Genomic DNA, 906,079 nt, shown 5'->3' with positions numbered 1-906,079 from the left:
GTTCATCAGTGTTTTACCTCAGCACTCTACTTGTACCCAGTTATTGACCAACATTCAAATAAGAAGATAAGAGAGGAAATTGATTTCCATGTCAATGTTTGACTGTAAAATCTGTTTGGAAAACATTTTGTAATGAGCTTTTTGTCATGTGGTTTGCTTGTTTCCAACTTGAGACTATGTGGGGCACATTTGTTTATTAATTGTTAAGAAGTGATATTATTACTACTATTATTATTATTATTAATTATTATTGTTACTATTTTTTTTTTTTGTCCTATGTGCTATAATCTACAAAATGGTCACCAGGGTCACTTACGAAGCACTGCAAAGAGATGTTTTTCCGTGCATGGAGCATGCAGGGGGAAAGATGGCAGTACAAAATGGACTGTATTGTGTTGTTTAAAAATATGAATAAATAAAAAAGGAGTGGATATGGTGGACTTGTGACCAAGAAAACAAACTGGATATTTAAAAGCTCCTTACTACTCTGACTTTGAAACCAAAGCTGATTTATCTGCACAGGTTGCTTAACATGAAAAAAAAAAAAACTGACAAAAACTGTACTTAATCTAGAGCAATATCTGTATGGTCAGTAAAGCTGCACTTTGTGTATTTCTTAACAGCTTCAGATCTGTCACTTTTAATTTGTACCATAAAAAATAAAGAATTGTTTGACATGAAAAATAAGCTCCTTTCATGTGTTTGTCTTAAATCTCATGCATTATTCACGTTATCCAAGCTCGTGTAATTTCAAATCAGTTCAATGCAAAAATAGTTCAATGCTTGAAAAAAGGAAGAGAGAAAATCCATTTGCACTGTGGAGCATAACTTTATCTGCAAAACTAAACACTGTTTCTGTACCCAGAGGGGGTGCATGCATTGGCCATGTCTTATTTTCTCTTCAGGTACTGCAGAGTAGAGGCTGTCCCTCGGGAGTACTCTGGAACCCCCAGGTGAGCGTGTGTTATCCCCCAGGCCAAAGGGAGCAAAGTACAGATGGACACGAATGCCGGTGTACCGCCCATGCTTCCATCCACACTCCCATATCAAAGCCCTGGTAAGTGATGGGAGTGTCTTAGAGAGGCTGGGTCAGCCGTTTAGTGATTTCTCTTGCATTTTTGCAGAGCACATAGGGTTTATTATTCAATTCTAACTGTAAGTATGATATTAGGTCACAGAAATGCCTGGTTTTCAGGCCAATTCTCTTGAGTCATATTGAGTTCTGTCAAAATACAGGATTCATAAATATCATCATATTTGAGAAATAAATTAGTTGTATTATAAAGGGGTTTTTTGAAAAAAACAGCCTTCAAATAAAACCTCTGACAATCTTAGAATATTACGTTTGAGTCTTGGGAACAAAATTTTTACAAAGACTTTTTTCTTTGATTTTGTTTAATATTGTTTTACTTTTCCAATATCATGTGTTAAATAATCAAAACCAAAAGAAAATATTTATTTGCATATAAAAACAGAGAGAATTTGGAATATTTATTTATTGTGATTTTTTTCTAGATCAGAATTTCTCTTTTACGTACAATTTTTCTCTATTTTATGAGGTACATAAGAAAGAGAAAAAAAAGATAGCTTTTCTGTAGACATGATGATAGAAGCTTCATAAACAAGGCAAAGATTGTATCAGGTCCTCTAGGCGTCATGTCTCCATACCATGGTCTAACAGCCACTTCAAGCACGTCATTCATCTACTTATATAATGCAAGAGTGTGGAGAACGACCTTTTGTGCTTTCATATCAACTACTAAAAGCTGAACACATATTTTTTCATTCCATTGTGATAAAGCAGCAAGCAAACATTGATTAGAGCCTTTTTACTCCAAGTCTATTTAAAAATGTAAAACTTCTTTTCGCCATAATATAGGTATTTTAGCTGCCTCATGGACACATGATTCTACCTAGCCATTACAGTCCAAATAATCTGGATCTATCAAGTTGCAAGAAATGGTGACTTTGCAAATTTAATCAATTAAGTTCCTATTGATCACCGAAATCTCAAAATAGATCCGAACTTAAAGCTACTGAATACTGACTGTAAGACTTCACACTTCTTACAGACTGCTTAAAAATAAAATGTATAGAAATTGAATATGACAGGACTTCAGAGCTCCTTAAGTGCATCATAAAGGACAAGGAGTTTTAAAAGCACGTTGCTTTCCATGCTTCTCTTTTGTACTCCCAGAAAAAAAAAAAAAAAAAAAAAAAAAACCAAAAAAAAAACAAAACCTAAAGAAAGAAAAAAACCAACAAAACCCTAAAATACAAAAACCCCAACATATTTGCAATACACTTGATAAACAAGGAGCTATGTCTGTGCCCTGTCTTTCCTTAAGACAGGTGTGATGGGAGGAAAGCTGGCAGTAAGGTCAGAGAACTACACAGAAGTTGTAGAACACAAGATTTTATACAGTCTCTTCTCCTATGTAGCTGTTTTAGCACTGATCACAACCTAAATCTACACCTGTTAAAAAGCCTTTTAGTATTAACAGGGCTTTGGTAAGCAAAGATTCTCTTCTACTGGCTTAAATTTCAATCAAACAAGCACTCGGGAAGCAAAACAGACTTATCAAGAAGGAAGGTTCCAAGAGAGTTTGGTTTTTAAGCTGAGAATCCAGATCAATGTAAATCAGTCACATACAAAATTGTGAAGTTCTTGAAAACTTTGAGAACTAAAGACTTGAAAGATTTTTTTTTCCTTTTCTCTCCATCTGCTCTACAGACCTGGATGTTTGTTTTTTCTCTCACTCACAGTCCTTTACTATTGCATTTTGCTACACTATGGACAGACAACAGTGGTCAGGACTGAGAAAAGTCACCAGGTAGCCCACCAGTCATTACTGTGGTCTTCAATCCAGACCCCAATAGCCCTGGTTTCTCTAAAACACCAGCAACAGCCTTGTATAATCTACCACAGCAGCTGCAGGGGGGTAATGTAGCAGCTCAAGTAGTAACAAGTCTTTCATTTTATTGGACACTGAACTTCTCGTATAATCAGTGGCCTCACGTCAAAACATTTCTTAGACCAAGAGCTCTGTGTGTGTGATCACAAGCACACTCAGTAGGAGTGGGTCTTGGATCAGGCCAGCGACTCATACACAAATCAAGGGTCAGCAAAAAATGGCTTTGGTGGTAATAAAACTGTGGTAGGGACTACATGAGTGGGTCAGTCCTAAAAGACCCAAAGATTCTACTTTTGTGGTGTGTCCTAAAATCAGCCTCTACCATCACAGCATCAATCAGCTTGTCAGGGATGGAGTCACACCCTTCTTTTCAGACATCACATAATGTTGGTGTTCTGCTAATGAGATCCTGGTTTCAATGAAGAAAAATCCATGCTCCATCCAATTTATCCATCAATAACACCAACAGGAAGATATCCAAACCTGTATGTTCTCTGTCATTGATGGCCCCAGAAAAGTTCCTCCAATGATTCCAGAATACTGAAGGTCTTAGAAGAGAGTAAGATGGTGGCACTGCACAAATCTGAATTGTGTGACAATTTGCAATCAATCCTGGCAGAACCAGAATTGTCCCAGAAGCATGGATTTCCTGGAGGCAGCGTGTAACCTCTGCCTCACTTGGTTTTAAAATTCACTGAAGAACTTGTACTTACATTCAGTCACTTTGGTTAGGTTTTAGTCATAGAATCATAGAATGGTTTGAGTTGGAAGAGACCTTAAAGTTCATCTAATTCCAACTCCTTGACATGGGAAGGACACCTTTCACTACACCAGATTGCTCAGACCCTCCTCCAATCTGGGTCTTGTACACTTCCAGGGATGTGGCATCCACAGCTTCTCTGGGCTCTTTGTTCCAATACTTTACTATCCTCACAGGAAATAGTTTCTTTCTAATATCTAATTTAACCCTACTCTCTTTCAACTTAAATCCATTCTCCCTTGTCACCACATGCTCTTGTAAAAAGTACCTCTCATTTCTTTTAGGCTCCCTTCAAGGAGCAAGTAAATCACCCCAAAGCCTTCTCTTCTCCAGGCTGAACAACCCTAGTCCTCTCAGCCTTTTCTCATAGGAGAGGTGTTCCATCCCTCTGATCAGCTTGGCCTATTGGCCTCCTCTGGACTTTCTCCAACAGGTTGATGTCCATTCTGTCCTAGGGACCCCAGAGCTGGATGCAGCACTCCAAGTGCGGCCTCACCAGAGCAGAGCAGAGGGGCAGAACCACCTGCCTTGACCTCCTGGCCACACTGCTTTTTATGGTTGGCTCTCTGGGCTGTCAGTGCACATGGCTGGGTCATGTCCAGCCTCTTATGCAGCAGCACCCCCAGGTGATTCTCAGCAGGGCTGCTCTTGGTCTGTTCATCCCCCAGCCTATGTTGATACCAGGGGTTGCCCCAACCCAGATACAGCTCTTTGCACTTGGTCTTTTCCTCATGAGATTCCCATGGGACCACTTGAGCTTGCCCAGGTCCCTCTGGATGGCATCCCATCCTTCAGGTATGGCAGCTGCATCACTCAGCTTGGTGTAATCTGCAAATTTGCTGAGGGTACTCTTGATCCCTTTGTCCATGTCCTTAATGAAGGTATCAAATAACAAAGGTCCTACTGAAGGACACCATTTATCACTGATGTCCATTGGTATCTGAGCCACTGACCACTACCCTCTGGATGCGCCTATCCAAATAATTTCCTATCTGTGTAACGGTCCACTCAGCAAACCCATCTCTCTCCAATTTATGGTGAAGGATGTTGAGACAGTGTCAAAGTCTTTACAGAAGTCCAAACACATGACATCTGTAACCCTTCCCTTGTTTACTGATCCATCAGTCACTCCATTGGAGAAGGCCACTAGGCTGGTCAGGCAGGACTCGCCCTTGAAGCTGTGCTAGATGTCCTGAATCACCTTCCTGTCCTCCACGTGCCTTAACACAGCTTCCAGGATGATCTGCTCCATGATCTTCCCAGGCACAGAGGTGAGGCTGTCAGGTTGGTAATTCACAGGGTCATACTTTCTACCCTTTTCAAAGATGGGTAAAATATTTCCCCTTTTCCAGTCACCTGGGATTTCCCTGGCTGCCATGACTTTTCAAATATCATGGAGAATGGCTTGGGAGCCATTCCAATTCCAAGTAATAATATTAATTTTTAACACCCTGTGTCCTCATAAACTCTTGCTACCTTTCCCTAAACATATTATTTTGTCTTTTAACTATTAACTGAAAGAAAAGAACACAAAACTCTGAAGATCCTTTAATTTCTCTTTGCAAAGAAGGCACTATGGTGTTTTTTACCATTTTGCTTCTGTCCTTTTGACATTTTCAGCCCAATTATATGTTCTTAAACAGAGGAGCATGAAACTTTCTCCAAAATTACCCTTTAATTCATTTAGGTTAAAAGCAGCTGAAGTGGCTATCTCTTCAAAAGCAGCAGCTATTTTCAGTTGCTGGTTGTGCAATCTAAAGAGACTGATCTTGCAAGTTCATAATGTGCATAACTTTATTCGCCCAGCTAGTGTTAGTGATGCTTTGTTGCTACCTTCATGGATACATTTAGTGACATGTGTAAGTCTTCACAGGATTGGACCTACCCTCAGCATTTGTGAATCAATACTCTTATTTATCACTTTTTCTCACTCATTCTTCAGTAAATCTTGATGTGCCCTTTATTATTTTTGAAACACAACTCAGAAGGGACTGTATCTCAACAGGAAATGTATGAGCATGTCTCTTCTAAAATTAATACACCTCTTTCTAGCTCAGCAGTTGACTGCCAAAAACACTGCTGCAGATAATCTGGAGAGTAACATGAGGGAAATATTGAGGGGAACATTGAGAGTAATAAATGAAAGAGCAGGAGCCATTACTTATTTTTTAAATACTCTCTATTGTTTAATTTCATTTAAGATCCTTCCTTCTGAAGGTACCCTAACAAATTTCTATGCTGACCACTAATAAGGAGAACTTACAGCAACACCATTTTTTGTCTGTGGTATAACTAATCCCAAGCATGTGCACCAGCAACCTGACTCTAAGAATTATCAGCTCATCTGGGGATCAAAACTCACCAGGTGGCCTATATATCCAGAGTGAGGAACACAGAGAGCAGGGATCCAAAATCCACATTGGCATAAGCACTTTACAGGTCATGATACATTCATAGAAATTATTCAATAGGCAATATATAATAAAGACCACATCTGAAAAAGAAAGAAATGAAGTTAATTTGTTTAAAACAAAAATAAAATAAAACAAAACAAAAAAAGGAAAAAAAACCCCACACACAAAAAAAACCCTAAAAAAAAACCAAAAAAACCAAAACAAAACCAAAACAAAACAAACAAACAAAAAAAAAAAAAAAAAAAAAAAAAAAAAAAAAAAGAGGAAAAGGCAGAACTGACAGACCATGTCTCTTCCTAAGATGTGTTGGAACAGCCATATACCGCAGTAAAATCCTGTCAATCTCTTGGTATCAGCTGAGCATACACTCACTGTATATCAAGGTTCTGAGAAGTCTGTATTATTTACAACATACTTTCCTCTGCTGTGGCTAAAGGTGTGATATCAAAAGCAGTGGCCCCAGATATCAGCTGAAGATGAGAATTTGACATATTACTTCTATGTCTGGAAATGGGTTGAATTTCACACTAAAATTGAAACCTGACAGTCCTGAGCAAGTTAGATTTTATAAAAATATAAATATTGAGCTTAAGACTATTTTACTTAATGTAAAGTAATATGAATAATATTCTTAAGGCTAATTTTAAATACTCTTTAATATGTAATCATTCCTGGTTTTTACAGGGTGGGAAGGTAATGTTAATTTTCAAAGAATCACATAGTATAGTTATTATTATAGTTATTACTATAGTTACTATTGTTTATGTGCAGATTTGGTTTTTCCTGTTTTAATTATATTACTTAATATAATTAATTTAATACTTAATTATTTAATATTTAAAAATGAATGTGCTTATATGCAAAGCCAGCATCTCTTGTTTAGTTCAATCATGTATCAGCAAGCCAGATGTATTAAAATGTTTACATAACCATGTTAGCTTGGTATCATAAAGAAACAACTCATTGCACGCTTCTTTCTTTATCTGCTTAGATTTCATACAGTTTTAACCTCAATGTTTTAAAAGATTGGCCAGTTTCAAACAAATCTGACATAGGGGAGATAGACAAGTACAGGTTTAATGAAAATAGCCTAGAGAAAAAAAGAGGTAGATTGGACTCCCAGGTGAGAAAAAGGCTGCAGCAAGTACTTGTAAGTAAGCTCCCCTTCAGATTATCTTCAGCAGTGTTTTTGGCAGTCAACTGCCAAGCCAGAAATAGATATATTAATTTTAGGAGAAACAGCACATACCTGTGCTGTTGAAATACTGTCCCTTCAGTTGTCCCTACAGTTTGTATTTCAAAAATAATAAAGGGCACATCAAGATTTACTGAAGAATGAGTGAGAAAAAGTGATAAATAAGAGTATTAGATTCACAAATGCTGAGGGTAGGTCCAATCCTGTGAAGACTTATACATGTCACTAAATGTATCCATGAAGGTAGCAACAAAGCATCACTAACACTAGCTGGGCGAATAAAGTTATGCACATTATGAACTTGAGTAAGTAAACCTTACTGAACACCTGAGAGAATCAACTTGGAAAAGTATAAAAATAGTCCTTCTAAAAACCGCAGCTGTAGGAAGAAATATCAGTGAGCTCACAAGTCACCAGGAGATGCATATCCTGGGAAACCAGATTTCATTTGTCTTAGTGCTTGAAGTTCTTCATAATTTTAATGTGATTCACCAGACCAGCCGCTGATGTCTTGGAATAGGCATGCCAGAAAGGACCAGTGTTGGTCTCACATCCTTCCTTTCACAAAGCTGTCTCTTAAATTTTTCAGAGAAGTTAACTTTTCAGGGGTGCATTGAAATGATAATAAATGGGTTCAAGGCTTTTCCCAGAACAACACGTATATAGGCCTCGACTTCCTGTAAAACTGTTCCTTACTTTGGAGAGGTAGTGTCTTTAAAGGAAAGCAGTCTGTCATTTCAATTTCCAATACAGCAGACATATTATTATAATTTAGGACGAAGAAAATCTCTAGCCAAAAGAAGCACTCAATTCCTTTTTTACTGGGAAGGGGATTAAAAGGAAGGGGGAGAGGAAAATAGCATCCCTGTAGATACCGGTTATGAGGTATTGTATTGGAAACTCTATTCTTGTGGTTCAGCTATTACACTATAAAATAGGCTACTTTTGAACACAGGTGAGAAATAAGCACAAGTTTTCTCTCATTAATAAAATCTGTAGCAGGTTTAAGGCTATTTGTGCTTGCTACTATCATCAAGCAGCCTATTTAAAGTAGGGGGAGATGCACAAATGCACAAGAGTATAGGTTTACCTTAAATAGCTTTGTTGCTTCCCTGATGGAGTTTTGATTCCACAAGTGTAAAGGATTTGCACGTTTTTTCCAAAGCTTTCCTCTTTTTTCAAATGCTCATCTGCTTTCAAAGAAATTCTGAGGCTCACTGCAGCACTTGTTCCATAAAATGGGTTAGAGAAGCCCAGAAAAGTCTACACCCAGTCAAGTTTGTTAGAATGAGGGTTTCTCATGTTTGGCAATGAGGCTTATTTCTCTCAGAAAACACCCCTCCAAGGAGAAGACATGTCCTGCTACAAAGCACTGTGCAAGCCAGACGTTCTGCAAGGCTAAACCACACCAAGCTTAGAGCCATCTCTCTTCTCTGGGGTTGCATCTTTAGGGGCTGTCTGGTGAAAAATCCTGTAGCTGGGTAATGCAGTAGACCCTGCAATGCACATGCCTAAAGCACGTTCCCGGCTCCTGAGGCCTGAGGACTTTCATGACCACCCTTATCCTTCAGGACCCTTCAGTATGCCACCATGGAACATATGAATAAGGAAGCAAAATTATTGCTCAGCCACAGACACTGAGGAGCTGGAAAGTGCAGCATAGGTGACCATCCAGTCTGGATGGAAAAACTGATGAAATAAAGAGTTTAGCAAGTAATACAACTAATTGGGCAAAAATATAATCCTGAAGACCGTTTCTTACATAAAACAATTTTTAAGTATCGTCCAGAAAATCAACATGTATTTATTTTCCCCTTTCTTTGGTCAGTCCTAGTAACTTTCCCCTTGGGGCTTTCCAGTGTTTCAACCATTGCTTTTCTTTGCCTCTGATGTTTAAAGCACAATCAGAACAGAGTTAAAGATTATAAACATAATCAGGTGCAATTTACAGTCTTCCCCAAAATCCTCATATCCAGATCCACTAGGCAGCACATTTCAGAAGATGACCATCCGTAACTTTCTCTTGGCATAGGAAAATGTGCTCTACAAACAGCAGGATTGTCTGCTGTGCCTCTTTGTCATCCCTACCCCCAAGGGCTGAAAAAGGTCTCTTCATATCTTCCAGCAGATAATCTCTTCTTATAATTCATGATCTCATTTTAGTTGGGACAACCTCAAGAAACACGTAGTTTTCAAACTTTTTAAGCCAACTCACTTCTCTATGACCACAACTGGCTGAAAGGCAATCACACAAGCTGCTCCAATGGCAAAGGTGCAAGAAGAATGGAACAAAAAGGCTGAGCACAGAAATATCATGTATGAGCACAGGTGTATCCAAACCCCCACCCCATCCACATCCACAAAAAAAAAGCCTCAAAGTTTCATCAGGTCCTTTAGAGAGGGACCTTATGATTGTGCTTTGAATTTTCTGCTTCCTCATATCATCTCAGTAATATTTAATTTTTTTCTTCCTTTAACAACTTGAAGAATATACCATATCTGTTCAGAAGAAAAACTATTTTGTTTTGAGGACCGACTTGCTGGAAATATCTGTATTTTTGTTAATGAACCTCAGAGAATTTCCCTTAGGTAAGGAATTCTGTGAGGAAAAAAAGGAACTGAAATGCACTCTTTTTTTTCATATAAGTACTGAAGTAGTTTAGGCTTTTTTAATATTTTTATATGTCTATTTATATGCCTTCTTTGTCTCTCGGTCTCTTCAATTCCAATTTAAGCTGCCATTGCAATGAAGAAGAAAAATCAAAATTGATAATTCTTAATTCATAAGGTAAGGGGGTCCTAGATATAAGCATGGCTGAGTCAAGAGCCAACTGCTGACCACCTAGTACACTCCCTGCTCCCATGATGGGAAGAAGTTTATTGCATGTGAGAAGTATCAGACTGGCAGAAAAATCTAGACCCATGTTTCTCATTGATGCAGTATAGCACATATAACAAGAGAGAAAAAAAATAATCAAGCTCTATGCCCCTACCTAGACCTTGTACTTCCTCTTGAGACTCCTGACAGAGTCAGGACAGAGTGCAAGCTACTACTGATGTAACAACAATTTTCCTGTGATAGATAGCACTCTGCTTTGAGCCTGATGCAAAATCAACAATTCACCTCACATAGGACACCAAATGGTGTCCCTCATGTGAAAACATCTTGTAAACTAATAATAAGAGGAAAAGATATTTAATAATTGATAATGAAATGGAGAAAAATCTGTGACCTTGACAGGAAGCATTCTATGTCTTATTAGCAATTGCCAGAGCCAGTCATCCATCCCCCTTAAATCCATTTCCTAATGTATTGCATCTCTTGAATTTCTACTGCTCTGGCATGAAACCATGAACATCACATTTCTGCAGTTCATTCTCTTGCAGTCTAAATCCAGCAGATTTTGCTCCTCTGACCAACAATATCCTCTTTTTTTTTTTCCTACATATATATATATATACTTCTCTAACTTTTCACAGAACTATAGCTGTAGAAATATTTGTGGGGTTGAATGATTTTATTGATCTTGGTAGCCTCAGATTGCACAGTGCCTTAGCACAACTGGAGTTTATGGACTACTGGCATGAGGTATATATTTTAGAGTTCTCCATAGAAGCTAGAGAAAAAATGAGAGCCATATTATTACTTCTACAGGTTTTATGGTAGAAAAAAGTGCATTGTAGGCAATGATTACACAGTACATTGTGCAAAAATCATCGCCAGGCACCAAAAAATTACCTCCTATACAGTGTTGCTGGCAGCACAACAAACATTCTACACCAGGCTTTTTATAAGCAGTATTAATCTTTCCTGCTGGAGTTCCCCACTGTTAATGCACTCTCATAGTAAGGTTGTATGTTTAAGTCATTCAGCAGTCCTCACATTTTTAATAAACTATTTTTCAAGTTTATTCTGACCAAACCAAATGGAAGTATATTTCCTTTCTGCATCATCTAGAGCCCTTTGGAAGAGATGCAAGATTAACCACATTTACCATGTATGTTCATGTGAATGCATAGTCACACAAAGCTAATGTTTATGTGATACATGTATTTCTGCATTTATATATGCACACACAAACGTGCCATAGATATGGAGACAGATGCATAAAACTCTTCATCTGTAGCTATTGTAGATGCATTTGAAACCATTGCTGAATGAATGCTTGACCCATTTAATCTTTGTCTGAAGAAATGCCTTCCTATGCTATTTTTGGTTTCAGTTTTAAAGCACTCACTCCAAAATTAGAACTGGGGAGATTTCAGGCTTCATCAAAAGGCTGGCATTTACTTGTTTCCAGAAGAAGAGCAACCTGTACCCCAAAATAAACCTTCCTAACTATTTTCTTAATGTGCCTGGGTATTTTAAGGGCTCAGCAGCAGCAGTAATACCAGCAGCAGCAGTAATACCAGCAGCAGCAGCAAGAGGAAAAGTCAAGTATTTTTGATGATTTCATTCCTTATATCACACAGCTAATTATTTTGGAGGAGGTTTTTTCCTTTTCGTCTTTTCATTCCACACAAATATGGATTGATTTTTTTTCTGCCATTGCCTGCAGCAAAGTGAAATGCACACATAAAATAACCATTAAAAAAGTGTCTAACAACTTTTTTCAAAGTGTTTTCTTACACATCCTCCTGGAAGATAAATCACAGAGATTTGTTGTCAGGGGCATGTGGAATGTTGAAAGAGGAGAGGGGATAGGATATTTGTACACCTGCCTAGATTCAGAAGGGGTTTAAATTAATAAAATTTCTCATGTTCTGTGAAAAAAGACTGTAAGTAATTTCAATGATAGGAAACAATTAATGGGACTTGAATGAAAACTAGAAAAAAATATTTCTTTGTATATGTGTTGGAACTCATTTGTGAATTTTGTTTAGTGACCTTTCTGTGTTTGCTTTCTAAAGACATTTGGGGATTTTCGCTGCAGTGCTATCTTTATTGTCCAAGTCTAAAACTCAATCACTCACACTAAGTCTTCAGTGGCAGATTCACTATCTTCGCTAGCTATTTTGAGAGATTTTACATAAAGCACAAATAAGATAATTAGTGGAAGCATCTTTCTGGAACGTAAAAGAAGCCAGATGCATATTCAGACTTTGAATGGAAGATATAGTGGGTGAGTCCAGTTCAGTAGTGAACTGCAAGTTATGACATGAAATGCATAAAATTCAGATATAAATTATCCTGTCAAGACAGTCTGTAACTTCTGGAAATGACTCAAACAAATCTGCACAGTTTCTGAATCATACAGACTGATGGCTATTCTCCACTACCCAGTACAATCTTAAACAATAGAGCTATTTACATGAAAATCCATAAATTACTTAGCTCTAGGAACATCGACATTTTTCATCCAAACAGCTGGTTGGAAGGTTGTACAGAGGCATTAGAACTCTTTTTGTTTGCATTTTGGCAGGGCACTCCTGAAAAAAAAAGCCCATGTAGCTGCTCTGCCTCTGCTTCCCAGAAGGGCAGATTGCCCTGTTATCTTTCTCCAAAAACTTTTACAACAGCTTCCTTGCCACCTGTCTGACCAGGCCAGTACCGGGCACACCCCTGCAGCACTCACACACCCATCTCCACCCGGAGCACCAGTGACTGCAGCCCGCTCAGATCACCTTGAGGCATTTACAGTTTCCCCCCTCTTCCCAAGGGCAGAAGTGTCTTGGGGGGACTTTATGATGCTCATATCCCATTCATCTGTTTAGCCCAGAAATAAGTTTTGCACCTTTGAGATTGGTTCTGACAGTGAAGGGGGAGAGAAGTGCAGAGTTTGTTTTCAGAAGCTGCACTCACACCTCCACACTCCTGCTCCTGGACTCTGCTGTCTGCAGATGGACAGACAGCAGGACAGAGCTCTCCTTTGCTTCTAGTTAGTTTTTAGCTGGCTGAGGCAGAGAAGTTCTCTGGACTGTGGTTTTTTCTTTTCTCGGACCTGTTTAAACCTGCTCTGGACTGAACTCCCAGAGCAGCACCAGCAGCTCGCACCTGTGGTCCACCAGGCTGTGCCTGGCAGCATTTCCAACACCAGAGGGACTCATAAGAGACTGAGTGAGCTGAACTACAGCCCACAAAGGGGACTTTTCTGAGTTTTGTCATCTGTTTTGGAGCAGCAAGAGGTTTATTGGTTAATATTGTTCATTTTTGTGCTGGTGATTGCTTTGCCTGCTAAATAAATAGGTTTTTTTCCACTTTTCTCCAAGGAAATATTTTCCCAAATATTAGGAAAGGGCCACTTGGAAGTTTTCTCCTAAATTTGCCCAAAACCAGAAGTCACTATAATCTTGGACCAGATGGCTACTCTTGGCACCACGAATAACATTCAGATGAACACAAAGTGAGCTGAAACAGGTCTTCAGGGGCTGAACGTTTGACAAACCAAAGCATGCATCTACTGATTGTCTTTGTCAGCTCTCAGTAGACAATGTTTTAACATTTACAGGTAACTGAACTCTGCCATTTCCAATACATTTACAGTAAGAATCTCTCTCATCATTAATTCTACAGACTTCTGTAGATGTTAAAATGCTGCTGACATTTAAAGCATGACAACTCTAATACATGCAACCAACATAGATATCTACATAGTGGAAAATTAGGTTCCACACTGCTGACAATTACTCTGATATCTTGCAATTAGCAGTTGCCTTGGTAAGTAACATGTATCTGTGCACACACAGAAAACTGAAGAACCAGTTTTAAAGTCACTTTGCTGCAATTTCTGAGCAACATAGAGTTTTGAAAACTAGTAGCTGTCTTGGGAGGTGCAGGTGGAGCAACGATGGACCATCCTGGAGAAAACCTAAAGACTTGGCAAGATGGCAGATGGGGTTCGGGCATCACTGGACTTTCTTTCTTCAAGGGAGAAATTCTGACAACGTTTCCAGGGTTTATCAGTTTGATTTGGGGGTTATTTTCTCAAAGATGTGGACTTGTGCAAACCAGTATAGTTAATGCCCCAACAGCACCAACAGACCTTACTGTCCCTGCCCCTGCCTGCAAGCCCATTTCACCCCAGGCAGGGCCATCAGTCCCTGTCTCAGGAGTGCTGACATCCAGCTCCCCACACTCCTGCCCCAGCACTGAGCTGGCCAATGTCTTGGCATGGCCTCATATCTCTATGTCCTGGCATGGCCTCATATGTCTTACCATTACAAACCTGCCAGAGAACCTGGTATGAATCCAGCTTCCCAGCCTCCTTAAGCCTGCCCTGCTCACACCTCCCAGGGATAATGGCACCAGTTCCTGGCCAGCAAATTCCTCTTCCAGTCTCTTAAGAACCTGCTGTGGCTGCCTCCTGACAGGTACTATGCAATGTCAGCTTTGCTTTAGGAGCTTTGGTTTTTTCCTCTCTCTTGGAGAGAAGCAGTCTGCCAACATTTCACCTGGAACTTGGAGACCGAAACCGTCTGAATGCTCTGAGGTGCTCATTTTACAGTCAGAGCAAGAAACCTTTGCTTTCACTGGCTTGTCATGGCTGTATACTCAGATATACCTGTATTGTTATACTCAGGATCAGGACTAGCAAGAAGGCCTTAATAATTCATCACACGCTGACATAAGGGTAACTTTGGAATGCATATTCCCAGTCTACTGCAAATATGAAATCAAGATCATTAGCACAGCCCTCCATTGTGGAGGTCATGGGCAGACCCCCAGAAGAAAAAATTGCAGCAGCTTAAGATCTTGATTGCCCAAGAGCTGATTCACACCACCTTTTTTCTTGCTTTCTCTTTTGTGTTGCACCCACCACACCATCACCAAAGGGAAGAAAAATATATTTCAGCAGTCACACAGCCCATGACTCTGGGTTTAAGTGGATGGTAAGGCAATACAAGCTGAACACCTCTGAAAGCTTACACCTTCTAAAAAGGGATCACTTCTACTCCCACCTATACCGCCTCCAGTACCTTTCCCTGGCTGTTCACTCCTTCACTCTGTTACCAGCTCTGATGCTCATCTAACTGCACTCCAAACTCACCCAGCTAATTGATCCAGGAGGAAATACAATGGATTGAGGGTACCTCAGACAGTTTTCCACTGAATTAGTAAATTGAATTTGGCTAACTATGCTACCAGGGAAGTATCACAGCCAAAACAAAGCACAGGGAAATGAGATTACTCTCTTTTTGTAGCTGCAAACTTCTGGATAAGCTGCTATTCATTCTCTAATTACACATTAAGGTGCCAGACCTACCACTGATATCACTAAGGTGTAAGTTCATATTATATACTTCTAAGGGCCTCCAAAATAGGAAATGGAAAATAGCGACTTGGTGCAATTAACCATAAAAATATCCCAACTAACTTCACAGGACTCTGACCTTTCAATCATGCTAGGATGAAGCTAGTGCATTTTATTCCACCTCTGCTACAAACTCAATGCCAGTCCCAAGTCAGCAGTGCTGATGACATACAAGGATTTGTGCCTGCACTCCTGAGCCCACAGCTGTGGTGTATTAAGTCATGAGAAACAACAGTTCTTACTCTGCAGAAAGGAATTCTCAAGACAAGGGAATGACAATGAACTGGGTAAATAAAAGAATGAAATGTGAGGTAGAAGGACACTAGCAGGAGAAGTCAGAAAGGAGAGTAAACATTTGGAGCTATTTGGCAGCCTATTTTTTAAATTCTTTCTTTTGCCTACACTGTGAGGACTTAAGTTACAGGTTAGTAATGTTAATTAGCAATCAGAGTTACTAGTAAGTTATCTTGAATTGCTAGAGTATGTATGAGGATAAATTGTAAGGTAATTGTGGACTTATGCTACACCACACCTTTACTAAACTGGTCATGACCACTTCATCTTTCCACAATATTTCTTTACGTGTATCATGTCATTAATTATTCCATTGCAACTATTTATTTCAGATATGCTACCATGCCACAATTCTTCAGCAGTAATGGAACACCACAGTGCAATTCAGACTGCCTTTCAGCTGCAAGGTGACCAAACTCAATAAATGCATGTTATTCTAAATAAATGACTCATTTTTTGAGTGTGTGACACAAAGCAGGAAAAGAAAATTGAAAAGATGCATACAAAACAGTGTACTCTATTTTTCTGATCTTTTCTTTTCCCTAACTGCCTACTGTATGGAATATGCCACATGGTATATCTAATGCTCTTTCTATCCTTATCTAGAGGTGATTGATAATAAATTAATAATATGGTTTATCAAGTAGAGCACCTTAAATTAAGCTCTGAAGTCTTATGCAGGTGTCTTACTGTGGCTGCTGTGTGAAAGTGGAAAATAGTTGGTCCTTCACTACTAATTTCAAGGGGAATTGTTGGGGACTCAACCTGCTTTTAAATTAAAGTAAGGGTCCTAAATGTGATTTTTTTTTTTAGCAACACCTTGCTCTCCTTATCATAAAGATTGGTGCTAGTTGAATGTTCTAGGTGCTGTGTGCAATACCCTGAATAAACACATGGCTCCTTGAAGTAAGGAATATTAGACAACTGACTCTGAGATACCTGAATTTTTTCCAAAGTGTCTGTACTCTGCACAGATATGTTTCCACACTTAAATTTGAAAACAAGGAAGAACTCTTCACGTAATAGCTAATCATACCCACACTTCAAAGTGCAACAGCAGGAAGCTAAGAAACTTACAGAGATAGTCATTCTGATGAATAAGAAATTTATTTTACCTGTTAAGCTCTGTTAATTTTAAAGGGTTAGAGAAGACCTTGCCTTCTATTGATGGCGTAGAGGTCAAGGAATTATTAGCAGTAGTCGTATTTCGAGAATTGGGAGACTTCAGTTTTGATATTTTCTCTGCCTGTACCTGCAGCATCCCTTCTCTGTCAGTGACATAGACCCTCATACTGTTGCTTCCAAGTTTATGTGGAGACTTTGTCCACATGAAAGCATCCATACACCATTAAGGCCATAGTACAGGCCTACTGTGGAAATTACATCAGAGGTTTGTGTATAACCTGGTGCTCTGTGAAGGCTTCGAGCACTGTTGGTACCCTTGTCAATCAAAGCAAGACAATAACTAGAATATGTTTGTACCGCATGGCTAGAGTCCTGACACAGGTCTCTAAGCAAATGATAATACAAATAAATAATAGTGGACAGGAGGCTTCTGAAAAGGAAGACTGACCCTTTAAGGGACAAGAAATCTGAAGAAAACAGGAGGTCAAGTCCTGGACAGGTATTTAAAATTTTATTAGTATTTTTATGGTTGGAGATATGATTGATTTTTTATTTTATTTGTCCTCTTTCCATTGGCTTTTTATCAAAATGAAATCTAATCACAGTCAGTTACCAGAGCTCGGCTGACAGATGGTAACTTGTTAAGGCATGGTTATGTGATTGTGTTCATCATTTGCCCCAGTCTGTACCAGAGCCAGTAGCCCTCATCTGGTCTCAAAAGCTTTATTAATGTAACTCAATTTGTCTCAGAAATCACTGGGGACACTTCTTTACCCCCACAGTGAGACATCATCTTCTTTCAGGTTAAGTTAATAACTGACCAACTAAATAGCACTCCTTAAGCCAATTAAGTTTTGTCTTGAAGGATGAAAGATAAATTAGTTTAGAAATAGTTTTGTTACACTGACACTAAGCAAATCACTACACTTTTCTCTGTATAAAAAGTTTAAGTACACTTGAAGAACTGCCAAGGTATAGTGGTTCAAAATTGTATTGTCCTTCAATCAAGATACAGCAACAGGCTGAGTGCATGCTCCTGTAAAGTAAAATACAACAGTTTAAATCTCCCTTTGCTAATTAACCTACAGAGTAAACTGTTTCATTAAAATGTAAACCACTATATGTTACCTTGAAGTCAGATTGACCTAAGACTCTGGTCAGTTGGCACTTCTCAGCTGATAGGGACAATTTGTTAAACCCCTCAGTCTTTCAAAGTGGCTTCACATGCTAAGTGCATTAACCATTTCCATATTTTAACCACTTGAGTGTTGAAAGGCATTTCAATTTGAAAACTTCTCATGGTTCTAATAAGCTTGATTCTTTTTCAGTCTGTCTAAAAGCACTAGAATTCACCCTTTGGAAGAGATGCACAAATGGATGTGTCTTTGCTGTCTTTAGAGCTGCAAAAGTTTGATATTTTCAATTAAAACAAGTGCTATTTACTTCTATACTTACGGATAATAGAGCACTTTTGACTTTTACCAAGTGTGTGTTATTAAAGCACTTCGCTAATGTACAAAGGCACTTTCATAAAACAAGGAAGAAAAGAAACAGTCCTCTTTCAAAATGTCTCTGGAAAATTAGATGAAAGTAGGAAAAAACTTGCAAGAAGAGAGTTCTTTAACAATAAGAGAGCTATCTTCAACTGTTCCCGTGTATGATTTCAGTCATCATCTTTATGCCTAGAAGCACTTTTATAAACATTTGTAACAATTTAAACATATTCTATCACTCAAAACTTTTCACACAAGGGTTCTTCACCCTAACCTTTTTGATGAGGCCAGAAAACACACATCTTGTGGTTTCCAAGGTATTCCTGAAACAGTACAATGGAGAAATAATATGCTATTGTTAGTGTTCAGGAACAACTATTACTGATTTATTACTTAATATCATTATGGAAATTGTATATGGACCTCTTATTTCTGTGTACCTCAGTTTATTTATTTTTCACAAACATCTCCTGTACTATCCTCTGGAATTACAGTTTTCAGGAATTTAGGTCCTGATTCAGCCAGGCACAGTCTCTTCTAAAGATATTTTCATCTTCTACACATTTTCTTCTCTTTTGAATTTAGAACTGACAATGACAGAGATCCATCAATCAGAAATTTGCACAGTCATATCTGCAACAGACTACTATCTGGAATGAAATGTCTAAAAATGAAATTACTATATTATGGTTTTTGTAACCAAACTGAAGGAAGAACTAGTGTGGTTTTTTCCAAAGCTTCTCCCATTATGCCAAGAAAGGTTTTTATATTTCTTTTATTCAAAGTAAAGTTGAAAGGTTATTTTATGGAGGGAAAAAAATATTTCCAACAAAACACGTCTCAAATTGTGATTGTCTCTGAAATGGCAAAGAAAAAAAATGTATTATTTTTCAGATCATATAGCAATGTTTTCAGTAATGAAGCATTTCTAATGGAGAAATCATCAGCAGAGATGTTGTTATTTTTCTGTAAAGATCTTTTCTGTGCAAGATGCTTAAAAACTCTTCCATTTCAGTTTCAGAATAAGGCAAAAGAATTGGAATCTTACCCACTGTCTCTTAAATATATGCATTGCTTCTCATCTCTGAGAAAGAAGTTTTAACCTGTGAATGATGATACACTGCATTATTTCACTTCTGCATTGTACCTTCAAAAACAAAATGGCCCATTATCGTTTTCTGTTAAAAACCAGCATCTTATGGCTTCTTCACTGCTTGTCCCATCAATTCTCCTGTCTCTAAATGATTTCTCACTTTTCACTGGTTTGTGTATTATTGTTTCATAATGATAATTTTTCTTTTTTTTTCCTGTTGGTGTAAATAGTCAAAGAAATAGAACAAGCAGCTAAAACAGTGTGTAGTACAGAGCATGTAGACAAGCAGTAACAAAGAAGTTTTTCTTGCAGGACAGCTAAACAGCAAAGCTTAGCCATTGGCAGATGGATTTCTGAGGCCAGAGTCAAAAAACACCTTTTTGGTAAAGGATGTATTTTTATGCTTCTATGTGTGCGAGCTTCTTCTTTTTTTTTCTTTTTTTTCTTTTTTTTCTTTTTTTTTTTTTTTTTTTACAGTAAAATGTCAACTCATAAGAGCATCAGGTGCAACTAGAGATGCAATTATGGTTTGTGTGTTATTAGCATCCAAGAGTGCTGGGGGTGAAGAAAAAGTGCAAGAGCAGCAGGGGACTGTTGCCATAAACAGGATTCACAGAGTCATACGTTTTTCAGAGACATCTCCACTTATATTACTTCTAAAGTTAGCATTATTTCTCCATTCAAAATAATCAGAAATAAAACATCAGACAGTAAACACTCCCCCAGTGACTAACTGTATTGTTGGGGTCTTTTCTTTCCCCCACTCCTCACTCCCCCCACCCTCCACTACTTTGCAAAAAGAAAAGACACTAAAAGTTCCTTCTGTGAGTTGCCAAGGTGCTCCCAGCCCATTGTGCAGAATCATTGTCAGGTTAAATTAGGGAGTACAGACTCCATGAGTGTAAAAAAATCAATACTTGATGGAAGATTGCTCCCCGGAAAATCTGTTTTGATTCCAGGATTAATTCGCAACCAAAGGCTTCTGCAAAATGACATGCCATTAGTCAGAAAATGAACACATTCTACCCTTGAAATTGGATGGAAATATGTCAGGTGATTGACCTATTCATTCTCTTCGCTCTCTGGGCAGAGAGAGTAGGTGTGGTAGCTGTGAATTAGGCCCCCAAACCAGGTCCATTTTCAAGCACTAAAAAATAAAAAAAGAGAAAAAATAGTCCAATGTGAATTGCAAGTATTCTCTAGGCCATTGTTGTAAAGCTATTGCAAATGCATTCCGTCAAGGTAAATGCATTTGTCTGGAAGGCCTGACTCTCTTGTGTTTTCTAAATCTCAGAATAAACCATACTAAAAATCTTAAAATAAAGCAGGGATTTTTTTCTTCTGAAAAAAAGGCTTGCAATATTAATGACAGTGTAAATTGTTTGCCATATAGAAAGTAACATTCCAACCCCCTTCCTTTGCTTAGCACTTTCTTTCACAAAAACTTTCATGAGGCAAACCCAGCACCTGAGCCACACTACCTGATCTGTGTTCAGGCCTCTTGAACAGTCCCAATGGCAATCACAGCCTTCAGCCAGGAGCCATGGAAGTGGCCCTTGCACTGGCTTCCTGGTGCTGTGCAGCCAGTGTGCTTCCTTGTCTCGCAAGGTGCCAAGATCTAGGACAAAAGGGCATTTTAATTTTTGTATTTATACATTCTGAGCCTGAACTGTGTCTGCTTATACTGTTGAAACATACTGAATATGAGGAACAGAAAGGTATTGAGAGGAGATATTTGTATTTATGTATCTTGTGTGGAATTGCCAAGATGAATCTAATCTCTTGATAGACAGTGAGTTTCCAGTGGAGAAAGAAGTTACGGGTAGCACTGTTAGACCTTGTACTTGGAGTGTGGGGAGGCACTGTATCACTCTTGGTGACCACACTGGAGTGCACTGAGATTGGAGAAGTTGCTCCCAAACATAGTAATGATTGCAAAATTGCCATGGAGATGCAGCTGTTTCAGAAAGAAGTCACCACCAGAGTTTTATTTTTGTAACCACTCCAAAAAACATTACCAGCATGTACAACATACTAGGATTCAAGCAATCTGGAGTTTTCTTGAAAATTTAGAGAACCATTTATCAGGACAAAATGCATGCTTAAGTAGAATGGAAGCAACAAACAAGATAACCAAAAGGTATATTATCACTGACTGAATACTCATTAGCAGCCTAATCCATCAAACTTCTAACTGCTGGCCTCATTCTCAGGGAACTCATTCTCTAAAATATGAACACTCTTTGTCTGTAATCCCCCACCAAAAATGGCTCTAAAGTAATTTTTGAGAATTTCTGAAATTCTGCACCTACTATCTTCCATTTTAATTGTGAATCAGTATCTCTTGACTTTCTCATAAAGATCTCACATTAAAGGTTGAATTTACAAAAAGTTGTAATCTTTCTGTCTGGTTCCAGTGTTTCTTTCATTCCAACCTTGAATATAACATGTTGTCTAAACAGTAAGTCATTAATGGTCCATATGTGATTACCTGGAGTTAGTGAGTAATATTTCTTCTACATGAGGCCAATCTAAGCTTTTCAACATGGCCATTAATATCTACAAGGGAAAAAACTCCTTACCAAACAGTACCACAGGAGTGGCTTGGGATTATGACACCTGGAATGCCCAACTAATCTTTATTTCTCTAATAATTTCACTAAGTGTCTTCAAAGAAAACCATTTAAAATTCCCAAACTGAGTTTAAAATCAGCAGGGGACGTCTCTCCCCAGATTACCATGATCCTCACTTTTCTATTGTGAATGGGCACCCAACTAATACTCTAACCTTCTGGTCAAGTATAGAGGATCCTGTCAGACATGTTACACAGAATTAATTATTATTTCTGTTTGGTGGGAACCCTGGAGATCTAAAACCATCAACACAACAAAAGGGAATGATGACTTATGTTAATATTACAGAGTAAGACCAATTGTTTCCCCCAGAATGTGTCCAAATCACACAAGAAGATCCAATCTTAATCCAAAATGTCAATGCAGACACCATTTCATTTGAAGAAATAATAGAATCTGATTCTTCAGCCTTTTTCTTATTTAAAAGCAAAGTGTCATGTTTCCTTTTCTCAGAGAGATAGCAACCTCACAGAAACAGATTCATACCATGCTAAGACAGGAACAGTTCTCCAAAGTTCCTTTCGTCTGCCCATTAGTTTCAGAAGGGATCTTACAAGATTACCTTAAACCAGATGCCAAAGTGCTAATACCATTAAAATTAACCCCATTCTTCAAGCCTGTATCCATACACCTGCAGAAGAAATATCAAAATGACCATTTCTTAGATAAGACATTGAGAGGTTTTCGTAATTAAAGACAGTGTCCTGTTCTCAGCGTCAAAACTGATTTCCGTGGAAACAGGAGCAATCCATGAAGTGCTTTGAGGCCAGTAGATGGAGGTTAAAAGTGCCTTGGAGGAAATTTGGTCACAGGTTTAACCTGCAGCAAACAGATTAGATTGCATGTTATGGGAAAAAATCTTTCAAGGCAAGGCACATGGACATCTGTGAATAAGAGCTTACCTAAGCAATCAGGAATTATTTCAATGTGTTTAATTTTGTTTCCAAACAAGAACTGAATTTTTATAATTCTGTCACAGTTTTGATGCTCTCTCTTGCTTGTTGGGGGAGTGGGGGTGTCATCTAGAAATTTGTCATTGCAGAAGATACATGGTTGCAGGCATAGAAGGTGTGCAAGATGATTATGAGTTTCGGCACAATCTGCCAGACATTACAAAGGTAGCATAACTTTTGGGATGCTGTTACATTGTGGATGCACATTTCCAAACATCTGCTTATACTCTAGACTCTTAATTACTATTATCTTCTTTTCTCTAAAGCTATTTTTTGCTTTCTCACTCATTTCCAGCTCTCAGTTCTCTCATCTGTATTGCCTGAATGTTTTACTGATTTTGTATTTTGGACACTTTGGCCATCTAGTCTCAACTCTAAGGGCATCTGATATAGGCTGATAATCAACTAATCTTCATTAACTATTATGTGAATAAAAAGTTGCAGGAATGAGGGGCTTTGCCCAAACATTTTCAATTATTTTGAACTATTCTTCAGTGAACATAATTTGAACCCAATGAGGTAAGGTTTTTTTTGTTTTGTTGTTTTGTTTTTGTTTTGTTTGGGGTTTTTTTTTGTTGTTGTTGTTGTTGTTTTCTCGTTTTTTGGGGGGTTTTTTGTTTGTTTTTTTTAATGAGAAGGGGACCATGACTAGGTTGTACATGAAATAAAAAGGGAATAAAAGGCAGTTATATACATATGCAGTTCTCTGTCTGCCTGTATTCATAGTCTGTGTTAATGTGTCAGTAGAGCAGCTCCTCCTATTTTCAACTGTTGTTAGCCAAGTTTCAGAATTAATGGATCTAGAACTTGAGATAAATTGACAAATTATTCTAAGGCTGTTGGTGGAGCTTGTCCTTCAAACAAAGAATACAATTGCTCCTGAGAGCATGGAAAAATGCATTCAAATTATGAGTCTAAACTGGCCTTGATTTATAATTTAATTAATACAGCAAATTCTGTAAATAAAGCCCTGTAGGTCTCCTAGACCTACAACATTTAAGTACATACTCTAGAGAACTCTGAACTACCTCATTTTCCCATGCACCCTAAATATTGATAATGGCTTGTGGTCCATCTTTTGATCATTACTACACATGGCCACAGCTATATACTCATAAGTGTGGTCATCAACCCAAATTTTGTGATGTACTGTCATGCTTTAGAAATGGTAGTCCCCAATTTAATGCTCATACTGAGACTTTTCAAACCATGTTCTCACTCACTTTCCCTCTGCTCTTTGCTGAGGGCTGGAGAGGAGACTTGGAGGCACAAAAGGTGAAAAACAATGGACTGAGACTTATCTCAGATTACTGGAAGCAGCACCACCCCACCACTCCCTCTAACAAACTACCCCATCCAGAAGGAACCCATTCTCCCTGGAAGACTCCCTTCCTCCGACCCTGGCAATAGTGTGGGAGAATAGACAAAGAATAACCTTTGTGTCCTAGCCAGGCCCATCCTGGCTACTACAAAAAATTAACCCTGTCTTGGCCAGAACCAAGATATGCACAAATTCAAAGGAACACTCCTGTTCTTCCATTGTGAACACTTTTGCTTCTCATTCTCATCTGGATCTGGCATCTTTTCCATAACACACGAATAACCTTCCCTTAGGACAATCCCTGTCCATACGAGAGATGTGTTAACCACCTGCATTCTGTCCAAAATACAAACTCATTCCCAGCAGGCACTGAGTAGCCCTTCCATCTTCCTCTGCACATGCACCTACCTTGTGCCTGATCATGAAGTCTTGACTTCTCTGGACAAGTACAGGTGAATATGTAACACAATGATCTTTCAATCACAGGAAATTTATGGAGAAAGAAATTAAACTTTTCTAATGAATATGTCTAAAAAGGGAGGCAAAGTTGGATTGAACCTGTCTACGTATCACCTTATTAAAATACTGTTAAAGATGCAGACATTTCTTCCAAAAGACTGCAAATAGACCTTGATGCCAATGATCAGCAGAAGAGCAAAAATCCTGTAAAGCCAGAAAATTGACTGTATGTTGCAATCAAGTTTCTTTGTGAAGTTCTAAATGCTTTCTTAGAAAATCCCTATATATTAGTGACTTTAAAAGAAAATCTAGAAGAAGCTGAACTCTTGGTATGGCTTACAATCACAGTTTGCACATATAGTTCATAACAGATAATGACATTTTTCTTCTCTTCAATTTCACATAAAAAGATGAAAAGGAAAGCTGCAAGAATTTGTCTATAGCATGATGACTGTGGTCAATATGTTACTATTTGCTCTGTCAATGCCATCAAAACATTGTTTAATAATTTAGAAGCAACCATGTAATTTTCTTCCCCAGTAGTAGCAAATTAGGCACTTACTAAATAATTGGCAAAAATACTTAATTCTAGGGATGCTTTGATATTGACATACTATTAGCTGACAAATTTTAAAACTTTTCCTTGCATTAGTAATTACCTTTTTAAAATTATTTTCATATTAATTCTTACCAGTGTAGGAAACAGCACAGCTTGATAGTTCAACCTTCTCATTTTTAATAACTGACAACACTCTCTGACAAAAATAGAGAGGGAATCATGCGGGAATTAATAAAATGGAGGTAGAATTCACACAGGTAGAGATATGCACTTTCAGGCTTCATATCATAATGTATTGAGTTTACAATATCTTCTATGAAGATATTGTAAAAATTTTAATTTGAAGGAGAAATTATAACAGTTTAAAATAACTACAAGTACAGTTTTCCAAGCAGCTTGAAAAAAACAGTTTTAAATAATGCAGCAAATGATACTTTTTTAAATCTTTATAGGAAAAGTATGTCCATTGTTTCATTGAGCTACCTTCTTTAGACAAAGAAGCTGAAATAGTGGTATCAATATGCATTAAGAACACCTGTAACATGGGAATGTAAGTTCCACATTCTCAAAAAACCAAAGTAGGAATTCCATTATGAAGCAATATTTGATAATTAAGTGAGAGTCATTCATGTGTGATTCTTCTTTCAGGAAGGAAAAATACAACATTTAGAATTCAGCTGGGTCCCATTGACAATACTGAGGGATTACCACTGCATTTCATTTTGGGTGACTGTTCATTCTGAGCAAACAGCAAGGGAAATTGTATACCATTGTCTAATTACACCAATGGTAGGCATTTCAGTGAAAAGACTTGTGTAAATGAGTTAGGCAGATTTGCTCAGAAGTAGAAGGCTCATCAGTTACGTTGGACAAATGTTTGATATTTTGCCCTTACTTATTTTTGCAAAAACCTCTAAGAAAAGAACTGGAGTAGAGACTATGGGCACTTTAACTGAAGTCTCTGTAACTGAGTTGATGATTCCAGTAAGTCTGTATTTCTTCTTCCAGGGAAAGAGATGTTGCTGAAGTATTTATTATATGGGCTTCAAGGACTGCCAAGAAGAGCAGCTCCAGTGCTGGCATAATCTTCAATGAAACACTCTCATGTGGTGCACAGGACAGGCAGGCTCCTAAACTGGGGAAAACTCAGGAAAAGGTGAGAGAGCCACCAGGAGCCCTCAGCTTGTATGACAGCAACAGAAATTACCTGAGTGGGGCCAGGAGCAATGCAGCCAAGCCTCCACACAGCTCAGCCAGGGAGCCCTGCTATCCCCCAGCAGAAAGCCATGGTCTCTCTGAGCTCAGTATCCACCACAACTGACCCAGCTTCCCAGACAGACCTCAGGGAGAACATGCTGCCACCCAGGTGTCAGCTGCTGTGACAGCAGTACTGGCCAGCAGCAGTGAGCACCTCTGTGGGACAGGTAGAGGGACTCCACTTAGTGCAAGAGCTCTGAGAGGAGGTCAGTGAATTGAAGATTATCTGGGAATGATAGAGACAGACCACTGGAATCACATCCTACCTTCCCTGAGACAGGCTTGACAGAGAATTCCGTGTCCTCTTTCCACCTGGCTGAACACAGTGACATTGGTAGAGGGGCAATGGCAAGAAGCTCCTGCCCAGAACAGAAGGCACCTTCCTGACTGCCCCACCATCCCAGGTGCCCTGGCACAACAGGCAAGAGGCTCTGCAAGTGCCACCAATAACAAGGAGGATGATTCATCTGGGATGGAGGTGTCAGTGGGGTTAAACTGGACTATGTCCTGCATCGAGCTTGCTTCAGAAGAGAAAGACAGCTGGGTGATAATCATAGTAGATGCCCTTCTGAAGGGATGAGGATGCCCAACATGCAGAGCAGAATTTTTAGGGGAGTCTGGTGCCTCCCCAAAGATCCAGGGTAAAAGATGCAAAGAGAAAGTTCCCCACCTTGGTACAGCACTCAGGTTATTATTCATTATTGACTTTTCAGGCAGATAGCAATGAAGTTGCAACAAGAAACCCAAGGGAAATCAAGAGAGGTTTCAGGGCCTTGGGATATCTGGTTAAGGAATCAGGACTACAAGTAACATTCTCAGTTTCAGGGTATGATGAGGAAAGGAATAAGATTATCCAGCAGAGCAATACCTGGCTCTGAGCCTGGTGTCACAGACAGAATTCTGGGGTTTTGGATCATGGGTCAGTCTACACAACACCAGGGCCTGCTGATGACAGATGGATCTCAATGAGGAAAAAGAATTTTTGTGGAGGAGTTAGCAGAACTCATTGAAAGAGGTTTTAACTGGATCTGAAGGGAAAAGGGATAAATTCAGGCTCACTAGTGATAAGCCTGTGAGCAGCACACCAAAGTTTGAGGGATGGTATGCTAGTGAGATCCTTCAGTCTGCTGTATCAGTGGAGGTAGGGTGTGGTGATTCATGTAATAGCAAAGTCACAAGGATCACTAATGTATTAGAAATCACAAAAATGCATCTGAATTGTCACGCAGGAATTAGAGTTTCTACCACATAAAAGGCAGTGAGCTCAATAGCCCAACTGGACTGTATCTACAACAATGCATGGAGCACGGGCAAAATCCAGGAGCTGGAAGTACAGCAGGAAAACTTTGTGCAGGGGTGCAGTTGATTCACCTTCCCTGGAGGTATTTATGGCTTAGTGGTGCACTTGGCAGTGATGGGTTAATGACTGGACTCCATGATCTTAAAGGTTTTGCCTAACCTAAATGATTTTATGATTCTATAATTCAGCTATTCATTTGGAAATTATACATTTTCATTCTCATCACTCCATATATTTTGTTTCAATTTGTTTAGTACAGGTACACTTTATTTTTTTTCTGGTCAGTGAACCTGTTTTACTAGAAACTGGTCAGTACATGAGAAATTAATGTCATAGCTAAAGCCTTCCAGTCTCTGGCTTCAAGATCAAACACTGAAAAATATTTGAGGCAACTTTCTTCATAAAATTTAGCACTCAAGTGCCTTTGAGCATCTTGACTGGATACACTAATTATTTTTCATAATGACTATTTCTAAGCAATCTCTGAGAATAACTGGTTATCTACTCTGCAGAGACATTGTGAGAAATGACTGATCACTTTTTAAAATTTTATTAAACTTTAACAAAAACTACAACAAAAGGACTAAATAAGGAAAATTACAGTGCTGGGAGCCCCCATGACTACCAGCCACGTGCTCCTGTTCAAAACGGATCGTCTGCCTTTTATACTTCTACCCCTTCCTAAAGTCTTGTCAGTCAACTCCTTCCTTGCCGTCCAGTGGTAGAGATCATTTTCTTACATCTTGAGTGGAGGTCAGGTGTTACTATAGTAACAAGACAACCCTCCCCAAACGCCCCAACTACCAAGGCCATCCTGTGATAACAATGCAAGGGGGAAGGCATATTACAGTAACATAACTATACATAGATATAATGTTCACCCCTTAATTGCGAGAGCCAACCATCTCATTACTCATCTATGACAACACTAATAGGAAATTCAAAGAATTAGTACTTGCTCAGAGTGGGAAAGAACACAGCAAGAACTCAGTTCCTTCCTGCTCTCAATTTCACCAGATTTTTTTTCCAATGTAATGCAATTGTTTTTAATAGTGTTGTGGTTGATCCCCAGACAGCAGACAAGCCCCACACTGCCACTCACTCCCTTCCCACCATTAGGATAAGGGAGAGAATTGGAAGGGTCAAAGCTGGAAAACTCATGGGTTGAGATAAAGACAGTTTAATAGGGAAAGCAAAAGCCATGCACACAAACAAACCAAAACAAAGAATTAATTCACTGCAGGCAGGTGTTCAGTCACCTCCAGGAGAGCAGGACCTCATCATATGCAACAGCTACTTTGGAAGACAAGAGCAATCACTCCAAACATTCCTCCTTCTTCCTTCTTGTGCACAGTTTATATATGAAAATTATGTCATAAGGTCTGGAATATCCCTTTGGTCATTTGTGGTTACCTGTCCCAGCTGTGTCTCCTCCCAGCCTCCCATGCACCCCCAACTTCCTCACCAGTATGGCAGTAAAAGAAGCAGAAAAGACTTTGGCTTTGTGTAAGCCCTGGCCAGCAATAACCAAAACATCTCTGTATTACCAACTTTGTGTTCAGCACAAATCCAAAACACAGTGCCACACTAGCTACTGTGAAGAAAATTAACTCTACCCCAGCCAAAACCAATACACATAGTAATGAAATTACTTTTCTACTCACACCACAGAGCTGAGAGTCCTGCCTACATGCTGTGTGAAACCCAGGTAACCTGTGAAGCTCTACTGTTGAAAGCTCAGATATTGGTTTTTCTTCTGTTCTGTAGCGGTTCTGACCACTGTCATAGAAGTGAAGATGTGATAGATGTTACTATGTTTTTTCAAAAGAAAGAAATTCCCTAGGCTTAAAGACAATAATATCTAGGTGGTACAAATTACCAGCCTTGCCATTCACACCTTACTGAGGTAATGAAGTGGAACCAGAGGAAGTTGCCATCTGCTACAGTTTGGCTCTATACAGTTTTCTGCAAGACAAAGTTAACTGGTCCACATCACATCTGTTTTTCCTGTGATCTGTGATGCCTGTAATTGCCCACTGCAAAAATATGAAAAGCATTATTTTAAGACTACAATTGGGAATTTGCAGCAGATTACTGGAGTCAGTGAAAGCTGGCAGGGCATCTCTGAGACAACAGTTTCTTATATTCCAATCTGGCTGGCATCTTGGAAGAATTGTGTCCATGTTTCAACAAGACACTGTGGTCAGCCTCATAGGCAGGAGAATTAAAATTTGTAGTGATTCTACAGCTTAATATATCCCTTAGGTTTGTATTTTTCCAGTAGCCTAATTTAGGTGCTGATGTTTGTCACACCAGAGTTCAGTTTTAGTAGTGTGGTAATAGCAACCAACTCATTATCATAAAACACTCTCAGGAAGAAGTCAGAACTATTACTAAGATTTAGAAATCTAAGCAGAGTCAGAAAAATTTCAATTCATCGGTTTTTAATGACTTTTTTTAAAGAAAAGGCTTTACCTTATTAATAAGGCATATTTTCATGTTACATTTCAAAACCCCTCCCTACTGTAAAAATTTCTGTGGCTATAATAGGGACTTCATTTTGATACAGGATTGGTTTTGGAGGGAATGTTTGATTTTTGTTTGTTTTACCAATATGGATGCTGGGGTGGGGGTGGGGTGGTGGAATACAGAGAATGAGAGGTTTAAAGTAGTGAATTTGCAGGGATTTATGAGGTCCTCTTGAAGGAGAGGTATTATCTTTCACACTTACAGATTTTTTTTCCAAAGATAGGAAATTATCTTTCTCTTCACAGACAAAATATATTTCCAGGAATCTTGACAATGGCCTGATTTGAACAAGTAAAGATGAAACTATGAGAAAAATCACATTGACAACACAAATTTTCCCATCTACATGTATTAGACATCCACTTCTAGCAAAATAAAAAAAAAATGGACAAAAGCTGAGAATGAATGATTTCAGTATGGCTGTGTTACTAAAGAAAACATCATATAATAAATAAAATATTTGGTCTTGTTCACTGCAAAAAGTAAATGGTATATTATACAGGTGTCTGTGACTAATCCACCTCTCTTAGATAAATATATAGGCAAAGTTTGTCTTATCCACTGTAACAACGGAGAAGCAAGTATGTTTGAAAATGGAAATAACTATAGCATTCCCTTGTAGGAATGTAAAATGGGGAGCATATAAATTTGTCTTTCATGTACATGCATGAAAACTGCTAAGGGAAGTTAAACTGAGAGGATCAAATCATAGTGAATTTTTATGTCTGCTTTGGACTGGTTTTCACAGGATAGGTCCAGTTGAGGTGGAAATTTCATCTGTCTTGTACCCGATGGAAATCAGAAATGTCAGATCATTGTCAGTGTGAGAAGCAGAGTATCTGTGAGGATGCCTTGCTTTGAACACTGGAAGAATAGCACAGAACTATCTTCTGTCAAATAAAATGTTTAGGTGCTTTGGTTTAGGGCAAATTTGGGAGAAAATTTTTAAAGGGTTTTTTAGAAAGTAAATTTTACTTTTTTTAATTAGTTTGTGAAATTTTTTTTTTGAGAAAAGTGGAAAAATTGTTTATTAAATAGGTACAAGATTTATTAGTATTAAAAATGAATAATATTAAATAACAAATCTTTTGGCTGTTTTGAAGAGATGATAAACTTAGAAAACTTCTTTCATGGTTTGTTGTTTGGCTTATTTAATTTTTTATTAGGTTTTTGGGGTTGGAAATGTTGTGGCCCAGGCCTAGCCTGGTGGGCCATAGGTGTAGTTGGTGGTTTTTTGGGTTTTTAATTTGAAGTACATTTAAATAGTTCTAAGAAAAAAAAATAGAGTTTAGGGAATTTTTTGTTTTAGCTAGTTAAAAATTGATTAAAAGTAAAGGAGAGCTCTGTTTTGTTGTTTGTTTGTAGATACCATTGTTTAGAAGTAGGAATGTGGAGGAGTGAGTGTAGTGTTTGAAAGCAAATGGAGCACATTTTTCTTTTCTTTTTACTTTTAGAACTAGTTTTAAAAGTGTAAAATTTATTTTTGCATTAAATAGATTAATGGGGATGTAATTTAGTATTATAAAGTTATTTTGGCATATTTCATTTATTATTTTTATACTGTTATCTTATTATTAAAATTAATATATATTAATTTTATAAATATATATTATATATAGTTATATATATATAATGGCAGTAATATTTAGTACATAGTAAATTTATATATAGTTTTATTTAATAATTAGATTTTTTGAGGTATATATTGTGTTGGGGGTTTTTTTTGTATTATTTATTATATGTAATTTGGTTTTTGAGTAAAGATAATTTTATGGATGGGTTTGATTGTATTTGAGTTAGAATTTATTTAAATTGTTTTTTAATAAATTTTTATATGCATTATTGGGATTTTGTTTTTATCTATTGTATGTAGGGATTTAGATTGGGTAGGGTTTGTTTGGTTGGTGGAGCTTTGGGTGTTAACTAACTAGGTGGCTTTTGTAGATGTTGTTTTTAATTTTTGAAAGATTTTTTATTTAATGTTTTTAAGGTGGTTTTTCATAGTTTATTGGATTTTTTAACTTTGTTTGAAGTTGGTGTATGATAGGGGAAATAGTACACTTATTTAATGTTATGTTTTTTAGCTTAGGTGTTGACAAGGCTGTTTTTGAAATTAGTCTTATTGTTTGATTTAATTTTTAGGGGCATTATGCTTCTAAAGGATTTGGGGTTTTAGGCTTAAGATGGTGTTATGGGCCATAGCATGAGGTATAGGGTAGGTTTTTAGTTATTTAGTCATGGTTTTTATCACTGTGAGTATGCAGTGTTTGCTTTGGTGGGTTTGAGCCAGTGTGATGTAATTAATTTGTTAGGCTTTTTTATATTTATATTTGGACTATTCTTTATTATATTATATTATGGGGGTTTTAATTGCTTGGATTGCTTGATGGTAGCATACATTTTATATATATCACAATTATACTACATACATTTTATTTATGCATAATTTGAGAAATATTGTTTATGGTTAAATTTACTTTTTGGTTTTGTGCTTATTTATAGGTGGTACTTTGATGATTTGAGGTATTATGGGCCTATTGAGCTAGGAATAAATTTTTTGTGGTGTAATTTAAATTTATGATTGATATTTTATTTTTTAGCTTGATTTATTTGTTGATTGTTTTGGTGGCTTTTATTGGTTTTATTTTTGGGGATATGGGTATTTATATGATGGAATTTTATAGATAGTATTTTTATTTTGGTAGTGATTTTTTTACTTTTTAGCAGCTTAAATTGAGGGGGGGGGTTAGTGCTAATTAGCCTTTGGGATTTTTTAGATATTTTTATAAAATATTGGCTACTATTAATGAATTCATATAAAGGTATAGTTTTGGTGTGGGTTTTTTTTAAATAATGTTTAGGGTTAGTTGAGTGGTTTGGAGTTTAGTAAGCTGATTTGATTATTTTTTTTTAGTAGTTCTTCTGATTTGTTATGTATTTTCTCCCTCTCATAGTAGGAGCAACAGCCATTGGTTGAGGCTCACTGGCTGGCTTAGCTACAGCCTGAGTAGCTGGGGTGCTGGCTGCAGCCTGAGGGACTGGGGTAGCTGCTGATTTGTCTCCCTGCTGATTCACCTCCCCTGCCTCTGTCTGCTGCCCTACAGTATCTAGTAGCGTGCGATGAGAATAGGCCAGGGCCCAGCTCATTGCAATGATCCTTTTCTCCTTAGAGTCATCATGACACTTTTCTTTCAAGTATTTCCCCACCTCAGCCAGGTTCTGAATTTGTCACGTGGAAAATCCCGCTCTATAGGGTCAGAAAATTCCTTCAGGGTTTGGCCCATATCCTCCCATTCTCCACACCACTCAGAATTCTCCACACCTGGGTCTACCCCTGGGTCAGGGGTCTTATCAGCTCTTCTAGACACTTCAGCCCTAATTCTAGATAAGTTGCAGATATAGAGGAAGCCTTCCAAATTAAATACCAGGAAGGTGGTATCCTTGGCATTCAGGGGAAACTGAACATTCTCAAAAAGTGACTTAGATTCAAAGGAGAAAAGGAAAGGAAAGGCTGAATAGCCTCATTCCCTGCTCTGAGTGCCATTATTAACAAACTCCCTAAACATGGTATTGAAATTGGGACACAGACTGGGATGAAGAAACTTAAACCATATATGGAACAAACTCCAGTACTTTTATAAACTTTCTATAAATCATTATCATCAAGCCCAGCACAATAGCTGTTCTAATACGTACCCCTCTGCTGTAAAAACTACACGTTAGGAACAATACTGGAGTTATTTCTGGATAAGAAAACAAGCCTAGGGACCAGAAAGGTATTAAAACCTCAAAAGAGCCTAGGGACCAGAAACATGAAGGCCTCCACCCATTACAAATTCAAGCAACATGGCTACTGACTGCTTTATCCCAAAACAGAGTCAGTACAACCAAAATGCAATCAGGTACAGGTTTTTTCCACTTTCTCACACACTGGGTACCAAAAATTGTATTTGTCCTAGTTTAGGGCAAATTTGGGAGAAAACTTTGAAAGGGGTTTCTTCTAGAAAGCAAATTCAAGTGGCCCCTCCCAAAACTGATTTGGAAAAAGATTTTTTTGGAGAAAAGTGGAAAAATTTATTTAATAAGTAAAGCATTTATTAGTAAAAAAAAAAAGGAATCATATTAAACAATAAAACTCTGTCTGCTTCAAAGAAATTATAACCTCAGAGAACTTCTTTCATTTGTAGTTTGGCTTATTTAGTCTCCTTTCAGCCCTTCTTGCACTGGAAATGCCTCAGCCCAGACCCAGCCCAGTAGGTCACAGGTGTGAGTTGTTGGTGCTTTTTTGGGTTTTCAGTCTACAATAGGTTTAAATAGTTCTAAGAAAAAAAAAACTGTTGTCTAGGGAACTTCTTTGCCTCAGCTAGCTAAAACTAACTAAAAACAAAGGAGAGCTCTGTCCCACTATCTGACCATCTGCAGGCAGCAGAGTCCAGGAGCAGGATGCGGGGCAGCAAGTGGCGCGTCTGAAAACAAACTGCACGCTTCTTCTCTCCCCCTTCACTCTCATAACCAGTCTTGAAGGTGCAAATTTTATTTTTGGGCTAACTAGATGAATAGGGATGCAATTTAGTATTATAAAGTTACCCTAGGACATTAGGAAGCTAGTAAAACACTTTTAAAAGACTTTCAATTAAAGTGCCAGTGAAAAAAGTTTTCTAAAAAAGTATGGGTTTTTTGACTTTTTAGAACAATACCATAATTTTGGAAGGAGGTAATCAAGTTCAACCACCCTGTACATCCCCAAAATAAGACAGCTTCTAACTTAAAGAAGCAAAATATACACTGTTTTGTGGCATTTCTAGAAGTACATACACGTTGAGGAACCATTTTTGTCTCTAATTTATTGTTGCACAGTCTGGTTCTCTTTTTGCCTCCATCCTCCTGACTTTAGTAGTATCAAAAAAAAAAAAGGCAGAAAAGGAAAATCTAAGGCCCTTCTCATTATGGTAACTGTAAAATTATACTTTTATTATTATAACATATAATTTTTAATTTTTTTTTTTTCTGACTTTCTCTATCCCAAGGTTTTGTAGATAACTAAGCTAGTGGTGGTTTCAGCTGTTACAGTGCATGGGCTGTAGGTCAAATTATATTGACCATAATGTCAATCCTTGTTTCCCTTGCCACATTCTCTCACCCCAAAAAAATGGAAATAAGATAGAAAAAATTAAGTCTCCAACATTTTAGAAATATAGCATGTAGCTTGTTAATTGCAGGGAAGTTATTTCAGAACAGAAGGCTAGAAGGTCTCAGAAGATCTTGATAATAAATCCAGAAAACGATAAAACCAGTGGCAAAATCTTCAGGGACACTTGTAACAGATAAGAGAGATGTAGCAGACAGTGAGAGAGACCTTACAACTATGACGGAAATAGCTAGAGGAAAATTAGTACAGACCAGAAGAAAACCCCAGTACTCCCTACCAAAAGCAGCCAAAATATTTTAGAGGAAAAAGTAGACAAAAATTCTGGGCTTTGGCCACAAGGAAGACCTGAGTGACCATTAACAACAACTAGCTCCTATTGAGCGCTGTACTCATAATTAAAAAGACAGTAGTGACATGAAAAATGGGAAAAAATATCAAGGATTTAAGTGACTGATTAAAGAGGAAGCGTTGTCTGAACAAGGCTTGCAAAAACATTGTATACTTCTAGGAAAGGAAAAACATTCATTTGTGAGATAGTTTCTGTACCAGAGCTGCCGAGCCAGCTGTCTTATTTTCCAGCACTAGCATCTATGGCTCAAAGAAAGTAGAGCTTGCAGGACAGGATTGAATAGAAACCCCAAATTAAAGCAGGTGTTAAATGACAAGGGGACAAAAAACTTCTGAGGATTATTTAAAACTTATGTAGAATATACATTGTATCATATATTTTACAAATAGGCTTGCATGAATACCACAGAAGGATTTGTTCAACCACAAAAAAGAGAAACAGCACACCTAATTTCCAAGCAGATACTGCTAGCATCAGAAGCTGTACAGAGTACATCATCTCATTACAATATAAATCTTTGCCCTCCCACCCACTGATGCTCCTTGTTCCAGTAATCATTTGTACTGAAATTCCAGGGAGAACAACTAATAGACTCACAGCAGTACACCTGCATTATAACAGGAGGGGACTGTGATTACTGGAGGAGAATTTATACAACTCAGGATTATGTGATACCCTAGCTGTTCTAGTTCACAGAAAGACCCCAGTGGACTTAGGTAATTTTTTTCAAATTTTACCCACCACCCACAGCATTCTTCAGTTCTCTGTGTAGAATAATGCACTGTTGGCTCATGAAAAAAAGGAAAATGACTGATACTCCCCCAATTAGAGGGTGTCACTGTCACTTTTGCCATCCACTGATATCCAGTATAACAAGAATATCAATATGACTTCAATTGAACTATCGCACTGTGTATCTGGGCAGATTAAGCAGTAATAAGAAACACACTGGATGACATTAGGTAGGGTTTGTCCTGTGTTATGGAATATTGGAAGAGGGCAGCTGTTCAATCAATACTTGTTCTTTGCAGAACCTGTTGACTGGGAAAGTTGCAAGGAGCATTTTTAAAGATATAAAATGTAGGGGAGCAAGTCTGTGCTCACTACTCTTAATGTCATGGTATCCATAGTTAAAGTTGGACTGCTAGTGCTGCATATAAATGGATGTTTCCACTTCTTCTCATGAATGTAAACATAGGCTATCTCAGTAGGCTACAACTAAAAATTCCCCCTTTCACCTCTCCCAAAAAAAAAAAAAAAAAGAAAAGACCTCATTGGAATAGAAGATGAGCAGATGAGCAGACTAATGTACCTGGCATGAACACAGATTTCAATAGGAATGTTCTCAGTACACTTCCCACAAGATCTGGTATCTGGTGAAATTTTCATGAAAAATCAAAAATTAAAACTATGTTGCAGATATTCTTTTAACTGAAACATTATCACCTGCTAATATGAGACAAAATTGACACATGGCTGATTCCATACTTCAGCTTTGTTCTTGAGCTCTGGAGCGCATATAAATGGAAAGATCATGACCTAATGCTGATCAATACATACATAAATTGATTCATGTCTAATGTAAGTCTAGTGCAGTCTAAAAATCAAATTTGGAGGGCAAAAATGGTTTTTTAGGGGCAGAATGCAGAAGTTTAAATTTGTCATAGATAGAGCAAAGTAATTTGAAAAATGCACCTAGATTATAATGCGAGCAAAACAATGAGACAGAATTCAGAACAGACAATACAAGCATACCTTTATTTTCCTTTTAAATTTGATATTGAAATTAATGTACAGCATAATATGCAAATCCTTGCCATGTCTAACTAGATATACAAATTTGCCATGCAAATTTTCATAGCAAGGTCTTATCCTGAGTAAGGCAAAGCTGGATTTCTGACTGTTCACTTGGTAGCCATGAAAGACCTCGACATATTCCAGTTCCTTCTGAGACAGTTTTCTATATTTAAAAAAAAAAAAAAACCACAACACCTGACAAAGGCAAAAAAAGCGCCCACTGATTCTACTTATCAAGTCTCATAATTTCTCCATACATGTAAGACTTTTCAACTCAATGGCTTCATAATTTCTACAATGTCAAGGGTATATCAGAACACTGTCTGTACCCTGGCATTTTCTTTTTGCACAGTAGCCTATCAAGAGCTACTGAAAGATAACAAACCATTTCTGTGTTGAGCTGGGAACAAAGCATATAGAGGTGCCATGGCTTTCCACATTCTTGAATCTTTCTGTAGGGCTGTCAGATGAAAGAAGATTTGAAATCACGCCCCTTTAAAGACTTTTCTAAAGTTATTATTATTATTATTATTATTATTATTATTATTATTATTATTGCTGAATTCTTAGAGATTTCCTGCTATTCCCAAAATTTAACATTGTTGTTCCTTAGGCAATACTGTTCTCAGCAGAGATTTGGGCCCAAAGAAGATCAGAAGCAAAAATAATACCAAGGTTTTCTTCAGGTCAGTCTTCTCCTAGATGATAAAAGGAATTTATTATGTGGTAAATAAGCAGGAAAGCCACCATTCAAGAAGAGACTATTTGGCAGCTTAGGACTGAACTGGATATTTATGTTTATAAAGAGGTTGATAAAAACCATTCTGGAACTGTTCTCTAGCCATTTTCCTCCCCTTGCTCCTCTGTTTATGAAGTTACGTGATGGCATTACACAGATTAAATGTGCTTTAGTTTGCCATTGACATGATGACAACTGAGAGCTCTTCTCTGATTAGCAAGATGGATTGGGAATGCATTCATATGGCTGCTCTGTGCTGAAAGTCACAATCTCATCATGCAGGATCTATTTATGAGCTGCTGCTGACTTCCTCTTTCCAACCCTTATTTAGGGCTCTGTGTATCTTGCAGATTAGATGCAATTCTCTCTCCATAATTCAGAATTTCAAGGAATCTTTGCACCTTCTTATTTATCTCTCAGAGAGATGTTAGTGATACCTTCAGCTTTATTGTGATCTACATGTACATTTCTTCCACCATACAGGATTTAAGTTTTCTTTAGTTTAGTTCTGATTCTCTCTGTGCTTCCAGCTATGTTCAGCTAGTGTTTTTCCCAGATCAAAACGTCATTCCATTAAACCTTCATGCCTTCCATCCCATCAAAATATTGATGAATTTTCCCAGAAAACACCCTGGGAGCTGAACACATGCCAGTTCCACTTGCTATTTTTGCTGGACTGAAACTTTGAGCTCCACATAACTTTCTGCCTCAGGTGACTCTTAGTGATTTGGATTTTCTTATGTCTTCAAGTTCAGAGCACTGACCATCCTCCATAGTATTATTGTGGACTGGTTGAACTTCTTTGCCTGGTGAGCAGCTCAAAATGTTTCATGAGGATTTAATTCTGATTTTTTTTTTTTTCTGTAGTAGCTCCCAGAATTTTTTATTCTGCTCACAGACTCACCTCCTGCTGGGAACATATCTAGTCCTTAAAAATTGCTCTTAGGTCTCAGTTCTGGTTTCATCTCTCTGGATTCATCTTCAGCTTGTATTTTTCATTGTTTGCAGCTATGTGGTACTATACTTTTCAAATTTCCTTATAACAGTTGTAGGATTTCTTTCTTTTTGTCTGAATTACATTGAAATTATTAGGCACATAGAGCACTTCAAAGACAACTATTCTAGAAATAGGGCAACTTTCTAAATCATTTTTTCTGTTCCTGGCATCCTAATACAGATGCTTGCAAGCACAGCGTGACATGCTATTTTAAACTTCCTGTGAGTTTTCCAAATCTCCAGAGAGTTTTGGCTCCAATGAAGCTTTTAGTTACTTTATTCTTTCACTCCAGCTCTTTTCTTGTTCCATTTTACAAAGACCAGGAGGTGATCAGCAACCATTCAGAGCCCACCATTCCCACTAGAGTTCTGCTTTATTTGATTGTTCTTGCCAGCTGCTTTGTGCACAGTCAGAGGGAGCAAAGAAGCAAGTACTCTTAGCATATGCCATGAAGGAGCACACAACTGCTGGCGTGAAGGAAGAGGTGACAAAAAGTTACTGTGAAAAAAAGTTACTGAAAAGTTACTGAAAAGAATCAGGCAAGGAATGGCAGCTCTCAGTGGCTGAGAGAGACTGAGCCAGGTGCTCAGCCCTGGCTCTGATACATGCACTCAATCACTAAAGCATGCAGATCTTGGTGTCTCTTTGTTCAAGTACATCAGATAATTTCTTATTTGAAAGATAAGATTTGCAATTCATGCTCCCATCAATCCCAAAAGAGCCAGATATTTAGCTGCTACCAGCAGGGTCCTGTGGGTTCTAATAGCCCTGATCAGCTGCTCTCCACACCCTTGGACCATTGGTCTAGGCGCCTTAGCTCAGTTCATGTCATCACACCCACTTCTAGCGTAGGTTAAGTCACAGGTGTGCCTGTCTGTACTCTTGAGTCTGGCCTTGTTTCCTGGATGAAGCTAGGATGTGTGTTGTAGGTGGCTGCCATCCAGCCCCATGTTCTGGATGGACTTGGGACCATCCAGAACAGCGGATGCAGTGCAGCCTTTTTTACAACCCTTCTCCAGTCAGACCCTGGACATGACCGATTTCCTCACAATGCCAGAGGCTGTTGATAGACCCTGTTTCAAACCACCAGCTTTGCTCCTTTCATTTGAGCCCTATGGGATGGTACACTGCCAGTAAGATGCTGTCCTGCTCTGGGATCAGCCATTGCTCCTGTCTTGGCTCCTGTCATGGTGTAGCCCTGTTCACGTTGTTCCCCAACAGGTACAATCTCTTCTCTCCCTGCAGAGAAGAGCAACCTTACAACATGAAGGCTCCTGATGAAACAAATTGTACAGGTAAGTAAATTCAAGGAGTTTTATCTCTTATTACATGACTTTACTTATCTTGGATCTATGCAGGTGTCATACAATGCAACTTCTTATCTGTGCTTTTTCAATAAAAGGATCTAAACTTGCCACATTAAGTGACCCATAGCCAGACCAGCTGGTCTGTACTTTTCCACCATTATATTGGAGGGGAATATGTCCTAAACATGTTCAGTTCAAACACTTCCCAGATGACAAGCATTGAGCTGAGATATAACAAAATCAAACTAGCAGAGGGCTTAGTCAAAGGAATCAGGAAGGCAGGAAAAGTTCTGTGACAACTTTTGCAAATCCAGTACTGGATTCTGAAGTCCCTAGAGAAGACTGTCAAACCTCACTCCACAAGCATGGAAAGGGATGAAAGCAAGCTGCTGTCCGTAATGTAACAGCATCTGCAGAAACCATGCTAACAGTTGAGAACAGCTGAGAGAAAAGATACATAATATATAACAGTTTCTTCTAAATGTAGTGGGGAATGATCTTGCAGTATACAGACTTCACCTATAACAGTGTCCTGTGTAAGACTCCTGCTGGGATGGATGTTTGCCCAGCAGGGAGAAGTCACAAGCAGTTAAAAAGCTGTGTGAGAAAGGAAGAAAATTGCACTTCTCATTTCAAATATCACATCTGAACATTTAGTTACAGAGCTACCAGAAATAACAGTACACATAGTAGCAGTGGAATTCTGCATTTAAACACATAATTTTCTGCTAATAGGAGTCTACAAGGAAGTTTCCTATGGCATGTAATTAAAAGCAGTCAACAAGGTAGATCCCTCTTCCAGTTAAGAAATTTTACATGAGGTTTACTTCAAAGCCATGTGAAAATCTTCAATGAATGCCAAAGGAATTCATAAATCTTTTCCAGTTTGTTTCTAATGTAGGAATGTAAGACTGATTACCTAGAGGTAATCAGGTAGTTAATACTCACTGAAAGAAATTTTTAATTCTGACTTTGTAAAATGGACATTGAATTTTCTGTGAGTGATTTTGTTTAAGAGCAAAATTATAAACAGTTCGGTCTTAGGGCAAAAGCAGTGAAAATGTTGCTGTACCTCTGTTTTGATTTACTTTTTCAATACAGATAAAAACAGACTAAAACCTCCCCAATCACCACTAAAGCAATCTATGTATTACTTTTGTTGGAGTCTATAGATGTTAAATAATTGTAATCTCTTAAGACTGTTAATAGATCAGTCTGTGTTTTACAGTTCTCCTCCTATAGGCAAATAAATTATTTTTTAAAAAAGATTTAAAAAAAAAAGATTAAGCAGTGTAACTGCTGCAGTAACTGAATGCATTTCTGAATTATTCAAGTTAAACTCAAGGTTTCATGTCTTTCCTTGTCACTGCCTATGTCAATGATCTATTGAGTGCTACTAGCATAAGAGGGAAAATATTGACTTTTAATAGACTTATTTGTTTCGAGTTACTATGAAACAACATTGGCCAATTGGGTGGTTTTGTCCCCTCCACTGATTTTCTTTATAAAGGCTCTCATCCTAATATTTTGGATATAAATACCCCAATTTTACTACATAAAGCTATTTTTATGCATGTCTACATGGCATTACATTTTTAGCAGTTACTAAAATCTGCATTTTTTGCTACTGAGTTTCTACACTGTAGTCCACAGAAATAATCTCTGTCTCTTAAATTGTAACACATTATTCTACGCCATGTAAAGGCTGAGGGCTAGTTTAATTCCATGGGAACTCAGTGAGGAGCTCAACATAGGGTCCTCTAAAGTGCAAATTAAAACCTGATTTTTAATGTGCTCACCCAAATTAAAAATCAAAGTATTACATTGTTTTGTGAAACTGAGTAAAGAGCAAAGCTATACTTTGTATTACACTAGAAATCAGGTGCCTGAAGAGACAGCAAATAAGCACTGTGCTAATAGTGGTGAAACAGCAATACTTTTTATGATTGATATGACTGATTTGTTATTCTCCTATGTACCATGGATACAGACAGAAGAACATAAGAGTTAGTGCAAGAGACATGGAGATGAAAATTCTCCTTTTTCCACCAGAAACTTCTAATTCTTGTCCACTTCTTTAAGTTTCAATTTCCTAAGTTGAGTTCAGTGATTTTTTTCTTGTTTGTTTTGTTTCTTCTTTTTTTTTGCAGGTAAAAATTCACCTTGAGACTGAGATTACTATTTGCCTCAGAATATTTCCCAGATGAAGTTTTAACACAAGACCAAAATTAGGGAACAGTGAGGCCTTCTTTGAATTGGTCTGACCCTGTTAACATATTTTTCTGTGGTATTAAATAGACACATAAATTACTGGTATAAAACAGCTTAGCATTTCTTCTGGTTTCTGAATCCAACCATTTCAGTCTCTATAATCTGAAATTATAGACCTTTCTTACACAAATAAGAGAAAAAGCTCAGTGTGTTTTCTTCACCCTTCAGCAGCAATTGCAGACAACCGGCATCAGGACAGAGCATAATCCAAGTCCTATAGCATCACCTGCTGTTCGTAATATAGATATCACAAAAAAAAATTCTGTTTAGTTTAGTAGGGGGGGAAAGTCCATACTTAAGGCCTGTATGAACAGGAGTCTGCATTATTGTGAGGCTGGAGTGCAGAAAGTTTGACACTTTTGATAGTCTAGGGTTTTGTAGGCCAAACTTCCAGCCTTGGGTAAGGCTGACGCACTGTGTAAATAAAATCCCAGCTCATCCCTGAGCTGTAGTATCTGGTCTGCTCTCTGCCTTCTCCACCATGTTATTGTGAGGGATGATCACTCTGGGATCTTTCTGTCCGCGAAGAAGTATTCAGTGGTAGAAGCAGAAGAAGTCTTGAGGTGGATTCTACTTGCTGTGGCTGACTGTCCTTATGATCTAGATAAAAATCTTTGTTTCTTTTTGTGTTAATTCTCTCCTCTGTTAAATGTAAAGTAGGCAGTGCTTGGACTTGGAAGATCTACAGTTCCTAGCTCCATCATTTACCAGCTGCTTAATTTTGGGCACTGTCTATTTTCCCAGTAAGACATGACCAACAGTTTCTACTTTGCTAAGAATAATTCAGCTGTGCATTGGCCCTGTGCTCTCTGGAAGATATGACATGTCAAAAAGACAGATGCTTAGGTAGCCAGGTGCTGAAGAAATTTACCTTCCTTCAACAGAAGAATCTATACAGTTGGATACATTCAGCTTTGTCACTGCAGAGAGCCCTCCCTACACCCAGGATACATGAAAGGCCTTAGACTACATTATGTTCAGTGGCAGTTGAGGACGAAAAACCCATGAAATGGGTGGGAAAGATCTAACGTAATGAACACTGTTGTATTGCACCACAGAGATTCTGTAAAAAATGTTAAATGCAATGGTTCTTACAATGTAATGAATTAATGTGTATACTTGAGTAAATTTTCTCTTTTTAAGAGACATGTAGGATAAATTTAGACAAATAAGACATGCTATGTTTCTGCTTTCAAAGACATTCTTTGCACTCTGTTACATGAATTGTATTTCACTAGGTTTCATTTCTTCAAGGCATATTGACAATGAGATCTTCCTATTAGTATCACCTGTTCAGTGTTTTTAAAATGAAAATAAGAATATTTGCATTTATTGTTGCTGTTATACCACTAACTAGTGGTTAAACTACAAAATTAAATATTCTTGCTGTATCCTGCAAGTTAGGATCAAAAGACCTTAATGTTTTTCGTCTGTAGGTGCTACCTGATGTCAGTGCTCCATAATCAACATCCATGAACAGTTGTACAGAATCAAAGTTTCATAACTTTGTCGTCCATTTCCATATGATGTCACCAGTCCTACAGTAAGAGATGCTGGAAGGATCTTTGTGTGTGAAAGAATCTGTGAAGTCACTGTCTCTAATACGGCATACTTTCATTGTATGATGGTGCTGGAGGTCAGGTAAATGGTGGCAGAACAACATACAGTATTACTGATTTGAGGAGGTGGGCCCAAGATAACTAAGCTACCAAATATTAGGCCTCTGTGGGTCATTAAAATATTAAAGTAAAAAAAAAAAAAAAGTTTAATCAATGATAGATTCAAGCATCTTAGTTATCTTGGTGATCTTTATTATACTATTATACTTTATTATACTATCACTATGGTGATCTTTATTTTACTATTTCTGAAGTAGTATTCTGCTTTAATGAACACTGAAGGTATCAAACAAAACTATTTTTTAGCCATGGCTAGTTTAGTCAAAGGGGATCCACTTGAAAAGCTTCTTCATCGTGCTTTTTCTTAAGGCCAGCTTATGAAATCCTACAGCTGGGCTGTTTGGGGTTTTTTTTGTTGACCTCTTAAATTTTCATCTTAATACTGCATTTTCTACTATACAAATGCAGTTATGTAAATCTTTTCTTGGGTCTCTAAGTCCTTCATGGTACACTTGAATTGTCAAAGAGCTTAGGACTCTGTCATTGTCCCACTTCCTTGTTTCTTGATTATCCTTAGTGCACTTGTATTACTTTGTTAAAATACAGGGCAGTTACTATGAGTATAATGAAGGAGTGTGGAAAAAGAAAAAAAATATTTTAATAATCTTGCAGCACATATATTCGGGCTCATGACCAACACTATATATTTTATGTGCTCTGCTGGGAAAACTACCCTTGAGAAGTGCTGATTCAGGCCCCTCTCTCCTGCATGGCAGGCTGGGGATAGTCCCCTGAGGGCAGGGCCCTGGGCAATGTAAAGCCACAGAGCTGCAGGTCCCTCCAGGCTACACGGATGAGTCCCATTTAGATCCTCTGGGGGATACAATTCCTGCCATTTGATGACCTGGAACCAGAGGTAAGCCATTGCCTTAATATCAGTCCAAGTCCATTTTAGCGGGATTTAACCAGAACCATGAAAACACAATTAATTTCTTTCAGCTTCACAGGCTCCCTGGCATTGTGTCCATGTACCTATTACTATTTTCTAAGTCATTAAAACAATTTTTTTTTCCTATATGAGAGCAGAAGACTTTTATTCTCTCCTTCCACCTGTGAACATAAAAGAACACAAAATAGTCATGATTCTCATCCTCTACTGAAAATCACGATCTACAGACAATCACTGTTCAGTCATTCCCCACTCTTAATACAGCACTTGTCTTTATACAATCCAGCACCTGATCCCCAGCAGTACAGGATGCAATTTCATATTCCATACAGATTTCTTCCACTCTGCAAGTACATGTGCAGCACACACATGTGGCTCACTGGCATTTTCACATCAAGAATCTTCTCTTTCTTCAGCAGTAATGGGTTCAAGCAAGCTCCTACATCCAAATAACACAAGGTTCTCCTTTTGTTCTCATGAATTTCAAGTAGTGTGTGTTGCTTTGAACTTGAATAAAGAAACAGGGAAAACAGAGCTACACACCAGCATACTTAAAACAGACCTGTCCTTTTGCACCTAAAACAAAAAAACTTTATTAGAACCTGTCAGATATAGACAGACAGATTCAGGAGATTTCAGCTTCATAGGTCATTAGGAGGGAGCAGCAGTAATAAAAAAAGACAGATGACTTGTGGTACTCCTGATAGTCGCTGCTATATCAACAGAGGTGCAAGTGTTTGTACCACATCTGGGCAGCTGATACCATTGTTCTGAAGGTATTGCCTGAGTGATGAGTGACACTACCCTAGACAATGCACTGTGGGGCATATGTGGGGACAAATGTTGTTCCCCATAAAGTCTCTCTCTCACACAGGGCTGTCTCATCCTTTGTGGTCCAGCAGGGACCTTTTTGCTGCTATAACCCTACATGTGAAAAAACTTGTTACAGCAAACATTATGCAGTCTCTTACTGATAAGACCAGTCTCTTTCATGCTCAGTTAGAGCATTTTTGTTATGCCAAGAGTTCTGAGAGACACACTGTAATCAAAGAGTCTTGAAGGAAACTTCTCCTTTAATAATGATCTTGCTTCCTTTTTTCTGCTCTCCTACAATGAAAGAAGTGACATTTTTCCATAATAAGAAGGACTGGAGGCACTGAATACCACAGTATGCTGCTGCTGTTTCAGTGCAAGCTTTGTCTCATTGACAGTTGCTGTCACAAGCATCAATAATTTAAAGCCACAGACACTGTGAAGTTGTAAATAATTTAAAAATGTAATTCATGTCCATTCTTATTGGTGCAGATCACTCAGGATCCAAACATTTTTATACCTGTGTTTATACTAAGGAGAAGACACAATAGGAAGCCTGCAGCAGTTCCCTCAAAACAGCTCCTATTATTTTTATTTAGTTAACATTTTAATATTATGTACTTGAGAGAAGAAGCTCTAAGATATTGTAGCATATTGAAACAGCAGTTTCTGAAGTTCATTCAGTCAAAGGTTCCCCAGAAGAATGGGAATATTACTAACTCATAGAAAACCCCTAAATAAATAATAACTTTATGCACACATGCCAAAAACCCCACAATAAAAGCAAGCAAGGAAAAAAAAAACAAAAAAAACCAGAAAACCAAAACAAACAAACAAACAAAAAAAAATAAACAAACCAAAAGAAAACCCCAAATCTAGAGTTCTCACTGCTTGCCAAACTGTTATACAAAAATATACCAAGTCAAAGGATGATTGAGATGTGCTGCACCTAATAATTCTTCCTCAAAGGAACGTTAAAATAAGCAAAACCTAAAAAAACTACCCAAAAAAACCCCAACCCACCACTAATAACTAAAACAAAAATAATTCTAAAGTTACTGGGGTCTTGAAAGAGCTACACAAATTTGGTTTTCTTTCTTCACAGAATTAAGAAATATTGGTTGCAAAGACACTTTGTAAATTTTTTGCTTAAGGAAAACTTCCTGACAAGGACTCTTTTAAACAAATTCAGATTCCTTTCCTGATATGAGGCATTCATAAATTAGATTCTAATTACTTATCAGGGTTAAAAGCAATGGAGCTAGGCAAGTCTCCCAAGTGACATGTGCCTCAGAACCACAGGCATTACAGTATTATTGAGATTATTGAGGGGTTACATCTTAGTTGTAAAAGGAAACATCAAGAATAAGCGCAGTTACACTCATGAGAATATTCCTGTCACCAATGCAATTTGCATGCATTAATATTTTTGCCCATACATGTAAAGTTGCTGAGTAAGGCTGCTGGACTCGTTACTCAGTTACATTTTTTTTCAAATGAAAATGATGGAAGTATTCTAACGTGAGCCTCATATGGGATTTGTGCTTGTTTATTGTTTTGGTTTTTGTTTTCCTTGTCTTTCATTAAAGAAAGAAAAAGTTCTGAATTTGTCTCAACATTGATGCTATTGCTTTAACTAACTATCCTGGGGAATGGGAAACTTTGTGTCTGGTAGAAAATCTTTGGTGCATCTCTTTAGTAGCAACAGTTAAGTTACTGTGTCTGCGAAAACAAATGTGACTCATGTGCTGACTAGCTATGAAAAAGGTAACTAAAACAGTTACAACAACAGTTGTACAACCAGTTACAAGGGCACAAGAAATACCTAGATTGAGAAAGAAATAAAAAATCTTCAAGGTTTATAAAGAAGAAAATAAAATATTCAAGCTTTTTTTTCTACAAACTTTTTCCAAGCTCTTTTCATTCCACTTGTTCTCCCAGCACCTTATGAAGAAAGTTTTCTCTTTTCACCAGTAACATCTCCATCCTAAAGAGGAGTTTCCCTAAACCCAGCTTAGGAAGGTCTAGTTTGATGATGGGGACATTTTTTGTCCTGATATAACTGATTGGTTTTCTTACATTTTTTGAGCAATTGGTCCTTGGTTGCACTTACTGCAATTTAATCCGTTGCCTGACCTACTCTAACCAGGCTGTTGTCATTCTGGCAGAAGTCAGTTATACTTACAAGTGCACAAACATACAGTAAGATTCCCATCATCCAACTTTATATTTTTATTGATTCAGACTTCCCTGAAGTAAATGTTTCTAGCTATTTCATTGCTTGTGCCTGGACTTTTTTGTTCAGTTTATGTGAACAAATGCAGGTTTATCTCTGACTTAATAGTCTTGAGCACCTTTAGAGTCATGGAGGAGAAATAGACACAATTTTGAAACATATATCTGTGTCAAAAATCATGCCTTTAAATTGTCTTATTTATACCCAATATCTATAAGGGGAGCAAAATATGACTTCTTCAGATGTGTAAATATCTGTACAGAAGAAGCATAAAGTTGCATGTTGTAAGCCATATCATATCGCTCTCACTCTGAAAAATATGGAAATCTTCCATGGGGCAGAATAAGAAACATGCCTTAGATATAGCCTTCAAACATAGGTAGAGCCCAATATGATTCCCAATGCCACTTACACTTCGAGTTTAGCCAGTGAAACTTTGCATAACAAAGTCAAACACATTTCTACAGCAGATAGACAGGCAGGACCTCTTCATTCAATCAATATTAGTTTGAGCAATAAGAAAAATAAAACTCTCTCCAAATCTCAGACTTCTATATATCATTATGATTTTCCAGCTTTGTGGGTACATCCAGAGCAGACCCCAGATTTCCAAAACTTAAACTAATATTCTTTTCATTGGAAATGATGGGTAGTAGCCTTATTTCTCATGCCTTTACAATTAAAGAGATGACTTTGAGCACCTTTTTCTGCAACACCAATTCAAGAACATGACAGTGACAAATACACAGTAAGTTTTACAGCACTTTCTTACTGGACTGCCCCCCAACAGACTGAAATAAAAGACCACCAGGCAAACCACAACCCCCCACAAACCCCAGCTCCAGTCTCCTCTTAATAGCACATAGTGTCTGGCAGACATATCTAGTGTCAGGGATGGAGGTGTCCTAGAAAACAGACAACTCTCATAAACTCCCAATACATGGCGCTGTTTGTGTTACAGCTGATTAATGGGTAACAGTCAGGTAAAGTGCTGAGTGAACTGTGTCACTGTGCAATATGATCAGCAATAAAATTGTTATAGAGCATGAGTTGCAAGCTTCAGTTAGTCTACTCTCAGGAGGTTTTTAAATATTTCAATCAGGGTGGAAATGTCCAGCTATTGGAACTGGATTTGAAAATCTTCTGATGGCATCCATTATTCCTTCCAAATGCAGCCTTTAGCTCTTTATAGGTATGGAAATGCTAAATCTTTTATTCCAGATAGCTGGTGTAATTAATAACATTGAGATAAATACAGTCATCATTCCTGCACAAGACTGTATGATTATCTCAAAATACACAAATAAATTAATACAATAATATGTTGATATACAGATCCACATGTCACAGAAATGTCTAGGTTTCTCATTGTATGTTTGATGGGCTTTTCTTGATCTGAATTACAAAGGTCTGGTTTTATGCTGCAATAATTGGAAATCCTTAAATTAGATATTTCTATAAATGAAAATGCTTACAGTAATCAGCACGAAAATCTTAGACAGTGTTATCTAGTAAAGAGGGCTTCATAGTTCTTAACAATGATTCAATTTTTAATTCATCACATGCCTAAATCTTCTTTAAAATATAATCCCTCTTGTACTGCACATTTATGCACAGGACATAGAGCTTTCTTTTTCTAGCCCCATTTTTTAAACAGTTATTAAAGGGAAAGCTTTAACATAACATTACCAAAATGGTTCCTAAGCATTAATTTTTTATGTGTTTTACAAATATCCAAGGCTCCAACATCTCTGTCCTTGATGAACTAGAAATCCCACAGAACCTTCTACTGGAGGAATGTCCATTTTCCAAATTGTAGGAGCTGAGCATTGGCCAACCAGAATTTCCAAAGTTGTTTGCATAGCAATTGTAGATTAAATAACATTTATGTAAGCAGCCTCTTAATGTGTTACCAGATCCCACTATACCCTACTGTCGATGTGACACTGACTTAGCGCTACTTCACCTGACTTTGGGTGTCATGATAGAAGTTCACTGGTAGCTTTCCCTGCAGATGGAGAGATCTTGACTTTTTGGGTAGACAAATGTTTTCCTGCTGATGCTTGAATACTGCATCAATTAGACAGTGTGACAAGGTTTTCAATTTAGGTCTCCAGTGAAGGACTTGAACCTAGATTGGTTAAATCTGATTTTTGCTGTCTTTAACGGCTTAGTAGGCAACAGAGTTTGAAAATTGGTTGTACTATGAGAATTTGATACAACTTAGGTTCCTTAGATGTTTTACAGAATCATAGAATAGCTTGGGGAGGGTAGGAGGAAGTGACCTTAAAGACCACCAAGTTTCTACCTACCCCTCCATGAGCAGGGAGATAATTCACTAAATCAGGTTGCTCAGGGGCCCTTCCAACCTGGCCTCAAACACTTCCATGGATGGCACATCCATAGCTTCTCTGGGCAACCTGTGCCAGTGCATCACTACCCTCAGAGAAAAAAATTTCTTCCTAAGAACTAATTTAAACCTGTCCTCTTTTAGCTTAAAACAATTGCCCCTTGTCCTGTCACTATTTACCTTTAAAAAAGTTTCCTCCCTCCTTCAATAAACACCTCTTAATGTAACTGAAAGGTGTCAGAGAGGCCTCCATGGAGCCTTCTCCAGGATGAACAACTCCAACTCTATCAGGCTGCCCTTGCAGAAGAGGTTATCCTCTCCTCTGGGTATCTTTGTGACCTCCTCTGGACTTGCTCTAACAGATGTAATATCTCTCTTGTGCTGAGGACCCCAGACCTGGATGTGGCACATAGGTGTGGTCCCATGAGAGCAGAGAAGATGGGGACAATTACCTCCCTCAATTTACTGGCCACATCTCTTTTCAGAAACGCCCAGGATACCATCTGCCTTCTGGGCTGCAAGTGAACTCTCTTGGCTTGTGTCCAGCTTTTCATCCACCAGAACCCCCAAGTCCTTCTCAGCACAGTTGCTCTCACCAAGTTCTTCTCCCAGCCTGGACTCATGTCTGGGATTGCCCTGAGGCAGGTGCAGCACTTTGCACCTGGACTTGTTGAACTAAATGAAATTCCTATGGGCCCACTTCTCAAGTTTGTCCATATCCCATAGATGGTATCCCATCCTTCTATTGTGACAACTGCACTTCTCAGCTTCATGGAACTTAAACTTGTTGAGGGTGCTCTCGATCTCACAATTTCATTGATATAAATACTAAAGAGCACCATCCCAAGACAAGAGCCCAACTCTCTGGTTACATCCATTCAGCCAATTCCTTGTCCACTGAACAGTCCATCCATCAAATCCATGTCTCTCCAGTTAGAAGACAATGATGTCTTGTGCCACCATGTCAAATGCCTTACAGAAATCTTGATAGATGACATCTGTTGGTCTTCTGTTGTTGACAGTTGCCATCACTCCATCATAGGATTGGTCCTGACAACCATACTGGTCAGGCAACTTTCCCTAGCATTCACTGGTGCTTCATCCTGTACCTTTATTACACCTACAGTCCAATACTTTATTGCCTAGAATAGAAACATGCTGCTCTTTAATATTTTCAGTCACTTCTCTGGATCTTATCTGACTTAGATATTAAGAAGCAAGGGCGAAAGAAAAATGGACAAAGAACAGGATCAAGACAGGCAAGTTCAAAGCTGGAGGCATCAGGTTAAGAATTCTGAGAAAAATGTTTTTTTCCCTGAGAAACATAAGAAACTTCATAGGTAGAGAATGTGCAGTGAAATCCATTATATTTTATGCTTGTTTAAGTACTAGAGTAATTTCTCCACTTCCAAAGCTTCAATAAATAACAGTACTTACCTAACAAGAACATTGCTTTTCAGAAATTTATTTCAAGTAAGTAGACTAATATTTATCTATTTCATCCATATTCTGACTATGACACCTACAGGCCAGAGGAGAGCTGTGCAAGAGAGGGAAAGTTATTTTTAGGAAAAAAAAATTTACCCACTCCAACACAAGAAAACATATTTATGATGAAGTATATAGCACTCCTGTTATTGAGCTAATAACAGTGCTGAATTTACATGCTTTTATTTCCTTTAATTTGAAGTGGAGCAAAAAACTGCTTTCCTAAATCTCTCCAAGGATATCTTTAGTAGCATTTCTATAGATTAGTGAGAAAGAACTTTACAAAAGCGTTGTGTAATTCCTGAAAAGTCTACATTGTTCTACATAAGAAAGCACACAATGTTAAATTTAGTGTTTTTCACTAATGGCTATTGAAAAGTTGCTGCCTAAAAAGAACTGTGACAGTTTTTATCTTCAAACTGAAAGACATCAGGAAAAAAGGAGACTTTGCAACAGGGTCAAGGGTGCTGTAATTTATATTTGCCACTGAGTCACACGAAAACAATTAATTTAAGTTGCCTTGGGCTGGTGAAGCATGGTGTTCAACCTAGCTGTGATTACAGCTTTGGTAGTGACTCTAAAAAATGAAAATTTTTTCAGAAGAACTTGACCATATGGGGACAGAGGCAAGGTGTCAATACAGAATAAAGAAATAGAAAAGGCACGGTCAAATTTTCATCTGCTGAGGGACAGAAAGTTCACCAGTCTTTTTTTTCCTGTGATTTTCTTAATTATGTCACATTACTGGGGAAACCACTTGGATAATACATTACATATCAAAATATCAACCTGAGTTGACACCAGTCACTAATATATGGTCCTTTATAATGTGCAGTACAGACACAACAGCCTTCATCAGGCATCTGAGCTGCTGCCCAACACTTTTGCTCTTTTTATTGTGCATGGAAATTATCCGGTGACTGTTTTCAGGGTTTCCAAATCTTCCAGCCTTTTTTTGTCCTCCTCTTCTTCCCTTCATAGGACAATTTCTGATTCTTCTTAGGTACCCCTCAATACTTCCCAATGGTAAAAACCATATCCTGGGAGAGAAAATAGGACGTTTATTTCAATCTACTGCGTGAAAGAAGTGGAGACTACAGTCAAAACTCTATTTATTATAGTGAGAAACCTCTAATCATGACAGCTGTTAATACTGCCATTACCAAAAGACAGATTGAACAATTGTTTATCTCTAACCACCAACTTCCTCTACCATCTTCTCCAGTTACTCTGGATTTAATTTGGTTTACCAGAAAACAGTTTTCCTCTTCTAGTCTGCACGAAGTAATTGGTACCACAGCATCCTTTTATTCACTGTCAAACTTTAACAAATTACTATATATATAGATATAACTAATTCCTGTTTGCATTGTGTATTTTGAGACAATGATCTATGGTCTCAAACTCAATTTACTTTAGCTTTCCTTCAGCGTCTTTTCCTGAGACTTACTGATTCACAGTTGAAGAAAAATAACTCAGCTAGATTTAAGAGAGAAACAAAGGACTTTTTGAGCTAGTATTTTTGTCTTCCAGGTTTACTAAAGCTATTATTTGCTTTTATTCTCACTACATATATTTATGTAGCTGTGTTAATTATATTTTGGGTTGAATTTGCATGAAGAGCATATCTCTAATTATCAGCTGAATTTTGCAAGACTAACAGACCCAGGAGTTTTTCGTGTCAGTTTCTATGTCTGTACATGGAAGGATTATAATTTCTAGCAAGGTGTCCTTTTGCTGGAAATTTGTCAAAAGCTCTTTCAGTATCCTCCGCGGGAAAAATCTTTTTTGAGGACATATGACCCAGCTTCTGTTCATAAAGCTTCAGCCACTAAAGATTAAAAAAACTACTCCATTATCTGAAATTATGAAAGGTTTCTCATGATTCCAAAATTTTTGTGTGTCTTTACTATTCCAGGAAGTGATTGGGAAAGGAAGGGGGAGGGGGTAGGGTGGAAAGATCAATATTGCCAAGGGAAACAATACTATAATGTCAGTGTCCCCTCCTGTAAATGTAGGGATTAAATTTGTTTCTCATACAAGAAGCCACCTTGCTTCAACCAGTTCTCACCTCAACAGAGAGGGCTGGGCCTTGGCTCAGTGGATCTAATACAAATCCGCCTACTCTTCTGAGGTAGAGAGACTGAAAGAATTAGGCAGATATTGCTTCTTATGCAGCTCCTGTATTATGCTTATAATCCAAAGTTAGGCACTTGGGGCTTCTCTGTGTAAATGTCTCAGGTAATGACATTTTAAAGACTTGTGAAGAAGAAAAGAAATCTTACTACTAAAAAAAATTCTTAGAAAAGGATCTACTTTAGCTTCTTTCCTGACTTTAAATCCCCAAAATCAACACTAGGAACACACTAAGATACACATTTTGCTTGAAAATCCTATCCCTAGAGTCAAAATACAGATCAGTTCAGGTTTTTCTCTTACACTATTATTTACAACCATAAAGTGCTTTCTTTATACTTAGCAATCAATTGTCTGTGATGTTTAATATTGCTCAGTTTCTTCTTTCACATCTTCATCATACAGACACTCAAATCTGAGATAGAAAAAGAAATTCCTAAGAAATACTATGACAAATGAAGACCATCTGGTAGGCATAAACATAAACGAGATGCAAACTAAAAATCTCATTAAACATTGAATCAATCCAGTACACATGCAAAGTCTCAAAGCAACAGAATTACTTTGCAGTGAGCCATGTGTACCAGTGGGGTACTATGCAGAGTGTGATTAATTTTCACAGTCTAATGAATTTCCCCATTAAAAAAAAAAAAGGCCCAAATTTATTTTGCAGTATCAGTCTTAAATTTCATTCATTTATTTATTCTAAAGTACATTTTTTGTAATTTTTATTAATGACACTATACTGGGAAATAGGTTTCATAAGCCTAAACATATTCTCATTATTTTAGTTTCAGAATCTGAAAAGTTCCTTGCTTTCTGTTACAGAGTGGGAAAATGCATACAGCAAGAAGACAGTAACTTATTTAAGGTAAGGCCACTACTTCTGATCCAGAAAATTGGCCAATTGCCCAACATCAGCTACCCATAAAAATTGGACAGAAGGTTCTTTTTGTTGCAGACATAAAATGCTACTGAACAACCCCAACCTTAACATTGAGGACTACCCCAAATCCAGCATTTGGCTGGGGCACATGGGTTGAAATCCTGAATACTGAGTCAATTGTTCAATCGATGTCAGCAAAGTTGCATCCAAGACCCATGTCTCAGTACTACACCTTGCAGCTTGAAAACAGGGCAGGAGAGGTAGCAAAGGGAAGACTGGACTTTTTGCAACTCTGCTAACAGCTAGGTGAAGGGAGAACCTCATACATACTCTTCTCTCAGAAATAAGGTTTAGCAACAGGCAGATAATCTATCAAATAAAGGGTTTATTCTCATTTTAAATAATCTTTCTAGTTTCCATTCCATGTCAAATTATGGACCATCCACTGACCTTCCATTTTCTCTTAATCAGCACAAAGAAAAATTTTTAAATCAGGAACTTACACCAAAGAAAGCCCATAAAACTCCCCTTACAGGTCTATACAGAAAAAAAATAAAAATAAAATTAAAAAAAAAAAACCAAACAAAAAACCACCACCAACAAAAAAAAAAAAAACAAACCCAAAAACAAAAACAAACAAACAAAAAAAAAACAAACAAACAAAAAAAAAACAAACAAACAAAAAAAAAAAAACCACCCCAGGGGAATAGATTTAAAGTCAGGCCAAATTACAGAAAATTTTAAATTATTTATTGATATTTAATGAATGACACACACTATTACATAATTTAGTAGCAGAGTGTTCTTTTGCATGGCTTTAGATTCTGTAGATATTTTCACACAGCACCTGTACTTGTCTCTCCCCCACACCAACCCAATACTTGGGAAACGTCCACTGAATGGAGTGGAAACAGAACGTCTATGATCTCCCTCATTTTTTTGATTGGGTTCAACTACTTTGAATCTACTAAGTTCTAGCCCTATGGCAACATGGGATCCAAGCCCACAGTGGTTATTGAGACAATCTTTCCTCTCAGCTAGCAGTAATGTGGGGATCAGGCCTTTTCTCTCAGCTACAGAAGTCCCAATGAATGTTTCATCTCACAAATGGTTCTGCTCTCACCAGAAGTTCCCATGCTCTAGAGCATCTGTCAAAGCCACACCATATATATGCCATATGCTGTGAAAACCCCCTAGCTTTTACCATATGTTTGATGCATTTTAGAAATGTGGTAAGCTGTAAGTGTGGAATAAATTACTGATTTCTTAGTCTTTATGCTAGGGTTCATAATTGTCTTATTTGACAATACCATCTCTACCTCAGCTGAGATCTAAGGCTATGTGGTCCCCACAATTACTGTCTTATAAATATCAAGGATAGTTAAAGAAGAGGATGTGTCCTGTGAACAGGAGAAAGATAGAAAAATGCCACGTTTTGGGGTCCGTTTTCCCACACAGCCTGCACTATGCTAAAAAGAGCATTCAGTAGTGTATTCAGTATTAAAAAATACCACCTGTACCACAGGAAAATGTTACCACATCCTTCTCCTAACATTTTTCCCCATAAAATTGCCTTTATCTGTCCATGTTCTGTGCCTTCTCATATAATTCATTGTATTCTCCACACTTAATGTTTGCTTTTATTTCCCGGAATGAACTAAGATTTTTCCCAGTCTGCCCTCTTTCTCTCTTTATTTTATGCCACACCAGTTCTTCTGTACTAATTTCAAACACTCTTTGGTCCCTATTCTCATGGAAGGACCAATGGGTACCAGAGGCCCTTCATCACTTTCATTGTTTCCCAGTCTCTGAACTCATTGCACCATTCTTGCAAATGATGCATTACAGGAGTTCTCATCCTTTAGCACTAAAATTAATTATTCATGTGCTTTATAAAAAGAGCATTTTTATTGCTGCTGATTAAATAATATGCCAAAAATACATAGTCTGCAATATATCATCAATCATTCCAGGAATTATTAAGAAATATTTGTATTAGGATGTGTCTGGAACTGGTTCTTTGGAGTCAGAGAGATAGATAAATATCCTCTTAACATAGAATCTTGGACTGGGAGATGTGGGAGGTGGTGTTGGTTGTTTGCTGTAGGTATTATGGGAAATGCGTAAGAGCTAAAAAAAAAAAGAAAATATGCTTTTCTTGTAATTACAGAGTGATTTCTTCTTTCCCCTTCCTTTCAGAGATGGAAGGTGCTGCAGTTCAGTAATGAATTTGTTGTACACTGAATCCAGACTGAATCTCCAGGAGAGGGAGACAATGAATAGGCCAGTAGAAAGGATTGAATGCTGATGTCAATTAGACTGAAACTATGAAATAAATGAGGGGCTTCAGTAGTTATTCTTCATAGCCACTTCAGTTTAGTATGCAAGGGAATGTTTCTGTTTTATTGCAGTAGTAAATTTCAGAGCCCAGAGAAAGAGAGAATATTGGCGTTTCAATCAGGGCAGCTTCACACACATGCAGCCCACTCAACTCAGTATTGAAAGCTTTATGAAGGCGAGCCTGTAGGATATCCAAGAGAATACTTACAAGATTCTAAAGGATGGATTTTTACAAAATCCTTATAACACTGCCTGGTGCCCTTGTTGAAGTGAATTTGAAATACACTTGTGAGCTCCTCAGAGTCTGCAGACAATACTCGTATCAGTGTGTACAAGCCTACCTACATTTAATACAACAGACAAATGCTTGTTTCAAATACATTGATAAGGTGTCTATATTTGAGATTTTTTTAAAAATCAATGGTGTTTGTAAGGGCTACTAATAATTTTCATTACCCCACCTGATTGATTGATTGATTGATTGATCAGGAAGTGAGCTTTTTCTCTGTTGTTTTAGCTTCTGAAAGGAGGCTGGTAGCATTGCACAGGAATGTGGCAGTTGCAACCACAAACAAGACAAGGTTTTATGGTCTCAAGTAATCACAGACTACACCATCTCTGTCTTAATATATTCTGAGGACCTTCTTGAGAAGCGAATATTGCATGAGGAGATAATGTAACCCTCAGCACTATATACTCTTTCTTGCTAGAAAAAAAACCAAAACTATTCCAGCTGTACTAAAATGCTTCTCAGAGGACCTGAAGATTTTCCTGGGTCAAATTATTAAATAACAATCTCTTTAATAACCTGTAAATTACTTTGCCAAACATTGTGATAAAGAGTGCTCCTCAATGGAATCTGATAATACACACACACACACAAAAAGTTTTAATTAGTTACTTTATTCAGAAAAATTTTCAATATGTGAAATTTTTATGGAGTCCTGGAGAACTGACATTTAATTTAAGTTTATACCATGTTTTTTCTTGTTATTACAAGAATGGACCTTGATATTAATATTCCACAGACAGGTAATACTTATAAACCTAACAATATACAATGTGATCGGTTTGCAACTGCTACATAATTAAAATTATAGAACAGTTCCCATTTTTAGATGTATTTTTCAGATGAGTTGATGTATCTGAACAAAGCTTTTTGAGAAATTGATGCCTGTGAGTTAGAAAAAGAAATTACTGGAATCTGGGTGAAGGAAGAAATAAAATTAAGCAATCCATTTCTGTAGAGAGCTTTTTGTCATCTCTGAGCACAAATTGCCACAAATCAGTTTCCCTTATATTTCATCTCCTGTAACTTGGAGTTCCTGACATGTTACCATGGAATTTGATTCCTTGCCTTCATATGGTGCTGAATTCATTCTGGTTTTGCTTATGCAATTGCTGCATTACTTGTAAAATTGTTTAGTTGCAATTAGTCAGCTGACGCAATGAGTCAGTAGTAAAATACAATCCATAGTTTTGCAGATGTTAACCTCATTTATTTCACAAAAAGCAAGTATAGTTCATAACTCTTTTTTCTAGTTCTTTGAAGAACTTTGAAGCTCTTTGCTGCTATTTAAAATATAAGCCAAGCCTGCATGGCGTGCCTCACTGAGCCACTCATTGCTGTGTTTGGATGAGCAAAAAGAGGCAGCTTCAGGCTTTGAATGTATCATATGTTTACTCTAAAGTTGGGCCCGAGCTTGCAACATGAGCACTGACATTTCAGTTTCCTTAAAGAGCTAGGAAGTCTCCCTCTGCAGAAGACTTGATCAGAAAGTTCATCTTCTCTGTGATTCTGCACACTGAGAACTGTGTTACCCTGACTGTAAACCCACAGAAATCAGTAACTACCTCACTAACCTCAATGTTTTTCTAGCCTCAACTAGTTCTTCTCAGTGTAAGTAAGTCAGGGTGACAACTACTGACTACAACAATTCAATGAAAAAAAAGTACCTAATGTTACTTGTTTACATGGCAGTTGATTGTTGGTTCACATTAGCTGCACTTTTTTGTTCCTGAGCAAGATACTGTGGCAAAGTTTGGGCAGGTAACTGCATGTAAATTAACATAGTTAAGTCCTGTGAAATAAATTTGGAGTAGATGTGAGAAACCTTGCTCAGTCTCTTCCAGATTAGTGAGTAACGCTCATGACATGTCCCTGGAACATTTCATCTTGTTTAAATGGCAAAGTCCCTGTACATTTGGCTGCATGGCACCTGCACTTGTTCTTCAAGATACCACCTTCCACTGACACCAATGGTAATTGTAAAAGAGGAGCATGCCTGTACTCGCAGGTCTGAGAAAATAACCCATGGAAGTGATAAAATCCCATTCAAGGGAAGGCAGGAGAATAAACCCCTATTTAGCTACCATCTGAATGCTATCATCTTCAGGTAGTTGAGCATAACTCAGAGCCAGAAGCATACTTGGTCTTCCAGCACTGGTTAAGAGGATAGGACTAAGAATGGGAGAAGAAAAGGAGCTAAGAGAAGGGAAAGTCACTGCCCAACTGCCCTGCCAGGGATGGTGCAGTAATGTCAAACACATCATTTGGGTGTGGCAGCAGTTTTAAGGTAAAAACAGACAAAAGGGGCATAAACATTTTTCCATGCCCAGCATGATACTGTCCTGGACAATTGGTTCTGTATCAGCTAGCAGGGCCATCCTCTGGGACCTTAGGTAGCCATTTACAGGTGACAATGGCTTTGCAAGAGACTGTAGCTCCCTGTAGAAGGGAGTCCCAAGAGGCCCAGCTATGCCAGCTCACTTTCTTCCTCAGCTGAGATATGAGTTGCCCAGCAGCCTTTGTTCAAGCACAGTCAGTCAACCAATTATATGCTGCAGATATGGCATACACGCTGTACTGGAGTTGTTCACAATCCACATGTATCTCAAAAGCCACCACTTAACCACCCTTGTCATAACCTCAACCTTTTTGAAACTGTGCATTGCCACAGAAACAATTGTTTTCTCCTGGTTTCAGGTGCCAAGAAAATCAGTGCACTCCACAAGTTTTATGACTTTTAGCAGTTCTATTCACTTCAGACAATTGGATCAGCATTGTACAGCTGCTATTCCTGCAGTTTGTCAGTATTTGCCTGAGTTTATACAATGGATAACACAGAGAGAGTAATTTGTCTCTTTGCTGAAAGAAAAGAGCTGGCATTTCTCTCCTGTGGAAGAAATGAAATGTGACAAAAATTCTGCGTAATTTGAATAGAGATGCAATTCGCTAGGGAAATCCATAAGCAGAATACAGCATTCTCCTTGGACCAATTTCATTTACAGTAAACATTTGCATATTATGATCAAGTATTACACAAACAAAAAAGGCAGCTCTGGATAAAAAAAATCTTACTTAAGGATATCTGAGTCAGAAAGCTTTGGAGTCCTGATTTATTATGATATAAACTCAGTGAGACTCATCTCTAATATTACAATTTCTAGACACATGATTCAGTTACACAACTAACATGTAGAACTTCTTTCATTTTTTTGCCTTTATTGACCTAACCTTTTTCTGTTCATGTGGAATTTCATACTGTAAAAAGCTCATTCTCAACAGATTGAAAACAATTAGGAATATTTCTTCCTTTTTTCTCCGTTGTATATTCTAAAAATAATATTGTAGTCCCATACTACACTCTGTTCTGTCAACCTTAATTTTGAGCTGGGATGTGTATATAGCTCATTTTTATCTCAGCCATACTGTCTTTTTTGTAGTGTTAGAGTTGTTATCAAAACTCCAGAATTAAAATATGAGTTACTTCTAGGGACAACAAATTTTTCTTATTTGAGGAGCAAACTAAGGAAAATGACAGAAGAGAATTGTTTTGGTGCTAATAAAGTATACCTTTTGCTCTGCTTAATATGCAGCAGTGCAGAGTACAGTTTTCCAGACTGCAAGCCCTGAGGACATTCAAAGAAAGCCTGGAGAAAGCAGGGGGGGAAAAATACTCCTTTGCTTAGCCACTTCCACTTATAATTTAGTTTAAGCCCAACTGTCGGCAGTTCATGAAATAGACAGGAAAGGTTTCTTTGTGAGGATCTGAAATGGTAATGATTCTGCAAATAAGAAAACTGTCCTGATGTAATATTTAACTATCAAAATTCTGTTGCTTTGGTTATACTGGTAAAGGAAGAGGCAGAAAAAGTATCCTCTCCCTTGAAAACACTTGTGTAAGAAGTAATGGCAAAAAAGCTATTAAGACTCCTGTGGTGCTTGGAAGTGAATGTTAGACATTTACCTTTGATACATACTTTTCCATATTCTTCCATTTTCTTCTCAAATTAAATGTGACATTTTGACCCAAAGAGTTGTTGCTGCAATATTATTGTATGCTATTAAAGAAGAAAGAAGTGATTTCACAAAAGCAGAGAAGTAATTCATATGTATTAGTTACCTTTATCAGAAGACGGTGACAGGGCTTCACTAGTAAATTTTATTAATACCCTGTATGAGAGCTATTACAGGAAAATATAGAAGTGTATGTTTATTACCATGCTCTGGTAATATTCATTGATCCTAGAAGTTTATTTTAACCCTCTTGTTCAATTTAAGGGCATTATAGTCCCCTATGCTGTGAGCTGAAATATTTAAAACCTCATTAAGCCTATGACCTTACACTTAACCTGTTTGCTCACTGTTTCCTTCTCTGTGGTAGCAAAGTATTTATGTGCTGGAGGTCAATGTATTATTATTGAAATTCAGCCAGCAGTGCACAATCCCACCACCCTGTGCATGAAGAAAAGATGCACAGATCTAAGATCAGGACAGAGACGTCGACTACATGTGAGATTTCTTGATGCTGTTGTGGGCAGTCCTACCAACGCCCTGTTATCATGACATTTATTGAAAACAACCTAAAATTTGTCTAGGCAGTAGAGCCAGATACCTGGAAAAGACTACAGACCTGACCATACAATATGTACACATTTTGGGGTAGACTTATGGTTTAAGGCGCTTCAGAAACATTGTGCAATGTTTGGTGACAATGCATACACCATCTTTATTAAATATTGACAGTTTCTATTCTCCTCACATTTTGATAGTTTGCTCTTTTTCATTATGTTTTTGTCTTGTTTACTATAGAAGACAAGTAAGCATTTAAATGTTTAAATTATTTAAATGTGGCTGAAATTTATCCAAATACCATTTAAGAGCTGTGATTTCCTAAAAGAATTATATTACTCCCAAAGTTGGAGTCAATGAAACATGGCCCTGTCAGTCCATAAAGACTGCATGCCTGGAGAACAATTTATGGTGTAAATAGTCCTCTGCCCTGGGTCTTTCACAAAGCTTTACTCAATTCTGCCAGAGACAATAGCACACAGCAACAGAAATTGCTGTAGTGAGAACGAAAGGAACCTGCCCCACAGAGTGGCCCATATACAATTCCTGGCCAAGGTAATCAACCACCCTTCAAAAAAGCTTGGATTCTTGAGGTGTCTGCATTATGACAAAATCTGTTGGATGCTCCCATCCAGTTCTGTTGAGACACAAAGTTGTATAACAATGAACTGAATAGGGGCAATATTTTATCTGAAGCATCATGTTCAGTAAAAATGGTGCAAAGGAACATCCTATGACAATATTTCACTTTTGGAGATCACTCATGGCTGATTGCTTAATGGCAAACCTTACTGCTAAGATGAAGCTGGCAGAATTCCTGTGTAATGGTCTTCTGAAATCTCTTGTTAGTATTAAGCTGTGACTGCATACTGACCCCTCTAGAAGCTCTCCCCAGTACACCAGGAAAGCAAGAAGTAACTGCTGAGATATGCATGGTCATGTTCCAGAAGTACCTTTGGTACATCAGATGCCCTAAACCCAACATTAGCCCAGTTTTAAACTTAGATATGGCACTGCCAAACTTTAAAATGGGTCACAAGTCAACTACTTCGCTTTTCACAATTTCAGGCAACTTTATTGTGCAAAAATATCAGAACTGGCTTTTAGCCAGTGAAATACTGCTCTCCTGTTTTGATCTTCTGGTATGTATCTTGACAGTGTCACCATAATACACAGACACTGTCCTGTTTAGAACACACATAAGTGTGGAAAACATCCACACCCCAAAGCAGTACACCTCACCCTCAATCCCTGAACTCCTGTCCAGGTCATCAACACAGAATCAAACTGTTTTCAAATTGCAACTGCACTTCATATCCCAACAATGTTGCTCTATGTATACAATGATTCACTTAATTATCCACCCACAAGTAATAAAAGAAAGGGGTGGAAATAAAAGATTTCTTAATTTTTTTCTCACAATTATAAAGACTCATTCTTAAACATCTGTGTGGGATGATCAACTTTGCTAAATTTAAGACATTTAAACTGATAGTGTGAATCTGGGGAACTCACAGCTTCCCTGAGCCATGACCTGTGTATCTTGTCTAGAAGAGCAAGAGGCTGACGAGACAGAGCAGATGATAAGCAAAGGGTTAACCCAAGATTAATAGTGCTGTTGCCAGATGAAGAATTGTTTCCACCTGGTGAATTTTTGCTAAGTGTCATTATGACCAGTTAAAGTTTTTGTTGCCAGAAGGGATTTTCGTGACTGTGCATTTGTGCATGCAGGCAATAGTCAGTACTGTTATCAGTTTTTTTCAAATGACAAAGCTATTGTCTTCCAGACAGGAGTTGAAAGTGACATAAGTGGGCCAGGAAATTGGCAATCATTGTCATGTGTAGTAACTGCTGAGGAACAGATATGCAGTTGTGGCCATCCAGAGGCACCAGTGTCATTTTGACACCTGACACACGAATTTCTAGACAGATTTGGTTACTTAGCTACTCATACCTCAGCATTCAACCATCCAAGGCATCCAAGATGGGCCAGAAGCAGGACAGGCTGTCTGCAGAGCAGAAAGGAGGAGGGAGAGGGAGTGCAGCGGCTGCACAGTTTGCAGCACACGCTCGTTCGTCTCCGGGTACCTGCAGAGCACAGGCAGGCCCTGCTGCTGTCCGTGCAGTGTCCCAAGCCCTGCTGTAAGGAATGTCACCAGCCACCCCTGGGACAGGAGACGGGACAGTGGCTGGGGGGAGTGTGCTCCCACGGGGAGCACACGGGGGAATCAGCTCTCGGGTGGTCGGGCTGCCAGGGACCCGCAGGGCGCTCAGCACAGGCGGCCTTTACTGAACAGCCCCTGGCAATGCGGAGAAGCAGGCAGCTTGAATTCACGCTTAATGTATTGTGTGTTCATGAAGACTAATCAGCTTTAAACTTCTGCTCATAAGCCAAATGCAGCATGCACCAACATCGCTGTACTTATGCTTCATTTATGTCAACAGGATATTCCTGTTTTCTCTAGTCAAAGTCAGCAGTGAAACTCTTGACTCCTGCTGGCATCTTTCGTATTAAAAAGGATTTCTCATTGTAATACCTGGGTCTCGTAGAGGATAGCTTAACGGCATGCTTCACATAAAGTGCTTGACGATTCTGAAGTCATTAAGGCAGATTTTTTTTTTTTTTAAACTTGACTCTTTATAACCGAAAAGACGATGAAACCTCCCTGCCCGAGGAACGCATTGACCCAAGGGTCGTCCTGCGGTCACTGTGGGAGGCCGAGGCAGCCACATGCCGCTCCCTCCAGAGAAGGCGGGAGGTGAGGATGGGATGAGGGCATCCCGACCGCGGCAGCAGCTCCCGCCCCGTTGGCGCCGGGCGGCCCCAGGGCAGGACCATTGCGGGAGGCTGCGCCCTCACTCAAGATGGCGCCTCCAGTGTCTCCGACGGGCTCTGACGTCATGGCTGTCGCTGCCCAATTACTTCCGCCGGCAGTGGCGTCCGCCTTCCCTCAGTGAAGATGGCGGAGCGCGGCACGCAGCGCCGGCGGCTGCGGTGAGGGTCAGTGTGCGGGGCCGGGCTGGCGACGGCGGCTGCGGTGAGGGTCAGTGTGCGGGGTCGGGCTGGCGACGGCGGTCGTGCGAGCAGCGCGGAAAGGCGAGGCGGGAGGAGGCAGCATCTGTGGCCGGCCGGGGAGAAGGAAGGCTCCCCACGGCATGGCCGCTTCTAGGGAGCTGGGCAGGTGCGCGGCCCTGGGAGATGCCCCGCTTACCCTCCTCAGGCTGCAGAACCCCAGCCGGTTCTGTCCCAGGGTCCTGGGTTCTCTGGGAGCCGTCGGTGTATTCTAACAATTTACAGCGAGGCAAATGAATTAGCTGTGAGATGCTTCTCAAAGTTTTCGTCATAGGAAAAGATTAAATAACCCGAAAATTTCTCCTTTCCACTGCAGCAGCACTTGCTAATTCTTTATTCAAAATCGAAAGCACTGTTTTTGTTTTATAAGATAGTTAAATATTTGGCATAATCAGAAACCTGTCAATCAGAGGTGAAAGTACTTCCCAGTTATTAACTCTGCAAGTATTAACCTGTGTGTAGTAATTGGGTATACAATATTGACTGTTGGAAGCAAGTCATAAAGTTGTTTCTGCCAGCTGTCCTTGTACTGTAGTATTCATAAATGCTGCATTGGTGTCCATGTGTGTGTCAGTGCCGTAAGATGGGAAGGAACTATCCTAAGTTGCCCTAATAGATCTCAGAAGTTACCTTACAAACGATGATCTGACTGCCTTTTCTTGACAGATGCACCCCAATGGCACACAGAGCCAAGTTCCCATGTAGAGCTTGAATAATCAGCGCCATTCCTGGCTTCTCTTCGGAGCTCAGTTTTTTGCCAATACTTCTAACCTGACACTTCACCAGAGGCACTTCTGAGAGTTTCTCAGTGTTTTTTACCACATAAACAGGGGTCACAGGGCACTGCTATTATGTCCTGGGTACAAGTAGCAGTCAGCCAATCCAGTGAGGATATATTTGATGAAGATGCAGATGAGATGTATCTACTACAGAAGGAATGGAACAGCACTATGAAGAAGAGATTGAAGGTATTTCTATAAAAATGGTTTAATACATTTTTAGCCATTTTAGATTTACTGACATTTAACTTGCTGCACATGTGAATTATTTAAAGGGGAAAGTAAAAGTAGCTGCTTAAAAGTTATTGTGGCCTACTTTCTTCTGAATATCAGGGAAATATGGCAGAAATTGATGTAAACACTACTTAGTAGTCGCCAGAGCAAAGTACTGTTTTACCAGAAGACATTGACTCCTTCTGCACAACCACATGCATTTATGAAAGGCAGTGCTGAATTGTGATGTAAGCTACTTGCTTTTTACTTGTAGGTATAGCCCTAGTAAATGTAGGGCAACAGAGCTCGGCAGTGCTAATAAAGACATGTGAGATGTTTGGGGTTTTGAGTAGAGTTACTCATCAGTCAGAATGTAAAATGTGTGACTCCATGTGCAACCACAATTGGCCATTGTGGTCTGTGGTTGAATCTGAGCTCTTTGGTTGATTTATTCTCCAAGTGAAATATCCATTTTATGAAAGCTGCTTTCCTTTTTTTTTTTTTTTAATTTTTACGAATTTTCATTTTATGAAAGCCTTTGCCTCTCTGCGGTTCTGCAGGGAACAAAACAAGTTCATAAACAGATGAGTTCAACAGATACTGTGTCATTCAGAGTGGGGCCAGTAGGGCTCCTCTGCTCACAGCTGAGCAGCGTTTGGCTGAAGAACATGCATGGAAACGGTTGTGTCGGCAGTTGGTGAGCAATGGTATTACAGCAGTCCCAGCGTAGTTTCCTTCATCTGAGTTCCATGAAAAGACTGGTTTTCTTAAGGAACTATTTAGTGTTCTTACCGAAATCCCTCTAGTATTTTTGAGTAGATACTGCAAAATCATGAAGTGTTATTGAAGTTAGAGTTGTGTGTTGGGCAAAATAAATTTTTGCGTTCCAGACTACTTTTCTAGCAAGGCCACCGTGAGCAAACAGGAGTTTTCATTTTTGTAGCTTGTAATTTTCATATGAAAAAAAGTTAAGATTTGTTCTGTTAATCTTGTAATGTGGTTATAATATAAAGAAAGTAATTTGCATTACAATAATTAGCTGTTTACTTAAAGAAAGCAGTCCCAATGTTAAGTGTATTTATGTGTGACTCAGTCAATCGCTCTTTTTCTGGTATAACTCTTGAATGGAGTGAGGTCCAGCAAATAAAGGAGCAATGCTCAGCAGTTAATTTTGTGAAAATAAATTAATTCCATGTAGATGGATTACAGCTAGAAGAGATAAAGGGGAAGATTGGCAGCCGGCATATCTTTTTAGATAGAAAAAAGAAGTCTGTGTGGTACTTCTAAGTCCATTTCTCACAAAGGAGTTGGTAGTCATTAAAAGCAAACATGCTATTTTTTTTTTTAATCTTTCTAAAAGAAGTTTCCCTATTTTCTCAGTTTCTGGGAATCCTTTTGGGAAAAGTAAAAAACTACATCTTACAGATCAGTAAATCATAGTATACTGCAACAAGCATGTTTTGCTTTGGCAGTGAGTGTAGCTGTGAAGGATGTTCAGATATAGAAGCTGTAACTAAGAGATGTGATACTTAAAATTTTTTACTGTTATGTATTTGTCAGAGGTCCACTTTGTCATGTTGTGACACTGAGCAGCCTGTTTCACTGCTTTTGTTACAGGAAGGCTATAGGGATGGAATTGAGGCCGGGAAAGAACTTGCACTCCAGACAGGCTTTAATCAAGGTTACAGACACGGTGCCAAGCTGATGATTACATGTGGCCAGTTCAAAGGAACCCTGAAGTAGGTTACAAACTCCTTACGGTCAAGTGTATGTGGAGGGTGTGTAACAGGGGAACACACATATGAGTTGTTGTTTGTTTTAATTAAAAAACCAAACCAACCAACTAAAAAAAAACCAAAAAACCCAAACAAAACAAAAAAAACACCACCACCAACCAACAACAACAAAACAAATATTTTGAAACTGTCCAAAGTGAGCAACCTGAGAATTCCCCCATCTTGAGAATAAGGAATGCCTGCCTGGGTGTAGAAGTATAATTTCTAAAAAGTCTCTTTCAGTTCTCTTCCACAATTGTCTGAATCTACATATTTAAGCTTAATATTTAGTTCTACTGCCTGAATTTTCCATAAATCATGAATTATACATAAATGTATTTATGATACATAGATACCTTGTCACATTGCTGTCTATCTACCTCCACCAAGTGGAGATCTATGTAGATGAATATAATCACTTTTGTTGTTCACTTTTCAGTGCTCTCTTATCCTGGTGTCATTTTAATGGACATAATTCTGCTCTAAGTACAATAAATAATCTTCTTGATGTGGTTGGAAAGCATGAAGATGATGTGCTTAAGTATCTGAATTCTACTGAAGAAGAGCCACATCTTGGACACATTTTAGCCTCAGTTCAGGACATGGACCTTAATCACACAGCTGGGACAGAGTACAGGGAAGTTGAAGACGGAAAACACGACGACTGTGGCAGCTCTGGTGAAAACATTTGTAGGAATAATGGTGTGGTTGGTTCCTTGCAGTCTGAGTGCAGCAAGGCAAATCTCTGCACAGATCCTGAAAAGTCAACCCTTGCTTGGGTTAAAATGCAGACTGTTTGGTTAGTAGAGCAACTGGGCTTATCACTGGATGTACTCCATCATGTCCAGCAACTGGAAAATTAGTTTTCCTGTCTCATGGTACTTCAAACTATGACAGCTGATTTTGATTCTTAGTTTGTGGGCCATGTAGAGGCTGATGCATCACTTTTGCTTTAGGGAAAATCTAATTTTGATGTTTTACAGTAGAAGTAATTTTTGTAAATCTTTGCCATGATTTTGGCTCTGGGCAAAACCCTTCACTTTCAACCTTAAAGGTAACATTCACAGAAAGGGGCAGGGACTTTAAAGCTTTACAAAGAGTTACTAAACATGTTTCTGTTTTGTGTCGGGAGGTCCCATTTCACCCTCATTTTTTTCTTGGCAGCAGCTTGGAAATGAAATGGGTCCATTAAATAGCTCCTTTTAAATTGGTCCCCTGCAATATCAAAAGAGTAAATGCTATGGAAATGGTCAGTGTTTTTGCAGAATAGGCTGCTGTTGATGATATGCTGTGTGCAGAATAGAACATGATATGCTGTGATTCCTAGTGCTGTGACTCTCTAGTCACTTTTTGTCAAATTCTACGTGTTATCTTTTCTACCCACGATGCAATGCACTTTCACAGTTAAAAACTATATTCCCCTCCTTATACAGTTTCCCCTTCTTATATAGTTATATTTGTCACTTTTGCTGAAAACTCACTATTTTCCTCAAATGCAGAATTGCTGACAATTCCTTGTTTTACTTTTAGACATCTACTCTTATCATGTCAGACCACACTTAATATGCTTCCAGTCCAATGAACATCCTTTCGTTATTTTTGTATTTATTTTGTCAGTCCATCTAGCCTGATCTCTTTCCCACATTCCAATAATGTTTTTCTCAAACTCTTCAAGGAAGCCAAGCTTATTCACTACCTCTTAGAAGCACATTGGCCACACATGCCTGTTTCTGATTATTCTGTAACTATTCTGTATTTGACTTGCTTTCCCATTGCTTTCCTTCACTGTAGCTGTAAATTGCTCTGTTTGGGAAGTTTTTTCTTCGTGAATGCCTCTGTTTTACACTAATTAAACTGATTTATAGTAAGTTCCCAGCTTACTTGTTGGAAGTTTCCTGTAACTCATTCTTATTGGAGACAAAGGAATATTCCAGACCTAGGCAAAGTAAGATTTTGAACAGTAAACTATAATTTAAAAAAAATCACAAAACCATTTCTAAAGGCAAGAAAAAATCTAAGGCAAAAATTCCTTGTTTTTCAGAGCCTGAGTTTTGTACAACATTTTTACTAAAGACTCTGTTACACTGTCAGAGTTGACATTACTTTTCTTCAAAAGCTTGTCTTGTGTTATACACTTGTGTTATACACATATCATGTATGTTAAACACAGATTTCTTCCATATTCTGGTAGAATATGATGCAGACAGTGTTGGAATATATATATATAATTTTCCTAACTAATTTTTAATGAGTTGTTTTAACTAATTGTAAGCAGTGCCCACTTCTAGGCAATACCACTTAATTTTCTTTGCAGACCTATTTTGATCATTAAATCACTGAAACCTTGAGTTTGTTAAAACTATGACTAACAATCTTCAGTGAACAAAGCCAAAGGAATTTGAAGATTGGACATCTGGGATCCTAAATTTATGGCCATTCAAGGACATCAGAGTAACCAGAAGATATGGAGGAGATTAAGGCTTGGAAAATTGGAGAAAAATATAAAAGAAGGAATAAAGGATGTGGACCAGATTAGCATGAAGAGAAAGAAATCAGTAACTAAGAGGGGGTTCCACGTTATCACCCAGAGTTTCCAGTTTGGCTGTAGAGAGATTTTCTTCTGTACTTTCTGTATTATTTGGCTTATCTGTCACTACCCAGTCTTGCTGACCAGCACCAGAAAGGCTTTCTTTGAGACTGTTAGAATCTGTAGTTTGCTCCGAATTGTGGTCCAGGTTGTTGTTCTGTGTCCATGTCTTGTGTTTCACTGTCAGCTTTCACCTTGGCAGCATTCCTGAAAACAGCTCTCATGACAACTGGGACTGACATGCAACTGAAGAAGGAAATAACACATTAGTCACTATTATAGACATCATACTTTCTTTAAACTGTAGCTGACACCTGAATGAAAACCAGCATTACCTCCTTTCTGTTTTTATCTGCCTCCTTTCTGTTTTTGTCTCATACAACCTGGTGTTACTTTGTAGCCATTATATAAACTACATGTGCTGTACCAGAAATACATGTTAACACACTGAAATTTAGTGCTGAGTCTTTGAAGTTAGGTGTGCACAGAAACTTTGACTGAAAGAGGAGGAGGTCTTTCAGTCTGGTCAATCTGGTCAACAAAAACAAAAGTCATAAGGGTGCTTCTAGTGAAAACCAAAACTAAGAATATTGAAATATATTAATTCTTCTTGAGTTTTATAATTGTAACCATGTTTTGTGTAACACAGGTACAGAAGGTATCTTTTCTAAAACACTGTTTATACTGGAGGAGATTTTTTCCCACTCATAACCTGGATCCAAAAATATTACTTTGTTTAAAATCAGGTTCAAAATCCAACCTGCATTGGTTTTGTTGTCATCAAACAGATGATAGTTGTGTACTAGCTTATGCCAAATCACTTAGTGCTCTTAGACTATGTTCTGAATCAGTTTGTCTAGCTATGTTCATGTGTCACAACAACTCGCTGTCTTGGAATTTGTTCAGAAAACAAGCCAGTCAGTGTTGTAGACATGCCATATACAACTCACTTTCTGAAGAGAAGCACTGGTACTATTAGATAGGTATGTAAAAAGACCTTTCCATGCTATTTGAAGTTACACTAGACATGAGCCTGTCATCAGCTAGAGTCTTCAGAAAAGCATCTTTTTATAAGGTAAAACTCTTCACTCAATAGTCTTTCTTTGCTTCCACATGCTTTCTACTAGAAACACTTCATCACTGTTAATGTTTAAAATTTTTGAAAGAGATACTTAAGACACTGAAGTAACTTATTCCCATTACTGTATTACAGCATTTTATTAGAGTGACGTTTTTCCAGTTGCTGAGTTCATGGCATTATGAGTGCACATGATATTTCCATTTAATGGACATCTGTTATGAAATAAAAATACTTACCGTTTCACAGCTCTTGCTATGAAGTCATCAGTAGAATTTAGAGTCGGATCTTGAGGATTTAAATGAAGGTGACATTGGACTTCTCTAGAGGTTATAACATCAATTACCACTAGGAAGGAAAAGAACAGAAAAATCTTTATTTTGAAATACTTAGAAACATTGAAAACCATCCTTTCATTCTGATGCTTGAAGAGATGTAAGACTGAAGTCAGTGGAAAGAGGTTTGCAGCAATATATTTGCATGGCTTGTTTTTTGTTAATATACTTAAATCAGAAATAGTGGAAGTTACAATTTATTAATTAAATGCAGGCCAAGACAAAACAGGACTTTAATATTTGCATTTACTTTCTATATTATTCTGAGTACAGAACACCTTCTAGTAAGCAGTTTATACACAAGTGCATACACTTCATATTTTCTCCTGGGCTGCACACTGTTGAGTGGCCCTTAGACTGTTTGTAACCCAAAAACATAGTGCAGGAGCCTAGACAGAAACAAGTCCCCTGTCAGCTCAGTAGAGAGGACATAGCAATTATTCCACACGTACCACAGGCTAAATTCTCTTTCACAGGATGAAGGAAAAAGACAGAAAAGCTGGTGTTCTTGTGTGGTACCACTTCAAAGTAAACCAGTTCTGAATCATCTAGAAATAAAAATACTGTTTAGTGATATCCACCATTGAAGCTGGGTTCTTTTTGGCTGAATGATATGCCAGAATTTTAAAAATACTGATACAGTAGTCTAATTTTTCATTACTTTGATGACTTAGTTTATGTAAATAGAATGAGCATAGAATTTTTTTTAAAAAATCAATACAGTGTTAAGAATATTTTATCTTTTACAGTACTCCACAAGTAATGACAGTTTTGGCAAGGGACTAGTAAAATCTGTCAACACCCAATTTAGAAACTAGTTTCTCTCTAATGCTGTGCCATCACTTCCAGCCACACAATTTACCTTCATTTATAGGCTTCTCAGAGACACAGCTACTGATAAGAGTGTTATATGCCACTTGATGTCGAAGAATCTCTATTATGCCAGGCACACACTTTGGATGGCTAAATGGGATTTTATTGACCAAGGCTCCTGCTAAACCTGATTTTGCTGAGCCCTTGTTTATGAAGTAACAGTGCTTTGGGTGATCTGGAAGAGACTAAGCAACAAATAATGGTGATGTTTCAAGGACTGGAAACAGGAAAGTAAAGCTTGATGTTATCAGGCAATTGTACAATCTACAACAAAAATATTTTTGGAAGATACATTTCTAGCACGTCCATGGTACCTATGCATTTCTAGTAGAATCCTTAGCAGAAGCTAAATGAGATCCACTCTCCCTCCCAAATACATCCAAATTAGGCAAATATACCCAGAGCCAAGTGGTCAGGAGTTCAAGTGTCATCAGTTCTTCCAAATATTTTTCAGAGCCCTATAGGCTATAAAAATGTTAGTGGCCAAAATAATAATATCATAGTAATGCTGCTTGACAGTTGCACAAACAGGATAGCAGTTTTGCTGGAAATCTCTTCTGGACATCAGATGTTGTTCCAACCTCCATCACTACTACTTTTTGTTTGGAAAGATATGTTTGGCTGGAATATCTCACGATTCATTTGAAGATGAGGAGGAAATAGTAAGAAAAATTTACCACCTGTCCTTGTTAACAGTGATTCTATGACAAAATTAGACATGGAGTATGGTGTTATCTACTTTAGGATGCCAACTGGAATGTCCCCTCAAGAACAGGGCAGGACACTTAATGAGGAGGGCCTACATTAACAAAGGCTGAAGAGCTTTTCCTTCTGTGTTCATGGATCAAACATATTTCCCCTACACTCATTTCAAGGTTAGAATACAATTTAGTAATTCTAGAAATAAAATCTTTAAACTCAGAAGTAAAACCTCCCACCAAGTACAAATATTTTAGGGAATTGTTGAAAAGTTACAGAGCCTTTCATGTGCATCCAATAGAACTGAAAGATTATTTCCATCTTCCAGAAGATAAGAGCTTTGCCAAACATTATTTTAGCATGGTGTAAATTTACTACTACCTTCTGTACCACCACCTCGAGGTCCAAGAACTAAGCAGGCAATGAGCTCTACGAACACTGCTAGTAGAACAGAAAAAAAGTACCCTCTTGTTTTGCTGCCATTAATTGCAAAATTAATGTTTCCTAGCAAAAAAATTAGATCTTTGAAGCTTGTATTGTAGTTGCCCTATACATAAATCTGGCAGAAAGCATCTTAGCCACAACTTTCTGTTCTAAAACTTAACATCTAATGCAACTGTATTTCAATAATGCAGTTATTAAAAGGAAAGCCTTCTTCAGTTAAACAACCTTGTCTCTAGATAGCAGTTGGCATCACTGTTGTAACACTTTATATTTTTCTTCCTGCCAGTCCCTTTAAAAGGAATCAATTATCCCACTCTTATCTAATTAAGAAGCCCCTTTTGTTAAAACAGTGTGACATGCAGCATGATAAAGATCTTCAAAAGTCTAGGTAAGTACCTTCTTGGGACTTGCTCTTCACACCAGTAAATAAGTTTCCTTCTTTTTAAGGCATTAATGATAAACTTCTGAGCAATTTTTAGCAGAGTAAATATTTGGGTTACAGACAAATTAGCATGACTTTAGCAGCCAAGCACACAGTGTTTTATTAATGAGCATGAGATGCTCACCTACATGAAAGGCTCTAATACTGCTTTGTAAATTGAACTATTTCCTAAAGAGCCCTTTTGTTGGGATTCTGGGAAACCTACATTACTTGCTTATGGGGAAATGGTAATTCAGTATATCTATCTCCTGCGCAACAGCACAGTGTGTATCAGATGCACACTATACTTACCACAAAGAAACAAGATTTATTTGTAGACAAGTCTTCACTGCATTTTTCTTTAAGAGTAGACTGAACAATTAGCTCATACAGTGGAGCTAGTTTCAAGCCAGAAATCTGAATTCCTGAAACCAGGTCATTATTTTTATTAGCAATTAGGTTAAGACAGTAGGTTATGAAAGCTATTATTAAAAACAAACCCAATGTTTTGAAAAGACAAAAATATTGATTTTATTTCTTATTCCCCATTTTTGCTATTGGGAATTTGAGGTAGAGTGTTTAACTTTGCCTGTACTTGTCGTAGCTTTAGAATTTTTGTGTTTTGCATTGGTTGTTACACTTGGACTGGTAGAACAGAATATGTTCTGCCCAAGAAGCAACTTCTTGCAACTTTAACATGGGCAAGGAAAAAGCAAATAAGCATTGCATAGTCACAGAAGTACTTAGTCTTAAAAAACAATTATAACAAGCCTGTGAGCTTCTGTATCTCTTCAATACTGGATGAAGACACTGGAATAGGCTGATGAAACTTCAGAACAAAATGAGCTGGCAAATCCATGCTTAGTTCATCAGTCAGTTGCAAAAAAGCAGGGTTGCTAGGAAAAAAATTGTCAGAACGAAAGTTTTTTACAGAAATTGCCATAACAAGGATTCCTAATGCGAGGCCACTATTAGCAGTTTATTGTGTTCCATACATTTTCTTGTATGGAACTTGAGAAGTGTTTTGCTTTTTAAATGCAACGTTAATAGTTTAAAACATGGTTAATGTGAAAACCGACAGAAAGGAAAAGTGAGACACAGAAACTGGGTGGTGTTTTTTACAAATAATTTTAAAGTATTTTAGTTCAGAAAGTTACTTCAGACTTCCCCTCCAGACAACACTGAGGTAGGGAGAGATGAGGTGTCAGTCCCATAGTGGGATGACAAACTATTTTGTGTATTTTAGGTGTAATATCTCTCAGTAAATGCTTTCTTTACTGTGAATCTATATCTTGTTGAATACTAGGAAGTTCATTAATATTGCTCCAGTGTCTCTTTCTGGCTTCAAATCTATGAATAAATTCATAGTTCAATGCAACTGACACAGTTAAATATGAACATAATACCTTCAAAATCCATTTGGGAAAACCATAAAAGCCACAGATTATAGACAGTGTAGCTATGGAGCATAAAGCCATAAATGAAACAGAACTTTCTGTTTCAGCAGAGACTAAATGTAACTTATGTGGAAGTCAGTGCCAGGGACTTGTAAATCCATTTCTGTATTGACAAGTGTCCAGAGTCTCACCTGTCCTCTCCAGCATGAGGATCTATAATTAATGGAGAAAGAGGCAGTTTGTGGAGTGAATCTGTGCCTTCAACAGTTACAACTATTTTAGTTCCACATACCTGGGAACCTGAGGGAGAAAGAGAATGGCATTATTTTCCTTAATTTAGTGTATATTAATCCTATGCATACAAAATATACAATAGTAAGGACTTGGAAAGTCAGGTCCAACTGAGCCACAGTGGTGTGGGCAGTGAAGAGAAGCCTACACTGACCACAGCCAAAAAGCCAAAGTTGCCCAAAGATGATAGCAGCAATAGCTGAATCAACAACCAAAACATGGAATGTAGTTTTCTGAGGGACATTAAAACTGTGCTAAAATGCATCACATAAACTGTTCTACTAAACTAGAATTTTAACCTTTAGTTCTGAGCTTTCATTAGTTAACTTTACTAAATGAAACAGGTAGTATTGAAAATCTCTTGTTAGCTATTTCTGCTGAAAGAGCAGAATAGCTGAAATAGCTTTACCATGATTTAGTTCTGCTTCCAAAACTTGATAGGGAGAAATGTAAAATTCAATGTTCATTGGGGTTCCTGAGGAATAAAAAAATAATGGTTACTATGCAAGTCAGTAGAGGAAATATGTTGGGTGCCTTGACATAAAGATGAAAAAACCAACACTGTAGATGGGCAGAAGGGATTCCTTGTAAGAGTACTTACAATATCTGTTTAATATATGTTCTGTATATATGTATGTTATCTGAGAATACAGGCACAGTAAGTCACTACAGCAGGTTTTATTTATAGTAGAGGATCTTTCCTATACAGAAAGATCAACTCAGTAGTGTGTTTTGATTACAATTCTTTGAATTCAGAAATGGGAAAAGAAAAAAAAAAGGGGGAGAAAAAGGCGGGGGGGGAAGGGAGAAAAAAAAAGGAAAAAAATCACCTCCAGTTCTTGGCAGCAGGTGTCCTACTTTTCCATTAAGTACTTCAGTAACTCTGTTTAGATCCTGTGTTCTGTTTCAAAACACATCTTAATTAGTGTTTCCTGCATTGCACTGTTAGCTAGGCTAATGTAATTTCTAATTTGTATTCTTAATCGAAAGAAGACAATGTTTTCCTGGAAGTAGATTGTATGTCCAGCTTCCAAAAGACCACAACTCCACACATGCATTACTTCTGGGACTTGGGCTTCCACTTTCCCTGTATCTGAGCTCTTTCATGTTGCACTATGGTGTGCTATTTACCAGAAATTAAGGGGGGCAACTGGTTGAAAAAAGAACAAACAAATAGCCTGGATAAACTAACTTGGACAGAACCACTCTCTGATTTCAAGAGTGTTTATATAGCTGAATACATACAGCCATACATTTACATAGCTGTGCACTAACTCTCCAGTGCATTGACTTACAGCATAGACAGGACAAATAATCTGTTTAACTTATAAATAATATTAACTGAGATATCATTGAACAGCAAGGATACAGCACTTTAGTTCATAGTGTTATTATGCTTCATAAGGGAAAACCGTAAAAATAATCCAAGAGGGTGTTTCAAGTTACAGGAGGCCATACCTGCCAAGGTATGTGTGTATGTAACTTAATAGGCAAGGTATCAGAGAATATACTTCAAAAATCCAGAAGGAAAGCACTGCCCTCAATTCTTATTTATTGAAAATAATGAAAATCCTTATACAATTACCAGAAGGTTTAGGAAACTGTTCCCCATCTGTCTGTAATTCTACTCTATGAAAGGACAAATGGCAAAAGGGAGGAGAAAAGCTGCCACCCACTCCTCCTGATCTAAAACCTGAGGACAAAATGAGATACCCAAACAGCAGAATCCCAAGAGGTCTATTTTACTTCTGCCACAGAGAGATGTAAACATAACTGCTGACTTTCAGACACGCTGTTTACTCCCAGTGGGTGGTCATGTGCACACACCCCCAAGCTTTGTAACCAACCAGTTTCCCAGGAAGTCCCTTAGATAAAGCACAGGAGTTCAGTAGATCGACTGGTTTGCTTGTCTGGGGTTGACAAAGGCTTCAAGTTTCCCAGTGGGAGAAAACTCATTAGCCTTCCACATCCTGCTCTATAATTAGGTCAGTTAACTTTGTTTTTAGTGAAATGAAGGGGTGTGGGTAGAGGTAAAGGGACAAAGGCATAGACTGTAAGTTACCTGTCAAGAAGAGACATTGAATAAAGGTCTTTTTCAAGGGCCTGCAAAGCAAGATATCCCTTAGCTTTCATTTCGCTGGGAGAGAAAAAAGACAATTTATTATTTTTGTAAGTAAACAAAAGTTAGACTATGGATTTCAAAAATTTTTGAGTAAAAAATAACTACAACCTGTTTCCTGGAATTTGATACATATTTGACAGGTCTTCTAGAATCTTGCCAAAGGCATCATAGTTCTTCATTCTAACAAAAATAAATAATGACTATCACACTACTAAATGAGATAGAAAATAACTCTTTTATACATAACTTGATAGAAAAGGCACCATTTCAGAGTGACAGTGGCCCCCTCCTTATCAGATCAAGTAGCAGTACTGATTTTAATTTTCTTAGAAGATACCAGAAAATGTAAACCTTTGGTTTTGTTGCAAGAAGCACTGTAATTGCAGCTGAAATTGGCACTGAAGTAGGCACTACTGAAAGCAATAATTGTACATGAAACGCAAATATGACAGCTCATCAACTGCAAAACACTTTTCCTGATGTTCCAATAAAGCTAGTCATGTAGTACTACTTCCCTAAGACCTTGCATGCATATATTGATCTTTTCATTAAAATATCAAAATTGTATTAATGCCGCACTTCATAGCACCATGTGAGAGAGACAGACCTTAAATATAACTAATAGATACATCAACCAAAAAAAAAAAAAGAAAAAAAAAAAGGGACAAATGGCTTGGTTTGTAAATGAATGGTTCAGACTGCTCAAACCCCAGAATTTCTGTGGAACTTGACTTGGTGTGGCAGTGCGGAGCAGTGTTCAGACTAACCCACCTGTGCTTAAGTGCATTACTCCTGTGCTTAAGTAGATTTTACGTGAGTTTTATAAGCCTTACTAGACTCTGGTGCAGCAGTCACAAAGACAGCTCAAGACTTCCTTTCCTATGCAGATGTGGCTGTAGTGTGGATCAGCAGAGACAAAATAAGCCTGCCTGAACTTTTACACAGGGACAAACTCTTTCAAACCTGGAACCTAAACAAGTCACTCAGCTCTCCTCTGTTTTTTTTCCAGCTAGACTAATGGGGAAGCAGGGAAAAAGGAGGGAAGCAGGCATGCATGGTACAGGAACAGACACAGCACTAGACTGTGCATTAGCTGGCTGGTTCATCTTAATTTTATAGTTACTTTGAGACTTACAGGAAACATTACACATATAACAAACTGCCTTACAACTAAATAAAATACTACACCAAGAGGTGTAGAAGGGATAACTGTGCTTTGTGACAAATCTTAACAAAACCAGGAAGGCAGAAAAGTAGTACCCACAGTACCAATGGTAACTATATGCCAGTGCTCAGAACCAAACTGCTGGCAGTAACATCACTGGAAATCAAAAATCTAGGAAAATGCAAGTTCAAGTTTTAAGTCATAGCTGTTTACATCCATAAAGCTAATATAACTTCATTTCTGAGGGAAAAGAGGACTGAAAAAACTGATTATGAATAATATAAAAGAGAGATTAAACACTAAAGGTCAATGATTATTTATTCTCTTTTTACCTTCTCTATCTACTATTCGGCCACAGTATTTAAGAATCCAATTTCCTAAATATACTACTACTACTACTACTACTACTACTACTACTACTACTACTACTACTATTATTATTATTATTATTGTTATTGTTGTTATTATCCATATTCATTGAAGAACTTGTAAATAGACTTAAAGTGGTGGCCTGACCTGGAGCAGCAACTATTCAGACAGAACAAAATGTGGTAATAAATAAATAAATAAATAAATAAATAAATAAATATATATATATATATATATATATATATATAGTGCCTTACTGCTACATGAGAAAATTAGGGTCACATCTCCCCCTGTGCATTTGCAAAGAATCTCAGGCCATGTGATACCTCCTTGCTTTCATTGCTGTGAGAGAAGTCTGAAGGGTAAGCAGTTAAAGTATTTGCATAAGGACAATACGAGGGCTATTTAGTATTTGATGGAAGGAGGAGAGGAAAAGTAATACCTAGTTTGTATGTGTAAATCTGCCAGTTCTGAATTGTCATGATCATGATCTGAATTGTCCATTACCAAAACTATGGGTCCAAGTAGTTCTATAATTCTTGCAATCGAGACAAAGGCCAATATTCCAAGGCTGTGTTTGACTGGCAGCTAGAGCCAACATATTGGGGATTACTCTTTACCCTTGCTCCATTGAAGCAGATGTATTCGAAGGAATGACTTGAGAAATAAATAATGCCTGGAGTACCTTTACAAAATTATATTTGCTTCAGTTTTAGCTTTGCATTTACAAATTCAAAGCAGATATTGCAATGACAACCAACTTCCAATATGGAGGATTGGAACCAACTTCCCACAAGAAATGGAATCCAAAATGGTGTCACTTCTATTGTTTTCTGAATTCATATTATTGTTCCCTGATCCTCTTTCCCTTTTCTTTTTTTCCCCCTCTTCAGTTTCTACACTGGAATGAATGGTTCTAGATGAGGAATTCCTTTCCATTCAACATGAAACCCTATATGTGATTCTTTACCTTAGAAGCTGGACCAAATCATCACAAACCTACAGGAATAAGAGACAGGAGTTTCATCTTTCTTGCCATTTGCGATAAATCTTCTATAAGCACTTCATTAGTAATGATAAGCTTGATCCCCATTACTTTTAAGTAGCTGTACAGTTAGCATAAAAAAAAACTTCCCCAACACTCAAAACCAAGATAACAGTGCAATAGCTAAAAAAATACTACTATAATAATTGGAAGAACAAAGGCTCTGTGAAAGAGGATAAAATTAACAGAAATAGTTTGCTCATACTCTTTCAGGAAGAAAATTGCACCTTGGCCAGTTTTTCTTTTATTGATTGTGCTAAAATGCTCTGAATATGCATTTTCATTCTAGTGATATTGTCCATCACTCACTGATCAACAGACCTGTTAAATGAACAATTTGAAATTCCAGGGCTGACTTCAACTAAAAATTATGGACAAAATTAACTCCAGTGTAATAACAGTAATAATGTAATAATCTGGATACTTAGTGACAAAATCCAGAGTTTATGTTCCCCACCCCCCCACAACATCTTGTTGTTATATCTTTGACCTGAAGGGTTGTCTGTAATTCTGTAACAACTGCAGAACATGATATGTGAACTTCAGGGTGATATTCTGTGAATAATTTAATAGAAATTTTGACAGAAAAACATCCCTACTAGTAGAAATACAAATACTCCTAAAGAAGGCAGAATAAAAAACAGAATAGCTCCAAGACATCCACTGAGTATATATATTGCACTAAACCTTGGAAGGAAAATATTTTAGAGCCCCTGTTATTTACTGTATACTGGCAACATTGAAGCATGAAAATAAAAATATTTATGTGTGATACCAAAAATTCTTGGAAGGTGAGTCTGTCAGCTGACTTTTACTGTAATATTTAGCACTAGAGTATTTAGTATCTATAATTGAGTTGTACGTTTAGGTGAGAGATTCAGATGCCTAAAGAGGTAGCCAGTGTCATGAATAGGATTGCATGTATGACAAGACCAAAAGGAAGTCAAAACCTTTCTGACATGACAGCTGGAAGCCAGGTGGGAGAGTACAGCGTCATGAGAGACAGAGAAAATTAATTTTACCACAGGAGCTTCTTCAAAGTGAGCCAACTTTACATCCATCACATCTCCATCCTTCTCCAGCTGAATTTCTACATAAAACATCATTGATGTTATGTAGCAGGTGGTCCCACTTGGGCTAACATGAACAGTAAGTCTGAGAAAAAGAAAAAAAAAAATTGTATACATAAAAATTCTGTCACTTAAAAAAGGAAATTAGTGTAGTTCACTTGGTCATGGGAAGAGACACCAGAGATGCTTCAAATATAACTTTTCCTTGGCTCAGCTTCTGAAAACTATCCAACTAGGCATGTATTTGTGCTCTGCTCTTTACATTATCATGTTAGTCAGCTCAAACCTATTAACCTCCATCTGTAGCTTTAGGATATAGGCATTTATACCCTCTCTTTTCCAGAAACCTTCTCCACAAAGGGCCAATCAAAATAGGCAAATACAATGCATTAGAACACTGAGCTAAAAAATAACATTGTTGACAAGCCATCCAGATGGTATTCCTCTCTGGACTTGAGCCCATACTTGCTCATTTGCATTTATTCCTAAACAAACTTACCCTTTTTGTCTGGATAAAAGTTCCAACGCGTTCATCACAGAAAACATGGATTTAGCTGCAAAAACCAGACAAAAACTGCAATGATCAAGAAGTAGAACCAGTATTTTCTTGCTTTAGAGGATATGATTTAGGTAATAAGAAAATAGTACCTCTTGAATGACTTATTATTAATGACAACTATTATGATTAATAAGTGCTGTGCTGCGTAGAAAATATTCTCAGGCTTTAAGAATAGTTATAGCCTGAAGGCTTAGCCCAAAGACAAGTCACAAGTCTCTTGTTTCTTATCCACCTCTGTATTTGCTCATTTGACCTCTTTGTGAAGAACATCAGTAGAGAAGGATTGGTAGACTCCACACAATATTTAAAAAAATGTAGTTTGAGTTATCCAACAGCTCATTACCATTTAATGTCCTCTCTATCTTCTCCATGCATGAAAGCAATAGACCATCTGGAGCATTACTGACAGGCTTTCGAAGTGGGTTATCCTAGCACATTTGTGAAAACAAGAGACAAAGAAAGATTCCTTAAATTACTAGCTAAGAGACACAGCATACAGATGCTCCATACAGCAAACCTCTGGTTATTTGTTTTTGTCAAACACAGAGGTTACCTATGATTGGAGCTATCTCTGAAATGGCAGCACTGGATGGATTTGTCAAGATATTATTGTGCAGTAATTACATACCAGATGTCTTTGGAGCAAGGAGTGGCTTTCCATTCCCCTATCTTTTGAGCTGATCACTAGATGTGTCAGCTAATTTCATTGTGAAGCTAGGGATAAACTAAGAAAATACTTGTGTTTTTATTTTAGAAAAAATCTGCCTGAGTGAATAGATTGGTAAGTGCCACAGGAGTACTTGGTTAGATTAGAATACAAGTTTCAGCTTGTAAAGCTATTCACTTCAGTAGCAAGCAAACTCTCCCAGGTTCTCTTCAAGATCTTGCCTGAAAACTTCTCATACTCCACACTTCAATTAACAAAGAACACTCACTGCTGAAGAGTTTTCACTTTGTTCAAATTCAGGACATTTTTTTCAGAATAAGGCTTGAGTTAAGCATTAATAAAAATAAGTATGGAAACAAATAGGATGTTTATACTGAGTTCACACCAGTTGTGCTAATCTACTCTTTACGATGATCATTCTTAAATTAGCTACTGGAAGGGCAGGAAGCATGGAATGGTATATCACAGCAGCAGAAAGTCTAGATAGCAGATTTCAGACCAGTTTCTAAAATTCTGTATTTTAGAAACCCCAGTCCTGTAGGCAATAAATTGTCTTTACATACTATAAATATGGTAATGATAATGAATGTAGCCTCAACTGATAGACAATCAGTACTAACTCCTGAATAGTTAAAACAATGTTAAAACAAGATAAAACAATGCAAAAAACAACCCCTATAGTGTTAAAATTAGGCAGGAAACTTCATAACCCATTGTCCTAAGAAAAATGGGGAGCCAGGCTATACTAGGCACCAGGTTTTTCTGGGGATTATCTTTTGGTTGGTTTTCAATTGCATGGAGTTTTTTGGTTGGTTGGTTTTGCTTGTATTTGAAAGTCAGGTAATTTTTTAACTACCTCGGAAACATATCCTTATACCACATATCCTTCTCTCACCTAACCTGTGATTCTTACCATGCAAAAATAAACAAGTTTCAGAGTTTCAGTCCATGGCCTGTGTTGGTATTTTAAACGCAACTGTTCCATTAAAGCATTTGTAGAAATAGCTGTCACAACACCTGAAAAACATGTCAAAATGTTCTAAATATAATGGCAACCAGAAATGCTGGAGGAGGACAAATGTAAAACCTTGCTAAGTTCATAGATGTTATGCTTCAAAGAAGGAACAAAAAAATGTTTTACTTGAATTTTGCACATACAAACATCGAATTTTTGTAAGACTTGACAGAAAAAGAGCACAGGGAGATTTGTATGGGCAAGTGTTCTCAATATTAAATACAGATGTGCAGCCAAATCTTCAGTTTGTTAAACAATTAGACTTTCTTTACTTATGCACAATTTCTTATGTGTATTCTTTATAAATACCAAGGCTTTGCCACAGACATGAGATATCCAGATACACCCACCTAGAGCTCATTAAAGCTCACTTTAATTAGACATAAAAAGTTAGAGATAATTATTTAATTAGAGATAAAAAATTAGAGATAACTTTTTATTATGAGGGTGTTAAGACATTGGAACAAATGGCTCAAAGAAGTTGTGCATGCCCCCTCCCTGCAAACATTCAAGGTCAGGTTGGACAGGGCTCTGAACAACCGGATCTAGTTGATGTCCCTGCTTATTGCAGGAAGGTTGGAGTAGATGGTCTTTAAGGGTCCCTTCCAACACAAATTATCCTGTGCTTTTGCAGAGGATAATCTCAATAAAGGGGTTCAATTTTTTTGTTTGTTTGTTTTTGGGGATGGCAAGGAATGAGAATAGGGCTGGGAGAAGGAAAATATTCAGTCCATCATCTGTCTCCCTATAAATACTCTTTCTGGCCTTACACAGAATCCAGATGTACAAAGAAAGTTTGCTGAGGTGTGATACTTCCATAACCATTACCTCCATCAGGAGAAAAGCAGGAGTGAATTTCCTTATACATCAATCTGAGACAGGTAGGAAGAATCCAAAGTTATTAATAAGAAGAAATTGAGTCCTGCAACATGCCACCCACTTTGCTCTGCCCCAAAACCAGAAATATTACAAAGGGCTTCTTTGACTTAGTGGGCACAACAGCTGCGGAGATCTGGCACCTTTGAGCCAGAAGCACTACATAGGGAAGGGGAGATGGACTAGGAGAAGGATGTCCTTTTGCATACAGCAAGGAGGGATAGTGAGAAGGGACTGGCAGGTTCTTCCTCCTGCAGGGAGGATGACAGAACAGCAAGCACAGTTCCCTATAAATCAGGCCTCTTCAGCCAGCTGGAGGACGAGAAAGTAGTGGACCCCAACCAGCTCTTGCAAGCACACTTGCTAGGAACATGCCCCCACTCGCCCATGCCTTCATCCTGATAGAAGGGCTGCAACCCACCCTGTATCTCCATTCACACTGCAAGAAACCAAGGTTCCTATTTGTAGCAGCTGCAACACAGCACCCATAGGTGCTGTGCAAGGCAAAAGTCTTGCTCCTTTAAAAAACTGGTCCCCAGGGGTTTGTGTTTGAATTTGGGGCTTGATAAGCACAGCAATATTACCTCTGCTACTATTTACAAGAGGTACCCTGTTAGCCATGTTCTTCCACATCTAAAGCATAATGTCTATGCCCATCTTTTCAGAAGGTGTAGTATTCTCAGAGATTGAATTTAACTGGGGGACAAAGGCAGGGGGGGTATGATAGTAACAATCACTCAGCAAAACAGGAAAGCACTCCAAAAGGGGGTTGATCGTCTTGCTTTTTAGTGGAGGAAGTTTAAAAACTAGTACAGCTAATGTTTGCATTGTATTTGCACAAAAATTTGTGTATTTTGTGGCCATCTCAGGTTGCAGTCTGCTTGTACATAGGAATCAGTGCACAATGGTGGTGTGAGGTTCAAGGGTTAATCCTGGACCTTTGTACAGGCACTAGCTCAAAATATAGTTACTTGGGAATGTCAAGGTCTACAGCAAGAAGAGTATGTCTCCTACATAACCCCTGGGTGGCTCTGTTTCAGGATACCTTAGAGCAAACCTGCTTCTAGCTATTATCTGTCATGCTGCAGTGCTTGAAATAGTCTCATACCACATAAAATAGAGTATTTTTGAATTGTATGTAGGAACTTGAGTAGAAACTAAATAGTTCATTGGCCTCACTAAGATTACAGAAAAAAACTAAGCATGGGCCTAGGAATCCCAGGAGAAGTATATGTCAAAAAGTAGTATTTTTCTCCAGACAGGTGTCAAGCATACTAATTAGAGAAAGTCAGTGCAGCTGAGTGAGTTAAATATATTTGCACCTCAGCTTTTAAAAAGGAGGCGAAATGTAATGAAGTAAATTGATGATGTAATTCCACACTCATGGTAAATCACTCTTCTGTAAAATTATTAGTTTGGTGTATGGTATTAAATACTAATTTACTTTTTAACGTGACATTAGCAGTGAACACAGGTATAATCATAGCTATAATCACAGGTATAATCATAAGCTTTACCTGTTAATTGGTGCATGAATTTAATAACATGTTTTCAGCATTTCTAGGGAGTCATTTTAGCTTAGGTTTGTTTGAACAATCTATTGGAATGTTTTCTGCTGAGCAAGAACATGTACTATGGCCCATATAAAGTAGGTTGCCTCAGTCCAGATCACAGGAACGGGTATGTGCAAATATGACATACCACAGCTTGGTATGGCTTAATATTTTTGTGGTATTTTTCATATTTTTCATAAATGTTTATCCAGAGCTCTTTGGAGTCTCTGTGATCTTGATACTAACTCCAGTGTTTGATCACATCCTGAATAAGCAGAAAAGTAAATTTTTTGCTGACTATCTTGAAGAGAACACTTCCAAAATAACAGAAGGACAGAAGGAAACATGCCACAGCTTACCTGATCCGCATAATAGCTGTTCTGCAAATAAACAGAGGACTTCAAGTTTAATTAGTACAGTATGGCTGATAAGCCTAAAATACACTTTAACTTTTAAACAAAAACCCGTTTTCCACTGTGCTCAAATGTATGTATTTAGGTAAATGAATTTGTATCATTTTTCTAGGATAGAAATAGTGCCAGATTTTCATAACAAGACAAATATTCTAAGACAGTTATTAGTCTTCACATAAAATTGCAGGACTGGAAAAAATCACATATGAGAAACAGAACCTTCAGCATTGTCAGAAAATTCCTCACAACAAGCTGCTTATTCAGAACTGTCATATTGAATTACTGCACTCGAGAGAAGAGTTAAGAGTGATGAATAATTAAAAATTGTCTAATTATAGCTTCTCAGGCATATTAAATACACAAATGTCTAACTGGGTCAGTTTGTGGAATTAAAAAAAAACAACTGGACACGCATTATCATGAGTCTAGAAAATCGGAATTACCGCATGAATCCTATGTGCCCACCTGCTCTGGATTACTCTCTCTTTGACTGTTCAACTGCTGCTGAAAGAATCTTTCATGTGCACAGTTACTTAATAAGTTGTCCCCAGACTGAATCCTCTTTTGCTCTTAAATAATTGCAAGTTATCTTATTCCCTTTTAAAGGGTAAAATGGGTATGCTTCTTCAGGCACCTTTTGAGAAATTAGTTATTATTACTACTTGGTTGATTTTTGTCATGGTTGTCTGCATCTTGCTAATTCCTGATTCTAATATGCTTCACAATGCATGGCCTGGGCACATTGTGATTCATATGAAAATGGCATTTTGTAATTTCATAGTTATAACATTTCTGATGATTTTTTCATTTAATTGAATGGTAATTTTTCTGAGAAAGAATCAAAATATTGCTCATTCATATTCTTGCATGAATTCAATTATTTTTTTCAGCAAAGATACTCTAGATTTATTATATAACATAAGAAAACTTGGCTTACTCTCTATACATTTTAGTGACATCATTTCAGAAAATATTCCAGATATTCCAAAATCAGTGCAATACTGGTGGGTTTTTTTGTTTCTGGTTTCTTTTGGCACACTGGAGGTTGATTTTTTTCTATTATTCCTATGTCCAGTCTTGATTGTTTTTCATTTAAAGCATAAAATAAAAATAAATCCCCAGCAATATATCTTTACTGGCCTGCATCCAGCACTTTATTGGAATTGCATCTTTCCAGAAGCCCTCAGCTGAACTGCTGACCAGAGAAAACAGCAGCTACATGACAGCCCACAGTAAGTATAAATACAGAGCTGAAGCCTTGGGCACTCGGTGAAAAACAGTGGTTCCAGTTAGAACTGCATGATGTGTAAGAGATGTTGCTGTAATTATGAGGTCAGAGTTAAAACTGTGTTCTTTCACAAAGTGCCATCGGATTTTAGAGTGATCAGCAGTGACAGCTATAAAATGGACATGTAACGGGAACATGAATCAGTGTTTACAAAAAATGAGCATTGAAACAATTCCTTTATCTATCTTAGGTGCTCTTCCATCTAGGGCAGGATGGAAGTGCTGCTTAACTTTTATGACCTATTGTTTAGTCTGGTACAGTCTATAGTTTATGGCTTTACAACCCATAAAAACTACAGTATGCTTTGTCATCTTTCATTCAGTCTCCAAATCCTCTCCACAGTTACATTTTGTGAATATTTAGCTCCTGAGAGGAACATCAGAATGTTGGTGGCTGCATTTTATTTCACTACAGCCATATAGACGGAGCCAATTTTACTTCACGACTTACTGAATAGCACTTCTGGCACTTAGTCTGAGACACTTAACATTGGCAGGATTTGACTGTTTCCTGCTTTTTCACTGAAGGTGATTAAAATTCTTCAAAGCCAAAGGCTGTATAGACAAACATCAGAAAAATAGGTTCATAGCAAATTACCATAGATGTAGAAACACATTGACACAGACAGGGCATATCTTTTTCTCACAGTCAAGATATGGCTAACATTTGATTTCTGCTTGACATTAGTATTATAATCTCCAAGTAGTTATTGTCTAAATATTTTCTCAAAGGCCCAAGATCCATGTGACTACAATTCAAATAACCTCATGAAAGAACATGTGAGGGCTGCCTTCACGTGTGTGCATTTGCCCTTTACAGGGTTTCATAGGACACCATGATTGCTATTCATAACTGTACATTTGTTGCTTTTTCTACATCTCTTATATTCCTAAGAGTTTTGTGATAATTTTTATAACTAAAATCAGGTGTTGCACCATCATTCATGTTCTTTACTGACATCAGTCAACGTGAAATCAATGGAACCAATCATTTGAGAGCTGCCACAGCTCCCCCTGAAGAGAAAGTGAATGTAGCTGGCACAATCTGCACAAAATGGCAAAATTAGTAATACCCATACTGTGCTGAAGGTCTACATTGAAAATATTACTGGTAGAAGATGGGGATGGAGGAGAAGAGAAGAAGAAGCAGGAGCTAAGAATTAGCTGAACGGCTGAAAATAATGATGAGCACTGAGGAGATCACTGAGGTAGAAAAGAGGTGTAATACAGAGAGACAAACATTCTGCTTAAAGGAACTTTCCACCAGTATGCCTCAAAGCTAACCACACAGAAGCCAGCTTATTGTTTTTCCAGACTGGGATGCAGAAAGATGGGGAGAGGAAGTGACTCCTGAAACAGTGGCCACAGAACTAGAAACCAGACTGCAAATTACCTGACTCTATTCTAGCATATCCTGTAGCACATAGAAGAAGGAAACTAGCAGTGAAAGAAAGAGGTGGAGAAAGGGACTAGAAAATCACAAGAAAAAGACATTAAAAGCAACATGATATAAGTATGAAACCATATAAAGTATGAAGACCAGAATTAATAGAAAAAGAAGGAGATGAAAAGCAGAAAATACAAAAAAAGGAAAATATTAAATAATTATATGGACAACACTAAAATCTGAAAATTATACAAAATTTTGTGCTTTTTTAATAACAGAAAAGTGAGATGAATTTAGGTCTACTTTAAGCAATTTTAAACCAATATTAGTTTGGAGAAGATTATTCAGCTTAAGGGTTCTGATTGAATATATATAAGGATATGGATTATATAACATGCAGACTTAAAAAAGAAACAGCGCTCAGTGGCAAATACTGATTTCAATAAAATAGCATGTGGGAAGGACTCATTTTTCAGGAAAGGCAATACCATAAAGGAGCTAAATCCCAACAAATTCCAATTGAAGATGTTACAGTGCTGCCATGAAGACAGGAACTCCATATAAAGTACACATTTTACATCATTCTATGTTGGTTAAACAATTTGACACTGCTTTTCATATCTTATGTTTTAAAACTGAAGCTAATTAAACTACGAAGGCTTCTTATAAATACATGCAATACACATTCAATGATACATTTTAATGCTTTTATATTTTTAGACACTTGGTAATTCCTTAATGATGGTCTTAAAAATGTTTTGTCCATTCTTATGTATTATGAACCAACTTTGCCGTAACCCTCAACTCTCAGATTTCCAGATTCCTAGTCACCTGCTAGAATGATATAATTTGACCTAGCTCTGTTGATGATGAATGACTGCAAACTCATCATTACTCATTAATTCCTTGTTATTCATGTCACTTAACCTCACTTTCTCTATAGGAATGATGCATTTGGGGATGAACCTTTTGAAATTGTTAAGAAAGATCTAAATGTTAAGAACTATGACTATCTCAGATGGAGTACTGACAATATTGTCATTTGGACAGATAATAGAGCTAAGGAAATACAAGAATCTTATTACCCAAAATCTAATTACAGTCATCCCACTATGGTTTTTTTAGGTTGTATATATTTGTTTGCAAGTGTAGGGATACACATGTGACAGGTTTTGAGCCATAGATGATGTGAAGCTTCTGGGAAGCTGATAGATTATATATGTCCTTGCACTGAGTAAGGAACAAATGTCCACAACCTCTTTATGTGTGTTGATTTGTAGCATTCAGAATCTGTACTGCATTGCATATTTATTTATCTGCGCATATCACAAAAACATTCCCCAGGCTGTATGTGCTGAAAAAAACATAAAGAAAGACTGTGCCTTTCTGAAAATTTTGTATAATTTTCAGAAAGACTATGCCTACAGAGCTTAACCTGTAATTGTAAAAGGCAGATAAAAGCTGGGATGGAAAATGGAGGGACTGGCCAAGATCAGAGCAAATTAGCGACACTGCGAGGGTATGCTGTAGTTTAACCCCAGCTGGCAAGTATCTTGCACCCTCCTCACTCACTCCCCTGCAGTAAGGTGGGGGGAGGGCGGGGAGAACCAGAAGGTGAGAAGGCTCTAGGGTTGTGATAAAGGCAGTTTAATAGGGAAAGCAAAAGCCACGCGCTTTGAGTGAAGGAAAACAAGGAATTAATTCACCACTTCCCATGGGCAGGCAGGTGTTCAGCCACCTCCAGAACAGCAGACCTCCACCATGTGTTACTTGGGAAGAGAAATGCCATCACTCCAAGTGTCCCCACTCTTCCTTCTTCTTCTCCCACTTTTTATTGCTGAGCATGACTCAATAAGGTATGGGTCATCTAGCACGTCTTTGGACAGTTGTGGTCAGCTGTCCTAGCTGTATCCCCTCCCAGCTTCTTGTGTACTCCCGGTCTCCTCCCTGGCGAGACAGTGTGAGAAAAGGCCTTGAGGCTGTATACGCACTGCTCAGCAGTGACTAAAACATCCCAATGTTATCAACAGTGTTTCCAGCATAAATCCCAAGCATAGCCCCACACTATCTATTGCAAAGAAAAATAACTCTAGCCCAGCCAAAACCAACACAGAGTAGAATTAAGATTATATGAATTCCAATCCAGTAGTCTGTCATTTAGGACCTGGAGTTGTACTGCCTAACAGCAGGCACCAAAATAAACTTTGTCATATCAGATTTTCCTGCTAGTTTTCAGAGAGAAACGGGTACAGTCAGAGGGAGATCTGACCACCCCCCAAGCAGCTGATGCACCACTGCCTCAAAGCAGCCATCTCTCTTGGTTGTGTAAAGTGGGAGCTACATCACAAATTTGCCCTTGGGCATGCCAGTTATATACCTCAAGAGTATTATGTCCTTAAAATCTGACTATTCCTTACACAAAAGCACAGAAAAGCACACAAAGTCACAAACTTGAGAAATATGTTAATAATTAGTCAAGTAATTGTTTAGCATATTCTTCACTCGTTACTTGTGTTTTCTCACAGCTAGTACAAACTGAAGGTGCATAAAAGCTTCTAGCTCTTTCCTTTTAATGGGGGGTGATTCTGCTCAGAATACATGTGGATTTGGGCTGGGTGATTTCTTTTCAACTGGCCTGCTACTTAGAAACTCCATTAATTCACAAACACATTTTATGCATCTTTACACACTGGTAATAAAGTGTTGTTTAATAAATTTTAATGAAGTTGTGCCACTAGTCTAAAAGCAAAGAATTAACCATAATACCAGGAAATCCTACGTCCATGTACTGATTTCAGTTCAGCAATACTTCACAACACAAAGGCCCACACACCCACAGACCCAGCAGATGCCAGGGTAATCAATTCTGGGCTGAAACAGGAGAGTGCTCTTGAGAACTAGTAAGTGTTTTTGTTCATTTACTCTTCTGTCCCTTTGAAAAATTAAGTCTCTCTCACCCTGGAAGATTTATTAAGCACTTGAAGGAAGAATGGATATTTTATGTATGATAAGATGTTTTTCCAAAGAATGTGGTTCATTTATTCATGTCAATAGAAATCTAAGATAAAATTACAGTGTTAAATTATGCATACTTTAAATATAAATTAAGTGATACTAAATATGTGCTAAAGTAAAGAGAGCAAGTCTTTTTTGCTCTGTGGTAATGGAAGTTGCACATCAGTGTTTTTCCCAAAGTTTCAGACATGTTTTATCTGACATGTCCACTGTATCTTTAGCTTTTTTAAATAAATATTTGTCAGTTGCTTTCTTAGTTGTATTAAAGTACATAATGCAAGTACTACTAGCACACAATTTATTACACCTCTACCGAATTATTCTTCATAATTTTTCCCGTCAAGAGTTTTATGTGCAGAGCTGTAATAGCACATATGCTAATACCTAACAAAGGACATTCATTACCTACACCCTTTATAGCCACATTGCAAATGTCTACTACACTACCTGTATGGTTTTAGGTAGAGAGAGCAATTCAAACCTCTTGCTGCCTTGGGCTGTGAACCCTAGGTTCTTGTACAGACAATGGAGTGAAGTAGTTGCAATACCTACTCTCCTCTGATCAGTTGTTCTCTTACACGGTGGAGCCAGTCATGCCGTAAAATATTCCAGGTGCACCAGAGATTCTCTCACAATGGTCATTTATTAGCAATTGAATAGGAATTATTAATTCTTAATTAATTCTTAATTAATTCTATTAATTATTTTCATGGAAATACTTCTTTTAGTTTTGTGTTAAAGAGTTCATTTTTTCCACTTGGTTTAGGTAAGGTGCCAGGGGACAGAGCCAAGCAAAAAATGAAAGGTATACTATAAACTGGGGTTTTTTTCACTGTAAAGTGAAGAGCAGGTTCAAGACCACCTGAGGAAACTGAATAGCCACAAGTCTGTGGGGCCTGATGAGATGCATCCCAGGGTCCTGAGTGAAGCGATTGATGTTGTTGCCAAGCCATATTTGGAAAACCCTGGCAGTCAGGTGAAGTACTCGGTGACTGGAAAAAGAGAAACATCATTCCTATTTTTAAAAAGGGGAGAAAGGACAACCCAGGGAAGGACATACCAGAGACCTTCCCCTTCCTGGGAAGACTGCGGAGCAGATACTCATGGAACAATGTTAAGCACATACAATACAAGATGATCCAAGACAGCTGATATCGCTTCACTGAGGGCAAATCATGCCTGACCAATCTGGTGGCCTTCCATGAGCAACAGCAACAGTTGAAAAACAAACTCTGACAGATGTAAATTACCTAGACTTCTGTAAGCTGGTCCCACATGACATCCGTATCTCCAAACTGAAGACATGGATTTGATGGATGGAATATTCAGTGCATAAGGAATTGGCTGGATGGATACAGAGTTGTGGAAAGTGCTCTTAAGTCCAGGTGAATGCTGGTGATGAGTTGTGTCCCTTAGGGGTGCATCTTGGTACAGGGATCTTTAATATCTTTATCAATGACACTGTCAGTGGGATTGAGTGCACCCCAACAAGTCTGCAGATCCATGAAGCTGAGTGGTGCAGTTGGCACAACAGAAAGACAAGATCATATCCAGGTGGAGAAACTTGAGAAGCGAGTCCACAGGAACCTCAAGTACAACAAATCCAGGTGGAAAGTGCTGCACCTGGGTCAGGGCAATGCCAGACGTCAGTCCAGACTGGGAGAAGAACTTGTAGAAAGCAACCAAGCTGAGAAGGACTGAGAGAGGTCACTTCCAGCCCAGAAGGCAAATGGTATCCTGGGCTGTATTAAAAGAGGGGTGGCCATCAAATCAAGGTAGGTGATTGTCCCCCTTTTACTCTGCCTTCATGGGACACAAAGTGGAGCGCTGTGTCCAGGTATGAAGTCCTTAGCATAAGAAAGATGTGGACCTGTTAGAGAGAGTCCAGAAGAGGCCACAAAAATGGTCAGAGGACTGAAGCATCTCTCCTACAAAGGCTGAGAGAACTCAGGTTGTCCAGGCTGGAGAACAGAAGGTTCTGGCAAGAGCTCATTGAGGCCTTTCCAGTATCTAAAGGGTAAAAAAAGCAATGTCTTGTATGAGCATATTAGTGATAGGGAGAAATGGTTATAAACTAAAAAATTAGATTTAGATTAGATCTTAGGAAGAAATTCTTTATTTTGAGGGTGGTGAGGCACTGGAACAGGTTGCCTAGAGATACTGTGGATGCCCCATCCCTGGAAGTGTTAAAGGCCAGCCTAGATGGGGCTCTGAGCAATGTGGTCTAGTGGGTGTCATCTTGCCCTTGACAGGGGGTTGGAATTAGATGATCTTTAGGGTCTCTTCCAACCCAAACCAATCTATGCAAAGGAGCATTTCCAGAGAGTGAAACAGCTGCTACCAACATCTGGGTAAGTACACTGTATGTCTTACAGGGCAAAGGTTATTTTGGACTAGCTCTAGTATTTAAGGAATAAGGAAATACCGAATGGCTGCAGACACCAGTATTAATGAGACTTTAACTAAGACTTACCCACTCTTTTGCAACAGAAGCATTCTGTAATAAGTATTAAAAAGTAATACAGCACAGAGATACTCAAAGGGCTGCAGAAGTTGAGCCAGGATTTCTTGAGGACCCCTGAATCAATATTTGTACAGGATCACACAAAGACTCTTCCAACCTTTTCGTGGTCTCATGAAAAGTCTAATCACAGATATCATTAAAATTTTTCCCTTTCATGAAATATCAAAAATGTTCTATTTTGGACATTTGGTTGACTCAATGTTACTAGATTTCCTTTCCTCTCCTCCTTTTTTCCCCTGCCCTTTCCATTTAACAGAATCCAGTATTTCTGTAAATGGATGTATTTTGATATTTTAATCAGAATTAATTGCATCTGGATTGCTATCAGTTGCTCAGACTCTCAGGAATTTGCAAAAATTAGCTCATACTGACATGTGAGACCAACAAAATGAAATTTTAGAAGAATATGGACTAAACACTGGCTAAATTATATCAAAATGTGAAGATGTCAAAAAATTCAGAAAACAGACCACAGAGAACTATAAAAATTTTAAAGTGCACCTGCTTTGCAAGTGCAATGGCTCCATGAGGTGAACACCAAGGTCAAAATTTTCAACTGAGGTGATAAAATCTGGAATTTCCAGACTTGGAAACTACCTTCAGCCAAACAATTATGTGAAAGAGGGGATGCTTCAAAACGGTTATAGTGTAAAAAACAAAGACACACACTGAGCAGTCAGTTTTGATATAGCATATTATGCTTAGGTTTCATTACATCACTTACATCATGAGTTTAAATGATGTTGTGTTTGCACAAAGCTCCTCTTGATGTCCACAATTTAGCAGTAAAAGATACAGTTATTAAGGCACTCTTGTAATTATTATTTGAACGATTGTAATTAACATGGAAATTCTCCTCTCTCCTTGTTCTGTTTGGCATCTATAAAATCCTCCATGCATGGAGTGGTCCATTAATATAAAAAAGAAAAAAAAAATAAAACAAACCAAAAACAAAATCAAAACTCTTAAGAGGTTCACTGCTTCATGTTCCCTTCTGCCAGTGATCGTTTTCCTTAAACTCAGTATATTAAATGCTTTCTCAAGCTTACACTTGTGCCCTGTGGAGAAAGCTCCACTAAAAATAATTGTGTTTATAAACCTAACGACAGATGTCGGGAATTTATCTCCTTACCATGGCGGGACACGCCTCCTCTACTCTCCAGATGGGGGATTAGCTGGGAAGAAGGAGGGACAGACATCGAGCTACAATGTTTTGTCCCTATCTCCCTAAAGAGTTTCGGCTGAAACAAAGGAGGAGATGCAGGAAAGGAAAGCAGCTGCCGTTTGAGGCTCGGAGTTACAGTGCAGCGGGACAAGCGGGACACGACTCCACACCGGAACGGCCCGCCCGTTACCCGCCCCCGCCGCGCCCCGCCTGGCCCGGCCCCGCGCGCGCCTCAGACGGAAGCAGCCGCCCCCTTCCGGGAACCGGGCCCGGCCGGGCCGTGCCGCTCCGCTCGGCTCCGCTCCGCTCCACCTTGGCCGGCACTGCGCCTGCGCGCCTCGGCGCCCGACACCGCGCTCTGCCCGCGGGGCGGGGGCGGCGGGGCCGCGCCCGGTGACGACGCTGCGGCCCCTGCGGCGGCGCTCCCCGCCCCGCCCCGGCCGGGCCCGCCCTCCGCCGCGGGCCGTGCGCGCGGGGGCGGCGCCAGGGCCTCCCCTCGCGCGCTCCTCCCCTCCCCGCGCGCTCCTCGGGCGGGCAGCGGTGCGCGCGCCGCCGGCACCACCGCCGCAGGTGAGATGGGGGCGCGCGGCCGGGCCGGGCCGGGCCAGAGCAGACCAGACCAGACCAGGGTGAAGCCGCCGCCACCGCGGCCGCCGGGGCTGGGGCCGGGGGGAGCGCAAGGACCCGGCCCCGCCCGCGTCGGTGGAGCTCTCCGGTGTGGGGGGAAGCTGCCGTGCGGGCGGGGGCTTCCGGCGGCTCCGCGCCCGCCGCCCTGCGCCGCCCGGGAATTAGTGTCGGGGTGCGGCTGCCGCCTCACCGTCTCCGGCCGGCGGTGTGCGCCTGCCGGCCCCACCCCGGGGTGTGGGGACGGGCGGGCGGCGCCCCGAACCTCCTGCAGGGGCCTGGTGGCCGCTCCCTGAAGGTTACGGGCGTCGACCTTGGCGACCTCCGGCCGCAGCCCGCCCGGGCGCGGGAGCAGCGGGGAGGGGGTGGCGGGGCCGCGGCGGGGTCCGGCGCCTGTTGCGGCGGGGAGCGGGTGCGGCTTCCCGGGGCGGCGGCGGGCGCCGCCCGTACCTGCGGAGGGCGGTGCGCGGCCGCGGCGGCACCCCGAACAAAGGGGCCGCGCCCCGGGGCTGGCGGGGAAGGGGGTCGGGGCCCTCGCTCGGCAGGAACGGGCTGCGGCGGCGGCGATTCCTGCCCCGGCCGGGTGCCGGAGACCCTGTGCGTGTATGTGGGCGCTGCGGTTTCTAGGGTGAGTAAGAACTGGGCTTCTGTAACATTTAATAGCTGCCCGCTTTCACGTGCTGGGCTTTTTTGTAGTTACTGATAACTAGATCTTGTGTTTGCTTGTAACACGGGGACGAAGTATGCTATTAAGTTCCCCAAATGAAAGAGCCTTTTCATGCTCACCCATTTGGTTAGGTATGCGATTTGGGGTTTGCTTTGGGTTTCTTTTAAATGGAAGTTAATAGCTTCAGCTCCTTCTCCTTAATTGAGTCTTTAAAATGAAAATGTTAAGTGGGCCATAGATATCCCAAGAGCCACCTGAAGAGCGATCTGTGTGTTTATTTTGTAGCATCCCCAAACGGTCCTGCCAGAAAGATTGCTAAAATGTTTTTATTTCAGACTCAAAATGACCCTGATGTTTTGTGTCACGCTTGCATTTCCGGCTCTTATTGGAAAGAGACTTGCATTCTGCACTGCAAAACATTACACTTCCACAAGTGTAAGCAATATGTGCCTCTGCTGGCATTTCAGTTCACATACAATTTTATGTTCAGATCTCTCCATAACCTATCAGTTGTTCTTTGTCTTTTCCACTGAAAGTTAAATGGAAAAGAGAGGAGCTCCTGAGAGAGGGGCTGCACTGGGAGAAGATCCTGCTCTTCTGTTAGTTTTCAGGGTAATTAGTAGTGATTATAACTGCATTTTTAATTAAAAATCCACTTCTTTTTGGCTGACTTATTAATCTAATAGCATGTACCTCAACATTTAAGTCCTGGGAAACTGTGAGCATTCTTAATAGAGTGAAGAACAACTGTTTGACATGTCAATCTCTGATGTAGATTTAAATCCTTCAGTCTGTTCTTGCACGACAGTTTGTCAAACATTTTTTGTGGAAGCCTCCAAATGATGGAAATCTGAGAAATTGATAGTGCTAGTCATGTTTACCCTTCATTATTTTCTGTAGAAATAGGAGAATATGACATAGTGTTGCACAAAAATATCAAAAAAAGCCTTCAGTCCACAGCATGAGAGGTCAACTATGAGGTTAAATAAGCTGTGTTGCTGGATAGTGAGTGTACTACTCCACTGTAGCAAATTCCTTGATCTAAGTCTTTGCTTTTTAGTGCTCTTTTGAATTTGAGTAAGGGAAAGATTACAGACATCCTAAGGTGAAGTATGTTGAGTTGTGTGTTCTTTGACATTGTTCTAATAACGTTGTCAGGATTTTTTTGGACCTTGAGGAATCTTTAGCCATGAAAGTGAAAACAGGAATGTGTCCTAGCTGTGCATTTTTTGTAATCTCTGTCACCTGTGATCACGTACTCTTTACATAAATAACCCATAGAAATAGTAGGCTATTGAAGGGAAGGGATGGGTATGGGGAAGTGGGGCAGGGAGAGATGTGGCTGTGAGGATAAGGCAGTGCTGGATAGAGGTGACCAAGGAGGAGCACAAGACTGTTAAATAAGTAGTTGGAGACCTTGCAGTGGTCCATGTGTCTTCTGTATTCAGACTGACTTCTAGTTCCCATAAGAACAGTTGTGTTCTTAACCTCAGTTACTAAGTCATGCACTGATATCCCTGTATCTATTTTTTCTGAGGGATTATCCTGAAACAAAGGTGTTCCATCTAGGAAGTGGTTTTGCTCCTGTTAAATTTCAAGTGTATCTGACTTGGATGAGGATAATTGCTGAGGCAAAAGATGCTGCTATCTTAGAAACTGATATATGGCCGTCTCCGATATCAAAGGATACTGTAGATACAGTGTCTTATGTGAAAAGTTGTTTAGGCACTGCATTTCAGCCAACTGACAACAGCATTGTTTTTGCTGCAGTTTTACAACTGAAGAAGAAATAAATATATGAGAAAAATCTTTTAACTGTGTGATTAGATTTGGTTGCTTTGCCATCCTAGTGTGTACTGTAGGATATAGTGGTCCTGGAAATCAGTGGCTGATAATATGTCTTCTAGACAGGGAACTCCCCACCCCCTTGAAAATGCTTACAGCGAGCTTCCATTAAACTTCTAATGGCTCCAAGCTATGGAAATTACTTTGCATCTAAATTGAAATCTGTTTTATGTGAACAAGGTAGTTTGGTAGGCTAGTGACAGCATTCTTGTGAACGTATTGTAGCCTGCCTGCTTCAAACACACAATTACAGGACAACTGTGTTAAGCCTCCTTTGTGCCTTTATGTGAGGAACCAAGTAAATAGAACCGTTGGTATAATGTACGTCCACTAAATGTTCTGAAAAATATTTACCATTTTATAACTTGCTAAGTAGGGAAGAAACTGTTACATTTTATTAGTCTGTTGCAGTACTTAAAATCAGCTCTCAGGATAGTTATAAAAAGTTATTTTTAAGGCTTACTGTCTGAAGAATCTGAAATTGGTTATAGTCATTGTGGATATAAATAACCTAGAGTGGCTTTATAGCAAATGTACCTTGCAGACCAGGGGATTATTGAATCCTGTTTTGCTACTCGTCCTGTTTTCTTAACTCTTCTGATCAGAGTCAGCACCTAAAGCCCAAGGATTTATCAGTGGTTACAGTTGCTTGTTGAATCTCTTTGGTAGTTGTGCAAACCATAACCATCGGGTTAGGCTTATAGGCTGGAGCCATAGGGACTATTTACAGCAGAAAAAAAAATTCTGTAGTTCCCATAGAAAAAACAGTATGAGATTGAAAGGTAGGAACAAGCTGGAAAGAAATGTAGTATAGATTAAGTAATGCTGATTTAGAATGAACCAGTGAGAGAATTCATTGCCTTTGCCCTGAGCAGGGGCTTAGTATTTACTAGTCATATTTTGGGATTTGGTCTGTCTCTATCAAAATTCCCAGCACCTTTGGGACAACAGATTTGCAATACTGAAGTGTCCAGGCTTTGCACAGAGGGGTAATAATGGAAAAAGGTGTGTTGAAGATGTTAGATGACATGAGCAGTTACTACAGAAAATTCAAAGTTATGCTGGAATCAGTTTGTAACGGAGAGGAGCCAAGAATGTAAAGAAGGTAGAAAAACAAGAGATGTAGAGTTGGTTGTATGGTAACTCTACAATTGTTACTTTAGTGGAATTGATGATGCTTATTTTGTGATGTTGGCTCCTTAGTTGAAGTAATTATAATGTACATTGAATTCCTACCAGTAAAGTTCATGCTTTGTATGTATGTATAATGCATTGTATTTTTCTCTGTAATAGTATGTTTACATCATTTGATGCAAGAGTGTGGAAATGTCTGGTGCAGTGGCCCGCAGGGTTTCATTAAAAATTGGCATGTAAATATACTGTACCAGCAAACAAGTATTTCTGCAAATTATGGAAAATGCCATTTATGAAGGTGCTCTGTACCTGTGCTTAGTAGGTAGGCAGTAGGGATAAGCCATGCATTCAGACCTTGGTTTCTGTTTCATTTTATGGTCTGAAATACTAATTTAATAGCTCTCTGTACTCTGTAAAACTTGATCTTTAACTCTGATCTTTGTTTCTGAGAGTCTGAGAATGCTCTATGTATAGCACCCACATACAGGCAGGCAGAAATGTTTTTGTCAACATGAAATAGATTGCGGTAAACATGGAAGTCTTGCAAAAATGGAACATCTGTGAAGAAAGTAAAAAGCCAGCTATGTGTGGTACAGTCCTTCTCTTTGCTAGTACTCCCATTCAAGCCCGTCAGATAGTGTAGAGTAAAGGAGGTCTGTCATTTCAAGATGTAGCAGTGTACTCCTGTTGGTATAGCTGAGTCTCCTGACAAGGCTTCTAACACAGAAGTACTTAATACCAGCAATACTTTGTCCTGTGGGATTTATCTCAGACCTCAAAATAGAAGAAATTATACAGACAGGAAAACTGTTAATGTGACAGACGTCTGTGGGCATGCTATGTCAGTCACAAAACCCACACTTGATGGGTGAGGTCATGCAATGTGAAATGTTTGAGTAGATGGACCCAAAGGCCCTACTGAAAGCAAGGCTGGTAGGAACTCCTCATTAACCATCTGTCACTGTTACCTTTGGAGATCAAAGTAAGCAAAATCAGTGAATCCAATCACTGAATCCAAGTGACTGTTGTGTGAAAGAGCTATTTTGGGATGACACCTCTAAATCATAAAATTCTTGCACACTTAAACACCTGAATTAATTTTACCTATGTAGTGTAACATGCACATAAGCTTCATTCCAATCCTCAGAACACTTGTATTTTAAGAAATAACACTGCACACTCATAAGAACTGAATTTTGCAAGGTCAAAATTTATATTGTCCAAATTAAGAGTTCATTGCAATGCTTCAGTGACTGGTCCAGTGGAGTCATGACTGGTAGCTTAGTGCACTTTATCACAACTTGAATTCTCTGATTTTTAATAAGTTTACATTTTTGAAGTTGTTACTGATTTGAAAATGAATGTGAAATTTATTTACATTGAGGTAGTTTATATATTGAAGTCAATGATGCAGCACAGGCCTGTATGAGTGTGATTTATTAAAGCATCTTTCTTTATTGGTCCAGTTGCATATTGTTTGTCTGCTGCTGATTAGACCTGTTGGCTTTGAGGTTCCAGGCTTCATATTCACTAGAAATAAAGTATATAATAAATCAGGGAAACTTAACCTAGAAAGAAAGCACTGTACTCTGGACTCCTTCTGGACTACAGTCCAGTGTTGTCACTCAGAATTTAAGGAGCAGATGCATTAGACTAAATATCAGAAACTGCTTTCAGTTCAGCAAGTTTACCATCTAAAATGTTATCAAATGGTTAGTATTGTAAGGAAGAAAATGTAGCTACAGGTAACATTCGTAATTAATTCCAGGTATTCTGGAGCATCTCAGAGTACTGTATAGGAAGAGACTCACTAATTTGAGGTGTGTGAGATGAATGGGAATACTTGATTGTTTTTCCCTATTTAATGAAGAGTGTGATAAGAAAAATAATTAAAAGTTAGGATACTGATGAAGAACAAGAAGGCTGCTCATCTGACTTATTAATTTGGTTTGCATCAGTACTCATTTTGTTTTAGTGTATACTGTAACATGTAGGACTTCTAGAAAAAAAATAATGATAATAACTTGGATCTTTAGGCATGATTTCAACTTTTTACCCCTGTAAATACTCACTTTTGACCTACATATAGTCCACATCTTAAATGTCTGTGCTTTGTTAAGAAATCCTATTGCAGCCATTGCCAACTAGTTTTTCTCATGTTGAGAGCATGGGAGGTCATGATCTCTAGATTGATGTGGGAGAGGCCAGTAGCTGATCCACAAAATATTTTAGGAAGGCCTAAGTGTGTGCACCCATGCAACTGTCTTCCTGTGGCCCTGTGGATCACGAATTTTGGCCATGTTACTAGTTTACTGATAGGCTTAGAGTTACAATTACATTTAAAGATTGTGTAGTGCAGCCACTCGCAAAAATGCTGGAATTTCTCAGCTCTTCTTTGCCCCAGAACCAGAGTGAGATATGAAATGTTTCAGTTTGGAATAATTCTGAAACCTTAGGAGATCCTGATTTTTGAGAAATTTCTTCACTGTCCTACCTCTTTAATGTGTTTCATTTGATCCTATTTAGAAAGTTGTTTCTTTTTAGGTAACTTTGTTTAGTACTTGTTGAACTTCAGTAGAAGAGCATCTTTTTCTAAAAATTAAGTTAAAGTTAAGCTGTATCTGTTGTATTTGCTGTCTTGCAAAGTTTGAATTTACTCTTGCAGTCAAAGTTGAGAGAGGAATGAAGTAAACAAAAATAATCTCTGCAAGATATATGAGTTAGAACTGAGACCATGTTTATAACAAGCAGAATTTGTGATTTTCTTCAGATTGGAGTATTTTGAAGAGCATTGTAAAAGCAGCCTTAAGATCTAATGATCCTAAGAGTAGTTTGGAAAATTTGAAGAAAAAAGTTGTTTGAGGAGTGAAGTTTATATTGTAATCTTTCTAATAAGTTTTACTACAATTCTGGGAGAGAAGAGTATTTTTACAAATATGGGGAAAAATATGTTTCTCTCAGGGAAAACTGAAACAGAAACAATCTTGTAGCCAATTAGTAGGATTTCTTTTAAGACAGTATGAAAAATGAAATACAATATGATAAAATACTGAAACCTAACCCAGTCAGAATGGTATAGTTCAGGGGTCAGGGGTTTGAAGGAAATATTTTCAGGAATGTAATTCCAGTTTTACTACAAACTAAGACTACTATCACCTATGAACAACAGGAATGGGTTTTAATAATGCTAAGTTTTCCAGACTTTATGTAGGAGTCTGACTGCATGTGCATTAACGTAAAAGAAATAAACCCCTCAAGGAGAAAAACAGTAAAATTAGCTTGACTCTGTGGTGAACTGATGCTAATACAAGTACTTCACCTTAATTGAAAGCTTGCAAGTGACCAACTGAAAAGAAAATGTTTTCACAAGTCAGAGGTAGTGAAGGTTTCTTAGGCCAGAGAAAACCATGCAACATTGAAAAGGTATTAGATCACGTACTTCTCACGAGAATTTAAACGGTATTTACAGAAAGGAAAGCAGCTCACACTTGGTACTATTTAATGTTGCAATGTGAATTAAATTCGTTAATTAGTTAAATGTTGATAAAGATACTGGATTTCACTGTAGACAGACTTCTATAGTAGTTTTTCTGTGGAGAGACTAGCCTTTAAAATAAACTGAGTTTGACTGCTGCTGGAATCCCTTTAGCTTTTGCATTCCATGTTAGGTCGTAGGAAGAAAGACACACTTGAGACCCATTCACCTTAATGGTGCCTTTTCCTAGAGTCTTTGCCTCTGGAGTATGATTTAAAAACTAAATTTTAAGTTGTTTATCAGAAGTTTTTGATCGCTGCTTCACTTGGTTCCCCAGATAGTCAGAAATGAATGTTATGCTTGTTCCTGTGTTCTGAAATTGATCTATGATTTTAACATATGTGCTTTGTAAAGAACTTTTTTTAGATAGCCTGTTCTGTTAAAACTTTGAACTTACACACTTATATTCTTGTAAAGTCATTTAACAGTTCTGAGTTACTTTGTGCATTGTAAGAGCTGTAAGAATTGAAACAGGAGCAAAAAGCAGTTTTAAAGTTTCTGAACATTCTGTTGGAAAATTGCTTCTGTGGTACTGCAAGAAAAATGTGATCAGTATTTTTAAGCAGAAATGATAAAAACCACCTTGCACTGGCACTTGATGTGAAAATTGTTAAATTGATGTGAATATTAATAATTTCATATTAGTTTAATGAACTGAATGCCCTCTGTTTCTAGCCATTGCAAATTTAATGCCCATAATATGTGAAATAGCCATGAAAGTCTATCGTGTATCATGATTGGCAAGCGTATATTGGACTAAAAGACAATTTGTTGCCCAGTGGGGTCTTTTGGGTCTAATAGATTAACTGTATCAATTTGTCAAATCATATATCTAACAATTTTAGGATAAATGGCATGTAAAAATGGGGAGAGATCCACCTAACAGTGTTTGAGCTTTATGCATGCTGTATTACTCTGCAATATCAGGTCTATAACCACTTGTGTTCTTGAATCACCTATTCACAAGGTTTTTGTGTATTTGCACACCAGTCTCATTCAGTGAGTTGTGCATATGAAATCATTTTACTCTGAATAAAACAGAAAAATCATGATTTTAGGAGGAGAAATTTGCACTGCATAGGATATAAACAGGAGACATTACCAGAACAAAATATGGCTGCTAAAGTAATGCTCTTGCAATAATACTACAAAAAAAAAAAAACCCAAAGCTTGTTCATTTCTAATTAGGTTGTAAAACAGATGGCAAAGTCATAAAATGAATGAAGTAACTTATTTTGCTGAGTCAGATTTCACTAAAGAAATTTGCTGCACCTGCATGGTTCCTTGGAGGAATAAAAGGAAAAATTTGAAGTGCAAAATCCAACATGCTCGTATTTCATTAGGTTCCATTTGGCTGGTGTATTGATGGAGTCTGCTTGTGGGGAGAGAGAATGCTTGCCTGTATTTGTGACGAGAAGATGGAGAGCTTAGTAGTAGTAGTACCTCCTTCTTGGTGTCTCTCCTTAATGCCCTGCATTCAGTCTTGTGCTCTTGCACCATTTGTGCTGTGCCTTTGATGTAAATGTGCTTGCACCTGCTGGAGCAGTGGTTTCCTGCATCCTTCATTGTTAAAAGCTGTTTTATTAGCCTGAGATGTGAAGGATAACATTGTGGTATTCCTACTCAGTTTTTGCTGAAACTTCATTCACCTAGGCACTGGTGAATGAAGGCAGGCACTGTGGAAGAAGGCAGTGCCTGCCTTGAAAATGCTTTATTTGAAAGCTTAGACTTTTTCTTTATCAAGAATTTCATAGGAGTGTTACTCAAACAAGGCTCCTGTGTTCATTCTGCCTGTACTAATACTTGAAAGAATTTAATGGTGTTCATGTGAGTTTTCACCATAGTACTATTATGACTGGCTAACAGGGAAAAGTAGTTGTTTGAGCAGGATAAATTCCCTGAGCTATCAGCATCAGAACTTGTCTTGGTGTGACAAAAGAAGCCTGCAAAACAACAAGGCTGCTGTCTGCATGCCTTCTATAGATTCCGTAAGATTGTTGGGTGCAGCCTGCCATGAGCCTAATGACTGTTTTGCTTTGCAGATACCATTTGTTTCCAGATTTCTCTGTCAAAAGTTAACTTTCCGCCCTGTAGAGCAGTGAAACTGTCTGGGTGCAGTTTTTGGTTTAGTCAGTATGGATCTTGATTGTCGTTCTTTCTGGCTGTAAAAACGACCATGCAAATATTTGCTGTTGCTAGAAAATGCACTTCTGACATTCTGAACTTCTAAAGGAAGACTAGGGTTTTTAACCGTTAAAAAGATACTTGGGTTAGAGGAAAACATATATTTTTTCAAGTATGTCTTGGGAAGCCACCTTTGGACATTTCTTAAAGAGTTAACTTCATCAAGTCAAGTCAACATGCTTACATTTAAATCTTCCTAAAATTTCTGTAGTGTATATTGAAATGTAAATGTACAGGGGCAAAAAGGACGTACTAATGTGATTGAGATTGAGGTTCCTTTTGAAATATAATTGACCAAAAAACCCTGAATTTTTGTTACTGAAGATGCTGTGGATAAGTTTTGAATGCAGTGTTCTTGAGCTGCTTTTAAAAGTGCACTGCTGAAGCTCATGCCGCAAGCTCTGGCATAGTGCCTTCAAGAGAACTCCATTCTTGTTGCTTTCTAGAACAGCTGGAAGCAGCAGCTCTGTGCAAGTGTCAGTGAAGCCTACCTTGTCATTAATCAAAAGTTAGTTTCTAGGTGTGCTTTCTTGTACTTGAAACCCAGGATAAAAATGGCTGTATCTTGTATATCTTAGGTGACACTAACTTAAATGTGTTCTTGAAATGTTTCACTGAGTTCTTATTGGAATAGCACTAGGTAAGAACCTGAGCTGTTGATTCTGCATTACTAAAATTCATCCTTGTAGGCTATATGTTGACTCTTACATTTTGGGGGTCATGGAGGTTGGGAAGAGTGTCTTTGTTCTATATCAAATGCATCTGACATGAATGTAACTTGACTTTTGATTATGGATAACTGATGTGGGAGGCTCTTCCACAGATGTCCCCCTCATCTGTTTCAGCCTTTCATGGTAAAAAATTAGCTGTAGTGCCATAGTACCTGTTTGTCTGCCTTCCCTCTGAATCCATGCAAGTCTGTGGATAGCTTTTGACAGGCTAGTGGCATGTAGTTGTAATTGTTCATTATTCTATCACGTCTGCTGTCACTGTTCTCTCCTCATGGTGTATAATCTTAAATCAGTACAAAATTAATGCCTTCTGTTAATATGCTAGATTACAGATCTTCATGTTTACAAATAGAATATGAAGGAAGACATGACCCTTACCCTTAGTGTTAAAGCACTTCAGTACTGTCAGCCTCAGAAAGCTGAGTACCTTTAATAATTACCATAGACAGAGAGGGCACCAGCCACGTACTGAATTTGTAGAAGCATGGACAGTATTCTAGAGTCTTATGTAAATGTGTGTATTATCAAAACTATTTCACAGTGTAACTTTAGTCTGTTGAACTATGAAAGCAAGCTTTAACCATGTGTTAACCTTGGTGGTGGGCTTGAGTTTGCTGCTCTTCCCACTCATCTTTGGATCAGTCCAGACATGTGGATATGACAGTCTGGTCAGAGAGAGAGAAAGCTGGATAAGCTTTCCCATGAGTTGGTCTGGGAAGCTTTAGGGACCTGGAGAGAAAGAATGATAATCAAATGATAAAAATTTGCACGTGGTGTTTTTAACAAGTTGTTTTTCTTATAAAGAGAATGTTTTCTTAATTAGCCAATCATATGAAATGTGTTGATTAAATGACCAATCAGGTCCACCTGTAGTGGACCAGTGTATAAAAGAAGAGGTCTGAATAAATGTGGAGCTTCTAGCCTCTTAACTTTCTGATCCAAGTCTGTGTCATCTATTCCTGACTCAGTGGTGACACAGATAAACCATTGTAAGTATCTAGAATTCTTCCCAGCGTTTTGTAATAGCCATCACATAACTTGAAAAAAAGTGAGAAATTTTCCACCGGTGCTGGGTTATGGTTGAGGTACCCTAGAACACTTGCGTTGTTTTGCCACAGTATTTATAGGCTGGAAGTGCTGTAGTTTTGCTCTCCCTGTGCTCAGCTATGTGTTGTTCTGGGCTGTCTTTGGTACCAGAAGACTTGTTTAGGTAATGTATCTGTTCAAAAAACAGTATAGGTTAGTTTTTGTCTAGAGCAATTTCTTAAGTGCTTTGCCACCTAATAGTTGCACCAGTGCTATTGGGAGAAAGGATATGGGAATATCAGACAGAATGTTGCAACTTCCGTTTATATCAGCGTTGCAGATAGACACACTTGGGCTCAAGGGCCGTATGTTTTGTCAGCTGTTTATGTGGACAGTGAGGTAGCTGCTTTGTTTTCTTTTCAGTACACTACAGGCAGGGTTTGAGATCTTAAGACCTTCATTTTGTGTTCTAGACTGTTTCTGTTCAGTTTATCAGGATTTTCATGTGCTGCTCCATGTGGGTTTCAAGAAATTTCCTTATGGAAGTACTTCCATAAGTCATCTTGCAGGAAGCCAAAGAGGCCTTTTAGTAAGAAAATGCTGAAATGATGACTTAAAGCACATGAAATATACATCTGTTCTCACTTCAGAAAGTGCTGTCTAGTTTATGGTGGCCATGCCCAGGAGTTGGCACTAAGGCCCTGTGGAGCCTCTGGGAGACTGCTGGAAGTCTGTAAACTTGTTTCTCTTGCTTTAGTGACTTCTTGTTGGAGAAATTGCAATTCTTCTGATGATGTCTTAAGAGTATAAAGCTGTGGGCTTGTGGGAACTAGTATACTTCATAACAACACAATGTAATTTATGGGATGGATGGGCCTCTGTTACTGGGTGAAGAGTTCACTGGTTGGCTTTTCCAGTTTAAGTACCTGGATATGGTTATGAATTGAAGTATTTGTCTCAAGGAGCTGGGAAATTTGGGCCTTTTGCCTGAGGAAATTTGCTTCTGCTGAGAGATAGAACTAAAGTCAGTCTTCTACCCTTCACTTTCATTAGTATATATGTAGTCAGTCACCATAGTAAATTTGTTCTGTGGGTGTGGGAGGCATAAGCACCTTCTAAGGTGTGCCCTAGAAAGCTTTGGAAAGAAGGATTCTTACGAAACCTTGAATGTAATTTAATTGCTTGTTAAACTCATGGGAAGCTTCAAATCCTAATTCCTAGTTCAACATGTTTATGTCAAAGGATTATTTTCAGGACATAGGGAAATACTTGCTGTGAAAGCTTGTAACTTGTTATGAGGCTGAGTTTCAGGAGGCTTGTTTCAATATCTAACGAGATTACTCATTACTAAGGTTTGAACATTTGGAGTCATTCTTCTCTTTCTCTAGTCTACTACTTAAAGTTTGTAGTGATTTTTTAACATTTGAAATACTTGTTTTATCTGAATAAAATACTGATGTTATTTTGTGCAGAGTTTAATGGATGTTGTGCATTTAAACTGTAATAAAACACCAGTCAAACTTGATGACGCAACAATAATGATGATCTAACTTTTAAAACTTCCTTATTCTCTAGTTCTTATAGCAGCTGGTATCATGTTCCATCTGTGTCCTCATGTATCCTATCAATCTCTGGGTCATGGGGTGTTTCTGCTGATCTGGTTTGAATGTTGTAATTGGAACCAGATGATGGGAGGGTTAGATTCTGCTTGCCTGGAGTTGCTTCCCTCCTTTTCCAGGAATGCTTTTGTTACAGAAATATCTGAATCATTTGTGAGGTGTCTTCCAGATAGTTGGCAGTTTGTATGCTAGTGCTATTTTCAAACAATGCATTCTCAAGTATACTTTCGCACTTGTTAACCAAACTGAAACTATGGGACTCAATAAACAATGAAGTAACTGGTTGGACTTGTGATATTTTCACAACAGATAAGATTATATTGCTTCATGGTCCTTGGATGTGAAATATGTTGCCACTTTTCAAAATTCTTGTTCCTGTGCTTTTTCTTAGAAAATTGAATTTGTAATTTGTAGGTCACATGAGGCAACAGAGTTTTGATGCACTTCAGGAAATTACAAAACTTTGGAGAATTTTTTAACTCACTTTAGAAAATACTGTCAAATAATTACCATAGATTTTCACTTCAGTGTGAAGTAAGTTGTGGATTGTGTTTCTAGAGGTGATATATACTAAGTGTAAAGTGCAGAGTAGTGCAGGCATTAATATCTTCAAGTAAAAAAAAGTTATTTCTTTAGGGCAATATGAATTTCCACTGTAAAATTTTCTTTAATTGTTCAGTAAATAATTGATAATTTTTGCCGCTCTGGAAGTATTTTGGTCAAAGCCTATTAACTAGTTCTTAGTATTGTGCAGGCAGCTCACATACTGCAGTTAAATTATTCCTGTTCCTTAAGAAGTATCAAGTTCTAGTTCTGTTAAACAGAGTAAAGGCGGGTGCGATAATGTATCAGGTAGCAGTTGTAATTGATGCTTATTATATCAAGCGGTCTTCAGGGAAGAAAATTACTCATCTTAAAAATGAGTGGGTAATGAGGTTAATATGACAGGCTTTCAAATCTTTATGTAATCTTTGGTTAAAGGAAAGGAAATGAACAAGGATTCAGTTTTGATGTATTAGTTTTGTGTAGGCTATAAAATTGACAATAAAAATTGTTGTGCAATTGATGAAAGGCACCACTATCTCTACTTATTAACTCAAACTATGCTAATTGTACCAACTATCTGTAAATACAAAGCTATGTTTAACTAGACCCCTTCAAACAAATGTCTGCAGCAAATCAAAGTCCGCCTGTTAAGGACAACTGCATATTCACAAGGCCTGCATTCAGCTTATGTATAGTAGTGAAGAAGATGCCAGCTGAAACTTTGCCTGTAATGATGTGACTTCGGTGTAATGCTTTTCTTTTCCTGGTCTGTTCTCATTTATGTTGATTTACGAGACTCCAAGGAATTAAAATGAATTTAGTAGTTTCTTGACTTCTTTTGGTCACCTTGTCTAAGACAATGAGACTGATCATATGCTCTGTTCTTTGTTAGTTTTTGGCCTCTCAGCCATTTTTAGGTGCATTTTGACAGAGATGTAGGTGTCTTGGATATGATTGTTTCTGTGAATTTCTTCAATATTGGTGCTGGCTAAATATGGGGAATTCTGTACCCTGTGACCCAGGGTGTTTCCTGTGAAGGAAAGGAAGTAATCTAAATTGGGTGTCTGTTGCCCTTTTTGGATGGTACACAGCTGTTCTGTTGGCCACTTTTTTGCTCTCCCTTAGTGTATGAGCCTTGGGATTATTGTACTGCAGAGGGATGTAGAGGACAAATTGAATGGTTATGTAAGGAAACATGCTTTGCTTGGTTCGAAGCAAATTATTCTGTAAGAAAAAGCCAACTGAGGAATAGGACAGCTTAAGAAGAGTCATCTCAGTTAAGATGAGTGAGGGATAAAACCCATAAGGATAAGCATATTTTTATCTCCATTTATTTGGTAGAAATAGTAAATAGGAGGACAAAATAAAGACTAATAGAGATCAAGGATTCCTGCTTTTTGGTTTTTTTATTTTCCTTCCTAACTTGTATTTGCAAGATTTCTCCCTGAAAATATTGACCCTGGATATCAAAACTACTTTTTGAGCTGGCACCTGATTATCCCTCTTACTCTTCTGGATCTGGAGGTAACCATTCTGTGTTTCAAGACTTTATGCAGAAGTTAACATGATACTGTGTCTAAGTTGTGTTACACTATCCAGCTCACTCCTCTAGTGGGTGGAACTGCATGTTGTGTTAAATCCATGGGGGACTAAAGGTAACATGGTATTTTTTGTGCATAGGACCTTTGCAGGCTGTAATGTAGAAAAACTTTCCAGAAGTATTGATACAGGTGGAAGCCAACCACTCAAGACAAACAACAGCTTTACAACTCCAGATGGAAGTTCCTTGATGATCTTAGTAACGTAAAAATAACTTTTAAAGTTATTTAGCTACCCACTCTTCTTTCCTTTGATCAGATTTCGAGATTGTTGGACAAGACAGCGTCTTGTCCAATATCACTGATGCTAACATGAATTATAATTCCTACCCCTGCAGTTCTTAGTTCATCTAATTGCTCGCCAGCCTGGCTAAAAAAAAAAAAATAAAAAAATCCTAGCTCCAACTGGAAGCCTGCCATTAAATGGAGCACAGAATCATGGGTGTGTTTATCTGCAAGCAGGCAATAAAACAGCTGTAGGAGCTTTGAGAACTGCTTACTTTGTCTGAGCAGTCAGAGATTAATTTGTTTGTGTCTTTATCTGCTCAAATATGTTGGAAAAGGGCAGCTTCCTAGGAGTTCATCTGCAGTAGAGGTGAGGACTGATCCATAGCGTGGTGGATAGACAATGGCCCTTCTGAATGAAGACACTGCAGTACATTGCTGAGCCAGTTAAGCTTTTGCTTCCCTTCCAACTTGCTGAACCACATGAAGAACTGTTTAAGAATAAACTTTTGTATATGTTACTATCTGAATTGATGTGATGGGATTTCCAGTGGGTGTGATAAAAAGGTGACTTGTATAAATGGATAATATAGTTATTGACAACCCCCTGCTTGGCTCTTTGTGAACATCTTTATTCTGTAGGTGATGTAGGATTTGACTGTAGGATAATCCTGTGTTTATCTTCTGACCTGCAAATAATTTTGCACTGTGAAGATTAAAGTAATAATAAGCCCCATGGTATGCTTAATGAGGAAGTGTGCTTTTTTGAGCTTCATACAATAGGGTTCTTGCCATAGTCTGTGTCTGTTTTATCGTAATTATAAAGTAGGACAGTTCGGTAACTAGATATGACCCAAATTAATACTTCTTATGAAAATAAGTCAGGCTACATAAATTACAGGCAGAAAGACTGCATGAAACTTCATCTCAGGTGCTTTACTGTTAAAATTGGAATCTAGGTTCTTCTTTGTTTTTCAAAACACACTGAAACAGGTACAATTGTGCCAATAGCTTAGAACTTACCACTTTCAAGGCCTTTCTTCTCTCTGGCACAATATTTGCTATGAAGCAGTCTCGTTGGATTAAGTGTTGTTTGCACAATATTGTATTTGCATTGTTTGTAACTTATTTCTCTCTTTCCACATTGTCTACTACTCAGCAGACTTGAGTTTTTGTCATCATTGTATCTTTATTGGCTTGTGAAGAACTTGGGAATAAGTTGACATCCCTGAGCCACCCTCCTACTCTAAAATGTGGCATAGTGTTTATGACAAGCTTATCTTGAAGATTTGAAGTCTGCGGTAGTGTGAAGTTTTGCTATTTTCAGTATCTTAATGGAATGTTGTTTACTGAGTTATTTGTCAGGTTCAAAGTGGAAATGGAAATGTTTTGGGTTTTTTATGGGTCAGCTGCTGCAGAGACCGCAAAAAGCAGCAACTTGTTTGTCACACTGGGACACTACTTATTCAATTGTAAGTTGAAGTACTATATGAATTTTCATATTGCTCAATCTACTTAAAGACTGGAGATTAATTACAACAAATATTACGGTGAAATATTGCTACTGTGCATTTAAATTTTTTTCAGACTGTAGTATTGTTAGCCCAAACTCACCTGAGTGAAGTCCTGCTGGGTTCATTTGGACTTGTTGCAGTATTGGAGTACTTACAGAAGAGTAGTCTGTTTTCTTGCTCAGTAAGCTTAGAGTAGGTCACATCCAGGTGGATATTGTAATCTAACATTTGCAAACTGAGCTGTTTTCAGTTGATAGTGGGATTCAGATGAACCTTCTTTCTTACTTGTCTGACATACATACTGAGAAGCATGATTTTCAGGATGTGTTTTTCCTTTTAAGAGAAAAGTGCGCAAGGACAAAACAGTGTAGTAGGTTGAAAGTATGCACTTGACTTGGAACTATTTTCATGTTCTTGGACTCCCTCTTGAGTAAAAAGAAAGAAATGGTTCTTTTTAAGCCAAAACAGAAATGTTTGCTGTTTTCCATCTCCTTTTTAAAAGAACTTGTAGCATCTCTGTACTGAGTATAGCACCTTACTTATGCTTATTTTGCTTAGATAATCTTTCCAGGGAAAATAATTTGACTTACTTTTCAGTTGCACTTTCAGAATTCTTTGACAGTAGAATGGGTGGCTGTCATCTCAAGAGTTTTTCACATAGTTTGCGGGTTTAGCTTGGTAGGCAGATAAGTCCCACTGCTTGCTTGCTTGCCCTGCCACTGGTGGGAGGGGGGAGATAATTGAAAGGGTAAAAGTAAGAAAGCCTGTGGGTTGAGATAATGATAACTTAATAAATACTTTTTTAAAAAAGGAAAACAAACCCAAGAAAAGTTATTAAAAGAAAATTTGCTCACTGCTAGGTGACCAATGCCCAGCATTTCCTGAGCAATGGCTGGCAAACTTCAAACCTCTCTGCCAAATTTTATTGCTAGGCTATGGCATGGTGTATGGCATGTATCCCTTTGGTCAGGTGGTCCAGCCATAGCTCTCCTAGCTGTTTGCTCATCCCCAGCCTGCTTGCTGGCATGGCAGTGTGAGAACCTTGATGGCATGTATTTATTTTGCTTCCATGAAGGATTGGCTTAATCTCCAATGAAGCTTTAGTCATCATGCGTTTATACTACCTGTATCACTGCTAACAAAGCCTTAGTGCATGACCTCAACTAGGGTTTTTGGTACAAGTTTTAAGAAAGCTGTCGTATTTCACATTCTGATTGTTTAAGCTGCACAAAAGAGTAATTCATTATGCAGTAGGATATAATTTTAGTGTGACTTCGTCAAATAATCATGATGGCTAAAGGTAACAAGGTAATCATGATAAGTTACTATGCTGTGTTATTATCTGGTAGTTATATAACTGAACCATGTGCATGTGCTCTTTTTGAGTTTTTAATTTAAAAAATTAAAGTTACATTTGGTTTTCAACTGCTACCATAAATCTTTCTTATATTTATATATAATGTAGATGTCATTGTCTCTTTTGGAGTTCAGATCTTGTTTTGACCTGAAGTCTCTGGAGGAGAGCACATTCTGTCACTGTACAGGGACTTCCCTGTGTTTTAAGAACTGTGCAAACATCCACAAATACAGTTTTATTACTATTGGGATAGGTAGAGAATGAAACAAAAGTGTGGGAACGTAGAGATCCACTAAAACTATAGAATGCGTGATTTTTTTAAAAGTTAATGGAATTGCTACTTTTTTGTGCTTGTGCAGGCATACATTTAAACTATGTGAATTAGCTATCATAGATCCCTTTGGTGTTGGTGAGATGCAGAGATTTGTGTTTAAACAAGCAGTCACAGGACTGAGACAACTACTCCAAATAATTATATTTGTGGGCAAGTTGAATCTTTCCACTCTGTCTAAACTGGATTGTTATTTTGGTTTCTGACTTACTGAAACTGGGTATTTTTAGATCTTAAGTTTGCTCGCTTTTCCTGTATAAGTACTCTAGCTAATCTTTGCTGCTGTGTCTTAGTGCTTGCCATTTAAACTGGAAATCCCTTCAAAAGTCTGTTTCCTTCCCCTCCAGCTGTCATATCATGTTTTCTTATATGGTGTTGACTCACTGTGGCTTCCTTTTTCAGTTCTTGTGTAGTAAGCTATCAAGAATTCTTGACACCTACTGTGCCACTAAAAGAAAATACTACATATTAACATGCTGCTTCTAAATGGTGAAGGATTTCTTTCCTTTAATTAAAAAAAGAGATGAGCTCAAAACAACTTGTAGAGTGGTTTCCAGTGAAAGAGCAGGTAGATTTCACTAAAACCGACCTGAAATTAAGTCATTAAATATGAAAGAATTTGAAAAAAAATCCATTTAATCAGTTCATGTGGGAGAAGGGGAAGAAAACTAATGAAATATTTTTCTTCTAGATTTTTCCATTTGATACCTGTGAATTTTCTGCAATCCAAAGATGGCAGCAAATAAACCTAAAGGACAGAATTCATTGGCTTTGCATAAAGTCATCATGGTGGGAAGTGGTGGTGTAGGAAAATCTGCTTTAACACTACAGTTTATGTATGATGAGGTAAGAGTCTGTCATAGAAATTATCTCAGGAGTTGCCTGCTACATAGTGTTGCTCGAGTTACATTTGTAGAATTATTTTCTGAAAGGATCTAAATGTATGTGATGTCGTATGAAATTCAGCAGTTAAGTGTAACAAAAACATGTTTTGAGATTACTGATTTGCTGTCTAAAGCTACCTGGGAAGGTAAAATTTGGCCTTTTTCAGACTTTTCAGCAATTAGATACTCTGTCATATTACTGGAATATTTTTGCATTGATCACTAGACTTGGAACTTGGTTATTATATTTCAATGCTTCTTCACTTAGTTGAGTTGCGTGACACCTGAAACAGCCAATTTCTTCCATGTTTTTTATGCTGGTGATGAGGACAGGAAAGAAAATCAGTATCTCTTTTCCCTTTTCACAGTGAAAATCATGCATTTTTATTGAAAGTCAGAAGTTTAGCATTCAGTGTACTTTAAAAGTAGATACTAAATATATCTGAAGTCAAGACTACCTGATTTCATAATGGAACACAGACAGATGTTGTGCTTTAACCAGAAGAAGTTTGGGTAGTGCACACACTGATGTTTTGAAATTACCTCTACATTTCCTTATAATGGCTGAGGAAAGCAAAAACCTAAAAACTGTTTGGGCTGATGAAGAGTCTGCTTTAACTACGAGTTGTTTGAGTACTTCACAGGGCCTAAATGCACAATGCTTAGTTATTAGTTACAGTACCCATTTAATGTTTGCTATATCCTTATGTGCAAACTGAAGCAATTGTATTGTACAGGCATGATTTTACATCATGAAGGGTTTTTTTTTTCTAGTTTGTTGAAGACTATGAGCCCACCAAAGCAGATAGCTACAGGAAAAAGGTGGTTCTGGATGGGGAAGAAGTCCAAATTGATATATTGGATACAGCAGGGCAGGAGGACTATGCTGCAATTAGAGACAACTACTTCCGAAGTGGAGAAGGTTTTCTTTGCGTCTTCTCTATTACAGAGCTGGAATCCTTTGCAGCAACTGCAGACTTCAGGTAAGTTACAAGGCAAGATAATCATTCTAATTACACTGAGATGATTGAAAATTACTTTTTTGTGTGTGTGTTTCGTAATTTCCTTTTGGTGGTCCAGACTGGATGGCAGCTCTTACTGTTGTGACATAATGTTTTGAACAGATGCCTAGCCAGGCCTTTGCTACCTGTAAAACTTCAGTTGTCTTAGCTGCTGTGTTTTGGAATACCAAAAAGGCTATTGCCACAGAGCAGATCCACAGCAACATTCAGAAGACAGCTGCCTGACCATGGTCTCAACCACAGACTGCATTATATTAAAACTCTTATGATAGTAGTAGAATATTATACAGGTAGGAGTATATTGCAGGTGTTTAATTTCAATTAAGAGAGAAAATATTTAAATAACTCATTACTGTATTTTAAAAAAAGAACAAAAGATATCAGAAAACAGTTTTACCAGTTCAAAGTGTAGTGAAATAGGAAAAGCCAGACTATTTGAAAGAAAATTAAGAAAACAAATATAAAAAGGAGTTACCTGCATCCCATTGAAATTAATCTTTTTGGAGATGCTGTCACAGTTGAACTTATTTAGCATTAAGTAGCAGCATGTGTTTAATATCTCTAAGGGAGGAGGAAGAAGTATGGAGAGGGGGAAAAGTATATTTTTCATCTTCAGGTGTTCTAAATTTATTTGTAGTTCTATATATCTGTATTTATATATTTTGAGAGAGGGAAGATCAGGCGTTTTTTGTTTGCATACTTATGCTGGGTACTGTCAATCATGGAGGACAGTTTAGTGTAGTTCAGCTCCCCTAGAGTGCAAAATGACCTATTGAACTGTGTTTAAAATCATGCCAATGCTTCAAAGTATATGATCTTTGGCCTTAGAATAAGTCCTACTTTCCAGTAAAGGTGAGAGTTAACAGTAGTTAGAAACAGTAGCAGTTTTCTTGTTGGTACTGGGAAAATGAAAGAAAAAATACCTTTAAGTAAAGATATTAAGATTTTCCCCAATCCAAATATGAAAGTGAACCATAGAAGACTAAATGCTAAAATGTAACTCAGAAAAATATTCTTTTCTACGTTGTGTAAAAGTATTCTGTATCTTTTGAAGATATGGTTAAAATACCTTTGGCACTGTTGGGTAGTCTGAGGGCATACTAAGAGTAGTATGAATAGTTTGAAAGCAAACCAGTAAGAGAAACCTAGTCAGAACTACAATTTAATGGGAAAATTAAAATAAAGGCAGAAAATACTCGCTTAAACTGACAGTCAGGATACAACCTGATACCCTGTTCTCAGGGTGGTGGTAGCAGTCTGATTAAATGGTGGCTGCAGTCCTTTTGGAGTGACGGATGGGGTTCTGTTTAAGCGGGTCTGCTCTTCCTCTGAAGGTCCAGTAGTGGTTATGTAGCTCTTGTCTGGGAATTTAGTAGGTAGGGCTGCCTGTGGTATTACAAACCTCAGATTATATCCAGGTAGGAATGCTTGATTCCTTCCCCTGGGCAGAGCATCTCCCAATGCAATGATGTAATTTTGAGTCATGCAGTGAGACTTGATGGGCCATTAGCAGAAGATAGTCCCTGGAGAGAGTTATTATGGATGAGTCATGGAAGAAGTAAGGAACACTACCCCATCTGTTTTTAACAGCTTACAAAGATGGTGGTAGAATAGATACTTCTGGTTGCAACTTACATTGTAACCAATGACAACTACTTAAGAGCCAAATATTAAGGAAAGTGACAAGAAGAACTTGGATGTTTATTTTCATTTTGCTCTACTGGAATGGCAGACCTCCACAGGAGAGCTTTTTACTGCAATTCAGTGGGGTTCCTGGCATACTTTAAAATGCTATTGTTCCAAGTAACTTTTTTCAATAGAATACAGACCTGCAATGACAATACTTTTAAATATTGATAATATAAATACTTTGAAAGGTTGTTTGTTAAAATTTTGGCTTGCTTTGAGTAGAATTGTTCTGGCTCTCATATTGTGGATTTTTTTAAAGTTCTCTATTTCAAGCTGGCATGTCATTAATGAGATATTTCTTGTCTAGCCTTCAGAAGGCTCCTCAAAGGAGAATATGAATATCATCATCTTAATTGCTGTTAGGTTAACTTTTTGCATTTTTGTAAAAATGTAAAAGTTTGTTTGGCATCTGTGGTGGTTTGACCTGGCATCTATCCCAGGTACCCACCAAAGCCCCTCTATCTCTTCCATGCTCAGCTGGACAGGGAAGAGAAAATACAATGAAAGGCTGATGAGTTTAGGACAAGAGGACTTAACTGATTACCAGCACAGGCGAAACAGACACTGCTTGCGGAAAGGAACTGAATTTATTGCGAATCAAAGTCAGAGCAGAATAATGAGAAGCAAAACTGGCCTTAAAAATGCCTTCCACTCCACCCCTCCCTCCTTCCTGGGCTCTACCTTCTCCTTCCCAGTGGTGCAGAGAGACAGGAAATGGGGGTTCCGATCAGTTTATCACACATTGTTCCTGCTGTTTCATCTTCCTCAGGGAGAGGAGTCCTTCCCCTGCGCAAGTGGGGAGTCTTTCCCATGGGAGACATCAACTTCTCCAGTGTGAGTCCTTCCCACAAGCTGCAGCTCACTAACTACTCTAGCATGGCTCCCTTTCCATGGGCTACAGTCCTTCAGGAACAGACTGCTCCAGCATAGGTCCCCCACAATTCCTGCCAATAAACCTACTTTAGCATGGATCCCTCTCTCCAGGGGCCCACAGATCCTTGCCTGGAGCATACCCCAGCATGGGTGTCCTCCATGGACTGCAGAGGAATCCCAGCTCTGGTGCCTGGAGCACTTCCTCCCCCTTCTTCACTGAGCTTAGTATCCATATATTTGTTCCTCTCACATATTCTCACTCCTTTCCTCTCTGAGTGCAATTGTACCTGTGCAGTATTACTTTTAAATAAGTTATTACAGAGGTGTTGCTACCTACCACTGGCTTGGCCTTGGCCAGCAGTGAGTCTGTCCCAGAGTGAGCTGGCATTGGCTCTGCCAGTAATGGACATTGGGGAAGCTTCTGAAAGCTTCTCACAGAAGCCACGTCTATAGACGCACCACTAACAAAACCTTGTCATGCTAACCCAGTATAGTGTTGCCTGGATAACTAGTGTTGAAAGCTACTAGTTTGTACCAGAAGTCTTATTTACACAGGGGCTGCCATGATGTACTGACTTTTTTCTGGCCACCTTCCTGATCCCCTGACTATTCAAACTACTTTTGGATAGTTGCAGACTCTGTTAAAACATTTGCACTGGTATTTGTGTGGAAGAGGAGAAATGTTGCTTTTTAATTGTACCTCATACGTAAATGTGGTGTCACTGTCTGCCTCAAATGCACAGTTTATTTAAAAGTTATGGACTGTGTGCAGTTTCTCTGTGAGTAGGCTTCCCTCACAAGACTGATGCTATTCAGAGCTTTTGTAATGTGAGCATCCTGCCGTATACCAAATCAAGGCCCTTTAGAATATCGATTACTTAAGTGTTTTCAGCTTCTTTCCCTTCAGCTTTAAATTTGGTCTCATCTCAGCCATCAAAAGAAATTTCTTTGTGATTTTCGTCAGTATTTCAGGAATTGCTCCATGATAAAGGGCTACATTTCACAACTAACTTTATATTCCTTTTTTCATAGACAAAATATAGAATATTCTTCTTCTGAGACAACTCTTCTTCCTGATAGTATTAATGCACCTTCAATTAGAAGAAAACATTCATTATTTTTTTAAGTGTTGAAGACTTTAATTGTGTACCAAACTATTTGTAGTATTGAGTTTTATGTATAGTTTTAAACCTTTCATCCTAGCAGTTAAAACAGTAGAAGATTCTGTCCTTAAAAATCTGATGCATATACAGCTTGTGTCTGTATACAGGTATGTATTTAAATTAAGATCTCTGGAGAAACTGAATATAATTGACTTGAGAAAAAATCTGTTCCTTTCAGGAATCTTTCTTGATATGCTATGGACCATTTTATCAGCTTTAAAGTGTCACATTTTGTTAGGAAAGAATCAGCTGTTAATCTGAAACTTGGATAGCTTAAAAATGACCATCAAAACCAGTAATGTAAAGACAATGGTGGATGCTTTCAAATAACACTGTTAAAGAAAATTAATTATTAATATAAATTCTCACCTGAACTAGTCCTGTTCAATTTTTTTTCATTTCTTACTGACTCAACTGCTTCCTTCCTCAAGGACTAGCTGTCTGTGTCTGTCTTCATTTTGTATAATATCATAATGAGGTTTAAGACATTCCTGTTATATAAACTACATAATAGGAATAAATGGCTTTTCACTGTAAGATGTGAAAGTATTTAGTCTGAGTTCTTTATGTGTTTGAAGAATGGTACTCTATGCAAAGCTTAATTTTCTTTTCCTTTTTTTTTTCCTTCCTTTCTCCAGAGAGCAAATCTTAAGAGTAAAAGAAGATGAGAATGTTCCTTTTTTGCTAGTTGGTAATAAATCAGATTTGGAAGATAAAAGGCAAGTTTCTGTAGAGGAAGCAAAAAACAGAGCTGATCAGTGGAATGTTAATTATGTGGAAACTTCTGCAAAAACACGAGCTAATGTTGACAAGGTAATAACTGGCCTCTTAAACAATCTGCTCGTCAGTTTTTATTTTATTCCTCTTTTTCATGGGTCATACTCCTTATATTTTTAATTTTAGCAATAATTTTGTGGAATTTTAATCAAATACTTTTCTTCCTTAGCTTGCTAGGAGTGCATGACTAGGTGACTCCTTGTAGAACAGTGAAAATGTTAGGCGTAACACATTTATCCCATTCTAAACTTAAAGGAATCATTATTATCCAAGACGTGACACAAGACCTTATAAAATTTTCTTGGGTCTGCTCTTTTGGCCTAGACTTCATACTGCATTTTCTGTAACTAGAGGAGAGTCTGCTTCTAAACAGTGAAGAATACTTTCTGATCCTCATTATAAAAGCAAATAAGAGAGGGATTTAAGCCTTCCCTACCCTCATTTAACCATCTGCCTCTTTGCATGTTGTTTTGGTGAAGAATGGATGAACCCAAAAAGCTATGAAAAGCCCAAAAGTGCCTCATGAGTTTTCAGAGATAAAATCTGGTTCAGAACCTCATAAGTTAAAGAGAATATTTGTCTCCAAGAAAAGAAAATGCTGCTTAGTTGTAAGTGCTTCAGCAAGAATGTGAGGTCCTTGCAATTCAGAATAACTGTCAGCCTTGTAGACTGAAAAGAAAATAAGTAGGTTTAGTACAATGTGCCGGCCTTTCAGAGTTGTTGACAAAGTTGATCCCCATTGAATCACAGGTTTGTGTTGGAAGGAACCTTAAAGATCATCTAATTCCAGCTGCCCTGCCATGGGCAGGGATACCAGCCATTTGATCGGGTTACTCAGAGCCCCATCCAAGCAAGTCTTGAACGCTTCCAGAGTTAGGGCATCCATGACTTCTCTGGGCAACCCTTTCCAGTGCCTCACTGCCCTCACGGTAAAGAATTGTTTTTAAAATAGTCACTTACATCTCTTCCCTTTTTAGTTCAAAATTGTTCCCACAAGGGTCTTACCACAAGCTGCCCACATAAAAAGATGTTTTCTGTCTTTTTTTATACACCTTCTTTAAGAACTGAAAGGCTGCAGTAAGGTCTCCCTGGAGCATTCTCTTCTTCAGTATGAACAACACCAGCTTTCTTAGCTTGTCTTCATAGTGGAGCTGCTCCAACCCACTGAGCATCTTTGTGGCATCCTCTGGACCCACTCCAACCGGTCCATGTTTTTTCTTGTGCTGAGGACCCCAGACCTGGGCACAGCACTGCAGGTGGGGTTTCATGAGAGCAGAGTAGAAGGGGACAATCACCTACCTTGGCCTGTTGGCCAGTCCTCTTTTGCTGCAGCCCAGGATACCACTGGCCTGCTGGGCTGTGAGTGCACATTGACAGGTCATGTCCAGCTTTTCATCCATGAAAGCCTGCAAGTCCTTGTCTATAGGTCTGCTCTCAGTAAGTTATCTCCCAGTCTGTACTGATGTCTGGGTTTGCCCTGATCCAGATGCTGCATCTTGCATTTGGTGAAAAATTCTGTAATGTAAATCCATATGTGTGAGCTGTTAATTGCAGCATGAGAGCTGTAATGCAGATTCTCTTTTACGATAACTGTTGGTTGTGTCCTGTCAGTTGTCTTACTGAAGAAAATGATTGTTCAGTGATATAGTGATTTACCCTACAGAACAGCAGAACTCATCCTCATTGTTGAATAAAGCCCTGATTTTTTTGTTGCTATAAAAACTAACACATCTTTTAGTTTTGGTATATAACTGCAGTTAACAGCCATCTATTACAGTTGTAAAAATTCAGCTCTTCAAATCCACTTCATTATTGTTTAGCCACTGGGGAACAAAGTACATATAATGTACTTTTTTCAATAGCTCTTGGATCAATAGCCTTTACATATACCTGGAGCTGATGGCATAATGATCCAGATTAGCATGTGTCATACAGATTTACGGTTTGACAGGCCATAAATGGGACCTTGTTGGCACAAGTGAATACTTTGTATTCTTAGTTGCATGAAACATATGAAGTTTTGGAGTTTGCTACACAAACTTGGGTTACTATTGTAATATGGTCTCTCTGAATTCCAGAATAGTGATTCTGCTCACTTGAAAAAACACAGCCAGACTCCACTAATTTTGGCAAAGCTGACCCACTAAACATTTTCTCAGGTTATGTATCCCAGACAGCTAAATACTGTTGTACAGTTATCAGTACTTAAGCAAGCTGACAGTTGAATCTTGTCATTAGCACAGGTTTAAATACAAGCAACGTAGTGCTTGTATTTAAAACAAGCAACATTTAAAAATCAAAAGGCCATCTCATTTCTTGATGGAACTGTTTAGTTCCATTGATTTTCTTTGGATTTGATGTGATGAAGGTTGATACTTTTCCTGCAGTCAGAATGAGATTAGTGTAATAAAAACCTACTGAGCTCTGTAGAGGAGCTTTTCAGCCCCTGCAGTGTCCATGCTTCACAGAAATTGATCAAATCCCTTGACACAGACGTATTGCTTAGTTCAAATTTCAAAGTATCACAGAATATTCTGAATTGGAAGGGACTCACAAAGACCATGGAGTCTGACTCTTAGGTGAATGATCCATATAGGGATCAAACCCTTGACCTTGGTGTTATTAACATCATGCTCTGACCAACTGAGTTCATCTCTGGGCTGAAAAAGGAGGCCTAGAGCACCTGGTATTCCCAGGTAGTCTGCTAAGTACTAACCAGGCCTGATCCTGTATAGCTTCCAAGATCAGATGAGATTCGGCATTCTCAGGGTGATTGGGTATCTAAAGAGTCTCTCCTGAGAGAAGTTTTAGAAATGCTCAGCTGATTTCCTACAGGAAAATTATAAAGATGTATACATATTGTTTGCTGTAACCTTCTGTAAGTTAAGATCTGCTGTTGAAATTAGTAAAGTAGCTTTACACAGTCCAATCATAAAGCCTTAACTGTCTGTCAGTAGGATCTCTCTTACCTGAGTCAGTGGTGTACCTCCAACTTTGTCCTAAACCATTGGATGAAAGTGAACTTCATGTGACTTTAAGACTGTAATGTGGTAGCTGCAGCTAAGATTACCTGATGTAAGAAATTGTTTATGTAGTTGTATAATTAAAGACTTTCCTTTAAAAGAAATGCTGAGTTTGGTTTTATTTCTCTAGTCACTTTGTGCTTAGACTTCCATCATAAAACATACCATACATGCATTTCGGTCTATGCTACTGCTCCATTAATAAGTTTCTAAAATTGGATGTTTTTCAACCTTTGCAGCTCATGACTTAAAATACTCAAAAGGTAAACTGATTTCCTTAAATTACCTCAGTAGTATGTACATACGTCTGCAAATCTTGGCTGGTGATGGGATCCTTCTTCCAATTCTTGTTGAAAATTGCCTGAAGGATTCATAAGCAAATATCAGAAGACAAGGCAATATTATGGTGCTGTGAAACAAGCAGAATTGCATCATATCAACTTGACCTTCAAAACCAGTGACAGATTTGTTGAATTAATATTTGTTTGCTCAAACTGATTGCATGTAATTGATTTTATTCGAAACAACTGAAGTGGATGTCAGTGATAGCTTAAATTAACTCATGTCTGTGATTTATTTTTGCATTTATCTTGTATCTTTTTCAGGTGTTTTTTGATTTAATGAGAGAAATTAGAGCCAGAAAAATGGAAGACAGCAAAGAAAAGAATGGGAAGAAGAAAAGAAAAAGCCTAGCTAAGAGGATCAGAGAAAGATGTTGCATTTTATAATCAAAAGCTTGGATTCCTTTCCTACCCTGACCATACTAATAAAAACCATAATTTATAAGCATGCCATTGAAGGCTGAAGTGACTGAAATTACCCTAACATGTTGGAAAATGTAATGTACCACTAAAAGCATGATTTGGAGCGGCACTGAAAGTCAAATTCACTGAAAACAAATTATGTGGCTTCAAGAGAAGCAAAGTTCAGTCCATTTCATAATTGCCTACCTTCTCACATTTCTTCTGAATGTAGTGTTTCATAGGTAGTCTTTTCTTTAATAGTGAACAAGAGGGGCAAAGTATTACTTTGTGAGTTCTTATAAAGCATACTTTTTTATCACTGGTATTTGTCAATTCATCTTGTCTTTTGTTGCCTTGAAAATTACAATTGTGAACATGATAACTAACAAAGCAGTATGCAGCTGTTTTGCCATGGAGTTATGCAAATTCAAAAAGAATAATGTGTATATGAACAGCTATGTTGAGGAAAACTATATGTGGTTCTGCATTACCTGATTAACTTAGAAGAGCGATGTAATCTTTTACATTGAAACATTTGAATATGCCTTAATTTTAATACCCAAACATAGCAGGTTGCTTAATCAAGGGTGTATTTTCAACTCTGTTGTATGGAGACCGTCCCTGTGCATCAGTGCAAGACTGCCCTCTCTGTGGAGTGCAGTTACTTGGATGATTTCACTCACTAGCTGTCTGCTAGCAGTGTCTGTTCTTTAAATGTGTGCCATACTCTGGTAATGTGAATAATACAGAGCCTATTCTGTCATCTTTAACTTGGTAGACAGTATGGTATCTTAAAACTAAAAGGTCAGAATACACATAAGACTGAAGTCATAAGCCTGGAATTGTTGTTTAAAATTTAACATGCTGGTACCTGGAAAATTCCCTTTTGCACATAGATTTTTGTCTAGATGTTCCTTGGGTTTTAACTCCCTGGAATTGGGTGGAGTGGGGCTGATCTAGTAGCGCTTATGTGTTTTGAGTTGTTGTCTGGGAAATTCTGGTTAATTTCTTTTATGTTCCTAATACTTAGCTATTGGAACATGGTGTGTTATGCTGAAGCTCTTTGCAGGTTTTGTACTGTTTAGTCAATGTTGATTTTCAAATGGGGAACAGTGTAGCTACTTTTTCTAGTTAATGTTGATATCAAACAATCAAATGTGCTTTGCAATACAGAAACCTTTAATGTGCACATCCAAAATCCCCAAACAAAACATACTGCCTCAGTTGCTTCAGAACAAGAAGAATACTGGCACATGGTCAGTGTGCTACATCTTAACTAAAAATATACCAGAATGTTTGAGGGTTTTGGACTCCTCTGGGGTGAGACAGGCTAGATCAATTCCACAAACTGTTATACTTTTTATACATGTATAAGCCTATAACTGACAATTTAAAATGTGCTCAAGAAAACTAGGTAACAAATATTTAACTTTCATGCTAACAGATGTTTTAGGGACTCAAGTCTTGGGAGTTACATTTGTCATGTTCAATATTTATCAGTAGGAATTTTGTATGTGCATTTAGTAGACTGCCAAGTGCAGAATAAAAGTTACTCATGTAACTGGCAAATATAAGCCAGTCTTCATCTTACTGTGTACTCGTTTGGGTCTATTTAGCCAGGGAGTCTAACCACTAACATTGTGACTTTGCTTTGGAACCTGTATACTGGGAACTGAGGTGTTATGAAGCCACTGGACACACAAAACTTGTCTTGGCTGATGCCTTATCCTGTCCTTTTATTTGCTATTTGAGCCATTGAAAGATGAATAAACTTCCATTTTTCTAAAATACTTGTGCAGTGTTAATTGATAACTGTATTACTCATAAACATTGCTATAGCCAATGCCAACTGTCAAGCAGTGAAACCTAAGTGCTCTAGAAGACTGGTTTATGTACATAAAGAAAATTGTACATTAAACCAAACTAGTCTGGTAAAAAGCCACTTTTTAAAAGTTACGTATGTGCTGCCTTCTATCCGTAGGTAATTTGCTTAGATGCTACAAGACTATCTGAAAATGGGCAACAAAGGTGAGCTTGTTCCAAAATTACTTTTCTATAAGAATGGAATGTGAGATTTAAAAAACAAACAACAACAACTAAAAACCCGGAACAAACAAAACCCTAAATTAAAAAAGTGGACAACCTACATAACTTTTAATAAAATAAAAATGCATTCTAAGTAATTTTCTTTTGGCACGCTCAAGGAGAAACGAAGTGTGCTTCCTCAACTTGCTGGAAATACAGCTTGCATCATGTATTCCAGGATTTGTGTATATCATGAGAGAGTCATCCAAAGTGAGTGTTACATTTGCATCATAGTGTTTTGTTTAGCCTGCTTGAGTGTCTGAAATTCCTAGGTCTAGCTGCTCTGCATGCTTCTGTGCCTGAGGGCACTTTTTATCCCCTATTCCTTGAAGAAGCTGAAGACACTTTCTTTTCTGGCAAGATCAAAGCTTTCCAGGGTAGTTCCCTCCAAGTTAGCCTAATGCTGGCAGTACTGTTGCCCACTTTTGTGAAATGCAATGTATGGTAAATCTGCAGAACAGAGAGAGATGCCTTAATTTGTAAAAAGCTGTAAAGTTGAGTCTTCTGTTATGTATGAAACCAATGTTGAATTTTTATCCTAACTATTTTATTCTGTAGCTTTTCATAGCTTTAGAAACTCAATCGATTGACTTTCAAAAATGTTGGCTAAGAAATCTGTGGTGTATTTGGTAATTTCTGTAGCCTCCCACTGAATATACAGTAGCTTAACAACTGTGGTATCTAGGAGTTTTCTTTGACTATTTCACAATAGTGTGAGGGTGTGCAGCAAGTCCCCATTCAAAGAGACCTTGTTAACATCACAGTAGTGTGCAGAATGACCCTTCTGGCCATTCCAGTAGCAACCGTAATGCAATAAAATACACTTCATATCTGAGACTTATGCTCACTATAGTCATAGGTAGGAACCAAATATTTTATCTATTTATATGTGAAGTGGGCTTGCTGAAAATCATGGGCTCCATTTTGGGGCACCAAGGTTTTCAGTGCCTCTATGAAACTACAGAGTCGGAATATTCTGAGTTGGAAAAGGACTCATAAGGATCGACTCCAACTCCCAGCCCTGCACAGGACATCCCAAGTCACATCATGTGTGTTGTCCAAACATATCTTGAACTCTGCTGGGCTTGGTGCTGTGACCACTTCCCTGGGGAGCCTGTTCCAGTGCCCAATCACTCTCTCCATGAAGATGTTTTCTAATATCCAAGCTACACCTCCCCAACACAACTTCATGCCGTTTCTTTGGGTCCAGTTGGTGCTCATGAGAGAAGACACAGTACCTCCCCTCTGCTTTCCCTCGTGAGGATGGTGAAGAGTGCAATGAGGTCTTCCTCCAGAGGGGAGGTGTCCTCTACTTGATTATAGTTCAATGCAAAATGTGGAGCAGCAGAGCAGTGGCTGGTATCACAAGTGCGTACAATACATTTGGTTGTGTCAGAACTAGATGAGAAGATGAGACTGAGCCTATGACAACTGAGAATTGAAGAGGAAAAACTAATAGCACACCTTAATTTCTAAACTTTCTTGTTGTTAGACATGTTGGCTCTTACATCCATGTGGATGCACAGTCAGTCGTGCATATTTCTTTCCAAATTCACTCCTACCAATTTTTGACTGTAATTATTTTAAATAAATAGGTATGTTTTAAATAACTGAATTATGAAAGAAACTTCTTGCATATTTTTGTGGTAACTTCAGCTTGTTACTAAAACTGAGTGGTAGGAAATGTGCCAGTGTTGCTATTACTGAAACACATGTTAATTTTTGATCTCAAGACATGGAGCAGACTGGGATATTTTGGTTGAAGCTTCATTGTTAAAAAAATGCTGAAATGCATACCACTTGAGATCTGCCGAGGATTGGACATATGCCAAGGCGCTTCCCATTTTCAAGAGACCCTGAGTAGATCTAACCATCTGTTTAACTGGTACAATCCATTTTGGATATAATTTGGTTTGTGTGTGCTCTATGGTATTTTCTTTGTTTCAGCTTGTCCTGGGCAACCCAAAAAATGCCCATGTTGTGTTCCATTTTTCCTTACCATCAATCCATGCAATTTGTGTTAATGTCCTTTTAAGACCTGGGGGCCAGAAATGGACCCAGAATGTTTTAACATGGAGGGGTATGTTCTGTCGGGGAGTGGGAGGTTCGAGGAATTCCTTTAAGAGACTGGGAACAGGTACAGAGAGTTCTCTCTCTTTTCTTGCTCAGATGTCAGGGATGTTGCCTGGCATAGGTTTCCAAGAAACTGCATTTTTTTCAATCCAAAACTATTTCAGAAGGATTTTCACAATACACTGCCAGCTGTAGTGCTGAGCTGGAGCCATTGGGGCCAGGGCTGTGGGTTTCAGTGCCCAGTGAGCTGGTTTTCTTTCTCCACAAAGCAGCAGCACTCGAAACTGCAGTGACCAAACCAACTGGGTCTGGCCAGCCAAAAAGAAGCAGAGGAGGTGACACTGCAGGTGTCAGCTGCCCCAGGCAGTGCCAGTCCCAGGGAAGTGACACTTCAGGGGGAAGGCTGAGCCAAGTCGGGCTTCTCTGCCATCTTGTCTTTGTCCCCTGGGCCATGTGATCTTCTTTGGAGGCCACCATATTGGGGTGGGGCTTCTCCACTCTCCTGTTTTCTTTGTTCCTGGGGAGTCCACACGATTCAGTACCTTTGTACCTTGTGATTATTACTGTTACCTAAGTTGTGGCGGTTTTGCTTTTAGTAAGCTGTTATTTTTTTTACTTACACCTTCTCCCATTCATCTCTCCTTACTGGTGAAAGATGAGCAGTTAGAACTAAAGGGGTAGCTCATTTCTCAGGCTCCACCCCATAGTTTATCTTAAACTAATACATGCTGTGCTGAATGTTGATTTAAAAATATGTATCAATTCACTTAATTAACTTGGTAGCAATTACATTTTTTTCTAGTTAATTTCTATGTGATTTGGCCATATTTTTTGCAGAAGAGCAAGGAGAGAAGGGGGGAATCCGATTTCTGCACGACCTGAGAGCAAGTGGCCATCATCCATGGGCAGCTGTGGCAGCACAGGGTGGGCAAAGGGAGAAATCAGGAAGTGTACAGAACTCAGATGAAAGCCCAGTGGGTCTTTGCAATGCTTTGGGAGGTAAGACGAGGATCAGGAACTAAAACTGTGCACACCAGGGATAGGCAGGCACAAAGCACTGGCATTCTCCTGGTGCCAAAAGCAAGGTGGAAAAACAGCCTGTGAGGCCCATGAGGCTGACAGTGCCAAACTGCAGACTGGATACATGCTTTCTTTTTGTTTCCTCTTCCTGGCAGCATCCATACTGATTTTCAGGGCTTTTCTTGTTATCTGAGTTACAGGTGAGATAGCAGCTGCAGCAGTGTTGGACCTACATTTGCTCTACCCCTCTGCTGTCCTTTTCACAGACCTCACTCTCATTCCTCTCAGAAAGGGAGTAGGCAGTAAATGGTTACAGTGTGTGAGCCACTGACCTGGTTAATATTGCTTCCTGTGCTTGTGCTGTGAGCATAGAGTAAAAAGAGGTTGAAGGCAGGTAGGAAGAAGCTTCGTCCACAGACCCACTGCAGCCATGACCACAGCTATGATAGCACCCTTGCACTCTTTTTCCATGGAAAGTCTGAAGGAGGATCTGGGACCTTGAGGTAGTGTAGTGTTATCCTTCTCTCTGTGCTTCTTATGGGTTGTGCATTTTCCACCCTTTTGTTCTTTATTGATGCTGTGACAGCTTACTGTTTGTCAGTATCCTAGGCACAAAGGAGAGGATCAGGTGAGATTGAGTTTGTGGTTCATGGATGTCCTGGCTAAGAGTGGAGGCATGATGATAATCAGCAGTTTAAATGCTATATTTTAGACTCTGGACAAGGTACTGAAAGTAATGAGTTGAGGTTTACCTTCAGCTGAGCTCAGCATGCTTGGTATGCCTCTGTTAGAGTTCTTTTTCCTTTTTGCTTCTTCTATGAAGGAAAACTTATTAGATAGGGTTGGGGTTTTATCAGTACAAAAAAGCAGACCTGTTAGCTAAAATGTTGCCAGACTAATGTGTTAAATATTAGTCATCTCTAAAGCATGTGTCTAAAACAGTAATCCTTCTGTTTTATTTGATAAATATCAAAATGCCTACTGAAATAGATGGGGGAAGTGTCAAAAGAAGGGTTATAAATACTGTGTCTACAGATAGCACTTTGCTATGGGTGGTTGTAAATCCTGTGAGTGTCAGAGCTGGCTTGAGGACGTAGGTGCTAGCTAGATACTGTGTAGTTGAGGAGCACATCCTGCATCAGACTGAGGGCTTGATCTTTTAGCCTTGATAATGTCGGAGGTGTGGGGGTTTGTTGTCCTGTCGAAACCCAGCAAAACTCGATAAATCCAGCAAAATTTTAAAACAGTTTTTGCAAGTTTGTGCAGATAGTTGCATTATCTGGAGATGAACCATGGCTCTCACCCCTCCTCTGAAGGTACATGCCTTCTTCCCACAAAGTGACAGAGTAAATGCCTAGGAGATGGTTATGGGTATTTAGTGCCTTCTGCTAGTCCTGAGCTGGGAAGAATTGTCATCAGGGGAAATTTCTCTTTGTATACTTGTCTCCAATTTCTGACATGGTGGCCTTCCAAAAGTTTCACAAAGAGGACCAGTACTGAGAAAATAAAACATGGAGAAAAGACCTTTTTTTTTTTCATTAGATATCAGATGTGGGAGCCCAGGAGCCACAGAGGTTCAGCCAGGGACCTATAAAGGTAAAGACAAACAGCACAGATAAACCCACAAAGGCAGGAGTAGCCATGACTTGGTTCCCCTTTCTCTGGGAAACACAGTCTACAAGGATTTGTTTATGGCCCAGAAGAGACAGCTAGTGATGGCATGGGTGATGGGCTCCCTCTGGTGTGTCATCCCCATGGGGAACAATGCCCTTAGAGACCCAAGCATATGCATAGAAGACTGCCCCAGTGCCAAGTGGCAGAACTTGCTGGGGGGGCCCTGGGGAGCTGCCACAGAGTTCTTTCTAAGCCCTGCACAGCACCATCCCTGGCCATCCCTTGCTATTGAGCTGGACTGATTTAGAACAGTGTTGAGAGTTGGGAAAGATGGGCAGGGTAAACTGGTACGGCCACTTTTGGGGCCCACTTAGGAAGTCTGGAAAGCTTCTTTCCCCAAGATGTGGGCCACAAAGGCCACTTTGTGGAGCATGAGCAGCAGTACCTGGCCAAAATGGCAAAGAAGCCCTGACAACAGGCCATTGCTTAGTGCTGCAGAAGGTGGTGAAAAGACACCTGAGGACACTTGATAATCCACCATGGGAAAAAAAAAAAAAGGCAAAAACAAACCAAAAAAAAAAAAAAAAACCCAAAACCCCCAGCCATTCTATCCCAAGCTGCAGGGCATGACAGGCCATCTTCATGGGATATGAGCAGCAGGCAGCAACCCAGACAAAAGAGACTGAAGAAGCCCTAAGCAGTGCTCATGTTCAGTGCAGCAGAGGAAGGTAAAATAACCTCAGGTACCATCATCAACCTGTCCCAGGAGAAAATTCCTTCCTGACCTCAGTGCTGGCAACCAGCTATTCCCTGAGCACTTGAGTGAGTCCTTTCATCTCCTTGTCACATAGGGTGGTAAACCACTCAGGAGATGTCCAAGACATATTCTGACTCAACATCTCAGGGGCTTGTGAGAGTAGCCACATGCCCCCAGCCTAATGGCTCTTGGAGACAACATTCCTTTCTGTATCTGGCAGGACACCAGTGGGTGCTCCGAAACAATGGAATCCCTTGCGACATCTCTGCACCCTATATCTTACAGCTGCTGCCCCATCTCTGCAGTGCATGAGAACAGAAAGCTCTGCAGTGGTCTTTCTGAAGGGATCCTCTTGGTCTTGCCAGTGCTCTCCAGCAGATAAAGGCTTGAGAGCCTTGGGCACCTCCTCATGCTCTAGATCTTTGCACTGCCAGCAGCCCCATTCAGCCACCTATCCCCTTCCCTTCCCTTCCCTTCCCTTCCCTTCCCTTCCCTTCCCTTCCCTTCCCTTCCCTTCCCTTCCCTTCCCTTCCCTTCCCTTCCCTTCCCTTCCCTTCCCTTCCCTTCCCTTCCCTTCCCTTCCCTTCCCTTCCCTTCCCTTCCCTTCCCTTCCCTTCCCTTCCCTTCCCTTCCCTTCCCTTCCCTTCCCTTCCCTTCCCTTCCCTTCCCCCCCAAATCCTATTACTCCAAGTTTTGTTTCTAGCTCTTGTGTCCCTGCTCATTTTCTGTGCCTCCCTGACAGCCTTCCGAGGAGTGAGGGTGCCTGGCTGACGCCGAGAAAGCAGAGTAGAAAGTGACGGTGGACAGGGAGGAGAACTGGGTGCAGGCTGAGGCCGTGGTTCTTCTGATAAGCCTGCTGTCCCTGCTGCCCGCTCCGCCCGCAGCTGCAGCGGGATTTGTTGCAGGAGAAGATGGTGCGGATATGGCCTTGCGGCTCCAGAAGCCCATGGCTGTGCCCAAAAGTAGGCAGTTGCCATGCACATGGGATGTGAGGGGAGAGGGAAAAGACACCAGGAGAAGGGGGACAAAGCAAGCCACAGAGACTGTGTCAAACAAACAACTATTTATTTCCTTTTTCTACTATCACGGGTTCTTGGCTTGTGCCGCCGGCGGCGGGACGGCCTCTTCGGGGGCTGGGGAGAGTCCTGAGGGCCAGAGGCCCTCCTCTTGGCTGGGCGCCGGAGCCCCTCGGGCAAGCAGTCCCTGTCCCGGCCCGGAGCGGAAGTGCTGCGGCTGTAGCCCTGGGCAGAGGGGCCTGCTACTGCTGCTGCCCGGCTGCCGGGCTCCTCCGGGGGCTGCTCCTGCTCTGCAGGGACAGGCGCGGATGGAGAGCGCCCGGGCACGCCGCGGAGGGTGGCTTCCAACGTTCCAACGTCCACTTCCACGCTGGAGACTACAGGGCTGGAGGATGAGGCCAGGGTGGGAGGGCAAATCCCCTGGGGGGATGCAGAGGGGCCAGGGATAGCTGTGGGACCCTCTTCCTCCTCCTCCTCCTCCTCTTCCTCCTCCTCAGCATGGGAGTTCAGGAGATTCATCTGCCGTAGGATCTCATCACTGCACCTGTCAGCTGCAACATCGATGAGCCGGCGCACAAATGCCACCGTCTGCTCCTGCAGCAGGGGTTGCAGCTCCCGGACCAAGGCCTCCTCACTCAGCCCATAGCGGCACAAATTGGCTACGATGGCACTCTGTGCCAGAGCCACTTCCCACCAGCGGGTCCTGAGCAGCTCCAATAGCTCCTGGTTCAGCCAGGGCAGCAAGGGCTCGAGGACTTCTGAGCAGTCCTGGAAAAAATCTGCCCAGACCTGAGGTGGGAAGCCAGCTACATAAGCCCTGGGCATCAACTCTGCAGCCCCCTGCTCATCCTGGTGGTGAGCAGCTGATGAGTCCGAGGGGCTTGGAAGAACTATCTCCAGAAAGTCTTCTTCTGACCGAACAGAGTAAATGATGCTGTTGATAGCCTGCCTGCACAGGGGGCACGATGGTTTGCTCTTGGCCCACCGCACAATGCAGCCCAGGCAGAACAGGTGGACACAGGGTGTTACAGAAGCGATTTCACCTGGAATGTCACAGCAGATGGGGCAGTTCCACTCTGTCTCCATGGCCATGTTTGCATGTTGCAGCAGAGCTGGGGACAGCAGCTGCTCTCTCTTGTTGGTGTGACACTCTGAAAAATAGTCACTTGGTGTCCCAGGGAGATGGGCAGGTAGAAGAAATGCCCAGGCCCCTCAAGAAGAACACACTCACAGCTCCCCAACCACCACCATCACCCAGGGCCACCCTGTGGCCTGTTTCCTGCACCACTCACCTCTGCTCCTGCAAGCACCACCCACAGTACTCAGCTTCCTGAACCAGGTAGGGCTGAGGAAACAGACCAAGTCTTGTGAATGAGAACTGAGAGTTGCTGAAAGCAGCACCCAGTGACCTCACGGGCTTCCAGTCCTCCCAGGCATGCTTGCCAGGAGTCCAGGCACGAGTGAGTCTGAGCCAGGCTCCACTCATGCCCAAACATAAGCAGTGAGGGATGTGACATCACAGTGCATTGCTCACTCAGGTTGCTATCCATGGAGTCTGTGGACTGCTGATGCCACAGTCCGCTGTTCTGTACTGGCAACCTTGACTGCCTTCCAAATCTGCCATAGAAGACCTTTCTCCCCTGCAAGTGCATGGCATCAGGAGAAAAAATGGGGTGTGTGGGCCATGCTGTGCCATTATTTGTTCATGCCTCTGACTTTTACTATCATTTTGAGTCATTATTCCAAGTGCTTCTCCTTTAGAAGCACATTACCTGCTAGTTTTATGTTTTTTGTGACGCGAGGGTGCTGTGTACATCAGGCACATGGGCTGGCCTATTTAAATCTGGTAAGATGACAGCCCATATTCTCTATTCTCAATGCTGCTTGCCTGCACCACTCGGAGAGGTAAGGACATCCTGACATTTCATGCCAGTGTCTGTGCAAACTTCTTGCCAAGTTGTCTTGTAATTTAGATTCTTTTTCTTCTCTACAGCCCCATTGGATTGGGGTTGACGGGCACAATGGTGTGGTCATTAGCTCGGTGACCATTAAAACCCTCAGTTGCTCTCATCCTGTTCAAAAATAAAGTTGAAAATGGATAGACAACTGAAAAATAAGCATCAAGCACAATTTTGGGCAAACCAGTCAAAAATGTGGAGAAAATCTATACTTCACTGAGTTTCAATCTCTCTCCCTTGTGGTAGGGCTTGCCACAGATTGGGCTACCCAAGCAAGGGCAGGTCTGCCTGTTCTTGCTTTGCTTCCCAAGCTGCTTTGCGTGCAGCTTTCAGGGAACTGTAAATCACTCCAGCCAGGCTTGCAGTTGGGCATTTTCCTTCTCCTTAGGATGTTTTATTAAAACTACTGGGAAGTTATCAAGTAAGTTACAGCATGAAACCAGCCTGGTAGAGAAGAGGATTTTTAGAGGGGTTTTCCTGCCTCATCTTCTCAGGAATATCTTCTAGTGAAAAAGTCCTAGGCACATCACAGGATCATCCCTACCACCTTGAACCCTAAAAATACATAACCTCAATCATTGCCAGCTGAGCAGGAGTTTAATTCATGTTTGGTGTGAAGTAAAACTTCTAAAAGCCAAGTTCCTGCTGCTTTGATGAATGAGCCCAGTATCCAGGGTTCTCTGTTGGAGGAAGGCAGATGCGTGTGTCGGTCTGAGCTTTTTCTTGTCTCTTTCCCTGCACTGACCCCCTTCAGTGGTGAGGGCAGCACCAAGTTCTCACCTGGCCCCTCCCTGTGCCCAGCCTGTTGTCATTTCTAAGGGCAGGATCTTCTAAAGATCCCTCAAAGAGTTTTGGTTTATTATGAGAGGGAAAGAGTAAAAGACCAACCAATGATCTATCTCTTTGGATAAGACTTACCTGACCATCCTTGGAGACTCTATCTGTTGTGCCACTGGCACTTGCCCTGGCTGACCCTGTGTTGTCCTGTCCAGCTGTCTCTGGCTAACAAGCAGGATGGGATGTGGTTCTCCAAGGAGATTTGTGTTTCCACGGGGTCCATTAATTCCAGAGTTCATTTTCAGAATGGCAAATCAGTAGCACCTGGGTCAAGAAGGAATCTTCCCCCAAGGCAGATTGGCACTGGTTCCCAGGGAGTTTTGACTTCCTCTGCAGCACTGAGCATGATAATTGTTCACCGCTGCTTCAGTCCCTTTTGGCTCAGTTGTTGCCTGCTACTCATGCTCCATGAAGATGGCCTGTCATGCCCTGCAGCTGTGGGCAAGAAGCTTTCCAGACTCCCAGGGTGGGCCCCAAGGGTGGCCTGGGAGTTGCTTCTTGTCCTCCTGTAGCACTGGGTACAGCCCCCTGTCAGGGCTCCTCTGGGTCCCTACAACTCCATTCTTGCCTGCTGCCCTCACACCTCCAAGGCACCACTTGTGCCCTGGCTCTCTCTGGCTTTCTTGCCCATTGCAAGCTTGGAGTGGGACTGAGCTCTGCTCTTCCCTTGGCTCCATTTCCTGTGGGATTCTTGCATCCATCCAGAGCTGCCACTTCTCAGTTCTCCTGCCTGCAAGCACAGGACAAACACAAGAGTTCTTTTCATGCATTTTTGTCCTGGGAGCACAGCAATGAAGCAAATCTTGGAAGGCAAAAAGTGTGTTTGTCATTGATATGCGTTACACTTTGGAATATGTCCAAGATAGTATACACCTTGTGTTGTTGCTTCTGATTCTCATTCTTCATGTTCTGAACCTTCAGGAAACAGGACCTGCTGGGCCCGTATGCCTGCTGCTACATTCTGTAACTCTGTCACTTGCCTTTGCCATACTAGACAGGATTTTTCAAGCTAAACTAAAGAACACAGTCTGGCTACATGTGCACATTGTGGTAATGGTTGTGAGCATCAGCTCTGAAACTGATTCAGACAAACAAAAATTAAATAATATCCTATTTCCAGTTGTAACCTGTGTGTCATGTGTTCTTGAATGTGTTTTTGAATCAGAACCTCCTTGCAACTTCACACGAATAACAGTCTCACCATTATTTGACTCATGGTGAATGCAGCCAATAGAATAGAATAGAGCAGTTATGCCATGTTAAACCCAGAGCTCTGCATGACAAGGTCTGACCAGGTCTGAGGGTTCCACCCCAGAGAGCAGCTCTGCAGTGCAGGTCCCGGGCCCACCCAGGAGACAGAGGCAGAGATGGGCACACCCACAGCAGGGCTCAGACAGGGACTGAAGGTCCCAGGCAGAGGTGGGACACGTCCCCTGGGCCCTTGGCAGGAGGTGGTGGGGCTGGGGGTCCCAGGGCAGGCCAGTCCCAGCACTGAGGCCTGTGAGCACCACCAGGACCTGTCAGGACTAGTGCTCAGTGCTCATGTGCTCTTCTTCAAACACTGGTGGTTGGCCACTTTGGAGACAGAGTACTGGGCCAGATGGACCTTCCCTCTCAGGGAATGCTGCTGCTCTCAGGCTCTTGTGTTTTAGCATGTTCTTCCATAGAAGACAGACCAGACATTTCTAAAAATGAGTACAAGGAGAAAAAAAAGAATATTCATGGGGAATTGAATAGGTGTTGCTCACCTCCAAGTGGTTTGCAACCATTTAGATGAGAAGCACATCCTACACCAGACTGAAGGCTTGACCTTTGAGCCTCACTAGTGTCAGTGATGTGGTGGTTTGCCATCCTGTAAAAACCTATTTCAGTTGAACACTGATGAGTTTAAAAAAAACACTTGCCTTTTGCAAATTTGTGCAGATGGTCCCTTTATCTTGAAAAGATTCACAGTCCTGACCCCTCTCAGAAGATACACACCTCCTTCCCACAAGGTGACAAGCCAGTGCCTAGGCTGGGAGGTGGTTACAGGTATTCAGTGCCTTCTGCTAGTGCAGGGCTGGGAAGAATTGTCTTCAGAGATCTCCCCAGTGTGTAGGTAGGGAAAGATGAGACACAGAAAAGAAGGAGGAAGAGAAAATGAAGGGAAGGGAAGGGAAGGGAAGGGAAGGGAAGGGAAGGGAAGGGAAGGGAAGGGAAGGGAAGGGAAGGGAAGGGAAGGGAAGGGAAGGGAAGGGAAGGGAAGGGAAGGGAAGGGAAGGGAAGGGAAGGGAAGGGAAGGGAAGGGAAGGGAAGGGAAGGGAAGGGAAGGGAAGGGAAGGGAAGGGGTGTTGTTTTGTTGTTTGTTTTTTAATGGCTCCTGCTCATGTGAAAAATTATGTTGTTTCATGCACTTATTGGAAAAACAGAGATAAAGCAGTGAGGCAGTCTGTTGTACATCATACAGGCTCTGAATGTTTGACACTTCTGAAAAGTTAACCCCCATAATTTCTGAGGCAGAATTCTCTACTTTAGGTCTCGGGTTAGGTATCATCTTCCCAGGCACTAAGTTGAGAAAAATGTTAGCTTTTACCCCAAAGTTTGAGTGGGCAACGGCATGGATGATCTTAGTTTACTTTTAGAGTTAACAACTGCCCCAAGAGCACCAGCTATGAGAGCAGTTGGAGGATGACATATTTCTTGCAGTAGAAGCAGTGTGAATTCAGTTTCTTGTTTCATCCTCTTTGGTATGCTGACCTCTAGGGAAACTTTTTTGCAAAATGGTTTGCTATTGTGGGAGCTGTTGTGGCTTCAATCAAGTCACAGACCTTTTTCTAGGAACCAGGCATTTGGTGTCAAATCCAAAGTAGGCCCTCACATGAAGCTGCTCCCTAAGATGGTTCAAGCATGCTTGTGTGAGTAAAGGTCTTGGTACACTTAAGCAGGGTTCAGTCAGCAGAGGAAATGCATACTGAGTTAAGAAACAAGATGATTGTTCTGAATATTTGTGAACTTGGTAGTTAAAGATCTGGAATGTCCTCTGTGCTCTGAGTTTTTTCAGGCTGCATACACCTTTCCATCCATGGCTAAAACTGCTTCAGCAATGGATCAAATTGCAAAACAATTCATCCACTTAAATTCTAGCCTGATGGCTTTGGGAAGCATAAATAGATTTCTTTCACAAATGTACTGGGGTGACTGGCAACTGTCTCTCATCAACAGGCAATTAACCTATTTCAAAAGAGACTGGGCTTAAAAGCCAAAAAGCTTTGATCGACTGTTTGTTTGTAACTGCCTGCACTAACTCTGTCTCTTAGGGTAAATAGTCCTTCCATCTAGGTGGTTATCTCCTTTCATAGAATCACAGAGTGGCCTGGCTTGGAAGGAAACTTAAAGACCATGTAGTTCCAGCCTGCCCACCATGAGCAGGGACACCTTTCCCAGCCTCTAACTAAATTCATAGAACACTGCGATTTCCTGCCTTTCCTATGCTAGACAAGTCACACTCTGCCAGTCTCCTCTGAAACTGAAATTTCGGTTCACTGATGATCTTTATAGCTTTTTCTGCTCCTTTTGTGAATTCATTTGTCTATGAATAAGATTGATCACAACAGACAGAGACTCAGTGGTCTAATGGTGACTTAAAGACGGCATTAATATTTCTCAGCTCTTCAAGTATATGGATTGTATTTGACATTTCACTGGTAAGTTCACTTGTGTCCCGACCAGCCAATGCACAGGTCTTTATCCTTCTCTGTTTTTTTTCCAACAGCTGAGTTCCCAGATCATTGCAACATTCTTCTTGTTGAGAAGAACAAACATGGATATAGTCAATCTAGTCAGTTTTTCCACAGGGCCTTGGGAAACATGAATTATTACACTCTAGTCAATAAACAATCTTAGGACAAAATACAAATACAGTTGCAGCAAAGAAGTAGCAGAGGTAGTAACAAAAACTACAGCAGACTGCACAAGACAGTGTATGTAGACACCAGACTATTTTTCTAAAATGGTTAGAAGACATATGAAAGCATACAGTACATCAGAGAGTAAAAATGTCTTCTAAGACTTCCATATTTATTTAAAAAACCAACTAAACAACAGGAAAAAACCCCCAAACAAAACAAAACAAAAGCCAACCAAGCTAGAAATTTGAATTCCTCTGTGGCTTGGGAGAAATTTTTAGGATAAAAAACAGATTGATGGTGGAAGATTAAAAACAAAACTTCAAAGAACTCTAGGTACATGTTACTGCTTGGGAGAAAGAGAAAACCAGACACCTTCCCCCCTCAAAAAAAAAAAAAAAAAAAAAAGAACCCAACCAACCAAAACCATCCTTAAGAAAAAACGCCTACCAAGTCAACAAACAAGCCCTGAGGTATTCTGCTGAAAAAGATCTTTAAACTGCTGAAGACTTTATCTATCTCCTTTTATCTTCATGGATTGACAGTTTGTTCTGCATCAGAAAAATATTGCTAAGGGCTTATTATACATGGTGGTACAGACAGGACACAGAAACATTTTTAATAAAGAAGAAAGTACAACAAAAGCCTTAACAAAAAAAGAAGTGGCACCATTGTCTGTGACATGTAGCACAGCCTCCTCCTTACCCGTGACCAGCTCAGCATCTATTTGTACCAATTTTGTTACACTAAAGATGGTGAACAGGTGGGAACAGAACAGAAGAGTCAGAACAGACTTAATGTGTTAATGTGCAGATACAACAAAATAATTGAATGAAAAACAGAATATGAATTGAGGGGGTTTTTTTTGGTTGTTGTTTTATTTTATTTTTTTTTTTTAAATGCAATTGAATAACCTAAGTGTTAGTTCAAGTTTCGTCCATGGGATGCTTGGTAGGGAAGTGCTTTTCCAAAGGCTCAGTTTCTAGAGCTGGCATGAAAATACTTTTGGAGATGATAGTATTTTGGCTGCAACTGTCCAGGTGTGTTTTTCTCTAGTGTTTACCACTGTTTTCACGTGCTGACCATATAGTAATACCTTGCAAGATATGAGATCCCTGCAACCAACGTTCCTATGGCACAACGTTTCAGTTTGTTGTGGAACAACCATCTTTAGAGAGTACTGGTTCTCACACCATTGCAGGTGCCACTGCCAAAATCTAATGTGGAACTGCTCTCCCTAGTATTTGCTGTTCCACACTAAGCCTTGTGGAAATAAGCTGTAATGCATCTTGAATTTTCTGGCTCTTTGTGAATCCAACAACTGGCACTACGCCATCAATGTCTTCAATGCTTCTGGAGGATTTTATTCTCTGGAAGGAATCTGTTCCAGGTCTGCTTTGTCATGTCAGGAATCTATAGACAGGTTTCCACTGTCAAATCCTATGCTGCCATCACCTGTCAGCTGACAGCTGACATGATTGCTGTTGGCACATCCCCCTACAACCTGGTGTAGCTCATTTCCAGGAAGAGCAAACTTGCTGTCATTAGCAGCTTAGCTTCTAGTTAAGCTTCTCTGACAAGTCATGAGGTTTGCTCCAGATGCAGAAACACCAGCACTCTACTGCTAATGACACAGCTCTTTCAAATAACATATCCCTCATCCAGAAATGCCCGGTAATAAATTACAAATTGCATCCTGTGTTGCTTTGTCCAGATCTGCCCTGCGTAATTATCGACAGTTTCTACAGCTGCTCTGTGATGTAGGGTTGTTGGCTTTCTGGGTTTTGTTTTTGTTTTTTTTTTTTTTTTTTTTCCCAATGTGCTAGAGGCCTGACAGCACACTGGCTTTGCTGAGTGCGCTGCAACAGTCGTGGAGAACCTCTTCATAGTTGCTGAATATTCACATACAAGGTAAGCAGAAAAAGATGTCAGCAAAGCTGAGAGCAGTCTCCAGACCACTATGGAAAGATAAGCTATTCCCCAACAGCAGGGAGATGCACAGTATTTCCACAAGGCAGAGCATGCTGATAAAAACCTGCAATTTCACAAAGTATGAATGCAGTCACTGCCTACCTTAGAGTAATCTTTCTAGGACAGGGCCCATCTCTCCTGAAACGGCAGGTGGGTCAGCACATCAGGCTTTTTCCTTCACCATCCTATGGCACATCGTTAGAAAACAGAAAACAAGCAACTTGGTTGTTCTCCAAGTAATTCACACCTTAAGAGGAAGCCTGAAGGAAAGTGCAGGTGCCTCTGTCTGTGTGTGTGTGTACAACTAGAGAAATATGTAATGAATGCTTTGATGACGTTTGGAAGAAATGTGAGCTGGAACAGAGAGGTGAAAGATGAATTACTGAACACACTTGTGAAAAGATTTGCTGGACAGCAGATGACACACGGCACCTGGACAGACAGAATATTTTTATTTGGGTTTAGAAAATGAGAACAAAGAGTGATTTTAAGGAGCTGAAATACAACATTGAAAAACAGGTGGGTTCCTTTGTTTTGGTCTTTGTGTGTTTTACAAACAAATGTAACCAGTGTGTATATAAGCTAGCTAACAACAATCAGACAGTAAGGTGGCCAGAAAACTATTACATCCCTAAGGAAAGACAATAGATTCTGCTTTTAAATCGGAAGGTTTGGAGGGAAACTTAAAATAGCCAAAGTTTCCTAAATTGTAATTAGTTTCACTAGTGTAAGACAGTTTTAAAAAAGTACTTTCCATGAAGCAGAGAAGGGGCTTCACTCTTTCAAAAGAGTAATACAAGCGTTTTATCCGAAGAGGTTTTCTCTCACGCCCTCCAGTCGTTAACCAAGGTCCATATACAATAACAGCAGGGAAAACCATCTGGGAACCGGCGATTTTCCTACCGCACCTCCCAGAGCCTGCTGCAGCTCACAGAACGGGTGAGGTGGGCAGGTACTACAGCGGGTCACCTGGTCCAACCTCCCTGCACAAGTGGGGTCATCCCAGAGCACATGACACAGGAATGCGTCCAGACGGCTCGGGGCCACCTCCAGTGAGGGACACTCCACACCCTCTCTGGGCAGCTTATTTTGGTGCTCGGTCCCCACACAGTAAAAATCTTCTTCCTCATATTCAGGTGGAACTTCCTGTGCATCGGTTTCTGCCCGTTGTCTCCACAGAGCACAGGCAGAGAGACGAGGAGGGCGCACCTCCAGGTCGGGGCCCGCTCTCGCTGCCCAAACCTCGCCGGGCGCCATCTTTGGTCCCCTGGCAGGCAACCGTCCCCGCCTGCGGGACCCGAGCCGCAGTTACCGCGAGAGGAGCAGTTACCGCGAGAGGCGCCGGGGACGGGGGGAAGGGCCGGGTGAAGTCTCGCGAGAGCGGGCGGCTCTCGGGCATGCGGGCGAAGGCGGCGGCGCCGCGCCCGATTGGCGGGGCGCGTTCCCCCTCCCCCGCCCGCTTGGGGGCCGCGCATGCGCTGCGCTCCGCCGGGCCGTGTCCGTGTCCCCCCCCGGTGCGTGTGTCACCCGCGCGAGGCGGCGCAGGGGCCGCGAGAGCGCTCCCGGGCACCGGCGGCGCGGGAGCGGCCCCGATACGTGCGGACCCGCCGGGCAGGAGAACCGGGAGCCGAGCCGCGGAGGGCCCCGGATACTTCGCCCGGAGGCGCCCCGGCCCGGCCTGACCCAGCCGCCCTGCCGGGAGCGGCTGAGGGAAGAAGTAGAAGAGGCCCGCGCCCCGTGCCCGTGTCCCTGCGCGGCGGCGCCGCGGCCCAGAATGAAGTGAGGAGGAGCCGCCGCCGCCAGGAGACACTTCCGTTTTGCGGGAGAGGCCGCGCCGGCCTGTGGGACGCTGCCGGTGCCGCTCCGCCGCATCGGGCAGCGCGCCCAGCCCCGGCCTCAGCCCGACCCCGTATGTATTGGTGCGGCCCCATGTGAGGCGGGCGGTGCGGGAGCGAGCGAGGCCCCGGCGCGACCCGCGGGTGTCCGTCCCGGTACGTGTGCGCGGCGCCGCCGGCTCCCCATGGCGCCCTGAGCGCGACGGTGGCGGCGGGTTCCCTGGGCCGCGCCCTCGGCCGTGAGCGAGCTCGATGCCGAGCACCTCGGACGCGGCGGCCGGCGGGAGCGGGGGCAGCCGGGGCTGGGGCAGCGGCGGTGGCGGCAGCACGGCGGTGGAGGCGGCGGCCGACAAGAAGCGGCTGCACCACCGGAGACGGAAGCGCTTCGCGGCCCAGCCGCAGCCGCCGCCGCCGCCGGCCCCGCACCCGCTGCTGTTCCCGTTGTTGCAGCCGCCGCTTCTGCAGCCCCCGCTGCTGCAGCCGCCGCTGCCGCCACAGTCCCTGCTCTTCCTGGCGGCCACCGGCGCCTCCTCCTGTTGTGGGGATGGCGGGGAGCGGAAGCGGCCGCGAGGCAAGCGGCGCTCGGGCTCCCGGCACAAGCGGCGTCGGGGCCGCGGCGGCGGCGGCGGGGGCACCCAGGAAGCGGAGAAGCGGCGCGGTAGCGGCGGGTTGAGCACGTTGGTGGAGGAATACGACGACGTGAGCTCTCAGTCCGAGGGACTGTTGGGCAGCGGCGCGGCCGGCGGGGGCAGCGGTGGGGGTAGCCCGGGCTCTTCTTCGGGCGGTGGGACCCAGCGGCAGCGGGGCGAGGCGGAGCGAAGCGGCCGGTCCCGCCGGGAGCGCCGCGGCAGCAGTGGGCGCTCCAAGGAGCGGCACCGAGAGCATCGCCGACGGGGAGAAGAAAAGGCGCAGCAGGAGGGGACGGCGGCACCGGGCCGCGGGGCATCCGAGCCCTCTTCGTCCTCCAAATCCCGCAGCCGCCACAACCACACTGGGAGTCAAGACCGGGAGGGACTCAAGAGCAGCAGCAGCGGCGGTGGCAGCGACGGCCGCAGGAAGGGCTCCCTCCCCTCGCCCAGCAGCAGTAGAAAGGACCGGGAGAGCAAATCGCACCGGAGCCGGACTAAAGCGGCTAAAGAGCCACCGTCAGCGTACAAGGACCCTCCGAAAGCTTACCGGGACGACAAGCTCGAGCCCAAGGCGTACCGGCGGCAGCGCTCGTCGCCCAGCCCCGGCCGGGATGACAGTCCTCCTCTGCACCGCTCCTCGCAGAGCCAACGCAGCCGCAAGTCGCTCAGCCCGGTGGGCGCCCGCTCACCACTCAGCCCCTACAGCCGACGCCGATCCCCCAGCTACAGCCGGCACAGCTCCTACGAGCGCGGCGGGGATGTGTCGCCCAGCCCCTACAGCAGCTGGCGTCGGTCTCGAAGCCCCTACAGCCCCGTTATCCGGTAAGTCCGGGCCCGAGGGCAAAGGCAGAATGGGATCGGGGGCCCACTCCATGGAGGAGGGGAGTAATGACTGGGTCAGGAATGCAGGAGAGGCCAGAGAGGTTTGCATCCAGCAGCAATCCCTTCTTCTTGCCCTTTTGCTGCCAGAAAGCTGGGGTGAGGGGCAGGGGAGAGGGAGAAGTACAAAGATATTCCTGTCCTGTCTCTTTGGGAGAACGGGAGATGGGGATGCCTGTAACACTTCCGTGGCTAGTTTCTCTCCGTGGGAGATCACCTGTCTGGAAAAAGGCTTTTAAATGTTAAAGGGTATGAGAACGTTTTCAAATGAGAGTGACTGAAGTAAGATGCTCCTTTGAGGACAGGTTTCCTAAAGGACCAATTTTGATTTTTAAATCTTTGCTGGCAAAGTATAGACGTCCTGGTACATTTTTATGTATTCTGTTCTTGGATGAAATAGGATGCATATCGAATATATCTGGGTTTGATTTAATTTCTGCTAATCTAAAGGGAAAATCAGCTGACAGGCAATTTGTGTTTGCAAGTGTTTTCTTGTTCTTTTTAGAGGTCTATAGAAGGACTTGGGCTTTCTGTTTTGCTAGGAAGTTGAGTCAGTGTCATGTTTTGATAAATTGTCTTGTACTTTACATAAGCTATGAAAAACATAAACTCTTTGCCTGGTAAGGTTATGCACGTGTATATAATTAATGCATGCTTGCAGATAATTTTTTTTCAGTATTAGTGGGAACTCAGGTTGTAAAGGTCAGCATTGCATGAGTTTTTGAATTTTATGTGGAGAGAAGTGTGGGATGTATCTTTCTAAGCAGATGCAAACTGTGTTGTGGAATTAAGGCTCTTCACAATATTTTAACCTGCAGAAAAGTACACTGGAAATTTAGACATATTTCCTTAGTATGTGTTTATAACTGAAGATTTTTATTTCCTATATTGGAATCTTACTCGTTGCACATAGTTGCCTCGTTGTTTGTAGACCTGCTTAAATTCATGTCTGGACTTTGGTTTTAAAGGTATCCAGCAATGTGTTGTTCTGCTGGCAAGAGTTTTGTTTACAAGGCATTACCTGGTGGGCTGTCGGAGAACTGTTCTCTGGTGTTTTTAATAAGCACTTTGTGTTGATTACCATTTGGGGTGTGCTGTAGTATATCCAGGGAAAGTGATAAAACTGTTCTGTGTTTCACTGGGCTCTTGGTAGAGTCTGCTGTCCTGGGTGTGCATCAGATGCTGTTTAAAGAGCAAAGTAACAGAGCTGTGTCCTACTTTGTTCAGAGAGATAGAGCCAAAGTGCCGTGGGATAAGAATAACGATTGTCTGAAGGTGTGGTTGCATGGAATAATTTTGTAAGCAGTAGGGTGCTTAATGAAGAAAACACTGTAATTGCTCTGAAAACATCATGCTGTTCTTCTGTGAGAGTGTTACAAGTGGTTAAAATACACTTTCAAAATTATTTGAATAATAGCATAACAGGAATATTATGTGCATAGGTTGATTTAAACGCCCTAGGAATTAGATTATTTTCTGTAGTTGCTTATATCCTGGAATAAGAATGATGCACAGAATTATGCATTTGAGGTTTGCATTTAGGAGTAGCCAGATTAACAGCCCAGTTAAGTTCAGGGTTCTATATATACTGACTAATTGGGCTATAGTAGAGTTTTGTAGTAGTGTTCTTTTTCTATTGGTAGTGGCCTGTGATTGGAAGCACAAAAGTTTAAATCTCCTGGTTTTGGTATTCACTCTGCAGTGAGTAAGGCTTTCTTGAGCCTGCAGATCTGTTTCTAGAAGTTGGCTTTGTGACTTCCTGCCTTTCTTCCTCCCTCCAGTTGAATTGTAATTTGTGTTCAGTTTTTAACTGCTTACAGACAAATGCAGACTGTCAGGTGTTCGGGAGAGGAATTGGAATGGCTGACTGAAAAGGAGGGATTTCTATATGTAGAAAGAGAGGTCTGTCCTAATGGGTCATTTACTGCAAAAATGTCACTTTCATAGAAAGTGACAAAACAAAAGAAACCTAAAGTGTGAAGATAAATTGTTGATAATGTTTGTGGAGAAATGAAAGCCAGTGGTTTCTTCCACACAGCTATTGATCATAATGTATATTGCAACGGCAGCAGGGAAATGGAAAGGTAGGGGTTTATACTTTTTTTTTTTTAAACCATTGAAAACTATGTAATAATCACTTTTGCTTGACTCTGTAGTGCTACAACCAAAATGCTGAACATTTTGCTGTCCTGTTTGATAATGATACAGTGGCCTTAGACTTGATAGAATATTACAGTTTTATGAAGGCAACACCTTCTTACAGCACCTGTGTTCTTCGTCTGGATGATTTAAAGGCTTAATTCTGGGTTAGTATCCAGCTGTAATGATGACCAGACATCAGAGACTGTTTATGTGACTGGGTATTTCAGCCTGCAAATCTTTTTGCTCATTTCGTTTTATGTCTCATATATGTGTCTTCTCAAATGTTAAGTGAATTACTCAGTTCTTTTGGTATGTAGAAAATTATTGCGAAGCATTTCTAGCATGCTTAGAAAGCCTGTGTGTTTAGTGGTGATTTTTTTAATCTAGGTGTCTGAGCTGCTTAGGGAGAAACTTCTAGTAAACAGCTGAAGAGAAACAAGTGAAGTCAGCTTTGCTAGTTTGAAGCAGCAGCAGTGCGTTGTTGCTGTGAGGTTTGAATTGCAGTACTGACTTAGCTGGTTTTAGGTGATGTTGTTTGGCTGTGGGTTCTAAGGAGAAGCAAAGACACTGGATATGTGTTCCATAGTTGGTGATTACTCTTTAAATTATAGACTAACTGCTTTTTCCATTGTAATAGCAGTGAAAGTTTGTGTTTTGGATAAACTGATTGAGCTGTATTCACTTGTTGGACAAAACTTCTTTACTTGTTGCTGGTGGATTTGTATTACTCTTATTTTCTTGTGGATAGGGTAACACAGCAGTTCTAACGTAGCACATGCATATTTTCAAAATGGAAATTCTTCCAAAAGTATGAGGTATTTGTTTCTCTGCTGGTAGAATGATAAGATTAAATAAAAAATTCTCAGCCAAACCCCATGGTTTACAAAAGAAGCAGAACACAGTCTCTTGCTTCCTACAATTTCATGCTAAACTAGTTTCCAGAGAACTTTTTGTAACTTGAGTCTGGTCATATGTTATGTGATCACACATTTAAATCAGATAGCAGTATAGATGAGTAATTGCATTTTCCCAAATTTGGATACACCTACCCATCTGCTTAGATAAAAGTAAGTGGGTGGGGCACTACTAGCGTAGTACTACTATGTGCATTGATGTTGCTTATAGGAAAGATACAAGATTTATTTTTACTTTGGCACTAGAGTAGTCTCAGTCTGTATTGGTAGCTAGTCTGTAGTAGTGAGGCTCTGTAGAATATGGGTCATTTATGTGCAAAATCACAAAAACTGTAGGGAAAACAGTAAAATACATACTCAGCTAGTAAATGGAGAAGCTGTGGTGCCATACACTGATATGAAAATGATTTTAATTCCTGTAATTCTTCTGTTTTTGAATTTAAAGGATTAAGAGAGAGTTTGATTTCCCTCCCCACGTTGATTAGTAAAAATTGATTTTTTTGAAATATAATTTAAAGCTCTCTAATTTTGATTAGTAAAACTGTGTTTAAAATGGACCGCTCTAGGTTTTCGCTGTTTCAAGTAGCTATTTTTTCCAGTGCAAATTGCTGGCCTTTGCCTTTTGCTCGTGTGCCTTTCCTTTTTCCGTGTTCCTGCTGCTTCTTTCCTTGTTTGAGAAAAAGAATTTCATTTTAAAAAATTAACTTCAGATGTGTTTGAACACAGATTTTGAGTTGACTTGCCCTTTTGCTGGTTGATTTCTTTGTAGACTTAGTTCTCATATGAAAATAGAGGGTTTAAAGCAGGTTCAAGAAACAAATAAAAGCCTAGCTCAGAGTTTTCCAGTATGTATTAGAGACCCTTTTAAAGACTTGCATTTAGTTTGAATCAATAAGGCAGGTTATGTAGTCATTGTACACAAAGCAGCTGAGTAGGAGGTTGGTTGCAGAGCTACACAGAAGTGAACTATATGTTTGCCTGCTAGACCAACATGGAAAAGCTATATTATGAGCTAAAATGTTTTGTCAGGATGGTTTATGTTATCGGATTGTAAATGTCTTAGTCTGTTGTGAAGCCAGTTGATTAAATTAGGTCTCTCTTCTCAAATACACTTACTGTGCAGGGAAGGATGGCAGTGTTTAGTCAGTAGTCCAGCATTACCTGTGGATTAAAGAAAGAGCTGGGCAACAGTCATTGTTTTAACCTCCTTTGGACTGCTAGGTTTCTTGGTTTTGCCTTCATGCTCTCATAAATCCCTTTGTGTTATGCATTGTTAAAAGTTACTGACAAAGTTGGTTCCCTTGTTCAGCTCACAGGCCCTTATATATTTCAACTACAAAATTGTTTGCACTTAGGTAATGTAACTGGCCACCAGCATGATGGATTAAGCTTGTTCTTAAAGCAGTTAAGAAAAGAGGTTTTCAAGTTTAGAAACATGAAAAGACATTGTCCTTCTGATTTGTCCATAAAATGTAACTTTTTTTGTATTAAGCGGGTACTGAAAGGTGACGGAAAGAAACACCTAGAAAAGTAGCATGTCAAGAAACCTTGTAAGGTGAATGAATGTATTCCTGGAAATCTGACGTAGATTTTCTTTCCTCTCTGGTTTCAGATATCAAGACAGTAAAAGATAGCACTCTAAGCTACTATTTGGAATTCTTTAATTTTCTGCTTGAGAATGTAAGGGGTATTATTTCAGTAGACTTTTGTCTTTGTTAAATAATCAGTAAATTTATTAGTGATCCAATGAAGCGCAATAAAATGTTGCCTGTCAGGGAGGAGAAAGATTGTAACAGTTTTGAAACCTGCAATTCAAAAGGTTTTCCTCTCTGAAGTAGTTTTTTCTAAAGTGACTAAGTACATTGTATGAAGTGGAGAAGCAATGACTGTTTGTTTTATGAAATGCTGGGTACTAGGCAAAACCAAAAAATTAAAAAGAAAGAACTGTGATACCTAAACCAGTCTTTTTTTTTCCCCTCTCCATCTTTGAGGGCACTATTTTTCTTGGCCTGAAAAGTGGAGTTTTGGTTTCAGGGTAGCTTCCTTAGTAGTGCTTTCTTACTCTATCAATTTCTTTAAATTTGTCTCTTCTCCCATATGGTTTTTAGATAAAATCTTAAATTTTTTGCTTGTTTCTTGGTTTTATTTTATAGCTATAGCTAAAATGTAATTTCTTCCATGTCCCTTTGCAACTATTCAATTCTAGTTGTGCATACTTAGTCTTCAGGCACATCCATTTTCTGTTTTCTTTTTGTCATCACCCTCCATATATAAAAGCACACTGACACCTGTATATGGCTCAGAAAGGATTTTACAAGTGTCATGAAGTGTGGCAGTTGTCCTCTCTGTAGAGATCTGCACTTGTGTGAAGTAAATTCAAGATGCGAAAGAACACTATTGATGGCTTAAGTGGCAAAGGTACTTTAAAATGGGGCAGAACTTCTGTGTGCAAACAGGGAGAAGCATCGAAGGAAAGTTACCTTGTTAATAACTTAGGCTTCTTATTAACCTCTCCCCTCGTGTGTTAACAGCTCATGCTGGTGCTTCAGTTTAAGAGAGTGAAATGTGGCCTTTGGTTTAGTAAGCTTCCTGATCTCTCCTTACTTCAGGAAGAGAAATTTGAATTGCGTTGTTCAATGTATTTGCTTTTTGCAGTGCAGGTCTGTACAGTTGCAGCCATCATTCTTTTGTTCCTTTTTACTGTGTTAACAACAGGCTGCTGACTACATCTGAAACAGTTGGTGTCAAATGTCAGAAAAGGCATTTTACATATATGTGTTTGCATGCACACGTATTTAATAAAGACCTGCTGGAAGATTTAGACTGTGTACTTCAGATGTCTCTCCTGGTGTTTTTTCAGGGTCTCATTAGGTAGTCAGTGTCCTATTAACTGGAAGACACTGGCTGTTGTGTGAGTGCATTTCTATGCTTCTGTGACTTCATCTTTTATGTCAAATGTTAGGTCTGAACAGAGTGAGCTGGCTGGTTTTGTTATGTATTAGGCAATATTTTTCCACTCTGACTGCTGTATAAGCTTTTGAGGGAAAGCTTGTAAACGTGTCCATGTTATAGGTGAAAACTTGTACATAGGTTGTTTAGTCTTTTGGGACTTCTGAACTACACAGATGGAAGGAAGTGATAGTTGAGTGTTTGGAAAGACTATTAAGCTTATGAAAACAGCAGGTGTTATCATTGTAACTTGAATAAACTTGAATAACTAGCACTTCAGCAAATATGCTTTTTACTTAAAATTCAGGATTTGGCAGTTTGGTTGAAAATGATTTTGCATTAATGGTTAATGCTTTTACTGAATTCTCTAGGGTCTACCTCAGTGGTTCAGGTACACCAAGGTATTCTTGCTAAGGTTTTCGGGATGCTAAAGGTGCTGTATATAGGTAACGTAGTAGTTTTTTCTGACATAAATAATGAAAAGTTTTTGGAAAATTTAAACCAGTACAGAGGTTATAATCAGTCAGCATATTTCATAACTAGACTGCTATCATTTTGATCCACTATTAAGGGCTGTAATAGGTACTGGGACTGAAACTTAACTATTTGTGTGCATGCACATCTGCTGTCTCCCACATGAATGCAGTTCTGACATGGAAAAGTTGTGCAGTTGTCATGTGGAGTGTGGAACCCATGATGGATGATGGTTGGGTTTGGTCTTTTACAGCTGAGCTTGCATAAATTCATGTTCATGTCCCAAACTATCTTGACCAATATTGGTAAAGTACAGACATCAATCCACTGTCAATTCTTATTTGGTTTTGAAGTACAGAAGTCTAGGTTATTTTTGCCCTAGGTTTTCAAAACTGCCTCTTCCTCACTGAGTTATAGTAGCTGAATCAGATGATAAAATTAGTTGTCACTGATTTTTTTTAACAGATCTTTTTCATTTTATTCTTAGTAGTGAGCCAAATGGACCTGTTTTATTTTGTGCCAAAGTAGAACAGAACCAGTCTTAGAATCAGGCACAGGGTCTCACCAACTGTGTTGTTTTAAGCTGCTACTTCTCTTTTCCAGTGCATGTGAAATTATGTCTGTATGTGTTAGGTATGTGATTACTCTGTTAGGTATCAATCAAAACAAACAAGAAACCCCGTATCATATTTATGAAAGAAATAGGGCTTATTTTGAGACTTTTAGGGCATATTTTAAATTTAGTACAGGTTGCAGTGATGTACTTGGGATGGAGGTTATGTTCTACAGGTAATTGGAGACAGTCAGTCTGAAATAGCTGATTTATAAACAAGATGTGCAAGGAAATTTTTTCCAAGACAGGTCAGTGACATCCTTGCAAATGGTGCACCATTTATAGAAGTCAGTTTAGGACTAACGGGGTCTATTAGCTTGTGCTTGATGCAGGCGAAATGCAATGATACTGATTCCAGAGCAGGTGCAGATCTGTAGCAGTAACACCTCTGTTTGAGATCTACAGTAATTCCTCTCCAAAAGTGAGACATCAGTGTGAAGAGAGCTCTGGTCTAGCATTTGAAGTGTGCATTTTCTAGATTTTCCTTTTTTCTTCCTGGTACATTGTTTTAACTCTGTATAATGGAACTTAGTACCTTTTATGTTTTACTCCTGTTTGGCCAAACCTCTGAAAATATTCTGTGGGATTTAGTACTTAGATCTTCAAAATAATGAGAAACATTACTTCAGCAACAGGATTCATAATGAAGTAGAGAGTTTTCAATGGAATTTGTGTGCCCAATATGAAGATTTTATTTGGTGTTTATTTGACATGAATATTAATATCTCTTTACTGAGTAAACCAAACATTTGGTTGAAAATTGTTAGAAGAGAATTGTGAGGTTTTTTTCAGTTAAGGTGTAAAAACTTTCAGGATTATTATAATTGCTATCTGTTATTGTTACCCTGCTGTGCTAGAAAATCCTATAAAACCTGCTTCCTGGCATATAATTGGACTGTGCTAGTTTCTAAGAGTTACCTTCATCTGGGATTAGATTTTTTTTCCTTCATGAGTTTCTAGCCATTTGGATCAATTTCACCTGTAGAATTTTGAAGCTTGTGCTGTACTATATAGTGTGCATACACATTGTTTCAGCCACTTTTTGATTTATCTGAGTGACTTTTTATTGGGTAAGAGTTTTTGCATTATAAGAACTCATACTGGGAGTGTAACAAAAAGGAGAGAATGTAAATTTAGAAATTAGTCAATATTGCACACAAAAGAAACATTATGGTACTAGATTTGTTCAGTTGAAGCATTGTGATGTGTTGATAATTAAGACTGAATCAATTTAATTGTCAGTAAAATTAAATTTGGTGTGGGATGGGTAGTCCTGATCAGAGGGATTGTAGTTGGCATTGTTTTTGTTTATTTATTGGGTTACTTTTTTTTGTTGGTTTCGTCTGGGTTTTTTGTTTCCTTTTGTTTTAGCAACCATCATACATTGGTGTGCTATCTTTTGGACTCTGAAATTCTTGTATCTTCAGAAAGTCTTATTTTTGCTATTGCTTGATATTTTTTTCTTTGTTCAGCTGATGAATACTGGGTGTTTTTAATCCTGAGTATGTGTTTTCCTCCAAACAATACGCAAAATAGATTTCCATTATACTTTAATTAAGAAAATACTTGTAAATCTGATCAATATCCTTATTATTCTTGGTATGGTAAAATAACTTAAATGTAGGGGTTTTAATCTATTTTATAACATTGCTATGTGGTTGCTTTGTTTTTTTTTTTTTTTTTCTTCTTTCTATTAGTGTCTGCATTCAGATGCAGTTATAGCTTAGGCCCATTTGTGGATTATGTTTGATTGTCAATAGCTGTAACAAATGTAGGGTATTTGGGATTTTTGGGAGTGGGGGAGGTTGTTTATTTTGGTTCTTTTTGAAGTTGTACAATTAGATTTCAAAAAAGGAAAATTGTCTTTCAGTTGACTACATTGCAGCCTTTAGTACTCCATTTTTTTTCTTTAGTGTTCCATTTTTTTCTCAGTTGACTTATATTAATATATATTTATGGAAGTGAAAATTCAGACGTTCCTACAATTAAAAAGAGTGTTGTTTAGATTTCTCTTGTCTTGTGTAATTTTAATTTCATTTTGTTGAATTCTGACTGTGTAGTCAATTGAATTTTTCTCAAGTACTGTGTATGCTAAAGGTGTTTATACAAGTTGCGTACGTTAAGATTTTCTTTAAGGAGAAAAATATCTCTTAAGCAGTGAGGAGAGCAGAACATTTCTTGCCTTGTATAAGTGTTGTGTTTTGCAGTTCTTTGAGAGGAGAAACTACCTATAAGAGTTTTAATGTTTTCTGACAGGAATGTGTACAATCTTGATTAACTGTAGAATTTTATTTTTTTAATGCATGGTCTTTCCTATTTCATAGACTTCCATTTATTCTATGAGCATGGTGATAATAGTTGATTTAAAAAATGTAATTTGTCAAAAAAGTAGATGTGCTGGGAAAGCAGCTAGACTTAATTTTACCTGGGTAAATCTTTACTTTTTTGAAACAGGAGATCAGCAAAATCTCGAAGCAGAAGTCCATATTCATCAAGGCACTCCAGGTCTCGTAGCAGACACAGATTGTCTAGATCCAGAAGTCGTCATTCAAGTATTTCTCCTAGTACATTGACTCTGAAGAGTAGCCTGGCTGCTGAGCTGAACAAAAACAAAAAAGCAAGAGCTGCTGAGGCAGCCAAAGCTAGTGCAAAAGCTTCCAATACTTCAACACCTACTAAGGGAAACACTGATACTTCTGTAAGCGCACCTCAAGTGAACAATGTTAAGGACCTGAAGAAAATCAAAACTGAGCATACACCTTCTCCTACCAGCAGTGCAAATCTGAAAAATGACAAGGCAAAAGCAAAGGTCTCGCTTCCTGAAACAAAAGCAGAAAATAATTTAATTGCAGACAAAGTTACCAAACAGAAGCCTGCAGCAGTAAAAGAGAATAAATTGACTGTTGTGAAGCAGCAACCGGTCCCTGTAAAAGAGAAAAGCAAACCAAGTACACCCAATGTAGTAGCCAAGGAGAAGGACAGAATTGTTGCACTACCGACCTCCACACTACCACCCTTGCCTTTGCCTCCCACGCTGCCTGAAGATAAAGAAACTGATAGGTGAGTTGTGACAGAGATTTGCTTTTGGGATTGTTTGTTCCTTTTTATAATGGTTGTTGTTATTTCCTTTAGAAAATAAATACAAAACTATATGCCAGGTGAGGCTAATGCATTATTTAATTTGTTCTTGCTCTTCAGCTGTTTGACTGGTGACTTAGTGAACTGGAGGAATTTGATCTTAAAAATAATTTTAGTTCTTAAAAAAAGAAGAGTTTGGTCTAAGAAGAATCTTTCTATAAAAAGTATACTAAAGAAATGTTTTAAAAATTGCTGGTAATAATAGCTTTGGGGTGAATGAAAGGATGTATTCAAGGATTCAAGATTTCAAGTTTTGTGTGAACATAAATATACTTCTGGGGAAAAGTTGAATTCAGTTGCAGTATGAGAAAATTATTTAGCTGGAGTTTGAAGAAAAGATTCTCTTCCCTTTGAAAGACACTTGTTTTATAGCTGGGCATTATTTTAGTGTCATTTATTTTGAGTATGTATAATGGAAGTGAGGTTTATGTTTGTCATTTATGTTAATTTTGAAGTGTAAAAATTGGTCTGTAGTGAAGAATTTAATTTCTGTGTCCAAGTGTCATATGAATTTAGACTACGTTAATTCTGTTCGTAGTCCTACCAGAGAATCTCTGCTGTGATTTGTGGTTTTGTTTTTGGGTTTTTTGGGGTTTTTTGTTTGTTTGTTTGGGGGTTTTTTGTTTTGCTGAAGGTGCTATATGCCTCTCACATGTATGCAAGAAATCACTTCACGAGTAAGCCAGAACTTTTTAGCTAGAGGTGAAAATGTTTCTCTTGTGTTTGCTAGTAATTGAAGTTTGTATTAAACACTAAGGGTGCATAGAAGCCTTGGGAAGTGAATGCAACCTAACTTAGTATTAGACAGTTATATATTATTTTTTAGTTGTAAAAAAGAAATAGTTTCTTGCCCTTCAGCATCTAGCAAATGTAATGATGATGTAGCGAATGTATGATTGCATTTACATTTGTGACAAAGCCGTCCTCTCCAGGTAAATGAGAATCCTGATACTGTGAGCATGATTTACTGTTTTAACTGAAAACTATGTAGTTTAAATATGACTGGCATTGCAGTATTAATTGCAACTACATGAAATGAGATTTCATATTGAAGCTGGATGATTGCTTCTGATATTATTATTACTGTTATATTTTAATGGATCATTTGTTTTAAATTAGCTAAACTAAGGAGTTAAGCTACAATTAAGCAGTGGTTCTTTTAGCACTGGGCTCATTCTCCTTTCAAAACCAAAAGCCTACTGCTTGCAAACAGCTGCATTAGAAAGATTAATGACAAGTAATGGAATGTCTTTTATGCTTTGCGTAGTTTTGCCTATAGGGTGTTATAAACTTTGCATCAGAAATTATAAGTTATGATAAAGCTTAAATCATCAAAGGAAGAAGATAAATGTTTTTAATGGTAGAGGGGGGGAAAAGTATTTAAATTGGGCTCTGAGTTGCTGTGGGGAAATTGTGTCAGAAAAGCAAGTTTGAGCTCAATGCTATGCAGAACTGTCTGGTTCCTTCAGTAAGAATCTCATAAACCCACAAATAAGTGACATAAGGGACCACTAGTGTAAATTACTACTGTACCCTTTACACATTAGCCTTTCAGGTTAGCTGAAAGGGAAAATTGCCCTGGTCATCAATGATGTGTGATTTAACAAACCTGAAAAAAAGCTGCTCTTGGCTGCCTCTATTTTCATGTGCTGCTTTTAAAATCTGTGTCAGAACCTTTCATATGTTAGGCTTTCACTCATATTGAAAAATTTGGGGAAAAATTATGAGAGAAATACTAATATATAAACTTAAAAATAAGAGGTTTTATTGTCATGACGGTTATATGCACTGCACTAAGATGGTTTATTCTTTATAGCGTGTTAGCAATTATATTTGTGACGAGGGCAGTCTATGCTTCCTTGTGATGCTTCTTTAAAATGGGGCAGTGGCAGTTTAGGAAGTGGTAAAAGACATTAAAGTGTTCAGTTTTCACAGAGAAGCATAGACACATGCAAAACACTGGAATGCTGTATTGAAATATATAAGGGTACAAGAAAAGTAAGAAAAAATGTATGCATTCTGTATTATGTGAGTTGGCAATATGTTTCCATTGAGAGAAGTTCCTGCTTTATCTATGAAGCAAAGCAGGTAAGAAGTTGTAGAAAAATTCACAGAGAAAGATGAATAGTGCCATTTGGCAAATGCAGCTAACTTGGAAAATGTCCCCTCAAAGCATGACTTAAGTTTGATTGATATGCTGATGGAAGTTAAAAGAGTGAATGCTGTGTGAGTGTCCTGTAGGAGAGAAACAATTATGTAATTATATAAAAATTTAGAGATGGTCATGGCTTTAAAATTACTGGATATGCAGTAGCTGAACAAATCTAGCTAAACTAAAAGAAGTTCTTGTAAAATTGAGCCATGTACTTAAGAAAAAAAATCCTGCAGCAGTTATGATTCCCCATTGGAATGGTAAGAGCATTTCTAAGGTCATTGTATAATTGTTAAAAGATGCTGTACATGTGTTTGGGGATTTTTCTCAAGACAGAGATGAACAGTATCTGTTATGTATGGTTGGTTAAAAATCAGTCAGGTATCAGTAACCCATGTCAGAAAATCATTGCCACTTTTTCGTCTTGATTTTTTTTCCCTCTTGATACGCATGCTGATCACTAGAAATGTGTTGAATCTGGGAGTGTTTCAGCAGATGTATGCAATTAGAATTTGTAAATGATGTGATGTCGACAACCTTGTAATGCCCAGCAGTGTTAATGTAAGCAAGAAGCTCATTAGCTGTGATGACCAATTTTAGAGAGAACTGGGTTAGTCAGATCTTCTCTCTTACATGAGAAGTCAGAGTACTGATTTTACCACTATACTTTTGATGTCTGGCAGCACCTGAGCTATTTTTAGTAGTCTAGGCCATAAGCTTGGGAAGAAACTTATGTGGCAGAAGAAATCTGGCCTGGTAAGGTTTCTTGTGTCATCTTACCTCAGGTTTCGCCAGAAAGGTCTGCTTTCACAGTTCTGTAGAATTGTGGTTGTTAACTGTGCATCTTACAAAGAGCTATTTGTGAGTCATTTATCCAAGTCCTGCAAATTTTAAAAGCAGAGATTTCCAGTGTTGGTGCATTGACAGTCTAGAATATATTTAAAAAAATAATTCTAATAAGTTTTGCTTTTATGTAAATGTTCTACTATGTTCAACTTATTAGCAAAATTATGGTTTTTTTAATAGTTTGAGAGAAAATCTTTCAGTGAAGTCAGTTAAAGAAACAGAGAAGAAACTTCGCCATCTGCTTGCAGACTTGCCACTTCCACCTGAGTTGCCTGGAGGAGCTGAGGTACCCAAAAGCCCTGAAGAAAAGAAACCAGCAGTTCAGTTACATAGCAAGAGAAGACCAAAGTATGTTTATTAAACTTTTTAAAAGCTTATCAAGCAAGTAGTAATAATAATAGTTTCTTTAAAATATGTTCTTGTCAAAAGAGTTCTGCTTTCTGACCTTTTTAGTATTAATGTGGCTTGACTCAAACTACATGGTTTATTGCCACTTAATGATAATAAGACTAATAATATTAGTTAACTAATAATGTCTCAAATAGTGTTGAGGGTGTCTTCAAAGTTAAGACAATGTCTAGATATACTAGTTGTATTCTTAAAAGTATTTGTTGCTTTCTAGAATATGTGGACCACGACATGGTGAAACGAAAGAAAAAGAAATAGACTGGGGAAAGCGCTGTGTGGATAAATTTGATATTATTGGTATTATTGGTGAAGGCACTTACGGGCAAGTTTACAAAGCCAGAGATAAAGATACAGGTAAGTTAAAAAAAGGTAAATTTAATCCTACAATTTTAAATGAACAGGATGGTTTTGGATTTTGTTTTATATTGAGTAAAATTTGTGGTGTTCTACCCTCTTATGTTTGGAAGTTTTTAGTTGTTGGTGTGCTCAGTTTTAAGTTTAGCATTTGTCTAAATCAGAAATTATTGTTTGCTGCATTGGAAAGCCATTTCTCTGTAAAGCTGTGGCTGAATGAAGCTGAGTAGTCCTAAATTCTAATTCTTATTTTTTGAGTTTTGATGGTCTGTATAAAGTTGAACTAGTGAAGAAGAGAGGCTAAATATCCTGGGGAAACTAAGTGTCACAGTAGGCAGGTTGGCAAACTGTAATGAAGTTTGTAAAGTGATGTAACTATGAAAGAAGCTATGCATAAAACTTGCTCATGGTTGTTTGTACTCCAGTAGTCACTAGTTCATAGTAGGAAAATTATCTTCTGTGCAACACAGCTGTGAAGAGTTGCATATGGGGTATTCTTGCAATATAACTGACTTTACAATAGTGATACAATTTTTTAATTTCATGTTAAAATACTGCTGAAATTAGCGAGCAGTCATCAGTAGGATACATAATATTGTCACTGCTTCTAAATAGATTATCCAAATTCCTTATATATACTGTATGCCATGTGATTGTTTTGTGATTAGTTAGTAGTCCTTTCCATGATTGCTTCCCCTTCTGGCTTATTTGTGCATGCTTTGAATGCTGGATCGTTTTCTACTTCAGAAGTAACTGAATCTCGTAGGAGCACATACCAGCCACAGTTCCTTCTTTCTGATCACCAGAAGAACAAGCAGTGTGATTATAATTCCTTTATTCCTTGTCTCAGTCTGAAAACTTTAGTTCTAGTTGAACTCTCACAGATTTTTGCCTCTACCTTGAGAACCTTTGCAAATCATTGTTAGGATCTCCTGAGATACTCTTTGCATATTTGCCCACTCTGTCATAACCATATTGCCTTTTTGGCAAACTTCAGATTATTTGTGCCTCACAGTCATCTCTTAACCTCCCCTTCCATAGAAGTTGTTGCTTTCTGCATTGAAGGCATCTGTACAGATACACAAGCAAATCTGTTAGCTTTGAATTCAAATCCCGTGTGGAGGGTGGCATTATGACCTTTAAGATACCTTAGACGAAGCTGTGTAATGGGCTTTCAGAGCAAGTGGATGTGGTGTCATGCTGGAATGTGATCTACTGTGAGTGTATCGGGTAAGTTAGTGTAGGTTAAGTACTTTTTAGAACTAACAAAGATACCTGGGCTGTCAGTAAAGTTCCCAGACACAGCAATAAACTTTCAAGAGCAAAACTATTGAACTAGCGTGTATGTCTGTACTCATCCTCTATCATGAGCAGATCATGCTCCTGCCATTTTGTAGAGTCTAGTTTAATACAGCCCACCCTGCAGTAAAATAGTAAGGGAAAATCTCCTCACTATAAGAATGTCAGTGCCACTTGTGCTTGTAGAAAGTATACTGATGAATTTGAGGACTCTTCAGTCATCATCCTCATATCTTGAGCTGCACAGTATTTCTGGCTAGATACCTGCATTCTGACCAGTGGTAGTGTAGTATTAAGAAGTCCAGAGCAGTCACAGGCCTCTGTCTTTAAAGCTGCTGCTGATAATCAGTCTTTACTGGTAGACATGGTGTGGAATATTGGCATATGTGAGTGAGTTGTGCAGGAGGAAGGAGGATAGCCCTTATAGTGTATGTAGCTGAAAATTCTCATTTGTAGTTTTGCTCCTGTCTGTGATGCTGATTTCTGTTCAGCATAGTGCTTGGTGCAAGCATCAGGGTTTTGAAAAATAAACATACAAATCAATACTAAATTCCATGGTTTGGTTGCTAATCTTAATGGCTTTTATTTAAATTTTTTCTTAGGGGAAATGGTAGCACTGAAGAAAGTACGACTGGATAATGAAAAGGAAGGGTTTCCAATTACAGCTATTCGAGAAATTAAGATTCTTCGACAGCTTAATCATCAAAGCATTATCAACATGAAGGAAATAGTGACGGATAAAGAAGATGCTTTAGACTTCAAGAAGGACAAAGGTATGTATGCTAACAGGGATTGCTCTTTCTGGACCTGCTATGCTGGATTTGAAGTTACGCTTCATTAAAAAATATGATTGCAAATTGTGCTGCCTGATGAGGGATTTTAATTTTGATTTAAATATTATAAGAAGTTGTTTATTTAACTTGGCTATGCATTTTGCTTATATAAACATTTTATGCCAATATTTTGTGGGATAAAAAATGTTTTGCTTGATTTTGGTTTTGCTGTAGAGGAACAGATGTTTGACTCCTTGACACCCATGGATTAGGGAGGCCAGCAATAATACGAAGCTCTTAATTGTGAGCTTTTCTTAACCTTTTATCTTTTTAGTGCTTTCTCACACCATTTAAACTATAGCAGGCTGAGTGTTGAAGAGATGTTTTTCATTTTGGCCTTGGTTTTATATTAATTGTTCTTTAGTTACTTTTTTGATGATTAGGCACAGGTGTTTTGTGGGCTAGAAGACGAGTAAATTAGTAGTATGAAAGGCAAGACTTGTACAGTGGTAGTGTTTTTCCCCAAAGAGAAGGCATGCAGACTTCTACACTTGGTTCCTTCAGTTTTAAGTCTGTCTTGTTTGAATTGTTTCAACCTCCTTAGTCTAGAGATTCAAGCAAACAGAGTGAAAATCATGCAGTTTTGTTGCTTGGTACTTCTGATATTGGAGTGGTATTTTGCCCCTGGAGGCATTTCATTTTAGGTCTAAGTGGTACAAACCTATCATTTTGGAGGTATTTTAGTGTCCTGTGGGCAATTTGTTACATAGTGTGGAATGTGGTACCTGTCCTTCCCTGCTCTCTCTCCATGAGTCTCTATACTGCACTGAGTCTCACTACTGCCCAGCAGCAGTGCAGATAGAAAATGCTGTGTGTACTGCATGGCCAGCTGAAACGATCATTCAGAAGGTGGATATGAAGCAGGAATTCATTTGGGTTTTTTTCCTAGCACCTTCGGAGAGTATAATACCTTGAAGCATATACAGCACTGACATGCTTAAAAGTGGGGAAGTATCTAGCAAGAGTTTCTCGAGAGTTGTGCAGGTTCAGTGGTCAGAGCCCACTCAAAATCTTGTCAGTCTGCAAGTTTAGTCTTGGTATGTGAGTCTTGCACTAAGTTTTAATTAGGTGTAACCTACTTGGCTAATGAGACCACACTGAGTCTTGACTTAATACATAATGAGTCATTAATGAATTTTCTTTCTGTTTAGTGTCGTGTTTAGAATTGAATAGTAAATTTCAGATGGGGTTTTCTGTCCAAGTCTGTGTTTGTGCTTTTGATATTACTTAACAATATATTAAAACAAGTACATTTTCTGAAATTTACGAGGGCAGGAATTTCTCTGGAGAAGAATTCTGTTCTGTTTTGCTAGAATAGAATTGATTTTTGATAGTTGAGTACATTCTGATAGTTTCTTGAAAACATTAGCAGGATAATGAGATGCTGTTTACAAGTTCTCTGTGGAAAAATGGAAGTTGTGGTTTTTTTTCAGGCATTGTATTCCTTATTTCTCTAATGAGTAGTTCATTGTGAGATAGGGATTTATAGCTGAGTTGTGGCCAAATTGTCGTCTGTGCAGAGAATGAATGCAAGCGGGAGGAAGTTTGGTCATTTTCAGAGTAAAGTGTTGCAAATACAAAAGTAGGCTGCTTAACAAGAAACCATTAGAAAAGTGGTAGATAGATAAAGATATCTTACAATGGGCAGCGGTTACAGTAAAAGTAGGGTGTTTTGCCTATATGATGAGCGTGCTTATGCTTAATATATGTTATGTGTTTACCATAGCTTTGAAATATGACTTGGAAAACCCTGCTGATATTCCCCTTAGAAGAGTAGGGAATAAGAACATGTTTTTCTAGTTATTATGAATGAAGTTAATTTTGTTTCTAAGGCTGTGTATCATATCCTGACATAGTATTCATCTGCTTTTTCACTTAAGGCAGTGTGGGGTTTTTTTGGTTGGATCTCAGTGGTTTAATATACAGTACATTCCGTTTTCTGATAATAATGTAAGTGTTTTACAGTACTTGATTTAAGGATACTTTTTAAGATAGTAATATTGGACGGCAAGCCAGCAATAGCTTGGCTTGTACAATTTTGTCCTGATATTTTTAGCTACATCACATGTTTTTAAATGACACACTCAAAAGTCTGGAAGAGAGAATTACTCGTTAGCCATGTTAAAGCCTGTCTCAATATTTTCAACAAAGAAAACTTTATCAACAACTTTATCAAGTTTTATCTTGGCCAGCTTGGACTATAAATTTCAAGACATGAACAGCTTTGATAGATAGTTTTGAGTTTATTCTTTCTCTACTAACTGTTAGCAAAAGAAGTGTAACACATTGGAGCCCTACGTTACAAATTTTCTAAGTGCATTTCTGTCCATCACTGGAAGTCATCACTTTAGGCAGCATAATAGTTTCTATAGATTGGGTATATACAAAGCAGAGTGGGTGATACATGGGTCTGTCTACTGAGGATCAGAAGCTGTTCACTTTGCAGTCTTCATTATGCATGAGATGTGCTTGATGATAAAGTTGAAGAACGGCATTACTGATTGCTAATTAGTAATGTAACATCTTGATTCTCAGGCACAATCCTAATAGATAAAACATATATGTTGGGTGTGGCCACAAGCAGTATTCATTTTATATGTTTCTTGTGTAGGCTTTTCTCACCTATCATTCAGAAGGAGATAGGTGAACTTGTGAACACCCAAATTAATGATGGGAGCTTGTGACTCTGAGGTTGTATTCAGTCTTTTGTGTGTTGAGTCACCTTATCAGTTATAAAAGGAATTATTGAGAAAATGCTTTCTCAATTTGAGCTGTTGGCAGTTTTGGTATTTTTTCTATGTGCATGTGTAATTTATATGACTTTGGTGTATAATTTTTACTTCGGGCACTTGAGATGCTTCTTCAGTTTTCAGTTGCCTCTAACAGCTGGGAGATGTTTGCAAGTGCTCAACAGTCTAGCTATGGGATTGACATGATCTCTTTTTACTAAACAAATGGAAAATGCCTGACATCCCTTCCTCCTTTTGACTGGGATAGGTGTTTTTGCTAACCTGAGGGAGGGTGTAAAACTTGGCATGGAGACCAGTAATAAAATATCTGGTTAACATTGCAGCTTAAGGGATTTTTTTCTGGGTTTGTTTTTTTTTTTGTTTTTTTTTTTTTTTTTGGTCGGGTTTTTTTTTTTGGTTGTTGTTGTTTTTTTGTGTGTGTGAATTGCCTGTTTATGTATGTGTGTTTCTATAATTAATTTTAAGATGTAAGTTTATTGATTTGCAGTACAAATCAGCAAACTTTTTAGGCATGAAATTGGTATTTATATTGACAGTATTGTAGTACAGGAGTACACTGACTCTGCAGTACGTTGTAATATGACTGACAGGTTACTTTCTCACAGCCGTCAAGAAGTACTTCTTGACTTCCGAAATCTTGTGGTTTGGAAGGAGTCTGTGACAGCGGTCATGTAGTCAATGTTACGGGGTAGCTGGTTTGTCTGTGTTTCCTAGGAAGTTGAGTAAAAGCAGAGGTGTGAATTTCAGAAACCTCCAGTGCTCTACAGCTTGCCTTGCTGCTCCCAAAATAGCTGATAGAAATTTACCCTGAATACTTTTCATGCTAGAGCTAAGTTATCAGGAATAGTGTGACTACTTGAGTGGTGCTTCCTATTTGTGTGCTGTACTGGGCTTTGGTCTGGAATAAGTGCAGACCTAATTGTGTGGCTTTTCAACTTGTTACATGTCAAAATGAGAAAAATCTCTAATTATTAATCACAGATTATTGTCTGCTTTAAGTTTTTTGTTTTAGTTTAGTTGTTTGGTTTTTCTTTCCTTATTTTCCTCTATTATATGCTAAAACAAGGAGAGAATTTATTCCCAGGGCTTCTGTACGTTCTTGGCTTGTATCCCTGTTTCAGAACATATGTGGAGTTACTGCAAGAGGAAAATGCAGTTGAACTTGAAAGGGGAGAATAACACTGTCATTAAATAGAAACTTAATATTGGGTGAAAATGTAAAAAAGTAGTATAGAAGCAATGTTTTCTTAAGTCTTAAGGGATTAATTCAGCAGCTATGGCTATATTTGTTGTTCTGGCAATCAGAAAATAGATTAATAAAACCTAAGTCGAACAGAAAGACGATTACTGTTGAAGGACCTTTAAGAAATTTAAGTGTAAGGACCTTTAAGGAATTTAATTGTAAGGAAATTTAGGAATTGGTGGGCAATTTCTTCTTTAGTTTTCAGGTTGTAGTTGATAAAACCCTGCATAAAACTCTTGGAATGGTATATCATGAGTACTGGAAGAGAAATGCTAAGGAAATAAAACAGTAAATGTAATGTAATTATATTTAATCAGTCAATAGTGAGAATAATCTATGTATTGCATAGAAGAAGCTGGAGGAGGCTTAGTAGCAGAATTAAAATCTGATGGACTTTCATTTTGAAAACTGAGTACAGAACAAATATTGAAAACGTTTTTCACAACTCAGCATTGTATGTACTATGCACTGAACTAGGCAGGGATGCTAGAGTTTCTTTAAAGCATTTCTGTATTTCAAGATACTATTGTAATGCATTTATGCTAGAATTTAATTGAAATTTGTGTGTAATAAGGCCTTTCTGGTCTCCTGGGTCATCAGATCTCTATCTAATTAGATATTTTGAGAAACACTGAACACCTTTCCTCTGAATTACATTTGGAAAATACTCGTTTAAAAGCCATCATCTATGGAGGCTTTCGGATCATTCTCCCCTGCACCACCATCCTCCCCTCCCAGTCTGAACACTTGTATCTTTGAGAACAAATGGTGTCCTCTTTTATTGGATCTGTGTGATTTGAAGACACTCCAAAGAAATCCAGAGCCTGTGTCACAAAAACGCAAAGCATGTTTTGTTAGTATTTTTTGGCCTCTCAGAAAATCCACTGTTTATTGCAGATTGTTAGTGCCATGTTTTGTTGAGTCAGCTTTCTTGTGTGCAAACCTTTACTGCATTATACCTGAGCTTATTAGGTGTTAAGAAACTGCTTCTGTTAGAGCTCCATGAACTGAAACATATGACTGAGAGGAGATGTTAATCCTTTAATTAGTCTAAATTGATATCTCACTTGCTGAACCCATCCATCTTAACTGATAAAATAGTCAGAAAAGTGCATTTTTCCAAGGGCAGTCAGAAGGAGTAAGGTGAGGATTATTTCCATCCATGTGAATCTTCTTTATTTGCTCTGTACCTCCTTAATAGATTCAGCTGCACTCTCTTATCCCATATTCAGAAATAGGCAGTGTTCCTACTGTTCAGCTGTTCCAGCTGCTGCTCTGTCAACATGTAGTGACATTAGGATTTCTGATTATCTCAGTAGATGAACTTCATGGTGTTAGTGAAAGAAATGGGCCACCTAGGATACAACCCTTCTGTTAGTGCTTTGTTGCCGCATGTAGAAATGGACTAGGCTTTCTCCCGCCCCACAGGTGGGAAGTGCAGGTCTTTAACACAACAGCTGTACGATGAGGAGTTTTAAAGTCAAGTAAGTAATTCTGAGTTCATTTGAATTGCACGCATTTTACTGTGAGACTGCTTTAGGTGTTTTTATGGCACTGCTTCCCAAAATGAGACCTGGGCAAAGCTGGCAACAAGCAAAACATAATTTTGAAATGTAACCTCCAAGTTATAAAATGTTTTGCCCTCATAAAAGAAGTAACTATTATTTTTTTCTGCTATGTTTTCCTTTTTTGAGAAATGGATATTTGTGTGGCATTTGTTTTGATAGAACTAAAGTATGCTGTGAACTTGAACTCAGACTAAGCTCTAGTAAGCACACTTCTGCCTGTGCATAGTTCATTTGTGATGTCTTCCCTGACTGTTTCCTTCTTCCTGAATGACTAGCTGCATTCCCTTTTATGGAGCATCAAATGCCCCAGTGTGATGAAAAGCGATGAAAATTTGAAATTATCAGGTGGAATAACATAAGGATCTTGTTGGCAAAAACTACAGATCTCTGTCAGAAAAGGGCACCATGTTTGTCTAGGAATAAATTAACAGAGTTCCACTTCAGTTTGCTTGATAGCTTGAGTAATACTGAAAATTAGGCTTGAATGGTAAGATTGCCAGGGTTAATAGACTAATTTTCATATTTTCTCATACTAAATGAAGATTTTACCAGTTCTTATTTTTAAAACAAATTTTAATAATGTGTAGTTAGGAAATAGGCAATAATGCACAAGTGTAATGAATCTGTACATTTGCTCTTGATCTCATAAGGAAGTAATATGTAGTATTTATCCTGTTCTAGTGTATGTTTTCTAATAAGAGTTGCAGAGAATGTAAATAATCAGGTGTCACCTCCCAGGTACTACTCAACTTTGTTTATGAATCTTCTCTGTTGTTGTTAGCTGTCCTCTTGCATGAACGTACCAATTCTGATTGCTGGTTATAGTGCATAAATAGAAGTGAAAAAATCCTGGGAGTTAGTGACAGAGCAGGAAATAGCTCAAGGCATGGATCCTGCTTTGCATGTAAATAAGAGGTCTCTGTTCAGCTGTTCTCACTAAACAGTACTACAGTCAATCTTTCTCCTTTGTCATATACACACATGCAGCCAGCTGCCATGACAGAGTTAATTTTCTGTTGTACTCCAGAGCAAGAAGGTACCAAGATTCACTGGTGTTGATTCAGTTTTGTTGAGCCGACATCCTCTGAAGGACATATCTAGGTTTTTCTTACATTGCAGCACTAATATCAGGTGTTTTGTTTTGAGGCATTTAAAAATATGTTATGGCTTATACTTCAGTCATTGTTGAAGTAGATCTAACAGTAGATTGCCAGCTATCTAATTTGAAAATATCAAGATTAGGAGCGTCTGTGCTTTTCCATGTTAAACTGGTGAACTGGATTGCTGAACTCAGTTATGCAAATAGTAATACAACAGATTTTTTTATAGACTTTAATACTTCCCTCTCTCCTTGTGAAGTGATGAGTGGTATTGTGTTGTATCTGCTTGATTCACCTCTGTTTCTCCCCCACTGTACACAACAGCAGGGGTATTCTATAATGAGTATTTTACTTTCTCTGTATAATACGCAGCAGGACAAAAATACCTAAGTCGAAAACAACGAGGTATGCAATGGCCTGTGTTTTAGTTGATGTATGCTAATCATTGTTACAAGTTTAACACTTAGCGTATGAGTAATCTTCTTCCTGAATAGCAGATAGACCTCGCATTCTTTTTTCTGTTTTCAGCTACTAAACAAGAAAAGGAGTTAATTAGAATGTGGCTGTGTATGTGTACAGCTTCTATCAAGCTGACTTCTCATTATTGCTCCAAGACTTTCACTAGTTTCTGAGTTTAAACTTTTTTAGGAACAAGAACATGTAATGACTTCTTGTTTGGTAGAAACTATTTGTAGTGGAAGATTTAAGGAAGTTTTGGAAATGCAAGGTAAACAGACCCGCCTGAATGTGGTTTCTGCATTGTTTCCTTCACTGTGCAGGGGCTGCACTGTTCTGTGTGTCCCAGGGTGAAGAAGAAAAAGAATGAAGTACTAGAAAGTAGATTGCACTGGGAATGGTTGTGTTGGAGATTGGTTATTGTTACTTCTGAGTCACTCAACACTTTTCCTCTTGAAGAGTGCTTATACTTATCAAAGAGCCTTGGCTTTAATGGCTTTATTGGTAGCATTATACAGGCCAATATGAGATAAGACCAGATTCTCTTGTGCTGAATGTATGCGTGTGGCAACTTAAAACATGAAGTCTGTCTTTGCAGAGCTGCTGTTACTAGTAGGTTAGTTCTGCTTTCTCATTTTATCCTGTCTTATAGGCATTTTTAGTCTGAGAAGGGCCAGCTTATTTCTGACCCAGTTGCACGGCTGTCATTAAAAAAATTAATCACTAAGTCATGACAGATGAGCAGTAATGCACAATACTGCTTGTACATATTTTGTTTTTAGATTTCCTCTCCAAATTTAACATAGGTAATATTAACACAGTTAATTTTTCTTGAAATAAAATGGAGGGAGATTGAGAGCTATAGAGAGAGTGTATGTTCATCTAGACAAAAGCACCATGTAGTAACATTATTTTTCCTTTCACATGCATTTGACTAGTATAACTGTTTATATTGAACAGCAATTTATTAAAACTTTTTACTGTACTATATTTCATTGGACATGAGATACAGCTATAAATACTGCAGACAATCTAAGTAGCTGTATGAAAAATCTTCTGATTTTAAAAAGTAGGCAACAGCAATGCTTTGGACTGCTGTTAAATCAGTTTTTCTCTCTGTTTCTCCTACCCTTTCCCTTTCTTTTTGTAGGTGCATTTTACCTGGTATTTGAATATATGGACCATGACTTGATGGGACTGCTGGAATCTGGTTTGGTTCATTTTAATGAAAATCATATTAAATCTTTCATGAGACAGCTGATGGAGGGCTTGGCCTATTGCCACAAGAAGAACTTTTTGCACAGAGATATCAAATGTTCAAATATTCTACTAAATAATAGGTATGGATATTACTTAAAGGTACATAACAAAATTTGTATGCTTACAACATCTTAAAATTGTTATTTCAGTCCTCGCATTTCATTAGCAAAACTTATTTTCTAAATTGCCTCGTTTCTTTAAAATCAGTTGCAAAATACTAATCCAGCAATGTTCCTGCTTAACACTGGATCCTGCAGCTGTGTTTTAATCTATGTTAGATTCAATTTTAATCCTGCTAAGTCAGAGTATGGGGGAAAATTATCTCAGTTTAAATGTATTAGAGCAGAATTGTAGGATGTAAGTGTTTGAAGTGTATTCTTTCTGCCATCTCATTTCAAGATGGCAGTGTGGCTAGGCTGGTTCTTCATGACCGTTCTGAGGTCCTCATCATCATCAGTCAGGATAATGCTTTAAGAGTATTTGATTATGCCTTAACTTGCAGTTATTGCCATCATCAAAGGGGGAGAATAATTTGTTTCTTACTACTTTAACACATGGTAATTAAAAATCATATTAGTAAGTGTGGTGTTTTCAGTGTGCAACAGCAGCAACAAATAAAAAGCCAGTGTGAGGACAGTGGATGACTTCGTTACCAACTGTTCTGCATTGTAACCTGGAGTACTAAATCCAGGGAGCAACATAGCAGCAAGGCTTATAACAGCAAAAAAGGGTATAGTTAAGAAAAAAGAGTAGGTAGTCAGCTTCTGGGATTTGTTGTCACAGGAAGTTTTCTGGGTAGTGTCAGGAGTTTCAAAAAAAGATGAGATACAGTCAAAGATAGGATCATTGACACATGCTGATGGGAATGGACAGGGACCTGTTTTAGCGTCCTTAACACAATGATTGTGGGTAGTGGTTAAGTATGAGGAAGATGAACACCAAAGGGAATGAGTTTACGTGTTCTTCCTAAAAATCTACTGCTGCTGTTGGAGATTAAATACTAGGCAAAGTGGATCAAGGGTCTATTTTGATAGGCCTAGTTTTCTCCTAGCTTTCTCCAAATTAAATTTGCTATTTCTTCCTCCTTTTTTCCTTAGAGTGAACTAACACTTGATTGCTTTCAACTCGGTATCCTACTGCAGCCTTGTCAGATTATAATACAGATTCCCAAACAGATGTACACGTTCCTCCCCATTACTCACTGTGCCCACACACCTAATCCTATTATCTGCTGATCTCCAGGGTTAGTGTTTCTGTGTGCACCTTTGGGAACTCAGAGGCTGGATGTAACCTGAAAGTGGAGAAGAGTGCCTTATGGTAGAGGAGGAGCTTGTTATTTTACTGTGCTCTCCAGTCCAAGTTGCAGAGTTGGGTTTCCCCGCCCAGAACAGTGTCTGATCATCCTTAGGTTTTTCCACCAGCACCAGAAAACTTCGAATGATTTTTTTAAGCCAGTGTTTCAAAAATCCTATTACTAGTTACAGCCTGAAGCCAAACATGTGGATTATGCATCTTTTACATAGGCAACTTCAATGAATTTTTGAGTAAATACAAATAATCTTCTACGAACACATTCTCAGGAATAAACATGTAAATTTGAGGGGAACATTTCTTTGTTTATGGGTGTTTTCCAAGAAATCAGAGTAAAGGTCTGAGGAGAAAAGTTGATGGAAACGATAACCTGTATATGGTATCATCAGAAAATTGTCATGAACATGCTGTTACCATAAAATCGTCTTACTAGCAGCAAATCTTGCCATAATTTGATAAAATAGACTGTATTTGAAAGTAATGGGCGTTAATAATAAAGTCTACAGTTAGTAAAGTTTACAGTTTTTAAAGTACAGAAAAGGAAAACCACATATAAGAGTCCAACATTCATTTCATTTATTAGAGAAGCTTGCAGATAGCTTTCTCTTTGAATCATCCAGACTTTATAAGTAGTGGGAGTTTCTGGTCACAGAGCAGTGCCTTTTAGCTGTGGGAAATGCCAGGCAAGAGCTCTCTTCTACTCTTCCCCTCATATATGGAAAAACTCAGGAATGGGTTAGGGGTTATGTCATTCAGCACGTTGGCTGCTGACAAAAATAGAAGCCCTTATCTGGTCAGTCACCCTGATGTAAAGGCTGTATTTAAAATGTACAAGCACAGAACAGGACTTTGATGACTTCCTAGAAGGAAGTATGACTGCTAATAATTGTTTGCTGTACAAGGGCTCATGCTAGCAGTAAGGCCTGAGAAAATAGCAGTTTCTTCCCTCAGTTTTTTCCTGCAGAGTTACTGACTGGAATATTTCATGGTATAGACATAAATTTTTACTAACATCTAATAACGTAAATGCCATTTGATAAGCGTACCAAATTTGTGTTACTTGTCTGTGCTATTCAGAGAGTTAGCATACTGTTTACTGAAGAGATAGCAGAGCATTACCTCTTCATTAATGTGGTTTGGGGAAGGTCAGTTGCAGCTGTTTCAGTCTTTACCTGATTTTGGGGGAAGAGAGCTTAACACGATTAACCACTAAATAATTCTTTGCTTTTTCCACCAGAGGGCAGATAAAGCTCGCAGATTTTGGGCTTGCTCGGCTGTACAACTCAGAAGAGAGGTAAGATACCATTGCACTGTGAAAAGGCATTCAGAAGTTTAATCTTTTTATGTAACTGTTATGAGGTAGAGAAGACTGTTTTGTTCAGAGGAAATTTTACTGTACTGTAATACAAGTAATTGCTTAGGATAGTGAAAGAAATACATGTTGTCTTACACAGCATAAAACCACAAAAGTCTCTTTGTGCAAGTGTATTGCATTTCCAGGTGTTCTGGATAAATAATGGTAGAGACTGGCTATATATTGATTGGAAATTAACTTACAGTCCTGAGTTTCTGGTCCTGTAAACCTGAGGTATATTTCATCTGTTGGTATACCAAAGATGTTATTTAGGGAAAGCAATTTTTTTTTCTGACACAAGGTATCCTACAATTCGTATTCAATAAGCATTACTTTTGTGTATGATTTAACTTTACATTTCAAGAGGTTCATTGTACTCTTTAGGCAGTCAGTGCTGTTGAATCTGCTGGAAACAGAGATACAAGTTTAAATAAAAGTTATTCTGAAACTCCTTGTGACTTGTGCTTCTGTTGTTCTTGGCTTCTTTATGCTCATACTCCAGGAAACAGGTGCACAGTTTTTTATGATTAAGAAATTTAGTATTTACTTTGCGATGTAGTATTTGTCATGTGGAACTGACTTTTCAAAATCCAGGCTGAATATTCACTACAGCAATATGTCCATGAGGTAATTGGATACAGAGATGGTTGGATACCTGACCTTGCTTTGATTTCTGCATGTCTAATTTGAGAAATAATAAACCCATAAAGCTAACATTATGGATATTGTTTTCTACACAGCTCTTAGGTTGTTGATAAACGTGTTAGCATTAGTTTCAGTGAGCTATTGTCTCAGAACTCTTATTTCAAGAAAATATGCTTAAGTACAGTTATGAAATCCATTGAGTGTAATAGCAAAGTGAAATAATCTTAAGCATCTGCTAGCTGATTATTTTTTGGTTTGGATGTACTTAATAATAAAAGGATGTTATCCTACCTTCTTGTTTTAACATGCACCACACTGGCCTAATGGGTTTTTTCCCTCTGGTTTGCCATGTTTTGCTCGGGTCTTTTTAATGTTTAGATTTAAATTAATTTAAATTTTCTTTGTAAAACTCACTGTTCATTAAGGATTAAAGATTCAGTGTCCTTATAATGCCAATAACCCATTTTATTGTGCATGAAACAGCAACATTATTATGCCATTATATGAAACCAAGATTATGATTTAATTAAGCTAGCTAATAGAATTGCCAGTTGAACATGGAACTGTAATTAGAATCTCAGTAGATTTTTGGCAATTCTTTTGTCATTCATTTTCCTTCTTACCTGCAGTAACAGATATAATTAATGTACATCAACAAGTGTATAATAGCTGCTGTTTTTAATTAATATGCATTGTGTTTGGTTTACTGTTGTTTAGAATTTAAAACTGTTTGAAAAGGTACAGAACTTAGTAGGGGCATAATGGGGAGGAAATAAAAATTTAAGTAAATTCTCATTTGGTTGTTGCTCCTTTAAATGTTATTCTGATAGACTTAACGTGTTTGGAGTAGGAGGTATGACAGACTGCATGACAAGGCAAGTGTTCAAATAAAAACCACCACATACTAATTCATATGAGCAATGTATCTGTAGAGATAGTCCAGTCCACACCATGTAAACATTTCATAGGGAATGCTTGCTTCAGAGATAAATATGATAAATGATGGAATTGTTACCAAAAACAAGGATTCCTTTTAAAAAGGAATTGGAGTTATGTACCTTAGTGAAAGAAAAACTCAGATGATTTTACAGAAGTGATACCTGTACTACTGAGAATGCTATAAGAGTTCATTAGGCTTCATTCTATGGTTGTTCATACTTATTGTTACTCTTTCTGTTTGGAGTTACCTTGTGTTGGTAACTGAAAAAAAATTTCACCTAGTGAAAAACCGAAAAAAGCGGAAAGAATTCTGGAATCACTTTTAAAGCACCCTGGTTGAAAGAAAACCAAAATCGAGCATCTATATTCTGCTTTCCATTTTGAACTGTTGATGCTGTAGTTCAGCTTGTGCACAAAACAAAATCTGTGTCTGTGTTAGCAGAAATCTTTGATTTAGTGGGAGAATTGGAAGGATTATTCACAGTGACCAAAATTTCTGGTTAGCGCTGTGGAGAATTAAAGATGTTGTGAAATATAGGAAGATACTAGAAGCATTCCAGGCTTTGGAATCAAAATTTGTGAATGATGCAGTTCCAGAAAAGACTTTTATCTCTTTTGCTCTTCCTTAATGCGGGAAAAGTGACTTTTTCCTTCTTTTTAAAGTGCTTGTAGAGGTCCTGTATTTAGTATGGTAATAGCCAATAGGTGCATGGAAGCTACTGGTTTTATCTAAGTGAGTCCTGCTCTTGAGATGACTAGCAATGTAATAAATAGATAGTATTGCTTTCTGAATAATAATGGAGATACACTAGTCACATAGCATCAAGGAGGCTGTGTGGTTATTATTTATATCTTCAATCTGACTGTTTGTAGTCTTCATCAGGTAATTCTGTTTGCTTTTGTGCAGTTACAGCTTTGCAGGACTAAAATTAAAAGAGGGTGGAAGATTGTACTGTTCTTGAACAGCATCACAGAAGTAAAGACCTTAAGGTATCATTTTTTTAGACGTGTGATCGTACTAAAATGATAGTTCTCCTTTTTTCCTCCTTCCAACAGCCGACCATATACCAACAAAGTTATTACATTATGGTATCGGCCTCCTGAACTTCTCCTTGGGGAAGAAAGATACACACCAGCTATCGATGTCTGGAGCTGTGGGTAAGAGTTTGGGTAGAAGCCTAGCAGGGGTAAAAAGAAGCCAGAAATAAATTCTAAAGTTTCTGTCATTCTGTACTAAAAGCCATAATGATGGAATTTTGCAAAACTGTTTTACAGCTGTATCCTGGGTGAACTTTTTACAAAAAAGCCAATATTTCAAGCAAATCAAGAACTTGCTCAACTGGAACTCATAAGGTAACTAGCAAGCACTGCTGCATAGGTGCTTCATAAACTGACAGGTTTCTTAGTGTTAAAATCTGAGATAATGCACTGCAAATACTTGCAAGTGGTTAGTTACTGCCCTGGGCGAGATGTTAGAGGTTTTGAGGGGCATTTTACACAAGTGACTTTGGCACAGACATGTAGGGTTTTTTGTGACTGTTCTGTGTTCCTAGCAATGTACCCTTGGTGAGCAAGATGGGTTCTTGTAGAGTAGCTGGAGTTGCCTGTTACTGAAATGGTAAAGAGAGAGTAATGAAAATGCCTGTGATTTTTAAGATGGTGTTGCAGCTTGCTTGCAGCAAATCAAAATGAGAACATGGGCAATAATGACAAGTGGGATTTGGGAGGAAAAGGTATTTGGCATGCTGCTAGCCATGAGCTCTTGTTTCAAGCCTACTACACACCTTAGCTTTATTACTTTTGTGGAAATATTTCTGTTCCTTTACAACCTGCCAGGCATTTGGTGGAGATAAAAATTCTGTTTCTTTCCTTGTTCTCAATAAATCATAGAATGATAAGTATTTAATTTAGTGGAAAGAGAACATCCCTTTTATTTCCCTTTATTCAGCAAGCAAAATCTTCTCCTGACTCTGATATCATAATTGGCGTTGTAAATGAGGAGAGGTTCTCTTCCTAGAAACAAGGGGAAAAGGGGGTGAGTCCTACAGAAAGAGAACAGTGAGAAAGTGAACAGTAAATGGTCAAATTAACTTAATAAAATATTACTAAAAATATTACTAATCTGTTTTCAAAACAGATTGAACAGTAGCATGCTTCTGTGTAATGTGTTATTAGCTGGCCTGGATAAATGAAGGTTTTAGGTGGTGCAGAGCAGATCAGTGGTCATTTTTGGCATAAGAAGAATTAAACTCCTGAGTTTGGGAATTTTTGGTTTTGAGCACTAGATGGCATTGAAGCACATGAGAATGAGTAATTTGAAGGGTTTTTTTGTGTTTTATCTCTGGTACAAAACTAAAACTTTGTGATGTCCTTCTGCTGGAAGCTTCTGTTTGTTGCTCATTTCTTGTCTTCACTGATGCTGCATTTTTTGCTGTTTGAACATAATATATCAGTTTTATGAACTTTTCTGCAGTGATCATGTTGCAGTCAAAAATTCTACATTTATCTTTTCAAAATATATCAAAGGTAGAGCTGAAGTACATTCTGATAGTAAGAGATTAATTATTTTTATTCTCCCTCCTAAAAATTGCATACCCCAACCAGTGTAAAGTCAGATTGGTTTGCATAGCACCAGGGGCATAAATCATTACGTCCCTTACACTACCCATTTAAATCTTATGAAAAGGAGGGCTGAACTAGGGAAATATACTTGCAAAATGTCTTTTTATGACTGTCTGGATGGGAATTTGAAACCTTGTATATATGGAAATACCATATTAGTTTTTCTGCTGAGAAGTGTGGTATTGATCGACTTGTAGTTAGATATTGGAAAAAAGGATGGCGATGGAATGTGGGGCATAAGAGTATTGGCAGCTCCATTTCTGAAGGTAGATGAGGCTTGAGGCATAAAACTCATAACTGAAGTAAAAAATACAGAGGTTTTCTCTGTATGGTAGTTTCTGCCTTTAGGACTTACTGAATTGTTTGGTATTTCTCCCTTATGTCATCAGCAATAAATAAGTTCTCAGTGAAAACTGCTTTTTCACCTATTTGGTATATATTTCTTCAGTGGCATTGGGAGCTAAAGACATAAAAGTTACTCTAAATGTGGGCTATCCAATTTTTCTAGTCAGATACCTGGAGAACTCTTCAGATGTAGTTGGTTACATTTTTGAAAACATTGGTGTAGAGGATATTTGGTCTGGACTGAGGCAGAAACAGTAAGTTTAGTCTGTGTGGGGTGATCACCCTTTGTAGACAATTCACCATTATTTAATGGTGTTGGGCATTTGACAGTGGAGAAATTTTAGCTAACAATAACCTGAACATGAAAATTGAAAATTATTTTTGTTTTCACTGTACTTGCAAGAGTAAAAATGACAGCTGTGCTCACTTTTGGTTTTGGATCTCATCCCCTTTTTCCCTTCTTTTTGGTACAGCCGGATTTGCGGAAGTCCTTGTCCTGCAGTGTGGCCTGATGTTATAAAATTAGCTTATTTCAACACAATGAAACCAAAGAAGCAGTATCGTCGAAAACTGAGAGAAGAGTTTGCTTTGTAAGGATGAAGAATTAGTTTAGTCAACTGTAATAACATTAAATTCTCCCAGAGACTTTATGAACTCCAGTATTTTCCAGAGAACAAGCATAGATCAAGTGTAAAGAAAAATGGCTTTAGGTTTTTGTCCTTCCCCTGACACCCACAGAGATTGTATTAACCCTTATTTAATAGGAGCATCAAGAAGAGGAAAGAAGGACCTAAAATTTCAGCCACCTGTCAACTTTCACCTAAGGAAATATTTGTTTGGTACACCTGCTTGTTGCCCTGTCCAAAAAACAGCTCAGAGTACTTAATTGTTTTTTATTGGTAAAATTGGCTACAGCTAAATATGTAGTCTGGTTAACATTAGCCTTTTGCGTCATAAACTCATTCAACACAGAGGAGTTACCTGAACCGTGTGTTCTAAAGTACTACCATTGGACTAGTTTTGTGCATATATCACAAGTGAAAGGTATGGAAAACAGCTGTTAGATTATTTTAAGGGAGTTGTTCCCCTCCTTCAGGTGAAGTGGGTTTCAAGAGAAATCCATCATCCTGTTCATACTAATGAGACTAATGTCTTTGAAGCAATAGACTTATTGTCTGTGAATCAGTTGAAAGTCTGGTGGTAAATTTCAACATGTAATAATACAGTCTGAGTTTTAAAATGTGGGTGTGGTTTTTTGTAAGTACAAGCAATGAAACAACACAAGGCAAAGAAAGCTTGGGTTATATAATAGCACAGGTAGTAAAAGGTGAAATTTCTTTCTGCCTCCTACTATCCAGCTCAGGTTGTGGGTGTGTTTTGTTAGTGTATAAGTTACCTGAGGACTTACTGATCATCTTGGAAGGGGTGTGTTCATTAAAATTTTTCACAGATGTGTGTGACACAAAATAAAGATGTAATGCTTTCCTCTGTTTTGCACTTTTGTAGCATTCCGCCAGCTGCATTGGATTTATTCGATTATATGCTTGCCCTGGATCCCAGCAAGCGCTGCACAGCTGAACAAGCTCTTCAGTGTGAGTTTCTGCGAGATGTGGAACCATCTAAAATGCCTCCTCCAGAGTAAGTAATTTCCACTGGTAATGCTACTGACCTCTAGGAAGTGTGAACATGCACCGATTTCAGTAAGTTCTTTGTGGTTCAGTAAAGGAGATGGTGGCAGAAATGCTGACGTGTATAGTTGTTGAAAGGTGATTCTGTAGTAAAATGCTTGTGTAGCTAAGTGACTCATGTAATAGATAACAGAATTGATTTGTCATTCCTAGAACTAGTTATTGAGTTACTACCTTTAAAGAAAATACTCTTTTATGAACATTTCTAATATTTAAAAAGCATAATTTTCTTGTTATCTCAGTTTATCAGTGCCTAATTTTTCCAGGGATTTTGAGATCCTCCATGAATCTGAATTACTGTCTTTGATGATAGAATGACAGTGCGTATAGTGTTCTCCACGGGTACCTGAGAGTTAAAGTGAAATACAATCGTTTATTGAGCCAGATGAGAGCCTTGGTTTCACAAGCAGGAAAAGTGAAATTGTGCAGGGTTGTTCCTGTCAGTTTCTCTAGAGGAAGTGTATTGCGATGTCCTGTAGGATTTTTGCAGCGACTATGCAGTCATCTTGATCAGTACAAATCATATTGGAGCATGTCCTAAGGAAAACAATGAAAAGGTACTAGAGAATCTGCAGGTCTCATTCTTTCCTCGGTATAGCTGCCAGAACATAGAATCTATGATATTGTTTGAGTAAACTGAACCTTCAAGGCAGCCTGTACTGACTTCTTTTTATCTAAGGATTTTTTAATCTAAGGATTTTATTAAAATTATTTCTAGACTTACCTGTTATATACACAAGGTTGTTATACAGAATCACAGAATGGGTGAGGTGGGCAGGGACCACTGTGAGTCATCTGGTCCAGCCTCTGCTCAAGCAGGGTCATCCCAGAGCACTTGGCACAGGATTGCATCCAGATGGTTTTTGATGTTTTGCTCTCTGGGCAAACGTTACTAATGTTCTGAAACATCAGCCGAAGAGATTTCATTGCCTGAATATGACTGTATCGCTGTGTGAAAATCAGAAATCAACAATCTCAAGCTGTTTGCTGAAGTTTCAAAACCACTTGAACAGCATGTTGCTTTTGTGCGTTTTAAAGTAAGTGAATGGGAAGATCATCTTTTCCCCAGGGATGTGGTAATGCATCCATTCTAGAAGCTGATATATGGAAATTCAAAACAAACTAGTCACTGGTGTCCTTCTAAAAATTAAGAGGAGCCACACTCACTTCTGGCACACCACAGGAAAGTATCAACTGCTCTCTTGAGAGACTGAAGTTCTGTTTTGGGAAGGAGAAGCTGTTAGTCCAAAGAAAGTGACATGCTGATTGGAAGGATGAGAAGTATCCATAGGATACTTCTCAAAATGAGTTTTTGCTTCCACTTGTTTTTTAGAAAATACTTGGCAGGTGGAGGGAGAGAATAAAGGAGACAATTGTCATAATTGCCTTTCCAGTGTCTCTTGTAATTTGTCAGCTAATTTTTCCATGTTTCTGGGTGACAGGACTGCTAAGACAGTTAATACACAATAGGAAGACATAAACCATTATTTTTACTGCCCATCTCAGTATTCTTTGTGTTCCTGAGAAATCAGAATTGAGATGCCTGCAGGGAGCTGTAATGGAAGGACAGAATTGGTGGCAGATAAGTTTCTTAGGAGAATTTTGCCTCTGCATTCATATGTCTTATATGGAATATCCCCTTGTTCTTCCTGGTATCCCAGCTTTGGTAGTGTCAAGTGATATTAATTCATGCAACTTATTTCTGCAGTTTTTTCCTTTTTTATCCCCCTACTTTCTTGATTGCCTGAGCTACACACTATAAATACAAGATAGCCGTGTCTGTTACTGTGGACAAATATGTGACCTAATGACTCAGCAGTGCTTTTTAAGCAGACAGAAGGACCCTGAAAAAAATGCTTTCACATTGATAATTTAGTAGTATGCAAGTTGTATACTTCATAGCAACTGTGCAGCATTGGTTTTGAAGTTTTGAATTGCACAAATAATTAGGAAAATAATTCTCAAGATACTTTTTCCCCTTTTCTGCCAGCAGGATATGTGCTTCTGAAAGAGGCACTCAGAGTTTTCAGTCAGAAAAAGCAGGTCTGAGATTTTGCTGGCTTTTGAATGCTCCCTGATGTATTTCTGGGTTCCAGTAGGTTCACCTTTCAGAATTTACATTATGTATAATTTAAGTGTTTTTGCCAGTATGATTAAAAAAAATAAAAATAGTAATAAAACTGATTATCTCCAATTATTCTTTGCAGCCTTCCTTTGTGGCAGGATTGCCATGAGCTGTGGAGTAAGAAACGCAGAAGACAGAAGCAGATGGGCATGACTGATGACTCTACAGCAGCTAAAGTCCCTAGGAAGGATCTGTCTTTAGGCATGGATGAGAGCAGAACCAACACCCCACAAGGCATGCAAACTTCTTCCCAACTCAAAACTCAGGGCAGCTCTAGTGTAGCACTTGGTCAGTAATATTTTCAGTTCTTATAATTACCTACTACTTGGATTGCACCTCTAGAAATTTTAGATGTTATTTGCAGAGTATTGGCATCTCCTGGATTCTTGAGGGAGGAACAGTATTGTAAGTTTAATCTTTGTTACAAAAGATTTGCCTTTGCTTTTGGAAATGTAAGTGTTCCTTTCCAATTTTACCTAACTTTTCAGCCTGGTCAGAGCAACTAACTTGCTTGCTCTGTATTTTGAGGGGATTTTAGCTCTTTGGTAATTCCTCAAGCCAGTAGCTCTTCAAAGTTTTTCATAATCTCCATAGATTGGATGAGCTTTATTGGTATTGATAAACTGATCAGAAGGCAGAGTGTAGAGCAATTGTAATTTCAAATGGAACAGATTCCATCTGCATGTTACGTTAGTCTTCAGCTTTCCAGGTTATTGGGGCTAAATCAAGTTGTAAAAAAAAAAAAACCCCCACCACGAGCAACAAAAAAAACCACCAACACCAAAACCATCCCCCCCAGAAGCTGGTATAACATGAAGTATCTACCTCTGTGAATTGCACTGCCAGTAATTCTGAAACTTTAACAAAGATAAGTTTTACAAATACAACAAAGTAATGATTCCAGTACAGAGAGCGTTTGAGATACTCAGCACTTAAGTGAGAGTTCTTACAAAATATGTAGAAATACAAAGAGTAACAACACCAAATGGATACCTGTAAGTTAAATGTTAGACCATTTTTGATTGTGCAAAGTGAGCATAAATCCTATGGCACTGATAGAGGAGATCAGCTAAATAACACAGTTTATGCATTCATAGCAGCTGACAATTCTATATATTAACCATCTTGAATCAACCCTTAATCTAACAGTAGAGCAGAGTTCCAAATATTCTGTGCAAAGATACATTGAAAGTAGCTATTTTGATGATATTTTATTGCAATTTATTGACTCTTGCTCCATTCATCTGGTTTCTCATTGTAAACCAGCTGCAAGATTCTGCTAATCCATATGTTTAGGCTAAAGTTTTGGCAGCATTTTCAAGAACGACTTTCTGTAACTTTTTCTCCCATCAATGAAACTATATTAGAAGTTTAAAGAGTCCAAAGGATAGTTATCTTCTTTGTGCTTTTATAACATAACAGCCTGATGAGAGACTACTACTAGTCATTAACACTGACTATGCAAAAAACCTGAAGCAAATAGACAAGGAATCATTCTGACCTATATTGCTGTTTACCCATATGTAAAATACACAGAAAAATATGTCTAGATAGAAAAGAAGACAGTTTAATTTTCAGTGGTGCATAGAGGCATTTCCTGTATTAAACAAAACACTTCTGGAAGCCGTAATGAACCTTAGATAATATTATTAATAAGTCACATTATATAACTCCATGACCAAATACATGCTTTGGCCAAAACTCTTGCTTTTGTTTCTTAGCACCCCAAAAGGAGAGGTTAAAAATACATTGTATGAATTGCTGATGTTCTGATTCATAAGTGGGACCCCTAGTTATTGCATTTCGAAATTTAACAGGAGCTGTTCAGAGCTCAATAATTTTGTGAAATCTTTATGACAGATTTCCCAGAATACAGTTTCCTGTTAGAATGAACTTAAAGCTAACCAAAGAATATGGAACAGGTAGATTAGTTTCCCTGTTTGGCATTTTTCTGATGAATTTTCACTGAGAGTCTGAGAGAAGTTTTTAATGTTGAGTATATCATCCTCAGATGTGACAAAATCTGTTAATCACAACATCTTAGTGAGAGTCAGCATAAGGCATAAGAAATTGTGATTTTTTTTTTTTTTTTGTATTGCCGAATAGAAGATGGGTTATATTCATATAGAATACAAAGCAATTTTGAAGTACCTGGATTCCGCTTAAGTCACTTCCAAGTGCTTGTATTCTGATGCCCATCCACAAGTAGAGTTGTGGGTTGTGGGTTTTGCAGCACTTTCCAGCTGTGCTGTTCTTAAATCTTGCAAGGCAAATACTTAATACCTTTGTGTGTTGTGCATAGTTTCTAATCTGCCATTAATTAATATATTGCTAAGATAGCCTAATGGCAATGATAGAAGAGGACTGAATGTGTTTGTGCTGACCTAGGTGGAGAAAAATTCAGAGCTCAGCCAGCCTGCTTACACACTAATTTTCTAATTTTTAACTTCTTTCTTATCAAAATAAGTTGCTCATAGGCCATGTTGCAATCCATGCTGCTTCACTTCTTTCAAAATAAATCACCACAATGGTGTTTGAAGCTGAAAAAAAACTTTGATATTCAAACTTCCTTATTCATATTCCCCTGCATCATCGTAATCTGCACTTATTTGTGGCAAACTCCATTTAATTGAATTAACTGTATATTATCACATGTTTCTTGCTACTGAGTGATTCACTTCTTTTCCCTCAAAATCAACACTGCCTTTTGCATTTATACTGTGAGCTCCTATGCCATCTAGAGCTAGGTCACTTGGACAGGTGTTAAAACCCAGATGCTGAATTAGAATGGGCTGGAATATGACTGGAAATGGATTTTGCAGATGGCTACTTTTTAACAAAGGGTTGTGATATGTCAAAGACAAGAAATTTTATGGGGATTGGAAATCTTACAGCTGCCTAAAGCAGGTGGCCTTAAGCCCCAAATTAGTTATATTGTGGAATATTGAGCTCTAGCTTGGTCTTTTTCCATCTAAGTGCATGCATGCACCTCCTGGAAGTCACTTTGGTTATGTTGGATCTTACTGTTCCATTTCCTATAGATACTCCCCAAAGACAGTTAATATGTAGAAGCATTCCATTTCTGTGTTGTCCAAACCCATGCTTTGCCAGTTGTGTCAGCCATGCTAGATTAGTCTTGAGTTTCTGAAATATGCCAGTTCTAAATAATACTTAAAAACACCTTTTTTGTCTTTAGCAAAAACAAGCACTGGACAGCAGTTAAACCAGAATGAAGTGGCAATCCTGCTAAACCTGCTACAGTCTAAAACAAGTGTTAGTTTGGCACAGTTTGCCCAAGTATTGAATATTAAGGTAAACCCAGAGACTCAACAGCAACTAAATAAAATAAATCTTCCTGCTGGAATTTTGTCAGCAGGTGAAAAACAGTCAGAACAGCAGCAGCAGCAACCACCGCCGCCTCCGCCACCACCTCCAGAGCAGGAGCCTCTAAAACAGCCGATGGTCACACAGCCCCCTGTGCCACCTGCTCAGCTGGGTCAGCCTAAAGTGGAGACTGATGCTGCCCAGGCAGCTGTGCAGAGTGCATTTGCTGTTCTGTTTTCTCAGTTAATAAAGGCTCAGCAAACAAAACAAAAAGATTTTGTGTTGGAGGAGAAGGAAAATGGATCAGGAAATGAAATGTCGTTACAACTCAGGCAGCCTCCAGAGCCTGCCACTCCAGTGTCTGTCAGCCGGGACGACGTGGAATCTCCGGCACCTGGCTACCCACATGTGATCAAGTCGTTATATATGTCTGCAGGTACTGAAGACCTTTATTGCTAACCAGCAAATACCTGGAGCACTGGAGATGTAATAGTGTGGGAGTAGAGAATTATCATGTTTGCCATATGAATCTGTGTGAGTATAGGATATTAAATTGATTTGGTCACATTTTATGTCTGGATCAGAGAATTTGTCTCTTAGTCTGACAGGTCTAACAGACAGAGCAGTCAATAGCTAACCTAAGAGGTGCGCAGGTATTAGTGATGAAACATTGATCATTATTGTGGGGGTTGATGTTTTCTTAGTGGTGAGTGTGGTGGTGAAGACAGTCTTTTCTAGCAGATGCATAGATGTAATTTGCCAGTTTTGACTGTTTAGGTAAAGTTTATTTTGGTGAGACAGTATTTTATTTTGGGTTCTAATGCTGACTAGAGCAGTTCCTTAGTGTCAAATTCAGTGGTTATCCTTAACTGTGACACACACATGGCTAAAGGTTTCCATTGAGGTACAGTAGTGGCTTCTGTAGTCTTCTCACAGTTTAGAACTCTGTTCATATTTTTGACTTGCAAATTCAGGTTATTATATATTGTGTTGTTTGCAGCTGTTGAAAGAAATATTCTCAAGTGCTTTGGGGCTGTTCTTGGAAGGTCTGGGGGGCTTTTTGAGAGGTGTGCTTTTTTGTTTGTGTTTATTTTAAACCTTAAGTTTTGCTGGTCTTTGATAGGGTGGCCCTGTGTCCTGTGAGACTTCTGTCCTTATCTGTGAATCTTTTTTGATCCTTCTTTGAATTGTTAGTGTTTGTGTTGCTTACCTTTTGTCCTGGTTGTTTGCTTTTGCTGTGGGTTTTTTTAAGGAGCTTGTAAAGTTTTTCTTTAACTGACTGCTTGGTAATTTTACTTTAAGGAGTAACCTGCATCATGCTCCTGAGGCAAATGAGCCGTTGTCAAATTTTGTCCAAAATACTCAATATAATTACTGAGAAATTTAACTAATAAATTAATTAGAATTGAAGTTAACAAACCTCTGTGTTTTTACAGGAAGGAGTCCTTTTCTTTCTGGTCCTGTTATTTGTATACTTTTATTTTAGATCTTTTTTTTCATCTTCTTAGGTCAAGAGGATTTGGTTAGGCAGTCTGAGATGAGGCTTCTGAACCGAACACCTGAGCAGGAGCGCCCTCGGATCTTGCCTCCAGACCAGCGTCCTCCCGAGCCACCAGAGCCTCCACCACTCACTGATGAAGACCTTGATTATCGGACAGAGAATCAGCATTTGCCTATAAGTAACTCTTCGGGAGCAGACCCTCACGCAGGAGTGAAAGCAGCTCTTCTGCAGCTGCTGGCTCAGCATCAAGCTCAGGCGACAACGGAGGAGCCAGTACAAACCAGTGTGGATTATCAGGCTAGAGACTCCTATGTAACAGGCCCAGACTACAAGGATAACTTCGGCTCATCGTCCTTCTCTTCTGCCTGTTACAGCACTAGCGATGGAATAGGAAGCGGATCATCAGGAGTATTAGAAAGGAGGAGTTTCCTTGGAAACTCAGATATTCAGTCTTTGGATAACTACAGTACTGCTTCATCTCACTCTGGTGCTGCCCCTCCTCCATCAGCCTTTCCAGAATCCTTTCCCAGCTCAGTAACTGGTTATGGAGACATTTACCTCAATGCTGGCCCCATGCTGTTCAGTGGAGATAAAGACCATAGGTTTGAATATAGCCACGGCCCAATCCCAGTTTTGGGGAGCAGCAGTGATGCTTCCACAGGGCCAGAGAGTGCACACTCTTTGCCCACAAAGATGCACAACTATAGCTATGGAAGTAATTTACAGGAAAATCCCACTGGCATCAGCCACATGCATGGACAGACTTGGACTTCTCCTGCCCAAGGACCTGGCTATTCCCAAGGATACAGGGGACACATTAGCACCTCTGCAGTGAGAGGGCGAGGCAGAGGATTACCATATTGAGTATCTGTTTTTCCTCAGGCACATCATTTTTATCTGGAAAAACTTCTCTTTCTCCCCTAGCTGCAATTTAAAGCAGCAATTCAACAGACTTGAATAATGTTAATTCAACAGCTTTATTTTTATGTGGAAAAGGATCTTGCATACAGTAGAAAAAAATCTAAAAATGCTTACAACTCATGCTGTCTAAAAACTAGATGACTTGATTGTACATGTTCACAAACTAGTTCTGACTTTTATTTTGTATTTTGGCAGTTTTAAGTGGATGCTAAATTTAGGGACATCAGCTTTTTATGGCACTCTTTCAGATCTTCTGAACTATGCACATTTGTGCTTTTTTTGTAAGTTTGGACCAACTTTTATGTAAAAAGAATGAAATTTTACAACAATCAAAGCAGGGCACTGATTTATTTGGTATTTTTCTTTTTACAGAACTACTTTTAGTCAAAGGTCACTGTCAGTCTTTGCACTGCTTTCAGTGTTATTGTGGAAGGTGTACTTCGTGCTCATTTCGGATAATAAAACACAACCTTTCTCTTGATGCAAAATTTTATAAATATTTGGTCAACTTTTTTTTCAAGAGAAAAACAAAAGGGTGTTCTGGTAAAATGTTCTCTCCATCTCCCACGCTTGTTTATATAAAAACTGTTTTACTTGAATGGTAAGTGCCTTAACATGTAAGCTTAAGGTGTGCAAAAATTTGGAAGTACTTCATAGGTCGCTGTGAACATAATGCCTAAACCTAGGTAATTAAAAAGAGAATTCAGATAATAATAAGAAACTCAAGCAGGTCATAATCTTGTGGTGTTTACTTCACATGGGCCAGTTACTTAGAGACCTGATTTTACCTAGATGAAATTGTAATTTCCAAATTGAACTTCATGAGAAAAGTTGAAAGTGAGGAGAAGAATGAAGAGTGTAGTTTTTCCTCAGCTCCCTATTGGAGTTGTATTAAGTGTTTTAGTTCCTCTGCCAAATGAACTATACTTTATATGTCCTTACCAAGTGATGAAATAGTTTTTTTTCTTTTAAATGTCAACAGCAGTAATTTCTTTGTGTGAAAAGCTGACACTGTTTGTCTTTTTACCCCAAGTACTGCATTGTAGGAAGTAACCAAAGGAAAAATGACCAGTATTTAAAGCAATGACAAAATGTCTGACACTAGTTGTAATTCGCTGTAAACTTGTGATTGTGCCAATTAATTGATTTTATATCTGCTATCCACAGAATATTTTAATATTGGAATTGAGTGTCTCGGAACAACTAGGATTATTATAGTTAAAACTCTTACCAAGAGCCACTCCTCATACTAATTACAATTTCCAGCATGTTTTTTTTTTTTGTTGTTGTTTCCTCTGACAACAAGTAGTCTCTCCTGCAGAGAGGAGGTATGGTTATGTTTTGGCTGTACGTAAAAGAATGTCTTGAAGCCCATATTGGAAACAATTTTCCAACTGATTATCCAGTTGACAAATCGGTACCTTATGTAACTGAGTGTTTAAAAACTACTTTTTGAAAAGTAAAATTTTTACTTACACTATTACAAATGTCTTGTCAATGACTTTTTGGATTTTCAGAATAGAAGCCAAAGCTGTTGGTTTTTAGTTTTAATTTAAAATCCTGACTCATGTATGGCTAATTCCCACACTGTAGAGCATGGGGAAATTCTCTTCGCTAACTCTGTCTAGTGTTTGAGGATCTGGCAGATGAGGAATGGAGAGAATCCTGCTGCTTACCCTGTCCCCAAGTCTGGCAGTTGCCTTCACTAGACACAGAAAATGCTGCCATCTGAAAATAAAAGTGGTCAGGTCAAAAACAAATACCTACAACCTGAATAGCCTGTGCTTAAGAAAGGCAAAAGCTTCATGGGAATGACAGTGCACAGAACCATTTTTTTTCCTTGAGTAAAGACATCCCCATAGCATTTTTCTGCTAGTAAAATTTTAAAGACAGAAACTATTGGTCTTATTTCGATACAGACAGTGAGCTAAGGCTTTTTGTTTACTAATCTTTAAAAACACCAGACCCACAAATATACACACAGATTTCTTGTTTTGGGTATTTTTTTTTCCTAGAATCAAGCTTTCAAAGCTTATATGCACTTAGTTTCACTAAAGATGTGCAGTCTGAGGTTACCCACCTGCACTTGAGGTGTAACTGCTGGCAGTTGTTGGCTAAAAACACAGGTAAGTTCAAATGGAAAATAGATCTCAGAGAACTAAATTAATTGACTCCCAATACAAAAATACAAGGAGGAAGCTGTGTCTCCTACCTTCCCTTTTGGACATAAATTTTCAAGTCATTTAGTTAGCTTCATTCAATGTAGAGAAGTCAGTTCCCTCTGCATCTATAGATGAGTGTGCAGTTTGTTTATGGGCTGGCAGCACTTTCAGACATTGTTCTGCCAGAATGGACCTCAGTCTTTGGCCATGGGAAAAAAAAAAAAAACCCCAACAGCCCCAGCACAAGTGAAGAGAGAGGAGGTACAAAAAGCTTCCAGATGAATCAGAAACAAAACTCTGGCATACTGTAGCAGATGAATACTGTACAATGATGTTTCTCCAGCTTAAGGATTATTGCCTGTGACTTTGAACACTATATTTGCCTGGTACAACAGTGTTGGGATAATTTAGAGAAAGTTAATGTATTTCTATATGTGATAACTCTGAAGAGATTGTCTTTTCTGCAATCCAGGGAATCTTCTTGGCTCTTCTGCTGACACCCTTCCTCCTGGGCTGGTGCAGGTGTGGAGCTCTGCCCTTGAGGCTGTGGCTGGAGGATTGGTGCCTGCAGTCACTCTCACCTGGCCTGGAGCTGTGTCTGAGCAGGATAGCAGCTAGGGAACTGCCTGGATCTAAGGACAGTAGGTCCACATTAATTTGTACCGGACCTGTGTATTACCTGTCAACTTTTCTTTTGAATTAAATCACATGATGAGGTGCTTATGGCAGCATTTTACCCTTATGCGTGAACTCCACTCAGCAGAGCCTGTACTAGTCTGGCATTTTACATCATGTGGCTCTTGCATTTTTGATGCAGTAGTAGACATTCTGAAAGCAGCGTTCTTTTTCTGTGGAGACGTGGCTTTTATTACTTTCTCCCTCATTCCTTTGGGTTTATGTTTTCTGTGCTGCAATTCCCAAGTGAGCTATAGAGACCTGGATACCACATTGAGAAGTAAGTGTTATGTGTTTGCATTTCTAAATAAATGTAGTGAAATACTGTAATAATGGACTATCAAATAGCAAGTACTTCATTATTTATATTAAGTCGTCTTTAGTCATACCAAGAGGAGGAAAGTGAACATGACTGAACTGCTTATGACCATGACTTAAAACACTTAAGACTATTATAATGCTTAAATTCAGCCAAAGGAAAATGAAACCGCTTTTGTGGATCTCTACTTGTCATTATCCTGAACAGAATGAGCAATACTAGGGGAAGAGGTATAAAAATACATGTGTCCTTAAATGCTATTTTAATTTTTTGGTAAAATAATTTTAAAATGGCAAATTTCTATATTTCCTCATGTTTTCATAAAATGTGGTTTCTCTTAAATTTTCTCCATCTCACAGTAGTGTCAGGTGCTTTCTAGAAGCAGAGACAGTAAGTGCCACGTTTAAGTTCTTAGGGTTTTGAGCACTTTTCTCCTTTTGCTTTCAGTTTTGGTGAAGTTTACAGTTGGATGAGTTCAGTTTTTACCACACAATTATCTTCTAAAGTACTGAAGTAACACAGGATACCTCTTGTCTGCAGGCAAATTAGGTCTTGGACCGTAAATTCTGTTTCCGAGAGAGAAAAATGTCAGACATACTACTTGCATTCTTCTTTTCATTAATAAAACATGCAAGTGTTTTACATACAACATTTCTCCAGTCTGTTCTGTTATAGTGTTTTTTACATGAGGAAATTTTGGCTATTACCCTTCTTGAGAGTTTCGGGATGTTCTGTGTTTGCAGAGTGTGTCATGAAATTAAGGAATCACCAGAAAATTTATTTGAATTCTATATTTAAAAATAAAATTACCTTGGGTTGACTTAAAATCAAATTAACTTGCTTATCAGGGTGAAGAAACTTTATTGCAGGAGTTATTTCGAGACAACTTAATTTAAAATAAATTGTTATGCTTCAGCTTGCTTACTCTTTGTTATTTTAAGCCATTTGTATATAAAATGTATTGTGCGGCCTGTAAATAAAATACATGAAAATTGAAGTATTTCCTTGTTTTCCCTCTCTGATTGTCAAATGGCATTCAAAAGAATATTGGGTTAAACTGAGAATGTTTTCAGTGTATTGAAATTCTCCAAGTTATTAGTAAAACCCATTTACTGCTCCTGTTTCAAAGGAGCTCCGCAGGGACTGGCACTGTGAGCCTTTGCTGGCAGTGTGGATGATGTGGGAGCAAAGGTGCAGCAGAGCATCCCTTCAAGCACTGATGGTGCCCCAAGAGTAGGCAGAGTGCTGGGGTGTGGGTATGGGACAGGAGCTTTGGCAGTGCTCAGAAGCTGCTGCTTCAGCACCTGTCAGCTGCTCAGGATGGTGGGCGATAGACAACATGACATTTTTTCTTTGCAGTGTCTAAGCAGAGGTGCAGTTAATATTCTCCACTGCTGTCTCTTTTGAAAGAATGCTGTGCATGTTAGAAGCAATGGGAAATCAAACCCAAAGAGCCTGGTATTTTCAGTGTCTAGTGAGACACTGTAAACTGAGCCTGGCTTAAGCAACTGCGCTTTGAATACCTGAGGCTTTTGTTGCTTTTTTCCTACTGTATTAGTTATCTAATGAAGACTTTTGAATCGTTTGGCAAGTGTTATACTTCCATCCAAAAATATGGCACTTGCTGTTATCTTCAGTTCTCTTAAACTTGAGGTTGGGCAGAGTGCTGCTTCATCACTTACTGATAAAGTCAATAGATAAGCAGTGAAAATGCAGTTGGAAGTTACAGAGGCCAGCAGCACTTATGCAGGTGTCGTTTGACATTAGGCTGACAAGATGTGTAGCTGCAGCCCAAAACACCTCACTCTGGAAACCATATTTTGGTGATAGCTACAGTTAAAGCCTGACCTTCAGTTCTGGCGACAAGCTCAGGCTGTATTTCACAGGGTGTTGACTTGCATGTAGCAGATCTGGCAGTTGTGTGTAACCTATTATAGTTGTCTACTCAGTTTTTCTCATGAAAGCTGCTATTGCAACTCAAGAAAGTTGTGACAAAGTTGGCTCTGGTTTATGTTGGAGCATGAACCTGAAATGGTTTGAGAATGGTGCGACATCTCTGTCTTTGAGCTCTTACTGCCAGATGGGTAGCCAGCTGTGCAATAAGGGACCAGTAATAATTCCAGTGGGATCTGCATGTCAGTCGATATCCTCAGCTGCAAGTAAAATAGCATCAAATGAAAGAGGAGATGCACAAGTAACTGCAGAACAGCCTGTATCAACATAGATTAAGGAATGGGTCTATGAAATTGGTGGCAAGAGAGGAAACCAGTCCTCTTGCCAACACCATGAATTATTGCCTGCTAGCTTTAAAGAACGATGCAGTTTTGCAGGAATTTCTTTTAAATTACCTGAACCATGATTAGGTTGCTTCTGTTTTTAAGGAATGCCTATAAAACCTGACAGGCCATCTGGATGAACAGGATTAGAGCTACTAAGCTCCCCCACCACGTGGAAGAAAATGAAAGAGCACTTTGCAGTTGCAGTGAACACGGGCAGAGAACTTCATTTGACAAATAGGTTAACTGTTGCTTTTCCCAGTCAGCTGCATTCATTTTGATGGAGCTTGAGGGTTTTGCTTTTAAAGTTGTTTACTTGTTATGGCTGCTTATTTTTGGCTTTTTTAATTGCCTATGGAGAGAAGGCATAGTCAAAAGAACTTTGAACCTTATGGTAATGTTTTCTTTTACTTAATAATAGCAGCCCTCACCGATAGGTAATACTTGGATCACTTCACACAGCCCGGCTTCAATTTTTCTTCAGCAGTTCCTCTGGAGGCACTGTGGGTATACTATTGATATGGCAAATTCTCATAACATGGTGAATATACCTTTAATAGGACTTTTTGCAAAGGGAGTTTGTGAAGATTTTTTTTTAATTATTAGGAAATACATTGTAGAGGAGACATAGCTGGTTACAAAGGGGAATACTCGAGGGTAAGTGTTACAGAAACCAGCCTTGTACTCACAAGCAGAACTAACAGCTGTGTGCTGCCCTTAAGGTAACTTGGGGGAATGAGTGGCTAGTATTTGACTTCTGCAGATGTCTCTCTGCTGCACTCCCTCCTGCATGCTAGGCTGTGGAATTAGTTTCTAGAGGACATAGCTGGAAGCAAGTGTTTAATGCACAGCAATGTTTAAAATAGGTGCCTTTTTTGTTTCCTCCTTTAAGTTCTTTTCAGAGCTGTTTTACAAATGTGTAAAGCATGTCAGCAGGTTCCACACTGGGGAACAGCACACTCTCTACAGCCTTTCGAGGATCTTGGTTTTGCCCATGTGGCTGTGGCCAGGAAGCACTGATGTCTGCTTGCCCTGCCTTTGGGAGCCTCTCTGAGCATCAATGCCCTAAGAGCTGCCAGTGTCACTTTCTCTCCTTGCTCTGTCTCCAGGTCACCCTGAGACAGGAATGGGCTGCACAGAGAACTAAACAGAAGCCTGACTTTAGGAGGTGATTTTCCCTGAACAAGGAGTAAGGAAGAGCTCATTACTTACTTATTTTCATTCTCCTTCATCCTTACCAATTGCAAAAAGGATCTACAGGAATGGTTTCAAAGTAAGACCTGGTTTGGTGGTGGGTTTTTTTTGTTTGTTTGTTTTTGAAATTTTCTGGTTTTCTTTACTGGTATTGCCCTTCAGAGAGTGTTTGGATGTCAGAAACTACCTGCAAATCAATGTAGGATTGAAAAATTAGGACTTCTGCTTTGCAGCTAACCCAGTACCAAAAAATACATGGAAGTCACAGAAGAGGAGCAGGCCATTCCCAGCCTTCCTACACTAGAGCTAAACTTAAAACACATCCCTGCACTGGAAAACAAAGGATGATGTGCACAGCAGACAAAAACAGCAGCCAAAGTTATCCATATGAAGTCCTGTAACCTTTCCTGCCCCACAAATACTCTTGAAAACTCATGTCATCCCTGTGCTGGAATCCTTGCCCGCAGGACAAAGAAGGCAGTGGACCTTCTGACTGCACAGGCACTTTCTGGCTTTCTTTGCAGAACAAAGATTAATTGTGAGCATTTTTAAATCCCATTTTTTCTAAAAATTGTTTGTGATGGGGAGGGGGTAGGGAATGGACTGAGAACTATGAAATGAACAGGAATCTATTAATGCTGTATATGAGGAGTAGTAAATAATAGTTTAAAACCTACCTGCAGATGGTTTGGCAATTCCACATCATCAAATGTATTGCTCTAAACCTGGCAGATTTTAGAAGCTATATACATTTTTCTCCCCAGACTGCTTCTTGTTATGGATTACAGGTCCTGCTGTGAGACTTCCAAGCAAGCACATATGGTTACACAAGACAGTGAAACAAGACATGCAAGTAGTATTAATAATTTTTATTTGCAAACCATACTTGCCATGACAATGCTGCCTTTTGGGGATAATGATAAAACAGCCAACAAATTCAAGAGAACTTTGCAGACCTGTTTTGTCAGAAATTTAACCCTGTTTCAGCTTTTAGCATCAGGTGAATTGGAGATGACCTTCTCTTTCAACTTCTCTCCTGGGAAGCTCCAGTTCACTTTGGGTTTGGATATTTCTTGCTAGTCTCAACTGTTAGAATGCAAATTGTTTCTTCATATTCAGGGAAACATTCTGCATGCTTTATTTAAGTGCCTGTCATTTGTTGCTACCCTGCAACCTCTTCCATTGTTTTTTTTTTCTTTTTCCCTTCCCTCTCTTTTTCATTCCTCAGTCCTGTATTAAGATTTCAGCATTATGGAGCTTTTGTATTGTAAAAACTATTACACAATGCCCTTCCTTATGCGAAGCGGTAAATCAAAGCACTGAATAAGTATTTCCATCAAATAGTATTGGATTGTTTGAGATGCAGTCCCAATATGAGGCTTCTTCCTGTCTTGACTAAAGTATGTTTCTGTCTAAATATTTAATCCATATGACATATTTGTGGTGGCAAGAGCAGAAGGGGAGTAAGGAGCATCCAACAGAAGGGAATATGGCCACTGTGGTCCATAATATAATAAGGAAGCAGGTAGTTTAAATTTAGGTGAAATCATCAATTTTCTACAAAGAATCTGGAAGAAAAATGCTATGAGAATGAGAGGGATCAGTTATATTGAGGAAATAAAAATGTTTAAAACCTCCTTCTGACAACATAAGAGGCTGCAGCTAAAAGGAAGAAGTCAGGATTCAAATGCAGAATAGAAAGAAGATCAAATACAGATTCTTCACTGATACTCAATATGAGGGAATCTATGTTTAGTGTTTTAAGTGTGATGGATATTTAAAACAGCTCCTGCTATAGGAAAGGGTGATAACTGACCAAGTTTCTACACAATGCAGAGATAACAGCTTAACAAGACAATACCAACATGAAAAAAGCAAAAGCACTTGCTTTGCTGTGCAGAGTGTTTAACAGGACACAGGCTCCACCCTTTCCAAAAAACTACCATTTGCTTGTGTCATGCCTTGGCAAGTCATGTAACTCAGCTGAAGGATTTCGCAGGGCAGGACAGAGAACACATCCACAGCAGCATTATTATATTCATCAGCACATAACCAGACCCAACAAATGGGATTAGATTTCTTATTGGTGGGATGCTCCAAAGTGCACAGGGGAAGCTGGCAGCTCCTACTGTACTTCAGAGCAGTTCTAAAACTGTGCCTAAATGGGAAGGCAAAAACTGCCCCAAGTTGTCATTAAGCACTCTGTAGGTAGTCATAAAAAGCAAGAACTCAGGTTTGTAACATTTATACACCCTGTGTTTTGCAAAACATCATTACATCATGTGAAGTATTACATATTGCTGGAATAGAAATTCAGCATCTGCAGCTTGACCACTACCAGAAATGCCATTAACATTTTTAGACTTGATTTTCTGTAGCTTTTAAAAAATAAAATGCATGAAAAGACTTAAAATTATGGTGACAGTTCTGTGCTTTAGCAAGTGATGATGTCACTTAAAGCTCCTGTCCAAAAAGAGTCCCCAGCCAAAAAGCCTTTCACAACCTGAAGCTTCAACTCTGGAAATCAATTTGTGGATTATTTTTCTGTTCCGAGGCATAGAAAGTTTATTACAATACGTTTTATAATACTGTCACAATTGCTTTCTGACACATTAATCTGAAAAGCTGAACCTCAGGAGACTGAGAGAGCAGGTGCTGCATCACATTAAGTATCAATCAGTTATGAAGATACTGGTCATTAAAAAAAAAAAAGGTCTTGTTAAATCAATGCCTAGTGAGCTAAAGACTGGCTTGCTCCATGATAATTGCTTGACAATCTTCCCCTGGAAGGGGCTATGCTTCTGATTACAGCATAAATAATTTCCATATGCAGTGAAATTCAATAGAGTAAATATTCCTTTTCTAAGGAGATTGTGACCTCCATTGCTATGGTATTGTGAATAAAAACTTAAAAACTATTATCTTAGGTTGCAATTGTTCCTGATGTCATTGCAGATTTTAGTTCAGACTAAGCATGAAAACCAGAATCCCTGTTAACTTCAGCAGGGATTTCTATTTAATTCTCCAATGTCAGAATTTCCCTTTTAAATAATGTTGGGGGTTTTTAACAAAACCACCTTCCATTTAAAAAATTATGTATAATTTGGTATACATATTTTGGCCATGGAAGACTCTCTCCTGGAAAGCTGTGAAGCACACGAGCATGCAGGTTATCAAAGAAATAATGGAAATTCTCATCTATTCAAAGTCCTTGAATGCTTATTCTTTTCTTAAGAGAATGTTTCTGAGTACATATTTATTCTCTACAGTAGATTTGAAAGGTGCTTGAGAAAATTAAGGAGTTCTTTCCAGAGCTCTATCAGAATTTGGAACATTTAATGAACAGTTATAGCAGAGAGTGAGAGAGATTCTCACAGAATTAAACAGCTACCACATATCATTGCCATGTGTTGGAAAGCATGGCTGATTTTCTATGGGCATCCCTCCTCCTAGGAACACAATGCATTTGAAACTTGATCTGAAAATGTTATTGATTACGGAATGCAATAGAGAGGGCAGAAAACACCAGGTTCTCTTCTGCCACGAAACAATAATAAGGCTTAAGCAAGACATCTCCTCTTGCTATTCATTCCTTTTCCCATATGCAAAATGTTGGACTAATAACGTTATCCCCTCTGAAGACTGATTTGATGCTTAATGAAATACAAATAATATGTTGGTTTAACTTTATATTAAAAGCAATGTTTACATCTGTAAGGTGAATTTCTGTTTAGGAGGATGTAGGGATTAAAGCTCTTTCTACAACTGTGAATCACTGTTCTCCTATTTACTCAGGTCTTCCACACTTGGCTGTCTGGAGTAACAGAGCAGCAAAGTAATTAAAAGATGAGCCCTGATTTCTAAATCACATATAAAGAGGTTGTTTGTATCTCCAAAGAGAAGCACAAGAGATGGAGAGACTTTCACTAAAATACCAGACTTTGCCTAGAAAACTTTTTTTTTTAAGACAGCAACTTTGGTTTAATGGTTTTCTTACTAATAAACTTACTGTACTTCACAATTTCCTTTACACACCTTAGGTATATATAGAAGTTTTGTCCACTTTCTATATGAAAAATAAATTTGGTTTGATACTATTTTCAGACAGAATGAATTGTACTATTAACTTCAAAGTTTAACAAAACTCATAGCCAGAAGGTTAATGAAATATGTATGAGCCCCTTCAGTTCATCTGCCTTTTTACTGGATAAAGGCATGGAGGGCTGGTGGCTGAAAGTGGCCTGGTCTGGAACTCCCTCGGGGATTCTTTCTATTCTTATGAATTCAAAATAAGGATGAAGTGACAGCGAGCAGATGTCTGTGTTTACATGACCCCAGAACAGACCTCTCCGGAGAGGAGAAGGAAATTCCAAGAAAAAGCTGTGAATTGTTTTAACTCTTTCTGCCTGGGATACCACAAAGGCAAATCTTTAAATATTAAGTGTCCTTGATGTGGTTTAAACAAAACTGGTGGTTTTATGTGGGAGTTGCCAGGTGAGGTTCAGACATTACATTGTGCAGGATTTCACAGGATTTAATTCTTTCTACCACCAACTGATGGACAGTGAGATTTGGGATATGACCAAAATATATGTAGCATTTCTTAGTAAAAAGTGTATTTTACTTACAGCTTTAGTTTATCGATACTGAAAAGGTCTGTATCCCATACCTCTTCACAATGAGAATCATCCAAGTTATTAATTTCATGCACTCTTTGGGACTCAATATGTATAGATACTACTTGGAACTTTAAAATCAATTTTTCTTTACCATTTTGAAAGATACTTAAAACTTGCAACCAGTAAAAAGAATTAATAATAAACAAAATTCAACAGGAACTCAGGACAAAAATAATGAAGCAGGAGTGAAAACTGCAGGCAGAAAAAGTAGCAGACATGTTACAGATTGAAGTACCTTTGTAAAATGCTTTGCAACTGGTGTTGCTGCAAAAACATTATTATAAAAAAGATCATCACAGCAGCTCCCATTCTAAGACTCACTGTTGGAAAAGCTCACTGGAATTAACTTTCTCGTTCCAGCCATCAGCAAACTTAGTTTGAAACACATTTCAAAATACTCAATCTTAATCTGTATGATTTGAAAACACTTATATTTGCTTTGTCACAACTAGGGGAACAGTGATAGTTCAGAATTGAAAAATCTCCTTCTGATACCCATAGCTCTGAATCATAAATTAAATGTTTATTTTATAATAAATCAATACATTTAGAATAAAAGAAAATTTGTGGATGGCTTAAGTCACAAAAGAATGGAAGTCTATTAAGAGAGTTCAACTGAATCTGGTTCAACTGAATTGTCCACCACAGAAAGAATATTGGGATTTACTTGTGGAAAGTGACTCCAGAGAAAATGCAGGCCACAATGTTGTGGAGCCTGTGAAGAAACAAAGTGAGGGAATGAATGCAGGTCTTACCTTTCTTCAGCCTTCTTCTACCCTTTTGTGTCCCTTATGGGGACACTTTTAACATGTTCTGGACTCTTGCCCATGTTCTGTACTGATGCTTTGTGATATTACAAATGACTGAGAACGATTCGTGCAAATGGTGGGTTTTGAAGATGCAGACCCTTTCACCGCATTGTCTCCACGCCTGGAGGTGCTGGAGGGGCAAGCTGGCTGAATTGATGATCCTTGCCAGGCCTGAGACTGGATTATTTATTTTGGGATGCTTACATAGAAATAGACTAGTTGCTGTTAAAGCCATATGCTTTGACTGGATGTGTTTCTGCTGTTTTTCTCTGATATATTATACAGTTAGAATGACACCAGAACCTTGCTTTTCCTTCTGCTCATTGAAAGGTTTCAAGACTGAAAGCAGTTGCTCTGTAGCAGATCTTCAGGCTGTTCAAAAGGGTCTAAGTAGAATTTAGCACTAAAGTGCTGGACTGAAGTTGAACTATCTTTTCAAACTGGCAGTAAATGATTAAATATATTAAATAGGAAAGGTCCCTAGGCAGACAACCTTTTTATTTCTGCTGCCCACCAAACTCACTTCTCTCAAAAATGCGTATCTGCTTTCTTGTCATTCATGGATTTAAAAACAGTAATATATCCTGTGGTTGCTGGAGCAAGAATACCTGATTTTATGCTTTCATGGGGTAGTTTTCCTCCATCCAACTTGGTGTACTGTCAATGAGGCTACCCTTAGTGGAAATGTAAGTATTTAAGAGGTGGTTGTGTTGGGAAGCTACCAGAAAGAACTAGGATCAATGCAACACTTTTCCATACCTTCTTCTTACACACTTTTTCTGTTGTCTTTTTAGTGTGACTACCTGTTTATTATTGCTAAATTTGCAATGTTTAGCACAGATGTGAACACCATTTGTCTGCATGTTCAGTAGTGGCTTTTTTTAAATCTGAAGCGTGGTCACTATGGCAAGGTCATGCCTGTGTTGTACAGTTCTCACTGCACATGTGACAACAAAGTCCACCACTCAACCAATGCAGGCTCATTCAGATGAGTCAGCAGGGATCTGTGTGACTTTATTTGTTGCCATAATTCTGTCATCTCCAGCAATGTAAACAGGACCTGTAGGGGCTGAATGTGCTGGGTGGTTGAATGACACCAATTCCATCAAACCCTTCAGCAGAGCCCTGAAGGGTGGAGTGAGCCTATGCCAATGGAAAGGGTAGAGAAGATATGCTTATTTCCATGGAAAACCAAGGCAGAGGAGCCTTAACTTATGGCTGCTGTATGGACAATATTGAAAAAAAAACAAAACAACAATGGGGTGGGGGGAAAGGAAGAGACAATAGAAAACTCTCTGGAGAGGAAAAATTAGGGTAAACCTGCCTAAGTTATTTCTCTGGATAGAGTTGGGTGGGGTTATGTGTGTTAAAGAAAAACACTTTTGGTAGGTCCCTTTAAACTGTTTGTTTGAAATATGACGTTCACAAAGCCTTGTGGATATGTTTAATAATGTACTAGAATCTACTTTGCAAGCTGTAAGACCATAGAAATTTGGTTGGTGTGTACTGGGATGATCTAATAGCAGAAACTAAACTGGGCTGTTACCAGTAGTACATTCACAAAGTACACAGAATAACTATTTCTTCCTCATGTCACAGCAGTGAGGATGACAGGCTACAGGACAGCCAACGTATAAAACATGCAGCAATTGTTGTAAGAGGAAATGAAATACTGTCAGAAAATGCAACGAGATGCAACAGGTACCTTGAAAACATGGATTCAAAGGTTCTTCGCACAAGCTTTCCACGTGCTTGGTATTTTATTTTAGACACTATTCTAAGGACAGGAATGCTGCTGGTAGTGCAAGCTGTCTTCAGTTCCAACAGAGACGAAATTTGGCTGCTCATTCATTTGTAAACAGTTACCACTGTTTCTTAACTTGTTGCCCATAGTGTGCAAACAGCTTTCCAACATGTGGAAATTAACAACCCAGTAATTTTCCTTACTGTAATTTAATTGCCATAGGAATCAGGAGGCTATCAAAAATTTACAGACAAGGGAAACAGCCTTAGGAAAGTGCAATGCCAAGTAATTAATAATTTCTCAGTGCCTTCTTATAGTTATTTACTCAAGTTGTACTCTTGGACCATTTGCACATGTTAATTCTCCCTTTTATCTTTGTTAGCATCCCTGAGATTTTCAAATCCTGTTTTTTCTTAGCTTAAAAAAAAAAGGCAAAGAAACTAAACTTTGAAGACAAGTGATGAAGACAGTCTCTTCTGCAAACTCAGTTGTAGGAATAGCAACATTAACATCCAACATCTGTTAAGGGAATATAGCTCAAAACCTTCTTTTACATTAACCTAAAAATCTTCATAAAGCCACAGGAGGTGGTGGTTTGATTTAAGAATACTGCAATTGCTACTTACAATCCAATTATTGATGATACTACTCCCAAGCTGGCAATCAGTGCTTTTTAAAGCTCATGTCAGCCCTGTTATTTGTACTTTATGCTGTGCAATCATCCACAGAAGCTGTCAATTGATTCCTCTTCCCTTGTTTTAACAGCAGCTCTGTGATGCTTGAAAAGATAATCATTTGCCATCAGTGTGAAAGAAGTTTTGTTCTTCCCTTTACTGGTACACTAACAATTCCATCAACATCATGTTCAGCAGCTTGAATTCATAGGAATTTCCTCATGCATACGACAAGGATTTGAACCAATTGACTCTACCAATTGACTCTAACTACCTTGAATACACAGCAATTAAGACTGTGGCAAAATACATATGGATACCAGGTTTAAGTTCAGTTTAATAAAGCATCAAAGAGCATGGTTACTGCTACAGAGAAGTAGGGTAGCACATACAGACTTTTGGTGCAGATTATAATAGCATGACTGTCAGCAGCATTAAAAATTTCATTCTGGAACTGTACTGGTATGACCCCTTTTAGCTGCAGGAGATACATTCTTGTATACAAATGTTTACATGACTAGTTCAGAACAATAATATGCAACAGCCATAGATGAGTAAAAAACAGCAGTGGCATTCACCTGTGATTTTACTGCAGAAGATGCTGATGGAATTTAAAATCCAGGATGTGCACTAACCAACCCCCCTGATGTGGTCTGAACTCCATATAAAGCTGGTGAAGCAAAATGGATTACTATTTGTCTCAAAACAGCTCCTGGAATGGCCAAAGTCTAGGGGTAACCTCTAGGACAGGAAGGATGGCCACACACCAAGCATCTGCCCAGCTGTCCCTAGCCCAGGAGGCCAAGGTTTCTTAGTATCATCAAGGAAACAATGGGGATAAGAAAAAGCCTTTTTTGCCAGATCTAAAATAGTTTAAAGGGAAGGCCTAGATTTGAGATCTAACATTCAAGAGTTATTAATTTTGTAAAAGAAAATTCAGAAGTCCAGCTTGAAAAATTATTGTTAAATTCTAAGTCAGCAAAATCACATTTAAGTGAAAATGGCAGAGAATTAAACTGAAACAGTTTGTGCCTTTTGAGACATACAAGAAGTTACTCCAGGCAAAAAAAAAAAAGATTGTGAATTAATGACTGAATGCTGAAACTGCATTACTGTTGAGCATAAACACAACTTGATTTCTTTCATTTCTTGTGCTGTAAAAAGTTGTTTGAACCATCTCAAATGACAAAAAAGTTTATCTAGTTCCCTATGTCAATTGGTATGCAAGTTTCTGAACGCTTGAGATATGAAAATCATTACATGATTCTTCACCCATCAGTGTAGGCAATTCTCCCTTTCCTCTGCCAGTTCCAAGATAGAAGGAAGGCAAGCACCAAGATTTGGAGAAAAGAGAACAGTCTTTACTCTTGAGAATTTTGGAAAATATTCTAAGAATGAGTTTAATTCACTGCAAGACAGTAAAGTATAAAATCCCATATTTGAATTCAGAGCAGTTGCTAGGCAGAGGAATGAACTGCAGTGCTGGTAAAAAGCACTGATGGATAAATGGATGACAGAATTTTCAAACTGTAACATCAGATACTTACATATCCCAGTTGCATGAGCAAATCCTATGACTTCAATGAAATTACTCAGAAGCACAGCTTGAAAACCAAACACACTATAAAAAAATCTTTTCTTTAGAAGGAAGGTGAACAGCTACTTGTAGAATTTCCATATAATTCATTTTTCAAATGCTCCCCACTTTGATTTCTACTGAAATAATTTATATAAAGAGCACATAAAGATGTCCTTAACAAGACAAGCAACCTGACTTCAAAAGCAGTTATCCAATCTGCTAACCAGACACATTTTACCTGGTAAGTGTTCCCAGCTTTGACATTAGGAAAGTGCCACATCTCAATGCATTAATTCAAATTCTAAAGAGGAGGAGTTTAACATTTTAATTTAAATTTTAATATGCTAAATTATTTAGCAGTATCAATGTGTGTACTGAGTGCCACAGAAGAATGAATATTCCATATTATAAAGCTGGAATGAAAACCCAAACCTGAAGTTTGAACTATTATAGTGCACATCCTGAGGTTACTACCCACCCAGTGTATTGCTGCATTACGCATGTTCTCAGCTGATTTATTTTCTTGTTACTGTTAATGTAGTAGTGATGCAGTTCAATTTTAAACACAGGAGCAAAGAGCAACAAGTGAATTAAATTTTTACTGGAAGAGTTAGTAATGAATTACACTTTACAAAAACTGAAGAGAAAGTCAAATGGACTTGACAGACAAACACAAAGAGAACAAAACAGAATGGTAAAGTGTATGAACCCAAACTTCTGAAAAAGAAGCTAACTTACCTTCAAATCTATGAAGCCTGTTGAAGAAAGAGCAATCCCCATATATTCAGAGCAATCCCTTCATTAAAAAGACATAAGCACTATTTTGTTTCACAGCCTCATGAAAAAATGATGTATTTTGTGCTTTACATTTTATCTTCACGTGCTATTTCCAGAGTCATACCGGTATTAAGAAGTGGCTTCATTAACAAATGAGCTCTCCATCAGATGTTTGCCAAATGGTAAAAAGAAGAAAGAACTGGTGAGGAGGTATGTTCTTAAGCTTCATAGATATCATGGCAAAAATGGCAAAGCTTAAATTGACTTTAAGAACATTATATTTATAGTTCTGAACACGTGTTCATGCATTTTACAGCTCTTCAACAATGACATATTTAAATTTTACTGTAATTACAGAATTTCTCCCAGAAGCCAGAAAAGTGAATAATTTTCAAGTTTTTGGTGCTGATTCTTGACCAAATGACTGTAGCCTTTAGCAGTATGATGTACTTAAAATTGTTGAGTCATGTCCTGAAGTGCACTGAAGCAGCAATTTAATAGACGGCATTGTGGAAGGTCTGCATGGATTAAATAGTGTTTCATAGTTATTTCCTAAGTTCTCTTTCTGGAACATTTACTTTCACTGATGTCTGACACCTGGTTCAAGGAGTTATTACCAGAGGAGTCTGGCTTTGATGCCTGGCTCAACTGCAATGCCTAAGTGGAAAAATCCATCTTTGCAATGTGCAAGGGCAGCTCATACTTCTTACTGTGTAAGAAGTCCCACCTCTAACAGTCTCTTTTCTTTCAGAAATCCCTTTCCTTTCTCCCTTCCAAACCCAGACTCTTATCACATCTAACTGAGAACACATAATGAATTCACTCTCTTAAATAAAATCATACTTGTTTCTCCAAGATCACCAAATATTGCAAAAAATAAACTGCATTTTAATTACATGGGAAACGGCAATGAAACAGGACACTTGAATAAGCACACTACAACTTTTTTTTTTCTGTGAGCTTAAAATCACCTGACAATGTTTAAAAAACAAAAAAAGAAAGAAAACTTTACACTTCAATTTTCACAGTGATGTTTAACTTATGTATAAATTCTACAACTTGTCAAGTTGTCTCAGTTTAGCTGGTACCTATTACAAATTACAATACTGATAGCTGCCATTTAAGGCACCATTTTTGGATTCTGGGATGAAGATTTAACCATTCGTGATATCCAGCAGGCATTATGTTCTCAGTTCTTGAGGCAGCCTTTTTGGATATAATACTAAAATAATAGGGTGAACCGGGGGAAGACACAAGTGACATACTTTAGACTGTGGTCCTAAGAGTACAAGAGACTCAGCACATTTGAACACATTAACCTCCCCTTACAGTCTGAAGTTGTTCCTGAAGGCAGTACTAACCTAACACATCTTATGCTGAAACAGATAAAGAGTACAGTGGACTATTCTACCTCAGCAAAAGACAAGTTACTAAGAACAGTTTAATGGGATTTCCTGTGCTTTTCTACCTAACCGTGCCTCAGGACTACAAAAATATGTTTTGAGTACGTAAGAAGCTTAAAAGAACACATGCATTTTGAAAACTAAGCTAATGGTTTTATTTAACAAAGTTTTTCCACTCTGCCTTGGCTTAAAAGCCAAGATCAACAAACAAATAGTTCAATAACAAATTTATCTAAATTTATCTAACTACTGCAGACTTAACATGGCAAGTTAAAACAAGCCTGCAGCTGGAACTATGTCTTTTTTATTCTAGATTATGATATTTACTCCTGGATTTAAGCATGGATCTTCCATGTAAAGACAAGCTCTAAAAAAACCCAAAGCATTGCTTTCCTCTTCAGTATAAAAATATAGCATGTACACACACAAAACAATTCTCCTGGTAATGAAATATAAAATAATTGAAAAATATAAAATGCATTAAAAAAAGATGCTATGCATGTACTAACATCAACTGTGTAACAAAAACTGTCACTCATTCTGTACTATTCTAGCAGGTGGATCCAGAAAGAGTATTTGCATTTACTTAAGCTTTATGTTTTATGCATTCTCTTGACTTAAACTGTCAATGAACAGACTTGTTCCTATAATCCAGAAATTTCTAATATTGATCCATATATATATATTTTTTTTTTAAACACAAAAGCAAATAACTCCAGAATTAAGTTTGTGACTCAAGTTTGTTCAACAAATTAAACTTTCCAAAACCAATACATTTGTTTCCTGAGATGGCTATAAGTCATGTTTCAACTTCACATTACACTGCAATTAACAAAAATTATTATGCACAAAACCAGATGTTAACTACAGCATACAAGCACACTTACAGAAGTCACCTAATTTCAGTGTTGTGAATTACTGTGTTAATGTGTTCACCTTAACAAAACTCCTAAAATATTCTTTATACGTTACAAAACAAAGATTTACAAAACTTTATTTTATTTCCAAGTTATTTCAATCTAAAAATGTTGAAACATGAAAAATACCACTTCCTAAGAGACTTTACAACAGAAGGCTAACAATCTGGCATGGGAGAGGTAAGTATATGAAACCTGTTTTAACAGTCGCAAATCAGTCGCTGGTGATAAAAGAACACTTTGTTCTTCAGAGCTGGTAGGCACTTCCACATAGCCAAAAATGTAAGTTTTCCCACCACTCCTTTTGCCTCCCATACGTAAAAATATCCAATGCAATAAAAAAAAGGTAGGATAAAAGGGTGGACGTGATGAAATAAAAGTATTATCTAAGGTCTTGATTATTGTTCATCTTGTGTAAGTGTAAAGATTCTGTCCCAAAGTTTTCCTGACAAGATGGAATTATTTGGTCTTTAAAAGTGTTAGCTGAAATACCTCCCTTTTTTAGTAGTACATGTTGTTTGCTCACTGCTGTATTGCTGGTTTATGTCTGTAACAGACACTGGCTCTAGGCCAGCCCATGGGTCCTCAAGCATTGAAGGTCTGTAATAGTTTTCCACATCATTAGACACTCTTTTCTCTCTGCCATGCGCTGTACCAAATGGAGTAGATGTCCTGGGTGATCCCTTTGGAAGAAAACCATCAGGTAAAGAAACATTTAATAGTCTAATTCAAACTAAGAAAAAAAATGTAAAGAAAAAAAATTTAAATGTTTCCTTCTACTGTAGTAGAGCTCTGAAGCTGATTATTAATTGTAATTACTCACCTCACTTGCATCTTCCTCAGGAAATATTAACTTTAATGTATTTTACTTATAAGTGATGATTTACCAGGATAAGAAAAAAGCACCACCCACAGTCTCCTCCCAAACACTTGTTTACATCACTCTGGCATATAGCTGTAGAAAAGCAGCTCATGCTATTTTTCATACTCTGTCAACAACATATCTAAAAAAACCTAAACAACAAAACAGGGAGTTAGAGGCTGAGGAAGAGTTGACAATATTAAAAAGAGCAGAAGTCAAATATTAAGAACTCACAGACTGAACACAGCATTCTATAATGCAAATAGCTACAAAGAATTCATTGGGGAAAAAAAATCCTCTTTTAACTAAACCAGTGTTCTGTGAAATTTGAGAACCAATGACTACTTTATATACAGTCTCAGTAGTAATCAGTGATTTAGTGGGTATTGGCTTTTTCATATTTGATTTTTTTTATGATCAAGGATCACAACAATTGCTTCTGTAAAGCTGCTACAAGTCTGCAGCTTAAAGAGTGCTGTGACACAAAGAAGCTACTATAATAATTTTCACCTGTTAGCATCATCCATTGTTCTCCTCAGATTCACTCCTCTAAAAGGTTAAGTTCTATCTAAATCTGTTTTTATTTAAATTGTTTTAACCGAAGTTAAGCAACCCATACTACAGATACACAGTAGTCTCCAAGCATGCCCACTGCATTCTGTATGGTAGGAGCAACAGGATGCCTTGAGGCTGGTTATCAGATTTTGTAAAACGGTAAAAGTACTCGATTAATGGCTGCTTTCCCACACAACCAAGCCACCCCATAATTTTTGGATCAGCAGTGATGGTATTTGAATTTGACTTGTAAGCCCTAACAACATCTATCTAAATAGATCACGTGAAACAATTTTTGAGAAATTGTGCCATGAAGTGAAAGACCCAATGTTTAGCCAAAAGAATAGATTTCACTCCAACAGCTTGAACCTATTTCTGCTAACGTGCTGTGGCAGGAACATGTTGATGTGTTTCCAGCAAGAACTCTTCAAGAGTTCCTGAAGTTTGATGATAATGGATACATGATCAAATGTGGGAACATCCATGTCTTATTTCTAGAGTACTTGTGTTGTAGGCTGACAAGGAAGTGAGTTTTCTCAGGAAGTTATAACCAAACCAATCAGTGGTCAGATTTGAATATTGACACCTGGTGTAACCACTGAAGACATGGATACACCTCTGAGAACACAGGGCGTTAAAGGCAGAGAGCTCCCAGAGGAACTTTCTCTCTTTTGTTCCGGTCAGCAGTGAAGAGTCCAGACCTCCCCTGCCAGCCACAGAAGTGGTAGGTGGGGGAGCGGGAAGGACCCAGCCTGGGAGTCCTGGGCCCCTGAAAGCAGCAGAGCCCAAGATTTTAACCCTTTCTTAGACAAAGAAAACCTTGTGAAACACTAATCCTCCTTGATCTGAAAGAGAAGAGAGACAGCCTGGGACCTGAGATGTCAGAAGAAGATTAGAAAGAATCCTAGGTGGGAAGAGATGATGGAGTGGCCTTTGGCTGGACTTTTCTTGTATAGCCATAGACTGAACCAATTTTCCTGTAACACAGAGACTGCATTTAGGGGCCTGCAGTGGTTTGAGCCAAGAGAGTGAACCTGCTGCAGTGATGCCATGTGCAGGAGTGAAGCGAACAGAGAAAGATGAGGAGGGTGTGGTGGTGCTCTCCATCTCCAGGGAAGAAGAAGATCTCTGCTCTCACGACCCTCGGCCCCAGGGGAGGTGAAAATGAGGGCAACTGTTGTCCCAAAATGAGAAATTGTTGTTTCTTGGTACTTAGCAAAGCATCCTTAAAAGGAACCCTGTAAGCAGTTTTGGTCCATGGACGGTGGTGAGAGCACTGTACATTGAAGGAGGAGGTCACAATGGCAGATTTTCTCCAGGTGGTGCCATGTGTGACATGGAAGCATAAGATGTTTCAACTGTGTTTCCTGTGATAGACTGTGGTACAAGAGAGACTCCTCTCTCCCTTGAACTGAGAATTGATTACCTGAGAAGTGGAAACTTGTCTGAGAATCCAAGGTTTTGTCTCCCCTTTTGTGCTTTGGTGGAAACTGGACGGGGGAAGAGGAATGTTTGGAAAGTTTTCATTCTGAATTTTGTGTCTTCCTTTTATTACAGTGTAGGTTCATAAGTTTTTTTTTTTCTTTATTTCTAAGCTTGAGCGTGGTCTGCTCTGTTTCTGCTCACATTTCACAGCAGCCATTTGAAAAAAATATATTTTCATGGGTGCACTGGCACTGCACCAGTGTCAACCCACAACAACTTGTTTCTAATGATTCTTTGCAGTTAGCTTATGTAGCTAAGAGGATGACCTCAACACAGAAGAATTTCTGAAAGGTGGTGAATTACTACACTGTATCAAATTTCACAAGGGTCAGAGAATCACCTCAGAATACATCTAAAAACTCTCTAAGGGGCATGGAGTTTTCTAGAATAAGCTGATATGCTCTAGCAACAGTGACATTTATGTTAAGTACTCATATTTAGTAGTGAAACAGCTAAACCCAATGCATTGTCCTAAATAAACACAAAACCCCACCATCCCTAAACTACCACATCCTAATGAAGACCTTTTAACTTTGACATTATAAAACAGATTGAATGTGAAGTTAATTTATTGCTGTGTTTAATCTGCAGAAGGCAAAAGAAATGTGAGCTGATATAATGATCTGCAGTATTCAGGGAAGAAGCAAAATCATTCAGTGGTAAGGCTCATTTGTATGGATTTATTTAACAATCTTTAATTTCACTTCAGTATGATGCAGGTCATCAGTAACACTGACATTACACTAACATTCTAGCATTTTTGAAATATAGGAAATTTATTATTCTGTAATGCAACACTGACAGCCTTCAGTACATGTTAAATTTAAGCATGGAGATTATTTAAGTTTAGAATACTAGTCATCATATGCTTTTTCCCCTCTGAATTTTTTTTAGGGAAGAAAACCAAAATGTCATTATTTACATTACAGACCTGTGGAAACAGAAATCAGCTCCACCTGTACAAGTGAAACCATTCAGTGCAAGAGGCACTATCTGGTACCAAAGACAGCTTAAAAAAACTTTCCATTAGTTGTCACTAATGCCAACAGCATTTTCTCAATGAACTTTCCTTAAAAAAACAGTCAATCTAGTCTCAGTACTTTTTCTCTAGATAAGAAATCTCTCTTTGGAGTAGAAAACAACAGTTGTTAGTGCCATTCATTAAGAAGTTACTGAGTGGAGTAATATTGCCTTGAAATTGAGGACAATCACTCCCTTTATCAGCTTGCTTCACCTGATGTGTTTACAGCTACTGGCATTTGCACAAACCACAAAAACCACAACTGTATTTCAAAAGGGTGGTGTTTCTTTTACTTTTTGTAACAGTTTTTGATCCATACCATCCCGTAGCTGCTGCTAGCAGCTAGTTCAGTGGTTCCTGCTGAGTGTAGGGAATAAAACATTACCACTAAGTGAATTCTAAGTGGAGATGAGAAATGCAACAAAGACAAGTCACAGAATGGTTTGGTTTGGAAGGGACCTTAAAGATCATCTAGTTCCAACCTTCCTCCCGATGGCACAGACACCCCCCACTAGTCCGGGCAGCTGAAAGCCCCATCCAGCCTGGCCTTGAACAATGCCTGGGATGGTGCATCCACAACTTCTCTCAGCAACTTGTTCCAGTCCCTCACCACCTGCACAGTAAAGAGCTTCTCCCTCGTATCCAATGTAAACTTACTCTCTTACAGTTTAAAGGCATTCTCCCTTGTCCTGTCACTACAGACCCTTGTTTCCAGAAACATGTTTTCATAAAATATAAAGCAGAAGCACCTCTGTGGAAAAAAACAGAAAGTGCTGTAAACTACTGGCCACATAAAGGTAGAGTAAGCCATTTCAGAAAAAAACAAGCTCAATATGTTTTTCTTCAAGTTTTCTCTTTGTTTCAAATAATGAAAGTCTTCAAGCACAAAATGAGTACAAAATACTAATGACATTAATAGAACCCTAAAGTAAACATAAACTGTGTTTTGGATTTTCCAATGCAATTTTGAAGGGCCACTTAAGACTTTCATCTCAAAAATGCATCATAAATGTCAAAGGCACTGGAGTTCACTTAATAGGCTCTGCAGAGGAGAGGGGACAATGCATATGCCTCACAAGAAACCTGATGCTTAGAAAATGCAGAAAAGCTTTCTACTTGAATCTATTTATGGCCCCACAGGCACAGATCCTTGTCCACACCAAAGCAGATGAGGACTCATGGTTTATGAGATTAACTCCCTCTGTGATTGCCTCTACTTCCCTCCCAGGCAGAATAGCTCATGTGTACACACAAGGTGCAGACTCACACCTTTCTTCATACCTGGGCAAAGCTACAGACATTCAATATCCTTTGAGTGTCTGAAGGAGTTGCCACTGGGCCAGTGCTCCTAAACTACACACAAGGTCTAAAGAAGGAAAGGGGAGAAGGGAAGATGTTGTGACAGTCTGGGACTGGATTCAAACTTGTAACTTCTTTATGTCACATTTCTCACCTCAGAATGCAGCCTGACTTTATGTCAGGTTTCTTACATCAAGAATGGAGCCTATGGGAGGGGTCTGGTCCTCAGGTGCTGACATGAAACAGTTCTGACTAAAACTGAAGACAAAAGGATTTCTGCATATTCTTCTGCTCCATTAATTCTAAGGCAGGCTTTGAAAAAAACCCACTTAATTAAACAGCTAAAGAGTGATCTTTTGAAGGGAAATTCGACATCAATGACATAAATTGTCCCTCTGTAATCTGCAGCAGAAATGCTGCATGCTTGGCTTTTTCAAAAGGCATTGAGGATATGCAATCTGTTGGCTTCCACACCAGAAGAGTCTCTGCTGTTGTGCTGAAGACAATGTATAAATTTTGTAATGATCCCCTTCCACCAACTGTGAGATTTTTGAGTTAAATGCATCATAAGAAAGTAACAAAATACTCATCCTCAATGGACACCTGACAATGCAGTGCAGGCACATTAAGATTTTACTTATCTCTATTAAGATGAAACTTCAATATCGTATTTAATCCTTCAAGTCCCAATAAGAGCACAAAAAAAAAATTTATCATTGTACTGCACGTGCCATTTGTTACACTTTTAAGGCTTCTCTAATATTGCATAAAGCCAGTTATATACATAAAGCTGTTATCCTGAGAACTGTCATCCCCGTGTGCATTGCCAGTCACACGCTACAGCTAACACAGCTGAAAAAAAGCTTAACTCATAGCTGGCTTTTAGGAAGTTTTCAGTGCAAAGCAAAGACTCTAAAGTGAGAGTCTATTGCCACAACAGATGCTCTCATTTCTGTTTAAAGGAGCCTCAGCTTAATTCTCTTTAATAGAGCATTCCTTTTCTCTGTCCATGTCCCTGACAACTCTGTGTGGATAGGGTGTGGATAGGGCAGCTCCCACGACGGATGACAACACGGGCAAAGTAAACCACACTTCACCACTGCGTTAAAGAAAACTGATCAGAGAGAGGCAGGAAGGTGATTGCTGTCGTTTTGGCCGGTGCTTAATTCTCTACCTTCAGGAAAAAAAAAACCTGCACTTTTGTGTCTTCACAACCCGCCAGCTTACGGCCCTCTTCCCCTTCCTCATCTCACAGCTGCCTGTGCTCTGTTTGTCCTCTCCACGGCGGGAGAATGGGCGGGGGAAAAGTCGATGTTGCCCAGTGAGGTTCAAGCCTTGCTCGTCCCTGAAAATCCTGCTGGCGGGTGGATGCTGCGCTGACACGAGGCCCCGGGGTGCCTTCCCCCAGCGGGCTACGGGCCTCGCTTAGAAGCAGCAGCAGCAGCTCCCTCCCTCCCTCCCTCCCTCTTTCCTTCCCCGCCGTGTCCCTCTCCGCCTTGCCCCGTACCTGGAAGTGCCTCTGGAAGCCGCCGGGCGAGCGCTTGTGCTGCGGCGGCGGGTGCAGAGGCGCTCCGGCCGGGGACGCGCCGCCGTACGGAGCCGGGTACCGGGGACTGACACTCTGCGGCCTGCGCGGGGTCTGAGCCCCCGGCGAGGGGCTCCCGAAGCGCCCGTGGAACCCGGGGCCTCGGGGCGAGAGGCCGCTGCCGTACGGCCCGGGCCGATGGCCGTAGGGCGGCGTCTGGTGGGGGCTCCCGTAGCGCCGCGGAGAGGGCGGCAGGGGTCCTCCGCCGGAGGGAGGGCTCCGGAATCCGCCGCCAGCGTAGGGAGGTGTCGGTGCGCGGAATCCCGGCCGGTACATGGCCGGGACAGGCCGGGAATGGCGGCGGCCGCGACGGCGGGAGCGGAACCTGTGCAATGGCGACGGCGCCGCGTCCGCTCTTTTCTCTTCCCCCGCCTCTTCCCCGCCAGGCGGGCGGAAGGTTCCGGCCTCTAAACGTTCCGCGGCGGGGAGGGCGAGGCGCCGTCCATCCCGTCCCGCCTGGAAGCGGGAGGCGGGAGAGAGGGCCCGGCAGCCTCACACAGCGACCCGGCGCGCCGAGTCCGAGGGATTCTGCACGCTTTCAGCTGTAGAGGAGTAATCCGGAGTTGGAGTCTCAGAAGATGCCTGGTAACTCGGACGATGGGGCTCACGGCGTCCGTGGGCTCAGCGTGGCTGTAGTGCCCGCGGTTCTACAGCTGCTAAAAAACAACGAAGTGAACTGCTGAAAAGCAAAGCGAGTGTTTACCTCACATTTCTTGTCACTTCACGTATGCTCATTGTGCGCCTTTGCTCTGGAGTCTGAGCCTGCAAATGCTACTTTAATGAAAGGATTTTCCTCAAAATCAGTTTAACTGTCAGCAATTGAGTGAGTGGTAGCTCAGGCAAAGACTTACTCATACAAACTCGTGGCAAAATGCTATTTTGTAGGAGAACTTAATATTTAGCACAAAGTCAATTTAACAATGTTATTTATTACCATTCCTGCTCTGTTCTCGTTTTGTGTATTAACGCAAACCCTCAACAGCTCTATAAAAAGTGGTAAAGATTTTTTTATTGTTATTTATTTCTGTTAGTACAACAAAGCACTACTTTGTTTTAGGACATAGGAAAATTAAGAAGGGCTTTCAGAACAGCAGTTAACAAAAGTTAACTATTAAAATAAGCACAAAATTTCTGTGCTTTATATACCAGTCTTGTTTTTCTTTAGCTTTAAACAGGTTTTGGTTTGTTTTTTTACAATAACAAACACTAATTTTATATTCACAGGGAACTCACCTCCCCACTATGTTATACAATGTCTCTGTGAAAAATGAGGCAATATCTTTTAAATTCTAAAATGGAAAGAGACTAAACCTGCTCATTTACATTTTTTGATAATCCTGTGGTCTGGAAGACTATCTGTTTTATTGTGCACAGAAGGCATGCCATGTCTACAGAAGACAGCTTATCAATGTAAGTTACCAAATTATCTGTCTCATTCCAAAAAGGCACAGTTTAATTTAAATCCTTTTCACACCACATGAATTAGAAATACATACCATTGTGCACATGTTGAGTTACACTGGGGTAGTTCTGCTGATTCATTTCTTCTTGTTGACAAATCTTTAAGAATCCATGTAGTACGTTTGATTACACACAGCATGTCCAGTCAACAAACCTGCCACGTAGATTTTCTCTATGTTCTTCCCCAGTATTTAGGCAGACTGACATGTGACATGTCTTAAGCCTGTGCTGTTAGTCATGCTCATTTTCAAGCAGTCAGAAGTTTCGGCTGCTTTTGAGATATAGGAGCTGTTTTATCCTCACATATTTCTGACAAACAAATGCCGAACTTCTGGGCAGGCTTTTTTATCCTGTTAGGCAAGAAGACACCATGGTGTTCCTGTAACAAGCCTTCTGCTCTGTCCTAGCAGAGACTAAAAGTAGTCTGAGGGTACTTCGTTCAGGGAAGAGTTGCTCAAAGGTCAGTTCAAGCTAACCCTTCCATCAGTACACCCAGCTGAGGATACAGCTTACAGTGTAAGTGATATTGCACCTTCAGTGACGGCGAGATGAGGGGAAGGATCGCCCTCGTGCCGCTGAGCGCTCCAGTGCGGCTGCCTGCCTTGGTAAGCGCGGAAAACCCTTCGGGGTGGTGGGAGGGTTTCTACTTTTATTCCACCTTGGCAAAGTACGTCACAATCTGTACGCCGAGCTGGAAATGCAGATTCCCAGCCATCAAACAGCGGAATTCCCGCCGCGAACATCTGCAGGACGCCCCCCTGCCTTATGAAATCCAGGCGGGAGTGCTTCCTAGCACAGGAGAGGCGTGCCGTGCCACCCGAGAGCGGCGCTGGGCCCGGCACCGCCCGCGCCTGCGCGCCCCGTCCCGGGAGCTCCAAGGCTGTCCCGGGAGCTCCAAGGCTGTCCCGGGAGCGGGAGGGAAAGGGGGCGGTGTCGGGGGCGGCGCCTGGGCCGAGCGCTCGGTGCTGTCTCGAGTGGCGGGGATGCTGCGCGCCGGGCTGGGAAGAAGCAGCCGCTGTTGTGAAGGGCTCTGGAGGAGCCCCTGCCCCGCAGCTGCCGGCGGCAGTGCCGGAGCCCTGAGCGCTGCCTCCGCCTGCTCTTCCCCGGGCAGCGGCGTCGGGGCGCGGAGCGGAGGCGCTCCCCCGGCAGGTACCGAGCCGTGCCGCACCTTCCTCCCCCTCCTCTTCCTCCTCCGCTTCCCCTCTCGCCGCGTCGGGCTCCTCTGTCCGTGTGATCCCGCCGGGCTCCGAGTCGGTGCTGCTGGGGCGCGGGTCGGAGCCGCTTCTCTGAGGGGGCGGGCGCGGAGGAGCTGCGGGAGGTCCCTGTGAGGGGGTCCCTGCGAGGGGCCGGCCAAAGGGGTCAGCCCCTGGGCAGCCATGGGCTCGGACTTGGCCTGCAGGAGCGCCGCTTGGGACACGGAGCGTGTCGGCTCTCCTGGCAGCCCTGGCTAATGGCACGCCGTGTTCCAGGCCCGATCTTTTCGTAAAGTTACCAAAGTCTAACGGCCTACAGTTGTGTTTTTAAAATAAAAAAAGAAATAAACCCAAGCTGCAACAAATTAATAGTTTTCTGGTTTCAAGTTTCTCTGTTATTAAATAACAGAAAAATAGTAACAATAGCGTTGGTGGCACTAGAATTGGAGGAAGTTTGCAGTTCTGCCTCCTACTGTGAGCGTACCAAGTATGTTCCAGGCTGGAATGTACCCACTGATTGTGAATTAATCCACGGTAGTGATGGACTTGATTTTAATTTACTGCATGCATAAAGTGAAAATATGTTGATTGTGCAGCAGTCATGTCTTCTGGAATTGAAAATAATTGGAATAGGATCTCTTAATGTGCATTGTTGCAAAAATTAATTGTCTCTTCTAGGTGCCCTCTTCTGCCACAAGTGTAAAGGAAATATTTTTGGAATATGACACAAGAATTGATTTCTGTTCTATGGAATGGTCTCTCTGTTGGTTGCTTATTCGTATTGTTAGGCTAAGCCAACCTTGGAACAAGCTATTGAGCTTAGCCAAAGAGTGCAAATCACATTGAGAGTGAGCGGGTCTATTTATTGTTAATCAAAGTTATTTATGAAAGATACATATGACAGTCTAATTCACAATAAATTCAAGCATCATGGGAATCAAGAGTTTACACAGAGGATATAGTTAGAGCTGGGAGAATGATTTTTCATTCAGTCATCAAGTTACTGGTATAAATAAAAGAAAAATACAAGAGAAAATGTGAGTTTGCATTTTAGAAAATTAAGACCGTTGAGTCAGAATTCTAACAAAGTCTGACTTTGGGTATGTGCCTGCTTAGGAAGCTAGTCATGAAAGTAAAAACCCAGGAGATGTTTCTAGTTAATGCTGATCAATTCTGATCTCTTCTGTTTGTTTATTATGTGTTTTTGTTTCTTTTTGTTCCTACAATAAATAATACTCCCTTATTCAGGATTCATGTACCAGAACTGCTGATGTCAAAAGGCTTTCTACTGCAGTTATTTCAGCAAATTAGTGTCACACTGCATATATAATCTAGCTCACACATATTTGGTGAACATTTGTGTTCTATTCTGAAGAGACTAACAGGTCTGTTCCTCAATTTTCAAAAGAAAACTTTTGATCTCTCTTTCTTTCATTTCTTCATCATCATGGATATCTGTTATTTACTGTCATTTAAAAAAATCACAATGGTCTGTTTGTCTTCAAGCAACAGTTGTGCTCTTGTATTCTGTTCCAGCTATGGAAGAGTCATAACCCCTGAATGGAGTGTTAGATGATGTCATAATGTGAGTGATATGATAATTAGTAAGGGTTCATCACATTTAGTTATGCTTAAATACATATTTACAGCCTAATCTTAACATTTTACTGGCTTTTTTTGAGAAATATCTTTATGGATTCCTAAAACTCGACTGCAGGTAGAGAACCTGGCAGTTGGCTCTGAAAAGTTGCTGTTGTTCTGGTAGTGTATCTGTGAGTAGCCCTAAGTATTGTCTCAGGATGAGAATAGGTGAGCTATCGAAGTACAGCTCTAAAAGGTGTGGAAATAATAGAGGAAGGTGGACCTTTTAAAACTGAAATTACATATTTTTAATTTTTGGGGAGCTTCAGGAAAGGTTTTTACATATTTTTGGAAAAAGAGTAGGGTTTTTGTGGAGAAAATTTTGCATCCAGCTTGATAAAACTGAAGTTATACTGGAGGGTCTGTGGTGTTTACCTGGCACAACTGTTTTCTCACCATGGAGGTGTGGAGCACTGAAGAGGAGTAGCAACCTGAGATTTTCCTAAAGTCTTTGAAAGTACAAAACACATGGCCGTTCCCAGATGTACACGTTTTCAACATGCTGCTCAGTCTGCATATTGTATTAAAGCACAAAACCTGTTAAATGGAAATCTCTCTTGATTAAGAGGTAATAATGGAGGAAAATTTCTTAAAGATGAACAATGGGATACAAGTGTCCTGGTTAAAGGCAGTACAGTTAATGAAAATATTTTAGCAGAAATCTTGAATTTCTACAGCTGCTTCTCTATAGCTTTCTTTTATCTCTCTCTTGATATAAATCTTCTTCCCATATGTGGGAAGGAGAGTTATGAGGGTGACTGAATGTTGGTTCAGGTCTAATGAGGGGAATGTGGAGCAGGTGATACAGGCATACACTGCTGCATGATATAGGAGATGCACCACACTGCCCTGCAGGCTTTGAATGAATGTGGTTTGTTTGATCCCCCCGCCCCCAACATGTTATATTTTACATTTTTCTTTTACAAGGACAAGCTCCAAAAAGAGACGCTTGCCACAAGCTGGTATGTGTCACTTTAGTGGTGTAGCTGGCCAGGTGCTTTGGTTTGTGTGTGATATGAGACTACCTTCCAAACAGTAACTCAGAATAACTGTCCTCACAGGGTCATGAAGTGTTTGTGTCCCTAGCCTTCAATTAAAGACTGAGGGAGAAGAAGATAACCTAATGCCACCAAAGAAATAGTTGGCCAACCTGTGGTCTAGACTGTGAGATTACTTGCTCTGTCTGTGATGTTTATTGCCATTACCTTTGTTCCTTAGACCTGGTCAGGTTGGAAAGGGTGAGGGAAAGGAAGAAAGCATTGTGATTTCTTAATACTTATCTTGCATGAGCTGCCATTGAAAGTGTTTCCTTGTCTCATGTATTCTGCCCTAAGTTTTATAAAGGGGATATTCTTTTTGTGTGTGTGATGAAAGTGGTTAGGTCTAAACAGGTCAAAACACTTGGTGAATTCTACTATGCTTCCCATTGTTCTAGTGTCCTTTTAGCTCATGTCATTCTGATGTTGCTTGTTTTTGTTGTATCTCTCTTCAGATTAGCCTTTAAAAGCTATTTGAGTGGAAGGCACACATAAACTATCACTATAAAGTAGCTTTATTGGAGACTTGCTAGGGAATTAGAATAGGTTCTGAAATGTCATACTTAAGGTTTTCCAACTTTGAAACGCATTACTAATGTAGTATGCACCTAATAACCAGCTTGTTCAGAAAGCTTTAATATCATTTATTAGGGAAGGGAGATGCGGGAGAATGATGAGTGTTCTAAAAACAATGTGTTTGGTTTCTTTTAGATTGAAATCACTGTTTTTGTTTCTTGTCAGGTGCTAGTAATGTAAAGCCGTTGGATGGTGTCAAAATTCTTGATTTAACAAGGTTTGTGTTTTGTCTATCATTTGTAAGTGTGTCTAAATGCAAATATTCTGATTGGAAAAACTAAGAAAACAATGTTTTTTCCATATTGAAGGGTTCTTGCAGGACCATTTGCCACAATGAATTTGGGAGATCTAGGGGCTGAAGTTATCAAAGTGGAAAGACCAGGTAAGATTTTTATTTGTTTATTTTAGGTATAATAAAAACAGTCTATTAAGTGTGTGTGTATATATCCAATATAAGGACACTGGGTAATTAGCTTCTAATTAAATTTTGCATATTTTTTAGCTTAACACAATGGTTTTCTTCTTCCACTCAGCACATGTGCTTCTTATCCAAAGAGTTTCTAAGGATTGGGTAATGGTAAAAAAATGCTTCATTCTTATGGTATAGGTACACTTTTTAGTTTGGAAGACCATATAGGAGAAGTAAGGAATTGCATGGCATTTGGGTCTTTTTTAGAAATAGTCCCCTCACTTTGCTCTAAGTGTTATGCATCATTACGTGTTTGAGGTGTGTAATTATACCATAGCAGCTGCACATTGTATAATGTATTTTTTCCTTTAAATTTCCATACTTTATGTATCTCTCTTTTGGTATTACTTGTCTTGAAAGTAGTTGGTGAAAATAGTTGCGATAATAAACAATATTACACTCCCTATATTTTATAACGTAAGAGTTTTAAGGGCAGCTTCAGAATTCTAAATTTCAAATATTTTAGAAGGTGAGTAATCCTCCATTTCTGTGAGAGGATGTCTGGGGCTCTATAGGGAAAGTATTACTGAAATGTTTTGCTTTGAATCACTTAAAGTACACAGAGAAGAGATTGTCCCTGCCCTCCTAACCATCCTGCTTGAACCAAAATAGTCTTTTGGGATAATAAACAATAGAAATGTTGATAAGCAACTTATGTTTGCATCTGTAGATCTTAGATGACTGTAGATTTTTGTGTTACTGTAGTGTATAGCATTATTGGGACAGTGGCTATGTAATATGCTGCCTAAGGTTCTTCAGCTTATTTTTATATCTGTGTTTCTGTATCAGTCTTCCCTGCTGCCTCACTAAGGAAAGTTTTCAGTTAAGTGAAGTTAACAAGTAGATGAAGTCTAGATATTGAAATAGATGCAAGAATACACATGCTTGCTAACACTCAGGACAGTGATTCTATCTGAAGTTGAATTTAGCTTTAATTCCATTTAAAATAGGTTTCTAGTCTTCATGATGTTTAAGGTTAAAAATATAGAAATTAAGCATAAATGATACAGTAATATCAGTGTTTGCAGCACATTAAAGGCAGGATTTCTGGAAGAGCTGGAGGTGGGGCCCTGCACGAGCTATAACAAGCACTTCTTTTAGTTAGTGTTGTGCAGTATGGGACTTAATCAGTTGTTGTCTTTATGTCATATTTGGAGTGTTTCAGGAATAGATTATTGACCAGATGAACTGTGTGACTTGGTGCAGGCAAGAGACTCTACTAAATTCTTAAAGACTGACTAAAAACATTGCATTGTAGCTCTATATTAAGTTAAACAAGCTACCAAAAGAACTGCAATTTCCCTTTCCCCAGACTCCACAAGAAAACAACCAAAATACCAACCCACAAGTGAAAAACAACCAAAAAACCTGCATATACACTAGTGGTGTGTGGTTGTATTAGTATTTTCAAGACTAAATGGAATCCCAACACTAGCAAAAACTTTGTTCACTTTGCTTAATTGCATTAACTTTTAGGTGTTTTTTGATATAAATATCCTAAAATAAATATGTTAAACTAATATTTGTTCTACCTGCTAGATGAAGCTTACGTGACTTTAATGTGATATTGGAGAAAAGCTTTTTATTCTTATTTGTTGGGTGTGTGATATTTGGCAACTATGAATATTTGATGGTATTTCTTCCAGGAGCTGGTGACGACACAAGAGCCTGGGGCCCACCTTTTGCTGGGACAGAAAGTGTTTATTTTCTCAGTGTCAATAGAAATAAAAAGGTAAATGAGGTGTGGAACAGAACATGAGCCTATGTTTTCTGTAATTATAACTGAATATATAATACTTCTTAGTTTGATTCTTAATATATATAATGGAGCAATACTTACATTGACCTAATGTTTTAATGAATAAATTTCAGGAGAAAATCCATACGTTTTTAGAACAACAAAGGTTGTAAATCTCTGGTACTGTGCTGTGGGTAGCTGAGGCAAAATGAAAAAGCAAGAATGCTCCTAATGGTCTTCAGTTGCTGGTGCTAATTAACTGAAAATAAAACCTGCTGAAAGCAAGGGGTATTTTATTTGAGTGATCATTTTTTTCAGGTGCATCAGCTCAGTTGCCCTGTGTCAGCTGGCAGGAAGAGTGCTGCCATTATACCATGTGGCTAAATCTAGATTTTGAAACTTTAGGGTGGCAAAATGTAGCTTTTGAAACTTAACATGAAGTTTCATGACATACCTGAATTGTTTAATGGCTTGTTACCATTGAAACAAATGTTTCTGGTGTCCGCCTGTGTACTTGCAGTAGCGGGTCCTGTGTAGCTATATAGTGACCAGGCTGCCCATCTGTCAGTCTGGTTTTGGTGCTTGCCTGATTCATAAATGAGATATAGTTCAGCTTGTTTTGCTGAGAAAATTTTTTTTTTGCAGGAGGAGATGGGCTATGTGTTAAAATTTAGTTATCCAAATTAGCCATCGTGTGCAATTTGACTGTTGGTTTTGTTTAGAATAGGCTAATAATACCTTTCACATATTTTTTCCACATAAATTACTGTTGTATTTATTTTTAATCCCCAGAGTATAGCTATCAACATGAAAGATTCAAAAGGAGTAAAGCTAATCAAAGAGGTAGGTTTTAACAGTGTGCAAGGTGTCCTTATTTTGTATTGTTGTGATCCTAAGTGATTCACAAGTTACACTAAGTAATAAGGATTAAACTCTGCATTTCAAGTGTTAATTTGATAATTAAAAAATCTATGTATGCAGTAAAATTTGTAAATTTCACTATATACTTCTGTACTCTGTGCTTTTGGACTCAATGTTCAGTGTAACTTGTAATGACTTTGGATTTACATGATGACACGAAAATGTCATCAAAATCTTCAAATGAAATATTGTGAGGAAATGGTCTAATAGCCTATTCCTTTCCTGTTGCTGCTGCTGTACTACTACTAATCTTCCTGTAATACTGCAGTAGAACAATTCAAGGTGGACTGATCAGATGAAGTCAGTGAGCAGTTAGGAGGAGATGCTGTGCTCCAGTAAATGCAGTTTTTTTAATGTTATGGTGTTCAGTTGCTGTACATCTTCCTGAAAAACATTGTCCTGTAGGTGAAACTTAGTATTTGTTTCTTTTTCAGTATTTGACTTCCAACATCTTTTAAGGTGATCCATTTTTCTATCTAAAAATAGTAAAAGCATCAAATCTCACATTTCATCAAACTTGAGTTTTGTTATCCCTTTATTTATTATTTGTTGACAAATGCAAGATCTGCTACTTGCTAGTGCTGTGTTTTAAGCCCTGCAGTAGTAGCAGCTGACTTCTGTTACTTCTTGTTTCAGTATCAGTTCAAATCCCTTTTTCACAGTGACACTGTGTGTCATGCAGTAGGTGGAATTTGTCTGCTAGTACTTTTTGTTGGGAATATTGCATAAGATGGAAATAGATTAAGTTTTCTGATGCTTTTGGTTTGTTAGGTATGCAAAGCTACTTCATACAGAAATACTCTGGAGATTATATGTAGATATAATTCCACAGTGCCTTCTTTTTTTGCAGAATAGAGGCATTTATTGTTAATTTGTTGTGGAGCTGTATGTTTAACTTCTAAAAAATTTGGAAGCAGAAATTTTCATTTGGAAATTTTTTGCACGGTATAACACATTTTTTTTGATACCTACTAATTAAGTGCTATAAAAATTTTTCCTCTCATGGAAGAAGATTAATTTATTATTTGACCTTTAAAAATGGTGAATGAGAAACTACTCAATGTCCACTGATTCCACATGTGTGGGCTAAAGGTGTTTGAAGAGTTAAAGTCAGCTGAGCCTATGAGCCAAGATGAGGTGGAGGAAAAAGTGGCATCATCTGCTAAATATTTACCACACTAGCTGTAAAAATGAGGAGACTGCCTGTGACAAAGTAATTTCTTATGTTTTCTATCCTTTTTAAAAGTGGCTTTAATAACCACTATAGCTTTCTGTTCCTTAAATCAATGCCATCCTTATCTGAGATACAGCAACCTTGAAAACTGATGAAGCTCTGTTTGTCATGCTACTTGTGGAGTTGTTCATCCTTCTGCTTGATTTTTGAATGATATATTTTGAAAGCATTGGGTGCAGAGGTCTTGACATTCCATTATTCATCTCAAATGAAACTTCTGTTTGGAGTTTTGTCAAAAAGTATGTGTAAAGGGAAGATATTTATAACAGGCTTTTGTTTTCAGTTGTCTTCTGCTATCATCAGGACAGACGTGTATGGAATTGAGCATTGTTCAGCATTGTATTGTACTATGACAAGGAGTGTCCATGTCTTTAAAGTAGCTGATGAAAAGTATAAATTGAAGTTTGTGACACTGCCTACTCCTACATAAATATGAGTTGTGTCACCAGTGTAAAAGCTACAAAGAAATGTAACAATGCTATAATTTTTTACCTTTATTAAGCAAGGTATCATGGTTAGAATAGGTTTTATTTCCCAACTATATTGTGTATAGCTGGAAGAAGGCAATTCTCAATTTGCAATCATGTTAGAAAAACAGGAGTAGAGAGTCTTCAGGTATATGACAAAAACACAGACTTGACAATTACTCAGTAGTATCAAGTGAGCTGAAGAAATCTATTAATCAGGAGTCCTGGCTGATTTTCATCCTTTGGCACAACACTACAAAATATTTTTTCAAGGATCTATTCTTTCATACATGATGACTTGAATTCCACAAAATTATTCCTGTGACTTATTTATTTCTTTCTGTGTCACTTATAGACCTTTCTTCCCTTCTAGTGTTTTTGGCTGGCTGTTAATTTGCATTCCAGATGTTTGTCTGTCTTTATGAATAAAAATTAATTTTTTCTCTTCAGTGATTGTACGTGCCAGTCCCATGCTCTGATATCTTTTTGTAGTATCTCTTTAGAACATTATTGATTGGTTATTGCCAGAAATTCATTTTAAGAACCTTGAGTATACTTCTCTCCTGTGAATTATTTACCCTTAACTAGTGAACTTTTAAATTTTTTTATTCATGAATAACTTGGGACTTAATTGGCTGGGAGCCGATGGCACTTCTTCTCTCCCACTATTTTTAGCTGAAAGGTTAATACGTCCCATGCATTGCTGTCTTACTTGCTAAAGCAAGCTACTCAAATATTTATAAAGATGTATTTTTGTATATGTGTGTGTTGTGCAGATTCTTCTCTGTAGATTTCTTGTAAAAACCTAAGCAAACAAAACACAAAAACATCCCCAAACAAGCAACAAACCAAAATACACCAACCAAAACTTCCAAAAGGCATGCATGGTTTCCTTTATAAAGTTAGTAGCATCATTCTTTGTTATTCAACTTAATGATTACTTTGGCATGAACTGTGCTGTTCATTATTTCCTGAGGCATAGACATTGAGCCTATCAGTGTCCTCTCTGGAACAGATAGTACTCCAAGTCAGGTCTGTGTTGTATTGCTGTGTTAGTAGATGTTAAAATACAAGTGATGTTTAGAAGAACTTTAGGGCATGAAGTATGAAATTTTAGTTGACAGTGGACTTAAGACCCCATTGAAACTGAAAATCTCTGCATTTTAAGAACATAGTTTGTTTTGATGCCTTGAGAGGCTGCCTAGCACAGAGTAGGCGTTTATTAAAAGGCCTTCGAAGGATACAACTTGGGCAGTACAAGAGCCCGGCTGTGGCTATACCCAAGGTGGACAACAGGTCACACATTTTTATACTTTTATAAGTTTTGGTCCATTTACATAATGGGGTTAATTGTCCAATTACAGCTTCAGGTTATGAAGTCCGATCCTCCCAGATTGCTCTCCTCAATTCTCTGTTTCTAGTTTTTGGGCCTGAAGCTGCAACGGTGTCTTTGGTTCTTGGGCTGGAAAATGATTGTTTCATCTAACTAAACTGCGAAGAGAACTTGCTAACACTTTATATGAAGTTCAGAGTTATATGCTAATGCTGTACAGAACCTGGAAAATATAAAAGCTAAAATTTAAGGCATCAATTTGGATCAGACTATGTACCCAGTTTTCCACAATGGCAGAATTGTTGGTTCAGTGACCATCAGAGCTACATGTAGACTGCCACCTTTGTACATGAAAAATTATTTCCAATGAAAACTTTAGATGCAGAAGTGGCACAGCTCTTGTAATGTGTCTTGAAAACTCCTTTCTCTGAGAGCATATACCCTGCTAAACTGGGCCCAAGTCATTACATCTTCACTTAGCATTTTTGTCATTCCACATATGTTGCCCAGTCCAGAAGTATAGTGTTTTTCATGTTGCAGTACTGTGTGTCATGCTTTCTTCCTCAGTGGCTTGTTGGAGATGGTAGTTCTTCAATATAACATGGACAACTTTCAACTGTTTTAGTCCAACTGTAATTTTCACAGATTATAAAATCACAGTGAAAGCAATACAGAAGTTGTAACCAATTTCATCTCTTGAATCAATTAGGCTAAAGTTGTAGCATTACCAGTTTGAAAAGTATTTATGTATAAACTGTGATGGATTGAAATAGAAAATAAAACCTCCTTAACTTTATCTTTCATGAAGGCATGGTGATTTCTCTTATGATGACACTAGTTTATAGGAGCTTGTTTAAGACACTGTATATTTAATTACACTTTGACATGACAGTTTCAGAGACTGTGACTCCTTGATTGGCTGCAAATAGCATTAAGCAATTAATATATCAATTATGCTTAAAAATGGGTGCGCAAAAATGTGTACCTGTTAGGGAGCATTTCTTAAATTCCTGTGCATTCACACATACCCTACACAATTTACCAGGCAGAAAGCCTACATCAAGGCATACATCTGTCTTTTAACATGTAGTTCTCATGATTCAGGAGTCAACTTGTGTTAGTCTTAGTGAAATTTGCAAATGTGTATCTGCTCCTAATTTTTATAAGAAAGGATGTAATTTAAAGCAAATCAAGGTTATATGTTAATCTCAACATCAATAGATTTTTGGACTAGGTCATTCATTTGAAAGTAATGAAAAAAGTCATATTGCAGAACTTGACAGCACTATTGTATTTAACGTGACTTTAAAATCTTAATTTTAATTCTTTAAATTTTAAGTGTTGTTGGGCTTCCTATTCTACTTCTACATATAGGAAGTTGGATATATGGCATTGTTATGTAATTCTAATCAATGGCTTAAAAATGAAAAATAATTTAAGAATTATTTCTATTATGGAGAAAACATGAATAGTGGAGATATATCACTTCACTTTTCTTAAGAAAAATGGGGTAGAAAGAATTTTTGTGAAGATTGTTCTGTGAACAGTTGTCAAGCCTTAGGAAACTGATGTGTTACTGATAATACCACAATTTTGTCTAATCACTTTAGGATTTTGACAGTCTTCTTTCTAGATATGCAGCATCTCTAATATGTGGTCTGCAGAAATGCACAATCTTACAGACAAAAAAGTATCTCTGTAGGCTTTTCTTTTATGAAGAAGACTAGAGCCATTTTGATTAGCAAGATTTTAAAATTAAGTTACATAGGAATTTATTCAACTTCTGGGAGCTAATTAACAGCTTTTACTCATCCTTTTCTTTTCTAAAGCTTGCAGCAGCATCTGATGTTTTTGTGGAAAACTTTGTCCCTGGGAAGCTGGCTGAAATGGGTCTAGGTTATGAAGACATTAAAAAGATTGCTCCTCACATAGTGTACTGTTCAATAACAGGTATTTTATTTTCAATTCTTTATGTTCATTATTTCCTTTATTTCAGTCAAAGTGTTATAAAAGTCACGTGATTGTATAGAAGTATGTTACTTTTATGTCAGTTAAGATAAATTGAGAGTTAAAATGAGTTCAATTCAAAAACATGTATAGAAAACTTGAGAAAGCAGCCATGTCAACATCTGTCCAGTGTCATTGCCATACCAACCTGACATGTTCCTGTTGATTTCAAAGGAGCCAGGATGGGCTGACCTCCTTGGATTCTGTTTTAAACTGGCTGAAAACTGAGATTTTTTTTTTAACTTTCCTAGCAGTTTTACTGAATCAATTTACAAATTGTGGAATCAATTTACAAATTGTGTGTTTTAAATCTGATAATCTCAGTGTTTTTTACTGCCCTGAAGTATCTTTCTCTTCAGAATTGTGCAGTTACCTGTTTGTGGAAGTTTTGCATGACTTTTTTACAGTCTATTGCTTGGTAACTGAAACAGTAGAAGAGTTGTATGTACTTTATAAAAGCAGGGAAGAATGAAAAGGAAGTAGACACACTTATGCTAATATTAATATAAAAATAATTTTAAGTCTGAAAAACTGCTTAAAAAACTCCAACAAAAACCACCTCCCAAAATCTTAATCAAGCACTAAAATGAAAAGTCTAATATTAAAATTAAATGCAATTAAATAACAGCAGAAGATACAGATATTTTTAGACTGTTTTAAAATCTTAGTTACAAATCTGCTTTTCTCTTCAATTTCTGCAGAATAAATGGCTTTGTCATTTTGGTTACTGGGTATGGATGTTATTTAATATAAATCAAATAGCTTTTTGGTTTTTTGTGGTGTATTTATCATATTTGTGTGGCAAATGTCTGAAAATGTCAAGAGCAGAAAGACAATTATATTCAGGACTTGCTGAGAATCTTTGTTTAAATGCCTATTTAGGTTGGTCAATGGCTAGTTACTACAATGCTTGTCACATTTGCTTGTGCATATAATCTCACAACTAGAATTTGTCAAGTGGATTTGCATTTTTGTTTGCTTTTTTTGTTTAGTTGCTGTACCCATAATGATGAAAAATAATTAAAATTACATCCAGACAATCTGTGTGAGGTACAATACTCTCTCATTTTGTGTCAGATGCTCTAGTCTCTTAATCACCTTTGTGACTCCGTGTTTGCCTTATTAAGTCAATGTTTGCCTTGTACTGGGTAGCCCAGAGTTGGGCACAGGACTACACACGTGGCCTCAACAGTGCTGAGAAGAGGGGAAGGATCTTCCTCCTGGCCTGCTTGACACTTCCCAGTGCACAGCAATACACTGTTGTCCTCTGCTACAGGGATGCCTACAAAAGTATGTTTTAAGTGTTCCCTCAACTGTGGGTAACTCTTCCTTGCTGCAGACTTTTTCTCTAGGCACAGGAACCTCCTGAGAGCTATCTTTTTTTGGTAAATACTGAGGCAAAAAAGCATTAAATGCATCCACCTTCGTGGCCTTTGTTTATTTTGCCATAGGTCCTTGTCCTCCTTAGACTTCCTTCTGCCTCTGATTTGCTTGCAGAATCCTTTCATGTTGTCTTTTGCTAAATTCAACTCCAGGTCAGCCTTTGCTTTTCTAATCCTACACTTATATTATCAAACAGCACCTCTATACTTCTAGGTCACTTGCTTCTGCTTTCACTGCTTGGAAGACAAGTTGAACAAAAATCACATAATCTTGCTGTTTAGAGTTTTGTGTAATGCATGACTTACAGTTATGTTCTATAGTGGAAAACAATAAGCCTTATTCATAGACTATGGCAACTTGAAGTTGAAAGTGTTTGGGAAGTAAGAGCTAAGTGATGTTTGTTAGGCATTCATAAAGCAACTTGAAATCTTAAATTGTGGTTGTTTAAGTCTTGAATACTCAACAGGTACTAAGCAATATCTATTTAAGGATGATGTATCTTTTAGGAATAAAGATATAAGCTCCAGTGGCCTTAAAAAAAAACCAGCTCATAAATCCATTGAGTTAAGGCAGGAAATAGCAAAGCCTCAATCTAAGCATATTAAAAGAAGCAACCAGACTGGGATGTGCAGGAAGGCACAATCAGGCAGAAAACTGATCTAAGAAGAATTCCTGATTGATTTCAAAAACCTCAGTGATGTGATTCTAGATATTACAATTCTTATCTATTTTGTGCTGTGGTTGACTTTGCTGCATTCAGATATGCTTGGGGTTTTTGGGGTGTTTGTTTTTTGTTTTGGTTGTTTGGTTGTTTTTTTTTTGTGAGGAGAGATGGGACTAGGTATGAGGCTCTGGGACTCGAGTGTCAAGCAAGGGATAGTGAAGGTCAATCTGGGGTAAGTCAGTCAGACACATTACAGCTACAGCTGAAAAAAAGAAGGACGGGTTATTGTTGTATGTGATTCCCTTCTGAGGGGAACTGAGGGCCCGTATACTGACTGGTCTTGTCCCACAGAGAAATCTGCTGCCTCCTTCGGGTCTAAGTAAGAGATATTACTAGAAGATTCCTTGGACTAATTCAGCCCTCTGATTATTATCTAATTCTGGATTTCCAGATCAGCAGTGACAGTTCGTAGGGCAATCAAAAAGGACTTCAGGGCATTGGGATGACTGGTTGAAGGGATAAGGGCAGAGGTGGTGTTTCCCTCAATGCTTTCAGTAGCAGGGAGAGTGCTGAAAGAAACAGGAAAACTCTGATCAACACATGGCTTGAAGGATGGTGCCATTGGTGCAATTTTGGCTTTTTCCCCTTGTGGGATAGTTTATACAGCACTAGGCTGGCTGCAGGCCAATCAAGTTTGCCTGTCTAAAAGAGTGAAAAGGATTCTAGGCCTGTGAGCTGGCAGGGGCAATTGAGGGGGCTTTAAACTTGCTTTGAAGGGGGAAGCAGGTAAGCCCAGACTCACTAGATATAAACCTGGGGTGGCATGCCTGTGTCAGGGGTTAAATTGATAGCCCAGCTAAAGGGCATCTACATCAGTATGGGTAACAAACAGGAGGAGCTGAAGGCCATTGTGCAGCAGGAAAGCTGTCATGTAGTTGCCATCAGGGAAATGAAATGGGATGAGGCATTTAAATGGCATGCTGCAATTCATGGCTACAAGCACTTCAAAGGGATAAGCAAGGAAGGAGAGGTGATGGAGTGACTCTGTACATTAGGGAGTGTTTCAACTGTGTAGAGCTCAAGGATAATGATGACAAGATTGAGTGTCTGTGGGTAAGAATCAGGGGGAAGGTCAACAACGCAGAAATCCTGTTAGGAGTCTATTCTAGACAACCCAACCGGGATGAAGGGATGGATGAACTATTCTGTAAGCCTCTGGCTGATGTTTCACAATGGCTAGCCCTTGTTCTTGTGGGAGACTAACTTGTGGGATGTCTGCTGGAAACTCACCACAGTTGAGTGGAGGCAGTGTAGAAGGCTTTTTGATTGTGTGGAAGACAACTTTCTGACACAACTAGTAACTGAGCTTAGCAAGGCGGGGTACCCTGCTAGATCTGCTTTTTACAAACAGAAGGGCTGGTGGGAAATGTGGTGGTCAGATGACATCTTTGGCACAGTGACCATGACATAATGGAGTATTAAATTCTTGGTGAAGTAAGGAAGGTATCAACAAAACTTCCACCTTGGATTTCAGGAGGCTGGACTTTGGCCTGTTCAGGACACTGGTTCAGGAAGTTCCTTGGGAAACAGCCCTTAAAAACAAAATGGTCCAGAAAGGCTGGGCATACATTAAGAGGCAAATTGTAAAGGCACAGAGAAGTCTGCTCCTGCATGCCAAAAGATAAGCTGTCAGGGAACAAGACTTACCTGACTGAAGAAGGAGCTTTTGCTGGAACTTAGGGGAAAAACAAAAGAGTTTATCACCTTAGGAAGAAGTGGCAGGCAACTCAGAAAAACTACAAGGGTGTTGTTAGGTCACATAGAAAGAAGATTAGAAAGACAAAAGCTCTTCTAGAACTCAATCTGGCCACCTCTGTGAAAGATAGTAGAAAGTGCTTTTATAAATACATTTAAAACAGAAGAATGGCTAAGGAAAATTTCCAACCTCTATTGGATGTAAAGAGGAATATTGCAACCAAGGATAATAAGGCTGAGCAGTTAATGCTTCTTTTGCCTCAGTCTTCAACAGAAAGATGGGTTATCAACTAGCTTCCTGAGCTGGCAGATGGGGATGGGGAGGAGAACAGGCTGCCTATAATCCAGGAGTAATTAGTTTGTGACCTGCTGTGCCAGTTAGACACTCACAAGTCCATGTAGTGAGATGAGATTCACCCAAGGGTAGTGAGGGAGCTGGCAGAAGAACTCACTAAGCTGCTCTCCATCATTTATCATCAGTCCTGGCTAACTGGGGAGGCATTCACCAGCACAAAAAATGAACACTATTAAACAATATTGCCAATCTTGCCGTTCCAAAGGAGATGTCAAACTCAGAAAAGTCCCCTTTGTGGGCTGTAGCTCGGCTCACTCAGTCTCTGATCAGTCCCTCTGGTGGTGGAAATGCCGCTGCCCAGGCACAGCCTGGTGGGCTGCGGGTGTGAGCTGCCGGTGCTCCTCTGGGTGTTCAGTCCAGAGCAGGTTTAAATAGGTCCAAGAAAAAGAAAAGCCACAGTCCAGGGAACTTCTCTCTGCCTCAGCCAGCTAAAAACGAACTAAAACAAAGGAGAGCTCTGTCCTGCTGTCTGTCTGTGCTGCAGAGAGCACAGTCCAGGAGCAGGATGAGGGGAGCGAGTGCAGTTTCTGATAACAAACTCTGCGCTTCTTCTCTCGCCGCTTCACTCTCAGAACAAGCCTTAAAGGTGCAAAACATTATCCTGCATAAACAGAACAGACAGCTGGGGATACAAACATCATAAAAGTCACCCCAGGACATACTATTTTTGTGAATCCTGTTATATAGGAATTACTGTTTTGTACTGCTTGATGTGAGCCAGATCAGGCTGGGCTGTCTTCAGAATGTATTGCATTGTCATGTGTCTGTGAATGGTTCATATGTGCCATCTGTAATACAACAACACTCGTATGTATTTCATTATTTCTCTTTCTGGTACATAAATTATCATAGAGATGTTATCAGCTTACTTTTCATTTATTATTTACTTTGCCCTCCTTGCTCTAAGCTACAGTATCACCATGAAATCGAATTAATCTGAGATCTGGTAGAGTATGTTCCTTCTATTCTCCTTTTCTCATCAATTCTGATGGCCAACAAATAACAACACTAAAAAAAGCAGAGCCATGGCAAAAAGATCTCCCACTCTTTCAAGTCTTCATTTAAAAGAACAGAAGTTCTTGGTGTTTTAAGAAAGCAACTGTAATTTGTGGTTTTTTTAATGCAGAAAAACAAACCTGCTTCCTTTTTTGGTTTTGTCTTTAAAAACAGCTGAAACATTCTGTGAGAAATTTTGAAAGCATTCAAACTTCTCATTCCTATACAACTTAAAACTTCAAGACTGAACTCTGTTACATAAAATACTTTTTGTTAATGCAACATATATGGAGGTGACTGCTTCTGATGAATAGTCACATATTGTAGCAGAAAAATAAAAAAATAAAATCTAGGAGACACATTTCTTAGAAATCAGAAAATATGCTACTTTATAACTTAAACAGTATTGAGCCATTTTTCTTTAATACAGTAATAATTTTTGTGTAGAGTTGCCTTTCTAAATTTTGGACAATTGCAAATAGTAAAATGAAATATATTGTATTTTTTTTTCAGCAAGTCCAGGGTCATATGTAGGTGAAGAGTTTAGAAATAGGTATGCCAGACTCTTTTATGGCAGTTTGGAAATTGTGGTTTGCAAACTTAGTTTCTTATTCAAACAACTCTGATTGAATCTATACAGCTTTGAAGTGATTGTTGAAGGATTTTGAGGATATCCGGGACATTTTCTCAATGTTCCTGCTGCTTTGAGTGCACTTGAACTCCAAACTGGCTGTTCTTATTCACAAGCTGGCTTTGCTTGGCTAGAACTAGTTTGAATGTAATATATTTTGATAGTTCTGTGGTTGAGATTGGTTTAAGTTCTGGAAAATTGGATGGTTAAAGAAAATTTTGTACAGGTCACAAGGGAGTGACCATTTCTATTATGGTCTGTGTGATGCTGTTGCTGGGAAAGTCATAGTTTAATCCTGAACGGGAGAGGGCACTGTTTAAAAGGACAACATGGTTTCCAAATCAAAACCTTTTATTTTTTTTTTCTTAAAGCCTCTGAAGGTAATATGTTTTCAAAGAATTTTACAGTTTGTTTCTGAAGGATGAAATGTACTCCTCTCAGGTTTTCTACCATAGCCCTTTGGTCTGCTAATCTACATGAATTATGATTATTCTTCTTTTTGTGCAGGTTTGTTTTCCTCCTAATTGTCTAGTAAGTAATACTTTGTATCATATCCAAGGTTGCTTTGTATGTTGCTGGTGGTATTAAAAAATCTTATTTTAATATTTTTTGTAATTTTGTTTCGTAGGATATAAATGTGGTGCTTTAGTTTTCTGCCTTTTAAGGAAATTTTACTCCTTAAAGACTTGTTAGTGTATTTATGCATGAAAAAAAAGTATACAGAATTACAGAAACAGAGAATAGGTACGGTTGAAAGTGTGTCATATGGTCCAACCTCCTGACTCAAGCAGGGTCATCCTAGAGCACACAGCATAGGATTGTGTCCAGTTGGCTATTGAATATCTCCAGTGAGGGAGACATAACAAGCTCTCCAGGAAATTTGTTTCAGTGCTTGGTCACTTGGTGCATATTCCAGTGCATCAGTCTCTGCCCATTGCCTCTTGTCCTGTTCCTTGGCATCACTGACAAGAACCTGCCTCCATCATCTTGGTGCCCCCCCATTAGATATCGATACACACTAATGAGGTCTGCTCTCACTTATCTCTTTGCAAGGCTCAACAGGCCCAGCTCTCTCAGCCCGTTCTTTTGAGGGATATGTTCCAGTCCCTTATTCCTCTCTCCAGTGAACCCACTCCAGGAGCTCCATGTCACTCTTGTGCTGAGGAGCCCAGAACTGGACACAGCACTCCAGGTGTGGCCTCACCTGGGCGCAGTAGAGGGGCAGGATCACCTCCACCAACCTGCTGGCAATGCTCTTCCTAATGCACCTGAGGAGACCATTGGCTGCCTTGGCTCCTGGACAGCTTGTTGTCCACCAGAGCCCACAGGTCCTCTGCAGAGCTGCTTTCCAGTGGTTTGGCCCCCAGCCTGCACTGGTGCAGGGGGTCATTCTTCCCCAGGTGCAGGACTCTGCCATTGTCTGTGTTGAATTTCAGGCACTGCTTCCTGCCCATCCCTCAGTCTTCCAGTTCTTCTCTTCTGTCTCTCTCAAGGCCCTTTTGAAGACCATTTTGAAGCCCTCCATGGTGTCTGCCACTCCTCCCAGCTTTGTGTCACCAGTGAACTTGCTGAGGAGGCATCTGCCCCTTCACCCAAGTCACTGATGAACAAGTTAAACAATCCTGGGCTCAGTACTGAACCTTGGGGACACCACTTGTGACAGGCCTCCAGCGATGACCCTGTGCCACTGATCATGACTCTTTGGGAATCTGTCATTAAATATAGCTATAACTGTAGAGAAAATATACTTCGTTTCAACCGAAAGTAACTATTAAGATAAGTTTTTGGCACTGATATTTTTATTAACTTTGTGCTACCCTAACAGTTTATATTTCTTGGGGATTTGCAATCTCTACCCCACAAAACTTAGTTTTAACTCTGAATTGACATACACTTTGACTACACTAAACTGCTTGTTTGTTGGCAAACAGTATGTTGCTAAAGAGACAAAAATTAGGTGGAAAGAGTAACAAAAGTTTTATAGACTTGTTGTGGGTGACCTGAATTTTCTATGAGTATGAATCTGAAATTATTGTATATGTAGTTTTATTTAATGTACATAAAGTTGTAAAGATACATAAATGTACAGATTTCAAAAAAGTAACTACATCCTCTGTGTCTCTTGAGTGATTCTGGTTAACCTATGGAAAATAAAATAGTTCTTCCCTCCACCCATTTACATAACGTTTAGCATCAACTTAAGATGCATTTGGTACTTCCCAGTATCTTGTTTTGTACAGATAATTTGTAGTGTCTTTCCCTGAGAAGACATAATGTTATAGTTTTGATGCATATCCTACTTTTTCTCTAGTATTTGCACAACAGGAAAGAAAAGACAACCGCAATGTATTTTGCTAGGCGAAGGCTAACCAAAGCATCCTTCAGATCCTCTAATTTGTGAACTAACTGTGGTGAGATGTGGAATTGCCTGGATTAGGTACATTTTTTAGACTCCCTCTTACCAAATGTTTCCAGCCCATAAAATTACACATAACTTTGAGTGGGTGTGTCTTCATGCCCACTCATTCCCCTGATTATTGATGTTTTTGTGGCTTCTATAATGTTTAAGTCTGGTTATAGTTACCTGGTACAAACGGATAGATTACCTGCCAAAAAAAATGGTAGCTTCAGGTTAAAAAAAATCATTGAGCAAAATAGTTTCTTGATGGTGTAAATTATTTGTTGATAGCGTGCTAGTCAAAAAACAGGTGTTCAAAAGCTGATTAGGCGATGGTTGTAGTTGTATGTAAATAATAGGAGCTATATAAATGGTCTCGAGCATTAATCTGTTCAACAGTTTTTAAAATTTGTGTCCCAAAGTTGCTAAAAATGATTTTTTTTGTAATTACCAGAAAAAACAAAACAAAACAACAAACCAAAAAACACAACCAAAAATACCTAGGCACAACAATTTGTGGGAAAGTAAAGAAAAAAAAAATCAAAAGGAAGGTAAAAAAGCCTCACCTGCCTTGCAAAACATCTGATTGAGTCAAATAGCCAATTCAAGCAGGATGATGTACAGAATGAATTGGAAATTAGAAGAATTAACTGATAATTACACTTATCACTGACTTTTAACTATATTAAAAGCAGCAAAAATTTGGTGAATGTGTTAGTTAAGGAATTTGGAAAATGAAAATATGAATATTGAGTATTGTGGTACCAGTATTCAGTAAAATGTGTTCACGGACCTTGTATTGCTTTCTATTAATGGAAAATAATGCATTGTCTGATGTGTAAAAGAGGCATTGGCAGAACAAATTTGGTATCATGCTTCCAGTAGTTCTTAATGTGTTTTAAGAATAAGGAGGGAGGTCTGGAAAATTGTGAACATTATACAGCTCTTAAGAAAACACAAAAATCACAAGTTTGCAAGCCTTGAGGTATGAACTTCAGTGCTCACAATGATTGAATAAAGCATTTGGAGGGGAAAAAGATGAAGCTTCTAACTGAACTTGATTTAATAAAAATAGAATCTTCCAGCACTGGAAAAGAAAATTGAACTTCTCTAATTTGCCAGTTTTTACATTATGCAGTTGGAAGATGGATGGATTAAAGAGTTAATCTACCTTTTTTTTTTTTTTTTTTTTGATAGCTTGAAGTTGTCTGCTTGGGCAGTTAAGAGAAGTTTATCAGGGTCTAGAGATAAAATAGTCTGAGACCATTTTTTAACGAGTTAATTGGCAGATACACTTTTTTTAAGACAATTTATTTGGTTGTCTATATAAGGATAATAAATGTGTGCTCTAGATTTTGACTGTAGTAAAGCTTTTGACACTTTTGAGTTATTCTTTCATAGAAAAGCTAGGAAAATGTGATGTACAAGAAGTAAAAGTACTTGGTTCAAGAGGATCAGAAGCTCTCTCATAGCTTACTGTAGATTCTACATGACAATGTAAGAAAATGCTTCAGAAGTAATGTTGCTGCATTTTTTTTTTCTTAATATAGGTGATGGATTGCAATGTGGGGGAGTCCAAAATTCTGATGCCATCATGTGTTACTAGGGGATTGTGGGGTTTAGATTTGAGAGGCAGGAAGAACCTGGAAGTGATTTACAGGTGGAAGACATCACTTCCCTTACAGCCTTATGCTGTCCTTTGGAATATTTCCCGGGGGTCTGGCTAACTCTCAGAAGAGTATGGAGGGCTGGTCTCTGCACACTTCTTGTTGCTAAAGCCTGTAATTGGAACCCTTCCTGACAGTTTCTGTGTCAACACAATGCAGTCATGTGATGAAGTTCTAATGTAAAAGGTTCATTTTTAGTGGCCTGAGAGCTCTATGCAGCTCTGAAAGTCCACAAAGCTGAAGGGAGTCAATTTACACAGTAGGATTAAAATTAAAGATTACCTTGACCAAATTATTTATGTAAATAAAAGAGGAAAGGTAGAATTAAAGACTGGAACAAATGCAATGTACTGTGCTTAATCAAAAATAAAAAAAAAAAAAATGTAATATAGTATGGGGAATACTGGATTAGAAGAGGGTTCTTAGAAGACTTGCTTGTAAGGATGGGGAATGATCAAAGTTGAGCTTGAGTCAGTGATGATATCATTAGATGAAGGACTAGTGTCATACTGGATTATATAAAGATGAATATGGCCTAAAGGAGTATTTCTATACCCTGCTCCACACTGGTAAGGTTGGAAGGTGGAGTCTACTTCTGGGTACCACATTTCAAAAACTATATGAAAAACAGAAGAGAGTTGAAAGAAGAGCAATCTATAATTAAGAAATATTGAGTATGAAAGGTAGCTTGGAACATAAGTATTTTTTCTTAAAAGAAATGCTGCTGTGATCAGAGGGAAGTACCGTGGTTGGCCATCTGACCATCTCTTCCTGAAGTGTTCTGTACATTTGCGCACAACAGTTCTGAAATGAAGATTCTCATAATATGTGAAAGCATCAAAAACCTTTACTTATTGCATAGAGTTAGCCAAACTGCTACTTGGAATTCAAAGAATGACTGTGTTAAGAAAAGAAAATCTTAAGAAAAAATTTTGGGAGATAGTAATCAAAATAAGGGTCTAGACCTGACAGCTGGAGAAGTGGATTATCTCTGTTTTCAGAGATTTAAGTAATTGGGACTACATGTGCAGTATACCAAATAAAAAATTATATGGATATTGAATATTTTGGTGCTTTTCTGCAGTGCACAATATGCTGCTTTGTAATTCCCAGTGTAAACTGCACATTTGTGCAGTTTGGTATCTGGTTCCTTGTGCAGTAAAGAACCAGCTTTATGGCATACAGCGGGAGCTCTAAGAATTTTTTATACATCTCATGTGTAATTGATCCCTGAGGTGGCCATCAATGTATGATCAAATGGACTGAGGCTTTTTGGACTGTATTAATTCTAAATATGAATTTCTGAAAGAATTGGGAACAGTTTTAACTTATACAGCACAAGTGTTAAATATTGTAAAGCCATAACCTAATAAAGAAATTAATTGTTGACTGAAGGTTTGTGTGATGTAAATCAAAGCCAACGAGCCAGTTCCCCATATGGGTTTAGGCAGTAGGATGTTTTTTTAAGCTGTTACTCCTTTCTTCCCACCTTTACTGTATGAATAAAGCCACTAAAGAAACTGATGAGACAATTTTAATCTCTATTTGTGTTATAAGTGTTCACAAGCAGAATTTCTACAATTTAATATTTAAAAAAAACTTAATGTGGAAGAGGTAGTGTTATCTCATAAGTTCAAGATGTCTGATTTCTTTCTTGACACCTAAACAGATTTGTGCCTTAGCCTGAAAAACTAATCCTATACCATTTGAGTATTTGTGTCAATTTTTCCTTTTGGCTGAGCCATCAAACTAGAAAACTTCTGTGTGAAGTGGCAAAGTGATTACTTATGTGTGGAAATTCATTGGCAGAATGCATAGATCCAAATACTACTTCAATGATGTCAAAAAAGTACTTTTTCACTAGAGCTTAATTAAAAAAAAAAAAAAAAGTCAGTCCTGTGAACAAAGAATCAGTTCTTGTTTCTAAGAAAGGAATCAATTGCCACAGCAGTGCACTGGTGTATCAATGGTGGTTTCAGGTGGTGCATAGTTCTGCTAGGTAAATTCCCTGAGAGAACTACTTTGATCTGTTTATGTAGATTTTTTCCTTTACAAAAGGGAGCTTTTGTGGCCCATCAGAGTACATTTACATCACCTGATAGTGTTGTGTAAAAACAAAAACAAGGCCTCTCTCTAAACCAGCATGGTAAATTGGACCTCAGATATTATAGCTGCGTTGCTTTTGTGGCCAAACTGATCGAGCCATTTATCATGGTGTAGCAATATGTAGTATTGATTTACTCTCAGTACTTTTTTAGGATCAAAAGATAATTTGTGCATCTGCAAAACTTTAGGAAGGAAATTTTGGAAATAGATGTCCATTGATTTAAAGTGAGGCAGCACTATAGCTGATGCTTCTGAAAATAGCCCTTAAGTATCATATTTTAAGGACTTGCTTCATTTTGGCAGTACATATTTAGATAGTTTTGTGCCTCTCCTTTATTCTGTCTTGTAAAAGGTAACCTGTGCAATCCCAAATCTCCTTGTGCTTGGCACGAGACCCATTCCAAAACAGTGAGATGCCTTATGATTGGCACTTTAGGGCCAGTGTTTCCTCTGAAGGTAAAGTACTCAGTATATGGAGTATAAGCTGAAATCCTGAACACATGAAATTTAATTTTTGTAAATATAATATATATATAAAATAAAACAAATATTGTTATAGCCTTCCACAGATGACTGCTTTATTCAGAATTAAATGAGGAGGACCAATAGGAGCTTTTAATTTCTATTCTTAGTTCATGGTGCCAATTATTAGTCTGCAGAAACACAGTTACACAAACAGGGTATAACTTCTGATGGTGTATTAAGAATTTGATCCTAATTTCTGCTGCTTCTTCTTTTTGAAGATCTCCTAAATATTTCCAGCTGTTTTGTATCAAAGGTGATCCATCTGCAAGGAGGTGTTTACCTCATGCTTTTCTAGACAAAAACAAAAAGCATTAAATAGGTCTATTAGACCCAGGATTATTTTTTCTCTTTACTGAAATTAGAAACATATTTGGTGGGTTTTTATTAATAAAAAGTTGGTCTATTTTGTGTTGATATCTACTTTTACTGAAGAAAATTCTAATGATTGTGATGAAGACTGGGAAGCAATTACTTCACTGCTAATCACACGTGCAAACAGATGACAAATAATGGGACTACTTTGAATTATTTCTGCTTTTATTGTTCACATATTTTTCATATTTCTTTTTAAGAACCATGTGTTTTAAAAGCCTGATTCATAGGATTTTAATTTTTTTGGACTGTGTGTTAAAAGTATTGTAATGTTTTTCAAAATACTTAGTTTTCTTTTTAGTTTCGTTTTTTGCTTATGTTATGATTAGGTAAGTTTGAAGTGTCTGCCTACCTAAAGTGCCTGCAAGTTGCAAAGGGTTTCTGTGTGTTTTACTCCTAAGCAGTTGGTTTAGGAAATTTTTATTAACTTAATCTACTTAATCAGGAAGACTATCAGCTGTAAACTGTTGGAACCTGGATAGTACTCAAGAGTAGTATTAGGCTTAGCCTCTTCATCTTGTCATCTATCTTTCTCTGTTTCTGGAGACAGAATATGCAGCTAGCTGGTCTTTTTGGCTCCATTTGTTTTCAGATTTCTATGGTGCTCTATGCTTAAACCCCTTTAAATATATTTTTACAGCCCTTTTGGACAACATGAGTTGCCAAGATATTGCAGAGTAAAATGTGAACCAGCGAGATTTGACTGTAGTGTGTTGCAGAGCAATTAAGCTTGGTAGCTCTTGATTGGGGGAGAAACAAACTGGACTTGAATTTGGAGTGTTTATGCTTTACTAATGGTGATGGCAACAATGTTTTTTAACCTGTACCATACACCAAAATGTGTATTCAATTCTAGAGTGACTGAAATATAAGTACTACAAAGCTGCATTTTTTTTGGTGTTTTACCATAAAACCAAGATGTCTCCTTCTATAGGATTAATGTAGTTATGCTGTGTCAAGATGCAGAACCAAAGGTTAGTTTTCCTACTTAAAGCACATTCTTGTTTAATGGGTGGGTTTATATACTGCTTGCAAAATTAACATAGGCCAAAAAAGTCTGTTCAAAAGAGGATTTTATAAAACTCAGCTGGTTGACAAACTTCTTGGAACTGAGCGAGAGGCTGTTTTCTATGTGACAGACTTCTGTCAGCACAGCTGTGCTGGACTGGATTGTGAAGAGGTGCTAACATTGACCGGTTTCGTTATTTTGGCAGAAGCTATTAGCAAATACGTTATTATATTGACAAAACTTTTCTTTTGCTGGTAAAATTGTTCTTCTTGGAGATGGTAAATGGTTTTCCATTCTAGTGTGAAATACAATTTGGTCTGGAAAGCTGCATTTGCCCTATATTTTCACAGTTTTGCCAGTACTTCAAAAATAATAAAGGGCTCTGGCATTGACACAGACCAAACTTTTGGAATGTATCAGTAACACAAACAAGTATGAAAAGGGTAGAGACAGAGAGGTGGCAAATTGAAAAAGGGTTACTGAGAAATATATGGGAGCTGAGAGAATCCCTTTTCTGTTGGTTGGATCGATATCCTTGCAAGATTCAGATCTGCTGTGCACCTTTAGGAAAGTGGGTGTTTTAGCTGACTGACACTAAGTCTTCGACTTTTTGCTGCTTCTGTTATCAACACACCACCAGCAGCTACAGTGCATTAACTTTTTTTCCCTCCCCTGTAAATGATTGAGCTACCCTTTTGTATTGGCATTTAGCATCCTAGCAGGAGAGCTTAGCTGTTTTTTCCACTATTATTTTTTCAGTCACACATAGCCTGAATGTCCAAAATACTGTGAGTTTAGGAACAAGAAACAGTTGAAAATGAGTGCTTTTCTAAAACATTGTGTTCCCATTCCTTGTTCAGTATGAAGCATATAAAAAGTTTAATGAACCAGTCATAATTCTTCCTTGCTTTAATATTAAGTATTGACTTTCAGCAGTGCATGAAAGTAATGTTTTTCTTATGCCTTCTCACTCTATTGCTTGTTATTCCGTCTAAGTAGCCTAAAATCGAAAACTTCAGAATTTTGGACTCTGTCCTAATGAAGAATACAATATCAGACAGAGAGCCTGTGAGTTGTAAGATTTAACACTGGGTTAATTTACAGTGAATGAAAACAGATTAAACACTGAAAATCCTGGATATGAACAGCACAGTGCAACTGTGAAGACACTTACTGATGGTTTAATGTTTATTTTTCAGTAGCTATTATGCTTGGACTGGTGCCTAGCTAAGTTAACAGAAACAAAGCTGGAAGATTTTAGGCATTTGCAGAAGCCATGCAGTAGGCTTTTGTAAAGCAGTATTTATTGTGTTTGAGTTGTAATAATCTAAAGAGAAGACTTTGATCATGAAAAGATCATGAAATATTTTGTTTGTTATTACTAAAAATTTCTCTGCTTGTTTCCAAATGAGTTATTTTTAGGGAATCTCCTCTCTAATAGCATTCTTATCTGCTTTATCTTGTTTTGTTTTTTCCTTGCCTGATGGACTTAGTTCATGAAGATTGCAGGAGTTTTTCTTTATTTGGTTTGTTTAATTGTTTAAATGGTGAGGTTTTGTGATTTAACCAAAGAAGCAAGTATAACTAATCAAAATGCTGAAAAGATCCAGTGTCTTTGTTGTGCCCTTTCACGGTATTGTCTGTGGGTGTTGTTTGATTTGTAGGAAGACTGTAAGTAGCTGCTGTTGACCTGAAAATGTTTTCCAAGTAAGCATATGGTTTTCATTACTTGTGTTTTTAGAATACTGTTATAAAACACTGTCAGTAGCTAGCAAACAGAAAAAAACCCCAGTCTTGGGTGTAGAAGATACAAACTATTGAAAAAATAGCCTGTTTTTTGTCGTTTTTAGAAACCTAGATAGTGTCAGAACCTGGAATTTTTCCATGTACCTGTTCATTAACAGCATTTTGTATCTCGGTGTTTATGCCAACAACTAAACCCATTGATCTGCGACTTGCCTTGTAGGGAAAACTTAGACATAGCAAGTAGCAAATGTTACTGTGAAGTAAGGATGTAATGAGAATAGGTTTGTGGATAGTAGTCTTCTTGTAAGTACAAGCTCTTGTAAAGAGGAAAGAATAATTTGTTATACATAGGACAAGAAGTAACTGTTCAAATTTCTGCAAAAAAGGATTCCTATTAAACATTTAGAAAAGCTTTCTAACAGAGAGAATTACTTTCTTTTCCAGGAGAGTCCTTGTGGGTATTGCAAACTCAGGATAAGGATACCTAGTGCCGTTGTGATTGTGTCTAAATTGTGAACTGACCACTATTTAAAGAGGAAAATAGGAGGCCAAAATTTTGTAACCTCTTTTAAGAGATTACATCTTCCAAAATTATTTTATGGAACTGCAACTACAAGTTGTTTATTCATATAAAACCATATTCTTCATACAGTAAGAAGGAGTGCTATATATCAGGTGCTTGCTCAGAACATAAAATGCATGATTGTTTGTCAGTTTCTTGTATTTCTGTAAAATTAAAATAATGATCTTACAACATATGGGAGTGAATTTATTAATGAATTGAACTTATTTTAAGATTAAAACTTAAAAGAGTAAATATTTTATTTCCAGACCATGTATTTTATCATATCTCCTCTGTTTACACATTTTGTATGTGTGTAGACTAAAGAGAACTAAAATCAGGCTCAAAAAATATCACTGAAGTTTTTGAAAGGGTTTATATGACAGCCTGGGTCTCTAAGACTATATTGTGTTCCATATGACTTAATCCTCTTTGGGAATTAAACTTTATAGATTTGTTTTGAAAATTTTTGAGGAAATTTTTGGGAAGTTTGAAAAACAATTACACACTGATTTTGAGTTAATTTGATATGCTTTTCCAACTTCTGCCCCTGAGGCACTATGTATTTGATCTTAAAAGGAGAGGTCAGGGTCATAGTATGTATTCTCAGCCACGGACATGCTACCCCCAGGGAAAGCGTTTGGTCAGTGTCAGCTCCTTCACTGGACACTGCTGCACAGATTTGTCTGTCAACATAACTATGTACAGTCAGAACTAATGGATGTCTGTTCAGGTAATATCCACTTTAGAATGTGCATCACCTGTTTCAGATGAGAAATAATTATGTAATTACCTTACATTTCTGTCATGGGATCATAGATAATCATGTCCTTATCTGAAGACTTCTCTGAGGCTGTCTTAACACTACACTGCTTGGCTATAGCTTCATAAATATTAATAGAAAATACACTCTGCAGGTGCTTCTTAATTTTACATGATTTTTTTTCACTGTAAGAAGTAATAAGATTATTAATATCTGTTGAGCTGAAGTGTGGTGTCTTTCTGTTAACTCCTGACTGATTTCCAGATTAGCCAGATATTTCTCGCAAATATTTGCTTCCTTACCTTAGTCATAATAGTGTGGCAGAGTTGAGCAGGTAGAGCAGTCCTAGCAAAGCAGGTGCGGACACACAGAGGTTAGGACAGACAGCTTGCCTCAGTATTTAACTAATTTCTGTGTAAATTTTGAAGCCCGGATGTTCTGTGGAAATGTCATTGCTACACTGCTGGGCATAATTCACTTCACTATTTTAATATTAGCTTTCAGTATATAAATATTTGTAGTCCTAATATCAGCTGTATCTGTACCAAGTACGGAACAAGGAATGATTTGTTACTTTTAAGTGTGCTCAGCTGGGAATATTTGTGTAAACCCAGAATAGCAGTGGGGAATTTGGGTGTCTATCAGCCTCCTTTAAGGTGGGGAGTAAAGTCTGAGTATCTAATCTCAGTGTCATCTAAATGCTTTTAATTGAAATTTTGTTTTCAGAAATGGTCATCATGACACATTTAATTTCTTAGATCATGTAGAGAGTGACCCCACTTAGGGAAGCTGCTTCTTCCTCAAAATTCAGAGAGTGACAACTTAAATTTTCCCTGACTTAGCAAAAGAAAGTGATAGCATCTCTTTAGTAATTGCGGTTTGATCTATGGAGGGAAGGACTGCTTTCTTGTAACTTACGTTTGGCATGTTATAACGCTAGAAAATATGGCCTAGAATTTTGCAGGCTGATTAAAAGCCTTTGAAAACCAAACTTGTTTTGTTTGAAATGGTCTGTGGCTGTGTCCCAGAAGTGTGGCTGGTGCCTGAATAGGAGTTATGTGAGGCTAGGTACCCAGATCACATTAAAATTGAATGGAGTTGAACAACTGGCAGAGGTTGTTGTTTGTCCTCTTCTAGTCTTTCAGTAGCTAAATCTTAGCATAGAGTTTTGTGTCTGATTTAACAATTTTGTTTTATCTATGCCTTCCAACTTATAACACCTGATTTCATTCAAAAGACAGGGTTAGAATATCTAAATCAACATGTGTAAAAGCAATAAATATTGTATGCATTTGCAATCATCAATTGGGAAATGAAATGTTTTTATCAGATTGGTCAGATTTTATGCTTGCTGACTAAAGGCTTATGTTTTTTATCCTTTCATCTCTCTTGACAGTTTGCTCTGACTTCACCTTTCTTGTATCTTTTCTGATCTCCTGTAAGCCTGCCTATTCAGGAAGTTGTACTTCCTTTCCATCTGACCAACACATGGCAAGCATTTTCCAAAAGTCGTTACTCATTTTGCTAACGCATTTGGCAGCTCTGACACTGCAAAGTTTCTTATAATGCGTCTGTTAAACTTTGGCTTTTGTCATCGCAGAGAATTGCTTGTGTTCTTCTGCTTGTTTCATTAATCTTTATTAAGTAAAGATGTAAACTGTCTTTAATTGAATATTTTCTTTTGGCAATAGAAGAAGCCAAAAGGTGTTTCTCATTAATTTGTTATTCAGCAGGGATAGTCATCTCTCTGGATGGAATTTGTGACAATGTTTAGTTCCCATTTGTAGAAATGCCTATGTTGAATGTATTTTTGCTCAGAATATTTTGCTCTATGTTTTGCTCAGAATATCTTATACAGCCTGACTTTGTAATGCATTTGTCATCTGGGAATTGAACTACAGGGAATTGGTCTGTGTTGACAACATGTCTCTGTGTTGATTTTTCCTATCCTTTTAGTACAATGTGTTTTATATTTGGCCTTATAAAGTTTTATCATGCTATCAAATAATGAAGAAGTGCAGAAATTATGGCTTTTGGTTTTCTTGTGCATGTGGTACAAATATTTTGAACACAGGTCATAATGAGAAATGCTGACCTTTCTTTTTATGACACAGAAAATCATACTCAGGCTGTCCTGTAGATTTAGTTATGATGCCGTCATTAGCTTGAAAGCACATTGTATTGAAGAAGTGAGAATAGCAATTTCATGTGTTGAATGAGTTTTCATTCCTCTTTTCCACTTTCTGTGCATTTAGTAATTTTGTGAGATTTACTTCTTTCTTAGTTGTTTTTTTGAAGGTACAAATTGTTTGTGACCCACTATCCTGAGCTGTTAAATTTCATTAAATACAAATCAAATACACAACAAGCTGAGAAATGTAGAAACATTTTTTAAAATCTTCATAAAAATCCCAAATAAATCTAAACTAACCTAAGTAAAAATACATAGGTTAGTTCTTTTGGAGTGATTGTCCCTAAAGTTATGATATTGCAACACAGTAGTGCCTGTTTATCCCAGATGCTTTCAGACAGCTCCTAGCCAAAATAATTTTTTTTATGCATGTTAGGAATTCTGTCATAGTTTCATCAGTAACTCCTAGGCAAGGAAATATGGTGTTCAACTGTGTGTTCTGTACACATCTTGGATTAGCATAGAATCTACAGACATATGAAACTTATTCTGGAACAAAGTTGTTTAATTGGTCTGCCTGGTTTCTAAAAATTTATGAAGAATATTTTCCATAAATGTATTTAAAAATCCCACTGTCATCTCGCAAAAATGAAGTAAAGCTATGTTGTAGTTGACATGGTATTAGAAAGCTAAATCTGTAAGAACACATTAGTCTGTTTTTCTAACAGAGTTCTTTCTGGAAACAGGTTTAGGTTGGGGTTGTTTTTGCTAGCATTTTTAAATTTAGTGTGACATTTTTGAACATTTGGCAATTTGGATAGTAACAATTTTGTGCAGTCCAGCAACTTTTACTGTTATTACTTTTTTCGTAATCTTCAGCCTGACCTTTCTCACTTCATAATATTTATTTCTGTTTCTCAGAACAGAATCATTTAGAGCGGATTGTAAAGCAAATTATGTCTCTCTTATGTGATAAATATATTGACTATTTAAAAGTGGATAAACTAACAGTAGTTTGTTATGACATGTTATTTTTTCCGCCAAACTTTTGTCCCATATAATGCCTGAAAGTATTATAATTTTTCCTGTGCTATGTTCCAAACCTTGAGTGCCATCACATGGCTCCTGCACACTAAGCCCAGAACTATAGGCTTTGTTGTGTTAGAAGTAACTTGCATGTTTCAGAATAATTGGCCCGCTTTCATCATGGACAAATGTCACAATGTCACACCAACTCCAGAATAGCAGCTAAGCTCTATTTAAGATTTATTTCCTGTTGAAGAATTTTTGTTTGTTTGTTTGTTTGTTTGGTTTGGTTTTTGGCTTTGTTTTTTTTTTTTTTTTTTTTTTTTTTTAAATGTATGTGTCTGATTTAACTAGAAAAATCTGGGAAAAAGAAATACATTTAGTCTTTCCATTTGCCAGGAATTGTGGCATATTAATGCCAAGGCAATTTAATCAGATAATAGCAGCAATCTGACTCTTAGATTTAATTGCAATGTGTATATATTGCCAATAGTCACAGGAAATTTATATGCTTCAATTTATTTTACCAAATAAATATTCAGTCAGCTGCAATTAGTGTCCTGCATAAAATTACTTCTGCCAAGCCCCTCATAGTGATGAGTATCTTAGTGCTGTTATTATTTACTGTTTATCTTGACATTATTATTTTTCAGTTTCCAGTTGTTTCAAGTCTCTTTCTTCCTTCTTGTTTGAGCTAAGGATACAGGATTGCTGGTGGAAAGCTGTGGTGTTTGCTTTGTAAATGCCCCCGATAAAGGCCCATATTTCCCTTAAGCTGACATAAAGTAGCTGCTGCCAGTTCTTTCATAGTTCTCATACCCAGTTAATTTTTCTTGCTCAGAAAAAGCTTCAAAGAGTAAAGGTTCTACACTTTCTTATGTAGAAGATGGACTTGGCTGCAGGATCAGATCAGGAGGATTTAGGTGTGACTATGGGGAATAAGCAAATTGTCCTTTGGTGGTTGTGATCAGTGGCACAGGGTAATCGCTGGAGGCCTGCCACAAGTGGTGTTCCCAGGGTTCAGTACTGGGCCCAGGATTGTTTAACTTGTTCATCAGTGACTTGGGTGAAGGGGCAGATGCCTCCTCAGCAAGTTCACTGGTGACACAAAGCTGGGATGAGTGGCAGACACCATGGAGAGCTTCAAAATGGTCTTCAAAAGGGCCTTGAGAGAGACAGAAGAGAAGAACTGGAAGACTGAGGGATGGGCAGGAAGCAGTGCCTGAAATTCAACACAGACAATGGCAGAGTCCTGCACCTGGGGAAGAATGACCCCCTGCACCAGTGCAGGCTGGGGGCCAAACCACTGGAAAGCAGCTCTGCAGAGAAGGACCTGTGGGCTCTGGTGGACAACAAGCTGTCCAGGAGCCAAGGCAGCCAATGGTCTCCTCAGGTGCATTAGGAAGAGCATTGCCAGCAGGTTGGTGGAGGTGATCCTGCCCCTCTACTGCGCCCAGGTGAGGCCACACCTGGAGTGCTGTGTCCAGTTCTGGGCTCCTCAGCACGAGAGCAACATGGAGCTCCTGGAGTGGGTCCATTGGAAGGTGGTAAAGGTGATTAAGGGACTGGAGAATCTGTCTTACAGGGACAGTTTTCTGGATCTGGGCCTGTTCAGCCTCAAGAAGAGATGACTGATAAGGGACTTCATCAATGTCCCTAAGCACCTCAAGGGAGGGTGCCAAGAGGATGGAGCCAGGCTCTTGATGGTGCCAAGGAATAAGACACAAGGCAATGGTAGGAAGTTGATACACAAGAAGTTCCCCTTGAATATGAGGAACAAGTTCTTTAATGTGCTGGTGACCAAACACTGGAAAAAACTTTGCTCTCAACACAACTCAACCAGAAACGGTGTTGAGTCTCCTTCACTCAAAAACCGTCTGGGCACAGTCCTGTGCCATGTACTCTAGGATGACCCTGCTTGATCAGGGAGGTTGGACCAGATGACCCATTTTGGTCCCTTCAAACGCCACCCATTCTGTGATTCTGTGTGATTCTCTGTTTCTGGCAATTTCAAAAGCTTGATATGCAGATTAAATAATCCTTTGACAATGACAATTTTTAGGAAGGACTTGGAGATCTAACTGGGGGTTATTGTCTTGTACTTGGTTTGATTGTGAAACTGTACATTTTGCCATACAGAACACCGGCTCATACTGCAATGATTTTGAATTCTAGACACACGAGGATGTGACAGGTATCAGAAGAAATCATATCTCCCTACTGCTAGGTGTAGAATGGAGATTTGGGGAGTTAAATAGGGGTTTAGTGTGATGCAACTTTCTTTTGATATTTGCAGATTCTGTTTTACAAAAATCTAAAACTTTACATGAGATTTAGAATCTAGCCAGCTTCCTGTCAAGCTGAAATTATTTAGAAAACAGTTTTATTAAATTAGAATTTAAATTCTTTTGTCTCTCTAAAATCTATCCCCAAAATAAAAATACCTACACTGGACTTAGGGATCTAAAATAAATTCTTTACTAGTAGAGACTATTTAAATATTGACTATAGTTTACAGTGATAAGCTCCACTAAAGGGGAGCAGGAGTTTGATCAGCTGCCTTATCTTGCCTTCTGAGACCATCACTGTTAAATCTATTCTCTCTGTATTAATCTTGGATTATGTCTTTACCCTAAAGTATTTTTACTGCATCTAAACTTTAAACCACTAACTACATTTTATTTAACAGAAGCCTATATTTAGGTTTGAGGGTGTAATTGCAAATGTATGCTTTTGACACTGAATTAAGTATGAGAGAACAGAGGGTATTTGGACAAACATAAACTTTAGGTGGCATTTTTATTTTTAGTGAGTTATTTTATTTATTTATATATATATATGTACACATGTATATGTACAAATGTATGCATGTCTATATATTACAGTTACTGTAAAATCTGTGTACCAGGCTGAATATTTTTTGAATGTAATTTTGGACTCTTCTTCAAGCTTTTTGTGTTTGTGTTCCTAGTTATTTCTAAAACATCTGCACTGGGTTGCTCCATTGACCATGAAAATAATGTTCAGCCTTTGTTTTTTGTCTGGATAAAGAGTTCTTTCATTTTTAGCTATAGCTGTTTCTCACTTAACTCTACTTTTTCCTCCAGGAATCTTGTATATCCATAGTTCCTGGGGAGAAACATTTCCAATGACAACAGATTTTGTCCCCACACTAGCTTTGTCCATTCAGATCAAAAGCAGAATTATATATGTTTTTCTTTTTAATCTATTGTGATGTATGAAGATTAAATAAACACTCCATACAAGTTCTAATCTTAACCAGAAAGTCATTAAATAATACCTTTTGTTTTGAAACCTGGATGTTACAAAGTGTGAAAAGGCGTTAAAAAATTTTATTTGTGAAACTTCTCTAGAAAAATGCAGGTCTTGTTGCCTGTCACCTTTCCTGAATTCAGTGTTTGAGGGATGGATGTTTGTCCTTACCAGAAGAGCATTGCAAAGTGTTGTATAGTTGTTCTGTCTACATACTAAATGTTTAATTTTCAGATGTTTGCTGTTTATGAAAACATTTGTGTGAGTAGATGTGTTGAGATGTCTTTTCTTTGTTAGTAATTGAGGCCAGTACGTAGTTTCTCACTTACTTCAATATGCTTTTCACTATTCAATTAAAGTTGTTTTGAGTACTTTTTTTTTATTGAGCAAGATTTTGTTTTTGAAGTGGCCCCACACACTTAACTGGTTTTAATTCTACAGTTCATTCCAATGAGATAATGGTATATGCCTAGTTAGAGCTCTTTGGAACATTTTTAGGTGGATCCAGTGTATTTTATTTGCTAGTCCTCTTATATTTGAATACACTGTTCTTTGCTGTAAACTTAAGAGTGTAAATATGAAAGGAAATACCATGAGTTCTCTTTGGTATCTCAAAGTTGGCTGTAGTCAGATTTAAAATAAAACTAGGTAAACTGGTAGGTTTTTTTTTTCTCTCGTGACACCAATTTGACAATAAGAAAAGTGTTGACTTTTTTCTTACAAAATGTATGTTTTGAAGCTACATTGATAAAGTCAGTGAATTGGCTGTAGTATTCTGATATTCCCTGTGACACTGAGTGTAGAAGTTGAGCTCCTCCACAGAAGGAAGAGCTTTGCACAATGTGGATCTCATGTCTCCAGAAAAAGATCAGGCAATTGAGATAGTTTGTAGTATAATCAGGAAATCTTTGTAGTAAGTGGATATTGTTTTGCTTGGTATGATTTATCAATTGGAGTAACAAAGTGCTTTAACTGCAGTTTTCAGTCATCATAATCCTCTCATAATATACATTAGGAGTAATTTATGAATTATGCATATAACAGCATCAGTCCAGGTGGATAAGCTGAGGTAGATTACCTCAATGAAAAATTATTTTAATTGTGTGCTTTAATTCACAAAGCCAATGTTTAGACTGTCATGCCTACTGAAAAGACTGTATAAAGAGAAGATTTTTCCAGGCAAATTATGAAGAAGAATCTAGGAGATTCAGGAATTTTTACACTGCAGTATATGTTGATATAATGTAATTCTAATACTGTCTTCTCAGGTAAGAATGAAACAGAAATGTTGTTTTAAAACTAAATTTAAATTAGGAATCTTATCTGTGAAAAATATCTTGTAACTGCTCCAAGGGATTTTCTCTTAGATATATCAGAAAAGAAAGCACTTAAATAATAATAAAAAAATAAAAGCTCCGAGTGTACTTCCTCTTTGAGGAGGAATCTTAAATCTTATTACTGAGGGCTCTGCCGTTAGAACTAATTAGGAACTAATAGAAACCATCAATCAAATACGTTGCTCCTTCCCTATTGACTTTCACCCTCTGTGATGGTGGTTAGTGGTTCCAGTGACCTCCTCAATTGGAAGTTTTTGTGTTCGTTGTTGGAAGAACATGGTGACTATAGCAAAGAGAGGTAAGACAGCATCCTTCTGTCTACAGCTGTTTATTTTAAGTTAATTATACAGCTGAACAAAACTGTATTTAGGTAGTTCAGTAAAACTTCTCAGTATTTTGGACTTCATTGGTGCTAACTCTTGGCAAACAGATTGTACGTACTTGCTAAGGCCTTGCCATCTTTTGTAAACAATGTTTGTTTTAAAAGTAGCTCTGTTTAGATATGGAATAAAATAACAGAAATGAGGGGGGAATAATTAATGTGTCAAAACCATAGTGTCATGATTTTAGTATTGTTTGGGGTATTCAAGGTATCCTTATGGCAGAGTGGAGATAACACAGGCAAGATGGGCCCAGTTGGACAGCAATTTTAGGCCTGTAGAGATACTGTAGAGTCTCTGAAAAAAACATCTGAGTCCAACCTCAGCTGACACAGTGAATTAAAAAGGAAATTTCATCCAAAAGGAATGAAACATAGCAGGGATACAAGTCTGTCTAGAATTAAGATCAAACACATCCTCAACCCACAGAGGATAAATCCAACTTTACTCTTAGAAATGTGCAGGAATAAATAGAATACAATAGCATTCGTTGGTTGTACAGTCTGGACATCTTGTTAACAAAAGCTGAGGAGTAATAATGTCTTATGTTCTACTTGTCCTTGGTTGAATTACTAGTTGTTCTGTTTTTCTCTTAGGTTATGGTCAGACTGGTCCAATGGTTCAGCGAGGTGGATATGACTCCATTGCTGCTGCTGTTTCTGGTCTCATGCATATCACAGGGCATGAGGTATAGTGCAAAACTTACAAATTTCATAGAATCTTTGTGCTGTGTACCAAAATTGGCTGCTGCATGGAACAAGTCAGCCTAATGGTAACATATCTGTTATGCAAACCCTCTTGAGTCCAGCAAGAGGTCTCATCTCTGGTAGTCTAAGAAAATAATAGTATTTGTATACTTCAGCTATGTCACTTAAGACTTGTAAAGAAAAATGTTCAAGAAACAGAAAATTAAAGAAAAAGGAAGAATCCTAAATTTCCAGTGAATAAATTGGCAATGTATGCTAAGCTGTTAATGGCTCCTTGAGCTGTAGTAGACTCATTGTTGACAGCTGGATGATAGAACCGTATCTTTGAGTGTGAAGTTTCATTGATGCTTGGCTATTGATACCCCTTTGTAAAAGCGGGAATTGTGAAGCTACCTAGAGATATCTGACAAAATCTGGGTGGTTTTCAATCATTCTGCCTTCAAATGGGCAGAAAGATGCCATGCATTTCTGGAAAAGTTTTATGTGCTGCCTATTCCCACTGACACCCAAGATCTTTCTTAGCTGTGGCATTGCAGGAAGCATAACAGTAGTTTAGTATCTGAATTCTAGAGGTACACAGAACATGTGTCTTCACCTTGGAAAAATGCTGGTCAAATAAGCATTTAATTAAGCTGTCTTGAATCACCTGGAGATGCGGGGAATGTGGTCCCAAAATGTCCCTTTTCTAGTGAAGTAGTGTTACAAGTCTGTTCCATGCATTATAAATGCTAGATACTGTTCTGTAGAGGTGCTCCTGGTACTCTGGAAGCAGTAGTGCAGATCTTGTGAGTATGATACTTGCATGTTCTAGATAAGCAAGGAATTCATAAAGTTCCTGTACTAAGTGTCAGCTGCTCATGTTTGAGTACTTTGTTGAAAGCTAACCACATGATCTGGACACAGCTCTATTGTAGGGTTGATATTCTGCCAATAGACTTGTTTTCTACTTAGAACAATGCCAAACATCAGAAGTTTGTACTTCTGGCATCTCTTGTTACCAGAGCTGTCCTTTTTATTAGGGAAAAAAGCCAAAATCAAGCATTTTTTGACTGAGTAAGCTGAAACATCTTGTGCCTAGTTTCCTGAAGCTGTCTGTTCCTGCTGTATTATTGGTATGTACTCATAGGATATCCCATCTCAGAACATGAGAAGACATGAAATTGAGTGTAGTCCTTACAGACACTTCCCATCAAATATATAATGTACACATGCACTAAGCAATGACTGATCACAGTAACTGTAGTGTAAGTAAATTTAGCATTGTGTCTGTAGAATGGAGGTTAATACTTCCAATACAATGCCAGAAACTTCATGCACACCTCAAAATATACCAATCAAAAGTGAAAGGATATACAAACTGTTAGAAAGGGGCAGATGTTAGTACAACATGAATAAAGAAAGATGGGTAGAAATATTGAAAAACACAGGACTTTTGTACAGCTTTTCAATGATATGTGAATGCCAGAATAAATGACTGTTATACTGAATAATTGCATGCAAGTTGTATTATGAAAATAATAGTCCTCAGTGGCTGTTATGAAGATGGATTTTATGAAAATATTTTGTTAAGGTCTACACCAGAACATCAGATGTTCACATCACCTCACCAAGACTTGAGGTAATGTAATCATAGGAATCATTTAGTCACTGTCAGTAACAGCTTTGTCTATTCACTGGGGGCTTCTAAGAATTCATTCAAACTTAGTCACTCTTTGACATGATTAAAATAAGCATGCAAAAATTTACTAATTTTTGTTTATTTGCAGTTGTTTATGTAGAATTTCCTCAGTTTCTCAAACCCATTTTTTGATGTATAGATGGACAGTATTGTTTCAAAGACTTAAGTAGTCAATGACTCCAAAAAAACAAATGTGCTTTTTGTTGTTGTAGTGAAAACTTATCTAAGGGGCTGTAAAGTCGTATTGTATGCTTGTTAGAAAGTTACTTTAAAATAGTGAAGAATTATTAATAGTAAAATCTTCCATTTTTTAAACATTTAAACATTTATGTTCATGTGACAGAATTGTGTTTAAACTAAGTCTGAACAAAAGTAGAAACCTTGTTTCAGTCAAGATGTAGAAAAGTGGCCAAAGAAAAAAAGAAAAAACATAATTTCATGCTGTTTTTTTTTTTAAATAAAGTTTAAATTATTTGTTGGCTAGGTAACGTGGAATTGATGTGCTAAAATTAATAAGTTCATTTGAATGGGTAGTCTGATTTTTTTTTTTTAGAACAAAATGGAAAATGCCACTCTAATAAACAGGAAATGAAAAAAAGGAAAAGTTATAACAGATAATGTTGGTTTTGTATTTAATTGCAGTAGCTATAGATAATCAGTATAACATCATCAGTGCAAGAATGCTCTTTGGAAACATCCCTTTGCTAAACAAACCATTGAAAGTTCTTGCAGGATGGTCTTAGAGGCATCAGCTGATGCAGCAGACAAATTGAATGAATCTGAGCAAGCAGCAAAAAAGCATCTACATACGTGACTGAGGTGTTGAATGTTGAGGTATACATATTTACATTGATGTATACATATTTACAGTTCCTTAGAAAGCATTATAATAATAGAGTACTAAAATTTTGTCCTGTATGTGACTATACAAAAATGTATAATTCAATAGCAGTATATATTCTTGCCTATTAAAAAAAAAAAGCTTGTTTTTTTTGTTTCTCTTTTTTTTTTCCTAGCAGCACTTAATGGTAATAACTTTGAAATGCTTCTGAGTGATATTCTGAACCTTGAAATTAAGCTATAACTTCTACAATATTGCAAAAATATTGGCCCAAACAACTTCATTTGTGCTAGTGTTGTTTTTGCTGATAGTACAAACCCAAGCACAGTGGAATAGTGTCCTTAAATCATGGTTTTGTGGACAGAAACCTGCAAGCTCTTACACATGTACTTGATTACTTGTGTATTAGAAGTGTATCACACCTGTGAAATTTGAAATTCTAATTGAAATTTCTATGACTCATCAAATCAATTCTTTAGTTTAGTACCAAACAAAGGGTTACAAAAGAATACACATCGTATATGTAGCTGAGAGCTGTTGAAAAATACAGCTGTTGCTGGTTCATATTAGCTTCAGCAATTATTTCACATCTGTAAAACTACTGGACTTAGAATGCTTTTCTTAAGCATGTAATTTCAAAACAATTTTAATTTTAAATAGATGATTTTTGTATTACTGATGTAAGTTTGGTTAGGAAAATTATGTCAAAGGGCAAAAAAAACCACCTCAGGAAAGGAGGCTTCTAAAACATGTTGTGGCTATATCTGGGTGAGAACATGTCGACAAATTGTAAGGAATTTAGCAAACAGCAAAAATTAGGAATAAAAATGTAAGCTATAAGATTGAGCAATAGCAAAGCACAGTGATTTAAAAACAAAAGGTCTTCTTAACTGGTATACAGCTTTATCTTTTCAAATGAACAATGGGTAACTCCTGATGCTGCACCAAATTTAGAGTCCAAGCCAGCCCTTGAGGCTGGATGGCAGCTTTGTTGGCTTAAGACACATTCTCCCTGGCTAGTGCTACATTTGCTCTTCCTACCAGAACAATAAAGTCATTTTTGTCTGGCAGGGGTGGTGGTGTTTGTCACTTTTGAAATAACTTGCTTAAATAAAAGATACTGTGTAGATCCTTACTTTGCCCAGGTAAATGGTATAATGTTAGCTACAGAAAAATAGTGCTGTGCTGGCAGAAGCTCTGTCTAAAGGAAGGTTATTTCTCTGTGTGTTTAGCTTTAACCTTCATGTAAAGCAGCTTCACATCCCTTGTTCTGCAGGACAGTGATAAAGCCTGAATTAATCCATTCCACAGTACTTACACCTGTGTATCCTTCCACAGAAAGACTGGCTTATGGCACAGGAGCTGATTGAAGCTGATTAAATAGTGAGACATGGCAGCTCATTATGAGTCTTGGTAGAAAGACCAAGGATGGCTAGAAGTTGTGTGGACTGGTTCAGAATTATAGGTTGTTGAGTATTAGGATAAAACAAAGCCAACATGTTAAAAATAACACAGCAGTATAGTACTAGTACTTTGTAGGATTGTTTTCTAAGGGGAAATTGTGAAAGTATTTTTAGAAACAAAAGGTGAACTTTTTACTGATGCAAAGGTAGAAGTATTTGCTCTTAAACTTTAGACAGTTTAGTAATTGACAATGAAGGTTCTGAAAGTTCGTATATAACAAGCTATTAAAATAATCCTGATTTCTTAATCTTCAAAATGTGTTGTTCTCCTTAAGGATGATATTATCCTTAAAGGATGAAATTAATGACACTCTGAAAACAGTGTGTCATTCAAACTAAGAATGTTGCAGCACATCTGTTTGTAAAATCTAAAGTCTTTTTGGTTTCTTCTCAACCCAGTGAATGTAGTGAAATGGCTATAATAAAGAAAGAGCAATTTAACAAACTGATTACTTGCAGCAGAGAATAGGAGGGGTTTTTTTTTGTTTTTGTTTTGGTTGGGTGTTTTGGTATGTGTGTGTGGTTTTTTTTTTCATTTGTTTTGTTTTTTCTTTTATTTCTCTGAGGTAGCTCTGAGGAGAAAAAACCTTCTCATAGACTAATTAGTTTTCTTGGTAGGCCTGTGCATATAAAAGTGAAGCACGAACTTTCCTGTTTTTCCCCAGAGTTGGGTACAATGAGGGTGGTAAATAGCTGGAACCTTTGAGCTTTCTTTTGGGAAGCTGAAGTAGCTTAGTGTAGCATCTGGTGAAGGAAGAAATAAGAGATTCTTCGAAAAAGTACTACTTCCTAAAGCAGTATTCACCTTAATATTGTGTAGTTTATATATAATCCTATGGATATCTAAGCTGTAGATAGTCACAGACTAGTCCTTACTGCAGTTTGGATGAGAGTAACTAATATTTTTAAAATTTGCTATATTTTATACAGATTTTGTAATTTTTAGTCAATTTCATGATATGAAAAAAATAGCAGCCTTTTCCATCTTATCTAGAAAATATTGTCCTACTGTCTTCTATTTCAGAATTGCTCTATTAATGCAACTGATAATAAAATAAAAATTTAAAAGAAAAATATAACATATATGACTTGGTATCAGGCTTGTGTAAATCTTGCTGGAGTGCAGAAGAAAAATGATGGTGAAGATTTTCTTACATGAATTCAAGACACTCTTTTTAAAATAATTATCAGGAAACAATTCCTATATTCTTATTTAGAAGATTATTATTACAGTAATTACACATAGCAGTTTAGACATGGCTAATTAAAATAATTCTGTAAATTCAATTTTATTTACTTTATGCTACATTAGTTTAAATACATTTATGAAAACTTGACAAACAGTTATTATTTATCAATTGTAATGATTTTAAGTTGTCTTGTGGTAGGCTTACTTGTGTGCCAGAATTCTGGAAGAGTCTCATTAGCTTTGCACTGCCATTTTTCTTCACAGTTTGAAAACTTAAAAAAAAAAAAAAAACCCAAACAAACAAAAAGTAAGACTTCAAAATAAGGAACTGCTGTGATAATCTGATCATCTGACCTCAAACTTTTCAGAGTAGGAAATGGAGAATATTTCAGAAGAAGCACGACAATAAAAGCCTAGCTGGGCTGAAATTAGAAGTTCATTTTGCTATTGATTTCAGAGGGGACATATATCATGCCAGTGTTTACAGGAGTTCTGAAACACATCATGTAACATGAAGATTCTTCCCTTGATGCTAGAAAAGGGATGACATACAGAAAAAGGATATTTGAATGAACAACTTTTCAGTGACTTCAGTCAGTGTCATGAATTTGCATATATTTGCATGTGTAATATTTACACGTGTAGACAAAAATTTGTGTTTGTTTTCTTACTAGAAGCCTGGAATGTGTGTAGTGGAAAATACAAAACTGAGCTTTGACTTGGGAAGGGACTAAAGAGGAGAGAAAAAAGGGAGTGAGAAGAATGAAGCAATATGGTTCTGCCTTTTAAACAGATAGGCACCTGTGTCAGTGTACTGTAGAAATTGTTTAGGCCTTTAGCTTCTAGGATAATAAAATTCAGTCTTCGCTAGCTTCTTTTGTCTCTAACATTATCTCTTTTCTTTTTGCATTGGTGAGTTGAAGCATTATGTTATTAGGGACAAAAAGTTGCATAATAACTCCTTCATGATTTCAGTATGTGGCATCACAAAGTGGCAGTTTTGTGTACGTGCTGCAAGAATACCTGGTTTTCAGTGGTAGATGTTTTTATACATCTGGTCATTCAAAGATACTAATTTCTTGCACTACCTGCGACTGAGTGCAACCATCCAACCAGTTCTTTATCTACCAAGTGCCTGGTTTAGAGACAAGCGTGTCGTGTGGGACGGTGTCAAATGCTTTGCACAGAACCAAGTAGGTGACATCAGTCACTCTTCCCAGACCTACTGCTGCTGTAACCCCATCATAGAAGGCCACTAAATTTTTCGGGCACAATTTGCTGATAGTGAAGCCGTGCTGGCTGTCACAAATCACCTGGTTCTTTTCCATGTTCCTTGGAATAGTGTCCAGGAGAATCTTCTCCATAAGCCTGATGGATAGCAAGAGAAGACTGGTGGGCCCATAGTCTCCTGGGTCTTCTTTTTTACCCTTTTAAAATATGGGGGTTATGTCTCCCTTTTACCAGTCAGTGGGAACTCCGTAGGACTACCATGACTTCTCAAATATGATGGGTAGTGTCTTAGCCATTCCCACTGCCAAATCCCTTGGGTCCTGCAGATGTATGTCATCAAGTCTAATGGGCTTATGCACCTTCAGGTTCCCTAGATGGTCTTGAACCTGATCTTTTCCTACAGCACATGGTTCTATGTGGTTGTCTCTCCAACACATAATGGGGTGGTTGAAGCCCCCCAAGAGGACCAGGGCTTGTGAATGTGAGGCCACTGCTACCTGTCTGTCAAGGGCCCCTTCTGTCCCCGTAGTTGGGTGTGTGTAGCATGATTATAATGTTACCTGCTATTGCCCTCCCTGTGCTCTCAGTCAGCTCTTCATCCATCCCCAGTGAAATTCCATATGCTTCAGCTGGTTATTTACATAGACAAAAACACTGTGTTCTTTGTTCTCCTTGTGTTCTTTGCCTGTCTTTCTTAAAAGAGCCTATATCCCTCCATTCCAACACTCCAGTCACAGGAGTCATCCCACCATGTCCCTGTCATGTCAATAAGATCCCAGCCCTGCACAATCATATTGTCACTACTTGTTTTTGCTGCTTTTAATTTTTTCTTTGTTTATTGTTTTGTTTGTTTGCCTTGTTTCATTTTGGGGTGTTTCTGGTTTTTTTTTTTTTCTTTAGGATGGTGAGCCAGTTAGACCAGGAGTAGCAATGACAGACCTTGCTACTGGGTTATATACGTATGGAGCAGTTATGGCTGGTTTACTTCAGAGGTATAAGACAGGAAAAGGACTACACATTGACTGCAATCTCCTGTCAACTCAGGTAGGAGTTGTAAAAAAATTGCTTTTTGTTTTATAGATGTTTGAACCTAAGAATAACATTTGCATATAAAGTGCATCAGATAGTATAACTAATGACAACAATAATAATGGCATTGGTGATCATTTTCTTAACCTGCCACTCTGGTAGTGACCATTTTATATGACACGGTTATTGTTACTACTGCACTAAGTTTGTTTTTCACTTTTTGCAAAGGACTGCCATGTTCTGTGAAAACACAGGTTAATCAAGTTTTATAATATCACTGAGCCTTGTAGTAGTTGTCGTGAGTAATTGGAGACAGAGAAGCCTAAGTGGTGAAACCAATGTTGAGAGGAAGGCTTTGGCCTTTGTCCGTTTACTGGGACATGAAACTTCTAGAGCAACTGAATAACTTGCGCAAAATCACCCAGAGTATTAAAGTGTCACCCAAGTTTCAAAGTAATGTAATCTGGAGGTCTGCCTTTTGGCTCTGGGAGTTAAAGGAATGAAGGTTGAAGATGCAGCATTTTTCCTAGGCATTAAAGGCAAAGCTGTTTTGTTCATGAAAGATACAGCATGTACTACATATAATGAGAAATTTAACTTTGAATATTTGAACACCACTGGGGAAATGATTTATCATTTCTAAAAAGTAAGTGGCATTGATATGAGCTGCATATGACCAGATGATATGATGTTTTGCTGATGATATGTAGGTACTTGCTGGTAGCAACTGGGCATATGGTACAGAGAAATTTTTGTTTTCAATTTAAAATGTATGTCAAAATTGTGTACAGTCCTAATTACAGCAACTACAGTGCTCCATTGTTTTCATCTTTATTCAATTGTATTTTTCTTCACATTACACCTGTCAGTACAGCTGAGAAATGACAGTGCCCATTGTGCTAAAAGTTGGCCCAGGTGCAAGCAAGAGGTTGGACACCTATATCATTGTATGGTAACAATGATTGAGACTAATAATTGAGTTTGCTCTGTTTTAGTGCCTACTGCTTTTGTCTGAATAACTGTTGAAATCAGAAAGGAGGGGAAATCCTTGCTTGAATCAATAAAGAACTTCTCCTTTATTTCAGAACAAATGTTTGTAAGAACTGAACTTAATTATACTTAAATATATTCACAAATGTGAATATATTTGTGAATGTGAATGTGAATTTTTCCAATTTTCCATATTGGAAAAATGCTTAGGAAAGAAACAGTTCAGAAAATTTTTAGAATGTGTATTAAATTCTTATGAAATATTTGGTATATATGTGGAAGTAGGGGGGTTTCATATTTAAGGTATCGTAGTGTTATATATTATGGAAGCTGCTCCTTGATATTTTTAATTTCCAATTTTATAAAAATACTTCTGATAATTTTTATTGATTTTAGGAGTCATTCTGGGAGGAGTGTATGCACGTAATTCCTTGTTCCACTGGTTTTTGGTCTTTTTTTTTAAACTGAAGTCTTATTGATTATTATTCAGTATTTTATCAAATGCTGAAACCAAGAAGAGTTGAAGTTAGGTTTTTCTGTAGCTCGCTTATTTTGTTATCTTATTTGTCTTTATAATCTTTTTCCTTGCTTAGGGTAGATTTGTCTATGCACAGAAGTGTTCTTATATTGCAAAATTTCCATCTGAACTTCCACATCATCATCCTTTAGGCCACTCGCTAGCATACACAAGGGAAAGATTGAAGACCTGGGTAGATGTTGGTGAACAAAGCATGCCACATGGTGTTTGTCTTCTACATGATTAGTTGAAGCAATGCTAAATATTCAAGAAAAGCTTATTTGTTTTTTTAGGTTTTTTTAAACAGTAACCCCTTCCCTGCTCATTATTCAATTATAGTTATCTAAAAGTTATTAAGAAGTAATTCCATAAATTCACACTCTCATTGAAGAAGAAATGTTTTTATTTACTTCAGTGTTGGGTAAATGAAATTCAAATAATTGTATATTGGAACAGAATATGGATAAAAGACGTTATTCAGAAAACAGGGTCATCTGTTATTCAGATGACCCTGTTGCTTCAGTCCAAATTAATTTTGGGGTGTTGGCCCAAGACTGTAATGAGAACATCTATTAAATTGGAAGAAGTATTTATGGATGAGGTTCTAAAGTAAAAAAAAAAACCCACAAAAAACATGTGATTAATCCCATTACAAAGATGTGTTAAAATAAATGAAGAGAAACATAAGTGGCAGCTGAGTCTCTCTCAGAACATCTAGTTTCTTGGTTTGTTTCCTTTGTTTGTATAAGACTGGTGCTTACTTATAAGTCTTTAGGGGGAGTGTCTCTACTAAGAAAGTGTAGTACAAATCTGAAAATGTAAACAGATAAAATACTCTCACAATACTTCTGATGGTAATGAGTTCTTTTAAATTAAGTTAGACAACTACTGTGATGTGATCAGGGTCTTTAAAGATCCATGTTTCTAAAAAGATTTTGGTTTTATCTCCCAGCTAGGTATTGAAAGCTAGCTTTTCCTCATGTGATGAATGTTAAAAAGGACTTTTTGAAGTTTGTCATGCATGCAGCCAAAAAAATAAGGAACCTAAAGTTTTATACATTCAGTTTATTAGGTTCTTGTTGACATTGATTAATGGTAGGATCTAGTGGTCAGAGACATCTTGATCCCTTTTCCTTCAGCAAGAGTTTTGCTGAAGCGTGGTAATTTTTAACGAAGAAAAAAGGAATCTACTACGTGTACTGAACCATCCTATTTATAGTGTTTTGACAGCAGGGTCTTGTATGAAACTTCTTGGTTTTGCCAGCATTTCATGCACTGAGCTAATATAGCAGTGTGGTTGGATCTTTTGTTCATCCCTTCATCTGATCTGAAAATTGTGAACCTATACATATTCATTGTTCAGTGTTGATGACTCTGACGATGTCAGAAAGGAATAAAAACCCCAGGGGTTAAGTCATTCAGGTAATTAGAAAATCTTGAAAATGGTTTGGTTTGTTTTATACAGAAAACTTCACATCTAAATGTCCATCTGTGTCTGTGCTATCACTTTTCTGCATGCCTTGCAGAAACACAAGAAGTTTGTTCAGGTTTTTTTGGTTCTTTTTTTTTTTTTTTTTTTTGTGGAGGGGAGGGCTGGAAAATGCTTTTGATACTAATTACCTACACAGACATGCAAATAACAATGAGCATTGAACTGAATTCAGCTGCCAATAAAACTGATCTGAAACTTTTTAAAGAACTATCCCACTGACTGGCAAGTTAGTTTCATATTTGTTATCTGTGTAGATCCAAATTATAAGTGAGACCCTGTACTCTCAAAAAATATTATTTTTAGAATATCTTAAAATACATATCTTTCTTTCAAATTCCATGTTTTAAACACTTATTACTACCAAACAAGATTTCTTTCCCCACAACAAAATAGGATTCTAGCGTTTTTTTTGAACAAGTGATATGGTAACTCTTAGGATGTGGTTTTGTAGTGAGCAGAAACTTTCTATATCTCTCATCTATAAACTTTTAACCTGCGTCATACAATTCCTTTGAAATTTTTGACTTTTAGATGAATCACAGTTGTAAGTATCAGATCTTTCAGCATCTAAATAGTGTCCTTTAGATGATACTGGTAAATAAGAAGGAAGTGGGGTTTGGATTTGGTTCCAATTATGCAATTGTGCCTTTTCTTCTGTTGTGGCTTAAAAAAATCTCTTGGACGTTTTAATATCCTTCCTGTATTTAATTACGACCAGGCTCCAACAAATACTGTAATAAGTTGGTTTCATTTGGATTAAAAATCTGCAAGAAATATTTTACATATAACATTTCTGCAGTTTTGAATATATTTTCCCAGATTCCACAGAGAGAAAAATATGGTTAATATTGTTTGTATATTATGATTGTTCACCAAACACTTCTCTGCTTCTAATTGCTATGTTTTAGTTTGTATTTGCCATAGCAAATACCTTCTTAAAATGTTGAAGTGACTCTAGAAAAACCTAGAAAATTGGTATAAATTATTTTCTTTATTTCATTTTTGTTCTTAATTAAACTGCTAGTTTACTGAGGGAATGATGAGGGTTAGAAGCTATTAGTTTTTGTTTCTGCCTCACATTTTCCCATGATGATTCTGTTTAGGCCGTATCTATTTAAGGTACTTTCAGTGCTATCTATTCAGGGCTTTCATGGCATGTCTTTTAGCAATTATTGAGTGTAGGTGAAACTGGTAACAGTTGCATACTGTCTGTGGGACATACAAGGCATCATAGAATCCCTGAGAAGTAAATTGTGTGGAAATATCAGTCTTGGAACTTAAATACTGCTCAGGTGTCTTGACTGTATCTTGTTGCTTCTCTGCTTGCTGAGAGTCATGAGTTGAATGAATACCAAAATACCAAAAGAAAAATCATCTTTTTTAGAGGTTATTGCTTCTGGTGATTTTGGAGGCCAGCTATGAGGACTGTTACACAGTTGTCTTGTTTTTGGATATGGTTTGAATAAGTCCGTTTTTTACAAGCTTATAAAGCATCATCTTTGCAAAACATAGTATTCTTACTCTCCATCATAATAAAAAATTGAGCATGTGCTGTATGGAGATGTCTTTTTTTTTCACTGTATAGCTCTCATATGGAAAAATAACAAAATCTGAATTAATGTGAACATTTCTTTAAATGTATACTGCACTTTAAACACTTCTTGGCTTGTATTTTTGACAATTTCCATTGAGGACAGCTGTATAACTAAGAACAGAATTTATCCCTCTGGGTTTTGAGCAGCCAGAATTTGATTGAATAGACCAGAATACCATACACACATGACAGTAACTCAATTTAATATTGGCCTCTGTGGAATTTGTGTTTTGATTTCTAATGATTAGTTATGCAGTCATTGGTAGAACATTCTCCAACTGGATCTTGGTTTTATTTAGAGGCTTTCTTTACTCTGTAAACAGAATACATATTCCAATTGCTAGGGAATTTCTTCTTTAAATGCTGCCTAACTGTAAATTCTCTTTCTTTTTGTCTTGCTACCATTGTTCCTGTGCCAAAGAAGCCAAGCCCGACTGAGTTGCAGTTTCATTTTCCTATGTTGATCTGCCTTTGTCATTAATCAGAGAAAGACTAGAAAGGAGATAGAAAAATATGCCCCTTTTTTACTTAAAAAAATGGATGCCTGGGATGGGTAGGGGAGAGAGTTTGAAGACAAAGGAAGACATTTCTTTTAATGAGTTTTTACTTTAGATGACCTTTAAATAAGGGTGTAATCTTGGAAATGGAATCAAGATGTTTATTACCAGCAGATCAGATTTCAGAATCATGCTGAATATTAGGAGAAGGATAACCTGGGTGAATGAAAACAAAGGAGAATGATTTAAACAACTAGTACCAGAATAAACACATTTAGTGTACCCCAAAATCTCACCTGCCTCTCTAAACTCATAGAAGTTTCAGAAGTTATTCTATAAGTTCGTCAAACTAGGATAGAGGCTTTCAACACATTGTGCTCCATTTTAAAATGTAAATAACAAGTAAAAGGGTTGTAACTTGATGGAAGAGGTTTTAGCTTTATGTCATGGAAAATTTTAAGTTAAGACAGCTGATTTTTATGTGCTGCTGAACCTCTGGAAATCTAATAAACCTTAACAAGTGTGGCATTTTTGGGTATGTTGATAAACTCTAGCTAAGGTTTCAACACTGCTTAGTTTGATTACTTCAGGAAACTCTCATTAAAATTTCTCTGTAGATTATGATTTACTTTTCTAAAAAAGGGTAAAGGATGATGCTGAAACACATTTGAAATAATTACTTCCTTTGGTCTGATGAGGTCCTGCTGTCAGAATTTCTCTTTGTATTCAGCACAGTATTGTTTCTCTATTCAGCATTGGTTTTGGCTAATCAGTTAGATTGCACACTCTTTAGAGAAGTGTCATGTGGTTAGGCCAAAAGTCACAACTTATTACTTACTATGTTATAGTGAAAGCTATAAAAAGTGTGTTCAGACTCTAGTATGGGACTTCTAAAACCCTTCTAAAACAGGTATCCATTCAACTGTCCAAAAGTCATAGAATCAACAAGGTTGAAAGAGACCCTTAAGATCATTGTTGTTAAGATCAAGTTGTCAACCCAGAACTACCATTATAATCCCTAAACCACTCAATCACATCATCCAGATTCAGCCACCTCTTAGACATCTCAAGGGATGGTGACTCCACTCTGGGCAACCTATTCCAGTGCCCGACTATGCTAACAGTGAATTTTTTTTTTTTTCCTGGTATCTGAATCTCCCTTGTCTCATCTTAAGGCCACATCCTCTGGTCCTCTCTCTGCAGACACAGGAGAAGAGACCAGTCCCCACCTCACTACAACCCCCGTACAGGTGGCTGTAGAGAGCAATAAGGTCCCTCCTGAGCCACTCTCTTGAGAATAAAGAACTCCGGCTCCCACAGCCATTCCCCATAAGAAATGTTTTCCAAACCTTTCACAAGCCTTGTTACCCTTCTTTGGCCATGCTCCAGCACCTCAGTGTCCTTTCTAAAGTGAGAGGCCCAGAACTGAACACAGTACTCGAATTGTGACCTCACCAGTGCTGAGCACAGGAGGGTGATCTCTGCCCTGGTCCTGCTGGCCACACTGTTCTTCATACAGGCCAGGATACCACTGATCTCCTTGACCACCTGGGCACACTGCTGGCTCACTGAGCACCTCCAGGCTCCTTTCTGCTGAACAGCTCTTGAGCCACTCCTCCCCAAGCTTGTAGGGCTGCATGGTCTTGCTGGGACCTGAATGCAGGACTCAGCACTTCCCTTTTGTCCTCATCTTGTTGTCCTCAGCCCACTGATCAAGCTTGTCCAGGTTTCCCTGCAAAGCCTTCCAGCCTTCCCTACTCTTGAGCAGATAAACACTCCCACCCAGCTTAGTGTTTTCTGTAAATTTACTGAGGGTGCCCTGAATCCCCAGGTCCAGATCATCAAAAAAGATGTTAAACAGGGACCAGCCCCAAAACTGAGCCCTGGGGAATGCCACTAGTGACCCATCACTAGGTGGATTTAGTTCCATTCACCTCAACTCTCCAGGCCTGGCCATCCAGCCCGGTTTTTATTAACTGAGGTGTTCACCTGTCTAGAAGGATGCTGTGTGAGACTGTCAAATGCTTTATTGAAGTCTAGATAGAGTACATCCACTGCCTTTTCCTTATCTACTCAGTAGGTCACTTGGTCATAGAATAAGAGCAGGTTTGTCAGGCAGAACCTGCCTTTCATAAATGCATGCTGGCTGGGTCTGATCCCCTGATTGTCCTGCATGTGCCATATAATGGCACTCAGGATGATCTCTTCCTTAACCTTGGTGGGAAGGGAGGCTGACAGAGCTGTAGTTCCCTGAATCATCCTTCAGCTGCATCCTTTACATTTACTAATTTCCAGTCAGCTGGAACTTCTTCACTTAACAAGGATTGATTGTAGAGGATTGAGAGTGGTTTAACAAGTTCTTTTCCTTCCCTCACTACACTGGGGTGGATTGATGTGACCATAAATGTGAGTGCTTAGTCAGAGTTCAGTTATTTGTAAAAATTCCTTGCCTTGCTTTGAATGAATTTGGTAGTTCTAGATTTCTCTAATAAATATATTTGAAGTTATTTTTGTAGATTGAATTAAGAATAAATTCCTTTGTCAGAGTATAATTTACAATGTTGCCACTACTTAAAAAGCTCTATGTAGAAGTGCCATATTTTGACTCCAGACTCATTGGTAATACTGAAGTCAAATAGAACTTTGGACCACATTTCTCTGACTTGAATGCTGCGTAACAGCTTAGTAAATGAACTACATCTACAATGTAAACAGCATTAAAATACTCAAAAGAGCGTTATGAGCATTGCTTAATGCTGCAGAGGCACAGAAATGATAATCTTGTAAAATGTCCTATTTCAAACATTTCATTTAATTGCATGGATTTGTTTCTTGTGACATCCCTGTAGTGCATTAGCACCATTAGCACCATTAAGTACTTAATGGACAGTGAATGGAGATTTTCAGTGTTAGAACTAAATCCATTGTACTGTAATGAATGGGAGATTTCACTGTGATAATAGGCAGACAACATTTGCACATTTCTCACACAACCAAATAGACATGACTTGTTTCTTTATGTGCCTCCCTTGTATCAAATGAAAAGTCTAAAAATCTACCTGTTTGCACTGCTGCAGCTGTTGAAATTACTATTATATTTTATTTTTGTATTTGTTCACTACAGATAAGATGAAAATGACAATGTCAGTAGACAAACACACCTAAGATTGTTTTTTTCCGTGCAAGTATTAATGCGGATAAATGTGGAGAACAAAAAGATGAGTGGTGTAAATTGTTAGATGTATGCATATTTTCATTGTAAATGGCACTGTTCCTATCATAAGATCAAAAGTGAAAAGTGCCTTAATACAGCATATTTTGGATGTTGACAGATTTCCATGGATAAGCATCCTTATTACTGATTAAATAAAAAAAATAGTATCCTTCACATTGATCTTCATATGCACTTCACAAAGTGTATATAAGATCCAGTATGGAGCCTCTGGATACTACACAGTTGCAAACAAGAATAAAAATTGCTATAGTTATTCTGATGCCTGTCTTCACAGGTAATTAAATTTTATATGAGCAAAATCTGTTTGTCTTTATCATATTTTTATGCTTTCTTGTTTCCATTCTCAGTCGTCAAATATAGCTATTATTTTTAGAATAGAAAAGGATCATTTAGGTTGGAAAAGAACTTTAAGATCCTCAAGTAATTCAGTATTGCCAAGTTCACCACTAAAGCGTGTCCCTAAGTGCCACATCTTTTAAATACCTCCAGATACAGCAACTCCCCCACTTCCCTGGGCAGCTTGTTCCTATGGCTGACAATCTTTTCTCTAAAAATTTTTTTCCTATTATCTAATCTAAAACTTCTTGGTTTAGAGGCCTTTTCCTCTTGTCCTATCACTTGTTGCCTGGGAGAAGAGACTGGCTCCCCCATCTCACTACAGCCCCCTTTCCAGAAGTTGTAGAGAGCAATAAGGGTCATCTCTGAGCCTCCTTTTCTCCAGTCTGAGCAATTCAAGCTCCCACACCTGCTTCTTAAAAGACTTGTGCTTCAGATCCTTCACCAGCTTCACTGCCCTTCTCTGGACATGCTTCAGCACCTGAATAGCTTTCTGGTAGTGAGGGGCACAAAACTGAACACAGGATTTGAGGCTGCACCAGTTCTGATTATAGAGCACTGCCCTGGTCCTGATGGCCACACCGTTCCTGATACAGGCCAGGATGCCATCGTCCTTCTTGGCTACCTGGGCACACACTGGCTCAGGCTCAACTGCTGTCAACCAGCACCCCCAGGGCCTTTTCTGCTGGCCAGCTTTCCAGCAGCTTGTAGCACTGCCTGGGGTTGTTGTGATCTTGCTGTGCAGGATCCAGGACTTCTTGTTGACATCATACCAGTGACTTTGGCCCATTGATCTAACCTGTCCAGGTCCTTCTGCAGAGCCTTCTTACTCTCCAGAAGATCAACACGGCTGCCCAGATTGTTGTTGTCTGCAAACTGACTGAGGGTGCATTCGGTCCCCTTGTCCAGTGTGTTATTAAAGATGTTAGATGGAATTGGACCAAATACTGAGCCCTTCAGAGCTGGTGACCAGCTGGATGTAGCACCATTCACCATCACTCTCTAGGCCCAGCCATCCAGCAAGTTTTTTTATCCAGTGAAGATTGCACCCATCCAAACCATGAGCAGAAGAAGACTGTGAGAAAATATCAAAGGCTTTACTAAAGTCCAAATAGAGTCTGTGGCTGACAACAGTCACAGGTTTTCCCTCATCCACTTAGTGAGTTACCTTGCCATAGCAGATCAGGTTGGTCAAGTAGGACCTGCCTTTCTTAAACCTATACTGGCTGGCCTGGTCCCCTGGTTATTGGGCACATGCAGTATGATGATCCTGTGCTGAACCTTTGTTCCTTCCTGTAGAATATGCAGCCTCCCTCGATTCCTTTGTCCTACAGGACTTCTTCCCAAGGGACTCTCAACAAATCTCCTAAACAGGCCAGAGTTTTTCTCTGTAGTTCCAAGGTAACTGTCCTCTCCTTCCTTCTGCAAGAATTAAAAAATATATCATTTCATGGTTGCTATGCTCAAGACAGCCTTTTACTCCCACCCAGAATTTCCTCTCTGTTCACAAACAACAGGTCCAGAGGGCTCTTTTCCTATCTGGCTCTCACAAGTGCATCAGGAAGTTATCTTCCACACGCTCAAGACTCCTAGATTATTGCCTCTTTGTTGTGTTGTATTTTCAAGACATCTAGTATGTTGAAGTCCCTCATGAGAACAAGAGTAGCAGTTGTGAGACTTGTACTAGTTGCTCATAGAGTATTCTGTCTTCCTCTTCTCCTGGTTGGGCAGTCTGTAAGACTGCCACCAGGATGTCTGCCCTGTTAGCCTTCTTGATTCTTACCCATGAATACTCAAGCCTGAACTCACTATCATTTAGCTCTAGAAAATCAAGAGACAAAATGTGTTGTAGTGTTAGAGAAACCTGAATACAATGTAACAGAATAAACTTTTTTGTCAGTTGAATTTTGCCTGGACTTGGTAAAACTGGGTGAAATACAGAACACAATGCATTTAATATTTCAATGCATATATAGTCTTTCTTCAGAGAGAATAAAGTCTTAAGAAAATTGTAGAAATTTACAGCTAAAGTTGTCTGATATGTCTGTTATCAACATCTGATTTCATTTGTTAGAACACTGCCAAAATTTTAACTGTTTTGGCTGATTTTTCCATGTCATGGAAAAGAAAAGGGATTTGTTTTTGAAGTTACTTTAAAAATGATTCATCTGTTTCCAGGATCATGTTATAGGAAAATCCACTGATAGGCTTTTTTGGTTTTTTCTTTTTTTCTTTGTGAGAAACCCACTGCCTTCAGTTTTTGGATTTTGCACTGAGTATACAGACTAACTTTGGAGTTCTTGGATTTTTTAGGCTTAATATTCTCCTTGATAGTTTGTTTTGTTTTGTTTTGTTGGGCTTTTTTTTTTTTTTTTTTTTTTTTTTTTTTTTTTTTGTTTGGTTGTTTTGTTTTTTTTTTAAGTAACAGGTTCTTTAGTGATATTCCTTTGTAATTATGAAGCTGAAGTAGTATCTTTCTTTAAGCTTTCAGAAAAAAAAAAAAGTAGTATTTTATCATAATCAAGAAAATGAAATTTATTCTTCCTTTTAGAATGTGTCTTTCTTCAACTGGAGCTCATTTAAAATAAATAATATTTTTTTTTCTTTTTCTCTCTAATGCCAGTGCTGTATAATAGCTTCTATAGTCAGGATTTTTATTTTTGATCCTCCACCTAAAATTCATCTGAGTGTGTAGAAGTTTATTTTGTTTGTTGTTTGGTTGCCTGTTTAATTGGAGACTGAGGAAAGATAGGAGTCCATTTAACATGTACTTACTCTTGAAACATACTTTTGTAATTACAAGTCCTACATCTGTTAGTTGCATCAATCTTTGCTATTGTTAATGCTAATTGAATCTTAATCAGGAGCTGATCTCCATGCTATGGGAAGAATCCATTCTGGTCTTTTATGAGCTCTAAATAGCTCATTAAAAATAATTTTTAGATCAGTTCTTTTGTTGTTTCATTTCACTGAACGTACCAGTTCTCTGCAATGCAAATGCATTGTGTTTTTGAAGATGTTTCTGTTTCTCTATCTATGTAATCTAAACTTATTTTTGATAAAGTAAAAGATGTTATCAGACATAATTTTCAGGCAAAAAAAGTATTTATACAACTGTATACCTTAAAGTCTGTTTGCTCTTTTTATCTATCTTAACCTTTGAGAATTTGTATTCTAGATAAGGTATTCAAATACATTTCCTCTTATTTTCTTGTTGAGTGGTTTGGGGTTTTTATTGTTTCTTGTTTAATTAACATCTACTAGGACATCTTTTGTGTGACTGTCATTGGCTGTGTGCTATTGGTCAGGTGGCCAACTTGAATCAGCAAATCCCCCATGCTGCATGTGACTGCTAGCATGGATTTGTATACCTGCCTAAGTGTCTGGTTGGAAGGTACCAAGAACAGGACACTATAGGAGATCTGTTTTAAAATTCTAATTATTTGTCATTAAAGATCTGATTTTATCTTAACAAGACTATAGCTGTGGCCAGAATTATGCCATTTATGGATACTTCAGTGCCAGGAGTTTTCTTTTGTGAAGGGTGAATTAATGATAATTTCCTGGAGTTTTTCATTAAGAGAAATCAGTGTCACTGAGTAGAAAACACTTTTTACTGGAGCACAGTGTTCATTACATGACCACAGATGTTTTTCAAAAATTCTCCTTAATAGTATTAAGCCTTGGCTTACATTATAGTAGTTTTGCTTTTTTAATTTAACTTTTGCAGGCCAGACCTCCTGTTTTGATGCAGGAACACCATGGTTGAAGCAGTAAAATTTTGCTTCTTTGTGGGCAGTGGCTTTGCTGTATACTTGCAGGTGGGAATGTCTGCCCTGCCTATAGGTGTATGCCACTCTTGAACTGATTTTTAGCTTCTGCAAATCTCTCAACTTCAGGTTAGATGGGTGGCTCTTACAAGCTTGAATGTAAGGTGATGTTTGTTGATAGCACCTGGGAATGCTGTGGTTTCCTGCTGGACCCCTGCACGATGGACTGCCTTGAATTGTGGCAGCTCTCTTGCCTCTGCACAAGGCTGTGGTTTCTGCTGCCCAGTTAATTCTTGCAAGAGTTTGAAACAAAATTCCCTGTGTAAAAACTGATAGAACACCACTGTTTATTGTGGTATAGTGCCACATCCTGAAACAGTTGGGTCGATGCTTAGGAATTGCGTAATTAGCTGATAGAGTGGGGGTTGCCTGGTAGAGATAGAGGTTTTGGGTTTTGATGTGGGGTTTTTGTGTTTTTGTATAATGCAAAAATGACTCAAGGAGCAAGAGTTGAGAGTCATTTGATGCACATATACATGGAAGCAGCTTCTTAAGGGCAATAGGGAATAACTGCAAAGCAAAATTAGTCAAACTTAAATGTTACCAGTGTCAAAATACTTATTAGGGAAAACTTAAACCAGTAAAATAAGTCATTAGGTAAATACTAGCATAGGATCAGTGATTTTAAGAGACCTTTTATAGTGTGCACCAAATGCGGATTGTGGTCCTATGTTCACATTTTTCTCGTGTAAATATTTTTTTAATATGTCACCAGAAGTATGGAAAATGTGTAAATGGAAGGTTATTGGCCTCTGCGCAACAGAAGGCCGTGGAATTTTCTGGAATGATTTTTTTTTTACAAAGCTGTAAATTGATATTTGTGTTGCTACTTCTGTAATATAGCATAAAATAAGTTACCTATGCCACTGTAAAAATGCCTGAGTCTCAAAGCTAATAAGTCTACATGCTTACTTTAAGAAAAAGCAAACAAAGAATGAGACAGAAATAAATTAACTTGGCTTAGAGTCAAAGCATTGTTAAGGTATGTGGCAAGACAGCAGACACAAAATTGGAGGGAGAAGAAAGTAAAGAATATAATTAAAATGATATTTTCTCTTTCCAGTTACCTGTCTTCTTTTGTTATTCATATACACTTGTTGAAATTGCATGTAAATGATTGATTGACTCAGCGAACTCATTGTAATAAATTGTTTGATGTGCTATCTTGGAAAAAAATCTTTTGAAATTCTGTCTCTTTTCTTTGTCTGCTGACCTTGTGGCTTTTAATATCTTGTTTCCCATCTGTCTGATTTCATCATAATCTGAGCATAACTTTTCAGACCTTAATGCAGCTCTCTTTTTGTTCTGATTTAAGTAATTCTGTTGCACAAATATGGGATTTGGCCATCAACAGTAACATTAGAAAGGAATGTTGAAATACGTGTTCCCTTTACTGATGTGAAATAAAGAAACACTTATCTGTAGATATTTGATAATGCATATTTACAGTGTATAGATCTGTCTCTACAAGCAAAGGAATACAGAGATGCCTGTATCATTTAATTATATCTGCTTTAATGTTGTAAGTTCAAAGGTTACTTTTGAGGATTATTTCTTAATTAAAGGAGAAAAGAAATGGGTCTATAAGGTTTCAGGAAAGCAGTTTTAAGTATAGATTTTAAAAATACTTAGCTGAATATGTCATGCAGATGTACCCAAACTCCAGTTTGAGAGATTGATTGTATTATAGGTGTTTCTTCTGCAAGAAGTGTCTCTATCAGTGAGGTCCTGAGTCTTGAATTACAGGGGAGTTTGGAGAAATAGACTTACATTGTTACAAACATTTTTTTTCTAAAGGATATTATGTCTATAAAAATGTTCATTTGGGATATTTTTTAATGCTTGTACTTCAGCAGTTTGTTTAACAGCTGTAAGATATAGGTAGATACTTCTTCATGTTCTTTATTCATTACATAAATTGTAGATGCTGAAAAGTTTTTTTGGACTGTGCCTTTTTAGTGGGACTAAATCTTTAGAAAGACCAAAGACAATGAAGTCAGTCAGGAAGATAGGAAAGGGAAAGGCATGGTAGGGGAAAGTTTCATGGGACAGTAGAAATGGAATCGTGTTTAAGTTTGCTGAACGTGTCAGAAAGTTATGAATGTGGCAAAAGGCCACAGAGTTCACTCAACGGTGTATTTTCACCTAAAACACAAAACATTGATATATTTATTTTGGTCTATATAAGCTTATTTGGTGGTGATGATACTACAGCTACTGCTAATTAATTTTGTCTGTCTAATTTGACTCTGACTCAAATCAGAGAAGGAAGTCAGAGTAATCCAAAAGCCTTTTTAATCATGATTTATTGATAAAACAAAAATAAGCAAACCAGTTTTATAGGCTACATAGGCATATGCATTCAAGCAAGTGATCAGTACTGCAATGGAATTATTCTTCATACTAAGTACCAAGGTGAACTGAGACCTTGATATGGTCCGAGCAACTGTTAGTTCCAACATCACAACCTTTACTATGCTCTGACTTCCCTGGCATTTTTGGTCTCTTGCTACTGAAATAAGTGTGAAGCAGATGCTTTAGTGGTCAAATGTCAATATCTAGTGAGCATTATGTTTTAATCCCTTTTTTTATTAATGTACTGTGAACAAATGCTTTAAAGAAATCTAATGTGTGTTTTTTTCCATTACTGAAAATAGTACATTCATCTCATCAAAGAAGCTGAAGCAATTTGCAACACTGTGTTAAGAAAGTATATTTTTAGGGATAAAAGTCTTTTTGTGAAGAATTCTGTTTATGAAACTCCAATCCCTAATTCTATAGTATAGAATGTAGAAACAAATGGATAGCATGAAATCTTGGCTCAATTACATTTAATATAAATATTTTGGGATTCTGTTTCACTAGGTTTTAATTCTCTATGTCCTTCCTGGAGTTAAGTTTGATATAACATTTCCTGTAAGGAAAACATGGAAAGTTAAATGCATATTCTTGGTATTTAGAAGTAAAAGCTGGTTGTAACGGATTCATCTCACCTGTCAGTGAAACTTCTGTGTAATGTGTCAGCTGTGTAGTGTTGCATGCAAATACAGAAGAATATTTAATGAATAATTAGATAATTTCGTCATCACTGCAGAGCCATTTGCTGTGGTAGAGAAAGTATCACTGTGGAGTATGACCCCAAAGTGAAAAATGGCAGGAACGATGGGTCAAGGCTATGTGTTACTAATAAATGACACACTCTTGCAACTCATTAACTCTCTCTATAGTCATGGTGTTTCATTCTATATTGCTGAGAAAAGTTGCAGACTGGGGAAAAAATTCTTTCTAGATACTTCCAGTTCCATTTCCTTAACTACTGAGATTTTCCTGAGGACCAAAGAACAGACATGGTTCAACATTTTAGCCAAATGAAGTAACACTGGGCTACAAACAGCTGGACCTGAAATCCAGCTACAAAATGTTTTCCAAAAGTACTCAGGAATAAAGAATTGTATTTCTAGTTATTATATACAAATATAATTTTTGTCTGTAGTTAGACACTTATTTGCTATGTATTTTCTTAGTTTTTCTGCTGTACTAAATTGCTGCATGCATGAATTACAGTTAAATATTTTCTTTAAACGTGACAGTGACACATTCACATTTTCTTTTCAGAATATATGGAGAAAGAGCAAGGAAATGAAATGGCTTTTGATTCCTGGGAATTCTGATATAATTCACATATTGGAATATGAATGGTGGACTCTGAATTAATTATGTGTTTTGTTGTAGACTAGACTGATTAGTAGGCACAAAATATTATAAACAGTTTGATCATCCAAGCAAATTTCTTTCATCTAATGGGAGAAATATGGAGAAAATAACACTTTTGGAAAAAATTGTTCACATGGTTACTGTTGAGGCAAGAACTTGCACTAACTGGTGCAGTTAGTTAACAGAATAAAACAAATGCACTGTGTCTGATGAATGAGTGATAACCTTCCATGGTAACTGTAATGCTTTATTGTGTTACTTGGCTTCAGATATCATCAAACACTATATTCCCTCCAAGAATAAAGAATAAAGAATCTGCCATAGATTATAAAAGAACCACTGATTTTCATGCGTTACTGCATCACAAATTTTAATTTCTTTTTCCTAAGATATAATCATACTTACAATATATATATTTATATTCTCACATTCTTGTTCCTAAGTTAGTGTGCTATATTTTCTTCAAAGTTTATACTTTTCCAACTGTGTCTGACTAATAATTTCCTAAATCTCTCCTTATCTTCTAATGACAGATGATTTATCAAGGCCCATGACTTAATTAATATTACAGAACATGTGGAGAGCTGAAGAATTCAGAAATATTTTCAATAGCTTGGACATGTAAAATGAGAAGCATAGGAGAAAATGAAAAGATAATCTTGTAACTGAGGAAAAAGTATTTGTGATTTAAGCATGGGATTGAGGTTCAGGAAATGGTGAGTTCTATCCCACAAATCTGTCATGCTTCCCACTACAGACAAGACACTGCTGCAGCTGACTATTCTGCAAAATATTTAACACTCTCTTATCTCTCAGGGTTGTTTAATGCTACATATGTCCAGCATTACTGGTGTTATGGGGAACATATTAATTTTTGAGTTTATGGAGTTGTTTTTAAACAAGCACTGTAGCCTGAGGTTTTCTTGTAGTAAAAAAGTTTGCAAAATATGTAATGTCTAAAGGATACTTTTGTGACATAAATATGTTAACTTATGTATCTAAAGCACAGAGAAAGAAATGAGGTTGTCAATGAAGTTTCAGCTTTCCTGAATACTATACTTTTTTTCTGTTTTCAGGTTGCATGTCTCACTCATGTAGCAGCTAATTACCTTAATTGCAAAATTGAAGCAAAACGCTGGGGTACTGCTCATGGGAGTATTGTTCCATATCAGGTAAGCAGAAAGCATTAGGGTCTTTTCCCTTGGAATTCATTATTTTGTGTATTTTGAAATCGAGAATCGACTTTTCCCATGACCTGTAGTCTGTAATGTGTCTGTGTAGAGGCATGACAAGGTTCTGTTGTTCATTGTTGTTTCTGCATTTTGCATATTTCTTCATCAGCAGTAGATTAGTAACAGAACACTGAAATAGATCAAAGGTGTTTGCTGAAACTGGATGACTTTAAAGCTAGCATGGTGACTTGATTGGTTTTCAGCTAACAGAGAAACCTTTTTTTTTAAGGGTTACCTGACTTCCATTCCATACCAGTTATAAACTGAGATCTTTCAATTTTTTCCCTCTGAATGTTGGTGTTTTTATCTTCTGAGCCTACAAGAGCAATCTAAATGACAATCTGGCAGTGCTACATATTTGTAATTTCCTATTGAATTTGCTACAAATCACTGCCTCAGTGAGACAACAGGTTGATAAAAGGAATTAAACAGAACTCAGATTTCCTGAGCAGAATTCATACTCTGCTACATCTAATGAAGGGCTGACATTCCTTAAAATAACATGACCTTCATCATATAAACAAACACAGGAAAAAAAAAAATCTCACTGCAAGTTTTACCTTACTTTTGACCAGTACGGTAATCTCTTCTAGTAAACTAAAAATTTTGTTCTTTTCTAGCTCTTCATTTTGTGTTCTTAGATGGAGGTCATGTCTTACAGAAAATTGAGCATATATTTAATTAAGAAAAATCTATTCTTTATTTAATTTTTTTTGCATTTCTTATCAAGTGGTCATGTTTGTATCTAGCTAGGCAAAGCCTGTATTTCTTAATTTATGTCCAGAGTCCTTTAAATCTTGAGAGGGGCAGTTTTCAGCATTTGCTTGGGAGAACTACACCTAAACACTGCTGAGTATCTTTATCCTCTCCTTTCTTTGTAGAGGAGGTGAGGGAAATTTAGTGTGTAGTCTTCCAGTGGTGAAGATCATGGTGATCATAATTGAAAGATTAGCTCCTTGTGGCCATAAAATCTGATGCAAAAGTTTTCTACTATTATGCAGAACTCTTTCACTAGCTAGTAACAGCCAGACCTCCTCAGGTCTAAAACCAAAATGAGCTGGTTTTGGAAGGACTAAGTCTACTTCATCTAGGAGACTTTTTCCAATACTTGTACTACTGCACAATCAACTATCTTGTTATGCATTAGGTACAACAAATGGCAAATTGTCTCAGACCAATGGGGAGGTGGTGTGGCTCTTTCTGCAAGAATTAGTTTAGTCCTGCAGTATTCTTGTCTCCAGTGCTGCTGGTGTAGCAGTATGGATGTGTTTTCTAGAGCCAGCTCTTATGACCCAGTGTAACCAAGTATTTACACTCTCCTGTGTTTCTGTGATGTGACCTTTTGGTGCAAGCCTTTTGAACTTTAGAATGTTGAAAGTACAAAACAGATCTGAAGTATCTGAAGTTTGTATAAGCAAAGCCAAAAACCTGACTAAACAAAGTATTTTATCTTCATCATGTGGCATTTGGGTGAATAACTGAAACTTGTGTTCTTTTATGTCCTTTTGGCCTTTGTTTTTCCCCAGTCAAAATGAAAAACATACATTGAGTATGCTTTGTTTCTTTTTTTGTAGCCAGCTCTTTAGGTCTTGGAGATTGTTTTAGCTGTTTTTTGATGTAATCTTATTAGTCATTGTGAAAGTAAAAATTTAAAAAAAAATATCCTAATAAAAAATTATGGTTCCTATGTTTCTGTGTGCTATTTCTGTAGTAGGTATTAGAAATATTACCTCAATATTATAAAGAAATTTAATCTAATTTTCTTGTTCATAAACCAATAATTAGGGTGGATTTTTTATGGATGGAGTTGTGTGTGTATGTGCCTATGGCCTAACATTGCATCAGCTACCATCATTGCAATTATGATTGTAACCATAAGAATATTTTGGGTTTCAGAGGTTTTTTTTTCCCTTTACTAACCTAAGCTATACTTAGATTGCAAAGTTCTTAACAAACTTGACTTAACCCTCATGTTGCTATTGTACTAGTTTTACAGTTTCTCATACAGCTCATTTGTAATATTGCAATTTGTAATATAGAATTGATCTCTGATACCTGACTTTCAGTCCTAATTCTACTTACTGAATATGCTTACTAAGCTAATGACTTACACTAATTTTTAAATTTTTTTTTCAAGATATTTTATGCAAGTGAACTACAATTTGTTCAAATAATGAAAAACACATTTCAGAAAATTGAATTTCTATATATTTCAGAACAATTAGGTAGTGGTGAACTGTTGGTTGTTTTTTTCACATGTCCTTTATTTTGCTTTCTCTTGCTGTATTTTGAATATTTTTACACGTAATAAATTATGAAGTGATATAGAGCATGCAGTCCTGTAAAAAGTGTCAGGTTATTTTAAATCATGGAGGATTGGGGAAGCAAACATGAGATCATCTTATAGATATTAAAAAGGCAAAATCAAAATAACTTACATAATTTTTCAGTGTGAGAGATGTCTGATCAGAGTTACACTAAAGCACTGACCAAAATAATAAAAAACCCAGTTAAAAGCATCCTAAAAATGTACATAAAAAGTGCTTTTTTTGCTAGAATTGTTACAATAAGCGTTCTGTGGTAGCCTTTATTTTATTGAGCTTCACCCAAATAAATTTGTTCAAAATATCTTTGCAAGTGGATCTATTTTTTTTCTATTTATGAAGTCAAATTTACCTTTGACTGTATCTCTGTTTTTTCACTGAATTTTGCTATTGCTTCTTGACTGAAACACTTAGCAGCATAATTTGTCCCTGAATGTGTTCTCTAGAATGACCTTCATTACTTTTCTTTGTATTTAAATATGTAAAAATTAAGCATTATTGGGAAGATGGGTTTTCTCCCTCCCTGAAACTATTACCGTCTTTGGAAATCTGTTTCTGGTCTGGTCTGAGATGTTAAGTTTGGTGTGCAAGGGCTTTCATATTGTTAAGGTTTTTCTCATTCGTTGACAATGTGCTGACTTTGTGACATGATCATTTGAAATGTCTGAGTTTTCAGTTCTCTGTGTTCATTACCAGAAGCCAAATAAAATGATGTGAATGTCTTTTGAGTATGTAATGTCTCCCAGGGTTCCTGTAAAACTAACTGTAAAGGTTTACCATAGATTTTCAATGGAGGTGAAATTTGCAATGTGCCACAAAGATGAAGTACTCTAGATTCTTATCAGCCAAAATCAGAAATAGTTTTTTGAGTCCTGAAACCTTAATGAGAAATTACCTACTTTGAGGATATCTGCTGTTTATCAGAGCAATGTAGCTTCAGTAAGTCACTCCAGTGATAATTAATGTAATCAGATCCCAATTTGCTTGGTTTCAAGTGTTAAAACACAAACGTTAAGTTCTGGGCTGTATCTTAAATATAATTAGTACAATTTTTAAAAAAAACAATTTCTATAATGAGACACCTTGTTTAGCAACAGCTGCTCCATGATTATCCAGAGGAAATCAAAGCTTAAAAGCATCCGGTTTACATAATTGTGCTGAAAAGTAAAGTTCTTAGTGTCTTTCACTTGGGGTGATAAGGTCTTCCCTCATTCTAGTGGTTTCAGTAATGTAGCTCTCTTGCCTGTACCATGCATGAGATCTAGACATTCACGTTTTCATCTTTCAATTGGCCCACTTAGAATTTCATCTTTCAATTGGCCCACTTAGACAAGCTGCCACATGAAACAACTTGCAAACTGGAATGTTTGCAAGTTGTTTCATGTGGCAGCTTGTCACCCTGCCATCAGACACCCTGGGCAACTGGGCAGAGGCAAACTTTCAGCAAATGTATAGAGCTGTTTCAGGCCATAATGATGGAAGTGTGTTTGGAAAACTGAGAAACCAAGTTCTTGCAGATATCTAATGAATATGATTTTATTTTTCTTCCAGATTTTAAGACTCACAGGGTTTTCTCAAGTGCAGTTAATTTTATTTTCAGAATGTGCAAAGGGCAGGGCACTGCCATTCTAAATGGAAGTTAAAAAGATGAGACAGTAAAGAAATTATTTTAACCAATTACCTTTTCTGTTGACTGACCTATGCATTTTAATAACTCATCAGACCAAACACTAATGGTTTGTTTTTAAAATCTGACTTAGATTCTTTAAGCATCAGCTTCTGCTTGTGCTAGGCATAAAATTTCCTTCATATAAAGAAATTATCTCGGTGTCAAAGTCAGTTAAATATGTTATGAAAATCAAAGTATAAGCTTACAAGGAAGTGAAAGGTATGAGGTATTAGGAAGATGAGCACAGTCTTAGATAAAATATCTCTGCATTATTTTTATCATCTGCATCTTATACTTTTTCGTCATAGAGTTTCATACTGTCATACAAAGAAAATCTCACACATGTCACTTGTGTCTCATGACAGGAACAGAGAAATTTGATTATTGACCCAATTCATCTGGCAGAGATGTTTTTCACACAAAGGCACAGTGTGTATAAATTTTTCTAACTCAGGTCTAGAGAATCTCTCAGAACTTCAGTCTCCTTTATTTTTTCTTTCAGTGAAGAGGACAGCAGAATAATGTCAATCATTTAGAAATTTCAAACTGATTATTCCATGCAAGAATGGTGATATGTACTCATTTTCTTGTCTGTCTTTATGTGGTTTTGTTGGATACTTCTGCAGTTAATGACTCTTGGAATCAAAAGCAACAAAGAATAGAACTTTGATTATTTGCAAAGTTTTGTTTTGTACATGAGACTCTCCTTAAATTCAAAATGAAAGAAAATCTTTCTGCTTTATATTAGCCCAGTCTAGGAGAAGATGGAACTTATGCACAGGAAATATAGTAAAATACAGATTTTTTTTGTGGAGGGGGAAGTTTTATGTTCAGGAAATGCAAGATGACCCTTCTTACTCTGCGAACATTATCTACCTAATACTCATCTGGACTACTTAGACTACCTTGGGGCTCCATTTTCCTGTATTTTTCTTCCAAGCATATATACCACTAAACATGAAAATCAAATGTATTCACAGATCAACTGACTAGAAACTTTGTGTTCTCAAGCAGCAAAGCCTGTTCTATCACACTATATGGATAATATTTCCAAAGAACAGTTGGCCATCCTCATGATCAATGTCTTTACTCATATGAGGAATACCCCATACTTTAGTGGCCTTGATCTACTTACCTATAGGTTGTTTTTTAACTATCTCCTTCCTTTATATTTATCTATCTTTATTTATCTTTATCTTTATTTATCTTTATCTTTATCTTTATCTTTATCTTTATCTTTATCTTTATCTTATCTTTATCTTATTTTTATCTTTATCTTATCTTTATCTTTATCTTACAAGGCACAAGAAAGAGTGAAACCAGAAAAGCTTATGTCATAATGGGTTCTGTAAAACAAGAAAACAAGCATACAATTTGCAGGACTTTTCCCCTTTCTATCTTTTTTTTTGGAACAATTTTATATTTATAGATTTCCTTACTAGATTTTTTCCCAGATGTTTTCTGCTATGGTATGATGAGACCATACCTACTAGGGTATGGTCTGTGCCCTTTGCACAGATGATTTCATCTTATTGTGAATATAGAGGACTAGAGGTGGCACTCTGCTTGGTAAGAAGTGCTGGAGTGTGGATTTTTTTCCTTGCCATTTTAGTAATTGAAAAAAATATAGTAATCATCTGTGGCAATCTCTATAGAAAGCTCATAAATGATGAGTAATTAATTCTAGTTATTCAAACCTGGCAACATTATACTGATAATTTTGTAGGGATTGTCCTTCAGTGTCTTGTCAAGCCTTTCCCCTGGCAGAGCAGCTATCTGGAAACCAGTCCAGTAGATTTGCCTTGGGCAGTTTTAGATATGTTCTCAGTGTATGATATGAGATGTAGTTAGAAATTCATTCATATATATCCTCTCTTGTCAGAGACAGCACTTTAAAGAAGCTGACCTTGTGTGCACACAGACAGCTTCTACTTGTACAAAGGGAATTTTCAGATTGAAATAAAATGCATTTTAATTGAAAACAAGACAGAGTTTTCTTTTTCTGAAGAAAATCCTCCTGCACATTTTCATTTTAAGCAATGCCTGCAAGGTATTTGTTAATGTCACTTATACTTTGAATTTTCAAAACAGGCATGGATAATCACAATTATTGTTAAGGAAAGATAGTTGACAACTGGGAGAGTCTCATTTTTTATCTCCTTCTGGGAAATGTCACAGGCTATTCTTGTACATGTACTCGAATATGTGTTTGTACTGACATATTTATTTACACTCATTTAAATGCAATGTACATTAAGATTATTCACCTGTCACTTGTCTGTGGATATATGAGAAAAACTCTAATTAAACTAGGATAGAAATACAAGTATACTCATGTTCAATGTCATTTGATGGACGTTTGTCTTTTATGTATACTGTTAATTGTTTCCTCCACATTTGCCCATTGCTGAGGCGAGGGATCTAGTTGGTATTATTTACAGCAAACATGTTACAAGACTACTGAATATTACAGATTTATGTATTCATGTCAAATTTAGTTATTTGGAAGAGCAGTTTAACAGAGCTCTGATCAGTAGAGGGCTCTTCACATTGTAGCTGGTTGGAAAGTGATGAAAGCAGGATCTGTGTGATTGTACAGGAGATATTGACTGCAGCTGGATCACTGTTTTCTTCTAATCTTTTTATTGAATCCAAGGCAGAAGAATGAGCTTTGCTTTTCGTTTTCTTAACATATGTTTCATAGTCATTGTATTATTATACATTGCAGCCACTCATGAGCTGAAAGATACTTAAACAGTCTGAAAGAGAAGTCAGAATTCTGTGTATCAGTATTGCTCAATGACTTCTGACATAATTGTCCTGCGTATATATATACACATGTACATAAATAGGTGCTTGTTTTTACCATGTAAATCTTGTGTCAATTTTGGTTGGGAAAAGTTGATTGTTATGGAGAGGTATGTCCACTAGATGGCATTCATGTAATCTAGTTTTTGTTGCAGCATTTATTTCTGAAGAGACATGAAGGATGGTGGATACAAATTGCCACATTATTAGCTGTTTTTCTATATGCAGTGCTTTTGAATTTATATATGTGTGGCATGTTACAAAATAATATTACGATTCTCTCTGTGATGGGTTTGATGCACCACAGTCTAGAACTCCCATCTTTGCCTATTTTGCTTACAATAGCATTCATTATTGCATGAGTAGGTGTGTTATATAAGAGCACCCAGGTGAGCTGCATGTAGTTGGTAACTCTCTGCAAGGAGAGACATGAGTATAGATGTCAGGGCATTATGCCCCACAGGAAAACAAAAACATCATATGATTAATATAATTCCACCCCAAATGTGATCTTTTCTAAGCTCTATATAACTAAAAAAGCAGTTCTTTAGAAAAGTGCGTATCTAGTTAGGAAAGGGAACTCAAATTTTTGAAATTTACACAAGTGGATTTATATACTTACATATCTTTGCCACGTAACGATGCTTAAGTATCTGAATTAAATAGACTTAAATTAGAATCACTTTCATCTACCTTAAATAAAATACCCTGTATGTGGACAGGTCAGAAATGTGTTTGAGTATTCAGTTGGGTGGGCTGATAGGATCTGTACTGACTGATATTAGCAAAGAATTTTTTCACCCTCTGCCTCTCTCCACCACATCTTTGTAGTACAGCACATGCTAGTAACTGCTAGACAGCTTCTGGGAAGCCATATCCATACTCTCATTGAAGAGCAACTGCTGTAACATTGGCCTGTGCTCTTTCCCACTTTCAGCTTGGAGAAGCTACAGTGAAACTGGAAGCTGAAGATCACAGCTTCCTCCAACCTCCCTTTCCTCTTCCATATGGAATAAAGAATTTTTCTGCCCTGTGTAGCCAGCCAGAGGGCAAGATGGGGAAGTGATAATCCTCTTGGAATGAGCACTTGCATGAAAAATGATAAATGCTACTTTGCATGGGGATTAACACTTGCTTATGAACTTGCTTTTAATAGAGTGATGCTTCTCTTTCAGTGACGTGAAGGTTCATTGTACTCATAGACCTGATTAAGAACCTTTACCACTGTTCAGCCAAAAGGGAACCATCTGCCACCAGAAACATAAAGCTGTTCAAAGCTGTTTCACTCTTTTGCATATTGTCCTCAAGAATGTAAACCACCTACTTTCACATAGCATTTACTTCCCTAAAGAAAGGCTTGTTCCCCACATCCCATCAAAACATTCTTCTTTCTCCCAGCATGAGAATTGCATTTCTGCTCACATTTAATGCATGTGTTTGAAGTCTGTACTTTATCTCCATGAAACTCTGAAACTGGACTCTCCAGAGGTAGTTTAATGAACGGAGTTGCTATATAAACTACATCTATTTTCGTTTCTTTGATGGAAGACTTTGCATTATGTGGTGAGGATGTTCACAGAGTGGGTCAATCTGTCAGTGGAGTTTGTGAAGCTTGTTTGGTATCTCTAGATATATTTGATATTAGAGCACTGCTTCGTAAAGTTTTGGTGTACAACCTGATTGCTACTTTGCAAGATGACCCCTTCTTTTCACAGTGACATGAAAGTGACATGACATTTCATCAAAACTGGTCATTAAGTTAATTTCCAAGCACTGATGCCTGCAAATAAATTTTGTATGGGCTATATAGTCTTCTTGAAAATTATTGCCTTACTGCTACAATAAGGTTAGCTCCACTGGAATCACAACTGTGGTACTCCAGTACACTGTCGCTCCTGAGAATTTAATGGGAAGGGTAGTGAGAGGGCTTCTGTTCTATTTTCAGAAATGACATATGAACTTATGAAGTATCAGTCCTGTTGTCTTTCCAGAGTATTGAAGATTGAAATGCTAAATCTGGTTATGAACATAAGTTTTACTATGCAATGTTTTTAAATGTTGTTTCTTATGCTCGTTGTTACATTCAACATACATATAAAGTTGCATGATGCTAACACAGGTATTTTTAATTATTACTTATTAATTATTTAATTCTTTCACTAATAAAATTTGATGGCAAAAAACCTTTAAAATTGTAATCTAAAGCTTTTTCTATTGTTAAACCACTATTATTACAAAATTTTTTTATTTCCTTACTTTTTAATAAGTAGTAATTTTGTTGTATTGAGAGGGATTAGGGTGAAGGTGAATGAAAAAAAATTTTTAAAGTAGTTCTCTGTTTTGACAAAATCATACTTCCTGACCATCACCTAAAATATGCAGTACTCGCTGTCTGGAATTTACTCTTCTAATACAAATTAAGCTAGAGAAATTGATCTTACATCTGTATCCCCAAGAGAACCTCAGCTAGTTTTATCCAGTCCACACCTTCACCTTCATTCACTTATATCTAGGGTAGTTTTGACAGATGTTTTTTCCAATTTCTATTCACCAGAAGTTTTGCAGTACGTGCTACAGTCTTGTTTATGTAGTTTTTCAGGCCCACTGAGAGGAGTAAAAGAAATAACTCTATTTTCAATAAGGAAGACAGAATTTGAATTTAGAGATAGGTTTTTAGTTATATAGTTAGTGATGTGTTATGGCAGTTAATCACAATGTTGCATCTAGCAAGTCTTTACATACGTAAATATATGTACATCTACAGTGTTCTTATCCCTGGATTATGTGAAGTCAGTTCATTCATGTTTCCCCCAAGGCTATGTTTTTTAAACCTCTTGTATCTTTTTGATTTTCTTTCTGATATGATTTCCACTTTGATCACCTCTTCAAGTGGTGTGTCCAGATCCACCAAGTGTCTTAGGTGGATTCTACATGTTTTTGAGTAACACAAAGAACTTTCACATGTGTTTAAGGCACCCAAGAATAACTTGCTTTAGGTTTTTAACAGCAACATGTTGCAATGTCTCCTTTATCTAACATGTTCTTTTGCCAGGGCAGGAGAACAGCATATAGTTCAATGCCTAAACTTTGCTGATTGCTTACCAGCTGCAGCTTGTTTTTGATTTACCATTAAAAGGTTCTTGAGCTTCCTTTGTCTGTATTCCATGTTCTTTGTTTTGTTTCACTGTGGATCATTTTGCACAATAGTTGTTAGTTATCAGGTACACTGATGACTCCAAATTCAGTGAAGCCTGCAGAAGTGAGGTTACTCTGCTGGAGTGACCTCTAAGTCTGAGGTAACAGAAACCAAACAAATTGTTTGACTGTGATCTTGGTTTGTGCTACAGCAAGTTGAAGGTACTTGAATTTTGAATGGGGATGTCCCTGGGTGGTTTGGTGAACTTTTAAATTTTTGGCATGGTAGTTTTACATCATTAGTCACCTGTCTCTTCCTGGGTGTTTCTAGGTAGATGAAGATAGAGATTTCAAAAAGTTGTACACAGTATGGAAGACCCAATTTGTGTTTCATATTTTGTATTTTATGTTTTTTATATATTTTTTTAGAAAGCTACCAGCGCAAAGAGCAGAAGTTAAAATATTTTAGTGGAAAGACTGTTCTTGTCTAGAAAAAAATAAAAGACAAAAGGTTATCCTTTAATTTGCTGTCAGTTAATATTAGTTGGTCTTCATGTGGAATGGCCATAATAATAAACAAATAAGAAGTTGATGTGACTTCCTTCAAGTAGAAAAACATCAGCTGAATCTATGTAACGGGTAAATCCTCACATAAAGACAAGGAATATAGAATACTACAAATTCCGATGTATGATCATGTCTGTTCTCATCAGAGACATGTTTTAACCTTGTCAAATTTATTTTTGGCTTATGTGGTTATGGTAGTGTCTAGAGAGTTTTGACCATGAATAACAGTTGTAACAATGCAACAAAGGCTTTTGTAGTATATACAACTTATTAACTTAGCTCATTGGGGCAGAGACTGCATTTAATTTGGCTTGAGGCTTAGAACAGTGGAACCTGAGTCTTATTTTAGTGCTTCCACAGAACCAAGAATAATTTTTTTCTCTTTTGTATACAAGCGTAAAGTATTTTATTTGAGGGTGTTATATAGGTCTGAATGTCTTGACGTAATTTTATGATTTCACTTTTTTTCTCTGATGTTACCCATTTTTACATGCTCAGTTGACATTCCCCATTTTGTCAAAATTGGGATACAAATAGGAAGTATAAATGGCCATCACATGACTGTTGAAATTAGGAAATAATCTGAGATTAGATTAATACCTGCAGTGTTTACTGATGTATTTAATCCATGAATAATAAGGAAGGCCATGGACAGCAATAATATGTATATTTGTATTAAGAGTCTGATCAGGTAGCTCACGTAAGAGAATGTTATTAGTGAAACCTCTTAGCACTCCTGCATAATTATGCTGTTTTTTCAGTGTTACCTTTTCAAGACCCTTGGAGATTCTTAAGTAATATATTTCCTGCCATTTAACAGTTTTGAGTAATAATGATGATGAGAAAACAGTTAAATAATTTCTTTTTTCAAGTACCAGGTGCTGAAAGCAACTGAGAATGTCAGTGGTTTTTATAGTGGTTTCCTGTACATCTTGTGCAAGCTTCCTCAAGCTTGAGTCGTATAAGCCTTTGTCAGATTAAAAAAGATAAAACACGTGATTTCTAGTCAAGACATTGGACTGAAACTAAGGCATTTAGTTCTGTTTGCTTGCAAAATACCTGTGTTATTTCTGTTTTGGGTGTTGCAACTTCGTTTAATGTGACACTGATTTTTGGGAGAGTGCTCCTAATCCATTTATAATGCAAGGTAGACCAGTTTCTTGAAATCACCTGTTCCAGATTACAGCAAGTAACAGAGTGGTAGTTATTTGCAGAATTTGTGCTGCTTTTTTTAAAAATCACATTTCTGTCTATGTTTTGAGATTTGATGACTGTGTTTGGGATTTGAGTAGGGCACTTTTGCATGTCCCTGCTTCATCTTTTAAAGACCTGACCTGTTCATTTTGCTTTTCTCCTGTTTGGTCTCCATTTAAATAGTAGGCTGTTCGTAAGATGTTGAAAAGAGATGATTTGTGTCTTGCAGGCTGTGACTGCATGGCACTGAATGGTGCAATGTACAGGAGCAAGTTTCAATGCTGCAAGCAGGGAACAATCATAAACAGTCTTCCCCACGTAAGATCATTTTTAACAGTATTGCTTTACAAAGATATTTGCCTGACTTGTTCTGGGACTCCACAACCCCTCAGGCAGTTAATTCTAGTGCTTCACTATTTATTATCTCAGAGGCACACAAGGCAATATGCTAGGAATATTCAGATCAGACATTAAGAAAAGATTTCTAATAGAGAGGACACATTCTTTCCTTTTCTTAGTAGTTTCCTATGATCTTATAGGCTGGTATGTCTCAGACTTCTCTAGGCAAAACATTCCCAGCTTTCTCAGTGTTTCCCCTTGGATCACATGTCCTGGAATTTACTGTTAATCTCTGTACTTTCCTTTTGGAACATAGCAGTTTTGTGGCATCCAGAACCAAATGCAGTACCTTAGTCCAGTTCCAGGTTCATCATCTTGAAGTACAACAGAAAGAATATTTTATGAATCTTATGGGTTCGCTGATGATCTAAAATTCCACTTTAATGTTACCTTGCAGTTGCAAAGGAGCCTTTGTTCACCTCATACTCAATTTGTGAAACATGTAGATTCTGGATCCTTTTCTCTTGCATACAAATTATTCATGTAAATTAATTACATGCCTAATTGTAGAACCTCCCAGCTGATTTTCATTCTTGAATTTTACCTTCTGCTTTCAGATTTCATCTCGCCCTTGGCTACAAACATTTTCAGTTCTATCTAGTCAGCCCAGTACTTGCAGTTCCTTCTAGTTTTGTGGATCTTCAAGGTTGATGTACATCCTTTCCTCTCTCCATATCTGTGTTTTTAATGAGAATATTGAAATGATCCATGAACAGTTGATAGTATTTTTTCACACTGACAAAGAGTTCATAACCCATTTGGGTGATATCCAACCAGCTGATAATTTGTTTTCTTGTGTTTTCTTGTTTTACTTAAATTGTACTGCCTTTCTCTGTAGGCTGATGTGCAGAGACAGACACCTTAGTTGATATATTTGAACTTTGGAAGACCTATTGGCTGTGTCCCTTCCTCTGGTTGTTTGGTGGCGAATGCACGTGAGAGGGAAGTGCTGACATATAATTTGCCTGATTTTATTTTTTTTTTTTAATTCAATCACTCTGTTTGCACATTTCTAATCTCTAGTGTCTCTCTTCTGTCCCCATTATGATAGTGTGTAGTTTCCTCAGACTACTGCAAGGATTCTAGAAAAAATATCTTAGCAAGTGCTTTAGCAGAGCACTTGAAAAGTGTTTTCAGAGGTATGCTCTCAACACAGCATTTTCATAATCTAGCTCAAATTTCAGTGTATGTAGCCATGTTGGTGTGCTACTGTACCCTTGCTAACAAATTCACAGAGTATGTTTGTGTACTGCAGAAGAGAGTCATAGGTATTCTTTTAATGCAAAACCAGGCAACTAAAATAGTAACACATTGCAGACTGTAAATAGTAGGCAGATGGGTTGCTCCTGGAGATTGTCAATGTTCATAGGAATCAAGAGGGTCATGAGTGAGTTTCAGATTGCAGTGATTATTGTGCTGAGCATCTTAGACATCCCAGCTTAGTCACCAAAATGGATTACTGTGCCCAGCATCATAGACACACAGACTTAGTCACCCAAATCCAATTGAATCCTTTAAAAGTGCAGGTTTAGTACTGTTTCAAGGGCATGTAAGACCTGTTGATTAATTTCTGTGTTATGGTTTAAGAATTTTACCTGGAAACAGAAGCTAAAACAATCTCCTCTTGATGAATGTGCCAATTCCCCCTATATTATGAGTTCCAAAAATTGCTTTAGTGGAAAAAGAAGGAAAACAGCTGACTCCTTCATATAATTACTGAAGCTGACTTGGCCGCATGCTAGACTTTGTCTACCCTCCATTTTAATAAAAGCTTGGTCAGTTATTTGGTTTTTGCATCTTTGATTTCAGTTCCTTGAGGGAATCAAGACCCTGTTCTTGATTTAGCAAGACTTTACAGTCTGTATGTAAATGGTATTTTTTTGGTAATGTATATCAGACTCTCCAGACTCATCAGTAATGTAGCAACTCATCAGGACTTGGAAGGAAAGGCAGCTTCTCCCTGAAGCTCCAAAAATACTGAAAGCGAAAAATGTTTATTGTTTTTGTTTTAGAGCATCTCATGGCTTTTGAGCCAGCTTTATGATTTTTGGGAGATCTGAATGATTCTCACTATGTGGCTTGGCATAATGTAATCATTCACTGTACCATCTGCTGTAATTCCATCAAGACATGCTCCCCTTGACATCCTTTCCCCAAAGCCATTTCTGATAACATTGCTTCCAAGGTCTGCACCCATGTCTTCTAGGGAATAAGCAGACCATTCATGTCTGAAAGGCTGCTGAGGCAAACCTAGTATCCACTAAATTTAAAATGCTGTTCAAATCCATTGTAGTTGTTCTGATGTCGCACTCCAAGAATGTCTTAAAACATGTAAGTAAAAGGGTTGTAATGAGCATTAGAAAAGCTGCAGACTGAATGTCTTTGGAACCGTTGTGGAAGTGGCTGCAGTGGAACTGGCAACACTTGGTGGCTGAGTGATGGTGTGATGGCAGTTTCAGCTCAGGCAGGGAAGACGCTGTGTTTGCCACATGTGAATTAATACAGTGCTGCTTTTTTACTGTTGAGGGATTAGCATAGCATTTAAAAAAAATATTTGAAGTATATCAGAATAGGGGAATAGCTGAACCCATATTGCAGACAGCTGCTTTTTTGAGCTGATCAGCTAAACTATAGCTCATAAGCTATAGCTGGGAAGCATCAAATAAGAAATTAAAACGCTGCCAATGCATATGATAGGACTTTTAAAATACCAAGTAAGAGCTATGCCCTTCAAGCAAGTAACCAGGAAAAGGATGAGAGACAAGAATATCTCCCTGCCATTTGGACTAAGCTTTTCTGCTTAACATTAATTTGTATCATAACCATTATTTTCAATACATTTCTGAGTCCGTACTTCATGAATAGCAGCCAGTGATAGAAAATAAAATTGTGAAAATGTATTAGAGAAAAAGGGATGCTGGAAGTGATAGAGTTCTAAAAATTCAGAATTTACTTTTTATCATTCTAGTTATCTGTTTTCTTCTAACATGACTACTAAAAACTATGAATAAACTCAGACAAGCTAGACATTTTTTCTTTAATTTTGTAACATCAATGAGCCCAATATTTGATATTCCCTTACAGAACATACCTTGCTGCAAATGCAATTAAGTATTAAAAACTAGTGGAATGATTGTAAAAACTTCTTTTTACTATGTAGAAAATTTGCTTTATAAGAACACAAATTCTTGGTTGTTGTTCATGCAGCTACATATAACTGGGATTTAATCAATTGATATCATACTGCATTGAGCTGTATCACATTAAATCACATGTTAGTAGTAAGGGAAACATTCTGAGGCCAGTATTGTCCTTTCAGATTAATCTGTCAAAAAAATTAAGAATCCCAAGTTCACCAACTTCCTAGAATAAGGAGTATATGGACTGCAACATCATGCTCAGTTCTCTTAGAAATCAACTGTGTGGAGAAGCAGCCACAAAAATTTGCCAAGCTAGGGTGTAACTCAAGCACATTGAGGCTACAGTGACTAGAAAAGGAAATTGGAATTTTGTGTGGCTATAATCTATTGTTTGACATCCAGTGCCTGCTCCTGTGTAATTTACTTGCCTCTTTTGGTCACCTGACTGGAGACATTAAGTGGGCCACAGGGTAAGCCAGGAAATTCAGCTCTTGGCTTTCCAAGTCTGCAGCTCAGTTGTTTTCCCTTTCCCCTTCCCCCTCTCTCTTTTTCACAGCTGGTCAGCACATGCACAATAATTACTTAGGGCAGGTAAGGCAGATTTGGAAAGATACATATGGAGCACATGCAAATCTGCACCAAGTTTTTGGAATGCAGCAAGAGTGTGAAGTTAATGTTAAGCAAGATTTCTTTTATGTTTAAAGTTTCTAAAACTTATAAAAAAGAGAGACAGCAAATTCACTTTAATAATCTTTCCTTTGCTCTACTACTACTACTAACTGAGAGGGTCTGTGATTTTGCCAAAATATTACACATTGCTCAAGAAGATTACAAAGAAATCCCAGACATGCACTGGAGAGTTATTAAATTTAACATTTCTAAAAGATATTTTCAACAGCTAAATACTTGTTAGAGAATTGTTTTCCTCAACTTTCAAAAGTTGCCACAACTCAGTCACAGATAAGAACTTCCAGCTTTTTAATTGATGTATAAATTGAGTTTAAAACCAAATCCACTACATTTCCTGTGGTAAAGGAAACACATACTCTTCAGTTTGGTTTGTCTCTAATTTGAAAATCATGTTCTCAGGAAATCCTGCATAATTTTTTTAACGTAAACAGGAAAAGTATTTATTTGCTTGGGGCTCTGTTTGTGTGGGGGTGAGCAGAAATAGTGTAGATTCTGGAACTCATGTCTTAAGGAATACATCTCAGAATAAAGAAAAATAAATTCCAAATAAGGTGATTTTCTCTCTGATTATGGGCTAGTAGGAAGGGCTTTAAAATGCTTTATTCTCCTTCATATGTTCTTACTGTTTCTCTGAACTTCAGTAATGAGGGCAATTAAAAATGAAAAGATGACAAATTTGTAGGGAAGGTGTCTTTTTATTCCTTTTCAAGTGTTCTTGCCTTGTCTGAAAAGTTGTTTTTCGTCATCTGGAAATGAATGATTTGTAAAAAGCAATTGTAAAATTGCTGCAGGATTTCAGCCCTCACATCCTTCTCTGCTCTCACCCCCTCAAGGCCCTAAATTTACTTTTGCCATTTGTAACAGTTCAGTTGAGGGCTGAACTTCCCCTCCTGCTTCTTGTGAGCTTCTCTGATTTAATTTATTGTTTGAACAAGATATATTGGATTTTATTTTCTCTACATTGGTATGAACTGTACACTTCACACAATTGATTTTGTTTTCAGTTAGAAAATAGTGTTACACACTTTGAGTATAAATTGTGCAGTAAGTAGGCTGCTTTTTTGTGTGGGTAGAAACAATCTGTAGAATTATTGCAGGAGCTGAACCGGTTTAGTTATAAAACTTTTAAACGAAAAGAACAGAGTTTTTTAAGGAACTATTTGTGGATTTTTTTTTTTAACCAGGATGTGATTCAAGCTATTATTTAATGAGAGGACTCAACAACCTCACCAAATGCAGAGAAAAATTAAGTATGGGAGCAGGTGCACACTTGCTTTATTTGGATTTGTTTGTGGCATTTTCTTAAAAGTTTAAATTTCAGTATATCACTCTAACAACCTGTGGTCATGAACAGTCATAGCTTCAGGGGAAAATTGGAAGCAGTGATAGTCTTAGCAGAAATGTTAGCACTAAAGTTGCTCAGAGAACATAGTTTAAAGTGGAAAATCAGGTCAGTTTCCTCTTGTTTTCTCAAGGGTAAACAGTGAGTTAATGTAGTAACAACAATATGATAGGTATTTCTTTATAGGTTTTTTAATTCAGTGAAACAAAGAGATTTTTCCAGTAATCATTCTATGAGGTATTTGAAGTATGTTAACCCAAAATGGTAATTATTAAGTGACCATATGTTGCCATGAGAAATACTTTGTGTGTTACGTTGCTGCACATAGCAGGACTTGCTGTGGAAGGGTGTTTTTAGGAGCACTGAACACAGTTTGAAAGGTCCACTTGGTGAAGTCATTCTTGTGTTAGATTAATAAAAACATATTTGCCTCTACTAGGTAATCTTGGAGGGGTAAGCAGGTTAAGCTAGTACAGATCAGTTTTCCACCACACCTTTTCTTTTTTCCCACTGTATTCATTCTATAAGTACATATATCTGAAAACTTTGATTGCATGTTCCCATTTCTCCCATATGATCCAGGAACAGGGCTTGAATTCTGAATGTGAATTTTTGTGACCAGTTTGTAGGAAGTAGTAGTCATTTCTTTATATGTATATGGGCAGTGCCAGTACCTTTTTTTCTCTTTGAATCAAATTTTTAAATGCTCCATAGTGTGATTTTTGTAGCTATTTTTTTTATTTTTGAAGTTGATAAGTCTTGTGGTGGATAATCTTGGTGGGAGCAGGATGTGTGGTTTATACACAACTGTAAATTTTATTCGGAACCTTTGGATATAATTCCAAAAATAGAACCAGTATGTATGTACTTCTCCATGCATTTTACTTGTTTTTAAACCTATTGGGCAAATGTGGACTGTACCCATGTTGTCTTTATATAAGGAAATGTTAGGACTTCCAGGGAGAAAATTAAAAAGCATATGTCCAAGTAATTAATTATGAAGAGTTGAAAAGCCTTTAAAATTCATTTAATCAAAAATGTCAGATGAGGCAAGAAATTTGTAGGCTACTGCTGCCATATGTGTTTGTAGTTTACAGGTGTGAGTCTAGTGTAGGTGTTTTTAAAGGATGTAGTGCCAGAGAATAAGGAATAGGAATCGCTCAAATTCTTCTCAGTTTAACCTTTTTTATTTCTAATTTGTGGGAATTTTTGATAACTTATCTATGGTGTTCTTCATCACCAACAGTATTGCTCTGCCAGTAAAATGTGCTGCCATTGGCAAATTTTTGAATACTGACTTTTTAGGTGGGATAACAAACTATGTTTGCTTCTCACCTTTTGGTCACTGATAATTATGTCTTTCTTGTGCAAATTAGTTAAGCTGCAGCCACAGAATAACAGTGGTTTTCTGACTTAGCCTTAGATCAGGCAGGAAGGCTGTGAATTGTGGTGTTATAAGTTGTTTAGAGTTGCTGTGTTTTTAACAGTATGTTTATAAGTCTTAATAGTCTTAATAGATCTAAAGAACATAGTTTACAAGGACTTAATTCTGTTTATGCATAAAGATATATATTTTTAATATTCCTTCCCCTTCACTTTTATTTGTAATCCTATCTTTTAGGAATCATTGAAAAATAACAACTTTTAGCAGGTATTGCCAGGTATGTGGGGTTTTTTTTCGAAACAAGGGGAAGATGATAGTTTGTGAGGAGTAAAAGTTTAATACACCTCTCAAAATTTGACGTAAATCTTTCCTTAGACTTCATGGGGTGCTGCAGTAAGATCAGGACCCTAATTCTTTCAAGAACTGAAGATCTTTCTATCTCGGAAAACTTCTGAAGTGAAACTCCTCTTTGTACTCATTCCATTATTCGTCATGCTCCTCAGTTTATGACTCTGGCCAATGAATTCAACATCAACTACTTGAAATAGCAAGTCTCCTATGTCTTTTCCAAGATTTATATTTCATACTTAAGATTTTTTTTTTCTAGAAATTAATGGAAGAGAAACCAAACCCTCATATTTATTTTACATTTCAAATGCAATTTTCTTTGTTCTATCTACTTCAGTGACCACTTCACCTAGAACCATGGGTGGAAAATCAGACATAAAAAATAATTAAATTAAATTAATTTCTTCAGTGATAAAAGCATTATAGTATCACATTTTCATTGGCAAAACTCTGGGGTTTTATTTGCAGAAAATTGGCAGAAACAACTGCAGGCAATTATGGGCTTCAATTCATCAAGGTACCTAAGCATATGTCTAACTTTAATTGAGTGAATAGTCATTAGACTTCAGGGGATTATTCATGTTCACAAAATTAGACATATGCTTAACTAACTTGGTGAATCAAGGCAATAATGACTTAATAGAATAGTGAAGACAGAACAAGCAACTGAAACCTGCACTGTAGATGTTCTTTGCTCTGGTTGTTCAGTAATAGTTCTTAGTGGGTGTATTTTCTGTTCCTTAATAAAATATCCAGGCTTAGTAACTGTATCGTTTTGTGTTCATCTGCTATGGACAGTAACTTATATCCAAGGAGCAGTCTCTTACAAAAAAGTGAATTGAACCTGTAAAGGTGGTTATGACTGCTCTCATGTATGTTAAATATATTTAATAAATAGCTGTTTTATTTTAAAGGACAGCAGCCCAGGGGCAAGAGCACTGTGCATTTCCTGCCAACTGTTGTTTGTTAAATTTGCTAATTTGATTTACAGTCATGGTACATACCATGACCAGTTTCCATCAAGAGACATAACGATTCTTCATCTGAAAATTTTCTTTGCTATGTGTTTTTGTAAGCGATTTTGTGTTTTAAGGATGCATTGTGTTAGATAATTCTGCCTGAGACTCTCCTTCAAGAGTTTTGTAAGAAGGCTAAACAGATTTGTTTCAGAGGGGCAACATGGTGATATTCTGAAAAGTAAGTGTTGACCAGAAAGAAACATGGAGACATGCAGTGGAGAGCAACTATGAATTGTGGTTTACAATTTTTATTACAAATAAAAATGAATGGGAAGGAATATTAAAAATATATATCTTTATGCATAAACAGATTATTTGTGGTTAAAAAGAGGAACATCATTTTCGGCAACGGTTTGCAGTACGAACATTTATGTAAATCGAAAACCTAGGCTTTCATCTTGATGTGCAAAGAAGGATGTAATTTTGTTCAGTCAACTTTGCTGATACCAAAATAAAAGAACTGATAAAGAAAAAATCTAAGTTTAACTGACATAATTACTGATGCTGCACTGTTCAAGCAGAAGCACCTTTTGTCCTGCAAAGAGAGCTATGTAATCCTATATGTCATCAAAACACAGGTGTTTTCATAGCTTTGATCAAGTCAGCCCTTTTTAATTCAAATTTAACTTATTCTCTTGTTTATTTGTTCAGTACATTCTTACTTTTTCCTCAATAAAATTTCAACCAAGTATCTGGTATTACTGCAGTTTATCAGTATAACAAAAAAGAATAACTAAGCCACTTCAACTTATATTTATTTTGTTACATAAAAAATGCAGGCTAGTTCTAGGAAACCTATTCCTTGTTACAGGATTCTAGCATCTGGACTTACAAGTCAGTCCCTTTTTCTCCTCTCATCAGACCTAAATACCTTCTCAAGCATTTGACTAAGTGCATGATTCCTTTTATCCTTATGTATAAGTTTTAACTAAGAAAAACATATTGCTGTGATTTGCCAGGTTTCTATGGCATTCTGCAAAAATCTGAGTATTTATAAAAGCCAGGAAGACAGAGGAATTATGATTAATGATTTTGAGAACTTGCAGTAGTATTAATTAAAGCTACATAAAACAGGCTTACAAAACAATGAAGATTGGCTATGGGAAATGGAATTTTTGTTATTCTAAAAAATGTAAGTAGAAAGGAAGTGTAAGGAAGTGTATCCAGTGGAAGGATCCAGGAAATGGAAGGAAGTATATCCACTATATCCAGTTTGTCAGATGACCTTCGATGAGCTCATCAAACTGAAAAATTTTGCACTTTCATTTCTGTTTATTGGATAATTGGAATATATAACAAGGATAATGAAGGTAATGTGATCCAGGTGTACAGGAAGAAGCAAATGAATAGAAAAAGGATAAGATTTACATATCTGATTTAGATAAAGTATATATGATACCTTTTATTTCCTTGGTTCCTTTCACTTATAACATCTTGCTGTCATTCCAAAAAAACAACTGGACAGAGTGCTATGGAAGTACATAATGAACATAAAATTAAGCAGCTGCAGATTTTCTTGTGAGAAATAAAATGAAACACAAGACATAATTTTATTGGTTAGAGCAGGCTTAAAATATTTATACTCTACTAGATATTGCCAAAATATTTTCTCCAAAGCCTCTGCATAATTAGGACAAATAAACAAAAACGCTTGATTGGGAATTATTTTCTTATCCCATTGACATACTGGGACATGAATAAGAAGTGGTTAGTGAACTGTTGACCTGTAGCCTATTGGAACCTTGAAGCAGGTATGTGATTCTAAAATACATTTAAAACTGCTGCTTGCATGTATGAATGAGATTTGAAAATTTCTTTTTCCCCTGCTGTACCTTATCCAATATCTTGTTCCATTTCAGATGAAGTGTTGCTTTCTGTCTGATTTTGAAGTTCTTTTGCTTATTAGGGTGATGGTTGTGTAATATATCCTCTTATACTATGAATTTAAGATATTGAGGGATACCCTGCAAGGCTGATACTGCCTGGTTAAAAGAAAGAACTGGGAAATGAGGCTCAGAAGTTTTGCTTTGAAGGATACTTGTAAAACCATATTGTTGACTATTTATAGTCATGTCTAAATCAGAAGTTCATGTAGAAAAAAAATTTGCTGGAAAGTTCCTTTACTTTGTAGGCTCTTTGAGGAGCAAGGCTAAGTCAGACTCATTTCTCCTCAAGTAGTATACGTAACAGTTGCTGGAGATCTGTTCTTTTTTATATTAATAAATCTAGACCTGAGCTGGGGCAAGCCTAGTTGGAAGGAAATACTGAAATACAAGCAAAATTATAGAAAGTGTAAGTGATAAACAAGTCTTATTCACTGGAGGAAGACTTAAAGCTCTTCCAGAAGACATGAGCAAATAAATAACTTTCTCTGTTTTTAAATGTATTTTGTAACAGTTATTTTTTGGATAAACAGAGAATGAAGGGGAAAAAAACACCAGCAAAAAGAAAGAAAGAATAGGCAAAACTGAATTACAAGAGTGCCATTTTTAATAGTATTATCAGAAAAACTAACCCTCTGACACAGAAAAACAATTCCTTAAATACATGAAGGGTCTCTTGAATCATTTATGGTTTTGCTATGTCTTTCATTATTTAACTTTCAGTTGTTCTTGCAAGTAGTAATTTAAATGGTTCTGAATTATATAATGTGTTTCCCAGCGGGAAGAAAGCTGGGCCTATGAAGGTGCCACAAATGCTCAAGTTTTTTCTTTAAATGCTAGGAATCAAAAACTAGTATATTAGACAGACCCCACTGGAAACAAGTGCTTCCTCAATTTTATTAACTATATATGTAAAAGTAAAAAGGGAAGTTGAGTTGTACTGATAGATTCCGAACTCTGAGATATTTCTGAAGGAAAAGATTTTTTTCTGTATGATACGTAGTACATACTAATTTTTTTAACTGTCAAAAGAAGGAGGCTTATTGGTTAATGCTTTAAAGCATGATAGCATCTGCCATTTGGACCATTCCACACAGTAACCTGCTTAGTCAGAACTGTGTGTCAGGTACAGAATAATGACTTTCCTAACTTCAGGAACGATTCTTGTATTATATATGAGTTATAAGAAAATTCTCTGTCTAGGTAGGTGGAGCGGGACTGCAAGTTGTAAAGGGTTCATTCCATCCCTTAACAAAAAGTAGATCATGTGTGGCTTTAATTTTTTCTTAAGGCTTCACAACTGCTTTTTCATTTTATCTCAGAGTAGCATAATGGTATTGGACACTATGAACTTCTATAGTGGACTTGTTGATTGACCACATACAATATGGCAGAGGGATGTGTGGATGTGATGTCAGGACAGAAACAACTACTGTCTGTTTAAATTGGAGTAGAAAATGGAGGAGACTGCTGAGGTAAGAGAAGTACATAGCCAGAGAAAATCAGAAATATTGTTGGAATAATGCATCTATACACACTGAAGCATGTTGGGCATCTTTATAGAAAAGTAGTAGCTATATATTATGTATTTTCAACAATATTAATTTCTTAGTCAACAAATATACATAGACTGAATTTGTCAGTGGCTTCTATAGAATGGTTTCAGTTCACAGATAGACCTTGATGGGTAAATTAACCTAAAACTTCACATTCAATTTTGTTCTAGTCATTCACAAGTCAAATAGAATAGGGAAATTCAAAGCTATTTTTGAGAAACAAGAATATTTTTTTAAAAAGTAAAACCATAGAGCTTTTTTGTCAGATTTTCAACATGAAAAGACTAATTTAAACCAAATTAAACTGAAAGAAGGCTTGTGGACTAAAACTTCTCAATGTGGGGTTTCAGCCTGGAGTGTATTTTTTCATAGCTGGATTACAGTCTTCAGAAAAATGAGTTTTGAAGCAAGGTTATTGCTTCAAGGCAGTGATAGTACAGTTTTTATATGACATGGTATCTGTTTGTGTGCATGGCTAATAAATTGTAAGTATTTCATGGAACTGGTGTTTATCAAAAGTTATTTCAAAACCAACAAATTCCTAAATTTTAGATTAATGATTTATGTGTTTTTTTTAAATTTGAAATCAATTTTCATGTCTAATTTCTTTGTCTAATAGACCATTTAAATACTTAAGTCAGTCTGACTTTGTTCAAAGTAGTGCAGATTTTCTGGAAGTCCTTTACCCATGTTCTGCATGCCTCGTTGGTGTTGTCAGCCCAGGAAGTGTGCATACCTCAGTTGTGGCAGTATTCGTGTTCTTATGCTTGCACTTGTGATGTGTTGCCCTAATAATGGGAACTTTTAACATGTGGATAAGATTATCCATGTGTATGTTTGATTGGTTTTCCAAAAGTTGAATGTGAAAGTGACAGAGATGTGCTATTTCTTCCACTGGAGAAGTTTGTGCACCTGTATGAGCACTTTTAACAGTGCTACTCAGAGAGAGTGTGTTTGCCAGAACTACAGATTTTGGCCATGTGACCCTGAAAATGAGTAACTGGAAAAAATGGTTTAGTTTATGAACAGAAAAAAAATCTAGCCTCTTTTCCTAAGTCAGTCACTATGTTAAGAACATAAGGACTGTGTTTTCTGCACTCAGTGTGTAGAAACTTTACAAAAACTGGGGGTGTAAAGATATAAAGGAAGATGTTTTTGCAATAACTTGGTGGTTGAAAAGCTACAATCAACAATGATTTAAACAAACATGCTTATGTATTTAAACTTACCGACATACTTGATTCACATAAATTCTTACTGAAGACAAGAAGACAGTATTTTCAGTTGGAAGAGACCTACTTTGATTTAAGTATTGCACAGAACAGAAATAGATCTAAGAATTTATTTAAGTTCTTTTTTGCTCTAGATGACAGGGTGGGATTCACACTCATCTTGTTAAGACAGATAAAATGCATGAGAATTCAATAAAGATCTAAAGAATGGTTTTTGAAGGATTCTTAAAGGAAAGCAAAGCAATCACTGTTTTTCCCAAACACAATGTGAATACTCAAAATATAAGCCAGTTAGATGGTCTCCAACTAAATCACAAGTTTGGAAAGCTCTAGAAACTGTTCACATGGATTCACCTGAAAATATTCCAACATCAATAAACAGACATGAAAGAAAAATCTATCTGAAGTTAAATAGTACTTATCAACAAAGAAATAACCCTTGTTTCTACGGCCAAAAACATTTTCCTTTCCATAGCATCATTGTACTCATTATTTTTGGATTTTAAGACAGGTTGCTCTAAGTTTTGGTATTGCTGTATCACTGGTGAGTGTTTCTGTAATGGCAGTTGACTAAGTTAGTATTTGTGCTGAAAGCTAGCTCAGGGTCTCCATATTTAATCTCCAGTTTGTTCCATAACTGCAGTATCTTTCATTTCTCCTGCTTATAGTTCCTTAGATACAGGAAAAAGGGCAAAATAGATTTAGACCTCAATAAGTGGAGGTTCATATTTTGCTGTGGTAACCAAATACACCTGCTTTTTCCCAAGAAACACTTGTCACAAGCTGTTCTGATTTTGCTTCTGTAACATTTTTCTTAGCTGATGTATAGTCATCTCTTGTAGAAAGTTGATCTGCTCATATGATACATTGTTGAGATTCTTATCTCAAATAGAATATAATTTATGCTGGAGTTTTTGGAGTGGTTAGAATTACAAAGTGGCGTTTGGGAAGTTCTCTGGAAGGATGACTCAGCTTCATTTACAAATGGTCCACATATTTTTCTTTTACTGTGTCATTTGCTTAGATATATTAAAAGTGTCCTATCTTATTTAGATGTTGTATCTATGGTTTAACAGTTTGGCATGGACCCAAAATGACAACCTGAGTAATGAGTCTTGAAAAGGTACTGTGAATTTTGCTTAAATATGGCATTTCCAAGCTTAAAAAAAAAAATAGGACAAATAAGACTATTTTAGACTACGCTTTCAATTAGTTTTTTATACAGATGGCATTAATTTCTTCACAATGTCCCTGAATTTGAAAGCAAATAAATTTCTGTAGTTCATTTCTTGCTGGAGAGACATAAATGGTCACTAGTACCCTGTGTTTATCTTTATTACCTAATACTGCATTGGAATCTGCTGTTGAATATCTCATACTCAATCAGGTCTACATCTACATAGGCAGCAGAACAAGAATAACCTGTGCATTTGAACACTAGAAGAAAAAAAAGTATATTTGGCATACTACAATATTTTGGCAGGATACTTCAGTCAAGAGAGCTTCCTTTAAGTCAACAACTATAACTCATTTTTTTTAGCCTCCTTTGGTAACATCTGTGTTTGAAAACTGGAATCCTTCTTATGAAGCCGTTTTTGCAGAGTTCTTTGGAAGAGTGACTTGGCATCATTCATGTCCTGGTCAGCATCTTTTTCCCTGCTATGACATTTGCCTGAGTGTGTGAAAAATTTCCCACTTGAATTGGTTGCATAACATGAGTCCTAACTTAGTGCTGACTTGAACTTTCTATATATATGCCCTTTTGAGCTTGTTTTTCTTCCTTGAAAGTAAAAGCCTGGGCCAGGTATACCAGTCTTACAGTCTTTTGCAGCAGCTCTTACTCTAGAGATGATGTGTTGGTGCCAGTATAATTAAGTGTGGGTCACTCTTCTCTAGGCAATGTGAAAGCATTTCCTTTGACACATGAGCATCTTCCTCACTCTACACCCTTAAAATTACTCGCTACCATCCTGTCAGGGAAGAGCTGCCTGCTTTTAAGATCTTTCTAGTATTTCATATCTTCCATTGAATGTTCTTATGATGCAAAAAGGACACAATGAATAAGTTCAAAGACCATATTCATATATGTGTATTTTCCATCTTTTAAGGAATATGTCTCTGCAAATGATGATTAGCCCAGAAAATCTTTTGCATTGTTTTTTGGCATGGGGTGTCAGTTTGGATTGAGGATTTTCCTGGGGAGTTGATGGATAAGTAGAAATTAAGTGGGACTTACGGTTTAGCTATTTTGCATAGCTGCTGTTGAACATAAATGAACTATTTATTGGGACCACTGAACAGCCCACAGATGCTGTTCAATCTTACTCTCACGAAATAAGGTATATAGCTGTACTGACCCACCCAGTCCATATGGGACATGTAAATTTGAGTAGGACTTGGTTATTTTTGCTTATTTTGTCACATTAATTATGAAATTGTTTTTTAGTTATCATTTTGACATGTGATTTGTATTTGTTATCCTTTAAAAACAAAGAATTTTCTCATGATGGTTTTTATTATTTAGAGTAAGCAAATATAGTGAATTTGGCCTTGAAGTAAATATTGCGTTCTTTTGACGCTAAGAGTTTTTGGCTGCTTTTATTATATAAGACATTCAATCAAAATGTATTTCTACAGTTTTTAAATTTATGAGCTCTAAGGTCACTTTCAGGTGAATAAGAAAATTATTACAATGAGAAAATTTCACTCTTTTCATTTGTTTTGTAATCTCAGAAACACCCATAAGATGTATGAAAAGACATGATTTTTGATTATTTTTTAAATCTGGTGTTCACTGTGGTAAAGTTACAACTGTGAAATCCAGACAAATAGTGACAGACAATGCAAGTGCTGAAGGGTGACACTGAAAGCAGATTGTGGTTCCTGTAAATCTCTTTTTTCCATTCCCCCCACCCTTTTTAGTATAACCTGTCAGATTTATTTATACTAAGAAATGACAGATATTTTTATCTCCTTAATAAAAAAGTGTGTTATTACTACATCATTGAAATAAAATTCTTTGTGCAGAATGGTACATTATATTCTACACCAAGACAACATAGAATGTGCAAGGGACACACTGCAAAGACTGTTCAGGTTTTGATGCTCTCAATTGCTTGATTTTTTCAGGGCATAGTGTTGTAAATGTCAAGAGCCTTTGAAACATCTGAAGCAGATGTTCTACTGCCAAAGTGTAGCATTTGAACTCAAAATGAAACAGTTCCCTTAAACCTTGACATTAAGTCTTAACAGTTTCACTTCCCAATTGGATGTGGTATGAAGAAGATAAATAATAGAACTGTAGCAGGATAAAATATTTATTCTCCCATGAGATGGAGAAGAAAAACATGTTTAGCATTTACTTTGCAATTTTATTTGTTCTGGCTCATTTCCCTCTTATACTCACATGTATACATTTCCAGGCACATGTTAAAAGCAGTAACTAGGGCTTGGCTCAGGCCCTGTGTCCTTCCTTTCCCCTTCCCTTTCAGTCTGAGTTTCTCTCACAACTTCCCTTAAACTGCCTCTTTGTCCCCATGTTCCTTCTGGGAAGCATTCATCAAAATGTTTTCACTTGTCCAAAATCTGTTATGCTTAATCAAATGGATCAATTTCTGTGGAAGGCAGTGTCAGCTTTTTCAAATAGGAGCGCCATATTTAAACACCCCAGTAAAAACAGCTTTCATACCTGCTGCTCCTACTGTCATTGGGAACGGTGTGGGTGAGAAGAGGTCTTTGCAATGAGAATATTTTAATTAGGTGTCCACGGTCATTTTGGAAATGTCTGTCTCCATTTGTTGTCTTATGAACATGATGAAGGCTTCTGTCTGTCATGTTAGTTATTTTGCTGATCCACATATCTCATCCTATCTACATTGGTGCTGTGTGCTTGGCTGCTTGACTGACAGCATCATGTGATAAATACTCAGAAGCACATAACAAACTTTTTAGATCCTGTCACTCATCCTCCTATTGTGAAATCTATGGCATTTAGTTTTGTGCCCTTCTCCACACACTACACTCCTGCTATATTCTGTGCCTTCTGAACAGAGATACTTTTCTCCCATGCCTCCCTCAAAGTGAGTCTATCCAAAAATCCTCTCTGCTTGAGAAATGTTGGAGGAAGATCTGATCTGGAACTGGGCTGAAATGCTTTTTCTTTAAGCTAACAGAAGTCATCCCTCCTGTGGCCACTTCTCTTTTTCTATGAATCCATCCAATGAGGAAGCATACATGCTTTCAAGAGTAGAAGGGAAATTTAGTGGATAGTGGGGTTTTTTTGTTTTTTGTTTTTTTTTTTTTTTCAGTATGTAGAAAAAGTGGCATGGACAATGAGGACATTATTATTCCTGTAGGGATGAAAAAATAACCTCTAAGAAAAAAGTTGAATTTTGGTCAATCAGCACATTCTTACACACACACATGTATTACATGTATATCTAATTTTAAATCTACACTGATAGATACATTTATAAATTACCTGTTCTCACTATATTTTCCCAGTCATTCCAATTAGACAGCAGAAAATACTCCTTGTTTGTCTTGAGGAAGAGGTTGATAAAAGGTATAAATTAAAGCATCCAATTTAATGTGTTAAGTAATGGTTAAAAGGGATCACTCTGTAAGCTTTATACAGATATGTGTGCTTGAAAGCAATGTGTACTCTTCTAAAGAAAATTCAGTATGAACATCATTAGAGTGGTACAGCATGTCTAGTATTTGTTGATTATGGGTGTGATGTTTTTGTTCTATAATAAGGTCTGTGTAGCAAAGTTGGCAAGAAATCTAGACCATGCACTTGAGTAGATCTTGGAGCCAGAATGTACAAGTGCACTTTCAGTGGTAACCTTATAAAGCAATGCTTTTAAGTGATGAGCAGTACTTAACATGGCCTCTATTAACAACTTGTACTGTGATTCTGTATTGCTTGTTGAATGTCTATGCTGTTGTGTCTTTTAATAATCTGTCTGCTTTGTTTTTCTTCCTTAGTGTAACCTTGTTTAGGAAGAAGATGATTTCTGTAGAAGCTGCAAAGTAACAAATGTTTTCTTAAGATCATCCTTGGTTTAGCCCCTTATAGAATAAAAAGCTTTATCTGTCACCATTCTGAAGGCTTGGTTTGCTAAGCCTTTGTGATGTTTTACAATCTGTCTAGGAAGGTCTTCCAAGGGGGTAAGAGAAAAAGATTATTCAACGTACTCTGTCATAGGGGTGGAGTAGTGCTGTGGAATTCTGATCAAACTGCTCAGTTCCTGTATTTTCAGTGACCTTGGAAACAAAATAATAACAAGAATTATAGATATTTTTTTTCCCCTGAGGGTGTAGAATGTAAAGAAATTTGATTTGTCTTGTGGAAGGGCAGCCTTGCTCTTAGGACCATCACAGTTTAAAGTTAAGTGAGGAGATGCATATGCACACACAAAGCAGAATAATTTTTATGTAGTTTTTTAATATATATGTATAGGTATTCATGCATGTGTATATGTGTTTATACACATACACATGTAGTTCCCAGCATAGCTATAACCATCCTATCAGTAACTGCTTCTCAATTAACCTAATTCAGACAGGTGATATCTAAATCCTACAAACATACAAGGTTATATATATATATATATATACATCAAAAGGTTCTAGAGAGTAAATAGATCTCATTCTATGGAAATGAGGAAGCTGAGACAGAAGTTAAGTAAACTGTCAGCCACCAGGTAGCAAATGTCTGATTACAAGTAGCCAAAAAGTCACCAGTTTACTTTGTTTTTCTCTGTTAAGTAGCACTGCATCTCATTCATGTGGTAAGGTCAATATTTAAAGAATAAGTTTATTCTTTATGCTTATTATGAGGATTGCTTAGCCTAAGAGTATGTTCCAGTAGGAGGATATTCAAATACAATCATATTTTCACAACGAAAAACTGCACAAAACTGTTCAAGATTGTTTTTAAAGTAAAGTTTTATCCTTTACTGTTTCCATGACAATGCTTCAGTCATACACTTTTGAATGGAGAATTTATAGGGAGCAAATGGGAAATAAGAATGTGACTCTAGCCCTTTGGAAAAAAAGGGGACAATAAAGATCAGGACTTACTTGAGGTGTGAGCCAAACCCCTGCACCAACATAGCTGTGATTTCATTGCGCATCTTGGCTCAGTTTGCAATGGTGGGAAAGCTATTAGTGTAGCAGAGCTGAATGCTGCAGGCCTTCTGTGCCTCAGCTCTGCAGTGAGAAAAAGCTGCATGATGTAGTGCTGTGGGTTGTATGGGACAGAGCCCTATAGCTTTAAACTGCAAGTTCGGGAGCATGATGGAGCAGAGAGAAGAGAACTGCAACCCTATTTTTCACAAGCTGAAACTACTGAAGTAATATTTCTCTTTGATTCTACTTTTTCCATTACTTAGCATATTTTTCCATATGAATAAAATGGAAATGGAAATTTGTTTCAAAGGGAAAACATTTAACTCTGAAAAAGTAAAAATCACAAGTGTTTTAAATTACTGCAACTATTGATTTCAGTTTTGCCTAAAATATATCTTATTCTTTGAGACTGTGTGTTGTAGTGAGTGTTGCTGTTGAAATAAAATTTTTTGCACTGCAAAAAATTCAGTCCTAGAAGTATTGTGATGGATCTGGCTTTGAATATCCAGATGGCACCTAAGCATAGGTATCTACTGTACCCCTAAGCATAGGTGCAGAAATAGAGAATAAACTAGGATTAGCAGGAAAAAACCCTACCCAACATGATCGACACAGCCCCTGATAATGATGTTTAGAAAAGAAACAAAACAAAGGTCAGCTGCTTTTCAGCCATTGCAGCATTTTTCTCTCAGGTTGATAGCTCATGTGTTTGAATGTATTTTTTTCTTTCCAGTTTAATTGCTAGTTTACAAGTGCAATCAGCTTATCTTGTAGAGCTTAGTGTATTTCAAATAGAATAAGTAAAAAACTGTAGTAGTATGAATCCAGTTTCTGAACACTTATGGTAAACAGTTTTGAAAAAGAAGGAAGGTAGACTTTGAAAGCATAAGTATGTTTTTTTTAAAAAAAACAGCTGACAATCTCTAGAACTTTTCTAGAAGTTATTGATTCACTGGGGCTCATCTTCACTGGGATGCGCCCATATTGGGGTGACAGGAAGTTGAGTTTCTAAACAGGTTTAAGTCCTAGACTTCCCTGAACAGGAATGTCTGATTTTCTGAACTATGTATGTTTCTAATGTAGAGGACTGCTATTCTTCTGAGGTGAGGATACCACAGCCAGAACACATTTCAGTCAGTTAGGAGTGACTGTCAAGCTGCAACCTAAGCAATTACTGTTCTCAAAGCAGTTATCTTTTCTCTCTGTGTAGCTTGTTCAATTTTTTCCTTATATGCTTTATTATTTCCAGTAGACTTCCTGTTTCTCATAGCCTGCCCCTTTTCTTTCATGCATTTTTCTATTTTCTTTTTTCCCATTTGGACTCCATCATGTCTTGAAATATATTTAAGATTTTCTCTTTGCTGTCATTTTCCATAATTTTATTAGATTTCATATGAAAGTGCAAGGCCTTCAGCTGCTGACCTGGTGGGAAGTGCAAAGATGTAGAAGATCCAAACATCACCAAAGTCTTTCTGTCTCAAACTAAAGAGTCCCATGCAAGTTTTGTACTCTCACAAATAAAGTAAGACTTATCAATTAAAAAAAAAAAAGCGTATAGACTTCCAGGCTGTGCAACCTGGTACTATTTATTAATGATAGGGTGTTGCAAAAGGAAATAAAATCTGAACCTGAATTCTGAATTAAGCTGACAGGGTTGTATGACCCAGGTGTTTTAGGAACAGCTGAATTTGTTAACAGTCAAGCCTGCAATGTTGTCTAGTAGCATCTGTGTAGTTACAGCAGACAACAGAATGAATTTCAAAAGCATAGAAATGTTGGAAGCCTGGGTATGAAAATGTTAGATTTAAACTAGAATATTTATTGAAGACTATAGAGACTATACTGTTTAAACAGGAAGGAAAGAGAGCCCAAGATAAACATTTATCAGGCTCTTCAGAGAGCAATATTTTGTGGGAGAACATTATATCACTGCACTGTAAAATCCCAAGGACTGCAGCGGGGTTGTCCAGGTCCTTGGATCTGGTTCCACATAATACCATAGCATAATTCTGTACACTGAAAATGCTGCTAAGTCCTTTCTCTACAATGCTAGTAGAAAACAGTAAAGGTCACAGTTTTGGTAGTGGTTAGGAGTGACTATTCCACTAGATTTTCAATTGCTTTTGTAAGCGAGTATGCTTTTCCTGAAATACATCTTGTTACATATTTGTATTCTCAATAGCCAGGTAAACCTACAAATACAACTCATAAACAAATAATTTCATCTGAAATAGGAATGCCATTGTCACAGTCCTGGCTGAATTGATTTAGAAAGGTAATCGAGTCTGACTTTTTAATCTCAGAGCCAGCTTTATGTTCTACCAGGAGGGAAGTATACAGTAGTGAAAGCATTCATGATAACTCTTTCCAGCCCCTTGGGAAGAGTATGCATATAGGTTTTCCAGTCCATGCTGAAGTTACAGTCATAAATAGTGTTTCATGATACAGAAATGATACAGAAAGGAGTTCATAAAATGATGTTGATACTTTTGTGATTGATGAAATGTGTGTATCAAAGCTAGTTCATTACTAAATGTGACAGATAAACTTTTGTTAAGATAGTGAGCATATCAATGTAATGATTTGGTCCACTAGCCTAATTATATTTCAAAAGGCATTTGAGTCTTCACAAAGTTTTGACAGCTGTGCAAAAATTCACTACCATGGATGTATTTATCATCCAAATTTGATGATAATCTATGAATCTGAAGATAACTTGGGACATGAGATGTCTTGGCTTCTGTGGCAATTATAGGTCTTGCTCATGAGTCATATTATGTGCTGGCTGTGTGAGTTATTGGGCATCTGACCCTTAGTGAATGAGCCAACTTGTTTTTCAGAGCAAATACTAAGAAAAGAATGTTTAAAGGGTGTTTAAAACTCCAATTTGTATGTCTAGGTTTTTTGTTTATTTAAGAACTGTAATATTTTAGTCTGACAGGTTTCAGACTAAAATTTGATTCAATTTACTACTGGATTTTCTCCAGTGATACAAGAACTAATCTAAAAGAAGGCCTGCCTTTCCCTTGAAATACAGTCATGAGACTATTTTGTAACAATGTTACTGGGAACCATGGAAGCAGTATGTCTGTGAAGCCAATGGAATTATACAGAGGAAAGACTCATGCACACAGGTAAATTTTGCTACTCACTTTTGCTTGTCTGTGACTTTCTATATTCAGAATCACAGAATCAATTGGGTCGGAAAAGACCTCTGAGATCGAGTCCAAGCTTTGGCCAAACACCACCTTTGCAACTAAGGCATCGCACCAAGTGCCACATTCAATTTTTCTTAAACATCTCCAGGGATGGTGACTCCACCACCTCCCTGAGAAGCCCATTTCAGTGCCCAGTCACTCCTTCTGTGAAGAAATTCCTTGTCATGTCCCCTGGCACAGGCTGAGACTATGTCCTCTTGTCGTGTTCATTGCAGACCGCAGCTGCACAGAACTGTTTAATTCTGTGTCAAGCAACTGATACTTTTTCCATATCCTCCATACCCTCCTTGTCCTCCATATCCTTAATATCCTCCATATCCTTTTCCTAAGAGAAAAAAAACATTCAGAACACTTCCCATCAAGGTTGGTGCACATGTAAAATTTAGTGGCCTCAAAGCTGGCTGATACTTCCATCATGAATAAAGAGGATCAGAAAATCCAGCTCTGAGTCACATCTCAAATTTTTAAAATTTTTGACTGTAGATCAAATTGATAAGCCTTTTGAATTCTGAAGGACAGTTCTTATATGAGAACAAAGTGGAACAGAAAACAATCAAATGTAGCAGACTGAAGCTCTTAATTTACTAAGATTTAAACTATCCCAATATAAAACACTCATACACTAATGTGTAGTAAATTCAGGGTAATTTGAATAATGAAATTAATCTAATCCGGGAACTCAAATGTTGACTCAAATGTTTCTTGTAATTAATACAAGCAAGACACTGGTAATTAAAAAAAATAAATGCTTACCCGCTAATCCTCCTTCATATGATGAAAATGCAGTAACATTTTCCTTTGACTGTTGTTCTGTGTATCTTTTGTGGTGTGTTCCTCCAGTTGACAAACAGGGCATTTGGGTTGACAGATTTTTAGTAAATTTGACACAAAATCATATCACATGGACATGTGGAAAAAGATGATCTTTACAATTGCTCCACAAGCTAAACTTGGCTGTACTTTAAAGTGCCAGCAACAGAGTCCTATTGGTTAGATATGTGGGAAAATCGCAGTGTAGCTGACACAACCACACTGGCAGAAGCTGCACTGGAAACAGGAAAGTGGGGTTGCTTTCCTGGCATGTAGCTATCTCAGGAACTCAAATAAACTATACCAGCAAAATAACTTTTCTTGCACTTTAGACTCTTACTCCACCAGAAAAATTGCTTGCATAGATCTATCATAGTTCCACTGCCTGGAATGTCTTGGACTTGTTTCTTAAGCTGTTGATAGAAATGAAGTGCTAGGATGTAGATAGCTTCTTTGATTTCTGAGGAAAGACAAAACAAGGAAAAACAAAGGAAAACAAGAAAATTATCAGATCTGTTTTCAGTGGTATTTCTGGTTTATAATGTGGCAATGCCAGAGGCTCCTTCTGTATATGGATAACAGTACCTATCCCAAAGGAACAGAGATTCAAAGTTTAAACAAGAACAAGATAATCTTTTCAAGAAAGAAACATGAAGACTAATGAGAACTTTAATTAATTAATACCATTCTAGGTATATGGCTAATTTCTTTAAATAACTATGAAAATCTCCTTTTAACGAAGATGTATATCCTTGTACAAAATCTAAAAGCATTAGCAGAAATAGATTTAAAAATAATTTTGAAATGAGTTTTCCTCTAGGTTTTTCTTGTCATCTTAACCACCATGGGTTTGTAGATCCATTTATCTTAATAAAAATAAATAATTCTGGATTTTCTGCCAATTTGGATTGCCACATAATCCGTTGGTTTTCTTCTTTAAAAACAAAAAGCTGTACTAAGTTTATCCTGAAGCAGGTGAGAGAAGCTGCATTAGAATTCTTTTGCATAGCTATTCATCAGACATTTATTTAAACATCTTTTGTTTAATGTAGCTTGAAAGGGTGATTAAAATTTTGTTTGTTTGCTTGTTTTTTCAGGAAGGTTCCTAAATAATGAAATTACATGTAATCAGTAATCATAGTTTACTGATATCCTCCATCCTGGAAATATAGTATCGCCAGAGCTGGTCAACTAGTCTGTCTTATCTTTCTGAAGACCTTAAGTTACACTTCTGTAGAGAGAAAGCATCCTATATTTTAACACTAGATTTAGCTTCCTACATAATTAGTTACTTAAAGAAATAGAAAGATTGCATTTCACATTGCACAATAATGCTATTATGCATTAAGAAAAGCAAATCTGTGTTACTGTGTTTTTCTGTGCAATGGAAAGAAAAGATATAGTAGGACTTACTTATGTGAATTATTTTATACCTTAGCCTATTCCTCCAGCATTATTATATATTTAACAACAGCATATATGATCTGTGCAGCAATAATCTATTCTTTCTTTAATGTTTCCTCTGTTGGATGTTTAGCCTTTTTTTTAACATTTATTATCAAGAATAATATATTCAGAGCAATAAATAAAAATTAGTGGGAGGTGGAAAAAATCTAAAAAGCAAAAAATCTTCAGGCCCTTATTCCTTTTTTTTTTTGGTTCAAATTATTTAAAGTTTAGACTTCTTTAGCCATAATTTTATTTTTTAATATTTAAAAAAACTTTATATCTGGTTATTCCAATAGCAGCATTATGCAAGATTATGGCATCTGTTTGGTCCCTACACATGGTCAGACAACATGAAAGGAGCCAAGCAAAAGCCAAGCATGGCAAAAACAAGAAATGAGGTAGTCCTCCATAATGACAATGAATTTGATTTTGAGAGTCACACTGAAAATGGAACATGGATTTATGGATTGTGTTAGATCTGAATGCCAATCCAGTGTTACTCTTACACACACAGAGCACAGTGGAGCCTTCTCCTCCTGAAAGGGCGGAACAGAAAGCACACACTTCAACTCACCTCCTTTTTGTGAAGACTGACACTATGGGCACCTCTAGCATATGGCAGGCTTTGTATTCGTTGGGTAACAATCCTTTTGTATTTCTCTGTGCATGCCATAGAAACAAGTTTAAGTAGTGGACACCTCTGTCTTCTGTTTAGAAATGTTGTAAGAGTGAAAACAACAGTCCAGAGACTTAGCTGTCTGCAAAAAAAGGAATGACAATCTAATCAAAGAGACTGGTTGTGCTATTCTTAGTTATATTATAGAATGTATAGTCTTAAATGAAATTTTGAAGGTTAAGGTACTATTCTGTTTATACTGTGGTTTCAGAACTGATTGAAAGCTATTTTAATCTGTTTTTTTGCAGTGGGTGCTTTTTTAGCTGTTAGTAAAGTTTTAGCTGGAAAATAAAATAGAGGGAGAGCATGCTTTGAACAGCACCAGCATCATAGTTTTGAATCTATAAGATGGCATTGTCAAAATTGAGGAAGATTAAATCCCTATGTGATGCACTAATATTTAGTGTAGAATGAGGATCAGATACAATAGGAAGGTGAAACATAAGGTAAATATTTATGATTTGGAACAGTATGTTAACATTTATGACATAATGTTATGTTTTTAGAAGCTTTGTACTTTGACTGTCTAAGATGAAAGGAGGTGTACTTGAGGAAGGGAGTAGTGTTGGTTTTCCTGCCCAATCAACAAGAGAAGTCCCCATTCTATGTTGTTTTATAAAGGCAAGTGGTTTTGTTCAAGTTCCTCTGGAAATGTGAAGTTCTAAACAATTTTTTTTTTGTAGCCTTTACTACTAGTAAAAGATGAGTTTAACTTTCTTTGTCATCTTCATAATTTTCTTTTTTATGCACCTATATTTTGTATGGCCAGTGTTGTAATAGCACAGCCAGTGTTGTAATAATAAAAAAAAAAAATAGATTAAGGAGACAATTAGCTTGTGCAAATTTGTTTTATTTAATGAAATTATGTTTTGTTATTGTTTGCTGACCATAGTAAAGTCAAACCAGTTTGCAATGACTGAAGAAAATCTAGTGCAGAATTCCAGTCATATAGTCTTTATAATATAAGAAGAACAAAGGGACTTGGTCATGCTGCTGAAGGTTCTTTCCAGATATCTTTTTCTTTTTCCATTTGAAAATAATTTAGAATAAATTTGGTGAATCACAATATTAAAGCCTTTAATCATAAGCATGCCGTCTGATGCAGACATGGGTGAATGACAATTAAAAAAAATCACTTCTTTGTTAAGAATCCATTATTAATCCATGGTAAAAAAAAAATAAAAAAATTTGTTCAACCTTGAATGATATCATAGCATCTGTGGTAAACAGCTAGATTTGGATGTTGTGTTATTTTTTGGCATCACTCAGAGTTGTATCACTCTATGTAAATGCTTGAAAGAAAAGAGGAAAAAAATTACAAAAGGCAAGATTAAAACACAGACAATTTTCTCTGGCTTAAGATCATAAAAGGGAGGAAATTCATAGTTAAGGATCCAGACCTCAAGTATCTGAGCACAATGCAATGCCAGCCTTAATTTTACATAACAGTACTCTGTTATAAGTAGACACTGGTGGTTTGATCCTGAATGATGAGCTATATTGCTCTTAGCAGCTGAAACCAGAACAATAATTTTATTTTAATGCTTGGCTTTGTTCAGTGAATAGACTTTTTGAATCAGTTGTAATTGTGTTCTTTATGTTTTCTTGCCAATTGAAATAAAACAAACCCTAATAAATAGTTTGACTTTTTTTTTCAAAAGTTATCCTTAGAACTCTGCTACATAACATTTTGCTAAAATAAAAATGGGAAATTGTGAAGAAAAGCCAGTGTCACACTTGGATTTCAGGAATGTTGAACTTTTGTGGCAAATTCTAATGTCTATAACCCTGCAGAAGCTCGATTAGAAAAAAAAAGAACCCAAACACTTAACTGATGAAGGAAGTAGTTAATAGTACTGTTAGCACAGAATAATGAAAGTAGTGCAGAGTTTTAAAAGTATCTGCAATTAATTGAACTTCTACTTTAGTTCTACTTTGCTTAAAAAGTTCTACTCCACCTAGTTCTCAGAAATTGTAATGAGGGTAGCAGAAACTGCTTTAAAGGATGTCAAACTGTGGATGCAGAATGGAGAAGAGAATAGGCAATAACATAACATCTTATCTTGACATTTTAGCCTAAGGACATTGCTTCAAGGATTCCAAAAGGAAAGATTAGCAATTTCCTGTCAAGACAGGGAAAGGCCTTCAGCACTTCAAAAGCCAGATGTGACCTGCCAAACAGTTAAAGAATAAAAGCTAGTGTCTGACAAGGTGAAGCTGACTTGAGAGAGGAATGCTTGTGGTTTTCTCAGAGTTATTTTAATTCTGTCACTGTACCAAGAAGCCACAACAGTATTTAAGTGACTTGCACCCTTTCTGACTTGTATCAGGTTTGGAAGGATTCACTGGAGTAGAGCTGGGAGTTGAAGAGACAAAGCCTAAAATACTGTAGCTTTCTTGCTAGAGCTGGAGCTCTAGTCAGTTTTGAATGGTAGTTTACATCTTCTCTTGAGTAGAAATTACTAAAGGTATGGGAAATTCACATTGAACTAGCTTCTTGGGTGTTTCACTGAAATGGAAAGGGCCCTGACCCAGAGTCTGTAAAATTACAGCCCATGAGATGAGAGGGCTGAAGTGTTCTGCGATAAATCTTTTGCTCATCAGATATCCCCATAACTGTGGATATCACTAAAAAATGTACACATGAAAAAGAAAAGTATGGAGACAGAGGGACAAAGAAAACTGCTCTGTGAATATGAATGATACTGCTACACTGAGCAATATGGATAATAGCTGTGTAGAATGATAGTACCATGCTAGACCCACAATGCAGTTCAGCCATCAAAATGTTGCCTCAGAGAATTGCTGAATGTTGGATTTTCATGTCTTGGATCTCCTCCCTTCTAGTTCTGTAATCTCTTTAATGATACATTAAATGGGCATGACATGCAGTGAAAAACCATTTCAAGAGTAGCTCATAGCCTTTAGAAGTCAGCAGCATGTTTTTCCAGGTGTCTTGTGTAAATATGGAGGCAGTTGATTCCCCATATGATGAGTTGCTGCAGAATCCTTATGCATCTTCTTTTGGATCTGGCACAGCTTCTTCTCCAGCCTGGAGGACATGCTCTTAGACCTCTGTAAAGAGCTTTGTGTGCCTGTGCATAAGAAGGACATAACGATGAAGGGGATACTTGCAATACCTGCTTTTGCTTTCCTTCTCCTGACACGCCTGTGCTTTTCATGTGATCCTTGTTTTGACACACCTATATTTGCTTTAACTTACCTATACTTGCTGTGAAGCTATACTGCTGCTTTACTGTTACTTGTTTTTGGCCAGTTATTTGCTGATGCCCATAGTGTGTAATTATATATTTCAGTGACTTCTTCAAGGCCGGAGGGCTGAAAAATGTTGATTTCTCTGAAATTACATCTGTTTTTAAAAGAGGAAGTGTGAGAGTTCTGTTGAAGCCACAATTTTGGCCAGCCTTCACCTAGAAAGGATAATACTTGCCAGTTAGTCAAATTGAGGTTATCCAGATAAAAGGCCCCTGAATGGCGGTGTGGGGGAAGAATGTGTGATGGAGAAATAATCGGGAGATCCCATCTTTTCTATTATTTTTAAATTTACTAGCAGCTTATTGTATTTCTGCCTCACATGTGGAGTCACTAAGTTTAGTTGTTTAATGGACTAGGAATTCTCAGCCACCCTGCCTCCAAATGTGAGAATACCTGTCAGCAGAAATTTTTTTGGTGTTCTTGGCAGTATATAATTACATGCTGTTGGTATGACTCAGCCAGCTGAGGCAAAATGGCATGGTCAACCAATTAAATTGACAATTAAGTACCTATGTGTCTGCTCACTTTAGAACTACCCTAGCTTTCTGACATATCTGAGGGGGAGCAGGGATGGATTTCGTGCCCGTAATCTGGCTACAGGCTGTTTATGACTCTGACCATACTAAGAAATAAGCAGTGCTAGAGCTTGTATTTTATTTTCATCTAAATGCCAGCTGGGCCAGGAAAACAAACTGATCTCCTAAATATTATCATAACTTTTTTTATCCGAGTTTGTGTTTAGAGCCACATTCATCTCTGAAATTATGGCACTTTTTCTTGTGCTTCTGTTGGGTTCTTGACAACCCTATGCCACTCTAGACAACAAAGGCACTTGTAGTCAACTTCTCCCCCAAAAGGTCAGTATCCAGATCTAACTCTTAAATTAGCTGTCTGTCTTAGAATAAGTACATAATTTTTGAATCAGATGTTTGCTCATTTCTGTGTACCTAACAAAGTTTAGGAACTCCTGTGTCTGTCATTATTCAAACCGATGCTGGTCTGTATTCACAAAATACTTCCTTGCCAAACCTCTGTCTTGGACATCTGGCTGTGGACAATTGTGTGGAAAGCACAATCTGCAGAGCAGTTAGTAGAATGACTGATAATTTGTTAGGGTTTGTAGAATTCCCATCACAGAATTCCCATGTCCTTCCTTCCCTTTCTTATGTGAAGAGGTGTTTTGATTGGAATGTTGTCCAGAAAAATGTTCCAGTCCTCTCACTTTAACTGTTCAGTACTTCTTTTGTAGTCTGGATGGGAGCAAATATGATCCCAAGTACATGATAATAATGCTTTTGCTTTCCTTCTCCTGACACACCTGTGCTTTCTATGTGATCATTTTTTAACACACATTTGTGACGTGACTTCTTTGTGATGTGTAAGTTTACATTCTGCTAAGTGACATGAGAAGAGAAAAGGGAAAACCTAACAATGCCCTCTGAAGCTGTCTCTGAAGCTGCAAACCACTTCTTATAGGTGGCATTTTAACAGTGTAATTGTAATAATGATTTGTGGAAATCTTCATTCCCTTCCCATTGCTGTCTAAGTTCATGATTCTTGATGCCAACAGTAGCTAGCAGCAGGAGGTTTTTGGAGACATCCAAGTAGGAGACGAGCACTGCTATTCAGAGGGATGTGTGCTCCTGTGCATAGTTATTATTGAAATAACCCTAGGTCCCAGCCTGAATGCTATTAGCAGTGTATTCATTCTGGATTCCATTTTACAAGTACTTGTAGCAACTCAGGAAGTTCAGGAAGATTCTTAGAGTTCACATTCAGTTCACATTCTGCAATCTGGTGAAAATCAGGACAAATGTGAGGTTAGTTATAGAATTGTAGAATGGCTTGGGTTGGAACCTGAAGGATCTTTACTTTCCAACCTCCCTGCCATGGGCAGGAACACTTTCCACTGGAAGTGGAAGTTATCCTTATTCTGAGTTGGCCTTGATACTTCTGCGGGGTTTCTTATAAAGGAACAGAAATTGTCTAGCCTAAACATTGAAATGCCCAGACTCTCAGGCTAGGCAATCATATGCCACCACAGACTTCATGTTATTTATTCTGTTTCCTCAGGTTTTAAGTCCAAAAAGATTTTTAGTTGGTTTTAATCTTTTTTGAGGGAAGGCTGCCCTCCTGTTTTATACATTTGAAACCCAAATTTTTCTTTGTGTCTGAAAGGAATACAAATATTACTCAATAGGATCTTCATTTTCATCTGGAAGCTGAAGTCCAGCACACAACTATATGCCTCACTAGTTTTAGTTGATTTTGCATTCTTTATGGCAGCTTAAGGTTGCTTTGTTTGCTTACTTGATGTATTTTAACTTGTGCAGATTTTGAAAAGAAAAAGACAGATCAAATAGCTGGAGAAATACATTCTTTGTGTCCAAAATCTTATGCTTCAGTACATAACTTGATGTGAAAATTGGTATGCCTCCCTGCATAATTTTCTCTAGCAGCCATCCTTCCCACTTTTAAGCACAGCTTTGTCAATGTCTAATAAGATGCCCAGGCTTTGTAACTGTGAAAAGAAATGTATATTGGAAGAAAATTAAATATACCAGAATCCCACTACTACTGAAACTGTCTCTGTACTAATTAGTCTAACCATTTAACTGTATGTTGTTACTTTATGTATTATTTTTTGATACTGTCAAAAGGAGGGTCTAAAACATCCATATGCTTTCATCAGCCCACTGTGGGGAGGAAGAGTGAGTGCCCTTACTAATCCATGCACCTCTTCTCCTTATTTGCTCCTTCTTTCTCCTCCCCAGGTGAGGCAATCAGATCAGTTTCATATAATCTAAGGACAAGAACCTTTTTCCTGTGAAAGGTCATTTCATAGCCAACTCCAGGCAACAGTGGGCAGGCAGCACTTCAGGCTGTCATCAGGGGTGCAAGAGCAGGCCAAGCTTCTGCCAGCAGCCCATTTTAGTCCTTCCCAGTACAATGACAGGTCTGTGTGTCGGGCTTGCTGCTGCCCATTTGATGCCAAGCCCAGTGTCACCAGAAGGCCATCTGGATCATTAGGAGACCGGCCCTTTGACTTCGCCGATGCAACAAAGGGAGGAGAAAGCAGGATGCAGGTCAGGTGCCAGGCTGCTTCTTCAGACTTGCTGGCACCATCCCTTTGCTGTCACCAGACTGGGGCCCTCTGCAGCTGGGAACATTTCTGTGGCAAGACTCATTCACTCTTTAAGTGATGTTCTCTCTTACAGGAGATCTTTGCTGTTTGCACGTAGACTGTAACGTGACTGTGCTGTGGTGTTCGGATTGCAGTAGCTGGATAGTGTTAAGCTTATTTGGCTACATGTGACTAACTAATTAAACTAATTTAACTTTATGCTATGTATATTTGCTTTGGGTTACTTTCTCTAAACTATCTTTTATGAAAATGTGTGAAACAATGGTGTTTTTTCGTAGAGACCCAGCAGAAGCAGTATGTGTTCATGCTCACTTGTCAGTTGATTGAGGTGCAGTGATGCTGTTACAGTGTTCTGTCCTGCTATAAGGAAGGCTCTTCAAAAACCTAAATGGAATAAGAATCTGTGAGTTTCCTGACAGCCAGTCAACAAAGAGCAAGGAATCAAATTAGGACTAATGCTGGTGAAAATCAGTAGAAATGCCAATGAGGACATAATAAGTAACAGGGGTGCAAAATTGGCTGTATAAAATGTAACACTTTCATAACTTAAAATAAACAGTTTATGGCAATTATCTGTGGCAAAAAAAAAAAAAACCAAAACCAAACATGCAGTAATTTAGCTCTTTTCCTGATGTAACAGTGTTTGGCAAAGGTCCTTAACCTTTGAATTTACCACTTTGGTTTACAATTGGGCTTTTCTTTAGGAAAGTGAAAAGGGTTTAGATTGACAGTAAAAGTAAATTTGCTGGTCGTGCCAAGAAATTGAAACTCTATGGTACTGGGTGGTCTTCAGAGTCAGAATCCTGCCCTAAGTAAGCTCAGACTCCTATGGATTTCTCATTATTAAATCAGGATTGTTCTTTGGGTGTTCATACTGTCATGTGTGAGAAACATGCTGCCCCTTACCCATCCAGAACAACAACAAAAAAATAGTATGGCAGCATAAGGCAAGATGAAACTTCAAAATAAATGTAACAATTCATAAGAATGAATAGCTTTTTAAAGAAAAACATGAGTAATCATGAGTGAAAACTTAAAAGTTTTTTCCTTTCAAATCTGAAGGGGAAAAATATGGGATCAATTTTAAAAATTGGAAATTTTGACTTCTCCTTTTGTTTCCTCCTATTGTCTTTTCACACAGTTTTACTGGCATACCTATGTCCATCAGATTTTGGGGCGACAGGGGTTGCAAGGAGATTTTGTATAAAGGTGGATGTAGATTTTAGGGTGTGATAATAGAAGCACATTTATACTGTGTTGACTCTCCAGAACGTGTTCTTTTGTAAAGGATAATTATGTTTGTTATGCAAAAGTCCTTTTCAAGCTGTAGACATGAAGATCTGTGATAAAAACTAATATAGAAGCTTCCACTAGACAGATTTCCGCAGCTCTTTGTTGGTAGATAATTTGACAATTTAGGTCATAGAATGATAATTGGTTAAATATTGGCCAGGAGAAAACTAAGTTGAAAAAAGGCATACTATTTTGGTTTCTAATTGTAGTGATTTTCAAAATTTAAAAATTTAAATAATGCTAAATTTTAGGAAGATAAAATTTTAATTCCAGTAATGTGATATTCAATTTCAATATTTTTCAAACTAAAGGACATGGTTACAAAAATACTGGAGAAAACAAAGGTCTAAATTTTGTTGGTTTAAGGAAACCTAATAGAACTTTATAGGAAAATGAAGAAGAAGTGGGGTTCTGACCTTTTTTAGACATTAAGCATTCCATTAATCAAATGTTATTTTTCTATTTTTTTTAAATAGATCTCACCAGCACTATTCTTATGGCATGGCAATGAATTTTTTGCATACATGCATAACTTTAAATAATGTGTATCCTAGATGTCTGGCCAGTTCAATATTTAAATCCTTGATTAGAAATAAATTAGTGTTTTAAACTAAAACAGATTGCATGCAATAAACCTTAATGAATCTGACTTGAAACCACAAATCAAGGATACTGAAGAGTTAAGGTTGAAATATTTGAAATCCATCCTTAATTCACTGTACTTTGTTTACTGAGGAGCAGATAGGATCACATAATATTTGACAGATATATTTATTGAGAAAGATAAGTAAAAATAGGGCAAAAGTACGTTAGTAGAATGGATTGGGGTTTTGCTCTCTGCAGCAAAATGGCAGTTGACAAACAGGACTGATGTTGCCATGATATTTTAGTGAAAAAGCCTCTGCTAGGATTTTTCCTGTCCTGAGGAGCTGAGAGCCTCAGGAAAGAAAAAATCCTAGCAGAGGCTTTTTCACAAAAATATCATGGCAACAGACTGCTGTTTATTTTAAGTTATGAAAGTGCCAAATTGTGAAACCTGGTCAATTTTGCACTCCTGTAATTGTGTCACCATTGGTATTTTTTCTGATTTTCACCAGCATCATTGCTAATTTCATTCCTCGTTCTTCTCTGTTGACTGGTTGTTGAAAAACAAATTATTTCACTCAGTTTTTTGAAGAGCCTTCTTTATAGCAGGACACTAAATTATTGAGACTTTTAAATCCATAGCACTGCCTGCCCAATCTCAGTTCTAGTTTACCTGCACTGGGTCACCTGTAGCTTGAAATCCCAGACTGCTTGCAGGACTCAGTATGGTCCCTGACTCAGTATGAGTCAAATAGGTCGTCAGTATTATAAAGCTCACCTTTGGAAACTGTACCGCTGCAACACTTAATTTCAAAGAGTAGAGAGGGAAAAGGGAGAGAAATAGTGACACAAATCCTGCTCTCATGAGTTCTACAAAAAACAGAAATAAGACCTTATTTATAATTACATTCAAAATAGCATTTTTCAAGCCTCATATTTGAGTACTCAGATCTTCCAGACAGCTACAGCTTATGATTATTGGAAGATGTAAGAAATATTTGTCATTTCTGCATCACTAATGCCTGGAGGCCTGTATCAGGATCAAACTGTTGTCATGTATGTTGTTTTTCAAAAGACATGCTTTCATTGCATTCTTTTGCTTTGAAAGTGAAACAAAAATACATGCTTACAAGCCCAAAATTGGAAGAAATTGTGTGAACTATTGTGTGAGAAAGAAAAAAAGAATAAGGAAACATAGCTTGGATTAGGGTTTTTGAGACATAATTGTTGAAAAAAATATTGTTTAAAAACTGGCTCTGCAGTGCCCTTTAAAATCAGTAAGCATCTATTTTAATTCCCATATAAGTAGTAACTGGCTGCTGTCTGTATATATACTTAAATGTTGCTTGCTGTATAAGACCGTGTTTGCTTAATTTCAACCTAACTGAATTTTTATGGCTTTGCTATAAACCGCTTGAAAATAGTGGCTTAAATGGAAATGCTGACACAACATTAATTACACTGGCTCCAGTGCGATACAGTGATTAAAGTTTATTTATTTTGTGTGTGCGTCTGTGTGTGTGTAATTTCATTGTTGAAAACCTAATGGAAAACTAATGTGGCAATGGAGAATGTGATTCTGTGCCTGATATTTTTCAACAGCAAGAAACAGTATAAATGCCGATTTACAGTACCAGATAATTTATTTTTAATTGAGGTATAGTTTAGGTATTTAAAATTTTAGAAGTTTGGGAAAGTGACAAGTTTCCCACTTTAAAGCTGTTCACTTTAAAGTGGGAAACTGTTCACTGTTCTTCCAGGAGTTTTTAAATGTCTTTTTGGGTGGTGAGACTAAATGTATATTGCATTAGAAAATTAAGTAAATGGTTTCATTTCCTTGGTAGCATATGTTCTTTGAGATATTCTGGATAAAATTCTGAATGTATGAGGGTATGAAATCCAACCTTGGTATTCTGTTACTATTGAATATGAAGTAACAACTGCAAAAGTCTATTTGACAAATAGTTTGCTTAACTGGTACTTTTAGATTACAGACGTATGTGTTGCATCTAGTCATTTGGGAAATGAACAGTGCAAATATCATAAGGCCAGATGAAGAGTAAGTGAGGGAGAGAGAGATCCTGTCTCCAACCTGTTTCTGAGGAATGTGAGCTGGGATTGGAGAAACCTTGGATTCAGTCTGTTTCCAGCAGTTTATAATTCTTATATTAGGCAAGAACTGGATAAAAACATGACACGGTCTGGAGAGCAGTTCTAAGCTCTTCTGTTTCCTGAAGGAGTGTTGAGAGTAATACACTATATTACCAAATACAGGTATGTTTGATGCTGTGATTTTGTCTAAACTTTGCTGCCCCTTTCAGGAAGGTGCAATCAGAGCACTTTTAGTGGTTAATCAGCTTTTCTTGTGGATCAGTTAGACAACATCATTTTTTCTGGATTCACACATTTATGGAACTTGAAGGCTGATCAGGAAAATTGTCTAATGAGTTGTAGGTTCTGTAGAAGTGAATCGTATGCCTGGCTGGTGGTCTGTGGTGTGCCTTCCTTGACATCAGTGCTGGTGTTCTGCCTTATCTCAGAGACCAAAGTAGTCATTCCCACTCTTGCCATAAACACCTTTCCTAGGAGCTCATGGTGTCCAGTCAAACTTTTATTTTTTGGCAAGAGAATATTTGCAGATATTGTTAATGCTAATCTGTCTGGTAGACTGACAGCTGCAACATTGCAAGGTAGCATATCCTGTAAGATGGTAGGAAAGTGAGACATAAGTAGTGTAGGTTGAAAAGATCAGAGAGGAGAAGTTAAATCTTTGTGTGGAATGACCTTCATCAGTTTGCTTGGTGAGAACATCCAGCATTCATTAATCCAGTCCATGAAATTTACATTTTTTATTTTTACTGTTTGCTTTCACTGGAAGAGAGTGCAATGTAGGCAAATAGTTTCAAAGTGTGTGGTCTTTATGGTTTATATGTATTGCTCAGAACTACCACTGACCAAACTTCTTGGTCTTGTTCCCATTTGTTACAGTAATTAAATATTAAGTTGTTATGAAAGGATTCTGCCGTTCCCTTGAAAGAAAAAAGAATGTGACTCCTACATGGTTCTGTGGCACAGCTGATGTTTTATTCAAACTAATGTGTAAAGATAGAGAAATTATGTGCAAAGTTTATTCCATATGGAAGGAATGTAATGATTCTGGATCTGAAGCAAAACTGAGAATCTCCTACACTGTAGTTCATTAAGTTGGTTTGGAGAGTGAAAAATCAACATATACCCTAGATACATTTGGTTGGAAGGACAAGGAAGCCTGTAGAGATCAGTCAAATCCTGAATACATCAACTTCTTAATTGTAGCCTTTAATCTGCATTAAGACTAGATAGTGCTTGACCTTAAATTACCTTTACATTGACTTGAACATTGCACTGGAAAACTTCAAATCTGAGGGCAAATTATGTAATAAAACTTTGTGGTTCCAAGCCTGCAAGAGACCAGCTCTTCTGTTTGACCACACCCATGAATACCAGGGAAGTACTTCAAGCTTGTAAACAAAGACCTGTGTATGGTCACCTAGCGTCTCAATGATTCTGTAAATGAGAAAATGGAAGGGAAAGGAAGGAGTGATGCTTGAAAAGCAATCTCTTTTAAAAATGTTAATGATATGTTTCAAAGCTTTGTTTGAAAATACCAGCTTGGCTTTTCCTGGTGTTATGTTTAAGACTTCACAGGAAAGTGTCTTTGTTCTGCATTGATCCCAGCTGGTCCCAAAGTTTAATTCAGCCTCCACATGAAGCTGCTTGCTCCTATGTCAGCCTTGGGAGGGAGCTCAGAGGAGTGTTCTGCTGTAATACCATCTGAGAGAGCTGCCTGTTGTGCTGACAACAATTGACTTACAGGAATACTGTATCTAGCCTTTATACAAGGATACCATAATTCCAAAATCTTAAGCAAGCTGTTTGATGATGCCAATTGAAGCAATCAGCCTCTTGCTCTGTAAGACCCAGAGCAGCTGGAATGCATGCAAAAATTCAAGTCCCTTTAAGTCCCATTCCAGAAGTCGCCAATACATATTGACTATCCCATAATTTTCAACTGTTCCCCTCATGATTCATAGTTGCTTGCTTTTAGGGATGCTACTATTCAAATTTATGATTCAAAAGGCAGCACTGTCTTGAAAGATACTTCAAATCCAAGGGTATCTAACATCAGGTATTCTCAATGAAAAGGGATTTAAGTATCTCCACAGATCTTAATTGTTATTCACACTGGAATATGAGATAAGAAAACTCAGAAATATGAGTAATACATAATTTTTACCATATCTGATTTAGTACAAATGTTCTGCCAAGGGGAAGTCTGCAAACATTCATATATTTCAATGATTGACAGCCATTATCGGTAAACAGGACAATATGGTAAATGGTAATGAATATAATCACTTTTTCAGATAATTAACATCTCCTTTTAACCTCTCCTAAATATGGAATAATTCTACAATTTGTAAAAACCCAATGCTTTGTTCTGTTGGTCTCTTCAAGTATTGTTTGGCCTCCAAAATCTGTGGAATGTGGAAAATAGAGAAAAGTGGTTGATACATGATCTACCAAGATATATCATGCTGCCATTCAGAGGGACTGTGACAGGCTAGAGAGTCAGGCCATAAAGAGCCTAATGGAATTCAACAAAGGGAAATATAGTCCTGCACATGATAGGAAATAATCCCATGCATCAGTACAGACTGAGACTGACCTGCTGGAATTCAGCTTTGCACAAAAGACATGGAGATCTTGGTGAACAAAAAATGGAACATTTTTGCCAGCAATGTGTCCCTTTGACAAAGACATCAACCTCATTTGTATTAGTAGGAAAATTGTCAACATTTCAAAAGAGGTGATCCTTCCCTCTGCTCAGCACCACTGAGGATGAATAACCACTCAATCCTGTTATGGGTTCACAACAGGGTCTAATTCTGGGGTTTTTGGGACAAGGACATGCTTATACTGAATCAGGTCCAGTGAAGGGCCAAGAAAATAATTAAGGGCTTGAAGCATCTTTCATATGAGGAGAGATCTGGGACTGTGTAGCCTAAAGGATCAGAGAGGAGGCTCAAGGAGATCTTCTGAATGTGTATAAATACCAGATTAAGGGGACCATTGCCATACATATCTGCAAATTGTTCTAGTTCTAGTTATTTTGATTACCATGTTTTGAACCCAAAAACTGACTTGGACTTCCGATAATTTTGTTGGAATTACCGTATTTTTTGACTGGCCCCTTATATTTTAAAGTTTGTTTGTTTGTTTGTTTGTTTGTTTGTTTTGGTGTGGAATCAACATGCAGATTGAAACACATGCAAAGATGTTTGTGTATGATTGATGATTGGCATAGAACACATAGACTTAAAATTTTTAAAGCAGGAAATAAATACAAAGATTAATGCCTTCAAAGCTGGCAAATTTTGAAAGGCTATTGACTTAGAGCAGTGGAAAGAAAGGCCTTTTTGGCCTCATTAGCTCAGCAAGTCTTTGCTTACTCTGGTAATAACTTAGGTTAAGTTTGGCCTGCATCTTTCTTGTGTAGTCTATGTAACATATTTGGATTTGGAGAATACTTGTAAACCACATAAAGCATTCCTGAAGGTGGATAGAGTTTATATGCCACATGTTAGGGAAATTAAAGTATTTTAATACACAAAGTATCTCAGGCATATACTGTGTTCTAGGATCAAAGCTGGAAAAGTGCTGAGTCTTAATAAGGTCCTGGAATATCCATTTGACAGTGTGAGGTCGTGATGCATATACACTTGAGATCTGCCTTTGAACATGCATTTATTGATGTCATGCACTAAATATCATTCAATGGGAATTTACCAGTTATTTTCTTGGAAACCCTCAAGTTTTTGCATCACTCTGAAAAAGCTACACCTTTGAATGCTCACAATCTTTCTCAGCCTTTTCCATGAATAAGATTTCAAATAATTTTTTGCTTAGTATTTTTTTCTTGTAGCACAAGAAATAGCACAAATGATGTGCTATTGCTCAAGATATCCTACCTCATGGGAGTAGCAGGTTAACTCATGGTTGTACTCTGAAGAATCTTATCAGAAGGCCCCATTCTTCAGAAGAAAAGGGAAGGGGGAAAGGACTTTTGCCTTGTGTGTGTAGTGCCTTTTATTGCACTAATGTGAAATAATTCGATGTGATGGACAGCAGTTTATCAAAACAAAGTCTCATTAAAATCTGTCTGCACTTTGCCCTTACTCTCCTTTGTATAATAAGATTGTGAAGCTTTCTGTGACCAGATGGTAACCTGTGGTAACCTGTAGTGTGTGTACTTTCATGGGTGATGAATAAAACGATTGTCACCCTTAAATGTTGGCATCAATATTGTGCTAGTAACATTTGGAAGTTTCTGCTTTATCAGCAGCAATGACTGGCAAATAATCAGCTGTTTTGTAATGGGAAGCTTAAAATAGCAGCTGAAGACATTTGAGTTAAGCTTCATGGAAAAAGACACTGCTGCATTTATTATGATACCATTTTTGTTGTGTAAGGATGACATGATTGTTATTTTAGCTTTTTAGACATACAGTGCAATTAAGAATAATCAGTTTTCCCACACATTCCACAAAGCAACTGAAGCATGCTAATAACCAGGCCCTTAAATTTAGAGCGACTTCCGCTGCTGCATGGGCAGCCAGTGGGTGCAGATGCATGCTTCACAGTGGTATGCAGCCTTTGTGTGATTGCAGCCTTCTTACAGAGATGTGTGTCTCAACAGGAGTTGCTGATAAATAATAAACTCTCCAAGATTTGCCCACACTACCAATATAAATACAATTTGGAGTGCCGAGGAGGGGGATCTCTACATATGACATATACTTTGTAAGGTGTATCAGGCATCCAGACTGGAACCTTAAAAGAATGTACAAAAGAATTCTGATTTGTGTTTACAGGAAGTAGTAGATAGTTGCACCAATAAAAATTATTCTGTGATATATATGCACACTGATGCATACAGTGTTTGACCCATAATTTGTGTGACTTGCATGAGGCTGGTTTTAGAACTCTCCACATCAGTAAAGAAAAATCATGATTTAGGTAGGGGTTTAGAAAACAGATTTTGCCTGTAACTAAAGGTAGTAAGTTTATTTGGACAGTTTTAATTGATAATTTTTCCTCCTAAAGGCCGTTTACTGGGAGGGAGAGTCTTACATATTCTTTTACCAGGGTCTGCCATTTTTTTTATAGACTGAGGTCTCTATGAAGAGATTTAGCTGAGAAATGTTTGTGTTCACATACAAATCTCTTTTTGTATTCTTTTCTCCAATCTTTTTTCTTTGCTTACTACTCTTCTCAGTGTGAGTATGTAATACCTTTACATTATGTATTTTACTAAACTTTTACTGTATTGGGGCAAAGTCAGTGGTACTTTCTTGCATACTTCAGAATAATTGTTGCTGAATTTTATCTTTGCTTGCTATCTTAGACTGAACTACTTAATAAAATGTGTGAAAAATAAAGTGTTAAACCTTATGACTGGACAATAGTATTTACAATGAAATGAATCATAGAAAGAGCAAACAGGTGATATTTTAACTATGATGCACAGTTACCTGCATTTGAGAGGATATGATTGTCCACATGCAATTTTGAAACTTTGACTGTACCAGATGGTAAAAGAGTCTTTGTGAACATATTTGTATCTATATGAAAGATTGCAAGTTGAGATAGCATATTGCTCTCTATGAAGAAGAATAAGCCACAGTGGTATGGGAAGAATTTTAAAGTGTTTCCATTCCAGGACTTATATTTGTGTATTATTTTACCAAAATTTATTGTGAAAATTCACACCTGTAAATGAGGACATGATAGCTCATTAAAAAAAGAGGAAGAAAAAAAAAAAAGAAAGATTTCTAGGAATGGAAGATGAGTTTTGCTCTCTGCACAGGATTGCAAGTTCTTGCCACCATTAGTGCACAAGCCTATGCTGGCTTCTTACATTGAAGTTAAATTAATGGTGAAAGAATTTTTCCTAAATGTTTCCAAAAATTGGACTGGTAATATGTATGACTGAAACTGCAGTTATACACCTTTTTTATAAGAGAGAGGTGTGGAGAAAATAGGAATTGCATTATCAGTTTTAGAAGATGCCCTACCACAATGGAAAAAAATGAGGATGTTGCCAATTACAGATTTTCTTTTTTCCAGTGAAAATCTAAGTGAGATGGCTTAGACTGAAATGAAAGTTGTTATGTCCTACCCAGTTCGATATTGTGTTCACCATGAAATGTGCCACTAAGGCCACTGTAATGAAGTCAAAAGTAAAATTTACATCTTTAAAGTTGGACAAGAAGTCCCATTTCCTCCATGAGATCTATCTTGAGACTACTAAGAAGATAGCCTTATCTCCAGTTGAAGAGCTGTAAAGATGCAGTCTATCCCTTTCATTCCCATGGAAGTTCCTAATTGTTAGTTACTATTTGGCAATTTTTTTTTTTGGTGTGTTTGGTCAGGATCTGTAACATTTCAGTGCAGTTGTCTTCTGAGTCAGGCTAAGAGTGAAGCTGAATAAATAACTCCTGGCAAGTAAACATTATCATGGTAATCCTCAGTCCTGTGAATGTGGGACACATTTAGTTTAAGGGTGGCTCATGACACATTTTTAGCAAATAAAATATTAACCAAGATAACTTCTCAGCTCTAGGAAAAAAATTCAAAATGGGCCTCATCCATCTTTGTGAATGCATGACTTTGAGCCACTTTCATAGAACAAGAGATTGAGTCTGAATGGAAGTATTTAAGGAAGGAATAATTTGAACATTATTTACAAAGTTTCACTTCAAAGGTGTGCTAATATTTTATAGTTAGTTACAGCTTATCACCTGTCCTTGTTCTTCCAGGCATTCAAGACCAAGGATGGCTACATCGTAGTGGGAGCTGGAAATGATCATCAGTTTGTCACTGTGTGCAAGGTGTGTTAGGCAAGAGTACAGAAATATGTAATAGATTCCATTTTCACTAGGAAAATTAAGACGCTGATTCTTCTTTATGATTTTTTTTTCTGTATGGAAATAAGTGGTGAGTATAAATTCTAACCTGCAGCTGTTCTGCCTCTGAATTCAGAACACACCTGTTCTAAAACTTGTAGGTACTGCGCTCCTTTTGAAGTCTGTGCACATCTGATTGAATCTACTTCTACTTAAATCATTATCCAAGCACATTGTCCTTTAGAGCACTAGCACATGCTCACTGAGAAACTTGTGGACTTCTCAGAAAAGAAATGTTACAGGACTCTGGGCTGATTTTGGAGTGGTGCAAACGTATGATGTTGAAAAACAATCTTAAAAAAAAATTGTTCTAAATGAAATGCATCAACATTCCAAATAAAAGACCCCAGTAACATGTAAGATGGGACAAGAGAATTTTTGCATATAGCATTAGACAACATTAAAAAAAATTACAGCTCTAGCTATATTGGCCATTGTGTTTTTTCTCTAGGAACTTGGATATTTAACATAAATTAATGACACTCAGGAAACTGAGCATTATTTTCCTCCAATTGTTCGTGTCAGATATTTCACATTTCTGTGGAAATTCACCACTTATAACAAATATGTAGTAAGAGGACTGTGCTATTTTGATACTCTTTTAGTACAGTTTGGGGTAGGTATCCCCACTTCACTATGTGGAGGGGCTCTGCTTTCACTTTGAATTGGCTCTTAACCTCTTCAAAATTTGCTCAGTGGGTTTTCTTCGTAAAGGTATCTGACAACTACAGTCATCATTATCTTAATATGAATGAAGACTAATAGCTGAATAAGTGTCTACCTGGCACAACTCAGTTTTATTAAAGACTCATTATCTCTAAAGGAAATTTTTCCAGAGTGTCCCAGGACATAGCTGTGAATGTTTTGGTACTTTATCATCTAAAGTGAAGAATTATGTAGCAAATGCTTATTGTCCTGCCATCCTTGAGTAAGACAGAGCTAAAGATCCATTTCAGTAGGTTCTGACATCTTGATGTGAGCAAGCAGGCACTAAATCTATAGATCATGTACTATACCTGATTTTAGGGTGCAGCTGAGAGAATTACGGTGTGCCTTGTTGCTACATATTCTCTCTGTAATCATTAAAGAATGAATGGAACCCCAGAAGATGAAGCAAGATTTTAATGGTTTGTGTTACTCCAGAATGTATAGGATAAATATTAAGTGAGATTAATATTAGCCCTGGTCTGCAGGCTGTTGAGTTTTTTTTGTAATCTTGATAAATGTGTTCTCTTGTTCCTGCAATTGAAAATAAGAGATACAGAGCATGGAAAAATGATGATTGCTTACATTTCAAAGGGATTAAAAAATCAGAAAAAATAGTTCAAGTTTTGAGTAATTGTTAGATTTTTCTATATACCAGTTATCGTATCTGTTTCTACAAAGAATGCTTTTTACCCTTATCAGGATATTATAGGTATGGATTTGGGCTGTTACATTGCCAGAAAAAAAATAATGAAGAAATCAGTGGAATGCTGGAATGAATATTCATTATTAGAGATATGCTCTGTGCTAAGTCAAAGGTGGTTTGGATCTTAAAACACTGTGAAGAGGGAAAGCCAAAAAGGGAAAAGAACTTTCATACATGAAGGCCTGCAGCATCCTAGTGAATACAGAGACAACTATTTAAAACACTGGAATTGCTATTTGAGAATCTTTCTCAGCTGAATTGGTGCTGAAAATAGAGACTGTATGGAAGCTGTTGCCCTGAAGGCACATACTATAGAGATGTAACAGCTGGCTCAAGCTGTAAACAATTGCAAACATTCTGCTTCGACTATATCTTTTCAGGCAAGCAGAAACAAAAATCTGGAATAATTCACTGTGATATTTTCAAAATCAATGAAAACTAATGCAGCTTGTTTGAGGACATGGATAATTGAAGAAAAACTTCGTAACACTGCTGGTTAAAATGCATTTCATTGTGGTCAAGTGTTACAGCAGCACATCCTGATCTGTGGCTGATTTGGTCTGATTAGGAATAGTGAGCGAGACTCTTAAGAAAACTGAAGTTTTGTGTACAGCAAGGGAGATTTCAAACAGATTTGCCAGTGTTGCAGGACAAAAAACACATGGAGTGTGAGCCATGAGTGTGTATGTAGAGCTTGAACAAGGCCTCAAATAGAGAACACCATTTCATTCTAAGTGTTCACAGTGAAATAAAGAAAATAACATTGGCAACATGATGCAGAAAGATGAATGGTACATTAATGAATAACTTCTCAAGTGTGCATTTGTTAGTCACAAAAAAAAAATTGAGAAGAACATATATAGACATGCAGCTTTACACCAGATGGACATTAAGTTAAAGCTGAAATCAGTAACATTAATTAAAACAGCGGAGTGAGCAACTCCATATGATCATTTTTCATATAACTCATCAAATGGAACCACAGCTTTCTGATTAATTTCTTGGGTTTTTTTTAAAGCTCACATAAGTATTCACTATCATTTAATTTGAACAACCTTACAGGTTTTTTTTCTAAAGCAGTGATTTGTAACTCCAAACCAGCAGTACTAAAAAAAGGAAATAATTTAAAGGGGTACCAACAGTATTGATAAACTTCCAGACAGAAAAATTTAGCTATTTCCGAATGCTAATTTATGATATGTTGTGATTTCCATAAACTATATTATATAAATAATATCGTTTATATAAATGCAGAAGGAAAAGATTATATAAATGCAGAAGGAAAAGAAAATATCCTGTGAATTAAATATTGATGGAAGATGCTAGATTGATGTTTTATGTTACCTTGCAGATAAAAATTTGCAGAAAAGTTTTGTAAGATCACCATTGTTCTAGCATAACTTACAGATACCTAGCTTCCATGCTTAGTTTTGTTACTCTAGGTGAAAATAATCTCAAAGATGACTATCTGTTTTTAATATCTCTAAATATCTGTTGAAAGAATATCTGTTTTGCTAATGGTTTTATGTCATCAACAGCTATTTACTTGTAAAGGAAGCTGTATCCTTATTCACTCCAGCAAAGTCAGGAGTCATTAAATGATTGTGGCCTTGGTCTAAAGCAGTGTCAGAGGAATTAGTAGAATGTTATATTTGAAGCAAATATCAGAGAGATTGACACCAACTTGACACCCTGTGGTAGTACACAAGCATATTGATTCAGGGAGCGACTGAACATGTTAATAAAACATAATCTATTGATGATTGCTAAATATGTAGAAAACACCTTCCACTCAGAAATGTCCTAATCAAAAGAGGACTGGAGTTTGGATGAATATTAAGGAAGTGTTGTATGTACTGTCCCTATTCTTAAACTCTTCCTAAGCATCAGACAACAGGCAGAGATAGAATGATGGGCTATAGGAACTTCAGATTTGAGCCACTGTAATTTTAAAGCCATCTTATAAATCGGCCTATAAAAATGTAGCATGTTTAGAATGATTATAAGACTCATCATAAGAAAAAGTGAGCTTTAGTGTGTAATAGTGAGTAAAAGTACATGAAGAATATGTGACAGTCTCTTTTTTTATAGGATTCTATGCTGCCTTTCTCTGTAGCTGATGTAATTGGTGTAGTTTTAGAAATCACATTTAATTTTGTTTATTTATGTTCTATAGAAAGTCATTGTGACACAAATAGGTAAATTATACTGATTTTCCACACAGCTGATTTTTCTAATGAATGCCTGTACAAAATTCTAAGACTTATTTTGCATATTTAATTCCCTTTATAGTATAATACACATGGTCTTCACATGTTGTTTAAAGTTCTAATGTGGCAGGTGGAAGTTACACATCAAAGATGTATTTCTCCATTCTCAGAGGCTTTACCACCACTGTTCTTTATTAATTCTTTTGGAAAAAAATAATAAAGAAGACCAATGGTGTTTCAATAGAAAAATCCTTCCCTTCCCTTCCCTTCCCTTCCCTTCCCTTCCCTTCCCTTCCCTTCCCTTCCCTTCCCTTCCCTTCCCTTCCCTTCCCTTCCCTTCCCTCCCCTCCCCTCCCCTCCCCTCCCCTCCCCTCCCCTCCCCTCCCCTCCCCTCCCCTCCCCTCCCCTCCCCTCCCCTCCCCTCCCCTCCCCTCCCCTCCCCTCCCCTCCCCTCCCCTCCCCTCCCCTCCCCTCCCCTCCCCTCTCCTCTCCCTCCCCTCCCCTCTCCTCTCCTCTCCTCTCCTCTCCTCTCCTCTCCTCTCCTCTCCTCTCCTCTCCTCTCCTCTCCTCTCCTCTCCTCTCCTCTCCTCTCCTCTCCTCTCCTCTCCTCTCCTCTCCTCTCCTCTCCTCTCCTCTCCTCTCCTCTCCTCTCCTCTCCTCTCCTCTCCTCTCCTCTCCTCTCCTCTCCTCTCCTTCTTTTTCCTTCTCTTTTTGTTTCTTTTTCTTTCTCTTTTTTCCTTTTCATTTTTGCTTTTTTGACAGACATTACTGAAGTGGAAAGAAATAATCTTAGACATATCTTTTCTTTGTCTAGCTTATGAAATAGAGACATATTTCTTGTTCTGTGACATGCAGGATAATTCCACAGATCTATCCATCCCCATGTTAATAACTTACTTTTTTAGTGTTCTATGGTAAGAATTTCTCCCGGCTAATCCCAAAAGCTGTTAGCTAAAATGTGAATCTTCAGTCTGATTTCTGTCTTTTTCCTTTACTTGTTATGTTACATCAACCAGGAGGCTTTTTACAAAAAGAAATAATAATTAATTTTTTTTAATTAAATGATTGATAAATAGTGATTACTAGAAATCAGTGATTTTTAAAAAATAAGTAATTATTTTGTTCCATATCTATATCTATATCATGTATATCTATATCTATATTGATCTATCTATATCTGTATCTCCTGCCAAGCACATTTCTTACTTACCTTTATTTTTACTTAGATCCTGAACTTGCCTGAAGTTAGTAAAGATTCCAGATACAAAACTAATACACTCAGAGTCCAGAACAGAAAAGAACTTATTGACATATTATCAACCAGGTAAGTTAATTAAAAGGGAAGAATCTACATTTAATCTGTTAATGCAAATAGTAATGCATAATAAACCCTCATCATGTGAAAATTTTGTTTTACTCTTTTGAGATACTCTAGTTTTTATAATAGGTATTGCAAAAGCTTACTGATGTTAAATAGTCTGCCTTTTGCACACAGACTATAGTGTGAGCTAAAGAAGCCAGACCACAGATTAAAGTTTTCAAAACCATTTTAACTTCTCTTTAATTTGAATTTTAGTGAAACCAGTGTTTTCTGCTTTCCTGGATGAATGTAGCACCTGGAAAAAATGCTTGGAGCATCATTTGCTTTTGCTGTGGGATTTTAAATTTTCAGTGAGTGTTTCTGTATCTAGGGGAGTTCAACTTGCTTTTCTCCCTTACTACTGATTCTGTATTTTAGTACTCTGTGCCACAAGTTCTCCCTAGGCCACTCCTTTTGAAATCAAAATGATATGTGTTTAGTTTTCATTTGGGAACCATCCTCTTAAATACTTAATTATTTTTTTTAAAGAGAGAACTCAAAAATCCTTTTATTTGAGAGAGTAAAATAGCTTAGTTATCTTTCTCATTCTGTTTGAGAAGGCCTTATATCTGTGGAGTGCTCTTCTGTTTAATGGAGAGGATGATATAAATTTAGGTAATGAAAGAAAAATCTAATCTGTGCAAACCTTCCCAAAGGTGTATTTGGCAGCACCTCATACTTCTGGGGATGAGCACAGAAGGTGGTTAACTATTCAGAAAAAGTCATACTATCATGTTGACACTTGGCCAGTGCTAGTCTTTGTCAACAAATGCATAACAGTTATCATTGAGGCAATTTTAATAGGGAGGTTTAGAAGCATGAAGTCAGATGTCTCCCCTTTTCATTCCATCCAAGAAAAAGAGTTTAAGTAGCACATCCACAGCCCCCCCACTGTCAATCCCACATTTTTTGGATATTGAGAACCAGAGTCATGAGTCGTTAAAGAGTGTAGAGAGTTATTTTATCTCTTTCAGTTGCACTTGTACTTTGTCTCTGTCTTACCTGTCTATTTTCAGATGTCCTGCCCCTGGTGAAAAAACAAAGTACCAGGTGACTGCATTTTTGAATAATTGTGACCTTGATTACCTTTTGGAACTCTTCTTTTATCTTCCTATAACAAATGGATTGTGATAGCACAAACAAGGCCACTCTTGCTATAAGTTTTGAGCCCCAAAAGGCCATAATTTATCTTTTGACCTAGTTTTGAGCTCTTACATTATTGATGCATAGTTTTAGTTTCAAAGTTGGTTCATGTTGACTTATTACTTGGACTTCATCTAGTATGGAATTTGTCTGATGTACTCTGGTATCTTGTGAGAAGGCTATTTTGCCGTCCATAGATCAGTTACTTCATAGCTCATTGTCTCTGGTTGATTCTGGATGTTGTCTTTTTTTTTTTCCATGGGCAACATCTGAACAAGAAGATCAAGGAACAGTTGTTCTTTAAATTGCCAGAATTACAATTTGGTTTTATATCTGTAGCTGATAGTTAATCAAAGTACATTATTGCTCTTCTAATTACTGCTTTATGTCTTTTTTTCTTCAGAGTTTGTGTTCTGTTTTATTATTATAATTGAGGCTGAATTTCTGCATATTATATGCAAGCATGTAAATGTATACACACTTTTGGAGTAAACATTTCTAAAGTATTCTGCTATGTCATATTATTGTGAGTTCATCTGGCAATCAGTTATAAAACACAGATATAACAAACACCTTCAGTATTCTAATGGAAGTTGAATGTGTTTCCACACACATTCCATGGTAACTTTAATTCACTAATGCACAGTGTTTTTTAAAATTGTACGTGGTTTATTTTTGAAGTCACTTAGAGAATTAAAAGAATCGTTTCTCAGTGCTGAAAAATGTCAACCCTTGAGAAATGAAGGGAAATGACAAAATAGTAATGACAGAATTTCATTGAAAAGTACCTTAATTTACTCACTGATTGCTTGATAGTATTACAGCTTCCAGCACATGGAAAATATAACCCTAAGGTGCATTACTTGGACAAAAACACCTGCAGACTCTTCTATTCATTCAAAACACCTGCAGACTCTTCTATTCATTCACTGTATGTGCACTGCTGTCCATTTTAAAATGAATTTGTGGAGACATAAGCTGGAGCAGCTTAGAAGACATATTCTTAGACATTGATTTTCTCAGTCTAGCAAATGAAGTACAGTTGTGTGAAGTACAGTAGTTTTGTTAAGATGAGCCACTTCTTTTTTCCCCAAACTCTCCCACTGCCATTTTCAGTTTACACACCCTTTCTGTTCCACTAAGTCATTGGTATTTAAGCAGCATGTATGGCAGATGCTTGGTACTCTGCAGTTGCTTATATTAAGCACTGCTGTTGCACAGTAGATATAAGCATATATTTTTTTCAAGCTTTTGATGTTTGTTCTAATCCTAATAAACCAAAGCTCCACCAGAGCCTAGAGCAGGTTTCCATTGATCTATATACTCTGTTTCCTTGCCCTTATCCTTTTTGATCTGTTTATGGAGCTGTGTGTCACCTTTTCAATTTTTTCTAAATTTTCAAAATACACTACCTGCAATTAATTTCTAACTTCTGAGCATTCAGTAAGCGCAAAAAGAAGGATTATTTACTTAAGAAAAAGTATGAAAAAGAAACCCTTAAGAAAAAGGGTTTGCCAGGCTTTGTATAGGAATAGAAGGAGTTGTTTGGACCTACTCACAGGGTCAATAACTCCCTGAAGTCTTGAGCATTTAATTTGCTTCATGTGTGGAGCTGAAAGTTTAGAAAGCATCTGAACTCTGAATACCAAGGAGACACTTGGTGGCTTTTATTTGCTAAAAACTGGGCAACTGAGACTCTTTGGTCACAGCTTTATTTCTAGATGTGTGCACAAAGGAAACATTGGGACAATTGGTCAATGTTTAAGAATGCTGGGTTTTTTTAAGAAAAAAGGCTCTATATTGGGAGTTCTTGACTCATGTGACCTCTAATTTAGATCAATAATTCTACTCACTGCCTGTGGTAACCATGCCAGATTTCAAGGCAATCAGGTAACCATGGGGATTATGCAGCACTGCAAAGAAATTGACTTTTAAACTGAAGACTTTTCAGAAGGGTGTGAAATGATATATTCATCAAAGTCAGATATACTGAACTGAGTGAGAATACAAGATGGGGATGAATATGACTTCAGACATATATGCAACTTGAAACAACAGCTCTGAAGGGTGTGAATTGCTCCATTAATTTCAGAAAGAATTTCCTCATGCTCCTTCTTCTCTGACAGAAACAAAGAGTGAAGCATGCCTGTCCTTAACTCTTCAATCCAGCTTGCTCTCTGAACATCTCAATTCCATCTGTAAGGCACAAATGAAAGGTGGAGAGGGAGAGTACATAAGGAAGGATAAGTTCACATATCCGCAGAGAATGTCAGATGTCGATAAAGGTGATGGGAAGGTAATGCTGCTTCTGAGAGAGCCTGCTCTCGTACTGAAGCAATAGGAGGGATTACAGAAAACAGTTCCATCTCGAGACATGGAGTGTTTTTAGTTCCATACTCTATGGGGAAATGAGTAAAATGCTGCTTCATACAATATTCACAGGGAAGAACGATATAGGCCTAGGGGGCATTTTGAACTTGTTTAGCTACTGGTAGTCCTCTTCCTTCTATGCTGTTTTTTTTCCTGTTCCCATCGTCTTCCTACACTGCCTGTAGGCCCTCTTCCCTCTCTTCATCTTATTTCCTCTTTCTCCTCCCACTGCTGGCATTTACACATCTACTCTTCAGCTGAAAAAAAAAAAAAGTTTTGGTGCCTTCTGTACTTCTGTATCTGCCTCTTTATTTAGGTTACATTTCCCCAAATGTCAAGAAAGCAGAACTCTGACAAAAGCAAATTACTTCTGCCTTCCTTTTTTGTGTATGTGCCAAGAGTCAATTTAAAATGACCCTACCTGGGTGGAGGTCAGGTTCAATGGCTACCACTGCGGCCCCTGAGACTCCCAGCTCATGTGAGAACTGACAGACTACAGAGCACTCTGGTTTTTAAGTTTCCAGTGAAAACCTCTGGCTTGTGAATTAGACAAACAAGAGAACTAAGTTTTAATTGTTGCTCTCTTCCCCCTTTACCTCCCTTTCACTTTTGCTTCCACAAGAACACAATAGTACTAGACACAATGCACATTATTTGTATGTGTATATATAGGCATGCATATGTCAAGACACATATATAGACTACACATGAAATTTGACATCTGTGCAAAAGCTAGTGTAATACCAGTTTTAAAAGAAACTGCTTTGAGAAAGGGTGCTTAATTTGCTGACCTTCCTCTTCAAATTATTGCACAATTCAAACATTAATCCCACCATGCACCTCAGTAATGCAGACACATTTTAAGAGCAGCTAAATGTGTGCTCCAAGGCACTTTAGGAAATTAACCTGTAAGTGGAACAGAGTGTGTGGGGGCATATAGGTGTAGGTGGAAGGTGAGTAGCAGATGTGCCCTCAGCTTGTAAATTGAAGCAGCTTCACATAATGAAGAACACATAAATTCAGTATGATTAGTGCTTCTGCAGCTCTAACTGAATTTTTGTAGACTCAGAAGCGTTAGGACTGGAAATGATTCAGAGTGGAACTTCTATTCCTAGCACTTATATTTTAAACCCCTTCTTCTTGACTGTACACTACAGCTGCATGCTGTGTATGTAAGTGTGAAGGGAAAAGGAATGAGCAGGAAGGAAACACAGAGGAACTTGATCCTCAGTTAATAAAGCTGTTGCTAAATGGTTTCCACCTAGTAACAGAAGAGGAAGGCACCTAAAGGGGAAAGAGTATTGTAAGATGTTTAATTTGCCTGATGAGAAGCATTGTTAAATTCACACTTGTTGAGACACACCCAGTCTTTGTAAATCTCCTTCCCTATCCCCAACATTTCCTTTTCTAAGCCAAGAGCCTTGCTGACTGAAGTCACTTGATAACATTTCAGGCATGAGCATCTAGTTGTTTACAGCTTCAGCAAGACAGGTGTTTGAAGTTTGAAAGACAGTTGACTTCAGTGTGGCACAGCTGGTAAGGCTTACTTTCCCCAGTTACCTACCTTACCACCAGTACATAGAAGGTTGAGCTGTGTAGACATTGGCTACCAAATTGCCATATTTTGCTTTAAAATGCTTTGTTGTAAATTGCTATTTTATGCTAGCTTCTGTGTGCACAAATGAGAGAGATCTAAAATGTTCCAAGCATCTGCTTTTTGGACTGGGTAAGCTAATGTGCATTTTCTGTGGTTTTTTCTTACCTTTTAATAACCTTCTAAGATTTTCATATCTGTATGAAGTTCAAGATCCTTTCTGAAAAGGAACTTGCCATCTCTTTTCTAATGATTTACATTTTGAAATTGAGGCTACTGAAATCAGTGATTTTTAAATGAACTTTTTGACCTGATCTTTGTTAGCTCTTTAATCCCTTTTAACCCTTGGGTTAAAAGAAAAACCAACAATAAAATCAATTAAACTTTTCATCCTTCACAATGTGTGTTTATTGATGTGTGTTTACTTAGCTGATTTTCAGTTAATTTGCACTTCTTTTGTCACAATTATAAAAGTTACGGTCCTTTTTTTGTACTTGAGTAAAACAGAGGAAGGTTGGAGAAAAGTGCTATATTTCTAATAAGTATAGCTTAAAATTATATGGCTACAAAAAGAACAAGCTCTTTTACATGCTGGAATAACTACTCAGTAGCCATAAGAAATACATTTTGCAAGATAGACATGTTCCCTCTGTGTGGTATGTCATTCCTTTAAAATCATACATAGTTTTAAAGCAGCATGCAATTCTTGATAGAGGAATGAGAAAGTCCATTAACCTCTGGCACAAATTTAGTGCATAAAGGTGAAGATTTATTAATAATTCTATAAAACTGGTAACAATATATAGTATGCAGAAATATAGAAGAATTTTCATGGTGAATTTGTTGTACCTGCAAATCTCTGGATGGTATTTTTTATGTAGCTACTACTTATAATCTACTGTATATGGCATCTTTTAATTATTTGAAATATCTCTTAGCAAAACCTGTACAATCATGTTGATCACAACTATTTTAATATTTTGTCCATTGTGGTTCTCCCAGTGATTCACCAGTAACAGAAGAGTAGACAGTAACAGAGATATTTACACACTATTGAGTAAATACTGCAGTATTCACTTTGAAAACACTAATTCTGTATTCACTGTACACTAAAGGAACCGTTCTTTGAATTTTCCAAGAAAATATTTTCTAGGGCTTTTTTTTTCTATACTGTCTTCCATAGATGCTACTGTAAGAAACTGTACCAGCTCTCTTACTCATTTAACTACAATGAAGAGGTGTTTGGTAGTGAAGAGAAAAAATATCATAGGTATTTGGGAGTGAAGATACTGTTGATAGAACAAATGAAACAAAAGCTATTATGCAGATTTGGGTTGTTCTAGAAAACACAGGAATGCTCTTGTGGACTTTAGCAAGAACGGAGGAGCTTTTTATGATTAACCACATGTGGAAAGCTCTTACTAATCCTAGAGGTTGCTGTTCCATCTGTATTTGGTAGCTGTCCAAATTGCTTCTCTACATTAATTGCCATAAGTTTCCTATAGAAAAGAGCAGTATTTTGCTTCAGTAGTTCTTCTAAACTTTGTGCGGAATTGGATGTTTTTATCCATTAGAGAAACATGGTTGCCCTTCCACATAGGATGTAGCAAAGATGGAAGATTTCTTAGGAAACATAGAAAATGGAATACACTCAAAGTGGATTCATTCAAACTTTTTAAAGTCTTTAATTGAAAGATAACATATTGCTAAAAAAACCCCACATTTTATTTTAATAATTATCAGGATGAGAAACTTAGAAACTCACCTAAGTGCTATTAAAATATATGAACATATTAAAGCCATTTCGTGTAACTCGCACAAGGCAAGCAGACGTTCTTTTTCTGTTTTACATGTAAAGATGCATTACTTACTGTTTTTTTTTAAATTAGAATTTGTTAGAAAGCAAAAGGGAATGTAGATCCTGCTTTTCAAGAAGCAAAACTACACTTGTAGTTTATGTGAGAAAACGATGTGTAAAACTTTATTTTGTATTTAATTTTTTGCCTTTTAGATGTTTTTCTTATATTGTGCTGTAATTTTTTTGATGAATTTGCTGAGTGTATAGTTTAAATTTAGATGTTTTCATTTAATGATGCCTGCTGTATTTACTAATTGAAGAAAAAATATATTTAGTTGGATTTCTACCAATTTCAATTATTTCAGCTTATGCCACACTTTCTATTCTTAAAATATTGTAAAGCATGAAATGTATTTAATGTTAAATGTTCTGGAATTTGATGCCTCATTTTGATACTGGAACTTTAGTATCTTCGTGAGTGCAGAGGAGGCTTAGTACTGCTTAAAATGCAAATAAGACATCATGGAGACTTTGACCTCTTCAGGAAGTAAGCCTCAGTTCAGACTTTGCAACAAACGTCCTAGCAATAGATTTCTTCTTCATTGGGGTACATATCCTTCCTTTCTCAGAGGTGCTTTCAGAAAGAGCCTGAATTTGACCTTCATACCACAAAGTAGTACAGTAAAAAGCAAATCCTTTTGAACTTCTAAAATACTGGTAGTAATTGCAGAAGGCTAAGCTACAGGTTTAAAACATCTCTATAAATAAATCACAGGTAATTTAGAGGGCATTTCTGTGATTATATATATATGTGTGGCAGATGGAACATTTTATAGGAAAAGTGACACCTCTGAAAAAAATGAAGTTGTAATGTGAGCAGTGTTGAGCTCTCCTGCAGCCACTAAGTATCTCTGAGGTAAAGATCCTCTTGCAAGTGTCATGTTTCAGAGTTCAGATGCTCTACAGTCTTGGATTCCTTTTTTTCCTCACCTTGTATGCGTTTTCATCACAGTGATTTTATTTATGTATGTGTAAGTTAACAATTTCTTTTTCTTAACTGAAAAATATACAAAGTAGGATTATTAAAAACAATGAAAAAGCATAGAAAGACATTTTAAAATATGTTAAGAGAAAAAGGATTGGCTAAACCCTCTAAATTCCTGCTGGCTGGGCTTTCATTTTTGGGAGAGAACATTAGTCGTCTTCTTCTTGGAAGTTTTTGCTGAGGGTTTTCTCTTGTTATTTGGGAGTGCTGAGCATGTTGTTAATGGGTACTTAGCAATCTAGACATCAGCCCTTCGCTTTAAGTAATGGTTATGGTATTTATTTGTGCAAGTATTATCACAAATTGTATTTAGTTAGGGGAATAATACATACAGGTTGGTAAAAAAAATAAATTCAAGTTTGTACAGCTGACATCAGAGGTAAAAATTAACATTTTTAAATCCATGGCTTATATTTTCTCACATTTTAAAAAGTATTTCTCCCTTAATGGTGTATAGCAGATGTTTCATTATATAAAACATAGTTGAATGAGCAAAATAGTTCCATGCTGTTGCTCTCAAAATCTGAATACTAGACCTTTATTGGCAGTGGTGGTATTCTGTTTTGGTTTTAAACAGTATGCTTAACAATATGTTTTCAACAGCCTCTCTTTAAAACAAATAAAGGAAGCTATTCTACATCAGAGTTAGAGTTTCAATTTCAAGAAGAAATGCTCTGAGTGTCCCTTGAGGGTAATAGATAATAGACAATCTCTTGTTTTCTACAAAATTGTAGGTTTGGTTTTTTTTCCTGTTACATAGGAAGGAAAAACCTAAGTGCAACCTTAAATTGTAGAAATTCACATACAATCACAGAAATTTTGCTTAACATGTACAACTCCACTATATATTAAGTCACTCACAGTGGTGTAACTGAAGAAAAATATGTCTTGAAAATTATTCAGGTTTACCAAAATATCAGAAAGTAGCCTGCTGGTTATGCAGATATAGATTACAGACACTCCTGTTGAGAAGACTTCATTTTCAGGCTATCCTTTAAATGCAAAAGTTTTGGTTTGTTAGACTCAGGAGTATATTTATAAACTCTTTCTTAAAAAGAACTGCAGGAACATAACAGGACTTATTAATTACTAACAGATCAATTGAATGGGATACATACATTGAGAATTACAATAATTTCCTAGTGATGGTCTTCAGCACCATGATTATGAAGTTGAGTCCAAGATTCCTCTTCAGTTGTCCTGTCCTGTTAAAAATAGAATTTGAAGTGTCAAAAAGTAGTAGATGAAAAAAGCTTTACATTTATAACAAAGGATTTATTGGGCTATGAAATATGAAGCATCTCCATTGCTAGCAGGGAACAGCATAATTTTATATAAACAGCATCTGTAACTGAAGGGAAACTGTTTTTCCTGCAAATCTTGTTTACATTGTGCAGTAGTTTGAGCCCCAAACCTAGAAGGCTACAAATAACAAGAATATATAGATAATGGGAACTGTTGTTGAATGAAGAGTAATGAAGGGAAATACAGATTGTATTTTAGACTAAAATCATGGTTAATACCTGCAATCACTGAGGAAGGAAAGTTATCTGCCTCTCTAGAGTTACCTTTTTCCGTTACCAGTTTCCCATAATGTACCTGGTTCTAAGTATGGCTACAAGAGAGTACTAAACTAGATAGACCCTAGATAAACTAGATAGGTCTAACAGCAGAACTGTCTTTATGGCTGACTACATCTTTACCATGAAATTACTTTAATATTCAGTGAAGTACATTGCAGTATTCTTAGATCTCTTTTATTTAGAAGCTATGCTGCATTACGCTTTGTTTCTTCATGAGTCATGCTTCCTTTTATAATACATTTTGAAATTTTAAGGCCTTTTATTTTGATTTCTTTTTATTACTCCTTCCATTTCTTCTAGAATTGCTTGTTGATTTCAGGAATAAATCTGCTAGCTCTGAGAAAGGGCCATCCATATTTTGTGCTGGGAATAAAGCTGAATGTTACTGACATTGTTCCAAATTACTCTTAAGGAAGAGCAAACTGAGAGCTATAGAATACCAGTAATTGAGTGTCCCTTTTAAAGGTTTCTATTAATTCAGTTTCCCTTAGTCTTTAAATCACATCTAATTTCTTTTCAGTGTTGCCTCTATCATGAGGTCAACCTTTGCTTTCTAATAAACTGGTAGACCTCTATCTTGAAACTTGAAATGCTATCTCCAAGTAAGTTCACCTTTGATTCAGGATCCCAAATGACTGCAGAAAATACCATCTCTCAGTGACTGGTATTTCAACGGTGTGCTTTCTTCAAACTTCACTTCAAACTTTCTATGCAACTTCACTAGGCAGATGAGGAAAGAAAATCTATCTAGCAAAACCGGGGAAATAGAGTGATGTTACTAGTTATGAAATAGAATGTTTAGAAAGCAATAAAACAAGCTTTTTGCACATGATACAAAGACCTGGAGCAATGTGTTCACCAGCATATAGGTACCGTGTGTATATGCTGAACTGGGTGTTCTTAGGATAGGTTGTACAACCATACAACAAATAAATATGTGATCAGTCTTGTTATCGGACCTAAAAATGTGGGTTTTAATCCTGATATATGTTTTTGATTGTGCTTTACATCAGCTTTTAATGAGCAGTATTGTATGGTACTTGCACTACATCTTTTTGTTGTTAAATATGTACATAATGGGAAACAAATGTGAAGCACATTAGTATAATTAAGGAAGGGAGGAAACCCACTGATCCTTATTTGAAACTGATGATAAATTTGGCTTTACATCATTCCTGCATTGCTTCAGATGATCAGATAGAAACAGGAGTTCTTTCAGAGATATTCTTTCCCCTATGTCTTCGGGTTTTGCATTTTTGAAGAACACAGGTAGTACATTTTTATTATTTTATTTACTGACTGGGAAGAAGTCGATGGAGAGGAATATGGAAGCAGAAAGAGAAGGAAGACATTCTATACATTCCTTAGAATCTGAAAGTGCAGTGTTTAAACCGCATTCATTCTTATTTGCTCTTAGGTTTTCAGAAAAAGCAACGACCGAGTGGTTGCAGCTCTTTGAAGGGAGTGGGGTTCCATATGGCCCAATCAACAACATGCAGCAAGTGTTCTCAGATCCTCAGGTTGGTCCTCACCAAGTCTCTTCTGCTCATTATTACACACATCTTACACATGTCACTCGCACCTGAGTTTGTCTACTTTAACATTGGAATTGAGAGGTTCATGATGGATTGAGTTTCAGCTAGTAGTAGATCATATTAAGAAATAAATACAGATGTTTAAATGAATTTTGTGGTTGGAAACTCAGATGTTGTCAAAACAAATTAAATCATAGGTATTCCATGTCTCACATCAAGAGTCTATGTTTCAAAACTGGGTGGTAAAACAGAGAAAGAAACCATAATATTGTATATAGTTGCATTTTATCACATAAATATGCAGAAAAGCACTTTTTTGGGCTCTGAAAGAACTGATTTTTTGTATGGAGTATGGATTACCAAAATCAATTCCGTTTGAAAAAAATGGGCAACGTTCTGACTGGAAAAAGAAAAATGAAGTACAAAATCCATATAAAGAAGGAAACCTTTTCTTGGCCTGGTGGTTTCAGTATCTAAAACCAGTTCATCTCTGTATCTATTTGAAATATTGCACTGGATTACACCTACGCTTAATTATAATCAATACTGTTATACTTTAGGATCTGGAGAGTTATATTATCTTTATATTTCCTGATGCCTTCCCTGCTTTTTGACTCTCTGGCTTAGGAAGTGTTAAAGGGCCCAAGATAAACTGAATTATGCTGTCTTGAGTACTGCAACTGAATATTTTATGGGTGTTCTAGTGTGTGATGGATCTTCTCTAAGATGATTTTTACTAAAGAGAATCACAAGAAAAAATGATTGATCAATGTCTGTTTTGATATTTTCTTCTGATTTTGTACATGCCCATGTCTGCTGTCAGAAGTGTTTGTTGCAATTGTGATTGCAGTGTTCAGAAAATAAGAGCAGCAAAGCAATACCTGTCACAAAAATATATATTTATAATAAATGTTTGTTATAAATATTATTATATTTTAGAAGCATAAAATAATATTTGTTATGTGACTGCAGGGAAAGAATATTTTTTTATTAAATAAATATGCTCTTTCTCCTTAAAATTATGTAGTATCATGCCAAATTTTTCACTTCATAACTTTCACAGGGATTAAGATTGGGCTTTGAAGAACATACAGCAAGAGTATTTTACTCAGACTTGGCTCTACTTGGTACAACATTTGAAAAATATTCCGTGCTTTTTTTGATGCTGTGAATTTTAAGAAGCTGAGTCTACTCTGAAAGAGACTGTTTTTAAAACATTATATGTCATGGGCTATTACCTCCCAAATTGGAAAGAGGTTATCTTGGCTACCTTGCTCTTGTTAGAATTCACCTAAATAACATTTGCATCTATATAATATTATACATATATATATATGTTGTTTATAGTATGTGTCAGGTTATTACTTGACATAGTTAGTCTATCAATAAAGGTACCATGGTGCTTTGAAGTTAGATATGGCATGTTTTTTGAAATATTTTTCTGTAAGGGGCATGCTAATCTCTTCCTCATGAAATTGTTTTAAAGCCTTCTTTTCTACACCCTTTGAAATACATGGCACCAGACAATGCTACTAGAAATTTAATGCAAATATTTGTGCATAGCTGCATGTTATACCTTAACGCATCTTTCAGAAATGAAATTTTCTCACAGATTAGTTTTAATTCAAAGGAAGCAGGGGGAAAAAAAAGACAGACTGTCTGACTGGGGAAGAAATTGATCACCTGAGAGACTGTAATCTGGGTATCCTCTGCACTAAGAAATCCTAGGAGAAAACCAGCACCCACCAACAAGAACATACTCTAATCACAGCAAGATTTTTCATAGAATCATAAAATATTTTGAGTTGGAAAGGACCTTTGCAAGGTCATGTACTCCACAGCCCTGCAATCTGCGGGGCTATCTTCAACAAGATTAGATAGCTCAGAAGCCCCATCCCACCTGATCCTGGATATTTTCAGTGATGGGGCATTTACCATCTATTTGGGCAAGCTGTTTCAGTATTTTCTGACCATCGTAAAAAACTTTATTATAACTAATCTAAATTAACCTTTTTTTCAGTTTAAGAGTCATTAACCCTTGTCCTATCATAACAGGTCCTGCTAAAAATTCTTATAGTCCCCTTTTAAGTACTGAAAGGCCACAACAGGGAATCTCCAGAGCCTTCTCTTTTCCAGGATGAACATTCCTAGTTCTCTCAGCCTTTCCTTATTGTGGAGGTGCTCCATCCAGCCCTCCGATCACCTCCACTGCATTCCTCTGGACTCCTCCAACTTGCTCCTTCCTATACTGTGGACCCCAGAGCTGGAAACAATACTCTAGGCGGGATCTTATGAAAGCAGACTAGAAGGGGAGGATCTCTCTCTTGATGAGCTGGTCACACTTCCTTTGATGCACCCTGGGGCACGTTTGACTTTCTGGAATGCAAGCAAACATTTCTGGCTCATGTCCAACCTCTCATCCACCAGGTCCCTGTATTTGTTCTCAGCAGGGCTGCTCTCAATCTTCCTATGCCCCAGCCCATATTGATCCTGAGGGTTACCTTGACCCTGGTGTAGAACTTTGGGCTTGGGTTTTTTGAACTTGTGATGTTCCCATGGGCACAATTCTCAAGCATGTGAGAGTCCCTCTGGATGGCATCCCATCCTTCAGGTGTGGTAACTGCACCACTCAGCTTGGTGTCATCTGCAAACTTGCTGAGAGTGCACTCGATCACTTTGTTATTGATGAAGATGTTAAATACCACTGGTCCCCCGCCTGAGGGACACCACTTGTCACCAATATCATGTCTCACTGTGACATTGATGTATACCCTCTGGATGTGACTATTCAACCAATTCTTTATCCACCTATTCATCAATCCACCCATTTTCTTATGTATAAACCCGAACCCAGATTTTCATCAAGTATGAAAACTTTGTAATAATTCTTAGTGCTGACATTCTATAATGTGGTTTTTTTCAGACTCAGTTTAGATCAGAAACTACTGTTCAAAGAAGATGTCAGTAAATTTGCATATGATAACCATGCACACTGATACTGTATGACATGTTAAACTCTTCAATTTTATGTAACACCATTTGATCATAGCACAGTTAACTGCTTCTCATCACCCTTTGCTCTCAACCATTGCGAAGAGTCCAGAAAACCATCAAAACCAGTGATAGCTCAATTTCGCTCAACTCTTATCTAATTCTAATAGATAACACACAGCCTTAGCTAACATCTTCCTTTTTGTGTGTTACCATCAAGATTGCATATAAACATTTTATTTACTTCATTTATTGCCATTATTTTCCTCCTTCATCTTTGGATTTTTATATCCATAATGCAAACGCCTTGCATTGTAAGTGTAGTCTTGCACTGTTAGTGAACAAGATGCACTGCATGAATGTCAGCTCAGCTGTCAGCAGTGCTGTAAAGGATGCTCTAGGCTGGACCAGATGAAGACAGAAATCTGGGTAGGCAGCTGGAGCAATGCAAGGGATGGCTTGAAGCACATGTGAGGAAGCAGGGGGAAAGACAGCTACAGGAGATGATCGAAATAGTCTAATGGAACTCAATTGGCTACAGGCTGGTTGTGCTTTCAAATTTTATTTTAACTAAAAGGACCAAAGAGCTCTGAAGGCTGGGAGTTCTTTATATAACTCCTTCTATAAACTGAGATAAAACAACATATTTTTTGATCCCAAGACACTTCACTAATATCATTAACAGCTTCGGTTGCACTCCAAGTGAGCTGCCAAAACCCAGGAAATTTCTTACTCAGTTGGAGTGCCAGGTGATACTGTTTTTCCATGAATGGAGTTAAATGTCCACTTTTCCCACTGATTATAATCTTTTCTTCATTTGTGAAGTTAAAATGAATACCACAGGCATTTGTACTGGTAAGTCAATCAGTCTGTGGAGAGATGTATGCGTGTACTTGTACATATTTGGAGAAAATGGCTGAGAGAAAAAGGAGATTGACTAGTTAAGGGAACAAATTTCTTAAAAATGTGAGGGAGAAAGCAATGTGTGTGAAAGTTCTTACAAATGCCTAATAGAACAGTATAGACTATGAAAATTTATATAGTGAACTTAAAAACTATTTTAAAAATACGTGCTCTTTTAACCAGGCCAAGATAGTACAAACATTAAAAGAATTCTTAAAACATTTAAAAATCTTATGAGTGACCTCAGTATGGTCCCATTTTACATACCCCGGGGAATATGTGTATGAAATACAATGTGGTTTGAAGCTTTCCAAACAAAACAAACTTAAAAGAGAATACCATTTTTAATAGAAACTATTCAAATTCTCCCAAAAGATAAAACAAAACAAAACCAGGTACACACTGTACTGCAGCTAAGTATGCAAGAACAAAGATCTTTGCTGGTTAAGTGAGGTGACTGAAAGTGTTTTTTTTCTTCTTTAGAACATTGCCTTCACCTTTTTTGCACTGTAATTTCTTTCAACATTCTTTTATGGAGTGTTCTTTTCTTACTTTCATTAAATGGCTGGCATAATACAGGAAGCGCCAAAACAACTCAGTAAAAAAATGGGCAGTTTATTAAACTGTAATCTGGTATTTTACTTATTAAATCCATACATGTTGATGAGTTTTACTATATGAATGTTGCCAGCTGAAAATAAAATGGAAACCATGCAGTGGCACTTCCCCCATGCCCCCCCAACAGTTCCAGTCATACCACACAAGTTGAGTACATCAGGTGTAAGACATCATCCTGATGCATCACTTCTGAGAAATATGGGGAGGGAAATATCGGAGCTGAAATATCACAGCTGTTCCTGATTCCAGCTCCTGCCAAACACCTGCAGACTCTAAAAGGATACCATAACAAAACTCCACCCTGTGGCAAGAGGCCATCCCTTAACAACCCTTCCCTGACTTTGCATCACTATAAAAATTAATTTAACATTTTTTACTGAAACCTTAGTCTTCCTGTCCCAGAAGGCTATTACAGTTACTTTGGCCATTTCTCTGAATATGCCTCAGAAAAAAAAGTCACAGTAAATGGAGTATTGAAACATCTGATAGCTGGCAATTATTTGATGTTTTAAGTTTATTATTTGTGAAAACTTACGAAGGTGGTACTTTTTTTTTTTTTTCATTAACCTTCAGATTGCCTCTTATTTTGGAAGTAATTTTGTATGCATCCTGGCAAAAGAATTTCCTAGCATCTGGTATAATCTTCTACATTGAGTATTGTGAACATATAGAAGAGCAAAAGTTAGAAAATGTGTAGGGTATTTTTGCTTTGGTGGTAGTTTTTTGTCTTCTTTTTTTTTTAATTGTGTGGGTTTTGGTGCTGGTTTGGGTTTGATTTTGGTTGAGGGTTATTTTGTTTGCTTTTTTTTTTAATATGACCATATTTTAATTGTTATTCTTTGTTGAAAGACATGTTTGTGGCATATTGAGGGCTGTCCCAACACAAATGAAATTATATTCATATTCAAATCCTATAGGGAGGTTTTTACATGTAGAGGTTTCTGCAACTGAAAAGCAACTGATTGAAGGCCTAAGGCAATATAATATTTCTGGAAGTAATTCCTAACAGACAAGAGAGAGGAATTAAATTTTGCATGTGTCTATTAAATAAGTACTAAAACTGGTTGGGAACCTTAGAATGGATTGTTTTTACATTTGAAAATGCCAATTCATTAAAAGTGAAACAACTCCATGAACACATCTAAAATTAAACTGTATTTTGAATCAGAAATTCAGCTGTATTCATGCCTCTCTTGCTAAGTTGAAAATGTACACTGCCTGGCTTTGGTGTTTCAAGACAAATTTTTACTTCAATTTTTAATTTCTGTGCAATGAAAAACACCACACCATCAGCCATACCCAAGCCTTTAATTTTGTCAAGTGTAGCTCTCCTATACTGAATTACAAATGTTTTCAGGCTTTTGGCCTGTAGGAATTTTATAAAAGCGGATTCTGTTCTAAAGGGGAATGGATTAAGAAACTGAATATATTTTGAAGAAGTAAAATGGAAAGTCCAATTCCAGTACAGTTTGTAGTATGCGATTTTCACATATACACAATTATGCATTATATATGTAGTTTGAGAGAACTCTATATACAAATGTTGTAGGAAAGTCTCAAAATGAAACAGCGCTTGTATTTGGTATGAAGAACATTGTAATAGGAAGTGTCTTTTAAATTTTGGCTGTAGTGAAATCTGGTCCATGACTGTGCCATGTTTGTGCATGGCTTGCCTCTGTTACAATGACTTGTGGAGAGCTTATAGTGGAGAAATCTTGAAAAAGAACCTGTATGCTTATGTTAATGACAGGGTTTTGTCTGTACACACATTTAATATACAACTACTGTCTAGACAGTACTTAGTACTTATAGACAGTGCTATAAGAAAAATAATAGTAAAGAAGTTGCTCAACAATTCCTATTATTAGGTTTTGTTTTTGCTTGCCTTTAGCTTTAGAGAATTTCCAATGCTGGTTGTCTGCTTAAGTCGCAAGTACATTGGGAACATTTCTGGCAAAATGACCCACTCATGTGGAATAAAAAGTTTCCAAAAATAAGGTTTTTTTACCATACCAACATATTCTGACAACTAGTTTTGCCTGGGAGCTCTTCTGCTCCATTTTAAAGAATTAGTTCTTTCTCCAAGAGACTTGAGCAGAAAGTTGATGACAGTGTCATAGACATGTGCTTTTCTTTCCATGGTTTTAAGGTTACTGGAAAGAAGCCGGCTGTTAGTGAAGAGGACTGGAGTCCCACACAGTGCATGCTTTCACCTGTTGCCACATGGTCCCCAAGCCCTTTATGAATTTTGTGAGCCCGAAGGTGCCAGTTTGGCTTGAGACCTAGATCAGAAATTGTCTAACTACATTAGATAAAATGTTTAGGGTTTTTCCATACTTGAATTTTGATTTCTAGAAATGCTACAATAAATAAGACCAATGCCACCATGAGAACTCACTAACAACTTTACTGTAGAACCTCTAATTCATATGCATCGTGATATTTTTAAAACAGTTAATGTCTTTCTACTGTACCATCTTCCTGAAGCATGCAAGACAGACTTAACTGGTCAATAGGAGGGCATTGAGTCTGCCTTCTGAACCATGTTGTTGTCTCTCAAATTCTTAATTCATTTGATTCAGAGTATAAAAAGAAGTGAAAAAGGTAAGAAGTAGCAGAAATATAGCTTCCTTTTTATAGGAGTTCAATGCCAGACAGGAATCTCTTCCTGCATCTGCCACACAGTTCCCACATAGTTTTGCATAAGTCACTTAAATAAAAATATTAAAAGGTCATTTCATGTGTATGCCTTATGTTTTGAGTACCTGCCTTGTGATGCCACATGTAAAGCACACAGCAGTGCTGAGTCCTCATGGATGTAAATAAAACTGTTGAAAGTAATATTGGAGCACCTGAAAAATATGATGTTGTTAAAATAGCTTAAAAGACGAACATAGTGGGTTTATTCTTAATTTTCTCTATTTTGGCTTCTTAGCCATGAAGTTGGAACTTGGAGAAGCAGTGTTGTAAAGATGCAGTAGATATGCTTCTCTGAAGTATAACTTCTCATGTGAAAGCACCTGAGAAGTTGGGAAATTAAATTTTTTATCATGTGATTTAACTGATGTATATTGAAATAAGGCCTTATGAGAAGTGGCATCACTTTTGTACATCTTTACTGAATGGTGGAGGAGCCTGACAAAAAAAAGTAGAGCCTGCACTTAGATTGCACTGCATTTTCTTTGTGCAAGCCAGTGGTGCTTAGGAGCAACAATTTTTCAGTGCCCTTTCAAGTGTGTATATATATGAATGGTATGTCTTTAGCTAATCCTATTTTCACTGAGAAGTGCATGATCCAAGTATTTGTGGCTTATGAAGAATATTAAGTTCTCAAAAAAGAGATCCATTCTCATAAAGTACTCAATTATGTTAAAGAATTACATTGCAGTCATGGCCGTGCAAGGACATGAAAAGCCACCTAGCCTCTCTGGGCATATGTGTCAAAAAGCCTGTTTTTGAAACCTCTCAGTCTTTGTTAGGCCTCAGTGTTAGGAATTTATAATACATGTCCCTTGTGTCTCAGACTCTTGAATTAGTTTCTGTACTTGCAGGAGTTACACATTGGTTCCCTAATCTTTCAGCTCATCAAAGCAGCATCATTGGTTTCAAAGAATTTGTATCTGGCGTCTTACACTACCAGAGTAGTCTCAGGATAAGGCCATCAAACTGATCTACTGAGCTATATGTGTACGTTCTGAGAAGTTCCCTACAGAGTGTGAGCCCAGCCCTCATTTCTGTTTGTATAAACTGTGTAACTGTGGGGTCAAAAGAGAGTTTTTAATTAACCCAGTTGTTGCATTTATGTAAAGTCTGATCAGTGTTAAGACTCTTACATGTATGGAAAAGAAAGGAATATGAGCATATGTCTGTCTCATCAAGTCTCTTAGCCTCAAATAAGTTTATATGCTGAAGTAATTGATTTTTTGCAAGTTGATTTTACTTTTCTTTTTCTTAAATTGGAGCATATCAAAAAGTAATAGTGAGGTTAAATAGGCATTCTTTGCTTTCCCCACAATATGGGAACAGTGAGACTATCTATGACTATTGGTTGCCTGACTCAAATCAACTAAGTATATAACATCAAGTAAGAAAACAACATTGTTTGTTTTGAAATATTTTTCTAAGGTATCTGTGAATTCATTAACTAAGCAAATTTTAAGTAGACTCAATAATAAACACTGTGATTTCAGATTAGATTTTAGACATGCTTCAGTATAACTTCCTTGAACAAAGGGTTGCCTTTCATGTTTCTTACTTTTTTTTTCCCCCAAATAAATGCCACCATGTTCTCTTGGAGTTTAATTTAACATAGCCTGCAGGGTTGTTTTTTTTTTCTTTCAGAGGCTATAAGGGCTAGATTTTATCCTTGATCTTTATGACTTATATTGATTACAAACTAATCAATTTATAAGTAGCAGGGTGAAGCTTTGTAGCATGAGCTCAGTTTTGTAGGCATGAAAATACTAAAGATATTCTGAAGAATACATATTTCAGAATCTCTCTGATGTTTGCATCTAGAGATGATGGTTCATATTCCAGCAAGGAAGAAAATAAAATGGAAAATCCAATGACAACGACAGAAATTGTGCTGAAACTGCAAAAACTATGCAAATCAGGCTTTACTTATAATTTGGTTTTCAGGTGCTTTACCTGAGTACTCAACTTGATTTAAAAATCTTGGCTTAAGCCATGACCCTGACCTGTCATCCTGAAATTACAAGATTTCTACACTTGTTAGCCTAAGATCATCTTGGAGTCCCAATCACTGCTTGAAAAAAGGGTGATATTTTCAAATGAGATGCTGACATGTTTATTTTACACTGTAGTTATGCAATAACATTTAAAGAAAATGTACTGGTTTAGTTTTATGCCTCTTAGTAACAAGGAGAAATATCTGAGCCATCAGAAGACAAGTGTGTAGGCTGAGTAGGAGTGGGTATTTGAAGATACAGATTTCCAACCACCACAAAAAGCCATTAGTCAGGTAAGCTTTCCCTGTCATTGCCATTTTCTCTCTCATCTCTGAGTGGTTTCATGTAGGTTTCTATTATTATTCAAGTAGACAGTTTATGAGGAAGTAGGAAGTGTTTCCTCACTGTGCATGGCCAGTCAGGCCAGAAGCATAACCATTGTTCTAAAGAATTCATTCTAATTTTAAAACTGCCTATAGCATTCAGATGTCCACACTTAGAGCAGCCAGCTATGTGCTGAAATTTTCTTCAAACAATTTCAGTTGGGTAGTTAGCAGTATAGCATTGAATTAGAACAATTTAAATCAAAAATTGTGTGATTTTGTAGAATATATTTTAAGCGTGAAACTTCTGTTGAATTACATATATGTCCTGATTAATATTGTTCTGCAATGTTCTTAAAAACCTTTTTTAAGTCCTGAAAACAGTCAGGATTTATTGCTAATTAAAAAATGCTAATCAACAAAAAACCAAATTTGGATCAGATTTACAGATAGAGCTTTTGGAGGATCCAGCTGAATTTTAATTGTTTAGGATCACACCTGAAACTCCTCATAGCTCACAGAATAAGAAAATTAAAATGCAATTACATGAAAGGTCACTGCAATATGAAGCTAGTGTAGTAAAGGTGATTAATAGTTGTATTAAATATGAGATCCTGATTCACATGTGAGAGAAAGAAATCAGGAATTTGAAGCCAAGTTTACAAATGGTAAGAGAAAAACAAAAGAATAAATTGAGATGCCAAGTATATGGTATTTACACTATGGATCCCAGTTTAATTTCTAAGAAAGAACCAGTAAGCTAAAAAAATCCTCTTTAAAACCAAAGAAACACTGCTAAATTGCTCTCTCATGTTTTTCTACCAGTGTTGCAAATAATATATTCTTCTGTGATGGGCTGTATGGATTGGTCATCTGAGAGTTTTGAGAGTCAGGCTAAGAACCTGCAAGGGCCATTTTGAGGAATTGCTATGTGTTTCACTGAGCTGGGTTTTGGAGAGGAGCCTCTCCTAAATGTAGTCTGATGGTCTCTTGGCATAGAACAGGCAACTGTAATGCATTTTCTTGCAGTCCTCAAATCACACCCAAAGCGGACATGAGCAGAAACGCCATTTTGTATCTGCACATCTTGTTCTTCCGGATACTGTATTTGCACGGGTTCACAAATGAGAAAGAGAAATTAGGATTTCTCTACTCCTTCCTGTGATGCTCAAGACACCTGTTTCTTGAAAACAGTTGCTCTCTGTGCCAGTATCAAGATACAGGCATTGAGTTTGAGAAACCCTTTAAAGCAGTTATGTAATAATGGATTTTGTAAAATTCTCCCTCTTTTTCTTGATTCCCCTGAAAAACTGTGAAGTGAGAAGAATATTTACTGACAACTGGAGTGTGCAAACTATCTCTCTCTTTCCCCCAACAATTCCTAGGTCGTTATGGTCCCTTGCATTTAAAAGACTTAGGGATCCCCTAATCTTTCCATGACTTTACTGAACTGGTTGTGGTTAAGTGATTTCTTTCATGCTGGAAACTGCAGTAGCAAATTGAACTGCCCATTGTAGATTCTTCTGTATACCCTGATACCAAGACATGTTAACAAAATAGAAATGCTTTCCTACTACTTTCGTGGCCTTGCTTTTCATCTTTAGGTATTTTTCCAACTATTGACTCTGTTTTTAACATTTCCCTTGTGACTTTAATATTAAATCTGAGACTTGTTTTTAACTGTCTGTATAATATATATTTTCTGGATGTAGCATATGCCCAACTTATCTTATTGCATGGTATATTCTAGAGGGAATTTAAGTTCTGTAGATACAGTATTCTGTATTGCTTACTCTCCACCATAAACTTATATTTGAGAAGAATTATACTTTGCATGACAAGCCCTATTTATTGTAAGAATCTGTTGGATTTTTCAGTGTTACACATTCTTATTTTTAGGGCATAAGAATATGCACTTAATAGGAGTTCATACTTGAGCATTTCTAAGTCATGTATTTTGAAACATAATATATATCCTTGATATAGACTGATATTTCTTTAATTGCCTTTTTTTTATTAAGGCCTAACTTCAGTAAATACAGTGTAAAACTAGTGTCAGTTATAAATATGTGTTACCAAAAGAAGATGGCATTTAGTGTCTCTGCAGTGAAATTTCAAAATAGTTGGAAATTTCAGTAACATCTTTATCCTCTGAATATGCTCTTTCAGAATCGAAAAAATGAAAATTACTCTCAGCCAAACAGCCATTGTAGTTGAAATTAAAGCACAGCAAGATTAGGGCAATTGCTGATCAAGTAGTTATCTAACTTTATTCTTTATTGGAAGCAGGTTTATAAAAGTAAAAGCAAATTATGGGTCCTTGTAGAAGACGTTTGCTCTTCTACAAGATTTCACTCCATGCATATTTCCTATTTTAGGGCAAAATGCAAATGCATTCATTCTCACAGTGTATATTTTACTTCACTTTTTAGATGAGTGATGGAAAAATAAGCATGAAATAAAAGCACATGGAGATAGTTTATATCTTCACAAGTCATCTAGGAGAGGGTGCAGAAGGAAGTGTCACTGTGATTTCACAATACAATGCATTTTTTCCAAACTTCTTGGCAGTTTTAAGTGAATTTTTGTTTTGAACACACCAAATTAGGTAGATACAAACCTTCTGCTGCTTCAAAAGGAAACACAGATTAACTCACACCGTAGTTGTGTTCTCTTGGAAATTCTTGCATTTGCATCAGTTTGGCCTTTGTCAAATCGAAGGAGCAAAAGCCAGTGCTGCAATCTTAATTGATGTAGCTGTCTGACCACCTAAATAACCCCAGAACTCAGTGGGGTGAGGGATGAAACTGAAAAAGGGTTTACTTAAGTATGAATATGGTTTGTTTTTGGCTATGTCATGAATTGAAAATTAATATGCAAGCCATGTGGATGTTGAAAAGACAACAAATTACATTAGATAGCCAGTGAGTTTGGCTTGTTAATTCACTGTTTCCTTTCTTTCTGATGAAACTTCCAGTAGGTAGGCCAGCCTTTGAGTTGTTGGAAAGAAACCTCAATGTGAGTATTTAACATTAGATCACAAATTCATTTAGAGAGGCTGCTACTTTTCTAGAGGGGGTGTGGAGAATTTAGTGTTAATTATTCAGTCTTGACTTCTCAGCAGATCACAACAGAAGTAAAAGAATTCTTAAATAGATTTTAGGTTTTCGTAATAATGGTATTTTTCCAGGTTTGTGTCAGGAATGTTTTTTACTGCTTTTTATACACATTTTCCAATTAAATGGGCAGATATAGATGTTATAACAAAGTATAAAATCTATACATAGCAATTAAAGGCTTGAAATGTATATATATATATATATATAGTGTAATTAGGAATTATTTTACCAATTATAGAATAAGAGAACTTAGTCTTGCTGCTGAGGAATCTTGCCTGCTGCTCTGTGTGGTGTACTTAATAAGACATCACATTTGCCTGAAGTTTTGAGTCAAAAATTGCATTTAAAATAGATTGCAGCTTGATTTAACTGGATTAGAAATTATGAAAGGGGATAATGTGACATATGTTCTTAGAAAACCTCCATCTTCTTACATAAGCTTATCAAGTAAGTTACGATCTCCTCAAAGGTATTGTGCTCCCAATTCCTGTTTCATGTTTAATTTTAGGATGTGCTCAAAGTCTCCAGAGAGGTTACACAAAGTAATAAAAGCGTGTAGGGAGATTGCAGTAGCTGATAATATCCATCATGTTTTCTCTGTTTAGTGCCTGTATGTTTGAGTTAAACAGCAAAGTTCTCCCTTCTCGGTCCCCTGCATTGGAGTCATTGCAGCTGTTCTCAGGAGAGTAAAAGACCAAGCATATTTGCTGACCTAACAATATTTTCTGTTACCAAAGCAAAGGATTTTTCCAAATATGTGTAGCGTCATGCTGATATGCACTTTTCCTAGCAGAGAAGTATTTGACAGATAAACATTTCTTTCCTGCTTTCTTGAAATACTGGTATGATGGACTGACTTTGCTCCTGTAAGAAAAACATAACTTAAAAGCAGGTTGTTGAGTTCCCCCCCTCCCCTTTTTTTTTTTTTTTTTTTTTTCATATTCTCTGTATTAGGATTTTGCTTCTTTACAGCAATTATGCAAAATAGAATGGGACTAACTTTTTTAGTGAATCAATCACCAGAATATGATTCTGGGAGAGAATAAAATTCTTCATAATTTATATGAAATTCATGAAATAATTTTAAATATTGTCAAAAGTTTAAATGTGAATAAAGTAGCAAGGAGAAAATCAAGCATTTTTTACATATACTGTATCCTGGATCAAAAGTGAGATCTGAAGAATGGATGCTCAGTAACATAAATGTTATGATATTTTATTATAATTTTGGTACTATTAAGATGGGGTTTTTTTTCCCCTTAAAGAGAAATTATGTCAGTACTGAGGTTAAATTAATCCAAGCCATCTATTTTTCTGATCCAGTGAGCTGCCTACCAAACAACTGAAAACTGCAAGATCCCTACAGCTACTTTTGACAAGTGTAGCAGAAAGAGGGTCTGTCAAAGGAGCATGGAAGTAGTTCACAGCACAGACATATAACTGGTTGTCTTTAGTTCAATTAGAACATCTCATGGATCTCATACAAACTAGATATTCTTCTTCATGCTGAGGAGATCTGAGGTTGGGTATCAATTACTTGCCTGGCTTTGGTATTTAGAAACTTTAAAAGTAACTTCATGCCAAATGTAAAGTTCATATTTTTAATAAAGTCTAGCTCACTTATTGCCCTAAATATATTTATGAGCTTTCTGACTTTCCATATTCTTTGGAAGGTTTATAATAAATTCTAGATTTTTGGTAAAATGTTGATTTTAAAACACAAATGTTTAAGGAAAAATTGACTTTTGGCTGGAAAATCTAACTTCATAGTCCCGTTTTTGTATTGTGGAAGTAACACATGCTTTTGGAACACCTGAATATTTTTTTTAACAGCTGACTTAGCCTCAGTTAAATGTCTCACACATTTGAAAACACTTCTCTATTTTTTTAAAATTGGTGCTATTGTATACTGCCATAGATCAAGATAAGCATAATGATGAGTAACAGCAGAAGGCAGAATAGGAACACCTTTATCTCATCTATATTCATTTTGAGGCAGAAGGTTCTTCATAGATTGGGTGAAGCTGGTTGTCTCCACTAAGTTGATGATTTAAAACTCCAGCTTTAAAGTGTGGCTAAGTTCACAGCTTTGCATATGATGGCAACAGATGAGTGGTGATTTGTGCATTTTATTGCTTTTAAACACCTGAGAATCAGTCGTTTCTGCAAGGAGTGTTCTATGAGCAGTTTAGCATAGCAGGGCTTTGGAATATATTTTCTTGTTGCTAAATAAAATAAATGCCAAGAAAGAGATAGCTACAACAGAAGCAAGTTATATATTCTCTTTTCAGAACAAGATGGAGTCTTCATCTGCTTGCACTTACTTTGGCCTTTTCCTAAACTCAAACAGTTCCAGGGAGTTCAACCTGAAAGGTGATGAGCATTTTTGACCCTAATCCGTCAACCAGCATGCTTCTCATGCAATGTTGCATTCAAAACAGTGTGATTATTCATGCTTTTTTTGGACACTTTACTAGTCCACACTTTAAAATGTTTGATAATTTCCATTTCATTATTGAATTTCATATATTCTTCCCACATAAAAGATCTTTTAGTTTTTTTGTTTCTGTTGTGACTGCCTGCCTCAAATGGTTTGCCTGTGTTCTGCAAAAGAATGAATGAAAAAGTAGATGGTGTTGCTGGGTTGCCTTTTTTTTGAAATTGTTTGCTGTGGTGTTCATCCTTATATGCCTAGTCTCTTTGCCTCTGCTAGAAGTGCTGTCTGTTCCTCTTGCTGCTATTTGCAATGCAAATTCATTGGGCCTTTTTAAAGATATGTGTGTGTCTGTAAGTATATATAGTGTCTATTTTTTGCAGAAAACTGTTATTTTAGTATCTAGATGTACTCATTTAATTTTATAATGTGGTAGCTGATACACTACACTGCCTTTTTTTTTCTAGTGTATTTTATTGAGAATTTAAAAATTCTTTGGGTCAAGGGGTGTGCTTCCAGCTTTCATTTACATGCCACATTTCTCTGTAGCACTGAATACCTAGGAACAATACCAGCAATGTTAATTAAAGAATATGCATTAATGCAAAAATGCGTAAATGCCATTATAATATAGTGAAAATTATGGCCACTGTACTATGCTCAGTAGCACAAAATTATTTGTCCAATTTAATGAATTTACATATTTTTATTAATTGGAAACTTCTTTTATTGCATGCAGTGTTGCATGGATCATACAATGTAGTTTGTGAGTTCAGCCTTTGTAAACCCAATGATATGTAAAATCCTGTCTGTTTCCCTGGGGTCGCTACTGGGGCCAATATTGTTTAAACTCCTCATTAATGACTTGGACATGGGACTGAGTGAACTTCAGCATGTTTGCAAGTGACACCAAACTGCGGAGAGATGTTAGAGTGTAGCTGCTATTCTGAGGGACTTTCACAGGCTGGACAAGTGGTCTAGCAGGAACCTCATGACGTCCAAGAAAAGCAAATATGGGGTCCTGCACCTGACACAGAAAAGCGTCAAGCAGCATTACAGCTTAAGAACTGACTGGATAGAATGCAGATTTATGCATAAAGACCCAACGTCTTTATGTCTTCATAAACAGCAAGCTGAACAAGAGTCAGCAGTACGGCCTTGTGGAAATGTTAATTCTTTGTTGCACTAAATCATAGCACCAGAAGTGCATGTTGACATAATAAAAGGCAATGGGTGTAAGTTGCAGCAAAGAAAATTCTGATTACATATAAGGAAGAAAAATTTTGCAGTGGTTTTAATTAGGTTTTAGATCAGATATGCTGTGAAATTCTCATACTTAAAGACAGTCAATACAAGCCTGAACAAGAACCTGAACAGCCTCTGCTTTACAGGGAGATTGGACCAAAAGACTACCAGAGGTCTGTGGTGATCTACTAATGATGTATTTTAAGTATGATTGTATTCATTGTTTCAAATACACAAGTAGTGGCCTCTGAGTAGGCATGAAAGCTCAGTTGTATGACTATGGAAGTGTTTCTTAATAGAGGATTTTGAGTGCAAGCAATAGGTAAAATGGAGAAGGTCATCAAATGGAGAAGGACTGTCAATATTTCAGTAGTTTATAGGCATGTTCAAGCTGAAACTTGAACATGCCTCTAAACTATGCTTTTATTTTTTTCTTTTTACTGGTATCACTTCTACCTTTTTCTGCAATGGATGATTTTTACACTAAGAAATTGGATCAGTTTGCCAGCACCTGCAGAATATGGAGAAAGATTTCCCTGTACAAGAAATATATTTCTGAATAACTCTTGTTTTCTAAGTCTGAAGGAAAAAAAAAAAAGAAAAAAGGGAGGGAAGAAATGATTTTTAGGGTCCACTGTATTAGGAAAAAAAGTTTAAAAAAAGTACATAAACCAGACGGTTTTATTTAAAGCATCCAGAGCTGATAAGGGAAAAAAAATGGAGATACAACACACAGGCTGCAAATGCAGTTCTCATGATTTAAATCTGGAAGGCTGTACGGTACATCTGTTTAACATCTTGCAATTTCAAGAACTGTGCCTTGAAAATCTTCTGTCACAGTGACACATGAAATAAAAGGTTATGTTATGACTTTCAGATGCAAACCTGTAAAAGCTTTATCTAACAGCATACCATCTTTTATTAACCCATTGCTGCTGCTCACCCATAATTCTTTCACCAGTGATGTTGTGAGAGATTCTACTGTATAATAAATGTCAACTGCAACAATAATTTTGCAATTGCATTAAATTACTTGTTTGTTGTATGTAAATGGAAGATTTACATCTCTGTATATCTCATTTGTTTTCTCTATTGCTCTTATTATTCAGCTACATAATTTTTTTGATTAAAGAATTGGAACCGATTATTCTATTACTGTCATAAACTTTGAGGACAATTAGAGTGACTCAGAATAATTTCAACAGTCTCAAGATTTGTGATGCCATAAGGGATTAAATACTATCATGGCTTAAAGATAGTATTCTTTATTCAGAGCTCTGATTTTAAGGCTATGAAGTTAAAATAAGTAAGAGTAGAATAGCTGCCTGCTCATTAATTTTTGGTACTTCTGCACTGAGTCAAAGATAAATGAGGGGCTTTATCCCATGGAAATGCTTCGTACCTTTCCAGATCAGATTGTACAAACTTTCATCTAAACATAATGATTGAAGTCTGGTGCTTCCAAATGTAGAGTCTGGAGGTTGATCATAATGTTTGTCAGTTCTGTATTTTTTCAGAGTGACCTTGGTTAAATTATTCAGCTAGGTAGTGCTGTGTTTTCCATCCTTACAAAATATGGAGAGTAAAATTTACCTTGCTGAAACATGCTTTATTCACGATCTGCCAAACACTTTAGAGGTCTTTGGCTGAAATCTCAATGAGTGCTGCTATTTAATATGTTGAAGTGTGATTTGTTGGTTTTCTTTACAAGGCACAGATGGTCCCCAAGAAACAATGGAGGTTTCTTTACCTCAAAGAGCTGATGCCATGCACACAGCAGAAATATCACAACAGTGAGCTCTGCTGTATGACCTACACTGAGTGGGTGTGTGAAAGAGTGAGAGATAGCATTTCCTTCATAGACATACACACCCTCTGACCCAGACTAGGGAAGAATCTGCTTTGCAGAAGGTTTGCTTCAAGGGATTTTCCACATGTATTTTATTATGTTAAAGCTGATAGTGGTGACAAGTTGCACATTAAGTAACTGTTTCTTCAAAAATGTCCTGTTTATATTCTCTTTAGGAAAAGTGATGTAATACTGAGTTTCTCAGACAAACAAAGTAATTTGGTTATAGAGTATGTTACTATTGCATATGAACCTTGCTCTCATCTGCCCCATACCTATTCATTTTAGGCCTCTGGCTTTATACGATGATTACTTGCATGTTTAGGGACAAATGTATTCATATTCACTAAGTTAGTAGCCAGTGGTTTTCACCAGGGAAATAAGTGTAGTATGCTGTTAGTAATTTGGTTTCAAAAATATCAGCAAGGACTTCAACATAAGAGTCAGTCAAACATGTGGTCCTAATCATTCCCTTAAGAAGGAGACATGGTCTATTTTCCATTAGCAATGCTGCTTACAGCAAATGCATAAATATAGAAGGAAATTTACATGCGTACTATAACTTTAGTGTGTGTGTATGCATTCAAACATGCATGTGCATGTGTATGCTTAGGCATACTCCCAGTGAGTGTAAAATGATGACTGTTGTAACAGAGCCAGCCCTGGAGAACAAGTTGGTTGGTAGATGAATTGGAAAATGCAGCTGTTTACAAATTAATTTCCCCTCCTTTCCCCAGGCAGTAAAGTTCAAAATATACGTTTGCATCATGTAACTGGCATGAAAGAGCTACAGTAAAGTTCTTGTAGCAGTGTTGGTCTTCTACTACAGCCCTTACTGAGGTACGTAATGACAGAATTGCAGCCCTCACCCCTTGCAACATGCTGTTCCAGTGCACAGAGACTAGCTTTAGCTGGACTGGTCATATAGAGTATGGCGTTGAGAAATGGAAGTAGAGAGAATTGCTCTACTTGGTAGGAGCTTTTTTATCCTATTGAATCATGAGGGTACCACGAGTCTTTCTGTTAATGCCTTACCCACTCCCTTCTTAGAAGAATTGCCGTAAGACTGGCAGAAATTAAGTCCTGTTTCTTCTTTGCCTTCTTGAAACCTTCCCACTGCTCTGCCTTGAGCCTTCCAATGACAAAGCAGCAAAGCAGAGCCCTATTCTGCATTTCTCATTGTTAGGTTCCTGTGGGAATTAGTGCTGGGGCCTGGTTTTATTTCCACTTTCTCTGGTTTTAGTTAGCTTTGTCATTCTTGACCCTCTGTCATGTACAAGGGATGAAACCAGGGGAGAAAGCAGTGCTTGGTTCTGCTTTGAGCATATTTTGAGTAGACCAGGTGTGAAGCAGAATGCAAAGTAAAACTCTTTTAGTGAAGAATTCTGCCTCAGTTTTTTCTCCTGAATTTGTTTCTGAGGTAGCCCGTTCAAAGATAACTGTTTGTTAATATTCTTCTCATGCTGCCATGAGCAGCATCTAACCTAAAGATGTGCATATAGATTGGGATGACAAAATGCCTATAAAAGGAGACAGAAATCCATCAACTTCTTCTAGGCTTGATAATGCCTGTGTTGTCACATCAGTCTTGGTCATTTCTTTGGTTTTTAATTTGTATATGCAACTACATATGATCTTGATAACTGATAACTGGGAACTGTCTTAATATTATATTTCAAAGATAAGAATTCACTCTGATGAATGTTAAAGTTTAATTCACAGAATTTTGGAAGTTTTGAATAAAGAAAGTTTCCTTTCTTTCACAAGCACTGAAGCTGCTTCATATTTGACTAAATGTAAATCCATGAAATGGTTTGCTTATAGTTTAATTTATTATTATCATACATTGTTTTTTTCATGTGGTGGTTGGAATAAAGAGACAGAGGGCAAACTTGTACTTTTCAATTTTTCTTTTCTTTTTTTTTTCCCTAAGAAATGCAAGCTAACTGAACTTAAATTATGGTTTATGAGAAGAGATCAATTTTTCAAATACCAGTGTGGATTTTTGTCATTTTCCCCTCTCTTGTGAGCTTTTCATTGGGGATTTAATGGCATGCTGAATCTGGCATACTTGGAGTGGCTAGGTCTAAGGCTGCAATATTAAAAAAAAAAAAATAGGGTCCACTGCTTATGTTGTGACTCCCCATCTAAACCAGAGTTTTTGGAACAGATTTCAATTCATGTAATGGACCTTGTTTAGCTGCGGCCTTTTGCCTTTCCTTCACACATACTGTATTTTGCCTAAAGAGTAACGCAAGCATCGTTTCACTTTCAGCTTGTTACTTGTGAATCTTCGTTGCTGCAGTGTACTGCCTTTTAGATATGAAAGGTGTAGCTCTGATAATAGACTCTTACATTGGTAGCATATATAATGCAGTCCCACAGCTGTCAACTCAGTGTTTACCTACTCCTTAACACTTGGGTTTCAGCTTTGAGAAACCAATTTCAGTGTACATCAGCTCTGTCTTAAATCAAATAAATTGTAGAGGCACCATATATCCGGGTCAGGTATTATTTTTCCCTGAGATAGTTTAAAGATAAGGTATGTTAAGCTGCACTGGGAGCTTCACTGTGGACGTGCACTCCCATTGTCACATTTTGGAGGCTGAAGTCATCGGTACCTTAAACATTCTCTTATTTATTTTAGTAAATTTATGTAAAGTCCTGCATCTGTCACTTTTGAGACTAGTTGCAGATTATCAAGATAAATCTCTCCCACTTCCTCTGCTGTATTCCTTTGCTGTACTGTCATCACTTACCCCCAGTCTTATGTGTTATTCACGGTCCTGTTTTCAGATGAGGGAGGCCATTAGTTCACAAAAGTAAATGTGTTCATATAAGTTTCACTCAAGTCAACATTTTCCATTTAAGAAAACTGCTTGGGCAAGTCCATAACTTCAACAGGACTTTCAGCATGTACTTAAAATACTTAAATATTTAACTGGAGAGGCATGGACTAAGTCTTTCCTGAATCAGAGCCATAATTTCTGAAGTGTCAGTTACACAACCTATTGCAGAATATGCTTTGACAGATGGATCTAGGTAATGTGAAAGCCATAGAAAGACATCTTTGTGGGGAAGTTGTTATTTCTTCTTATTTCATTTTTTCCCCCGTGTTCATCCTGGGAATAGCAATTACTACTACTTACTTTTTATATATATTGTGTGTACATATATATGTGTGTTTATATATGTCTACTTATCTGTGTATATATATAAAAGTAAATTTCTCTACTTGCCTTTTGTTATTAGGACTTGATAGGTGCTATAGCAGAATTTTTTCCCTTTGCTTCCGAGTACAACAATGTACAATGTGTTAATGAAGCCATGAATATATTTTTCAAAAAATAAATTACCATTGTGTCATCTTTCCAGAAAGACTTACATGTTCTCCTGCACAGCTGAATGTTGTTGCTAGTGTCTCATTTGAGTATCTGTCCAAGGTTATACTATCTGTCTGTGGACAAAACTGGAGAAAAGGATCAATAAAAAGGTATACAGGAGGAAATGTGAACTGTTATCAGTCCTAGGTGCTTGGTAGAAATAAGTCTTCATATATATTTGCACCTGAAGTGTAGAAGATTCAGGGGGTAGGTACTCTGTGGAAGAGCAACAAGTGTTCATCTAAATATCCACTGAGTTAAGGTAGTTCAAAGGCCTCTAAAAGAGACTGAGCACTTTCAGAGATGAGCTTCAGAGGGAAAGGTGATGGTTTTATTAGATGAACTAGTAAAATTAGTTTGAGGAAAATACATTGGCAGTCCTTGCTAAAGTCAGTAGGAGCTGACAACATTTTATTTCTCAAAATTAGACCACAGTGTTGCAGATTAAAAGACAGACACATTCAGAGAAAAGATGCTTTGGGGCAAATGCTTCATGTGGGCAACATGTTGTTGCCCTTAAGATCCTTGCTACTGTAAGAAGAAATTTAAAAAGAGGGAAATGGTTATAGTAAGGTATTCTACTCTTGTAATAGGACATGTTTTATCCACATTTCCATAAGATGCAGTTCGCTCACTATTTTTCTGTTTCTGACATGCAGACAGTAAGCAATATTTCGATTTACTTTGCTTGGTTGGTATTCAGATTACAGTTATTAAAGAGTATCAAAAGACAAGGGAATTTGTGATGTTGATAAGTACCATCGGATAACACTGACCACATGGGAAGTGCAGCTGTCCCAGGTGGTGGTGAGAGCAGAACAGGTGTTTGTACTCAGCACCTCACTTTCCCCTCTGAGGAATTTGATTGTTTTCTTGTATCTAAAATGGTATGTACGAAAGTCACAAAAAGAAGGAAAAATCACCTTGTAATGCAATTGTGTCAGTCTTAAATTTAAGAATACCTTTTTCTTGGTCATGGTTGTGAACTCAGAAAACAAATTTTTAAAGCTTACAAGATAAAGTTGTATTGAGAAGTCATACAGTATTGCTAAGTAACCAAAAATATGGGTATTTACTGTAGACAATTTCAAGGATGAAGTTGGAAGTACATAGTGTACTAATTTTTCTAGTGATCAAATGTTTGTTCACAGTTTCCCACTTGACTGTTTTTACACCTATGTTTGATATAAGTGTATACTTTAAAAGGAACTAACCAACTCTATAATTTATGCATTTCTTATGAGTGCATCTCAAAGCTTTTTTGCTGAAGAGATAAGTAAGTGTCAATATCTCTATGTACAGGAAATGGAAGCAGTGGGGCACTGAACTGGCTTTACATCAGTTATATGGTAGTCAGGATAACAAATTATATCTCTTGTGTTATAGTAAATATTGCTTAATTGTTTCTGTTGTTTAAAGATACTGGTAAGGTAATGGATATTTCAAAATCTTCTTTGCTGGTGGTTTTGTTTGGATTTTTTTCTACAATGTGACCAGTATTTAAAGCAGCAAGGTTAAACTGCTGTGAACTAGAATTGTGCCAAGTATCACTGATTTATTGTTAACGTAGTAAAACATGGTGATTTCAGTTTGGGGTTTACCATGTATTTTTAAGTTTTCTTACATTTGGAGCTTGAAGAAAAACAAGAGAGTATAAAAAAATTGGCAGAAAGAGTGATTGGGGAATAAAAATACCCAAGCCTCACTCAACTTTTAGTATACCTTTCTGTTGGATAAAGAAAATGCAAGCAGTATGCAAGTGAATCAAAACTGTTCAGCAGAGAATTGTGCTCCTGGTTCATGCCATTAAGAAAATGAAGAGAGAGTGTGTTGTGACAACTCTGTCAAGCAGTGATTGATTTTCAACTATTTTTTTACATTTTGTTATAATCTTTTACTGTATTTGAATTCAGACTTTCATATCTGCTTTCCTATGAAAACCACTTTCTCAAAGAGTGGAGCTAACTCTCTAACTCTGGACTGAAATGAGAAACCTCTGCTTGGCTTTTTGGTAATACATCACACAGTGTGGAGATGATGCTCCTGTCCAGCTGGAAGTATTCAGTTCATTGTTCATCCATGGCTATCAGGATGTGTCATGGGGGTTGCCCTGTTTGTTCTATTTTTGCTTCGCTCCTTTTGCCTGCATGGTTTAATAATTTTAAATGCATAAATGATAGCCAGGACTTCATCCTAATACATATGTCTGTGCAATGTTTTTATCAGTAACACTCTTTTAGGGGGAGGAGAGGAGAACATATCTCATTTTGAATCATAGTCCAGTTTCCACTGGGTTTGCATCCCGCTCCCTTTTCTTCTCCTGGCTATCTTATTTTTTTCATTTCTTGAGGAGTTTATTTTCCAGCTTAACCATGCAGACAGATCTTTACTGCATGCTGTGTAGGGGACTGTGGTATCTGATGGATTAAGCATAAACCTATCCAGGAATATTATGGGTTCCAATTCAGTTTTGAGAATGATGTACTGTTTGACAGTAGGAAATTCATTTAACAGTGCATCCCAAAAGGTAAAAATGTGTGTTACTTAACATAAGAAAGAACATATTGAAGTTATTTTATGATGTGATGCTAACTGAAGATGTGTCAGTTTAGAAATTTTTGTGTTGTGATGGGAGGATATGTGAAATAAATGCTAAGCCTGATTCTAGGGTTGGCTCATATCATTAACCAGGTACCACTGGTAGGATATTCTTAGTCTTCTCTCTGTCTTTTCTGTGTATTACCTAACATTATGAACAACAGGAATGGAATAATATTATTCTTTGTGATGAACAACTTCTGTGAAATACTGTTTTCTCTTTGGAAAATAGATACAGTGCTTCATCTCTGTGTTGTGTTTTTACAATTTATACTTACATATTTATTAATATGTGTATATAATACCTCAGTATTATATAAATTTTGTGTCAAAGAAGAAGATATCAATTTCTTGAAGTGAAGGCCTCTCAATTTTTTTTTTTTGTTTTTTTTTTTTTAATAGCTGTCTTTGTCTCATTCTCCTTATATTTTTTTTTTCATTTTTATGAAATAAACACATTTTTAGGCAGTATGAAAATGACTACTTTTAATTTTATGCAAAAGATAGATCAGAGAGCACGTAACGGTCTTAGATAATATGATTCCCAAATTTATTTCCTCTGCAAAGTACTGATAGGAAAAAAGAAAATTCACAACCCAAGTAAATGAGCAATTTCCTCTACAGTGGATATCTATGATAAATCCTGGCTTTTGGAAGGTACTCTCTGAGATTTTGGTATTTTCAGTTTGAACAATGTCCTGCATGTATTCATTAGCTGGATAAGAGAAAAGAAAGGAAGCAGTGCACAGTTGCATACTGAGTAAGAAAATAGAAGGAAAGAAAGCTGTACAAATTAAAAATGTGTGGCTTATGCCCATTTTTTTGTGAGAGTTTAAATGTATTATTGATCAATAGCACAGATTTAGAACTTAGTTGCCCAATGTTGTATAGAATAATTATGTTAGTAAAAGTGCAAATTATTAAATGTTTCTGGCAATTTGTAGATGTAGCACATAAAAAAAAAAACTTCAGTAGTAATCTTTTTGACCTTTTTCTTTACTAATTGCTTTAAACCTTTAGATGGAGATTTGATTTATTTTTCTTGGTTTTGGAAGAAGAGCTTAACATACTGCCCTGGTGTACTTAATTACTAGCAAATTAGCTTTTGTTATGCTTTGTAATATTACATAGCAATCGGCAGAAAAAGGAGGGAAATAGTTGGTAAACATGAATAATGTGTTTTTAGAATTTATAGAATTTATAATTTATTAGATTATATGAACATTGTTTAGATGCTGGTGGAAGTTTCTGTAATCTGCCAATAGCAGTAAGTACAGTTTAATTACTAATGCCAAAAAAGGAGGCTGAACAAGGAAGGGAGGGAATCTTTCTACTTGTAACCACTTACAATTTTCTAAAAGCTATCCATATGGGTCCACTTGGTCTGGACTTATAGGCAAGTTGGTCTCTAGCCAGATACTCCATCTCCTTGAGCTTGCACCTCTCTATAGAGCTCTAATGTTCCCCTGAAGAGTACTTTTTTTTTTTTAAACTCTCTAATTTAGATTTGGCAGTTGAAGCATTATGGCGATTCAATGTTTTGGGAATGAGCAATAAATAAAGCTTTAAAACTTCCATTGTTTTGTCTCTCAGTTGCTGTGCTATGCAGTTGCATAAGCATCTGTAGGCTAATGTAGTGGAAATAAGATTGAATTGCATCTGCTAAGGTCACATTTTGGTTAAGATTTCTTTCCTTTTTTTCCCCTCTCAAAATCTCCAACTATCCTCATTTGTATCATAAATGGAAAAATATAAAGGAGGCGTGTTTTGTTTTATTGAGCCAGTGTTCAACAAGGAATTGGTTGAATGAAGAAGGTAGTTTGGCTAATTTGAACAAGATACTTGAAATGAAACATGAATTCCTCACCCTGTTCCCTCCTCCAAATGAATACCATGTAATCCTCCTCTCTACCTGCACCATGGTAACCTGTTGCTAGGACTCTGTTCAATGTTTGTTATGCATGTCAGATGGTTCTTTCAAGCTGTGCAACCCCAATAAACCTCATAGATCTGTGCATTTTTGTCAAACCAGTCTAACAAGGCAAAAAGCTACTATCTTGTGGAAAACATGAGTTTGTAGTGTGCTCTTCACCCTCCTGTGGTGCTTTGAAGGCAGTAAAGGAGAGTAGGTGTTTGGTTTTTTTTTGACTGTATGTAGTTGGGTCACAGACTCATGCCCAATAGCCTTGTCCTGGTAGTGGGATTGTAACAATGACAGGAGTTTGCAAAGTATAGAGCCAGGGCTGAGAGAAATCACATGTCGATCACTGTCCAGGATGTTAACTTGGAATGTCTACATGAAAAACTGGAAGTTTTGTGGTTTGTGTTGTCTTCCACTCTCTTGTGCAGTGTAGGTTTTTATGTAAATATCCAAAACCTGAAAAATGCTGAAATGACATAAAATCTGCAAAGCAGTACACACAAAACAGTGTTCAACTAAAATAAGATCACAAAACTGGGCACATGCAAAATAACTGATACTCTGCCAAGTCAGTGCTAAACTGCTTATCTGTAGATTCACCTGAAGAAACTCGGAAATACCCCTTAAATGTAAAAATTCATTTAATGTGATTCAGACTCAAGATCTGGAATAATCAGCTTCCATCTTTATTATTCTCTGCAATACTCTAGTATTATATATATATATAATTATTATATATATATATATATATAATTATTATATATTATATATATAATTATTATATATATAATATAATACTCTAGTATTATATTATATATATAATAAACCCCAAAAGGGGTTAAGTATTGTTATTTTTTTGTTATTAAAAGTTTGGATTATGTTAGAAAAATGTTTGGATTCTACAAAGTTTTTAAAATCATACTGGAAATTTCATAATGTACTTTCTTGTAAAGCATCTGACCTTTTCTTCTTCTGATTGTGCTTTAACAACTGTTCTTATAGTATTCTGGGAATGATCTTATTTGTTTTATTTAGAAGCAGGAAATGCATCTTATTTGAAGGGGTAATGACTACATATTTTGAAATTTCAGAAACAGTTCAAATTAAGGTTTGACTGCGAAATTGTCTTTTTTTTTTTTTGTTTTGGGACTCTAGTTCATTGGAAACACAGTTTGTAGTTGGAGCAAATTATGGCAGCAGGGTCAAACTGTCCTGCAATATAGGGAGGATAGGTCAAATATATGCTACTGCATTCCCTCATGCATTGTGCAGGCAAATGCAGCCTTCATCCTTCCCATTCTTTCTATGTCTCAACTAGATACTACCTAAGGGCAGTGTGTTCTCGATGCTTTGCTGTGTTTCTTCTTCAGCCAGCATTGCCTGTGCTTTCGTAGTTTGATTGTGGCATCTCTTCTGCTTTTAGCCACTGTGGACCGCAGAGTGTTCTGAGCCTCTTGAGGCTAATTATGTGTACAGTTACAAATCCTGCTAGAGACTAAATCTGCTTTGAGTTAAAAACTTTGGATTTTTTTTTTCTGACAAAAAAATCCATTGGCAAAAGAAGTGACAGTAAAACTTCATAAGTGTTTCATTCTAGCATGCAATGTGGATGCTTTTATTCTCAAAGGCAGCCATTTTGTGGTTTTCCTTTCAAAGGGACTAAATGGAACAATATAAAGATGTGCTCTTTGAAGTAAGCTGAGGGAGCTACTGGTCAGTAACAGCTTTTGGGTATTTTGCCTCTTCCTGATCTTATCCCTCAAGCCCTAAATCTTTGATAGCATACCATGCTCCATCTTTGTTAAGGAGAAATTTTAATTTATTTCGCTGTCATGGTATAGGTTTGACCTCAGAAGGTTTTACCATCTATGGGCTTGACACTTGTTTCATTAGCACTACCACCTGGTAGTGACCAAATGGGTTGGGTGAAGGCTTCAGCTATGTCAGTGAAGGACATCTGGTCACCTACATGTCACAAAAGTATGTTTTGTCTTAATTGCTGAAACAGTATCGGTGAGTATATAGCAGGAAAACAACAGGATTGGTAAGTGTGAAACCTCTAATATGCTCTCAGGTTGAATTGATATTTCCTTTATTTCAAGAATAAAGGAAAATGGTATTCCCTGTAATTTTATCGCCTTTGTGCTTGATTATATATTTAAGGGAAGAATATGTCATTCTCCTAATAGCTTCCACTGATTTTATATTCTTGTCTGTATGTGAAAGGACCTGTGATAAATCAAGAGACCAATTAATTTTCACTTTGTGGTTTTAAAATTGCCTAGAAAAGATGGATTGATGGATACAGGCGATCACTGTTGAACAGATGAGAAAAAAAAGCCACAGTTAAAAGTGATCCAAGGACTCAGAAAAGCTCCAACTTTACTGTCTAAACTCTGTGCACGTAAATAACAAGCTTTTGTTAAAGCCACAAGGCTGCTAGGTAAAACCTGAATATCCTGATAGATTGGTTGTATAGTTGTCAGAACAGTTGGCTATAGACTTGGAACTGAAACATTTTAGTAGTCCATTATCCATTTTATCTTTTATGAATTCAGAGAAAAAGAAAGTAAGAGACAAAAAATATGCTATGAATATTTCTTTAAATATAACAGGTTTTTTTCACACTTTGGAAATGGCTTTGAAGAATGCTTGTGTCAGGCCTTACTTTATGGGTTCCTGGACTCTATACTACCCTCACAGGGTTTTATTTTTTATTACTGTATGCAAAATCTTCTACCTTCTTTTTTTCTTAACTGAGAACCTTCCTGTTCAACATTAAGCAAAGTGATGAACATCCTTCACAAGTTTTTTGTCCTTTATCTTTTGTTAAGGAAGAGATTGGTGCCTTAGAATAATGTACAATTTCATATTTTTGATTTTGGATATGTTTATTTTACTTTAGCTGAATCTTGGGACAGTAAGGTCAAAGAATTTTGTTTCACATGTATTAGAAAGTGGTGAAAAGTGTTGAGTTCTGCAGGGTGACTAGATTCCATCAACACCCTTGAAAACTTCAGGTTGTAATTCTAATTCTTCAAGTCTTTTGTCCCTTTTAGTTCAAGGTCAAACAGTACTGAATACTGCTTCAGTGCAAGAAATTTGTAGATCCTGGGACAACCTAGAGCAATGGAAACCAATGGCTTTGTGTTACAGATCCAAGATGAGAAAAAGTGGCATAAATATAATTCAAAATCCCATTTAGGTGCTGCTTTATGCTGATAGATGTGAGCACAAGTTGTGGAGCTGACTCAATACCCAGTTGTTTGGAGGTGCCGATGCAGTTTTTTCAGTAAGCTTTACATAACAAGGGCCATGGGATTCCTCCAACAAGTCCCCAAAGAGGACAAAGTTAGTTCTCCTGTAGTCTGGTCATCAGTACTGATTACCCTGCTTCCTCCTTGCAGGATGCTGGACATCATGACTTCACAGTCACTGCGGCCAAAGCTGCCTCCTCACTTCACATCTCCAACCAGGCCCTCCTTTTCTGCACATCATTCCCTATTGGCTCTTCTACCACATGTATCAGAAGGGTATTGGCAGTGCTTTCCAGGAATCTTCTGGAGTGTTTGTACTTTGCTTCATGGCTTCTCCAGCAGATCTCAGGGTGGTTGAAGTCTCCCATAAGAACCAGGGCTTGTGTCTGTGGGTCTGCTTTCCATAAAATGCCTCATCCACTTCCTCTTCCTGATCAGGCAGCTTGTAACAGATATCAGCTGTGGCACCCTCATTAGTCTGCACTTTCATGCTAATCCAGAAATTCCTGAGTACTTCATCATCCCCCTAAGGTGAAGCTCCATGCATTCCAGGAGTTCCTTTATGCAAAGGGCAGCTCCACCACCATGTCTTTCTGTCCTGTCTTTCCTAAAAGCATGTAGCCTTGCATTACAGTCATGCAAGCTGTCCCACCATGTCTCTGTAAACATGATGAGGTGAAGCCCTGTCTGCACACAGACCACCAAATCTTCCTGTTTGTTCCCCATACTATGTGTACTGGTATATAGGAACTTCTGAGAGGTGTTCAAGCATGTTCATTTCCCAGGAAGGGTGCATAACTATTGTATAAGACATCTCTCTGCAAAATGGAAGTGGATCATGGAGCTATTTGTTTCCCCTGAATTACCACTGCCCTACTGGCTATTGGCAGAATCTTTTTAGTTCAGTGCTAGTACAGGATTCTGAATGGATCATTTTCAGTGATAGATCTGTACAGAAAATGTGGATGATCAGACCTTTCCACCCACCATATTCCCGTGATACAAAGGTGATACTTTCTTCAACATAAAACAGGAGGGCAAAGCTAAGCAATAGCAATTTTTTTTCCTAAAAGATGTATATTTTTCAAGTGTCTATGGATATGGAGCTGCATTTAACATAAGTAACACCAAGGCAATCACTGACTTTGTAACTGGCTTTGAGGTACAGGATCTGAAACCAATAGATTTCAGGCTGTCATTTAGAAAAGCTGAAGTTGGATTTAATTCACATAGAGCCTGCTTTTAATTTTGTTTCAGTTTTGACTGAAATAATTTTTGTCAGTGAAAACTGTATTTTTGATAATTTTTAAATGTTTCTAATGGAGAGCATAATTGATATGAGAAACATCAGCCAGAAGTATGTAAGCTTACCCACACTCTTTCCTAGTAAATTTTCCAATCACTTGGAAATTAAAAACTTTCCCCCAAAATCTGAGAATCTAAAAAGTCATATATATCATATATATCAGAGATTATAGGTTCTAATGCTCCAATTACTCAGGTGTGATAAGCAAAGCATTCCTTCAGAAGGCATGATAAATCTGTATATCATCCTGCTGTACAAGTCAAAGTAAGTGAAAGGAGATGGGATGTTATTGTGTCTCACCTCAAGTCAATGTTAAAGATCCAGTTGATCTATTTATGCTTTTTTTTGTGCCTTAAACTATGTTTCTATATCTATTGCTCTCTGAAGAGTGAAGAATTTATGAAATAAATTTAGGGATAACATAAAATCTAGTCAATATTTTATTCAACACTAATTGCTAAGGGATGGAGTGCTAACAGTGGTCTCAAATAGCTTTATTTAGGCACAGCAATACCAAGTGAAGCTTTGCTGACAGGTGTGATACTGCTATGTATGATATTAAAAACTAGAAAATGCCTTTTAACAGATAAGGGACTGGCCTTTCACGGTCATCTTAAACAACTGGATTTCAGAGGACTTGTTTCAGAGTCATATTGTGTACTGTACATATTTTATAGATGTTGTAAAATATGTTTATATTGTGGTCCAGAAATTGTTTTTCTGAAATTCCTTATATCACTTGTTCCAGTTCATCTCATAAAATGTTAATCATCTCTATATTATGCAAGCCCTTTTCAGCCTTGAATTAATTCTATTTTTGACAAATTACAATAGGTAACCAGAGTTTGCATGATAGGTGGTGGGTTAGGAGCTGAGAATGAAATAGCATTTGAAACAGAGAGATTAAAGGGGAGGAGTCAGGAGAATCGGGGAAGAGGTATTGCTTGCAAACTCTGTTGGCTATTTTGTAAATATTTTGTCAGTGTAATAAAAATGGCTTCTCTGGATTTAAGAGTTTTAAACCAACATGTACTTCTAAAGGAGAGGTAGACACTGTGAAATTTTATCCTAAATTACTTCCAGCTCAAGAGGTGACCTGTAAAGCTAAAAGTTTGTCTTACTTCTTTAAAATGATATGCTGTTGCCAGTTAACCAGATTTATACTGTTGGAAACTACAGCTGTTCTGTTCTATTACTTCAGGAACTGAAATTTGTTTATTGTAATCATAGTTTCAGTTAAACTGAGATTGGTTTCTGATAATATTAATGCATAAAGGCAAATAATTTCCTTATTTTTTAAATAATGAAATATTTCCTTCCTATCCCATGTGACCTGGAGGCAGAAGCAAAAGAATTTTAAAATCTTTTATTTAAGTAGCAGAGAGACAGAACTTTGTTTACCTGCTTCTTTTTAAAAGTTAATTTTGCAGTCATTATAGCTATATCCACAAACTGTTCATGTTTGCCTTTTCAGAATGTGATTACTGCTCATAAAAGCAGTTTTAATTGAATACTTATGTCATGAATGGCTTGTAGCATGCTTAAAACTACATGCCTCTATTTATATGACTATAGTTTATTTTTTAGAGCTCCCTGTATAACAATAGTGGGAAATTACTAAAGGATTTTTGCTATTCAGCTGGGTGATTTTAAAAGATATTGCTCTTATACTGGACTATTGGCATTGCTGCTTAGGAATAAAAAAGCTAAGAAAATTATCCCTTCCCCCTTTCAAACAAAGCCGCATCTAAAAAGGTCACAAAAGGAAACACACAATTCAAATAATCTCCTTGCTGTATCTAAGATTAACTTGGACACAGATGGTTCAATTTATAGTTTGATCTGGCATAATATATACATTTAACAAAATCCTGTTTTGTATTGCTTCTATAAACACTAATGTCTGCTGCCTTTTCTGCCATCAACTTGAATCAGAAACCTCTGAGCCACTGCTTAGAAAGTAGGAGTCTGACATTCAGAGACCTAAGTTAACTCTTTTAGCCTTTGGCTGAAACTTTTCTTAGCCTTATCCCTGACTTTCAAAAGGCAAATTCATTTGTGGTTTTCTCAGTTTAATCTGCTGTGGATAATTATTAGGCTTTGTTCTTGCTGCATTTAAAGATGAAATGATTCAATGCTGTTTATTACAGCTCATTTCTGGGCCACACTGTAGTAATTAAATTTCTGAGATACTATCTGAGAAGTCACTGACATTTTTCATATACCAAAACTAAAATGTTTACCCCTCCCTGCTGTTTGCCAGGCGTTAGCCCACCTGTCTGTAAAGGGAAATGGCTTTGGCATGATCAGGATCTTTACAGAATCTCATGAACAAGCAGTATTTGTCCTTTCTTCGTGAAAAGTTTTGCCATTATATGCAAATAGCATTATCTAAAAAAATGAATTGCTTCCTTGGAATCACAGATTTCATTTAGAGATCAGCTGATTTTTATATTCCACAGGTGCAGTTTTCTCACCTCTGATTGTGTATTTCCCAGAAAATTCTGATCATAAGAAATTATATTAGCTTTACTTTGGAAAATAATAAATGTATACTTTGCTATTTTCAGCCAATTATCCTAAAGAAGCCAGGCACAATAACCAGAATACCTGACAGATGTTCAGTGAATTCTGAGAATATGGAGGATCATATCCAATGTATTGAATTTATCTTCACAGTTTAGCTGGCACTGGTAACAAGGAGGTAAATAGTGCTGTACAAGGAAGTTTTTATATGTTTATATGCCTATTTGTGAACTGACTTCTGTTATTTCCAGAGCTGGAGGATTGGCTTTTGCAAGCTTCTTCGTCTTTGTAGGTCCGTTCAGCTTGGTAGTTATTACGTGGGTAGTAAGTACAGAATTGTTCTTATATTCCCTTAGCTAGGATATGACCATGGCATTTATTTAAGTCTCTATTATATTAATTTAAACAACAGTCTTTTCTATGAAAGGAAATGAAGGAAACAACAAATAAGTAACTAATGAAAGAATTATTATGGACTTGAAGATTAAAAGCTTGAATCTGGAAGTGACAGATTCATGGAGTGATATAATACGATGCTTGCTTAGATATACTTTGGGTGGGGATTGTCAGGGAGGGGAGTAAAAGAAGGAAAAATATTTCCCGTGTTTGGCAAAATGTAGACATACTACTTTTAGTTTTACTCCATTACATTTCTATGAAGCTTGCATGAAAGGCGAAACTAAGGTAAAAAGTCCCAAAACGTACTCCTGTATTGATAAGGCATGAGTTGAGTGAGACTAACCCATCTGGTTGGAGCATGGTGCTTATCACACCAAGGTTGTGTGATGTGGGTCCCATCCCAGTATTGGCCAGTCACTTAACAGTTGGACTTTTTGGTCCCTTCAACTCAGAATATTCTGTCATTCCGTGAGTTCACTGTCTGGCATCCTTTAAAACTTCATTTATATGATGAGCCTTCTGAATTTCCCAGCCTCACACAGGCAGGGGTAGTACAGAGAGCAGCTCAAGCCCACTCAATTTTGAAGAGAGGTAGTTGTTGGTAGTCTGCCATGTTGCTTGGAGGGCTTGGAATTAGCCCATCTGTTCACCTTCCTCATCTGTTTGCTCTGCCAAAGATGCAGCTGTGGACATGCACAAGTGGTGTGGTTGGTCCAAGCCCTGCATGTGAAGGGCTCAATTAACAGATATGCGGACAGCCATCAGCATGCCTGGCAAGCTGACCATGAGGAGGAAGGACTTTGGAAGCTGAGGCTGGAGAAGATGGTCTAAGAAGTTCCAGTAGAGAATTTATTTTTTATCAATAAACTTTGCTGATTTTTCTATGTAGCCTTTGAAAAATGAGGGTGGCCTTATATCTGAACTTGCCTTATATTTGAAGTCACATTACATTTGGGTTGGTATGGTAGTTCTGGCTATATCCATGATATTGGCTAGAGTCTATAAGGCAGAGAATGAGGCAGAGAAGAAAGCATTCAAAATTTGTTCTGGCAGAAATTGGTTAATTTACTCTGTTTAGCATTGCATGAGACCTTAGCTTGGCTAACTTACTATCTTTATATGTAGCTTCCCAAGAGTAAATCTGGATGAAACCTCTTAGTATTGATTAACTCATTTTTCCTACTGAAAGCACAGAAATTGTTCAATTGCATATATTGAACTGAAGAAATATATGTTTGCATTTTCCCATGACACTCTCTTTTCCAGAAAGAAGAAAATCTACAGATAGAATTACACATTTTAGGTCCTATATTGAGGGAAATTGAACTATTTTCTTTGTTAGGCTCTGTCACTCCCAAAACTGGAACACAGATTCAAACAGAAAAAGCTGGGAGTAATATATTAATGATAATGTTTTATGAACACCGATACAAGAAGAACAAGTCAAGGCCTGTTGGAGGTTAGGATTTTTCCTTTTTTTTCTCTTTTCTTTCTCTCAGGGAATTTTTTCCCATTTACTACCTAAGAGATAGAAATGACCAATACTGAGGAGACAAAGGATGTGGCTTAGGGAAGGGTGCATTTGGCTACCCTTCTAGGTGGGGGGGTGGGTTTCTCTTGGGAACACAAGATAGTACAAGATTTTGGCTGTGAGGTCGGGGGGATGGGCTCAGTTCCTTGCTCAATCTTGCTCTCGGGACCAGAAGGGAACATTCCAGTTGCTGCTACCACAAGGAGAATTCCCTGCCATGGTGAAGTCCAGCCCTTTACTGCTTCTCCTACAGTGAGTGAGCTTTTGCTCATAAGATCAGCCATTTAACTGGGACCTTTTTTTTGTTTCAACACCTGATCTCACTGGAAAGTGAGATCATCATCTCATCATCTACTCAGGTGCTGCAGGGGAAAACCCAGGACCCCTCCTATTCTGAGGGAGAGTCTCCTGGATGTTTGGAGAGCCCAGCTGCGGCTGCCCAACCCTTCTCTTTGCTGCTGCTGCTTGGGATTTTTGGCTACATTTTAACCCAACACCCTATGCCTGCCTGGATACCCTGTGGCTCCTGCTACGGCTGTGGAGTTTCTGCACATTTTGTTTGCTACCTGGGGGTCTGCTCGCCTCTGCCATTCCAGCTTGCTGCTCTGAGGCTCCCGCTACAGCCCATTTTGCCATCTGGAGGGGCACTGGGACCAGCAGCCTCCCATGATGAGTTTGTAAAGGAAGCCCCTTTCTATCTCTTCCCCCAGCAGCGCTGCCATTAACCAGTGCAGAGGCAGCAGGGCTCCTGCCGCAGCGCCCCCTGCAGCCTCGGGGGAATCATCGCACCGGCCCTGCCCGGCCAGGAGCCAACAGCGCCCCCGCCGGCTGTGACTGGAACTGCGCCAAAGGGGAAAGTGCCACAGCCCAGAGAAGCCTCTTAACGGCTTTCGGTTCTTTCGTTTGGTACTGCTGCCGTTGTGGTCGTTCGTCTTGTTATATATAGACTAGTAAATAACTGGTATTCCTTTTCCAATATTATATACACTTTTCCAGTACTATAGATATAGATATATATTCTGATACACAGGGTCTGAAAGCCCCATAATTTCCAAGTTGTAGTAATTTGTAGGGAAGGGGTTAGTATTCCCCATTCTAAGGGATGTTTCCCCCTTCCTTGGCAGACACCTGTCTTTCAAATCAGGACAAGGCCCTCTTCAGTGTCTCAAACAGTTTACTTGGTGCAAATAGCCTTCATGTTCTTCCAACTGCAGCAGCTGTTGTTAGATTAGTTATTAGATAACTAATATCTCTTTGAGTGTTAGATGATTGAAATTCATGTATTGAGGTTCATAGCAGTATTTTATGACTGTAAAAATTATTTCATGGGGGAAGAATATGATTCTGAGAAGTCAAATGGGCTGAAAGTGTGTATGGAAAACCTCAAACATATGGGAGGTTATAGGCTTAGAGATTCAACAGTTTTCTTCTCATTAATATATTGTATAGTTTAATTTTGACACACAGTAGACTTAAGTAGATTCAAGATCTAGTCTTCTTTCCAAATCTAGGAATGAATCAATGAAGGCAGCAGAATAATTTAAAGGAAAGTTAATGGTACAAGGGGAAAGTAACAGTAATTCTCTGTCTCAACATACAGTTCTAGAGGTAGTTTACAAAAATCATTCAGTCAACTCAGTTAATTTTTAATGATGTCTGTTAAAAATAAAGATGCACTCTGTGAGTAAAAAAACCCTAGAAAAATTGTTTTTTAAGTAGTCTGTGGGCTTTTAGAGGTAGAGTATAATTAGGAGGTTATCAAAAAGTAATTCATTAGTGATTTGATTTAAAAGACATAACTAGGGTATAATTCCTCTGGCCTGTCTTGTTACCACAGCTATGTTAAGAAACCAAAAAGCTGTCCCTTATGTCATGGATTTTTGTGGTATAAAGGAAAATATTGGATGGTAAAATTTTCAATTTCCGTTGATGGCTGTCAAGTGTTTTTCTGTTATTTTTCTAATGGACTTCTACACCCCCCCACCCTCTCACACCTGCTACCCATTGCACTATGAAATTGTAAAGCTAAAACTTTGAATATGATTTTTACAAGCAGAAGATGAAGAAGAAAGTAGTGCTGCTGGTCAGCATTGTAAAGCTTTTAGCATTGCCTTTTACAGTGTGTAGAAGTTCAAGTAGCTGTGTAGTGTTGTGTGTTTTGTACATGGGCATCAATTATCAATCCATTGCTATTTTGCTATAAAATTGACCAAAGTCTTCACCTAAATTATGCATTATTGACCCAGTTTTTTTTTTAATTTTTTTTTTTTTATTTAATGTTCTATGTATTACAAAGAACTTTCAGTAAAACTGAATGCAGTGATATAAGCATAGAATTCATTATACAAATGAACAAACTGTTCTGGCAATACTCACTCTTGGTTGCAAATGTAAAGGTAATGAATGGCTGCTATAGTCTATTTCCCATCTGGTTTTAACAGTCTGTTTCTTTTTTATTTTCTAAAATGGGCCTCTATTTAGCAAGTTTTTACTTTGGTAATTAATGAAGCACTATCATTTTCTAGTATACATCTGTGGAGCTTTTTGGATTGTTATTGTGCCGCCACGCTTAGGACAGCATCTTGAGTCAAAGCCAAAGATAGCTTTGAATAATTTGGTATTGAGGTACTAATGAGCTCTGCAGACATTTCAGATACAGTTTTTCCATTTTCAACCAGGTGTGGCTTAATCCACTCTATTTTTCCCATAAGCAATGCAATGTCCAATATATAACTTTTTCCTCATACTCCAAAAAATGTTTCCAAAAGGCTAAAATCATGCTTTTTGCAATACAGAAGAGACTTTGCTGACTTCTCTTTTCCTAAAGTTAGATTACTGTCCATTTCCACCCTGAAATTCGATGGCCTGAGAATAGTTTTTCCTCAAAATCTTAAATAATGAACTGTACTAGTTGGTAATTCTGATTTATGTGTATGTTTACTACCCTTAAAAACTGTTCATGAATCAAAGTAACAAAGCTATTTCTGGAAGGTTAATACTCGAGGATAATTTTTCTAAATTCTAGCTACAACTGAGAAAAAATTGCATTCAGATACCAGGGAAAGAAATTACGGATTGAATACCATAGGGAAAGCATTGAAGTAATTGTAAATGAATTTATCAGGGATGAATTCCTCTTGATTGATGTGCTAAATGGAAGCATGTAGCACATAAAAAGCTCTTGAATAAATCTTGGTGGTATTTGCTTCTGCTTCTTAAGAGAATGTACGTGTTATGCTGTTGATTTTCTTGCAGCCATATATATTTAAACTGTAAACTTTGTCTGCAAACATCTCTGCGCACATATTACAAGAGTTCTGTTCTTTGCCCCAGCACCAGGAAAAAGGGTGCGTGCCTCAATATTTTTTACTCATTCTAAGAAACATTATTTTGTCAGCCCTGATTGCCAGAAAGTGTTTGCTCTGCTATTTAAAGCAGTTAGCAAGTTTTTTTCAAAATTGGTATATGGTTAGTATCTTATATTACTTCAGCATGCACTTTGTAGCCTGCTCATTTTCTTCAGAAAACATTCAAGCTACAGGTTTTCTTGCCTAAGATTGTCACCCAAACTCATTCTATGGTTTTATTTCCCATGTGGCAATTCTATGACATTCATCATGGTAATCAGTCCATGGGTGATGAAATTTGGGATTCAGTTTTTCTCTTGGGGAAGTCCATAGGTTTTGCTTCAGATCAAAATTGTGATCCTCCACATGTCCTCTTGGTATAAACAGATAATCCCACAAAGCACCTGCATCTACTAAAAATACCTCATTGAAGCAATCAAGGCAACAAATCCTTTGATAATGCAGTAAATATCCATGGCTGTCCCATGGATACTTCCTTGCAGATGTTTCCTTTAGTACAGTCATTTGAAGGATTAAATATAGTGGAGAAGTTTTTTATTTCTTTACTACTAGCCAAGGTGTGTGTCCAAAATGACAAATGCTTCATTAAAAGGACTGCATGTACAGGTATCTTAAAGGTACTTGAGAATCTGTTAAGGACCTCCATATACCAAGAAATAATTTCTTTTAATCAACTGAATCAGCTATCTGTCTTGAATGAAAGGAATTCCCATCCAATGAGAAAAACATCACATAATAATTATTTTGTGCTACTGCCATCATTCATGGGGTTTTTCCCATAGATAAAAGGTACACATATTGGAATTCAAGGTGACATGTTTTTCTGTCTTTCTGGTTCCTATTATCACTGATAATAGGATAACAGAATAACATACTGTTTCTTTGGGTTTGGTTCTGTTTGGTTAACAGAAGCACAAGAAATTAACCATAAAATCTAAAAAAGGAAGTTTAAATGTATTTTTTATAGGAGCGGATCTGTAATAAAAACAATAAAACCCAGTGTTTAAGCTTTATAGAAATAATTTAATGACCAGCTGCAGCAATAAACACCTTTCCGTTTTGATTGGGTCTTAACTCCTCCATCCAGTGATTAATTGCTCCATGAAAGACAAACACATTACATTATACCTTAAGTGTAACATCCTGTTTTAAAGATTCCACTAGTGCAGTTTAAATGTTTTTGATCCTGTTCAGACTTTAAAGGGCTATTTTGAGGATCCTCCATTTATTATTACTTGTTGCACATAATCATGACCAAGGCAATAACTGGCCAGTATTTTGTTTCTCATATACAACTTTGGCCTTGTGTTTGTATTCCTCTTAGACAGAGAGTAATATTGTGGTGCCACAACTTTTTTTTTGAAACAGCATGGAAACTAGAGGATGGAGAATGCATTTTATTTAAGTTGTGGGGAAAATTAGAACTTCTTAATAGTTATGTCACTGGTTCCTATGCAGTATGGAGCATGCACTCTTATTAAGGTCATACTCATTGCAGATAAGAAAACAACCACTAACACAGCAATTTTAAAATATTTTGGATATAAGCTAGATTTAACTGATGATGTAAGAGGAAAATAATGACAATCAAATCTTTAATTTATCTGCTCCCTTTTTTGCACAATTAGGCTTCCTTTCCTGAGAAAGCATGAAAAAATGGACTGTGTGACTAGCAGCAAGAAATTTGGAGTGCATTTGCTACAGCAGAGGTTGTATCTGTATCAGAAACAAGAACTTCATTTGGGTTTTTTTGAATGGCATTTTATTTCACTTTGTGTTGTCACCTCCATTTAAGAGCAATGTCTTCAATTCCTTTACAGAATAACAGGAGGGTTGATGTTGAAAGGGACTTTTTGAGGTCCTCTAGTCCAATCCCAGTGCTAAAGGAGGGTCATCTGTAGTCAGTTTCCCTGCATAATAGCACGGTGGACTTGAATATATCCATCAGAGGTGGCAGAGTCTGCATCATGTTTCAATGCCCAGTCACTGTCACAGTAAAAATGTGTTTCCTGATGTTCAGACAGCACATCCTCTTTGTACCTGTTGCCTCTTTTCTGTCACTGAGCACTGCTGAAAAGAACCCACCATTGTTTTCTTTACACCCTTCCTTCAGGATTTGTATCCCTTGATAACATTCACCCTGATATGACTTCTCTCCAGACTAAACAATTGCAGCATTTTCAACTTTTTCTCATCTGAGTGGTCCTTTAATCGTCAAAGCAGTCCTTTGGTGGGCCTTGTCTTAAAAGCTCCATATCAAATTTTATTTCATTTTATTTTATACTAAAACATTTGTTCTGGGATGTCTCTTCCACGAAAAATTAGCACAATCTAGCAATTATTCCTTTAATGGTTTCTCTGGTGAGTCCATCCAGAGAAACGATAGATTCTTGAGTAGGAATAGGGTAGAGGCAAGTCTAGGGATCATTTCCTCCTTTTCATTTTCTAATATGTTATCATAAAATGGCCTGGGTTAGAAAGGGCCTTAAAGATCATCTAATTACAGCCCCCGACTGTGCACAGGGATACTTTGCACTAGACCACCTTGATCTGAGCTCCATCCAGCCTGGTCTTGAACACCTCTAGGGAGGGGCCTTCCACAACTTCTCTGGGAAACCTGTTCAAGTGCCTTACCACCCTCATACTAAAGATTTTTTTCCCTAATATTTAATATAAACCTACTCTCAGTTTTAAGCCATCCTTCCTTGTTCTGTCACCACATACTCTTGTAAAAAGTCCTTCTCCATCTTTTTTATAGGTACTGGAAGGCAGCATTTACATCATCCAGAAATTGCCTTATCTTCTCCAGGCTGAAAAAACCCAATTCTCTCAGCCTTTCTTCATAGAAGAGGTGCTCCAACCCTCTAATCATCTTGGTGATCCTCCTCTGGACTTGCTCCAACAGGTCCATGTCCGTCCTGTGCTGGGGTCCCCAAAGCTGGACTTGGCACTGCAGGTGGGGTCTCACAGAGAGGAGCAGAGGGGCAGAATTCTCTCCTCACCCTTCTGGCCACGCTGCTTTGGAGGCAGCCCAGGACACTTTTGTCTCTCTGGGCTGTCAGTGCACATGGCTGGGTCATGTTCAGCCTCTGATCCACCAGCACTCCCAGGTCCTTCTCCCTAAGGCTGCTCTCAATGTGTGCATCCCCCAGCCTGTGTTGATTTTGGGGGTTACCCCAACACAGGTGCAGCACCTTGCCCTTGGTCTTGTTAAACTACATGAGATACATGTGGACCCACTTGAGCTTGTCCAGATTCCTCTGGATGGCAACCTATCCTTCAGGTATGGCAGGTCTGCTAGCACTCAGCTTGGGGTCATTGGCAAATTTGCTGAGGGTGCACTCGATCCCTTTGTGTGTCATTAAAGAAGATATCAAATAACACTGGTCCAGTATAGACCCCCAATGGAAACCATTTGTCATTGATGTCCATTGGGACTCTGGGCCATTGACCACTAACCTCCAGATGTGACTGTTTCAAGTAAGGGACATGTCAATCATTAATGCATGCTCCTTTGCTAAGCCAGTAATCTGCTTGCTTGCTGGGTTTTCTGACATACACCCCAGAACTCAGGGTGAATGAGACTTGAAATATATGTTTATGAACTGAGAGAAAAGAGGTGCTAATATCAAGATCCATAGCAGCTGGCTGAGAGTATCCTGCTGGAAGCAAAAGGTACCAATCTTATGGAGTAAGATCTCTATAGAAATCTGGAGCTTAAGGGTAGTGTTTAGTAACCATCCAGTTTAAAGACAGATATAGTCACTTTGGCCACTGGGAGAAATAGGTTAGGTTGAGATAAATCTTTCTACTCATTTAATGATCTAAAAGGGAAGATTTCACTAATCTAATTTAAATTGCAACTAGGTGAAATTAACCATGTTAAGGCTTGTGTAGTCTGTAGTAAAGGTAATGTAAAATAAAAATCAGATTCTTTATGCCTTGAGGTACAAGATTTTTAGAGCCAAAATCAAACATTAGGTTGAATAATATTTATCGTTGGGCCTTAGAAATTGTTGTAAATTTATAGTTCTTAGCACCTGTTGACATAGATATTGCAATTTGTCTGCTTTATCCAAAAGAGCCAGTTAGGCCATACAAACATGAACTGAGGTGTTTAGTTAGACTGTACATTTAGGTACTCAAATAGGAAAACTTCAATCAAACATTTAAATGATGTTAAAGAGAATGGGATAAACTATTTCTTGTCATTCTCTTGTACTTTGTACTCTTGTACAAATCTGTCTGCATTTGAGTTGAGTACAATAGTGAGATACTCAGCCTTAGTACTTCTCAAGGGAATAGCTGTCAGATATTTGGCTACTTCTTAAAAGCATAAACTTGTTGTTACAGCTTGTTGTTAATAGATTGGTTCCCATCACATGTGCAACATTATTAGGGATTTCTAAAAAGGGGAGCAACCTGAAACTTTCAGTCTTAACAGTGGAAAAGTGTAGTATAAATATTCATACAAGAAGACAGAAAACAACCAAAAATACAATAAAAGTGATAAAAATTCAATGGAAAGATATTTGAAGTCAAACAAAAATTATTTAAAGTCAGGTTGTCAGATAAAATTTGCTGAAACTTTTCATATTTTGGTAGAGGTTTATAGATAAAATTTTCATACATGATTTGGTGGATGAAATATGAAAATATGGTATCTTTTTGTGATGTTAAAGACAGATTTTATCTAAAACTTGTGTCTTCCATTACTTATGTAATAGTTTGTAGGTATTTTTATTTCTATTTCTCTAATTTCAATAGCGATCAAAGCAGTAAAACCAATCTAAAACTCTGTATGATCTTATCATATTATGAACTTTATAATCTGAATCCATGTAGTTAGAGATCTGCAAGACACGCATGGGAGAGCATGTATAGCAAGTGGGACTCCATGTGTTTCATTCTCTAATCACCTCATTTAGATCTTGGTGTTCTAGGTCTGAAAGCATGTCTGTGCAGACAGCATAATGTTAAGAAACCAATTCACTGAGTTTTGACATACATTTGTATTAGAAGCACAAATTATCCTGCAGGATACATTATCCTCTGGCAAAGTAGGGTTAAAATAAGTTTTTCATGCTAAGTTTTCATCATGTGTTAGATCATAGACCTTAAGGATTATATCTTGTCAGACTTTTCCTTGAAAGTGTTCTGTTTCAGTCTGTTTTTTTGATATCTTTCCCATTTCAACTGAGTTATAATGTAAAAAATCAACTAGTTTCAAATTAACAAAAAATAAAAAATGAGGCCTGTGTTCAAATTTCAACCATTACAGAGAAGACTTTAGATTTAAGATATGTTCATGTTTACATGCACCACAAGTATTTTGATCCTTGTTCTTTTCTTGAGTGCTAGTCATTTTTCTGCCTTACATATTTTGCACAGGGTAGTAAGGGCAATATATTGTTGATAAAGTGTTTTTTAAGTTCAAGTATTTCAGTAGTTCTCATTACTATAAACATGCCTGAACTTGTATCCATTGAGTACTCCTGTGCAAAGTCGTAGTGGAATCATCCATTTAATAGTATACAGTGAAAGCAGTGCAAAAACAGTTGTAGCTTTTGAACTGGTATGGAAAAACTGCTAAAAATAAATGCTCATCACATCAAAAATTCTTTTAAGTAGTGCACAGACAATTCACAACAATCAATTTAGAGACCTTTCAGGATAATTTCTATTTGTCCATTTTAATATCAGCTGCCACAGTGTGTAGTGTGACAGGGCTGCATATGAGTCAGCTTGTTGCCTGAACCCAAAGTAACTGGTCCAGTCCCCTGAGGCTTTCCTCAGGAAGCTAGGAGGAAAAAAAAAAAGACCACATAATCTTGCAGTTCCCGACTTCCGGGTAAGTGGAGGCAGAAAAACAATCCAACAAATGCCTGAAGATTTCTGACTTTGTCCAGGACTGTGGGTGTCCTTTTCCCTCCCCTGTTTATTTACGTTCAGTAAAACTCAAATGTAGCTTAGGAAGTGGGCCAGTTACTGCTGTATTGAAGAATATTATGAGTCCATCTGATGGTTTGGAGGCAGACAGCCCCCTCTCCTCCTTCATTCCCTTCGTAATGCACCTGGCTAGTTGTGCAATGCTACCCAATGAACAGCTGCTAACAATGAGGAAATTGTGCTCATAAGAAGTAGCACAGGATCTGATGGTTATTATCTGGGGAAAAATTGAAGCATTAGGGAGTTGTTTCTTGCCAGGATTTTTTTTTCCCCAATTGAAAATGTTGACTCTGTGTTGAATTAAACACTTTTTATCTTCTCTGTTTATGACTTTGTGGAACTGGTTTCTTTAGAGGTACTCCATTTCCCCATAATTTCCTCTTCCCCTTCTCCTTTTCCATCTCCTGCTTCCTCCTTCATAATCCATCTGGGAGGATTAACGATTTTACAACTGAAAAATATCTATGCATTGGCATAACTATTTATACTATGATGGGAAACTTTTCCTAGCAGTAATGTTCGTCTGCATTAATATGTGTACAGGAGTATATGGATGAGAATTAGCATTTGGACTACATTTTACAGAGAGTGTGTGTATGTATCAAGTACCTCATATAGCCTCTCAAGATGTTCCCATTTACTGAATGTCCATCCTACAAATATCTTGTAGTACTTTTTAAAAACCCCTAAAAAAACAAGAAAAAAAAAAATCACAAGAAAACCCAACACAAAACCAAAATGGAGAGGCAAGACTTAGGCATTATTGAAGTTTAGGAAATAACATAAACAATTTCATTTGTGAAGTCAGTTCCTTGGGCCTGAGAAAACTAGCAGAAACTTCTAAACTCTGATGTTGTTCTAATTTGAGAAAGTCTGCCATTCTTCACAAAGTGAATTAGGCATATATCTCTGGAAGAGCAGTCAAAATAATTAATATAAATAATGAACATAATTAATAATTTTCTTTGATATCTATGAAATTTGTACATTGAGTCATGTCTTCAGTCTGGTAGAGTCCTTTAAACAAATTCAATTCAGAGTGGCCAGTCAGGAGTTTTGGAATTACTAGCAGTATTTTTACCACTCCATGTGAAAGTTGCTGTTTTTTTTTCTTTAACAGTTTCAATTGATTTAGATGCTATCAAGGGACATATAGCAATCACTATGAATTTATAAACTCATTATTTTAGTACCTAATTCTCTGTAGACCTCCCTGTTTCATGTGAAATTTACCCAACTGGAATACACTGTCACAGTTTTATTTTTCACATTGAAATAATTCTTACCAACTGACTACACTTCTATACTGGCATAAGAAAGTTAAAACTCCTTCTAGATTTATAGTATGTCTGTTATAATACAAACAAACATATCTGCTGTTCTATATGGAAATATGCAAAAAGAGATCATCTTATAAAATCTGTTATAGCTGAAAGAGTTTTGAGGAATATACAGAAAACAAGTGATCAGTAGCAGGCACAATTCATCATCTATTTAGCAATAGTCATGGTAAAAAAAATCTACTAGAATAATTTAAATGCAACTCATTTTCTCAGTTGTTCATCTTGAAATAGTCTACAGACCCCATCCAACAGAAAGCTGCAAAAAATTACAGTGGAATTACATCTCTTCTCTCCTCTTTCTGCAATGAGGAAGAAAGTACTTGTGATGTTCTGAAGCTAGTGGCTGAGGCATCATTGAATGAGCAGTCAGCCTTTTCCTGATGATCTTGATGTTGTGCTTACAGGCTGAATTTGAGTGAATTTGCTTGTTCTTTTCACTTGTGAACCTGAATGTAGCCAGTCCTGAAATAACTGTGAACACTTTACTTGGAAATTTGCACTGAATCTGACATTTTTAGTCATAGTTATGGCTGTTAGTTCACAATATCTAAAAGTATTCCTTAAAAAAAGCAGACTTCCTTGGAATACCTCCAGATGCCTTCAGAATTGGAATTTCTGATCAGATCAGCAGAATCCATGAATATCTTGCTGTGACCAAGGAAACAAGAAACCTGAAATCAAGCATCCCAAGCCTTTCTCTGTTGACGTGATTTAAGCCAGTCACAGGGAAAGCATTTGAAGCCTTGAGGAAGTTCTGGCTTACCACATAGCTTATGAAAAGTAATGAGACCATCTGGCCTTCATAATAACTGAAATTATCTATGCCAGCTTCAGAGAAGACAACATTCCATCATTCCTACGCATGCCTAGCTAATTTTGGAGAAGTGTACGTTCCATGCCAATGCCCAGATAAATTGTACCTGTGCTTTTTCTTATCTCATGTTCTGTCTCTTTTTTTTTGGCAAGATTGCAGAGTACTTGATGGGAACTCACTCTCTGTGATATCTTGATTGTCTTAGAACATGTATACCATGAGGTGAAAGAAATTGTGTAAACTCCAAGTGAAATAACAAACATCAACTTCTTATTGTTAATGTCACTTCTGTGTTTGACAGTGTATGTAAAGCCTATGCAAGGTAAAAATACAATGTACATTCACTCTTCTAGGAAGCATAACATAGCATTTCAAAGGCTATACCCTTTACTTCACCTGAATATTTTTAATCTTCTGTATTATCCAGGACTTCCGAGAGCAGTTGAACTCCACAGAAGTGATGCTGTACAATTCAGCTTTCAGTGGGACTTAAATGCAATGTATTTTCCTTAAAATATTATTTATTAATACGAATATGTTTGAAATTTAATTATTTCAAGATATGGAATTCCAGACTAGATTATTCCATTAGTTTTGATGGTGAATGCTTTGTCTAACTCCACTGAGATAGATAGAAATACTTTGGAATCCTTCAGCCGGAATCCAATTTGCAAATACCACTAGCTGCTGAGGTAAATGCAGCTGTTATTTTTATCTGCATTCTGAGATAGATAGATAGATAGATAGATAGATAGATAGATAGATAGATAGATAGATAGTTGTTTTTTTTTTTTTCCAACAATGTTTATTTGCTTACCAAAAGCTAGAAGAGGCATTTTTTTTTCTGTCACAGCAGAGCAAAACACATTTTAATAATTTTTTATTTTTTTTAAGAAAAGGAAAGAAGGTTACTATGAAAGACTTTAGCAGAACAGATTTTTGGTTTTGCAAAAAAACTACTGCTTAAAAACTTTTAGGCACTTGTCAAGGTGTGACATGGTCAGCATCCATGCTGAAGTATTAACCTCAAGATTGTAATTCTGTGATAAAAGTATGTCAATTTCCAAAGTTTCCTGCAGGAAGAATGCAAATAATTTAGCAACTAGTCTTATCAAATAGCAACTAGTCTTCACTTTGCATAAGTAACGATTTTTATGTTGATGTGGTGTTTTTCAAACATGAATCATTTTGTTTTGAGCATTCCTATTTACAAATTTTTATACTTCATTGCTGTTAAGATTCTGTACCAGCCTTTCTGATCTTAATTTCCTCAAGGGCTCTTGTTACGTTTGTATTAGGGTTGGGCATATTTTATTATGTCTTATAGAGGTACCTTTACATATGCAAACTCACAAGCCATTGTTGCTCATGCAGTTAGACCCACTGAAGTAAAGAAGAACATTTATCTGAATAGAGGCATGCAAAAGAACTCCCAAACATCCCAAGGTAAGAAATTTAATCTTGTTAGCACAAATCTGGTTTGGGTCTGTATGAGAGAACCTGCATGCATCTGTCAAATCCCAGGGGTTTTTACATCATTTCTCTGAATTAAGTTAATATGATCCACACTTTCCCCCTCCCCCATTTCTTTTGAATCATGGGAAAGTTTAAGATTTTACTTATGATACATTTAAAAGATCAATCTTCAGCAAGTCTTCTGAATGAAGTTTATCGTACAGTATACTTCAGAACATAAATAATAACAATAAACAAATAAATGAAAACAAAATAATACAAATATATTCAGGCATCAGGAATATCAACAAACCCTTTACAGTATTATTGTTGGAACAACCTGATGACTTTCTTTCTTCAAGAAATTGATGATTTTCAAAAAGTGAGAAGAGCAAGTCAGGCAGGCTGGGAACCTGATAGAACACACCATCCCTTATTTTCTTTGTTTCCTGACTGTTATATCTCATTAAGAATTATTTTTAATACCAAGAAGTTTCAGAGTTTTAGCTGTGCAGTCTGTTGACTTCAGAATTACTCTAACAGTGTATGCTTGGTTGTCATTTGTGCATGTATTCAATCCCAGACTACAAGGTTACATAATTAATTTTGCAAGGAAGCAGTTGAGATACCTCCCAACATGTACTGGTGGCACCTCACACACAGACAGCTGTCTAGGGGACCTCCATGTCCTGTCTCTTTCCACTCCTGCCTTTGCCCATCAGATGTGGCTGAGGCCTGGAAACAGACTGAATTCTCCCTGTGATGGGCAAAGCAGAGGAGAGGTGCTAGATTGGACCTCCACAGGCCCTTTTGTGCTGTCCCCAGTATCTGCCTACTCCCTTTAGAGCTCCTCTGGTCTCAGGATCATGATTTCAAAGGCTGCTTTGGGTAGTTGAGTAATGTGGATTGAATTCTACCCCCGCTTTCCCTTTGTAGTGTGATCATCGAGCTAAAAGCAATGAATAACTTAAATTCTTCTTAGAGTCACTCTTTAAATCATATTTCTCACTTCTCCCCAATACATTCCTTCAAGAAAGAGAGCATAGGGAATTACACCTGAGAGGGAAAATTTAGATTTTCTTCTTTCATTACTTCCTACTCAGAAGTAAAAGCACAAACAGTGACATTCTATTAAATAGCTTAGAATGCTCTTGACACTTTTATTTCAAGCAAGACTGCAGAAGTAAGGCATCATGCAAATCATTCAACACTATGAATTTGTAACAAAATTCAGAATGACATCTTACTCTTTAAAGGCTTCCTTTTTATAATTTTTTAGGATTCAGTATTGTGATATTTAAAAGACATTTAAATACAGAGAGAAGTGTTTGTTTTGGCATGAGAGGACAATAAAAATGGTAATATATTGGCAAATAGATGAATACTGAATTACACAAAGACAACAATTTGCCATTCAAAGTCATTCTGAATTTTAAAAATTAATCACAGAATTGGTAAAGTCAGAAGGGACCGCAGTTGGTCATCAGGTTCAACCTCCCTACTTAATTAAGGTCATCCCCAGAGGACATGGCACAGAAATGTGTCCAGACCATTCTTGAATATCTCTAGTGTGGGAGACTCTACAACCTCCCTGGGCAATCTGTTCTAATGCTCAGTCACCTGCAAAGTAAGGAAAATTTTCCTCATGTTCAGGTGGAATTTCCTATGCCTCAGTCTCTGCCTATTCCCTCTTGTCCTGTTGCTTGGTACCATCTAGAAGAGCCTGGCTTCATCCTCTTGACATCCTCCCTTCAACCTCATTAATATACATTAATGAGGTTCCCTTTTCGTTGTCTCTTCTGAAGGCTGAACAGGCCCAGCTCTCTCAGCCTGTCCTAATAAGACAGATGATCCAATCCCTTATTCATCTTCATTGCTCTCCATTGGACCTACTCCAGGAGCTCTATGTCTTTCTTGTGCTGAGGAGCCCAGAACTGGACACAGCACTCCAGGTGTGACTCACCTGGGCTCAGTAGAGGGGATCACCTCCACCAACCTGCTGGCAATGCTCTTCTGAATGCACCCGAGGGGACCATTGGCTGCCTTGGCTCCTGGACAGCTTGTTGTCCACCAGAGCCCACAGGTCCTTCTCTGCAGAGCTGCTTTCCAGTGGTTTGGCCCCCAGCCTGCACTGGTGCAGGGGATCATTCTTCCCCAGGTGCAGGACCCTCCAATTGCCTTTGCTGAATTCCAGGGAGAGAAGACAGTTAACCAGTAGGTGTTCTATTACTGAGTATTCAAATTGTAACAATCTGTCTCTTCACATTGTAATATAGGTCTGAATTGCAAATTATTCAGTCTTTAAAATAAAATTTGGTCTGCTTCAGGCTCTCAATTATCAGCTTATTCGTGATCATATACTGTTTTAATGTGTGGTCATCCCAAAGCTGTATACACTGAATAGTTTTAGAACTCTGTGTGCTCATCTTTCCATGTATGTATATATTTCATTTAATGAATAATATTCTGTGATACTGGAAGTGCCTGGAATTGTAGAACTATGGCAGCTTGAGGCTCAGCCCTTTATACTGTCTCTGAGAGGCCACACACTGAAAGCCCACAGTTGTATAAGTATGACAATATAAAAAGCATCAAACATTAATTTCCTGTTTTTTTAGGGGTCAAGTATATGAATGTAGCTGCAGCCCTTTTTCCTGAGGTCAGTTATTGGATAGTCTTTGGTGACTCCAAGAAATGGCTGATGTTTTAAAAGATGAGTTTTAAATACCACTACTTGCTGCTATGAAAAACTTACTAATACGCTCATCACTACATTATTCCTTGGGGAACTATGCATGCAGAGGTTATTTGAGCAGTGTCAAACCTTAATGGATAATCCTTGTATTAATTTTGAAGGAAAGGTGTTCTCAGGCACAATTCTAAGGCATGAAGCATGTCAAAACAATCTTCATTTATTTGATGAGTATCCAGAATCAGTGATTAGAAGTGTGATTTCATTACTCTCTTACACATTGCATGTTCTTGCAGTCCTTGACTGGGTAAAAATATCACTTAAGTAGCAAGATGTACAAACTTCAGGATATCATCAAAGCCTGGAGACAACCAAACATGTTCAAACAGGAAGAGTTTTACCATAGGCAAAATTCAAATGTTACATCAGCTATAATATTCTTGAGGCCAATAAATACCAGTTAAAAGTGAATTGGTATCTGACACTTTGGGAAGTTGTCCTCTTTCTCAGTTACGTTCTGGTGTGGTGTGACCATTTAGGGCTGTTGTCATATATTTATACTTGGCATTTGAAGACATAGCTTTTATATCTGTATGAGTTTTTACTAGATGTTCTTTTTCATACAACTTTGAGATTCATACCTCATCTTAAATTGGCCAGATATATTAGGTGATTTTTTTCAAACTGAGTTGCAAAACATCTGTATGTTGGGTTTTTGCATTCTTACCCAGGGCACAGATTATTCCTGTCACCACGTCTTTTGACAGAAAAGGAATATGAAGTCAGCTACTTGCTCATGTTGTGAGAAAAGAACACTTGTATCATCTCCCTTATTGCTGAAAGGAATAAATCCTCTCTTGTTCCATGAAATTGGACTGCTTTTGTGACTTTAAAATGTACAAAATAAAGTGCCTCTGGAGTTTTTCACAGTAAACCAGTGATTTTGGTGTGATTTGAAAGGATGCAGCAATCTGTTCAACTTTCACATGCCTTTGTCCCCTAAGTCAGAAATTTCTCTCCAAACATTGCAGTAGCTTTGCCAGATGAGATCTTCATTGACCAACACTGCTAAAAGGGCAACACTTGGGAATGAGTTTCCTTTGTGTAAAAAGTCAGAAGCTCAGTTCCATTTAGTTATATCAGAAAGGCCTTTTCTCTTTGACCATCTCTTTTTGTTTCGTTACTGAATGTATTTTTTTTCCAGCAATATTGCTTACCTGTGGTTTCTCTGCTGAGTTTCTTTTCCACTTGATTTCAGGCTCCTAGTGTGCAGATTGATGATCCATGATGAAATGTCTTTGTGGTTGTGAATCATCTAATGGCCTAGTTTTCTTTCACAAAAACAAAAAGCAAACACCAAAAAGCAAACAAAAAAAACCCCAAAAACAAACAAACAAAAAAACCCCAAAAAACCCAAAACAAAACAAAAAAAACCCCAAAAGATAACTAGCTGTATTGCAAGCTGGAGTTCCATTGTATGTTTTCCAGAAACATTTTGATTGCTAAGAATGCAGCCAGGCAGTGCAATAGGTGCAAGATGAAAACTTTAAGAGTGAGTGGAGTTCTGTAAAGTGACCCATGAGACCAATACCAACTATTACCTGCTCTGCTTCTCTCTGTGTATTAGTGCATGTGACAGTGTTCTGGCTGGTCTGATTCAATGACATTTCCCTGATTTTGATCCCTTCTCCCAAGACTGATGGGTCCTGCTCCTTGCCTTCTCTCTTCTCCATACATTGCCTGAACATTAATTGCTTTTCTTATGTACACCACAAGTGTACATGAACTATTAGCTTTTTCTTGTTTAAAGCAGTGGGGGCCATTCTCTGAAATGACATCTCAGTGTGCTCCTTCTCTGCTCTTTTCATTCTGCTTGAAATGTTTTGTGTGTCTTGCATGAAGTCAAACAATTCTTTTGATACTTGACCCCACAGATTACTGACAGCCCAGTTCTTCTTTATTTCTGATGCAGTGCAACATTATCCTGCTAAAAAAAAAATCTATTTAAAATAACATGATCCAGGAATTTAGCACGAATCCTGCAATTCATGGCCATGCTAAGCAGTATTCTGTTTCACAAGTGGTCCCTTTGAAGTCGGTTTAGTTACACATGCTTACATCATGTCTGAACTTGGTCCACTGTGTTTACAACATGCGTATTTGATATTGCACAGTGGGTGTACATAACTTAAAAAATAATAAAACTTTTATTGCTTTGAGTAGTGTGCACATTAAAGAACAGATTTTTCATTTGCATCAAGGCTCTTTGTGCTCCTTTGGCTATGCAAAAGGCCTTAAAACTGGCATAAATTCCATTAAAGACCAGTTGAAAAATCCCTTTTCACAGCCAATGCTGTGTAAAATGGTGCTGCATGTAAACCAAAATGGAGCCCTTCCCAAAGGAGATTTTTAAATTTCAAGGCAATATTTTAACTTTTTTGTTCTATCTTCCTGTAATAAATATACAATAGAATTAATCACTGCAACTTTTTTTTTCTCTTAATTTTAATATACCATGTTGTAGTAAACATTCTGTGATTAGGAGTTGACCTTTTTATCCTTTCGAGTTTCAATCAAATGTTATCACTTTTTCTATTTACCTGCAAGCAATGTTCATATAAACAATAAAAAGACTGCTTATTTCTTAAATTACCTCAAAGAAGCAAAACCAAAAAGGATTAAACCAAGAACATAATGCTTATGGGAATTTGTTTCTTCAAAATTGTATTTCTGATTCCCAGCTTGGGAAAGGAAGGAAATGCATAAAACCATATTTTTGAGGAACTTTGAGGTAGATTTTTATGCCTACACCTTCTCAAATCTATGCTTTGTTTTTAAGCTCCGGTTCTAGTCCATAAACATAAAATAAGCATTTAAGCAGCTGAAAAAATAATATACTGAAGCTTCAGGAATCTGGAAGGTCTGTGTTGATGGTCCAAATCTCAACAAGGTGGAGGGCCTTGGGTCACAGCAACCTCTTCTAGAACTCCAGACTGGAAAAAGAGCAGCTGGAAAAGCTGCCCAGTAGAAAAGGACCTGCTGGTGCTGGTTGTCAGCAGCTGAACACGAGTCAGCTGTGCCCAAGGCTAACAGAATCCTGACCTATATCAAGAATAGTATGGCCAACAGGACCAGGAAAGTAACTGTCCCCCTGTACTCAGCACTGGTTGGGGTGCACTTCAAATCCTGTGTTCAGTTTTGGGCCCCTTATTGGAAGACAGACGTGGAGGTGCCAGAGAAAGCCCAGAGAATGGCAATGGAGCTGGGGAAAGGTCTGAAGCACAAGTGTGATGAGGAGGGGCTGAGGGAGCCTGGAGGAAAGGAGACTGAAAGAGTACCTTATCACTCTACAACTGCCTGAAAGGAGGTTGTAGTGCGGTGGGGATCAACTTCTCCCAGGTAACAAGTGCCAGGATGAGAGGAAATGGTCTTAAATTGAACCAGGGAGGGTTTGGATTGGATATTAGAAATAATTTCTTCACTAGATGGGTGTCCAGGCATTGGAACCAGCTTCTCAGATAAGTGGTGGCAACACTGTCCCTGGGAGTGTTCAAAAAACATATGGCTGTGGTACTTGGGGATATGGTTTAGTGGTGAACCTGATGGTTTTGGGATCATCATTGGATTCGGTGGTCTTAGAGGTCTTTCCAGCCTTAAAAATTCTATGATTCACCTTGTACAGAAAAAATAACTAACAACTAGAAGTACTGTAAGTGTATTAGTTGTTAACTGGTAAAGAATATTGCCTCTTGAAGATGACATTTTATTTCAAGCAGTAGACAAGAGCTTGTGATATCTGGATCCATTTCTCAACTGTAGCACACTCATTGTTTGACTTGGTAATTCACTTAGTCTCTGCTCATCTCTCTATCTGTATGTCAGTCTGCCTGTCCACGTGTCTGTTAATCCTTCTGCCTTGTAGAGCTGGTGTAAGGTAATGACACTTATGCTTTGTGTACAGGATTCTACCTAATACATGTAGGGATTTGCTAGAGTGGAAAAAATGCTTTATGTTATTGTCAGTCTTCCCTGACTTTTCATGTTATTCTCCCCACCAGAGAAAAACAAAATGGCTGTTAAAAATCTTAAGGGAGAACCCCTGGGTGTGAAACCAGTGTATGTCTGTACAACCATGTTAGAAGATCTTTTAATAAGAAGATTTCCTGCCTTGACATAGAATATTTGGTTTCTGCTGTATAGAATGTTTATCTATACACATCTAGTTTACAGCTTTTCTATATGGTTCCTGAATACATCCATCTCATCTTCCTTATTCTTTTTAAACTGGGGGAAAATAGGCAGTGTATTGGAATTTTTTCTTTTTGTGCTGTAGGCTACACTTAAACACTGAGGTCTCAGTAATTTACGTTTTTAATGGAGAGGGGTTTTTCCTTTTGGGTCATTTTCACAGAGAAAGCTAGGTTGTCCAAACATATTCTGAAATACATTGGGGGATTATGGTTTCAACACATGCATGCCTAGGGCCAAAGTATGAGTAACACAAAATTTTTTTTTTCCATTCCATGAACAAACCACTGTTTTGTGGTGTAATACAAAACATATCTAAGCAGTTTAGATCACTATCAGGCATTACAGCGTTAGGTTTTCTATTTATGTGACTACCCAAAGCTCATTAGAAACTCATTTTGTAGCTCTAGGGAAGTAAGAATAAAAAGCACTGAAAAATAGTACATTGTATTCTGTTCTAATTATACTCTATTTACTGTACTTACTAATATATATCAAGTGTATAATTTTATAGTTACTGAGCCCAACTTCCAAAACTTGTGAAGTCCAGGACTGTTCATAAAACTGTTGTGCATGCAGCTTAACTGTGCAACTTTGATTGGAGAAACTAGCTTTTTGTGCATGCAGGCAGACTGTTAATTGCTGGTGCCTTCATGTAATATGAATGAATGTCCTTGAAGTGCAGTGTTCTCCAGTTCCTCCTCTTCACCTGCTCTTAGGCCCACAACAAAGTTGGTGGTTGCCAGGCCCAAAGAGATTATCAGAAGGAAACAGATCTGAAATACCAGAAAACACTTGCAAATATAAGAGCTCAGATTCTGAGTGTGGATTTTCTCTATTCAGCTCTACATTCTGACTGCTGGTGTGAGCCTTTATAAAAATCACACCAGTGCTCTCCTTAGTCATGCAGGCAGAGTCTCCATCAGACTAAGCTTGTGCAAATGGGAAGAATCTGATGTGTTGACATAAGATATTAATGTATGAGAACATGATAGACTGTAGAGCAAGGAAGCGGGGCAGGACATCTCCTTTTAAAGGGACAGTATTTTTAATTGATTCTTACTGTATAGTCAATTTTTTCTTTTAAACTACAGCTCTGTGCCTCCTCTGGCATTAGTCTCATCTTTTAGTGAAAGGATAAATGCAGAATGCAGCATAGACAAGTACTAAAGATTCCCCAGTTAAGAGCAGAGAGATGGAAAATAAATCCATTAGCCAAGAGAAAAAATACAAGGTTTTCGGCAACCTAGTTAAAACCCAATTATTATCTTCATGCTGTTGCCCCTCACCCTGAATGACTTTTTGTAATAATCCAACCAAAAATGAGGTTCAATTTTATTTTTTTTTTTGTAATGTATAATGAACCATTTCCCCAATACTAAAAAGCTTATCTGTATGTGCATTAGTGGATTAGAAGCACACTTCGCAGGTGGTGTAATACACAGGTCTGAAGTACACTCAAGGCATACACTGAATCCTCATGAGGCTGCTCAGTCATGGTGTATATTATAAGAGGATATTTAACAGTGTTCTAGGTTATATCACACAGTTTAAAGTAAGACCTGTTTTTGAAGAAAAGCTGTGTATGAAAATGTTCCCTAAAATTCAGATAGAAGAATCCTTTCTTCATGCTCTCACTGTAACATATTACAGCAATAAAAGGAAAGGACTATGATGCAGACTGAAAAAAAATATGCCTGATACACAAAATAAATGCCGGTTTCTTAATCTGTCTTCTAGTGTATTTTGGTGCCCATATATCCACATATAGTGAGAAGATGTCATTAAATTAAACCACAGATATTTGTCCCCAGATTAAGGTCACTTTCACTTCTAGGCTCGCTTCTTATTTATTTTAATTAATGAGTGAAAGCTCTGTTTTTCTTCATCTTTAGCCTTTTTTCAGGCTTGCTGTTATGCACCTTGTTATAAATTCCTTGGCTTCCAATCAGGGTTTTATGAGCATGGAGGATTGTATTTAAAAATAAAGATTCTGAACACCCATATGTTTTGAGGTACAACTCCTTTCCTCAGAGGGTATGTAAAACATAAAACAAAAAAGTCTATTTTATTATGGAAATCTGAAAACAATCAATGAGCCTCTTGTTCAAAGTAACATCAGGTTTGCTTTAATTTTCAACAAATTCAATTTTCTTTAAAGTGCCGTTTATATGCCCACATTGAATTATAATAGTTAGTAGTAATTTATTGGGGATATTATTCCAGGAATTTTTCTATCTTCTGCCTTTGACCCTAGGGATGCAATAGCAGGGTATCAAGAATGTATGGTGTAGTATGACACAATATGTAGTGCAGGAGAAAGAGCATTACAGAAGAAAGTTTGTTTAGAAAAGACACACTGATTGTGTTATTTCAAGTTAAACAAACAAAATCATTTCCATAGTGTTTATAAACCATAAGGCTACTATTTACCATTGATTTTTCCCTTTTTTTCCCCCATTAAACTGTCTTCACAGCCAATGTGTTTTCTTGCATGATTCTAGAAGAGAGTCATTGTAGCACAAAAATTAAGCAATGTTTGTCCCAATTCAAAGCTAGTGGTAACAAATAGAAAGTGTCTGCTGTGGGTTTTGGATGAAGGCAAGAATATTGTTTTTCTGCTAGTTTCTCTGTATAAACTAAAGATTGTGTGACAGAATTTGGGATTTTTTTCACGTTATTTGAATCTTGAACCCTTTTAATCTTTTCAGTAGAGCCTTGCCATTATTTTCTTGTAAACTTTTGGTTTAAATATTGCAAGATACTGTTCAGGTTTTCACAGAAACAGAGTCCACCAATAGAAATTTCTAAGGCTATTAGTCTAGTGTGAAAAGCTTTTAGTGGGGCTTTACTTTCTCTATTTTATGTTCCTTTTTTTTTTTTTTTTTTTTTTTTTTTTGTAGTTGCCTCTTGTTGTATGAGCTATGATTTAGAACTGTGGGGAAACTGATATTTACAAACCCTTAACCCTTTTGCATGCTTTATGTCTGGCATCAGGACTTTTCCCCATGTCTTTTCAGTAAGCCTCAAGAGACCATTGGAATGAAGAAATAATGCATCTTCCTTCCCCAGCCTTCTTCACGTGACTGGAATTGAGGCTGCTCAGTTCTGTGAAGCTGAAATCTCTTCCTTTGAGTTAATCTTGATCCTTCCATAAGTGAGACTGACCAGGCAGAGCTATTTTTGCTCTTGTTTAAGGGATTTCTTTCCTCCTGATGATAGATTGCATTGATATTTGATGAACATGTTACTAAACACAAGACTGTTATTTGAGATCTGAGAAATATTTTAAAAACACTAATGGTAAGATTTATACTAAAATGTCCCTTAGCCTCATTCAGGGAATAATATATAGTGTTGATGGCCCTTATTCCCTCCCTACAAAGCAATGTTGTAGAAAAGGCCACAAGCCCTGGGAGATCAGATTCTGTTTTCTGTGGCCCCACAAAAATTTGATTATTCAATATCTCTTTTGTCTCTCCTCAACTAGAAGACCCTTTGCCTAACCTTTATATTTGTGCATGTAAGACTTGCCATTTTTGATTGCCGGAAACAGTAGTGCCAACGCAGCTGATTTAGCAGTGTCATTTCTGCTAGGCCACCCAAAAGACCAGTGAGTTGGCTGTCCGCCTGTAGTCAGGTGTGCTCTGGTTGTAGATGTGCTCTTCTTTTACTGCTGCCATCTTTCCAGTAACACATCATCACTCCTGCACTGTTTTGATGATATAGCATGTTTACAGATTGCTGGAGCAGCAGCACTCTTTGACAATGTGCTATTGCAATAACATCGTGAGAGACAGCTATTTTTGGTGTGTTTTACTCCAAGGGTGCTTTCTTCTCAGGCAGTAGAGCTGATCTCAGAATTGCCTTTGGAAAATGTTGAGACAAATAAAACTGAATCTTTCAGATTGACCCATAAATGATGGAAGTGTGAAGGTGAAACATCTGAGTCACAGAGGGCCTTGTGGCAACTCTGTCTCTAATGGGATTTTTCATGTAGTGCTCTCATATCCTCCAGAATCCCTGAGCAACAGTAATTTGCATTGTTTCTTGTTTTACAGTATAACTAAAAAAATCACTGTTTAGTGAGAAGCATTCTTGTTTTGTTTTAATCATTAGGTGGCTTTTAAGTTGTGGGCAGAAACAGGCATGAAAACAAAGGGCGTCTGATCTTCGAAAACTGGGAGCATGGTAGGAAAGAATAGCACTTTGGCACAGCACATCGGTGGTACAGGATAACATTTTATGTAACAGGATACAGACCGCAGGGCAGGCAATTGGCACCGCAGGAGAGCACTTTATGTAACAGGAGAGATAATCAGCATGTGGCTGGCATCATGGCTTAGTAACACATACAATGAGATGGGGAACAATTACATTCTTTCTCTCTTTCTCTCTCTCTCTCTCTCTCTCTCTCTCTCTCCCCCAGAGGTTACTGAGGGGAAATCCCTTCTGCCCTCTCTGAATAAGTATGTGATATTAGATATATTTACTGGGGGAAGACAGGGATCCAACTCAATTGTGCTAAGCTTTTTATTTGTCTTAATTTAGTTTTTAAAAACATGCCCTTTGCTCACTTGCTACTGTTGGGGGGACAGACTAAACAGTTGAAAGCTTTTCTAAGAAAAAGAGTAACTTTTTAATCACTGAAGTGAGCAGTAATTTTTGGCAAAACTAATATACTACCAAGAGGCAATTTTAATAAAACAGTCCAGTGCTTCAGAAGCTCCTGAAGTAGTAGCAATTTTAAGGAAATATGAGGATATATTTCTTTCACTGCTTCTCTTTTTAAACCTTTAAAAGAAAACCACAGTGCCCCTTTGGTGCCTCTTAAGTGGATGCAACTGTTGATTTAGAAGAAAGACAAACTGGTCTTTATGGTTAATCATTTCAGTCCAACACCCTCTTTTAAATAGCTAAGTACTTTAAGATTTTGTTTAAGGTTGCTCACTCAAATCCAGAGGGACTGTAAAACGTTGGCTGTGGAAAACCAATCTCCCCACACCAAAGTTTCTTTGGTAGGACTCCAGGAAGGCTTTGGGGCATCCTGATTTCTGTTCACTCTTTGGCTTATAGTATTTCCTCCTTGTCTACTGAATAGGTGAACTACTTTCACTTGCTTATGAACAAATGGCCTGATGTATGTTTTGCAATAGTTTGTACACTGGTGTAAATTCATGTATGCCAGTGTCAGGGAAAGCAGAGTGAGTTACACTGCAATATCCATAATTTCTTATAAAACTAATTATCTGTTGCATTGGATATCATGTTCTGAAGGAGTCTCACAATTCAGTGTGCCAGAACCCTTCAGATTAAGTTCCACCCTGTGTAGTATTGAGGATTGAAAGGGTAGGGTAGAAACAGGGAATAATTTGTAATTATCTCTAGTAGTTCCATAGCTGTCACATGCTTGCCTTTTGGAGCACATGATTGTATACCTCATTTCCAAAATCTGAAACATGTGCCTATGCAATTTCACACAGGCAGAAACAGAACATGTGCATTTCTAAATTTACCAGCTGATTATAAAATTGAGTGATTCCTGTAATTACAACATTAATAATATTGCTTAAAATATGTAAATATATAGTGCAATATGTCAGTAATTCACAGAATTCCAGGATCACAGAATGGCTGAGGGTCCACAGGAGGTCATGTAGTCCAACCTTCCTGCTCAAACAAATATCTAATGATGCTAGGGAAAGAAATGTGTGAATGCCTGTTTGCAGCACTGTTCCTACAATTCACTGTAAAAGTGTATGCAAAATAGTATTACAGTCAAAATTTAAATAGATAAAAGTAACTCATGTAAGTTTATATTACATGCATGTAACACAGTACTAATACACTGATGCAGCTGAAATCAGTCTTCAGATGGACTCAAATGTGGTCATCTGTAACAAGCACATGTGCTTAGAGATTGGTATCCACAGCTTATTTTGGGTAGAATGCAAAATCTCTTTAAATCAATGTGAAATTAGTATTAACATGAATAAAATGTAGATGTAATCTACGACTGAAATCCTTTCTCTTACCCTCCATTGCAATCCATTTTTTGAGTCTCTGTGCCTAAAAATGTCCTCCAAAGTATGTATACACGCATATAATTTAGCACACAAAATTGACATGTTCATTTAGAAGTTCTTTGTCAAAAAGTAGCCCCCACATGAGGATGCTCATTACCTTTTAAAGGCTACATTAATGAAAAAACCCCAACCTTATTCTTAATGATATGTATCCAGCTGACAGTTTGAAAAAGCTTGACAGTATAACCTTTCCCTATTCATGATAAGGTCTGACTTAGCCTCCTCAAAAATTGACCTACAGATCATATCATTGTCCTAATAGGTGAACTATCACGGTTTTAAATCCCATTATGTTTCTTGAAATATTCACCAGAGACAGAAAGAGTAGGGAAAATGAAGAAGTTTATTACACTTCAGTTACTTATTGCAAGTCTGTTCCTCTACTGAGAAAGGAAATTCCAGCTCTTGCTTTAGGCTTCTGTCAGAGGTCTTGCTAGGAAATGGTCAGGTGGATGGGCCTAGCTGGGAGGGTTACAGAGTATAGAACCATTGTAGCACAATGTGTTTGCACCAAGGATTTGTTCTGTTTTTTTGCCAGCTAGACAAGATTTGTTTCTTCTTTAGTTCAGAACATTCTAAATAATTAGATTTTCAATATAAAACAGCAGTAACAAGAATAGACAGTTCATTCACAGTTTTCAATAATATAGCTCTTCTATTACATAAACCTTGCTTCCATCTTGCTTTTCCTTTCCTTGTTTTAGTTTTCTACCCAGACTTGATATATCCGCTAATGCATAGAAAGTTATCACTATTGAAGTGCAGTAAGGGTGATCTTTCATGTCTTTTTTTAAATTTTTTTTTTTAAGGAAAACAAAAACCTTGAGGTTTCAGGCAAAGTTGGGTTCCCTTTTACATGGTGAAAAATAAAAATGCCATGCCATTAGATGTATAGCTCCAAGGACCCTGGTGCTAGTTCAGAAATGAAAATATTCCAAGATGAATAGGATCTGGGCCTAATTTCTCCTTTTGATTTCTGGGGTTGGGAAGAAATAAATGGGCTCCATATTTCTGAGAACAAGTTGTTGTGAGCAGCATTTATACAGCTGTGTGGAGGGGGAAGCCTTTTGCTCACTTTCCTGCAGTGATCTAGTGATAGCTTAGAAATGTGTCTGCAAGAGAGTGTCTTGGTTCATAAAGCCGGAAAAAGCAAATGTCTTTTCATGTGTGAGGCAGTGAGAATTATGCCCTTCAAATTAGGGAACTGACATATCATGCAATATTTGTGTCTGGTGTCAAGTAATTAGCCCATCTCAAACACTAATATTAGATTTGCTGTTTGTCCTTCAAGATGATTCCATAATTCCTGGAATGCTTACAGAAATTTTCCAGTAAGGGACTGAAGAGCACTACATAACCTGCATATAGTTACCAGACACTGAACAGTAAAGGAGTTTCCTCTCAATTTTTTGTTCAGGGTTTATTTGATTCATTTACCATGCTAACAGGGGGAGTGAAGGTGATGAAAAAAAAAAAAATAGATAGAGAAAGAGCAACCAAATCTGAAATTAAAAGTTTAGAAAAAAATTGTCTGAGAATTCATTTACAAGCTAAGTATGCACCATGAAATTGTGCTGCTTCTCCATGCAGAAGTTTTCCTTATGCAGTTGCCTTTTGAGACCCTCCTTGAAACAGCTCAGATCCTGAGCACCACATCACTAAATACTTGCCAAGGACCTTGCAGGTCATTGAAGTGAGCGGGTCTTTGACTTGGAGAAGTTAGTTGTATCCATCACCTGTATAGGGTGAAATTTTGTATGTGCCTTGCAAATGTAAATGCAGCTGTCTGAGAAACAGAGAGTAGAAGCATATATGTTGCAGTGAGTGAAGGCTGGATATTTGAAGGTTTATTCTCAATATGTTATGTTTTCACTTGTAGCCCAAGGTTTTCTGCCTGACTCTATCACCATCTTTCAGAAAACACAGAGAACAAGTGTCTTTCTGAAAGATCTTATCATTTTTTAATATGATAATATATAAAATATTCCTGAATTCCAGTGTGTTGCTTTGAGTATTGTATGAACAGCTCTTTTAAATTCCTCTTTTGTGTATTGTTACATAATTGCCCTATTGATTATCTATTTAGTTTTTATAAAAGTTATATTGATACTGTCATGTAGGATGTGGTAAGAATAATTTGAGATTTTTTTTTATTATTATCTCTATGTCTCTTAAGGTAGTGCTAAAAATATGATTTATGTCAGACAAACCTAGATAAAATGAAAGTTAATATTCTATTTAATGAATGATCAGTGGGAAATAGTTTAGACATAAAGTAAAAGTGATTGGTATATAGAGAATGGAACCAAGGCATTGTTATGCTTTGAGAGTTTTTATGTGAGGAATTTGGGAGGGCAAGGGTACAAGTTAAAATGTGTTCCCTGTAGGCTTACAATAAAATCTTTTCTGGTGTTTGTCACTGCAGAAATAGTGGCAGAGTCTTGGAACCCTGGGTAAGGCTTGCTTGCTTCTAGCTTTGGGAAATTAGGCCATTTTTTGAAAACCACATAAATTTGGAAGTATTGAGCTGGTGACCGTTGCTGGTAATCTCCCATTAGCCATCTGCATAATAAACACATTTGTTTCGCTGTTTAAGAGATGAAAAATTGTTATTTGGCTAGTGCTTTTGGCTGACAGAGATTCTTCCCTGTCATATCTGAAGCTTATGGGCAAGAGGAAGTATTAAGCTCTCCTTGCTGATATTTCGGGATGAACAGAAGTTTTCAGATTTTAGGGGTATCGGGCTACTACTGTAATGAGAACCAGCTTGAAACAAAGGGAACTAAGAACAAAATCATATGTTTCATTTTGCCCATCTAACAATATTTGGGTTTTTTATTTTTTTAAAATTTTTATTTTTGAACAATTCAAGTCCTGTGGATATATGAGGCAAGGACAGATTGTTGCAGCTGTTGAGCTTATTTTTTTATTCTCCTTACTATATTTCCAACAAAAAGAAGAAGGAAATTTAAACTTTGTGTACAGTCAAAAAATTATTCAAATGTCAGACGGGATCAGAGAATAGGAGAGTCTTTGTTCTTCACCTTCTTTTGAACTACAAGCTGTCAACCATTCCTAAAGTTAGCACAGCAGATATGTAAGAACTTAATGTATGTGGTAAGGTCTATGTAGTTCATACAGTGAAGGTAGACAAGATGCAAATGTTGATATAATATCTAGCCTGTGTTTCTTCTGAGGTGCATCCCTGCCACACTAGAGCAGCAAGGGCTTTGCTTTTAGTTTCCAGATAATCAGAGAAACAGAAGAATTCTACAAGCTTCAGTCAGGCTAGCTGTTAGAGTGCATGGTGCACTATTAACCCTTTAAATGGTGTGGCTAGGAATACTCTGAGTTCTGTGGAATTTTTCAAGAAAGATGGAGTAAAAGAGTGAAGTGCAGGAGACGTAAATATCAAAGATGTGCCATTTTTTTGTAGTGTATACCTCTACCTCTCCTTCAAACAATATAAGAGCTATTATCTGGAATGACTATGTAGCAGCCCTCCCAGCAGCTTCTAATCTTTCCAAGTGGTCGTAATTACAAGGCTTATGCAAGATAAATGTTGACTTGTTCTGCTTAAAGAAGCAATTCTAACTTTTTTTTTTTCTTTTTTTTTCCCACCAATTTTGTATCCATTTTGCACTTTTACTAAGTTAAAACCAATGCTAGTCAGAATTAAGTCAAGGTCTTTGCCATGATATATTTGCTGTATGTGCCTGGGCTGTTCCATTATACTACTGGGACGGAATATGTGTGACTGGTTCTGTCAACGCTGAAAAATATGTTCAGCTTGCTTGAGCTTTTCTGTGCAAGTCAGGTGAGAAGAAACTGTTGCTTTTTTATCTTATGAGTTCTGCTCTTAATGCTACATAACTTCTGGAGCAATGATAATGGTACTTAGGAGACAATTAGCATATAAGAATTTGGTTTCATTTAATCAGTGGTATGGCAAAAAGGAATTTCTGAACTGGAAAAGTACATCTGAACCAAGAAGGTTCTTTAAGTTTATTATAGCTCCTTCTGTCTGATTTTTATCTATTGTATCCTTCCATACCCTTTTGTATTTCTCTTCGTAAAAATACCCAAGTGTTTTTAGGTTCATTTATGTAATTTACTTTGATGAATAAACTTGTCAGCTTTCTCCATGTACTCAGTACTTGTGGAGTGATATATTGTATTGGAGTACTAACTAAATTCCCTTTTTATTCCTGTAGTGTTTTACTTACTTGCATTCCAACCTGTCCCAGACAACTTATTTCATTTTACCTTATCAGGCTTTTAAGGAATTTTAAATAAGACTGGTACTGTGTTACCTTGAGCCATGTCCTGGTTATTTACTTTTGGCTTACATGTGTCAATTCCCTCAATTTGGAATTTTGCTTTATTTTCACTTCTAAAGAAAAAATTCTGTTGATTCCTAGTAGAAGTGCAACGAATTCACCCCTTTTCCTGTTGCTGCCAAAGGTCAGAATCATCTTCTACATTCATATCATATGCTTGTGGCCATTGCTTTTCTTTCCTTTTCTCCCCTGTGAATACATACTGACTCATTGAGCTTGTGTACCTTCCTTTAATATAATCTGCTACATTTCACACACACTTGCTAATAAATAATTATTATTCATTTTGGTGTTTCCAAATATAGGTCTTGTTCCTTTTCCTAAGATGTCACCCAGGTGTAGCTTCTCCTCTTGCTTCTAACAGGTTATCTACACTTGGCTCACTCAGTTCCATCTTGTGATTTTTCTCACTTTTTTGTTCTTCTCTTCCTTTGATTTGTGTGGTGCTGCCTCCTGAGGACAACCACATGGTGGATGCCTGGTTCCATTGTCCCACTGCTAGTGGGATCCTCAGTAACACATTTCCACTAACATGTCTGAATGTGATGTGTGACGAGAGAAACATTTACCAGAACCTTTTCTGAAGATACTGCTTACTATTTTCCCCACTCCCATACTCAGGTATCATGCTTCAGATAGCACAACAAGCTATGAATATTTGAAAAGCAGTAGATGCAACTTCTGAGTTGATGGAGATGAACACAATCATAAAAGAATAGCATTCCAGAAAAGCCCAACAATAATATATGTAATAGACTCATTTTCTGCTTGTTTCTAATTACGGTATTGTATTTTGAAAGTTGATGTTAGACTCTAGCTTACCTCACTTTCAATCTAGCCATAGCTGACTGAAATATTGTGAGTGAAAATGGAACTTTTAGAAAATGGACTGAATAGGACAGTGGAAGCACATTTCCGTTTTCACATTAAGGTAATAATGTTAAGAATTTTCACATGGTGATCATGAGGAGCATATACATGTATGTATACATTAATATGTAATCCTACTTTCCTTTGCTTGTACCTTTGTGTCTTGGTTTGAAAGACAGGTGTCTGCCAAGGAAGACAGGAACCTCCCTTGGAATGGAAAATATGACCCCTTTCCCTCTGAATTATTATAACTTTGAAGTTAAGGGGCTTTCAGGAAAAGATATGGAAAAAGTAATAGTTCTTTACTAGTATGTGTAAGTATAACAAGGTAAAGAAACAACAACATTGGTAGCAACTACCAACAAGAACAGAAAACCCAGTGAAGTCTCTTCCCGCTCTGTGAGCGCTTTCCCCTCTGGTGTAGTTACAGTCGCAGCTGGCAGGGGCGCTGGTGGCTCCCGGCGGGCAGGGAAGTTGCAATGATCCCCCCACGGCTGCAGGGGGCGCTGTGGCGCAGCTTCAGTCACGGCTCCCTCGCGTGGAGATGGTGGATGGGCTGGGTGGCGAGACTGGGCTGCACCAGGAACCTTGGACCAGTGGCTGGAACGGCAGGGTGGGCTCACTCGGGGCAGCAAGAGCTAGCAGAAACTTGGCAGCTATGGAGGAGCTGCGCAGTGTCACAGCAGGCAGGGGGTTCTTGGCTACAGCGTAGCAAAGAAACCTCGGAGCAGTGGCAGAGAAAGGGCAGGGGCTGGGCAGTGGCAGCCTGGCCCCCAAACATGGCCAGGAGAGGCTCCCTTAGAGGGGTAAGGAGCTCGGTGTCCCAGGGTTTTCCTTTAGGCACCCAAGCAGATGGTGAAGAGTTCTATTTTAGTGAGGTAGGATGTTAATAAGGTTAATAAGGTGCAGCGGCTGCTCCCACAAGCAGAGCTTCACTCATGGTAGGAGAAGGCAATAGGAGATGGAGCATCCCAGAGGCAGCACATTTTGCCCACAGTGACAGCAGCCTGTTTGCCCCCAAAGCCAACAGTGAGAGAGAGCTAGGAGCTAAGCCCAGCCCAAATCTCCAGTATCTTTGCCCCTCTGAGGGAAACCCCTTGAGCTAAGAGAGTAGCCAGCAGCACCCTTACCCTGAACCACCACAAAAGCAACTTCTTTTGTTTCACTGAAGTATTGGTCTTTACTCTCAGCAACAGGCGGGAGAAAACTCCCAGAGGGGAAAGAAAACAAAAGGAGCCTATCTAACCTCCAACACTTTGTCAAGCCTATCGCATATTCAGCTCTAACTCATCAGTTTGAATTACCAATATGTATACAAACATAATTTCCTATTGTTATTAGTCTCTTTTTATTTTGTACCCCTCATCTGCTGAATATATTTGCAATTTAAAAAAAAAAAATCCCTGCTGCTAACACTCTGCATTCCATTCCTACATCTGTGTATTTTGCGTTTGTGGTTAGGTTGATTTTTTTTTCCCCCAATTAATTTGATGCTGCAATGTTAGCGTTCTTTTTAAGCATCTTTTAAACAAAGTAAGAACTAGCGTGGATTTTTTCATTGAATTCCTATCTCTGGACTACACAGCAGAGTGCACTGGTGACAGTAAAAGCAGTTATTTCTTCTTCCTGTCAAGAACTCTGACCATCAGAGCAAGGGCAGTAAGAGTTCTCCATTCCTGACACATTTTATGTTTTTCCTTTACACTGCTGCTCAATTAAGTCTGACTTAAGTCAAGGCTTGGATGCAAGTTATACTAAAATACCACTAGAAACTAATACTAAAACTATGAAGCAGTTTACTTTGTCTCAGATTTGTATTAATTCATATTAATTCTGCATACACTAAGAGTCATTGGTGGACCTAAGAAGATGTTCATTTTTGTAGGCACACAGTTTGTGGTAATTGGGAGTGGGGCTGCAGCCGAGCTTCATTCCTAAGGGGCTACAGCTGTGCAGGACAGGTGACCAGTATTGAAGGTATGAGACGTGGATTGCTGAGGTGCACTGATCAATCACCAAAGAGAACAGAGGGCACACAGCTGTAAGGCATGTATCATGAGGGGTACCAAAGGCTGGGTTAAAACAAGTAGGGCAGAACTTGAAGCATTCTGAAGTGGCATGGTGTTGCTCTGTATGAGCAGACACTGAAGTCTTCTGAAATGGTATGGTGATACTCTGTGTATCATGGCTGTCTCAACTGTGACATGTGCTGTGATATATGGTGTGACAAATTTTATTTTTTTAAGAGATTTAGATAAATTTCTAAATGTGAAGGTTTAGAAATCCATAAATATTTCTGAAAATTTGTTGTTATTAAGGAATTTATAATGCTTTTCATAAAAACACAGGGTGATTTATTTGAACTTTTCTTTGCCACCGTAATTGGGTATTTGTTGGATATGGGCTTACTAGTGAAAGGCCAGTCACGTGCACAATATTCCCTTTTATCTGCCCTTAGGCTTTGACACAGCTTATATTCTCTTTTCACTTGTACATAGCCAAGTATAACGGTACTGTAGGTATGATAGGGTCACTGGAAAATTGCACAAGTACATCTGCTGCAAGCTGTATTATGAGGTTCAGCTGCACATCTTCAGTTTCTGATACTGCTGTTATATAAAGGTGTAGTTATGAAATTGTGCAAGTTTATTTCCTCTTTGTATATCTTTTCTTACCATCTGTTAGTGGATGAAGCAACTATGCTCTCTTCCTGTTCTCTTTAAATGATATAGTGAAAACATCAGAATTTTTATTTGAACTTTCACAGGTTCTCTGTGGACATCCAAACATCTGTTATAGAAAGCTGGTAAGATAGGAAATTTTTTAGCTTTCCAAATGGTTTTCAGAAGAGGTAAAAAGTAAAAGTTTCTCAGGAAAATACTCAAAAATAACGTACTTATTTTCCCTTTTGATATTGAATTATGATCTTCAATATTCTACTGTTTATCTATCATTTATAGGAATATTCAAATTAAATCCCACATCTGTTCATTTTTGACTTTGGAAAATCACCCAAGAAGAGAAAGTTGTGAATATTAACTTCTCCTTTATGAAGTACTTAGAATAATCTAATTTTCTTTTAGGAGACTGTTAAATTGATTTTGATACTAGAACTGAGAATCAAAAGTTCTTTCTCTCCCCTTTTCTATCTTTTGCAGGTCTCTAAGCTCTTAGTTTACTTAGCCTTCTAAACATTTGAGAAAAAGCTCTGTTCCTTGTTTTAAAGTGAAGTCACTGAGGAAGTTCAGTCCAGATTCACAGTGTTGTTTAGGCATGTGATTGGCTTTGAAGAAAATAGAAACTGTTTTCCCAGATTGTTAGTTTGGTTGGAAGTGACCTGTCCAGAGCAGCCAGTGACAGCTCACAGTCGTATATTCACATCTATCAGCTTCCAGGTTTCGAACAATCTATGCTAGAACTTAGTTTTCACCTGAATTTAGTGCAGTCTTGGCATTCACTGAGGCTCTCTCTCAGTGAGGTCAGGAGCAGCCCAAGTGCTGAATTCACCAGAGCAGTCCGAAGGAAAGACAAGCAATGGAGTTAAGTGTATTATTATGCCTTGTAACTGAATGTTCTAAGATAAAAACAAGTGGAAATAAATAATGGAAGAATGGTCATTTTAATAGAAATACATTATGTAGAACACCAAAAATAATATGCTTTTAGCAAAAAAAGTCACTATAGTTTATGATCTGCTACATCTATGTGTTAATTTTCAAACTCTCAATCCATTTACTTAGGCATTGAATTCTGTCAGTACTGCTTTTGTAGATGCCGTTAGAAGGAATTTTCTTTCATTAGGCTTTTGAATTATGATTTCTGTTAAAAGATATGTTTTAATGTGTATGCTGTTCTAGTTTTTATAGGACAGTAACATACAGGAATAGGGAATGAAGGTGCCCAAGTATGCCAGATAAAAATGTCCTTGCATGAATGGTTAGTATGCTGCTGTGTGTTATTTAGCATTTTTGAAACCAATTCCAGACATTTTTATTGGACTGGAAAGATAAAACAAAGGTCTTTATTGCTCAGTGCTGTTTCCAGTGACATGAGTTCCAATAATTCTAATCTGACTGTTCCTTATCCTGCAGAATCTGAAAAGTCCATAATTTTCCTAAACTTTCACAACATTGCATATCCCATTATAGTAGTTTTTACAGAATTAAACTAAATTGATATAACTCTTTGGGGTTTTTTGTTTGTTTCCTCTAGGTCAGTCTGAGGCCATCATTTAGCTGCACTAATTCTGTAAAGAAGTACTAAATAAAGGCTTATATGTTCTGTGGTATAGATGGAGAAGGCACCTCACTAACTTTCTGGTTTTACATAAAAGTATTTATATGTAGCCATGCAAGATGGATCTTGTTATTCAGGTTGGCTTTATCACAAATGGAAAACATACTTCTGTATGTAATTTTTAGATTCTGATGAGGTTTATGTTGTGCTGGCTGCCTTTTCCAAAGAGGAAAAACATGGCATAATGTCTGTGTTGATATATTTATAATGCTTAAAAATGATTTGTGTTTACACAGTTAGTGCCCAGGTAGTCTGTGTTAACTTCCTGTCATATGAAAGAAGAAACAAACCATTTTAAAATAATCTCTTTTTGGCACCTGAAAGAATGCAGAATGACTAGAGCCCTTTTCCTTTCAGCTTGAAATAGCTTTCTGAGTTGGTAAACATTATGGTTATCTTGAATCCTTAGGTGGACCAAATCTGCATGCTGGATGTTTCATCTATAGATGTTATTTAGGTTCTTGTTTCCAGGATATTGTATGGGAATCAATACAACATTTAACAATTCTGAAATATCCAAAGCCTCTTGGTGGCTGGAATTGGTAGAGAAATTAATAACTTTTTTATGATTTGCACTTTTTTCTTACAATTCCTGTAATACTTTCAGGAAACACTTCTTTCAGGTTTCAATAAAATTCTGACAGAATTGGAAAATAGGTCGTACATAGCTATTCTTTTGTGAGGCCACTTTATCTTTTGCCTTCACAGACATTTAGTGCTTTCTATTCAGTTTTCTACCTTCCATCCTTCTTCCATTTCTCATATAATCTTCCACATCAACATTTGCCTTTTTGAGTAGTAATAGCCTTACTAAGTGTTTATCTACGCTGCTGCTGTTACACAATAATAAAAAGCTAAACTTGCTTAAATATCAGGAGAAAGAGCAGCATGTCTTCAATAACATGGTAACCAGTATAGTCAATTTCTACGTTATACAATGTCAGCACATTGGTAAGGCCATTAAAATTTGTGGGAATCTTTCACCTGCTTTTAGTAGTCTTAAATCAAATAATATTTTCTGTTTACCCTAAGCCTAACCCTTTCCTATGTTTTTTTCTATAATCTTCAGGTTGTTTTAGAAGCAGAGCAACACGAAAACTGAAACCAAATTTTGAGCAAAGGCCCTCTAAAACACTGTATAGTTGTCCATTGGAAGTAGCAGATTATTATCTCCATGTAATACTGATGATAACCAATCCATTTAACAATACTCAGAAATAATGAGCATTTTTGCAGCCGAGCAAGGAAATAAGCTATGCCAAAATGCAGAGGTGAAAGAAAACGTTTATATGTGGTCTCTATTTATATGTGGTCTGTGTAAACTGTAGTACATTTTGAAAGAGAATAGCAATGGCAACATTGCAACAATTTTGGAGACTACGTACAGTTTCCATCTGTTCAGTGAACTTGCACCATTGCTGAGGGAAGATCTGTAATAAGTTCAAGAAAATTACAGTATCTAGTTCTTGGTGACCAAAATTGCAATTAGCAGATTTTTCATGTGCACTCATTGTGTGATTTGTTTCATGGTACACAACCTGCGTATTTTGGTTTTAAAATCTATTTGTCTTAAGACAAAGAGTTCATGACTGGAGGCTCTTGTTCATAGTTCTATCCAGTAAGAAATTACTGCTTTCAGTCTGCAAAGCAGGAGCTTAGTACTGAAGACCCTAGAGAAACTGTACAGAGTGGCATCAGAATTTTCACCCTTTAAGTTCCCAAGTTAGAGGTGTATTTGTTTAGATCGTTTTTTCCAGTTGAAAAGATTTGATGTGACTGACATTTTGCCATTTTCATAGAAACAAAATGTAGGTTTCAGGCTTGTGCAGAGGCTTTTGATGCACTGTTTTAGTAAAGAAAATCGCCAAACTTTAAGGAGATATAGATCTTCCTGATAAATAATAGCCAGAATATACCTTGGAAGTATGCATGGAGCATGGCCAGAGCTGTGCTGGTATTCATTAATTTCTCAAACTTTTCCATTCTGAAGAGCAGCAATTCTCCCTGACATGAGAGTTCTGAGATTCCTCTTAGTTACCCTTAGACCTCTAATCACTTCCAGCCATTGCTATCACAAAGAAATGCAAAGTCACTTGTATTGCCTTCCCCCCTTGGTAGTTATGTTTACTGCATTTTATTTCTGCATGTCTGTGACCTGTGCCTGGTTTGCTTTATGAGGTGCTATGAGATGCCATTTTGAATTTTCAGGTGTGAAACACCCATATTCTACAGCTAAGAGTATTTCCTTTATATATGCTTTTCACTGTTTTTATCAAATGTGTTTTTAAACTTGAGCTCCAGATACTTAAGATGTCTTTCAGCATCACATAAAAATGTTTGCTTAAATACAGGTGTAGAGGTACTTGCACTCAAGTTTCGGAAAGTACCAATTGTTGTCATGTAGCATGAGAAGTACGATGTAGAGACCTTGCAGTGTCTCCCAGCACAGGCTGTTTAAGGCAATACATACAAAAAACCTGCTCAGGTCTGAGGGTTAATGCAAAATGATGACTTATGAGGTGCAGCGCAGCACTGGATTTTTTGGGTTTGGGCCAATTCCTGAAAAAAGTCCCAAGGGCAGCTCTGCAACACATTTACCTTCAATACAGCAAATAGTCCTATTAGGATGTACATATCAGGTCTGTAATAGTCATATCTGGACTCTGCATCCAGTCTAACGTGAAATGCAGGGCAAGAGGAAATTAGTCCAGGGCAGGTCGATATGCAGAAGAGCTAGAGCTTGTAGGCTGAGATAAACCTGTCCTGATGCAGTGTAGAAGCACAGGGGAGCAGTTGTAGTGGATTTCCTTGTGCTCTGGTTCTGAGGAAACACTGCAGAAACATTTGGATTATGTATACGTGGAGCCAGATTTGGGTTGGCAGGTTATTAGTTTTGAGCTGGAACACAAATGATTGTACTCCTCCAGGAGCCATCTCTTTATGAAATTAAGTAAGATTTCTCTGATAACAGACACTTTCAAATTCTGTGTTTCTTGCATCCAGGGTTGGGTAAGGTACCCATCCCAATGTGAAAGGTGAGCAACGAGAAATGTTGGTAGAGCATGTGCATTCATGGGCAATAGCATTCAATAAATGCATGGACTAGTGAACATGTATTTTTTTTTTTTAAATCCAGAATGCTATCTCCACTCAACTGCTACTGTTGTAATAATAGAACTTAACAACATACTACTGATTTATATGTATTTTAGGATTTTTTTCCTAGCACCTTCCTTCATTTCACATATGTTATGACGTCATAGGAAAGAAGACTCAGTTTAAATAAATATACACAATGGGATAGAATTAATGTTGCTGTGGGAATGTCAATTCTGAATTTCCTGCTTTTGTTGTGATCGAACTGTGGAATGAAATCTTTCATTAGTCTTAGGTTTTAAACATTCTTTAACAAAATTGAAATAATTTGTTAAGCTTTACTGTTTAGACACAGGTGCCAAAAGTAAAATTTTACATGTGCACAGTAGTATAGGGTTTTCTTCCTAACTAACTCTATTCATAATAACATCATACTGAGCTCTTACTGAACCTGGACCCAAGAAATAGATTGTTACTTTTGCTGGAGAAAATAGATGGTCAACTGTAACAGAATTTCTGAATGCTTATGGACTATAAATATTTACTATTTAAAACTACTGAGTAAAAAAATTATGAGTTGTTGTGGGAAACAGTTGTTGTTGTAGGTGTGGTGGGTTGGGTTTTTTTGTTTGTTTTTGTTTTATATTTTTGGGGGGTTTTTTGTTGGTTTTTTTTTTTTTTTGTTTGTTTGTTTTGTGGGGTACTGGTATAGATTTTCTTGCCTGAACTAAAAATATGTGAAAATTGTCCAGCAAAGACCATATAAATTTCTTTGGATGTTGTGTTTTTTCTGTTTCTATAGTGCCTTGCTGTACAACAGGGTTCTGATGTGACTGATAAAATAGGTAATATAACTATTTATGGGCAACACAAACAACATTCCTTCTCAGTACTAATATAGTTTAATATAGCTTCTATTAAATTCTGTGGATCTTAGCTATAATGAAATGTGTACATTGATGGAAGATAGGACGAGATATGTGTGCCGCATTCCATCAGAATGTAGAGGGAGCAACAGTTTTCATGTAGTAAATAGAGTTAAAAAAGACAAAGCCAAAACCTTCCCAAAGCAAAGCAAAAGGTATATTTATTTAATGCAGACTGCATTATTTGTCTGGTGTTCTGTTCTGATATACCTCTTCTCAGATATACCAGGAAATATACCTGGGTGATATCTCCAGGTATTCAGCATAGATTTTGTGCAATTTGGGATTCTCCAAATATCAAGGATAATATCTGACCTTAGGAAAGTAGTCAGTAGTGACTGACTTTGGTAGGACTAAGTGTTTTACCCAAAATAGTTGTTTTGAAATTTACGTAGTGTGATTTTTATATCAGTTGATATTATAGATGAGTATGCAGGTTTTGGCCCACAATAAATGAAATAAGAATAGGTACCAGTGAGTATTTTTTCAAGTTTCTCAATTGCTTTTAAACTTTCCTTTCCCATATAGGGAAATTTGACCCTGACTTCTGGAAGCAGGATATCTTACCTAGCATAACCCCTTTATTGAAAAAGGATAGTCAGTCTTCACATCAGAAAGATAAGCTTGTGGTTCAAGTCAGTTTTGCAGTGGTTCTTCTGGAGAGTGGTTGGTCTGCTCTCATTTGGTTGTACTTATGGCTGAAAGGGACCCAAGTCACAGCATAGAGGGAAGCTCTCAGAGTGTGCAGTTACTAAAACTTTCCTTGAAACTGCTTCTACACTCACATCTTTCCATTATGTACAAAATGTATAGTGATCCCGTGGAGAGTTGCTGGAGATCACATAACAGCTGAATTCTAAAATTTCTGGCCAACAATGGAATACATTTGATTTTTTTCTCAGGGCAATTAACAGAATTAATTTTGCCTTTAAGTTTGGGAGATGGTGTGTTCTTCTTACATTGAGATAAGAGCTGAGCTGGTGTTGTTTAAATAAATTTACATTGGGAAGAATTTCTGGTTCTAAATCAGGAATGAATGCTAGCCCTGGCTTTGTAAGTATCTATTGAAATCGTTGAGTGTTTAATACTTTAGCTTTTATTCAATCATTGATTTATTTCCATCTCATACTCTTTTGTGTGTGCAGATGTGTGCCCTCTAGATCTTTCCCTTTGCAGGAGATTCTGCATAGTGAATTATTCAGGGATAAATTTCAATTTCTCTGGATTCATGCTACTTGCATTTTGCCTTATATGGGGCCACAGTGGCAGCTGGCAAAACTGTGTGCTCAGAAACATATTTTCAAAGATATGCTTTCTTTGTTCAGTGGAAAGGGGTCAAAAGAATTCTATGTTGCACTGTTTATGCTCATGACCTCTGCCTAGAGATGAGGTGAGAAGCAGAGCCTTAGGTTAAGCAGCATCGGTTGTTTCAGTTCATCTTCAAACAGCAAGACAAAATTTCAGGGGAAAGAAATGTTTTCTTTATCTGAATGTCTCTTTATTGTAACATTTCTGAAAGCATTTGCAGGTTGATTACTCAAGGTGAATGTACCATGTTATGTACAAAACATTTGTGCAATGGTTAAAACAGCCCAACATCTAAGGCAGAACCTTCACCAGCTGAAGAGGATCACAGCAGGATGGTGGGAAATATTTTTTTCACTCAAGCAGTGAGAAAGGAGTCCTACTTTTTCCCACCTCTCCATATATAAACTCTAGTTATGCTCTGTCATAGTCACCTCATCCATGTGAGATCAATTAAGAGCAGTTCAGTAGTCCATAACTGTGTATGGACTTTTAAGAATAAAGGACTGAATATTTTCTAGGTAAACTTCCCCTAAAGGAGCATAACCTTTATAGTAACAGTCTGGATATAACTAACAGAAGCAAAGCTGTGCTACTGAAGTTGCATACCAAATAATAAAAAGAACATATTTTTCATACGCAAAATGATGGTCACACTTTCAGCTGTGGAAACCAACACAGACAGAGGTTTGGGATGCATTGTTTATGCATACTTTGTCGAAGATTTTTCCTTTGTATTTATATTTTTTATTTGCTATTTAATCATTTGCCTTGTATTTGGAAAGGCAGCTTATATACACATATTTGTATGATGGTCCGCTATGATGCAAAGTTCTAGCAGTTGGACTGCTTTGAAGAGCATTTTGGGAGCAGGAATCTACTTTGAGGACTCAATTAAGACATCCTTCACTAGCCATGTCTTTTGCATACAAGGCATTATGTCATGATCAAGCTGTCTTACCATCTCTCAATCTGTCTACCTGTCTACATCAAATGTCTGCAAATGTACATGTAGACCTAGCTAGCAAAACACATTGTTTTCTTGGACAAAACCTTCAGGTTTTGATTGGCTGCTGTATCGGTAGACTGGAATAATTACAGCTGTCCTTAGAGGCCTTCTATAAAACTGCAGGTGTTCAGCTTTAGCAAATAGTTCTTATTATATGGATAGACTTTTGGCAGCTAGTAATGATGTTTCCTGAAATTGAAAAAATATTTTCTACCTTACATGCTGGTTTTACATTACTGGAATATTGGAGAAGGAACCAAATACCTCTCATCAAGAAGTACTAAGACTGGTTTTGTTAGCTGTGTATATTTTCTGATTTGTGTATGTTAGACTGGAGTTCAAGTTTTTTCCTTAACTGTTGTGGTCAGATTTGAAATCTCTTGCAGCAAAAGTAAAATTTTGAGGAATTAAAGAAGTGTCTGCCAGCAGATGTTTATCCTTCTTTATACAGAACTAGCAACTGGCTTGCTGTCAGTGTGTCACCAAACCCTGAGGTGAGGGGGTGTTGTAAAGCATTCAAAAATATTGAACATTATAATAGAATACTTCTAGGAGCTTTCTTTTCCTTTTTTTTTTTTTTTTGTGTCACTGAGTAAGGCATATACAAAGTTTTTGTGGCTATATATTTAATGCATTCCATACCACCATCATATAGTGCTGGAAGAAAATGATGGATCATTTTGTTACAATCACTCTTTTGGACAGTGATATTGATGACATGCAATATGACATTTCTGGGGAACTGTAGTTTAATTGTAGGGAGTTAACTTATTAGAATTGTATTTGTGTTGTATTTACTTATCCAAATGCTTGACTGGATAACTTGGTGCTCACCTTTTCTTTAATAAGCCTACTTGACCTTTACAATGCTAAATCAGTACTTGAAGCCTGGTGGCTCAAGATTCTCCTCTCCTAATTTTTATATATTTTCAAAATAATCGTTTGTTGAAGTAGGGTTTTTGAGTGTTTTAAATATGCAATACTGAGTCTCAGTGTACAAAATTGAGTCTCTTCTAGGCACTGTAGGCATGTCTCAAGTCTATCAAATCATAATGCCTCCTCAGGGAAAGCATTGATCCTTTAAAAAGGAGTGTTGGGAATTTTTTTTTTTTGTTGGTTTGTTTGTTTGTTGTCTTTTTTTGGTCATTTTTTGTGGTGGAAAAAATACTGAATACTACTGAATACTACTGAATACAAAGTAAATGGGAATTTCTGACTTGAATAAATAGGGGCTGTGCAAGCCAACGCAAAGTGCCCAGGAGAACATGCAAGTTCTGGAAGGGAATACAAGCATGGAAGGGGCTTTTAATTAATTTTAATTAATTTTGTTTATTTTTATGGCTTTGCTCAATCTTTGAAAATAGTTTTGTTCGTTAAATGTAGTCCAGGAAAAAATGCTATGCTTTGCCTGCTGTATGTTTGAAACTTTTACACAAGAAAGAAGATAACAAGTGCAGCTAGTAAGTGTAAATCTCAAAATCTAATATCATTTTATCTGATATCAAGCCACAGTTGTACAAACTAGTTACTGCTGGTGGCATAAGTGCATGGCCATATTTACATAAAGGTTTCTCTTTGTCTCCTTACCTGTATCCCCTCTAGTGTTTCTCCACACCCATTTGCTCAAAGTTTTCCCAGTTTTTTTCATCGTATGAAAGTATCATTTTCAAAGGGTTTTGCTTCTTGTGTCCATGTCAGCATTGCAGATCAGAATGTGACAGGGAATACCTGGTTTCATAGTTATTTTAAACCTGAGCCAGTAGCAGAGCAGAATGTTAGGGAGACCACCCTTTCATCTCACACCATCCGCAACTTAAAAGTGAAAAGTTTGTTGACGTAATCCTATTTTCAATCTATAGAGGTCACCTGTAAGTGCCTAGTACTCTTTGAAGTTAGAGGTTTCTTTCTTTTTTTTTTTTTTAAGGCATGTTTAATGATATTTTGTTTTGCCAAGATACTGTGTTGAAAATTTTGAAGAGTTCACCTACTTTTAAACTATTATTAACCTTTCAGTCAACTGTTAACAATCCTTTCCAAACTGATATTTTCATTATTTCAATATGCTTCAAAGTTTTTTGGTTTTGTAAGAACTGAAAACTTTGAGCTAATCAATGATGCAAAATGTGGTAACTGACTTCTAGGTGAAAGCACACTAAACCAAATGCACATTCCCATGGTAATCAGTGGCAAAGATAATATTAGTTTCACTTGGACAAGGGTTGCATCATGCCAATACATCATAGAGGAAAATGTAAAACTTAGTTTATAATGTAGTACTTAAACAGTTATGAAACTCCCATTCATGATCTTGTTTTATCTCTTTAAGCACACTATTGATACATATATGCCAAACTGGTTTTCCCCTGTAAAAGAGTTGAATTTTATTTCACAGATTAGCTCCACCTACTTTTGCTAGGATGGTCTTTTTTTCTTCATGAACCTGACTTCATATCATTAGATGCAGCATGGCAAAGGCTTGCTGTAGCCCAGATGGGCTTTTGTGTATGCCTGAGGATTTGACACATTGTTGCAGGAATTTCTTATCTATAACTCTGTCTGTTTTGATAGCAGAATAAACCACTCCACCTGTAAATTGTTCAGCAGAAAACTTTCACAGTGCTAGAGCTGCACATGAATGTTAAACACTTTTCAGAACTGGGGTCCCTGCTTGCCTAGTGCAGCAGTGGTTCTTTGCTTGTAACTGCTCCGTTTCCTGACCCAAGCAGTCATGTGGGGAGTTCAAGTTAGGTTAACAAGAGCAGGCTGACATAGAAAAGGCTTAATTTCACTAGATTCTACACTGAATCCTGTCTTTTTATTGTTAATGCCCTTTTGTTAATTTTTGTTTCTTTGTTTCATCTGCCAGAGAGTTCAGCTGGCAGCAGGGAGAGTTTCCTGAGCTGAATTGGCCTGGTAAATGTTTTTTAAAGGCTTACTGCTTCAGGAGGAGCCCACTTTCCAGGGCTCTGCCACTTTCCTTCTTTTGATTTTTGTGTTCAGTCCCTTCCTTACCATTCCCCACATATGGTATGCACAGTTGCAATGACTTGCATATGTCCAGAAGTGTGACTTTCTTAGAGCTGATTCTCCTGTTCCTTTGTGCCTGAGCCAAAAAAGGACAGTGTTTTACACAAGGCTGCCAGCGCCCTTCTCCCAAGAGAACATGTGTGGTCCTTCACATTCATCTCAATTCCCACTAACCCCAAAGATCAAGAATGTTTAGACTTCTTCCTGTCTCTGGTGGCCACCATTATCAAAATGACTTTGTCTGCCCAGAAAGTTAAAACTTGCTGCTAGTACACTTCCAGTTCTATCAATGATAAACTATGGAAAACATCAGTGTCATATATTGTGTTTAACATGAGAAGCTGTTTGACACAGTGTATCCTTGAAATGTTTATAGTGAGTAAGCAAAACTTTGAATTAATTTAATAAAACCTTCCTTTAACCTCAGAAATGGAGCCTGTACAATGAAGTCTTATCTCTCTCAATGATATTCACTCATATTTGAAGGGCCAAGCACTACATAATAAATGTAGGCAAGGATGTGCTCTCCATTTTGTTGTATCTTTTCATTGAATTCCCATGACATTGAGGTCAGTTGGTATTCCTGCCCTCTTGGGAGGAATACTCACTCCCAATGGCTTCTGTCTCTGAGGACAGTACAAGGGACAGGAAGAAGAAAGTAGATTTTCCTTAGGAGGTGGTTTGATACCTGCTTAATTTCACTCCTTGTTGGCTATTCATGTTGTTTGTTTGAGAAAGAATTCTTACTTGATAGATCTTAACAATTGTGTTGTCAGCTATCCTTAAGCTTGTTTAAAACCCAAAGCAGTATAGGAGACAATGGGATGTGATTTTTGTGAGAAGGAGAGCTGCTCAGCAGCTCTGGAGGAAACTAGTAGTTATAAGGGGAGCCCAAATGGTTTTAAGAGAATGTGGCAAACCAGAATTTTCCCAGTCCTAATTTCACCTTACTGATACATGCCATAATCCCTCACTGAACTTTTGCTAAAAGGGTAGGTGGGCCACTGGATGGCCAAAATATCTAAGACAAACATGCTTAGATGCAGCTGAACTGATAGTGATGGTAGTTGCTCCAGTGCTCATTTCAGCCTGCATTCCAACCACAGGAAAAATGGCTTTAAATTAAATACTACTACATACGTTATTTTGCTATTTAGCAGTTCTATAATAATAGCTTAAAAGAACATGTCAAAGAACATTAAAAGACCTTAAAAGAGGTCCCTAATGTTCTCTAATAGGGAACATATATGGACCTCTTCCTGTCACTTCATCCCAATCCACTAGGAGAGGCAGCAAAGGAATACTTTAGCATGCTTTTTTATGGGGGGGTGTTGCATGAAGTGAGGTTGATTCACTTGCCTCGAAGACATTCCAGGCCAAAAAATGGCATGAGAATATGCTGGAAAAGTGTCTCCACATATTTGTCCTCTGTAAAACCAGACGTTCTTCTGTTGGCTACTGAACTGCATGGACTTTTGATTTGACTTGGTGTAGCTATTCCTAGTTCTTAACACACACTACATGAGAAAAAAGAAAATGGATCATTGGATAAGACCAGTCTTGTCTTAGGTGAAAATTTTCTCCTCAGTTTAAACAAATGAGCTTATGCCTTCCTCATTTCACTTTTTTAGCGAGATCGGAGATTTTTTTAGTGGAATCTTCTATGTAACACATGTGTGATTTCATTTGTTCCTTACAGGCCTCCTCTCAGGTCATAATTCTTGATTTCTCCTAATTAGTTGCTGTGGAAATGATTATGTCATAAACACAAACAATGGGAATATAAGGAGCAGATGAATTCTTAAGAAGCAAAGATTTGTTTTCCTGTAAATGACAAAAAAAACCCAACCGAAACCAACAATCCAAAGGAGAGGCATTGTAATATTTCTGTATTGTCTTTCATCTCAGAATTTTATGGTATTTCTCAAGTGTTAATATATTAGAGGTTTTTGAAAAGCTGCTGCAGAAATGGTGTTGAAATCTTCCATCTTGGTTGTCCTTGGTAACTCGCGTTCAAATCATTGTTGCTTGAAACTGAAATTAAGCTTTACTTGCAAACTGAACCTTTCCACTGAGAGCTGTCCATGTTCTTCCCAATGTACACATCACCACTAGTTATAGAGATCCTGTTGACCAAGTTATTTACACCTGTGCAATCTGATTTACTTCAAGGCTCTTTTTGTCCCTCTGCCTTCAGATTTTTTGTCTTTGAGATTTGTAGGCAGTTTTAACACTTTCAATAATGTTTCCTCACATTATGTGAAAGAACAGTAAATGTATCAATGGAATGCAAGATGGAATGGAATCTACACCTGTATCAATTTCAGCTATGCTCTGCATTGGGTGAAAATAAATAAAGTTTTTTTGTGTTTATTTTTCCTCTGAAGTAAGCACATGTGGCTATGTATCCTCTCGGAAGGAAATCCATTGCTCTAGACAAGCTAACTGTATAGCAATATTCCTGTTAAGTGCTCAAAATGGTGCTTGTATAGCGTATGGGCCATGTGAATTCACTAAAGGAGAAACTCATTGAGTCAGAAGATACCTTTTTGCATAGTCACTTTTCAGAGCTGTGCTATATTTTTGGCATCCACAACACCTCTGTCGTGTGAGTATTTATAACTGGTGCCTTTTACAGATGGAAAATCCAAGGCACAGAGAGATTATATGACTTGTCTAAAAGAGCACAGTTGGTTAGTGGCAGAGTGAACACAGACCTCAGGGTTTCCGACTCTGTCTCCTAGACTCCACAAAACATTTCTAGAGCAATATTGAAGTGATGTAATGTGTAAACAGAATTGTTTCCAAACAAAAATATCTGTCAGGTTACATTAAATATCTGCAACAGCTCTTTAAACATGCGAGAACAGATTGTTTTTAAATATACGTAGTCTTTTCTTTAGTGACAAGAGGGAAGACGTACTTAAGTGTTAAAATATTTAGATCTCACATTGATAAAAAAAATTGTAGATATTATCCTGTTCTCAGCTGTGGAATAGGAAACCTGTATGGTTCTTAGGCTTCCAGTTAAAACTTCTTTTGAAACTGAAGCTGTAAGTGCAAGTTAGTAAGTAGGACATTCTTGTCAGTTTCTGGCATCTGTTATTGGAACTATACACCAGTACATGTCCAACATTGCCTTACGATATGCCAATGGCAACTTTATAGAACTCAAACGTGCACAAAAAAGATATGTGAAGAGGGGCAAAATGCTTTTGCATAGTTTTTATATTATTCACATAACTGGAATGTGTACAGCATAGTACAGCATGTAACAAGAGCAAATGCTGAACCACATCAAGCTGTTCCCTTGTCGTGCATGTCATTTAAATATCAAATCTATAAGGGCATTTGCTGTGTACTTCACACACAGAAAGACCACAACTAAGTGACTTAAAAGTATCCCATGAGTTTTTAAAAATGTGGACAAACAACTCTCTTCTTTTTGATAATTACAAATACATTGTTCCACTCTGTTGGTTCTGCAACATCTGGTGTTTTATAAAGCATTTTAAAATGTCATCTTCCTTTCCCATTTGCCCACACCCTTCCCACTGCACCTTAACCCCAGCAGATTAAGAAACTTTAATTTACAAGGAAATCAGTGGAAAATCTTGCAAAACAGAGTTAAGGAATTATGTCTCTATAGATTTGAGCTATTCCTTAAATTAACAAGGAAGCTGAGTCAGCAATCTTACTGTATGGAAGATTTCCGTGAGGAAGAGGAACAAGATTCTGGGCTGATTCAGTGGAAAGGTGTTATTAAATGACCTGCAGAGGAGATTACTTAGAACATTTTGCTTGATAGTGTTAACTTGGTAGTCTTGGCATTAAGTCTTCATAAAAAGATCACAAGGCAGTTTCTCAAGAATGAAAGATTGTAATCCCCCTTGCCAGTCCTGGTATGTGTCCAATGTTTGACTTGTAAATTGAGTGTAGTTGCTTCACAGTAAGCAAGTTACTGAACTTTGTAGTTTGTGCTTCAGGATGAGCTTACAGGTTAAAGAAACAAAGTGAATGAATGATAAGGCTGTTACTGTGCACCATTAGGGTGTCTTAACAATTTTCATATACATTCTTGTCAGTCCATTGTAGCATAGAGTGAATAGAATACTTTGAGATGTAGGTTGTGAGTAAAGATACTTTAAATCTAATACTATAGAAATAACTGCAGAAAAATCCCTAAGCAAGGTGTCTCTATAAATATAATGAGTTTTGGGAGGGCGTCTTGCCTAATTTTAGCTATCAGTTAGGCATTTGGTCTCAGCAGTTTGTATAGCCCCCATTTTCAGTGAAGACAAAAGGAGTGGGGACATCTCTAGATGGCAGTTCATCCTGCATGTCTAGGTGAGATTGGGTGCTCACTTTGCATCTAACAAAATTTGGATGGGTTGGATCTCACATTTATTACTCAGCACAGAGGAAGATGCTCCCCAGTCCCATGCATTTAAAGTAAGACTTATTTCCTTAGCTCTTGAAAATGGAGCAGATTTCTTCTGTATACAAATCATGAGGGTTGAAGAAGAGTGCAGTGAACAGTCTACTCAGTGAAGTTGCCTTTTTCATAAATGCACTGTAAATGTGTGTCAAATCCTAAAATAAAATACATCTAGCTAGAGCCAAAATGTTAAATGTTCTAAAAATTAGTTTCTTTTTACCTAGCTGGTGAAAATTGGCAAATTTTTTTGTAGTGACAAAATGTCTTGTGGAAATATGTTTTTAAAAGGAGATTGACACACCTGATTTCTGATCATAATCTTGGTGACTAGGACATTCATTTTTGTTGTCCTCATGGTTACACTGGCACTGCACTTCTCCAGCTACTGTAGATTAAAATTACTAAGTAATACAAGTGCTCTAGACAAAAATTTCTTAAGAGGCTTAAGAAGGCTCTTAAGAGGCTTACCGAACTTAAAAGTTTGGTATTTGAGAAATCCTTTTCCAATTTCTTTGTTGCCTCAGCTAGAATGTTATGAGTATCCATGGAGATGCACAGGAACCTTATATCATTAAACTTTTTCACATCTGTTGTGCCAGAGCTTGTGATTATCACATCAGTAGTGATGCCTCTACCTGCTTTTCTCTCACTAAAGTAAGTAACAAGCAATGAAAGTACAATACAGTAGCACTGTTTCAGCGTGGATTAGAAACCAGAACATCAGTTTTAAGCTCACAAATAGGCTTATACCTGTGTGTTTTCATCTGCTCTCCTTTCTGTAACAGTTAATTCCTTAAGATTTTCAATTTTGTGCTGCATTCAGACTTTCATTTTCCTAGGAACATATACTCCTTATAAAGAACACTTCTTGTTTAAATTAATGAAACATAAATGATAGAGATTAATTTTACTCCCTGTAAATAAATTAAAGGGGTAAGTTTCAGACTGGAAGATGAATTTTTGCAAGTAAAGGCATAGTAAAACTTCTAGTGAGTATATTTAGACTGAAAGTTAGAGAGTGATGTAGAACATTTCCATAGGGGTAGTGGACACAAGCATTCTGCCTATGACCAAGACTGGTAGCTTCAAGAATGGCTTTATGGGGAAGGTTATAGTTTTGTAGTCCAAAGGCCTAGATACAGACATTAATATGGAAAAGAACATAGTGAGTTTTTGTTCTGAGGAGTCTTCTAAATTCTTGGATAAAATCATACTTTTTTTAGAGTTTGTGAATATAAACTTTGCTAGCTGCAAAGTTTCTGCTCTTCTGCAAACTAGCTAGCTGACAGTTTCTGCTCCTTAACCTTTATTCCTGTTTGCTGTGTTCTCTTCTTCACTGTGATGAGTCAGTCAGATGATTGTGATGCCAGCAGTATACCATCAGTATGGTGAACTCAAATGCTGTTACTATGCAAATACTATTGCTGGAGCCCTAGAAATTTAAGAAATAAAGGGAAATGGTACATGCCTTTTGACCATTAGCCACGTGACCTTTTGTTCTCACATGGTTTAGTCCCTCTTCTATACATGACTTCCACTTGGGACTCTTTTGGCTTTTTTCCATTTTATTTCAGTTAGCATTTATTTCACACATCATTATGAGAAGCACTGCTTATGAAGATACACAGCTCTTGTCATAATAGAAGTATTTTGTGTGCACCTGCAATTTGACATTTGTGTTCAGGGAATATTGTGGAGTGAATAAAAAAAACTGAGATAATTTAGGGGGTTTGGCCCCACCTGCTATGGAATTGTTGTATTTTTTGGAGGAAGGGCATTGTGGTATTTTTTTGTTTGCTTGTGGGTTTTTTAAGTTTATTTTTTGGTGATTTTTTTCCCAAGAGCAAACTGAAGGTGTGTTTATGGCATTAAGAAAAAGGTGCAATGTAAGTTCCAATGCTATAAGCAGAGAAGAAAGGAAAATCTGTAAGACAGATGGCTACTAACGTGGTGTAAATACCGTTTTTAAATGCAAGGGGGAAAAGGTGTTCCATATATAGTCTTCAAGCTGGAAGCTTCATGTTGTAGTAGTACCATGGCAATATGCAAGTATTGATCCCTTCCTGTTTACTATTTATAACAGCAACATAAAAAACCCCTGTTCTCAAGAAGCTTTATATTGTTATTGCTTTTGATGCTCTTCCTTCAGATGCGCCTATTCAGGTGCACTGAATTCCTTAAGACCACTCTAGCCACCTCTGCTGCATGTGTGCATGTGAAAGGACCAGTAACCTGTTTGTGGCTGACCCCTCAGAATTCCCCCAGTGCACGAAGCTGTTTGCCACTGAGCCCAGTTGTCCCACCAACCCTTCATCACATACTGGTGGCAAGAAAGGGGATGGTGTCAGGGTGTGCTGCAGCTGTGTTCTGCTAAGTCTCAACCATGTGCTCACAGAATTAGGGAGGTATGAATGGCTTTCTGATGGTGTTCCCCCGCCTGCCTTCTCTGAGTAAAACTGCACAGGAGAGTGTCTGGTCTGAGAGCACTCACAAAAACAACATTGAAACTCTTCTTGCTGCTCATTGCAGTCAAATGGCTTTAGAGTGAGAATGAGCTAATACTTCAGCAACTGCAGTGAAATTAAGAGTTCAGTCTCATTTATCCACATTAAGTGGAAGGACAAACAATTTGAGTTATGTTAACAATGCCTCCGTAATAGAAAATGTTGATACTTATGCTGATGGAAATTTTCTCTAATTGATCTTCTGCATCAAGGAATTGTTATTGGAAACTGATATTTCACACTTTCATACCATAGTAATGAAAGTTATGTCATGCCTGGAAGTAAAGGCTTCCCAAATACTTGTTAATGTTAATTGAACTTGTCAAGTAAGTTTTTTCATTCTGTGCTCTGACTGGAAAATGATCTGTGGTAAGCTTTGCTTTAATTCAAGGAAAATTTAAAAAGTAGTTTAAATTTATTTTTTTATTAGTTTTACCATTTCATTCAGAGATTCTGTTTTTTAGGGGGAAGGGAAGGAGATTGTTTTTGAGGGGAGACTTGCTTGGCACGTAGTCATGGTCTGTTTTTGTTGAAAACTGAGTTGCAGTAAAGTAGCTTATAGTACAAGGTAAACTATGTTTCCATGGAATATATAGTGTGATGAAAGCTCCTTTCTTAAGTACTCACTCTCTATGCATTCTTTCCAGACACTGTTGCTATTTTGTTCTTTGTCAGGTAATTACAAACTTTCTTCTCTGAAAGTAAGAAAAGGGGGGAAAAAAAAGAAAAAAGAAAGAAAAAGCCTTACACCTACAGAAAAGCTTTTAAAATGTAGGTCCTGCTCAATCTGGTTTAATCTTTGTTTATATAAATTCATCTGGTTTTCAAGAGCTTGTTTTTGCAGTTTGAAGCACCCTTCTGTATTTCTCTGAAACTTTTTGATGCTCTTGTACTATGAGAAAAAACAATGCTGGTAGTGAGCTTGGGTATATAAGTTAAAAACTTTTTGAAATGCATGATTTTTTTGCCAACTGTGGTTCCTGGTTTTAACTGAAAAGCTATTACCACCCTCATTGAACAGTGGCCTAAAGAAACCTAACAAGTTTGCAAATGATGTTTGTGAATTCATTCCTGAGTTTGAATATAATGCTTTATCTCCAAATGTGCAGTTAGAGAACAATGTAATTTTTCATGTACCATTCTCATTGCACAGAAGAGTAATGAAATAAAGAGAAAAAGGAAGGAAGATTTAGAGAGAGGATATGACTCAGGGATTCACGATCCTACCAGATCGATAGAGCAGCTCCAGAAAAAGAATGACATCCATCTGCTGCAAATGGACAGATGGAGAAGAGGCCTAGCATGAAGAAAAAGAGTGAGTAGAGGAATAAATGTGGAGGACAGAGTTGGTTCTTTATGCATTTCAAAAAGAGGAGAGAAGCAGTTGGATTTGGGAATGAATAAGTTCCTAGTGAAAACAAATGAGGATTGCTTTCTAGAGTGAGAGGATAGTTTGCTGGGCCTGATTTTTTTTCAATTTTTTTTTTTTTCAGTGAAAACAAAGATGCAATCCTTTTTTTTTTTTGGTGATACAAAATGGTTTCTTGCAATCAGATATGTTTAATGCTGTCACTCCAAATAATTTGTTTTTGAGTTTTAAAATATTTTAAAAATTCCTTCATTCTCTTTAAAGGTGAAATTCAAAATGGGAATGTAATTTGAAAGCATCTACTCTGGAATTTGTCTAAGTGATATGTGTTAAGGTTTGTGGGGTTTTTTTCCCAGTTGAATATTGCTGATTTCAACCTGAAATAATTTTCAGGTGGGCTGCAAACTTATACATTATTCATTGAAAGCACTACCCAGCTGTATAAATCATGAAATATCTTGGGTGTTTTTTCAGAAGAAAAAGCTATGTGAATTGATAATTGCTTTCAAATCCTTTAGATACTGTCTAATACAAGTGGTCTTGAATCCAACCTGCAGTTCTCAGCCCCTAATTGCATGCCAAATATCTGTGTCATTCGAGAGTTCAGACTGTTCATAGTCAAGAAAAGAGTGCCAGCTTATACTGTTTCAAAGATTATGATTTTTTTTTGCTGTTTCCTTCTTCCAGAATCAATTTTATTTTTCATAAGTGCTGGGTCATATACCCTTTATTTGTCATAAGCACTGTTTTAAGTGAGGGTCTGTGTAAAATGAGGCTCTTAAAAATGGAAGCATTCCTAGTTATTTATGAAAAATGCCTAAATTTCTTTGGCTTGATCACCATGAGAAAATATAAATAATCTTTTTCTATCTGTTTGTTTTGCTTAAAATCATGAAAGAACATGAGTCTTCTAAACAAACAAACAAAAGCTTATTTTAGTGATAAATGATACTGAGTGCTAGTAGCATCCTTCTCTTTTCTGATAGTTGTCCCTTGGCACATTCATCACTGTGTGCTGCATAGAGGCCTGTCTGATAATCTTTAGCTAGTTTTAAATCACAGATTTCTCCATATGCAGGCCACATGTTACAGAAAGTGCTGCAAGGTTCATGTGCGCACACACTCTCAAAGGCTTTAAAGCATCCACAGGTATCCTTAAAGGGCACATGCTGAGACAATAAGTTAATAGGGTGTAGTACAGGAAGGAGTGTCAGAGCAAAAGCAAGTTGTCAGATATTCATAAAGGTTCTACCAAGTTAGGAGAGAATTCTGATTTCTCTATGGTACATCTCTTCACCAAGACCGTGTTGTCATTAACAAGCAAATTGGAGCCACTTGGGAAATAGTGTCTATCTCTAAGACCATTGCCTGGAGGAATTATGGGAGGATATTTGTGGTAGTTGTTGGAGTAGGACAAGTTGTTGGTGACATAGCATTGTACTTGCATTAAAATTTTATGGCTAACTTGGCCTTAATTCCTGTCATCTGAGAAAGAAGAATCTGGTATGAGTGAATGCCAGTGCTACTGAACACAGCGAGTTCTTTCCTGGATTCCCCACTGAACATCTTTGCTGTGCCACATCACATCTGCAGATTGCCATGGTATAAAACAGAGTAAAATTGGGTGTCAGTTGTGCCACTTGTGTGCACACATGCCATGGTATGCTCACATGCACTGTATACACTCTTACCAAATTTCAGGATTTGCTTCCAGTTGAAATAAGGATGAATATAGAACCTGTTCTCCTTCTTCTGTGCTAGTGAAATAATTGATCTAAAATGAAGGCTTTTACCTGTACATAAAATTTGTATATCTTTTGAAACAGTCTTCAGGTAAAAATAACAAATTCTTGTAGAAAATAAGAAACTTTGGTTCACATACTCGCTTACTAGTTAGCAGCATTGAAAAATGAAATTGAATTTACCTCAAGTATGCAAACAAACCTGTATCTTTTCAGTGACTAGAACAAGAACTGGTTTTTGGGTAAGTTTCTTCTAAACAGCCTTATTTCTGACTTCAAACAATTTTTGTCTGGAAAACCTGACTGGGCAGAAGGGCTATGTTGGCATTTTGCAATTCTGTTGTCTGGCACTGCTCAGGTAGTGAGGAAAATACAAATTCTCACTATGTTTACAGCTGATTTTCCACAAACTGAAATAAAGGAGAATACTTGTCATTTTATGTGATAATTCATCAGCTGTTTGGTATATTTTCTCTTCTGTTGTCTCTGTAACACTCATTCAATGTGGAGATAACTGGGGAATGTGCATCTGCTGTCCGTTGTCAAAGAATGAAAGATATGTGGAAGATTCAGCAACATCCTCTTGTTCAAAGGCAATGCAAAAATAAATTTTTGATATAGGGTGATGTCACATCCTTGGAAAAGTTGTTACTTTGTTATGATTGATCTAAAGATTTAAACCACCTGCTAGTAGCTCAGGTTTGTTGGTTGTTGTTGTTTTGGGTTTTTTTAAATAATTTTTTTATTATTATTGATCAGAAATAGATCTGAATTTAAACAGGGTATGAGAATATATACTCAAAATGAAAGAAAGAAGTCCACTGTTGCTGAAATAAATACAGCCATTATAAAATTATATGTTCTAAAATTTCTAGCATCTTAAAATTGACGGAGAAGACTTCTTCCTTTCAGCTTTTGTTGGTCCTCTTCTGTGTGCTGGGAATGGGTTTGGTTCATGTTACAGCAGGCTATAGTGGCTCTGATCCAAGACTCCACTGGTCATCAGCAGAATTAAATGTGATGGGAAAGAGAAATGTATTGCAAGATCAAGTTTTAGAGGTTTTTTTGTAACTGACAAAGTATCTCTTCTTACAGCATCTCTATGACTTTATGATAGCTCTTAAGCACAGTCAGGACTCTCTGCATGCACAGAATGAATGCATGGCCTCACTATGGATATATGAAGTATACTTGAGTATTTTGTTGCTTAGATGTGTAAAAATGTATCTGCTAAGGGGTAACTGGGAGCAAATAGATCTATTTCAGGAAGAGATTTGGAAAGAAAAGATTTATCAACATAAGTTTAACAGTCAAGAAAAAGTGATGGGTTATATACTCACTGATGCCTTATTTGCATTGGGCACTGTGGATGGCACAAAGAAATTATATTTTAAACTGATTTCATATTATCTTTCAATGAAGAAAGGCAATATGTTGGTGAATGTTCATGAGATATTAATATACTTAATCCTCATAATATAATACACTTTATTTAAAGGAGTAATGTCATGATCTTTTATAAAATACATAAACCAGCTTGTTTAGGAAAAGAAAATCTTGGATGGCTAATAGATCATAACTGGCAGGCAGAGAAATGATAGATCACCATAGGAAGTTCTTTCTGATGGAAGTGGGCACACTAAACAGCATTGGCATTGACTGTGTTTGTCATGAGCCATATTGGGAATACCAGTTTTCCATGCCGTTGGCTACTGCTGACTGCTAACAAATATTTTGGTCACATTCCAATGTTTTTTTCATAGTTAATGGTCTCACAGTAGCAATAATTTCAAATCTTCTGTGTATTAAACGGCAAAAAACCCACATAAATATATCTTTCAATTCCAAAAATGTGGAAAAAACCAGAATTGTTGCCTCCACAGAAGCTATTGGCATTTTTGGTAGTTAGAAAAATAGCCAGTGTGAGCAGACCAATTTTTATTTAAAATGCAGATTTATAGTATCAGATGGTATCTCATTTTGAGCAATCTTGTCATCACATCAGGGAACAGCATATTCTGCCTGAAATAATATGTAGATTGAAAATCATGCATTACCTCAAAAAAGACCACACCCTTTTTTCTATAACTGACCTATGCAAATGTAATTTTTAAGTAATTATGTTAGCAAGTACTTTCTGGAATGTCAAAGTTGTAAAATCCTAGGAATCCTGGAGAGAAGGGTTTTGGTAAGAGGCCAGATGTTCTGAGCACTTTGTATGTGTTTGTGTGTTTATGCATGTATCTGTATATATATGAGAGGGAAAAGGATCTCATCTGAATTAGACTGTTGCATCAGAATACAAAATACTGCCAATGCAATGCAACAATAAAGCAGGCCATAAGAGCTTAGCCTAACAGGAAAAACAAAAGTTTTCTTTGAATCTGGGGATGGTTTTCATCTATTTTTTTCAAAGAACTATGTGACAGCTCTGTTCAGTTCCTCACCCATGGAAAAGTCTTTTCATTCAGCCAGAAATAAAGAGGAAAAGCCTTTAAATAGCCTGTCCTTAAAGCAGCCCAATACAGATATGGACTAAGTTTGGATTTTGACATCAGCTTTCTCGTTTCTCCTTGTGACAGATAAGTCAAATAAGTAATGTTTATTAACTTGGCATAGAGTTCATAAATACAATTAGGAATCTTCATTTGGTCCCAGTGATTCTTAAATTTTAACTTCTTTTAAATAGTCCTCAATATAAGATTGTCATATAAGCAGAATATTTCCTGTCTTTACTTGTCAAGAGAAAGATGATTTTTAATATGGAAGCAAAGGAGGTCCTTAAAATAGATGTGCCCAGTCCTTTGGTGGCCTTTTTCAACCATGTGAATTTCTCATGTCACAAAATGAAATATGATCTATTTTTTTCATGTGATAGATATATTGACTTATTTAACTGAATTAAACCCTAACCTTATGGAACCTGTGTAGTAACAGATATTTAAAAGATGTTTAGCATAGATAAGCAAGGAAAAGTCCCCCAAGCCCCAAGGTCAAAATTTTAGAGCCATGTTATTGAACAGTCTATGTATTTCTGCAATGATAGATGAGACAAAAATTTTTTGAAAAATGCTGCCATGAACAAATCAGTATGAATAGTAATTTTACAGTGTGATTTTTATATAGGATTTGTTTTATTCATATTTGGCAACCAGAAGACAAAAAAAAAAAGGGGAAAAAAAAAAGGGAAAAAAAAAAAAAGCTGTATTTATTCAATGGTGCTGAGACCAAAATTCAAGTTTTCCTTAAGACTCATTCTAAATGAGTCTTAAGGAAAAGACTAATGGGTCTTAAGGAAAAGACTAAAACTACTTCAATATATATTCAATCATTCTGGGCTTTATTTTTTGTTGTTTTTATTCTCTTTAGCATACTGATTGATTGAAAATCCAGCTACAGCTAGCATAGGCTTAATTGTTGGAACTGAAGCCTTAGATGTGCGCTGAATGGCAAGTGGTGAACCCAGAAAACTTAATGCTGTCTAAAGGAAGAGAAGGGCCAGGGTAGTTGGATGAATACTTAATTCCTTATATCTGTTTTATGTCTCTAGTCAGCCTGGAAGCACAAATTTCCTAGTGAAAGAGTTACATGGTCTTTCCAAGAACTCTGCTCTCTTGCAAAAGAAAAGATTGGCTTCTATGAAAAGTGTCGGCAATGAAGGAAAAGTAGGAAATAAGAAAAAGATATTGTACAGTAATCTCAGCAGAAGAACTATTTTTAAAAATAACATTCTTACTGGCACAGCCTCCTGGCCTATAATAAAGATTGAATCCTCAAATGACAGAACACTTCATTCCCTTATGTTAGAAAAAGGACACTGTCTAGCAAAGACTTTCAGTTGCCCGAAACGGTAATTACTAGCACTCTGGAATGAGTCCAAAAATTGTTTATTTCCCTTCGATAAATTCTGTGACAACAGTTTAGTATCCTTCACTAAAACCTCACATGACATGCCTGTGGAAGTGTAAGAAAAAAACAAATCTAACCCTTGCCCAGAGAAACAGGCCTTTACAATTTTTGGATTCAATCTGCAGATTCTGTCAGTTTTCTACCATCTGTCATTTATTGTATCCATAGCTTTCCATATTTAAAAAATAGTCACTATAATTTACCACTTAACAGTAATAGTTGCTTATGTCAGCAATCAAAATTTTTCCAACAAGAGAAGGAAATTTATATTTTGCTTTATGTTTTCAATAATTAATACATGCGGTCACCATATTAAATGGCAGTTCCAGTGTTTAATATTTTATTTAAATGTTTAATTAATAACTTTGTACTTCTGCTCATTTGGGATAGCTATGGAAAAAAAAAAGAAACATTTTATTTGATCTGTTTGTGTTAAGGGATAGAAATCCAAAAGCACCATAGCTTGGCATGGAAACCCATCTGGTTAATTCAGTGGAATAATTCCCTTTTGACCATAATTCTAATTATTATATTAAAACATATTCTGTTTCTTTTTCCAGTCTGGCTTCTTGTACATACACAAAGATACAATTGAGAAATTGAAAGATTCTACTTAGGAAGAATTTGACCTCTTTCTACCAGTTTCTTTAGTCCTGGAGTATATTATGCATTTTTCACACAGAAATATAAAAGTTTATTTGTTAATGTTCCTTCCCTAATTCTTCATTTTCTGTCTTCCTTGATCACATTTTTTCATCTTTTCCTTATATTACCAGAGTATTTTTATTAATGCAGCACACTTTTTATATATGTTGTAAATAATTTTAGTGGAGTAGGCTATGAACATTCATTCTTGTTCTAGAGAGACCTGTGTTGCTGAGACAAAAAGATGTCTTGCGTACAGGGGTTATTGTTCAAATGTAAGCTTTATTTTTTTAATAATTTATTGAGTAGTGGAGAGCTACTGTGTCAGAATTGTACTATATACAGAAACACATGGTGATCCTTAGCAGAAGATATGAATCCAACTAGGTGAAGTTATAAACAGTGCAGCTTTGTGGATCTCAAACTACGTATTTTCTTATTTTCCTGTTATGGTTTCCCCAGCAGTCCTATTATGGATGCAGATGAACATGGAAATTGCATAGATTATGCAAATGTAAATTATTGTCAGAGTAATAATTTAATATCTTTTAGAGGAGTTTAAACCATAAACAGGCACAATCTTTTATGTCTGTGCTTCTTTATAGGTCGTGTTTTAACTGGAACACTAAAGCTGGTGCCTTTGATTCTCAGTTTTGTCAGTCAATCAAAACCTTTTTACCTTAATATTTCAGGGATTAAAAATTATGTTTTAAATAAGACAGAAAGAGAGTTTGGATCTGGACCTTTTGACATTACGACTTCATTATCAACATAAAAAATAAGCTTTACAGCAGCCTCCTTTTGCAACACAAAGAGAAACATAGATTTTCTTTTTTTAATAATAAAGCTCAAATTTCAGTCAGACTGCAATCACAAAATAGTTTTGGCAAAAATGCACAAAAGATTTTGCATTCCTTATAGTAAAGAATAAAATACTTGAATGAAACCTCAAAATTTGCCATGAAATGGAGCTGTCATCTTCACTGTTGTTACTTCTCATCCTTCTAATCAGTTTTGCACTTTAACTTCAGGATAATATGGTAAAGCTCTGTCATCAATAGGTCCATTCCATCGTCTTGACTTATATGCCATACTACAACATCAACAATATTTTGACTATTCTTGGTTTTATTTTTGGTAGTGGTAGCCTTGCTTCCCCTTCAAAAATATGTGTATTAAAGTGCTGATGCCTTTAACTCTTGAATTTTGGTTGTATCCAGTATAAATAAACTGAGTATTGAATGAAAACCTTCCATTTTTATGTAAGTACAACCATGTTATTTTTTTGAAGCGCATCTTACAAGACAGATATGATCTCAGAAAAGCTGGTAGCTGTCTGCTTTTCCATAATTAACAGATGTGAGACCAGAGCCGGGGCATAGGCAGAATGATGTCTTAAGGTATTCAGGTTGTAAGAAATAAAACATTTTCACTTTGCCCAGATATTCATGCATAATATCCTCCTTACTTAAATGAAGGGTTAATGAAGATTGGGTTTCAGTGGGAAGAAGGAAGCATTTCCATGTAGCACTAACAAGATTTTCTTTTGACACAAATATGTTTAATCACCCAAGACACAAGTACAATCATTCAAATTAATGGTGTTCACCCAAATGTAACATCACACTGAAAGGCTTGAGTTACACATTCTTTCAGAAAGGATAAAACTATTTTTTGCAAATTTACAATTAAAAATTGTTAATGTCTGTGTTTATGTGCCAACAAGTGCCTCTTGTCTGATCAAGATTGTCGCCTTCTGTGTCCTTCAGGAAAAGAGAACCACCAAACACCACAAAGGTGATATTTGAGCAAACAAGGCTCTGAGCTGAGTCCATTAATCTTTTATTAATCACCCTGACATTTTAAAGGATGATTTTCTTAAGAAGGGGGAATAAAATTCTCCCAATAGCTTATTTTGAGGACTGGAAACAGGATGGGCAGTCAGAGGCCATTGATTGAATTTTCTGTTACCAAGAAACCAAATAAACAAATGTGTTTCATCCTGGGAATGTCTACCTGCAAAAGAGTTCTCAAGCAAACAGTCATTCACTAGGCCTTTTGGCTTCTTTGAATTGGAATCAAGCTCACAAGATAATTCCAAATTTTGGACAGCTATCTGAATCATATTTCCTTATCACTTTTGGTACGTGCACTTTTCCTCATCACTAAGGAGTTTTTTTAATATGTCTGGAGAGACTGGTTAACTGTTTGCTCCTGCATTTCATATCAGCTTTAAGTTTATTGACCAAAACTGCTTATTGCTTGAATCTGCTGTGGTAACCAGCCATTATTCCTGCTTGACAATATTTTCTGTTTGTATTTGCATTCACTTACTTTCATACATGCACAGAATACGTTCAGGTACACTTTCAGAAATGATCATGATCAAGTGTCCCTGTAGGAGGAAAGGCAGTACTGTCTTAATTGTCATCAAATTTGTTTCATGGGTACATTTATTTGTTGGTTTTTGTGTTTGGCACAGGTACAGGACTGTGCCCTTACTGATCAGTAATCACATACCACTTACCACTCTGCTGATAACAAGTTGTATGTGGCCTAAGACAGAATTTATACATTGACACTGATGGATATAATCATTACAGACATTTCTCTACATGTTTTCTATGACTCTTAACAGCTCTAAGGCAATCTTTTTTAGAGGCAACTGCAGGACTTTTAAATTTATTACTATTACTATTATTATTATTATTATTATTATTATTATTATTTTTATTTTTATTTTTATTAATTTGCTTGAACTCTTGAGCATTTACTTTTACTTCTAGCAACTATTGAAGAGATCCATAAATTGCTGATTTGAACAATATGACAATTTAAAACTCTTTCTTTCCTTCCTTTGCAACTCCAGAGAACTCCAAACAAATAATATTACATGTAAGATTACCTTTCCACCAGCCCACAGGACTCATGCAGCTCTGCTATATTCATGATGTCTGCATCATTATATATATATATATATAATCTGTAAGATAAGTTTTCCAGTAATTCTCAAATTCCCAAGTTCATCCAGGCCTGACAGCATTGCAGTTCTTCCTGTCAGGTTTTGTTCTCAGGAGATGTTTCCAGATGTTACAAAATTCCAATATAAATGTTTTATGTGTAGAAATCACTTTTATTAAAAAAAAAACCAAAACAAAACCAAACAAAACAAACGAAACCAAAACAACAAAAATAACCCAAAAAACCCACTTAAATATTTTCTCTAGCAGAGCAAAGAAGTTTACATCTTGCCTGAATCTACCTGATGTTTTTTGGAGTGTTTTCACAATAGATACATGTATATAATGTTAAAGCAATTTCAACCAGAAAAAGTCCTAGTGTCAATGTTTATGATATTTGTTCATTTTTCTTTCCAGTGTATTATGAAAATAAAACACATTGCAATTAAAACCAAAGTGATTTGCTTAACATTTCAGATTCAAACAGTATAAGGTCTGCATAGACTCTGTAATGTAAGGGGGTTTTATCTCAAATAATTTTGAATATTTCCAAGTATCATATATCATATTAACAACTCTGAACATTTTGCATCATTTTAGCTTTCATGCACAACTGTTCCAAATTGATGAGCTGAAGTTCATATTGTGTATGCATATTGCATATCTGTTACCTATATTCCTTAGTTTCATAATTTGTATTTGAAAAGGACAAACTATTCCTCACTCTGATTGTTGCATCTTCATGGTCATCCAATCGCAAAGAAATTTAGTTTAGAAATGGGCTTATACATTTCCTGTAAATAACTGGTGAAAGAATTTTACAAATCTGGACATAATTAAGAGTTTTAAAAATCCGTAGGTTTATTCAAAAGTCAGCTGAAAAATACATGGTATAATCTTCCTTGGAAATAGCTGTGTGATTGTTTTCTGAACTAAGCATAAAATGCAGAGTAAAGAAATGCATGTAAATTAGTGGATCAAAACTGAAATGAATTTTTAAAAGACAGTATTAAAAACTATTCTGCTATATTATTGATAAATATCCTCTCACTACCTGTGTTCTCTTTTAGTGCTTTTTTTCTTCCCCTTCATGGATACCTTGCACTACTATGTATATCTATGGTATCTAAACATCATCATTATTGTATGGTTATGGATATTGTTATTAGAAAAAAAAATGTATAGCTGTAGGTTTTTATGTATATATACATATATATGCATAAAAATATTCTTGTGAAGAAAGGGCCTAAAATGTCTTGAGTATAAAACTGCAATCTGAACATGAATTGGAATGAAGTGGAATCTACTGTAGCAGCTGTGATTCTAGGGAATATGCCACATTCTACATCAGTTGCTGCTGGTTTAGTGAAGAGTTAAAGGGCCTTGATAGTGTTAGTTATTATGGAACATCTTGTACCTTGTCTAGGCTTACAGAAGGTTTATGGTGATTCTGGTCAAAACAGAGATGAGTTTAAAAATGTGTACTGTTCCAGTACTCACTGACTAACCATTGATATGCATAGAAAGGGTGAAGTGGCTACAGGCTCCTGAATCTTTTTTCTCTGTCTTTCTTCCAGTATAGTTGTCTGTTGCTCATGATGGTCTGTTGTGGCAGTAATTATATGATGATGTGGGGGGTTACTGATAAAGTTCTTTACTGTCTACATGTTGCAAGGATTTGATTTAGCACTGTTTCAGCTTGTTGTTCTATGTAGATATTGAAAACAAGTTGAGGGGAAATGAATCGTTATGAAACCTCACAAACAGTGTTGTTATTAAGAGTGTTTTTCAGGTTATGCAAAGGACTGCCATCAAAGTCTTTGTTTGTGCTAGATGCTGGGTAAACAAAGAGGTGTCGATGATCAGTAGCCAAGGAGCTCACAGTCCAAAGAAAGCAGGGGTAGGGTGGGGTAGAGGTATGAGACAAAAGCTGTGTGAACAATGTGATATTTGGGATAAATGTAATTTCCACAGATCTTGGCTTCTGTGACTGCCCACACAGTTTGAAGAGTCCATTGGTGGAGGTAGTTTCCTGTCACTACTTACTGGGTGTACCTCTTCAGGAAGGTCTCTTTAATTTTAGAGCTCCACTCTCATTGAAGAGGTCCAAGATGATGGGAACGGATATCAGTCCTTTGCCCACTGATGGGTGGAGAATATTCATCAGTCTCCTAGGTGGTGTCAGTTGTGTCTCCTGGCTTGACTCCAGACTATGCTGTGTCTAAAAGGTTAATTTCTACCAGATGAGAATGTCCTTGGCCTTTGACTAGCTTCTCCATGGACTTGCTCGTGGGAAATTTGATACTGGGCGGTAGTTGGCTTGGATCAACTTATCCAGGGTGGGTTTCCTTTCTGTGAATAAACAGAGCATGTGTATATCCAGGAATAGAGTTTGGGATCTTCTGCCAGTGCTGAATTAACTTGGGGTGATCAAAGGTGATTTTTTTCACTACAGAGGTTCAGTACTCGACATAAGCAATATTTGCATTTTCCAGCCTATCAGTAACTAATTCATATCTTTGGCTCCAGTATTTCGGCTAACTTCTCTAGTTGACTGTATGAATTTATATTGTTCATTTTACACTGTTCCTTGTGTTAATGTTCTTACTGTTCATTTGCATGGGTTAAAGTACTGTGCAACCTATTTCTGCACCCTGCTTTGATCCTATAGTATCTGTGTATGATGAATTTAAGTTCATGAATGCTGGTACTTCCACTGGAGTTGTAGCTCTTTCAGTGTCAGTGAAATCTCTTTTCTCTTTGCTCATTCTCTTGTTATAGCAGAATCTTTAGTTTTGTTTAACAAGTAAATGTGACAGTATTTGCAGCTAAAGAGCAGGTTCTGATTGTTTTTTGTAGCTGTAGGTGATGAGAACACCTGATGTCTGCTTCAGCCTGTATTCCTGTCAACTGTACTTGCAGAATTGATTTAGTGTTTCGGATGCTATTAAGTTTATTTTTATGCTTGATTTGTATACATACTAATACCAGGAATTATGAAATTTTGGCTCTAAAAATGAGTTTGCACTTAACAGTGATGAACAGTGAGTCAATCTAAGTTTTCAGCACTAGCTTTCTCTAAACAATGGAACAGTTGAAACTGAAGTTTTCATTGTAAACACAGGAAGCTGTACTGAAGGGACCAGTACTGTACTAGTATAGTAATCTTAAGATGACTATGCTGTCACATCTTATATGTGTCAAAGCAAATTAGCTGCTGAAAGTTGTGGCCTTTTATAGCTTCTTATAGCTTCTTGTACTAGTGGTGCTTTATGTCTGGTAATCCCCATTGTGAAAGCTGGTAATTATCTAGTATAAACTTAACACTTCACTCATCCTGCTGTGCTATACCAATCATATATAGGTAGGTTTGTTAGTATGAAGAGTTGGTAACTCAAAGCAGAGAATTTATGTCTAGTCTTATCTGTATTTTATGGCCACAGATGTTTTGGTTGATAGCACTATTAGTTATGATGACAAAATAATGATATTTCTGTGCTACTATTATTGTGCTATTGAATAACCTATTTAAGGTCAAATACTATTATTGTGCTATTGAATAACCTATTTAAGGTCAAGAGAAACCATTTTCTTTTTTTCCAGCATTTAGGAAGATTATCATATAACTGTGAAAAAGACTCATCAAATATTAAAATTGTACTTTAAATGCTATTTTCATATTTAAAAACTGAAAGGACCAAGATTCAATTAATGTTTTTTCATAACCCTGAGTCGGGAATCCTGAATAGATTTTCCAAGAGGTTAGCTCTGAGGTCAGTACCTGAGTTATATTCCCACATTTGCTTTCTATTTGCTTTCAGTGGACATTTGCTCGAATAAGAATTAAAACGTGTGAACAGAGCTTAGTGGATATTGCCCACCACAACGCAATAGAAAATGTCTTATTGCTTTCTGAGATTTGAATCTTCTAAAGGCTTGTTCTAGCCCATGCTGGTAGGAGTCTTTTTGGTTTCCTTTTTCATATACATGCTTTAAGGAATGGATTATTGTTGGAGTGTAAATTTCTGATTTACAAAATAGCAATTCTCATGTCCATCCTTCAAAAAGGATTAGAGTATGGAGATTCATATTTTTGCTTGCTTCAACTTTAATGTTCACAATTATAACACTACCTGTTTGATGTACACTTTACATTATATTAACCTTCAGAGTGTGGTAGTTCCATTGTATAAAAGATGTTCCTAATGTCCCCCAGACATTTTTCAAACATTACCACTGTGATGACAAACAAAACAAAACCTTTAAGCATTTTTTTGGTGCAGACAGAGCTGTTCTGCTTATTACTTTTATTTCAGCCTCTAGGCAAATGTTGGCTTTAAAATCTGTCACAGTCTGATTGATCATTTTCCAGGAAAACAGGATTCAAGTAATTTTTAAAGTAGATTCATAATGGATTAACCAGAGTTGCCACATAAAGAAGAAAGGTTTTATTCCTTTTTAATGTCAGAGGAGCTGATACGCTCTGTTTAGCAGCAAAAGCTTCTGAATAGCTCAAGCATTCCCTAACCACACAATGATGAAAACTAGATGTAAAACAGGAAACACAATTTCAGTCCACCATGTAGTAATATTTTGTTCTAAACTGCTGGATTAATACAAGTGAAATATATTTCAAAAACTAGGTCTCATTATCAGAAGTACAAGCCTATAGAAATGCAGCACGTAGTATTAAATAAAAATGAAGGTGAAAACCTGACTTCATTGAAGTCAGTGAAGATTTCACTGTTGAATTTCACTGGTCCAGAATTTTGTGGTTTTAAAAGTGTATTTTTTTGAGGTTACAGTTTAACAGGAGCAGGATTGATTCAGTAGTTGGCAAGAAGATACCCTGAGTTGCTGTTGAGATTTTTTGTTTAACATCTAGAAAAATAGACCTTGTCTGTCCTAAAAGTAGTGTTGAAGACCATCATTTTAGATGATGTTATTTGTTTAATGTTTTTCCCTTTAAAAATGGCTGAACTTGGTTACTTCAGAACCGTATGCTGTGCGTCACATTTATGTTTTTGTTTTCCTCTATAATTTCATCCTGCTAAAGTTATATCATAAATGTAAAGGAATTAACATTCTCAATAAATAAAAATAATGCTTTGGAAAAAGAAAGAAATGAAAGTATGATAGTGTATCTTACTCTTATTAAAAATATTAAGAAAATGCTAAGGAACTGCTTTCTGGAATATACTCCCCTCTATGGCACCTCATTTTGGATATCTCATCTCTCTAAGTAATATTTGAAAATATTCTCCAATAATTTTTAATAAAACACTGAACTAAATCAGTTTGCAAAGAATCACTGTAACATAGCATTTAACTATTGAAAATAGTATTTTCTAGTAATGTCTACCGGTATTCCCGTTGTACATCAGAGGGAAAGAGAGTTATTATTTTCTTTTAAGCCCTGTGTATTTAGCCATTCTTCAAAATAAAGAATTTAGAGTCGAAGATGAAGTGAGTACTTGGTGAAAGGGCCCTATTTGCATACAACATTTTGTAGCAGCCAAATAAATAAGACAAACTTTTTCAGTGAGACTTGCTTCCAGAAGGAATAAAGCCCATTTCAAGGACAACATTCTTCTTAGGAATCTAGCATCTCTGTTGTGACAGCTTACAGTTTCTTGGTATGGCCTGTTTTCCTGAACTTCATTGACATCATTGGTAATTAATTGGAGACCAGTACTTTTGCCAGATATGAAGTAGATACTTTCTGCTCCTTCACTTTGGCCTTAGACAACAACAACATTTTAGCTTAAAATTAGCAATTCCTCTTACTATTCTATGTAAGTCTGCAATGTAAGAGTAACTTATTCTGCAAGTAATTCTATAGGATGTGTGGAGATACATGCTGTCATCAGCTGAGGTTTCTGTCACTGAGATTCTATCACTGCGTCCGTGATAACCTATGACTTCCAGAAAAAAATATTATTGATGTAGACAGATTTTGACGATATTGCCATATTTTTTGCCAGGTTACTGTGCTCTGCAGTATAGGTGTTGTATTTAGCCTTTAAAGAAAATACAGTATAAATAAATGATGTAGAGTCAGATAATGACAAGTTTATTGAAGCTGTATATGCTTTTGCAATATTACAATGCAGTAATTTTGATATTTTACAATGCTACATTGCTCTTTGTGTATCACTTACACTAATGTAAACGGTTGTAATTCCCTTTCTTTAGAACAAATATGATAACAGAGCAGATGACACCATATTTGTTCTTACTATTGCTGGATAGCCATCATTACAATCTTTAAAGTCATGATGTGGTTCAAAGTCAAAGAAAAAGGGAGCTATGATAATAGTTATATCTGACAGTCTGAACACTTTTGTGCCTGGCACAAGTTGGGAGTCCTATGCCTTTACAGCTCAACTTCATTTTCTGTTTCATTAATGAAATTATTTCAGTTGTGGATTTGTAATTTCAACTGTTTGCTTAGGGAGTTGACAATATAAAATGGGAATCTTCTATATGTTTAAGATTTGTCATAAGAATGAAAACCTTGTGGTGTTCTGGAGATTACCAGTTGTGCACAAATTAAAATACGTTTCTCAACCTTTTCCGGTACTAAAATGATTTTTTTGTGTGTGCTCTAAGGATTGTTTCTGAAAACCTGTTTTATAGGGACCCATAGTATCATCTGTTCAAAAGGTAAAATCAAAAAGCTTATTCACAGTATTTTCCATGATCTTTTTCCCAGCCTTTGGTTTACAAAGAGAATTTCCTTAAAAAAATACTTTTCTGTCTTGCAGTTCAATTTCCTGTAGTACTGGTTATCACAAGCAAAGTATTCTCTGTAAGTTTGTGGATTGTGATATGCAGCCTCAGCTGGGAGGGGTAGAGGAAAAGGAGGGAGGTTGAAGGTTCCTTCCGTTCTTAAAAGTAATTGTCCTGATGTGATGGAAATTGCAGTCACCTGCTTAGTAGTGGAAACTCTTGAGCTATAAGGAAATCCACAGCAGCATCACTTCATTATAGCTCCTAGCAACCTCATGCTGGACAGCAGCTTTGATGGGACTGATAAAGGCAGGGTTATTGAAACAACAGACATGCTTGGGGGGACCATAGTTATAAACTTTAAAGAGCTTCTTAGTAAAGCTACTGCATAAAAACTGTATGTTCTTGCAAATTGTACTTGGAGCAGAATTTTGGGACTTAGGAATATGTAGCTGCACATTTTTTTCGGGGATGTTAAATGAGTTATTCTAGTGTAGTGTGAGTAGATATTAGATCAGATTTCAACCCTGTGTTTTATTAAACTTTTATTTCCAATTTACCAAGAAAATTTGTTTTGATCACTACTGTTCTTGTGGTTACCATGGCTGAATATTTAAAGCAACTGGTCTTCATTACTCAGCACATTTCAAACTGAGCCTTTAACTTTTCTCCATCTTAATTGCTCATTTTTAAAATTACTTGCCTTATAGTGCTGCAGTTCTACTGTTATTTTTATATGTTTTATATGGGTGTCCTACATTTTTCCCTAAAATTGTGTACAATATGGCACAAATGCAGTCTTTTGGTTTTTAGATGTAAGGAGGAATTCTTCTTACCATGTAAACTTTCAAAATACCAGGCAAGCAAAGATGATGGGTATTTCTTTTTACTGATATCAGTCCATCTCTCTCCTTTGTTCTCCTAATTGTGTCTTAGAAACATCTGGTAACTTTCTGCCTGTCAAATTTCTATTTCTGTTTTATTAGCTGAACACCTGCATGCCAGCTGAGTATGTACAGACATTCCTGAATATCAGGAGTGTTATTGCCTGCCTGACTTGCAACAAACTTGCAGTATGATAGCACAGTAAGATTATCATTACTCCCATGTCATTAATTTACACATTTAAAAAAAGAATCTCATAAATCCTAGTGTTCAAGGAACTAGCTTATTAAATCACTAGTTTAATAAATTCCTGATACCTTAGTGCACTATAAGTAACATATAGCATTTACACTGATAAATACAGTCTGTTCGTGCTTATCTTCTTTATTCTCTTAATTTCAGTTTGTGAAAAGCCCTTCTGGCTGCTTTTCTGGATGATTAATTAGCCCAGGATAAGCTTAAGTCAAAAGCTGTATTTTGGAAATTTTAAGTGAGCTGAAAAATCCATATAGAACTAGAAAAGTTAGTTTAAAACCGTGCCAGGCCAGTGACTTAAGATTTAGCTACAACATGAACTAAAATCTACAAAGAGGATAAGTCAAATAACACTTTTATCAAGTTACATGCCATTTAAAAAATAATAGCTGTAACACTAGAAAGAACTTTGTACTAAAATATTCATGAACCAATTAAATAGAGCTAGTAATTAAAAAAATACTAAAAAAAGGCTTTTGTGCTTCTGAGATTTTGTGTCCTAGCTATATCAGTTGAGCTAATAAAAGATATTGCCTCTCTTTCCAATTCCTGCAGCATGTAATAATTACCATTCCATGTTCTACATTGTTACTCTAAGAGCACCTAATAATCAAAGGCAGTGTTTCTGCCTTTTAATCTCACTAGAATAATATAAATCTCTTTTCTTCCAGTCTCCTGATTTGTCAAATGGGATTGATAGCATTGCCAATTAAGCTTTACATGGCTGACTGTTTCACGTGTGTGCTCACAGAAATTTTTTATCATGCCAGAGTCCTGCTATTAGACATCTATTACCCGAGCTATTGCTTCCTCTCTCTGTTAGCTCTGCCTTACACACCCTCCTTCTGCAGCACTTGTCTCGAGATGCCTTTCTTCAAGACTCACAACCCATTGCCACAGTCCTCTGACTATTTTCCTTTCTAATCCCCTGTTGGTGGTTAATCCTAACTAGATTATTTATGTATGCCAGTTCTGGCAGTCCCCTCTTGCCTGTGTTTGCTAATTCTGGTCTGAAATCTGAGTTCTGATTGTTGGTGGGGGGTTTTCTTTTCCTTGATATCATCTGAAGTCACCCAGCTAGGAGCTCTCTAGTGCCTTATTTGTCTTTTATGTTTCATAATTTGCCTCTTGTATGTTTTCTTTGTCTTACTTTCTCCTGCTCTGTCGTGTTGGGTTGCATGAATAGGGATGTTACACAGCACAGCAAAACTCATTGGGAGCTACCAGCCTAAATGAGATGGGACATGGTCAAGTCATGGATGACAAAGAAGGGGTTTTAAAGGAGAATGTAGACTGCAGAGAAAGGGAAGAGCTGCTGAATATCAATCATTACCCTGCAAATGAAACTATAGGAGATTCAAATTAAACTGGAAAACTTCAGCATGAACAGCTCTGTAAAAAATGGGTGGGCCTAAGTAAGAGAATGGCCTTGATGGCTGACCAGATTTTTACTGCTTCTCATTCTTCTGATTCCAAGAGACAGTGATGAAGAGGAAGGTGATAAGCCATAAGCACTGCTTTGTGCAGGGAAATAATGGTAGAAAAGACAGCACACTCAGCTGCTCAGAGCAATCAGAAACTCATACTGGAAAAATCTTAAACAGCAGAGGGTTAAGTCTGAGACCCTAATTCTTAGAAAACATGTTAGAATTCATATGAAAAAGCTTTAAGGACTTCATTTTAATTGACCTTGGATACACACCAGGTCATGGCCTTTTAGGGAATTAGAACCAGAGTGTTCATCAGGGAACAATACAAGTTTAGAAGGTCAAGAACTGATTCCTAACCATAAGTGCACATGTTCTCATGTGTGTTTAATATGAACCGGCAACTACTCTGCAACATGTTGGTCTGGAAGAAATTGGAGCAGAAGTCTTAATATGTATTTTTTGTATTAAATATGATATTTTGAATATGTTGTTTAGTACCTCCGAAAATCACAAGAAAAAGTATAAAGTGCCAGATATAGCTATAACCACATGCTTTTTGTAATAATGAGATCAACAAAGAGCTGAGGCAAAGACCTTCCTGATGTGTTGTTGAAAATTTAATTATGAAGACATCGGTTCTAACTAACTTGTTTTACCAAAACAGGAAGGGGGAGTGGGTGCAAAGAGTTTCCCACGTTAAATTTAGGAACATTCAAAAAAACCCAAATGCTAAAATTACCCAATTTACTCCAGGCTTTGTGAGGAAGAATGGGCAAGTAATTGTCAATTATGGAGTGGGATTGGAATGCAGGTTGTAGAGGGATAATTAATTGAAAGATATTTCATTTTGATTAGCATGGCTTGAAAAATTGCCATCGGAAGTGGTTTCAGGCCTGCAGGACGGTCTCCTGATAATGGGCAAGGGACTGTCATGCAGAACTTTAATGGGATTCTGAGGGGATTAGAATCTATTACGTTACCGAAAATAAAATAAAAGCTTGAGGAAAAAGAAAATATAGTCTTATGATCAAGAGTTAGGTCTCTACTGAGAAACCTGGGATTGTTCCCAGCTTGTGCCATGTAGTTCCTCTGTGGCCTCTGGCATGGAGTTGAGGGCTGCATTGCACTATGTTACAGGGACATTGTTGAAGGGCATAAAGCAGCTCACCTGCCAGGATGATTATACTAGTGTTCACTTCATCACTGGTCCAGGATGGCCATCAGGAGAAAGGGGTAGACAAAAGCACTTTTGGGTTTGTTGTTGGTCCTTCTCTTTCAATTTCAGCAGGTGGAGTTGAGTTGGGAAGGAGTTAGGCTCATCTTTGTTGAGTTTTTCCATCCTTCATGCTGACCCCCACCTCATTTAAATCTCAGCACCTCCTGCCAGGAGGAGCTGAGATTAAGCTTGTGCTATAGCTCTCTTTCAGGGTTTCTGTAAAGCAGCACACATGGCAGTGCATTCTTCTGTTTCATATCACTTCCTTTCACTGTCTCTTCATAAACCATAGAATATTTGGAAAAGGTGATACTTAACATCATCTGAGGCTTGTTTATCTAGTACAAAGAGTATTGAGATCTTTGTGAAAGAAAGATAAAGCATGCCTATTAGTTTGCTTAAAAGAAACAATTACTAATTTAGCTGATAGACCTATTTTCATCTTGTTTTCATTTTGGTAAATAAATGAATTTGGGAACTGAGGCTTTGAGGCGAAGATATACTCTTTCCCCCATGCTCTCTTAGATGAGACTTCAGGATGACTTAGAGCAAAGCCCCAAAATGGAAAATGTGGTTGCTGTGAAGAGGCATCGTTAGCGCAGTATGTGGAAGCAGGCTGCCTACCTTCCTGCACGAACCATTTTACCACAAACAGATTCCTGTTCTGACACACAGCTTTCAACAAAATCAGCCAACAACTGTTAGCCAGACATGAATGTCTTTGGCATTCAACAAATTACTTGCACATCAGACAGTGCTGATTACAACCGGAAAACAGTATAAATATCACATTTTATATTACACTTGTAAAATTGATTCTTTCCCCTTTGAGTTAGTATGCCAAAAAATTTGTTCATTGTGTATGGACTTCAAGGGGATAATTCTGGCTGCAAAATTACAAATAAACAGATTAAAACATGTGTCAGTATCATGTTCTTTGGCTGATGCCATCTTCACTTAACACCTGTTTGCATTGGGCAGCTCTTGTGTTCAAATAGAATTTTAACTTCTGCTGCATTATGACATATGTGTTGATTAAATACAAATCAAATTATACATTTGTCTATATTTTACATTTATGTAGCCTTTCCTTGCCTTTCTAAAGACAGTAATAGATTTCTCAATCAAATGACATTAAGTCCTGAAACTTTATAAAATATTTCATTTGAATAGTGCTTACAAGGAAAATCCTTTGAAAAGTTCAAATGAATACTTGATTTTTGCAGGGCAGATAAATCCTCATTCTTCTTGTGTTCTCTTCCCTCATTACTAGTACTTTTGCTGGATTGAGGCTGCTGGAAGTTCTTGAAGGTCAAGAAAGCAGAAAGAAAAGGATGGGCAGCCACCTACATGAGTAAAGTAGATGTCAGAAATTACTATTATTGATCTTTTTTTTCTGAGCCCAGAAGAGAAGTAAAGGAAAATCTTTAAAACTAAGAAAATTCAATATAAATGTCATAAATTTATGTATTTTGTCCTTCCTGTTTTTCATAGCAATTGTAAAGCTATCAGGAAAATTCACACTTTCTCAAGGGGCTGAGAGTTATGGAAAATAGCATAAGAATAGTCAGGTGACAGATAATTGCAGCTGGCAAGATCAACATCCTGCCATAGATTTTTTTTTTCAAGCCTGTAGTTGAAAACATGAGAAATGGGATAGGTACAACATCTTCTACCACTTCAAAAGTCAAGCCATCCTTTAAAGCTCTTCTCTGTCTTTGAAAGGAAAATCTTCTGAATTCCTTAAGTAAGACACATCTTAAACCATATGAACCGCTTTCTGTGCTGACAGAATTTAGTTAAAGCTCATTATGTAAAAAGGTGTTATACGGAAACTTTATAGAGTGAATGCTCTTTATAAACTGGAAGCTAAGGTTCAGCCAGTTTCCATTTAATCCTCCAATATTGCCTGCAGCAGTCAAGTAAATTTCGTAAGTCTCCCTCTACCCCAAATAAAAACCATGTGTTTGCTTCATTTTTTACTCCTTTCCTAGTCTCTTCATTCAAATCAGTGCTTTAGAAAACCTTGCAAGTATTGATGAAACCGAGATAACAAAGTCAATTTTGGTTCTTATTAATTGGGCCACATTAGCACAAGTACTGTCCTTCTTAAAGAAGTTTAATTGCAGTCAAATTGCCATGCGTATGGCAGTGGAAAATGTTAAAAAGCATGTATATACATTGTCTATTCGGGAGTTTCCAAAATTAGGACTTTCATTCTCCACAGTGAAATTAACTTGAGGAGCGAAGCAAAAAGGCAAAGCACTGTGATTTGATAAATACTTATTTTATTGAAATTGATCTTGGGCAAGACTTGATTTTGGGCTTTTTCTTATAAATATTTGAATGTCAACACATTTAGAAATAATGTATTGCTTATTAGTCAAGTAATTTCAGATTATTTTCCCCCTGATTTATTATTTAGACACTTCTCCTCTAAGATTAAAACATTTCCTGAACAACCACAGACTTTCTTCATGACCTTATCATGTTGGCACATAAAACTATCAGCAGGCAGAAGCATAATCAGAAGTCATGGGGATGTCTGCCCTTCTTCTAGATCCTTGTTCTGTCCCTCAAAGAGTATCAGCTTAGTTAGACTCATAGAATATCTTGAGCTGGAAGGGACCCACAAGGATCATTGAACTCCAAGTCCTGGCTCTGCACATAACATCCCAAAAGTCCCACCATGTGCCTGAGAGCATTGTCCAAACACTTCTTGGACTTTGTCAAGTTTGGTGCTTCCTGCGGAGCCTCTTCCACTGCTCAGCCACCCTCTGGGTGAAAAACCTTTTCCTAATATCCGACCTAAGCCTCCCCTGACACAATTTCTTGCCATTCCTTTGGGTTCTGTCATGGGTCACCATAGAGAAGTGCCTGCCTTTCAGCCTTCCCTCATGAGAAAGCTGTAGATTGCTATGAGGTTTTCTCTCAGCCTTCTCATCTCCAAGTTGAACACTACAAATTACCTCAGCCACTCTTTCAATGGTTCCCCCACTACACTAGTCTCCATCTTCATATCCTCCTTATAGCTCTCTAATAGCTTTTTATATCATATTATGGCACCCAAAACTGCACACAGGACTCGAGGCAAGGCCTTCCCAGTGCAGAGCAGAGTGGGACAATCCCCTCCCTTGCCCAGCTGGTGATGCTGTGCCTGAAGCAGCCCAGGACATGCTTGGCTCTCCTGGCTGCCAGGGCACTGCTGACTGATATCTAATTTGCCATCAACCAGGACCCTCAGGTCCCTTTCCTTGGTGCCTCTCATTCCTCTCTTTTCTCTCCAGCCTCTCATTTCCCAGTCTGTCCACACATTCAGGGTTGCCCCATCCCAGGTGCAGAATCTAGCACTTGTGTTTGTTCATATGCTTACTGATTTCCCAGCCCTCTAATTTGCCCAGGTCTCTCTGCATGGCCTCTGTGCCGTTGAGGGACTCAACAGCTCCTCCCAATTTAATACCATTAGCCAACTTAGTATCCCTTCCAGTCCTCTGTCCAGGTCATTTATGAAGATTTTGAAGAGTACAGGGAAAAGGTCTGTACAAGAACATTGGTGACAGGTCTCCCTCCAGTGTGATGTCACCCCATTCACTGTAACCCTTTGTGGCTGACCCATGAGCCACTTGCTCACCCACTGCGTGTCATGGTCAGCCACTGGCAGTGGGCCTCATCCTTTCGGTCCTGCAGAGTGACACAGATATTTTATTGACTTTTCAGATTGCTGAGGGAACAAATACTGAGAATGATGGCTCTACTAGTCCGTTTTCAAGGCTGAAATGCAACTTTAAAGTACATTTTACTTTAAACTATGTATCTGAAATTCTGCATGCAAGGATACACAATTACCTGTATAAGAAGTCTCAAGAAATTTTTAAAAGTATCCCAGAAACAATTTTATGTCTGCTAGAATCCATCAATCAACCAGTGTATTTAAAACTGATGGAGTTGATCTCTTCTGCTCAGATTGCTGACATGTTGATCAGAAAACAACACTTATGTTTCTTTCATTATAACAAGAGTTACAACATTATAACTTTCATTATAACAAAAGACACCAAAAAGCGCTTTAAGCTGTGAGGACTATGCACCTAACACTGTGTCTGTTGTCATATCTCTAGTGACAGGAAGAGGATTCTTCCATCATCATCAAGTAAAACTAAAAAGAATTCTTACTTTGAGATACCAGTGCATAGAAGCAGAAGATAGGATTCTGAAGCATTTAGGGTTTTTTAAGTGCTATTCAAAGATTAAGAAAAATGTTTAAAAAAGATCGTATTCTGAAGCTTTTATTCAGTGTCACAATAAAGGAAAGTTAAAGCTAATAGGGACAATTTTTTTATTAGAACTAGCTTTTTTAAATTTTTAGGTGTGAATTATGTTATTGCTTTTTTGAGTTGAAGCTTAAGTAGTTTTTTTTAATTACATTTCTTTCTTGACAGCATTATTGATAGTAATTTTAATTGCAGATTTCTAGACTCCTGTCTTTGCATGATAGATACTTTTGTTTATCTTTGTAAGGATTTTGGGAAGCATTTTGGAGACATATTTACAAAGTTAAAGGGAAAGCCAACTGCTCTCTATTGTCATTTGATCACAACCATCAAATTTTAACATATGGTTCTCCTGTTGTTCTTAAATTAATTTGCAAATCTTGGCATTAAAGATCAAAAGAAACATGCACTTCTAAAGACATCTCAGTACTGCACAGTAGCACAAGGTTGATAAACTATTGTGTGTTGTGTTTTACTATATATTAATCTGGTTTCAAAATATAGCAATAGCATTTTTCTGGACTATAATCCATCAAAAACAATGCTGTTTTGTAAATTTGAAAATAAAATGGAACCATTTATACTAGTATAAAACGAAGACTTTTTTTTTTTTTTTTGCTGTTAGGTTCCTCTTAGTAATTAACTGTGAGAACAAGAACTGGACTAAGAAGTAGTTCTGGAGGGGTTTTTGTGTTCACTCTATTTGCATCTCTATTTCCATCTCAAATAATTCTGTGGTTACACTTATTTTCTAAGATAAAATAGACTAAAATATTTTATTTATAAACTTTTTTTAAAAAATAAAACAGGTTTTAGGGCACTAAATATTTTAAAGCCTGCTATTTTATTTCAAATTTGAAATATCAGTTGTTTCTGAACCTAAAACCAGTTTCAAACTCTGACAGCTTTTGCAAACAGAAAAGTTTCAGGAGAAAGATTCAGGCAGCTAGCTTCCATGACAATATCACATTGGTTTGATATCACTAGCATAGCAGTACAAAGAAAACATTCTACATGCCTGAAGGATGCCTTTATCCTGTCACTTAGAACTTACACTTAACTAGATGAGTGATAATGGACAAAATGCATTTGATACTCCAATTTTGTAAAAGACAACTATAAATGTCCATCCTGTTAATTTGTCATTAACAGGCTAAAGTGCAAAACCTGACTGAACAGTCTCCCAACATGTTTTGGGTTTTGCCATCACTCTTCTTTGCACCAGTTGAAGCAGAATATGTTTTCTTGCTAACTAATCCACAAACAACCACAGGTAGTGTTACACAGTTCCTTGTAAAGATCACCAGTAACATATATCTTCTTGTAAAATTATTCCCACTTACAGTAGGAATTAAGCATTTTAAGTCTATAAATCAAATCTCCATTTACTATGGTGTTGTTCACATTGTGGAGCTAACTCAGAGAAAGCAGGCTGGATTCTAACCCAAATGAATTTTTTTCCTTAAAAGACTGCAATCAAAATTAAACACCTACAATTTAGTAATCAAACGAAAGGTAAATATAAGATAAATATCTTGAAGCTACATTGTCAGTTACATACATGGAACATTTCTAAATAATTTTTTGTGTTGTTGCAATGTTCCTTAAATTAGAAAATGGTCCTAGCTTAGCATGATTCAGCTTCATGAAGTTCACCAAGACTACATCACCTTAAACAGCTGAGCAATAATAATACCAACAAAAAAGCAAGCATCAGATTTATAACAGCTCTGTTTTCTTCGGTGTCTTCTTGAGTGATGTGTTTATGCAAGACAAATAAGTAAGCTATATCTCCATGAGGCCTACTTGAAAACTCCAGATTTTTTTCTGGAGATGGAGTATCTCTTTTCGCTTCAAGTATGTGTTGATGGATTAAGGGAGAATGCAGGCAGGTCCCAACTGTCAACTGCCTGTAAGTAGAGCTTGAGTGAAGACTGAGCATTTGTCAGTGCTGAAAGGGAAAACTGGGTGGTGCACACATCTGAACTGCTCTTTAACACATAAGACACTTACCACTTATTCAGGGCACATTTTCTGAATGCATTACTGCTTTTTCCTTCAACCCACAGAGTATTGACTCTAAGCCCGTAAATATTCTATTATATATAAAAAAGGAAACAACTGATAAGGAACATCTGTGTCAATGGATACATGGAAGCAGTACCAGTGAATCCCCAAAACACTGAGAATTTTATTATATAGTGAAAATTCATTTTGGCGGCCTGTCTCACCTCTGCTGCTGTAAATCAAAAGGCAGATCACTAATGTCTAGTGAACTGAAACCAGCCCAACACAGTATCCTTTCTGTATCTTTCAGTGTCCCATGTGCCTTTTATTCTTCTGAAAAATGGTGGAAATATTATTTTCCACATTTTGCAGATGAGGAATTGATGAACACAGTCCTGGATACATCTCAGTACTAAACCAAGCATTTATGTGAGATTTTTGAGGTAGTTACATTCTAATTGTAAGATCACTCCATCATTAGCAGAGTAATGTCATAATTATAGTAATTATAATTGTAGTCAATTATCAGAGCCGTAATCACCCTCTGGATGTGCCTTTCTCTGTTGCTTGTATGAGGGAAATGTGTTTACCATCTAGCAATCCTCAGTCAAGTGTTTAATGGTAAGTGAAGTGAATATGAGTCATATGGTTCATTTCCAAAGTTGTCCTGTATATGCATGGCAGAGAAGAAATCCCACAATATAAAGTTCATTTTATATAAGTTCATTTTTTTAATGAGAAATCCTTTGGCTGTCTTTGTTAGTTCACCAGGTTACATATTCCATTGCAGTCCATATCAGTAGTAACTGTCAATTAATTTTATGTGGCAACTGTGTTTTGGTAATTTCTGGGTTTCTGTAATTGGAGGATGGGCTGAGTCAGGTCAACAATGACATCATTCAAAAAGCAGCTTTTTGTTGAATACTGGCAGCTGTATTCAGGAGACTAAGGAATGCATGAAAAAAAGCCCAGAACTTTTAGTTTTTCCAAAAGAATATTCTTCATGTATACAATCGAGGTAAAGGATCATGTTTGAAATAATTTTTTTCTTCTGTTTATCTAAACTAAATGGTGGTATTGAATGAATGAGAAAATGTTTTCAGGTATACAGATTATTTTTTCAATAGAAAAAAGAAAAGTCTGTCTAAGGGAATCCAGTTTATATATTTTTATGAAGAAATTATGTTACAAGTTTTATGGGAATGAACCTACTGTAGGTCTCTGACATGATTGGGTCCTCAAGGGAAATGATATGATATTGGGCTTTTACATGATCTCAGAACCTAGATTCTAGAGGTGGATCACAGCACTTAAAAATACTTCTGTGTTGTGATAAGACAAGGTTGTTTTATGTAGTGCATTTTCTGTGGTTTTACTTAGTTTTAGCCTTAAAATATCTGTCCATCTAAAAAGGACAGGTAGATCTTAGCAGCAAATGAAAACAATTTTTCCTATTTAAATGTTGTAGTTTTACATATCAGTGCTTCTCCCTAGCTTGTTCCTTATCTCCAATTACTGTTACTACTGTTTAAATATTTTAATAATATTTTAAAATGTTTAAATATTTCTTATGTGACTCTAATACATCAAAAGAAGGGCACTGTTGCTTCTAGGGATGTTCTCTGAGGAGCTGCTGAGGGTACTGGGTTTGTCTGGTTTGGAGAGGAGGAAGTTGAGGGATGACCTCACTGCTCCTTACAGTTTCCTGAGGAAGGGGAGAGGGAGGTGCTGAGCTCTTCTCAGTCTCTCAGTGCCAGGACATGGGGAATGGCTCAAAGTTCTTCCCTGTAGGGAAGATTTGGGCTTGATATGAAGAAACATTTCATGGCCCAGAGGGTGGCCCAAACCTGGAATAGGCTTCCAGGAGAGGTGGTTGATGCTTTAACCATGCTTTAACTTGGGTCAACCCTGAAAAGCTCAGGCAGTGGGACATGATGATCACCGTAGGTCTCTTCCAGCTATTCTATTCTATTCTATTCTATTCTATTCTATTCTATTCTATTCTATTCTATTCTATTCTATTCTATTCTATTCTATTCTATTCTATTCTATTCTTACTGGTTGTATGGCTCTTATTTACCACAGAAGTAGTCACCTCCTTTGATCTTCCCTTTATTGTAAGTCAATTTTTGAGACTTCTGATCCACATTCTTTGTTTGCTACTTTGTTTTCTGGTTGGCATAAAACACAGATACTGCAAAATTGGAATGAGCTGCAGCAGAAAACCTCAGGAGCAGCAAGCTGGAATGGCAGAGGCGGGGACATCCGGTTTGACAAAGTGTGGCAGAAAATTCTGTGCCCTGCCAGAAGCTGCAGGGTGCCTGGTTTGTTGGGTTTCAGTGTAGCAAGAAGCCCTGAAGCAGCAGCAGAGAACAGCAGGGCTGAGCAGGGATTAGCTCCTCTGGGTAGCTCAGCAGGGATGGCTGGTCCTGGGCTTGGGCTGTGCAGAGGGGGCAATTGCTGGTGGGCAATGGGGTGCTCACAGGTCCCAGCACAGCAGCACTGGCACTGGTCTCCCAAGCAGCAGAGAAACTAGCCAGTAAGCACCTGTCACAGTGCTGAAGGAAAAAAACCCCAAAAAACGGGCAAAAATCCACATGGCAGCAAGTATCTCTCATCAGAGAGATCCCACCGTGTGGCTGTGGAGAGGACTCACCTCACTGGAAGGAAGCAACCGCCCTTTGTCCCCGCTCCAGTTTTCACAGCTGGCTCTTGCCCGTCACAAAACTCCCGGAGCCAGGGTTGGGAGTGGGCAGTGACCATCCCAGACACAAAACAAAACCGAAAATGAGTATGGGATAAAAACTCATTCCTAAGACACTCTGGCGAACTATATGGTGTCTGTCTTTGTGAAAATTTGTGTAAGATTTTAATTGGAAAAATCTGTCCTTTATATTTTCCTTTTTCCATTCCCATCTTGGTGTCTCAACTTCTCTAGCAACATTTATAGCAAAGTTCATTGGAAGCATCATATTAAAAAAACTAGTGTTGTATTTTTGCTCACAGTTGCATATCTGGTTTTCACATAGCAATTGGTTCTTACTTTAAATTCTTACAGAGCATCAAATGCACATCCATGATGAAATAACTGTTAAATGTAGTATTTTCAAAACCATGCTTTGTTTTATTTTTTAATGATGATTGTTTCTGAAAGAAATCACCTCTTTTGTTTTAAACATTCATAGCCCTGAAATACCTTCCTGGCTTTAGTTTCTTTTTGCTTTACTGCATCTTGGAGAGAAATTTTATGGTTGGGTAATAAAATTAATAACTAAGTGCTAATGATGGAAAAGTGGATGGCAGTAGTCAAGTACTAAACTGCTGGAAGGGAGTTGAAGATGTTGATACAAAGTCAGAATTTACTCTTCGCCTTCTCCATATACATCTTGCACCTAGCATTCTTGAATCCCAGTTCTGTGGTGTAGGCATGGTTAGGCGTTCTCTATCTTAAGTGGGTTTGTTACAAAGGCTAATGTTAACGAGGCAGAGTATAAATCAGGAAAAATTGCCATGTGCCAGAGTTTCTGTTGATGAAAGTTCCTTTGACTGCCCAGGACATCTAGCAACACTCAACAGCATACATACAGTTTACCAGGGTTGTCTGCACATGTTGCTATACAGAATTCCTTTGACTTAATTTAAAATGCTGTGTTTTAAACCACAGTCACAGTTCCTTTTCTAAAGGGCTATGAAAGTCAGTGCAAGATTATGAAGGAATAAACCACTTATGAGAGGTGTGGTAAATCTCTGCCTGCAGTAGACAGGGTGTGCAGGGAGATGGTCTCATCTGGATGTCCTTTACAATACTAAGCAGGTGCCACTGTTAAGTGGCATTCCTCTGAGGATGAGCAAGTTTTGCAGTCCTGGGAAAGGTTAAGTACTCTGAGCAGACAGACCAGCACTAATGAAACAATGATGTATAAATAAACCATAACACTTACATGGCAGGTGAAAGATGGATGGAGTACTTAAAAGAAGGCTCTTGGGAACTCACTGTGGTGTGCAAGGTCAGAAAATATATACTGATTATGTACATTGTATTTGGCCAAACAAGTGGGACTCCCAAGGACCATCAGAAATCAAGTGATATTTTAGCATAATGTTGCAATGCTGTTGTTTAATGGTTCCTATGCTCACTATTAGCCTGATATTAAATTTGTGAATTTTTGAGGTTTTTTTATTTTGAAATAACAATTGTCTTACATGGTGGACAAATACCTCAGTCATTTTTCAATCAGAGTTGATTTTTCATTTCAGAGTTGCATCTGGATGTGACTTATTTCAATACCACATGGCAAAAAGTGGCTTCTGAAAAATGTCAGTTATCCAAAACCCTATCAGAATTTTCTCTTCATAATCTCCAGCTCCATAGTCAGGTCTGTATATGATCCCTGATGAATGTAACAAACGTCTACAGAGTTGTTATGGAAACAATGGCAGTGGGAAGTTTGTTGGTATTTTTACCCCACCAGTCTCCGACTTATGGCAAACAGTGCTTGAAGAGGTGGGAATCCTAGCTTATTATCAGTGTAATAAGTTAGGAAATACACTTGCATTTTATTAACAAGTCAATTTCCACAAAAGAAAATCTGGAAACTTATTTTGCTGCTGTTTGATATAAGACGTAAATAACAAAGAAATAAAATAAAATAAAATAAAACCTTTCATGTGACATTCTGGACACCAAAATTATATCATCTATGATATAATTTATATATAGTCTGGGATACTCTTCTTAATTTTTACATTCACTTGCATCTTTAAAAATTAATTGTAATTAGGTTTTTCCATGCTTTTTTCTTAAAAGAAACTATAAACATAACATTTAAAGGCTGAATATAGTATTTGTAATAATCCAAAGTGGTAAAAATATTATCAAAAGCCCATAATTTTTAATACCATTGCTAGCAGAAAATTACTGGCAATTCTGATTGACACAAAGAAAAAAACAGTCAGTATTTCAGACTGTTGCAATAATAAAATCAATCTATTTCTGTAGCACCAGGTGATCAGAAATTTATCAGTGTTAGGAAAGCTATGCTGCAGCTGGAGACAGACCCTTTGATCGCAGAGCTAGTGCTTTGAATATAGCCACACCCCATCTTCCTACCAGCATGAGCCAGGTCTTATATTCAAATAGCAGTACAGCCAACCATCTCTGCTAAAATATTTCTGTGACTTTACAGAGTAAATGAATTCAAACCCACCAAAAGTATGGTTTTACAATCACATCAGTTCTCAGGGAAAAAGAACATCTGAAAAATACATGTATATTTTACAAATAAGGACATATTGTTTCCTCTGCCACGTCTCTAGACTGATGGTGCAAGAAGTTGTCAGGGAACTATTCTTGATGATTTTTAAGCACCTAGACAGCCCCTTGAAGTCAGGGTTAGGTCTGCAGCCTTGAAAATCACAGAATTTATGTGACTAAATACAGGCTTGTATCCATGCCTCTGTATTTTGGCCCAAGTTATAAACCTTTATTCTCTTAATCTCCTTGCTATTTGTTACAAATATTAAACGTATCACATGCTAATAAACCCCTTGGGAATACTTCCTTCTCCACAAGAGTTAAAAACCTGATTCTTTACTGTAATACAGTCTGCTATTAGAATAAAAGTACCTTATTTTATTCTCATTACTTTTCAATATATCTGATGAAAACATAGAAGATTTATATAGACTTATTCAGCAGCTGTCTCATATTTACTTAGATGGTGAGGTATAAATTAAATTTAGTAATTTTTCTGAAAAATAAGTATGTGTTGATGATTAGACAGTGGCAAAGGTGTTTCTGCTCTGTCAGAAAAGGTTTCCATTGTTTAACACTTTTTGTATTGTTTAATATATCTTTTGTGCATTATACTGTGGCTAATTTAGCACTAAGGACTTTTAAAATTTTAATTTTATAGGAAGAGGTGCTAGGGGAAGCAAAACATTAATATGAAACTATTCTCAATACCATGTTCATACCTTACTTTGATTATTAATTTGAAATATGGTTTAGGAAACTGAATTACTAAAAATGGTAACTGTCTGTTCATATTGGCCACAGAAACAGTTTGCTGAGTAGACTCTCAGGGCGGAAGAAGGTGAGTCTGTGAAGTACAGACTTTCATAGGGTGCCTGAGAAGAGCTCACTGTGGGGGGTATATTCTGTTCCAGTATTATGAACCATTAAAATAATCCTGGAAACTTATCCTATTTCACCATTATGCTCCCTTCTGAACTGAGGTATAATTTTAGTCTAATGTGCAGGTTTCATAATTTCAGATTTTTGATATTTCTGTTAATGGATGACAGATAGGATCTCCACTGGGATACTTACACAGAGCTTTGCAGAGGAGAACCTCAGTGGAAGGACTTGTGTAGAACAGTAGTAAGAATAGATTGCTGCTGCAGAAAATTAATGAGTGTGGTCTCATGCAGGAGTTGAGAAAAAGCTGATATTTGATGGCTCACACCACTTAAAAACATCTGTTAGTGATGTCAGTCATACAAAAAGTGTACAGGACAAGAATTAAATGTGCAGGAAAATGGAAAGGAGAAATTCTGGAAAGGTAATACAGTGTCAAATTTTAGAGTTAAATAAAAATGAGCTGGCCAACTCTCTACTTCCCCAAATGTACACAAAACCTATACATATCTCTATACCAACATGAGCTGAGTAAGAATAAAAAATGTCACTTGAAATTCTTGGCAAAGAGAAGGATCTTGACATCGTAGCCATTACTGAAGAACATTGGAATGACAAAAATCAATAGGAAAGTGTAATATCTGCTACAAACTGAACAGGATGGACAGATTAGGTCATAGAGTTGGGGAGCTATATTAGGGCTATACTGTTGAGCCTTCTACTCAGGAAACGGATATTGAGTCCAAAATGTTGGAGGAGAAAAAAGAATCCTCTAAGCTAATGAAGTAGTAATGATGGGTGAATGCAACTTTCTTCAGCTGGTCAAAGGTCACATTGGGATAGAGTGTAAAGGAAGCAATTTCTTACCACTCTCAGTGATTGCCTTTTGAAACGTTTAGTTCTAGAATATGCAATGGAAGTTCTTGACATAAGTGACACAGCAGAAAGAAACTCTTAACTCCTGTATCAGAATGCACCATTTTTGATTAAAGGCATGGCTACTGTAAAACCTAAATTCAATATTAAAGAGCCAATAGCTAGTTTGTAGAACCACTGTTAGGCTAGAGGATGTAAAAACTCATTAGACAAAAGATAAAAAAGTAAGGAAATTAAATTCTGATAACCAAGAGGGACTCTAGGCTAGGTGTTCTGTAGTAGAACAAGAGATGCAGCAGAAAAGCATGTAGTATTTGAGTAATGTGACATGGATCAGCATAAAGATGTATGCATCAGGCCTCAAAATGCCATCCTGAGGGATGTAAATAAAAAGTAATTTTGCCTATAGCTTATAGTAGCAAATAGCTATAAAGCTGTGACATAAGAACTTTGCCAAAGCCATCACCTCACATGCACAAAAAACCCAACAAGTCTGATGAAGGAGACAGTCTGTAACACACTAGCCTAGAAGAAAGCAACAGTAGAGAATAGGGACATTCCAATGAACTGTGATTTTCCTGTGTGTATTCATATAGTACCACAGACATGGTGCTAGGGACCTTAGAGACTATAACATACTCACAGTGTTCACTGTGTCAGAATAAGGCAATGGGAGAAAAGAGGTAAATTAATAGGCAATCAGAAACAACAAAGCCAGATTTTATTAATTCAAAAATTTGTTAAGAAAGCAACTTTTCTTTAAATTATGTTCTGTCTCATGAAATGGTAAAAAACTTCAAATATGAGGGATAAGTAAAGTGGAGATGTGATTCATTAATGCAAAACTTAGATATATAAAGTAAAGAGCTAATACCTTCTCTAAGTGCGCCTTGCATATTAGAAACTGTGTTTGGAAAGAAGAACAGTGAAGTTATTAGTGATGAAGGACAAACTTTGCAACAGAACTTGAATATATTGGAATTTCTGCTTTGGAAAATAAGTGGAAGGGAAACACACTGACATGCAAACCATTCTGCTCTGCAACAACATTCTAGGAATACAAGATCAAGCAGGGCCAGGCATCAGATGGGGATATATCCTTTCCAAATTTCAAATGACTTGACATATATTTATTTGGAAAGGGGTACTTTCAGTATGTGGGATGCAATTCCAGTATGGCATTTTCTTCACAACATGTGCTGTTACTTTTTCAGGGGGTGATTATGGCCATTGGTCTATGTTCAGCATGTACAGGGAAAACTATTATTACTTTTTTGTGGTTTGGAGGCATGAGTGGTAATTTCATTTACCAACAGCCAGCTATCTTGTGGCTACAGAAATATGGAGAAGTTGGTTACATAATTTCCTTTCAGGCCCTTAGAATCCTTTTCACTAAACTCTAGATGAATCTGTGAAGGAGTAGTAGTACCTGTACAAATGCATATTTTGAGTGCATAGCTCCACATTAAAGAGAACTCTTAAAATTTGAATCGGGGAAGGAGGGAGGTGGAGCTACAAGGTTTGATATGTTTCTGATTCTAGTATCTCCTTTAATGGGGATTTACAAGCTTACCTTAGGTAGAATTGAAATAGGTAGACTTGAAACTTTGCTGGCAGTTTTAAGAGAAACCGTGTTGTCATGGGTGGTTAGTTACATGCATCATCAGAGTTGAAGTGATGTCTATATTTGGAATAAAATAAAATGGTGTCACAGAATCAATCAGTTAGGTTGAAAAAGATGTCTGAGATCATAAGTCTGAAGACCATAACGTCAACTATATCAGAGTCAGTCTTTCCTTAAACACCTCCAGGGGCAGTGGCTCCACCGCCTCCCTGGGCAGTCCATGTCAATATCTGATCATCCTTTCTTTGAAGAAATGCTAAAGAAGAAATCCTAATGTCCAGCCTAAATCTCCCCTGGAGCAGCTTGAGACTGCCCTCTTCTCCTGTCACTGGCTGCCTGGGAGAAGAGGCCAACCCTTACCTGACTGCAGCCTCTTTTCAGGTAGTTATAGGTCTTATCCCTAGGACTGACAACCCCAGCTCCCTCAGCTGCTCCTCACAGGGCTTATGCTCCAGATCCTTTATCAGCCTTGTTGCCCTTTTCATTCCAGTACCTCAATGTCCTTCCTAAACTGAGGGGCCCAGAACTGGATGCAGAACTCAAGGTGCAGCCTCACCATGCTGAGTACAGGGGAAGAATAATTTCCCTAGTGCTGCTGGTCACACTGTTCCTGGTACATATTAAACAGTTTTCGTTGAAAGACTGAAGACTGTGCTTCTGACTTCTTTACAGTGATCTCACTGTAAAATGCCACCCAAACATTATTTTATTCAGAAATTCCCATGTGGTAATAGACCATATAGTATTTCTACCCTGCAAAATAACCCATATGGAAAAAAAAAAAAGATCTATTGATTGCCATCATTTTTTTACATGATTCTCTTGCTTCATCAATTCCTTATTATGAATTCAGGTGAATACAGACACAGTAGAGGGCTCTACCACATCAGAAATATTTCAGCTATGCAAGACAATGGAGAAGAAAGTTGTGTCTCTTACATTTTCCTCTGGTTTTCCTTGTCCTTGATGGACGAGGATGTGAACGTTGCATTCTCCCAAGACTAGAATGCAGTAATCCTCCATGTTTTTTAAGAATACACATGAGAAGTTGGTGACATTTTTTTTTTCAATTTGTTTTTGAGAGTCCTAATAGTGCGATGCATGGAATGGGAAAATACACAGTTATTTTAAACAGTGTTGCTTGTGTAGGGAAAAACATCAATAGTTCTTGACCAGTCATTTATTGATGATTACTTTCTTCAAAAGAAAAGTTGGAACTGGGTGTATCACTATATGCCTAATCACTGTAGAAAATAAGATTAATAGAAATTTCACTGTTTTTGAGTAAAAAATATATCTGAATGGGAAATTCAACACTGTACTAATAATGAAAATAATAAGGAAGGTTGACTGCATCTTAAGTAATTCTTTTAAAAGGAGTAGTGGTGATCCTCAAAGACAATTCAGGGTTTTTGTAGTTCATTCTATGAAGAAAAGGGATCTGGAATTTAAGTATAACAAAAAGAGTATTTTAAAAGAAATTAGGTCTGTCTTAAGAGAATAATTTAGAGACTCAGAACAGAGAAAAGCATTATTTTTGTGGAGTCTTGAGTAGCTGCTAGATGATTTGTATGCTTTTCTTTAAACAACTGGATCCACTTTTATGTACATGCTTTAACTTGCCATCTAAAGAACTGCTTATTCACCTCAGCGTGCTGTGGATTTCATGTTCAAATGAGTGTGTTTTCTTGCATTCAGGTCCCAGATAATCAATTAAATACATAAAGCAGGCTCATGTATATAAGTTATGGAGAAAGGAGGCAAAACTTTCAGTACTGTTTGATTAAGGGCATTACTGGAAAGATTCTAAATATAAGTTTTAAAAAGCAATTATATTTTCTAATCCTGTCATTTGGAAAAATAATTCTGGATGTCTCACTTAAATGTCCACCAAAACTGCCTTTAACCTTCTGAAAAAGAAATAGAACTAATGATTTGGTATACCTCCAAGCAATTAGACCAGTTAAGAGACATTGTTCCACCAACATCTATTATTGGAAATATCTGGATTTTTAAATGTCAACTAAAAAAGTTCATCTCACAAGCTAAGAGAAAGCTGACCTGACCTTTTGACACCACCTGTTCAGGAATGGGAATTTTTTAAGCATGCTATTCTACACAGATAAAGGGTTCACAAAATTTGACCTGGAAAGAATGGTTAAAGGAATTAGTTTTGTTTAGTCTAGAAAAGAACAGACTGAGGAAGGATATGATTACAATCTTCCAGTACATAAAAGAATGTTATAAAGATGATAGTGATTTGTTTTCTGTGTTCATTTTGGGAAAAGACAAGAATAAAGATGTTTAATAGACAGACACTTAGATTATGTATCAGGAGAAAAATTTCTAGTAATAAAAATGCAGAACAAGGTGCAGATCACATAAGAAAATTCTTATGTAGAATTCTTATGTAGAATTGTGAAGGAGACAGTCTGTAAGACACTGGCCTAGAAGAAAGCAGCAGTTCAGAATAGGGAAATTCCAATGAACTGTGATTTTCCTGTGTATTCATATAGTATTGTCTTAACTTGAAATTTTAAAGATTTATTAGACCAAGAGTTGTCATTAATAGTCAAGGTTGCTGTGTTGTTCATGGTATAAGGTGAATAGGTAGATGATAACTTAAAAGGCTTTTCCCATGTTTAATTTCCTATAGATGATACATTTGGCAAGACATTCTAGACTTGTTACATTGGATATGAAAGTATTTGCCTAGTGGGTGCCTATTTTTTTTAATAATTCTGATTATATAATTAAGGTAACGGTATTACAAGGATGGAAGAATAATAAGTAAAGAAATTATAAATATTGTTTAGTGGCTTTTGGTGCAGAACTATAGAAACAAGAGCAGTGAGTTTGCTATTATATTTTTCTCTGTTACTTGACAATTTTGGTATCACACATTGTTTTCTGGCTAAAGTTAATAAAAAAGATCTGAAAATTGAGATGAATAATCATCCCATATAGATATACAGAGCCTGAAGCATGGCACACCCACTCAAAAGAACAGAAAAAACATCAAAATTATTTAGTCTTTCCAAAATGTTTGTAAAAGCTGTTAAGACAGCATTTCACAGTATGATCCATCACAAGCTCAAAACTAACAGTGCAAAAACAAACAAGATAACATAGTTTATGTATAGGCCTTTAGTACGTATTGAAGCTTAATATGAAAGGGTGTGAAGGTTTTAATAGTCATTCTGTGTTGGTACCAGCTGTCTGTTGGTGGTTGAAAGTGTAACATGCTTGCAGCTCAGTTTCTTATCTTTGATGATGACTCTAAGAGCTTAAAGATATATTAGACATGTCCAGTCTTAGCGAAGCATTTATTTAGCTGCATGAATAAAAAGAATGTCAAACATCAAAGCTTTTTTCCTTCACATTAAGTAGACTGCTTGTGTTGTAGCTCCTTGTATTTTCAGAGAGTCTGTGAAAGAACATGATAATGTTTATCTCTTTTTTTCCTCTTGAGTTTAGGAACTGATTGTATTTTATATTACATACATGTTTTGTTTTGTTTTGTTTTCCTAGGTACTGCACAATGGACTTGTGATGGAAATGAATCATCCAACAGCTGGGAAGATAGCTGTTCCAGGTTAGATGTTTAATCCTTTTTGCTGAATTAAATGCTGCATGACATCCTGAGTAGTTCTGGAACTCAGCTGAGGACATGACGCATCTTCACATTTCACTTGAATAAAAGTTTAACCAGGCTGACATTTGTCGGATAGTCATTCCATTGATGGAATAGTCATCCAGTAGCAGAAAAATGGCTTAAAACGTATGTCAGAATAGCTTCTGGTTTTCATCAGTCAGTTGTCATAACATGAATATCAATTTGATAATATTTGTGAACTCACACTGCTAGAAATGTTACTGCTAAATAATCTACATGAATACATGAATCTGTTTTTGATTTAATTTGATTTTGCAAGTTACCTAGGCTTCTTTTAGGGACATTTCAGTTTAAAAGGAAAAAAAAAACCAAAAAAACAAAAACAAAAAAAAAACAAGACAAAAGAGGAAGAAAATTTCTAGTGAAAACTTAATGAAGCTGCCATAATGAAGTCTTAAATAGCTATTTTGTGCTTCCAAAAATACAGAAGTATATACAAAAGTTATAAACTAGTCTCTCCTCTTTACAGCTCTAAATGGACCAGGAACTGGTGTAGCTTTGCTTCCATTAGACTTAGTTATGTAATGGAGTTAGATTCAACCACACCCATTATGAACATCTTGCAGTTGGCTTGGTTTTGATAATTGATCCTTATCTGATAATCTGTTAGCTATTGTGTCAAATTTTCTGCTTCTCTCTGCTTTTCCTTCTCTCAGGCCACATTGAGAATTGTCTCCTCCTTCGTTGAAAGCACTATGTCATGTCTAGTTTTCAGAACTTCTCCTTACATTGTGATTTTCTGTGCCAGTTCCACCCTCTGACAGTGCATCCAGTTGTCAATTTCAGTTGACTTGAGAATATGTAGCATTAAGAAGAATTTGACCCATAAAATTTATCTTAATTTTCACATCCTGGAATCACACTGGGATGCAGAAAGAATTATTTGAAAGAAAGCAAACCTGTATTGGATCATATTTTCTTAATGAATAGAGGGGGTGTTTGTGTGTGTCGATGTGTATGCTCCATATTTACTCTTTACCACGGTTTGCATTCCACATTTGGTCTCACTAGATTTGAATGTTTGGTTGATTGCATTGAAAGATGCTTCTCTAATTTAGATACACATATCTGGAAATAGCAATCCTTTTTTAAAGAATTCTCTTACAGAAAAGTAATCCTAGTTTATTTACCCAAAATGAAAAGACAAATAAAAGGTTTTTGAGTTAATTCTTTTTTAAGAAGTAGAAATAAAAGCCTTACAGATGGTAGAGGAAGTGTGCAAGGTTTTCATGTTGCATACAATTTATAATCGATCTTAGAGAAAGCAAATACTCCTTAAGGGGATAGCTTAAACTGCAAGAAGAGGAAAGAGATGAAAGGAATGTTCTAATGTCTGTCAGCGGCGATAGAATGTATTGGCAAGAGAGTGAGTTTTTACATAGGTAAGCCATAGTACTTCCCAAATCCTTAGTAATTTTTTTATTTTATTAAACTAGTGACACTACACTAAACTAAAATAAATCATCTTAGTCTCTAATGGTTTGCCTTTTAGATGGACTTCTATGAAGAGTTTTTTGTATTGAAACAGATGGCTGAAATGATTATTGGATATTTGAGCAGGAAAAGTAGAATTCCTTCCTTTCCTGGCATGGGAGAATAAGGAGGGGATACACAGGGGAGGAAAGGGGGAAGAACACTTATTCAGTGTGAGCAGAATGGACCTATTGATATCACTGTAAAGACAGTGCATTACACTGTCCAAAAATGAAAGTGAATTTGGCTTCTGTTGGTGATAGGTAATATAAGTGCCCTGGATTTGTTCTACTTAATGATATATTTGAAGAGTACAGGGAAGAGTGTGCAAAGAAAACCTACAGTAGATAATTTCTTCTCAATGACAGTTAAGAAATGGAAGGTTTTGGTTTGGTTTTTTTTAATGTGGTTAAATTTTAATATCTTGTATTTGGTAGAGAACAAGTTTACTAAGCTCTCAGTTTCTGTCTTATTAAGGAAAATCAGGTTATTAACGTGAATGTTGAAACTGAATAGGCTGAAAATGTTTTTCTTTTAAGGGACTGGGGAGATTCTAATCCCAAAATAAAAATAGGTTGCTGTTATTTCTTAACCGTATAAGCCAGATTTTAATGTGTCCTGTAGTAATTGAATTGGACATCACACTTGAGGCTCTTGACAGAGGTCTGACTTTTGCTGCCAAATAAAGTTGTGAGTGCAGTGAAAGGCACTAATTAAGTGGGCCATGCTGGCAGATTTCAGCTCCAAGTATCACAGGTGGCCTCTGTGTCTAGCATATTGATTTGCAATAGTCCTTCTCCAGGCATGTCTCCAGTTTGAGAGTCAATTCAAATCTGTGTATGAATCCTCCTTTGGAGATCTTGCAGCTTGAAATTGATTTTACCATTGACATTAGTGTTGGCTACATTTTTAATGTTGGACTTGGTAATTAATACTCCTCCTTTGCTTAAATATCTTTTGATATAGTTATTGAATTTGCTTTTTTCCTCACTTTTTCCCCTTGCCATTTTTTGTGATTCCCAGCCTAAAGTATACTGTGTGCTGATAAGTTGTCATGGTTTGACCCTGGCACAATGCCAGTGCCCCCATGAAAGGTATATTTCCAAAATGGTTAATGTGAGATTGGACCTGGAAACAGAACAAAGCAGGCTCCAACTTGGAAATGGAGGGGAAAAAAAAAAAAACAAAAACCAACACTTTATTAATCTACAACATAGAGACAAAATGGAAAAAAAATTAAAAAAAACCAAAAGACACACAACAATCCACAATGGAACACCTCCAAAACACTCCTCCTCCTACCACCCCTCTAACACTCAATCCCCTCTAACACTCAATTCTCAGTCCACTACCACCCTTCACACAACCTGCCCCCAGTTCATCAGGAGAGAGGAGTCTCCCTCTTGCACCATGGGCTTCCCAGGAAACACAGTTGGAACCTCCTGTGCTTCCATGTCACACGTGGCAGCCGCCCAGAGAGAATCTGCCGTGGTGACCATCTTCCTTCCATGTCCAGTATTCTCACCACTGGCCATGGATCCAAACTGCTTCTTAGGTCCTTTTAAGAATGCCTCGCCCAGTTCCAAGAAGTGGCAGCCTCTCACCATTTGGGACACCTGTCCCCCCCATATTTCACCCCCTGCAGCCGAGGGGCCTCATGAACAGAGATCCTTCTCTGCTGAAGACAGAGAGCTCCACCACACCCTCCTCATCAGTTCCCTCTACTTCTTCTCACAATAGCTTTGTCACTCCTGGCTCCTGGCCAACCACCTCCCCTAAGGTGCAGTCTCTACAATACAGGAAGAAATTGGTTTCATCCTGTGGCCATGTAAGAGAAAAGTTCAGCCCAAAAGGCCACTCCAATCATCTCCTCTATCTAGGGCGCTTCTCATCTGCTGGCATTTCTTCACCCACTCAAGCCTTGGTCTCATTTGCCCATCCTCCGTCTCCTCTCAATTCTTAGCTGGGGAGGATCAATGTTTTTTTACAGCTTCCATTGTTTCAGCACCAATGGGATTAAAACCTCAGCCGCGGTCTGCCCGCGGCTGGGCACCTTGCCCCCCCTTCTTCTCCTGGCCATGGTGCCAGCACAAGATAGCAAATTTCAAGCCAGCACAGTCTCTATCACTCTCTCCCGGGGGCAGGGGGCTGCCCAAACATCCCAGGTCTCCTCCACCCCTGCACCTTTCAGGGCTCCGGCCTCCCTCCCCTCAGGCCGCATGGCCTCCCCCACCCAGACGCAGCTGGGCAGGGGAGAGGTCAGACTCCACTCACCACTGGATCAGAAAAGGAAGTTCTCTGGGAATCCTCTGCTTTTAACTCCTGTGTGTTCTCAGAGGCGTATCTAGGTCCCCAGTGGCCACACCAGGTGCCAATTTCAATTCTGGCCACTGATTGGTTTGACCACAACTTTCCCAGAAACTCACTTCCTGGTCAAACCATGACATAAGTGCATTATAGGGTGGTGGGAAAAGTTGTACTACAAAGAACATTTTTCTAGTAATTTTTCTTTTCAGAATGTATCTTTATAGTAGGAAAGAAAGAGACCTTGCATCTTGTTTCAAGTATTCATGAAAAATGTCTATCTACAAATAGATCACATTGCTGTTACTAGTATCAAGGTATCTCTGATTAAAGAACAAATGTGAAAAAGAGAGTTCATTGTATCTAAGAGTGACTCTATAAAAGATTGTGAGAACATTCTGAAGAAAAATGTGGTTCTGTGGTAGTTAGTGGTTTCATTAGGATAACGTTTCACCTATATAATTCCGTACATTCATGCTATACACTTGTCGTATAGAATGTTATATACACTATATATACTTGTTATGTAGAATGTGCAACACTGTGAGAGAGCCCTGCTTGATTCATTCTTACCAGAACTGGTTCATCTGATTATAGGGCTGAACTGATGAATCTTTTCTATTTCTGTATCTGAAGGCAACTTAATCATCTTTAGTTCAGGGCAGTGCTCCAAAGATGATCAGGAGCTGGAGCACCTCAGCTGGAAAGGTAGAGCCAGGGGAAAAGGCAGCCTCAGGGGCACCTTCAGTCAGAAGCCCTTCAGTACCTACAGGAAGATTATCCATGTGAGGAGCTGGGTTCTTCATAGCAGCACATGGTGGAAGGATGATGGAAAAGAGAGATTCAGCCTGTGTATAATGAAAATCTTTTTTATCATGACAACAGTCAGGCAGTGGAGCAGGTTGCCCAGAGAGGTCTGCATGCTCTGTTCTCATTTTCAAGGAACATCTAGGTAAAGCCAGGGCCAACCTGATCTGACCAAGGACACAACTCTGACCTGATCCAAGTAAGAGTGGAGTCCTCCTGAAGTCCTTTCCAACTCGGATTATGTCATTTTTCTGTGACTAACATTAATATCTCTTCCTCAGCTCTATTATGCTTAGCCCTTTCCACAGAGAACTGAAGGAGAAATTACACACTTTATTCAAATGAGAAATGTAGAGCACACAAAGAACTCTCAGGGACAAAAAAATAATGTTTTATACAGTGCCAGATTGCAGATGATACTGGGTGGCACAGAGACACTACAGGTAAGTGAAGGGACAAAATTTCGAGAAATTTTCACATCTGGGTTAGTCTTGAACTACTTTGCCAATGAGTACTGGATTTTACAAAGAGTGGAAGTATGTGGATTTCTGGAAGCCACTGAGTATTCTGAATATGGAACACAAGGGGTGCTCCCAACCCATACTGATTACATAGAAAAAAACGAATGGATGCAATACAGTTTTTCTCAAACCTTTTCATTTACAGTCCCCTTATACGATTTAATAATAATACTCACTGCTTCTTCATTATCTAGTCTCTAATGTTGACTTTTAAAGGCTGCTGGTTGTTTTTTTAAAGTCAAAACAGTGTTGGTAATGTTATTATCTTAATGAGAAAACCACTATGTTTTCAGCTGTCCCTAACAAACTAACCTTTTTAGAATTTATTAACTAGTAGGAACCTTTGTGAACTAAATTTCATTTCTGACCCCTTCTAAGCCTTAGCAAACTGGGGATTTGGATATAACCTAGTCTTCTGAATCATCTCTGATCAAACAGGAAGCAATATAACTGTTGAAGTGTCTAAATCACCTCTTCCAGACAAAACAAATATTCTTAGTTTTGATAATATTTATGTTGTATGTTCTTCTCATCCCCATTTCCTGAGCTGATAAACACAGTGCCTCTCCTTTGGCCCATGATGTGCATCAAGGATTACTTTATTGCTCAGAAAGGCTAATTTCATACCTATCCTCATAATTTCCTCCTGTGCTCTTGAGATAAAGTTTTTGGGGGACTATTCCAAGCTCAGTTAGGAAAAACAGTACAAGATTCCTCCTCAACTTAGATTTCTTGGACTGAATTCAGGCATCTTATGTTAATTAATCAACCCACTCAGGAGAAATGTCCCTTTTTCTGGTCTTCTCCTGTCACTGTGCATTACAAATATGCTACTGAAACAGGAAAGAATTTTTTAGAGGTAGGCTTTTCCTGTTTTGTGTGATTCATTAAATGGTGTCATGGTTCCATGGAGACTAATTGCTATTAATCTCTTAGAAGAATGGTTTTAAAGAATAAGACAAAGAGGCAAGAAATCTAATAGGACTTCCCTATTGTGCCACAGATTTCTTCCTTAACCTTGGACAAATCACTCTATGTCTTACCAAACTAATTGTTTGCAGTTTTTTGGATCTTGGTTAATAATTGAAAACTACTTTGACTCCTCAGGGAAGGAATTTCTTGGGAAAACTCAGTTTGTTATTTTAAATATTTATTTCTATTTGTTATGTATGTATTTATACCTATTTTCTTCATGTATGTGGAAGACTAGTTATAGTTAAGGATACAGTGGTGTGTCTATGTATTTGATCGGAGCATTTCAATACAGGGAGAAAATATGGTTGCTAGTGATACATGCTGGGTTTTTTTGACCATTTACTGTAAGTGTAGTAGAGGAAGCTTCAGTAGGTCTATAAAGCAGAGAAAAGTGACTTCCACATGGAGGAAGTTTGCAGGAAATTAAGGAAGTCTGTACTCCAATCCATTATTTCCTGCAGCTAGGAGATCCTTCAATATAACAACAACAACATAAAAAATCTCAACTATTTTTTTCAACATCCTTTACTTGAAATTCTGATCCTGTCTGCTTCTCATCAGGTGTTTTTTTCATATGTGTGTGCCTGTCTGTGTGTGTGCATGCATGTGCATAACCAATATTGATTGAAAAATTTTAATTTCACTTCACTGTTTATGGTACATTGGAGACAAACAGCTTCACCAGCATTACCATGACCATTACAGGAACTTACACAAATAATGTATGACAACTCACCTAGCTATCCTCAAAATACTTTAAAAAAATTAATAAATATATAAACAGTATATCCATATTGATTGCAAAAGCAGAAAAGAAATGGTGGGAATGACAAAGAATACATTATTGGCTTCAGGATTATGTAGAAAGGCTAGTGCATCTTTTTAATGAATGATGCTTTAATTTGTAATCTTTTAAGAATAATTTTACAGTAAAACATTAGTAACAAACCTTTTAATATTTTTGCTCCTCTGTCATATGTTTCCATAGTATTTCTCTACCACATATTTTAAAAGTTCTTATACCTTTAGGAATGGTCTTAGTGCCACAGTTAATACTTTTAAAGTTCTTTTTAGGAAGAAAAAGCAACTATTTCTTACATAGTTCTAGGACTTCTGTTGTTGGAGAGAATTAAGAAATAGTGGGACATCTGTCCATCCACAGTTCCCATCTGTCTCAGAGTAACTGGGTAGCAGTACTGACTGGGACCAGTACTGACCAGCAATGTCAGTCACTGACTCAAGCAATGGCTCTCCAGAACTGCTGTTCAAGGCCTCTGAGCCAGACTCTTCTCTCATCAGACCCTAGGTTTTCTTTGTCAGTCTTTAGGATCTGTCAATCAAAGTTGTTTTTCTTTTATCGTGTATTTTTTTCCAGGATCTGGCACTGCTATATAGGGAGGAAAAATGAAATTTTTTCAAGGGACAATGGGGGATATTTTTCTGCTTTGTACATAGTAAGTCAAGTAAAGCTGTGGTTGAGGTAATAAATGTTGATGTGATGTGTAATTATACTTCTAGTTACCAGACAATATTTTCTTTACATTTTCCTCCATGTGTTCTAAGCTATACTAGGATTTTCTTTAAACTGGACATAATTCTGATGGAGTGTTAACTAAAGAGTAACTCATTGCTGTCACATGGTGGGGGGAGGGAGGGGGTGAAAGGTGAAGTATTGACTGAATAGCCAAAAAAGTTAATGAATTTTCCACCAATGTCATTGTCCTAAAATTCAACTTTGTCTAAAATGATGTGTTTGTTTGGTGTTTTCTTTTTTTTTTTTTTTTTTTTTTTTTCTGTTTGAACATGTTTCCCACTTCTTTCTTCATAAATAACAATAACTTAGAAAGTAGTTTCCTAACCCTCACTCTGTAACAAGCACAGCCAGGTGCTCACACAGTTCAGGGTGTGTGATTATAAAGATATGTCTGCATGCCTTGGGAGTTGTAAAACAGCCAAATTACTTCAACACCCATAAATTTTTCATATATCTTTATGATCTTTAATAATTATTGGATAAGAAAAGGAATCTACCATCAGTTAAAAAAGGGTTGGTTTCATTAAATGTAAGAATATGTTTTAAACATCTAGAAAATTTTACTTAATCCCTAGGATGCTGAATAGACTAATCTTCATTTGTGTTTCCTTCATATCATCTTAACCCAAGCCCTGCCTTGCCATCAACTTGGTTGGACTTAACCTGTTTTCTGTGAACCTAGACTGAACAATTTTGTGGTTAGCACTGGCTGTTAGGTCATGTGCTTTGCCTTTTTATCACATTGACCATAGAATGTCATCAATTTAACTCTTTCATGTATGTTTGACTACAGTTTGTTGTTTTCAGAAATCCTCAAGAGATGGAAAATTTGGCAAATATCTGCATCTGTCTTTAAATGCCTGATTATTTTAATTGTTAAAAACCCTATATCTTCAGTTTAATACAGAAACTACTTTTTTTGTGAGTCTTTCATGAGGTTTAAATACTTTTTTTACCATGAACGTACTTAGATGACCAAAATTTTATCTAGATAACTTTTTGACAAACTATGTAGGGTAAATTACCCAGATCTTTTCAGGTCCTTTGTGTAAGTATAGTGCAGTTACAGTTGTGTAACTGTCTTTTTTATTGCAGTCTGTGTACTGTATATATACAGGAAAAACTGCAGTTGTATAGAGCGCATTGCAAACTTCCTGACTGACTCTGGGCAAGTCTCTCCCTTCTTCATGCAAAAGATTGAGATAATAGATCTCACAATTAACCATTATTTTTTCCTAATTATAATAGTCATATATTGTGACATTTGATGCTATTTTTCCTTGTAGTTTATGAAAAGAATCATTGGGTAGAAATATGGGCAAAATAAGGCTTATCCAGTTAGCTTAGTTGTTCAGTTGATTAAGAGCCAACCATCAGCAGATAGACTGTACCTGTTATACATTACTTAATTTATCTATAATTCCTGAAGTAGGGAATATTTAAGTCCTTTTAGTCAATGTGAATTTGAAATTATTTTTGTTCGTCTTCCTTATACTTACTACTCTTGCTAGTATAGTCCAGCCCAGAAATTAATGCCACATTACATCAAAATCAAAAATTAAAATGGTGATTTTGACTTGAGTCTTGAATATTCTATATGATGCCTTAATAATTTGGGCTATCAAAAATAAAGCATTGCTGCTACCTCTTTTGCCCTCTGCCATTTTGCTAACTATTCTGGAACTCTTTTGTGATTCTGAGAGAGAAAGAAATTCCCAATAATTTTTCCAAATGTTTATGACTAGATGTCCCTTTTATTTTTTTACTGGACTTATATCTGTCTGCTATTGGTCACCAAATTTTATTCAAATGTTGACTTTTTTTTTTCTAAGATAAACTTTTTTTTAGGCAAAAAAAATAGTTTGTCCATCCTAACATAGTGTGCAAAAGATTTAAACCAAGATAGAATAGATGTGAACTAGCTTAATCCAGGGTCTGTTGAAACACTAGGCATTGAGTCAAGACCTGATTAGAAAAAATCTCCCTGACACAGAGACTGTTAAGGTACAGAACAGAATTCACTAAGACAACACAGAATCCCTGTTTTGGCTCTCTGAAACTAGACTGAACAGAGAAAATAAAAGCACATTACCAGTATATAAAGCAAATAAATGATCTATCAAATGGAATTGATAAATTAATGAATTTTAAAATTTAATATGATAATATAAAATTGCTTTGAATTAAAGTTAATTAATTTAGATATTGTACATTTGGCAGGATAATTAAAAACCAAAATATTTGTGTGTAAGTGGAGTGTTCCTCATTGGTTTTCAACTAGATGCAGAGATGAAATGAAGCAGAAGTTTGCAGATTAGAACAAGATTTTTAATATTCTTTGCCGGCTGTTTTTAGAAACTTCACAAGGAACAGAAAATGAGGTCCATTTGTGAAAACAGGCAGTGTAATTTATAAACATGTGGGGCAAACAAAGTTTTAAGACTGATGATGCACTAATACCCAATTCCCATCATCCAATTTATACAACACATAACTTCATGCACACATCTGCTATTTCAAGCCCAGACACAGACATGCAAGCTTGTATAGACTCATAGCAATTTAATAGTATTCTAAAGAAATCACAAGATTAGTGCTTAAAAAATTAAGCTACATTGCTCTGATTATGAGATAGATCCCTATATGAGTGAATCTATGATGAAAACTCTCCTATAATTTGAGACATATTAGTTTTCATATTTGCTCATACCTAGGGGGACAGAAAATTTTTATAAAGTGCCACAGATCATTGTCTTGGTAGTATTTACCTTTGGAACCTTCTTAAAAGGCTAGAATAAGGATTTGAGTTGTAGCTCCTGAAAGGAACGTTTTACTTTCTGACTTCCTCACTACTCACAAACCAGTGTTCACACTGTATAATTTAGTATACAAACAATTTAGTTGTTTTATCTCAAAACTGAACATAGCATTTAATAGCTTACTTTTCTGCTCCCCATTTTTGCTTGGATTTCCTGAGAAAAAACATCAGAAATGCTGACCTGTTCTTTTGCTCATTGTAGATTCAGGAACCATGCTCTAGCTTTTACTGCCTCTAAAAGTGCTGGGAGAATACATGGGTAAATTGTAGTTTTGACATGGCTGCATAGCAATGTTAGATTGCAACAGACCACTTCAACATACCCTTCAAGCACTTTTGTAAGAATGACAATGTAGAGAAACCTACTGGAGGAAAACAATAAACTGGGGGAGTAGCTCAGAATATAAAAGAAAACCCTTGGTGTCTTCCAGTTAAGCCATTTACATTCTAAGAGTTACTATTCTGACAGATTTTAAGCTTTTCAAAATGTTACCTAGTGTGGTGATACCTTGCAATCATCCTTCCGGTTGACTTCCAGAAAGAAAGCAGTACTTTGCTTACTACTTTAATATGACTTTCATATTCTCACTGCTAGAAAGCTTACTTTTCAAAGCAGCCTCACCCACAACAATACAGTATCCGTGAGGTAATGTTACCATTTTACATTTTTACTTGTACTTTTTTTTTTTTTAATGTAGGAAGTTTTCACTCAGGTGCTGTATATTGAGGCACAGCAAATACTTCTCATTTTCACATTTTCATGTATTTTCATAGATTGGTATTCATTGCCCCAAGTGTACACAGATATGAATCAAAATGTTTCATTGATTGAATTTAGAAACTATAAGTCTAAAGTCTTATCTTACTCTTTGAATATAATCTTGCAGTGGGTACTAGTTAAAATTAAATATAATAATATATTTCAATAACATAATTATCTATTACACTTATATATCACATATGAACATATTATAAACTCTTCTACACTTGACAGCCCAAGGAGGTTGTTTGGTGTTAAACTGTAGAGAGAGAAGAATTAGGTCATTACAGTGCATATAATTTATAAGTAGAGGTGATTCAGAAAATTAAAAAAAACTTAATATTTTTTGTTTAGTGTATAAACATTTTTGTAAACAAAATCTTGTATAAAGAAAATTACTGTAATTGAAAACAAAGTCAATCCTTGTATCATACTGAATTTTTACCTGCCCACCTTGAACAGTATTTATGGGTAATTTTACTTACCTTCGATATCCAAGAAAAAATAACTTGAAACCGGGCAAAAATAATTATTTCTTTTTAAACCAGTTTTCAAATATTGGGTACATTCAGGGAACTTACATGCTCTGATTATTTGTTGTGAGTACATTGTTGATGTTAAATGCCTTAGTAAATTGTGGATAATTTTTAAACTCAGGATGAATGACTTAAACAAATGCAGTCTTATTCGCAGTAAGACATGTCCTTAGTAAAAGTGCTCTGCTCTTTTTGAAGACTATTTGGAGCTTTATCATATAAATTTTGTAAATTAACTCCAAGTAATCAACTGAAATGTACTGTAAAATAGGGAACCTAATATATGCAAAACAAAATGAAAGATTCCAATCCATGGTACACTTTGTAATATAGTGACTGATAATTATGCAGAAATATTAAAAGGATCCATTTGTAGAGACTCTTTAAAAAGCCAAGATATAAGATTAAAAGCTCAGTCATAATTTAGGAAATTTCTGTCTTCTGGTGCTTAATGTCTTTAGCAGAAGAGTTTTTAGTAGTTCAAGATTTAGTTTTATATTTGAATAATGTAACTGTTACCATTTCCTATCTTGTAAAAAGAAAGAAGTCCTGTTCCTAGTAACCAGGACATGTGAACCCCACTTTGGAGAGGAAGGACTGTGTTTTGGTTTGCTCATCATACTGGGATAATAGCTGATTTCTACTTTCTTGCAGCTTTTAGCTAGTTAACTAAGCATACCTACCCAAAGACAACGATTCAGGCAGGAATGTGATTGTATTTAATTCCAGAGTTATTTCTGGGTGCAGATGTCATTGGTGTACAACTCAGCCTTTGAAAGACGACTTTTCATTATAGATTGGTTTCTTCCACAGGTCTCATATTTCCAGTCTTTTCTAAATACTGAAACTGTGAAATAATGAGACATGCTGGTCGAGAAAACAATTTTACCCTGAATTTTAACATACAATGAATATAAAATTCATTCACAAGTGCTCTTCTTCCACTGGTAACATTCAGCTTACAATAAAACCCCAGGTGATCAAATGGATTCACATCTATGTAAAGAGAGCTATATAATAGGAAAAAACACAGATTACTAAAGTATGCACCAGATTACACTCTCATATAACCACTCACCATACAGGATATGACATAAATAATATTTTCTAATGCTATTGCATCTATTGGCAAAAAAAAAGGAGAAAATTTAGCCAATTAGTTTTTCTTTCCTTTGTACTTCTGTTTCAAAGGCTTAAAGGATGGATTTAAACCATACATATTTTGCATTGTGGTTATGTTATCTATATGATGCTGAAATTTATTTTGTTTGTGTAAAAAAATAGATAAGTTTAAATTTATGGTTTTTTTCCAATATTTTTCTAATATTGTGTATTAAAGTTTACTGCCCCCACATCCACACTAATGTCTTCGGCATATTTTTTCTTTCAGTGATTTAATTTGTCCCAGGCATCTATAGCGTGAACACATACACTCGGTATATTGTATACTAAAGGAGGTCCTGTACAACAGGATATTCTCAGTGAGCCATTTACACTGTTGTCCTAGGGTGAGAAGGAAGTGAGTTTTTTTTGGAGGTTGTGATCAAACCAATCAGTGCTTGGATTTGAATATTGGCACCTGGTTTGGCCACTGAAGGTATGGCCCGCCTCTGAGAACACAGGGGGTTAAAAGAGCAGAGAAGTTCCAGGAGAATTCTCTCTTGGTTCCGGTCCATGGAGGAGGTCAGAGCTCCTCTCCCCCAGCCAGGGGGAGAGGAAGCCATGGGGCCGGGTGAGGTAGGCCGGAGCCTTGGGCAGAGGAGGGGAGTGAAGGCTTTGCAAGATGGAAGGGTGGAAGAGCCCTGAGAAGCATCTGGGCCCCCCCACCCCCGGAGGTGGGGGGAGAGAGAGAGAGAGAGCGACAATATCATGGACTGGCAGCACGGCCAGCCAGAAGGAGAGGTGGGGAATGCAGCACCGAGAACTGGCCTCCGTGGGAGTTCTGGGCAGACAGAGGCAAAGATTTTAACCTCTTTCTTGAATAATGAAAACCTTACAAATACTGATTCTCCTGAATCTGAATGAGGAGAGAGAGAGGAAACAGGAGGAAATGGGCAAGTGTGATGAAAGTTGGTGCAAGTGAGAGATAGCGGAAGAGGTGGGAAGAATCCTAGGTGGGAGGAGATGATGGAGTAGCCTTGGGCTGGACTCTTGTATGGCCATGGACAGACCCATGTTTTTTCTGTGACACAGACTGCATTTAGGGGGAGGCAATGCCTTGGAGCCAAGAGAGTGCAGTGAAGCAGTGGAGTGAACAGAAACGGCAGAGGAGAGTGTGGAACGCCCTCTGTCTTCAGTGAAGAGGAAGATCTCTGTTCACGAGGCCCCTCAGCCCCAGGGAGTAAATTTGTGTCCTGAAGCTGAGAGTCTGTTGCTTTTTTGGAACTGGGCAAAGCATCCTTAAAAGGGGAACTCTAAAAGCAGTCCTGGTCCATGTGCAGTGGTGAGAGCACTGAACATGGAAGGAAGAAGTCACGAGGGCCAATGTTCTCCAAGCAGTGTCATGAGTGACATGGAAATAAAACACAAGAGGTTTCAATTGTGTTTCTGGGGGAAGCCTATGGTGCAAGGGGGGACTCCTCTCTCCCTGATGGACTTGAGAGTTGATTATTTGAGGGGTGGTGATGGACTGAAAGTTGATTATCTGAGAGATGGTGACTGGGTGAAAATCTAAGGTGTTATTTCATGCTGTGGAGGAAATGGGAGGAGGAGGAGGAATGTATTTGGAGGGTTTTCAGTCTGAGTTCTATGTCTGTTCCTTTTTAGATGTTGTAGTTAATAAAGTTTTTTTTTTCCTTTATTCCTAAGTTGGAGCCTGCTTTGCTCTATTTTTGATCACATCTCACAGCAGCCACTAGAGAAAGTATATTTTCATGGGGGCACTGACATTGTGCCAGCGCCAAACCATGACAACTGTCCTTTTGGATTAGAAGGAATTAAGTAATTTTACATGAAGGTGTGTTATCCCTTGAGTGTTCCTCCTTTACTATGTAAACTTAACACTAATGTGTGTGCATTTGGTGAAGGACAGGCTGAATGGCAGGGTTCAAAGGGTTACAATGAGTAGGGCAACATCTCTCGGGTGACCAGCTACCTCAGAACTCAATTCTAGGGTCAGTTTTGTTCAATCTTTTTGCCAGTGATCTGAAGGCTGCAGCTGATGCACGCTGAGTAAGCTTGGTGGTTCTACCTAACTGGATGTTCTGCTGACTCTACTGTGAGACAAAAGGCCTTGCAGAGGGATCTGGAGATTGGCAAATCACCAATGACATAAAAAAACCCCAAGACTGATCAGATTCTGTACTTGGGATAGAATTGATATGAGTCTGAATTGGGAGAGGAGTGGCTGGAGAGCAGCCCTGCAGAAAGAGCTTTGGGAGTGCAGGTTGGCAGGAAGCTCAATAGGATCAGCAGTGTGTGTGCCCTGGCAGCCAAGGGGGAAAACCTGATCCTGGGGTGCATCAAACACAGCATCACCAGCCAGCCAAGAGAGGTGATTATCCCGCTGAATTCACCTCGAGTACTGTGTGCAGTTCTGGGCCCCACCATTTAAAAAGGATATGAAGGTCCTTGAACACATCCTGAGAAGGGCACGAAAGCAGGGGAAGGGGGTGGCAGGAATGTGCTCTGGGGAGCGCTGAGGGCACTGGGCTTGTCTGGTTTGGAGAGGAGGAGGCTGAGGGGTGACCTGCTCCCTACAATTCCAGAGGAGGGGACAGGGAGGTGCTGAGCTGTTCTCGGCCTTGCAGTGACAGGACACATGGCAATGGCTGAAATCTGCAGCCGTCAGGGGAAGTTCAGACGTGGCGTGAGGGAACTTTTCTTTACCTAGAAGGTGGTCAAACCCTGAAAAATGCTTCCTGGAGAAATGGTCAGTGCTCCATGCCTGTCAGTATTGAAGACGTATTTGGGCACTGCTCTTAAAAGCTTGTTTTACCTTTTATCAGCTCTGATGTGTCAGGCAGTGGTACTAGATGATCACTGTAGGTCCTTTCAACCTGAACTATATTCAATTCTATTTTTATTCCATTCCATTCTTTTCTTCTTCCTGAAGCAGGATGTACTCATCAAATGAATGGTTCCCAACCCCTGTGAGCCTGTCTTGCGGCCTGCCCTGGGAATCTAGAAAGGTTCATTCAGCAGATGAGGGGGGCATGGGAGCCACCTTTGTGGAACATGACCAGCAGTACATGGGCAAAATGGCCCAAATGAGCTCTGACAACAGGCCGTGCTCAGTGCTGCAGAGGAAGATAAAATAAATCCCAGGCACAATTTCTAGTCCACCATGGGTCAAAAAAAGCCATTCTCCATGAAGTTGCACGGCATGCAAGGCCGTCTTCATGGGGCATGAGCAGCAGGCAGCAACTGAGACAAAAGGGACTGAAGGAGCCCTGATCAGTGTCAATCTGCCCTAGATTCCTGACTCCAGTGCTCAGGATTGGCTATTTCCTGAGCATGTAAGCAAAACCTATCACCTCCCTGCCCCACAGACTGTTCACAACTTTGGGAAATGCCCAAATCCTAATCTGCCCTACCTACCTGGAGCCATCATCTCAGGGCCTTCCAAGACTGGCCAAATGCTCCATCTGATCTACCTTGGGGGCAAAAATCCTTTCCATGTCTGACAGGGCACATGTGGGTGCTTCAGACCACTGGGGACACCTGGCAACATCTCTGCATTCCATTTCATATGACTGCTGTCCCTGGTTCCCCAGGGGATGAGGATTGCAAGCTCTGCAGTGATCCTCAAGAAGGTGTTCCCTTGGTCTTGCCACTGCCATCGAGCTGAAAAGGGCTGACAACCTCGGGCACCTCCACGGGTTGGTGGGTCATCTCATCCCCTGAGGAGCTTGTCATCTGATGAAGATGACTGTCACAAACTGGAAATATAGCCCACTGCTGCTATTGCCATCACATCCCCTTGTCCCACTAAAACTAGCTATTCCTATGCACAGCTCCTATGTTAAACACAACCACTGGCCATGCTTATAAATGATGTAAAACACCCTTCACCATAAGGTAAAACTTCACCTTACACCACAAGGTAAAACTTCCAGAGTTAGTTTCTCCCTTTAATGTTTCTAAGACTTATTTGCCTACCTTGTATTGCAAGAAGATGTTCAGGTCTTAGCTGTAACTCTGTCAAATTTTTTTTGCCTTTAGTATTTAAGATTCGAAGTAATGAAAGATTAAGGAAGATATTGCTCTTGTCATTGTATACCTTGGTGCCAATATTAGTATGCAATTTCAGACTTTGTAAATAAGGGCATTTATATAATATATAAATATTTTTTGTTGTGGCCAGAGATGAAAGGCAGGAATTTGATTCCTTGGGGATGCAGGGATATAAAGAGCATGCATGATTTCCCACCAATTCACATTTGAATTCATTCATGAATTGAATTCACAATGAACATTTGCCACTACACTGTTTATGATGAGGTTGCCTTCTTGGAAAGAAGTCCCTAATGATTTTGTGCTCTTTACCATATTTTTTCTTTACTTCAATAGCTCCTTTTTTCCTTCACCTTAATAATTTATCCCTTTCTTGAAAATTATGGTAAGCCTCCAAGCATTTTTTTTCTCTTTCCAATTGTCGTTTTCTTTTGTAAGCCATAAGTCAGGGGGCTTAATTTTTGCCTGCATTCACTCCAGAGGGAAGTTATCTTGAACAATGAGAAATGCCCATAGTGGTACAGGTGAGCTCTTATCAGGGCTTTGCACAATGCCTGCCTTTTGTATGGAAATATCTTGCCTGAAACACAAGAATATATTTGCTTGAGATACAAGCTAGTATCTCATTCATAGCTTACAGTCATCCTGTGATCTGTTCATGCCTCTGGGAATATTTTCCTACTCTGATAGTTCTAAAGTGGAGCAGAAACTCATGGCGCTCCACCTGACATGGTGGTACCTATTTCTGGTCTGCAGTTCCTCATGCAAGGAGTGTTTATTGATGTAGGGGATGTCTCTTCTGTCAGAGCTTCAGCTGGTGGGGAGGATGCTGTAGACCTATACCATGAGACAGAGCTTCTTCTGCCGCATGAATGGCATGAAATCCATAATTTGATGTGGACAATGAAACCTACATTTCTTCATGGTTTTCTGAAATCTAAATTTAAAAGATTTGACTATGAACCTCCTTGTTTCCTGCATTTGGTGGCAGTAAAGCATGAAGGATGGACCCTGAGAAATGCTTTAATGAGGCTTCTACCCATCACTACCTTGCTGGAGTCAGCTCCTCACAGTTGCAACCAGCAGCACAATCCAGCCCTCCATTAGACAGCTAAAGTGGCGATGCAGTTAGACTAGATGATATCTATATGTTCCTTCCAAGTCAACTATTACGTTTTCTTCTATTCTGTTTTAAAAACCTCTTCATTTACATCTTTCTTAGGCCTTCTGTCCACCTGTGCGTCTACTCACCTCCCTCAAATCTTACCTTCTAGTGAGAATGAAAAGGCCTAACCTTTTTATTTCATCAACTTAATTCTATCCTTCCCTTCCAGCCTAGCAGTAGTATTGCAGATATATTCCACAGGCCATGACAACAAGACAGCCTTTATGAAGTTTCTGTTGTATATTGGTTCTTTGTTTTATACTGTGAATGTCTCCCTGAACTGTGGAAGGATCTCTTCCAGGCTTTTTCATAGAGACTAATAAATAAAATGCATTATTCTCACAGTCATAGTGTGTCCAAGACCATCATAGGTTAAGAAACTGGGCTGGTTTGGCAGATGTTTCTTTTTATTCTGCCAATTAAGTCAACAATAGGTATTCATAATTCTGGGGAGTCTTGGAGGTCATAGAAATTACAGGGCAGGCAGAATAGCTGAAAAAAAAGCGATCTTTTGGGGATTCCCTCCCACCCTTTTATTCTGCTTGTCCTAGGGGCAGTCTTCAGTCAGTGACATTGTGCATTGGCTTCACCCCTAGGTTCTGGCTGAAGTGTTCAAGGTTTGCCATTACCCTGAATGGTAATGTTTTATTGTTCCAGGGGAAATATTCTTCTACAGTTTGTCTTACACTCAGTTTTCAGTGCTTTGTATAAGAATTGAAACATTTTTCTCACTAGGCACTAGTTTAAAATAAATTGTTGGAATACTTCTTAAGAGAGAATGGAGAGCTGCCATGGAGTAAAGATAGCAGTTATTGGGAGGCAGCATGTGGTGTAGAGAAGTCATCTGTTACTTTACAGTAGAGAGAAACTCATTAGATTCTTATTTTCTGATCTCAAAAGTTCATCTTTGCTGAGCAAGATGTGGCGCCGCCACAGAGAAGCACAGACTTTAAGAGGAAAAATGGATATGGAGAAGTCACCAAAGAGCTAGTTTGTGTGCTTGTGTCTGGGATGTTAATGGCAATTGAATGATCTCTCCAAGTAATATAATAGAGTACACTGGACTTCTCAGACGTGGGGCACTCCTGCCTGCCTTATGCAGGAAAGAACAATGTGATAGAATAGTCAGTCAGATGATGGTAACAACAAGAATAAAGCATTACTGGAAGACAAAACAGGAGCTTTATAGAGAGAAAAGGAGCAGCCATGAGGCAATGAACAGCCATGAGACTTTAAGTCCATTAATAAAGCCGAATTCCCATATAAAAAATCCTTACTCAAGCATAACAGTACTGATATATAGTGAATAAAGCATTGGCTGGGAGTGTAACAATGAGAAAAATATAATAAAACATTTCTACTATCACTTCTGGTGAAAAAGAGATGTGAATGAGACATAGTTGGTACAAATAATACCTAAAACATTGTAGCAGCTAATAAAAGTATTTGATATACTGTGACCCTAGAAGGAATGTAACTGTGTATTTATCTGTACCCAAGAAACATAAGGGTCAATCAGTATATGCTTGCCTCACAGTCACATAGTCTGGCATCCACATGTACTTCTGGACATATAAAAGATCACTTAATGAGAGACAGAAACATATATGGGGCAAATGATTCCAGCATATAGGGGATGATGCTGAAAGAAACAGATAAATTTCTTCAAATGGCAAAGGCAGCTGAACTGTCTAGAAAGAGGATCAAAACAGTGTCATCAGAGCAGAACAGGGACAAACTAAAGGAAATTCAGAAACAGAACAGAGACAGACTGTACAAGAATGCAAGTGTTGGGTTGCAGGGTATGTACTGAGTGAAACAATACACAAGACAGTATAAACCCTGTCTAGTTCCCAGCAAAAACATAGAAAAAGCAGAGAGCATAGCAAGACTTTCTGTCCAGTGTGTTGTAGCTTGAGAAACAGAGAAAGTGTTAATAGGTATGGAAGACATAGAGATTACATTTGAAAGAAAGATGTCTTCTGGTTGTCTTGCCTAAGTCCAGATAGATCAGTTGCACAGAAGGATGCAAAGAACTATATCAGCCAGTTTATTTTCAGAACTGTTCTTTCAGGTCTTGATCTGTTGACTCCAGTTGGATGGTGAAGCCATCAGCAGCCTAATCCTACCAAGCTGGATGACTGATTCTAATCTGGAGAATTAGAATTCATGATGCATGTATTTGAAGCCAAACAGCAAATGCAGCCTGTGGAGAATAAGTTTGACAATCAAGAGATGTTATATACACAAAGTATTAATTTCCTGAGCATGGTAGATGAGAGAGTGTTCTCTGTGTGTGTTCTTCTTTTCAGAAAATGTATGGTCATACTTCAGGGAATCAGACACACAAAAATGAAGTCAGAAAGAAGCCTCAATACAGTGAGATTGCTAAAATTCAGTTTTTGATAATGGCAGAGTAATAACAAATAGTTGATAACTCTACAAGGATTGACATTATTATGTCTGTTGAAACTTTTAGAGAATGACTCAGATGCCTAATTGTTGCTGAGGAAAATTTGGAGTAAACTGAGGATTTTCATTTAGCCAAACACCAAAGCATATAATTGTATGTATGTATGTCAGCACTAATACACACTAGTTTCTATAAGCTATCATCCATTTAACACCTCTGTCAGGCTAAGACTTTTAATACTCTGTGATTTGAGCCATATGACAACACTGACTACACCTTTTGGAAGATAATGGTCTGGTGTAAATGCTTTTGACCTGCGCCCAACTTCTAAGGTGTTGCAATGTAAATTGAAGCTGGGAAGGATTCCCAAACATGTGGCTTGAAGCTGATTATAGAGTTCTTAAAAATTAATGATCTGACAAAAGAGACAGTGTCACTATGTAATAAGCAAAATATGAAGTTGAATGTAGACATGTAGAACTTGAGTAAAACTATATTTTCTCTGTTAGTTGACATCTGGAGAGATGTCATAAAGACTCTGGAAAAGTCAGCACAATTAGGAAACCACTCAAAATGAAAGCAGTCCAATGTCTATTAGACATAGTGATTTTTTTTTCTGGAATTACCTAAGGTGTTTAAAACAATGAGGAGCTACTGCTCCTAAGACTCTATAGGGTAAGTGAAGCAAAATTATTTTGTTCTGAAGGAACTTAGGCACAGTGCTAATGCACACAAAGCAGCCCAGAACAATTACTAAAGACAGGAAGCAAAAAGGAAACACAGAGCCATGCTTTCTGAAATGCAATTCCCTCACTTCACGTTTCAGCACTAGCCCAAAATCTGCTTGAAGGAATATGGACAACCCTGTGAGTTTGTACTTGGGTTTGTTTATTTGTAAAACTTTAGCAGTAAAATATGAAAATAAGGCACTTCCCAAGACAATCCCTGCATATAATAGGTGCACTCAAGAAGACATGTCTTCCAGAATACTAGATATGATTTTATAAGACAAAATCTGCATCTCCAGTGATGGTCTTCACACTGCCCCCTGAAGACCAGGCAGTAGTAAATCAGCTTGCGTACCAACCGTAGCAGTCTGAAGGGGCACTTACGACAGGAAGTTACTCTGGTTTAGTCTGTGAGGAATGTACTGTACATGCAAAATATATTTTTTTGAAGGAGACCTAATAGCAATCCTAGAGAACTTAGAGGGTGCTATAGTGTGCCTGAAATACACTTCAGACCTACTAATATAAATCTGAGTGAAATGTCAACCAAGACAGTATGCCCAATAAGAGCAAAGAAATAGCAATCTGAGATGCTCAGACTTCTGACTGACCACAGGACATTGCACAGCTTCATGAAATATCAGCCCTGGTAAAAATACAAAGAAGGAAACAAAATAAAATAAAAGAATAAAGCAAATAGACAAGCTTTCTACTGCAGCTGCTGTAGGACTTGTTGAAGGATATACAAACAAAGATGGTACTGGATCGTCTGAAACTTGGAATGCCTGGCAATACACTTCAAAATTAACTCAAAATGGGTCACATTAGCCTGGATGCTCAAAGGGCAACAGGAGAGGCAATAAAGAGCTTGTAAGAACTGGTGAATAGTTCTCACTTTGCATTGTTCAGCTTTCACATTCCTGCATCTCGTTCCCTTCACTCTACCATCTCCCTTCCTAATTTTTATCTTGGCACAGATGAAAATAAATAAAAATTAATTCTACTGTGCAAAAAGGAAACAATGAACAATGCAAGGAACTAGTAAAATCAGTAAAAAAGTTAATCATTTGATACCATTGTGTAGATGAATAGGTCTGGCTCAGCCATCAACAATCCACTTGCAGCAATAATAGAAACTGAAGGTTGATGATACTTAAGAATAGAAACTAAAGGCTACTGGTAGTAGAGGGAAATCTGAAGATAGTACCCATACAAAATCAAAATCCAAATCAAAGTAATAAGTGATAAAAAGGGAAGTATAAAAAAAGAAATTACTGTAATCTCGATGCCAACAGAAACTCAAAATCTCATTTCTTTCAAAAATTGTTATAGTTTGCTTGAAGAAAAAGTAAAATGAAATTACATATGGCCATGGAAATGGAAATATTAAGTTATACTCTTGATTCATTGAGTTTCAGCAGAACTATTCTGTAGGCCATTTTGAAGGTGTTCTGTGGTCAGAACTGGTGACTGTACAGCTGTAGCTGCAGGAGAATGCAGCACTGGTGTGGTGTACTCATTCCCACCATTCCATTACAGGGTACCTTTATATAGAGTCTTACAGAACACTAAAAAAAAAATAAATCTTTGAAAGCACTTCAGATTTGTTTCTGCTTACCCCCTGTACATCAGGATAAAATGCAAAAAAAGAGAAAATATTTCTCCCTTTTGATGTCAAATCCTGTGCTTGAGAGAGGAAATGCAGCCTTCCAGGAAGGTGTCTGACCTGGCAGGTTTGCTCTGTTGTTCCTCCGTGCTCTGAGAAAGTGTGTGGTATGTGCTTTACACAGATTAAACAAAGTTTTGTGTTCTGAACCTCACTCTGGAAAAGAAGCATTTCATTAGACAGCTGCCTGGAATCAACTTAATATGGAAAAGTGAGAAAGCCTGAGAGTTTTTAGTCTCTGACTACATAATTTCTTGCTTTTTCACAGTTACACTTATTCAGAGAGAAACCTTAATGAAATTTCAGGCTACATTTTAACATGCATATGTTTCTTAGAATGAAAACTTTACCATGGCTAAAATCCTTCTCCCAGAGAAAAGAAACTGTCCTTGCAAACCTTGCTAGAGAGTGGTTTTGTCATAGTTATCTCAGGACAGAAACTCCTTGTTGAACAAAAGCCTCAAAGTGTCATGACTGTTAGCCTACTCTGGACTTAATAATAGCTATGGATACCTTTGGATGTGTCATGGAGAACTTTTCCTCTAGATCTGTCTGCCGCTGTGTGTGGGTTCAGACCCTGTAGTGAGTCTGCACAGCACTCTCCTGCACTCAGGGTGTTTTCTTCAGCTCTCCAGACCCTTTGTTTCCTTGTCAAATGGCAGATAGTGCAACATCTCTCTAACAGCACCACAGCTGTGCACTGACAAGCAGATTGGAGCTCACATCAGACCTCTTGGGAGGCTGTTGGTGTGTATTCTTTTCCTACGAAACTTCACCAGACTTGTGGGGCCTTTTATTTTCCTCTATATTTTATATAGACTGCCTGTGTATTCATAATTTGTTAGACATTGTATTTAGACATGAATGTTCAACTACATATATAACGTATTGTTAGATGTGAAGAACTTGGCAGATGATACACAAAGTATGTGCAGATTAAATTATATTAAAAATATTCTGAAAACTGGAATAAAAATTATTTGAACTAGTCAAGCATTCTGCAAGGGAGTGTGGGAAAACTATCATTTGGGACTTGGAAGAGTAGACTGGACAAATCAGTAACAATCAAACTTTTTTAAAAGAGGAATAACAATTGGAAGTAATTTGCAGTGGTGGGATAGCAGAGCATAAGTGATTTCTTGGAGCTTTAAAAAAAAAAAAAACCAACTTATTATCTTAAATTATTTCTTTGAAAGGTTTTCTCCCTGCTTTAATGTAATGAATTCCATAGCAATGATGATTAAGTATTTAGGGACTTTTACCAGGGATTCTTTAGAAGAGATGATGAATGATTATTGGCTTCAATTGCTAATTGGCACAATAATCCTTGCCAAGGATTATAGTTTCTAGTTTTGAAACTATATTCTAAAAAGAAAATTGATTTGTTAGATAACACACTGATGTTGAGATTAATTGAAGCATGATGGAGACTCATGCCTCTCATTTTTTTCTTAAAAAATGGTATAATTCTTGTCTTCATGTTTTTGTTCTTGTAATTTGTGATTAAAAAGATGTACAAATTTAACATATAACCTATAGCAGTACCTTTAGGTTGGAGCTTCAGTATGCCAAAAAAGAAGCTGTCGAAATAGTCTTATAGATGGTTTGAACATGTTAATTTTTCTTAAAAAGGAGAAAAAGCACAAACAGACCAGGTTTGCCCAGCTACCTTTTCTATAGAATCACTAATTTTCTCCCTGAAGAGGTCAGGCAGATTTATGGAATAAACCGGGGCCTCAGGCCATGTAACATGGTTGTGAGCTAGTCAACCACTCATTTGTGCCAAGTAAATTTTGGAAATGATTCTCCTTTGCTGACAGTACCCTCATTACTGATTGTGTAGAGTAATTTATCAGGCATTTCTTAAAATAAACTGTTCATTTATGCTAATAGGACTTGGCAGGGAGGAAAAATTGGCAGGACTTGAAGTTCCTAGTGTTTTTCTTTTTTAAAACAAAAACTGTAAAGTCCTTAGTATTTTGAGCCACCGTTATCACAGCCGTGTATATAGTTTATTAAAGTGACAACTAATTGCATAATAAATTTTCAGAATGGGAGAAAATTATTCCTATGTTAAGTTTACAAAAGCAAATAGTTTTGTAGTATTGTAAAAGCACAGTCATTAGTTTCATACTTGTACATTCCTTATTGGCTAAGCTTCTGTTATTAATGAATCACTTAGCATCTTTTCCATGACTCATCTATTCTCATTGCAGTACCTCATCTTGAAATATCTCTTTGTTTCTTACTCCTCATGTATTTTCTGTTTGGTAGCTCCCTCCAAGGGGATGTTTTCTTTCTGCTTCATAGTGGGGCTTTGATCCTGCAAACAGCCATGCACTTCAGTAACTCCTGAAGTGAGTAGTCCCATTTGAACCTATGAGACTGGTCAATAGGTGCAGTTATTAACTTCTACATGTTTGTAGGACCCAACTGTAGCCACTGTACAAAGTTTAGCTGCTGACCTTTGCAGCTGAACTAACTTATATTTAGTTCAATACATTTCACATTCAGTTGTCTTAAAAAAAAAAATCAGTTCCTGAAAAAGCCATCCTTCCTAGCCCACAAGAGAACATCCAAAGCTCAAAATAAGAAGAAAATGTGCAGTGAAGCACACAAATAAGGTCTGCAGCACTGATAAAATGACAGCTGTAGAAAAGTGTGACTCACCAAAAAACAATGCTTTAATCCAATGCCTGCTGAAGTGTAAGGGGAAGTCTTCTGTTAACTTCACTGGTGGTTAGATCTGGTCCTCATTTAACAAGACAAAACTAGATGCATTTCCAATTGTACATAAATTATGTGATAAGGGGTTTTTTGTGTGTTCAGTTTCTCAGCAAATGGCAAGATCCGTTGCATTGCCAAGTAAAACTAAACAGTGATGTTGTTTTTGTTGTTGCTTTTTAATGAAAATAAATATGGCAGTAAGTGCAATTAGTACAGAATATACTGTGCTTCTTATAACGAGAAAATTAAGCATGACACATTGACCCCAAATTTTCATCATGTCTCAGCCTTTAGCTGCAAATGCCAGAAACTTAGACAGTCTTTTCAAAGACAAACAACTTAAAACAGCCAACAGCACCTTAAACTGAAGGCTTAACCCCAGATGTTTTTTAATAATCAGACGTTCTGGGAAGCTGTGATGATGGCACTTCGATTATGGCTTTAAATTTTTGCTGTCTTATGCTATTGTACTTCGTAGTTTCCAGAACTGAAGGGACCCATATCTAGTAAAATGAAGAACAAACCATTTTGTAAGTCTTCAGCTTTTTAGGCTTGAAACTCAAATTTAAAAAGTGAAGCGCACTCCATGTACACTTACTGAACCTGGCCTTTTCTGCTACATGTCTATTACTCACCATCATAATTAGAATGCCCCTGCAATGGATCTAAATGTTTCTGCTAATGTTTTCCACTTCTGTCTGCATTCTTTTCATATTGTTTCCTGCCATTAATGCAATAAAAATGTCAGCCACAAATACCAGATTCCTAATGGAAAAGCAAAACAAACTAAAACCACAGACAGCACCACAGCTGAGAAATATTATTTTTCCTCATATTCCAAATTTTTATGAGACAAACAATTATTTGAGGTTGCATCTACTATATGCATTTTTAACTAAGTTGCATACATTTTTCATACTTGGAAATCAGTATTACTGACACTCACTGTAACTGTTACAGAGTTTCATGCATACATTTGGGTTGTCTGATCAGAGAAAGATGCTATCTTGTTTAAATGAGAGGACCATAATTGGTATTCTTGGCTTCTCCTGCTCTTGGAAAAACACCATGATTTTTAGTTCAAGATATAATGGGGCAAACATTACTTCTTTAATGTCCTCCAGCGCAGAGATGATTAATGAATTTATACTTTTATTTTGCTATGAGTTCCTAAAAGATAGAAGGCTCAGAAGAGAGGATCCAAATATCTATTGTTAATGCAAGATGGATGGTTCTTGTAATGTGTCAGCTTATTTGTACAATGCAATAAGTAGCCTCTCTGATTTTTTTTTCTCATTACTTAAATCCTTCAAAGTTCCTGGCTGTTCTTAAATACAATTAGATTAAACATTTCTGTTTAATTTATTGACATGAAATTGGTGAGGAAGTTAACTTCCTGAATTCTGAATAGGACATTTCTAAACCTGAATAGGACAATTTCTAAATCTGAATTCTGTATAGGAGAAATTAGCTGTGGTAGTGAAGTTCCTAATCTATTTATTATAACGTACATGTTTGGAGAACAGATTCCCATATGTGCTGTTCTCCCAGCATGCATTAAAAAAATAAAAAAGTGGTCTCTTCCCTGTGAAGTCATCTTAAGTGTAATACAGCAGCAAAAATTGATAAAGATCATAAAAAAGCATTGAAATAGTACAAATCAGCATAGAGCAAATGGTTGCAGCTCTTATTATGAACATTTTAGTTACTTACCTAAGATTAGTTTTCTGAGAAACTCCTCAGTTGCTTCTGGTAGTGAAGGTAGAAGGTACAGAAGATATTACCTCATGGATGATTTGACAATATTCTTCTCCCATAAAACTGTCTCTTAAGGAACAGTGTGAGGTCCAAAAAAGCAGGTTCTGTCTGCTAGGAGTTAAACATAGACCTTGGATTATGCAGAAAAGCTGAGCATTTTCTGTCTATTTATTTCACCTTTCATTTTAATACAGGTGTTTTGATATCTCTTGCCATATTTTTGAGACTCTACTGCTGCCCAATTCAGTTGTGTAAACTCAGTCTGTAAACTCTTTGGATTAAGGGTAGTTTTTTTCCAGTTGTCTGTGCACTTCTTGGTTCAGCTGAACCTCTGTCTAGTTAAAAAACAATAGCAAAAACTCAAAATAAGTATGTGCCGTGAAGATGCTTTCAAATGTTCCATGTTTTAATGTGAAAGTGATGGAAAATGGCAGGAGGTTCAGAACACAATGGATCCACTATGCTTCCCTTATTTAATTTTTCTTCTTCCTGACCCCCTTGGTGGTGGTTCCAGAAGCATTGCAGCATAGGAATTGACCACTTCTGGAGAATAGCCCTGTTTGTTCATTAGAAGGGCTCCACTGCCTGTGGGGAAGCTTTGCTGAGACATGCTATGTGTGCAATGGCCAGATTTAGTTCAATGGAAGTCTCAGGTCAAAACACAGGGTTTGAAAACCAATTACAATTGTACAAACAGGTAGCTGAAATGTCTCTTTGCCTTGTACTCTATGAGAAAGGGTGAGAAGAGCAAGGCCAACATGAGGAATAGTCTTTTACCTAGTCCTAGCTGCCAGCTCCTCTCCATGTCTGGGTACTGTCATTATTGCAGCCACTGAGACTGCAAGGGTATCTGGTGCACACAGGAGGACAGCAGTGAGACTGGAGAGGAAAATGTCAGAGTTGCAGATTTACCTTCTTCTCACCAATCTCTGTTAAAAAAACCCCAACAAACAAACCAAACCAGAACAAAACAAAAGCACCCCCAAAACTGCGAAGATGTTTTCTCAAGGGTCTGCTTAACAAGATTTTGCACAGTGGTGTATAATTTGACACCACATGATTAAAAAAAAAAAAAAAAAGTGCCACTGAATGCTGTTTTAGAAGACTCTACATAGACATTCCAAATGCAGCAATACTTCAGTAGTTCCATCTGGTTTTAGTTTCAGCACATCAGCAATACCACTGAAACTTATTAACACTCATGAAGTTCTGTGTTCAAGATCTTTCATTTGAAAATATAAATGCAATGCCGAGCAAAGTAGAACTTGAAAAGGTTATCCTTTATCTTCTCAAACTAATGGCAAAAAAAATTACAAATCTAATTTAGTTTGCATGAATGTATCATATTTTTTGACCTCGCTAGGCTGTTCTCATTTTTCTCCAGCTGTAAATAGTATGACTTAAATTGCTCAGTGAAGCAGCTCTATTATTTATCAGTCAAAAAACCTTACAAATGATTGACAGGTTTTTATGAAAGAGGTGGCTGAGAATTGTTCTTCCAATTGAAAGTGTAGTGTTGTGGCATATTGCAGGGGCAATGTATATCCATAGGCAGAGAGAAAATCTGAAAAAATTAGCATTTTTAAAAGCTTATGCGTTTCTGTTTTCTCAGGTTTGAAAGTATGTGGTATATTTAAAATGTGAGTTTTTAAGAAGTGATTTTTGCATGCCATGGTTGAGATGCTTCTAAAACGTGTATTGATTTTTAGGCACTGCTTACTGGCCTGATTGGAACCAAGTCTGTTAGAACAGACCTCAGCTGTGCAATGAAGGATGACTCAGGGACATCCAGGAAGTCAGCAGAATCATAGTTTACTGCTAACAAGATGCTTCACCCACTCTGATTTCCCCCATGCAAAAGGGAAAGGACTTCAGGCCTCCTAAGTCTTTTGAGATTCAAGATAACAGCTTTGCGAGACACCTTGGAAAATCTGAAGCCATATTTCATATTTTCCAGCAGCATTTGGTTGAAAACATCAGTTTGAAATGTAGCCAGTTAATCTCATACATCGCAGGTTGTTGTGGTTTAGGAATGGTAATCTCCAATTTAGTACTCCCACTAAAACCATGGTCTCTCCCTCCAACCTGAGGCACAAAAGGTAAAGATCACAGGTTGAGATTTAGAGCAATTTACTGGAAACAACACTGAGGTAAGAAAACAAACATTAAGAGCAGCAATGCTAGTGACAGAGGGTATAAGAAAAGAAAATATTCACATGGAAAATACCCTCAAGAATAGAAAATACCAGACAACTCCCTCTGCTGCTTTCTCTCAACTGGAAGGAACCCCTTCTCCCTGGAACAGTCCCTTTCCCCTGCCCTGGCAATGGCCTGAGGTGGTACAGGATAACCTCCAGGTCCTAGCCCTTCTCCCTCTAGGGTGCTGCAAAAATCAACCCTGGCCAGAACTGGGAGACAGGTAGAACTGAATCTTATTGAAGGTGATATAACACCATATTTTGAATCTTTTATGTGATACATAAGTTCAGTACAGACCAATACAGAAGACAACATTGATGAAGACTACTTATGATCCTCCTGCTATTTCTTTGTCAGATTTTACCCCGTTTCCCTATGTCAGATACTGAGTTTATCACTATCACTCCCTCATGAAATGAAGTTGTTCAAATACCAGATTTACCTCTGCATGTTCTTTAATCTTACTTGCTCAAGTGAGTCATGAACACCATGCTTGACTAGGGGTCTAATACCAAGACAATCTGCCAGGAGATAAATACTGAAATTGTTCATAATGGATGTTGTGCATTCTAGAATCCTGCTGGACAGAGCAGGCTGATTTCAGTGCTGAATTCAGACCAGGTTGCCTGGGGCTTTTTCTGGAGCCTTGAAAACCTTGAGGATGGAAATTCCACAGCCTCATCTGAAAACTTTTGTGAAACATGCTTCCTGCAGGGAGTCCATGCTGGAGCAGTAGGAAATAAAACCCTTCTTCTCCTTTAGTTACAAAACTGCCAAGTGTTATCTGACAAAATAGTATTGAAAAAAAAATAAGAGATCTAGCATTATTTAAATATTGACAGTATCACCTTAAAATGATAATGTTCTAAATGTTTTATATGAGTGCCGTGGAACAGTAACACATGCACATACTCTTCCAGCTGGACTGTAAAATTAATGAACCACACACTTCTGAAACCATTGGTATCATTGTAAGGACAATGGTTTTACAAGAAATTTGTAGCATGGTATTTTGTGGTTCTATTATTTAAAGAATAAGAAGACATGGAATTTGTTTGTGGTATTTTTTAAAACAGTAAAAGCTTTTATTTTAACATTATCTTTCTATTTTTTGGCAAATAAGATCATACATACATATGCTTTTAATATATTCCTAAAAGACAAATATTTTTTCTGTCTACAGCTTTATCTTCAAGGTAAATTCATTGCTAAAAGCACTTCTTGGACAACTGCAGAAGCTGAGAATGTATCTTGAAGTTCATTTCCTTTACTTTATGTGTGAAGATTAAGCCCATGCAGCAGACACAATCCATTCAAATTAGCTTTTTTCTTTTTGCTGTCTTTTGTCAATTCAGCTGTTGGCCTCTACCACACCGTTCCTTAGCTCAGTTATTTCATTCCTGTTCCTGACTGCATTATTCACCAAGTCAACCACAGTTGGCTGAGAACATTGTGAGAAATTCATGTGATCGTAAGAACTTCCTCAGCTGTAGTTGATGACTCTGCTTCTTATCTCCCATCTTCTTGCTCCAGCATTTTTTCTGAATCTCAATGGTAAGCTTCTAAGTCACATTTTCATCACTTTTAACATCAAACTCTCCTCTCCACCTCCTGCTCTCTCTAGTATTTTGGGTTCTAAACAATTAACTCTTTTTTTTTTGTTTGCCTTCCGTAACTGTGCACTCTCTCCACATTTTGTGATTCCTTCCTGAATTTTATCTTCTCCATTATAATTTTTCCAATCTATAGCTCTTCCAAGATTACTTTTACAAATGTTTCATGCATACTCAATAACTGGAGTTCTCAGTCTATAGCAGAGAGAAGGTCTGCATCTCATGTTGCCATGTCTCTTACAATTGCCAAAATTTTGTCTCCCTTGTCAGAAAAAAAAACCAAACAAACAAAAAAAAAAAAAACCAAAAAAAAAAACCCAAAAAAAAAAAAACCAAAAAAACAAAAAAAAACCAACCAACTCCAAACAACCCCAAGCTTCCTTTTCTGATTATTTATGTTATCAGTTAAAATCAAGACTCCTTCAATATGTCTTCAGAGCAACTACCTGAGGCTTCTCTTTTTGGCCCTCCTCTTTTTTTCAGGGAAAAGCATGACAAAATCCCTAATGGTTAAATTCTGGGTTGCACTCTGTTCTTCCCAGAAGTATCAGCGTCTGCCCCTCCAGAAATGTGTCATTGCTTGAGTTAAGCTATTGGAGAGACCCTTGATGATTGCAGGATTTTTTGTCCCTGTGTCTACAAATGACTCTTAGGTTTATGTTTTGAGAGCAAATATAAATGAAGAGGGTCCTCTTAGAAATTATGAATTCAATTGAATGTCCCCCATTTAAGGGCTGCATCCTGCCCTTATGATGCACTATTGCATTTTTTTTCCTCTGAGTGACCCAGCTGGAGTTGTGCCTTTTCCTCACTAGTCTGCCAAGGAACCTTTGTGCTGAATCACTGACTATTTCTACTGTAATTGGCTTGGACTTCTAGGGTGAGGGGTGCACTGAATACATCTCCTTTTTTGCCCACTAATTGTTTTCTATGCCTCATGGGGCATTTTCTTCAGATTTTCAGTGCTCCTGTAATATTTAATTTGGAGCTGTATGTGTAGCAAAATTAAAATTGTTTCAATTTTATTAATTTCTTAAGTGTTGCTTGTCAGTTTAAGGAAATTTAGAGCAGTCTTTCTTCTTGATGAAGAGTAAGATTTAGACTATCTTAAGACTTCCTGAAGGTAACCAACTGTCAAAAAACATACTCAAATGTTTTTTGTTATAGTTATTCCAGACAAGATTTGTGTTTATCCCTTTATTTGTCCTTTCAGAATAAACAAGAAATAATGGACTAGTTGTGCTTACAATAGCCTATTCCCCACTTCCCAGGCAAATCAAGGGTGTCTCTCAGCAGCAGAAGAATAGTTAAAGTTGTGGCTAAAGCCATTATGTGGGGTAGCAAGATGGATGATACAAACCAGTGTGCTTTTTCCTGAAGAGCTGTATTTCAGACTGCTCTTTCTGTAGCAAAAAATCAGGTTTTTAGCAGATGGATCAATGCTATAGTATACTTGGAATTCCATTGTATTGGCATTTTTTCCACAAGATTTCTTGACACCACATCACTGAAGGCCCGTGCATGTGCACTAGTATGCTTGCCAACTCAAATTCCAGAAGGCAAAGGATGGGGTCAGAGGTGCAGGCCTAGCTGCAGAAGACAGGCATATAAGCATGGTTGTTCTATAAGTAGGATAACAACTTCTGTTACAGATGGAGTGGTGGGCATCACCCAAATTTTGAGGAGGACTAGGAAAAAAAATATTAGGGTCCTATGTGACCTCACTGGCTCATCAACACTGAAAAATTAATCTGTGTGTGACTTGCAACAACAAAGAAAAGGAAAAGTTTTACAGAGATAAAAGCATAAAAAGTGGTGCTGAAATGCCTGCTGTGAGAGGGTTAGAAAGACTCCCTTGGTTGTAGGTCCCATCAGGTTGGCCTCAGTTCTCTCAGTTCTGTCTCTCAGTTCTTCTCATTTCTCTTTAAAGTGTAGGACACTTCCTTTTCAGCCAAGTTTTACCTGCTTCCTTAGGAGTGTATCTTTTGAAAGTCTACCCAAGAACATCCAATTGTTTCAAAGTGAATTTCCTTGAGAAGAACTCACAGAGGGGAAAAAAATCCAAAACAAACAATAAGTGCTGTCTGATAAAGGAAATCCTTCACGATTCATAAAATACTTGGGTTATTTGGGAAAAGAGGAAATTGCGAAGGATTAGGTTTACAGCACATGAGCATGTCTCATGTGCTACTCTGTAAAGCTTGTCAAGGAAAAAAAAAAAAGAAAGTGAATCTCAGTAGGCTTGCAGAGTTTTGCATCCTGTAGTTTATTACATTTGTCAGTAAAAGCACCAAGGATTAGGGAAATAGATTTATTAATTTTATTAAATCCTGGTACAAAGAATTGGTGGCCCTCTGATAGAAAATGAAGTGGAACTGTTTTGTGAAAGACTAACATTGTGTACTTTAGAGAAAAGTTAATATTGCAGCAAACCTGTTGCAAATAAATTGCTCTAGCTAATCTCTTGGAAGTTACTCGCCTTAAAAAGTCGATGGGATTATGTTTTATGTCTCCTTGTGTAAAGGAAAATCCTTGGTTTCAGTGGGTGTTCAAATTCCTTAGGGCAGTACACAGAATTATAACAGCTAAACATAACCAGTTTGGAAAAGTTTATTGTTCTGTTTTAGCCTTTGTTATTAATGCCTTAAAGGCACACTGCTAAAATAGAGGTTCATTTTCTTTGCTTTCAGTGTCTCATCCTTTGTACAAGGAGTCCTTTGGAAGACTTTATAATATTTGATCCTTTTCAGAATCTGTCATCTGTATGTTGAGAGGAAACTGAGACAAGGACAGTAAGTTGTGCTGTAAGAGGTGTTAATTGAAACATGGTGATTCGATCATTTTCACGTATGACAGAAATATGGCCATTGAGATCTGAATTGCTATAAACCCTTTCTCAAAGTTATTAAATCATATCCATCTGAAAGCAGTTGTAAGCTACTTGCATAAAATCACTTCAAGGACTCTGTTCTGATCTAGTAGGCAGGTAGTAGGCATGTTCCTGACTAGGTGCCTGCATCAAAAAGATAGCAGTTTCACTTGTCTCTAAATAATTTGTCACTTTCAGTTGGTACTGGTAAAAAAGTTCCGTTTTTTCTTAGAACTGGTTTTCCATAGGATATGGCTAATTCCTGGGCATAAATGCTCCAAGTGACCTTGCCTTTGTCTTTGAAATAAGCAAGGAAATATCCATTCTGGTACTGCAGTATGCTCTTAGTAATCATAGCAGTCTATTTCATTTTTGTCAGAAGTAGTAATTAACTCATATACAATTTAAAAAAAGTTTGGCTTTTCATTTGTACCAATGTTAACTTTTTTTTGCATAAACTTAAATGGAAAATGTTTGCCTTAGATACTTTAATGGCTGTGTTATCATTTCATCAAAGCAATGGATAAAATCATAAACCTCATATTGGGAACCACTTAAGAACTGTTATCCCCATTTCACAGGTACAAAGAGAAATTTCCCTAAAGTCACAATAAATTAATTTCTTGTCCTTGAATACCTACTCATCATTGAGCCATTCTTTCCTTCTTGCAGAGGAGGAATGACATGTTCTAGGCTCTGGTCTATCACTGCCTCTTCTCCTGCTCTTTATGTCTGATCTCTAAGAGTCTGCAATGCAGGGACATTCACAGATCACAGATGCGGCTGGCTAAACATCCCTACTCTCTGTAGTCCACACTCTCATTGTCCCTTGCTCTCACCTGTTCTAGTTTGTTTTGGAAAGAAAACAGGATGTACCAGTGCAAATGAGACAATGGCATGCTTAGCCAGACTGTGGACAGTATGGAGATTAGGGCTGAGTGGGACAGGCACCACGAAGAGAAGGTGTTTACTAAGTGTAAAGTTCTCAAGCCTGTTGCAGCCAGGCAGATTGGTGTGGATCATAAAAAAGAAATTATTGTTGTTGTAAGGAAAGTTGATTGGTTATATTGGTTATAATGGTCTAGCTGCTCTAAAAACTTCCTCTCTCCATGCTATTGTTACTGATATCTTCACAATTACCTAAGAGTTGAGTCAGCAAATAGCATCATCACTCCTTGCAGCTGAGGAGGCTGGGATATTTAAGCACGTGCTGCTGAAATGGTTTGCTGGATCACAACCTCACAGAGTAACTACTTCATGTAAAGCTGTATAGCAAGTGAGTGCAAGTGCTAGAATTTCATGTCACTATCCAATGGTTACTCCCCATCAGATTTGTACTGGGAATGTCAAAGAATTTGTTCAATAAGGATCAGACTTTTTTGACAAGGTAGCAACCTGAAATCATGCACCACCTGTTGTTAATAATATCCTCTGTGCAGACAGTAAGCACCTAAGAATCTCAGTGTCTTAGAAGTGGAAGTGACTGCATGTTTGCTGTGTGTGCACATATATATATATATATATATATATATATATAAAAATCAATTATCTATCTTGTAATCCTCTCATTGTAAGTGCAAGTGTGAATGCATCTATATAATACCAGTACATCTGTGTATATAAGTAGGACGCTTATCTGCATGTAACCAGCTGAATTTGGAATTTATTTTGAATATGGAATTTATTTCTTCTTCAAACTTTTGATGCCACTAATTAATGTAAATTACTCATAGTTATACTGGAGTGTAAGATCAAGAACTTTTCCTGAATTCATCATATGATAAATAGTGGGGTTTTTACATGTATTCATTCTTATGCAGAAGGTATTACAACTCTGTAGAGTTTTTCATCCTTTTTTCCCTCTTTTTTAACAGTTCTGAAGAACTTATTCCTATATCACTGGCAATATTTGATTTGCACTTAAGGGAAATGTCACACCTTGTAAATCAGTCTGTTAATAAACCTCAGACTTTCCGTTGTTCTACCACAATTTAAAATTTTCAAGTTGTGGAAAGATGTTGATTTCAATGTATTCCCATTCCTATACTACAGTGCTATAGTGCAGTCAAGGAATCTTTCTACATGGTCCATGGTTCCATGTTACTATTATTACCATTGATTTTGATGTATCTGGATGAGGATTCAGATGTGGATCAACATAAGCACTTCTCCTAAATCTTGATAGCATTTTCCCACATTCATGGCTGCTTTCTATTTTCCCCCTTCTTTTTTCTTTCTTTCTTAAGAACTTTCCCTTAACTGCAGTTTCTACCTGAAATGTTATTTTCAACTTGGTACTAGTTTGTAATAAAAATAGCATATTATTTGTATTTTTCATTAACATTTTTATCCAGAATACAAATAAAGAATTTTAAATCACCAGTGATTTACTTTTCTGACATTATCAGTTTGTGGCCTCTCAGAAAGGGACCTTATTTCTATGCTCAGAAAATCTGAAAGCCCAGATTGACCAAAATGTTTACAATCCTTTAAATTGATTTTACACTATGCTTAAATGAGTAAATATTTCTTGAATCTGGTTCTAAATCTCTTATTTCAAAGCATCACTATTTATGGTCTTTAAATGTGGTAGATAGTGAGAATCAAAGCTTAATTTAAAATCTATGATCTGAACCCCATTAAAACTGTTCTCAATGTAAAATATAAGTTAGTATGAGTGGGATAAAGGAAATCATCACTGCTTTCATAAAAAATAATGACAAAAAAATTTATGTCTTTCTCAATCTAAGAACATCCAATGTGAGCAACTTCTGTGAAACTTCTGGGTTTGCTTGTAAGGATTATTTGCATGCTGTTGTTTGCCATAGATTTCATCAGCAGTTTCCATATGTCATGGGAAGTATGCCATATAAATCAGATGTTTTCTCCACGTGTGTAGAACACACACATCTATGTCTCTAAACCAAGCAGAACACAATTACTTTAATAGAATTTGGACTGATACTGTATAATATTTTCAAAAGGATTCATAATCTGTATAAAAACGGACAGCTAGACCATAAAAATACTAATTGGGACAAACTTTTCAATATTGATAAGTGATATGGTTTCTTGATTTTCATTACCCAGCAGACGCTATATTAAGGACTGAACTTCAGAGAGTGCACTTTCTTTCACTTAAGGTTCCCACAAGCAGCTCAATTCTAATAGTATAAGCATCCTGAGCTGCTACGCAGTCATTTGTGAAAACTGTGGTCTTATTACTCTCTAGACATGTTATGAGTCAAAGTTGGTTGAGAATAAAGATGGAGAAGAACAATTTGCTCTCCTGAATTACCCTGTTGCAGTGCCACACTCATGAAGCTGAATATATAGACTTTTTACACAGAAGAGTCTACTCGGGTTGGTTGACCTAGGAGAATGAATAAAGATGCACTGGTCACGTCCTTCCTTTGAAGGAAGCAACATTTGGATTTCCCTGACAGGAAAGGCTGTTTCTCATATCTGATGCAGAGGTCTGTGGTACCCTTAGATTGCTGTTGCATGTACATAAATGATATAGTTTCCCTGAAAGTTCTAAATAATGTAAAATGAAACAAGTCCACTGTATTTGATTTCTTGATCTGATTCTGGTTTTGTTTGGTTTTTGGCCAGCCTCTAAAGAAGACTGGATGACCCAGACAGAAATTACAAAAAATTCTCTCTCTGTGTTAAATTGGCATGACATCTTTCATCATGAATTGAGGTTCTGTTAGCACTTTTAGGAGTCATCAATTCTTTGCTGAATTTTCCCACACCTGCTTAAAACATGTTGGTGCAGTGCATGCTGCAAAGTGGGGTTACTTGGCTTATCATTAAGGATAAACACCAGCTGCAGAAATCTAACAAATCCAAAAGAAGAATTCAACAAATATGGTCAATTTAGTCAGAAACACTTGCTAATCTTTCTGTCTCAAGCATTGTTTTCACTGCACAATACGCAACTGGTCAGCTTTATGGAGGAAATAGGTGAGGGAGTACACTGATTAATGAAGAAACTGAAAAAATGTAATAGTGAGGAATATTAAAATTTAGAATATTCTACATTTAAGGTCAGAAAAAGGTTTTGGAGAAGGAGTGGGAAAAGGAGCAAGTGAGAAAAAGATTTAGGCTTCAGTGGAAAATGCTGTGGGGAGCTGTGGGCTTTGGGAACCAAAAGGAGCATTAAAAGTTGATGAGTAATTGAGGTATATGGCATAGATTATCTCATGGTGTATTAACTTCCTTGTGTTGATTAACCTCAGGGTGTTTAAGTCGGTGTTGGTTAATAGGAGACTAGGGAGAGAGATTTGGGAAGAATGGGGCAGTATGCATAAGAAGAGGGTGGGATACTGGAGCTAGATGATGAATTGCTAGAGGCTGTAAAACTGTTATGGAGAAATATTGGATGTTCCTCCTGTATTCTCACATGCCTTCAAGAGCATCTACTTTTAACCATTTTCAGAGACTGGTCTTGTGTACTGAGCCGCTATGAATGTATTTCTGCTTTTATGTTAGCTTTTATGGTCTCCATGAAAGGGAGGAGGTTTGTCCACATGTGGTATGGCTGGCAAATGAGGCCAAAGAGTAGTGCCAGGCAGAAAAATATGGAAATGGCTTACCTGGAAAGGCAGACTTCTCTGTAGTAACAGGTGATTGGTTAGGCCACTTTAGTATAAGGGCTGAGAGGAGTTAGAAGGTTCTGGAATTAGAAGCTAAGGATGGATTTCATTACCTTCTCCTCTAGAATCCTTAATCCTATTCTCTAGAAGAGTTCTGTTTTCAGAACACAGAACACAAATCTGTTTTTGTGATTTTCTGAACATAAAGAACATTTCTTGCCACAACCCACTGCACACCTCCTCTTAGTGCATTCACCCCTTCACCCAGCTAACTTTGCTCTTTGGTTTACTAATGCTTTCTGGCACAGGGCTTTTCTTCAGTATTGCAAAATAGAGAACCCTTGATTGAGTAGTACTGCTTGTGTTGGCACTTCAGCCACAACCATAAAAATTAGATTGAAACAACAGGTAACTTCATCAAACAATCTAGCTTTTCTTGAAAATATGTTTGCCTCCAGCATTGTCAGTACATTTTAACAGTATGGGAATTTTAGTATTTTGTTAGCAAGATGTCTTTTGACTGGAGAGCCCTAAGAACATGAGATGTACACAGAATAATTTCTGAAATATTTCCTCCACTTTTGTGTTTGGCAGTCTGGTATCTGCCTGCTCTACATACCCATGGGAAGGAAAGATGTTGCAAGCCAGCTGTTTCTAGAAGCTTGCCAATAGGGTCTGTGTCATATCAGCAGTGTCAGTCATTCACCTTTGAGAATAGGATATAATGTGTACATCCACAGAAATGAGAAATATTACAGGAAAATATTATAAGCAAAGATACGCTTTAGATTTAAAAAGCTTTAAATTCCTGTGTCTTTGTAAAGTTAAAATGATCCTAAGAAGCTTAGCAGAAATCACAGTTAATTTTGCAGCTCTAAGTTTGTGTGCTACTTATTTGAAGGAGGTGCAGAATTCTTTACATTCAGCACAATTGTCTCTGCCTTCAAAGAGTAACTAAGCCTGGCTAAGCAGTACTGGAGCCACTAAAATCTCAATAATACTTTTTGATAGCTAGTTATTATTTAATTTTAATTACATTATATTGCACAGACATAGTTCAATAGAGTACCTAAGTATCCCAGTCAAGATCAAGGCTGTGATGTTCAAGAGTTTGCAGACAGAGGCCAACATGTGTTTTCTACCACGTTATGGGAAACTGTTTCCACCCAAGAGTTAGCTAAGAGTTTAATCCTGCAATTAGTATGCTCTCTGCCCAGAAACTATCACTTGCAGCACAGCAAGACAGATGTATTTTGGATTAGAAAGAAATCTTTCTTACCACAGAGTAATACACAATTTATCAGCTATAACTTGGGACAGTGGTTCATACTCCTCTGAAGCATCTCTGGGAGACAGAATAGCAGAAAATTGGTATTTGTATTTCATTCCAATACAAAATGGAGCCCATTCTCTCAGTCACTGTATAAACAAATAGGAAGCAGTGACTGGAGTTCCTAAAATTTCATAATCTAAATAGACAAGTCTGACACAACTGTCCAGGAAAGACAAAGATACAGCAATGGAACATGATTTGCCTGTGATCACTGAGTTGATTGGTTAAAATCCAATAGTTTGAATTCCTAGCTCAGCAGTCTGTACTATGCTTGACCTTACTATTAGATGATGATTTGTTTCTTCTGATGAGCTTCATATATTTTCATCATTTTTGTTTGTATTTGGTGTTGTTTCTTTATCAAAACTGCTCTACAGAGAATAAGGCCTGGGAGGAGCAGGAAGCTAGCTGCACAACTTATGTGGAAAAGAACAAAGCTATAATGTAACAATGTAAGCTCTATAATGAAGGTAAATTTAAATCTTTGTATCTCATAGCAAGCAGTTACTCTTACTGGAATGTAAAACATATATAGTATGTATGTTAAAAAAGTGTACCATCAAGGATTACTTTAAACAAAAATAGCATCTGGCTTTGAAATTAATGAATATAATCTGTAACAGGTACATGTATAAAGAATGATGTAATTCCTGGCATTCTTCTGTTGATATAGTATCTGAAAGTTGGGAAGAAAACATTAGAATCCAAGAAAGTGACACAAATTATTTGATTTTATGATTTTTTTTTCCTGCAAGTAGATTAACAAGCATTACAAACATGCCCTACACCTGTAAGATCTAGTTATATGGCAGGTAACTAGGGAATTACTCTGGTTTAAAATGAAATCTGCACATTGAATCAGTCTGAGAACAGCTGGCTTAGAAATCAGCCTGAGAATCAGAATAATCTGTGAGAGGTATTTGTGTTAGTATTAAACATTTTTGCATGCTCAGTGCAGAAGATAGCCTCAGAGCTTTGTGGATCAGGGAGTGGCTGGTATGGCTTTCTGAAATTGGGCTTCCTTGTTAAGAATGGAAAGTTCAGTTAAAATTTAGTTATGAGAAACCTATGGGAGCCCTTGTGATTTACTGCTGAGCAATAAATTCATATTTTAAAAGGCAGAGTTTTCAGTCAAATTCATGTCAAAATTATTAGCAAATAAGGGTCTGGTCATTTCTGCAACATGTGATTTCTTTTTGGGCAAGAGCTATATACTGATATGTAAGTGTATCTGACAAGCAATAGAAAGGCAAATAAAAAAAAAAATAAACTGTTCTTTAATAGTCATATATAAATACAGTTGGAGGACTAATTAAAACATAAACTTTGGAAAGGTCTTTCTGGAACAAAGAATCAGTTCCATACTATTGTAATTTTAATTTGATGATTAGACTGATGATTAGACTTTGTTAAATTGTACTGTGTTCAGAAGCAACCTACCAGCACCATGGCAGAGCAGGCATTCACTTACTTCAGCATCTCTAGTTCATTGTCAGTATGTGAATCCCATTTTTTTTAACTCAGCTACTTTTAATCCATGCTTTTAGAGATGCTATTGCAACCTGAGTATGGATGCTTTTCCCTTGAATTTTCCTTAAGACCAGGCCTGAAAATAATTTACATTACCTCAAAAAAAAAAAAAAAGAAGGAAATTATAAGAGAAAATTGACTAAAGGAAAATCAACCAAAAAGCTAAAATTAAATGGAAACAAAATCTGTTAGTGTGGAACAAATGTGCCCACACACAGACTTACTCAAAATAATTGTATGAACTTAACCCAACTGTTATTTTGGTTCAGGTTGATTTTTTTTTTCTTGGTTTGCTGTTTTTTTGGGGTTTGAGGTTTTTTTTTTTTTTGGTTTGTGGGTCTTGTGTGTGCATGTGTGTGTGTGCACAGAGAAGCCATAGGACCTCTGGCAATTCAAATGTAATTTTTCCTGTGGTGCAAATATTTACAACCAGTCTAAGACCCTTTCAAATTGTCAGTGCAGTGTAAAAAAGGTAGAGCATTGCTGAAAATGAAGTCAGAGATAGCAAGACCAGAGGCAGCAAGGCCTTTCATATTTTATATGGATTTTTAGGAGACAGCACTTGCCAATTGTATGAGGTAAAATAAGATGAGCGGTTGAATGGTTTGTAGTGAAAAAGCAGATTGGTTAAAGCAGAAGAAATATATTAAATGAAAATCCACAAAAACAAATGGCAAAGGATAAAAGGTGAGGGGCTGTGTAGGAGGGAGGTTCAACTGATGATCCTAGACGTTTGGGGATGGAAAAATTCCATTAAAACTAAGCACCTGCTGCTTGAGATTTGGGCTTCAAAATTACAAACCAAGTCAGTAAAAGCATTTTGTTTTGCAGTTTAAAGGGCAACTGAAGGAAACAGTCAAGTATTAAGAGAAGGAAAAAGAGGATGGGGAAATATTTTGTGAAACTGATCTGTGTACATTTAAGGTAGGATATTGGTTAGGCATGGCTGGTTTCAATTTGCTTATAATTTTTATTCACCAGCTTTTCAGTTGTCTTCTTGAGCAAAAAGGGTCTTTAGCTCAATTTAGTTTAGTAAGGAGGTAGACAACCATTCCATTCTTTGGATGGCTTCCTAACCTTCTGCCTCATTCCTCTTCATGGGTGTGTCTGACTTAAATTTCTGGTTGTTAATCCTACTCTAGTCTTTGCGGGGTAGAAGAGATGATTTCTGACTCTTTTGCCCACTTTGGGGTAGAACACAAAACTGAAATCCTTCTGATGGAGTAAAGGCTGGCAAATGTTAGAAACCACAAGAACTTTGATATAGAACCAGCCTATACTTAAGCGACATTCACACGCTCACACTGGCACACCCGCAGAACCAAAAACCATACTGAAGGCTGCTTGGTTTGACATGGTTGTTTCTCCTGCCCATACTGCTTTGATATTTGCAAGAAGATGAGTTGAATATCACATGACAGGATTGGCAGCAAACAGTGGAAAACAAGAAAAACTGTTCCCAGCCCTCCACACTGAGACAGAATTGATGAAGTTGTCACTTACAAATTACAAATCAATGGAAAAACCCGGTCTAATCTTCAGTGTGCTCTCTCTCTCTAACCCCATTTACAGACTGCCATTTAAGCACACTGATTCCCTCTAAAAAACTTAAGATTAACCTGATGACTTCTTTTAAATATGAAATTGGGGAAAAAAAATAAAAGAAATAACTTCTAGACATAGAAGTTGTATATCTAGAATGTTGCTTTCCTCTGCTCAAGGCAGGATACTCTCTCCTCTTGTCTACTTTGAATACCAGATGTCTCTGCACAGTCAAACTGAGGCATCCTGAAAGGGAAAGATTTTCAAATGTCCTCAGCTTTTACTGGAAAATGGGCCCCTTTAAAGATGTTTGAAGTATGAAACTCAAAGGTTGCACAGAGCTTTTCAAAACTCAGCCAGCATTTTTAGGCCTATGCCTCAAAGAGTCTGGGCACCTTACCCAAAAAGAGCTAAAAATGTAATTTGCAGTTCTTCAAGTAATCCAAAACAAAGTATCAAATCCCTTCCCATTTTCTTTTGCCAGAGAAAGTCCCCGTGCACTAGAACTGGCCTCATTCTGCTACACAGGGGACAGCAGAAGTAAATGGAGGGTGGAGTGGGAGAGCTTTTGGAAGAATGATCAGGCTGTGCACAGTGCTCAGCCCTACTTAATCATAGGTGCCTTGCTTGAAAATTGATTTCCAAATATTTCCATGGTGCTCAAACATAGAGTTACCTGGCTCTCATCCGTGCTGAAGAATTTCAACCAATAGAATTTCCTTGGCTGTGCTGCAACTGATGGCTTTTCCCATTGTTTTAATACTCACTCTGAAGATACTTATTTTTGTGGGTCACCAACGAGGGAAGAAAGTATCAACTGACTGCTGAATTTTCCAAATGTGGAGGTTTATATGCCTGTGTATTGTGGCCACAGAGGAACAATATGAAGACATAGAATAAAGGAGTGTAGCAATATTCATACAGCACATGACAGACACATGATTTGACATCTAACTAAATGTCTAATCTTTACCTTTTAAAAATAATCTGAGAGTTAAGCCTTTGGCTAAAACAAGTGATTGTTGAGTAAAAAAAAATCAATGTAAAAGTCTTAAAAAGTGCCTGGAAGCAGTTCTGCTACAAGTGGACTGAGGAAGGGTTTCATTCCTCAGTTTTTTTCTCTTGATGGACTAAGATGGATGTTGTAAGACATTAATCATCTTATATAAATGAATATAGGATTATTACTATATTACTGTACTAATATACCAGTGGGTTGTGGAGAGGTTAGGCAACTTAATCAAACCAATTTGATAGACTGCTCCTGCCACAAACCATTTGCCATCCAGTTCACTTTCTATTCTGGCTGCCAGCCATTGTTGTCAAAGGGGGTGTTACAGTGGGGTCTAATACTGCCAGACAGGAATGCCAGAATAGGACTGTGCAACAAACACCTCTGGTTTTGAAAAGAGACTTAAAGAAGCATGATGGAAGCCATAAAAAATAATCACTTTAACATAAATTCCCATTACAAGGTGTACTGAGAAGAGCTGGTCTGCTCTTTGGAGGAATAAGAAAGGGACATAGAAAATTATTTATCTTCTGCAAAATAATCTGTGCTGTGTTCTGATGTCCAGGCTTACAGAAGGGTACAGAAATAACTAGAGAAATACTTAAAGGACAGGCCACAGAAAAATGTTCTCTAGGAGCTGGAATATCAGGCTTGTGAATCTTGTCAGGGTGTTTGGGAACAAGAAATGCATTTTCAAAAGTTTCTTAGGGGAACTTTTTGTGTATTCTTTTGAATTTGTGTTAATGGAAAGCCCGAATGTTTTTAATTTTTAGTTATTTTCACCAGTTGTTTGGAGAAAGCTTAAAGCCTCCTACCCTGAAAAAGTGCCCCTTGAGCGAGCAAGACAAATTATACCCAGACTTTGGATTAGGCTGTGCATGTCCTTCAGTGTGCAGTGTCTTGCATCCCTGAATTATCAGCTTCATGTATCTGGGCTTCAGCTTGTTGCCTAAAGAGTAAGGAAAAGCTCATCTACAAGGAAGAGCTCATCTGCTCCCACTCTGATGATGCACAGCTGGCCAAGAGGATTACTTTTTGGGTCTCTGAAGAGCCAAAGAATCTAACTTATAGCTGGATACAGGACACAGGGAAGGACAAATTGGTGCACTGAGGAGATGCAGACTGGGTTGGCTGGCGTGTCTTATTCCAACATGCAGGCTCACACTAACCACAAGGCATGGGACTCGGAAATAGTTTTCACCAGGCTCAGTAGGAGAGCCTCCAGGAGCTGCTTGCCTTCTTGTTCAGCTGGGGTCATGATTCACCTTCCACATCATGCGAGTGTGTCGCAACTAGGCAATGCTCTGTCCTTACAAGAGGCGCATTTCAGGTAGCATTTTGTTTTCTCTTGTTCCATGCATGTAAGCATTCATCTCTCTAATTACTCTCCATATGATGCAGTCATTAGGGACTTTTGGCTTACAGTAAAAATGCAACTGAAACTACATGCGGTTTGACTTTCTAAGTATCACAGGAGATTCAGATAGGCCATTCTGACCCCTGTTGCATGGAAACAGTTTTGCTTATGGACATTTAAGAAATTCATATGTTTTTTGCTCAAAAATAACCACTATGATCATATTATGATCTGACCTCCTGTGTAGTAGAAGTTCAGCTTCACTCTGTAATTTCTGCATTAGGTACACAACCTGTGGTTAGCCAGCATCCTGTGGTGGGATTATGTGTTGTGTTTTGTATTGATTAGGTTATGACTTGAGACAAATTATGTTTTTAGCTTGGATTTTCAGTAGTTATGGCTTATGCCTGCAGGATTTTCCTTTTAGAATTCTGCAGGGATGCTCCCAGCAAGTTGTCTTTGCCATGTAGTGCTTCAGCTTCTTCCTGCAAGAACAATAAAAAACCCCTAGAACACACCTTCCACAGTACTGTAGAAAAGATACTTAAAAGAAGTTCTGGAACTAAATATCATTTTACTTCAAACTTATATCTTTGATAAACTCTATGTGTAATCCTTATTACGGCCTGAACTATCCTCATGTCCTTTAAGCCTTCTACAATATGTGCTAGATGTATCTGACAGAGCTGTGTCTGTACTTACTGGTAAGCCATTTGCAGCCAAACAGAATATATAATAATTGCATTATCTGGGTTTTTTTCCTGAGTGTCATCAGGGCAGTATTTTGGGCACACATCCTTCAGCAGTTGCCATTTTTCACAACACTGTGAAGAACTTTATTTACCTTGGGATTTCTATACTTTTGTCAAGATTGACAGATTCCAAAGTTACTGTGTGTGGCAGGGACAAGGCAGACAAACAGATGATTAGAAAGCACAGACACATAAACTTGTTTCCTTAGGAAATGGAGCTACAGATTATTGCCTAGGGAATTTATGGTTCTTTAAAATTGCTACCTCTGTGTATTCTTACTGGTCATCTTCCTTCCTGTCTTTCTTTAAATCCTCTCTTGAGGTCTTTGGGGTTTCAGGAAGGAGTGGGACCATGTGAGTCTATGCAAAAAGTTGGGACAAATTTTCAGCATTGTGAGATGATACATGTGGGAAGAAGTAGACACCACCATACTGGAACTTTTTAAAAAGCTTTTGGGTTCCAAGAGTCCTATCACAAAATTGTGTTACAATTACAGGGGATTACTCTCAAATATGCAACCAGAGCAACTGATAAATTATTTCCTTTGCTCCAGCAGTCATGCAATATTAATTAGGTACAGTTAGTACTGTGTCTCTTAGAAAATGTAAAGAGTTACATAAATGTTGAGTGGGATTTACACTGATTATATCCAAGATGTTGGTTGATATGAAATACATAAAATGTTTTTTAATGCATTTCTTTACATGCAGCTTCAGGTAAGAAAGTACTTTTATAAATGTACTTGGCAAAGGATTTTCAGAATTGTATAGGGGGTTTTGAATGCCTAAGTGTTGGTTTAAAAGTGGTCTCATTTTTAAACATCCATCATGGCTATCATAGATAATATGTATTTACCCTCTGCCATTCAAGTAATTCTTCTCACAAGGCTTTAGTTTTAAAATTCTTGACTTGCGTGCAGTTGGACTCTCCTCATACCTCTTCCACAGAAGTCACAATTGTCCAGATGAGAAAAGGTGGCTTGTAGATATTTCTAGTATTGATGCTATTTACTGCTCTACCAATTTTACTGTTTAATATTTATTGATGATTTATATGTGTGTTTCTATGGCACCTAGAGCAAGGTTTGCATTTTTTATTACCATTTGCAAGTTTGTACATCCTCTCCAGTCTCAGCTACTGATTCCTGCTAATCCTGCCAAAGTTTTTCCCCCTCTTAGCTGTGTTGGATGCCAAGTGTGTGACTGTGCTCTAAGTGGGGGAGGAAGTGGAAGCAGCAGTAAGGAAGGAGGAGCAAGGCTTTGAATATTATTTCCTTAATTACTTTTTTCCAATCTATTATGAGTTGTTCTTAAAAGGTAGATCACCTGCTGTAATGTAATGCAAAAAGAAATATTTTTCCCAGCAATTAAATAGATTCCCAAAAAGTCTTGCAAGCTCCTAGACTTCCAGATCTATGGTAAGAAAAAGAAAGATATGAGAATTTTCCAGTTGAGATGGAGCAGGTCATTAATTTTGGAGATTGCTTTGAAGCCTATGAGCACTACTCATACTAGCAAATGCTGTATAATGAGCTTTTTTGTCTTATGTACTTTTGTGCTTTGATTTTCATCAGGGGGAAGAAACCTGGTATAAAGTGGTGCAGCCAAGCTGTGCAGTGCTGTGTGCCTGGGCACACCATCTTCTCAGCTGGGAATAATAGATTGACAGAAGTCATGGCTGGGACCAATGGGAAGAAACCATACACTCAAAATGCAGTTGCCCTGGTCTACTCCTCATATCATATCCCTGTACACATAATTTCCAACAGCCATATATTCTTCATGAAACCCCTCTCATGGACTTATTTTGCATTGCTTTCCTTTTCATTGCCTTAAAAATCACTGCTTCTTTCCTGCTGATCTCCTTCAGGACAGTTTCATAACCAGTTGATTGCATGCTCCAAACACTTGACCTGTAGCATATAAGGGATCTGCGTGCAAATGTGTTGGCTCTGGGCCATCATTCTTAACTGTTGATGATATTTCATTGGAATTGCAAAACTGCTGTGTAGCAACACCATGTTATTGAAAGAGGCATACATGTTTGTTTTGTGTGGTGGGTTGACTCTGGCTGCACACCAGCTGCCCACCAAAGCTGCTCTAGCACTCACCTCCTCTGCTGGTCAGGGGAGGGGGTTGAGATAAGGACACAGAAAAATCAGTGTCATGAGCAAAACAAACTCAACTTGGGGAACAATTAATCTATTTCCCATCAAATCACAGTGGAATAATGAGAAATAAAACTATATCTTAAGATCGCCTTCTCCCTACCCTTCCCTTCTTCCTGGCCTCAACTATACTCATGATTCTCTACCTTCTCTCCCACAGTGGTGTAGGGGGGTGGAAAATGGGGACTTGTGGACAGTTCATCACAGATTTCTGCTGCTCCTTCCTCCTTAGTGGGAGGACTCACACTCTTCCCTGCTCCAGTGTGGGGGTTCTTCTCATGGGTTATAGTCCTCTTTGAACTTCTCCAACATGAGTCCTTCCCAGAGGCTGTAGTTCTTCATGAGCTGCTCCAAGGTGGGTCCCTTCCACGGTTTGAAGCCCTTCAAATGGTCTGCTACAGTGTGGAAATCCAAAGGGTCACATGTCCTGCTAGCAAACCTGCTCCATCATGGGTTCCTCTTTCCACCAGTCCACAGCACCCACCAGGAGCCTGCTCCAGTGTGGGTTTCCAGTGGGGTCACAGCCTCCTTCAGGCTGCTCTGGCTTGGGGTCCTCCAGAGGCTGCAGACTGATCTCTGATGCATAATGGATCCCTCTGGGCTGAAGGGGTACAGCTGTCTCAACATGGTCTTCACTACAGACTGCAAAGGAATCTCTGCTCCAATACCTGGAGCACTTCCTCCCCCTCCTTCCTCAGTGACCTTGGCATCTCCAGAGCTATTTCTCTCACACATTATCACTTCTATCTTTTGGTTACTGTTTTGCAGGTTTTTTCCTATTCTTAAATATATAGTCCCAGAGCTCCTATCACCACTGCCCCTGAGTGGCTTGGCCTTGTTCAGCAGTAAGTCTGTCTTAAAGCTGGCTGGCATTGGCTTCATTGGATACAGGGAAAATTTCTGGCAGCTGCCAGAAGCTGTTCCTGTAGCCAAAACCTTGCAATGCAAACCAAATACTGTTTGTTTTCATATGATTCCTACATCTGTATAAATTACACTGTATGCTAGGGTGGAACAAACTAACAGGTGGTGCTGTGTTTCTCATTGCTCTTTTTTTGCAAGGGTAGATGTTATGTTACAAGCAGAATGTATACACATCCATTAGCTCAAATTTTCCCTTTTTTCCCCTTGTCCCACTTGAATAATAACAAATAATCATGACTTTTTTCCTGAGGTTGGCTGTCCCCAGGCCTGATTTTGTCTACATAGCTTGAGAGTTAGATTGCTTCAATATGCTCTAACCTGTGCCGTAGAAAATGTGTTTTCCGGCAGCTGCTGTACAATGCTGGAGGAATGCTATTTGTCAGGATAAAGCAAAGATTATTACCTTTATCCAGTTTTATATAGTATGCTTTGTACATTTAATAGAATTCAAATTCACCTTTAATTTCTGCTGTGTGTAAAATGAAAATTACTTTGCTTCTGCTGCCCCAACTCAGCAATGCCCAGAGATGTTCCAGAGACTGCTGTATATTTCAGCTGTTTAGGGTGAGTGTTCAAAGGCATCTCACTCTTGCAGGATCCTTCTGGACCTGTTTCAGTGGTTTTATTTCATTCCTCTCTTTTGCTTTTATGTGTTTGGTATGACTTTAACTAATAGCTCAGTGTGATGCTTAGCAGTGCTGTAGTAGATAGGCCCCAAAGAAAAAGAATTTATTATAATGAAGCTGAGTTCAAATATTCAAGATGTCTTGGTACAACTGTCATTGTGGTTGCAATTGATAAAAATTTTGATTTACTGTCACACTATTTGTTCTTGTAGGTTATGTGGTGTGCACAGCACGTATTTTAGCAACGTATCAAAATCAAAATGATGATAATAATAACAAAATATCAGCTTAGAATTTAAATGTGGTGAAAGAGCTCTTTGCTTTACTGTCAGTGATGATCACAGCAAAAAGAGAAACAGACTCCTTTAAATTTAAGAGGACAAAGGTTAATTACAGCTACCACTCATTCATTCATTGCTTTTTTCAGGTGACAATAAATGCCCCCTTAACTTCATGCCTGAATGGAGTATGTCTTGCTGACAGCAAGGATGCACAGATGACCACTACCTTACACCCTCTCACCAGTCACCCTGCTTCTACCCCAGCAAAGGCCTGTTTTCATCTGCAAGGCTCCTCTAACACACCCACATGCAAATGCTTTTGACCTTAATTAAAGCAGTTCACCTCTCTCTGCCTCTAGGGATGGTTTCCTCATAAGGCAGTTGTGTTTAATTAGCATTTGCATAGCATTCTGCTGGTTGCTTTCCTGGAGCGTTGTTCAGTAGGAGCGTGGGATTGCTGAAGCCTGACTGGCAAGCTTTGCGCCCTCCTAATTGACACAGAAGCCAAGTAGAAGTTACACAAGGAAAGAACAGAGAATCGTTAATGATGGATCATTAGCAAGTAGCTCCTTTGAATGAATGTAGATAACTTTATAACTCTATCAAAGTGAAAAGTAGCGTGATGAATTATGCATCAAACAATAAAAGCTCAAGGAAGACACTGGTTTTATAATTGCTGTGCAATTTTCCAGCATGCTCTAGTTTGTAAGATTAATTTTCTTTGGGAAGCATGAAGCATTCTGTCTGTTGCACACCATGTCAATTTTGGTTTTCTCTCTTTAGAGATTTTTTTCTGTGTCTTTCAATATCACTGCAAAAACTCCCAGGGTTTGAGATCTATAATGTTTTATGTTAGCAAAAATTTGCACAAGCAAATGAAAAGTCTATAGTTGCTAAACCATTGAGGGTTTGCTGATTTCTTGGTGCAACGAGCTCCCAGATACACACACCTTAAATAAGATTGCTTTGTATCTTTTCTTTTTAGTAGAAATTGCATAATAGTTCTATGGCCATGTTGAATTTCTAGACTAATAAATCCCTGAAGGGCATTTTTACTTTGAAATTATCGTCACAAGCATTTCAGCTGGCACAGAGATCGTTCCTGTGGCTTGCACTACTGCCAGTTCTGCTCTCCTAGGGCTCCTACTCGCTCCTAAGAAGACAAATTAATACAAATATTGCCCAGTGATGTCACCTTTCCCTTTAAAATGTACTCGTCTCTCACTGATGTTTCCCTCTGGAAATTGAACTCAGTGTGTTTGAAGTGAGTAGAATCAGGGGAACATGTTAATAGAAAACTTATCCCTGATGTGAACTGCTTCTTAGCTTCCATATTATAGTGGGTGAAAGGGTCTGTGAGAGATCTAATCCATCGGAAAGCCCCAGGGATCAGCTGTGGGATCAACCATTGTAGAATAAATCTCCTTTCTAAAGACTGGATTGATACAAACTCCACAGCTTCATCCCATGGCTTGTTTCAGCATTTTGCTACCCCTACCACTATAAAGGTTTATTTTTTTGTTTCCTGCTATTTCCTTTGTTGCAATTTAAGTCAAGTATTTCTCATCATGGACATGAAAAAGGATTTCTTTCCCCCTTCCAGGAAGTTTGCATGGATTTTGGGGGGCATGGTTAGGGTTTATTTTAGCCATGGTTACTTTTATTTTAGGTAGTGGTGGGGGTTTTATACATTTTTTTGAAAACAGTTTTGAAGTTGTTTTTCTCTAGCCTTTCTTTTTAGGTCCATGATCCCATTTGATCCCAATCTATCATGTTTCCTGTGAAAATTTCTGTTGCTGTCTTGTGGAAGCTCTCAGGTATTCCAGATGGCTGTGCAGTGGGGGCCCCACACCAGACACTGCTCCAGCTGTGACTTGCCAGCTCTAACTAGAGCAAAAATGTGTCCTGCAGGCATCTCTCTTGTTTGTACACCCCTGTATGATGCTTGCCTTTTTCGCAACAGCATGATGTTGTTGACTCATCTTCACTTTGTGATCTAGAATAACCCCTAAATATTCCTACTTTCCTGTTTGTCCCCTGCCCTGTATTTATGTAATGAAACATAATTCCTTCCCCTTGACAGTACTGAATTTCACCCCCTTTTATCAGAGCATTTCTCCAGTGTTGCCAGGTCATTGTAAAATGCACTTCACAGGAAGTTTTAGCTTTTGAAGTCCTCAGAAAGCTGAGCACGTAAGATCTGAGTTCCATCAGCCATCCAGGTAAAAATAAACTGATAAGTGCTTCATACTGAACAGATTCCTCTGGAGCTCACTTAAAATGTTCTGTTTTAGAAGATCCCAAGAAGCAATTCTCTGAATGTGATTTCCCTCTCAGTATTGCACGTGGTTTTGGATTTATCTAGACCTTGTTTCTTTAGTCAGTTTATGGAAAATAACAGAGAATTTTCTTCCTGAAAGTCAAATCTTGATTTGGTGTCCTACGGGTTGAAGACTGTGCTGGTCTTTTCTGGGGTAGAGGCAATTTTCTTTACAGTGTCTGGTATGGGACTGTGTTTCAGATTTGTCCTGAATACAGGGTTGATAATATAGAGATTTTTTAAAATTGTTGAGCAGGGCTTTCACAAAGACTTTCTGGCTTCTCATATTGCCACACTGGTAAGACTGGGGGCACATGGGTGATTGAGAGGAGACATGACCAGGACAGGTGACCCCAGCTGACCAGAGGAACATGCCAGATTGTATGACATCAAGCTCTGTATATAAAGTGGGGTAAAGAAGGATGAAGGGGGGAACTTTTGGAGTTTTGGCATTTGTCTTCCCAAGTCACTGTTACATGGCCCTGCTCCCCTGGAGCTGGCTGAACACCTGCCTGCCTACAGGAAGTAGAGAATTCTTGTTGTTTATGTGCAAGGCTTTTGCTTTCCTTATTAAACTCTCTTTATCTCACCCTGTGAGTTTTCTACCTTTACCAGTTCTGATTGTCCCTCTGATCCCACTGGTGGGGGACTGAGCAGATGGCTGTGTGGGGCTTGGCTGATGGCTGGAGTTAAGCCATGACAGATGGTCATCTCACCTGGCTTGATGTCTAGGTGGTAAAGTTCCCCATCTAGGGCACTTGTCTACCCTTTCCTCTGTGGAGAAACACAGGTGATCACAACTCATCTGGCCAGGTTGACTCATTTACCGGTATCTTAGAAGACACTGTAAGTGTGTACTTTCATCTTCAGTATCTCCAAAGGGTGTTTAAGGAACTAAACTTCTATATCTAGATTATTGATATATAAATTTAGATGGGATGTATCTCTCCTCCAGCCCTTTTCCTGGTAGAAAGACAAGAGATCACACACACAATTTGTTCTTAAGAGATACATGCTGGCTGTTACTCCTCTGCTGAGTATTTTCATTGCGATTATTTTATCCAGTATTGAATGGAACTTGAAGTTAAATTATTTGGTCTGCAATTTCTCAATTGTAACTCCTTTCCTTTTTAAACTCAGAAATGGTATATAGAATCCTGGAATCATCTGGGTTGGAAAAGACTTGTAAGATCAAGTCCAACCATTAGTCCTTCCAGGAGCATACTTGTCAGAAATGTACCAAATCAGCTTGAAAAATACTGTTTTTCTAGGCACCTTTTGTCTTATTTTGTCTTTCCTGGAGGTAGATACTTTACTGTATTAAATATTTGATTACAGTTCATGAAGACTGGCAAAAAATAATAAAATGGCATTTTTTGGCATCCTGACTGACCTTTGCCAGCATCTCTCCTCAAAAAAGTAGTAGCTTCATATAGTAAATTTACCAGTTCATGCTGTGGTTCACTTCTTGCTGGTCAATAGTCTATTCAGAATTAAAACAAATACTGTTCTGGTTTTTAAAATGTTCTTTGTATTTCTTTGCATTTCTAAGCAAAGCTGTAGTTTCATTGATAAAGTTATAATTAAATGTAACCTTTTATGTAAATTCTTTTAATGATGTAATAAAAGCCATTACTATTAATAGAGGAATCCTTTTGCCAATAGCATAAAAATGTTTTCAGTTTTGTATTCAAGAAGAGTTTTCAATTGGTAGTTAAGGAAATTATTGTCCTCTCTTTCTCCATGAGGCAGGTAATATTTCATTGCATGTGCTGAGTGAATACCTCACTTCTGATCCCAGCATGAATTTGTGGCTCATTCTCTTTTCTGAGTCTGGTAGTAAGGACCTAGCTACTTGTCTGCAGGGAGCTACACTGAAATCAGTTGACTACAGAACACCACTAAAAGATGAGATCTGACTACCTGCAATAGAACAAGACTTCTTATCATTGCCAGCTTCCAGAATTTCACTTTTGAAATTATTCCTGCCAGAGCAAATAAATAATTGTTAATTTTCTTATGGCTACTGTTACTTGTATTTCTAATAAAACATGTAAACCAAACTGGGGAATACCATGTCTATGCATGCTGTCAGTTCTGTCACTGCAGGATAATGGAGCACACTGCAGAGGTATTTGAGCTGCTGCCAGCTGGAGATGGTGCTACCCATTGTCCCTGCACTGCTCTGACAACAGTAAAAGTGTGTTAACATGACATTTAATTGTGTCCTTATGCTTGTGCTGCCTCACGTTGTAGAAATGTGGGGATTTCTGCATCACATCCTGAGTGGGCTGGGCATTGCTGTTCAGGCAGCAGAGAGTGGAAGACTGGTGACATAATATGACTCAAAGAACTATGATATACATATACCCTGATATGCATATACATATACATATACATGTACATATCTCTAAAAAATGGGAAGATTTTCATAACATTTCATGAATATCCAGCAATTCTGCATTTGAGTGATCTATTTAAAACTGGTTTATTGGTATATTATTGCAAACTGGATTTTTTCTTTAGTCTGTAATTTCAGGCTATAACATTTCTATGGTAAGGACTGCGATTAGAACTGGTGTGAAAATGAGGTACTTTCCTTTAAACTAACAATTCAATATAAATATGTGTAGTAACTCTGGAAAATAATTTCCCTCCTATTTGTATTTTTTTTCCAGGACCAGGTGTCAGATACAGTGAATTTGTTGTGTCACATCCAAAACCACCTCCACTTGTGGGACAACACACAGTGGAGATACTGAAGAGCATGCTGGGGTATGAGGATGATGCTATAGAAGAACTGCTTTGCAGTGGTGCTGTGGCTCAGCATGAGGTCAGATAAGGAACATTAGCTACATTCCTTCACACTGAGTTCACATTACTTTGTCCTCTCTTTGCTCCCTTCAGTTTCCCTAATGGGACTCGAAAGAGAAGACATAATTTAATTCCTAATTTTCTTCCACGTGTGTTTGTATGATTTTAACACTGATGTATCAAATAAATAATCTCATGCTGTCTGAGTGAAAGATTTTCTTGGGGGGGTTGGGAATAAATGTAATTATACAGTCCTGTGTGACTACTCATTCTCTCTACTTCACATGGAAAATAGAGTCCTTATCATAATTACAGTAATTGCCTAAACATTTGTCCCCAGAAAGACATGATGTTAGTGAAAAGAAGCAGAAGCTTTAAAATCTTTATACTAGACTCTCCAGTCACAGAAAGCTGCTTTCTTAAGCTGTGTCTTAATAGAAAGTAATTTATTTACAAATTGGTAGTTGATCTGATTGATTTTGAACAGAATTATCCATCCTGAAAACTTTGTTCATATCTATTTTAGATCAAGAGTAGAGTAACCATTGCACATTTTACCTCTATTCCATGGAATTCCAAATTACTAATATGTCATTATATTACATTCCATAGTCGTGACAATCTCAACATGTCAGCAGAAAGAAGCTGAAATTGGCACAGTTCTTCAGTTATCAAAAATACCTGTTCCAAGACCAGTTAAGAGACAAACTGTGGCTGAATAGTCTTCTGTAATTTTATTCAGAAAGGTTCAGGGTACTCTTCATTAAATACTGATTCACAGAAAACCACATACTGAATGTTGAGTACCAAAACTTGCCTGATGGTTCTGTGGGTAGGTACTGATCCCCATCTCTGACTCTAGTTACCATCCAAACCACCTTCATGATGGAGAAAGCACAGGTTGAAATTTGTACCAAATTTTTGACTCAGTCCAACCTTCATGGTGAAAACCTGGTGAGAGTTGACAGATCTTCTTCAAATTGCATAATACCATGTCCTTCAGTAGGGTCGCTCTTGAGAGTAAGGCACCGTGAAGTGGAAGAAGCTGGAAGAATTTGATCCATGAGAAATAGTGAAGAAAAGATTAAAGAAGAGCCCTTTCTTCTCTATAAACCAGTTTGGCAGATCTTCACTTACAGAAGACATCCCAGGCTCCTGTGTGACAGTATATAATTTACAGCTAAAGTAAACTCAGTGTATGGGAAGGGCTTAACCTTTGTTGTGTGCACACTGGGAGCAAGGCAAAGCCTTTCTATTCCTAGAACTGAATAAAACTAAAATTGACCCTCAACATGCAATATCCTTGTTTCTCTCAAAGTATCAGAAACAGGCTGGCATTATAAGTAGCTTGTCACTTGGTTTCCACTCTAACATAGAAGATTGTCTGTATTACATTTGAACTTCACAACTCTGCATTACCTTCTGGGGGAAGAAAAGAGGTTATTACATAATCAGTTGCAGTGGAACCCCACTGTGGTTGCTTATTTTCGAAGCCCAGTGTTTTGGTTCATTTGTTTGCTTGTTTTCTCTGGGTTTTGTGTTCTTCTAATTTTTTTTCTGCACTGCATTCCTGGCACCAAACACCATTCTCTATCCATGTGTTAAAGACATCATGAAATCCTGGAAGAGTGACTTCTAAAATAAATATAGAAATAAGTCTGAACTGAGAATTGGGACACTGTAGGGGAAGGACTGAAACTGAATTGGAAGAGATTTTGATATACTCCACCTTCCTTTTAATCTAAGGGGAACATCCCCTTTTTAATGAGAAAAGCAGAAATTTGAATTCTGCTTCTTATAAAATGGATAATTTGATATTGAACTAAACTTTGTTTACTAATGAAAAACACTGTCAGATAACATTCAGAAATAAATTTTCTGGGTTTACTTTCCAAAGGGTTATTTTCATCACATTTCTAAGAATCACATGCGCGAGGTATAGTAAAATGTTGCTTAATTTTGTTAAAGGATTTTTAAAATATCAAGATTTTTTTCCTGTTCTTTTCCAAGCAATGCAAATAGCTAATCACCATATCCTTAGCTAATTGGCAGGGCTGCTTTGACTTTTAACGCGGTAATGCTGGTTTAAATAAGCTGAATATTGGGCTTTAAACTCCATAAAGTATTTTGCGCAGAGTTCACATGCAAACAGTGTTTCCCTTTCTTTTTCTGTTTCGTCATTAGTGTTTTTCCTTTCCAGTTTGCTGTATTGACAGTCAAATGCCTAAAGGGACAACTGGAGACCTTACTTTGTCTCACCTCCAGCAGTTACTGCAACAGGACAAATCCTGATGCCATTTCTCAGTTTTTAAGTCAAACACACAGAGACTCTTTAATTCAGAAATAAATGGAAGCCTTTAATTAGGAAGCTAGGAAGCCTTTAAATAGGAGTATCTAGAAGCTAGAAATTCCTTTAGCTTCCAACATCTGATCATGAAGTTGTACCCTTTCAAAAGTTTTACTCTTTTGGTTTTGGATGATTTGGAAGACATTTAAATAATTACTATGATAATATTTAAGCTGTTATAATACACTTTCCTTTAAAAAATGAACAAATAAATGCAGAAAAATATATTCAAACAACATTTACTGCACTCTTCCCAAGAATCGTCATGAATAGGTGTCTCTAGAGGTCAGTTGCATTTTGACAATATTGCAATTTCAAAATGGTTTTCTCTTGTACCTCAAAACTTGGAACCAGCTATCACATGGGATTCTAGAACTCATAAACTGAGATCCCTCCACTTTCAAGGAAGAAATGTAGCTTGTGATGACTATACACAGCTGCCTCTGGCAATGAATATTTGTTTTTCTCTGCTTAAACTGGAAAGGAATCTTCTGGTGCTGTCATGATGTGAGAGCGTGTGTGGTACTTGCTTTAATTTGACTTGATTTATACATCACTGTGTTAAAAAATAAAGTGAAGAAAAAGCCCCCAAAAACAAAAGAGTGATACAGAACACACCTGTTGTCTAGTTCTAAACTGAATCCACTCACAGGTGTTTTTCAGGAAGCTTTAGCTAGCATTGGAAAAGGAGCTTTCCATTTTGACATGCGTTCTTGATGCCGTGGTCTATGGCCACTTTGGCTCCATTCTTTGCACTTGGGGATCCCATTGTTCTTGTATTATCTTCACTATTAAAATTGTTTCCTCAGCCCTCCTCACATAACTGTCTTACTTTCTTTTCCGTGCAAGCTAATAAAGCTCTACAGCAAGTATAAATCACTCACAAAACTGCAGAACCGGTCAGGAAGAGTCAAGAGGATTTTGCATAGCCCGAGGATCTCACCGAGGGATACTTTAGTGCATCAAAAGAAAATTCCAATCAAATAAAAGTCAGTAATGGATTATTCTTGCTCCTGCATGGATCTTGTTCCTGGTAACTCTTCCCCAGAACCTTCCCATGCACTTGGGAAGTCCTCGCATGCTTGTCTGCAATGGGTGCCCTGGAACATACAAAGGAAGGTCTTTTTTGGTTAGTGGCCCCGAGGAACAATCTGCTGACGATCAGAAGCTCACCAGCCTCAGCAGTGATCCAGCTGATGTACAAAGGCCAGTGAAGCCATAGTAATATGAAGAGCAGTCTGTAAAAGAGTATCACTTAATTGTGATGAAGGGAAATGCTCTTTTTCTTCTCAGGTCTATAAAATCAAAATAAAAATGTTATTTTGTAATTTTTATATATTTTAATATATTAAATCCAAAACAGAGAAAGGGAAAATATCCTTATCCTTGACCTGCATACAAAATATGAAAATCCTTTTTTTTTTTAAAGTTCATTGAAATAGATTGATGCCTGGTGATATTAATCAGAGTTTTGGTCTTGCTTCTTCAGAAATTAAAGCTTGTCCCAAACATGTCTAGTGACAACATGTTGAGCATAGCAGTCAGAAATATTTCTTCCAGGGAGTGTGCATGTGTACTCAAAAACAGGGGAGAACATTTTTGTTAAATTGCTGTATAGCTCTGCCACTCACAGAGCACTGTAAATCCTCAGCCCTGGTGAACCTGGAGATAAAAGGCAGCTAGGCATCTCTGTAATTGAAATGGTCTTGATTTCTTTTACTGTCTAGATGACAAGACACAGTTAATCCTTTGACCTTCCTAACATTATAGCACTGTTCTAAAACATATTTATTCCCCCAAAACATACTAAAATGAATTTAATTTCCAAAAGACAGAGGAAAGTTAAAGTACTTTCAGAGTTCAGGAATGCTGGCACAGCTGCTCACAATTTATATCAGTGACATTAAACAGTGCCAGATACAGTACTTTTCTTAACTGTTTGTACATTGAGTTTAATGTGGCCTGATGAAATGCTAAAGATTATTAGCTGGTGAAAAAAACCCAATGAGCCTGAAAGCAGTTGCTGTAGGATCAAGCAACCTCTCTACACAGAGGCCACCATGATACTGGCCAATGTGATTAAAATACAGTGGTAGACAGTGATACAGTAACCTTTTAAAAGCTGACAATCAATCAATTCAATTACTGTAGGTTTCTGTTATGACTGGAATTTGGAACAGACATGAGAAAAATGCCTGGCATCACATATGTCATGGGACTATGAAACTTTTGAAAGATTATTTTTTTGGCTCCGACTGTACTGAAAAATGAAGGGGGACCCATGCAAGGGTTAAGGTGGAGACAAGCTGTTAATTTTCAGGTTATTTTCTATTCCCTAGAGCTACAGCTAAAAATGAATTAGTAAGTACCAATTAGTTCTTAGTTATCAATAAATTCTTTAAAATTGTAGTGTGAAGACTATACTAAACTGCCTGCCTTAAAAAAAAAAAAAAATTCAATATGGTTTAATTTATAGTGAGCAGTGTCACTGCTTATTTACAAGGTACTCAGGGAGGCAGACTGAGGAGGAGCTGCAACTGCTTCACTGCAATTGCTTCTGTGCATCAGCTATTTCAATATTTGCCTAACAACTACCCCAAGTAGCCAAAAGACCTTTTAACTATAAAAAGAAATTTGAAGATGTGTAACATGGTAGAGGAATGCATATGTAACTCCCATTTCTTAAAGATCCATATTAGGAGAAAGTAAAGTTTCACATTAAAAAGTTGTATATAAAAATGCAGAGCAGTGTGTACATTTCCCACTGAGACTGTCTTCTCCTGGTGGATTGATCCTTGACTAAAGCAATCATGGGAGAAAACTGACAGTTCTCTGCAAAATTTTTTTTTGGTCTTTTCATTAAAGTCTTCTCTCTCCTAAAGCCAACAGTAAGGACTTTTAGCAGAAAGACAGAAGTACTGATTCAAGAAAGCCACTGCAGGGTTTTCTGAAAGTCACAGTTTAAGTGTCTTATGCTGTCGTGGTTTGACCCGGAAGTGAGTTTCCAGAAAAGTTGTGGTCAAACCAATCAGTGGCCAGATTTGAAATTATCACCTGTGGTGGCCACTGAAGATCTGAATACGCCTCTGAGAACACACAGGGGTTAAAAGCAGAAGATTCCCAAAAAACTTCCTCCTTTGGATCCGGCAGTGAGTGGAGTCTGACCTCTCCCCTGCCCAGCTGCGTCTGGGTGGGGGAGGGGCAGGCCATGCGGCCTGTGAGGAGGGAGGCCGGAGCCCTGCAAGGTGCAGGGGTGGAAGAGACCTGGGATGTTTAAGCAGCACCCCCGGAGAGAGTGATAGAGACTGTGCTGGCAGCAAAGCCAGCCAGAAGTGGGGGATGCGGCGAGAGAAGGTGCCCGGCAGCTGTGGGAGTCCTGGGCAGACAGAGGTGAAGATTTTAATCCCTCGGTAGAATAATGGAAACCTTACAAATTCTGATCCTCCTGAATCAGAATGAGGAGAGAGAGATGAAGCATGACTAAATAGGCACGTGTGAAGAAAGCGATTACAAGTGAGAGATGTTAAAAGCAGTAAGAAGAATCCTAAGTAAGAAGAGATGATGGAGTAGCCTTGGGCTAGACTCTTTCTTGTATAGCCATGAACAGACCCATGTTTTCCTGTGACCCAAAGACTGTATTTAAGGGGAGGCAATACCTTAGAGTCAAAAGTGAAGCAGTAGCATGAACAGAGACAGCTGAGGAAGATGTGGGATGCCCTCTGTCTCTGTGGAGAGGAAGATCTCAGTTCATGAAGCCCCTCGACCCCAGGGGGTGAAATTTAAGGGGGACTGGTGTCCCGAAGTTGAGAAGTGAAACAGTAGTGAAAACAGAGACAACTGAAAAAAGTGTGGGATGCCCTCTGTAGAGAGGAAAATCTCTGTTCATTAAGAACTCTTGACTAATGCCAGCCTTGAACACTTGAAAAACTCCAGATTCAGACCCTAAAATAATAAAGAACAGTTAAAAAATTTTGAAGAGAATATTATGATAGAACAATATATCTAGATGCAATTTAAAAAGAAGCTATAGCAAGATTTTTGATAAAGGGCTGGCAACATCTCTGGTACGTATTTGTCCATGGAACAAAATGCGGGTCATTGCTGGCTTCTTTGCAGGCCTGGAATTTGTCCAGCTTGGTTCTTTTAGCTTTAGGGAGCTGATACTTTTACAAGTTATTTCTGGGAAAACATTGGAAGTAAATGATAATGATGATTTTGAAATATCTGGTTGTTGATATGAGCAGCTGGATGATGGGATCAAGCTGATGCTATTAGCTAAATTGGAAAAGGTTTTATTTCATGTTATGTAGCATGTATTTGAATAGGTTGGATGTGAACACTTACAGTGCTATGAAAATAAGCATTGTGTGACTGAAAACAGTCTTAAACTTCATTCCCCATCTCTTTCTATAAGTAAAATCAAAGACAGCTTTTCAAATTCTTCACAGAAAACGGAGAGAAAAACAAAACTCTTAAGGGGGGATGAAGATTAGTAGTAGCAGATACAGGAGTTCTTGGGTTTTCATAGCTGTTTTGACTCCCGTAGCTTTAAAGAATTTAGTCTCATGTGAAGAGGACTGATCCAGTGGTTCTTGGGCAAACCGAGGGCTATCAGAAAATCTGCATGCCACAGATTTCCTGTTTGATGCTGGGCAAGTCCCATTCCCTTCCTCTAGGTTATCTATATGTAGTTTGGTACTTTCCATTCAGAAGGACAAAATAAAGATTGCAAGCTGACCTGATAGCAGAGGCCATCTCTGTTTGGACAGATGGAATCCATTGTCTGTCTTGCAGAGGCATTGTGTTGATTTAAAAATGCATGTGTTGCAGCATAGCAGAGAAGTTAAATTCTTTTGCAAAGTGAGGACATTCTATTTTTCCTGTAAAACCAATATGAATAACCGCAGTTTCCCAATCTCCCATTTCTGAAACAGAGAGAAGCATCCCCAAAGGGCTTGTGAAAGACCTCCACAGATCATTTGGGTATAAACAGATAGTATCTTTGTACCTAGTGGTTGCTTACGTATAAAAATGGGATCACAAGCTTTTAGACTTTGGCTTTTCTGGTAGCAACTGCAAAGAGTTCAGGAAGTTAATATAATTTTCTGACTGGGATGGTGAATTTAGGGTTAAGGAGATTAGTCACAATGTATATTCCCAGGAAGAACTCCTGACAGCTGTAGTAGAAGCTAAAAGAAGAAGGTTTTACATCTAAGGCAGAGAAAAAATAGAAGAAAGAAGGAAAAAAAAAAGGAAAAAAAAAAGAGGTAAAAGAGGGGAAAAAAGGAAAGAAAAAAGAAGAACAAGAAAAAAAGAAAAAAAACAGAAAAGAGGAGAGAGAAGAAAGGGGAAAGAGATGATAAAACATAAAAACATATGAGAAATTATAGGAGAAGAAATAAAAGTGGGGAAGGGATAGAGTGGGAAGGAAGGGAATGACCTTGGTATACTGAGAAAAATCTGTCATATACATGTTGCTGCAGTTATCCTTGTGGTAGATTGAATAGTGATATATAGCTTTAAAGATGTGGTGAATGATCCCAGTCGTGAAAAGGCAGAGAGCACTAGCAGTGACCTGGGCTAGCCTTCTGGAGATATTTTTGTAGGGTTGCAGGAAGGCCTTAGGCACTGCATTGTTTGGTCACTGGAGTGTGCCTGGTGGTTACCAAGCAGAGGGGTGAAATTACATGGGGGAGGAGAGACATCTGGACAGACCAAAAAGCACAGCTACCTTCACAACAGGGCAGGGAGGAACCCAGGGATGTCTAACTGTAAATGAAGCTCTTTGAATCTTGGAAAATGTGTTCAAATTACCTAGGCAATTATTCCAAATCAGTTCCCTGATCTGGTGGTATGTGATGACTGCTTTCCCAGTTAGAGAATTTCTCTAGAAAGGTGGACAAGCAACTTTGCCCTTCAAAAAGCAGGAGGTAACACTGTGTTGTTTTCCATATTCCTCACTCTGCAAAATTTCAAATGAAGGGCCTGATCCTATGCCAAGTGGAGCACATGGAATTACTTCCTTGCCTTTGATACATTCTGGCTCAGCATTTAATTAATAGTCCTGATTTTATAAAGTTTTTGGTTTTGAACTTTTCACTCCACCTTTCCCAGATAGAAAGATGGAACCCACACTTACTTCATTAATTTCAGATGGTTTGTTTCTGCTTTCAAGGTGTGCGTGTGGAGCCCTCTGAACTTCCTGGACACAAATGAACATTAAATCTGCCTACACTTAAAAGTAGGTCTCAATAATGCCAAACTTTTTGAAACTGAATTTCAATGTGATTTTATTTGTAATGCTCATATGCATTCCAGGAAATACTGACATATTTGAACTCCAGAAGAACAGATAGCAATGAGAAATGGATTGAAATTTTGCACGTTCAAATACAGAAGAAATTTAAAACTGTTGAAGACGTGCTAAACCTGTAATTTGAGCCTTGCTGATTAGTTACTGAAATCAGCCATTCAGAGCAAAAAAGTCCATTTGGTTTCAGCAAATATCCAGTTTTGCAATCTGCACTCAAAGTGAAAAGTGAAGAGTAATTAAATGACCTACACTGTCACATCAAACCATGCAGTTTAAATGTTCAGCTTCCATGCAAGTCAGGGTGGAAATGCAACAGCTTCCAAAGAAAGAAAAATCAGGAGCTCAGAGTGTTATTCAAATTTAATATCAGTAACTTATCTTTAATCCCACCATGCTCAAATCTTAATTTTCCCATTTTCCCTGAAGAGAACGAAAGTATGTGAAAATGTATTTGGGCTCAAAATATACTTATTTTAGACATCACCATCTGAAAAATGTCCTTGCTTTTAAATCTCCAGACTATGCTGTCAATGCAAAGGGGATTTGCTTGGGAAGACCAGCTGTCTGTGAGTATCTGTGTGTTGCAGTTTGACTCCTTTGAGAGCAACCTCAAAACACGGCAGCAAGGCAGAGGTAAGGAGTATCTGTGGTGTCCTCCCCTCTCCTGCAAGAAAGGCGGTGGTGGGCACGGCAGGGAGGGGGAGCACAGCAGGATGTGTCAGGAGCCATCTGGGGTCACAGACCTTACCCCTGAGGAGAAGTACCTCTGCAGGGAGGATTCAGTGCAGGCCTGGGGTGGAGGCACAACAATTTTGAGGACTCAAAGGAGGGAGGCCTTGTAGGGTATTTGGAAGTTGAAATTTGGGTTTGTCCCTTTCTTGGAAAGGAAATTACTCCAATGCAGCCAAGGTGCTTTTTAAAGCCAGGCATGGATGAAGGAAGGCTTCTAGGCTGTGGAGCAGGGAAGGCCCTGCTTGCTGTTAGCTGTATGATTTCGGTCACTCTGTCATGACAAATCTGTGAGTGCCTGCCTATGGGAAAGAAAGCCAGCAAAACCATCAGAACATTAACAGCACTGCAGGTATGTAAGTATACAGTGACCAGGGTGCAATGACAAGTCTCACCTGACACGTGCTCAGAAATTTATGGCAGGTAATCTGAGGCCATAAAGGGCATCCCCTGAGCTCTTTGCTGACTGCCTTCACCCAGGATTTCTCTTTATTACACTTCCTCCTCTTGTTCTCTGGTTTATGCAGTTGCTTTGCAATGTCTCTGGGCAAGGACTGCTCTTGATCAGGTGTTCCTGTGTGTTTGATCAGAATAATGAGGTACTGATTTTACTTGGCTGTTACAGTGATATGAAAAACTAGTTTTTTTGCATAGTTATACATTTTTAAGGAACGTAGCTGTCTTTCTTGTTATGCTTTTGGGATTTGTCACCAAGAAAGTATCTGATTTCTTCTATCACTATGGGTTTGGGCTACACTCAAAAGGCCTGGACTTTTTTTCTTTTTTGCTTTTGTTCCTATTTCAGATCATCAGCTCTTAAAAATGCCTTACACTTATCCTTTAGATTTCAGTCTTTTCCCCCACCCTATGAATGTTTTCTGTTGTCAAAAGAAGAAATGTGATAATTTGGTAGGTTCACAGAAAGCATATTTTGTGATTATTGTTTTTGTGATCTGTCCAATGTAAACTGCTTTAGAAAAGGTCTGTTCCAGCCACTCTAATTCACTTTTGCAGAATACTGGATTTGAAGTTGACTAAAGAGAAAGCCTTTTCTTTTAATGGGTATTCTGAGAGGAATGCAGCTTAACTGTTTGGTTTCTTTCCTGACTTTTAGCTCTGCCTCGTGGTGCTCAGAGGGAGTCCTATGTGGTTAACTTAAAACCTTCCTTAGACAACTTTTTATTGCTGAAAAGGAACACATATGCCTCTTCCAGTGCTTCAAGTGCTGTGGTAGAGCAATTTGAAGGTGCCCTATGTAAATCTAATTCCTCATCCCTAGTGAGATCTCAAATAGTGACAAAGAATTGTGCGTCCTCCCAATGCTGCAGTCGGGCAGCAACTGCCTATGCAGTTGAGAGGGAGATTGCCACAGAGTGTCTGTATGCAGTGGTGTTGCAACTGGAAGCACTGGTGGTACCTGGGAGCACAGTCCCAAGAGGAGAGCTGAACCACGCCGCTCAGCTTTCTGTGGTTGGAAAGACACCAGTGCACACCAGCTGGGAACACAGCTCAGCTTCATGTTCAGGCTCACTTCAGAGCACTTACACTCAGTGTTTACAAGGTTGCTGATGCTTGCAAAGGCAAGGCTATGTTCCCACAGCTGACTTTTTCTCACTGATCCTGGAGAATTGCTGAACAATCTCTGGGGTGTATGCCAACTTGATAGGAAAGAATTGCCCTGACTCTCTCTTTTTGTTTGTTCTGTTGCTGTGGCCCCCTGGCAGCAATCATTCCAGGAATTAACTTTTCTAAAATAACAGGACATTTATTTTCTCTAATCCTCTAACTTCTTTAACTCTTGCCAAATCAGAGCAGAGGTGGTGGGGAACTTAACTAAGTCTAGTTCTTCATAATGATCACTCCCGTGGCTGGACTTGTGCTTTCTATTTTCTACCCCTGGAAACTGCAGAAATCATGCTCACTTCGGCCTTCCACTCTGTGGGAGGAACCAGGCCCACAGAGGGCCCATTTGTGGTACTGATGGGAGTGTGCAGCAGGATACTTCTGTGCAGACAATTGATGACTAGAGGGCTATAACTTATAGTTTGGTATAGGCACACAGTTTGTGGTAATTGGGAGTGCAGCTACGGCCAAGCCTCATCCCTTATGGGCTACAGCTGTGCAGGACAGGTGAACAGCACTGAAAGCAATGAGCCATGGAGTGCCCAGGTGCACTGACCAATGACCAAAGAGCACAGAGGGCACACAGGTGCAATGCATGAACAATGAGGGGTATGAAAGGTTGGGCTGAAGGAAAAGATGTCCAGGTGCTTGCAGCCTTCTGAAGTGAGGTTGTTCTGTATGGACAGGTGCTTGAAACCTTCGGAAGTGGTATGGTGTTACTCTGTATGGGTTGAAGCCTTCTGAAGTTGTATGATGATACTCTGTGTGTTGTGGCCATCTCATCTGTGACAGTTTGGTACATATCATGGCAGCACTCACCTCTAGACAGCAATGTTCTGTCTTTCAATACTGCTTCTCATGTGTTGAAGGGTGTAAACTTAACCTCCCAGTGAAACGCAGCCACAGCCATGTTGTTTAAGAGCACATTTAGTTCCAAATGCAGTGGAGCTGTGGAGTGTGGTCTCAACAGCCATTCTTTCCACTCTGTGTCATTGCTAGAAAAGTATCCATCTCTGTCAGAGGGATGCTGCTAGTGTAACAGTGATGCTAAAGTGAAGTAGTGCTATTTCTCTTACTGTAGTACGTACATTTCTGCTTTGAAAACAGATTCCTGGAAGATAACTAAACAGAAGCTGCTATAACCTGTAGTGAACTCAAATCATGACACTTCACTCTTCTGACTTTGGTGTAGATGGCAAAAGTTTTCCTCAAAAGGAGCACTGGTTTTGCTTGGTTGCATGGCAGCTAACAGCAGCATAACAAAGCAATCAAATTTTCTAAACCTTTCTGATTCAGTTCAGTGTCTTGTTACTCTCATTCTGATGCATCTGTTAACCTTCAGAAAGCTACGTGGGTGTTTAGAAGAATAAGGTGCTTTACATTAAACACATTCTTTATCTGCCTCAGATAAAAAATGGATTTTGGCAAGAGTTACAGAGGCAGGAAAAAAAATTGCATACTTAAATAGGGGTTTGGTGTTTCCTGACCTTTCTTCATAAAAAGGCAGAAGAAATAGTTGGGTTTTTTGTGGTTTCTTTTTTTTTTTTTGCCTTTTTTTTTTAAATACTACTTAATGTATGTGGTGTAGTTACCTTTTTTTAAAAAAAAAACAACATTTTTTTAAAGGAAATCAGCCAATGCTTGATGAAGCGAAATTTGTCTTTGGGGATTCTGGTGACATGAAAAATTCCTTAAACTTAATTTCTTGTGGAAAAATATAGAATTATTTTTTAAATAAATTTCTAAACATGATATTGCTTTTTTTCCTCGTTTTTACTTAGAAATTGGATGTAGTTTTGGATTATGTGACTTGATTAATTTTTTTCTTCTTTTTTTCCCTTGTCACATACTGTTATTAAAACATTTTGGTGCATGCAATATATCTAGTTCTTCAACATGAATAGCGGAATCTTGCTGAATTGAAAATTCTGGAGCTCAAGTTGACATTTAAGCTCTGTTCATTGATTTTATAATACAATATGAGTAATTAACCCTCAATTTTTACTTACACATGTGTATTCCATATGTCCATTAATTTTAACTCATTCTTTTTCATGGTATGTGATACATCAGGTTTTTCTTTTATATAGTGCAGGCTTTAGTCTTTCCATCAGCAAAAAGCTTTGGTCAAAGTTCTGCTCCTCTTTTGAAGGTAATTGAGCCTCACAGGTCTGTTTGGGACTCAAATATATTTTATGCTAATCTGCATTTAACTGCATTTAATGTGTCTCTTTGTTTCATTGAAGCACTCTCAGTACCAACTCAGTTTGTGATGGCTTCTGCCTTTAGTGTTCTTGTTGGGATATTATTGAGACCAAAGGTCACTTTTTTGGTGCAAGTGACATATGTGCTATGATGCTCTGGGCTACAGAATGTAAGAGAAAGGTATGGGATGTGTCTAGACAGTAGGTACCTCACCTAAAAAGGCTAGATAAATCAAAACTTTTTGTTTGAATACAGAGATGAGGCATTTTTGCCAATAAAAAGCTATTAAGTTAAAACTTGGAGTGCTTAAAGGATAAGTTATGTTCTTGCTGTGAATGTATAAAATCCTTCTGAATGAGTGAATCAACACATGAATGCTATTTCTCTTCTCGTTTAATTAAGTAACACTTAAACATCATTGGTACTTGACATTTAGGTCCCAGTTTGTAGCAGTATCTGCTGTTAGGTTTGGGAATCTCAGAAATTATGAGTAGCTTATGACCTAATTTTTATATAGATCTATAAAAAACCCACAGCTATATGTTCTTAGATATTTGTTTCCATATCTGTAAATATCAGTCTTACCCTAACTGGCCACCAGAAGTATCAGTTGCTTTTAGGAAAATATGGCTCTGGGCCCTTGGCCCCGTTGCTCCCTGTCCATGCACGCTGGTGAGCCACCCTGTAAGCAGGCCCCGTGGTTGCTTGCTCTGTCTCCATTTATGCCAGGTATGTAAGCACAAGCCTCATGTTAAGCATGTTAGAGATCTTGTTGATTACAACGGGAGTGCTCCCACAGCTTATAGCTGTGCAAATGTTTACATACCTGGCCTGCTCTGGTCCTATATAAAGATCTGTCTCCTTTTCCCTGCAAAGCCTTTTCTGTCTGCTGCTTTGAAATTTCCCATGCTTTGCACTTTCCCCTAGCTGGAGGCAGGCTGCCCAATCCTTACTAGGAGAAGCCCTTGTGTCAGAGGTTTGAAGACTGCAGATTGCTGGGAATTTAAAGGCTGGTTGAAACAACAATCCACGCCTCAGTAAACAAATACATGCTGGTAATGAGCTTCATGTTACAGGAGAGGCTTTTGCCTGTGTCAAGTATGTCAGGATTCCCCAAACTTCTGTTTTGGATTTGTCCCTTATTTCCCTGCTGTCCCAGAGAACAGGCTTGCATATGGATCCGTTCCAGCTCCTGAATATTCTGTGATTATTTAATCACAGTAGTTACATCAAAAAGAAGAAATAGACTTTGTGTGAATCACTATGCTTCACAGAGAAGGTTGGATGTTAGGGCCATATGTATAAACACCTCTGCTTGCAGCAGACATTCATACATGTGACATATATATGTGAATATGGATATGTATGTATAGTGTATATATACAAAATTAAGGTACACATGATATCATCCTTTCAAAATAGGTTTTCTTTCCAGAAGCTGTAATAACAGGAAGACCAGTGAAAGGAATAACTTGCTGTTTGTCCAGGGTGTGAATGCTTTTACATTGGTGAAAAACAAGCCTGGCCTTCAGCCAGTCATTCCTTCACTTGTTCTTTTTGCTTGAAGATTACATTGTTGCTCTAAAGAAGGAAAAATAGCCTCTGAAAACAGTATTTTCTGGGTTCAAAAGATTTATACTCTGTTTTCTTGATGCTTTGCTCTAACACTTATGTCAGTCCTGCTCTTAAACTGAGTGTGGTAATGATCCTTTGATACATTTTGAAGTGACTTTTACTAGCTGAGAATTAAAAAAAAAAAAACCCCAAACCTATGTAAGAGCTGTACTGGCTTAAAAAAAGTACCTTGCTGCCCTTGTGCTGTAACAGAGCATGCATTCAATGTTTACTTTCTATCAAGCAAGTTTGGTGTGCAATAGACTTTTATGAACACAAACCTGATTTTAATGGCTCTGATACTGCCTGTGACGAAGGCCCTGATTCTGCCAAGCAGCTGGACAGGTGTGTTCACTTTGGCTCTTTAGTACTTGTCAGAGCACTGAAATGCCAAGAGCTTGCACTCAGTGATTTTATGTCCCAGAATTAATGGCATGTGGAAGTGGCAGGCATATCCTTATTTCCAGAGTTCCCCTTGAAATACATGTTGCAACTATATCTGTTCTGGAAACATCAGTGATAGTGGACGCGAGCAAGGGTGTGATGGAAAGAAGATCCTGAGGAAGATGCCAGCTGAGACCACACATTCACGATGGGTAATGAGGCCTTCCAGAGTGCCATGATTACTGTTAAAGATGTTTACAGCTTTACTTTGTGTTTAATTAGTGTTCATGGGGTGCTTGATGTACTCTCCAAACCCACAGCATGCTACTGAGAATAGTGGATGCAGTAGCACAGGTTTTTCTTAAAGGATTTGTATCACTGCAGCTATGTCAGCCACCCTGGTCAATAGTTTTCCCTTCTACTGTACACAGTAACCAGTCTGTGCTGGGAATTGAACTGTGTCTCAATCTATTTGTAAAATTACACTGGGTTCATCGTTAAAGGAATATCCATAGACATTCCTCTATAGCAAGTCTTATGCTTGCAGAAAACTGGCACCCTGGGTTTTGTGTTGCCAGGCTATGGAGGAGCTATCGTTTGAAGTGTTACAAATGCTTCCAGCATACAAGTGCAACTCAGCTTCACTGGGACCAAATGTTTTGGAATAAGTCTGGGTCTACATGTGGATAGGGCTGACAGACAAAAGCAAGTGAACATTACATCAGTGAACATGTAGTGGCAACTTCAATCTCTTTCAGGGAGTGACACAAATCCTGTTGGTAGACAGCAACAGCAGCATCTGACAGGTCAGAGCTAAAAAATAAAATACTGCAGCTGTACAACAGGTTTCCTATATGACCTTGAGCAAGCTTAAGTCACTCCCTGATTTGGGTCTGTATTACTAGAAGCAAGAAAAATATCTCCTGTATCTCCTGTGTTTATATGGTGAGTGATTCGGGATGGAACGCTCTTACTATACCGCTGTGCAGCACATAACACAGGGGAGTTTTAAGCAACTAATATAAATAAGAGAAGTTCTTCTTCCAGCTCAAGGGATAACAAAACCTTTAGAAATCTAGCTTGTTTAAATGAAGATAAACAGATTTGATTTGGTATGATAACTATTGGTGTGGCAACTATCTGTCACTACTGCTGCAAAGCAGAGTCCTTTATCTGTGTGGAAAAACATAAAAATAAAGGATTATTAAGAATGTTGTTCAAGCCTTAGTCTGCTTTTCTCGTATATTTCTTTTAAACCAGCAGCCATGCCTATTGATACACTAGTCAACCTTCTTGCCCCTTGCAAGACAAAGAACACTAGGAAATTGAGCCCACTTACAGTAAGTAAGGGATCTTGGGATTGGACATCCCAAGATTCCCTGGTGCCTCCCTTCCCTTCCTGCTTTTGGCTTATTCTATTGAGAAAAGGAACACCAATATTGTTTTATGAACTGTTATCAGACATGCACTATTTTAAAGGCATGGTCAATTTTTACTGAGCCTGCATTTATCATCTGAGATCATTTAGGCTTTTTATCATAATGACTTTTAAAACAAAAATACGTCCTCATAACAAAACACAAGCTTTCAATACAAAACCTGATTATGGTAGAATGGTTTGGGTTGGAAGGGACCTTTAAAGGTCATCTAGTCCAATCCTCTCACAATGAGCAGAAACATCCTTAACTTGACAAGGTTGCTCTGTCCAACCTGATGTTTGGAGTTTCCAGGGATGACATAATTACCACCTCTCTGGGCAACCTGTCCCAGTCTTTCATCATTCTCATTATAAAAATTTTCTTCAGTGTATCTAGTCTGAATCTACCCTAGTTTATTCTAAAAAAATTGTCCCATGTCCCTCTAAAATGGTAGTCCCTTGTCCCTTTGAAACATGTCCTAATAAAAGGTCAGTCCTCAACTCTCTTAAAAGCCTTTAAGTATTGGAAGGCTGCAATAAAGTCTCCCTGGTGCCTTGTCTTGCGCTAGGCTGAACAACCACTACTCTCTCAGCCTTTCCTTGCAAGAGAGGTGCTCCAGCCCTCTGATCATCCTCACTGGGAAAAGGTGGATGAGGTCCACTGTCTTTCCTACACTGAGGACCTCAGAGATGGGTGCAACGCTCCAGGTGGGATCTCATCAGAGCAGAGTAGAATGGCAGAATCACCTCCCTCATGCTGTTGGCCAAGCAGCTTTTGCTGTAGCCCAGGACATGAATGGATTTCTGGGCTGCAGGTCCATATTGCCAGGTCATGTACAGTTTTTCTTCCCCCAGCAGCCCCAAGTCCTTCTCCTCAGAACTGCTCTCCATTTTTATCCCGCAGCCTACATTGGTGCCAGGGGTTGCCCTGACCCAAGCTGAGGACTTTGCACTGGGCCCTGTTGAACATTGAGGTTGACATGATCCCACTTCTTGAGCTTTTCTCAGGTTCCCTAAATGGTATCCTGTCTCTCAGCTGTGTCTACTGCACCATTCAGCTTGGTGTCATCAAGTTTTACCTATTAGTAAGCCATAATTATAAGTAGCCATAATACAATGTGCCTAGTACCTAGGACCTGGATTCAGATTCTGCTTTTCTCAGTGGAGATGCCCATAAGCATAAGAGTGGTAGATGAGGCACTTGAAATAATTTCTGACCCTCTAGGAAGTTTGGCTCTTGTTAGTGCTGCTTAACAATTATAACCATGGTACTGCAAAAAGTCCACACTTCATGGCAGTAATCTGTGCCAAAACTATTCTTGTTGAGTTGCAGTTATGCTTTGGTAGTGGAGGAAGAAGTTGGGCAAGCTGTTTGGTGAGTCACAATAAAATAGAGTGGAGCAAGTCCCAGAGATCAGATTAGCTCAGAAGCTGAACCATCTTTGATAAGCGCATTAAAATACTTCTGTATCACTTTTCTCTCTTAACAAAAATTCCATAAAATTTGTCTGAATATCAGTAGCACCTGCTTTGAGTGATTTAGAATCAGGACTTTTGGGCTTTTTGGTGTTTATTGTTGTTGTTTGGTATGGGTTTTTTGTTGTTTCATTTGTCTGTTTTTGTGAAGAGGATGGTGTGTCCCCCAAGATGAGAGAGGAAAGTTGAAGGACATCATAAATCTCACACAGGCTTTTTACTTTCACTGTCTAATCCAGGAAGGGTAAAGCACATTCTCAGACACTTGACAATAAAAGACCCTAAAATGAATGGATCATCTTTTATTTTATTGACTCTAAGAAGATAAAAAAAGCAAATACCTGTTGCTCCCAGATGGAAATTTACACTTCAATTCATGATAGTAGGCATGTTGCAGGTTTTTGTTTTTTTTTTTTTAAATGAGGTTTTGTTTTCAGGAGTAAAGACTCTGCAAGAGATTCTCAGACTTTATTTATGTGTTTAAGAAGGATGAATTAAAAAAAAAAGATGCCAATGTATAAACTTTGAATTCTTGCATCTTACAACTTTAATCTTTTGTCAGGATTTTGTGGAAATTTCTTGTGTTGGAATGTTGAGTATCCCAACGTTTATGAATATTTTTTTCAGAGATTCCTTGCAAGGGAACTGAACATCCAGATTTGAAGGTGTCTTTGAAATATCCATTCCTTAGTATTTCTGGAGTGTTTCAAGTTTCAGTATGGATGACTGCCAAGTATTTATGTTGTGTTAGAGAGCATCTCCAAAGAAATATCAGCTGCTGCTGGGACAATATACAGAGAAATTCATGTGACTCAACTAACTTTTCCCCAAATTTACTGAAACCAATAAAACAAGCAAGTGAAAAAACAAAAACTCAAGCCCCAAAACAACACCCATACCAACCTTCCAAAAAAGCTACAGAGCAATGTAAATAAAAAGGAGAATCTGTAAATTTGACATGTTCTTTCTGGGAGAAGTTGTAGTGAAGATAATTTCTGGCTCAAGAATATGAGTTCTGATTTCATCCAAATCTGTGATGTTAACCTTCTTATTTTACCAAAAGATAAGAGTGTAAATGCAACTATTTTTATTTTTTTAGTAACAGAATAACAATTGTAAATACTAGTAAGGAAGTTGAGTTATTGAAAGGACCCAAACAAGATTTTTAAAATAAAGGTATCTTTTTCTATCACTTCAAACTATTGGTCATTAAACTTAATTATAAAGTTTCTGTTCACTACATATTAAAAAAATACATGTAGATGAACAGTTGTATGTAATCACTAAAAGCATATAATGTATCAAACAGTAATATTTTAGTATATGTATTGTATTTATGAGACAGGGAAACTGGTTGCTTCCCTCAGCATCTAACCTGTGTGCAGGAGTTCTGCATGCTGTAAGTATTGTTATGAGAGCTACCAGAATGTTCTTCATTAATAATTTGTTATTGCTCTTCTGCTGGTCACTGCTCTCTTCAGTGCTGTGTTCATGTGTATTCGTGGGACTTGAGCCACCTTTTAGTGCTGTGGATGTTCAAAGTTCCTGATTAGCTGCACTTAGCATCCTACTTGATTGCATGGGTGAATCTGAGACCTGAATTTCAAGATAAACTATATCTGACATATGTTGTTGGTGATTTGGTGATGCAGCAGCAAATTCTGTATTTCTTGTGTGATAACATCAAATGTACTTTTCTTTTAAGAATAGAAAATGAGAAAGTCAAATATTTGCACTACTCAGTGACGTGTGAGTAAAATATTATAGGAATGTTTTAACTGAAAGTTAGATTTACACTTCAAGGAAGTTCAAGCATGTGAAGGTAACAAGAAAACCAAGGCCTAAATGATGGTTTTAGTTCTATCTTAACCTGATACCTTAACCTCATTAATTTTTGTGCCTTTATAATAGCTATAAATATCTGTTCTGCAGAATACTGAGAGTTCTTCTGGTATTGAAAATCTGGCATGTAAGCAAGTGAGTGAGAATCTATGGGTTTGAGTTATTAAAATGTGCAAATGCTTTCTAAATCTTAAGGACAAAAAGATGTGTTACACTTTGAGGAAGTGACCTGTATATGTGAGTGAAGATGGTGGGATGCTAATACAGGAAATTCAGGGGGAAGGACAAGGAAGGATTTTTAACTTATAAACCCAGTTTAGCTCCAGCTGGTAGTAAAGTATAATTTTTTAGGTAATGTGAGGATCACACCCTTCCTGAAAGGGAAAGGAAAGTGCTTCAGTACTTCTTTAGCCCTTTTTCTTAAATCTGTGCCTAGCAAAAAGTAAGGATAATGATGACTGGGCATGTGCATCTATGAAAAACTCAGAGTACAAATATGACAGAAGCTGCAACTTCTCTCAGGGCAGGTGTCAAGGCGCAATATATGTGAATTGAAACAGAAGAGAAAATGGTAAATCACAGTTAGACCTCATCAAGTAATGCTGATAACTGATAACTTACAGTGCTTTACTACTGCTTGTTTTGGTGTCATCAGATCTACTCTTAGCTGTTTAACTTATCTATTCTATTAGCACCATAGGCTGATGTCATCTTGTTGCCTAATGCATCCCGTGGTAAGCCCCTTAAGATGCATTCTTCATTGCTGTCACAGGGAAAATAACATTAAGAAGAAACATCTTGAGGATGCTATTAATACATTTGCATTCTTAAAACATGCTCTGTAAAGGTAAAGCTGAGGATTCTTAAAGAAAAACTTATTCAGGCTAAATGCTCATCAGAACTGTAGTATGTGGGCAGCTACTCTTTGCCACCAAGAGATTGCCTCTTTGGGCGCTGGCTTGAGGACTACTTCTGGAAGGGGGGAAAATAAAATTAAGAGCAAGACAAAATGCTTCAGGGCCTTGAGGAGCAGTGGGGTGCTGAGAGAAGAGTGATGCACCCACCAATAACACTTGGGTTTATCCTGCTGCTGCAGCACATGCCATGCATGTGCTGCAACATTACCTGCTGCTTCACTCCTACTGCATGGCTGTCACAGCTGGTGAGAGCAACACAAAGGGCATGCTGCCTGCTGCTCTGGGATTTCTCTGCCATTTGATTGGTTGTTATTTTGGCACAGAGTGGCTGAGAGTGGAAGAGAATGGCTGTATCTTAGCTGTGGTTTGAAGGGAAGCATGCTGGAAAGCTGGGCAGCACTGTAGTGAAGCCTTGCAACTGTTGATGGGACAGCAAAAGGTTCACCAGTCTCCAGCACATCGGTGGTGCTCTGCTGTGCAAGAAGAGACAGTGGCCAAACTATTCCTGTCTAAATCTGTGGACGTATTCATCAAGACTATTATCTGGTGACAACTTCATATTTCTCTGGTTTCAGAATAAAAGCAGATGCCTAGAGAGAGAACCTCTTCCAGTTAAGGCTGTGGGAGGAGAAAAGATCAACCTTGGTGGAACATCTTACTTTCTTATTTCTTAATGGTCAGCATTCACCTTTAAAAATGAGATGTTGCACACATGCCAGTGAAAATTCCCTCTTCAACCTATTAGGAAATTGAGGTGCTGAGAATTGGAAATGCTTACCTAACTGTGGAAATGCCCTAAACTTAATGCTTACCTAACTGTGCTGCTACTGTGTGTGGCTGAGTTTTGGGCTAAAACCTCATGGCTAACTCTGTCCATCCTATTTGAGCTAGTGACATGATGATGATGATGATGATGAGGATGATGTGACAGAGATGAAATGGCAGAGAAGTCAAATATGTCAGGCAAGGCACTGGTACCATTGTGCAGGACACTGGAATGTATGTTTTGGAATACTGCATACTTACTTTAAAATAACTGTGTTAAAGTTGAAATAAAACTAGAACATATGGAAAGTCTAGTGTGGGTATTAAAAGATTGAAAATCCTATCTTATGGGAAGGAACTAGAAGAGATTGGCTTGTTTAGTTTAGCAAAATAGAGTTGAGAGACTATTTGACAGCACTCTATAAATACATCCAGGGCTAAATGCCAGAGAGGGGAAAAAGCTTTTTAAACCCAAGAGCAATATTTGCATAAGAACAAGTGGGCATAAACTTGGCCCCGCGTAGAATTAAAATGGAAATCAGATGATTTCTACCCCTCAGTACAGTGAGGTCATAAAGTTACCTCCCAGTAGGAGCAACAAGGGCATGCAGTATACTTTTTGTAGACAAAGAGAAGGACTATGTTCTACAGTGCCCACAGTCACCCAAACTTCATGGCTGCATAGTTTCATTCTAGTCTGTGTTCCTAAGTACTTGCACTGGTGCAGTGGTGACAGACATGTCCTGCTGCTCATGGTCATCCTGTGACATGAGAAGAACATTCTCTTGCTGAAAATGAAGCACTGGTGATAAATTGTAACTATATTAAGTGTCCTTTAATGGCCTGGGGAAGTTTCCTGTACTTCTTGCACCTGTGCTTGTATCTCTGTTGATGCCAAAATGCCTGCTGATATCTTAGGATCTTTTATATCAGTAAAATTCCTCCTGTGAGGAAGGGATGCAGGATTAGGCTTTTAATTGTGTAATCCCAGGAAGGAAAAGTAGCTTCCATGACTGAAAATCGCAGAAGTATCTCAAAAGTAACAGCACAGAGAAAAATAGTTTCTTTTAATAACTAAATTACTTTTTTTAAAAAAGTCATATGACCTTTGAAGCTGATGTTCATGAGTAAACATTTCTTTCTATGCTGTAGTTTAGACCAACACAATTGTACACACTTAATGAATAAAGAAACCAGAGTGCAGAGGATTTTGGGATTTAGGTGTTGGCGTGATGGTTCTAAGATGCCAGGCTTTTGGTTTCCAGTTGGAGGGTCTGTCTCTTGCACTGTTCATCCTCTTGAATGACAGCACCCATAAAACTTAACAGTCTTTTTGTTTTTACCCACTCTTTTCTGTCACTAATTTCATTTGGAATCTTTGGCTTTTGAGCTGAAATTTTCCAGGCTTGTTCCTTTATTTGTCTGTGATATTTTAGGCACTTCTCTCTTCCCTATAATTCAAAAAAGTAAATGCCTGTAAACTTGGTGGTGGACCTTTCTACTGCAGAAAGAGCTGAGGAGAAAAAGCTGAAGCAGGCACAGAAATAGCCTCCTGGGAAGCAGATTGACACGTATTACTTTGGTAGCTTTGATTTGAGTCAGATGTAACTTGCTGAAATTTGTACACTCTGCACAAAAGTACTTTCTGTACTGAGAGTTAATCTGGCAAAATGCACAGCTAAAGACAACCTTAAAAAAGATTGCAGTGGTACACAGTCAGCGATGTGTCAATTATAGTAATTTTCCTGTGTTTTGATTGCTTTTCCTTGCACATCATATATTCCTTCTATGTAGGGTAAGGAATGTGTCATGTCTTCATGTTGTTCCTTGTCTGCTACTGTGTTGTGCCATTGAGGGACCTTGGTAAGGAAAAGATACAACATTTCTGTTAGAGAACATTATCCTGACAGAGTAAAAAAACCATTTCTGGTACTGACCTTCATCATTAACCTTGCTTTTCATGCATTTCCCCCACAGCATGGTGTTAAGGAAAAGGGAAGCTGGAGCCAAACGTTGTGCTCTTGAATGCTCCTTAGGAGTCGGTGTTGAAGGCTTTCTATGTATATAAGGTTTTCCCAAAAACCTTAGTTTTGGAAGGTTTTAAAACTTTACATATTGGGCTGAATGCCAGTTGTATTCTAATTGAAGAATGAGAATTGGGTTAGCCTCTTTCAACATTTTAAATAAAAAGTGTTACTTGAGAAATGCAGAATTCCTTCAACATTTTTGGAAAATATTTTCTTATGCTTTGTTTAAAACAAGACTGTTAAAAATAGAAACAACAAACAAAAATCTGGCAGACACATCTTAAATAACCAAAATAGTTCAAAAAGAAAAATAAATCCAAGTAAAATGGAATTACATTTGGGAGGAGAGGTATCAAACTAGTTTCAGTGTTGGTATCAACATTTTTTGTTAAGTAAGTCTGTTATTAGTCCAGCACTCTTGCTTGATGATTCACTTTCTATCATTTAAACAATCCATTTTCCTTCTTAGGACTTTAAATGATGTAAAATTATGTATATCCACGCATTTACATTACAGCTGTCACTGTGCTTTCTTGTCAGAGTCACATTGTCATTTAGCATATTTGGAGGAGGAAAGGGAGCTTGTTTGTTTATGATTTCAGCAGAAAAGTATTTTGGCTTATGCATTCTTTCTTTCCAGGAAAGAAAAAAAAGCCGCAGAACCTTTAAATTATTTCTGATGTTTAAAGAATCAAAAAGCTGTATCTTGGGAGAGTACAAACATATGTAATTACCATTTTCCGTAGGGCCTATGTCTGATTTACAGCACCTAAATACTTACAGTAATCCAACTTCCAAGTGGCTTTTTTTTTCTATATAAGAAGAGAAAATGAAATTAGATAAATTGCAGATTAGCAGATGGCAAATACTTAGCAGCCTATGTGAAATAATTTTTTTGGTATTAGTCCAGTTCCAGGCGGATGGATGTCCTCATCCCCAAACCTGCCATAACAAATTGCTAAGAAAGTTGAATACTGACTCATTTACCACCTACTTTGGAGAGTTGTTCCCAAAGTCAGAGATAAGATAAATTTTGGAGGGGTAGTCTGGGAATGTCCACAGACATCTTCATTACCTGTGTTTTCCCTTTCTGTAAATAAGCAGAAGCCTGCAGTCTCTATGGCTGTCAGTGTAGCACCCCTCACAAACCTTAAAATTCATCTTAAATAAAAATAAAAAGCTACTATGTAGGCACAACAAAATTTACTATAAACGGGTCTTAAGTACATAATTACATGATAGACCCAAATGGCTCCAAAAGAGTTGCTCCAGGCTATTGTGTAAGCAATACTCCTTTGAGAAATATATAAATACATGTAATTCAGTATATAATACACATGTTAAAAAACTACCTAATTACATATTTTCCCAGGAGAATGAAAAGGCTCCAAAAGAGCTACTCCAGCCTCTCCAGTACACAATGTGTGTTTTATAACCTTTCATGAATCTCTTCCATTCTTTTTCCGTTAGGAGGGGAAAAAAAGGTAAGGAAATTAAATACAAAACACCTACTGTACATTTAATTTAGAGGACAAAATGCAATGTTGAAATAACATTAAGGGTGTGACGCAAACCAAGGAAAGCCAGGAAATTGAGTGTAAAGGCTGTTACTCCATACTTAACTCACGTCACTTATATAATGTTTCAGGCCACTGTTCTGTAATGGCAGACTTTAAATTTCATCACTTAGACCAGGGTTGTGGTCTATCTACACTTAGAGGTAATTACGTGGTTTTTACTGCTGGAATACCTGCATACTTCTAATGTATTTATTTATGTGCAGGCATGTACATGTATGTTTTTAGGACCTTTTTTTTTTATTTTCAGCCATCTTTTTCTTTCCTTGTGCTGAAATTACTGTGGAATTTCCATTTTCCTTAGAATATGTTCATGTGTACCAATATGATGAAGGGAAAGAAAGAAATGAGTTTTGCCTTTGACTGGTGCTGGTGAGATCTGTGGTTATTCTGGGGATCTGTTCTGAAGTCTCGATACAGCTTTGGAGGAAATCCTGCCCCCCAGGTTTACAAGCCCCTTTTGCTGCCTGGCAGTTTTGTTAGTGCATGGGAGTGGATGTCCTGGAGAGAGAGACCACATCTTAAGTGCAATGCTGGGATCCCTATGGGGGTGGTGAGAGCCTGCTGTGCAGGCTCTGAGCTGCCTGCTGCCTCTGCAAAGAGGCAGGCTGGAGAAGGTAGTGATAGTCTGATGTGTTCATAGCAACCTCTGTTACTAAGTAGACTATTATAGACACTGTTTTCCTTTAAAGCAAAAATATCATTTGTTCCTTCTCTTTTGCACCATTCCCTGAAAACAAACAAAATAGTACATACACATTTTATCATTAGAAGGATATGCTACATGCAAGTAAATTTCATAGTATTATATATGAATTTCACCACAAAGCCCAATGGAATATGCTGCCATTTGCTTCATCTGTTCTGGATTTGTTAATACTGTTTATAGAAATCATACTTTGGGATATCTATGTTTATTCCAAGTGTTGGCCCAGGCAGAACAACAGGATTACAGAAGACAGATCAGTTTTCCATTCTTATTAAAATGTTCAGAGATTTTATTTTTATTTTATTTTATTAAATAGATATGTTCTCTTCATGGGAGTGAATCCAAGGCCTTTCTAAAAAACCTTTGTTTTATTTATTTATTTTTCCCCACAAGGAGTAAGACAGTAGTCTCCTACTTGAAGGGCTTTCACCTGGGTTGCAGGAGACCAGTGAGTGTGTTTGATCAGCAAAGTTCCCATAGGAATAAGCCAGAGAGTTTTGCCTGAGTATAGACAGGTGCTGAGACTAAGTGCCTGGCGTGTGAAGGCTGTCAGTGTGTCTGTGGCCCAAAGAAGGCAAACATGCTTAGGCCAGGTCCCTGGTGTCCTTATGAAGGGCTGTATGGGGAGTCTGTAAAGTCAGCTTCTGATCAAAACCAGGAAGATTTCTGCTTAATCCAAAGCTGCCACTTGTCTGTGTATTCTTGTTGAATTAGCAAATCAGTGCAGTTTCTTCAAAACCTGTTTTATCCAAATGTTCCAAATTTGCTCTAAACTTTCCTCAGAGTTTTTGGCAAGTGTCATTCATAAAAATTAGTTACAGAAAACTTTATCTTTCAGGTTCATGGGGCTTTTTTAGGAGAAGCTTAAAAAAGTTTCTTACATATGTTTTATTCTAGCAGGTCTGATGGTGGGATTGCCTTTGTGTTCATGAATCCTGTTCCTTTGGATGGCAAGAAAAGGTGATTTTTTTAAAAAAAGACAATTTTAGCTCTCAGGCCTCACAAAATTTGATGGGTTGAGAGGAAGATGCTGTATTATGCAAAACAGAAGGTGAGGTAAATGACCATAAAAAAAGCACCTACAGAGTGTAGTCTTTCCACTGGTGTGGCAATCTGCATCTGAAACTGGATTTCACAGTGTTTTCCAGCTGAGTGGTGCTGTTGGTTATTAGCAGCCTTTGGAGTTGGAAGTGCTTCTCATATTATCAACAGACCCAGGGAATTAACTATTTGGTGATTGCTTGGCAGCTGCACAGATGACAGAGGGAAATGACAGATAATGTCTCTTTCCTCCGCTTTCCCTGATGGATATCCAGTGTTTGCGCATTGGGTGTTTTTGTTTGGTTTGGCAGCAGGCTTTAGGGTTAGAAGAGCACTGGCTTGCTGTTAGCACTGGGACTGCTAGTCTTGTTTACAGGCACCTGAAAATGTTTGCGTCCCAAGCAGGAAGCTGGAGCACAGTGAGGGAGTCTGCTTAATGCAGTGTGGAACACCAGCAGCCTGCGTTAGCAGGGAAATTGCATGCTGGAGTGCAAGAGAGAGAGAGGAGAGAGCACTGTAGGAAAAAGCAGTAAGCTGGCACAAGCAGCAGGTACTTTGGCCTCAGGCACCTGGGCAAATTACTGGGTACTGGCAGTATCCCTGGTATCCTGCAGTATCCCCCTGCCTGTGGTCTCTTACCCTGCAATCCCCTTAAACGTTAGGTACAAAGCAGCCCCTTGAGCTGCCCTTCTCCTCTTCTACTCCTGATGGCAGGGTGAAAGCGTCTAGCATGTCCTTTCCAGTTCAGGTCTTGCTCTGAGTGTGAGGTTTCCTGGTTTGGCAGAGAAACGGAGCTGGCCTCAGGTTCTAAGTACACATACTTTTAAATCTGGATCTAAGCATTGGAATAGTGTGGATCCTTATTCCTATCCTTATTCATATTTCACTTGCACCAGCAAGGGAATGATAAATTCTGTAACCACCTATAACACACACACTGGATAATTTTTTAGCTCTAGGCTTTGCCTGGCTCTAATTTAAATAAAAAATGTATGCTCAAGTGAAGACTGCACGCTATGCTGGCATCAGGCAATTTATAATTATAGAGGCAGATGGTAATAGGACTAGAGTGGTTTTAAACTAAAGGCTGAGAGATTTAGATTAGATGCTAGGAAAAAGTAGTTTTCTCAGAGGGTGGTGAGGCACTGCAACAGGTTACCCTGAGAAGCTGTGGCTGCCTCACCCCTGGAAATGTTCAAGGCCAGTCTGGATGGGGCTCTGAGACATCTGGCTAGTGGAAAGTGTCCCTGCCCATGGTGAGACATGTTGGAAGTGTATGATTTTTAAGGCCACTTCCAACACAAACCATTCTATGATTTTATGATACTTACTGAATTTTACCTTTATTTCTATAACAATAACTGAGGATGCAGTAAACAAAATTATGAATTGGATTCTGGTTCCAGTTCTGCTTATAGAGCCCCAAAATATCTCTGTTCAATTTGGCCAGCCTCATTATTCAGTTGATAGAGTGGCTAAATTAAGCTTTCATCTGGCTTTCCTGATTTTTTTTAAGTCAATAAAAAAAAAAGACCATAGTAAGGAAAAAACAATTGAAATTCTGACCCAAATTCTAACTAGGTGAATAGAAACTAAATTTAAGAAAATGAGATATCTACAGGTTGCTGTTGAGTGAATTAGTATCTAAATTTATAGCACACTGGTAAATCATCGGTTATTGTTTGTCTACTGTTTCAGAGCAGAAAATTTGAAGTACATTCCTATTTAGTAAAAAGTGAAGACGGCCTTACAGGACTTTTTAGAACAGAAAAATTTAATAAATGAATATGCAGAAATAGTGTCTACCTTGCCCTATTTGAACTTATTCTGCCTTTTAGGGTTAGACCAGAACCCTCTGATCCCACGAGTCATAAGAGAGACCATAGAACTGTATAGCCAATCAGGAATGTATGTGTTGAGTACCAGAGCGCTCTCTATTACCCTCAGAATAAAGCTCCACTTCAAAAGATCATGTTCTGCTTGTAGGGCTGGTAAGCAAATCTGGTGGGACTGTCTCCTGAAATAAATGCTTGAGTTTCATTGAACTTGAGATGAAGAAGATTCAATTAACAGAGCACTGGTCTTGGACAGGGGTGACAGACGTTGAGGCTTCCAGATGATCATCTGAGCACTGGTCTTTGCATTTCTCCCTCCAACTACCTCACTGTGAAATACATGGAAAATGAATGTATCTGAGATGTTAGGCCTGTGAGAGGAGATGTGAGTACTGCAGATAAGCTGGAGCGCTGTGGGCTGAAAAATGCGTGTGTGTATGTTCTTGGAGACAGGATCTGTCCTAAGCAAAGAGAACAAGACCAAGAACATGCAGAAGAGGAGCGTCTTGTTAAGATTGGAGTCATGACAAGCACACTGCCAGTTGCCTGCAGCTGACATCATACTAGGGAAGTAAATAGATGGCTTGCTTCAGATCTTACTACAGACTGGTAGCTTCTGCTGCCCTTCTTGTCAAATGACTTGCTTTCCTTGAGAAAAAGAAAAATCTCATTCACCCCCATTGACAGTGACTTGAGTCGCTTAGGGAGAACAACATGGAAAGTCACTTATGCCAGTTCACTTGTATGTAAATAGTCATGGCTGCAAAATTGATATCAGGAGTTATTTGGGACCATCAGGTTTTTTTGATGTCTCTGTGTGTTACAGGCACAAAGGAATATGTTCGTTTTCTAAAAATAGGGTGCTGTATGCATTTTTAGGTTTTAATTTTATTTTGCATTTTGCCCTTAAACTGCCTTCCCAGTTCTTCAACATCCCACATCTTGGCCCATTTTCAAATCACTGTTTAGTTAACAGGACTAGGAGTCGAGAATTCACTATACAAACTCATCCATTTTAAAGATGCTGGCGAGTAGCTCTAAAAGGTCAGAATACTTAGATTTTTCCTGTCTGACAGTGGTCTAGCTGGGCTGAGCCACCTCTAAAACACCCTGTCCTGTGCAAACATTTCACTTCTGACAGCCCCTCCAAATGTCTTCTTCCCAATTGTATCTCTTTTCCTGGATTATCACCACCCTCTAACTTTGGCTCCAGGAGTTGGAGATTAAAGGAAAAGAGAAGGATTACATCCACCTAAACTGTGTTTGCCCTGTTCCTTCTCATCTGCCATGCCTGGGTCCCTGAAAAAGACTTATCTCCAGGCTCTCCTGGTGTGACCCAGCCACATCCTCACTTGGAATAGGGTAGCAGTTCTGCATTTGTGTAGTGGGGCAGCAGCACTTTATTTCAGTTAAAGATTGAGTTCTCTCCAGCACAGCAGAATTCATTCAAGTCCTTGAATTCAACTGATTTTAGCCTTGCTGAATAAATTTTTCTTTCTAAAGTGAGACCACTAATCCATGCTGTAGTAAGAAAATTTCTGGAAAAATTCTACCCTGCACATACTTCTGAGTGAATGTGATGTTGTATACAAGACCATACCAAAACTCAGAAGTACACCATGAATGTTTACTGTGACTTAATTCCCCATTAATTCTAGTTTTCTATTTCAATTACGATTTTTTCATGCCTTGAAAAACACTCTTCCTCCTGGCTCCATTCCAAGGTAGGAGTGAGATAAGTCCCTATACCACCATTTAATTTATAACTTTGTCAGTCATTTAGTGAGTAATTATTTTATTATTATAGGAATGCAATCCACAAACAGATTTCCCCCTCTGTCCCCCACCCCCCAGATCAGTTTGTTTGGTCTCAAAGAAAGCCTAGATGCCACATTGCCCAACAGACAATTACAGACCATGTTTCCATCCAGGGCTTCTGTAGCTGCACTCTCTGCCTGATAGGTTTTTTGTTTGGGGTTTCACCCCCCTGCATCTTGCTTCATCTTCCTTTCCTCTCTTATTGTTCAAGTAGTTTCTTTGAGTATTTTTTTATATTCTGGTGCCTGTGGCCTGAGCATGTAGAGGCACCTTGGAAATAAGCGTCTCAAACCTACTCCTGATCTGTGTTTTTGCTGTAACAATTGTTTATGCAGTAGTCAAAAGAGACAAACAGTGTGAGCACAATCAGCAAGATCACATTGGAAATTGCTACCTCCTCCTCTCTTCTTCCAGTCAAAAACAGCAGTATTTGTAACCAGAGAAAGCCTTATGCAACACACAAGCATCTCAAGTATGGTAAATGACTTCCAATTGTTCCATGTGTCTAAGTAATTCCTGGTCCCCCACTTTTGGTATATTTTGTAATTTTTATTGAAACAATCGCTTATTCCTATTCTATTAGTGTCTGGATATTTTGTGTGGACAGTGTCTAGCACACTACAGATAGTTTCTCTATCTTGAAAACTTTGAAGCCTCATTTAAAAATAAGAACACATGATGAAATTAGGAATGGGATATATGAAAAGTTCCAAAGGGAAATAAATGTATTTTTTGTGTATGTATCCAATCAGCAAAAACGAGTGTGTTGCTGCACTGCAACAAGTTTCTGATGTTCAGTGTCTCCTGACTAATTAAGATCTTTCAAAAGGAAGCTCCTCTTCCATTTGGAGCTGTGTTGAGAAGATATAAATCATGCCGTTGAAGTGACTTTTTGTAAGAAGTTGGATGAACCTTTCCAGTCTGTCTGGAAGACCTCAGTGCACATCTGGATGGACAACCCACTTTACAAGCTAAGTACTGGAGCCAGGTTTTCCAAGAATTGATAGGTAATTTTGGAGTTCTTATTTAGGTCCTAAATTGGAGGCACTTGGATTTTGAGAGAAACATATTATTTAAGCATGCATTTTTGGGATAGGTGTTCTCACCTCCCTTTTTAGAATTTAAAGAACCCAAGCCAAACAAGAAGCAATTACTTCCTACTATTAATTTCTAAAATTTTAGAATAGAATTCTTCTATTCTTAATGAAATTAGATGTATATCAGTGCAGTGTCTCCTTATTTTCCACCATGTCCCCTGAAATTGCTCTTCCCCCACTGCCCTTTTGTCTAGAAAAGACTTCTAGAAAAACTAATAAGGGTAGACTTTTAAAGTTTCTAACATAAGATAGTTTCTAGGAGATTTATTTATTTACTTATTCAGGTCAATTGATTGCTAGGGCTTCTCTTCTGCAAAACCTGAACTGGTTTTAAATAAATCCTGATGGTTTACACCACAGATGTGATGGCAGTATCAGTGGGGTATGTTTCAGGATCATGTGCTAAGATCTGTATTTTTCTGCTGTGATTAACCCTGTTGTTCCATATGCAGTGCAGTCGAGTTGTCAATTTGCTGACATGTCTGTCATATCAAGTAGCATGTATGTTACTTAGGATATGGGAAGGAAAATGGTCATGGGTCACTGTGGAACAGCAGGAAAAATATAAGCATGAGCACCATGTTATGTGGAGCTGGTACATGGAATAGAGGGAACAAAGACTGGGATGTGGGACCTAAGGTTGTATTAGAAGCATAAGAAGACTTTCAGCCAATACTTACAAGAAGAACAAAATAGATTACATGCAGATGTATAAAAGAAAGCTATCTGACAGTTGAGAAATCTCGCTTTGCAAACCATTGACTGTCATTCAAGAAAGAACTGCTTATGACCTTATTCTGTCAAAAAATTCTTTTGCATGAGAGAGTCTGTAGAGTAGAGAAAGTAAAATCTTCAGGACCAGAATTATTCTTTATGGCCCAAATAGGTGATAGTTGTAGACTCATCAGGCTGCTCTTTTGATAAGACACTGAAAAACCAGAGAATTATCTGCAGTAATACCAGCACAAAGAGTGAAAAACATCACCAAGCCTGCAGACCATGAAATGACAAAATGCCAAAAGAAACAGAGATTTTATTTCCTCAGCTGCTATCATGAGATCACAATCCTGTTGAGCAGTAAAGCAAGGTGTTTTCTAAAATGAGCTATGAATTAAGTGATCAGATGCATTTTTTTCCCCTGTCTTTTTATTTTCCTAATTTTTTTTAAAGTGACTCATTGACCCTTGGTGTCAAATCCCCATTTTGGGGTTTCTAGTGAGAGGCACATCCACTGGGTCTGATTTTTTTTCAGAATGTGTTAAGCACTTCCACTCCTTCCACCAAAGCCATGCTTCGGGCTGTGTAGAAGCTTAAAAAATTCTACAGGGATTTCTTCTGGAGCAAATATGCAAACAGCAGTCTGAGGGCTCCAGCTCTTAAAAGTATGGAGAACCTTAAACGGATGGGCTGGGATAACTGGGACAGAAAGAGAGACATCTGTTGAGTTGTTGAAAAGACATATGCTCCCAGCACTTCCTTTGTCATGCAGTTTGGAAATCTTTTCTCTCTGAGTTTATTGCTAATATTTAATTTAAAACCAAATTTGGATTGTTGACAAAATTATAACTCGTAAATGGACACTTCTTCCCTCTTTCTTCCCAGTCTTGTCTGGGCAGTGCTTACTCTCCCATTTCCTCCTACTGCTGCTCCCAGATCATGTACCCTGGGCTGTGCTGGAAAAAGGGGGACCTCACCCTGGCTTTGGCCTTATGTGAGAGGACAAGGCTGGCAGGAGAGTGGGAAGTGGTGGTTTGCAAGTTGGTAACATCTTGCTCTTCCTGTTCTCCTTCAGGACTGTAATCACGTTTATATTGGATGGAAAACGTGACTTTATTTGTGTATGTGTGTTTGTGTATGAACACTTAATGACATTTCAAGGCATCCGACAAAAGCTTAATTCCTTGGATTGGTTTAGTCAAATAATAAAATGAGTTGACATAAGTATAATTGAAAGCAGATGTGGAAATATGGCCTTTTAGCCATCATTCTGCCCCACCTCCCTCCAGCCTTTTTTCTTTTAACTCTGTTCATGCCAGAAATATTTTCATTTTTGTTTCCTACTTCCTCTCTACAGAACAAGGCCTGGGGAGGACGAGTTTTGAAGCAAGGAACTAAAGAGTATTCATTTTGCATTTTAATGTCTCCTTGTAAAATTTCCACCTTTTCTGAATTCATTTTCCATTATGAAGGAAAGTTCCTCTCCGCTCATCCTGAATTATCTGCTCTGTTATGTAATCATTCCTGTCCACAATGGCTGTTTACTGCTATTGCTTGAATCTGAAATTGCAGGTTATGTGTTCAGCTCAGCTAAGAAAGCAGCCTGCATTATGTTTTTACCTTTCCCCCCAGCTGGACTAAATGTTGGATGTCAGAAATTATAAAGATGCAGAAATGCAATTGGAAAAAATTGTACAAGAGCAAAAGGTGGAAGGGTTCCTTTGCCATGTTTTACACTACAAAATTCATAGTCTTTATGGCTGCTTCTTAGCCTAAAAGGAATAGGATAAAAGCATCACTGGTGATCATTGAATTATTGAATAGTTTGGGTTGGAAGTGAACTTGAAAACCATCTAGTTCCAGTCCCCTACATTGCAGGGATACCATCCACTAGACTAGGTTGTTCAAAGCCCCATCCAACCTGGCAAGAAACACTTCCAGGAATGAAGCATCCATAACTTCTCTGGACAAACTGTTCCAGTGCCTCAGAGTAAAGGATTTCTTCCTAATATCTAATCTAAATTTATCCTTCTTTAAATTAAAGCTATTCTCCTTTTCCTATAACTACATGCCCTTTTGGAAAAGGACCGTGTCCAGCCTTCTTGTAAGCCCTCTTTGGGTACTGGAAGGCTACTATAAGGTTTCCCCGAGCCTCCTCAACAACCACCCCAACTCTCTCAGACTGTCATAAGCAAAAGTATTATAAGTATTATTATAAGAGCAAAAGTATTATCAGCTGCTTAAATGTCAGCAGTGGCTTTGTCACTGGAACAGCTCTTCCCAATGTGTCAAACTACTCTGACTGGAAAAATTGAAAAAAATTAAAAATTAAATTGGAGTACCAACAATGGCAGTTGAAAGTTAACATTGATTTTCTTGAATCTTCAGCCATGCCAGCATCATGGCATCATTGTTCACACTGTTTTGGGAAGAAATGAGACTTATAAAAACTATTATTATCTTTGATTTTGACCATTGGGGGAAAAGACATATATGACCAAGAGGACTGAAGGTCTCTAAGTTGTTTATGACTTGAGTCTTAAAGACTGTTGTCTCTAAGTTACAGGCAAATGGGTGGCCACTTAATGGAAAAGCTAAGAGAGGTGCATTGCATTACTTGAAGTATTAACATAGAGGTTGCCAGCACACCAAATATTGCCATCTGAACTTGTCCCATCCTAGAATCCAAAGTCAACCCAATATTCACCAGAACTGAGGGTCAATGCTTTCAGCTGCCCATGAGATTAAGATTTGATGATTCCTTCCTTCAAAGAGGAGGTGACTGGCCTATGCGTGAAGAGGATCCAAATCCGCTTTTTGAATTCAGAGCATTAGTTTTACTTCTTTGTCTGGGGCAGGGTGGGCATGGTTTCCAAGGGCACTGAGACAACAGGGCTCCAACTGCAGGCACCAGTAGTTATTGTTTTTTGGAAAATCTTCATTAATAAGCTGTGTTAGTAATACAATGCCAAGTTTAAAAGCAGATAATATCTGAGGTGAGATCCTCATTTGAATTATGGGAGGTGAAATACACAGGCTGAAGTGCTCAAAAATTAATCTGAACACAGGAAAGTATCTGAATGTATTCACAGTTTAAAAAAAAGAGATGGAGAAGGATGGCTGGTGAATCCAGCCAAAAGAGGAACAGCCAGGAATATGTCAGGAGGATAATCTGACAAAAAGAATTCAGCAGGGGTGTTAGTCCTACAGAAAAGTGATGAGGAGGAGAGTGTAAGTTAAACAGCCTGCTCCTTTAGTGTACACTTACATGTGACAGGCACACCTACCACTCCCAAAAAACATCCTTCTATTTCAAGCAGGACTTCAGCATGGAAAGAAAATCTAGTATTAGACCAAACACATTGGAAACATTCTTCTAGCCCATCTTTTGCTGCTCTGTGAATCTTAGGGCTCCTCCAGGCTGCTGGCCAACCCAAAATAGGAGTGCTGAGGAGACATCAGAGTTTCTCTGTGTTGGGCATCTTTTGTGTCAGGTGTCTTGAGTTTACCCAGGTTAGCATGCACCTCCTTGCTATGCACTGCAGAGCTGGAATGATCAGTTTGTGCCATGGAAATAGTGCAGGCTCCAGACAGCTGAAATCAAGTGTCCTTGGTAAGTGTAACACTGTGCTCAGTTTAGAATACTCATTTCAAGAAAGATCTTCTAATGAGTGCTTGTAATACCTTAGAAGTGGTTAATGCTTTATTAAATGATCACTTATTTTTAAAAATTATTAATAATAATTTGTGAAATAGTAGACATAAAAATTTCTGAGCTACTGACTTTATTGCTGCTTATTCTGGCAAATTTCATACTATACTTTTCAATATCAGTAGTGTTAAAGAGACAGGTCTTACATTCCTTCAGGATACTGCAACAGGATGCAAGTACTTACAAAGTTAAGAATTATGCTTACCTGTGTAACCACAAAGCATCTTGGGATTGGCCTAGAGAGACAAAAGTTTAAAGCCCACATCTCCAATCTATCTTCCAAACCATCAGTTCAGTAAAACCACTGGTTCAGTAAAACCATCCACTTGTGAAACTCTGATTGCATGATTCAGCTTGCAGCATTATTTCTTTGCGATGCACAAACTTATCAGATTTGTGTGGCTAAAACAGAAATTTGCACAGTATTTATGGCAAGTTCATCTGTATGTTTTCTTTTTTGCCATATCAAAATGTCAAGAATGTCCATCAGCTTTTCACATGTACACACTGTTCTAAGTTTTGAAAACATAATCAGCGGAGGCATGTAGTCATCAGCTCCATCAGGTTGTTTCATCTTCTGTGGGCTTCTGAGTAGTGTCGACCTTAGGTAAGTTTTCTTCAGAACATTTGTTAAACATGTAAAAGTCAAGTATGTGACTCTGTTTCCTACACGGGGCTAATTTGGTATCCTAGACTAAATGCGTAATCACAAACTGAACGTCGTCTCCTGCTAGGGGGTAAAACAATGTTGGCCACAAGTATTCTTGATTCTTTCCTGAAGGTGGTAAGCTTATGGCTGAGAAGAAATTTATCCCACTGTTGAAAGAATCCTACAAAGTCAAAACTCTCTGGATCAGGACTCAAGGCGAAGTGTGATTTAGCTTGAGTGACAGTGGGGAAGAAAAAAGCCATGAAATGAACCACTAAGTAGGTCTTCTTATGATGCTTACTCTTTTTTTTTGCCCTTGCAAATAAGATAGAAGTATAATTGTGTTCCAAAACTATGAATACTGGCCCCCCTTGCTTCCAACATTTGACTATCAGGTCCTCTAAGCTGTAAGTTTTGACCTTTTGAAGGAAGATTTCAGAACTCCTTACAATATGTGTTTGTGTTATTTCCATTTGTACCTCCAGGTCTGGAGACTTTCACACCAGAGTTACTCTCCTCTCTTAATACTCCCCCACACTTCCCTTTTCCAGGCCTTTCCATCTTCGTTACACTAAAACTCATGCTTCCATAGAGAGGTACATACTGTAGGTGCTCATTCTAGTACTTGTCTCCCACCGTCTCTTCCTGTGAAGGCCTTAATTTGTGTCTCTTCCCTTCCACATCCTTCCTCCCATTATTTGGGAAAGTATTTGCTACGGGACTGCATAATAAGAGCTATTGGAAAGATGGAATGGAATGAGATGAGGGAGTGATACTGTTATTTCAGAAAGCATTAATGAATGTTGTCAGCCAAACCTTTGACCTGAGAGGGAGTGGTGGAAGCACAAAGCAGATGACGAAGGTTCTTTGTGTTCCCCATTACTGCGCTTGGTTTTCCTTGGCTGGAAGCATCTGGAATAGTCTTTAACGTTTTTAATTGAGTAAATGCAGCATTCCCAATCTGTCGTGTGACAGACAAACAGACAAACCTACAAAAAAATGCCATAAATTTGAATGTGTGGGTTCACAAGATTATTCACAATTAGAAAAATAAGCTTACATAAATGGTCAAGATTTTTTGGGAGTGACTAATTGTTTTAGATGTCTTATGCTTTGGATGATCCATTAAAACTACCTTAAAAGGGCTTTTGCTTTGGCAAACAAGTTTCCATAATCTGAAAACTGAGGGTCCTTACAGATATGATGGACAGCAAGAAAACCCAGAGATTATCAAAATCAGTTTTCATCTAAAAGTGCTGACAACCAAGTTATGCATAAGGACATTGTTTTCTGTTTTATATCAGTCTGTGAATCTTCTTCACATGTTTGTATACAGCCTTGCAAATAAATGTTAACAGTATGTTTTATAAGTGATGTTGTATGTGAAAGCACTTTACTAGAAGCAGACACAGTTGTAATGGTCTGAAAGGTTGAGAAAGGAGGCTTATAAAGAGCTCATCTGTTAGGTCTTGAATACAGAACTGTTTACTCCCCACACACAAAGTATTTTAAGAGGGAATGGGGCATTGCTAGTGTCTGAAGCATGGGAAAAACTGGGTGGTGCAGGCCCTAGTAGGCCTTTTTTAGGGTCACTGTATAACAGAGGTTGCCTGGGGTAGGCAGGATTTCTGTGGACACAGCCACAAACTGGTCACTTGCAGCACCCTGGGAAGAGGCTGAAGAAAAGCAGCCAAAAGGTCACACAATCCATCTAGCTAAACAGTCCTGGTGGGTGGCAGTCTGAAATAATTCCTGAGCTATTAATTAGGAAGATGCTCTTCCAGGTTCCGGCCGAAGTCATAAGACATGCCGAGGCAAGGAGCCAAAAGATCAAAAGGACACTAAATATTTTTTTTTTAAACCATTCTGTGGAGAGAGAGAGAGGAGAGAGCTGTCCGGGTCTGGTTCACACAGGACATGCTGATGGGGCTGGGCTTTGGTCTAGGATATGAGGAAGCAGAGTCTGCCTGGCTCTGCTCTCCTTGGTTTTCACCTAAATATGACTGCGGATTTTTTTTTAAATCTTTTTTCTTTATCTTTTGACTTAACTTCTCTTACAAAAGTTTTTTACTTTTTTTAGAGTATTTTTTGCTCTCAGTGTTAGGGTAGACCTGTATCTTGATTTGAAAAGGCTGAGTGGTTAACTGTGTCAGCCATTTGTTACAAGCCCTTGAGAAGGAGTTTTGCAAGTGTTGATTCCAAGTGAATTTCTAGTTAGACATATATAAGCCCACCACATTTTTATTTGAGACTCACTTTTAATACCACATGAAATATTCAGTTAATCCAAGAAAAACAAAGCGGTGATGTCCAACTCCAAAGAACAGGGAAGAATCTACATTGTTTGTTTGGGAACAAGGACCTGGTCAAATCCATGTTTCATAAAACAAATAGTTAATGAATTACACAACCCAGAAAGCCTTGTTTACCACAGACTTCTCTCTAAAGGACTTCTCCTCTTGCTCTTCTCATTTCTATGAGTCTACTCTTTGTATGCTCTAATGTATGGTAAAGGTAACCTTTCCCACATGGACTCCACAAGCCAGTTTGCACTCATCTCAGACACACCATTCTGTCATACCTGGCTGAAAATGAACAAGGAAGTTGAAATTCATTGGTAGGAAACCAATATGAAAAAAATTACTGTTTGACAGTCTTGAATCCTTATTACCAAGGGAAGTTTGCTAAATAGGTTAAGTATGGGACACTGAAAGCAGCATGGAATTGGTTTTTGCAGCAGCAGCAGCCTGGTAGGAAGGACACTAAAGCATCTAAACTTGCTCTATGTACCATGGATTTGTTTCTTTTTTTCCCCCACTTTAAAAAGAAAGGTAGGTCTTGAATGTGGAAGTAGAAGTTGTTCACTTTTTGTAGGGAAAAAGAAAGCCAACATTCTGCAACCCAAACAGGAAACATGACCATAGGTCCCAATTGTACAAAATCTTTCTTCTTCTGCCATTCCTCTTGTGGTTGCACAAGGGAAACCTCCTTTTAGTGGAATGTTTTAGTAGGGTCCAAACCAAGTCCAGTGGGGACTCTGTTGCAATTTTAAACTTGGAGCAGCTGCCATCCCTCCCTAATGACATCAGTGACATTTTGATATAACAGAGCAAGTTCTCACAACTTTGGTGGAACTCACAGAGTCACATAATGTGAAACTAATATTTTCTTTAACTGTCATAATTTTTTTTTAAATGTCATCACATTTTTTCGAATAGCATTGCAGAAAGGAGAGGTCAGGACAATAGATTGCAGTACGCCTCACCTGAAATTTTGGTGCCTACTTCTGATTGTATATTCATTTATACAAATATTGAAGAAAATAACCCTTTATAGTAAAATATTATTGAAAAGTTCATTAAAAACCTTTTGTTTCCCCATGCACTTTAAGAGGGAAACACAAAAAAAAGACACATCTGCCAATTGTTTAATGACACTTCTGCTAGTGAAAATGCACTTTTTTAAGATCCAGAAGAAACTAATCTGTTTACACTTCTCAAAATTACCTGAAGGTCTTAGAAGTGCATGACTTATTGTAAATATGATTCAGACAAATGAAATTTCTCTAAGCAAGAAGTCTAAGTTTGGCTCCAGCAAATTTCTTGTATCTATGATGCTTAGAGCTGACAATATTTACTTTATAAATTAATCATATTTTCCTATTGTTTCAATTCTTATAAAAATGAAATTTGTTAAAATCAAAGGCAGGTGTACACCCTTTATTGAGCTGAGGGAGAGCTTGTTATTAATTTTCCATTCTCCATGCAAAGACTGCCTTATAAGATGTCTCAGTGTGAGAAATTTATAGCTATCCTCTGCAAAATGATAAAATTTGGCACAATAGAGGGACTTTGTAGTTCCTGAGATAGCAAAGAGGAGCAGCCCTTCCTTTTCCACTACTCAAACTCCTGATAGTTGTGCATTTATTACATATTAACAAAAACATCCCCTCCCACAGCAATAACAAATTGCAGAGTTTCTACCAAAGCTTAAAGGACAGCACTCCAAAAGTGACAAGGAAAAGAAAACATGTTTGGAGTAATTTTGTTTCACAGGTGTGTACTTGAGCACATGATGCCTGTAGTTTCTAGGCATACGTACAGTAGCTTTTTATAAAGATTAAACTTGATCCTCATTGACAGCTATAAGACTGAAAAAGATATTGGAGTCGTATATAAATCTATACAGCAATGGAAAAAAAAGAAATCTTCTCACAGCAGCAGTGAGGAGGAAATACATATTTTAAACTAAAACTTTAATCTTTAGGGTAAGCTCTTCATGGTGCTGTCACATGAGGCATTGAGAGAAATAAGTGCCATCCTGAAATCACTTGGTGAGAGACACCATGTGACCTTCATGGAAACTGCAAGTCTAGATCACAGAATGGACGAAATTTTGTCAAATACAGGTTGGCAGCACAAATCCCACACAAAGCCCACCCTTGTGGCTTAAGGTGCGATTACCATTTAGAGTTTCGATGCAATCCAGAAAGTGCACATGACTTCTGAATATTTGTGTTCCTATGTGCTGGGGCAGACTGTGAGCTTTCAATCTTTAATTTTTCTTGAGTTGCAATGTGTCCAAAGCACAGCTCTGCAGACTGTCAGTGTTGTGCAGGGATTCTCTAGTGATTGTTTCTTTGCCAACTGAAGACCTTCATAAAGGTCTTGGACTGGACAATGGGTTACAAGGTCAGATCTCTGTCAATGACATTGATAACATAAGGCTTGTCCTGCCATGGATTCCTTGCCTGCTTATGGTTTAAAAGGGAAAAATACTCCATGGGGGGCTGCTAAAACCTGCTGTTTCATTGTTCTGTGGGCTGCCTTTCTATGCCTGGCACTGACATGGTGATATTCTTGGTGCTTGGGAAGAATAAGCCATATTACTGTGTGCTTTTTAGCAGAGTGACCCATGCAGGTGTATCTGAGAGCAGATTTTGGTATTCTGTATACCAGCTTTCTTGACAAAGCAGCCCTAGCTCCTTAGAGTCTGGGCTCTCAGTGCAAGCTAGGCTGCCTTCTCCCACTGAAGGAGAAGGCTATCCATTTGCATGATAAAGGCCAAGTGACAGGAATACCTCTCCCATTTATTTATAGCTTTTTTGCACTATAATCTCTCAGATATATGAAGGAGACCTTTTATCTCACTGAATCTCTCTGAAAATTAAAAAAAAAAATTTCCTTGGCACCACTTCTGTCTTTTCCTCTGAACTTTAATTTCTCATATGCCTTTATACTCAACATCTGTTTGCTGGATCTGATTGTGAGCACACACTGGATGCCTCATTATGGATAGATTGTAATCTCTCTGTGCATAAATTAATCATTTTACCAGTCTGGCTTTGCTGTCAACTTGTTATGTTGGTGGCCTTTGAGATTTTATTACATACTCTGTTGATGAAAGAGAAACAGATTTGCATTAGAAATTATAAACTCCAGAGCCAAGGGGAGGGACAAAGTATGTTTAAAGAGGCTATTTCAAAGTCTTCCAGGAGAGAGGACAAGATGAGCAGGTGACCAGAACCTCTTCTGTCCCAGAGTCTGGTGGCAGTGAGCAGAGAGTATTTTGAAGAGAAGATAAGAAGAGTGAAGTGTTTCCCTACATCCCTCTTGCTTCTGGCAAATTTTAGGAACAAGCTGAAAAATGTTCCCAAACCATTGTATTTAATAGCTAATGACTTTTAGTTAAGGAAATGTGATCCTCCCTTTGGTCAGTAATATGTGCTGAATAGTGTCTTCAGATCCCTGCCAGCCAAGTCTTCCATGAACCTTTGAAGATCTGTGGAAATTTGTTTGGCTTATTTTTCAGTTTCTCGTTTTTCAGATCCACAGAGCTACTCCAGCTGAGGTCATCTAAGGATGTGACCTTAGGGTTCATGGCTGTGTTAGTGTGCTCTCTGCCATGGCTGTGGTAGCATTTTGCCACTCTCCTCGCTGTGAATAGTTGAGTAACATAAAGGGTCTGTCTGTCTGACCAGCAAAATAAAAAGAAGCAGGAAGGGAAGCCTGTTTCTTCTTTCTGCATGGCCTTTGGGACTGAAAAGCCTTTTCATTAGTTGTTAGGTGTGTATATATATATAGTCTGTATATTTGAGGAATAATTTTCCAAAATTTTACAGTCTCATAAACACGCTGAGTTTCATCTTTTAAAAGCATGGCCCTGGTACATGATAGGAAAAAAAGAGCTTTTGTTCTGAAAGAGTTTTCTCAGTCATAAACCATGCATTTAGCTACTGAACTTGCCCACATTTTGTTACTGTTTTCCCTCCAAGTATACAATACAGTGTCAGATTAGACATTCTACAGTGTATTACAAGTCTTCCTTTTAGTTTCACATAAACAAAACTGATAAATATTGTCAATCAGAGTTACTATTTTTTAACTGCATATGGTGAAGTTGTGGTCATGAGCAGTGTAAGTCCAGGCAGCTTTTGTAGCTCCCTTTGCTGACACTAAAGCACTTGTAATTATCTTATTAATTTCTTTTAACTATAGAAGGAACGCGCTGCAATACTTTACTCCTGATGACAGACTATACAAGTCCATATGCCTGAGTTTTGGCTCAGAATTGTCCAGATAGATGTTTGTAGTTTTTTTCATGTGCTATTGATGATTCAAGGGTTAGATAAATTTACTGTAGTGGGAGGTATTGGCAGAGGTAATACTTGTATAAACATGATCCTTTTAGTTATTAAAAAAACCCCTACCACTAAATCACTTTGCTCCCAGTTTCACACACCCAAAAGTTCTTTCTTGTCCCCTGGGATGAGATTTAGTAAGTCCTTTGTGGTCATGATTTGCTTTCAGAGGATAATTTAAAGTGTAGATAATTACTGTACTTTGTTAAGAAATGGATTAGCAAACCAAATTAAACAGTATATTTTCATCCTGCTTCTTGATGTCAAGGAGTGTAATGGAGATATACAAGGATGTTTGCTTTGGTTTCATGTCTGTTGAGGTAGTCAATAGATCACTTGTAAGTAGCTGGTAAGTAGTGTATGTCCATGTGCATCCTTGCAAAGTTGGTAAACCTATATGTAATAGTTGTCTTTTATTGACACTAAGGCTGCTGATTCATTTCCCGATGTAGTTCCCTGCCTAGGGGGTTTTATGCAGTACAACACAAAAACCTTAATTGTAGTATTTTTTTTGTTGTATGTTTTCAGTCTAGTTGCCCACTGATTTGGAAACATCCTTCTGTGAATTGTGCTCAACTGTCTTACTATAGCATAAATTTTTCATGGCAGACACAGAATTACTGCTTAATGCAGAATTTGTTAGTGGCCCCCAAATTCAGATCCAATTTGAACATACAATGAAAGACAATCATGCCTTTTGCTATCTAGGAATGACCTTGTAGGTCACTTGCTGGATTTTTTGATTCAGTGGATGCTTGACTTGTAGTTTCTTTTATGTCCTACCATGAAAACCTTTGTAAACCCACATGATAACAATTTTTCATAATAGAGAAATGTTCAGTTGGCCATTTACATAAGTTTTTAGTTTGTGTTGGTTTGACAAAAATCAAAGATACTAACTAGAGCTCCCAAATACAGAGCTAGAAGCAAAATTTTAAGAACTATTTAAAATGCATACACCTAAATGCTACTTTGTATAGTTATAGGTGTCTGTGGAAGAACATTAAGTTGGTGTTTGTGTAGATACTTGCATATTTACCTATGCAGATATGTATGTGTGTGTATACATGGATGTACAACATCTGATATATGACATGAAAGCACATACAAATTATGAGAAAATACAATGCTTTTATTGAACTCAAGCTATATTTTTACAATTTCCTGCTGGAAAGGCAATGCCATTAGTGGTGTCCTGGGAACATGCTTGCCACTTTCTTCAATGCATCTTTATCAATCTTCACCTGGTTCAATAGATCTGGAGGCCTAGCTATCTCAGGACATATCAGAAGATTGCAGTGTTGAAATAATGGTTCTTTGGGGTGATGGCCAAAGCAGCAATCCCAAAGAATCAGCAAGACTTACTGGGTACTTCTCAGCATGGGGTGTTCTGTTCCCTTAGGCTCAATGATTATATTTGGGGAAAGTTTGAGTTGAAAGGCATTATTTTATTGGATTGACTTCAAGAAGTATTATTACACAGATTTCTCTGTATGACTTTGGAGTGTGGTTTTTCCAGCTATGTAAAGTGGTGTTATCTACAGCCCAGAAAAGTTTTGTTTGACAGTTCTGGTAATCCCTTATGAACATCACCAGATTACAATTTTGGTTTCGCTCTTTAAGTTTTTATCCTCACATCTGGCCACACAGTCGTATATGCTCTATATGTATACATCGTCAAACTATTCAGTTATAGTGCTGTGACTTATGAAGGAAAACTTCAGGAAGAAACTGTAAGCAAAGTTTATTTGGAGAAGCAGTGGATGGCACTGTTGGATTATAATTATAAGGCAATAAAACATGCAAATAATAAATTGCAATTCTTTTGAAAATTCATGAGCTACACGTAATATAATTCCTCAAATAGTATGAATTGAAGTTAAACCTCAATAGAACATGAAATTCAGGTGAGCGTTCTTGCTCTGTAGTGTACTATACATATCGTTTGGGTCAGTTGAAGGGACACCAATCCAATTTGGGTTCCAACATATTGTGGTGTTTTCCCTCCTCCCAGAACTGCTGCTTATAGAGAATATTTTTTCATCAAGGGCTCCAGCTCCTGAGGGGGAAGGAGGACTCTGGTGGCAGCAACAACCTGAGTTAAAATGCTGGAGCAGAGCTATTGCTTCAGCCTGTTTGGATGGGCTCACATTTGCCGTCAGGAGTTGAGAGGTCCTGGAAGACACCAGCAGCCTGCAAATATTTCCTGTAGAAACAGGGGCATCTGTTCCCATGTGGTGCAAAAACCTATGTATACCTTGAATCACACTGATCTTGACCTATGCTAAGAAAAGCATAAATTTTGAAATAATTTGGTGCTGATTATGTGTACTGAGTTGAATTTTACCCTGCCTTAATATTCCTTTCTTGGGATACTTGCTGTTCTCTGCTTTACTTGTCATGGGTTGTGAAGGAACATTGGTAACATGGTAGGCCTGGTTTTTCCCTTGTGTTGCGAACATTTATTTCCTTTTCTACCACACTGCTTCCAAGGATAGATTTGTGGAGTTGTGGATTATGAAGAACAAACATTTTCAAGTGTTTGTTCCACTGCAGTGATCAAAATATCTCCCATTACTAATTACCACAACTAGATTGAAAAGAAAGCAACAGGAAAAATAGGTGAGGCTGAGGAAAAATCCAAAATTTTTTCTTTGCCAACAGGCAGATTCTATGTTTTGGTTCTTTTCTAAGTCCTTCTCAGGTGCAGGTTCCTCCTTCACCTCTTATGCTCAGGCATGTTTCCATGTAGTGTCACTGTTTCTATGTATTGTCAATCTCTGGAAGCAGTTACCTGTTCATGTCCACTTTATACCATGTGCTTTTCTGGAAGAGAAAATGCCTCTCCAGTATCTTTATGATTGCCAGCCTGTGAAAAAGGGTGATACAGGCTGGGGGTCAGGGAGACACCTTAGAGGTAGTTTTTCTCTTTTTTGCTGAGTGCCAGGCCACACAGGTGTGTGGTGGAAGCTGTTTAACCTGCAGCATACAGTGTTCAAACCTTACGTGTTTTTATGCCAGTCAGGCTGCCCTACTCGTGTTTTAAAAGGAGAAAGCTAGTTCCTAGTGCCAGCCAAGAAAGGGAAAGAAATAAAGGACGTTTAAAATAAAATATAATACAGTAGCTAGGAGGATTATACCTGCTGAACCAGCCCTGAAAGGAAGCAGGTGCTTTCAGCCAACTGCTCAAAAAAAAGAAGAAATCTAGAGGTCCTGAAGACATGGAGAGTGGCAGGGAGCAGGCAGTGAGAGGTGAGGAGAGGAGAGAAGGGGCTGAGCTGATGGGGTGGAGGGCTGTGGGATCACAGACTGTAGCTTCCCCTTACTTACTGCCCTTACCACGGGTGGGGTGCATGCCCCTGGCATTGCCAAGATGGGAGCCCATTCTGTATGCCTTATGGAGGAGGGAGGGAGAGAAGAGAACAGAACCAGATGGGAGGGAGGGAGGGAGTAAGAGTTTTTTTTAGAAATACAAAATCCTGGAGATTTGATGGTTTTCTTTTTTTTGGGGGGGGGGGGGCGGGGTTGGGAGGGGTGGGTTTGGGGGTTATTTTTTTGTTGGGTTTTTTTGTGTGTTTTAAAATAAAAATAGTAGGAAGTGTGATGAAGGAAGCTGTTTGTAGGCGGAGTGGAGTGCAGAAGGAAGAGAAAAGGAAAGAAAAGGGAGAGGGGAGATATGAGGAGAGGTGGGAGAGGTGAAGGGGAGATCAGGGCAGTGCTCTCTCCTTTAACTCAGCGTACCATTTGAAATGGCTATATATAGTTAAGAAATACTAACATATGGCACTCATATAGCATATGGCACTCAAAATAGTTAAGAAATACACTTGTCTTGCAGCCAAATGCTGCTTTCATTTGCATGGGTGTAAGTGAGGATAGGATTTATTTGATACAAAAATGTTTCTCAGATTCCTTTGACTGTTAAATAAAATAATGGGATGGAGCTTCCCTTCTATTTTATCTTGAACCCTCTTTCATCTGTGTGCAGGAACTGAATCCCAGGGTAGAGAAAGAAACATGTGCCAATAAGGTTCCCCCCACCTTCTTAATCTCTCTCTGGTTTTGAGTTCATGAAGGTTCTTGCTGAGGGTTTACAGAAATGACTGGAGAGACACAGTCATTTCAACAGCCATTTAGTAGGCTCACAATATTCACTAATTTGAGACAGTTTTATAGTTTTTATTTTTATTTTCTTGGTTGAACTTTGTCAAAATGCTATTTTTTTATTTGGAGATTAAAGAATATGCTCAAAGCCATACTGCCAAAAGACATCTTGCTCCTTTCCTTGGAAAATGTATGAATCTGTGAATTTAATGAGTGGAAAATCCTGATTTCTGTTTCTCATTCTGTCCCTGACTGGCCTTAGTAATCATTTGCATCTGCAGAGCAGTTCTTAAATTTCCTGTTGCTTAGTTGTAGTTAGAATTGGAGGTGCCATTTGAAATGGGAGATGAACTATGAGGGATGTTGCATACATCTGTGGAAAAGAGTAGTCCCTGTTCTTTAAGAGTTTATAATATAAATAGACAACAGACAATGGAGAGTGAATGGAAGGATTATCATCCCAAGTGAAAAGTTATTTTTTTTCTGTATGGATGAACCACTTCAACACTTTGCTACTTAAAGGAGTCCTTCCACTGGAATCTGCATACTTACAAAACTCACACAACATTTTGCACCAACAAATGAGAAAATAATATTTATCCTGTCTAAGGAAGGTGGTTTGTTTTCCTGCTGTTGTTTTTATTGAATGGCATGACCCTGAGATTCCTCAGCCACTGCTATCCTGTTCAACAGCATGGTCAAAATAAGAATTACAGCTCCACACATTAGGTCTCCTGATCCTGAGTCCTGAGCTGTGTGGTTTTAGACCATAGGGGCATCTTCAGTCTACCTTTTAGTCTATCTAAAAGATTAATTTTTCTTTGTTCACTTAGACATGGCAATGGGTATTTTTTCCTGATTCTCAGTCCTGACTCCTGCTGTTCTACAGTCATTTGTTGAAGCTTTCAAAACATGCTCATTACTTAAGGGGTTAGTTGAGGTTATCCTTTAAAATGTACTCATTACTTCCATCCCTCAATAAAAAGAACACTTTAAGTAGGCTTTAAAATGAAGAAGAAATGTGAATGTGAGACATCATCCTCAGTTGTGCCAATTTCATGCTTGACAAAGATGATGAATTTGTGTACTAATAATTGCACAGGGACATTGGTGAGGTATGATAGATTAGGAATAAGTTGCAGTAGGAAACATACTTTGCTCAGCCTGATTTTTTTTTGTGACTCCCCAGACTCATGTCTTGAGTGATACCTTTGCTATGTCGACAGGAAGTAAAGAATACATCATCATCATCATCACCATCATCATCATCATTAATAATAATAATAATTATTATTATTATTATAATAACCCTCCTCATTCAACTACCCAGTGGAGTTCTTAAAGTGCTATTTGAAGTGCTATGTAATTTGGTTTAGAAGCTCAGCTTTAGGCAGTGTTTTGGACTATTGTGTAAAACCTAGGTCTGGTCTTTTTAAAATATATGGACACATGAAATAGAGTACCAACACTGATGGAGGTGTCAGGAAACTAATGTCTCCTTTCTAATACATCTTCCTGTACCAAAGTATGCCATGAGAAGAAGTTGGGGGGTCTGTGCTTTTATTTCACAGTCAGTCTTGGTTGTAAACAACTGAAATTATTTCCCTCTTGTACTAGGTTTAAACACATTATAAACAAGGGACAATATGTATTACATATCCTATCAGTTTGGTTGAGATGAATGAAGAAATGCAATGGTAAATCCATAACTAAAAGCATATTTAGTTTGGTACTGGACTCATATAAAGCATGAGGACAATAACCTTAGTGCAAGCCATCCCTTCAGATTTATAAATCAAACACAAGCACACCCTGTATTATCTCCCCCAGATCTGCCATATCTTTTGAGAGCTCTGAATTTTATTGAAGTCTGCTATTATTTTAGAGTATGTGAACTTCTTGCCTCTATGGGACAGCAGAGTATCATACAACCCAATTAGATTTATATCACATCACTCCCTATCATTCTATTCCTGAACTTTTAGTGCTTCCTCCGCCTGCACATCCTTCATTACCTTTGTAGTTTTCATGGAGATTTCCAGAGTGTGAGCCTACACACCACGAGCTGACCTGAAAAGCCATGCCATACAAAGTGCTTAGTGATGTGCGTGTTAGTCATCGGCCTAACTAAAAGTTACACTTACGCCAATTGCTTGCAGATACCTCAAGATGCTCTTTTGCTTACTGTAATTTCTCATTTAGAGCTCTTAGTCATTTCTTAGTCAGACCACCCCCAAGGGAAAAACTCTCCCTCAGATTTCTCATATTTTTATATTTTTCTTCTTTTTTTTATGTGTGTTTTTTGGTTTTTGTTGGTCTTTAAATGCAACCTCCAGAGTAAGCAGATTTCGTGAATGCGCCTTGCAGCTTTGCATTAGTCAGAATACTCTAATAAGACATGTCATGTTCCTTGCTCTTTCTAGCCTTGGAGCAAGTGGGGAGGACTAAAGCATCTATTTTCAGTGTCAGCTTCTTGATAAAGAAAATGAACATTATGGAATCCTTCTGCTAAGGAATTAGAAATTAATCTCTATTGTTTATGGAAATCCTTAGACAAAAGAGATGAAAATCAATCTTTGATTAACAGCTGATTGCTTCTTTTCTATTGAAAACCTTCTTTTAAAGCAGCTATTTCAATAATATTAACATCACTTCACTTCAAGACATGTAGCTCATCAAGCTTTCAATATCTTTTCCCCCCAGTATACAGACTCGTTTTGCTGCAGGTTACCCTTCCCTTGTTCTCAGCTTTGTGACAGCTTGCCTGTCTGTGTGACACAGCCAGGCACTAAGAGATCTGTCAGCAGGTCATTATTGCCTTCTCCATCACCAGTGCCTGTCTCCCCTTACAGTCTTCTTTCTCTGAGTCTGTTGTACCAATTACATTATAGAAACTGGAAATAAACATGTGCCTACTCTAGAGCCTTCAACCTACAGCACAGGGAGACTTTTCCTTTCAAGAAGAGGAAAGAATCTGAATAGCCTCTCCCATGAATAGCCCACAGTCTTTATGTAACTTTTCTAAAATTAAATTCATCCATGTTATGTCTATTCCTTTCCAATGTTTTCCTGATCGCACGATACGATTCTTCCAGTGAAGACAACTGGTTTATATTCCCTTGTGAGTAAAGTGGAAACTTGTTAATGAAAATGTCATCACAGCAAATGCTTTTAATTCTCTCAGAACCACAGGCAGCAGTATGTATAACATTCACTTGCCAGTTGCCTGTATGCCTGTCCATTGCAGTTACTGCTAGCTCTGGGGCAACTGTGTGGTTCTCTCTCTACAGATGCTAGCAGAGGTTTTGGCTTTTCAAGGAAGTGTATTAATTTCATTGGCTAAGTTTTGACCTGAAATAAACTGTTTTCAAAATGGTATCCAGCCAAAGCCCTGGCTGCTTCTGGTACCTGAGAGTAACTCCTTGCATTTCCACAGGTGATATATAAAATAGAACGTCTTAATAAGCAGTGCTCGCTGTCTACATATTCTATTGAAATTATGAAAGAGCTTAGATATGTTCCTACCCTTAAGCATTTGAGTCTACATAGCATACTTACAAATATTTGTATGGCTCACCTGTGGGCTTGAAACACTGCTTGAAACACTTGAAGCACCCAGTCAAGACAAAGCCACTCTTAACTCAGTCACAGTGCCACAGGAGATAGGTTAATGCATAAAAGGTAGACATCAAGGTTGTCACAAGAGCGGCATACATGCATAGCTCCTTAGCATGTATAGATGCCATATCTACCTGGTTTTGTGTGTGTGCTTGCTTATTTGTCTATGTACCCATGTAGATCTTCTTCAGACAGAAGTCTGCTGGCCAGAAGACAGTGCTTTAACTGGCCTGGGAACAGAAAGAGAGTACAAAGGTTAAAGAGTGTTGTTTACCAAAAAACCCAGAAGGCCTCATATAAAAAAAACCCCAAAAAACAAACAAAAAACCCAAACAAACAAACAAAAAACACAACAAAAAAAAAACCCCAAAAAACCCCAAGCAAAACAAAACAGAACAACAAAAAAAAAAACCCCAACCAAACAAAAAAAAACCCCAAACCAACCAAACAGAAAACCCAAAAAACAAAAACAAACAAACAAACAAACAAACAAAAAAACCACTAACCCAAAGCCAAGTAGAGCTCTAAGCAGTAAATGGAAATACTATACCAGTATTTTTGTGCTCAGTAGGTTGTTGAAGGTGCAGCTGCCAGATTTTCACCTCATCATTTTGGTATTCTGCTGTTCAAATTTTTCCCCAAGGCACGTACCTTGTATTTACCACCAGATGAACCCTTATCCTCCTGGTATGATAGGCTGGCTGTTTTCTGGCAAACACAGTTTGAGTTGCCTTTTCGATAATTCACACCTCATTTTATACCCTCATATAGATTGGTACCTTTTCAGTCCAGCTACTATTTTTAGTAGAAAATGTTTTCCCTTATGGAGCCAAGGAGATGTGAAGCAACAGTATTTGCTAAAAAAAATCCATCTGTCCTTTTTTCCCCTCCTGAATTTTAGCAACTTTTTCCATGTGCCTTAATATAATCTTCCTACACACATATTCCTCCCTGTCACCATTCTCCTGATAACTCATATAATCAGTGTCTTAGAAGACCTGTTGAGGTGCAGAGCAGCACTGGTTCTGTGAAGGTGAACAAACAAGGAAAACCACCTTCAGTGGGTTGACCAAAGCTGTGTACTTTGTATTGCATGGGAAAGAGCCTCACAGCACTAACTACACAGGATGACAATTAAACCATCTTCTTTTAGTTTTCAGGTGGTTGTTAACAGCTGCAGCAGCAGTCCAGTTTAGCACTGTATCATTCACCAAGGGCATGGACCTGAAAGGATTGTTCCGAAGTAAATATGATGCCATATTCTTAAATTAAGGATAGAGAAGTGCATTAACTACTGAAGCACTACTGAAACTCTTTTAAGTGCTTTTCATTACTATGCTGAAGGTATTTAGTGGCTAGAAAGGAGTTGGGGTGTTTTTTGGTTGGCTTTTTTTTTTTTTGACACTGCTTTTATTTTATCAACTCTGTTGTTTTGGAGGGACAACACCAGGTTATATGTAGGTACAAATGTTAGTAGGATTGTGGACACTAAAACCTATACTTGCATATTTTCATGCCCTTTTGACTGGATTAAGACCTGAGACAAATGTGTGTACTAATGGTATATGGCAGACACAAAAAAAAAGCCCTATATGCAGTATGTGCTACTGATGAGTTTAATTACTATGTACATGACCAAGAGCAATCTGAGCACAATGCTAACAGGAAAATTGGGTTAAATAGGTAGGAAAAACATACAGGAGAAATTGCTCTATATAGTTTAAAAGTCACCAACACCCCACATTTGGGCCAAGCTGCTTGTTTTCAAATCTAGAGAAAATTAATTCTTAGTATAACATATTTAATGAGCAAATTTTGACTACTTCTTCTCTGGACTATCTGAGCACCTTCCAGACAATAACAGATCAATCTCAACCATCTTTGAGAAATTTTTAAAAGCAACTTTTTTTTTTTCTGAATATCATCAGGGATGTCTAAATCCTCAGAGCTGTCAGGGTGTAACTGTGCTTCTGAGTGCTAGGAGCTAAAACCATCAAGGGACCTCTAATTTTTAGGCACCTTGATACTATTGACTCTGCCTAGAGTTAGGAGTCAAGGCTGTATGCAGTGCTAGTGGGAACAATCATAAAAGTAGGATTCACAACAGATACCTTCAATGATACAGCAGTAAATTAAAAGGGAACAAATTTATGTGTTTTGTGACTGGAAGTGGGCTGATATTCATGTATGAGGGGAGTTGGTAAGCTCAGTTTGCATGCATTTATTCCTAGGTAAAAGTTCAGATGGAAGCTAAATGACTGGGGATAACAAGAATTCTTCCTCTTTCAGCTTTAATTAGGGGCTTTAATTCTGGTTTGTAATAAAATAGTACCTCCTTCCCTTTGGTTTTGAAGACATCTTAAGATCTTTTGGTGTTGGATACTAGCAAAGATTACAGCCTCCTATGAATGGATGGAGTCTCCATTCCTCTATCAAGGTGGAAAGTTAACTTGGGTCTTCCCTAGGCTCATTAGTTTCTTACTAGTTTCTGGTGCACAAAAGACAGTACTAGCAGCAAGAGTATTTTAAGAAATAAGGGAGTAGTCCAAGCAGAACTCAAGCTTGTGAACAAAGAGCCTACGTCATGTGAAATTGGAAAAATTTAAAAAACTGATCCAATTCTTTAGCATTTCCTACTGATTAGCATATTGGTTGCTTTTGCCGGTCATGGCTAGACCTCTTCCCAGCACTGACCTCCCCAAAGTGAACAAAGAACTTTTAAATTAAAAAAAGAAAATCAACAAACCTAAACCAAAAAATCAGCCCCAAATTTGACTGAAACAAAGCCCCCTTTTTTTTAGTTAAAAAGAGAATAAAATAGTGATATCAGAATGGAAATTTGTAAAAGTTTATGCAAGTCTCCTGTGAACATTGTCTCACAAAGTTGGTTGTTGCCTCAGCCAACATGGCGATTTTCCTAGTAGCAGCAAGTGTTAGGTGGTCGCAAGAAGGTGCTTCTTCACATGCTGTCTATCTCTTTCATCCTAGAAACCTATGTTATTTGAGAGCTTCTTACTTGTTAATGCATCTTTCAGGCTCTGTACCTGTCCAGAAAGGTCTTTACACTCTCCTTCATAAAGGCAAATGTAACAAATAGCTGTCACAGCTAATTTTTATGTTTTTTTTTCTTACCATGTGGGTTATGGTAAATTCCACCCTGACACAAGTCTCTCCATCCATAAAGCAAGAAGTTCAGGCAACTAACTGAGAGCTGCAGTTTGGATTAGATTGTGGTGCCTAAAATTAGGCTTCAGCTGTGCTCAGTGCAGGGTTGTGCACTTAGAGTTGGGGGGCTAACCTAGAGTAAATGGAGAACACGATGTTTTTGTTTCTCATAAGACTAAGAGGAGATTTTCCACAGACAGCCTGCCCTCCATTTTGAATTCATCTTAGATACAAGCATTATTTTTACTGGAGAAGGTTACTAAAAACATGTGTGCTTTGAAACCAACTACATAAAAGAAATACAAGCATCAAAATGTAAGAAAAGTTGCAGAACTTTCACTAAGGTTCTTTTCTGTCAGAGATAAATAAGTTAAAGGGTGGTAGGAGAGAGCAGGCTAACAGGAACTTAATTTTTCTCAAGTGTAGGAATATTGAAAATTTGTATACCATAAATCTGATAGCATTTGTGCATTTGAAAGACAGCAAACTCAGTTTAGAATAACTACTTGAAAGCAAATCTTTAGGTTCTTCTGAAAAGTTAAACTATGACTAGGATATTTGACAGAACATATTTGGGCTAGCTGAAAAATGCTAGGCCTTTCCCATGAGAAGAAAATTCCCCATATTTTCTGTCTCATTCAACAGTGTCTAGTACCTTTTCTTTCCCTTTTTCTGTGAGAAGAGTTAAAGCAAGGATGTGTGTGTGGAAGCAGGACAAGAGGAAGGGCTCCTGCTTCAAAGGGAAAGGAAGTGTCTTTGCGATGTGAAGTACAAGAGAGGGTAAAATCCCACTAATAGTAACCATATTCCTGGTACTGAGGTCAACATTACATTTTTACACTGCTGTCTCTGTGACTACTGCCCTCTGCAAGGGTCAGTGCAAAGGCAGGCACATGTTGGGTTAGAGCTTTGCTGGTCCATTCAGACAACATGCTGCTAAGGGTCCTGGGTTTCCTGTGCTACGTTCTTCAGCCACCCAGCCATGGCAGGGTGTTAAAGAGGAAGTTAGACTGCGGGTGTGCCCTAGCTAGCAGCCTAGGGAAGGATTTTAATGAGAAAGTGTCCCATTCCTCCTTCCTCTCATTTTTCCCTTTTTAGAAGAAAATTACAAGTACCTTCATAAGGCGACAGCTGGGAAAAGCAGTTCCTTCATTTATCAGAGTCTTTGCTACTTCTCCAGTGTTTTTTGTTATCATGCACTCAAGCTGTACCCTTGCAGGATTCCCGGCAACACATGAGTGCTTCTGCAGTCATGCCACTCCAAGGGTAAGGCCATCAGCCACCATCAGCCAAACCCTATCTCTCCTTCAGATTACAACACTGCTTTTAAACTCACAATCACATTCCTTCTTCCTCCCTTTCTCCCTGTGGAAACATTCCATAGGTTGGAAAGTGGCCATGAATTGCCCCCCTCCAGGATCTTGTATCTCCTGTTTTAAACTAGCATCGTCTAGGAGCTCTGGCATTTCCAGACATTCCCTTGTGGCAGTAAATGGTACTTTATACTGTAGCTCAGGAAGCTTTCTTTTTTTCCTGTGTAGCTGTGAGTGTTATTGATAAGATTCAGTTCTCTAATGTTGCAGGACCATCTGTTACTGGAAGAGGAGAATACTTTGCATTTTTGGAGATCATTTGTTCTATAAGAAAAGGCAACTACTGAAATGCATTGATGGCTCAATCCTGGAAAAATGACTTTAATGATAAACTCTATTACAATATTTAGTATTAAATGGCATTAAATGTCATTATAGTGAGAATCACAATGACAAGGTCCAGAAGTGAGTAGGCAGGGGGCACTTTTTTTTTGTTTGGTGAGTTCTCCTGTAGCAAAAGGTCATTTGAGAACATGTATTTAATGGATTAAAGAAGCCTCCTAGGCATTAGCTATGGGACTCATAACATTTTTGAGGTGGGTGCCAAAGTGTTGCCAGTTACATACTGCTGTGATTTTTTCTTTATTTTTCCATCCACAGGGAGGGATATGAAGGTCAGTGCTGAACTAGATCTGTGAGGTCCTCTTAGAAAGCTTGCACTAGCTGTTCTTGAGTGGAACTGGCTTTGGATTCAACTAAGAACAAGTCCTGATGCTGCAAAGAACTGACAAATGAAGAGGGGGAAAACTGGTACAGAGTTGGTAAATATTTAACTCCAAAGGCAGCTCTTATTTTCCTACAGGTGCTTGTGCAGTGTTTAGGCAATTTAGTTTAGTGTCAATTCCAGCCACTGATGGAAAAAGCCCACTGTACAGAACACAGAAAGGTGCTGAATTGAGGGAGGAACTGGCAAGTTAAGCAAGAATGGCAAGCTAAGATGATTTGTCCAAGTGAATTTGTTTTCAAATCAAAAGAGGAACTGATGCTCCCAGTCTCTTAAAGGGTTGTATTTGTTAAACCAGCAATTTCCAAATGCAGCCACCAGGGACTTTGTGTGCAACCACCGTGTAAAAGCTCACTTTTTATAACTCTGTTGTGTGTCTGGCAACCGTGACCACTGTGAATTTGCTGTGGCTACATGTGTGACCACAACACAAATTAATTTGAGAGCTCTTGAGTCAAAGGCTGTTTTCCTACCACTCTCCTTTGGAACTGTTGTAGGCTATCATGTGCTGGTGTGATTGAAGGTATTTTAAAATACTACCACTAAACAGCAATTTTTGAAAGCTCAAAATTATAACGGACCATATTGTAGCCCAATGTATTGTCACATTAAGGATTATACTTGTAAATTACCTGCAGTAACAGGTTGTTAAAGCCAATATTGTAGGGACTCACTTTTGGCTGCAGTTCCTAAAGCTTTCTGTTTAAATAGCTGGCAGGAGGGGTTTTCTGTGAGTAAATGGAGCATTTATACATGCTTTTGGGTTACAGGCTTGAATTTCCATGGCTAGTTTTCCAAAGGAAAATACCAACAGCTGAGCTGTAAGCACTGGAAATATGACATCTATAATAGGCATATTGATGCAGTCTTAGCTGTGGTAAGCAGCAAGGAGGGAGCTGTATTAGCACAGTCTACAGGAATAGGAGCCAATGAGAATTAAACTTTCCTGTTTAAAAATCTTCTAATACGTAAATTCGTGAAGATTCTATTTTCCAACTTCTCTTTAATGTTATTAACAGAAGATCTTTGTGGTAGTGCTGGAAGATAAAACACAGAGGCATATTCAATATGAAAGGTTCTTTTATTGCTGTGATCTGTCTTTGAAAAGTTAAGCTTTGGGGTAGGCTGGGTAGTCTGCTTAGGGTGAGGCTTATGGTACCTGCCAGTTCTGTGAAGGTCCTACAGACGAAGAGTATTCAAACCTCTGTTACCAAGAGCATTGCTGTATATTCTAGTGGCTTTCTCCATTTTTGGGTTTTAACATTTTTCAGAACACTGTAACTACTATACAACATCAAGCCACATTAGCACCATGTCATCTTTGATAGGAGCAATGCCCTTTTACAAGAAGATGTAAGAAACTGCACAGATAATGCCACAAGTAACCAATAAAATAAAGTAGTGGATTTTCTTTATCCAAACTGGAGCGGGCCAAGAAGATAATACTCCCACATGAGTGACTAAGAAGAGGATTTAGTTGAGTGTGCACACACAGAGCTATTAATATTGAATTTCTTTTTTCTTAAATCAAAGTTGAACTTTGTTTTCTCTTATTGATTTAAAATCTTTTAGTGGTGTTTTCCTAATAAAGAGGCTTCCATAACAGCCTTCCACATATCCAGGGTGTAACTGCCCATGTGTAAATGGTGGTGAGATAATTCAAGGCTGAGGTGTTTACTACCAAGGGAAAGAAGAATAAGCTATAACACATCTATAAAGTGCTGATAGTGTTCATGGGGGTAGCTATTAAGGAGAAGCTGACTGGGGATAATTTGGTTTTGTGTCCATAATCCCTATGAGGATAATGCTAGCAAAAGCATTATCTGTCTAGACTAGTCTAGTGCTAGTATCCTCAGGATTTGACAATGAACATATGCTATACTATCTTTCCCTACATGAACCCTGAGAATTAGCATGACTGTCTTAGACTTGGTGTTGTTTGGATCTGGAATTAGAACATTCCAGAACATGTTCTGGAAGTAGAACATTTAAGCAGCCTCGCCTGCTTATTTGTCCACCTGTATACCATGAAGATACACATTAATATAGGCACTAACTGTGTGATCACATGCCACTTGTTTCCTCCTACATCTCTGCCTTGTTTAGTGGAAGTGATTAGCTTGCCAAATTATGACTCTGGAAACAAGATAGAAGGAAGTGTGCAGCAGTTAAGGGTGTGTAAGAGGCATTAGTTTAGTATTCTTGTAAAATGCCAATGTAGAATTCCCAGTTATGGTGTAAGCAATGGATAGAAAGGAAATAGTGGTGCTGAGCCTGCAAGTTACCATCTGCAGCTTTATAACAAGATAAAATGTGATTTATTTGCTCTGGTAGCACTTTTCTACATGCTAAGTGTAGTAGCACACTGGTAGCATGGTTTGCATTGGTGAAGAGATAAATATGGAATTTATCACTTCTGCCTCTTACCCTGCTTCATCCACTAGGCTTACAAAAGGCCTTCTCCATGCATAAACAAGGTGGGTCAACTCTACTAGAATGCCACTGTTGACATGCCTCTGTTTGACATGCCTGCCAGCAGGTCTTAGGGACAAGTGAAAGGTTTGGCCTTCATAAATTTTGATCACAAACATGTTTACTTTTTTTTTTGGGTGGGGGGGAGCTTTTTTGTTTGTACAGGATATTTGGCAAATTGCAAAGCTCTCTTACATAAGTTGGAATGAAAGACAATTGTTGAGCTAGTAAGGAGAAAGATAATATTTGGTACAGGAGAGGAAAAAAGAAACTATATTTGAAGTACTGGCAAAGCTTTGAGTAGAAGCATCTGCTTCTACTATATTGACTTTAGTCAGTGATATCAGATTTTTTTCCTCACTGCTTCCATGAGAACTGAACTTATACACAGAAGTTAGGAGAAAAATGATAGGGGAATCTGTAGACATCGTCCCTGGGTATAACTAGTGTTAATAATCTATAAAGTCAATAAGCATCAGATTTAATCCTGTATCTGCTAAGAAAACAATGAGGGAAATATGATATGGAAAAGGGGCAGCTAATGTTCCATTTTGAAACGAACTAGCAGCAGTAGAAATTCCCCTTCATTTCCAAGTGTTTCCAAGAGTTTTGAAATCAGGATAATAATTTTTTGAGGGAAAAAAAACCCATATGCCTTGTGCAATATGCTCTCTGTATCACTGATCAAAAATTCTGTATTATGGAATCTACTTAATATATGCTTTACACAATATAGCTCCTGTAAAACACAATGGTATGAATTTGAGAATGTTTTGAGAGTAATCCAGAATATATAATTTAAAATAAAGACTGTAAATTTTGGAATATATTTAATTGTATGCAGTTGACTACAGTAATAATACTGGAGCTGACAGAACAATTCCTGATGAACAATTTATTCTTTTGTTTTACTACTACTCCTGCTGCAGAGCAGCCCTGACTAAAAGCAAACAAAGCACCTTGTTGGCATGAATGCAGTGTTTTCCATGCTCAGAGAACTGGAAAAATAATAATTAAATTTTATTAAATTATTATTATATATGTGGTACAGTAGTATTGACTGAGACTGGAGGTTTTATTGTACCTGGCAATATACTTAGATATACTAAGTCTCTGAAGAATTTATGAATGGACTACACAGATAAAGGCAGTTGATAAGATGTCTCAATCAGTGCTGGCTTGGTGAAGAGCTGCTCTCATCTATTTTACAGAGTGAGTTGAACTAGAGTGAAAAATAAAGTGCCTTGCCAAAGGTGTCACAGAGTATCTAGGGGTATGGTTATGCTTTGCCACTAACCATGGACTGAATGAGAGATATTCTACTGCAAAGGCTGCATTTTAAATCTCAAAGGAAATGCTGTTCAGATAATGTGTCTGTTATCAGGAAGATGACCTAGCCTGAGAGCAGTCTAATATTTTACAAATTAAATATTCCTCTCTAGATGTGCATGATTTACAGGGGCTGTTTCCAGGCTGATACACATCCCAAAAGTAAGAATGAGAAGGGGATGACCTCGGACAGACAGAAAACAGGTATGTATTGTCAAGAAGACCTTGATGGCAGGAACAATGTATGAAAGATACCAGAAGGATCTTGGAGAGCAATTTTAGGCAAGTGGGCAGGCAACACAAACAAGGGAGAAGAGGGATATAAGAAGAAGTGGAGATTATAATGGAAGCGTGAGAAAATTCCTCAGAGTATAGAAAAGCCAAAAGCAGGATTTGAAGAAAAGAATGTGATTAGACGGGTGGGAAAGGAGGGTGATTTTTTTTAGCAGTATAATTGGTACTATTGAATGAGAAGGAAGGAAGACAATAGTAGTTAATCAATTCTTGGCAGACTATATTGCAAGGAATGTCAGTAATTCAGAAGAAAAATGTTTAGAGGAATGAAAAATTTTTGGACCTAAACAAACATCAAGGGAAGAACCCAAAATTTACAGATGCTCCCATATCTGCAAATCACAGAGATTTCCTTTAAAAATTGCTGTACAGAAACAGAAGTTGTAGAAGATAACCAGAATAAAAATTTTGAGCAGTTAGTGAGTGATCAGCAAGATCTTCGTGTTCTCAGGTCTGCTGCCATTTGTCCAGAGATCAAAATGGGAATTTCAAATGAATAGTTTACCTGTCTTTCCTATTGAAGAGTATAATTTATATTTGCTTAATAGCTTCTGAATACCTTAGCATGATTTATAGTCAAAGTACTGAGCCTTTGCTAGAAGGAGGTTGTGTTGCTCTTGTGCTTTAGACAGCAGCATGTGCAGCATGAGCCACAGACCATGTTATGTGGGTGTATCTGTTTAGCAGTTGCTAACCCAGGTGTGTATCTGGCTCTCCATAGACAGTCAACTCTCTGTTTTTTAAGGAGGAAGAAGGGGAAACGTATGACTTAAAACATGTAGGCAAAAATATCTGGCAAATTGTACTGAGAATATCCATGCTATGTATATCCCCTGAACTGCTGCACCTGCATTTGGCTGGTGGAGGCTGGTGGCGTCCAAGGAACCTTACGCCAACACACACACACAGAGCCACAAAACCATGGTGTGGTGCAGCTTGTAAAGGGATCTCTCAGCAGTCATCACCTGACAAGGGCTGCAGCTTGAGATTAGCAGGGTCACCGTGGTGGGGTGGGCTTGAGTAGTACAACAGCCTTGTAACACATTTGTACAGTTAAAAGAGCACCTCAGTGACAATGCACATAAATTTTAATCAGCTCACTTCATCTGGGCAATGGACAGAGATAATATGCTGGAAGGAGAGGGAGAGAGCGTCAGGGGGGGCAAGGGAGCGAGAACTCTGCTGGAATACATATTAAATTTCAAGTCTTAAGAGGGAAGCGTGAAAACTAAGAAAACATATTACAAGAAGTCACAAAGGGTATGCCCTGGCAGTAAATCATCCCTTAATCACAAATGCACACAGGAAGGTATTCTTTAATTATGTTCTTTAGCAGGCTGGCACCCTCACTAAATTATCTTAGGGTGGGGGAGGTGGGAGGGGTAGGCCCTGGCTGGGCCAGCAGAGCCTGGCTGTGCACAGCACAGCTGCGTTTTCTCAAGGTTCTTGAGAACCGGAAAAAGTCCTTTTGAGCCCTGGGCTGATACGTTGTACCATCTTTTGTGCAGCTGTAATTTTGACAGGGGGAGCCAATTTGAACTTCTGTAATCCTCAGCCCCAGACACCTCCAACGCTTGAGACTGTGTGTGTGTTTTTTTTTCCAAAGGTTTTTCAGCTGTGCTCTTGAGAAAGTCATTCCATCCAAAGAATAAGGGGGGTGGGGCGTGGAGAAAAAAACATCTGTCTGACTTTGTCCAGGAGATTGTTTCTATAGCTGTAACATTTTGAAAAGTGGAGGAAAGAAAAGTTATTTTTCCAAGCCTGACTACCCATATTTTTCATTTTTTATATCCTCCTCTGTGATGGACATCATTTCCTGCCCCTCCTTTCTTTCAACCACTGTTGAAAAAAAATAAAAAGAAGGGGAAAAATAAACCCAAGAAACTGATTGAAACTTGCCTTGGAATTGCACAATGATCTTAAATTTTCCCAAGACTTATATTTTGGGAAGGAGCTGTTTTATGAATGGATATAAGGCTGACACATGAAACGCGTGGGATCTGTCTGAGTGCCTTGTCTGGGTCAGCTGTGACATCTGGCTCTTATGAATCTGGCGTATTGTGACTCACTAATACACAAATAGTAATCCTTGATAGTATCCACTTGTGATGCTTTGCGGGTGTTGTCACAAATAATATTGAATGCCAGAGGACGGCCTTAATTCTGTCCGGCCCTGCAGTCCCAGGCTGAGACGGCTGTGTGGGTGAAATGCTGGGTGGGGTATCAGCAGGCTTACCCTATTCCCTCAGCAGCCTGGTGGTTCCCTGTGGTGCTGCTGGGCTTGTAGGTGATCTCACCTCACCAGTCATAGAATCACAGACTCATAAAACTTAGTGAGTCAGAAGGAAATCTGGATCAGGATCATTGAATCCAACTCCTTGCCCTGCACAGGATACCCCAAAAATTACACTGTGTGTCTGAGACATTCATTCTGTAATAAGCATGTAAACCTTAATGCCTAAAGGAGATTCAGTCTGTGTATTTCCCTTTGTATATGCTGCAGAGCATACACAAAGGGAATACATACAAAGAGCCTTCACTGATGCATGGCTGGTGGGTGCTGATGTTGATGGAGAGTGTGATTTGTGGTGCAGATCCTCTCTGATGTTCATTGTTGCCGAGGCTGTAAGGAGAGAAAACCAACATCCATCAGCTGTAATGAGGTTTGGTGTCAAAGGGAATTTTGTACCTGCTTTCACCCCTTGATCTGTGTGTGGCATTGCTGCAAAATGGTCATAGTCATGATAGGGGAAAGTGTGTAGATTGACATAGCCCTCCTGATGCCTGTGAAATTACCTAGACCAGCTGAAAGAATCTCTTGTGGTACGATAAGGCACTCAATGCTGGGACATGGTTCAGGATAAAACATATCCAGAAATGCAGGAGTGAGTTGAACGAGAGGCAAGGTCGCTCCATTTAACAGCAGCTTTTTTTTTTTTTTTTCTAATGTGTTCCTGAAACTAAGGGACTCATGAATTCAGGGTAGTTCAAAAGGTGAGGCAAAAGTATGTATAAAATCTGGCTTGTGTTTCCTGCACCTCGTCTAGCTGGAGAGACTCTTTAGGATAGGCTAGGTGCGAGCTCTGGTCTTTTAGCTTTGGCTGTGGAAATCCTGATAACTGGTTTTCTGAAGCGCTGCATAACAAATAGATTCATTTTTAAAACTTGCTATCTTGAAGGAGGACTGCAAATGGACCAGCTAGATACAGATCGGTGACCATGGTGAGGGCAAGTAGTGATGTGCCAAGAGACCATGATAGCTCCTTTGGATTACAAAATCTCAGAGGCTAGGCACAACAAAATAATTTAATCCCTAGTGGCAGAAAAATAGGGATGGGCATTACCTTTACTTTTACATAGGGATGAATTTCAAGAGGTTAGGATTAAGGATCAGTGGTGTCAGATCCTCCCTTCCCACATCTATTGCAGTAGTAATGTATGCATTATGAAGTCAGACAACCTATTTTTTTAGGGTATTTTAGTGTCACTGCTTGTGCTTGGTAATATGTTACCCTGAACATTGACCTGAACTTGTGGAAGATGAGGAATTCTGGCCCACTATGGAGAGTGCAGCACCATACTTTAATGGCCTCAAGTGTAATCCCACATCTGACTGGGCTCCTCAGAGGCTGCATTTTCATTCTCTCCTTGGTGGTGACCTGAACCTGAATAAAAACCCAAGGTCTGTGGGGAGCTCTGAGCTCCACATAGCTGCCTGGAGCCCCCGTATCCTCTCCTTCCCTCAGTCCTCAAGTATACTAGGAGGTAAAGGAGTCAGCTGTGTTGCTACAGAGAATATTTTTTTTTCTGTCATTTTTGTTGCAGCAAGTGAGGATTATTTGTGGATTATAGCTATCTGGGGAAAACTCTGCTCTAAGTCATTTTTATATGAGGAGGGATAGGCAGTTGGATTTTTTTCTGCCTGTGGCTAGAGTTCACACATTATCTCTGTAAAGTTTTAGAGTGGAGAGAAGGGAGTGATTTATTAGTAGTTTTGTATTATAGCACTACCTAAGATGCCTGGTGATAGGTGAAGGCTCCTGCAGCCCTGCATGTTAATTGTGCTAAGCATCCTTCAGACACACAACAACATGCAGCACTGGAAAACTGATCGTTCAAATGCAAGACAAGTCATATGCTTCAATAGGATGAGTGATAAATCTTGAAACTGGAGAAGAAATTAGTTTCAGGAGCTTTTTTGTTGTTGTTTTGTTTCCTTGAAATTTCCCCACACATGAACAAAATCAATCTAAAAGAGCCAAGAAACCTGCAATGGATGAAATGTTTTACACATATGTGATGGAAAACTCTACTCGGTTAAGTCAAAAAGCAGCTTCTGAAAAACTTAATGTGGCTAGAAAGTCACAGGTGCCTGACCCTTCTGGCCCTGTTACCTCACTGCTGCATATGCTTGGCCTTCTTTCACCACTTTTTCAAACTTGCCAAATGGGGAGATCGTATTCTGCTAACCTGAATCTTCCAGAACACTTTGCAGGACCTCATGCCAGAGAAGATTCCCCACATCTCACCCTTTTATCCTCACACAGGAGCCTTAGCAAACTAAATATCTCTCATTTCAACTTCCTCCCAGCCCCACTTTTTTGGCTCATGGATCATATCTCTTTTCAGCAGCTGTTTTTCAGCTGACATTTAAACTGAGTTCATATCCTTAAGGTTGATTTCTAACATTTCCTCGGGAAGGAAAAAAAAATGGAGCATGCACACGCACATATACGGAGACATATCTTACATGTGAATTCTTAGTTGAACTCAAATAATTCAGAGTATTTGGTAATACCTGCTTCTGGAGGCTGTTGGCATCTCAAGATCATCTTTATGGTGGATAACCAACCATTCACCAGAGAAATACCTAGCTTGAGGGATCAGTAATGGGCTGTACATAAGGCTTTTACACCTCTAAGATGCTGGTTCAAATCCAGCTCAGGTCTGTTGTGATTGTAAAAGTTTATTACCATGTGATATTTGTTTGATGGTCCTCAACCAGCAAACAGGTGTCCGACTCATAAAAGGGAGCAGAGAAAAAGTGCTGTGGTTACTGCACTGGGCTGAAGCACCAGATTTCTTGGTCTCCTTCCCAGGTCTGCCACAGATTGTATAGTCATAGGCAAGTCCTCTGTAAATGGTGATAATATCCTCATGGGAACATTGTGAGGATATGTTCATTAATATCACAGGGATGCTCAAATGCATTGGGAATGAGGAGCTTGATAGAAATAGAAAAACAGCTATTGTGTATTGGCAACACCAGTGAGAGGCTGGGAGATGGATGGGTGTAATAAATGGTCTGCAAATGAGCTCTATCCTCATAAATGACCTGTACACTCTCAACACCTGGACATAACATCTCTAAATGGGAGATGAATTACTACCCTTGTGTGACTTTTCTCATGGATATACAGATGAAACTGATGGTAGAGGTTATGTGCATTTTTTAAAGGGAGGTGATGCTTGGTACAAATACTCTGAGTCTCCTGGCCAGCCATAAGCAGAATATATCAGCCTTCAACCCTGTCATTTTTATGTACCTCTGCAAATGACAGTCTAGGCTGCTGCTTGGTCTTCTGTATGGAGTAAGTTTTGGTGTTGTGTTTGACTGACCCAGGGTGCTGCCTGGAAAAGATCTTTCTCCATGATTTTTAGTCTAAACCTTTGCTTTCAACCCAGCTCTGCATAAGGAGAAGTAGAATGGGACCCACCTACACAGGATCCACCTGAGTCACATTTCTTCTGCTTCCCCCAGGCTGGAGTGAGGGGACAGGGTTTGCAATTTTCAGGGCACCACAATTTTCTGCTCTTTTTCAAGCTGTTAGGGCAGGAGGTAGTAGAAGCCAGTATTACTTCTCCTTTCCCAACTGATTCTTACCTCCTGTGTGTCCAGGCCCCCTTTTAGAGTACAAACACACTTGTGGTAAGAAGGAGTAAGAGGGAGTAGGCTTCTGCTGCCAGGAAGGCTCCTGCCTCCAGGAATTTTTCAGTGGAAGAGATATGTTCCACAGAGTTAGTGGGGATGGCCTTGAGGGATGCAGAAGGCATTTTTTGAAGCGTGAAGTATTTTTAAATCTCAAACTTAATCTGTTTTGTGATAGCCCACCCCTGCTATCTTCTAAGTACCTGGGAACCAGTTTGTTTCTGCTGGTTGTCCTGTTGAGATTAATGGAGTGATCTGTGTGAGTAAAAAGTAGGTATGTTTACAGAATTTGGCTCTGAGCTCATTCTGCTGCCTCTTACAGTGGTTCAGTGGTTTTGAAGCTTTTTCTTATCTTGTTTTATCTTAAGTATTTTGCTAAAGGTACATTAAATGATTGGGAGGAATTTTTTTTTTTTTTTTTGTGGCGACAGAAACAGAAGAGCAAATGTTGCGGTTTGACATTTGGGAGAAAAGGAGCTAATTATTGTTACCCGAATTAGCTTTGGTGAGGAGTAAACTTAAAATGTGGAGCCACAAGGAGAAGCATTTCATTTACGTTAGGGAGCAGTTACCAAAGTTGTTCCATTGATTCACTGGGGTGGCTCCAGCGCATCTGCACAAGCAAGCCCAGTGCAACCTGATCCTTCCAACTGAAAATCCTCCTGCTATGCCTGCGTTTCAGACAGGCATGCTGAACTACTTCTGTGCTCTTCCCAGCTTCTCACAGTACTTGCTTCACAGTATTTGCAAAGCCTCTAACTGGCACAACTACACCTCTGTGGATAACGTATTTTCCAGTGAACTGGAGGTCTGACTGCGAACATAGTCCTTCTCTTTATTCAATGTTTGGTTGCTCTAGGTTGGAGAGTGTATTTTACGTCAGAAACTTGGGACATAGGTTCACATTTATTAATTAATAACAACGTAAAAAGGAAACTGCTGACATACTCCTAAAAGGAACAACTAGTTTAAACCAGAGAGTGATTCAGAGAGTCTCTCTTGATCTTTTGGCAAAATGCTGAGTGCTCCATGCTCTTGAGAATATGAGCTCACTATTATTTGAGTATTGTGCCAGCTTAACAATTCTTAGTGTCACTTGCATGAATAAGTAAAATTACTATATGTCATCTTGGATTTCCTTAAGCTGTAAAAATTAATCATGGCATTAAGTGTTTTCAGGACTTGAACTTTTAATATTATTTCCAGTGATCATAGCACTGGAGGGGGAGGCAGGGGCAGACTGAGACGGAGAACTGAAAAATCATATGTTGAAAATTTTATTATTTGACGGGAAAGTATCAGGTAAAACTGTTGCTGGGAAAGACCTGGTGGAAAAATGTGTTGAGATGTGGGTAAGTGCTGCCAACCTCCTGTTCCAAATTCTGCTTCTGTGCTGTCTAGCCTTTGTTTGGTCCTAGAGAAGTCTGTGCAATTACACCAGACTTGTGTTGCATTTCTGGAACAGAGATATATGCCTTCACTGTTCTTAACCAAATGTTTCCTTTACCAAATAACCATCATTTTTGTCCCTTTCTGAACTTTTGCATTTTATGAGATTTGGACTGAGCCATGACAGTCAGGAGCTAAGTATATATTTCCTGCAAAGTTTGAGGTGCTTTGGAAGTAGGATTTTCATTCAGTCTGTTCTCTAAAAATGAATTTAATGTAAGTAAGAGATTGAGAATTCTCCTATCCTTCCCCAGAAATGTTATTAAATGTTGATAAAGAATGGGAATGATGGAACAGGAGAAGAAAAAAAAAAGAAAAGCATATTTATTCTTGCTCTTTACGGTCTCTGCACAGAATTATACTTTAGGGGGTTCACTCACAGGGTGTTCTTGTTTCTGATCTGTGTTCTTTCTTGTTATGGAATAGTTATGTTTATTACTCAATTTCTTTTTATATAATGAAGTTCCTGGGCAGTACCCAGTAGCCATGAGAGTTACTGCTTTGTAACTTGTTCTTAGTTGTGATTAAGAAGGCTCATCCAGTGTCCCAACAATGACCTCAGCACAGTGTCAACAAGGAGAGGACTAATATCACTGAAGCACCATGACATTATTTATTTTGATCTATAAAGTTAATGACTTGCCTGGTTGTTTTCCCATCCAAAATACTGAGCATGTTCTAAGCTAAATATATAGGAAATAAATGAGAGACAGAAAGCCATCCAGAAGCCATTGCCAGACACAACAAAAGTCACACTGGCTCTCCAGTTGGCTGCAGTAATGAGGGAAATATATCTATTTAGAAAGCTATTTCCATTTTTTAAAAAAATCCAGTTGTAGGGGTATAGAAGGCATTCAGTAGTTCTGTCTTATCTTGCACACTGGCTAATCATAAAGTCTTGAAAACTGTTTATTCATAAACTGATTCTGCTCCTAACCTCCCCCTCCATGGCAAATATGCTACTAGAAATCATTGGCAACTGTAAAGGTCATATACTATGTCATGGCACTGACTTAAAATTTTGTTGAGTTATCTGCAAGGTTGTAGAAATAATAAATGTCGTAAGTTCTTCCAGTTTTATAACTGTTAATTTTTGAACTCATGGGATAATATAAAGCCTCTGAAAAGAGGACAATATCTCACTTGTAAAGGAAAAACAGCTTGAAAACCTAAATCTTAAAAAAAAAAAAAGGTAAAATATGAAAACTGTCAACTCTCTGTTGTTGATGATTTGTTAGTTTTTGTGCATGTACAGAGCTCAATAAGCTTTATTGTTTCACACATATAACTGTACTATACACACATAACTGTACTATTTTCAGGGATAGTAAAAATCCTAAAGTAGTATAGTATTTTTGAATAGATTTTTTTTTTTATATAAAATGAGGTGCTGTTGTTTATAAACAGGGGCTAAAACAAAGGGAAGGCATGAGGAGGAACAGTGCTTTCTGCGGCTCAGCTGTCTGCATGCCTGGCCCAGGACCACAGTTCAAGAATGGATGGAAGAGATCCATATTATGTTCTTCTGTGGCTGGAAGTATAGAAAAAGATGTTAGCAAGGGTCCATACATCTGTGGTACTGTGATGATCAACTTGGAAGTCAATTGGAAAGATGTCAAGCGAGATGAAACCAATGTCTCAAGTCAATAGGCCTGACTTGATGCATGAAAGACCTTGAAGTGTATCTTTACCACGCACCATTGTATTTCCCATGTCAAGAACCTTTTCCTTTTAACCAGAGTACAACAGCTAGCATAGGTAAACACTGACAAAAGTAAGAAATTCCTGTGAAAAAATGTAATAGCAGCAGGCATATGTTTATATTAGAAAGGTAAAATGATTTTGATACATGAGCTTGACATTAACAGTCCTTTCATTCTCAGTTTTGATGGGTTAAACATAAAATCAACAAGTCAAACATTATAATGATTAATATTAATCTGTGCAAACTGAGAACATTAATTCATTAAAGTTTCAGTTGACTGGTTAACATTTAATTCTATGAGACAGGAAAATATGGAATGAAAAATTCAAGTAGGATGCAATACTTGTTGTGTACAGTGAGTGTGTGAGAATTACGATATTGGAGCTAGTTATTACTACCTTTTTTTTTCTTTCTTTCTGAAGTCATTCAGTGACCTAGTACTGACCACAAGAATGCTTTTTCAATTTGCCAAATATCTGGGAGAAAATCTCTGACTTGAACGGGGTTATTGTGTTTGACAGAGAAATTTCTGAAGATGGTTTTAAGTTCTGTTACATAGGTTGGGAAATCAGACTGTCTGATCAAATTGCTGCTTCTGATCTGAAAATACACAGCCTTTCAAGAAAGGGCCAAATGAATTTCTTCTCAGAGAAGAAGAGAAAAAAATCTGATTAATGGAATATTGCTGGCTGAATATATTTAGAGATACCTCCCATATTTTTGTAAAAGCAGCTTTTACACAAACCAGAATCTCAGTAGACTTTTAGTGCAAATAATTTAAGTTGTTGAAATGGTCTAATTTGGAAAACCCTCTATTTCTACAGGTCAAAAAGTCTTTTATGACTGAGTTACTTTCAGGGCTTAGAAGCTGTAAGTTTTTTTTGTTTTACAAAGTTCATTGAGGAGAAGTACTAGGGATCTCACAGCATGGATAAGATAGTGGGATGGTGACACATATCTGATGCTCCTACCCTTCTCTTAGAGTACCCTGTATATCTATCTAATCCTATATATCTCTGGCCTTTGCTTTTACTTTATTAATTTCATCTGGAAGCTATTTCAGACCAGGTTTGCCTTCCTGTGCATAATCTGAATGGGCTGTAATCTCAGCTGTGCCTTGTAGGCACTAATACTTCAGCAGTTCTGAGGTTTTTGAGGGCAGACAAAGGGCTATTAGATGGTCTAATCTGACAATATATTCACACTGGCCATAGTGTGAATGCCTTCAGGAAACAAAGTCTTGGATGAAGAGCAGCTGGCTCAAGTTGAATGCAGGCAAGACCAAAGCAATTCTAGTCAGAAAGGGGGAATGCTTTGAAGAATGGGCCAAGGCACTGTCTCCACCTTCCATTCATTGAAGACATATGGACTCTATTTATCAAAGTTGTGCAAAGCCTGTGGGTTCTGCCTCTGTCTTCTATGGCCAGGTAGCATTGCTTTCTAAAGGTTTCACAGCTAGCTGGGAAACATCCCTTCCTTTCTCCAAGACAATGATAACCTGAGGGCGGGAGTACCCAGCCATGGGTTATTGGAACTTATTTGACCTGGATGTGTTTTGTCTGACAAATGATGCTTACACTGAGGATCAGTTAATGAGACCACCTAGTGGTGTAGATGTTGCTGCCTCTTTCTGTAGTGCATGTTAACCTAGACATTGAAGTCCTCTCCTGATGCTTGGTGATCTTCTGATGTCACTTTAAGTACTGAGAGTGGTTAGTGAATCAACACCAGCTAATCAAATCCAAATTTTGATCTGTAAACCACCATGACAATTGTACTCATCCTAACTGAGGCAGAACACATTGCCCAGAAGAAAGTATGTGAGAACCAGATGCAAGGCTTTCTGAACTGGAGAATGTGGAATTGTCTTGCAGAGAAGATCAGACAGTCTGACTGATCATCAGGAAAGAGGCTTTTCCCCCATCTGTTATATTTCATAGTTCAAACAGCTCTTAGTTCTTTAACTTTGATTTTTTTTTCCCGCTCTAAGTTTTTTTGCAATTTTGCATAAAATTCTAAAACAAAAAATAGATTGAATTGAAAATCATGAACAATAATATTGGAAGCTTCTACTACTTTAAAACTTTCAATTCTCAAATAATAATGAGAATATTAACAACAAGCAATTATCAAATTGTGTTTGATATTAAAAACTTTTGTGTATTTATATTTTTTATGTAGCAAGGGGGAAAATGTAACTTCTGAAATAGAATGATAACTTTAAATGCCTTTGTAAGGCATGCTGAATACAACGAAGAAAGTATAAGGCTTGTGATTATCTTCCCCTAAATGATGGAACCATAAATAATTTAGGTTGGAAAAGACCTCTGAGATCATCAAGTCCAACTGCAAATCTGACACTGCCAAGTCCACCATTAAGCCATGTCGTTAAGTACCACGTCTGCATGTCTTTTAAATCCCGCCAAGGATGGTGACTCAATTCCTTCTCTGGGCAGCCTGTTCCACAGCTTGATAACCCTTTCAATGAAGAAATTTTTCTAAATATTGACTGTAAACTTTCCCTGGTGCAGCCTGAAGCCTTTTTCTCTTGTCCTAACACTTGTTCCATAGAAGAATGACTTCTACTCCTCCCTTCAGGTAGTTGTAGAAAGTGAAAAGAACTCCCCTGGCTTGTCTTTTGTCCAGGCTAAACAATCTCAGTTCCCTCAGACACTTGGAGTGTGAGGCCTAAAACTGAGCACAGTATCTGAGGTGTGGCTCACCAGTGCCACATACAGAGGTTCAATCTCTTCTCTGATCCCGCTGGCCACATTATTTCCAATACAGGCCAGGATGCCATTGGCCTTCTTGACCATCTGGGCACACACTGGCTCATGTTCAGCTGTTGTGTTGCATGAAATAGTTTATTTAGTTGTTGTTTTCACTAGGAGTTTGCACTGAGCAGTCTTTATATTGCACTAAATAGTTGATGTTATATGGTATGGTCTTTCCCTCACCCACCCCAGTACCCCTGGGTGCTCTCTTCCCAGGCTACCCCTCCCCTTGCCCCTCCTCACTGGTATCCATTGGCTGTGGACCTCTTCCACTGCTCCCCATTCCCCTGAGTTAAAAGTCCCCTGCCACCAGGGAACACCCTCTTTCTCCCATGTGTTTGTCTACCTGGTGTGTCTCTTGGAATAAAGAGAGACCGTCCCACGTGGAGAAGAGCGCTTCTCAATCTTTTGCTTTTGTCTATGCAAGATCATGTGGGCTAGGGTCAATAGCTAGCCGGAGTGGACCCCAAAAGCCCATCCAAATCACGATCTTACATTCAGCTACTTTCAACCAACATCCCCAGGTCATTTTCCACTGGGAAGTTTTCCAACCACTCTGCCCCCATCCTGTAACTTTACATGGGCTTGTTGTGGCCCAGGTGCAGAATCAGGCCTTTCACCTTGTTGAACCTTATACACTTGGCTTCAACCTGTTGATCCAGGTCTGTTAAATCCCTCTGTGAAGCCTTCCTACCTCCCAGCAGACCAACACTCTTACGCAGATTGGTGTTATCTTGCAAACTGACTGAGGGTTACCCTTTATGACTGATAAAGATATCAAACAACACTGGTCCAAATACTGAGCCCTGGGGGACACCACAGTGACCAGCCACCAATTGGATGTGACTTCATTCACCATCACTCTCTGGTGAATAGAGTGGTGGGTGGTCAGTGGTGAAAGGGGACCATACAGTCAGTGTTTTACAGTGAAGAGTACAATCCAAGCCATGAACACTCAATTTTTCCAAGAAAATGCTGTGGGAAAGTATGTCAAAGGCTTAACTAAAATCCATCACCCACAGCCTTTCCCTCATATACTAAGTGGGATCCCCTTGCCATAGGGGTCCAAGACGACAAAACAGGACCTGCCCTTCATAAACCTGTACTAGCTGGGCTTGATCTCCTTGTTGTCCTGCAAGTGCTGTGATGGCAATCAAGACAACCTATTCCATAACCTTCCCTGGCACTCAGGTCAGGCTGACAGGCCTGTCATTCTCTGAATGCTCTTTCTGGCCCTTTTTGTAGATGGGCAATACATCTGCTAACTTCAGTCAGCTGGGACTTCCCCAGTTAGTCAGAACTGCTGTTAAAGGGTGGAACATATCTCAGTGAGAACTTCTGCCAATTTGCTTAGTACCCTTGGGTGGATCCCAACCAGACCCATAGACTTGTGTGTGTCTAAGTGGAACAGCAAATCACTGACTCTTTCATCCTGGGTTACGTGGGCTTCACTCTGCTCCACATCTCTTTCTTCCCAGTCAGAGGTCTGGGAACACCTGGTCTCGCTGAGGCAAAGAAGGCATTAAGTACCTCAGCCTTTTTCTCATCCTTTGTCACTATGTACCCTTCTACATCCAGTAAAGGATGAAGATTGTCCCTAGCACTCCTTGTGTTGCTGATATAATTGTAGAAACATTTTTGTTGCTTTTCATGGCAGAAACCAGATTAAGTTCTAGTTGGTCCCTGGCCCTTGTAATTTTCTCTCTACCTAAAGTCAAAACATCCTTGTAGTCCTCCTGGGTTGCCTGCCCCTTCTTCCAAAGGTCATAAACTAGATAAAAGCAAATCTGTTTTACTTCAATTTTAGTAATATGCAATTAATTTAAATTAATTACATTATATTATATTATATTAAAAGAGAGAATCTGATACTTCATAATCACAATTGTCCAGAGTGGATTAGATTTATGAAATTTTTTCACAGTGATATTTTTTCCTACAGACTGTAATTGTCCCTCACCTATTCTGCTTGTTGCTAAGATGGTTCTTTAAGGTTCTGCTATGAGAAATGTGGAGTAAATTGAATACAGGAAGAAAGACTTTAGAATTATTCTGGTATCTCCAGCATGTCAGGTAAAATGCTGAAAGTGTTAATATTAAAATATGCATCTTGATTTCCAGAATTTATTGGACACCTGGCAACTGTGAAGTATTTTAGATTTTACAAATGCATTGGTTGTCCTCCAGCTAAATTGCTCCAAACCAAGTTAAAGACAGAGACAAGTCCTCCTCTTTTGCTATATCCTGCATAAATACCAAGTCATAATGGCCTTGCTTGTATACTTCCAAAAATTCCTTTAATTGGTGAGACAATATGTGCAAATGTTGGACTTGAGCGCATGGCCAGATTAGACATGAAAAAAAACTATTTACTTCAACAACATCCCACATGGGCAAAAGATATAAAGACATACAGAAACTGGGAGTATTTTGAACCCCGAGTCAAGCAAACTCCTAAGTTACTTCCTCACAGAGAAAGAATAAGTACTTTTTTTTCTCTCTCCTTACTAATCACTATTATTATTCTCAGTTTTATGAAGAATATCTGGATCAATTTTTCAGCTATAACAGCATTGAAAAAGCATAACAGCACTATATAAAAGTCAGCCTTTCTCCGCTGCAACACTGGTTACTTGCAGTAAGGGGCAATTTCCCCAAAGATGCTGAGAGTATGGCAAAGAAGAATCGTATTTCTTTCTACCTGACAAAACTTCAGTTGTGAGAAGCATCTTTCTCTGAAAATTGCAAAGAAATATATACATAAAAGAACAAAATTAAGACTAACACTGGAGCTCCAGTGATATGTTTGGGGTTTCTTTTTCAGTTGTGTTTGAGGACACACTAAACCTGCTGTCTCCTAGGTGCAGAGTCAGCAGGGGGTGCCCTGCTTCTTCAGGAGATGAGTGAGGACTTCCTGCCCTAGAGAGAGACGGAAGTGTTTGATGCATATGGTGAGGCACCACCCTCACTGACTTGTGCTTGTGGGAGAGAATTAATCACCATAGGCCACATCCTTTTCTCCTTACTGATGTTTTGTTCAGTCCTCCTCTATCTAAGCAAGGACCAAGGAATAAAGTGAGTCAGGGCTGGTTAGTCTTTTCCTTGTATCTGAGTAACACCAAGTATAATCACTCCATTGTGGGGGAGGTGGTGTTTTGGAGGAGATATTAGTGAAATGAAGTTATGGATAGGACCATATTCCTAGTTTTGCTTCTGTCATCAAGGACAGCACCCCAAAAACAGAGAAGGAGATTTGTGTTACACAAGGAGGACAATCATTGTGACGGCATACTCATAACACAGAGCTCCATGTGAAAGATGTATACAGCAGCACTGGAGATATATTCCACTTCAACAGAGGAAAACTTTTCTACCCATTGTTACCTAGGGCACAGAGACAGAAATAAGGAACAGGTTCCTGCTCCTTATTCAGGCTATCCAGTCTTCATCAACATTGCACCATAGCACAGAAAATAGCCATTCAATAACCAGAAAATAACACAAAACATAGCAATATGCTATTAGGAAATTATTTATCTTGATTTGCAGATAACTGGAGAAGGGAGCTAGGGCTTTATTCTGCTTTTCTGTGGTGTCTTACAATCCATGGGAAAGTCTTTAATTTAGGAATCAATTTTCAAAGAGCAGCTCTAGGTACCACAAAATTCTTGTTAAAGGATGTTCCTGAGAGACGTTTAGTGATGGTCTATCCATTGCTTCCTTCCCCTGGCTCACTGCCTTCTCTGGAGATCACTAGAGCGATGTGGTATAGAACTGGTTCAGCATATGTCAGCTGTAACCTGCAGGCATTGAGGTGTTGGAGCAAAATGGGTACATACAAGGTTTTTCAGGTTGATTTGCATTTCTGGAGTGGTGAAGAGGCATTAAAAGCAAGAAAAGGCTATAGCTCACTTACCCAGCCTCACAGCTGGATTCAGTGTGGTACTCTTGCTTTCAGATTTAGGCATCTGGGGGTGCACCTGCAAGCTGCAGGTTCTGGCAGGTAATTAGTGAGGTAATTGGGCAGGAAGATTGTATGCGTGAGCAAGTAACAAAGAAAGGAACTGACCATTGCCGTGTAGATTTCAAAAGCCTCCAGAGTATGGAGTTTGGCTCATGATGACTTAGATATTATACCAAGGGATTAAGAAGTTTTTATTCTTCCTGAAATAGTTACAAATACAAGCGGACATTTGACAAAATAAGCTGTCACTAGCTGTCTTAGAGAAACACTTGCAGACAACGTTTTCCATAATGGAAAATCCATATATGGAACATAAAGGTGTTTATTCATCAATTTTTTGTTGTTATTATTATGGATTGCTACATTGTGACTCTTAAATAGTCCTTGATCTATTCCAAAGTCTAAAAGGGGGAAGGGAAAACCTATAAAATATATTGGCACTTTAAACAATAAGGAAAAAAAAGTTCCTATGGTGCAGCTAAGGTCAGGAAGTAATTGATCATCACAGGAGTCTGGAACCATGCCCTACAAGTCTGGTTAGAGAGAAGGAGAGGATGTTACCTCTGGACTGGAGTAATTGATACCTGAGCCATATAGCAGGATTTTTGTTCTAGTCCAAGAAAGAGTACTAGGAAAGCAGCATCTTCACAGGAGAGGAACTGGGTAAATTCCTATGCCAAACAGAGTAGCAAAAATTCATACTGAAAATGGAGGGACAATTTTTCTGGATTATGAATTGCTGTTCCCTGCAATAATATAATTTGACATGACCTTCCATCAGTACATGAAACAGCATAAGAGAAGGAGGAGGAAAGACCTCAGGAAACTTAAATTTCCATTTTGAAGAAATGGAGCAGCCTATGACCTGGCAGGGTGCCCCAGTATGACGCAGAACTTTGTGGAAATCAAGTTGCAACAGTGAATGACTTGAAACAGAGTGCTGAGCTGTCAGATAAGTCACAGTTGGTGAATGTTAACTTCTATTTGTTATGTTTGGAAGACAAATACCATACCCACGTACCAGACAGGGCAGGGTTAGACTGCGGGGGTGAAGAAGGGAGGAAGGCAGACCAGAGGAAGGAAGATATCCTCTGTAAATAAATAGAAAATTCAGTCTTCCCCATTTACTTAGGCTGCATTGCTCATGACCCTGTTGTACCGGCAGCCAGCAAGGCAAGTCAGTGAAGGACCATTTCAGTCCTCCCAGAATTAGGACAGAGGGTGCAAGTTGTGTTAAATGAGACTTACATTTTAATATATTCATTGATAAAACTTACAATTGCTGTCAACCCTATTAATGAAAAATCCATGAAAAACATTTGGTCTTATCCTGTTATTTATTCTTTGCAGGTACAATGTAAAAATACACATAGCATCTCTGTAAATGACAACAATTGCCCATTACTAATTAATTGTAGTCAATGCTCACATTACAGTGGTGCACAGAGTTTTCAGCCAGAAAACTTTTTTTTTTGTGATTAGTATGTATAATAACAAACAGGAAAGGAACTTGTGGAATTATAGTATAGGGTTCCATTTATATTTAGAAGCACTGGGAATACTGTGATGATTACTGTGATATAAATAAAACAAGTATTTGCACATTTTACTCAGTACACCTTGTCAGAGTAATTTTGTTTACATTTCCAATAGAAAGTAGTAATTGCTAGTGAGAATGATGCCCCCCTAATCTCTAAGTGCATAAAAGATGAGGTTTTAAAATGTTTGAAGAGATGACTAAAAATAATTTAAAATATATTTGCAATTAAAAATTAATATTTTTAGGAAAACAATTGTGTTTTCCTGCTTTCACTTTTTTTGACTGTGCAGGAGAAAATAGAGAAAAAAAACCAAGTTACCTTCTCTGTTTATTTTATTCTTGGAGGTTTCAACTAACAAGGCTTGAATTGCAAATAGGGACATAATTAAGGCAACACAGGAGTATTTTATAGATTTGCAGTTATAGAAGTGAGCAGAAAAAAAGCTTATTTCTAGGCATTGGCTGGGTTAGTCTGTTACAAGTACTAGTGTACTCTGTGCTCTCTGATGGTGCTTCAAAAGGTTCTAATACACTGTCAGGAACAATGGATAAAACAGGGCCAGCAGTGTTACAGATCCTTTCTTATTTCTCTGGCAAGTAACAGGATTTCAATCTGATTCTGAACCGTTGCTCTTACTGCCAGCTGTCTAAACAGCTTCTGAACAAGTTAAAGGCAACTGGCTTCAGCCTTCGGTGAGATACAGAGCAGTGTGCCTTGCAAGTCTACTCAGCAGAGGTGACCCATCGCACTTATGTCAGGGGATCTTCCTGCATTATCTGCAAGTGAGGTATCCTCACATGTTCTCCCCCTACTCAGTAATGTACTTTGTGCTGTTCAGCAAGATGATATGATTTGTTAGGGAGAAAAGACCATATGGCCCTCCCCACCACAGAAATTGCCTGCTGCCATGACCAAGCTATGCAAGTGTTTTTACTTCAGAGCTTCTATTTAATTGTGTGCAGGAAAGTTACCCAACATATTTGAACACGTTACTCCACGTGTATTTATCTTGCCTTGCTCATTCTCATGGAGCTGATATTGGCTGGTGCAACCTACAGACAAGTTCATTGTTTTTTGGGTCCTTAAACAGAAAGTTCATTGTTTTTTGGGTCCTTAAACAGAATCAAATGCTTCACTTCACCAGCAGCACCCTCTTGCTTGGTTCCATTGGGGTCTTTCTTCTTGTGCAGTTAAGTGAATCTTGTAGCCTAGTGCCAAGGACTTGAGCTATCAGGACAAGCAAGTAACTTCCTGATTTGGCCAGACCAACTTTCTTCTCTTCCCAAGGCTTCTCTTGGGAAGAAGAGAAGCTTCTTCCCAGAAGCTTCTCTTGCTCATCTCTCCTTTATACAGCCAACCAGACAAAGATGACAGTAACAAGAGATCCTTATCTCCTTCCCTGTTCATCCCAAGGGGTAAGCTAATAGTTGATGCATAAATTGCAGCGGTGTTCATAAGGTCCTGTGAAGTGCTTGTTCTGTTAGTTAACAGAGCAGAATCATTCTAACAGTAACATCTTTCAGTGTTGCTATTTCAGACCATCGCAGATTTAGTCAGGTTTGTTGTATTGGTTATTTCAAAGTTTTCTTTTAATCATCATAGGCATGAAGCCTGGGTGCTTTAGTGTGTTTCTGTTTGATCACTAAATTATTGATTTTGTTTTAGTAGAAATTGAATATCCAATGTCTTCAAGTGTCTTTGACTGTAACAACTGTAAGCACAGATTTGTGATTCTTTTATCTCACCCATATAATACCCATAATTTGATAAAGAAATTGCCTGCAGGCCATGGTTTTATTTCAGAGTGCAGTTGATAATGCACAGTAGAGATTCACAATCAAAGCCTGACTTTGACGTATCAGAGGGTGTTAAGATGGCATGGTGCTTTCTAGATGTATCAAGCGTGCTCTGTTTACCACCATTCTGCCTGCCACGCCAGTTTACACCCATTAATGAATGAACTGCTTGGACATGGTCTATAGCCTCTTGAGCAATTATTTTAGCCCTTGCTACTACAGTCACAATTTGGCTAGAAATAACTATAGCTTTCTCTAAAGTTAGTTCTGGTTCAAGCAGTAATTGCTCACATAGCCGTGGTATGGCTATTCTGTCCACAGGCTCCACAGAAATATCACTACCCTAGTAAATTCTGGGAGTAACGTCATTAGTGTTGGATTTGTTCATTTTATGAAAATGATGGAATATGTTAAGGAGGAGTTCTTTATATTCAGTTGTAATAACATTAATAATAATAATAATAGCTAAAAGCAGCAGAATAAGTCAAAAGAATAAGAAGCAGTCAAAAAAAGACTACATCAGTCATTAGTAGAGAGATTGACTTCTCAATATTTGGGCATCTGTTCTCTTTAGTAGCAAGACTATATTTCTGGGATTTTTTTTTAATGCTTTGTAGATAAATCATTATTTTCAGTGATATATCTGTGTTTAGAATCCTAAACAGGTTCAGAATCTTGCAGTGATAAGGACAGGAGAAACACACACAACACCCTGTATCAAATGCAAGGCACCAAAACAGGCCTAGTTAAGTAGGTTATTGGGGGGGAAAAAAAAAAAAAAAAAAAAAAAAAAAAACAAAAAAAAAAAAAACCCAACCATTCTGTATTTCCACTAGTCTCATCTTCTTCAGGGGAAGACCAGCAAAACAAGTGTTATGGGAGAGATCCAGCATGTATGTTTGATGGCAAAGTCTAGGACTGCAATACAGGCTGCATTTCTCTCGGACCTTCTGGCTAAGAGCTAAGATTTTATCTCAGAAAGACAAATAAGCAAGTTGTGGTGCCAGTTAACAAATAGTTGAACACTTCACCTAACTTGATAGGAGGAAACTGGGGACCTTCTGTGAGGGCTGACTAGAAACAAAGTGCCATGTAACAGAGACTTTGGAAAAAGTGTATTAGTGAGTCTCACAGTTGATATATATTCAAAAAGGTATCCAGAAATCTGGGTGGTTATCTGAGCTAAACTGAACCCATCATTATTAAGTTCACTCCCAGGATTAATGGCCATACAGTACAGTATGTGCGTGTTTAGTGAAGCCACAAATAAATTATGAAGGTTAATAAGTGTTTCTCTGAATAAGGAGAATTATTCCTCAGGGAACCATAAAATATGCTATTAAGACCTTAACAAAATAGGCGGCCTCTACCATTTTGAGATTGTGGCTTGTTTTGTTAAATAAGGCAGTAATTGTTTTTGTTTTAATAGTGTGACTGGCCAGGTATTCCTGCTTGAGCTCTTTCACTGTTTCTCAGGGTGAGAAGGTCAGATCCAACCCTTTAAAATTTGATTTGGAAAATGGAACCAAGGGGGGAAAAAGTCAAACAGAATGGGGTTATGTGTGTAGTTACAGGTCTATGGGAACACTTACTAACCAGGTCCTGCATGCCCAAGTCAGCAACAGTCTTCTCCAGGGTGCCAGACTTCTCTGCCCTTGACATATACAGGAATGCATAAGTGAATCAATGCTGTGGATTTTCCATTTAAATGCATGGGGATGACCTTTGCATAAGTACTTGCTGGGGTGAGCTACAGGAGCTCTTGTTTGAAATATCTAAGGTGATGCTGCAACATAACTGCCTTCAAGCATCATTTGCACATGAATTGACAAATGGTGTCACTGAGAGGACAGTGCTGTATTTGATTAGCACAGTGACACAGGGAGGAAGATCAATCAGAGAGAAACAGCTGTAAGGAGAACAAAAATTAGATATTGAGAGTAAGAGAAATAAGAGAGCAAGGAAATAAGAATAACAAGAAATTATCAAAAAATTGATTGGTTTTTACCTTGGTTCTTCTGGGCGACCTTTGGGATCATCTTCAGGATATGTAGGCAACAGTAATAAACTGGACATGCCAGCTGAGTTCTGGGCCCTAACAGTAAGATTCAGAGCTTCACTCGTTCCAGCTTGAAGTGTTTTTTAAAAGGACACATGGGCTCTTTTACAGCAGTGACCACTGATTTTCAGGGACCCACAAAACAACATTGCTGTAAATGCAACTCTCTCTTAGTCTGGGCTACAGCTGCACAGTTAAGAAGAACTTCTCAGAGCTTCTGTTGTCCAGTCTCACATGGCATGAAGCTTTTATGATTCCAGTTTCTTAGAACACAACATAAAAAAATCCCAACCCACCAATCTTTGGTTAGTGTAATGAATTTCAGACAAGTTGGTCCAAAAATCGACCCTGTGATCATCATGTAAATGTCAATACTTTCCAGGACCATGGCATTTTGTTATCATAATATTTCCTTAGGGTTAAAAGAAGAAATAAATGCTCCATCTCAGATACCATTGTGTGATAGCTGTTGGCATGTATTCACCAGTGTAAGGAGCTCCTGATGTTAGACAATTTGGTCCTGATGCTAGGTGAAAGGAGCTAGGTTTTGCTGCAGATTTCTGGTTCTAAAGCCAGTAACAAAACTCAAGGCATGAAAATGAAGACCAAATGACCTCATTCCAATTCAGATGCTGCACATGAACATTCTGTAGGCAGAAGTTGAAATTTCTTGATCTGGGTCCAAATGCTGAAGCAAGAATAGTCTAATCAGACCAAAGAAGCAGCTTGCATAAATGCATTGAAACAGAACCTGCCAGTTTCTGTAGAGCTGTGCTGACATGAAGTTATTTCTCCTGCATTAATATCATTAGAGGAAAGCACTGGAACAAGAAAATAAACAAAATACACATTTTTGTGTATTTTTGACTTGAGGTTGAGTGCAAGAATAAGGATAGCTGAAGCTCAGTGGGAGTTTTGCCTAGGATTTTACTGAATCCCAGGACTTTGTGAGTTCTATATTTCTGTAAATGTTTACAGAGAAGTGAGATGCTGAATATTGAAACCAATATTCAGGTGACAGTTTGTGTCAATAAAATGTTGTGTGTCTGCAAATGAGTGTGTAAACACATGCTTCTTATTAAGATATCCATTCCCTGTTTCAAATTTAACTTTAAAACAATTTTTTTAACACGTGGCACTGTCAGAAACACGAGGCAAGATCGAAGCAAGCTGCTCTGAGCTATTTTCAGTCTGACTGGAAACTACCTTGCATTTTGCCCTTGGTTTACTCACAAATATGTCTGATCATGTCAAGTCCACAGGTGTTACTTTGTCATGCTTTCACATAGAGATCACGTTCCTCATTTCCCTTCAGTAGGAAATTGTAATGCATTTTTTTAGCTAGTGATGAAAGATTTAACACACATATTTACTTCATTTAACAAAGAGAAATTGGCTTTTATTTTCAGGGAGAGCTGAATGTCAACTGTATCAATTTTGACTTCTCTTCTTAGGAAGAAGTAACAAGTAGTGCATACACTACAGACTCAAATATTGCAAAGGATAATAAGAGAAATTTTGGAAGAAGATAAAAATCAATTGCTCACCCTGTCAAATTTTTTGAGGAAAAAAAACCAAGAGGAAAGGTGGGGAAAAAACAGCTTCTGAAAGGGATGGTTGTTAGTGGTAGATGCTCAGAGAAGTCAACTAAAGACTAGTTCTTGAAGAGAAGATCTGTGGCATTTCTTAGCAGAAGGAAGCCAGAAAAAATAGTGGAATATAAAAAAGTCCCAGCGAGGAAGAATGAGACTCAATGTTTTGAGCTGATGAGTAAAACATGCTTCTCGTTATTTCTTAATGTTGTAGCACTGGGAAGCAGTTGACTATAAGTTGCTTTTGCATTGTAAGCTGGTGAGATGTAGAGGTGCTGCCTTTGCAAGGGGAAGAATGTATGTGTGTATCCCAAAGTCAGAGAAATGTGGAGGACTCAGTGAATTTAGACAGATGTTTGTAAGCTTAGTGGGAGGTCCAGGTGATCCTTAGTGACTTGGAAAAGCTCAGTAAACTTTTGCAAACATCTTGCAAGGTCCTTTCTTGGCTAATGTCAGTTTCTTAGCTCACCATCCAGCTTCTTAATTTCCTTCTTCTATCCAAAAGCAATTGCATGTCTGTCTTGAAGATCCTTCAACTGTGAGAGTTTCAGTGACTGCCAGTATATTTTTTCTTTCTAACTCATTGTTTGGTTTGTCTTCAGCAAAGACCATCACTTCAGTTTAGAAAGAAGCATTTGGTATGGAACTTGTAAACAAATGTGTATACATGGAAGTAATGGATAATTACTTTGACAAAGTAAACTACAATCTAGACAGGACGGAAAATCCACTTATGACCACTGTTGTAGTGAATGATGACATTAAGAACAAATAACTCCATAGTGGAAACTGCTCAGAATTTATTTTAGATGCCAAGCACTTGCTTAAATGCAACAGTGAGCAAACAAAGTAATTTGTTGAGGCTTGACTCTGTGTTAATGGTATGCCATAGTGTAGCAGGTGTCTATGCATATAATGGTTTATTTAATCTGGGTTTCTGAGTTCCTCTGAGTCTGCCAAGAACAAATATTTAGTACTGGAAATTAAAGCTTAAGAGATAATTTGGGAAAGGCAATTAGCTGCTAGGCCTTGTTGAATTATAAAGAGTGGTTTGTGAGAATCTTCCCGAGTGAGAAGGTTCTCAGTCGAGGCCCAGGTGATCAAGAACTGCATGGTTTTCCTGCTTATACCTGCACACTACAGACTTGATTTCAGTACAGGAGAAGAGTTCCAGCTTTTCATAAGAAGTTATATATTTTATAAATTTTAAATTATTGCTCCAATTGTCTAAATATACTTTTATTGTCTTTAGACTCAATGGCTTTTAAAGGTAAATGTTAGTTTAAGACATTCAAAAGAAGAAGGTCTAAAATATATTCGGAGATCTGTTCCTAGCATCATCCAGCATGCTTCTCTGAGAATATGTATTTGTTTGTTCTGTAAAGGACCTGTTTAACCTTCTCTTTGACACAGCCTTGTAGAGTCAAGATCACAACTGAATGAAGATAAAATGAAGGTGGTAAAAAATAAAGAAGATAATAAAGGTGGAATGATAATGAAGCATTTTCTAAGGTTTCTTTTTTCACTTGTTTCAGAGAAAACTTTATTAATGATTTATAATTTTGTCTATTCCTCCATCATACTTCAGTGCCAGTTATTAGTGGGATTGAATTAAAATGTGAAATCATGTAGATAACCGAAGATGATACAACTTCTCTATACACAGAGAATTATTAACACATTTAGACTAGAATTTTTTCTCTGAGGGACAATTTGCTTAACTAAGTAACATAAGGCATTCTGTTCTATAAAGACGTCAGTAAAAAATTGTATGTATCTCTTCAATGACTTAAAGATCTGATTTTTTTAATGCTGAGTGTAGAATGTCATCCTCATTTTCTTTTCATTGTTCTTTGCATAAGCATAAGTTATCATTTGATGGGTAAAAGTGAAAAATTGGGTTTTGGTTATATTTCTTACATATTTCAATTTTATCTTTCTTAGGATGTTTCCTTTCAAGGATGCATTATTATGGTAGTGGTTTGTAAATAGGCACTGTTTAGGGAAGATAAATAGTTCCAATACTATACAATACAGTGAAAATACATCAACTCCAATTTAGCTTTACACAGAGAAGCATCAGTGAAATAAAAATGCAGTATTATAAATGTAGGAGATAAACCTTTGTCTTCATTTTTCCAAAGGAAGAAGCACATCCTGTGAGGTGCTCGGCATCTGCTGTCATAATCAATACAGCTGAGAGTTGGCTTTTCTTGATAGGTTTTTACTCCTAGCCAGCAACTGTCCAGCTATAAGAAAGCATCATTGTTTGGTGTGAAGAGAAATAAAGAATTATATCTTTTATGGGAGATGTAAATCATCTTGTCATCATATAACTCAAAGATGGCCAAGTATGTTTTCCCTCAAATTTGTTTAAACAAACAAATGTAATTCTTAGGTTTGTGCCATGGAAGCCAAGTTTCCGTCCAGCATGAATTTAGGACATAAAGATTTGTTTGTGATGGAAACAATGCCAGACACTTCTGCATAGCAGCGTAATGGAGCGCTGCTAGAATGTAGCTTATAAAATCAGACTCAGGAAAACAGAGCTGCTCTGTCTAATTTGGCCTGCGCTTTGTGATTACAATAGCATAATTGTGCAGCTTGGAAGCCTTTCCCTCTCTGCTGAAATGATGCAGTATTCAAACACGTGTGAGAGTGTTTCTTCACAAAAGGCCAGAGCTGAAGCCTCTTCATATCCCCCAAGCCCTCCTCTGGGTTGGCTCCTCCTCGTGCTGCCTGACTTCCTGTGGTGATTCCGTGCTGTCACCTACATGTGTCTCTCAGGACATCCCAGTCTCCTGGTACAACCACATAATCTTCTTAGGGCATCTAATTTTTCTAGCAGTTTGTGGTGTAAGTTTCTCTTAAATGGGAGTATTTGCTCTTTTCTTACTTTAGATAGTTGTATTTGGTCAGTGAAAATTATTTGTGTCAGCCTGTGTGGATACTTGAGACATGCATAAGGGGTGCTTACTGAGTGGAAAGCACTCAAAATTTGAATTCTTCTGGAGCCTAGTCCAAAGTTTCATGGAAAATATTTATAATATATGAAAAGAACTGAGTTCCATTTCCTAGAGAAGGTGTGAATGTATAATAACCTTGTCCCCACAGAAAAACTATGAATGAAAAGAAGGAAAAACAACTTTTCAATTGCAATATTTATCCCTTCATGTTCACAGAGTCATGGAATCATAAAATATCGTGATTTGGAAGGGAGCTGTAAGGGTCATCAAGCCCAGCTCTGAGAACCTTAATGCTTCTTGAACTCTGTCAGGCTGTTGCTGTGCCTACTTCCCTGGGGACCCTGTTCCAGCGCCCACCCTCTGGGGAAAGAACCTTTTCCTAATATCCAACTTAAACCTCCCCTAAGAGAGCTTCATGCTGCTCCCTTGGTCACCACATAGAAGAGATCAGGGCCTACTCCTCCACTTCCCTCATGTTCAATGCTTCTGAACATTTCCTCTATTTCTTTGGTAAGTAGTGCCCACATTTGTACATCATTGACAAAGAAATAAATACACACAGCATTTTGATGAACAAAATAGAACTTCAGTGAGCATTTCCTGTAAGAGAGGGGAGTATGATGATTTTCCGTCAATATATCATTTGGAAGAAAAAGTTATAATATTTTTATTGTGAAATCAAAACTATCTCCTTAAAATACTTAATTTTAGGTATTGAACTTTGAACAAAAACAAAATATTAATTGAGGCTCAGAATATTCCTCTGCTTCATCCCAGATCAAAATTTCCATTACTTTTTTTGGGGGGAAAGTATGAGGAAACTCTATTAATTTATTCTTTTATGGATGATGCAAGAGGTGATGTGAACTAAATGTATTAACATGTATTTGTACAGTTATATCAAACAAATGTTAGAAGTTAGCACATGCATCTAAATACAGAAATGGTAATTTATGTTTATCTTTTTGTTCTTGGTTTCAAAATAACAGCCCCTGAGAAAAAGTAATGAAATGTTTCTCAGGTGCTTATGTGAGAGACTTCTCTGAACACTTTTGTAATCTCAAGTCAGTATTTGTGCTAAATACATTTTTTCTTTTTCTTTTTCTTTTTCTTTTTCTTTTTCTTTTTCTTTTTCTTTTTCTTTTTCTTTTTCTTTTTCTTTTTCTTTTTCTTTTTCTTTTTCTTTTTCTTTTTCTTTTTCTTTTTCTTTTTCTTTTTCTTTTTCTTTATAATAGGAGCTCCATTCTGAGGGCTTTTTTTCTTCTGAAAACCAGATATTTGATCTATTTTTAGAATATTTTGAGAAAGATCAGTTCAGTATCTTTTGATCCTGAGAGCATTCATTCATGGCAAACACAGCAAAGGTTTTAGCCTGATACTGAATTCCAGGTCTTGCTCTATGTTCAGATACGTTTTTTTAATTAGAATGATTAATGAAATGTTAAGCCACTTGTAATTACAGCCTCTGGTCAAGAATAAAGTTGGAAATACAGAAATTGTGGGTGTTTTTTTTCCACTGGCAACTGGGGAGAGTAGAATTGGCGGTGGTAGAATCTCATAGCTCATCCCTTGTCAAATTTTGAAGGTCAGAATAAAGCTCAAATAGTTAAAGAGATTTCAGATGCCTCATTATCAGACTCTGTAGCGGAGTATAAAGTCTAAGCCTCCACTCCAGGAGTCATCCATCAGTCACAAAAAGAAAAGAAATTTTAATTCTGTGGCATGTGGTTAATTTGCCTTTAATGGTAGTGGGATCTGAAAAGAGACCTGTGAGTTTATTCTCTTAGTCATTTCTATTCAGCAAATTTAGCATACCCCTCCACAGGAGTTTCTTCTGACTCGTGACTGAGTAAGACCTACTGAATATCCTGCTGACAGACCTTCTAAAGATTTAGAGTTTACATTTTAGATCCACTACTTGGTAAATTTTTTTGGGCTGCATGAATCACCTTGGCTCTCCCATTCCAGGGAGTAACATTGTCTTCTGAGGAAAGGTAGACTAAATTTTCCTCTGTTTGTGTCTGTGCAATTGTTTTTTTATGTGTTCTCATGCCTAATGTCACTACTGAGTGCTACTGTCACCAATAGCAGCTCCTGGCTTTGGCATGGCTTGCACACTGGTGTGATCCGTATTGCAGTTTGGAAGCTTGGGAATGATTGTATATTTCTTAGAGACAGATACAAGCCATATTCAAACACAGAAAGGGATGAAGAATTAGTTTTTTCAGTGGTGACAAGCTTTCCTTGTTAAATGTTTGTATATATTTACAGTTTAAATGTCTTTTATTTAATCTTCAACTTTTGAACCATACTATCTCCTTTCTTCTCCTCTGAACTGAAAATTACTAAAATGAAACCTGCTCTTATGTGAACTGTGAAGATACTTCTTTGAGTGATTTTAGGGCAAGAAAGGAAATAAGATCAGAAACCATAGACTAGTCTTGTCACCACATTTAGCCAGTGCCAAATGGAAATTGAACCACAGGTCTCGAATTATGCTTTTAAGTCCTAAAATGATTTCTGCTCAGACAAGCTATGCTGACTTAGTGAAGCCAGGACAGGCATATGAGCCTTCCTGAGAAAATATTTTTGATTTCACAACAGAACTTAAACCCCACAGATTTCAAGGGCCATCCAAATATGGTAATATAGGCAGAGAAATACTTCCTTTTTTATCATCCGAGAACTGCCATTCACAACATTAACACGAAGATTTTAGTAAATTCCGGGAAGTCTCTTAGTACTTGGAGGAAGGGAAAAATCCAGCATAATGAGGGTTGTTGCTGTCTTTTGTGACTGCTGTTGCTACCCTAGAGGTAAACAGGAAAAGTATCTGATATACTTAAAATAACCAAGTCGGTTTAAAGAGGGAATGTGTTATCCTTGCTTCCTGTGTGTGAGACAGTTAATCACTGTCAGTAGCCAGCAGCATGGGTATTCTTACAGAGAAATCCCTCTGTGTCATTTCACAGTATGTACTTTGGTGGCTGTCTTGCCTCAATGACACAAGATGTACTTTCTTTTCTTCATCATCCTGGGATGTAATGGGGTTTTCCTGCCCTCTAAGAAGAATTTTTTTTTCAATTCCCCTTAGCAACGATGACTAGATAATGAAGCCAAACAAGGAGATATCCTGCAGTTCCTATGATGACACATCTCACTGCTGCTGACTCACCTGGTGATATAAGACTTTCTGTTGGTATTTCTATAAATGACAAAAATAAACATCTGCTGAGAAAATCACCTCATTTGTTATACGTGACTTGTGTGTTGAGCTCTTTTAAGAACACCAATTACTTAGTGTTAGGAAATAATACACCAGGATTAAAGCTGTTCTGCACTGTGTTGAAAGATTGCAGTTTACCTGCAGCCTTTGTTTGTATTAAGGTTTTTTTGTGGTGAGCTAATATGAGCCAAACTGTTTAAATTCTGTTCTGGATCTGATTCCAGATTTCAGCAAGATGGGGAATGCGTATTTGCCATAGCAATTCAAGATCTGTCTTTGAAATGGGTAAAAGGAGAAAGCTTGTCATCAAGAGTTATAGACAGTAACAGTCCAAAGCCCTCATTTATTTGCTCCATTTTGTTTGTGCCTTAATGTATCATCCTAGAGTATCTATGTAAATATGCCTAAGGCTGATGTGAATGAGAGTAGAAACAAGCATGAATAATGCTGTACTTTAGAGGTCTAAGAGAACAGGTATAAGTGATTATAAAACAACTGCTAGCATTTTTGTTCCTATATAATGGGAGATACAGGGGAGGTGTAAGCATTTGGACCTTGTGGAAATCAAGCCAGATACCTGGAGGGATAAATGAAATCTGTTAGATATAAAATCTGTTACATTTAAATAAATATAAGTGTAGGTGTTCTTGTGAGAACTTTTCTTTGCCTTCAGTTTGTTATGCTGTTTTGCCAATGTGCACCACAGTGTTCCACCTCACCTATCCAGATGATCTAAGTGCCTTCTCTTTCCCAGGTAACTTCAGCCTCATTGTTGTTGTGAGATGTATCATTGGCAGCTAAGTGTGGGCCTTGCCAGTACAATTTCTGGGTATGTGGGGACAGGTAAAACCAGAGATATATATAACTCTGAGTTTCCAACAGCAGTGATCCTAAATATGAGTATTATTTAGAAAAAAAATCTAGTTTCCTTGCCTGGTGTAAAACTGCCCAAGTTTCTCTGGCACTGGTCTGTGTCATCCACCTTTAGTAATCTTTAGATACTCTTGACTTCCTATTTTCTACTTTAATATTCTATCCAGAAAAAAAAAAAAAAAAAAAAACAAAACAACAAAAAAAACCTACAGAGACATATAACATTTGCATAGATTTTAGGATTTGGAAAATAAAGATGCATGAAAAAGAGTTCTTGTTTTCTCCATTTCCTAAGGACTAATAGAATTACATTACTCTAGACTAAGGAGTTATTAAATCTGATGCTCAGCTCTGAGACATTAAACAACTGTATGGATTTTTCATGTCTTTTCAAGATGAAACAATTAATTTGTTGAGTTTGAGGTGACAGAAGCTGAGCTGGGCAATTGCACAGTTGGCATCAGCCATCTGGTGAGCAGGCAATGCAGGCCAGGGCACAGGGAAAGACTATAGCCAACCAGCAAGGCTTAGTGTATCCTCATAATCTATGGACCCATATATATATATATATATATCTATATATATGTGTATATATATATGCATACACACATATATACACATACACACACACATATATATACATAAACACATATATATACACATACACATATGTATATACATACATATATATGTATACATATACACACACACATATATATACATCTATCTATCTATCTATATGGGTCCATAGATGAGATATATATATATATGTGTGCTTTACCTACATGCCTAGCTATTCCCTTAGTCAACACAGATGGTCTTGCAGCTTAGACATTACATTCTTGTGACTAGATAGCATATGTGGTGCTACCTCATGACACCGTTGTGCTGACCCTTCGCCACATGTTTTCTCCAGCACATGGGGCCTGAGTTGTTTCTCTTTGCAAAAACTCTGATGATTTTGTCATTTGAGTGGGAAAATCTTCTGCCAAAAGAAAAGTATGTTCTAAACTGTAATTTTAAGTCTCTAGACAAAATCTGGATAGTAAACACTAGGGACTCAATTCTCAACTACATTGGTGATAAAGATCAATAAATTTGAGGGAAAAAAAATCACTGTCACAGTGGAAATCTTGGGTTCTTGGATTAGAACCAAGATGGTTCTAAAAGGATGGGATAAGGGTGGCTTGTTATGGCCTCCATCTAAGTTTCCATCTCTTCGGATGGTTACAGCTAAGTTGGTCAGTGTAAGTCTGCAGCTAAAGCTATGTTTAAGATGTAAATCCATTAACAGAGATGTCAGTTTACTATAAAGAAGGCTCTTGTGAAATTTCCTACTGAATACAGGGAGGTGACAAAAATACAGTGAAACTTTTTGAGATTTCCCATCTATTTTTGCAGTTCCAGGAGGTTTGCATGAGCGCTAGAAACCAAAGCCTTTAACTGAGCCAAAGCAAATAAATCTTTTTGATGTTCCTCTTGTATCAGTTACAAAGACACTTAGAACCTTTCAGGGACAGATGTACTGCTGCTGGAAAATAGAAAAGCAAAAACCAACTTAAAAGCACTAGGTTTTTTCACAGGGGACTGGATTTTTTTAGCTATTAGAATAGATAGTTTGTCACAAAGTTTAAAAGCAGAAGGAATAAGATGTAGGCTATAAAAGTTAGACAGAATTACAAGTGAATCATTGAAAAGATGATACTAGCCCATGATTACAGGCCTCACCCCATTACTTTGTACTGACAATTATTTTGAACAGAGCTAACAATTAAACTAATAACTAAGAAAGCAAAACATATTGTTCAGCCAGGCCTTGTTATCCAACACTTTTTATCAGAATGTTTCACAGTCATCTCATTGATATCAGGCAAAAACATGGTCACTTTTCCTACTCGTTCACTGTTACTTGCATCTTGGTTAAACTGAAACATTATTTGAAATATTAGAGAAATGTGTCACTTTGCTCAAATAAGGCATCTGTTCCAGGAAAATATTATGTTTGGAATACTAAAAAGAAGTTTTCTTGTTTTAAAGAAAGCATGTGGACATCAGGATGAGTCAGTTGGTTTGAGCGGTTACTGTACATGAAATTGTATTGAATTGTCTAAATATTAAAAGTACTTTGAAATAAATCAGTTTCCAGAAGTATTAATTTAATTTATGTCTTTGTCTTTGTTTTATGCTTGTCTTTCCATTTTATCAACTAATCAACAGGGGAGAAAATAGCAAACTTTTATGACTGAAAAAGAACAGGAGATTACAGATGTAGTCATGTAGTTTTGGGATTCTGACTGGAGAGTACAGATGAAAGGTCAGCTGCAACTGAACTCCCCTTAGAGTGTTAAGATATGTCAGTTAAAAGTTTAGGTTTTCTGTAAACACTAGGATTATATCTATGGCCGTGATAACTTGACAATTCTTAAAATAAGTGGAACTCAGGGGATACTGAAAACCTTATAAAATATAATATTCTGAGCAGTCATATTCCCCAAAGCTGTCTAGAACAAAATAGGGGACAATGAAAGCAGAAGGGGTATTTAAATCCAAGGAGCTTTGAAGAATTTTGTAAGACTTTCCAGGGAGGTAGGGATGTATTTGTCAATTTGCCTAAGCATCTTAACTCCATATGTTTTCACATTTTTCTCCTAAGCTTTTAATGCATTTTACATTAAACAGTGCTTGAATAAAAAGAAACTTGTCCTGGGCTAATTTCTGAAAGCAGATTTCCTCCTTTGAGTGGTGTTTTCTGCCCATCAGGCTACAGATCTGGTGTATTGCCTGCTGCTGCCCCAGCTGGGAGAGCCCTGACTTCTTGCCCACCTGCTGTCCATGGGAAATGTCCTTCCAGGGACATTAATAATAATAACACATAGATTAGGGTATCCTAGAGCAAAGAAGGCAGAGGGTTTAGCTCTTTACACTGGGAGAAAACAACATCTAGGTCCAGGACTTGTGAGAGATGTGCTGGAGCTTTTGGTATTCATGGAGCTCTGCAGCTCCTCGCCTGCCTCAATGGCAGAAGCACCTGAAACCTCAGGGTATTCTCAAAGCACACAGATCCCACAGGTGGGATTGCCCTGCAAGTACAAGCAACCCATGACTGGGTTTTACCCCCGTGGATATTAACAAAACTTTATTTGGAGAAACTGTGATTCAACATCTGTGATGGAAATAGCTTTTTGAAGAATGGATTTAAAATTACAGTTGTGGCACTCTGAAAGCACCCAATTGTCTGCCCTGGTGGTAAGGTCCTGTCTGCCAGTGAAATGTGAATTTTGCAGTGCTATGGCTTTTAAGAGCATTAGGCTGTTTAACATCAGTGTTAATCTGATGCTGTTATATATGGGCACTGTGTATGCTTAAGCAGCTGATTCAATGGATGTTGGTGAAAGAGAAATGGTCAGATTTTTTGGTCTGAGTTTCTCAGATGCAAGTGGAGTTTGGAGGAGAAATTTTTGAAGAAGGGATAAAAAAAAAATAGGGTATGTGAACTGTTGATCCTCACTGTACTTGTGGATATGCTATGGATTGGAATGGGCTAGGACAGTGATCCTCTTACAGGCTGAAAGAAAAGAAATTAAAATGGAAAAAAAGTTCCCTGCCCAGTTCAGATTAATTCTGGAAAGTATTGTTTTGGCAGAAAAGTTACAGACCTCATCTAGAAACTAAAATAAGAAGACACGGGAGCTAAGGCCTCTTGCAAAGGTACATTCTGACATTTGTCTCATCTTTCCCTTCATCCTTAATGCCTATGGTACTGAAAGCTGTTTACAAAACAAGAGATTTGCCCAGGTGCAAGACAAAAGAAGCTATGTGCCGCTGTGGTAGGGAGGACTAGAGACTGCAGTAGAGAAGCTTTTAATTCTGCACTTGCATGTGAATGTTGTCTTCATCTGCTCTGGGAATGCTAAAGACTCCTTGCCTGACTTTTATGGACTACTGGTGAGAAAGATCCTGCTACTTGCTGGTCCAAACAAAGTGATGCAGCAATGGCTGCTGTCCACTATGGCTGATGCCAGGCACTGCCATTCAGCTTCTGCCCACTTTCCTTCAACTCCTGAGCTGTTGATTGCCTTTTCCAACTGCTCCTACCTGCACTTCAGCCAGGAAAAAAGGGTAAAACCCTCTGTAATTTAGTGAGGCTGAAATATCAATGTGCTGGCTTAGAGCTGACCTTCTGAAGCCTTTTGGAGACTGTGAAATCTCGTCTGGAAAGGTCACAATAAGATACAGAACACTCTTGATTAGTTCATGACCACTCTACAAAGTATTATAAGTATACTTATTTAAGAAAGTGTTGTAAACTTGAATTGAAAATTTCATGCAAAATGAATAGTCGGAGAAAAAAAGAATGCAGTAATTTTCAGGACGCTTGAAATCTTTTCTATAATATTCAATTAAATCTGTTTTGACTTTCAAATTTAATTGTGTCTATCTGTATTCTATATATGTAATGATAACATGAAAGTCAAAATGCAATATTTTCCCCTACCTTTTTGGGTTTGGAGTTGATGCAATTCTGTAAAATAGCTTCCTTTTAAAAAATTTGATTTTCTTCTGTGGGAAGTGTAAATAATGACACTTTAATTGGGTTTATATAGAGTGTATTACCTCATAATGTTTTGATACCTTCTCTTCCAAAATTGACATAAACCAGAGTCCACCGAATTACACAGAAAACATGAAAGCAATGCTCAGTTTGTTGATTTGAAAGTACTGTGGTGAAGTCTCATGGTACCCCTACTTTATTCATTTTCCCTTCTATGGAAATTGTTAATACATTTTCCTGAAGGCTGGTTTTGTCATAGTGTTGTATCCCAGATGATTTTGGATACCACAGAAAAATTATGGTTAGAGGGAGTGCGTGAAATGTCTGGACCTCTGAAAGGTTAAAGCATGGAATGAATGTACTTCATTATCCCAAATGTAGGATGCCTTCTGCATTCATAAAGCAGTACTTTTTCAGTAGATGAGTTCTGGGAAAATAGCTAATGATTCATGAAAAAAATCCTACTTGCACACAGTTGGATGATCATCTTACTGCTACTTGCTTTTTTTCTAAGCACGAATTTGGGTGTGGGTGCACAGTGGCATGTGGATAGCAGAAGGGGGGAACTGTGTGTGCATGTGAGTTTATATATGGCATTAATATATGGATTAAGATATTCTTTTAAAGTCCGTAAAGCGTGTGTGCTGCTTTTATTCATTAGCACCTACAAAGGACTAATTGCCATCAGGCATGTAGGTGGAATTTTTGGCAGTAGGCAAGAAACGCAATAGGTTTGATGACAACCAATGATCTGCCAAAGCCTTTTCAGAAGAAGAAGCTAGTTGTCACTCACCCACCCCTTTAAATTCAAATGCAGATGCTTCCAGGGGGTGTGTGGCACCCATCCAAGTCAGCACTTGAAATGGAGGGTTTCTAAGACTGAATGTGCTGTAGCTGTGGTCTAATGCATGAGGTGAGAGGGACATGTGAAAGATGAAATGGAAACAGCAGAACACCTGATGCCCTGGCCTTTCTGCCATGGTGACAAGAGAGTAAAAAGGAGCCCACTTGGTGCCATGTCCAGTGGGACCTCTTACTGGAGAAGCCAAGGACAAAAGCTGGCTTTAGGCTTGTAAAACCCATAAGAGCTCTCACAGAGCTCTCACTGGATTTACAAGGATCACTTTGCAGTGCCATGGCTGATCATGCCAGGCTGGTACCCTCATGTCTAAGCAATAGCAGCAAATTTCTGGCACCATCAGTGCCATGTTCATGTCCCCTGCTGAAGCAGCCGAGAACAGAGACACCCCAGGAGGTCAGATAAGGCCCCTCTGACCATTGGCCTAACTACAGAGGTGATGCTTCTGCCCTCTTATCCATTCAGTTCTTCAGAAATTAAATCTCTGTTAGGAATTCTCAGACAAGTGCAGCATAAAAAAGTTGATGTGGCCAGAAACTGCCTGTATGTTAAGTACTTGTACTGTTGTGAGCAACATATCAGCTTTGGCTGAAAACTTGCCTAGTCTATATGGAACCTGCAGATGGATATCTGTCATGTGGAAAAGCACCATGAACTGTTGATACAAGGAAAATTGAACAGACAAAATTTTCATATTCCATTAAAATGAAGCAAATGAAAGTATTAAAAAAAAAAACTAAAAAAAAAGCTAATACTATATTTGGTCTCAGCCTATGCTTTTGCAGTTATAAACTCTAATATATGCAATCCGTTAACTAGTTTTGCAGAGTAGATATTAACCCTCTCTAAGAGAGCCTGCACTGATGTGATTGAGGGGATTGAGATGGATCTCTGGAGTGCGGCTCAAATTGTTTTTATACCCCTGAGTCATAGGGGCTTCTGACGGCATTCCCCTCCTGTCACCTCAGATGACCTCCTTCTCCCCTCCCTGCCCCCACAAAAGGAGCAAGAGGTTGTAGTTCTGCAGGAATGTGGCATTTATCACCTACTGTGTTCTAGGGAGATTAGTAGGATTGTTACTTCATATGGTGTTTGTTTCTATATAGGCCATACTTTTTGTTTCATACCCATAAACTTCTGTTCAGTTGGTAGTTAGCTGTTAAAGTCAGTACAGAAATACATGAACTATGTGTAGTTGATCATGTAAAATAAATAAAAATCACTCCCAGAAAAGGGGGAAGGAGTGAAAAACAAAAAATATTTTATTTATTATACAGAAGTTCACATATTGCACTAACTGTGGTAGTGTAAAATTCTTTCTATAAAATAATATTTTATCTGAAGTGTTTCTTAGGGCTGTTATGAGACTAATACATTCTTGCTAATTGCTTTGACAGCTTCAAAAAAAGTGCTATGAAAGTAATAGTTATTTCTGTTCTGCTTTTTTCTGTATTTTCCATATTGCAATTGTGATCAGGAATTGGAACATCTACTTTTATCAAATGGTGGGTGGTATCTACTTCTGTTCTTATGCCTATTTCTCCAAGTCACAAACTGACATCAGAATAACAAATAAAGAGGAAACGTAATTGTGTGGTCCTATATTTCATTTCTCATAATGTCACAAAGAGAACTCATTCAAATAAAAATAATTCTTCATTTGCTGCACATGTAATTAGTATGCTTAGGAGCAAGTTCTTTAAGTTAGTGAGACAGTTACTTCAGGGCCAAATTCTGTTACACTTTATCACATTTCATATAAGTCCTTGCCAAATAATTTAGTATTGGCCTTTATGGGGAGGAATGCTCTTCATTGCATCAGAAGTTACATAGTAAATTTATTCAAGAAGGGGATCCCTGATTTGTCAGGGTCTGATGGTATGTGGAGCCTAAAAAAAGGTAGTTCATGCCTTTATAAACACTGTTTTCCTTATTTTCATTCTTTGAATTTATTTGAAAGACTGCTTTACAAACACAAGTCTGATTGCTTCTGCTTTATATTTAATGGAACCTATTTATTATTTGTTACACAAGTGTTGTATTTTGTGATTCACGTCCAGGGTGACTACATTATCTTGTGATGCTTGTGAATGTTAAGCCACTGATGCTTGTAGGTGAAATTAAGATTGCCTCAGATATAAAGGCAAGGTTTCAGCCTGAGCATGGTACTATTGAAAGATGAAGAAATGTAACTCTTTCTATCCTTGGGGTGAACTACAGTCCTTCAGATTACTGTAATTGCTATGACAACTAATTTATCAAATAATACTTGTTATCCAAATACTGGCCAATGATCCCAGGAGTTTTGGGCTCTCCATAAAACTGCTCTGTTTCCCAGTAATTTTCCTCTGAAGAACTTGGGAGATGTTTCTTTTGGTGAAGTAACCTTGACTACAGCTCCCTTTACTCTTGTTTTACTTTTTATGGCTAGTGGATTTGCATGATCAGACTTGGTCTTGGCTTCTTTTTCTCTCTTGAAATAGAGGTTCACTTGAGCAGTAGGATCAGTGTAATAGAAAATTTCTTCTTGAAATTTCAGTAGCTCTTATCCTTCTCTTCTTGGAATTGGAAATGCAGTAGTTAGGCCTGAGGTAATCTCTGCAGTACTCATGAAGCATGGTCTGTGGCACGATGTGTCTAACATTAAAAAAATATACACTGTTTCTTACTTGGAATTAACATTTCTGGATCAGGTCATAAAAATTCCCAATAAATAATATTTTACAGCCCCTTTAGGTAGCTTTTCCAGTGCTTCATAACCACTATAAATAGACATGTAGAGAAAACTTTGTGGCAAATTAAGCCCCATTTTCTCAAGTTGCTCCAAGTGCATATGGAAAACCTTGGTCACCATCATCTCCATAAATCCTTCTTTCTTATTTGCATGCTGTCATTATGTTTTTGCTTCCCTGTCTCCCACAGAGTAAAAATGACAATTCCTTCATATTTTTTTCATGCTAGCCATTTTTCTGGTTTACAAATTTGTCTTGATTGATCCTATGGAATGATACTGAAAACCTGCCTCAATTCTGTATTTGAGGCATCACCAGAAACAAGAAGAGCAACACAACTACTGTAGAAGCACAAATAGTTGAATGAAAGCCAGTTTAAATAAACAGTGATGTTTAACTCAAATAAATTACAAATTATGGCTATGTCTTTCTGGGGACAAATGAATCAGGAGGATGTACTGTATTTCCGAAGAGATGCAAAAATGTGATTTCCTAATACACAGATTTACATTTCTAATGGAACTGGACTCCACAAGTTGCTCTATTCTCTATTTAGTGTTTGTTATAAGCAGACATTGCAATTTGCCAGACATTAAACACATCTGAGCATATCCACATGCTAATTTGGTGAAACATCTGTGTACATATATGTACAACAAACCATGAAAGGAATTTTTACAGTAAAAGATAAGAGCAACTCTGCAGTTTGCTTTTCTGTTATCTTTTTTTTTCAAAGTTATTGAAGAGTTTATGAAAGAAAGAGGAACAGAAGTGAAATGGATGATTATTTTTTAGACTGTTTAATAAAAAGGTAGGATTTTCCAGTTGTGCCAAGCACAGCATGATAAAAATCCTGTTTGTTGATCACCTTATTTTATGTCTGCAGAGAATCAACATTAGTTTACATTTTTATTTAAGAGGAAATGATTTAGAGAATGATGCCAAGTTCTGTTCTTCTTTGAAAGTGGAGAAACACATTTTTAAACTTCAATGCTGAAATTTATGCTTCTAAATCTAAGTTTAAAATTCTTAAATCTTGAGAGGTGAGGGGGTTTGGTGTTTGTTGTGAATATTTGGTTTTAAATCTTGGGGATTTTTAGGTGGTTTGTGTTGATTGTTTTTCGGTTTGTTTTTTGTGTTTTTTTTTTTTTTAATTTTCTTTTCAAGCTAAGGAAATCCAGTGACTTGGGTGTGGATGTTAGTGGAACATGCATATCCTTTTTATGACATTACACAAGGCCCTTTTTAAAGTGCCTAAGAGTGGATTTTGGTCTGACAGACTTGTGATAAGACTGAGTGATAAGCTACAGAATAATAGGACCTCTTTTAAGAATCATTTACAAGTAAAATGATTGTTTTGGCTACTTCAATATCTTCACGCAAGCAAAGGATTCAACATAGCATCTCAATCTTAACATCATCATATTTGAGGGAATGCTGAAGTACACACAAGTGTCTCTCCTGGGAAGGAATTCTCTCCTGAGTTCAGGCCTACAAAAATATCTTCAGTAAAAAATAAAACATGCTTTAGAAATCTCACCACCATTTTATATTCTGTTGCTTCTATTTACATGAAACAATGTGTTGCAAGAAGTTGATCCATTTTGCTTAAGCTTTTTAGTAGTGTGGCATTAACCAGTGTGAAGTCCACCCAATGGAAATAGCATCAGTATCTTTGTGACAAGTGACTTTATGTGGAACTGGGGTTTCCACAAAAGGCTGTGGTCTTTATGGTTATTGTGCCACAAAAATTATGCAAACTTCAACATGTTATCCAGCTGTATCTCTGTATCACCTGTTGCTCATTAAAATCACCTTCTGGTGCTTTGATAACTCATTGAACATCAAGTCCTCATTTTGTGGGAGTTGTAATGATTAGGAGTATAGTACTGTCACCAGCCTACAGTCTTAATCTGCCCATCAGGAAGAGCATGAATGGTATTCCTTGGTACTGATTTCTTAATACTGAGATATTTTTGAGGCACATCATAGGATTTCTATTTTTTTTTTTCCCACTCAGGAGAAAAAGGTAAATCCAAGAGATTTTTGGCACCTGATTTATTATTAGAATATGATGAAGGAGAAAAGGTTTTATTGTTACTTTTATTTTGTGATCATGAAGAAGTTTTATTCAGTAATGGAAAAGAGATTCTATGCTACTCTTGACCTGATACAGTTTCTAAAATGGTGCTTCAGAGTTACCAAGCAGATCTCTTTAGCTGCATAAGTATTACTGGGAATAAAAAAAACAGTGAGGAGAGGAGAGGAGAGGAGAGGAGAGGAGAGGAGAGGAGAGGAGAGGAGAGGAGAGGAGAGGAGAGGAGAGGAGAGGAGAGGAGAGGAGAGGAGAGGAGAGGAGAGGAGAGGAGAGGAGAGGAGAGGAGAGGAGAGGAGAGGAGAGGAGAGGAGAGGAGAGGAGAGGAGAGGAGAGGAGAGGAGAGGAGAGGAGAGGAGAGGAGAGGTCATACAATGGCTGACAGCCATAACAGTATAACAATACAGTTATATTCTGTACCAAAGAATGTGTATCTGTTGAATGAAAGGATTTCTTTGTTTTGCATTTATCCTTAAAAGTTGTTATTATTCCACACCTCTGTTTCTATGAATCATACAGTAATGTTAAACAAATTCCCAAAAGTGAGCAAATATTAGTCACCTATTTCCTGACTGATACAGGTAGCTGCGTGGGTGGACAGGTGGAGGCAGGTTAGACTGTAGCTATCACTATATTTTCAACATTCTCTTTCTGTTAACTAAAGTTTTCTTTCTAATCCTTTGAACAGATCAACTGCATTGAGACAGGGTAGAAGCATTATCCAGGCATTTACCACGACTCAATATTAACATTAATAATGATAATAATAATTAACATTAATAATGATAATAATAATGATAAATAAATATCCCAATCATAATAGACAACTTCTTTTGCATAGGGGAGTACACATTTCACACGGATGACTTATCTATGTATTGGCCTACATGATTTCACTGTATTTCTCATGCTTCACATAATAGGATTAAGGCAACAAAAACTGAAAAGGCATTTTCCTTCCCTCACTTTCAAAATGAAAAGTACGGCTGTGCTTGCTTTAGCAAACAATATTAAGGCCACTGTAGTTCAGAGGTGCAGTGTGCAGCTAGGAAACAAATCATTTTTGCATAAGAAGGAAGTCAGACCATATCATCCTTCATTCCTGATGCAACTCTCCTAAAATCCCAGCCTGTTGTTAACATTTTGTCATATTAGGTCTGTCTTGCCCTCCAGTTTCTGTTCTGTTATCCAACAAAGTTATTTTCAACAAATCCAGTTCTGTGGTGTGGATTCTCTTAGTCAAATTCTCTTCTATACATAAAAATTTTTGTACTTTCCCTGTAACTTCTGTTTTGTGGGGCTTTGTGCCATATTGTAATACTAATGTAACATCTAATTAACATGGATTGAACAGGCTACTTGAATAAAAATTTAATGAACTTCTATCATAGAATGGTTTGGGTTTGGAGAGACCTTAAACATCACCTATTTCCAGCTCCCTGCCATGGGCAGAGACACCTTCCACTAGACTGGGTTTCTCAAAGCCCAGTCGTGGCTAGCCTCAAATTCTTCCAGGCGTGGGGTATCCACAGCTTCTTTGTGAAACCTGTCACAGTGTCTCAACATTCTCACACTAAAGAATTTCTTCCTGATGTCTAAAAGGAAGTATTAGACCCATTCCCCCTTCTTCTAACACTACATGCCCTTGTATAAAGTCCTCCCTTTCCAGCTTTTTACAAGCCCCCTTTAGGTACTGAAAGACAGCTATAAGCAGAGACTTCTCTGCTGCAGGATAAACAACCCCACCTTTCTTGTCTTGTCTTCATGGGAAGGTACTTCAGCCCTCTGAGTACCTTCGTGGCCTACCTCTGGAGTCACTCCAGCAGTTTCACATCCATCTTATGTTGGGGACCCCACACCTGGATGCCAAACTTCAGGTGGGGTCTCACCAGAGCAGAATAGAGGGGGATCATCCCCTCCCTTTCCCTGCTAGCCACAATGCTTTTGATGTGGCCCAGGACACTGTTGGCTTTCTGGGCTGCCAGTGCACATTGATAGGTGGCATCCTGCTTTGTGTCAACCAATATCCCCAAGTCCTTTTCCTCAGGGTTGCTTCCAAATCATTCTTCAACCATCCTGTATTAATTTGTGGGATTAATCTGTGCCATGTGCAGGACCTTGCACTCTGCTTTGTTGAGCTTTATGAGGTCTGCACTGCCTCACTTCTCAAACTGTCAAGGTCCCTCTTCATGGCATTATCCCTGACCCCAGTGTGTTGACTGCACCACACAGCCTGGTGAGGTCAGCACACCTGCTGAGGGTGCACTCAATCCCACTGTCCATGTCACTGAGAGAGCACTGGTCTCAGTGCCAACCCCTGAAAAAGACTATTCATCCTATGTTTTGGGAGCATTCAGTGTGAAGTCCTCACCATTTTAGGAGAGTTCAGACTGTGTCAGTTCAGACTTCCTAAATTATCAGACTCAGAGGCAAAAATTGAGTTTATGCTCTCGCTCCAAACATGAGATGTCAGGACTATAAAGATATGTTAATTAACCTAATACACACTCCTTAATTGAAGACAACAGAAACAGAGGGTCATTTGCTTTACGTGACTGTATAGTTTGGCAAAACTAGTCTGACATCTTCCCTCCTGAACATTGTCTTGGAAAGATTTTTTGGGTGCTTATACGTGACATGTGCTACACTTTAACTAGTATTTACTAGCATCAAGTGTTATGAAATACTCCTTGGAGGACTTGGAGGTTCTGCAGAACCCTTCTGTGTTTGCATTAGCCTCTTTCTTTAGGCCACCTGACAAAATCCTTCTATAAACTACAGTCAGAATCAGTGTAAGATTTCAGTAACCCTTTAGATGTCCTTTCTAGCTTCAGCCTTTGGTTGAGACCTGCTGTTGCACATCAGATCTGAGAAATAGACTGTCTTGCTTTATAGTTGATAAACTGGTGGTGAGACAAAAACCGTAATTGGCTGAAGTCAATATCTTCTATTTAAAAATGAATGGCAAGATGGTGAAGCTCCAGATTTTTTAGGGCTGCACTCTTGGGAAGTAAATTGTACATAAATCTCATGAGAGTTCTTAGGGTATACCTCTTTGCTTTTATAAATGTAGTTGATGTTATATATATGGAGTCAGCAATTTATGCCAAATCAATGTATCAAAACAATGTCAGTGTTGCCAATTCTTGACATATTATCAGATGGCAATGCTTTCCTCACAAGGACACTCATTATAAAAACCCAAATGGAAAGGGTAACAGAGAAATAGTAAAAATCCTTATCTCTTATTGTGTTATAAACTATAAATACATGTATACAATGATATAGACTGCCTTAAATTAATCAGTCATTCATAACTTAAATAATTTACCATTCATTAGGAGCTGGGATGGGGAGAAAAGCATGTAAAAGATGGCTCTCGATTATTCTCTTTTTATATATAGCTCAGTTCTCGTCAGTAATGAATACATTAACCAAACAAATGAAAACCTAATTACTCTCTGAAGAATTCTGACACCAGATTTCATGAACCCCTCTGTGGGGAAAGTAGACATTCAATTACCAACCAGCCTTTTTGTGTGTGCCTTACTTTGGTTTTGTTGTAAATACATCTTGGCTGGTATTAAAATTTAATATAGTTTATACAATTAAAAACTTGTGCAATTTTTAAAAAATATGGTACAACTTTGATTGCATTTAATGTGGTTTAACATGTTTAGAGAATTATTTTAAGAAGTTTTACCATTTTAATTAAATGCAGACATTTATAAATGTTTCGTGTCTAAAAGTTGTGTTCGACTGATGCAAAGTCTGAAGTTAAATCAGCCTGACTATGCCATAGTAACAAATAATATTTCATATTTATAGTATCTACTTTTTTTTGTAGGGTCTTATCACTCAGCGATAGAGAGTATGTTCTCATTGACACCTGAAGTGACTATAGCTGCCTGCTGTAGCCCACCTCTTCCTGGAGAGTCATGAAATGGGCTGTTGCATCATGAAAATTTAGCCTCTCTGTTGGAGAAACCTCACTGTGAGCTGCTCAAAGCATTCTCACTGGCATGGCTGCCTCAGCTCTTCTGTCTGCATGGCTCATAGAGGAGCCAGATGGGTCGCCTCTCATTTCTGGCTGTTAGCCTTATGGAAAGTTGAGGAGAAATCTATGGCCTTTAAGGTGTCTTTTATGCACAGCAGAGGCCAGCAGCAGTTTTGCCTTATGCAACTGGCACAGTGAAACACGAGGAAGAGTCTAGTGGATGTAGAAATAGTGACAATAGAGGTCAGTCCTAGAAAGTTCTGTGAGTTTCTGCTATGTGGTGGCTGGAGGATTTTTTGTTGTCTTTAGAAATGGAAGTGGGTTTTACAACCAGTTCGAGAATAATTTCTGTTCCTTCTCTGGAGGAACACACTGTTAGGAAATCTGAAGGAAACACCAAAAAATTCTGATGCCCAGTGTAGACACTGCTCCAGGAGCACCCGTAATCATAAGAGAGATGTCCTGTATGTCTCTGCTTGTTAGATGAGAAAAAGGTGAAGATCACAGATCTGAGACATCAGAAGAATGTGGGGGACAGAGTAGGGTATGTGATAGTTTCTAAATTTGCCTTTGCCAAGTTCATAATTTTGTAATAACCAGAGATATCCCCAAAGCAAACAGCTTTGGGGATATCTCTGCTTATTACAAAATTGAAACTCCACGAGTTTGTAGGATGTTTTGCTTTGGGTATTTTAAAAGAAAAAGAAAAGAAAATTGTTAGATCATTGAAAGCATTTTCAGTAGTGGATAGATCACAGAATAACGGAATGGGTAAAGTTGGAAGAAAGGACAGTGGGTCATCTGGTCCAATGATTATTTTTCTTTGAATAATAGGGAGTAGGAAAGAATCTGTCAAGAAGCCTCTGAGACTGACTGGAGTTTTCATTGTAAAGGCAGAGAAAACACTTTCATATCCTTTTTTTTTTTTCATTTCCTTTTCTGAATTTTTATTCTTTCCTGAATGTACTGGGAACTTGCCATGTTCTGGGTCAGGAAAAAGACTACAGACAGTTTATTATTATTTTTTCTTTTAATGAAGCTGATTTCTTTTCCCAGCATGTGCACTTTGCAGTCCACTGGTTTGGACAGGAAAATCTGTCCTTGTTAAGGAAAATACTGAATAAAACAGAGCTGTTAGCCCATATCCAAAAATATTCTATGTTTTTGTTTTGGGTTCTGCTGGAAACACTACATTAACTTTGCCTCAGGACACTAATTAACAAACTGGCCATTAATTGCCACTAATAAGGAACTTGTCAGCAGTCATTGTTTCCTTAAACTGCCTAAATTCAAGAGGACAAGTTTGGAAGAAAGTACCCCTCTGAAAGATCCCTGTCTTTTCTCTCAAATGAGAGAAACTCTCAATAAGTGAATGAAAAGGACCTTGGGACCTCAGATAAAGTTATTTTCTGAAGAAATAGTGATTTGTCTAGATATGGCCAGTAATGTGATGCTAGAATGAGTTATTTCCTTGATAATGGTTCTTGCCTTTGACTGGAAACAAACTTCACTAAAAATAGTCATGACAAAAAGTGATTCCATTCCCAAGGATTGAAGTAATAGTCATGTATTTCTTGCCTGTCTTCAATTCTCTTTTTTGTATAAATAATTAAATGGCGACAGATAGGTGTGGTGACATTACCGTTAGTAATAGCAGTTGCTGCCATTTACTCTTGAGGTGAAAATGTTGTCCTGAAATTGGAACAGATATCTTAGGCCCCAGGGCATTGGGAAAAGGGTTATAGTGCTTGGAGTTAGGGGTGGAAAAGCATTGCACTATACACAATTAATCATAATGTTCAGGGAATTCCTAGGCAGCTTCTGCCTTCTTGTATTCCAGAGGATACAATGCTTCTATTTTCATAGTTTCTGATTTTCAAGGAAGATGTGAAAAAGGATATAAAACCAGATAAAATTTTTGTTCAGAGGAATTAGCAGTGGGCTCTTATATTCTGTAAATTATGAGAAAAGATTAAAAAAACCACACCCACCAGCCAAAAAAAAACAAAACCCAAAAAACAAAAACCAACAAAGAAAACCAAACCAATCAAAAAAAACCCCAGATATTTTTACTTAGAACAGAAATCCAGAACTCTTGATAATGGGAGTTTATTGGTCTGATAATGTTTGGCTTTTCTGAGCTAAGGAGACCAGTTTCTCTGTTGATGAAATATGACAAAAGTGATCATTCCTTTATTATCTTCCATCATGTAACCTTTTTATTTTATTTTCATAACTTTTAAAATAACTTTTTAAACATCTGGTATTCAAGGAATTTTACCTTTAAATTACTGTGAGAAGGGATAGATTTAGATTATCTACTATAGTAACTTTGTCTTTATTTTATGTTACTGTGGGAATGTTGAGATCACTTAGATATACATTGATTTTTGAATCATAAAAACTTGTGAAATAAATTTTTATGATTGCAAAATGGATCAATGGAGGAATAAAACTTGCTAACATTTGAAATTTAAATGTATTCATGCATAGATAAGTGTTGCTTCATATTCAAACTGAAAAAGATTTTTAAAGAGTCACAGATCTTAATTCAAGAAAATAAATAACAAAATTAGATGCCACCCCTCTCTACTTCCTTCTATCTTCAATAGCCTTGAGGAAAAGAATTTGAATTTCTCGCAAGAAAAGAAAACATATAAATGCACATATCTTTGCCCCACATCACTGCTAGTTTATTTATGTTTTTAGTTTATGTATACTTTTTTGACACATTTTGATATTATGTAGAAGTTTGCATGTTGGGAGCTTGAATAGACTTTTGATTAATTTCTGAATATTTTTTTCATTTTTGCCTTTATTAAAGATTTACAGTGGAAATAAGTGTAGAAAAACAAAGTTCTCCCAAACCCAGACATTAGTAAAAGAAAATACAAACAACAGGAAATAGAAGTTTAAAGAGTCTCCAAACCAAGAAAGATTTAGTGACCTTATGGTGCCAAAATCAAGATCTATTAAACCTGGTAGACTTTATTTTTTAAAAAAGGACTGAGTGTTCATCCCCATTAAGCCAGATTTGCTTAAATGATTGTGGTTGGTTGATCTTGACTAGTAGCCAGATCCTCTCCAAAGTCTCTCTATCACTGCTCCTCAACTGGTCAGGGGAGACAGAATATAATGAAATCATGAGTCTTTGCAGGAGACAAAATAACAACAGGGCAAAACAGAATTGACTGGGGAAAATTAATGACATTTATTCACTTTATTGGAAATCAAAATCAGAGTAAGGTAATGAAAAATAAACTTAATTCTTAAAATCACTTCCCCCCATATCTCCCTTATTTCTGGGCTCAGCCTCACTCCTAATTTCACTACCTCTTTCCTACCAGTAGCACAGGGGGATCAGGAATTGGGGTCACATTCAGTTCATCACACCTTGTCTCTGTCACTCTTTCATTCTCACTCATTTTCCCTGCTCCAGAATGGATTCCTCTCAAAGGAGACAGTCCTTCATTAACTTCTCCAACGTGAGTCCATCCCACAGGCTACTGCTTTTCCCAAACTGCTCCAGCACTGGTCCTTTCTGTGGCGTCATGAGTCCTGCCAGAAAATCTGCTGCAACATGGTGTGTCCACAGGTCCTGCCAACAAACCTAATTCAGTAGAGACTTCTCACAAGGTCACAACCTCTCTCAGGCATCCACCTGCTCCAACATGAGGTCCTCCAGAGGCTACAGGTGGATATCTGCTCCACTGTGATTCTCCATGCGCTGCAGGGACACAGCTGCTTCTTCTGTCATGAAAGAAAAACTAAACAATCTTTCATTTAAATAAAGGATTTTGCTTTACCTCAGGTGAAAAGAAAAAAGTTATTTTTAAAGGAAATTAACAACATACTCAAAAGTTCTTGTTCCATTCTAAGAATATTGTGCAGAGTAGGTATAACCTGCTCATAAGATCTGTTAGACTGCCAAACTGTAAGGCTCTTTTCAAGCTTATAATTCCATAATTAATTAACTAAATATTTTGCATTGGCTTTGCCTTTGGCATCTTAGTATGAGTTTTCATAGCCCTTTATTCTACTCAGTGTCATCTGACCTGAGCTTTCACCACCCACAAGAAAAGATTAAGGAGTTGTGCTTAGCCCTTGCTTCAGCAAAGCCCATTAAAAGACAAAGATAGAGCTTGTTTTATTATGAATATTCTCTTGGTTTCCCCTGTGCTAAATGTAATAAAACTGAAAACAGCTGCACTGGCTCACTTGTCATATCTTCTGCATGCTCTCAGACAGTCCTTCGCAAAGATGCCTCGTAAAATGGTGCACTATCTGCTATCCAACTGTGTGGCTTGAGTTTTCTAATATCTTGATAAAATTGCCAGCAGGCAGAATTCTAGCTCTTCAAAGCAAGCAACATTTTACTTCCCCATACAAAGACAAGTTCCTAGCTTTGCTCTTGAGTAAGACTAAAGTGAAGGATGCAATATGAAGTTGGCATAAATCCTCCAGAACCTCTGTACTTATTCTACTGTGCCATGAAAATCTCACCCTCTACTAACATAGACAGCAAATTCTCTGGGTCGATTATGTTCTGTGTTTGCAACAACCATTCTTTGAAATTTTCAGCTAAAGCAGTTTGCACATACAGCAATTCTGTCACACATCCAGGCTTATATTCTCAGCTTAGAAAAACAAGGTTTAAGGAGTCACAAAATTTCTGTTAACTCATGTCATTACTTAGGTTCCATTGATAAAGCCTAAGCAGTCCACAGGACAGTTTAAAACATATTTCCACTGAAAATGACAGGTTTAAACTTTTATTTACTAGTAAAAATAAAAGTATCTTGTTTTCTGGTAATTAATTAATTTGATCATTGAGACATTCCCTATAAATAGGGAATATCCTACAATAATTATGTCATTAGAGTAATATGACTTGGTGTGGTACAGTTTATGCCTTTTTGTTATGGGCAGCTGATATTTTACCCTTAAATTAACATAAGAAACTCTAAAAATGGAAAATGGAAAAATAGAACAAAATAATAGCCATAACAAGAAGAAATTCTGAGGATCTACTGTCTCTGATTTTAATGGAGGTAAATATGAACTCTTTGGAATAAAGACAGAATGTAATTTTTATGATATTGTGGTCTTTCACTGCCAAAGAAGTGGTTCTAAAAATTAGTTTTTCTATTAGGTAGAGACCATGTTCTGGCAGGGCAAAGTGATATTCCAGAAGATAATTGTAATATTTTTAACTTCTACACGGAAGTAGAGACCACTTAATTAGAATAGAAAAGATTATTTAACTCTGTAGAAAATACTCAACAGCCTCTGGAGTATTGGCTTGTTAAAACCTCTGGGTTTTTTTCAGAAATGTGATGGGCTTTGGAACAGTATTTAGGAATCTTTTGATGTCCAGAAAAGACATGATAGTTAGAAAACCTAAGGAAACTCAAAGGGATTAATATATTGATAAGCATGTTGGAGGCTTACATGATTATCCTTCTAGTATTTACCTTGTAGAATAAACTTTTAATAATAGGCTTTTATTATTTATAAATATATTATTTATAGGTTTTTATTATTTATTATTTTATGTCTAACAGAGAATTGCATAATGAGAGCCAAATGGTAGAAAATATCTTCAGATGAGAAACGTGAACAACTCTTAGTAGAGAGGGTAAGCAGCACAGGACACCAGCTGTTTAAAGGCAATAAAGATTTCTGATGTGTTTCCCACTCAATTTGGAAAGTAGCAACAGGCTTTCTCCACACTGTGTATGCTTTACCTTAAAAAATAAAGTAATTCTTTATTTTGACTTTGGACTTCAAATATCAGTATCAATAACAGAAAACATCTCCCCTTCTTCCCCTAAGTGTGTGTGGAACAGTGGTGTTACCTTGAAAAAAATCTTGATTCTAAAAGAATCTGTGAAAACTTATGAATTTTGCCATTACAAACAAAGTAAACAACACAATGCATTTCTGCATGTGTGGAAATTTACTGCATTTTACTGCATGTGCTGGTTACTTAAGAGCCAAAAACCCTCCAACAATAAAATACTTTGAAATTGTGATGACTGTGAAAATGCTTACAGTTAAACTAAATGGATTGATTTGGTAGGAAGTGAATCACACAGACTTGGATGTCCCCCTGCTACCTTTCAACATTGATTATTTTGCTATCTAGAATGCTGCATTCATTCTCAGAAGACAACTATTGAGCATCAATACAAATTTGTGTTGTTACCTGCTGGGCATTTATTTTCCCAGCCTACTAGTTTTCAGAACTGTTTACACCTTTTGATCTTTATCTGTTTTCAGCTACTGTTGCCCAAGAAGCTATAAATGAGAGTTTTCCAGCAGTGTCCATTACAGAGGATTAAATTTATAGGGGAACATCCACTGTAACTTGTCACCACCACCACTTTTGAAGCTGCAGCCAAGCAAGCTTAGCTTTTCCTGGTGTGCTGAAGTTTGCTGAGGCAGACCCTGTGAAGGTGCAGACTTCTTGCTCCAAGCCCATACTCAGAACCCTTCCCCCCACCTTTTTCAGAGGCCTCTTGTGAAAGGAGAGCCCTGGCTTCCCCCAAGGCGGGGCTGAACGTCTTTGGATGCAAGGCACCCTCACAGAGGGATGTGCAGCAAGGTCTCCTCTCTTCATCACCTGGGTTAGTTTCCTTGGCCTTCACCAGAACAGGCTCTGCCCTACACCCCTGTCAGAAAGAACTACTGGCCACAGAAGGACAGCCTTCTATTCTCCTGTTTTTTTTTCCCTTCCTCCCATTGCCTTTGCTTTTGCTATTTTCCTTCCCTCTCAGTCTGAAGAATCATGAAACAACAGATATGGGAAAGGCCAATTTCTTTTTTTTTTTAAGTATAGGAATACTTATTTCTTTATTATGCATATTACATGTCACTTTGGGTCAGGATTTTCAATGTCACATTTATTTCAGATGGGGAAAAGTTTATTGCTTCTCATCTTGTGTCTTCTTTCTTGTCCTTCCTTCTACCCTGACAACCTGTGAGAGAGGAATCTATATGCCGAGTTGGTGCCTACATATGCTCAGAAGGGAAATTAGACTCATCTTCCAATTAGGTACTTTTTTCTAGAAGGAAAAGACTGCATATTAGTCTTTCAGTATTGTAGATGATTAGAATCCAAAGAGATCCGAATCTTTGTAATACGTGCACATTGTCAGATGCTTGGGACAGTAAATAATAATTTTGTGCTGTTGCTGCATTTTTCATCTCTCCTAAAGAGGGTAAAAGTCAGCTTTAATATTTCACAACCTAAATCTACTTAAAGTAGATATTACTATTTCACATTCCTTATTTTTCTATGTTACTATGTGATACATTTGCAAATATAACAATATACTTGACTTATATCAAGATAAAACTTTGAAAATTCAGATTCTAAAGAGGAGATTCAGTTTGGATCCCTGACTTCAATCAGTTTGGGTTAATACACTTCCTGTTCCAAATTGTAACTGACATCACAACATCTAGAATTTTATGCTTTGTGCAAATTTTTCTGCCAGTGGAAGACATGCAGGCTGTCAACCCTGGAAATTTCTACTATTGAAAGGTTTCATGCCAGAGCAAGCTGTACACATCACTACCCGCATACAGTTAGAAAGCTGTTTGCTGAAATCCATCACAAACCAAACCAGAGCCGACCTGGCATGTAGTGAGCTCATTCAGGGGCATGCAACACACCTCTGTATCTTGAAAGCAAAATCTATCCTGGTGCCAACATTTATGCTTCAATATAAAACTGTGATATCACATAGGTTTTATATTCCCTTGATTTGTGTTTATAACACAATGGGGGATTATTATCCTTTGATAGATTATGCCCTTTGGTATTCTCAGGTACAATAAGCTTATTTTATGATAGCACAAGTAGTTTTTAGGGTGTTTTTATTTAAATGCTGAGCATCATATTTGAATGAATTTTTTTCAATTTCTGAATATTTACAAAATATCTACAAATTGTATTTATTTTTAGGATCCCATCTGATACAAAACTATTTTGATCTGTATTTCAATTAAAGGAATTGTGTTGTAAAGGAGATTATAATTTTTAAAAATGTGGCAGTACACTCACATCTGATTTTGCAAAGGTATAAATAATTGAGGGGGTTTTGCATATTCTTCTTTCCCTTCTATCCAAAGGATATATATTCTTAAACAACAGGCTTCTCTGAACTGTCTTTTCCTACATCTTGTTTTGTGGAGAGTAAAAGGTGGGGGGGGGGGTGTGGGGTGCGGACATGGAGGGAGAGTTTAAAAATATAAGAAGAAAAACACAGTGTAGAATAATGTTTGTGGTTCTTCTAAGAGTCTGCTTTACCATTGACTATGGCAGCCATGGTTGGGCTTCTCTCTTTTTCATTCTCTCTTTCTACACTATTTCACCCTCTCTTATTACAATCTTAGGTTTACAGAAGTTCCTACATGTCCTAACAAGGTACTGGGATCTGCTGAGGACTCACTGAAAGGTATTTTGGAGCAATGGGATAATAAACTCAAATTTCCTCTTATCTCTTTCAGTTTTATTAAGGCACAATCAGGCTAATAGGAATTGCACAGCAAAATTTAAGTTTAGGAAGTGGGAAATACAAGCTTAATGCAGGCCTTGTGGCTAAACTGCATGCAAGACTTAGCTAAGAAAACATTGGTTATTGGTTATTGTGGAGTAAATCGCCACATCTGTGGCATCAACCATGTCATCAAGCTATCTTGTTTTTGCATTAATCTAAGGTTCTATTTCAGTGATTGTCTTTTCCATGCTAACTTGCTTGTTAGCCCCAGTTTGGGGTGGTTCTTTAGTGAGAAACCTTTAGTGAACAAACCAGAGAAGAACTCATGTCAACAATGATACTGTCCAAGAAGCGTAAGCAAAGACTGGGGTTTTGGGAACAAGGTAATTCTATACTGGAATCACATATATATCTATGAGGAAATGTGATGGGTGAGATGGCCAGAGGAGCCAGGGCGCAGGAGGAGGAGCTGAAGTCAAACTATAATTTAGTCTTGCTGACTAGCATTTCAGGTTTCCAAGAGAAGAAGTAATGTTATATGGAATGCAGCTTTCATTCTGTAGGTTGTTCCCCTGTGGAAGACACCTTTCACAGCCTCAGTTTTTAAAGGATGCTCTCTCATGTTGTGCATAATTGTTCTGGCTTATGGCAATAGATCCTCAGATGAGTCATGGCTCCACCAGTTGCTCTGTGCAGTATTCCTAAAGACCATGGTATATTTAGCCAGCTTGTGACGATGGACATTTCCTTCATGAACCTGGATATTGAAATGCATTATTGAAATGCATTTCTCCCACAGCTATTGTTTATACTTTCAATGGGTGCCTATGTTGATGTGTCTTTCTAAAAGTACCTATTAAGATGCTGAAGAATGTTCTTCGAAGACTCATGTTTCCTGGGCTGTTGGGGTTCACTCTGGCTAGCTACAGACCATTGCTCACATGATAATTCATAGATGAAATAAAAGATCGAGAAGGTATCTTTTCCACATGGGAAATGTTGTCCTTTATGCCAAGAGACACATCAGGTGGACAAACCCATGGGAGAAAAGAGAGGGCATTCCCTGGTGGCAGGGAGATTTTATACCCCGGGATGGGGACAGAGGGAGAGGTCTACAGCCGATGGGATACCAATGAGGAGTGGCGAGAAGAGGGGTAACCCAGGGGAGAGACCATCAGGGGAGTACTGGGGTAGGTGAGAGAAATGTGATGGAGGAAAAGGGGTAACAAACCATGTGATATAACATAAGCTATAAAGCTATTCTGTGCAAATTCCCAATCACACAGTGCAAGAGAACAAAAACTGGTGCACCACAACAGTTCTTTAATGCTGGTATGTATGGATGGCCAAAACATTCCAATCTGAAGGCAAATATAGTGTCTGTTCATAATCTCTTAATGAGAGCAGTACTTCTTTACAGTGGGATTTTAAGAATAAAAACCTGCGAAGAATTTGAACTACAGTAGGAGAAATGATGAGACACACTACTTGGAGATTATTGTACTTGACGTTGTAGTGAAACTCAACATGTGACTATTTTTGCATCGTATATTTGCTTTTTCAGTGTTGATTTTTTAATATTTACATGTACAGACATCAGCTGAAACCCAAGTCTATAACTATGCAAGACAGAGGTGATATTTATACAAGGAATAATAACAGGGGAGTTTAATTTACTGGGCACTGATATCTGCTGGCATGGGATGGCTTATGTCTAAAAAACCATCTCAAATTCCAATCCAGAGAGCTGCATAAAGCTCATTGGGAATGGTCCCTGGACCACACTTACTGGTAAATCATGCCTGAAATTTGTTTATGGAAACTACTAGCTTAAAACAGAATGCATTTGTTGATTATTAAAAGAAAGGTATCTATTGAAAGGGTTTGAGTGATTTTAATTAAGGACATTATATTGACATTCAGATAGATAAACCATTGACATTATGGTGGATTGTGGAAGATAAAATTTTTCCAGACTGTGTGATATCAGTCTTTGAATTTCTGATAAGAATATGAAATTGAAACATGATCATCTAAATTAAAAACTGCTGCTTCTAAGTCGTACTGCTTTTTGAAATAGAGATGCATTTTACAAATAGCAGCAAGTTATGCTTACTGCTAATGCAGTGATCAAATTATGATGGACATTAAGACTGGAAAGGGTGTTGAGAGATTATCTTGTTCTTTCCTTGGCCAACAAGGGAAAATGATGGTTAAATACTTCCAGTGATTATTGTGAGATTCTAGTCTCCCCAAGTATCCATTGCAGCACCTAAATACAGTTCCATTGGGAAATACTTTCCTAAATTTCTTTTTCTTAACTTTAAGTCCTTAGTGATATAAAGAAAAAAATTAAATCTAAATAGCCTTTCAGTTAATCTGCTCATTTTAATTCCTTCTTTACTTGTATATAATATATGACAATATCCATACAGTCAACCATTCCTATGTAAGGCCATTGAGCTGCTATTTATTTTAGAAAATTACTTTATCATTTTAATTATTTGAAAAGCTTATACCCACTCCTCATTTGGGCAGGATTGCTTGAAAATGTAATAAAAAAGTTTGCTATTCTCTCTTTCAAGGCAGACATGATTGTGACATGGGATTATGCTCAGAAAAGACCCTTTAGAGACCCATTCAACACAGCCTTCTAGTTATATAATGATACGGATTTGTTAACTGCTCTTTGAACACAATTTTGAAACAACTAAGTGTATACTTAAGGCTAGTTTCCTCTACAGCATATTTTCTTAATCTGAACACTCAGTCCTCATCTTGTGTATCCAGAGCTGCCTATTGCTAAAGCTGAGTCTAGGATCAAACGTTTTTTTTAGTCTTGTCAAGGTCTTGATACTAACATTACATTAGTTTTCATTTCCATGTCAAGATCTATAACAGTAACTTGAATCCTGGAAGGGAGGGTACCTGCCAGAGATCATATAAATCACATCTAGAGCTTGTATTAACTGGTATGTTTCTCATGAGTGATATATACTCTACAGAGTAGATGCTGTGTGGTGTTTAAAGTGCCCAACATGTGATAATGTCTATTTTCCCTATTCAGCACACATCCAATACTGATTTGAGGAGATATCTTGCAGGTGACTAAAAGTTTAGCAGCACTCAGAAGCTCTGTCTCTTGCTTGCATTCTGCTTTATGCTTATCAAAGGCACTTTAAAGCCAGCAGTCAGGTAGAACTAGCAAAAGATACATATGCATCCAACAACTTGTTCCTGGAAGATTGCAGCCTGGGGTTTTTCCAGCATCCTCCTGCCCTGCTAGACTGGCATGAGCATCAGCAGCAGACCAGAACCTGTGAATACTTTAGAGGGTGAGCTAAGCAAACACAAGACAATGTTGGTTCTTAACTTTAATGCACTGTGGCTGTGTTCACAAGATCAATGTCCCTAGAAGAGATTCACACAGTAGATAAAGATATCAGCTGAATTTAGATGTTGAAAGCTGATCTAAAGCAGGCCAAGTTATTATGTGCTTTTCTGGATTTCTTGCTGTCAAGTTAAGGCCAGAGAAAGTCCATGTGAGAAACATTTCACTAGAGGTGAGTGCTGGAAGGAAAACCAGGTGTTACAAAGGTGAATTAATTAATGTGAAGCTTCTAATGATGATACCATTCCAATATGAAGACGTGTGGAAGGTGGGAGGAGGATTTCACCTAGCAGCAAAGAAACAAATAGTAGACTTGGCCAGTGGTCAAGTGCACTGTACAATTTAACGCTGACTCTTATCAATGCTTCTTCTTTAGACTGAGAAATACTAGAAACACTAACCCCAGCAACTCAGTGGGGGTGTGGGCTACGCAGACCACTCTGTCCTATAGGTATCTACCTGAGGACAGTGAGCATGCTGATGCCAGATCTCATGAGGCATGACTGTATTTTTGCAGATTTCCATCAGAAATAAATTGCTAGAGCTGAGGTCAGTATGGGAGATGTCACTCAGGTAAGTACCCCCTCACACCAATTAGCTAGTTTAGCTAAGAGCCAGCTGCCCTTTTACTCCAGCTCTCCTTTTCAGACTGAAAAGCAGCACTACTTTTTTTTTTTTTTCTTTTTCAAAAAGTAATACAGTCTCTTTAGAAGGAGCTGCTGCAGCCTTACAATATGGCCACTCAGTTTCCATGGTTCAGGGCAGTTTCTGGGAGAACAAGTTCTTCTTATAGTAGGCTTGGGATAGCAAAAGTTGAAAGAATAAAACAACTCATGTGCTGGCTCCCTCTCAGCCATATGTTTGATGCTGTTTGTTATATTTTCCACTGTGTTTAACCTGTCTGTGTTTTCAAGAGAGAATAGGAAGAAGGTGATTCTATTGATTTTTTAGTTTTACACCTGACTGATAAGCAGTTTAGCTATTTATCTCTGCTCAGTAAAATTATTCATGATTTGATTATTGTAATAAAAAGGGTAAACAAATAAGTTCATTGAAATGCACACAATTTTTGTGTTTGAAAATACAGTTCTAATTTAGCTCTGTTTCAAAACACTGAATAACTGTGTTATTTGAAGATTTGATGGACCTGACTTCATAAAAACACAGAAGCATCAAAGCCAAATAGTTACAAAATTTCCTGAGGAAAGAAAGGAAGTATGTTCTGTGGGTACAGTTTGAAATATTGAAAAATGAGCATCAAGTTTTCAGGTCAGAAGAAAGAGATCTCAGGCAAAAAGTGTTATATGCAGTAAATACAAAGAAGCCTTTCAAGAAAATAGGCTTTATAAAAACAAACGAGAACAAGAGGTGAACAGCATTATAGGGCTGCATTCAGAAAGAGGGATTACACAATGACAAAGAACAACAATAACTGCACTGCAGAAGCCTGAGACATTTCATTCCAGTTCTGGGAAAACACAAGAAGTTCAGGTAACAGCTCAGTCTCTACATGAACTTGGAAAACTGGGCAAGAATTCTCATGGCAGAGGATTCAGTCGTGATGGGAACAGTGCTTCCTTCCTGTGGCCCTGCATGAGATATTGCTGTGGTGGGCTGACCCTGGTTGGACACCAGGTGCCCGCCAAAGCCACTTCACCACTCCCCTCGTCAGCTGGGCATGGGAACAAAAATACAGCAAAAGGCTTGTGGCTGGAGATGAAGACATGGAGAGAGATTACTCACCAGTTACCATCATGGGGGAAACAGACTTGGCTTGGGGAAATTATTTTAGTTTATTACCAATAGAATTCTTCCCCATGAAAGGAGAAACTTCCATCAACTTCTCACAGAAGTTGTCCCTGTAGCCCCCCATTATGAAACCCTTTCCACACAAATGCAATACAATTACATTACATTAGACCAGGACTGAGGTCATGAGATGCATGTTAGAAAATAGGAAGAAAAGAGAATTATTGATGATTTCTGCTGCATTTACAAGTGTATTTTCTTAGTTTAACCATACCAACCAAGATACATGTACCAACACAGCAGTGTAGGAATATTCTGGGGAGAAATCAGCTGTAATGTTTAACAGTAGGCACCTCTGTGAGGATATATATCTCCATATCACTTCAAATTTTACTGTATATCTCTTTTGAAAGTGAAATCATGAGCCTGAAAATAAAGGTACACACTGTAGTGCTGGGAGCTGAGGGTACCTCTTAAGGCTGATCCCATAACAGCAGGCTCAGGATGAAGAGAGCCAGCAAGGCTATACTTCAGACATAAGGAAAGGTCAGCTCAGACCAGAGTGCAAAAGTAGTCTCTTTTCCTTCAGGTCACCCATCAGTCACTGGGGGATGAGTCCATAGAGAAGAACAGATCCTCCTTAAAGACAGGGATGCCCTATGCACATTTCTCAGGGTCCCTTTCCAAAAGCCAGCCCTGGACTGGAGAGTTACTCAAATGTCTATCTTATTGCAATTATCTGTGCCTAGTTTCAATGCACAGCAAGGACCAGCTGATTTACTGTTTTCTTGAAGAACCCATGCACTTTGCTACCCTGCCAAAAAGTATTTAAGCTCCTTTACTGAGCAGACAACAAAAGCACTGGGAACTATGAGTCAAAATGCACAGCAGCTGCAGGGATCTGAACAAGGTGGGAGTAGGCCTCTGCTGGAGGGAGATTGGACATTGTGGAAAAAACTACCAGGGAAGGAGGCAGGCTGAAGACAGCAGAAGCACTAAAGAAGCTGACAGCAGAAAAATCAGAGAAAAGTTTTTAGCATGACTTAGAGGCAGAGTTTGTAGGGAGAGAGTTGTCAGGGAAAAAGCATGGAGATTTCAGAATTCAGCAACATGAAGGGCAAAGGGTTAGTCTCTATTCTCCATTAAGAAACAGGCCCTGGCCAGAGGTAACTAAGGTTTGAGGTCCCTTGTAGTGCTGGTGACCTCTTAGGTGATTGATCACCTCAGGATCCAGTGAGTTGCAACAACTCAGCCTAGAGATGACCTTATATTTATGACATGTCAGCTCATCTGACTTGTTTTTATTGAAGCAGAGAGCACTTGACTGAACAGTTATGCCAGAAGGTTCACAAGTCAGTAGCCCCAGCAAATAGTGCAGATAAACAGCTGGGAACAAGGCAGGGCTGGCTGTGTCTTCACTTGGCTCTACTGCAGTAAGGTCAGGATGTGTGACCACAGCCTCAATACGGTGATCAGCCACTCAAGTCAAAATTACCTTCAGAAATGCATTGTTATTTTGGTACCCATGTGCTAAATTGTGAGAAAGCAGCATGGCAGGTTTTTCTCCTTTACTTGATTCTTGAGAAACATTTTTCTCACATTTTTCTGTGATTACAATGTTCAAAAGTAAGCTTCACTTCTATTTATTAAGACGATCCAGCATAAATTATTGAAAAATTTCCTGCAGTTTTTCTAAATGAGGCTGCAGTTTGCTGAATGGCCATCGTCATCATCACCTGCTAGAATCTTGCACCTCCCTTTCAGTGAAAGTTTGTCTTCTCTGGTTACTCTTCTCTGTGGTGAGGAAGGTGATGACCTCTCCATGTGAATGTTGTGCTCCCTCTGTCACACTTAGGACTCTGCATTCCTACTGTGGAGGCACCCAGGAAATTTTTCCTTTCCTCAACTTTCTGGATGTGTCATGTTTTTGTTTGGTGACCACACTTACCGTGTCCCTATCATTTTGGCTTCCCTTTTCTTTGGGTGTGTGTGCATTTCCCCCTGCAGCCTCAATTTATTCTGTTCACATCACTTTCAGGATTATGTGGTGCTGAAACTAGGATGAGTCAGACAGTCACTCTGGGCAGCTGGAATTGCAGCAGAGCTGAGCACTATGGGGGGGAAGACAGAGAGCTTAGGCAAGGCATGATGCTGAGCTCTGGGGTTCGGAGACTGCCTGACAGCCTTACAGGCCACCAGGGCAACTCTGGGACTTCTGTCTCTGTTTCTTTTGATTCTGGCTGAGCACTTTCTCCCAGCCAAGTTTTTTACTTTCTTCTGCAGTCATAACAGAAAAAATTGAGGTTTTTTTCATATATAAAAAAAAAGACAAAAGGAGGTAGATTTAGGCATATTTTACATAATTCCTCAAAGAATGCTCTAGGAATTGTTATCTATAATAATGAAATAATAGGAACAGAAAGACTTGTGGTGAGCTGATTGTGAATTCTTTGTTGGTTAGAGTGGTACCCTATAGATTTCAGATTGGGAGGAACTTCACCCTCCCAGAGGGAAACAAGGGGATTTCAAAAGAAGTTTTTCTTTTTTGCTACTTGCTGCAAGTTATACTCGATGATACACAGAAAGTACTGTTTGGTGGCCAAAAAAGGTTCAGAGACATAAAGCTAATGTAATATGGTCCAGATATATAAAGATTCAGAAAAAGAAACTATAATTCTCATCTTCTATGGCTTTATCAGTGTAAAACACCTTCAATGGATGAAAAAGTTTGATTTTTCAAACTTGTATGACTTGTAATTTTGATCATAGCACTGTAATACTTCTTTATCTGGGTTTGTTTTAATAATGTCTGAAGAAGGTACATTGAAAATGCGGCTCTTCTGTAGGAATGAGGCTGTTTGGCCCTTTTATTACAAAACTTCTGTTGGTCCCAGATTTACGGATCAGTGTTGTTTTCTTGTGTGGGATTTCCTTGCAGTCAGGCTACTTGTCTGAACCTCTTTTCCTATCAATGAAAGGTAATAGAATTTGCTCAAGTATGAATCATCTCGTCCTTCTGCAGATTTCTAAGACAGGTCAGATGAATCATTTTTTGGATACCCAGTTCTCCCTGTTGACAATAAAGGGACTCTAACAGAGCAGCTCTGATATATCCCCTACATGTTGTAAGTGTCTAAAGCTACTTGAGATGAAACCCACTTCCAGTGTTTGTGGAAAATGAACGCAATCTATCAACATGAATTGGCTTCTGGGTGAAATGGAAGCTATGAGTACATAACCTTCCAGCAGAGGTGTGTCCTTCAATAAGAGAGCCCACGTAAACCTGTTGCCTACAGTTGTGACTTTTGTCTCTTCAATAGTTTTATAGTGTATCAACCAAAGCCCTGTGCAGAAAGGCTTTCGGCTATGTTTCAGGGCAAATAAAAAAGAGTATTTATTCTGATGAATTTTATCAAATGTATGTCACTTTTCCAGCAAAACATCTAATGCCTATTTTTTTTTTTTAATTTGAAAAACCCTGGCCTATTTTACTGGGAGCATTTGCTAACACGTAGGAGCAGAAGAAGTAACATCTGACTTAGATGTCTGCCATAACTTTGAATAGCTGATCTTGGGGCACGTGCATGGTACCTAATCAATGCAAAAATTTATGTTGTGGGTTTAATTAAGCAGTAACAGGCCATTCACTAATGTTAATGCACACGCACAGAATCAAGAACACTAATTAATCTGACCTGCAGTTTCCTCCATCATTTATTATTAAACATTTGAGAATACAGAAAAGTGCATAATGGGCTGATCAGATACAGTCCTTTAAAATTAAAATATGTGAACTGAAGACCGAAACTATAAGACTTGGACCATTCTTGTTTGAATCTTAATCAACACTGGCTCCTAAAGAAAATGTCAAAAGAGTTAGAGATTTTCTAAGTCACAGTCTTAAGTGTTCCTGCTAGCAATCAAGACATCCTGTTACCAATTCCATTCACAATTACCATTTTGCAGTAAGAATTGTTGCATTTTTTCCATTTTATAATTTTTAATACTTTTCATCGATTTGTTCTGCACTTAGACCTTCCTTAAGAACATGGGAGTATATTCAGTGGCTTGCATAACCCAAAGGTAATCATGAGAGAATTTGGAAGATGGCCTTCCATGGGATCTCTCAGGTTGGAGATGATCTCAGATAGGCATCTGCTCTAACATCCCACTCAGAGTTAATAGTGAATTCAGCATTTAGACCAGGTTGCTCAGGGCTTTGTTGGGTCAGGTGTTTAAAGCCTCCATGGCAAAAACTCCACACCTTCCTGGACTGCCTGTCTCAGTGCTTTGCTGTCCTCACAGAGATCCCTGGACAGTTTGTTCCAATTGGAACTTCTCCTCCTTTAGTCTGGGACCGTTGTTTCTCATTGATCTACCATGCCCCTACATCAGAGGAATTTGCATTCTTGCTAACTTTCCTGTGGATATGGACAGACTTCTGTAAGGTGTTCCCAAAGCCATCTTGTCTGTAGGCTGAACAACCTTTCTCTTGCAGCTTCTACTCACAGGGCAGGAGTGCCAGCCCTGACCATTCTGTTGGCGTTCACTCAACACACTCCAGTTTAGCAATGTCTTACACTGGGAGCCAAAATTGGGAGTATTCAAAATGTGATCTAATGAATATTAGATAAAGGTGAGTAATCATTTTCCTTTGTCAATTGTCTGCAATCTCATTAACAAAGACCAGGAAGCCAGGACACTGCTGACACATGCTTAGACATAAACATACAGTGATGTAGTACCAGACTATTCTGCTACACCTCAAGGATCTGCAGGCAAACACTGATTCTGAGCCAAAAATAGCATCTTTGTCTAGACAATCTTGGATTTTTTTGTGACAAAATATGTCAAACCTACCTGGCTGTCTAACTTCAACCCCAATACATCAGATGGTCTCACAGCAAGCAAATCTACTGTATAGCACATGTGCCAAGTTTATGTTTACTGTGCAAGTATAAAATTACTTTGACGCTTCTCCTTTTTATTTGGCTAAAGGGTAAGATATACTTAATAAAATCTTTCCGAAATAAAAAAATACTTGTCCCTTGTTGATGGAAACTGTCTAGGAAACTGCTTAAAAGAAAAAACCTAGAAAATACTGGATGAGCTCTAATGACTTAACAGGCAACCTGGCCCCTGATAAGACACAGGTGTACTAAATACAAAACAAGAGGAACAGCCTTGTCCTTAACAGGTCACAGCTGTGGGTGAAAAAAGTGGTGGGTTGGCTACTCAGAGAAAACCTTGAGGAAGAGGGCCTTGTGGAGGTAGGGGTCTTCTCTTCTTGAGGGTAAGAACCTTGCCCTTCTGCCTTCCTCCCCTCAAGTGTGAAGAGCCTCTTGAAAGTGGAAGGTAACAAATTTTCCTCTCTTCTGAGATACAAAGAGCCATTTGGAAATGGAAGGTAAGAACCCTGCTCTTCTCCTTGAGTACAAAGAGTCATTTGGAAGTCGAAGGTAAGAACGCTGCTGCTCTCCTTGAGTACAAAGAGCTATTTGGACATGGAAGGTAAGAACCTTGCCCCTCTCCTCTCTTCCCCTTGAGTACGAAGAGCAATTTAGAAATGAAAGGTAAGAAACTTGCCCTCCTGTCCTTTCCTCTCCTGTCCTGTCTTACAGAAGAATCTCTACTCTGATGCCTGTAGCACTTCTTCCTCCTCTTCCTCCCTGAATTTTGGGTCTTCAGAGCTTTTTTTTTCACACATCCTTATTCCTCTCTTACAGATGCTGTTGGGATGCAGTGTTTTCTCCTTCTCAATTATCTTGTTCCAGAGGTTCGGCCACTGTTGCTTAGCTGTGGCCAGTGGCATTGATTCCATTTGTTGTAGAGAAAGCTTCTGGCAGTATCCTGGAGGATCCTACAGGCAACAGTCGGATGACTTAAGGCATTCCAAGTGATGGACTGTTGCCTTAATTTGGGCCTGTTTAAACTGAAGTAGAGCAGATGGAGTAAAGATATGATGAAAGTCTTCAAATATTTGGAAGACTGATGCAAACTACCAGGAATTCTTTTTTTAGCATGCCCATGTAGTAGAAATAATGAGGTTATATTGCACAGATTAGATGTTAGGAAAACCTTTCTAACAGTAAGGATGCTGGTAAGTTTCTGTAGACTGCTGGGAAATGTATGTTTTTCATAGGCATATTTGTTGAGTTCTCACAACTATGCTGGATGAATATCTGCCAATAATGTACTTTTGGAGCTACTATGGATTAGAGGGTGCGCTGTGGACTGGATCAGGGACTAGGGGAGCCCTTAGGATCCTTTGCAGGACTATGGTGGTTCTATGCACTTAAATGCATTGCAGAGCCCGATCAATTGGGAGGAAGATTATTTCTCTATCATCAGGTGAAAAGCTTTAAGAGCTAGCAAACAAAAATCAAAACACCTATCAGTGAGGTGGTGAGTCTATGAGAACACATTTAAAGATGGCAAAGAGAAGTACTAAGATTTGCTTATAATGGCATCAGTTATTGTTTTGCATTGTGGTAGGAGAGTAACTTGTGGAGAATAAAGTAAGGGTTTATGTTGCAGGAGCACCCTTGACCCATTTTCTGGAGCTGAGATTCTCAAAGAGATAATACCAAGATATTGAAAAGAGTTTACTGTGCTTCCAGAAGATTAAAACCTAGATGAATTACAAGAAACAACATGTGGATGAAGAAATTGGTAGAATTGGATAGTGGTAGGATGAGCTCATTTACAGATTCATTGGTTGATAGCTATTCTTCTGTCTTGGCTGAGCATTACTGTCTGGCAGTGTTTGGTAGGCCTTGTGGCAAAAGCAAGCCTTGAGATGGTATGAAATCCAAATTTAATAGCTCTTTTTGTTGAACACTTTAATCTTATTAAATTATTAGGGAAATTTCAGGGAATTATAGAGGGACAGGTGAAAGAACAAGGGGTAAGGCTCAGTAGCTGGATGAGTTTCTGAAGAAACCTGTTTCTACTGCAGAAAAGGAAGTGAGGGGTGGAGAGCAAATGCCTCCTTGTGCTGGCTGCAATGGCAGCACAGAGCACACTAGTGTTAGCCATTGAGAGGCTTGGATGTGCCCAAGCAGAGTGTGTCCTCCTTTGGGCATCCAGTCTGTTTAGAGGGGGGAGGCTGGGGTGTGCCCTGGTTGAGGTTAATCCACCTCCTTTGCCACACACAATTGAAGAACCCAGTGACTTCAGTGCTGGAAATTACTCTCAGAACCCTTAGGCTTCAGAACTGATTCTCACAGATTTTAAGTTTAGCCATAATGAGGTAGTTCACTATACTTTTTTTTCCATCTTTGTAAAATAAAATTTGTTTGCTTATTACAGAAACATTTTGAGGATTGGTGAATTACTTGTAGGGTTTGAAAATAAACTGGTCGTTGTTGTCAATAAAACTATGAAAACCTAAGTACTACATAACAAACATTAATTTGGTGAAACGTTTCAGGAATATATGTGGGGGATACATTTTTTTCTTTCTACTTTTAGAATTAGCTTTATTTGCATTTCATTTTATTTGTGTTTTTCTTCGGGCTATTTAAAAGTCCTTGGGAGTTAAACATGACAGGTTGTATGTGTGCATTGGAATATGATTTACCACATTTTTCCCATGCCATGAGTGTATGAATTCCTGCTTACATAAGAAAATATTTGAACATAAAAAGCAATGATTTGGAATCCAATTGTGCAGGATGAATCATGAGACACAATCTCCTTAGAGATCCAAAAACATATTCTGGTATTCCTGCCAGAGTGTTTTCATAAAGCATTTCTTTCTTGAAAGGAATTGCTCAGAAGATAATTAATAAAAATCATAATAAAAGGCAACCAAAAGTTGCAACTTGATTTTGCAAAATGTATATATTAAATGAAAAAAGAAATATACTTTTGCTCTAATATAAGTTACTTTTCTAGGCCCTGGTGAATCACAGTTAAAGAAAAAAAGTCTATTTTTGTGTCTCACTTCTTTTGTTGATTAAATATAAATAGAATTATTGGATAGTGGAATAAAGTAATCTATGGTCTTCATGCTTTTTGGTTTTTTGATTTAAAAAACAAAAGCCATCCAAATTCCCAGGTCCCTTTTAAAAGCCATAGCCATCCAAATTCCCGGGTCCCTTACAATCAGTGTGGACATCATGGGCTGCAAAAAGTTCTCAGCTTGTTTTCTTTTGTACATTGTATTCCTGTGCAAAAAGCATCAGCCTGTCTTCACCTGCCAGCCAGTTTCTGTGGGAAATGCTGCTTGAAGTTTCCACTTCCATGTTAGTCTTACCAGGATCACAAGGGAGGTACAAGGTAATGAGTCTAACATGAAATCCAGAAAAACACCGCAGAAGGAGCCCCATAAGTCTCTGATGGGACTCTTGCTAAAATTGAAATGTGCCAAAAATGAAATGTGGCTATTTTTCTGAGAAAAGGAAATAAGTCTTTCTTTTTCTATCCTTTCAGAATGAGGGATGCCACATTTAAAATGTTTTATGTACAAAATACAAAAAATGACCGCAGGTTTAAAAATTGTCTATCTATAAAATAAGTCTCTGGCAGTTTTGAGTTGATAGAACCACGATAGAAATGGTAGCTTCAAAATTTTGTGGGATTTTTGCTGTTGAAATTATCTGAAAGAGTAGTTTCCTGTAACTGGACCTATACTAGAGCCTCACTACGCTAGTTTATGTATAAGATTTGATGAACCTTCCAGTTACAAAATTAATTTTTAAAAAAAATCATCAAAACATTCAAATTTATATTTTAAAATCAGGGGTTTTTAAATTTAAAGCTATTATCCATTTGACAACATTAGATGGTTCATATGTTAAAAGAAAAAAAGAATGTCAAAGTTGAGTATTTCTTTTAAAAAATTGACAGTCCCAGTTAGGATACACAGGCTCATCTCTTGCTTGTGGGAAAAGCTTAATGCTTCAGTTTTTCAGTTCAACTTTTTGAGATCATAAAATTTCTAGAAATACAGGAAATCTGTTTTCCTCTCCTGCATGCAGAAGCACAAACGCGGGGCCGCACAACACATTATTTATTGGAAAAAAAGGCACTATACTATATTAGTACTGTTTTACTACTGTATGTGCAAATACCTTCATGATATCAGGGAGGTAACTGTCAGTATGTAAGAGTTAGGAGCTAAGAAAAAGCTTAGCAAACATGCTGGGTTATCAGCTTAAATGGTAGTCCCTATTGTTCACCTTTCTGTAGTGGGAGGGCTACATATGGAGCACATTGGAAAGTCCTTAAACCTAAACTAAGGGAGCCCAAAAGTCCTTTCAATTCCTCTTGCATGGTTTGTGTGTGTAGGTATTTTGGGGGGTTGGAGGGTGATGTTGTACAATAATTATATCGATCTTCAGCTCTATTATTTTCATTACACTGTCTGTGGCTATATTTCACCTAAGTAATTTTGGATCTACTGGCTGGCTTCAGATAAGTTTGCTAGAGGAGTTAGTAGCAGAAAGAGCAGAGTCAATGTCCCCACACAGGAAAGGGCACTAATGTGAGCCTTCCCATAGTACATGCCAGAAAATTCACAGGATACAGAAGCCATCAGAATCAGTGAAATTGCAGGGAAAAGAAGGCATTGGAATTTGCATCTTGCTAAGCCACTGTTTGAACTTTACACAAGGAGAAAAATGTGTAGAAATTATCTCTAGCACTTAAAGCTACTTATTTCAGCCAACCCATCCTTAGTTTTTTTTTCCTCCTCACTGCAATCTCCTTCAAACAAAACCTGTTTGCAAGCAAGCTGATTCCAAAGTAAAGTCTTTCACTGTCCTGGAAAAAATGGGGACGCCACATAGGGAATATACTGGGAAAACTGATATAGCAAAGTGCTGTATGGTGGGAAGGTAGCTGCTTGGAGAGCAGGGCAGGGGGCTGACCATTATTCAGTGTTGCAAACTGCCCTGGGACACTGAGCTGGCTACAAGTGTCTTCATGCCAGCAGGCAGCCTAGAGCTGAATAAGTGGCCTGGGAACGGCTGTATCTGCTTTTAGGTACATTTTCTTCATTTCAGAGATTGTATTATGAAGCCAGAGGGAGCTTCAGGCAGAATATATAAATTGACTGGTTACTGAACTGTGTAGGAGGGACCGAAGCCCTGAAAATGGAAGCTTACAATAAAACCTCTGTCTGTGTGCTGCAGAAAGGCGCTCAAGCTGCCCAGGTCAAACCTCACACACTATTTCCAGCAGACGAAAGTGGTGGCCCAGAACAGCTCAGGAGACTGAACTGGTGAAAACAGAATCTTGGCTCACCACATGGTTTTTCAACAATTGCATTAACGTAAGATTTCCAGCAGGCATGGGTGGAAGATTCAGGATGTGAATCAAGACACTCTCAAACTATCCCAGAGTTTGGAAATGGAGTTTGGCTGTAAGTCCATTATAAAAAAGGCAATTTTGTAGCACTCAAGTCCTGTTCAGGCTATTAAATGTCCTCCAAAATTTAGAGGTATCTGGATCAAGTCTTCTTGCTGTGGTCTATCTCTAATTTTCACCAAGTATTCTAAACTTCTAAATCCTCTTTCTGTCCTACTTTTCTTTTCTGATTGTATTTTGACTCCATTTCCTTTCTTTTTCTTGTCTAAAAATGTCAGTTGGGGTTTTACCAGGGAGTTTTATTACTTTGGAATACATTAAGTTTTGTTTATCTGGTCCCCTCTTTCTCTATGTCCTCTCCCCACCTCCCCCTCTCCTCCCCAGTCTGTTCAACAAATTTATTTTGTTCTTCAACTGCAGTTCCAAGGAATAAGCAGCAGTCGCATACATGTACCATTTTAGTCACATTACACTATATGTTCATAACTAGATGCAGTGAAATACTGTTTGTGCTCTACACTACCAAGAAGATTGGGTGTTTTTTTAATTTCAAAACATGTAAGTGTATTCATGTTGTAGTTGGAGTAATTTTGAACTATTTCTAATGCAAATGTTTTAGTTCCAATTACAATATGGAATTATATATTAATATATACGGATGATAGAAAAAATGCTATGACAAAAATATTCTACAGCAGAATACACAGCAAGCAGAATTTTCAACAGTATTTAGTACTTACCTTTGTATGTGTACAAAATGTGTGTTTATAGTGGAGCTTTAGGACATTAATTGATGATTTTATTATCTATAAAAGCAATGAGTCACCTCATCTGCATGTTAGAAAAATACTAATCTACTTAATCCAGCACATAGTTCTCAGCAGCAGTCTAAGCTGTGTGAAGACACAGGTCAATAGGTATGTCAGATGATCCATTTTTACACTTTTACACAATGGCTCTGAACACAAAAAGCAATAGCAAAGCATGTATAGCCTGTTTCAGAATTATCTATAGGGAACAAAAGCAACCCCAGCTTCATGGGTACAACCGTAGCAATATAGAAGTAAAACTACTTTTAAGTTGCTTTTATTTAGCCATATAGCAGTGACACATTAAATATTAATACATTAATGTATATCTGTAAGTGGAATGGACCCTTTCTCCTGGAATAAGGCAAAAAACCTAGAGCACTTTTTGTCAAGATATTGAAATAGATCTATCTATTAAATTTAAGTACACCATCTTTGACTCTAGGTGCCAGAAAAGTTTAAAGTATATTCTTTGCCACAAATATAGCAGTGACTGTGTAAACAGAAAAATGTTTAAATGAAAAATTAAAAAAATCAGAGAAGGTGAAGAATGAAGGAAACTATGTATCTTTGTGGTCTTAGTATCACTTTTTTTGCTTGCAATAACATTTATCAGTACGGGACCTTACTAGAACAGAGATTTTAATTATGCTTATAATCAGTGCTTAACACACTCATCAAAATTTGCTTGGGATTTAGACAGGTTCAGCTGTGTAAAGTATGTGCATAAAGCTTTTGTCTGCTAACAGAGGATATTAAGTTTGCATATTCAATTACTCAAGTAGTAGGAAATTGCATTTTGTAAGGCTGTCAGCTTGAACTTGTGTGAGTGCCTTATGTCTCTATGTTTAAAAAGATTTACTCAATCACACAATCCCATGCTTCTCTTTCTGCATAACATTTTCAATATTTATTGGTAGATACTATTCTTGGAGCTTGCAATTAATCTCAATGCTTTTTGTTGTGATTGAAAGTAATTTCATGCATTTAGACTGTGCTTCTAATAATGCATTATTTCCTCAAAAGTGCATTTAAAAAAATATCAATGCATTTTCAAATTGTGTCAAGAATTTTTTCCTCACCATACCAATTAAACAAATGAAGTGTTTGCATCCTGGAAACCAACGTGCAGAGAAATTAAGCTAAATGCATCAATTCATTTTTGGGAAATCTGAGATGTCTAAGGCCTGATGAGAAATTGGAAATTCCAATACTGTGAATTAGCTTGATCTATGGAACACAGAATGGCTCCAGTCGTATCTGACCAGCACCTACGTAATTCAAAACTCAGCTTTCAAAGTAGGCATCCAGAAAATGAGTTAAACAGAGAATGTGACTACCTCTGGCGAGTTACATACAAAAAGCTTACGCAATAATTTAAAGGCCATAATTTGAGTGTCTTTTCATGGAGATTAGAAAGCCTTGGAGCTATAACAAGAAAGGTTACTGAACTCGTATCTTGTCAAACATGACTTAAACAATTTATTTCTGCTTCCCCCTAAAAATTGCACTCTTGGAAATAGGCAAACACATTTTATTGAAATTAGGGCTAACATGTAATTCAGTCCACAAAAGAAACAGTAAACAATTCAAGTGCTAATAATTTGTCAGTGTCAGAAGTGAAGTGGGATTGTGCAAAAGGCTTCAGTGAACAGTGGTTAGCAGGAGAGCTGTTTGTGATAATAGACATCTCAGAAGTCACCTATCTTAATAACAATAATGAGAGTAAAAAGATCAGTAAATTATACTGCAAATAGAAAAAGAGATAGAAGGGATGCTATACTTTTCTTACCTCTCTGTTCAGACATGAATGACTAGATTGACTGTTGAGACAGGTCCTGCATTTTGGTGTAGGCCTGCAAAGCTTCTCCTCCAGTTGGTAATTGATTTGCTCACAGGGATTATAACATTATACACGGAGCCATTTGAGGATGGCAGGTCAGCAATTTGATTCCCTGAAGGCTACTCAAACTAAAAGTTTGCTTCAGGCTGGAGAAGTTTGCTAGAAGGGAAATATTGTGGGGAAACACTATTTATTTGCTTCCTATTACTTTAATATCACATATTCTTCATTCTCAAATATAGCTGCACTGGCAAATAGAAACAAAATGCCAGCCTCCAAATAAAGCTGTATTGTTTCTTCTTCATATCTCACCTGGCATTGACAAGAGTTTCCCAGGCTGACTTACACAGAGCCTGTGCATGAGAGGACGCACAAGTACATGCTATGGAAAGGTGGGTAGTAAATCCAGTTGTGGGTAAGAAGATTCAAGTATGTTTTATCCTCCCTTCCCTGCTTAGAAATGTGGGGAGCCCTAAGTAATGAAGAACAATGTTAACTCAGGTATGCCTCTTCCATCTACAATCAAAGCTCACCGGTGATGTGGACCTGATGCTGCTTTAATTCATGGGCTTAAGTAGTTTAATCGACTACCATAAAAAACTGGAAGGAGAAAGGGAGGAATTCCTGTTGCCTGGACTTTTGTTTCAGTGGAGAAATTGAGCTGATTAACTTGCTGATTTTCCTTTTCACACCCCTAGGCAGACATTCAAACAGCAAGGACTCTGTTGGGTCTGCTTTGGCAATGTTCTCCATGTCTCTTTGTGTGTTTAGTTACAAACATCACTGAAAACCTGCTGTCAACAGTAGTTTACCATGCAACACTGAATTTCTAATGCAAAGACAGCTTTGGAAGAAAAGCTTTTTGTGCATTTTTCTTCTATGGACAAGGTAGCCTTTGGGTAGAAAAAGCTGGATTCTAAAAGGCTGGGATTTGAGAATAGTGATATCCTTAGAAAAGACTGTCTAGGAACAAACTAATGTATGCTCCTGATCCAAAGGAAAAAAAAAAGTAACTAAAAAGTCATTTGAAGAAAATACAGTTTTAGCTTGCTGAGAAGAGGGATCTAAGCATCAGATTGTTTCATTTTAAATAGTTAGCTTGAAGGTAGGGTTACTTTTATTGTCTAAAGCCCTGAACTAGAAAGCCTTTAACAATATGAAGAACTCTGAGCATGTAATGTCAAGGTTCTAATTACCTCTCACAAATTAAGCTAAGTTCCCCAGGCAAATTAGTAAAAAAGAAAACAACTCCCACAAAAAAGAATAACAGTTTTTTCTTGGTATTTTTTTAATCCATTCTGAACTCATCTGTTATCATGACTTTGCATCTGTTAAAAATTTTGACAGGATTTTCCTAGAAGTCTCACAAATTATGATAAAGCCATTCTTGGAGTTGCCTAAATTCTTCCAGTCCCTAATTTTTAAATTAATATTTAAGGTGAAAGGAGGCACAAGAGGAGCATCCTGTTCCAGGCATTGAAGAAAGACAGAACAGTAGTTCTCTTTGCTGCATGTAGCTCATACAAGTATCACCCTGTTGTTATGCAGTGACAACCCAAAATAACTCAGCTGGAAGTTGTTTTGCTACAGACTCTGTTCTGTGGGACACTTTGTACAGCATATAGTTACAGAGGTGAACCCTTCAGACTCAGCTTGGTTGCCATCTACCGCTTGGTTCAGTGGTGCTAGACAGCAGTTTGCTAGAGCCTGTCAGGAAATGGAGAAGTTTATTTATTCAGTTTAAAACCACCAGACCATCCCTGGATATTTCTAGGCTTACTCTCCAGGAGGGTGTAGTAATTGTGTGGAGTTTCTCAAGAGCAGCTAACACACTCTGTTGTCCACAGTTGTCCAGAAAGGTTTTTATCCTCCAAAAAGGAGGATTAAATTTCTATGAAGCTAACACATTATTTCTGAGTTGCGATATCATAACATAACCCACCCCAGCCAGGTTTGAGGTTCAGCTTCAGGCGTAGGTGTGAGATATATTTTGCAAGTGTATCTCACTGTGACAGTCTGAATTTATAATGGACCCAAAGATAACTTTTTCCTCTCCAAATTAAAGGTGGACTTTCTTCATACAAAGCAAATGCAACAAGTTAAGATTAAGGAGCAGCTTTTCACAAGAAATAATATAATTATAAATTTCAAATCATTAAGTATAATAATGGAGAAATGTCTGACTAAATAAACAACTAACATCTATGATTTTATATGCTTGACTCTGCATGTTTTAGTGGGTTTTGGCAAGTGTAGGATTACCTGTGACCATGATAAATGGTGATTTAAAAAATTAGAAATTAATAAAAGTAGGGCATGTAGGCATTGTGTCACCTTCACTTAATGCAGTTCAGGAAAATATGCCAGGCTTCTGGGACTTTGTAAAATCTCTTTTCAACTGTGTCATGCAACACAGGAAGTTAAAATGTAGGTGGAAAACCCCATAGACTGTGAAATTTATTTGAAAGCCTTACCTTATCACAAAGTTTGAAGCTAAAAATGCCTTAGTCAGCTTTAAGTTTGGAGGTTCTTTTCCAAATACTTGATTTATATTATAGATTTTTTAAATATCTATATTCACTTATATTGCTTTTTAATACACAGTCACAGTAGTTGGCTGCTACAGGTTTGATCCTGTTGTGCATGCTACTGGATGTGTTTATTTACTATAATAAGCAAACTTAACGAAGCTGTCAAGATGCTGATTTATGGCAGTGATCAGCTTGGTATTTTCATTTTCTTTGCACATAGGAAGGCACTGCCTGCACAACATCAGCTGCTTGCAAATAAATTCCTGCCTGCACCCTTTCGCCCAGGGCATAACTATCCCTCCCTAACCTCAACCCAAAAGAGCATTTCTTGTAAAGCGGACTCAATTGCAGTGTGACTCTTGCTTTTGCAGTCCCACTGTGGTCATCTGCGAAACAGGGAGTGAGGGAACACATGATTGGAGAAGAGGAGGAAATAGATCCATCTGCCTTGATGGCAGATGTGTTGTGTGAACTTTAAAAAACCATATCAACTACCTGCTCTTCCACAAGCTCAAGAAGAGAGTGAATGGGCAGCATTCATAATGCATATGCTGAACTAAAACTGGGCTGTTTTAGAAAAAACGTTGAGAAGTTGTACAAAACCAGCAAAATGAGGTTATGTTTCCCTTGGAAACAGTTTTTATACTTGGAATAGAAGGCAATTGGGCATTTTACATGGCTAAGAGTCTAGGTTTATGCTTATAGGGTGTTCTTTTAACAGTGTAAATTTGTAGTTTTTGATTGATGTTTTGTGAATACATGTTGGTTTAAGCAGAGACTCCAGAATATTGGACTGGCAAAAGAACCTATATTTGCAAAGTTACTTAGGGATGACCAGTTCATGATGAACCTGATTCACCATAAATGCAAGAAGAACTGGTAGAAAGTGTTCAGGTTTCCTCAGTACTCTCATAAATGAAAGACTATAGTTTTGGCGAAGGGCTGTGTGAGGACCTAGGAAATAGTTTCTCATAATAGACAAGAGGAAAAAGTACTCAATTCCTTTTATTAATGAATAACTTTTGCCTTGAACTTTTAATGATGCAGTTAAATTGAGGCCCTATATTCAGCAACTCTTACTTCATAGTCATCAAGAAAAAGTACACCGTCTCTTTCAATAATTACTTAACTGTTTCACTGTTCTATACTTCAGGTCTCTGTAAGAAATTATTTGGTTTACATTTGTGCTCTATCATAACTCATAGTGCAAGGTTTTTAAAAATAATTCACCTGGCCAAGTACAGATTGCAAGCTGTTACATAATGCTCCAGTGACGTAGTAGTGGGATTTTTTCCAGCATTGCTGAATGGGTCCTTGTTAACATTTGGGGGGCAATTTGCAGCCATTCTTCAAGAGCTGGATTATAATTTTAGCAATACTACCTCGCTATGCCATCTTGATATTTCATGAGTTCAGCTGATTTTTTTAAGCTGAACTTCTACTCTAGTAAGGTTACAAGCTTCTCCTTCATAATTTTCATTCCATGAATCACTGAAACAAGCCCCAACTTGGTATGAATGTTCTATCTGCCACTTGCTTACAAAGATATAATTGGCACTGTTTCAGCAGTTAAGCTCAAAGGTTTAGCTGGAACATTTCACCACACTCAGCAAAGTTTCAAAATTTCTTAGCCAGTGATTTTTGAAGTTCCTGAGTAAATAAGAATTGTTTAACTTCACTATAGCCTCTAATGGCTCCTTGATCTGCCAGCTGTAGCAGTCTGTGTAAGTTTCTGGACTTTTCCATTTTCTTTATGAAAATTTTACTCTTAAGTGAGGGTCTCTTCAGCTTGACATTATAAAAATGTCCTGGTTCTATCAAGCTTTATTTTACCCATCATAACTGGTGTCATCCAAACTCAGACGATCTTTGACTGTTTAAATTCTCACTTCTTTTCTTTTGTGGGTACTTTTTTAATTAGGTGGAAATAAAGTGAAAGTAAAATTTTTCAGTCTGCTTCAAATCCTTTTTTTTTTTTTTCACTGCAAGGGACTGACTTATCTGCCTGCAGATTTTCCTTTTACATTCAAGAAAAACAAATGTGAGATGAACGAAAGACCATATGAATTGTAGCTGTGAAAATAACAGCAGTGAAAGTCAAGCCAAATTATTAAGTTTTCTACTTGTTTGAACAACCATGGTTTGCCTACACTGGACTACTTTTCTTTTTTCAGTAATTGCCTTCAGTTACCTGAATGCCAATTCACTTAAGGCAATTAACACATCTCTAAAAGTTAGTTTGGGTAGACATATTTCAGCATAAGAATTCTTGCATTCCAACTCAGGTCCGAGAAAAAAAAAGCATGAGTTGTGGAAATATTGTCTAGCTTAATTTTTTTTTTCTTAATAAATGAGTTGATTGGCAGTAAGTTAAAACCTCCATGAAGAAAGATAAGTTAAAAAACCCCCAAAGCTCAGCCCCTGGAGCATGTCTTCTTTTAGAGAAAGGGTTCATAGTTGGAGTGGTGGAGAAAGAAAGCACAAAATTAATAAAAGTCACTGAAATGTAGCTGTAGTTAGATATAAAAACCTGGCTATACTCTATATAGTGTTGTATATGCTATAATACATAGGGGGACCATGATTGGTGCATACAAAGGACCATCAGTTTGGTGCTACTGAGACTTGTGAAAGGAGATTTATCTACCTGTTTGCTAGGGCTAGAGTCTGTCCTGTTGTCTTAGGTTGCAAGTGCAAGATGTGGCTAGGGGTGTGTATTCTATTGCCGTCTGTTAGATGTGGGACAATTATCTTCTGTTAATTTGGCTACCTGTTAAAACCAGGTGGGGTAGTTTTCTTTATATCTTCTATGACCCATCTTCCCTTTGGAAAATGTCTTCTGTTAAGAGGCCATTGAATCTTACTGCATGAGTGAAAAAATTACATCATCCCATTGTGAAATGCTCTGCCCAGGAGGAGGAGCCAAGCATTTCTACCTGGATATAATCTGAGATTCAGAACATCAGAGACAGGCTTTTCCACTGGATTCCCAGAGGAAGACCAAGCCCATCTACACCACTACTGGGCCTTCAGAGGAAAATTATACCCTTCTACTGGATCACTGCTTCAAAGGAACCACATCTGTCACTCCAGGAGGACTGCACCCACCATTTAAGGGGACTGCTACCAACACCCTGTCCAACAGGATACAGGCTGTCTTTTGACTCTGTCAATGTTGTTTTGAATTACTGCATTTTTACTTTTATTTTTCTTAATAAATAACTGTTACTCCTATTCCCATATCTTTACCTGAGAGACCTATTAATTTCAAAATTATAATAATTCAGAGGGAGGGAGTTTACATTTTGCATTTCAAGAGAGGCCCTGCCTTCCTTAGCAGACAGACACCTGTCTTTTCAAACCAAGACACCTATGCAGTGAAAGCTCAAGACAATTTGTGAAGCAGGGCAAGAGATAGAAAACATTTGGTTTTTTTTTTAAATACATCTGGCAAAGTAAGATTGTTCCATACAGAAGGAACATGTTTCATATTTAAAGAAGCTGGAGAGTGACAATTTAAGGTTAAACTATGGAACTGAACTTCCTTTACAAAAGCAGATTAAAAGCAGCAAATGGCTTAGTCAGCAAACCACAGCTGCATTTTCCAGAAAGAGGAGTAGAGTAGAATTTAATCAAGTTAACCACAGCCTTGGACACCTGATCACAGGAGTCCAGAAACTGTAAAAATCACTGTACCAAAACGGAATCATTGACTTGTGATCAATGGAGCACTCTTCAAACCCTGGCTGTTCTACCACTGAAAATGTTAGCTGAAAAAAGTCCCATTCAGTTTCCCAGAGAAACTGGGAAAAAACTGTAGAAAACAGGCTATTAGAGATTTTTGTGTCCTTTAGAGGAAGTATGCCTGCAATTCCTGTGCTCTGGATACTAGTTAACACAAGCTACTGGTTCCATCCATGCTGTTTATATGTTAAAGGCTTTTTGGACTTCGGCTTCTTTTAAATCTACATTTCTGTGATATTTTTTTCCTTGGGCTATGGATGTTTAGCTTCATATCAGTAGGCAGGTTGGTCAGAAGAATGTCACAACACTTTCATTAAGCTCAATATGAGACAGTTTAGACTTCAAGAATATCTGGTTTTTCTCTGGATCAATTATGATATTTAGTTCTGGATATATCAAAGTAGATCTTGTGCCAGGTGCTTTGTGCCTGAGCTTGGAATGTCAGAGGTAGATTTTGTTTCAGATATCAAGGAAATTCCTGCTCTAAGTTTACAGCATAAAAAACTCAGAGCTTTATTAAAGTTGTTTCCTTCCCTCCATCTTTTCTCTCCTTATGGAAAAAAAGCATCCTTCTGCTGCTTGATTGACATTGTGGTTCTGGAGGGCAGCCCACACTGCTTGAACATGATCCTCACAATGCAGGGATGCATGCTAGATTTCTTCCTAGTTATGCAACACACTGATTTTGTGCCAAAGTTGAATAATGGTCATTCACAGGGCCACAGAGAAAAACTGTGAAGTGTGAGGACAAATCTGGGGGCCACAGGGAGGCTAATTCAAGGCAGACACTAGGCCTCTCTGGAACATCCAGGAGGTGCCCAGGCAGACTAACAGAGACACCAGCTGAGCTCAGCCCTTCTTGTTTCTTTCCACAGGGTTTCCTTTTTCTACCACTCTCCTCTCCTTGAAATGAGTGAAAATGATTTTACAGGTTAGGTGCCAAGGGTCACTGGGTTGCATTCAGTCGTACTTTCTACAGCCTGTTCAGGATACTGTAAGGCGCTACTGGTAGTGTTATTTGTTTTCTTTCTTGAATCATTATCTGACTAACGACTTTCTAGGTATTAACATTTAAGAACCATAATGCATCAGTAAAATCAAAATGTTCAGCATCATGTAAGAATAAAAGTGCAACTTACGAAAGAAAGGAATGATTTCACCCTCGAGTGACAGACCCTAATTGATAGCTCGCTAAAGCCAAAAGAGGTTGCCCTCTCGGAAGTTGGGGATAGTCTCTCTGGGCAGCCAGGATGGCACAGGGGCAGATTGCTCTTGATCTGAAGAATGTCTAACAGCTGTCATTCAGAAATCACTTAGGTGAATTCTGCTCAGAAAAAAATTACATCCATCTGATTGAAGTCCTACAACAGATCTGGACCTTTTGCTACAGACAAAGGAAGAAAGGGTCTGGAAAGCAACTGCAAGCATCCAGCCACATCACTGAAGAACTCTTTGCTGGCACATATATGTTGGTTTCCAGCATTGCACATCCTGCCTCTCTTTCCAAGCCCTCATTACCATGGGATGTATGCTCTTGAGAAATTGAGCAGCTCCCAAGAAGCCTGCATTATTTATGCCTCTGCTTGAAAAAACACACTAGAAGAACAATAATAAAGCTAAAAAAAAAATCCATAAAATTAGATAAGCAAGACATTTTTTATTTTCCATGAAAGTAAAGCAGTAAGATGAAAGAATACTTATAAGAAACAAAAAAAGCTGAGTAGAAACTAACCTTTTGAACAAAGGCTCAAAACAAATTCTCAAATGAACATTTGTAGATGGAGGAAGCATCCAAGAGGAAATATTTTGTTATTACTGGGACTTTGTGGGGCCTTTTCTCCTGCAGAAGGAGAAGAAGGAAGGGGAGAGTGCTTAAATACCCAAATGAAATTCAATGTATCTGTCTTACTGATAACTTTATGCCCCAGATCATGTCACTGATACCACCATTAATCCCCTCATCTGGTGATATCTCATTGGAATGTGTCAAATGTTTGCATTATTTTGTTGTTAAATGTCATGGGATTACAGCAAATTATGTAAGTCACCAGGTTTCTTAGCGATGCATTTTTGCAAATCTTCTTTGGTCAAAAAACTAATTGAGTTACATGTTCTCTAAGACAAAAAGGTAGGATCCTTCTTTCAAATGCAGAAAAGGGAATTTTACTTACAGCATTTCAAGTAAGGCCACAGGGTGTTTCTCTATGAAACCAAGGCTAAAATGAGTTACCTCCTTTCCTGTATTCATTTGGGTTGACTACATATATGTGTAACAGTATATGAAGACTGAGGTTTTTTGACCTGCATATGAAAGACAAATATGAGTTTATCTGAGGGAAACTCATAACTATTTCCTCTGCAATCCCCTACCTACTAGGTCATTGGCTAGTTGTGACATCCTAGCTGCTCTTTGATACCATGGTTTGTTCTAGCTGGTTTAGCACCATGCTACAACCTTTGGCTGTGGGTGTGCCCACACTCACATCCTGACTTTGAAAAGAGATTAATTTTGTTGACTCCTTCAGCTTTCTTCGTTTTGAGACTGCATCAGCACATTTCTGCTGTCAGCTTGGGTGCTTGTTTGTTGTGAGGCATGCTCTTTAAGGAGCAAGACAATATAATGCAGTTGTAGAAGGAAAAATATCTTATAGGATTTTTGACAATTGGTTATTGTTCATCTAGAAATCAGAGAAGCACTTTAATTATTTTCATTCCATATCCTACATGTTATGTCTCGAAACTAAGGAATGAGAAAACTTTTATTTTTTACCGATCTTTCTCAAGAAAATAATCTTTTCATGTTTGTAATGAGATGGTATGAAAACAAAGTTATTTTTAGTCTGTGAAGTCTTGGAGATGATAAAAATCCATTTTCTCTTTCAGTGACAGAATTCAGTACCTACATGTTGATGTGCCTTTCTTGCTTATCTGGCCGGTCCAGAGACAGATGTTCTGGGTTTTCTTCTGCTTTTCTGGAATTTGCTTCATTGCTAAGAAAGATGAGGTTCACTTAAGATGGCCTGCAAGACCAGGGAAGTTTACATTCTTTTCCACAAAGTTACCAGAGGGAAATCACAAAAGTGTAAACATTCAAATTTTTGTGAAATTGTGCATTTATTTCCCACAGAAAGGGAAATTTCCGAGCAGTTGTCCCTGATTTCTTTCTGCCTTAATTTCTAGTGAATTTTGGCCTAAGTCAAAGAAGTTACTTTTGTTCCCTTGATGTTTTTCAGCTGTGGACATCCTCATCAGCTACCATCAGAACTGATGACATCCATTTAATGGCAATTTGTTCCCACAGAAGATACTTTGCTATTTTTTGTTTTGTTAAGGAGGTAGTGCCTCTTCTTGTGTTTTCACATATTTACTGGTGCAAACTATGGTCACCCAAGGAAGAATCCTGCTGTCCATGTTCAATACATGGATAAAGCCCCAGAGTTTTGTAGAGAATAAAGATAGGTTGTCATCAGTTGAAATGAGTTGATACACAGTTGTCTTCTGCATCCTGACAATATTAGAGATTCACTGTGCCTTAGCAGTAATCAGGCCCAAAAAAAAAGGATTGCTGGATTTGTTTTCAACCTTGTCCAATTGCATTTTTGCTCCTGGAAGTCCAGTGGTATTTTTCTACCCATTGTCTTTTGTCCATCTGACAACTTTGTGGAGCTGAAAGATAGCATTACTCAAATTGGAAAGAAGCATAATTTAATTCCTGCATTTCTACAAGAAAAGAAAAATAGCCTGTTCTAACTGTGAGGTGTGGGGAGTTGGAGGAGCACATTCAGTCAGTTCCCAAACTCAGCTGGAGGCAACCCCAGTAATCCAAATTTTCTGTGATACATGAACACTCTCCTCTGCAGTAACCCTTCATTTTACATTCCTATCTTTTTGGTCCATCTGTCTTTATACAACTCCTGTGTTCCTTGTTTATTTTCTGCACTACTCAGTTTTTAAATTCACACATTTTCCTTCATGTTCTTTCCTCCTTACTCGTTCCCAGAGTCCCATCTGTGAAAAGGGAAACTGTGCATAGTCCACTCTGTCCTCTCTGCTGAACTGCCTCTTGTCTTCTGGTGAGTGAAAGAGGAGCTTTTGTTTCCTCAGCTTTATGCTGATGGATTCATGCCACTGCACAGAAATGAAATGCCATTTCGTCTGCCTCTGTTCTTTCACCCAAATTTAAAGAGCATGTAGCTCTTTCTTCACTGTCTAATGGAAAGTAATTTCCTGTTAAAGATGTGAGGAATTTTTGTTTACACTCCTTGCTCTTTTTATGCAAGGAGAAGACAAGCTCTCTCACTTTGTTCCTCTTTTCATAACCCTAAGGTTTATTGGAACGTTTCACTTCTGGTTCAAGTCTGCTTTCTTACACAGACTATGATGAACATCTCTATGTATTGTAAGGTTTTTGCTTGCTTTATATTAGGGAAATTATCTGGCTAAGGATTTCTGGTTGCTGATTTCTTTTGAATAATAATGAAAAGAACATTTTGGTTTCTCTTGAACTGTAATGAAAACTCTTTCTTAGTTCTTATTTCATGGTTCTTTTATGCACAGCTGAAAGATTCCTCACTTCTATCTGGAAACCTAAAGCAATTATAAATACAAGAAGTATTCCCTGCCATGCCCTCTTACTGATTTTTTCCATGCATGTTACTGTTTCTTCTCTTAAAACCAATACCATATAACAGAGTGGAAATGAAGAATCTTTCTCATAGAGCTCAAGGATTCATTCTTCCTCTTCTCATCGCTGTTTCAATTAGTATTGGCAACTGTTGTAAAAAGTTATGGTTGGGAGGTTTTAATATTCTCTTTGCCTGTTTTTTAAACATTTTACTGTGCATAGTGTTTGTTTTCCCAGGAACACTGTGATGTTCCAGTTTTGACATTCAAGGGTGACCTTGAACTGTAGTTTCAGATGCTTTACATACAAGTAGAAAAAAAGTAGAACATTTGCGATCATTTGTGTAACAGAGCAGCCAGTGAAAATGTGGGGTGTGGTGTGGTGTTTTGGTTTCATATTTGGAATGAGTCTTTGGCATAGAATTTGAGAAATATATATGAGAAAGTAAAATTGTGGTAAGGTAGAAAATGCTATTGTGGTAGTGTATATGCGTCTACCTTGTTAAAAAAAAAAAGTATTGTTTCAGTGTTGCTGCGGCACTGGGGCAAAGCTATTGAAGGATATAATTTGAATTATTCTGGACAGTATAAAAACAGCTGGCAAAATATCCAAAGATAATATCTTCCATTGTATAAATAACTGTTTTTATAGATCAAGACTTTAAACATAATCCCTTGGGAAATGAGACACTGAATTTCAAAGCAAGTAAAGATTTCTAAAAATCCTTTTGATATATTCATTGATATATTTATATGAACAACTCAGATGGTCATCACTGACACAACTGCCTCCTACTTTCCAAAAGCTACTTGAACCTGTTTATTCCTCTCTTGCTAAACAAGGAGATAAAAATTATGTTGGGAAAAATAGAGAAAATCAACTCCATTTGTTTAATTTTTCCTCAATCTGTTGAAATAAATAGTACTTGCTGACCCAAGCATTTCTTCCAGATCTGTACATGTGAATCCTGTCAGAGATGATAGTTATGATAAAGTGAAGGAATAAAGTTCTTCTTAATATCTTTGATATTTTCTGACAAGTCAACTTTACATCTATGATGGTATTCCTTTCTTGACAAGCAGTGTTTATAGGTAGCTTTGATTGGTATCTCCCATTTCTACAGCCTTCTGGAGATGAGTTGGTTCTAAGCTACTTTGGCCAAATTGCAGTTTTCATGTGGGCCTGGGAGTGGAATATCCCATACCAATTTAGATTCAGACCAGGTGGTATGCAGATTAACCTATTGTTTCAGAGACACTTGACATTATTTCCTGCTCAAATACATAATTCATGTAAGCCCTGCCACAGGTAGCCTTTAACATTTTTTCTTTGATTTCAGTAAGAAAAACTAACATTTCTATTTCAAGCAGCTACTTAGCTGTAAAAACCTTCTGGAAGTGACCCTCTGGGGCAAAAGGATTCCCAGAAGCTCCTTACCTACAGCAGACCTCCTCTTGATGTGTATGTTCAGAGTCACAAAATTATGTGAGTCAGCAGTCATACTCCCCAGAACTGTCCAGCCAAGTTTTGCATGTTTCTACAGATGGAGACTCAATCACTTCCCTGGGCAGCCTGGACCAGTGCTCAGTCACCCCCCCCTTACAGTGAAAAAGTGGTTCCTGATCTCCAGATAGTCTCCCAGGTTTCAGTTTGTGCTTGTTGCCTTTTCTCCCATCACAGAGCACCACTGAAAAAAGCCTCACTCTGTCTTCTGAGGTACACTGCTTGCTGCTGACCTCCAGCTATACGTCATACTACTGATCACCACCGTTTGGGCCTGAATGTTCAGCGACTTCTCAGCCAAATTTACTGTCTGCTCATCCAGCCTCTTCTTCATCAGTTTTCATATGAAGATCCTATGGGACACAATGTCAAAATGCTCTCCTGACAGGCTGGCAATATCTACTCCTCTCCCCTCAACTGCCAACCTATTCATTTTATTGGAGAAGGTTATCAGGTTGGTCAAGTATGATTTCCCCTTTGTAAATCAAATTGCCTTCTTCTTCTCCATGTCCCTGAAAAGCATTTCCAGAATTAATTGTTTCATGACCTTACCAAGAATTGAGGTGATGCTGAAAAGTCTGTAGTTCTCTGGGTCTCCCTTCTAGTCCTTTTTAAAAACAGGACTGACATTTTCTTTCCACCAGTCACCAGGCACTTCTCCCAGCTGCCATATTGTTCAAAGGTAATCGGGACCGTTCTTATATCTCATGACAAAAGATGTCATCACATCCCCCAGCTCCCTTAGTGCTTGTGGGTGCATCATACTGGGGCCCAGGGATTTACATATATCCTTAATTTGCTTAAGTGTTCTCCAACCTGGTCTTCATCCAGCAATAGCACATCTTCTTTGCTCCAGACTTTCCCCCTCGTCTGTGGGGCCTGGGATCCCTGACTGCAAAGCCTTTGATAAAGACTGAGGCAAATGTGGCATTCAGTACCTCAAATTTTTCTGTCTTGTGTCTTTCCCATTCAGCATCATCTCTGCATGATTGGATACTGTCCTCTGTCCTCTCAGGTTGCTCATCTCTACTTTTCTCTTTTGTATACTTCCTTTTCACACCTAATCTTTGCCAAGAACTTCTTGTTTATCCATGCAGGTGTTCTGGCATTTCTAACAGGTTTACTGCTTGTTGAGATAGACCACTCTTGAGCTTGAAAGGGGTGGTCCTTCAATATCAATATTTGTTTGGACCTGTCTTCCACCCAGGGCCTTATGTGAAGAGATCAAAGAGTATTCTCTTGTTGATGCACTATATGATCTCTTAGCCAGGGTATATGCAAGGGGGTCTCAGGTCAGAATCTAGGACTTCTACCTTTCTGCCTTGAAAAGAAGGGCCTGAATCACCATGAGGTTGTCAGCCTTCCTGTCTTCCGATGCCGCTCAGGTCGCACAAGGACATGGGGTCAGACAAGGACACTGGTTTTCACAGATCCATGCTTCTATGAACTAACCAACTGTGTGGGCTGACGTGTGTGTGCTGGATGAAGGAAAGGGTAAGAAAGGGGGAAAAGGAAATGAGCAGTAGAATGGTGGTATAAGTAAGATATTGGCATTCCAAATGTCAAATAAAAAACAACTGTTATCTTCTATCTGCAGAATTTGGTGGGCATTTTTTTTCTTTTTTTCTTTTTTTCTTTTTTCTTTTCTCTTCCTTCCCTTTTTTTGATTGGCTTGACTACTCACAGTAATTTTTAAGCACCACCTCTTTCTCTTTGGAACCACCCTGCCATAACTTATTAATTTGTCAAAAGTCTGCCTGGACTTTGCTCACAAATCAGAATCATGATGTTTTTATTTTCATTTTTTCTGACTATTTTCTGAACCAGAACTAATAAAAGTCTACTTATGTGGTCTGTTTTCCTGGCACTTTAACAGTGGGACAGAAATAGCTGAAAACTGAGAAGAATATTTTCATAAGTACTTGCTCATATATAAAGATACCTAGTTTGTATTAGAAAATACACTAAACAAAGGTACTAGGACTCCTGCTATCCTGACTCATTCAATTTCTATTAATGACTCTCAATGACAAGATTCAGATTTTAGATCTAAAAGTGATGATTAGCTCAAAGATTCTAAAGAGTATAACTCTAGAAAATTCAGGGAAATTCTGAATTCTTTATTAGACTTAAATGATTAAATTGATTTGAATAATATTCCTATTGTCATCTAAACAGTAGTGGGCTTACCTGAATCTAGCATCTGTTCCTTCAATTTTCATAGCAGAGCTGGAATATAATGTCTCTTTTTATAGGAAATGGTTACAGTATTAACAGCATAGGGTTATGATTATTAAAATCAATCACTGTTAAATCTGTTGTTTTTTTCTTTTAGTGATTTAACACACAAATTCTCTCTGATATGGAAAGAATGTTCTCATTTAATTAAATTAGGTTACCCAGATAATTGATTTTTAGAGAAAATAAGATAATTTTATTCCAGTGCTTTGAAATTATGGGTGAAAATTTTATTTCAACTTGACAGTGTACATTAGTTGTGTTCTAAGTGATTCCTACCATACAGTCAAAACAAATTTTAAATTATTTCATGGGATAGGTACTCAAAAAGCAAGTTCCTGCTCCACAGAGTAGGGATTGTAACAGAGTCCTCTGTTGTTAATGGTTAGTAAATGAGAGGCTGGAAGTGCTGAATTAAGACCTACTCCAAGACATCTTGTCCTGCTTTGGTCAAATCTAGGCTTCTCTTCAATGAAGACTGTTTCAAGCAAGTAGAACCAAAGTTTTCTTCTTTGGCCTACTGTCCTTTTACAACCTACAAGAGCGGACACTGTCTAACTCAATTATGTGTGACCTAGGACTGATTTAATTCAATTCCACAATGGCAGAGAACCAAGTGTTGGACACCAACAAACCATTATTCCCACTGAAAAAATACCCTTATGTGGTACTATTCTTTGAGGAGGAACAACATGTGATTTTGTGCTTCTGTAGTAAAGAATCTGGCATGAATTTGGTCTGGGTTCATTCAATCAGTGATGTTGGCAAACTACAGAAGTTGTTGCCATTTGAATCTTATGAAGTGAAATGTAAAGGGTGGTTAGTTTTCTATACAGGACTCAAAATCTTCTTTGTTCTCTTTTAAGGATCCACATGGGTTAATCTGGGGTAAAGAGAATGTCCTCTGGACAGTGGCATAGATACATAATATATTGATTTTGTAAAAACAGTAATAGTTGTAAAACTTTAATGGGCTTTATGCACTGTATGATCTAACTGCAGGAAAAATTTTGTACCACATGCAAATGGAATTACATTAGAAAGAAGTAACATTAGAAAGAAGTAACATTTATTGCAAACTGCAATAAACTTGCCATTGTTTATAACAGCGCATTTCATTTTAAATAGGAAATGGCATGGGAGAAGTGAAACAAAGCAGTGGGAACACATCTAAGCCATTAATTTTTGAATTAGTGGCTGGTCAAATTACACAATGGCTAGTCAAATTCATGAACAATTGAATGATCAAACATCAGGTGTGTTTGCCTTACTAAATTCATAGTTATAAATATATTAATGCAAATTTCTAACACCTACTTAACAAATGAAAAGGAGAGGAAGGTTCTCTGTCTTTTAAAAAGTGTTTGTATTTTCCTGGTGTTTTTTGTGCATTTTGGTGAAAAACTTTTTGATGCTCTTTGCTTGAGGCTGAAAACTGATACAGAGTTAAGTAGTAGAGGCTGTTAGTCTTGGAGGTTCCCTCAGCTGAGGAATAAGGGTTAAGTATATGTGATACAGGGCAGGCCTCCTGGGGGGCACCTAGTTGTGCCCGAGACTTCTGTTGACTTCGTATATAGAACTGGATGTTTTATCAAGTACAAGCAGGCTGAAACAGAGAGAAGGATTTTATCCTGCATTCATTGAAATCATCAGTAGTTCTCCTGAACTCATTAGTGTAGAAGGTAGCTCTAAGATATGCATTAGGAGAATGAATACATTTATAATTGTTATTTAATAATAGGTGAAAAATGAAGCCAGATAAAAAGGTTTTCTAGAGTTCTTTCATGCTACTCCTGCCAAGTGCTTTTCCAAGATGCTATCCTTTTTATATGTGAACTTAAACCAGTGGTTAATCCTCAACATTGGAACTGAAATGTGAGTAGTAAGGGCTGATAAATATGAGTTTCATCATTAGTTGCTTTTCACTTTCTCTTTGCATAACATTTTGAGAAGTTCTGAATTATCCAATGAGTTGTGCTTTGCCTGAACAAGACCACCCACAACTGTGATATGATAGCTGCAAACAGATTTAGTAGAAGTTGTTGCACGTCAGTAAAAAGTAAATGAAATATTAATGATGTCATCTAAAGAAACAATCCATTTAATTCATGAAATATTTTCATCACTACAATGAAAGGATCATAGTAAAAATAATAAACTTCAGAAATATTAGATTCTTAAAAAATCAATCCCTCTACATTGGGCAGTGTAAGAGTTAGTGATTATGTGGTTTGACCCTCATATGGTACATCAATCATGGCAATGCACTTTTCCTTTGCATCCAAGTAAAACCACTACTTCCCACGCAACATGTCATTACCATCACAATAGGATCTGCTTGGTAATAGCATTTGGAAGGGATCCTTCACTTTAAAGCACTGTTTGAAATCAAAGCTCCCTTCCTGTTGCAACTTAGCTTTAAAACAGACTTCTAGTGATCCTGGCAAATACAATGCTCTTTTTCTCTACCCTCCACAGTTCTGATTACATTCATTGCCTTTTGGCTATATTTTTTTAAATGGAAAACCAAAAAAGTGGTTTTCCAGACCCTGAAGTGGTATTAAATTCTAAATTTCAGAGGGGAAAAAAGAAGAATTTTCCAATTGACATTTGCCTGTGTAATTTTGAAATCTCATAGTATGTCCTTTAATTGAAACCATTCAACAAGCTGCAAAAATCTCCAAAAATCTCCAAAGAATTAAACTGCAAAATTCTACTTTAATACAGCTGCATTATAGAGTAGTAAGCTGCAAAAAGTAAAAATCCAGAAAACACACTAACTCCACCTGTTGCGGTAAACAGTAGCAAATGGTATTCACTTACAGCCTTCACTGTTTGCCAACAAATTGTGCAAGAATTCCATCTCTTTTCCTTAATTTTAAATACTGAGTCATTAGTTGCTAAGATTTGTACCCTCTCACATATTCAAAGGCTAATGTTGCAAAAGAAGATAGTTTGCTTTTATGTTTTGATCTTGCAGTACTCATGGCTGCTGGTTTTTGGCTATTATCTAACCAAGAGTATTAGAAGTGAACCCAGCACTATGCTAAGTGGGAGGTCCACAAACATAATGGAAATAGTTATCTTTCTTAATTAGAAAGGATAAATATTTCCCTCCTTTCTTATGTTACAGCTGTTCTCCTAAATAGGATAAAATCCCCACTGGGCGTTTGGGACAGCCTAGCTGGAGGGAATCATTTGTATCTTAACAGATAAAGGGCCTGCCTGAGGACATTCATGTTGTGCCATGTTTAAAGCTGTATCACTCTGATTCACAGTTGGAGCTGGATGCTCATTGAGGTCATTGACCACTTCTGAGAATATCCAACAACTGTGAATTCACATAAAGCTTCCCCACAAACTTATCTGCTGGTCAGGGAAATAAGAAATGGCTTAGGATAGTAGAAGCAGCTGTAATTGTAATACAGCCATGTATTAGAACTGCACAGTCAGCTTATAAATGGAATTTGAATTTTTCTAGTCACCTGCCACTGGCCTTCTGGTCTTCTCCACTTGGTGATTACTGAATTTTCATGGGTTTGTGTGTTCTATTTTTGTTTTGGTAATTTATTTGGTTGGGATTTTTGTTGTTGGTGGGTTTTTTTGTTTAAGTCCTCCACATTGTTACCCAGGTTAGTGGATGCTGCAGTAGGCTAATATAGTTGGAGAAAGCCCATACTTCTGTCCTAGACCAATAACAAAGTTGTGTGCCAGGACAAGTGTCTATACCTGTGGACTAAAAAGGATACAAGCATGAAAATCATATGAGGTTGTGTTTATTGCTACAGTCATAACTATTGCTGCTTCCATAACAGCGTATTAATGGGCCGGTCTCCATGATGGGGTATTTTGGGAGTATCTCTTGTTTATTCATTTTGGTTTTTTTGTTGCTAGGTCCTTATGGACAGCAGAACGTGTCTGCATGTGACATGTCTACAGACTGAAGAGAAAGCAACAGCTTTCTATCATCAAAAAATGGTGAATGGAACAATTGCATTACTGCATTCTAATATTTATAAAAACAATGATTTTCTATAGTTTCTAATAAAGAGAAATGCCATGTATTTCATTATAATTATCCAAAATTACTTGGATACTTTGAGGTAATTGTTTCCTCAAACAAAGAAATGAAAGGAAAGCTTACTTAAGAATTTGTTGTTAGCTATGAGTGTCTGGTCTATAACAGAAAACCTTTCTATGACTACTTAACATGAGCCTAAGAACAGGGAAGCACTGCCTGGCTAGTGGGTGCTGATGGAAAGTGCACTTACCAGACTCTTGGGAAACACAGTATAAACCCATATTGGTGGAGAACTTGATCCTCAGGGGAGCTGGTCTAAGGCGTATACCTCTCGAGAGTTCTGGAGCAAAGCACTCTCTCTGTAATGTTGTAAGAGGGCATAGCAGCCAGAAAGAGACAACTTGTTGTTAAGGACATCAGACTGATCTGCCCATTCATTGCAGTTTTGGATATGAAATATGAGTGCTGCAACTGGACAGGGAGCTATTTCAGGAGTTTCACCACAGAGGCTATGGCTGGCATATTCTGGGAAAAAGGCAGTATTGCCTATGGGATTGTTTAGGTTTCCCTAATCCATTTTCAAAATGTTTTGCTCCTCTTCCAGTGCATTTCTCGTTATTTAAAACTATTTATTTGACTTGCTGCTTATAAATAGGAAAGTATGGCTCATTGAGTACCTTACAATATAATTTAATTGCCAGACTGCTGGATAATGGTTTGAATGTTTTATTTTGCACCTTTCAAAACTCTGTTGCTATTGTCTCAGCCCTGCTTCATGCTAATCAGCATCCGGCTGAAAGGTTAGGTTTGCAAAAAGAGAGGTCAATAGTGGAGGGTGAATTGGGTAGTTTGCACTTCTTGTGGTTTTTAATGAAATTTGCCTTGTGTGGATGAATCATCAGGGAAAAATTACCTGACCTGAAAAAGGGGTGAGCTGGGAGATGACAGGCTGCTGACAGTTAATTGGGGTATGCAGGGCAAGGCTGAGAGAAGAATTTCAGAAGGATCCAACAAGACTGAATGACTGGTCAATAAAACAGCAGATTAATTCAGTGTGGACAGAAATATAGTGATTCACAGAGCAGAGCAAAATAATCCCATCTCTACCTCAACTTAAGGGCAGTGACAGCGGAAGGACACTGGCCTAGTCAGATCTTTGCCCCCACCTAATAAATCTTCTCTATTTTTCCTTTTCCTGGCAAGGGTAAGACCACAAAGACTGTGACTTTTTACTCTGTAAACTATATGAATTCACAACAATTTTAAAAAGTAAAAAAAAAAAAAAAAAAAAAAAAGAAGGAAAAACAAATTGCCTGGCCCTGGGTTCATAAAGAGTTACAGGCTTCGGTTAAAAGTTATAGAAAAGCTTGTCCAAATCAATTTCTTCTTGCAGAGCCTTTATTGTTCTCTTCTTTATGTACATCTTTGTGGGAGAAGGAAAGTGGAGCAGAGGGTGTCTTTCCTATATCATGTGTCTCAGTATCTGACTCTAGGAATTTACTTCATCCTTTTTTCTCCTCAGTTCAGAGGAGAAGAGAAAGAAGGGAGTGTTTAAACCACAGTGACATCCTCTGGTATACAGACTACCTAATTGTCTTCAGGTTTTTTTTGAAAGAAAGGGTACTTGTGTACAACTGGAGTAGGGAGAGAGTAATGTCTTCAAGAAGAGGCAAAACAAAAACTGAGTCAGTCCAAAAATCATGTAGTGTTCTTGGTTTAGGAGGTTTATAAGCTCAGAGTCAGAATACATTAGCTAATCCAGAGAGTAGCATCTACGCTGGCTTGTCTGGCCTACTCAAAGAGGAGTTTGTACAGTCTGTGATTCTCTGTGCTTATATTTTGGGATTCTGAGTTTAGTCTGGGTTAGAAAACTTGAGCTGGACTATGAACTCTTAAAAAGAGCACTCCAAACATTTCAAATGTTCAATCTTGAGTGTCATTTCCTTTCTCCAGAGAATGTGGTTTTCCTAGATACAAAGTTTAGCACAAGCCTCAATGTGGCAGACCACTAAGGTTAGGATCATGACTTTTATCTTTAAAAAACATTTTATAGCATTCTTAGCAGCAATCAATACTATGGGATAGAATGCTTTATGATTTATTGCAGTCACGAAACACACACAACTGAGTACATCCTGAGTTGCTTTGCAGATGACAAGCTGGGCAGGAGTGTTGATCTGCTGGAGGGTCGGAGGGCTCTGCAGAGGCAACTGGACAGGCTGGATTGATGGGCTGAGAGCAATTGGATGAGATTCAACATGACCAACTTCCAAGTGTTACACTTGGATCACAACCCCATGCAGAGCTACAGGCATGGGACAGAGTGGCTGGAAAGCTGTCAGGCAGAAAAGGTGTGGGGGGCTGGTCAAGAGCAGCTGAACATGAGCCAACAGTGTTCTGAAGAAGGTTGATGGCATCCTAGCCCGTATCAGCAACAGTGAAGCCAGGAGGACTGGGACATTGATAGTTCCTCTGTACTTGATACTGATAAGGCTGTGCCTTGAATCTTGTGTTCAGTTTTGTATCTTATACTTGAAGAAGCATCTGAGGGAGTTGGGATTGTTTAGTCTGGAGAAAAGGGAGACCTTACTGTTCTCTACAACTACCTGAAAGGAGGGTGCAGCCAGGTGGGGTTGGTCACTTCATCCATGTAACAAGTAATAGGACAAGAGGAAATGTCCTCAGGTTGTACCAGTTGAGGTTTAGATTGGCTACTACCAATACATTCTTCATTGAAAATATTGTCAAACACTGGAATAGGTTGCTTGAGGAAGTGATTGAGTCACTGTTTCTGGAGGTATCTAGAAGATATGTAGATGTGTCACTTAGGGACTTGATCTAGTGGTGGACTTGGCAGTGATGGATTAACAGTTGGACTCAATGACCTTAAAGGTCTTTTTCAATATAAACGATTCTATGATTCTAACTTCATGTACGACAGAATTTTCCAGCCACTTTGGTGTAAGGCTTCAAAGCATAACAGTAACATCAGTAGGATGGTGCAGGGCTCCAAAGCATAGCATAGTAGGATATGCTAATTTTCTCCAGAGTTCTCTTAAATAGTTATGATTTTTTTTTTTTTGCATTCACCTACTGTTCCTTTTTTGAGGGAAGTATGAGAATTTTTTTATGTGGTGAACCAAAATTAATTTAGTATTTAATCAAAAGTCATTGCTGTTCCTTTGTAATGTAAGTTTTCATTGTTGTTTTCATAATAGGTATACTAGTTAACCAATGTGTATCTGATGTAGACAAACAGAAAAAATTGATGACAAGTGGAAGTGTGTTTCTAATTGTAGTGGGAGTTTAAATTGGCTTCAAGTTATAATGTTTATGCAATATAAGTTATTAGATAGGCTAAAGTATTGCCAGTAGCTGAATCTTCTATAATTGGATAGAAACTTAGCTATACCACAGACTGAGTTGCGTCTTTTTTTGTGTGCTCATACACATTGTACACACAGAACTATTTACATAAAGCAGTCTCTGAACCTAAAAGTTACTCCAGATAGTGTTAAAAAGGTGTTGGAGTAAATGGCACTTGAGAAGTTCACATTTTTTTTGTTCATTTCTACCTCTTCCAGGAAGTACTCTGCCTCTCAAGTTGCATCAATTCCTGTGCTTGGTTTTTAACTTGAAATTTTCAGTGATCCATATTCAGGCTAATCCCACATTCTTTCTCATTTTAGTGAGCTGTGAATGTAAGCAAGATAAAGAAAAATTAGAGTAAATTATTTGCATGGTATATCACAGGCAATAAAGCTATGCATACATTTCTCTGAACTGAGTACTACAACAGCGAGAGAATCCTTGTACTAAATCACATGTGAATGTTAAACTCTATTCTAAGAGATCTGGTACACTACAGAAACATTTCAGTCAGTGAAAGGACATCTTTGTAAACAGAGTATATACGAACTATGCTCTGAATACCAGTAGGCATTCGGTGTTACCTTGAAGAACCCATCTAATTTCTGACTGAAAATCAGATGCAGGAACGTTCACTTCAGAGAGATGTTGTGAGGTCTAATATTGTTTTCTCCAAAAATTTTTCCTGTTTGTTGCTGAGGGCATACCTTGGAACATACCTCAATAGGAAGCTAATTGGTTTCTAAATGCATAACATTTGCCCTAAGTCATGAATCCATTCCCCACAGATAGTGATTTCTCAGATATTGAATACTGATCAGAGAAAAAAAATACTCAAAGGACTTTTACTCCAAGGATTGTTATTCATGGATTTGAAGAGTAATTTTAAGGTTTTAAAAGTTACCATTAATTAAAACCCAGTAGATCTGTTCTCTTTATTGTGTTTTATTTCTTTGTACATATATCCACATGCTTATGCTTTCTAGTTTGTCCTTGTACTTACTTCCTATGATTGTCTATTTTAGAGTAACAATTTTTTTGCTATGGCTTCTGAGAAGAGGCTACATTTTGAAACAGTTTCTCTAGAGAAATAAAGAAACAGCATTTGAATTTAAACATCAGTTGTGGTTTTAAGGTCATACGGTATCTAAGAGGTGCTGCTGTTGAAAAACAATTCCGATAACAAACTTAAATTAACTTTTTATGCTGGTGTTGCAAACATATTGCTATTCTGTGAAAAGCTAACAGAAGAAGAAAAAGAAATTATCCTAAGATACTGATTTTGAAGTTTGATTGTGAAGAAAGAACAGTGGTTGAATTCTGGTGGTAGTGGCAGCAAATAAGTTAGAAATAGCAGTTAAAAAGGAAAAATGGAAAGCTGAAAAAGAAATGTATCCATTAAGCTTAAAAGTCTTTGGTGTACTGTTATGAATATTGGTATATGTGCCATCACAGATATACTTTGTGAGTATCAATGTTTGTGAGTATAAATGGGCTGCCTGTTAGCCCAGCATGGCAGACAAATTTGAAGTAAGACAAGCAGTTTTCCATAAGGCTCTTTCAGATATGTTACTGCATAGATATGGAATTTCCCAGCTGTGTAGTGCTCCCTGTACACTGCTCAGTTCAGTCTGCCTATCTCTTGTCATTGGTGATGGCAATATACTCCATTCCCTTCAAGTACAAAGAATTTAGACAGACTTGGAAGAAACTAGTTTTCAATTAATTGTTATGCTGAACATTCATTAGGAATTCTCCATTAAGCACTGGTAATGCCTCAATACCCAGTTTCTCATTCTTGCATGTCATCACAAATAAGAAGAATTATTAACACATAATGGTAATTTACTAGCTACAGGAATGGTGGAGGCAAAGCAAAACTTTGTTGTCTCATACCAAGGATTCCAGGTAGTATAGACCTTAAAAAATAATTAAACAAAATCCTGAAACTACTGTAATCAATGTATTTTTTTACTCTCATGTTCACATTCAGTGCTAACATGATTTAAAATATATATTTATTTGTGTAAACTGTTTTAAGGGAAATATTGAGAAAATACTTTTAGGATTAGCTACTAGGATTTGAATGCATTACCCATTAAAATTTGATTTTGTTTTTACTTCTGGCACTCTTAAATTGGGTAACCTCAGGCAAATCATGGCATCACTTGGAATCTGGGATTTCCATTTTTACAATGCAGATAACCTTCTTAGTTCCACCTTTCTTCTATTTTCTTTTGACCTTTTTTTAAAAGTGTTTTGCTTTTACTAGTCTCTTATGAGACAATATTTTCTTGCACTGTGAATATGCAGAACTTGCACAGAGATTCTAATGAAGATTGATATGTCTAAGTATTAATACAATGTAAAAAACCCCCAATAATTATTTTTGATCTTTCACATCTCCTATCTACTCCAGTGAATCTTTTCTTTAGTAGGCTTTTTTGCCATTTGAAGGGTTAAATAATGTAAGAGTTTTACCTTCTGCAGTTTGGTTTTCTCTGCTGTGTTTCTTACTGTGGTGTTAAGGGAACTGGTCAAGAGAACATAGAGCAAAGCAGTAGATATTTATACATATATTGAAGACTTTTGGGATGGTATTCAGGTCCCTTTGAAATCAGTGAGAATTCAATGGCAATGCTCTCTCTGTTTAAATGGAGTAAGGATTTCATCTTGTTTATGGTCTTACAGGGATGTGTTGGATTCCAGAAAAGGGCAGTACTTCAGTTAAATGTTTCAGCAGTCCAACTCTCAATCCAGCTGCATTCAAATCCTTAATTTTTCAGTTAGATGTGAGGCTGAGTAAATGCTCAGAAAATAATAAAAGTTTGCCTTTCCAGCTCAGCTGTGACAAGGAAAGCTATTTAAAAAATCATTCAGGAAGGAGGGGAATCTCACACATATTTTTTCTTAATGTGGAACAAAACACAGTAATTTTACATTTTAAATATTTTTCCCTTGTTCAGGAACACTTAGTAAGAATATGTGCAGTTTTGGCTGCATTTTAAGAGATAATTCACTCAGATGAGCTATTGCTGTGTAGCGAGATCACTACTGATAAGATAGGGGATTATTATATACTATCTAGCCCAAATCAGGGTTTTATGTATGTTTCCTTGTGTGAAGGGAGTGGGGGTGGGACTTCCTGCTCCTGTAGCATTTCCTGAGCATTTCCTGAGCATTTCCTGCTTTTCACAAAACAGCAGGCAGCAGGTACACCTACAGGAACCATCAAACACAATTAGCCAAAAGCCATCAAGTTTGTCCTGTTTTCTTCACCATGGTGTTAAAAATCAGTCATTAAATATATCTCCAGAGAACATAAGGATCATCAGAAAAGATACTGCATACTCTTTTTAACTCAGTAACCCAAGGGATCTCCATAGTTGACTTGCCAATTATTATTGCCAAGGCATGAGCAGAGATCTTTGTAGAATATAGGGAGAGGTCAATATATCCTTTAGACCAAGACAAGGTATATTATAATCATAATGTCTCATATAGGGTTATATTCTATACATACATGTGTACACATAAATAAATCCCCAGAAGTTCATGCAGTCATAGATATTTTTGCTATCTCTTTATAGTGTGTAGCTTTAGTTTTAAGAAGACAAACATTTGATATCAGGTATTCAAAAGAATTTCTACCATAAAGTGTCACAGGGTGTGGGGTGGAACTTCAGTTCTCACAGCAAGTAACAGCCAAATTCAGATCTGAATTCAGTTTCAAGCTTAGAAAAATAGTGAGAATCAAGGATGTTTTCATGTGTGTCAGACTTTTAAGCTAAAGTCTCCTACACATGCTTTATGCAAGTACTAAATAACTCTGTATTTTATAAATTAAGTAGGTGGACATGATGTTAAGAAATTATTAACTGGCAGTTGGTAGGTGTACCTTATAAAGATGATGAAGAAGTACAGTCAATATAAGGCTTCTGCTGAATTTCACAACTCAAGCACGTAGGTGTGCACATGAACAAAATTAGACATTAAGTAGAAAAGTAGTAAGAAATTATAATGTTATAAAATATGTTGACTGTTTAATTTGTTTCCCATTCCTTTTTATTCTCTGGGTTGCAAAAGCAAAAGTTTGTCCACACTTTGAGAAGTTAATGATCACTGAATGACACAAACAATATAAGTGGGACAAGGGCAAAGGTGCAATTAAGATTTTTTTTCAGTACTTGATCAATTATGTGTTACTTGATGGGATAATATATGGTGACAAAACACAAGCAACACTTTAACTTTTAGGCAGCTGGAATCCAGCATGACATGGTGCACTTCTTGCAGTGCAACTACCATGGAAAAAAAGGTTAGAGATGTAAGAAAAATGCAAATGACTATGCAGACAGTTTTTCCTGCTCTCTTGATTTTTTGCTCTGAAAGAGAAAGAAAGAAAGAAAGAAAGAAAGAAAGAAAGAAAGAAAGAAAGAAAGAAAGAAAGAAAGAAAGAAAGACCGATTATTATTTTTACCTCATACTTGATTTATTTGATGCAGTTCTGTTTTGTTTTCAGTTTTTTTGCCAAACTGGGGAAATGTTTTGTTTCAAACTAATTTGGGTAGATTTTTTTTTTTTCTAAATTGTGGGAGGAGCAACATAGAAACAAGGAAGAAGCAAAACTTTTTATCTGGTCAAGCCTTTAAATTTTTTTTTTAATTTGAACTTTGGCAATTTTCTAAACAAAGTTGTCACTTCAAAATGAAAACAAATTAGTTTTTTTAGAGAAAAGATTAAACTTCTCTGAAATTAAAACAATCCGCAAAAATAATTTTCCACAAACAGAATAACACTTGTCTAATGATAAAATTTCTTTTTTTAAATTTTTTTTTTTGCTTCTTTAGCAAAGCACATATTAAAGTACTCAAAAACTGCTCTACTTCTGTTTGGTTTTAGTTTAACTCCTGGCTGACAACAATCTTACTGTTGTTAAAAGTTTCCTTGTCTTTTTCTTTCCTCCCTTTCACCTTTCTTTCCTCTTTGATTTTTTTCCATGCTGCTTCTTAAAAATGTAAATTTTCAAAGAATAATCAATGGAAGTATCAAAGAAGCCACAGAAAGTCTGTCAACACTGTGGAGCAGCACAGCTGACATGGCTCTGTGTAAGGTTTCTCCTTGAACTCGACTCATCCATGAGCTGCAGTGAGAAGAATATGGTGACTCAGAAAGGACTCCTGGAGGGCTGCTTGCTGGGTAAACCAAAGGGGAAAGCTAGAGAGCAAGTAATATCTCTATTGAAATGTTCTCAGTCACATTGTTTCCACTGTCTTGAGCAGAGTACTATTGTCTTCTGTACAATATCACATGGTCCTTTCACACCATGTCAGGTTTACACCCTGCCAGGCAGCACAGAGCTGTCACGCATCCTCTTCCTGCATAAGTAAACAAAGTTTAAGTTTGGAAATATTGCTGTACTACAATATCTATCTGTTATTTAGAGAAAACACAAATATAACTAATTCTAAGAAAGGACCCCTCATAACAGTCTGTTTTCCCCATGTTTTCTCTTGAGCTTTGCTACTCCATACCTCAGGTCTTCACTGGGCTGCACTCCTACTGCTCTTTAGGCCTGAGTCTAGCAAGGGGTTTCTGTGAAGCTTGATGTGGGGAAGAATGTCAGATGAAAATAGATGGAGTTCGGGTATGGTGTTTTCTGAGAAGAGTTTTAGTGCAAAGCCAAAGCAACAGACTTCAGTGCAAGATTACCCCTCATTGCCTTTCAATTTTATTTTTTTCACCCTTTCCTTGGTACAATGACCTAATTGAGATGCTGGAAGCATTACAGTGGAGCGGTCATAAACTATAGAAATCCCACTCCTCATTTCCTGTCCTTTTTCAAGTTTGTAGAAAGCCTGTAAATTACAGTAACCTCTACAAAAAATAAAGATATGTTCAATATTAAAGGACATTCAATAATAAAACCCAAGATATTGTTATTCATTTTGTTTTTGCAGTAAAGATTTTGTAAAATATGGGTGCAACAATACTGTTTCCTTTTAAGATTCATCATAACCCACCCAAGAAAACTTGATTCAATTTGCGATCTTTTTATGTGTTTTTCAGTTTGCGACCTCTTGGCTGTCCAAATAGAGTTTCAGAGCCTACACTTAAGCTTCTGTTCATTTATAGCTTGGTCTTAATTACAATAATATTGAATTGTTTCAATCAAAATCTCCATTGTTATGACTAGGATGGATATGGGGATCAAAACGAAACCTTAGGAAAGAAATTAGAGAGCTTGTTGTTTAATCTCATAAACAAAATGTGTAATGGACCTTTATAAAAGCATGGCAGAGATGAATTCTAGGGTCAGAAAAGGGGTGCTTAAGCTCAAGGACAATGTTGGCCCAGAAAAAAAAAAAAACCCTGACTAAATTTAGGCTGGAAAAGGTTCCTCTGATGGTAAGAATATTCTGCTAATAGTGTTCTGGAATTGTCTTTTAATTTTAGGAGCAAGACTCAGGCCAAACCCAACTCATTAGAGTTTGAATTGCTTTCTGACTGGGATTAAACAATCAGCTTGCATTAGCAGAGGTCTTCTCTGGAGGCAGTTTCTTTTGCTGTATTCAACTTTTTTTTTTTTTTAATAACAAAAATTGTAAAAGTTTGTAAATTGGGAGCTTAAAACATTTTTTTTTTAAGACAGTATTCAGAGATTTATGTAAGAGTAATATGAATGAAAAGATTAGCTGAAAGAATGCATGATTGTTTGGAGTTCGTTTCTGGCATTATATTAAATAAATCTTGATTGTATGATATACTTTGTATTGCTACATTCTTGTGTGATTGCTCTAGATAGAACTGGTAAGTCATTGAAAGATATAGTTGGAAAATAAAAAGGACATTTATGTTCCTTTCAATACCTCATGTACTTAATTTGAAAATAGACTCTTGCTATGACACAATCTCCTGGATGTGCTGCGGTTTGTGGTCATAGTTTAGTAGCTTTGGATTGCATCCCAAGGTGCATTGAAACAGTTTAGGTGTAACAAATGCTACCCTGTTTCCAAATAAAGATCTGCTTCCCTGTGGTTCTCACCTTGAAACCTTTGAAGACATGACCTTTCTGAACTTGTTTGTGTGCAAGGATGCTTCTGGGTATACCACAGAAAAGTTTTTTGCTTTTAACTAGTAAAGACTATGATATCCCATGCATTGCCTTGCAGTCCATAATTCCTGAGTCAAACATTTGGGTTTCTCTGGGCTTGGTTATGCTTTTTTCCAGGTTCTGATACGTAACAGTTCACTTTTGGAAGTCTTTGTTATGTGCAAAGCTTGCTTAGACTGGGACAAAACTTCCATTCATATGGGTTTTTTCACTGCTTCTTTACCTCAAATGAAGCAGCAATATTTTGTGTAAACTGCAAATATGTGGCCTGCAAAAGTTAATGAATACATGTTAAAAGTCAGGTTTTCTGAATTTGGAAGAACTAATGAAAACCTGCCACTTGAAAGCCCAAAGATATTGAAAATAAGCATTTGTGCCTGGGTCAGGGGAGAGTTTTAGTAATGTACAGATTGTAGCTATGGAGACAATATCTGAGTTTGCCTAGATGGTCTTGACAAACGTAAATAACTAACAAACCATACCAAATAAATGTACATACTGTGCTGAACAGAGGTAAAACAAATTCACTAAGAAATCATAGAACTGGCAGCTGCACATTTATTTCTGTTCAGTATATGTGCAGTGAACAAAATCTTAGCCAAAGGCTGGGTTGCACATCTGCCTGCACCCTAATGCTACAGGCTCCAATATAAACATTTTAAAAAATCAAAACCTATTTAATTTCTTCCAGCATAGCACACAAAGACCATTGCTCTCTGGAGCGGTTTTTGTAAGTACAACTGCCCTTGCTTACAATGTTTTCAGCTTTCACTTTTCAACAGCTCAACTCTGACCTAGCAGATAAATGCAATTTTTATGTGTGATTTTAGGAAAATCCAAATCTCTTGGCTTAAGAGATTTCAGGCTGGTCCCCCTTTCTTTATTTGTTTGCTCCATATTACTTTCACAAGAAGATATCTGCTCAGAAATCCCACTGCAAACTTTGCCTTGTCCTACCATCAGAGCTTTATGTGAGATATCCAAATTGAATGACTTTCAAGGGCTAAATCAATGCAAAATATAAAGCAAGAGGCAAGGCCATTAATGAAACTTTTCATGTTTTTCAGATTAGCTTTGATTGGACAAAGATAACTAGGTTTCTATATTAAGTTTATTGCTGTTTGTTTTTGAACTGCTTTTTCTATTATTGCATATTCAGGCAGGGAGGGGCTGATCAATAGTAGTCGGTAAATAATCTCATTGTCATACATTACTTGATCAACTACACAATCAAAATAATTGATAAACTGTTTTAAAGGCTTTAATTTGGGAGGTTAAGGGTGTATTTGTCTCACTGAGCAGAAAATAAAGACGTTCAGCAATTGCTAACAAAAACATGCTGCTAGTAAAATAAATTGTTTTCTTTCCACATATGTAAATTATTCAAAGAAATTGTGAGAAAAAAAAGAAATTTAATGTCGGTGGTTGGGACACTTTACCCAGGAAGTGGCATCACACGAGTTATTGTGTCTAGTCTGTTTTTTATTCCTACTTACATATTTCTACAATGTGCAAAGGGATGAATAAAGGAGGTTGAAGTACCCATGTAATCACTAGAATATCCACATAGCTGTGCTGGAGATGGTGGGTTCTTGTGTCATTTGGCAAACAAAAACTGCCTATATTTCACTGTAAGTGACTGGGTTCAATCACTTTCCTCCATTTTAAAACAATCAAAACAAACTTATTTCTGAACAAATCTTCTTTCTTAGTTTGGCCTGAAATTGTAAAGTTTCAAGCTGAAACTTTTATCAAACATTTTATGGAAATTTTGTGGTTTGTAAGTTTTGCCCAGCTCTCATCTGTGTCCAGATCAAAGCACACCTTAATGTTCTTGACTCAAGCATCATCCTGCACACATAAGTATAAAGAATTGTCTTTTTAATACAGGTGGACAAGTCAGCCTCTAAAAAAATGTTCTATGTGCAATCAGGCTCTAACACTAATATTTCCTGGATTATCTCTGACAAAGTAGAAAGCTGTGAAGAGAAAATTTTATAGTTCACTGGTAATCATAATAACAGGGCTCTTGTTCCAAGAATGGGGGCCTAATTACCTTCTGAAATTCAAAAAAATCACACTGACTATAGTATATTTTACATCATGTGCTACAGTTATTTTAAGATATGAGCAATTTCGATCTTTTTTTAATAAAAGCTTTTTGCATGGCACTTTAGCAAATCTGTGTATAAGTGGGTTTCCAGAATCACTTACTTTCTTGGCATATATTCAGGAAGATGCAAATTCTGTTAACTGGCATCTATATATAGATGTCATAAATGCACAGACATAATTTAATTAACTCTTGGTTTTTTTGGTTTTTTTTTTTTTTCTTTTCAGAAATGTCTTTAAAATAAACTAAAATTCTGTGCTTCATCTTTGAGGTAATTTTAAATAAGGCTAACTTAAAATCCCTGGGAAAATTCCTGCCTAGACCAGCCTTTAAAAGTTTGATCCATAAGAATTATTATTCTCTATTCAACAACAAAATCAATTTTAAAAAATACATCCTTAATTTTTGTTGTTTTCACTCAGGAAAAGATTGAGAAATAATTAACAGAATGGTAGTGGTGGAGACACCAAAGAACAATCAGAACAAATTTTTGAATACTGCAATAATTTTCAGTGCTTGCAATGCTTCAAAAACAATCGCTCTCTCAAGGGTTTGATCCTAGTCCCTTTCAAGCTGATGGAAGTTCTTCAATTAATTAAATTAAAAACAGCATAGACACAAGTTAAAATGAACTTGTTAGTTGGAGTGTCACTTTGTATTCTGCCTCGGCAGGGCTAAAATTTGTTGCCTACCAAATCAAATTCTCTTCGTTTGCTTACTACACTTTTATGTTTTAGTGAGAAACATCCCTGTTTTGTGTTTACTTGAGTTTAATCTTCATGTGTCTGTGCCCTGTGGGAAGTTAACTCACAGGTTTCCTATTTGAAATCAGTTTCTTATCTATTTACCTGTCAGTTGCTGCTGACTATTAAGTTTTGGGTCACCAGACTGATGGCTTGTCTAAAGTCACCATCTCCATCATACTACCTAAGCTGCCTGTTTTCTGAACATGCTGGCTTTAATTTTATAGTATTCGGCACACCTCTGACAAGACAGCTATCAAATCAGTGATTCAATGTAAAAATGGATTTAAGATCATTCCAGGCAGTGCAAGAACACAGCATTTCTCAAATTTCTCAATGTGGTGGGCCGCCGGCTAGAGGTTCACCCAGCTGAGCTCCCACTCTTCCTCTTCCACAGGATGGGAAGGAGTAAATTGGGGTGGGGGCGGGTGGGTAAAGAGCTTGAGTGTCAAGATAAAGACAGGGAGGTATTTGCCAGGGGTGAAGGCAGAACTTGAGGTCTGCCTCTGGTGCAGGAGCAAGGGTTGCTGCGGTGAGTCCGTGCCAGCCCTCTTGACCGCTGCTGCTCTCGCTGTTCCCCTGCTCCGGAGGGGATTCTCCAGGGCAATCCGGCAGCCGGAGCCCCTGCTGTCCCTCCTCCGGCTCTCCCTTCGGGGCTGGCAGGGCCTTTCCTCCCCCTTTTCCCCTCACGTCTTCCTGCCCGGGGCTGAGGGGCTTGCCTGTACCCGGCTGTGGCCGGCACGGGGCAGCCCGGCCTGGCCCGGCCCGTGGACACCCGTGCGGCCGCCGTGGGCACCGGGACACCGGCAGCTCGCACCCTGATCGAGAGACGAGCGGGACACGCCGTGCAGACGCAGGAGAAAGCCGTGCTGCTGCCCCAGTCCATCTGCATCTGGTGGAACAGCCCAGCGGCTTCGGCAGCTCTGAACCCTGTGTGCAGCGCTGTAAGTGATTTGTGACAAAAGTGACACGGTGAAATGTCGATTTAAGGAGGTAACTGCACACTGTAAATAGGCCAGAGATTTTTAGTAACTGTGACGATTACCACAAGGGAAAGCTAAACAAATGTTAGGAGATGGAAAAGTAAACCTGTGGGCACTGCTAGGTTGTGAAGAGGCTTTTGGCCAGGGTGGATAATAGGGGACAGGACAGGATACAACAAAATATGTATGTTAACAAACTCCATTAGGCTTATAAAAAACCTTTAAAAACATGCTTCCTCCCCTTAGAAGCACAGAGAAGGCAAGTAGTCCCACTATAGAAAACAAAATGTTATTTTTGAATCTGAAAATGATTAAGTCAAATAACAAAAAAATGAAGTGATTAGTGTTTATCCCACTAAAAAGCTACCATCAGAAATACACAACTCACCCTAGAGTATTATACTTATTTTCCAGCTTTTATTTATGTGCAGAAAAAAAGGCATTAAGCCTTTCATGTGAAAAAATGTCCAGAAGTTATGAAAGACATGTCTGTGCTGTAATGTAAATGTTGAAATACCTGAGTTAGCTTAAAACAAGAACTAGAACACTTTAGTGGTGATAAACTGGCAGCTTATCAGCAACAGTGGATTTTCCCTCCTATGTTTCTCAGTCAGAAACAACCAGGGAAGATAGCTGGGTATGGGCTTCTCAGAGTAGGACAGCTGAGACCTTTGCTGAAGTAGGTGAACTGCTCCAAGTATCCCAGCTTGGTCCTTTGAAAGCAGCCTGGATGTCTCCCTACTTGAGCAAAAATTGCAGCAATTTAGGAGGCACCATGTCTTGGGAAAAAAAAAAAGGCCATCAAACTGAAATAGGAAAAAAAGCCAAGCAACCAAAGAAACTAAAAATCCAGACCAAACCAAACCAAACAACCCCCAACCCAAAAACACACACAAAACTCCCCCAAAGTCCACTTCTTGCAACAACTGTACATTTAAAGGATGAGGATCCAACACCCATGAGCTATTTATGTGCCTTGCAAGGATATAAAAAGTTGCAATAATAAATCAGAGAAAAAGTTTTGAAAGGGATCGTTATCACCGTAATGGGTTGTGTTTAAAGGATAAACCAGCCTTTCCTTTCTGAAGGCAGGAAGAAGCTTTTCATGTTGGGGCAGCTCTTTCTGTGGTCACCTACTGAGTAGACTTTGCTGCACCTCATACTAAGCTGCGACTGCCCGCAGTTGAAGACAGGATACCATGGTATACCAACCACTGGTATCTTTTAGTATGGGAGCTTTTTTTTCCATAAAGCTCAACCAGGAAACCTGAAAGAAGTGTGGTTTGGGGAGCTCAAGTTGAGGTAAGAGACAAGGTAGGTACTGCAGACGGATTTTTCCATTGCATTAGTTCTGCATTGAAAATGTGTGCTAAGATGTTTGGGTTTGTTTGGTTTTTGTTTGGGATTTGTGTTTGTTCAGTTTTTTGTTCAGTTGGGTTTGGTTTTAAAAATATTTTCCAGTATGTTACTGTCTTTTTGCTACCTATATAGTTTATTTTTTAATGATAATAAAGGAACTTTTTATTAGTAGATTGCTGTGCCAACCATAGAATTTTAATATACCTTCAAGATAAGGCCCTGACAAGGTCCCATGTAAATCAGATACAGCTGTTTCCTAAATCCAGTCGTTCCTGCCTTGCTGATTTCTAGTAATTACCTCATCTACAAGAAATACTGTATTCCTGTATTGTGCTCCTGAGTATACTGTTTCTATTAGCTTGCCTACTGCTGAGATATCTCAGAGTTTTGGTTTAGGATTCTTTGTTTGGGGTTTTTTATAATTTTTTTTTCATTTGAGTAAGTCATATGGGTGTTGCACCTTGCATCACCAGTATTCCCAGTAGTTTAGGAAAGGTTTTGGTGTACACACTCCTTGCCTCCCTTGAGGTCTGCCTCTGGATATTTGAGATGAGGGCTTGTTTACATACTGTGGAGTTTTGTCAGTCATAAGATGGGATGCCCAAAGTTGGCATTCTGGCTGATCATAATTTTTTCACAACCTTTCCTGAGAGATGTATATCTGTTTTTGTCATTTAGTCCCTGGATTTTGGAGCAATTACTCAAAGAATTAATGTAATGTCAACAAATTACCCCAGTCTCTCTCAGAGGCCTTTTGCCTCCAGATGCAACATAGTTCCAGAGGGTTTTTTTAATGTCCGCATCTCTGAAAATGTGGGACTTAATTTGTGTATTTGTTCTATGTCACTTAAGCCTGTTATGATTTTCAGGGTCATCTTGCCCTATTTCTGGTCCCATTACAATAAAACTCCTGAGAATTAATTTATCTTAAGGTGTTTAAGTATTTCTATTGTGTTTCACATTGTTTTAATAACTTGATGTGAAAAGGAATCTACTTCCTGGATAAAATATAGTTTATTTCTCAGATTCAGTGATACGCTGCCTTCCCATTGCAAATAGAGGGTCTCTGTCATGCTTTAAGGAAAACATAAATATATTTTCTGTAAAAACTCATTTTGGTGTGGTTTGCTTTCTTCTCTGAGTAGAACAGATCAAACCATGCAGAAATCAGACTGAAAGCCTGATGGGGACATAGTTCTGCTTGCAGTAGTAGTAACCTCTTGTCCCATCAGCCACTTGATTCTTTCACATTATGCACTCCATGTCCCTTCTGTTCATATGGAATGACTTTTTTCCTTCTCTTTTTCCTTGTAAACATTTCTTTCCAAGAACAGTATTGGCATAATATCGAAAGTGAGATATACTGTGCAATTTCATGTGTGTGAACTTCACCTAAATTTTCCAGATTTTGTTTCATAGCTTTTCTTTGACTTTACTCATGTTCACAATCAGTCCTATACAAGGCTTTTGAAAATAGTAGAAAAATTCCTGACTCTATTCATGATCATTTTCCATGCCTTTTGGATTGCAGTGATTGCTGTTTTCCAAACTGCACAGATGAAGAAACGGCTTCTGTGAATTGTCTTCCACTGATTTTTCATTGCAAAGATGACCAAAGAAATGCCAAATGTTGTAAGATTAATTAGTTTTAAAAGCCTAACAACATCTGCATCAATTAAATATTAGTTTTTCACCAAGCATATCATAGTTCAAAGACTTTTATGCAATGTCCCTCTATCCTATATTCCTAAAATGGTGAAGCATGAAGCAAACCCTTCTGAATAAAGGTGGATGACAAAATACCATTTGCACTTATAGCAAGACTTTTTTTAGTATTTCCTTATTTCCTTTTAGTATTAGCTTATGGATTTTAATTTTTCTTTAAAGGCCTGTGAAAGAAACATTGCCAGATACATTACTTTCCAAATAAGCAAGATCATGAGAAGGCATATACTAGTATTTTCAAATGTAAATGTGGGATAGTCTCTGGGCACTAGATTAAGGTATCTGTAATTCTTGTACTTTTCAATATAGATATTTTTAGTTTTGCTATTAATTTGTGTTAGTGCTGGAAGTAGCTGTTCCAAAGCTGTATAAGTCTAAAGAAAGTGCAAGGAAAGAAGAAACTGCTTCCAGAAAGGAAAGATAGGAATGTGTCAGAATTTTTTTCATTATATTATGCTGTTTGAACAATAGTGTTGCTTCATAGCAGTAATTCAAAATTTAAAAGTTCATTACGGGAAATAAATATTTTGATACTGCAGCATTATATGCTCTTATGGCTTAATGATTGCTATCAATTCTTAGTAAAGAGTGACTTGTTCCTAACATATTGACCCTTTATACCTCTTTTGAAAGCAACTTAATGGGATACCAGCTGTATTTGTGAACCTCTTAGAAAAATTGATGTTAAACCATAGTAAACACAGCTTCTATCATAGCACTTGAAAATCTGTCAAAGGTTTTAGTTAGAAGTCATAAACAAAAATACTCCATATTGACTCATGAACATTTCTACAATCCACGACACTGGAAGAATTTTGTATCACTTGGAGTGATAAAGAATGCCAACTGTATTTACTTTCTGATAGTCCTCCTTGCCAGGCTGTGAGTAATGCTCTGTTATCCATTCTACATTTTGTGTTCCAAAGTCCACATTGTGTTCCTTGCTCCAAATCATGAATTCTGGACATGTTGCAGGCAAAACAAATTTTTATTACCCCTTGGTTTGATTCTTAGCTAAAAGAACAGGTTAATTTAGATGATTGAGACAACCAGATCAGTGCAATTGAAAAGAAAATTGTGTTTCCTTGTGTTCCTTTGCTTGTATCATAATTCAATCTTTGTTTCTGATGCAGGATAAAGGAGAACCTTTAGCATTTTTGAATGAACATCAGTGCCAAGCTTATCATAAAATCTGCCCTAAGTGTAGCTCTGGTAAGACACCATCTGATCTTCAGTAAATGCACAAGTTTAAGTAGCATAAATTAGAGTTTGAAATTTCTGAATTAATTGCCTTCATCCTCTTCTTAAATAACTTGGCTGTGGATGGTCCATCAGTTTAAATGATAGAACAAAAGGTTCTACAGCTACAAAACAAACTATTTTGGCTTGCTTCTTGGGTGGCTGCTTATTGTTTTGCAAGACAATGGGAATTGTCATAGTGTTTTGGATTATTTTCATCAATTTATTGAATATTTATTGTCAGGAATACTTCAGTTTTGTATTTTGAAGTTTGATACTACTTACATTTTAAATAAATCCTCTGGTATTTTTCCAGTTTTCCGTGACTTTTTCTAACCACTTGCTCTCATAATCATTTAAATTTTTATTTGTGAACTGAGTAAACAATCTGGAAGTCATTGATAGACAATAAAAATGGCACCCTACAATCCTGTTTAAAAAAAAAAAAGGGCGACAGACACTATTATCTTGTCTATGTTTGACATACTTTCCTAAAATTTCCCACAATTACTGGCTCAATTTCAGCTCTACTGGTGGTGAAAAATGTAGAAATGTTAGTATACACAGGGCACTGATGTGAGCTGGTATTTTGGATCATCCATTGTTATTTATTGCTATTTATTATTTGTGTATTGAAGTTTCTGGGACCCAGCCTCATGGATCAAGTATTCCATTGAGCCTGGCACCAGGCCAGGTCTAGAGAGCAAGACTGTCCCTGCCCCAATGGGTTAAAACACCGTGGTTAAACTGCTGGTGAGCCATGCACATCAAAATGTCTCTTTGGTTAGCAGAAATGCAGAAGCAGACCAACACAGCACCCAGGAAATTAAAATACTACTTTGTGCTTTCACAACAGATTTCATGCAGAAGTTATGCATTCTTTATCACTGTAAGATCAATGCATGTTTGATTCTACTCACTACTACAAGTATTTTAGAAATAAACATAAAAATTGTGTTGGGGAATGAAGGACACTGACCATGAAAGACTTAGTAGTATGTAGGTTTTATTCCCTACTAGCTGACGTAGCAATAACTTGTCCTTCCTGTATCTTTATGCAGATTTCTGGAGAGCAGGAGAAAATAAATTTCAAATAGGTTGTATATTTCTTGTGAAAATTGCTCTTAGACAAATATATCACTACATACACTGCTGTAATCTCTAACTTGGCAAGCCAAGTTAGACCATAAGCAGGGGCAAACAGATTCAGTAGACATATAGCATGTAAGGAACTGTGAAAGTAATTTGGTAAACTGTAAATGTACATTCACAGTATCACAGAATCTGCTATTGCTGGAGAACTGAACCTATTTTGACTGATCTTAGATCAAGTTGTAGCCTTAAAACTGCATTCTTGTTCTGATTGGTTTTGACCAAAGGAAGTATATTTGTTCAAATGAGCCTTTCAGAGGAAGGTGTTTCATTACTCTTTGAGAACAGGAACATGTGCCAGAATAAATATGTTCTAACCTCTGTAGATTTTTCCAAAGGGGAAAAGGTGCTGTCTTTTCTCCTTTTTTGGGAATAGATGAGATTTCCATTATGGTAAGAAGACAATAATTTGTGGACACTTTGAAGTACTGGTTTGTCTATAAATTTAGCTGGTAACAAACTGGAATGGCATACTGAATAAAGTTAGTACAGTATAACATGTTAGCCTGGAGCATTTTTACTTATCCTGAATTATATTAGTTCTTGATAATGATTGGATTGTTTCTTCTTCAGCACCAAATGCAACATTGCTGGGAATTCACCATGTTGTGTAATGGGATTAACATTTATTTATGGATTTCATTCATCAGTACTGAAGTAATTTCCCGAAGGAATTTTTGAATGCTTTATTATTATTGTATCAACTTTCCATTGTATCATCATGATATTTTTGGTAGGGAGCTGGCAAGTATGCAGGCATTTAAAAAGAATGCAGGAACTTGGAGCCCCACTAGAAGGCTTTCATTTGTCATTTTTTTAACATTGCCAGTCTGCCCTAGGTATTAATATTTCTTGTTATCAATTATAATGGGTAAATAAACTGGTTTTAATTAATTTCTAATTGTTTCATGATTTAGACAAAAGAGAGGAAGGGCTCTTGCTGGATTTCTTGTGAGTAGGACAATGATTGGTATCTTCACATGATCTCTGTAGGAATGACATTTAGAAATTCTAAACTGGTGGAGGTTACAGGGATGTACTTTCCCCACCTAAAGTCTTTTGTGGATCTTTCAGATTTAGGCAGGCTCCACCCTGTCCTTTGATAAGAAACATTCCCCTTTTGTTTTTTCCTGTGCTATCCAGAAATAAAATCCAGCTTGTCTTTATTTATTTATTTATTTATTTATTTATTTATTTAAATGTCTCTGAAAGTTTATTCTCTGAAATCACAGTTCCCTAGAACACCTCCCATGGAAAGCAGAACGTTAATTTGCTTTTTTACAAAGCACTTTGATGTAATATTTCCATTGTGCAGCTTATTTAGCATGTTTCTGGCTACACATTTCCTTTACTATAGCCTTCTGAGAATACCATTATTAAAACCTTACACATCATACTATGAAAAGTATTGATTTATAGTAATCTTACTGGGATTGTTTCCACGTTTTCTAAAAGCTCATTGGGTGAGGCTATCATTATAGATGCTAAAATCGGAACTGAAACCATTAGGTAAATATTTACTTTTCTCCATCAGAAATCCAACCTGTTGAAGATGCACAGCTACCAAGTCCTTGAGATTTTTCATTCCACTTAAAACATTTCAGTACAACAGGAAAACAACTGAGAAGCTGCATACCCAATCTCATCCACATAAGGAATGTAAGAGATCACAGAAATAAAGCCTAGCTCAATAAAGTGACACCACATTAGAAAATGCAAAGAAAAGACTTAAGAGTTTAATAATCCAATGATGGGGGTGTGTAATATTTTCTGTCTAGAAGTTAGACCTTTTTAAGAGCTACAAGGAATGAGCATTAATCCTGCTTTGAGAGGAAATAGAAAAAAACCTAATACGAAAATATTTTGCAACAGGAAGTCCAGGAAGTCAGATATCGTTATACTTGCCTTTAGTGATGAAGCATTTTAGAGACAGGTCAAATTCCTTCCAAGAGTAAATTGCATTAGTGGGCACAAAACATCTGAAAAAATATGGTATGTCTAGAAACACCCTCAATGGCCTGTTTTCAGAAGGCTTGTCTGTATAACATGGTCTGATGTTTTTCCTGTGTGTGGTTTGGTTGGTTGGCTGTTTTTTTGAAAGTAGAATGTGGGCTAAGAGACAAGATATAAAAAGGTATTTGGAAGACTATGGTCTATTTATGTAGCATTGACTATTGGAAAAAAATAATAGTTTTGAATGGAGAAATGACGTTATATGTGATTGCAGGTAATTTGCAGTGGGAAAGGGTATAGAGTGAAGGTAGGTCAAAAAAAAAAAACCAAAATCTGAAGATCTACCTTGCGGATCTTACCTTGAATGGCTTACATTTTTCAGATGGACCATAAGTGGATCAGTTGGGAAGTTTTGTTAATCTGGGAAATTCTTTTTCACAATTCATTAATCAGTTGTTTTGATTCCCTTAGGGAGAATGACATGACTAAAGTCTTTTAAAGTCATAATGAAACACTTGACTTAACTTTACTGCAGAAGTCCACTCAAAATTTTATGTAGCATCTCATGCTCTACATTGTTCTTCAGAGTGATAAGGAACTAAGAATTTGCACTTCAAATTCAGTCTGTTATGTTTTGTTGTGAAAAGTGCTTTATGATATTAATTTGTCACAGCTAAAGTTTTGTATTAGAAATGCAGAGTTTACATTGATTTAGTATTGCATTTTCATTGAGAATTTGATGGGAACAGTGGCAAGAGTTTGGAACAAGGGTATCACATTTTGCAAGGAATTAAGTTCTTACATATTGAACATATTATTGAGTGTGAGCAGTGTCCTCACTTGGTCAAAAGGTTGATTCAGGCTGATACTTTCTAGGCTTGCGTTCATGCCTTCTTATAGTAAAGCTTTAGTTCCACAGAGGCGAATACCCAGGATAGAGTTTAGCATTATCCAGCTTCTTTCAAACCATTATTCCAAACTCGTGTGTATAACTTCCCTTTTAATGTTTATGTGCACCCTTGTCTTCTCCCACTCTGGGTCAGGTAAGATTTAAAAAGTGTGCTGAATGCTGTGGGTACAGTTATGTTTGATTTTTTTGCTTAAGAGTGTAAAGGAAATGTTAGCAGAAAAGACTGCCATTTAAAATTTCCACCTTATATCTTGTAAATATGGCCAGGATTGGTTTTAGAAATGTCTGCCTCCTGTTTTATTTGTTCTTCTGCAAGTCAAGAAGAAAGAACTAATGTGGCATATAAAAATCGTACTAAAGTGTATTTGGATGAAAAATTCTGTCTCCTCAGTTTCTAAGGTGCATTTGAATAGCTATTTTGAGTAACCTTTAAGGTAATTTCAGGCATAGAGCAGGAACAAGGTCAGAGGCCAGATGAATAATGTGCTTCAATAAATGAAAACCTTTCTTTTCAAAATATTTTCTCACATATACTGTTTTTTTGGTAAACAGGAAATGTTTTAGAAACACGATAGTGTAAGGGAATTGTCAGGGATCACATGCTGAATCAAATCACTACTGGTATCAAATAATCCCTTCAGCTTGAGTAGACAATTTGTTGGCAGTACTGTTGAAATATCTCTGCTTTATTGCCTTGCAAATATTAAATAATAGTTTCAGATATTTAAGGCTCTACTCTGTGTCAGGGGTAAGAAATATCTGTCTATTTTATGCTGAATGCCCCTTTTGTTTCACTCATTTTGCTGTATTATTTTTATTCATTTCTTTGCAAATAGGGATAGCTCAGGATGCACTCTGTTGCTACTTAAAATGGAGAAAGAAACCACAGCACCATCCTCACTGTAAGCAAAACTCTTTTCACATCTATTGAGTGTCTGAACAGACAAAAGAGCTTTGATCACTTTCAGCCGCTTTTAACAAGGGACTTGTTTTAATTATAGAATACTTTAGCTATTACTAAACATTTGCCTGGCACAGTTGGCATATGACATCATTTTACAAAAGCTTGGGTTTCTTTAGAGCATTCCAGCCTTAGGCTGCTCTTCTTAGAACTAAAGAAGGAGCATTATTTTTTCACCAACTGAAGAAGGTATCTTTAAATTAGAGCCAAGAAAAATAAGATTATAATCCAGAACCATTCCCAAGTAATGACCATAATACAGCAGTCACCTAATGAAGACCTATTTATATTCACTCCCGCAGTATTTCCGGTGACCTCATGACAATACCAAAGATTTTCCTATTCCCTCATGCAGGGAAAAAAAGAAAAAAGGGTCAGAATTTCTGATAATCTCCCCACCAGTTTTCACTTTACAAAGTTGTATTGCTCTCTGAAAAAAAAACCCAAACAAACAACAAAAAACAAAACAAAAAAAAATACACAAAATGATGCAGAATGTTTTTCTATCATTGTATATGCTGTATACAATGTATGTTATAGATTAAATGCCATGTAGCTTGAGTATAATGTAAGAAGAATCTGTCAGATCTGTAAATGAATAATGGAAACAGTAAAAAATATTTAATGTTTGGAGTTTGACTACATTGCAATATGCATAGTTTGTATAGAAATAGTACTAATATTTGTTGACACTGCTGACTATCAACATTTTTTTAGTTCTTAAAGTGGAATAAGATATGATGAAATGGTTCTTGTTAATTACATTTTAGTACTTCTTCAGTAGAGCAGAATATGAAGACGATTCTCAATGTCATTTTTGTAACCAATGTAAACTCTATACATATCCCATCATTTGGGCTTATTTGCTCTTGTCTTCATTCAGATTTAAGACTTAAGTCAGGATTATGTTTTCCCCTAATGAGATGTAAACTATTCATATTTTTCACAAAACACAGTATGTTTAAAATTTAGCATAGTGTAGCTGCAATATTATGATGGTGGCTGTCTGAAGTTAAGTTTCTTAAAAGCTTCTCAAGTTCATTGAATGATTCTCAGAAATAAAGACTGTTGAACTAAAGTTTTAAAGCTTGGTGTTTGTCCTGGTTCAGTCTTTTCCTCTATTCTTGGGAAATTAATTAGATTTTGGATGTCTCAGCATCACCAGTATAGAGAACTGCTTCTAGGTAAAGCAAAAAATATATAAATTTCTTACTGAGTCTTGGTATTTCTGCATTCCTGTAGGTCTCAGATATTATTTGATTGACTACAGAAGTGTAGGGTCAGTTAGGGAGAATCAGTAACCCAGGCAGAGGAATTTTTAACATAATTGTAAGTATTTTAGTCATATTTTTGTAGAAACTAAAATTGCTTACTTTTTAAATTACACACCTGAACAAATTTATTTAGGATTTGTTTGTATTTTCAATAGTATCAATCCTATTGCAGTTGTATGTTGCATATGTTTATCACTACCCAGTAGCTCTTTGGTCATCTCTAAGATAAGTTTATCTTTTTAACAAGTTTGGTGTAAGTAGGGCCATATCTGCAATGTATGGTAAATCCAACGAAAATTAATTTGCTTGGGCTATATTTATCTGAATTTTCTTTAAAAAGCTTGTCAGCTTACCATCTGGTGATTTTTCTCATGCTAAGTCTCAGAGATTATTTAGTTTACTAGCTGGTATTACTAAATATTTGACATAAGAAATCTTGTTTTCTCAGAACCATTACCAAAATACTCTGACCTGACTAGAATAAATTTCAAAAATCTTAAAATATATCTATTTGTATATCCTTGTTGTTATAGCTTTTAAGCCACTTTTCAGAACACACAACTTTGCTTACCAGTGTAAAGAAATGTTTGTGTTACTGTGTTTTTAATTTAAATGATTCAAAAAGCTACAATTTTTACCTACATTAAACACATTACAGAAATTATAACTTACAGTTTTATAATTCAGTGCATAGGTTGTTCATTACCACTCATGGCACTACACTTGATGTCAAGAATCTAAAACTTCATTAAATTGGATACATGTGAATGCTATTCAATACCATTTTACATTTGGAGGTTTTAGCCTTCCATTTTCACAAGGTTGAATATGATCTTGTTTTCTTAAGCCTTGGATTTGCCTGCCTTTGAAAGAGAACCTAATTTTCTATTTTAGAAAATTTATCTCTCTGCAGTGTCTACAGGGAACATATACATGACAAAATTAAGCAGTGGAACTGTAGTCATCTTTATCACACTAATCCTTCCCCAGAGATTAGACTGTATTTATTCTACTATCTGAAGTATTTCAGTATATTTAACATGAATAGATTCATATTATCTTTAATTATGCTATTTAAATCCTGTTCAACTTAGTGCTCAAATAAGTCATGTTCTTCAGGAGCCATTTATATGTCTAGGGTGAGAAGTTATTAGGATAACGTCATTGACAGTTGTAGTAGCTCTGATTTATCTCTATTAGTGGGACATATTGAAACCTCATTAAATTTCTCTGTTACATTGAGGGATGCCAGCCTTGTCAGTTGGTGAAAGTTGCACACTATAACCAGCTGTGTTTTCTGTTTAGGAAGGTCTTAGCATAGGCATGAGACAAAAATGAGAGCCTCCCCTGTTTGTGTTCACATCATAGCTCTAAGCAGTGGGTGGAGGGTTAATGTGATGACATTTTGTGAAGGCTACCTGCATTTCAGGAGGCTGCCCTTGTTTTCTAGGGTGTTGTCTTTATTCCTTCAGCAAATCTGATACAGTGCTGGAGCCCAGCTGCTGGTGCTGTGTTTTTCACATAGATAGCAGTCTTTTAAAATACTTTTGAAAGATATAATAAAAACAAATTTTAAAAGCAACTGTATGCCCTAAGTAGTGTTATTAATGCATAGGTAGCATTTGTAAATATTAACTGTTTGATTACATAGGTCTAAAATAAGCTTTTTATCCAACATAATTTTGTTCTGCTGATTCTGGAATGGCACAGGGTGTCAGCAAGCATTTGTCCTGAGTTAACCACTTCCTGCACTTCCCCTGAGAAGCAGTGGTGCTGTCCTAGAGAAGAATGAGAAGGAAGAGAAATTATTTGGGGATTCTTTAGGATAGATTTGCAGGAGATCTGAGCTAATCCAAATGTACACTAATTTACCTGAAATCTTCAGATGCATTCTCTTAATGCAGTTTTACAAGCAATAAACTTGGAGAGGGAGAACTGGAGAGAAGCAAAATACCTAAAACCCACATTTCTTAATTTCTCTTGAGCTTTACCTTTCCTTTGGGTTGGCATGAGTTTTCTGTCTCTTTCACTGATTATAAGTGCTCTTCTCCCTGGAGGATGAAGAGCAAAAGTAGGCTTTGCTGCTTTTCATTAGCACTCATCCTGGAATGTCTTTGGAAGTTGATAGGGCATTCTTAGAGGGGCACTGTGTATAAGAGGGGCAGCAGGGCTGCCAGTCTATTCCAGAACTTCTGAAAGACTTAAAAACCATATCTCCTCACAGGTGTTATTTTTATGTTGTATAAAAAGGGAACCAAACCAGAAATTTTGTGCCATGTGATAAAAATATTTAGGTATGAATCTGACTTAATAATGCTGATTTTTCAAAGCTGCTCTTAACAGAAGCATACATTTGAAAGGATGCTAAAGTGGAAAATATTTCTGCTTTCTGTGAGGGCATTAAAAGTTTTGATTTGAGAGAAACAGCTATTTGAATAGGAAGGTAGATGGTGCAACATGAGAAGTGTCTAGAATACGGGAAGTTTCAATCACATCTCTGCCATGTATCAGATGAGGCACCACTCTTTTATACCCTTGGCTTTCCTTGAGTGGAACTAGTCCAGAAAAGAAGAAAATAAAAATTACAGGGAATTTAAGTCTTAGTATTGCGCAGGACTTTTTCAAGTTATTTTCTAACTCAAATACTGCTTAATGGTGACCTGAAATTGAACATGTATAACAAGGCAGAAAAATATTTAGCTGGGAATTGCAAATCTGATGTAAGCCTCTTTCCATCACTTTTTTTCCTTACCTCAGTAGAGTTGAGAGCCAAGGGAATCCCGAGCCAGCACCGATTTAGGCTGGTATGCACACCAGGTGCAGGATGACGCATTCACAGTCTCCCTCCTGGTTAGCTCATGCAGTGCAGTTTCTGCAGTGAAATACCTGCTTCGTGGGCCATGACAAATGGTGTTGTACAGCCTCTGGTTACTGACCTCATGCAGTTCATGGAATGATCTCTGCACAGGAGTCACACAGTGAAGATCTGTGCTTAAAAAAAATGTTTCATCAAGTGTGGCATGGGCCCTTCCTTATAGGTGTTCCAGACCTTGAAAAAGTCTTTATCTCCTAGCTTTCACCCTCCATTCACAAGAAAATGAGGTTTAGAGTATAACTCTCTCTTTCACCCTGAGGAACTTAGTTTTTTTGCATAAACTAGAAACCTGAAAACATAACAAAAGCATATATTTTTTCTTTGAGATTGAAGAATACAAACATGTGTTGAAACTTTTGTTTTTCAGCATTATTAAAAAATTATCATCTTTGTTCAGTGGTAGACTACTGCTTTTTTTAATCACTGTCCTTGGTTTCCTAGTGAACTAAGATGCTCTCTGGCTACTACCATGCAATTGTGTGGCTTTTTCTTAATAATGATAGAATTTTAGGGTTAAAAGGGAGCACAAGAAAGCGTCTAGTTCATCACCCTGCCCCAAGGCAGCATGAGCTAATCCTGACAGATGTTTGTCTAACCTGTTCCAAAGCTTTACAGATAATCTTTAAGGCCCCCAGGCAACCTATTACAGAGCTGCACTACACTTACTCTTGGGTATTTTCTGCTAGTGTTTAAAAAACTTCTGCTGTTAAGCTTGTCGCTTCTTGTCACTGTGGATATGGGAAGCAGATTACTAGCTTGCCCTTTGCAGTAGTTTGGGGTTATTTTGTTTTGTGTTTGGTTGGTTGGTTTATGGGCTTTTTTTAGCTTAAAAATAATACAATGTCTTGCTGTTTTTCTTTGCTTCCTAGAGTTCCAGTCCATTCAGTCTTCTTGTGCAACTGATGTTTCTATAGACAATATATATGGCTATCCTGTATACCTGTAAGATCCATTCAGACAATGCCTGCATTTATTTTTTTTACCATTACCCATAATATATTCTACCAATTCTACCAGTTTGACAGCATTTTTCTGTACTAGAAACTCAGTTCTTAAAAACCACTCTTTATTTGTAGTCTATTATTAAAATGATACATAGCAGCAGTGAAGAGATAGCTGATGTATTTTTTGTGTTAAGAGAGTACCATTGCAGGCAGTAGTGATATCTGTATCCTTACTTAGTAGTTACTCTTTCCTTAACATGTGCTTAAGACCAGTGTTGGAGACTAGATACTGAATTGGATGATATTACCAAAAATGGCTGTATGCTCTAATAATCCATGGTTTTCAGTGATGTCCTACTACTGTGTATGTGAAGCTTCTATGCAATATTTCTTTAATGCTTTAAAAATTATACAACATGCAATACTTGGGCATGTTAAAGGCCTATTGAATGTCCATTTTATAGTGAGTTCATAAAGAGAAATCTGCACTGTTGGCTGTCTCGCTGATGTCATGTCATTTGCTGTTCCACAGAAGAGCCAGCAAACGCTGTGGGTCACGGGAAACCCCTGGCAGACAAACTCTATGGAATTAATCTTATCCCAGCTTAAAATGGAGAAATTTGTGGCCGTTCCATGTATATCCATGGAAGCTAAGAATTTATAGATATCAGAGACACTATGAATGACTTGTAATCTTCAGGGAAATCTTTAACAAGTATTAACCCTAGCCATGGTCTTGAATTTCCATGACTGTCTCTACGAAAATGTATCTCTTGGGGAAAATAGTGTTTTGGTTTGATTGTTAAATTCTGAGTGAAGAGTTCAGTTATGTGTGTAAGATTGTTATTAAGTCATCACGTCTCAAGAGTTAAGTGATTTAAAGGACTTTGCTATAGAAGAATTTTCATTTTCACCAGCCCTGTCTTACTTGAAAGCAAAACTTCAAGGTGGGAATCCAGCTTCTCTATTGTTCTTCAATAAAGAAAATGTTCTTCAATACAGAAAATTCTTTTTGGCTATTACTTTATATGCAAAATAAAAACAAGTTTATTTTCCTTTTTTCTTTCTTTCTTTTCCTTTCTTTCTTGTTTTCTTTTTGGCCATTCATATATTATCACAACCATGTCTCTGTCATTGTCCCCCTTTTTTCTTGATTGTTCTGTTTTAAAATACGTGCACCTTGTCTAAAAAGCCAGCTGGGATGCCACAAATAGTGTGCTCTATTTATGACTGCAAAGTAATTACAATGGAATTTAAAGACTTGGTTTATAGATCCAAGACGAGGATCTTCTGTGTACACTAAAAGGATGAATCCTTTCCAGACCACTTCTTATTTGGCTGAAGATGAACTTGAGGAAGCATTTTGGAGTGTCAGCCAAGGCTGCTTTTAGAAAGACCTGGGTGGGATTCATACTGTTGATATCCAAATAAAAATAGGCCCTGATTTTAATCTCTGCATGGTTACTTTATTGTAGTTATGAAACCATGAATTAACTTTAAGGCTTTCAGGGATGAAAGGAGACATATAAGTAAGTGCCTGTTATCTTTTTTAGATTCATGGGAAAATATTTCATCCAGTGTCCTAGCAGCTTTCTCTTGTGGACTTGTCTTTTGTTTATTCTGTTCCTGTGTGGTATGCATTTTAGTTTGTTTCCTGTGAGAGCAGAATCTCTGTGACTGGGAGAGATATGTTACAGGAACAGGAGAAGATGGGCAATTTGGGGAGGAGAGAGGGCCTAATCTGCTATATATAAATGAAAGTGTACGAAGTATTCTTTGCTTAAGGTGAAGTTGAATATAGCTGTTTCTGGTAAATGTCACTGAAAATTGTACAGTTTCAGTATTTTTCAGCAAAAAAGTTTATTTCAGAATTCAGTAAGGTGCAACAGTTTCAGAATATATCCCTAATTGTGTGAGAGATATAAATATAACAATTCAAAGGAATATATTTTAGATTATCTGGAAACATTTAGAGTTTAAATACTGTTTTAAACTGTTTTCTCTAGGCACCTCAGCATCCCTCTCCCTGTCTGAAAATCATGTAGATGTCAGGGCATAATTTGTAGGACAAATATACTTATTCTGCATAAAGTTTTAACACTTAAACATAAATGAAAGTAACTTTGGGACAGGAGAGAAGTATATATTTATAGTGTGTGTGACATAGAAAAATGCATTCTCTAATCCCTACTTTACATGATTTTGGAGTAGAGAGGTCTCTTTGCTATCAAACTAAGACTTTGTCATCAAGACAAAGGATAATTGGCTGCATGATTTTATTCCTAAGCAAATGTTTATATTTTGGCATCTAAAGAGTAAGATATACTGATATTCCCAGCATATAGAGATGATCTCTTTCTGGTTTGCTTCTTAACATATAGTCAAATGGGATTTCCATGTCTAACTGGGAGGCAAAACTGGACTCATTTAGTGATAACAATATTTGTTAATGAGCCATGGCCTATAATATACAAGCAGTACAGAAAAGAGCAGTGATGGCACTTTGAATGTAGCCATTGAGTGAACATACAGTCAAAAGGAGGCTTGCTTCTCCTCATCACCATGGAAAATCAGATACTTCAAAGTCCATTCTGCAATCTTTTATTATGAAGTTATACTTCTTGAGCCAACCTGTATGATAATGACGTTATTAAAAAATGCCTTCCAAAAATAAAATTCTCTGCTTCATTTATCTTTCTTCATGGAGTGTGAATATTTTATTTTTTCCTCTATCTGCTCCACTCTGTGTTTCAGCTTTGCTTTTTTTTTCTACAATGTTGTTTCACAGCTGTAATAAATGTATTAGAGTTCCTACATGTAGTTAAACTTGTGGTGTTAGCACAGTTAGACTAAGACAACAGAAAATGTAAAATTAAAACAAGACTGGTGTGCCAAAAAGGTGGCCTAAATGGGGTGATATGGTTGTCCTTGGCAGTCTGCTCAGCAGATACTGTCAGCGTCACTTGGTGGGGAGAGAGAGCAGGAGATGAGCAAAAAGAGACCATCTGCTATGTGGTTTTTTACTCTGGGATTATACAGTTTTCCTAGTCCCTATTCCAAAAGTAGCAGATCTTGAATGTCTGTGTGGTTTTTTTAGTGGTTACATATAGCTGCAGTGCATGTTGGCAAACAGAACTGACACCATCTTTGTCAGGAAGCAAACAGTCATCTCCTTAGTTAGTCCAAGTTTAGCAAGAACTCCTGTTCCTGACCATCTCTGCATTCCCAACCTACATCATTTTGCCTTTTCACCCTTCCTAAAGGGAAAAATTATAACCAAACTCCAGATATTTTAGTGAGCCTCTGCAAATATGATTGCAACTGTATTGGCATAAGTGATAATTTCTCTTTGGGGCAAAAAAAAATACACTTATTAAAAAAATACAATTATTAAAAAAATACACTTATGCCACTCAGACTGCTTATCAGTTACTGGAGCGCTGTTAATATTTATATATATATATATATATTTTTTTTTTTTTTTATGGGTGGAAATGAGGACACAAAAAATTAATACATCCAAAGACTGGAAATTATTTATAACTTTGTAGAATGTAAAAATATGTGGAATAAGGCACACTTGTGTACCTGTGCCATGTGAAACTTGTTCTTGTCCACACATTAGTGGGAATTTGGGTTTACAAACTTGGCATACCTTATCCTTCTCCTAGGTCTACATGGCAGGAATCAGCTCCAATATTCTGCTTTGTCAGCATGGGCAAAATATCTTGTGAAATCAGAAAACTCAGTAATTGCAATTTTAAAGGGTAACAAGATCTGAATATAGGAGGTATAGCCATTGTCCCTTTTTGAGAGGAAAAAAAATGCCCTTAAAAGCTTAGCTGAGCCTAAATAATTTAAGTAATTCACTTGACAGTTATTTAATGTTGGCAGCAGTATGTGTGTATGTACCACTGCCCTGGTAGTCAATGGAAGATGTCATAACCATTCAAGTGATTTATCAGTTTATAATTGTTATGGGTTGTAGCAGCTAGAGGCCAAGGGGAAGATAGTAGAGATTCTGCTTTAGCTCAAAATTTCCCTGTGGAAACATCCTACAGAATAATAGTAAGAATAAAATCAGTGCTTTGCTGTGGAAACCCAATAGAATTATCTCATCCAAAATTTTATATAATTTACTGGCCATAATTATACTGCTTTGCTCTGTTGACCATAACACAGAATTGCTCTTACTGTGGGATGTTTGAGAAAACAAGCTGCAAAAATTTTGGTGAGGTTATCATTCTCCATTAAATTTGGTAGTATTCTTCCAAAATGATCTAAATAAATAGTGTCTAGAATTAGCACATCATTCAAGAGCAGCTTTTATAAAGCCAATTATGCTACCATAATCCACTTCTACAAAAAAAAAAAAAAAGATTAGGTATAAACAATAGGACTAATCTAAAGCAATCAATGCTCAATTTACCAAGCCACATGTACCAAAAAACAATAAAAAAAAATTAGATGGGCTTACTCCCCAGCACAGTAATTTCTAGATGCTTTCCTTTTTATTCCAAAGCTGATACAGAATGGTCAAAGGCTTCCCTAATTTAAATCTCTTTAATCCACATGTAGTTTCTTGGGTTATAAATATTACCTTCTGACTATGAACAGTGTTAAGCGATTGAGGTTTGCCTGAGTCTGCAGATGGCCTGAATCAAATCTCAAAGCTGCTTCTGTCCTGCCACTTTGATAAAAAAGGATTATACACATCATTGTTCCTATTATTAAATGTTTCCATAATGGCCTTTTTAGCAAGTTGTTTGCACACTTCCTCAGGAATTCAAATGTTCTCTCATTACCATGAGTGCAGAAAGCTCTGAACTTCTGCCATCTAGTCATAAATACCCTTAGCCCTCTCAAATTTTGCACATTCTTAAAACAAAAGTCTGCATTGAAAATTCAGATTGTTTGCTTCTGTACATTGTCTTTATTAGAAATGGATTTAAGAATTATATTGACAGAGGTGCCCTTACAACTTTCAATCAGTACTATTTTTAGAGGCTGTTTGGACAACTACAGAAAAATCTTACAGAATTTTAGAATGCTAGTATATAATATGAATAATTTATAACATTTTTTGGTTTTTAATATTCATATCAAGAATTGCTTATTCTACAAGGCTGTTTAAAGGGTAAACATTATGGAAGAAAAGAAGCCATGGGGACACTGGAGACAAGTGACTTGAAAACTTTAGCATGGCAGTAACAAATTGAATTTCATAAGAAAGGAGAAAAGTAATCTGGGTGTTCTAAATGCATGGGATTATGGTAGTCAGAAAAATTGAGCTTTTCATATTTAGCTCAGCACAGCTCCATTTATTGTGCTTATCATAACATGCTGAATTACTGTCCCTCTCTGGCACTGAGACGTACTGGGATATGGGTGTGTTAGATGTAACCAGAATCAATCAGCAGTGTGCCTTTTTCCTACCTGATACAGTTTCTTCAAGGTGTCTCTGCAGCTTTTGCAGCATTCTGAGCTTTTAACAAAACTAGCAAATCTGTTTTCAAATCACAGCTTCAAAATATAGACAACAAGTGTCACCGTTTTCATGACTCAGATAGGAGCTCTGTGGCAGAGGGCTTAATATTGTTTCAGGTCACCATTACACAGCAAGCCTGATGTCCTGCTTCAGCTCAGCTGTATGTGGACAGGAAATAGAAGGGACAGGAGTAGCTCTGAGCCAGTTTTAGATCCCTCTGAAGTCTGGGGCTGTCCTCAGATGTACCTAGTTCTTATAAGAAACCAGAACAATCTCAGAACCTCACTGCCCGTTTCTGTAAATGGAGCAGAGTGCAGCAGTGGTCAGGAAATTCAGTCCCTTGTTCTGTGTGGAGAGCTCTGTGATCAGAGTTACCACTGCTACCTGTATAATTTTTTTTTTAATATCTTGAGAAATTCCTTTCAGGGATGCATGTTATATTTTAGGTTGTCCTTCTTCCGCTTGTGTGTTGTAAAAGTGCTGAGACATTCAAAGACAAATTAGGTCCAACACGTACAGGTACCATTATATGTCGTTCCACACACCTTCTTAATGTTATAAGGTCTAGACTGAGAAGGAATAGATTGCCTTACACCTGTGTATAGACTACATTTAAATCATGTGTTTGATTTGGCTGTATGAATTTTATATCTCATATACCTTCACTTTTATTTAAATGCCAGTATAGAAAATGCTGTACTCTAGAAAATGCTTACACTGTGTAAGCCGCAAAGAGTTAAGAAACTAAGACAGTCCAAACGTGAAGAAAAATGTAAAAATATGTTGTAATCTGATGAAGATTACCAGACCATCACAGCAAAGCCCAAAAGCATCCTTCAAACCTCAGGAAAAAATGCACTAAAGAGTTACCATGGGAACAACAAATTTAAAGAACAAATGAAAACCAACAGCTATTTACACCCCAGCAAAATTATACAAACAAACAACAAAAACAGAATAGTAAATCAGCTAAACTCAATAACTAAGCAGAATGTGGAAAAACTAAAATATTAAACGTGGGAATAAAGGAGGTGGGGTTGGGAAGGCAGGAGAGGAACCACCCAACAATCCAGTGCTAACTAAACCATAAAACAGAAAATAAAAATGCTGTATAGAAAACAAAACTGATCATTACCACAGGACAAGTTATAAAGCTAAGCAAATGCTTAAATCCAGATAAATGTTAGCATATTTTGTTTGATTTCTGCTAATTTCTTTACTGCATCATCAGTGAGTTTTTTCAACACTGATCACAAGCAGTCCGTACTGAAATCAGTGTGTTATGCTGATTTAATGAGAACAGCTTTTGTCCATCGTACTGGTGTTCATGAAGAATATATTAGATATTGATACCTTGAAAATGTAGAGGATATGGGATTTTGATTAAAGGGATGTCAATCTTTATTCCTTAGACATTCAGGTCCCCTTAAACTCAGATTCCTCCAATATATGCCTATTTATTTTTAAAAACTAACTATGGGAAACTAAAAAGTTCTGTTATAAGGTGACATTTGACATGAGGAGGAAAGGCTATTAACCTGTAGCTGGCATAATTTTTAATGAAGAACTCCGATGTGATAAAAAGATGAGTGAGAATAGGCCCCCCAAGATTAATTTGTGCATTGAAAGTGTCTTGAAAATGTTGTCTTCTTCAACCAAATAGTTGATTTATAGATATGATGCCAATAAAAATTTATACTGCAAGAAAAGAAAAAACTAAACCCAAAAACTTATCATACTTCAGTGTGTTGGAAGCATCCTTCTTTATATTTTACTTCTGAGATAAAATGTAGTTTCACAAATTGCTAGAGTCCATTTAGGAAGAACAAGACTGTGTGGTCCAAAGTCTCACAGGGATTCTGGTCTATGTTCGGGAAGCAGCTTATTCATTTTCTCCCAGACAAATATTTGTTATTTAGCCATTAAATCAAAGATGGGTTCACGCTGCCAAATAGATTTGAATTCAAACCATTAGAGAATTTTAGGTCACTCCCTTTCAGAGCTTTGATTTGTGCCCATCTCTTAATGTGGTGAGGCTTTTAAATTTCTGCTTGCTTTACCAGCAATAGTTAACAGATGAAACTGTGAATACAGAAGGGAGGATGGGAGGAATCCTGCCTTTTGGAAGATTCTATTAATTTTCTTTGGCCAGACTGACTTTGCCTCTTTCCCCTTTTTGGCAAGGCCATGGTTCTCATGAATATTTGACTGAGCAGTTGAATCTGCACTTGAGGGAACTTGTAATGGAAGTGCATATTTTGACTTGGTGCTAAGGACAAATAACTAACACAATACAATTATATATTTGTACACTATAGTAGTAGAAGATAATAATCTACACTTAAAAGTTGGAAGCACCTTTGTTGGGTGAATTTGAGTTACTGAATTTGTTTCTCGTCATACGTCTTCCAGAAGGAACTAATGTGTTCGTCAGATAAATAATTCATTAAAAATAGATTTTGATTCTATAGATAATTTTAAAAAAGAGAAACCACACCTCTTGCTGGTTGGAGGCAAAATTCTTCCCTTGTTTGAAGCTAATCACCAATTTAAAATCTACACAATCACGTAAAGTCAGAGAAGTTAGTTGTCTGGTTCAGATACCAGTTAGTAGTGTCTGTGCCACAGTTGGGAATACATCTCAACATTTGTTGGGGGTCTCATCCTATGATAACATTCTAAGTTATTCCAAGCAGGTCAGTGCCTCCTAGAATAGCCATTGAATATGGGAATCTGTGCAAAAGTTGATATTTAGCAACAAATGGAGAAAGTTATAACAATGGTATAATATTAACAGCTTGAAGTGAGTTAATTGTGCTTCTATTGTAGAGATATCATACTCAGGTTAATCAAAAGAGAGAGTTAAGAGAAAACCACATCCTTTCCACCTTGAAAAATGTGGTGTAATCAATAGCAAAAAATAAATGGGTGATCAGTGAAGATCTGTTTCATTTACTGTTTATTGTTTTGTTGCTAAGAAATGTCTTGGAAGATGGGGGCCAGGTTTGTGAAATTAAAGTTTTTTATCCATTACAGATTTTGTTCCCTGTGTGAGTCTGCGTCAGTAGCACATAGTGAAATTCAAAGTTATTCCAGACTCCTTCATTACATGTATGCTAACTGCTACTGAAAACCTCATATGATTTTGAAATACATTCTACACTATAGAACTCAAAAATTAATGCAACTTTTTGAATAATTTCAATTTTTTTGGTGGGAAAAACAAACCAAAGCAATGCAAGCCAAACAGCATGGATTTGTTCCTTTTTGTTTACAAGGATATGATTGTGAAACATTACTAATAAACTTTTATTAACAATAATAAATGACAGCTGTGTGTAACATGTACCAAAAGCCTGTTCAAAGATTCATTTCTAGGTTGCATGTCATGTTTAAAGCTATAAAGCATAATGACCTTTTCAGAGATCAAAGCTCTGTCTTTTTTTTTCCAAAATAGATGTTGGAGGTTGTAAGAGCCATGAAGCCACTAAGTGAAGTTTCAGTTTCTACCAGAAGTTCATTAATAGAGAAGTTGAGAAGGATAGTGCCATGGGTGAAGAAGGGGGACAAGCCAGGTGGACAAGCAGTGGACTACATGCACTTTTCCTCATGCACAATCCAGTAGATTAATTTGCTACCAATGGACCCTGCCCCTAACAGAGGGCTCTGTAATGAACCTGTTGTAGGTGGATTTCCTTGTGTGCATTGCGGTGGATGTGTGGCTGGCACAGAGCAAGGCTCTGACTCTCAGAGCTGGCTGATAATCAGCTTGCTATGCTTCATCACTCATAACAGTGATGATAACTCTCTCATGCCTGCACAGAAGCATGGTTAATGTGGTAGGATTGATGCTCTTAGTCTTGTGGAATGATTTCCAGTCTGGCTCCATTCAGGTAGTGCAAGCATGCCAAAGGACAGCCGCATCATCTGGATGCGCATTCCTGTATCTCCATCAGTATTGTCACAGGCCTTGACAGTACTCCCTGTCTATACAGAATCATTACTGATGTATGCTTTGGAAGTAGTATGTATTCTTCCTATTACTTGTACTATGCACTTTGCTTTTATTTAAACTCGTGGTTGTTGAGAAAGGTATTTAAAGGCTCTCACTGTCCACAACTTGACTTGAAGCTTATAAAGTACAAAGCAGCAAACTGATGTATGAAAAAGTGATGATGTTTGGAACGAGCTACCAGGATATTGTCACATCTAGGGAGAAGGATATTTTAGTTGGCTAACTTTGTCCTGGAATCTTGTCTGCAGAGGTCAGGGAGTGTCCCTACAGATAAAGCTTGCAGGTTGTCTTTTTCTGCTGTAACATAAACAAAAACATAAACAAAGTAGCATAGATCATATAACAGAATCTTGCTTGCCACTACTTGCCATTGTAAAATTCAGATGTTTTCTTCTAGGCATTTCTCTGTTATGTGAAAAACCATGAACCCTTTTATGAGTATTTTAACCACCACATTCCAAATTCCAGATAAAATAATGTTTTTAAGTCATCTGAGACATAAGTAAAAAATTACGATGACTGAAAAATATTTTTTTTTCAGTGTTTTTTCTGAATGAAATTTTGTATAAACCCTCTCATGTTTTATGGGAAGATCAGCATGGTCTTTGCAGAACTTGTGTGGTAAAAGCTGTGACTAAGGGTAGATCCTTCTTTTCAATTTTAATCGACCTGCTAAGGTATGATTTCCATCTCTGCTCTCTTTCATGAATGTTACAGCACCACTGACTTTGTCTATAAGTTACTGAGTAAAGATAGGCTTCTCAAGGAATGTATTCAAACTCCCCACTGTTGGTAACTGTGCTGATGCTTAGCAGATGTTGAAAAGGGTAGTTCCAATGCTGACTTGTACTTCCCCAATCTTCGGTCAATATTTTTACCATATGTGCTCTTAGCATTTTTCAGTGCTGTATTCATCCTTAAAACTCTTTAGCTGAGCAGAGACAGCATAGGTGGGGTTTATCATCAGAAGTACCTGGTATTTCACCACCTTACTTTCACTCAGCATTGTTTTAACTTCCTAGCATACCTTTCCATAAGCCAACTTCACAGGTTCTTGGTTTGCTTGCAAGTGCTGTAGAGAATTACAGGGAGTTTGCCCTTCTGTGCTTAGGCTGGCATCACCAAGTGTTTTAGCAGTGATAGCTTAGCAGCCAGGTTTGAAGAGCTGCAGCTCAGAATGAGGGAAGGGGCTATTTTGGGTGGTATTACTCCATTGCAGATACAGAGGCTGTGGATAAGCACATATTTATAAGGACTGAATTTTGGAAGACACCAGATACCACAGAGCCATACAAGTACCTAGATAAACTCTTTTTTGGGAGGCTGCCAATATAACATCAAATGAAGTTAACACCTTGTGTTGCGCAGTAGTCGTAAACCAGGGCATTTCATCTTGAAGAGGAGAAATTGATGACACTGTGCTATCAGCAACTTCATTTTACTACAGCCTAATAGAAAACTAAATCTCCATAATAATGGCACCAGAAAAATGATGAGATGGCATTTTTTAAAGTGACAGTAAGAGAGAAGTCAATACCAAGTACAAGTTGAACAGTAAATAACACATTTAGTTATGGCAATACTTGCCATAACTACAGAATTATTATATACAGAATTATTCGCCCATCAATACCAATCCATTAGGTTTGGATGAGACTGACAAGGCATTGCAGTTCTTATAAGAGCAAACAAATGGATGCATATTTAAGTTTTCAGAGCCAAAGAAGCAATTAAGGTAACCAGTATACATTTGGTACAGACATAAAATGACCATACAGCACTCTTGGTTTGTTTATAATATTGTGCATATATATTTGTGGTTCCTTTCTCTGCTTGTCCCTCTCTTTTCCCCCTTTTGGTAACATTGTCCAGATCTTCTTTCCTGCCTGTGGGGCCTCACATTAGGGTATCATATTTTTTCCTATCTGGTGGCCTGTGGTTTGTCTGTTCGTCTATCACTTGAGTGTTTCTATTTTGGTGCCAACTTATAATGTCCCAGACTTCAGATCAAGGGTTTCTAACAGAGATTGTGCCATGAACCTGCCTCCTTCCCATTTGTGATCATAAAACTACCCCTTTTGTTCACACAAAACCTCTGCAATATGCTGCTCACGGAAAAAAAGACCTGCCCTAACAAGGCAAAATTTCTCTCCTAGTGAAAATGGAATTATTCCAATGGAGTCATCTATATGCTCCACACTTTTCTCACCCAGGCGTGTAGGAGTTGTGTCTGGGCAGACTGGGTACAGTTTCATTCTGTACCAGAATTAGGAGAGCAGATGGGTGATTTAGAGTCATATTTCCCTCCCATTTCTGATCCTGCACTGAATCCAGATCAAAATTGCTATTTTTCGTCTCATCACCCTCATTCTTTTCTTCTAGCTAGGCTAGTTCTTTTCTCTCTTTCCCAGTTTCCACAAGGAGATGTCTTAATTTCAACAAGAGATGGTTACCACAAAGTTTCTTCTAGGCATTTTGAAAAAGGATGAGTGTTGATCCAAAGTTAGAAGGAGGTAGGGAGTATCTTCTTCCCCACCCCACCCTCCAATTCAAGTAGAATGAAAGTAAACTTATGGTAAAAGCAGAATTTATTTTTCTTTAATCTATTTTAAAAGCTGGAAAGATGGGTTGCTAGAGTAATCTTGTATCCCAAGGATGAAAATACTATCTTAATGGGGAAAAGTTGTTCTTTTGAACACGGAATCAGCCTTCAACGTGCGTGCATTAGGAGTTCCCTCAAAAGTGTGGCTGCTGTTGCATTTCTGAATGCCTTTGAAATGTCAGGTTTCTGGCCATAATATCTTTGACTCCAAATTATTCTTCATGAGGAACCAAAAAATATTTATATTTTTATCTTTTTACAACATATTTTTCACTTTTTTGGGGTTACAGTGTTATTAGGAGAACTGGAGTTGTTTTATTCTTGTTTGTAGCTCTTTATTCCATAATGCATATGGAAAGCCAAAGAGATAAAATGGAAACAGAATCTACCAGTTATCTACGCATTACTGTGGAGACTGTTCCTTGCATCTTTCTATTGATTACTTGGTTTTGTCTACATTTATCTTTAGAACTTAATTTTTAACAATTTAAATCACTCTTTTCACTATGCTGTCCAGTCTTCCATCGAATTATTTTAATCAGGTGCACTACAGTGTAGCTCTTTACTTGAAATTGGTCTAGAAATGAAATCTCTTAAGGCTTAGGTTAAATTTAATATTAAAATTATACCTAAATGATTCAAAAAACGTTAATGAGACTCCTCACAGGCATTCCAGCATTCTCTAACTTCTTTTTCATGCAGAGCAATCTGTGTCATGTAGACTATAGAAATGCAGCTGCAGTTTAAGGCCAATGCATTGCATAAGAGTATGCACTTCTGCTATCAAAACTGGCTTTTATAGCTTTAAGCCCAGTCCTCAAAAATAAGGCTAAGCAAGATTTGCTATCTGATATATTGCTGCTATTGTTTTGCTTTGGATGCTAAGTTGTATTCTCTTACTCCTTAGATTTCATTCCCCTATCAACCTTACTATTTTTGTTGTTTCTTGTGTCTTACATACTTTGAGGCATGACCACTATCTTGAACTTTAAGGACATTCATGTCAAGGGTGTACCAAGTATGCGTGTGTCACGGGGGGACAGCAACAGCACTATATAAAGTAAAGCAAATTGAGTGTAGAAAGGATCCACTGACAGAAATCATAGCTTTCTCCCCAGGCCCCAGTGCTGCTTATTTCACCAAGCAGAATATAAGAACATATGCACAGACAAACTGGCGTCCCATTACATTCCTCCAGGGTAAATAATTTATCAGGACTGATGCTAATTAAGTATAAATGTGGAGAGTGTCAGGAATCCAGGTGACACAGTAGTGAGTGCTGGCTTTTGCTTCCAAGGAGTGCAAGTCACATTTCTGCCTTTACATCCACATCCTCTTTCAGGGAATATTTGTGATTCTTATGTGCTGTTTTACTTTTGAGGAATAGAACACTTTTAGAAGAAAACAAAATATATTCATTCAGGCTATGTCTTAGTACACATTTAGTCCTAGAATGTGTCTTCATTAGGAGGTAATTACATTTGGTTGGAACTTTAACTCACTGATTTTATTCAATCCTCTTTATAAATCCGTTTCACTCCTCCCTCCTGAATACATTTTATTCCTGAAGTTTTATCTGTCTGTTTTAAAAATGCTCCAGTTTACTTCTCTCTTAAGGCCATAAGCTTTAAGCAGGTTAAAAATTGTGTACACATACCTTTCATCAGATGGCAATACTCACTGCACTGAATTGTTGTAATACAGGCACTGAGACAGGCCTTGGAACTCCAGTAGCTCATAGGACATCCAAAAGCTAGATTTTGTAACCCCTGTGGGGGTGTTGATGTGGAGGTTGTCAAATTATCCAAAACCACTTTTCCAAATTGATCTTATCCAAAGTATTTGTTTGGTTCTTGCACTGCTGAGATGGGAAACATCAAAAACAGCTCAGCATTTTCTTTCAGAAAAAGAGACATCCCTTTCCTTATACTTACAGTCCTAGTATTCAGAAAGTCCATGCCTTTTGGAAGCCAAGACAGTCTTCTCTTGAATTACCTTTCTCTGTTTTCTATATACCTCCTTGTAAGTCCATTAGCAGGAAATCCAATGGAATATGCAGAAATAACTTCCAGAATCATGGAAGACAATCCAATAATTTGTCCTTTGACATGGAATATTTAGGCAAAAACAAAGTTTTAAACTAATCAAAAATCTACCAACTGTTAGAAAAAAAAAATCATGTAAGCTAATTTATAAAACACTAGTCATTATAGAGTAGAAATATGTAACGCTTACAGTAGTTGATTAGATTTACTAATATTTTTATTTAAACTGTATCTAGTCTGTTCCATTTTCTTGTTTTGTTAAACTGTGTTGACAGCTATCCTAGTGAAAGTATTTCAATGCACTGAATAGATGGGGAATGACATAAAAGCTTCCCAAATAATAACTGAGAATAAATCCTATAAATAAATATAGAAATGAACTTGAAACCACAAAAATTTATTTGGTTTGGTATTGGCTTTTCCCAAATATTGGATAAATTCAAATCTGAACTCCTATCCTTTTTTTGTTTAGAAAAATTGACTTTGAAAAAAAAATTAATCTGAGAGGTTTAAAATTTTCAAAATGCATTGATGAAAACATGTTTGTTTTTCTTGCTTTGTTTTAATTTAACTTATCATATCAAATACAATTTCACTTAGGTTTCTTTAAATCTGAATGCCAAAAGAGTATTTTATATAAACAGCAACATTACTGTTTAAAACATTTTTTCCTCCTGAAAGCTGTTCGTACCATGCAAGATGTTTTTCTTTTTTTCTGGACAGTCTTACATTGCTAGTAACTTCGTTCAGCCTCTGAATTACACAGCTGCTAGATTTTACTGTCAGTCCCCCTAATTCAGCTTTTCTTACTTCACATGATTAGATTAATCAAAAGAATTATTTTACGTTTGTTGTGAAATGTCTATTAAGTCTGGCAAGAACTGTAGCCTAAGTGATGAGTAATGCTATCTAAATAGCATTAGAATAGAAGACAGTATGAAACTTATCGATGAAGGAAAAAAATAGACTCAGAACTTGCTTCTGAAACAATTTCTCATTTTTGCTGTTTATATATAGCAGTCATGTTCACCAGCGACAATTTATAGGACTGGGAGAATACTGGCTCCTCTGTGCGTGTCATCTTGACAAGGTGAAAAGAGAGTGTCATTTCAAGCCAGTTGTGAGAGGAGCACAGGGCCCTGTTGGAAGTGGTACAAGGAAAGTCTGCATGTTGCACAGGAGTCAGTCTTCTTTGGAACCCTTTTATTAGTACCAAGCAATAAACTAACTCGTGTGAGTTCAACATCATGAGATACAGTTTGAGTGTTCCTCACCCTGCTCAGAGCCCTGCCAGCAGGAATAACTATTGTAAGCAGTATGCAGCTGCGGAGCCGTTCAGGCCTGACCCTGTAAGGTCTGCCGTTGACTGCAGTCTGTTACTCATCTCTCGTAATGTGTAAGGCAGCTTGGGCTGATGCAGCCAATTTACCTGATATACCCTTTCTTCTAGGTGGGAGGAGAGAGCAGTAAGCACCTTGCCAGTGAGAGAGCAACCTTCCAGTGTTTCTGAGCACTTAACCACTTGTGGCTGGTTAAATTGGCCTCGGATAACAGTCACTGGATTGACTGCATACACTCTTGGCATTCTCTCTGAAGCCAAATCAGATACCTGCTCCTTGTGAAGGACTTAGGTTGCAAAACCAGAGCTGTGTTGAATTCAGCATTTGAGTGGTTTTGAATGCTGTTTGGGGAAAAAAATAGAAAATAACATGACTCATTCTATGACAACCATGAAGTACAGCAGTGTCAGAATCATAAATTGTTGTCCATGAATGTATCACCCACCTAGCAGAGACAGATTTCTGCCAACAGCTCTGCCAATAAGAGATAGAGTTTGGCATAATTTTTAAGGTGGAACACGCTAGATTTAATTACAGAACTAATGTTTGCCACTCAAAAAACATCATATCATTGTTTTAGATTATTTCCTCTTCCATTCTCAGCAGCTGTATTGTAGAGCAATAGCCTTCTTAAATATGTTTTGTGGACATTAGGAAAACAAAGGAAATTCCAACAACAAAGTTTCCAAAGTTACCCAGAGATCATTACTAAAATGGGACTACCAGCAAAGAGGCAGTGTAGAAAAAAAGAAATCCATGCTTCGAACAATGTCAAGTCTTGACTTCACTCATACAGGATGTTCTGGTACACACAGAAAAATAATATTTGCCCTTATTTGCTTACTTGTCCCCTTCACTGCTTAAAAGTCATTAGATTCATACAACTGATCTCTAGCTGAATCACCCTAGTTACAAGGACCAGCCTGTATTTTCGCTGTGCAGGGTACATAATATAAGCAGTTAAGGGCAAAGTGGGATAGATTGTTTTAAGGAGTGTTGTATGTGCTCATACAGAAGAAGGAAAAAACCACACATCCTATTCCTACCTTTGTTAGTCTGCATGAAGCATACTAGAGAATGAATACTGTGATCATTTAGAGCAGCTTAAAATCAATTTATATTTTCATAGTGTTTGTGTTTGTTATCATAGTCTCTTAGAAAATATGGTAATTCTGGGAATAACAAGTGCTAACTGTAGGAGGGACAATAAAGCAAGCCTGAGAGCTGATGTAAGGATTGCCAGCTTCTTAACTTTAAGGATGACATAATTGCTGTCACCACAATCCATCGATGCAAAGAAGCTGGAAGCAAGCTGGCAGAAATACAAATTTTTCAGAGAGTTGACTGGTGGAGTAATTTATTTTACTGTCCTTTTGAGCCATGTTAGGACTCATACAGGCTCCTCATAGAGCACATCCTGTATATTGTCCCTATAAAATATGATAAAGTGCAGATCTTTTTGAGCACATTAGGAACCAGATCCAAAACAACAAGGGCTATAATTTTACAGTTACTGTGCACAATCCACTTGCCTACATCCCCACATCCCTTTTTTCGCTGTTACTTTTTAAAATATAAAATATATGCTGTAGTACAATCCTTCCTGAAAGAATACATTATCAGTGCTTCTGTGTAGCAGATGGAACTGTCTAAAGCTTTCTGTTATGTTTCTAATTTTCCCAGTGTTTCTGAAATTGTTTTGAGAATGAGACAAGTCAAAATAACTTGAGATAGGAAAAGGAGGAGCCACAGTTAAGAGTACTACTATATAAGAAGATTTAAGTGACTGTTAGGAGTTTCAGTGTCTTAAAATTGTACTGAGATGCTGGCTGAAGTGCTTTGGATGCAAGGAAGACTGTAAATACTTTAATTGCCAAAGTTAAGCTTCTTCGCTGCTCTTGTCTGTGATACAAAATCACCTAAGGAAAGTGAAAGTTCTGATGACAGGTGCCTACTCAAGTCTATAATTTAAGAATCATTGAATAAGATGTGATATCATCTTGTTGTATCACCACTGACATGGTGCATATTTGCACCACTTGCATATTCTAACACAGTGAAACAGACTTTTTTAATACCCTTTTTTTCCTTGTTTATTTAGGGGAGAAGAAAAATTGAAGTAAATATCCTAGAAAAATATAATAGGAAAAAAAGTTACCTCTCTCTTATTCTATGTAAGAGTTCTTATGTTCCTGTAAGCAGCCTGAGAAAGTGGGAACAACTTTCCGATCTCCAGAGAATGCCAGTTCTATTTTGCTCCTATCAGAATTTTCTGGAGGTCATAAGCAATACAATGGATTTTTAAGTAACAAAGTATTAAAAGATTTCTCTATGAACCTTCCTGCCTTAGACAGAACTTGCCTCATATGACTGGAATTGTGGTTCCATTTTCTTGGCAGTAAGTATTAAGACCATGGAGCTTGTGGAGCATAGGGGAAACTGCAGCCTTATTCCAAAAGGTGCAGAGTTTGGTATGGCAAAGCTATAACTTCTCTTGCCCCTTAGAGAAACTGATTGTTGAACTGACCTGACATTGATGCATCTGTGAAAGGACTCTGACAAGGAGCACAGATGAAAATATACAGGATTTGTTGTTTGAAATTACAGGTAGCTATCTGACTCAAGCTCCTCCATGTCACAGGCAACAGGGACACTGCCTCACACAGTTCAGTAGTTAAAATTTCAAAACCAAGCTGTGTGATTAAAGTCAGGAGATATTTTGATTTGTTGAGTGTATTGCAAAAAATGATCCTGTAGGAACTGGCCTAAAATTGTCTCATCTATCATTCAATATGTAACATGTTTTTTGCATTATGATTCATGCTGTCATTGCAATTGCTGTAACTATCAACTGATAGCTGACAGTGGGAGCCAGCCTAAATCTCAGGATAAACAGGGAGGGTGAACATTACTTTCAAAGGAGATGTGTCTGCTCCATTCCACCAATTAATTTACTTAGCTTCATGAAATACCACACACCATTTTTTGTTGTGTTGTCAAGGGAAGATGGGGATTTTAAAGGATGTGCAAGCCTTTCCTCCTGTTATGTGGCATAAATCAACAGGTCTTGTGCTCCAAGGGAGAAAATAGCCTCCTACAGTGAAATCCTGGTTAGTGCTAGGAGCTCTGCTTTGAAGAGCTAAAGTCTCACCCCTTAATTTTCAGAATTAGCAACCAAAGTATGAATGAATTTCTAAGTTGACACTAAGGATGATCTGTTACAGCTAAAAGATACTGAATCTTTGCATTTCTGCTGAACGAACTGAGGTAATTGCTTCAGCAAAAAAAGGTAAGATGACACTTCTTAAGGGCCCACTATTTGAACATATATCTAGTGTTTACTGTGTTTTCTTACTGTGCTCCCTTTTTGCGCAAAAAACCCCTGTTCTCTGTAGGAAGAATTTATGAAAGCCCAAAGGGTAGAGGATCAGGTAGATGTTAGGCATGGGCATAGTGGCTGCATTTTCAGAAAAGGATATATCATTCCCTTGCTAGTTTCTCATAATGTCTGGCTCAGAGAGTACACTTTATTCAGAGAAAGCAATGTAGCTGGTCTGTGTCATTGGGACATAGCCCAGATGTGTGTCGGGGACACGCAGCATGAAGCACTCTGTTATTTGTTTCCTGAGTACTTGTATGTCATCATGCTGCCCATACATAATTCAGACGTAAGTGAAAGCCACTTTCCTGAGCTCCCTTGTTGATCCATAGGGTCTTTTTAACTTTGTAGAAGGTTGCAGTGGCAAAGGGCAGAGGTAATTATATATGACCTTCTCTGTTCTGTAGGTTGCATCTGCTTAAATTTCAGTTCCTAATCTGATGTAGTGTTCTCAGAGCCACATCTTTTAAAACTTTCCAGTAATATTAATAGGCAATGACGCTAACCTGTGCCAATTTTACATAGCAAAGGATTTTCTCAGCTGAACTTTTAAGTATATACAGCGCCATTTTCTATTGCTTATCTTTGTAACATATTTGTTGTATAAGAATGATGTCTTTTCATTCCTCCCACTGCTACCTTTCATTCTTTGCCAGTCTACATAATGATCTTGGAGGATGAATGAAGAAGTTCTGTCTGAGCTCTAAATGAAACCTCCCTTTTTATCTTATCTTCCACTCTCAAAGTAACTTTCTGATAAATTTGTTTGTTAGATAGGATAAACTGTTTGCTTCAACTTTGGTTTAATTATGATACTGAACTGTAAAAAAAAACTTAATGAGAAAGAGCTTGGTCAGTGCCAGAGCTGGAAAAATATTTCTACATTTCTACTAGAGCTAGAAAAATATTTCAACATTTATACAATTACTTAAAATTTGCAATTGACTTCACCCTTTGGGATTGCATTGTACATAAAATCTAGGAAAAAGTTTATTGGCAGAATATTTGCAAAAAAGAGCAAAGTTGGGACTTAAACTAATTCTCTTTGGTTCAGGTTTTAAATAGCCAATCCTATTTATGTTTCCTGTTTAATTTTTTACTTTCTTGTTTGTAAAGTTGGGCATAAGAAATCCAGTCACTAAGGGGTGCTCTGGTGTGCTTGGTGCATATATGTAAGATGACAGAATCACAGACTAATCCGAGTTGGAAGAGACCTGCAGGGATCATCAAGTACAACTCTGAAGTGAATGGCCAATATGGGGATTGAACCCCAACCTTGGTGTTACTAGCACTATGCTCTAACCTAGAGGATGATGAACCCTGCCACTATGAGTCTAAATTTAAACATAACCTCTGTCTGGATATCACTCCATATCTGTTTTTCAACAGAAATGTTGTTGAAATGAAAAGGCTTTCAACATTTGTTCAGGTTGTCTGAAGGTCCCAGATACAGTATGTGTGATCAGTCCATGGGCATGTGGAAAGCATAGGCAGGTACAGGCTGCTGGTCTGCATTTGTCTGGTAAACTGAGCTCAAATCACTGATGCAGTGCATTATTTAGGAAGGGCTGTGCATGCACCACTAAGTACAAAAATAAGCACCTGAACCTATGGAGCTGACATATAAGACACTGAAACACAGAGAGTGACTTGCAACAAGCAGTTCAGAAAGAATCTACATCTATTCAAATGGTGAAATATATTAATGAGCTGAAAAACAACACAGTGTTTTGAGAATTGTTTGAACTCTATTCAGAGGCTTAAGTGATGCATATGCCTTATGCTGGTCCTCCACAAAGGAATGATATTCATCCAGTGTGAATACTTTTGAATAGAGAATGAATATTTAAACCACATGGAGACAACTGATGAATAGAAAAAGAGGATAAATTATCAAATTAATTAATATTAGTAGTGAGTGCTTACAAATAGTGCTCATCAAGGACTAGACCTTTTGTTGCTCTGACTGGGTGGGCCCTTGCTGGTTTGAATTATCTTTGTAAGAAAACGATCATCAAAGAAGGCAAAACATATTTTAAGAAACCCTTTTAATACGGAATAACTCAGAACAAAATATACTATTGTTTAATAAAGCTATCATAGGCACAATTCAGAATTTCTAAAAGTTAGCCTTTTGGCTTGAAAGCAGAACAATATCCTATTCCAATGCATTTATTTTCTTATTATGAGGAGTTTTATTCAAATATAATGCATTTGATTGTAATAACCTGGAACACAACTGGCCTATAAAAGCGGAGGAGAGAACAGAAAGCCAAATGTTAATGCCTAATTCCTGTGAAGAAGTACTGAACAACATATTTATTTGGTTTTTATCAGTACCATTATTAACTCTTAGATGCAAAACATACAGAAAACAATGTAGAAATTCTACACTGTTTTTAGAAGATTTTGATACTTCCATGTGTACTCTTTCTGAATGTTATGTAACCCTCTCAATTTTAATCACTTTCAATTTCTTTAATGTATGACAGTCTCACTTTTTAGTTTTGAGTTTTAGTGTAATGCCTGTGTCATGGTTTGAATCTGGCACAATGCCAGGGCCTCTATGAAAGGTATATTTCTAAAATGGTTACTGTGAGTTGTGACCCGGAAGCAGAACAAAGCAGGCTCTAACTTGGGAATGGAGAGAAAAACACAACACTTTATTAATTTACAACATAAGAGACAAAAGGGAAAGAAAAACAAACACAAACAACAATCTGCAATGGAATACCTCCAAAACACTTTTCTTCCCTCTACTCTTCTAACACCCAATCCCCTCTAACACTGAATTCTCAATCCAATATCATCCTTCACACAACTTCCCCCCAGTTCATCAGGAGAGAGAGAAGTTTTCTTCTTGTACTATGGGCTTCTTCAGGAAACACAGTTGGAACTTCTTGTGCTTCTATGTCACACGTGGCAGCCGCCCGGAGAGAATTTGCCGTGGTGACCATCTTTCTTCTATGTCCAGTGCTTTCACTACTGTCTATGGATTTAAACTGCTTTTTAGGTCTTCTTAAGAATGCTTTGCTTAGTTCCAAGAAGTGGCCGCCTCTTACTATTTGGGACACTTGTCCCTCCTATATTTACTCCCCTGGGGTCTGGGGGTCTCAGGAACAGAGAACCTTCACTGAAGGCAGAGGGCTCCACCACACCCTCCCCATCAGTCTCTGTTCTTTCTACTTCTCACAATGGCTTAGTCACTCTTGGCTTTGGGCCAACCGCCTTCCCCAAGGTGCAGTCTCTACATTACAGGAAGAAATTGGTTCTGTCTCGTGGCTATGTAAGAGAAAAGTCCATCCAAAAGGCCACTCCAATCATCTTCTTCATTTAGGGCACTTCTTATCTGCTGGTATTTCTTCACTCACTCAAGCCTTCTTCTCATTTGCCCATCCTCCTTCCCCTCTCAATTCTCAGCTGGGGAGGATCAGTGTTTCTTACAGCTTCTGTTGTTTTAGCACTTACGGGGTTAAAACCTCAGCCACGGTCTGCCCGTGGCTCGGCACCTTGCCCCCCCTCCTCCTCCCTTCTTCTCCTGGCCATGGTGCTGGCACAAGATATCAAATTTCAAGCCAGTACAGTCTCTATCACTCTCTCTTGGGGGGGCTGCCCAAAACATCCCAGGTCTCTTCTACCCCTGCTCCTTGCAGGGCTCTGGCCTCCCCACAGGCCGCATGGCCTGCCCCTGCCCCACCCAGACGCAGCTGGGCAGGGGAGAGGTCAGACTCCACTCACCACCTGACTCAAAAGAGCAAGTCCCTCTGGGAATCTTCTGCATTTAACCTCTGTGTGTTCTCAGAGGCGTATCTAGGTCCCCAGTGGCCACAACAGGTACCAATTTCAAATCTGGCCACTGATTGGTTTGATCACAACTTTTCCAGAAACTCACTTCCTGATCAAACAACAACAGCCTGAAATCAATAAAAAACGAGGTTTTGGGATATTCTAAATAATTGTAAATGTTTTAAAATTTGTTGATAAAAAACTTAAAAAGTATACATGCATTTTAATAACAAAGCATACATCTTTTTTCATCCATACACCATGACCAAAAGCTTCTGCAGGGAAGTGTTTCAACCATTAAATCTAATAATTTCAATTTCAAGATCTATGTTGTTTCATTGAAAAAAAAAATCTTACATTTGCAAGTTGCAAATTTTTACATTTTAGAAAAGATTTTTAAGTATGTAAGTGTCCTCAGATAATTAGAACATTGCATAAAAAGGAAGCCTACAATCTTTCATTTTATGAACCTTACCCGAAAAAAAAGTATTGCCAGGTGGAAGTATTATGCTTATTTGACTTAATTTTTCACTAAATTAAATTAATTGCCCCCTGTCCTTGTCTCTTCTCTAGGTGAACCAGCTTTAGTTTTGGTCTGTCTTCCTTAGCTGACACCTTGTCAAGTATAACTTTGTTTCAATGTAGTGTTTAACTTGTACTTAGATGATCTATACTAAACCACAGTTTTCAGGTGCATCTGCTACTGTCCCAGCTTTATTCTCATTGAAGTCACTGCTTACCCTTCCTCCGAGCCCTGATGTCAGTAGCAGCAGTTAGGCCATATGACCAGAAAATGTGGAGTCTATAAACTCTGCACAGTCAGAATAATGATCCTCTCTCTGATATATCCTAAAGTAGTCTTACTTGAGTTCAGTATAAATTAAAACTCTAATTTATGAATCTGCTTTCTTCCCAGTCTCAGGCCAATTGGTTGAAAAGAGATATTACCTCTTAATAATTTTATTTTTCTAAACCAATTTCCTTGCACCTAGATTTTGAGTTTTTATACAGGCCTTTGGTTTAGAAATATAGCAGTGCCATCACAATAGCTATTGGCATAATTAGCACTTTGGATTTCTTCACAATAGAAAGAAAATCTAAGCAAAAAAATATCTTCCCAATCACAAATATATGCTAACCTGTACACTAGGGAAAATCCACCTGCTGTGATCTAGAGGATGGAGAGTACATATACATTGTAAATAACCATGTCAGAGAGAAAAAATGTGCTGTGGAAGGTGAAGCTACTGGAGCGTAGCTTCACCTTCTACCCTGCAGTAGTCTAGAAGGTGAAGCTGATCTGAAGAGGCTGGATATGTTTGCATGTAACCTTCTCAGGGAAGAAAGCTTGGGAGCTAGCAGGGAAGTAACAGCACAGTAGTGTGTGGATCCAAAACTCCTGAAGGGACCATCATACATAAAAGCAGGAAATAAAACTAGAGGGTAGTGAAGGTTGGCATCCTCTCCTCTACTTCCCTTCCAGTGGTGGAGGTAGCCCTGCCCCAAAGGCTCCCTGCAAACTCCTAGCCAGCTCAGCAATGGAGGGGCATCTGGCCCTCCTCAAGAGATAGGGTATGTCTTCCCTTCCCTTCACATGATTCTCTTTTTTAAACCCACTTCTGTTTTGCTCTTTTTCATCTTATTTGCTGACTTAATTCTCCAAAATTTATTTTTAATATTCTACAATTTAAGGCATTGATGTGCTGCATGTCACATGCTTTTACTGGCTATTCTCCTTATTTGGAAAAGGCAGTATAGTAGGTCTCTGATAAGCTGATACCCATCTGCTCTGAGTCAGTGATGTGATATTAATTAACCTGCATTATGTAATGATTACCTGTATCAGTACATTCATCACTTTTCCACAAATAGTGCAGACTTTCACCTGGTTGTTACCTTAGAGCTTTCTGTTATTTCATACTCTTGTTTCGGGTTTTGGTTCTAATTTTGACACATCATGATTTGACACTCTCTCAGATATACCTTTTAATTGTCTTCCTAATCATTCCATTCCTTTGAAGAGTAAAAAATACAAGCTTATACAGCTAAAGTTCCAAATGTCCATGATGAAACAGATAAAGCTTTCTCAAACAGTTATAGAAATCTTCTTTTCTTGTAAATTGTATTATGACTGCTTTGAAATCCAGTGGAAATAATTAAAAAGTGGTGAGAGCATTTGTTGCAAGCCCATCTTTAACATATTAAAATCACTCCTGAAACAATACTGGCTATGGACAAAAGGTAGTGTTTCAAGAAGAAAATACAGAAGAAAATAAAGAGCTGGCCGACCACTCCCAACACATGCATGCACAGCCTGCCACAAAATTTTTGTAGATTGTCCCATTTTTAAATTACCAGGATGCAAAATAGACACTTGTTTTATTTTCCACATTTGAAGCAGTCAGATGACGTCAGAGACCCCCATGTAATAAATTATTCTCATATGAAGTGGACTCAATGATAAGGCAAATTCAACTTTGGGCATCACTAATTCATAGATCAGTTTACCTGTGGTGGATGGATATGGGGAAATATTTTATCCCAAGATTCTTCTTTGAAATTTTGTATTAGTAGAGGAACACATATATGAATGTGTGTGTGGCAAGAAAGCTTTCTTCCCTATGTGCAGAGCAGACACACTTGCCTAATGCAGTGTGCTACAATCCTTGCTCAGAGGAATAGGACTTTCATAGATGGGTTTATTAGCTGAAAGCTAATAGTGCTATAGCTGGAAGACATGTATGGCACTGAAATACAGAAAAATTAGAAAATCTCTTCGAGTGTAAGAGAAAACTTATTATTAATGATTTATCCTATTAGTATCTGTGCCCAGTGAGATATGTTCATTTAAAAAACAAGGAGTGAGAAAGTGAGAAAAAATATTTATAGATACAGAATACTAACTGTGGACAATAGACAATATTTAAATCCTGACAGAATAATAAAGGTCTGTAACTCACAAGTGGTTAAGCAAGAAGTACTGTGAATTACAAAAGTCCTATTACACATATCTGAGCTGAAAAGTGCTTTATTAGTAACTCCCATAAATTTCTGGACTCCATCTCTTAATGCTTTAAGTGCATGAATTAATTTTTACCTTTTTTTAATGTGGATTTGTATATTTTACTAGTATTGAAGGCAAGGTAAGGAAAAAAAAAACTATTCCACAGTGAGGTGTATCACCATGTGTGTTAAAGTTTGACTTTTTCTGTGGTTTGCAGAAGAAAGATTACCTGCTTTCTCTGTGTTCTCATCTGAAGTTGGAGAGGTTTTTGTTTGTTTGTGGAGTTGTTGTTTTGCCTTTTATCCTGTGGGGACATGAGATTACAGATCCATAATTAAAAAACTTAATGATATTTTTCACTGAATCCTAAAGAGAAAATGCAGGTGAAGAAAACCCCTGAGTTGCCTGAGAAGGACATTTTTGTCTTAATACAGCCATGTACTGTCTAACTGAGCCTTTATCTCTATATATGACACCATTTCAAAGACATGGATAAGACCTGCAGTTGGGACCCTGTTGCCTTATAGGTGCACTCACAGCTGTGAATGGGGTGGCCACTCCACACAGATACAGACTTTGCCTGTGCTGGAGTTTGAAATTGCCCTCATTTCTGAAGGCAACCTGTATCTGCATCTCCAGATACATAGAATATTTTTGATGCTTTAAGTTAAAAAAAAAAAAAAAAGAAAAAAAAAAGCTGAAGAAGAATAATCCTGGAATCTTAGATTGTGTATGTAAAACCAACAATCAACTATCCTCTTCTTTGCCTCTCCTTCACTCTTCCTCAGTTTTGGATCCCATGTAAATGCAACAGACATGACTGATTTAGAGAGGAAAAAATGTGGAGGACTTGCTCTGTAATTTACTTCAAAGCAAAAATAAAGTGCCAAAAATAATGTTGTAGTATTCAAGATACTTTTTCAAGGAGATATACTTTCACAGTAATTAATGCATGTGTAAGAAGAAGGAGGGGGGATTTTTTATGGAGCTGGCTGATAGTTTAACATATTCCACACATAATGATTACTTTGAAATCTTAAAGAATACAGTATAGGTCACATTACACTGCTAAAAACATGCATGTGAACTTCACTGAGGCAGTTATTGAGACTCTATCTCATATCATCTCACACGTTTAAGTTGTTGATTCTGACTATTCTTGTGAACACAACTTCAATTTCACATGCTACTCATTGTAATCATACCCAACACCTGCCAAGTGTACAATGGAATGTGTTACAGTTTCTGTATAGATTTTATATAGAAACTATTTTGTAGATTCTTGTAATTAATGTGAGAAATTTTTAGGTTGCTTGTGACTATTTTATCAGTGATATACTGCTGTGGTAATCCCCAAGCAATGGGATAAACACGGGAAGGATCTTATAGTCATGAAATATGGCTCTTCAATAACCGTTATGGATAATTAATCACATTAGCAGACAGGACTGTATTTCATTGCCTTCTTCATGCATTCAGTTGGCTAGAATCTAAATTGAGAATACAATGCTAAAAAGCAAAAAGAAACCCCAAAAAAACAACCAACCAAACAGCAACAACCAAAAAAATCCCCCAAACAAAACCAAATCACCAAGACCAAAACCCCAGAACCACCAAACAACCAAAAAAACCCCCAAAACCTCAGGAAACAAATTCAAGAGGAATATTAGCTTCTCAGACAAATACTGATGCAACAGGACTTCATGAATTCACAAGATGAGATAGACTGCACATATTAAGTGCTGCATTATAGAAAATCAAATCTTATTTTCTGTTAGAGAGTATATCCTGATTAGAGATCATCATATATAATCTCTCGTTTTGAGATTTTGGACAATGGTCGCAGACACGTTGTATGATTTTTGTGGTTAGCTTGTGCGTGGCCTAGGAGTTGGCCTTGATGATCCTTGTGGGTCCCTTCTATCTCAAGTGTTCTACTATTCTATGATTCTCTGATAATGGAGCCCATAACTGAGATGGACTGAGAAAGATACCATAGCTTTGGCTGCTGTACACAAAAAGAGATTCAGATTCGGTGGAGACGGGAGAATAGGATGGAAAAAAATTGGATAATGTTGTCTGTGGATGGATAGCAAGCAGAAAAATTTCAAGGAGGGTGAACTTGTGTTCGTCCTTTCTACCTAAAGGAGTTTTGTTTTGCCAGAAATGATTGTCAAAGGATTGTTGTCATTGTGGGTAGTGTTATATATATATATCAGTGTATAATTCTGATTTGTTGCTCTCCTCTTCACTGTCCTAATGTCAGGAAATAAGTAAAATACTAAAGGTAACTGTTGATGAGACACTGTTATGGGCAGGATCCAGCATTTAATGCCCTTTCTTGTGAGTTTTGTGTTGCTAAATCCAGGTTTCTGATTGGATGTTTGTCTGAAAGACACCTCTTTAGGTATTTCCAACTGTTTGGATATTTTGCCTTTTAGAATTTATCTGAATTGAAGAAAAGATTGTACTAGAGTGACCTTAATCCACAAGAAAGGTAGTGCATAGGGGAATTGTAAAATAGTGGTATTACTCATTTATCTTTGAATTACATGTTTTTACAAAATGTATAATTTTGTCTAGAAGGATAAAAACTGTACTGTGAAGGTAAATAAACAAAGTTTTGGTTGAACTTCTTCAATTTCTTATGTATTTGAGAGTTGATTTGAGATTTATTTGATTTCTGCTACTACTTGAGATTTCTGACTGTACAGAATATGGGAACATATTTTTCTCAGTTAGGAATAAGCAACAATAATAAATACATTCATATCTTACATCAAGGAATTGGTGGGCTATTTTCTGTAAGTATTTTTACTGTGATATTTTCTTCTATAATAAGTTTGCTGACAAGTTATTTTTCCTCACAGGAGTAGTAGACTCAGCGAAATTAAAGATAGAAAAGCCCTATTAGGTCATATTGTCAATTTTCCTGTCAACACAAGAATGCTCCTTGCAAAGAGGGTTTTTTCAGTATTTCTGTATGCTGAACCATATGAAAAGAGTCAAGAGTATGCATTTCTGATGTAATACCAGCAGTGAGAAATGAGGAGCTGGTATTTAAATTCTTTTTTTTTTTTTTAGACAACGATGATCAGAACTAGCTGGAAAGAAATTCAAGGCAGTTCTTTACAAAGCAAAAAATACTTAAAGATGAAGTAGAAGTAAACAGTGAATTTTACTAACTTTATCAGAAATTAGCTACTTTTGGTAATGATAATTCATTATTTTTGTTTGCAAAAAGTGCTGCACACATACAAAATGTCCACATTGGGCCCCATTCCTCTGGCCATTGTTCACAAAAACTGTCCTTACTTAGGACATACCACAGATTGCATTGAGGCTTGTCATAGGAGTAGGAACTGTTTTTAGAAGTAATAGTTTTCAACAATGATTGTATAAGCTGTGGCACGGAGCTGGGGGGGAAATGGAGTATGAAGAGCTAGGCAGCAAATACATTTTCTGTTCTAGGAAAATTTTCATGTCATAAAAAATGTGGCATGGAGGGAGGGGAGGGGAGGGAAGGAAACATCTTTAAAAGTTTTCCATCTTGCAAAGAAGGTGTGGGTGTATTCATTCTCTAGCACAAACATGCAGATCAGCCAACTCCTCTGAGCTTGGGGACACATCCAGCTCTGTGCTGTCTTTCACCAGTCTCATGCATGATGGCTCTTCCAGAGTAGGGCTCTCCTAGGCTCCTTCTTGCAGCTATGGGAGCTCTTTCTTGGCTTGAATTTTTTTAATGTTAAATGGGGCTGCAGTGAGTGCCCATAACAGGCCCAAATTTAAGTCGTACATAGTATGCGAGCAACTAGCTGAAAAAGAGCTCTGAAGTCAGGTCTCACATCCCCAGAAACCACCTGTAGAGCTATTGTCTGTCCTTGATCTTCACAGTTTCACGCTGGGATTCTAAGGCTGTTTTTCCTTAGAAAATCCCATGAGAACTGGTATGCTCCCATAGAGTTTCAGCTTCACTGAACTTACTCCTCATTTTCCATGATGATCTTTTGCCTTTAAAAATTTGCCTATCTCTATTTCTCCAGACTACTAAGCCATACTGTCTTATAATAAAAGGCTTTTCTACAAAAGAAAGCAAACTACATAGTACTTTTTTGAATACAGAAACTCCAATTTGCTCAGACAGGCAAATTCTGCAATACTAAGAGACATCAAAAATACCAAGTAGGTCTTTCCTGACACTGTCCCTTTCCGAGGTGGTATTTCTGGTTATTATTATATGTCAGTTTATATGATTTATTAGGAGGAAAAAAGAGTAATAACTTGGCAGTGACTAGCTTTGCCCCACTTGTAAAAAGTAACAAAACAAAATGGATCTGGTTACTTCAAAGAGTTGACTCTAAATGTATTCTGAAAGCAATGTTATAGACAATAACATCATAACAGTTTTTTTCCTTACGTATTTACCACTACATGGTACTTCAGAAACAGATTAGGTAAAAAATACATATATCAGACTGAAACCAATTGCTGCACTTCTTCACTACTGTAACCTTACTCCTGAGTGTAAATCAGGAGTAAGGTTACAGTAGTGAGTGTAAATCCCTCTGGTTGCATCCTGTTTATAACCCACTGAATAAATAACAAATTGCTTTTATTTGCTGACTTTATTTACTCAAGAAGACCAATGTATTATGGCATCATTCAGAATATCATTTTTTCAACTCCTTTTAATAAAATACATACATTTTTGGTATTACTTATATTTCCCAGTATTAGCTTCTATTGCTTGCAGTCGATTTTGTATCATAATCTGTACTGTGGCATTGCAATGTATGTGGGATAACTCATTGTTTGTCAGGGGGTAGTTTGATTTTGGTTTTACAATTTGTAAGTACATTACAACATTTGATAATATAATTAATATAATATACAGAGTGAGGTTCTGTCAAAGTTCCAAATGAATGAGTATCAAAAGACTTAGTACATAAAAAAAGATTGTAATCTTTGTCTAAAACTAGAAGTTGTCTTGGTATGTAAAAAATTCAGGAAACAGTGAAAATACTTGACATATTTATTTCTTGAATATAGTGTGTCTCAGAACTGATACCTTATAAAGAAGATTGTTGAAAAGCAAGAATTACTAAGTTTTTATATGACTTTAACAATAAGATTTGGTTTTGGAGAGGGGTTTTTTAATCTTTCACTTGGGGCTTTTAACCGCTTTCTATTTTTGAAAGAAGTTTTAAATTCTTGTTCTTGTCTTGCTATGCTGCTTTATCAACAAATATGCATTATCTGCCTCTGACTGCGTACATATTATTCAGTTGCTTTGCCTCTGGGATCTCTTAAAAAGCTGTCCATATAAATACAGCTAGAAAACTGGCCTCTTTGCTTGTGTAACTGGTTAGCTTTTAATGCAGGGCCATTTTGAATTCAGTGGAATTTCTTATGCTTTCAGAAAGAAGCAGTAGCTGATTTCTTCTAAAAAGCAGTGGTTGAACACATGCATACTAATATTCTGGTCATAATTGATTTATCTTTCATCACTCCAAATTACTGGATTACCTGAGATACATGTGAATCCAGATTTTTTTTTCAAATTTTTTCATTCAGGGTGAATATGGTAAATAATGCCTCTTCTTATTGTCCAGCACTTCAGGGCAGGACCCATTCTAACTCTCTTGCAACCTCACTTGTTTCATACTGAGAGATCCAGAGAAAAACTTTCTTAAGATGCCATTGCAAAGCTGGGTCAGGTATTTACCTTCCAGAAAACTTCTGTCTTATGAGAGGGAAGACCTGCTGATAACTTATCCAAATAAGCTGGATAGGTGTTCCCTTACCACTGTCTTAATAAGTGTATTTACAAGGTCAGGTTTCTAGCAGAGAAAAAGTTATCTAGTGTTGATAGTAAAGTAAGTTTTTACAGGGAGGTATTGAATTTCAGTATTCCCCTTTCCACCTGCATTATCTTTTACAGATACCAAATGACCATTGTTTGCTGACATTTTACTGAAGACTGAGTGAAAGAGTGAGCAGTTGAGGGGAAAATCCTTGTCTTGAGCAGCCAAAGTGAAAAGAAAAAAAAATCTCTTGGAGAGGGGGTGCTAGAAAACAAACATGAAAATCATTGTTGCAATTGAATGTTTTCACTGATATTTTAAAAATGTTAACCATCGTAATTTTGCTTCGTAGCTGATATTCTTATCCCAATCTTCTGTTCTTTTGTCTGTTTGCTCTTTGTTGTCATTGTTTCTTTAAAACTTGAGGTTTGAGGCCTTATTATGTCTCAGGGTTTTACGAGAAAGTATTTTATTGATTGTGTAGGGGTCTTTCTAGTGGGACAAGACCAGCTGAAAAGGCCCTGAAAAACAAAGGCATTGCTGAGGGTGCAAAAGGCTTCCAGAAGATAAACTTTTAAACTTTGTTTTTGTTTTTGTTTTGTTCTGCTAGTGCACCATGGCAGGCTGCCTGGGCACATCTTTCACCGGGTATTCAAGTAAAGCTAACTTTGCATTTGCAGGCTGTCTTAAATTTGGTCTCTTTTTATTGGCTGCTAGACACCTTACCAGGGTAATGAGCTTAGAGACTAAGTGATTGAAACTGCAAAGGCTAGCTACAGAGAGAAGCATTTACTCTGTTACAACAGCCCTTTGTTTTTTTGCATTTGGGTTGGGTTAAATATCTGCATACACTCGTCATGGACAGCTGACTTTATCAAGGACAAAACTTGGTGAAATGCATAGGTGTGTTTAAAGCTCTGGCTTGATGAAATAGCAAAGCCATGACTGGCTGCTGCTAGTTAAGTCTATGAAATCTGTAGACTAAAGCCATATTCAAAAATAGCTTCCTTTCTCATAAGAGTCCTTCATCTCCCCTTCTAGTCCTGTAGAAACTAACATGGCCTATGCACTGCACTGTATCTTGACATACAATAACATCCTAAATAGCTGGTTTGCAAGAGCAGTTTCATGAAAAGGTGCATTGTACTTTAAAAGAAGTCAGAAATCAGGAAAGATTTACTCGGGGTAGAGAGGGATAGAGGTCTTCTGCATCCTTTCCAATACTACCCTTCCCAAAGGCAAACAGCACAACTGAAAAAGCTGTGCACCACCTGGCTTTCATATTAATATTGCTCTCCATGCCATTCTGTAGCTGTGATCATACCAAGGTCTGCAGAGTTCCCTGACACCTGAGGCCCGACCCCTCTGCAGAGGTTTTGCTCTGCCACTCCAAAAGGATGAATATGAAACTGCAGAAGAGGCTGCAGTGTCTTGCTGTCAGTGGATGCTAGGTTTCTGCCTTGTTTTCCTGGGAATCAATGAGATTCATGCAGGAGGGTAGAAAGTAGAACTTTGTTGCAAGCACTGGGTTATGCTGCCAGACAATGCTATGGAGACAGCAATCCATGATATTGGGGCTGCTGGGGAGAAGATCCCTGAGCACTGCAGCTTCTGACAAGCAGTTTTTACAGCCACACTGGGCAGTGAAAACTGCTTCATCCTGCTACATGTGGCATTATTACAGTTCCAGTTATCTCTGTTCCTTTGGATTTAACTTTTTGCTGTATCACTGCATTGTTTGTTACTTGAGATGACCCCCAGGATTATAGAAAAGAATACTTTCCCACATGGGATGTCTGCAATTGATTTTGGTTGTTGTATAATCTTCCTTCCTAGCCATTCCACCCTCGCTCTTACAAAAATGTTTATGGGGGAGAAAGGGAATCCAATATGAAGACAATTTGTACTGTAAACTGTGGCACTAAGGAAGCCATGTCCACAGCAAAACCCTGTCTTCCTCTGTAGTCCTGAAGGGCTCTCTCACAGTATATGCAGTATTCTTTTCACACTCCTTGGAACTGAACCCTGTGTATCCATTACCCTCTTCTACCCCTATTGCTTTAGTATCCTTTAGTGTTTCACAGTAGGGTGCAAGGTATCAAATATTGCAGGATCCTCTGGGCATGAAAGAAAGAGCTTCTAGGAGCTGCTGTGGTTGTCCTTGCAGTGCAGGCATGACCAGAATCCTGTTGTGCTCTCCTTCCATGCTTGAATTTCCATAAATTTGTAAAAATCTGGTGTCTTTTCAAGTCCTATAATCTTCCATCTTTGCCAAAACGTAGTTTAGACTAGCACAAAAGTTCGAAACTGGGAGAAGAGGCAGATGCACAGAGAGCATAATCATGCAAAACTCAAGCTTGCAATGCTGAATTTGCAGTTGTAACTGGTGTTACATTTGTGGGTAAGGGGTTAGGTAACCATTAATAGGAGAATGGAGGTTCATGTTCTTCCTCCCAGGTTATTTTGCTCAGCTGTGAATGTTGTCTCTGCCTCTCAGGGACTGCTCTCAAATGATTGCAGACAGCAGCACTGTGGAGAGCCCTTGGAAAGAACTCTTGAGGTTGTAATAGGGTTCCCCTTGGCATTTTTCCAATTTGGTTTCTGCAAAACTGGACACCTATGAAATTTCCATTACATCAATATAGTAGTTGTTGCAGCAAAACACAGATCATTCAGCAGTGTTACAGAATTTGTTTGCACTGCCTTTTTTCTTTTTTTCATTTTTTTCCTTTTTTTTTCTTTTTTTTCTTTTTTTTTTTTTTGAGTTGAGTTGAGTTAGGTTGAGTTGAAAAAATAAGCAAGCTGCATGGAAAGGGTGAACATATACCCAGGAAATAGTTTGCTGATAACATAGGAGCCTTCATGTCTGGTGGGTAGTGCCTTAAGTTTTCTTAACAAAGAAGTGAGTGTTAGTTCTTCAAATAAAAGTTACTTTTTGCACTCACATAACTGAGGCTGAGAATTTCCAAGATGAAAACTTGGCCTTTTATTTATTTTTCTTTTTTTATTTTTTTAAATGGAACATAATTTGAGTGGAATCTCCTCTCCCTCCAGCAACCCCCTACCCCCCACATTGCCCTCTCCATCTTATTAGGATTACAGTATCCCAAAAACTCTTTTAGTACTGTGAGCAAAGGAAACAGAAATGTCTTTGCATTATGAACTGAACAGAGATTAAGTTATTGAAATAGCTCTTTCTCAACTTTTATTCCCATTAGGTTATCCACATAAAGTTGCTGTTTAGTACAGGGTCAGTGTGATGAAATTTATTTGTTGAGTCTCTTCAGTGCCAAAGCTTTTGCCAACAATGTGATCTACCTGATTGTGGTACTATTTCAAAAATGTCCAGTCAGTAACAGAAATGCCATATCTGTAGAGTTTCAAATACAGCAGTAATAAGTGGGATCAGACCAAAGAAATCAAAACAAGAAAGATCTCTCTTTTTGAAAAAATAAATGCATATAATGATTACTCAGACCATTTATAAGCTATGGAAAAGTAGACATTACTTTTTCATTTCACATACCATCCCTAACCCTAAGCATGGGGAATCTTTTTTTATATAAATCCATCAGTGGACTGTACTGGATGTGCTTGTGTCAGCTTCTATATAAAATAATTAACTCCTAGCTGTCCTTTTCAGATAAAAGTTAATTGCAGGAGGAGGGTACAGGACCAAAGTGTTAAGATGGAACAGACTGTGGATTTTCCATATGTTGTCCATTTTTTCGCTTTTGCTTTATTACATTTAAAGAGTTCTTGGCCTAACCATTTGCTATATTAAAAAAATCTGCAGTACTGTATATGTTCATAAATTATATATAAAATAAAGGCTTAGGAAATGAAGGCTTGCCATTTTAAGTACATATGTTGTAAAACTATATATGCTTTTATTTAGTCTCCAAACTGCAAGGGAACATTGTCTTTCATTTTATTTTTCAAAACCTTTAATTTCAAACATCAAATGAAATTATGATAATCTTTCTTTTGTTTAATCATCTGTGAGAGGAGTTTATGGCAATGATTTCCTCTAAGTCAGTACCACATCAAAATGCCAGAGTGTATGGGAGTAGTGTGTCTGTGTTAACTATGGCAAGTTCTATTTCCCCTTTTGCATTTTATAGGGAAAATATATATACAGGAATAGGAATACCACAAGAAGCTTTCCATTTAGGCAGCCTGTCTTTATTTCATTGAAGACTAATATGAAACCTTAAGAAAAGTCTATCAAACCTTTGCCCACCTCTGAAGCTTGGAATGGATCAACTTAACAAATAAAACCACGCTTTTCAAAAGTTTCACTGCTCTGACCTGCTGTCCTACTCTGCACTCTAAGGTAATGTGAGTTGAGCATCAGGCTTTCTGTTTCCATGCAGATATTAGCCAAAATTGTTTAAAAAAAAAAAATTAAAAAAACCAAAAACAAACAAAAAAACAAACAAACAAAAAAAAGCCAACAAATTGCTTTTGTGTTCTTAGTTACATAAAATAGGGCATATACAATGCAAAGGCCTGTTTTCATATATTGCATTGCAAAATACATGTCTGGCAGGAAGAAAAGTTAGCCATCTGTAGTTTCAAATTTCTACATGCCCAGCATGGTGTACCAGCTGATAACATTGTGGCAGCTTCTTGCTCACCTCAGCTGGTCAGTGTGCTCTGACCTATTCAGAGGGTGTGTTTTACCTGTTGGTTCACCTTCACACCAAGGGTTGCTTCTTCATGACAGCCTATTGCATCCAGGCTGCTGCAGAAATTCTGCAAGACAGAGCCATCCTTCTGTAGGAATCTCACAGCCATGGCAGGGAAAAAATAATTGTATTTATTGAAGCTCAGGGTTAACCCTCACTTGGTGAGCATGGATCCAGCCTGGTAGGCATGCTTTTCCCCTTTTCCCCTGTTCCTCAGGTTTTGGCTATAGGAGATTCTCTTATATTTAAAAGATTTCAGAATGGTCATGGAGGCTTTTTTGGTCTGAGATGTTGTTGTCTAAATATAACACAAAACGCTTTCAACTGTCAGTACTTCTTTAAAAGAGCAACTCTGTGGCAGGAATTTTTCAGGCTCAAGGAAGGTAGGCTCTAGTTTAAGGAAAGCAGACTCTTGAAGGCAAAATCACAGCAGGAATGGGTTGTTGTCTGTCTTTATTGAAGGACATAAGTCTGTGCAAGAGACTGAGCTCTCTGGCCTTGGACTTGGGTAGCCATATTTCCCAAGCTGCTGATGTATCCTAGTTAGTGCCTTGAGCTATTTTGGCTCTGATTTTTTCTTCACCCACGGAATGGCAAAATTTTGTGTTGCCTACGTGGCTGAGAAGTTTGAAGCTTTCCTTTTGTAAGGCTGCACATGTTCAGACAGCACATTTTGAAAATAAGGTGGAGAATGTGTCAAGTGCCTTCAAGGTGTACTGTAACTGTGTTTAAGACAGGTTAGGATTGAGGGTGGGCCTCACAGTCATGGTTCATGCCCGGACTGCTTGTCATAGTAGCAGTATGAGGAACATGTACAGTGTTGTCAGTATTATTTTAGGAATTTAATCAAGGGCCATATGCTGACTCTATCACAAGGGGATGATACAAATCTCTCTGAGTTCTACTCTTACAGAACTTGTTCTCACTCTTCCCTCCTAGTCTATATTCTTTTTTTATACTAACCACTGAACTCTGATTATATTCTAATTTTTTTTTCTTTCTGTGATATCTTGATTGTTCCATTCTTTGTATGTTCTTTTGATTGCAATTAGAAACCAGTAACACTTAATTCAAACTAGTGGTATCAGAGGATTTGAAAAATTAATGTGATTAATTAATTCACACATCCTTTATTCGGATAAAGAGATGCCAAGTGCAAAAATTTAAAAAAAAATTAAAAAGCAGTATTTCAGGAAATTTCAGTCTTTCAGGTTTCTGTATTTTAACAATTAACATTAAAGAAAGACAGCAGTAAGTGATTATAAATCTTCAGTTTGACAGTCTTGATATGGACACTGGTAGTTCAAATGCATGTCATCCAACCCTTCACCCCTTTGTCTTAATGATAGACTGTTTGCTATTTTCTTCTAAAGCTTTATTTATCCTATTGTGTGTTAAGTTTCCCATGCCAAATTCTCTAGGTCTGTTTTCATAATTTACATGATAAGATAAACAGTATTTGTCTGCTGAGGAAGGTTAAATTGCCTGCCACTTGCTTTGTGTTTAATCTGTTACTTCAAATAATATAGAGCAGATACAGCACAAGAATAATATCAGAAACTTTTTGTGGAATACATATTGATGGAGTTTTAAAACAAGCAAGCATTAAGTAGTCTTGAGCAAAGGCTATTGAATTAAACTCTTCAGTTCCCCAAATTCTACTGTCCTTCTTGCAAAGGCTTCAGCAAACAGACCCACATTGATCACCATCCTAGGCTTGTGCTGAGCCAGTTCTCCAGTCCACTGTAAGGTGAAGCATGTTGGAGAGGCTGGGGATTTCCTGGTGAGCCCCCTTGCCTATTCTGTCTGATGTAACCCAGGGAAACAGCAGAAGACCTGAGGCAGCCCTGGGCAGTATAGGGGAAAAGGTGATCTCTGCTGTAACTTGGCTATGGGCTTCAAAGACAGCCTAGACACAAACAAGTTTGCACCATGGGGCCAGGCATGCTTGTGGATTCACAGCCATCCCACCTGCAGTGGCAGGAGGTCAGCAGCTACCTATTCCTGGACCTGCTCCAGTTTGTCAGCATCCTCCGCGGCTGACAGAGAGCAGCCTCAGTCTCGCTGAAGGGAATGGGGATCCAGGCAGAAGCAGTGCTGCCTTAGAGAGCTGGACAGAGAGGCCATACACGGCAAATCTCTGAGAGTCTGAAAGATGAGTTGAGGCTGTTGTCAGACAGGTTGTTCTTTGGGGAATTTGGGGTTGCACTCATATTCTGTAGAGGTGGAAAGACAGAGACAGTGTACACCACCAGATGGATAAGCATTAGTGTTAAACAAAGCTGGAGCATGTTTCTCAGAAGAGATTTGACCTCTGTGAAACTGCAGCCCTCCAGAAAGCAAAATGTGAGGTGAAGGGTGGCTTGTTATGTTATACTTCACTGCACTTTGATGGGCAGCATACCACTGTGGAGAACTGTGCCACTAATAGGCAAATAGCAATAAGCTGGAAAATAGATGTAGATGACTCTTAGAGGATTGTGTTCCTCCCCCTCTACATGCCCTCACAGCCCACCTCCCTTCACTCTCGAGCACCTCCCGAGAATGATACTACATTTAAAAAAGGCATTGAATACTCCAAATCCAGTATTATGGTGTGACATTTCTCATATGAATGGGCTAAAGACTTTTGTATCCAGTACAAAATAAACACAAGAACCACATGGAATTTTGTATTCACAGGAGAGTATATAACATAATTTAGATTTTTCAGTCTTCATAAAACTGATACACAGAATTAGTTCAGGAGGATATTGTGCACTTCTCCTGTTGAAAGGTTTGACGTGAGTACTAGGAGGAAGAGAAAATTGGGCAGTGGAACAGGATGAGAATTTGAAAACTAGAAAGTAACATGTTGGGTTATTCAAGTCAGAACCAAACAAATGGTAGTTACCAACTCCAAGTACAGCAATGAAGGGCTAAATTTCATTAAAAACAAAACAAACTAAAAAACCTTCATGCAGCTGTCTGTTGATAATTGATCATTTCAAGACTGCAGTTTCAAAATATTTAAGAGAGCTTTGCCCTTGTCCTGGCAAAAATCAGGTTTTAACTTCATTAGTATATATCTCACACTGATTTATTGCACTGCAATTGCTGTAGTTTGGCATGTATGTAGTTGAAGGCCATGTTTAGAATTATAGTGTTTAAATTTTTTTGTTTTAATTAATTTTGTGTTAAAATCATTTAGAGCTACTTGGCCCAGATACCTTCACAGCAGAAGATTTCATTTGTCCATGTGATATTTCCTGGTAAAAGAATAGTTAGATAAATAAAAAACAACATGGGGAAAAAAAAGATAAATGGAAAAAAAACCAAACTGAAACAAAAAACCAAAACAACAACAACAACAAGAACAACAACAATAAAATAAAATTTAAAAAAAAAACCCAAACAACCAAACACAAAAAAAACCCCAAAAAAACCCCAAAAAACCTAAACAAAAAAAAAAACATGCCAAACACCAGGCAAGTTTTCATACTGGCATTCCTTTCTAAGTTATCATCATCATCAGATATCCCCTCAAGTCCTGCCATGGTATTGTTGATTTTGTATTATGAGAACAAGACAAGTGCCTGGAGGTGCTGCAGATAGCATAGCTGGATTAAGGAAGCCTGCAAATTGTGGCAGCAATTTCCATTAAAATTTTTTAATTACCACATGGACCATGCCAAGAAACTATTGCAAAATATGGCCAGTTTGATTTGTTTCATGTCTCCAGGGTGCATTGTAAAATGGGAATCTGGGCCTATTACCTTTAAAAAAACGTAGCTGTCATAGACAGACTAACATATGATGCTTGCAGTGCCAGTGGTATTCTGTTAGGTCAAGAAAAATTACTTGTGAGCCAAACAGTCTCTTGTTTTTTAGCAGATAGAGGGACCTTTTTTCTCATTTGCTAATTTCCTTTTCCCACAGAAGCTCATTTTTGGCATGTTTATTTTAGTGAGATGCAGCCATCTCCTGAGGTGTTCCATGTCCCAGTGCCTCACTTCTTAAGGGAGGTATAATACATGACACTTTCAAAGGGAGGTAGACTCCACCCTGAACTGAAGAAACACGCATATCAGCTGGAAGGCAGCTGAGATTTCCCAGAAACCAAACCCCATATGTTGTCTCTTCCTCCACTGTATTGTTGAGGGCAAGTACAGCTGGGAAGCTGAGGTATTTTTTAAATTGCATCTTTAAAACTTTTGATGTTCAAAACAGACTACATGGAGACATCTGCTCGCTTACCATTTAATGAGTCATGACTCGGTGTTGTTTTGGTTTTTCCAGTGTGAGAATTTTGATTTATCAAGATTGTTGACCCTGTCACAGGACATAAAAATTACCAAGGGTACAAATTTAAGGATTATTTTGTCAGGGTTTTGTCATTTAGCTGTAGATTGGGTTCTGTTAAAAAGTTTTAAATGCTTCACATCTGCTGTGCCACAGCAGAGAAAAATAGAGCTTTGTCTGGAGTTTAAAGTGTGGTTACAGTCAAAAAAGTGACTGTGAAAATGGCATGTTCTTAGTCAACAGATTCATTCCCTATTTGTATTACCACTTTCATATGCATGCTTGACTTGTGAGAGTAAGTCTGTCATTACATTTCAGTCCCTTTGCCCATGGAATGCCTGCAGGCCTAAGGGGAGCAAACTATGGAATGCTTTCTTGCACATCACAAATGGATTCCTCAGTGAAATCCCAGCATCAAAATCCTTTGCCATAGAGAGTGCATGAGACAACCTAACTTTCAGAGACGTGGCTGATGGCATAATACTGGTTAACCTTGCTTCCGTTTCCATTCCCTTCACATGCCTAAAGAGAAACAGACCAAAACAAACCCCAGCCCAAAACCAAGCACATGTACCATCTTTTTGGTTTCAAACCAAATAAATTTGATCTGGAAGTCATTGAGAAACAGTAAACATGAAACCCTACCATGACATATTTACAGAGTGATATATTCAGAAAATGACCGCACTTAAATAAGTTCAAAGACCAGTAATCAAAACCAAATATGGTCTGTCCATCTTCCAAAGAAAAAAACCCACAAAAAACCTGAAAACAAAAAACCCCTGAAACTTGTATTTCTTGAGTTGGATTGATTCTTGTATGTGAATGGTAGCAAGAAAATGGTAAACTGGTAAGATTTGAAGTAGAAAAATTAGCATTAGAAGAACAAAAACTTAGGTGAACAAAAGGCCTGAGGCAAAATTTATGTATTGACTTTCATCATTTATGTTATTACTGTTCTAGAAAAACTAAGAAGAGATAAATCCCCTCACTTCTCCTCCTTGAACTGCTTTAAGAGTTTGTAACATGGTAGTGAGCAAATCACTGCTATAATTCAATCCTAACACTTTTCCTCTGCTACAAGTGGTCAGCCTAGCTGAGGTTGAAAACTCATTTTTCATAAGTCTTTTTTCTCATCTTCATACTCCTGAACTGCTCTTTCTCACAGGGGTAGGGTGAGTGGGCATGGGTTTCTGCTATCCCAGAGGTATAGGGGAGGTTCTGCTCTGGTTTGGGCTGTCTGCATTTACTGATGTCAGGTAACATTTTAGTCCCTCACATTCTTGCAAACTGTGAACTGTATGAGAGGTGATGTGTAGGAGGGTGAAAATTATATCTCTGGAACTTTCCAAGTGAATTTCCACATGTGGCAGACTGAAAGAAACTGTAAATTGGAGACACTTACATTCACTTAAGACCTTTAAACTTTCTTCTGAATCCATTTCTATATCCTATTAGTGACCAAATTTGAAAGTCTCTTTTCTATGCTGATAAGCTACTAATTTATCATTTTGTGTATTTTGAAGTGAGTGGGGAAGAAGGAAGAGAATAACAATTTTGATTAATAACTTTCATCTTTCTTGCTTTAGGAATTATTACTCTTCAGCTGCCATGTGTTCTTTCCTATAATATTTCACTTGCACTTGTTCTGTTTTCTTCCTGTGATGGAAGTCTCAGTGGAAAGTACTATGTCATGTAAATAATATACACATGACAGTCTATTATTTTCTGAGGTTATTAATCCCTGTAGAGTTGAGAGCTTTCTGGTTTGCCTTAATGTAAAATCCATAAGCATGTTCCCACACAGAAAAACTTTCAGACTTGTATTTCAAAAAGCTTAGAAAAGATCTTTTGTGAGATTTCCTGAGAAATTTTAAGGAAGTTAAAAACCTGCTGATAAATTTTGAGATGCAAATTAAGATTCAGATGGGCTTCACTTTTAGCTCTGCATAACTACTCACAGATATTTAAAAATTACTAAAGCCCCTGCTGTTTCTAAGTTTGCTGTGCATTAATGAAGCCTTGAAGAAATCAGATTTAATTGCAAATGGCACCAAAACAAGTTGTCCCTCTCAGAACAGTGAAATATTAATGTAGGGACTTGGAATCAAGCCATCATGGAGTACAAAAGAAGTGTTCCCCAGGCCTCATATCTATACATGAGTAATGTCTAATTTCTGCCTGCTTTACTATGTATCCTCACCAAATTATTCACAAAGCCAAAATAGAAATGCATGTGTGCTTGTACAGAATTTTTTCCTGAGTTGGAATTTTCCTGAGAAAAGGTCTAAGTTACACCTATTTTACTGTAAATCCACAAAATCAGAATTTCAAAGTGTTGTAATTTGACAAAATCAAAATGAAGTGAAATCCTCTTGCTGGGGATTATTTTCCTCCCAGGTTTCTACTTTCTAGCTGCTTCTAGAAAGTCTTGCCATTCTAAAATGGAAAAGAGCCTTTTTATTTTTTTTTCCTGAGGTGGAATTTTCCTCTTTCCCTATACTTCCTCTCACTTTATTTTTACAATCACTGAACTGTTCACCCTTTAAAAAAAATTAAATGCGATCACCTGCAGCCAGAGGCTCAGAAAATATAATCCTAATGATAGCTGTCTGAGAAATCTATCATTGTCTGGGAGCAAGAGCTGTGCTATTGACTTCTGTTATCATTTTTGAAACAGTTCCTTTTTCTGCAGGATCTATACCTTAAGAATCAAAAAGTTTGCAACAACCATTATTAGATAAAGGTTACAGTATCTCCCTGAAGGAAATAACTCAGAAGTAAAACTAACAGCCTGTAAAGCAAAAAACTAAATAGCCCATTTAATGGACACTCGGAAAAAAGAAAACAAAGTTACTTGCATAAAGGTTGAATAGAAAGAATCAGTAAATATGCAGGCTGTGACATATTTTTGCTTCAAATACATGTGATGCGCCATAATATCTTAATAATTTTTTGGCAAGAAAATAGTTGATGATCAAAAGGCCTGGATTGCCCTCTGTCTCTCCTGTCCCAGGCATCGCCAAGCTCTAAAATCCTTGCAGTGAGGGAGGTCAGGCAAAGTGCTGCAAAACCTAGGGTGTTCTCTTTTGGAGGTCAGCAGGCTCATCCTATTAATGCCAAAGAAGTAGTTAATATGAAATAGGCTCCAGTGGCTCACAACAATTCTTGCTTCCCTGCAGGCTGTCCCTGACACAGTGGCAGTGTCTCTTGCCATGTTCTCCTGTGTCCAACACACAGGTAAATCAGCTCAGGGCTATGGAAGCATCACGACTTGACAGCCTGTCCTGAACACACCAAGCTCTTCCATACCTCATCGACACCATGCTGAATTCAACTTGCGAAAATAAGCAACAAACACATTTTCAAGACTACTGAATCAAAGGGCAAATGCCTGACTACAAGAAATGTCACAGAAATAACAGTGAGAAAGTCATGTCCAAGCTGCTGGAAGTGATCTTTCTAAACACTGAACCTTGCATCCCTGTGTTTTACAAAGATCACACAGAAACCCACACCACAGTGAATCTTAAAAAACAATTACATGTGTGGTTTACCTGCCAAGGTCTTTCCCAGTATTATTATCTCTAACAAAGGGGCCAGTTTTATAAAAACAGTCAATGTTGGCTAAACCACTTAAATGCCATTAAGAAAAGTGTCTTTCTCTCTGGCTTACAACCTAAAAGGTTTGACTATTTATTTATTTTTAATTAAATTGTAGTAAAATTATAAATGGCCCTAATAGTACCAGTAGCTCCTATGCATAAATTGTATGCCATTAGCTGTAAAGAAAACAAAAGAAAAATTTTGAAAAGTTTAATAAGAATATTTACAGTTCATAACAATCAGGCTTTTAAATGTGGTGTCATTTCAGTTTTGTTAGGTTTGAGGTTTTTTTTTCTTTCACATTTTAACCTCTCTAATGGGGAAGAACGTAGTGCTGAAAATACTGGCATCAGTACCTGCTCTAAGCATAAATGCCCTGCCCCTGGACACGTGTTCACATTTCTATTGGCAAAAACAGTATGAATTCTGCACTGACCGGGGATTTTGCCATTTTATTCTTCTTAGCAGCATGAAATCTTCTGGAAAGTCCTGCTGGGGAATATTTTTCCATGCTCTTCCCTCCTTTTCCTATTTCTGACACCATCTGGTAAATTGGATTTTGGTAAATTGCATAGCCACTCCTATCATACTCTTACTTCATACTCTCAGTTTTTTCATTCCTCCATTCCCATACTCAATGCTCTCCAATGCTCATGCAAGCAGACTGGAATTAGTATTTTTTTGTTGGGTTCCTAAGCATGCCACTGAGGATTTTTACTAAGGAAGGAAAGACTGATATGAGTCTGATAGATTAATAGAGAGCTGGACCAAGATTTTTTAAGAGAGTCTGGAAGGGTTTATATTCCAGAATTTCATCTCTGGTGAATAATGCACTGAACTTTGATTAATTCCTGCACAGTGTCTTTGACTGATGAAAGGGACACTTCTCAAAGAAAAGCAGCCATCAAAAGTTTCACATATGTGTGTGCAAATGGCCTTGGGATGGTTGCAGTGAGACTTCAGATCCTGCCCCAGTTCCATGCTGACCTCCAATTAAATGTTTTACCAAATACAATCAGCCAGTTACACCCTGATTAATATTCCTTACCTCAGACTGTACCTGAAACAGGTTTTGAGTAATACAGGGGAAAAGTCCAGTCTCGTTCTCAAGTAACATTGAAATTGTTTATTCTTGAGTTAAAACAAATTCATGGAAATCTAGCTTGTGGGCTTACAGAGGATACCTTTTAATTGAACTGGATAGAAAGAAATAACCTTTTAGTCACATTTAGGTTTTTTTCTATATGTGACACAAAGTTGTAATAAATATGTTCATCTCTGCTGTGTTACAGCTGGGTAGCCTTCAGACTGTGGTCATGTATTATAGCCTCTTCTACATCCCTTCACTGGTTTAGATATCTAATTTTTATTTTAGATTCCTTATCCTTTTAAGGAGACAAGAATTAAGTAACTGGTATATCTATTCATGTTTGTCTTTAAATCTCTTTGCTTTCTGCTCTTGTCCATCATTCACTCTTCCTGCCACAAATTTTGTCATTTAACTTATGGTCATGGCTTGGCAGGCAAATAGACATCTCAAAGACGGGTCTGTCTGTGCAGATTTCTGGGGGTGATCAGTTGAGCTGAGTAGTGAGCTCTGAAGGAAGGTGGAGTAAGGATGAAGCAGGAAGAACAGGTGTTGTGACCTCTGTCTGACAAGGCTTTCAGATTCCACTTCTCTGGATAAGTGACATGCTCTCTCTGGTGGATAAGAAACACTATCGAGGTTGTTGGTGACAAGATGGGAGGGAAGTGGGTTAATGGAAGGGGAAATTCCTCATGAGACAAAAGGGACGCATATGTAAGGATGCAGGTTTCATTAGTTCAGCTGTACCAGAATGACTTTGAAGTACCTCTAAAATTTACATAGGTCCTAAGTTCTTCAGAGTTCTTTTTTTTTCCCGCCCAAGATATTCAACTCCTGGTTTTGTTTTTGTGCACAGATATATTTCTTCTAGTTAATCTTCCTTTACCCATATGAAGGCTATTAACACAATCAAATACTTTGACTCAGTAGTTCCATCTGAGAGACATGTATTTTTCTGTCAACAAGAAAAACAGTAGAATTCAAAACAGATCAGTTCTTCAGGATTACATTTTTTTAAAGATACCATGCTTTTGATTTTATGAATGAAAGACACATGCTAAAATGACATTTTAAAAGCAGCCTAGTGTAAGGTTGGGGAAGCAAGTCAGGACAACGCTTTGGGAAAATAACATCAGTCTGTAAGCAAGCCATTGCCATTTTCACCATATACCAGCGCTTCTCAATGAGTAGAAATCCAAGAGGTAAGACATCCACTGGGATTTACTGAAACATTCTCCTTTCTCGTAATATCACAAGAAAAAACAAAACAAAATCATGTAGCACCATTAGCCTTATGATGTCAGGAATGGTGCCATATGTCATCTTAGGAAGAACAGCCAGTCAGTAATTGCACCCTGTCTATTATTTTTGTTTAAAATGATTTAAACTCATTCCCTACAGACAGCAGTCTTCACAACAGATTGTTACTACTTTGTTATTTTCTAGAGGTTTTTATTCTTCAAACCTACAATATAGTGATGAGATTTTCACCCAAGACAAATTTTCATTATTCTGTTCCCTTAGAGTCAATGATTTGACATTCTGGACATGAGATAGTTACTGTCAGTTGTGAACATGAATCTTGGAGAGATGAGCAGTTAGTCACCTGGTGAATGGCTGGAATGATGAAGTAATGTGTAAAAAGTCAAACGTCTGGTGTACAATTTGCTGCAGAAATTTGTTTCTCCATCTGAACTTTTCATAACCTTCTATCATTTCTTGTAATGAAAAAATGGTGAATTTTTGCTTGTTTCCTTTTTAGCAGAAGTCTTTATGATTTTCTATACTTGTATGTTATGGAGTATTTTATGCAGTGAATTATTTTTTAATACCTCAAACTGCATATTTGCTGTATTTTCTAATTTAGCCATGGTAAAAGTTACTTAACTTGTTAGAAAAGAAATTTCCTGCCTGCAAGTGACTTTTTATTTACTGTCTTATTGTACTAATGTTAGGATCTCAGAAGAATCTCAGTGTTCTAATTTGCAACCAGAAAAGAGCCTAAGCTTTAAAAAGATACTAGTTATGTAAAGATGGGTCATACTTGGGATACACATTACAAAGCATTCTCAAAGAAGCAGGGTGTTTGGAAGGTATTGTCCCTTAGGAATTTTCCATCCTTTTCAAATCAAGCATAAGACACTAACTGTTTTGAAAATTAAACCAATGGTCCCAATTGCAGCTGGAGGAAGACTTCCCAAAAATTTCACAAAGAGCTTGTACTTGTGAGGTTTTCTTTTGCTGGATGCTATAGGATTAGTATATTCTGTGTCCTCATAAGCATCTGAGCATTGGAACTTTTTCCAAAGTAAGGGATGAATTCCAAGGGGTTTTTTTAATCTTCATATTAGGGGATTGAAAGATGAGACTGCAAGAAAAAAAAAAGTATAATGCATAAATAGTTACTTTTGGAGCAGATATGTCATCCTGATTGCTGAAGTCCTATTTTAATGTAGTGGAGTGGTATTTTATTTTGTGCAGTGTGATTGTATGGTGTTGATTCAATCCCTGTGTCCGCTTGAGTTTGACGCTAATCGGCTGTAATTGCATAATTTACAGATGATTACTGAGAAATCCTCTACTGGTCTAGCAAAGACCTTCTGCATTTCTGGGCTCTGTAGTATCAGGCCATCATTCCTGCAGTCCTCAGTCTTTCACAATCACATTAGTTTGGCAAATGCCCAAAAACATATTTAGTCATGAGCTCATTACTGATAGAACAGGCAACACAGGGCATGAAACACAATGCTGCCCGCAGCATTCCTCAATAATGTGTTCTGGAATGCTTATCTTAGATTCCAACTTGTTATTACTTTGGCACACTTAAATAAATGGACTTGTCAACAAATAACATTCAGGAGCAACAGACAACGTTTCATTCAAGTTATGTCATTGCCCTTCAGATTTCATCATCCATATGTGAAATGCATTTTGTTCTTGGGAAATAAGAAACATGGGGAAAAAACAATGAATTTCTATTAGCATTTGACAGTAATTCGTGTGTTTGATGAGTAAAGGAGGCAGTGATACCAATCTAACACAGCAGCATTATGGTAGCCAAGACCAGTATCTTCTATTCCATATATTACTAGTGAGTCGGTGTTTCATTTATCCAAACTGCAGCTTGCTCCCAAGAGAATCCTTCGGCCCCAGTTTCAGTGTAAAAGCAGCAAGAGGTAGCCACCCAGAATTTCAGAGGCAGAATTTAAGAAGCAGTCATAAAAATTATGCTCGTGATGTCTCTGTGCTTCCTTGCATCCTTTTGCAAATTGTAGAGAAGAAAATCTTCATTTTTGTAAGCATTTTGGAACCTGCTTTTTTCCAAGTTACTGGAGTGCATGTCAGTAATAAGGACCAATATGCTCTTCTCATAGGATAATTTCCTTTTTCATATGATTTAGAGACTTAAAGATTTTGGTGAGATTAACAGTCTTAGATTTAATATTTTATGCTTTCGGAAGAACTATTTCAGTCATAGGATCCGTGTGTGTGGGAAGAGCAGTTCTTTCTTGGTTTACACTATATTAAAGAATACAGTGTGGTTTTAGGGTTTCCTTTTAAAATATATATTAGTACTTCCCCTGGGCACTGGGAAAGGCATGTAGAAGGCATTGAAAGTGGTACAACCAAAGAGAAGGCATAAGTGGGCAGTAGATAAGGCAGAGGCAGTATTGCTGATCATGAGTGATGTGGAGTATCATCAGTTATATGACAAACCTATAAAATGGGCAATCTGTGAGCTATCCCTCTTTTTCTCTCACTAGAGGTTACCTACAACTGCAAAAAATATTAGCAGCAAGAACTATTCTTATATTGCTATTCTCTGTCTATCCAGATAGATGCTATATCCTGATACATCCGAATACATTCTTCCAAAATAAAAGATAGTGTAATTAAATATTTTATTGTTAGTATGGTGCTATTGCTACTCAGCAAGGCAATCACTTTCTTTGGATTGTATTTTAAATGTTCCTGCATGGCTATACTACCCTTACTTGAGGCTTTGCTTCCAGGTGATAGCAATTTTCCACTGAATCTCTTTTTATGGCCAGTCCACTGCTGAAAGGAAGATTGATATTTTCAGCTATGCTGGGTATTTCCCATTGTAACAGCCTACTGTTTCCATAGAAATCCTTCAAAGTGCTTTAATAGAACATTATTTAAAAAGGAGTTTTGTTGACACATTTATTCTTCCAGGTTATTAACGACTTGATTAACATCTCCTCAATACTCATTTATTTTAAAAAACAAATGCCAAAATGTAGAAAACATACATGCTGCTGACACAGCACTTTCACTGTCTGTTTCCAGGACCCTTGAATTTGTTTCTCCTTTCTCTGTTTTTCCTCCCCATCACCCCTCAATCCTATCATAATTTTGTCCCTGAAAGCCCTTTTCTACATAAAATTAATACTAGAAAATCTACAGTGGTGACAAAAACCCCTTAAATCAGACACTGAGAATTTTATGATTCATCAGAAACTCTCTATGCCTCTGAATCAAGTTGCTTACTAAATGGTGGCTGCATCATGGGCAGAGCAAGATGTGAGTAACCCATGCCACGCATTGGAACTTTTGGAGCCTGTTGGAGATACCCACATTGAGCTGAATACATTTTGTTTTAAGGGGGTGTTGATTTAAATGTTGGATGATTCACTGCCTCCTGCTGTCTCCTGCAGTGTGGGCATAATAGTCGCACATTTGAATGCAATGCTTTTTAATTGCTTTCATTAAATGTCCATCCTCCTCATCTATGCCACAGCATGATGCCAGTTACCTTGGGAAATGTTCCAGCTACTCTGTTCCACACTCACTCCTTATCAGGCTCCAAAGTTGTATTCCAAAATCCCTAGGGGTCATAATTCTAGCTTTCATCATAGTTATTATTCCTGCAAGGTATTATTACATATAGCCATGTGAATCCTTCTCATGCCTCTCCTGCATTTCCTCTGTTCACATTAAAATAAGAATTAGCTGTCTCTAGTTGTTAAGTTTGAACAGAAATAGATAATGCTGGCAATGACACATATTAATTTGTTTTTTTAATTAGATGCTCTGACATCTGGAAATGAGGTTTTGGTGAGTCTGATGATGATCAATAGACTTTTTATGTCATTAGCTGACCTATTCATTTATGACAGCAATGGAATTATTATGAGCCTAAGTGCTTGCTCATGAACCTGAAGGATGATTTGAGTTTTAGCATAGAGTGAGTTCCCATTTTTTGTACCCATTATGTAATTATAAAGATTTCAAGCTAGTAATCTGCTAAGCAGAAATCCCGTAATCTGTCAGGCCCTATAATGCCCTCAGCCAGTAAAGCAAGAGTGGGCTCCTTAACTAAACATCTACCTGTTTATTCATCTTAAAATGTTTGTCTCATTTCTTACTTCCTCCAATTACTCTGTATTTTACACATTTTGAGATAAGTTTCTGGGTGTTTTAGTATAGGTACTTAGTGTCTGTTCAGATGTCTCCTCTAAGTATTTGCAAATGTCTCAGACAGAAGGGTGTATCTAAAATGGCACTAGATGGCTGTACTTAAGCACCTGAATCTCATCCCATACTACTTTTTAGCCAACACTTGCCTCACTAAATCCTCTATAAATCAGATAAATATAGGGCTCCTTAAGTGCATCTTCAAATGACTTGTGGTAGGTAGTAAGCTACCTCTGCTACTTGGTTTCCATTCCATTGGACTGAGAGACCCTTTTTATAGCTTGCATGTCACTGGATCACACTTCTTTGACTATCCTGTGTTTTCAATGTTATCAGAATGAATTGGTGTGATTTGAGCATATACCCTTCTGTCTGTGGAGATTGGCTTCTTCCTATCAGTTGCTAAATTCTGTTCAGTGTACGTCAGAGACTAAAACTGCATCTGACACCCATGATGAGGAGTGTTCTGTGCATGTCCTTGGAAAGACAGGATTTTAATTTCCTACTGTCACTTGAGTAAAGTGTCACTATTACCAGGGGACTTCCATTAAGAGTAACAAGCCTACCAGATACTGCGTAATCACTCTCTAAACAATACCTTCGTGGCACTCATTTGGGATTTTCTCCATGTCTTACTTTGAAAGCTCAGCAGCAGTGATTAAATATATGGACTACTTCTTAGCTTCAGGTAAACTAAACAATTTATGAGGAAACTGAGAGAAAGCCTAAAAACCTGGAGAAAAATTAAGAGTGTAACATCAGTGGAAAGCACTGACAGCAGATGCAGATCTGAAGAAAGGCCAATCTGTTGTGGTTTCTTAGCAAACCAGGCTAGCAAATTTGTGTAGCCATTATGTTTAGAAAACCAGGGAACAAATAAGTAGGTGAAGGACAAGATATTGCACCTCCATTCTTGTTAAAGCAATTTTCCCCATTTAAATATTAAGCAATACAATCTTGTCATATACATGAACCCAAGCATAAATCCTTTTAAAGCTCTCATATCATAAACAGATGCTCAATGAATTGCAGCAAGTGAATGGTATTGTAATATGTAGTGGTTGTAAGAGCTTGCAGAAACCACCTTAGGGTCTTCTGTGTTGTCCTACAGTTATGCTGCTGCTAAAATTCTTTATTTGGGGGATAGAAACAGCTCATTAAATTAAATGCAGTGTCTTCAAGATGTGACAGAACATAATGAAGTTAATAGTGATTTGGATTAAGGAAATTTTGATACTGATATTTTTGCTCTGACTGTTGGCATATATTGAATGACTGGATAATTTCTTTGCAATGAATAATGGATAATTTTGTCTAGCATACTGTAACATTATGCAAATTCATCACGCACAGCAGCAGTACAAACTTTGCTTTTCCTTCTTGTTACATCTGGCCTGTGCTGAAATAAGAAAGACTGAATTCAGAGAAGAGGAGCAGGTCTGTCCAGTGTTACTGGGGATTGTAACAGCTTTGCAATTAAGGCCATGTTTAAATAGAGAAGTTGTATGGTTTTTTTGTCATGTTTTCTGCATTCAGATCAGCATGGCATTCAAGCTTTACCTGCCTTTTGTTATTTAAGCAAAATTAAGGTCATGTTTAGCACCAGGACACAGATTGTTTCAGCTGAATGACAAGCACAGTGTTAGTTAAAGCCTAATATCTCCTAACACAGCCTGTGAATCTCAACATGCTTTGCTATGCCTTGATTCATATTGCTGCAGAACTTACAAGAAGTCATTCTGTCAGTCTGTGGTACTCCTGGTTCTTTATCATCTAAGGAGTGCCATTTCAGTACTTGTATATGAACTCATATGCAGTTTTATTTTCAGTATGTTCAAGGATGTGATGTGCAAGGGCTATGTGAGCCCCATTTATGAACAATAATTTAGTTTAGCTCCACTGAAGTATTCTAATACATTTGTGGAAAGAGTTTCTTGATATTTCTTTATATCTGAATAGCATGCAATTAACTACAGTCAGTTTTCCCTCCAGATAAATGACGGTAGTGCAAATAACAAATTTGGGAGATGTTTTAATCAAGCAATTAAAATATCCACTGTTTTCAATTCTGTTCTTACTGTGATTTTAATGGTAATACTTCTTGTTTCAGTTTTCCTTCTATAATGCTATAATTGAATGAAGCTTGGAAATGCAGAGAGAGAAAGACAAGAATTATATAAATAACTAAAGAAGTGAGGAGAGAAAAGGGAAAGAACACTTTAAAGAATCGAAAGGGAAAAGGAATCTATGTGCAGTTTGATTTTTAAGGTGAGGTATTCATCTGTTCTTAATTTATCCACACTAATACAATCTTCCCTATCCAGCTCATCATCTCCTGATGAATAATGCATGGATAAATATTGCTACCTGTGAATACAGAAGTAGTTTATAATTCCCCAGAAAGGTTTTATTAATAGTACGGTGTTAACCACCTTGGTCTGAGTCATAACTAATTGTTAATATATATGTGTGGAACCCAAGGAAATGAAGACAAGAGGAGGCAGAAGACAGGGAAAAAAAATCCAACTCTGGAGTCCATTGTATTAAAAAAATAAGGGTTTTTTTGTCTGAGCAGGAAGCTGGTAATACTTATTAATGTCATTCTTTAAAATAGTCTTTCAAGTGATTAAGTTAGAAATCTTCACTATGCTCTAGCTATTAACAGAAACCACCTGAATTTTTGGAAGGAAGTCTAATGGAAATAGAGTTATAATATCCAGAAGCCTCTGTAATGGCATGCTAAGTTTTCCACTGAATGATTTAAGCCCTCATATTCCATTCTCACTTTTAAAATATACCATTAAGGAGAGGTTGAAAGGTGAGCATGTTTGACAGCCATTTGTTGCTTCACAACCTATTAAAGAGAATTATATCACTTAACTTAAAAAGAAATAAGTCTAATTAGTAACTCTAAGTTACATTATGCACACACTCCACTAACCTTGTGCTTCACACTGTCTCCAGACTCGCTCATTGAAAGGTGGCACAGCAGATCACTAACAGCACCAGAAGTGAAACCTGAATGTGCAAACTATTATTTCAAGTTCCTCTGTTCCTTCATCATTGTGCAAACTTTGTAGAAGATCTAGTCCAAGAGAATTCTGGCAACAAAACAATTCTTCTCTGAGTACAGTTGAATGGATTGGACAGGAGAGAAATTCTGGTAAACAGTAAAAAGCCCTAGTAAATAAATATAAATTTAATGCTCTGAACTCCTCTGAACCCTGACAGTGACAATTCATTCCCAAAGAATACTTACTTGTCATTCCACCCACTGCTGTGCTATAGCTGACACTGAAAACATATTAGGAAAGTGTATGTAATGTTCAAGGCATCTTCAGACTCTTTCAGATCTGGAAAATCCAGACTGGTTGCTCAACCACCTTTTCTACCAAAACACCAGCTGGAGAGAAGTTCCTAATTATTTGGAACTCAGTGTGCTAGTATGAGCTTGAACAGATGAAGACTAGATGGAGCCAAATTGCCCTTTCACACCACCTTTACTCTGGTATAATATCACCAATTTAAACACCATTAAGTGACAGACAAGCGGGTCTGCATATCTGCATATAGTGTGTGGAGGAAAATGAAAACTTTTACTCTTAAATGATCTTAGGAACTGTTGTGGGCAGAGGAGGGAAGAGGAAACAAAAAATATAAAGTGGTCAAAAAAGCAATTTAACCAATTCACAGGGGAGGAGAAAGGCAGTTCACAAGGGGAACAGAATTCCCATTTTGAGAGACCTCTGTGCATGGTGTGCTTTTCTTACTGTCATACCTGCAGTATGCAGCAAACACTGAAAAATGCCATGAGTATTTGTGACTGGAGATTTTTCATTCCTGTGCCGTGGAATGTCCAGGTTAAGCTGCATGAGCACTAGACATGCATACCATAAGCAGTAAGTTTGTTCAGGAAGCTGCAGAGGTTTTGGCAACTTCTTCAAAATTAGCACAGATACTTGGAGATTTACAGGATTGTTTTGTTCTCTGTGAGAACAACATTTCACCCTGTTATCACTTGAGGTAAATTGATTCTTGCAAGAATTTCCATTGAATCAATTTAAGGAAATAGGAATTTAGAAAATAAATCTTTCATGACTTGTAATACTGCTGGTTTCACTTTTCCTTTAGCCTACTCTAGAATGTAATTGGCTGGATTTTATTACTTGACTATTGAGACTAATATAGCTCTAGGCAAATCTCAGGCACAGAATATGTATGCCATCCCTGAGCCACTGATAATAACATTGTTAACATGTTAACATTGTTATCAGTTCATATTTTGTAACAAGAAAAGCTAACAGAGTCAGACCGCTTCATTAGAAGAACACAACTGTGAGTCTCTGAAGTATAAATTAAATCTCTTCTTGCTGCCTTTTTCTCTCCAAGCTAAGAAGTGGCTAAAACATTTCTTTACATTGCAGGGTAGCATTACTCTTTAGAAGATCTCCATCAGATACTGCAATAAGCCCTTTAGGGGCAGCTTTCCACAGTTCATGCTTCTTTCTTCTTAGTGGCATGGAGTAAGAAGAGGGGCCCATGCACAGGCAAAGTTTTGTTATCCTCCATTAAAGAGCCTTGAAGATCCCTGAGTAGTCCTCTCTCCTCTAAGACACCTAAGAATGAAAGACCTATTTGAATGAAATTGCTTATTAATAATAAAATCATAGAATATCCTGAGTTGGAAGGAACCCACAAGGATCATCAAAGTACAAGTTCTGACCCTTCACAGGACACCCGAAGAATCACACCGTGTGCCTCAGAGTATTGTCTAAACACTTCCCCAAATGTCAGACTTGGGGCTGTGACTGCTTCCCTGGGGAGCCTGTTCCAGTGTCCAAACACTCTCCAGGTGAAAAATCTTTTCCTAGTATCCAGCATAAACCTCCCTTGACAGAGTTTCATAATGTTTCCTGGGTGTCCTATCACTGAGCACCGTAGAGTAGAAATCAGTGTCTGCCGCTCATGAGATAGTTGTAGCTCCAATGAGGTCTCCCCTCATTCTCTTCTCCTGAAGAGAATAAAGGCTGAAGAAATAAAGTGAACTCAGACTCTCCTCATACGGCTTCCACTCAAGGCCCTTCACAACTTCATATCCCTCCTTTCAACACTCTCTAACAGCTCAATATCTTTCTTATATTGTGGCACCCAAAACTGCTCCCAGCACTTGATGTGAGGTGGCCCCAGTACAGAGCAGAGTGGGACAATCCCCTCTCTTGCCCAGCTGGTGATGCTTTGCCTGATGTACCCATGATACGCTTGGCCCTCCTGGCTGTCAGGGCATTGCTGACTCACATTCCACTTTCCATTGACCAGGACCCTCAGGTCCCTTTCCATGGTGCTGCTCTCCAGTGTCTTGTTGCCCAGTATTGCCCTATTCCAGGTGCAGAATATGGCATTTGTCTTTGTTCATGCAGTTGGTGGTTGCCCAGCCCTCTAATTTGTCCAGGTCTCTCTGAAGAGCATCCACACCTTTGAGGGACTCAATGATTTCTCCCAATTTGTTGTAATTGAAAAACTTGTTTAGTGTGTCTTAGTGCTGCATTCAAGTCACTTATGAAGGTGTTGATGACAGGGCCAAGGATGGAGCCCTACAGAACCCCACTAGTAAGAGGTCTCCAGTCTGATGTCACCCCATTCACTGTAACCCTTTGTGCCCAACCAAGTCACTCTCACATCCCATGATGTGTTTATCCCGCTGTGGGCTGGAAATTTTGTCCAGAAGGATCCTGTGAGAGACAATATGGAAAGTTTTACTGAAATCCAAATAGATTACATCAGCTGGCTTCCCTTGATCAGGTAGGTGGGTTATCTTGTCATAAAAGGAAATTAAGTTTATCAAGTAGGATTTTCCCCTCATGGAGCCATGCTGGCTGTGAGCAATGACTTTATTGTCCTTTATGTATTTTCCCTCTCAGAATAATCTTCTCCATACTTTTCTGATGACTGCAGAGACACCAACAGGCCTTTTAATTTCCAGGGTCATTCTTCTTGCTCTTCTTGAAAACTGGAACAAGTCCCTACCTGATCAGCTGGAACTTAAAATAATAGCAAAAGGCTCTTTCTTTTTTAAGGCACTGTAAACAGGTAAGAATGCAATCTCTGTTTTAGTGTAACATTTTAGCACTATAATCCAGCTAGCATTACACAATATAGTTGTTGAGTTACATAGAAACAGTCTAGGTAATAGACACAAGAGTTTGACATGTGGAGGACTTACAGCCCCATGTATGCCAAGAAAAAATGTTGTTATTATACATAGAACTACAAGGAAATTTACATTATCAATGAGGCAATAGCATGTAATGTATTTCAGTTCATAAAATTGACATTCTTAATAAAAGGTGTTAGTTTAATTTAGAGCATAACCAGACAACACAGGCAAATATTTTCCAATTCATTAGGCCCATAGCATGGAAATAAATTCTTGTGATAAGTCCTGTCACCACATTGTAATTCCAACACTGACTTTTTCTGAAATTAAGCAGACCCATGCCACCCTTTTCTCTGCTGATGTAGCTCCAAGTATTTCTTATGAGTTTCTCAGGGCTGGCTGTGATGCTGCATCATAGTCGGAGCCATCTCACAGGATGCACATAGGGAATGGAAGGGGTGTTTTGCCCTGAGTTTAAGATTAAGTTATGAGACATGAATCAGAAAACAAGCTATTTTCAGTTTGTCCTCTCTTCCAAGTAATCCTCTTGATGCCCACTCACACAAACATATTTCTTCTGCATTTGTAGCACTATTAACAAGAGCAGGCTGAATATAAGCTGTGGATGCTGCCTCAATGAAAAGAAGATAAAAGCAGAAAGACCCACGTAAGTGCTGCAGCTTCTGTGTTTTTGGGAGGGAGGAGTTCTATCACGTGCGGCCTGTTGGAGGGGTTTCCCTACTTTATTGTGCCAACTGGCAAATCTGTTATTACAACTTCTGTCAATTTTCAGTATTACTACCAAAAATCAGTTGGCAGATGTAATACTTTTTTTTTATATAATTGCTATCCACTGTAGAACAAAAGATTTACGTCATCTGCAAAAGTATCCCAGTTTGTAGAAATGGAATTTTTTGTTATTGTTGACATTTTCCTTTCAGTCATTCATATTTATAAATGAGTAAAATCTCTTGGCACAGCTTGCCTGGTGATTGCATTCAGGATAGACATTCGGAAACAAATATTGCTAAGCTATAGCATTGTTGATATTGGTAAGTGAAGGTTGTCAGGTTGTCTCATCAGATGTGAACTGGTCAGAGGGGTGAGCACATCCCTCCTGCATTTCCCCTCTTCTTATGAAGCAATCCATCATGAATTGTAGTACACTTTATTTAGCATAAATTATGGGAAATTCAGCTCACTTGAGGGAAATGGAGCACTCACCACTTAACAACTAAGATTAAAAAAGTACTTTTTTGGGGGGAGATCTGGCTAATGGTTGCACAGTGAATGATGTCTTTGTCAGACTCATAGGTACAATGTCTGCATGCTGGTGTTTGGGAAAACGTTTGCTCTCCCAAGACTCCACTTGGAGTGTTGCATCCAAGTCTAGGGTATCCAGCAAAAGAAAGATCTGGACCTTTTAGAGAGAGTCCAGAGGAGGCCATGAAGATGATCCAAGGGACCTCTCCTCCTGAGAGGACAAGCTGAGACAGGCTGAGAGAGCTGGGATTGTTCAGCCTGGAGAAGAGAAAGCTCTGGGGAGGCCTTACTAGGGTATTTTCAGTATTTACAGGGGGCTTTTAAGAAATTTTTTACTAAGGCCTGTAGTGACAGGACAATGGTTTTAAACTGAAAGAGGGTAAAGAGGGTAGATTTAGTCTGTACATAAGGAAGAATTTTTTTTCATTGTGTGGTTAGCAAGAAACTGGAAGAGGTTGCCCAGAGAAGTTGTGGATGACCCATCTTGGAAGTGTTGAAGGCCAATTTGGATGAGGCTTTGAGCAACATGGTCAAGGAAAGATATCCCCACCTATTACAGGGAGTTTGGAACTAGATGATTTTTAATGTCCCATCCAACCCAAACAATTCTATAATTCAAATAATTTTGTCATTCTATGATTTTATGAAAATCAGACTTTTCTTCCATTTATATCTTTGGAACCAAGATATTGGGTCCAAAGGGAAAACCATGCGATCCAATACTGGGCATAGTTTTCCTCCCTTCTGCAGACCAATTTCCTTGGCCTCCATGTGAGTGCAGTCATGTTCTAGTGATTATTAGAGAAATGGTCCTAATTTGATATTAAGAGAGCAATTTTAATTGAGTGGAAACAAGAAATCAAGATGCAACAATTAAAGTTTCCCGGTGAATGAATTTGGAATTAATCTTCCAGGGATTTATACTGTGTATACAAAAAGTAGCACCATATACAAAAATTTTTCAATTACTACACTTTAGCAACTATTAATATAAGAAGATTTTGCAAAAATTAGACAATTTAAATATACATTTCATGTAGTTCTCTCCTATGATTAGGAAATGAAAGAAAGTTTATGCATGAAAGTATGGTTTCCCACTATCTTTTAATGATAAAAACCCTTGGATCTGGTTGCTGAACAAAATTTTCAGATTCACCAGTGCTAAATACTCTGCTCATACTTTTTTCTAAAGTGTTAAGAGTAAATATTGCACTTGAGGTAAGTTTTTCCTAAAGGTTTGTCACAAGAGCTTTTTAATTTGCTCCATAACTTCAGTGCCATGGTAACAGAGACATAAAGATAACATGTCTGTGGATGCAGTATTCACAGTGCTATGTTAAATAATATAATTATAACCCTCTTAAGTACTTCTTGCATAAATCTAAATAGCATTACACACATAGATTCTCCAGAAAGTATTGAAAATACAGTAAGTAGGCTTGCATTAGCTAGCCCACAATGGAATAGCCACAGAATTTTACTACTCAGCCTAATATGAGTATTATTTACATTCTTTTGTTAAAGAGTAATTCACTATGGCTCCTGGTTAGCAGGATTCTTATGTGGAACCCTAATGCTTGTCATAGATTCTCACTAAAATCAGTGAAAGTATGCAAATTCTTAAAGCTCTGTACTTTAAAATATTTTCCTTATTCAGATTTATATACCTTAAAGCAGTAGAAGTCTTTTCACTGATACTAGCAATAACTGGGTAAGAGTACAAAGTACAGTAATAACTGTATTTTTACCATAAGTGATAAGTAGGAGACCCTATACATGCCTATATTATTCTGTTCAATTCCACTTTTTTTGCGAACAAGTTGGTGTAGCTGTGCTAATTTTTTTTTTTTTTGGTGGGAACAGTTTCAAGGAAGGAGATCTTTAATTGTTCCCTCTTAAAGCAGTAATAGGTACTTCCATCTTGAAGCAAGGAGTGTCTGGTTTTTGTTGGTTACATTTTTCTATCCCCCAGATAATGTAAAACCTCAAATATGCATAGGCATTATGTATAGTAATTAAGGTTTACATAGTAGAGAACATGAGTTATATATTCAGTTTTACCACAAAATAGGAGTGCTTTTTTGCAAAGGAATGTCTGCATTTCCCCTATGTCAGTCTGGTTGAAGAGCATATGATTTTCTGTAATTTATGTGTTTTGATGTGTTTTTTTTAAACTTCATTTTTCTGGGATTGCTTTAAGGGAAGCTTTTATATATTCTAGTTTTAAATGCTTTCTGGGAGAAACTAATAGTGTGAAAGAAGGAAGTTTGTCTTATTCAGTAGCCAAAAGTAAGCATAATTGGAAGTTTGTGGAAGGGCATCTTATTAGTCTGGGTCTTGATCCAGATTTGTTAATTGTTGTTGATGTGGTGATGTCTCCTGTAGCATTAGGCAAGTAGGTCGAATGGGGCAGGTGGTCCAGCTAATTGTATTAGTGCTTATCATGTCTTGAATGAGGATTTTTACATCATCAGACACAGGATGGATCATTAGGAGTTTGGCAAGACTGTTTTGTGGGAAGAGTAGCCTAGGAGGAATACCACTGTAATAAGCATAGCATAAAATATAAAGATAAGCAGAAAAGAGAGCTTACAATGGCAAAACACACTGTCTGTATCAGCTTAAACTTCTGAACTCATAGTTTGAATAAATTAGAGCTGTAGTTATTATCTGAGATCTGCTTGGGTCACTGAAATCTTTTACTACAATCTGTGTACAGACAGAATTGTAATTTCTTTTCATCTAATGATGATAGAAAGGAAATTTTGGGCCATGGTCAGGACATTTAGCTTGCTGGATTGTGCTCACTGAGGTGATTTCCCAATACCTGATGTGAAGTGGTTGGTCATTTCAAATATTTTTGTCCTAGGGTGACGTTATGATGCTTGTATCCCCAAATTTGTCCTAAACCAGGACAACCTTTAACCTCTTACTATCACTACTAATTAAGAGGTGATTCAGTCATTTTGAGGACTTAAAAATATTTTGTGTATTTTGTAGTAAATTCTCAGCTCTGATTTTATCTCTTTAATCAAGCAGTATAGAGGGACCCAACCCAGATGTATGCTAGAAATCTTCTGCAGAATGTTACAGATGGTTTTAGGAATCTCCAGCTTAGCAAGATCGGGCAGAACTTAACTACAATCTCCATCCCTTTCCTAGGTGACCATTCATGTGCCTCCTATAAGCCTACACAATCCACTGTGCCACAGTTCAACAGCACATATTCATTCCACAATTCTTGCTACCAATATATTTTTAATGCATCCTTCTCATGGTTTGTCAATGTCAGTTTTATGCAATGTATGTCTGTGATTCTAAAGAAAAGCATTGCTTAGTTCAGACTTATTTTCCCAGAAGAACATTCCAATAAATGTTGAAAAAGAGCTTCAGTAGCAAGTCTGCCTTTATCAGGAAATCTCATGTGGTGCTGCCATGGATGTTGACTTTTTTAAAATCTTTTTTGTTGCCTATTACTGATTGTGAGCATTCGTGCTCTGTTATTTTACACAGTAGAGTTTTGAACAGTGCATGATATCATTCCCAATATCTATAAAAACCTGCTTCTCAAGCAGTTCCTCATTCAGTTTTGAGGTTATATGGGCAGAACATAAAGTACCGTACAGCTGGGCCAAATATCATATGCACTGGACTGCTGGTTATTCCATATATTTTAGGAAGTACATTGTCTATGTAATCTCTAAATTTCTGCTCTTTCGTCCTCATTCATCTTTTTGCAGACACCAACTCACCTATCCTAGTTTTGGTTTTGATCAATCATTTCTATAATTTCTTTTGAAGACTTAAGTTTGGACTTTTTTTCCTCTTGTCATTTCTTTTTCCCAGCTTTTTTGCTTTTGACACAGATCCTTTATTTATAGACATCTACTTAATTTCATATGATTTTAATGAAACCCATCTTGCACAGCTACACAGGAGTTTACAGCATTTATGACATTTTGACTTACTGAGATCATGAACAGTAATAGAGATAGTAGAATTATCAATGCCCCAATGAAAACAACTGGAAATAGGAGGAAAAATGTGCAACAAACTGAACAACTGACTGCACTCCCCATCCCCTGTCCCTGACCTGAGCTTAAGGAGAGGCAGAGCTAATTCAAAACTGCAGTTGAACAAATAATCTGTGGAAGATAAAAGCAGTCCTTTGAAGTTATGAAATACAACTTATGCTCTCTTGTTTTCCTTTCTGGCTGCTTGGAGGCAGTTCTCTCAGTTCATTGGAAATGGCTAATCTGCATGTTTTGGTATATGAAATTCTGGCAACAATGTTTTGCACAGTTATTTAAATGGAGAAAAAGGTTAACTGAGTAACAGAATGTAATAAAATTTTCCATTGATAGTAAACACTAGACCCAAGCTGAGAGGAAGAACTGAGCTTAGAAAGCAGTTTTACACTGCTGGCATTAACATGTTTCTAGAAAACACTGACTGGGCTCTGTTTCTCATATTCAAAGCAGGAGAAACAATGAAGCATCATGTTATCTAGTGTAAAAATACTGTACTCAAATTTAGTTTTGAGTAGTATGATCCCAGTGAACAGAAGTCAGGTCAGATCAATTTGAGATCAAAAATCATTTCACAAGCCCACCTCAAAATGTTAAAGCTGCTTTTGCCCTCACAAGGGTATTTTGAGGATTAATGTCCTGTCAGCACTTTGAAATGTAAAGTGCTAAGTATATATTATTATAACCCTTTCCATTTATTACTTTTATTGATGGTCTCGTGGTTTCCATGACGCTATGTTGATTTGCACGGGATTTTCCTGCAGTGTGCATTTCATCTCATGAAGAGTAAAAAAACAAATAGTTCTTTTTAGGCCTTGTGCCTTGTTGGATAATATCCAGTTACTGGGGGACTTGTTTATGACCCACTATCTCTGCTGTGAAAGCCTTACTGCAATACATTATGCAGCTGTTTGTTTTCAACTTTGTTTTCTCAACTATATAAGCCTCTGCTGCTACTGAGACCCATGTGCTGCTCCTAACTGACTCCTAAGGGGTTCCTGAGTGAAAAGCAGACTTACCACCCACTGAACTCCTGTATTTTTTAGTAGTAGTGTGTTCAAGGAGTAGGACTGAAGCCAGGCTTGTCAATCACTGGCAATCAGGGAATATCTTGCTTGTTGAAGTTCAGTCCAGTTTTTCCTGCCTCTTCTGGAATTGGCATTACAGCCAGACCTCCTGGTGGCCAAGCTTTTCTGAGGAAAATTCCAAACTTTATTTCAAAATTTTAGATTTGCACTTTGGCTCTGCAGCAGGTCTGTCTAACTCCCAGCCAAGTCCCCAGGCGGCATTTACTTTTGGAGGAGTTTGCCTCCCCAGCTCTGCTTTCCTGCAGACTTCAGGGATCAAGTTAGGCCAAGAAAAGCCAAAAGCACATGAACTGTGTGTACCTTTTGCTTCCTCTTCTGTTGAGAGTCTCAGCATGGAGGTTGGCCCTGATCTGTTAACAGTATTCCCTCAACTGACAGCCTCAACCAGGTGGGTTTTCCTTGGCTGTCATCTCCCCTTAGGACATAAGGAGCTGTGGAAGCCACAGCTGCAGGTCAGCCAGCCCCTCTCTTGAAAAAAGGTCATGTGACAGGGCCAAAGTGTAGCAGATTTTGCCCAAACACATGAATGAATTGCCACACAATATGGATACCAAAGCTATCCAAATCTATGCTCTTGCAACACCTCTGACATCTTTTAGGGCCTCTATCAACTGCTGTGCCTTTAACTATATCTCTCCACATCCCTTTTTCTCCAGGGGTCCAGGGGCCTTGGGGGTGGAAAAAGCCAGAAGGTGTTGCAAAGGGTTTTGGACCTGCTACCTCTTGTAATCTTTCATGTCCCTTGCTGAATTATTTCACAGACTGACATCCCCAGAAGAAACACAGGCCCACCATACTTCTGTGAAATATGAAATACAGGGGGCTTTGTATCACATGGAACAGTAGACTAATGTAGATTGGAAGGGACCTCAGAGGGTCACCTAGTCCATTCTCCTGCTTAAATCCAAGCTAGGCCCATTAGTTAATAATCAGCAATGTGGAGCATACAATATGGTTTCTTCGCCAAAAATATATCCTGAATATTTTTCTAGAGCATTTTCTTAGCTTAGTTTTCCTCTCTTGTTCAATTTAGTGTGAGAATGGAGTGCAGAGAGAAGAGATAAGATGATGAAGAATTGAATGATGCAATCAACAATGCTGTTTAGCACCTTTGTGGACTAGAGCAGGAGTGATCAATATTGAAAGAACAAAACTTCAAATCTGATGATTCCTCTACGGACAACATTCCAATTCTTCCAAAGCAATTCCTTCTCTTAGTGAAAGAAATCCCAGCTGCCCATGTTGGATAAAAGAGTAAAAAATATTCTAGCTTCTTAGGATGTTTAAAAGTAAACAAACAGCCAAAGGCTTTAACTTTTTCCAACACAGCTTAGATGTCTGTAGTTCCTTGTTCTCTATGGGGAGGAAGAGCAGGGTTTTGCTGATGCATCTAAAGGATGCAATTAATGTATTTTATGTGCCTAGTACCTGCTGTATGTTCTTCTCAAGGTGTTAACTGCAGACTGCTATGGTCTCATGCTCACAGTATTGGTCCAAAAATGCTGCCATATCTACTTGGAATTGCTTATCTCCCTCTTGTGTCCACTCCATCTGTCCATGATGTGAAGAAGGACAAAAGTTCAGACACTAGGAAGAAAAATGGGCAAAAGGGAGCCTTTTTGGCAGATGGTTTTGATATCAAAAAGGAGTGGGAAGTCATAGGGCAATGATTGCTCAGGATGCAATTTATTAAGATCTTTGGGCACTGCCCCTGCCACAGACATCAAGTGTCCCATCATGGTGCCCAAAGTGTCTGGCATTGTTCCCATGCAAGTCAGACAAGAACAATCATGTTTATCTTCAAGAGAAACTGTCCTGCTACTGGTGGAGAATATGTCCTATCTCTCTGTGTACTTTCTCCTGAGAGAAAGGAAAACACTAAGACATATACATAACATATACAGACATATACAGACATATGCAGAGGTACCTTGCTTGCATAGCTTTGTGTGCTGGCAACTGACCTCTTTGGCTGTCAGAATAGTCAACAAGAAAAATCATGCAACCTGTCTGTGTCTTGTGACCTCACAGATGAGTTGATAAATGATATAAAGTTCAGAAAGTTCCTTGGTCTGTGTGTGTTCACAGTCCCATGTTTTCCATAGTTCCTCAAAGTGATGCTGAAATAGCAAAGAAATTGAGAGGTGATGCTGTTTATGCCATGCTGTCTCTGAGGTTATGACTGTCATGTCAGATAAACAAAACAGATCTTTGACCTTAGAAGTTCCAAAGAAGAGAAAAGGACCAACATTCCTTCTGGGACCAGGTAGACTCAAAACAATGAGAAAATGAAGTAATATTTCTCTGTAGATGCCAATAGAAAAAAAAAAAGGAAAAGTAAAGAAGTAGAAGATGTTGAGGAGTTTGAAGTTTTTGTTTTGTTTTATTTTATGTATACTTTTAAGGCCATTGTTTAACTAATATAGTCTAACCAGTGGGATGGATTCTCCACAAACAAACACGAATGCCTAATCAGAAGGCTCAAATATCTTTCAAAAAAGGAAATTATCTACAATTTGAACATTAAAGATTATATCCTTAGGGTATTGTTCACATGTTTCAAATCCTGAAATGTCAAAAAGACAACATTTAGCCTCATTACTACCCTACAGCAGACAGCTATATTTCATGCACCATAAGAACACTTTCTCTAACAGGACTCTGCCATGTACTGTTAATTTTGGCTCTTAATCTTCAGACCTGAGACAGTATTCACTCTTAAACTACAGAAGGACTATTTCTTGAGCTTACTGAAATATCCAACTACAGTGTTTTACAGCGTTATGTGATTTGGGATCCATGGGACTAAAAACATGTCCCCCTACCTGTGCTGTGCAATCAGCTGGCTATCAACACATTAAATGCTTCTGACACCACAAGACAGTCAAAACCATTTCTTTCTTTTTTAGGTATTTACTTCTTGTCCTCAATTTTTTTTTTTTCCCCGAGAAATTTTCATCAATCTTCATTGCTTGGATATCCATACATAAAAACTCTTTTCCACCCTTCCACATCTTCAGATGTGTGTGTGAATCCAGTTGTTACAAACTGTACATTCTAATGTGAAGGAGAATAAGAATATTTATCTATGTACATTTAAGTATTTTGTTCTTTTGAAAAGGATTCTAAAATCTAACTTTTCATCAAAAAGAAGCATAATCCTAAATAGAAATGAACATTGATGTCCAAGGATTGAAGCTTTTCCTGGAGCGGAAGAAGTCCTTCATGCTGTTTCCTCTTAGTGCTGAATTATATTTAACAAGATTGGTGGTCTGGGAAAATATATTGGAGTTAGCCCAACTGTGCAGACTACATCAATTAGAGAGAACATTGGGAGGCAGGGGATCCTCCTTGAACAGTCAAATTTTGTGCCTATGCATCTAGAAGGTTGAAAAAACACCCCATGGAATGGACTTTTATGTTGTGTTACCTGATTGCAATACATTTGCAGCTGAACAAAGATTAATTGTCCTGAATTATTGTTTTTCAGGAAGGCTGAGACCACATTTATGTTGCCCAAAAATCACTCAGAAACAATCACTGTAACCATGTAAACCCTTTGAGTTTATTTCTGTAAAATATGTCTCTGCTAAATGTTAATGAAAGTATTGAGTCTGAAAAAGTTTGGCCACACACTGGACTTTCAATTAAATAGAAAGCTTTGAATGGGCCAAACATCTGTGCATTTTCAATTTAGTGCAGTAGCTAAGTGACTGTAGGTTTCTGTCTTACCCCTTACGTATAGCATAAAACAAAGTAATAAATGAAAATCTGACTTTCTGCTTTATAGCTATGTAAAAGTATTGGATACAGAGAAAGAAAGTGACATGTGATGAATGTGAGGAAGATTACAATATCTTCATGTGCAATGCAACTTACTTGGCTGTTTCTTTTCCAAGGAAATCTAAGCAGGGTAGCAAGACTGTCAAACCTGGATTAGAAAATAAATCGCATTAAATGGAGGAGGTAACACTTGCCATTATTTCTGCATTCATTATATTTTCCCAGACTCTGGAGAATGCTCAAATCTTCTTCCAAATAGTAAAATATTTAAAATAAAATAGCTTCAATATATATGCCTGCATGTGCCAAGATAGGTCAAGTACTTTATGAAAGGGATGCAGAAGTTCAATATATTTTTCCTTTTACTTTGTACATTGGAATAACCCCAAGTTATAGTATCATAGAAATGGAAAAGACCTATTAAATGATGCATTTCCTTGCCAGTGGAAGTGTACTCCCAATATACAAAACTTTCCATCTCAGGCTAATAGGCACCTACCCCATCATTTGAGGACTCTATTCCACAATAAAATTAGCATTGGAAAATTTCCTACATCTCAGCCTAAAAATAGATTTGTTCTCTTGTATTGCTTTACACCTGTGAGCCACCATTTTCTGTGCTTCTTTCTTAAGAGTTCAACTATCAAACTCTTGTAAATTGTTGTGAAATATATTCCAAACTCTGTGAAGTCAAACAAGTGTAAAAGCAAAGTGGGAAATCTGTTTTTAAGCTGAAATTCCAGACAAACTGTTTGCATTTACTACAGGTGAAATATCTACCTTCTCTTTCAAAAATTTTCACAGTTGTATCAGTTCAAAGAGCTTTGGACCAGTTCTTACATTTCTCAATGTCTTCCTGAACATTTAGATGACTCAGAGATAAAAAGGGCAATATCACTTGTACAGTTATACACTTGAATTTATTTTAATAGTGTTGCAAATTCAACTTTAGAAACTGCTCAAGAAGTGTGTTTTTTTCATAGAGGTCTGCTACCTCATTTAACATGGGCTCCACTTCCTCTGTTCATAGAAAGATTAAACTTAGGAAGCAAAAGCCCTAGTGAGCATGTTGTGTGCTGAGCTGGAACAGTTCTTCTATAATTCCACATAGTAAATGTAGTTTCATGGGCTTTATAACTTGTCTGTTAACTTGTGCCTTCAGTCAGTGCATTATTATTTCTTTTCATACTTCCGTTTGGTTTATGACTGTTTCCCTCATGATAGGTAATGTGGACTGTATACAAATGGTTAAAAAAGACATTTGAAAGGTGCAATAAGACAGCAGGCAAACCTTCTAGATCTTCTTGTTGGAAAAGGGCTGTGTAGTAAAGAGAGAAAAAAAAGAAAAGAAGAAAAACAAAACCAAAAAAGGGATAAAAAAGGGGAAAAAAAAGCACCACCACTGGTTTGCATGGGAATTTGTGGGTCAGCTGCCTATTGTTAAATTAAGTTCATCTTTTCATTTCCAAGAGTATTCCTTTTCACCACACTACTAATTCTATTTTTTTCAGTGGATACAAGCCAGGTTGAAGATTGGCCTTCTTCTATAGAAGGCCAACACATAGAGCTGCAGGAGGTGTTCAGTATGTATGAAGAATCTTTAAAACAAAATTTGTTTGCTGTAGGCATTCACTGCTCCTTCCCTTTTCTTTCTCTCTGCCTTTCCACCACCTTAATTTGTCTGTGGACTTGGCTTCTTTGTTCTTTCATGACTAATATTACCATCTGTGACATTACATATCAAGATAGCAATGCAACATATTAAGCACAGGAAAACCCGGAATGTTTGAGCTCATCCAAGCATTTGTTGCTTAAAGCTCCAGCATTACTTGTAGCCACCTGAAGCATCCCAAAGTTTCGAAAAACACATTGCAATAAAACAGCAGGTTTCCATGTTGTTACTGAAATTGCGATATAAGACCTTATTGGAGCTGCCTTTTTGCAAACAATCTTGGCAACTTACTCGGTTTTATTCCTCACTAAAGGCTCATAAAAAGAGCTTTCTTTTTTATGGTACTGGCCTAACTGCCACCTAGAGCAGCTCACTTTGGGAACTTCCCAACTCACTTTTGTCAAGATTTCCTGTTCTACAACAGAAGCACCATTCCCAGGTCAGATCCATGACCACAGCTTATGTGAGTTATGCCCTCATGCAGCAGAGGCCCAGCAACCAGGCAGGACCACAAACAAGTGCTTATCTCTGCCACCTTCTGCCCTTCCAAGGATGAGGAGGGGGCAGCAGGTGTGAAGAGAAATGTATCAAGTAAAAGAATCTTGAAATGGACACGTCTCAAGATGCAAGATCACAATCAGAATGGAGGTCTCCTCCTCCTGCTTCTCACTGATCCATAGTTCTAGACTGATCCACATCTTATTTACCTAATAGGGATTGCAGTAACCACCAAGATCTGATATTGTGACAGACAGACCTTTCCCTCCCACTACTGATTTTTCAGACAATGAGTTGCTTCACTGTTTATCTCAAAACCTGTACTTATCTGCAGACATCAACCTGTCCAGTTTTTCTCTGCATTAATAATTTTCCACTTCAAGTTCTAGTACCTTCATGTGGAATTCAATATTGAATAACTCTATGTTTCAGACTGTATCTTATTTGCATTATTGCATTCTACATTTTATAAGAAAATAGTTATACCTATAGCACATAGTAATAAAACAGCGAATTATAAAGGTCAGTGTAAAGTTAGGGGAGTTTCTTCATGTCCACATTGGAAATCCTCCCCTTATCTGCTCCACCTGTAGCACCCACAGCTCCTAAGAGCTGAGGAGTTCATGAATCTGCTCCTCATACTGCCACGTACAAAATATATGTGGATATGTATAACACAACACTTCTATACTATTTTTAATTCTCCTGTGTCTGGACGTTTACAAGTCTTTACTGTCTAAGATGTCAAATAGCCTTGTAGTTTCCTGTTAAAAAAAACCCAAACAAATAAATTCAATTATTCTTTCTGAATAAGTCATAGAAATGAGAACAAAATTACACAAGAGATATATAAAAAGCACTATGGTAATGCCATGAGATGTATTTGTTAATTTGATTCAGCATGATAGACTTAGAAAAATATATAATGATTGTATTATTCAGAGGAAGGTAAATTGGAGCTGGGGAAAGGAAAGGAAGAAACTGGAAGGGCAAAAAAGGGGAATGACAGCTTAAACAGAGGAAAAGTTTGCTTCCCCTCATCTTTTACCCTGGGCCTGCAATCAACCTTGCAGGGCCAAAATATTTGCTAGTGGTGATGTCACTAGCCTGTGTTTTGTATGGACACTGGATCATTTATGACCACTGTGTTGACATGTTAAGTGGTATGTGATTTATCACTACCATAGGGAAAATTATCTTCCTCTGAACAGGAATTTAAGGATAACCAATGCGCACATTAGATAAATGTGTGCAGACTCACACACATGCTCAAGAGTGCACAAGTAACACCATAGATGAAAATCTGTCTGCATAGAAATCAACAGAAATGTAGGTGTTGCCCCAAGTGTAGATACATTTTTAGTCTATAGAACACACATTTTGGAATATGTCTGTAACTTACCGTAGTCCTCTGTACTAAGATGAGAGATGTGTGATGCAGAAAGTGTATTCAATATTCATTCATGCATGTTGTTCAGATCCTACCTATTTCTGTAGCTGATGCATTAAACATTGAGTGTAAGGGAAATACTGATGGTATAGGCATAGATGACTGAATTAGACATGTGGTTAACTTCTGCTGTCCACCCCAAAACACCTTGGAACACAGGCCATAGTTAAAGTTGATAGTGGCTTCTGTTTGTGAGCTGTCTTTCTGGCTTGGGTCCATGGGACCCCATCAACTGAGATCTTACCCAAGGAGGTAGGGCTGGGCACTTTCCTCAGCAGGGTGTAGAAAAATCTTCAGCAATGAGCCACATTGCTCACCATCCCTCAGAAGTTTTTCATGCCTCTTCTACCCCCTCCCTGTGGCTCCAAAACAGTGCTGATGAAGCACAGGAGGCTTTCCCCTTGCTGTGGTCGCTCCTGGCCCCAGGCGCCCATGGGGCGGCAGCAGCCTCTGCGGAGATGGGGCTGGGGAAGGCAGGTGTTGTTCCCACGACCAGAGCCCAGCTCCCTCGGGGGGAGAGTGGGGGTCAGGAAGTTAACAAAGGTCAGCCAAGTCCCGCTGGCTCTTCGTAATCCTCTTTCCACCCACAGCCCCTTGAAACTCCCCTGATTTCTCCCAGTGCGGTGTCTGGGGGAGTTGCTCTACTGCTGCAGGATTCAATTTATTTTTCTCGCTTCCAAACTATGCTTCTGCAGAGTCTCAAGTCAGTTTTGTTTCAGCTGGAGTCAAGCAACACACAGGAGAGATGCGGCTCTATTTCACTGGTTTGTTTTTCTTTTCCTTCCCTTTTTTTAACCTTTTTTTTTTTTATTTTGACAGGAAATCTTGCTCCTTTTTCTCTTGCATAAGTATGAAGTAACCCTGTGAAAACAAATAAGATTACTTGTTGTTTACGTGTGTAAAAATAAAAGGACAATTTTGCTGATCAAGTTATATCTGAAGACTAGAGTTGTATAAAGGATTTATTTACTTGTATTTTTATGCTAGCCAGACAAAAATATCAACAACAATAAAAACAATTCTTTTGGTCTACCCAGAATTAAAATTTGTCAGTTTTACTGCCAAACAGCAACACACAAATTTGAAAGAAATGTCATTTCAGGTCAGAAGACATTTCAAGTAGTCTTTTGAACATTGATTAAAGATAAATATAGGTAAATTTTAAAAGAAAACCTTAATGCAAAATGAGAACTGAAAGTTTCTCTTTGAAAACATCAATAGGATTACGCTTGATATTTCAAAATAATTCCTTTGACTGAAATGTTTCATTCTGCTGTAATAAAGATTGCTCCTTGTAAGAAAATTAGAGCAAGATTTTTGAGACCAATGATGCTTCCTCACATAGGACTGGAAAGGTTAAAAAGTGCTTAACTATCAATGTTCTTAGGTATAGCTGGAGAATGTACTTTTTGGGTTTGGCTTTATACAAAGCATCCAGGCACTAAACCAAAGTAAAATATATGGACTGTAGTGTCAAGGGAAAGTTTTATCCAAACAAAATTTAAATAAATTCATGCATTTCATTAGGTTAAAAAAAATCAAATAAACAATTTTGCACATATGTAATGGTCTCAAGATTTTGTAATTTCTCTTCCACTTTTAAAACAATAAGACCAAAATGTGGATAAAATCATCTCATTCTTCCCACAGAAAGTGAAGAACTTTTTTCAAGTTCTTATGCTGGAAAATAAAATTTACTTCTTAGAAACTGATGATCAAAACTATATAGAATAAGAGTTTTAATGCTCTAGTTAAGGATAAATAAACAACTGCATTAGCTAATCTAAGTTCAAATAAACAGATGCATAAGCTGGGTTATCTCAAAGCAATACAGAAATCAACAGAAACCGTTAACACTCAAATCACTCCATAAGGTTCAGAGATTAACCTCTTCAAAGCAAAATGTCTCGTATGGTTGCACTGAGGGAGTGAGTGATAACACCTCTATGTAGTGGCTAGCTCTAACTGCATATTTGCTGAGCATGTGTGCTAGTGAAGTTCACATGAACTTAATTTTAAAGATGAAGAGAACAAAAAATGTGCTTTCATTTACTGCGTACTATTTACTGCAGCCAGCAAAGCTGACCAGACACAATGGTGTGCAATGCGCTTTTTAGTCTTAGCAAAAAATTTAAATTTTCAGGAACATTACCTCCCGTGTTCCAGAAGAAAGGCCCTTTGAGATGTTACCTAACTGTTGTAACATGGTATTGAGACTTGCTTATTCAGCTCTGTGTACAAATGATTGGTGGCTCATGAAAAAATTTCATGATTTTTAAGAAAATCTTGGCTATCTGTGCAGCTGAAAATCTCAACAGAGATGAAAAGCACAAAATCTGTGCTTTGGTGCATGGTGGATTTTCAAACAGCTTCCCAAGTCTACAGACTTGGTACTACAGACTATTAGCCTACAGACTATTTTAAAAAGCCTCAAACCAGAGGCTATCAATTAACCAGAAAATATACCCCAAAAAAAAAAAAAAAAAAAAAAAAAAAAAAAAAAAAAAAAAAAACCACAAAAAAAACCCACAGCAAAAAACCTACCACCCAAGACCAGACCCATTTGAACTAGCAAAAGACTTGTATATATGTGTCAGAACACACAAGAAATGAGAGCATCATGGAATAGTGCTGACATCCTGAAAGAAAATACAAGACCTTCCTACTACCAATATGGAATGAGGCTTGACTTCTCAGGCAAGAGAGAGAGCAGCAGTTCTGACACCCTAGGGTTACTCAAATCTCCTTTGCACCTGCCTGGGGACTCTATGTCACTACAGACCCTCACCTCACATCTGCCAAATCTTTTTCCAATCATTGTTTTGCAAAAAGTTTAGATTCAAATCAGCATGGATTGCTTTGTATGACTTTTTTATTCAATCAGACTTCATACTTCTGTAAAATAATTAAAAATCATTGTTGAGCTTTTAATATTTCAGGATATTGAGGGAACGGGGGAAATATTTGACATTTTTTGAGAAGCATCCAAGCAAGATTTTTTCCCTCAGGAGTCCAGTCCAGGTTTTACATAGACTTCGGTACAAGCCAGGCTAGGATTTTGGTGTTTAAGCCAGCATTATGATTATGCATATAGAAATGATCAATAAGGTTTCTAGTTGCAAAGGTCGCTATTAAAGCCTTTACAATTGCCAGTTGCACATAATTAACATCACCACACAGTTTACTGTATTCCACACACTATGAATGTTGCTGTAAAGGTAATTAGGAAAAAGTTAGAATTGTAAAGGTTTGAATTTGTGTATTCCTTAATACAGAGTCTCAATGCTATGATTAAAAGAATTCCCAATAACTGCAGAAGCTGCAGGGGCTTTCCATGGGAAAAGAAGAACAGTATTTCTTTTAAGAACTTCTTAAAACTTTGTTCCACCTATGAGATCCTCTACAGTCTATACTATTATAACCTAAATAATCTATACTATAACTCCAAATTCACATATTTTAATTACTTCATTTTTCTCTTATAGAAATGACTGTTTCTTCAGTTGGAAGAATTCCGCTCACAAATTTCATTTTCAGAAATCAATAAAAATAGCTGCAAGAACTCCTGATGGGTTTGAGGTCAGAGGTTTCAAACAGGTTTTCACAATTGCCAGGCTTTACAGCCTGTTTTAAATATATGTGCTGGTGTCAATGAAGCCCAGCTGCACTGAAATGATAAACATGACATGGGATGCTTCAGACTGTGGATGACCTCTTCAAAACACAGGAATGAGTCTTGACTTCTCAGGCAAGTGGGAGCAGCAATTCTGACACCCTAGGGTCTTCCTGCATTGTTCTAGGCTGGTACTTACATTCTTCCAAAATGTGAGTCCAGGGAATGTTCATTTTGCAGTAGGAAGACATAAGCTATTTCAGCAGAGATGTGGTATCTCTGTCACCCCACAGCCTGCAGTGTAGACAAGTCCTGAGTGTGTTTGAGCTGTATAAACATAACCACAAGCTAAACAGTTTCATTGTTCAATACAGTTTTTTGCTGTGCTTGGGAATGGAATTATAAATACCTTTCCATAAAAGCACCCTAAGGGTAACAAATGCCAAAATATATCGTCTCCATTATCAAGAAGTAGATTATCCAAGCTGAATACACAGTATCAGAGTTTACTGTTTTGTATATAATCTACATTCTTAACATTTTCCTGGAGTGCTGTTAGTTTGGGTTAGCAGGACTTACTGTATTCTCAGTGTTGAAAGATGAATAGGCCTATCAGCTGAACAGTATAATAAATTTTTTAGGCTGCACACATCATGCTCCACCTCTCTATCATTCTTCATCGTGTATAGTGTAGCTTAATGCAATATGGCAGTTGTTAGCAGAAAAATGGTGCAGCAGCCATAAAAAAGTGATTTACGTCTTAGTACCAAAGCAGCTAATATTAAGAAGCTGGTGTTTGGGAGGGCAGCAAACAAGTGAAATGTGAACCACAGCACATATATATTCATGAAACATAGGAAGCTGTGAAATGTTAGATTGACAGTGAAATTCTCCCTGGGTATCCACTGCAAGGTCAGATTAATAAAGGGGGTAATTGGTGGTGATGGTTGTGGATGTTCAGAGTTGCCCACATGTCACAGCTGCTTATGCTGGAATATCAGAAGTATGTTAAATGCATCTCCTGACATGAACCCAAAGATCCTTACTACCAAATAACATAAGAAAGGCTAATTTAAGGTGACAGCTGGCAGAAAGAAAAACATATCAAACAGGAAAGTTGTTCTTAGCAGCCATAATGTAGAGAGGAAACAGTGGGATGAGAGAAAAAATGTGGGCCTCATTCCTCTGCTGCATTTTTCTACTGGTGTAAATCAACCAGTTTAAAGCTACAGTTGTAGATTAGAGATTTTTCCCTAGATGCTGAAACTTCTTCAGAGAAAATTGTCTTTGGTTTACAACACACCTAATGTGACTAAACATGATCATGTAACATCTTGTCAGTTTTGCCACTGAACGATGTAACAGATTAATCTAAAACACAATGAATTATAGCTATCACATCAGATTAATCCTTGGTTTCTGTTCAACATACTCTCTGTATACATATACTAAAAACATACATATGTCTATGTATGTATCTACTCATGCTGCTGCTAAGTGTGATGTTTTTGGTTCAGTGGATGGAAGTCTTCCTTCTCAGACAGTACTAAATTAGTTCTTCCTCCCAGGGTGCTTAATGCATAGTGGAATATGGTTGGGTCAAAGAGGTTAATAGCCCTACTTTTGTGAAAAGTGCCATGGAATCTTTCTTAGCAAACAGTGAGAACTTCACACACTAAATACCCTCTGAAAGAGAACCTCTGACTTGCTTAGAGTTACAAATTGGGGTGTTGCTGTAATGCAGAAATAGGGGAAATCATGCTACATACTTAAGTTACTGAGTCATCCTGTCCCTACAGACATTTACCAGATGCAGTGAAACTTTGCTTGTGTGGAGCTACAAAATAATAATGAAAGGTGGAATGACTGGAAAATACCGGAGCTTCTCTTTAGCTTTTTTTTTAATAAGTATGACAGAAGCTTTCACCTGTAGTCATGTCATAAATAATTTGGATGGAGATTTCTCAGACCCTTTGTTGTTATATTCTGGATTCAATAAGTACTGAGTAAGTTGAAGCAAGTGAGACCTGTGGCAAAAAGGCCACATTTTGTCTATTTGCTAGAGGCCTTGCCTTGGAGAAAACTCCAGTCCTTTAGGGAAGGGGCTATGGAATTTCTAGTTCCTATGCTTTAGATGTCCCAAGTTACTTTCTAGCCACTGGTCAACCAATTCAGCCATCAAAGTTTGTGTGGCTCCAGGACTAGGTACTGGTTTTGCAAATGCCAGCAGTACTTTAATATTGCCCTATAGAGGCTTACGTAACCACAGAGCATTTCTATACCCAACTCCACAGAGACCTAGTAGGTCACTGCTACCACACTGAACTTTTCAATTGTGATTCAAATCACATTGATGTCCTCAAATAGCCATTTTCCAAGGGCATCAATCTTGTTGTCCTCTAACATACTGATGGCCAGTTTCCTAAGGGTTCAGCTGCATATGTGACTTCTCTGCCCTTCCCAGACTTTCCGTCCAGTGCCAAGGAAACCCTCTTATGTGTTCGGAAGAGACAAATCTCTGTTAGTCTATTGGTGTTGACTTCGGCCTCCACAAGACACTTGGGGTTTAAAATACCAATCGTCGATCCATGTTATCTTTTTTTTTTTCAGCACTGATTTATTCCAGAGGAAGGGAGCATGCCCTGCACTGCCATCACTAGAATTGACTAGCTTGCTGCAGCAACATGCTGAGGAACTCATGCTGCCTCTGTACCCATGACTGGCTTTCTCTTTGCCCTGAGTACCATGTGTAGGAAACCTGTAGCTGCTAAACATAGCAAAACAGCTTAGGAACAATTGGATCCCACTGAAGCAGGGGCACAGAGACAGGTGTGCCTAGCTCAATAGGAATTCTTAGGAAAAAGACTTGGCAAGGACAGCAGGATTCATCCCACTATCTCTGCGGTTGAGACACCTCTTAATTGTGTCTCTTGACCATAACTGTTTTCACAACCTACATGATTAAATTCTTTTGTGTAATTACAGTACCATACTATACAAGACTTTTTTCACCAGTTTCTCTGCAATCTCTCTATTAGAGGATATGAAATAATATCTTTACATTTTTGTTTTAAAAAAATCATAAACCCCTATGTTAGACAATACTGAAATAATATTTTTGTATTTATGTTGTTCAGTCACTACTTATCCTTGAGAATTGTGATTGTTTCAGAAGTCCAAATTAGGTGTTCAGACTTAAGACTTTATCCAAGAACACAGCGATTTGTCAGATAATAACACCCCTACACTGGTATGGCCTGTTACCTGAATAGATTCCAAAAACTAAGTACAAACCATAGAAATTACTTCAGCTGTCATTACTTTGTGGTATTCAAGGTGAAATGAGGTAATTTTTAAATAGCATGAAGCAAGATTGCATAATAATTTAGGTCAAAAAGTGAGGAACAAGTCATATAGCTGAGATGAGCAGAATAGAGTGAGTGTAGAACTGCAAATACCAGGCATCTCTATCATAATTCTAATCCTATTAGACTAGCCATTTCTTGAAGTTCAAGTAAGGAAAAATGTTAACATTACTGCTAGGAACAGTTCTTACTGTTTTTGATGACAAAGGATGATCTATTTTTATGGGGACTGTATAAAACCTGTTTAGAGATATGAGGTTAAAGCAGTATACGATTATTGGAAAGATGAAGAACTTACCCTCTCATGAAATGTAGCAGTAATTAAAACTCCAATAGAAAGAAGCAGTTCCTGCCTACCACAGAAAGATCTTTTTCCCAATTATAAAAGGGTGTGTGATACTGGAAGCTAAAGCAATGCAGCCAAATTAAAGCAGGCTCTACTTCCTTGCTTTTCATTTTTGGATGGATGAGCAACACACATGGATCAAAGCAAAGGGCTTTGTTTGTGACTGCAATCTCTACCATTTGTCCTCTATATGCCAAATCGCACAAAAGCATTCCAAAACAAATTTTTCCAAATACTCTTAATCTTAAAGGATTATGATTAGGTGAACTTGTTATTCTATATAACTATTTTACTGAATCATCATTTTTATAATGTATATATTATATTTCAGTTTGGTCAAGTATGCTGTTGAAAAATGTTTATAAACAATATGTTTCTACCTAAGAGCATATTTTCTATCTTTCAGTGACAACCTATGCTTTGGTTTTGTGTCCTTCCCCCTTTGCATGAATCAGTAAAGCAAGAAGTCCTTTAATTTTCGACAACTACCTCAAGTGATTAAAGACTTCCTCTTATGGAAGCACCATTGCCATCTAGTTTGCAAGACAAGGAAGGGGGTCATATCTAAACAAATAAATAAGTTTATATGCAGCTTTATTTCCAGATCAGAACTTCATAAATCTATCTTTTTCTGCTTGCTGTAACTTAGAATACTTATCTGACTTCCTGCCTAATCACTCACTTGCTCAATAAAGTACATACAAGCACTGCCAGGATCAGCATCATAAGTACCTTTACATGCTCCTTCCACCCCAGAATTTTCTTCAAGAACATCCTGAACATCCTTGCAGTAATTCCAAATTAGGGAATTTATTCAACAGATAGAACTGAGTTGCTGTGCCTTTCTTCACATTGGCTGAAAGTACCTGAGCTTGGGTCAGACATCAGCTTTTCAAGGAGCTGTGTGTTGTGCTTATGTATCTTTTTGCTTTTTACCCCTTTTCTATATATCTTTTTTTTTGACTGTGTTCAAGTGTTCCATAATGAAGGATCTTTCTGCCCTTGTTTATTCCAGAGTTTGTGGGATCCCGATTTCAGTCATACGGACTACATTAGAAGTAATCAAAATGCAGTAACTCCAAATCTCTTCTGGTATCACTAAGATCAGGTCTGACTCACTTCTCCTATACCTAGTCTTTAAAAGCTAATCTGTTCTTTTTCTCTTTAAAACTATAATTTTGTTCTGCTGTACTTTAAATTGTAGTATTACTTTGAAAAAAAAGACCATAAAAATGACATTTCAGGGTTCTATATTTGTCTGACAGCTGTTTCTGTTGCAGAAGTGCTCATTTTATAATTTAAAAAGTTGTCTTTCCTAATACTTTCCTTATTCCAGAATACAGAGGGTGTTACGATTTGAGTTATTGACACACTGTCTTCATATTCTGCAACCACTGAAGGCCATTTTACATTTTAAAGCCTCTATTTTCTTGCACCACCCTGTCTACTTCCAATCATGCCCCTGGTAATACTGCCAGATCTTTTGCATTGCATAAGCATGTTACAGGTCCAAAGGATCACATTATGCAAGGCAAACATACACTTCAGGAAAAAAAAAAGCAGCTCAGACTTCATGTTTGAATGGTAGGAATCACAATTATTAATAACAGTTAACACTTTTTCTATAAGAAACAAGTAAGGATCTATTCAAGGTCATTTTTTGGATGACACATAGAACTTTTAGCAGAGAGAGCTGGCCACCATTCGCTAAATGTATCAGGAGATATATTAATTTGATCTCAGAGGAGAGTCTAAGAAAATGAAAACAGTACCTTTCAGTTTGGTGGAAGTGGTAGTGTGTTCAGCTGCTTTGTCAGCTAATGTGCTGCTAAAGGTGTACAGACAGGATTTGGCAGAGAAAGGGGTTACCTGAAAATTATGGATGTAACACATTATGGCACCAAGCAAACTTCCACATCGCCTTGCAGTCAAAAGTCTATCTATCTTTCATTTTCTTTTATAAAATGTATCAACTGATTTAGCATTAAAAGTACAACTTCATGTTAAAAATTACATGTTATAACACAAAGGAACAAAGGCTGGAAGTTGATGGAAATTTTAAAAAATGGAAGAAACAAAGAAAAAAATGAAGACATGAAAGAGTTGTTTACTTTATGAAAAACCAAACAAACCAAACAAAAAACTAAACAAAACCAAACCAAAACAAAAATACCATCTTTCCCCTCACTCCTTGCCTTTTTAAAAATATACTTGAAAATGCAACATTTGGAAAAAATCTACGGATGTCTAAATTTAGGGTCTGTGTTACTTTACTCTGCATTTCTTTATCACACTTTACTCATCCATATATCGTTTTGTAGAAAGCCTATGTGGCAGGCTGATGCATGCCTTACTTTATAAATATTTGTTACCCACTGGTGTGTTCCTATCTTTGAAGTCACAACCACTTCTCCTTTTCAGTCCTTGTTCCCTCCTTTTTCTTATTAAAAAAAGAATCTTGTCAAACAATTTTGTTTATGTGAAAATGCTGTGAAGGCTAATTTTGGGTTTAGCCTCATCTTTATTTTAGTTTGCCTTGCTTTCCCCCTCACTTTTCTTCTTAGAAAGCGTAGGCCTGGAATAAGAATGTAAACAGCATGATCTCTGCTGCTGTTACATGGATGCAGCAAGGCAAACCTGGCCATTCATAGGCCCATATGCCCATGGGTCTGTTTCCACAGGGATTCCTTGGAACAGCTAGGACAACTTGAGCTTGGAGGAAGTATGACTGGCCTTTGAAGAAAGCTCTGAGACAACAATCACAGGCTGTAGCTGCTCAAAAATGAGGATAATACAGTTTTGTGGTTTAACAGGAAGGGATATTAAAAATATATATTTAAAAACAAAAATGAAACTGAAACACAACCAACCAATCAAAACCAACAACAACAACAAACACAGCAAAAATGAACAAAACAAAATCAAGAAACCCAAACAAACAAAAAAACAAAACAAGACAAAAAACCCAAAAAACCCCCACAACCCAAAACCACCAAGTAGTTGGCTGCATTAGAAGCCAATCAGAAACTATCTGGTTTGCTGCAGCATAAATGTATTCTTACCTCGTTATCTAGAGTGATAACATGGGATCAATGTTTTTTTTCTCATGACCTGATTCACTGTGTTATTCTACCAGGGAAAGTATGGCATTTTACTGAGGTAAAAGTGACATACCTAACTGAGAATCAGCAATTAGCTTTTCAAGTCAGAAATACAATGACCTAAAATTTATGTCTTATTTTTTTCCCTCCCTCTGCCCCTCTAAAAAAATTGCATGTTTGAGTAAGTTGGACTCAGAAGAGCAAAAGAGTAGTCTAATTGCTATCTGGACCTACTTTTACACCCCAGTCACTTAAATCCAAGGGTTAAACCTAGGTTCTTATGCTCTGGGTAAACACAAAGGAGAAATTCTGACCAGATATTCCCAAGAGGTAAAAATCAAATGAAGTTTACTGGCGAACTATGGAGAATCAAGGAATTTTGGCAAATTATTTACTACAACATAAAACACTTATCACAGCATAGACTTAGCCCATTCAAAATAAAAACCATTAAAGCCATTTGATGTCACATTCTGTGAAATGAGAGTTAAATAAGAAGAAATTGGAAAAAAAACAGAAAGACAGGAAAGATATAGAAAGACAGACATATAGCCACCAACTTTTGGGTTCCAGCAATGTAGTGGATAGAAAACGTCAAGATGAAGGTAGGGTTAAGGAACAACAAGCTTGCCTCATGTTCTGGTTTCTTACAACCTAGACGCAATCCTGGGCCTTCTTCTCAGGTGGCGTTTATGGTGTCTCGTCACTCAGGGTCTGGGTTAGGCAAAACTGGGACTGCTTCCACTGTGCATGATTGACAGACACTGTGGGGCCGTGGGGTGTGGGGGACAGAGCACTACCTCACTAGAGCAAAGCCTGACCCACCCCCTGCCACACACTCCAAGAATCCCAAGATGATTTCAGTCTCTGACACCTACCAAATGAGAATTTCTGGTTTACCCTAAATTCTGTCATTCTCTTTCAATACCCAAAACCAGGTCTGCATTTTCCAGCTGTACCAACAGTCAAATAAAATGTTCAGCTTACTTTTCTTACTGGTGATGTACATTTAGTTCACACTGGTCATTATAATGCTCAACTCCTTTTCCTGAGGGACAGTTCATTTTTATGCATGCAGCTCAATTCTGTGCTAGTGTTCAAGGCCAGGTTGGATGGGGCTTTGAGTAGCCAGGTCTAGGGAATGGCGTTCTTGCCTATGGCAGGGGGACAGGAACTGGATGATTTTTAAGGTCTCTTCCAACATGAACCTTTCCATAATTCTATGATTTCTGAAATTCAGCTACTCTTTCATTATTTTGTGAAGTTATTCAACAACTCCATGCCACTAGTCTTTTTTTCATTCTGTTTTTCAGATTTTCAAGCTCACATTGCAGTCCCTAATGCAGAGCCAGACACTAATGGCATTTCCCCTTTTCTTACCTCTCTTTTAATTAAAACTATTACTTGTGTGCTGTCCTCTTTATTCCATGATGAGTTGGTTTCTTTAGGAAGAGTTAGTGGGGTATCTTTGTAAATTCCTCCTGGAAAACACAAGCTGACTGTATCAGTGTGTGGAGGTCTTTCCATGAAGTTGTTGATTCTTTCATATAAATGTAACATGTTTTCCATATAGCAAGCACACATTGACCCTTATTGTCATTTATCTTATTTGTTCTTTTATCTCATTCTTAGATATTATGTGTTTTGCAGGCTGTTCTCATTCTTTTCCAATTTTATCCAATATGTTTTTAGAATTATTTACTGACATTTCTGTTCTTTTCAGTTTTTCCTCAAATACTTTTTCTACTGCCCCATCATACTGAATTTTGGGCTGTTTTTCAGTACTGTGACTCTACTGCAGTATGCCTAGTCTGCAAGCTGCTTTGAAATATTGAGTCATGTCTTTTAGCCTCTTGAAATCTTCATAAGATTTTGAGGGCTTCTTTTCTGCTGTAGCAGAGGAAGGTGGAAAGATGAACAAGTGCAACTTATGTTCTTCCTATTTCAGAACAATATTATGATAATAGATTATTGAGTTGGGTTATGCTTTTCTTCTTGTCTAGATGCTCCCTGAAAAAGCTATTTGTGGCAGCAAAAAAAAAAAACCAATCTCTGCATCATGACCTGATGTGATGTTATTGCACAGGAGTAATTGAAAACACTCCCGTGTTGCTGCATTTTCTCTCTCTGCAATCCCTCTACTTTTCCTTGGACACAGATCCTCTCAGTACCTGGATGGGTCACTGGCAGGATGAGTCTAGTACTGGGCTGATCCTGTTTGGACTTGGAGTTTCTATTTGTAGAGAATGTCTCTTATTTGTTGACATAATTTATTTATCTGATCTCTCTTCTTCCTGTTCAGACATGTAGGGGTAGCATAAAACTCCTGTGCCTGAGGGTACTTTATTAGGTTATAGAAATAGGAATGGAGGAACAAAGCCTGAAGCCTAAACCTGGAGACAATTTTGCCACAACAGCTGTGTACAAATGACCAGGCTGCCCACTGAAAGCATGAGAAAGGAGTAGGATTTGCATGAAAAGGTATGAACCTGAAAGCATGACAAATTTGAACCTGATTCACCCTAAGGTAGTTTGCCATTGCTGAGAAGGACCTCAATTGCTTCTGAGGATTGTGTCATCTGCTAGAAATAAAAAAAAAAATAAAAGGTAATCGTGTGATATGTCACTGTTAACCAATCTGTCTGTCCAGAATCACGTAGATTTCTGGCCTCTGTATACTCTCCTGCTGGGAAAAGTGATGAGTGTCTGATGTCTGAAAGTGATGCTGTGTCTTCTTCCTGAATTGTGCCACTTCTGGGACTGGCATGACCCTGTGTCAGTGAAGAAGACACACAGCTCAGCTGAGAACTAGGATTTAGACTTTTGAATGGTCTTCAGTAGAAAGACCCTGTGAAATTGCATAATTGTATTCTGTAACTGGATTTTTTTTTCTTCTAGCCTGATTTCAGTTATCTTCACATTTTCCGAAAGTATTCAACCCTCATATGTAGTTCAGTAAAGTGTATGTGTTTTCTACCACCTTACTATCTGCTCTTTTATACTCAATGGTCTTTCTTGGAAAATAAGATTTCATTTTGCTTTCAGTTAAGCCACCCAGGTCTGTAACACCCATCTGCCTTTGTTAAGATCAAGCCACCTGCATCCTAATAATAAGAGGCATTCTTCTGTGTGTCTAAGTTGTGGAGGAGCAGTCTGCTCAAGAACCCCACTAGGGATTTCTACTAGTATCTCTTGCCAATTTTCCTCCGAATGTTTTTGTTTGAATAAAGCTGCTATGTTGGTTTTGTCTGCTGTTATATGACATTCTGGAATCCATAAGTGTGTTGATATACATTTCTATCTTCTCAGAAACTGTAATTTTGTCATATAAAAGAAACTGTATGAGTCAGGTATATTAAATAATTTATAGAATTGTAGAATGGCCTGTGTTTGAAGGGATCTTAAAGATCAGCTAGTTCCCTGCCATGATCAAGAGCACCTTTCTGTAGACCAGGTTGCTCAGAGCCCCATCCAACCTTGTCTTGAACACTTCCAGGAATGGGGCATCCACAACTTTTCTGGGAATCCTGTGCCAGTGTCTCACCACCCTTACAGTGAAGAATATTTCTGTCATCTGATCTGAATCTACCCTGTTTAGTTTGAAGCCATTCCCCCTTTTCTTGTCACTACAGGCTCTTATAAAAAGTCCTTTCCAGCTCTCTTGTAGCCTCCTTTATGTACTGGAAGGCTACTCTAAGGTCTTGCAGGACCTTTTCTCCAGGTTGAAAAACTCCAGCTCTCTCAGCCTGTCATTATGGGAGAGATGCTCCATCTCTGTGATCATCTTCATGGCTGTCCACTGGACTTACTCCAGCAGGTCCTTGTCTTTTTTGTGCTGAATCCCCCAGAGCTGAACATTGTACTGTAGGTGGGGTCTCATAAGAAGGGATTGAATTTGTCCCTGTGTCCACTATTAAAAGACAAAATAAACCCATTCCTTCTCACAATCCTCATAAGAGCAAGATACGTAGATACTGTCTAGTCATGTGGACCTTTCTCCCAATACTTTCACTTTTGGTGCTCAGAATTGCTGGCTATTGGAGGAAAAAAGGAGTCTTCATTGTTCACTTAACTTTCCTGCAGACAGTATTTGGGATTATCTAGCAGACAGTGACTTTCTTCACTATTTTCCCAGTGAATGCAATTTTAGCAAAGCTGATGAGAAACAATAGTAGACAGGAGAGATGAGGTCATATGATGACATTGTATGAGACAACTCTTTTGAAACCATGAAGCATAGAAGTTGGGCAGTAGGTATTTGCAAGCCACAGATTTGATCACTGTGCTATACTTCTATCAGCAGTACAAGGGAGGACAGTCACCCTGACCCCTACGCAGTACTTCAAATCAGTCTGTGTTTGTATTTCCAGGAGACAGACAAACTTAAGTAAGAAATTAATCACTGAGGGCAGCCATATCTATCTAGCCATGAACTGTCAAAACTTTGACTCTGTTAGCCCACTGACAAGCATGGAAAGAATTGCGATGTGCACTGAAACTAACTCAGTGACTCAATAGGCCAAAACAGCAGTGTGAAGATGCTCCTCTAAGGTAAGAAATCCACACTGAGCAGAAACTATCCACATATCTGTTTACCAGAATAATTTGATGTTATCTGCCTTTGTATGTTATTAACTTGGTCTAATTTGTTTAGGATAGGTTTTTTCAGTATTAGCATATTGTTCTACTTGTGAAAAGGCAGTTCTCATTTCTCCTCTGTTCTTTTCAGATTGAGCACTTCAACAAGCTTGTACAATAGCAACAGTTCTCAACAACATTCTTAAGGTAAAAAGGAAATAAAATGGCTGGAGAAAATTGAAAACATCTGGATTGCACTATCTAGTACTGTACTCTGTGTCATGAAAGAGAAACAATAGCTCTCTGTTTTACACCTCAAGTGTAAGCTTCAGTTGTACCAGGTTAATACACCAGCAGTTGGAATCAACGCTTATGGTTTTATTCTCTTAGAGCAACTTCCAAATCCAGCTGGATTTGTCTTTTCTGGCAATAGTAATCATAGAATCCTCTAGGCTGGAAAGACCTTTAAGATTACTGAGTCCAACTCTATAACAGTGATCATTATGAAGGGAAGAAAGCATATATTCAAACATGTCTTAGTCTCTGAAACAAATGCTTTCTCTAGAGTTGATTGTATTGGGTTTTTTTAAAATATATTTTCAGCAAGAGGAAACCAATTCAGTTCTCCAGGCTTTGTAGAACAGCTAGCAGTGCCTAATTATTTAAAGGCCTGTTTGTTGATAGCTGTGATGGCCTGTGCTTGAGCACCATGCAAAAAATCTGCTTGAAGATCAACTTCAGCATTGTCATCCCACTGGAATGTAACAGGAGCCTATTTATCACTGTAGGAATACAATGACTGGTGAAAACCCTTCATAAATTCACCCTGCTTTCAAATATGAGGGTACTCAGATAATTTCTTACTCAGAGCAGTAATCAGATGCTTGTAATCAGCCCTCTGATAATTTCATCTGACTACCTATAAATTTATAAACTAACCTATGTGAACTGACAGCTTTCCAATTTTTTTTTTTTTTTTTTTTCTCAGTAATGAAAATTCCCCTTTTATCTCTGTAAGAATCTAGTTCTGGATTATTTCAAGGGAATTCTGGTAATAGTAGCTGAAGACCTAACAGTCTGCAGGCAATGGGAAGTTGCAGTTGGCTTTAGCTTTTGTACTCCATGTGTTTCACAAGGAGAGGTGAACAACCTAAAATTCCATTACTTGTTGGGCCATGAATTCAAATATCCATTTAACATATTCACAGTGAAGAGAAGGATAAAATACTGTCCAGTGCAAAGAGGCATTATTTCCCAAGTTCCCGTGAATTTCCCAGTTAGGAATGCATAATAAGGAACAATTACACAAGGCTTGGTGAAACTCCCTTTATTTATTTCACTTGTGTTGTTGCTGCTGTTGTATAAGAAAGAGCAAAATAACAAAAAGAACAAAGTAAAATAAAGTAACAGCTGATCCAAACATTTTTAACATGTTGAAATCCCGTTCCAAATGCAAAGACTCTTTCTTTCTGCCTTTTCTTTGCATTGATTTGCACAAGAATTTTCTCTGTGAGCCAAATACATCTCTGGTATAACTTCACTGAAGTCACTGGACTTACACCAGAGGTGGTTTTGGTCCTCTGTCCTGGGTAAATACAGTAGGAATAAATTGGTCACGCAGGCAGAGTGTCTGGCAATAAGTGCACTGAGTGGTCCTGGCAAACCAATAGGAAAAATCTAAAATAAAAAGCCCAAATAAGTCTTTTACTTAATATAGGGCCTAAAAATCTATTGGGAGCTGCTGAATACTGCCCACTAACTGTACAAAGTATAGGTAGCATGCCTTCCAAATATCAAAATACCAGACGGAATGCCGTGAAAATAAATAACTTCTAATATAAACAAATGAGAACATATCAAACTGTTACCTCTTTAAACATAATGTAAATAAAAAAAATACCAGTCCTTCTACACAATAAATATTAAGAAACCATTGACATAGTTGAAATGTACTCATATAAATTAACAACTTTAATTACATTAGCCAAACAGACATTGGTTAAAGCACTGCATGTAGTATGCAAAATAATAATAATAACAATAATAATAATATCAACAACAAAACACAAAATGATAAAAACAAAATAGGCTTCATAATATCTTGGCTTTCATAATTTATATATATGTATATACATATATATAGTTGTGTATATATATATATACTGTAGACATATATATAATATGTATATATAATACAATTCAATGTAATATAACATAATATATAATATGTTATGTCATATTAAATTGCATTATATTTTATATATACATATTATTATGAAGATATATATATACATACATATAGAGTATATATATGTGTATATATATATCTTCAACACATTGTCAATGTATTGTTTTTGAAAGTATTTAAATACAAAGAAACCCATTGAGAATTAACAGATTCATTATATCTCAAAAAATAAATAGCTATAAAACACAGAAGTGCTGCTTGTTTCAGCCCATGAAAACCTGCTTCTAGTTGTTCACAGAAGATCAAATTATGATTTTATTTATTCATGCTGAAAACATTTTACTCCACATGTAATGCAGTGAGAGCATATGGGGGAGTAAAGCTTTTTTCAGTGTAAGGAAAGGGATTAGCATCTGGTTCTTATATTGATGTACACTATTGACATGAGGTTTCACTTAAAGAACTTAATAATTTCCATTGTATCTACCTATACTTCAGAAATAGATTTTTCTCAATTTATTGATGCTGACTGGTAACTTTTTAGGAAGGGAGACCCTCTGAAAATCAATAGCATTGCTTACAGAGTAAGGCACAATTCCACATGAGTAACTATAGTCTGTCAGTTTTTTATTTTGCACATAAACTTTACAGATGCCTGAAGTTCTCTACCTAAGAGATATTGCTGCTAGCCTCTACATGGTCTTATGGTGTCACTGTTAAATGAACTTGACAGCTTAATTCTCAACTAAATACAAAAAAAAAAAAAAAAAAAAAGGAGGTATACATAATGGAACCCTACTTTGCAGTGATTTGGTAGGAGACTGTTTCTATTGAAGTCAATGACAAAACTCCCATTTCATTTAATTCTACAGTTTTGGGTACTATACCATATGGGTGCATAATAATTACAAGCATCTGTAAGCATTTCCTTTTACTAAATCTAAAGGATGCAAATACATTCAGTCCTCCCAAAGAAACATCTTAGCATGCACTTATGCCAGTTTCTTAGGCTTTGTGACCAGTGAACATCTGACACGGAGATGTGAAAAGACAACCAAATGTGGTCAGCTTTCAAGCAATAAGATTATGAAGGTACTAAACAAATACATTCCTGCGATTAAATATATACTGAAAATGTATTTTCAATACAAACAGTAAGTAGGTTATATGGAAAGGAATGTGTTAGTAGTTAAGAGCCTTTCTTCTTTTTTGGTACAGTCATACCTGAAAGGAGAAGTAATTTTTAAGGCTGCATGCCCTAGAACAACTGCTTAAATATGGTAACAATTTCTAATGCTATTTTAAGTACATTCAGATTTAATTAAATCAAATTATCAGGGATGGGCTATTTTGCTGTAATCATTCAGTCTTGATTAACATCCAAATTTCTTATTTTACTTTATCATACAGTTTTTAATTTCCCCCTACTTTAAATAACTCTGACCACAAATCAAAACCCCATGACTGATTCTAGAGATTGGAGGGAGAAATCTTTAAAATTTGTGACCAGTATACACACACAAATGCAAGCTAAAAAGAAGGGCTTGGAACAGTTGCTTCTTGATTTGAAAACTTTATTCTGTTTTTGGTGTAGCTATCATGAAACATGCTCACAATATCTAAAATCCTATTTTCTTTCCTTACTTGGAAGTTGTCTCAGGCTATTTTCATGTTTTTCAGGCCAGTCCCTATTCATCACATTAAATCTACTATCAAATTTAGGATCAGAATTATTTTTTAAAGGGTCTTTCTCCTTTAGCCAGAAAAATCACGAGTTTTTCCTAAACCTACTTTGCTAGCAGCCAATGGGAGTTTTGCCATTGTCATCTAGGGGAAGGTTCAGGGATTTCAGGTCTCCAATACTCTATAACTAATCACTGTTGAGAATAAATTTTATCAATGTGAGCCATCTGACCTGTTTCACTGTGTTCAGAGATCCACAGTGATGCAAACAGCCTCATTCAAATAATTGGATTAAACAGTGTTGGCTGTGGTGCCATTCACTCAGAATCCTTTCTCTCCCTTGACAGTGCCCACAGCAGAAGGAACCTGTGATTCACCCTGGCACAACTTTACTCATGTAAGTAATTTTACTGATCTTGTAAGGAGGCCAGCTGACATCAAAGGGCCTGTTGACATGAGTAACTATTCTGGGACATCTAACGATATAAATAAGAGTTCTGGGGCACCCAGTTTTAAGGCCAAGTACAAAGACCTGTGAACTAAATGGTATCCTCAACAACTCTCACAGACTGTGTGCCGGCTCCTGTTGCTCCAAAGACTGGCTCTGCTTCTAGGAAAATTGACAGAAATTCTGTCACATGCTTCAAATAAGCAGGGCCAAGAACTCCGTTAAAGTTCTAAATATAAATTAGCTGTGCATATTTTCTCTTTTTTTCCTGATAATTTTCCTACTAGCATTTGGAATCCCTCCCTTTCCCCAGGAAGAAAACACAAAAAACCCAACAAACTTCTGCAAATAATTTAAATCAGAAAGCCTTGATATTTTACAGAACACTTTAGTGACAAATTTTGTGTTTAACCAATTATATTTTTTCAACTTTTCTTTTTTTTGCAAATTGCAAACAAGTCTGTAAAAAAACTGTGTTGTATAAAAAGTACATAAATGTATAACCCATTAGCCGTACTATGCAATCTAAATATTGTGGAATAAATTAGATAGAAAACAGCTATATGCATGTAGGTTGATATCTATTCAACAGAGGAAAGGGCTATTTTTTTTTTCTTTTTTTTCTTTTTTTTTCCCCTTTTCATTTTTATCTCTATAGATACATACCAATACGGACATGCGCCCATGAGCACATACATATGCACACACAGAGAACACACACACACACACATGCACACACAAACAGTTTTGGCTGACAGAAAATGAAGGCCCTGATTACACTGTTCAAACATGGTTCTCGCCATGAAGGTGCTAACACACTATCCCTCGCTAGTGTGACTGGGTTGTATTGTGCTATCTTTTTTTCTTTTTTCTTTTTTTTCTTTTTCTTTTTTTTTTCTTTTTTTTACAGACTGTGCTCTCAACAAGACAGAGAGCCTTGTTAGTACTTCTTTCCAGGAGAGGCATTTAGAAGCCTGTCCCAACAGAAGGCAGCTAACTGGGGCTTGATTCAACAAACCTATGAGAGTCTGAAGCTTCAGGGTCAGGGTTATCAAACTCAGTGTAAACAGGGCCTAAAGGTTTCTCCCATTCCCTCTTATCATCTCCCCCTACCCAAAGACAAATGTAAGTTTAACATTCTTTTAAATATGACAGCGAAAATTTTTTAAAAAACAATTACTATCTACCTATGCCCTACGGGCTGGACCCTTCAGGTTAGGTGTGACACTGAAAATTAGGTCTTGCAGGTAACACGCAAACCCATTAAGAGTTGTCATGCTAGAGGATGGTGGTTGAGAAAGCCAGTATTTCAGCAAAGACTGTACTTCAAACAGAAATCCAACCACAATTGCCATTTTCTGTATATTTGTAGGAGCATGGTGGACAGGGCCCAAGGCTGCTTGCAATTTACATCAACACTTTTTAAGTGTATACCAGCACTTTAGGTTTCTCTTGCACAAATACCAGCACTTTAGGTTTCTTTTGCACAAATACTATTTTGAACATGTAGCCTCCCACTTGGCAGTAAGGAACAAAAAATCTTATAAAATACTGTGCTTTGCACACAAACATTCATTGTTTTCAAAACAGTAAAATTAAGCCAGAAGTGCTTATAACTTGTGTATACATACATATATACATACAGAAATATATACATATATATGTATATCCCTTGGACAAAGTTTTTTCCCTACAATGCACATTTGCTGTGCATCAGGGCAAAGTTTAGTGTTGTACATACACAACAGTATGATTATGCTCAGATGGACCTTAGATCCAAACACTTTGGATCCAAATCCCAGGGATTTTCTGGGTTTACTTCAACTGGCGATTTTTTGTTGAGGGCACTATTTGAATTTAACTGGTTTAACTGGTTAACAGATATTCTAGCCTGAATGTAATCAACCCACTGACTCTTAATTCAAACCCTAACTCATTACAGATGAATGGTACCAACCGCAAACAGACTTTATAGAGGCTTGCACAAATGTCTTTGGTGTATGTGTCTATTCATTTTAAGGTACAAAATAATAATAATTATTATAATAATAAAAATAGCTATTTTGTGTGCTGTAGCAGTTCTTGTATAGCTCACAATAAGTGCAGCTCTCAACCCCTCCCACACCCAACCACCCTCCCTTGCAAATATTTGTTAAATAAGGATTAGACAGGTCAGACACCATTGTAGTGCAAATAGTAAACGATTAAAAATATTTTTTACAAAATATAGAAATGTTTGACTCCAGTAACTGGACAAACATGTTCCTTTCAAGTATCTCTCACCAAAGATTTTTTTTTTTTTTTAACAAGTTGCTTCCATTTAAAAAAAAAGTCTCTCTGTTTTGTTTTTTTTTTTTTTTCTTTCTCTCGCAGGTAAACAGTTTCAAACCATCTAGGTTGCATAGTTCTAACATTGTAAGCACCTTTACAGAATGTAACTTTTATTCTTTCATTAATTTTTTGTTCGGTTTTTTTTCTTCATTTTTCTTTTTTCCTTTTTTCTTTTTTTTTTTTTTTGTAAATGTAGTGCAGAAGATGAAGGTGTACACACCTGCACACAATTGACCCTTGATCAATGTTAAGTATATGTATGTGTATTGTGTCTGTATGTATAGAGACATGTATGTAAATACATAGCCATATATATATACAAACACAAACACTACACACTTACTCAGTTGCTCTGTAAATGTGGGGGGAAAGCGCTAGTGACTGCAGTGATCATACACATGGCTTTTCATTGACCTTTTGGACTTTGTCCAAATTTCTGCAGGTTAGATGAGCTACTACCATGGCTTGACCTGATGGGTAACTAAGGGAGGGAACAGAACTCCCTTCCCCTAGTAGTAACTAATGTTTAGTATACTATGTAACAAGATAAGGAGCTTACTGAAAGGAAGGGGAAATCCCCAATCCATAACAACATTTATATTTATCTTATTCAAGCCCGGCTTCATGACGTTTTCTTCCTTTTTTGTAGGTGAAGAATTTTCTGATCCTCCATAAGTCTTTTTTTCCTTCTTTTTCTCTCTCCCTTTTTTTTGCTCTCTTCTGTTTTTGCTTGTATTTCTGATGATTGTTTCACTCAAAAAAGATTATACCATGTATGGTCTTTCCTCTTCTTGGGCTTTTGGTACATTTTCTACTTAACAAGAAGGGTCTTTGTGCACACTAGCATCTACGAGCAGCCACACTCCTCCACAATCATATTCTGTATGTCTTTCTTAATGATGTTCTGGCCATCATCATAGTAGAGCATGGACATAGGCCGGAGCTTGGTGGGCACACAACATGATTTGAGGTTGGCAAAGGGGCTATGGCCCCGCATGCGGTAGTGGTTGATGACAGTGGAGTGGAAAGATAATGATGAACCAGATGTGCCTGCTATATGGCTGGGACACTCTCCTTCGCAGTAGTTGGCATGATAACCTGTAGGAGCAATGATCCAGTCACTCCATCCTATGTCCTTGAAGCTGACAAAGAACTGCTTCTTGCAGCATATGTTGACCTTGCCGTCACACTCCAGGCCTCGTCTCCGCCGCCTGTGCTGGCGATCCTCTGAGTGCCGGGCAAGCATCATCAAGAAGGGCCGATGCGATTGTTCCTTCTCCTCTTCTCCTGTGAATTCTCCAGCTTCCTTTTCTTTCCCTTCCCCATCATCTTCCTTTTTCTTCTTCTTGCCCAATAGCACCAGGTTGGCTCCAGTCTCTTGACACAGGTCACAGGCAATCCTCACATCCAAAGAGCTCTTGCCTTGGTCCAGGAGTCTCTGGACACTGCTGGAGACAGGGAAGATGTGCCAAGTGCTTTTACGGGTGTCCACTGCCTTTTCTGAAATCAAAGTCTCACTCTTTTCACCTTTCAGCCCCCCATCCTCTGTATCTTCTGCTCCTTCAGAATTGCCTTTTGGCTGCCGCTGCTGTTGAAACAGGCGGATGGTGACTTTTGTCCTGCTCCGGTTGGCCTTGGAGACCTTCAGGAAGAGCCACACTTCAGCATGCTCTACCACCGATAATTCACTGCCTTCCTTGGAAATCTCAAAGTGCAACATTCTCTTGGCTGTGCCTGATTTGGTAAATGGAAACAGACAGGAAGAACTTGTTAGTATGTCTGCTTGCATTTTGTTAAAGAGACTTCTGTTACTTTTTCCAAAGGCATGAAGTGCCCTAGGTTTTCTATTTGGTTCTTTACATTTTTATGGATCATCTGTTCAAACCTTCCTTCACCCCCTCCTCAGTTTGTATTTTGTGAAAATTCTCTTTTTAGAAAAGTATACATTTGCCTGATATTTTAGCCAGAGCATTTTTCATAGTAACAATATAAAGGATTAATGTAATTAATGTAAAGGATCTCATGGCATATAAGCATCAGTGGCTGCCAAAGTTTGCTTAAACTGTCTTTGTGATCACTGTGAGCAGAAAGGCAAAAATGCTTTATCCATATGTACCATATGCATAAAAATGTACACCTGATATCTGGTTAGGAAATAAGGTCCAGTGCTACCAGTTCTTTAGCAATACTTTGAAAATTATTTGGGGAAGAGGTTTACAATTTCTCCCTCCATAAAAATACATCCTTCATTTGCATCTTAAAATGAGTTGTAAATATCTATTGTTTCAAAAACAAACACATGCTAAAATATGAACCTCCACTTTAAGAAGTTTGTAGAGTTATATTGTAAAGAATTGAAGAATTGCAGCAGGCAGACTTTTCATCCTGTTAGATGTTAGCTGTAGATCCTGTTCCTAATTTAACGCACTGTACTTGCTGTGATTATAGTAATGGTGAATACACTGAGAAATGAGCTAAAGAACTGTATAATTATGGGGATGGTTCCCTGACATAATTGTATCAACTTGCTGAGATGTCATTATGATGATTGTGATGGTGAGGAGGTGTTTCTCGGATACAGAGCTCATATCCCTGGCAGAAGCTGGAATGAATAATGAGGGCTGTTTAATGATTTGATCACTAGAGCATGAAGAAGTTAAGAGAGAATGAATTAGCTGGGGGGTGGTGGTGTGATATTATTTTTTCAAGAGAGGTACTTTTCTATTTTCTTGACAAAGAAAAAAGCCCTAATGACGTCTTTTGTTCCTTCTCAACATGGAGGCCAGGATGGACTGGGGTCACAGATTTGCAATGTACAGATATCTGGCCTTAGTAAGAAAGAAACAGTATTTATAATTATCAATTTGTTATTAATATTATTATTGAGATATCCATAGTTATTTACCACATTTTCTGTGCAGCAGTTCTTTTTGTCAGTGAACCATAACTTTGCAGCCTAAGACCAGAAAGTGGTGATTAAAACAGAAGTAGCAGGACACACAGAGGAAAAGTTGCCCTCTCTGTAGCAAGGCTCTTCTCCTCTCTTCCCACTGAAACTGAATTCACCACTATAGGCTCCCTGACCATTTCCCTCTTCTCCCACTCTCAGGTGAGACAGAACTGGAGCAAAATCACAAGAGACATCTACCTTGTGTTCAGTTGCAAATTCAAGAGTTGCTGATTTCTGAAGTTTGTAGGCAGGCCGTTCTGCCCCTTGAGCTACCTGTTGCTTTTCATCTCTGTGAAGTACTAGCACTGTTACATTCAGCCTTCCCTCGTGGCATTTCCAGGTCAAAGAGAGAGACATTTCTGAATTACAGTGTCCAAAGGGCATAGTGTTTTGTTTTTGTTTTCCCTCTAAGTGAGAGTGTGAAATTGTAGACTTTAACTGTCACTGAGATATGGAAACACATGGTTTGTGTTAACTGCTTCTCACAGATGGCTGATGCCAGTCTTCAGAGTCAGTTACATTAATTTCTCAGGGAGCTACATGAACCAGCAGCTTATAAAAAAGACAGCGCAAGCTGACCAGTACTGTGAAGCACAATGAAAGTACTCTTTTTCTATTATTTTTTAATCAATTCATTCAATAATGACTGAATGGCTAATGCTGGTTTTTTCCATTCCGGTAATCAAACTAGGTCAAAGCTGCCAACTGTGTTTGAGCAGAGGTCAGGTAATAGACACCAATCTCACTCCTGACTCAGTTTGAGAGTGTGAGGAGTTGTACAGTGACATATCTCCAGTCCAAAGGAAGTCCAAAAGGCTGGTTGCCTTGTACACAGCGTGTTATGGAGTGTTCTCTATGAGAATGGATACTTCTAAGGGCTGTGAGAACCAGCCAGCCTCTGGCTTTATTCGCCCTGACTCTCCCCTCTAAAGTAAGCTTCTAACTTTAGATTATCCCTTTCCAGTCCTGGTAAATCCTTTGTGAGGGGGTCCTGGACTTAAAGGGAACCTGAAGGCAGGTGATGTACCAAGAGTGCTTTGCTGCCAACCAAGATTCTCCATCCAACCCATTGTGCTTGCCGCCTCTACTCAAGCAAACATTGGTGGAAGAAAAAGGTGGTTTAGATCAAGCTACAGAAGATCTTCTGGCATCAGCAGCTTCTTCCCAGCTGCTCTCTTTCCCCAGAGATCACAGACTTCTCTATGGAATAAGCATGAATTGCTGGGAATTGCCATACATATATTGCATTCTTTAGAAACCAAGCTGGGCACAGACTGCAGTTCTGGCACTAACAGGGGTTCTGTGCATGAGCAGATCAACTGTGCTGGGTGCAGAAGAATCTGTGCTGGACATGGACAAAAAACCTGGTCTGGTCATCTGCTCTGGAGAAAGCAGATGGGGTGTGCAAACCTGGCTCAACAGTGGAAGAAGCTGTATGACCTATCTAATCTGAAAAGCCAGGCAGCCCTGAATTACAGAATAACCTAGTGCTGCTAAGTGTTAGTGCATGGTATTTCACATTCTGCTGTTTCCATCCTAGTGGGAGTTGAAAATAGTTACAAAATGACATATCCGCAACAGCAAATATTCACATTACCTTTTGCACGGGCCAGAAGCGTAGTGATGCAAGCAGTCTTTTGGACAAATATTACATGAAAGAAACAGGACCTCTTAAAATGCTTTTCAAATACTCCTCTATGTGTGAAAGTAGGATTCTTCCTCATTACTAAAAATATTTGAACAGTATGGTGAAAGTACATGAGTACTTGCTTTTTCTTTACTTAAGGGAAGTGAGCTTGCAGAAGGTAGCCTAAGACATGTCCTTATACAGGGATAACAGCCTCCTTGTAGGTTGTTAGCTACAATAACAGCCTCTCTGGATGTCGTTAGCTACATTTTCAGAAACAAATGGTGGATTAAGAGTCTAAAGAAAAAATATGCAGGAAGCTTATCTGAGCCTAATATTTCTGAATGAAATAAAATCCTGAAACCTGCATAGCTAATAAAAGTTTTTATAGCAATTTAAAAACACTTTTCCTTTCATAGGTCTTCTTAGAAGGAGACTGGGAATGGTGCAAGGTTGAGGATAAAAAGCATGCTTTCACATTAGGAAAAAACGAAGCTTTTCTGAATTCTCTCCACATTCACAACTAGTTTGTTACGATCACACAGCACAAATGGTATGAATCCTGCAGTTTTTAAGAGGTCACTGTTCTCAGACAAGCTCATTTTGAAATCAGGGTTTGGCCTGTTCTAAAATCTAATTGAGACCCTAAGATCTGGCTTATTATGGTTACACATTCCCTTTATAACAGGATCTTTGTTTCCAAAAGGTTCAGTGCTACAATAAAATTAATTCTTCAAGTGTTCTGAGACAATAAAAAACCCAAAAAAGGAAAAAAAAAAACCCAAAAAAAACCCCCAACCAACCAAAAACCCCCAAACCCCAAACCAAAAAAAAAAAAATCTATATTTAAATTTCTCCAAATTTCTCCAGATATTTCTTAGGGATTTAGAAGTCTTTCTTTTTAGGTCCGAATTAACAGTCAGGATCAAAGCTTTGGAAATATATACTGTTCATCAAACTGAAGGTAAAAAAGTCCAGAAATTTGGGATGGTATCACTTCCATAATAACATTTTGTTTACCCTTTTGTCCTGCCTTTACATTTGCCATGGCTGATTTGCAAGGGTCTTTTTCCATTTGTAATCATCCTGCTCCTCCTGCCTGACTGCTGAGGAAAGACCCACAGACCAGCAGTGATAATGCCTTCATCACTTCTATGCTCATACAAACAGCAGTGTCAACAGCCTGGATTGTTATCGTAGCAGAAGGCAGCTGAAAAAGGATACAAGGGATTACTTTGGGCTCCTTTTGATTGCTTTTCCTCATTTCCATTTCCCAAAACTTTGGAGAGGCCACCTCTCTGCTTTCCTGCTGAGCAAAGTCCCTTCCAGAAGGAGGGCTGTGATGCCAAAGGAGCAGTCTAGTGGGGCAAGTGACACCAGCAAATGATGTGAGAAGTGGTTAAAAATACAAGCTCTAAGTAGTGCATATATGGTAAAAGCTTTAATGGAAGGAGTTACTGAATGGAAAGAAAGTGTAGCAGTATATATAGCATGGGAGTTTTCTCATATCTGTTTTTCTCTTCACTACTGCTCATGTACCTTTTTAGGAGAGAAACTGAACATGCAAGCAAGGGGAACCTGCACAGGTACCTTCCTCTCCACCTCTGGAAGGGCTGGCCAGGGCTCGCACAGGACTCTGCAGTCAGCACCTGCTCCCAGGCAGCACGAGGTGATGAGCATGGCATAGTAGCCCGTGGAGAGCTTGGCAGAGCCCCTGAGGGCCCAGACACAGGGGAACGGGAGGGGCAGCCCTGCATAAGGTAGCTGATGCCGTGCTCCAGCAGGAATCTGCAGGTCCAGTGTGCTCTTCCTCTGAGGTTAAGGATCCTTCCTTCAGGATGGTTGAATTGAACTATTTAAAGATGGTTGAAGTTTGATTATATGCAATTTGAAGCAGGATTCAAGATCAAGCCTCTGTTAGTTCAAGCTATATACATATACTACGTGGGGTCTAAGCTATACAATTGAGAGTATCTTCTTCTGAGTAAAATGCAAATTTTTTTTTTTTTACCTATATGCTGTTGAATTATTAAGGCCTTTTCTTTCATAATGAAAGTATTTATTCTTTGTGACCATTATTCATTATAATATGGTTTGTTCTTAATTTCTTTTAATACACAGGAATTATTTTCCTTTGAAAAATGCTCACTGTGTAAGAAGGTGCTGTCGCTTTAAATATCTATGCTTTATCGGTGCTTAATTTTGAAATGTTTTTACATTATGCTGTAAGTGAACTGTTTTTCCATACAAAGCAAGCTTTTTTTTTCCTTTTTTAGTTGCTAACTTTACTACTGCCTATGTTTAGATTTGGGGGAATTTGTACTGCGTGCCAATCTGTAATTACATTCAAAAGCATCCTTCCCTTCACTTCTCATTTCCGTTCCCCAGGAGACAGAAAAAAAAAATAGGTTACTAGAAAGGTTCCTCTAAAGAGAGTGAAGAGAAGAGCATGGTTATTGAGAGATAATTGCTCAAAATGTTTACTAATGAGTGACCACTGAAGTTAGATGAATTCTTTGCAGCATAGAATTTATTCAGAGAATTTAGTGTTATCGTCTGGTAATTATGCCCTAGGCAGACTGATGATTACACATCTCCTATTGCCACAGTTAGACAGTGGCCATTTCTGTGAATGCATTTCAGCCTATGGATCACTGGCAAACAATTTATTCTGATTATTCATTATCCAGCATATGTGACTGGTCATCCAGGTTGCATACTTTCATCCCTGCTCCCTTATTGTTGCCTCTTACAGTGGGAGGAGAAATTATGGCACAATTAATACTTCATCTTCATGCTCACTTACCATTTGCTGCCAGAAAAGAGAGATTTTGTTGTAAGAGAAAAATAAACCAAAAAAGAAGATCAGGAAAGAAACCTATTCCCTGAGTGTTCACGGAGGGAAAAAAAGCAGCAGCGACTTTATTTAAATACCTTTTCTTGAAAAGTTAACCCAAAGAGGCATTGACAAGGTCATTTACAATGTGAAATAATTCAGTTCTGGTGAACCTTGACTCTCCTCTGCTATTTTGTTAGGAAGCACTTTACATCCACAGCTTTGAGTTCTTTCCAAATTGAAAGCCCTTCCCCCACATGGCTTCAAATATTTAGAAACAAAAAAGGTGTTTGTTTGGTTGAAGTTGTTTTTTTTTTTTCTCTTATTTGATTTCTTCATTTACATCTAAAATAGCTCAAGCAAAGTTTAGAATCATTTGCACCAGTAAAATATTCCAAGGTAAAAACAATTCCAAGGCTTCATTTTTTAAAATTTTTTTTAGCAATTTTTTTGTTCATACTTGTAATTATCTGCTGTAAATTCTTAAATTAAGTGGATCAGAGGCTGCCTGTTTGTTTTCATTAAAATATTTAGTTTCTGAGCACTAAGGCCCAAATCCCAGGCCCACTGAAGTAAATAACAGAACTTCCAGTTGCTTCCAGTAAACTAAGCTTCAATCCTATATCAATGTTGCAAAGCTTTGTTGTGTTAAATGAGATTGCCTTCTCATAGGCCTATCTCTATATATAGATATAAGAATTCCTCAGCATGAATCACTTACATGTATGCAAGGTAGATATATCCTGCACAGAGGAAAACACATGAATGTACATCCTTGTCTGCAGGAATGGTATGGGTGCAGGCACAGGGATACAAGCATGTCTGCCCTGGTATATCTGTGTGTAAGGACATATGTGTGCTTACACACACATACAGGCAAATACATGTTCAGATATTCCCTACTAGCACACAAAACTGTGGGCCTGGCTACACAGAGATGGACACATACTGTACTTTCTGTTTCTCAAGTATGTTTTTCTAAACTGGTTCCCACCTCCCTAGATTCATCTGTGCTTTCTCAGGTTTTTCTTCAAACCAACCAACCCCTCTTAATTCTCACATTTTTGATACAGAGAAACAGATCAATGCAGAATGGCTTTCCTCTTCTGGAAGCAGTTTGCTTTCATTTGCTAAAATTGAAATCTTTGATTTGGTATGCTGGGGGGGGGGGGGGGGGGGGGCGGGAGGGAAGAAAAAACAACAAGGGAAAATAGGCTTGTTTTCTAAAAGCCGAGGAGACTGCATTAAAAAAATGATGTGAGCAAATCATCTCAAAGGATGATTCATGATCACATTCCTCAGTATCTTGTAAAAAAATAATATTTATAATTTCTGATCTCTCTAGATTTCCAGCACTTCTAGCATCCATCTTTTACTCCTCTATTTCCTTCCTGCATTATTTTCCTTGCAGCTTTTCACTCCAGTGAATCCTTGACTTAAATAAACTAGAAGAGAGAAACGATTCCCACTCAGAGCAGAGACAGATAAGCATGAAGATCTCTAGGACTCAGAATCCAATTAGGTAAAATAAGTGTGAGGAAGGTTGCCTCGTAGGGAGCAAAAAGCCTTTGGAGTGTGCCCTCTCGTGGCCGTTCTTTATTCAGCATGAATACTTGTACCCTAAAATACAGTTATTTTCAAAAGAAAATTGTCAAAATTATTCAAAATACATAAATTTTATGTATTTTGAATACATAAACAAATCCTTTGGGTTTTTTTTTCTCTCCTGAACTGCCATCTTGGCTGTATAGGGTAGGTATCTTCTGGGAAAAGGCATGAATACATACATACATGTATCCCTCTGCACATGAAAGTAGGCATCACATGATCAAGTCAATTCACCTGGAATTCTGTATGAAGTGGTACAAAACAATGGAAGTGGTTTAAATAGCTGGCAGACTTCTCTTTTTTCCCCCTGGAATTCCTCCTGAAGATAAATCTTTAGCTTTCCATATTTCCATCTGATAATTCCTGTCACCTTTTCGGGGGCTGATGTCAGAAACCCATTTCATTGGTAGTTTAGTTGCCAGGATCAAATTCAGTTGGCAGAATCCCAGAACTGCCTAATAAGCTGTCTACTTAAAATAATGAACGAGTTAGTAGCCAATCATATTTCTAAGTATTGAGTATCTCTGTTGTTGAACCTGTTGGATTTGCTTGGCACAAAATTATATGACCCCTCTCCTCAAAAAACTATTTTTAAGACTTTGAAGTAACACACAGAACTCTGGCACAGCTTCCCTTACATCAGAACTAATCGACATTTGTGATCTTAGTTTGATATGCAAGTAGAAAGTAATTCTCATGTTTTACTTGTAAGAGTGCCAAAGGACAGTAGGGTGCATTTGTAACTTTTGCCCAATACTCACAGTCATTAGTTTTGCAGAGATCTGTCTGGATTTGTTAGCTGTGAAAACTACCTGCCAACTATTTTGCTGATTTCCTGGACATAGCTACACCTGTTCTTCAGACAAGTTTACTGCATTTATTTCCCCTCTAATTGTCTGAAGTCTGTGTTTGTTTGAATTTTGGTCTATTTTAGAAAACAGCAGTCTCAAGAGAGAGCCGCATGCAAAGGGTGCTCTTGTTCATTCACTCCATTTCTTTGTATGTTTGAGAATATGGCTGATGAAAGATGAAAATATTACTTTTTTATAAAGGCAAGTAGTAAATGTGACATCTGAAAGACATGGGGAAAGGCTTGTTTATGTCAAGCCATACCCAAAGAAACAAGAAGCCTAAAGTCTTATTTTGATTTTTGTTGACATTTTTTGTACAATATGAGATGTTTTCATTCATTTTAATTGATTTCTTATTGCCCTCTATTGAGGCAGAGTGAATTTGACATTAAAAGAAGGAAACACATTAACCTGGCTGTGAGCAGAACATGTTTCTTCTCCTGCTTGGTGTTTAAATTTCATGCTATTCCCAGTTGCCACAGAATGAAAAGTGGAGACTGTCCCTGTGGCTATATTCTATTCCTGTCTTTTTAACTCATACTTCCTATATGACATGTCACTTGCCTTTATTTTTTGCCTCACTTTCCTTTACATTAAAAAAATACTGGTTTAATATTTGATAGGAATAACTGCCAGTGCACAAGAGGACAGGATCTCAAAAAGCGTTTACTTAAGTTGTTGCAGCATTGGCACCTGTAAAATGTGGTAGATCCTCTGATGTTGGCAAGTGACCAGATGAATGGTTGTAGATGAAGAATATGTTTCAGTAATCTGAAGTTATTCCACAGAGTGGACTTATCATTTCCATTTTAAGCCCAAACCAGAACTCAGTTTTTACTTGCTAATAGTCCCTCCCTTGTCCCAAATCAAAGAGGTATGGAATGGCAGCAGGTACAGAAAAAAATTGACAGAGCAGCCCTCCTGCCTGGGCTTCCAGGATTGTCATAGTACAAAGGAAGAGAACTGTGGCAGGGAGGAGAAGGCATGAGAACACAGTGGATGCCCCTGTCCTGCAGCTCCACAGTGTAAGTCCTCTTCAAGTAATTTGTCAGCAGCAGTAGGACAACGCTATGTAAATCAAGCTGAGTGACAGTGTTGGTGGCTGGTGGCAGGGGATCGGTGGCAGGATGATTGGCCAGTGTGTGGGCAATGGCATGATTTTTGCTGCTCACGTGACCGAAAGAGCCAATGGCTTCGGGAGCCGCCGTTGGAGGGTATTGTACAGAGTAGGCATATATCAAATTCCAAATTCCTTTGTGTCAGAGCTCAGGAGAGACAATAATGTGTTTACAAATGATTGCGACGCACACAGTGAAGAGAAACCACTGTTCATGCCATATGTGTTCCACTGTGCTCAGAGCGAGCTGCTGAAAACCAGGTGGGAAATCCGACTCAGAGATAGCTTAGAGGTTTCCTTGCTTTTATAAATTCATTTCTAAACTAATGTCAAGCTACCCCTGCTTCTAATGACCTCTGGCACTGACACCTTTTCCCTGCTTTCTGAAGTGGAGGGGATGGAAAAACTGAAAAGCCTGAGTTCTCATGCTGAAAGAACTGATAATATGTATATAGACATATATAAGGACTCCAAAGGCAAGGGCTCCTTGTACAGTTCGAAATCAGACAGCCAGCAGGAATGTCTGCACTTAAAAGCATGCACACTTCTTGTGCATGGCTTCCCTGCAATCAGAACATCTGAGTCAACAGGTTTTCAGGACTGGAAACTCTGAGTGTTGTCTTAATTGTTTATACTGCTGCAGCAAACTTTTAAACAAAAATGCTTGGAGTTCCTTTGCATACTTTGCCTACCATATGCTGTACCAAACAAAACAATGACATTCTTTTAAAACCGTCTTGGCAACAGGAAAAATGCTTTGGCTAGACAGCATCATAAAAAGTTGCTGTTAGTTAGATGATAGACTTATTGCAAGTAACTGCTATTGATGCATGCATTAGCATACCCACATACACTAACAGATTTATGTGCAGATACACATACATTGAATTAAAATGGGTTCTGGTCCTATTCATGTAGGAACAAGACAGCAAAGTACAACTTTAGAGCTGTTTCTTATGGGCAGTTTATGTGAGCCTTAAGACTTTACTTACTAAATACATATATTCTGAGCTCTTACTCAGAGTTAGGGGAAAAAGAACTGTGAAAGAGTTCAAAATACACCCGACCAAGGTTGCATTTTTGGCAGGAGTGTTTTAGGAGCAGAATCTTTTTTCCAGTATGCAGAAGTCTGCATTACAAATTGGATCAGCTACAGCAACTTGTCCAGTTCTATTGAAGTCATCTGACAGTCCCTGCAACTCTTTATTGCCGAAGATGCTGTGTTAAATTAAAAAAAAAAAAAAAAAAAAAAAAAAGGACAAAAATAAAGGGGAAAAAACCCACAAAAAAGCCGTCTCACTTCTAAAACTTAAAGCTGCTTCATCTGATTTTGTAACTTCCACTATAATTTTTACATGAAAGGGCTGTTTTTGAAGTAGTTTGCAGTTCACTTTCTGTCTTCATAAACTCTCCAAAAGGCTACAGCCTTTTTTCTTTTACCATCAACTCTGCAATCCAGCCCTTTACTGCAAGTACTCTGTATTTACAGGCAGAGTTTGGAGGACCCTGCTGCAGCCTGACTTTATGTTCAAGATTGGTTAGAGAGCTTCCTCCCTATGTGACTGACTGTGCTTAGCAAGTGTAATCTGTAGCCAAGATTAAGTCAAAAAAATCAAATTCCTTCAGAGTCCTACCCCCCCATACCATTTCTCCTTCTCCCTTCCCCCAAGTCTCATCCTACAACCTTGCAGAAAACATTACTGCTGAGGAGAAGAAAATAAGTTAATTGCAGTTTTGGCAGAAAGGATATTTTTCACTTTGGACACAAAGAATATTTTACAGGGTTTTGGTTTTTTTTAAGCACTCACCTGATTCTGCAAAAGTGATGATTTCTGATGTTTGCTCCACAACTTCATTCATTTCGGCTCTTCTTCCAACGTCATCCTCTATTTCCACATAACCATCCTCTCCCACCTTTCCCACGTGGAGTTTTTTGATGGCATTTAAAAGTGCTGCCTTGGGCACTGGCTGGGTGATATTAGGTCTGTCCCTCAAGTGCAACATGTTCAGTATGTGCTTCTTTACTGCTTCCACCATCTCAGGCTGTGAGCTGGGCACATCCTTTGAGAGCGTGGCAAGGGCACATGATGGACAGTCAGTGACTGAGCTGTGCCCCTCGGATCCTGGGGTTGGGGAACTCCTCACTATAATCCAGCAAAGCACCAACAGAAATCCTCTCTTCCAAAGCAAAGGCATCCTGGCAGCAAAAGTTGTTGTGATTCCCTTTTTAAAAGGCCCTGCTTTTCCTCCCCCTTCACGAACAGTTTTTTTGGGGGCTGGTTTAGTTTGTTTGTTTGTTTGTTTGTTTTTCCTTCTCTTCAGCAAATTCTCTGGAACAAGAACCAAAAGTTTTCTGTGAAGTTTTGTTTGCAGGTTCCCTCTCTGAATGCAATAAGTGCTGTAGATGTTTGTGGCTGTCAGGGAGAAGAGTTCTGACTCTGTCTCAGAGTAGGAGAGAGACACAGAGAGAGGGAGAGAGAGAGAGAGAGAGGACGGATTGGCCTAAAGTGAGTGAGTGAATGAGAGAGGGAGGGAGTTTTGTCTGTGAGTAAAGGCTATGATTAGGAAGGGGGAGGAACAGGCAGGCTGGCTTCCTTATGCTCATTGCTCCCCTAACACACACCTCTCTTCAAATATCACTACTCGTGGTTCCTTCCCTCCCCCCTTTCTAAAAGATCTTCTCATTCCTGTAAATTTACTCTTTTTTTTCCCTTTTTTTCCCCTCTCTGTTTGACCCCTCCCCCCCCCCCCCCCCAGCTGTCATTCCCCCCTTTTTTTTCCTTTCTTTTTGTTTTGTTTTGTTTGTTTTATTCCTTCAACAGTATCACTGGCTTAACTAAACAGAGGAAACATGAATGAATGAAAAGAGTGAAATCTTTAACGAGCACCTTGCTCTTGGTCCTGCCTGGTATTGTTAGGGATAGCAGGAGCTGTTAAATAGCTTGTGAATGAGATGGGAATGAGGGCAGGGGCTCTGAATATTTTGAACAGAACATTATTCTGCCTGGAGTAGAAGGAAAAAAAATCTTTTCTGCTCACTTCTCAATGCTGGGGGTTATCAACACTGGCAAAAGGTCTGACAGGCACAAAATAGCACTGTTGTTTGGAGGGCTCTCTAATACATGATACACTCCCCAGCTGCAATATGCAGTCAGGCACTGAAAGCCTAAGCAGGAGTTGGTACATATAGGTGACATGACATGGTAGTGCCATATAATAGCCCTACTTCTATGCTAGTCTGTGCCTGGAAGTTCTTGGGTAGATATATTTAGGTTTGGGGTTAATCAAGAAATGCCTGAAAAATGCTTTGAATGTGAAGTGTTACATGTCATCTGGCCAAATCATACTTGCTTCTGACTCAGGCAAATCCCTCATCGATGCCAATAATAATTCTGTCTGAGTGAAGGCTGAGTAAGATCTTCTACATTTGGCCCACTCTTGTTAGAAGGCACTTATTACTTAATTCATTTAAATCACAGAGAGCAATCATAATATTAGAATAGGACATTAGAAATTTAAAGAAATCTAAAGCACTAGAAGAAATTTCAACCAGTGTTGGTAGCCCCTTGTCAGTTTATGCTGGGGAGGGCTTTGCTATGCAGTGAGAAAGGCATTCCCTGTGCCCCTGCCATGGCTTCAGGTTGCCTTTACATTCTCTATCCTCTCCATTCTGTTCCTTACGCAGCAAAGTTGAAGTTTACAAACTCGCTTACATTTGAATTTGATAATGGAAAAATGACAGCTATAACTGTATAAATGTTGAGATTCTTCCCTTTCAGGCATTATCTTGTACTGATTTTCTCAGAGCAGCTTCTTAATTTTTAGACTTTACCCTCTTTCTTTTCATTCCTTTCATTCTCTCTCTACCACACCTTTGTCTTCTCAGATGAGCTTACCTCCTACCCAGCAAATATTCCACTCAGTATATTACTGTCAACCATTGTATTTCAGATTGGAAAGGAGTAATTTATAAATATAAGCATTGAAAGGTCTCTAATTTCCATGAGATGAATACAGACACATGGGCTAAGAGAACAACAAGGAATTATAGGTAGAGTAAAAGAAACATACAGAAGTAATTGAACAATCAGCCAAAGTCTTACAAATGTTATATATTGTTAGTCCTTTTCAATTAAGATCTTTTATAAGTCTTTTACTGTTATAAGGCAACCAAAATACCCCCTCATCTGTGTTTTACTGACCTCAGTTACTATACTGTTATATACTGTTACACTTACAGGTCTGTCAGCATTATAAACCCTGCAGCCATTCTTATAAACACATCTTTGTAACACAAACCTCACTATAATGCATCGAATTTTCTTGGATCTTGTGAACAGCCCAAAGTCTGTTGTAATTATATGAAGTCTGAAAGTCAGCTTGAAATAGAACTAAAAGTTTAATTGGATGAAAAAATAATTTCAGATGAAAATATGCATTCATGATTAGATGTACTAACAGATGACATAATTAAAGGAGTTATATATAGTTCTAATATAGCACCTATCCTATCAGTGTCTGATGAAAAGTAAGGGAGCGGCATAAATCAAAATAAAATGCAGATAAGTATGTCTTGGTTCTTGCTGTGGGGTATATGTTGCTTGCCATATACTACAGGTACAGTTATCGCATGTAATCTCTATTACATAGAGGTATAGCATATTTTATTTGCATGCCATGATGATGATAGATTTAATGTTAAAGCATAACTTTCCAAAAACTACTATTTTCTAAAAGAGAGCTTCCAATACCGCCGATACATGGTTTATTTGTACATACATGTATATACACATATGTACAAAAATTCATACAGAAATGTGTTTGAATACATACAGTAATCGTGGCTCAGACTGTCTACAAATTACCTGAGCTGCAAAGTTCTATATATGCATTCATTCAATGTAACCCTAACAGTATGCAACAGCATGCACAGGAATTAAAAGTTTCAGTTTGAAAGAAAAAAAGCTGATTGAAAGTTTTACCTCTCTAGTCCTGACTCTCAGAAGGAGACTGCTGTATTGTGCTTTAAGAACTGCTGAAGTTCCTCTTTGTGGTACTTCATAATGCGAAGCTTTATACTGTACTTCTCGTGTGTACACATCACATATAACGTCTGTCAAAAGTGGGCCGGATCACTGTGCCTTGTTACATCAGCAATTGACTGTTTTTCCTGTATGAGACATTTCTAGTAATTAACTGTCTAATGGAAACTCCTAAATGTCTAGCATGACAAAATATCATGGATTAACTTGTGGTGATTTCTGTATCCATTTAAAAACTAGAACATAAAAATCAGACAAAGCAAACATTATGAGCCAGGAAGATACAATCCAACTTTTTGTATTGCATAGATAGATATAGATATTATTAGATGTAGACAACACTGTTCTAGTTCTAATATAGTATTCGCCAGATATTAATTACTACTTTGCAAATTGTTTTCTTCTTCTAACATACTTAGGATATACCAGATAATCTTTCTCCAAATTTGGATTTTTTTCAAATTCAGGAAAATGCATTTGAGTAAGCATCCTTTGGCTTTGGATGATTTTTTTTAATTCAATCTCTGAATAAATATGTCCTTCTGTTTAAATTAGGGATCCCTTTAAAGCTCTTTAAAAAATGAATCATATTGCTCCTGTCCAATTCTCCTGGCTCCTTGACGTGCAGATTGCATCACACTATTAAAAACTGTTTAGACATCTAAAAATAAATTACAATGAACGACAGTTCACATTTTTTGTAAGAGTGGTATTAACACTTGTGGAATAAAATAAAAGGCAATTTTCATTTCAATTTACATTAATGAAAATCAGAAATAACTATGCCAATTAGGCAGTACAGAAGTAATACACAGAAGGTCAAAAGTAAATCCAAAATCCATCTCCTTCTTTAAACACATATAATAACTGGCTTTATGTGGTACCGTTTATGACAAATGGCATGATCATGCAGTCTTTACTCATTCATAACACCCACTGATTACCAGAAAATCCCCATCCCTCAGAATTTTTTTTGGCCTGAATTGTACTTATAATTATATTTTTATGTCCTGTTGGTAATGTAACTTTAATGTATATTGGAATATGGCTGATCTGGATCAAAGAAAGATTTCAAGCTTTCAATTTACAGTGATACCAGGGAATCCTTATAGCAGCATTGATCCCAACTCTTGTGTGTGCTGTAGTCACACAACAGCTTTGGTTGAATGAGAAAGAAATCAGAAGTTAATGGGAAACATATGACCAGATAGGTTGCTTTATTTCCCATTTTTAATATGCATGTAATAAATGAGACAGGTTGCAGTAGCTTTGCTAGAGTCTGAGTTTGGTGGTTCCAGTTGTTACGCTTTGGGGTTGTTTTGCGTCCTTTTTTTTTTTTTTTTCTTTTTTTTTTGTGTTTTCCCTCCCTCCTTTCTTTTTCTTCAGGGACAGTGAGACACTTGCTTCAAGGAAGGGATAATGAACACGTATATACTCAGTTAGTCACAGGACTCTATTTTTTGTGAGGATCCCAAACCCAAGTTTTGCCAAATGACTTTTCCACCTTGCAATCCTGTTTTTCTCAGGACCAGGCTGAGTTTGGTTTTAACTGATATCCTAAAACTCTGAAATTTGTTGTGTACTGGTAGTGCAGTGCCTGTTGCAATTTGGCCGCAGACATATTCTCAGCAAGGGACCTTACATTGCATTGATTTTACGAAGACTAGAAAATTTGCCTCGGGAGTAAGGGATCTCTCTTCTCCTTGGAGTCAGAGCCGTGCGGTGCCGGCTGTGACCGTCACAGCCCTCCTGGGGCAGCGCCCCGCCGGGACCGAGCTTCTCCCACTGCGGCGGCGGGGCAGAGGATTCCCACTGAGAAAGTGTGTGGTCCGTGACAAAACGAGAAGGCTACCGAGTGAAGCTCAGCAAGCATGTATGTGATTTATAGCGCAGGATAAGTTCTGAAAGGAGTTTAGGAGAAGTGAAAAGCATTATTCATTTCAGAGCATGCTCCTTATTGCCTCGGGGAGTTTGTGTATAGCTTTACCAAAGGCCTAATGAAAGCTTTACTCGGTGACTAATTTTTTTTCACACCTATTTCTCTCTTTATAAATATTTTTCTCCCCATCCCCCTCGCACTCCTTTTCATTTTGTTGAACACAGCAACACCTGCTGGCAGTGGTCCGGGAGTACTGCTGGAAAGACCCACTGATCTAACTCTTCAGACCAGCTGCCATTAAGCACTGCCAAGCCATATTAATGAGCTGCCTCTATTTTTACCCCTTCCTGCCAGAAAGGGCAATTGCTCTTGGGAAAGACTGTAGCTGGGTTTGGTTTTTTTTCCTTTTTTTCTGATTTTTTTTTCCTGTCAGCTTCAGAGTCCAGATAATCATTGTTCAGTTGGGATTTCTAATTTAAATTCTGATGCCACCAGCTGAGACCACATAAAACATTGGAGTGATGCTGAGCCTATCTTACTGGCTCACAGGCATATTTTAGTTCCCTGCTGGATCAGAAATAACTAATGGAATGGGATTGAGAAAGAAAGGTTAGTACTAGAGCAACCTGTCTCTCTATGTCTCTCTTTTTTTTTTTTTTCTTTTCCTAATTGTGGATTTTAGCTTACAAACCATTTTTAAAAATGGCCCAATGTCACTTCATTATACACCCACTGGATATTGTGTGATTTATTGACTACTTTGGAATCCTGAATTGCATACAACAGTATCTGTCAATCTCCATCCCTGCTTTCAAGAACAGACACTAGAAAACACACTGGCACAGATTTCCGTGCAAATCAGCTGGAATTTCACTCTGTAGTACCTTATTTTCCTGTAATAATAAGAAAAGATATGACAGAAACTTACGTTTGGAAGTTTTATGTTTCTACTTTCATGTAAGTGGACCAATTAAGGCTGGTCTTGCTGTTGCTACTAACTCAAATGCTTATGTGCTGTTTAGAGGGGTCAGTGATTTCAATAATAATTAGTGAGCTGGTCAAAAAATAAAGTTCATCTGAGGATAAGAACTCGGCCTAGAGGGTAGGGTAAATAAGAGCTTTCTTGCCTTTCTTTTTGATATTGATGGATGACACTTTTTACAGGGGTCAGGATATGTTCTGTTTTACAAGAACCTTATATAAAGTCAATCTGACAAATAGAAGCAAGTATGTTAATTTTCTTTCTAAACTATACCTATGCCTCTTGACATATCACCCACTGATATTTTTTCTTGCCAGCTCATGGAACAGTGAGCTTTAACAAAGATATTTCATGTCCACGTTATTTTAGCATATGTGTTGCCTACTTACACTTAAAAATAAAAGTCAAGGTATATGAATATGTAAGCTAGGTGATACAGATGATGTTATTAGTGTGATGTAATAAGACACAACTATATGTTATAATCAGAGCTTGTTCAAAACTTTTCCTTTTGGGAAAAAACTATTTACAAAGAGAATTTTCTTGAATTTATAGGGAGAGTATGGACTTAAATTGTCACTGGAGAGAGTAGTCCACAGAACTAAACTTGTTCATGCAGCTTGTTTGACGGGTGACTTTTCAGTATATTACTGCAAAAGTAATGTTTTTTTTTTCTTGAGAAACAGTTCTGCAATGTGTAAAATATCTTGAGTGATGCTGTCTTCAAAGATATTTTGAGATTATGATTAGAGTCACGTCAATTATTTAAACCCCAAAGGGAAGGGCCACCAGGTGACAGATGCCATTTGGCTTCAAGTAGGGTGAAAACAATTATAGGTGAATTAAAGCTATTATTGAAAGTCCACTAAAAATAATTTGCATGCTGTTGGAAACTTTGACTATTGCTCAAAACATACATCAAAATAATTTCTTATGTAATTGTCCTTCAGCCAGTGGAGTTTTATGATATCTTTGCACCAACTTCAGAATAATGGGAAGTGATCTTATTTTTCTGACAAGACCTGAATTCTCTGTTCTGTGTTCCTTTTACTACAGTTAATCAAATCACAGCACACACAACCATTTAACTTACAGACTCCTGTTAGTTTTTAGTATCAACTCTTGCTGTCACTGAAGTTAGTGCTGACTGTGGGAGCAGAAGTCAGTTGAATCAAGCTTTGACTTGGAGGATAAATATAAACCATTGATGGACGAAAGGAGACACGAAAAGTCATATCTTAGCTAAAAGCTTTTCAGATGATTATTCACTGATGTACTTCCCAAAGTAATATTACCTGTGGATTTTAGCAAGATTTATGACTGTGTTTGCAAGAGGAATATTGGATCCTTGGTTTATTTGAATTCGGGTAGCTCTTCTGACTTCAGAGTTTGAGTTACATCAGTAGAAACTCTGATGTAAAGTTTATTTGCTTAATTTAACTTCTACATATTAATGTTTAGGTTTTGGTTTTTCCTTTTCAAAACAGATCCCAGTTTTTGTCTGGTTTGAAAGGTCCAATTCCATCTTGGTTTAGCTCCCTCCATGATGGGGATACATTTTGCGTACTAAGTTTTGATTACTTATAAATCTGCTGATGTGTGGGAGGGAATTGAATAAAGCTCCTAAGTTTTCTCTTTTCATTGAGCTGAACTCAACAAGGGAATACACTGGCAAATCTTCCAAGGTAGTCATCATGTACAGGCTATTGGGAAAAGCTGCAGTGTCACACATCAGCAGATATTCCCATCTGTGAGAGTAACCAGCAGAGAACTGACATAAGCGTCATACTGAGGACACCAACAAGTGAATTTTAAAAAGTGTATATTGCTCTTCTGCATGGTTGCTGCTTTGTCACTGTGATGAAGTAAATACATTATGCAGTGAAAATTTTAAGAAGAAGCCTGACTGCTTACAGCTGTTTACTGAAGAGAGATCTAGATGGGGATGCAGGAAATCTGGATACTATGGCTCTACCATGAATTTCTGAGGACAAGTATCTCATGCTCTCATCTGTAAAGTTGAAGGAATCAGTTTCTTTTCTGAGATCTGTGGGTCAAAAATGACAAACAAGCCCTTGCTGCTGTTTTGTTTCTCACGGTTCTGGTTTTTATGTGGGTTGTTTAAAATAATGTTTGGACTCGTTTCCAAGATGGACACAAGTTAAATCTGAGGGATGGGCTAGGCTTCACTTATTATTTTCAGGGAAACACAAAAAATTACTGACAGCATTTCACATGTGGGGAAGTGAGGGAAGTAAAATGAACAGTCATCATTTATTGACATAATCAAGCTGCTCCCCTTTTCTATGCACATACCCTTGCCCCCAACACTGTTTTAACAAGCACTGGCGATTACCCTGACATTCCATGTTCCAATGTAAAGCTACCTATGTTTTGAGAATTTATCTCAGATTTTTCCTCAAATCTGGGGTTATAGCCCTTGAGATTTAACTTGGTAGCATGAAGTTGAACTTTTGGAATGGGTATGAGATCCTCAAATCTGTAATCAATTTCCATTCTGTTAAATTTTCCAATTTGACTTCACATTTTATGGTTAATATTTTATACTTGCAGTTCAGTGCAGGTGGGACATGTAGACAGCTAAATACCAACTTGCCTGGTGTCTGCTTACAGACTACAAAGTTCACAAGCAACCAGGCTTAAGCCTCTTTATCAATAAAGAGAAAACAGTGCCTGCCAGGCTCACAGGTCTTGGAGAAGTGCTTTTAAAATGAGCTTTATAATACCCAGTAACAGTTGGGGGAACAGAGGGTTGATAGGCAGCAGTGATGGCCAGTAGCCTAGAATATCAGTTCCTCTTCAATAACTTTTGTATGCCAACTATGAACTTATAAACAGTTATTTTCTTTATTCATTGTCTGCTTATTGGTGTCATGCCCTCGTGATGACTCCTCTAAAAGGGGTGACATAAGGTAGCTCAGAATAAAGTTTTTGTGTGCAAACAGGGCTCAACTGTGTGTCTATGCACACATTTTTAATTGCTCCTTTGAAGCTGCTCATTCAGGGACAGTAACCAAGCATCTAGGAAGTATAAAAACAACAAAGAAGTGTTCAGATGTTTCTCATAAAGCAGATTCTTTTTTGAGAGGGTTAGTTCTAGTTCTTTTTTTGCCTCTTAAACTGAATTTATCTCACGTGATCAGAGTCAAATTGACAGCTTTGACCAATAATTTAATCTGCTCGCTTACAGGAGAGAACAGCAGGGACAGCCACAGGACAATTTTCTTCAATCACATTCTTGGGTACACAGAGACTTGCTCATGCCCTTTGTTCAACAAGTTCTGGAGATATTCAGCAGAGCTGCCTGCTGTAGTGTCTTGCTTTGAGTGGGAGCTGAGCTGAAAGAAGTGAATTCTTTCATACAAATCAGGAAATAGCCAATGTAGAAGTAACATTCAGGTAAGTATTCATGAGGAGTATCTGGAGAGGGCGATGTGAGTCTTGGATGTATCATTTAGAGGTCTCCAAACTTCAAAATATAATGTGCAGTGACAGGTCAAAAAGCCATCAAAAAAATGGATGTTATTATGAATAGTATGAGAGCAAGACAGAGGGCACCATGTTGCCTCTATATATATGGTGCACCCACAAAGTGGACATTGCAGTTCTGGTCTCCACATCTCCAGCAGGACATAGGAGAGTTAGAGAAGAGACACTGAAACTATTAAGGTTTTGGAGCATCTGCTTAGCCAAAAAACTGAAAGACAGCTTGGAGAAGGGAAGGCTGAAAGAACATGTACTTGGGGATTAGAAAACCATGAAGGTGGTAGGTAAGGTGAATGCTGAATTGTTATGCACCAAATCCTGCAGTATTAGGGGGAATGCGTTGAAACTAGTAGATTTAAAACAGACACAGAGCTTACACAATGGAGACTGAGCTTCTGGGATTTGTTGCCACAGGAGGCTGTGGGGGCAGACAGTATCAGAAGACTCAAGAAGGTCCATTAAAAACTACCAGAGGGAATAGGCAGGGACATATCCTTTAACAACGTTAATACAACAATTGCAGATGCAGGGGATCTTGAAAGGATAGGCTTGCAGAGAGCAGCCAGGCTCACATTCTCTCTCCAAACAGTATCTATTGTTGCCAGTGTTGGAATGAGAAGAAGGGGTTAGAAGAACCACCAGGGGGACTATTCAGGAAGTGTCCTTATGTGGTAGTGAGGCACTTCTGTCTATGCTGTGGAAAGAACAAGAAAGTTCCTGAAGGTGATTCAGAGCAAAATATAACTGCTCCTGCCCTGAGTCACCTTCAGAAAAGCCCATCTCTTGCCACCCATTTCAAAGGAAATCTACCATAGACAAAAGGAAGTCTTGTGAATAACCATGTTTAATCACAACTGACACAGGTTGGGTTTGAACTGCTGCTCTAGAACAGAGAAAATTGTCATATACAAAAACTTAATCCAGACACCTCACAGTCATTTTAGTGAGTGCTTTTAAGAGCAAAAACACTGTATCAGATTATTGGTTAACTTTGATCACAGGCAATTGGAAACATTTCCTCAGCCAGTGATGTTGAAGTATCACGTCATGGTCTGGTTAAGATGAAAAGTTAAGAAAACATCTTCTGTATACATTAGACTGCTCTCTCAAAGCTGAATCACTGGGAAAGACTGCCTCTGCTGTCTAGTTGCAAAGCTGGTCTGAATTGCCCAGGTATGGCCGGATGTCCTAACATTTTTGGGAAGTCTGCTGCATGTCAGCATCTGGAAACAGAAACAGGCTGTTAGACTGGAATTGCCGGATGACATCTGACTCAGAAAGAGGGGTGAAAATCAGGAGGTGATTCTTTTATGTCAAAGCCACCCCAGTAGATTCATTTGAGCTCTCCAGCTCATAGACATGAAATAACAGCTTAAGGGACAGTTAGGTATTTCAATACCTGATCTCTACATACAATGAGCTATTTGGACATGCAAATATAGACAAATGTCTTTCATCTGTAACTCTGGTAACATAAATTACCAGAGTTACAGATGAAAGACATTTTTAGGCACGTGCTGAAAATCTGGTCATCCTAGAGGAAAAAGTTGGTTGTTTCCAAACATATTCTGAGATTCAGTAATAGACAAGCACACAGTATGAACTGCACAGAATCTAAACTTTTCTTTTAAATATGTTCTAACTAAAAAGTGAAGCTAAGTATAAAGGAAAAAAATTACTGAGCTCTGGAAGCATGCATACTTGGTGTGTGTATATATATATATATATATATATATATAAGCAATCAGCTGATTAATCACTAAGTCCCTTGAAATAGGTATGTCACTTTTTTAACTTTGAATATATGAGTGAGGAGTTTGCTGTTCAGGGTTACCAAAGAAATGTGCAGTCAGGATGCAAATGGGAACGTACGGTGCTTCCTAAACTTTTCTTCCTACTTGATAAAATATGTTGCTACCTTTACATGAAATGTAAAACACCAAGATGCACAAATCCTCAGACAAAAAATGTTTAGAATACAGTTAATTGGTCTGTGGTTGATCATTTCAGTATCTGTACTACTTCTCAGCTCATCTCCTCCATGAGTTTTCAGATACTACCACCGGGACCATTATTCACTGATTCAGTTTAGAAAATTCTGTTTGTTTCCCTCTCAAGAAGTCTTTGTGAAAATGACAAGTACAATATTATTATTGTTTGGACAAGAAAATTATTAGCTTTCAAGCTCTATCTTTTGGTTAATAATGTTCAGAAAAGGCATTTGAATTGTCCAAGCTTGGGGAACATTTTGGTAATGTAATATCCAGCCTCTGCAGCTCCCCCTTGGAACTGTTGTCTTAGTGCCTGTAGGACAGAGAAGTTGAAAGCAACGTCATACACCCCTTATATTATCAGTGCATAATCTGTACAACTCACACCAAAAAAAAGTTATTTTGAGGGAAAGATCTCAATGTATCTGACCTTCTCTCTGATCACCTGTAGTAATATCCTGGGCTGCACAATGTGCTGTTTCTCTGTAGGGGTAAGAATTCAATTTACACTGGAAGTCTTTTCACAGAAGCATTTCAGTTCAGTTGGTAAACATTTCCAGGTGGCCAAGTATAATTTTAGGAAGGGCAAATTTGCAGAGGTTAAACAGCAAACAGGACTGTTATAAGTCTCTCTCAATTTGAAAAAAGAAAATGTAATTAAACACAGCATTCTCCCACAGATGAACAAGAGGCTCGGGATTCTCCACAACATGTCTAAACTTATTTGTGTTGTTGCTGGTAAAATCCATGCTCCAAATATGCATAAGCTGCTTTTGTAAAGATGTTCTTTAATTTGCAATTAAAAAAAAAAGATATCACAATACTAGTAGAGGAGGCAGAAAATGTGGATCATGCAGCTTTGTGTCGGAAAGACCACTGAGATAGTTTTTGACCAGTTTTGAGTCTGAGAGTTTGTGCATTAACAGAGAAAGGGAAGAGCTTGCTGCAGACCAAAAGAAACATCATGCAACCGTAAAATGAAGCAGAAGAGTTAAAATGGTGGCTTCTGTTCAGAAGTTCCACCAGAAGTGTCCTTTGTTTCAAGGGCTCTTTGTGCTGTCAGACACTGTTAGCCCCTTGTTAGTCACTGCTAGAGAAAAAAACCCTCAGCAGCACACAACGAAGTTTGGTCAGTTTGCTCAGCTGCTGTTGATGTCACCCGTTGCCCACTAAGAGTAAGTTACTGTAATAATCCTCCCCTTTTATTAATCATAACTTTATGGAAAGCAAGAACTGAGTGACATCACTGTTGAAGAAGACTGGCTAAATCATGCTCATCTTTAGTCAGCTTTGCTATAACATCTCTTGTGTGTCACATGAAAATAATTACTAGCTCTCACTTTCCATGTCTGACCAATCATCCCCCTTTTCCCCCTTTAAGAGGCTACAAGTTTCTGCCTATTTCAAATATCTACTGCAGATGTAATCTATTCAGAGATGAAAGAGAATATCTTTAACTGGAAATTGGGACATTCCAGGGGATCCATATAAGATGAAGTCACTTGCCATATAAAACATTAGTGGTATTTATTATAGTAAAACATCCTCATCCATAGTATAATATATTGAAGTGTTTTAGACAGAGGCTATTTCACACTCTTTGGGTGATTACAGTATTGGTAAGTTCCAATATACATTTTCTGCACGTTTTTGGATAACATAAAATATTTGTCTGCTTATACATCTCTCTGTATAAAAAAGAGAAATAAACTAAATTTTGAGGACATTTTTGTAATTGTTTATTTTTTGAAGGGTAGGTAATTCGTTATTTGCTAAGAGGTCAATGTTTGCTGACTTATTGCTTAAGACCAAGGAAGAGACAGACAGATTCTACCCTTTACTTTTGCCTCCATATTTCAGTCATTTTCAAGCCAAAAATACCTTCAAGAGAAATGGAGTTGAGAAGAGTAATTTAGACAGTAAGCAAGAGTTATTTCATTAGGGCAAGTGATTCTTTCCCACGAGACAAGGAAATACATCAGGACTTAGTTTGACTCCTAGTTAGAAGTATTTTTACTATGTGATGCCTTCTCTTATTGTAGAGACTTAGAAAACATCATACAACACTCTCTTTGTAAGGTTAATCTTTTGGTCTTCATACGTTTTTCGCCAATGAACAGTCCCCTAGGTTAAATTATTCTTGTTTTTTTCCCAAAACTGTTATGATTTTGTGCTCCTGCCTGAACCCCCTTCCAAAAAAAAAATCTCCAAACCCCAAAAAAAAAACAACCTCCCCCCACAACAAACTAATAAGCAAACAAACAAAAAAGGATAGTTTGATAAACAGAAAAAGCACCAGTTTGCTAGTTCGTTGCAATACAATACAAAGAGCTTTGCTCATTTTGTTAATATGACCTCTTAATTTTTTCTCCTGCGGCAAAATGCCACATACGGTGAGTATGACAGGTATTCTGTGTTGAAAGGTGCATTGCATTGGTCTCCGTGGTGCTGAGACACCTGTAATGCACTTTAGCAGAATATACAAAGTTTGGTCAGCAATTAAGACCGGTCGCTTATACAGATCATTGCCAATTGGGCACTCTGCCTAAGTAACCTATAATATTACTAATGCTGCTATGACACTAAACTTTCACTGACTTTAGCAGCCATCAGTAGTGATTTAAAATTATATTCAATGTAGTATATTCAGATTTTAATACTGAGGGACTGGAAGGTTTGGTGAAATTAAAATGATTTGTACTGTTCTAAGCGGTTCCCAATGTGCAATAAATTCTTACCTTCTCTACCTGTTTTAAACTTAGGAAAGATTGTTTGGCATAACTGAATCTTTAGGAATCAGAGAGAGTGTATCAAAACTAAGTGTTTTTTTTTAGTAATCTGAATTTTCTTTTATTTTATAAATATTAAAAAAAAGCACTTGAGTGCTAACAGAGCATTGAAGTCAGATCCTTTAAAATGTTTGAAAAAAATCATCTGACCCAGACTTTGTTAACATGAGTACATTATGGCATAAAACATATGTAGTTATTGCTAAACTTGAAGGTAATACATTATAAAGCATGTATGCAATGTGCCATTTTCTTTTTACAGAAAAAATACAGAGCAGAGCAGAACAGAAATAATTAAAATGCATGTTTACTCTTTTTCTTTCATTATTGCTGGCATAAAAATTCCAAATAGAATTTGCCCTGATGTATTCCTGGTGTTCCTTTTATACCTGATTTATAAGCTAATTGGGACAAGTATTTATTTCTGCAATTAGCACCTCTTGATCATGGAATTTCATTAATACTTTTTGCTTCCCTTACCAATTATTTGCACTCCCCTGCATCGAATTTATATTAATTGAAATAGTATGTTGTTCAATATTTCCGCAGAATCTCAAGTTTTAGTAGGTACTAAGGGCTTTAGGAAAAATGGAAAATCATGTGCTAATGAACACCCATAAAATAAGATTATTTGGAGATTACATATTGCTATAGATAAGGGCCATTTAACCTCATGTCAACTGAACATACTTAATCTTCCAGTCCACTTAGCTTAGCCGTAAGTTGCTATAATGTTTAAAATATCCATCTTTCTCAAAGATATTTGATTTATGTTTAATGTCATTATGTTTTTCATTCATACCATTTTGCCTGATTCACTCTAGTCTGTCTTGAAATGATGCTGTGTGATTCTGTGATATATGCTATAACCCTCAAAAAGCAATTGACCATGTTGGAATGGTGTTACTGGAGGAATGAAGAGAACTTCCACTGCTTCTGCTTGTAACATGCCATGTTCTGTGCATAAAGGGGATTTGGTCTCCAGGCCACTAATCTGGCATCTTTCATGAACACAAAATTCACATCCAAAAAGGTTTATCCTAGGAAATAAAGAATTCTATATTCTTTTTAAATCTCAAGGAAAATATAGGCAGTGGAAGATAATTACCCAGCTTATAATTTGGCTGGAGTTACTTCATATGCTTATTCATGAAATTCAGTGTGCCTAGATTTGATAAACTGCTCCATATGACCTCACTTCAGTATTTGCATTTTCACATTATAATATAATTGAATGGGCATTAGCATGATGCTGCAAATCATAATGCATTACCCAGCAACATTATAAGTTATAAGAACTTTTATGTTCTCTAGTATTTGTTGGATTCAGTTTCTGTATGTTCATTTGTGAGTTAATCCAAATGCTTCACTAGCCAATTGTTAGGAAGCAACAGAAAGGAGGTGGACTTTCGAAGCATGTCTGTATGGATTGTCCTGTCAGTTTAAGTTTTTTAAGCACAATTTCTTTGTCTCGTATATGTACCACAGACATCTTATTTCATTCCCTCCAACCAAACAGCAGGGGTGAATTTAGGGAGATAGCACTCTGCATCTTCCTAACGATAGTGATAGTAGAGCAAAGCAGTAAGAAAGATTGCATTGTAGCATTCAAGCAGATGAGGCCCACTGTTGATGTCTTAACTTCCTTTAGTTATCTCACAAAGTTAATAGATGACTGAGGCTGACTTTTTCACATTGAGGTGCATCAGGCCAGTCCAGCAGTCCTCCATTCACAGGGTGTTTGCATCACCTTTTCAAGGGCTTTTCAAAGACTTTCAAGCCCTTTTCAAAGGCTTTGCATCTTATTTCAGTTTCAGACTGACATTCTTTTATTATTTTTAAGCCCTTGTGGAGTCTTCGGAGATTCTTGTAGGAGAACAGGTTTCTGCTCTTCTTGAAACTCTCCTTGTGTGCTACAAGGCAGATTGCACAGTAGGAACATCATGCTTCTTAGAGCTCACAGGGTGTACCAGGCTGTTACAACCCCTGAGACTTAGGGAGAAAAGTGCACAGATCTCTTGGAAGACTGGATCACTACCCTTCATGCCAGTCAACAATGTGTTAAGGGACTTCTAAGTTTGTCAGAAGCATTGATGCTGTCACCATAGGTCTGTAAGTTGCACCAGCTGTGGTCATAATTCATATATTTCCATTTCAGCGATTGTGTGCTCAGTGCCATCAGCCCTGGCATGTTTGGTGCTGTCCAATAGATAGAGAACTCCTCCACCTGTTGAGCTTATATGTCAGGACAGACTTTTTTAACTCTGGTGCATTTGTAATGTTTTCCAAGATGCGTATCACTTCTGATTGCTGTTTTTGTTCTTGGACATTTCTTCTTTGTATTCAGGATTTAAAGTCTCTTCTGATGATAGCTTAGATTACCACTAATATAAATAATAATTGCAACCACCATCTCTGGCCTTTGTAGCTGTCTTTCAAAGTCTTTCTTCTCAAAATCATGTTGGTCCTAACTAATCACAGGTCCCATTTTCAACCACCACTGCACTATATTCTCTTGGAGTTCCTGAAGACTTTAATTAAAATATCCAGGTTTTGTTCCTGAGAAAACCACTGGGAAAGAAGTCCTACTCACCACAGAGGAGAAGATTTGAAAATATCAGAAGTTCTCCATACTCTGTTCTGGGATATGACTGATCTTTAAAGTATGATTCCTCTTAAAGTTCCTAATAATTTCTATTGTGGCATCAAAACAAATGTTTTGTTGAATACAAACTGTCTTACTTTTCTAGGAGTTTTTTTGTCAAAATCAAAGAAAAATTTATGGACGTTGTGTCACACATATTCTGAAGAATCTCTGTTCCCTTTTTATTACTCAGCTGCATGTAGCTGCATGCCCTCAATTACTCTTTCCTTTAAAGTCCTCATGAGATCATTCAAATGTCCTTTTTGTGCCTGGATCACACTCCCCCCTGTTATCTCTGGCAGCCACATTCAAACTTTGCCAGTAATTCAGTGCTCCCACAGTTTGACAGATTGATTAACAGATTGTTACCAGGCTTACTGTTTAACAGGCCAATTTTTAAAAAAAGTAAAAATTGGGGTGGCAATTACCTTGTGATTTGAGCATGCTTATCTGTTTCAGCTTTGGTTTTGCTTCAGAGGTGTCCATTACAAAAATCTCATTTGCATTCACTCTATAACCTTGCCCTTTAGGCTCAACATCTGCATCTTTACTTGAAAACTGAAGCAACACATTCAGGGCATTGTTGAAGCCATGTCTTGAGTCCTGTCCCACCCTTTCTCCACAGCAGTAATTCTTGTTATTTTATTATTTGTATTGAACAAAGGACCTTTTGCTGTTTTCTTCAAAAAGAGTCAGGAAATTCATGAAGTGTGTGTGACTCAATATAACTTCACACTTCTTTATCTCCAAAAGGCAATCTTGTTCATGCATACATAGCTCCTTTTTTACAAAAGCTTCTCTACATAATTCTAGATTTCTTCTTGTATGTATCCTTGTCTGCCCAGTTAGATCTGGAGCCTTTTTCAAATTACTTTTTGTCTTTTAAGGTACACAAGTCCCTGATAAAAGAAAAATATTGTTTTGGTCTATGGAAGTCCTCAGGTCTGGCAGAAAAAAATAAGGCATGAAAGCTGCTAGAATATTTTAAATTTTCCCCAGCTGCAACAGAATAATAAAAAATCAAAATCCAATTTAAGGAAAAAAACCACAGACCTGGAGAAAATATTCATGAAATATTTATGAAATTTTCTCTTGTCTTTTTTAATGCATTTTTATTTTTTCTAAATGTTCATACTATCATTATGAATGTAATTTGAAAATTGTTTTCAAACCCCATTTTTCAATTTCTGAATGATTGACATTTCTACTGGAACAGAAATTGCGGGTACTTCTGTCTTAATTTCCTAGGGAGGATATAAAGGAAAATTGTTATTTTCTACTAAGCTTCAGCCCAGCCAAGTCAACATTTTTTTCTGGAAATTTGTATATGATCAAACATTTTCCATCCAGATAATTTCAATTGAATTTTATTCTCCAGAACTGCATTATAATGCAGTGTCATATTAAGCCACTACCTTCTGTCACTTGGCTGTCCCTTTCATTTGACAAGATGCAAGTTCATTATATGCTGTAGTATTCTGATTCTGAGAGATTTAATCATACAAGCTAAGTTATAAAAGGTGTAGCAATTTGCCTTCTGGCAGTGCCACCATTCTTTACAGAATCCAGTTAAAGTGATATGGATGAGTCAGAATTAGATGAAAGGTATCTCTGTGAGTGGGGGAGGCTGATGGAAAAGAGGTTCTTTCTCTTGACAGAACATGTACCAGTATGTCAGAAATTGAAATGGTTAATACTGGGGTAAGGTATAATGCCTTTGGGAGAACAAGCAAGGCCAAATTTTGGCCCAATTGCAGTCATTATGGTTTCCAGCCTAAGAATACTTTCAACAAACCATTTTCTTCAATTTTGCCTCTTTGATCAGTTCTCACTTGACAGTTACATCCTGCTGATCTAACTTTCCGTCACAGTTTTACCTGCATGGTATTCTTCCCAAAGTCCTTCTGCACAGCAGAGGCATGATGTGTAGAAGTTGTCACCCTTCACTTCTGAGCTATTTGTGCTCAACTAGAAAAGGGGAGAAGATCACAGAGTCCAACTCCTGATGCATCCCAGGACACAGTTGGCCCTCCTGGCTGCCAGGACACCGTTGACTCGTTTTCAGCTTTCTTCCAAGCAGGACCCCCAGATTCCAGCATTTCATTCCCTAGTGTGTCCTACAGGTTTGCCCTGTCCAAGGTGCAGAATTTGGCACTCTTGTTCAACTTCATATGGTTGCTGCTTCCCAGCCCTCTGATTTGTTCAGGTCTCTCTGTGGGGCATCTCTGCTTTAGAGGGAGTCAACAGCTCCTTCCAATTTAGTGTCATTGTCAAATTTGTTTGGTATCCCTTCCAGTCCTGTGTCCAAGTAATTTATGGTATTGAAGAGCATGGGGTGGAGGATAGAGCCTTGTGGAGCCCCACTAGTGGCAGGTCGCCAGTCTGAAGTCACTCCATTCGCTCTAACCCTTTGCACCTGACCTGTGAACCAGCTGCTCACACACTGCATGATGTACTTGTCCAGCTGTGGACCGGACATTTTGTCCAGAAGGATGCTGTGAGAGACAGTATCAAAAGCTTTACTGAGATCCAAAAAGATTACAAGTAGGTTCTCTTGGTCAGCTCAGTGGGTAACCTTGTCATAAAACGGAATCAAGCAAGTATTGAGAAGCAAGGCTTTCCCTTCATGCAGCCATGCTGTCAGTGACTAATTACTTCAAGTGTTTTTCAATAATTTCCAGGACAATTTTCTACATAACTTTACAGGCACTGAAGTGAGACTAACAGGCCTATACTTACCAGGATCATCCCTCTTGGTCTTCTTGAAAATTGGAGCACTTAGCAGCTTCCAGTTGACTGAGACTTCTCCAGATTGCCAAGACCTCTGAAAGACCATTGAGAGAGGTTTTGTGATGACATCGGGCAGCTCTTTGAGTACCCTGAGATAAATACCATCAGGTCAGATATAGGATCAGGTTAGTGAAGTGCATAATGTTGAGTTTCATTTATGACTGTAGAAGGATCAGACACCTTCAAAATGGTATTAATAACTTCCACAAATTTAAGTTGATTTCTACAACATGTATGCTTAGTTTTACCTTTTGCTCTATAGACAACAAGCAAAATCTAAAATGCATCTGTTCTTCGCATACTTCAGAGATCAGTAACCAATTCAATGCAAAAGTTCTAATATAGTGTGAAGTCAATATAGGTTCTTCTTTTCCAGACCTTCTCAATTGGAGCCAGAAGTCTCCTGAGAACAGTGGCATTTCAGATAGAGTATCCTTTTTTATACTATTGCTGAACTCCAAATTAAATTCATTTATATCTCTTGCTTCCTAACAGACAGTAATTTGTATCTTGAAACCTGACCACTAAATTGCAATTTGTAGAATTTAACCATGTCTGGTCAGGAAAGTCTCAAGTGTGAACTGACACAGACACTGAATTATCTCTGGCCTCACAAGAAATAGTCCTTCAGGTCATGGTTGAGGTCATTATTAGAGTGTTTTCTAAAGACTTGTCAGTATCCTTAGGAGACCTAACCCTGCAAAGTGCTGAGCACATCTGATAGATACCAAGCACCATCAGCTTTCATTTGGATTGAGATAAAACTGAGGACACTCAATCTGTCTTGAAAATTTTTAGTGTTTTGTAAGATTGAACCTTGAGCTATTTTTTTTTCTCTTTACAGTCACTAAAGAATCTTAAATTTAATTACAAAATCTCTGCTGAAGCTCAGGCAGAATGGACACTAGTACACGCCAATGGTATTTCAAACTGTCAGTGGAGTATCGAATTGCTCTGTCTGGGTTTTAATAACTTTTTCTAAATGAGTACAAAAATAATATTTAAATCCCATGTAATGTAAAAGTAATTGAAATATACTTTTAATGCAAGACAGTACTTGCAGAAATTGTTGGATATCTCTCCTGTACTTGGTGGGGAAGGGAGGGGGAAGAGACACTGGGCTTTGGAGCACTTTTTAAAAATCTAGTGAAGGCTTAACATTTCTCTATTTACTCTTTTAAATCAGAGACAACCAAATGATGAGATAAGTGGATAGCTCTTCTTTGAGTTTTTTTTCTTTTTCTTTTTTTTTAATTTAGTGAAGGCCTCCCAGTGCATATTCCTGTTGGAGGTGATGAATAGCCCCTTTGGGACACTGTAAGCTCCACTCAATGTATTTAAGGAATATCTTCCATTTACACAGACCACATTTTTCTTGATCAGTTATAAGGATGAGGGGAGAGAAAAATAAGCTGTAGACTGCTTTTTCTCTCCTTTTTTTTTTTCCAACTTATTGCTACTTGTTTTAAGCTCTGCTTTATGATTGTGGTAAACTGAAGCTGCTGGGATTCAGTCTGGTCTTAATGCTAGACGATACCCTCCCAAACCCAAAAGCTATCCAGTTAAAGAATCCATTAACCATTACTTTTCCTTTTTAGATGGTAAAGTCACACTCTCTGAGAAAGACTAACTGGGAATTAATGTGAAGAAGAAACTTTTTTCAGCCCAGGGCACAAAATAGCAGCATTTTTGGTGCACTGTCTTTTTAATCTATACCTTTAATACAACCTCAAATACTTTTTCTATTTCCACTGGTTACAATGCCACTGGTAGCAGATCAGTGCACTCCAACAACACCCTTAGATTTTTGTAGTACAGGTGCAGGTCAGGTGAGTTGTCCCAGGGTTGTACATCTACTGCATGGTCTTCTCTAGCTTTTACAGACACTCCTGATGGCTCAAAAATGGTGACTGGAGTACTATTGATGGGGGAAATGAAAAGGAGATGAATTACAGCCAATAACACATGCATCCATCATGAACTCCTCTCCTGTAAGGGACTGGGAGGTGAATCTGATTCACAGACTCCAAGCTAAATGGATTGTAAAGTTTTGAAGTAAAGAAAAAGTATTCCTCTGGGTCAGTGTAGTGGATGTTGGAATTTTTTTGGGGTTTTCCTTCTTACAGAAAATTCATGCTTTATTTCTCAAGATCATTTTACCTTAAAATGATTTTAGCTCCCAGTAGTTAGATGCTGATGATGCTTGATGCTGTATTCTTTCTGTGGCATATTATATTTCTGGATGCTCATTATTATTCATCATCTTTCCTAATTGTGTTACATAGGAACTGTTTCATGGCCTGTGACATGTGGAGTAGATGTTCTATGCACTGTTTGTAATTAAACATCTAATTCATAGTAGCCTACCGTGCAAGGAGCAGTTCACAGATGGTTCCAGATGGTCCTTTCCAGTCCTGCGTTCTCACATTTTTATTACAGTTAAAGGGTAGCAGAAGCAAAAGGTAACTGGCAATCTCTGTAACAGAGATTCTCTGGATTTACAATGTTCTTTGATCTCCATTTCCTTGGAAAGAAAGAAGGAAAAATATGTTACTTGAAATCAAATGCAGAAATGAAGAGTGAAATACAAGGTTAAAAAGTAATAGTATGAGAAATTATTTTGTCATACTTGGTTAGAAGGTTTTCACAACTATATTTTTTTCATTTTGAGTTGAATAGCAGTGCTTTGCTCCAGCTACCAAACTAAGCCCTCACCAACTGTTTTCATCCCTCAAACACCATCTAAGAATGTTTTGCCCCTTCTCTTGTGTTAGTTGATTTAAAATGCATTATCCCCTGCACAGGAAAGTGTCAACATTTTCCAGAGCTATATGGATGCTTATATATCTATATCATCTATATCTATATATCTATATCTATCTCTATAATCTATATCTATATCTATATCTATATCTATCTCTATCTGGATCTATGTCTTTATCTGTATCTATACCTTGCTAATAACTTACATATGAAGTACTCTATATCTTGCAAAACAGACATATGACACTTTTGCTGCTGAGTAAGGACTCCATACTACTGTTCCCCCATGCTTTACGTAACACACATATGCACCCTGACGCAGAGGAATGAAGCAACTCAGTAGAGGAAACCTCAGACCAAAGGGCTTCACTGAAGTGCAGAAGTGGAAGAACAACAGATCTGCTACAGGAAAGGTCCCAGATCTTCTCTGCAGCAAGTAACTCTTGCAGAATTGCCCCAGTAATCTATTCCACAGATTGTACATCTTGCCTGTGTCAGACAGGCACACACAAAAATATACCCTCATTAGCAAGGCCGAGGTGGTCCTGAAGAGCTCATTTTACATGTCGTGTGTGACATTGAGTTTCATGCTCCTTTGGTCATTAGTCATGGGGATAAAGATCAAACTTAGCCGATATATGTTTGAAAGTTCCCACTTAGGGAAGTGCATATCTCTATGTTTCTGTGGCTGTGGCTGTGACTCTTTATATTAGAACTGTGGCTGAACAAAACTCTAAATCCTGAATTAGGGGGACATGGGGTAGACTTTGGATTCAGACCAGAATCTGGTGGTTCAGACCCATCCTTGTAAGAGGTTGCAGATAAGTGGTAGCACTTATTGCTGTCTGTACAAGCAACTGTATTTCTAAAACTTTGACTCAAGAGAATGAGTAGGCAATAGGACCAGTCTTGTACTTTTGCTGGATCAAAATTTCCTTTTGATGGAAAGTCTCTGTTAGTGTCACTTCAGCATATTTTAAAACAAGAATTTCCTGTGGGCCAGCACTTAGGATGAAAACCTCTAGCCAGGGGTTAAAAGTTAGCCAATCTTCTAATTTATTAGTTTGAATTAGACCAGAATCTGAGAACTGAGGAGAGGATAAAAAATCATGAGACATTTGTCTCCTGACACTCCAGCAATCTATGGCGAATGAAGGGCTGCAGTGTTTTCAAGATTATCTGATTTTTACTAAAAGAGTAAATGTTCTGGACCAAATCTATGCCCCAGACTTGTTCCTTAAGGCATCTTAGAAAAGATAAATTTGGCTTTTTATGTACAAACTAATTTTAATTTTCAGTGTTTCAGCATGCAGGAGTATTCAGCTGGAGATAAAATACTGGATTTACCTATACATTTGAATGAGTAGTGGGGAAAGAAGTTTTAATCCAATGTCTTTTTTCTGTCATGGATTTCATATGCTTGATTTTTTTTTTGTTTTCTCCTCAGTCTGTCAAAGTCTCAAAAGTGACCTTGATAAATGATTTTTCTCACTTCTGCTGAGCATGAATAATCCAAATAATTTCTGTGCTGATGGTTTGTTTTTATTATGGATTTCCTTGAGACTAAGAAGCTTGAAATACCAGCTTTTATCTTAAAATGTTTCAACTTTATTAAGACGCAATAAGTCTGTAGCTATCTGAATATGTATACAGATATCTGTTCTTGGCATCTATATGGCCTTCACTGATGTTTGTGCATCTTGCAATCCTAGCAGGATTGTAGTCCCACTAGCCCTGCCAGGCAGGGAACTATCAGCTGCCTTTTGCAGACAGAAAACCAAGGTGTGGCACACAGCCTATCCAGGGACTCCTGGGAAGTCCAAGTGCAAGTTTACAGAAACATCCACTAGGTCAAGCCTATCTTCTTACCATATTATCAGAGCAGTTGCAGGGACAAAGCAAAATCAATTTTCTTTATCATATTTTAACCCACTTTTGAGTTAAATTTGGCCCCTCATAATAGTCACAATAACTTAAAAATAAGTTTAAGCATGGACAATGTTGTTTTAAAACATATCCACTAATATAATCAAATCAAATTGATAGTTATGAGCAACTTCTCTTACCAGACTTCAATAAAAGCAAACTGATTAAGACTCAGGGACTTCAATTAAACCAGTTCTGCATTGGTGGTGGTGGAACTTGAAAGGGTGAGTGTGCCAGCAGACTAGCTGTAATGACAAAATGTGACAATCAAATCAAATGCATTGAAAGAAACGTCCTAATGATTACAAATTAGACATTTTTCTAGTTGGCCCATATCAGTGAATGCCATATCTACCTACAGGGTGGATATCCACCATCAATTAAGTTGATGTTCATATGTACAGTGGATCCACGATATAAGCCATTCCACACACTATTTACAGAGTTTGTAAAAGAAATGTGAACAGGACAGTGTAGAGAGGGAGGCAGTGTTGTGCTAAGGCAAACACCTTACAGAGTCTGCAATGTCTGAAGATTTCCTAGTCCTTGTATGTTCAGGTTAAAATTGACTTACCCATCTATAACTTTTGCTTCTGCAGCATTGAATAGGAATAGGATATTTTATCTGTGCTTATCCAGCAATGACAACCACAGAGCCATTGGATTTGGGAGGGACCTTTGGAGGTCACTGCCCAACTTCCTGTGGAAAGCAAGGCCAGCTTTGGAGTTATACCTGGTTAGATTGGGGTCCAAAGAATGTCACCATTTCTGTCTGGTATGTGAGATCACATGGATCACATTGTGGGTTAGGGGGTGGGGGCAGAGGGACTTTGTGGGGCAGGGTCTTCTGAACATTAATTCCTGATGCAGGCATTAGAGGGATCCTTCTGGCATTCTGAGCATCCTGGGAGGCCAAAGCTTGACACAGCAGTGGGTGGGATGTGGGTTCTGCATTCCAGAAGCCCCGTGGCTGCCTCATCACCACTCAGTATACATGCCAGCCCTAATGGAGAGGTGGGATGTGAGAGGCTAGCAAGAGGACAGAAGCCAGAATGCTGCTACTCTTGCAGGAGCAGCTCTGGCTTCTTAGTGTGTCCATCTCTGTAGGTACTGCACGCTAGAAAAGGAGCAGCAGTGGACTCAGTAAGGCATTTCAGAGCCCCCAGGGATGTCACAGAGTAAAGAATAGCCTTAGTGCTCCCCTGCCTTGGGCAAGAATTTGGCAGGCATAGTGAAAAGGAAGGCAAAAAGAGAAGCATCTGCAGATGGAGAGCAGTCGTGCAGCGCGGCAGGCCTGTGACCCACGCCTGGCCGCTGCGGTGCTGCTTGCAGGCGGCTGTGCGTGCGAGCGAGCTAATCCCGCGGAACGGGAGCCGGCAGCGCAGCGCTAATTAGCCGAGCGCTCATTAGAGCAACTCCCGCGCTTGGTTGGTGTCCGAGCGCCCTCTCCTGGTGCGGGCCGGCCGTGCGGGGGCAACATCCCGGGAAGGAGGGGAAAGGGGTAGGGAAGCTGCCTTCATCCTGCGCCTTGGTGTATGTACTTAGAATCTTCTACTGCCTGTAGATTGTTGATGAGCCCTTAAAACTTGGCCTGGTCAAGTTTCCCAGACTCTCTCCCTCCCCACTTCCCCACCAACTAAAATTCTTCCCTCGTTATTTGGTGTCCAGAAGAAATATTGGATTATCCAGCATCCTTTGGATTGATGGCTTCTCTGATGTTCTATGGAGATAGGCATTAGCACAGGTTTACCTCTTAGTTCTTGTTCTGTCTCTGTAAAGGAGGAATCATTTTGAACTATCATCTCTTCCAAACGCCTGATTTTAACAGTCTGTGTTGCTGCAGAGAGGCCCCAGACCAGTTAATCTGAGGAATTTAATGTGAGTTGCATATTGGTATATATAGAAGTTTGTTCAAGAGCAGCTTTATAATTGATTGTGTGTTTGGACACCATGACCATCATTAAAGGACACATAAATTACAACAGCACATTAGCTAAAGTAATGATGATCTTGCAGTGAAGGTAATTATCTTGCAGAACAGTCTGGGTTTAAGTATAATTTTAATTCATTTAAATAACTTCTGCTACATTCAACGAGCTGTAATCTAGTGGAGACTTTTTTCCTCTGTTCAAACTGTTCCACAAGAAATTTTTCAGCCTCTTGTAAGGGATGAATTCCAGTAACATAAGAACTACATGAACAACCACAGTCATTTGACATAGGGACTAGGAAAGACTGAGAGCATGCGTAAAAAAGAACAACTTCTATGTAGCTGTGAAAGAGTACCTGGATTGCCAGAAAAGCTGATTGTTCTGTTCTTGGACACAGATTGCTGTCATGTGTGCAGGAGGTTCAAGAAAGCTGGTTTGAATGAGGGAGGAACGTTCTTCAGAATTAGAGAAGCCTTTACCCCTCCTGTTCAGCTCTCAGACTGAGTGTTTAACATACTGTCTGCTGCTATCTGTACTCTGCCCTCAACTTCACTTCTCTCACCCAAAGATTCAGGGAGAAGTCCGTAATTGTGTAAGGCTGGAGATGCCATGTGGTATGCAAGGGAGTGGGAAAAAAGCAAACCTTTGGCTTGCAGGCCACAGAGTTGACATAGACTGAAGTTGTGGGCCAGCCACAATTGTCTTGGGACTGCTGTTCTCTTCTGCTGGCACGTCATCTGCCTGCAACAATGTGCTGACTGAGTCTGCTTCTCTGTTGTAGAGCTCATCCTACCACTCCTTTGCCCTGTAGAACATTTCTGTATTTCAGTTGCAGATCATAGCAACTAGTTTCTTGTCCTGTCCCTCTTCACAAAGACAGGATCAGAAGCAGGGGATTTTCTTGGTACCACACAGATACACAGCACATACACACAGCACACATACCACCCTAGGGTGTGGGAATAGGCTGCTCAGATTCGTTTTGGCTCATACCAACCTGTGAATCTCTCTTTGTTTTCATAAAGTTCATGTCAACACTTAGAGCTTTAGCTATGGTATAATAGCACAGAAGAGTGTCACAGAGACAAGAACCAGACTACACAACACGTGCTGCGGTGCTGTGGGTAGTACCCCACGTACCCTAATAGCCTGCAGAAGGTAGTAGTATGTGTTCCTAGAAAAGACCGGAAGGAGAAGCTAAACACGAACATGTTTTATTCAGCAAACTCTCAGCAAACAGAGATTTCAGAACAAGCATCCTTAGAGAAGTGTTCCAAAGTTCTTGTGGAACTCTCAAGTGCAGCCAGCAACCAAGATGCCTATGGCTAAACTGTGTATCAAAAGAAAAATAAAAATAATAGCTTAGAAGAGTTAAAGCTTTGGCTTGTCTTTCTGTGCTTCCTTGGGAAGGAATATAAACTAGCAGCAAAATGTTCTTGGCATCAGCAAAAATTCTGGTGCTGTCAAAAAGATCTGAGATGTGTTAAACTTCTGCAGATGCGAATTGAAGTCGTATCAGATGCGATCGCTGAAGGAACTGTGTGCCCTGAAATTTCACAAGAAGTCATGCCCAGCAGCTCTTTCAATGTCCATTGGGACACAAGGTTCTACTTATGGTCTAAAATATGGGGTGGGTGGGGGGGTGGGTCTTAAGCATTCTTCTTTCAGAAGTAATTTTCTTGCCATTGTAGGGAATATAGACAGTTGTATTAACAGCATGGGAAGAAGAAGTATAACAGTGCAGCAGCAGTGGCCCCTTGAAGGACCTGTGGGAATAGCTGGTGCCGCTGTATAACAAAACAGTACCCAAATACTGGAAATTAGCTGAGAGCTACGATTCCCAGCTGACAGCCCAAAAGGAACAGACAGGACTAGAGGCACCTCTTTTGGAGGGATAGACTTTCAGAAGGGTCGAGGGACTAAGGGACTGTTGCTAAGTGAAAGAGTTTTTATTCCCCCCTAGATTAATTTTAAAGGGCATTTCTGTCCAGCTTGCTCAAAAAAATGTTTATCACATAGCTATGGCTTTTGTTGTCCTTGGCTAACAGAAAGCAAAACCAACCTCAACTGTGTATTCAAAAAGAAAATTGTGCTTAACATACATTTTCTCTCATTATCCCTCTCTAACCTGCTTTGGAAGAGGATTATCTGGAGGTGGCCTTAGATAATATTGTTGGCTTTTTAATACTTGACCTCCCTACCAGGTGTAGCCAGAGGATTGCAGTGGTGCTTTTCGTGGAGATTTCTGTGCTCTGTGAACAGTACTGTAGTCACTAAACTTAATTTACTCAGGTCAGGATACAGAAAGTAGATGACAACAACTTCAAGTCATTAGTGTAATGTTTGACACGTGACTTTTTTTTGTTTTACTGTCACAGATGTTGCTTGTTGCAACACTTGAGACCGAATTTTCATCAAAGGAATGCTTGTAAGAGGAACAGATTTTACCTGGAAAATCCTAAAAAATATCTACATCACAACAGATAATCCCATTCCTCCTTGCATTTTTCCACATCCACATAGAATTTATTCCAGAACATTCCAGCAGAGAATTTGAATAATAACTTTTTGAAATAAATGCAAATGCTGGTTCACATCTCAGCATTGCTGTCTGAGTGGTAAAGACGTGAAAGCAGCTTACTTATATGAGCTGTTTCCTCCATTGCTAGTAAAACTTAAGTCTCCTGAGAGTTGCCACCACCTCTTGAAACTCAGCTGGGGGAGGGAAACAGGTATGGGCAGGAGAATGCAAATGTATCCATAGTGCTCTTCTCACACCCTCCTATTCATTAGTGCTGCTAGTAGAGATGCTATTACTTGTTTTATAATAGAAAATCTAGGTTGCAGCAAACTCAGTGTTGTATTAAACTTCTGGTTAAATAGGAATGAACTCTTTCCTATGTGCTGAATTGTATTTTACTGTCCTCATCATATATGATCCCCTCAAGCTGCAGTGAGAGACCAGTTTCACCTTTTGCTTTGCTCTGCTGTCTAGCTGGGATGCCACAAGTGCCCCACACTGGCAGCTGGGACAGCCATGCCCACTGTCTGTAGCTGAAAGCCTAACCCCATGATGAAACTTCTTTCTGACTTGAGACATATTTGGTCTGCTCTCAGGTAGATAGTCTGTCTTGGCATTGTGGCTTTGACCATCAAGCTGGGGGATAGTTTTCTAAGTGTCATTCCTCACAGATTTTTTTTTTTTTCCTTTGCTGTTTAACACAACTGTAAATACATTATTGTACTTATGTATTTATGACCTAAGCAGCAATGCCCATATTCATACATTCAGTGTTATCAACACTGAAGAAACCAGTCCTGTTCAGTGGTGCACTCCAAAGAACCAGTTGAATCCAGTCACATACCTTTATTGGCCTCTTTTGCTGTACTTAAGAGAGTGAGTTTGCTGCAGCGTTTCTCAGCCATCTCATTGCCCCATGAATGTTTTAATCAACTGATACACCTCACTGGGTGTTCACTTAGTAACTTGAACTGCTGATATTCTTCGCCTTGCACATCATGATTCACTATACATAAGCATTGACACTGTATAATTGTTTATTAGTTTTGGCTTGTCTCTGAATTTTAGAGTAGGAATCATATTCTAAGAAATAGGTTTTTAGGTCAAATTCTCTCTTGCTTTTCCCATAGTCTGTCATTTAATGAACTTGAATCAGGTTTTTTTCATTTGTGTTCTTTGGAACTATCATGTCATTTATCTAAGCATATATCCCAGGCCATAACAAAACTTGTCTTGCCCTTTGCTAACTTTTTTCAATACCTACAATACTGTGTTTTTCTTAAACTGCTGAAATTATCATATTTCTCCCTCTGACACTACATGGTTTTGTTCATTCTTTTCTTTCTCAAATGTCAAGATTGTGGCAAATGCCCTTTGCTTCCCCTTATAAAACAGTGGATTTTAATTAGTGCAAAGCTAAAGGCAGAAATACATCTCTGTGATAATTTTCTTGTTCTGTGGAATGAAAAGGAATGTCTTTTATTTTTAGCTGGTGTAGATCTGTTTATTGGCTTGCTAAGCACAGGACTTCTAAAATTGAATTGTTTTCCGTATCTGTGTTGTATTTGCAGCTCAGGACAAAACAAAAGTTTGTACAATACATTTTTCAGTAAGGAAGTCATTAATTTATATAAGCAAAGTATTATGCTTCATCAATAAATCTTGAAACAAGCAAAAATTCCCCGTATCAATAGATATCAGGCACAGTATTTGCATTCCAATAAGGATCAAAAAGTGTCTGCAGTGTTGTTGAGAGATTTTGAAATAAGTAAATCATTGCCTTTTCTGCAATAAGTAACTGTTGTTTTGATTGTTGCATAAATAACAAGGTCGATTGATCAAGCAAAAATATTTTAAAATAAATGAACAGAATTCTTGGTGGCTGATTTTTTGCCTATAGGGGTCCCTTAATGCAACAGAATTACTTTTTATAGGTATATCTTTAGTAAGGTGCAGAACATTCTTCTGTAGCTTCCCATGGTTGAAGTCACCCACAGAGGTTAATAGGAACTGCAATCATTCTCAAAGTGGTGTATTTGCTTCCATTTTTCTCCTCATCATAGCAGATGTTGCAGGACAGAGAGTGCCAGCCATTGACTTGAGAGTATTTCACAGAATCACAGAATCACAGAATTTCTAGGTTGGAAGGGATCTTTAAGATCATCGAGTCCAACCCATGTTCTAACAACTCAACTAGGTCACGGCACCAAGTGCCACATCCAGTCTTTTTTTAAACACATTCGGGGATGGTGACTCTACCACCTCCCTGGGCAGATGATTCCAGTGTTTGACCACTCTTTCTGTGAAAAACCTCCTCCTTAAGTCTAGCCTGTATCTCCCTTGGCACAGCTTGAGACTGTGTCCTCTTGTTCTATCTGTTGTTGCACGGAGAAAGAGACCGACCCCCAGCTCACCACAGCCACCCTTCAGGAAGTTGAAGAGAGTGATCAGGTCACCTCTGAGTCTCCTTTTCTCCAGGCTAAATAATCCCAGCTCCCTCAGTTGTTCCTCATATGGCTTGTGTTCCAAGCCCCTCACCAGCCTCGTTGCTCTCCTTTGGACACGCTCAAGCATCTCAATGTCCCTCCTAAACTGAGGGGCCCAGAACTGGACACAGCTCTCAAGGTGTGGCCTCACCAGTGCCGAGTACAGGGGAAGAATGACCTCCCTGCTCCTGCTGGCCACACTATTTCAAGCATGGATTGCATGAGTGACCTCACTGACATGCTCCCAGGATGAGCACAGACCAGGGAATGGCAGACTGGGCAATTGTCACTGCAGGAAGAGGTACCCCAGCAGAGATTGTTGAGGCTGGAGTCAGCCTGCTCCCATAGGAATGAGCTACAGGCATTGTAAGAAGCATGTTGAAGCAAGAAGATGCTTGAACTAGTAAAAAAAAAATTGCTGTTGTACATCAACTCTTTCTGCTTGGTTTTGACTCCTGGGTAGTTATGCTGGTGTATATTCAGCCAGAACACGTTTCTCTATAATACAAAAAAATTGCCTGTGCCTTTCAATACAATCAAACTAAAAACTCTTTTTTAAGCTAGATCATCAGCCATTATAAGTCCATTCCTTTCTTCCTCAGGGATCTCCAACACTGATTTTGAGGGGCTTAGGTGAGGATTAATATTGGCTTAACTCAGTAGATTTTATTTTAAATACCTTATAATTTCTGTGAGTATAGATAATTCTTTATTGAAGGAAGTGCATCAATAAGTTTTTTAAAGGTGTCTGAAGCACATCAGTCAGAATATATGAATGATCTAGTTGACATGGGGCAGATGGCAAGAGTGGTTTTGCTCCTCTTCAGTAATATGCACCAATATTGCTGTGTTATGGCCCAGACTTTAAGAAAAAGTTTATGAATCTGCAAATATTTTTGGTGTTGGGATTCATCCATATTATCAGGCTGAATTTTTATAGAAGTGCTTAGCCAATGGAATTTCTTCTGGCAGATGGATCATTTGAATTATTGATTTACATCTCTTTGTGAGACATTTTTTTCCATATCACATAGATCTGAGGGTTGTGCTGGTTAGCCTCACTGTACATGATCCACAGCAAAAATCTTTTTAACTAATTTCAAAGATGAGCGAGTATTTATCCTAACATCAGAGATACAGCTGTATTTCTGACCTAGAGGATCATTGTTTCATTAGGCCTGATTAACAACAGCATTATTCCAGTTTTGCTGTGTGGATTTATATCAGTGTACAACTTCAGTAATGTAATAAATTAAAACCAGTGTGCCAAATCCTCATTCAGCTGAAGTCAATAGCAGCAGTACTGCTGACCTCACGTAGCAGAATGACCTGTTTGAAATCAGTTGTAATGTCCTTATATCTCAACTTCCTCGTGGCTTTTTATGACTGAAAGTAAAGAGACAAAATTTTTGTTTGTTTGTTTTAGCTTTCTCTATGCTCTCTGCAGCATGCTTTTGTGCTGCTTTTGCAAAACACAGTATATATCTGTTATAGTGTCCAGTTCAAAGGATGCAGCTCTGCTGCCGTTGTCTACTTAGTTATTTTTGCCCTGCATTCACCAGGCCTACAAAAATATCTGATTTACTGCCTTACTGTTACCCAACCAAGTGAAATTCCTGTGGCTTTAACTGCTTCATGTATTCTTAAGAATGGTTTTAATTTGATTTTTAAAACATAATTGATCAAATAAAGGGAAGTTTACTGCCCATATGCTTGACCCATATTTAATAAATAGAAGCTTTTGCTACTCTGCAAACCAATTGTTCTTCATGAGCTTCCTATCTGCATTTTTATACTTTAGAGTCTTTTTTTGATAATTAACAGACACTGTCCCTTTGATAGTGGGCATTTAACACCCTTTACCTCAGTGCAACTATGACAGTTTTACCAGCTGAGGATTTGGCCTTGATCTGCCTTGTGCTGCCTTAGTTCACACAGGCTCCCTTCCAACATCTCTGGTCAAAGTTAAATCAGCTTTTCACAGCAGTGAATCAACATCATTGATTCATTCTATATTCCACGTATGAGCCTTGATATTATTCCTGTCTGTTTCTGTGTCAAGTCCCAAGCACCTATCTAAACTTTGAATATCTCCTTGTAATAGAGTTACATGGTTCCCTTAAAATCATGTTTGAATTCCAAATTTAAAGGCAGTTACATGAATCAGCCATACCACAGTGCCCATGGTGACAAATGAAAGAAAAGGCATCAGATATGTGACATAGTTCTTAAGAATACTTTGTTGCTTACATGGTCTTTATTCTTTTCTCGTGTGAAAATGCTGTGTGTGTACCAGGAGAAGTGCCATCACATGAAGAAATGTCATTATGTACATGGGAAGAGCGTTCTGTGTGAGAAAAAGTATATAAACTGTCACATAAAATCTTGTTTTCCTGCTCTAGTTTCTTCCAACTGTAGTGAACTTTGACTAGATTGATAACTCCAGCCTTGCTGGAATAAAATATCTGCCCCATCAAAAAAGTAGGAGTGCTGTACCTCATAGAAAATACTTCATATTTATTTAGAGATAAGCACTCAGCTTCAATGTATTCTGTCTAGCTTCTGGAAATCTGCAGCTGAACCAGTGACTCCTTGTCACTGATTTAATTGGATTAAAATTCCATTCCAGTTTCATGGTAACCTATATGTACAGTGTTTTCATCACATATCATCTTCAGAGGCATCCACTGAATATGGGAAACTCAGGTAACTCCAGCTGTTAATGCTTTTAATGCAGTGAGCTTTTGGTAGTTACTCCCCTGTCTCTTACATTGTAACAGTGCAGTGCCATTACTATCTTGATTTTATTATAATTAATACAGAGTCCATAATCTAGCAAAAGAAACTTTGGATCTGACATAAAAGAATAATAAATGAGTAGAGAAAGAATGTTAAAAATTTTAGAGATTTTTATATTCTTTAGCAATGGTGGTGGTAGATCAGTTCTCCTCTGACTAACCTCACAAGAAAATGAGACTGGCCTTATGCATACCCTAGCTTGACTTGAATTGGGTGTCCTTCAGACTCCCATTGGTAGACTGATGATAGGGAAATATTTGGATATGCTGCTAAACCAGTTTTGCAGCCACAGCCTGGGCCAAGATCTGGACTTACTTTTCAGTTTCCCATATGAGAAACTCCATAGTATGTGAAAAATAGACCAAACACCTGCTTCTGTACAAGTTACGTGAAAGTTCTGCTGGGCTTATGAGAAAAACAAAGTGTTCTGTACTCCATCCTGGACCAGTTTAAAGGTTGTTCATTCATGTCCTATTGCACAGTAGGAATGATAATCCAGCCACATCGTTTTGAAATGCTGTTTCATTTTCCACCTGCCTTAAATCTACTTTGTTGCACACCAGCATCTCAGCAAACGTCAATTCCCAAGAGCCGTGTCTGCCAGTTTCCTGCCATAACCACCAAACCACACATGAAGGATTCTTCCCAGTACATGATGTATTCATTTGGTCTTCAAAACACAGCCCTGTTGCACTGGATCATTTTTACACAAAGTCTCTCAAGTCGGCAAGAGACAAAGACAAATTTGTAATGAAGAAAACTATAGACTGTCCTTCTGTTTAAATCTTATGGACAGATCAGGAGTGTATTATTCCTATGTGGAGCAACAAGGGAAAGACATTTTCTTTGCTGTTGCAAATGAAGAGTTCATTACACTAGGAGGGCAGGAGGGAAAAAACCTCAGATAAAACCCTTTTTAAACATCTTTATCTTACAGTTAAGGTTTTCTCTTCCTTTGAAAACCTGTTATCTTTACATTGTTAAATTTCTCAGGCTAACTACAGTGGTTCCAAAATGTTGTATTCATAGTTCTGCATAGGTACCTGGTCCTTGAAGGGGGAAGCTATGGGATGGGGCTTGAAGCTTTCCGTGGTTACAGGTCTCAGACAGGAGGGTGGGTAGTTCTATGAGGTTGAGGCACCACAGCTGATCCTGAAAGAACCAAGTCAACAGCAGGAAAGATTTTGCATGCCCAGTGTGGATTTGGGCAATTGCTGTACCAGCAATGTATATGGAGTACCTCATAGTTGAAATATTTTGCTCTAACAGTATTTTATTTTCTCCTTGTCTCAATAACAATTTTCTGCCTGCAGCTGTTTGCACTTCAGAATGCAATGTTAATGCAACTTAATCTGAAACAATCAGTAAAAATCTGAATAATGGAAATTATTGGGGCTTCTGGAAGGAAAAATAGTTTTAAGCTAATTTCACATGTTTAAAGTATTTGCTTTTTTATGTTTTATTTCCATATCAAACCTGCCATTTTTCCATTTTACTCCACAACAGAATATGTGGCAAATTTGTTCTGTGATCTGAATACTCTCAGTTCATGAGTTCCTGAACTTTAGTTGCTAGGAGTATCAAAGTCTAAGCCAAGCTGAAAGGCAGTCTGTTTCTGCAGTGGTCAGAGTAAAACCCTTGATCTCAAACTGAAAATGTTTGAAGTCCAAGAACCAAACCCTGGCCCAAGCTTCACAGCTTTAGCCCATCTCTCATAGTGACACTGACATGCTGCTTTTACCCAGAGGGCAATACCAAGAAACCACTTGCAATGTCATTAATCCCAAGATGTGTTTGTAATTGTTAAAAAAGCTCAGTGTTGCTGGAGGTAAATAGAAGATATCCCAAGGAATATTCTGGGAGACTTTGTGTTTTTGCTAGACTGGTCTCTAAGGCTCAGCTCCTCACCTCAGCTCCAGGCAGAGGCTGCACATCTGGTTCCTAGCAGAGAAGGGACATACTGCACTAGCTTATTGCTGAGTGAAGAAAGTGGTTAACATCGACTGTGTCTGCACTGCCATGTCTGTTCTGTGTGCTCGCTGTTGAACTAGACAGCTATCATGGAAAGACCACTGATTTTCTTCCCATGTTCTTTAACTGTAGTCACATGTGGCCAAGCTAAACCCCCACAGTGCAACTGTTTTTTCCTATTTACACATGTTACTAAGAAACATCAGCTAAGGATATGTTATTACAAGTTTGTGAATGACCCCATTCTTGGCACAGGGCCAAGCCAAACATTTTAGTTCATTTAAAAAAGCAAAATGTGATAGAGCCAGTAGTTATGATTGACAAGCAGAGGTGGAGTGCTACTATGAAACAGAGAGATGGGAAATTCCAATAATCCAAATTAATAAGCATAGTCATTAATTCCATAAGTGAGATTATAAAACAGAAATTTGTTCATTCTTTGTTAAGAGCAGTTTGGCCAGGTAAGGCCACAGGAGACAAACTGTAAGAAAACAACTGATTCATTGATCAAGGCACTTTGATATGATAAAGATGTTAACATTGAGATTTTCTTAAAGCTTTTTTTTTTTAGATTCATTAAGCTTCAAGTCTATAATAAAATAAAATAAAAAAACAAAACCAAAACAAAACAAAACAAAAAAAAAAAAAAAAAAAACAAAAACAAAAAATAACCAAAAAAAACCCACCCAGAAATATAATCTAAATAACGATGAAACAAAGAGGGGTCAAAAATGATGGGATGGTCTTATGAAATAGGCAAAGAAGAATCTAAAAACCATTTTGTTGTCACTAAGCGCAACACACAATGCTTTCTCTTTGTCACAGCAGTACTGTAATAACCAATTTCTTGCTCCTCTTCTCCTGTTTACATACACCAGAAGGAGTATGTTGCTTTGACAGTCTTTTTAGAACATATGAACCACTAGTAACATTCTAGTGACAAAATTACCCTGTTTCTGTGGTTATTTTTTGAAGACAATCAGCAATTCAGAAAATACTATTTTCCTCTCTTTGTACTGTTATTTCATTGTGGACTCTAAATGCTGGCATGAGACATACTGACTGCACTGGAATAGAATTTGGAGGGGATGTTACCGGCTCACCCACTTGCACTATTCTGCTTGAGAGTTTGTCAGTGTTTCAATTGCAAACTGCTCCTTGCACAGATTTATAACTAGGTCATAAAAGTTCCCTCCCAGCTAAAATTTGCACTTCTTTTAAGTTTTATGACACAAACACAAAATAGAAGTTGGATTTTTTTCATGGGATGTATTTCATCATAAGGCATAAAGATTTGCACACTTAAATGCCATTCTTGTTTGGGAGAGTTACATATCCAACTCCATCTGCAGGCATCAGCATAGGGTTCTAGAGGCAAATCAACACCTGGTTGTTCCTAACTTCAGTGAATCCCACAAAAAAAAGCCAATTAACACCAGCCAATCTGGCTTATAGTCAGTGTTCCTCACTTGTTGGCTGTGACCAGATTGTTTTTGTCAGCCCTTTGATCAATATAATTTCAGTATGCTTTCTAAGTTATTGGTGGAGGAGTAGACTCCACTTCAAATAAATGTACCTTTTGAAGCTGTAGTCAGAGCAAGACAGAACAGATATTAGAGAATAAAATACACCTTTTCCTTCTATCAGAATTAATACACTGACTCCAAGTTAATTGAAACTAATGATGTCCATTGGCCTCATTGTCTCTTGTCAAAAACTATAGAAAGCAACAGTGGGACAAGTGTCCACAATATCCACAGGCCGCTTTCACAGGAGGATCTCCTGTTATACCAGGTACAGGCTTTATTACAAACTCTGAAAAGATGACCAATTATTTGTTTAGGAGTTATATTTCATGTCAGATATAAGAATTGAAGCACTTTTTTCCTGTCTGTTAATATTTGTGCAGAAGACCTGTATTTCAGTTCATGAGCAGTAGTCACCAACTTTGCATGGAGCTGGCTGCAAGAGAAGCATAAGGGCTATTCTATCAAAGGCTTACTTCATTCCTGAAGCTTCAAAAGACCTATCAGAGTTTTATGTATCTTTCTCAAGGGTATTGACTGTTCTTTCACACTTCTTCCTGGATTCTTGGATGATCTTCCCATTCATCCAAAAGATAGATCTTCAGGTAGTTGTGATAAAAGCTGTAGGCTAGAAAAATAAAGGACAGTGCAGTTGAAATGGTGCCAAATCCATCCTAAGTGCAGGCTTTTTGCAAAAGCATCACAAAAATACTTAGACTGTCATTTCATATTAAACTTTTTGTAATACTGTTGCTATTTTACCAATCTGGTTTTCAGGGATTTAGTTCTCTTTTGTAGACACAGCCATACTGTATTTCCTTGTCCAATAACTAGAACCATGTGAAATACTCTCTGTCAAATCCCAAACCACCAAGCACTGTCTTGGTTTCAGCTTTCATTATGAACTCAAAATTCAGACCAGGATGGTCTATTGAGAAAATGGTTTGCTAAGGTTTACAAACCTTGCAAACAGACTTTAGGCCTATTTTGATTAACTCCACTTCTAACAGTTGGAGGCATGTTTGAAAACCAGGCTGAAGATGGCTCCTCGTGATGCATTTCCCAGGTCTTTGTCTAAGACGACCAGAAAAACGAAGCCCCACATAGCCACTGCTTCTGAATAAAATTTGTAGTGCAGTCTGGCACTCTTCACCTCTCAGGTGACTAACCTGTGTTGGAAAACAGCACTGAAAGGGCCATTTCACATTATTATGAAAACTGCTTCATTCTCAGGGCAGGCTTGGAACCAGCTAAATCAGAGTTGCATGTATATAGTGTTCAGGATTCTTGGTCTTCATCCAAAGGTATGCAGAACTCAAGGTTTTAAGTTACATTCAGAACAGAATTACAATTTTAACTCCTAAATAAGGCAATTAGAAAAGAAAGCCCCCCTTCACCCTCAGTTTTAACTCCCTGAAACAACACCCACCACTACAGAATTCAGTGTACAGGGGTGTATAATCATGACTGAGACATTTAGCTTTTGGGTTTTTGTCTTTCCTGGTGTTATATTCCTGAAAGACTGTTTTATCATCAGATGAAAGCATTGGAATTGAAATATTGCCGTGTGGCTTACATTAGTGATAGTAATAGTCTGCTCCAAAATTACCCACCCAACATGCCTTTGAATTTGTTTGATTGAATTGACTTGCCAAGGTCTCAGACATGGCTAATCTTTGATCTCTGGCAGATTGTCTTCATTAGGACATTACAGGGTTCTGCAGAAGCAGCATTCTGCTGGAGTAGTGTCCTTTCACAGTATGCAGGGCCTATGGAGAGTAGGTTTGTTACCTCACACTTAAATCAGTATCGGGTTTTTTATGGTTTGTGTTTTTTGTTTCTTCTCTATGCATGATAGCTTCAAAGCTGGGGACCATCATACCAACTCATACTAAAAGAGATGCCAAAACAGGCAGATTATGCATAAAGGGAAATCCTGTGTCTGGGAAAGGCACTAAATCAAGTATATGTTGTGTTACTGTTGAAGCTAATTCTGGATAGCAACTATGAATGAGACTGACTAATGCTGCAATCTATCACATCTCACCCTAGCTAGTGTGACAGCACTTGCTAGGCACCCCATGTAAAAATAAAACATTTCTTAAAAAGTGTTAGAAACTGGTATGAGGTGACCTATTTGATTTGAAATCAAATAGGAGTTATCAAATAAAACAGTCATCTGGCAGATCAGGTGTATCCATGGAGCAGCAGTCACTTCGAAGAGTGCTGTGAGTTTATAAACTGTCCATTTAAAATATTTTTCTTCCTTTCTCTTGCAATATCTTAGTTTCTCTCTATATTTAGATGTCCAACTTTCCATGCTTGATGTTCTGTTTATTTCACTGTATTCACATAAGAGAAGTTAAAAAAAAAATCTCCTGTGTGGCTTAGAGGCTGAGCTATTTCCATCTCAGTGAACAGGGGGAGAAAGGAAGGGGAGGTACATTTAAAAAGGAAGTAGAGAATTTCATGCACATTTGTCTAACACTAAGCTTCACAACATTAACTGAAGATTGGGACATATACTGAGCATAAAAGAAAAACCTCTAAAATTGATTAAAATAAATGTTTTGATCTTGGACATGTAAATTGATCTGTCATAATCACTGCCACAAGGTCTTCCTAAGATTAAGAAGAAAACCTCAAACAATCTGAGGAAATGGACAATGCTTCAGGTGGAAGAATGATGAGGAGACTACAAGAACAAATAGGAAAAAGAATAAAAGTGATAGTGGATGAGAAAATGGATGAAACTAGTGCTGGCTGGAAAATGAAAACAGAGTTAGAATACAGCTGGACAGGAGAAGGAAGAGAGTGAGGGAGCAGAGTGCTAAAGAGGAGTTTAGATCATGAAGTAGAAAAAACCAGAGCTAGCTGGCTGGCTAAAGATTTGAGGGCAAACAGTTAATAACAAGGTAAGTACAAAGGCTGTGTATATCCTATGTGCTGGAACACAGGAAAGAGAGACATGGCAACAAAGAAGGGTAGATGCCATGAGGCAGTCGCCATAGAGCAGCAAGAATGAATAGATGAATTTGAATTGTAAACCTACAATTTAAAATGGGAGTTGAGGCTTTCTAGACAGTAAGACTAGGACTAGGAGAAGAAAAGGGATTGTGCACAAGCACCCAGAGAGCTCAGACTTGTTAGGCAAGGAAAGAGATGTGCTGAGAGCAGCGACTGGAAAGGTTTCATGAGAAAGATGAAATTTGGATCCTGAGGCAGAGATTTGGATCCCTGAGGAAGGAGATTAATGAAGGCAAAGCTGTGTCAGAGAAGGTGAGACAGGAGAGGTAATGCTGACATGGCATAGACAAATAGCTGAGGAACATGGAACAGTACATGTGATATTTAGGTTCACTCCCAGTTTCTCTGCTGTCAGCAAAAGTCTGTTTAAATGCTAGCAGAGTGTGTGTCATCCCACTTCAGTGTTGCCAATAAAGAGGTCAACAACCTATTGCTATAAACTACTCCATTAAATTAAATTGCCTAGACCTGTGTGGAAAACTCATACAGTTGACAGTACAGTGCTTGCAAGTAGTTTCATGATGGAACTTCTGTTTTTTCACTTGCTTTCAAAAAACATAAAAATAAGCAAAGAAAAATTGATAGTGCTATTAAAGTTTAATTTAAGCATCTGGAATTTTTTTAATTTCCAAAGCACTCTGAACTTTGCAGTAATGATTTTCTTTCCCTGCCCATTCCCATAAATTTGCTCTTTGATACCATCTTCAATTGCAAGCATACTGGGGATTTTTTGTTTGTCATGTTGGGTATTTTGTCTCCACAGGCCATTTACACACTGACCAGTTTTGGGTGTGAATCAGGAATGAGTACTGCGGCAAGATAATGTCTTTAGTACTCTTTCTTCATTTCGTCACAAAAACCTGTGAGATGCACAGTGATGTCAGGTGTCTGTAGGAAGAAAACAGAACAAGTCGTATGGCTGCACTAATTGAACACTGGCTCACGAAGTTGGATTCTCTCCCTTTCCCGTTACCATTCAATCCCTGTGCTTTGCCAGGCATCACACTTTTCCACAGGTGGTCACTAATTGTGTTTTCCTCATTTCTGGGGTCCTGACAGGAGACTCTAGGGTCTGGTTTGCAAAAGTGCTGAGCATTCACAGCTGCAACTGAAGTTAGTGGTACTTGTATTTTTAACACATAAAGAATTATGTAACATTATATACTCGGAAATATCCATATGACAAATTTCAAGTGAACTGGATAGTGAATTCAACTGGCATGAAAAATACAGGGATTTAAGTGTGGGGGAAGTTTGGAATTTCTCAAGTCAAAAGTAAAAAACTTTCTGTAACTTGGATCCAAACAAAGTGGGTGGAAAAGTCTTACTTAGAGGGCCTCAGTTCCAACTGAATGAATAACCATTTCTAAAGGGATATTAAGACTAAGCAGGGAGCTTACAAGGGATGGAAAAAAGAATCGACCAGCAAAGAAAGCCATGTCTTCGATGTCAGAAAGTATTCAGAGAAAGTGAGAACTGCCAGAAATCAGAGAGAGTTGAACCTTGAAAAGAAAATTAAAGCAAGCAGCAAGAAGTTCTTTGGCTATACAAATTAAAAAAAGAAAAAGATATGAAATTGGAGTGCTCTGTAAACTAAGGATATGGCAGGGATTTGATTCTCACTTAGTATAATCAAAAAAAAAAGTGAGCTAATACGTCCGTTTTCAAATACGGGTGTTGGTGTGCAGGTTGACAGGCAGGGAGGAGGCCCTGGAGAAACCAAAATGACATGAAGCAAAATTCAAAATCCTCCCTACAATCAAGTGAGGAAAGTGGATAATGTCTGATTCTGAATGCTGGAACATGAATTTACAGGTCACATGCAAAGCAATTTAAAAATCCATAAAAAGACAAGTACCAGGTAATCAACATGAGTAAATTATACACTACTATAAAATTATATTTAATATTTCTAATAAAATAAATTAGTGCTACTGACAAAAGAAAATCTTATTTGGAGGATTTGCCTTCTAGGCCAACCTCTTCAAAAACTTGCCTTCTTTCAAAAATTTGCCTTCTAGGCTAACCTCTTCAAAAACCTTTTCATGCAATTTGGAGAATTAGCCTTCTAGGCTTACCTCTTCAATATGCATCATTTTAGACTCTATTTTAAGATATGGACAATTCAAAATCATGGGGGAAAAACTAAATTGCATCCAGAGTGTATCATGCCAGGATAACTTTATAACTGTGTTTGATATTTTATGTATTTCACTGAAATTTTCTCCTACCTTATGTATGGATTAAGAAGAAACAGACAGAGTTTAAGAAGGTGGTAAAGATGTACACAGGAGTGACTGGTACTCTTAGGTGAAGGACTGCTGGCAAGAGAACACACATAAATATTTGCAAAGATGATTTTGGTCCTTAGTTATTTGAATATTTTCATTAGCGGTACTGGCTCAGAATTAATTGTATGCTAATAAAATCTGCTCTTGACCTGATGGAAAGCACCATCAAAAAAAAAGAGAGATCCAAATATGCAAAGAATCGCATGATACTGAGGACTGGACTGTTTGTGAGATCATGCACATAAAGAGCTAAAGCTAGAAATTTCTGCTCTAGGCTGGGAACTCATCAATTTCCCTATGTGTGAGGAAGAAAAAGGCCTGGGGATTTGGGTTACATGGTGACAAGAAAATGATCATGTCATTTGAAGGAGCCCAGGAGGAAGTAAATGAAACCCTTAAACTATGTCAGACATAACTTCAGTAAAGATGGAGAAGAATTAAAACTATTTTACACGTCACGGATGAGATGAAAGAAGGGTATACCATGAACAGTTCTGGCCTGGTAAAGAACAATGAATTAAAACTAGAAGTTTTGTTTTTCTCATGGGAGAAAATAAAAACAGCTTTGCCTGCTTTTTCTGTTAGAGAAAAAAGACTGAGGCAGGAAATTGTTAATCTCTATAAACACATGTGAAGAGGTGGAGCTGGTTTGAAGGTATGGGGACAGTGAGAAATGAGAGCAGACAATACTGGATTTCAAGGAAACATTCTCTAAATGAAAGAAAATTAAGGGCAAAAAAATTCACGGATAAAAAGTACATGTGTAGGTATTAGCCTAGGAAGTGGGATGAGCTTTTTGAGCACCAGAAGGCTACTGAAAAGCTTCTTTAAGAGAGATGAGCATAAGGACTGTACCACAGCTGTAGCTAGCATCCCTCCAGTACATACTGGCTTTCCTGCTGGTTTCTCTCCCTCTGACCAGCAGCAGCCTGGATTCCTCCCTCTGAGCTCCATGCAGGTTTCTACATGTTCCCTTTCAAATATGTTTTTTGTTGCCATGTTCTTTGTGCCAGTACTTGCTGATTTTCTGAGACCAGACATTACAAGAACATAAGTCACAGAAGAGACAAGCAATCTTGTTTTGCCAGCACATTACAGCGTCATAAGTCTCACAGATGTTCAAATATATTGGTTTTGAAATGAAACTCCCATTATGTGGTTGAATTATTGCTTCTATTGAATGACCTGCTTCCATTCTATCTGACCTGTCTTTATTGTTTGGTGGTATTTTCATGGTTGTTTGCATGTACTGGCATATCTTATTTCCCGTGATGGCTAAAGCTCTGCATTTCCAAATACTGGGCTTGGTTCCATTTATTGTAACACATGGACTTTCTGCTTTTATCCCACAGCAATATTCTTGTTTCTCTACCTCTTGCATTTTGCCCACAAAAAAAAATGGGCTGCTTGAGCTTGAAGGTATCCCTAACTCAGTATCTCATTTCTGTGGATGGTCAAGGCCAGATGTCTGAAGAAGGCTGTGGGAAGAGGGAAATGTAGTGAGACTTCCTCAAAATACTCTTTAGACTCCAGGAATTTGTGGCTCGGCTGATTCCTGAGCCAGAGATGTGGCCTTTGTTTTTAATAGCTCAGATGGATTTTTCTTCTGTGAATTTGTTCACCAATTTTTAAATGAAAGTTAACTTGTGGTATCCCCCAACATCCTGTGGCAAGGGTGTAGCTGGCTTTACTGGGAGTTAAGCAAGTTAAAAGCTACCTTTTTTGTCTGTTTGTTTGAAAAAGGCTTCCTGCTTTTCATTTGATGGCCTCTGGCTTGTATACCAGAAGAAGTGTGCAGTTTTTTTCCTATTTACCATGCTTATGCCACTTATGATTTTACAGACCTCTATCATAATGTCTCCGAGACTGAAGGGTCTTACTGTATATAATCGTTCCTTAGTTGGAAGCCAGTCCACAGCTTCTGTCGGCCTTGGCATCCTGCTTTGTATGTTTCCCAGATTTACTAATTATTTAGGCATGGTGGACAGTAGTTCCCCCTGTGACAATTTGTACTGGGATTTCATATCCATCTAGAACTGAAAGTTGAATTCATAGCATCCTTTAATTCCAAGGAGATAATTCAGATGGTATTTTGGTTTTGAGCCTTTAATGTGGCTCTGTCCAGTGCTCAGACCAATGCTCTGAGCTGGCAGCTTTGCAAACTTCTTCAAGGTGTGTAACATTGTCCCTGTTCCTCCGGTACTAATTTCTGCCACTCCCATTTCATTGTTAGCATGCTTACAGCCTCTCTGGTCTTCTGCAGACCCTTTCATCTCATCTTGAGTAGCCCCATTTCAAGAAAAACAAACATGGCTCTAAAAAGTATCTTCTGCTGTAGAACTTCAAATGCCAGCTGATCAGAGCCTGTCCAGTTTACCTCTCCCCCACCTCCCTAACCTGGCTGCTTGATAGCTCCTGCTATCACTTCCTACCTATTTCTCTGTATTTCTATTCCCAAAGCCACAGGGTGTCTCTTCCTCACTGTTTCCTATCCTTGTATCTCCTACCTATGCCAAATCCTCTGGCATAGACATCATAGCTATTCCCCAAAGCAGCCATATTTGAGCTGAGTATCTTTGAAGACTTTCCAAAAGAGGAAATTTAGACCTATCCATGCTGTCAACCCAAGAGTCAGAGCTTATATCCACAGCCCCACTCAACTTACCATTATGCAGGGAAGAGCAGGCATGGGAAGGAGGAGGCTGTTATCTGCACACACAAGAGAGACCTTCAGCCTACCCATAACATTTGGTCCTGTCAGTTTCTTTTCCCTATGCCACCACTGAAACAGATTGAATGCCCTAATTTCAAAGGCCTGTCAGAGAAAGAGAGAAAGTTTTCAGGAAGGAAGAAAAACTTCAGGAAAAAAGGAGAGAAAATTTTAAATTGCCTCTTTTCTTGAAATTGTCCCAAAGCCATACAGGTGAGATACCTCCATCTTAAAGGTGATGCCTTCTCTGTCCCAAAGACTAAGGCACTTCAGGATATTCCTGCTCTTTTTCTAGGTCCATTTGCGACCTGGTATCTTTCTATCTTGATTGTCTAAGGCAGAGCTTAGAGGAAACAAGAGCCGGAAAACCAAAGGGCATGCTTGTAATCAGTGGATTTCCCCTTTCATCTTCAGATCTAGACATGGCTTTTTTCTCTCTCTTTCTCAGGTCTGACCAGAATCTCTCAGAGATCAGATGTCTGGCTTCCTCTTGTCTGCGTTCAGATGCATTAAACTCTTGATACTTCCTTGGGAATTGGTTGTGACTGTTATCATGTAATTCACTGAATATCCAGTTTTTGTTACCTTTGGCTACCGCAACAAGATTGTGGTGAACAACATGCTTCATGTTCCTCAATCTCTCTAGTTAGAGACAGGTTTAGTTCGTGTCAGAAAACTTGGGTAGCTACATTTGTAAAAATGTGGTTTTATCTTTAGTCTCAATAAAATTGAGACTAAAGATAAAAATCAAATGTGATGGCAAATAGCCAAGTGATGGGGCAATATGTTCAGCAGATCAAGCCAACACTGACAACAAGGACACTGAGCCCTTTTGCCCAAAGCAATTTTGCTAGTAACCCCCTGCCTTACTGGCGTAGTGAAAATCTTTTCAGGATTCAACTGTATAGCACCCTTACATCTTCCTTTGAAGGCTTTTTCTTGATTACTAGAGCACTGATTAGCATCTCTTCCAGATGGTCATCTTCATTTTGTACTGGGTTTTGGCTGTAATGGTTTATGTCATTCATAGAGCTACTGTTGGTGACTTTATTACGTTTAGATTTTGAGCTGCACAGGGAAAGTAATTTCTGGCTTCAGCAGGTTTTGTGTCTTCTTGAAATGTGGCTTTCTATGCTGGAGAATATTGAACAAGGTAATTATTCTTCTTATTTCAAACTGAGAAAAATGGTCTGATTTAGTTACATGATTTGTGCTGACCTGCTCTTAGTTGGTCGGCCTATTGGTGACACCAAGCTTTGCATTCAAAAATGCTCTTGTTTATATGGCTTTCTTCCTGATAATTTGCACTGAATAAGAATTAGAGAACTGGTAAATGAATTGTCTTGCATTACTTAATTAACAATGCTGAATTTCCAGCAGACTGGAAGTAAGCCTGATAAGTTTGTAAATCTAATACATTCATAGAAACCTTTTTTGGTGATAAGTTAAATAAATGTAAAAGAACTTTTGCTTACTACCAGTCCAAATCTTTGCTGAGGCCAAAATTGGCATCTGTGCGAACCATTTGCTACATTATTCCCATGGCCTACTCATGCCTAACTGCCCCAAACCACAAATCATTTGCTCATTCTTGTTCAAGCCATCATTCTAGCCCTCTGGGCTTTGCAGAATCCAGCAATAAATCTAGCTCTGATGACCCAGATCTTCTGAACCCTAACCTTAAAATTAGAGTTAATAGTCCAGAGACTCCTAAAAGCAAGAGAATTAATCACAAGCCATTTGTCTCTGTTAATCTAGCTGCTAGTCCTACAGGTCATGCAGTATCCAACAATAAAACTACCTCTCTAGTCCATGCGGTCCCAAAAGTAATCCGAACCCCAACTTTTAATGTAGCCAAAACCCCAATATCTAGTCCTGAATTAACAAAGTTTTTTTAGTCTGTGGAAACAATTAAGAGATATTATTGGTATTGATGCAGATGACATCAGAAAGTGAAAAAATAATGACTTACCTGCTGTAAATTTCCATGCTAGCCCATGGATAGCAAGTCTGAATGAGTAAGGATAATTTCTGGTTTTATTAAGGTTAGAAGTGCAACTGAAACTAGCTGGCGGGAATGCTTAGTCACAGCTTAGTGGCTGTGATAAAGTTACAGTTAGTAGTAGATCTGGGTGTAGAAAATGGGGAACTTATGAATTAGCTTTACAACCAAATAATTTCCTCTTCAATGAGGTGAAGAAAAGATCTGGAGCAAGAATCATTCAGGGCTGGAAACAAAGAAAGATGTAGAGGCAGCCTTGGCAGATATCGCTTTATTCTGTAGATCTGCAGGTATTAGCCTGAAAAATTTAATCTAAAATACCTAATGTTGACATTGCCCTTATTCTAGTACCTAGATAGAAACAATCTTTTTCAGCCTTGCGGTGTACAGAAAAATAGTTTGACTTCAAAACTCTGGGCCTAATCTACACTATTTCCAATTGACTGAGAATACTGAACTACATGCTCTCACTAAGCTTCCAACATCTTTCATCTGGAGGACTTGAAAAATAATAATAAAAAGATTCTCTCATAGTGTCTCCTGCTTGGAAACTGTCCCTATTCCAAATTCTACTTCTGTCTTGATGTTAGTATAGAGGCCAAGAACAACTAAAGACTCTTCTGGTACTTTCTCTAGTATTTGATCTTTGATCATGGCAAATCTTCCACCCTGTAAAAGGACCTAGTAGATAATAGCAACCAAAAATACTCTGTCCATGCTGCTCTCAATGCTAAATCTAACTCAGCAATTTCCCTATGCTAGCAAGAGGAAAAGACACTTCATTTGGGTTTGGATATAAGTTTTTCTGAATGCTAGAATTCAGTTTAGGTTTACAAGTAATTGCAGAAAGTGATAAAATTTGTGGCTAAATTTTACAGGAAAATTCTTCTTGACCAGCATTAACAGAGTGCTTTGCTACCTGTCAGGTTCAATACAAAACAAATGAAAAAAAGTAAGTTTCATAATATTCATTTTTTTTCTCCTCATAAAACATGAAGATAAATACCAGTCTCTATACAAGTTTAAAGCCTCATGTGCTGGAAGGCTCGCAGGCAGACTTCTGGCACTGAGGAGGCAGTGAAAGCTCTTCAGCTATGTTCAGGTTCTCGTTATCACTCTTTATATCCCTTCCAGTTTGAAGAATATCAGCCAAGGAAGGAACTGCCATCAAAGCACATTTCAGCTTAGCTGAGACCTTGAACCTTGGAAGCTTGGAACTGAGACAATAAAGGAAAGGTGCATGCAGTGTCAACTTTTTTGGAGGAAAAGCCTATGGGTTTGGGATGTTTTGAACCTCTCTTTCCTGAGGGAGAACACATCTCGAGGGAACCCTTGCGAAAATGAATTTGTGACACTCTGATCAAGCTAATCAGCTGACTTCAGCTGGCAGCAGAGGAATGGGCACTTCTTGGTCTGCCACATGCTGGCCTTGGGTGAGCATGTGTGACACTGCAGGTGCAGCTTGTTTTCAGTTACAGGAAGACTGCTTTTAATTGAATCACACATACTATGCTGGGAACAGCTCCAGAGAAAAATAGACATTCTATATATTGGGTTTGCTTAAAAAATATTTTGCCATTCTCGGTATCCTTTTCAGTACTGACTCCCATTTTGTCCATTATTGTTTAACTTGTTCATCAATGACTTGAATGAAGGGGCAGATGCCTCCTCAGCAGATTCAGTGATGACCCAAAACTGGGACAAGTGGCTGATATGACAGAGAGCTGTGCTGACATTCATCAAGAACTGGACAGGCTGGAGACATGGCAGGGGAAACCTAATGAAGTTCAGCAAAGGACAATGCAGGGTCCTGCACCTGGGGAAGGATAACCTCCTGCACCAGTGCAGTCAGGGGGCCAAATCACTGGAAAGAAGCTCTGCAGAGAAGGATCTGTGGGTCCTGGTGGACAACAAGCTGTCTCTGAGGCAGCAGTGAGCCCCTGTGGCCAAGGCAGCCAATGGTCTCCTTGGGTGAATTCGGAATGCAGCAGGTCGGTGGAGGTGATCCTGCGCCTCTACTCAGCCCAGGTGAGGCCACATCCGGAGTGCTGTGTCCAGTTCTGGGCTCCTCAGCAAGAGAATGATGTGGAGCTCCTGGAATGAATCCAGCAGAGTGGTATGAATATTAGGGACTGAGCATCTGTCTTACAAGAAAAGGCTGAGGAAGTTGGCCTGTTTAGCCTCAAGAAAAGATGACTGAGAGGGAACCTTTTCAATGTCTATCAGTACCTGAAGTGGCAGTGTCCAGGACATGGATTCAGGGTCCTCTTGGTAGTGGCAAGCAATAGGACAAGAGGCAATGGGTAGAAGCTGATGCACAGGAACATGAGGGAGAACTTATTTACTATGCAGTGACCATCCATGGGAACAGATTGCCCAGAGAGGTTGTGGAGTCCTCCTCATGGGAGATATTCAAGAACTGTCTGGACACAATTCCATGCAATGTCCTCTAGGATGATTACTCTACTTGAGCAGGAAGTTTAGACTAGCTGACCCACTGTGGTTCTTTCCAACCTTACCCTGTGATTCTGTGATTCTGTGATGTGTGTGATTCGTGCCATGGGCTTCAGACCTCTTGTTTAGGGTGGGGTTTAGGCAGGGAAAACTGTGAAGCTAGATTTGTTCATGAATCTTACAGCCACTAAGAGAGTAAGATGTTGCATGAAGTTAGCAGGAGGAGAGAAGTTATGACAAATTTTTTATGCCTCATCAGATGGGACTAGATTAAAAGAATCTGCAACTCATATGAACCATAAAATTAATCATAAACAATTTGACCTGGAGGCTGCTTACCTCATGTTGGTCCTGTTGGCTATTTCCCAGAAGAAAGTCCCTGGAATTCTAGATTTCTTCTTCCCCACCTTACTTCTGCTCCAAAAGACAGGTTCTTGAAGAGCTGGAATTACTCATTACATATTTTTTCCTTATAGTTGTGTCCTTCATCTTACTTGTTATGATTTTCAGGGCAGGAGCATAAAACTATTTAGAGACTTTCTTTTCCTCAGCTTCAACCTTGAAAGGGTTTGCCTCCTTAGAGAAAGAAAATTTGCACAATTTCTGTCAAATGAACACATGACTCTGGCAAAACTTGTAAGATTCTAGAGTAATATTTTCCCTTCGTTTCTGGAAGAAATTCTATCAATATACCTAACCATATGTCCTGAAACAGAAATCACAAACTATTAGAGAAAAAATGAGTTAGTTGTGAACTAATTCTTCCTGTTAACTACATCACTCCATCTGTATCATAGCAAGACTTACAAGACTGAGAAATGAACATCAATTTCTTCTTTTCTTGTCCTATAAATTCTAAGCACCTGAAAGAGCTCCTTCCAATTCAAAAGAAGTTATTTGAAAACGCAAGGTTTTCTATTAAGAACTAGTTCTATCAGTTTTCTTTTCTTTAAGAGTGTTCCTAACTATAGTAGTCATGCTGAGGTCAGTCAGAGGCTAGGCAGAAAAACTCAATCACACATCCTTTCTCCACAGTAATGACTGCTTTCTTTATCTTTCTTTACCAGCACCTGCAAGATTGAGGCTTGTGTTTCATTCTAGTTTTCCTTGTACTAAATTGCAGCCCTTGAGTTTACCCAAGCCCTAGCCTGAAGGCAGTAATCCAAGAAAGTTTACAATGCAAGTGTATTGTATTTTATATGGCAAACTCACATTGTTAAGCTGTATCCTTCATCTGATTTTTTGAAAAACCAAGATTCAAGAAGGAAAGCAGATCCTTGCTTCCTAATCCCAACTCCTGCCAGAAACACACTGGCTATGCTGCTACTCTGTCTTCTTGTCCCTCGGTAACCCCACAAGTGATTCAAAGCAGTAAAAGAGCAGCCAGGCAAAGCAGCAGGAGAGCAGCCTGGAAATAATCTTTACTAAAGCAACCCATAGGCACATGTCTGGCTAAGTAGAAATTCCTGCCAGGGCTGATTTTTATAGAGAGAAACATGTAACTGGCTGCTGCAGCTGTTCCTTGAGCATACAGTAGGGAGTAAAGATATCCTTCCTAGCTAGTTCCTAGTTTGATCTGTTGTCATGGGAGACCATTTTTTTCAGGCAGCAACAAATTAATTCCTTGTCCAGAGCACACCAGCTTATTCTTGTTATTGTCCTTTGCTATAAGATGCCCAAACACACCTTTATTTCCCCCGTTACTGGCAGCAGGAAGTGTGGAAACACTTTGGGAGCTCCCTGGAGGCCTGGCTTTGTGATTTAGGTCTGCAAAGTTCACAAGAATAGAGGTTGTCATGGCCAAGGGTTTTCTTTGTCTCTGTACCTCAAGTCTCAGGGTGGCATGAGGGTGCCTAGAGGCTGCAATAACACATTATGCTCTTATTCTAAAGCAGACTCAACCTAACTCTTCCTTTCTTTTTGGAAAGCTAAAGAGCTATTACCCAATTTGATACTGAGTATTGGCTTATGAATAAAAATGTAAAAGAACTGGGCCATACAAGGCCCAGTCATAAGTAAATTAGGCATTTTTGCTCTGGAAAGGAGAAATTATAGGGACAGTATGATAAGGATTTATAAAATCTTTGCCAGAATGGAAAGGATCAGTAATGATAATTTGTTCACTGTCTCGTTCAACACAAACCTAGGGTAATCAAATGATATCAGAAAGAGATATGTTTCAGAATACCAAGGGAATTGGCTCTTTTCACATTGGATTACTAAAGCACATAATCCTGTGCTGGATTACCTGTGGATACTGTTTACATGTGCTCAAGATGAGGTGAGACCATGAAAATTAAATTCATGGCTGAATGTTCTTAGGCTTACTCTGTGTTATTCTCTAGGCATCTTCCTATGACCATTTGCAGAGCCATGAAGAATGTTGGTTTAATCTTCTAAGGACAATTCATGTTCCTAAATCCAAGCTCTACACATCTTTGTCAGCTGTGATCACTGATCTGAAACAGCCAAAGATTCAGCCATAGTTGCAAGCTGCTTTCTTTCACTAGTCATATCAAATCAATTTCCTTACCAAGCTGAGTCAAGGAACAAATCAAACTGGCCAGTCCCAGATCCTAATCCTGAGTTTAATGTGTCCCTTCAACCTGGGCCACTAACTACAATTCACTTTTCAATGAAAGACATGCAATAAAGGATTGAGCACAGCTTCTCAGACACTGTCATTTTGAAGTTTAAGCTGATAACTGTAGCTGTAGCCAAAACTAAAGGGCCTCAGAAATAATCTTCACCTTTCACCCTTCCTTGCTCTGTTCCTGCAAGTCTTGAAGGATGTAGCAATAATGACACTCTTTTGCATCTCTACTTCTCACATCTTTAACACTCTCCTGAAACTGTACTGTAGCTTTTCCACCCATTATCTCTGAAGCTTTCCAATAGCTCTGTGAGTCTTGTAAGATCTGGCAATGAAACTGAGCTCTCTTACAAATCCTAATACTGTCACCAACCTTAATGCTAGTTTTCCTGATCTTTCTTTAAATCCCACCACTTCCAGTGCCCTTACAATTTCTTCATCTGCTGAAAGCTGTTCTTCCTTCTCAGCTGTTTGTATGCTGGGAAAGATTTGCTACACCCTGCACTTGTATTCAGTGGCTGAGAATGTTAATTTCTGCCTTTCATATTCTTCCCACAGTATGTATGCCGAGCCATGATTTTCAGTCTGGCTATGTCCTGAGTCATTGGCTTCTTTATCTTGGATCTATCTACTTGTTCTGCACACTAATGGCTGTCACTGCTCTGATTTTTTCCCTTGGACAGCTCCTGTGCTATTGACATGTGCATGCATTTCCCCAGGGTTGAAGATGATTCTCTTGATATTTTCTTCTGCAAACTGAAATCACATGTCTCACCAATAAGGCTGTTTCTGATTAAAGAATCTTTTTTATCTCCAGAGTTACATGTGGATACCAGAACTCTCCATTGTGTAACTCACATACCTTAACTTACACTCTTCTTAATTCCAGGTAAAATACTTTCCCAGCCTTCATCCCAAACCCAATACCTATCCACAGTATCCTTCTGCCTCAAATCATGACAACTATTATTCCTCTATTTCCCAGCCAAAGCATAGGATGTGGGAAAGAGACAAATCTTTGTCTTATTAATCCTTACAGTAATTTCAGTATTCTGGATCCATTTTTCCTTTGAATTACTTTAATGATTATGCAATTCTATTTGTCTAGAAGTCCAGCTTTCCTGTAGAGTGAGTCATACTGCTTCTCTTGAGAAATGCTGCCTTGTGCTCTTCTAAAACATGCACCTTTCTCCAGTGTGAGCATCACCCCCCCCCATCACTTCTATCCTAGATAATAAAATTACAAGATTTCATTATCCTTGTATTAGAGAGGCTCTTTATTAGGAGAAGCCTGTTCACAGATGCTGCAAGTCAACTCAGCTATGACTACATAATACAAACAGACTGGTGCCTCCTCCAGACTTTCTTCTCTAGCTCACACTCCATTGCTGCATCACTAAAGGAAGATTGAAGCAATTTACACAATTATTGGTATGATTTTTGATTTTTCTTTTTCTTTTTCTGATTATGTTAAGACCTCAGATAGGCGAATTTTGCTTCCAAATTCCCTGATTGTTATTTGGTTTTCATGGTTATTTTCCCATGGTTAATCCAGCTCAGCAGAAGCCATTTTCAGCTATTTTTTTTCAGTGACAAGATACCATTTATCTAAGTTCTCTCATTCAGCCCACAACAGTGGGGAAGTGCAAGGGGAAAAGGGAAAAAAAAAAAAAAAGAGTTCTAGAATCTAGTTCAGACTGGTATTTCTTTTCTGCTGACATGAGATCATTGATTCAAACATCACTACACCCAATTTGCAAAAATTCAAGTAAAATTCAGACTGGCAGACTCCAACATACGCTCTCTGATAAATGCATCTTTCAGTTCCTTAGAAAACAGCAATAATATAGTGAGGTACTTGGCCTAGTGTTTCAGGAGACTATGCTCAATTCACTGGTCCCTGGACTGCATTTTTTTTTACAGAGAGAAGTTTGTTTCATGCAGTCTGTGCAGAGTTCATGTAATGTACCCTCCAATCACTCCTTCCTTCAATCAGCTCCAGTAATGTGGCATTACTAAGAAGAGGTGGACATATTTTGTTTCATTTCAAACCCACTCACACACTTTTGAAATGCGGAACAGAGCTCCAAAAGGATTAGATTTGTTTTCCCTTTAAAGGAGGCAAAATGCCAATTTGGGCTGCTGTGAAGAGAAGGAAGTCCTGAATTAAAAATATATGAATTCCTAGCAGTGGCCAAACACTCTTCTCTCTGGATGAGTTATAAAGAGGGATAAAATGCCATATTATCAGTGGATCCCACTTCTTACAATTGCACCCTACAAATTTTGCAAAGCTCTCCTATTCTTCTCGTTCTCTCAGAAACCAATTCTTCTATGGATATAAAGCATAGTCTTCATGTTCCTTCATTTCTGAATGGAAGAATTAATGGCAGATTGTCCTCTCCATAACAAGAAAGTTGCTACATTCATCTGCTTTGAGAGGTCTGTTTTCAGTAGTCACTAATTCCTAGTAATTTCATTTTTGGGTGGTGGAGCAGAGCAAGGCCAGTGAAAATATGGGAAGTGGAGTAAAAGTGTTATGCCCAAGTCCTGGCTGCTGTTGCTGCTGCCACTGTGCCACTGCCACTGCCCAGGAATATATTCCTGCCACTGCCCAGGAATATAAACTGCATGCAGTGTAATGGAGGATGTTTACAGCTGAAAGGAGTACAAATGCCAAAATATTCAGCTGCAGCTCTGAGCAAAGTGTTTCTGGCCATGCCAGTAGTATGAGACTTTCTTGTTAGGCTCTTTGAGAAAGCAGTCTCCTTCAAAAATAGGGACTTGGTTGCTTCAGAGCAAAGCCAATCTGCATTTTTTTATGGTGATATATATACCTTTCTGTCTTTTGACACCTTGCCTTTGTGTTTTTGCTGTGGCTGAATTTCAGACTGAGTGGCAAAGTTGTCTATGTAGCACAGCAAGCCTGGGTTTCTTTCATTTTTTTTTCTCTGAGCAGACAAACAAAAAAGCAACCACTTGCAGAACTAAGCTGCTTTTTTTTTTCCCACAGCAAATGGAGACAAGAGATTTTGGAAGGATAAAGGCTTGTGTATCTCCCCATGTGATGATTTACATGACTTATTTTTTGCAGCTGTCCAAATTACCTCTTAAAAATATGCATTTTTGCAATAGCTCTACTCACCATTTCTCCCCTCAGTTAAGGTCTTGCCAGGTCATGCAATGAAGCTGCAGTAACAGCAGTGAGGTTTGCAGGTGTGGCCTCAAATGAGGAGAGGTGAAGCTACATAACAGTGGATGAGGGCAAAGCAGCTGGCATGGTGGATCTGTCTGCTTAGACAGCTGGATATCTCCATACAGCAGTAACTCCCTGCTCCCAGCTGCTGCTGCTGCTGCCAACACAACTTCTGCACTTCTGCTCTTGTTTTTTTCTTTGTCTGTGTGGGGCTCAGAAAGCCAAGCAAGGGCTCAGAGACTGTTTGTCTGGTGTACTTATAGGTAGCATCATAATTTTATGCAGATTTGTGGTACATCATTGCAAATCTCTTGAGTGAAGAAGATATGACTCAGGACAGATCGTTTCAGAAGACATGACATCTAGATTTTTGTTTCATTTCTTTATAATTTCTTTCTTTTTTCTAAAAGAATAAAAAAGATTCCTAGGTAATAAGCCACTTGCAGAAGGTGAGAGAGACCTTGAGAAAGAAACACCAACTATCAGAATGGATGAAAAACCTGAGAGGCTTGAGGTTTTCTGGTTATTCTCCACTTTCAGTTGAGGGAAGGGCACTCCCTCTGATCTGCTTGGGTGTTCAAGAGGCCTCAGTGTCCTGCAAGGTGCCCATGATTTTGAGGCTGGAGGTGAACACCCGTATTTTCACTCTCCTTGTTGGACCTACGTGACCATTACTGTTATTCCAACAGAAGCAGTGGAGTAGGAACAGAAAAAGGAAAGTTATGAGTTTCCCAACCCTCTCCAAATTTTTTGCCCTAAGCCTAGGATTTTATAAAACTCTAACTCCAAAACACAGTAAAAGCCTGAGCTGCTTACAAAACCTCTGGCTCCACAGGGTTTGCTTATCCTTAGTAATTATCACTTAATATTTGGCCCAGCACAGCTATCTTTCAGTCTTATAAGGATAAATGTATTTGTTTCACTGCTATCTGAGCTCTTTTTCACCATCAGAATGAAATCTATAGTTTATTATTCCTGGACAGAGTCCTACACACACTATATGTTACTTCTGTAGTTCCTTCAGTCAGTGGGAAATGTTTTAGTATTATTATCATTAAATATTTTGCCAGACACTGTGGTCTTCCAGCTTTCACATAGATAGGGAGGGAGTGGATGTGTGGCTAAAGTGCAGGCTTAAGAGATGGGAGACAGGAGTGTTTTTTCCTTATCTGTGCCAAATGCTTAGAGAGAAAATTCCTCTGGTAACTAGAAAGGCTACAATGTCCTTAACCAGCTACTATCTCCTTGTACTTAGGTTTCTGAAACCATCAAATTAAATGAAGCATTTTGTGACCACAGGTGCATTTAGCAGTAAGGGTCAAGCTTAAATAATCTATGCAGTACTTTGCATCATCTTTTTTGGTACATGTAATACAGTACAAGCTTACTTCATATTTTTAAAAGAGAAATTAAAGGATCCTCAGTGCAAAGCTGATTTTTTTAGTGGGTTTACTACCTTCTCAACATCCATTTTTTGTTGTTTCTACATGTTTAATCCAAAGGTTTAAACTGGAGCTGTAAATAATGAATTAAATTAAGAGTTTAAATGCATAATAGCCAATACAAATTTAATCATGCTCCAAAAATATAAAATAATGAATAGTCACATCTTTCAATGTCCGATGGTTCTGTGTCAGACTGGAAATTGTAAGTGTTACTTGTTTTAATATCTATGAAATGTAACTTTCACTATTTTATTATATTAATATTACATGGCACAGGGTGCTAATCTGAGAGGGCAATGTCAGAGCTGGGTGAGGCACAATATTATGGCAAACTCTATTTGCAGTAGGAAATACACTGATTTCAGACTTCTGAATCCTCCTGTGCCAACTGCTCCCCTGATTTGTCATTCCTCAACAAGGACCCAAAAGTCTGTAATTTTGTTTATGGGAGTTCCCTTAGATACTACCTGAAAACTATGTGGGCCAGTCATCTCATCTGTGCTGGTGTGTCCGTAGTTTCATCAGGTATTCCCCGCTACTGAAAAGGGAGGGCTTAAAGGCAAGCACCAGTGCTGTTGTATGGGAAAAAGAGCCAGAAGAAACAGCAAAGAGCTGATAGATTCCACAGAGAACCAGGGATCCCCAGTTCCCATAGCAGTGGTCCTACTGCAAAAGGAGGAGGGTTGAACCCATGAATTTCTCTCAGAGATTCACATCCCAAAGTTTCTGTTGGACGGACTTGCAGTCCCCTGACCTCAGTCGGAGTTGCTCAACTTGGAAAATCTGGCCCCTTTAGGTACAACTGGAGCATATTGATTTCAGGGCTGAACTTGAGAAAATTCCAGTCTACTATATTAACCATCCACCTGCACTCTGGGAGATGTAACTGGACCAGGAGAAAAATAGGGCTCATAGTTTGGCAGGAAGACTTAATGCAGGTGGATGTAGAAGAGCCATATTGCCAAATGCAATAGGATGCTGATCCTTTTCACCTGCCCCAGGAGCTGCCTGCTTTTCCCCCAGCAGCAGAGGCCATAAGGACCAGAAATTCCCACGGTGGCAAGCAAGTTAATAGTTCTCCTAATGGCCTACATGCGCTACATGCATCAAATGAAACAAGTATGAAAATGGTTCATTACCTTCCTGCGTTCCAAGGGCAGGTTTTTCTAAGGAATTCATGTACAGAAAGTTGCAGGTGGACAGCTAGTAATGTTTACAAAAGCACTCGTGCCAGATTCCCATGGATTTTGTTGTAGGTTAGACCCCTGAAGATAGAATGTGTTTAGGCATCCAAGTCCTTTGAGAGGTGAAGCATTTTGCATTTATTGCAGTGTCCTGCAGGGTGCATAAGGATTATTATTACAGTGCAGCTTGTGTGCTGTCAGTGCAACATACTGGCTTACTCTGCAGTGACTTGCTCATCTTCCCGTGCCCAGTGGTATAAAATCTATTGCATACATCCCACCTATCTACCATCCGAGGAACCATTCTTATTTGTGTTCTGGAAGCCTTCTCTTGAGTTCACTTTTCCTATTAAGAAGTGAAAAGTACAGTGGGGGGGGAAGGTGGGAGGTGGAGAGAAAGACAGGCAACAGTGTCCAGCACACAGCACATTACCAGCTACCCTGCCAATTAATGTGCCAGGATTCCCTCACTCGCATATGTTATGTTGTTTTGATGTAACTAAACGACAGTTGCATTCAGCTGCTTCTTTCTATGGAAAAAACATCTTCAAAAGAGCAGACGAGCATGACCTCATTTCTCATTTTGTTTCCCATTACTTTAATTGTATATATACATATATATTGAATATATCATCTATCGTGGAAAATGGCTTTTGTCTCTGTAACATCTGCAGGACACTATTATGGCAAACACTTGTGCATCTGCTGACGCAGGTTTTGCTCTCCCCATTTTTTATTCCATTTCATATCCACAAATTTCAAACCTGTGCTACTAGAGCTGTATCATTAAACCCACTGATTTCACTGGGAAGAGCAGGTGCTCAGTGACACAGCAGATCTGGCCATTTTGGTTTAGGTGTCTAAATATGCCTTCACTAGCTTAGACATTTGGACTCAATGTTTTTGCTCTGGGAGCATTAATCTTGCATCTCAAGTGTACACTAAATTCCAGTTTGCTTCCTCTGTCTCAGTCTGTTAAAAATTTAGTTCCATGTTTTTATTAATACCATTCAGCAGAGGGTTTTTTCTTTGTTTCACTACACTGTCAACCCGCTGCTTGCTCATTGGTAATCCCAGAATGATCTATAAGTAATGTCCCATGTAAGCATATAATGTTTATTGTTAGAAGATGAATGTAACCCTTATGCTGAGGCCAATACTTATAATTTCTTTGCATACCAGGTTTGTGTGATTAACACTGAGGCTAATTTATGATGTGAGTGGCTCTGCTTCATCCCGTGACTGTCTGTGTGCAGTGCATGCATATCACCCCCAAAAGCCTTGATACACATGTTAACAATGGGAAAAGTACTTGGTGGAAGAATGTAACTTTCAAACTCAGCTGCAGCAGTTGGCACATGTAGTTCCTCACTTCATCCACAATTTGTCTTACTTGATCTTGTGACTGCCTGTGGAAATGCCCCAAATTGTTTTTCTTGCATTTTTCACCTGCAGGACTTTAAATTAGAGACAGGAAAAGCATTTCAGCAGTATTGAAATAAATGTTTTTCTAATTGTATGCCTTACTTTTTTTTACTGCATTTTTCAAAGCATTACTTTAAAGACAAAAATACCCAATTGGGAAACAGAAGGAGTAGAAAACTGCAAAGTTCCACATTCTGAATTCTTTTTAATCCTATTTTTAGGGAGTAAAGAGAGTTTGGTTCCCTTCAAATGAGCTGTCAGTTTACTCTCCAAAGCAAATGGAAGTCTTTCTGGGAGCCACAGAGATACTTGGATTATCTGCCAGGGACAAGGACATTCATGACAAGGTTTAGTACCTGGTCTTACTTTGTGCCTTTTTCTGTTCCACTCGGTAATATCACCACACCCCAAGGGCTGAATGCCATTTGTGAATTCAGAGCCAAGAAGCATATGCAAGACTAGGCCTGCAAATCATTTTTACCCACTCCTCACAGTACCAGCAGCTCCTTCTCAGATCCCATTTATAAGAGAACCAGCCCAGCAAAAAGACCTTGCAAGACAATACTTTAGAAACATCCTAAATTTGTGGGTAGGGGTGTGTGTGTGTGTGTGTGGGTGTGTGTGTATAGGCCAGTTTTTGTGATAATTTTTTTTATATCTGTCTATATATATAGATACATAAAGCACCTTATATATGCTTACAAAATTAAGCATGATTTACTCTGGTTTGCTTAAATTCCAGAAAACCCTGGACAGAAAAGATGCCAGGTTAGAGACAGTGAGAACATTTCCAGAAGCAATGAGCCCTGTCTTGCAGCTCCCATTCCATTGTATCCAGTTCCAAAGGCACCATCTCTACCAGAGCATGCATAAATCCTTACAATGCTTTGCATCACCCCTTTTATCAGATTGATTGAGAGTCTAGAAAAAAAATTAGTACTTTGTAGTGTGCTTGGTAACTAATAATAATCAGGGAATTTATTAAAAAATAAATCTGGTTTTGACAAGGAATTAATGAGAATCATAAGTAAAGCTCATAGTTGAATTTTTTTTTTTTTAAAGTTGAATGAATAGGTAATTTACTTCAAATGTATAAATCTTCACATGTAAGTGTTCAGGAGACTTTGAGTCTTCTTCCAAGAGATGTGTGAGTTCCTAAGTTCCTGTAACTTTCAGTGGAAATTAGGCTTGCTGGATTTTCATCACAAAAACAGCAAAGAAAACCCAACAAAGATTCATGCTTCTAAGTCACTTCCGGTGCTTTGCAAACATTGCATTCCAATCAGCTCATTCTTTAAGCACAAAAACTGGTATTTTCACCTGAAAGCAGGTACTCTGTTCTCTTGCTGGTCTTTTCCTTGCTTCCTGTTCTGTTTTTGAATCACAACAGAATAGCTTTGCTGTGGCCAATAAACTTTTAAAACAAACTAACACAAAACTCTTATAAATTCACCACGAGCAATAGATAAGAAAGCAGGAACTTACATTAGAGCAAGTGTAAACATGCATTTAGTGTTTGTGTCTATTTACACCATTTACACATTTATGCCTCATTCCTGTGTGAAAACTAGGAGAATGATAAAATGTGCCGAAAGCTATGGAAATAGAATTTAAAGAATCCTTGCAGATTTATTAGGAAAAAACCCTACTACTTTTCCTAAAGTTTCCATCCCTGGCTCTAGAAATTCTGCCAGGTTAATCCTCTTGAAGTCAATGGGAGTTTGCCACTAACTTCTGTGGAAATAAGTTTTGGTTCTTTTACTGTAAATCCTCTTTTAAGAGACTACAACTGATCAGTAATGACTCATTCAGAAGTGATCTGATGAGCTGTTTGAAAAAGCCCTTGTCTGTATTTAGCACTGCCTGAAATTTATTATTTAAAAATTCAAATTATGATTAGCTCAGGAAATACAATTGAAAAGTTTCCTTTTTTCTTTAACCAAGTCTCTTCCTCTCTTTACCAGGTTCCTTCTCCGGAAAAAAAAAAAAAAAAAAAAAAAAAAAAAAAAAAAAAAAGGGGATATACAATATTACAGTATTGCCAGTAATTATGTGTTATGTGATTTTTATTGCTTTGCAATTTATTACAAATGTTTTTGTGGGTGGTACAAAGTATTTGAACAGGTTTTAAAACTAGTTAGAAATTTATTAAATATTTGTGATTGTTATTACAGGTTATGTTTTATGACCTAGGGTTGATTTATATGTACAAAAACTGAAAGGTGATGCAATGTAACTCCTTCAGCATTCTTCTTCAGTAATGCTCTACAATGCACAGTGAGCCTTGCCAAGCTAAAGAGGCTCTACATATGCTGAAGACCAAAAAGTGACCATTACTGAAGAAGAAACCAGACTATTCTGCATATCCTGTTGGTTCCACTAACTTGGGAAAGGTTTCTAGGTAGTATTTACAAAGAACTTTTTGCAAATTTTAAGAAAATAACATTAGATGTTGGATTAAGAACATTTTGCTAAATTAAATGTTGAAGATCACTTGAAATATACATGTAAAAATACTTTCCAAAGAAGGAGTAAAATAATGGCTGTTATGATGTATGTATGATTAAAAACCTTGATTGATTCAAGGAAAGGCACAAGGCACATCATCTATAACAGCTGGACCATAAGCTTACCCAGATTATTTCATGATGCACACATTTTAAACTGTGCAGTAATGAGTAACAGTCCAGAAAAAGACACATGGATGTATTTGCCCAGCAGACGTCCTGCTATTTAGCTGACTTTCTCAAAAGTGCTGGTAGACCATCCATATCCTATCCCATTTCAACTGCAGATCATAACATCAACCACACCATGCAAGGATTCCCCATACCTCTTCTCTCCTCATTTGTTTTATTTTCCCTGTTGATTGCCCATCAGAAATGGTTCCCATCCTGACTGGTTTGAGAACAGATAATAATGAACAGCAACTAACCACAGAAAATCTTAAATCTGAACAGGATGTTTTCAAATAAATAAGAAACATGCTTCTGCCTTGGAAAAAAAGAAAGAAAAAAGAAGAGGAAATTCAAATGCAATGGCTGTTTGTATACATAAAAGGCTTTCCATTTCCCCCCCCCTAGATGTTAGAAAATTATTGATTGCTGATAAATTTAGAATTGGATATTTGTTGCACCTTACTTTGTGATGGGAAATCTTGAAGGAAAAGGGCATGAGTGGTGCAAGGATTGAAGTGGCTTCATCTTTTCTCTAGAAGCCTGGCCTATCAGAGTTTAGAGACAAGCATCTTGCTGGCCCAGAAATTGGTCAGTAATTTGTCTTCAACTGTCAGAGGTAGTTGTGGTTGGGAAATGAGTCACATATCCCTCTGCTTCTGTTGTTGAAACAGAGAGATTGCCAAACTAATGACCTGCAAGACTGTTCAGGTTTCTCAAATTGTAAGGTCACAAAGGAAAAAAAGTATGGCTTGCACTTTGTTTGGGCCATCTCTGTGTACTTGCATTGCAGCCAGCAGCAATATGTTTCTGCTTCATTTCAGCATTCAAAATCCATGGGATTTTTTTTCTTATATCCTTGAAGGCAATGCAAAAAATTGGTATGCTTGAGTATAGAAAGAAGTGGTCCAAGTGCCCTCTGGACTGACAGCAGAGGGGAAATTCCCAACAAGTCATATATACAAATCCATGGTGGGCTGCTGAAGAATAGTCTGTTTTTTCATTCAAGTTCATTCTGGCCATGAAAGCAAATTCTGTCTAAATCAAGAAATTATCCACGTGGACATTTTCTCTTCAGCTCTTTCCCCCACCATATTGTGACTGACAGCATACTCCCAAACCTTGCCTAAATTAGAACATGAGACTGCACACACAGCTCTTCCCTAAATAGCAGATGAGAGAAATGTATAACTTAACCCACCTTTGGAAAGTGTAAAAGTGTTATAGTGATGTAAAAATGAGTGTCATGCTGAATGACAATAGAGGCTTTTATATATTCATTGGCTGTTGGAGATTTTGATTGAAAATTTCTGTAAGCTCTTTGGCGCGAGTTTTAAGTCTCTGTTGAATCCATTAAAACACTAGGATGTAGCAAAGAGGCACATCATTCCTTCTTTAGGCACTTTACTGTCATTTATATCAATGGAAATTAGATAATTCACACATCTGGTCCTTCATCTAACTTTTCCAACTGTGCCCTTGGGGTGCTGAACTTGAGACACTGAAAAGGGCCTATTTTTAATGCTAAGAAAGTTACTTTCAGCATTCTAGGTACTGTTACAGTGGGTAAAACTTGACATTCCAAAGTGGACGCACCTACAGTCCCTAATTACTTTTAATCTGTTTTATACCTTTATTTGCTTTTATGTAAAGGCAGGCAGAACAATATACAGCTTCTCTAGCTATATTTGTATCCTCCATCTTTAATTTCACATTAACACCGAGGTCATGGGTTCAGTCCCCATATTTGGCACTCACTTTAAGAGTTGAATTCAATGAACCTTGTGAGTCACTTCCAACTCAGAATATTCTGTGAAATCTGTCAATTTAACACACATTAAAAGTATGATTCTTTTCTTAACTTTGAGAAAGGTTTTTCTCCACTATTTCTGGCTATTCCTTGATTCATCTTAAATGTCCCTTTTCATATTTAGTATTATCACTTTTCAAATCTGTTACTAAAAATACGTACATGCACATATGCCATTACACATATGTGTACATCTATAGTTACTGTTGAGGTGATTACACATTAAGGCTGTGCATTTTTCTTGATACAGTAAAAAACTCATTAAAATGCAGTTTTTATTGTGCAGTATTCATAATGTCCATTATTCTCATTTATGTAATATGTGTATTTCAGATGTATGTTTAAATTCAGCACAGCTTAAAAGACAGGCAATTGCTTTTCTCTAAAGAATATATTTTTCTCTAGGTAGGTGAGACACTTGCTTTTAATTTCTCATCACAGAACATTCTTTCAAGTCTCTTGATAATTTTATTGTTTTTTGCCTAGAACACTTCCAGGCAGTTAACTGGTTTCAGAAATAAATACAAAAATTCAGATGATGTCAAAACCAGCATGAAGATCTGCATGCTGATCTTACAAAATAATAAGTACTCTGAGTGCAATCCAGAAAATACATTTATCTGTAGGCATTCCCTTGTATTTGTAACCCGTGACTCTAAATATAGACAAATCAAAGTGAGATCTTCCTTTCAGCTGTGTAATCCTGGGGCTCTGTCCTGTCGATCTTTAATCACTGGGTTTTGAGCACATTGTGGTACAGCTTGGAAGAGGGATCCTTATATTCAGTGACCCCCTGCTCTATGATACTGCTCCTCCTGGCAGTGCCTCACAGCAATCCTTCTCCTACAGCACTGTGCATTTGGTCAGGTATAATGACTTTATTTTGTGTCTTCCTGGACACACATCTAAACATGGTGTTAGCAGCTCACTGGGTTGCCTCTGCCCCAGAAGTATCCTTGGTGGACTTTCTCGTCAGTAGCTGTAAGAAGTCATCATGATGTAAAACTGGGGCTAAGTGTGCTGATCATATTCTAGGTACTGGCCTTTGCAAGGGACTATTTTAACTTAGAAGAGTGGAGACAAAAAGGCCAAGGGCTCCTGGCTGGGACACTGCAGCCAACAGCAGCTGAACACAGGTAAGTCTTGTGTGAGAGTGTATAGAAAACAAGGATGGGCTCATCCCAGCCCTCACACTGACAAGAAAGGGCAACTAAGCCAGGACTTTGCCCTTTTTCAGAAGTCTATGATTTTTAAATCCTTTTGAGAGTACCACGTCTGTGGTGCAGACATTCTTCTACTTTAACTTTGATCCCTGCTTTCACATCATGTTGCCCTGGTGGGGAGGTTCTACTGGAAGTGTGGAAATGCTCCCCTGAAGCCCCAGATCAGTTTCCAAGAAGTGTGCATGAGCCTGGGGCAGCACAGGGTGGGACTGGCTGTTCTGCAGGGTTTCACCTCCCTGGAAAGGAATTGTAGGAGCTCTGGGGCCCCAGGGAATGCAAGAAGAGGGCATTTGACTCAGAAATGTCTGGGTTTGAAGCAGGTGGGACCCCATGGATTGAGCCCACTCACAGCAGACTGGTGACCTTACAAAATGGGACTGAGCCAGGTTGTGACAGATGGTGTCCCTGGATCTGAGACTGGGTCCTGGCTCTTACTGTTTAGTTAATTAATTGGGAGGAACATAAAAATTAACTTGGTAATTTGTGTATACAGTATAAACCCCCTGATTCTGTAGACAGCAAATCCTGTGCTGGAGTAAAATGACAAGTATAATCAAAGTTGCTGGTAGTTGTTGATATTTTCCTCGTGGCTCTTGTCAGTTGATTCCCAGAAGCAAATTTGGAAGGACATTACTAAAAGACCTATGATCTGATGAGGTTTATTGGATAGGCAGGACTGATGGGATAGAGCCATTCCTGGTGCTCATACATACCTCAGTAGCGCTTATCTTTAGCAAGTCATCAGTGAAAAACCGACTTGGTGGAGTGTACATTTCCACTGCTAACAAAATCGCCAAAGTGATATATCTTACAGCAGGTAAATGTTGAAGTCTGATTTCTGAAACTATTGCCTGAAATGTTGTACCTAGTTAAGGAAAGAAAAAGAGACAGAAGTGACCACCCTCTGTTGACTCTGGCTGACATCCATGTGCCAGTAGGAAAAATAAGTAGATTGGGTTCCTTGCTGTGCTTTGGGGCGCAGGCTGCCACTCGGAGAAGGGTTGTGCCTATCAGAGGCAAATTATCACTTTTTGTATCCAGAATGGCACAGGAAATCAGAGACAGCAAGGCAAGGGTGAGCAATGGAATGAAGCCTTTTTTTTGCAGGCACACCCTCTATGCCAGCAGCTCGAAGGGAGTCAGTTATCCCAGTTAAACCCTCAGAGGAATGTCCTTCCCTTTGGTGAGATTCCAGATAACACACACACACTTTAAAGCATTTTTCTATCCCAGTGATGTCAGTCTCAGGGCAAGAGACCCATCCTCTTTTGTCAGTTCTTCTGAGATGTGGGTGATACCTCTGTGCCAAGATAGTCATTTACTTCCACAATGGCTTTTTCCAGCAGGTTTCCAGGAATGAGAAGAACAGCTGGAGAAACTGAATGCTATGCTTCATTGGTGGGGGGAAATTCTCTGTACTGCAGTATTAGTGCTCACTGCCTGTTGCGGTCACCAAGTACTGTCATCAAGGAGATTTCAAGGGGCTGGTAAAGAAGTGGGATGTACTGAAGCTCTCATGCTTGAGCTATTCAAGTCCAGAAGAGTAATGCAGGGAGTATGTTTATCATGTAAACAGTGAACCGTCTGTAAAAAGGGAAGTTTTATGCAGTGATGGAGTTGTGGGAAATGAGAAACCACAAACTAATGATAAACCCTACTGAGGTTAAAGTTATTTACTGATTAGATTTGATTTCACTGTGTTTGGTCAGATTGGAAGGGGAAAAAGACATAGCACGGTGTGATAAATCTTTTACTGGCACCGATCTGAGATTATTCATAAGTGAGACTAACCTACATCAGTACCAACAGCTTATGCTGTATCATTCTGCCAGTTGGATGTGCCAGCTGAACAGCTGTTTGAGGAAAATCTTCTTAAAGAAAATTCTTACTAGAAATTGTCTCTTCTTTCTTTACCTGTGGAGGTCCAGTAGTGTTTTTTAGTATTTATTCTTTAAGGGGATTTTGGACAAATAAACGAGTGACTAAAAATACCACTGTAGTTATATTGTGACTAGAAGCAACGCAACTTCCCAAATTTCTTGGGACCTTCCAAGTGTAGTTACCACGTTGTGTAGAAAACCAGGAATCTCCCCTTTCTATTCAAACCATGCCTTGTGCTCAAGTTCATGCAGAAAATCACTTCTGTCCAATATCAGGATTTAATCTGATTGCTTTTTTTTTTTTGCTAAGGTGATATATTTGATATATTTTAGGAATGTATCTCCAATTTGAGGAAAGACTGAGAATAGTGGGATGGTAAAATATACTTTAAATTTTGGAAGCAGAGATGAGGCACAATTTTAAACGTTGGGTACTTTTTTGTTGATGCAATTTATGACAAAATGGCAGTCTCTGATTATATAGAAATCAGAATAATAACTTGTAGCCCAGGACAGTGACATTTGAGTTGAAGCAGAGGGGTTTTTACTAAGGTTGGAACGATGGTATAAACTTATTTTGTGTCACAGTTTCAACTGTTTATTAAACCCTTGCCTGCCTGAAAAGAAAGAAGGAAGAAAAAATAAAATGTCTGAATTTTAAAGTTGGTTTGGCCTGAAGAATTGAGGGCATACTTAGTTCACACATAATTGCCATGCATCCATTGCTTCTAGCATGCAGCTGGCTTGCATTTGACCAGCTCAACACATGGCAAAAAGTTGTTTGTTGCATCTCTCATTTGGACTTGGCTCTGTTGCTTTTGTTTGTTGCAATGTAAGGTAATTTATGCAATATTGCTGTAAATGTGAGCTTGAAATAAATAAGAAATCTTGGGGTTACTGCAGGAATATTTTTCCTCTGCTGTGGTCAGGTTTCGCTTGTGCTTTATGAGCAAATTGTTAACTCCTTGAAGTTACTATATCTTTATGACCTGAATGTATGAAATTATTTATTAACAAAGTAAAAGTATGTGAGAAAGAGACAATATTCCCTCCAGACTGCATCATCTGAGAAGAAAATAGCCATTTGGGAAATTATTGTCTCCTACACACAAGAAGTAACAGAGGGGAATTTTAAAAATTAAGTGTCTGCACAGATTGAAAGCAAAACTTCTGAAACTATTCAGAGCTCTCACAGATGAGACATGCCTACAATGCTGACAACTATCAAATTCTACAAGAAAATATTTTAACTTCCCAGGTGATACAGATGTGTATCGCTATTTCAGAGCATCAGAGTTCACAGTGTTCCACATCTAGAAGTACAGCTTTGACCTTCTGTGTATGAGCCAAGAGAATAATTTCTGGATGTAAATGCAGCTTAGGAGAAGGTCAGGTCTGAGTTCAAAGAAGTCTAAGGTTTCAGTTCAGATTTGTTTACTCTGAAATCTTGCCAGACCTCTATTGTCCGTTATGTCCTTGGTGTCTTTTAACATAGCAGTTCAGTGATGGTGATTAATACACAGGAGCCCACAAAGAGCTTCTTGGTCATGTTTTACCAACTAATTGAAAATAAAATTGAGAGTCTTCTTTTCTTTTCATGATGCTGATGGAGCATTGGTATCCCTGGGACTCATAAAAATATTCCTATCTGTATCACATTTTACAGCAATAAAACTTCTGACGGATAAAATCCATCTCCATGTTCCAGCTTCTCCCCACTAATGACGCCTATTGTGTAATGCTGTCATAGTTACTGGGTCTTATTAACGTAAAAGCTCTGATAATTGTTGTACCTAGACAAGAAAGAGCAAAATACTTCCTGAGATTTCTAAAAAGAAGTTCAGAAGACCTACATAAAAAGTTTGGATCTGTGAAAATACATAACTATTTCTTCATAAGGCAGGTCTCTTTTAGGCCACTTGATAAATGACTGCCAAGTCAGGAATGTGGAAGCTGCAATACTAAAGTCACACTTCTAGTGATATTTCTACCATCAATATGTCACCTGATATCAAACTTGAAGTAGACTCAGTTTCCACTGAAAATTCACAGTGCCTGAATCCAACGGCCCCGGTCACCTTTGGCATTTTGCATATGATTCCCTCATTATGGAGCGCTTGTGGGTTTTGATTCAATTATCCCCCTAAGACCCCATGCACAGAGGTACATCGTGGTGCTGTATATTTGGATTGCTATTCTCAACATGAGTTGTTTGTCAGTCAGGTCCTTTCCCTCTAGTTCAAATGTTCCTGAAATCCTGAAGGGCTCTGATTTCATAGGTCTAGTAGAGGTTTCTCACAAAACCAGAGGTATTTTCAAGATACCCAGAACCACAAATTCAGCCCCCACTGAATTTCAGTTTCCCTTACAGGTCATTATTGTTTTCACCACTTTATAGCAATACTGGCCAAAATCAATCTTTTACAATTCCACTTCCTACTCATGTTAAAAGAAAAAGATTGGGGCTTTTAATTAGAGCTATTTATATTTTCAAAATGAGGAAGACATTCTGAAAAAGGAATTGTTTCTGCAGCCAATTCAGGGACCTTCTGTCTACAAAATCTGCTCTAGACACTTTCCCACCACAACTTTCTTTCCATTATTAGGAACTTACACCACTTTGTATTTAGCTTGGTATTTTGCCAAAAAACGTTCTTTAGGTCTCTATAGTACAAACTCTGACAGAAAGCATAACACAAGGAAAAAAAAGGTATTTTTAAGTCCCCTACTTTTTTCCATTTTCCCATCAGAAAAAAATTTTAAAAATATTAGTAATATAAATCCATCTCTGTTCCAGTTTTTGCTCTGGTTATTTATACTCTTTTAATGTGATCCATGTAGAAAAGTTAAACTTTATTAAATCCATTCAGATAGTTCTTCAATCTATTCAGGAGCTGAGTGTACCTGGCACAGGCACTGAATATTTCCTTTTGGTTTCTAAGCTAGAAATAATACTTGAAGTAAATTATTTTTTGCTGTGATAATGATGATACTACCAGACGTCCTGAGTGGAAAAGGCCAGGGAGGTTCTGATCCTGACTCTCATTCTGATATTGTGTCTTACTTTTTTTCCCTAATAAAACTCATCTCAGTTTCTGTCTGTGGTTTTCAGTAAGAACAGTCCTTTTCCCTCTTCCTGCACAATTTTTCAGCCAGATTAACTGAACTACGAAAAGGTCAAATGACTTACTTGAAGGGTAAATCATGAGTCAGTAGCACAGCTAGAACTGAATCAAATCCTTTCCTGTTTTCCAGCCCAACCACTAGACAACTCACAATTGCTTTTATTGACCAGAGAGCTTTAATGAAGTCAACATTAGCTGTGGTATTGCTAGCATGAGTCTCTGAACAGTTTTAGTATACATTCATATGAGTCTGTGAAAATCAGTCACCTCCTACCAGCAATTCATAGGGAATGTGGCGGACAGCAGACCTTGGGTCCCTCTCTGTGCATGCCTTGTGTCCTGTCTGTTCATTTCTCTGTTTGCACACTCAAGCCATGCTGCTGTGCTCCTGTCTGCACTAGGAGCTGGTGTGTATGGTCCTGGTCAGCAGCTGAACTACAGCCTTCACTTCAATCCTGAGTTCAGCTGCCCTTTCTTTACAGTCAAGTGGGGAAAAGGCCTGTTATTCTGCACTGTAGTCATATGAGATTATGGTTTGGAAAATGTTCAGAAACACTGGAAAAGATAAACTCAACAATCTATTTTGACCTTAGAGTCTACCGATGTTTATTTTAGCTGACCTATATGCATCTGCACGTATTTTGGCAGACAGATGCCTGGAAACTTTGTGGAGAGGCTGATGGAAAATACTGTAAAAAAAAAAATATGGCTGAAAAGGAAGCTTGAGCAGGCATCTAATCTCTCCTCATCTAAAGCCAAATGGGCTTTGTCTACATTACTTCTAGCAGCTGACTCAACTGCTACCCTCTACCTCTCCAGGCAATCTGTGCTGTCACTTCCCAACTCAAATTATTAGGTTCAACATTCAGGGAATATTTATTGCCCTCCCTTATTGAAATGAATGTGTCACTTACCTGGGACATTTACATATGATGTAAAGCAATCAAAAAAATATCCATCTCCCATCTCCTCTTTTTACTGAATAATGCCCGGTACTGCCTTTCTCCTAATAAGACTCCACTTGCAAAGATTTTCCAGATGTTGTTCTACACAGTTGCCTGAGTATGTGAAGAAAAGGTAATAGGAAAAAAAAATTGTTTTAAAATGATACTGAAGATTTGACTTTTCAATTTTTCAAAGCCAGGAAACTAATACTGAATCATCTGACTGTGCTGTGCTGCCATGTTTTAGCTCATACAGCACACAAGATAACCACTGTTCAGAGACCCGGCAGTAACTCAGCAAAACTGAATGACTGGAGGATGACATTTCTTCTATATATCATCAGGTCTGTAGTGTATATGTGCAATAGACAAGTCTTGCGAAGTAGGGAAAAACGGGGCTGTTGTGGAATGCCAGAAGGACACCTAGCATGTTTCTTTTACTGATGACTGGTTGGCAGTTAAAAAAAATGCTCTCTAGTATAAGGTCATGATATAAATTAAAATGGAAAGAGGTACTATTAGATCCTCTTTTCCATTCCCTGTCACTGTGGAATTGCTCCCTACAGTGTTCTTGAGTGTTTTGTCCAGTCTTCTCTGAAATAACTTAAGCAATAGGGTTTTCATAGCTTCTCCTTGGAATCCTACCCCACACTGCAGTAGATCTCATTAATAGGAAATGTTACTCTAAAGCATAAATCTTCCTGCTCTCCATTTCATCTCATTAATTCCACTTATACTCCCTTCTCTGGTCCTAATCAATCCCTTTGCCTCTTAAGTGTTTATATCCTCCTAAGACTTATGGGGAATTATCATAGCCCAATTAGATATCATTCAGCCAAGATATGTGCAAAGCCCATTCCCTTTATTTTCCTTCAGCCCACATCTAAGCCCTGGCTCATTTTTTCCCCCGCTCTGAAGTCCCTTCAGTTTGTCATCAAGCTGCCCTCAATTTAAGTGGAAGAGAGCCCTGGTCCCTACACTGCAGCCAGAGATGTGGCGATCAGGTTTCCAGAACACCAGCGATCCCCAACTCACCACAAAGTCAGATGGAGTGGCCCCAGAGACCACTCAGGAAGAAGAAAATAAAGGAGAGTAGCAGTTTGCAGGGAAAAAGCAAAGTAAAATGGCAACCAAACAGCACAAGCGGTGTCCCTGCAGGGAAAGGGCCACAGGAAAGCTTTGCAGGAATCCTGGGAGCTACGCCATCACAGTGAGGCATGGTGCCAATAGCTTACACCCTGGCTGGCAGCCCTGAGGGGTGCTGGTGGGGTAGAAATGCTCCCAGATCACTCCATGCCCACCCCACACCAGTTGTGACAAGGCAGGGCTGGCGTCAGCATTGCAAACCACCCCACACTGCCCCGTGCCATGACCTCACGAGCAGCAGCGACCCAGGTGAGCGTGTTTCACAGATGGACAAAGCCGACTCTGTGCACAGGTTTTTTCCTTGTGACCATAAAATTAAGGAGTGTGAGAGAAACCTGGGCTGTATCATAGTCTCCTGGTGGTCCACTCCCTACACTCAGCCTGCAGACCATCCAAAACGTTGTCATTTTATCCCAGAAGGCAAGCAGGCCTGGGGTAGATCCAGAACGGATTACAACATAATCCAATTCACAGGGAGGGGTATTTTTGAAAGAGGATTATTTTTTTTCTCTCTGGCTGGCTGCCAAAAATAAATAAATGTTGTAAGTATAATGTAATGTTTTTAGAGAACACGGTGATGGAAAGAGAGAGCTCGTTTCCATATCGACATTAAAGGGAGGGAAAGGGTAATTTGATTTTTTGCACTGTGCAAAGCAATCTGAGGGTATGTAAGGTATAAATGTCGGTATTTCACAGTGGAATTTCAAACACAGTCATAGTCTGAAGAAAGCAGTGTTTAATTTCTAATCAGAACAATGTACTGTGGCTGTTTGCTCTCCATTTCAGCATCAAAAAGCCTCTGCCTGAACCTTTTGTGACCTTCAGAGAGTTTTGCATAATTAGCTTGATTAAAGACACAGCACAGTTTTAGCACCAGAGACCAAAAACCACAAATTACTGAGGATCACATGCTTTGCAAAATAATACCATTCATGTGATTATTTGTTTTGCTCTCATCATTTTTGAAATATTACTCCATTGCTTTGACTTGAATTTCTGGTTGTAACAGATAGCCAATTCCCAAATAAAATATAAGTCTTTACAAAAATGTTTCCATTGCATAAAGAAACTCTTATTGGATTTCTGCAAAGTCGTAGAGCTGTTTGATATTTGTATTAGGGATGTGACTGAAAAACTCCAGCAGTACAAAGACTTTCAGCTATCTTGAGTGTCATTTCACAAGGCCTTCCTTAGACTTTGCTTTTACCATTTTGATTTTGTGTTAATCTCAAATTTTAAAGTGTGACAAAGCCAATAAAAGACCAGATCAAGAATGTACGATAGATAATACATGAAAGAACTTTTGCATCCAGAGAGCAGTGGGTCACCTTACAGAGAGCAGTTTGGGGACTGCTCTGATCAAAGAATCCAGAAGACGGCTGTGGGGGCTATAACAGAGGGGAGTACTGCTGTAGTGTTCCTTGGACTATACATACACAGCACGTGCCCAAAGAATTGCCAGAACAGACATACCTGGCAGCAGGACCCACCTACCTGCCTACTGAAACAGAGACTGCCTAGTTCTTTTCCTCTCCACTTACACAAGAGGTAGTAATTTCCCACTGCCTGAGGATGGTGGAAGGAAAAGTTCTCAGAATGTCCCAAGCATCCCAGACGGAGAGCTCTGTTATAGGATCCTCATCTTCTGCCAAACACCATTTTTCCTCGCTGCTTTGGTGCAGAGTGTCAGTGGATCCCTGCCTTTTCTAGCAAGTTTCCTGACACACTCCCTGTCCCTTTAATTATGGATAAAAAGGGCTTGGGCAAGTGCAGTTGGGCTCATACAATCTGTGTTCATGTGCCTATGCAGCTGTGTAAGGCCAAGTTTACATCTCCTGCTTTGCAGTAGCTACCAAGCTAAAGAAAATGATCAGCTACATTACAGGGCTTGGAAGCTATTTCAAGTAACCCTGCCCTCATCCACACTGTACCTACAGCCTTCATGGTCTGCTGGAAAGACTGCACAGATTTATGCAACCCTCTGCTGTTAGCACACCCTCATTGCTGCAAAAGATCTCAGCTTGAGACCTTCATGCGTTAAAAGAAATTAAGGAAGTTGCAAAATCTGTTGGTACAATAATAACAGTGGGTGTTCTTACTGAAACCAGTATAAGCTGGTTGAGTGGCACATCTGGGATGGTTTTAAGAAGAAACTTGATTAATACCACAGATGACTGCTATTTAAAGCCATTCATTTTGATGCATAGTTTGGGGGAGGTTCAGTTTACCCCTAAGGAAAAAGCAGGAGTTAATACAGACAGTGAGTGTTTGTGCTCCGCTGGATGGTATTGATCACTGGCAATTTATATCTGATATTTCAAAAGTGGGGAACTTGATTACAATACATAGGAGGACATTTCAGTAAGGCAAAAAGTGCAAGAAAAACAAAGCAAATCCCTCTGCTCATTAGAGCAGACATTTAAACTGAAGGTCGGGTATGACAATATTATTGGCAAAATAAATACATTTGCATGTTGGTCATTAAAAAATTCCTGTTTCAAACACTCTCCTTTCAGGGATGTAAGCTTAATATCAGGTTTGAAGAATCTCAGATTGGAAGAAATTTATTTTCTATAAAGGAATGGGAGTACTTATCCAAAGGAAGTGAAGGATGAAAAAATAGATTGGATACTGGCACAGGTAATTCTAAGTAATTAGATATTGCTGTTGTTAATTAGTTATTGCTGTTAAATGTCCACACACTGACTATTTGTAATAGATAAGAGGAAGAAGCTGGAAACCTTTTACTTCAAAGGGTTAAGCTTCACATACATCCTTGAGAAAGTGAGAAGTGAGTTAGCAAAATGAAGGACCATATTTGCAGTGTACAGCTTATAAAGGACAAAGGCCACATTACTCAGGAAATTCAGCTCTAGTCTTTTCCAGTGAGCCTGGTCTGAGCATCTACGTTCAGAAGTAGGTGGAAATGGGTGGTGAATCCTTTGTTATCACACTGTAACTCTTCAGAAGCCTTATGACAGTATCCATGTCTTTGTGGGATGCAGAGAAATGCTTCTCTTGATATAAGACAGCCTAAGATGGATGCAATTTTTGGGATGAACAGATTTTAGGCAGCATTCAGTTCAGCATACGGACTAGTTGCAGCACCATATGGAAGGTGATGATATTATAGCAATAGATGTAGCGGATCGGATTGTGATCTGGCTTGCACCAGTTCTAGGCAGATGCAACTCCTTCAGCTTTAATGGACTTACCACAGCTTCACACCAAATGAAGTGAAATGAGTTTTGGGTACAATGCATCTACATTAAGCAATGAAAGACTGGTGATTTGTGTGATATCTTTTTTAATTTCTCCCTTTTTTTTAAAACTAAAGTGCCAGCATGTTGTGTGGGGAGGCATTTTTTTATTCTTATTAACAGTTGGCATTCTGTTTGTTGTAAGCTGTGTGTGGGTTTCTGTGCAAGACAAAGGCATGGCACTGCTCTGGCTAGGAAGCTTTGTGCCAGCTCTTCACTGAGCAACTTCACAGCAGTTTTGGACATATTTTTCTACATTGGGAGTGGAGGGAAGAAAACAGAGCATGTGTGCACAGCAAAGGCAAACTTTCCAAACCTGGTTAATCTCACTGTACCCATGCTGTGCAAGCCTCGGCTGCTCTAAATTAAATGGAGCTGGAGGAAGCAAAAGCACAAGGACTAAAAGAGAAAACAAAGGAGAGAAGCAGTGAAGAACATGAGGAGGTAACAAGATAGGGAGAGAGCATTGAGCAGAAGGCAGGCTGTGATAGTAGTGCTGTTCTTGGAAAAGAAGCACACAGAGAGAAATATTTTTTGCAGATAAAAAAGAACCAGAGATTTTGAGCTGTGCTGCCTTTTCTCTCTTTCTCTCTGTCAGAACTTACTTCCTGACAATTCATTTTGCATCACTACTCATCAGCCTTTCCTGAAAATAGGTGGCTGGAGACAAGGGGCAAATGGTCTTCTAAAAGAAGAGCTTCCAGCTTGGTTTAGTGTGTATATGCAAATATCTGCATTAATTGATACTGCCCCTAGCAGGCAATCCTGCATTTGGAAGGACAGGAAGGAAAATAAGGGAAGGTTAACAGAGTAGGGAAGATGGGAAGCAGGGTAGGGAAGATGGGAAGCAGCAGAGGTCAGGGATGAAAAAAACAGCAAGAAATTAATTCCATGGCCCTCTTCTAGTGTCCTGCCTGGCTGTGGCTGGAGAACATCTGATGTGTAGGCAGCACTCAGGACCCAGGAATTTATATGGCCTTGACGTTCACAGGAATAGGCTTCTACAGTTGTTAGAGATGTTTTTGTCTTGTCAACATGGAAAACAGTGTGGTTAAGTCCAGGCCTGGAAGGCAGTTGCAGATTAGGGAAATTGTCTTTGGAGTTGTTTGTATGGGCCAATGTAAATTTGAAAAGGACAGTATGCTATTGCTTTACTTTTTTTGGCCACAACTAAATAAAGAAAATATGTTGTAAATATAAGAGGTATCTACTTTCAACTTTGCAGGCTTAAAAAGACTGATGATCTGGATTATAATCAAAGTTTGGGATTTAATTTTCCTATAGGCTGCTTTGATGAAACATGAAGAAAAATTGGCTTTTCAAATGTTATCCTCTGTGCAGAAAGACATTGCCGATTGTTCCAGCTGATCTGTTGCCTTTGCAATTGCTATCTGGCCATCAAGTAGAAGTCAACAGAAGAATGTGCTGCAACATCATGGTGGAGGGACTGGAAAGGCAGCCCACAGGCTGACAGCACATGATACCCACCTACCTCCTCTACAACTGTCCATGCCACGATCCAGAACAAGGGTAACCCCACTGAACTAGCGTAAGACTGGGCCTTCAGCTGCACACACGAGGAGTTAGAGGGGAGTCATGATGTAACCACAGACAGCTGAGCACGATGCACCATGAAAGCAGCTCCTTTACCACTCTGTCTCTTCTTTTCACACACAGTCATTTTGCGCAAGCTCACTGAGTGAGAGTTGGGCCAGCCAGCAGAAATGATCCTGCATCATTTCTTTCATATTTATTGGACCACATGACCTGTTAGAAAAAGCAGACAAAGAGAAACTCATTTACAGTGCTTGAAAAGGGGAAAATAGCAGTTGATGTTCCCATGATTCTTGGGGAAGTGATGAGGTGGAACTGCAGCACAAGACACACCACGTGTGCATTAGCCATCTTTGCACTCATTTGAGTTGCCACAACAGCTGTGCAATGCCAAGGGCCAGGATATGCACTTCTGCAAAGTTGCAGAAGGGAAAATACAGCATTTGTTCTGCTTTTAACTCAGCTGATGTCATAATCAACTCATGTGAAAATAAAAGCTTTTCTCCTTTGGTGTTTGAATGTTTTAATCTGTTCCATACTTCTGTCACTGATAACCTACCTTTGAATGTTGGCACAATCTGCATTATACTTAATCCAAAGCTATCTTTATTAATGTAATTTTTTCTAATATGTCAAATGCTGCTAGGAAGCTACTCCTCAGTAAGGACTAGTTGTGTGGAGGATTTCAGCTCTTGGAGCTCAGCTGGTTTTAATTACCCACACAGATAAGTGTAGCCATTTATTTTCTTTGAACTGGAAAAGGTTGCTTTTCTATTTTTAACCCCTGAAGACAGCTGAGTAATTCAACTGAAAGCCCTCAGTCCAGAAATAACCTTTTTTTTTATTATTTTTGCCCTATGAGGATCAAATTGTTTCTCATGAGCCAAGGTTTAACCCATAGCTGTTCAGTTCAGCTTGATTATATTCAGGCCAGGTTTTCGCAGATGGGTAATAACCAGAGTCTCCAATACTCATCCAGTGTGGCATTGAGAACATGTCTTGCAATTTCCATTTGAGAGAGTCCTTTTGCAGCAATACTCGCACAGAGAGGTACTGCTTAGTAGGGTTCCTCACTGAGTAAGATTCTACTTGACATATACAAGGGTGGGAAGTTCTGGTCCAAAACAAATATGTATGATCAATTTTCCAAAAGTGCTCTGCATGTTGCCCTTAGTGCCACAATGGGGAGAAACTTCGTGCTAAGCACTTAGAAAAATCTGGCCCTTGTTTGAATGTGAATGGGGGCTTGAGCTCTTTAGAAAATCTGGCAGCAATTGTGGGTGCTGAGTACTTAGGAAGCAGTGGTCTTGAACTGGGGCTGCCATTACTGATTTACACCCTTGTCAGCCATTGATTTTCAACAGAGTTACACCCTTCTGGAATTGGAGCAACACAGTCAGACTGCCATAATTTATAAATTAGTGCACATATAGATATTTTATTTTATTTTATTTTATTTTATTTTATTTTATTTTATTTTATTTTATTTTATTTTATTTTATTTCATTTCATTTCATTTCATTTTACTTTAATTTACTTTTTTATTTTTAGGAAAATTCTTTTGAAATATTACCCTGTTGCCTGAATCCGTACTGCTCCTGACTGTCTGCCAGCTCCCAGATTAAATGTAAGTCATTACGGAATGTTTTCCTCACATGGGAAAGACTGGAGTGGCCCAGTGTTAGTTTTGCCCTCCGACATTAATTCTAATTACCTCAAAATGCAAACATGTTTGAATTTCCAGCAGATGACATTATTTTTTCTTTGACATCAGACATCAAAGGAAGAAAAATAAACATGGGACAGTGACAGCATTAGGCCTCTAGTCATTTTTCAGAAGGTTTTTCATGTCCTGTTCCAGACTGGTTCTTCTTTAAGTCTTGTCTCGGATATTAGGGAGGGGAAAGGTTTACAGACTCCAAGACTGATGGAGTCTTTTCCCTTCCAGTTCTCTGAGGCAGATGGGGGGAAGGAAAGAAACAGTCTGGTTTACATCAGGGTTGGAGCCTTAGTTTTCAGAGGCACACACACGCCCCCAGTAGTTTGGCTATTTCTTAAATTTTTTTAGCTTTTCTTCTGAATATTCATGGGTGATACTACTTCATTTAAAAATGCAATAATTCAAAGAGAACAGAAATTTGTCAATGTGGACAAGAACCTCAGAATTCTGCAGTTGTTTAGGACTTTTGGGGGATCATTATTCACACAGGTGTCATGGCAGCTGAAAGCTGATGTTGCTAGATATTCCCTCTACAGAGCACTGACCTTTCAGACCTTTCAAGTCCACAGTGTTTATAAAGGGACCAATCAAGAGAGATGCCTCTACTTCTACATGCCAGGGTTTGGGATGTGCTAGCTTGCACCCATGTGGCTTTTATGAAGTTGTGGCAATGGCAACTCCCAGTCAACTTTCATGGACCTGGACGCAGGGCTGTGGTCCCCTCACCTGCGCTCCTGCCTTTGCCCAGAACCCACCTCACCCCAGTTTTTCCCAGGCTCCTGGGCAGCGCATCTCTGTATCTGAAAAACATAAATAAATTGAATAATACCACTGCTCTATCTGACAGACACCACAGAGAGATGTAAAGGCTCCATTATTAGAAACCCTGACTGTGTTTTGGTGAGGCAGGCTATAGAAAAACCCATGCAAGAAATCAAATTATGAGAAATTTACAGAATTCTCTTCCCAGGGCCTGGGAGAACAAGGTTATTGCAGAACATGGTGGAGATGTACAGGCAGAGCTGTGCAGGGAAGCTTGAACAACATATCTGTGCTACTTGCGCCTCACTTTTTGAGCTCTAAACCTGACTTCTGAGTTTTAAAAAAGGTCAGCTTGTGATGGACCCATCCTGCAGGAGCTGCTGCTTTGGCTTTGCAGTGCAACAGTTCAGGATGTGTCTTTCTTCCCTGATGGAAATATAGCTCCTTCCACTGCATGGGGCAAGTAGTAGTTTTTTACACCAAATACCTTCCATGCTTCCAGTCCCACATCCATTTAAAAAGTGTAGAAATAAATTCATTTTCAGTCAATAAATAACAATAAATAAATAAATAAGACATGTGCTCTGCAGTTGTTGCCTGCAGTGTGAGCTCTAGTGTTTTGAAGTGTTTCTCATTGGGGCCCACAAATGTTTGTAATAAAACTGACTGGCAAAATTTTGGGCCAGAGCCTCTGGGCTGCTCAGCCAGCTTCACACCCATCCTCCTGATCCATTTTCCCTTGATGTGAGCCAGGGCAGGCAGTAGCTCCCCAGGGGCCCTGCAAGAGCTGTGGGTTGGAGTGACTGGGCTGAAGGACATTAGCCAGCTCACCTCAGGCTCCCTAGAGAATGTTAATGTTCACGCTGAGGCACCTGAGAACGGTGGCAAGATGCACTAAAATTAATTATTTTTTCTTTTCTCACTTCTTCTTGCAGTTTGACAGCATAGCTTAGGGTCTGATACTGTCAAACTGGTTTTTTTCCGTTCTTTGCAATACCTGGAAACTACATCATGACCCTACTCCTCCCAGGAATCATTGTAAAAAGTATTTAATTGAGCTTACCTTTCTAAAATTGCCTACAGACTCTGAGAGGTCTAGCAGGATACATCCTGCAGGGCTCATTTGAAAACAAGAGTACTGAAAATCTGCCCTCCAAAAGTCAGTGTTTCCATTTGAGTGCTCAAAAATGAATGTACTTAAAATCAAGCTTTGTACGGAAATTTGAACCAGCCTGAATACTAATATTGGCAACAGCTCTGCATGTTGGTAGAGCATACCACTTCTCATCAGGCAGAGTGCATCGTTTAGGGGTATGTTTTCAAAATTAGATAACCCAAATGTTCTTACAAATGGCTTTGATTATTTTCTGTCTGTACAATACCGAGGTTTTGTAAGGGAATGGACAACAGCCTGAGGAGAAATGGTGGTGGGGTATGTGAGTATCCTTTTTCGCACACATCAGTGCATATTTGGTATATGAGGTGGTGCTTACACAGTTTTCCTTTCACTGTTCAGGCAGCCAGTTTTTAAAAATGTGGCCTGTGGTGTTTCTGTTTCTTTGATGTTTTCAAATGGGATCTAGTTATTTTAATATGCCTATTATATCTAATTCTCTGCTAAGGCCATCTCAAGGCCCTAGAGGAAATCAGACTTTATGTTGTCATAGCTGTGTCACCCATTTCTAAATTGAAAGAAAAAGGAACTGTATCCTCTGCTAAAATGACATTAATTCTTCTTGTTTATGATGTGAGAAATCCTCTTGGTTCAGAAATGTGCAGTCCTTCCTTCCCACTTAACAGAGAGTCCATTAGCTGCTAGAAACATTGGGCCAATAAAGAGTGGGTGACTTGTTCCCATCTCTTCTGTGTGATAGAGGATAGTCATAGTTACATGCACACATTCAGAATTAGCTTGATGCTTCACCCATTATCATAAAATTAGATCAATTATACTGGAGCAGGTTTACATCTTCAGCAAAACCTGAACAAGATAGGCACTTCTAGGCTCCACCAAGAGAACCAGCCTTACCCAAATCAGTTTGTGCTTAAGCTATTGCTATAAACTAGCTTTGCAGAATGTAGGACAACTGGTACAACACGGGCTTTTTCATGAATGATACTGGACACCCCCAGCCCTTTGCTGGGATCATTGCATGTACAGAGATTGCTCAATCATTCCTCTGGTCAAGTACTAGCTAAATTGTATCACTAGCAACAATGCAAGTGTACAAGCTGTAAAAAATTATGTACATGTGTGATAAGTAGCAATGCGTCCGTTAATATTGTGTGACTTGTTGGGAGAGAGATTTTTCTAGTGCAACTTCAGAAGTGCTTAGGACAACAAGATATTCTCTGTGGGAGCCGTCTACTTTCCACGTGGAAAATGCGTGATGGGGTTTTGGGTAGGATTGGATATATTTTGCTGCTTTGAATTACTGTCTGGATGAGTCAAGCTATTTTTTGTCCTGTCGGATCTCTGTGGTGTTGGTGAATAGTTATTTCTGCATGGACGGTGCATTAAAGTTCCCGTTAATAGTCAGTTTCTCTTCAGCGGCAGATGTTAATATTTTATATAAAAATAAGCATTTAAAAACTATTCTTCTGTTATCAATACCTGCTTGGCAGTTTTCTCCTTTGGGAAGCATATGTCTGGGCCTGTTTTGGAAGAGATGGCCCATTGCCATACCCCCTTGCTGTTTCTTTTAAATCTGGCTGTAGTGCATCTTTAAGCTTTGTGGAGGGTTTTTTTTCTTTCTGTTTCATGCCTAGCAGTGGTGCCTTATACATTTACTAAGAATGAGTCCAGAGATAAAGATAAATTTAGGAAACTGTAAACGTCCTTATCTCTACTGCTGGTGTGGGTAGAATGAGTACCCCAGAGAAAAATATTGTTTTATATGAGGTAACAGCTGCTGTTGCTGTAGGTATTGAGTGAGGCTGTGCTGCAGTCATTAATCTTGTGTTGCTCCTGTAGTCTTTCACTAATGAGAAATAAGAGCAAGACCATCTCTGTGCGGGGGTTAGAAATGAAGACTGTACCATTCAGGAGGGAAAACCCAAACCCACTAATGATAGTAGCTGGGCATTTTTGCAGATGCAGCTTGGACTTCTGAGTTTAACTAGGAGAGTTTCTTACAGTGAGATAGTGTCTTGGTGCTTTCAGTAGTTGCTGTGTGGGCAGGAGGCAACCTTTACATGCAGGTTCATGATAACTGGTGGCGGGCTACACAAAAAGTACACAGTCCTTGCTGAGCCTATCAGCAGGCAGAACCTCTTCACAACTGTGTGAAGTTTGTGATAAATCATCACACGCTGATTCATTATGTATTATCACCATGCAGCTAGTACACTAAGGAATGATTGTAATGAAAAATCATTTGGATTTAGATATTTAAAACCAGCATGTTTTGTACTTGCTTGAAATTTTAAGAATTATTGGAAAGAAAAACATATCTTCCAAACCCAAAAATATAGGAGAAACATGAACAATGCACTATGTTGTCCTGAACTACAAATGTTTGGATAGTAGTTGCTTGTTACTCTCCTCTATAGATTAACCTGGCAATATATATTCAGGGACATCTACTTTAGTTCTTTGTAGCATGTTCAAGATTAACTCTTTTGGAAATGTCACCAATTTTTATTTTTTTTTAAAGGCAACAAGCAGTCAGGATATTCTAGTGATTTACCATGTGCTTTCTGGGAGGAAAGTGAGTGCCTTGGATGGTTAACAAGCCTCTTGTATGTGCAGTGGTGATGCACCATGAAGACTGGGCAGATTTTTCGCTCTGAAGTCCTCAGGGGAAACAAGTTAAGGAACATTCTAGATCCTGGACCATGTCACATGTTATGTGGCATTCATCAGGGTCCAGCATCCTATGTGGCCTCTTGACAGTCCCACTCCAGAAGGTGCCTTATGCACATACCTTTCTCAGCACATCTGTGAGCTCCTCAGAGTTCTGTGGGAAGCACAGACCAACCCTTCTGCGATGGCGTGACTGCATCAGTGGGCAAGAGAAGAGCTGCAGATGTCATTTATCTGGACTTCTGTAATGTCTTTGACATTGTCCCCCAGGGCGCCCTTCTCTCCAAACTGGAGAGAGACACATTTGAGGCATGAACTATATGATGGATAAGGAATGTGGTTGGACAGTCACATCCACAGTGTAGTAGACTCTTCTGGATGGTGATCAGTGACAAGTGGTGTTCTTCAGGGGAATACTGGGAACCAGTGCTGTTTATCAACTTCATCAATTACAAACAAAGGGATGGATTGCACCCTTAGCAAGTCTGTAGATGACACCAAGCTGAGTAGTACCGTTGCTTGAGGGTTAGGATGCAATCCAGAGAACCTGGATAAGCTTGGGAAGTGAGTAAAAAAAGGGAGTTTATCCTCCAACTTCCTACTTCATGGCTAAGAAAAAAAGCACTGTGGTTAGCAGTTATGGCAATTGCTTAACTTATTTTGCACCTTTAAATTGGTATAGTACTATAAATACCATTACCTTTAAATTACCTAAATTACCTTTAAATTGGTAATTTGGAGTGCAGGGAAGGTGAGGAGAAAGTTTACGAAGTTGGATAAAATAAGGTTTCTACAGCTAATGCTGTTAGTGTTGTCTAATTCCTTCTGATTTCTTATGCCTCTGAAAGTCAGAGTCTACTTCCATATTGTGGCACTAAAGCAGCCTAGTTTTCAAATGTGATGAGGACTAAATAGCTCAGTTGACACTGGAAACTGAGACCTCTCTGTCAGACTGTTTATGCAAGATGTCAACAAAAAGCTTCACTCAATACCTGTAAAGTTCCTGTTTGTCATTCCAGACCTTCCCATAGCCTTTTCACAGCACACATATACTGCATGTATACCTCAATATGAAGTATATGCGAGGACTAATGCTTCTACCACAGTCCAGCTCTCACAGCTTGAACCAGTGCTCATTTTTCAGCATATCTGTTAGTAAGAGACCAAAAGAGAGACACATTGTTCTCTCAATATAACTGGGTTGAGCCTTGAACTGCAGGAAGAAACCCTTTTGTATGTAAACATAGAGACTGGGGTTGAGCCTGAGGAGATTGGATGGAAGAAAAAGAAGTATTTTTGAGATGACAAAATGGTACCAGTTGGAAGCAGGATGCACCAGCTACCTGGTTGTTGGGGATGGGGCAGCATTTTACAGAGGAGGTATGTCATAATAAGAAGTTCAAGGAATACACTCTGATTCAACAGCTGGTTCAATCAAACCAGATTAAACTGCCTTCAATACCATCCTGGACCAGATTTTTCAGAAGAATTCAGCAGCTTGGTAGCTAAACCCTTTTGCAAAACATCTTTCACTTATTGTCACAATAGAAGCTGCTGGATGCTGACCACTTCAGAGAATCTGGACCAAATGCGAGATGCCAGGCACTTGAAAGTCTGGCACTGGACTCTGCAGAGAATTCGATCCATTATGTGCTGCTCCACTTCAAAGTGCTTAGCAGCTTGTGACAACCGTACAGCATCACAGCAAATGTCACTTTTTGTGCAAACATTTAACCAACATAAAGCGGCTTTTTAGCATGGTAGTAAATTTCACCCAAATCTCAATTTGCTTTGATTTTTTCTTCCAATTTTCACTGAATGAAAAAGAATCACTGAATTTGGGCCTTTCTGACGAAAGTATTTACAAAATCTTTTTGGGTGGTTAAAGTGCAAGAATGACACAGGAGTGTTTTCTCACCAATCTTTTTATTGTTTATCGTTTTCTGATACAACAAAAAAAATCATTAAAAAACATCAAGTTTAAAAACAGAAAGACAGATGAAGCCTATTCTTCTGTGATTTTCTGTTGTTTTCTGCACAGTTTCATGTTTTAATTTTGAAAGAAGAGGACACACACCTTCTTGAAGGAAAAGAGGAAGACAGCACAGACTAAGAGCTGAGGTTCAACTCTGCAATCTGGGTTCATACCCATCTCCAGCTTTTAGCATAATCTTTCTTTGTATATTCTTCTTTTTTTTTTTTTTAATCAAACCCAGGAATTATACAGCTGTTGAGATAAGAATAATTAAGAACAATGCACTTCCTTTTAAAGCTTCTCAAAGGATAACCTCTAATAAGATGAATTGAGCATCTCATGCAGGCCACACACAAATGATTGCTCATATTTAGTAAAACATTTTTTGGGGTAAAGATAAGCTAATTTTGTTCAAGAGCGGAGGGTGGTCTTTAAGCCTTGCATTTGTCAAAGAAACAAGCAGTTTTTTATCTATTTCCTATAATCTTCTACAGCTCAAGAGGAGTAATGTAGGGGGAGGGAAATTCAGGCAATGTATTTATGTTGGAGCACAAGCCTGAGCATTTGAACAGACCATAAAGTTAAAGAGACAATGGGCTATATAGTGGAAACTTTACTTGCAATCCAAAATTTATATGTGCTGATGCTGTTGCTCCTGTAGGTACTCAACCTTCAAATAAGTGAGGTGGTTGAGCTCTGATGTGCCACAAAACTCATTTGGAAGTGTAAGGCAACTGGAAATCAGTTTCTCATAGCTTTCATGTCTGTTGCTTTTTAAAATGCCCTTTTCTTTCCATGGAAAAGTTTCACTACTGATGTACATAGAAGGTCAGCAACATCATCACAGTAGAAATGGGCTTGCAGGATGCAGGGGGATCCCTGTGGTCCTCTGCGCCCTCCCAAAATCTGCTGTGATCTATGCCCTCTGTATGCTTAGCATTGGATAAATGGTTCTGCTCTGGCAATATCCAGAAAGACACAATCAGGTCAGACATTGGGACCCACACCTTGCACGCGGTCTCTAGAGTTCACACAGAGACTTGCAGTTTGTTCTCACATGCACACTAGTGTGAATCCAGAAAAACACAATGACAATGATCCTTGGAAGCCTTGTGCAGGGTGTTGGAGAGCAGACCAAGCTAGTGCTGGTTCTGTGCACTCATTAAACTGGCCTCATTTGAATAGTTTATGGGGGAAAACCTAGCTATGAAGAAAAGGCAAGACATAGTGCAAAACATGCCACTGACAGGTTCTCCTCCTCCCCTTAAGACATTTCACCTGAAAAAAGAGAAGTACCAGCTGGAGTTATAAATTATTCCAGCTCCTAGTTGCCAAATGTTTCCAGTCTCCCCTTTGTATCTGTTACAGATGCATCATCCACATATGAATGTTTCCTGGAATTTCGTTCCAGAGATTTGAGCCTCTGAAGTTTTGGGGCCAGACTCACTCAAATGGAACTCCCAGGGAGCAGAAATTGCTTGTTTAAATCAAGAGGCTTATCAGAGAATGTTAAATTATTTTTTACAGCTGAAAGTAAAAAGATCTTACCAGTCTTCTCCTTGCTATTTGCTACATAGCTTTCAAATTAAAAAATATTTTTAAAAAACACAAAAAGAAAACTCCAACAAAACAAAACAAAACAAACCCCCCCAAAAAAAACACCACCACCAAAAAAAAATCCCAAACAAACAAAAAAACCCCAAAAACACACCAAACCCAAGAAAACAAAAACAAAAAACCCCAAACTCTTTCCAGTCCCCCTTGTCCTCCAGACAGCCAAGTCTGTTCCTGTCACCACCCTTCTAATTACTAGAAAGACCCTCTTGGCTGGAGAGATCAATGCAGGATTGTTTTACACCAACACTGATGTTTTGCCTGCTTAAGCAGAATCTAAAAGAGTAACAGAGTGATCCATTAGCCAAGGAAAGAGTGTTCAATCAAGCAGCGCTCTGCATTTCTCCAGTATTTTTCACCCGAAGCAATTAAGCATTCATTGATTACAAGCATTAATTAGGTCTAATCACATGCCTGCAAATGAGGCATTATGAAAAGATGAAAATGAGTGCTGTGTTTTAAAATGGATTTTGGTGGTGAAGAAGGACATAGCCGTCTTATGGGATTCCCAGAATGCTTTCATATTTGTAAAGAAAGCTACAGATGATCTCCCAAAAATCAGGCCCTGCTGGGCCATGCTGGGCAGGTCTGTCAAACACCAAAGCCTCTGATTTTCTTTCTAGCTGAACTTCAACCACTACTCTGTATTACTCCATTACTCCATAAAGAAATAGAGCACATCAGGAGAGAACAGGCAAACTAGCCGGAGGCCTGACACGCTGAGATCAGTGGCACAGCCACCCCAGCCAAGGACAGCACACTGAACGGAGAGCTGCCAGGGACAAGAGTAACTCAAAGCAGTTGCAGACTTTGCCAGACTCCCTAGGACTACCTGGTATGATTACACTGTAATTTTAATTTTTAATCCAAGCATTGTTCCCCCCCCCCCTTTTTTTTTTTTTTTTTGGCAGTTCCATTTACACATATGCCCATGTGTATTTAGTGCTTTTAGCTAAAGGTGAAGTCACTCACCTTGTGCCTGAGGCTGAATAGCAACTTACAAAAGTTCTGTTAGCAATTCTATACCTGTCTGCTCTTTCTCTATCTACTCAGTTGGTACTTGGTGCATTTATAGCCCAGCTATAAGACAATATCTAAACACTTATAAGGGCCTTTCTCTCCCAAACCTGGTCCTGCTTTTCATAAAGTCAACCTTCTTGTTTTACACACTCCTCCATTCCACTCTAATTTCCATTGTTTAATCTCGCCCAGCTCTTTCCGTCCCTCCCCTCAGCAGGACACAAAAAAATAAAAATCAGCAATGCCTTAATTTTGCTATGTTGCAAAGTTGGGTGGGTTCGTAGGAAAATATCAAAACAACAAAGAGGAAACCCAATCTTTTCTCCCAGCTCCCATGGCTTGATTCCAAGGCCAAGAAGAGAAAAGACTGCAAGGCTGCATTCACATTGACACCAGGCTGCATGGCTGCAAGGCTGACAAATTGCTCCTTGGGAGCAGCATAAATCATGAGTGAAGCCTGAATCCTCCTCACAGTGTGTATGCATCCACTATGCTTTTCATGCATCCCTACACCTACTCTTTTTTTAAAAGTTGATCAAATGCAAGAACATGGGGAGACCTAATTCACTTGCATTCACTTCCAGACAGCAAGTAAAAGCCACAGCATCACAACACAGACCACTTTCCCATCCCCATGTAGCCTGCTCCACCCTTCCTCTATGCATGGGGCACAAAGTAGATGCTCAGACTTCCATTTGCTCATAGGCTGCCCTTGAATGTGGTTTGCACCCAGCAAAATGCCTGACTTCTTGTGCATGGTGCAGCAGCAATTCTTGCACACACACAAGAGGATGCTTGTAGCCGTCATGTCTCCTGTCCCTGCACATTCAGAAGGGCCTATGCAAAGAATGTTGCTTTGAATTTGACTTTCCTCTTGATAACAAAAATGAGGAGGAAGGTCAGGACTGTAGCTCACTGTAAACCAGAACATATGGCTCACTACTGGTGAAAAGGCAATTGCTCATTGGGGGAGATAATGATTATGATGGGATAAATTGCAATTAGAATACCGGAAACTGAGCCTTTCAGCAGAGAAGGTGCTGCATTAGCTCCAGCATTAAAGTGGTTGCCGTATATGACAGTAATTTAAGAAGGAAGAGAAATCTGGGCACCAAATGGTACAGCAAAGGACCCTTACACAGCCTGTGAGCTGGAATGATGTGCAAATGGCAGAAGGCAGATGTTGATCTCCTTGTAATACTGCAAGGAGGTCCAAACCAGAACAGGTCTGGATAAACTACTGACCTCTTACTCCTGCAAGTGGTCCCCCATGGACTCCAGGGTAAGGTGAAGGGCAAAGCCAATCATGGAAGACCTTGCTAATGCTGATGCTATTGCTCAGTGGATGAAGCGTTTGGGAAATGCCTGCTGTTTCTAGGCATGGCAAGTAGGGTGGCAGCATCTGAGTCTCTGCTTTCTTCTGTCAGTGTTTAATGACTCCACAGGTCTCGGTGGAGTTGCCTGCATGCAAAACTGGCACATCAATAAGCCAAATCAGGCCTCAACATCTGTAAAACTGGATAGGTTCACAAGGATTTAATTCTCTCTTAAGTATGCACAAATCACATGGGATAACACTGCCTAATTCTCTGCATTTCTGCATAGCACGGTACTGTCATTATTCACTGGGAAAGAATTTCATATTTGCATTTTTTCAAGTGCAGTAATACTGACATTGCTCATCTTCTCCTAACACTCAATAGCAGTAATTTTTGTCTCTGTCTCTGGAGAAAAAGGCACAGATTTTCCATATTGCGTCATACTGCCTATGAGGGTCCTTGTCCTGACTCGATCACCTCTGCAGTGAAGGGGAACGTTTGCACATCTAAGCATGCATGCTTAAAATCAGAAACAGAAGCAAATACAGGTTTTTACCTATGCCACTTTTAAAGCTGCAGAGCAGGCTGAAGTTCTGTCTGCAGATATCTGGTAAGTGCCAACAAATAATACAGGCACCGGAGAGCAGATCAACATCATGCAATGCTTGTGTCAGTTGCTGGCTCCAGCACCAGCTCCAAATCTGGGAGTACTACAGAGCCATTGGGGACCAGTTCTTCTTGTCTCAGGTGCAGTACTAATAACCTGACTCTTCTTTCAAGAGTCACACCTATCTTTTCCCATGGATTAGTGAGCAGTTGAACTCCGTTTTCTGCACCATGCGCCACTAAGGTCTTGCTCTGATGGTGCAAGTAGGGTTTTCTCCTTGAAGAGACATAATAAGGCTTTTGGGTTTTACTTAGAGGATTGTAGGCAGCTTCAGAAAAGGAGATTATGTTCAGGAAAAGTCATAGGCTTTGCTTTTTACTTAGAGGAGAGTCTAGCTCAAATGCAAGAATACAGCCCCTATTAAAATGCCCTAGTCACCTAAATGACCTTCTGAGTGCCAGTAGAGAGCATGTCCCTGAAGCCTGAGGTCCTGCCATGTGCCCCAGAAGTGCTTCATGCTCATGCTAGATCTGTGCATGTGGTAAAATCAGATCATTTCAGAGTGGGTACATCTGTGATTTGAGGACCGTACCCTGCTGTATTGGTTTCTGTCAGTGTTTAAGAAACAGTCTTAAAGGACACCATGTAACAGTTATGAGTGAAGGGGTGACATTCCTACCTCTTCTGAAAGGGCTGTCTCACTAGACATGAAGCTGCTCAGGTGTTACCCATCCTCCTACATTCCAGCTTGCCCCATCCTCTAAACAGGCTTCTCACAGGATAGACAGTCTTAGGATTTAACCTGAAGGAGAACTTTCTTCTCAGCACAGAGACCCCGCACAGTGACCTGTCACAGCAGGCAGTGGCAGACTTATTGGCTTGTTTGGAGCCCTGGTGAGGGGACACAGTGTCATATGGAGGTGCAGCAGCAGCAGCACTGCTGTGTAATGCTATCAGTCCAGCTGTGTAAAGGCTACATTGCAGCTACTGTGCCACATTCTGTCCAAACATATTTTGTGTAAGAAATCACACCTCCAGGCCT

The 906,079-nt window shown here is 37.9% G+C and overlaps 8 protein-coding genes and 14 long non-coding RNA genes across 82 annotated transcripts; 11 read left to right on the top strand and 11 right to left on the bottom strand.

The window, feature by feature from the left end:
- Window positions 1-46,687: 46,687 nt before the first annotated feature.
- On the bottom strand, window positions 46,688-65,647 carry LOC135300791 (uncharacterized). Its single transcript, XR_010362564.1, has 3 exons — window positions 65,372-65,647; window positions 51,726-53,657; window positions 46,688-51,525 (listed from the first exon to the last, which is right to left on the bottom strand). It is a non-coding gene; the product is annotated as an uncharacterized LOC135300791 (long non-coding RNA).
- On the top strand, window positions 51,978-58,070 carry LOC135300787 (uncharacterized). The gene is made up of 4 exons (XR_010362563.1): window positions 51,978-52,194; window positions 52,308-52,388; window positions 55,582-55,624; window positions 57,839-58,070. It is a non-coding gene; the product is annotated as an uncharacterized LOC135300787 (long non-coding RNA).
- Window positions 65,648-65,769: 122 nt separating the features above from the next.
- On the top strand, window positions 65,770-70,549 carry YAE1 (YAE1 maturation factor of ABCE1). 7 transcript variants are annotated; one of them, XM_064420543.1, is made up of 4 exons: window positions 65,770-65,878; window positions 66,574-66,875; window positions 68,517-68,638; window positions 69,114-70,549. In XM_064420543.1, the coding sequence occupies exons 2-4, from the start codon at window positions 66,759-66,761 to the stop codon at window positions 69,535-69,537; spliced, it is 663 nt and encodes a 220-aa protein (XP_064276613.1). In that variant the 5' UTR covers window positions 65,770-65,878; window positions 66,574-66,758; the 3' UTR covers window positions 69,538-70,549. The 7 variants fall into 7 exon arrangements, with proteins under 7 accessions (XP_064276613.1, XP_064276638.1, XP_064276604.1 ...); XM_064420568.1 differs by having other exon boundaries at window positions 65,771-65,878; window positions 66,738-66,875; XM_064420534.1 differs by having other exon boundaries at window positions 65,773-65,835.
- Window positions 69,946-97,298, bottom strand: LOC135300682 (mediator of RNA polymerase II transcription subunit 1-like). 19 transcript variants are annotated; one of them, XM_064420392.1, is made up of 20 exons: window positions 96,999-97,298; window positions 94,593-95,352; window positions 93,891-94,334; window positions 92,042-92,274; window positions 84,710-84,814; window positions 83,473-83,557; window positions 83,070-83,124; window positions 82,523-82,655; window positions 81,426-81,454; window positions 79,030-79,101; window positions 78,862-78,936; window positions 77,630-77,700; window positions 77,209-77,274; window positions 76,700-76,808; window positions 75,883-76,007; window positions 75,424-75,536; window positions 73,537-73,732; window positions 73,127-73,222; window positions 72,579-72,687; window positions 69,946-71,507 (listed from the first exon to the last, which is right to left on the bottom strand). In XM_064420392.1, the coding sequence occupies exons 4-20, from the start codon at window positions 92,114-92,116 to the stop codon at window positions 71,375-71,377; spliced, it is 1,647 nt and encodes a 548-aa protein (XP_064276462.1). In that variant the 5' UTR covers window positions 92,117-92,274; window positions 93,891-94,334; window positions 94,593-95,352; window positions 96,999-97,298; the 3' UTR covers window positions 69,946-71,374. The 19 variants fall into 19 exon arrangements, with proteins under 19 accessions (XP_064276462.1, XP_064276507.1, XP_064276458.1 ...); XM_064420437.1 differs by having other exon boundaries at window positions 84,710-84,813; window positions 92,037-92,274; window positions 93,891-95,352; XM_064420388.1 differs by having other exon boundaries at window positions 93,895-95,352.
- A 170-nt stretch (window positions 97,299-97,468) lies between these two features.
- Window positions 97,469-127,931, top strand: RALA (RAS like proto-oncogene A). 2 transcript variants are annotated; one of them, XM_064420587.1, is made up of 5 exons: window positions 97,469-97,601; window positions 116,659-116,813; window positions 117,626-117,834; window positions 122,237-122,411; window positions 126,004-127,931. In XM_064420587.1, exons 2-5 carry the CDS (start codon window positions 116,700-116,702, stop codon window positions 126,124-126,126), a joined length of 621 nt encoding a protein of 206 aa, XP_064276657.1. In that variant the 5' UTR covers window positions 97,469-97,601; window positions 116,659-116,699; the 3' UTR covers window positions 126,127-127,931. The 2 variants fall into 2 exon arrangements, with proteins under 2 accessions (XP_064276657.1, XP_064276662.1); XM_064420592.1 differs by lacking the exon at window positions 97,469-97,601 and adding an exon at window positions 98,153-98,283.
- LOC135300785 (uncharacterized) lies at window positions 122,439-129,707 on the bottom strand. The gene is made up of 3 exons (XR_010362560.1): window positions 129,465-129,707; window positions 125,685-125,759; window positions 122,439-123,890 (listed from the first exon to the last, which is right to left on the bottom strand). It is a non-coding gene; the product is annotated as an uncharacterized LOC135300785 (long non-coding RNA).
- Window positions 129,708-132,827: 3,120 nt separating this feature from the next.
- LOC135300671 (uncharacterized) lies at window positions 132,828-134,128 on the bottom strand. The gene is made up of 2 exons (XR_010362445.1): window positions 133,719-134,128; window positions 132,828-132,907 (listed from the first exon to the last, which is right to left on the bottom strand). It is a non-coding gene; the product is annotated as an uncharacterized LOC135300671 (long non-coding RNA).
- Window positions 134,129-134,754: 626 nt separating this feature from the next.
- Window positions 134,755-137,997, bottom strand: LOC135293696 (uncharacterized). Its single transcript, XM_064408484.1, has 3 exons — window positions 137,583-137,997; window positions 135,999-136,778; window positions 134,755-135,857 (listed from the first exon to the last, which is right to left on the bottom strand). Exon 3 carries the CDS (start codon window positions 135,796-135,798, stop codon window positions 134,755-134,757), a length of 1,044 nt encoding a protein of 347 aa, XP_064264554.1. The 5' UTR covers window positions 135,799-135,857; window positions 135,999-136,778; window positions 137,583-137,997.
- An 856-nt stretch (window positions 137,998-138,853) lies between these two features.
- On the top strand, window positions 138,854-141,822 carry LOC135300677 (uncharacterized). Its single transcript, XR_010362446.1, has 3 exons — window positions 138,854-138,920; window positions 139,425-139,599; window positions 141,253-141,822. It is a non-coding gene; the product is annotated as an uncharacterized LOC135300677 (long non-coding RNA).
- Window positions 141,823-144,884: 3,062 nt separating this feature from the next.
- On the top strand, window positions 144,885-192,126 carry CDK13 (cyclin dependent kinase 13). Of its 6 annotated transcripts, none has more exons than XR_010362410.1 (14): window positions 144,885-146,642; window positions 156,246-156,851; window positions 160,108-160,275; window positions 160,550-160,689; window positions 162,591-162,761; window positions 171,089-171,278; window positions 173,747-173,803; window positions 176,504-176,605; window positions 176,723-176,800; window positions 178,888-179,004; window positions 179,921-180,052; window positions 182,310-182,515; window positions 185,424-186,085; window positions 187,060-187,198. XR_010362410.1 is itself a non-coding variant. In XM_064420195.1 (14 exons), exons 1-14 carry the CDS (start codon window positions 145,444-145,446, stop codon window positions 187,914-187,916), a joined length of 4,353 nt encoding a protein of 1,450 aa, XP_064276265.1. In that variant the 5' UTR covers window positions 144,885-145,443; the 3' UTR covers window positions 187,917-192,126. The 6 variants fall into 6 exon arrangements, 5 of the variants coding, with proteins under 5 accessions (XP_064276265.1, XP_064276244.1, XP_064276256.1 ...); XM_064420195.1 differs by having other exon boundaries at window positions 182,310-182,461; window positions 185,604-185,987; window positions 187,060-192,126; XM_064420174.1 differs by having other exon boundaries at window positions 182,310-182,461; window positions 185,424-185,987; window positions 187,060-192,126.
- On the bottom strand, window positions 189,198-216,192 carry MPLKIP (M-phase specific PLK1 interacting protein). 7 transcript variants are annotated; one of them, XM_064420275.1, is made up of 4 exons: window positions 215,963-216,192; window positions 215,485-215,799; window positions 213,911-214,644; window positions 189,198-207,864 (listed from the first exon to the last, which is right to left on the bottom strand). In XM_064420275.1, the coding sequence occupies exons 3-4, from the start codon at window positions 214,262-214,264 to the stop codon at window positions 207,661-207,663; spliced, it is 558 nt and encodes a 185-aa protein (XP_064276345.1). In that variant the 5' UTR covers window positions 214,265-214,644; window positions 215,485-215,799; window positions 215,963-216,192; the 3' UTR covers window positions 189,198-207,660. The 7 variants fall into 7 exon arrangements, with proteins under 7 accessions (XP_064276345.1, XP_064276354.1, XP_064276385.1 ...); XM_064420284.1 differs by having other exon boundaries at window positions 215,982-216,192; XM_064420315.1 differs by having other exon boundaries at window positions 215,485-215,548; window positions 215,982-216,192.
- LOC135300666 (uncharacterized) lies at window positions 209,927-211,139 on the top strand. Its single transcript, XR_010362438.1, has 3 exons — window positions 209,927-210,156; window positions 210,675-210,742; window positions 210,978-211,139. It is a non-coding gene; the product is annotated as an uncharacterized LOC135300666 (long non-coding RNA).
- A 128-nt stretch (window positions 216,193-216,320) lies between the features above and the next one.
- On the top strand, window positions 216,321-531,295 carry SUGCT (succinyl-CoA:glutarate-CoA transferase). 6 transcript variants are annotated; one of them, XM_064420246.1, is made up of 16 exons: window positions 218,186-218,227; window positions 220,062-220,113; window positions 220,205-220,278; window positions 222,012-222,097; window positions 222,896-222,946; window positions 227,888-228,008; window positions 229,218-229,355; window positions 253,741-253,832; window positions 261,153-261,296; window positions 278,563-278,658; window positions 332,857-332,928; window positions 337,851-337,948; window positions 348,935-349,037; window positions 390,273-390,470; window positions 475,504-475,567; window positions 530,814-531,295. In XM_064420246.1, exons 3-16 carry the CDS (start codon window positions 220,230-220,232, stop codon window positions 530,975-530,977), a joined length of 1,476 nt encoding a protein of 491 aa, XP_064276316.1. In that variant the 5' UTR covers window positions 218,186-218,227; window positions 220,062-220,113; window positions 220,205-220,229; the 3' UTR covers window positions 530,978-531,295. The 6 variants fall into 6 exon arrangements, with proteins under 6 accessions (XP_064276290.1, XP_064276326.1, XP_064276316.1 ...); XM_064420210.1 differs by lacking the exon at window positions 218,186-218,227 and adding an exon at window positions 219,101-219,245; XM_064420231.1 differs by lacking the exon at window positions 218,186-218,227 and adding an exon at window positions 219,340-219,447.
- On the bottom strand, window positions 266,461-267,782 carry LOC135288076 (uncharacterized). The gene is made up of 2 exons (XR_010351402.1): window positions 267,721-267,782; window positions 266,461-266,587 (listed from the first exon to the last, which is right to left on the bottom strand). It is a non-coding gene; the product is annotated as an uncharacterized LOC135288076 (long non-coding RNA).
- LOC135300650 (uncharacterized) lies at window positions 318,538-320,304 on the bottom strand. 2 transcript variants are annotated; one of them, XR_010362427.1, is made up of 3 exons: window positions 319,920-320,304; window positions 318,920-319,127; window positions 318,538-318,791 (listed from the first exon to the last, which is right to left on the bottom strand). It is a non-coding gene; the product is annotated as an uncharacterized LOC135300650 (long non-coding RNA). The 2 variants fall into 2 exon arrangements; XR_010362429.1 differs by having other exon boundaries at window positions 320,195-320,286.
- Window positions 417,379-419,253, top strand: LOC135300658 (uncharacterized). Of its 2 annotated transcripts, none has more exons than XR_010362436.1 (3): window positions 417,379-417,473; window positions 418,079-418,117; window positions 419,169-419,253. It is a non-coding gene; the product is annotated as an uncharacterized LOC135300658 (long non-coding RNA). The 2 variants fall into 2 exon arrangements; XR_010362435.1 differs by having other exon boundaries at window positions 417,430-417,532; window positions 419,169-419,250.
- On the bottom strand, window positions 531,249-536,499 carry LOC135300656 (uncharacterized). The gene is made up of 2 exons (XR_010362431.1): window positions 536,351-536,499; window positions 531,249-534,396 (listed from the first exon to the last, which is right to left on the bottom strand). It is a non-coding gene; the product is annotated as an uncharacterized LOC135300656 (long non-coding RNA).
- A 56-nt stretch (window positions 536,500-536,555) lies between these two features.
- LOC135300667 (uncharacterized) lies at window positions 536,556-689,383 on the top strand. The gene is made up of 4 exons (XR_010362442.1): window positions 536,556-537,360; window positions 539,472-539,537; window positions 540,128-540,242; window positions 689,266-689,383. It is a non-coding gene; the product is annotated as an uncharacterized LOC135300667 (long non-coding RNA).
- On the top strand, window positions 654,320-656,782 carry LOC135288065 (uncharacterized). 2 transcript variants are annotated; one of them, XR_010351401.1, is made up of 3 exons: window positions 654,320-654,508; window positions 654,619-654,645; window positions 654,965-656,782. It is a non-coding gene; the product is annotated as an uncharacterized LOC135288065 (long non-coding RNA). The 2 variants fall into 2 exon arrangements; XR_010351400.1 differs by having other exon boundaries at window positions 654,494-654,531.
- Window positions 689,384-695,021: 5,638 nt separating the features above from the next.
- LOC135300542 (uncharacterized) lies at window positions 695,022-892,607 on the top strand. Of its 13 annotated transcripts, XR_010362367.1 has the most exons (16): window positions 695,170-698,178; window positions 699,405-699,483; window positions 702,197-702,321; window positions 703,492-703,658; window positions 704,362-704,427; window positions 705,729-705,815; window positions 762,257-762,414; window positions 763,111-763,309; window positions 766,127-766,233; window positions 766,890-766,967; window positions 795,237-795,292; window positions 799,304-799,353; window positions 874,820-874,945; window positions 880,119-880,219; window positions 889,918-890,041; window positions 891,946-892,607. It is a non-coding gene; the product is annotated as an uncharacterized LOC135300542 (long non-coding RNA). The 13 variants fall into 13 exon arrangements; XR_010362360.1 differs by lacking the exons at window positions 695,170-698,178; window positions 763,111-763,309 and adding an exon at window positions 695,022-695,148; XR_010362362.1 differs by lacking the exons at window positions 695,170-698,178; window positions 702,197-702,321; window positions 763,111-763,309 and adding an exon at window positions 695,022-695,148.
- LOC135300567 (uncharacterized) lies at window positions 756,859-774,643 on the bottom strand. 4 transcript variants are annotated; one of them, XR_010362381.1, is made up of 5 exons: window positions 774,610-774,643; window positions 774,108-774,266; window positions 772,611-772,784; window positions 763,088-763,247; window positions 756,859-757,075 (listed from the first exon to the last, which is right to left on the bottom strand). It is a non-coding gene; the product is annotated as an uncharacterized LOC135300567 (long non-coding RNA). The 4 variants fall into 4 exon arrangements; XR_010362379.1 differs by lacking the exon at window positions 774,108-774,266; XR_010362382.1 differs by lacking the exons at window positions 774,108-774,266; window positions 774,610-774,643 and adding an exon at window positions 772,980-773,038.
- INHBA (inhibin subunit beta A) lies at window positions 799,836-817,814 on the bottom strand. 2 transcript variants are annotated; one of them, XM_064420082.1, is made up of 3 exons: window positions 817,707-817,814; window positions 814,533-815,054; window positions 799,836-803,469 (listed from the first exon to the last, which is right to left on the bottom strand). In XM_064420082.1, the coding sequence occupies exons 2-3, from the start codon at window positions 814,918-814,920 to the stop codon at window positions 802,583-802,585; spliced, it is 1,275 nt and encodes a 424-aa protein (XP_064276152.1). In that variant the 5' UTR covers window positions 814,921-815,054; window positions 817,707-817,814; the 3' UTR covers window positions 799,836-802,582. The 2 variants fall into 2 exon arrangements, with proteins under 2 accessions (XP_064276152.1, XP_064276144.1); XM_064420074.1 differs by lacking the exon at window positions 817,707-817,814 and having other exon boundaries at window positions 814,533-815,229.
- Window positions 892,608-906,079: the final 13,472 nt, after the last annotated feature.

This window comes from Passer domesticus, chromosome 1, assembly GCF_036417665.1.
Source record: "Passer domesticus isolate bPasDom1 chromosome 1, bPasDom1.hap1, whole genome shotgun sequence".
Classification (NCBI taxonomy): domain Eukaryota; kingdom Metazoa; phylum Chordata; class Aves; order Passeriformes; family Passeridae; genus Passer; species Passer domesticus.
The sequence above is the reverse complement of the archived record's forward strand: the minus strand, read 5'-3'. Positions and strand labels throughout refer to the sequence as shown.

Excerpts from the sequence above, each read along its gene's own strand:
- YAE1 (XM_064420543.1), top strand. The coding sequence starts at position 66,759 with ATGTCCTGGGTACAAGTAGCAGTCAGCCAATCCAGTGAGGATATATTT. Across the intron at positions 66,876-68,516 it reads CTATGAAGAAGAGATTGAAG|GAAGGCTATAGGGATGGAAT; the intron begins GTATTTCTATAA and ends CTTTTGTTACAG. Across the intron at positions 68,639-69,113 it reads CAGTTCAAAGGAACCCTGAA|TGCTCTCTTATCCTGGTGTC; the intron begins GTAGGTTACAAA and ends TTCACTTTTCAG.
- LOC135300682 (XM_064420388.1), bottom strand. The coding sequence starts at position 92,116 with ATGGCATTTCTCTTCCCAAGTAACACATGGTGGAGGTCTGCTGTTCTG. Across the intron at positions 84,815-92,041 it reads CTGAACACCTGCCTGCCCAT|GGTGTTGTGACAGCTATTTC; the intron begins GGGAAGTGGTGA and ends ACATGTTTTTCA. Across the intron at positions 73,733-75,423 it reads ATAAATCTTGTTTCTTTGTG|TCTCTTCCAGATCACCCAAA; the intron begins GTAAGTATAGTG and ends TTTGTTGCTTAG.
- RALA (XM_064420587.1), top strand. The coding sequence starts at position 116,700 with ATGGCAGCAAATAAACCTAAAGGACAGAATTCATTGGCTTTGCATAAA. Across the intron at positions 116,814-117,625 it reads TACAGTTTATGTATGATGAG|TTTGTTGAAGACTATGAGCC; the intron begins GTAAGAGTCTGT and ends TTTTTTTTCTAG. Across the intron at positions 122,412-126,003 it reads CACGAGCTAATGTTGACAAG|GTGTTTTTTGATTTAATGAG; the intron begins GTAATAACTGGC and ends TATCTTTTTCAG.
- LOC135293696 (XM_064408484.1), bottom strand. The coding sequence starts at position 135,798 with ATGGCCATGGAGACAGAGTGGAACTGCCCCATCTGCTGTGACATTCCA.
- CDK13 (XM_064420169.1), top strand. The coding sequence starts at position 145,444 with ATGCCGAGCACCTCGGACGCGGCGGCCGGCGGGAGCGGGGGCAGCCGG. Across the intron at positions 160,690-162,590 it reads AGCCAGAGATAAAGATACAG|GGGAAATGGTAGCACTGAAG; the intron begins GTAAGTTAAAAA and ends ATTTTTTCTTAG. Across the intron at positions 173,804-176,503 it reads CTGTACAACTCAGAAGAGAG|CCGACCATATACCAACAAAG; the intron begins GTAAGATACCAT and ends TCCTTCCAACAG.
- MPLKIP (XM_064420275.1), bottom strand. The coding sequence starts at position 214,264 with ATGTACCGGCCGGGATTCCGCGCACCGACACCTCCCTACGCTGGCGGC. Across the intron at positions 207,865-213,910 it reads GCTTCCAGAGGCACTTCCAG|GGATCACCCAGGACATCTAC; the intron begins GTACGGGGCAAG and ends TTTCTTCCAAAG.
- SUGCT (XM_064420210.1), top strand. The coding sequence starts at position 219,146 with ATGAATGTGGTTTGTTTGATCCCCCCGCCCCCAACATGTTATATTTTA. Across the intron at positions 222,098-222,895 it reads GTGTCAATAGAAATAAAAAG|AGTATAGCTATCAACATGAA; the intron begins GTAAATGAGGTG and ends TTTAATCCCCAG. Across the intron at positions 261,297-278,562 it reads GCAATCTCCTGTCAACTCAG|GTTGCATGTCTCACTCATGT; the intron begins GTAGGAGTTGTA and ends TTCTGTTTTCAG.
- INHBA (XM_064420082.1), bottom strand. The coding sequence starts at position 814,920 with ATGCCTTTGCTTTGGAAGAGAGGATTTCTGTTGGTGCTTTGCTGGATT. Across the intron at positions 803,470-814,532 it reads CATCACTTTTGCAGAATCAG|GCACAGCCAAGAGAATGTTG; the intron begins GTGAGTGCTTAA and ends TTACCAAATCAG.